We start from the raw sequence: 818,690 nt of genomic DNA, 5'->3' as shown, positions 1-818,690 counted from the left end.
ATGCAGGTCATGTGCAAGTGGGTCTGTGGGGGAGGCTGTAACTGGCCTGAGAGAGAACTGACAGGGGAGCTGCTTTATTTATTTTTTCTTGTGCATGCACAGTTGAGGGCTCCGATTGGAGCTACAGGCTTTTGGGCGCCCACTGCCCACTGCCTTCTGTAGCAAGAAACGGGCTTGCCCAAAATTTTGCAAACCGAGTTCAAATGATTGAAAACGCATCCCAAAAACAAAGCCAGAACTCTCCCAGTTTGCCCGCTCGACACTTAGGGCAGAATTCTATGAGATTTTTTCTAAGTGTTGAATTCGCAGGAAAACTGGAGTAATTCATGCTGCTTTTTTCAGTGGGAGTTCAGACTAGAATCTCCCACACTCTGTGCACTACAGAGGACACCAGCGTGACTATTAGTAGATTTCACTTATGCAAGGATATTTTGGCCTTGGAGGGAGTGCAGAGGAGGTTTACTAGGCTGATTCCAGAGTTGAGGGGGTTGAACTATGAGGAGAGGCTGAATAAACTAGGCTTGTACTCGTTAGAGTTTAGAAGAATGAGGGGAGATCTCATTGAGACGTACAAGATGTTGAATGGGATGGATAGGATAGAGGTGGACATGCTCTTCCCACTCAGAAAGGACAGTAGGACTAGAGGGCTCAGCCTCAAGATAAAGGGGGGGCGCGGTTTAGAACGGAGTTGAGGAGGAACTTCTTCACTCAAAGGGTGGTGAATCTCTGGAATTCTCTGCCCGTTGAAGTGGCGGAGGCTGCCTCGCTCAATATTTTTAAGGTGCAGGTTGATAGGTTTTTGATAGGCAAGGGGATTAAGGGTTATGGGGAGAGGGCGGGAATGTGGAACTGAGCCACGACAGATCAGCCATGATCTTATTGAATGGCGGGGCAGGCTTGAGGGGCTAGATGGCCTACTCCTGCTCCTATTATGTTCTTATGTTCAGGGGGAGGGGCCTATTTCCACCCGGAAGGCTGAAACTAGCGAGCCTCTGCGCATAAGCAGTGGCCCCGAACTGACAGCCTCCCATCTGCTGGCCAGCTCGATCACTGGCCAATCCAGAAACCCTGCTTTGCTGCCCATCCCAAAACCCCCTTGGCCCAATTGTGCCCCCCCACCGCAACCATTCCTGGGCCAGCCTTGATCCCCTCTGTCCCGGACCACCCCAATCTCCAACACCGCCTGCCACCCCCTCCGCTCCCCCGAACAGTGACGATCACCTACGTAGGTAGCCCCGTCCTGGCAGAAACCTCCCTCCCCTTGAGGGACCACTGACCACTCCCCACCCCCTCCCCCCCACGACCGCCCTGATTACTGCCCTCCCTTCAGCCCCCATTGATTCTTATGCAGAGTGGCAGTGGGACCTCCCCCCCTCACTGATTGCCCCCTAGGCACTGCCACCCCATCAGGCCCTGCCCTCATTGACCCTGCCTCCTTGGCACTGCCCAATGCTTGGTGGGCAGTGCCAAGGTTCTCCGCGCATGGACACTATGCCCCTTCGGCAATGCCATGGGGCACAGGCTGGCACTGCCAGGGTGCCATTGCCCAGGCGGCGGCACCCCTCCTCACCACCCAAGCCCCTGGGGGCCCCAATTGTCCCCCTTCACTCCAGCAGGGTCAGGCTGCTAGATCCCCTAAAGTGGGGAGCTAGTGTAATCCCTGCTGGAGTGAAATAGTGGGGTGGAAGAGGCTAGCGGGCCTGGAGAATTCAGCTCCGGGTGCACTACTCACATTGAAATAACATTGAAATAAGGTGTAGTTACCTGGTGTTCCTGCCGGTTTTCAGTGCGAATCAAATGGCGCTAGAAATAAGGTGCTGGAGATGCACATGTGGTGGGAATGCATGTATGAATCCCATGCATGCCCTGATGTGAGACTCTGTCACAATGCTGAACTAAGAAAACATAGAGCAGAGAAAGCCATTTTTGAGATCAGGTGGACGATTCTCCTAAAAGTGCTGAATTGGCAGGAAACCTGTTCTAAATCCTGACTGTTCTGTCAGCTCAACCTCTCACCTGAATCTCCGCACTATGTGACCTGCAGAGGTCCCATTATATCATTAAAAATCCAGGGGGTGGGGCCTCTCCATGCCGCAGTCTGACCGTTTTGGAAGTCTGCGTATGCGCAGTGGCCCCAATCTGTCAGACTCCTCGTCTGCTGGCCAACTCAATTGCTGGTCAGCCCAGGACCCCCGCGATGCTGCCGCTCCAGCATCCCCCACCCAGGCCCAAGTGTGACCCCCACAACAATTCTCGGGCCAGCCCAGGATCCCCCAATCCCAGAGCACCTCAATCCACAGCTCAGCCCCCCCACCCCCCACCCTCAGCAATGGCAATCCCCCCACCCACCTCACCCCAGCAGACCCCCCACCCCACTGATCTCCCTGGGGTCAGACCATCCCCCTTCCTGGGAGACAGGCCCCCCCCAGTAGACCACCCCCCAGCCCACCCCAATCACTGCCGTTCCTCCATCCCAGCCTAATCCTGTCTCTAGAGTGGCACCAGGATGCCCCAACCCCACCAATCGCCCCTAGGCCCTGACTGCAATAGGTCCTAGCCCCCCCTTGGCACTGCCTGATGTCCAGTGGCCAGTGCCAAGGTGCTCCTTGGTCATGGGCACTTTGCTGCCACAGGCTGGCACTGCCAGGGGCACCCCTCTCTGCCGCCTAACCCCCTGGGTCCCGATTGCCCCTCTTCATTCCAGCAGGGCCTCTTGCTAGTTTCCCAAATGTGGAGAGCCAGTCTGAACCCCGCCGGATTCACGTACTCCTGGCGGGGTGGGAAATTCGATCAGGACCTGAAAGTTCTTGATAATGAATTGCTAAGCATATTTAAAACATATTAAAAAAAGATTTAAATTACTTACCTGCATTCCCGCCAGTTTCCAACGTGGTCTGATTGGCGACTGTTCGCTGGCTCTAGGAGATGCGCATGCATTCCCGGTGCATGTGCAAATCCCTGTTCAAGGCTGGTGACGCATATCTTCCACCTTGACCTGACAGAAAAGTTGCGGTCGCAATGGGAGAATCGTGGCCCAGATTACAGGCTTCCCTATAAGTCAATGATCATCACAGACAGTCTGCAGCTCTGAGTGATCAGCAGAGAGAAGAGGCTGCTTGACTTTGGAAACTACCACAGCCAGATTTGGGAGAGATACAGTCATTAATCAAAGAGACACATTCTGCAGCCATCGAAGGATTCTAATATATTTGTCATGGCATGGCTGGGGGATGTGGAAAAACCACCAGAATAGGCTTTACTGCTGGTGGTGAATTTAAGGAACTCTCTGAAAACTGTGGAATGCACTTGGAGACAGTCACTCAAAGTTACTGTGTGCCAAAATGGGGATATGAGAAGTTGGGAGTAACTTGGGACCAATTGCCAAAAGAACTGTAATTCCATGAAGAGTACAATGGGTGATAACTGTAAAAGGGGAATGTATTAGTTGCCTACAAAAGGAAATGTTTACCCAAGTGCTTTTTTAAGTCATTTGTTACAGTAAAATCTTTAAAAGCTGAAATCTTACCATGTCATTCTTTCAGCTAGTAAGTTTTTTAAAGTTATTGGTCTCCACAGAGATTGTAATGCACTTCCAGCCATTCATGTGTGGTTCCAATGCCTTTTGTGTCCTCAAACATTTTGTTATGTTTTCAAGAACGGATGTTTTAGTTTGCTTCTCAGGCACCCATTTCTCTCCAAAGATGCTGCAAGACCAACTGAGTATTTCCAGCAATTTCTGTTTTTATCTTGTCCTTAATAATAATCTTGTCCTTAGTGCTGGCTTTCCTTTGCTTAACAATTTGATTTGATTTGATTTCATTTCATTTATTATTGTCACCTGTATTGGTGTAAGTGGTAAGTATTGTTTCTTGTATGCTGTGCAGACAAAACATACTGTTCATGGATAAGCAAAGGAGAGAGTGGAGGATGTAGTGCTACAGTCATAGCTAGAGTGTAGAGAAAGATCAACTTAACTTAAATCCATTTAAAAGTCTGATGGCAGCAAGGAAGAAGCTGTTCTTGAGTCAGTTGGTAAGTGACCTCAGACATTTGTTCTTTTTCCTGACAGAAGAAGATGGAAGCGAATATGTCTGGGGTTGTGGTCCGCTCCCCACCCCCCTTCCTCCTCTCTCCACCCCCCTTCCTCATTCCCCCCTTCCTCACTTGCACCCCATTGACAATGGCACCCTCTCTCCCCCTGATGAGCCTCAGTGTCTGTAGCTCAGAGGCCAGCTCGTCTACCTTGAGCTGAAGCTCCTCCAGCAACCTGCACTTACTGCAGACGTGGTCACCGGGGAGGACCCTGGGGTCCACCAGTTCCCACATCATACAGAAACCACACATCACATGCCCCTCCATTAATCACTGCAGTAGTATTGAAAATTTCCACACGAACTTACCTGGCCCTTTTTCTCCTAAACCCCTTTTGATCTTAAGCCCTAATAGCTCACTCTGCTTCCCTCTCACTCCACTGCCCGCTCAGACGCTGCCCGCTGTCTACACCAGGCCTCCTTTTAAACCTGGTGCTGTTTTAAAGCTTGCTCCCCCTCAACTCCCTTCCAACCCCTCCCTCAGAATTCTTAAAGCGGTAAATACAAAAAGCCCATAAAAATGCTTTTAAATGATTTAAACAGTTCTACAAGGTTCTTACTACAAAGTGCTTTAAACTTATTTAAACAGGTTTTTAACAGGTAGTTTCTTATCTGTCTCCCTGCTCCTTCACTCGTCGGGGAAGTGCCGGAAGATTGGAAAGCAGCTAATGTTACGCCGTTGTTTAAGAAGGGTGCCAGGCAAAAGGCAGGGAATTATAGGCCGGTTAGTTTAACGTCTGTTGTAGGTAAAATGTTAGAATCCGTCATCACAGAGGAAATAGCGAGGCATCTTGAGGGGAATTGCTTGATAGAGCAGACGCAGCACGGTTTCGTTAAGGGGAAGTCGTGTCTGACAAATTTACTGGAGTTCTATGAGGATGTGTCTAGGGCGGTGGATAGAGGAGAGCCGGTGGATGTGGTCTTTCTTGATTTTCAGAAGGCGTTTGACAAGGTACCTCACAAGAGGTTATTGCAGAAGGTCAGGGGACAGGGAGTTGGGGGTAGGGTGTTAGCGTGGATAGAGGACTGGTTGTCAAATAGGAGGCAGAGAGTGGGGGTCAATGGGTGCTATTTGGATTGGCGGTTGGTGACGAGTGGAGTGCCTCAGGGGTCGGTGCTGGGGCCTCAGCTATTTACCATTTATATAGATGATCTGGAGGAGGGAACCGAGTGTATGGTGTCGAAATTTGCTGATGACACCAAGATTGGTGGAACGGCAAATTGCGCGGAGGGTGTGGAGAGTCTGCAGAAGGATCTAGATAGGCTGGGCGAATGGGCCAGGAACTGGCAAATGGAATTTAATGTTGGCAAGTGTGAGGTTGTCCACTTTGGTAGGAATAATGGTAGGAAGGATTATTACTTACGTGGAGAAAAACTGCAGCAGGCGACGGTGCAGGGGGACCTCGGGGTCCTTGTGCATGAGTCGCAAAAACCCAGCTTGCAGGTGCAGCAGGTGGTCAGGAAGGCGAATGGGATGCTGGCCTTCATCGCGAGGGGGATTGAATATAAAAGTAGGGAGGTCTTGCTGCGGCTGTGTAGGGCATTAGTGAGGCCGCAGCTGGAGTACTGTGTGCAGTTTTGGGCACCGTACTTACGCAAGGATATTTTGGCCTTGGAGGGAGTGCATAAGAACATAAGAAATAGAAGCAGGAGTAGGCCAACTAGCCCTTCGAGCCTGCCCCGCCATTCAATAAGATCATGGCTGATCTGTCGTGGCTCAGTTCCACATTCCCGCCCTCTCCCCATAACCCTTAATCCCCTCTCTCATCAAAAACCCATCAACCCGCGTCTTAAAAATATTTAGCGAGGCAGCCTCCACCACTTCAACGGGCAGAGAATTCCAGAGATTCACCACCCTTTGAGTGAAGAAGTTCCTCCTCAACTCTGTTCTAAACCGCCCCCCCTTTATCTTGAGGCTATGCCCCCTTGTCCTACTGTCCTTTCTGAGCGGGAAGAGTCTCTCCACCTCTATCCTATCCATCCCATTCATCATCTTATACGTCTCAATGAGATCTCCCCTCATTCTTCTAAACTCTAACGAGTACAAGCCTAATCTATTCAGCCTCTCCTCATAGCTCAACCCCCTCAACTCCAGCATCAGCCTAGTAAACCTCCTCTGCACTCCCTCCAAGGCTAAAATATCCTTGCGTAAGTACGGCGCCCAAAACTGCACACAGTACTCCAGCTGCGGCCTCACCAATGCCCTATACAGCTGCAGCAAGACCTCCCTACTTTTATATTCAATCCCCCTCGCGATGAAGGCCAGCATCCCATTCGCCTTCCTGACCACCTGCTGCACCTGCAAGCTGGGTTTTTGCGACTCATGCACAAGGACCCCGAGGTCCCTCTGCACCGTCGCCTGCTGCAGTTTTTCTCCACATAAGTAATAATCCTTCCTACCATTATTCCTACCAAAGTGGACCACCTCGCACTTGCCAACATTAAATTCCATTTGCCATTTCCTGGCCCACTCGCCCAGCCTATCTACTGCAGAGGAGGTTTACTAGGCTGATGCCGGAGTTGAGGGGGTTGAGCTATGAGGAGAGGCTGAATAAACTAGGCTTGGACTCATTAGAGTTTAGAAGAATGAGGGGAGATCTCATTGGGACGTATAAGATGATGAATGGGATGGATAGGATAGAGGTGGAGAGACTCTTCCTGCTCAGAAAGGACAGTAGGACTAGGGGGCACAGCCTCAAGATAAAGGGGGGGCGGTTTAGAATGGAGTTGAGGAAGAACTTCTTCACTCAAAGGGTGGAGAATCTCTGGAATTCTCTGCCCGTTGAAGTGGTGGAGGCTACCTCGCTAAATATTTTTAAGATGTGGGTTGATGGGTTTTTGATAAGAGAGGGGATTAAGGGTTATGGGGAGAGGGCGGGAATGTGGAACTGAGCCACTTCAGATCAGCCATGATCTTATTGAATGGCGGGGCAGGCTCGAAGGGCCAGATGGCCTACTCCTGCTCCTGTTTCTTATGTTCTTATGTTCTTATGTGTGTGGGGTCCTTAATTATGCTGGCTGTTTTTCCAAGGCAGCAGGAAGTGTAGACAGAGGCAATGGATGGGAGGCTGGTTTGCATGATGGACTGGGTTTCATTCATGACCGTTTGTAGTTTCTTGCAGTCTTGGACAGAGCACAAACCATACCAAGCCGTGATACAACCAAGAAAAATACTTTCAATGGTGCATCTGTAAAAGTTGGTGAGAGTCATATCTGACATGCCAAATTTCCTTAACCTTCTGAGAAAGTAGAAACATTGGTGGGCTTTCTTAACTATTGTGTCAGCATGGCGGGGGTTGGGGGGGCGGTGGTGGCATGCGGGTGGGGAGAGAGAGAGAGACCAGGACAGTTTGTTGGTGATCTGGACACCTAACAACTTGAAGTTCTCGACCATCTCTACTTTGTTCCCATTGATGTAGACATGTAACAAGTCCATATTTGTCTATTTATGTTGTCCCAGATTATCATTTCTGAAAGGTTAACCACCACTGGCGTTAAACTGATTGGCCTGAATTTGGTGGGCTTATCCTTTACACACTTTCTAATAAGGATGTAACATTTACAGTTCTCCAATCCTCTGGCATCAACCGTCCACCTAAGAAGAGTATGACCAGTGCCTCTGCAATTTCCACCCTACTTCCCTCAGTGATCCGTAAGGTGTTTGATCCAGTCCGAGTGACTTATCACGTAAGTACAGCCAGTCTTTCTAAAAGCTCTTTATCAATTTTTAGTGCATCCATTGCCTTAACTACCTCTGTTTTCATTATGACTTTGGCAACATTCTGTGACTTACCAGGCTCTGCCTTCATAAAATGTCTTCCTTTTGGTCCTTAATCAGTCTCAATTCTCGTTTCACCAGTGTTTACTATTTATATGCCAATGGAAGACTTTTGAAATTGTTTTACGTTAGCTGCCAGTCTCTTCTCATACGCTTTCTTTGATGGTCTCCTTTTCTTATTTCCCATCTGAACTTTTTGTATTCTGCCTGGCTCTTTCTCTCTTATATTTCAACCGGTCACACACATCCTTTATCAGCTTTATGTTTACTCTCTTGTTACATTATCGAGGAAGCTCTGGCTTTATTGTCCTATCTTTCCCCGCAAGGGAATGCCCCTCAATTCTGAGGTCCTGCTTGCTAGTTTCCTAGCTTCCTAAAATTTGCCTGCAGGACCTGGTCCCTCTTTCCACCAATATTGCTGGTACTGACATGGACTATTCATCACCCTGCCCCGCACCAACCCACCCCACCACCTCCACCCACCGCCCCCCCACACAGAGACACACATACACACATGCATCACCCCCTGCACACACTCATCTGCCTCACAAGCACATACTCAAAAACACCACAGACCCTCACCCCCACACTCACTCACTGCTCCCACACATCCTCACCACCTCCACACACACATCCTCCCACACACATTCATACCTCCACACATTCACTCACCACCAAACATTCATACACCCTTCTCCTCTACACACTCACCCAGCTCCACACACTCACTCTCCCTCCACACATTCATCCCCCTCCGCACACTCACCCTCCCTCCACACACTCACCCTCCCTCCACACACTCACCCTCCCTCCACACACTCACCCTCCCTCCACACACTCACCCTCCCTCCACACACTCACCCTCCCTCCACACACTCACCCTCCCTCCACACACTCACCCTCCCTCCACACATTCCCCTCCCTCCACACAGTCACCCTCCCTCCATACACTCATCCCCCTCCACACGTTCACCTGCCCTCCACACGTTCACCTGCCCTCCACACGTTCACCTGCCCTCCACACGTTCACCCTCCCTCCACGCACTCACACTCCTCCACACACTCACCTCCTTCCACACTCAGACGGTACTGCTGTCTCACAGCACAAGGAACATGGGTTCGATTTCAGCCTTGGGTGGGGAAGGAGGCTGTGTGTATGGAGTTGGGAGGGAGGGGTGATGGTGGGGTAGTGTGCACATGTGAAGGGGGGATTGAGTGTGTGTGTAGGGGCGGCTGAGTCTGCGTGTGTATGTGTGTGTGTGGAGGGGGGTGAGTCTGTGGAGAAAAGTTAGTGTGTGAAGGGGGTGACAGAATAAAGGGGGTGAATAAATGGAGGGGGCTGAATGAGTGAAGATGGGGTGAGTGAATGGAGAGCAATGAGTGAGTTGTGGAGAGGAAGTGACTGTGGAGGGAGGTGAGCATATGAATGTTTGGTGGTCAGTGAATGTGTGGGGGGTGTGAGTGTGTGAAGGGGTGAGGATGTGTGCTAGGGGTGAATGGGAAGATGAGTGTATGTGGGGTGAAGAGGATGCGTGTGTGGGGGATGTATCTATGTTTGGCGATGAGTAAGTTGGGAGGTGAGTATGTAGGGGGTGCGTGTATGTCTGAGAGGTGAGTCTGTGTATTGAGGTGATGTGTGTGTGGTTGTGTGTGTGTGGGGGTGGTTTGAGTGTGTGAATGAGGGGGGGTTGAGTGTGTGTATGGGAGGGTGAATGAGCGTGTGTATGGGAGATGAATGTGTGTGTGAAGGATGAATGTGTGTGTGCGTCTGTGTGTGTGTGTGTGTGTGTGTGTGTGTGTGGTGGGAATGAGCGTGTCAGTGTTTGGGGGTGGGTGTATGGGGGCTGAGAATGTATGTGTGTCAAAGGGCACAATGGCACTGTGGTTAGCACTGCTGCCACACAGTGCCAGAGAGCAAGGTTCAATTCCAGCCTCAGGTCTGTGTGGAGTTTGCACATTTTCTCCATGTCTGCGTGGGTTTCCTCTGGGTGCTCCAGTTTCCTTCCACAGTCCAAAGGTGTGTGGGTTAGGTTGATTTGCCATTGCTAAATTGACTCTTGTGTCACGGGATTAGCGGGGTAAACATGTAGAGCTGCGGGAATAGGATCTAGGTGAGACTGTGGTCAGTGCAGACTCTGTGGCTGAATGGCCTCCTTCTGCACTGTAGGATTCTGTATGTGTCAGAGTTGATGATTGTGCATATGTGTGATGGAGTTGTGCATATGTATCACAGTCGTGTGTGTGTGTGTGTGTGTGTGTGTGTGTGTGTGTGTGTGTCAGGGCTGAGTGAGAGCGTGACTGTCAGGGTTGACTAAGTGTGTACATGTTGGGTTGCGTGTTTTAAATTTAAGTTTATTTATTACTGTCGTAAGTAGGCTTACATTAACACTGCAATTAAGTTACTGTGACAATCCCCTAATCGCCACACTCCAGCGCCTGTTCAGGTACACTGAGAGAGAATTTAGCATGGTCAATGCACTTTACCAGCATGTCTTTCGGACTGTGGGAGGAAGACGGAGGAAGAGAAACCCATGCAGACACAGGAAGAACATTCAGACTCCCCATGAATGTGAGTATACGCGTCATATTGAGTGAATATGCACAAGTGGGCTTGAGTGTGTGCATGAAGGGGTTGAATGAGTGTGTGCGTGTCAGGTTGAGTGGGTGTATGACGGGGTTGAGTGAGTGCATGTGTGTTGGGGTTGAGTGACCGTGCGAGTTTCGGAGTTGGGTGAGTGTGCGTGCGTGTGTCGGGGTTGGGTGGCTGTGCGTGTGGTGGGGTTGGGTGAGTGTGCGTGTGTTGGGGTTAGGTGAGTGTGCGTGTTGGGTTTGGGTGAGTGCAAGTGTTGAGGTTAGGTGAGTGTGCGCATGTCGGGTTTGGGTGAGTGTGCATGTGTCGGGGTTGGGTGAGTGTATGTGGAGGATGAGTATGTGTGTGGGGTTGAATGTGTCAGTGTTTGGTGATGAGTATGTGGGTATATCAGAGGTGTGTGTGTATGTGTTTGCGTGCATGTGTATCAGGGTGAGGTGAGTGCATGCACGTCAGGATTGAGTGAGCGTGTTTCTTTGTGTGACAAGGTGAGTCTGTGCTGAAGTTGGAGCATGTGTCAAGGTTGTGTTGCATGTGTCAAAGTTGTGTGTGCATGTGTCAAGGTTGTGTGTGTATGTGTTGAGGTTATGCCTGTGAGTGTTGAGGTTGTGTGGATGTGTTGAGGTTGCGTGTGTTGAGACTGTTGTGGATGTGTTACAGTTGCATATGTGTGGATGTGTCAAGGATGAGTATGTGTGGGTGTCGAGGTTGAGTTTGTGTAGGGGTGTCGAGGTTGAGTTTGTGTAGGGGTGTCGAGGTTGAATGTTGTGGATGTGTGTGGATGCCGAGGTTGTGTGTATGTATGTGTATCAGAATTGAGTGTGTGTGTTGAAACTGGACGTAGCCAATCTCATATGTCATGGCCCACGCCACCTAAGCATCATTAGAATACTTTGTACAGCCTGTAGTTGAGGAGAATGGTAAACTTTAAAGGATTGCCAAAGAAAAGCATTTTCAATATGAATATAACAAAATAAATATATTTTGATCTCTCCTCCATATGCACAATGTTTGTTGGATAGGGCTGTAGATAGGTCGTAGTAGTAGTGGCAGAGAGCTGAAAGATAGAAGTTCTAACTTTGTAAAATAAAGTAGCATTTTCTTAGAAAAATAAAGATTTTCATTTTTATAGCACTTTTTACAACCACCGGACATCTTGAATCACTTTGCCACAAATGAAGTATTTTTGGAAGTAGTCACTGTTGTAATGCAGGAAATCCAATAACCAATATGCAAAATTCCATTAACAACAATGTAATCTGTTTTTGAAATGTTAACTTGTGGAGAAATATTGGCTATGACATTTCCTGCCTGCTCTTCATTGAGGAGAAATATTGGCTATGATATCTCCTGCCTGCTCTTCATTGACAAGGAGGTAGATGGAGCCTCAATTTATTGTCTCATCCGAAAAGTAGCGCCTTGGACAGTATAGTATTCCCTCAAGATTGTTCTGAAGTGTCAGTCTGAAATTTTGTGCTCAAATCATGAAGTGAGACTTGAACCCAGAACCTTGTGACTCAGGCGATATTCTTGGAGTGACAATGCAACAATGTTTGAAAGTACTTTGGAAAAACAAGCTGATCAGTACCAAATGATGTGCATTACTGAAAGTACTTCTCGATTTGTACTTAATGGCAGAATTGTGCAGCTTTGACTGGATTGTAGAATCATAGAATGATTAAGGCATGGAAGGAGATCATCTGGCCCATTAAGTCCATGCCAGCTCTCAGCAAGGATATCACAGCGAGTCCCACTTTACCCCCTTTTCCTTAATTCTGTAAAAATATCATCTTCTGATGTTTGCCCAATTATCTTATTGAAAGCCGTGACTGAATTTGTCTCCACTACACTGTCAGGCAGTGCACATCAGATCCTAACCACTCAATGTGAAAAAAGGTTTCCCGTATTGCCTTTGTTCCTCCATCAGTCAACATCTGGTTTTCCATACCTCCTCCAATGGAAACTGTGGGAGCAATTCTCTCAAAGTAACTAAGTGCCCAACGGGTGGGAGTATGGGAGTTTTCCCACCCGTTTTTAGTTGAGCTGAGTGAAATTAAGCTCTGGACTCTGTGCATCACAGAGACCCTAACCAGTAAGAAGGGGTGAAGGGGTGGCAGGTCACTGTGCATATGCCAATCTGTCAGTGGGGAGATGGGGAGATCGGTGCATGCGCACTGCCCCCCATTGCCAGCCTCCTGATGTCATCCCTGACCCCTCTACCTCTCAATCGCCAACTTTGTGACTCCTCATTTATGGGGACCAACTTTAATCTCTGCTGGTGGGAACCATTCCCAGCAGGGGGGTGGGAGGAGACATTAGCGAGCCTGGACAGTACTATCCCAGGCTTGCTAATGATATCGACATAAAGATTTTTATATGGTAATCAGCCTCACGCTGATCTCTGGCATAAGGCTGATTATGCTTGAAAAAAAGGGCCTGGTAGAATCACAATCAGCTGGTCCTGGTCATGAATCCTGCTTGGCGCAGTGGACCAGGAGAATCACACCCAGTGTCTCTTCAACCAGTCCACCTAGGCTCCATATAACCCTGAACGTCTCCACTGCATCCTCCCTCAACCCTCTCCTCTACAAGGACAGCAGCCTAGCTTTTTCAACAAATACAACAGCAAGATAAACATACTGCAGATGTTTGAATTCTGAAATAAGAATAGAAATGCTGCACTCAACAGGTCTGGCATCATCCATATAGCGAGAAAGAGACGATATTCCAACTCTGTGACTCCCTCATCAGATGTTCTGATGAAAAATGGTTTCCCGATAGATCAGGGACCCAAAATAGCAATTCTGCCACTCTTCACACAGACTTGCCAAACGTCCATTAACATTCCCCACTTTTATCCCAGCTTCTATAATCTATTCTAGTAACTGAAGACGCTTATCTGTCCAATTTTTGTTAAGATTTTTTTAGCTAACGAAAATCAGAAACAATACATTTTTAAAGAAATTAAGCCTGAGAATGTTGAGTTCAACATGTAATGCACTGAAGTATTAGCTGATGAGCAGTGTATTGGTCAGTAGCAACACTGCTTCCTGAATGGTCTGTACAGTAAATCTTTATCTCAGTACTCCGATAAAATATTCCAAAGGTCTCTGGTGATAGCATGAGCCTCGTGATATCTGCACAATGCTGCAGTGTGGTTGTTTCCAAGTGGGATTGTCAAACTAATAGGAATAATGAAAAGGGAACACTGGCATCATAACTGAGAGTTTTTTTGAAAACTATAAAATAACTCATGCACCAGGTACTTATGGATATTAAGGATATGATGGCTGTTCCTTGGATAATGGGCAGTAATTTGCAATATCCCATTTCTGTGTTATGAAACCACCTATTCAGATAATGCTGTACCTTTTTAAATTTGTGTGCGGGTTTGGAGTTGATGTGAAATCCTAATGACCTAAAGTACCGTGAATTTTTTATAAGATTGCTAGGCCTGTGTCTCTGTCCTCCCCTGTTAGTCATCCATTGGACAAGCGATCAAAGATGTTTCACCTGGCAAACAATGGGCCGAAACTTCCTTGGACTGGTATCCAGTATCAGATTGCCACTCCGTGTCCAATTCCCTACATCAAATTTAATCTGTGCTTGCCTTGTCAGATATCCCAACTTAGAGTGTGCAGCATCCAGGCAGCGCAGCAGGCTCCAAGCCTCAGCATCATAGTCCAGTAGAGTCAGACTGAAGGAAGACACACCCTCTTTTTATGGGACTAGCTGCCCTAAAATGGGTAAATTTAAAGGTTTGATTAAACTTGACAGGCCAGGGAGAATAGAAGTATGTAAGGCAAGTAGATTGGATTTTGCGGGTGGAGGGATTGGAGGTCTGAGGGAGAGTGAGAGGATTCAAATATCAGGGAGAAGGTTTAGAGTTCTGATATTGAGGAACATCAACGCACTGGGGGCCCCAGACATTCAGGGTGGGATTCTGTTCAGGGCTTTGTATTGGTCCAGAAAGTGAGAGGAGGATGAGGAGTCCAGTCAAGGGATGCAGGAATTAGGTGGGTGCAGATCCGGTCACAGGTCAGAAATGAGAGTTGGGCCCACGATGAGGCAGGTGGAAGAGTCCTATTTGGATGTATTAAGTCCCATGGAGGGTTGAGGGAGGAGTCAGGGATGGTGAATACCATGGAGGTTGTGGCTGGTCGGGGGTGACGGTCTGATTCTTTGCAATAGTTACTCAGACATTAGAAGAGGTTTTAATCTTCTAACTTTTTTGGGTGACTATTTGTGTGACAAAGTGGAACCATCTGAAGTTTGCAATTTAAATCACATTTTCGGATGGATTGCAGCACAATTTGATGTGTAAATACTTACCCATGAATTCCAAGAGGGATTCCCTAGGCCCTCACTTAAACATTGGGGAGCTTGGAAGTTACAGCTGATAGTCATTTGCCGAATATTGGAATGAATTGCAAATTGGCAATTCTGACAACTACACCCAGAAGGTTGCCTGGGAGGATATTTTGTGTAAAGCTTAATGTTCAATAGCTTCCACAGCTACAGCATGAGCCATCCAAATCCTTGAAGTTTTGTGTAAGTAAGCCTATAGCAGGTTATAAAGCTGAGGCAATGCCTCTGCAATGAAGCAGAGCATTAAAAAAGTTCTCCTGTGACATATTCAGGTAGGATGTGGTGTGTAAACACAAGCCATTTGATATTGATTGCAGCAAACAAAACCTTTGAGGTATTGCAGCAATAGTTTCCAACATTCTAGCAAAATGTAACTTAGTAAACTAATGGCTTCAAAAAAGGCAAAAAATATAAAGGGACATAAAAATATGTCAGATGTTCAATGCACATTTAATAAATGCTGTTTTAAAAATAGATTTCAATATTTCACGAGTAACAGCTACTATGCATAAGTGACACTTCGATGTGGACCAGGCTCATTTCTGTATCATATACCCTCTTTATATGGGTGAATTGCATACTCGGGGTGTTTCACTGCACTTATGAAATTCAGTCCAGGACCTGTTTTAAATAATCTCTAGAAATGTAAATGTGGGTCTTGCTTGCTGGTGGCACTGACACTTTGCTCTGCCCAAAGTTGCATATCAGAAAATTGAATGCACTGTGAATTGATTGCGCAAGATCTGTTGTTCAACATCACAATTCATGCAACATTTGTGAGAACACAAAATTTGATTTTTTAAATTTCTAAAATGGAGAGAGAGAAGATCCAGCCAATCAAGCTTTTTCCTATTTTTATGTAGCCAAATAAATGTGGTTATGAATAAATCAACAAGGGAAAGTGTTGAGATAGAATATGACTTTAGTGATTAAATAAGTGAGGTGGTTGAAAAGTTCTGCCAGAATGAATACGTTTATTTTCCATAAGAATAAATTGTGTAACAATCATCTTTCTGACATAAAATGTTGTGGACAAATTTGGTGTGCTTAAATTCTTAAATGGTTTAATCTCCAAACAAAATAAAACTATTCCCAGATTAGAGCATTGGAAGCAATTGCAAATGACAGTATGAGATACTGAAAGGAACAATAAATACTTCAAATGTCTTCAATTAGTTACTGCAGTTGTACCTCCATGGTATGTTATTGTATAGCACTACCTATTGAGAATTAATGTTTTGAGGCTTTATTTCGAAAATTCTCAAAATTCATAAACCATACCATTCTAAGAAATTGCATTGAGTGGCATTATAAACATTTTTTCTCAGCTTTTGGGTCAGTGGCACAGTAGCATTCATTGGCTAGTTAGTTTCCCCAAAAAGGTACTTCATCAACATCTAATCCTGTTGTTGGTATACTCACAATGGTGTCAAGAGGAAAATTCAAGGATATTGACTCAGCAACAACAAAGAATACATCACCACTGAAAGAGTGAACAAAGAGGAAATGACATCAGTGGAAGTCAAGAGGGATATTACAACGACCAAAGTAAAATGCGTAACAGAATTACAGGTGTCATTTTAGATGGCCAATGGCCAGAGAAAAGATGCAAACTAAACCTAAGCAAGGCTCAGATCCTGATGGATTTCGTCCATAGATAATCAAGAGAAATTTGGGAAGAAATAGCAAAGGCAATAGTATCCATAAATAAAAAAAAATAGAAAAATATTAATGGTAAAGGACTAGCAGAAAACGAGTCATTTTTATCTTCAAAATCCTGGGACAAATAGGCTAGTTAACCTAATATTGGTGGTAGGAAAGATACCAGAGTCTTTGCTAAGATCAGTGCGTTTCTCAGGCTGGATACACTGTTGTTTACAAATCAATAAAAATATAGATTCAGTAATTCAGTTTTTTGCAAGCGTTCTCAAATTGCTGGGTATACCTAATAATGTGGAAGATGTGCAAAAAAATCTGAAAGACATAAATAGGTATGAATGCAAATTCAATATGACCTGATTAATTTTAGTAGGAGAATTATGGGCAGCACGGTAGCATGGTGGTTAGCACTGCTGCTTCACAGCTCCAGAGATCTGGGTTCGATTCCCGGCTTGGGTCACTGTATGTGTGGAGTTTGCACATTCTCCCCATGCCTGCGTGGGTTTCCTCTGCATGCTCTGGTTTCCTCCCACAGTCCAAAGATGTGTGGGTTAGGTTAACTGGCTATGCTAAAAATTGTCCCTCAGAGTCATGAGATGCGTAGGTTAGAGGGATTAGCAGGTAAATATGTAGGGATGTGGGGGTAGGACCTGTGTGGGTTTATGGTTGGTGCAGACTTGATGGGCCAAATGGCGTCCTTCTGCACTGTAGGGTTTCTATTTCTATAAATTAAGGAGGGAACTTATTTCTTGGAAGTTAAGGAACTAACTGTGTGAAAGGAGCAAAGAGTTCTGAGGATATAGATATTAAATAGGTAAGCAGTGGGTGCAAACAAAGCACTGGGGTTTATTTCTAGAAGAATACAATACAAATGTAGGAAGATAAGGCTAAATTTACAGAGAACACTAATTAGACCATCATTGAGGAGATGAGGGGGTTGACTTATGGGAGGGGATTGAGTAGATTGGGTCTGTACTCATTGGAGTTTAGAAGGCTAAGGGGGGATCTTATAGAGACATGTAAGATAATGAAGGGGCTAGACAGGGTAGAGGCAGAGAGATTATTTCCACTTAGAAAGGAAACAAGAACTAGAGGGCACAGCCTCAAAATAAGGGGGAGTCAATTTAGAACAGAGTTGAGGAGGAACTTCTTCTCTCAGAGGGTAGTGAATCTTTGAATTCTCTGCCCATTGAAGCAGTGGAGGCTACCTTGTTAAATATGTTTAAGTTGCAGGTAGATAGATTTCTGATCAATAAGGGAATTAAGGGTTAGTGGAACTGAACCAATATCAGCTCAGCCATGATCTTATTGAATGGCGGGACAGGCTCGAGGGGCTAGATGGCCTACTCCTGCTCCTATTTCTTATGTTCCTGTGTGCTGGGCTCTGGGGCTCCATTTTCAGTCTCAGAGATAGTGTATGATTTTGATCAACTCTTTAAAAAAATGGTTTTGAATGTATAAAAAAGCCTCTGTACCTGTTCCTCTCCATTGATCCTGCGGCATACTATTTTGAAATGGATATGGGACACTCTGTAAGTTTCAGGTAATTAGCTAGAAGCTTTTCTGATGACAGCTGTAGCCATTATAAATGCTTGGCTGGGTTTCAAAAGCTGTAATAGCTTCAACTCAGCTGGTGGTCTGTTAATCCAAGAATTATTCACACTTTTGAGAAACTGTATGCACAAAATATCAATTTGATTTGCTTTATTTTTTACAAACCTTCTAGGCCTTTAAAAGATTGCAAATTTATACTAGAATTGTTTTCTCACTATCAATGATATTGAATTTAAATGCAAGGTCTTATTACATAGTTAATCATTTAATTTTTTAAAATTTCCATTGATAATGCACGGCTTGAGGATTGACATAGTGGATATAAGTAAATATGAAGGGGACATGGGGAACTTGTAAGTGGCAAGCAAGTAGCATAGAATATCAAGGGTGATCTGAGGGCATGTATAAGGGATGGGGTGTGAGGAAGGTGAGGGATAGGTAAGGCAGCCTTAAAACAATGTTGACAGCTGAACTATTCTGTTGAAGAACTGAGATGAGCCTCTAACCGCCCTACCTTGACATTCACACTTCTCATGCACCCCCTCGTGGCTCCCAAAAAGCAATGTGAACCTGACCTCTGTGTAAAAAGATAACATCCTATGAAAAGGTGCACAGATTGCATTTTGCAAGGCAGAGAAGTATGCAGCTCAGGCTTCTCTGGGCCCATAGGAAAATCCTATGGGCCCAGGTCTCCTAATACAAAAAGGATATTGAAATATTGGAGAAAAAATTGTGATCAGCATTGAAGAATTGCAACTATCAGGGGAGAAAATAAACATCCTGGGGCTCCTTACACTGGAAAGGGGAAGACTAAGTGGAGACCTGCAAGTAACTTGATTATCTATATATCACAACATCTTGTGTGATGACATTATTCAAGCAACATATGCACACATCACAGAATAGATTCTAAAATAACAAGTGATGTCTTCTGGTGAGTTCTGCATTTAGGCCAAAATCAATAAATTAGACTGGGAGAAATCAACTTACAGTCAGTTTACTTTCTATTTTTATTCAGACCTTTTAGGAAAATCCTGATAAATTCATTGCATTTAAAGCTACATTGATAATTTTGAGTGTACATCCAAACTTAGCAACTTAGGTAAATGGAATAAAATAAGTTCAAAATTACACACTGAAGAAAAGAAATCATGAAAAATTGGAAAATTTAGAGTAAATTTACTGAATTTCACCGAATGTAATTAAATTAATCGCAGGTCATAATATTTGATGGGGTCCAATGAGTCAAGTATTTGCCTTGAATAAACGGTAATAATTTAATTGTAAGAACTGACAATATAGCTGTACATGGTGGGCAATCTCTGGAGCAAAATGTTTCTGTAAGATGATCATAATCTCACTATTTATATTTCCCAGCATAAATTAGGTGTAAGCCTCTGATCAAACAATATTTAGATCTAAATAAGGTTTAATAAAATAAATTGCAGGAGAGCCTGAATTGTAACACCCATTCATGGAATACAATGTGGTTTTGCCCTAAAATCTTCAGTCTGGAGAATCATTTGTTTGTTGAGAGGATGTTTCCCCTTGTGGAGAGGTCTAGAACTGGGAGCCAAAGGGCCCGATTTTGCCATCAGGTTGTGCCTGTTTTCGGGCACAAAAAATTGGTAAAGTCAGGCGGAGACCAGTAGCGTGATCCGCACCCGTCCCCATGCTGGTTCCCCCTTTACCCAAGGTCCAGAAATGGACACAATCGAGATCATGCCTGAAATGGGCACAACAGCCATTTAAATGCATTTCAATCAACTTAATGAGCTGCATGCCCAACTTTACCAGCACTTCCCCCTTTACCACTGTGTTCACCAGTCTGGAATCGGCGCGAAATAAACATGCTCCATAAATGTCCGATTCGGGCATTCCGTTAGTGAACAGGTAAGTGCGTAGTGTCCGACGGCTCTCTGCTGCTTATGGATGTCTTTCATTGTGGCCATTTTCTTTCTTGGGTCGGTGTGGCTCTGTGAGTGTGGAGGAGTTGTGTGGGGTGGGGGCGGGGTGCAGTTGCTCAGCAGGGTGTCCAATATCTGATTTGCAGCATGGGCCCAGGTCTCTGCACCTCAGGTCTTGTGGGTGCTGCTGAATCCTAGTGCACTCAGCACTCTTCCCACCTGAAGGATGTGCACAAAGCCCTTGCAAACTGCACTGCTGCAGCCTCTCAACGTTTCAAGGAGCTGTGATTGTGAGGAGCATGTGCCTGCGGGAAGTGGGGGAGGCTGTGATTTTAGGGAATGTGTGGCTGGGGGAAATTGGGGGGAGCTGTGACTGTGGGGAGCATGTGCTTGGGGGGGATGGGGACCATAATTTTAGGGAGCATGTGGTTGCGAGAATGGCAATATGGACAGTGACCCTTGATGGGCTAGGGGCAAGCAGCGTTCCTTAACCTCTACATGTGTTCCTCTCCATCTCCAACACCCCACCACACCTCCTTTAGAGTGATGAGCTGACTTTTGATATGCAACCGATTGATCTTGCTGTGCTTTTGGTTGCTGCTGGAGCTGAGGAGAAGGAGCAGGTGGAAGAATTGCGGGTACAGGAGGCCCAGGCTTTATCACTTGCAGGAACAGAGGCTCCTCTAGAGGCAGGAGGTGGCTGTCATTCGCCCAAAAGAAGAAGGAGAGAGCAGAGATCCCAGCAGTTCCATGCACAAGTGTCATTTGAACAGATGTCGGACACCATGTGCCGCTGACGTCTCTGTCTCTGAAAGGAAACAGTGCAACACTGTTGCAGGATCTGGCACTCGGGCATGTTGGAGGGGGGTATCACTCTCGACAGCTGTCAAATTGATGGCTGCTCTGAACTTTTATGCGACTGGCTCCTTCCAGACCCCTAGTGGAGATGTATGTGGCATTTCCCAATGCAAGCCTGTGTCAAGCAAGTCACAGAAGCCCTGTATGCCCAGGCTGGGCAGTGCTTCAAATTTAATCTGGTGCAGGCCTATTAGGAAGCCATGGCAGCAGGGTTCACAGCCTTTGCAGGGATGTCTAATGTGCAGGGAGCCATCAACTGCAATTATGTCACCCTGAAGACCCCACTACAGAATCCACGAGATTCATCAACAGAAAAGGCTTCCACTCCCTGAATGTACAACTGATATGTGACCGTAATATGTGTATTGTGCATATCTGTGCAAGACACCCAGGCAGGATGCTCTGACATCCTGGAGGCATTTGAGGAGGAGCCAAGGCTGGGGGGATGGCTCATGGGTGATATGGGTTACCCACTTCAGTCATGGCTGATGACGCCTGTGCAGAGGCCTGTGACTGACGCGGAGATCCGCTATAATGAGGCCCATGTAACCACCCGTGTGATAACAGAGAGGTGCATTGGGTCGCTTAAAATGAACTTCCAATGTCTGAACCATTCTGGTAGGGGCCTGTAATACAGCCATCTGATTTCTTCCTGCATTGTGGTCGTGTGCTGTGCCTTGCACAACCTGGATTTGCAGAGAGATGACCTGTTGGAGGAGGAGGACCTGGAGGCTGACCAATCGGGCATTGCCGGGGAGGAGGCTGACCAGCAGGAGGAGGAAGAAGAGGAAAAGCACACTGAGGAACACCACCCAGGCGCTGGAGGGCTGGCAGCTCAGATTAGACATGCAAGGGCAGCTAAGGATCGTAGAAATCATAGAACCCTACAGAGCAGAAAGAGGCCCTTTGGCCCATCGAGTCTGCACGAACACAATCCCACCCAGGCCCTACCCCCATATCCCTACATGTTATACTCACTAATCCCTCTAACCTATACATCCCTGGATTCTAAGGAGCGGTTTCTTAGCATGACCAATCAACCTAACCCGCACATCTTTGGACTGTGGGAGGAAACCGGAGCACCCAGAGGAAACCCACGCAGACACAAGGAGAATGTGCAAACTCCACACAGACAGTGACCCGAGCCGGGAATCAAACCCAGGACCCTGGAGCTGTGAAGCAGCAGTGTTAACCACTGTGCTGTGCTGCCCCAAATATATTTTTCATCCACACGAATATTGGGGTTTTTTTTGAACTAACGTTAAAGCAACCAGGAGTCGAACCTGGAATCTTCTAATCTGAAGTCAGACGCATTATTCATTGTGCCACTGGCCCACAGGAGGCCCTGATTACCAGGCGGTTCAGTCACTAGGGGATAGTGTCCGTGGGCTCCATTTCCCTCCACATCTCCTGCAACATTATCACACCAGAGTGGTGGGCCTGGGTACGCTGGATTAGCAAGTTTTCTGGCAGACGACTCCTAAGCACCATTATGATGATGCCCTGGTGCAAATTAATCTGACTCTTACCTGAGGTCTGCAATCATGCTGGCATCTGGACTCACGTCTCTGTAGTGGGTAAGGGATCTGAAATCCCCATACAAGGTCCTGGGGCGGGTGGGGTAGGGGAGGGGAGGGAATCACTCATGGGTTCTGGAGAACTAGTGGTGTCCTTTTCTCAGTGACACAGCATTGAGGGGCCTCCCCGACTGACGTCAAAATGAAGCATCCCTATTGCGGTCATAAATGGAAGAGAATTTCTGTTCGAGACAAATTAGTCACGTGGGTGGTGAAAAAAACATTTAATGATTGCAATAAAGATGGAAGTGTTTAAATAATAAGTTCTAACACAAAAACTTGTGAATGGAAAATGTTAAGGTGCTAATGATCTATCCAACTAGTGTAGCCCTTCACCTGTGCCATCTTTGTGCAAGTATAAGTTCCTAACCCTGCCACTATGAATCAGTGACTCTGCAGAATGTACATCAGAGGTGGAGGATGCCACCTGCCTACTTTGCCCTACTCCCTGTGATGCACATGGCGGGCATACTGTGGAGGCTCTGGGCCTTAAGGGCCCTGGCCGGCTTCCAAGTATCTGGGATGTTTCCATGACACCCTCTTCATTTCACTGCCCCTGAGATGCTCCAGTGTCAGGAAATGGTGGGGAGTCAGAAAGTGTCTCCTGGCTAGAAGCTCCAGCATAGGATCGAGCCCTTCCTTCTCCCTTGGGATGGTGGTGCTTCTGCAGTGAGCTCCAAAAGCTCCAGCATCACCTGGCCCTGCCAGTCCTGGAGGACTACCTGTATCCTACCCATCGTACTCGAGCCCACTGAGTTGGCAGCCACCTCATAATGGCCCCAGCAAGTGCTGTCTGAGTCTGGGCCACACTCTGCAACCCCTCAGCCATGACTCTCTGCGACTGGGTCATGTTCTCAAGGGCTGCTGCTATAGCCTGCTGTGTCTCAGCACTGTCCTGCTTGGTCTCCTGAAGCTCTCGAGCCTCTCAGCCATGGCTGCAGAATCTTGAGGAGCCTGTTGAGTCCCTGAGCTGTAGCCCGCTGTGATTCAGCTGTGGCTCTCTGGGACTCCGATGTGGCCAGCTGTGACTCAACCACACCTCTCTGGGACTCTGCTGCGGCCTGCTGTGACTAGGCCATCATTTCGAGCCTGCCGGTTATACTGCTCCAGGATTCCTTGCAGTGTTGGCCTGGGAAGCACATAGGACTTGCAATAGCTGGTTCACCTGAAAGCTTTGGGTCTCCTCCCAACAGTCTCACAGTGGGTCCAGTGTTTCCATCAGCCGCTCCTACAATCCCTGGATCTGTTGCTCTGTCTCCAGCAGCTGAGGGAGAAGTGATCTCAGAGGCCCAGCATGTAACCTGGGGCAGTTGAACCCTTGCCTCTGGCAGGCCCTCATGTGCCAGGGGCCTCGGACATTCCCTCTTTCACCTGATGTACATCAGCAGACGTGTCATGCTCAACAGAAAATGACCCAAAAGCCTCACCACTCACTGGACTCACCGACGCGTCAGTATCTAGGATGGTGAGTTGTGAGGTGGAAGCTGATGCCAAAATGGTACTGCCGTCGGGGGTTCCTTCAACCATATCCTCCAAGGACTCATCTGAGCTGTCCTGAACAAGATGGGCAGGAGCTGCAGCAGGGGCCTGTAGTCCGGAAGGCCCCAATGTGCCTGATTCTGTACCTGCAATGGAGGACACAAGGTTAAGTGCAAGTGAAGGAGAGGAATCTGGGATGGAAAACACATGATTCACATTTCTCCACTGAACATAGAATGAACCACCAAGAAAATTACATTCCAGGAACAAGCCCTTTGGCCCTCTTAAGCTTGTAGCGACCGGGCTGCCCATTGATTTGTAACCTCCTATCCTTCCGGGGACCACATGCCTATACTCCTATCCCATTCATGTAGCTGTAAAGATGTCCCCTGGCAGCAAGTTCCAGGCACCCACTACCCTCTCTGTGCAAATAAAACATACCTCATGAATCTCCTTTAGACCTTGCCCATTGCACCCGAAACTCATGCCCACGAAAAGTTGCCTCAGAGTGAGTGGAGGAGTGACAGGTCACGTTTTGACAGCAACCTGACCATGCTGTCGCTGACAGCCCGCATCTCCCCTTCCCTTAACAGCTCCAGCACCTGCTCATCAAAGGGGGTGAGGACTGGGAGGTCTGGCTCACAAGCCCTTGTCTTCGCCTGCTTTCTGGTGTTATGGTCAGTCTTCTCCTGTGGCCATAAGACATAGGAGCAGAATTAAGTCACTGGGCCCATTGAGTCTGTTCCACCATTCTCTGAAGACAAAAGGAGCCATGAAAGAAATGATGGCGTAACTCCTGCAGAGTATTAGATAGTGGCCCTGAGAGGCTAAGCACAGTGAGGCTCTTGGGGGGGAATAGGAAGAAGGTGCTTCGGGGTCAGGGGCTGGAAACATGCAGGGTTCTGGGGATGGGAGGATCTGGGGGAGATGTGGGGGAAGATGCTGCCTGGATGAGATCATTTATCTTTTTGTGGTACTGACCGACGCAGTGACTGCCTTCTAGGCTGCATTGCCTTCATCCCCTCTGGGTCTGCGTCCTCCTGGGGAAGAGGGTATCCCACCTTGCCTCTGTTGCACCAAGTAGCCTCCCCAGGTCGCCCTCAGAAAATCGGGGGTGGGTGGGGGGGGGGGAGGTGCTGGTCATGCGCACATTTTGTCCAGAGATGCCTGTCCACCCTTGGGGTTTTTATGGAGCTTCCCCTCATTTGGCCAGATCAGCTGCAGACAGTTTGGTAGAGCATTCCAGCAATGTTATATGCAGTTTACTTGTTAGCTTTGAGGGGAAGGCAAGTGAGCACTTGCAGGTATGCTGATGGGAGATGGTTGGTGGGGTGGGGGGCTGCGGTGAGTGGTGGAGCCGTGCCTCAATAAATGGAGACGGGGAGAGAGAGGGAAGTGTCATGCAGCCATCGGAGTCCAGAGGAGATGGGGCCTGGTGCGGGAGGGTCCAGGGTGGGGGGAATCATTCTGCCTGATATCTGTAGGGTGGAGACGGGAGGGTGGATCTCTCTGCCTGAGATCAGTGGGAGGGAAGAGAATCTGCTGCCACTTTGCTTGAGGTCAGTGGGGGGGAGGAAGTGGGGTGGGGGGGGGCATCATCAGTTTGGATGGCAGGGGGGTTGGGGGATAACGGGGTCAGTAATGTTGTGGGGGTCTGCAATGTCTGTGGGGACTTGGGGGAGGCATTATCCTGCCCAGTAGGGATGTGACAGGGGAGCAGCATTCTATTAATTTTTTTCTGTGCATGTGCAATTAGAGGCACTGATTGGAACTGCTCAATTTTTGGCGTGGCGTGCTCGGGTCCAGGATGTCACATCTGGGCTGCAGAGGAACCTGGAGTGGGAGGGTGAGAATCCGGTCGTTGTAGTACACGTGGGTGCCAACGACGTAGGCAAAATGCGAACTGAGGATCTGGGGAGGGAGTATGAAAAGCTGGGAATGGAATTAAAAAGTAGAACCGACAAGGTGGTTATCTCCGGACTACTGCCTGAACCGTGTGCAGACGGGCGTAGGGTTGATAAGATTAAGGAAGTAAATGGGTGGCTCAGGGATTGGTGTGGGAGGAATGGGTTTGAATTTATGGGGCATTGGCACCAGTATTGGGGTAGGTGGGACCTGTTCAGGTGGGATGGGGTTGGTCTGAACCGTGCTGGGACCAGAGTCCTGGCGAATCATGTAGATAGGACTGTAGATGGGGCTTTAAACTAATTGGGGGGGGGAGGGTGCGAAGGTAGGTGAAATTACGGGGTTGAAAGTAAAGGAGAGGGTACAGGTAAGGGAAGAGGCCAAGGATGTCCCAATAATAAAGGGAGTAGGGGGTGTGAGTAAGGTTGGTAGCGTTCCAGCAAATAGGGTACAGGTGAAGGCAGGGATGAAGGCACTTTATCTGAATGCACGAAGCATTCGGAATAAAGTGAATGAGCTGGTGGCACAGATCAGCACAAATGGATATGATCTGGTGGCCATTACAGAGACGTGGCTGCAAGGTGACGGGGACTGGGAGCTGAATGTACAGGGGTATCAAGTGTTTAGGAAGGATAGGCGGGAGGGAAAAGGGGGAGGCGTAAAGGATAGCATCAGGGTGGTAGTAAGGGAAGATATAGGAGCCAAAGAGCAGAAAGTGGAATCGTTGTGGGTGGAGATTAGGAACAGCAAAGGGAGGAAGATGCTGGTGGGTGTCGTCTGTAGGCCCCAAATAATGATCTGGAGGTGGGGCGGGCTGTTAATGCGCAAATAAATGCGGCGTGCAGGAATGGAATGGCGATAGTTATGGGGGATTTCAATCTACATATTGATTGGTCGACCCATGTTGGACGCGGTGGGCTTGAGGAAGAGTTCTTGGAATGCTGCCGGGATAGTTTCCTTGAACAGTGTGTGTTGGAGCCGACGAGGGAGCGAGCTATCTTGGATCCGGTGTTATGTAATGAGGCGGGTAGAATTAGGGACCTTGTGGTGAAGGATCCTCTTGGGAAGAGTGATCATTGTATGGTGGAGTTTCTGATGCAGATGGAGGAGGAGAAAGTGGGTTCCCAGACCTGTGTCCTTTGTTTGAACAGAGGGGAGTACGATAGGATGAGAGAGGAATTGGCGAATGTTGATTGGGGGAGCGCATTGGAAGGTAGGTCTGCTGAGGAACAGTGGAGGATCTTTAAGGAGATCTTTCTTGGTGCTCAGCAGAAATTTATTCCGATGGTTAAAAAGGATCGTAGGAGGAGAGATAATCAGCCGTGGATAACGAAGGAGGTAAAGGAAAGTGTTAAATTAAAAGCGGATGCGTTTAGAGTAGCTAAGAGTAGTGGGCAAGAAGAGGATTGGGAGAGGTTTAAATATCAACAAAGAATGACAAAGAAGTTGATAAAAAAGGGTAGGATAAACTATGAAGCTGGGCTAGCGCTTAATATAAAAAAGGATAGTAAGAGTTTTTATAAATATATAAAAAGGAAGAGGCTGGCTAGGGTGAATGTTGGTCCTTTAGAGGATGAGAGGGGCGACTTACTGGTAGGGGATGGGGAAATGGCTGAGGCCTTGAATAACTTTTTTGTTTCGGTCTTCACAAAGGAGGACGTGAATAATTTGCCGGGTGTTAGCGATGGAAAGATGGTAGGAGTGGAGGGCCTGAATGACATTATTGTTACTAGAGAGGCAGTGCTCGACAGACTGGAGGGACTGATTGTGGACAAGTCCCCAGGACTGGATGGAATGCATCCAAGGGTTCTGAAAGAAATGGCGAAGGTGATAGTGGATGCCTTGGTGATTATTTTCCAAACGTCACTGGATTCCGGGGAAGTGCCGGAAGATTGGAAAACGGCTAATGTTACACCGTTGTTTAAGAAGGGTGGCCGGCAAAAGGCAGGGAATTATAGGCTGGTTAGTTTAATGTCTGTTGTTGGTAAAATGTTAGAATCCGTGATCAAGGAGAAAATAGCGAGGCATCTTGAGGAGAGTTGTTTGATAGAGCAGACGCAGCACGGTTTCGTTAAGGGGAAGTCAAAGAACAAAGAACAAATAACAACCCAGCACGGGAAACAGGCCCTTCGGCCCAACAAGCCCACGCTGCCGCATCACCCTACACCTATTCTACCCTGCGTGTCTACGAATAGAACCCCTGACTTAGCCAGATTCAGGGGAGAATAGTATCAATTTGGTAAAACCAATCAGCCTAAGAGCACATCTTTGGGGTGTGGGAGGAAACCGGAGCGCCCGGAGGAAACCCACGCATCCACAGGGAGAATGCACAAACTCCCACAGACACAGGCCCAAATCCATGTATCTGCACAGCTAGCAGTGCTAGTCACCGAGCTGTTGCGGCGCCCATCTACCGGTCCAGGATCAAGCACACACACCGACACGAAGTACTAGGCCACTCCCGGAACCTCCAAGAGTAGCCCACACACGACCCACCGTGTGCATGCCCCTCGTTTGACAACGAGGTGGACCTCCACCTGCGGAATAAAAGACAAAAATGTTAATCACAAGCCTGCCTTTCCGGTGCCTCCCGAGGTTCTAACCCTTATTTAATAACCCCTACCATAACCCTCCATCCTCGTTTCACTCATGTGTCTATCTAACTGAACCTTAAATGAGTCCAACGTTCCCGCCTCCACCACTCTACTCGGTAGCGCGTTCCATACCCCCACAACTCTCTGCGTAAAGAATCTTCCTCTCATATCCAAATTATACCTCTACCCCCTCACCCTTAAATCATGTCTTCTTGTATTTGTAACCAATCTAGGGAGCAGTCTCTCACTATTGACTCTGTCTATTCCCTTCAGTATCTTATATACCTCTATCATGTCCCCCCTCAATCTCCGTCTTTCCAAGGAGAACAGTCCCAGTTTCTCCAACCTTTCCTCGTAACCCAGCCCCTCCATGCCAGGCAACATCCTGGTAAACCTCCTCTGCACCCTTTCCAGAGCCTCCACGTCCTTCCGGTAGTAAGGTGACCAGAACTGGACGCAGTACTCCAAGTGCGGTCTAACCAACGTTCTATACAACTGAAGCATTAGACGGCAGCTTTTAAACTCTATACCCCTTCCTATAAAGGCTAGCATTCCATAAGCCTTCCTGACAACATTCTCCACTTGTGCCGCAACCTTCATGGATTTGTGAACCTGCACTCCCAGGTCCCTCTGTGTTTCTATACTCCTAATTTGTCTACCTTTAATCACATAGCTCCTCTCTACATTATTCCTTCCAAAATGCATCACCTCGCATTTGTCAGGATTAAATTCCGTCTGCCACCTATCTGCCCAATGCACCAACCTATCTATATCTTGTTGTATCACCTCACAATCCACTTTGGTACCTACCAACCCTGCCATCTTGGTGTCATCAGCAAACTTGCTGATCACACCACCTACGCTCTCTTCCAAGTCATTTATGTAGACTACAAAGAGGAGAGGTCCCAGTACTGAGCCCTGCGGCACACCACTGGTCACTGGCCTCCAGCCGGACAAAGTCCCCTCCACAACTACCCTCTGTCTCCTATTACCCAGCCAGTTCTCAATCCACCTAGCTACCTGACCTCGTATCCCATGCGCCTTAACCTTTTCTACCAGCCTACCATGAGGGACTTTGTCAAACGCCTTACTGAAATCCATATAGATGACATCAATGGCTCTCCCATCGTCAACCGTTTTTGTCACCTCCTCAAAGAATTCCACCAGATTCGTAAGGCAAGACCTCCCTCTAACAAAGCCATGTTGCGTATCCCCAATCAGAGCGCAACGCTCCAAATGCTCATACATCCTACCCCTAAGTACTTTTCCCATTAATTTCCCTACCACCGATGTCAAACTCACCGGCCTATAATTTCCAGGGTTATCCCTGCTACCTTTTTTGAACAGCGGTACCACATTTAAAGTCGTGTCTGACGAATTTATTGGAGTTCTATGAGGATGTGTCTAGGGCGGTGGATAGAGGAGAGCCGGTGGGTGTGGTGTTTCTTGATTTTCAGAAGGCGTTTGATAAGGTGCCGCACAAGAGGTTATTACCGAAGGTCAGGGGGCATGGAGTTGGGGGTAGGGTGTTCGCGTGGATAGGGGATTGGCTGTCAAATAGGAGGCAGAGAGTGGGGGTCAATGGGTGCTATTCGGATTGGCGGTTGGTGACGAGTGCCCCAGGGATCGGTGCTGGGGCCTCAGCTATTTACCATTTATATAGATGATCTGGAGGAGGGAACTGAGTGTAAGGTATCAAAATTTGCTGATGACACCAAGATTGGTGGAACAGCAAATTGTGCGGAGGGTGTGGAAAGTCTGCAGAAGGATCTAGATAGGCTGGGCGAATGGGCCAGGAACTGGCAAATGGAATTTAATGTTGGCAAGTGTGAGGTTGTCCACTTTGGTAGGAATAATGGTAGGAAGGACTACTACTTACATGGCGAAAAGCTGCAGCATGCTACAGTGCAGAGGGACCTCGGAGTCCTTGTGCATGAGTCGCAAAAACCCAGCCTGCAGGTGCAGCAGGTGGTCAGGAAGGCAAATGGGGTGCTGGCCTTCATAGCAAGGGGGATTGAATATAAAAGTAGGGAGGTCTTGCTGCAACTGTACAGGGCACTAGTGAGGCCGCAGCTGGAGTACTGTGTGCAATTTTGGTTGCCACACTTACGTAAGGATATTTTGGCCTTGGAGGGAGTGCAGAGGAGGTTCACTAGGCTGATACTGGAGTTGAGGGGGTTGAGCTATGAGGAGAGGCTGAATAAACTAGGCTTGTACTCGTTAGAGTTTAGAAGGATGAGGGGAGATCTCATTGAGATGTACAAGATGATGAATAGGATGGATAGGGTAGAGGTGGAGAGGCTCTTCCCGCTCAGAAAGGACAGTAGGACTAGAGGGCACAGCCTCAAGATAAAGGGGGGGTGGTTTAGAACGGACTTGAGGAGGAACTTCTTCACTCAAAGGGTGGTGAATCTCTGGAATTCTCTGCCCGTTGAAGTGGTGGAGGCTGCCTTGCTAAATATTTTTTAAGACGCGGGCTGATAGGTTTTTGATAGGCAGGGGGATTAAGGGTTATGGGGAGAGGGCGGGAATGTGGAACTGAGACACGACAGATCAGCCATGATCTTATTGAATCATGGGGCAGGCTCGAAGGGCTAGATTGCCTACTCCTGCTCCTATTTCTTATGTTCTTATGTGTTAAATCCAGCCCATAGGCCTGTGCAGCATGATTTGGAATTGCTGCTATTTTTTCAGGCAGAGTACACATGGGGGTGCCTGAGAATGATTCTAAAAGTTGGATCTGAAACACTCCCAGTTTCAAATCCGCCCAGCACTTCGAATCAAAATGGTAAAATAGGACCCAAAATTTAAAAATTAGGTGTCCCGTTTAATACTGAGAGGGTTGTTAGTCTTTGGGACTCTCCTCCCAAAAGAGGGCAGTGGAGGCTTAGTAATGGAAACTATTTGACGCTGAGTTAAATACATTTTTGGATTGACAAGGGAATTGAGAGTTATGGAGTACCAGCATGTATGTGGGAAGTGTTCCCAGCTGTAGCTCCTGGGAACCAGGGTTTTGGAGCTGGGGACACTGTTCAGCATCCACAAAACTGAGAGTAGTGTGGATAGCACTTATAGAGAGGTGTTCACAATGCAGGCTAAGACTCCACAAGCAGAAAAGAAATGGATGGCCACCAGACAGAGTAAAAGGACGAGGATTGAAAGTGGCAGAGGCATGTGAAGGGGTGGAGCTTAGCTTACAGAGAAAAGACAGGTCTCTCTTTTCTCTCTCTCTGTACTGAGATGTTCAAAGGCTCGAGGACTATTAACACAAGACCGTTTTGCTAACCAGTTTTGAAGAAAAGTTTAAGTCAGTAAGAGGAATACTCCTTAAATTGGACCTAAATGAGATGGCTTAACAGTTAAGAATTGTATCATGTCATGCTTAAGTATTTCAATTGGTGAAAGTTAAGCTAATTTATTTCTTATAGTTGAACTGTATTGTTAAATAAAGTTTGTTGTGATAAAAGCTTTTCAGTGTGTCAATAGAATCATGCCTGGACTTAGAAGAATGAAAGGTGATCTCGTTGAAGCATATAAGATTCTTAAGGAGCTAACCGCCAGGGTAAAACCTCAGAATAAAGGGGCACTAATTTAAGATTGAAATGAAGAGGAATTTCATCTAGGAACATAGGAATTAGAAGCAGAAGTAGATAAATTCAGCCCTTTGAGCATTCTTTGCCATTCAATCAGTTCATGACTGATTCTCTAAAAGGGTTGTGAGTCTTTGGAACTCCTTGCCACAGAGAGCTGTGAAGGCAGAGTCCTTGTGTATATTTAAGGCTGAGATAGATTTTTGATCAGTAAGGGAATCAAAGGTTATGGGGAAAGGGTAGGAAGGTGGCCATGAAGAATGTTGGATCAGCCATGATCCTATTGTCTGATGGAGTAGGTTTGAAGGGCCAAATGACCTACCTGTTCAAGTTTCTTATGCTCTCAATCTTTTGTCATGCCAGAGGGGAATCACATCAGCCTTAAACCTGTTCAAAAAAGAGTGACATGCACAAGACAGACCTCAATTGACTTGAGACTTCAAGGTGAGTGCAACATAACCTACCTGCCACAGTGCTGCTCCTATTGTATTGAGTGCCACTCTGTTGGGCAAACTGATCCATACCCTCTAATTTGATACTGAGCTTGTTTTTTATGGATAGCAATGTGTTGCAAAAAACATGGACCCCCCTCTCTAATAGATGGAAGTCTGACTGGTGATCAGGTGTGAGGTGAGGGAGAATGGAGAAGCAAGACAAGGGGGAACTGAGGACTATGCAAGGGCATTGGGGGGGAAGGGGAGGGAGTGGGGGAGCAAGGGGCACTATAAGAGACAAAGCCTCAAGTAGGTTGATGGGAATGAAAAACATTGGAAGCAGAGGGAAAACCAAGTGGAGGAGAACTGAACCTGACAAGACTTTGTAAAATGCTCACAAACAAGGGGATCAAAAGGGGGACCACATTGTTTACTGGAAGGAGAATGCACATTAAGTCCAATTGGGATGAATAGAGATCCACTTGGAGCACAGGTGCAGGTGATGGGCTCAGGGCAGAATAAGAATGTCTATCACAACAATGATTGGATCCAGAACATCTTCAGGAATGGTTACTTTGGCTGATAACTCCAGTGTATCTTATGCCAAGCAAAGGTACAATACTACTCAAACCTTCACGCTCTCCCTCATAAAGCAGGCCACAGGACTTCTGAAGAAGAAATTCAGATGTCTGGAATGCTCATGTAGCTCTCTGCAATATGCACCAGACAGGGTTTCCTGCATGATCACAATTTGCTATGCCCTCCACAATCTGCTATGCTAAAACATGAGACCCCCCCCAGAAGACTAGAGGATAGAATATGAGCAACTTGACAGATGGGATAGTGGTGATATGAAAGTGCCAGTGAGAGAATATGTATGTGTCCACTGCTAATGAATGCTTGAGATCCATGAGTCCTCCTTTGAGAACATGATGCCACAATAAGAGTTTAAACAGGTTTATTTGTAGCAAAAACCTCAAGCTTTTGGGGCAGCCTGTCCCTTCATCCTCAAACAGACCATTGTTCACAGCAAACTACGCAGCCTTCAGGAGAACAATGACCACGACACCACACAACCCTGCCGCAGCATCCTTTTGTAAAACGTGCCGGATCATCGGTAGGAATGCCATCATCTCACGTGAGAACACCATCCACCAGGTACACGGTACATACTCTTGCAACTCGGCCAACGTTGTCTACCTGATACGCGGCAGGAAAGGATGTTCCGAGGCTTGGTACAATGGGGAGACCATGCAGACATTAAGACAACGGATGAATGAACGCTGTTCGACAATCAGCAGGCAAGACTGTTATCTTCCTGTTGGGGAACACTTCAGCAGTCATGGCCATTCGGCCTCTGATCTTCGGGTGGGCGTTCTCCAAGGTGGCCTTCAGGACACACAACAGCACAGAGTTGCTGAACAGAAACTGATAGCCAAGTTCCACACACATGAGAATGGCCTCAACTGGGATCTTGGGTTCATGTCACACTATCTGTAACCCCCACAACTTGCCTGGACTTGCAAAATCTCACTAACTTTCCTGTCTGGAAACAATACACATCTCTTTAACCTGTGCTTAAAGCTCTTTCCACTCACATTGTCTGTACCTTTAAGAATTGATTAGCTGTAAAGACTCATATTCCAATCATTATGCATGTAAATTGAATTTGTGCCTTTGTGTCCTTTTTACGATCAGAACTCCCAGCCACCCGACGAAGGGACAGGCTGTCCCGAAAGCTTGCGGCTTTTGCTACAAATAAACCTGTTTGGACTTTAAATTGGTGTTGTGGGATTTCTTTCTGTTTTACCCCAGTCCAACGGCTGCATCTCCATACAATGAGAGTTTGACAGTGGAGGGAGCTGAGAGAGGACTTAACTGAGTAGAGTAGATTACAAAGAACAAAGAACAGTACAGCACACAAACAGGCCCTTTGGCCCTCCAACCTACATTGTCCTGTCTAGACCAACTGCTTGTATCCCTATATTCCCCACCGTTCATTAATAAGTCTTAAATGTCACTAATGTGTCTGCCTCAACCATTCATTTATCTTCTTGCACTGTGTGGTGCTTCTGGCACTGTTGCCAACCACGCTGACCTCTTGGGCAACAACCTCCCTGGCTGGAGAGGTGAGGTTGGAGTGCTTCTTGGAACCTTTCCTTGGGTGGAGAACATGCCACTGCACCTAGGCTCTTCGAAACAAGGCCACCAGAGCACGGTGATTGAATTTGGTGTTGACTTCTTCAAGCTGCTTCTTTATGCCTCTGGGTTCTGGCTATCCCGTAAGATCTCATGAAGACAGCTGGGCGGGAGAGAGTGAAAATAAGAACATAAGAAATAGGAGCAGGAGTAGGCCATCTAGCCCTTCGAGCCTGCCCCGCCATTCAACAAGATCATGGCTGATCTGAAGTGGCTCAGTTCCACTTTCCCGCCTTCTCCCCATAACCCTTAATCCCCTTGCCTATCAAAAACCTATCTACCCACGTCTTAAATATATTTAGCGAGGCAGCCTCCATCACTTCAACGGGCAGAGAATTCCAGAGATTCACCACCCTTTGAGTGAAGAAGTTCCCCCTCAACTCCGTTCTAAACTGCCTCCCCTTTATCTTGAGGCTGTGCCCCCTAGTCCTACTGTCCTTTCTGAGCGGGAAGAGCCTCTCCACCTCTACCCTATCCATCCTATTCATCATCTTGTACATCTCAATGAGATCTCCCCTCATCCTTCTAAACTCTAACGAGTACAAGCCTAGTTTATTCAGCCTCTCCTCATAGCTCAACCCCCTCAACTCCGGTATCAGCCTAGTGAACCTCCTCTGCACTCCCTCCAAGGCCAAAATATCCTTACGTAAGTGTGGCAACCAAAATTGCACACAGTACTCCAGCCGCGGCCTCACTAGTGCCCTGTACAGTTGCAGCAAGACCTCCCTACTTTTATATTCAATCCCCCTTGCTATGAAGGCCAGCACCCCATTTGCCTTCCTGACCACCTGCTGCACCTGCAGGCTGGGTTTTTGCGACTCATGCACAAGGACCCCGAGGTCCCTCTGCACTGTAGCATGCTGCAGCTTTTCGCCATGTAAGTAGTAGTCCTTCCTACCATTATTCCTACCAAAGTGGACAACCTCACACTTGCCAACATTAAATTCCATTTGCCAGTTCCTGGCCCATTCGCCCAGCCTATCTAGATCCTTCTGCAGACTTTCCACACCCTCCGCACAATTTGCTGTTCCACCAATCTTGGTGTCATCAGCAAATTTTGATACCTTACACTCAGTTCCCTCCTCCAGATCATCTATATAAATGGTAAATAGCTGAGGCCCCAGCACCGATCCCTGGGGCACTCGTCACCAACCGCCAATCCGAATAGCACCCATTGACCCCCACTCTCTGCCTCCTATTTGACAGCCAATCCCCTATCCACGCGAACACCCTACCCCCAACTCCATGCCCCCTAACCTTCTGTAACAACCTCTTGTGTGGCACCTTATCAAACGCCTTCTGAAAATCAAGAAACATCACATCCACCGGTTCTCCTCTATCCACCGCCCTAGACACATCCTCATAGAACTCCAATAAATTGGTCAGACACAACTTCCCCTTTACGAAACCGTGCTGCGTCTGCTCTATCAAACAATTCTCCTCAAGATGCCTCGCTATTTTCCCCTTGATGACGGATTCAAGCATTTTACCTACAACAGACGTTAAACTAACCGGCCTATAATTCCCTGCCTTTTGCCTGCTACCCTTCTTAAACAACAGCGTAACATTAGCCGTTTCCCAATCTTCCGGCACTTCCCCGGAATTCAGCATGGTTTGGAAAATAATCACCAAGGCATCCACTATCACCTCTGCCATTTCTTTCAGAACCCTTGGATGCATTCCATCCGGTCCTGGGGACTTGTCCACCGTCAGTCCCTCTAGTCTGTCGAGCACTGCCTCTCTATAACAATAATGTAATTCAGGCCCTCCACTCCTACCATCTTTCCATCGTTAACACCCGGCAAACTATTCACATCCTCCTCCGTGAAGACTGAAGCAAAAAAGTTATTCAAGGCCTCAGCCATTTCCTCATCCCCCACCACTAAGTCCCCCCCTCATCCTCTAAGGGTCCAACGTTCACCCTAGCCAGCCTCTTCCTTTTTATATATTTATAAAAACTCTTACTATCCTTTTTTATATTAAGCGCTAGCCCAGCTTCATAGTTTATCCTTCCTTTCTTTATCAACTTCTTTGTCATTCTTTGTTGATATTTAACCCTCTCCCAATCCTCTTCTCGCCCACTACTCTTAGCTACTCTAAACGCATCAGCTTTTAATTTAATACTCTCCTTTACCTCCTTTGTTATCCACGGCTGATTATCTCTCCTCCTACGATCCTTTTTAACCATCGGAATAAATTTCTGCTGAGCACCAAGAAAGATCTCCTTAAAGATCCTCCACTGTTCCTCAGCAGACCTACCTTCCAATCTGCTCCCCCAATCAACATTCGCCAATTCCTCTCTCATCCTATTGTACTCCCCTCTGTTCAAACAAAGGACACAGGTCTGGGAACCCACTTTCTCCTCCTCCATCTGCATCAGAAACTCCACTATACAATGATCACTCTTCCCAAGAAGATCCTTCACCACAAGGTCCCTAATTCTACCCGCCTCATTACATAACACCGGATCCAAGATAGCTCGCTCCCTCGTCGGCTCCAACACACACTGTTCAAGGAAACTATCCTGGCAGCATTCCAAGAACTCCTCCTCGAGCCCACCGCGTCCAACATGGGTCGACCAATCAATATGTAGATTGAAATCCCCCATAATTATCACCGTTCCATTCCTGCACACCGCATTTATTTGCGCATTAATAGCCTGTCCCACCTGTAGATCATTATTTGGGGGCCTATAGATGACACCCACCAGCGTCTTCCTCCCTTTGCTGTTCCTAATCTCCACCCACAACGATTCCACATTCTGCTGTTTGGCTCCTATATCATCCCTTACTACCACCCTGATGCTATCCTTAATCAGCAGAGCCATGCCCCCGCTTTTTCCTCCCGTCTGTCCTTCCTAAACACTTGATACCCCGGACATTCAGCTCCCCGTCCCTGTCACCTTGGAGCCACGTCTCTGTAATGTCCACCAGATCATATCTATTTGTGCTGATCTGTGCCACCAGCTCATTCACTTTATTCCGAATGCTTCGTGCATTCAGATTGTGTCTTCATCCCAGCCTTCACCTATTTGCAGGAACGCCACCAACCTTACTCACGCCCCCTCCTCCCTTTATTATTGGGACATCCTTGGCCTCTTCCCGTACCTGTACCCTCTCCTTTACTTTAGACCCTGTAATTTCACCTACCCTCGCACCCTCCCCCCCCCAATTAGTTGAAAGCCCTATCTACAGTCCTATCTACACGATTCGCCAGGACTCTGGTCCCAGCACAGTTCAGACCAACCCCATCCCACCTGAACAGGTCCCACCTACCCCAATACTGGTGCCAATGCCCCATAAATTCAAACCCATTCCTCCCACACCAATCCCCAAGCCACCCATTCACCTCTTTAATCCTATCTACCCTTTGCCCGTCTGCACATGGTTCAGGCAGTAGTCCGGAGATAACCACCTTGTCGGTTCTACTTTTTAATTCCAATCCCAGCTTTTCATACTCCCTCCCCAGATCCTCAGTTCGCATTTTGCCTACATCGTCAGCACCGACATGCACCACAATGACCAGATTCTCACCCTCCCACTCCAGGTTCCTCTGCAGCCCAGATGCGACATCCTGGACCCAAGCACCAGGCAGACAACACACCCTTCTGTGCTCTTTGTCATTGTGACAAAGGACAGTGTCAATACCCTTAACCCCACTATCCCCAATTACCACTACATTCCTTTTCACCTTCTCTTTGTCAATGTTCTGTGTCTGCATCACTGTACTGTGTGCAGTTTGCTCACCTACCTCACAGCCCTCGTTCTTGTCCACACTGGAAGCAAGAACCTCAAACCTGTTATGCAGATTGAGAGGCTGAGGCATTTGGTCCCCACCCTCCTTCCCCCTCTCCCCACCACCCTTCCTCCTCTCAGCAGCCTCCTCCTGTTCCTGACCCTTAGAGAGAGCCAGTCCGGGGGGGGGATATCTCTCGCACCCCTTTATCAACGGCACCCTCCCTCTCCCTGATAGCCTCAGTGTCTGTAGCTCAGAGGCCAGCTCAGCTACCTTGAGCTGGAGCTCCTCCAGCAACCTGCACTTACTGCAGACATGGTCACTGGGAGGGACCCTGGGGTCCACCAGCTCCCACATCATACAGAAACAGCACATCACATGCCCCTCCATTATTCCCTGTAGTAATAATGAACACCGTTTTTGAGTCAAACTTACCTGGCTCTTTTCTCCCCAGCCCTTTGATCCTAAGCCCTAACAGCTCACTCTGCTTCCCTCTCACTCCGCTGCCCGCTCTGACACTGCCCGCTGTCTACAGCAGGCCTCCTTTTAAACATAGCGCCGTTTGAAAAACTCCTTACCCACAAATCCCCACGAGCCACTCCCTTTGTACTTTTAAAGCAGTAAATGCGAAAAAGCCCGCGAAAATGATTATAAAGGTTTTAAAAGGTAATCTCTTACCTTACTCAGTGCTCCTTCACTCCGCCCGCTCCAGTGAATGAAACATGAGTGATATGACTGTGCTGGATTAGCGTTTATGTATGGTGCCCAGACCTTCAAACCCACTAGCTGACAGTGGGCGGACGAATCAGATCCCAACCAGCCAGGTTATTCTGAGAGATGCTCACTTGTGCTTAATTAATGAAGCTCCAAACATGGAATTGAATGCAAGTTCATGTCATTATGGTCAGCAAGAATTGTGCTGCTGGAACTGCCTATCATCCACTTAGGAAAAAAAATGGAAATTTCCATCCAATGTTTCCAATTCTGACCTGATGATCTGAGCTGTGGAACTGCTAGAATCTATCTGCTTAATGGAGAAAATAATAAGATTGTAAATCTAAATATTAGCCTATATTTCTATAAACTGTTCTCCACACAACTCTTCCCCTTTCTTGCCTTGTTACAAGCTGCGGTAGCTTCATTTGTTTGATCTAAGTGTTCGATCAGCTGACACTCTGAGGACTGTTCTCCATTTCTTCCTTTTGTGTCTCCTGATCTACTGCTAAAGCTCATTAAAAATTAATAGCTGCCAACCTCATTCAAAAAACAACAAGCTACCAGTTCATAACTGGATCAATCATGGTCTATATATTTGAAAATCATGTTAGATAACTTCTCAGGTTTTTGACAGGGAAATTATGAACAAAATTGGCAACACATACAGAAATAGGTTCAGGTTGTGGATAGCTTTATAAAATCTAATGTATTGCACTAGAATTCAAAATGCAGTTGTCAGACCAAAGCAAGACAGAACTCCTTCACATTTTCCACAATAATGTAAACATTTATGGCAAATTTAACTTCATAGAATCATAGAACCCTATAATGCAGAAAAAGGCCCTTCGGCCCATCGAGTCTGCACTGAACACAATCCTACCCAGCCCTACTCACATATCTTACTCACTAATCCCGCTAACCTACAAATCTCAGGACACTAAAGGGCAATTTTTTAGCGTAGCCAATCAACCTCGACTGCACATCTTTCTACTGTGGGAGGAAACTGGAGTATCTGGAGGAAATCCATGCAGACACGAGGAGAATGTGCAAACTCCACGCAGACTGTGACCTGTACCAGGAATTGAACCTAGGTCCCTGGAGCTGCAAAGCAGCAGTGCTAACCACTGTGCTACTGTGCCACCCAACTTAAAATGTATCAACATATTGCCAAGTCATCTACAGCCTGAGATTGCTTATATGTTCAGTGCTTTCAGTGATTATGCAAGGATCTGCTACTTATTCTGCATTTCCTGGGATATTTTATGTTATGATCCTGAACACATTATTGACAATTTTAACCCTACCTATCTTAGCAGAACCAGACAATTGGGCAGTTAAAATGGCCCATGCCTTCCCACAGGTTGCAATATCATCCCACTCTTCCAACGGTAAAAAACATTTGTCGGTTGTAAATCAGGCTATAGTGACACAGGGGAAAGCAACTGTGACCTCACTGCAAACCATCTTGGCATGAAGAGGAGATAGGGCCAAAGATCCAGCAAGGAAAGTTGTTTTCTTTTCACTTGGAGCACAATGACAGGACTGCTCCCAAGACTCCACAAGGAAACATTGGCCCTTCTTGGACCTGGGCTTTCCTTCCTTGAATTCCAGGGCTTTCCAATCTCTGCCAGTAGGTGGAGTGAGTGGGGCCTAAATTGCTCAAAAGCTGGCTGATAGCAGTAGAGAGCACCATTGCTCATGTGCAGATTTCTGTGCTCTAAGAGTGCAGAGACCTGTAACTACCTCTGTTGCTATAGCAAGCCTTCATGGCCCATCCATCTCCATTACTGCAGCTGATTGTGACCCCCAGGCTCTGCCCAGAATGATCCAGCCGATATCAGGTGCAAACCTGATTTCTTGGTTCTCTCGCGATCTTACCGGCTCACCCCACCCATCAGCCAGTGCAAAGGTAAGATTGCGCTTACAGAGCTATAAGATGCTCCACCTAGTGTCCAGATGCTGACACTAACGTGACAGTTGACACAACAAAACTGAATGGGAAATATTGGCAAAAGAAACACAGTGCTGGATAGATTGTTAATGAGGAAGTGAGGGAGAAATTGATTGAGGGTCGGAAACAGGGCAAAATTTAATATGTCACATGGTTACTATTGGCTCATGAATGGCCTTCTTAATGTTGCCCCTCATCTGAGGGTGGTGATGTTCAGGTTAAATCACCACCAGTCACCTCTCCGCTCCTCAAAGGACAGAGCAGCCTATAGTCATCTGGGCATTAGGGCAACTTTACCTCATTTTTACCCTTACTATTGACGAATGAAACTTCCCAAAGATAGCAGTAACAATTGAAAGGATTGTGATGAGCTAATGAGATTTTCACAAAGGACATTAACACATTCCACTATCTTATTTTCATGCCACTATTAGCACATTCATTAGTCTTTAACATTACCTGCACTCTCCCCTTACTTTAGATTTTAAGACAAAGGAGCAAAATTAGGCCACTCGGCCCATCGTGTCCGCTCCGCCATTCAATCATGGCTGATATTTTTCTTATCCCCATTCTCCTGCCTTTTCCCCATAACCCCTGATCCCCTTATTAATCAAGAACCTATCTATTTCTGTCTTAAAGACACTCAATGAACTGGCCTCCACATCCCTCTGCAGCAAAGAGTTCCACAGATTCACTACTCTCTGGCTGAAGAAATTCCTCTTTATCTCAGTTTTAAAGTCCCTTTAGCCTGAGGTTATGCCCTCAGGTTCTAGTTTTTCCTACTAGTGGAAACATCCTCTCCACATCTATCCAGGCCTCACAGTATCCTGTAAGTTTCAAATAAGATCCCCCCTCATCCATTTAAACTCCAACAAGTACAGACCCAGAGTCCTCAACCGTTCCTTATATGACAAGCTCTCCATTGCAGGAATAATTCTTGTGAACACCCTCTGGATCCTTTCCAAGGCTAGCACATCCTTCCTTAGATATGGGGCCCAAAACTGTTCACAAAATTCCAAATGGGGTTTGACCAGGGCTTTATACAGCCTCAGAAATACATCCCTGTACATTGCATGCATGCATCCTGCGAATCAGCACATGCACAAATCTCCTGGCTTGAACTGCCAAAAAATTAGTGAGTCAGAATGAGAGAATCGTTCCCAGTGTTTTGGCTCCAACTGCTTTCTGTGATACTGAATTCTGAATGCCACAGGCTCATCACTTTCTGAGTGAAAACATTTCTGCTCATCTCAGTCCTAAATGGTTTATCCTGCATTCTTATACTTTGACCCCTAGTTCTGGACTCCCCTGACATTGGAAACATTCTTGCTGCATGTACGCTCTCTAGTCCTGTTAGAATTTTATAGATTTCTATGAGATCCCCCTTCTTTCTTCTAAATTTTAACGGATATAATCCTAACCAACTCAATCTATCCTCATAAATTAATCCTGCTATCCCAGGAATCATTCTGGTAAATGATTCATTTCTCATCACTGGTCATTCTGCAACCATTTCTCCACAATCCCAACTGTATCATGCCCATTTACTGTGCATTTCTTTGCATGAATAGTTCATCCACTTTGTTGCAAATTCTCTACAAATTCTGTACAGATTAAGGCACAATGCCTTAAATCTTGTCATTTTTAACATCACCTGTCCTGTTCCCATTATTTTTCACTGTCGCCTTGTTTGATTCTGGTCATTGATTTCTCTGCCTATCCCTTATTCTCTTTTATGTTTTTTTCTATCTTTGTTTCCCCCTCCTCTGACTCCTTGGCTTAGGTTCCAATCCCTCAGCCATTTTAGTTTAAATCCTCCCTAACCACTCTAACATATAGTACCGCTAGAACACAAGTCCTAGTCCTGCCCAGGTGCAACACATCCAGTTTATCCTGGTCCCACCTCCCTCAGAACCGGTCCAGATGTCCCAGCAATCTGAAACTTTCCACTTTGCACCATGCCTTCGGTCATGTATTCATTTGATGTATCCTGCTATTTCTGCTCTGTCTAACACGTGGCACTGATAGAAAACCAAGGCCTATTTTTCAACTTACTACCTAACTCCTTATATTCTGCTTTTAAGACTTTATCCATTTTTTTGTCCAATGTTGTTTGTACCAATGCGTACCATGATCACTGGCTATGCACCTTCCCCCCATAGGTGATTTGAGACATCTATAAGCCAGGGAGGCAACATACCATCCTGGAGTTTCATTTGCAGCCTCAGAAACATCTATCCCATATAAATAAATCCCCTATAACTATTGCGTTCCCACACTTTTTACTCTCTACCTGCTACAGAACCAATTGTGGTGCAATGAATTTGGGTGTTACTGCTTTCCCCTAAGAGGTCCGCAACAATATCCAAAACAATATATCTATTTTGCAGGGGAGATTCCTGCCTAGACTTCTTGCTCTGCCTGGTAGTCATCCATTCCCTTTCTGCCTATGGAGTCTTAGTCTATGATGTGAACACTATCCTATACATGCTGTCCACAATACTCTCCATATCACAGATGCCCTACAGTGTCCCCCCAGCTGCTGCTCCAACCCTGAAACCTGGGCTTCCAGGAGCTGTAGCTGGAAACACTTCCCACATACATGCTGGCTCTGGGCACTGCAAATGTTCTTGGTTTCCCACATAAAGCAGCAGAGGCTTTGAGCTCTCCTGTCAGGAATTACACCTGTAAATTAAACATTTTCATAGAATCATTGAATGCAGAAGGAGGTCTTTTGGTCCATTAAGCCTGTACCAACAATAATCCTACCTCAACCCTATCCCTGTCACCCCAGGTATTTACTCTACTAATTCCCCTAACTTACACATCTGGAGATAATAAGGGGCAGTTCAGCATTGTTATGAGGCAGAGGTGAATCCCCCTTCTGAGAACAAACACCTAATCACGCAAAGAAGAATACTTCACTTCATAATCTGTAAAAGTGTGAAGTACTACGATCTGCCCTTCAACAACTTTTTGTGTTTAAATCAAAATAACTACCTGACAGTCTCTTTAAAGTCAACACGTAACAATTTATTTATCTAACTAACAGTGAACAGGTTAACTAACCTATTAACAAACTGAATAAAACACAATTCTCATGGAATGCAGTTTAGATAAATATAATTTCCACTTGCTAACAAGAAAAATTTTAGTCACTCTTTAATTACAACCAGGTTTGGCATCTGCCGGAAAGTTCTGGGCTTTCTCTGTTGATTCTTCTGCCTGGAACTTTGTCTTGTTTGGTATCTTCGTTTTCGAGATGAGACTTTGTCTTACGACATGGATGAGGCTGTTACTCTGGTAAATACAGTAAAAAGTCTGACAACACCAGGTTTAAGTCCAACCGATTTATTTGATAATAAACTCACTAGCTTTCGGGTTTGTCCCTTCATCAGGTGAATGAACAGCCATTCACCTGACGAAGGGACAAACCCGAAAGCTAGTGAGTTTACTATCAAATAAATCGGTGGGACTTAAACCTGGTGTTGTCAGACTTTTTACTGTGTTTACCCCAGTCCAACGCCGGCATATCCACATCATGACTCTGGTAAATGGCAGTTGCTTTCTCTGTTTGTGTCTCACTGCCTCTTCTTTTCAAATTCAAATGTCTGAAAGCCTGTTACCTTGGTAACAATATGAACAAAGAACAAAGAACAACCCAGCACGGGAAACAGGCCCTTCGGCCCAACGAGCCCGCGCCGCCGCATCCTCCTACACCTACCCTGCCCTGCGTGTATGCGAGTGGAACCCCTAACTTAGCCAGATTCAGGGGAGAATAGTGTCAATTTGGTAAACCAATCAGCCTAAGAGCACATCTTTGGGGTGTGGGTGGAAACCGGAGCGCCTGGAGGAAACCCACGCAACCACAGGGAGAATGCACAAACTCCCACAGACACAGGCCCAAATCCATGTATCTGCACAGCTAGCAGTGCTAGTCACCGAGCTGTTGTGGCGCCCGTCTACCGGTCCAGAATCAAGCACACACGCCGACACGAAGTACTAGGCCACTCCCGGAACCTCCAAGAGCAGCCCACGCACGACCCACCGTGTGCATGCCCCTCGTTTGACAACAAGGTGGACCGCCACCTGCGGAATAAAAAGACAAAAACGTTAACATGTAAGTCTGCATTTCCGGTGTCTCCTGAGGCTCTGACCCTATTTAATACCCCCTACTATAACTCTCCATCCTTGTTTCGCTCATGTGTCTATCTAAGTAAACCTTAAACATGTCCAACATGCCTGCCTCCACCACCCTACTCGGTAGCGCGTTCCATACCCCCACGACCCTCTGCGTGATGAGCCTTCCTCTCATATCCAAATTATACTTCTCCCTCCTCACCCTTAGATCATGACCTCTTGTAATTGTACCCAATCTAGGGAGCAGCCTATCACTATTGACTCTATCTATTCCCTTCAGTATCTTGTATACCTTTGTCATGTCTCCCCTTAATCTCCGTCTTTCCAAGGAGAAAAGTCCCAGTTTCTCCAACCTTTCCTCATAACTCAGTCCTTCCATGCCAGGCAACATCCTGGTAAACCTCCTCTGCACCCTCTCCAGAGTCTCCACGTCCTTCCGGTAGTAAGGTGACCAGAACTGGACGCAGTACTCCAAATGCAGTCTAACCAACGTTCTGTACAACTGAAGCATTAGACGACAGCTCCTATACTCTATACCCCTTCCTATAAAGGCTAGCATTCCATAAGCTTTCCTCACAACCTTCTCTACTTGCGTCGCAACCTTCATAGGCTTGTGAACCTGCACTCCCAGGTCCCTCTGTATTTCTATACTCCTAATCGGTCTACCTTTTTTCACATAGCTCCTCTCTGCATTATTCCTTCCAAAATGCATCACCTTGCATTTGTCAGGATTAAATTCCATCTGCCACCTATCTGCCCAATGTACCAACCTATCTATATCCTGCTGTATCACCTGACATTCCACCTCAGTATCCGCCAATCCTGCCATCTTGGTGTCATCCGCAAACTTGCTGATCACACCACGTACGCTCTCTTCCAAGTCGTTTATGTATACTACAAAAAGGAGAGGTCCCAGTACTGAGCCCTGCGGCTCACCACTGGTCACTGGCCTCCAGCCTGAAAAGGTCCCCTCAACAACTACCCTCTGTCTCCTTTTACCCAGCCAGTTCTCAATCCACCTAGCTACCTGACCTCGTATCCCATGCGCCTTAACCTTTTCTACCAGCCTACCATGAGGGACTTTGTCAAACGCCTTACTGAAATCCATATAGATGACATCAACGGCTCTCCCATCGTCAACTGTTTTTGTCACCTCCTCAAAGAATTCTACCAGATTCGTAAGGCCTCCCCCTAACAAAGCCATGTTGCGTATCCCTAAGCAGATCGCAATGCTCCAAATGCTCATACTTCCTACCCTTAAGTATTTTTTCCATTAACTTTCCTACCAGCGATGTCAAACTCACCGGGCTATAATTTCCAGGGTTATCCCTACTACCTTTTTTAAACAGCGGTACAACATTAGCTACCCTCCAGTCTTCTGGGACCTCACCTGCGTCCAAAGAAGAGACAAAGATTTGCGCCAGAGGCCCAGCAATTTCATCTTTCACCTCCCTAAGCAGCCTGGGATAAATACCATCAGGCCCCGGAGCTTTATCCGTCTTTACGCTACCTAAAAGCCCTAGCACTTCCTCCCTCGTAATGGATATTTCCTGCCACTGATCTACAGCTCCCTCCAAGACACTGCACGACACCGAACCCCTCTCCTTCGTGAATACCGATGCAAAGTATTCATTCAGGATCTCCCCCATTCCCTCCGACTCAATACATAACTCCCCACTTTTGTCCCTAAGAGGACCAATTTTCCCTCTAACCACTCTCTTGTTCCTAATATAGGAATAAAATGCCTTTGGATTTTCCTTAATCCTATCAGCCAAAGCCATTTCGTGCCCTCTCTTCGTCCTTCTAACTCCCCTTTTTAGCTCCCTCCTACTCTGTCTATATTCCTCCAGCGCACTCTCCGTACCCAGTTGTTTCGACCTAACACACGCCTCCCTCTTCTTCTTAACCAAGTCTCCGATACCCCCTGTAATCCATGGCTCTCTAATCCTACCTTTCCCATCCTTCCGCTTAACCGGAACATGCCTTTCCTGCAACATTTTCAATTTGCCCTTAAAAGCCTCCCACTTGCCAACCGTGGACTTGCCAGCTAACAGTCTCTCCCAATCAGTGTCCTTCAGCTCCCTCCTAATCTGACTATAGCTCGCCTTCCCCCAGTTCAGCACCCTCCCGTTCGGCCGGCACTCATCCCTTTCCATTTTTATCCTAAAGTAGACGGACTTGTGGTCACTGTTAGCCACATGTTCGCCTACCTCAACGTCAACCACATGCCCCGGCTCATTACCCAACACTAAATCCAGTATAGCCCCTTCCCTAGTCGGGCTAGTTACATACTGCTCTAGAGACCCTTCCAAAACACATTTTACAAACTCCTCTCCCTCTGTACCCCCAGCTCTAGGCCCCTTCCAATCCACTCCAGGAAGATTAAAGTCACCCACTACAACCACCTTATTCTTTCTGCACCTATACAAAATGCCCCTGCAAATGCCTTCCTCCACTGACCTCGGGCTGTTGGGTGGCCTATAGTATACCCCTAGCATCGTAATCTCTCCCTTCTTATTCCTCAACTCCACCCACAGCGACTCAATCCCTAACTCCTCCATATTGTCCTCCCTCTGTACTACTGTGATGTTCTCCTTTACTAACAGTGCCACCCCTCCACCTCTCTTTAACCCTCCTCTGTCACACCTAAAACACTTATACCCAGGAACATTCAGCTGCCAGTCCTACCCTTCACATAACCACGTCTCCGTTACTGCCACCACATCTAACTTCCTCACAAACATCAAGGCCCTAAGCTCATCCGTTTTTCCTGTCACACTCCTCGCATTGAAACAGACACAGTTCAACCCACCAGTGTCCCTCGGAACCTCCTTCTCCCTGATAATTTTCCTTTCACCCAACTCTCTCCTGGCCCCGGTGTCTAATGAGCTATCAGCCACATCCCCACCACCCCCCTCCCTATTAGTTTAAACCATTCATAAACACACCAGCTAACCTCCCTGCTAAGACACTAGTTCCCCTCCCATTCAAATTCTCCCCACCCCTCCTATACAGTTGCCCTTTGTGCTTGGCCTTTAGATGCAAATGTTTCATTTTGGGCACTATATGCACTTGCTTTTTTAAACTTTCTAAGCACAGAAAAAAACCATCACATTTTAACAGACAATTTTACAAACACCAGCTTCGCAATACCTCCCCCCTTGAGAAAAAAAATGAACCATCATTATGAAAAGACGGCTTCATTTTTTTTCTCTTTTAAACTCGTGATAAAGTATCCACGATAACATTTTCACGACCTGCAACGTGTACAACCTGTAAATTAAATTATTGCAACATGAGACTCCAACAAAATAATCTGGTGTTTTTGTCCTTAAATCTTTCCAAAATGTTAAAGGATTATGATTGGTGTACACAATCATTCCTGATGCATTGTTTGCAGTGTAAACATAATAATGTTGTAAGGCCATTACCAAACTCAATAACTCTTTTTCAACTGTTGAATTTTTTTTGCAGATATTGAGTTTTTAAAAAAGAAATAACTGATTGGTCTTTTGATTCCACAATCAATCATCCTCCTGTAACAACACAGCTCCAACACCCACATTGCTGGTGTCGATGGCGACTTTGAAGGGTTTCAAAAACTTTTGCATGGCAGAGGGTGTGGTGTTTACCCTGCTTCTAAATCTTTAAGTTTTCAACACCTGACATTGTCCTTTCCATCAAAATTTCAAGTTCTTTTTTAACAAATCTGTCGACGGTGCCACTAGGCTATTAAAGTTTGGTACAAATTTCCTGTAGAATTCACCCAATCCTAAAAATCTTAGCACTTCCTTTTTCAGGATGGTCTTGGAAATTCCTCGATGATCTTCGTCTACATGTTTTTTGGTATTTGTTCTTATCCAATGTTGTGTCCCAAGAATGTCAATTCTGCCTTCACAAATGCTGTTTTTGCCAAGTTTATAACCATCTTTACGCTCCGTAATCTCTTGAAGAGCTCTACCAAATGCTCCATGTGATCTTTCTATGAATGACTGAAGATAACGAAGTCACCTATGTGTTCAGCACAATTAGTCAATCTTGCAACAACTCTGTTTATAAGCCTTTGAAAAGTAGCACATTTTTCATCCCAAAGTGTGTAATTTAAATTGACATAGCCCATTTGAAGTTACATACGCAGAAACATATTTTGGTCTCTCTGACAAAGATACTTGCCAGTAACCGCGAAGGAAGTCCAACTTTATGATGTAAGTGGCTTGTCCTACTTTTTCCACACAATCCTTCAGCCTTGGAATTGGGTATGAGACAGATTTAGTCACAGTGTTGACCTTCCAATAATCTATGCAGAATTGTTGAGTACCATCAGGTTTGGGAACCAACATGATCGGTGAACTCCACTTGCTATGACTTGGCTCTATGATGTCTTCTTGTGAATTTGCTTCCACTTCTTTCTGAACTTATGCTGCTTTGAGAGGATTACTCCAATAAGGGTGTTGTTATATAGGAACAGCATTCCTTATGTCAACCTCATGTCCTTTGTCATTAGCCCTAACCATTCTATTTCTACATAGGTCCTCATAGCACTGTAACAAATTTTTCAATTCAATTCTCTGTTCCTGGGACAGTTAGCTCACTACCCTATTCCATTCCTTCAGGACTTTTTCATTATTCAATTTATTCTGAGGCACATCAAAATCCGAATCATCTGGATTTGATTCCTCACTCTTAATGGTAGTGAGGAATCACTGATGTCTGTTTCTCTGGTTCCCTTTCCCTGTCATAATACTGTTTTAGCATGTTCACTTGACATTCTCTATACTTTTTTTTTCTATCTGGCATCTTTACCAGATAATTCACCTGACTTCTCAATCTGATAGGGACCACCAAACCTTGCTTTGAAGGGTTCTCCTACCACTGGTAATAATACCAATACTTTATCCCCATGGGCAAACGTACGAATTTTAGATTTCTTATCTGCTTTTTACTTCATTAGGCCACCTTCAAATGTTATCTAACCAATTCACCTATTCTGTTTAATCTTTTTCTCACCTCAGATACATTATCCAACTATGAGATCTTTGACTTCAGACCTACCAACTTTTCTTAAATTAATTTTAAAGGCCCTCTTACTTCGTGTCCGAATATCAAAACAAACGGAGTAAACTAAGTCAATTCATTTGGAGTATCTCTAATAGCAAATAATATAAATGGGATATCTTTATCCCAATCATTTGTATAATCCAGTCAATAAGCCCTCAGCATGGTCTTTAGGTTCTGATGCCACCTTTCCAATGTTCCCTGGGATTCAGGATGATATACACTTGATGTAAAGTGTCTGATGCCTAAACTATCCATGACCTCCTTTATTAATTTGGCAAATAAAATTGGACCCTTGATCTGATTGAATCTCCCTGGGTAATCCATAATGGGTAAAGAAAGCAAGCAACTCCTCCACAACCTTTTTTGTCTTGACATTCCACAAAGGAATTGCCTCTGGAAACCTGGTAGACACATCCATTACAGTTAGCAAATACTGGTTCCCACTTTTGGTTTTAGGGAGCAGACCTACACAATCAATTATAATCATGTGAAAGGTTCTTCAGATGAGGGAATTGACATCAATGGTGTTGGTTTTATCACTACCTCTGGCTTTTCTACCATCTGACACGTGTGACAGGTATGGCAAAATTTAACTATATCTTTATGTAATCCAAGCCAATAAAAATGCTTCTGTATCTTAGCTTGAGTCTTCCTTACTCCTAGATGACTTCCTACAGGTAATTTGTGTGCTACCTGCAATACTTCCTGTTTGTATTCTACTGGCAACACAATCTGGTGAACTTCCGTCCATTTCTCATCTGCACTAATGTGACAAGGTCTCCATTTCTGCCTTAAGATTTTATCCTTACAAGTAGGCTTTATGATATAAATCCTTCATGGTCTCATCCTTCTGTTGTAACTCCATTAATCTTTCAGAACTAAACACCTCTGCCTGATCCTCTTCCTGCTAATGTTTTTCCTTTACCGTCTCATCATTCAGAATGTCAGACCTCAACTCCTTCATCTTTCTCTTTTGCTCTCTATTCCTATTTTAACTGATGGCTGTGGGATCTTGTCACCACACAGTCTGGAAAAATTTCAGGGTATTTTTCTTTTAACTCCTCAGTCCCTGGGTTTCTTTTGGCATTTCCACTACAATTGGCATCACTCCAAGTTTTCCATCATTCCCACTATCTCATCCCCAGTCTTGATTGGACTTTCTAGCCTTATCTTACACAGGGGAGCAGTACTCCTCTATCCATTTATTCCACAGACATTGTTTGAGAACTTGAATGTTCAGTTGCAGAGTAAAGGTCACAAGCTTAACAAGTACCAGGCAAAGTATAATATCCAGTTGATGAATGAGGATGAGAAGGCAGTTCAGGAGAAAGGTCTTGCATCTGACAGTGTTTATGGGAGCCCTGGTGTCCTAGGCTGCTGCGTCAGGGAGGAAGTGGAGTATAGTGCCTCTGGAATGCAACCAATATTCATCCCATCACCCCCGCTCACGTCCACATCTTCTGAAAGGAGTATACGAGGGAGTCAAGTTGGGAATCCAGGATCAAGGAGTTGGAGAACGAGTCATGTCGTGGTCAGTCTAATGAGGACCTAGTTCTGCAGTCAGCATCTGAAGAGAAGAGGGTGCTGCAGGACCTACAAGTCATCAGGTCCCATGGCGTGTACGTGAAGTCTGGGGTCCAATACCTCAAAGATCTGGACTGTGGCTCACCTTACTCACAGGAAAAAAGGCACAGGGTCCTTGCCCTGCTGGCCGACAATTGATCTCTTGATTCAGATCCAGGGAGCATCAGGGCTCGCGCCCAAGCTAACTATTCTGCCCTGTTTTCTCTAAATCCTGATGTCGTGTTGTGAGACTTCTCTAGATCCATCCAAAGGATGTTCACAGAGTTTTGTGGTAGGACTTGCCACAGGTCAGCTCGAATGGCGTCAAAAAGATTGACTCCCCTATAAATTTGGGGGAGCTGCCCGATGCCCTTGACAGCGCCCCAAGGGGGCAAGGCCCTAAAGATGTACAGGCTGATTGCAGAGTTCTTCAGGGAGTTCTAGATATCCTGGGGAGTGACTACATGAGGATTCTGGGGACAGTATTGCGATGAGGGAGATGACCCTTGCATGGCGTGGGGCTATTATACCACTGTTGCCTAAGGTCAGGGGTGGGGGTGGAAGAGCGGTCTCGCCTTCTTAAAAATTAGTGTCCTGTCTCCCTCCTCAGCATGGATTACAAGGCAGGGCAATGACCTCTCATCTTGGCACTGAGCTGGACCACATCATTCAGTCCTACACTGTCCAAGGCCAGACCATCTTTCATAATACTCACCTGGTCTGGGACCTGATCCATGTTACAAGGGGACTGGTGTGTTGAGTGTGTTCTTGAATAGAGGGCTGTGACAAGTGGCGTTCCTCAGGGATCAGTGCTGGGACTTTGCTGTTTGTAATATATATAAATGATTTGGAGGAAAATGTTACTGGTTTGATTTGTAAGTTTGCGGATGACACAAAGGTGGGTAGGTTTGCAGATAGTGATGAGGACCATCAGAGAATAGAACAGGGTATAAATCAGTTGGAGGCTTGGGCAGAGAGATGGCAGATGGAGTTTAATCTGGACAAATATAAGGTAATGCATTTTGAAAGATCTAACACAGATAGGAAATATACAGTAAATGGCAGAACCCTTAAAAGTATTGCTAGGCAGAGGGATCTGGGTGTACAGATACACAGATCACTGAAAGTGGAGAAGGTAGTCAAGAAGGTGTATGGCATATTTGCCTTTATCGGCCGGGGCATTGAGTTTAAAAATTGGCAAGTCATGTTGCAGCTTTATAGAGCCTTAGTTAGGCCGCACTTGGAATATAGTGTTCAATTCTGGTTGCCACATTACCAGAAGGATGGGGAGGCTTTGGAGGAGGTACAGAAAAGATTTATCTGGATGTTGCCTGGTATAGAGGGCATTAGCCATGAGGAGAGGTTGGAGAAACTTGTTTGTTCTCATTGGAACAACAAGGTTGAGGGGCATGGACTGAGTGGATAGTGAGAAGCTTTTTCCTAGGGTGGAAGAGTCAATTACCAGGGGGCATAGGTTTAAGGTGCGAGGGGCAAGATTTAAAGGAGGTATACGAGACAACTTTTTTACACAGAGGGTGGTGGGTGCCTGGAACTGGGGGAGGTAGTGAAAGTGGATGCAATAGTGACTTTTAAGGGGCATTTTGACAAATATATGAATAGGATGGGAATAGAGGGATATGGTCCCCGGAAGCATAGAGGGTTTTAGTTAAGTCGGGCAGCATGGTTGCTGCAGACTTGGAGGGCTGAAAGGGCCTGTTCATGTGCTATAATTTTCTTTGTTCTTTGTTCCTTGACATTATTACAGTCCTCCTGTGCTCAGATGAGAGCAACAATGTGACATTGAGTCTGATGAGTTCCACGCAGCTTGGGAAACCCACATGCTGGCTTTTAAAATCTGAATCTTGAGTTAAAGCCAAAAATAATTGCTTTCTTGCAAATGTGACTGACTGATCTGACAAGTCCAGGGAATTTCCCAATTGTCTGCGGATGCATTCTGAGTAAATCTGAAAGTGGGCTGGGTTATGTCCAGTTTCCAAGTCACTGGCATTTTTCAGGGATCAATACCCCTCGCACACCTGAGTGCACCTGCCCAACTCACCCTTGATATTTGGAATTCTGCTCAATAATATATAATCAATTTATATGATAGGAAGACAGGTAAGAATGCAGAGGAAATCAAATTCATGCAATTACAATGTAAGTGGGTCTGGGAAGCACTTTCAGATTTCCCAGAGTGGGAGCTTCACTAACCTAGAAAGGCTGTTATGACCCATTGTTCATAGGCAGAGGATCTTTTGTTACAATTTTCATTGTAGAGGAATTTTACAGGATAGCAGTGAATCACTTGCAAAACATTACTTATCAGACAGTTTCATATTATGCATTGAGCAAGCCTGGCAGATGTTCAGCACACTGGCTTTATGTGGGACGAGGTGAAGGCAGATGGAGCTTTAACTTTATAGCATTGTCCAATCTGTCATGGTTGTTGGCATTGAATCAGAGAGAACACATGATTAATGATTCAATACTACATCTTATCCAAGACATTGTAGCCTTATGCAACTTGTCTAACTGAGAGAAGAATAGACAGTCATGTAATTAACACATTAGCTGAAATTAGAAGACCACATTTGTTTGAGGGGACAGTAGCTTAGATAAGCAATAGTTAAGTCCATGCAAAACTTTAGTAATACTAGACACAGTTGGCTAAGTGAGGTAATTTGTCTATGGCAGCTGGGCAACAATCAGAAACCTTACAACATAGTGCACCAAACTGACAATTAGGGGAAAGATAAGATTGTTACAAAGGAGAAAACAAATTAAGGAATTAGGACAGTTTTCCGAGATATTGGAAATGAGTAGCACTGTCAAATAAATCATTTGCATCCCCACTCTTATAATGACTTGATGTAGGACTGAAGGGTATGGGGTTGAAAGTTGCAGCTGACGCATAATAGGAGGTACAATTAATTTTCTAGAGGACCAGAAGAAGCCACAAAGAAATATTGTTAAGAAGGACCTATGACAGATTAACTGGCATATACTTTGAGTTTCTCAGCAAATGAACAACAGGGGTCAGCACAAATATACCTATTACTCTGTTAAAAATCCAGCATCAAATAACTTTATTTTTTCTAAAATCAAGACCATGATTCTCCCATCATGACCTGCAACTTTTCTGGCGGGTCGAGATGAGAGATGCACACTGCCAGCCTTGTACCGGGATTTGCGCATGAGCAGGGAATCACATGCATCTCCTAGAGCCGGCGAAAATGTCACCAGTCAGACCACACTGGAAACTGGCAGGAAGGTGGGAAGTCATTTGAATCTTTTAAAAACGTATTTTAATTATATTTAGCAGGTCATTATCGGGAACTTTCAGATCCTGATCAAATCTCCCACCCTGCCAGGAGAACTTCATTCTGGCTGGGTTCAGACCAGCTCCCCACATTCGAGAACTAGCGGGAGACCCCACTTGAATGAAGGGCGGGGCAATCGGGGTCTCCCAAGGGGTCAGATGGCAGAGGGGTGGTGTCCCCTGGGCATGGGCACCCTGGCAGTGCCAGCCTGTGCCTCTGGCAATGCCCAAGGGGCAAAGTGCCCATGTCCAGGAGATACCTTGGCACTGCCCATTGGGCATCAGGCAGTGCCAGTCGGATGGGGCCTAATGTAGGTGGGGCCTAGGGGAAATCGACGGGAGTGGGTTGTCCTGCTTCCACTCTGCAGACAGGATCAGTCTAGGATGGGCAGCGATTGGAGCAGTCTTGGGGGTGGGGGGTGGGGGGGGGGGGGGTGGTGGGGGGGAGGCGGTGGATTGCCACTGCTGGGAGAGTGGGCTGTGCATTGAGGCGCTCTGGGACAGGGAAGCAGGGGTGGTCAGGGTTGGCGCAAGAATTGCTGTGGGGGCCACGATCGGGCTGGCCAGCAAACGGGGTGTCTGACAGATTGGGACCACTGCCCATGCACAGAGTTCCAGAACTGTCAACACCAACGTGAATAGGCCTCGCCTCCCTGGGTTTTTAAATGATATTCACAACTGTGACCTCTGCAGTGCGGAGATTCAGATGAGAAGCTGAACTGACAAAACAGACAGGATTTAGAACAGCTTTTCCGCCCATTCAGCATTTTTGGGAGCATCGTGGCCCAAGACTGCATACATGTTTTACTATTTTTTTTAAAATACTGAAACTTTTGAGAAATTAATGAATAAATCTGAACCTAACTGCAGTGTGAATGAGAAAATAAAATTAAGATGTGACTTTCTGAACTCTGAGAGCACCTTTCAAAAATTGCTGGCACATAGTTGGAAAAAGCATGGCCTCTTCAAAGAAGTAAAGCCAGCCTTGCTGTGAGATTGGCTATGTATTTTGGATAAAACTATGTTCTCATCATGATATTTTTATTGAATCAAAATTCAGACCCACCAACTGCTGCAACAAATTTTAATTTATTAAGAATGCAGACCTCCTGTTGACAACTTTTTTACTTTCACAAATTGCGACTTTCTTTATTGCCAATAAGTCAAAGACGTTAAACAGTTTGGAAATTACACAAAAGCACTTTGAACTCCCTTCGCAAGATACTTTATTACCAATAATCAGGTATTCTGCAGATTTCCACCTTGAATCAGAATACTTTGCTTATCTACTTCATTGATACACTTTAAATTTCCCATCTCTTTCCACTTGTCAAGCACTCCACCACACAGTGTGCATTGAGGCACTTTGCCAATCTAGACCCAGGCATTTCTTCCTACTCTAGAGACACCTTTATTTAAACACTTTGCTACCATTAGTGAACTGCATTGTGAACACCCATCATTAATGTAGTTAGACACCACACCACAGAGGTAGTTTATCCTTCTCCTTATTAAACCCCCAGCCTAATCAGCCCCATCAGTTCCTTTGAAAATTTGCCAGCCTCCCCACTGTATCAACTCTACCAGTAGCTCAGAGACTTCATCAACTTTTCCATTGAGACTGTATTCTAATCTCGCTAAAACGCCAGCTAGCCTCTCCTCCCTATCACTGAAGAACATTAAACTCCCTCTGCAGAGATGCTTTCATTTTCCCCTCATCACACATCCATCCCCATCGTTTTTAAGGAAACAAGTGAAGAAAAGAAGCCTAAATTATCTTTACTGTCGGAATCACACTGATGAATCTGGAAAAGTGGGTGGATTTTGTAGCAGAGTGAGATCCAATAAAGCTTTGTGGTTTAGATAAATAAATGATTAAGCCAGTTGTGTACAATATAACCATGCATCTGCTTGAATGAGTGAAGATATGGGCCCATGAGGGTTAACTATTAGATTGGGAGAAGGCTTCAAGTTTTGAGAAAATAGATGAAAATGTCAGAGCCGCAGAAGCACTTTAGTGAATGGAGGGCTGAAGGAAATTTGGGAATTTGAAAATATATTGTAAATGACATAGGGAAGAGTTTTAATGGTGGATTTAAATCCAGGTAGGAGTTGAAGGTGGTAGAGGGATGACTGGTGAAAGATACAATGAAATTAATCAATGGGAGGTTCAGTCCTGTAGAACTACAAATAGAACTACAAGTTAATGCCCCCTGGGTTCCACTATACCTGGTTGGACACTGACATTCCTTTGAAAGGCTAATCACAAAAATTGTTTCATTAGGGCAAAACTCAGTCACCAATCTGATAAGAAAAAAATCTTACTCATCGAAACCCTTTCATATGTTAATGGGCTTTTCACATTCCTAGGATTTGGGACTATTACAAGGCGTGAGATGCCGCCATCAAAAGTGGGAGACCTTGTGGCAATCATTGCCTTGGCTGTGATTTTTGTACTATTAGAAATGTTTGCTGAGAGACGGGATCAACAGCTTGCAAGGTAACAATGGGAGTACTTGATCATTCGCACACATGGCAACATACTCCTCTGAGTAGGGTGAGTTCAGTTCAGAGGTTACGGGAACAACATTTATAACTATTGTGTTAACCTGAAGGAAGCAGGATGCTGATGTTTGTAAGTTAGCAATAGGACAACAAACTACTTAAAGAATACCAATGTGCACCAAATTTTGACCTTGACCATTTTCTCCACTAGGATGGGTTTGGGTTGGGTCTTTAAAGTTAAGAGCATAAGAGAGGAGGTAGGGGATAGAAGTAACTTGAGAGCTTGATTATTCCATAGACCTTATCTGCCTTTTATTAGCATTTGTGCCTACTCTAAAAATTTGCAATTCTCACACTGCAAGTTAAGGCCTTTGCTCCAGTGAAAATGGAGTCTGTTAAACTCAGCATTAATATCAAATGTCCCTGATGACAATAATCTCTCCTTCAATGTCAGTAAAATGAAGGAGATGGTCATCAACTTCTGAAACATTGTGGAGAACAAGCCCCTGTCAATGGTGATGAAGTGGAGATGGCCAAGGTTTCTGGGTGTCCAGATCACCAACAATTTGTGTTAGCCCCTCCAAGCTGATGTTATAGTTAAGAAAGCCCACCAATACTTCTACTTTCTCAGAAGGCTAAGGAAATTCAGCATGTCCACTACAACTCTCACCAATTTTTACAGATGCACCATAGAAAGTATCCTTTCCGATATATCACAGCTTGGCAAGACTTCTGCTCTGACCAAGACCACAAGAAACTACAAAGAATTGTGAATGTAGCCCAGTTAATCACACAAACTAGCCTCCCATCCATTGACTCCATTTACACTTCCCACTGCCTCAAGAAAGCAATCAGCATAATAAAGGATCCATGCACCCAGGACATACTGTCTTCCACCTTCTACCATCAGAAAAAAATACAGAAGTCTGAAACAACGTATGAGCCGATTTAGGAACAGTTTCTTCCTTGCTGCCATCAGATTTTTGAATGGTCCTATCATATATTATGCTAATCTTTCTCTTCATCCTATTGCTAACCACAACACTATGGGGCACGGGCCAGGAGACTCAACTGGAGGCCATGTAGCGGACTTCCCGCTGGGCACCAAGGCCTCCACGAGTCTCTGGCCACTGGATTTCTAGCGCCATCAGCTCCATGCCAAAAATGTACGTCTCATTAACGGGCCCAGGACTGAAGTCTTCGGGCCTATTAGCACCTCCTCCCTTGTAGGGAGCTGGTGGCCTGACCCCGCTGGAGTGAAGGGAAACAATAAACACCACGAAAAGGTTGGGGATAAGAGGGGGTGTGCCCTCTGGGCATTGCCAGCTTGGCAATGCTGGCCTGGCCACCGGCACTGCCCAAGGAGCAAAGTGGAAATGCCCAAGGGGGCATCTTGGCACTGCCCATCGGGAATCTGGCAGTGTCAAGAGGCAGTGCTTAATAGGGTGGGGCCTCTTGAGGGTGAGATAGGGTCCATCGGAAATGGGGGTGGAACTGGCAGATCTGAGTTCCCAGTGCTATTTTCAATATGCTGTCCCATTGCCACTCTGCACTCAGCGGTGACAGAGGGAGGAAGACCAACAACTGGGGCTGGCTATTGTGGTGGGGTGGGAGCGGCCTGCCCGGGGTGTTGGGGCTGCTGGTGGGGAGGGGGGGGGATCATGGGGGGGTCCACTCTTCTGGTGGGAGGAGGGGAGTGGAGAGAGATTGGGACTGCCGGGGAATGGGGAAAGATCAAAGTAGGCTGGAGAGGGTTGGGGTGAGATCGAGGCACCCGTGAGGTGGCAGTGTTGAGGCTAGCCCGACACGTCTGGGAGGCCAGCAATTGTGGGAGCCCGGGTGGGGGGTGGAGGGGGATCACATGGCCAGCGATGCAGGGTTGTGGGGCTGGCCAGTGATCGAGCTGGCCAGCGATCGGGAAGCTGGCAGTGTGGGGCTACTGCGCATGCACCAATCTTGGTGCTGACAGATTGGTGCTGTGCAGTGGCCCATTCAGTGCTATGCTGCTGGTCTCTTCAGCGGAAATAGACCCTGTCCCGGAGTTTTAATGATATTCATGCTAGTGCATTCTGCACGCTCAGTGTGTGGGAGATTCAGCGGAATTTACTCCAGTTTTTATGTGAATTCGACACTTAGAATATTTTTGGGAGAATCCCACCCTATATTCTACACCCTCTTCCTTCCTTCTTCCCTATGTATTCTATGAACACTACACTCTGTCTGTATAACTTGCAAGAAACAATACTTTGCACTATATCCCACTGCAATGTGACAATAATAAATCAATTCAATCAATTCAATTCAACGATAAGTTCAGATCCCCTCATGTGTAAGCCACATCCCACACCTATTTCCCTATCAATGAAAATAGGGTCCGTCGGAAATGGGGGTGGAACTGGCAGATCCGAGTTCCTGGTGCTATTTTCAATATGCTGTGAATTCTCCAAAACTCTGTGAAAATCTAAGCATTAATTTGCTTTTCATGGAATCCAAAAAAACCAAGCAGCATGACTTAATGACTATCATCTGGTGGCTCTGACGTCCATCATTATGAAGTGCTTTGAAATGTTTGTCATGGCATGAATCAATTCCAGCCTCCAGGATTGCCTGGATTCTCTACAGTTCACCCATCACTGCAACAGGTCCACATCAGATGCCATCTCCCTGGCCCTGCATTCAATCTTAGAATACACAGACACCCATGTCAACTCAGCCTTCAGCACATTATTCCTACGAGATTCATCTTCACATGCCGTGGCTGAGGCTTCGTTCCTGACTGTGCAACTAGATCCTGAACTTCCTAACCCACAGACCACAATCAATAAGGATAGACAACAATACCTCCAAAAACATCATCTTCAACACCTGTGCCCCACAAGGCTGTTTCCTCAGCCCCTTACTATACTCCTTATACACCTCTGACTGTGTGGCCAAATTACCCTCCAACTCAGTTTTCAAGTTTGTTGATGATACCATCATAGTAGGTCAGACCTCAAACAATGACGAGACCAAGTAAAGGAATGAGATAGAGAATCTGGTGAACTGGTGCAGTGATAATATTCTCTCCCTCTGTGTCAACAAAATGAAGGAGATAATCATCAACTTCAGGAAACGTAGTGGAGGGCATGCCCCTGTCTACATCAATGGAGACGAAGTAGAAATGGTCAAGAGCTTCAAGTTTTTAGGTGTCTAGATCACCAACAACCTATCCCGGTCCCCCATGCTGACACTGTAGTTAAGAAAGCCCACCATTGCCTCTATTTTCTCAGAAGACTAAGGAAATTTGGCATGCCAGCTACAACTCACACCAACTTTTACAGATGCATCATAGAAAGCTTTCTTTCTGGTTGTATCACAGCTTGGTATGGCTCCTGCTCTGTCCAAGACCTCAAGAAACTACAAAGGGTCATGGATGAAGCCCAGTCTATCACTCAAACCAGCCTCCCATCCATTGACACTGTCTACACTTCCTGCTGCCTTGGAAAAGCAGCCAGCATAATTAAGGACCCCATGCACCCCGGACATGCTCTCTTTCACCTTCTTCAATCGGGAAAAAGATACAAAAGTCTGAGGTCACATACCAACCGACTCAAGAACAGCTTCTTCCCAGTTGCCATCAAACTTTTGAATGGACCTACTTTGCACAAAGTTGGTCTTTCTCTACACCCTCGCTATGACTGTCACACTACTTTCTGCATTCTCTTCTTCCCTTCTCTATGAACAGTATGATTTGTATAGCACGCAAGAAACAATGCTTTTCACTGTATACTTATACATGTGACAATAATAAATCAAATCAAAAACATATGGAAATAGTAAATTTGACACTTTGAGTTTATAACTCATTAAAGGAATTCATGTTTCTAAGATGCACACAAATATAAAAGGGTGAATTTGATCGCTGAATGCATCCATGTCAGTTAACGAATGCACACCCAAAATTTGGGATTTAAAGAAAAACTTTTGAGCAAAATTTACTTGTGAATCTGTGAGTGGTAGTCTCAGACAAATCAAGGGATGAGGGTTGGGACTCTTTCATGAACCCTTGGAGTTCATTGTGATCTCTTCTTTACTGTGCATGTTCTGGAGGATCACAGAGCCTGTTGAGTTGGTTATCCTACTCATTGCCGTAGAGCAGCAGCAGAAACACAAACAAGCCACAGTACCTGGTCAGGACCAATCCCTGCAGAAGAGGAAAAGGCTGAGCCTGTCGTTGTTCTGGGAGTAGCATTGCAGCTGCATAGGTACTGGCCGAGGGGATGTTGACATAGAAGGCTGTGTCTGTCCCAGTGGATAGTGGACCACCTCTGCCAGATCCCACAAGAGCTGGAACTACATGAATGACCTGTGATCCTTAAACGAAACAGCCAACCTGAATTTCTATAGGAGTGGCTTATTCCAGGGCAGCACAGGCAACCTGTGTGGCATTTCCCCGTTGGTCACACACAAATACAATCAGGAAGTTACAATGCCCATTATGCAAGCGCACACATGTTTCAACTTGGATTGGAACTAGGTGAGCCAAGATGCCAGGATCATGAGCTTCACCCTCTTGGCAGACTTGCCCAGTTGCAAGATCTGAATAACTGCACCCACGTGATCCTGCATGCTCCTGGGCACCATGAGGCACCATTGCAATTCATTAAATTCCACTTCCTCAACATACAGCTCATTTGCCACCACACGATGCGCTTCATGCAAGGTGTGTGTCCATCTCCCATGGGAGCATCCATGACAGCTACATCAGAGGGAAGATCACTTGGACCTGGAATAGATGGAGGAGCACCATATCCTCGAATGAGGTGGATGCTGGGGAGGGTGGTGATGGTGACCACGCAGAGGAGGGGATAGAAGAACTCGAGGCAATGGACAGGACCAGACTGGGCTTGAGTGCTGGGGTTGGCCCCATTGCGTCTTGCTTCAGGGATGAGTAAGATTAGGAGTGACTAGCTCGCTCACCATGGGAACTAACATTTAACCAGTTATGTGGTGTCAGCAGTATGCTCCATGCTGCTACCTGGTTTCATGGGCAGGGCGCTGAAACAATAGGTCAGACTCTGAGGGAGAATGATGATGACTTACATTGAGGACAAAGCAATGCTTCTCTCATCCTCAGCAATATGCTCACTCCTGCCTGACAGAGAACTAAATGCACCCTGCTATTGAATGGGCTTACATAGAACTCAGAAACATGGGATGCACAGCATCAGCTACTACAGGCCTCCTCATGTCAGGGGTCCTTGTGTTCACATCCATCTTACAGCTGAGGTGGGCAGCCTGGCAACACTTCAACAGCCCTTGGCTTCATGATCCCGAGAGAACAGTGTTATACATGAGAGGGGTCAGCTTTGATTGAGTGGGTTGAGGGGCTTGCCCTTACATTGGTGGGGGTTAGTAGGATGGACTCTGGAGTTGTGGGACAGCCAGTAGTAATGCCTCCTTACTGCATCATCAGTGTGGGAGGGACATAGCACTGCCATTCTCACATTCCATTGGGATGAGGTGCGGGTGAGTGTGCTGGTTCCCCCAAGCTTGGTGGCATGAACAGACAGGGTGGAGGCTCTGTGGGTGAGTGAAGTGAAATTTAATGCCAAACATTCAATACAAAATGATGACCTATAATCACCCATGTCCACTAAGTGCCTACAGTTTCTTAATCTTCCTCACCCTCCCACCACATCTAAATTTATCCCGAGGAACCACAGGCTGCTGACTTCCATGCTCTTTTGTCTGAGATGACCTAAGCGGGCTTCATCTGTGAGGGCTGGGACCTAGAAGGTCCAGGCCCGCTTTTTGGCAGTATAGATGTTTGACTGCTTCCTGTTTAGTGTCAAGGGTTAGACATGTGTCACTCACAGGGAGGGGGTGGGGGAGGGGGATGCCAGATGGGCGGGATACATCCAGGATCCTCTTGCTGGAGGGCCAGGGCTGTACTCCTGCTAATCCTCTTCCATTTGGATTTCTGGGGGCCCCTGTGTTCTTCCGTGGGATGAAGGGGCAGCTGGAGTGAGATACAGAAGCCCCATCATCCTTTGGCATTGACACTCATGGATTCCCAACAGTGACTGCACTATGCAGTCAAAGTCCTGCACCATGGTACGGACATCTCCTACCATGAAGTGCACATCCAGCACCAGAGTCTCCACTGAGGATGCCATCCTCACAGTGCTGGCCTCATTGTGCTGCTGTCATAGCACCATCTTCTTGGATAGAAGGCAATGGGACTCCTCTAGTTGGTCTTGAAATCTGAGGAGGACGCTGTCATCCCTTCCTGACGCTCATGTCTCCACCTTTGCAGCTCCAGCAGCTGTGGGACAACCAAGTCTAGAGATATATCATTGGCAAGGGGCTTAGCAGAGTCTTGGGCTCCAGTATCCCTCTGAGTGCCTGCTCTCTGGGATCTCCCTGTCTCCACCTGTTGTGGATCTTCAGCTGTGAGGTTCTCACCAGCGAGTGACCCAGAAGCCTGTCTACTGATTAAACCCACAAGGTGTGAGATTCTGTGGTGATGTAGGTACAGGCAGCACCTGTGATGCTTCTTCAACAGTGAGGTTGGGAAGCTGCTGGAATCCAGTAGGTGCAGGGGGCACTAGGTGGTTCAGTCTGTTCCACTGGCTTGCAAGAGAAGGGAGATGGGATCAGTGCATACCAAGGGAACATTTGTAACTTGATGAATGACAGTATATGTATTGAGGATTTTCATGTTTCTGTGCTGCCCCCACTTCCTAGCAGCACAAGCATGCTCTTCCTCCCCAGCCAGTTTGAGGGCTCACTCCTCAAAATGTGTGAGGGCTCTCAGCTCAGGCATGACTCTAGCTGACTGCACCCAGTCATGCTTGTTGTTGTCGAGTTTTCCTGCAATGACACAGGAAAGGAGAGTTTAGGCGGGAGGTGGGAGTGTGGACATTTAAGATGGTGATGAGGTGTGGCAGGCATGGGGCTTGGGTGGGAGCTGGAGTGTGAGGAACATAGCAACTACTGGGGGAACATGGTGATTGTGAGAGGGAAGGAGGAAACCGTGCCTGGTGTTAGCAAAGGTCAGTGTGGCTGAGTGAACATAGAACATAGAACATTACAGCGCAGAACAGGCCCTTCGGCCCACGATGTTGCGCCGACCAGTTACAAAAACAATGACCCACTAGCCTATGCCAATCCCTTTTCGTCCATAAACCTATCCAGAGATCTCTTAAACGCCCCCAAACTAGACGCATTTACAACTGCAGCAGGCAGGGCATTCCAATCCCTCACCACCCGCTGGGTAAAGAACCTACCCCTGACATCCGTCCTGTAGCTACCCCCCCTTAATTTAAAGCCATGCCCCCTCGTGCTAGCTTTCTCCATCCGAGGAAAAAGGCTATCACTATCCACCCTATCTAAACCTCTAATCATCTTATATGTTTCAATAAGATCCCCTCTTAGCCGCCTTCTTTCCAACGAAAACAACCCTAAATCCCTCAGTCTCTCCTCATAGGACCTCCCCACCATACCAGGCAACATCCTAGTAAACCTCCTCTGCACCCTCTCCAACGCCTCCACATCCTTCTTGTAATGCGGGGACCAGAACTGCACACAGTACTCCAAGTGCGGCCGCACTAGAGTAGTGTACAGTTGCAACATGACGCTGCGACTCCTAAATTCAATCCCCCTACCAATAAACGCCAAGACACCGTACGCCTTCTTAACAACCTTATCTACTTGATTCCCAACTTTCAGGGATCTATGTACACATACACCTAGATCCCTCTGTTCATCCACACTATTCAAAGTCCTCCCGTTAGCCCTATACTCGACACATCTGTTGCTCCTACCAAAGTGAATTACCTCACACTTCTCCGCATTAAATTCCATCCGCCACCTCTCAGCCCAGCTCTGCAACCTATCTAAGTCTCCCTGCAGACTATGACACCCTTCCTCACAATCTACCACACCTCCAACTTTGGTGTCATCAGCAAATTTACTAATCCACCCAACTATACCCTCATCCAGATCATTAATAAAAATTACAAACAACAGTGGCCCCAAAACAGATCCCTGAGGCACACCACTCGTAACTGAACTCCATGATGAATATTTACCATCAACCACCACCCTCTGTCTCCTATCTGATAGCCAATTCCTGATCCAACTTCCTAGATTACCCACAATCCCATACATCTGCATTTTCTGCAGAAGCCTACCATGGTGAACCTTATCGAACGCCTTACTAAAATCCATATATACCACGTCAACTGCCTTGCCCCCATCCACCTCTTTGGTCACCTTCTCAAAAAACTCAATAAGGTTAGTAAGGCACGACCTACCCGCTACAAAACCATGCTGACTATTTCTAATCAATTCATTACACTCCAAATAACTATAAATCCTATCCCTAATAATTTTTTCTAAAACCTTGCCCACAACAGAAGTAAGACTCACCGGTCTATAATTCCCGGCAAAGTCTCTGTTCCCCTTCTTAAACAATGGGACAACATTCGCTATCCTCCAATCCTCCGGGACTACACCAGAGACCAATGACGACCTGAAGATCAGAGCCAGAGGCTCTGCAATCACCTCTCTAGCCTCCCAGAGAATCCTAGGGTAGATCCCATCCGGACCAGGGGACTTATCTATTTTCAGCCCCTCAAGAATTTCCAGCACATCCCCCTTATCAACCGTAATACTGTCTATTTTACACCCCTGCAACCCAATGTCCTCCTCAGCTATATTCATGTCCCCCTGTGTGAACACCGAAGAGAAATATTGGTTCAATACTTCTCCAATCTCCTCCGGTTCCACACACAACTTCCCCCTGCTGTCTGTAACTGGCCCTAATCTTGCCCTGACCAACCTTCTGTTCTTGACATACCTATAGAACGCCTTAGGATTCTCCTTAATCCTATCAGCCAAAGTCTTCTCATGTCCTCTTTTAGCCCTTCTCAACTCACTCTTCAACTCCCTCCTAGCCAATCTAAAGCTTTCTAGTGCACTATCTGAGCCCTCCAATCTCATCCGAACAGAAAGGATTGGGGTATGAGGGATGTGCAAAGAGGCCTAGAGGGAATCTGGGGTGGTTCATACCCTGCTTAAGTGAAGAAGATCATTCATCTTCCATTACTGCTTCTTCATCCTCTTCTTGCACTGACCAGGGTTGCCACTGCATCCCAGACGGGAGTGATGACTCTGCTGGAAGGCCATCTCCTGGAATGGGGAGGTGGAGGGTGTCCCACCTCTGCTCCACACCATCCAGCATCCTGGTGAGTGCCCCCTCTGTAATGCGCAACACTGTCTTATTGGCTGTCATCCCCTGAAGTTGTGGAACAAGTGCTGGGAAATGCTGGGGAGCCATTTACATAAAGCTCTCCAGTGCTTGTAGCAGATAAGTTGTTGCAGAGTGGATGAATCAGATGGAACATACCACAATTGTGGCATAGAAATGATTGCTAATGAGGCATAAGATTTGGCCCAAAAACACCCTAGTGCTGTCAGCAGAAAACACTCCGTTTTTCACGCCAGAATAAAAACCCTGCCATTTTTGGTAAGATTTTGCCCATTGTGCATGTGGACTGAATGCTTCAAGGGAAGTCAATTGACCAAGGCAAAAAAATCTGAAATCCAGAGAGCTATATGTAACAGAATATATTATGAAAATAGCATGATGTTTTTAAAACTAGGATGTTTTAAAAATAATCTATAGGCTATTAGATTATTACCCAAGTTCAAACTTTGAAAGGTGACTTGCATGTGGATTTTTAAAAATTAATTTTTGCTCCAGTAAGAAATATGTATAAAATTCACATCATAACTATACTGTTAGAGCCTCAGTTCAAAAATGGCAACTTATCAGAATGAAATCCATTTCTGCCAAAATATTGCTTTATAACCTCAGCGTTATTTTTTTAAAAAAACAAAACATTCAATTCAGACAATGAAAGGTTGAATACTTGAGGTTTTTATAAGTGCCATTTCATTTAGTTTAATGGTGACCAAATCAGAACATTAGTTTGTAATCTCCAAAATCTATTCAAACCTGGTAGCTTTTCAGAATCATAAATGGACTATCATTAAACTGATGAAAATTGCATGTTTTGTTTTTGCACTGGCCCTAACAGTAATTATGTTGAGATGCCGGCGTTGGACTGGGGTAAGTACAGTAAGAAGTCTCACAACACCAAGTTAAAGTCCATCAGGTTTATTTGGCAGCACTAGCTTTCGGAGCCTCAAGCTCCTTCTTTAGGTGAGTGAGGACTTGTGTTAACAAATAAGGCATATTAAGAAACAAACTCAATTTACAAGATAATGATTGGAATGTGAGTCTTTACAGATAATCAAGTCTTCAAGGTACAGACAATGTGAGTGGAAAGAGCTTTAAGCACAGGTTAAAGAGATGTGTATTGTTTCCAAACAGGAAAGTTAGTGAGATTTTGCAAGTCCAGGCAAGTTGTGGGGGTTACAGATAGTGTGACATGAACCCAAGATCCTGGTTGAGGCCTCATGCATGCGGAACTTGGCTTTCAGTTTCTGCTCATGGCTTCCCGTGTGTCTGGATGAAGATCTGGTAGTTGAAGGTGAAGACGTTGTGGTCCAGGATGAAACGGATGAGTTGTAGAGTTGCATCTGGAGACTGGCAGTTGTCAGCATTGAGTATTGAGGCAGTTGTAGCAATGCCGTCCTCGTGGGGGATGGTGGTGTAGAGTGCCAAGACATCCATTGTGACGAGATGTGCTCCTGGTTCAACTGCTCCAGTTGAATTTCTGTAGAAAGTCCATAGTGTCATGACAGAAACTGGGGGTTCTTTGTACAATGGGTTTCAGGATGCCTGTCCAGCACTTCCCCGGAGTGGAGAAGCTACGACATCTTCTCCGGAGCTTTCAACATGTCATTGATGAAGACGAATGTCTCACTACGGCCATTCCCACACCTCCACTTCTTGCCTCCAACCTCAAACAGACCATTGTCCGCAGCAAACTACCCAGCCTTCAGGAGAACAGTGACCACAACACCACACAACGCTGCCATAGCAACCTCTGCAAGACGTGCTGGATCATTGACATGAATGCCATCATCTAACGTGAGAATACCACCCACCAGGTACACAGTACATACTCTAGTGACTCGGCCAATGTTGTCTACCTGATATACTGCAGGAAAGGATTCCTGAGGCATGGTACATTGGGGAGACCATGCAGACGCCATGACAATGAATGAATGAACACTGCTGAACAATCACTAGGCAGGAATATTCCCTTCCAGTTGGGGAACACTTCAGCAGTCATAGGCATTCTGCCTCTGATCTTCGGGTTCGCATTCTCCAAGGCAGCCATCACGACACACAACAATGCAGAGTCGCTGAGCAGAAACTGATAGCCAAGTTCTGCACAAAGAAGAACAAAAGAACAAAAACAGCCCGGGAAACAGGCCCTTCAGCCCAACGAGCCCGCGCCGTCATCTCAACACCACCAGTCCCCCTCTCCACCCACGACCCTTGTCTAATGTTTTACGGCCATCCAGATTGAGGGAAACTGATTTAGGGACAATTTATTCCTGCCAATCAGCCTAACAGCACATCTTTGGGGTGTGGGAGGAAACTGGAGCACTCGGAGAAAACCCACGCAAGCACGGGGAGAATGCGCAAACTCCCACAGACACCAGCCCAAATCCATGTATCTGCACATCAATCAGTGATAGTCACTGAGCTGTCGTCTTGCCCAGTATCTGGTCCAGTTTAGGCACACACTAATGACATGAAGCACTAGGCCAATCTCGAACAATCAAGAGCAGCCCCAGTACGACCCATCGCATGTATGCCCCTCGTTGGACACAAGGCGGACCGACTTAAAACCTGTGAATGAAAAGGAAAAAAAAACACATGAAGATGGCCGCAACCGGGATCTTGAGTTAATGTCACACTATCTGTAACTCCCACGACTTGCCTGAACTTGCAAAATCTCACTAACTGTCCTGGCTGGAGACAATACACATCTCTTTTACATGTGCTGAACCCTCTCTCCGCTCACATTGTTTGTACCTTGAAGACTTGATTACCTGTAAAGACTCGCATTCCAACCATTATCTTATAAATTGAGTTTATATCTTTATCTGCCCTGTTTGTGAACACAAGTCCTCACTCATCTGAAGAAGGAGCTTGGGGCTGTGAAAGCTAGTGCTGCTAAATAATCCTATCAGTAATTATCAGGGTGTCACAATTTTAATGATACAGCAGCTTGTTCTTCATTACAGAGAATAGGCATCAGGATCATGTTGAACACTGGAGCTGAAAGTATCCTCAGAACTGGTCTTTGTAACTCCTATAACTTCACTAAATTGGGGCAGTAACATAATGATGATGTTATGAGATGAGTTCTCCAGAGGCCGGCACTGATGCTTCAGACAAATGCTGAGGTTAAATCACACTTTGACAGCTGGGCAATTTAACTTCAATTAATTTAATAATTCTGGAATAAAAAGTTAGCCTTAATAATGATGACCACAGCATTGTCATTAAAATCCATCTGGTTGACTAATATCCTTTAGGGAAAGAAATGTACTCTTTTGACCTGGTCTGGTCTGCAAAGACTCCAAATAACAATATGGTTGATTGTTATCTGACCTCTAATGAACCTAGAAAATCACTCAGTATAATCAAATTTTCTACAAACAAATTTACTCAGCATCAACCTATGCTCTGGAAATGACAATGTCCACCAAGCTGAGTTGATCCTGGAAACCCTTTCCACTAACATTTGGGTGCTTATGCTAAGCACTGAAGAGTGAAGCTCTTGACATAGCCACTCACTGAATCATACCTTGCAGTAAACATCTCAGATTCCTCCAACACCATCCCCATGTCTGTTCTGTGATGGTGGCACAGTAGTTTACTGCTGGAAGGGAATGGCTGCAAATCCTGAATATTGGCTTTGGACTCATGAAATCTCTGGTTAAACATGGGCAAGGAAACCTCCTGCTGGTTACCATCTAATGCAGTGATGGACAACCTAGGATATTGAGTGGATCACATCAGTGACTCTTCTTCATCTCAGTGAGCCACAAGACTGGAGTGCAGCATGCTCACTGTGACCCCACAAATAAAATGAGTAATGGAAGGTGCATAAATCATTCATATCTTAGAGCTGTCATCAATTTCAAATGTTAAAAGCAAAATAAATATGTAGGCTTTGAATGGACACAGAGGGAATGCACGGTTCTCACTGTCAATGTTGTGTGCAATCAGCATGAATCTCACTTATCATTTCAGTTAAACTGGTAGGAAAAAAACTACACAGATGGAAACAAGTGAAATCTGATAACACTGCGTGTGGGCAATGGCAACAAAATACCTTGTGGGCGGCGCTCAGAACCCAGGTGGACTGCCTGTGGCTCTTAGGTGCAGATTGCCCACTACTGACCTCCCTCAGCTAATGAGTCATTGCGCTTCAATGTTGAAGCACCAAGAACTGAGGTTCACAAGAGTGCAAAATATAATGTGTTTGAGGAATATCAATATCTGTCACTAGAGTTGTTAAATAGCATCACGACTGACCGACTGACTTGAAAGACATATCCGGCAGAGTGGGTCTGCAACAGAGAGAACTAACAAAAAGGAGCAATCTGCTTTTCAATAACGGTTCTACTGTGTATGGTTCTGTTCAGGATCATCCAAATAATGAACCATTCCAAACCATAACAAGCCTGAATTGCGTCCAGGATTGGGCTCAGAAAGGGCAGGTGACATTCATGTCACACAAATGTCATTCCAAAGATGTGTGAGTTAGATTGATTGGCCATGCTAAATTGACCCTTAGTGTTAGGAGGACTAACAGGATAAGTAGATGGGGTTGAGGGGATAGGGTGGGATTGTGGTCAGTGCAGACTCAATAGGTCAAATGGCCTCTTTCTGCACTGTAGGGCTTCTTTAACTTCTACAAAATTATATAACTGAGAGAGCAGTGTCAGGCAACAATTTTCTACAACAATTACATTCAATGGCATTACTATAATTGTAATAATGATTTAGTCCAGTGGGGGACTTCCATGTCCAGCCACAGGCCGAACCCGACAGGTTCCAGTGGACATAACTGCTAGACTGGGTCTGCCACAGATGGTTAGGGGGACAACAAGAGGGAAAACATATTTGACCTCATCCTCACTAACCTACCTGCGTCAAATGCATCTGCCCATGACATATTAGTAGGTAACTAGTGCACAATCCTTTGGAGACAAAATCCTGTCTTCCCATTGCAGATACCCTCCATCAGGTGTGTGGCACTACCACAGTGTTAAATGTAAAAGACTTCTAACAGAACAGGCAACTCAAGACTGGCCAACCACAAGGCATCGTGAGCCATCAGCAGCAGCAGAATTGCACTCAACAACAATCTGTAATCTCATGGCTCGGTATACTCCCACTCTACCATTACCAGCAAACCAGCGGAACAACCCTGATTTTAATGAGGAGTGCAGTAGCAACATCAGGCATACCCAAAAATGAGATGTTAATCTGGTGAAGCTACATCACAGTGTGTGCCAAACAGCATAAGCAGCAAGTGAAATACAGAGCTAAGCATTTCCACAACTGATAAATCAGATTCTGCAATCACAGAATCCTTACAATTCAGAAGGACTATTGAGCCTGCACTGACAACAATCCCACGCAGGTTCTATCTATGTAGCCCCATGTATTTAATCTGTTTTTCTCCTCCACTAAGGGGCAAATTAGCACGGCCAATCAACCTAATCTGCACATCTTTGGACTGAGGGAGGAAACCAGAGCTCCTGAAGGAAACCCATGCAGACACAGACATGGGAGAACATGCAAACCCCACATAGTCACCTGAGGCTGAAATTGACTTTGGCGCTGTGAGGCAGCAGTGTTAACCACTGCCACCATGCTGCCAGTCCTGCCACATCCAGCCATGAACGGTGATGGACAATTGAACAACTTACTAGAGAAGGCTGCTCCACAAATATCCCTATCCTCCATGAAGGAGGAGTCCAGCACATCAGTGCAAAAGATAATGTTGAAGTATTTGCAACAATGTTCAGTCAGACATGCAGAGTGAATGATGCATCTCAGCCTCCTTCGGAGGTCCCAGCATCACCAATGTCAATCTTTAGCCAATTCAGTTCACTCCATGTGATATCAAGAAACTGCGAAGGCAATGGAAACTATGAAGGCTGTGGACTCTTACAATATTTTAGCAATAGCACTGAAGACTTGTGCTCCAGAACTCAATGCACCTCTAGCCAACTGTTCCCAGTAGGATTAGAAAACTGGCATCTACTCGGCAATGTGGAAAATTGATTAGGTATGGCCTGTACACAAAAAAAAGACAAACCCAACCCAACCAATTACCATCCAATTAATCTATTCTTGATTATCAGTAAAGTGATGGAAGGGCTCATCAATAGTGCCATCAAGCAGCACTTGCTCAGCAACAACCTGCTGAGTGACACTCAGTCTGGGTTCTGCTAGGATCACATAGCTCCTGACTTCATTACAGCCTTGGGTCAAACATGGACAAAAGCGCTGAAGTCCAGAGGTGAGACGAGAATAACTGCCTTTGATATTAGAGGCAGCATTTGATTGAGTATGGCATTAATGAGCCCTAGCAAAATTGAAGTCAATGGTAATCACGGAGACCACTCTCCTCTTGTTGAAGACATACCTGGCACAAAAGAAGATGGTTGTGGCAGTTGGAGGTCTATTATTTAAGTTCCAGAGCATCACTGCAGGAGTTCCTCAGGGGACTGTCCTAGGCTTAACCATCTTCAATGTTTCATCATTGATCTTCTTTCCATCAGAAGGCCAGAGGTTTGCTGTTGATTGCACAATGTTCAGTACCATATGCTACTCCAGATACTGAAGCAGTCTATATTCAATTGCAACAAGACCAGGACAACATTCAGACTTGGTCTGATAAGTAGCAAGTAACATTCATGCCATACAAGTGCCACACAATGGCCATCTCCAACAAGAGAGAGTCTAACTATCACCCTTTGACATTGAATGGCATTACCAATGCTGAATCCCCCACCATCAACATTCTAGGTTTACCATTGACCACAAACTGGGCTAGCCATATAAATACGGTGGCTATAATAGCAAGTCAGAGGCTAGGAATCCTGTGGGTGGTTAACTCACCTCCTGACTCCCCAAAGCCTTTCCATCATTGACAAGGTACAAGAAAGGAGTGTAATGGAATACTCACCCTTGGTGGATGGATGCAGCTCCAACAATACTGAAGAACAATGACACCATCTGGGACAAAACAGTCCACTTGATTGGTATCTCCTCTACAAATATTCACTCCTTCCACCACCAACAAACAGTGGCAGCAGTGTGTACCATCTACAAAGATGCATTGTAGGAAATCAACAAGGCTCCTTAGATAGTACCTTCCAAACCTGGGAACACTATCACCTGGAAGTTCCCCTCCAAGTCACTTACCATCCTGTCTGGGAAATATATCACTCTTCCTTCACTGTCACTGGGTCAAAATCCTGCAACTCCCTCCCTAATGCACTCTGGGTATAACTGCACCTCAGGGACTGCAGCAATTCAAGAAGGCAGCCAACCATTACCTTCTCAATCCAAGCCCAGATACAGAATCAGAGAATCCCAACAGTGCAGAAAGAGACTATTCAGCCCACCAATCCCACACAGGTCCTATCCACGTAACCCCACCTCCCTCTGACACTAAGGAATAAGTTAGCATGGCCAATCTGCACATCTTTGGACTGTGAGAGGAAACGCATGCAGATACGGGGAGAACAGGCAAACTCCACACAGTCACCCAAAACTGGAATTGAACCTGGGTCTCTGGTGCTCTGAGGCAGCAGTGCTAATCACTGCGTCAATGTTTTACCCTAAAGGGCAACTAAGGATGGGTAATTAATCCTGACCTAGCCAGAGCTGCCATGTCCTGTAAATGAGTAATAGAAAAAAATGAATACCCCACTATCAACATTCTGAGATCACAATTACCAAAAGCTTAACACCCATATAATACTATGGTTATAAAAGCAAGTCAAAATTCTGCAGTTAGTAACTTAATCTTCCAGCTCCCCAAAGTCTGTCCACCCTCAAAGTACAAGTCAGGAATGTGGTGGAAAACTTGCCACTTACCCAGCTGAGTGCGGCTCCAATAATACTCAAGATCCAAATACAAAACAATCTCCTCATTGGGCAGCTAACTCATCATCTTAAAAATCATGCCCTCCACCATTGTTGCACTGTGCACCGTCTACATGATGCACTGCAGCAAACTGTCAAGCACAGCATCTTTCAATCCCACAGCATCTTCGATCACCTGAAAGAACAAGGAAAGCAGGTACATAGGAACAACATTCCCTCCCCTCACACAACATTCTGATTTGGGACGATACTGTCATTCTTTCATCTTTCGCTGGCTCAAAGTCCTGGAACTCCCTCATTAATAACATCACAAGGGCTGCCTGCTGTTCAAGAGCACGGTTCACCACCACCTTCTCAAGGGCAATTAGAAATGGGCAAAAAAATGCCAGTCTTGTCAACTACACCTATATCTGCGATAAAAACAAAATACTTCAAATGCTGAAATCTGAAAAAAACAGAAATTTTTGGAAAATCTCAGCAGATCTGACAGCAACTGCGGAAAGAGAAAAGAACCTGTGTTTTGAGTCTGGATGACATTTTGTCAGAGCTGTATCCTGGGAATTGTCTGTTTCCACCACAGTTCTGAGGAAATTCACAGCCAATATTTCTCCAATAACTAGATTGAATAATAGAACGTAGAACACTACAGCACAAACAGGCCTTTCAGCCCACAAGTTGTGCTGATCATATCCCTACCTACCGGGCCTATCTATAACCCTCAATCCTATAAATCCCATGTCCTCATCCAGAAGTATCTTAAAAGACCCCAGCGAGTTCACCTCCGCCATCACCGACGGCAGCCGATGCCACTCACTCACCACCCTCTGAGTGAAAAACTTACCCCTGACATCTCGTCTGTACCTACTCCCCAGCACCTTAAACCTATGTCCTCTCGTAGTGACCATTTCAGCCCTGGGAAATAGCCTCTGAGTATCCACCTGATCTATACCTCTCAACATCTTATAAACCTTTATCAGGTTGCCTCTCATCCTTCGTCTCTCCAGGGAGAAAAGACCTAGCTCCCTCAACCTATCCTCATAAGGCATGCCACCCAATCTAGGCAACATCCTTGTAAATCTCCTCTGCACCCTTTCGATAGCTTCCATATCCTTCTTGTAGTGAGGCAACCAGAACTGCGCACAGTATTCCAAGTGGGGTCTTATAAAGTTGCAGCATTACCTCCCGACTCCTAAACTCAATCCCTCGATTAATGAAGGCTAGTATCACCATACGCCTTCTTGACCACATCCACCACCTGCGAGGCCGATTTAAGAGTCCTATGGACCCCGACCCCATGGTCCTTCTGATCCTCTACACTGCTAAGAGTCCTACCCTTGATATTATACTCCTTAGTATACCACTTAGTCACTTGGATTTATTCCCATCTAATTATATATTTTAACAATCTTCCCAGAAATTAGAAACCTTGCTGATCTTCCCCCTCCCTAATTCTAAATTATCTTTTATCAAAACTAGAAACTCACTGAACTCAAATATTTATCTGTTGTACTATGGGGAAAGTTGAGTTATTTTTCAATTTTAAAGTTGAGTAAAAGGCCTTTCTCTATTGTTTCAGTGATAATGCATGTTCACTATGATATTGACATTCACATACTAGGATTCTATACTGGCCTGTGCTGAATTAAATTATTTCAGTTTGGGCAGCTCCAGGGGCCCTAGAACCTCCTATTATTTATTGTTATTGTAACTTCCTTGCCAGAAAATGCACATGTGGACACCAAGGAACAGCAGGATCAGGCTTGGCTATGATGTCCTTTATGGTTGAACAATTTCCTGCGGCTCAGCATGTCGACTCACACCTGCAGCACAGTCACTTAATTAACGTACAGGAGAACAGCAGCCGTTCTGAAACTGGAGTTGGTCATGTATCAGTGCCTTCAGCTGAGGAGAGAAAAAAATTGTGAATTTTTTTGTCACATTAGACAGAATTTCCTAAAGATTCTGTGTAGAGTAGTTAATTATTATGCTGGATTCATTCAATTGCCTGAGCAATACTGACTCTTCATACAAGGAATCAATTGCAACGACAGCCCTGGTTGCAGATCCTGTAGAGGTCCGATATTGTGCACAGGTCTTTCTGGAACTCTTGCAGATGCTCCTCTTGGCAGGTTCATAGGATGCTCTTTGTAATGGATTTAACCATAATCATTTTGGCTTGTTTCCTCAGGTTTCCACTAGTGCGTCAAAATATCTGACAGAGATATGTCCACTTTGATAAATTAAATATCTCTCTTTTCCTCAAACTACAAAGAGTTGTTTAAACTCAACTACTGCTACATACCAACAGATAGAATGTGTTTCAAGACATTTTACTGATTCACATAAACAAGGTTTTACTAAACTGAAGCTAAGTTCTACTGTTCCTTTCTATAGCACTAGAATTGAAAAGCAGGGAAGTTATGTTAAATTTGTGTAGAACACAGTTGGAATGTAAAATCCTTTTAACTGTTCTGGTTGTTGTATTATGAAAAGGATATGGAAAAATTGCAAAGAAAGACTCATGAAGGATAATATCAGACCTGAGAGGGTACAACCATCAGGAAAGACTGAAGAGTTAGGGGTCCTTTCTCTAAGAAAGAAATGACTGAGTGGTGACCTAATTGATCTTTAAAATTTTAATGGTATTCATGGGGTTAGTATGGAGAATATGTTTCCACTTATTAACAAATATGATGAATAGCTGAGGTTCTGACATAGATCTTTGTGAGATACTGCAAGTTGCATCCTGCCAATTAGAGTACCTTCTATTATCACGACTCCCTGCCTCCTGTCGCTTGACTAATTTCCCAATAATTGCTCTTACCCCAATGAGATGTAACATGAGTAAACAACCCATTATAGGAGACTTCCCCAAATGCCAAATGTCCATTAAATAATATTCATAATTTGGCTGGGGGTAAGAAATGGTAAAAAAAAAATCACCGGTGGGAATAGTTTATAGGTCTTACATAAGTAACTGTACTCTAGGGCATAGTGTACATCAAGAAACAATGGGTACTTGGATGCATTAATTATAGGCAATTTTAATCTTTATGCAGATTGGACGAATCAAATTGGCAAAGGTAGCCTTGGGGATGAGTTCATAGAGTGTATCAGGGCAGTTCCTTAGAATAATACACTCTGGAACCAACCAGGGAACAGTTATTTCAAACCTGGTATTGTGTAATGAGACAAGATTAATAATGATCTCATTGTTAATGATACTCTAAGCAAAAGTGATCATAATATGTTAGAATTTCACATTCAGTTTCAGGGTGAGGAACTTGGATTTAAAACTCATGTCTTAAACTAAAATAAGGATAATTGCAAAAGATATTGTTATAGTAGAATGAAAAATAGGTAAAAAGGTAAGACAGTGGATAAGCAGTAGTACAGATTTAAAAAGAGACATCATAATTCTCAGCAAAGATATATTTTACTCAGAAAGAAGGACTCTGTAAGAAGGATGGTTCTTACAGAGTCCTTCCAGATATGCATGGCTGACAGGAATTTAGTGAAGGTATGAAATTGAAAGATAAGGGGCGTGATTTTCCTGAAAAAAATACTAAGTGTCCAGTAGGCAGGAATACGGGAATTTTTTTCCACCCATTTTTTTGGACGAGCTGAGTGGAATGAATTTATGGCATTCTGTGAAACAGAGTCTGTCTGGGATTTATGCTGGTGCTGGGGGGTGGGGGGGAGGGGGGAGCAGGGCTTAATCCCACCCAATAGGCCAGCTTCAGACTGCAGAGGGGGTTAGTGTGCACGTGTCGATCTACCCGTATACTGGGAGATCCCCGCCGCTCCCCCCCGTCCCCCCTGTTACCGGCTTCCTGATCCCCAGCCTCCTGATCACTGGCCCTGATCCCACCCCCATCGCTGAAGACTAGACTTCCGATGACTGGACCTGGCCTCCCAATTGCCAGTTCCAACTCTGATTGCCGGCCCAGCCTCCCGATAGCCAGCCCTGAATTCTCATGGCAGGATCTGGCCTCCCTGCGCAATTCCCGTTGGCCAACCTCTGATCGCGACTCCCCTGATCCCTGATGGCAGGCATCCAATCCATGACCCCCCTAGCAGCCCCCACCCCTTATGCTCCACCCCCATCTGTCCTCCCTCAGACCCCACCCCTTGGCACTGCCCAGTGCCTGCTGGGCATTGCCAGTGTGCCAGGTTGGCAGTACCAGAGTGCCCAGTGTGCAGTGCCAAGGTTGGCACTGTCAGGCTAGCACTGCTCAAGGGACACTCCCCCTGCCCTGATCTCATGGGGGGCCTTTATGTTTTCTGGTCCCACCAGTGAGGCCATCACTCCTGGTGCCCATTGATGGGGACCACATGTGATCCCTGTTGGTGTGGACCTCCATTAGCAGGGGCAGAAACTTAAGTGAGCCCATGCAATTGAGTCTTGGGCTCACTAAATAGATGCTGACATGTATGAGGATAATGTAATCAGCCCTGCGCTGGGAACAGCACAAGGTTTGTTATGTCCAAAAAAAAAATCGATGGGGATGATTGTGACAGGTCGGATGCCAATTGTGAATCCCATTTTTTCCACCCATTTAAATTTCACAGCACACTGTATTACTCAAGCAGCACAGTGGCTAGGAAAATTGCACCCGAAGTGTACAGTAATGCAAAAATTAGTGGTAAGCCAAACGGTTAGGATCATTTTACTTATCAGTGATGAGTAAAAAACAATAAAAAGGAAGAAATTTGAATATGAGGTAATCTAACAAGAAATATAAAAAATAGACAATAATATTAGACAATAATATAAAAACTTGGACAGGTACACGGATGAAAGGGGTGTGGAGGGATACTTTCCAGGTGCAGGTCAGGTGGACTAGGCAGAAAAATGGTTCTGCATAGCCAAGAAGGGCCAAAAGGCTTGTTTCTGTGCCGTAATGTTCTATGGTTCTATCTTCTACAGTTATGTAAAAAAGGAGTAGCTAAAGTAAATATACCTCCTTACAGGTTGAGGTTGGGAAATTAATAATGGAAAACAAAGAAATGTCAGGGATTTCAAACAAGTATTGTGTATAAATCTACGTGATAAAAGACACAAAAAGTATCCTAAGTATACTAAAGAATCAAAGGGCAAAAGGGATGAAGAAACTTAAAACAATTACTATCATTTGAGAGAAAGTGCTCGAAGCGTAATGGGCTAAGGGCTGACAATTCTCCTGGAGCTGATGGCCTGAATCTGAGGATATTACATCAGGCTGATGGCCTGAATCTGAGGACAGTAGGACTAGAGGGCACAGCCTCAAGATAAGGTGGGGGGAGCAGTGTAGAACGGAGTTGAGGAGGAACTTCTTCACTCAAAGGGTGGTGAATCTCTGGAATTCTCTGCCCGTTGAAGTGGTGGAGGCTGACTTGCTAAATATATTTAAGACGCGGGTAGATAGGCTTTTGATAGGCAAGGGGATTAAGGGTTATGGGGAGAGGGCGGGAAAGTGGAACTGAGCCACGACAGATCAGCCATGATCTTATTGAATGGCGGGGCAGGCTCGAAGGGCTAGATGGCCTACTCCTGCTCCTATTTCTTATGTTCTTATGTTCTTATATTGAAAGAAGTGGGTGCACAGATAACGGACACATTGATTATAATTTTTCAAAACTCCTCAGATTCTGGAAATATACCAATGGATTGGGAAACCTGGAACGTAACACTTCCATTCAAGAAAGGAGTGATAGGAAGTAGGAAATATTAAACAAAATTTTCCAGAACTTACTGGCTGGTTTGCAGGTGGGTTTGTGTGTAAAATTCTCCTGGATGCCTTTCTGCTACCCTTCCACTTACCCCAACCTGTCCAGAACTTTATCGAATGCAAGCCAGGCTCAGGACAGACCACACATCCTCTCCCCAATTGAATCTATTAAGTGGCCAATAATTGACCACTTAAGGGCCATTTCCCACCCTGGCTGCAGATTTGAGGCCAATGGAAGGATGGATCAATTACACAGAGGAAGCCCCGTAGTTTATCCTATTCAGTCTTAGGCTCAAGCACTTCTATTATTGACTCCCTTGAATGCATGTGACAACTAAGGCATCATCATTAAATAGAATGAACCATCATTCTCCCCGTGTCTGTATGGGTTTCTTATTGCCCTGGAAAAGGTGGTCTTCACTCTCAGGATGGTAACTTCAGACACCATCCTGGCAAAGATATTCATTATTGTCTCTGTCCTTTAAAGACTTTAAACTGTCCTGGTCACTTTGATATCCATATCCAATGGATGCCTTCATAATCACCACAGCACTCCATTCCACGGTAAGGATTGGCCCTGCTTAATGTCACACTCTGGGTGTTAAATGACCTCTTTACTGTGCACTTATAGAAAGGACCACTCAGTTTTATCAGGGAAATCCTGTTGCTTTCTCTCATAAGGCTCAGTTGCTTTGAAATCTCTTTGAAATGCTTTGGTGGACAGCAGGCTGTCCATCCCTGGGGAGGAATCCCCATTTAATATTGTAAGAGCTGCATTGCTGCTTGGCCCCTTTGAAGTGCTGCGCTGGACAGCAGGGATTGAGTTTCACTGGGGAGTTCCCTTTCTAATATTGAAAAATGTAATATCTGGGGTCTGGCCTCTTTTCAGTGCTTTGATTGACAGATTGGACCACTTTACCCACTAGCCAGGAGCTATGGATGAGTGATCCAAGTAATGTTTTTCTTTCCTTCCACGGTTGAATGCATCTCAAGCACTGCCATTCTTCCAAATCACAATGTTTATAAACATTCTACATTTGATTGACAGGTTGGATCAGTTATGATGTTTCACTTCCTATTTTCTAACCACAATCTTATCAAAGCACTTGAGATGTGTAGGTATTTTTAAAATCTCTTGCAAACTATTTTAAGTTCCTGGTTTGCTTTCATATATTATTTTTCCACTGTAATAAGATTTTTGGTGACCTTGGCTACTTTCTAAATCTTTTCCAATGTTTGAGCACATTATTATTCTTTGAAATGTTATCAACCTCTTCTTTTAATCTAATAGCAGCTATTAACCTTCTAGTGAGCCAGTCACAGATTGATCTTTCTCATGAAATTATGCTTTTTCTTAATGGAGTACATTTTTGTTGAACACTTTAAATAATTTCTTTAAATGTTTCCCACTGATCATTTACCACCATACATTTCAATTCATTTACCCTATCACCCTTAACTATCTCTCTCCTCAGATCTGTGCAATAGATTTTATTTAAATCCAAGATGCTTGTTTTACATAAGAGTATGTTACTCTCAAATTTAATATGGAATTAATTCTATTTTGATCACATTTTGCAAGTGGATCTTTTATTATGAGATTATGAATAAAACCTGCCTCATTACACAACATTGGATCCCAAATTTCTTTATTCCTATTCCAATTCACAACCTATTGTTGTTGGAAACTGTCACAAGAGCATTCTATTAACTGATCTTCCAGACTGCATTTGCCAATTTGATTTGTCCATTTATATGAAGATTAAAGTTCCTCAGGCTTGTTATACTGTCTTTGTTGCAAACTTCAATAGTTCCTAGCTTGGTACACTGTTGAGCTCTATAATTTATGTTAAGGGACTATAATGTACTCCCACTAGCATTTTCTGACCTTCTTATTTCTAATCTCCACCCATATTGATTCTACTTTCTAATCTTCTAAGCAAAGATGTTTCTTATTACTGTCTTATTTATCCTTTACAAACAGGACTACCCAGCCTCATTCTCCATTCTGGCTCTCCTTTCATAATGTTGTATGTCCTAGAATATTTATTTCTCAGTTTTGGTTACCTTGTAACCATGAGTAAAATTTTCACCATTATGTGGAGGCAAGAACAGAGGTGGACAGCTCAGCAATTTTGCAGGAATGCCAGTTGCCAGCACCATCCTGCTTTGAATCATTTTCCACAAGGCAGAGTGGGGCAGCAGACGGGGTACCCGCTCAAAAACAACAGGAAACCAATTAAGGCAAGTTAAAAGCCAGTTAAAGTTGTGCTAGAATTTCCCAATCAGTTTACAGGCATGCCATGATGTACAGGATTGGCAGCAGTCTAGAGGCAGCAATCTAGGGATAAGTGACCTAGAGAGACTCTGAGGCCGTCCCTCCTGCCCACTGTTTATCTGGCTATAACTGTTATTTGGCTTTGCCTCAATAATGGTGGCCTTGCCTCTGTGGCTATTTTTAATTTCAGATTAATTAAAATTGCAGAGAGGGCACGTCAGAATACAGGCACTCGTTCTTTCCCTTATTTCCAATCCATGCTTCCAATTGGCTCTCCAGTTTCTAGAAGCTGCCTGCCATCTTTGATTGGATGGTGAGCATGCCCTGTGCCGACCATTTGGCCAATCAGGGGAAAATCACTGTCGGATGACTTCAGTGTGGGGCCAGGACAGCCATTTGATCTTGATACTGGGGTCCTGAACCAAAATACAAATAACCTGCCCTATATCTCTGTAATGGCTATTAGAACAAAACCATTCACCTCTATTTATGCCTTTAGTTCATATATCTTATTACAAACCCTTCATTTATTTGGTTAAATAACCTTTAATTTATTTTCTTTAACCAATATTCTTTGTATGTACCTTATTCACAGATGCACTACAATAACCTCTCTGTCCCTCCCTGTGCCACTTTGCTTGACTTGACCCAAATTGTTACATTGATCTATTGCTTTGACTCTTCTGTTTACACTTCAAAATCCCAATGGAGGCTGCCATAGTCTCACACACCAGAGACACATAGGGTTGCTAACTCTGGTTGGACAGATTCGAGGAGGTGTCACATGACCGCCTATCTTCATCTACTTCTACCCCAGACTTGTGCCGTTGGCATTTCAGCCAGGCTGAGTGCAGGGTGGCCTGGGGCTGCTCCAATCCCCCAGGCGCAGGTGCTGTGATTCTCCCAAAAGTGCTGAATTTTGGGATTCTGACTGTTTTGTTAGTTCAGCCTCTCACCCAAATCTCCCCACTCTGTGCACTGCAGGGATCTCAATTGTGAATATCATTAAAACCCAGGGGTATTTGCACAGAACAAAGAACAACACAGCGCGGGAAACAGGTCTTTTGGCCCAACGAGCCCGCGCCACCATCTTAACAATGCATTTTTCCTACACCTCCCTTGACCCGTGTCTATGCTTATGGTACCCCCATTGGAAACCAGATTCAGGGGAGAATAATTTAGGGGACAATTTGTTACACCAATCAGCCTAAGAGCACATCTTTGGGGTGTGGGAGGAAACCGGAGCGCCCAGAGGAAACCCACGCAACCACAGGGAGAATGCGCAAACTCCTACAGACACTGGCCCAAATCCATGTAAATGCACAGCTAGCAGTGATAGTCACTGAGCTGTTGTGGTGCCCAACTGCTGGTCCAGTTTTAAGCATACGCAAATGACGCGAAGTACTAGGCCACTCTCGAAACATCCAAGAGCAGCCCACGCACGACCCACCGTGTGCATGCCCCTCATTAGACAACAAGGTGGACCGTCACACCTGTGGAGAAAAAGAGACAAAACATCAACACATGTAGCATTAGATTTCCAGTAACGTCCCGAGGCTCTGACCCTTATTTAAAACCGTCTCCTATAACCCTCCATCCCTGTTTCGGTCATGTGCCTATCTAAGTAAACCTTAAACAAGCCCAGCGTGCCTGCCTCCACCACCTTACTTGGTAGTGCATTCCATACCCCCACGAACCTCTGTGTGAAAAACCTCCCTCTAGCATCCAAATTATACTTCTCCCCCCTCACCCTTAGCTCGCGACCCCTCGTGATATTTGTCTCCAACCTAGGAAAAAACCTGCCACTGTTTACTCTATCTATACCCTTCATTATTTTATACACCTCTATCAGATCCCCCCTTAATCTCCGTCTTTCTAAGAAAAAGAGCCCCAGTTTACCCAATCTTTCCTCATAACCCAGTCCTTCCATACCAGGCAGCATCCTGGTAAACCTCCTCTGCACTCTCTCCAGGGTCTCCACGTCCTTCCGGTAGTAAGGTGACCAGAACTGGACGCAGTACTCCAAATGCAGTCTAACCAACGTTCTGTACAACTGTAGCATTAGACGCCAGCTCTTATACTCTATAGCCCTTCCTATAAAGGCTAGCGTACCGTAAGCTTTCTTCGCAACCTTCTCCACCTGAGTTGCCACCTTCAGAGACTTGTGCACTTGCATTCCCAGGTCCCTCTGCATTTCTATACTCTTAATTGGTCTACCCTTTCTCATGTAACTCCTCCCTGCATTATTCCTTCCAAAATGCATCACCTTGTCTGACAGCTCCAGAACTCTGCGCATGCAGCCAGGGACCACCGCAGCGTGCCCCTCCAGCTCCCTCCACGGCCCCACAACATGTCCCGGGCCAGCCTTGACCTTCCCCCTGCCCTGGAGCGCCTCAATGTCCAGCCACCCCTCCAGCAGTGGTGATCCCCCATCCCCTTAGCCTGGTAGAAGCTCCCAACCCTACTGCTAACCACCACGCCCCCCCACACCCCCGCTGGGGCCAGATCCCCTGGGAGGCAGGCACTCCATCCCCCGGCAGACCACCCCCTCCCCAGTCTGCCCCAATCGCTGCCATTCCTCCATCCCAGACTGATCCCAATGCAGAGTGGCAGCGGGAACCCCCCCCCAACCCCACTGACTACTCCTTGGCCTCACCCACAATAGGCCCCACTCTCTTGGTAGTACCAAGATGCCCCCTGGGCATGGGCACTTTGCCCCTTCGGCAGTGCCAAGGGGCATAGGCTGGCACTGCCAAGGTGGCCATGCCCAGGGGCACCACCCCCACCACCTGACACCCTGAAGGGCCCCAGTTGCCCCCCCCTTCATTCTGGCACGGTCTCACGGTCCTTCCCCGAACATGGGGAGCTCGTCTCAACCCCGGCAGAATGAAATACTCCTAGTGGGGCGGGAGATTCCATTGGGACTGGTAAGCTCTGATAATTACATTCAAAAGACAGTTAAAACATATTAAAAAACATATTCAAATTACTTACCTGCCTTCCCACTGGTTTCCAGTGCGCTCTGGCCTGCGACTGTTCGCCGGGTCTGGGAGGTGCCCATGTGTTCCTGGCACATGTGCAAATCCCGGAACAAAGCCAGCGATGCGCATCTCCCACCCCGATCTGCCAGAAAAGTTGTGGGTTGTCTTGGCAAAATTGAAGCCTATATTTCAGACTGAGCCCTGCTTCTGTCTTGCATCATACTCAGGAACAGGTAGCCTATCTGTGAGAACTAAGCCCATGGTGCAGCAGTCGCCATCTGCACCTCCTTCTTCTCAGAAGTGCTGCAGTCAGTGAGGACACCCATCCACAGACTCTGCAGAGAGCGCAGCAGCTTCAACCTGGCTCTGGGAACCACCATTTTTACTAGAAGGAAAAGTAGATGTCTGCAAACATCCAGTGACAATCAACCTACCCGTCCCCCCTGCCCCCACCCCAGACAAATGTTCCAGCTGCCTGCCAACCCCATCCACTCATTCACTTCATCAATATCCATGGGCATCTTGCATATCCTAAATCTCCCATATTGCTTTCAATAGTCACCAGGAGATACATGCCAATTCTGGTAGACACCTAGATAGTCAGGGAGGCTTGGCAACCCTATACAGACACAGCAGCACTCATGGCATTTAAAGACTTCACCATCAGACAAGCATGGGGGCAAACAAACTTTGGGAATTTTGACAGATGGCTACACAATTCACTCTGTGCTCTGGTGTGTCTGCAACTTGTGATTGTCACAGCATACCCATAAAAATAATTGGGCAGTGGACTCTCTTTTAAAAATAGGAAAGCAACATGGAACAATGGATGCTGTACCTTCATCAAATGGATTCCAGAAGATCAGGTGACTTCTGTTTGTGGTTTCTGGACAGACAGAAACAATGGGCAGCATAATTATGGGCAGTCAGGTTCCCCCCTCCCCCTACCAACCCTGGAAGCAAAGTCGGCATGGAGCTGACCCAATCCAAGCAGCCTGCCCCGTGCCATAACATGCTGTAGATTGACCAAACTGGGGCCTCCACCCCTCACTGGGGAGGAAGATCTCAGCTCAGGAACTGCTGAACAATCTAATTGACCAGCAGGTCATCAGTGCTAGTAGCGCCCACTAGTGTCATCTTGGTGCTGCTGAGACTGATGGAACTTACCAAGCTCAAAAACTTTAGACCATAATCTCTGCCTCCATCTCCTTCTATGTGTTTCTTGAGAGTTGTTTTTGTTGGTTTTTTTCTTTGTCCCTTCACATTCCATTCAGGTGGGCAGTCATATGGACATTTGCTCCTCATCTTTGCTTTTTTATTATACTCATTTTGACTGTCTTTGATTTTTGCATCATTCAGCCTGTTGTTATTAAATCTCTCCTACCCTCCACCCTATCACAGACCTTCCCTTTTGTTCTTCCTGATCGCCTCCCCTCTTCTCCTTGCTTAATAACTTGCATCCTGATCTTCCTCCTGTCCAAAGATGTGCGAGTTAGGTGGATTGGCCATGCTAAGTTGCCGTTGGGGAGACTAGCTAGGGTAAATGCATGGGGTTGTGCGGATAGGGCCTGGTGGGATTATGGTTGGAGCAGGCTCAATGGGCCATATGGCCTCCTTCTGCACTATAGGATTCTATGCTTCTGTTGTGGTGAACAGAAATTGACCGGAAATGTTGGGCCTGATTTTACCAACAGGTTGCACCTGTTTTCAGGTACAAAAATTTGGTAAATTCGTAAATTCGGGCATGAAGTGAGTAGGGTGACCTGCACCCTCCGCCCCCCGTGCTGGTTCCCCCTTTACCAAGGGCTGAAAATGTCTGCCATCGGGACAATGCCCGAAACGAGCACGATGTCAATTTAAATGTACTTGCATGCATTTAAATTGACTTAATGAGTTGCACACCCAAACTTACTGGCACTTCCCCATTTACCAGCGCATTCACCCATCCAGATTTGGTGGAAAACAGACATAGTCCACAAAGGTCCTATTTGGGCACTCCAGCTTCTGAGGAGGTAAGTTCCAAGCTTCCAGCGGCTTTCTGCTTCAGATCGGTGGGGGGCGTGGGGGGGCGTGGGGGGTGGGGGGGGGGCGTGGGGGGGCGTGGGGGGGGTAGGTAGAGGTGGGTCAGATGACTCTCTGACTCAGATCGGTGGGGTGGGGAAGGGAGGTGGGTCAGATGGCTCCATTCATATCAGTGGGGGGCAGGAGGGTCCACTGCCACTCAGGATGTGATCAGTGGGGGGAAAGGACCGTCCACTGCTACCCTGAGAGTGAGCAGTGGGGGGAACTGGGGTCCACTGCCACTCTGTGTGTGATCGGTGAGGGGGAAGGGGGGTCTGCTGCTATTCTGCTTGTGATCGGTGAGGGGGCCGTGATTGATCTGGGTAGCGGGGGGGGGCATGGGGGATAAGGGGGTCATTAATGTTTTGGAGATGGATCTATGTATCTATGTCTGTGAGGCCTGGGAGAGGCATTATCCGATCCAGGAGTGATGAGGCAGGGGAGCATTTTTTACCATTTTTTTAACTGTGCATGCTCCGTTGGAGGCACCGATTGGAGCTGCAGCATTTTAGGTACGTTAAGCCCCACCCACTGGCTTGTGCAGCATGATTTAGAATCGCTGCTATTTTTTCAGGAGAGTGCGCATGAGGGCACCTGAGAACGGGTCTAAAAGTTGGATCTAAAACACTCCCAGTTTCAAGTCCACTCTTCACTTAGAATCAAAATGGTAAAATTGGACCCATTAATTCTGTTTCTCTCCACATACCTGCTGAGTATTTCCAGCATATTTATGTATTTGTTTTAGGAACTTACTATCTTATAGCGGAAAACTATTGTCTTTCTGCTCTATGAAGCCAAGTGAACTTCTCATCTTTTTCCAATTTCAGATGTCCTTGGTCTTGGTAATATCAGAGTTAAAAATAACAAGTGTTTAGTTTGCTAAGTGCTGCTTGCAAACTGGGTAATTCTCCTTGGATTCTTGCTACAACAAAGATTTTGATTATGCAGTGCAATTAAAGCATAATTTTAAGTAGACAAATGACTGTAATTAGGGCTTTTATCCTGAAAAATTAAGTTCTGGCAACATATATCATTACAGTACTTTTTGTATGCTTTTTATTTGTTGTAAATGATAGTCTAGGGGAGTGAATGATGTAGTGGGTTAGCTTACTGTGTTCTCACTCTGGGAGCCTGATTTGAATGCAGCCCATACTCATGGGATGAAAATCTTTTCTCTCCTTAGATTGTTAAAGTGCTGTATGAAATGAGATTGAACAGTCTCAACCCAGATCCCTAGAGCAGTGGTCTCAGAGCACTAACTCCCCGATTTGGGATGATTGAGCAGAAAACAAATCACCGACATCTTTTCATAATGGAAAATTACTACTAAGAAAAAATTAGAATATTAAACTAAACACAGTAATAATTAAATAAAGTAATCCTTCAGTTATAACTTAACATTACTAGTTGGACAAAATTACCCGCAAGAAAGAAAAGCAATGCTGCATGATTTGTTTCTGTAAAATTTTTGTTTGTTTGTAATTTTTCTTCAAAAATATAACTTCATTTAAATTTATTACATGTAAATTTTGATTTACCAAGTTACCTTTTGTAATTATCAGTGAGCAAATATTTGGATTTATATATTGTTGTGTCATTCCAGAATCTGTCCTCTTTTGTTTTTGCAAATCTGTTTTGTGAATATTTTGGGTTATAGAAGTAGATTGCAATACAGAATCACAGAATTGATACAGCTCAGAAGGAGGTCATTCGGCTCTGTTGGATCCTAGCTTCAAACTGTTAGATTTTAGCTTCAAATCCTGGTTCTTTGGAGAGTCAGTGAAGAGGCACAAAGCTTTTGGTTACAAATTTTTATTTTGAAAGCACATGGTGTTCAGTCCAGCAGTAGAGTGTTGTAACAAAAATGGTTTGTCCGTGTCCCTGTTTTTATAGTCCCTCTCTGTTGCTGGGCAGGTCTTACAACTTAAGCAATCCCTCAGTAAATACCTTTCCATTGTTCTCTAGGCTGTGGCTTGAACCAGATCTAACCAGTTCCACAGCTACAAGCCTGTTTGCAAACAACCTTTTGTCTTATCCAGCACACTGAGTCCATCACAGGTTGCAACAGTTTGATATATGATAGAGATACAGCCCCTCAGTTCATTATGTCTGCTATGCCTCCCCGAATGAGCAATTTGCCTATTGTTATTCTTCCACCTTCTCCCTATAGACCTGTACGTTCCTCCTTTTTGGATAGTAGTTCAATTCCCTCTTGAATGCTTATAGTGAACTTGCCTCCACAACATCCTCAGACAGTGCATTCGAGATCCTAAACACTCGCTGTGTGAAAATGTTTCTCCTCACATCTCCATTGTTTCTTTTGCCAATTACCTTAAATCTGTGTTCTTGGTTTTCCTTCTCCATCCTTCCACCAATGGGAACAGTTTCTTCCTATATACTCTGTCCCAGAACCCTCATGATTTTGTATAGCTTTATCAAATCTCTAAGCTCCAAGGAAAACAGTTCCAATCTCTCCAATTTATCTATTTAACTCAAGTTCCTAATTGATGGAAACATTCTCTTGAGTATTTTCTGCACTCTCTTTAGTGCCTTCACAGCTTTCTGAGAAGCTGGAAACAATGGCAGTGATTTTGACCCACACTTTCCATCTGTCGCAATGGTGGTGCATACTCAAAATCCAGAAAACGTGATTCATGCTGGTGAGTTTCCGAGTTCCCATCTTCTGGATCTCTTGTTGAAGGAGTGTCATGAAACACGCCGCGGTACTCCAGAACCTCATTTTAATAAATTACCGTCTCATTAGCAAGCACACTCTCTGGAACGTCCCCCCTCACTGGAGATTCTGTGAGCATAGGCATGATGTTACTCCGGTACCATTTACAACAGCTCTACGTAAACGTGAATCTGGTGCCTTCACCTCCGAGGGGTCCTTGAACGTAATGGTAGATCTAAAGGGTTATGGAAGGCTGAACAACTCTGCATCTCTTGTGATCTGGGAGAAACTGGGTGCCCTCTGGGAATGCACTGGACATGCTAACTGCTGACTTCACGATTCAGCTGTGCCTCATCTGTTACAAGAGGCAAACACTTGTCTGAAGAGCTACCCTGGCCTCCCCTCACTGGTGATTATGTCATTAAATGATGTGCAAGCCAAAAAGCACTGCCATTTAGTGGAGACCAAGATTTAGCCCTTTGCAAGCCAATATCCCAGGCATTGTGCTGACATTCCTAGGAAGGCTGCAACATAACACAGATAACACTGACGTGCCCCTCCAATGCAAGGCGTGATAGTGATGTCTATCCACTATACAACCCACTGGAGGTCATAACAGGGTGCATCAGTAAGGTCACCCTTCAGGATGCAAACACAAGTCACGTGTAGCCGCGCGACTGCCTGCTAACGTGACATCAGGTTTCTTTGGGGAGGTTGGGGGTGGAGGAGTGAGAGCTTTTGGTGCCACTGAGATCCCAGATGCTCCAGCAGCTGTGGGATACTGAGCCCAGGGGCACATCGCTGGCCGGAATCAGCAGTTTTCTGTCCTCTGGCATCCCTCTGCATGCCAGCTCCCTGGGACATATCTGCCTTCGCCTGCTGTGGATCATCAGATGTGAGGTACTCACCAGCAACTGACCCAGAAGCCTGTCTACCTGGTGAACCCACCAAGATGTGAGTATCTGCACTGCACTGTAGGATTCTATGATTCTATAATCTGTGTTGTGTTTGGATGACAAATGAGATGCCTCTTCCATAGTGGGGTTGGAGAAATCTCCCTTGCAGCTGTTTGTGCCAAGTGGGTTCAGATCCGACCTGTTTGGTTGCTCGAGAAGGGAGATGGCACAGTGCATTTCAGGGGACACAGAGGGAACAGTGTTTACTCACTTGAGACTTGAGGAATGACAATGTGTCTTGAGGATTCTTGCATTTCTCTGTTGTCCTCGCTTCACCAGCAGCGCAGGCACGCTCTTCCTTCTCCCCAGCCAGCCAAGGGCTCACTCACAAAACATGTGAGGTTCTCAGCTTGGTCATGACTCCAGCTGGCTGCCCCCACTCACACCTGTTGTGGTTGTGCTTGTCCTACAATGACACAGTGAGAGAAATTTTAGGTGGGAGTTGTAAGATTGACGATGCTGATGAGGTGTGGCAGGCATGGGGCTTGAATAGGTGCTGCAATGTGAGGATCATAGCAGCTACTGGGGGAACATGGTGATTGTGGGAGGGGGATGGTCTGTGGTGGCTGGTGTTGGTAACCCCTGAGGTGACTGGGTGGGAAATGGAGTTGGTGGTATGAGGGGAGTGCAAGGGGGTCCAGAGGGAGACTGGAAGTGGTTCACTTACCGTGGCTGAGCGAAGAAGATCATTCATCATCTTCCGACATTGCTGCCCCCATTCTCTTCTGGAGTGTGCTTGTGCTAACAAGGCTGCCACTGTATCCCAGGCGGGGGTGGTGATCCTGCTGGAAGGCTATCTCCTGGAGCAGGGGTAGAGTTTGTCCTGCATCTGCTCCACACCATCCCAATGAGGGCCACTTCTGAAAAATGTCTTCTTGGCTGCCATCTCCTACCAAATGGGAGCCATTCATATGGAGCTCTCAAGAGCTTGCAGGAGTCAAGTTATTGAAGGGCGGGTGGATCAGAGGGAATGTATCGCAGGTGTGGCATGACACTCATGGCCATAAAATTTATTATTAACGAGGCATAAGATTTGGTCCAAAATCACACCTGTGCCGTAGGTGGGAATCCCTCCATTTTTCATGCTGGAAGCACCACTCAGCAATTTTTTGATAAGATTTTGATAATATTCCAGCAGAGGCCGAACTATTAAAGAACAGAGAACAAAGAAAATTGCAGCATAGGAACAGATCCTTCAGCCCTCCAAGCCTACAACCCCCTACCCTTCCGGGGACCATATCCCTCTATTCCCATCCTATTCAAGTACTTGTCAAAATGCCCCTTAAAATTCACTAGCGTATCTGCTTCCACCACCTTCCCAGCAATGAGTTCCAGGCACCCACTACTCTCTGTGTAAAAAACCTGCCTCATACATCTCCTTTAAACCTTGCCTCTCGCACCTTAAACCTGTGCCCCTAATAATTGACTCTTCCACTCTGGGAAAAAGCTTCTGATTATCCACTCTGTCCATGCCTGTCATAATCTTGTAGACTTCTATCAGGTCTCCCCTCAACTTCCTTTGCTCCATTGAGAACAAACCAAGTTTCTCCAACCTCTCCTGATAGCTAATGCCCTTCATACCAGGCAACATCCAGTAAATCTTTTCTGTACCTTCTCCAAAGCCTCCACCTCCTTCTGGTAGTGCGGCGACCAGAATTGAACACTATATTCCAAGTGCAGCCTAACTAAGGTTCTATGAAGTTGCAACATGATTGGCCAATTTTTAAACTCAATGCCCAGCCAATGAAGGCAAGGATGCCGTCTGCCTTCTTGACTAGCTTCTTCACCTGTATTGGCACTTTCATCGTTTTTACAAGCTTGATTTGATTTGATTTATTATTGTCACGTGTATTAACATACAGTGAAAAGTATTGTTTCTTGCGTGCTATACAGACAAAGCATACCATTCGTAGAGAAGAAAGCCAGAGAATGCATATTGTTACAGTCATAGCTGGGGTGTATAGAAAGATCAACTTAATGCAAGATAAGTCCATTCAAAAGTCTGACAGGAGCAGGGAAGAAGCGGTTCTTGAGTTGGTTGGTACGTGGCTCACACTTTTATATCTTTTTCCCAAAGGAAGAAAGTGGAAGAGAGAATGTCCAGGGTGTGTGGAGTCCTTAATTATGCTGGCTGCTTTGCCGAGGCAGCGGGAAATGTAGACAGAGTCAACGGATGGGAGGCTGGTTTGCCTGATGTGTTGGGCTACATTTACGATTTTTTTGTAGTTCCTTGTGATCTTGGGCAGAGCAGGAGACATACTAAGCTGTAATACAACCGGAAAGAATGCTTTCCTTGGTGCATCTGTAAAAGTTGGTGAGAGTCGTAGTGCCAAATGCCAAATTTCCTTAGTCTTCTGAGAAAGTAGAGACATTGGTGGGCTTTCTTAACAATAGTGTCGGCATGAGGGGACCAGGACAGGTTGTTGGTGATCTGGACACCTAAAAACTTGAAGCTCTCGAATCTTACTATTTCGTCCCCATTGATGTAGGCAGGGTCATGTTCTCCTTTACGCTTCCAGAAGTCAATGACAAGCTCCTTCGTTTTGTTGAAATTGCGGGAGAGATTATTATTGCCGCACCAGTTCACAATTTTCTATCTCATCCCTGTACTCTGTCTCGTCATTGTTTGAGATCAGACCCACTACAATGGTGTCGTCAGTAAACTTGAAAATTGAATTTGAGGGGAATTTGGCCACACAGTCACAGGTGTATAAGGAGTATAGTAAGAGGCTGAGAACACACCCTTGTGGGACACCAGTATTGAGCATGATCATGGAAGAGCTGTTGTTGCCTATCCTTACTGATTGTGGTCTGTGAGTTAGAATGTTCAGAGGGAGGTGCCGAGGCCCAGGCCACGGAGTTTGGAGATGAGTTTTGTGGGCGTAATAGTGTTGAAGGCTGAGCTGTAGTCAATAAATAGAAGTCCGACGTAAGTGCCCTTGTGATCTAAGTGCTCCAGGGTTGAGTGCAAGGCCAGAGATATGGCGTCTACTGTGGACATGTTGCGGCGGTAGGCAAACTGTAGTGGATTCAGGTGGTCCAGGAGGCTGGAATTGATTCGTGCCATGACTAACCTTTCAAAACACTTTATAAGATGGATATCAGAGCCACAGGTAGTCATTAAGGCACGCTTCTTGGTTTTTCTTAGGTATTGGGATGATGGTAGTCTTCTTGAAGCAGATAGGAATTGTTGTAAAGAGAGGTTGAAGATGTCTGCGAATACCCCCGCCAGCTGATCTGCATCGGATCTGCACGTCCAGGTACCCAATCTGGGCCAGTTGCTTCTGTGGGTTGACCTTCAAGAAAACTACTCTAACATCTGCAGTGGTAACCCCAGCTACAGGTTATCATAAGTTTTATCATAGACCCACAACTCACATCTAGAGCCGGAAAGCTAAGAGTTGCCAAAAATAGTTGATTTCCTTCCCCACTTCGCTTTGTTCAAAAATCACGATCTAAAGGAAAGTGTTAAATTAAAAGCGGAGGCGTTTAGAGTAGCTAAGAGTAGTGGGCGAGAAGAGGATTGGGAGAGGTTTAAATGTCAACAAAGATTGACAAAGAAGTTGTTAAAGAAGGGTAGCGCTTAATATAAAAAAGGATAGCAAGAGTTTTTATAAATATATAAAAAGGAAGAGGCTGGCTAGGGTGAACGTTGGTCCCTTAGAGGATGAGAAGGGGGACTTAGTGGTAGGGGATGGGGATATGGCGGAGGTCTTGAATAACTTTTTTGTTTCCGTCTTCATGGAGGAGGACGTGAATAATTTGCTGGATGTTAGAGATGGAAAGGTGGTAGGACTGGAGGGTCTTGATGACATTATTGTTACTAGAGAGGTGGTGCTCGACAGACTGGAGGGGCTGATTGTGGACAAGTCCCCAGGACCGGATGGAATGCATCCGAGGGTCCTGAAAGAAATGGCGGAGGTGATAGTGGATGCCTTGGTGGTTATTTTCCAGACGTCGCTGGATTCCGGGGAAGTGCCGGAAGATTGGAAAACGGCTAATGTTACGCCGTTGTTTAAGAAGGGTGCCAGGCAAAAGGCGGGGAATTATAGGCCTGTTAGTTTAACGTCTGTTGTAGGTAAAATGTTAGAATCCGTCATCAAGGAGGAAATAGCGAGGCATCTTGAGGGGAACTGCTTGATAGAGCAGACGCAGCACGATTTCCTTAAAGGGAAGTCGTGTCTGACAAATTTACTGGAGTTCTGTGAGGATGTGTCTAGGGCAGTGGATAGAGGAGAGCCGGTGGATGTGGTCTTCCTCGATTTTCAGAAGGCGTTTGACAAGGTACCTCACAAGAGGTTATTACAGAAGGTCAGGGGGCATGGAGTTGGGGGTAGGGTGTTAGCGTGGATAGAAGATTGGTTGTCAAATAGGAGGCAGAGAGTGGGGGTCAATGGGTGCTATTCGGATTGGCGGATGGTGACTAGTGGAGTGCCCCAGGGGTCGGTGCTGGGGCCTCAGCTATTTACCATTTATATAGATGATCTGGAGGAGGGAACTGAGTGTAGGGTGTCGAAATTTGCTGATGACACCAAAATTGGTGGAAAGGCAAATTGTGCGGAGGGTGGGGAGAGTCTACAGAAGGATCTAGATAGGCTGGGCGAATGGGCCAGGAAATGGCAAATGGAATTTAATGTTGGTAAGTGCGAGGTGGTCCACTTTGGTAGGAATAATGGTAGGAAGGATTATTACTTACGTGGAGAAAAACTGCAGCAGGCGACGGTGCAGAGGGACCTCGGGTCCTTGTGCATGAGTCGCAAAAACCCAGCTTGCAGGTGCAGCAGGTGGTCAGGAAGGCGAATGGGATGCTGGCTTTCATCGCGAGGGGGATTGAATATAAAAGTAGGGAGGTCTTGCTGCGGCTGTATAGGGCATTGGTGAGGCCGCAGCTGGAGTACTGTGTGCAGTTTTGGGCGCTGTACTTACGCAAGGATATTTTAGCCTTGGAGGGAGTGCAGAGGAGGTTTACTAGGCTGATTCCGGAGTTGAGGAGGTTGAGCTATGAGGAGAGGCTGAATAGATTAGGCTTGTACTCGTTAGAGTTTAGAAGAATGAGGGGAGATCTCATTGAGACGTATAAGATGATGAATGGGATGGATAGGATAGAGGTGGAGAGACTCTTCCTGCTCAGAAAGGATAGTAGGACTAGGGGGCACAGCCTCAAGATAAAGGGGGGGGCGGTTTAGAACAGAATTGAGGAGGAACTTCTTCACTCAAAGGGTGGTGAATCTCTGGAATTCTCTGCCCGTTGAAGTGGTCGCGGGTTGATGGGTTTTTGATGAGAGAGGGGATTAAGGGTTATGGGGAGAGGGCGGGAATGTGGAACTGAGCCACGACAGATCAGCCATGATCTTATTGAATGGCGGGGCAGGCTCGAAGGGCTAGTTGGCCTACTCCTGCTCCTATTTCTTATGTTCTTATGTAACTTCCTTTGGCAGCAGCAGTCTTTGGCCTTCAATGGGACAATTTCCGTAGGCCCCAGTGTGACACAGGAGGACTCTAACTTCCCCGCCCTCTTATGAGACTGTGAAAACCCATTGAGGTCTAACTTGGAAATAGCTGTTTTGTACTGAAAACGGAGGACGCAGGTGAATTTCCTGCTACTATAAAGTTATGTTGAAGCTTTTTTTCATTTTTTTGCTGTTTCTTTTAAGTAGTTAATCCTATTGTTATTGGTTCTTTTAAAGTTTTAGTAATTTTTACTGTGTGTTTATGATTGAAGATGAATATTTAATATGTATAAATGAATGTAGGTTTTGTTATTTATTTTAAATCTCTGAAACGACTGTTTTAATTAGCATTGTATTATTATATAAGTTTATGTATGGCATGCTTAAAAGTATTCAGAAGTTTTAATTTAGAATATGGCCACTGAAAATCTAGCTGGGAAGAAGAGAAGTCAGAATCTCTCTGACCATGATTTGGATATCCCGTTATATGAGGTAGAGCAGAGTCCAAAATTTGGGCCATGGAAAATCCAAGCTACTAAGAAAACTACAATCTACGGCTTGGAAATGAGTTGCACGCGTTGTTTCCATTAATAGTGAAGTGTCCAGGATTGCATATAAGTGTCAAAAAAAAGTCAATGATTTAATGCGTTCAGCTAGGGTATGTAGCATTTTTGATGAAAAAATGTTAAAACATAAAACCTTCATCCTCAAAGGTAAGGGCTTCAGTCTGCATTGGGTATGGTATGAACCAACATAGCACTCATAAAAGTCATTAACAATGGACTTTCATGGGCCATGAGTTGAAAGAACATCAGCTCCTCTCAGATTTGCAGAAGGGGTTGTAGAATTTAGTAACAATGGGAATTTTTGAAGCTGGGCTTCCATGTAAACAGCAAACCTGGAGAGGGTCATAAAATGCAGTTACTATGGAGATGGTTGTAACTTGGTCATAAGATTGGAAAAGTGAACCGCAGGGTTATTTGCTTTTAGCTGTCACTGTCCTACAAGTTGATAATTATAAGATTTTTAAAAGGCATTTCAATTCCTTTCTGCAGGCAAAAAAGTTCACTGACTGGAGGGGGACTGGTATACATGAAGGGTCTCACTCCACCAGGAACATGTTTGGGATCTGCTGAGTCTCTCAACCCTGGCGTAGGTGGTGGTGTGGACTTTGGGCTTAGTTAAGGTAAGACAAAAAGCCAATTGATCATATCATAAAGAGGGCAATTAATATGATGGAAAAATAATTGTGCTTTCTTCAGCTTTCACAGATGCCATGGTGACAGCACAGGTGAGTGTGGCTGAGTGTTATGCAGCATCAGCGATACATGCAGGTGATGTAATGGGAGCCAATACATCACAGCAGTGCAGCACTAAGGCTACAGCAGAGGAGGAGGAAGCCTTGCAGCAGGGTGATATTTCTGATTTTAATACTGATGTTCAGAGAGACCAAGTGATTGGAGTGGATGAGGCCTACGATAACATGGCTACTGTATTTGAAGAAGAGTACTCAGTGCCTTCAGGCAGAGGTAGACTCTGCATCTCCTGAAGATAACACCTTATTGACAATCAAAGTGATGAAGTAGTTATTCATGAACAGTTTGTGATTGTAACGGGAATGGCAAAACATTTTGACACCAGTGCAAGGAGCCAAGATGTCTGCCAGCAGTTTCAAAGAGTAACTGAAGGCATTGCTCATAATGTGCAGATTTTGCATAAGCTGCTGAGACAGCAAAATGTGTTCCTTCAGCAGACCATCAATAAAGTGGTGACAGTTTCTGCCGTACCCTCTGCATGGGAGCCACCCCATTCAAAGACAGTGCTGCTGGACAAGATGCAGCACTATCAGGGATGCAGGAGGATATGTCACATGGATGGGAAGATGTCCAGGGGAGATGCAGGAGAAAATTAGGGTCCCTCTCTACTCCCTCCAACATTGTAAGAAATTATAATGGATAGAGTGGATTATGTAATAAACTAATAAGTAGAGACAGTACTAATGCCATGTTGGAAGGACCCAAAAACAAAAAAATCCAGCGCTGCTGTGACTCTCTCTCCAACACTGCTACCTCTACCTCAACCCAGCCCCTCCTTCTGTATGCTCCATTTTGAACTGTTCTGTGTAACATCTGATTTTATTCTGATTTGTGTTTATCGCTATTATATTTCTTGTTTACTTAATTGTGTTATTCATTTATAACGATTTCATATGTTTTGATGTTTTAATAAAGCATTTGTAGAATTTTGTAAGGTTTAATGCAAAACATTTCTTAACCAAAGTACCAAAATAATTTTATAAATAGAAAACTTTCAATAGCATGTTCACATTTAACTTAATGTTTGCTTTAGCATCTGATGCTTAATAACTATCTCAACTTTTCAAAATTTCTTGCAATAAAATATACTTTTTCACTTTAACACAACAGAAAATAACAGTTCTGTTGTCTTTTTGTAAACTGCGTTCCATATTATTCTTGTCCAGCTTCTCCATTTCTGTTGGAAAGTCATATTCCTAGTGAACGCTCAGTCCATACAGAAGGGCAAAGTTGTCAATGCCCTGGTTCATATTGTAACTTTCCCCCTGACCTCTCCGGACATGGAAAATGTGATTTCAAAACATCAGTTATCCTCTTCACTCCCTGACATGTTGCTACATGAGCATGGTTGTAGTGTTCCAATGCAGCATAGTATCATAAGCTATGTTTTCAATGGATATCCCTTATATCCCACTTACTAACCCAGTAACCATCCGTAATTCCTGATAGTGTTGTCATAACCGGATGTAACACTGAGTTTTCATGAATGAATGAGTGAAGGAGACTTGCATACATCAACTAAGGCATTAAACATTCCTAAAGCACTTGAAGTTATTACTTAGGCTTGTAAGAATCAACATTATATTTAAACAAAAGAGCTTAAAATACATTGCAAAATCTTTAGCTGAAATTTATTACATAACCCACTCTTATCTGTTTTAGTTTCTTACAGCCACATGACAAACCAAAATTTAATAAAAACTTTCACTTTATGTGCTTTTTAAACAATATAAACAATGCTACAAAAGATTAGCCCACCTAAAATTTCCTCTGAGATATGCTCCTGCTTCTGCTCGCTGATTCTAGAGGAGAAAAAAGCACAAATAATTAAGTGTTAAAAACTTAATCAGTATCGGGACAAGCAGGCCCAGTACCACTGTTACATTTATTTGCACTCAACTAATTCAGCGCAGTGCTTACAGAGAAAGCTCAGATTGGGGTTTGAATGCGGCGCACTTCCAGCACACGTGTGCACTAGGGCTTCTGTATTGTCTTGACACGCATGTGCAGCTCTCAATCGTTGTAGGTCAGGATTCAGGACAGAAGTTATGGGCCATAATCACCTTACTGATTATGTAAGGCCCCTATTAATAAAGCTTATGAATTTGTATACTTTGTTGATCATACTCTCAACCTATCCTGCCATCTCAATGAACATGTGCCCCCTGATCCCTGTCTGCCTAAAGAATTGTGCCCCTTATTTTATATTCTTTCTCCATGTTCTTATCAAAATGAATCACTTCATATGTCTCTGCATTGAAGTTCATCTGCCACCTGTCCACCCATTTCACCAACTTCTCTACGTTCTTTTGAACTTTTGTTCTACCCATCTCTCAGTTCACAATACTTCCATCTTTCATGTCATCTGCAAGATCTAGACCGCTAATATATATCAGGAAAAAAAACAAGTTCCCAACACTGACTCCTCAGGAACTCCAATACAAACCTTCCTACTGCCTAAAAAATATCCATTAACCAATATTGTTTCCTGTTACTCAGCTAATTTCATATTCAGTTACTACTGCCCCTTTTCTTCTACGAGCTTTAACTTTGTTCATTAAGATGTTATACAGTTCAGTGTCAAGTGCGCTTTGGAAGCCTATATACCTCATATAAGAATATTGAATAGATTTGAATAATTTCAACCTTATCCAATATCAGCAACAAGGTGCTGAATCTTACCAAACAAGTCAACTTTCCAATGCATGAATCATTTCTGAATTATGTGGCTCTACAGGCAGGGAGTAAGACTTCCTCAGTAATATTCTAATGGACACCAGTGAACAACGTGCCAACAAGAGGGCTGACTATTGGAGGATGGGAGTTAGTGCCAACAGGTAGTTTGACAATGACGTGTTGAAAGGCTCGAGGATAGAATGCAGCAGCAGTGAGTCTGAGGAGCAATGGTTATAATGAGAGAATGAATTGACGTTTCAGTGACACCTCCCTGGAAATATTCCTGCATTAGCAGGGAACTGGAGAGCAGTTCTACTCTAAGTGGATGGGAGGAGGAGGAGGCCAAAAATCCTGACAAAGAAGGCACAGTTGGAGGTGACCAAGGAAGTCAGAAACCAAGAGGTGCTCACAACAAACCTAGGTGCATTGCTGGAAGCAATGCAATGTCCTTGTGAGTCTGATGACATGTCTCCTGTTCCACCATAGCCCAAACATCCTAGACCACTGTTACACAAATATCAAACATGCCTACCGCTCTGTCACCTGCCCACACTTTGGCAAATCAGACTACAAGGCTGTGCTCCTGCTCCTGGCTTACAAGCAAAACTAAAATGTGAGAATCCATCAAAGAAAGTCGTGCAGTGTTGGTCTGAGGAATTGAATGATTTCTTACAGGACTGCTTAGAGTCAGTAGACAAGACAGTATTTAAAAACTCTACCACCAGCCTAAATGAGGATGTTACTACAGTAACTGACTTCAGTAGTAAGTGTGTAGAAGATTGTGTGTCAAAGGACCAAATCCACATGTTTCCCAACTGGAACCAATGGATGAACAGGGATATCCACTGCTTGTTGGTCCAGGTCTGAAGCGTTCAAGTCAGTGACACTGGCTTATACAAGAAAGCCAGATATAATTGAAGGAGATCCAGCAAAGATACCAAAAGACTATACCAGACCAAACAAGAGTCCCAGGCTAGCCACATGATCCCCACTGACTATGGCAAAATCTGCAAGACATAACAGGCTACAAGATGAAGGCATGTAAAATCCCCGGCTCCCATCCATCCCTCCCTGATGAGCTCAATGCATTCTATGCCTAGTTTTCAACAAGAGGTCAGTAAGAGCATGCCCAACATCCCAGAAGCCTCTGCTGAACCTGTATCTGAGGTCACCATTGCAGACATCAGAGCAACCTTCTCAAAGGTTCACACGGAAAGTGACTGGCCCAAATGAGCATGAGTACCCGGATGAGCACTCAGTCCTGCGTGGACCAGCTGGCGGGGGTGTTCGCAGGCATCTTCAACTTCTCTTTACAACAATTTGAGGTCCTTATCTGCTTCAAGAAGATGACCATCATCCTGGTACCGATGAAAAGCCTGGTAGCGTGCCTTAATGACTGTTGTCCAGTGGCTCTGACATCCATCATTATGACCCAGATTGCCTGGATCCACTACCGCAACAACAGGTCCACAACAGATGCCATCTCCCTGGACCTGCACTCAACTCTGGAACACCTAGATAACAAAGACACTAATGCCAAACTCCTATTTATCTACTACAGCATAGCCTTCAACACCATTATTCCTACAAAAGTCATCTTCAAACTTTGTGGCCTGGTGCTTGGCTCCTCTTTCTGCAACTGGATCCTGAACTTTCTAACCCACAGATCGCAATAAGTAAGGATAGGCAACAAACCTCCTCCACGATCATCCTCAACACTGGTGCCCCACAAGGGTGTGTCCTCAGTCCCTTACTTACTCCTTATACATCCATGACTTTGTGGCCAAATTCCCCTCCAACTCGATTTTCCTAATGACATCACTATAGTTGGCCACATTTCCAACAATGATGAGACAGAGTACAGGAATGAGTTAGAGAACCTAGTGAACTGGTGCGGCAACAATAATCTCTCCATCAATATCAATAAAATGAAGGAGATAGTCATCGACTTCACGAAGCATAGAGGAGAACATAGTCCTGTTTACATCAATGAGGACGAAGTAGAAATAGTCGCTATCTTCAAGTTTGTAGGCGTCCAGTTCATCAACGACATGTCCTGGTCCCTCCATGCTGACAGTATAGTTAAGAAAGCCCACCAACATCTCTACTTTCTCAGAAGACTACGACTCTCGACAATTTTTACAGATGCATCATAGAAAGCATTCTTCCGGTTACATCATAGCTTGGTATGCCTCCTGTTCTGTCCAAGACTGCAAAAAACTACAAAGCATCGTGAACGAAGCCCAGTCCATCATTCAAACCAGCCTCCCATCCACTGACACTGTCTACATTCCCTGCTGTTTCGGAAAAGCAGCTTGCATCATCAAGGACCCCATGCACTCTGGACATACTCTTGGGAAAAACATAGAAAAGTCTGAGGACAGATACCAACCGACTCAAGACAGCTTCTTCCCTGCTGCCATTAGACTTTCGAATGTACCTACCTTGTATTAAGTTGATCTTTCTCTACACCCCAGCTATGACTGTAACACTATATTCTGCACTCTCTCATTTCCTTCTCTATGAACAGTATGCTTTGTCCGTATAGTGCGCAAGAAACAATATTTTTCACAGTGAACCACATTAGAGTTTAGAAGGATGAGGGGAGATCTCATTGAGACGCACAAGATGATGAAAGGGATGGATAGAGTAGAGGTGGAGAGACTCTTCCCACACAGAAAGGACAGTAGGACTAGGGGGCACAGCCTCAAGATAAAGGGGGGGCGGTTTAGAACGGAGTTGAGGAGGAACTTCTTCACTCAAAGGGTGGTGAATCTCTGGAATTCTCTGCCCGTTGAAGTGGTTGAGGCTTCCTCACTAAATATATTTAAGACGCAGGTAGATAGGTTTTTGGTAGGCAAGGGGATTAAGGGTTATGAGGAGAAGGCGGGAAAGTGGAACTGAGCCACTTCAGATCAGCCATGATCTTATTGAATGGCGGGGCAGGCTCGAAGGGCTAGATGGCCTACTCCTGCTCCTATTTCTTATGTTCTTATGTAACTCCTTTCCATTTCACAAGAGGAATCTCTGCACACTATGATGCCAGCCTGCAAGCCTCTGAACTAAAAGTGAAACTTTGCCGCATTTCCCCATTCCAGAGAAGACTAAGGACAACAGTAACACTCCCAAACCACAGTATCCCCAACTTCTGAACGTTGGTGCAAACCATCCCTAATGTGTGACACTAATGACAACACCTCATTCCGGAGTCTATATGCGTTCCCTTCCAGTGAATAATGTGGTATCCCGTTGACCCCTTTGCTGACAATGTTTCATGTGCCCTTGTCAGGGTCCAGCTTCTCTCCCCTCAGTCTTCACTTTGCCAGCCATTGGTGCACCATTTCCCTCTACCTCCCTACCCCTGTGCCCGATGCCCACCCCCCCCCCCCCCCCACCTTCATTGCCCTTGTACTGATCCTTCCACATTGCCCTCCCATTGTGCTTGTCACCTCCATTCTCAGCTCACACCCCACCTCCGGCCAGGCTTTGGTCTGTCGAAGTGGAGGATGCATGACCCCCTCAGTGCAACGCTGTCTATACAGAAATTCCCCAGTATAGCGGAGTCACCCAGTACAGCGCTGTCTATACAGACAGTGGAGTCTCCCAGTACAGTGCTGTCTATGCAGACAGTGGAGTCTCCCAGTACAGTGCTGTCTATACAGACAGTGGAGTCTCCCAGTACAGCGCTGTCTATACAGACAGTGGAGTCTCCCAGTACAATGCTGTCTATACAGACAGTGGAGTCTCCCAGTACAGTGCTGTCTATCCAGATATTGGAGTCACCCAGTACAGCCCTATCTATACAGATGCTGGAGTCCCCAATACAGCGCTGTCTATACAGACACTGGAGTCCCCCAGTACAGCACAGTCTACACAGGTACTGGAGTTGCCCAGTGCAGCACTGTCTAGACAGACAGTGAAGTACCCCAGTGCAGCATTGTCTTTATGGACAGTGGACTTCCCCAGTACAGCGCCGTCTATACAGACAGGAGAGATCCCATTATAGTGCTGTCCACACGAACAATGGAGTCCCCCAGTACAGCGCTATCTATACAAACACTGATGTTCCCCAGTATAGTGCAATCTACACAGACAATGGAGTCCCCCAGGCCAATGCTCTCTATACAAAATTATAGTGCTGTCTATGTAGACACTGGAGTTCCCAAGTACAGTGCTATCTATACAGACACTGGAGTCTCCCAGTACAACACTGTCTACACAGACATGAGAGTCCCCCAGCACAGTGCTATCTATACAGACGCTGGAGCCTGTAGTACAGCTTTGTCTATACAGGTAGTGGAGACCACCAGTACAGCGCTGTCTATACAGACATGGAATCCTCCAATACAGCGCAGTCTGTATAGACACTGAAGTCCCGGTGCAATGCTGTCCACATAGAGAATGGAGCTCCCCAGTACAGCACTGCCTATACAGACACTGGAGTCCCCTGGTGCAATGCTGTCTATACAGACACTGGAGTCTCCCAGTGCAACAATGTCTGTACAGACAGTGCAGTCCCCAGCATAGTGCTGCCTATACACACACTGGAGGCCCCCAGTACAATGTTATCTGGACAGACACTGGAGTTCCCCAGTGCAACGTTGTATATACTTAGTACACACAGCTGCTGCTGAGTGTCACTGGTGGAGGGATTGAACATTTGTGGATGTGATACTAATCAAGCGTGTTGCTTTGTCCTGGAATGTGTCAAGCTTCTTGAGTGTTGTTAGAGCTGCACCCATCCAGGCAAATGGGGAGTATTCCATCACACTCCTGACTTGTGCCTTGTACATGAGGCACATGCTTTGGGGAACCAAGAAGTGAATTACTCACCACAGTAATCCTAACCTTTGACCTGCTTTTGTAGCCACTGTATTTATATGGCAAGTCCAGTTCAGTTTCTGGTCAATGGTAACCCCTAGGATGTTGTTACTGGTGGATTTAGAGATGGTAATGCCAGTGAATGTTAGATCCTCTATTGTTAGAGATGGCCATTGCCTGACATTTATGTAGTACAAGTGTCAACCCAAGCCTGGGTATTGTCAAGTCTTGTCATATTTGGAAAAGGACTGCTTCAGTATCTGAGGAGTTGTGGATGGTGCTGAACATTGTGCAATCATCAGTGAACATTAAAAAAATAGTTTTTCTGGTGCAAGCAGGAGTGATTCTCCTATCCCTGCAAAAATTATATGGGTTGCTGCTGGCCTGTTCTTAAGCTGCTTCACTATCACATCTCCATTTGCACCTTCCTGTAGGCCTCTGCCAGAGTTACAGTTGGCCAAGGTTCCTGAGGCAGAAGTGCCCTGAGCTGGATCAAGATTACTCATTGACATCCATAGCTTTCTTACCAAACACAAAGGAGACTGGTGCCTCCAAGGGCACCCAAAAGCTGGAAGCTACCCAAAAGTCAAAATCAATCCCATTTATCCTAACCTTTGTTGTTTGTCACTCCAAAGTACTGCTAAATGTTGATCTTCCCTCGGGAAAAAGGAAACAGAAGTTGGGATTCATTCTGGGCCCCTTTACCACACCCTCCACCTCCATGCCCCCCAACCCCCTTAGCTACCACTAAGTTGGATTTCCAAACCAGAGACCATCTTAACTGACTTAGAGACAGGTTCTAGTTAAGGATGGTGGGCAGGATATCCAAGCTGGAAAGGAGCAGCCAACTGTAAAATACCTTAAGAGGGTGCTTCAAAAATGCCACATCTCCAGTTTTTAAAAAATCATTAATTAAAAAATAGATTCAACAGCCAGGCCACTACAACAAGCCCCTCTACGGGGTGGCCTGTGGCAGCTTCTGCACCCAGACTGGCAGGAAGGACCTCCAGACCTACCTGTGAGGTTGGCACTCTGACTTGCCACTGGCTGCCCAGTCCCAGTCGATAGTTTCAGTTGTTCTCCTTTAACTGGACTGAATAAGATGGTTAATGACCCTAATAATGTTCAGTTACCAACAGTGTGTGGGAGAGTCGCCCTGCTGACATCCTACACTGCCTCCACAAAATTAGCTGAGAAACAGCATACCAGCCAAAGGGGCTAATTTTCACTCTGACCCACCTCCAATCTGTAATCCAAAAATCCAACCCCAAGACTTCATCTTCAAACTGCCAGAACCCAAACCCTTTTCCCCGGGCTCCCAGATTATGAGACCAACTTTTGCTGATAAATTATTACTGATAACGCAACATAATCCTTGCCTAATTTTTATTGATGGCACAAGACATTGGCAGGAAGGTTATAATATAGCAGAGGTACTCACATGGAAATCAAATGTGTTCATAAGGACTAAGCTGAAGATAGAAATTAATAGATTCCGTTAAAATTTTCATTAACTGTTGTGCGAAATTGTTGAATTATGAAATGTGTTCAGAGCATAAATGGACTCTCTTAAATTTTGTGATTAAATATATTATTAAATACTGATAGGTTAACTAATTATTGAAGGAGCAGATAAATTAATTATTTATAGTAAGTAATTATGACTTTCAGTGGGTAAGTTAATTCAATTTAGTGTGTAATTTAATCATTAAATATGGTGAACTGTGTTGTGGATTATAACGTTTAGTTAATAATTTAATTACAAAAATGAGAGTGTAACTTAATTATAAATTTGAGTTTTATATTCAGTGATGATAAGTTGGGCTTCCAATTTAAGATGACTAGTAGCAATAGTTTAAAATAAATGTATTTGAGAAGTAATTTTTAAAAAATGGAGTCAAATAACTCAATTATAAATTGCAATAATAATAACATAATTATAAAATGGATTGAGTAAATTCCTGAATAGTAAGATTCCAATTGAACTATTGCTGAATTAAACTGCGGGGTCTCAGTGACAATTATCTTACTGGGTTTACATTTAGGGTCAGCATCTGGTCTGCTGCTGCCTTCTGCTTGTTGTACTCGTGAAAAATGCTACTTGGTTTATTATGCCAGTCAAGGAGTGGGGCCACTGAAACACAGCGGCACAGTGGTTAGCACTGATGCCTCACAGCGCCAGGGACCCGCGTTCAATTCTGGCATTGGCTAACTGTCTGTGTGGAGTTTGCACATTCTCTCTATGTCTGTGTGCTCCTGTTTCCTCCCATGGTCCAAAGATGGTTTGGTTAGGTGGATTGGCCATGCTAAAAGGCCCCTTAGTGTCTCAAAATCTGCAGGTTAGGAAGATTAGTGGGGTAAATATGTGGTTATGGGAATAGGTCAATGGGTGGACCTAGGCAAGATGCTCTGTCAGAGAGTCAGAGCCAAGTGGCCTCCTTCTGCACCACAGTGATTCTATTGTAGTTGGGAGATAAGTTTTTGACAGATTTCAATAGGTGTCGGTTTGGCATCATCTTTTTGACTTGTCTCTCAGTCAAAAGATTGTGGGTTCAACACCAATGACTGTAAGTAAGCAATGTCTGAAAGAAAGTGAGCTGCAAAAATATCCAGAAACTGTGATGGCAGAAAAAAACTGAATGGGTGGATATGCTGGGAAAGCATTATTTCTTATTCGTGACCTAAACTAACAAATATTATCCTAACCTCTCCCCTCCCACTCACGATTCCTTTCTGCTTGCTTTCTTGCGGCTACTTATCTCTCTTGCACAGTGCATCAAATGCTCAGAACAACCAACTGCCAAATCCTTCTGTTCTCACCATCTGCATGCTACACAAACCCATCTTTCCAATTCCTGAAGGCATTTTCACACATTGGGGTTGAGCAATTCCTTGTCCCTTCTTTTCTAGGAGAAATCTGTGCACAGCAGAAGACAACTCTGTGCACCTAAGTTGCAAATCATGATCTCATCTGACTGCATTTGAGGAGAAAATTCAAAGCAGAGACGTGGAAGAGGAGAGAGGCAATGGTAAAATGGATGGGGCTCGGGGTCCTTGCTTCATACTCCAATGTACTCCTAGGGCACATTTTCATCTCTTATATTTTATTGCTTTGTAAATGCTGTTACACAGTTAATACTCTAGAATGTTCCCTCCCATTGCTTTCCTCCGCAGTATGGTGCAAGAGGTTGGCCTACAGCCTTCATATCATGTCCCAAAACTGGAACAGTATAGGCTAGTGTGGAACTTTTGACAACCCATGTCATGCACACATTGAAATCAAGCAGCCTTAAAACAAGGATAGCTCCACGGATGTCTGCAACCTCAATCTGCAATCTATGTTCTCATGGTAGAGGCTGGAGTTCATGATGTGGAGATGCCGGCATTGGACAGGGGTAAACACAATAAGAAGTCTCACAACACCAGGTTAAAGTCCAATAGGTTTACTTGGTAGCAAAAGCCACTAGCTTTCGGAGCGCTGCTCCTTCATCAGGTGAGTGGGAGTTCTATTCACAAACAGGACATATAAAGACACAAACTCAATTTACAGAATAATGATTGGAATGTGAGTCTTTATAGGTAATCAAGTCTTAAAGGTATAGACAATGTGAGTGGAGACAGATTAAAGAGAGTGTATGGACTCCAGACAGGACAGTTCGTGAGATTTTGCAAGTCCAGGCAAGTCTTGGGAGTTACAGATAGTGTGACATGAACTCAAGATCCTGGTTGAGGCCATCCTCGTGTGTGCGGAACTTGGCTATCAGTCTCTGCTCAGTGACTCTGCGCTGTCGTGTGTCATGAAGGCCGCCTTGGAGAACATTTACCTGAAGATCAGAGGCCAAATGCTGGTGACTGCTGAAGTGTTCCCCAACAGGAAGAGAACAGTCTTGCCTTGTGATTGTCGTTGTCGTAGTGTCTACATGGTCTCCACAATGTACCATGCCTCAGGACATTCTTTCTTGCAGCATATCAGGAAGATAGTGTTGGCCGAGTTGCAAGACCATGTACCGTGTACCTGGGGGATTGGTGTTCTCACGTGAGGTGTTTGCATCTGCGTCGATGATCCGGCAAAAGAGGAAAGAGTCGAATTGGACTCTTCCGGAAGGCTGCTGCCCTCGACTTGATATGTATGCCCAAACTGTCAGGGGGTGCGTCAACACCAAATTCATCAGCAGCCCCGAACATCACCCAAGCACAATGCAACGCCATCCGTACTCTCAAGACCAACGCAACATTGTCATCAAACCAGCAGACAAAAGAGGGGCCATCGTCATACTGAACAGAATGCATTGCTCACAAGAACAGGATATGGTGCACGACTCATTGATCGATAGTTCTGACACGCCACAGCGAAAAACCACATCGACTTCCTCAGAAGACAAACATGGGACATGGTGGATAGAGTACCTTTCGTTGTCCAGTACTTCCCTGGAGTGGGGAAGCTACGACATCTTCTCCGGAGCCTTCAATATATCATTGATGACGATGAACATCTCGCCAAGGCCATCCCCACACCCCCACACCTTGCCTTCAAACAACCGCACAACCTCAAACAGACCATTGTCCGCAGCTAACTACCCAGCCTTCAGGGGAACAGTGACCACAACACCACACAACCCTGCCACAGCAACCTCTGCAAGACGTGCTGGATCATCGACATGGATGCCATCATCTCATGTGAGAACACCATCCACCAGGTACACGGCACATACTCTTGCAACTCAGCCAACATTGTCTACCTGATAGGCTGCAGGAAAGGATGTCCCGAGGCATGGTACATTGGGGAGACCAAGCAGACGCTACGACAAAGGATGAACGAACACCACTCAACAATCACAAGGCAAGACTGTTCTCTTCCTGTTGGGGAACACTTCCGTGGTTACTGATCTTTGGGTAAACATTCTCCAAGGCGGCCTTCACGGCACACGACGGCACAGAGTCGCTGAGCAGGAACTAATAGCCAAGTTCCGCACACATGAGGACGGCCTCAACCGGGATCTTGGGTTCATGCCACACCATCTATAACCCCCATGACTTGCCTGGGCTTGCAAAATCTCACTAACTGTCCTGTCTGGAGACAATACACATCTCTTTAACCTGTGCTTAACACTCTCTCCACTCACATCATCTTAACCTTTAATACTTGATTACCTGTAAAGACTCGCATTCCAATCATTATTTTGTAAATTGAGTTTGTGTACTTATATGCCCTGTTTGTGATTAAAACTCCCACTCACCTGATAAAGGGGCAACCAGCACTCCAAAAGCTAGTGGATTTTGCTACCAAATAAACCTGTTGGGCGTTAACCTGATATTGTGAGACTTCTTACAGAGGCTGGAATGCCAGTGTTAACATGAAGATTTACTGTTGTCCAATAGGGCAGGATTTTTTCCCTTCTTGTGCATGTTTGGAGTTGAGGAGGAATTTAATTGCCACCTTCCACCTTCTAGTTTGATTAACTCTGGGCTAGAAGGTCCTTTTCAGCCTTGTGACCCAGTTGCCAATTGAGGCCCTGAAGTGCACAGTTATTAATAACTACTTAAAGGCTCATCCTGCAGTTGCTGGTATTAACAGTCACACATGGTATACATAGCAAGTAAACCTGTGTAGACTGTGTAGACTGGGCCAGATGTTTTGTGTCTCCCTGCCACCCAGGAAGCAAAGTTGCCATGGATCCAACCTGCTCCATGCCAAGCCACCCCACAGTCATAACATGTTGTAGGCATGCTAAATAGAGAAAGAGTGGGACTTTCAGTCCTCACTGAGGAGGAAAGGCCACCCTCAGGAACTGCCAGCCAATCAGATTGGCCAGCAACTTCATGAATCCCAGCAGTGCTGAGAATGCAATAGTGGGCACTGCTTACACTGCAGACCCAAGGACAAGGTCCATGGATCCTGTAGCAAGGTATGTCCAGGGTCTTGGGTGGGGAGGATTCAGGCAGTTTGGGTGGCAACCCCTGTTGCCCCCTCAAGATTACACCCAAAGTCCCAAATCTTTGACAAAAAGAACATTTCAGAAGTGGGCCTTTTCAGGGAGCAGGTGACTGCTTTAAATGTATGAAGGTGCATCAAGTGCAAAAACGTGATAATAATAGGTAATTTTTAGGGCAGTATTCATGTAATTGCAGTTAAAGGGGGAAATTCTCTCTGCCCGCTACACTGCTCGAACAGCACACTGTGTTGGGAGACATCAGTGGAGGCTGTTTCACTTCCACGTGTCTTGCAGCCCAAGGTTTTCAGAGTAATCAGGTCCAAGCCAGAAATTGGCACCAAGCTGATTTTAATATGCCAATCAGGGCTTCCATTTGATTAGTGGGCCCAGGATTGAATTCTCCAGGCCTGCCAGCATCTGGGGTTGCAGAGCTGGCCAGCGATTGGGAGGCTGGCAATGTGGGGCCACTGTGCATGCACCAATTTTCGCACTGACAGATCAGCACATGCACATGGCCTGTTCATCACTGTGCTGCTGGCCTCCTGGGCAAGAATAGGCCCCACCCCCTGATTTTCAGACTGAATCTTGCCAGGGCACTCTTCAGGGCTCAGAGTGTGAGAGATTCAATCTGAAAATTGGTAGGTGTTATTCCTGTTTTCACACAAATTGTGAACTTCAAATTTTTTTGGGAGAATCCCAGCCAAAATTAATGATTGGTACATGATTTCTCTGTGCCAGATTAAGAGATATTTTGATTTGATTTTTTATTGTCACATGCATTAGTATGCAGTGAAAAGTATTGTTTCTTGTATATTGTACAAAGAAAGCATACTTTATATAGAGACTTTACATAGAGAAGGAAACAAGGAGGGTGCAGAATTTAGTATTATAGTCATAGCTAGGGTATAGAGAATTAATGTGAGATAGGTCCATTCAAAAGCAGCAGGGAAGTATGTGACCTCAGACTTTTGTATCTTTTTCCCGATGGTAGAAGGTGGAAGACAGTATGTCCAGGTTGCGAGGGGTCCTTGAATATAGTGGCTGCTTTTCCGAGGCAACGAGAAGTATAGACAGTGCCAATGGATTTGAGGCTGATTCGAGTGATGGACTGGGCTTTATTCACGACACCTGGTAGCTTTTTGCAGTCTTGGTCAGTGCAGGAGCCATACCAAGCTGTGATACAACTGGAAATAATGCTTTCTATGGTGCATCTGCAGCAGTTGCTGGGAGTTGTAGTGGACATGCTAAATTTCCTGAGTCTCCTGAGAAAGTAGAGTTGTGTGTTGGCTTTCTAACTATAGCGCATGGAAGGACCAGAACAGGTTGTTGGTGATCTGGGCATCTAAAAATGTGAAGCTCTCAACCATTTCTACTTCATCTCCATTGCTGTAGACAGGGACATTCCCTCCACTATGCTTCCAGGAGTCAATGACTATCTCCTTTTTTTGTTGACATTGAAGAAAAGATTATTGTTGTTGCACCAATTCACCAGATTCTCTATCTCTTTCCTAAGCTCTGTCTCACATTGTTTGAGATCCGACCCACTATAGTGGTGTCATCAGCAAACTTGAAAATCAAGTTGGAGGGAATCTGGCCATACAGTCAAAGGACACAACCTTGCAGATCTGCAAATACCCCCACCAGCTGGCCCATGCAGGACCTGAGTGCTTATCCCGGTACCCCATTTGGGCCAGTTGCTTTTTGTGGGTTGACTTTTGAGAAGGCTGCTTTGAAGTTGGCAATGGTGACCTCGGTTACAGGTTCATCCGAAACTTCAGGGTTGGAGGGCATGTTCTTGCTGACCTCTTGCTCAAAAGGGGCATAGAATGCATTGAGCTCATCGGGGAGGGGTGCATCCATAGTTTATAATCAAGTGCATACAGGAGATTTTGGTGAAAGAATGGACTGATACCTGAATGTGACCTGAAGACCACAACTGAGGCAAAAATCTATGGATCGTCAAAACGCGTGCTGTTTCAAAAGTGACCAAGACCAATAGCATACTATACCTGCACATATGCCCATTAGCAGGAACAGGGTCAAAGCAATTAAATCACGTCTCAACAACAGAGGTTGGCCCCATTATGGTGGATGTGTTAGTAAATAGCCATTATTAAAAATTGAAGTGAATATGAGGTCTACAGTCTCTGGTATCAGGGAGCAGACTTATGATCAACTCTGGGTTTATATTCAGCTCCTGAGCTTAGAAAATACAAAGGCCAGGCTGGCCACCTACACACGAGAAGCATTGCAGATAAGGGGCATCTTGGCAACCCATATGACTTATAGGCACCCGTTGGCTCACCTTCCACTCATCATTGTTTGGGAACAAGGACCTAGCTTGATGGGGAGAGATTGGCTCCAGCACATCAGACCGAACTGGCTGGGCATGGGGGAACTGTATAGGGCTAATGGAAGGACTCTTAGTAGTGTTGACGAGCAGAGAGATCTCGGGGTACATGTGCACAGCTCGCTGAAAGTTGGCACCCAGGTTGATAAGGTTGTTAAGAAGGCGTATGGTGTGTTAGCTTTTACTGGTAGAGGGATTGAATTTTGGAGCCATGAGGTCATGTTACAACTGTACAAAACTCTGGTGCGGCCGCACTTGGAGTATTGCGTACAGTTCTGGTCGCCGCATCATAAGAAAGATGTGGAGGCATTGGAAAGGGTGCAGAGGAGGTTTACTAGGATGTTGCCTGGTATGGTGGGAAGGTCTTATGAGGAAAGGCTGAGGGACTTGAGGTTATTTTCATTGGAGAGAAGGTTACGAGGTGACCTGATTGAGGCATACAAGATGATCAAAGGATTGGATAGGGTGGACAGTGAGAGCCTTTTACCTCGGATGGTGATGGCTAACACAAGGGGACATAGCTTTAAATTAAGGGGTGGTAATTATAGGATGGATGTCAGAGGTAGGTTCTTTACTCAGAGGGTAGTAACGTCGTGGAATGCCCTGCCTGCAGCAGTTTTGGACTCGCCAACTTTAAGGGCGTTCAAATGGTCAGTGGATAGGCATATGGATAACATTGGAATACTTTAGGTTAGAGGGTCATTAGATTGGTTCCACTGGTTGGCGCAACATCGAGGGCCGAAGGGCCTGTACGGCACTGTAATGTTCTATGTTCTATGTATAAAGTCATCAATAAGTACTCAAAGTTTTCCAGAAAGGGCTTGGAAAAATAAAGGGAGCCAAAGTTAAGGTCTACGTTGACCCTGATGCTACACCTGAATATTTTAGCGCGAGGCTATTTCCATACTCCGTGTTGGAAAAAGTAGAGTCAGAGCTAGAACACCTGGAAAAGCTGGCCATCATAAGACCTGTACAATTTGCAGAATGGGCTGTACTTACTGTTCCTGTTCTCAAGCTGGATAAGTCAGCCTGACTTGGTGGAGACTATAAGCTTAAAGTTAATCGAGTTTCTAAACTTGACGAATTGTCTACGCCCTGGATTGGAGACCTGTATGCCAGGTTAACTGGTGGCCAAGCATTTCCTAAGTTGGACATGAGCCATCCATATCTTCAACTTGAATTGGACAAGCCTTCCCCAAAAGTACATAACAATTAATATACACAAATGCCTATACGAGTACACTCGCCTGTGCTTTGGGGTCTTATTAGCATACACAATTTTTCAAATGGTCATGGAGAACATTTTCCAAGGGTTACCTGGATGATGTCTTGGTCACAGGAATTTCAGAATGCAAACACCTTCTAAACCTGGAAGAGGCAATACTCTCCAGTGCCTCTGCTTAGATACAGCATTAGGTCTTGTTACTGTTGGCTTATAAATACCTCTTAAAGCACCGGCCAGGGGTCCAGGTAGCTAATGCCGATGCGCTGAGTCATCTGTGTTGCCCACAGTCGCAGCTTCAAAACTAGCTGTGGGAAAGGTTGCGATGACACTCACAGATGACACTTAACGCAAGGATATTTTGGCCTTGGAGGGAGCGCTACGCAAGGATATTTTGGCCTTGGAGGGAGTGCAGAGGAGGTTTACTAGGCTGATACCGGAGTTGAGGGGGTTGAGCTATGAGGAGAGGCTGAATAAACTAGGCTTGTACTCGTTAGAGTTTAGAAGAATGAGGGGAGATCTCATTGAGACATATAAGATGATGAATGGGATGGATAGGATAGAGGTGGAGAGACTCTTCCCGCTCAGAAAGGACAGTAGGACTAGGGGGCATAGCCTCAAGATAAAGGGGGGGTGGTTTAGAACGGAGTTGAGGAGGAACTTCTTCACTCAAAGGGTGGTGAATCTCTGGAATTCTCTGCCCGTTGAGGTGGTGGAGGCTGCCTCGCTAAATATATTTAAGACGCGGGTTGATAGGTTTTTGATAGGCAAGGGGATTAAGGGTTATGGGGAGAGGGCGGGAATGTGGAACTGAGCCACTTCAGATCAGCCATGATCTTATTGAATGGCGGGGCAGGTTCGAAGGGCTAGATGGCCTACTCCTGCTCCTATTTCTTATGTTCTTATGTTCTTATGACACTCAACTTTTTGGGCATCATACCAGTGTCTGCAAGGCAAATCAAGGCCCGGGTGCAAAAGGATCCAATCTTATCTAAATTAAAGCATATAATATTACATGGGGATTCAGAGGACAGCCCTGAGATGAAATGAAACATTACTTGACAAAGAAAGATGAGCTCAGTGTTGAGGACAGCAGCATCCTCTGGGTTTCCCGCGTAGCCGTCCCTTGCTCAGGATGATGTCTGATACTTGTGGAATTACACAATGGCCACTCTGGGATTTCAAAGATGAACTTGCTAACAAGTAGCTACGTATGGTGTCCTGGTCTTGATGCAAACATTATTGACTTGGTCAGACAGTGTGAGTTGTGCCAAGAGAATCAAAAGCTCTCCCCCTCAGCCTTCCTACATCCATGGGATTGACTTGGCAGGCCCTGGGTTCATGTAGACTTTACCAAGGCTTATGCGCACTACAAATAGTTGGAAATATATCACATGAGCTCCTACACTTCCCACGCTACCATTGAGAAACTACAACTACAATGAAGTATTTGTATATCTGAAGTCTGGTCTCTGACAATGGCACTGCCCTTGCAAGTACCGAGTTTCAGGCCTCCATGTTTCCCAATGAAATCAAACAAATTGGGACAGCACCCTATCTAGTGGATTGGCTGAACAGGTGGTGCAGATCTCTAAGCTTGGCATAAAAAAGCAATCTGCAGCATCTATAGAGACCAACCTGGCATAATTTTTATTCAATTAAAGCACTACGCCGACACAATGACAGGAATCGCTCCAGTGGAATTGTTAATGGGACGGAGGTGTGGGACAAGGTTAAGGTTACTGTTCCCAAATTTAGTGGGAAGGATGGAATTCCAACAAAAGAGCCAGAAGAAAGAACTACGATTCTGTAAGAACAGAAAGAGAATTAAAAACTAGTCACCATTCCGCGTGAGGAATTTTGGATACAGTCTCAGTTGGGTTGCTGGAATCATAACGAAAGGATCAGGGCCCAATTATTATTAGGGCAAAATCGTCAGGAAGCACCTGGATCGTCTTAGGAATAGGAATCTGTGCCAGTGCAAGCCTCATTACCAGCCAGGGGGATGACTACTGCCAGCGTCAAGCCTTGGCCAGACAACAACCTACACCAATGCTTCCCTGTGATAGGAAACATGGATTCTGAAATAAGAATATAAGAGCATAAGAAGATAAGAAATAGGAGCAGGAGTAGGCCATCTAGCCCTTCAAGCCTGCCCCGCCATTCAATAAGATCATGGCTGATCTGAAGTGGATGAGTTCCACATTCCCGCCCTCTCCCCATAACCCTTAATCCCCTTGCCTATCAAAAACCTATCAACCCGCGTCTTAAAAATATTTAGCGAGGCAGCCTCCACCACTTCAACGGGCAGAGAATTCCAGAGATTCACCACCCTTTGAGTGAGGAAGTTCCTCCTCAACTCTGATCTAAACTGCACCCCCCCCTTATCTTGAGGCTGTGCCCTCTAGTCCTGCTATCCTTTCTAAGCGGGAAGAATCTCTCTACCTCTACCCTATCCATCCCCTTCATTATCTTATACGTCTCTATAAGATCCCCCCTCATCTTTCTAAACTCCAACGAGTACAGACCCAGTCTACTTAGCCTCTCTTCATAGTCCAACCCCCTCATCTCCGGTATCAGCCTAATGAACCTCCTCTCCACTCCCTCCAAGGCCAAAATATCCTTGCACAAGTGCGGCGACCAAAACTGCACACAGTACTCCAGCTGCGGCCTCACCAGTGCCCTGTACAGTTGCAGCAAGACCTCCCTGCTTTTATATTCTATCGCCCTCGCTATAAAGGCCAACATTCCATTCGCCGCCTTGATCACCTGCTGCACCTGCAGACTGAGTTTTTGCGACTCGTGCACAAGGACCCCCAGGTCCCTCTGCACTGTAGCATGCTGCAGCTTTTCACCCTTTAAATGGAAGCAGAAGAGTGAGCACCCCAACTGAATTGAGGCCTCAGGAAAAACCCGTGTCTGTGGCGTTCCCTTTGGAACTGAAAGTCTCCAATCTGCCTTCATACTCCAGATCTGGTCCTGCCTTCAATTGAGCCCAGGCCGATATCCAAGCAGCTGAAAAGGCCCCTGCGGCAAGGTTGCTGGGAAAGAAGGGTATTTCAATGGGGAAGGATTTTCTGATGACCATGGGGGATCGTCAATTTCAGTATCTTTCTGACATCATCTCCCATATTCTTCAGAAATCTTATGACCTTAAGATGAAATCCCTCTCTCCTCTCTTCCATTTCCAACAGCAAGAGCTCTGGCTGGCATTGTCAGAGCATTCCAGTCCCGATTCTTCCTCTTCCTACGATGAAAGACGATCTTCACAGTTCCAATGTGCAGAAAATACAGGCAGTTACAAAACAATGACTTCTTAGATCAGCCTGACACAATTATCAGTGTCACTGCACCTTCAATTCTGTACAGCCCTTCCTTTGTGCTGGAAGATGGAGGTAAATGGTAGGCTGAGTGTTCTGCCCTATTGGTATGGGCATATACTATGGCATGCCTATAGCTCTGCCTCATGAACAGCCTTTGGTAACACACCCAATTTACTATTCTTAACTGTGATGGTGAATATCTGTAGGATATTCTACAATGGACGGCATCAAAGCCAATCCTGATTCAGTTCTAACAAAGAATCACGCAGACTCAAAATGTTGGCTCGATTCTCTCTCTACGGATGCTGTCAGACCCGCTGAGATTTTCCAGCATGCCCTGCTTTTGTTTCAGATTCCAGCATCTGCAGTAATTTGCATTTATCTAATTTGGTTCTGATCAGATATAAGAACATAAGAACATAAGAAATAGGAGCAGGAGTAGGCCATCTGGCCCTTCGAGCCTGCCCCGCCATTCAATAAGATCATGGCTGATCTGTCGTGGCTGATCTGTCGTGGCTCAGTTCCACTTTCCCGCCCTCTCCCCATAACCCTTAATCCCCTCTCTTATCAAAAACCCATCAACCCGCTTCTTAAAAATATTTAGCGAGGCAGCCTCCACCACTTCAACGGGCAGAGAATTCCAGAGATTCACCACCCTTTGAGTGAAGAAGTTCCTCCTCAACTCCGTTCTGAACCGCCCCCCCTTTATCTTGAGGCTGTGCCCCCTAGTCCTACTGTCTTTTTTGAGCGGGAAGAGTCTTTCCACCTCTATCCTATCCATCCCATTCATCATCTTATACGTCTCAATGAGATCTCCCCTCATTCTTCTAAACTCTAACGAGTACAAGCCTAGTTTATTCAGCCTCTCCTCATAGCTCAACCCCCTCAACTCCGGTATCAGCCTAGTAAACCTCCTCTGCACTCCCTCCAAGGCCAAAATATCCTTGCGCAGGTGCGGCGCCCAAAACTGCACACAGTACTCCAGCTGCGGCCTCACCAATGCCCTATACAGCTGCAGCAAGACCTCCCTACTTTTATATTCAATCCCCCTCGCTATGAAGGCCAGCATCCCATTCGCCTTCCTGACCACCTGCTGCACCTGCAGGCTGGGTTTTTGCGACTCATGCACAAGGACCCCGAGGTCCCTCTGCACCGTCGCCTGCTGCAGTTTTTCGCCACGTAAGTAATAGTCCTTCCTACCATTCTTCCTACCAAAGTGGACCACCTCACACTTGCCAACATTAAATTCCATTTGCCATTTCCTGGCCCATTCGCCCAGCCTATCTAGATCCTTCTGCAGACTCTCCACACCCTCCGCACAATTTGCCTTTCCCCCAATCTTGGTGTCATCAGCAAATTTCGACACCCTACACTCGGTTCCCTCCTCCAGATCATCTATATAGATCATCTATATGCGCAGAACAGTATTTCCAGTAGACTACAATCAGGAGCATGAAGGCTCATTTCCTAACCCTGCACAATTCAGTATATCCCAGCTCTGAGCATCAACAAATTATTTGCTCAAGATGCTGTATTCAGATTTCTGGGACATTGGGATCTTTTCTGGGACAGAAACAGTCACTCCTGAAAGGAAGGGTTCAACTGAAGAGGACTTGCTTCTCCTTGTGAGACTAATCTGTGCTGTACAACAGAGACTATTCAAACATGGTAGTGAAATAGGACAAAAATGGGTAGTTTTTCAGAGTTCTTGCATAGTAGGATGGTAAGCGAATGTATCTGGCTTGAAACTTGATTTGGATTTTCTACATCAGTTCTACCAGATGACAAAAAAATGTGGGCAGATGAAGGGAACCACTGTAGAAGATTGTGGAATTTTAAGTATTAACGGGTTGTACCTTTAATCACTTTATACTTGAGTACCTGTGAACTTTTATGCTGATTTAACGATCCCTTCAGCCGAAGCAACCTTGCCTACATAAATGGTCACACTCCCAGCTCAGAAAAAAACAGGTGCATTGGTTATGAGCTACTTTCTTGAACCCCTTCTGTCTATTTGATATCAGTATTCCCTCCCACTATACTGTTAGGTAGGGAATTCCAGGATTTTGACCCAACGACAATGAAGGAATGTTTCAATGAGCGGAATCTTGCCCAAAAATTGACAATGTGTCAGGGTCTGACTGAAAGCTGGTGTGTTTACAACAGGTTCACCTGGGCTAGTTTTCTTGCCAGATCTTTTGGCACTTTGTCAAAAAAATGAGCATGTTTCATGCCGTCAATTTGTGCGGTGAAGCCTAAACATGATGGTAAAGAGCACTGCATCGAAAGGGCAGGCAGACTCAATCAGACTGAGAAGTAACCTCCCTCGTCATCCTGCAATCAATGGTTGCATGTCTCTCCCCCTGGATCAATGTCTGCATCACCCACCATTGAAATCAACACTAGTGTCGCAGCCACCCTCCCCCCCCGCATGTCCCCAATCCCCACCCCACCAACAGCTATCATCTGCATCTCCCTCTCTATCCCCCACCACACACGCACACATGCAGCACCCCCCATCCCCCCAACTCTCTCAACCTCATTAGGCTCCCATTAGAGTCTGTCCCTGGCACATGTTGGCACAACTAACTGGCACTACAACAGCCTAGCAGGGCCAACCTATGCCAGCAGGCAGTGCCCAGACATCTGTCTCTTCCCTGGGGGCTATACTATCCATTGCACCCTGGAGGATCCCCATGACAGGTTCATGTCTGTGAACCTGTTGTAAACCTCGCTGATGTGGCAAGGTGTCAATATATGGCGGAGAGTTGGGGTTAATGATACTCAAATATATTAAACCACAGAAATAATCTGTTCACCCATGCTCAGTTTGGGTTCTGCCAGGACCACTTGGCCTCAGATCTCCTTTGCAACTTGGTCCAAACATGGACAAATATCACTGATTTCCAGAGCTAAGATGAGAGTGATTGCCTTTGTATAAAGACAGAATTTCCAGTGTAACATCAAAAAGCCTCAGTAAAAAAATGGAAGTCATTGGGAATCAGGGAAAAGTGAAGTGTGAGATCATTTGTTTTCTCCAAAAGCTTTACTCTAACTCTTGTACAATCCTAAAATAGATCTCATCTTGACAATCTGTACTCAGCTCAGCTCATTAAAAACATCTTATGACATTTGAGTCTAAACATTCTTCCTATTCAAATTTGAAACATGATGTTATTTGCAACTAGTTTAAGCCTAAGCTTTCAAATGAAATACAAACAGATTGTACCACCAAGAATAAAGAATTGTTATTTAATTCCATTTGTGAAAAAGTATAAAAACACGTGACTTTGTCACCTTCAGGTTATGGAGCCTTCATCACTTCTAAAATAAATGATACCTATTAAGCATTGTCATTATTCTAAACCTGTGTCTGTAGCAGGATTGCTATTGACTACTAAACTCACTATTAGATATCTTGTCAAAAACCCTCACAGGGGACGTTAGCAACACAGGCAGTCTTTGAAATGGAAGGAACTTCTCCTTCACAAGCAACAGCTGGAATAATTGAAGAGACAAGAATCTCAGACATAAGTCAAAGAACTGTCTTCAATAATGAGGTGGGTGTTGTTTTCAGTTTTTAATCTGTATTTTTCACAAAATATACATCAGACATTTGAAAGAACATCAAATTGCTATCTTACCAAGATATTCAATCAAAGAACTGATGCTGCTCAACACCAGCTGAACTTTACAGAGTCCCATTATTGTACTGGGTAACACTAGGGACAGACTTGGGTCATCAAAGGAAGCACAAGGCGTTAGTGCCTCAGTTCACATTTCAGGTGACAAAAAATATCAGGTGGGATCTTAAGCTTGCGCTCTCCATCCACGGGGATGGTGGTGTGGGCACAAGATCTGGCAGAAGCCAAAGTTGTGAATCTCACTGGCAAGATCAGGATATCCTGAAAGTTCTTTTTCAAATTGGAGGCCTGTGACCAGCGGTGTGCCTCAGGGATTGGTGCTGGGCCCACTGTTATTTGTCATTTATATTAATGATTTGGATGAGAATATAGGAGGCATGGTTAGTAAGTTTGCAGGTGACACTAAGATTGGTGGCATAGTGGACAGTGAAAAAAATTATCTCCAATTGCAATGGGATCTTGATCGATTAGGTCAATGGGCTGATGAATGGCAGATGGAGTTGAATTTAGACAAATGCAAGATGATGCATTTTGCTAGATGGAACCAGGGCAGGACTTATTTAGTTAATGATAGGGCGTTGAGGAGAGTACAGAACAAAGAGATCTAGGGATATATGTTCATAGCTCCTTGAAAATGGAGTCATAGGTGGATAGAGTGGTGAAGAAGGCATTCGGCATGCTTGGTTTCATCGATCAGAACATTGAATACAGGAGTTGGAATGTCTTGTTGAAGTTGTGCAAGACATTGGTAAGGCCACACTGGGAATACTGTGTGCAATTCCAGTCACCTTATTATAGAAAGGATATTATTAAACAAGAAAGAATACAGAAAAGATTTACTAGGATGCTACCGGGACTTGATGGATTGAGTTATAAGGAGAGGCTGGATAGACTGGGACTTCTTTCTCTGGAACGTAGAAGGCTGAGGGGTGATCTTAGAGGTCTATAAAATAAGGAGGGGCACAGATCAGCTAGATAGTCAATATCTTTTCCCAAAGGTAGGGCAGTCTAAAACTAGAGGGCATAGGTTTAAGGTGAGAGGGGAGAGATACAAAAATGTCTCGAGGAGCAATGTTTTCATACAGAGGATGGTGAGTGTCTGGAACAAGCTGCCAGAAGCAGTAGTAGAGGTGGGTACAATTTTGTCTTTTAAAAAGCATCTAGATAATTACATGGGTAAGAAGGTTATAGAGGGATATGGGCCAAATGCAGGCAACTGGGATTAGCTTACAGGTTTTAAAAAAAAGGGCAGCATGGACTAGTTGGACCAAAGGGCCTGTTTTCATGCTGTAAACCTCTATGACTCTATCCGATTTTTGCCACCCCCTTTCTGGTGATGTAAAGGTGAGTATAGCCCCTGGGGGAGAAAGACATGACAAGGCAGTGCCCTGGCACTGCACACTGATACAGGCTGGCACTGCCATGTTATCATGCCATGTTAACTTGCAGTGCCAACCTGCAGTGCCTGCAGGGGGACAGGTCCAGGGCAGAACCCTAATGGGAGCCGAATGGGGAGGATGAATGAAAGCTCTGATCTGTGAATGACAAATGAGGTGGGGAAGGGGAATGCTGGCCTGATGGGCAGGGGTTGGGGGGGTGGTGGGGGGAGAATGCTGGCTTGTGGAGGAACCCTTGAGACCTCCGTGGTGGGGTGGGGGAAGGTTATTTCACCCGCTGATTGGGGCACCCCAATCTCAGTGCAGCTGCACTTTACTGTTGTATTTAGATCCTGTCCTTTATCATGATGGTGTGAAACACACCCCACTCCATGTTTCTTTGTCGCAAAGTGTCATAAGATCTGGGGAGAAAACCTGCCTGTTTCTCTGGAGAGAAACACACTGATTTTCAGTCAGACCCTGTCATTTGTCATTTTTTGGTAAGATTCTGCTGCTCATAGGCTTTTTAGTAATTATGTGGCATGGTGGCACAGTAGTTATCACTGCTGCCACTACAGCGTCAGGGGCCTGGGTTTAATTCCATCCTTGGGTGACTGTGAGGTGCTTGTATGTTTTCCTTGCTATGTGCGGATTTCTCCCAGTTTCCTTGCACAGTTCAAAGATGTGCAGGTTATATGGATTGGCTATGCTAAATTGCCCCTTAGTGTTCAAGATATATAGGTTAGGGGGATTAGTCATGGTAAATATGTGAGGTTACGGGGATAGGGTGGAGTTGGGCTGAGGTGTGATGCTGTTTTGCAGGGTTGGTGCAGACTCGATGGGTCAGATGGCCTCCTCCTCCTGCACGTAGGGAATACCTGACTAAAATTTCAAAAGAATTTTGAATCTGGTCCCACACTGGCTTTTATGTTGCTTTATCATCACTAATGGTGTTCAATCATTAATATATAGGGATGTGTATATTGCATGGCATACAAATGTGAGTGTATTTCAATTATTGATTCAGAAGTTACATTAATTTTTGCTTATAATATTGCTTTCTCTGTTTTCTAATTGGTGTTATCTTTAGGCTTTGCAAGACTACCCAACTCAATTCCCTGTTATAATCTGGCTTCTAAACACTGAGGTGTACAGGATAAGAACTTTTTTTGGAGATTCCAATGGTACTTTTGCATTTGGAAGGAAAACTGTTCTAGAGGTTCAAGAAAAATAGGCATGAGTATATATTTCACACACTCCAGAAAAGCTATGGTCCCAACACTGACCCCTGTGGAACACCACTCATCACCGATTGCCAACCTGAAAAGGATCTCCTCAGCCAGAAGGCAGAGAGTGAGGATATCAGCCAATCTTCTATCCATGCTGGTATCTTGCCTCTAACACCATTGACTTTTAGCTTATTTAACAGCCTCCTGTAAGGCACCTTGTCAAAGGCTTTTTGGAAATCCATACCAATCACATCCATTGACTCTCCTCTCAGTTTTTCACTCCACAGCTCCTGCCTGACCCATTGAGTGTATCCAGCATTTTCTGTTTGTATTTGTTCCTGGATATCACAGAGAAGTTGTTACTTTTTTTTATGTGAAAGTCATGGCTACAGTGAAATTTCAAGCACTATACTGTTGTGATGTAGGGAAGAATGATAGTCAATTTATGAAATGTCCCATAAACAGCAATTAAATAATGACCGCATAATCAACAATAAATATTGGTTAGGACAACCAGGGGAAAAATGTCCTCCTCATGTACAAATATTGCCAACCTGCACAGGGGCGGTGCTGGGGTAGACCCTAGGGTGAGCCTCATGGTGGGGTGGCGTTCATGTATGTGTAGCGGTGAGGGGAGAGGGAGACAGGGAGATGCCAGCGATTATTGTTGGTGGGGGTGGGGGGGGGAGGAGATGAGGGGCCAGTGATGCCTGTTGAGTGGAGGTGGAGAGAGGGAGATACCGATGATCTGACCAAGAAATAACCTCCCACTTTGGAAGTTTCAGGGACCACGCCCTCCCAATCAATCCTGACATCCCCCCTGCAATCCCCCATCCGTCCCACGTTCAATGCCGGCATCTCTCTCACTCTCTCCCACCCTCTACCATCATTTACCAGCATCCTGTGCCAGGTCCTGCTCCTGGTGGCAGTGAAGATCATGGCAACCTTCAATTTCTACTCCACCAGGTCCTTCCAGGCCACCAACGCAGATCAATACGGTATCGCACAGTCCTCCATATACAAGTGCATCCACGAGGTGACAGAAGTCCTGTACACCCGGGAAGACAACACATCTACTTTGACATGAACTAGGCCCAATAGGAAGCCCAGGCTGCAGGCTTCACTACCAATGCCAGAATGCCACATGTGTAGGGACTCTAGATGACATCCATGCCATCCATTGGGCCCAGAGAATCAAGAGGTGCCCTTCATTAACATTCAGATTGTGTGCAACCACCTGATGAACATCATGCAGGTGTACGCACAACATCTGGGGAGCGTGCATGATAGCTACATCTTGTGTAGCTCAGACATCCTCAGGGTCTTGGAGGACCAGACCAGTCTGCCAAAATGGCTCATGGGGAACATGGGCTACTCACTGAGGTGGCAAATGGTTAGCACTGCTGCCTCAGGGACATGGATTTAATTCCAGCCTCGGGTCGCAGCCTGTGTGGAGTTTGCAAGTTCTCCCAGTGTCTGAGTGGGTTTTCTCCAGGTGCTCTGGTTTCCTCACACAATAAAAAGTCTGACAACACCAGGTTTTACCCAAAGGTGCACAAGTTTGGTTGCTTGGCCATGCCAAATTGCCTCTTAGTATCAGTGGGATTAGCAGGGCAAGTACGTGGGGTTATGGGGATGGGACCTAGGTGGAATTGTTGTTGCTGCAGGCTCCATGGGTTGAATGGCCTCTTTCTGCAATGTAGGGATTCTATGATTCTCTGTGTGTCCTGCCACTATGTCTAGGTGCCGCCCAGGATGCACATCACAGGAAGAAGCCGTCAATGTGTTACACGCCCTGTGGTCTGTGATGCCCTTGGCAGGCGGCCCTGGAGGGCTGGGACCTGGAGGATTCCAACCAACTTTCAGGTGCCATGATGTAGCCTTGCCACCCTGTTCATCCCGCTGCCTGTGAGATGTGCCGGTGTCAGGAAGGGGATGGTTCAGAAGGGCTGGAGTTAGCTGGAATCTCCTGGGTGGTAGGCCCCAGTGCTTCCTCCTCCCTCAAGGTGCCCACTGGCCCCTCAGACACCCCATGGGATGGTGGGGCAGCTGGAGTGAGCTCCAAAGGCCTTGGTGCCATCTGGCTCTGTCAGTCCTGGAGGTCCAACTGCATCTGCGCCATGATGTGTGAGCCCTGAGAGATGGCCCTCTGAGTGTGGACCAAGCTCTGGATTCCCTCAGCAATAGCCCTTTGTGACTGGGCCATGCTTTCAAGGTCCACAGCCATGATCTGCTGTGTCTCAACTTACTTCTTAGGCTCTCAGCCATGGTTCTCAGCAACTCGGCCATGCCTTGGACTCTGCCACTCATGGCTACCATTCCTTGCTCCAGGCTTTCCGTTGCAGTCGCACTCTTGACCTGGATGCCACACAATGCTGGCACCATTTCCTACATCAGAAGGCTGTGGGACTTCTCCAAACAGCAATGCTGCTGATGGCCCCTCCTGCAATTCCAGGCTCTGCTTCTGCATCTCCAACAACTGCTGGAGAACTGATCGCAGTGGCATGGTGCCTGGCTTCGGGCCAGATGATTCCTAGGCTCAAAGATCTCTGCCTGTTCGAGCCCTCAGGCGTTCCCACCTCCACCTAATGTGCATCAACAGCTGTATGGTTCTCACCATAAAGTGTCCCAGAAGCTTCACCACTAACATGTCCCATCTGTACGACCATCTCTGTGCTGATGGATGGTGCACATGATGCCTGTGTTGGCTTTTGGGTGCTTTCCTCTGAGGTTTTGACGGGGGTCTCAGCGAGTGCCAAGGCGGGGTGATGTGTGCTGATTCCTGAAGGCCTGAGTTGTCTCCTGTAAAACAAGACCCATAGTTCAGTGCAAGGGAAGAGCAAGTAACTGGGCAGATTACATCCTACTTGAGGTAGGTCATATTAATGAAGGTTTTGTGGTTTCTCACTTCTGTGATGAACTCTGACCTGTCTATTGGATACAACCCTGCCCTCAGATTCCCTGACAGCTCCATGGTACGCTCCTCAAATGCAGTGAGGACACGCAACTTGGGAACCCCACCTCCGGACATCGCCTGCTCCCTGTGACTATGGGTCATCTTCTTTTGTGGGGACAGAAGGGGGGATTGGAAGCCTGATGGTTGGAAAGCCAGGGGGTGTTGGGGGGAGTCAGGAGTGGGGGCAATCAGGCAGCGTATGTCAGGGTCATGCCTCAGTTGGGAAGGGTTGTGATTGGGGGTGTCAAAGGAGTTGGAGGAAGCTGCTGGGGGCTTGGGTCTTGGAAGGCTGTGGGTGTCAGGATGGATTGAGGTGGTCATTCAATACGGGACTGATGGCTTGATGAGATGGACACTCCCTTGCTGCCCAAACAAAGTCATTCATTTTCTTTCTGCACTGGCCCCTGGTCTTTCATGCCAGTGCATTGGCATTGATAGCCACTGCCACTCCTTCCCAGGCCACATCACCGGCCCAACCCTTGGGCCACCAACTGTCTTTGGGAAGAAGGTGGCCCTCCCGTCCTCCAAAGTGTCCAACAGTCATCCAACTACCCCCTCTGTAAACCATGGAGCAGCTCTAAGAGGTGCCATCTTCCTGGCGTGATTGACTGTGAGTAACGGGGAGTGTTTAAGTGGAGCTCCCGCTGTTTAATGGCACACAGCTGCAGCTACTTTGGGTGAATGACACACCTGGAACCTCCTTGATGGTGTGATTCACATGGAGGTTGCCATAAAACCATAGAAAATTACTGCTCAGAAACAGGCCTTTTGGCCCTTCTTGGCTGTGCCGAACCATTTTTTGCCTAGTCCCACTGACCTGCACTTGAACCATCCATGAACCTGTCCAAGTTTTTCTTAAGTGTTAAAAGTGACCCCGCACTTACCACTTTATCCGGCAGCTCATTCCACACTCCCACCACTCTCTGTGTGAAGAAGCCCCCCGCCCCCCCCGCTAATATTCCCTTTAAACTTTTCTCCTTCTACCCTTTCTTTCAGTGCACTGAGTGTTGAAGGATTGTGAGGTGGTGTGCACCCAAAAGACCTGCACTCAAACTTCTGTTTTTTCCCCTGTTACAACACTTAAAGATTTTTTGGGAAAATCCCCCAAAATTGGGAGGAGGATTGCAGAGGCAGGATGCGCTCAGAGCAAATTCATTGCATTCAAAAACAATTCAAAGTGTGATGCCACAGGAAAACCAGTAATTGTATTTCTCTTTTTTTCACTAATCTAAGGCATTTGTTTAAATTAGGTGCTGGGAAATTAAAAACATCAATTGGGCTAAGTATAACAGTAAGTGAATTCATAAGAGTATTAGCACAGAGCAGGCCTAGAGGCATTAATTAAAATTAATAGTTTATGCAAGATACTAACTAGATTGTAAAAGAGGGAATAAAGGTTTTTGTAGATTGCGGATGGGAGGTCTTGTGGCTCATTAGGTAGCATCGCTACTTCTGAGCCGGAAGCACTGGGTTTAAGTCCAACTCCAGGATCTGTTGACCAGAGAAGAAGCTTCCATGACATGGTTCCATAGTTTGATAATCAGCCTAACGTCCTTCTAACACTTTCCCAACATTCTCCAAAAGAAAAGAAGTGTGCATGTGTGAAATTACAAACGTGGATGGACATTAGAGCAATTGCTTGCAATTCCTGTACCACGTAGGAACAATAGGAAGCCTCATGTGCCTTGGGGGACCATGTGTGTAGGAAGTCTCTGCAGCCTGAATTCTGGATTTCCAAGCTTGAGGGGCAGCTAGAGTCACTGCAGAAAGTAAAGGATGATGAGTATCCTGGCTCGTACATTTCAGGAGGTGGTCACTCCAGTAAGAGCTCCGGGTAACAGACTGTTGGCAGCCATTGGAGTAAGAAAAGGCAGGAAGTACAGGAGGCATTATGTATGCTTCACTCAACATTGGAGATTCTTGTGAATGACAACATATTGAAGACCTACTGTTCAGAACACAGGTTTAATGACCAAGGTACTACAAATGCGGCAACAGCAATGAGTAGAAATGCAGGGGCCGATTCTTCCAGTCCACTGCACTGCTGTAGCAGCACCATGGGCCAGGAAACATCAGTGGAGGCCCTTTAGATGGCTCCCCTTTGGGCACCACATTTGAATGTGTCTCTGGCTCCAGGTTTTTTAGAGCTATCAGCTCCGCAGTGGAGTGTGTGAGGGATGGGGTTGGGGCGGTGGGGGGGGGGGGGGTGATCGGGGCGGGGGTCAGAGTGGCAGTGATTTGGGTTCGTGGGGCTGACTGACTATTGAGCTGGCGAGTGACTGGGAGGCCAGCAGTGTGGGGGCCACTGTGCATGGGCCAATCTTGGGCTGACAGATCGGTGCATCCTCAGTGGCCCGTTCAGTGCTATGCTGCTGGCCTCTCCAGTGGGAATATGCCCTGCCTTCTGATTTTCTGAGGGAATCTCACTAGGACGCTCTACAGTGCTCGAAGATTCATTTTGAAAATCACGCTAAAAAAGTAGACGGGAGTTACTCCAATTTTCATGCAAATTCGGCATTTAGAATCTTTTTGGGCCATAAGTCCTGCACACTTTGTTGCCTACCTGCTGTCAGAGCAAAGCATGTCATGAAGAAGGAGAAGGAGCACAATACTCTGTAGAGCAAGGGATTAAGCATGAAATTGTATTTCATATTGGTACCAACAATGCAGAGAGGTCACGTCACATTTTGAGGCCCTGCAGTTCAATGTTCAGAAGCCAGGGAAGTAGTTAAAAAATAAGACCTTGAGGATAGTAATGTCTGGATTGCTCCCTGTACCACGGTGCAGAGGGACCTGGGGGTCCTTGTGCATGAGTCGCAAAAACCCACTCTGCAGGTGCAGCAGGTGGTCAAGAAGGCGAATGGAATGTTGGCTTTTATAGCGAGGGGGATAGAATATAAAAGTAGGGAGGTCTTGCTGCAACTGTACAGGGTACTGGTGAGGCCGCAACTGGAGTACTGTGTACAGTTTTGTTCGTCACACTTGTGGAAGGATACATTGGCCTTGGAGGGAGTGCAGAGGAGGTTCACTAAGCTGATACCGGAGATGAGGGGGTTGGCCTATGAAGAGAGACTAAATAGACTGGGTCTGTACTCATTGGAGTTTAGAAGGATGAGGGGGGATCTTATAGAGACGTATAAGATAATGAAGGGGATGGATAGGGTAGAGGTAGAGGTTGAGAGATTCTTCCCGCTTAGAAAGGATAGCAGGACTAGAAGACACAGCCTCAAGATAAGGGGGGGGTGCAGTTTAGATCAGAGTTGAGGAGGAACTTCTTCACTCAAAGGGTGGTGAATCTCTGGAATTCTCTGCCCATTGAAGTGGTGGAGGCTACCTCGCAGAATATATTTGAGTCATGGGTAGATAGGTATCTGATAGACAGGGGAATTGAGGGTTATGGGGAGAAAGCGGAAAAGTGGAACTGATCCACTTCAGATCAGCCATGATCTTATTGAATGGCGGGGCAGGCTCGAAGGGCTAGATGGCCTACTCCTGCTCCTATTTCTTATGTTCTTATGTTTATGTTCTGTGTCACATGCTGGTTAGAGTAGAATTAGGAAAATAAAGGGGATCAATGCATGGCTCAAGGCATGATGCAGGAGGGAGGGCTACAGATTCTTGGAGATCGGGACCAGTTCTGGATCAAGAGGCGCCTATTCAAAAGGAACAGGTTGCACCTCAACAGGGCCGAAATGTTGGACAGTATTAGAGCAGGTAATAGTATCATGTTAGGTAGGAGAGGGATATGAATAATACAAAGACATGTTTATAATTGTAGAAGTTATGGTGAATAAGCATGGCTCAAATGCAAATAACCATGTGGAAATTTACTAGAATAGGAAATATAGCTTAAAATGTTGAGGATTGGATGCTTAATATTCAAGGATATAGTGTTCAGAAGAGATAGAAAAGGAAGAAAGCAGGGTACAGTGTAATATTGGAAAGGGAGGATATCCTTGAGGGGCAAAAACAGATTTATTTGGTTAGAGTTGAGAAACAAAAGGAATATGATCACCCTTTTAACTTCCAAATAATGAAAAAGACAGAGTGAGCTGGAGGACCAAATTTGCAGGGAATTCACAGAAATGTACGAGAACTAGAGCTTGGTGATACTGGGGGACTTTTGCCCAAATACTGATTAGAATTGTGTTAAAAAAAGTGTAAGAATGCAGAGGAATTTATGAAATGAGTCCAGGGGAACAATCTTGACCAGTATGTTCTGGGTCTAACTCGAAAGATGTTGCTAGTACTGGTGAAGGAGATGAGCTAAATGGAGCAAATGTCAATGGATGAACACCTGGAAGAAGTGATCATCATATCATAAGGTTTAGACAAGCAGTGCAGAAGAGAATGTCTAAATTGGGAGAGGGCTAATTTCATTGAGGTGGAAAGGGATCTAGCCAGAGTAAAATGGAACAACAGACTGACAAGAAAAACTATAGTGGAACAAAGGATAATTTTTATCCAGGACACGCTTTCATGAAACAGATGAGAAGATAAAGGGAGAGGAAACATAGGTAAGGCTTCTTGGATGGCAGAGATAGAAAATGTGATGAAACAAATAAGCAGAGTACATGATATATTAAGTTTAAACTTATGCTTATTGAGTTTAAGGCTGGAATTTTATCGACATGCCAGCCCCGATTCCGGGGGCGGGCTCAGCTTGAAGAACAGCATTCTCTGTTGGCCTCGGGGGGGGATCGTGCGAAACTTGGGCGGATGTACCGGTAAAATTCCGCCCTATGTTTATTTATTAGTGTCACAAGCAGGCTGATATCAATACTGCAATTAAGTTACTGTGAATTCCCCTAGTCGCCACACTCCGCCACATGTTTGGGTACACTGAGGGAGAATTTAGCATGGCCAATGCACCTAATTTCAAGAATGGTTGGAAGCCCAGGATACTGCAAAGGTAATGGGCCCTGAGAACATCCGACAATAGCACTGAGGACTTGTGCTTCAGAACTTGCCGCTCTCCTGGTCAAGCTCTTTCAGTACAGTTATAACACTGGCATCCACCCGACAATGTGGAAAATTGCCCAGGTATATCCTGTACACAAAAAGCAGGGCAAATCCAACATGGCCAATTATCGCCCAGTCAGTCTACTCTCGATCATCAGTAAAGTGATGGACGAAGGCATCGACAATGCTATCAAGCAGCATCTGCTCAGCAATAATCTGCTCAGTGACGCTCAGCTCCTGAACTCATTACAGCCTTGGTTCAAATAGGGACAGAAAAGCTGAATTTGAGAGGGGAGGTGTCACATGCTGATCAGAGTAGAATTAGGAAAATAAGGGGGAAAGCAATGCATGGCTGAAGGCATGGTGCAGGAGGGAGGGCTGAATGACAGCTCTTGACATCAAGGCTGCATCAAGTGTTGCATCAAGGAGCCCTCACAAAACAAATCAATGGGTATCGAGGGCAATCCCTCTGCTGACTGGAGTCATACCTGGCATATAGGAAAATGGTTGTGGAAGGTCAGTCATCTCAGCTCCAGGACATGTCTGCAGGAGTCCATCACGGATGTGTCCTAGGCTCAACCATCATCAGCTGCTTCATCAATGACCTTCCCTCTGTCATAAGGTCAGAAGTGGGGATGTTCGTTTGTGATTGCACAATGTTCAGCACCATTTGTGACTCCTCAAATACTGATGCAATTCATGTTCAAATGCAACAAGATCTGGACAATATCCAGGCTTGGGTATTCACCAATAAGAGACACTCTAACCACAGCCCCTTGGCATTCAATGGTGTTACTATCACTGAATCCCCTACTCAACATTCTTAGGGTTACCACTGACCAGAAATTCAACTGGGTTTGCCACATAAATGCAGTGGCTACAAGAGCAGGTCAGAGGCTAGAATACTGTGGCAAGTAACTCACCAAAGCCTGTCCACCATCTGCAAAGCACAAGTCAGAGTGTGATGGAACGGCACGGTAGCACAGTGGTTAGCACTGCTGCTTCACAGCTCCAGGGTCCTGGGTTTGATTCCCGGCTCGGGTCACTGTCTGTGTGGGGTTTGCACATTCTCCTTGTGTCTGTGTGGGTTTCCTCCGGGTGCTCCGGTTAGCTCCCACAGTCCAAAGATGTGTGGGTTAGGTTGATTGGCTATGCTAAGAAATTGCCTCTTAGTATCCAGGGATGAGTAGGTTAGAGGGATTAGTGGGTATAATATGTAGGGATATGGGGGTAGGGCCTGGGTGGGATTGTGTTCGGTGCAGACTCGATGGGCCGAAGGGTCTCTTTCTGCACTGTAGGGTTCTATGATTCTATGAATACTTCCCACTTCCCTGGATGGGTGCAGTTCCAACAACACTCAAGGAGCTTGACTCCATCCAGGTCAAAGCAGCCCACTTGATTAGCATCACATCTAGAAACATGCACTCCCTCCACAACTGACAGTAGCAGCAGTGTGCACTATCTACAAGATGCACAGCAGCAATTCACCAAAGATTTTTATACAGCATCTTCCAAACCCACAATCACTTCCATCTAGAAGGACAAGGACAGCAGATAAATAGAAGACCACCACCTGCAAGTTCCCCTCCAAGCCATTCACCATCCTGACTAGGAAATTTATTACCGTTCCTTTACAATCGCTGGATCAAAATCCTGAAATTCCCTCCCTAATGGCATTGTGGGTCAACCCACTGCATATGGACTGCAGTGATGCAAGGTGGCAGCTCACCATCATCTTCTCAAGGGCATGGGCAATAAATGCTGACCGGCCAGCAATGTCCATTTCCCACAAACGAATAAAAAAACAACAGCAGGCCTTTTGGACTGTGGGTGGAAACCAGAGCAAACCCATGCAGACACAAGGAGAATGTACTGACTCCGCACAGATAGTGACCCAAGTGAGGAATCAAACCAGGTCTCTGGAGCTATGTGGCAGCAGTGCTAACCACTGTGCCACCGTGCCACCCTGTCAAGTGAATTCCTCAAATGAGAAACCAAATCAAATACAATCAGTTTTGAGAAGATGTGAAGAGGAAAAAGCACTGGTAAAGGGAGAATATAAGAATAAAACGTTAACATAAAAGGGAACCCAAAGTCTTACACTAGCATGTAAATAGTAAGCAGGGTGCACCATCTACAGTAAGAAGTGGGTGGGTTCTATTAGGGACAAAGAAAGTGCTACACGTTTAGAGATGCAGGGTATGGTTATGTATTTAATGGGTACTTTGTATCAGTATTTGTAAAGGGGAGGAAACCAACAAAATATTGGTAGAAGCAGAGATCACAAAGGCAGTAAAGGTAAAAAGTTATGGTGAAAATTGAGAGCAAATGCTGACTATGCTGGCAATAGATAAACTACCTGGTCCAGATGGCTTGTATCTTAGGTTGCCAAAGGAAGTGGGAAGTGGATGGAGACAGCAGATGGGTTTTCCATAATCTTCCCTAGAAATAAGAACATAAGAACATAAGAAATAGGAGCAGGAGTAGGCCATCTAGCCCTTCGAGCCTGCCCCGCCATTCAATAAGATCATGGCTGATCTGTCGTGGCTCAGTTCCACTTTCCCGCCCTCTCCCCATAACCCTTAATCCCTTCTCTTATCAAAAACCCATCAACCCGCTTCTTAAAAATATTTAGCGAGGCAGCCTCCACCACTTCAACGGGCAGAGAATTCCAGAGATTCACCACCCTTTGAGTGAAGAAGTTCCTCCTCAACTCCGTTCTAAACCGCCTCCCCTTTATCTTGAGGCTGTGCCCCCTAGTCCTACTGTCTTTTTTGAGCGGGAAGAGTCTCTCCACCTCTATCCTATCCATCCCATTCATCATCTTATACGTCTCAATGAGATCTCCCCTCATTCTTCTAAACTCTAACGAGTACAAGCCTAGTTTATTCAGCCTCTCCTCATAGCTCAATCCCCTCAACTCCGGTATCAGCCTAGTAAACCTCCTCTGCACTCCCTCCAGGGCCAAAATATCCTTGCGCAGGTGCGGCGCCCAAAACTGCACACAGTACTCCAGCTGCGGCCTCACCAATGCCCTATACAGCTGCAGCAAGACCTCCCTACTTTTATATTCAATCCCCCTCGCTATGAAGGCCAGCATCCCATTCGCCTTCCTGACCACCTGCTGCACCTGCAAGCTGGGTTTTTGCGATTCATGCACAAGGACCCCGAGGTCCCTCTGCACCGTCGCCTGCTGCAGTTTTTCGCCACGTAAGTAATAGTCCTTCCTACCATTCTTCCTTGGAGAGTGGCAAATAAGGCATCAAGAAAGGGAAAAAGGACACTCCCAGTAACCACAGCCCAATCACTTTAATATCGGTGATGGGTATGGCTTTAGAATCAATAATCGGGGGGAAATAATCAGCAGGTACCTGAAGAAGTTAGACTTAATTATAGATAATTAGCATGGATTTATAAAAGGAGATCATGCTCGAGTAATCTAGTTGAATTATTTGATGAAGTAACAGAGGAGAGAATGCAATAGCTGTTGCCTAAGTGGATTTCAAGAGAGTTTGACAAAGTACTACGCAGGGCTGATTAACAAAATTATAATTCTTGGAGCAGGAGGATCTAAGTCAGGTTGGATAAGAACAAGCTTAAGGATAGAAAATGAGTGGTAGTAAACGGTTGTTTTTCAGACTGGAGGATGGTAGACCGTGGAACAACTGATTTATTTAATACATGTAAACAACTTGGGAATTGGAAAAGAGAGTAAAATTTCAACATTTGCTTATGATACCAAAATTGGAGTGGCAAAGAATAAGAATGATGCAACTCTATCAGGCATAAATAGGCTAGCAGGTCAGGCAAGTGGCAGTTGGAATTTAATAGAGAGGAATGTGAGGTTATGCATTTTGTCAGAAGGGATATGGAACTGCAAGATGAACTTAATGCTACAGCTCTAAAGTACATAGGGACATTGGGACCTTAAGGTGTAAGTGCCTCAATCTATGAAAGTAGCATGATGTATATTAAGTGGGGAGCTAGCAAAGCATACGGGATCTTTGGCTTCATAAAGAGAGGTTCAGCTGGGGTTGTTCCCCTTGGAGCAAAGGGAATAGAGGGGAAATTTGTTCGAGGTGTTGAAGATTATGACAGGTTTGGATAAAGTAGACAAGAAAATAATGTTCTCATACACTAATGATACAAGGATGAGGGGGACACTGATTTAAGGCTTTGAGATGTAGATCTGAGATGTAGGGGGGATATGAGGAAGGAAATTTTTATCCAGTCAGTAGTATTGGCCTAGGGCTTGCTGGTGACCAGGGTGTTGGAAACAGAGATAATCAATAATTTTGAAAGCAAATTGGTGAACACTTGAAGGAAATAAAGTTGCAAGCTTCAGAGAATGGGACAGACTGATTTGCTCAACTGGGAACTGCATGGACTCAGTGGGCTGAATGGTCTCCTCCTGTGCTGACTCATGACTTTAAATCTAATCTATGAGACAGTCCAGGTTACTGTTGACTGCCTACCTCATTGGTTGAGCAAAATGTCAAACAGTTTTTTATTGGTGTAGATTTAACAGTATGCCCCACTGACCCAGATTCCACTTGGAAATCTAAACCAGCAAGTGTAAACCTGTAGGACATTGCGCCATGTTATATCACTTACTGTATCTTAACTAACTCTTATATAATCTATAACAGGGAACACTTGCTAGTAAACCAAAGTTTGGATTTGCACATATGGAATGATAAATGACTGGCAGGGGGGTGCTAAATATTCAAGATTCCTACTAAAACTTACATCAAATCAGACTTCATGCATTAATACAAAATTGATACTCAGGGGCAAATTTTACCATTTTACCATTTTACCATTCCATCCCCCATAGGAATTGGAGCAGATGAGAGACGGGCCATGCCCATTGACCTCGGATTGGATTTTACTGTTTCAGGACAAGCGTGGTCATAAAATCCCAATCTAGTCAGTCCTTAGACAGAAATTTGTGGACTTAATTTTATCATTAGCTATCAAAAATTTTCATTCAAGTCTCACTGTAAATGTTTAATAGTGCCTGCCTCAGCTAAATAGAACAGAGTTATGGGGTTGATTTTACAGTGAAACTGAGTTGAAGGCAAGAAATTAGGGAGACTCACATCAGGAGGACTTTCAGATGCATTGCTGTCTTTTGGGAAAGTTTTCCAGTTGTGGACTGGGAACTGGGCTGGCAAGGAGGCTAGTTAGGTCACATAAGGCCCCATTTTGTGATGATGCTGTTCTTGTACCAAAGTTGGCTATTTGGCGACAGGTGATTAGCCTTTGAAGCAGAGACCCCAAGTAACAAAGATCAAATCACAGGTTCAAACTGCTGAAACTGCAGCTGTCTCTACTCTCATGGAAGGTTTACCCTCCAACCCAATGGCCTTACAACCTTTAGACCTCTTTACCTGTTGACTTCAATGCAGTCAACCAAAGGTGCCTCTATGCTGAGGCATTCTCACGCTCACCTGCCTGCCCCAGCGCTGCTCACCTCTCCCAGTTAAACAGCCAATGCTGCAGGCCCTCTGAATAAGCCTCAAATCTCTGGAAACTGTCCACTGGTATCACAAAGCTCACTGGAAAATCCAACTGATGAAGTTTTGCAGCTTTGCAAATGTGGATATTCATTGTTGCAGCAATGGTCAATAAAATGCCTGGTTGGGATTTAGATAGGCTAATAGCCCATTTGAAACACTACCATAGTTAATCCCATCCTGCTTTGCATCAAGGCCAAGTACAGCATTGAGGTCAAACAGTATAAGGTGAGAAGGGTGGAATCACTGAATGGAAAGAGGATGAAAGCTTCCATCCTTTTATTGGTGTTCTTTTCCTTCAAACAAACTCCTGAGAAATGGAACCTTCCATTGGGAAACTAGTTTGCTGACAGTGTAAAAGTTATGGTGGATAATTAGGAATAGGGCAGATAATTGGAACATGAATAATGGAGGTTCCACAGTAACACCAAAGTGAAATACTGTATTTAATTTTTTTTTGATTTTTATCTTGCTAGAGGCAAAAAATAAAATGTTAGCCTTTGTATATTTTATTAAAAAGGCCCTGACAGTCCGCAAATGTTTTCCTATCTTCCACTGTATGTTCAGTAAAGCTATTACCTCAAGTGACCTGGTCAATATTTGTAAATGCAAAATGCTGGTGTGACTCAGTGAAGTTGCCATAGGTGAGATTTTAACTCATTCAAAACCCAGTCACTTACACAGAATAGAAATCAGAGCACTGTGTCAGTTCAGACTGTGACTACCAGAACAAATTAATATATGCTGGTTAGGCTCTTTTTGGTGCTTGGAAAGATCAGTTTGTGTAACTCTTCTGTTTCTGATTGAGATCCTGAATCATTCCTTATCCATGCCAGGTTCTTCACCTTGAATTGAATTATTTTATATAATTGGTGTTTACAAAAGCACTAAAGTTGGAAAGTTATTTTTAAATTACAGGAGCTTTGGCTTTGTATAAAGGTGTTTGGCAACTACTTCTTGAGAAAAAGAGCCATAAGAATGGCGCCTAAATTTCACCACAATACACAAACAATGGGATGCTGCACTTTGATAAATTCACTTTACTGCATTCCGTCAGAGTAAACAAATTATAAGATATACTGAACATTATTTGGTCAGCATTTGCCATCTTAAAAAAAAAGTTTATTTACTTATTAGTCACAAATAGGCTTACATTAAAACTGCAATGACGTAAATGTGAAAATCCCCCAGTCACCATACTCCAGTGTCTGTTCGGGTACACTGAGGGAGAATTTAGAGTGGCCAATGCACCTAACCAGCACGTCTTTCAGAATGTGGGAGGAAACCCACGCAGACATAGGGAGAATGTGCAAACTCCACACAGACAGTGACCCAAGCCGGGAATCGAACCTAGGTCCTGGGCACTGTGAGGCAGCAGTGATAACCACTGTGCCACCACGATTGTTCATAAATTAAATTGCTATTCTTCATAAAACAGTGAAACAATCACATACTTTACACTGTAAGATAGAGGCAGTTGTAGCAAAATTACAACCTCAGTGTACTTTCCACTGTAAGAGGAATACAAGATCTATAGAAACAAATTAGAGATCAGATTAATGTCACTTATTCTAAACATCACACTTAATGTAACCCGTTTTTAAAATGCAGTCTGTATTTCAGGTTACAGAAATGTGTACCTAGGCTCTTTATAATCAATGCAGAATTGGAGGTTGCTGTATATCATTTTTAAGGGCCACAACAGGCTGAAGGACAAAAGTGAAACAGTATTAATTCTTGGACTTTTGATAAGCTCTACCCAATAAATGAACATAATACAAGCTAAATTTGTACTAATGATATTACTGTATTCTAATGAGGGACTTGCACTTTGTATAGTTGACATAGCTACATTATGTACCATTAGTAGGATGTTGAATTTTGAGGGAGTGAAAGCATCAGAGACTTATGCCATTATATATACCATTATTGGCTGGGACATTCTGTGCTACTCAATAGAAAACCTAGCCAAATATGTTGAACAGCTAATTATCATAGCTCAACGTCCTTCATTAAAATCAATGGGGAGATCAAATTTGTTGAATTAGTACCAACGATTGCCACAGGCAATTACAGCATTACAGATTGGAGCTGGAGGGCTTAGAATCAGTGAAGTATTTAATCGCTCAGCAGATTTTGAAATAGTTTGAATGAAGTTCTTCCTTCATATTGGTCCATCTTATTAGCAGGAAAAGAAATATAAACAACTTAACTAAATATGTTTAATCTTTTTTGAAGTGAGTTTTATGAAGAGTTGAACATGTTGTCCCTCTCCAGCATTTGGCCAATAAAAGGTCTGGCACACCATAACCCTTGTGTGGGGTATGATGAGAGTGAAATAATCTGTCCAATCATTTTGCCCACTGCTTTATTTGTCACCCCCAATTTTCAGTCTTTTCCCGTGTTTGATTAAATTAGATGTTTGACTCCTTACATATATCCTTGTTGAAGTGAGATTAAAATGAGAAGAGTTAGCATTCATAATTATAGAGTCATAGCACGGGATTTTCTAGCCATGCTCACTGTAGGATTGAAAATCCCGCCCACGGTCAACAGACCTATGCGTGATCCTGTCCCGCCTGCTAATCTTCCTGTGGCAGGAGGGATGGGAAAATTCTACCCATAGAGCCATACAATGCAGTAAAGGCCCTTTGGCTCACTAAAGGCACACTTTTTTCTGCCCTTGACCCATATCCTTGAATGTTATGACATTTCAAGTGCTCATCCAAATATTCATTAAAGATTCTAAGGTTTTCAGCCTACACTGTCTTCCCAGGCAGCGCATTTGAGATGCCTACCACCTTCTGAGTGAAAAGTATTTTCTCATATCCACTCTGAATCTAATACCCCTTACCCTAAAACTATGCTTCCTCATGACTGACCCCTCAACCAAGTGGAACAGCAGCTCCCTACTCACCCTGTCCATACTCCTTATAACCTTACACATGTCAATCATGTCACCTCTTAGCCTACTCTGCTCTAAAGAAACTAATCCAAGCCTATCCAGTCTCTCCTTACAGCTCAAATACTCCTGGTGGATCTCCTCTGTATGCCCTCTGGTGCCATCACATCCTTCTTATACTGAGGTGCCCAGAATTACACACAGTGGCCTATCAAACACTCTGTGCAACTCCAACATTATCTCCTTGCTCTTATACTTGATGCATTGACTGATAAAAGCAAGTATCCTACAGGCTTTCTTAAATATCCTATTCACCTGCTCTGCCAACAGACCCAGTATGACCAACTGTCCTATATTTTAAGGGACTGTTTCTTATTTTTACTGTTTATACTATGTCTCTTAAGGGACACCTTTTTGACCCTTATTTCTAGGTTAGCCTGTGATAGACAAATCTTGGGAGTTTCCAGGTGAGTTTGAGTGATTTGAATGGGACTACAAATAAGTGTTTCAGCCAAAGAGGTGATAATGTTATGGCTCAACAAGTTAAATTGTAAGCTTTAATTGATTCTAAATCCCACCCCCAACAGTGATGCCTACCCAACTCTCTGCTCCCCATAACTCTCAGAGCCTCTACTCTCATGTTCACCATCATCCACCTAACTCCTTACCCTACAGCTCCCTCTCTCCACAGTCAAAGTGTCCCTTACTTTATTTCAGAAGATTTGGTCATCCTGAGCATCTTTTGCAAGCACCAGCATATGGCAATATCATTTGCAATTTTGAAATACTTTACAGTAAAATCAGAAGAACAGGTGTGATCCTGCAGCTCCACAATCATTCCTCCCACCACCACCCACTCCCACCATACCTATGTATTTCAGTCCAAACCTAGACACCCCTCATATCCATTAACAGATACATTTTTCTCCTCGGGGAAGGTCCTGTTATGGTGCAGTGGACTTCTCTGTTTGGATGCTGCTACCTCCAATCCTGAGCTGAAAACAGGCCCAACCAAAACCTTACTACATCTATGCCTCTGTAAGATTTTTGTTTCTTCTTCATCTTCTTAGATTGTGAAGCTGAAGCTTTTTCAATCGTTCCTCATTATTCAGTAATGACACAAGTTATATACCAGAAATTGAGGTAACCCAGAGTATAATAAGAGTGAGAAAATTAAAATCATCAATATCAGCAGAGACACATTCTGAAGAAACTCAAGGGACCAAAATTGGAAAAATCCCCAAGACCAGATGGTCAACATCCTAGAGTTCTAAAAAAAACTACAGAGTTGGTTATGATTTTCCAAAATTCCCTAGATTCTGGAATAGTCCAGCAGATTGGAAGTTAGCAAATATAACACCATTTTCAAGAAAAGAGGAAGAGAGAAAACAGGGAACTAAAAGTCAGTTAGTTTGACATCAGTTGACAGGAATGTACTATAAGTAATTATTAAGTAAGTCTTAACAATGCACCTAAAAATCATAGTTTGACCAGATAGAGTCAACAGGGATTTACAAAAAGGAATTGTCTTTGACAAATTTATTAGAGTTTATTGTGGATGTAACAATTGTGTGGATTAAAGCAGGACTGGTAGATGTAGTACAGTTGGATTTCCAAAAGGCATTCGATAGGTTGCCACACAAAAGATTAACACACAAATATGAGCTCATGGAGTTGGGATAATACATTAGCAGGGATAGAAAACTTGATAGTGGACCGAAAGCAAAGAGTAGGGGTAAATGGAGAATTTTGAAGTTGACAGGTTGCAATAATGAAGTTCTGCACATATCAGTGCTGGAGCCTCAGTTATTTGCAATCAAAGTTAATGACTTAGACGAAGATACATTGAATAATGTATCTGGGTTTACTGATGATAGTGGGAATGCAAGCTGTTGGGAGGACACACGGGATGCCAAAGGAAAGAGCAACCAGGTGGCCGATGATCTATGATATCGGGAAGTGTGAGATTATTCACTTTGTTCATCAGAATATTTTTCAAAAGGCATTAAACTTATAAATATTGTTGTTCTGAAAGACTTGGATGCAAGCAATTACAAAGGAAAATAGTATTTTGGCATGTAGTGAAAAAATTTGAGCATAAGAATAATTGAACAATTGAACAGAAGCTTGGTCAAGACCACATCTGGAATATTGTGCATAGTTTTGGTCTACATATTTAATGAAAGATTGGAGGAGGTACAGCAAAAGTTTACTAAATTACTGGATTGATACGGTTGTCCTATGATGAGAGGCTGATTAAATTGGGTCTAAGTTTTCTGGAGTTTAAAAGAATGAGAGTTGATCTCATTGAAACATGCAAGATTCTGAAGGGGTTTAATAGGGAAGCCACTGAGAGGTTGTTTCCCTGGCTGGGAAATCTAGAACATGGGAGCACAGTCTCAGAATAAAGAGTCCATCATTTAGGACTGAGACAAGGGGATATTTCATCACTCAATGTGTTGTGAATCTTTGGAATTCTCTATTCCAGAGGGTTGACGATGCTCCGTCATTGATTATATTTAATGCTGAGATAGATCTCAGGGAATCAGGAGGTATGGGAAGCATCAGGAAAGTGAAGCCAAAGCTGAAGATCACCTATGATCGTACTGGGTGGTGGGCAGGCTCACCAGGCCATGTGGTGAATTCCTGCTCCTATTTTATATGTTCTTATCTTATGATTCATCCACATTGCACTTGGAATCATTCTGAATGCTTACTTTGCACCCTGTTCAAAGTATGCCAGCATAAATCGTATTCAGAATATGCTCTGTAACACCTTAAAAACTGAATTATGAGGAGCAAAACAAATAAGTTGCATTTACCTTCCAGCAAAATTCTACTGCTTACTCTTTTTCAATCGGTCACGTTTGCTCAACTCATTCAACTGACACCAATAACAGAATTGATGACAACGTTCTGATGAGACAAGAGGGTTTTGGTAGGTCGCGGGAACCATGGTGCACGAAGGCTGTGGTGAACCTAGTCAGGAGGAAAAGGAAGGTGTACAAAAGGTTCAGGGAACTAGGAGATGTTAAGGATCTTGAGGAGTATAAGGACTGTAGAAAGGAGCTTAAAAGGGAAATTAGGAGAGCCAGAAGGGGTCATGAGAAGACCTTGGCGGGTAAGATTAAGGAGAATCCCAAGGCCTTCTATAAATATGTGAAAGGTAAAAGGATGAGAAGAGGAGGGATAGGACCTATAAAAGGTGAAGGGGGAAAGGTCTGTGTGGAACCAGAAGAAATGGCAGAGGTGCTTAATGAGTACTTTGCCTCAGTATTCACAGTGGAAACTGATCTGGGAGATTTTGCTATGGATTTGCAGCAGATGGAAAAGATTGAGTACGTGGATATTAAGGAGGAGGATGTATTAGAACTTCTGAATTCTATCAAGATAGATAAGTCACCGGGACCAGATGGGATGTACCCCAGGATACTGTGGGAGGCGAGGAAAGTGATTGCAGAGCCCCTGGCGATGATCTTTGCGTCGTCAATGGAGACGGGAGAGGTTCCGGAAGATTGGAGGATTGCAGATGTAGTTCCTATTTTCAAGAAAGGGGACAGAGATAGCCCGGGAAATTACCGACCGGTGAGTCTGACCTCAGTGGTTGGTAAGCTGATGGAGAGGCTTCTGAGGGACGAGATTTACGAGCATTTGGAGAGGTTTGACATGATCAGAAATAGTCAGCATGGATTTGTCAAGGGCAGGTTGTGCCTTACGAGCCTAGTTGAGTTCTTCGATAATGTGACTGAACACATTGACGAAGGAAGTGCAGTGGACGTGGTGTACATGGACTTCAGCAAGGCGTTTGATAAGGTCCCCCATGCAAGACTTCTTGAGATGGTGAGAGGGCATGGGATCCAAGGGCCTTTGGCCTTGTGGATCCAGAACTGGCTTGCCTGCAGAAGGCAGAGAGTGGTTGTGGATGGGTCTTTTTCGGCATGGAGGTCAGTCACCAGTGGAGTGCCCCAGGGATCTGTTCTAGGACCCTTGCTGTTTGTCATTTTCATAAATGACCTGGATGAGGAAATGGAGGGATGGGTAAGTAAGTTCGCTGATGACACGAAGGTCGGTGGTGTTGTGGATGGTCTGGAAGGATGTCTGGAGTACTGTGTGCAGTTTTGGGCGCCGCACCTGCGCAAGGATATTTTGGCCCTGGAGGGAGTGCAGAGGAGGTTTACTAGGCTGATACCGGAGTTGAGGGGATTGAGCTATGAGGAGAGGCTGAATAAACTAGGCTTGTACTCGTTAGAGTTTAGAAGAATGAGGGGAGATCTCATTGAGACGTATAAGATGATGAATGGGATGGATAGGATAGAGGTGGAGAGACTCTTCCCGCTCAAAAAAGACAGTAGGACTAGGGGGCACAGCCTCAAGATAAAGGGGAGGCGGTTTAGAACGGAGTTGAGGAGGAACTTCTTCACTCAAAGGGTGGTGAATCTCTGGAATTCTCTGCCCGTTGAAGTGGTGGAGGCTGCCTCGCTAAATATTTTTAAGAAGCGGGTTGATGGGTTCTTGATAAGAGAGGGGATTAAGGGTTATGGGGAGAGGGCGGGAAAGTGGAACTGAGCCACAACAGATCAGCCATAATCTTATTGAATGGCGGGGCAGGCTCGAAGGGCTAGATGGCCTACTCCTGCTCCTATTTCTTATGTTCTTATGTTATGTTCTTATGTTCTTAAAAGTTGCAGCAGGACATAAATAGGATGCAGGACTGGGCGGAGAAGTGGCAGATGGACTTCAATGCGGATAAATGTGTAGTCGTCCATTTTGGCAGAACCAACGGGATGAACGAGTACACTATCAAGGGCAGGAGTCTTAGTAGTGTTGAAGAGCAGAAGGATCTTGGGGTCCGGGTCCACAGGACTCTTAAATCGGCCTCGAAGGTGGAGGATGTGGTCAAGAAGGCGTATGGTGTACTGGCCTTCATTAATCGAGGGATTGAGTTTAGGAATCGGGAGGTAATGCTGCAACTTTATAAGTCCTTGTCAGGCCTTATTTGGAATACTGTGCGCAGTTCTGGTCGCCTCACTATAGGAAAGACGTAGAAGCTATTGAAAGGGTACAGAGGAGATTTACAAGGATGTTGCCTGGACTGGGAGGCATGCCTTATGAAGTTAGGTTGAGGGAGCTGGGACTCTTTTCCCTGGAGAGACGAAGGTTGAGAGGCGACCTGATAGAAGTTTATAAAATGTTGAGAGGAATAGATAGGGTGGATTCTCAGAGGCTATTTCCCCGGGTTGAAATGGTCGCTACGAGAGGACACAGATTTAAGGTGCGGGGAGGCAAGTACAGAAGTGATGTTAGGGGTAAGTTTTTCACTCAGAGGGTGGTGAGTGAATGGAACCGGCTGCCGTCAGTGGTGGTGGAGGCGAACTGGGGTCTTTTAAAAGACTTCTGGATGAGTATATGGGGTTTAATGGGATTGGGGGTTATTGATAGGTCTATAGATTGGTAGGTGTTGATGTGATCGGCGCAACTCATGGGCCGAAGGGCCTGTTTGTGCTGTAGTGTTCTATGTTCTATGTTCTATGATGTCTACTTCCACCACAGTGCAGTCCAATCCAAGACACCTCATCCAAATAACTGACAATTTTCGATTAAAAGCCATTACACTCTGCTAACTATCTTCACTCCAACACTATCAAAGTAACACTAATTCTAACATTTCTCACATTCCCATTTTAAACCCATATTCCAAAGCAAACAGCAGAAATTCATTTAGATTATGTTGCATATTATTTTATCTCCTCGTTCCGTTCTGATGGATTATGTCAATAGGTGTAGACAAAGGTCATAGGTAGAGGAGGGCACTCATAATGTTAAAATGGCGGCGTGGGCTCGTTGGGCCGAAGGGCCTGTTTCCCGTGCTGTGTTGTTCTTTGTTCTTTGTTCTATGTCATTATCTTTGCTAACGTTCCTCTCCTTATCTTCCGTATCTCTTAAATGATATTGGATGGAGCTGCCACTACTATATTATGAGCACAAAATGCCAAAACAATGGAGGCAATTGAGCCTGCATTTGCTGTCTGTGCGAATGCCGGCAGTGATCCAGATCTAGAAGTCGCAGATCTTGCCGGCTATTCTGATTGGTGCAGCCAGCTTTTGCCAGCGCGTTGAGGCCCTGCTCCCCTGAAACCGTGAAACACTCCCCCTTGTTTTTTAGGCAGACTGTGGTAAGATTTGGAGAGAAACACACTGATTTACTCACCAGAAACAACACTTCACCATTTTTTGGTAAGATTTCACCCAGGGTCTCCACATCATTCATGTGTTAGTCTTAAGAATAATATTCCAACCTCATCTCAATATATGGAGTTGCTAAAATGTAGCTTTAGCATCCCCAAAGCCCTTTATAATATCACCTTTATCTGATCACATGCAAGATTTTACCAGGTACACATGGCTTGTTAAGAGTGGTAAAGATATCCTTAGCTGTTTCTGCAGATCTTTGCTATTGCTCTCCTGTGAATAAATACTGGCTCTATTAAACATAGTTTGTCTGCTGCTTCAAAAATAATCATGTGAAATACTTTTGAGATAGTTCAACAGTGCTAAATAAATGCACATTATATATATATAGCATTGTTTACTTTCAGTTATTAACTTTCAACCTTCCAGGCAGATAGAATGTGGACATTTTGTACACTGTCAATCATACAGATTTTGTGTGGCACACTGGATATCGGAGAGGTATTGATCTTTTTGGTTTGCATGTTTGGAGGTGAGTACAAGTGATGCAGAACCGTAGAAAATCGAATAGACTTTGTTTTGCAGGTTAATGATCTGCTTAGCTTTGGAAAATGAGTCTCTTTACATCCTGGTGTGGATTGCTAACACACTTGGATACATCTGGATACATTTGCCAAAGGCACAATAAAAGTTGCCAATTCTCACTGAAATACCAGATATAAAACACCCCAGGGCTATGAAAGGCCTGATGTCCAGTAAAAACAAGCAAGTATGCCTCCAAAGAAAAAGTAAAAATTTCTGGCTAAACAGATTAACTCCTCCAGGACTACCCCCAGGCAAAGCAGATTGGTGTTAGAGGCTCCTCAAGACTTTTTTTGTTCAAGTTCACACACACAAAGAAAGAAATGTAGGGGTCGAGTGCTGGGCCTTATTTTGTTTAGGGAAAATAACAAAATCCAACAAGACAAATGAGAAGGAGCACAGATAAATTTATCACAAAGAGAATCGAAAGGACAGCCGGATAACGACCAAATATTACTCAGGAAATTTACAAATAACAATAAACAATTAGCTCTGGAGATGCAGTTTGAGAAAAAATCAGCAATAATGGCACAAATTGCATTTAAAATTGTGCTGGTTTTCCGAAGTAAAATTAAAGTTCAAATCTCCCCTCAAATACATTAACATAATCATAAAGTTAAAATATTCATTGAATCATTGCAGTTTAAAAGAATGTAATTGATTATTTTTAACGTCATAATTTAAAAATCCTTTATCTATTTAAGAGAGTGCACTTTTATCAATACAGCAGAAAATGGACAGGCTAACCACAAAAAATAAGCATTATTAATAAGAGTGTCTTACATAACACTTATAAGTACCTGATTTTAAATAACAGAAAATGACTTTAAAAAACAATGCACATTATTTACTAGTTTCGTTGATCTCCACTACTCAGCGAGCAAGATTTCACTCCCTCACTGCAGCATGTTTCTCAGTGGCAGGATGTGGTGCACTGCTCACTAGCAGCAGGACCTTATGGTCCCACTGCTATCACCGGGGTTTTGTATCTCTTGCTGCTAGGAAACTGGTGGCATGGGCGTGCTATCAACAGGACTGTAACATCCTGCTGGCGTAAACAGCAGTTAAGAATTTGGTGAGTATTTTATGGAATTTTTTTTAGAAGGTGTTCATTAATATATTTGTGTCTAAATAAAGAAACTTCATTTGAAGATCCTCCATGAGCTTGAAAGATTGCAAAGGGCTGAAATTTGAGATGCTGCTTAAGTCAACCTGGAAACATGTCTGGTTTTAGGGGTGAGGGTAGCTTCTAACTCAAAACATCATGGACGGAATGTTCCAAAGAAATGACAAAGTGTCAATTTTGGTGAGAAAGTTGGCACGATTCCCATCAACTCTGCAAGGCTAAGGAGGCCCTTGCCCTCCTGCCCATGTGCAGCCTCGCTCCTTCCTGTCCTCCATCCTCTGGACCCTCAGCGGACTCTTTCCTAACTCACTCCTGAACATCCTCCTTATCCAAGAACACACACCAAGTGTTCCTCAGTAAGGTCATTGCTCCACTGCAGAGCCAGGTTATGTACAGCACAACAAACCACCGTGATGCAAGAGACCCCTGGAGGCTGTACTGGAGGGTCCCACCAGAACTGTCAAGGCAGCAGAAGCAAATCTTCAAGAGGCCGATGCACTGCTCTACCACAGATCAGGTGGCACTCCGAGCCTCATTGTACTGGATCTCTTTTGTGGTTTCTGCTCTGACATCACCAACCAGGACCTCAGGGGATATCCCTTGGCCCCTACAATCCTTCCTACAGACCGGACTGACCCTTGAAAATGCCAGGAATCTGTACTTGCCCATGAATGCAACTATCATGCACACTGCCTAGAAAACATGCATACACATGCATTAATTGCATTTGGTGGTCACACACCAGCTGCACATTGAGGAAGTGGAACTCCTTTCCCATTTATTAAGGGGTCTCCTTAATGCCACGGGATGTGTAGAGCAACATTCAGGCCAGCTATGTTGCTGAAACCTGTAGCTTTCTCATCTTGCTGAACTGACCCAGGTTGAAATGAATAAAATCCAAAGTCCTTGCTTAGAGTGCACCTGACAGATGCACTAATGAGTGGATCTCTGTGATATGCCACACAGGTCACCTGTGAAGCCCTGGAATGACATCTTTGCATAAAAATTGAGGGTCATGGCCTTCATGGCCATAGGAAACAGGTGTTCTCCACTGCCATGCGGTGCCAAGCCTACAAAGATGTGGCACAGGAACCACACATTGTCCCTGGTGAGGCAGAGTCTTCTATGGCACATGTTGTCCGAGAACACCATAAGGGACACTCGAATCCTATAAACCCTTAGTCTCCTTCTGCACCTTTATATCTCCTGCATGGCTGGTGCAGCCTCAGAAGCCTGAGCCTGCCCTGCGACCCCCTGATCTCCTGCTGTTGGATCTTCCCTGGCTGGATTGTTGCTGGAATGTACGCTCTCCGGCACTATAATAAGTAGAATAGCCGGATAACAGCTGGATAACATCAGTACTGCCGCTGACCCATTGGCTTCCTGAACCTGAAAACAGCCATTCCCAGGCCTCATGCAGCAGCTCAGTGCACTCCTATCTCCATTGCAGAACTGGGCCTGGTCTATACCTTTGGTCTTCTTTTTGCTATTTCCCTCCCTTATTCTCTTTATCTGAGGATTCTGATGGGAGGTTTATATTATTGCATATCCCTAATGGGCAGGGTCAACTAGGCAACGATATCCACTATGGGGGCTGATAGATCCTCACTGGCACATGTTGGGGTCCAGCACAGAAATAAGTCCAGTGCCTCACAAATACTGTGCACCCAAGTGTTTTACCCTGAACCCTGAGTATTCATGCCAATCCTTAACATTGAGGCTGTGGTTGCTCACAATGTTAAGGATTATCTCTTGATGGGCAATTAGTTTGATGAGCATGAGTCTCAGGAGTGTTGGAGGGAACAATTTCTCTATGCTTTAGGGAGAGGCAAAGCTAATAGGCACCCTTCTTCCTCAGGTTGCGTCATTCCGATATCTCATTGCTGTCGTGCTTCTACACTTTTCGAAGTCTCATCCATTCAACCCATTAGGCTGAGCCTCTTGACTCTCATCACAAACCACCCACGTGACCTGCAGCCACAGCTGCCCCATACCAAATGCCACAGACATCAGACTAACACAGCTCTCTATGAACTTTTAAGCAACACAAGCAGCAGACTTCAGGACTACTCACAGCGGCAGGAAACCCCTGATGCTGCCCACTTAGAATCATAGATTCCTAATAGTACAGAAGGAGGTTATTTGGTCCATCAAGTCAGTACTGATCACAATCAAATCTAGGCCCTATTTCCATAACTCCATGCATTTACCCTGCAAATCCCCTGGACATTAGGATCAATTTAGCATGGCTAATTAGTTTAACCTGCACATCTTTAGACTGTGGGAGAAAACCAGAACACCTGAAGGAAACCCATGTAGACATGGGGAGAAAGTGCAAACTCCACACAGACAGTGACCCAAGAATAAAATTGAGCCTGGGACCTTGGCGCTGTGAGGCAGCAGTGCTAATCACTGTGCCACTGTGTCACCCTCATCCCTCACCCTCCAGAGCTGACCAGTACTGGGTGGAGACAGTGATGCTGACCTCCTTCCTTCCTCTCAGAGATCATTGCACCTGGTTCTCATTTTTAAAAAGCAGTATAATTCGTGCCAGCATGATGTAATGCTTGGTGGACAAGGACTGAAGATGTGGCAATATCATGCTAAATGTATTACAATGGATTCAAATATATGCAAATGAGGTTCATACCCTTCCTGGGCTTGAACCTAATCATGTCAATGGGGACGACCTGGGAACATCGCATTTCAAAATCTTGCCGGAGCAAATTTCATTTTTGGCCTTTTGTGAGATTTAGTAGCCATTACAGGATTTGTGCCTGCAGCTAATGGGCCTTCTAACCCCACCCCATGTCATTCAGTTTCTGTCAGTTGTAACATCCATTTGAATTCTCTTGATCTTTTACGCTGGTTTAGTCAAATCTAGTTGAATTGCATTGCCTAACAGAAAATCTAAGCTGGACTCTCCATTGTTTACTAAAGGCCTTCAGGTAATTGGCAACAGAGCCTGGAAGATGAGATTTTTTTTAATGCAGCAAGTTGTTATGCTCTGGAATCCACTGCTCAGAATAATAATGGAAGCAGACTTAATACCAGGTTTCAAATGGGAATTAGATACATACATAAAAAGGAAGATTTGCAGCACTATGATTAAACAGCAGGGTAATGGGTCTAATTGGATCACTTTTTTTAATAGCTGACATGGGCATGATGGGCCAAAGTGACTCCTTCAGTGCTATATGATTCACACTGCCAGAAGCTGCATTATAATAATTCTTCCATAATCTGGTGTAAGAATTATACCCAAAATACTTTAAATATGTGAATTACTGGTTTTATTTTAATAACTAAATAGGTTTTATTTTATCACATCCTCTGAGTGATTAACTTAAAATGGTGAAATACACTAATTCCAACCATTTAAATGATATATTAAATTTTGGCTTGATCACAATATTAGTTCTAGGTAAATTTGTAGTTCTTCTACTGCTTTTTTTTACAGCATTAGTCAAAGGTAGGGGTAACTAATCTCCTGGGTTGTAATGAGGTTAAATTAGAGTATTGTAGCAGAGAAAATCCACATCTACATCATGAAAACATAAAGCACTGCAGATTCTGAAATAAAAACCAAAAACAATTGACGTATTCATCAAGTCAGGTAGCATCTGTAGAGAGAGAAAATGAGTTAACGTTGCAGGGCAATGACATTCTGATTAGAGGTTTTTGCCTGGAACTTTCCAGCCATTCACACCAGCAGGATCTTCCAGTCCCACCGACAGTGCTAACCCACCATACGTTTTTGGGTGGTGAGGAGAGCATTCACCAGGAATCCTGTTGACAATGGCAGGACCAGAAGATCCTGCCACCGGCCAATATCTAGCCCCCTGCTGCCACTGTGAAACGTGTGGCAGGATGCTTAGTAAATTCTGCCCATTAACTCATACTCTCCACTGATGTTGCCATCTTGCTGAGTAGTTCCAGCATTTTTTGTTTTTACATCAACACTGTGTACTTGTTCAGTATTTAAAAAGATATTGAGCTAAAATCAACTCCTGACAATGGTGCAATTAGGGTCTGTGGCAAAGCAAAGGGAAGATTTGCTTCTCTTTTCTTTTTGGGTGAAAGTAAGAGGTTAACTACTCTGAATGACATCCAACATGAGATAAATATACATCTCTAATTGAGTATTAGAGATATCATAGTCATTGTATTTGATGCCCATCATAACCTTGGTTGCTTTGCTTTCAACTCTATCCCTCTTCCTGACGAGTGTCTAAAGCTGAACAAGACGTTCACATCCCATTTGACAGAGTTGAGCTTCCAAACTCATCTTCTCCATTGTCAATCCCACCTATGTAACATTTTGTCTACTCTGTCCCTCCCTCTTATCAGCTTAATGGTTGTTGAAAACCTCACAATGCATTTGTTACTGCTGGATTCTACAATTCCAATGTTCTCCTTCACCCTGTAAATATAAGCTCTGCCAAAGCTCTATTACTATTATCCTAAATTGCACCAATTCCTATTCATCTAATAACCCTGTGTTTCTGAATTACACTGGCTACCAGTCTAGCAACACTTTAATTTTAAAATTGTCATCCTTGTTTCAAACCTCTCCATGGCTGCACCCCTCCCTATCTCTGTCACCTCTACCAGCCTTGCAACCCTCTGATGTCTCCATGTTCCTCAAATTCTGGATACTTGCAAATCCTAATATCATCATTCCACTGTTACCATCTAAATCTTCAGCTGCATAGACAGTAAACTCTGATTATCTCCTTAAATGCCTCCACTTTTCTCTAGTATTTAAATATGTTCCTCAAACTATCTCTCTGACCAAGCTTTTGATCACTTGATTTAATGTCTGCTTATGTAACTGCTGTTATATTTTGTTTGGTAGTACTCCTGTGAATCACCTTATGTCTGTTTACGACATTTAAAATACTATATGAATATCATTTATTGTTGTTTAACAACTTGAAACAGTGCATAATGCAACTGCACACCCTTGTATGCTAACAAAGGATATTTAATAAAGTGGATTCAATAGGCAGAAACATCAATAAGCAGATAATTGAGGTGGTCAACATTGTCATAAATGTCTAGTTTGCTCTACAAAATGTCCTGGAGAGTATTAGCATTAAAGTGATGATATATTGTGTTCTAAAGGGTGAGAAAGAACTGTGCTGTGTCTAAGTTTGATTGCAACTTTATGTGCCTCATCAGACCCTCCCCCAACACACAAAAGATAATTTGTGTAACTGGTATAGAAAGAACCAGAAAAACCCACTTGTTATCAGGCACCTAATGCAAGCCTGACAACATATAGGTATCTTGTGTTAACTTTATGCATGCTTTGTGTTTAATGCATATCCCATTTCATGGGCCAAATGCATTGATAAAGCAGTAATACCAAATACAGTTCTTAAATAGAAGCATGTCACTGTGTGTGAAAAATGTTGAAATAATGCCAGGGGGTTGTCAATTTGTGCTTTGTAATGTTTCATCAAAATTAGAATGAGATTGTAAGGGAACATAGTAAAGGAATTTCAATAATGTGCACATGCATTTGCAACAGCAATCTTTTGGAGACCAATATATTTATTACTCTAAGGATCTGTTATGTTGTGGCATTATACTATAGTCTGAAATCCATTGACATTGTTAGAAACCAAAGGTATTTATTGAATAGCAAAAAACTTGGGTACTGAAGATTTGCAGCTCTGAGCTGTCCCGGAGCAGAGCTCCAGACTTTACATGTTTAGTCTTAGGAGATTCTACCTGAGAGAGGACTCCACCCTCTGAGTTTCCATTGGTACCTCAAGTCAAGTGACTCACTTCTGCTTTACTGTCTTAAGGAGGCACAGACCAGATAGACAACATCCCTCCCCATTTAACTTACTTTTACAATCTTCAAAATTGATTTACTCAATCCACATTCTAAATAAACATTATACACACAAGTTAGACATTTGTAAATTGATGAAGTGATTGTTTAATGGAGAGATCTTGAGCCTTGCACTTAACATAATGCTTCTTCTAGAAAGCTTCAATTTTGCACAGTTCCAAACTTAGTGTTGCATGGGATTCTTCCATACTAGTTTCCTGCATTATGAGCTCTGTCCTAGACTTTGCGCTGACCAAGGATTATATTTTTTACTCAGCAGATAGTATCATGCTCTAATCTTCCGTTGATCCTTACTCTGTCAAGCACCTTGCTCTACAATGCACGCAGGCACTATCATCACAACATAACACAATTCTTGCACAATCCTAGTTTGTCACGTGTGAAGGAAATGGTCGCAGTACTCTATTTCTGTTACTTGGGCCTTGTGATAAAGTTTCTTTGCTTTCTGGTATTTCTATTCAGCATCTTTTCCATCAAAAGGACTATTACCTTCTCTGAGCTCCGGCACTGCCTCTTCAGATCTTAATTTCCTCCTTTGAGGTCTTATGTTGCCGATGGGCCTCTTTTTTTTAACGAATTGCCCTCTGTCTGGGGTCTTCTCTGATTTTTTTCTGTCCCTTGCCCTCTGTTCCTTCATATGGTTGTCGCATGAAATGTTGTACAATTTGATATGCATTACTGCTTTAAGAAGCAGTAATGCATATCTTAACTGCCACAATTGCTGTTTTACTCTGCTTTTCCTGTGATTTGGCAGTTTTGGTGGGAAACTACGGCTCCTCCCTCTTGGCATCTTAGTAAACTGTGTAATTTCTCTTTGTAGCTAGTGGAAGATTTCTTCAGCGATTTCTGCGGCTTTTTTATATTTCCTTCTGCTGGGGATTCCTTATTTTTCTCTAAATGTGCCGTTCCTTTTGCTAATTTCACTTAGAGATGGGCGCTGTCCTTTCAGGACCATTATCTTCTTTTAATTTATTTTCTTCTTCCTTTAGCAGAAGAATTCTCCGCATCTGGAAACTTCCAGACTTCACTGCTTGTGGTCTTTGGTGCAGGGAATGTTCCTGCAGGCTTTGTTCAGATCGGAATATCTGCAAATCTCAGCTTTTCACTTTACCGCGTTTTTACGACAAGCTTTGCACTCCTGTCTTTGTTTTAACTTAAGTCTCACTTTCCACACTCCTGAAAGCTAAGTTCTCTTCATTCTATATTTTCTTATATCTTTCCAAATCTCTTGAATCGCTGGCCACACCGGGTTCATTACTTTGTCCCTTGTGGTCTGGCACTACCTGGACAACTCTGAGTCTATTCACCCAGAACAGGCACTCAGGCGGCAACCCTCCTTTTCCAAACTTAAATTAAAATTAGGTAGTCGCAGGTAGGGTATGCCATCCAATTGATCCACTTCATTACCGATGTTATGTTGTGGCATTCTAGCACCGTCAATGGATTTCAGACGTTGTTCAGTACAAGAGGCATTTATTGAATCGCAAAACCTAGGTACGGGAGGTTTGCAGGTTTGGGCTTGCTTATTACATGGCTGCTAGAAGATTCTCCCTGATAGAAGACTCCACCATCTGGGATCATCACTCACTCTCAGTTTCCATTGGTCTCTCAAGTCAGGTGACTCATTGCTGATATTCTGTCTTACAGAGACAGACACCACATACTTAACAGGATCTAGTTATAAACAACTTGAAACATGGTGCAAAATGCTACTGCATAACCCCTGTATACTAGGAAAGGATGTTCAATAAAGTGCACTCAAGAGGCAAGGACAACAATAAGCAGATATTTGAGATGACCAACTTTGCTGCCAATATTTAGTCACCTCTGGGATTCCCTACAAAATATCCTGGAGAGAATTAACATCAAAGGTGAAATACTGCGTTTAAAATACCATGGCCTCGGTGTGTTGGTGGACCAATTTTTAGAAGAAGTGCCAACAAAAAAATATTCTTCCCTTCACTATCTTCTGCAGCAGCATCTCCACGGATGGAAGGATGATTTTACCATTTGGCTGTGGAAATTCCACAAATTTTTGTATTGTGATTGGTTCTAAGCAAAACTAGACAAAAATGCTTACTTTTTGTTCCAAGCTTTTGCTCTTGGCATTTGTTTCTTTGCTTCATTCACTGGGTAGTTTTTAGTTGGATGATTGTTTAAACTGTGTGGTATCAACTCAGCTACTCTTTTAAGTACTGCTTCTAATTTTTGTTCCTTTGGATTTAAATCAAAACAACATTTAGAAGAGGGGTGTTTTTTCTTCTTTCACTGTTCCGCAAAGCAAGGAGGAAACTTTCCATGGAATGAAACTCATGGCAGGAGCTTGTATGTGGACACTGTTGTGTTGCTTGCAGCCAGCACACAGTTCTGGCTGACCAGGAAATTCTTACTGCCTGCCACAGGCATATTGACAGGTTGATAATCAATCTGTTTGGCCACATTATGAACACAGCCTCCCTGGCCATCAAGTCCCAAAATGGCCCTTGAATGTGGAGCTTCTGGCTCAGAGTTGGGACCACACCATTGTACCACAAGATCTCCCAGGAGAGGTGCTTAACAGAATACTGAGCCACCATTGTTTGTTGTAAACCAAAGACAAAATATTCTCAGCTTGTGCTGGACCTCTAAAAGTTATCGGTTGGGTTTTTTAAACTTTGTTGTTATTAATACAGAATAATGCTTGCAATATACGGATGTTTTGCAAGCAGGATAGTGAATGACGTTTTAATAAAGCCTGGTTGTAACCCCCTAAATAGCTTAAGCTCACTTGACACCTTAGCCACAAATATGTCATGTAATTGTATCCATATACCTGTGCAGGGATCCACAATTAAGGTGGGGCCATTATTGGGATGAAAAATATATGTTTTCAAATTTAACAAACAAGTAAGTATTTGAAGAATGTTACAAATATATATGTATTTGTTTTTATTTATTCATTGCCTAAGTCATTTCTGCAATCACTATGGAAGCTTAGTGCAGGCTTTACAGGTAAATGATGATGAAACTACTGCATTTTCCTGCAGACAGATGAGGAAAACTTGATTTACTCAGGACATTTGGTGCCATGGTGATTTAGTGACTTACTGAAAAATATGGAGGAAGAGAGTCCTTGGAGTACATGCCATACTGTGTGCAGTCCTGGTCACCACATCACAAGGAGGATGTTTTTCAGTAGTGAGATTACAATGGTTATTTACAAAGAAATTGCTAAAATTTGAGAATTTTGGATATGAGAATAGATTGATAGGCTGAACTGTTTTCTCTGAAACACAAGAGGTTGAGGACAGATTTAACTGGGGTGCATAAAATCTCAAAATCAAAGATGAATAAGAATAATCTATTTCCCTCATCAGACAATCACCCAGGAGGCGTGGATTTAAAATATTTAAAAATGAGATTAAAGTGGTTTGAGGAGAGTTGAGAGGTGTGCGGAGGTTGGGCTAGGGTGTGATGTTTCTCAAACTCGTTGCCTGAAAAGATAATTCTTAAAGTTTATTTTATTAGTATCACAAGAAGGCTTACATTAACACAGCAGTGAGGTTTCCCTAGTCACCACACTTCAACATCTGTTTGGATACACTGAGTGAGAATTTAGCATGGGCAATTCACTTAACGAACATGTCTTTTGGACTGTGGGAGGAAACTAGAGCACCCGGAGGAAACCCATGCAGACACAGTAAGAACGTGCAGACTCACAGACAATGACCCAAGCCAGGAATCGACCCGGGTGTCTAGCCTTGTGAGGCAGCAGTGCTGACCACTGTGCCACGATGCCACCCACAATAAAGTATTTGGATATGCACTGAAGTGCAGTAATCTACGAGAAAACTGGAATTAGGCAAAATAATTATTTTCAGCTACTACAGATACAATGTGATTCAATTCACCTTCTTCTCTGTTGTATATTTCTATGATATATTGGATGGTTTTTTTTACTTTTACCACCACTGCAGCAGCACCAGAGGTTTAGGGTTAGGATGTAGAATTAGCAATAGGTCCATCTTAACATTAGAGTTTGAGTCCATGATAGAGTTGGAGTTATGGTCTTACATAACTCCAACTCTATCATGTGTTATGATTGGGTTCCGAATAAGGATAGATTTATAGCTAGTGAGAGAATCTGGGTCAGTATTAAGTTTAAGCTTACAGCAAGGATATTATACTTTGACTTTATTGTTTGGGTTAGAATGAAGATGAATAAATTAGGATTGGAAGTTGGAGCATCTGACTTTGAAGCTGGTTTGGACATTGAAACAGTGAGGATGATTATCTACTGTATTCATGTAATAGCATCATAGAATCCTACAACATGGAAACTGACCATCCAGCCAATTATGCTTGTGTTGGCTCACTGACATAACGATTCATTAGTGCACTTTCCCTGCTTTGGTATTTGTTTCTAGTACCTTTTCTGGCAATGCATTCCTGATCTCACTATTGTTGGAAGCTCTAGTGTGCTGGGTTGCTATTTCTGATCCCATCTTGACCATGTTTTCTTGCCTTCTTAAGGCTTTTTTGTACCTTTTGTACTCAGTCCGACAGAAGTTAGCACCTAATTTTGTAATAAGTCAAAGGCAAGAAGTTATCATTTTTATAAGGGGAACAAAAGAATCAATGGCTAATTTTGGTTTCTTTTTGCCACCATAAGGGACAAGTTTCCCTAGTTTGATTTAACAATAAGGTAAATATGTGTACAAAAGGAGAAGAACACCCTAACATGATAACCCTCTGTTTCTTCAATTGCTCTGAAAATTGTTCCTCCGTGAAAATTAATTTGAAAATTTTAACATATTAACATCTTGTGAAGGATCAGTCATGAACAATTGTTGCAGAATTACACATGATCATTGAATAATTAGTATTCAACAGCGGATCACACCAAGCATCTTAGAAATATTTAAAATGTTAAAGAATCACCACAGCAGTGAAATAAGTGACAATTCTGAAAGCAAAGACTTTCAGTGTCTACTCCCAGTTATTCAATTGTTACAGAGCCGTACTTGCCTTCTAGATTGTATATGTATTTATTACATTAAAGTGACATTGGCAACATTAAAATTGTGTGAGGGGTATAAGATGAATCCACTTGTTTTAATAAATTAATACCTATTAATAAATTATTAACTGAATAGTTTTTTCCAAAGAAAGCAAGGAAAACAGAACCATTCCAAAGTCTTGGGTATATTCCAGCTCCTGTTTGAGGGCAGCATTCTTAAGTGAAAGTTCGTCTATCTGCTAATGCCCGAAATCAGGGTGATTCATAGCACAAAGAGATCAAAAAAGATCAAAGATAGAAATCTTCCAAATTCTTCCAAAATAAATGTCCCCTAAAGGATATGCAGAATCTAATAATCATCAGAACTACAGCTGTCCATAGTTTTTAACTTTATTTGCTATGGCAAGTTTGAATGTGGAAATCCTGACTTGATGAATGAGTAAAAGACCCTCCTGATAAAATCAATCAAATCCACAAGCGCTTACAAATAATAAAACTTCAGTACAGGTTAAATGTCCATGGCGTACACTGTAGATTATTACATCAATGCTCTGTTGGCATATTGTGTTGGAAGTTTCCTCCCCCACCCGCGCCCCCACCGCCACCCGCGATTTGACCCAGTGCCTAGTTGAGATTAATGGAGTTACCAAGAAAATCATAATTGTGTGTAAGTTACGTTTTATACTTTACTTTCCGATCAGAAATCATTATTGCGTCTTTGGGAATGCAGAATTGTAAAAGGAAGGATAGTAGAAGGATCAGTGCTGGTTTTGGAATGCACTTTTTGATCGTAGCTTGTTTTAGAAATCCACTTAGCAGCTAGAAAATTCAAAGGCAAAGGCATTTTCCCAAAAACCTCCTACCCATATCGGTAAATTCCTCCAGCATTCATCTTGCGACCATTTAGATGGGAAAAAGATTTGGTTCTGCCGCGATACAAATTTAGATAAGTTGAAATACTCTTGCGTGGACGGACATGCTGGAAGTCCCTCCTTCCTCCATGCGTGTGACACATAACACACCTCGTGATTAACTCCACATCGAAAACTCGCTCTATGACAGGTACTTTTCAAAAGACGTCCAACGTTTAGCTGAAAAGAGAAAGATACCATCCTACAAACAACACTCTTTAAATACCTGCGTGTTGGGAAGAATCGGCTACGAGTAAATTATATAAAATCAATATTAGAGCCAAGGCGGAAAGGTGTCCTGCTTTTTCATTTACAGCTTTGGCATGGTGTACATTATGTCTTCGTATTGCATAACAGAATTATCTTCGATCCAACTTTATCAATGTACAAAATGTATTAGTCCAATATGCAACAGAAATAGCAGCCTTGCAGAATGTTACTTTGAAACATGACCTATGCTGGACAAAAGGTTACAGCTCTGAAATCAAATAAAGGTTTTCTTTTCAAGCTGGATTCTCCGGAACTTTGGGTTTAATAAGTATTACCAGACCAAATGCTGTTTTAATATTTGCTTTGTAATCCCGTGTTACAATATAAATTTGTGTTTTCGTCGTAATTTTAGTTTTAGCTGTTATCTTTAATATTATTTTGTATTTTGCGAACAATTTAAATATTGATGTTGAAGCACTTGGTCAAGATAACTCACCGGAAACAACTGAATGAAAAGTGATTCTGAATCAAAACATCGTAAGCTTTTGACATTGAACCCAAAGCTTATGTTGACACAATCTAAGAGCCTAAAATATATCAACAAACTGGATTTTAAAATAACCTGAATGTGGATATAAACCTATTGGTAAGTATTGTCTGTGACTTTTTGTTGTTGCTATAATTTCTAATCCACGATGTACCATCAAATGACAATAGTAAATTGCGAATTGTATAAACCAGTGGCTGTTCTCAGGACAACACTGGGAGTTATGTATCTCAGATCTCATTGCTACAACTGTTATTCACACTTCACGGCACTGTGGAATTGATAATAATTCTAAACGTTAGTTTTGTTTTTAGTTCGTTCACGGGATGAGGGTGTCGCTGGATTTGGCGATATTTATAGTCCATCTCTAATTGCTTTGAGAACGGAGAGGTAAGCAACGTTCTTGAACCACTGCAATCAGCGAGGTGCAAGCACACTCAAAGGGCTGTTCATAAGGGAGTTCCAGGTTTTTGGCATTGGGACAGTAAAAGAACAGCAGTATGGTTTCAAGTCAGGGTGGTGTGTGGCTTGGAGGGACACGACAGATGAGGGTGTTCCCATGCATCAGTTGTCCTTGTCCTTCTACATGGTAGAGGTTACAAGTTTGGAAGGTAATGTTGAAGTAAGTTGCCGCAGTGCAGGCTGTATATGGTACACACTGCTGCTATTACGCGGCTTTGGTGGATGGCTGGAATATTGATGGTGGGACGCTTATCAAGTGGGCGTTGTTTGGATAGTGTCAAGTCTCTTGAGTGCAGTTGAAGTTGCACTCATCAATCAAGTAGTGTATTCTACCACACCCCTGATATGTGCCTTGTAGATGGTGGACAGGCTCTTGGGCATCAAGAGGTGCGTTATTCACTGCAGGATTCTTAGCGCCTAATCTGCCCTTGTAACTACAGTATTTATATGGCTGGTCCAGTTCAGTTTCTGATCAATGGTAACCCCCAGGATGTTAATAAGGGGGGATTAAGCGATGGTAATGACATTGAATTTCAAGGAAGGGTGTTAGATTCTCTCTTGTTGAAAATGGTTATTACCTGGAAATTGTGTGGTGTGAGTGCTGTTTACCAACCAAAGACTGAATGTTATCCAGGTCTTGCTGCATTTGGACATGGACTACTTCAATATCTAAGAAGTTCCAAATGGTGCTGAACATTGTGCAATCTTTAGCAAACATCCACACTTCTGACACTAAAATGGAGGAAAGCTAATTGATGAAGTAGCTGAGGATGGTTGGCTTCAGATACTAGTATGAAGAACTCCTGCGGCAATATTCCAGGACTGAGATGATTGACTTCCAACAACTACAACCATTGCCTTTGGTGCCAAGTGTGTCTCCAACAGTTTTCCCACTGATTCCCGTTGGCTCCAGTTTTTCTGGGGCTCCTTGAGGCAACACACAGACAAATATTGCCTTGCTGTCAAGGGCAATCATTTCCATGTCACCTCTTGAGCTCAGCTCTTTTCTCCATGGTTGAACAAAGGCTGTAATGAGGTCAGGAGTTGACTGGCCCTGATGGATCCCAAACTGACCAGATTATTGCTGAGTAAGTGTTGCTTGATCAAGAGTAGACTGATGGGCAGTAATTGCCAGTAGTAACTTGAGGGTGTTGCTCACTACCCAGAAAGCACAAGCCAGGTCAAAACTAATGAAGATGATAGTGAAACTGCCGCTTTGTTTTCAGACAAAGAGAATTAGGATCCATATGAACCTAAAATGGCTGCCCAAGGTCAAATCCTGACCTAACTTCCAAGCACGCTGAAGGCAGTATGATCCTCCCTGCAGATAACTATTTGCCACTGGCTTGAGTTTATACCATTTATTTTTATGTATTATATGTAGAACATGAGCAGGTTATTTGACGCAACCAATGCATGTCAGCATTTGTGATCCACTGTTATCATCATAATCTTCTATTCCTTCCCCACCATATGCCTAACTAGCTTTTCCTTAATTGTATGTGTGGTATTCTCTTCACCCACACCATATGGTAATCAGTTTCATATGCTCACCACTCTTTGGGTAAAGAGGTTTGGTCTAAAACTTAGACAGCACAGTGACAGTGGTTAGCACTGCTGCTTCACCCAGCACTTATGACCCAGGTTCAATTTTGGGCTTAGGTGACTATCTGTTTGGAGTTTGCACATTCAGTCCACCTGTGTGGGATCCTCCAGTGCTCTGGTTTCCTCCCACAGTCCAAAGATGTGCAGGCTAGGTGATTTGGCAATGAAAAATTGCACTTTAGTGGTCTAAGATATGTAGGTTAGGGGGATTAACCATGGGAAGTGTGTGGGATTAGATGGATAGGGCAGAGGGAGGGCCTGGGTATGATACACTGGCAAAGAGTTGGTGCAAAGAGTCATCTAGACTCAAAACATCAGCTATTTTCTCTCCTTACAGATGCTGCCAGACCTACTGAGATTTACCAGCATTTTCTCTTTTAGTGCAAATTTGATGGGCTGAATGGCCCTTTCTGCCCTGTAGGGATTCTATGAATTCCCTATTGGATGTTTTGATGACTATCTTATATTGATGCCTTTAGTTTTGCTCTTGCCCACAAGCAGAAACTTTCTGTTTGTATCCATTCTAAAAAACGACCTTTGATCATTTTAATCATCTCCACTTGATCTGCCCTCAGTCTTGCTTTATTGCAAGGGAAAGGAGAGTCAGTCTCTTCATTCTTTCAAATTGTTGTAGAATCCAGTCCATGATGAATTTAGAAAAACAAAAAGGGTCAGTAACATTTTCAGGGCAGTTAATTGATTTATTTTTCAATGTGTCTAATATTATGAGGGAGCGAATTTTGATGTCTAATCATAGGAACTTCCAATATTTATGAATTTTCATAAGAAGGGCCCATCGTGTCTTTGCTGGTGGAAAAGAAATATTCAAACCTCATCAGACTTTTCAGCACTTGGCTCATAGCCCTCTAGGTTATAACACTTCAAGTGCATTGACAAAGCATAAATATGATGAAGCTTTTTTTCTCTTATATCCTTTCAGGCAGTGAGTTCCAGAACCCCATCCTCTGAATGAAAAAATTCTCAATTGTCCTCTAACCCTTCCACCAATTAAACTTATGCAGAGCGAACAGAGCTCTGACAGAGTCATCAAGGCTCGAAACCTTAGCTCTATTCTCTCTCCACGGATACCATCAGACCTGCTGAGATTTTCCAGCGTCCGCAGTAATTTGTTTTTACATAAACCTAGTCCCTTTGGTGATTCGATCTCTGCTAAGGAAAATTAAGTCCTCCCCACCCAATCTATTAAGGCCCTCGTAATATTTATCCCTCAATTAAATCTCTCTTCGGTCTCATGCTTATCCAATCTTGCCCCATAGTTAAAATTCCCCAGTCGCGACCGATGGCATCCGAGTAAATCTTTTCTGTAACCTCCCGAGTACAATCACATCCTTCCCGTATTGTGGTAACCAGATGCGTGCACAGTATTCCAGATGTGGCATGAGTACTGGTATTAAAAATAAGCCTTAAGAGTGAGAACTCTGCGCATCCCTCTGAGCAGAGCTCTTTAATCGTTGGATTTTAATGTGAGTCACAATGAACAGTATATCTCCGGTTTCTTGCAATGACCACCGTCCACAGATACCAATCTGCATCCGGTACTTGTAGTGACATGTGAAAAGTCAGACTGCTGACTGGCATTAATGTGAGAAAAATAAAAATGCTTCCGCGCACTCGTATGAAGATCTGCATTCTCCTCCCGCGAGAATAGACAGATATATTTTTAAAGAATTAACAGTTAGGCGTAAATTGATAAAGTACCCAGAAGGCCAAACAAGGCAGCCAGACATAGGATAATAACATGGGTATCAGGTACAGGCGGAGTTTTAATCAGTTGGATGCATTTCTATTGAAGAACAGCGAATTCGAACAGTGCTGTTGTTGTCAAGTTCATTAAAAGCGCAATGAAAAAGTTTGAAGGTTAAAATTGAGGGTGCTGTAGATTTTATAACTGGTAATTGCACTTGAGTTGAGAGCTATTCCCGACGTTTGAAATCTGCTTCCATGCTGCAGTTTTATTTGCTCTTGTATAAAATGTAGAGTCTTATCACGGAATCAAAACTTAAAACCCAGGAGCAATCAATGGAGGCTGTTTTCAAATTTATTGCAGCAAACGCTTCTCGGCAGAAGAATAAACGCTGCAAATCGAAACTTAATTACTGGAAAGGAATCAAGAAATCATTTCCCATAATTTGCCAGTAATTCGTGACTCCACTTGACCAAACCATATTTCAGCTCACGCAAACTAAGAATCTCTCACACATTGCAGGTGGTATTTGCATTTTATTCAACTGATAAACACAAAGATTAATATAAGGAAAGTATACAATATCAAATCTTCATTTTATATAATGCCAGTAAAGTAACAATACTATTTTCCCGTAATGGATCACAGCATTTCTGAATTGCCAGCTCCATTCAAAACGTCGACTTTTATTTTGGGAAAAAAATACTTTTAATCGTTTGGTGTATAGAACTTGAGTATTGTTGAAAAATACGCATGTGGTCTAAAGTTTTGGTCTTGTACTCATCAGGACAATTAGCAAGAATACCAAATATAAAGGAAGCAACATTTTATCTTTGGCAATATCTTTACCAATCAGAGTGTACTTGTTAACCAATCAGCACACTCTTCTCATGAAGTACAAATTGTTGTTCACTTTACATTTGATATTCTTGCGAATTATCCTGATGAGCACAAGACCAAAAACTTTGACATCATATCTTTTTTCAGCAATACTCAAAATAAATTTTGTTTTTGCATTTAGCAGTAAACTTAAAAAAAAACAAGTTTACATATATACAACATTTTGCATGTATTATTGAAAGTTTTATGTATTTTATGTCTTTTGTTTTATATTTTGTGCAAATGTCTATGTATTCTTAAGCAAATGTTTTTTGGAGTGTTACCTTAATAGAACTTTAATCAAATAGATTTCAAAGCCCTCGGCGATGTTATTGTATAATTTGATGATGGAAAAGGTATATTTTCCTGTAACATATATGTCATCGTGGATAAAATATTTATGTAGCGATTTAGACTCTCTGAAATATAAATGATTTCGTTAAACTTTTATCATAAATCAGAACACGCGTCTATGCGAGGAGACAGTGATTTCCCTCCTGGTGTCTATGGACCTGATTCTGAAGGCTGCTCAAATGCTAAGCAGTCCATTTGTCTGCTAAAGCTGGGTGAAAGCTGAAGGCATGTTGCATGATAGTGAATGCACTGCACTTTTACCAGCAGTTTGCCATTGCTTTGGGACATCTAAAAACCTCTCGGTGCGTCCAGATATGGGGATGGTGACAGAAGCTATTTGAAATAAAGAAGTTGACTTGCCATCCTGAGTTGCACTCCGGATCCCTTTCTCTCTTAGCTCCCTCCCCTCGCTCTCTCTTTCAACCTGGTTTCTTTGTAAATACTTAGCTTTAAAAAAAATCACCATATAATTCTATCCCGTTGATTATAATAAAACGTGAATCTTTATTTTCCTTATTCTGTGGTCACAGTTCACTGCTTATATCTTGGTCTGTCACCTCCTCCACCATAGTTGTTTTTCAATACTCATTCACATGGGTGTTTTCCATTTCACTCTTAGTTTGGCCTGTCGAATATACACCCTTGCTCTCTCTACCATCCACCTCCACCCCCGCCGTTGTTCTCTCTCTCTCGTGTTCTTTCCCGTTTCAATCTTTTGTACTCATTCCATCTGATAGAAGACCATTTCCTCCACAATTCATTTGATCTTATTTCTTATCATTCACTTTTTTTTTCTGTTCGCGGTTAGTCCCCCTTCCCCACCTCCCCCCCCCCCGCCAATCTTTACTGTGACTGCGTTCATTTTCCCGTTACTGATTCTGTCTCAATCACATAATCCAAAAAAAATCCACTTTTGTTTGTGTTTACTTTTCTCTTTCATTTCTCTTCCCCAATGGTCCTCTCTCCGGTATGTAAACTGTTGCTGTAGCGAGTGGGCGATCTCACGCTTAACCAAACTACAGTGGGCTGAGTGGAACTCCTAAACATGCACAGAATTCATTTGATTTGATCCTATTCAACCAAACTAGTTCAATGAGACGTAGTCAAATACATCTGGATTTTTTACACATTGCATATGTTATTGAATCAACGTTCTCAAGATCCTGTTAAACATTGAACTAATATTCATTATTACATTATAACATCACATCAACCAACGATGCCATCATCCATTTCCCTTTGAAGAATTGATTATAGATATAGATGCAAGAATCTGGTTATCCCGAGATACACCGGTTGCATGTCATTGATACGTATGGCAACAGTGGGAGAAATTAACTCAACAACTGACAACTCGACTTAATTTGCTTATTCCTATATAAAAAAGATTTTATTCGCATGCATTTTTTCAGGGTTAAAATGCAATACATTACCTAGTCCGCAAACGATTCAAGTCACCTGGACAGTTCAGCCTGGTGTCTTATAACTGGAGAAAGTAGCGACTTTTTGCCATTATTATTAAGCAGACATAACCTTAAAGTGTACTTTGGGCGGCACGATGGCAGTGGTTAGCATTGCTGTCTCACAGTGCCAGGGACTCTGCTGGATTCCTGGCTTCGGTCACTGTCTGCGTGTTGAATGCATGTTCTCAATGTGTCTGGGTGGGTTTCCTCCGGGTGCTCTGGTTTCCTCCCACACTCCAAGACGTGCTGGTTAGGTGCATCGTCCACACTAAATTTCCCCCAATGTACCCGAACAGACGCAGGGATATGGCAACTAGGGGATCGCCACAGTAACTTCATTGCAGTGTTAATGTAAGCCTATCTGTGACACTAATAAATACATTTTAAAACTTTAAACTTACTTACTACCCCCATTGATTTGCAGTTTCACAAGTATATTACGAGTTCTATTACCTGTATGTTACGAGTTGTAAATGACCAGGTTTTAGAGAGGAATTTGAAATTCTGCTGCTATATTGACTGAACTCATATAACATGAAAGTTCCACGTCATATAACAGTTTCCCACAGTCCCAGTCTTTACGTGAATCAAAATATTGAAATAAATATGCAACTTGATCTTGTACAGGAGGAAATGTCTGCGCGGGTGGGGAAATATAGATCAAATGCTAAACAGTAAGTGCTGACATGAAAGGAAAGCCGGAATGACTATTCTGCAAACTTGTCTATATAAAAAGATTTGTCGTTTATCATCTATTAAAATGAAAAGCAAAGTAGATAACGTAAGTAAATAACAAAAGTAGAAACTAATTAAAATCCAACTTTCAGAGACAGAGTAACTCGTTTGAGTGCTATTGCTTATATCTTAGAAAATAGGTAAGGGAATCAATACACAACAGCCGTACAGAAAGTCGTTTTCTTCCATCTGCTGCACTATTAGTCTGCAATAATTTAAGTTCTTGCAGAAAGGTTGTCAGCACATTATTTCGGACACATAGAAACCAATTTATAATTGTAACAACTCAAGGCACTTCAATATTCTGCTATGCTGTACTGTAAAGATATCAGCATTTAGTTCTGAACTTTGATTCCAAAATCGTCCTAGTTAACCAATATAATTAGCGCAACTTTTAAAATCTAATGTAACATCTGTTCCTAGGAACTGATGCATTGCATACTGAAATGCGCTCTGAACAATTCCAAAGAAGAATAAATCAACCCTATTGAAATTTTATAATAGATTAAACAAATTGGACAATCCTCGTTAATTAGTACATAATTCCAGGGTTTAATTACCTCTCTGATGAGGTATCAAAAGAAGTATTAAGTTCGTGTTAATAACCTTCTGCTAGAGCTACATTCTACATTTTACCGTTTTTATCAGGCACTAAAGGGGAGGGAATATTCACTTCAAATTGCCATAAATATTAGACTTCATGTAGACTAGCTTTCATGAATGACACATGTACAATTTATAGATACAAGATATTAGCCCGCTGCTTCTCAATTTTTTCACTATTATGAAAACTAATAAATTTGTCAACGGGAATTACGCATACAAATCAGATGAGGCACAGCAGATTACATATTGAAGGCCTGTGTCTCTCGAGCCTAAATGAAATTTCAATCTAATAATTCCTCTCTGCCCCGGTCATAATTTGCTTAGAGATGTTGCTCGACTTCTTTTTGGGTGCAATGAAAGTGCTATTCGCGCGATAATTAAATGATAGTCAGGCTTTTAAGTTTGATTTATTTTGTTTCATCGTGCGTTGAGAAGAATGGTGCAGCAAGTGGCGCAATATATTTTCTTGATTTTCACTGAAATTGCATGAAGGAATGTTATAAAAAGTCAAAACGTTCAACAGCTTAATAGGCAAAACAGCAAATAGATGCAATATTTGGTAAATATTTTGCCACTGTAGGCGTGCTGAACATCTAAATATTAAACAAGATATATGTTATTTCCCTTATTTGAAAATGATTTAGAATCTATTTTGTTGCCATAAATTGCAATTGAGCAATATTGAAACAGAAGTCCTTGCACTACAGGTGCATAAAACCAAAGTACCATCATGTAGTGTGCTTGCCAAAATCAAAACATGAATGCTGCGGCTGATGTTCCTTGAGATAAAAATCTATGAGCTGATAATCCAGTGATGGTATCTATAGGTCGGTAATTCTGCAGGGAAAACAGAATTGGTGTGGGGTAATCATCAAGCTTTATTTAGGGCTGCTAACTATCGCGCGCGTGTGGATAATTTGAAGGGGGAGGGAGAGCATCCCGCATGCGTATCATTGCAGGGGCATGCTAATGGAGAGAGATTCTCCCGAGTGCAGGCTCTGAGGGGCTTGTTTCTTCTCTGCTGCTTCCCACCAGGTGGGGAGCGCGACAGGCTGCAGCGCCAGCGCCTTCCCGCCTCTTGAGCCCCGTGCAGCCGAGCCGGCGTTGCGACCAATCGGCGCTCAGCATCGGCCCACAGCAACACGCACACACTGACACACACAGACAGATCCACACACACACACACACACACCCTGCAACCACAAAAACTCCCTTCATGTCTGTCCACGAGCTACCTGCTCCAGCAAGGTGTGCAGCAGCAGCAGCAGCAGCAGCAGGGCTCGCGGCGCGAGATTCGCTCACCTCCCATTCCAAACCTGCGCCGCGCGCCAGCCCGCCAGCACCAGCGGCGGCGGGAACCCCGCTCCCCGTCCCCCCGCCAGCAGCGGCGGGAACCCCGCTCCCCGTCCCCCCGCCAGCAGCGGCGGTGCGAACCCCACTCCCCGTCCCCCCGCCAGCAGCGGCGGCGAGAACCCCGCTGCCCGTCCCCCCGCCAGCAGTAGCGGCGGCGGCGCGAACCCCGCTCCCCGTCCCCCCGCCAGCAGCAGCAGCAGCGGCGGCGGGAAGCCCGCTCTCCGTCCCCCCGCCAGCAGCAGCAGCGGCGGCGGGAAGCCCGCTCCCCGTCCCCCCGCCAGCGCCCCGCGGCAGGCCAGCCGCCGCAAGATGATGATGATGATGCCACTGAACGGGAAGCAGGCGTTCGGCATGCCGCCGCCCCCGCCGCCCTCCTCCAACCTGGCCGAGCCCAAGTACTCGAGCCTGCACTCCTCGCCTGCCGCCAACTCGACCTCCACTCCGTCCAGCAACAGCGGCAGCAGCAGCAGCAGCTCCGAGACGATGTGCCGAGTGTGTCTGCCAACAGCACCGGTATGTATCTGCATAATCACCGCTTAAAGGCACAGTTTGACAGCCCCCCTCACCCTCTCTGCTTGATGTTTTTTTCATGTCTGTACAGCAAATCACCCAACACCACGGATACTTTCAACTTATGTATTCAAACTGCCTTGCCTTTCATATTAATTTTTATGACTTGGGTGGTGTGTGTGTGTGTGTGTGTTTTTAACATTCTGGAAATGTTTTAATCCTGGAGTGGAGAGAATTCCCTGCTGACAGGAATGTCTGCATTCTATTTGCAATTGCAGAGCAATATATTCGGCGGGCTGGATGAAAGTTTGGTGGGCCGAGCAGAGGCTCTGGCGGCTGTGGAGATTGGAGCTCAGAGCAGCAAGAACCAGCCGTTCAAGCCGGACGCCACCTACCACAACATGAACAGCATCCCGTGCAGCTCCAGCTCGTCCTCGGGGCCCATCAGCCACCCTCCCCCTCACCACCACCACCATCACCACCACCACCACCATCACCAGCACCACCAGCACCCACACCAGCCTCACCAGAACCTGGAGGGAGAGCTGCTGGAGCACATCTCCCCCGGCCTGGGCTTGCCCACCATCACGGCTCCGGACGGCAGCGTGGTGTCTCCGCCGCCCCCCGGCCCCCCTCACATGGCTGCCATCAACCACATGCACCAGGCCATGAGCATGGCGGCTCACGGTCACGGCCTGGCCGCCTCGCACCCGGGCCTGGGCTGCATGAGCGAGGTGGACGCCGACCCCCGCGACCTGGAGGCTTTTGCCGAGCGCTTCAAGCAGAGGAGGATCAAGCTGGGGGTGACCCAGGCGGACGTGGGCTCGGCCCTGGCCAACCTGAAGATCCCCGGGGTGGGCTCACTCAGCCAGAGCACCATCTGCAGGTTCGAGTCTCTCACCCTGTCCCACAACAACATGATCGCCCTCAAGCCCATCCTGCAAGCGTGGCTGGAAGAAGCCGAGAAGTCCCACCGGGAGAAGCTCAGCAAACCCGAGCTCTTCAACGGTGCCGACAAGAAGAGGAAGCGCACATCCATCGCCGCCCCCGAGAAGAGGTCTCTGGAAGCTTACTTCGCCATCCAGCCCCGGCCATCATCCGAGAAAATCGCAGCCATCGCCGAGAAACTAGATCTCAAAAAGAATGTGGTCAGAGTCTGGTTTTGTAACCAGAGGCAGAAACAGAAACGAATGAAATACTCTGCAGGTCACTAGTCTGAAAGAGACACAGACTGGAACTTTTCCCCCATCTGATGTATAGTTCAATTGGACTTCCTGAATCTACAAGGACCTTGCTCTGGGCCGTGAACAAGTAAGAGTATTTTCTTTCTTATTGCCACCCACTGCCAGCGAAACAAGACACATCAAAACCAGACTGTGAATGGGTGTAAACGGAGAATTGCAGTTTACAGATGCAAACAATTGAAACAATTTCTTTTTTTAATCGTAACTCACAACGTTTACAAAAAAAAATGAATAAGGACCCATCGAGCTGAAATGACAGTGTTTGTAAAATTGCTCTAACATTGATTTGGGCTTCGTGTTTTGGGTTGTATTCGTTCCTTTATTCTTCCAAGTATCACCTTTTCTACACCTATGTTCCCTCTGCGCCTTGAAATGAACTAATGCAGACAAATCTGAGCGGTTAGTCTGCAGGAAAGAGCAGTACTCTTACCCTAACATTTGATGGAAGATCTCATGCAATCGATTGTTCAGGGATTGCACAAATGTTGTTCCCACAGAGCTCTTCCATCATCATAAGAAACCTACAATTTTGTTGGGGACTGTGCTCAGCACTCCTCAGGCTCCTGCTGCTGCTACTGTTTCATTAAAAAACTGGGTGATCGACCCAAATTTCCCTTTAAATTTCACTTTGATACCCCCCCCCCCCCCACAATAAAAAAAACTATCCGCCATGCAGGGAGATGGCTGTTATGAGCAGCCAGGAAATCTCTCCCCGTGTCTGAAGGCTATTATTAGATTAGTGCCAAACAACCTAAGCTTGAATTATTCATTCAAACCGTCTACAAAGTTAATTTCGTGTTCACTCGAATTAATTCCGCCTGTTTAATTCAAGTTGTGATAACAGCAGGGTAAATAAAGGGATTATTGAATTATTTAATGTTTAATACAGTATGTTGGTTGATAGAGTGCAAGAAAAAAGATAGGGAAATAAGAAATGTCCGCCTATTTTAAGAAAATATCCGTAATAAAGGTTGAGAATTCAAGCAGAAATGCCATTCCTTGATTTTTGGTTGAAAACGTGTCACATTTTCCCAAAATGACAAATAAAAAGTATTCACCCTGTATATATTTGTATAAAATTTAAAGCATAATTTATTTCGTCATTTTTTTCTGGGGATTCCCTCTTGCATTCTTGTGACAACTCACAAAAGGTTCAAGTCTTGGCTGTAAAGATTTGATCAAAGAAACTAATCTTTGTCGATCGATCATTAAAAATGCAACATAGGTGTAACCGTCGTGGGGTCTGTTTTGATTCTGAATGGAGTTTATTTTTAATTCATGCTTTTTATTTTGTTTACTAGAGGGAAGAGGTTGTAGAGGTGCGTTTATAAAAGTTAAAATAAAACTGCACATTTTAATGATCATGGGCGATTGATGCACTGCTGAAATACCTTGTTGTTTGGTACTGGCCTATCTTTTTAAAAAATATTAAATAAAGTTACATGTATATTGTAAATATCATTCAATGGACTTGATGCACATATAGATATATTCTTACAGATTTTGATGTGTTGCTGTTATAGCAGAAACATTTTTACGTGACGAGCGCACGATTTCTGTATGGTATATGATGTTTTAAACATTTTGTTCCTTTGTTTGCTCCAGAGAGGTTTTCCAATTTATTTATTGGTGTAATTTAATGTTAAGTTATTGACATTCTGGTTATTAAAATGACTTATTTAATTAGCAAATCCTTTGACTATTCTTTGAAAGTTGAGTCATTTTATTAAAATATGACTCTTATGTTGTATGTTTTCATTGCAGACGTGCTCCCGGGTATTTGTTTAACTATCTTTTTGGATGTAGGTAGTTTTAGCAGTACAATAAAATAAATTGATTTTTGATTTCTTAGCATGAAATAAACATCGTGTTTTTGAAATAAAACCCATAGCTCTTAACTGTATTTTTAAAAGAACATGCAGTTTTCATAGATTAAAACAATCACTGTACATTTTACTTTAATGTAAGATTCTGCACAGTCTTTAAAATAAAAAAGTGATCTATTGACTTTATTGTTGATTTTATTGCTGCATAAGTGTCACAATAGAAAAGGTTAAAAGCTTTACAGCAAATCCTGAATGTGATTTCATTCGATATTGCCCGTTCCCCATGAACACTATATTTTATGATGTATAAATGGCGGTTAAAGGCACCAGCTAAAGTTTTGCTTTGACTAACGGACACGTATTTCTATTGTGAAAATAACAAATAAAACGTGCTCAACTAACACACGTGCATTATGTGATGCAAGTTATTTTAACCCACAAACTAACGCGTCTTTGCTTAGTGGTTATAGAAACATGATTCTGTTGTTAATGCTTTGGCAGTTAATGCCTGGATTGCCAGTGAGGGGTAAAAGGTACCTCGGAGAGATTGCAAATATTCTATTAGACTCCAATCAGGGAGTCTGTAGAGAGTAGGATCTGTCCCAGGAGCTCCAGGCTGCCAGATGTCAAAGCTCGGCGCTCTCAGACTGCCGGCAAGCGGGCCTCTTTCACAAGATACAAATAACCTTTTTTTTGCAGTAGACCAATTGTCCAAGAGAGGAATCCTCTTTATGATAAAACAACACCTAAAAAAAAGCCAAAGCGTGTGGGTGAGTGTACGATTTGAATTTAGAAAATGGTTAGTAGTTAACAGCAAAATACTGAGGACTGGGGAATTAATGCCACCTAGAGTCAGCTATGAAAAGCTTTTGTAGGATTTAGCTCAAAATGCAACATATTTCTAATAAACACACAATCCAATAGGACATAACTGCTCTTCCCAGTTTTGAGAGTTATACTTAGATTTATCCAATGGATAACTGGAATCTTGTTGAAACTAGATGTTCAGTATCATTGGCAATCATTGGAATATCCACAATGGTTATTTATAGAAATACAACATTTACCAATATAAGTATTCATGTCGAAGTGATAGCAAATAATAACAGGATTAGTGCGTTCAGTTCAGAATTGCTTTATTTATCCTCCCTCCTCCCCATAGACTAATTAAACAGTGAACCACATCAGAGTACATAATTCCTTATAGTTGCATCACAAGACTCTATTAGCACCTGTAAATATATTATTGTTTACATAGAATTAATAGAAATATTGAATCCGCTAATCAAACAAATCTAAATAAATTATGTCAAGCTATGTTTTTATTTGAAGGCAAAGAAAAAGTTGCGAACTGAGCGACAGCAGAATTGTTCTGAAGGATTATAGACAACAAGCGAGTTCACGGGAACGGGTCCCTAAAGTCAATGTTATTTCAAATGGAATGTGCCTCCAAAGCCTGTCAAAAATAGATCTTTATTTCAACAGACCATTTCAGAGCAGATTCCTTCTACTCTTATTAAACAAATCTGTTTATAACGAAAAGCAAGGTTGTTTCCATTAGAGCCAGTAGCAGTGCGTATGCTCATATTTATTGGTTGGGCTGTTTCATCGGCCATTTAAACTGCATTGCTCAAATATGCTAATATTCGCACTTCCCTTCGAATCCCACTTGATCATACAGCTACATATAAACACAAACGGGTATAAGTCATTTCACAGTTACTAAACAAACCATTGTTCATTTATTTTGCGTTAACACTTACCATTCCTCTTTACCAGTTTTGGACTTGTGTATTCGGCTCACGTTTCCCTTGTTATGCTTTCTACACATTGCTGCATTTGTTGATTGATGTGAGGCCAGTCATAAATACAAACACATACTGATCACCTTTGATGAGGTCAATGTTTTGTCCTGTTTGTGGAAAGCTCGCGGCTGGGTTAGTAAACAGTCATCCAACTTTAACAGATCTTTATCAATTTCAATTTTACGAACTTAATGTTCTCATGCTATTGCATGCTTTAATATGTTTTGGAAGTATTGGCGCGTGGGTGACGAACAAACATTTTTATTCCTCCACCTCCGTGTAATGCGTACTGTTCTTCTCGTGTCGGATATTGTTATCCCTCCTCAGGTCTCATAAATGTTGATAAGGACGAGGCAAAACACAAACATGTATATTAGTCAATCTTTAAAAGGTTATTTGACGTTTACACCTAGAGTTGGAAAGGTGGTGAAATTCATACTCAATGTAAAAGGACATTATTTGCTGCTTTTATTAAGAGTCCTAGAAATGATTATCAGCGGAATGTAATGATTCAAGCCCGCAATCCATGCAGATTTAACAAGTGACAGCTGTTAGTATGAAGCAGACCACGCAACTGGACACTTGCACCCGGGGACAAACACATTTACTCAAAGCTATAAAGTTGCCTATTTGAGGAGTATGAACCGTAACTGAAGTTATCCTTCCACGATTAATTACAGAAGGGTTAGATTTCGTCAATTACCATAGGGGATCATAAATATCGCACATTGCACATATCGGGAAACACTAAACAACAGTACTCATTATAACAATTTCTGAGTAGAACTCTCTTTAGAGGATGCCTGGATATTTTGAACTGTTAATAGCAACAATAACAGATACACATTTTGAACATTTTGCAATGGGGTAAACATTATTCATTTGAACCTTACGGTTTTAAGAAGACACCTTTCAAAACGCCTCCTATAGGTGATCCACTTTTATTATTATTTGACTTCCTAATACTCCACATAACCACATATACGTACTCGGCTTGATGAGGCTTTACAGGTTTATAGGTTTCCTGCGAGACAAAACCCAAGACTAAATGGACGGAGGACTTCTGAAGTTCTGATAATTAAGATTCGAAGTTAAATATTGCAACTTCTTTATGCCACCAACTATTTTCACACGATACATGTTATTTACTTTCTCTTGTTACTGTTTTCTTATTTGAGGCGGGATTGTAATTCTAATTTCGTGCCTCATATTTTTGTTTGGCGAGGGAAGTAGAAGGAACCTGCGCTTTCACAATACTTAAAACTGCAAGTAATGCTGAGTAATTACTGTTTTAAAGACGTCTGAAAGGACAAGTCTGAATGTATCAATGGTGCCAGTAAAATATTACAGATTAATCAGATAATTATAAGCATCACCAAGAGAGAGCAGTTTGTAACAAATTAACCGCTATAACAAGGAGCTGCAGAAAAATCTAAACTTTATCTCGCCCTCTAAATGAGTCATTCATTCACTAAAAGGCTATTACGGGAATTAATAAATTACACAGCGAATTGCGAAATCCAGATAATTACAACGAATAAGTAAGTAATCATTAGTTATCTCAGCTAATTACTCTGGGTCACAGAGAGTTGGAATGTGAAATCCTCACCGGGAATTAAAATTAACTTTGCATAGTGCTCGTCTTTGCTTGACATCCCCAATCTAGTCACATGTCAGCTCCCGAGTGAGGAAATTCTCCGTTAATTTAAGAGGGGAGGATGGAATCTGAATGCGAGAACAGCGAACTGAGATTTAATGCTTTATTTTATATTTCAATTTGTAACATTTAAATACGTTTCCTTAATGTTAAACATTTATATTCCCATTTTAACAATGTACCAAGTTTTCAATGTAATTATTTGTAAACTGTTCATTTTTATTGTAAAGTCGTTTGAATCAAATATCTCTATACTTAAAACGTTAAATTATCCCTCATTTGAGTAATTTTATTGTCCTATAGGAGGAATACCTTAAATTTCCAATCTTTTCATAAAATATTCTTGAATGCTTTCACACAATGATACCGAATCCATATACTTACTTTTGTGAGCTTGTTTACCCTTAATTAGGCAAGGTACTTTTTATGAACGAAGGATTTTTAAAAAATAAATAAATTTCATGATATTCTTTGGTGCTGATAAAATTTTAATGAAGTCTGGGACTAGTGGAGCACTGCCTTGGGACTCACAGAGAATATTTTAACTGTACATTTACAACAACTGTCTGCCTTCAAAGACGTGACTGCTTTTAATCTCGAATTAACAAAACTATAGAATAAAAGTTGAATTTTAGAGACTCCTCCCACCCAAAAAACGTTATATTTTGCAAATGAAACCAGATCCTATTTTCGCAGTGTTTGTCCCTTAACAGCTCTAAACCACGCACATAGTTCTCCAATTACCTTTTCGTTAATAATAGATGGATTTGGTATAGAGGTGGTATTATATTGTGCTTTTGGAATTTTTTTTTTAAAATACGGTTAATGCAATATTAATCGGTTGTAGTGGTATAAGAATGCCTGGTGTTTTTTTTCAACCAGAAATCAACGGAGACTGACCGTGAGTGAAGGCAAAACATACCGCGTGTGTAATTGTATTTCTTAACAATGCTTTAGGTGAGTAAATGAAAATATTCTGTACATTTTAAGCCTGAGTTTGTGTGTTATCCGCACAGCGGTATTTAATGTTAATATATGTTACGTCTTCCATATGCTCATTAAGATAGAGAGTTTAACGTTCTGGGGATAAATACGGATCGTCCTTCAAAATAAACTCATTTTTATTTAGTGAATACAATTAATGGAAAATCAACTAATATTGCAACCTAACCAATGGATATTTAAACTGACAGGCTGCACGCACTGAATGACATATGCAAACACATAAGATAACATGGTGGAGCATCATCTCAGCCATGCAATGTAAACACGAAATAATCGAAGAGGAAGAACTATTAAGTTGAAATTATAATAGCGAACATTTTGAGATGCAAAATATAAAATATATTCCTAAATCATAATTGGTAGGAATATTACTCCTATGCAAACTTAAAAGAGACACATTCCCCAGCATCCTTCCATTTATTGTAATTGATAATTAATTGAATAAGTGATCGGAAAGAAATGATTTTGATATTTGTAGTGCAATTATAAGGAAATAATTAAAGCTGTAAAGCTAGTTCTTATGTATCGTTATAGTGTTATACCTTTCAAAAGAAAGCAATAGTATTTTGTTGTTGTGGTTGATATGGAAAGAATACACAGAAAGTACACAATCCATGTTAATGTCAAATGTATATTTACATTCATTGACAAAGAAATCGAAAGAAGGTATATTTCAATACTGAAAACCTATATTTTAGCAACCCAAGAATTTGATAAAGATTTTCTCAGTCTGTAACAAAAATAGGTTATATTAATGAAATAATCCAATGATTTCAGACTCTCGGGCTATTCAGCTAGTCGGCATTTAGAAGTACCTGGATGGCATTTAGTTATTGGGTTTTCCAGAATGCCTAATGGACCAGCATGTTCACATCTATTTATATAATGTCCATCCATCCATCCCCTCATTCTCCTTCCCTCTCCCCCCTTCACTCTTGTTTCATCCATCCCCTCACTTTCCATCTCTCCCTCCCGCTGTCCCTCCCCCTCACTCTCCATTCATCTATCCATCCATGCATCCATCCATGCACCCATCCATCCACCCATCTATCCACCCACCCATCCATCCATCCATCCAACCATCCATCCATCCATCCACCCATCCATCCATCCATCCATCTACCCAACCATCCATCTATAATTTTACCTCTGTCTAGCTCTCTCTCTCTCCTGTCTTCAGTACACATTTATATCTTACTCACCTTGTCCCCTGTGTATTTTCCATACTGTGTTCACGTGCCCTTTATCTGGTACCCTCCATGTTGTCCTCTGGTGTTCTGCTTATGAGAGAATAACATACTTCCTCTTTCACATCACTGTGCTTCATGTTACACTGCTTCCAGAAATTATAAGGAAGTAAACACACAGAGCAGAACATTTAAAAACCACGTGCATTTCCAATATTTAATTTGACGTTTGGTATTCTATGGGACATACCTCACAATTTGTTTATTTTAAAGTTTCCGTGTACCGGTTGTTATATTAAATGACCTGAATTTGTTATATCAATGTAAATGTAACGTTTGCAACCGGGCAGAAAGAACATAAGAGCAGCTGAATAAATAATACAACAAATATTTTCTCCAATAAATAGAATTTAAACAAAGGGAACCCATTCCTGAGGTAATATGGTTTATTACAAATGGGTGATGCTCGCTAAATCTGCACCTCCAGTTTTACGACATGAAGAACAAATATCAGAGCTTTTACAATTAAACAGTAACTGATATTTATATATAACATTCACTATATCTTAAGGCCCATAATAACGCTTTATGTCTTAACAAGATATTTACAACTATGTTTAAAGGTAACAAACCAATAATGCAGTCAGGTCAATTTTAAGAACGAAAATTAATCGGAATCAGCCACTAACCAGCAGTAAAGAAGCGACATTAATTGTTGTAAACATCTTTCATGATCTCATCAAATGTCACATTCAATATTTAGGGATAAAAGCACTATATCTAATCAACAAGTCCATTATAATTTTGGTAGCGAGAATCGCCATTTTTGATGTTGGATTAAATGCAGCAAGACCGTGATCTCAGTAGCCAGATACAATGTCATTCAAATTCTCCATTGCAAAAAGGCATCGTCAGACTGGAACACATGACTAATCTGAATTGGAATGTTAGGAGAGACAATGTACTAGGGCTACCTTTTAAAATGATGTTTTGCAAAACGTACTGAAAATGCATGTCAGACCCAGCACGAACATCGCCAAATAACAGCGCATTCACACATTTATACGTCAGAATTTCTGAACAGGGCACATTCCCTGAAATGCTCCAATACATCATTGCAAATGTGTTACAATAATTTGACAAAAATAATAAAAAAAACAACCAACCAGCGGAAAGCCCGATATCCCGCACATTCATTTTGAAGTGATGATACCCCCATGTTTTATTTCTTATGACATGACCTTTCCACTAATATGAATCTATGTTTAATAGACTGTCACTTGAAAGAGGAAAGGAATTATTTTGTAGATCATGGGTCCCCCTTTTGCATACCTGATTCACCAGTGGGTAAACCTACTAACCCTTTCTCTTCTACCTTAGACTATCCTACATAAAGATTAACCACGAACCATACCCTTACACATTAACACCTTTTCACACAAAAAATCTAAACTGATAGATAAAACTCTAATAACCGACATCCAGTGTAACATCTGCACCCATAAAGAATGCATGGAGCGATATACGGACTTCACTTTTACAATAATAAGCAGACAGCTCCGGGATTACCACAATGCTCCAGCAACATCCATGTTCAAAGCGTAAGGCTGAGCTACTTAGGACTGTATTTGAAAATAACATGGATGGGATCATCATAATATGAATTAGGGGTTGATCTGAGAATAGATGCATACTCTATATTGAATATATATTGTGCAGCCCCTTGTCAGCTACATTCTGCCGCAGATCTATTAATCATTTCCACAAGGAGTGCCAGTATGTCAGGGCTTTACTCGCTCCTCAGTTTATACAGAACGGAATCATTTACATAAAGTCCTTTAGGCAAATAACTGTTGGGGCTCTAATTTATATCTGATCGAAAATTAGCCGTCATTATGCGCTCCATTAGCACTGTCTTTAATGTGGTTCTAAGCACCATTTGTCAAGGCGCTTGTTAATATCCTTCAAGTCTTTAAACTTGAGAGCTCATTAAAGTGTGGGCCCCATTATTGATGTCATTTAGATGAGAGTTTGGAAGAAATACTCGAACACTGCCTCTTCTTGAACCTCCATTACACATACAGTTCATATCCAAGAAAACAGAGTGTTGAAAATCGCTGCGAGTTCAAAAAGTAATTTTAAAACACATTAGTGCGCAGTTGGCTTTTTAATTTCCTTGGACGACAAGAATAATTGTAAACAATGTCTCAGCCTGCTGCAACAGGTATTAAAACCCGAGCAGAATAAATCTCATATTCGCAAATAATTTGTTGTCCTTATTACATGACCGCCATAATCCCTGATAAATTAAAGCAGAAGTTTAAGGTTGAGTGAAGAAATTTCAGGGAAGGCTGAAAATGAATAGAACTTCTCTTGGTGGTACACTTCATAGTACCCTAAGAGTACATTATCTGTATAAACGTACGGATTATTTCAATAAAATACACTCATAGAAACTTCACAGATGATGCTGAATATCATTGACCGTTTATCTGTTCACTACAAAACTACTGTTAATTTCTCAAAAAATCCTTAAATTCATTTGATATGAATTTAATCTTCCTAGGTTGATCTGAATTTGCAGCCTATTTTCCAGTTGGCTCTCTCCATGTTCTTCATGAGTAAGTATTAATATTGGTGAAGACACAGCTCCTGCTTTCCCAGCCTCCCTTTGTTATTTCCAGGTGTCCCACCCATTTCTTTTGTAATATGCCGCAGCGGGGCTGTTGCTGGCTGTAAGTGGGAAATTGTCCCTGGATGTTTGCTGGTTGCACAGCGATCACTCAACACGGATCAACACCGAGAGCTATGGGACGGATAGCAAAACTGCTCTCATTTCATGATTAAGTTGTGCTCGCTTAATTACGTGGATATTATTGCATTATCTATCAGTTTGCTCATATGGCAACACAAAGGATAATAAATTATCACTAAAATCTGGAACAAATCCATACATTAATTTGCGTCCTGGTGTTAATATACAGCATGCTGAATACACTGACATACACGTTATCCCACAATCGACATCCTTTCATCTGCAGCCAAAAGGGATGCGTGGTCACAGACTTCCATACAATCACTCAGAACAGTGAAGCATAGACACGATAAACACCGACATCTCGTTAAAATAATACAATTAAAACTCGTAAAGTAGAAAGATATTTTACAATGTAAAAACGAAGCCTGCTGATCAAACATGACTAATTCATAAAACACCTTGCGGAAATATATATTCTGAACAGAGATGCCTCAATTCCTGGGGGCTGCTTAACTTAGATTTTTACACAGAGACACATGTTTTCTCATGCGTAGTTAGCGCAAAACGGTTGTGTGGCGGCTTAGAGTTACCAAACAGAATTAGAGAAATGATTGGGATTCTAATAGATTCTTGGGTTAATCTACCATGCAAATTAACTGCTTTATATTTATTTGCATTACTATTAAGACACTCAGGAAGAGGAAAAAAAGCACGAAAGCGTTGGGTGCAATTTTCTTTCGTGAGCTGCCGGTAGCGAAATCGTAACTGTATTCTTTATAGAGTTTTTGCCACATCTAGGACACAGGGGTAGCACCCTACTGGGGCAGAGTTATGCCTCATTAAATGAAAAAAAAATCGTATCTAATATCAGATTAAGCGAGCCATATTTAGTAGAGAATGGTCTCAATATATGGCGCACAGACCAACAAGAACCTTGATATTTTAACCTAATTCCACTAAAATCAATGCAATTTTACACAGAAAGAACACGAAAGCCATAAAAGATAAATATTCCGAATTCAGATGAAATTGCGGGGGCACATCGAGCACCTGATTTTTTGTTATTACTTAGTTCTTTTCGAATGCGACAATTCTTTTTAAATCACATTACGTGATTATATTCCTTATATAATTCTATGCGCAGTCAATAACCTGATGGCACAATGTGACTTTTGATGGCTAATTTCTTGAAAGGACACCCATAGGTCATTACAGCAGCAAACACTTGGAAAGCAGCAAATATGAGACTCTTTATTGTTATGGAAATCTCCATTCCTCTTGTTTTTTACGGGCTCCTTTAGGCTATAGTAATAAACAGAGTAATTAGAATGCTAAAGACAGATGTAAATAAAAGAAACGACACTGTGCTGATAGATGAGTCGCTGGGTCAGGCCCTCATCAAACAGCCCAGTTGGTAGCAAATGATCCTTTCCATGCCAGTGGCCTTGGGCAAAAACAGAGGACAGAGAGAGGAATACTGGGCAGAGCTTTTAGGCAATAATTACATCAAAATGTCACCGCATCTGAGCAGCAGGCAGAAGCGCAACCAGACGCGGTCACAAACGGATTCTGTAGCGTTATTTATTATTTTGACAGGATATTCACCTCTTGTAACTCACATTCTCTTCTTACACGTCCCCGTTCAGAATTGGTCCAGAAAATATGTCTGTAAACGCCATAATACTTTAGAAAGGTTTCCCCTTATTGTTTAGAAATCTGTCGCCACTATTTATTGCTATCTTTACAGTTCTCTTCACTGGATATCCCCCCTTTGCTTTTGCATATAATAAACAGACTTTGTATGATCCATTACTTTTCTTCAATGTGTTTATGGCCAATCATGCTTTATTGTCATGTACTTGTCGCACTCATCTTAATGCAAGTATTGATTTTCTCCCTCAGTGGACGAGGTGATCAAAATACTCAAATCACTGCAGTTATTTTACCAGAGAAATGATCAAACTTGTTTAATAATGATTTTTTTCCTCAAAGTATCTTCAGCGATTCTCTGCGGATAACTATCCCACTGGAACATAACCCCGATACTGGGGTACACGGTATGGTATAATTAGATTGATTTACAAGATTCAAGCAATTTTCTAATCATCACTTGGGCTGGTTTAATAATTTTCAGCACGTAAGAAGTCGACAAGAGAATCAACATCAGTCAAACTTGATCATACTGCATAAGTGCAGGCACATAAAGCTTCCTTTTAAAAGTTGAAAAGTGTTCTGTTCTACGAGCTAACACTTAACGGGGTCCATGCAGTTGGCTAGACACCGTAAACCAAATGCTAACTGAATATCCTAACATCCAGCACTCATATCTTGTCAGCAGCTGGATTATTATAGGAAATCAGGCTCTGAGCCTGTCAATTAAAACTTCAAGGCCTTCTCCATGCCATTTGATTAATAACCGATGATAATGTTTCTTTTAATAAAATCTATGCTTCTGTGCCAGCAACCTTATAATTCTTCATGTTTGAAATGTTATATTTTAAAGGATTCGTCATAAAGCATACTATGAAGAATTTAACCTGAATTGCAACTTTCAGTTTGAAAAAAAGTTTCCACGAAATATGAGCAAATTGATTTATTAATAACAATTTATTTTTGCTGTTAGTCTTTAAGGTAACTCATTTTAAATGTAAATCTCAGCGGTATTTCTTCTACTTCACGTTCAAATTTTAATTTAACCATTTCTGACCTCCTGTCTGTACTTCCAGGCGGCACTAGAACCATAAGCAATAAAGCAGCCCTAACTTCTCAGTAAAACAGATACAAATAAATATACATAGATACGAACAGATTTTAAAGTACTGCGGATCTTCTTCATTACTTTTTAAATGCATCTATAACTCTTCAATTCTAAGTTTTCATTTTACACCACAGTGGAAAGGAATATAAAATGTATAGCTAAAGTTTGTGTACCACAAAGCTTTGGAATGACAAAAAAGGAGTCGTATTTTGCTGCAATTGTTACCGGACAGCCGACTGCGAAACAATTCGGTGAATCTTAGATAAAATTTAGAAACTGATAACGTAACGACACTGGACTAACTGGGTAGCAAGTTATGATAAACCATGGAGTCAAAACTTCACCAAATCATGAGCACCTCGACAACTGACAGTCCACGACTTTGTCAGTAGACTGTGAATTAATTTCTCGAATTACATACATAATTAAAACACGGAGATTTCAATACCTGCGTTCTCGATATTTCAATATCGTATTTGCTAAAACTTAAAAAAACCGCCAGGACACATTTACTTTTTTTTATCTCTGGTTCTATTTTTGCCATCTCTAACTTTAGAGTCAACAGAAATAGTTGACAAAACAAAATCCGCAATTTTTGAAGCAGCAAGGACTAGGGATAAAGTTTTCTGCTTGGATATTCCAGAATAGGTCTACTGAAAGAATTGTCTGCCCTTTGGTTTGTAAAGGTGTTCTAACATTAGAATTGGTCATCTGTATACAGACGCTCATTTAACTTATTTACAACCTGTCTACGACCCTCAGTTATCTATAAATCTCATTATTTTTATTAAGCTAAAGAAGACACATTTTCAGTATTCTCCAAGATGATTGAAAATTTTGCTTTTAATTGACTCAATTTTGCAATATGTTAATATTCATTTGCCGAAAAGGCTGTATTCATGTTGTTTTACACTTTATTTACACTGCAATATTTTGTTCCGTCTATTAAGTTGAATCGATTTTTATCACAGTTATTCTAAAATCATAGCTGTAAAATCATACTTATTACAAATAATTTGATATCACGTCTCCGAATATTCTTGCGTTTTTCTTTAAGAATCGTGATTTCCTTTGGTGCCCTGTGCATTTGACAGGGTCAAAAGATCATGGCCAAAAGGTCCTGGCTGGTCAATACTTTTTAAGTGAGCCGACTGCAATGATGGGACTACGTGACCTTGTAGAAATCAAACACCTTGGAATTCATGAAGAAACTCATCAGTAAATGTTTGAAATATGTAGATGGTTTTATCTTGCACTGAATCTACGCGATCATTTATCCTCTATATTGCAGAACTTAAAATACAACAGTCCTCATGAACAGGAAAGGCAATCAGTGGCAACAAACTTTGCTTAGATTTGATGTAAACGGAGAAGGAAGCAACGCTGCCAATGTGTAAAAACGTAAGTTGAAAAGACAACTTCATGGTCAAAGGAAGAAGTGGGACGGAACCTCATTAATGGAACTTAAAATTCTCTTTGGTGAACCTTATATTCTAATGAGCACATCATGATACTTGATCATCCAGTAACACTGCATCCGGTCTAAATCCTGGCCAATACTGAATAAAAGAAACTAACAACTGAAGCGAATTAAAATAACTGAAAAATAAATGTAAAAATGCTAAAACAATTAGAAGGATGAATATGTAAGGAAATAGGACATGAAGTGAGGGGACATGAAGTACCCAGAATGAAGGAAAGGAAAAAGCAGAGAAATTGAGGTTGAAAGTTGAGTGCAAGTGAAAAAAGGAAAAGTAGGAGCAGTGTGACAGTTCCTGTGAAATTCATATGAAACACTGCTTTCGTTTTCCAAATGAAAGCAGCAAGGGCTCCTATTCTCATTTTGTTTCATCACACCTGACTCTGATTCTGCAAAAAAACAAAGGACTTGCCAGCATTACAGAGACATAACTTCAAATTCAAAAAGATCTGAAGCCTTAGGTATTTGCCTAGGAATTTAAATCTTTGACTTCCCATTGTTTTGAATTTTGACTACAGTCTGATGACTTGTGTTGCAGGCTGCGATTTTAGTGACTCAGATAACGAGGCATCTGGAAATAAAACCGGCCTTGGACTGGTCGCATTGATTGTGATGTTACCTTTGGAAGCTCCGAACTTGCACAATTTTGGCCGTTTTATCAGTATAGTTCCCTTGGTATTTACAGAAATACACAAAGATATTCTGGCCATGGGGGACTGGGGTAGATTTAGTGGTGCTGTTTTCATGTCACTAACGACTAGAAGATATACATCTCTGAAGTCCAACAGGTCCACGGAGTCATTCGGCCTGCCTTCTGAAAAATTTAAGAAGTATCATGGCTGTTGCTTGCACCATTCTATGTCATCAGAGTACAAACACCCAGCCGTACTCACCCAGCTTCGGGTCCACTGACTGCTGTTTATAGGGCGGCAAAAATACAGGTAAATACAATGGTAAAACTGAGCAGGAGTCACTGTTTGTAGGTTAACACATCAGTTTAAAATTATCCCAGGACCTTTATGGCTTCATGATCATAGAATACCTACAAAGCAGAAGAGGCCTTTCAGCCCATCGAGTCCGTACCAGCTCTCTGACAGAGTATCTTACCCAGGTCCTCTTCCTCACCCTATCCACGTAATCCCAAACATTTACCTGACTAATCCATCTAACCTACATATCTTGGGACACTAAGCGCATCACTAATCAACTGACACTGCGCAATTTTGGATTGCGGGAGGAAACTGGGGCACCCAGAGGAAACTCACACAGGCACAAGAAGAACATGCAAACTCCACATAGACAGTCAGCCAAAGCCCCAATTAAATCCAGGGCCCTGGCGCTGTGAGGCAGCAGTGCTAATGACTGTGCTACCACGTCAGCCTCCATCTTCAACCACAAACATCATGAACATGGGCAAGCACGGATTCATTTCTTTAAAACATCATGGGTAGGAATTTTCTGCCCACAATTCACTGGTTGAGTAGTGTAGTGGGGCAGGAAATATGAATGAGAGGCAAAAAAAAAATTGGGCGCATGCCTGATTTCTCACCTCTCCTGATATTGGTGGCTGCATTTTGCCAGCATAATCTTCCTCATGCCCTTCTCATTTAAAGTTTATTTATTAGTCACAAGTAATGCTTACATTCACACTGCAATGAAGTTACCGTGAAATTCCCCACTCGCCATCTATTTGGGTCAATTCACTTAATCAGCAAGTCTTTCAGAATGTGGGAGGAAACCGGAGCACCTGAAAGAAACCCATTCAGACCCGGGGAGAATGTACAAACTCCACACAGACAGTGACTCAAGCCAGGAATAGAACTGCGGTCCCTGGTACTGTGAAGCAGCAGTACTAACCACTGTGCTTCCGTGCTGCCCTGCTTTAACTGTGCTGTTTTAAATATATGTATTAGCTCATTTTAATGTAATTAGTGAACCCAGGACACAATCATCCGGGCTCACTTACTTTTCTGACCTCATTGATTGATATCCTCACCAGCAAGGATCATAGATAGTCCTCACTACCAGGGGGCAGAAGTGATGGTCTTCCCAGTAGGACTGGAGGCCATTGAAGTCCTGCAGGTGGTCAGGGGCAGGGATGAGCAGTGCCAGCCTGGAGGTACCAGCCTGGCATCCTGCCATAGCCCATTGGGCACTGGGTAGTACCAAGGGGTGGTGTCTAATGAGGCGGGGCCTGATGGGGGTGGAGTCTGATGGTGCAGAGTCTGATAGTGGGAGGCCTTGGGGAGGTTGGGGATATGGGGAATTCAGCAGGACAGAAGGGAAGAGGGGTACTCTGCATCAGGGGATGGGGGTGGCAAGCATGGGTTGGGGGCAGCAATCAGGAGTGGTGCATGGGGGGGGAGGTGTCGATAGATGATATCCAGGGGTGATGTTCATAGAGGGGAGGGCAGTGGCAGATCTCCAAGTATACTGTGTACACCATATGCTGGGGTATTGGGTGTCATGCCTAGCAGTACGCAGCCAGCATCCTGGCATGAATAGGCTCCGCCCTCCCCCACTACTGGTGGGAATCACATTGCAGCCTCTTGTATTACACAGAGTGCTGGTCACTTACCTCATGGGAAAAACAAGTGATAAAATCTTCCATTTTCTTGCCATTCGACACTTGCATTTTTTCTGAGAAAATTTTGTCCCATCTATAATGGACATTGTTGTTTCAGGGATAAAGGCTATTATGGGCAAACAAAGCATTGAGGTCTTTTGAGGTCTCAATCTCACATTCTGAAATCTCAACTGCATTGTTTCTTCCTTGTGTTCTCACAATGTTCATCTCTACCATTAAGTGTATGATGTACTAGCCTAGGCTTAGCGGGCAGAACTCCCACGCTGTGTCAGAACATGTAGGAGTGAGAACATGCTGCACTATCAGAGATGCTGGTTGATGAGACACTAAATTGAAGCCCTCTCTATGGACGAAAGAGATCCCATTTCACTATTTCGAAGTAGAGTTTTTGAAGTTCTGCCAGAGCCGGGCCAAAATTCATCTGTCAACCATCGTTGCTAAAACAGTTATGATCATATTGCTGTTTATAAGAACTCTTGTGCAGACATTGGATGCTACATTTCTTGCATTACAGCAGTGAATCAGCTTCAGAAATACTTAATTGGCTGTGAAGCACTTTGGTAAATCTTGAAATTTGCTTTATAAATATACCTTATCTTCACTTGCATGAGCACTTTCTGCACGTGCCATTTGACTTCCTGTCCACTTTCTCCCCCATTTCTTGCTCTTAACATTTTCATGATAAATTCTGATGTCCACATTTTTAATGAAAAATGCTTTTGTATTTTCACAATTCTCAGACAGGTTTTACAGACCAGCTCATCAATTTCCTACGTTCTTTTGTTCATTCTGGTTGCCTAACCTGCTCATGAGGTAGAGGTGATGTATTACAGGTCCAGGCTCGGTACTGCACATCCAGCACACATCTGAAATAGGTTGCTCCTGTCTACTCTCTCCCTATCCTTCATAATTTTGTACAGCTCAATCAAGTCACTCCTCAGCCTTCTCTGTTCCAAGGAAAACAACCCCAACCTCTTCAATCTTTCCTCGTAGCTATAATTCTCCAGCCCTGGCAACATTCTAGTAAGTCTTCTCTGCATTTTCTCCAGAGCAATTACATCTTTCTTGTAATGTGGTGACCAGAACTGCATACAATACTCACAGTTGTGGCCTCACCTGTGTCTTATACAGTTTCATCATGGTGTCCCTACTTTTTGTATTCTACATGTCTGTCATCGAAGGAGAATATTCCATATGCCTTTTTTACAACCCTTTCTACCTGTAGTGCTACTTTTAGGGGCCTGTGCACTTGCACATCAAGATCTCTCACTGCATTTATTCCTTCCATTTATCATGTATGCCCTTTTATTATTTGACCTCCCTAAATGCATTACCTCACATTTATCAGAGTTGAACTCCATCTGCCAGTTTTCTGCCCACTCCACCAATCTATCTATATCATCTTGGAGCTTACAGCTATCCTCTACACAATCCAAATTTTGTGTCTTCACCAAATTTCCCAATCATGCTCCCATGTTCAAGTTGAAATAGTTAATTTATAAAACAAGTAGCAGAGCACTGCAGAGCACCACTTGCAAGGGCAGCCATTGACCTTAACCATTTGACTCCTGTTACTGAGCCAACTTTGGATCCAATTTGTCACATTACCCTGTATCCCATGGGCTTTTATTTATTGACCAGTCTGCCGTGCAGGACCTTGTCAAATGTCTTACTAAAATCCAAGTGGACAACATCCACTGCACTACCTTCATTGATCTTCCTTGTCACTTCTTCAAAGAATTCAATCAAATTTGTAAGGCATGACCTTCCTTTAACAAAGCCATGCTGACTATCCCTGACTAATCTATGCATTTCTAAGTGACAGTTTATCCTATCTCTCAGGATCGATTCTAACAATTTTACCGCCATCAAAGTAAGATTAACTGGCCTATAATTGTTTGGCAATTCCTTTGTATCTTTTCTTAACTACGGAATGACAATCGCATTCCTCCAGTCTTCTGGCACCTCACTTGTGTCTAGTAAAGATTGGAAAATAATCCTCAGGGTATCTGCTATTTCCTCCTTGATCTTCAACATCTAAGGGAAAAATCCATCTGGCCCTGGCGACTTTTAAGAGCATAAGAACATAAGAAATAGGAGCAGGAGTAGGCTACCTAGCCCTTCAAGCCTGCCCCGCCATTCAATATGATCATGGCTGATCTGAAGTGGATCAGTTCCACTTTCCTGTTTTCTCTCCTTAACCCTTAATTCCCTTGTCTATCAGAAACCTATCTACCCATGACTTAAATATATTCAGTGAGGTAGCCTCCACCACTTCAACTGGCAGAGAATTCCTGAGATTCACTCCCCTTTGAGTGAAGAAGTTCCTCCTCAACTCTGATTTAAACTGCGCCCCCCCCCCCCCCCCCCCCTTTTCTTGAGGCTGTGTCCTCTAGTCCTGCTATCCTTTCTAAGCGGGAAGAATCTTTCTACCTTTACCCTATCTATCCCCTTCATTATGTTATATGTCTCTATAAGATCCCCCCTCAGCCTTCTAAACTCTAATGAGTACAGACCGAGTCTATTCAGTCTCTCTTCATAGTCCAACCCCCTCATAGAACAAAGAACAAAATCAGCCCAGGAAACAGGCCCTTCGGCCCAACGAGCCCGTGCTGCCATCTCAACACCACCAGTCCACCTCTCTACCCATGACCCCTATCTAATGTTTTATGGCCATCCAGATTGAGGGAATCATCTCCGGTATCAGCCTACTGAACCTTCTCTGCACTCCCTCCAAGGCCAATATATCCTTTCGCAAGTGCGGCGACCAAAACTGCACACAGTACTCCAGCTGCAGCCTCGCCAGTACCTTGTACAGTTGCAGCAAGACTCCCTGCTTTTATATTCTATCCCCCTCGCTATAAAGACCAACATTCCATTTGCCTTCTTGATCACCTGCTGCACCTGCAGACTGAGTTTTTGCGATTCGTGCACAAGTATATCACCCTTTAGTATATCAGTAAGTATTAACCCTTTAGTATATCAATGTAGAGGAGACTGCATTGACAGCAGTGAATACAGAAGGCCAAATTGAAGGAGGCGCAAGAGAAATGTTACTTCACCTGAAAGGAGAGCTTGGTCCTTGGACAGTAAAGAGGAGAGAGGCAAAGGGGCAGGTGATGCATCTCCTGCGCTTGCAGGACAAGGTGCTGTGGAAGGAAGGTTTAGATGCCGTGTCTGCTATTCTGCCCCACCTCCTCTGCCTTTTTTCCAATTATATAGTTCTGCATATTTCTACCTTGTGTTCGGTAGGAAGGTCACTTGGATCACAGATGCTGCCAGACCTGCTGAGTTTATCCAGCATTTTCTGTTTTTATTTCAGATTTCCATTATCTGCAGTATTTTGATGTAGTAAAATAGGAAAGTCTTGCTACAACTGTACAGGACATTGGTGAGCCCACCCTGAGAATAGTGTGTACAGTTTTGGTTTCTTTAGGTTTATTTATTAGTGTTACAAGTAGGCTTACATTAACATTGCAATGAAGTTACTGTGAAACTATCCTAGTCGCCACACTCTTGGCGCCTGCTGGGGTACACTGAGGGAGAATTTAGCATGGTCAGTACACCTAACGAGCATGTCTGTCAGACTGTGGGAGGAAACTAGAGCACCCGGAAGAAACCCACACAGACATGGGGAGAATATGCAAACTCTGCACCTACGCAGGGAATCGAATCTGGGTCCCTGGCGCTGTGAGGCAGCAATAATATCCACTGTGCCACTGTGCTGCAAGAAGGCTTATACTTGCATTGGAAGAATTTCAGGAAAATATTCATTAGAATATTTGCTGGGATGAAGGGAATGTCTCATGAGGGAAGCATTTGAGTTGGTTAGGCCTATAGTCTTTGGAATTTAGAAGAATGTGGGGTGATGTTATTTAAGTAAATATAATTCTGAAAGGGCTTGATTGAGACAATGGGTGTGATGGTCCCAGAAATCGGCAAAGGCCAATGCTGAGCGGGACAAGTGGCACTGAGGTCACCGAATGCAATAGCAATTTTTCTTGCCATATCATAGAACCACTGCAGTGCAGAAAGAGGCCAATCAAGTCTGCACTGACAACAATCCCACCCAGGCCCTTTCCCCATAACCCCACAAATTTATGCTTGTTCCCCTTGACACTAAGGGGAAATTTAGCCAATCAACCTAACCCGCACATCTTTGGAATATCATAATATATTGCATCACTTAGTTCCAAAAACATTCAGCTACAGGCTCCATGCTGCATCGCTGACCTGTGATTCGTCCACCCCACCATTATCACAGCATTGCAATCAATTTGGCATCATATTTAAAGGCTGTCCCAGCACATAGCAGCCACACTTCGTAGGTCACTAGGAAGTGATGGCTGCCAGGAAATCTGCCCCAAAATTCTCTGATGCCATCCTGGAGAAACTCCTTAATGCAGTAGAGACTGCTAGGACATAATCTACCCATTCTCAGGGTCAAAACCTAGCAGCAAAGTCACCAGAATGGGAGCCTATGGGACCAGTTCTGCCCTGCAGAAGAGGACAGCCATCCAGTGCTGCAAGAAGGTGAATGGTTTTCTTTGTTCTGCCAGAATAAGTCAGTCATTTTGTCACTCTCAACTCACACACCTTTTACACATCCACAGGAATCTCACTCACTACAGCTCAAGGGACACCGCCTTTCACTATCCACACATTTATCTTCATGTCCCCTATGGGTCATGTCCTCTTCACCTTGCTGGTCCCAGTTACCATCCACTCGTGCCAGGCACCCTTATCTGCCCTGGTATGCATCTTGCTTATACCTTCTCCATCTGCCTTCATGCAGGTAAAGCTGACACACAACAAGAGGGGGAGATTCCAGATGGATGGATGGATGCCAGGACTCAAGGTCCTCACAGACTTGAGGACTGAGCTATCCAGCTGGCCGGGGAGGACGTTGATTGTTTCTGTGCCGATGGTGAGATAGATGGTGATAAATCAAGTGAGGCTCCAGCACTGCAAAATCCATCAGACAACAATGCTGTGAGTCATGCCTCCTGTTTCTGAAGGCCCCTGCCATGTAATAATAACAGGCACATCTAGGAAACAGTCCAGGTAGTCCATCAACCAGATCCAACATAGAGAAAGGATTCACAGACACAGAAATAGAAGAACCGTCACAGTGCTCTCATGCCCTGCAGATATACACACTTCAGTGCAACCTAATTCTAGAGTAGGCTTGGGGTCACAATCTGGTGAGGAAATCACACTTTCAGGCAAGGGTGCCCCAGGGTGGCTGCACTTGGAGGACTGCTAGAGGCCAAAAATCTGCTGAGTTCCAATCAGATAATGAGCCTTTGTTGCTGGAGCTCCAAGGACAAACATGGGGATATCAAGAAGAAATGTCTGGTACACTGGTTTGAAGGATTGCATGTAGGAGTCTGTCCACCTTACGTTGGAGATGATATTGCTGACACTGAAATGCAACAAGGCCAATGCAGCATTGCTGCAGGACATGAACAGAGCAGGGACAGGAAGGGTTGTTGCAGGTTCCAGGGTTTAGATATTTCAGTAAGATCAGGGAAGGTGGTAAAAGAGGGGGACGTGTGGCATTGTTAGTCAAGGACAGTATTATGGTGGCAGAAAGGACGTTTGATGAGGATTCGTCTACTGAGGTAGTATAGACTGAGGTTAGAAACAGGAGAGAAGAGATCACCCCAATGGGAATTTTCTATGGACCTCCAAAAAGTTCCAGAGATATAGAGGAAAGGAATGCAAAGATGATTCTGATAGGAGTGAAAGTAACAGGGTAGTTGTTATGGGGACTTTAACTTTACAAATATTAACTGGAAATGCTAAAGTCTGATGGGTCAATTTTTGTCCAATGTGTGCAGAAGGGTTTCCTGACACAATATGTAGCTAGGCCGACAAGAGGCAAGGCCACATTGGATTTGGTACCGGGTAATGAACCAGGAGGTAGGTGAGCACTTTGGTGATAGTGACCATAACTAGGTTACATTTACTTTAGCAATGGAAAAGGAAAGGTGTATACCGCAGGGCAAGAGTTATAGCTGGGGGAAAGGAAATTATGATGTGATTAGGTGAGCTTTAGGGCGCATATGATGTGGAAGGAAACTGCAGGGGATGGGCACATTTGAAATGTGGAGCTTGTTCAAGGAACAGCTACTGTGTGCCCTTGATAAGTATGTACCTGTCAGGTAGGGAGGAAATGGTCTAGCAAGGGATCCGTGGTTTACTAAAGAAGTTGAATCTCTTGTGAAGTCAGCAGAAATTTATTCCGATGGTTAAAAAGGACCGTAGGAGGAGAGGTAATAAGCCGTGGATAACGAAGGAGGTGAAGGAAAGTGTTAAATTAAAAGCGGAAGCGTTTAGAGTACCTAAGAGTAGTGGGCGAGAAGAGGATTGGAAGAGGTTTAAATGTCAACAAAGATTGACAAAGAAGTTGATAAAGAAGGGTAGGAGAAACTATGAAGTTGGGCTAGCGCTTAATATAAAAAAGGATAGCAAGAGTTTTTATAAATATATAAAAAGGAAGAGGCTGGCTAGGGTGAACGTTGGACCCTTAGAGGATGAGAGGGGGGACTTAGTAGTAGGGGATGGGGAAATGGCTGAGGTCTTGAATAACTTTTTTGTTTCGGTCTTCACGGAGGAGGACGTGAATAATTTGCTGGGTGTTAGCGATGGAAAGATGGTAGGAGTGGAGGGCCTGAATGACATTATTGTTACTAGAGAGGCGGTGCTCAACAGACTGGAGGGACTGATTGTGGACAGGTCCCCAGGACCGGATGGAATGCATCCAAGAGTTCTGAAAGAAATGGCGGAGGTGATAGTGGATGCCTTGGTGGTTATTTTCCAAACGTCAGTGGGTTCCGGGGAAGTGCTGGAAGATTGGAAAGTGGCTAATGTTATGCCGTTGTTTAAGAAGGGTGCCAGGCAAAAGGCAGGGAATTATAGGCCGGTTAGTTTAACGTCTGTTGTAGGTAAAATGTTAGAATCCGTCATCAAGGAGGAAATAGCGAAGCATCTTGAGGGGAATTGCTTGACAGAGCAGACGCAGCACGGTTTCGTTAAGGGGAAGTTGTGTCAGACAAATTTATTGGAGTTCTATGAGGATGTGTCTAAGGCAGTGGATAGAGGAGAGCCGGTGGATGTGGTCTTTCTTGATTTTCAGAAGGCGTTTGACAAGGTACCTCACAAGAGGTTATTGCAGAAGGTAAGGGGGCATGGAGTTGGGGGTAGGGTGTTAGCGTGGATAGGGGATTGGTTGTCAAATAGGAGGCAGAGAGTAGAGGTTAATGGGTGCTATTCGGTTTGGCGGTTGGTGACTAATGGAGTGCCCCAGGGGTCGGTGCTGGGGCCTCAGCTATTTACCATTTATATAGATGATCTGGAGGAGGGAACCGAGTGTATGGTGTCGAAATTTGCTGATGACACCAAGATTGGTGGAACGGCAAATTGCGCGGAGGGTGTGGAGAGTCTGCAGAAGGATCTAGATAGGCTGGGCGAACGGGCCAGGAAATGGCAAATGGAATTTAATGTTGGCAAATGTGAGGTTGTCCACTTTGGCAGGAATAATGGTAGGAAGGACTATTACTTACGTGGCAAAAAACTGCAGCAGGCGACGGTGCAGAGGGACCTCGGGGCCCTTGTGCATGAGTCGCAAAAACCCAGCCTGCAGGTGCAGCAGGTGGTCAGGAAGGCAAATGGGATGCTGGCCTTCATAGCGAGGGGGATTGAATATAAAAGTAGGGAGGTCTTGCTGCAGCTGTATAGAGCATTGGTGAGGCCGCAACTGGAGTACTGTGTGCAGTTTTGGTCGCCGCACTTACGCAAGGATATTTTGGCCTTGGAGGGAGTGCTGAGGAGGTTTACTAGGCTGATACCAGAGTTGAGGGGGTTGAGCTATGAGGAGAGGCTGAATAAACTAGGCTTGTACTCGTTAGAGTTTAGAAGAATGAGGGGAGATCTCATTGAGACGTATAAGATGATGAATGGGATGGATAGGATAGAGGTGGAGAGACTCTTCCCGCTCAGAAAGGACAGTAGGACTAGGGGGCACAGCCTCAAGATAAAGGGGGGGGCGGTTTAGAACGGAGTTGAGGAAGAACTTCTTCACTCAAAGGGTGGTGAATCTCTGGAATTCTCTGCCTGTTGAAGTGGTGGAGGCTGCCTCGCTAAATATTTTTAAGACGCGGGTTGATGGGTTTTTGATAAGCGAGGGGATTAAGAGTTATGGGGAGAGAGCGGGAAAGTGGGACTGAGCCACGACAGATCAGCCATGATCTTATTGAATGGCGGGGCAGGCTCGAAGGGCTAGATGGCATACTCCTGCTCCTATTTCTTATGTTCTTATGTTCTTATGTAAGAGGAAGAAGGAGACTTATGTAAAGATGAGACGTGAAGGGTCAGTTTGGGCACTTGAGAGTTACAAGTTAGCCAGGAAGGACCTAAAGAGAGAGTTAAGAAGAGCCAGGAGGGGACATACCAGGAGGGGACATGCAAAGTCTTTGGCAGGTAGGATCAAGGAAAACCCTAAAGCTTTCTATAGATATGTCAGGAATAAAAGAATGACTAGGGTATGATTAGGGCCAGTCAAGAACAGTAGTGGGAAGTTGTGCATGGTGTCCAAAGAGATAGGAGAGACGCTAAATGAATATTTTTCGTCAGTATTCACACAGGAAAAAGACAATGTTGTCGAGGAGAATACTGAGATACAGGCTCTTAGACTAGATGGGATTGAGGTTCATAAGAAGGAGGTGTTAGCAATTCTGGAAAGTATGAAAATAGATAGGGCTAGATGGGCTACATGGGATTTACCCTAGGGTTCGCTGGGAAGCTAGGGAGGAGATTGCCGAGCCTTTGGCTTTGATCGTTATGTCGACATTGTCTACAGGAATAGTGCCAGAAGGCTGGAGGATAGCAAATGTTGTCCCCTTGTTCAGGGGAGTAGAGACGAACCTGGTAATTGTAGACCAGTGAGCCTTACTTCTGTTGTGGGCAAAGTTTTGGAAAGGATTATAAGAGATAGGATTTATAATAATCTAGAAAGGAATAATTTGATTAGGGATAGTCAACATGGTTTTGTGAAGGGTAGGTTGTGCCTCACAAACCTTATTGAGTTCTTTGAGAAGGTGACCAAAGAGGTGGATGAGGGAAAACTGTTGATGTAGTGTATATGGATTTCAGTAAAGTGTTTGATAAGGTTCCCCAAAGTAGGCTATTGCAGAAAATACAGAGGCATGGGATTGAGAGTGATTTAGTGGTTTGGATCAGGCATTGGCTAGCTGATAGAGGGCAGAGGGTGGTGGTTGATGGGAAATGTTCATCCTGGAGTTCAGTTACTGGTGGTGTACTGCAAGGATCTGTTTTGGGGCCACTGCTGTTTGTCATTTTTATAAATGACCTGGATGAGGGCGTAGAAGGATAGGTTAGTAAATTTGCGGATGACACTAAAGTCAGTGGAGTTGTGGACAGTGCCGAAGGATGTTGCAAGTTACAGAGGGACATAGATAAGCTGCAGAGCTGGGCTGAGAGGTGGCAAATGGAGTTTAATGCAGATAAGTGTGAGGTGATTCACTTTGGAAGGAGTAACAAGAATACAGAGTATTGGGCTAATGGTAAGATACTTGGTAGTGTGGATGAGCAGAGAGATCTAGGCGTGCATGTGCATAGTTCCCTGAAAGTTGGTACCCAGGTTAATAGGGTTGTTAAGAAGGCATATGGTGTGTTAACTTTTATTGGTAGAGAAATTGAGTTTCAGAACCATGAGGTCATGTTGCAGCTGTACAAAACTCGGGCACGGCCGCACTTGGAGTATTGTGTACAGTTCTGGTCGCCTCATTGTGGAAAGATGTGGAAGCATTGGAAAGGGTCAGAGGAGATTTACGAGGATGTTGCCTGGTATGGTGGGAAGGTCTTATGAAGAAAGGCTGAGAGACTTGTGGCTGATTTCGTTAGAGAGAAGAAGGTTAAGAGGTGACTTAATAGAGGCATACAAGATGATTAAAGGATTAGATAGGGTGGACAATGAGAGCCTTTTTCCTCGGATGGTGATGGCTAGCACAAGGGGAAATAGCTTCAAATTGAGTGGTGATAGATATAGGACATGTCAGAGATAGGTTCTTTACTCAGAGAGTAGTAAGGGCATGGAAATAGTAGAGGACTTGCCAACGTTAAGGGCATTTACACAGTCATTGGATAAACATATGGATGACATTGGAATAGTGTAGGTTAGATGGGCTTTAGATTGGTTTCACCAGTCGGCGCCACATTGAGGGCCAAAGGACCTGTACTGTGCTGTAATGTTCTATGTTCATGATACAGGCACTTGGTGTGATCTATCAGTGCCAATGTCAAAGGATGCACAGTGTAGGCATAGGTGTTCAGAATTTGTACATAGAGTTCACCTCAGTAAATAAACTTTTAGTAATTGTACCCATTCTATGGCTTCTTGTTCTGATGAGCTGTGTTCCTGTAGACCTGAAAACTTGTTTCTTGCACAAGATAAAGGCAGAGTTCTCAGTCCAGGACTTTCTCCATGTGATTTGTACAAGGTTCCCAGCACCTTGGTAGCATCTCTTCCTAATTTCTGAACACATCAGACATGCCAGTATGTTGTAGGGAATGACAATGTCTTGTCTCCCATAACGTACAGGGCTGGCGTCACTCCAGTCATTGTCCATGTGTGCTCTCTGTACCTTTATGTTGTGGCTGCCCTCCCACATCCCATCTTCTTTAGCCTCCAGTGACAGTGAACCTCAAGAGTATAGCTCACAAAGGATGACATCAGATCAGGAGAGATGAAACTTTTCCTGATGCATCACTATGATATGACCCTAGTCAGTGAGAGCAAGCAAGCTGCCATCAGCCAGACAGGAATCAAACATTTACACAAGATCTGTGAGGATCTAAGGACTGTCTCCATTCCAAATAATCATCATCCTGTTGGAATGGACAGACAATGGGCATCACTGCATCTCTTTGACAGGAGCCTTATCACAGAGAATGTGCACTGCCATCAGTCAGAGTAGACAGCAATGCTCACAGATGCCATTTGAAAGCAATGGGGTGTCCTCACTGGATGTCCTCATCGCTCTACATGAATCTAATGGCAGTGAGCACATCCCAAGCTCTTCTGCCTTGTTTGGACATTGACATTGCCTCACGACCAGCATCTTTGCCGTCAAGAACCTCCTCAGCTTCATCACATTTGATATCCTCCTCCTCAGAAGAAACATGGTCGTCCTCCATCTCCTCTTCTGGTTGTGCAGGGCACAGCAGATGATGACAATGCGTGACATCCTCTGTGGATTGTATTGCAGCAGATCAGACTGGTCCAGACACCAGAACCTCACCCTCAGCATCCAATGGTTTGCTCCACCAAAGTGCAAGTTGCAGCTTAAGCCTCACATTTCCTTGTCTCTGCTGCACTCTGTGACCTCCACAGATCTGCCACCTCCTCAGTGGGTAGCACTTATCCCCAAGGAGCCAACCCTTCAGCCACTGTAGACCCTGAAAAATGTCTGGGATCTGAGAGCCGCTCAGAATGTAGGAATTGTGCATACTCCCTAGGAATTGAGCACACATGTTTCAGGTGGCCACAGACCAGCTGAACATTCAGCAAATGGAAATCCTTGCAGTTCACTGCTAGGTGCTCCAGAGATCTGATTGTCATGTGAGTGCAGTTGATGGCACCCTACACCTGTGGAAATCCAGAGATTTATGCAAAGCCCACTGCCCTTGCAATGATCTCAGCTGAAATGGACAAAGTTGTGTACCCTTGCAAAGATTGCATTTGTTACCTTCTAGATGCACTTGTGTATGGAGGCTTGTGAAATCCCACAGAGGTCACCTGTGCAGCCTGGTGGGGTGGTGGAGGCGGGAACGTTGGACTCGTTTAAGGTTCAGTTAGATAGGCACATGAGTGAAACCTCGGGAGAGACCGGAAAGGCAGGCTTGGGATTAACGTTTTTGTCTTTTCACTCCGCAGGTGGAGGTCCACCTCGTTGTCAAACGAGGGGCATGCACACGGTGGGTCGTGCGTGGGCTGCTCCTGGAGGTTCCGGGAGTGGCCTAGTACTTCGTGTCGGTGTGTGTGCTTGATCCTGGACCGGTAGACGGGCGCCGCAACAGCTCGGTGACTAGCACTGCTAGCTGTGCAGATACATGGATTTGGGCCTGTGTCAGTGGGAGTTTGTGCATTCTCCCTGCGGATGCGTGGGTTTCCTCCGGGCGCTCCAGTTTCCTCCCACACCCCAAAGATGTGCTCTTAGGCTGATTGGTTTTACCAAATTGACACTATTCTCCCCTGAATCTGGCTAAGTCAGGGATTCTATTTGTAGATACGCAGGGTAGAATAGGTGTAGGGTGATGCGGCGGCGCGGGCTTGTTGGGCCGAAGGGCCTGTTTCCCGTGCTGGGTTGTTCTTTGTTAATTAAGTATGAAAATCCAAACGTTTCTGCCAATTATTTTATGCTTCTTCTTATCATCAGTAAAGACAATGTTATATTCAGAACTTTAACTATGGAATTGTGTTCACTTCAAAGTTTCTGTAAATGTTCTTCTAATTTAAAATGGAAACCAATGAACTGTTGAGATAGCCAACAAGGGCCAGGAGACCTCCAACTTCAACATGTATCACCTGAAGCTTCTGAGAAGTTCTTAATTGCTTCATCCCAGGTAGGGCCTCCCCCTGAAATGGACATATCAAGAGAAATACTACCTGTGGAATTTATACACGCTGCTGTATGGGGATTCATCTAAAACACAAGTCTATATTCAATGTCTCCAAGTAAGAATGCTGGTCAGCCTCGGAGAACCTTAGGGCAGGTATCTTTGCAGCTACCTTCCTGGTGTGACTGTCTGTGTGTCCATTATTGCAGCTTATATACAGTTCTGGCTTGTTAGGAGAGTGCAGGTGCAGTCAACTTGAGCCAGACATGGGCCCATTAGTAAAAAAATCTTTTGAGGAATGTAACCTGGTTTCAGTAGAAGGTTAACTATCTTCCAAGGTGCTGATTGGCTTCCATTCAACAAGGTACTGTGTTCAAAGAATGCAATCGCCAAGGCTCTCATTCAACAAGGAAGAATGCTCGCAGGCAGGGACCGTGCATGGCAGCATTGAGGTCAGTATCTGTGTCCAAGGCAGCATTGAGGCTATTATGTGTGATGGGGTGCCAGAGACATCCGGGTCACGGGGGGGATGGGATGTCAGAGATATCCAGATCACTAGGGGGATGGGTGACCAACAATGTCCATGGAGTTGGGGGTTGGGAGGAGGGAGGGGAGGCTAGTGATGTCCGTGGATTTCAGATAATTTTGGTTTTTGGCTGTAGGTCTAGGCCTACTTACATTACAATAGCCTAAACATAGGCTATATATAGTCAAAAGCAAGGTTTCCCAAACCTTTCTCTCCATAGAACCTTTCTGACCTCCTAAGAGTATTGACAAAACTTCTAAAAAAAATTTTCCGTTGAAGAGTTAAACCTCAAAAAATTAATTATTTTTGCGCAATAGGTAGAAACATACAAAATCAAGTCTATCAAAGTGTTTTCTATTCCTTGTGTGTATACATAGAACATAGAACATTATAGCACAGTATAGGCCCTTCAGCCCTCAATGTTGTGCTGAGCTGTTTCCAATCTCAAGATCAAGCTATCCCACTCTCTATAATTCACATTTATTAAAATTTAAAAATTCCCTTATCCAACAAATATTTAAATCTTACCTTTTTGTCAATTTTAATGAGAAGTCTAGCTGTTTCTTTTGCTCACAATCATTTAAGATGAGGAGTGCTGATTCTCAATCAGATATGCACACTCATTCCCTCTCCCCTCTTTTCTCTCTCTCACACTCACACTATCTTACTCACACACTCACTCTCTCTCACAATACACACACTCCACTCTCACACACGATCACACTCTCTCTCATACACTGACTGACCTCTCTCATGCATGCACACACACCTCTCTCTGTCACACACCCTCTCACCTTTCTCTCGCACACATACTCACCTCTTGCTATCTCTCTCACATACACTTAACCCCCTCTATCTCACATGCACATTCACTCCCCTCTCTCTCTCACACCTTTCTGTCATGTACACTTGCTGTGCTCTCTCATACATACTCACTTCCACCTCTCTCTCAAACACTCCCACACTTTCACTTTTCTCCCTCTCATACAGACTCTTAACTCTTTCTCTCATACACATTCAAACTGTTACCACTCTCTCTCACACCTCTCCCTCACACATACTCACATTCACACATTTCTCTCCATTTCTCAGAGTATTATTCACCTCCTGCCGGGCCCCCTCTCCCATCCAGCCTCCGAAGCCTTTCTTCATATCCCCTCTGCTGCTTGCTCACCTTTGCTCCACTGCCTGTTGCTCACTCCATCATCGACTCCAATGTCTGCTCCACTCTTCACCACCCATTCCGCTCTCCGCTTTTCACACCGTGCTCTGTCATCTGCTGGACCTTTGCTCTGCAGCTCACATTTACTCCAAAAGGACATGCTGTGTGGCTTCTTTTTTCAACTTTTCAATGATTGCTGCTGGGGAACTCCTGGAAACCTCCTCTGCAGTTTGGGGAGCCCTGGTCTAGTGTAATTAAAATGGCTAGAAAAGTAAGTTATATTACTGAATGATAAACACGGTGTAACTATAATAAATTTCCACCCATGATGCCATCTATAATTCTGCTTATAGGAGAGGGTTCAGAGTGTAGATGTGCAGACAAACAACCAGACTTCCTGCGCGCAAGGTCAGGTGAGGCCAGAACGTTTTGTGTTGGCTCGGGTCATGTTGGTTCATATTGTGTTATCTCAGGAGAGGGAACTCCTGTACTGAAGGTCATGATATGGTTTTTGGTTGTGTTTGGTTTTCACGTTTACAGATGAAGGATATTACAGATGAAGGAGTATAAGAGTACAAGAACAAGAAGGTTAGGTTAAACTCACATAAAACAGTGTTTCAGCCTCAAATGGATTGTTGCACATCTGTGATTTATGTATGACATGATCCTTATGTTAGTTCTGGGTGCTACATTTTAGGAAAGATGTGATGGCATTGAGGGTACAGAAAGGACAGGGTACTGAATTAAGGTCATTGTCAAAAGAAGCAATGGAAGCACAAGGAGAAATGTTATTATGTAGTAGGTGGTTCAGATCTGCAGCGTGTTGCCTGTAAGTGTGGTGGGGGAAGATTCAATCAAGACATTCAGGAAGGAATTGGATTATTTTCTGCAGAGGAAGATTGTGTAGCTTTATGGGAGAAGGCACTCGGGCATTGCTCATTTGGAGAGTTTCTGCAAGCACTATGGACCAAATAGCCTCCTTCTGTGCTGTAATAATTTGTGATTCTGTGAAAGTTACTCTTGAACAAGCTATCTGGCCCTGAAAAACTAAATTCATTTTTGTGGAATTACAATATTCTGCATGTTTTACAGTAATCATTTTTTAAATGTTAGTTTATAACATTTAAGATTCAGATGTGACCCCATGTGGATGTTCATTCTCTAAACTTTGTTTGATTACTGTCACTGAGAATCCATCAACGGGATTGGCTGCTTACTTTGCTTGATGTTATTAGCATTGTGGGAGCCCTGGAGAACTCTTTGACTTGGTGCCAAATTCAAATGAACATTCTGAATGAATAAATCCATACCACAGAGATAGATATTTCTGGGCAGCTTTCTTTGAGATCAATGGCAAATTCCATCGCTTTGTTGTTGATGGCAAAATCCAGGCCATTAAAAACTTTATACTGGCACATACTTTCAATCACAATTTTTCCACAATAGATTCTGTATCCAGGTTTATAATGGAAATTGCTGATTTGAACTTTTCATGCTGTAATTACAACCTCACGACAATGATGGCCTTGTGTTATATTTGAGACATATGAATTTATATTGGAAATGTAAGAATTACTATTAAAATGGGAACTAAAGTTTGTCTGATGACCCTGGTCAATTAATCTCAGCCTGCTAACCCTACTTCAGTTGAAAACTACATTTGACATTAAATCTCCATTTATATTATCATGGGAGATTGACTCATAACAAATTAAAATATTATCTCAATGTATACTTCTTTTTCAACTTTCTATTTAATCAATTCTCACATATAAGAAACAGAATGTGCAAACTTGAAATTAGACCTTCTTACCAAAGATGGCAAAGATTATTTTTTGTCATTATCAATTTAGTAAGTATTAAAGACACCTTACACCTCATTCAATAAGATAACGTTTTCGAGGATTTTTACATCCAGTTGGTAGCATAAAAGTAGAAGTTCTTGTCAGTTCAGTGAATCAAGTAGCACCATAACTTGACAATTTACATAGGCAATTTCCATTAAAAGTGTGAGGATAAGCATTTTTAATGGAAATGTAAGAAAATAGGACAGAGGATATGATTTTTAACAGGGCAACATGACATCTCCTCCTGGTCCAGTTGTTTCCAGTCCTCTAATCACATTGCTACTTTGTTGTCCTTCTTGTTTTCTCTCTTTTCTTGATTTTGCTTTTTTCATTTTTTTTGTTGCCTATGTACGAGGTGTTTACTTAGAATTTCACTTTCTTTCATCTTCACTTGCTTTTTGCTATATTTCTTTCATTTCCATTTTGTTTCGTCTTCTATTCAGCAACATGGAGTTCTTTGATCAAACTCTTAGAAAATGACATTGGTCTTACTGAATTGGGTATACTGAATTTACTGTTACAAAACACCAACTTCATCCCATTATGTATATTTTAGGGGACTTATTAGGCAAAGATAAATATTAAAGACCCCATGAAAATGTATACTTTCAGGAAATCATTAAGTGCATCTACTTTCAACATAAGGATCATGACATCCACAAATCACAGACATGCAACTTGGAGCTATCTAAAAAAAACAATGATGTGGAGTTACCGTCGTTGGACTGGGGTAGACACAGTAAGTAGTCTCACAACACCAGGTTAAAGTCCAACAGGTTCATTTGGTAGCATGAGCTTTTGGAGCACCTCTCCTTCATCGGGTGAGTGCAGGATTTGTTTCACAAACAGGGCATATATAGGCACAAACTCAAATACAAGATAATGGTTTGAATGCGAGTCTCAACAAGTAATCAAGTGTTTATATGTGCGAACAATGTAAGTGGAGAGAGGATTAGCACAGGTTAAAGATATTCTATTGTCTCCAGACAGGACAGTTAGTGAGATTTTGCAAGCCCAGGCAAGTTGTTGGGGTTACAGATAGTGTGACATGAATCCAAGATCCCAGTTAAGGCCATCAGCATGTGTGTGGAACTTGGTTATCAGTTTCTGCTCAGCTATTCTGTTTTGTGTGTTGTGAAGGCCACCTTGTAGAACATTTACCCGAAGATCAGAGGCTGAATGCCCTTGACTGCTGAAGTGTTCCCCAACAGGAAGGGAACACTCCTGCCTGGTGATTGTCGAGCGCTGTCCATTCATCTGTTGTCATAGCATCTGCAAGGTCTCACAATGTACCATGCCTCGGGACATCCTTTCCTGAAGCGTATCAGCTAGACAATGTTGGCCAAGTCGTAAGAGTATGTACTGCGTACCTGGTGGATGGTGTTCTCACGTGAGATGATGGCATCCGAGTCAATGATCTGGCACATCTTGCAGAGATTGCTGTGGCAGGGTTGTGTGATGTTGTGGCCACTGTTCTCCTGAAGGCTGGGTACAATGGTCTGTTTGAGGCTGGCAGTTATTTAAAGGCAAGAAGTGAGGCTGTGGGGATGGCCTTGGCGAGATGTTCGTTTTCATCAATGACATGTTCAAGGCTCTGGAGAAGATGTTGTAACTTCTCTGCTCTGGGGAAGTACTGGACGAAGAAGGATACTCTGTCCGCTGTATCCCATGTTTGGCTTCTGAGGAGGTCGGTGCGGTTTTTCACTGTGGCATGTCAGAACTTTCGATCGATGAGTTGAGCATCATATCCTGTTCTTATGAGGATGTCTTTCAGCTTCTGTAGGTGTCTGTTGCAATCCTCCTCATCTGAGCAGATCCTATATATTCATATGGAGGGCTTGTCCGTAGGGGATGGCTTCTTTAACATGTTTAATGTGGAAGCTGGAGAAGTGGAACATCATGAGGTATTGCTGCAAATGCCTCAGTATTCAACACCAACAACTGCCAATCCCCAGATGCAATTCTACAACTCATTCGCTTCATCCTGGATCACAATGTCTTCACCTTCAACAATCAGTTCTTCATCCAGACACATGGAACAGCCATGGGAACCAAATTCGCGCCTCAGTATGCCAACATCTTCGTGCACAGGTTTGAACAAGACTTCTTCACCACACAGGGCCTTCAACAGACACTATACATTAGATACATTGATGACATTTTCACTCATGGTGAACAATCACTGAAACAACTACATGATGACATCAACAAGTTCCATCCCAACATTAGACTCACCATGGATTACTATCCAGAATCAGTTGCATTCTTGGATACACGCATCTCCAACAAAGACAGCCACCTCAGCACTTCACTGTACCACAAGCCCATGGATAATCTCATGATGCTCCATTTCTCCAGCTTCCACCTTAAGAATGATAAAGAAGCCATCCCCTATGGACAAGCCCTCCGTATACACAGGATCTGTTCAGATGAGGAGGTTCGCAACAAACACCTACAGATGCTGAAAGACACCTTCATAAGAACAGAATATGATGCTCAACTCATTGATCAACAGTTCCAACATGCCACAGAGAAAAACCGCACTGACCTCCTCAGAAGACAAACACGGGACACCGCGGACAGAGTAGTCTTCGTCGTCCAGTACTTCCCCAGAGCAGAGAAGTTATGACATCTTCTCCAGAGCCTTCAACATGTCATCGATGAAAATGAACATCTCGCCAAGTCCATCGCCACACCCCCATTACTTGCCTTCAAACAACTGTGCAATCTCAAACAGACCATCATACGCAGCAAACTACCCAGCCTTCAGCAGAACAGTGACCATAACACCACACAATCCTGCCACAGTAACCTCTGCAGGATGTACTGGATCATCGACCTTGCTGGCATCATCTCATATGAGAACACTATCCACCAGGTACACGGTACACACTCTTGAGACTCAGCTAACATTGTTTGCCTGATACGCTGCAGGAAAGGATGTCCCGAAGCGTGGTACATTGGGGAGACCATGCAGACACTACGACAATGGATGAATGGACATCGCTCGACAATCACCAGATCGGAGTGTTCCCTTCCCGTTGGGGAACACTTCAGCAGTCAAGGGCATTCAGCCTCTGATCTTCGGGTAAGTGTATGCTTGAAGGCAGCTTTCACGACACACAGCAACACAGAATCGCTGAGCAGAAGCTGATAGATTAGTTCTGCACACATGAGGATGATCTCAACCAGGATCTTGGATTCATGTCACATTATCTGTAATCCCAACGATTTGCCTGGACTTGCAAAATCTCAGTAACTGTCCTGGCTGGAGACAATTCTCACCTTTTTAACCTTTGCTTAAGCCTCTCTCCACTCACATTGCTTGCGAATGTAAAGACTTGATTACCTGTTAAGACTCACATTCAAACCATTATCTTGTAATTGAGTTTGTGTCTATATATGCCCTGTTTGTGAAACACATCCTGCACTCACCTGATAAAAGAGCGGTGCTCTGAAAACTCGTGCTAACAAATGAACCTGTTGTACTTTAACCTGGTGTTGGGAGACTACTTACTAAAAAAACAAGGGATAGGATGGGGAGAAAGTGAATAAGCAAGAGAATAAGGGATGGACTATCTGTAAAAATCTGAAACAAATAATCTGTAGATAAGAACATAAGAACATAAGAATTAGGAGCAGGAGTCGGCCATCTAGCCCTTTGAGCCTGCCCCACCATTCAGTAAGATCGTGGTTGATCTGAAGTGGATCAGTTCCACTTTCCCGCTCTCTCCCCATAACCCTTAATTCCCTTGTCTATCAAAAACCTATCTACCTGTGACTTAAATATATTTAGCGAAGCAGCCTCCACCACTTCAATGGGCAGAGAATTCCAGAGATTCACCACCCTTTGAGTGAAGAAGTTCCTCCTCAACTCCGATCTAAACTGCACCCCCCCTTATCTTGAGGCTGTGCCCTCTAGTCCTGCTATCCTTTCTAAGTGGGAAGAATCTCTCTACCTCTACCCTATCCATCCCCTTCATTATCTTATACGTCTCTATAAGATCCCCCCTCATCCTTCTAAACTCCAACGAGTACAGACCCAGTCAATTTAGTCTCTCTTCATAGTCCAACCCCCTCATCTCCGATATCAGCCGAGTGAACCTCCTCTGCACTCCCTCCAAGGCCAAGTGCGGCAACCAAAACTGCACATAGTACTCCAGCTGCGGCCTCACCAGTACCCTGTATAGTTGCAGCAAGACCTCCCTACTTTTATATTCTATCCCCCTCACTATAAAGGCCAGAATTTCATTCGCCTTCTTGATTACCTGCTGCACCGCAGACTGGGTTTTTGCGACTCATGCACAAGACCCCCAGGTCCCTCTGCACCGTAGCATGCTGCAGCTTTTTACCTTCTAAATAGTAATCCCTTCTACTATTATTTCTGCCAAAGTGGATAACCTCACACTTGCCAACATTATACTCCATCTGCCAGATCCTCGCCCACTCACTGAGCCTATCCAGATCTCGCTGCAGACTTTCCACACCCTCCACGCAATTTGCTTTTCCACTCATCTTCGTGCCATCAGCAAATTTCGTCACCCTACACTCAGCCCCCTCCTCCAGATCGTCTATATAAATGGTAAATAGCTGAGGCCCCAGCACCAATCCCTGCAGCACTCCACTAGTCACCAACCGCCAATCAGAATAGCACCCATTGATACCAACTCTCTGCTTCCTATTAGACAGCCAATCCTCTATCCACGCTAACACCTTACCCCCAACTCCATGCACCCTAACCTTCTGTAGCAACCTTTTATGAGGCACCTTATCAAACGCCTTTTGGAAATCTAAAAACACCACATCCACCGATTCCCTTCTGTCTACCGCTTGGTCTACTCTTCCTTAGAACAAAAAAAGGAGACATGCAACGAACATAAAAGAAAGTTCTCAGATTGGAGCTTATTAATATACATTCACAGAGGTGATGATTTCTAGATTTAATACTTTAGACAAAAATAGTGAGCAAAACAGTGTGCTTTATGAAAGATAATCGCTAGGGTATTATAGCATTGTAGATCACATACAAATACTAATATTTCTTTACCAGCTCCATGTTCTTCTATTTAGGAAACTTAATTTCTTTTCTGGCAAATTGCATCCCTTTCCATGGATGATGAAATAATCTGCCAGAAAGAACATAAAATTAATAGATTTTTCTGTGGACATATACTATGTTATCAAATGTATGTTCACATTTTCTTCAAGGATGATTTAAATGTGTTTAGTAAATTTGTGCAATGTAATTCCTGGGATATTTGTTCAAATACAATGGCTCGCATTTTGATGATTAGATATGAGTAGTCAGACTCAAGATAATTTTATAGTAATTTAAAAGTTATATGGCAGGCCAAACCTTAGGATACCAAATACTAATCATAGAATCCTACAATGCAGAAGGAGGCCATTGGGCCCATCAAGTCTATACCAACCACAATCCCACCAAGGCCCTATCCCCAAAATGCCATTCATTTACCCTAGAACATAAGAACATAAGAAATAGGAGCAGGAGTAGGCCATCTAGCCCCTCGAGCCTGCCCCGCCATTCAATAAGATCATGGCTGATCTGTCGTGGCTCAGTTCCACATTCCTGCCCTCTCCCCATAACCATTAATCCCCTTGCCTATCAAAAACCTATCAACCCGCGTCTTAAAAATATTGAGCGAGGCAGCCTCCACCACTTCAACGGGCAGAGAATTCCAGAGATTCACCACCCTTTGAGTGAAGAAGTTCCTCCTCAAATCCGTTCTAAACTGCCCCCCCTTTATCCTGAGGCTGTGCCCTCTAGTCCTACTGTCCTTTCTGAGCGGGAAGAGCCTCTCCACCTCTATCCTATCCATCCCATTCAACATCTTATACATCTCAATGAGATCTCCCCTCATTCTTCTGAACTCTAACGAGTACAAGCCTCGTTTATTGAGCCTCTCCTCATAGTTCACCCCCTCAACTCCGGAATCAGCCTAGTAAACCTCCTCTGCACTCCCTCCAAGGCCAAAATATCCCTGCGTAAGTGCAGCGACCAAAACTGCACACAGTACTCCAGCTGCGGCCTCACCAATGCTCTATACAGCTGCAGCAAGACCTCCCTACTTTTATATTCAATCCCCCTCGCAATGAAGGCCAGCATCCCATTTGCCTTCCTGACCACCTGCTGCACCTGCAGGCTGGGTTTTTGCGACTTGTGGACAAGGACCCCGAGGTCCCTCTGCACCGTCGCATGCTGCAGTTTTTCGCCACGTAAGTAATAGTCCTTCCTACCATTATTCCTGCCAAAGTGGACAACTTCACATTTGCCAACATTAAATTCCATTTGCCATTTCCTGGCCCATTCGCCCAGCCTATCTAGATCCTTCTGCAGACTCTCCACACCCTCCGCACAATTTGTCGTTCCACCAATCTTGGTGTCATCAGCAAATTTCGACACCATACACTCGGTTCCCTCCTCCAGGTCATCTATATAAATGGTGAATAGCTGAGGCCCCAGCACCGATCCCTGGGGCACTCCACTAGTCACCAACCGCCAATCCGTATAGCACCCATTGACCTCCACTCTCTGCCTCCTATTTGACAGCCAATCTTCTATCCACGCTAACACCCTACCCCCAACTCCATGCCCCCTTACCTTCTGCAATAACCTCTTGTGAGGCACCTTGTCAAACGCCTTCTGAAAATCAAGAAAGACCACATCCCCCGGCTCTCCTCTATCCACCGCCCTAGACACATCCTCATAGAACTCCAATAAATTCGTCAGACACGACTTCCCCTTAACGAAACCGTGCTGCGTCTGCTCTACCAAACAATTCTCCTCAAGATGCCTCGCTATTTTCTCCTTGATCACGGATTCTAACACTTTTGCTACAACAGACGTTAAACTAACCGGCCTATAATTCCCCGCCTTTTGCCTGCCACCCTTCTTAAACAACGACGTAATATTAGCCGTTTTCCAATCTTCCGGCACTTCCCCGGAATCCAGCGACGTTTGGAAAATAATCACCAAAGCATCCACTATCACCTCCGCCATTTCCTTCAGAACCCTTGGATGCATTCCATCCGGTCCTGGGGACTTGTCCACAATCAGTCCCTCCAGTCTGTTGAGCACCGCCTCTCTAGTAACAATAATGTCGTTCAGGCCCTCCACTCCTACCATCTTTCCATCGCTAACACCCAGCAAATTATTCACGTCCTCCTCCGTGAAGACCGAAACAAAAAAGTTATTTAAGGCCTCAGCCAGTTCCTCATCCCCTACCACTAAGTCCCCCCCTCATCCTCTAAGGGACCAACGTTCACCCTAGCCAGCCTCTTCCTTTTTATGTATTTATAAAAACTCTTGCTATCCTTTTTTATATTAAGCGCTAGCCCAGCTTCATAGTTTATCCTACCCTTCTTTATCAACTTCTTTGTCATTCTTTGTTGACATTTAAACCTCTTCCAATCCTCTTCTCACCCACTACTCTTAGCTACTCTAAACGCATCCGCTTTTAATTTAACACTTTCCTTCACCTCCTTCGTTATCCACGGCTGATTACCTCTCCTCCTACGATCCTTTTTAACCATCGGAATAAATTTCTGCTGAGCACTAAGAAAGATCTCCTTAAAGATCCTCCACTGTTCCTCAGCAGACCTACCATCCAACACACTCCCCCAATCGACATTCGCCAATTCCTCTCTCATCCTACCATACTCCCCTCTGTTCAAACAAAGGACATATGTCCGGGAACCCACTTTCTCCTCCTCCATCTGCATCAGAAACTCCACTATACAATGATCACTCTTCCCAAGAGGATCCTTCACCACAAGGTCCCTAATTCTACCCGCCTCATTACATAACACCAGATCCAAGATAGCTCACTCCCTCGTCGGCTCCAACACACACTGTTTGGGGAAACTATCCCGGCAGCATTCCAAGAACTCCTCCTCAAGCCCACCGCGTCCAACATGGGTCGACCAATCAATATGTAGATTGAAATCCCCCATAATTATCGCCGTTCCATTCCTGCACGCCGCACTTATTACCCTAGATAATCCCCTGACACTAAGGGGCAATTTAGTAAGGTCAATCCATCTAACCCACATATCTTTGGAGTGCAGGAAGAAATTAGAGCACATGGAGAAAACACACACAGACACAGGACAATATGCAAACTCCACACAGACAGTGACCCAACCTGGGATTCGAGTCACAGTTCCTGGATCTGTGAGGCAGGAGTGCTAACCACTGTGCCACCATGCCTGGACTAATCCTCCAGAAACATGAATTCAAATCCTATCACTAGCAACCGGAGGAATTTAAATCCAATTAATGAATAAAGTAGGGAACAAAAATGCTAGTTTCTTTCATAATGATCATGAAGCTACTGTACTGCCATAATGGCTCATTAATATTCTTCAGGGAAAGAAGTTTGCTGTACTGATCCAGTCTAGCCTACATATGACCCACAGCTCTGTGCTTGACTCTTAACTGTCCTCTAAAATTTTCTAGCAAGCTACTTAATTGTATTAAACCATGACAGAAAGGTTAAAAAAGAATAAAATTGGACATACCACCAGGCAGTGACATAGGCATCAAAAATAACAAAGGCACACCCCGCCCAGCTGACTCTGCAAAGTTCTCTTCACTAACATCTGGGAATTTGTGCCATAATTGGGGAAGCCGTCCCACAGACTCATCAAGCAACAGCCTGATATTTTATGTCCAACCCATGGTGGCAGGGGGGGCATTTAATCAGGTGGGAGGATGGTGGTTGGGGATTCTGTTCATTTCCACATCCACCCCATTTAAGTCCAGGACAGGGAAAACCTGCTAATAATCTTTCCATCCTGCTGTCAATTAATGCCATAGTATTCATCATTCTTGATGAGAGATGCAGGCTTTGGTGAATCTGTTAGAAAGCACAGAATCCCTACAGTGCAGAAGGAGCCATTCATCCCATGAAACCTGCACTAACGACAATCCCACCCAGGCCCTATCCCCATAACCCCAAGTACTTACACTGCTAGTCCCCCTGACACTAAGGAGCAATTTAGAATGGAAAATCCACCTAACCCGCACATCTTTGAACTGTGACAGGAAACCAGAGCAGTTGGAGAAAAAACATGCAGATGCAGGAAGAAAGTGCAAACTCCATACAGGCAGTCTCCCCAGGCTGGAATCAAACCCAGGTCCCTGGCGCTGTGAGGTGCCACTGTGCTGCCCCAGACGAGGAATCCTCAAAACTAACCACATTCATGTCTCCAATATACAGTAAGGAATCTCCACTACCAGTAAGGTTTTCCAACAGTCCATGGAGTTTTCAAGGTCAACCTTGCAAGTTCATTGTTGATGACATCCTTGTTTGGGGTGATACCATGCAAGAACATGATTCTCATCTTCGTCTCATCCTTTACAGAATCAGGACCACCCAATTAAAGCTTAACTCTGCAAAATGCAGATTCAGGGTCAACCGGGTTCCTTATGTTAGCTTTTAAATCACAGCCAATGGCGTAAAGCCCAAACAAGACAAGACAAGGGCTATACAACAGATTGCCATTCCCATGGACAAGCACAGTTTACAGAGCTTTCTTGGTACCACAAATTATCTTTCTAAGTTTACTGAAGTTATAGTGAGGTCACTGGACCTCTTCACAAACTTCTCCACCAGGAGAATGAATGGTGTCAGCAAGAGCATAGTGGTGCTATAAGCCTTTGACGTTTGAGCGCTCATACTCACATTCAAAGAACAAAGAACAAAGAACAACCCAGCACGGGAAACAGGCCCTTCGGCCCAACGAGCCCGCGCCGCCGCATCACCCTACACTTATTCTACCCTGCATGTCTACGAATTCATCCTCAGCAGATATCTCCCAGCATAGACTTGGTTCAGTCTGTATCCAGAATGGCAGGCCAGTAGTCTTTTCTTCAAGGCCCCTCACTAACACAGATTCAGTCTGCTCAGATAGAGTAGGAATTCTTTGTTTTAGTTTTCACCTGTCAGAAATTTCATGATTTTATATATGATCATCCTACAACTTTGAAACAGGTCACCAGACACTCATGTAATTGGCTGATGTCCTCTCCAAAGCTTTCTTACCCACCACGGACCAGACATTTCATGAAGAAGACTTAGAGATTATGGGAACAGAGGTGCTGTTCTCATTGAATTCAGGAACTCAAAAGTGCCATACAGGCGACATCACATGCAGAAAATTGCATGATGTCATCATGAGAGGTTGGTCTGAGTCCTCAGGGAGGTTTCCCTACAAGCTCTGCACATTCTTCACCATCACAAATGAACTAACTACACAGGATGGACTGATACTGTGTGGCCAGCGTTTTCCCATCACTACTCTCTTCAGGGGTACTACACCCAGCATGGGTACCCAGGGTTGGAAGCAACCTGATAGGAAATCACTGTACTGGCTTGGCATGTATGCAGCCATGGAAAGGGAAATCTTCAGATGTGCGCCATACAATTCAAGCCAACTCAAGTAAAGGAACATCTACAGGAGGCCCCTGGCCTCCCATGGCTATTCATAGCAGCTGACAACTTCGAATGGAATAGCGAACGTTTAGTCTTTGTTGATTTGTGTTCCAGGTGGTTTGAAACTGACCACCTGCTAAACATGACGAGTAAAACAGTATTCATCAAACTTAAGTGTTACTTTACCATACATGGCATCCCACAGAGACCTACGATAGACAATGCACACCAATTTGGCTCCACTGAATTTTATAACTTTGCACAAATATGGGACTTTGAGCAATTCATGAGCAGCCCCATAACCACAGTCAAATAGTTTGGTGGAAAGGGTGGTTTGCTCAGCTATGGCATCTCCTTGAAACATGTAACTGAGATCACAAATATTACTATGCTGTAATCAACCTACAAAATCTACTGTGACAGGACCTGCCCTCATCAACACAATAGCTCCTTTCCAAGCGTACCAGGAGGATGATTGGCAATTCCTATTGCCAAAGTACTGCTACAGTCTAAACTTGAAACCAACATAAATGATGCCCTCCTGCAACACAGATTGAAAAGCAGAATGCACTATGATTGAGATGCTCACAGATTCAGCCCTCTTACACCAGGTCAAATGGTCAAGGTTCAAACCGCATGTTGCCATGACCAGCTGGCAGTAGTACAGAGCCATGCTCCGTGTCATCTTGCCTATGGCGCCAGTCGCCTGTACCAATGGACATGCAAACTCCTACAGAGGTGCAGGATTTGCCTACAGCAAATCCTGCCCCTGATCAGCACACAGATTTTCTGTGTTATTAACAATGAAAACACTCATCACAGAAAGACTACAGCACCAACAATTGGAGAAATCACATGCTCAGGGAGTCTGAGCAGGCCGAACACAAGATTCTAGTATTTAACTACCACTTAACCTCAAACTTACTTTTGAATTTCAGTTTTCTAAGTGGGGAGGTGGGGAGGCAATGGTGGGGTGGGCTATGCACCAGTTGCTACAGCCTAATCCGTGTCTCAACATATATATGTAAAGAATTAAGCATTGTCAGTTTGTTGAATTGTATGTCACACAATGTTCTCTACATAGTTTACTATTGTCACACTGCACAGTTATATCTCATGTCACTTGGTGTCCTGCCTGAACAGAAAGATGTAGACTATGGTCATGTGAAAATGTAATGACACAGTCACAAAAGAGGTCATGTGACAAGACTCCAGGAGTTCTCTCCACGAGCATGGGCAGAGCACAAATGTTGTATGCAGTTGTTGAGCTCAGGAATAAACTACCCTTGTTGAAAGTTCTTGATGTTGTTACTTTAAGGAACCCACAACATCCTACATACAACAAGTAAACCCTTGCGTATTTGCTTATGGGCTCCTGGGAGTGGGGTCAATTGTATTCAGTGCCTGATCAAGGGACCTGGCAATGAGAAGAAGTGGCCTGCTGACCACCACACCCTGTCCTTGCTGTTGACACCATCCCCTATGATATCCACCCCGCAACCCCATTCCTGCCATCACACAAGTGCCTGAATCAGCAGGATGTAGTACCAATAGCAGCCACTATTTCTCTGGTGGTGCTGCTGAGTACAGATTGGCTGCCAGCCTTTGATTGGTTGGTAGTTCTTGATGGGTGGGACATCTGCCTCAGGTTCTTGGTCCTTGGGGAGCTCCAAAACTGGCCTGTTAAATACCTAAGTGACACAAGCTGTGACGGCTTTCTGAAAAGGGAGGCTTTGCCAGCTCTCCGCAAACCATATCTGACAGCCAATGTCCCAGACACTGCATCACCATTCTTGAGTATGCTCTAACCCACTGGCACGACTGACCTACCAGATGTAGTGGCACAATGGTATACAGTTAGGGGGGAGTGGACATAGGAATCTTCCTTTACTCCATGAAGGCTCATGACATCAGATCGAACACAGAGATGGAAACATGCTGATTGCCATACAGCCTATTCTCTCAGCAGATGACTCAGTGCACATCCATATTGCACAGTGCTTGGAAGAGTGGAGTACCAGTATCAGTCAGAGAATAACTACTAAAATAAAAGAGCAGTTAGACATTCCATATCTCCAAAATATAGATTAAAACATGAACTAGGAAAGACCTCTATAACAACCTTTCCATCTTGTGCACAATTACAAAAAAAAGGGAAATATAAACCATCAAGAAAATATTTAAGTCCTTAAAATTAGTGGGGTACTTTCCATACTTTAAGTGCAAGTTTGCATGTTTTGTGGGCTTATTGTTTATGTATAAGGGAAACTCTGCTCTAAAAACTCAGTGCTCTGGAGGTTTGATTGGTCAATGCCTGTTTCCAAACACTGTTTGGACTCCTAATCATCCAATATGGCAGGGAGTAGATGTGCTGCCTCCTATTGTGCAGTGCCAACACCTCATACAAACATTCCACATACTGCATATTTCAATAATGTTTGAAGCCTCACACAATATTGGTTTGCAGTAAGTATCACCAATATCAGACAGGGTCCTCCTGAACATAAGAACATAAGAAATAGGAGCAGGAGTAGGCCATCTAGCCTTTCGAGCCTGCCCCGCCATTCAATGAGATCATGGCTGATCTGAAGTGGCTCAGTTCCACTTTCCCGCTTTCTCCCCATAATCCTTAATCCCCTTGCCTACCAAAAACCCATCTACCCGCGTCTTAAATATATTTAGCGAGGTAGCCTCCACCACTTCAACGGGCAGAGAATTCCAGAGATTCACCACCCTTTGAGTGAAGAAGTTCCTCCTCAACTCCGTTCTAAACTGCCTCCCCCCTTTATCTTGAGGCTGTGCCCTCTAGTCCTACTGTCCTTCCTGAGCGGGAAGAGCCTCTCCACCTCTATCCTATCCATCCCTTTCATCATCTTATATGTCTCAATGAGATCTCCCCTCATCCTTCTAAACTCCAATGAGTACAAGCCCAGTCTATTCAGCCTCTCCTCATAGCTCAACCCCCTCAACTCCAGTATCAGCCTAGTGAACCTCCTCTGCACTCCCTCCAAGGCCAAAATATCCTTGCACAGGTGCAGCGACCAAAACTGCGCACTTAACTGAACTTAAATTCAAGCCATAATTTGACCACAATTTGGTATCCTTCATTATTGCAATGGAGAGGTATAGGGTCACAAGACAGGGCAAGGTTTGTAATTGGGGCAGGGATAATTGTGATGTGATTAGGCAAGAATTAGGGAGCATAAGATGGGAGCAGAAACTGTCAGGTATGGGCACAAACGAAAAGTAGAGCTTTTTCAAGGAACAAATACTGTGTGTCCTTGATAGATAAGTCTCTGGCAGGCAGGGAGGAAATGGGCGAGTAAGGGAACCATGGTTCACAAAGGAGGTTGACTGTCTTGTCAAGAGGAAAAAGGAAGCATATGTAAGGATAAAAAAACAAGGTTCAGTTGAGTCGCTTGAGTGTAACAAGGTAGCTAGGAATGAGTTAAAGAAAGGGCTTAGGAGAGCTAGGAGGGGGCATAAGAAGTCCTTGGCGGGTCGGATAAAAGAAAACCCCAAGGCTTTTTACTCTTATGTGAGAAATAAAAGAATGACCAGGATGAGGTTAGGGCCAGTCAAGGATAGTAGTGGGAACTTGTGCATGGAGTCAGAAGAGATAGATGAGGCATTGAGTGAATACTTTTCTTCAGTGTTCACTAAGGAGAGGGGCCATGTTTTTGAGGATGAGTGCTTCATACAGGCTGATAGGATGGAGGAGGTAGATGTTCTGAGGGAAGATGTGTTAGCAATTCTGAAAAACCTGAGGGTGGATAAGTCCCCTGGGCCAGATGGGATACATCCTAGGATATTTTGGGAAGCAAGGGATGAGATTGAGGAGTCTTTAGCTTTGATCTTTGAGTCCTCACTGTCCACGGGGATAGTGCCAGAGGACTGGGGAGTGGAAATGTTGTTCCTGTCTTCAAGAAAGGAAATAGGAATGAATCTGGTAATTATAGGCCAGTTAGTCTTACTTCAGTGGTCGGTAAGTTAATGGAAAGGGTCCTGACAGATAGGATTTATGACCATTTGGAAAGATTCAGTTTAATCCAGGATAGTCAGCACGGTTTCATGAGGGGTAAGTCCTGCCTCACAAATTTGACTGAATTCTTTGAGGAGGTAACTAAGTGTGTAGACAAAGGTAGAGCAGTTGATGTTGTATACATGGATTTTAGTAAGGTGTTTGATAAGGTTCCTGATGGTAGGCTCATGAAGAAGATAAGGATGTGTGGGATAGAAGGAAATTTGGCTGATGGGATAAGTAACTGACTGTATTATAGAAGACAGAGGATGGTGGTTGAAGGAAAATTTTCAGACTGGAGACCAGTTACAGCAGTGTACCACAGGGATCAGTGCTGGGACCTCTGCTGTTTGTGATTTTTATCAATGACTTGGAAGAGGGGGCTGAAGGGTGGGTTAGTAAATTTGCTGGTGACACCAAGATTGGTGGAGTAGTGGATGAGGTGGAGGGCTCTTGCAGGGTGCAAAGAGATATTGATAGGATGTAGAGCTGGGCCAAAAAGTGGCAGATGGAGTTTAACCCTGATAAGTGTGAAGTGATTCATTTTGGTAGGACAAACTTGAATGCAGATTACAGGGTCAACGGCAGGATTCTAAGGAATGTGGAGGAACAGAGAGATCTTGGGGTTCATATCCACAGATCTCTGAAGGTTGCCACTCAAGTGGATAGAGTCGTGAAGAAAGCTTATGTGTGTTAGTGTTTAGTGTTAGTGTTTATTAACAGGGGGTTTGAGTTTAAGAGCCGTGGGGTTATGCTACAACTATACTGGATGTTGGTGGGACCACATTTGGAATATTGTGTTCAGTTCTGGTCACCTCATTATAAGAAGGATGTGGAAGCATTGGAGGGAGTGCAGAGGAGATTTACCAGGATGCTGCCTGGTTTGGAGGGTAGTTCCTATGAGGAAAGGTTGATGGAGCTGGGGCTTTTCTCTTTGGAGCAGAGGAGGATGAGAGGCACTTAATAGAAGTTTGTAAGATGATGAGTGGACGTGCAGAAACTATTTCCTCGGGTGGGTGTAGCTGTTACTAGGGGGCATAACTGTAAGGTTCATGGTGGGAGATATAGGAGGGATGTCCGAGGTAGATTCTTCACTCAGAGAGTGGTTGGGGTGTGGAATAGACTGCCTGCTGTGATAAAGGAGTTGGACACTTTAGGAACTTTCAAGCAGTTATTGGATAGGCACATGGAGCACTCCAGAATTATAGGGAGGGTATAGCTTGATCTTGGGATTGGACATAGCTCGGCACAACATTGAAGGCTGAAGGGCCTGTACTGTGCTGTAATGTTCTATGTTCTATGTACTTCACCCTTACTTCACCCTCAGCAACCTAAGCTATCTGGAAATTTACTGCTTGCAATCTTCTGACTACTAAAGTGAACGTTAATAACACTGATTATCAGATGCTTTGAATGACAGCAAACCATTTAAGCAAGTTTGTTTTTATCAATACTTCAGTCATATTTAAGCCCCCAAGTTCTGTGCTTTCTTCAAAATTCCAATGGATGTTATTTATCTGGACTTCCAGAAGGTATTTGATAAAGTTCTTCATAAAAAACCGTTAGCTAAAAATTAATCTGGTATGGAAATTTGCCTGTTGGCAGGTGATAAACAGTAGGAATAATGGAAAATAGTCTAAATGGCAAAATGTGGGGAATGGTGTCTGTCAGGATTTGTCTTGGAGTCTCAACTATTAACTGTATTTGTTACCAATTTAGATAATGGAGTAGAAATCCACATATCTGAATTTGCAGATGACGCAAAGACAGGTGGCATGGTATGCAGTGTAGATGGAAGCATAGTTTTACAAAGAGATATTGATAGATTAAATGCATGAAAAAAACAATAAAAATGTAGGCAGATGTGAAGTCACCCACTTTGGACCTTAAAAGGTTAGAACTAGAATCTTTCTAACGGTGACAAGCTAGAAACTGTGAAAGTGCAAAGAATCCAGTTACATACATTTGGGCACCATATCTTGGGAAGAATATATTGCTGTTGGAGGAGTGCACCATAGATTTACTAGAATGATATCTGGACTCCAATGGTTAAATTTTGAAAACAGTTTACATAAGTGAGAGCTTTATTCTCTTGAATTTAGAAGATCAAAATATGAGTTGATCAAAATTTTCAATACATTAAAGAAAACTGATAGGGTAGATAGACAGCTTTCCACTGGTTGGTATGTCTAGGAAACTGGGATATAGTCTAAAATTTAGATTTGGGCCTTTCAGGAGTAAAATTAGCAATTATTTCTATGTACAAAATCTGATATGAGATTAGAACTCTCACAAACTGCAAAGATCTGTTGAAAATCAATTGTTTATTTTAAAATTGAGATAGATAGTTTTTGTTAACCAAAGGTATTAAAGGATATGGGTTAAAGGTGACTTAATGGATTTAAGGTCTTAGATCTGCCATAATCTCTAAAGATGTGGAGATGCCAGTGTTGGACTGGGGTAAACGCAGTAAGAAGTCTCACAACACCAGGCTAAAGTCCAACCAGTTTATTTGATAGTAATCTCACAAGCTTTCAGAAATGGTGTTCCTTCGTGACACCTTCCACACACCTGACATGTGGAACACACCTGTGGAACCTTCCACACACCGAACAAAGGAACACCGTTTCCGAAAGCTTGTGAGATTACTATCAAATAAACTGGTTGGACTCTAACCTGGTGTTCTGAGACTTCTTACTGTGATAATCTCTAATGGCAGCAAAACAGATTTAAAAGAGTAAATGGCTCATATCTGTTCCTATGTTTTTGCATTGTTCTTCAGAAGTTGATTCTAAGCAGGAAAGGAAGTGTTGGACCAGATGTTTGCCAATATGATTGTAAAATAAAGAGGGGCACGGTAGCAGAGTGGTTAGCTCTGCTGCTTCACAGCTCCAGGGACTGTGGTTCGATTCCATTCTGTGTGGAGTATGCACATTCTCCTTGTATCTGCATGGGTTTCCTCCAGGTGTTTGGTTTGCTCCCACAGTCCAAAGATGTGCGGATTAGGTTGATTGGCCATGCTGAAATTGCCCCTCGGTGTCCTGAGATGTGTAGGTTAGAGGGATTAGCGGGTAAAATATGTAGGGATATGGGGGTAGGGCCTGGGTAGATTGTGGTTGGTGCAGGCTCGATGGGCTGAATGGTCTCTCTCTGTACTGTAGGGTTTCTATGATTTCAAGAAGAAAAATGAAATTGGTGGCGTGTTTGCATGAAAGGTTAATGTAACTTACATATGGGATGGAGACAGAGACGAAGAAGGATAAAGTTATCATGCTGCAATGTTGGTTTGGGAGATTTTATTGCATATGAACTTATATTTTTGTTTTGGTTATGCAAAGCAATTATTGGAAGAAGAGAATATATAATTTAGTGAAGATAACAATTGGTTTGTTGTTGTGGTGTTGCATGGATATCAAATGTCTTTTAGGACATCATCATTGATTAAGTTAATAAAAATGATCTGGTGAAGTATAATTTTCATACTGTGTGAGAGTAAATGAAAAGTTACTGAGAATATTTTTTAGATTCACAATGATTGGAGGCGGATGGTAGTTGACAGGGCGTGGATGATTTACAACTTTCATGTGACTGTGGACATTATTTTGGAATGTGCCAGTGACAGCGAGGGCAGGCTGCCTTTTAAATCCTCTTTAAAATTAGCAATGTTTTGGAGGCAGTGCAAATGTTCAGTTCAATAAAATTGGATGTTTCAAAAATAAGCATTCCTGTAATGCTGCTCGTAAATCAAAGACAGTCAATTGCTTTCATGGCAAAGGAAGAAATTATGAACTTAGTGACAAAATGCAGCGCTGCTATGCAACAGTCCAGTGGCAGAATAATTTACTCTTTCTGTAAAATTATGATATTTTGATTTTCCTTATCAACTATCCTTATAATTTCTTGGAGTGACACTTCGCAATTACTTCCACATTATCAGCAAGATTTGCTTGTGAATCAAATGTTGCTGGTACTTTTGACACAAATAAAACATTTTGTGTTAGAGTTTATATCTACTACACAACTACAATCTTTGTTAAACTGACATGGGTTAGGTTAAACTGACAGATTATATCACAGTAACACTTCAGGAATTTGTAGGGGGGAGTTATATGATAAAGGGTAAGCCCATAAGGAGTATAGAAATGCAGCAGGACCTGGGGGTGCAAGTGCACAAGTCTTTGAAGGTGGCAGTACAAGTGGAGAAGGTTGTGAAGAAAGCTTATGGTATGTTAGCCTTTATAGGAAGGGGTATAGAGTATAAGAGCTGGAGTCTAATGTTGCAGTTGTATAGAATGTTGGTTAGACTGCATTTGGAGTGCTGTGTCCAGTTCTGGTTGCCTTACTACCGGAAGGATGTGGAGACTCTGGAGAGAGTGCAGAGGAGGTTTACCAGGATGTTGCCTGGTATGGAAGGACTGGGTTATGAGGAAAGATTGAACAAATTGGGGCTGTTTTCCCTTGAAAGACGGCGACTGAGAGGGCATCTAATAGAGGTACATAAGATTATGATGGGTATAGATAAACAGTGGTAAGCTATTTCCTATGTTAGAGACACACAGTACGAGGGGCCACGGGCTTAGGGTGAGGGGGGAGAGGTATAACAGGATATTAGAGGGAGATTTTTCACACAGAGGGTAGTGGGGGTATGGAATGCTCTGCCAAGCAAGGTGGTGGAGGCAGGCACGCTGGAGTTGTTTAAGAGTAACTTAGACAGGCACATGAGTGGGTTGGAGATGGGAGGATATAGGAGATTGTTTTAAATAAGGTTCATCAGCATTGGGATGTCCCTGGTAATGTATAAGGATGTGGCATGATACTAATGTTTTTCTCTTTTAATTCACAGGTTTTAAGCTGGTCCGCCTTGTTGTCCAACGAGGGGCATACACGCGATGGGTCGTACTAGGGCTGCTCTAGGATGTTCGAGATTAGCCTAGTGCTTCATATCGTTAGTGTACGCTTAAACTGGACCAGATGCTGGGCAACACGACAGCTCAGTGACTATCACGGTTTGCTGTGCAGACACATGGATTTGGGCCAGTGTCTGTGGGAGTTTGCGCATTCTCCCCGTGCTTGCGTGGGTTTTCTCTGGGTGCTCCGATTTCCTCCCACACCCTAAAGATGTGCTATTGGGCTGATTGGAGGTAATAAATTGTCCCTAAATTAGTTCCCCTCAGTGTGGAATGCCATAAACAATAGAAAAGGGTCATGGGTGGAGGGGGGACTGGTAATGTTAAAATGGTGGCGCGGGCTCGTTGGGCCATAGGGCCTGTTTCCCGGGCTGTTTTTGTTCTTTGTTCTTTGTAATTTTGAACATGAGGTGTGTGTTGAACTGATTAAGAACTAACACATTTACATATTTTGAAGGAATTACATATATTTTTTGCAATGCATATTCAAAAGATGCAATAATAATAGCAGGTTTGCAATATGTAGAGTTACAAATCATGGGTTTAGTAATAAAATATTTTGCTCACACGAATTACAGGGCAGAATTTTCCATCTAAGAGACTAAGTATGTTGGCGGGTGATTTTGATGGTGCAATCCCACTGCTTATAATGGCAGGAACTTATGCCAGGTTCTGCACTTGGAGGTTCATTAATTATACACAGGTCGTATTAAGCCCAATCACCTGGCAAGTTGGGAGCTAATTTGTCCACCCATTGTCAGCTTGTGGGGTTGAATGTCTGGGTGCCATTTTGAAAAGCTAGTCAAACCTCATACACCTCATTTTCTCCAGACTATTATAGATGTCTTACATGCACAAAAAGAAGACCAAAAGCCTCAAGAGAAAGGCAGCACACCACTTCATTTATTAGGCCTTTGAGGCCTTGATCAGTGGAGTGCAGGTATTTCAGAGATGGCTCCAAGAAGCACACCAGTTTCACCTCTCTGACCTGAGAGGCTATCACACAGGAAGTCAGTGCAGCTGGCAAGCACTTCTGAAATGCAGGAACAGAATGAATGATCTCATCCACTCAGCTAGGGTAAATCATTCTTCAACTCCCTCCAATATCAAACTCTCATCATGGCATCGTGGAGTCGTGTGGCTACCCTCTTCACAGATCTCACATGACCATTAGCAGGGGACCTATGTTATTCTCTCATTGAAACTTCCACATCATCATCTCATCCTCCCACTCAGTGATAGTGTCCCATGATGAGATTAACATTGTTGTGATGTCAACCTCAATTGAACTTGTCTCTGTACTCTTGTGTAATATCAGGGAGATGCGTTTAAATTTATATGTGAAGTGTGTGATGTGTTTCAAACCTTTTTTCCTTAAGGAATACCATTGCATGAGGGTAGCTTATCAGTATTGATATTCTAGCAGCATTTGTGTCTCCTCAATGGTAATGGTAGAAGACAAGACAGATCGCTAAGAATGCCCTCATCTCAGTCACAACAGTCTTTGCAATATTAGCTGGTGGTGAAAGCTTCATGTCTTCTCTCACTTTGCTCTTGTTCCTCAGGACTCTCAGTTCCCAGAATGAGTCCATTTTCAGGGTACCTATGGATCAAAGCAGAGATCATGGCCTGGAAATATAGGCCAGAACTTGCTGTGAATGCTGGACTCATTCACGCTGTGAGTGGTTGGACATCCCCTAAGGTGAATGGGAATGACACTGAGGGCTTGGAATGATATGGCCGTATGACCTCACATAACTTTCCTTTTACCGGAACGTGTCAGCAGTGAAAGTATCACAAGCATATCATCCACATCTTCCTTCCTCCAAAGTATCCTTATGCTCATACTTACCTTCTGCAGCCTCCTGGAGCTTCTTAGGACTGCGGATCATCATCTTTCAATGAGCTCTCATTCATGTCATGTGTGAAACCCTACTGGGAGTTTATTGCAGTGGATTACCTGAGTGATCCAAGGATCTGAAACACATCTTCAGAAGCACTATGGTCTGCTCTAAGGGAGCATGTGAAGCAATGAGCAGCATTTTACCTCTCCTCAGAACAACACCTAAGGTGAGCCACCAGTGTCGTTAGCCAGGGTTTCAGTGGGTGCTCCTTATCTCCAAACAGCCACAGGGGATACACTGGCCCCTCAAAAACCTCAGGCATAAGAACATAAGAACATAAGAAATAGGAGCAGGAGTAGGCCATCTAGCCCTTCGAGCCTGCCCCGCCATTAAGTGCGGTGACCAGAACTGCACACAGTACTCCAGCTGCGGCCTCACCAATGCCCTATACAGCTGCAGCAAGACCTCCCTACTTTTATATTCAATCCCCCTCGCTATGAAGGCCAGCATCCCATTCGCCTTCCTGACCACCTGCTGCACCTGCAAGCTGGGTTTTTGCGACTCATGCACAAGGACCCCGAGGTCCCTCTGCACCGTCGCATGCTGCAGTTTTTCGCCCTGTAAGTAATAGTCCTTCTCGAGGTAACTCAGGATTTAGGAATCATGGCAACACTCAGGTACCGTGCATAGACATGCAGTATGTGCTTCTGATGATCACACACTAATTGTCCATTGATGGAATGGTGCCCTGCCCCTTGCTGTTTATAAACAATAGGGGCTGCTGCCATGGATCACATAAAGCCACATGGGTACAATCTATTGGTAAGCCTGAGGTAGTGGCAAAGCCACTGAATCTTTCAGCCTGGCTATCTTTGTCCAGATCAAATCTGACATAATGATGTGCCTTCCTGTGACCTCTTTTATGCATCAATGTGCCATGGACCGAGAGACACCACACAGGTCCTGTGTTAATCCCTGGAAAGGTCCACAGGCAAAGAAATTGAGCATGATAGTCACCTTCAAAGCTCAGATAGGAGATAATCTGCAATCCTACATGGAGTCAGGTCCCCTCACCACCAACCTCTGCCTCCCGCCACCGCCCCCCCTCCCCGCCCCACCACATGACACATGCATAAAGTTTATTTATCAGTCTCATAAGTAGGCTTGCATTATCACTGCAATGAAATTCCTGTGAAAACCCCCTAGTCGATACACTCCAGTGCCTGTTCGGGTATACTGAGGGAGAATTTAGCATGGCCAATGCACCTAACCAGCACATCTTTCGGACTGTGGAAGGAACCAGAGCACTCGGAGAAAATCCACGTAGACACAGGATGAATGTGCAGACTTCACACAGACAGCAACCCAAGCCAGGAATGGAACCCGAGTCCCTCGTGCTGTGAGGCAGCAGTGCTAATCACTGTGCCTCATTTTGCCTGTCACCCATGCCACCCATAAGGGTGACCCAATCTGAACCCTTCCCCTCAGATGGCCTTGAAAATCTTTCAGGAGTATAGGGAGAGCATGGAGTTGAGTGAAGAGAGCCATGATCATTTTGAATGATGGAGCAGACTCCAAGGGCTGAATGGCTTACTTCTGCTTCTTTACACTATTTCTATACCTCTATCTAATTGAGTTGAATGTTCCAAACTAGCTCTGTGCTATAATTTCCAATGCGGCTTAGTAATGAGTAATTGGTTGCTCATGGTCAATTAATAGATGCCCTTTGGCCCAATAGAACTGTGAATTTGAGTAGACAATGTGACTGATCTTCAATGAATGAATGCCATATATGATGCAGCCTGTAATCACAAATTCCAAATCCCTATGTGTTACTCTTGAGATGCAGCAAATGTGATATGAAGCCACTAATTCCTAGTATCTCTTTAACAGTGCTAATGAAGGCCTTCGCCTTCTTCCTAAGGCGGTCCTCCTCCTTTCTCACTAAGCAGGCTCCTGTTCACTCTTGCAGCATCAATAAGTTAGAGGGTGATTCCGTAAAGGGTCATTTAGCTGAGCAGTGTTCTCCTCCCATACTGCCTCAGACCACCTCATCCTCCCTGCCCTCCCACCCCACCCCACACCCTGATGAGATTTGCTTCTACATTTGTTTTGAACCAATGCCACTATTGTAGTTTCACAAGATGGCTGTTCTTCCCTATTTGTGTACCTGATATATACCTGGAACCTCTGGATGTGAAGTTAACGTCTATTCCTGTTGTTCACCAGCCTCCCTCAATAATACTGGATTCCATCGTTGTTGTGATGAGCATGCACTCTGAGTCCATCATTTAAGGCATACCCCCCAATGCCCTATGTGGACTGTCTGCCCTCCTCATTGCCTTCACTTCTGTTCAGCCTTCCCTCTTCACAGCCTTTCCACAGCCTTCCCACCTTTTTGTTCCCCTTGTGTTTGTCATCTCCATTCTTCCCTCAAACCCCACTCCCAGTCTAAATGCTCATTTCTGAAAGTGGAGACCTGCATGAGTACTGCAACACATTGATGTTCTTCTGGTGAGTGTCAGCTCAGAACAGGGACAAACCAAACCTTGAACTCCATTGCAACATGGCATAGTGGTGCTGTTTGTTATACTCACCTTGAAGTTTTGAGGAAACTGAGGTCTGATTTGTGGCGTGATGCAAGATTGGAAGACCTAAAAAGATTCCAGTAAGTCACTGTTTTAATGAGCATTCATGATATGTTAATGAATGCAAATAACATTCATGCCACTGATCAGCGGGATAATCAGCCCACCATTAACTCTTCATCTGGAGATTCCCAAACTGTCTTCATACTGGTGGGTTTCTGACATTTTGCCCGCCAATAGGTTTTCTGCTCCTGCCTGCCACTAAACATACAGGGGAGGGATGGGAGAATTCTGTCCAACGAGGGGCATACATGCAATGGGTCGTACTTGGGCTGCTCTTGAATGTTCGAGATTGGCCTAGTGCTTCATGTCGTTAGTGTACGCTTAAACTGGACCAGATGCTGAGCAACACGACAGCTCAGTGACTATCACTGTTTGCTGTGCCGACACATGGATTTGAGCCAGTATCTGTGGGAGTTTGCGCATTCTCCCTGTGCTTGCGTGGGTTTTCTCCGGGTGCTCTGGTTTCCTCCCACACCCCAGAGATGTGCTATTAGGCTGATTGGACGTAATAAATTGTCCCTAAATTAGTTTCCCTCAATGTGGATTGCCATAAAACAATAGATAAGGGTCATGGGTGGAGGGGGGGACTGGTAATGTTAAAATGGCGGCGCGGGCTCATTGGGCCGAAGGGCCTGTTTCCCGGGCTGTTTTTGTTCTTTGTTCTTTGTACTTTAGAATTTCTGTTGTGACACGTTAGTATGTTGGTATGCTTCATGGCAGACAGGGATAGGTGGCACAGCTTGGCACCTTGGCACTCACCCTTTGCAGCCCGAATAAGGTCATTCATGTTCTTCTGGCATTGGTCTCCAGTCCTGTGGGCACTGACTGCCATAGCCTCTGCATCTCAGGTCACACTGGAGATGCTTTGGCAGAGAATGGGACTGTATCGCTGGTAAGTGTAATTATTATGCCACATAAATTTACATTATGTATTTTAATGGTGTATCTCAAAAAACACAGTTAATAATACAAAATATTTTGAGAATTATAGATAAATATGGGTGTTGACAGTTCAATGCATATATCTCCTGAAAAATGTTAAAGGCAATTTTAATTCAATCCACTTGGCTGGTAGTTAAAATCACCCATGGGACATGCCTACTCTGAACCTGACTTTCTGAACAGGTAAAAGAGACATCTATCAGAAGCAGGCAGAAACCTATTTTAAATATGCAGAATGGGGTTCTGGTGATATTAGTGGGCCTGACCGCTACTTTATTCAGAGATCTGCACGAGGAAGCTGAAGGAAATCTGTTGCTTGCTTTGTCCCTTGGAAAACACCCCACTTCACTGCTGTCCTCGTTAAAACTAGGGGTGTTATTAATGATGATAACATTGAACAAAAGTGTTATAAATATATCAGTTAGGAGGTGTGGGTGGAGATAAAGACATTCTTTCAATTCAATATAAATCCCATTATTTCAAAGGAAGCACTTATTCAGCTTAGTCGCACCACAAATTGGGCATATTGCCAATTGGTACATTAGAAATAATTTGCATTAATACTGTTACTGAAGCTGTTGATTGTCTTGTCCCTGCACTCAGTCTGGGCATGGGCACAGATTCTAATAACACATAGATTAACAACAGTTTAGTAAACAATACATTGAAGTCAAAAGGTGATTGAAAATACCTTACCTTGACAGTAGAAAACCATATTTCTGAAGCAACTCCCTTTTCTTTTCTGTCCTTGGCAAGCAATAAATATTGTGACACCATCCAAACCACCAATATTGGAAGGAGATACAGCTCATCCCAAAAGCACTGCAGAGCAGTATGGCTGTACTGTGCTAGCACTGACTATAAACAGAAACAAGAGGAGAATGAAATTCAAATGTGTAGCAATCCAGAAGGAAAGTTAAATTCCAATTAAATTTTTATCAGGTGGCAGGCAGCACCATGGCCACTAAGGGCAGCATGGTGGCACAGTGGTAAGCACTGAACAAAGAATAAAGAAAATTACAGCAAGGGAACCCTTTGGCCCTCCAAGCTTGCACCAACCACACTGCCTGACTGAACTAAAATCCCCTACCCTTCCAAGGACTATATCCCTTTATTCCCATCCTATTCATATATTTGTCCAGACACCCCTTAAAACTTACTATCATTTTTGCTTCCACTACCTCCCACGGCAGCAAGCTCCAGGCACCTATCACCCTCTGTGTAAAAATACTTGCCTCGTACATCTTTAAACCTTGCCCCTCGCACCTTAAACTAATGCCCCCTAGCAATTGACTCTTCCACCCTGGGAAAAAGCTTCTGACTATCCACTCTGTCTATTCTCCTCATAATCTTGTACACTTCTATCAGGTCGCCCCTCAACTCCATCGTTCCAGTGAGAATAAGCCAAGTTTCTCCAACCTCTCCTCATAGCTAATGTCCTCTATACTAGGCAAAATCCTGGTAAATCTTTTTGTACCCTCTCCAAAGCCTCCACATTCTTCTGGTAGTGTGGCGACCAGAACTGAACTTTATATTCCAAGTGCAGCTTAACTAAGGTTCTATAAAGCTGCAACATGACTTGCCAATTTTTAAACTCAATGCTCCAGCCAATGAAGGCAAACATGCCATATGCCTTCTTGACTACCTTCTCCACTTGCATTGCCACGTTCAGTGACCTGTGTACCTATATACCCAGATCACTTTGTCTATCAATACTTTTAGAGGTTCTGCTATTTACTGTATATTCCCTATCTTCATTAGACCTTTCAAAATGCATTACCTCACATTTGTCCGGATTAAACTCCATTTGCCATCTCTCCATCCAAGTCTCCAACTGATCTGTATCTTGCTGTATCCTTTGATGGTCCTCAACACTATCCACAGATTCATGGTAGCGTGGCCAAGTGGTCTAAGGTGCTGGATTTAGGCTCCAGTCTCTGAGGTGGCATGGGTTCAAATCCCACCACTGCCAAAAATTAAAGGGCAGCTTGTTTGTCTCACAATGCCAAAGACCTGGGTTCGATTCCCAGCTTGGATCACTGTCTGTGTGGAGTTTGTACGTTCTTCCTATGTCTGCAGGGTTTCCTCTGGGTGCTCCAGTTTCCTTCCACACTCTGAAAGACATGCTGGTTAGGTGCATTGACCTGAACAGGTGCTGGAGTGTGGCGACTAAGGGAATTCTATAATAACATCATTGGTGTAATTGTAAGCCTTAATTGTGACTAATAAATAAACTTTAAATCCACCAATCTTTGTGTCATCTGCAAACGCAAGAATCAAACCAATTACATTTTCCTTCAGATCATGTATATATATTACAAAGAGCAAAGATGTAGCACTGATCCTTGAGGAACACACTTGTCACAGCCCTCCATTCAGGTATGCACCTTTTCACTGCTACTCTCTGTCTTCTATGACCGAGCCAATTCTATATCCATCTTGCCAGCTCACCTCTGACCCCTGCGACTCCACCTTCTGTACCAGAATGCCATGAGGGACCTTGGTCAAAGGCCTTATTGAAGTCCATGTAGACAACATCCACTGCCCTACCCTCATCAATTATCTTTGTCACTTCCTTGAAAAACTCAATCAAGCTAGTGAGACACAACCTCCCCTTCACAAAACCATGTTGCCTCTTGCTATTACATCCACTTATTTCCAAGTGGGAGTAAATCTCAAAGAATCCGCTCCAATAATCTCCCTACCACTGATGAAAGGCTCACTGGCCTGTAATTACCTGGATTGTCCCTGCTACCCTTCTTAAACAAAGGAACAACATTGGCTATTCTCCAATCCTCTGGGACCTCCCCTGTAACCAGTGAGGATACAAAGATTTCTCTCAAGGCCCCAGCAATTTCCTCCCTTGCCTCTGTCAGTATTCTGGGGTATATCCACCAGGCCCTGGGGACTTGTCTACTTTATTGTTTCTCAAGAACTCCAATACCTCCTCCTTTTTGATCTCAACATGACTCAAACTATCTACACACCCTTCCCCAGACTTATCATCTTGTCTTTGATGAACTGCGCCAGGGACCTGGGTTCAATTCCCAACTTGGGTCATTGTCTGTGTGGAATCTGCATATTCTCCCCGTGTCTGCATGGGTTTCCTCGGGGTGCCCCAGTTTCCTCCCACAGTCTGAAAGATGTGCTGGTTAGGTGCATCGATCATGCTAACTTCTCCATCAGTGTACCCGAACAGGCATTGGAGTGTGGCGACTAGGGGATTTCACAGTAACTTCATTGCAGTGTTAATGTATAGCTATTTGTGACACTAAGAAATAAACTTTAACCTTAATTGTGTGTTTTGCATGGCATCTATCATTCAATGCAGCTGTGTGGGCCCAAATATGTCTTTACAACAATATTTTCATGGTCATTATCAGACTTTTAATTCTAGATTTTCATTGAACTCAAATGTCATCATCTGCCATGGTGGAATTTGAACATCGTTCTCCAGGACATTACCCTGTGTCTCTGGCTTACTATTCCAATGACAGTACATTACACCACTGTTTTCCCTGTGACTGCTGGAGACTATTACAAAATCTTCAAAGGGACAGCAGAGGGGTAGGTGAGCTTTCCTCATAAAGGCTGTTAAAGATATGGAGTTTCATATATATTTATATATATTCCCTGTATACATGCACTTGGCAATTGCATTTTCTCAACACTTTGAATCACAGATTTGGACAAGACTTCTTCACCACACAGGACCTTCAACCAATACAATATACTAGATACATCGATGACATTTTCTTCCTTTTGACTCATAGTGAATAGCCACTGAGACAACTATATGATAACATCAACAAGTTCCATCCCACGATCAAACTCACCATGGATTACTCTCTGGAATCGGTTGCATTCTTGAACACATGCATCTCCATTAAGGATGGTCACCTCAGCACTTCACTGTACCACAAGCCCACGGATAACCTCATGATGCTCCATTTCTCCATCTTCCACCCCAAACAGGTTAAAGAAGCCATCCCCTACAGACAAGCCCTCTGTATACACAGGATCTGCTCAGATGAGGAGGATCATAATAGACACCTCCTGACGCTGAAAGATGCCCTCATAAGAACAGGATATGGCAATTGACTCATTGATTGACAGTTCCGACGCGCCACAGCGAAAAACCATATCGACCTCCTCAGAAGCCAAACACGGGACACAGTGGACAGAGTACCCTTCGTCGTCCAGTACTTCCCCGGAGCGGAGAAGCTACGACATCTTCTCCGGAGTCTTCAACATATCATTGATGAAGACGAACATCTCGCCAGGGCCATCCCCACACCCCCACTTCTTGCTTTCAGACAACCACACAACCTCAAACAGACCATTGTTCGCAGCAAACTACCCAGCCTTCAGGAGAACAGTGACCACAACACCACACAACCTTGCCACAGCAACCTCTGCAAGACATGCCGGATCATCGACACGGATACCATCATCACACGTGAGAATACCATCCACCAGGTACACGGTAAATACTCTTGCAACTCGGCCAACATTGTCTACCTGATACGTTGCAAGAAAGGATGTCCCGAAACATGGTACATTGGGGAGACCATGCAGATGCTACGACAACGGATGAATGAATATCGCTCGACAATCACCAGGTAAGACTGTTCCCTTCCTGTTGGCGAACACTTCTGTGGTCACGGGCATTCAGCCTCTGACCTTTGCGTAAGCGTTCTCCAAGGCAGCCTTCACGACACACGACAGCGCAGAGTCGCTGAGCAGAGACTGATAGCCAAGTTCCACACACATGAGGACGGTCTCAACAGGGATCTTGGGTTCATGTTGCACTATCTGTAACCCCCGTGACTTGCCTGGGTTTGCAAAACCTCACTCACTGTACTGTCTGGAGACAATACACATCTCTTTAACCTGTGATCAGTGCTCCTTCCACACACATTGTCGGCCACTTTAGGACTTGAACAGCAGGTTAGGTATAAAGATTTGCATTCTAATCAGTAATCTCTAAACTGTCTGTGCTTTATATGCTCTGTCCGAGGCCAGAACTCTCCATTCACCTGACGAAGAGGGAGTCCCCTCGAAAGCTTGTGAATTTACTATCAAATAAATCGGTTGGACTAAAACCTGGTGTTGTCAGACTTTTTACCGCAGCAGACCACCCAGCCTTCAGGAGAACAGTGACCACGACACTACACAACCCTGCCACAGCAACCTCTGCAAGATGTGCCGGATCATCGACATGGATGCCATCATCTCACGTGAGAACACTATCCACCAGGTACACCATCCACCAGGTACATGCTCTTGCAACTCGGCCAACGTTGTCTGCCTGATATGCTGCAGGAAAGGACGTCCCGACGCATGGTACATTGGGGAGACCATGCAGACACTACAACAACAGACGAATGAACACTGCTCAGCAATTACCAGGCAAGACTGTTCCCTTCCTATTGGGGAACGCTTCAGCGGTCACGGGCATTTGGCCTCTGATCTACGGGTAAGCGTTCTCCAAGATGGCCTTCATGACATATGACAGCGCAGAGTCACTGAGTAAAGACTGATAGCCAAGTTCCACACACATGAGGAAGGCCTCAACCGGGATCTTGGGTTCATGTCACACTATTTGTAACCCCCATGACTTGCCTGGATTTGCATAATCTCACTAACTGTCCTGTCTGGAGATAATACACATCTCATTAACCTGTGCTTAATGCTCTCTCCACTCACATTGTCTGTGCCTTTAAGACTTGATTAGCTGTAAAGACTTGCATTCCAATCATTATTTTGTAAATTGATTTTGTGTCTTTATATGCCCTGTTTGTGAACAGATCTCCCACTCACCTGATGAAGGAACAGTGCTTCGAAAGCTAGTGGCATTTGCTACCAAATAAGCCTGTTGGACTTTAACCTAGTGTTGTGAAACTTCTTACTTGGTCATAGAAGACAGAGGCTAGCGGTGGAAAGGTGTTTTTCAATATGGAGATCTGTAGCTGGTAGTGTTCTGCAGGGTCAGTGCTGGGACCTTTGTTGTTTGTAGTATATATAAATGATCTGGAGGAAAATGTGGGTTGAACTGATTAGTAAATTTACGGATGACACTGAGATTTTGGAGTTGCTGTTCGTGATAGAGATAGTCAGAGGACACAACAGGAAATAGATAGATTGGAAACTTGGGCACAGAAATAGTAGATGGAGTTTAATCTGGACAAAAGCAAGGTGATGCATTTTGAAGGATCTAATTTAAGTGTGAATTATACTGTAAATGGAAGAACACTAAGGAAGAACATTAATGTGCAGAGGGATTTGGGTATGTAGTTTCCTAAAAGTGGCAACAAGATGATTAAGAAGACATATAGCATGCTTGCCTTCATCAGCCAGGGCATTGAGTACAAGAGTTGGAAACACATGTTGCAGCTATATAACTGGTTAAGCCACATTTGGAGTATTGCATGCAGTTCTGGTTGCTATGCTACCAGAAGGATGTGGAAGCTTTAGAGAGAGTGCAAAGAAGGTTCACCAGGATGTTACCTGATTTTGAGAGCATTGACTATGAGGAGAGGTCAAATAAACTAGAATTGTTTTTACTGGAAGATGGAGGCTGAGGGGAGACCTGATAGAGGTCTACAAAATTGAGAAGTATAGTCAGGGTGGATAGTCAGAAGCCTTTTCCAAGGGTGGAAGTGTCAATTACAAGGGGGCACAGGTTCAAGGTGAGAGAGGGAATGTTTAAGGGACCTATGTGGGGGAAGTTCTTCATGCAGAGGGATGTGGATGCCTGGAACATGCTGCCAGAGGAGGTATTGGAAGCAGGCCATTACCATCTGAATGGTACATGAATAGGAACAGAATAGGTGGATACAGTCTGGGTAAAGGCAGAAGATGTTTTTATTAGTTTAGTTGGGGCATTATCTTCAGCACATGCTTGGAGGGCTGGAGAACCACCTGTTCTTGTGCAGGATTTTTTTTCCCTAATACTTTGGTTTTTGTTCTCTTAACTTTAATCATCTTAGGACATTCTTTCCATCTGAATTCCCTGGGTACCTGGACTGTAGCCCGTTCCTTGGGAAGCTGGCTCTTTGCTGCTTCCATCCTGTCCAGAGTTGAGAGATGTTCACTCCTGATGTCCTTCAACTTCAATATATCCAGCTAAAACTAAAACTTAAAAGCTTTTCTACCTTACAAGGCCCAAGTTGCCAAGCAAGTTTATGTACTCTCCATGTTATAGTTATCACTAAGCACGATAGAACTAATCCCCACACATACAAACACCTTTGTCCAGCATGAATCTAACTATAGGCTTTACCATTTTTTCCACAGAAACATTAAATTAATCCCGCTTAAATCTATATCTTATTTCTAATGTTTACCTTTACAAATATAAATCCCTTAAAACTACCTTTGTTTTCCAAACAATACCGATTTAGTTAGTTCAGTTGGTTTCCTGCTGCTTCCATGCAAGCACAAACCCAACATATCCCACACAACCAATGCCACCCCCAACATCCTGTGCCCTTCCAGCCATCAGGCTTTCGATCTCCACTTCTGACCTGGCCCATAAATGCCAAGAGTGGGAGATAATAGAAGGTGGAGTCCCTGACCTGCGAATCCAAACTCACTTTGAGGAAAGCACCCTGCATCTCATGGGGAGGACAAGGATAGGACCATGAGCGACAGCTAGGTTGGCATGTGACCAGAAAGTGAGTATCTGCAAAACCATCAAACATATGACATATCACAAGTAAGTGGCATGCTGACCAGATACTATGTCCCTCCATTGCACTGAACCTTGTGCCTTTTGTTGCAGGAGATGACCCTGATGCACCCAACCCATTTGCAGTCGCTGTCCCGAGCACACAGAAGTCTGCCGGAACCGAGAAATCAGCTGATCCCAAGCCAGGTGCCAGGCAGCTGGGATCAGTTCTCTCTAAGCTGCTGGAGATGCAGCAGCAGAGCCAGGGAAAGCAGGAGAGGTGTCAGCAACACTGCAAGGCTGTTGGGAGGAGTCTCACAGACTGCAAATACAGCATATAATGCTGGCATTGTGTGGTACCCAGACCAAGTTTGCAAGGGTGGCGTATGTAATGGAAAGCCAACTTCAAGAAATGGTTGCTATCAGTGACAGAGTCCAAGGCATGGCTGAGTCACAGTGGGCCAAGGCTGAGTCATAACTGTGGGCTTTGAGAGCATGGCCCAGTCACAGCAGGCCATCGCTGATTGGCTTCAGAGCTTGGCCTAGTCTTATGTGCCATTTTCTGTAGGCATTGTGAGCTTGGCCCAGACTCAGAGGGCCATTTCTGAGGGCTCGCACACTGTGAACGCAGTTGATCTTTTAGGACTGGCAGGGCCAGGTGATGCAGAGCTTCCTGGAACTCAGTCCAGTTGCTCTGCCATCTCATGGAGTAACCCAGGGGCCCACTGGCACCTTGAGGGAGGAGGAAGAGCTGGAACCCATGCTGGGGCCTTTTATTCAAAGACTCTGGCCACTGCCAGGTCTTCCAATACCTCCTTCCTGAAACTGGTGCGTTTCATGGGCAGCAGGATGAATTCGGTAGCATGGATACATTGGTGATGCCAGAAAGATCAGGTTCCAGCCTTCCAGGGAATGCTGGCCAAGGGCATCACAGGCCATGGGTTGTGGAACAAAGCTGACTGGCTCCACATCTGATGTCTATCCTTGGGGGACACGTAGACATAATGCTTGGCCATGAAAGATTAAGAAGTAGGGTCACCAAGATGGCACAGGTGAAGGACTGCACTTTAGTTAGAGAGAGGGTAATATCCACTGTTAAATCTGACTAATAAATGTTATTGCACCCCACAGCTATGACTAATCTATTTGTATTCATCTGCAGCATGTTACCATCATCCTACCGCCTGGACCACCAGTAACTTGCTAACATGACCAACCCAGGCCCATCAGCCTGATATGATGTCAATGGGACCTATGGTGGTGGATGTGGATAAGGATTGAGAGGTGGGGTAGGGATTGGAATTGGTGGATGACACACCCCCTAGTCAGAGTAACTTGTGGCTATGAGGGCCTTCCACACTGTTCTACCTTACTAAACCCTTGCTGCCGCCTATCCTCTGTCCGTTGGCTTCTCCTCAAGGATGTCTGCCTGGTGACCCTCCACCTCTTCCCCCTCCTCCAGGAAGTCTCCCTGCTGCTACACTATGTTGTGGAGTGCACAGCAGACTGCGATGATGCAGGAAACACACAGCCAGCTGTATTGGAAGACACAGTCAGAGCGGTCCAGACAACAGAGCCTCATCTTCAAGAGCCGAATGCACCGCTCAACAATGGAATGGGTGGCAGCAGGGGCCTCCTTATAATGGGTCTCTGCCTCGGTCTTTGGCCTCCATCTCGGTCTCTGCCCTCCACACTCACGTCATCGGCCAACTCCTTAATGGGTAACCCTTGACCCTCATGAACCATCTTGGCAGCCTGGGCTGGTCTTCTAAGAGTCGGGGCTTTCTGATCTCAGGAGGGTGAGGCTACCATGCTTGGAAATGGGTTCTGTGCACACACGTGCATTATGTTCATTTTGTGGTTGCAAACCAACCAAACATCAGGGAGTGAACCTCTTTCTGTTCATGAGCCACGGTACCTGATGGTTTGGGGACTGCGGGGGGACATGCATATAATTGAAAGTCCCCTGCGTGTTTAGCACTCTGGTGATAGCCTCAAAGTCTGCAGCCTGGGCTTTCTGCTGGGCCAAGGTGATGTCAAAACTGATGTACTGGTTTGCTTGGGTGAACAGGGCATCCATCACCTCATAGACACACTTGTGGAACAAGGACTGAAAAAACCCACAGAGGTTCCTGCTGGCAGCCTGAATGGATCCAGTTAGGTAAAGTTTAGGTATCCTTCACCGCCTTTGGGAGTGCGTGACTCTTGAGGTGCCGCACCATCTCCCTCCTTACTGAGCTGAAGCCTGCAGTGGCACATGGCATCCTTCAGCTCACTGAAAGACATGCATGTTTTGAAGAGCCAGGCGCTCCATCTCCTCTCTGCCCTGACCCTCTCCTTTGAGCTGTTGGATGCTCAGCTCCTGTCTCCAACCAGTGGCTCCCTGTCCTCCTGCTGCAGCCTGTGGACAGGTTTGGCCTTGAGTGAGAGAGAGAGAGATACAGTGCATGACGTTATCAATCCTGGCATCCACATTCCTTCCCAGTGACCCATGTCCCATTTTAGGTGCAAAGCTGTTCATGCCTGGAAGAAGTGGTTGGTAAGAACAGAACCATTGTGAAACCGGCTGCGTTTCTGATTTTTCACTGCACATGCAATCTTACCACCTCACCACACCGATCAAAGGGCGGGATGAGGTCATAAGATCATGCCTTAGAATCCATGAGTCTGGATAGTGGCAATCCAACACCATCTGCGGTGCCATGCACCACCTCAAAGGGTTGGCGACCATCTCTGCATCCTCACTATGAGGGACACAGAGATCATATGGGTAGCTTGGCAGCGGTTCCCCTTGAAGCATAGACATGGGTGCAGCTACCTGGATGTCTGATGCACTGGCTTCCAGGAATAGTTGGCAGATTAGACAGATGGTGGAGAAGCACTCTCATGACTATCATGAAATGGGTTCCCATTAAGGACAGCACCGCAGAGTCCATGCAGTGTGAGAAGTCATGTTAATTGATTGGGAGCAGCAGCTGACAGAGCTGTTGTTTGTTACTGTTACTGAGGCCTGGGATTGGATGTCAGCAGTCAGCCACAGAGCCTGTCCATGATGACATCACTGGTCAGGGGGAATGCACTCAACACAAGCTCCAAGCCAGCGGTGACCCCCTAACCTCAGGACTCCCAGGCCAGTATAAGCCTCCCCAAAATCCTACGCCCATGCAAGCACCCCAGCCCACCCCGCACCATGGCCACAGCTGAGTAACTGCCTCCCTCACACCCCAGAGGTTGGTGCTTAGTGTACTCACCTCCTTGGTTGCATTCGTCACTGCTGTGCCTGAACCACACTTATATAGAGAAGCTGTAATTCTCGCTGGCATGGCACCTCACCAACAAGGTGGTAAACGTATATGAGGAGGAACGATTGCAAATGATATTGAAATCCATTCAAATGTATGCTAATGTGCATCTCACCCATTTTGGGTGCAAAGCTGTTCACGCCTGGAAGAAGTGGTTGCTAAGAACAGAACCATTGTGAAACCGGCTGCGTTTCTACATAAGAACATAAGAAATAGGAGCAGGAGTAGGCCATCTAGCCCTTCGAGCCTGCCCTGCCATTCAATAAGATCATGGCTGATCTGTCGTGGCTCAGTTCCACATTCCCGCCCTCTCCCCATAACCCTTAATCCCCTTGCCTATCAAAAACCTATCAACCCGCGTTTTAAATATATTTAGCGAGGCAGCCTCCACCACTTCAACGGGCAGAGAATTCCAGAGGTTCACCACCCTTTGAGTGAAGAAGTTCCTCCTCAACTCCGTTCTAAACTGCCCCCCCTTTATCTTGAGGCTGTGCCCTCTAGTCCTACTATCCTTTCTGAGCGGGAAGAGCCTCTCCACCTCTATCCTATCCATCCCATTCATCATCTTATATGTCTCAATGAGATCTCCCCTCATTCTTCTAAACTCTAACGAGAACAAGCCTAGTTTATTCAGCCTCTCCTCATAGTTCAACCCCCTCAACTCCGGTATCAGCCTAGTAAACCTCCTCTGCAATCCCTCCAAGGCCAAAATATCCTTGCGTAAGTGCGGCGACCAAAACTGCACACAGTACTCCAGCTGCGGCCTCACCAGTGCCCTGTACAGCTGCAGCAAGACCTCCCTACTTTTATATTCCATCCCCCTCGCTATGAAGGCCAGCATCCCATTCGCCTTCCTGACCACCTGCTGCACCGCAGACTGGGTTTTTGCGACTCATGCACAAGGACCCCGAGGTCCCTCTGCACCGTCGCCTGCTGCAGTTTTTCGCCATGTAAGTAATAGTCCTTCCTACCATTATTCCTACAAAAGTGGACAACTTCACACTTGCCAACATTAAATTCCATTTGCCAGTTCCTGGCCCATTCGCCCAGCCTATCTAGATCCTTCTGCAGACTCTCCACACCCTCCGCACAATTTGTCGTTCCACCAATCTTGGTGTCATCAGCAAATTTCGACACCATACACTCGGTTCCCTCCTCCAGATCATCCATATAAATGGTGAATAGCTGAGGCCCCAGCACCGATCCCTGGGGCACTCCACTAGTCACCAACCGCCAATCCGAATAGCACCCATTGCCCCCCACTCTCTGCCTCCTATTTGACAACCAATCCCCTATCCACGCTAACACCGTACCCCCAACTCCATGACCCCTGACCTTCTGTAATAACCTCTTGTGCGGCACCTTATCAAACGCCTTCTGAAAATCAAGAAACACCACATCCACCGACTCTCCTCTATCCACCGCCCTAGACACATCCTCATAGAACTCCAATAAATTCGTCAGACACGACTTCCCCTTAACAAAACTGTGCTGCGTCTGCTCTATCAAACAATTCTCCTCAAGATGCCTAGCTATTTTCTCCTTGATCACGGATTCTAACATTTTACCTACAACAGACATTAAACTAACCGGCCTATAATTCCCTGCCTTTTGCCTGCCACCCTTCTTAAACAACGGCATAACATTAGCCGTTTTCCAATCTTCCGGCACTTCCCTGGAATCCAGCAAGGTTTGGAAAATAATCACCAAAGCATCCACTATCACCCCCACCATTTCTTTCAGAACCCTTGAATGCATTCCATCCGATCCTGGGGACTTGTCCACAATCAGTCCCTCCAGTCTTTCGAGCACTGCCTCTCTAGTAACAATAATGTCATTCAGACCCTCCAATCCTACCATTTTTCCATCGCTAACACCCGGCAAATTATTCACGTCCTCCTCTGTGAAGACCGAAACAAAAAAGTTATTCAAGGCCTCAGCCATTTCCCCATCCCCTCCCACTAAGTCCCCCCTCTCATCCTCTAAGGGTCCAACGTTCACCCTGGTCAGCCTCTTCCTTTTTACATATTTATAAAAACTCTTACTATCCTTTTTTATATTAAGCGCTAGCCCAGCTTCATAGTTTATCCTACCCTTCTTTATCAACTTCTTTGTCATTCTTTGTTGATATTTAAACCTCTCCCAATCCTCTTCTCGCCCACTACTCTTAGCTACTCTAAACGCATCCGCTTTTAATTTAACACTTTCCTTTACCTCCTTCGTTATAGAACATAGAACATAGAACATAGAACATTACAGCGCAGAACAGGCCCTTCGGCCCACGATGTTGCGCCGACCAGTTACAAAAACAATGACCCACTAGCCTATACCAATCCCTTTTCGTCCATAAACCTATCCAGAGATCTCTTAAACGCCCCCAAACTAGACGCATTTACAACTGCTGATTATCCACGGCTGATTATCTCTCCTCCTACGATCCTTTTTAACCATCGGAATAAATTTCTGCTGAGCACCAAGAAAGATCTCCTTAAAGATCCTCCACTGTTCCTCAGCAGACCTACCTTCCAATGCGCTCCCCCAATCAACGTTCGCCAATTCCTCTCTCATCCTATTGTACTCCCCTCTGTTCAAACAAAGGACACATGTCTGGGAACCCACTTTCTTCTCCTCCATCTGCATCAGAAACTCCACCATACAATGATCACTCTTCCCAAGAGGATCCTTCACCACAAGGTCCCTAATTCTACCCGCCTCATTACATAACACCAGATCCAAGATAGCTCGCTCCCTCGTCGGCTCCAACACACACTGTTCAAGGAAACTATCCCGGCAGCATTCCAAGGACTCTTCCTCAAGCCCACCGCGTCCAACATGGGTCGACCAATCAATATGTAGATTGAAATCCCGCATAATTATCGCCGTTCCATTCCTGCACGCCGTATTTATTTGCGCGTTAATAGTCCGCCCCACCTCCAGATCATTATTTGGGGGTCTTTAGACGACACCCACCAGCGTCTTCCTCCCTTTGCTGTTCCTAATCTCCACCCACAACGATTCTACTTTCTACTCTTTGGCTCCTATATCATCCCTTACTACCACCCTGCTGCTATCCTTAATCAGCAGAGCTACGCCCCCCCCTTTTTCCTCCTGCCTATCCTTCCTAAACACTTGATACCCCTGTACATTCAGCTCCCAGTCCCTGTCACCTTGCAGCCACATCTCTGTAATGGCCACCAGATCATATCCATTTGTGCTGATCTGCGCCACCAGCTCATTCACTTTATTCCGAATGCTTCGTGCATTCAGATAAAGTGCCTTCATCCCAGCCTTCACCTGTACTCTATTAGCCGGAACGCCACCAACCTTACTCACGCCCCCTACTCCCTTTATTATTGGGACATCCTTGGCCTCTTCCCTTACCGTACCCTCTCCTTTCCTTTAGACCCCGTAATTTCACCTACCCTCACAGCCTCCCCCCTCCTCCCTAATTAGTTTAAAGCCCTATCTACAGTCCTATCTACACGATTCGCCAGGACTCTGGTCCCAGCACGGTTCAGACCAACCCCATCCCACCTGGACAGGTCCCACCTACCCCAATACTGGTGCCAATGCCCCATAAATTCAAACCCATTCCTCCCACACCAATCCCTGAGCCACCCATTCACTTCCTTAATCTTATCAACCCTACGCCCGGAGATAACCACCTTGTCGGTTCTACTTTTTAATTCCAATCCCAGCTTTTCATACTCCCTCCCCAGATCCTCAGTTCGCATTTTGCCTACGTCGTTGGCACCCACATGTACCACAACGACCGGATTCTCACCCTCCCACTCCAGGTTCCTCTGCAGCCTAGATGTGACATCCTGGACCCAAGCACCAGGCAGACAACACACCCTTCTGTGCACTTTGTCATTGTGACAAAGGACAGTGTCAATACCCTTAACCACACTATCCCCAATTACGACTACGTTCCTTTTCACCTTCTCTTTGCCTATGTCCTGTGTCTGCATCACTGTACCGTGTGCAGTTTGCTCACCAACCTCACAGCCCTCGTTCTTGTCCACACTGGAAGCAAGAACCTCAAACCTGTTATGCAGATTGAGAGGCTGAGGCATTTGGTCCCCACCCTCCTTCCTCCGGTCCCCACCCTCCTTCCTCCGGTCCCCACCCTCCTTCCTCCTCTCAGCAGCCCCCTCCTGTTCCTGACCCTTAGTGTTAGCCAGTCTAGGGGGGGTGGATGTCTCTTGCACCCCATTATCAATGGCACCCTCCCTCCCCCTGATGAGCCTCAGAGTCTGTAGCTCAGAGGCCAGCTCATCTACTTTGAGCTGGAGCTCCTCCAGCAACCTGCACTTACTGCAGACATGGTCACTGGGAAGGACCCTGGGGTCCACCAGCTCCCACATCATACAGAAACAGCACATCACATGCCCCTCCATTATTCCCTGCAGTAATATTGAGCCACGATTTCAACGCAAACTTACCTGGCCCTTTTCTCCCCAGCCCTTTGTTCCTAAGCCCTAGTAGCTCACTCAGCTTCCCTCTCACTCCGCTGCCCGCTCCGATGCTGCCCGCTGTCTACACCAGGCCTCCTTTTAAACCTGGCGCTGTTTAAAAGCCTGCTTACCCACAAATCCCTGCTATCCACTCCCTTTGAATTCTTAAAGCGGTAAACACAAAAAGCCCGTGAAAATGCTTTTAAATGAATCTAACAGTTCTACAAGGTAAGTTCTTACTAAACACTAAAAAGTCCACGAAAATGCTATTCAATGATTTAAACAGTTTTTAAACAGGTAATTTCTTACTTGACTCACTGCTCCTTCACTCCGCCTGCTCCAGCAAACAATGATGTTTCTGATTTTTCACTTCACATGCAATCTTACCACCTCACCGCACCGATCAAAGGGCGGGATGAGGTCATAAGATCATGCCTTAGAATTTTTTTGATAAGATTGCATCCAAGAACATGCAAACTCTACAGCACCCACTTCAAAGCGTAGTTGTTTTCATGAAGTTCTGAATTTCTTTTTATCACAAGCATCAAAACTCTTTTTCAGATTTACATTTATTGATTGAGGCATCAGCTGATTAACAAGACATTATTTTCACTAATAGCACACCAGTATTTCAAATTCTAAACTGATTGAAAATAGATATTTTAACAGCGCATATGGATCATCAAATACAGAGAGAGAAAGCCACATGCAACAAATATGCAAATGATTAGAAATACATACAAATTTGGTTGAACAATAGCTAAGGAAGTATAGGTTCCAAAAACTGGTTAGTGCAACTCATTATTTTGGTTGTATAATCAAGAATATTATCTATTAAAGCAAATTAGAAGGCTACGCCTGTATAACAGATCTCAAAGTAATTCTAGAGTAATTTGTTAACAATGATGCATGATGTTTCATTCATGATTCATTCATGGAAAACTTTTATGACTGCTGTTTCGATGAAAGAATATTTTCAACAATAATCTGTGTAAGTTAGAACATTTTTAAGACATTAATTGAAAACATGTACATAAACAAGATTAAAACAGAAACCTTTGGATCTATCCATCATTATATCATTTGGTAAAGCTTTAGAATATAAGGTAAAATTTGGCCACTTGCACTATTATGAATACAGGGTTAGTACAATTAAAGAGTCCTTAATATTGTTTTGTTTTCCTACTGGTATTTTAACTGATACCATATGAATTCCATCTAAAAAAAATTTTGGTACTGAGAAGAATATGCATCTGTTTTGTAGTTTTTTCAGCTTTTCCTTTATTTAGGGCTGATCTTCATCATTACTTAACTTCTCTTCCACAAATGATTCAGTAGAAACTTGCTTTACTGTTGCAACATCTGTTGAGAAAATCAATAGAGTTTAGAAGAGCTTCACAGCACTTTAATACAAATATTCTTACATTATACACAAAAGGGAGGGGGGTACTTCAACCCTCAAAAGCAGATTGGCTTGGGTTGGGGAATGCAAGAATAGTAAAAACATCTGAAAGCAAATCACAACCGGACTCAATGCTGTCCACTTCCAATTTGAACAGAGTGTGGGCAGTCAATGATATTCAGGAGGCAAGGAGTGATTTAAATATAATGATGAAGTTTCATGGTTCAGATGTCTTCAAGGCATAATCCTGGGTAGCTGGGGTTCCCAGGCCTCAGGAAATCTTGCACCTAAAGAAAAGCGAGGAATACCTCATGGAAGAGATAAGTGCTTTTTTAGCACTGCTAATGAAGACCAGGGAAAGTAAGAATACTTCCTTATGGTCCCCAACTTCACAAAGCTAACCTACTTCCCCTCATCCAGATTGTCTTTCTCACCCCTGAGATTCACTGATGTACCACTCCTCCAGGATCCTCCCCCTTCAGGATCACCAATATCCCCACTCAAGGATCACTGGCCTGTTCACATTCCAGGGTCACCAATCTCCTTGATTTTGGATCACCAATTTCCTCATTCTAGGATCACTGGCCTGCTCCCCCTCCTGGATTATCCATGATCTCACTCAAGGATCCTTGATCTTCTCTCAGTGGTGGAAGGAGAAGGCCTTTGCATGGCCAATAATTGGCAAGCTGATTGCTGCACATCTTCCCTGCTGTGTATAAATGTGGGGACATGTAGGTGACATGTACAATACTGCTGGCATTGTGCCCAATTTTACACCATTACCTGCCAACCTACCTCTTGATGAAGTGTAAAATTCCAGTCATTCAGCAGTGAAAAAAACTGTGTTTCAGCTATTTAGTTTAATCAGTAAAAGTGAATTCCGTTGAATTGTGTAATGTTAGCCATGCCAACTAGATATTACTGTCTCACATAACTGGGAACTTTGGCTTCCTCTAGTGTTGAAGCATCACTATGCATTTGCTTGTACACACAGTGGCAGTTTGTGTTTCAGTGGAAACTTCAGTGGGTATTTCTGTGGCTACTACTACTTTGTTCATAACTATTACTGTTATTTTATGGATCCACTTGAGGAATTGAAATCATGCTCTGCAGATAGGTATAAATGTGGTTCAAATACATCATTGAATACATTAGATTATCAGTTCCAATCCAACCAACATAGTCTTTATATGGCTCACAAGCAATTTGATTTTTGTGTAAAGAGCAATAATAACAACAGAATCAAAGTCTTTAGCATGTAGTGTTGTATGTTAACTTATCAACAACTTACATTTATATACATATAAATATATATATATAGATATTATATTGTATATAATGAAGTGTCTCAAGGTGTTTCACAGGAGCATGATGAAACAAAGTATGGCACAGAGCTACATGAGGAGATAGATCAGATGATTAAAAGCTTGGTCAAAGAAATAGGTTTTAAGGAATGTTTCAAAAGATGAAAGTAAGGCAGAGAGGCATAGGAAGGGTATTTCAGAGTTTGGGAGTTAGGCAACTAAAGGCATGGCTAACAGTGATTATGCAATTATGATTGGGAAGGCACAAAAGACCAGAATTAGAGGATTGCAGATAATCTGGGGACACAGGAGATTTCAGAGATAGGGAGGGCACAGCCATGGAGTGATTTGAAAACAAGGATGAGAATTTTAAAATTAATATTTTGCTTGACAAGGAGTCAGTGTAGATCAGCGAGCACAGGGGCAATAGGAGAATGGGACTTAAGTGAGTTAAGACATGGTTAACAGAGTTTTGGATGACCTCAAATTTATGATTGGTAGAAACACACTGCTATACAAATTTGAATGGATCTTGGGGCATTTTAGTAATGTTTTATTTAATATTTTTGGTTGCTTAAAACACTGGTATAATTTTATTTGCAGTCATCTCACAGAAACCAAGTGGCGGTGAGGGGAATGTACTTAATGTGAAATGAGCCACTTACCTCTTCTAATCCTGCTGTCTTACCATTGTGTCCTGATGTTAACATGCTCTTTTGAACAAGTGAGCAGGACGGTTGGAGGAAAGAAATGGGATCCTATTTTAGATATGCAGATGAGTCAAATGATTTCATCAGGACTGATATGCAATTTCATTCTGAAGCCTGAGCGAGGGAGAAGTGGCAGGAAAGGTTCTGAAAGTAAGCCTTAAAGTTTTATTTTCTGTCACCAAGGGCTAAAAATGCTTGCAGTTTCCTGGGCGGAATCAATAGAGGCCAAGGCTGGCATTCTTCCAAAAAAAACCAAGTGCCCAACAGGTGGAAAAACAGGAGAATTTCCCACCTGTTTTGTGGGCATACTTAGTTTCATGAATCCCACGGAGTGCCTCAGAGAGATTCATGCTAGTAACTGGGGGACGGGGCCTTATCCAACTGGACAGGCCAGCAGCATAGTGCTGAGCGGGCTACTGTGCATGCACCGATCTGTCCGTGGGGAGATCAGTGCATATGCACTGGCCCCCGACCCATTGCCAACTTCCCCAATGTTACCCGAACGCCCTCCACCCCAATCGCCAGCCTATCCAATCACCCACCAACCCTCCACCAGTCAGCCTCAATCGCCAGCCCTTCCATGGCCAGACCAGTCCTCCCAACCCTCCAAGGCCAGCTCTGGGCCCCCCCAGAGCCCCATGGCACTACAATCTCACCGCACCCCATGGCCAGCCAGGATCACTCCCTCCCCATCGAAGCCATTGCAGAGTGACAGCAGGTGCCCCTCCTCCCGTACACAACCACCGATCAGCCCCGCACTAGGCTCTGCCCTCTCTACTTCCACCCCCTTTGCACTGCCCTCTGCTAGTGGGCAGTGCCAGAGTGCCCAGTGGGCAGCGTTGGAGTGTCAGAATGGCACTTGTCAGCCTAACACTGTCCAAGGAGCAACTCCCTGCCCCGACCTCCCGGGGGGGCCTCAATGGCTTCTGTCCCCAACAGCAAGGTGAGCATGCTTGTACCCTATTGGTGGGGAGCAGTTGTAAACCCTTCTGGTGGGAACAACCATCCCGGGTCTGCTAACCATATGGAAATAGCAAATTCCATATGGTAATCAGCCTCATGCTAATTTCTGGCATGGGGCTGATTACATGGGAAAAAAAGGGCCTGGGAGATTCACGATTGCCTGGGTGTGGTTGCAAGTCTCGCTAAAGGCTGATGTCTCTTGACCCATTGCGCTACTTAAGCATTTCAGCAGGCAGGGAGAATCCCTGCCATGGAGAATGAATGCAAGGAAGTTATATTAAGCGTGTACAAAATACTTGTTTGGCCTCAACTGAAGCATTGCATCCAGTTCAGTACACCACACTTTAGGAAGGATATGAAGGCATTAGAAGACTGCAAAAAAAAATCACGAGAATGGTTCCATTGATTAGGAAAATTAGTTATGTAGAAAGTTTGGAGAATTTGAGACTGCATTTCTTGGACAAGGTTAAGAGGGGATTTACAAGAAATATTCAAAATCATGAGGAGTCTGGACAGAATAGATACCCATAGGGAAAAAAAATCATATTTCTCAGTTTTTACTGGTGTTCCATTTGAAGGTATACACAACCAGTTCAGATCAGTTTTCTTATTTCTCTGTTTTTTTCCCTTCTGAGCAAGGAAAACACAGTAGCCTTTGGTGGAAAGCACCGGAGGCACAGTTTTAAGGTAATTTGCAAAAGGAACAATGGTGACAAGGGGAAAATGTATTTTATGCAGAGAGTATTGAAATCTGTATTGCATTGCTTGAGAATATGCTGGGGCAGGGCAAATTGAGGCTTTCAGAAGGTAGAAAATCACAGGGCTACAGAGAAAAGGCGGAGATGTGGTACCAGATGAATTGATCCTCTAGGAGGGCAAACGGCCAGGATGTTCTGCCAACATTTGCAAAATGTGGAGCATCAAGGGGTACAAAGGTAAATAAAGCCCTTGGGGGAAGAAGAGTCTGCCTGGTCAGTGTCCTGACATCTAGTGTCAAATGGGTAGTGCCAATCTGGGGGGAGGGATAGGGGAATTTTTTTTCAGACTCTATCAGGCTCTGCCCAGCCCGCATTATGACAAAAACCATGTCACAGATTTTCTGTGCACAGAGTGCCAGAATATCTGAAGAGAAAACTCAGCTGTGCACCTGGAGAGCTGCATGCCAGTTTCCTTGCCTCAGCCAGCACTCTGTGTGCAAAGTTCTGCTCAACACATCGAATGGTCTCCTTCTGTGCTGCGGACATATCATGATTCTATAAGAGAACGTATGTGGCCCTCACAAAGATGACATATCCTCCCTTGCAGCAGGCTACCTGAACCTGCCAATCTTGGATAAATCCCCACCATAATCCCTCCTGCTGGTGGCTAGCTGCAGAATCCCTCTTCCATCCCATTACCAATCCTTGCCAGTATCATCCATCCTTCACTGACTTTCTAGGAATGTTCATACAGATGCTCGAGCATCTTCTGCTGTCCGATGCTCACACTCACCCACTGTCCAGGCAGTCAGTTGGATTCATTATTAGGTAGACTCTGTGTGGACTAATTTACAATATACCATTTTTTAAAGATTGGCAGAGTATCTACATCCCTGGTATTGCCAGGTTTGTCGCCCGCTACCGTGCATTCTTCCAGCTCCTAGCTGTAAAATCAAGATTACTGATTCTTTTTGTACACAAACACAACTGAGATATTATAAAAAATGTCTTTTGGGGAGAGGCACAAGGACAAAAAAGCAATGCATTGAAAGGAATGTGTTAAACAATTTGTCTATTAGTGATTGAGAAATGTCAATATTATCTATACACACATATATGCAAATAATATTTTGTCTAAAACATTAGAGTTAAATATAACAAATTAGATACATAAAGAAAAAAAATTCCACATTTATTCAACTTCTCCCTTTAGGGCCTAAGGCTGTATTTATTTGGTTTCTACGATACCCTGCCTGAGGCACTGCATTGAGAAATCCAATCTCACATTTCCCCCTGGGAGAAAATGGCTAATAAGTGAGATAAGCAATACCCTCATTCATCAATGTACTTAGGACCTGCAGAAACTTCTAGTGCTGAAAAAACCGAAAATAAGACAGAACACATTAACACGCTTATCCATTTTTTAAAGAACTGTATGCAAATTATTCTTAATGTCACAGCAGTACACTGAATATTAATACAAAAATGTTAAATGAGAAAGTTTTCTTTAAAGATGCTGTCACAAATATGGGGCTGAATTGTCCAAAAAGTGATAATTATCATCAGATTGCGACTCCACTCCCATTCTCTTATCTTGCACTGAGCTCCATATTTCTTCCCTAAACTTCCAAACCGGGTCTTTTCAGAAATCTTGGAGCCCTTCCTTCTTATTGCAGGATTACCAGGGATAGCTAAGCCATATCCTCTTCCTCTCGCCTTATTTTGCTAAGTAGAGTTTAAAGGTCCCACAGTCACTTTTGGAAGCAATGTTAACCCAGTTTTCTAAATCAGACTGGAAAAATTCCAGGGTGCTGTGTTAAGTTAAATATCCTATACAGCCTCAATATTACACTATTTTATGTGGACTAAAAGTCCATAGTGCTCCTGAAATCAAGTCTTCCAAATACTTTTTGAGGACAGACATATTGCATGAAGTTTCTCAGTATAATTTTCAGTTTGATAATTGATAACATCAATGAATCCATCATTCAGAATTGATGGCCATTTGGTCTTAAAAGATGTGAGGAGTTGTCATACAGCTATTGTCTACAAGTGCTTGACCAGCAACATACATCAAATATAATTAGCAGTGCAATATACAAAACACTTCAGGTTATTAAACTTCAGCTAGATGCTGAATAGACTAATTTACATCATGCCATTTTTTAAAAATTGGCAGAGTATCTACATCCCTGGTATTGCCAGGTTTGTCAACCACTATCATGCATCCTTCCAGTCCCTGGCTGTAAAATCAAGATCACTGATTCTTTTTATACACAACCACAACTGAGATGTTATAAAAACCTCAGGCTATTAAAAAAATCCTCAAGGAATTTAAAATCATCATTTGGAATTAATACTTTTCTTAGGGAAATCCTCTTCAAATCAGCCCAATAACCCGGAAAATCTTTTACGATCCATTTGAAAGTTTTAATATATTTTATGAAATCACAATTTCTCCAATTATTCTTGTCTTTTCTCCGAGTCATGGCAGCAATCTTCAACTTTGCTGTCTGTGTGGTAATCTAGTGCAGCAGAATGCCCACACATTGTAAAGTCTGCCCGATTTTCATGTCGCTGAAATCAATAGTTTGAAAACTGGATATGTCCTATGAAGGGCAGATTATCTACTCCACCAGGTTATCAACAGATAACAAAGTTGAAAATTCTTCTTCATTGTTGGTACAGTTTCACCAACAATGGCTAAAATACATTGGCATGGCTTCAAGTGTTTATTCTTCAAGTGTAAACCTAAGCAGTGAGTGATGGTGGGCTATCTGACAATGAAAGTATTCAATGCAGAGCACAACCCTATCTTAACTTGATGACCAGATATATTTCAGTTGATGACCTTCCTAGCTTAGTGCAATGACTGCCACTATTTTCCTCCTTTGCCCAGCAGTGCTGAAGAACTTTTAATGATCCCGTTGTTGTCTTTGTCTAGAATGTAAGGAATATGAGCTGAAATAGACCATTTGGCCTCCTGAACCAGCTCTACTATTCAATAAGATCATGACAGACCTAGTGTGGTCCTAATTCGATTTTCCTGCCTGTCCCTTGTAACCCTTGACTCAAAGAACAAAAAGAACAAAGAACAAAAACAGCCCGGGAAACAGGCCCTTCGGCCCAACGAGCCCTCACCGCCATCTCAACACCACCAGTCCCCCTCTCCACCCACGACCCTTGTCTAATGTTTTATGGCCATCCAGATTGAGGGAAACTGATTTAGGGACAATTTATTACTTCCAATCAGCCTAACAGCACATCTTTGGGGTGTGGGAGGAAACCGGAGCACCCGGAGAAAACCCACGCAAGCACGGGGAGAATGCGCAAACTCCCACAGACACCGGCCCAAATCCATGTGTCTGCACAGCAATCAGTGATAGTCACTGAGCTGTCGTCTTGCCCAGTATCTGGTCCAGTTTAGGCACACACTAACGACATGAAGCACTAGGCCAATCTCGAACAACCAAGAACAGCCCAAGTACGACCCATCGCGTGTATGCCCCTTGTTGGACACAAGGCGGACCGACTTAAAACCTGTGAATGAAAAGGAAAAAAAGACATTATTATTGTACCATATTCATTTACCTTACCAGGGACGCCCCAATGCTAATGACCCTTATTTAAAACAATCTCCTATATCCACCCATCTCCAACCCACTCATGTCCCTGTCTAAGTTACTCTTAAATGACTCTAGCGTGTTTGCCTCCACCACCTTACTTGGCACAGCATTCCATACCCCCACTACCCTCTGTGTGAAAAACCTCCCTCTAATATCTATGTTGTACCTCTCCCCCCTCACCTTAAGTCCATAGCTCCTTGTCCTATGTGTCTCTATCAAAGGAAATAGCTTACCTCTATTTACTCTATCTATACCCTTCATAATCTTATATACCTCTATTAGGTCCCCCCTCAGTCGCCGTCTTTCAAGGGAAAACAGCCCCAATTTCTTCAATTTTTCCTCATACCCTAGTCCTTCCATACCAGACAACATCCTGGTAAACCTCCTCTGCGCTCTCTTCAGAGTCTCCACGTCCTTCCGGTAGTAAGGTGACCAGAATTGGACGCAGTACTCTAAATGCGGCCTAACCAACGTTCTGTACAACTGCAACATTAGACTCCAGCTCTTATATTCTATACCCCTTCCTATAAAGGCTAACATACCATAGGCTTTCTTCACCACACTCTCCACTTGCACTGCCACCTTCAAAGACTTGTGCACTTGCACCCCCAGGTCTCGCTGTGATTCTATACTCCTTACGGGCTTACCCTTTATCATATAACTTCCCCCTACATTATTCCGGCCAAAATGCATCACCTCACATTTATCCGGATTAAACTCCATTTGCCATGTATCTGCCCAATCAACCAGCCTATCAATATCCCGTTGTATTGCCAGACACTGCTCCTCACTGCCCGCCAATCCAGCCATCTTGGTGTCATCAGCAAATTTGCTGATCACACCACTTACTCCCTCTTCCAAATCATTTATATACACTACAAAGAGAAGAGGTCCCAGTCCCGAGCCCTGCGGCACACCACTCGTGACAGACCTCCAGCTAGAAAAGGACCCCTCCACTACTACTCTCTGACTCCTCTTTGCAAGCCAGTTCGCTACCTATCTAGATACCTGACCACATATCCCATGAGCTTTAATCTTCTGTACCAACCTACCATGAGGGACTTTGTCAAACGCCTTACTGAAATCCATATAGACATCAACGGCTCGTCCTTCATCGACCATTTTTGTCACCTCCTCAAAGAATTCTACCAGATTTGTAAGGCAAGACTTCCCCTTTACAAAGCCATGCTGCGTATCCTTAATCAGATCGCAACGCTCTAAGTGCGCATACATCCTATCCCTAAGAATCCTCTCCATCAACTTGCCTACCACTGACGTTAAACTCACCGGCCCATAGTTACCCGGGCTATCCCTCCTACCCTTTTTAAACAACGGTACCACGTTCGCTATCCTCCAGTCCTCTGGGACCTCACCTGTGTTCAAAGAAGAGACAAAGATTTGCATCAGAGGCCCAGCAATCTCATCCCTCGCCTCCTTAAGCAGCCTAGGATAAATGCAATCGGGCCCCGGAGATTTATCAGTTTTAATGCCAGCTAAAAGCCCTAACACTTCTTCCCTCGTAATCGATAGATCTTTCAATTGGTCTATCGCTCCCTCGATGACTGTACCAGACATCAAGCCCCTCTCCTTCATGAATACCAACGCAAAGTATTCATTCAGGATCTCCCCCATTCCCTCTGCCTCTAAGCACAATTCCCCACGTCTGTCCCTGAGAGGACCGATTTTACCCCTAGCCACCCTTTTGTTCTTAAGATAGGAGTAAAACACCTTTGGATTCTCCTTAACCCTACCTGCCAAAGCCAAGTCATGTCCCCTCTTTGCTCTCCTAACTCCCCATTTGAGATCCCTCCTACTCTGTCTGTATTCCTCCAACGCTCTCTCCATTCCCAGCTGCTTAGACCTGACATACGCCTCTCGTTTCTTCCTAACCAAGTCTTCTATATCTCTAGTAATCCACGGCTCTCTAATCCTACCTTCCATCCTTTCTCCTAACCGGCACATGCCTTTTCTGCACCCATTGCAGTTTTCCCTTGAAAGACTCCCACATGCCTGACGTGGTCTTGCCTTCCAACAGCCTATCCCAGCCTGTATCCCTAAGCTCCTGCCTAATCCGGCTGTATCTAGCCTTCCCCCAATTTAGCACCCTCCCCTTAGGACAGCTTTCATCTTTTTCCATTCGTATCCTAAAGTAGACGGAGTTGTGGTCACTATTAGCCACATGTTCGCCTACCGCAACCTCAACCATCTGACCCGGCTCATTGCCCAGAACTAAATCCAGTATAGCTCCCTCTCTAGTCAGGCTATCTACATACTGTTGCAAGGATCCTTCCAATACACATTTTACGAATTCCTCCCCGTCCGACCCCCCAGCTCTAGGCACCTTCCAATCCACCCCAGGGAGATTAAAATCTCCCACTACAACAACCCTGTTCTTCCTACACTTATCCAAAATGTCCCTACATACACCCTCTTACACTGCCTGCGGGCTGTTGGGCGGCCTATAGTACACTCCTAGCATAGTAATGGCCCCCTTCCTATTCCTCAACTCCACCCACAGAGACTCAATTCCCAACCCCCCCATGTTATCCTCCCTCTGCACCGCTGTGATCTGCTCCCTAACTAAGAGCGCCACTCTTTTCAACCCTCCCCTATCACGCCTAAAACACTTATACCCTGGAATATTTAGCTGCCAGTCCTGCTCCTTTAACCACATCTCTGTCACTGCCACCACATCTAAATTCCTCGCGAACATCAAGGCCCTGATTCCCTTGTAAATCAAACATCTCTAACTCAGCCTTGAATAACTTAGCAAAATTCTGAGATCAAATTTGAGATTTTCTGGTCCCTTGTTTAATACAAAAATCTATGATTCTATGTTGCATTTTTACTCAATAGGCTAATGAGGGAACTATTTGCATTAATTTTAGTGGTGCAGGTAATATGCAGTATTGCAACTCATGGAAGAAGGTTTGTCTATGACTTACTTTGAGCTATGGCTGTAATGAACGAAAATAATAAAAGTAAGAGGCCAAATTTTCTGCAACTGGCGTTCAATAAATCAAGAGACAGTCAGAACATCAGTATCAAATTAGCCAACATTACAGTTCAGTATCTGTCATATAGCATAATACACTGTACAAAGACTGATGCCGTAAAAGTTAGGAAACACATTTTTGTTGAATACCAGAACACTGGAGTAATAAAAGTTAACAATAAGCTATCAGTATCAATTCATAGTAATAGATTTATTAAGTACAAATACTTATTTTATTCAATATACAAAGTTTAACTTTGGTAAACGAAAGATGTGCAGATTCGGTTGACTGGCCATGCCAAGAAATTGCCCCTTAGTATCCAGGGATATGCAGGTCAGAGGGATTAGTGGGTGTAATGTGTAGGGATATGGGGCTAGGGCCTGGATGGGATTGTGTTCGGTGCAGACTCGATGGGCTGAAGGGCCTCTTTCTGCACTGTAAGGTTCTATGGTTCTATTAATTATACATGCCCACATTTTCTGTCACAATCAGCTCAGTAAGCAAAGGCCATGGGACAGTAATTGTTGAAATGATTACTTCCTCTATGGACATTCATGAGAAAAAGGATATCTTGCAATACACAACTGAAATGTTGTTACCTCTATATTTAATACATGTATCAGTTTTTTTTGCCTTTGTAACAACAGCTTTTCACATTTTCTCTTTTTCTGTATGATGTATGTACCATGTTTGTCTCTTACTTTGCACCAGCTGTTTCCTGCGGCTTTTACAGCAAATGTTGGTGTCAAAAGCTATGCTTTCTTCCTGTCTTTACTGGTTTCTTCCTGTCTTGTGTAATACCTTTCCATTTGTTCTTACAATTGCCAAGAGCAAAACTTCCATTGTTAACACTGATAATAGATGCTAACCTTGAAACAGTCTGTCCCTGCTAGCACTACTTGATCAGCTAGCTATATCGCTGCTTTTGAATTGAAGTCCAATGTTAAGCTTAAACTGTTCTGAGTAATGATAGATTAAATCTTTCACTCTGCATGCCCTTTTAACTTAGGATCCTTTGCATGCATGCTATATAAATTGTTAGAACAGTGCACTGTTAACCTGATATTGAAGAATTAAGCAGCTTTACCTATTTGGCACATGATTTATTTTGAGTGGATCTGGAGCAATCTCTCAAATCTCCTCCAAACTTTCATTAATAAAAACTTTCTAGAAGCATTAGAACTTCCAGTTTTAATGCTTTTAAGATCTTGATTGACACTTCTAACATGTGTGAATCAAGTTCAGATATTATTAATAATTATATCTTTATCTCTTTCTATCGACCATAATACAAATGATTTGGTTGCATAAGGTAAAATAATATGCCTCATTCTTCACCACTCAGCAGCTATTGACTAGATGGACAATTATTGCTTTTTGTTAGAATGGTGCATGATTTTGTTAGAGTTACAGCATAATTAAATTTAATCAGATAGTTAGGAAGTATTATAAAATATCCTACGGGGATAAAATTTTGTTGGTTGGTGTAAACAGTTTAGTTAAAATTCTGTTAGCAAAATCAGATCTTGCTAGTTCAAGTACTAGTGTTGCTCAATTACATTATGCATGAGATGAGAGCTTATTCTTTTTGTTATTCAAAAGGTGTGTGTGCAATGACTACCACTATTTTCCTTTGCAGAAAAAGATTGCTAAACAAATGGGAGAGTCAAATGTGTTGACTGTGGCAAGCAGCAACTCAGAGTATTCACCGATTAATCTCTAGGAAAGGGAAACGTGGAGAGCAGATGTTAGAGAGCTTGAAGGTCTCTTTCTCTATACAGTAGCTATGACTGGAACACTACATTCTGCACTCTCCTTTCCTTCTCTATGTATGGTATGCTTCGTATACTAATACACATGACAATAATAAATCAAATCAAAGATACTTCTAGTTTGTACAGCTGTGCTATCATAGTGCAAATGAGGCTAAATCAGCATGTTAAGCAGTTTGGAAAGTGTTTGAATAGCATCAAAATTTAACATACAAACACAATGGTGAAGAATTTGGACCACATTGTCTCCAGTTTCCGGGGAAAAAAAGGGGAGTTGGGGTGGAATAGATAGATTCAGTGACACCTGTAAGGCATATGACTCCGTACTGGGTTAGGTAATTTTTCATGGGCCCTTGGTGACTGCCGAAAACAGAGAGAAAAAAGACTGAGCACTTTTCACAACCAATGGACACTTCAAAGCACTTTACAGTCAATGGAGTACTTTTGAAGTGTGGTCACTGTTGTAATATAGGAATATATCAGACAATTTCCATAGCAAGCTTCCACAAACAAAAATGTAATAATGTTATGACCAGATAATCTGTTATTGTGATATTGATTAAGGGATAAACATTGACCAGGACACCAGGGATAACTCCCCTATTAATATCTGAAATAGTACCATTGGATCTTCCACATCCATCTGAGACAGCAGATCGGGCCTTAGGTTAATATCTTATCCAAAAGATGACAGCTTTAACTGTGCAACAAGAAGGAGTAAGAGCAATTTTGTCTCGCTTCTTTGCTGCCTTTTTGTGCAGATAGCGGGATCAAAGAAATCTATCTCCCAACATTCCATGGATACTCCAAACAGCAACTAAGTGTCATTTTTTTCACGGCAAGTCACACAATTTACATGTAGGATGTGCTAGCTCAGGGATACCCATCTCAGAGAGATTGGTGGGTTAAAAGACTAGGGAAGCAGAGAAGCTTTAACGAACTAGGTGGTGATGGGGGAACTGGTGGGGAATGGCTCTGGAGAGGGGATATGTAGGCTTACAGACCAAAAGGATATGGCAGCATTATAAGACAGCTATTTAGGTAATCATACTCAGTGTGTGACAGGAAAGGACAGAGTTCACAAACAAAAGAAAGTAGAAAATAGGATCAAAAGGACAAGAATTTTAACAAGGCAAAATTAATAGCTCTTTACTTAAATGCACATAGTGTTTGGCACAAAATAAACAAATTAACAGCACAAATTGTGTTTAATGGGTATGATATAGCCATTGGGTATGATATAGCCGCTGCAGAGATGTGGTTACAAGGAAATCAAAGCTGGGAACTAAATATTCGGGGATACATGGTCTTACATAAGGACAGGCAAGAAGGAAAGGGTGGTAGGGTAGCTTTGTTAGTACGAGATGGAATAGATATGACAGTAAGTAATGATCTTGGATTGGAAGATTAGAATCCAGATGGGTGGAGGTAAGAAATAACAAGGGAAGAAGACACTGATGATGCCCTAACAGTAGTTGCACTGTAGGATGGAGAACAAATCAGGAGATAATGAGAGCTTGTAGAAAATGCAGTACATTTATCATAGGTGAATTCAATCTTCATGTAGATTGGGAAAATCAAAATGGCATAGACAGTCATAAGAAAGAATTCATAGAGTATATTTGAGACATTTTCCTAGGACAATATGTTGTGATCCAACCAGGGATCAGGTAATGTGTAATGGGACATGTTTCATAAGCAATCTCAGAGTAAGTGATCCCCAAGGAAACAGTGACTATAACATGTTTGATTTAGCATTCAGTTTGAGGGTGAGAAACTTGGGTCAGAAACAGCTGTGCTAAACTTAAATAAGAGTCATTGTAAAGGGACGAGGATAGGTTGGTGGGAGTGGACTGGGAAAGGAGATTAGCAGGAAAGATAGTTGATCAGCAATGGCAGATGTTTGTAAAAATAGTTCATGACTCACAACAAATATACATTCTAGTGAGGAAGAAGAACTCCAGGAAGGGGATAAATCAACAATGATTAACCAAGCGAGTTAATTAAGCTGAAAGAACAAACATAAAATGTGACAAAGATTATTAAAATCAAGAATTGAGAAAGTTTTAAAAATCAACAAAAGATGACAAAAAAGAGGGAGAAGATTAACTTTAAGGCCAAATTAGCAAGTAATATAAAATAGGATCACTAGGCTGTTGCTGGGACTTGAGAAGCTGAGTTACAGAGAGAGATTGAATAGGTTAGGACTTTATTCCCTGGAGCGTAGAAGAATGAGGGGAGACTTGATAGAGGTGTATAAGATTTTGATGGGTATAGATAGAGTGAATGCAAGCAGGCTTTTTCCACTGAGGCTAGGGGAGAATAAAACCAGAGGGCATGGGTTATATATATATATATAAAAACATATAATATAAAATATAATATAAATATATGATACAAAATAATGTAAAATTTGTTGAAGTATATAAAGAGGAAGAGAGAAGCCAAAGAGAACATATATCCCTTAGAGAATGAGACTGGGAAATAATAACGAGGAACTAGAAAATGACAGAGGAGTTAAACAAATACTTTGCACCAGTCTTCATGGTGGAAGACATTAATAATATTCCAAAAATAATAAATAATCAAGGAGCAAAAGGCGGGAGCAGGGAGGAAATAAATATAATAACTATTACTCGAGAAAAATACTAGAGAAACGAATGGACCTGAATCTGATGGGTTGCATCATAGGATATTAAAGGAAGTAGATGCAGCAACAGTGGATGTACTGCTAGTAATCTCCCTTAAATCCTGGAAAAGCACCAAAGGATTAGAAAACTGTCCATATAAACCCTTATTAAAAGGAAAGGGAGATATAAAAAAAACCATAGAACCATAGAAAACTTACAGCTCAGAAACAGGCCTTTTGGCCCTTCTTGTCTGTGCTGAACCATTTTTTGCTTAGTCCCACTGACCTGCACTTGGACCATATCCCTCCACATCCCTCTCATCGATGTACCTGTCCAAGTTTTTGTTAAATGTTAAAAATGTTAGATTTTATTTACCACTTTATCTGGCAGCTCATTCCACTCTCTGCATGAAGAAGCCCCCCCTAATATTCCCTTTAAACTTTTCTCCTTTCACCCTTAACCCATGCTCTTTGGTTTTTTTTCCCCTAGCCTCAGTGGAAAAAGCCTGCTTGCATTCACTCTATCTATACCCATCAAAATCTTATACACCACTATCAAATCTCCCCTCATTCTTCTACGCTCCAGGGAATAAAGTCCTAACTTATTCAATCTCTCTCTGTAACTCAGCTTCTCAAGTCCCAGCAACATCCTCGTGAATGGTAGGAAGAATGGTAGGAAGGGCTATTACTTACGTGGCGAAAAACTGCAGCAGGCGACGGTGCAGAGGGACCTCGGGGTCCTTGTGCATGAGTCGCAAAAACCCAGCTTGCAGGTGCAGCAGGTGGTCAGGAAGGCGAATGGGATGCTGGCCTTCATAGCAAGGGGGATTGAATATAAAAGTAGGGAGGTCTTGCTGCAGCTGTATAGGGCATTGGTGAGGCCGCAGCTGGAGTACTGTGTGCAGTTTTGGGCGCCGCACCTGCGCAAGGATATTTTGGCCTTGGAGGGAGTGCAGAGGAGGTTTACTAGGCTGATACCGGAGTTGAGGGGGTTGAGCTATGAGGAGAGGCTGAATAAACTAGGCTTGTACTCGTTAGAGTTTAGAAGAATGAGGGGAGATCTCATTGAGACGTATAAGATGATGAATGGGATGGATAGGATAGAGGTGGAGAGACTCTTCCCGCTCAAAAAAGACAGTAGGACTAGGGGGCACAGCCTCAAGATAAAGGGGAGGCGGTTTAGAACGGAGTTGAGGAGGAACTTCTTCACTCAAAGGGTGGTGAATCTCTGGAATTCTCTGCCCGTTGAAGTGGTGGAGGCTGCCTCGCTAAATATTTTTAAGAAGCGGGTTGATGGGTTCTTGATAAGAGAGGGGATTAAGGGTTATGGGGAGAGGGCGGGAAAGTGGAACTGAGCCACGACAGATCAGCCATGATCTTATTGAATGGCGGGGCAGGCTCGAAGGGCTAGATGGCCTACGCCTGCTCCTATTTCTTATGTTCTTATGTTCTTATGAACCTTCTCTGCACTCTTTCAACCTTATTTACATCTTTCCTGTAACTAGGTGACCAAAACTGAACACAATACTCTAAATTCGGCCTCACCAATGCCTTATATAACCTTACCATAACACTCCAACTTTTATACTCGATATTCCAATTTATAAAGGCCAATGTACTAAAAGCACTCTTTACGAACCTATCCACCTGTGATGTCACTTTTAGGGAATTCTGTACCTGTATTCCCAGATCCCTCTGTTCATCTGCACTCTTCAAAGTCCTACCATTTACCCTGTACGTTCTACTTTCGTTTGTCCTTCCAAAGTGCAATACCTCACACTTGTCTGCGTTAAATTCCATTTGCCATTTTTCAGCCCATTTTTCTAGTTGGTCCAAATCCCTCTGCAAGCTTTGAAAACCTTCCTCACTGTCCACTACACCTCCAATCTTTGTATCATCAGCAAATTTGCTGATCCAATTTACCACATTATCATCCAGATCATTGATATAGATGACAAACAACAATGGACCCAACACCGATCCCTGCGGCACACCACTAGTCACAGGCTCCACTCAGAGAAGCAATCCTCCAAAACCACTCTCTGACTTCTTCCATTGAGCCAGTGTCTAATCCAATTTACTATCTCCCCATGTATATCTAGCGACTGAACCTTCCTAACTAACCTCCCATGAGGGACCTTATCAAAGGCCTTGCTAAAATCCAGGTAGACAATATCCACTGCCTTTCCTTCATCCACTTTCCTGGTAACCTCCTCAAAAAACTCTAATAGATTGGTCAAACATGACCTACCACGCACAAAGCCATGTTGATGCTCCCTAATAAGTCCCTGTCTATCCAATATTTGTAGATCCTATCCCTTATCACACCTTCCAATAACTTGCCCACCACCGATGTCAAACTTACTGGCCTATAATTTCCCGGATTTTTTTTTTAAACAACAGAACAACATGAGCCACCCTCCAATCATCCGGCACCTCCTCCGTGCATACTGACATTTTAAATATGTCTGCCAGTGCCCATGCAAGTTCAACACTAGCCTCCCTCAAGGTCCATGGGAATACCCTGTCCGGTCCTGGGGATTTATCCACTCTGATTTGCCTCAAGACAGCTAGCACCTCCTCCTCTTTAATCTGTATAAGTTCCATGGCCTCCCTACCTGTTTGCCCTATTTCTGTAGGCACCATGCCCGTTTCCTCAGTAAATACGGATGCAAAAAAACTATTTAGTATCTCCCCCATGTCTTTTGGTTCCATATACAGTCTCCCACTCTGGTCTTCAAGAGGACCAATTTTATCCCTCACTATCCTTTTGCTCCGAACATACCTACGGAAGCTCTTTGAATTTTCCTTCACTCTGTCTGCCAAAGCAACCTCATGTCTTCTTTTAGCTCTCCTGATTTCCCTCTTAAGTAGCTTCTTGCATTTTTTATACTCCTCGGGCATCTGATCTGTTCCTTGCTGCTTGTATGTTTCATAGAACTCTCTCTTCCTCTTACTCAGTGTTACAATCTCCCTCAAGAACCAAGGTTCCTTATTCCTTTTTACTTTGCCTTTGATCCTGACAGGAACATACAAATCTGCACTCTCAAAACTTCTCCTTTGAAGGCCTCCCACTTTCCATTTACATCCTTACCAGAGAACAGCCTGTGCCAATCCACACTTCCCAGATCCCTTCTCATTTCATCAAATTTGGCCTTTTTCCAGTTCAGAACTTCAACCCGAGGACTAGATCTATCCTTTTCCATGATCAGGTTGAAACTAATGGCATTATGATCACTGGATGCAAAGTGTTCCCTCACACTCACATCCATCACCTGCCCTAACTCATTTCCCAATAGGAGATCCAATATCACATTCTCTCTAATTGGCACCTCTATATACTGATGTAGAAAATTCTCCTGAACCCACTTTACAAACTCTACCCCGTCTAAACCCTTAACAGTATGCGAGTCCCAATCTATATGTAGAAAATTAAAATCCCCTACTATCACAACTTTGTGTTTCCTGCAGTTGTCAGTTATCTCTCTGCTGATTTGCTCCTCCAATTCTCGCCGACTATTTGGTGGTCTATACTACAACCCCATTAATGTGGTCATACCTTTCCTGTTTCTCAGCTCCACCCACAGGGCCTCTGTAGACAAGCTCCCTATTCTATTCTGCCTGAGTACTGCTGTAACATTTTCCCTGACCAACAATGTCACCGCCCCCCCCCCCCCCCCCCACCACCTTTTATTCCTCTGCCTTTATCACACCTGAAATATTGGAACCCTGGAATATTGAGCTGCCAGTCCTGTCCCTCCTGTAGCCATGTTTCACTAATGGCTATAATGTCATATTTCCACGTGTCAATCCACGCCTTCAGCTCATCTGCCTTCCCCACAATACTCCTGGCATTGAAATAGACACACCTCAAAAGATTATTTCCACCACTCTAAACCCTTCTATTTGTGGTTTTGCATGAACTAACCTGTCTTTTTACCTCCACTCCACTATCTGCTCTGGCACTCTGGCTCCCATCCCCCTGCAAATCTAGTTTAAACACTCCCCAATAACATTAGCAAACCTCTCTGCAAGTATATTAGTCCCCTTGTAGTTTAGGTGTAACCCGTCTCTCTTGTATAGGTCCCACCTACCCCAGAAGAGGTCCCAATGATCCAAGAATCGGAAACCCTGTCCCCTACACCAGTTCCTCAGCCACGTGTTCATCTGCCCAAGCATCCTATTCTTACCCTCACTGGCACGTAGTACAGGTAGCAATCCTGAGATTACTACCCTCGGGGTCCTGCTTTTTAACTTCCTTCCAAGCTCTCTATACTCTCTCTATAAGACCTCCTCACTCTTCCTACCTATGTCATTGGTACGGATGTGTACCACGACATCTGGCTGATCACCTTTCCACTTTAGGGCACTGTGCATGCGATCAGAGACATCCCTGACCTTGGCACCCAGGAGGCAACAAACCATGCGGGAGTCTCTGTCCCGAATGCAGAACCTCCTGTCCATACCTCTGACCATCAAGTCCCCTATCACTACCGCTCTCCTCTTCTTCCTCCCACCCTTTTGCGCTGCAGAACCAGGCTCAGTATCAGAGTTCTGGCTGTCACAGCTTGTCCCAGGTAAAGCATCCTCCACAACAGTATCCAATTCAGTATACCTGTTTTGGAGTGGAATGGCCACATTGGAATCCTGCTCTGCCTGTCCTTTCACATTTCCATTCCCTCTTCTTACAGTAACCCAATTTCCTGTGCTCTGCTGCTTAGGTGTAACTACCTCCCTAAAGCTACTGTCTATATACTTCTTATTTTCCCGAATTAGATGGAGGTCATCAAGCTCCTTCTCCAGTTTCCTAACACGCTTTGCTAGCAGCTGCAGCTGGATGCATCTCTTGCAGGTGTTGTCGTCAGGGATACCAGAGGTCTCCCTGATCTCCCACATCCTGCAAGAGGAGCATTCCAACATCTTGCCTCGTGTTTTTTTTTCTTACTCTGGGGTGAAAAAAACAAGGATAAACTTTCCGAAAAGAAAAAAAACGACTCTCGTCTCTGCTTGTTTGTGCCGAAGCCTGTTGAGCCAAAGCCCTTCAGCCTTCACTCTGCTCCCTCTCACTCCGCTGCCCACTCGCAACGTTGCCTGCTGTATACAGTGGCCTGCTGTTTATAGTTCCCTTTCACCACTATTTGGCATCAGGCGACTGCGAAGTTTTCCCAGATAAAAAAAAACTTTTGAAAGGAAAAAAGCCAGCCAAAAAACTTTAACTTAATGAATAAATAAATAAATAAGCAGACACTAGCTGCATTACCCTCAGCACAAATCTCTCCCTCTCCAACTTGCTCTGGTCGCAACAAAAACAAAAACAAAAAATAGTCAAATCAGCTGAACATTTGTTACATGAGTCTACTATAAAGGATGCAATAGCAGGGTATTTAGAAATCCATAACATAATCAAATAGAGTCAGCATGGCTTCATGAAACCATGCCTCACAGATTCATTAGAATTCTTTGAGCTGGTAGTGAAAGCAGGACAGATAAAGGGGAACTAGTAGATGTAAAATACTTGGATTGCCAATTAGCTTTCAATAAGGTACCTTCATAAAAGGCTGCTTAATAAGATAAGAGCCCATGGTTTTGGCTGTAGTACATTAGCAAGGAGGGATAACCCGGGTAACAATAGGCCAGTGAGTTTGACGTCAGTGGTAGGCAAGTTGATGGAGAGGATTCTTAGGGATAGGATGTATGAGCACTTCGAGCGTTGCGATCTGATTGAGGATATGCAGCATGGCTTTGTAAAGGGGAAGTCTTGCCTTGCGAATCTGGTAGAATTTTTTGAGGAGGTGACAAAAACGGTTGACGAACGATGAGCCGTTGATGTCGTCTATATGGATTTCAGTAAGGCGTTTGACAAAGTCCCTCATGGTCGGTTGGTAGAAAAGATTAAGGCTCATGGGATACGTGGCCAGGTATCTAGATGGGTTGAGAACTGGCTTGCAAAGAGGAGACAGAGAGTAGTAGTGGAGGGGTCCTTTTCTAGCTGGAGGTCTGTCACTAGTGGTGTGCCGCAGGGCTCAGTACTGGGACCTCTTCTCTTTGTAGTGTATATAAATGACTTGGAAGAGGGAGTAAGTGGCGTGATCAGCAAATTTGCTGATGACACCAAGATGGCTGGATTGGCAGGCAGTGAGGAGCAGTGTCTGGCAATACAACGGGATATTGATAAGCTGGTTGATTGGGCAGATATACAGCCAGTGGAGTTTAAGCCGGATAAATGTGAGCTGATGCATTTTGGCCGGAATAATGTAGGGGGGAGTTATATGATAAAGGGTAAGTCCATAAGGAATATAGAATCGTAGCGAGACCTGGGGGTGCAAGTGCACAAGTCTTTGAAGGTGGCAGTACAAGTGGAGAAGGTTGTGAAGAAAGCCTATGGTATGTTAGCCTTTATAGGAAGGGGTATAGAGTATAAGGGCTGGAGTCTAATGTTGCAGTTGTATAGAACGTTGGTTAGGCCGCATTTAGAGTACTGCATCCAATTCTGGTCGCCTTACTACCGGAAGGACGTGGAGACTCTGGAGAGAGTGCAGAGGAGGTTTACCAGGATGTTGTCTGGTATGGAAGGACTGGGTTATGAGGAAAGATTGAACAAATTGGGGGCTGTTTTCCCTTGAAAGACGGTGACTGAGGGGGGATCTAATAGAGGTATATGAAATTATGAAGGGTATAGATAGAGTAAACAGAAGTAAGCTATTTCCTATGTTAGAGACACACAGTACAAGGGGCCATAGGCTTAAGGTGAGGGGGGAGAGGTATAACAGATATTAGAGGGAGGTTTTTCACATAGAGGGTAGTGGGGGTATGGAATGCTGTGCCAAATAAGGTGGTGGAGGCAAGCACGCTGGAGAAGAGTAACTTAGACAGGGACATGAGTGGGTTGGAGATGGGTGGATATAGGAGATTGTTTTAAATAAGGTTCATTAGCATTGGGGCGTCCCTGGTAAGGTAAATGGATATGGTATGATAATAATGTTTTTTCTCTTTTCATTCACAGGTTTTAAGTCGGTCCGCCTTGTTGTCCAATGAGAGGCATACATGCGATGGGTCGTACTTGGGCTGCTCTTGATTGTTCGAGATTGGCCTAGTGCTTCATGTCATTAGTGTGTGCTTAAACTGGACCAGATGCTGGGCAACACGACAGCTCAGTGACTATCACTGTTTGCTGTGCAGACACATGGATTTGGGCCAGTGTCTGTGGGAGTTTGCACATTCTCCCCGTGCTTGCGTGGGTTTTCTCCGGGTGCTCCGGTTTCCTCCCACACCCCAAAGATGTGCTATTAGGCTGATTGGAAGTAATAAATTGTCCCTAAATTAGTTTCCCTCAATGTGGATGGCCATAAAACAATAGATAAGGGTCATGGGTGGAGGGGGGGGGCAGGGGGGGGGACGACTGGTAGTGTTAAAATGGTGGCGCGGGCTCGTTGGGCCGAAGGGCCTGTTTCCCGGGCTGTTTTTGTTCTTTGTTCTTTGCTTTTCTGAATGGAGGGCTGTGACAAGTGATGTTCCTCAGGGATCAGTGCTGTAACCTTTGCTGTTTGTAATATATATAAATGATTTGGAGGAAAATGTAACAGGTTTGATTAGTAAGTTTGTGGACAACACAAAGATTCGTGGATTTGTGGATAGTGATGAGGACCATCAGAGGACACAGCAGAGTATAGATCGGTTGGAGGCTTGGGTGAAAAGATGGCAGATGAAGTTTAATCTGGACAATTGTGATTTTGGAAGGCCTAATACAAATAGGAAATATACAGGAAATGGCAGAACCCTTAAGAGTATTGATAGGCAAAGGGATCTGGGTGTACAGGTACACAGGTCACTAAAACACATATGGATAAGGTAGTCAACAAGGCATACGGCATGCTTCCCTTCATCGGCCGGGCACTGAGTTTAAAAATTGACAAGTCATGTTGCAGCTTTATAGAACCTTAGTTAGGCCGCACTTGGAATACAGTATTCAATTCTGGTCATCACAGTACCAGAAAGAAGTGGAGGCTTTGGGGAGGGTATAGAAAAAATTTACCAGGACCTTGCTTGATATGGAGGGCACTAGCTATGAGGAGAGGTTGGAGAAACTTGGTTTGTTCTCACTGGAATGATGGAGGTTGAGGGGCGACCTGATAGAAGTTTACAAGATTGTGAGAGGCATGGAAGAGTTGATAGTCGGAAGCTTTTTTCCAGGGTGGAAGAGTCAATTACTAGGGGGCATAGGTTTAAGATGCAAGGGGCAAAGTTTAAAGGAGATGTACGAGGCAAGTTTTTTAGAGGGTGGTAGATACCTGGAACTCATTGCTGGGGAAGGTAATGGAAGCAAATACGATAGTGACTTTTAAGGGACATCATGACAAATACATGAATAGAATGGGAATGGAGGAATATGGTCCCCAGAAGGATAGGGGATTTTAGTTCAGTTGGGCAGCATGGTTGATGCAGGCTTGGAGGGCCGAAAGACCAGTTCCTGTCTGTAATTCTCTTTGTTCTTTGTTATTACGCTGTTTGGAATCAGAGATGGCATACAAAATCTGGTCCAGGCGCAGCAGTAATGAAGGGAAGTGGGAAGGTGAGTACCACTGAGCACCAACCCCCCCAAAGTGGGGGGAGGGGGCATGGGTGCTGGGGTGCCGGGGGGGACTCATGCTGGTCTGGGGGTCCTCAGGTTGGGGATTCCCACCAGTTCGGGCAGCGTCCCCATGTTAAAGCCATACAGAAGCGGCCACTTAGGCTGAGTTGCATGCCTGGAGGGTCCATGTCGGCAAGGATCGTCAGGTGACTCTTTCATTGCACTAAGTGTCAAAAAATTGTGGTCCATATGTCTTGTCAAAAAAACTGATGCAAATAAATCCTTTTTTCTCACTCATTGGACATATCGGCTGGAATGTTACAGCTGTTCATCGCAGCAGCATTTTCCATCCTGCGGCAGTGAATGGAGATTTGGCTGGGTGCCAAATTGTCAGATTTCGCTGCTGTGTGACTGTGGCATGAATGGCTGGCAAAATGGCACCCTTAGAATTTGTTTGGAAAGATTGCGCCCAGAAAATTGGGATGAGAGGTGCATTTTCTGAATGGCAACCTGCAATTAGCAGATTTCCACTGGGATCAGCGCTGGGGCCACAACTGTTCACAATGTTTATTAATGACTTGGACAAAAGAAGTGAATGTACTATTGCCAAGTTTGCAGGTGATACAAAAATAGATGGGAGAGCAAATGGTAAGGGTGACACAAAGAGGGACATAGACAGGTAAATGACTGGGCAAAAACTTGGAAGATGCAATATGATATAGGAAAACGTGAAGATATGTATTTGATAGGAATTATAAAGGAGCTAAATATTATTTAAATGGAGAAAAACTAGAAAGTTGCAGCATCAAGGGATTGGAGGTCTTTGTGGTTATAATACAATAAGCTAATGTATAAGTTCAGTAGCAATAGGGAAAGCAGATGGAATGTTGTCCTTGATTTCAAAAGGGAATGGATATAAAAATAGACTAGTCTTGCTAAAACTATTGAATCTCTACAGTTATAAGCCTGTTCGGCACTTAGGCAAAAAAAGGAAAAATACCACCCTGTGTCTCTGTGTTCTGTGTTCTCGAGCAGAGGAAAAACATTGTTTGAGTCCTTTTATCACTTTAAACACTCCCATTGGATTGCCTACAACCTTCTAAGTCAATGGAATAAAAGCCACATTTATGCAAACCCATCTCATAATTTTATCTTTTTCAGCCCTGATATCATTCTGGTGAATCTGGACTCCACTCCACTCCAACATCAATATCTCCTTCCTGAGATACAGTGCCCAAAACTGAACTCAGTACTGCAAATGGAGTCTGGTCAATGTCTGAAGCATTACTTCCTCCCCATTGTATTTTACCTTCCATGATATCATGGTCAATATTCGATTTAATTTTTGTTTACTTTTTGTACCTTTGCACTAGTTTTAAATAATTTGTATAAGTGGACAATACAGAGCCCTGGGAACAAAACTTGTCGCATTTAACTAATAAAAGTACACCTTTTAACTCTACTCTCTCTTCTACTATTCAACTAATCACTAATCTATGTCAGAAAGCTTTCTCCAATTCTACATTCTTTTGTTTCTATGAATAATCACTTGTGCAGAACCTCATTAAATGTCTTCTGAAAGTGCACATGGATGATATCCATCAACAATATCTAGCCATCATGAAAATTCAACTAGTCAGACATTGTCTATCCTTCATAATTCCAATAATTGTGAATAATTAAAAAGCAAAATACTGAGAATGCTGGAAATCTGAAATAAAAACAGTAAGTGATAGAAATACTCAGCACGACTGGCAGCATCTGTAGATGGGGGTGCAGAATTAATGTTTGGAGTCAAATATGATTTCTTCAAAGATGTAATGTTCCAACTATATTATGTATGTGGGTTTTTGCACGTAAAGAAAATATGTCGTTTGCACAAGTGGATTCAAAGTAACACCAACCGATGTATTGTTTTCTGCCCTGCAGAGTACAAAACTGAAAGTAAAACAGCAACTTGCAACATCCTAATGACTGCCATTAAATCATGTGATCAGCTCTTAAAGTAATCCTGCCCCTTTACTTTTGTGTCAACAAATTGCTACAATGTCACAGTCTTGAAGGAAGTCGATTAGGACAATGTCTATTCCTCTTTGTAGTATACAATGTCTGGAATTTGGCTGGAATTTGGCTCTAGAAGTATGATTTGGAACATCAGTAGAAAATTCTTCTCTTGGAACAATTTTTTACATTCTCATTCAGGATTGCAGCAGAGATGCAATCATTAGACAATTCAGATTCAACTAAGTCTTCTATAGTAGTATTCACAACACTAGGGACTAAGGATGTTGTGCTTCTGGAGATGTTTCTAAGAAATCATTTTGAGATGACAACAATTGGTTAGCATGGCGTCACCAAACTAGTTCATCTTTGGTTTGAACCATGTAAGAAATTGTTCCTGTTATTGCTAAAACTATGGCTGGTGCCCATTTCTCACTCATGGCATAATTGCATGCTAACACTCAATCTTCTTGTTGAAATGAGTGTTGTTTTGCCCTCACTTCTAGTCTAGCAACTTGGGATTGTTGTTGACGCTTTACTATCTCTGAAGTTCCTGGAGGTAATAACAACTCAAATGTAATTCTCAATTTTCTCTTTAAGAGTAGAAATGTAGGTGAATTTTAGGTAGCCACATAAGACGTCAAAAAGCTATTCACATGACATGATAATGAACCTTGCTCTTTTGAAGCTTTTAAAGAATGTTTCAAGGATTGTATGAATCTTTCAGCTAATCCATTGGTTGATGGATGATAAGGAGCAGATTTTATATGCTGAATACCATTTACTTTGAGATAATCCTCAAACTGGTCTGAAGTAAACTGTGAACCATTATTACTAACAATCTGTTCCAGTTTACCAAATCTTGTAAAAATTTCATCAAGTTTTTCAATGGTATGTTCAGATGTAGTAAATCTCATGATAACAACTTCTGGCCACTTTGAGTGTGTATCAATTATGACTAAGAACATGTAACCCTCAAATGGACCACCAAAATCTAGATGTAATTATTGCCATGGCATTTTACGGTATAAAGGCGACAACGGTGGTATATTTCTTATTTATACACAGTATTGACACCGCCCCACTTTTCTTCAATCTTCAATCCAAACCCAGCCACCAAAAATAACTATGTGCTAATTCCTTCATCTGGTCAAGGATGTCCTTCATGTAATTGTTTAAGAAATCTTCCACCCAGACCAGGAGGAATTATCATTCTGATTCCCCACAATAGATACCCACCTTAGATGGTCAACTCAAGCTTTCTTGACATATATGGTGGTGGAGGGGGTGGATCTTCTCATGCTTGCTGTTCATAGGACTGACAGCAGGGGCTCAAGGTTCATTGAAACCCCAGAGATGCGGTTCTTGCCAGTGAGTACACAAGGTCTGATTTTCACCATCCCTCACCAGTGATATAATCAGGTTCATGTCCATTATTTAATTTAAATAATTAAAGATCCCTGACAGATAGTGACCGCACACATTTATTCAAACCAACGTTATGTCATTTCAACACAGTTTATAACAAAGTTCACACAGATGTGAACCTGCCATGGCAATCTTCCTGGGGCTGTAAAGGTAAGAATAGCCCCAGGAGAGAGGGACATGGCCAGGCAATGGCCTGGAAATGCCCCTTGCACTACCTCTTCGTATAGGTTGGCACTACCAGGTTGTTACCATGCCCATGCCACTTGGTAGTGACAACTTATACTGGGGGCTGCATCAATGGCAGATCCCAGTGGGAGCCTTATGGGGGAGGGGAGAATTCACTTATTTGTGGTAGCGGGGGGCAGGCATGGGAGGTAGGGATGCCAGCGATAGGCATTTTGGGGGTGGAGGTGAATGCTAACACTGACTGTGTGGGTGGGGGTTTAAGGGTATAGGAGTCCGACGTTCAGGGGCAGGGAGTTGTCAGTACTGATTCTGTGGCTGGGGGAAGGCTGCAGCTAAGGGTCCGATGTTGTGGGGGAGGGGGTGGGGGAGTGTTGGCACTGATTGCTTCGGGAGATTAGGGGTCCGTTATTGGACGGAAGAAAGGTGGCGGCACTGATTGCGGGGGTGGAGGGGTTAGAGGTCCAATATTGTGGGGAGAGGGTGTAGTGGCACTGACTGTTTGGGAAGGGGGCTTATGGGGTCTGATACTGGGGGGAAGGTAGGATGATGACACTGATTGCTGGGGTAGGTTAGGGGTCCGATACTGGGGAGAAGAGGGGGTGGTGGCACTGATATTTGGGGGGGGGCATGGTATTGTGGGGTAGAGAAATGTCAACTCCAATTAGGAGGACTGGTAAATGCCAGCTCCATTCAGAGGGTGAGGGATGAATGCACCGATCTCAGTGCAGCTGGGTGTTGCCTGTGTGTTCTGGCCCCGCCTGCCCCTACATGACGGCGTGAAACACGTCTACCTGTTTTTTTGCAAAGAGATGGTAAGATTTGGAGAGAAAACTGGCCTGTTCATGCTATTTTTATCACCAGAACCAAAGCTCTGTCATGTTTGGTAAAGCTGTCCTCATGGTTTCAAATCAGGTTGTGGATGATGTGTTCCTGTTATTGTTCCTTTCAGTCCATCACCTTCCCCATCATGGGATTATGAAAAGCTGTCACAAGAAATGATTTACTTGCAAAAATTACAGACTATTAGCAAAACCAATTGGTGGTATCTACTCAATAGATAAAGGTAAGCATGATAATACATCATATTAGCACAGCACTCTGACTGAAAATATTTTATATCACAGAACTGCGTGAATAGGATCAGTGACCATCTTTGCAATTGGCTAGCAACTAGTGATGGCATGCCTTTATATAACCCAAAACTATTAGTTAAGAGTCAATGATTGGTCAATAATGTGAAATGACAACCACATAAATAATGATGAAACGTGTGTATGCCAAAATTTATATTCAGTGCTTCTTTTTCTAGCTGAGCATAGTTAGATTCAGAATCTAAAAGACAATTTTTCTCAAAGACAATTAGGGATAGCAAGCAATAATGGTAACTTCAGATTAAAATGAAGCAATACTTCAGACTTCTGCAAAGCATCTTTGACATCCTTGTTTGCTTTCTCACATTCTGTTGCCCAGTCCCATGACTGTTTCGCACAGAATAAGTTTTGTAATGGCTTTAATAATGAGTTGGGAACATATTTGCCATAATAATTTATGAAGCCTAGAAAGGACCTCAATTGTGTCATACTTGTCAGATGTGGTGCTTCTAAAATAGCTTCCATCTTTTTATGTAGGTCTTTACTATCAATGATGTAACCCAAATACTGGACTGATTAATGGAAAAAAGTCACACTTCTTTTTGTTGATATGCAGACGATGTGCTTGAAGACATTTCAAAAATTATTCTAAATTATTCAAATATTCATGTTCACTGGACCCTGTAATTAGATTATCATCCAGGTAACATTATACATCAGACAGACTACTTAAAAATGAAAATGACCTTTATAAGTAATAATGCAATGCAATGGTTGCAATTCAGTGGCTGCATTCATCTGTAAGTATGCTTGTGAAAGATCAGTCACACTGAATTTCAGTCCAAATGATAGCCAAGTAAACAAATCTTCAATTAAAGGAAGTGGATGCTGATCAGCATACAACATTGGACTTATTGTTGTTTTAAAACCACCACAAATATTAACTGAACCATGTGGTTTTATGGCAGGTAAGATTGGGGTAGCCAAGTCACTCATTGTAACCCTCTATATATAACACACTAGTGTTAAAAAGTCATACTAATTGTTCTTTGACCTTGGGACGAATTGCAAAAGGCACCGCTCATGCTTTGAGGCTTTATCTTGAGTTTCACCTGAAATACCTTCATTGAGCCAAATGTCGCTTTGAATACAGTTTTGTATTAAACTGATGTTATACACCAAATACATTGACAACATTTTCTTCCTTTGGACTCACGGTGAAGAATCACTGAAAAGATTACACGATGACATCAACAATTTCCATCCCACAATCAGACTCACCATAGACTTCTCTCCAGAATCAGCTGCATTCTTGGACATACGCGGTTGGCAGGGTGGCACAGTGGTTAGCACTGTTACTTCAGAGCACCAGGGACCCAGGATCAATTCCAATGTCAGGCCACTGTCTGTGTGGAATTTGCACATCCTACCCTTGTCTGCGTGGATTTCCTCTGGGCGCTTCGGTTTCCTCCCGTAGTCTGAAACTGTGTGGGTTATGTTGATTGGCCATGCCAAATTGACCTTAGTGTCAGGGGGATTAGGGTAAATATGTAGAGATTATGGGAATAGAGCCTAAGTGGCATTATGGTCGGTGTGACTTGATGGGCCAAATGGTCTCCTCTGCACCATAGGGATTCTATGATTTCCATCGAGGACAGACACTTCAGTACTTCACAAGACCTCACGGTGCTCCACTTCTCCAGCTTCTACCCTAAACATGTTAAAGAGGCCAACCCAAATGGAGAAGCCTTCCATATACACAGGATCTGCTCAAAGAGGAACACAACAGACACCTACTCTGAAGGACACCCTTGCAAGAATGGGATGTAGTGCTTGACACATCAATTGACAGTTCAGACATGTCACACTGAAAAACTGCACTGACCTCCTCAAAAGACAAACACTGGACATACTTCGTCGTCCAGTACTTCTCTGGAGCAGAGAAACGACAACATCTTCTTCGGAGTCTTCAACGATGACGATGAACATTTCACCAAGGCCATCCCCATTACTTGCCTTCAGACAACCGCCCAACCTCAAACACACCATTGTTCACAGAAAACTACCCAGCCTTCAGGAGAATAGTGGACACTACATAACCCTGCCATGGCAACTTCTGTAAGACTTACCAGATCATCGACATGGACACCACCATCACACATGAGAACATCACCCACCAGGTACATGGTACATATTCATACAACTTGGCCAACATTGTCTACCTCATACAGTGCAGGAAAGAATGTCCTGAGGCATGGTCCTGAAACCATGCAGATACGACGACAATGGATGAATGGACGACACAACAATCTGTTGTGATTGTGATTGTGATTGTGAGGCAGAACTATTCCCTTCCAATTGGGGAGTGCTTCAGCAATCAAGGGTATTCAGCTCCTGATTTCAAGTAAGCATTCTCCAAGGTGGTCTTCAAGACACACAACAATGCAAAATCGCCAAGGAGAAACTGATAGCCGAGTTCTGCATGCAATGAGGATGGCCTCAACTGGGATAAGAACAAAGAACAAAGATCAAAGAACAACACAGCACGGGAAACAGGCCCTTCAGCCCAACAAGCCCGCGCCGCCATCTTAACAAAGCATTTTTCCTACACCTCCCTTAACCTGTGTCTATGCTTATGGTACCCCCACTGGAAACCAGATTCAGGGGAGAATAATTTAGGGGACAATTTGTTACACCAATCAGCCTAAGAGGAAACCGGAGCACCCGGAGGAAACCCACGCAACCACAGGGAGAATGCGCAAACTCCCACAGACACTGGCTCAAATCCATGTATCTGCACAGCTAGCAGTGACAGTCACTGAGCTGTTGTGGTGCCCATCTATGGACATCTATGGATCTTGGGTTCATATTATTTGTAACCCCCCACCATACAGCCTGGATTTGCAAAATCCTACTAACTGTCCTAGTTGGAGACAATTCACACATCTTTAATCTGTGATTATCCCTCTCTCCACGCACACTGGTTGTACCTATAAAGACTTGATTACCTGTAAAGCCTCGCATTCCAACCATTCTTCACATTCCAATCTGTAATTGTGTCTTTGCCTATATATGCCGTCTTTGTGAACCAACCTTCACTCACCTGACGAAGGAGCAGTGTTCCAAAAGCTCTTGATTCCAAATAAACCTAAATAAACCTGTTGGACTTTAACTTGGTGTTGTGAGACATGTTACTATGTCCATCCCAGTCCAACATTGGAACATCCACCTCTTGTATTTATTCAGAAGGTGTTTTAGGCCTCAATTGATCAGTTTATTGACTGCATTCCAGTTAAGCTTTATCAATGCCAACCATGATCTCCCAAATAGAGCTGGAAAATTACCACAGACCACATGGAGAAGCAACTCCGTTGTTTTCCACTGAACTGTACTTTGATCATGATGTAATATTTTAATGGCACAATCTCTTCTGTGTATGTCTGTAAAATCACATCAGCTGATTTTAAAGGAAGAGTCTTTAGCTTTTATTAAGTAGTTTCAGCAACTAAAGATACAGCAGCATCAGTATCAACCTCCATCCAAATACGTTGTCTACTTAACTTCAGAATCACCCAGAATCGATGTGATTCACCCCGTATGAATAAGCCATTCAATTACAGGATCAGAATCCCTATAGTGCAGAAGGAGGCCATTTGGCCCCTCGAGCCTGCACCAACAACAATCCTATCCAGGCTCCATCCCTGTAACCTCATACATTTACCATCCTAATCCCCTTGATGCTAAGGGGCAATTTAGCATAGCCAATCGACCTAACCTGCACATTTCTGGAGTGCGGGAGGAAACCGGAGAAAATGGAGGAAACCTATGTAGACACAGGGAGAATGTGCAAACTCCACACAGACAGTGACCTGAGGCTGGAATTGAACCAAGGTTTCTGGTACTATGAAGAAGTAGCGCTAACCACTGTGCCACTATGCCACCCAGTTGGAGCTCCTCATTATATTTCTGAACATTCTATTCTTCCCAGTTGTAGTTATTTTCTTCCATGTTGTAAATTCTTTATGTAGAATGCAATTTGTTTTTTCTCATGAAGGTACTCAGATTCTTCGTCTGACTATCCTTCTCAAGGGAAACTGGTCTTGCCCAACAAGGTTTTGAAATATGATCCATTTTGCCTCAATTCTTTCATTGACTATCCTTGCTCCAGCAATCACTTGCTGAATGGCCCATTTTGGCACATCTACAACATGCTTGTTGCTGTTTTAAATTCTTATGAGCAGTTCCCAAATTGTGGATCTTCATTCCTGCAACAAATTGTGAAACACCTTTAGCTGCCAGTTCCATTGACACTATGACTTCTACCGCTGTATTTAATGTCAAAGCCATGTTCAGTAAGCAATCTTCTTTTGATAGTCTCTTTTTGGAGACCACAAACTAGATTATCTTGAAGGAGAATCTTCCAATGACTCACCCAACACACAATGTCGTGCCAGCCTTCTTAAGGTCACCACAAACTGAGCAATGCTTTCACCTTCCACATGATTCCTTTAGTGGAACCTGAACCGTTCCATGATGATCATTGGCTTTGGAGAATAACGCCCTTCCAGAATCTTTGTCAAGTAATCGTAAGTTTTGTTTCCTGGCTTTATTGGATGAACCAAGCTCCAGAGCAAGTTGAAAGTTATAGATCCTATTGCACTGAGAAAAACTGGTACGAGCAACTCTTTTTCCATTTTATTCAGTTGTACGAAGTACTGAAAAGGCTCAGCATAGGAATTCCATGATTTATTTTCTTCATCAAGAAGCCCCATGAATCCTAACTGACCCGCTATTTCTCTTGCAGGCACTCGAGACTGTTCAGTATATATGTTTTTACTGTCTTCCCAGGACTCCCATTTTTACCCTAGAAATCAATGACTTTATGCACTTTTTCTTCTAAACAGCTCCAGCAAAGCATCCACTCTTGTCACCGATACCAGTTACTTCCTGGAATCTCACCCTTCTCTGAACAGAAAAAACCCTCTTTTAAAAACCACACAGGGAGCTTTTTCTTACTTGGCTTTCTTGCACTGGCACTTGATCTTTAATCCTGTTGTTGCTTCTCCCCCATCTTCTAACATTTGAAGTGTGAAGACCTACCATTTTTTGTCTTCTATTTAGGATCTTTTCTTGATGTTCCCAATGAAACAAAATCCCACTTGTCACCAATGTAATTCTTCTCGTAATGTCCTAACTATGCTAGGGGTGTGGATTTTGCACAACAAGAAAAGATATGGTTTGCACAAGTGCTTTCAAAGTAACAACAGATGTATTGAAGAGATATTCTCTGTTCTGCGCAGAGTACGAAACTGAATGTAAAATAGCACCCTGCAACATCCTAACCACATCATCATCAAATCTTGATCAGCTCTTAAAGCAACCTGCAACACTTTTAAAAATATAACAAGTCAGCATATCTAAGTCATATTGGCTTTATAAACCTATGTTGATTGTCTTTGATCAGCTTATTGTCATTCGACTGTGCAGTTACTCTGTCCCTAATGATAGATTTCAATACTTTTCTAGCTAATTATGCTAAACTGACAGGTCTGTAATTTCCTGGTTCATCCTTATCTCCTTTCCTTAAATAATAGTGGCATTTGCACTTCCAATTCAAATACACAATTGCTGAATCTAGAAAGCTTTGAAAAATTATGACTAATACAGAACCTTTCATGGTAGTCACATTCATTACATGCACTTATACTTGTACCAAATGTCTGCAATAAACACATCTGAAATACTTTCAATAACTCAAAACATTATTCACATTATGCTTGAATGGAACCAACAATGCACAAAGTGTTATTTGTTTAGTAGCAAATTCCATAATTACATTAGAAATTAATGTTAATATTAATGGACAAATGTTTAATGAGTTTGTATGCAAGCATTAAGGAATCTATTCTCAGTGGATTAAAATATACCTCTTTGTGTGCCAAAGTAAACAATTTTGTCCACTGATGTTCTGGTTCTCAGGACACCTGCTTATTCCTATAGATTTTACTGAGGAGAAAAATGTAGGATTTTACCAATCCTGAAAATAATTTAGAGGGATCAATGCCTCTGTCATTGATTGAATGAGTGAAATATTTTATTTATTTGTTCAAGGGATGTGTGTGTTTCTTGCAAGGTCAACATTTATTGCCCATCCCTAGTTGTCTTTGAGAAGGTCTTTGTGATATAGATACACCAAAATTTCTGTTTAGGGTGTTCCAGAGTGTTGACCCAGTGATTACGATGGTATGTTTCCATATCAAGATGGTATGTGACTTGGAGGAGAGCTTGCGGGTGGTGGAATTCCTATACACTTGTTGCTCTTGTTCTTCGAGTGCTAGAGGTCAAAGCTTTAAAAAAATGTTATCGAAGGAAACTTGTTGATGCTGTGCATCTTCTAGATGGTACAGACTATTGACACTTTGCTGGTGGTGGATGAAGTAAATATTTGAAATGGTGGATGGGACACCAATTAAATGGGCTGCTTTGTCCTCTATGGTATTGAGCTTCTTGACTGTTGCTTGAGCTGTATTCATTAAGGCAACTGAGGAGAACTCCAACACACCTCTGACTTTTGTCTTACAGCTGATGGGAGAGACTTTGGGGTATCAAGAGTTGGGTTACTTATCATAGAATTCCTTACTTCTCATTTGCTCATGTAGCTACAGCACTAATTCAGCTGGTTAAGTTTCTGACTGATAATGACACCCAGGATATTGATGCTGGGGTATTGTCATTGAATGCCGAGGGAAGATAGTTAGATTCTCTTCTGCTGGAAATGGTCATTGCCTGGCATTTGTGTGATACAAATGTTATTTGTCACTTATTAGCCCAAACCTGAATGGGCTTGCTGCACGCAGGCATCCACAGAGGAAATTATGAATGGTATTGAACACTATACAAGCATTCGAAAACATCTCCACTTCTGCCTTTATGATGGAGGGAAGTATATTGATGAAGCAGCTAAAGACAGTGGAGAGTTCTCCCTCTGAGAAGATAAGGCAAATTAGGGTGATTAGCTGGAACCAGTGGGAAGAAGTATTGGGTTGCAATAACATGTTGACCTGGGACTTACAAAAATAGAAGTTTATTGATCATATTAAGCAGCTCTTACATGCTGTGTGTCTTCCCACAACCGAGGGGAGAACTCTTGCACTATTGACACTTGACCCCTTTTGTACTCGTGTCATCCCAGTATTCATGTAACCATGGCCACCTGGTCTACATCTTACATAAGAACATAAGAACATAAGAAATAGGAGCAGGAGTAGGCCATCTAGCCCTTCGAGCCTGCCCCGCCATTCAATAAGATCATGGCTGATCTGTCGTGGCTCAGTTCCATTTTCCCGCCCTCTCCCCATAACCCATAATCCCCTCTCTTATCAAAAACCCATCAACCCGCGTCTTAAAAATATTTAGCGAGGCAGCCTCCACCACTTCAACGGGCAGAGAATTCCAGAGATTCACCACCCTTTGAGTGAAGAAGTTCCTCCTCAACTCCGTTCTAAACCGCCCCCCCTTTATCTTGAGGCTGTGCCCCCTAGTCCTACTGTCTTTTTTGAGCGGGAAGAGTCTCTCCACCTCTATCCTATCCATCCCATTCATCATCTTATACGTCTCAATGAGATCTCCCCTCATTCTTCTAAACTCTAACGAGTACAAGCCTAGTTTATTCAGCCTCTCCTCATAGCTCAACCCCCTTAACTCCGGTATCAGCCTAGTAAACCTCCTCTGCACTCCCTCCAAGGCCAAAATATCTCTGCGCAGGTGCGGCACCCAAAACTGCACACAGTACTCCAGCTGCGGCCTCACCAATGCCCTACACAGCTGCAGCAAGACCTCCCTACTTTTATATTCAATCCCCCTCGCTATGAAGGCCAGCATCCCATTCGCCTTCTTGACCACATGCTGCACCTGCAAGCTGGGTTTTTGCGACTCATGCACAAGGACCCCGAGGTCCCTCTGCACCATCGCCTGCTGCAGTTTTTCGCCACGTAAGTAATAGTTCTTCCTACCATTATTCCTACCAAAGTGGACCACCTCACACTTACCAACATTAAATTCCATTTGCCATTTCCTGGCCCATTCGCCCAGCCTATCTAGATCCTTCTGCAGACTCTCCACACCCTCCGCACAATTTGCCGTTCCCCCTATCTTGGTGCCATCAGCAAATTTCGACACCCTACACTCGGTTCCCTCCTCCAGATCATCTATATAAATGGTAAAAAGCTGAGGCCCCAGCACCGACCCCTGGGGCACTCCACTAGTCACCATCCGCCAATCCGAATAGCACCCGTTGACCCCCACTCTCTGCCTCCTATTTGACAACCAATCCTCTATCCACGCTAACACCCTACCCCCAACTCCATGTCCCTCGACCTTCTGCAATAACCTCTTGTGAGGTACTTTGTCAAACGCCTTCTGAAAATCCAGAAAGACCACATTCACCGGCTCTCCTCTATCCACCGCCCTAGACACATCCTCATAGAACTCCAGTAAATTTGTCAGACACGACTTCCCTTTAATGAAACCGTGCTGCGTCTGCTCTATCAAGCAATTCCCTTCAAGATGCCTCGCAATTTCCTCCTTAATGACGGATTCTAACATTTTACCTACCACAGACGTTAAACTAACCGGCCTATAATTCCCCGCCTTTTGCCTGGCACCCTTCTTAAACAACGGCGTAACATTAGCCGTTTTCCAATCCTCCGGCACTTCCCCGGAATCCAGCGACGTCTGGAAAATAATCACCAAGGCATCCACTATCACCTCCGCCATTTCTTTCAGAACCCTTGGATGCATTCCATCCGGTCCTGGGGACTTGTCCACAATCAGCCCCTCCAGTCTGTCGAGCACCGCCTCTCTAGTAACAGTAATGTCATTAAGACCCTCCAGTCCTACCACCTTTCCATCACTAACACCCGGCAAATTATTCACGTCCTCCTCCGTGAAGACAGAAACAAAAAAGTTATTCAATACCTTAGCCATATCCCCATCCCCTACCACTAGGTCCCCTTTCTCATCCTCTAAAGGACCAACGTTCACCCTAGCCAGCCTCTTCCTTTTTATATATTTATAAAAACTCTTGCTATCCTTTTTTATATCAAGCGCTAGCCCAGCTTCATAGTTTCTCCTACCCTTCTTTATCAACTTCTTAGTCAATCTTTGTTGACATTTAAACCTCTCCCAATCCTCTTCTCGCCCACTACTCTTAGCTACTCTAAATTCCTCCGCTTTTAATTTAACACTTTCCTTCACCTCCTTCGTTATCCATACCGGTTTTACTGAGGCATAATAGTGCTAATTAACAGGCACAAGGTGTAAACTATTCACAATACACAAAGTTGAACAGGGCTAACAACACATAACAACTTATATTGTGCAAATATTGGTCCAGCTGCAGCAGCTGATGCATAACCTATCATGTCTCCTTCGTCCCTTTTGAAAAACAAAGTCCATTTATAGGCTAATTCATCATAGGCCTTGAACATTGTACTTGATTTACTCACACACTGTACTGGGGTACTGTAGTGGTTGATGGTGTTGGTTCAGATATCTGCAGTAGGTGACTGTCTAAGGTAGCCATATAGTTGTTTAGCTGCAGATTATGGCTGTGTACCATCATGAGCTTGCTACGGTCACGTGTGCTCTGGATTCTATTTGGCCAAGTTCTAAAGGGCAGCGTATGTGAGTTCTTTCCCCTTTGTCACTGCTTCACGCAAGCACTACTAATGCTGTTTCAACTTTGGTTGCAAAAAGGCCTTGGCAATGGGGATCTTTGTTCAGGTGCACCTGGAGAACGTTCACTGTGCTGGCAAGAGCAGATCCTGTCTCAACACATTTTGAAGGCTGAAGAGTACAGCATACAAATCTGTGTGATCTTGGGCATATTTCTCAAGTAGGTATTTGACTGAGTGTATCGCTGATTCTGCCAAGCCATTGGACTGTGGGCATAATATGGTCTAAGTCCCATGTGTGTGCAAAGTCTCTGAATTCCTTCGAGATGAACCGGCAAACGTTGTCCATCATTATCCTTTGAGGGATGCCGTGTGTGGTGAAGTGTGTCTTGAGATTGCCTATGATTGTATTGCTCTTTATGCCTGGTAGGTGGTCAATTCCAAACCAATCACAGTTTGGGTAGACTAAGACAAAGTACTGTTTACCATTCCATTTGAAGATATCAGCCACTGTGAGCAACCATGTGAGGTCCAGGATCTCATGTAGATGTAGTGGTTCTTTGGCTTGATGCAGCTTGAGCATATTGAATGATGCACATCTGGATACTTACCTGTCAATGTCTCCATTTATCAAGGAATTCCTTTGCTTTGTGACTCGTTTCTTCTAGCCCTGAGTGCCCCAGGTGGAGTTGGTGGGTGCAGTACCTCTGCAGAGAGGTGGGGATGGCAAATCACCAGTCGGCAGATACTATTTCCTCCATAAGTCCTATGGGATCTCCATTGGCAATAAGGTCTTCCAACGGTGCATGGAGCAACTCTTTGCAGGATAACCCTGAAAAATCATCACTAGTGGCCTGGCCTGGCCTGGGGTCATACAACGCAAGAACATAATGCATATCTTTATTTAGTCCTTGACAAAATCAGAACCAGGCAGTAAAGCTCAACCCTGCTAAATGCAGATTCAGAGTCAACCAATTTCCCTATGTTAGTCATTTGCTTGCAGCCAATGATGTGAAGCTATCTTGTACAGTTAGCTCCTCTCTTTTAGAGAAGAATGTGCCAAGTTCATGGGGAAGCTCCTTTGAGCAGTTGGGCCAGCCTTTGATAATGACATTGTGGAGCTACCTGCATGTGACCTCTGCCTGTAGGGCAACATTAAGTTCCTTGATTCTACGAGACATAAGTACCTATATGGTCATGATGTCAATATCCCACTCACAGCCTGCTTCACAGTGGTGGGGATGAAAGATCTGAAGACGACATCAGTAAGGCACAGCTCCTCACTGCATTTGTAGTTCACACTAGGGTTGTAGAGTTGCAGCTTGAGTATAATGTTCTGCAGTCAAGCAATTGCAGTATGAAGAAGCTTTTTAAGAACAGTTATAAATGGCTGATGATTAGTTTTGGTGCATATGGGAGAAACATTTTTGAAGCCATGATATTTTTGACAAGCGATGACTAGGGATGAGGGGTTCCTTCTTGATTTGGGCACAATGAATCTCAATGTCAGTGAGGGCCCCTGATGTGAAGGCTATTGATCTGAAATTCTGGATTGCAGATCAGTAGCCAAGTCCATGCTAGGAGGCATCTACTGATAGTGTTGTAGTACAGGTGGGGCTGAGAGTGCCCGTTTGACCTTGTTGAACCCAACAGTACGGTGCTTATGCCAACATCATTCAACATTTTGGTGGAGGAGCTGACAAAGGTAACTCATTGTAGCAAGGAATGAACTTGGAAATATAATTTGTCATACCAAGGAAGGGCTGCAAGGTGTGCTTGTCCATAAAAACGCGTATCTGTCGCATAGCCATTGTCTTGTCTGGATCTGGCTTCGCATCATTGGCTGTAAGCAAATGACTAACATAGGGAACTTGGTTGACTCTGAATTTGCATTTAGCAGGATTGAGCTTTACTGTCTGGTTCTGATTTTGTCAAGGACTAAATAAAGATGTGCATTATGTTCTTGCATTGTATGACCTCCAGGCCAGGCCAGGCCACTGGTGATGATTTTGCAGGGTTATCCTGCAAAGAGTTGCTCCATTCACCATTGGAAGATCTTATTGCAAATGGAAATCCCATAGGACTTGGAGGAAATAGTATCTGCCTACAGGAGACATGAATATAGTGAGTTTCAAGGGTTCTTCATCCAATGAGATTTGCTAGAATCTGCACTTCACATCCAAGATGCTGAAAAGCTTGGGTATGGAATATGTAGCTATAACCTGTTCAACTGTCTTCATAGAGTGATGAGGTCTGGGCAGTGCCTTGTTTAAGTTTTTCTTTTCATTTGTGGGGCATGGGATTAGCCCCAGTGTGAAACTATCCTGTAGACCCAACAGTGGGTTTACATTTTGGTTAATGACATGAAACTGGAAGCTGTGCTGCATGCAAGGGAGAATGGCTACATCATCTAAGCAGGTAGTTTATCTGCCATGCTCCATGAGGTCCACCTAAGTATTTGGATCTGGTGCAACACGTGATGAAAATCTCACTCTTCTCCATAATGATAGTGACATTTTCAGAGTAGCGTGTTATTGATGGTTCAATGTCTTGGTTACTCTAATTAAGCTCCAATTTGTTTACCCTATTTATGCTCCGATCTCTGGAAAAGTGACCGCTGCAACGTGGCTGGTGGCATAGGCTGCCAGGCTTCTGCGACTTAGATCTGCAGCATTTTGTAAAATAGTTCAATTTACTGTATTTGTAACAATATTTCCCAAACATCAAGCATGCAGTTCAGTTCTGTGAGTGATGATAATTGGGGCAAGATATGTTCTGTACTGTGAAAACTTCTGTTTCTTGCCTTAACTCTTTGCTGTTTCTTTTTGACTGCTTATTCAGAATAAAGATGCTGATGGCAAATTCCAGCATTAAGTCTTTCTCATGAAGAAGTTCCTTGTGGACAACATCACTATGGACCCCACAATGCGATCTTTCACAAGTTTGTCAGTGAGGGTGCAGAACACACACTTCTTTGCAATGATTTTTAGGGTTGTAGTGTTTAATTAACAGATTTATTAAATTTTTGTTGGTAGTTAAAAACATGTCATCCAATATAATGTTCTTTCTTTCATCCATGCTTGTGTGCTTGAACTTTTTTAGCAATATCTTGGGATCATCCTTCTCTTCCTCAGTTTGAAAAACAAAAGACTAAAATTACTGGATCACCTCTGAGCCTGCTAAATTTAAGAGAGTGTGCGCCTGAACCATCTTTGATTTGTCTGATTGGCTGGCACCACTGTAGGTTGGCCAAACTTTTTTGAATTTTGTCCAGATGTCTGAAATGTTTTTGTCAAATGCAAGCAGGTCAGTGTAGCAAACCTCCTATTCCATCGTGCCAGCTCCTGACAACATGTGTGAGTATTAAGTTGCCATAGCTGGTGACATGGGACTAACAGTAGTAGAAGTTTATTGATAACACTGAGCAACTCTGTCTACTCATGCCACCCCAACATCAACATGACTCACTCAGTCGACTTAAAAGAAGAAACTGAGTGACATATATACTTAGAACCATGATGACCATAATTGTCTAGCTAAGTTTAGCAGCTGTTCCCACAGGGCACATTTCTACACACAACAGTCCAATGAATGTTCCACTAATTTGTTTTGGCCAGTAAACATTTAAAGCAGTCATGACTTTAAACAATTGATGGTTTCTGGGCCACAGCTCTGCTGTACGAGATGGCACCGTTCAAGGATAATGTTCTTGAATACTATCTCCTCATAAATTCTCCAGTGTACATTAAAGAAAAGTGACTGTAAATCACCCCAAGGAGTCACAGGATTGTTACCAAACAAACATTTGATACTGAGTGCATAAGGAGGTATTAGGACAAGTGATGGAAAGCTAGGTAAAAAAATAAATTTTATGGAATGTCTTAAAGGAAGGAAGGAGAGATTAGATAGGCAGAAAGGTTTGGGGGAATTCTAGAATTTATGCCTGGGCAGCTGAAAAGCACAGCCAATAAATCATGAAGCAAAGAAAATCAGGGATGTACAAGAGGGCAGAATTGGAGAAGTGCTGAGATATTTGAAGGTCATTGAACTGCAGGAAGTCATAGAGATAGGGAGGGGTGAGATGTGAGGGCATAAAGGCTTGAAACCAAAATGTTGCATGAGATAGGTGGACAAGACTTGGTGCACGTTAAGGTACAGGCAGTGGAGTTTGGATGAGCTCAAGTTTACAGAGGTTGCAAGGTGGGCAAGGAGAGAATTGGAATAGTTGAGTCAAAATGTAACAAAGGCATAGATGAGGGTTTCAGTAGCAGACAGACTGAGGCAGGAGAGAAGCTGGCTATAGAACAAGCTGTTGGGACTATTGGTGATGGAGAGGAAATGGCGTCAAAAGTTCATTTCAGCGTCAAATAAAATGTCAAGATTGTGAACAGTCTGGTTCAGCTTTGGGCAATGGACAGGGAGAGAGATGTTTAGGGCAATGGTTCCCAACCTTTTTTGTGTCATGGCACACCTCTATACAATTATCAAAATTGAGGCACGTCTATTTTCTCTGCTTTTTTCTTTTACTGGGAACTTTGTTTTAACTTCTCCCTGCCTCTTGCCTGTGTTTTTTAAACTCTCTCACTTCTCCCATGGTTCTTGTGCCCTTTTTGTGTTTTTGCTTCTTGTGCAGGTGCATGGGACCTTTGTCTTCAGCTCCAAGTCCTACTGGACATGCGCATGGGCCTGACCAACATAAAAAATCTAAACCACGCAGGTGCATGCTCAGAAAGCCTAAGGTCTGTCAAGTCTTAGACATGCAGTAAGAAGTCTCACAACACCAGATAAAAGTCCAACAGGCTTATTTGGTAGCAAAAGCCACTAGCTGTCGGAGCGCTGCTCCTTCTGTTCACAAACAGGGCACATAAAGACCCAAACTCAATTTACAAAATAATGGTTGGAATAGGTCTAGGGAATGGCATTTTGTGATGGAGACTGAAGACAATGGCTTCCCAATATTTAGTTGGAGAAAATTTCTCCTCAGCCAGTACTGGATATTAGACAATGATTGTAACAAACCAGAAGCAATGGTGAAGTCAGGAGTGGCAAGATAGAGCAGCTTACATGTGGAGTCAAACCTATGTGCTTGGATGAAATCACTGGAGGCAGCATATAGATAGAAAAGGGGGAACCATGAAGACTCCAGAGGTTGCAGAAGCGAGAAGAGAATTCACTATAATAGATTCACTGGCTAAGATATACACAAAAGCACAAGAAATAGTAGTAGACTAGGCTAATCCTGTTGAGCCTGAAGCAGCATTCAATACAATTGTGGTTGATCTTGGGCTTCAACTCCACTCAGCCGCATATCCCTTGATTCCCTGAGGGATCACTTAAATGTAAGCTTGCTATGCAAAGAAAATTTTTTCTGTCTACTCTCTAAACCACTAGCATTTGTTATTGCACATTGATGGTATAAGTGATTCCACTGGTTTGCAATAATGTTACAGAACTAATTACACTTGAATATATGGGGTGATTCTCCTGGCCTGCTACTCGCTTGAGTAGCGCAGCAGTCGGCAATGCCAGCGGGGAGCCTATAGCAAGAGTCATGACTGGCGTCCAGCCGATCGTGACTTTGCCAGGCCATTTTTTAAAATATGGAAATGTCAAATTCCAAATCATTAGCGATCCTAGGATTGTATAATCTGGGCTCGCTAATGTCTTCCACTCCATTAGGAGAGGTTCCCACCAGTGGAGATTAAAGCTGGTCCCCATCAACGGGGACCAGACATTGTTGGCCACTTGTGGGGACAGAGGCCACTAAGACCCTCCCAGGGAGGTTGGGAACAGTGGGGTTGTCCCTTGGCAGTGCTAGCCTGGCACAGGGCACCAGGCAGTGCCAAGGGCGTGGGACCTGACGGGAGAGGGTCAATCGATAATGGTGAGGGACCTGCTATGCACTCTGCATTAGGAATTGCAGGGGTTAGGAGGGAGGGAGGGAGGGAGGGGGCCACTGAGGCTGGACACAGGAAGGGGAGTGTCAGGCTGACCATGGGGGGGGTTCGGGCTCGCCACGGGTGTGAGGGGTTACAGAGGCTGGCAATCAGGGGATTGGGCAAGCAATTGGGAAGCCGGCAATTGGTAGGCCAGTGATGGGGACGGCGGGGGGAGGGGGAGAGGTGGGGGGGGGTGGAGCAGGCGGCCGTGGGGTCAGTGCACACGCACCAATCTCCCCACGGACAGATCAATGCATGCACACAGTGGCCCGCTCAGCGTGTTGATGCTGGCCCCTCCGGATTAGGGGCTCCTCTAAAAATGGTGCCAACTGTCTAGCAACAATGACATCAGCAAGCAGGTAAGCAGCTAATTACCTTGAATTATTCATACGCAGCAAACCAAGAAGTTTAAAACACATAACATCCTTCACTTTTCATTTAAATTCTCAGATAGTGAAATAAATGATTGTGATTGGATTAAAACTTAGAAGCTTTAGTAAGCATTTGAAAAAGAAAAAAAAGTAAATTTTTCATAAAAGTGAGCATTTTGTAATCATTATAGAGAAATTTGACATTCCATAAACATAAAATTAGCTTTACTGGACCATTGAAGATATTTAACTATAGTTAGAAACCCAGGCCATGATTCTTCCAAAAGTGCTAATTTGGTGGGAAAAATGTTCTACATCCCGACCATTTTGTCAGTTCAGCTTCTCACCTGAATCTCCGCACTCTGCACTGCAGAGATCCCAGCGAATATCATTAAAAACCCAGGGGGATGGGGCCAATTTGCGCCGGAGTTTGACAGTCCTGCGCAGTGGTCCTGATCTGTCAGATTCCGGGTTTGCTGCCAGGAACCCTGCAGTGCCGCCCCTCCAGCCCTCCCCATGGCCTGATCGCGACCCCCATAACAATTCCCAGCCCAGTCCTGACCACCTCCGTCCCGGAACGTCCCGATGCACAACCCACCTGCCCCTAGCAGTGGCAATCCCCCCACCCGCCCCGACCCCTCCCCGGGTCAGACACCCCCCTCCCCCCGGAGGCAGCCCTTCCCACAGCAGACCACTGTTCCCACCCCATCCTAATCGCTGCCCTCCCTTTATCCCAGACAGATCCTGTCTACAGAGTGGTAGCGGGACCTCCCAACCCATCAATCATCCCTAGATGCCAAGCACAATAGGTCCCACCCCTTCAGCACTGCCCAATAGGCAGTGCCAAGGTGCCCCCTGGGCATGAGTACTTTGCTCCTTGGGTAGTGCCAGGGGCACAGGCTGGCACTGCCAGTGTGCCCATGATGTGGAGATGCTGGCGTTGGACTGAGGTAAACACAGTAAGAAGTCTGACAACGCCAGGTTTAAGTCCAACCGATTTATTTGGTAGTAAACTCACAAGCTTTCGAAGTTCCCCTCTTCGTCAGGTGAATGAAGAGTTCTGGCCTCAGACAGAGCATATAAAGCACAGACAGTTTACAGATTACTGATTAGAATGCAAATCTTTACACCTAACCTGCTATTCAAGTCTTAAAGTGGCCAAAAATGTGAGTGGAAGGAGCACTGAGCACAGGTTAAAGAGATGTGTATTGTCTGCAGACAGTACACTGAGGTTTTGCAGACCCAGGCAAGTCATGGGGGTTACAGATAGTGCGACATGAACCCAAGATCCCTGTTGAGACAGTCCTCATGTGTGCGGAACTTGGCTATCAGTCTCTGCTCAGCGACTCTGCGCTGTCGTGTGTTGTGAAGGCCACTTGGAGAATGCTTACCGGAAGGTCAGAGCCGAATGCTCATGACCATGTCGCACTATCTGTAAGTCCGATTAGGGAGAGTTCTGAGTGGTGAGCCTCGGACACAGTAACACTGAGGGTCCCCATTCTCTGGGAGAAAATTCAGTAGTGCAGCCCAGACTGAGTACCCTGGAGACCCTCCCCCACTGCCCTGGTTGAAAATCTGGAAGGGAGGGTCTGGACAGAATATGTTCGGGGTGGCTTCCTCTCTTCCCTCTTCTGGCCGAACATCTGTAAGGTGTAACCCTTGGACATAAGTACCTCTGTAGAGTTGCAACCCCCCAGCAGGGGAAAAACCCAGAAGGCAGTGCCCTGGAGGGCAGCGGATATGCTTCAATGTTTATTTTTGTTGTGTACCGTTTGCTGTGTTGTACTAACATTTGTAGATTTGTGATTTGTAAATTGAGATGTCTGGAAAACTATACCCGACAATGTACCCTTCCTAAATAGAAGGTAGTAATTGTAGGTTATTGATAAATGGATGGCATTGGCCATTCATAATGTATCTTTCATACTCAGTATCTTTTAATAACGTATTTGTAATAAACAAAAGAAATTCCCTAATGAGGCAAACTGATGAGTGAGACCACTCTGTGCACTGCAATTTGATTGTGAAAAAACAAAATGCGATGTTTTAGGCCTTCCTGGAAGTTTCCAGGGAGGAAAAACCATCACCCCTGAATGTTCAGCTACCGGGAATGCGCTCTCCTTCAGAGAGGAGAGGGGGAGAGAGAGAGAGAGAGAGAGAGAGGGGCCCAGAAGACTGAAGACCTTGAGCCTGGAGGCTCAGGGCCTACCTCCCAGCTGTGGGCGGGAGGACAGAAACGATCACAGGAGAAAAAAATCAAAGGACTGAGCTATTGGGCTGGTGCCCCAAGCCATCAAAGGTCTGTGCTTAAAAGGGAAAGAAAAGACAGAAATTGTTATATCTACAGTGGGATGGGGTGGGGTGGAGGAGGGGGGGGCACTAGCCCACCTCAGTGCTCTGTCCTTCATCCTCCCCCCTGCTCTTCCGTCTCCGTCTCTGAAACCAGGGAGAGAGCACCCCTCAACATCTGGGCAGAGAACGCCACACCCCCCATACCCACCCTCCCTTCCCTCTTTACCCCCTTTCTGTGCCTCCTATAAAGGCCAGAAAGACCCCTACCCAATCCTCCCTGCATCCTCATGGAAAGAATAATATATAGCACAAAACATTCGGACAGTCTCAGGGTGGGTGTAGCACTCTTAAAAACATGGCGACTATGTCATCGTCACCGGTGGCAGGCCCTTCCAGGCCCATGTATGGGGGAGTGATGGCATCCAGAGTCCCCGGCGCCCGCCAGGCCCTGCCACCATTCCATCTTTTGACCAAACACCTCGGTCAAGTGCTACCCCGACATGACCACTGAGGCTTGCGTGAGGGCAATGACTGGAGTTGTCAACACCTCAGCCATTGTAGCGGCCTCAAAGATCTACAGCAAAGCTGTGTTCTTCCTGAAGGCCGAGTGGGTTGTTCACCTCGCCCTGGAAAAAGGGCTCACAGTAGGTGGGACTTACCTGGCGGTGGACCCTCTGGAGGCCACCGCTCAGAGGGTCATTTTGTCCAACATCCCGCCCTTTATCCCCATAGGGTTCTTCCTCTTCCATCCATCTACTGGAGGATGTCAGGTCCGGGGTGAGCCCGATCTCGCTCGGCCTTCGAAGTCCACCCTCAGGCACAGGTACTCCTGACAGGTTTTTATCTGCCTGGCCTGGGCGGAGTGCCGGGAGGGGATATTTAATGTCCCCTTCAATGGGACGATGTACCAGTCTTCTGGTCCATGGATGGTGTGCTGTGCATGCTTGTAAAGAGGTGGGACATGTCTGAAAGAACTGCCTTGCCTCTAAGGCCACCGACCCCCACCCCAAGGTGGCTGCAACTGGCATCACAGCCCCCTCTCCCCCCAACAATGTACCACCTGCCCCCCAGCAAGGGAAGGCCATGCCGGCAGCTGCTTCCACCTTGGCTGCCGGCAGGGAGGGAGGGGAGCATCCACATGGCCAGAAGGCCACAATAAAGGAAAAAAGGGGGAAAATGGAATCCCAAACCCCAATACCCCAGTCACACTGGCAGCTGGCTCCGGGGGGAGAAAAAACACCTCCGGGTCCCCTCCCAATCCATCAACTGGGCCCATTGATGCCTCAGCGTCCTATGCTGATTCTGGCGATGCAGGTAGGCGGGGTTCCTGGGTCTGAGCGTGGGGGGGTGCGAGGGGAAAACATCTCCTGGGAAGGGGAAGGGAAAGCCCAAGGAGCGAGGCAGGAAGGGGAGGGGCAGCAGGATGCCCCTCAAGAAAAGAATCTACACCTTGGGAGGAGGGGTCCTCAACACCAGTGGGACTCATAGAACATAGAACATAGAACATTACAGCGCAGAACAGGCCCTTCGGCCCACGATGTTGCGCCGACCAGTTACAAAAACAATGACCCACTAGCCTATACCAATCCCATTTCGTCCATAAACCTATCCAGAGATCTCTTAAACGCCCCCAAACTAGACGCATTTACAACTGCAGCAGGCAGGGCATTCCAATCCCTCACCACCCGCTGGGTAAAGAACCTACCCCTGACATCCGTCCTGTAGCTACCCCCCCTTAATTTAAAGCCATGCCCCCTCGTGCTAGCTTTCTCCATCCGAGGAAAAAGGCTATCACTATCCACCCTATCTAAACCTCTAATCATCTTATATGTTTCAATAAGATCCCCTCTTAGCCGCCTTCTTTCCAACGAAAACAACCCTAGATCCCTCAGTCTCTCCTCATAGGACCTCCCCACCATACCAGGCAACATCCTAGTAAACCTCCTCTGCACCCTCTCCAACGCCTCCACATCCTTCTTGTAATGCGGGGACCAGAACTGCACACAGTACTCCAAGTGCGGCCGCACTAGAGTAGTGTACAGTTGCAACATTACACTGCGACTCCTAAATTCAATCCCCCTACCAATAAACGCCAAGACACCGTACGCCTTCTTGACAACCTTATCTACTTGATTCCCAACTTTCAGGGATCTATGTACACACACACCTAGATCCCTCTGTTCATCCACACTATTCAAGGTCCTCCCGTTAGCCCTATACTCGACACATCTGTTGCTCCTACCAAAGTGAATTACCTCACACTTCTCCGCATTAAATTCCATCCGCCACCTCTCGGCCCAGCTCTGCAACCTATCTAAGTCTCCCTGCAGACTATGACACCCTTCCTCACAATCTACCACACCTCCAACTTTGGTGTCATCAGCAAATTTACTAATCCACCCAACTATACCCTCATCCAGATCATTAATAAAAATTACAAACAACAGTGGCCCCAAAACAGATCCCTGAGGCACACCACTCGTAACTGCACTCCATGATGAATATTTACCATCCACCACCACCCTCTGTCTCCTATCTGATAGCCAATTCCTGATCCAACTTCCTAGATTACCCACAATCCCATACATCTGCATTTTCTGCAGAAGCCTACCATGGTGAACCTTATCGAACGCCTTACTAAAATCCATGTATACCACGTCAACTGCCTTACCCCCATCCACCTCTTTGGTCACCTTCTCAAAAAACTCAATAAGGTTAGTAAGGCACGACCTACCCGCTACAAAACCATGCTGACTATTTCTAATCAATTCATTACACTCCAAATAACTATAAATCCTATCCCTAATAATTTTTTCTAAAACCTTGCCCACAACAGAAGTAAGACTCACCGGTCTATAATTCCCGGCAAAGTCTCTGTTCCCCTTCTTAAACAATGGGACAACATTCGCTATCCTCCAATCCTCCGGGACTACACCAGAGACCAATGACGACCTGAAGATCTGAGCCAGAGGCTCTGCAATCACCTCTCTAGCCTCCCAGAGAATCCTAGGGTAGATCCCATCCGGACCAGGGGACTTATCTATTTTCAGCCCCTCAAGAATTTCCAGCACATCCTCTTTATCAACCGTAATACTGTCTATTTTACACCCCTGCAACCCAATGTCCTCCTCAGCTATATTCATGTCCCCCTGCGTGAACACCGAAGAGAAATATTGGTTCAATACTTCTCCAATCTCCTCCGGTTCCACACACAACTTCCCCCTGCTGTCCGTAACTGGCCCTAATCTTGCCCTGACCAACCTTCTGTTCTTGACATACCTATAGAACGCCTTAGGATTCTCCTTAATCCTATCAGCCAAAGTCTTCTCATGTCCTCTTTTAGCCCTTCTCAACTCACTCTTCAACTCCCTCCTAGCCAATCTAAAGCTTTCTAGTGCACTATCTGAGCCCTCCAATCTCATCCGAACATAAGCCTCCTTTTTCTTTTTAACCATCGACTCAACTCTTTTAGTGCACCACGGTTCCCTAGATCTACCAAATCCACCATGCCTGACAGGGACATACCTATCAAGGACTCGCAGTAGCTGCTCCTTGAAAAAACTCCACATTTCAGACGTTCCCAGTCCCTGTAATCCCCTAATCCAATCCATGCTTCCTAATTCACTCCTGATAGCCTCATAATCGCCCTTACCCCAGCTAAAATTGCTGACCCGAGGTTCATGCCTATCTCTTCCCATCACTAAGGTGAACGTAACCGAATTGTGGTCACTCCTCACATCCCCTCCCCTAGCGGACAGGTGGTGGCGCCCACACTCCTCTCCTCATTCACACCATCCTCTGCCCCACCCCCACTTATTTCTGTGACTTGCCCCCAAAGCGGGGCCAAGAAAAAGAAAAAAAATTAAACACATGCTGCCGTAGTCCCCCAAGCGGGACTCCCTGGGGCCGGGTGCAAGTGGGACCGCTGTGGTTCCATTCCACCCGGCGTAATTTAGCACCCCGGAGTTCATTTTTGGGAGCTGCAAGACTGCAGCAGCACCCCATTGTTTGGGTCCTTGGGTGGCAGTGGTGAGGAAGGCTCCCTTCTCTGTCCTGACCTTTGATGCTGGGCACCCCAACTTTCCAACCGGAGTTCTCTCCGGACTTGTGGGTGTCCCAGTGTCTGGGGCAGAGCAGGGTACTGAACCTCTGCCACCCTCGGGCCCGGAAGCAAGGGAGGGGGAACCTGCAGAGCTTTGTGGGAGAACCTGCCGCAAGTCAGCCCTGCTTCCAGTAGTAGGGAATCTCTGCCTACTAAAAAACTGGTGCCTGGTCTCCCCCCTCAGCACGGGCTATAAAATCTTTGCCAGGGTAATGTCAACACGACTTGGCTCTGTGCTGGACCACATAATCCACCCTGACCAGTCCTACACGCTCCCGGGCCATTCGATCCACAATAATCTCTATCTGGTCTAGGACCTAATCCACCCTTCCCAGAGAGCTGGTCTGTCGCCTTCCTGCCCCTTGACCAGAAGAAGACGTTCGACAGGGGGGATCATGAGTATCTGCTTGGCACTCTGCAAGCATTCAGGTTCAGGATGCGTTTTATCGCCTGGATCCGATTACTGTACTCTGCTGCATAGTGTCTCATTAAAGTTAACGGATTCCTGACGGCGCCCCTTCACTTTGGGAGAGGAGTGTGGCAGGGCTGCCCCTTGTCCAGCTTACTATATTTGATTTGCATGGAACCATTCCTGCACCTCTTGTGGGGGAGGTTATCGGGTTTGATTCTGCTTCAGGGTGGTCCTGTCAGCTTACGCCAATGACGTGCTCCTCATGTTCACAGACCCGGCTGACCTGTGTCCTCTGCTAGAATCAACTGTACTAAGTGCTCCGGACTCCTGGTCAGTCTGTGGCAGATGGACCCCATCCCAGAGGAGCTCAGGCCTTTCACCTGCAAAAGGACCAATCTCCTTTACTTGGGAGTCCATCTTTGCCTGGGTAAGGAATCCTGGCTGGTGAACTGGCAGGGGCTGGAGACCAAAGTCACTACTTGTCTGAGTTGCTGAACAGGACTGCTCCAAGTGCTGTCTTACAGGGCGCGAGTTCTCGTCATAAACCAGCTGATCACCTCCATGCTGTGGTACTGGCTGGTCACTTTGACCCCTCTCTGACTTTGTCACAAATATCCAGAGAACCCTCGTCCAGTTCTTGTAGACTGCACTGGGTCCTTGCTGAGGTTCTGTATCTCCCACATAGGGAGGGCGGATAGGAGCTGGTGTGCTTTTGTGCCCAGATGGCAACCTTCCACCTCCAGACCCTGCAGAGATCACTTTATGTCATGCCTCCTCCATGATGGTGTGCCCATCATTTCTTCTGCCAGGTGCATGGCCTGAATTATGCAGTTCCTGTACATAAATCTGGGGAGTCTTTGGGCCTCCTTGCAGGGGCTGCCGTCTTTTACCACGACCTTCTCATAGTCTGGAACACGGTCACCTCGCAATGCAGCTCTCCCCCATCAGGAGTAGCAGCTATCGTGCAAAAGCCACTGCTCCTCCAACCATATAACTTCAGGTGGCTGGCGGCGAGGAGAGCGGCAGGGTGACGAGGTTAGGGGATGTGCTCGGTGGCAGAGGAATAGGTAGATTTGCATGTGCTGTCTGCCAAACATAAGCTCTATCAGTGATGATATAGTCACTCTCAGATGTAACAATACAATGTGTATATGTTGCTTGATCTGTCTACATTTGAGAATTAGGGATTTCACTGTGGAGAGGGAAGTCTCCAGATGTGGAACATACAATGCACTCAAGCTGCATCAAGCAACCGCTATGCCTATATGAGGTCCAGAATCCCATGGTTATCCACAACAGCTGACATGAACAGCATTTGGTCTTCATTGACTCATTTTCCAGGTGGTTTAAATTTGACTACACATGATGAGTAACATAGTCATAATCAAGCTCAAATGACATTTTGCCCCCCGTGGCATCCCTCAGCTTCACGACAATATTTTGCTGTTAAATTTAGAAACTTTGCACACAGTTGGTACTTTGAGCATATCGTAAGCAGCCCCTTATACCCACAGTCCAATGGCTTTGTGGAATTGGTGGTACATTGAGCTTAGTATCTTGAGAAGAAATGTGCCTGGGATCACAGGTTATTATGCTGCACTCGAAAAACAATCTGAAACATGCCAAAGAGGGACTGCCCTTGTCAGCACAATGTCTATTCTCCAGGCACCAAAACCACAATTCCTTCTGCCAAGTTTTTTTTGCAGCCTAAACTCAAAACCAATGTGAATGGTGGCCTCATAGAATGCCAATTACAAGGGAAAATGCACCTTGATTACAATGCCCATAGACCAGGCCCTCTAACACTTGGTGAAATGGTCAGATCCAGAGCAACATAGCTACAGCAAGTTGGCAGTGGCACACAGCCATGCACTGCAGCCAAAGAGTTATGTGATAGCCTCAGATAGTGCCCACTATGTACAAAATCAGCATCACCAACTACAGGCATCAGAACTGCCACAGTAGCCCAATCATCCAGTCTACAATACAGGCCCCTTACATCAGTAGAAATTTAGGCTTCTCCAAAAGCCTACATCACAGGAATACCCCAGGTTGTCACCAACCCAAGAACATCTATAGCCACAGCCATCTCGCATAATCACATGCTTAGGACTTACGACCAAACCAAACACAAAGGTCCAGGACTACGTCACAGACTTGGCTGCAATCTGCCTTCATCTTTCTTTTTTTATACAACTAAAGTAGTGGGGAGGTGGGTAAGGAGATGGTTAATGGACTATGTAGGAGCTGCAGAAGCTTAATCCTGGTAGATAGTTAAATTTAGTTAGTCTGTTCGATCTGTATGTTATAAAATGGTTTGCAGGCAATGTTCATACACACAATTACATCTCATTTCCACCAGTAGTACAAACTTAAATGGGGAAGATGAAGACAGAGTGGCCACATGATGATGTGGTTACTTGAAGGGTCAGCTGACGGAAGTTTGGGAGCTCTCGGCAGAGTGTGGGTACAGTAGAAGCAGGTAAGAGCTGCTTAGAGTACTGAATAAACTATTGTGATAAGTCCTTGATCACCAGTCATTGGAAGCCAGCACTTCTACACAATCCACATCTGGGAACATCCAACATGACATGGTCTGACCCCAACAACCCCCAACATTCCCCAGGCCCAACTCCACCACTCTAAATCTTATCTTATACACTTACCTTCCAAATGGCTTGTCGAAGCAGTAAAATAGTGCGGATGCTGGGTATCTAAAATAAAGCAGAAAATGCTAATTAAACTCTGCAGGGATTAGGGGATGGAAGTCAATACTGAGGTTACCCAGAAGTTTGAAGTGGGTTTAATTCTTCTAACCTTTTCTGGGTAACTACAGCTGCAGGACAGTCAGGACCATCAAAAGTTTACGATTTAAGTGCTGTTTTTAGCTGGTTACCAGTGCAGTGAAATTGTACAAAGGAAGCTCGAACATCTGAGGCAATTGCCATGAAATCTGTAGACCCACAGGTCACGTGATGAGGTGCTTATTTAAAACAGGTCATATAACAGAAGCACTGGAGTTCTCCCCAGAGTGCGGGCAGAGATACAGCATACAAGAGCTGCGCAGGGTGCTGAATAAACTATTGTTGCTAGAAGCCCTTGGTCGCCAGACGTTGGAACCCAGCACTTTTACATGGTGTCAAGAGCTAATAGTATGGAACAAGGATTTTGCTGCATTGAGCTGCTCATGTTTGTTGAAAACATTATGGATGAGGGCAATGGACCAAGATTGAAAAGACATGGTGCACCTCTTGCAGTGCCTGATTATTGAATAAATCAATAAAGGTACAAGCATACACCTTATTAAATCTTGTGGGCCCCGAGGTGATCAGAACGTTTGAATCATTTGTCTTTCAAATAAAGGAGGAGAAAGAAGATCCCAAAACAATCTTTAAAAACTTTGAAAACATTGTCTATGAAGATTGTCATATTCAACAGGTTCCCATCTAATGCAACAAACCAAAGGTCTGACAAATTGTTACAATCATGTATGGTAACTTCAAGATCTTACCAAAAATGTATGTTTGACACCCTTACCGATAAGTTAGTCAGGTATTGAATAGTCTGGGTTGCACAATGATCTTGTCTGCAATCAGCTGCTGCGAGAGAATTACTTAACACTGCAAACAGACATTGGCATCTGCATGCTAAATGAACTGTCAGAAAGAAGCAGCAAAGAGATGTTTTTGCGGTACAGGCCCCATCATACTCAGGACAGAATAACATGTTTGGCATTTGCTAAATGCTACAATAAATGTGGCAAGTGAAAATATTTTGCAAAATTCTGCAGATCGAAGAAAGAGTAGCCTTCTTTTGCCACCGCCCACACCACAGTCAGTCCCCCAAGGTTAGGAGCATCAGCAAGGTGAACAGACTGGGGCTCAGTCAGAGCAACCAAACCACCTCCAACAACATTCCACTGTGCAAGTGTTGACAAGGTCACAGAAAAGAGTGAGATGTTCATCACCCTGAACATGATTTGTAGCAATGCAAAACTGAAGGTAAAGATCAAAGTCTAATGTATTTCCCAGGCAAATGCTACAGAAACTAGACCAATATACAGCTCTGGACCCCAATACCCAGGTGGACTTCGTGGCCCATGGTAGACAGAAATTGTGGCCATTCTCATTGCATACAGGGCAATTTCAGGTTTCATGTAGTCAACCAGAATGTAACATCACTGCATTGTCTTTGGGACAACATCACACTGGGCCTCATTCAACTTTGTTCATGCTCTGCTACATCTGGCCCCAGAAATGATAGAATAAAAAGACCACTTTAATTGCAATGTCATTGTAATCTACCAGTAAAATACCACATGAGACTAGAACACTCAATAATTTCTCCTCTGAAAGGAATACCAGTAGCCATGAAGCAGAAAGTAATCAATGAGTTACATTGAACGACGACACTGGTTGTCACAACTCCCATAGCTGAGGCCAAAGAAACGGTTTCAACAATGGTGGTTGCAGTAAAGAGAGATGACATGGTCAGGATTTGATTTGCCACAGTGCACTTAAACGAGGCGTTGCTCAGACCCCATCACCCTATGAAGATGATTGAACTGGTGATAACAGACCTGTCCAATGCTAAGATTTTCGGCATCCTAGATGCAAAATGCAGGCTCTGGCAAATCCTGTTCGATGATGAATCCTCAAAACTTACTACATTCATGTCTCCTGTAGGTCAATGTCATTTTCTTTGTAGGTCCTTTGGGATCACCACTGGCTGCAAAGCCTCCAGCGGTGAATGGGGCAACACTTTGCAGGCAAAGCCTGTGAAATCACTATCGATAGCATCCTGGTTTAGAGTCGTACTTTGCAAAAACATAATGCACATCTTCGTCTTGTCCTCAATAGAATCAGGACCATACAGTTAAAGCTAAACTCTGCTAAATGCAGATACAGGGTCAGTTAAGTTCCCTACATTGGTCACTTGCTCACAGCCGATAGTGTGAAGCCAGATCCAAACAAGACAATGGCCATATGGCAGATGGCATCCCTGTGGAGAAGCACATGTTACAGCAGTTATTTGGCATAACAAATTATATTTTGACGTTTATTCCTTGTTACAGTGTGGTCAGTTAACTTTTCATCAGCTCCTCCACCAGGATGTTGAATGGTGTTGGAAGGAGCACCACACAGTAGGCTTTAACAGACTCAAACAGACAGTCTCACCCCACTACTAATACAATATTTGGACGTTCGAGCACTCATACTCATGTCAGCAGATGCCTCCCCGCATGGATTTGGTGCAGTCTGCATTCAGAATGACAGACTAAGAGTCTTTGCTTCAAGGGCCCTCACTGAGACTCATTCTGCTCAGATCGAAAAAGAACTTGTAGCTCTAGTCTTCGTCTGTCAAAAATTCCATGCTTTATATATGTCATCCTGTAACTGCTAAAACTGACTATCAACCAATTAAAACTATCCTAAAATGTCTCTTCACACTGCTTCTGCAGGCCTGCAGCATATGATGTGAAAGCTATAATACAGCATTTTAAATGTTGTCTACAAACATGGTAAAGAGCTTTGCTTGGCTGATGCCCTTTCCTAACCTTCCTACCCACTACAGATTAGACAGATTGTGAGGAAGACATAAATATCATGACCATTGAGATGATCTCCAGTCATAGAATGCAGGAACTCAAAGATGCCCTACAGATAGATGTCCACGCAACTGCACAACATCATTATAAAGGGCTAGCCTGAGTCCTGAAGGGAGCATCCCCACGACTGCCACACATTTTCATAAGTAGAAATGAACTAACTGTACAGATTGGATTGATACTGCATGGCCAACCATTAGTTGTCCCTACTTTTCTTCAGAGGTACAGCACCCAACTGCTTCATCAGGGGCATGCAGCTTTGGAAGGTACAGAGCCATGGTAGGGGGGGTGGGGATCAAAACAATAGGTCAATAAGCATAGAGGCTGGGGACGAGCTTGGGACCAGGACAAGGCTAGCTAAGAGGAAGAGCATTCTGGGGGAGGATGACCTCAGTGGGCCTGGAGGTCTGGAGTGCATCTGCTTCAGTGCAAGGAGCTTAACGGGCAAGACAGACGAACTTAGGGCCTTCACGCTTGAGCGGAATTTGAATGTGGTTGCAGTGACGGAAACTTGGTTAAAAGAAGGACAGGACTGGCAGCTGAATATTCTGGGGTATAAGTGTTTTAGGCGAGACAGAGGAGGGGCTAGAAGAGGTGGGGGAGTAGCAATACTGGTTAGGGAGCATATTACAGCAGTGCAGAGGGTGGACAATTTAGAGGGCTCATGTAACGAGTCACTGTGGGTGGAGCTCAGAAACAGGAAGGGCGCAGTCACTATGTTGGGGTATACTACAGGCCCCCCAACAGCCCACGAGAAGTGGAGGAGCAGATATGTAAGGAGATTCTGGATAGGTGCAGAAAAAATAGGGTTGTTGTTGTGGGAGACTTTAATTTCTCTTGTATAGACTGGAAAGTGCTTAGGGCTGGGGGTCTCGATGAGGAGGAATTTATAAAATGCATACAGGAAGATTCTTTGGACCAATATGTTGATAGTCCAACTAGAGAGGGGGCTATACTGGACCTAGTACTGGGGAATAAGCACAGTCAGGTCATCAAAGTTTCAGTAGGGAAACATGTGGCAAATCGTGATCACAATTCTGTACACTTTAGGATAGTAATGGAAAAAGATGAGTGTTGCCCTACGGGTAAGATGCTGAATTGGGAGAAGACTAATTATAGCCGGATTAGGGAGGAATTGGTGGCTGTTGATTGGGAGAGGCTGTTCGAGGGTAAATCCACATCTGGCATGTGGGAGTCTTTTAAGGAGCAGTTGATAGGGCTGCAGGACAGGCATGTGCCTGTAAAAAGGAAAGATAGGAAAGGTAGGATTCGAGAGCCGTGGATAACCAGGGAAATTGAGGGTCTGATCAAAAAGAAAAGAGAGGCATACGTCAGGTCCAGGCAGCTAAAAACAGATGGAGGACTGGAGGAACACAGAGAAAGTAGGAAAGAACTCAAACGGGGAGTTAGAAGGGCAACAAGGGGTCATGAAATGTCCTTGGCAGACAGGATTAAGGAGAATCCTAAGGCATTTTATTCATATGTTAGGAACAAGAGAGTTGTCAGGGAAAAAATTAGACCTCTCAGGGACAAAGGAAGGGAATTATGCTTAGAACCCAAGGAAGTAGATGAGATCCTAAATGAACACTTTGCATCAGTATTCACAAAGGAGAGGGACGGGTTGACTGGGAGTCTCTCAGAGGGAGGTGTTGACCCGTTAATCTCCATTACAAGGGAGGAAGTGTTAGGTTTTTTAGGGATCATTAAGACAGACAAATCCCCAGGGTCTGATGGCATCCATCCTAGACTGCTCAGGGTGACAAGACATGAAATTGATGGGCCTCTAACAGAAATCTTTGTCTCTTCACTGGACACAGGTGAGGTCCCAGAGGATTGGAGGATAGCAAATGTGGTCCTGTTATTTAAGAAGGGTAGCAAGGATAACCTGGGTAATTATAGGCCGGTGAGCTTGACGTTCGTGGTAGGGAAATTGTTGGAGAGCATTCTTAGAGATAGGATGTATGCACATTTAGAACGGAATGATCTCATTAGCAATAGACAGCATGGTTTTGTAAGAGGGGGGTCATGCCTCACAAATTTGGTTGAGTTTTCTGAGGAGGTGACAAAAATGATTGATGAGGGAAGGGCCGTGGATGTCATCTATATGGATTTTAGTAAAGTGTTTGACAAAGTCTGTTGTGGCAGGTTGGTGCAAAAGGTTAAATTTCATGGGATAAAAGGAGAGCTAGCTAGATGGGTGGAGAACTGGCTTGGCCATAGAAGACAGAGGGTAGCAGTGAAAAGGTCTTTTTTCGGCTGGAGTTCTGTGACTAGTGGTGTTCCGCAGGGCTCTGCACTGGGACCTCTGCTGTTTGTGATATATATATAAATGATTTGGAAGAAGGTGTAACTGGTGTGATCAGTAAGTTTGCAGATGACACAAAGATGGCTGGACTTGCAGATAGTGATGAACATTGTCAGAGAATACAGCAGGATATAGACAGGCTGGAAAATTGGGCAGAGAAATGGCAGATGGAATTTAATCCAGATAAATGCGAAGTGATGCATTTTGGTAGAACTAATGCAGGGGGGAACTGTACAATAAATGGCAGAAACATCAGGGGTATAGATGCACAGAGGGACCTGGGTGTGCAGGTCCACAGATCCTTAAAGGTGGCAATGCAGGTGGAGAAGGTGGTGAAGAAGGCATATGGCATGCTTGCCTTTATAGGACAGGGCATAGAGTATAAAAGTTGGTGTATGATGTTGCAGCTATATAGAATGTTGGTTAGACCACATTTGAAATACTGTGTCCAGTTCTGGTCGCCACACTACCAGAAGGACGTGGAGGCTTTAGAGAGAGTACAGAAAAGGTTTACCAGGATGTTACCTGGTATGGAGGGTCTTAGCTATGAGCAGAGATTGGGTAAACTGGGGTTGTTCTCCCTGGAAAGATGGAGGATGAGGAGCGACCTAATAGAGGTGTATAAAATTATGAAGGACATAGATAGGGTGAACAGTGGGAAACTTTTTCCCAGGTCAGAGGTGACGAACACAAGGGGTCACAGGTTCAAGGTGAGGGGGGGCAAGGTTTAACACAGATGTCAGAGGGATGTATTTTACACAGAGGGTGGTGGTATGCCCTGCCAAGCAAGGTGGTAGAGGCAGACATGCTGGGATCGTTTAAGGCTTATCCGGATAGCCACATGAACAGACTGGGAATGGAGGGATACAAACGAATTGTCTAGTTGGAAGCATGAGTGGCACAGGCTTGGAGGGCCGAAGGACCTGTTTCCTGTGCTGTATTATTCTTTGTTCTTTGGAATCACTATATTGGCTCGACACATCCGCCAACATGAAAGAAATGTCTCCAGATCTGCACCATGCAATGCGTTCTACCTGCAACAAGCAAAAGAATTGCTACACCTGCAGGAGGTCCCAGATTCCCATGGTAATGCACGACAGCTGACATCTTAGAGTAAATGGTAAAGAACATTTTGCCTTAGTCATCTAATTTTCCAGCTGGTTTAAACTCGATTATACATCGGTCCACACTGTGTCTTTAAGAAATGTATTTTAGTCATGTTTCATGTGCACTGTTTTACTTATTATCGGTGCCAGTTTGTCTGTGACAAACATCCTGTATGGTTATTATAGCAACATAATTGATCTTAATTGGTAGAATGTTTTAATGTAGATGAATGTTGCTCTATAGTTTTTAGTGATTTCCCCTGGGGCTTTGCAGAGTCGAACTTGATTAGTTTGATTGATAGGTAAGGTCATATGCCTGGGTGGAGCTAGACTTATACAGAGAAAATTCAAGATCAGTTGCTGTTTTAATGCTGTTTGACGTTGAGAGAGAGCAGTCCCTCTCTTTTCCCCTCTCTGAAATTGGACACTGGAATCTGCCAGGATGGTAAGCCTCTTTCTTTGAGATTCTTTCTCTCAGAGTTGCAGTTTTGGCATATATCCTTCTCTGAAAACTGCCATCTGGATCTCTGTCTAGAAATGTTAAAAAGCTGAAAATCTAATACCACGTGAGCACACTGTTTTCATCTGTGCTAATTCTGAAGAAAGATGCATATCTATGGGGATATTGTTTTAAATTGGAACACTAGAGATGGCTAACTGTTATGTCATCCTTAAGTATTTTGATTGGTAAAAGTTATGCTAATTCTTTTTGCTATATTTTAGTTGTGTTCTTAAATAAAGTTTATATTGATAAAAGATTCCTATTGGGACAATTGAATCATACCTGGAGCAAAACAACTTTTGCTTCCCCTAATGCCAAAAAGTAAAAGTTGTGGTCTAGGCTAACTGCATTCAATATCTTGGAGTTTCTGGTTTATTCCCTCAACATAATGAGTTGCACAGTCAAAATCAAGGTCAAGGGACACTTTGCCAGAGATGGCATCCCTTACAGATCCCTGATGGACAATGCTTGCCAATTTGTCCCTATTAAATTTCAAAGCTTCGCACACAGTTGGTACTTTGAGGATATCATGAGTAGCTCCTTATATCTACAGTCTAATGGCCTGGTGAAATGATGGTACACTGAGCTTAGCATCTTCAGGAGAAATGTGCCTACAATCACACAGATTACAATGCTGCATTCCTCAGCCTGTGAAACATGTCAAAACAGGGTCTGGCCTCATCAGCACAACAACTATTCCCCACACACTAAAACCACAATTCCTGCTGCAAAGGCTGTTTTGCAGCCTGAACTTGAAACCAACGTGAGTGGTACCCGCAAGGAACACCGATTAAGACAGAAAATGCATCTTGATTACAATGTCCACAGACCAAGCCCTCTAACACCTGGTGAAACGATCAGATCCAGACCACACATGGCAACATCAAGTTGGCAGTGGTTTAGAGCCATGCTCTGCAGCCGAACAGTTACATGACAGCATCAGACAGTGCCCACTATGTACAAAATCTTGATCACCAACTACAGACATCAGAACCAGCATCAGCAAATGCCACGGTACCCCAGCCAGCTGGTCTTAATTACAGGGCCCCGATACCAGTGGAAATGGAGATGCCTCCAGAGAGCTATTCAGCAAGCCCTTCACCCATTGGGTGCATCAAAGGTATACTCCGGGCCATCCACATTGATGTCACCAGCTCGAGAACATCTGCAGCCCCAGCCAGCTCGCATAATCACATGCTCAGGGCATACGAACAACTAAACATAAGGTTCCAGGTCTACATCACAAACTTGGCTAGAACTGGCCTTCGCCTTCCTCTTCTAAACAATAAGGTGAGGGCGGGGATGGGTGGTGAGGAGATGTGACGGGCTCTGCATCAGCTGCGACAGCTCAATCCACATAGGTAGTTAAGTTTTATTAGACAGTCCAATCTGAATGTCATAAAATGATTTGCGCACAATTAATGTTTGCTCACGCTATTACATCTCAGTTCCACTGGTTGTTCAAACTTAAATGGGGAAGATGGAGACAGAGTGGTCATGTGATGATTGTGTACCCAATAGATGCAGAGCTTGCTGCATAGGCCTCTGGAGGCACTTCCATTTACGCTGGTGTAGGGGGCATGTATTGTAGGTCAGATGGCTGGGCTCCTGTGGCATTTTTTGGCATTGGTTTTGATACGTGTTGTAGATAATGCTGATTTTAAAGGGTCACGTGATGGACGTGCGGGAGTTCTCTCCAGAGTGCAGGCAGAGTAGAAGCAGGTAAGAGCTGCTCAAAGTATTGAATAAACTATTGCTGTTATAAGTCCTTGGTCACCAGTCATTGGAAGCCTACACAATCCTCACGTGGGAACATCTGACATGACATGCTACCCCCATCATCCACCAGGCCCAATCCCACCTTTCTAAGTCTTATCTTGTACACTTACCTTCTCCATGGCTTATTGAAACGGTAAAATAATGCAGATGCCGGAATAAAATGGAACATGCTAAATAAACTCTGTAGTGGTCAGGGTTTGGAAGTCAATACAATGGGTACCCAGAAGTTTGAAGTGAGTTTAATACTTCTAAACTTTTCAGGGTAACTACTGCTGTAGGACGGTTGGAACAGTCAGACATTTGTGATTTAAATGGCACTTTCAGCTGGTTCCCACTGCAGGGAAATTGTCCAAAAAAAGTTTGAACATCTGGGGCAATTGCTCTGTAATCTGTAGACCAAGTGGTCATGTGATGAAGGTTGTATTTAAAGGGGGACACATGACAGAAGCACTAGTGTTCTTTCTGGAGAGGGGGCAGAGATAAAGCATGTAAGAGCTGCTCAGAGTACTGAATAAACTATTGTTGCTATAAGTTTTTGGTTGCCAGACATTGAACCTATGGTAGGGAAATTGTTGGAGAAGATTCTTAGAGATAGGATATATGCGCATTTAAAATGGAATAATTTCATTAGCGATAGACAGCATGGTTTTGTAAGAGGGAGGTCATGCCTCACAAACTTGGTTGAGTTTTTTGAGGAGGTGACAAAAACGATTGACAAGGGAAGGGCCGTGGATGTCGCCTATATGGATTTTAGTAAAGCGTTTGACAAGGTCCCTCATGGCAGATGGGTGCAAAAGGTTAAATCTCATGGGATAAAAGGGGAGCTAGCTAGATGGGTGGAGAACTGGCTTGGCCATAGAAGACAGAGGGTAGCAGTGGAGGGTCTTTTTCCAGTTGGAGGTCTGTGACTAGTGGTGTTCCACAGGGCTTTGTGCTGGGATCTCTGCTGTTTGTGATCTCTATAAATGATTTGGAAAAAGATGTAGCTGATGTGATCAGACTTGCGGATAGTGCTGAACATTGTCAGAGAATACAGCAGGATATAGATAGGCTGGAAAATTGGGCGGAGAAATGGCAGATGGAATTTAATCCAGATAAATGCGAAGTGATGTATTTTGGTAGATCTAATATAGAGAGGAGCTATACAATAAATGGCAGAACCATCAGGAGTATAGACACACAGAGGGACCTGGGTGTGCAAGATCCCTAAAGGTGGCAGCACAGGTGGAGATGGTGGTGAAGAAGGCATATGGCATGCTTGCCTTTATTGGACAGGGCATAGCGTATAAAAGTTGGCATATGATGTTGCAGCTAGATAGAACATTGGTTAGGCTACATTTGGAATACTATGTCCAGTTCTGGTCGCCACACTACCAGAAGGACATGGAGGCTTTGGAGAGAGTACAGAAAAGGTTTACCAGGATGTTGCCTGGTATGGAGGCTCTTAGCTATGAGGAGAGATTGGGCAAACTGGGATTGGTCTACCTGGGAAGATGGAGGATGAGGGCTGAGCTAATAGATGTGTATAAAATTGTGAAGGGCATAGATAGGGTGAACAGTGGGAAGCTTTTTCCAGGTCAGAGGTGATGAACACAAGGGGTCACAAGTTTAATGTTAAGAGGGCAAGGTTCAACACAGATATCAGGAGGACGTATTTTACACAGAGGGTGGTGGGGGCCTGGAATGCACTGCCAAGCAAGGTGGTTGAGGCGGACATGCTGGGATTGATTAAGACTTATCTAGGTAGCCACATGAACAGACTGGGAATAGAGGGATACAAACGAATGGTCTATTTGGCCGCTTAAGCGGCACAGGCTTGGAGGGCCGAAGGGCCTGTTCCTGTGCTGTACTGTTCTTTGTTCTTTGTTCTATTACTTTTAGATGGTGTTAGGAGTTGAACTATGCCGCATCGACCTGCTCGTGCTTGAGAAAACATTGCAGACAATGGGCCAAAGTTGAAAAGGGGGTAGTGCTCCTAGTGTGGTGCCAGATTATCAGACAAATCAATAAAGGTATAAGCATATAACCTTCTAAATTTCATGTGCCCCAAGATGGTCAAGAGGTTTGAATCATTTGTCTTTCAAATGAAGGAGGAGAATAAAGACAACAAACAATCTTTAAAAAGTTTGAAAATATTTGTCTGGCAGTGAAGATCATAATATTCAACAAGCATCCATCTAACACTGCAAACCAAAGATCTGACAAATCGATACAATCACATATCGTAACCTTGAAAGTCTTATCAAAAAAATGTGCACTTGACACACTTACTGATAAGTTAGTCAAGGATTGAGTAGTCTGTAAGTTGCACAGTGATCTTGTCTGCAAACAGCTGCTGTGAGAGAAATATTTAACACTGCAAACAGACATTAGCATCTGCATACTAAATGAACTGTCTGAAAGAAGCAGTAAGGAGTTTAGGCTGAAAGAGATATTTTTGCGGACCAGGCCCCAGTTGCGGTAGCCATTGCCCTCAGAACAGAACAGCATATTTGGCATTTGCTAAATGCCACAATAAATATGGCAAGTAGAACCATTTTGCAAATTCTGCCTTCCTTTGCAACCAGCCTCACTGAAGCCATTCAGCCCTTCAAGGTTAATAGCATCAGCAAGGTGAACAAACTGGAGCTCAGCCAGAGCAACCAAACCATTGATCTTCCAATAACATTCCACTGTGCAAGTGTTGACAAGGTTACAGAAAAGGGTGAGATCTTCACCACTTGAACATGATTTGTAACAATGCAAAACTGAAGGTAAAGATTGTTGTGAAGTTGAGTAGAGTCATCGTAGATTGGTATTTGTAAAATTGTAAAATGCTTGGGAAAAAGCATTGCACGGTCCCTTTAAAAAGATGGTGCTTTTTCTGTGCTTAGAAAGTTAAAAAAATATAAGTATAGATACAGTGCCCAAAATGAAACTTGTGTTGGAAGGCTAAGCAGCAGGGTTACCAAGGCAACAGGCTTTCTGGCATTTGAATTATTTGAATTCAACCTATCAATGTGAATTAGGCACTCAGAAACTAAGGACCTATCAAATTTAAATCTGATAGTTTTGGCAACCTGGGACCAATCATATTGTGAGGGATATTGATATGTCATCACGGTATAAAAGGAAGGGGACAGTGCAACAGTGGAGGAGAGCAACTGCTACCCACCACAGTTCATAGCTTTTAGTTCAAAACATCATCTATATAGCAAAGGCGAAAGAAGAATCAACAGAGAAGGCCTGGAATATTCCAGAAGACACAAAACCTGGTTAAAATTTAGAGAGTGACCAAAAATCTATGTTTTTGTTACTAAGTGAGATTTGTATTTATCTGAAAGACATTCCATTAGAATCATGTTTTATTCAGTTTGTTAATAGTTAACTTGTTCTCTATTAGATAAATAAATTGTTACTTGTTGACTCTAGAGAGAGTATCAGGGAGTTATTTTGATTTAACCACTAAAAGTTGCCGAAAGGCAGATCGTATCACTTCACACTCACTGATACAGATTATGAGGCGAGGTTAGGTGTTTGAGTGGTTAGGTGTTAGTTCTCAGAGGGGGTATCCACCTTTGCTTCATAACAAGATCAAAGTGTTATGTATTTCCTAGCAAATGCTATGGGAACTAGACCCATAAGCAGCACTGGACCCCAATACCTAAGTGGATCTCATGGCCAATGGTGGACAAACCACCCACACTGAAGTTGTTGCCACTGCCCGTTGCATGCAGGGCGGTTTCTAGTTTCATTCAGCCAATTAAAATGTAACGTCACTGCTAGGTCTTTGGAACAGCATCACACTGGGTCTCATTCAACTTGTTCAGAAGTTCATGCTCTGCTATACCAGGCCCCAGAAATAGAAGAATAAAAGTGAGCTTTTCACATCTGAATTAGGAGGCAGCCAGAGTGGGATAGAAATTTGGTAATTTGGAGCAGTGTGGTAATTCATGCAGAGTGGGAGGAGGTGCTTTTTCTCTGTTTGTTTTCTTTCTTCTTGCTTTGTAACTGTTAATCTGCAGGAAGAGATCAGAGAGCATCCTGGGGAGGTAAATGATATAAAGATCTACCTCAGGTACCTGCAGCAATAAGTGAAGGTAAGAGCTTAATAAATTTTCTTAAATAATTTAATTGGTGATAGGGATATCGGTCAGTGGGGTTAAGTACTGCACTTGTAGGATGTGGGAGATCCGTGACACTTCCACTATCTCGGGTGATGACATCTGCAGAAAGTGCATCCAATTGCAGCTCCTTACAGACCGCTTGGATAGATTGGAGCAGCAGCTGGATGCACTTAGTAGCATGAAGGTGGCAGAAAGAACCACAGACAGGAGTCTTAGACATGTGATGACACCCAAGGTGCAGGCAGATAGATGGGTGACCGCTAGAAGGAAGTCAGTGCAGGAATCCCCTGTCTTCGACACCTGTCTATCAAATATACCATTTTGGATGCTATTGGTGGGATGGCTGATCTGAGGATAACAGCCGCAGCAGCCAGATCAGCGGCACCACGGCTGGCTCTGCTGTTAAGCAAGGAGGGACAAAGTGCACTACAGCAATCGTTATAGGGGACTCTATAGTTAGGGGTACAGAAAGGCGCTTCAGAAAGAGACTCCAGGATGATACGTTGCCTCCCTAGTGCCAGGGTCCAGGATATCTTTGAATGGACAGAAAGCATTCTGAAGGGAGAGGGCGATCAGCCAGAGATCGTGGTAAATACTAGCACTAACGACATAGGTAGTAAGACTGACGAGGTCCTGCAGCAGCAGTTTAGGGAGTTAGGTAGAAAATTAAAAAGGGTTGTAATCTCAGGATTGCTCCCTGTGCCACGTGCCAGTGGGGTAGAAATAGGAAGATAGTATAGCTCAACACGTAGCTAAGCAGTTGGTGTACCAGGGAGGTTTCAGATATCTGAACTATTGGGATCTCTTCCGTGGTAGGTGGGACCTGTACAAGAAGGATAGGTTGCATCTAAATTGGAGGGGCATAAATATTCTGGCTGGGAGATTTGCTAGTGTCACATGGGAGGACTTAAACTAGTTTTGCAGGGGGATGGAAACCTAAGCAAATGTGAATTAACTGAAGGGGAACTAGAGAATAGGACCAGTAAGACTCAGAGGAACAGCAGGCAGGGTGAGGTTGCTGATCAAAGAGAATCTGGTAGACTGAAGTGCATTTGTTTCAATGCGAGAAGTGTAACAGGTAAGGCAGATGAACTTAGAGCTTGGATTAGTACTTGGAGCTATGATGTTGTTGCCATTACAGAGACTTGGTTAAGAGAAGGCAGGATTGGGAGCTTAATGTTCCAGGATATAGATGTTTCAAGTGGGATAGAAGGGAATGTAAAAGGGATGAGGGAGTTGCACTATTGTTTAAGGAGAATATCACAGATGTACTGCAGGATAGGATGTATGCGCACTTGGAGCGTTGCGATCTGATTAAGGATACGCAGCATGGCTTTGTCAAGGGGAAGTCTTGCCTTACAAATCTGGTAGAATTCTTTGAGGAGGTGACAAAAACGGTTGACGAAGGACGAGCCGTTGATGTCGTCTATATGGATTTCAGTAAGGCGTTTGACAAAGTCCCTCATGGTAGGTTGGTACAGAAGATTAAAGCTCATGGGATATGTGGTCACGTATCTAGATGGGTAGAGAACTGGCTTGCAAAGAGGAGTCAGAGAGTAGTTGTGGAGGGGTCTTTTTCTAGCTGGAGGTCTGTCACTAGTGGTGTGCCACAGGGCTCGGTACTGGGACCTCTTCTCTTTGTAGTGTATATAAATGATTTGGAAGAGGGAGTAGGCGGTGTGAACAGCAAATTTGCTGATGACACCAAGATGGCTGGATTGGCGGGCAGTGAGGAGCAGTGTCTGGCAATACAGCGGGCTATTGATAGGCTGGTTGATTGGACAGTTACGTGGCAAATGGAGTTTAATCCAGATAAATGTGAGGTGATGCATTTTGGCCGGAATAATGTAGGGGGAAGTTATATGATAAAGGGTAAGCCTGTAAGGAGTATAGAGTCGCAGCGAGACCTGGGGGTGCAAGTGCACAAGTCTTTGAAGGTGGCAGTGCAAGTGGAGAGTGTGGTGAAGAAAGCCTATGGTATGTTAGCCTTTATAGGAAGGGGTATAGAATATAAGAGCTGGAGTCTAATGTTGCAGTTGTACATAACGTTGGTTAGGCCGCATTTGGAGTACTGCGTACAGTTCTGGTCGCCTTACTACCGGAAGGACGTGGAGACTCTGGAGACAGTGCAGAGGAGGTTCACCAGGATGTTGCCTGGTATGGAAGGACTGGGGTATGAGGAAAGATTGAAGAAATTGGGGCTCTTTTCCCTTGAAAGATGCCGACTGAGGGGGGATCTAATAGAGGTATATAAGATTATGAAGGGTATAGATAGAGTAAACAGAGGTAAGCTATTTCCTATAATAGAGTCATGTAGGACAAGGGGCCATGGACTTAAGGTGAGGGGGGAGAGGTACAACACAGATATTAGAGGGAGGTTTTTCACACAGAGGGTAGTGGGGGTATGGAATGCTCTGCCAAGTAAGGTGGTGGAAGCAAACACGCTAGAGTCCTTTAAGAGTAACTTAGACAGGCACATGACTGAGTTGGAAATGGGTGGATATAGAAGAACCTTTAATTAAGGGTCATTAGCATTGGGGTGTCCCTAGAAATGTAAATGGGTATAGAATGATAATAATGTTTTTCTCTTTTCATTCACAGGTTTTAAGTCGGTCCACCTCGTGTCCAATGAGGGGCATACACGCGATGGGTTGTACTGGGGCTGCTCTTGGTTGTTCGAGATTGGCCTAGTGCTTCATGTCATTAGTGTGTGCCTAAACTGGACCAGATACTGGGCAAGACGACAGCTCAGTGACTATCGCTGATTGCTGTGCAGACACATGGATTTGGGCCGGTGTCTGTGGGAGTTTGCGCATTCTCCCCGTGCTTGCGTGGGTTTTCTCCGGGTGCTCCGGTTTCCTCCCACACCCCAAAGATGTGCTGTTAGGCTGACTGGCAGGAATAAATTGTCCCTAAATCAGTTTTCCCTCAATCTGGATGGCCATAAAACATTAGATAGGGGTCATGGGTAGAGAGGTGGTGTTGAGATGGCAGCGTGGGCTCGTTGGGCCGAAGGGCCTGTTTCCCAGGCTGATTTTGTTCTTATATGCTTTCTTATAGGAGGACACCTCGGAGGGCTCATACAGTGAGGAAATATGGGTAGAGTTCAGGAATAGAAAGGATGTAGTTACAATGTTGGGCATTACTATAGGCCACCCAACAGCCAACAGGAAATAGAGGAACAGATAATGTAAACTGACTTTGGCAAGATGTAAAAGTACAGAGTTTTTGTGGTGGGTGATTTTAATTTCCTCTATATTGACTGGGATTCACTTAGTGCTAGGGCATGGATGGGGCAGAGTTTGTGAGGAGTACCCAGGAGGGCTTCATGAAAGAGTATGTAGATTATCCAAATGGGAAGGAGCCATACTGGACCTGGAATTGGGGAAATGAGACCAGCCAGGTCGTCGACGTTTCAGTAGGGGAGCAGTTTAGGAACAGTAACCACAATTCAGTAAGCTTTAAGGTACTGATGGATTAAGATAAATGTTGTCCTCAGGTGAGGATGCTAAATTGGGGGAAGGCTAATTACAACAATATTAGGCAGGTATTGAAGAGTATAGATTGGGGGCAGATGTTTGAAGGCAAATCAACATCTGGCATGTGGGAGGCTTTCAAGTGTAAGTTGATAGGAATTCAGGAACGGCACAACCCTGTAAGAATGAAGAATAAGTCTGGCAAGTTTCAGGGACCTTGGATAATGAGAGATATTGTGAACCTTGTTAAAAAGAAAAGGAAGCGTTTGTCAAGGCTAGGAGGCTGGGAACACATGAAGCAAGTGTGGAATACAAAGGAAGTAGAAAGAAACTTAAGCAAGGAGTAAGGAGGGCTAAAAGGGGTCACAAAAAGCCAGTAGCCAGTAGGATTAAGGAAAATTCCAAGGCTTTTTATACGTATATAAAGGGCAAGACAGTAGCCAGGGACAGGGTTGGCCCACTCAAGGGTAGGGGAGGGAATATACACATGGAGCCAGAGGAAATGGGCTAGGTATTAAATGAATACTTTGCATCAGTATTCACCAAAGAAAAGTGCTTGATGGATGATGCATCTGGGGAAGGGTGCGTAGATAGTTTGGGTCATGTTGAGATCAAAAAGGAGGATTGAAATACATTAAAGTAGACAAGTCCCAAGGGCCTGATGGGATATACCCCAGAATACTCAGAGAGGCAAGGAAGGAAACTGCTGGGGCCTTGAGAGAAATCTTTAGAACATAGAACATAGAACATTACAGTCCAGTACAGGGCTTTCGGCCCTCGATGTTGCGCCGACCAGTTGAACCAATCTAATGACCCTGTAACCTAAACTATTCCAATGTTATCCATATGCCTACCCACTGACCATTTGAACATCCTTAAAGTTGGCGAGCCCACAACTGCTGCAGGCAGGGCATTCCACGCCCTTACTACCCTCTGAGTAAAGAACCTACCTCTGACATCCATCCTATAATTACCACCCCTTAATTTAAAGCTATGTCCCCTCGTGTTAGCCATCACCATCTGAGGAAAAAGGCTCTCACTGTCCACCCTATCTAACCCTCTGATCATCCTGTATGCCTCAATTAGGTCACCTCATAACCTTCTCTCTAATGAAAATAACCTCAAGTCCCTCAGCCTTTCCTCATAAGATCTTCCCACCATACCAGGCAACATCCTGGTAAACCTCTTCTGCACCCTTTCCAATGCCTCCACATCTTTCTTATAATGCGGCGACCAGAACTGTACACAATACTCCAAGTGCGGCCGCACCAGAGTTTTGTACAGTTGCAACATGACCTCATGGCTCCGAAATTCAATCCCTCTACCAGTAAAAGCTAGCACACCGTACACCTTCTTAACAACCTTATCAACCTGGGTGCCAACTTTCAGGGAGCTATGCACATGTACACCGAGATCTCTCTGCTCATCAACACTACTAAGAGTCCTTCCATTAGCTTTATATTTTGTGTTCCTGTTACTCTTACCAAAGTGAATCACCTCACACTTTTCCATATTAAACTCCATTTGCCACCTCTCGGCCCAGCTCTGCAGCTTATCTATGTCCCTCTGCAAACTGTAACAGCCATCCTCACTGTCTACAACTCCTCCGACTTTGGTGTCGTCAGCAAATTTACTAACCCATCCTTCTACACCCTCATCTAGGTCATTTATAAAAATGACAAATAGCAGTGGCCCCAAAACAGATCCTTGAGGTACACCACTTGTAACTGAACTCCAGGTTGAATATTTCCCATCAGCTACCACCCTCTGTCTTCTATCAGCTGGCCAATGCCTGATCCAAACTGCTAAATCACCCTAAATTCCATGCATCTGCATTTTCTGCAGTACCCTACCATGGGGAACCTTATCAAACGCTTTACTAAAATCCATGTACACCACGTCAACTGCCTTACCCTTATCCACCTCTTTGGTCCCCTTTTCAAAAAACACGATAAGGTTTGTGAGGCATGACCTACCCTTCACAAAATCGTGTTGACTATTCCTAATCAATTTATTTCTCTCTAGATGATTATAAATCCTATCCCTTATAATTCTTTCCAAAACTTTGCCCACAACAGAAGTAAGGCTCACCGGTCTATAATTCCCAGGATGGTCTCTACTCCCCTTCTTGAACAAGGGGACCTCACTGACTACAGGGGCGGTCCCAGAGGATTGGAGAATAGCCAATGTTGTTCCTTTATTTAAGAAGGATAGCAAGGATAATCCAGATAATTACAGGCCAGTGAGCCTTACATCAAGTAGTCGAGAAATTATTGGAAAAGATTCTTTGAGACAGGATTTACTCCCACTTGGAAATAAGCGGATATACTGCGAGTGGCAACATGGTTTTGTGAAGGGGAGGTTGTGTCTCACTAACTTGATCGAATTTTTTGAGGAAGTGACGAAAATGATCGATGAGGACAGGGCAATGAATGTTGTCTACATAAACTTCAGTAAGGCCTTTGACAAGGTCCCTCATGACAGACTGGAACAGAAGATGAAGTTGCACAGGATCAGAAGTGAGCCGGCAAGATGAATAAAGAACTGGCTTGGTCATAGAAGATAGAGAGTAGCAGTGGAAGGGTGCTTTTCTGAACGGAGAGCTGAGACAAGTGGCAATCCTCAGGGATCAGTGCTTTGCTGTTTGTAATATATGTATAAATGATTTGGAGGAAATGTAACTGGTTTGATTAGTAAGTTTGCGGATGACACAAAGGTTAGTAGAATTGCAGATAGCGATGATGACCATCAGAGGACACAGCAGGATATAGATCCATTGGAGACTTGGGCGGACAGATGGCAGATGGAGTTTAATCTGGACAAATGTGAGGTAATGAATTTTGGAAGGTCTAATACGGATGGGAAATATACAGTGAATAGCAGAACCTTTAAATGTATTGACAGACAGAGGGATCTGGGTTAGGTCACTGAAAGTGGCAACACAGGTGAAGATAGTCAAGAAGGTATATGGCATGCTTGTTTTCATTGTTTGGCGCACTGAGTTTTAAAATTGGCTAGTCATGTTGCAGCTTTATAGAACTTTAGGCTGCACTTGGAATATAGTGTTCAATTCTGGTCACCACATGACCAGAAGGATGTGGAGGCTTTGGGGGGGGGGGTGCAGAAAAGATTTACAGGATGTTGCCTGCTATGGAGGGCATTAGTTATGAGGAGAGGTTGGAGAAACTTTATTTATTCTCACTGGAATGATGGAGGTCGAGGGGCGCCTGAAAGAATTTCTCAAGATTATGAGGGGCATGGACAAAGTGGATAATCAGAGTGAAAGAGTCAATTACTAGGGGACAGAGGTGTAAGGTGCAAGGGATATGTTTTAAAGGAGATATGAGGCAAGTTTTTTATACAGAGGATGGTGAGTGCCTGGAACTCGCTGCTGGGGGAGATAGTGGAAGCAGATACGATGGTGACTTTCAAGGGGCAACTTGACAAATACATGAATAAGATGGGAATAGAGGGATCCGGATGGATCTGGAACTCAGAGGTTTTAGTTCAGATGGGTAGCATGGTCAGTGTAGGTTTGGAGGGCTGAAGAGCTTGTTCCTGCGCTGTAATTTTCTTTGTTCTTCATTCTAAAAAGAATTGCAATTGATTCGATCTTTTTAGAATGAAGAACAAAGAAAATTACAGCGCAGGAACAGGCTCTTCGGCCCTCCAAACCTAAACTGACCATGCTATCCATCTGAACTAAAACCTCTGAGTTCCGGATCCATTCGGATCCCTTTATTCCCATCTTATTCATGTATTTGTCAAGTTGCCCCTTGAAAGTCACTATCGTATCTGCTTGGTAAGCTACCTGTAAAATAGCACGAGACTAGAAGATTTCATGCCACCAATAATTTCTGCTCTGAGAGGAATACCAGTTGCCATGAAGCAGAAAATAGTCAATGAGTTACATAGGATGACAACACTGAGTGTCATAACTCCCATAGCTGAGGCCACATAATGCATTTCAGCAATGGTGGTTGCAGTAAAGAGAGATAGCGTGGTCAGGATTTGCATTGGTGCAGTGCACTTAAAACAGGCATTGTTCAGACCTCATGACCCTATGAAAATGGTTGAACTGGTGATAACAGAAATGTCCATATTAAGATTTTCAGCATCCTGGATGCGGAATGTGGGATCTGGCATATCCCATTAGATGCAGAATCCTTAAAGCCTGCCACATTCATTCATTCACAGAGTCCCTACAGTGCATAAAGAGGCCATTTGACCCATTGAGTCTGCACCCATTGAACAAGAGTATCTTATACAGGCCCTCTCTGCCACCCTATCCCCATAATCCCACACATTTACCATGGCTAATCCATCCAACTTACACATCTTGGGACAATTTACCATGGCAAATCCATCTAACTTGCACATCTTCAGATTGTGAGAGGAAACTAGAGCACTGTGAGGAAACTCATGCAGACACGGGTAAAATGTGTAAACATCACATATGCATTCACCCAAGGCTGGATTTGAACCCGAGTCCTGGCACTGAGGCACTGTGCTACCATGCAGCGTTAGGAAGATGTCTCCTTATAGGCAGATACAATTTTCTTCATATGCCCAATGGCATCAACACTGGTAGAAAAGTTTCATGGAGCAACACTTTGCAGGCAAAGCCAGTGAAATCATTGTTGATGATATCCTGGTTTGGAGTTGTACTTTGCAAGAACATGATGCACATCTTCATCTTGTCCTCAATAGAATCAGGACCCTGCAGCTAAAGCTAAACTCTGCTAAATTCAGGATCAACCAGGTTTCTTATATGGGTCACTTACTCACAGCCAATGACATGAAGCCAGATCTAGAGAAGACAATGGTCTTACAACAGATGGCTGTCCCAGTGGATAATCATGCTTTACAGTGTTTCTTTGGCTTTCTATATTTATTCGTTGCTACAACGTGTTCCCTTACCCTCTTCATCAGCTCCTCCTCCTGGGTGTCAAATGGTGTTAGCAGGAGCAGCGCACAGCAGTCTTCAATAGATACAAACAGGCGCTCTCAGTCCCACTGGTGCAAAAGTACTTTGACGTTCAAGCACTCATACTCACATCAGCAAATGCCTCCCAGCATGGACTTGTTGCAGTCTGCATTCAGAATGGCACACCAATAGTCTTTGCTTCAAGTGCCCTCACTCACACTGAGACTCATTCTGCTTAGATCAAAAAAGAACTCGTAGCTCTAGTCTTCATCTGTCAGAAATATTATGGCTCCATATATTGTCACCCTGCAACTGTTAAAGTCAAATAAAACTATCCTAAATAGTCTAATGGCCTGTTGGAATGGGTGGTACACTCAGCTTTGCACCTTCAACTGAAATGTGCCCAGGATTTCACAGATTACAATGCTGCACTCTTCAGCCTGTGAAGCATAGCTAGTACAGCAACTATTCTCCAGGCACCAAAAGTTTCTCTTGCAGCTTAAACTCAAAACTAATGTGAGTGGTAACCTCATGGAATGCCGATTAAAAGGGAAAATGCACCTTGACTACTATGGCTACAAATCAGTTTCCTAATACCTGGTCAAACGGTCAAATCTACACCACACATGGCCACACCAAACTGGCAGTGAAACACAGCCATGCCCTACAGCCAAACAATTACGTGGTAGCCTCAGCCAGTGCTCACTATGTACAGAAACAGCTTCACCAACTACAGGTATTGGAACCAGCACAAAGAAATGCCATAGAACCCTAGAATAGAACCCTACAGCCCAGAACAGACCCTTTGGCCCATCGAGTCTGCACCGACCACAATCCCACCCAGGCCCTATCCCCATATCCCAACACATTTACCTGCTAATCCCTCTAACCTACACACCCCAGGGCACTAAGGGGCAATTTTTAGTATGGCCAATCAACCTAACCCACACATCTTTGGACTGTGGGAGGAAACTGGAGCACCCGGAAGAAACCCATGCAGACATGAGGAGAATGTGCAAACTCCACACAGACAGTGACCCGAGCCAGGAATCAAACCCAGGACCCTGGAGCTGTGAAGCAGCAGTGCTAACCACTGTGCTACCGTGCAGCCCAGTACTCCAGCTATCCAGTCTACAATACAGCCTGCTACACCAGTGGACATATAAGCTTCTCCAGAGGCCTACCAAGCTTGCATCCACGGGCTACACCACAGGAATACTCCAGGTCGTCCACACTTATGTCACCAGCATAAGAACATCAATCTGGCATAATCACATGCTCAGGACTTACGACCAAACCAAACACAAGTTTCCAGGTCTACATCACAAACCCAGCTATAACTGACTTTCACCTTCCTTCTTTTAAATAACAAAAGTGTGAAGGAGGGTGGTGCAGTAGTGGGAAGATTTGGTGGACCATGTACCAGCCACAACAGCTTAATCTATGTAAATAGTTAAGTATTGTTAGTCAGTTCAATCTTCATGTTATATAATGATATGCAGACAATTAATGTTCACGCACACTGTTACATCTCAGTTCTGTTGGTTGTCAAAACTTAAATGGGGAAGATGAAGACATAGAAACATAGAACATTACAGCACAGTACAGGCCCTTCAGCCCTCTATGTTGAGCTGAGCTATGTCCAATCCCAAGATCAAGCTATTCCACTCCCTATAATTCTGGAGTGCTCCATGTGCCTATCCAATAACCGCTTGAAAGTTCCTAAAGTGTCCGACTCCACTATCACAGCAGGCAGTGCATTCCACACCCCAACCATTCTCTGAGTAAAGAATCTACCTCGGACATCCCTCCTATATCTCCCACCATGAACCTTATAGTTATGCCCCCTAGTAACAGCTACACCCACCCAAGGAAATAGTTTCTGTACGTCCACTCTAGCAATCCCTCTCAACATCTTATTAACCTCTATTAAGTCACCTCTCATCCTCCTCCGCTCCAAAGAGAAAAGCCCCAGCTCCCTCAACCTTTCCTCATAAGACCTACCCTCCAAACCAGGCAGCATCCTGGTAAATCTCCTCTGCACTCTCTCAATGCTTCCATATCCTTCTTATAATGAGGTGACCAGAACTGAACACAATATACCAAATGTGGTCTCACCAACATCCGGTATAGTTGCAGCATAACCCCATGGCTCTTAAACTCAAACCCCTGTTAATAAACACTAACACACTATAAGCCTTCTTCATGGCTCTATCCACTTGAGTGGCAACCTTCAGAGATCTGTGGATATGAACCCCAAGATCTCTCTGTTCCTCCACATTCCTTAGAACCCTGCCGTTGACCCTGTAATCTGCATTCAAGTTTGTCCTAGCAAGATGAATCACCTCACACTTATCAGGGTTAAACTCCATCTGCCACATTTTGGCCCAGCTCTACATCCTATCAATGTCTCTTTGTCGCTTGCAAGAGCCTTCCACTTCATCCACTATTCCACTGCCTTTCAGCAGCCGTTAAACTATCCTTGATTAGCAATGCTACTCCTCTACTTCTTTTACCGCCTTTCCTACTCTTTCTGAAACATCTATACCCTGGAACTGCCAACAACCATTCTTGTCCCTGTTCTAACCATGTTTCCGTAATGGCCACAACATCATAGTCCCAAGTACAAATCCATGCTCCAAGTTCACCTACCTTATTCTTGATGCTCCTTGCATTGAAGTAGATTCACTTCAATTCACCATCCTGTCTGCCTGTACACTCCTGTGATCTTGATACCTTCCTCAGTACCTCGCAATCCTCAACACTGGCTTTTGGACTACATCTCATTTTCCCAACTCCCTGACAAATTAGTTTAAACCCCCCCAAAGAGCAGATGCAAATTTCCCTCCCAGGATATTAGTGCCCCTCTGGTTCAAACCATCCTGTTTGTATAGGTCCCACCTTCCCCAGAATGTGCTCCAATTATCCAAGTAAATGAAACCATCTCTCCATCCCTGCAGCCACATGTTAACCTGCACTCTCTCCCTGTTCCTCAACTCACTAGCATGTGGCATCAGCAACAAACCAGAGATGACAACATGCTTTGTCCTAGCTTTCAGCTTCCAGCCTAACTCCCTAAATTCCTGTTTTAAATCCCCATCCCTCTTTCTACTTACATTATTGGTACCAATGTGCACCACGACCTGTAACTGATCCTCCTCCCCCTTAAGGATCTTGAAAACACGGTCCGAGACATCACGGACTCTTGCACCTGGGAGGCAGCACACCATCTGTGAGTCTTTTTTGCTGCCGCAGAACCTCCTATCTGTCCCTCTAACCATCGTGTCCCCAATTACTATTGCTCTCTTGCTCTCTTCCCTTCCCTTCTGAGGCACAGGGACGGACTCAGTGCTCGAAGTCTAGTCACTCTGGCTTACCACTGGTAGGTCATCCCCCTCAACAGAATCCAACACAGAATACTTGTTGCTGAGGGGAACAACCACAGGGGATCCCCGCACTGGCTGCTTTCTCCCAGCCCCTCTCACTGTCATCCATCTATTTTCATTTTTTGGAGTCTCCAAAGACAGAGTGAACACATGATGATGTGGTTACTTAAAGGGTCATGTGACAGAAATTCTCCCCAGAGTAGAAGCAGATAAAAGCTGCTCAGAATACTGAATAAACTTTAGTTGTGTTAAGTCCTTGGTGACCAGCCATTAGAGACAGCACTTCAGCACAATCCATACCTGGGAACATCTGACATGACATGGTCTGATCCCAACACCTGAACGCCAGAGCACCACCCATCCCTTCCCCCCACCCACCAAGGTCTGACCACACCTTCCTAAATCCTATCTTATACACTTACTTTCTCCATGGCTTTTAAAAGTGGTAAAATTGCGTGGAAGCGGAAAATCTGTAATAAAACAGAAAATGTTGAAAAGGTTTTTTATTCAGTTCGTTAATGGGATATAACCTCCATTGGCTCTACCCACATTTATTGTATATCTCTCATTGCCCTTGAATCGAGTGGCTTGCCAGGCCATTTCAGAGGAAATTTGCAATGGATCTGGAGTCATATGTGGGCCATACCAGGTAAGAATGGCAGATTTTACTGGTCCTCTCAGCAGCACAACCCATACTGTGGATTTCACAGCAGTGTGTGATGGCTTCAATGTGAATTTCCATTGACAGCAGCGGGACCAAAAAATCCTGCTGGCTGCAAATGGTGTGCTGTCTCCCACTGCCAAGAAAATTGCTGAGGGGAGGGCAGAGAAGCTTGCACACTGCGTTTAAATCAACCTGGTTTCTTTATAAATTATTACCTTTTAAAAAATAGACAAATGGCTGGACTGACAAAATGGCCCCTGCTAAAATAAAAACAAATTACTGCCAATGCTGGAATCTGAAACCAAAAGAGAAAAGAGCTGACATTTTGTCAAAGCCACCACTTCAACACAATCCACTGTGTCCTTTAACAAAGGGTCATCTGGACTCAAAACATCAGCCCTTTTTTCTCCTTACAGATGCTGCCAGATCTGCTGAGGCTTCCCAGCATTTTCTCTTATGGCCCCTGCTGACCACATGAAGGTAGTTTTGGAAGTTTCTGAGCAGTTTAAACATAGACAAAACTCTGAAATGTAACACTCCTTGAGCCAACATTTCTTAAAAATAGGCAAAGTAGGGAAAATGGTGAGGAAGCTACCAGTTCCAGAAGAGTTACTTATCTGTATGCCTGTGGTAGGTTTTGCTCTTCGGGTGCACATTTTGGGGGACCTGTTGTGATTCATGTCTGCATGGGAGGCAGGGTGGGGGAATATCAGGCATAAAGATAATTATTTTTAAATATGTTTAAATGGAGATCTTGACTGTGAACATTGGGATTTCCATTATGTCATTGGTGGAGCGTGGGGCAATTGGAATGGGAAATCCCACCGGGCGTAATCCACATTTTGGAACTCCTACAGGACTTCCCGTTCCTGCTGCCAATCCTGCCCTCCGAAAACAGAAGTGCAAAATCCCCTCCCTTGTATTCTATAAATATCCCAGCCCAGTCAATACAATGAATTAACAGAAAAAGCATTTGCACCAGCCAGTTATGGACAAAGGCAGAGTTACTTCTGACACTTCTTCTCCAACATTATAAGTCCTTGGTCACCAGTCATTGGAACCCAGCACTTCTACGTAAGCCATACCTGGGAACACCTGACATGGCATAATCTGACCTCAAAACTCCAAAATCCCAGGCCCAACTCCACCTCTCTAACTATTATTTTATACACTTACCTTCTGTACGGCTTGCCAAAGAGGTAAAATAGTGCGAAAGCGGAAAATCTGAAATAAAACAAAAAATGTTGAAAAAGCTTTGCAAGATTTTTATTCATTTAATTTAAGGGATGTGATATTCATTGGCTGCACCCACATTTATTGCCCATCCCTCACTGCCATTGAATTGAGTGCCTTATCAGGCCATTTCAGAGAACATTTGCAATGGAACAAGAGTCATATGTCAGCCAGACCAAGTAAGGATGGCAGATTTCCTTCCCCAAAGGACATGAATGAACGAGATGAATATTTACAACAATTGACAATGATCATCATAAAACTTTTAATTCCAGATTTTTATTGAACTCTAATTATTCCGCAGGTGGAGGTCCACCTCGTTGTCAAACGAGGGGCATGCACACGGTGGGTCGTGCGTGGGCTACTCTTGGAGGTTCCAGGAGTGGCCTAGTACTTCGTGTCGGTGTGTGTGCTTGATCCTGGACCGGTAGAAGGGCGCCGCAACAGCTCGGTGACTAGCACTGCTAGCTGTGCAGATACATGGATTTGGGCCTGTGTCTGTGGGAGTTTGTGCATTCTCCCTGCGGATGCGTGGGTTTCCTCCGGGCGCTCCGGTTTCCTCCCACACCCCAAAGATGTGCTCTTAGGCTGATTGGTTTTACCAAATTGACACTATTCTCCCCTGAATCTGGCTAAGTCAGGGGTTCTATTCGTAGACACGCAGGGTAGAATAGGTGTAGGGTGATGCAGCGGCGCGGGCTTGTTGGGCCGAAGGGCCTGTTTCCCGTGCTGGGTTGTTCTTTGTTCTTTGTTCACCATCTGCTATGGTGGGATTTGAAGCCAAGTCCCCAGAGCACTACTCTGGGTCTTTGGATTACTATTCCAGTGACCATACCACCTCAATCCATCTAGCAGCATCTGTGAATAAAGAAACAGAGTTACCATTTCGATTCCATATGGCTCTTCTTCTGAGCCTCCAGGATCTTTAAACTTAGCTAGTTTATGGCAGCTACTGCCATGAAAAAAAGGATTTGTCCTCCTTTCATCCGAAGCTGCAGCCCTAGAAGGAAGACCATGGGAATGCAGTGTGCTATACAGATCTCACCCAGCCTGAGTCAGAAGATTGGGCAAGATAGACATGGCTGGATTTCAAAGTAGGGAAATATGAATAGAGTGGCAATCCAAGTCAATTGTCACTTCACCGGAAGATATAGATCTTTAAGATTCTTAGCTAGCAGGCACAGGATGAGTGATTGATTAGTGGATATTTAAAATTCATCCTTTAGGAAGCACAGAGAATCAGACCTGCAGGAGACACCTCAAAGAGAGGGCGGTGTGGGGCCATTGCTTACCTTTACCACACCTGATCTACTTGGGAACTAGCTGAGTTTCAAAAAAAATCAGCTAGTACTGGAAATCAGTGCAAAGCTGATTACAATGTGGAAATCTCAATTTCCATCTCATTGGTGAGACCGGGACAGTATCATCTGGGCTCACTAATGTCTTCCCTTGCTGGGAGAGGCTCCCACCAGCAGAGATCAAAGCTGATTCCCATCAATGGGGACCAGGTGCGATCACCTCGCTGGTGGGGACAGAGGCCATTGAGGTTTCCCCAAGAGGTTGTGGGCAGGGGGGTGCCCCTAGGGCAGTGCCAGCCTGGCAGTGCTAGCCTGGCATCCTGGCACTGCCCACTGGATATTCTGCATTGCCCACCAGGCATCGAGCAATGCCAAGGTTGCAGGATCTGAGGGTCTAAGGGTGGCGGGGCCTATTGGAGGGGACAGGGCTGATTGGTAATGGAACGGGACCACTGTCAGTCTGTATTATCGAGTGGTGGGGAGGGAGGAAGGGAGAAATCAGAGCTGACCTTGGGAAGGGGGTACTGGGGCTATCCATGCTGGGGAGTGGGGGGTGAGGGGGGAGTTGGGCTGGCCATGGTGTTTGAGGCTGGCCATGGGGTGATGAGGACTGACCCATGGAAGGGGGGGGTGGGGTCAGAGAATCTGGCGATTATGGGGGGTGGTTCACAGTGGTCAGTGATCAGGGTGGGAGTGGCAGAGGAAGGAATTGTGGGGTTGGAGATGGAGGGCCCAGTGATTTTAAATATCTCTATTAAGTCTCTTCCTTTCCAGATTGAAGATGCCTCAAACCAAGTCAATTTCTCCTTGCAGTTACTGTCTCTTGATTCTGGCAACATCCTTGTATAGGACCTATCAAATGTGACGGTGGGAAAGTTTGTAAAGAACCGGTACAAATAGCAGAGGTGCTCGATGAATACTTTGCTTCAGTATTCACAATGGAAGAGGATGTTGGTGGTTGTAGTGCAGGCTTGCGGTGGACTGAAAAGCTTGAATACATTGACATTAAGAAAGAGGATGTGCTGAAACTTTTGAAAAGCATCAAGTTAGCTAGGACCGGATGGAATGTACCCGAGGTTACTAGGTGAGGGAAGAGAACGCAGAGCCTCCGGTGATGATCTTTGTGTCATCGATGGAGACGGGAGAGGTTCCAGAGGATTGGAGGATTGGGGACGTGGTTCCTCAGTTCAAGAAAGGGAGTAGAGATAGCCCAGGAAATTATCAACCGATGAGTCTAACCTCAATGGTTGGTAAGTTGATGGAGAAGATCCTGAGAGACAGGATTTATGAACATTTGGAGAAGTATAGTGTGATCAAAAATAGTCAGCACGGCTTTGTCAAAGGCAGATCATGCCTTATGAGCCCGGTTGGATTTTTGGAAGATGTGACTAAACACATTGACGAAGGAAGAGTGGTAGATGTGGTTTATATGGACTTCAGCAAGGCATTCGATAAGGTCCCCCATGTAAGGGTTATTGAGAAAGTGAGGGGGCATGGGATCCAAGGGGACATTGCTTTGTGGATCCAGAACTGGCTTGCCCACAGAAGGCAAAGAGTGGTTGTAGATGAGTCTTTTTCTGCATGGAGGTCAGTCACCAGTGGAATGCCCCAGGGATCTGTTCTGGGACCCTTGCTGTTTGTGATTTTTATAAATGACCTGGATGATGAAGTGAAGGGATGGTTTGTTAAGTTTGCTGATGACATGAAGGCTGGAGGTGTTGTGGATAGTTTGGAGGGATGTCAGAAGTCGCAACGAGACTGGGCGGAGAAGTGGCAGATGGACTTCAACCCGGATAAGGGTGTGGTGGTTCATTTTGGCAGGTCAAATGGGATGAAGGAATATAATATTAAGGGTAAGACTCTTAGTAGTGTGGAAGATCAGAAGGATCTTGGGGTCCGGGTTCATAGGACTCTGAAATCAGCTTCGAAAGTGGAAGATGTGGTTAGGAAGGCGTATGGTGTACTGGCCTTCATCGATCGAGGAATTGAGTTGAGGAGTCGGGAGATAATGCTGCAGCTGTATAAGACCTTGGTCAAACCCCACTTGGAGTACTGTGCTCAGTTCTGGTTGCCTCATTACAGGAAGGATGTGGAAGCCATTGAAAGGGCTCAGCGGAGATTTACAAGAATGTTGCCTGGATTCGGTGGCATGCCTTATGAGGATAGGTTGAGGGAGCTCAGTCTTTTCTCCTTAGAGAGACAAAAGATGAGAGGTGACCTGATAGAGATGTATAAGATGTTGAGATGTATTGATCGAGTGGATTCTCAGAGGCTTTTTCCCAGGGCTGAAATGGCTGCCACAAGATGACACAGGTTTAGGGTGCTGGGGAGTAGGTACAGAGGAGATGTCAGGGTAATTTTTTCACTCAGAGCGTGGTGGGTGCATGGAATCGGCTGCCAGTGGTGGTGGTGGAGGTGGATTTCATAGGGTCTTTTAAGAGACTTCTGGATGAATACATGGGACTTAGTAAGAAAGAGGGTTATAGGTAAGCCTAGTAGGTAGAGATGTTTGGCGCAACTTGTGGGCCGAAGGGCCTGCTCGTGCTGTAGTTTTTCTATGTTCTACATTCTATATTGTTTCTGCACGTATTTCCATCCACTACGTGTTAAAAGCATACCTAATTATTTTTTCCATGTATTGTTCAGCTCAAATGTCAGGATGTGCTGATCTCCCTACTGTCAGTGGTCCGCTCAACATGTTGCTTCCGGGAATAGGACCCACCACCCCTTGCCAGCACAATTCCCTGGGCGGACTGAGGGCCTGAAATTCATCCCACTAAGTACATACAAAGAAAAGGCAAGAAAATCTCCCATTTTCCCACCCATTGGGCACTCAGTTTTTTTATGGGAAAATTACCCCCATGATGTGTTGTGGGCAGCAGATGATTGAGGTAGCACTGGTTGCTGGAGACAGGCTAGAATTGTCAGCCCCCAGGATCATGAGGACAAGGAGTGTTGAGAGTGATTCAGGGTCCTGGCATGATGACCTTACTGAAAGTCTCTCTCTTCTCCTATTCCTCCCAACTTACCAAGTTGAATGGGTATGGAGCCCTTGGAGCTGACAATTATTTTGATCACTGCTCTGGAGCTGGACAGACAATGCCAACTTCAACAAGTTCAACCTGCACCAATATACAGGAGGCCACTAGTTGGGCTCAAAAACCGGTTGTCCATCGGGCTGAGGGAGGGGTGGGAGTGTCGAAGGCACCAGAGAAGAAGACCTCAGGTTTACAGGACATGCATTTCCACCAACTGCTGCTGAAGACTTTGTTCGAACAAAGAGACAATGCAGCATTTCTGCCACGTCTTCATGTAACTGGCACTATATGGAGGAAGGGAGCACACACTCCCAGTGGCCATGAAGCTCACGACAGCCCTAAACCTCTACATAACTGGGTCATTCCAGAGCTTCACTGACGATTTGTGTGGCATCTCTGAATCATCAGCACACACATTCGAGAGGTGACAGATGCTCTGTATGTCCAGGCTTCCGTGTATATCCATTTTGACTTTGACCGGGCCCGTCAAGATGTCCAGGCTGCAGGATTTGCTGCCATTGTCAGGATGCCTCAGGGCCACGGGTCATTAATGGAATATATGTCACCTTGAGAGCATTGTGGTATCAGTGAATATCCTTCATCGACGGTAATTTGTTGCATTTCCTGAATGGCCAACTCACTAATTACTACTGGCTTACCATCATGTATGTCTTGCAAGTTTTCCAGGGAGTGTGCATGACAGCTTCATACTGGGGCAATTACAGATCCCCACGGTCTTTGTGGATCACCCCAGGTTGCCGGATAGCTCGTGTGGGACAAGGGCTACCTGCTGAGGTCATGGCTGATGAGGCCAATGTGGAGAACGAGATGGAATCCTGTTATAATGAGGCTCACAGTGCCACTCAGACAGTAATTGAATAGTGCATAGCACTGCTGAAGATGCTTTACCACTGCTGCGGCCATCTCAGTGATGCTCTACAGTATAACTCCTAGAGGGTGACCTGCATTGCTGTTGACTGCTGTGCCATCCACAACCTGGCACAGCAGTGGGGTGACATGCTGGAGGAGGAGGAAGAGACTGCTGCTCCTCTGATGAGGAAGAAGACTAGGAGGGATTGGAGGAAGAACTCAAGAAGGATCCTGAGGAAGAATAGGTGCTGGCCAGGGTATGTCACACTAGGTGGACATGGGAGGCCCTCAAGGTCTCCAGATTCATGGATTAGGAGGCAGCTCTGGAAAAGATTTTGAGTCAGTGGCTGAAGATCGTGATCTGAGACGCACCATCAATTCTGGTACGAATTGCACCATTGGTGCAGAACTAACCTCACTGATGTTTGTGCCCAAAATGACAATTTGTCATTTTTTGGGAAAATTCTGCCTAATAGGTATGGGTCAACCAATACCTCAATTTTAAAATTTCCATCCTTGTCTTCAAACCTCTCCATGGACTCATCCCTTCCTATCTCTATAATCTCAGTCAGCCTCAGAATTTTCCAAGTTATCTGTACTTATCTAATTCCAGCCTCTTGGGGTTTCTTGATTTTAATAGCTTCACCATGGTGGTCCTACATTCAGTTGCTCCCCTTAGCAATAAAATCCCCTCAATAAATTGTTTTCTTCCTTTGAGATGCTCCTTTAAACCTACCTCTTTGATGGAAATTATTGGTCATCTGACCTAATATTGCCATATGTGGTTTAGAGTCAACTTTTGCATTAAAACGTTGATGTGAATTTCCTTGAGATCTTTCATTACATGACAAATGCTTTATAAATAGTATTACTTGTTATGTTCACTTTGTTTCATCAGAAAACTGCAGATTGCTTAATATTGGTAAGTTTCAGGCTGTAGCTGTAATTTTAAATGCTAAAATTAGAAAATGAAGATATTCTGATTTCCACATAGTTTCCTTTGGAATATACATGGCAAATTATTAGCATCATTTGAATAAATTGCCTGTACATAAGTTGGGGACACCAGAGATTAAGTTTCCACAACTTCAGCAGGAAACAGAACAGTCTGGAAACATGCCATAAACAGTGGGAGATGAGGAGTATTCCTACTGAAGTTTAGAGTTACTATCAATAAACACAATAGGTAGACAGATAGATGTTCATTTTGATGGTCCTTTGTTTGGGAACTTCATTCAAAAAAGTGTTGCTGAACCAATTCTTACATTCAGCAAAGTGAAATATATGTTTCTTAGGACCACGAATCAAAACATTGTAATGGTATTTTTATGGACCTGTTGGGAAAGTGAAACTTATGCTAATAAGCTAATGTTATATTTGCTTTTGTAGCTTAAGTTTTAATGGGACAGTGTTGTAATCAAGCAATAAGATTGCACCACTTCACGATGCTAAACCTGCAAGTTGTTGTTGAACTTTTAAAATTTATTGAAAATAGATTAGAAACATTATGTTACAGTCTCTATCCTTTCAAGTTAATTTGCACCTGGTTTAAACACTATTCAAATCTTCCAGCTCAATCTGTATCAGAATTTATTCACAAGCCTTTACCCCAAACTGCAGGGAACTAGCTGCCAGGAGATATTTTAGCAGTCTAATAGCCTCCAATTTTCTCTCCCTCAGGGAAAATACCTCCCTAACATATCTCCAGATGAGATCGGGGACTTAACTATGAAAGAAATAGTGAAATCCAACCAATGTTTTACAGCTCTGCAGCCCCACACATCAACTCAGTACATATTGTGTTATCAGGGCTAATAATATTGCAATTAACCTATCAAATTAGTATATTTTACAGCATTAGTTAAGGGATTAAGCTGCAGGTCTCTTCATTTTTGAAGTTGAGAAAATGTTTTACATGAGTTAAACTTGTTTACCCCGCACTGTCCTGACATCTTTCATTATCACATGTTCAACATGAGCTTTATGGAGCTGCATTTGAGGCAGTTTTGCAGTGGAACGAATATGCTGTTAAGCATGTTATAGGCAGTTTGAACTGTTTCAATTTCAGCAATCTGTGCTACTTTTATTTAAATATTTCTTGCAACTCGGGAAATGTTTTCCATCCTAGCAGTGAGAATAGTATCCAGAGGCACTCAAGGCCTCCCAATGGACCCTTAACTTGACACAGAGGCCATAATAGCTGAGCTCAGGCTGGTCTGAAAACTAATCCAGGGTTTCCATCATGTCAGTTATTGCCTTCATTTCATTACACACAGAGTTGGCCCCTAATGGATTCAGCTACACACTGTCTGCTATATAAAAAAGAAAAAGAAAAAAAGCAATTTATTCACATTTTCACTGGAGCTGACTCTGGTCATGAAATTTCTCTGAAAATGCAAATCACTTAGTGCCATACTATTGAGTCCAGTGGTTAATGCTCTCAGTGGCAGGTTTTTTCCCAGGGCTAATGTTTTTATACCCAATGATTGAATGAATCGATCACTATATCATATTATCTCCATCACTCCATTTCTTTTTCTGAAGAAGTACAACCCATGGTACTAAAACAACCAGCTTTAGTCTCTAGACAATTGATTATCTACAATAATTTGCTCCTTCCATTGAATATAACAGAAAATGAATTATTTTTTCAATTATTCAGAATGAAAACATATGTAGAGGAAATCAATGGAACCATTGCTGATATCACATCACAATTAGAGAAAGATTTGGGAAGTCCTGTAGAAAGGAAGTAAAATTATGGAGGTTAACACTTGTGTTCTGTGAAAGCTTGTAGGATTTTTACATCTATACTTAAGAATAAAACTCTAAACAGTAAAAACTACAGCTAGGAAATGAAACTGGATGTTTTAGTGCTTTCGATTATAGTTATTTATAATAAGTAATGCAAAAGCCTATCTGTACTAGTGTAGAACTGATTGCATCTGATGAGATTACAGGCACTTGAAAATTTTGTGCAATATCAAACATTCAGATATTGATACAATTTTCAGAGATCGTTGATTCAATTACACCTGCATCATTGTTTAATTTGCATTTTAAATCTCAGCAGAGACAATAAAATCTACTGTAACATTTACTTAATAGCGGCAATTATTTTTCAGATGAATTATTTTATGATTTCCCTGTTGTGATTTTGTATATAGCAGAAATAGTTCCAATACAGTCAGCATTCAATAGTAACACTTCATGCACTGGTGCTTTGTAAAATTCACAATAGAAATATATCTTGCCCCTATAATTACATGAAAAATATCTGATTATTTGTAGACTGCATTTCAGACAACTTTGTCTCTGAGACAATGGTTCTACTAAGCATCTAATAAGTTGCCTTGTGTGATTTCAATTTAAACAATTTGAACTGCTTTTATCTAAATACTCCTTACAATTTGACTTCCATGCTGACAGTGAGAATAGTAATCCAGACATTACACACACATACATGTATACATATAGAAACACCTCATCCTGAATGACTGCTTTTAAGAAGTGAATGCAGGTAAATCTTGTCACTGTCAGTAGGGTCACCTAGATGAGGCAAAGAAAACTGACTAGGAGCAGCAATGAGTAGCAGTAGTTCTACAATAGCACTGGGAACATTACCAGCAAAAGAAAAACAAGTACATCTGTGCAGTTGTTTAAAGTTGCAATTTGCAATTTTCATTTTTGGCCCAATGGCTGGGGATGTTCTATATAGACCAAAAAGCAAAACAATATGTGTAGAACCCCCCACAATGGTCAGAAAAAATGTTGACAGTACCGAAAGCATTGATTATTTTCACTGTTTCGCATTGCTGCCATGGGGCACTTAGGGAAAACCTAGCATGCTCTATACAGTAACAGTTTGGTATGCTTCTGTGCAACACCTTGGGTTGTTTTTCTGTGCTAACAGTAATAAATGGAATTAGGCTTGTAAGATATTTCACCATGTTAAGTTCAATAACATCAGAAAATGACCATGATAACCAGTGGCTTTTCATGCAAACTCAATTTGTCCTTTAATCCCCTGTAAGGAAGGAAACCTGCGTAACCTTGACATCAGTGAGGTGATGCATTTTGGCTGGAATAATGTAGGGGGGAGTTATATGGTAAAGGGTAAGCCCATAAGGAGTACAGAATCGCAGCAAGACCTGGGGGTGCAAGTGCACAAGTCTTTGAAGATGGCAATGCAAGTGGAGAGTGTGGTGAAGAAAGCCTATGGTATGTTAGCCTTTATAGGAAGGGGTATAGAATATAAGAGCTGGAGTCTAATGTTGCAGTTGTACAGAACGTTGGTTAGGCCGCATTTAGAGTACTGCGTCCAGCTCTGGTCGCCTTACTACCGGAAGGACGTGGAGACTCTGGAGAGAGTGCAGAGGAGGTTTACCAGGATGTCGTCTGGTATGGAAGGACTGGGGTATGAGGAAAGATTGAAGAAATTGGGGCTCTTTTCCCTTGAAAGACGCCGACTGAGGGGGGATCTAATAGAGGTATATAAGATTATGAAGGGTATAGATAGAGTAAACAGAGGTAAGCTATTTCTTATGTAGAGACACATAGGGGCCATGGACTTAAGGTGAGGGGGGAGAGGTACAACACAGATATTAGAGGGAGGTTTTTCACACAGAGGGTAGTGGGGGTATGGAATGCTCTGCCAAGTAAGGTGGTGGAAGCAAACACGCTAGAGTCATTTAAGAGTAACTTAGACAGGCACATGACTGGGTTGGAGATGGGTGGATATGGGAGATTGTTTTAAATAAGGGTCATTAGCATTGGGGCGTCCCTGGTAATGTAAATGGATATGATGTGATAATAATGTTTTTTCTTTTTTCATTCACAGGTTTTAAGTTGGTCCACCTCGTGTCCAACGAGGGGCATACACGCGATGGGTCGTACTGGGGCTGCCCTTGGTTGTTCGAGATTGGCCTAGTGCTTCATGTTGTTAGTGTGCCTAAACTGGACCAGATACTGGGCAAGACGACAACTCAGTGACTATCGCTGATTGCTGTGCAGACACATGGATTTGGGCCGGTGTCTGTGGGAGTTCGCGCATTCTCCCCGTGCTTGGGTTTTCTCCGGGTGCTCCGGTTTCCTCCCACACCCCAAAGATGTGCTGTTAGGCTGATTGGCAGGAATAAATTGTCCCTAAATCAGATTCCCTCAATCTGGATGGCCATAAAACATTAGTCCAACGCCGGCATACCCACATCATAAAACATTAGACAGGGGTCGTGGGTGGAGAAGGGGGACTGGTGGTGTTGAGATGGCGGCGCGGGCTCGTTGGGCCAAAGGGCCTGTTTCCCGGGCTGATTTTGTTCTTTTGTTCAGTTCCAAAATATACAATTGACTCTTAATACATCAAATGTAATGGATGATAGACAGTAAATATCAGCTTGGTGGTGTTGTCACCAACTAAGAATAAAACATGTGAAGTTTTCCACACATCAGCAATGCAATAAGAGTCAAGATTATAATCACTGGCAGCACTCTAAGGTGAAAAATGAGGCATTAGAAGGCAGAATGCCATAGGGAGGGGGAGGATCATAGAATAAACAAGAATTACCACAGCATTTCTCCTAAGGTTAACAATAATTCCTAGAGACTTAAGTGCACCAACAATTCCCAGTTTGGGTCACAGTCTGCGCAGTCTGCACGTTCTCCCCGTGTCTGTGTGTGTTTCCTCTGGGTGATCTGATTTCTTCCCTCAGTCTGAATGACATGCTGGTTAGGTGTATTGGCCAGGATAAATTCTCCCTCAGTGTACCCGAGCAGGCGCTGGAGTGCGCCAACTAGGGTATTTTCACAGTAACTTTATTGCAATGTTAATGTAAGCCTACTTGTGACACTAATAAATAAACTAAAAAAATGTTATATTTATATGGTACCATGGTATAAAACAACCCAAGGTGTTTTACAAGGACATTATAAAATAAAATATTACATTGAACCATATAGAGTTCAATGTTACCCATATAAGGTGGATAAAGCAAAAGTTTGAACAAAGAAATATAAAAAAGGGCTACACAGTTGCACAGTGGTTAGCACTGCTGTCTCACAGCGCTAGGGACCTAGGTTCAATTCCGTTGGGTGACTATGTGGAGTTTGCACATTCTCTTCGTGTCTGCATGGGTTTCCTCCAGGTGTTTCAATTTCCTCCCACAGTTCAAAGATGTGCAGGCTAGATGAATCAGTCATGCTAAATTGCCCTTAGTTTCCTGAGATATGTAGGTTAGATGGGTTAGCCATGATGAATGAGCGGGTTACAGGGAAAGGGTGAGGGACAAGGCCTAGGTAAGACACTCTGCCAGAGAATTGGTCCAGACCTGATGGGTCAAATAGCCTCCTTCTTCACTGTAGAGATTCTATGTTAAGTATGTTTTAAAGAATGTTTTAAAGGAAGAAGCAAGTTACAGAGGCAAAGAGATTTGAGGAGGGACATGGAGGGCATTATACTTAGGCAATTGAAGATATGACCACCAATGCTGGAATGATTAAAATTGGAGATGCTCAAGAGACCAGAGATAGATGAACATGGATATCCTAAAAGATTCTAGGGCTGGAGGGATTACAAGGAGGGGTGAGGCCATAGAGAGATCTGAAAACAAGGATGTAAGAAGTTTAAAATTGAGACTTTGCTTGACCAGGCCCCATTGTATGTTAGTGAGTATAGGAGTGAGGAATGAATGGGAGTTGGTTTTGCCTAAGTTAAAGATACAGTATAAATGCAATTTGTTATTCTACAGATATCTGGTTAAGGTGTTCAAAGGGAGCCCTCTTTGGACACAAACCTTTGTTGCAACTTTTCTTATTTGTTATGAAAGCAATAGTTCAGCTATCAGTGGGCAACAATAAAAATGAAACAAATGAAAAAGCATTTCTCAACAGGAATAAAGAAAGCTTTACAGGAAGCACAACTCCTTCCTGTATGTGTCTTGGTTGAAGATGTATATTTGCTAATCAGATTCCTATATCTACAACTCTATATAAAAGTATATTATTAATATATTGGTTTGTAAATGATGCACACAAACATAGCGTGTGATTCTCCCGTCCCGCTGAGCTAATTTTTTAGCACAGCAAGCTGGGAGATTCTAGTGTTGGCCAATTCGCGGAGTTCATACATGCATTTGTGCCCCACTAGTGTCTCCCAGCATCAGAATTCTGGCAGGGTGGCACAAAGACCATTTAAATGGTCATTTTAACACAATTTTGATATCATTAGCAGGCCTGGGACTGAGGTCTCTGATCAAGCTGGCCAGCAATCAGGAAGCCAACAGTGCAGAGTCACTGTGCATGTGCCAATCTTGGTGCTGACAGATCGGCAAATGCTTAGTTGCCCACTCAGCGCTATGCTGCCGGCTTCTCTGAGCTCCCGCTGAAAAAACCAGCGCAAATTTTTGTAAACCAGTTTTCACATTAATTCAACGCTTAGAATTTTTTTGGGAAAATTCCAGTCATACAGAGAGAATGACAAACAAATGCTTTTATTACCTAAGCAAATTGTCAGTAGCATTATAATTTTAGACAAGACCATAAAGGTTGATCCTTTATACAGATATCTGACATAACCTTCAAGTTTAAATCATAGTAGCAACAGACATAACCAAATGTACACGAAACAGCAACAAACCCATCAATTACATAAATCATGTCCTTGTGTATCATGTTAACATGAATAAACCATGAAGATGTAAACAAACATTATTTACTGTACATCAGGTTATTCTCAGTAATCAAAGCATACTCTTTGTCAGACCCTGTGATCTGAAAACAGAACTTGATCAAATCTTTTTCCTGCTAGCCATTATTAGTAATTTTTCTAAAACAAACACAAGAGCAGTCCTCTGAGGAAAGCTGCTCTCACACTTGTGCACTGCATGCATAATCAGTGTTTAACTCTGAGCTGCACAGGGCTATCTGTTAATTCATGGATTATATTATTTAAACAGGGGTCAAAGCTACCTTGTATTCCTTTGGGTAACAGCTATGAGTTGGGGGGGATTTCACTGAAGCATTATCCTGCATTGGTTTTCATAGACTTATATCTGTTGTTTCCCTTTCATTTACTTTACCCTTGCTGTACTTTAATATACATAATTTAAATAACAAGGGAATGTCTCTGGGCTAAAAACCACCTGCTGATTTTTATTGGCTAATTAATGATAATTTATCTGAGTTACTCAATTGAGTAGAGCTATTCGCCTTCAGGAATCTCTGTACATTTTAAAAATTTTGATTATAATTGTGCTGATTTCATAAAGAGATTCCTTAAAGAAAGTTCCTTGTCATAGATGCCTACAAGGAAAAGCTGATACTAGCTTTTGGGACTGACCTGATGTTATTTTCTTGTTAAAAGCATCTGTCCAAGCATTCCCCTAGCTTAAATGTTAAGCCCATTTGCTCTGTCAGTTTTTAAAGCACAATAAAAGTTGAATTTTACATTATGCTGTATCCAAAAACATCACTACAAGGTAGACATGGGAGAGCAAAATTGAATCGCCCCAGAAAGTGGGTGTGGGAATCTCCAATGATAGTGCTGGCTAGTCATTACAAAAATTGTGGTGTTCAGTTAGTGCTTAACATGTTGAGTGGCTGTATACTTCAGCAGGGTGTTCTAGTATGTGCAAGCCAAGTACCAATTAAATTTAATCTGTATTCTTAAAAGGAATTGCATTCTAGCTAGAACAAAGATGGATGTGGTTGGAGAGGAGTTTCTGAGTTGAACAAATCTGAATAACGATGCAACATGGCAGAGATAATGCTTCAAGGTTCTCCAATTTAGCATGAGGGCTGTATTTCAAGAAAGAGATCCTCTATTCACAGAGGACCAGGAGGCCTTCAATATGAACACATAGGAGATGGCAGTGGGAGCAGACAGTTGTCACAGTCAATATCAGTGTGTAGCCCCAGGAACTGGCTAAAATGCCACAAAAAGTTCAATAATCTTATAGAAGGGATAAAGGTTGGTGAATGCATCTTCAAATGCTGTATCCATGTAACTATTGTTTCACCCACTGCTCAGTTCATCATTCCCCTTCACCTACCTACCAACAATCTTATCAACTACACTGCATACATCACGTTCATAACTTCAACTCAGCCTTACTCCTTCAGGTCTCCCACTTACATATATTGTCAATTCTCTCTTCTTCTTTTGTTTGGATTTAAAAGCAGGAACTATTATCACAATTTTAATGTCAAGTTCCCAAATCAGTCCAATACCCTGCTGGAGAGCAAGTATAACTCCAGAATGTTGCCCTCAAACTTGAGTTGGGGCAAGATATTATGTGCTCCATGATTTTGTCAGTGTTTCAACAGTTGCAGCCAAGTGTGGTATTGAAGTGTTAATTGTATATAAAATGGCACATCATTCATATGTAGTCAGTATTCCTTTGAGGGTTGTACACATTCTCTGGGGAGAATTGAAGTCTGGTTGTTGAGATGTTGGGTTGGAGACAGTGTGTGGGATTTTCTGACCCTGACACCAGTGAGCATTGCAATGGCTCTTAAAAATCAACAGCTCTCCAGTTTTCCTGTCCCAACCTGTAAGGATGCCCACTGGTGGAACCAGAAAATTCAGACAAGTGTGTTTATTTGGGTGGGTGTTTTCTGCCCAAGCTTTCTTCCAACTTTCATTAGTATTATGAAATTGGAGATGTTTGATTCGTTTACAAAGGGGGTTTTGTAGAACCATGTGGCTATTTTGGGGGCCTTGAGGGTCTCTGTGAACAGGAAGATCCAGGATGCTGTTGATACAAGTTATTTCTCTGCATGCTGCTGCATCCTGTTGAATGGATGGAGGGATATTTGAAAAGATGGGTAACCATTGAATTAGAGTTGGTCTTAGAGTTCCACAGATTATGCTCATTACTGAGTGCAACTAAGTGAATGATGTTTGGTGTGATCCATACAGGTGCACTGTATTCAGACAAAGAAACATTGCCAGCTATTCAACCATTACAAGCACAGCTCAAACACAGATTGCACCACACTCTGACACATTTTCCTTTCTTTTGCAGGACACATTGGTGCGAACAGCAGCACCAAAAATGCGGAGGATAGGCATAAATGCATCCCTTGCCTCAATGGAGAAGTCATATCTTTTTCACATCCCACTTTCCCATTATCCCACAACGCCTTCTGATTCACAAGCTATATATGCCTGCATCATTTGCTTCTCTTCCTTTCTGACTTCTTTTCAGTTACCCAAAAAATGCAACCTGTCCAGACAGTGGTGCAGGACCTAGTAGTAGAAGAGGAAGAAGAGAATAATTGCATAGAAACACTGTCATTTACTCTCACACTTGTAGCCATCAGCTTGGATACTGACACTGCTAATATTTTAGAGAAGAGCTTAAACGCATATGAGAAACGTGGCACAGGTGGCCTGCAAGCAGAGTTGGAGAAAAGAGTAGCACAGATGCCAGACTGCCAGAAGCAACAATTACATATGTCTTTTAGTGCAGAAGTCTCAGATATGGAGCACTGTCGGATGATTTTGCATACTGCACAATGCAAGGTTAAGAGAGGAGGTTGACTGGAATGTTTGGGTCAAAAATTACAACACTAAAGTCAAATCAACATTGCAATCTGACTGAAGTGACATTCCACCTAATTCCAAATTCATGCGTTAATAACATTCCCAGATTGGGGTCTGGTATGGCCTGCACCAGATGTGGGAAGCAACGTGGACACCACTTTTGACACCTGCAAAGCCAAAAATATGGGTACTATGAAACTGCATGATATGGCTCAACACTTCTAAGAAAAATAGATATGAATAAAAGAATAATATCAATAGAAAGTGTGAACAGGCTATTCATATTTGGCACCACTATAATTGTGTCTGCCTCTTCACAAATGAATTAATCAAATTTGTGCTCATAAAGGTTTGTCAAGTTCATTAATGATGAATTCATGCAGCATTATGCAGCTGAACCGTTAAATCAAAAAATGAGTATTTTACTCCAGGTCAAACTTAACATTCATTAGTTTAAGAAATGAGAATATTTTGAAATATCTCTTCAACAAAGTGAGAGGGCACTGTTTCAAATTAACTTCTTAAATCAAATGTAACTCATGTGGGAAAGAGGTGGAAGCCAACAGAGAAAGATAGAAAGCACTAACTCATGCAAATATGTGAAATTGTAAACTAGGCAACTATGCTGCATCACAACCACAAAACCATTAAACTCGGCAAATCTTCTAGGATTGAAGGACGTTCCCTAATTTCCTTGCCATTGCTGGATGCTCTTGCTATTATGATCATCCCTAACATGCCTGTCATTAGGTAAATGCCAGAAAGATGGCAGGGATGTGTGGGAAAGTGTCAAGAACTTCCCAGATACTTCTTTGGTTACAAGTGGGTCCCTTTATGAAGAAGCTGCTTTTAAAATTAATTCCAGTTGGACATTCAGGTGAATTCTGCAGAATGCTTGTGGCAAGAAAAGGCCCAAACAACAACAATAGTTCCCAGGTGCCCATAAGGATAGCTTAGAACTCTCCTCCTATCTGAAAGTGAACTCAGTTGGAAGTAGCCCTGTAAGTCGACAATTAACTACCTTCTGTTGGTGAACAGCTTCTATTTTTTCTCTGCTGCTTACCTATTCCAAGTAAGATGTAAGACTGACAGGATTTAAAGACAGTAAGACTGAAAATAGCTCAGACTTCATTTCCAACTCGCCTCCCGACGGAACAGCTCAAAATCTTGCTGAAGTTATATCTAGATCATAGAGTTAAAAACCTGGTTAGGATTTTCCTCTCTCATTCGTGTTGGGTGGCTTTGGTGGCTAGAGCAGAAAATAGCAAGAAAACCAAAGTCGCGTTTCATGTCAACATAAGAACAGGAAACAATTGTCCTTCCCACCCCCCCCACCCCCCCATCGGTGGGGTGTCACTTTTCCCACTATTCAATGTCGGGAACCTTACTGTAATATATTAGCATATGATTATTGGGCCTATATGCCAAAATCATAACCCCACATCAAAAATGCATCCATGGCGATGTGATGTCAGAACAGTGTGAAGCACAACAAATTTCAAAAGGTGTGCAACTGTTCAGCAGAACTGCGAGGAGAGCTCGGAAGTGAGCACAGTATTTGCAGAGTGGATCTGCGTTTTCGGATGGGAATGGCAATTGAGTTGGAGATTCTGTGGGTTGGGTCGGGGGGATAGTCATTGAGTCAGCAGGTATGGGGGTTGAGTTGTGGATATTTATGGGGGTGAATCAGGGGCTGCGAGTGTTGAGTCAGGGGGATGGGAGATTCACAGGAAAGTCTGAATGGCAGCATTTTATAGGTTGGCTTTGGCCATTGGGGCAAGGGCTTCTTGGAAGGGCCACGCTGAGGGAAGGGAAGCCAGGGATACAGACTTCAGCAGGGGTGTGGGGGGAGTTAGCTCTGACTGACAGTTCTATGCAATGGTTGGGGGGACTTCCGGAGGAAGGACCAGGGCAAGGCTAATGGAAAAACATGTCAATGATCATTACCCTGTTGCAGCAGAAACCATTCAGTTTGAACTCAGTTGATATGTTTGGATTCAAACTAGTCACATAATTATGGCCATTAAAGTAGCACTTGCATGTATGAGGGTGCCACTGATTGCTGCTCAGCATTTAACCCTAGGTTAATGGACTTCCAAAACTGATGACTGGCACAGTGTGCGTGTACCTACCATGCTTGCCTAAACAAACAACAGTATCCCCGTAAAAATATGGCAACGGCATATCGCCCAAGGACAGTGTTTGTCAAACATTAAACTGGCTCTCCAGAGAACTTTGGGCAGATTTGCTGGCTGCCATCACTTCTTGGCAACCTGTGAACTGTGGCTGTGGTGCATTAGGGCGATCTTTAAGTATGGTACCCTGATCATTAAAGTGCTGAGCTGATGTCAGAGAGGGTGAATCAGAGGCTGCCCACCTGCCATATGGTATGGAACCTGTGCATGCAAATGCTTGGCATTATATGTTGTGAAAAACATTCAATGCCACTTTTCCCACCTGATGTTGGCCTTTTCCGATATTGGAGAAAATCTTGCCCCATGACTGCAAAAGAATACTGTACAAGACTTTTTAATAACACCTTCAATTCTCATGGTAAAATGTGCATCTGTAAAAAGGTACACAACTCATTGAAAATAAGTAAGGGATACAAATCAGTGAACTTTCTTAACAAAACTTTGCCTGAACAAATTGGTTTTTGCTTTTACAAAAGCCTTTGATCCAATGATCTGAGTGGCAAATGTTGTTCCTTTGTTTAAAACGGGCTGCAGGGAAAAGCCAGGAACTACAGGCCAGCGAGCCTCACATCTGTGGTGGGTAAATTGTTAGAAGGTATTTTGAGACAGAGGATCGGCAGGCATTTAGAGACACAAGGACTGATTAGGCACAGTCAGCATGGCTTTGTGAATGGAAAACCATGTCTCACAAATTTAATTAAGTTTTTTGAAGGAGTAACCAAGAAGATAGATGCAGGCAGTGCAGTTGATGTTGTCTACATGGTCTTAGCAAGGTCTTTGACAAAATCCGCATGGCAGATTGTTGCATAAAGTTAAATCTCACGGGATCCAGGGTGAGGTATCTAAATGGGTACAAAATTGGCTTCTTGACAGAAGCCAGAGGGTGGTTGTAGAGTTGTTTTTCAAACTGGAGGCCTGTGACCAACAGTGTGCCTCAGGGATCAGTGCTGGGCCCATTGTTATGTGTCATTTATATTAATGATTTGGATGAGAATGAGTAAGTTTGCAGATGACATCAAGATTGGTGGCATAGTGGACAGTGAAGAAAGTTATCTCTGATTGCAATGGGTTCTTGATCAATTGGGCCACGAATGGCAGATGGAGTTTAATTCAGACAAATGCAAGGTGATGCATTTTGGTACATTGAACTAGGGCAGGACTCAGTCAGTTAATGGTAGGGTGTTGGGGAGAGTTACATAGCTCCTTGAAAGTGGAGTCACAAGTGGTCACAGTGATGAAGGAGGCATTCGGCATGCTTGATTTCATTGGTCAGAACATTGAATACAGGAGTTGAGACATCTTATTGAAGTTGTACAAGACATTGGTAAGGCCACACTTGGAATACTGTGAGCAATTCTGGTCACCCTATTATAGAAAGGATATTAATAAACTAGAAATAATGCAGAAAAGATTTACTAGGATGCTACCGGGACCTGATGGATTGAGTTATAAGGAGAGGCTAAATAGACTGGGGCTTTCTTCTCTGGAACATAGCAGGCTGAGGGGTGACCTTATAGAGGTCTATAAAATAATGAGGGGCATAGAAAAGGTAGATAGTCATTATCTTTTCCCAAAGGTAGGGGAGTCTAAAACTAGAGGGCATAGGTTTAAGGTGAGATGGGAGAGATACAGAAGTGTCCAGATGGGCAATTTTTTCGCACAGACGGTGGTGAGTGTCTGGAACAAACTGCCAGAGGTAGTAGTTGAGGCAGATACAATATTATCTTTTAAAAAGCATTTAAATAGTTACACGGGTATGATGGGTATGGAGGGATATGGGCCAAATGCGGGCAATTGGGATTAGCTTAGGAGCTTTTTGAAAAAAAAAGGTCAGCATAGACAAGTTGGGCCAAAGGGCCTGTTTCCGTGCTTTAAACTTCTGTGAGTCTATGACTAAATGTTGTGTTTTAGGAACAGACACCAGTTTTTGAAAATAAAAAATAGCTTCAGAACAAAAAATCAAGTCAGATCTCCAGCCACACAAAAATACTAGCCAAGGCCTCATTTATATTTTTGGACATTTACTCCATGACTGTGACTTTTAGGATGCTAGGGTTTCCCTCCACTTCTCCCAAGAAGTTGGCAGAGATCACATCTCTGCTGATAGTTCCTTCCTTGCAGCCGTTTAATGCTTCAACAAGCTGTTTACTTGGGAAAAGTTCCACCTCAGAAAGCTGCTAGCTGATCTGATTGACCTGCAATTGTCTCACCTACTAGTGCCAGAAGCTGCAGTGAAAAGGGATTGGGATTGTAAGCAGAGTCTCCATCCTGGCATTCCAGGACCAGGTAAATTTTAGGAGTCTCAGGATGGGAGAGAAGGTGAGACATAGTGGGTGGGTACAGGGGGCTGGGAGTGTTGATGGAGAGGCCAGGAGTGAAGGAGGATCTGTAGGTGCTGGGCCTTTTTGGCAAGGGAAACAGTCACCCAATGGTTAAAAAGTGGCTGCTTTCTGCTTTCTTTCCCACCACCCCCTTCCTGCTTTAGGTCTGAACACAATTCCTTTTTGGTCTCTTCCTGTCCCTGAGCTCCTACTGCCAGCCTGAAAATGGAGGCTGGGCAGGAAATGGTGCTTAAGTGGCCAATAATTGGCTACTTAAGGGCCCCAAATGGAGAAAAGATGGAGCAGTCAGTCAAGGACTCAACCATCCAAACATAAAATTGCAGTGAGGTTGGGATGGGGTGGTTGGCCTCATCCCTACTCCAAAAAGGCCAGAGAAAACTTTGTTTTTCAAACAATCCTGTAGTTTAAACACTTTGCTCTCACAAATATTTCCTCCTTTCACTCACAATCTCCCTATCCAGTTCTCTCAAATCTCTCTCCCCACAGCTTTACCCCATACCTGACTTTCACTTGGGGCCATGGCAACTTTCAGCCTTAAAATGGAGGCACAATGGTAAAAAGTTTGGGAAGCACTGGAGTAGAATAAACATATTAGTAGATTATGACATTGATGGGGGTTTGGGCTAGTTAGTGGATTTGAGAGGACTGATTTACATAAGATGCCACATTGGTGCAGGTGTTAGCATGCATAGAGTGAAAAATTGAACTGGATGGATTGCTGGCATCGAAATGTCAAAGACATACCCTGTCTTGTCAACCCTGCAAAGTTCTCCTCACAAATATAAATGGACTTGCGCAAAAATGGGAATCGCTGTCCCTGGTTAGGTGCATTGACCCAAACAGGCGCCAGAGTACGGCGACAAGGGGAATTCCACAGTAACTTCATTGCAGTGTTTATGTGAGCCTTACTTGTGACTAATAAATAAAATTTACTTTTACTTTAGTCAAGCAATAGACTGACATAGTATTATTTACCAAACCAATATCTGTCAGTCAATGTTCCAGATTCGTCCACCACCATCCCTAGATATATCTTCTCCCACTAGCACCATAGACACACCAGAGATGGCAGCACAGTGATATACAGCTGGGAGGGAGTGACACTGGAAATTTTTAGCATTAACTCCTCTTCTTGAGTTCCCCTCATTATACCATGACGTCTCATGATATCAAGTCAAACATGGACAAGGAAACCTTCTGCTGATTATCACTACTGCCCTCCTTCAGCTGATCAATCAGTGCTCTGACATTTTGAGTACTAGCTGGGAGACACATTGACAATTACCAAGGGCCAAGAATGTATTCTGGATGGGGGTCCTCAATGCCCATCATCAAGAGTGGCTTGCTAGCACCACCAACTTGCCAATCTTGTGAACCTGAATGATTAAGCTGCTAGGCTAGGCCAGCAGTGGGTAGTGAGAGAATTAACAAGAGGGACAAACCTACTTAGAACATAGAACACTACAGCACAAACAGGCCCTTCGGCCCATGAGTTGCGCCGATCACATCAACATCTACCAATCTATAGACCTATCTATAACCCCCAATCCCATTAAATCCCATATACTCATCCAGAAGTCTTTTAAAAGACCCCAGCGAGTTCGCCTCCACCACCACTGACGGCAGCTGATTCCATTCACTCACCACCCTCTGAGTGAAAAACTTACCCCTAACATCACTTCTGTACTTGCCTCCCCGCACCTTAAATCTGTGTCCTCTCGTAGCGACCATTTCAACCCGGGGAAATAGCCTCTGAGAATCCACCCTATCTATTCCTTTCAACATTTTATAAACTTCTATCAGGTCGCCTCTCAACCTTCTTCTCTCCAGGGAAAAGAGTCCCAGCTCCCTCAACCTAACTTCATAAGGCATGCCTCCCAGTCCAGGCAACATCCTTGTAAATCTCCTCTGTACCCTTTCAATAGCTTCTACGTCCTTCCTATAGTGAGGCGACCAGAACTGCGCACAGTACTCCAAATGAGGCCTGACAAGGTCTTATAAAGTTCCAGCATTACCTCCCGATTCCTAAACTCAATCCCTCGATTAATGAAGGCCAGTACACCATACGCCTTCTTGACCACATCCTCCACCTGCAAGGCCGATTTAAGAGTCCTGTGGACCCGGACCCCAAGATCCTTCTGCTCTTCAACACTACTAAGACTCCTGCCCTTGATAGTGTACTCGTTCATCCCATTGGTTCTGCCAAAATGGATGACTACACATTTATCCGCGTTGAAGTCCATCTGCCACTTCTCCGCCCAGTCCTGCATCCTATTTATGTCCTGCTGCAACTTTTGACATCCTTCCAGACCATCCACAACACCACCGACCTTCGTGTCACCAGCGAACTTACTTACCCATCCCACCACTTCCTCATCTAGGTCATTTATGAAAATGACAAACAGCAAGGGTCCTAGAACAGATCCCTGGGGCACTCCACTGGTGACTGACTTCCATGCCGAAAAAGACCCATCCACAACCACTCTCTGCCTTCTGCAGGCAAGCCAGTTCTGGATCCACAAGGCCAAAGGCCCTTGGATCCCATGCCCTCTCACCTTCTCAAGAAGTCTTGCATGGGGACCTTATCAAACGCCTTGCTGAACTCCATGTACACCACGTCCACTGCACTTCCTTCGTCAATGTGTTCAGTCACATTTTCGAAGAACTCAACTAGGCTCGTAAGGCACGACCTGCCCTTGACAAAACCATGCTGACTATTTCTGATCATGTCAAACCTCTCCAAATGCTCGTAAATCTTGTCCCTCAGAAGCCTCTCCATCAGCTTACCAACCACTGAGGTCAGACTCAGCGGTCGGTAATTTCCCGGGCTATCTCTGTTCCCTTTCTTGAAAATAGGAACTACATCCGCAATCCTCCAATCTTCCGGAACCTCTCCCGTCTCCATTGACGATGCAAAGATCATCGCCAGGGGCTCTGCAATCACTTCCCTCGCTTCCCACAGTATCCTGGGGTACATCTCATCTGGTCCCGGCGACTTATCTATCTTGATAGAATTCAAAAGTTCTAACACATCCTCCTCCTTAATATCCACATACTCAATCTTTTCCATCTGCTGCAAATCCGTAGCAAAATCTCCCAGATCAGTTTCCACTGTGAATACTGGGACAAAGTACTCATTAAGCACCTCTGCCAATTCTTCTGGTTCCACACAGACCTTTCCCCCTTCACCTTTTATAGGTCCTATCCCTTCTCTTCTCATCCTTTTATTTGAACTTCTTCTCATCAATCTATCTGTTGCAGATGCATCTATGCAGTATTGTTAGGAGTGACTGCTTCAAAGTCCTTGTGAAACAAAGTCCCTATCTTCAAACTGAAGAAACTCTCCATCCTGTTGTGCAGCGCTACTCTTAGGAACTAGATCAGAAACCTTAAGGTATATTACAAAGTTAGATTAGATCTCAACTATTTTTGATTTTGGCATTAAAGTAAGGGTAAGGTGTTTCATTCCAGGTGTGATTCTACTGACTCACTAGGAAGCTTTTATTAGAACAAACTTTATTTAACAATACAGTTTAACTATAACTATAAGAATTAGTGGAGCGTCTAGCAATTGAAGTACTTAAACATGTCAAGATACATTTCATAACTGCTAGTCTATCTCTATTAGTTCCAATTTAAGCAATATTCCTCATAAGATGTAAACTCCTCTTCAAAATCAGTTAGCAAACAGCAGGACTGTGTGCTGGTATGAGGGCTGCTTGTCTTCAAGCCTCCAGAACACCTCTGGATAGAGATACCTATTTTCTAGCTGGTCCCAAACTAAGTCTCCAGAAAGAGCGAGAAAATACCTCCTGCTCCTTGCAGACTCAAGCAAAAAACCACCTACTTGTCTCTGTAAGCTTAACTCCTCCCATTAGCACATTAGCTCTATCTTGTCAATCAACCAAATCAAAACCCTACTTTGAAACATCAGGGGACAACCCAAAAAATAAACAAAAATGCGTTAGCTAGATTAAAACAAAAAACCCAATGTCTAGGATCAATTATGCTTCTGCGTTCTTAGCATGTGGGTTGACAGGAGCAGACAGATTTGCACTGTTAAAACAGAGCAAGCTCTTAAACATACCCTTCACAAGAATCATTATATAAATATATTTTTTAAAGGCACAGAATCATCACACCACCATGATGCTAAATGGGATAGATTCACAATTGACCGTGCAGCACAAAACTGGGCATTCATTAGATGCTGTGGGCTTTGGTGATTTCCTGCATTTTGTAGATGGTACCCACTGCTGCGAATGTGTTTCAGTAGTGGAGAAAGTGAACATTTGCGGAAGGGTTGCCAATCAAGAGGGGCTGCTTTGTCAAGCTTGAGCATTGTTGGAGTTGCACTCACCCAGGCAAGGGGTGAGTATCCCATCACACTCCTGACTTGTACCTTATAGATTGTGGACAGACCTTGGGAGTCAAGAGGTGAATTATCCACCACAGGATTCCTAGCCTCTGACCTGCTCTTATAGCCACAGTATTTATATGGCTAGCACACAGTTCAGTTTCCGGTTAATGGTAACCACAGGATGTTGATAGATGGGGATTCAATGATGGTAATGCCATTAATAGCCATAGAGTGATGGTCAGATTCTCTCTTGTTGGAGATGGTCATTGCCTGGCACTTGGGTAGCACAAATGTTACTTGCCACTTGTTAACTATTGCATTTGGATATGGACTGCTTCAGTATATGACAAGTCATGAGTGGCACTGATCATTATGCAAACTTCAGCGAACTTTCCCACTCTGGCCTTCTGATGGAAGGAAGGTCATTGATGAAGCAGCTGAAGATGGTTGGGCCTAGGACACTCCCCTGAGGAACTCCTGCAGTGGTATCCTGGAGCTGAGATGATTGACCTCCAACAGCTACAATCATCCATATTTGTGCCAGCTATGACTCCAACCAACAACGAGCTTCCCCCCTGATTCTATTGATTTCACTTTTGCTGGAGCTCCTTGATCAAATGCAGCCTGATATCAGTGTCAGTCTCTCTAACCTCACCTTTGGCTGAACTGTGACTGAGATATCTCTGGGTATGAATGACAGACACACCTCTCAATGGACTGAGAGAAATTAGACTTCCAGTGATACGCATGATCCTGAAATCATTAAGTGTGGTAACAAGCAAATTTTTAAAGCCATGTATGTTATCCAGAACCATTTTTTTCTTTAACGAGTAGAGATGCTGTGTTGCCCTTCATCTTCCTAAAACAGCAGAAGATGTCAATATAACCTCTGTCATCAACCAAATGGAACTGCAAGAGATCAACCAGTCAAAACACTCTTGACTGGAACTGCAACTTTGAATTGTCTCTATCTTTGCAAAGTACTCTTTGCAGGTAGGGAAGCTTCTTTTTGGTCAGAATAGCCAAACCTTCAGATAACACCGTATCTTGAGTAGAAAATGGCCAGCAACGGAAGAATAAGCCCCAACAACTTGCTCCAACAGTTGTCACAGCACTACCTATAAAGACCATAGCACAGACATTGCAACCTCCAGCCAGTGTGCAAAGTTGCAAAACAATGCTGGAACAAAGACCTAGTGACAATCAACTCTTCAGAGCACACCTCAGTGAGGCATGAAAACACACAGAAGAACGCAATGTTGACATAAAAGCCAAAGTTTAAGGTAAGCCCACTACTGAGGAACAATCAACCAACAGGGAGAGATACCTTCAAGTAGCACAAAGGTCATGGCAGATCACATGGGAAAAAAACTGGGTTCATACCATGAATGAATGGAGTGAACATTCAGGAAATAACAGGACAAGCCAGTGATCCCTGAGCAGCGTAAATGGGGAGTTGACAAAGAGAAGTTCAACTCCAAGGAGTGAAAAAAGCAGTTAAGAAAAAAGAACCCAACTGTCAGAGAAACAGATTATTATGAATGCCTGTACAGACTGAGGGTGCATGAAGAATCACGAGGTAGGCTTGAACAATGGGAGCTCTTTATTTAAAGTGTGCATTCATTCACAAGCAGGTCTAAGGCTTCCACACTGGGAGGAGGAAGTTGCCTAGGGGTCACCTGACCTACACTCTTAAAAAGGACCATCCGCACCCCAACATACAATGTATACATATATCACATAGACAACAACTCAAATTCTGAATTAACAAAGTTGCTATATCAATAGAAGATACCACTCCTCTAAATTTGGCCAAAACAAGATCTGGAAGAATAATCAAATCTCCAGACTGTCTGAATTCATAAAGTCAGAGATTTATGGGGGAAGAGAAGGAGGAGCATAAGTGCGTAAAGATTCAGAAGATGTATACTGTAAGGGTATCTGACATATCAAGATTAATGTGGGGCTGGGAAACAGTACTGCGCAAAGTCTCATGTAAAGAGACATGTGACCTGATGCAAGAGAGAGTTGTGGACTGAATAGGGACCTGTGTAAAAGCAAGTATGTCATTAGCTTATAGCTTTGGTTATATCCTGTAGACATGTACATAGTTATTTGTTATCAATGTTCAAGGACTCAGGACCTCTTTGTGAGACTGACTGAATGTACAACATACAATAGACGACAACTGCAATGTAGGAAATACAGCAGCTAGTTTGCAAGCCACACTCACACAAGTGGCAGGAGAATAATAACCACATAGTAATTTGTTCGTGATATTGATCGAGAGCCAAATATTGACCAGGACATCAGGATTAATTCCACTTCGAAAATAGCGATGAGAATCCTTCCCCACCTCCAAATCCTCTCTCCTCCTGCAGCTTATCTTGCCTCTGTTCATTTTCCAAGCCATAGTATTCAATGAGTGTATCTATTTCTGAGCCCCTGGTTTAAGCAGAAGCCTTGAAATTATCAAAATGTCCTTTCGCATCTGCTCTACCAGTTGCTGTAAACTTTTGGAAATTGAAGTAATTAAATAAACATAAAACACTTTTTGTAGAGTTCTAGCAAAAGCCAGAAAAGATCAACCAGCAATAAGCCTGCAAATGGTTGATGACCCCTTGAGTATCACCAATGAATATCACTCATTCATGTAACAAAGCATAAATTCAGTTGTGTGAGGCTATGTTGACTGGAGTATTGAACTCCAAAATGGCACCAGACATCAAAATCAGCATTGAATTCTGATTGGAATCATAACAAGGAGACCTCCTGGCACCCATCCTACCCTATGGACACTGGCTCTCACCCCATCACAGTGGCAGCGTAAACCTCCCCCACCCCTCCCCCACATGGGTCGTCGACATTGGGACATTGGGATTCTCCTGGTAAGTCCCTTCTCATGACCACCTTCACTGTCCACCTTCTCCACAGGTCCTCCTGCAGCCTCCATCATTGCCGATCACACCTCCTGCACACACCCCCCTTTGCCGATCACCCTCCTGTATAACTAGCCCCCCCCATTTCTGATCAACCGCCCATGCACACCCCCTTTTTGCTGATCACCTCCCCCTCCCAAGATCCCCCAGCAGAGCCCGTCCCCTTGCTTTCCCCATCACAGCACATCTGCACCCCCACTCAAGTACCATCCCCTTGGTATTACCCCTGCAACAGTGTCCAGTAAGCATTGCCAAGGTGCAAGTGGGCAATGCCAGGGTGCCCAGTGGGCAGTGACAAGTGGCACTGCTAGGCTGAGACTGCCCGATGGGCACTACCCAGCCAAGCCCCGGCCACCCGGAGGCTTCAATGACGTCTGATACCCCCGGCATCCCATCATATGTGGTTCCCGTTGGTGGGGACCATGAGTGATTCTCGCCAGTGGGAAGTTCAACCGGCAAAATGATAAGTATGGGTGAGGTCTAAATGGCCATGTCGAATGTGTTACTGTCATGACATGAATATGCAAATCAGCTTTGTGCCCTTTTTGGATGTGAAGTCAATTCTGCTGGTAAAACAATGCTGGTTACATTGCGTATAGCACAAAAATGGGCACAAACTCAATTTTTCACTTCACATGCAATCTTACCACCTAACCATACCAATCAATGGATGGGGCGAGGTGATTAAATCGCACCCTTAGATAATTTTGAGGAAGATTGCACCCCATGAGTTTACAGATTGTGGTTGAATTCAATTCTGCTACTGTTGGGTGGCACCATGCCAACCTGTGCCAAGGGGCAGGCCCCAGTGGAAGCCTGATGAGGGATGGGGAAATTCATTTAGATTTAATGGTGTCTGGGAATGGCCAGAGTTGCTGGCGATGTTAGCGATGGCCACTGGCAGGGGGCAAGCTCAGACTGTGGAGGAGGGTGAAAGGGGCTGATGCTTGGTTGGGGGAAGAATGGGCTGTTGGTTGGTGGAGTGGGGGGGAGGGTAGAAGGGGCCAATGATTGGGGGTTGGAGGGAGAAGCAGCCAACTCCAACTGGGAGTGGGGAGGGGGCTCCCTGGATGGGAGGTTTCTACATTCTATGATCAGGGCACCCTTTAAAGATGGTGCCTTACTCTCTGTGCAGCTTAGTTTTGCTGGTGTGCTTAGGCCCTGCCCCTGTATGGTGGTGTAAAACACTTCCCTTTAGTTTTTTTGCAGTGTCAAAAGTTCTGGAGAGGAAACCAACCTGTTTCTCCGGAGAGAAACATGCTGGTTTTCTCACCAGAAACAGCATTCTACCATCTTTCGGTAGGATTTAGTCCAAATGGTCATTGATGACACATAACTATTTACATACATGCAAGGCATAGTCCAAACTAGGAGATAACTCCCTACTTGCTTCTACACAGGTCTCTGTTCAGTCTTGTATCAGGTTATGTGCCCCTCTAGTCCCAAATTAACCCTTGCTATGCCGGATATCCTTACACAAGTGGTTCTTTTCTTCATTTTATCCTAGCAGCAATCATGATTATTTCATTCTGTGGCAGTCCGCTATGCCAGTTGCAACTGAGCCAACAAAGCAAACCAAAGCGTAACTTCTAAGCAACAAGGGCTGTCTGCTAAACACATGGCTGATGACTCCAATGCACACATGCATGCAATGAAAGCTATGTTTTCATATAAAATGTGACAGAGCAGACTTCAAACCTAAATGATGGCTATGTTGCCTGATCAGAGATGTAAGTCCAAAGAGTAGGCAAGAGATTGTAAACCTTGAAAGTATTGCAGAGGTAGGGTAGGTTTTGGCCATGGAAGGATTTGAAGATGGAGATGAATATTTTAAATTTAATGTTTTAGAGAACAGAGAACCAACATGGGTCAGTGAGGATGGGAATGATGGGTGATCTAAGATTTAGTATGCAAGTGGGTACAAGCACTTGGGTTTCAAACAAGTTAGTGTTTATGAACAAGGTAGAGATTGGATGTTGGCAAGAGAGAAACTGGGGAAAACAAGTCTAAAGGTGATAAACGCTTGGTTAAGGGTTTCATTGACAGAAAGTTTGGGCAGGTGTGCAGATGGGTAATATTACCCAGAAAAAAATAACTAGTATTGGTGATGGATAGAATAAGGGCTTAAAGATCATCAAGGTTTTTCAGATCCTGGTTCAGTCTCAGAAAATACACATGGAGAGAATGGAGTCACTAGAAAAGAGATGTAAGTAATGTTGCATTTATAATGTGGATTAAGATTTGGCTGTGAGGAAATTAATCTTTCTGGAGTTTATAAATAATGGGTCAAGATTCCCTACCCATGTAGCAAAAGATGTAGCAAAATTATAAATATCCTTAGAAACGTCTGCATGATTTTGCTACGGTTGGTATACTGTGGAAGCTTTTCTGCAATATATTTATAACATATTTTAAAAAATACCCTTATTTTCTTGAAGTGAATTTCAATTTTTACAGTTTGAGCTCATTATCACTGGATATTGATTCTAATTTCACAATGAAAGACATAAACATAGCTTTGATTATTCTGGTAAAAATGCTCCAAAACATACGACAAAACATTCTCTAATCAATTGGCTGGACAGTTATGCTACAAGGAATTAAGATATTACTTAATATTACAAAAGAATACATAAGTAATCAAGTGAATGCCCAGGTAGTGAGATAAATATTTTGGTGCTTAATTAATATTATTGAAATTAATTACAGAACAGTTAGTTGCCTCTTATATCAGATTCTGCCTTAGGTGACATAGTTCACATAAGAAAGAATACTACAAATGAACCTGAATACTTGTGTAACATTTCAAATCAGTCTTTGATATAAAACAGAACTGACCACTATACTCCATCTTCTGCTGATTACAGGGAGCTATTAAAAATGATGTTGGAAACAACGAATAAGTAGGAAAATTCACATTCATCTTGTTTATGGTGAAATTACTGGGAAGAGCTCAACTGTGAAGTTGTTTATGGCTTAAAAATATTCAAGCCATCATGCTTTAAATATTGCCATTATAATTTTCAGTCTTCCTGTCTTCTTATGCTCCAGGGATTTAAGAGATGAATAGGAGCAATAAGTTCACTTTGCAGAATTAATGCAGTAATTCTTTATCATAAGAACAGAGCATTACCTTAGACTCAGTTTTATGTGAAATGGTTTGAAGCCTCTTTTTTTAATGATGGGTCTAATTTGTTAACTCCTTCTAAATTATTAATTCCTTTTATATTCAAGTAGTTATTACATGTCATAACAGTATATCTATGAGGTGAAATTTAATAGCATCTACTGAACCTCAGGAATGGGTTTGGGAAGTGAAAAGCTATTAAAAAATTGATAATGAGCTAAATGTTTGCCTCAACAGATTCACAGAAATGACAATTTTAATCAGCCGGTGTCTTGTCTTAGCCACTTTTATGGACACAACGTTTAAATTAACTATTTATTCTGTCAGATTTTTATCAAGATTACTCAAAAATGTTTTGCATCATGATTTGTAAAGTCCACAATTATGTCGTAAAAGCAAAATTTCAATATAGATAACTTTGTTTTTACTTCAGTTAAACAGCATTTATTTTTCATATCAATTTGCAATTTTAAAAAGCCAGGTTTGACTGATTTTGCCATCCGTGCTTAATGGAAATAACATCATACCTGCTATTTTCATTGGCATATATTTGCAGCTTGACTTTTTGAAAACTGCCTTACAGATTGGCAATAAAAGCAGAATGTTGCATTTACATGTGCCTTTAAATTACATTCATCGCTGAATTCTTGCTCCCATCCACACCCATGGGATCTTACAGTCCCAATAACAACGCACCCCCACTTCAGGTTTCCCAGCGGCAAAGGGCCTGTTGGATGGGTAACCTCATTGACAATGGCAGGACCATAAGATCCCACTGCCAGACAGCACGTGTTGCCTCCCACCACCACAAAATACACGTGGAGAGGGAGAAAAATCCCACACTTAGTCCTGCAAGAAACCTAATTTTATTCTGTATCAACATTGAAACACAATGCGCTGGGTTCTCCGACTTTGCCAGCTGCTGGGATTCTCTGGTCTTGCTGCAGTGAATGGAGATTTGGTTGAGTGCCAAATTCTTCATTCTCGCTGACAGCGATGGCGGGCGTGAAATGGCTGGGGAATTCTGGCCGATGTATTGGGAGAGATATTTTTGGACATGCAAGAAAAGCTGTTAATATTTTAGAATCTTTAGTTCAATTGAGGAAGGTTTCAAAAGACGAACAGGCCCAGATCACAATTATTAATCTTCCTCTTTAACATGGTTAATCACACATGTGATCTTACTACCTTGGCCTGCTTGTCATTCAGTGTGGTAAGGTGATAAGACTGTGTGCGGAGCAAAAAATTGGAAATGCACCCAGCTCACGCCAATTCTGACCATACCAGTTACTTCTTCCAGGCTTGAACAACTTTGCACCCAAAATGGGTGAGATGTGCATTAGCATGCAATTGAAGGGGTTTCAATATCATTAGCTAGTTAGACACAGAATCGTCCCCCCTCACTTATGTTAAACATTTCGTTCGTCAGATGTCATGCTGGTGAGAATTACAGCAGCTTTAGATAAATGTGGTTCAGGCACAGCAGTGATGAAGGCAAGTGAGGAGATGAATACCACTGAATACCAACTTGCAGGATGTGGGGGAGGAGGGGTCTCAGCTGTGGGAATGGTGCAGGATGGGGTGGGGGCTTGCATGGGTGCAGGAGATTGAAGGGTTCGTGCCGATCTGGTGGTCCAATGGCCAGGAATTGCCGTTGGCCTGGGCTTGTATTGAGTGAATTTTTCCCTTCCTGCTGAATGACCGCCAAGGGTTTGCATATGAAGTGCACTTCTGACCCCACTGATGTTGCCATGGTTATCTTGCCATTTGTCTGCTGGACAGACTCTGTGGCTGAATGCTGACATCCCACCCCAGCCTCAGTAACAGTAACAAGCAGCAGGTCTGTCAGCTGCTGCTCCAATTAAGGGAGCTCAGCAAGTGTTAGCATGGCTCCTCACACTGCATGGACTCTGTAGTGCTGCCCTCGATGGAAACTTGTCTCATGCTAATCATGAGGGAGCTTCTCCACCATCTGTCAGAACTGCAAACCATTTCTGGAAACCATTGCACCAGACTTTGAGGTGGGTGCACCCATGCATATGCTTCAACAGTTCCCAAAGGAAACTACCTCACAGCCATCCATTTGCTCTACACGTCTCCCATTGTGAGTGTGCAGTGACGGTTGCCAACCTGTTGAGGCATGGCACAGGGAATGGTGTTGGGTTGCCACAGTCCATTCACGGGTTTGCTGGGATGGAGTGCTCCTGGGATGGATAACCTCATGGAATGTCTCTCTCTTCCAATCCCCCCACTCCAGAGCAAAGATGGATTTCAGCACGGAGCCAATGGACCTGATGGTCATTCTTGTGACTGCTGAGGAGGAGAAGGAGGAGGAGGGAGACGTCCAGGCACTGCAAGACCGGCCCAGGCCAGAGGCTGCAGCAGGAAGACAGGAGTCCACTAGTAGGGGCAGGAGGCAGGCACTCATAAGACTATAAGACATAGGAACAGAATTAGGCCCCTCGGCCTATCAAGTCTGCTCCCCCATTTAATCATTTTTCTCAACCCCACTCTCCTACTTTCTTCCCATAACCCTTGATCCCCTTATTAATCAAGAACCTATCTATCTTGGTCTTAAAGACAATCAATAACCTGGCTTCCACAGCCTTCTGTGGCAAAGAGTTCCACAAATTCACACTGTCTAGCTGAAAAAATTCCTCCTCATCTCTGTTTTAAAGGTTCGTCTCTTTCGTCTGAGGTTGTGCCCTTTGGTTCTAGTTTTTCCTACCAATAGAAATACTCTGTCCAAGTCCACTCTATCCAGGCCTTGCAGTATCCTGTAAGTTTCAATAAGATTCCCCCTCATCTTTCTAAACTTTAACAAGTACAGACCCGAAGTCCTCAATTGTTCCTCATATGAGAAGACTTTCATTTCAGGGATCAATCTTGTGAACCTCCTCTGGACCCTTTCCAAGGCCAAGACATCCTTTCTTAGATATGGGGCACAAAACTGCTCACAATACTCCAAATGGGGTCTGATCAGAGCCTTATACAACCTCAGAAGTACATCCCTGCTCTTGTATTCTCGCCCTCTTGACATAAATGCTAACATTGCGTTTACTTTCTGAACTGCCAACTGAACCTGCACGTCAACTTTAAGGGAATCTTGAACAATGACTCCCAAGTCCCTTTGTGCTTCTGATTTCCTAAGCATTTTCCCATTTAGAAAATAGTCTATGCCTCCATTCCTCTTTTCAAAGTGCATAACCTCACACTTTTTCACATTGTATTCCATCTGCCATTTCTTTGCCCACTCTTCCAACCTGTCCAAGTCCTTCTGCAGCCCCCCGCTTCCTCAATACTACCTGTCCCTCTACATATCTTTGTATTGCAAACTTAGCAATAGTGCCTTCAGTTCCTTCTTCCAAATCGTTAATGTATATTGTGAAAAGTTGTGGTCTCAGCACTGACCCCTGAGGCACACCACTTGTCACCAGCTGCCATCCTGAAAAAGATTCCTTTATCCCCACTTTCTGCCTTCTGTCAGTCAGCCAATCCTCTATCCATGCCAGGAGCTTACCCTTAACACCTTAGGCTCTTAACTTATTTAACAGTCTCCTATGCAGCACCTTGTCAAAGGCCTTTTGGAAATCTAAATAAATCATGTCCACTCATTCTCCTTTATCCTACTTCCTTATTATCTCCTCAAAGAACCTTAACGGATTTGTCCGTCATGACCTCCCCTTAATAAAGCCGTGCTGACTCTGTCCTATCTTAACATGCACTTTCAAGTATTCCGCGATGTCATCTTTAATAATGGACTCTAAGCAATCACAGGCTCTGACTCAGTAAGGAGATGATGTGGCATCTGTGCCATGTCCTCACTGACTTGATACCTCGAAGGACAGGGGTACACCTGCTCTCAGTGGCAGTGAACGTTATTGCAGGCCTGAACTTTTACACAACTGGGTCCTTCCAGGCTGCCAGGGACCTCCATGGTATTTCCTGGTCCTTGGTTCACAAGTCTGTCCATGAGGTGATGGATGCCCTGTTCACCTGGGCAGGCTAGGACATCAATTTCAAGATGTACCAGGCCCAGGAGGAAGCCTGTGCTCTAGGCCTAGCTGCCATCACCAGCTTGCCACATGTGCAAGGAGCTATTGATTGATTGCATGCACGTCACCCTGTGGCCCCCAAAACATTAGGAATTGCGGTCCAGCTGAACTGTGTCCAGCTGCAGCACCTCGAAGCTCGAGTTTTGGAGCTGGAACAGTGGCTGAGGACACTGTGGAGAATCCTTGCGTCTGAGAGCATTGTGCTAGCACCGTTAGAGAGGTAGGTGGTCACGCAGCAGCTGAAGGGACTTGAGGAAGGAAGGGAGTGGCTGATTACCAGACAGTCCAAGAGATATAGGCAGGTAGATCAGGAATTCCCTGGGGTCTCACTCACAAATCAGTATTTCATTTTGGAGTCTGATAAGGCCACTGGTTCCTTCAGGGAGTGCAGACAGAGCCAAGCTTCTGGCACCACAAGCGGCCTGTCTGCACAGGAGGGGGCAAAGGGAGACAGGACCATAGTAATAGGGGATTCTATTGTCAGGGGTACAGATAGGCGTTACCGTGGTCATTAGCATAACTCCAGGAGGTATGTTGCCTCCCTAGTGCTTGGGTCTGGGATGGAACTGAATGGCTGCAGGGCATCTTGAAGGGCGAGGCTGATTAGGCAGAGGTCATGGGACATGTTAGTACCAGTGACATAAATGGAAAAAGGGATGAAGTTTTGCATCAAGAATTCAAGGAATTAAGCAATTGATTAAAAAGCCGGTCCTCTCAGATCGTAATCTCTGGATTATTCCCGGTGTCACATGCTAGCGAACACTGAAATAGGAGAATAGTACAGATGAATGTGTGGTAGAGGACGGAGGGTTTTAGATTCTTGGATCACTGGAACCATTTCCGGGGATGGTGGGACCTGTTTATTTATTTATTAGTCACAAGTAAGGCTTACATTAACACTGCAATGAAGATTCTGTGAAATTCCCCTAGTCGCCTAGCTGCATTTCAGCTCCTGTTTGGGTCAATGCACCTAACCAGTGCATCTTTCAGATTATGGGAGGAAACCTGAGCACCCGACAGATATCCACGCAGACACAGAGAGAATGTGCAAACTCCACACAGTCAGTGACCCAAATCAGGTATCGAACCCGGGTCCCTGGCACTGTGAGGCAGCAGTGCTAACCGCTGGGCCAAAGTGAGCCAATCTACAGCTGAACCAGAGTAGGATCAACACCCTTGCGGGATGTTTTGCTCGTGCTTTTGGGAGAAGTTTAAACTAATTTGGCAGGGGGAGGGGACACAGACTGTTAGCAGAATAAGGACACAGAATCATACAATAAAACAATTGAGTCAGAGGGAGTGCAGCTGTAAAATTCAAAGAGTAAGGCCAGGTTGGTTGGCCTCTACTTTAGTGCCAGGAGTATTACAGGTAAAATGGATGAGTTGAGGGCAATGATTGATACATGGAACTGCGATGTAGTAGCCACCACAGAGACATGGTTGAAGGAAGAGAACAATTGGCAACTCAACATTCCAGAATATAGGATCTTCAGGAGGGTGATATCTTCAGGATATGATGAGAAGGAAAAGAGGAGGAGGCATTACATTATTAGTTAAGGAGTCAGTTACTGCAGTAAGAAGACATGATATCTTGGAGCAGCATCAAATGAAGCTTTGTGGGTAGAGCTTAGGAATAAAAGGGGGCAGCCACATTGTTAGGTGTTTATTATAGACCCCTGCCCAGATGGTCAGTGGGATATTGAGGAACAAATAACTGCACAATTCTGTGGAGATGTGTAAATAAATATATAATAATAGGGTGATTTCAATTTTTTCAATATTAACTGGGATGACTATTGTATTAGGGGCTTGTATAGAGTAGATTTCTTGAACTGTGTACAGGACATTTTTGATAAATGTGTGGTGGGTCCTACAAGGGAAGGAACTGTGGTTGACATAATTCTGAGGAATAAAGCTGGACAGTTGAGGTGGTGGTGGGGGAGAATTTTATTGATAGCCATCACAGCATGATACAAATTAAGCTTAGACAAGGAAATAGACAAGTTACAAAAATAGTTTTAGATTGGGGAAGAGTGGATTTTAGTAAAATAAGGCAGGATCTGGCCAAGGGAGACTGGTGGGGAAACCTACAGAAGAACAGTTGGGGGCATTCAAAAAAGAAATGGGGAAGGTGCAAGCCCAGCATGTTCCCTCTAGGGTGATAGGAAGGAGTAACAAGCTCAGAGAGCCATGGATGACCAGAGATATTCAGGATATGATGAGAAGGAAAAGAAAGGCTTTTAACAAGTACAAGGGGAGCAAATCAGCAGAGGCATGAGTGAAGAATAGAAAGTGAAGGGTGCAGCTTAAGAAAACAATTAGGAAAGCAAAGATGTGAATGAGAAAGCTCTGGGCGATAAAAGTAGGGAAAATCCCAATAAATTCTAATGCCCATTAGGGACCAAGGGGGCAATCTGTGAGTAGAGCCAGAGGACACTGGTAGAGTGTTGAATGAATACTTCACATCTGTCTTCACTCAAGAGAAAGAGGATGAAGGTATGGAATTCAGGGAGAGAGACTGTGAGGTTCTTGTGCAAATTGACATAGGGAAGGACATATAGATAGGGAAGGACTATAGATTTCTGATAGATAAGGGAATTAAGGGTTATGGGTGGCAGGTGGGAAAGTGGAACTGATCCACTTCAGATCAGCCATGATCTTATTGAATGGTGGGGCAGGCTTGAAGGGCTAGATGTCCTACTCCTGCTCCTATTTCTTATGTTCTTACAAGGTATTGGAGGTATTGGCAGCCTTAAAACTGGATAAATCTCCAAGACTGAATGAATTGTGCCCTAGGCTGCTGTGGGAGACATAGGAGGAAATTCCATGGGCTCTAACCCAAAGCTTTAGTTCCTCTCTGGCCATGGGGGAGGTGTCAGATGGCTGGCAAACAGCTAATGTGATTCTGTTATTTAAGAAGTGTTGTAGAGGTAAGCCAGGGAACTATAGACCAGTGAGTCTTATATCAGCGACAGGGAAACTATTGGAGAAACTTCTGAAGGAGAGCATCAATCCCCACTTGGAGAGGCAAGGCTTGATCAGGATCGTCAGCATTGCTTTGTCAGAGGGAGGTCATGTCTAACAAATCTGATTGAAGTGATCAGGTGAATGGATGAGGGCAGCGCAGTTGATGCAGTTAATATGGGCTTCAGCAAGGTCCTACATGGACCTTGTAAAATAGATAATGCACGTGGGATGTAGGGTAATTTGATAAAGTGGATTCAAAATTGGATCCGTTGTAGAAGACAGAAGGTTGCTTTAGTGACTTTAGAAAGCCAGTGTCCAGTGGTGTACCACAGGGATGTATATTGGGTCCCCTATTTTTCGTCATTTATATAAATGACAGAGATGACTATGTGGGAAGTAGGATTAGTAAGTTTGCGGATGACACAAAGATTAGCTGGATGGTTAACAGTGAGGCTGAGAGTCTTGAGCTACAAGAAGATGGAATGGTCATATGGTCAGATAAGTGACAGATGAAATTTAACCCTGAAAAATGTGAAGTGATACACTTTGGAAGAAATAATTTGACAAGGAAGCAGGAAGTGCTCAATGAATGGCAGGACACTAGGAAGTTCTGTAGAACAAAGAGACCTTGGTGTGTTTGCCCATAGGTCTCTGAAAGCAGAGGGCATATCAGTAGGGTGGTGAAAAAGGCATATGGGACATGCCTTTATCAATCTAGGCATTAACTACAAAAGCAGGGAGGTCATGTTGGAGTTGTATAGAACTTTGCTGAGGCCACATCCAGAGTACTGTGTACAGTCCTGGTCGCCACATTGTAGGAAGGATGTGATTGCACTTGAGGGGATACAGAGGAGATTCACAAGGAAGCTGCCTGGGATGGAACATTTAAGTTACGGAGAGAGGTTGGGTGGGCTTGGGTTGTTTTTGATGAAGCAGAGAAAACTGAGGGCAATCTGATCGAGGTGTTCAAGGTTACGAGGACATGGACAAGTGGATAAGGAGCAGCTGTTCCCCTTAATTGAAGGGTCAATCTTGAGGGGACACAAGTTCAAGGTGATAGCAGGACGTTTGGGAGGATGGTGATGGTCTGGAATGCACTGCCTGGGAGGGGTGGTAGAGGCACGTTGCCTCATAAAAAGTATCTGGATGAGCACTTGGCATGTTATAATATTCAAGGCTATGGGCCAAGTACTGGTAGATGGGATTAGGTGGGAGGTGAGGTGTTTCTCATGTGTCAATGCAGACCCGATGGGCTGAAGACCCTCTTCTGCATAGTATGATTCTTTGATTCTGAGTACTGATATTTAACAGTGCAATAAAACAAGTCTGTGAGAATCTTAGCAATGTCTATTTTCCTAAACCTAACTTGAGCAGTCCTTCATCTGTAGTCTCTTGGTGATTCTACAAAATCTAAATCTTGCAAGACCTATTGCTGTGTCTAGGTGCCCCCCCGGATGTACATCAGAGGTGGAGGCAGTCATCTGTGTTCTGTGTCCAGTGGTCTGTAGTGCCCTTGACGGGCATCCCCTGGAGGGCCCAGGCTGACTTTAGGGTGTCACGGACTGTCTGTGCCATCATGTTCGTCCTGCTGCCCATGAGATCCACAGGTGTCAGGAAGGGTGCATTTGGAAGACCTAATGATGGACAGAATCTCCTGGGGGAAAGCGTTTGGCATGGGCTCCAAAATTTCTTCTTCCTCGGGGTCCCAAAGGGTCCTTGGGTCATTCCATAGGATGGTGGAGCAGCTGGACTGAGCTCCAGAAGCCCCTGCGTCACGTGGCCCTGCCAGTCCTGGAGGTCCAACTCTGTTCGCCCCCATGGTGTGTGTGAGCCCTTGGCGAAGGCCCTGAGTCTGGGCCAAGATCTTGAAGCCAACAGCAAGTGCCCTCTGAGACTGGGCCGAGTTCTGTAGCCTCTCAGCAATGGCCCTCTATGTGTGGGCCATGCCCTCAAAGCCCGCAGCATGACCTGCTGTGTCTCGGCCATAGCCCTCTGTGACCACGCTATAGCCTTGGACCCTGCCATCCATTGTGACCATTTCCTGACCAGACCTTCCATTGTGGATGCCACCCATGCTGCTTTGGCCTGGGTGTCACACAATTCTGGCAATATCTGGGACTCCTCCCAAAAAGCTCACAGATACTGCAGTGTTGTTGACAGCCCCTCCTGCATTTCTTGGCTCTGCTACTGCATCTCCAGCAGTTTAGGGAGAACTAATCCCAGTGGCCCAGCACCTGGCTTGGGGCCTGCTGATTCCCTGGCTTTGGCAGACCTCCACATGCCTGAAGCCTTGGATATTCACACCTCCACCTGATGTACATCAACAGCCATATTATGTGCACCAGACAGTGACCCTGAGACCTCACCACTAATTTGTCCCACTGTGGTGATAGTATTTGCGCTGGTGGATTGCGTGGTGGAAGCCTGTGTCGACTGACTTGCACTGATCTCCATGGATTACTCGGTGCCTTCCTCTGAGGTTTCCTACAAGCTATCATGTGATATCTCAGCAGGAGCAGCACTGGAGGTGGCAATGCCAGGCAGGCCAAGTGCATCGGGATGGTCTCCTGCAATAAAGGAGATTCAATGAAAAGAAGGGACAGGTATCCGGGCAGCGTGCCACTTACTTTAGATATGTCATATGAATAAAGGTTTTGCAGATGTTCACTTCCTGGTCGCATACCAACTTGGCTGTCAGTCATGGTCCTATCCTCCTCCTCCCCTGCCAAATCAATGGCCCTCTTCTTGCTAACCACTGTGCTACCGTGCTGCAACTACCGTTGGACTGTAAGAGAAGGAATAAATACAGAAACTGCTGGAAAAACTCTTATCAGTATCTGTGGAGAGAGAAAACAGTATTGTTGTTTTGAGTCCAACATGGAGAGAGAAGAATGAGGCCTAGAAATATCAAAAGTCAGGGAGGACATCTATTGAGAGGGAAAATGGACAAATTATGGAAAAGTTAGGAGAAGATTGTGGAGAGATGATGGTGGAATAATATGGCGGGTACATAGAAGTGGCAAATAAATATACAAGTATCATAACAGAAATATGAATTTCTACCTATCTTGAAAGGGTGGAACTCTGGGTCTCTTTTGTTTGAAAAGAAAAGCTTGAGGGCTGACCTAATAGAGGCTTTTGAAATTACTAAAGGTTTTGATAGAGTAGACGCAGAGGGCACGATTTTCCAGTCCCACTCAATGTGGGACCAGAAATTTCTGCTGGTAGTCAGAGGATCTTTCTCCGGCCTATCAAATCCCCTGCTCTCATGCAACAATTCTCATGATGGATGGGGTTGGAAAAACCCCAAGCAGTGTTTCCACTTTTGGGAAAGAGCAAAACCAGAGCCTATCAATATAAGAAAATCACCAAGAAACCAAGGGCAACTTCTGAATTCCTGGAGTGATGGGAATGTGCAACACATGGAGTAATTCAGGTGAATAGTATAGATTATTTTAAGGGAAAGCCAGATAAGTAAAGAGGGAGAAGGGAATAGAAGGTTATGTTGATAGAGTTACAACAGTAGGAGGAGCACAGCATAGCATAAATGCTGCTATGAACTGGTTAGATGAAATGGACTGATTCTATGTTGTACATTCTATGCAATTCAATAAATTCCTGTAACTAGTTGTTAAACACCAACTTTATGCAATGTTGATAATTAATTGACATCCTCAGGCCTTTGAGACCATAAATCAAGGTTTTTTGGAAATCTTTTTGCATTTATACAAGTGATGAATTGGACTCTGGCATACCTGGTTTACAGATGTAAATGGGTGCATCAAATGCTGATTTTGGGGACAAACATCCCGCACCCAAACTAAGACATTTGACCCAACACTCTCTAGGTCATTTTTCAAGTATTCCTGGCAGCCATCTAAAGGGCATTATGCCCTTTATATATGTAAATGAGAAGCCCAACTTCTGTTTTAGTCATCCCTTGATCAAACTAGATATTGTACAATGGAGAACAGAAGCCAAACCACCTCCACTTAGAACTCTACAGCAGCTGTTGGAGTGTAGTAGTGACCACCACCAAAACAATGGCACTAAAAGAAGTTTGTGTAGAGCCAGGAGGAGCAAAACTGGTATATCTAATCATCCCCACCCACTTCAACGTGAGCCATTGGGAGTCTACAACAACCATCATCCCCATCCACCTTCCACCGTGTTCCACATTTCTACAACTCAATCCTGGGACATACTGTTGGTGTGAGCTGCCAAATGCAGCACAGGTAATGTTCACAAGGACTAAAAATGGGTCAAGAGCAACGTCCATTCTTGTTAAATTTTTTGAATGTTAAGATTTGTCATCATTATGAAATTATATATTGCATTTGATAACATTTGCAGTAACTGGATTGCTTTGCAGAAAAACTGCAGAGATTAAATGTGTTTTTTGAAGAGTACCTTTTCATTCTTTGTAAATCTCATGATTGTACCTCAATTATTTCATGTTCAAAGATTTAAGACTGTGATAACTTTGTTTAGTTAATATCACTTTGATAGGGTACCTCATGGCAGACTGGTGCAGAAGGTGAAGTCACATGGGATCAGAGTGAGCTGACAAGGTGGATGCAAAGACAGAGGGTAGCAGTGAAAGGGTGTATTTCTGAATGGGGGGCTGTGACAAGTGGTGTTCCTCAGGGATCAGTGCTGGGACCTTTGCTGTTTGTAATATATATAAATGATTTGGAGGAAAATGTAACTGGATTGATTAGTAAGTCTGAGGACAACACAAACGTTGGTGGATTTGCAGATAGCAATGACGACCATCAGAGGATACAGCAGGATATAGATCAGTTGGAGATTTGGGCAGAGAGATGGCAGATGGAGTTTAATCTGGACAAATGTGAAGTAATGCATTTTGGAAGGTCTAATACAGATAGGAAATATACAGTAAATGGCAGAACTCTTAGGAGTATTGATAGGCAAAGGGATCTGGGTGTACAGATACACAGATCACTGAAAGTGGCAATGCAGGTGGACTTATACAGTGAGTGGTGGTGCCTGGAACTTGTTTCCAGGGGAGGGGGTGGTTGGTTGGTAGTAGTAGTAGTGGTAGTAGTAGTGGAAGTGGATACGGTAGTGACTTTTAAGGGGTGTCTTGACAAGTATAGGAATAGAGATAGAGATAGGAATAGAGGGATATGGTCCCCGGAAGCATAGGGGGTTTTAATTAAGTCAGGCAGTAGTCAAGAAGGCATAAGGCATGCTTATCTTCATCAGCTGCTTTGGAGTTTAAAAATTGGCACGTCATATTGACGCTTTATAGAACCTTAGTGAGGCTGCACTTGGAATATAGTGTTCAATTCTGGTCACCACATTACCAGAAGGATGTGAAGGCTTTGGAGAGGGTACAGAAAAGATCTACCAAGATGTTGCCTGGTATGGAGAGCATTAGCTATGTGGAGGGGTTGGAGAAACTTGATTTGTTCTCACTGGAGTGACGGAGGTTGAGGGGAGACCTGATAGAATTCTACAAGATTAGGAGAAGCATGGACAGAGTGGATGGTCAGAAGCTTTTTCCCAGGGTGGAAGAGTCAAATACTAGGGTGCATAGGTTTAAGGTGCGAGGGGCAAGTTTTAAAAGAGATGTATGAGGCGGATTTTTTACACAGAGTGTAGTGGGTGCCTGGAACTCGTTGCCGGGGGAGATAGTGGAAGCGGATACGGTAGTGATTATTAAGGGGCGTTTTGACAAGTACATGAATTACATGGGAATAGAGGGATATGGTCCCCAGAAGCATAGAGGGTTTTAGTTAAGTCAGGCAGCATGGTCGGTGCAGGCTTGGAGGCCGAAAGGCCTGTTCCTGTGCTGTAATTTTCCCTGTTCTTTGTTCTTATCATGAGTAAATTATATAACAAAGAACTCATTGATCCTGAATTTATGTTGAGAAATAAGATGCATAAGTTGTCTGCTATTTCAGTAAATTTAGTTACTTGAAGTACATTAATATTTTGACGAAAAGGTGGGAACTTTAAGATAAATCTATGAGTAGGATAAATCTTTACAAAAGTATCCTACGGGGTAATTTCAAGGTTATAGTTTCTTACAGAGCCTAGGTTACTTAAATAAGATAAGATAATCTATGCTATCAGTTTTTCATAAGTTTTGGCAAGGAAAATATATCTTGGCAATTCACATGATCTAAGGAAACAAGAAAACTGAGAACTTCACCAAATGGCAAGTTACCTTTTGTTATGATTCCCACTGGAAAACCATTAACCAAAGTAACTAAATTAACTGAATGACTTGCAAATGAAGAAATCACCAACAAGATCCTGTCCAGGATTTTCTCCGAAATACTGGAAAAGTATCAAATCAGGAAGAGAAACTGGGGTGTTGCCCATTGGCAGTACCACCTATTTTTCCTATCATCATCATCATAGAAACATCATAGAATCACTACAGTGCAGAAGGAGGCCATTCAGCTCATGGAGTCTACAACCACAACAATCTCTCCCTATCCCCATAACCCCATTATTTATCCTGCTAAGCTCCCTAACACTAAGGGGCAATTTATCATCGCCAATCAATCTAACCTGCACATCTTCGGAGAAAATCGGAGTACCGAAGGAAATACACGCCAACATGGCGAGAATATGCAAACGCCACACGTACACCCAAGGCTGCAATTGAACCTGAATCCCTGGTGCTGTGAGCTGGCGTTGTGTTAACTACTGTGTCACTGTGCTGTACCGTATCTTTAACCACTTAGAATGGAAAAAAAATCTTCCCAGCTTTCACGCTGCCTCAGTGGCAGATAGAATCTGAATCCCCTGGCCTGCCTTCAGACTGATTGCTGCAATCACTTGGGAGCTCCATTTAAATTCATCCCCAGTACCTGGTCCAAGTTCAAAGCAGAGGATGGCTGTCACGAAGGCGGTGCCAAAGTTTTCAGACTGGGACTTGGCCAGAATGCTGGATGGGGTTGAGATGCGAGTCCGGATCCCTTACCCTCATACAGGGGAGAGATCCACCAGCAAGATTGCTGAGGTGGTGGTCGTGCTGATAAACACCAACTCGCCAGTAAGTGCCAAATCCATGCACAGGAAGTCAAGAGTCTAATGCAGGAAGTGATGAGTGACTCTTCTGCTCAGCCAGGTAAGTCACTGTTCTCATCAATGTCTGTTCACCCACTTGGAAATGCACACCTACCACATAGCCTGCTTCCATTCTTCCTATTCCTGTACAGTAAGGATGGGTGGCACTTAAATCCCAGGGGGACTAATATCTTGGCGGGAAGACTGGCTAAGGCTACCGGGGGGACTTTAAACTAGAAAGGATGGGGGGAGGGAATTGTGATGGGGAAACTGGGACGGAGGAGGTTAGCTCCCAGGTAGGGGAGGACCGCAGGCAGTATGGGGGGGAGGTTAGACAGGGGGTGGAGAAGGGAAATGCCCAGACTGAGGGGGTGAAGTGTATATATTTTAATGCAAGGAGTGTAGTGAATAAGGTAGATGAGCTTAGGGCGTGGATTGCTGCTTGGGATTGTGATGTGGTGGCCATTACGGAGACTTGGATGTCTCAGGGACAGGACTGGGTACTTCAGGTGCCAGGCTTCAGGTGCTTCAGGAAGGACAGGGAGGATGGCAGAAGAGGGGTGGAGTGGCACTGTTGATCAGGGACAGTGTCATGGCTGCAGAGAAAGAGGATGCCGTGGAGGCACTATCTACAGAGTCTCTGTGGGTGGAAGTTACGAACAGCAAAGGGTCAAAAACTTTGCTGGGTGTATTCTATAGGCCACCCAATAGTGACAGGGAAGTTGAAGTGCAGATAGGGAAACAGATTCTGGAGAAATGTATTAATAACAGAGTTGTCGTGATGGGAGACTTCAATTTCCCAAACATCGACTGGAATATCCCTAGGGTAAGGGGTTTGGATGGGGAGGAGTTTGTTAGGTGTGTTCAGGAAGGTTTCCTGACACAGTATGTGGATGGCCTACGAGGGGAGAGGCTGTACTTGACCTGGTACTGGCGAATGAACCAGGGCAGGTGATGGATCTCTCGGTAGGGGAGCATCTTGGGAATGGTGACCATAATTTTATCTCCTTCACAATTGCATTGGAACGAGATAGGATCAGGCAGGCTAGGAAGGTGTTTGTCTGGAGTAAGGGGAGATATGAAGAAGTCAGGAAGTTACTTGGACAAATAAACTGGAAGGAGGCGTTCTTAGGGAAAAGTACTGAAGGAAGGTGGCGGATATTCAAGGAATGTTTGTCTGGAGCTATGCGTGACAACGTTCCGATGAGACAAGGGGGTTTTGGTAGGTCGAGGGAACTGTGGTGCACGAAGGCTGTGTTGAACCTAGTCAGGAGGAAAGGGAAGGTGTACAAAAGGTTCAGGGAACTCGGAGAGGTTAAGGATCTTGAGGAGTATAAGGACTGTAGAAAGGAGCTTAAAAGGGAAATTAGGAGAGCCAGAAGGGGTCATGAGAAGACCTTGGCGGGTAAGATTAAGGAGAATCCCAAGGCCTTTTATAAATATGTGAAAGGTAAAAGGATGAGAAGAGAAGGGATAGGACCTATAAAAGGTGAAGGGGGTAAGGTCTGTGTGGAACCAGAAGAAATGGCAGAGGTGCTTAATGAGTACTTTGCCTCAGTATTCACGGTGGAAGCTGATCTGGGAGATTTTGCTACAGATTTGCAGCAGATGGAAAAGATTGAGTTTGTGGATATTAAGGTGGAGGATGTATTAGAACTTTTGAATTCTATCAAGATTGATAAGTCGCCGGGACCAGATGGGATATACCCCAGGATACTGTGGGAGGCGAGGGAAGTGATTGCAGAGCCCCTGGCGATGATCTTTGCATCGTCAATGGAGACGGGAGAGGTTCCGGAAGATTGGAGGATTGCGGATGTAGTCCCTATTTTCAAGAACGGGAACAGAGATAGCCCGGGAAATTACCGACCGCTGAGTCTGACCTCAGTGGTTGGTAAGCTGATGGAAAGGCTTCTGAGGGACAAGATTTACGACCATTTGGAGAGGTTTGACATGATCAGGAATAGTCAGCATGGATTTGTCAAGGGCAGGTCGTGCCTTACGAGCCTAGTTGAGTTCTTCGATAATGTGACTGAACACATTGACGAAGGAAGTGCCATGGACGTGGTGTACATGGACTTCAGCAAGGCATTTGATAAGGTCCCCCATGCAAGACTTCTTGAGAAGGTGAGAGGGCATGGGATCCGAGGGCCTTTGGCCTTGTGGATCAAGAACTGGCTTGCCTGCAGAAGGCAGAGAGTGGTTGTGGATGGGTCTTTTTCTGAATGGAGGTCAGTCACCAGTGGAGTGCCCCAGGGATCTGTTCTAGGACCCTTGCTGTTTGTCATTTTCATAAATGACCTGGATGAGGAAGTGGAAGGATGGGTAAGTAAGTTCGCGGATGACACGAAGGTCGGTGGTGTTGTGGATGGTCTGGAAGGATGGCAGAAGTTGCAGCAGGACATAAATAGGATGCAGGACTGGGCGGAGAAGTGGCAGATGGACTTCAACGCGGATAAATGCGTAGTCGTCCATTTTGGCAGAACCAACGGGATGAATGAGTACACTATCAAGGGCAGGAGTCTTGGTAGTGTTGAGGAGCAAAAGGATCTTGGGGTCCGGGTCCACAGGACTCTTAAATCGGCCTCGCAGGTGGAAGAGGTGGTCAAGAAGGCGTATGGTGTACTGGCCTTCATAAATCGAGGGATTGAGTTTAGGAGTCGGGAGGTAATGCTGCAACTTTATAAGACCCTTGTCAGGCCTCATTTGGAGTACTGTGCGCAGTTCTGGTCGCCTCACTATAGGAAAGACGTAGAAGCTATTGAAAGGGCACAGAGGAGATTTACAAGGATGTTGCCTGGACTGGGAGGCATGCCTTATGCAGTTAGGTTGAGGGAACTGGGTCTCTTTTCCCTGGAGAGACGTAGGTTGAGAGGCGACCTGATAGAGGTTTATAAAATGTTGAGAGGAATAGATAGGGTGGATTCTCAGAGGCTATTTCCCCGGGTTGAAATGGTCGCTACGAGAGGACACAGGCTTAAGGTGCGGGGAGGAAAGTACAGAAGTGATGTTAGGGGTAAGTTTTTCACTCAGAGGGTGGTGAGTGAATGGAATCGGCTGCCGTCAGTGGTGGTGGAGGCGAACTTGCTGGGGTCTTTTAAAAGACTTCTGGATGAGTATATGGGGTTTTATGGGATTGGGGGTTATAGATAGGTGTTGATGTGATCGGCGCAACTCGTGGGCCGAAGGGCCTGTTTGTGCTGTAGTGTTCTATGTTCTATTTGTTCTCTTGTAGGTGAAGCACTTCCAGAACCATTGGGAGAGTGCACAGGTATGTGGTGGAATGGCTGATTTAAAACACTAAAGGCATCTGAGGAGAAAGTCATGCTGCTTGGCAAAGGTTACAGATTACTCCAGTGCTGAAGGGGAACTGGGCTTGAGGAATATAGGTGAGGACCCAGAACCCAGTCATCTACCTCATGAAATTCATGTGAATTCTATCTATTCCACTGGCAAGGCCAACAGGAGTGATCCCTGTTCGTGGGGAGCAGGTGTTTTCCTTGCCAGTGAGAATCTCTCCTGGCAAGGGGATAAAGGCAAGTGAGCCTGGACGATTGAGCGCCAGGCTCATTAAACACATGCAAATCGCTATAATAATGTATTTAAATAAATTATTCAGCCTCTCACCCATTTCTGGCAAGAGGCTGAGCTCATCGGAAATCCAGCTTTAATAAAACTGCAAGAACCAAGAAATTGGAAGTGATCCTGACTTCTCGGCTCTCATGCTCCGCCCATCAATGGATAAAGTTCTGTCCACTCTCTTCCACCTTCTTCCATCGAGAAAAAGATACATAAGTCTGAAGTCACATATCAACTGCCTCAAATACAGCTTCTTCCCTGCTACAATCAGATTTTTGAATGGATTTACCTCGTATTAAGTTGATCTTTCTCTACACCGTGGCTATGTCTGTAGCATTACATTCTGTAACCTCTCCTTTTCTTCTCGGTAAATGATATGCTTGTCTGTATAGCATGCAAGAAGCAGCACTTTTCACTGTATATTGATGCAAGTGACAATAATAAATCAAATCAAATCATATATTTAAAAGGAGAAATTATGATTGACAAATATATTGGGATACTTTGAAGGTGTAATTAGTTGACCAAGGAAAGCTGGCAGATGTGGTTTATTTAGACTTTCAGAAGGCTTTTGACGAGGGCTCACATAGCAAGCAGATTGGTGTGTAAAGTTTAAGAGCATGGGATTGCGGTCTTGTTTCCAGATAGATTCCTGATGTGTCCCTTTTCATCCCATCGACCAATAATACTCCGGTTCATGGTTTGACCATTTTGGGTAAACATCCAACTTCTAACCGTCTTTGAACTATTCACACCGTTATCCAGATTTCACATGTTTTGAGCCAGCTAACATAGTACTTGCTTGAGCTCCCATCCCATTTTCTGTTAAACAGAAAAACTGACCTCTTCCTGAAAGCAAATTGTTTCTTCTCTTCACTATAATTTGATCTCTCTAAATTTCTTCTTTGTGCCTGCATCTGTGTGCAAATCACTCTCCCCATCCAACTCCTTTGCTTGTAGCTCTCTCTGTGCCTGCTGACTGTCGCCTTCTTTCTTAACTTTCTATCTGTTGATATTACTTTTAGGTCAAGGGTCACAATATCATATGAACTAGTTTTTCTTATTATCCCAGAAAATTACGGTTGATTCCTTTACAATTGACACAAACTCATAAAAGCCCCTTTCAAACATTCTCAAACACAATTACAGATTCCACAGATATTTTTAAAGAATTAAAAATTTTCCTTAGTGTCCTGCTTTCAGATAAATGGTCATCACATCTTCATGAGAACACAATTCATTATGTCCTGAAGGCCCCTTTGTCAGGCAATCCTCCACATAATGTGATACATACAGTTCAAGTTCATGCTGGAACAGACTTGGTTGAGACAGTAAGGAAGTTTACAAACACACTAGTCCTCCAAGCACATAGGTCAGAAAGTAAAAGAAGAATGCTGGAACACAGGGAGTTTTGTAGCTGGTGAGTGAAATGCAATGAATAAGATTAGAAGATAGCAAATTAAATTTATGCAATCTAAGCACAGAAATGGACAACATGGTGACAAAACTGGAAGTGGAAACTGCTACAACTATTCTTGAGTCTGGGTTGAAAATTTGTTGCAAACTTGATCATTACCTCGAACTGTCCAAACAAGTCAATAAGCTTGACAAAAGCATATATTATTTCAATTAACCAAATTAACTACCTTGTCAGTAATGTACAGTGATCCCATCCCTATATTCCTAGTATTTTAATTTTCTTTTTTGGAAACAGCAATGGATCACAGCCATCACATCTCAGAGGCAAGTTGTGCTCAGCAGTATGAAGAAGGGGTGGCATGGTGGCATAATGGTTAGCACTGCTACCTCACAGCGCTAGGGACCTAGGTTCAATTCCATCCTCGGATCATTGTCTGTGTGGCGTTTGCACATTCTCCCTGTGTCTGCGTGGGTTTCCTTCAGGTGCTCTGGTTTCTTCCCACGGTCCAAAGATCTGTGGGTTAGATTGATTGGCCATGCTAAATTGACCCTAGTGTGAGGGGATTAGCAGGGTAAATATGTGGGCTTATGGGAATAGGGCCTGGATGGTATTGCGGTTGGTGCAGACTCGATGGGCTAAATGGCCTCCTTCTGCACTTTAGAGATACTATGATTAAGATGATTGTCAACTGTCTCATCAGTCTACTCTCAATCATCAGCAAAGTGGTCATTTAGAATGCTATCCAGTGACATTTACTTAGTAACAAGCTGTTCACCAATGATAAGTTTGTGTTCTACCAGGGCAAACTGGTTTCAAAAATTGGTCCAAGGCTTGGCCCAAATATCAATAAAAGGGCTGAATTTAACAGGTGAGGTGAAAATGACTGTCCTTGACATCAAAGGCATTTGACCAAGCGTGGTATTAAGCAGACTTAGCAAAATTGAAGTCAATGGGAATTGGAGGAAAGCTCTCTAAGGGTTAGAACCATTCCCAGCACAAAGGAAGATAGTTGTGGTCATTGAAGGCCAATCATCACAGCTGCAGGATATTACTGCAGGAATTCCTCAGGGTAGTGGTCGAGGTAGTATTTCAGTATCGGCTGCTTCATCAATATTCTTCCTTCCATTAAGGTCAGATGTGGGCAAGTTCACTGATGATTGCACAGTGTTCATTGCCATTCAAATTCTTCACATACTGAAACAGTCCTCGCCTATATGTAGCATGACCTAGACTATATTCAGGCTTGGACTGGTAACTAGCAAATAATATTCAATCATGCACTGACCATCTCTAACAAAAAGTCATCTAATAATCTCCCCTTGACATTCAATGACAGTATTATCATTGAATCTTTCACCTTCAATATACTGAAGTTTATCATTAAACAGAAACATATTTGGACCAGCCACACAAATACAAGAGTAGGTCAGAGGCTGGGAATTCTGTGGTGAGCAGGTTAATTGTTGACTCGCTAAAGCCTGTCCGCTACCTACAAGGCACGTCTCGCCATTTGTTTGACTGAGTGCGACACAGGACTATAGAAGCTAGGCCAACATCAGAACTGTCACAATGCCCTTCAACACCAGGGCATTGTGACAGCAATGTGCACCATCTACAAGATGCATTGCAACAACTTGCCAAAGTTCCTTCAACAACATTTTCCACACTCGTGACCTCTACCACTTAGAAGAACAAGAGCTGCAGATGCATAGGAACACCATTGTAATAATTTTGCCTCAGCCAGTCTCCCATCACCAACATTCTTTATGTACACAGTGAATAAAGCGCTATATCTTTGGTTGCAGTACAGTAATCAAAGCCCAGACACCCAAGGTGCTCAGTCTGATAGGTGGTTTTAAACTCCCATTGCCCCTTCGTTATTGGGTGAGTCGCCATTCACCCAATAGCAGAATTCATACTCCATGAGGCCCATGGAAAGATCTATTGATAATCCCTCCTAACCTCCGTGGCCATCATAACATCCCATCCCCCTTAAGTCTGTTTCTCCCCAGCATCCCTGCCGCCAGAAGTTCCTTTCTGATGAGGGAAGGTCCTTTCTGCCACTTGTAGATTGGCCTGGGTCAGTTGAAGGCGGGACTGGATCTGGTAGCATGAACCGAATGGGGGATCATCACTTTTGGAGGGCATTGCAAAGCCAGTGATGTAGATCCTTCTTGGGACTCTACTTCAGTTGGAGCACCAACTCTTTCCATTTCAATTTTGGAATCCATCTCCTCATCACACGGAGGAGCAGGCTTAGGGATGGTTCCAAGTCATGGCCCGACACTGGTAGCAGCCGTCTCCATGGCTAGTATTGTAGCTGGCACTGAAGCATGCTCTCTAGTCCTGAGGTGACTCCAGTGTTTCTTCACAACTTTACTCTGCAACTTTTACTTTACAAAACAGGGGCCCCATTTTCTCCATCAGGGAACTAGCTGAGACCATCTTTGCAGTTCCTCACATAAACTGGATCATCAGTTGTTTTTGTTCTTGTAGTATCATGATTTTTTTTCTGGTTCTCTCGTTGTGACTTTGCCAGGTTTGGGAAAAATAGGCTTAGTCTCGTCCGAAACCACCATCATTTTAACAATTCCACTGGGACAACTCCTGTTGTTGTGTGAGGGGTAATCCTATAGTTGAACAGAAACCATGCCAGTCTAGCCTCAATGGGTGGAGTAGGACATTTCTTCATGCCAAGCTTAAAAGCCTGCACTGCCTACTCAGCAAACCCATTGGGTGATAAGGTGCTATCCAATGTGTTTGATGCTGTTGGAAAGCATGATGTTTTGCGACTTGGTGGTAGTAAAAGCAGTGCTGTTGTCAGAGTCCAGGACTTCTGGTATCCCATGTAAACAGAAACTGTGTCATTTCTGAATCATAGCATAGGAGGTGGTGAGGCTCACGTGATGTATCTTCAACCATTTGAAGTATGCAACCACCATAATCAAAAACGTGGAACCCATGCCTGGCAAAATCCACATGCACTCATACCCAAGGCGTGCCAGGCCATTCCCATGGATGTAGGGATTCTGAGGAGAGGTGTTGTTGGGGCGGTGGGGGGGGTGGGGGGGGGCGGGAGGGGATGGGAGTGTTTTTGATTCTCCTAACCAAGTCACATTGCCTGACTAAGTCTATAATGTTGTATCAAAGCTGGGCCACCACATGTAGTTCCTGGCTAGGAATTTAAGTTTTGAAATGGTGCCATTTCATGATTGATACTGACCTGGGTGAGGAACAATCAGAAATGACCCACAGAGAATAGCAACACTGAGTTTGACTTTTTCATCAGATAGGATTTCATTTTGTCTGAGAATTGTCCACTGAATTCATCATTCAGTATCATATATTTTAACTTCAATAGGATTGGGTCCTACTGTGTCCAGGCCTCAATTCGCATTGCAGATGATGGCAGAGTCTGCAAAAACTTTAGGGTCATCATGACTTCTTCTACAGCCGGTAAAGAATCTGGGCTGGACTCATTGCCTCAGAACACACAGATAGCAAAACGCTGATGCAGTGTTCTAGGAACTATTCATAGACTGCCACTAATAAGGTCCAATGCTGTATCATAGAATCATAGAGTAAGAAGAGGCATTTCAGCCCGTTGAGTCTGCATTGGCACATGAGAAACAGCTGACCTCCCACCTAATTCCATTTACCAACACTTGGCCCATAGCCTTAAATGTTAGGATGTGCCAAGTGCTCATTTGTCTCCACTTTTCCAACAGAGAGTATGGAACTGGTTTCGCTCCAAAATACCTAGGCATAGCAACATCAGGGTCGACACAGATTTTGGCTTTAGCTGCCTTTATTCTTTCAAGTACTTCCTGGAAAACATATGTACTTGTTGATAACTTTATACAGTCCACCCACTCCCAGGCTGAACATCTCCAGTCAGTTCAGTCTGATGCTCTGGAGCCAAACTCTTCCCACAAAGTTAGCTTGTTAAATTTGTTAATTATTACACAAGTAGCCTTATATTAACACTGCAATAAAGTTACTGTGGAAAATCCTCAAGTCCACATGCACTTCCAGAAGAGAATTCAGACTGCCATCATGGTACTGGACGAGTCGGAAGAAGGGCTTCATGAGACAGAAGAACCTGAAAAGCTGCATCGGATATGCAGGGCCTCCAGCAGGTAAGGGATCGGATGGAATAGAGGAAGAAAGGTCATGTCAGTAGGTCCACTACCTAACAAAAGACTTTGAGACCTCCTCATCTCTACCCAAGGACTTCTATCCGGCAGTCCGAAGGAGCATAGCAAAAAGGACAAACATGAGGGGACATTGGTAATTTGGGTGCATGGGATGAGGGAAGGCGCAGAAGGTTGTAATCACTACATGAGCTGGTTGAAGGAAATTATGATGAGGAGCTAGGATCACTATCTCCAATATATAGGAAAAGGCAAATCAGAGAAAATACAGGCTAATATATGCACAACAGAAGCATTAATCATTTGTTAATACATATTCACTTTCTCTTCAAATATTTTTCTTCTCATTCTCTTCCTTTTCCTATAATTTATGCACATAGTCTAATTTTTTGGTCTCCCCCACTAGACGAAACATCTTCCCTATGTCAACTCTATCCGGCCTTTTCACAATCTTAAAAATCTCCATTTGGTCACCTCTCAGCCTTTTCTTTTCAAGAGAAAGAAACTCCAGCTTATTCAATCTTTTCTGATACATTTGACCTCTCAGTTCTGTTACCCATTCTTCTAAAAACAAAGGCTAGCTCACTGGACAAATAAGGAGAGATCTGGGCTAATAATCTTGAGACATGAGTTCTAATGAGTTCATTGAATGCAGGACTGGCAGCCCTTTAAATATGCTGCCAACAATGTGCCACAGCATCACTTGGTGCTGTCTTCCCAACTCCACTGTTCAAATCGATGGCCTCTGCAACTCCTCTGAAATAATTTTTCTTACTGCAAAATCAAACCTGCAGCCTTCCTTACATGTACACCTTACATGCATTTCCTTCCTTTGTAGGAACACTTTTTCTTCATGGTACAACTTACAAAAGATTACGTAGGATATAAGGCACAGAAATAAGTTATTCGGCTCAACCAGATAATGTCTTGGGATAATAGAAAGCTGATTAGCAGATAAGAAGCAAAGAGTTGGCAGAAATGGGTCTTCTACTGATTGGCAGTCAATGTCTTGTGGGGTTCCACAGGGTCTGTGCTAGGCTCCCAATTGTTCCACTGTATATTAATGATCTGGAAGAGGGAACTGAATGTGTTATCTCTAAATTTGCAGATGATACAAAGTTGGATGGGAGGATGAGCTATGAGGAGGATGCAGAATTGCTTCAACGTGATTTGGGTAGGCTAAGTATGTGGACACATGCATGGCAGATGCAGTATGATGTGGATAAATATGAGGTTATCCATTTTAGCAGCAATAATAGGAAGATAGATTGTTACTTAAGTGGATGTAAATTGAGAGAGCTGGATACTCAGCGAGACCTTGATGTCCTCATGATCAGTTGCTGAAAGTAAGCACACAGGTACAGCAGGCAGTAAAGAAGATGTGTAGTATGTTGGTCTTCATAGCAAGAGGGTTTGAGAATAGGGATAGGGATGTTTTGCTGAAATTGTATACGGCATTGGTGAGGCCACACCTGGAGTTTTGGGCGCAGTTTGGTATCCTTATCTGAGGAAAGATGTTTTATGGAGGGAGTATAGTGAAGGTTTACCAGGCCGATTCCTAGGATAGCAGGTCTGTCATAACAGGAAAGATTAAATAGGTTTGGATTAATTTAACTGGAGCTTAGAAGAATGAGAGAGGATCTCATAGAAACTTATAAAATTCCAACCTGGGTTAGACATGGTAAATTAGAAAGAATAGTGGAAGAGCCCAGAACTAAGATCATAGTTTGAGGATAAGGGGTAAACATTTTAGAAGTGAGATGAGGAGAAAATTTTTCACCCAGAGGATGGTAAATGTATGGAATTCGTTATCACAGAATGTAGTTGAGACCAAAATGTTGCATGATTTCAAGAATAAATTAAATAAATCTCTAGGGGCTGAAGGGATATCAAAGGGTATGGGGGGAAGGGGGATCAGGATATTGAATTTGATGATCAGCAATGATCAAAATGCTCAAAGGGCCGAATGGCCTATTCCTGCCTCTAGTATCTACGTTTCTGTGTAATCAGTCCATGCTGGCATTTACTGAGATAAAAAAAACTCATTGGGTGGAATTTTACCAGCACAACCGGTTGAAATTCGTACGATCCTGCCTGAGATGGAGAATGCCCTTTTCCAAACCGAGGCTTGCCCAATCCTGCCATATGTAAACAATTACGGGTGCATTCCAACATCCAGATTCTCCGTAGCACAGTGCATTGGTACACTTTTTTTGAGTACAATCAACAAAAGGTCAAGTTAAAAAATTAAAATCAAATTGAGGTGATAGTCACTTAAAGGGGGTCTATAACAAAATACAATAATCTCAAAGGAACTTTATCAAAATCAAAGTAAAGTGTTATTTTTGGGTTCACAGAAGGCCTCAAGCACATGAACACCACATGCTCCCTCTTCAAAGACACCTAGCTGCAAACATAGCAGCAGAAGAGGGGCAGGCACTTCGTCTGGACAACCCCCTCAACGTCCACTGCCTGAACCAGTTAATGGACAATTTGGACAGGTCCAACACATTTGAGTTAAAAAATAAACTAAATTAAGTAAACTGAGGGACAAAATAAACAGTGCAGCCTCTTAAAAGGGAATCATCCAAAACAAAAACAAATCACAAATGAAACTTAAAACCTGAAACCAAAAGGTGATTAAAAGGGTCAAAACGGCACCCCAGTCAATACAGGATCCAATTGGCACAGAAGTGGTGCCTGTGGACACTGCATGTTCCCTCTCCAAGGGCACCCAACTGCAGAAGAGGGACATACAGTTGGGCTGGACAACCTCCTCAATCGCTCTCTGCCTGGACAAGTTAATGGAGAGCTTGGATAAGCCCAGGAGCAGGCTAATAGTGCATTAATATATCAGCGCACTAATTAGCCAGGCCAGTAACAATTATCCAATTTGCATATTAGTTCCCTCTAAATTCCCTCATCCAGGCCATGAAGGCTTGCAACACAGCAACACAAATTGGATTATGCTTTTTGACTGACTAAGTTAAAAAAAGATATGCTATGCCAAAGTAGGGAGCAATACTGAAGATAAAATCTTTGCAGTGCAGAAGGAAGCCAATCAATCCATCAAGCTTGCACCAACAACAATCCCAGGCCCTATCCGCAAACCCCATGTAATTACCCTGCTAATCCCCCTGATACTGTGCTATGGCCAATCCACTGAACCTGCACATCTTTGAAGTGTGGGAGTAAACCAGAGCACCTGGAGGAAACTCACGTAGACACAGGAAGAATGTGCAAACTCCACACAGACAGTCATCCTGGGCTGTAACTGAACCTGGATCCCTGGTGCTATGAGGCAGCAGTGTTAACCATTGTGCCACTGTGCCCCGTGGTCACAAGAAAATAGATGTTGCTGTAATTTGAAAGTATCTAATTACATATGAAACACATATCTAAATGCTGTGATCGATGATAACTCAGGCAGATGCTCATGAAGTGCACCATCTGAGTCAACTGTCTAATTTTCCTGGATGCTACAGAATTCTAGAAAGAACAAAGAACTGCAAAAGAGATATATGCAAGATCTGTGAATATGTGGAATCATCTGGTAACATCATATATTGCCTCAGGGAGCAGTTGCATATTTGTTCCTAGTTTAGGGCTTAATTAGGTGATAGGATTTCTAGCTTATCGTGTAAGGAGAAAATTATTAAATTCCAGGATTAGACAATATTTTGAGATTATGTAGCCATCTGCATCTAAGAAATAGGCAAAAATGCTGTCAATAAACTGGTGATACAAACAATAGGACAGCTAGTCAGCAACTCACATTAGTTAACTATGTACACAATATGAGATTTTGGTAGAGGCAGACTTTCATTTGTGATGCAAACATCTAATATTAAATACAGTAATTCTTCATTTAATATTGATTTGGTTAGTATTGCTTTATTATAATGTTGCAGATACAATAGGGATTATATATCCTTTTAATATGAGCAAACAATCTTCATATCCACCACGAGTGAAATATCTTATTTACATTTATAGTTCTTTAATTTTTAGAAATTTATTTTATAGTAAATATTCACTTAACATAGTTCCATTCCTGACTAGTACAGCTTTAAATGAAGCAATTTAATTGAATCAGATTTTCCCATTATAACCAATGTAAAAACTGTAGTTCAGAGAAAAACCCCATAAGTTGAAATATTTTACATTGCTAAATTCCTACATATATATATGTAAATAGAATAACATTAGAAATAACGTGTATTAAAAAATATATGAAATAATGCTCCCTTTGGCTCACTGCCTCTCCAACTCCCAAACCCTCTGGCAGCCATTTCTCCCATTCCTGAACCCTCTGGCTCGCCATCTCTCCCAATCCCTATGCCTCTCGTTCGCTTTCTCTCCTATTCCCCATGCCTTTGGCTCACTTTCTCTCTCTCTCTCCCCATCTATCTGGCTCTCTCCTACTCCAACATGCCTCTGGCTCACCAACATTCCACATCCCTCTGATTCACCATCTCTCCCACTCCTGAAACCTCAGACTCATGATCCCTCCCACTCCCCAAGCCTCTGTGTTAAAGTAATCTAATAGAATTCAGAAAACTGAAGACAGAATGATTACAAAAATCCTTGCAGCTTTTGGAAAGACTTAAAAGGTATTTTGGACTATTGATAAAAAAGAAGGGGGTGAGGGGGAGGAAGTAATTTGCAAAAATGAAGCATAATGAAAACAATTTGCAGGTCTGCAGTTATGCAATGGGACAGTCCTACATCCAATCCCAAGTTTGAGGACTGCTGAAGTAGAGATAGTGCAGCGTGAAATGCTACAAGAAGATTGGTTATATGTGGCACTTCAAGCCAACATCCCAGAGATCAGCATCACAGTGTGCATAAAAAGAGGTGGAGGCTGGCTAGAGGCAATTGGCGGGTACAGATACTACACTAGTATTCTGCAAATGAAACACAGATGTTGTGTTGAGAGAACTTGCAGATGGGCACAGCAAATGCTGTTATTGATGTATTTTGTTAGGTAAATGGTAGTCATGGTCGCGCGCTCGTTGATAAGGCTGGAAACGATACTGTTAAACAGACATGGGAGCAATCTTAGCAGAATTTTGCACTGTGTTGGTTCTGGTGAGAAAAATGGAGTGAATGCCGCCAATGTCTCCAGAAAAATTTCAGACCAAATCTTGAGGCTCATGTACAAAAGTTTTTATGGTGGCAAGAATCATGTTGGGCCTGCAGAGGCCCTCCTCTGATTCACCTTCCCCAGCTTAACTTAATTATGGCAACGACTGGGGAGCTCCATATAAATTGCTCCCCCCAACACATGTTCCAAATTCATTGCAGGGTGTGGAGGCCAGGAAGATGGCACCTTGGTTTTCAGAGGGAGCCCTCAGCAGAATGCAGATGGAGTACAACAGAAGTGGAATACATTCTACCTCCCACTTCAGGAGAGGGTCTTCCACCAAGGTCACCACCCCTGCTTGGGATATAGTGACAACTGGTGAGTGCCAACTCACTGCAAAAAAGGTTGGGGTAGCAGTGCCACAAGAAGATGAACGATCTTCTTCACTCAGCCAGGGTAAGTGAGCCTCATGCAGTCTTTTTCTGGGCCCCCTTTCTACCCCTTGCAGCTGCAACTTCACCTCTCATCCAGCCACTTCAGACTTTGTCATCACCTGTAAGGAGATCCTCCAGCCCCTCCCCATTCATCATGTTCCTCCTCTACTCACTGTCATGCTCCACACACTCTAGCTCTCAATCAACAACCACACCTCATCACATCTTAAATGTCAAAACTCCTACCTATACTCTCCCAATCTGTGTCATTGCAGGACAAAATTAGCCACAAGCCTGAGTAAGCACACCTAGCCAAAATAATGTTTGAGCTCAGAACCGTCACACCATTTGAGAAGAGAGCACTTGAGCTGGCTGGGGAGGCGGAAGAGCTCATCTGAGCTGATGGTGAAGTGAGGCAGCAAACAAACATGACATTCCTCAAAACATGCTGTCCTTCTCCAAGTCTCAAGTGAGTAATCAATGTCCCTTCATTTATCCCCATTCAATGTATAATGCCATCTCCATTCTCTTTCAGGCAAAACAATGAGCAGGCCGGACCATCGTTGCCTGTCCCCCTTGCCCTCCCCCGGACCAAATGAACATGAGCAGGGTCAGGCATCCAAAGAAGTGAGGACTGCCTGATTCACAGATCAGAGCCTTTTACCCAGGAGATCCTGGGGTGTCCAGCTTGAGGTCTCACTTCCTGTGAGCGACAGCACAGCAATATCTATACTGCTTGAAAGCAGGCCAGGCCCACAAGATCCAATCTCCCTCCCCTACCCCCAGGTCATCCCAGGCAAAAGGGTGTTGAAGTCAGCAGGTCTTCTCAATCTTGTGTGGATCCTGACGAAGCACCTAGACATAGTGGGAGGGTGAGGAAGAGTGATAAATTGTACAGGTGAAAGTAGACATGTGTAGAAATTATAAATCATTCTGTTCACTCACAGAGCCTCCACTTTGTCATTTTATGCTGCCAAGCTCGGCGAACACACATATAAACACAAACACACGCGCACACCCAATGATTCATTCGTGTGAAGTGTGAGAATAGCTGTGCTATGTCACACCCAAGCTTAGGATAGGGTAAAGAAGCCCTGCTGCTCCTTCCAACCCCTGGCCACTTTACCTGAGACCTACTCATGGAAAGGGCAAACCCAGTCTTCCCCATTCATCAGGACTAGAACATTTCAATTTTGCATCTCTTCACCTGAGCAGAAGAGGCTAAGGGGCTGTAAAGGTGCTGATTGCTTGCCTTCCTTGGGTGTAAGATGAATGTGAAAATCTGGCCAAATACTTAAAGGGGCCTGTGACTTTCATTCTAGCTTTTATGAACCCCATGATGTGCCCGTTCATTGCAGCTCTCTGTTAGGCAGGAGTCAGACATAAAGAACAAAGAACAAAGAACAACACAGCATGGGAAACAGGCCCTTCGGCCCAACGAGCCCGCGCCACCATCTTAACAAAGCATTTTCCTACACCTACCTTGACCCATGTGTATGCGTATGGTACCCCCATTGGAAACCAGATTCAGGGGAGAATAATTTAGGGACAATTTGTTACACCAATCAGCCTAAGAGCACATCTTTGGGGTGTGGGAGGAAACCGGAGCACCTGGAGGAAACCCACGCAACCCCAGGGAGAATGCACAAACTCCCACAGACACTGGCCCAAATCCATGTATCTGCACAGCTAGCAGTGATAGTCACTGAGCTGTTGTGGTGCCCATCTGCTGGCCCAGTTTTAAGCACACACAACGACGCGAAGTACTAGGCCACTCTTGAAACATCCAAGAGCAGCCCACGCACGACCCACTGTGTGCATGCCCCTCGTTAGACAACAAGGTGGACCGACACACCTGCGGAGTAAAAGAGACAAAACATCAACACATGTAGCATTAGATTTCCAGTAACGTCCAGAGGCTCTGACCCTTATTTAAAACCATCTCCTATAACCCTCCATCCCTGTTTCACTCATGTGCCTATCTAAGTAAACCTTAAACAAGTCCAGTGTGCCTGCCTCCACCACCTTACTTGGTAATGCATTCCATACCCCCATGACCCTCTGTGTGAAAAACCTCCCTCTAGTATCCAAATTATACTTCTCCCCCCTCACCCTTAGCTCGTGACCCCTCATGATATTTGTCTCCAATCTAGGAAAAAGCCTGCCACTGTTTATCTATACCCTTCATTATTTTATACACCTCTATCAGATCCCCCCTTAATCTCCATCTTTCTAAGGAAAAGAGCCCCAGTTTACCCAACCTTTCCTCATAACCCAGTCCTTCCATACCAGCCAGCATCCTGGTAAATCTCCTCTGCACTCTCTCCAGGGTCTCCACGTCCTTCTGGTAGTAAGGTGACCAGAGCTGGACGCAGTACTTCAAATGCGGTCTAACCAACGTTCTGTACAACTGTAGCATTAGACGCCAGCTCTTATACTCTATACCCCTTCCTATAAAGGCTAGCATACAGTAAGCTTTCTTTGCAACCTTCTCCACCTGGGTTTCCACCTTCAGAGACTTGTGCACTTGCATTCCCAGGTCCCTCTGCATTTCTATACTCTTAATTGGTCTACCCTTTCTCATGTAACTCCTCCCTGCATTATTCCTTCCAAAATGCATCACCTCGCATTTATCAGGATTAAATTCCATCTGCTATCTATCTGCCCAATATACCAGCCTATCTATATCCTGTTGTGTCACCTGACAATGCTCCTCGCTATCCGCCAATCCTGCCATCTTGGTGTCATCTGCAAACTTGCTGATCACACCACGTACGCCCTCTTCCAAGTCATTTATATATATTACGAATAGAAGAGGTCCCAGTACTGAGCCCTATGGCACACCACTGGTGACAGACCTCCAGCTAGAAAAGGACCCTTCCACTACTACTCTCTGTCTCCTGTTGCCTAGCCAGTTTTCAATCCATCTAGATACCTGTCCCTGTATCCCATATCGCTGAGGATGAAAGGAGCATCACTCTGTCCTCACTGCAAGTCATCATAACTCTCCTGCAAAGTCAAGCTAATGTCTTCCACCCCCTGCCATTGCAAAAGTGCAACCAAATGGTTAGATAATACTGGCACAAAACATCATTGGTTTGATCTTAGACCCATTGTAGGAGACCGCATCACCTGCAACTTCCATTCATCCCTGAAACGTGAGGCAATAAGGTCATCCCTTGCTGGTTGGAAAGTTTTGGCCCTGTCCACTGCCAAATGTTCTTTCTCCTCCTGAGCATTGTCCTCCTCAACATCCTCCTCATCTGAGTAAACCTGATGCTCGCCCATCTCCTCTTGGTCTAAGTTATCTCTCTTCTGCAGTGCTAGGTTGTGAAGAGCACAGCAGACCACAATAATGCAGGAGGCTCTCTGGGTACTGTAAGGTAGGACGCACCCCCATTAACTTGTACAGGACTGGAACTGCATCTTCAATACTCAGGTTGCCTGCTCCACCATTGAAGCGTGAGATTCATTGTATCGAGTTTCTGCAAGTGTTTGTGGCCTTCACACTGGCGTCATCAGCTACCTTCTGAGTGAATACCTTTTGTCCCCAAAGGGCCATCCCTTCAGCCACCACTCTCCCTTAAAGAAGCTGCGATTTGTGAGTGGTCCAAGATGTAACTGTCATGGGCACTTGCCAGGAAATGGACACACAACTACATGAGGTATATTGTGTGGTTACTGTTGAGTTGGATGTTGAGGGATTGGAATCCCTTGCGGTTCCTGAATGGCACTGCATGCCACCATGGGTGCAATTTATCGAACTTGCACCTGGGGTATCCTTGCTAGCTCAGTGTCCTAACTCACCTGGTCCCTGTCAAAGTCGATAAATATATCCCTGGCATTAAGGGCATCTATCACCTCCCTAATACATTTGAGTGGCAGACTGGAAGATGAAGATGTTCCTGTGCTGCCCTGCAACGAACCAGTGGCATAAAAGTTCACAGCATGTGTAATTTTGAGGGCATTGGGTGTCTTCCAACATTGTTTCTCCATGTGTGGCCCTGCTCCCCAAGCAGCTGAAGGCCTCTGGACCTGGCCATGTGCAGCAGCAGGACATTGTCACTGCTGCTGATCAATCCCGAGCAGTAGAAATACCAACTTGACTGGCTCCGTGATTGTCATGAATCATGCACTGAAAAAGTGACATTATGTTGAGTGCTGAGGAGTCCTAACAGAGCCCTGACCCTCATTCACTTCATGCATTTATGACTTCTACCAAATGATTCCCATTATTTGTATACATTTCTGCTCTTCCTAACATCAACTCCTCTTACTCAACAGCCACATCACCAGTTCCTCTGTATTCCAACAGGGTTTTGGGTACTGAGCCTCTATTGTCTCGTGGCATCTGACCCTCACATTCCACCCCGCCTCCCCTTGTCTCCACAACCTCCGCAAAAGTCCTGACCTTGCAAAGTGCATCAGAGAATGCATGACAACAAGTTCTGCACCCTGATGGGCACCTCAAAAATGGTGCAATCATGATATTGAACAGGGTGAGTGGTGTCTGCTGTCATCATCCTGTCTTGCCTGCGAGTTCTCTACAGTGCAAATTGTGCATTGCTCAGGCTTGAACTGAAAGATGCTTCTACATTCTTGGGACTTGGTATTCCAAAAGTTTAACCTTCATCTCCGAATTGTGCAACAAGATCCAGTTCTGGCTATTAAACTAACATGCTGGAGTCTCAAAGAATTGTTAGTTAATCGCTCTGGCAACAACATTTATCTTGACGAGACACAGCTGAATCTTGAAGTCTGCAATTAGCTTTTAAACCAATTCCCTAAGGGGCAGCCTCATTCTTTTGGGACTTCAATGTTGTTCAGTTAAACAACCTCATATGTGAACATTGAACTGCTGTGTCTGACAGTCCAAGTTTGCAGAGTGGATTTAACCTTCATTTCCAGTAATCCCCTCTGGCCTCACAACATTGACAGACAGAGTGAAGGTTTTAGATTGCACTGCATTCACCGTCTCCCAAATCAAAGACCCCTAATGCTACTTGAGGTAGGGTAGCTCCCCATCACTGAGATCCCCCACAGTGCCCTTGCAGTATGGCCTCTCCCAAAGCAGAACCTCAGGTATCTCAGAGTTCCAGCCACTACTGCCTCCCTGTTGTGTCCTCTTCCCATCCTGTTTGCAACTCCAACAAGGAAGTGTACACACTCACCTACTGTTTGAACACTAACCTAGTATGGAGGAATTGGGAAGCGATGCCTGCTTGGCAGCCAGCACATCTCCTGGAAGCAAGAGTGACTCGATATGAACTAAAGTAAAACATCTGTGCTAAGCAAACTACTTACAAGTAATATTTACATGATGCTCTACATGCAACTACCTCTTTCCAAGCTCTGTTATCGTGTAATGATGTAGATTATATATTGACATATTTAACAATAGTTCATCAAACTAAATCTCCCCCCAAAGTCTCTGGTCTCTGACTCATTAAATGCAAGTTAGATTATCTTCAAATCTCCACAAACCCCCTTCCCCTACCCCTCAAAGTCTCTCAACTCTGCTTTATAGAGATCAGCTTTGTGGTCAGTTCACCAACCTTCCTGATCTTATTTGGAACACTGTCTGAAGTTGTCTAGGATTTAAATACTCCATGTTCACTTTGAATTCTGTTAAGTAACTTCTCAATCTTCAGAGACTATTGGTTTTCTTTTCAGGTTGTCCTGCTGATCATATAGATAATTATTTCATTGGATTGGTGGTATTCTTCTTGTTGATATTCTTTCTCTGTTTCAACCAGATATGATCTCAGACTTGTGCCTTATTCTGTACCTCACCTCTATTCTGGTTCTATTCCAGACAAGTTCACCTGTCGGGAGTTCTAGTAATTCATGCATTCTACAGCATTTTTGTAATTCTATGTCTAATTTGCAAGATATTCATTCTCATTCTCTTTTATTCTCTAGATATCAGAGGTATTTAGACATGAGTGCCATAACTCTCCAGCCATTCATGGCCTGACGCTGCTGCCAGGGAGAATGGAGAATTTGACGCTCAGCCAAATCTCCATTCATTGCAGCGAGACCAGAGAATCCCAGCTGTGGCAAGATCGGAGAATCCAACCCAACGTCAGCATATTTGGAAGAACAGGAAACTATATAGATTATTTTCTTCTCATCAGTAGTTCTGAAAGAGCTAACTCATTCTGTAGTGGTGTGAAACAATGGCTCAACAGTGCTAAATTGAGATTTTTCTTTCAACAAAGCTTTAACTGAGCTTATTCATTGTTCGGCCTCACAGTTTGCTTGTGAATAGCTGGCTGAACTAATTGCATGAACGAGTTCATAATCTTCTGTGAATTTCTTGAATCCTTCATTTACAAACTGTGGATCATTGTTTGAAATGACAAGATATGGATTGCCATGTATGACAAAATTCATTTTAGCAAATTGATGACTGCTTCTGCCATTGTTACATGAAGACATTTGACCTAAACCCATCCAGAGTAACCATCAACAACTGTGAACAACATCTTCCCTTTGAGTTCAAATGGACCCATTTCAAGATGATTCCAGGGCCTGGATACCATCAAAGATTCCTTTTGCTTTTTGCAATGGATTGCACAGGTGATGCAGCTCGAAGTCATGTCCTGCTCGAAGTCAGTGATTTTGAAATTCCTCACCAACGCACCTAGTTTTGTGCCCTGGCACAACATTATAAAAACTTGATGTCCTTACTGAATTTGTTTTAGCATTTTGAGTATGAGGTGGCATGGTGGCACAGTGGTTAGCACTGCTGCCTCACAGTGCCAGGGACCCGGGTTTGATTCCTGGCTTGGGTCACTGTCTGTGTGGAGTTTGCATGTTCTTCCCATGACTGCATGGGTTTCCTCTGGGTGCTCTGGTTTCCTCCCACAGTTTGAAACTTGTGCTGGTTAGGTGCATTGACCCAAACAGGTGCCAGAGTGTGGCGACTAGGGGAATTTCACAGTAACTTCATTGCAGAATAAATGTAAGCCTTACTTGTGACTATTAAATAAACTTTAACTTTGAGTATGAGGACTCTCGGTGTGACTAACCTCTCATCATAGATTAATAAGTCATCCACAACACTGAGATGCCTGCATTGCTCAAAGTACTGTTTTGAAATTATATTGAGAATATATTCTGGCCATTCATTTTCTTCTCTGTTTGACACATTTCATTCAGCTTTTGTGACCTATTTCATTCGGCTGGTAAGTATTTTGTTATGAATGAAGTGAATGATTCTCCCACCTCAATAAGATTTTTGTCCTCCTTTCTGGTGTCCCCACAGGAACATCTGACAATGCATCTGCTGTTATTTGATGCTTGCCTTGTACATATATGCCTTATTCCTTCACCTGCTTTCCAAGAAAAATCTTCCATCTTGTTTCCTCTAGGGTTTCCAATTAATTTCCTTTAAAAAGTTTTAAATCTGTGCAAGTTTTCCAGTTAAACTGTGAGAATTATTGATTGCGAAGAACATACAAGGTTTCTGTGATTTTGTTTTCTTTCGTTTGTAACGGGCAGCATGGTGGCAGAGTGGTTAGCATTTCTGCCTCACAGCACCAGGGACCCAGGTTCAATTCCCAGCTTGGGTCACTGTCTGTGTGGAGTTTGCACATTCTCCTTGTGTCTATGTGGGTTTCCTCCGGGTGCTCTTGTTTCGTCCCACGTCCAAAGATGTGCGGGTCAAGTTGATTGGCCATGCTAAATTGCCACTTAGTGTCAGGGGGATTAGTAAGGTAAATACATGGGGCTACAGGGATACAGGCTGGATGGGATTGTGGTTGGTGCAGACTCAATGGACTGAATGGCCTTCTTCTGCGCTGTAGGGAGTCTATGATTCTATGAAGTTTGCAGTCAACTATCCTTGACTTTAAACTGAATTCCTCATGCGCCATGGAGTCTTCTGATTGATGCCTGGAGTATCTGGTTTTAACCACTTCTCTATCTGACAGAATTGAAACTCCCGTCTCCTTGTAGTCAAGTGTAGTTTGTTTTACGTCCATTGACCATAATATTGGCACTCCGATAGTTTCCATTTGATCCTGTGATACCTTTTTTTTCTTCAATTTCTCATATGTGTTCAATTTCTTGGATGGTATGTAATCTTTGTTATTTCTTTAATTGTTTGGTTAAAAGCTGTTTGCGGTTAGAACACTGAAAAATTGTGTCTATTGTGCTCTCATCTCTTTTTTTCTGCTTAGATATAGGTGCACTGCAACTTCTTTGTCCTATAAACTTGACTGTTTTCTCCAGAAGATTTCTTTTTTGCTTTGTTTTGGTTTCTCTTTTCTGCTTGCCTCACTATTTGTACTGCTTTCAAAAGGATCAAGTCTTTCCATGACTGCAAAAAATCAGTGTGTCTCTTTGCTGTTCCCATGACAATAAGTTCTCTAATTAATTCATCATTCAAGGCTTCATACTCACAATTTTCTGCTAGCCAATAAAGAATCCTTTATCCTACTCCCAGTCATTGGGTTCGCCTATGAAACTTTGCTTGCTCTATAATGGTCTTTTTCTAAAGATTAAAATGAATATCAAAGGCTTTAATATGAAGCCTCAACTTCTTTTATGCTCTGCCTGACTATAACATCATCAGCAATACCACCAATGGCATTTGGTAAAGTACTGACATATGCATTGCTAGAAACAGAAAAAAGGAACAGAAATAGGTCAATTTACACCCTGAACCTGCTCCTTTCAACATGATCATACCTGATCCTCTATCTCAAAGCCATACCCCCTCTTTCTCCCCATACCCCTTGATGCCTTTAGCATGTAGAACTCTATTTATTTCCTTCTTAAATATATTCAGTGACTTGGCCTGCACAGCCTCCTGTGACAGAGAATTCCATAGGTTCAGCACCATCTAAATGAAGAAGTTTCTCTACAACTCAGTACCAAGTAGCTACCATGTATCCTGGGACTATTCTAGAGTCCTCTTATTCTAGAGTCCCCAGCCAAGGGAAACATCATCCCTGCATCCATCTTCCAGCCCTGACAGAATTTGATATGTTTCAATGAAATCCACTCTCATTCTTCTAAACTCCAGTGAATTCAGGCCTAGTTGACCCACTTTCTCCTCATATCACATTCCTATCATCCCAGGAATCAGACTGGTGAACCTTTGCTGCACTCCCTCTATGGTTAGTATTTTCTGTAAGTCCCAATGCTATTCTAGTAAACCTGTAACGCCAGTTTTGCCACTTCTTGGCTTGATCTGGACCTCCCTCATGATCAAAACATTCTTGGAAAAGTAGGAGTTTTTTCATTTCTTCTTTTTTACTGTTTTTCTACTAACATATAGTTAAAGATTTTCCTGCACTCTTCCTGTACTGTAGTCCGTTCTCTTGCTGCTTCTTCCAGTTAGTCTTCACTTGTTGCTCCTTGCATCATGTTTAACCATTGGCCCCATGTTATTGTTGTCTTTGGTCTGATACATTATAGTCATGGGCCTAGTTTAATTGATAAGGCTGGGGGCAATATAGTTACAAACTCTGAGGATGGTCTTTCCAAAAAAATTCTAAGTGCTGAACGAACAAGAAAATGGGAGAGTTTTAGACGTGTTTCTTCAGCGAGTTGAAAAATGCAATCTTATGACACTTAGTCAAAAAAAAACACAATGTGATTCTCATCAGTAGGGGGGATGGGGCGGAGCCTAATCCTTCAGGAAGGCGGCTGCTGAGCTTGAGGAATGCCATTGCGCAACTGCCCCGATTTCTCAGCATAATGGCCAATCTCCTGCCACCAACCACTCTCCCCTCTCCCCATTGGACATTGCCCATCCCCCACAAACATCACCATCCCCCACAGACATCAGGGCCTCCACAGCTTAGGTCAATTGTTCCTGTCTGGAGAGTTCCCCCTTCTCACTCTCTACTCTCGATCACCATGCCTGCAGAATTCTCCCCTCTCATCCACTCCCCAATCACCACCTCTGCAGTATTCCCCTTCTCACTCCCTACTCTCAATCACCATGCCTGCAGAGTTCCCCCTTCCCAATCACTACCTTGCTGAGTTAATCCCATCAGCACCCTTGAAGAGTTATTCTTCCATCAGCATCTCCACAGAGTAAATCACCTCCACCAGCACCTCTGCAGAGTTCCCCTAGCCTCCTACATTACTGCAACAAAGCAGCCGTTAGTGATACTTACTGGAATGGAGCCTCCAAGCACGTGACTCGTCCAAACTACCTGCAGCTGAACATCCCTGGCAAGGGAAAAATCCATAGAAACTAATGATAGACACACAAGCAGTCATGCCAGGAAGATGGCACTGCAAAGAACTGCTCCAAGGTTTACTGAAGGTGAGCTGGGTCATCTGATAGCCACAGTGGAGGAGAGGAGGGACACATTCGGTGTTTGTGAGTGCCCATGTACTGGCATGTAGGACTGGCCACCAATGCCAGAAGAAGATTAATGACCTTGTTCGGGCAGCAAGGGTGAGTGTCCATCCTGTACTGGATCAGCCCCATATGTAGCGCTGGCAATTCCATTCCCCCCCTCCTCAAAACCCTGCAGCCTTCCAGCAGCTGACCTCCGAGCACAAACCTCCAACCCATCTGGCACTGCACCCCCCCGACCTCCAGCCCCCGTCCCCCATCACAACCCCTGCCTGCTGAGGCACAGCCCGAACAGTCACCATCCAACCATCCCCACCCCTGAAACTCCTGACACCCAATGCTATTCCAGGCATTAGGCTATCAATTCCCCTTTCTGTCCCCATAGGAGAAGATAGCCCATTACCGCCAAGAGTGGGAGAAGACACAGGGTGGGATAACTGACCTGAGAATCCTCACTCCTTTTGAGTAGAGAGCCTTGGATCTGGCAGAGGAGAGGCACAGGACTATGACAGACAGCCAGGTCAGCTTGCGACAGATTTGCCAAGTCTCCAATTGTTCAAATAAGAGGAATGCTGTCCAGAAACCTGTCCCTCCCTTGCACTCAATCTCGTATTCTTTGTTTCAGGAAATGACCCCAATGCACCCAGCCTGTCTCTACGCTGCTACTGCTTGGAGGAAACTGCTTGGAGGAAACCTTGGAGGAAGGGCCTGAAGGAACCTCCGAATCCAGCACTTGTCAATCCAAAAAGCCTTCCACCACACAATCCACCATTGCAGATACTAGTATGACAGTCGGACAAGTGAGTGGTGAGGCTTCTGGGCCACAGTCCGCTGCATGATACAGCTGTTGATGTACATCAGGTGGAGGCAGGAAAGTCCGAGGCCTCTCTGGCATGTGGGGGTCTGCCGGATGCATAGGTTCAGTTCGCCCCAAACCAGATGCCGGTCTGCTGCAATTAATTCTCCCTTAACTGGAGCAGAACCAGGGAATGCAGGAAGAGCTGACAGCAATACTGTAGCAAATGTGAGGCTGTTGGGAGGAGTCCCCCGTCGCTCAAGGTGCCAGGTCCATGAGGACTTGACACAGGTGCTGCACAGTTGCGGAGCTGGAGCCTGCGGTGGCAAGCACTGTCGGGCAGCTCTTCGAAGGATATGTGAGTCCTGAACTGCTGGGGTTTTCTTTGTGCCTTGGTACCACCCTTCAGACTGATAGATGCCTGCTTCCTATCCTCAACTGGTGCCTTGCTCTCCTCCTGCTGGACTTGGCTGGCCGTGCAGGTGCACACACCTCCTCCTCCTTTGCAGCCACAAGAATCACCGCCAGGTCTGTAGGCTCCATGGCGAAGTCCATCATTGCTTGCAAGGCAGGATGGGGGAAGAGAAAAAGTGATGAAATCTGTCAAGATCTCCATTCCAGGACCTGCATTCTTTCCCAGCAACCTATGTCCCAACTGAGTGTGGATGGTGGCAAGCTGACCTGACACTGTGCACGGTGCCATGTTCCACCTCAACAGGGAAATGAGCATCACTGCATCCTAGCCATGGGGGCATGGAAAGCATATGGGTGGCTGAGCAGGGGATCCCATTGGGAAGCCTTGAAGCATAGACATGAGTGAACCCACCTGGATGTATGGTGCAGTGGCTTCCAGGAATGGCGAGCAGTTCATACAGACAGGGATGGGGCATCTTCGTTATTATCATGGGGTCGATTCTCATTAAGGACAGTGCTGGCAAGTCCATGTTGTGTGAGAAGCTATGTTAACACTTTCACAGTTCCCTTGCTTGGAGCGGCAGCTCTGAGATCTGCTTTTTGTTCATGTTAGTGGGGTTACTGGGATAGCATATCAGTTGTCAGCCAGAGATCTTGTGTAGCTGACAGATGGAAGGATGCCATGGCAACAGCACTGGGGTTGGTATCTGCACTCAAAAGCAAGCCTTTGGAAGTTCACTCAACTTGCTGAAGTTCACTCAACAAAGGGGATGTGCTCAACACCAGCCAGCGCCGAGCCCCAAGGTCTGTACCCCCACATCGGCAGAAGCTTCCCTACCCACTGCTGGCCCCAACCAGCTCTGAGGTCAGCACCCCTCAACTAACAGCAGCTTACCCCACACCGCAAGCCCTAGCCACTGTCAAGCGCCGAGCATAGCAAAGCAATGACCAGCATCAGTCCCCCCCCCCACCAACCCTCATGCAAGCACCCCCCCCCCACCTCACCAAATACCATGGCCACATCGGGGAATGCCCCCTGCACCACAGAGGCTGGAGCTCAGGGCAACTTACCTCCTCGCCACGCTCCTTCATTCCTACTGCAACTGCAGCAGGCTTCTATTCAGCAGGTGTTTTCCTTGCTGGCTGATGTTTTGCCAACATTAAGGTAAGTGAGGGGGGATGATTGTATGAGTACCATGTCAATTATATTAAGATGCAAGCCAATATATGCAAACTGATGTTTTGTCCATTTTGCGGATGCTCCAAATCAAGCCTGGACAAACAGTTAGGTATGTTGGAAATCGACAGGAAAACGGGTGCAATTCCTGTTTTTCACATTCTCATGTAATCTTACAAACTCACCATGCTGAAATACAGGTGGAATGAGGTCATACAACTTGGCCCTCTATTTTTTATTAAACATTATGCTAGCTATTTACAAGGTAGTCTCTACATGATGTTCTCCATGAAATTACTTGAAGCTAAATGAATCCCACACTGTTTTGCTACATACTGAAGTGATGTGCTGCATGGGGAAAATGCTTATCTATTATTTTTCCTCCTTTAGCACACACTGCATGCCTTTCTCTGCCTATGATGGCAGATCAAAGGACCTATTCCTAAGATTTCCCAATGTACTTTAGGAAATGCATATTTGGACAGTGCTGGCTTCCCTTCCAATTTTCCTTCCGATCACGAGTGAGGTCCTCAACTGGGAGGGCAAAGTTGTAAAATCACTCTCATGACCATGAACTAAATCAAATATTCACAGTTGGATAATCACAAATGAAAATTCACACCCCATGACCAAATAGAGCATCAATTCATTGAAAAATAAGTTAGAACAACTTCTAAGATTACCTCACTTGTACAGTAACAGTAGGAGGCTGTATAGCATGCACGCTTCGCTTTCAATTATTTTTGCAAATAAATGTTTTTAAATAAGGATACTGTTTGCCCTACCTTCACGTATTTAATACAAATTAGAAAACAGATTATTAAAAAGTGGTTCCAGTATAGAGGTATTGAATGATATGGTTAATATTTCCAACACTTCATGAGAAAAATATATAATGTTCCTGTGTTTTAATATTTGGCATATTTTTGAATTATCTCAAAAGTCAATATTCTGGAACAAAGCGGAGTCTGTACCACACATTGCATTTGACATCAGAGACTGAAAGTCATAACTCAAGTCAATTAGCAGTTTTCATGGTAGTTTCTGAAGGCTCTGCCTTTAACCCATTATTATGTCCACCACTTGCCTACATGTAAGATGCTCTTCTGGTTTGAAAATTCAAGGTTTACTTAAATGAAAGATGAGTTAAAATAACAGAAACATTAAATCTTCACCTGCAATCTTCTTCTTACTATTGATAAAATGCAACAGTTATTGACCTCTCATTTCAGCAGTGCACCATGGTTTTGACGGCTGTCAATACTCAGGATCTGATTCCTTCATTTCAGGTCTACCATTCAAAGTGCTGTAATATTAGCTCTGTTCAAAATATCTTTTTTGCTGTGAGATCTGCAGTTTTTCTGCACCAATTCAATTATTGCATTCTTGAACTGCAGTGTATTTATTTGCAGATGCTGAAGCAATCAGTGGAAGGCTATTGATTAGAGCATAATATCGTGTACAGTGGTGCTAGCAAGATGAAAAGTGTATTTTGTTTAATAGCTTGGTTTTAAGTAGGTGAGGATAGCTTCTAATTAGCTAACAATTCCTAAATAACCCAGTTTCCCTCCCTTAACCCTCCTCCCACCCATCCTCCAACACCCCCCCCTCTTCCCCCCACAAACCACCAGCTGCCAATCTGGCCTGTTCTAGAGTTTGAGCTTATAGCAGTGAAAGCCTTTGTAAAATAAGACTCCTGGGGTCTCAGCTGCCTGGGTGCAGTCTGCTGCCAGCACTGACTAGCAACTGTCAGTTTATTTTATCTCAACCTTTTCATCATACCGAAGAAACTGGTTGGCTGGAGCCACCTGAGAGGTCTTAAGATTCAGTACCTACATGTCATTAGCCAAGGATGCTTAGTGTCTCCCTAGTAGCAACCAATCTGAATGTTTCCTAAAATGCAGCCTACTTTTTAACCCTCTATATGCTCTGCATAATGACAACTGTTCACTTAACTGACTTCATTAAAATGCTTAGATGACTCTTTTTTTAATTTTTGAATAAGTAACAGTTGATGAAGAGCCAGTATTAATACATTACAGATATCAACGCTGGCTGTTAAATATAATCCTGTCCTTTTTTTGTGTATGGAGAAAAGAAATCTGTCAATTAAATCAATTCTTTCACAAATAGCATTCATGCAAATTGAAATAGGTTAACTCACAGGTAAATACAAGCTTACTCATAGTTCTGTATATTTATTTCTTCCACTAAATGGTTATGTGGTGATTATGTGATCCATTGGTTCATATTGCTGATAAATTCCAAAGGACAAGTGGATTGCTTACAGAGTTACACATGCACATTTCTTAAAAAGGCAGTTACGGCTCAAAATCACAGTCCTTCAATGTGAGGGACAGATCTGAACAAATCAGCTATACAAATAATACTTTGCTGGCTTGCACATGGAGTAAAAATTCAGCATCTACAGAAGGGTCATATGAACTTGAAACATTAACTCTGTTTCTCTCTCCACAGATGCTGCCAGATCTGCTGAGTTTATCCAGAATTTTCTGTTTTTATTCTTGAATCTTAAGACTAGGCAGAAGAAAAAAATGAACCAAACAAACTGCTTAATTTCCTTTTTGAAATAATTTTAATCCATCATTTTATCTCAATAATTGAAATTTCAATATTTTAAATAAAATAAAAATTCATGGAATCATTTATTTCAGATAAAATAGCACTATTGTAAGAAATAGAATGGCATTAGGTGGGATCAGAATAAAAACTGATGAGATCCAACCTATTGAGCATGTACGTATACATTGGCATCTAAGAGCACAACAAAGATAACTGCAATGTGAGGTCACAGCACAAGGAATCAAATAGGGTGAATATACTGGCAAACAGTTAATTTAATTTAATCATTTAATTTAATCATTATAAAGTAAGATATGATCAATTAATCATTTAAAATACCCAGTCAATTTGATAATTTAATCACATAAGTTTGAGGGCAAATCAACATCTGGCATGTGGGAGGCTTTCAAGTGTAAATTCATAGAGATTCAGGACCGGCACATTCCTGTAAAGATGAAGGAAAGTATGGCAAGTTTTGGGAACCTTGGATAACAAGAGATATTGTGAGCCTAGTCAAAGAGAGAAAGGAAGCATTTATCAAAGCTAGGAGGCTGGGGACATACGAAGCAAGTGTGGAATACAAGGAAAGTAGAAAGAAACTTAAGCAAGGAATAAGGAGGGCTAAAAGGAGTCATGAAAAAGCATTGGCCAACACGACTGAAAAAAATCCCAAGGCTTTTTATACATATATAAAGAGCAAGAGAGTAACCAGGGAGAGGATTGGCCTACTCAAGGACAGCGGAGGGAATCTATGCATGGAGCCAGAGGAAATGGGTGAGGTATTAAATGAGTATTTGCGTCAGTATTCATCAAAGAGAAGTTGGTGGATAATGAGTCTGGGAAAGGGTATGTAGATAGTTTGAGTCATGTTGAGATCAAAAAAGAGGTATTGGGGTTCTTGAGAAACATTAAGGTAGACAAATTCCCAGGGCCTGATGGGATATACCCCAGAATACTGAGAGAGGCAAGGGAGGAAATTGCTGGGGGGTTTAGAGAGCAATCTTTGTATCCTCACTGGCTACAGGGGAGGTCCCAGAGGACTGGAGAACAGCCAGTGTTGTTCCTTTGTTTAAGAAGGGTAGCAAGAACAATCCAGGTAATTACAGGTTGGTAAGCCTTACATCAGTGGGAGGGATATTATTGGAGAGGATTCTTTGAGACAGGTTTTATTCCCACTTGGAAATAAGTGGACATATTAGTGAGAGGTAAATGGTTTTGTGAAGGGGAGATTATGTCTCACGAACTTGATCAAGTTTTTCGAGGAAGTAACAAAGATGATTGATGGGGATTGGGCAGTGAACGTTGTCTACATGGACTTCAGTAAAACTTTTGACAAAGTCCCTCATGGCAGGCTGGTGCAGAAGGTGAAGTCACATGGGATCAGAGGTGAGCTGGCAAAGTGGTTACAAAACTGGGTCAGTCAAAGAAGACAGAGGGTAGCAGTGGAAGGGTGTATTTCTGATGGAGGGCTGTAACAAGTGGCATTCTTCAGGGATCAGTGCTGTTTGATAAATGATTTGGAGAAAAATGTAACTGGTTTGATTAGTAAGTTTGCAGACACAAAGGCCAATGGATTTGCGGATAGCGATGAGGACCATCAGAGGATACAGCAGGATATAGATCAGTTGGAAACTTTACTGGGTGGAGAGATGGCAAATGGAGTTTAATCCGGACACATGTGAGGTAATGCATCTTGGAAGGTCTAATACACATAGGAAATATATAGTAAATGGCAGAACCCTTAGGAGTATCGATTGGCAAAGGGATCTGGGTGTACAGGTACACAAGTCAATGAAAGTGGCGATGCAGGTGGAGAAGGTAGTCAAGAAGGCACATGGCATGCTTGCCTCGATCGGCCAGTTTAAAAATGGGCAAGTCATGTTGCAGCTTTATAGAAGCTTAGTTAGGCCACACTTGGAGTATAGTATTCAATTCTGGTTGTCACACTACCAGAAGGATGTGGAAGCTTTGGAGAGGATACAGAAAAGATTTACCAAGATGTTGCCTGTATGGAGGGCATTAGCTATGAGAATAAGTTGGAGAAACTTGGTTTGTTCTCACTGGAACGATGGAGGTTGATAGAAGTCCACAAGATTATGAGAGGCATGGACAAAGTGGACAGTCAGGAGCTTTCTCCTAGGTGGAAGAATCAATTTTAGGGGGCACAGGCTTAAGGTGCAAGATGTAAGGATTAAAGGAGATGTACGAGGCAGATGTTTTATACAGAGGGTGGTGGGTGCCTGGAACTTGTTGCTGGAGGTGGCAATGAAAGTGGATACTGTAGTGACTTTTAAGGGGCATCTTGACAAATACATGAATAGGATGGAAATAGAGGCCCTTGGAAGGGCAGGGGGTTTTAGTTAAGTTGGGCAGCATGGTGGGTGTAGGCTTGGAGAGCTGAAGGGCCTGTTCCTGTGCTGTAATTTTCTTTGTTCTTTGTATAATTACAATGAGTGACCAATTAATTAATAAGATCTAAGGGCATAAATTTTAAAAGAAATAACAAGCAATAATAATTTAGTTTTATTGTTTAGAATTCTGAATTTTTCAGTAAATTAAAATATAAGACGACTCAAGTAAAAACATTTAATTTAATCTTTCTACAAAATAAAGTGACTTCAGTGCAACAGAAAATGCTGATTGGTGAGTATTGGAACAGGAACAAAGAACAGATGAATGCGTGGCTAAAAAGATGACGCAGGAAGGAGGGCTATAGATTCTTGGGACATTGGAACTAGTTACCTGGGGAATGGAACCTGTATAAATCCGATGGGTTGAACCTTTTTTTTGATTGTTTTTTTTTAAGTTTGACCCCGGTTTGACCCCGGAAGTAATTGCGAGGGCACTCGGGTCGCGTTTTTTTTTTCACCTTTAAAAGTTTACTCACCTCGGGGGTCCAGCCTCATTGTTCCGTGGGAGCATTGAAGAGAGGCTGCGATTTGAGAGTGGAGAGCTGTGGGTGAGTAAAAGTGACTTTTTCTTTTAGAAACTAACTTTATTTTTTAGTGGGTTTTTTTTTTGATTGTTTTTTTTTAAGTTTGACCCCGGTTTGACCCCGGAAGTAATTGCGAGGGCACTCGGGTCGCGTTTTTTTTTCCCGACTATAAATTAGACCGGAGGGGTTTCCCGATACTCTACACGGGTAGAGTATCCCAGCCCTCCCCCCTCCCCTAACCTAAAAAAAAAGAGAGAGAGAGAGAGGGGCTCTGTCTGAGAGCTGGTAAGACTGCTTTTGTATTTGTGTGTGCTGTAAGTGCTTTGGCTCACAGGGCCAAAGAGATAAGGTAAGTTGTAAGTTTTTTTTTCCTTTTTTCCTTTGGGTTGCTATAAGGGGTAAATATGAGTGTGAGACCTGTATGTTGTTGCCAATGCAACATGTGGGAGGTCTTGGAGGCTCCTGGCCTGCCAGACATCCACACCTGTGCTCGGTGTGTGGAGTTGCAGGCCCTACGAAACCAGGTTAAGGAGCTGCAAATGCAGCTCGAGGACCTTCGGCTAGTTAGGGAGAGTGAGGACGTTATAGAAAGGAGCTACCAGCAGGTAGTCACACCAGGGCAACGGGATGAGGGCACTTGGGTTACCATTAGGAAGGGGAAAACACGGGAGATGGGGAGCACTCCGGTGGATGTCCCCCTTCAAAATAAGTACTCCGGCCTGAGTACTACTGGGGGGGACAGCTCATCTGAGGGAGGAAGCGATGGCCAGCTCTCTGGAGCTGAGCCAGTGAGCCAAAAAATCAAAAAGGGAAGCAGAAAGGTAGTATTAATAGGGGACTCCACAGTGAGGGGCGCAGACAGGCGTTTTTGTGGACGTAGAAGGGAGTCGCGGATGGTGGTTTGTCTCCCTGGGGCTGGGATCCAGGATGTCTCTGGGCGGGTCCCAGACATCCTGAAAGGGGAGGGTGAGGAACCGGAGGTAGTAGTACATATAGGTACTACTGATGTAGGTAAGAAGAGGGAGGCACTTGTGAAAAAGGACTATAGGGAACTGGGTAGGCAGCTGAGGAAGAGAAAAGCGAAGGTAGTAATCTCAGGATTGCTGCCTGTGCCAAGGGAGAATGAGGGAAGAAATGAAATGAGGTGGAGGGTGAATGCGTGGCTGAGGGACTGGTGTAGAGGGCAGGGATTTCGGTTCCTAGATCACTGGGACCTCTTTAGGGGTAGGTGGGACCTCTATAGTAGGGACGGGTGGCACTTAAATACCAGGGGGACTAGTATCTTGGCGGGAAGACTGGCTAAGGCTACCGGGGGGACTTTAAACTAGAAAGGATGGGGGGAGGGAACTGTGTTGGGGAAACTGGGACGGAGGAGGTTCGCTCCCAGGTAGGGGAGGACCGCAGGCAGTATGCGTGGGAGGTTAGACAGGTGGTGGAGATGGGAAATGCCCAGACTGAGGGGCTGAAGTGTATATATTTTAATGCAAGGAGTATAGTGAATAAGGTAGATGAGCTTAGGGCGTGGATAGCTGTTTGGGATTGTGATGTGGTGGCCATTACGGAGACTTGGATGTCTCAGGGACAGGACTGGGTACTTCAGGTGCCAGGCTTCAGGTGCTTCAGGAAGGACAGGGAGGGTGGCAGAAGGGGTGGTGGCGTGGCACTGTTGATCAGGGATAGTGTCATGGCTACAGAGAAAGAGGATGTCGTGGAGGGATTGTCTACAGAATCTCTGTGGGTGGAAGTTAGGAACAGCAAAGGGTCAAAAACTTTGCTGGGTGTAATCTATAGGCCGCCCAATAGTGACAGGGAAGTTGAAGTGCAAATAGGGAAACAGATTCTGGAGAGATGTTTTAATAACAGAGTTGTCGTGATGGGAGACTTCAATTTCCCAAACATCGACTGGAATATCCCTAGGGTAAGGGGTATAGATGGGGAGGAGTTTGTTAGGTGTGTTCAGGAGGGTTTCCTGACGCAGTATGTGGACAAGCCTACGAGGGGAGAGGCTGTACTTGACCTGGTACTGGCGAATGAACCAGGGCAGGTGACGGATCTTTCGGTAGGAGAGCATCTTGGATATGGTGACCATAATTCTATCTCCTTCACAATTGTGTTGGAACGAGATAGGATCAGGCAGGCTAGGAAGGTGTTTGTCTGGGGTAAGGGGAGATACGAAGAAGTCAGGAAGTTACTTGGACAAATAAACTGGAAGGAGGCGTTCTTAGGGAAAAGTACCGAAGGAAGGTGGCAGATATTCAAGGAATGTGTGTCTGGAGCTCTGAATGACAACGTTCCGATGAGACGAGGGGGTTTTGGTGGGTCGAGGGAACCGTGGTGCACAAAGGATGTGTTGAACCTAGTCAGGAAGAAAAGGAAGGTGTACAAGAGGTTCAGGGAATTAGGAGATGTTAAAGATCTTGAGGAGTATAAGGACTGTAGGAGGGAACTTAAAAGGGAAATTAGGAGAGCCAGAAGGGGTCATGAGAAGACCTTGGCGGGTAAGATTAAGGAGAATCCCAAGGCCTTCTATAAATATGTGAAAGGTAAAAGGATGAGAAGAGAAGGGATAGGACCGATAAAAGGTGAGGGGGGAAAGGTTTGTGTGGAACCAGAAGAAATGGCGGAGGTGCTTAACGAGTACTTCGCCTCAGTATTCACGGTGGAAGCCGATCTGGGAGATTTTGTTATGGATTTGCAGCAGATGGAAAGGATTGAGTACGTGAATATTAAGGAGGAGGATGTGTTGGAACTTTTGAATTCTATCAAGGTAGATAAGTCGCCGGGACCAGATGGGATGTACCCCAGGATACTGTGGGAGGCGAGGGAAGAGATTGCAGAACCCCTGGCGATGATCTTTGCGTCGTCAATGGAGACGGGAGAGGTTCCAGAGGATTGGAGGATTGCGGATGTAGTTCCTATTTTTAAGAAAGGGAACAGAGATAGCCCGGGAAATTACCGACCGGTGAGTCTGACCTCAGTGGTTGGTAAGCTGATGGAGAGGCTTCTGAGGGACAAGATTTACGAACATTTGGAGAGGTTTGACATGATCAGGAATAGTCAGCATGGATTTGTCAAGGGCAGGTCGTGCCTTACAAGCCTAGTTGAGTTCTTCGATAATGTGACTGAACACATTGACGAAGGAAGTGCCGTGGACGTAGTGTACATGGACTTCAGCAAGGCGTTTGATAAGGTCCCCCATGCAAGACTTCTTGAGAAGGTGAGAGGGCATGGGATCCAAGGGCCTTTGGCCTTGTGGATCCAGAACTGGCTTGCCTGCAGAAGGCAGAGAGTGGTTGTGGATGGGGCTTTTTCTGAATGGAGGTCAGTCACCAGCGGAGTGCCTCAGGGATCTGTTCTGGGACCCTTGTTGTTTGTCATTTTCATAAATGACCTGGATGAGGAAGTGGAGGGATGGGTGAGTAAGTTCGCTGATGACACGAAGGTCGGTGGTGTTGTGGATGATCTGGAAGGATGGCAAAAGTTGCAGCAGGACATAGATAGGATGCAGGACTGGGCGGAGAAGTGGCAGATGGACTTCAACGCGGATAAATGTGTTGTCGTCCATTTTGGCAGAACCAACGGGATGAACGAGTACACTATTAAGGGCAGAAGTCTGAGTAGTGTTGAGGAGCAGAAGGATCTTGGGGTCCGGGTCCACAGGACTCTTAAATCGGCCTCGCAGGTGGAGGAGGTGGTCAAGAAGGCGTATGGTGTACTGGCCTTCATTAATCGAGGGATTGAGTTTAGGAGTCGGGAGGTAATGCTGGAACTTTATAAGACCCTTGTCAGGCCTCATTTGGAGTATTGTGCGCAGTTCTGGTCGCCTCACTATAGGAGGGATGTAGAAGCTATTGAAAGGGTGCAGAGGAGATTTACAAGGATGTTGCCTGGACTGGGAGGCATGCCTTATGAAGTTAGGTTGAGGGAGCTGGGACTCTTTTCCCTGGAGAGACGAAGGTTGAGAGGCGACCTGATAGAAGTTTACAAAATGTTGAGAGGGATAGATAGGGTGGACTCTCAGAGGCTATTTCCCCGGTTTGAAATGGTCGCTACGAGAGGACACAGATTTAAGGTGCGGGGAGGGAGGTTCAGAAGTGATGTTAGGGGTAAGTTTTTCACTCAGAGGGTGGTGAGTGAATGGAATCGGCTGCCGTCAGTGGTGGTGGAGGCGAACTCGCTGGGGTCTTTTAAAAGACTTCTGGATGAGTATATGGGGTTTAATGAGATTGAGGGTTATAGATAGGTCTGTAGGTTGGTAGGTGATGTGGTCGGCGCAACTTGTGGGCCGAAGGGCCTGTTTGTGCTGTAGTGTTCTATGTTCTATGTAACCTCAACAGGATCATGGTCAATGTTAAAACCTGGGGCAGTTTGCTACGGCTATTGAGGAGGTTCAGTCTAATTTCACAGGCAGGAGAGAACCAGAGTGTTTTGATTGAAAGGAAAAACAAATTTCACAAAGGACTGAAAGAAACAAATAGCACTATTATAAGAAATAGAATGGCATTAAGTGGGGTCAGGATAAGACCAATATGGTCCAATGTACTGTGCATTTATGTGAACAGACAGCACTTAGTAAATAAGATTGGCAAATTGCAGGCATAGATAGACATGGGAGAATATGATACAGCTTAAACAAGGGCAGGACTGGGTACTACATCTCCCTAGATTCATGGTGTTCAGGAAAGACAGGGAAGGAAAGAAAGAAGAGGTGGCAGTGTTAAGTAAGCAGAATATTACAATACTAGATATATCTGTAGAGAGAAAGAGACAATGCCAAGCGGAATTAAGAACAAAGCTTACTTGGCTTGAGATAAGAAACAATAGAGGTGCCATTACACTACTGGATATATTCTGGAGGCCATCTACTAGAAGAAAAGGTAGAACACATTTTCAAGGAAATTACAAGAGATATAAAAAGTAAAGAGCAATTACAATGACTATAATTATCCTAATATAGATTGGGTAGTCATACTGTAGAGGACAGAGAGGAAGAGGAGTTTCTGAAGTCTTTGCCAGAAAATTTTCCAAATCAGTATGTTTGTAGCGCAACAAAGAAAGAGGTATTGCTTAATCTGGTACTAGGAAATGAAGTGGAATATGTGGACCAAGTGGCAATGTTCTCTTCTTCAGTCCTGTGCCTGAAGGTAAGTCAGACCTACCATGCTACAATTGCCAACACAGAAGGACAAGGAGGCAGATCCCAAATCTATTCCAGCCAGAATGGGGATTGAACCCATAAGCTGTTGGCACTGATTTGATCTGCTGGCTTCAGCCATAATTCCTGATTGCCCATTGAATTGGGCATGAGGACCAAATCAGGATTCTTGCTGGGTGTCAAACTTTTTGTGAATCTCCTGGCCTGCTGTGCCTGGCCAGATCAAGTTCTTGTCCAGAGCAGGTGAGAAGCTGATTATAACTGATTTAATAAATTGTAATACAATTATCAGGCAAGAAGCCTGATATAATGGCCTCTTGGGATGCTCCCACCACCCAGTGGGAAGTCCTATGGGTTCCACAATTAGTCCTGGCCCTGAGGCCAGGTGCCGTGAACTCCGAATGGGGGAAAGGAGCTATGTACTGCTTTCAACTGTGCCCGTGGGTACCTCTACCATTCCTTGGCTGCAGAGGAGAGGTGGGCGGTGGGGGGAACACTCCAAAGACCTGGCTCAGGCTAGGGGGAATGGGTTGACCTCGGGGCTCTCCCTCAGGATGGTGTTCTGGAGGCTGAACTTCTTACTGCACTGAAAAACATGGAAATCACTCTTAGGATGGTGATTTCAGGCACCTTTCTGTTAAAAATCTTTGAAGTGGCCTGGTTATATTAATATCCATGCCCCTGTATACCTGGAAGCCTTCAAAATCAGAGCAGCACTCTATTCTACGTAGGAATTGCACTTGGTTGATTTCAGAAGTCTCTGGTGTTACCAGACCTATTGGAAGTGTTTCGAGTGACAAGTGTGTTCGTTTCACTAGGGAGATACCCTTGCTTTCTCCCATAAGCTCTGAAACCTCTTGGAATTGCTTTGATTGACAGAAGCATTCAATTTTACAAGGGAGATTTCCCTTTCTAGCTTGAATGAGCTCAGCTGCTCTGAAACCTCTCAGAACTACTTTGATTGACAGCTTCCAGAGTCGATCAAAGAGGGGAATAGCTGTGGTTTGATTACACAACCAACTGATATTCCGTTAGCTGCTAAAAACTTTTCTGACTGGCAGTTCCAGACAGATCCAACTGTTCATTGTTAATAAAGCAGTTCACGCTTCATTAAGCCTGAAGTGCTTCCTCTTTTCACCACACCTTTTCTGTCTGGCCCCATTTTATTAAAACTGCGTTTTTTTTTCAGGTCTCTGACCCTTCCTACAAAGCAGATATGCTTTCCATTGCCATTTCTTTTCCATCGACTTTTTTTCTTGTCTGCAAAGCTTCTCATTGAACGCATAAGTTTCATCTTTAACTCTGTTTCTTCTATAACTCTGCCAAGCTTCAGGTCACATAGGATGGGGGTTTTATCTTTAGATAGAAGAAGCTGAGGGAAGATTTAATTGAAGTGCATAAAATAATGAGGGGTCTTCACAGAGTGGGAATAGAAGGGCCTATTTCTAAAAGCTGAAGAGTCACCGGGGGCATAGATTAAAAGTGGTAGGCTGAAGGATTAAAGAGGGGAATTTATTTCAATCAGAGAGTGGGGGGACACAGAGGCAGAAAGTTTTTAAAACATGCAGTACATGGCTATCCATTCGAAGTACTATGATCTACAAGACTACAGCCAAGGTCTAAAAATAAGCGTCTTTCAGTTGGCAGACATCTGATCAGCTGAATGGCTGCCTCCTCTGCTATTTTTTCCAAACATTTGTAGCCAATCTCATAAAATCGAAACATAGAATCCTGACAGTGAGGAAGGAGGTCATTTGGCCCATCAATTTTGCACCGACAACAATCCCACCCTGGCCTTATCCTCATGTATTTAACCTGCAAATCCCCCTGACACTAAGGGCGATTTATCATGCCATTAAACTTAACCCACACATCTTTGGACTGCAGTGGGAAACTGGAGCACCTGGAGGAAAACCATGCAGACACAAGGAGAACGTGAAAACTCCATGCAGATAGTCACAAGAGGTCTGAATTGAGCCCAGATTCCTGGTGCTGTGAAGCAGCATTGCTAATCACTGTGCCACCCCACTTTATCTCCTCACTTCACCTAATGAAATCCTCAGAAGGAAAATTCATATTAGTTAAATAAGAAATTCAAATAATTCTGCCATTGACATATGATATGAAAATGCAGAATCTTGTTTGTCCATTTGAACATTGGCTCATTTAATGTTTCATAGAATCATAGAAGTTTACAGTCCAATTTGTTCATGCCGCCCAGCTTTTATCATTAAGCTATTGCCAATTGCCTGTATTTGGTCCATAACTCTCTATACCAATCTTACCCATGAAATTATCTAAATGCTTTACAAAAGACAAAATTATACCCGCCTCTACAACTACCTCTGGCAACTTGTTCCAGACTCTCATCACCCCCTGTGTGAAAACATTGCCTCTCTCTGTACTCTTTCGTATCTCTCCCCTCTAACCTTAAACTTATGACCTCTAGTTTTAGACTCATTAAACTCGCTAAACCAAGTCTGGCTTTTGTTGTGGCTCCCTTGGATTTCAAATTGACCTAAGAGTTATGACAATACCACACTTAACAACACGGCAGGTCCAACATGTGAAGGTTGTTAATTAAAGCAGCAGAGTGTATTTGTATGATTTTGCTTTCTCCTTATCAATGTTCGCCTACTTAAGAACTGTTTATAATATTAAAATATAATTTTTTGGTACACTGAGGGATCATGAGGGCTTGATAAGGTGCCATGCAAGAATACAAGTCTTTTTATGATGGTTTCCTCATCATTTCAGTATCTATGAGTGAGGTAGTAGGCAACTGGCTACTAGGTCATTGGATAAGCATATGGATGATATTGGAATAGTACAGGTTAGATGGCCTTTAGATTGGTTTCACAGGTTGCGACAACATCGAGGGCCGAAGGGCCTGTACTGCGCTATAATGTTCTATGTTGTACGTTCTATGTTCTTGTGGTCAACTAAATTTTTAGGGAACAATTCATTTCCAGGCTTTAATGATTTTTTATGGGTTCTAGCTGCAGTAGGGACTGTCAAAGTAAATTCACAGTTAAAACACAAAATATTGGGTTCACCTGAAACATTTCCTGCCTTATGTGAAACTGGGTTATTCTTCCTTCAGTTGTTCTGAGAAAAAAGCAGGAAATGTTCCTGAATGTCAGCTGAACAGCTGATCAGTGACTTGGGAATTTCACATGCCTGGTGCTTTTGGCCCGGCAAGCAAATTTTTTTGGTTATAAAGTTGTTGAATCCCACCTCAATAGTGCTTCCAGCACCAGTGGAAAATGCAACAATTTTCCCACCAGCAGCAGCAGTTAGATTTCATTCAGGAGAATTGCAGCCAGGATGAAGTCATAGGGACAGTTTATTTTCACATGCTCAAAATGTGAAAGGAGGATTGCACATTGTCTCCACAATCAGGCAGAAAAGAGTGAGAGAAAAGAAAGGTTTACAGTGAAAGTAAATATTGGGCTAAATTTTACAAGATTTTTTTTGAAGTGCCCAGCTTGTCTGAAAATGGGAACTTTCCAGATCTGTTTTTTGGAAGAGTTTCCGCACCTTTTTGGACTCGTCTGTTTCAGGCTTGAGAGGCCATGGGCAGGGCTTAACTCACTAGCCAGCCTGTAGAGGGAGGTGCTGCACATGAGCATTAACAGTAGCAGAGGTCTGAGACAGAGGGACTGATTTTACCACTGCATCGCGCCCGAAGGGTAAAGTCAGGCATGAGGCCATTAACACAATCTGCACCATGTAATGCCCACTTTACCAAGGCCTGAAAATAGCCGTGACCAGAATTGCACCTGAAATAGGCGCAACGGCGATTTAAATGCATTTGCATGCATTTAAATTGAATTAATGGGCTGCCCACCTAACTTTACCAGCATTTCTCCCTTTACCATCGCGTTCGCGCATCCAGATTTGGTGTGAAACAGATGTGCTCGGCAAAAGTCTGTTTTGGGCGCTCCAACTTCTAAAGAGGTAAATTCAGAGCTTCCAACAGCTCTCTGATTCAGATTGGTAATGTGGTGGGTGGGGTTGGCGGGGGGGGGGAAGAGGGAGGGAAGCGGGTCAGATCATTAGCTGGTGGCGGGGGGGAGGAGGAGGAGGAGGCATGTCAGGTATCTCTGGTGCAGGGGGGAACGGAGGGAAGAGGGAGGCCTGATCGTTCTCTGTTGGGGGGGGTAAAGGAGGCCAGATCATTCTTGGGGTGGGAGGGGAGGCCTGATCATTTTCTGGGTGGGGGGAGAGGAGAGGGGGAGGGGGAGGGGGAGTTCCAATCATCCTCTGGTGGGGGTTGGGCCAAATGGATCTCTGGTGGGGTGAGGAGAGATAGCAGGGGGGTCCAGTACCACTCTGCGGGCGATCGGTAGAGGCGAAGAGGGGGGTCCGCTGCCACTCTGCGGGTGATCGGTGGGAGGGGGAAGGGGGCAGAGAGTCGTGATCGGTCTGGGTAGCGGGGGGGTGGGTGGGTGGATAAGGGGGACAGTTATGTTGTAGGGATGGGGTGATGTCTGTGGGGGCCAGCGCTCCCACTTTTTGCTTCCTGGCTGCTTTTTCTACTTTTTGCAGCCCAGGAGCGATGTAACAGGGGCGTGTTTTTAAATTTTTTTTTTCACTGTGCAGTTCAGAACTCCAACTGTTTTGGGCGCGACAAGCCCCACCTACAGCACGATTCAGAATCGCGATTTTTTTTCGGGCTAAGTGTAGATGGGGGTGCCAGAGAACAGGTTTCCAAGTTGGATCTGAATTGAGCACTTGGAATGAAAATGATAAAATTGGGCCCAGAGAGAGCTGTCATGCCTCTGCCACTGCAGGCAGCCTCAACTAGCTCGCTGCCCCGCAATCATGGGGGCCTGCAGCCCAAGATGCAGCCCTATTGACCCCTCGCTGCCAGACCGATTGCAGACCCACTTCCTCCCTTCCTCCCCCACCGATCGCATGCAAAGTGGCAGCTGGCCTCCTCATTGGCCCTACTCACACACGGGCCCTTCACCCCCACAGGCCCTGTCTCTGGCGCTGCCCCCATATGATCCGCCCCAATTGGCCCCTGGCACTTCTAGTCTAGCACTGCCCAAGGGGCACCCGCACCTTGCACTTGGCCTCCCCAGCTGGGCCTCAATGGCTCTGGTTCCACTGACAAGGCCAACATGACTGTTCATGGGGAGCAGTTGTTTTCCTCACTGGAGAGAACCTCTCCCGGCGAGGCCATAAAGGCAAAATAAGGCCAGATGATGAAGCGCCGGGCTTGCTAAACACATGGAAAGGAACATATGCATAAATTTAAATAAATTAATCAGCCTCTCACCCATTCTTGGTGAGGCTGACCGTGCCGGAAATCTGGATGTTGTAAAATGGGGCTTGTCTGAAAACCGACGCCATTCGCACTACCTGCTTTACGCCCGATTTTATTGCATTTTCCCGCTGTAAAATAGGCGCAAAGCAGTTGTAAAATTCTGCCCTTGTTTCACATGGTCTCCAGAGTCCAGAATCAAAGTCCAATGAGGTATTCCTTCAAGGAGGTTGGTGGGCTGAAAACTGATGCTCTATAATTCATTTTTCTGGTGGTGCTGACTTCAGTCAATGAAATAGCCATGCAAAGATGTCAGAAGGGGGAGAATTCATAACGAGGAACAAAGGAGTGGCTGAGGAACTAAATTAGTACTTTGCTTCTGTCTTCACAAAGAAAGATATGCATACTGTAGTGGAAGTTCTGAGAAGCACAAGTTTTAATGAGGAGCTGAAGGAAATCAGCATTAGTAGCAAAATGGTTTGGGGGAAATTAATGGGATTGAAGGTGGATAAATCTCCAGGACTTGATAACCTTCAACCCACAGTACTTAAGGAAGTAGCTTTAGAATTAGTAGACCCATTAGTGGTCATTTTTCAAAATTCTTTGAACTCTGGAATGGTTCCTACAGATTGGAAGGTAGCTAATGTAAGCCTACTATTCAAAAAGGGAGGTAGAGAGAAAACAGAGAACTATAGACCATTGAGCCTAATGTCGGTAGTAGGTAAGTTGCTAGAGTGTATTATCAAGGATTTCATAGCACAGCATTTTGAAAGCAGTGGTATGATCAAAGTCAGCAGGGATTTACAAAAGGGAAATCATCCTTGACAAATCTACTGGAATTCATTTAGGATGTGACTAGTAGGGTTGACCGGGAAAACTGGTGGATGTGGTTTATTTAGACTTAAGGTTTTTGACGAGATCACACAGCAGATTATTACATAAAGTTACAGTGCATGGGGTTGTGAGTAGTGTCTTGAGATAGAAAGCTGGTTAGCAGACAGGAAGAAAAGAGTTGGAATAACAGGTCTTTTTTTAATTGGAAGACTGTGACTAGTTGGGTACCGCTGAAGGTCTACATTAGAATCCCAACTGTTCGCATTATATATTAGTGATTTGGATGAGGGAACTAAATGTATGATCTCCAAATCTGCAGATGATACAAAGTTGGGTGGGAAGTTGAGCTTTGTGAAGGATGCAGAGATGCTTCAGTTTGATTTGAACAGGCTGAGTGAGTTAGTGGGCATATGCATGGCAGATGCAATATATTGTGGATAAATGTGAGGTCATCCACTTCGGTCACAAAATAGGAAGGTAGATTATTTTTTGAATGGGTGAAAATTGAGAGCAGTGGATACTCAATGAGACCTTGTTGTCCTTGTGCATCTGTCGCTGAAAGTAAGCACCCCGGTATAGCAGGTAGTAAATGCAGCAAATGATATACTGGCCTTCATAATGAGACGAATTGAGTATAGGAATGTTTTGCTGAAGTTGTATAGGGCATTGGTGAGGCCACATCTTATGTATTGTGTGCTGTTTTGATCCTTATCTGAGGAAGAATGTCCTTGCCACACAGGGAATACAGCCAAGGTTTATCAGGCTGATTCCTGGAATAGCTGATCTGTCATATGAGGAAAGACTTAATTGGTTCGGATTATATTCATTTACTGCAGTTTAGAAGAGTGAGAAGGGATCTAATAGAACCTTATAAAATTCTAACAGGATTAGACAGGGTATATTCAGAAAGGATGTTCCTGATGGTGGGGAAGTCTAGAACTAGGGGTCATAGTTTAAAGGTAAGGGATAAACCTTTTAGGACTGAGGTGAGGAGAAATTTCTTCACCCAGATACTGAAATTCACTACTCCAGTAAGTAGTTGAGGCCAAAACATTGTGTAATTTCTGGGGGTCCTCTGGTCCCTGAGTAATTCTGGGATATTTTATGAGGGCTATCTTTTTGTCTTGTAACACCAGTCAGTTGGTGTGGCGAGCCTTTAAGTTGGGTAAGAGGTAAAAAGCTGGCTTCATGCCTGGTTTTTCACCTGTCGCAACGTTACTGGCCATATTCTGCCAGTGTGATCAGGTGTGAGGCTGATTTACATATTTATTACTTAATTTTAATATTACTAGTGAGCCTGGGATGCAATTGTCTGCGCTTACTTGCCCTAACAACCTCACTGGTGGAAGTAGGGGGATAGGGCCTGGGTGGAATTGTTGATTGTGCAGGCTTGATGCGCTGAATGGTCTCATCCAAAAAAAAATTTAAGAAGAGATACTCTGTAAGCTTTTAACTGATCAAACTACAAACAACTGCCATGGTATGGGCAAGCAATTTGCTTCAAATGGATGGGGGCTTTGGACCTTACCCAGTGGGTATTTGGAACGAATCCTTAAACATCTTATGTGCTGTGCAATAATTTCCCAGCAAATGAAGGGAGTACAATTAGTTCTACTTTTTTGGCACACTTGAATGTGTTACATATAAGGAGACATTTTAGAGATAATTTGGAGAATTTAACAGCATTGCATAAAAAGTCCATGATACATTTTAATCATGGGGAATGAGTGTGTTACAAGGAGAGTGTCAGAAAGAGTGGAACGGTCCAAGTACGGTGATAGGGCATAATGGGAAGACACTGGTTCTCAATATGGCTGACAAAATATTAAAATTTATTCATCTTGATTAATTGGGATTAATTACAAACTTTCAGAACCTGAGCAACAAATAGAATGCAAAGCCTCACTCTGTACATCACAGGTTCATATGTTTGACAGTTATGAAGAATATGCACAATAACGGACCAGCTGATGATTGATAGAATGATACTGAAAGAACAGGGCTATTGGATTTGTTATATCAACGTAACAAGAAAATAAATCCAAAACTATACGTATCAAAACTTTATACTTTTTGTTATTTTTAAAATGGATCTTCTAGTTCTTCCTGCAGATCCTGCAGATCCATCTCACACTTATTGTCCAGGTCAATTTCAAAAGTAGGCCATTGAGGGGGATGATGGATGTAATTTGTACCTTGAGAAGGTTGATCGAGCAGACTGAAAGGTTCTGCTTAGATAATTGCTTCCTGACATAAAAACCTCAAGATGGTTTGCAACTCTTTTAAAAGCTAATGGCTACGACATTTACAGCCCTGAAAGTAAAGCCAGTTCCAGAAAAGAGATAAACATCCCTTTGGAAATCATCACGGAGAAAAAATATCACATGATTTGAATGACAATTTTGAAATCCGAGTATTCTTTTGAGACTGAGAAACCTCCAGTCTGCAGTTCAACATTCAACCAGTGAATACCAAGAAGCAGGATTTCAGGCTGAGGAACACCCTGCTCCTTGACACTTGTCTCTGCTAGAAGATTTCCTACTATTGCCTACAGTTCTGACCAGAACAGTCTAGTGAATGGTCAGGATGCAACTTTTGTAGGGTGAACAGGGCAAGCTCTTGCAAGTTCAATCATGATTTGTATTTGACCATAATTATGGTCAAATTACTTATCTATTACTTTATCCATAGCATATCCCCCATTCTATTATCACCATCCAGCTGGGAAGATTGGGGTGGGGGGTAGGGGGAGTCAATCTTTGTTCAATAAAAAGTTCAAGAGGGCACGCCAGGAACAGTACCAGGCATACCCAAAAATGAGGTGTCAACCTGCTGTAGCTAAACACTCAGGAATATTTGCATGCCAAATAGTGGTAGCAGCGTATAATAGATGGAGCTAAGCAAACCCACAGCCAACAGATCAGATGTAAGCTCTGCCACATCAGTGCAAAAAACAAGGGTGAAGCATTTGCAATCATGTTCAGGCAGAAGTCTAGATGGACAATCCATTTCAGCCTCCTTCTGAAATGCCCAGCATCATAGCTGCCAGTCTCCAACAAATATTATTCATTCCAAGTAATATCAAGAAACAGCTAAAGGATATTGCAAAGACTAAGGACTCTGACAACATTCCAACAAGAATGCTGAAGACTTGTTGCTCCAGAACTAGCCATGCCCCTGGTCAAACTGTTCCAGTATGCCTACAAGATTGGCATCTACCTAGTAATATGGAAAATTGCCAAGGTATGTCCTGTACACAAAAAGCAGGACAAATTCCAACCCAGCCAATTACCACTTCATCGCTCTAATTGCAATCATCAGCAAAGTGATAGAAGGTTTTGTCAACAGTACTAGTGTTATAATCCAGATTAGAAACTCCAAGGTATTTTTTGAAGTCAGTTTGGACCATATGTTTTGTATTTTGAATTTGGCTAGGTAAAGCATGAGATGTTTCACTTCATGTATGATTCAAATGACCCACTTGGGAGCTTTTATCAAACAAAGTTTAATTAAAAATACAGTTAACACATAAACAGAAAATTAGCAATAGCTTTTACCAATTACAAACAAGAAAAGAAAACAACTATGATATTGTATAAACTCCAACAACTAAGTGCACTGTTCCAATAGAACAAACCTCCTTATAAACACACACCTGCTACAGGTTTAGCGCAGAAAATAAGAATGTTCACGTGGTTTTGCAGCTCAGCAACACCTGCTGTGAATTAGTACTTTGGATAGAAAATTGAAACTCTGGTTTCTCCATTCTAGAAATCCTAGCATCTTGAGGTTTAGGTAATGCTATTGCTAGCTTCTAGCTTTTAGCTGACAAACCACTTAAAGCAAAGTTTTCACTCCAGAAAGGCAAGAAAAACTGCTTCCAATAAAGCAGAATTTCTAATAACAGGGAGAGAGACAAACATACTGCCGTCAGCCAGGAGTCCACACACCTTCTAACTAGCCAGAAAACAAAACTGAAAGTAAAAGAATTCTTGTCAGCTGACCTGTCAATCATTTTTCCTCCTATGAATTCAAAAAGGTCGTAAACTCATAAAACTCCAGGACATCGCATTAGGCTCAGATTAAAAATAAGCAAAATTCCATTTACATGATTTAAGCAGCAATAAAAGGACATCTAAGCATGCAACCAGTGCCACAATGGAAAACAACTACCTATAACTACAGAGAACATGATTAAAAATACACTTCTTAAAGGCTCAGTGACACACAACAATAACACGCTCACTGATGCTCAATTTGGATACTACCAGGGCTACTTAACTCCTGACTTGATTACAGCCTCGGTCCAAAATGTACAAAAGAGCTAAACTTAAGAGATGAAATGATAGTGACTGCTAGCAAGGTAGCAAGTGTAGGATCAAGGAACCCTGGAAAAATTAGAATCAGTGGGAATCAGCGGCCAAACTGTCCACTGCTTGAAGTCATAACTAACAGAAAGGAAGATGGTTATGGTTGTTGAAGGTCAATCATCACACCCTGGGACATTGCTGCATGAGTTCCTCAGGGTAGTGTCTGAGGCCAAACCACTTCAACTACTTCATCAGTGACCTTACCTCATCATAAGGTCAGAATAGGGATTTTGTGGATGATTGCACAATGTTCAGCACCACTCCCGACTTTTCAGATACTGAAGCAGTCTGTGTCCAAATGCAGTAATGCTTGGGAAATATTCAGGCTGCACTGATACATAGAAAGTAACAGTTCCATCATACAAGTGCCAGGCAATGACCATCTCTAATAATGATGTGGAGATGCCAATGTTGGACTTGGGTGGCACTGTAAGAAGTCTCATAACACCAGGTTAAAGTCCAACAGGGTTATTTGGATTCACAAGCTTTCAGAATGCTGAGTGATCCACCTGATGAAGGAGCAGTGCTCTCAAAATTCATGACTCTAAATAAACCTGTTGGACTTCAATCCGGTGTTATGTAACTTCTTATTGTGCCCATCTATAATAAGGGAGGGTCTAAGTATTTTCCCTTTCAATGGCATTACCTTCTCTGAATTTCCCACTGTTAACAGACTAGGAGTTACCTTTGACTAGAAACTGAATTGGATTAACCATATAAATACTGTGGCTACAAGAGCAGGTCAGAGGCTGGGAATTCTACACCAAGTCACTCACCTCCTGAATCCCCAAAGCCTGTCCACCATCAAGAATGTGTTGGAATACTCTCCGCATGCCTGGGTGAGTGCCGTTCCAACAACACTGAAGAAGCTCAACACCATCCAGGACAGAGTAGCCCACTCAATTGGCACCCCTTCCACCATTTTTGACATCAGTTCCCTGTACCACTGATGCACAGCGGCAGCATTGTGTACCATCTACAAGATGCACTTCATCAACTCACTAAGGCACCTTTGGCATTGCCTTCCAAACTTGCGACTTCTACTAGCTAAAAGGATAAGGGCAGCTGATGGATGGGAACACCACCACCTGCAAATTCCCCTCCAAACCACATACTATCCTGGCTTGGAACTATAACACTGCTCCTTTACTGTTGCTTAGTGAAAATCCTGGAGCTTCCTTCCTAAAAACACTGTGGGTATTCCTACACATGGATAGCAGCAATTCAAGAAGGTGTCTCACTATCACGTCCCCAAAGTCAATTTGGGATGGGCAATAAGTTCTGGTCTAACCTGTGAATGAATAAAGAACAAAAAATGTCCAAAACAAAGGGTGGGGAGGGGGGAATGGGGGTGGAGGGGCACATCTTCCTAAGCAAATTCTAAGTGTCACAAAACTCTGAAAACCAGAATGTTTCACTCTATTTCATTCAGCAAGCTACCCCACACAATTTTCCCACACTCTGCCCATTTTTTGACAGTTAGGAGTTTCATGTTGATAGGGGGATGCAAAGCCTAAGCTCGCTGGCAAAGCCAGCTGCAGACTGCTAGTATGGGCCCTAATCTCCCATATGCCAATTGCAAGTGTACACAGTACATGGGAGATCTGTCAACTGCTCCCCCCACCAACCTTCCCCCCCACTGCCCCCGACTCCCACTGCCACGGACATGAATCAATTCTGCACATGCTGCATGGCTGACACCTCTGTGGCCCTTAAAGTTACAGTCGCTTTGAACTTTTGCAAGCGGTTTGTTCCAGGGCAGCATGGGGGTATCTTTGGAATCTCTTAGTCTGCCACTGAAATGTTGGGCGTGGATATATTAGTCAACTTTGACTGGAATAATGCAAACCAGGACATCCATGGAGGGAGCAGGGTTGTCTGCAGCAAGTTTTCTTTAAGTGTGGGCAAGCCATGGCACGGCCACTCTCACACTCCACAGGAATGAAATGTTGGATGTTGTGTGCATTTGCCAAGGTTGGCGGCATAAAATGATAGGGTGGCAGCTGTTAGTGAACAGAGTGATTTATTATTTGCAACTATATACAGTGATGACCTCTCTACACTTGTGCCTACTTTCTGTCATGCCAACTAGATGCCTATCACTTCTTATTCTTCCTCACCTTTAAACGCCATCTAGGTGTGTCCCCAGGATCTGCAGGTAAGGTTGAGGTGGCTTGCTGACTTTCATGCCCTGTTGCCTGAGGTGGGCCTGGTGAGCGTCCCTTGGGGCCCTGGACCTTGGGACCCCTGACTTTCTGAATGGATACTGCAGTGCTATCCGTGTGGGGCTAGAAGTATGTCACTCACAGGAAGGGGGAATCAGTTAAGTTGAACATCTCCAGTGTCTCCTCAGTGGAAGGCTCCAGGCAGTGAATCGGATGACTTTTACCCTTTCGGGAGTCTGATTGGTCTGGTGGTTCTCCATCAGATAGAGGGGCAGCTGGAGTGGGGTCTAGAAACCCCACTGTCCTCTAGAGCTGACACTCATGGATTCCCACCAGTGCCTGCACCATGCAGGAGTTTATGCACTCAGACAAGGGGGTTATGAGGTGAACACAGTAAAAAGTCTGACAACACCAGGTTTTAGTCCAACCGATTTATTTGATAATAGACTCACAAGCTTTCGAGGCTTCCCTCTTCATCAGGTGAATGGAGAGTTCTGGCCTCAGTCAGAGCATATAGAGCACAGACAGTTTAGAGATTACTGATTAGAATGCGAATCCTTACACCTAACCTGCTGTTCAAGACCTGAAGTGGCTGACAATGTGAGTGGAAGGAGCACTGATCACAGTTTACAGAGATGTGTATTGTCTCCGGACAGTACAGTAAATGAGGCTTTGCAAACCCAGGCAAGTCACGGGGGTTACAGATAGAGCGACATGAACCCAAGATCCCTGTTGAGACCGTCCTCATGTCGCACTATCTGTAACCCCCGTGACTTGCCTGGGTTTGCAAAACCTCACTTACTGTACTGTCTGGAGACAATACACATCTCTGTAAACTGTGATCAGTGCTCCTTCCACTCACATTGTCAGCCACTTCAGGTCTTGAACAGCAGGTTAGATGTAAGGATTCGCATTCTAATCAGTAATCTCTAAACTGTCTGTGCTTTATATGCTCTGCCTGAGGCCAGAACTCTCCATTCACCTGACGAAGAGGGAAGCCTCGAAAGCTTGTGAGTCTATTATCAAATAAATCGGTTGGACTAAAACCTGGTGTTGTCAGACTTTTTACTGTGTTTACGCCAGTCCAACGCCGGCATACCCACATTATGAGGTGAACCATGTTGTGGACATTTCCTGCCATTGAGTGCACATTTCTGCGCTAAGGTCTTCACTGCAGATGCCACGCTGGCAGTGTTGGCCTCATTGCCATGGAGCGATGGCATCAAATTCTCGGATAAAAGGCAATAGGACTCCTCCAGTCGGCCTAGCAGTCTGAGGAGAAATGCTGTCATCCCTTTCTGATGCTCAAAACTCTGCTTGCAGCCATATCAACTCTGGAATGAACAGATCCAGGGGCACATCATCGGTCAGAGGCCCAGCAGATTCTTGTCCTCCGACATCCCACTGAGTGCCGGTTCTCTGGGACATCCCTGCCTCTGCCTCTGCCTGCTGTGAGGCGCTCACCAGTGAGTGACCCAGAAGCCAGTCAATTTAGTGGATCCACCGAAGTGTGCGTATCTGTGTTTGTGAGAGGTGTGGGTGACAGCTGTGACATCTCTTCCATGGTGGGGTCCAAGAAGTTTTCCTCAGAGCCACTCATTTTCACTGGGTCCTGGGTGGCTTGCCTGCTGGGATGTTTTGCCTGCATTAGTGCATTACAGGGGATAAAGGAGGAATACTGATGACTCACTTGAGACTTGGAGAATGACAGCACATCTTGAGTATCCTAATGTTTGTCTGCTGCCCTCATTTCACCATTAATGCAGGCACACTCTTCCTCCTCCCCTGGCCAGTTCAAGTCTCACTCCTCAATTGACATGAGGGCTCTGAGCTCCAGCATTATTCTGGCTGGGTGCGCTGGTTCACATTTGATGTGGTTGATTTTGTCCTGCAATGACACACATAGGGAGAATGTAGGCTGGAGTGCTGACATTTAAGATGGTGATGAGGTGTGGTGACCATGGGTCTTGAATAGGAACTGGCATGTGAGCAGCATGGCAGCGAGTAGGGGTAGAGCATGGTGATTGGCAGAGGGGGAGAAGGACCACTTTATAGGTGTTGGCAAAGCCTGAAACGGCTGGGCACAATAGGAGTCTCACAACACCAAGTTAAAGTCTAACAGGTTTATTTGAGATCAGTCACCTGATGAAGGAGTGCTCTGAAAGCTCGTGATTCCAAATAAACCTGTCATCAGAGCTGAAACTGCATTTCAGGCAGGGCTGCTGACTTTGGAGGATAGCCTTCACTGGGTTAAGCTGGGATGGGCGAATCAGAGAGTGGCTGCCGTGGGTGCAATGTGATCCTCATGACCATTCTCTTGTTCATGAGCTTCAAGCTAGAGCTGTCAGCGGGATTCACTCCAAATTTTGGTAATATCACTCCCAGAAACTCCATGTGTGCTAAATTGATGTAAATAGATTCCATTGACATTCCATTGATGGTCCCTCATCCAAACTGGACTAGATGAATTTCAAAATGTCAACAAAGGACGTGTAATCACTACATCACCCCTTTTTGGAAAAAAAAACTTTGAACTTGTACATTATATAGTTATCATCCCACAGCACCAGTTCTGCTTACCAAACGTGGCCCACTAGGCATTTGCATGTTGCCTGTCTTTAAAATAACAGCAAGAAGCTGGAAATTTGACAGCAAGAAGCTTCACAGCAGATAATCCTCTGCTTACAAGTCTTTCACTTCAACTCAAATGTCAACTCACATAATAAACTGCAGGCCTGCCACAAAAGAGAATGAGACAATCATGAATTGTAATTGGGTTGTCTTATCTTCATCTGTGTCTAATTTTTGTATGTGATGTTGTGTCTGAATCAAGTGAGTGAGTCATCACATTTTAAATATCCAGGACAAGTGTGGGATAATAAATAGCCTTCTTTATTTTAAAATCCACAAAAAATTGCATTGGAAATTATTTAAATTCAAACAATCACTCTGAGCTAAGAAAACACATACCTTTTACATATTGATAGCAAGCAATAAAAAGGAACACACAAATTCTGTCCGTGACAATGGCAGGCTGTAGTTAGATGAGGTTATAAAACAAAATAAAATGTACGTAAATTATTTAAGACCACTACTAGAAATAAAAGACCTTAAGACTGCCAACAAATTGGATGAACTATTATAAGTAACATAAAACAAAGAGAATTGGTAGCTGGAAGGAATTTGCAACACAAACCTCTGACTTTGTCTGCGGCTGGAATTCTCCAGTGGCCCTGAAATGAGTGGAGTTTTAGCTGAGCACCAAATTTCTCCATTCTTATTGGCAATAGGGCAGGTACGATCAAGATTAGGAAATCCCACCCTGGTGTCTATTCTGAAATACCAGATGGGGAATAGCCAGCCTTACCACACAGATGGTTATGTACAGAAAAAGTCCACACAGCTGGAACATACAAGGCTAAGATAAAACTAGTGGCTCCAGTGTTCCAAAAGAGACATGGAGATCAAGATGTTAGATTGGACTTGCCCATGGTGGGAAAAGTAATACTGAAAATTTCCTTAGCTTCACGGCTGTATATTTGTGGAAATGTAGACCAATCAACACAAAAGCTGCATTTTTGCAGGGTGAAAAAATTTCAGAGAAAAGTATTTTAGAAACTACTTAAAGAGGCAAGTGATGTAGCAGGGAAGCTAAATAAATGCGTTTATTGATTCAGTGATGCATCGAGGGCATGATATTTCTCAGTTAAGGCTGTTTTGCTGAAAGTTATTGAACTCAACTGAAAACAAATCCAACAATGTTTTACTGGTACCATATAGGGAAACTCTCAGGCATGACATCCGAATGCCAATTTTAATGCAATGAAATGAAGGCCAAATAAAACATTAAGGAAATTAAATACAGAGCATCATGCTCTCAAGATTCCAGCCTTGCGTGACCCAAAGGATATTAAGGTTGTCTTTTTTAGTGATGCTTCCCATTCCAGTCTTCTGGATGGGTACTTAAGTACAGCTAGTTTCATAAAATCCTTGGTGGATGAAAAGGGTAAATATTGTCCTTTGGCCCAGAAAGCTAAGAAAATAAGAAAGGTGATTAAAAGCACTTTAGTCGCAAATGTTTGAAAGGAAATCCTTTACAAAGGAAGTTCTGACAATGTTTTGTCCGTTGAATGTCACATAGATCACCATTCCATGGGATACTGTATATTCATGATGTGGGAATGCCGGCGTTGGACTGGCGTAAACACAGTAAAAAGTCTGACAACACCAGGTTTTAATCCAACCGATTTATTTGATAATACTCACAAGCTTTCGAGGGGGCTGCCTCTTCGTCAGGTGAATGGAGAGTTCTGCTCCATTCACCTGACGAAGAGGCAGTCCCCTCGAAAGCTTGTGAGTATTATCAAATAAATAGGTTGGACTAAAACCTGGTGTTGTCAGACTTTTATACTGTATATTCAACAGAGTGAGTGAAAAGAAAGGTCAAGGACTAGTCTTGATAATGTAAAAGAGATGCTGGAAAGAGAAGTAATCTCCAAAATAAAATGTGTCATGCAAGTCATCAATTGTTGGAATGCTTTCTACAAAGAAATGCAAGCACAAAGAGACCATTGGAAATCCTAGAAAAGGAATATCTTGTATTATAGTCTGATATCCATAACATGGTAAATCATTTTTCTCTTTTCCATTTTTTCAATTTGTTTTAAAATATTGTTTGTATGCTCTAATTTTTTTGATTTAAAGAAAAGTGGGCAATCTATTAATGATGTGTTAATTGTATTATTAAGATTTATTAAGAATATACAGGAAGAGCACTGATTGATTAAGTGTTTGAATCACCTATAAGAGAGACTTCAGAGACACCAGTGTTACTTAGGAAAGAGGCCAACATTTGTAATGTTGCATTCTGCAAATAAATCTGGTATTAAGTAAAAGATTGGTGTGTGATTTCTTATTATATAGACTGATTTAACAATTGCCCATAAATTATTTCATCATATAGCATCCAGCTAGAAAGAGGCTATCCATATTATATCTTTGCTTCCTCTTCCTTTACTTTTGGTCACACTTGCTTGACTCTTCTTCCTCCTTCAGATGCTCATGCTCCTCAGCTTCTTGTCTATTCCCTCATAAGGATAACATTGTTTTGCATGCGACATGCTGTTACTAAGCGTGATACTTGCTCAGCTGGTAAAGCAGGGCTCCTTCAGAAGAGTACAGACTGTGGAACCATTGCTTAAGAACAGTGGTGTGCTTTATAATGTTCCTTATGACAGCATGGCTCTCACTGTAGGTGTGCTGTGCACTCTTACATGTACTGAGACTGGAATTACGAGCTGTATTGTGATTCAATAATGTTTATCACCCAGCATCCAGTCTTTGATTTGTTGTGGTGGGTCAAATACAGGTGGCACAGAGGACTGGCACAGAATGAAGGGGTTGTGACTATTTCCAAAATAACAAGCATTCATCCGCATGATGTGTTGCTGTGATCACACACCAGCTGCATATTGAGCGAGCAGAATCCCTTCCAGCTCAGGAAAATGGCAAAGATCATCACAGGTACACATAAAATAATGTTTATGCAATTAGTGGCACTCTGTACAACGGGGAAGGCAGGAACCTGAGAAAATCCCTGTCCTCACTCTGCTTGCTTGTCTCTGTCTAGGGGAATGAAACAAAGCTATTCCTTGTTGCATAGAAAACCTCCCCATGTAACAGTGTACTGTAAATTTTGGTCATGATCTTTTTAATGAAATGAAGATGTCTCAAGACTTGGCCCTCACCGAAGTTGAGGTAAAAGAATTACTCTGTAAAGAACATCTGCAGGTATGGCTTTGTGGTAATGTGGTCCCTTTAAAGGGGCAATCCTTGAGGGCCATGTGCTCAGGCCAGACCCTATGGAGAGGACTGTGAGGGAAACTGAGCAATGTTAGAATCCTCAGTGGGCTGTAAGTTTGTGGGCCACAGATTATGAGTGGAATCACCTTTCATTGTTTCTCCTTTGTGATCTCATTAACTGCAATGAAATAATGGAGACTTTCAAGATATTGCCTCCAGTTTTCAACATATTGCCTCCAGTTTTCAGATCAAACAGCACAATCTTTCTAAGGAATGCCATGGACCTGCAAGTGGCGCGCCACCTCCCACAAACGTGGTACACACAGCAGAGACGGAATAATGTTTTGCTCGAAGTCTTTTGGCCTGATAATCAAAATGGTCAAAGATCATTTTGACCCTTGACCTTCAATCATCATGTTGAGGTATAAATTTCATTCTACAATCTGGGAGCCAATGGAAACCATCTTCAGTTTTGTTGCCAGATTGAGAGGGTGAGTAGAGCATTGAGAATTCGGCCCCAGCTTTAGGGGAAATGTTAGGAGATCATTTGATCTGTGGGGTAAACAGCATCACAATACAAAAAATGTTGCTAATTAAGACTAAGATCTCTTTGGGAAAAGCTGTGGAGATGGCCCAGGTGATTGAATGTGCAGAGCAAGGTGTAAGTGAATTACAAGGTGTACCCAACGGGGTGAACTATTTGTGGCAGGAAATGGTTGCTGCGAGGAACAGTCTGTGGGAGATCACAGCAGAGCTCAAGAAGAGTAATATAGCACTGGGGGTGGAAGTTTGATTTTGATGTGGGGGAGAGCACTTCAAAGGTACTTGCCAGTGCAAAAGTTACATACGTTTCCCTGTAAAAAGAAGAGTCATTTACAAGTATGGTGCAGAATGAAGCAGTCAGGGCACAACATGCAAAGGAAAACAAGTTAGTTTTACTCTGTCAATAAAAAACTGGATGGGGTGCCCAACAGGGGATCTGAATTGGGTACCATAAACCAGGTCCAACTCAGTAAAGTGCTTCCTATAGTAATAACCTTGATGGTCAATAGTAGATGTCTTAAAATGGAGGTTGACACAGGGGCCAGTCTCCTACATTGTAGAAGTACAAGGCCGTTGTGTAAAAAAGCAATCATCTGAGGAAAAGAGTTGGACCTGATACAGGGGACCAACAGGTGTGTCCTGTGGCAGACATATGTTCAGCAGTGGCTGATCCTGGGGCATCTGTTGCAAACGTGGAGCCGAAACAACCAATGATTCCTGAAGTGGAGGAGGCAGTAACTACTGAGGACATTGTTGAACCCAGATGGACAAGTTTGCTTTTTGCATCTGCTCACCCAGATTCTTTACTCAGCGAAAAACTCAGTACCAAATAGAGATGTTCCTTCAGGGTCCAGAAGTCTCCTATCAACTGAATTTGTGATGAGTTTTTCCTAGATAGCCATGACATGTTGTTGTGCATGCATGTCTATGTTTAATGATGTTCCCTTTTGTTTCATTCATAGGTAAACTCAAGAGTTGCGGGGGAGGAGTGGTAACATGGCCCCTTTATGGGGGCAATCCACAAGAGCCATGTAGTCAGGCCTGAGCCTATGGAGAGGCCGCATGGGAAGTTGAGCCAATCAGGCGCAAGGGTGTGTATTCTGGTTCAGGGAGAAACCTCACTTGGAGCCAGGGAAGAAAAGAGAGTAGATATATGTTACAGTTCTGTCAGACCCAATATATAAATATTGATGTTAATTAATTATTGTTAATTAATTGCTTGAAGCCACAACGAGTCGCCTTCGAAGTTACTGTAAGTTTTCTTCTGGGATTCCTTCGCCCCCTCCTTCTCCTCCCTCTTCTACCATATTGTCCCACTCTGCATTGTCTGTCTTCATTCTCCCTGTTATGGTCAATTTGAAGAGGAAGGTTTACCAGGCCACACATATTGGACCACTTCTTTCAACACAAACCTTTAAATCACATTATTAAAGGATGTTCTTTACATTAGAATTGTTCTGTAACTAAATTAATACTAGGATTACTCAGGTATTCACAAATTAGAGATGGTATTTTTAATGTTAGTGTTTCGTTAACAACTCCCATGGCATTAACAATTATAAAACAAATGATAGACTTGCTGTGGAATATTATACTTAACCTTATTCTATAAAATAGGAGCACAATAGTTCAATATCAAAGAATATCCACTTATAACCTTATCCATTTAAAATATTACATTAAAGGGTCAAATCACCAGTTCCACACTGTCAGTAGGAAGCCATGCCATAATGCAAGAGAGAATTGACTCATACTAGTGTCTCCCCTATCTTCAAATCAAGCTTCCTTCACATGTGGCTATATACCAGAAGCACAGGGTTGGAGATTAAAGCTTTGAATTGAATAAACTGTTTTAGACAATAAGTTTGTAAGTAGCTGCAGTCAGCACATTCCCTGTCAACCAATGGAACGTTAATCAAGTATAGAAAAGCTTCAACAATGTGTAGAATTGCACTAGCAGTCCCAAGAAATAATATAGCAACTAACCTATAAGCAATCCATGATTCCTTTAAATAGGTCTGGTGGGGTTCTTCAAGATGTAGAGATGCCAGCGTTGGACTGGGGTAAACACAATAAGAAGTTTCACAACACCAAGTCCAACAGGTTTATTTGGTAGTAAAAGCCACTAGCTTTCGGAGCACTGCTCCTTCGTCAGGAGAGTGGGAGCTCTGTTCACAAACAGAGCATATAAAGGCACAAACTCAATTTACAGAATAATGATTGGAATGTGAGTCTTTACAGCTAATCAAGTCTTAAAGGTACAGACAATGTGAGTGGAGAGAGTGTTAAGCACAGGTTAAAGAGATGGGTATTGTCTCCAGACAGGACAGTTAGTGAAATTTTGCAAGTCCAGGCCAGTTGTGGGGGTTACAGGTAGTGTGCCATGAACCCGAGATCCAGGTTGAGGCCATCCTCATGAGTGCGGAACGTGGCTATCAATCTCTGCTCAGCGACTCTGTGCTGTCGTGTGTCGTGAAGGCCGCCTTGGAGAACACTTACCCAAAATTGAGCCTCCCCCAGTACCACAGTAGAAAACAGTACCACTGCAGGGGAGTCCATTGTCAACTTATCAGACTACACACTTCAACCAGATGAAATCAAAGTTCTCAGCCGAGGGCTCAATTTTTGCCCCACCACCAAAATAGATCCCATCAGTCTCGCAGCAGACACAGAGGAATTCATTAGGCGAATGAGGCTGTGGGAGTTCTTCCACAAACCCCAAGAGGCCAACAGTGAACACAATGAGACAGCCAATGAACCGGAACAGCTGACAGAGAGATCCGCAGTGCAGCAACTGAAGAAGAAAGAGTCGAATTGGACTCCTCCAGAAGTCCGCTGCCCTCAGCTTGACATGTATTCCCAAGCTATCAGGACGTGCATCAACACCAAATTCATCAGCCGCACTCACAAGACATCCCCAAACGTCACCCAAGCACAACGTAACGCCGTCCGAGCTCTCAAGACCAATCGCAACATTGTCATCAAATCAGCAAAGGAGGAAATTATAGGCCGGTAAGTTTGTTGTCAATAGTAGGTAAATCATTGGAAGGAGTACTAAGAAATAGGATCAGCAAATACTTGGATGGACAGGGATGTATTTTGGAGTGTCAACATGGCTTTGTGTTTAACCAATCTATTAGAACTTTTCGAGTAGGTTACCAGGAAAGTGGATGAAGGGAAGGCAGTGGATGTTGTCTACGTGGACTTCAGCAGGACCTTTGAAAAGATCCTGCATGGGAGGTTAGTTAGGAAGGTTCAGTCACTAGGTATACATGGGAGGTGGTAAATTGGATTAGACATTGGCTCTATGGAAGAAGCCAGCAAGTGGTAGTGGAGGATTGCTTCTCTGAGTGGAGGCCTGTGACTCATGGTGAGCCACAGGGATCAGTGCTGTGTCCATTGTTGTTTGTCATGTATATCAATGATCTGGATGATAATATGGTAAATTGGATCAGCAAATTTGCTGATGATACAAAGATTGGAGGAGTAGTGGACAGTGAGGAAGGTTTTCAAAGCTTGCAGAGGGATTTGGACCAGCTAGAAAAATGGGCTGAAAAATGGCAGATGGAATTTAATGCAGACAAGTGTGAGGTATTGCACTTTGGAAGGACAATCCAAGGTAGAACATACAAGGTAACTGGTCAGACACTGAAGATTGTAGTAGAACAAAGGGATCTGGGAGTACAGATACATAATTCCCTAATAGTGGCATCACAGGTAGATAGGGTCATAAAGAGTGCTTTTGGAACTTTGGCCTTTATAAATCAGAATTTTGAGTATAAGAGTTGGAATGTTATGGTGAGGTTGTGTAAGATATTGGTGAAGCCGAATTTAGAGTATTGTGTGCAGTTTTGGTCACCTAATTACAGGAAGGATATTAATAATGTTGAAAGGGTGCAGAGAAGGTTTATAAGGATGTTGGCGAGACTTGAGAGACTGAGTTACAGAGAAAGGTTGAATAGGTTAGGACTTTATTCCCTGAAGCGTAGAAGAATGAGGGGAGATTTAATAAAGGTGTATAAAATATTGATGGGTATAGATAGAGAGAATGCAAGCAGGCTTTTTCCACTGAGGCTAGGGGGGAAAAAAACTAGAGGACATGGGTTAAGGGTGAAATGGGAAAAGTTTAAAGGGAATATTAGGGTGGGCTTCTTCACACAGAGAGTGGTGGGCATGTGGAATGAGCTGCCAAATGAAGTGGTAAATGCAGGCTCATTTAACATTTAAGAAAAACTTGGACAGGTACATGGATGAGAGGGGTGTGGACGGATATGGTCCAGGTGCAGGTCAGTGGGACTAGGCAGAAAAATGGTTCGGCATAGCCCGGAAGGGCCAAAAGGCCTGTTTCTGTGCTGCAGTGTTCTATGGTCCTATGGTTCTAAGACAAACACGGAACACAGTAGACAGAGTACCCTTCATTGTCCAGTACTTCACCAGAGCAGAGAAGCTACAACATCTTCTCCGGAGCTTTCAACAGGGAATTGATGAAGACGAACATCTTGCCAAGGCCATCCCCACACCCCCACTTCTTGCCTTCAAACAACTTCACAACCTCAAACAGACCATTGTCTGCAGCAAACTACCCAGCCTTCAGGAGAACAGTGACCACAACATCACACAACCCTGCCAACTGCAACCTCTTCAAGACATGCCAGATCATCGACACAAGATGCCACCATCTCACGTGAGAACACCATCCACGAAGTACACAGTGCACACCCCTGCAAATTGACCAACATTGTCTACCTGATACGCTGCAGGAAAGGATACCCCGAGGCATGGTACATTGGGGAGACAATGCAGGCACTATGACAACAGATGAATAAACACCGCTCGACAATCATCAGGCAAGATTGTTCTCTTCCTGTTGGGGAATGCTTCAGCGGTCACGGGCATTTGGCCTCTGATCTTCAGGTAAGCATTCTCCAAGGCGGCCTTCATGACACATGACAGTGCAGAGTCGCTGAGCAGAGACTGATAGCCAAGTTCCGCACACATGAGGACGGCCTCAACCAGGATCTTGGGTTCATGTCACACTATCTGTAACCCCCACAACTAGCCTGGGCTTGCAAAATCTTACTAACTATCCTGTCTGGAGACAATACACATCTCTTTAACCTGTGCTTAACGCTCTCTCCACCCACATTGTCTGTACCTTTAAGACTTGATGAGGTGTAAAGACTCGCATTCTAATCATTATTCTGTAAATTGAGTTTGTGCCTTTATATGCCCTGTTTGTGATTAAAACTCCCAGTCACCTGATGAAGGAGCAGCGCTCCGAAAGCTAGTGGCTTTTGCTAACAAATAAGCCTGTTGGACTTTAACCTGGTGTTATGAGACTTTTTACAGTGTTCTTCAAGCCATCTAATGTCATGGTCAGATGTTTGAGGTTAAGACATGTTAAGGCTGAAATGTGAATTTGAAAATGGCATTGATGCCATCAAATCAGTATTGCATGTTAACTGATGTTATGACCTATCTGTTTGCCATGCTTGAGAGTTAGGAGCCCAATTAGCAATTAAATAAAAGGGGATACAAAGTTCAATTTCTCCTCCCTCCGCAAACAAACTGCTCCAATACCAGATGTAAACAGTGGTAAATATTACCACAAAGTCACTTAACAACAGTCTCTAAGATTTTCACATCCTGTTGTATTAATCACTCCTGGACTACATCAGACAATAAAGCGCGCTGTTCCTCACTCTCTTTAAATTTATTTTAAATCTAAGCATGCTTAAATGCTAAATCAAAATTTAAAGTGTTTATTTTAAATAATTATAATGACTTAAACACATCTCCACCTTTTGTTTGCATTGAGTGTTTTTGAATATTTTTGTCAAAATGACAAGGGATAAATGACATAATTGAAGGAAATTGGCTTGGATGATTTGCTGAGCCAGGTAGATGGTATACAGTACATCAATGACTGCTTGATGGTGTTGATTAGTTCAGTTAAGTCATACTGGATACATATCTCTCCCACGCCAGCTGTTGTCACTAACAATTTTTTAACCAAATATCCACTAATTAGTTAACCAAACTAATTTGACCATTAAATTTGGTATAGCTGGAATTACTGAGGTTTTAACAAGTTAGAGAAGGTCTTTTTAATTGTAGTTGTAGTAATTCAGTCACACGCTAGTTTCCATCACCAACACTCTTTATTGTGAACTGAAGGAAAAGGCTACTCCCATGGTTTACAGTCAGGTAGTCTTCACCTTGGGATCTATAACTCTGGTCAGGGCGAAGTTACAGGCTTAAGAACCCCTGATAACACCTTCCTGTTGGATGAGCCCCCGCTCACTCATTAAAGCAGTTTGAACTTCAGGAGCCCACAAATTGATCCAACAATGATCCCCTGCTGACTTTGTGGCTGTCATAACATCCCCGTTAGGTTCATTTCTCTTCCAGCCTCTCCGCGAAGATGTCCTTTTTGGGGCTTGGCACTTAGACGAGGTCCGTTGAATGTAGGGTTGTGTCAGGCAGTGTAAACTGTAGAGAGGACTTTCTTTTTCAGAAGGAGCATCCTCAGGTTCCACTTCAGCCCACAGGCCCATTTCTTCAGCCTCCATCTCAGAGAGTTCGTAACTTCACTATCTGGAGGGGCCAATGTGGAGTCAGTTTCAAGCTGAGAGCTGGCACTGGCAGTGGCTCCTTGACCCTGAGGTGGTATAAGTGCTTTTTTGGGATTTAACTCTGAACCTTGACCTTCTAAGATTCTGATCCTGTTTTCTCCATAATGATCTCATAGACCCATATGGGACAATCCCCAAAGTTCCTCACATGAACCAGATCACCATTGCAAAAGTTTTTCTGTTCTTATAGAATCTAAGTTTCTTTTTTGGTTGTCCTGTTGGGACTCCATTTTTTCCACTGAGATTGGGAATAATTGGCTCAATCTGTTGCAAAGCCATTAATAGCTCTGCTGAAGCAACATCTATTGTTGTGTGCATGTGGTCCCATAATTGAACAAAAATTGTGCCAGTTTAGTCTTTATGGTTACTGCTGGTTGTTTCTTCAAATCATTTTTGAATGTTTGAACCATCATCCTGTCAGTCCATTTGACAATGGGTGATAACGTGCAGTCCAGATATGTCAGGTACTTGGAGAACATAAATTTCCACAATCACCACCAATGTAAGCTGTGCCATTCTCAGAAACCAGGATTTCAAGTACTCCTTGTCTGCCAAAGCTTTGCTGCAATTTCTCGGCCGTAATCTGAGTAGCTGTGGAGCTCATGCAATGCACTTGGAGTGTATGTTCGCTAACAGTAAAAAGATAGAACCCATAAAGGGGCCTGTAAAGTTTACATGTACACACACCACACCCAAGGCCTGCCAGGCCACTCCCATGGATGCATGGGAGGCTGAGGGTGGGAGTTTTTGATTTTCCTGGTACAGTTTGCATCACTTTACCAAATCTGTAAGGTTGGAATCAAGACTAGCCACCCAACATAAGTTCTGACCAGCATCTTCATTTTTGATAATCCTAGGTGGCCATTATGTCATTCTGTTAATATTGGAGGTTGTCCTGCAGGCAGAACAATTTCTTCGGACCCCCAAAGGATGATCGTATTGTCCACATTGTTCGGAGGGTCATTTCCTCAGAGGGTCATGCTTGGAATCCTCCATTTAGGATCATGCGCTGAATTTTGGAAATGATTGGGTCTTTTTGGATCCAGGCTTTGATTTGCCTTCATGACACTGGCAAGGTCTATAAAAGGTTAATCACAATTTCTTCTACTGCTGGTAAAGATGCCAGGCCTGGCAATGGGAGGTGACTCAATGCATCTGCATTAACCATCCAGTTAGAAGATATTCCTACGATGCCAATAGCAAAGCCCAGTGCTGTATCCGAGCGCAGGCAATAGCTTTGTTGTCTTTGAAGAGGCTTATTTTGTGATCAGTAACTATAAAAAAAATCAACTGTAGATGTATTGATGGAATTTCTTCACACCAAATATGAACACCGACTCTTTCAATTTGAGAATATCATCACTCTGCATCTGAAGGGTCTTGGAGGCATATGCGATTGCCTTCTCCATCCTGTCTTTCCAGCGATGTGACAGCACTGCACCAACCCCATCTGGGAAGTGTCATAGGTCATAATAACTTCTTTCTTAGGGTTGAAATGGGCCAGTAAATTGGATGACAGTTACTGACATTTGAGCTGAGAAAAAGTTTTTGTCTGTGAGGCACCTCTGTGATATTTTATAGTAAGGCGTGCTGGAGAGCATCATGAAAGTCAGATTTGGGATAAAGTTTCTGCAATAATTGACTAACTCTAAGAAGGATTTTAGCTTTTAGGTGTTCCTTGGGCTCTGTGCCTCCCTGATGGCCTTTACTTTATCCTCTACTGGATATTTATTTGCAATTTATTTGGTAGCCTAAGTAGGTTACTACGATTGCCTGGAAAATGCATTTCTCCCTCTCCAAGCAGACTTCTGCTCTGGGAAATCATTGCACAGTTTCTTCTAGGTTGGCCAGTGTTCCTATTCTGAAGTCCCCATGACCAAGACATCATCTAAGTATATTGCTACCCTGGATATTTCTTGAAGCTTGTTCTCCATACTCCTCTGGAAGATGGCACATATAGACAAGACCCCAAAAAGCAAATGGGTAAACTTGTAAAGCGCCTTATGTGTGTTGATTATTTTTCCTTGAGAACTAATCCAGTTCAAGCTGGAGATTGGCATGGCTCATATCCAAATTGGAGAATGTCTTGCCACCTTTTAACTTGGTGTGCAGATCTTCGATCTGGGGCATATGGTATCTATCAGGTTTGGAGACCCGATTGAGCCAATCTCACCCCATGAGGCTTGATTCATGCCCTCGTACAACAATGAATGGGAGATAGGCTGATTGCTGCCTAGAAGTCACCGGGGCCACTTTAATACCTTTTATTTGTAAAGGTTCCCCCATTAGGTGGCTAGCCTGGCCTTTGTATCTCCCAACTTCAGGAGTTGTATACCCAATTGTAGATATATATAGGTCTGTTCTCCAATAAGAGACTGGGGTTCCCATGTCCACATCCATTTTCCAAGGAATGGCCATTTACTAGTAACTCCGCCTTTATCAGGGTAACTTCTGTTGTTACAGTACGATTCAGTTGTAGGATCCCTGTCTCTGGAAGAAGGGATACCTGCATGGTATGCTCAGGAACAAGCCTCAGCTCCCTTCTTAGGCAGTACGTGTTTGCCTGTTCTTGAAACTTCACCATGGATGTGTCCTTTGACAGTGCTTGCAGTAATCCGTCAACTGACAACTATATCATTTTAGAGTAACAAAAACAGAAAATGCTGGAAAATCTCAGCAAGTCTGACAGCATCCATGGGGAGAGAATAGAGCCAACGTTTTGAATCTAGATGACCCTTCACCTGAGCTGTTCTTTAATACTCTCAGTGTTAGCACTGCCGTTCCTTGATTGTCTAGGTGGTGAAATTAGGATTCCTATACCAAATGGTGCCCTTTAATATCTGATTGACACATGCACTCTCCATTGAAGCCCCTTCTCCTAGTTGGAATACATTGCTGCCTGATGCCCCTTGTACCTCCCGAGCTTTTTCCTCCATTCTCCAGTGGCAAGGCTATCTCAAAGGCTCTTTTGAGTATAAATTGGGTTTTATCAACAGTTTCTTTTGAATGGTTAGGTCATTTATGCCACATACCTATCTTCCCTGTAACACTTCATTAATAATTGGTCCAAATTCGCAGTTTTTAACTAAAATTGCAACCTCACCAAGAACGCAGTGACAGCCCAGGGTCTCTCCCCGCCATGTTGAAGCAATACTGGGTCTTTTCACCAGGTCCAGCAGTTCATTAAAGCTTTTTGAGTCAGGTGCATCTGGATAGGTAAGACTTCTTATTACACTGAAAGTCAGTGACTTACACGCTGTTAGCAATTATCATTTCATGCTTTTTGTCTCCTTCAATGTTGTTAGCATGGAAAAAGTAACATTCCTGAAAGAGGCATAATAGCTTTCTCTTACAGGAATAATTCTTGACATTCAGAGATGGCTTGGAGAGAAAGAGGAAGGAAGAATATAATTTTTCTCCTCATTGCTAATGTATTAATTCAGGCTGATTCCTGATACCAAAACACTTTATTGTGAACCAACAACTTGTCCTGATCCCTCCATGCTGATGCTATAGGTAAGAAAGCCCACCAATGCCTCTACTTTCTCATGAGGCAAAGAAAATTTGGCATGTCTGCTATGACTCTCATCAACTTTTACAGGTATACCATAGAAAATATTTTTTCTGGTTGTATCACAGCTTGGAATGGCTCTTGCTCTGTCTGAGGCCACAAGAAACTACAAAGGTCATGAATGAAGTCCAGTCCATCACTCAAACCAGTTTCCCATCCATTGACTCTGCTATACTTCCCGTTGCCTTGAAAAAGCAGCCAGCATAATTAAGGACTCCACACACCCCGGACATACTTCTTCCACCTTCTTCCATCGAGAAAAAGATACAGAAATCTGAGATCACATACCAATCGACTCAAAAACAGTTTCTTCCCGACTACTGTCATACTTTTGAATGGACCTATCTCATTTAAGTTGATCTTTCTTTACACCCTAGCTATGACTGTAACACTACATTCTGCATTCTCTCCTTTCTCTATGAACAGTACGCTTTGTCTGTATAGTGAACAAGAAAAAATACTTTTCACTGATACATGTGATAATAATAAATCAAATCAAAATCAAATAAATCAAATCTAATCAAAATCAAATAAATCAAATCAAAGTAAAAGGCCACTTCCGTGGCTTACAGTCAGGTAGTTTTCACCTTGGGACTTACAACTCTAATGGGTAAAGTTACAGGCTTAAAACCCCTGCTGGCTGTTTCCCATTGGACTTGCCTTCATGGCTATCATAGCAGTAGTATTTCATTAACAAATTTTCATAGTTTTAACAATTTAAAATAAATGTTGGATTTGCATTGATCATATTCTGTAAAATTGAATTCTTGAATCTATCATTAAGGAAGAAATAGTGAGACACATAGATGTTAATTCTACCATTCGGAAGATGCAGCATGGGTTCGTGAGAGGCAGGTCATGTTTAACTAATTTACTGGAATTCTTTGAGCACATTACTAACACAGTGGACAATGGGGAGCCAGTGGATGTGGTGTATCTAGATTTCCAGAAGGCAATCGACAAGATGCCGCACCAAAAACTGCTGTATAAGATAAAGGTGCACAGTGTTACAGGTAATGTATTAGCATAGGTAGAGTACTGGTTAACTAACAAAAAGCAATAAGTGGGGATAAACGGGTATTTTTCTGGTTGGCGGTCATTTACTAGTGGTGAGCCTCAGGGATCAGTGTCGGAACCACAGTTGCTTAAAATTTACATAGATGATTTGGAGTTGGGGACCGAGTGTAGTATGTCCAAGTTCACAGATGACACTAAGATGAGTGGTAGAGCAAAGCGTATAGAGGACACTGAAAGTCTGCAAATGGATATAAATAGTGTAAGTGAGTGGGCAAGAGTCTGGCAGATGGTGTACAATGTTGTTAAATGTAAGGTTATCCATTTTGGTAGGAATAACAGCAAAATGGACTATTACTTAAATTGTAAAAAATTGCAGCTTGCTGCTGTGCAGAGGGTGTCCTTGTGCATGAATCACAAAAAGTTGGTTTACAGGTGCAGCAGAGGTAATTAAGAAGGCAAAAGGAATTTTGCCGTTCATTGCTAGAGGGATGGAGTTTGAAAACAGGATGTAGCTGTATAAGGTGCTGGTGAAGCCACACTAGGAGTACTGTGTATAGTTTTGGTCTCCTTACTTGAGAAAGGATATACTGGCACTGGAGGGGTGCAGAGGAGATTCACTAGTTGATACTGGAGTTGAGAGGGTTGGCTAATGAGGAGAGACAGAGGAGACTGGAATTCATTGGAATTCAGAAGAATGGGGGGGCGGGGATCTTTTAGAAACATAAAATATTATGAAGGGAAATGATAAGATAGAAGTAGGGAGGTCGTTTCCACTGGTGGGTGAAACTAGGACTACGGGGCATAGCCTCAAAATAAGGGGGATCAGATTTAGAACTGAGTTGAGAAGAACTACTTCAACCAAAGGGTTATGAATCTGTGGAATTCCCTGCCCAGTGAAGCAGTTGAGGCTACTTCTGTGAAGGCAATAAAAGATAGATTTTTGAACAGTAAATAAATTAAGGGTTATGGTGAGCGAGCAGGTAAGTGGAACAGAGTCCACGAACAGATCAGCCATGATCTTATTGAACGGTGGAGCAGATGGCCAGATGGCCTAGTCCTGCTTCTAGTTCTTAAATTTTTATGTTCAATGCTTCAATATTAAAGAAAATCTATTCATAATTTTGCCTCAAATCAAGCTTTCGTCACACATGGCTCCACACTGGAAGCACAGGATCAGTGAATTTGCCCGAAATTTTGAATTTAAAAAACTATTTTGAACAATACATTTTTCAAGAAGAAATTTTACTTTTAATCTGGTAAACATATTTATCCCATTGCATACATAACAATTATGGAATGTTATGATATAAAATACATTCATGTGAATGTTATTGTTTTCTTTGTTTCATTCATTACTTCATGACAGCCTGTATTCCAAACCAGCATTAACATACCGACCAATATAAATCACATCATTCTCTTTTAATTTCCTACCCAGATGACATAAAAATATTTTCAAGTATACTCATTCCAACTGCCTATATCAATTAACAGAAGTTAACTTTGCAAACAGTCATTTTGGGCAATGAATTAACAGTTTTGCACTTAGAAACAGCTAACCATATTTGGTAATACAAAGAAAATAAACAACTTCAGTGAGGAAATAAAGCAATAATTGATAACAAAAAATAAGCTAAATGCAACATGACTCAGTAGAAGCACTAACATTCTCTGATCATTAACTTACCTTCCACTTTGGGGAAATTGAATGTATCTTTTCTACTATCCTTCCATGCAACCAGACGCTCAAGATTACCAGGCCCTGCGGCTTCTACGTGGTGACAATATACGGTCATCATTGCGTGAGCTTTGAAGATACCAAAGTTAACCTGCATGATTTCTAGTAGACGTAGATCACCCAAAGTCATGGCAATTTCATATCCTCGCCAAATATACTTGCAAGCTACATCGTATTGACTCTGTTAGGAGATGTTATGGAGAAAGAAGTTCAGAAAGGCAACTAAGTTTTTGGATTGGAAAAAAAGCATTTCGTTTAATAGCATTTACATTGTGGATCAGAACAGTCACTCTAAGTGGTTGCTTCTTAATGCACAATTACTGAGGTGACACTGAAATTTTGGCAAAAATCTTTACTGCTTGAGTAACAAAAACATAACATTGACCTTTATGTGTTGGGAATCAATCTCAAGCTAAAAATATAAAAACAAAGACGTATTAGTAGAATTTGGAATTCTAGGCTTGGACATGAAATGTGTACATTAAGTCAACAGTGAAACGTGAGGATGTGTAAGGTTTTTCCATTGAACTTAATGTGTGAAGTAGCTGATGTTTTCACATTTTTCTTTATTTTTGCAAGTAACACAGGCAATTTTTGCTGCTATCAGTCATACGTTTGCTTTCAGTAGTGAATAAATCCAAACTTAATTTCCAAATAGAAAATGTTGTCTAAAAACATTTTTAATTAACAAAACTTAGTTTTAATACATATTGCAGTCAGAATCAGAAATCTTGCTCCCTGACTACAAGAAATACTTAAATGTAATTCTGCAGTCATCACATGATGACAATTGCCACAATTTATAGCTTGTGCTAGTAATACACCATTTAACCCTGCTGTTAACATTGTTTTCATGCTATTAAAATTATCTATTTTTGTAAAGATTTATAACTAATTATTTTAGAGAAGGAAATTCAGTGATTTATTGCTGAACACAAAAACAGACACTAAGTAGCAATGCAATGCATTTTGAACCCATTTCTTTTTAGCATCATACAAATAGCACCTCAACAAATGTTTAAAGGAAAGATAAGATAAAATGTTTTTGAAAAGAGCATTGTCAATGTCATTATTATTGCCAGAAAAATGTAGCTCAGATGTCTGTTACGTTTGTCAATAAAGTCCCATTGTAAAGATGACTTTTTAAGCGAAAAGCTGTTCTACGGCCCCGAGCGTGAAATGTTCAACTGACGTCTGTATTGGCAGTGAAACTATCCATAAAACAAAATAGAGACCAGTACAGTTTTAGTTTCTGCATACTACTGGAAGCTGAAGTTGTTTTCCTGGAACAGTCTCATTCATGTTTCGCAGATACTTAAGATGATTTCAAATCACCTTACAAAGTTCCTCAATTTTTCTTCATTGTTCATTCTCTTCAAGCTTCCAGATAGTACTGGAAAGCACTAAGATTATCACCAAAATATAAACTTCACTTTGCTAACATACTATAGCTTCACTGTGGTAATTTTGCTGTTAGGACATCCCAGTAGAGAACAGGACCTCAAGGGAACCCACCTTAAAAACATAGGAACATAGCAGCAGAAGTAGGCCATTTGGCCCCTCAAGCTTGCTCTGCTATTCAATTTGATCATGAATGACCTTCTACCTCAATGCCATTTTCCCACATTATCCCCATATAGCTTGATGTCTTTAATGTCCGGAAATATATAGACTCAATGACTAGGCTTCCACTGCATTCCAGGGTAGAGAATTCAAAAAACACACCATGCTCAGAATGAAGTAATTCCTGCTCAAATCAGGCCTAAATAACTTAGCACTTATTTTCAGACTGTGTCGTCACAAGTCCTGTAAGAATTTTGTAAGTTTCAATGAGATCACCTCTCATTCTTTTAAACTCTACAGAATAGAGGCCTAGTCTCCTCAGTCTTTGTTTGTAGATCAATCCCAGGGATCAGCCTGGTGAAACTTCATTGCACTCTCTCTGTGACAGGTGTAATGACTTCACTGAGGCCAGTCTTCTATCACCAATCACCCTTTTATTTACAGTGATACCAGAACACCAGAACACGAGAACACACAAGGATAGAGTGCATATCAGACCCAAGTCTATCAACTGAGTGGAGCCAACTGGTTTTAAATCCCCCACTGCTTCTTTCTTATTGGGTGAGCCTCCACCTTCCTAATAGGGGAGCTCTTATTCAATGAGGCTTTTGGCGAGATCTCCCCTAATGTCCATTTCCTGCTCCATATTCCCCCCGCACAGGATAGTCTTTTCTGTGGCTGGGGTTGATGAGATGCAGGACCAGATCAGGGGGTGTGAAGTGGATCAACGACCTTGGGGTGAATTTTCCCATTCTGCCCACCACAGAATCATAACAGGTGAGGGACAGACCATGGATAGGCCCATTGACGTTGGGTGGGATTTTCTGGTTTCAGGGCGAACGCAGCCAGAAAATTCCATCCCTTTGATTCTGAAAGGAGCGATTAAAAGTCACTGATTCTGGCTTTTCTTGAGGTCTCACATTGGTGGGGGCACCAGATTCTGCCGCTTCCATTTCAGAATCTGTGTCCTCGTCACTCGGAGGGGAATAAGACTGACGATTTCAACATCATTATATGGCGCGGCATGTGATTGTACCCCTCCAGGAGAATTCCTACCTCTCCATCACTGACATGCCAGTGCAATCCATAGAGGTCTTTAACAGAACTAGGAGATGAATATTGCTGAGCACCACCAACCTCCAGGATCTGGGGGTCAGCTGTTGCGATGGTGCAGGATGGGGTCGGGTGTGCATGGGTGCGGCGGATTGTGGCGACTTGGGTGTGTCTGGGGATTCACGGATTGGAAGTCACCGCTTGCTTGGGGCTCGTGTTGCATGCATTCCACTGGCTGATAAATAACCCCAGAGGGGTTTCATAGAATCCATATAGTACAGAAGGAGGCCATTCGGTCCATCGAGCCTGCACCGACAACAATCTCACCCTAGCTTTCTAAACACACGTATTTACACTCCACTAGGGGGCATGGTCAATTAACCTAGCCAGTACATTTTTGGACCATGGGAAGAAACTGGGGCACTTAGAGGAAACCCATGCAGACATAGGAGAATGTGCAAACTCCACACAGTCACCGAGACCAGAATTGAACCTGGGTCCCTGGTGCTGTGAGGCAGCAGTTCTAACCACTGTGCCACCCTATGCGACATTACGCTGCTCCCTTAGTTTTTTTTATGTCTCACGCTGGCCGGTGAGATCTGACCTTTTATAATTAGGCCAGAAACAGTTTACTGCAACTGTTAATCTATTGTATTATTTGTTAAATATTCTCTAAAATATTTAAAGGATGTACACATATGTACAATGTAAAGTACATTTTGATCTGTGTATCTGCCATATTTATGCTTAATTTTATCATAAATGTCAGCATATGTTGCTGCTGCTTATAATCATAGAACCCGACAGTGTAGGAAGAGGCCCTTCAGCCCATTGAGTCTGCACCGAACACAATCCCACCCAGGCCCTACCCCATATCCCTACATATTATACCTCTAACCTACGCATCCCTTGGCACTAAGGAGCAATTTCTTAGCATGGCCAATCAACCTAACCCACACATCTTTGGACTGTGGGAGGAAACCATAATACCTGGAGGAGACCCACGCAGACATGAGGAGAATGTGCAAACTCCACACAGACAGTGACCTGAGCCGGGAATTGAACCCAGATCCCTGGAGCTGTGAAGCAGCAGTGCTAGCCACTGTGCTACTGTGCCGCCCCACAATAATATTGTATGATTTACTTGTATAATTATTCTATGCAAATATCATGTGATAGGATTTTTTTGTAAAGATTCACATTTTAAAAATATTTTAATTTTTCATTTCACAAACATGTGGTAGTCTAAAACATTACTGTTAACTTTCAAGCACACTATGCTTGGTTCTTTAATGAATAGAAATGAAGAAAAGCTTGTTAATTTTTATGACTATATTTTAGTTTTGGTTGTTTGACTCTTTTGCTGTGTATTATACAGGTCTGTGTTATTCTAATTTAACCCTTAGTGTGTGTATATTGATCCTTTCCAGATTCTTTGAATGATAAACTGTATCTGTGATTTCAAACTGTCAGACTAACACAAAGACAATCCCTTTATATTTTTATTTATTTATTGTCAATCCATATGGAATGCATTTTTTGTTTTGAAAATGACTCACCGTTAAGCTCAGACACTGTTCTCTTTAGCAGATTTTAATATTTGTAGAGATATACATTCAGCAACAGGACTTGTGATAGGGAGGTTTAAATCTAACCCCAACTTTATTTGTAAATATTTAGAGGGAGAAAACTGTCTCTTCTTAACACTGATTTATGTTAATGTTAAACTTATCTACTACTACACATTTGGCACCACTGTTACCAAATCAGGTGAACATGCGAGGTATGAATCTTGCAGGGGGAGTCTTAAATTTATGCTTTTTAACTTATATAAAATGCACTTTAAGAAAAAAGAATTCCTACATCACAACAGAAAAAGCACTCCATTAGCTATAAAGTAGTTTGAGGCATCCTGAGGCCATAAAAAGTACAGTGCAAGTTCTTTGTTTTCACTCAATGTTCCAAAACTCAAATGATATCAATGATTGAACCTTAATATTCTGTTAATGACTATCCTGGTGGCTTACTGGGCATTTATGTTTTTGTCCTGATAATGAATTGGTTTGTCGTTGTGGAATGAATTGCTTTTAGTGATAATTGTAACAAACACAAATTCATTTGTGCATTATTTTAGTGCATTCGTTAACTCATCTAAAATAATTTGTATAATCAAATACAATGAAGTAACACAAGGAACTCCATACAAATGTGATAACACAATAATTACAAATATTTCAGACAGTCGTTCTTTTCATTTTAGTTCAATATTGAAAGTCTGGGGGCAATTTTTACTTTTGTCATTTGCCTAAAATGAGATCTGTTGCTCATTTTATACCTCTCTCAGTTCAGAAAATCAGGAAAGAGGTGTAACAGGTGGTGAACTGTGATCGCTCATTTTATATTACCGCCATAAATTAATTCATGGCCGTTGAATCATGTGATTTATTTTGGTACTTTGCCACAGTCTTGTTGCTATTGAAATTACAGGTGATGACAAATTGTGTCACGTAGCAAGTAGGCTGAGTTACATTTTCTGTTTTAAATATTAAAATAAGCTACTGCCATTAACTCCTAAGGGTTAACCCTAATTTCCAACTTCCTTTTACTTTCTCGCATAGAAAAGTGTGTGACATTAAGAGACAGATTTCTATGTGGCACTTCTGGTGGATTGATCTGAGATCATCCAGAATCCACAAAAAAAAACTGTGTGGTGTTAAATGGAACTAATTTCAGCTGTGACTTCAGGCAGTTATGGAAACTCCATGACTGCCTTAGCTCATCTGGGCCCCGGTCAGACACGGACAATTGATTGCTAATCTTCTTACAGCTATTCAGCTCCTATCTTGTATTGCAGTTACCAGTGAGCTGCTCACTCCAATGGTAATGACTTTATTTCTCAAGGTAATGATTGGGCAGATTCTGCTGCACAGGATCTGCGGGCGATCCAAAAAGGCAAGTGGTTCCCCTTTGTTGTCAGGCTGCCACCCCTATCCAGTTATCTGATTTGTCAGATGTTATTTGTTTAAATCTGAAGCTCCCCACTCAGAACGAGATGCATGTCTGCAGGCCCAATGCCCCCAGCTATCTGATGGTCTTTGGTGTTCCCCAGATGGGCATGCTGCAGCCTCTGCTTCACTCTTGCCCTGGCTTGCCTGCATATTACATGAATTTACCCTTGCGGGCAAAGCGGGGATGATCAGGATGGTGCACCAATCATGGTTTGCACCAGGATTTTCCACCATGGCAGGAATAGTTGCCTTTCAATGTCTGCTTTGTCAACACCATAACCCTGGAGAAACACTTCTAGTGAAGCCAGCAATAGGACCCCTCACCATGGAGCCCTTTTGCACATTTACAAATGGACTTTATACAGATGCCTAAATTTATGGGTTATAGCTATTCAATTCAATTCAACTTTATTGTCATTGTACAGTGCATAAATACAAATACAACAAAAAGTGAGCTTGCAAACTCCCAAGATACAAAGAAAAAAGCAAATGCAAGTAGTCATTATAAAATAGTGCCAATAGTCATTACGTGTATACATACATATTGCACAATATCCATCGTCTGGGAATATGTTAAAGGACAAGTTCAGCTTGGTAACAGCTCTGGTGAAGAAACTGTTCCTGAGCCTAGTGGTATGGACTCGAATGCATCTGTAGTGCCTCCCAGATGGCAGGGATCAGTCTATGGCTGGGATCACGAGTAATGCTGAGAGATTGCAGCCAACTTTGGTGATAAATGTCCTGGTAGCTGGGTGCCAATGATTGCTATTGGGCAGTTTTGACTACCCGCTGCAAAGTTTTCTGGTCAGAAATAGAGCAACTGCTGAACCACACCATAATGCAGTTTGACAAGATGCTCTTATTATGAACCGGTCGAAGTTTGACAGAAGCTGGGGAACAGGTTGGCTCTTTTTAGCCTCCTCAGGAAATATAGGTGCTGCTGAGTCTTCTTCACTTGGGTGGAGGGGTTGGAGTACCATAGGAGGCCCTCTGTGATGTGGATGCCCAGACATTTGAAGCTGCAGACTCTTTCTACCTCTACTCCATTGATCTAAATGGAGGTGTGTGTGCTGCCTCTGGACTTCCTGAAGTCCACAATGAGTTCTTTGGTCTTCTTAATGTTGAGGGCCATGTTGTTTCCAGCACTCCACATCACCAAATGTTGGACCTCTTCCCTGTAGGCTGGCTCGTTATTAGTGATCAGACTTACCACCATAGTGTCATCCATGAACTTGATGATGGTATTGTATTGAGTTGGAGGGAATGGGGGAGCTCCTGAGTGAATACTTTGCGTCGGTATTCACGAAGGAGAGGGGTTCGGAATCGTGCGGTCTCTTGAAGGGAGCTGAGGATCAGTTGCAGGAGATATCTATTACAAGGGAGGAAGTGCTAGGGCTTTTAGGTAGCGTAAGGACGGATAAAGCTCCGGGGCCTGATGGTATTTATCCCAGGCTGCTTAGGGAGGTGAAAGATGAAATTGCTGGGCCTCTGGCGCAAATCTTTGTCTCTTCTTTGGACACAGGTGAGGTCCCAGAGGACTGGAGGGTAGCAAATGTGGTACTGCTGTTCAAAAAGGTAGTAGGGATAACCCTGGAAATTATAGACCGGTGAGTTTGACATCGGTGGTAGGGAAATTAATGGAAAAAATACTTAGGGGTAGGATGTATGAGCATTTGGAGCGTTGCGATCTGATTAGGGATACGCAACATGGCTTTGTTAGAGGGAGGTCTTGCCTTACGAATCTGGTGGAATTCTTTAAGGAGGTGACAAAAACGGTTGACAATGGGAGAGCCGTTGATGTCATCTATATGGATTTCAGTAAGGCGTTTGACAAAGTCCCTCATGGTAGGCTGGTAGAAAAGGTTAAGGCGCATGGGATACGAGGCCAGGTAGCTAGGTGGATTGAGAACTGGCTGGGTAATAGGAGACAGAGGGTAGTTGTGGAGGGGACCTTGTCGGGCTGGAGGCCAGTGACCAGTGGTGTGCCGCAGGGCTCAGTACTGGGACCTCTCCTCTTTGTAGTATACATAAATGACTTGGAAGAGAGCGTAGGTGGTGTGATCAGCAAGTTTGCTGATGACAGCAAGATTGGCAGGGTTGGTGGGTACTGAACTGGATTGTCAGGTGATACAACAGGATATAGATAGGTTGGTGCATTGGGCAGATAGGTAGCAGATGGAATTTAATCCTGACAAATGCGAGGTGATGCATTTTGGAAGGAATAATGCAGAGAGGAGCTATGTGATAAAAGGTAGACAGATTAGGAGTATAGACATACAGAGGGACCTGGGAGTGCAGGTTCACAAATCCATGAAGGTTGCGTCACAAGTGGAGAAGGTTGTTAGGAAGGCTTATGGAATGTTAGCCTTTATAGGAAGGGGTATAGAGTATAAAAGCTGCCGTCTAATGCTTCAGTTGTACAGAACGTTGGTTAGACCGCATTTGGAGTACTGCGTCCAGTTCTGGTCACCTTACTACCGGAAGGATGTGGAGTCTCTGGAAAGGGTGCAGAGGAGGTTTACCAGGATGTTGCCTGGCATGGAGGGGCTGGGTTATGAGGAAAGGTTGGAGAAACTGGGACTATTCTCCTTGGAAAGACGGAGATTGAGGGGGGACATGATAGAGGTATATAAGATACTGAAGGGAATAGATAGAGTTAATAGTGAGAGACTGCTCCCTAGACTGGGTACAAACACGAGAGGTCATGATTTAAGGGTGAGGGGGGAGAGGTATAATTTGGAAGTGAGAGGAAGATTCTTTACGCAGAGAGTTGTGGGGGTATGGAACGCACTACCGAGTAGGGTGGTGGAGGCAGGAACGTTGGACTCGTTTAAGGTTCAGTTAGATAGACACATGAGTGAAACGAGGATGGAGGGTTATGGTAGGGGCTATTAAATAAGGTTAGAACCTCGGGAGACACCGGAAAAGCAGGCTTGTAAGATTAACGTTTTTGTCTTTTTATTCCGCAGGTGGAGGTCCACCTCGTGTCAAACGAGGGGCATGCACACGGTGGGTCGTGCGTGGGCTGCTCTTGGAAGTTCCAGGAGTGGCCTAGTACTTCGTGTCGGCGTGTGTGCTTGATCCTGGACCGGCAGACGGGCGCCGCAACAGCTCGGTGACTAGCACTGCTAGCTGTGCAGATACATGGATTTGGGCCTATGTCTGTGGGAGTTTGCGCATTCTCCCTGTGGTTGCGTGGGTTTCCTCCGGGCGCTCCGGTTTCCTCCCACACCCCAAAGATGTGCTCTTAGGCTGATTGGTTTTACCAAATTGACACTATTCTCCCCTGAATCTGGCTAAGTTAGGGGTTCCACTTGTAGACATGCAGGGTAGAATAGGTGTAGGGTGATGTGGCGGCGCGGGCTCGTTGGGCTGAAGGGCCTGTTTCCCGTGCTGGGTTGTTCTTTGTATTGGTGTCACGGACAGGCACACAATCACAGGTGAAGAGGGAGAAGAAGAGAACAGGGCTCAGCATCCTTGTAGAGCTCTGGTACTCAAGATTAGGGTGGGGGAGGTGAGGTTACCTAACCTAACAGGCTGGGACCTGTTGGTTAGGAAGTCCAGAGTCTATCTAGTTAGAGAGGGAGATATTGACTCCTAGGGTATGGAGCTTTGCACAAGCTTGGTGGGGATGATGGTATTAAATGCTGAGCTGTAGTCAATGAACAGCATTCTAACTTAGGTGTTCTAAGAGGGTCAGAGTGGAGTGAATAGTGGTAGAAATAGCATCTTCCGATGATCTGTTTGTGCAATAGGCAAACTGGTGCTGGTCGATGTCAAGCTATGTGCTTGTTGTAGTGTGTTTGTTCTCGCGAAAGGTGGAGGCCTACCCAATTTGGACAAATGATGCTGTGACTGTGCTAAACCATTGCTGAGGGAATACATACCTAGATTTGGCATTCTGGATGTCCTCTCCATTGACAACGGCCCACATTTTATGGGAAAAGCATTCTCCCTCATTGGCTAACAAGTGCTATAAATTACATTGTTTGTGGAAATCTGTTAGAACATCACAGAGAGATTCACTGTGTTTGTTCTCCTTGCATGCAAGTAATAAAGCTTGAAAGATTGAGTACTCGCCATGCATTGTCTGGTTAATACACGACAGACACACTTACGGACCAAGGACTGAGAAGTCCCACAGAGGTGCCAGCTGGTGACCTCGAAGGATCCTGTTGTGTAAAAGTTGAAGGCTTCTGAAGCTTTCACCACCAGTGGGACCAGGTGTTCCCCTATACTACAAGGTGTCACGTCTCCTTGCTATGCCAGAGTCTACAGCTCACATGCCACCGGAAACTCTTTTGAAGGATGTGCATGTCCTGAACTCTAGCGGGCTTTGTCTCCTCTGTGTCCTAACTGCCCTCACTATATTGCCAATTAGTGCTCAGCTCCTATCTCTGACAAGTGGCCTCCTACTCTCCAGCTGCCACCTCCGGCCTGGGCTGGCCTGGCAGCGTGCAGAAGTCTTCTTCCTCTTCCTCCTCTGCAGCTGCCACAAGGATGACTGCCAGGTTTATTGGTTCCATGTTGATATCTATCTTTGCTTTGGCAGAGGGAAAGAGAGAAATTCCAGGAAATCTAAGGTTACCCATCCCAGGACCGTACTCCCTCCCTGCAACCCGTATCCTGGTATCTTAACAGGTTGGTGACCGTCACTGCACCCTTGCCATGGGGTATGGAGAGCATATGGGTGCCTATGCAGAACCTTTGAAAAATAGACATGGGTATACCCATCTGGATGTCTGATACTGTATCTTCCAGGAATGGCTTGCAGTTCAAAGGACGTAAGGTCAGGCCCTCAGAATATCTTTTGTAAGGTCACACACTATGTTTCTCATTAATTTACTTTATTATGTTTACCTTTCTTTGCCAGTTTCTTGATTCTCCTTCAATGAATTCTAAAATGCTCACAATCCTCAGGCTTACTACTTTCTACTACTTACTAATCACATAATTCCACCTATTTATTTTAATGGACAAGATATTATAAGAGAAATAGCCATGATTTCCTCAAAGGTTTAAATCATTCAATTACACAATTGCTCACAGATCTAATGATTCTTTTAGATAGCTATCAGAGACCCCTGAAAAATGATGTGATCCAATTTCGGGTCATATGTTCCTCTGGTATCCTTGGGGCATAGGACACTGATCACAAAGATAGTATTTGTGCTTTGTTCATCTGTGAAATGGGATGAGGCCTAATTTCTACCCCCAAGTATGGACACTGGTACCTACCAGGTTATTATACATAATTCCAATAAATCGGCAGGCATCCACCAGACTCTGTTTATCACCACTCTTCTCCGCCAAGGCCAGAAACTGTTTCAGGTATTCAAGAGCTTCAGCAGAATGTCCTGTACTAAGGGGGAACAAAATGTTTCATGGTATTGATTCAATGCAAATTTGATCCACAATTCAGTAGGATAAATCAAAAAATTCTGAAAATCAAATTTAAAAAATTTAAAATAAGGAAAATTCACACAAGCATATATATTAACAATTTATAAACTTCACAATATTGGGGGGGAGGTGGGAGGACGGGGGTGGTTACGTTGCCACTGATGATGGGGGTGGGGGCGCTGGTATAGGCAGATGATATCTATGGGGGGATGGTCCTCCAGTTCACTTGGAGATCGGGGCACGTGTGCAAAGGTATCCCAATCAGTCTGTAGCTAGCTTCACCGATGAGCTTAGGCTCTGTCCCCCCACAACTGGTGAGAAGCACACTGTCCAAGAAAGTGACAGAGCAAAACATAATATTGTATTTTCAAACTCACCCAAAAACAGGTCTGAACTCTCCCATTTTCTCGCTCGTATGGCAATCTTACAAAAAAATTTCTAAGACCGGAATGTTACGGCCGTTCACACTGGCAGGATCTTCCTATCCTGCTGCAATGAACATAGAATTGGCTATTTGCCAAATTCTCTGACCTCACTGCAACTGGAGCATGGCTTGAGGTAAGATTAAGGTGGCAATCTTACCAAAAAAATTCTGTGCTGTACGAGTGAGAAAATCGGAGTGAGTGAATTTGAAAATGCAGATTCGGAGAGGGATGGAACCTGAGCTCACTGAGGAAGCAGCAGCTGAACTCTAGGAAAATGGATGTGCCTAGAGCAGATGTGCTGCTGACTGAAAGCAAAAACAAAGAAAGGGAACAAAAATTGGGGAAGAGATTATGGATGGAATTCCTCCAAAAGATTTTTAAGTGTCATAACAGCGATAACAATTGAGTGACCTGTGCCGGGCCGGTCTCTTCTGCGCAGTCCGCACCGTAATTTACTGATACTTGGTGCATTGAAAGAGCCATCACATGAATAATGCCATTATGGAGTCTCCAGGCCTGTGACTCACCCGAAGTGGCTGCAGCTGTGCATCATTAACACAGGGTAGCTGCATGTAAATGCTCCCACTCACAGCCAGTCATGCCAGGAAGATGGCAGTGTGTAGACTAGCCCCAAGGTTTATGGAGGAAGAGCCTGGTAGCCTGCTGGATGCCGTAGAGGAGAGGCAGGCCATTCAATACTCCTGGGAAGGAAGATAACCCAGGAGCATGGCCTCCCATGTGGTCTGGGATGCAGTGGCCATGACAGTCAGTGCCCGCAGCCTGACATACAGGGCTGACTGCCAATGCAGGAAGGAAATGAACAACGTCATTTGGGCCAGAAGGGCGAGTGTGCTCTCATCCTCTCATCAGTCCCATCTGTCATACCTGGAATATCCATAGAACATATAACATAGAACAGTACAGCACAGTACAGGCCCTTCTGCCCTCAATGTTGTGCCAAGCTATGTCCAAACCCAAGATCAAGTTAACCCACCCCCTATAATTCTGGTGTGCTCCATGTGCCTATCCAATAACCAACTGAAAATTCCTAAAGTGTCCGATTCCACTATCACAGCAGGCAGTCCATTCCACACCCTAACCACTCTCTGAGTGAAGAATCTACCTCAGACAACTCTCCTATATCTTCTACTGTGAACCTTGTAGTTATGTCGCCTAATAACAGCTACATTCACCGAGGAAATAGTCTCTGCACATCCATTCTATCTAACCCCCTCGTCATCTTATAAACCTCTATTAAGTTGCCTCTCATCCTCCTCCACTCTAAAGAGAAAAACCCCAGCTCCCTCAACCTTTCCTTATTAGACCTATCCTCCAAACAAGGCAGCATCCAGGTAAATCTTCTCTGCACTCTCTCCAATGCTTCCACATCCTTCTTATAGTGAGGTGACCAGAACTGAACACAATATTCCAAATGTGGTCTCACCAAGTTCCGGTATAGTTGCAGCATAACCCCACGGCTCTTAAACTCAAACCCCCTGTTAACAAACGCTAACACACTATAAGCTGTCTTCATGGCTCTATCCACTTGAGTGGCAACCTTCAGAGGTCTGTGGATATGAACCCCAAGATCTCTTTGTTCCTCCACATTCCTCATCTTGACCCATTCCTGGACGCTCAACAGCCATCCAACACCCAACCTCCCCAGCATCCTCCTAAAATCCCTCTGGCACCAACAGTTACAAACCCTGCCTGACGAAACACAGTGCTGATCTACATCACCCATTCTCCGTATCCCCCTCTGCCCCACCCATGCCTGCCAGCTATCAAATTTCAATCATCCCCACATATCTCCACAGGAGAAGATGGTGCATAACAGCAGCAAGTGGGAGAAGACCAGTGGTGGAAATCTCCCCAAGTTGTGTCTCCTGGCCCCCTTCAAGAAGAGTATGATGGATCTCACAGCAGATCCTGACAAGGCTGTGAGCAACTGTAATATCTGTGTGCCACAGAAGTGAGGATGTACAACACCTTCATCAGATCTTTCTCAATAAGTGTCAATTTGCCCAGATACTTATTCCTCCCAAACATGAGTGCATACTGCCTCACAATGTTAGGGACCCGGATTCAATTCCAGCCTCGGGTGACTGTCTATGCGAAGTTCCCATGTTCTCTTTGTGTCTGCGTGGGTTTCCTCTGGGTGCTGTGGTTTCCTCCCACAGTCCAAAAGACATGTTGGGTTTAGGGTGATTGGCCATGTCAAATTGTCCCTTAGTGTCAGGCGGTTTAAAAGGTTAAATACGTGGGGTATGGAGATAGGGTCTGGGTGGAATTATTGCCATTTCAGGTTCAATATGTGTAATGGCCTCTTTCTGCACTGTAGGGATTTTATGATTCTATTTACCTATGTGTGTTCTCTTGCAGCAGCAAGATGGATGAGGCTGGGCCCTCTGGAGTCGGCGCTCCCATAGGTCCCTCCCTCACCAGCACTTCGGAGGAAAGCCTGAGTAAACCACCGATCAGGCATTAGAGGCATCTCCCGCGCCATTCACCAGCGCAGAGACTCACCTCAGTGGGGAAAATTAGCAGACAGGCTTCAGGGTCACTTTTTGGTGAGCACCATAGCTGTTGATACAGATCAGGTGTAGGCAGGAACATCTGAGGAATCAGGCAGGCAGATATTCAAGGACACAGCTGGCCCCAGCCAGATGCCAAGCCACTGTAAAAAGTAATCATGGAGCTGCCAGGGACTGCTTGAGGGTGTATCGGAGACATTCCTGCAGCTGCAAGACTGCTTTGAGGAGTCAAATAGCTTTTAGGGACGGAAATGTTGCCGGCATTGTATGGTACTCAGGTTAACACTGCAAGGATAGCAACCCCGGTGGAAAGCCTGGGGCGGGAAATGGTAGCATTCAAGACATGGCCAGGTCATTGAGGGCCATGGCTGCGAACACTGAGAGCATGTCTCAGTCATAGAGTTTGGTGCAGACTCAAAGGGTCACCGCTAAGGGCTCCAAATAGTGAAGACACATTGGGTCTCCAGAACAGGCAGCACCAGGTGACACAGAGGCTTCTGGAGCTCAGTCAGCTGTCCTGCTGTCCCATGGAGTATTCTAGAAGTCCACTAGCATCCTGACGGAGAAGAAAGCGCTGGTGTAAATGTCGGGGCCTTGCACACAGGAGACCCTGGTGATCCCCAGCCCTTCCGAATTCCCCCTTCTTGACAGGTAGCAGGCTGAAATAGATCACGTAGCTGAATCTGTGAACCTGGATGTTTGGTGCAAAGTGGTTCCCAGACATCACGTCAAGGTCAACTGATGGTACAGAGGCAACCATGGAGACATCCTATCCCAGGCCCCACTAACATCGCAACTCATGGGAGGGCCCCCATGCCCAACCCCATACCATGGTAGTGGATGAACCATCCTCTTGCACCCCGGAGGTTGGTGCACAGCGGTACTCAGCTATTCACATTCCCTTGAACTGGTGCTCCGGAACCACGCTTAATAGGTGATTCACTCAAGCATGATATCAAATCTGAGAAGTCGGTGCATTCCAGGAGGGGCTGTGTCATGGGCCGATTTTATTAATGAAATTGAAATGCAGTCAATCTCATATTAATCACCCTCGCACACTTTTGGGTGAGAATGCGCACGAAATGGTTCGCGCCATTAGAAAGAGGCTGGGAGAATTGCAAACTGTTTTGCATAGGGTGAGAAATGGATTTTTAGACTCACACACTATTCTCCGGCATCGGCACAATGAGGTCGGAGTATCCACCCCCTTCTGCCTCCACTCCCCCCTCCCCACCACCACCCCCCCGACCACCCCCCCCCCCCCCCCCGCCACCCCGTTAGAAAATTGGTGAACTCAATGTTGAGACAGGAAGGCTGCAAAGTGCCTAATTGCCAGAGATTTTTAACAACCTACTAAGTATTATCAGCATTTTCTGTTATATTTCAGATTTTCAGAATCCATAGTACTCTCCTTTCCAATTCATGTGATAAAGCTCGAAGGTGTTTCTTCTTTTGAATAATCTTTTGGGAAGTTACTTGTTATTATTTTTGCTTTGCATAGTCTTTCAGGCTTCAGTACTGACATCATGATATTTCATTTGTTGTATAACTACAGAATAATTGACAATCTATATGTGTAATACACAAATGAAAAATAATTAATCATTTATAACTCATATGAAGAATCATGAAAATTCATATCAGTTTAATTTCCCTTCTACAATCCACACAGTAGCTTTCAACCAGAAAATGTGAAATAATTAGATTTTATTATTCATTGTTGTTTTATCTCTTTTGATCTCTGTTTGCATAAGCTGTATGCCTGTACATGCATATGTTCTTTCACTTTGCTGTCTGAGATAATAACCTGACAACAGTTTCCATAAATGGATCTTGCCCTGAAGATTGTGGATTTTTCTCATTTTCTGCCCAACAGTGTATCTGGATCCATTAATTAACAATTAACCTAATTGAAGCAATCAGGCAAATAAAGAAATGCAGCGAACTAAGCTATTAGGTCTAAATTCCTTGATGTTTCCCTGCCTCTTTGTGGTCACCAGACCCACTACTTTCTAAGTCTTATAGTAGTGGGTTAAAAAACATAGTTATTAGGAAAGGGACCAGACAATCCAGCCCATGAAACCTACTCCACCACTTGACTTGATCATGGCTGATCTTATCCTGGTTTCAACTCTACTTTCCTGCCTGATCCCCATAGCCGTTTATCCTGCTTTCTTTCAGAAACATATCTATCTCATTCTTGAATCTGTTGATTGATTCTGTCTCCACTGCTCTCTAGGGCAGAGTCCCACAGATTCACAACCCACTGAGAGAAGTAGTTTCTTGTCAGCTCAGTTTTGAACCTACCTCCTCTCACTCCATATCTATGACCTCTCGTTCTAGACTGTCCCACAGGGGCAACATCTGTTCAACATCCACCTTATCAATCCCGTTAGCATTTTATATACCTCAATCGGATCCCCCTTCATTCTTATAAACTCCAGCGAGCACAAGTCCAAGCTATTCAACCACTTCTCTTACAACAGTCCTTTCATCCCTAGAATAAACCTGATGAACTTCCTCTGAGCTGCCTCCGGTGTCATCACGTCCTTCCTCAAGTAAGGAGACCAAAACAGGACACAAGACTTCAGGCATGTTCTCACCAATGCCTTATACAATTGTAACAACACTTCTTTACTTTTAAATTCAGTCCTTTTGTGATAAATATTAACATTCTATTTGTCTTTCTTATTATATACTGCACCTGCATACCCACTTTTAGCGATTCACCCAGATCCCTCTACACTGATGCACTTTGAATCTGCTTCCCATTTAAAAATAACTTGCCCTTTTATTTTTCCGGTCAAATTGGAAAACCTTACATTTACTCACATTAAACTCCACCTGTCAGATTCTGGCTCTTTCTCCTCGCCTATCAATGTTAATCTGTAAACTTTCCATCTCCTCATCTAGCTTTCCCACCTGTTTAAGTATCATCAGTGAAATGTGCAATTTGTATAGATCATAAATAGTTGAAGTCCGCGAACTAAACCCTGTGGCAGTCCACTGGTTACAGTTTGCCATCCAGAGAAGGACCCATTTATCCTGACTCTCTGCTTTCTGTCAGACAGTCAATCCTCTATCTAAGCCAATACTCTACCCCCAACCCTGTGGGATCTAACCTTCTGAATTAGTCTTTTACATGACACCTTGTCAAATACCTTCTGAAAGTCTAGATATGCCACACATGATCCTCTGTACCCACGGGGCTGGCTACATCCTCAAAGAACTCCAGCAAGTTTGTCAAGAACGACTTGCCCTTCGTAAAACTCGTAAGCTGAGCTTTGCTTTTCCAAGTGTCCAGTTACCTCCTTCTTAATGATTGACTCCAGCAATTTCCCCACCACAGAGGTCAAACTAACTAGTTTATAGTTTCCATCTCTCCTTTTTTGAATAAGGGCATCACATTAGCGTGTTTCCAATCAACTGGTACCTTTCCGTAATCCAGAGGATTTTGGAATACCATAATTAATGCATCCATTACCTCTGCTGCAACATCTTTTAATACCTGACAGTGCAGGCCATTAAACCCTGGGGACTTAACTCCCTTTAATCTCATCAGTTTACTTAATATCCTCTCCCAGTCGTAATTTCACCAAGTTCCTCTGTAGTAACTGAAATTTTTAGGAAAAACATATTTTCTTCTACTGTAAAAACAGACAAAATATTGTTGAGTGCCTCTGCCATTTCTGAGTTAATTAATCAATTAAATGAAAATCAAACAAATATTTTTGAACGTTTGTTTTGTCGCAAGGCAAGGATCCTCAAATTATTCTTGGCAGTTATGGCCAGAGCAGAGAAAAAAAGGTGGAAAGCAGGTCCTGTGACATTATTAAGTACACGACTAACAGTGTAGTTGGGTTACTCCTCTGAAACACCCAAATTACAATTTCAGTACTTTCAGAGGTATTGTGTAAAAGAATGTACGCTAGGAAAATCGAGTTATTGATGGCATCTGCTAAAATGCCACCAACTATTTCTGCAGGCCCTTAGCTTGGGAAAATGATGGGGGCAATTCTCCTAGCCTGCTGCACTGCCCTAGCAGCGCAAGGGGACGGAGGACTCAAGTGGAGGCCATTTAGCATGCTTCCTGCTGGGCACTATGGGCTTTGGGTTTCCGGCTGCTGGATTTCCAGGACCATCAGCTGTATATATTGGGCTAATGGGCATTAGCATAGCATTAGCGAGCCCGGGACTGAAGACACCCGATCTCCGCCAGGAGTGTTTCACTTCAGCAGGGTTTGGTGTGGGTGGGGGGGGGGGTGCGTGTGTGGAGTCGGGAATGTCGGTGGGGGTGGTGGTCAAGGCTGGCCAGGACAAGGGAGCACACAGTACAAAGTCTGACAACACCAGGTTTTAGTCCAACTGATTTATTTGATAGTAAACTCACCAGCTTTCGAGGGGTTTCCCTCTTCTTCAGGTGAATGGAGAGTTCTGGCCTCAGACAGAGCATATAAAGCACAGACAGTTTACAGATTACTGATCAGAATGTGAATCTTTACACCTAACCTGCTGTTCAAGTCCTAAAGTGGCTGACAATGTGTGTGGAAGGAGCACTGATCACAGGTTAAAAAGATGTGTATTGTCTCCAGACAGTACAGTAAGTGAGGTTGTGCAAACCCAGGCAAGTCACGGGGGTTACAGATAGTGCGACATGAACCCAAGATCCCTGTTGAAACCGTCCTCATGTGTGTGGAACTCGGCTATCAGTCTCTGCTCAGTGACTCTGCACTGTCGTGTGTCATGAAGGCCACCTTGGAGAATGCTTACCCGAAAGTCAGAGGCTGAATGCCCATGACCACTGAAGTGTTCGCCAACAGGAAGGGAACAGTTTTGCCTGGTGATTGTCAAGCGATGTTCGTTCATCCGTTGTCGTAGCGTCTGCATGGTCTCCCCAATGTACCATGCTTCGGGACATCCTTTCTTGCAACGTATCAGGTAGACAATGTTGGCCAAGTTGCAAGAGTATTTACCATGTACCTGGTGGATGGTATTCTCACGTGTGATGATGGTATCCATGTCGATGATCCGGCATGTCTTGCAGAGGTTGCTGTGGCAAGGTTGTGTGGTATTGTGGTCACTGTTCTCCTGAAGGCTGGGTAGTTTGCTGCGAACAATGGTCTGTTTGAGGTTGCGTGGTTGTCTGAAGGCAAGAAGTGGGGGTGTGGGGATGGCCCTGGCGAGATGTTCGTCTTCATCAATGATATGTTGAAGACTTCGGAGAAGATGTCTTAGCTTCTCTGCTCCGGGGAAGTACTGGATGACGAAGGGTACTCAGTCCACTGTATCCCGTCTTTGTCTTCTGAGGAGATTGGTGCGGATTTTCACTGTGGCGCATCGGAACTGTCGATCTATGAGTCAAGCGCCAAATCCTGTTCTTATGAGGGCATCTTTCAGCGTCTGGAGGTGTCTGTCACGATCCTCCTCATCTGAGCAAATCCTGTGTATACGGCGGGCTTGTCCATAGGGGATGGCTTCTTTAACATGTTTAGGGTGGAAGCTGGAGAAGTGGAGCATTGTGAGATTGTCTGTGGGCTTGCGGTACAGTGAGGTGCTGAGGTGACCGTCCTTGATGGAGATGCGTGCGTCCAAGAATGCAACTGATTCTGGGGAATAGTCCATGGTGAGTCTGATGGTGGGATGGAATTTGTTGATATCATCATATAATTGTTTCAGTGATTGTTCACCATGAGGCCAAAGGAAGAAAATGTCATTGATGTATCTAGTGTATAGCATTGGTTGAAGATTCTGTGCGGTGAAGAAGTCTTGTTCGAACCTGTGCATGAAGATGTTGGCATATTGAGGTGCAAATTTGGTCCCCATGGCTGTTCTGTGTGTCTGGATGAAAAACTGGTTGTTGAAGGTGAAGACATTGTGGTCCAGGATAAAGCGGATGAGTTGTAAAATTGCATCTGGAAACTGGCAGTTGTCAGCATTGAGTACTGAGGCAGTCGCAGCAATGCCATCGTTGTGGGGGATGTTGGTGTAGAGCGCCGAGACATCCATTGTGACGAGGAGTGTCCCTGGTTCAACTGCTCCATGTGTGCTGAGTTTCTGTAGGAAGTCCGTAGTGTCGCGACAAAAGCTGGGGGTTCTTTGTACAATGGGTTTCAGGATGCCCTCGACGTAGCCGGAGAGGTTCTCACACAGATCCCATTGCCCGATACGATGGACGGCCAGGTGTGTTTGCCTTGTGTATCTTTGGGAGGCAGTAGAGATCGCCAATGTGGGGAGTACGTGGAATGAGAGCACGGAGGGTGCTCTGAAGCTCCGGACCAAAGGTCTCGATCAGATTGTTGAGTTGACGAGTGTGTTCTTTGGTCGGATCTGTGGGTAACTGTCTGTAGTGTTCCTCATTGTTTAGTTGTCGGTACACTTCTTTACAGTAATCCGTTCTGTTCAGTATGATGATGGTCCCTCCTTTGTCTGCTGGTTTGATGACAATGTTGCGGTTTGTCTTGAGAGCGTGGATGGTGTTGCGTTGTGCTTGGGTGATGTTCAGGGCTGTCTTGTGAGTGCAGCTGATGAATCTGGTGTTAACGCACCTCCTGATGGTTTGGGCATACAAGTCCAGTCGAGGGCAGCGGCCTTCCGGAGGAGTCCAATTGGACTCCTTCCTCTTAGGTTGTTGCACTGCGGATCTCTCTGTCGGCTGTTCTGGTTCATCGGCTGTCTCATTGTGTTCGCTGTAGGCCTCTTGGGGTTTGTGGAAAAACTCCCGCAGCCTCATTCTCCTGATGAATTCCTCTGTGTCCGCTGCGAGACTGATGGGGTCCATTTTGGTGGTGCGGCAGCAAGGGAGGCCAAAGATTGGGGTTTGGGGGCTTGGAGAGGCAGCAATGCGAGGTTGTGGCCGCAGCAATCTAGTTGGCCAGCAATTGGGAGATTGGCAATGCGAGGCTACTGCACATGGGCTCTCAGCACTGACAGATCAGTGCATGTGCAGTGGCCTGCTCAGTGCTATGCTGCCAGCCTCTTCAGCGGGAATAGGCCCTTCCCTGGGATTTTTAATGAGATTCATGCTCGTGCACTCTGGTCAGCAGAGAACAATATCTGCCACAATGGAGCCTAGGGCTAGTCGAGTCAGTTGTGTTCAATTGTAGGCTTAAAATTGGCATCATCTCTTTGCAGACATGTGGGCCAGAATTCTCTGTCCATGCACGACCTGCTGCCATTGTCAGGGAGGCCAGAGAATTTGGCGCTCAGCCAAATTTCCATTCACTGCAGCGGGATGGGAGAATCCCAGCTCCGAAGAATCCAATCCGTGACATTTTTGAGCTATGCGGATGGTGGCCTGGAATGGCACAGAGTGCAACTCTACATAACTGTCCCTTGCAGCCCCATTTCTTTCAGCAGCTATTAAACGAAGGGTCTCTCCTTCCCTGAACACTCATAGCTTATCTTTGTGATACATTTCCCTTTAATTTTCATTGTTTCTTCTTGGTCACATGGTGAGCAGCCTCCTGACACTCTTCAAGAATTTTCAGCACTTTAAACTCCTTGTTTGGACACTCTCCTTTAATGGTCTGTATTCCTTTAGGTTTATTGAGGTACAATCTTCATCTTTCACCACGACAATGCTGTTTAAAACCATCTACATTTATTCCTGCACTTGGAATTTCTGTTGGGATTCAACATCGGGAAGCTGGAAAATGATATAACTGCCTAAAAAGGCTATGTTTCTCCAAGGAGACGTAACGCATCCTTTGGGATTTTTAAAAGTATGCATGGGTGTGGACTTCTTACAGACAAATTCATTGGAATTGTAAAACTGTCAAAAAACTGTTAAAGAGCTGTACAATTGTCAAGGAACTGTTAAAGAGCCCTCCAGCTACCAAGGAAATGTCTACCTGACGAGGATCTGTTGAAGAGTCATCTGGCTATCAAGGAGCTGACGAGCTGCCAAGGAACTGTCCAGCTATCAAGGAACTGTAAAAGAGCTGTCAAGTTATCAAAAAAACCGTTAAAGAGCTGTGTAGCTGTCAAAGTTCAGGAAGTGTCATACAAACGTACAAATTAGGGTTATGAGTTGGCTACTTGGCCCCTTGGGCCTGTTATGTTATTCAGTAAGATGATGGTTGATCTAATTTTAAACTCAACTTCACATTTTTGTTTAACCCCAAATAGCCTTTCACCTCCTCGCATATCAAGAATCTATTGCTAGAGAGTTAGAATGAAAAGTAAAGAATTGGATAAAAATGAAACTGGTGGGGATTTAGCCGATTGCCTCCTCCTCCCAACCCACCCTTCCAACTCTTCCCCCTTTGGTCTGGTCGATTGCCACCCTCCCAAACATTCTGGTCAATTGCCTCCCCCTCACACTACCGTAAGGACCAGCCAATGGCCCTACTATCCTGGCCCAGTTGATCGCCATACTCCCCCCAGCCGATTGGTTGCGGAGTGCACAGAATTCCCCGCCCCCTCCCAGTCAGGCCTTACCTCTCAGGCCCTGCCCCTTGGCACTGCCTAATGCCAGGTTGATGCTGCCAGTCTGCCAGGCTAGTAGTATTAGGATGCTTGGTGGGCAGTGCCAGTGTGCAAAGGCTGGCACTGCTCATGAGCACCCCACTACCCCCAACCTCCCAGTGAGCCTTAATGGCCTCTGATCCTGTAGGTGAAGCCGTCACAACAAGTCCCTTCAGCAAGGCGTTCGATTAGGTCCCCCATGCAAGACTTCTTGAGAAAGTGAGAGGGCATGGGATCCATGGGGCTGTTGCCTTGTGGATCCAGAACTGGCTTGCCTGCAGAAAGCAGAGAGTGGTTGTGGGTGGGTCTTTTTCTGCATGGAGGTCGGTCACCAGCGGAGTACCCCAGGGATCTGTTCTGGGACCCTTGCTGTTTGTAATTTTCATAAATGACCTGGATGAGGAAGTGGAGGGATGGGTTGGTAAGTTTGCCGACGACATGAAGGTTGGTGGTGTTGTAGATAGTCTGGAGAGATGTCAGAAGTTGCAGCGTGACATAAATAGGATGCAAGACTAGGCGGAGAAGTGGCAGATGGACTTCAACCCGGATAAATGTGTAATGGTCCATTTTGGAAGGTCAAATAGGATGAAGGAGTATAATATCAAGGGTAAGACTCTTAGTAGTGTAGAGGATCAGAAGGACCTTGGGGTCCGGGTCCATAGGACTCTTAAATTGGCCTCGCAGGAAGAGGATGTGGTCAAGAAGACGTATGGTGTACTGGCCTTCATCACTCGAGGGATTGAGTTTAGGAGTTGGGAGATAATGCTGCAGCTTTATAAGACCCTCGTCAGACCCCACTTGGAGTACTGTGCGTAGTTCTGGTCGCCTCATTACAAGAAGGATGTGGAAGCTATTGAAAGGGTGCAGAGAAGATTTACCAGGATGTTGCCTGGATTGGGTGGCATGCCTTATGAGGATAGATTGAGAGAACTTGGTCTTTTCTCCCTGGAGAGACGAAAGATGAGAGGCGACCTGATAGAAGTTAATAAGATGTTGAGAGGTATAGACTGGGTGGATTCTCAGAGGCTATTTCCCATGGCTGAAATAGTCGCTATGAGAGGACACAGGTTTAAGGTGCTGGGGAGTAGGTACAGAGGAGATGTCAGGGGTAAATTTTTCACTCAGAGGGTGGTGGGTGAGTGGAATCGGCTGCCGTCGGTGGTGGTGGAGGCGAATTCGTTAGGGTCTTTTAAGACACTTCTGGATGAGTACATGGGACTTAATAGGATTGAGGGTTATCGGTAGGGATTTGATCAGCGCAACTTGTGAGCCGAAGGGCCTGTTTGTGCTGTAGTTGTTCCATGTTCTAAGTCCCATCAATATGTGATCCTTACCGTTGTGGACCGTCACTCGCGAGGTTGCTAAAACAAGTCCAGACGATTCAGTCCTAAGCTCATTAATAACCTTTAATAATTTCCTTTAAAATAGAATTTAAATACTGAGATCATCTTCACGCCCAAAAATCTTACCGGACGTCTGGTGCCCGATTTTTTGCCTATCTCATGATCCAACTGGCACGCCCCGCTCATCAACCAATGGGATGAAAAGTTAAGAACGTCCCCTTGGAGTTTAGGAAAATGGATTTTCCCACCTGCTAGTTGCTAATATATTCATAGCTGACAACCTGTCAGTTAGCCTCATTATTCCAAGACTGACCGACATTTTTAAATGGAAGATCCAGTCTCCGTGCTATGAAACAGGCATTCCCCGCCCTCACAAAAAGTTACCTGACCACTTCAGAATTTACACAATTGACAGGCAGATATTGAGACAGGGATGCCTGAAATCACCATGCCAGGAGTGATCTTCAAGTCGGCCAGGGCTAGAAGGACAGTCCAGCCACAACACCCGCATCCCAGCAGAGAGCAGTGAGGTTAACCCCTTGCCCCCAGCCTGAGCCTACCCAATCCTGAGGATGCTTGAAGAACACATCCTTTGGGTGTTGCTGGCAACAGCAGAGGGGCAAATGGCCACTGGACCTTCTTCCCTGAGCACTCAGGTGCCAGAGCAGGGTGTCAGTAGCAGGGTATCATGGGGCAGTGCACTGTTGGCACTGTCAAGGTGCAAGGTCTGAAGCTAGGTTGGGTTGGGGGTCTGGGAGGGAAGGGGGGTCTATGTGGGAGGTCTGAAGGGGTGTCTGAGGGTGGAGGGGGCCTGAGTGGGGGTTTAGGTGAATCTCATGCCTGTTTGGTGTGGCGGGGGAGGATGCCTCTCATTGCTGAAGGGTTGGTGGTACTTTCTTGAACCTCGAGGTTCAACATATCAGGTCCTTTCTTGTGTGGAAGTTAAAATGCTCAAATTTTTTAAAAAATCATGCCTTCTCTGAAACAGCTGTGGGAATGTACTTTGTTGAAGCTTCAAGGGACCCTGTTTGCTTCAGACTAGGCTATATCACATTCTGTTTTCTCACCTTCACCGGAGGGTGAGCAAGACTGGATTTTTCCAATAACAAATACCAAAGGTGAGATATGGGGATGTGCTATGCAAATGAAGGATTACCAGAACTCAACTTTTCATCGAATGAGAAAGGGCGAAAAGCCAGGACTTAATTGACAAATATGAATGTCAACGAAGTATGAGAACAAAATGCTTGTTCTTGATTTGCTGTAATTGAGTATAATTGGCTAAACCAGGTAAGGGTAGCCGACGGGTCTCAACCCTTAATGAGATAGGGAAATGTCTACTCCAGCATGTGAAGACAGGCTCCGGTGGATTGAGCAGACAAGACCAATGGAAGGTCCAACGGTCAAGAAGGCAGTCTCTGCAAGCGTCGTGGAATGCAAAGAGCAGGACAAGGTACAGAAGACGTCCTGGTCATCCACTGCTCCTAGTCCCATCTCTAGCCGTCTTGACTCTTGTCTTGCCACTGGATCCAGATGGAAATTGGGAAGAGAGAGTGAGGCTGATGCTGCACAACTCTCCCTCACTTTAATCCAAATCTAGCACTAGTCTCGACACTATCATCATCATCATCATCCTGTTCAATCTTTGAAGTTCTGCAGCGATGGGCGGGTGATGAAGCAGCAGATGCGAATACACTGGGAGTTGCAGTCACAGGCCTGCACGCAGGCAGCTCAGGTCTAATGGTCGTTTTCCGCTGACTGAAGCAGCAGTGAAACTCGGCGTCTACCTGGGCGACTGAGCAGCCCTCTTCAGGAACACACTGCTCACCTCCGTAGAATGAAGAAGGGGCCAGAAAAGGCTCCTTAAAGATTACCTGCTTCACTACACCCCAGCTAGTTTACCGTGGTTGGTGGGGATCCCATCTTGCAGTCGAACAAACAAAATAAAACACAAGATGACACTGCTCACCATTGGCACTTGGAATATGCGCACGCTTTTGGACAACCCTACAGCAGACATTGACATTGCAGCCCTGAGTGAAACGTGGGTCAGTTGACTGAAACTGGAGGTGGATACACTTTTCTCTGGAACGGTTGCGGCAGCGATGAGCATTGTGATGCTGGAGTTGGATTCACCATCAGGAGTCACCTTGTTCAGAAACTTGATAGTCTACCCAAGGGTGTGAATGACCGGCTCATGACATTACAGCTTCTGCTACAGAACAGAAGTCAAACCACCCTAATCAGTGACTATGTCCCCACAATGAACAACCCGGATGAGATGAAAGACAAGTTCTACAAAGAACTAGACACCCTACTATCAGCAGTGAGCAGTACTGACAAGCTGATCTTGCTTGGCGATTTCAATGCAAGAGTATGGTGTGACTCTGCAATCTGGCAGGAAGTCATTGGGAGGCATGGAGTGGGCAAGTATAACAGTAACAGCCTACTCCTAATGAAGAACTGTACAGCACACGATCTCCTCATCACTAACACAGTCTTCCGTCTGCCTACCCGTAACAAGGCCTCCTGGAGGCACCCTCGCTCTAAGCGTTGCCATCTTATTGACTATGTCATTGTGAGGAGAAAAGACAGTAGGATGTCAGAATGACCAAGGCCATGTGTGGTGCTGACTGCTGGACAGAACACAGGCTCATTGTTTCCAAAATGAGGCTCCGCATCAGACCCAAGAGGCAACCACAAGGAAGCAAGGTTATGAAAAGAATCAAAGTGGCCAAGCTAAAGAACCCCAGCATAGTTTCAGCACTAGCTGAAGACTTCGAAATCAAGCTTGCTGACCTAAACCTCGCAGGCAGCGCTGAGGACGACTGGGAATGCTTGAGGGATGCTGTCCATTCATTTGCACTGAAGATGCTCAGGCCCCCTACCCACAAACAGCATGACTGGTTCGATGAGAATGATGAGGAGTTACAGGCTCTACTTGTTGAAAAGCACTGTCTTCATCGGGCCTGTCAAAATGACCCATCATCAGCTGCCAAGAATAATGCTTTTACTAGTGCTCGCAAGACAATCCAGAATAAACTGCATAAAATGCCGGATGCCTGGCTGAGTGCCAAGGCAGATGAAATACAGGGATACTCTAACAGAGACGACTTGAAACGGTTTTATGAAGCCCTTAACACTCTCTACGGACCTCAATCTCTCGGGAGCTCCCCCCTCCTGAGAACAGATGGTACAACTCTCATTACAGAGAGGGCTCAGATCCTGCAGAGATGGGCTGAACACTTTGAAGCCGTCCTCAATCGAACATCATCGATTAACGATGAGGCAATAGACAGGATTCCCCAGGTCGATATCAATAGCGCCATGGATGACTCACCGGTAGTAGCTGAAGCCACAAATGCTATCAGCCAACTATCCAGTGGCAGAACCTCAGGGGCAGATGTCATACCCGCAGAGATCTACAAAGCTGCTGGTCCCGTACTTAACGAGAAGCTCACCGAGTTGTTCCAGTCCTTCTGGAAGCAAGGATCCATTCCTCAGGAATTTAAAGATTCTTCCATCGTACACCCCTACAAGAGGAAGGGCAATTGGCAAGCATGCGACAACCACCGAGGAATCTCGCTGCTCTCCATCACAGGAAAAATCCTCGCAAGAGTCCTCCTCAATTGTCTGGTCACTCATCTAGAGCTGGGCCTGCTTCCAAAGTCACAGTGTGGCTTCTGCAAAGGTCACGGGACCATTGGCATGATTTTTGCTGCGCACCAACTTCAGGAGTAGTGTCAGGAGCAGAATTGGGAGCTCTACACAACTTTTGTTGACCTCGCAAAAGCCTTTGACACTGTCAGCCGACAAGACCTGCGGAGGATCATATCAAAGTTTGGCTGCCCCCCGCCCCCCCAAATTCATTCACATGGTACACCAGTTCCATGATGGGATGATGGCCAGAGTACTGGATGGCGGAGAATCCTGTGAGGCATTCCCAGTCACCAATGGCGTCAAACAGGGCTGTGTGCTCACATCCACACTGTTCAGCATGATGTTTACTGCCATGCTAAATGATGCTTTCCAGAACAGTGTTGCTGGAATCAGCCTCAAGTACAGAGTGGATGGGAAGCTCTTCAACCTGAGGAAACTTCAAGTATTACCAAAGTGCAGGAGACTGTTCTAAGAGACTTTCTCTTTGCCGATGACTGCACCCTGTATACTGGCTCAGAACACAGTAAAAAGTCTGACAACACCAGGTTTTAGTCCAACCGATTTATTTGATAAATCATACTGGCTCAGAGCCAGAGATGCAAGTCAGTATGGACAAATTTTCCATGGCTTGTGACAACTTTGGACTCACCACCAACATTAAAAAGAACAAAGTCATGCACCAGCCTGCTCCTCATACACCATACACAGAACCCATTATCACAATCAAAGGGCAGAAACTACAGGCAGTGGACCAGTTCACTTATCTTGGCAGCACCCTTTCCCAAGCAGTGACTATTGATTCAGAAGTTAACTGCAGAATAGCAAAGGTAAGTTCTGTTTTCAGTAGACTGCGCTCCACTGCATGGGAACACTGAGGAATCAGCCTAACAACAAAAAGGTCTACAGTGCCGTGGTACTCACTACCCTCCGATATGCCTGTGAAACATGGACTGTGAATCGAAGGCATGCAAGACAGCTCAATCATTTCCACATGACTTGTCTTCATAGAATATTACGGATCAGATGGCAAGACAAAGTACTAGACACTGAAGTTCTCTCTAGAGCAAGTCTACCATCAGTCCACACACTGCTGATGAGAGTGCAGACCCGGTGGGCAGGTCATGTCATCAGTATGCCGGACGAGCGCATACTTTGCTCCTTTTTGGGGAACTCTCTGCTGGAAGACACTCATATGGAAGGCAGAAGAAACGGGGGTATGGCATCACCACCAACGGCAGCCGATTCCACTCACTCACCACCCTCTGAGTGAAAAACTTACCCCTGACATCTCCTCTGTACATACTCCCCAGCACCTTAAACCTGTGTCCTCTGGTAGTGACCATTTCAGCCCTGGGAAATAGCCTCCGAGGGTCCCTCCAGGTCCGTCTGCACAGTAGCATGTTGTAATTTTTCACCATTTAAATAATATTCCATTTTACTATTATTTCTTCCAAAGTGGATAACCTCACATTTGCCAATGTTATACTCCTACTGCCAGATCCTCGCCCACTCACTCAGCCTATCCAAATCTCTCTGCAGACTTTCCGCGTCCTCCATGCAATTCGCTTTCCCACTCATCTTCGTGTCATCAGCAAACTTTGTTACCCTACACTCAGTCCCCTTCTCCAGATTGTCTATGTATATGGTAAACAGTTGAGGCCCCAGCACTGATCCCTGCGGCACGCCACTAGTTACCCACTGCCAACAAGAAAAGCACCCATTTATTACAACTCTCTGCTTCCTGATAGATAGCCAATCCTCAATCCACGCTAACACTTTACTTCCAACTCTGTGTACCCTAATCTTCTGCAGCAACCTTTTGTGAGGCACCATATCGAACGCCTTCTGGAAATCTAAAAACACCACATCCACCGGTTCCCCTCTGTCAACAGCACTAGTCACATCTTCATAAAAATTCAGTGAATTTGTCAAACACGACTTCCCCTTCATGAATCCATACTGCGTCTACTTGATCGAACCATTCCTTTCCAGGTGTCCTGCTATTTCTTCTTTAATGATGGATTCCAACATTTTCCCAACTACAGACATTCAGCTAACCGGCCTGTAGTTACCCGCCTTTTGTCTACCTCCTTTTTTAAACAGCGGCGTAACAGTAGCTGTTTTCCAATCAGCCGGCACTTCCCCAGAGTCCAGCGAATTTTGATAAATAACTACTAACACACCTGCTATTACTTCTATCTGCTATTTGCTAGGGTGGCACGGTAGCACAGTGGTTAGCACTGCTGCTTCACAGCTCCAGGGACCTGGGTTTGATTCCTGGCTCGGGTCACTGTCTGTGTGGAGTTTTGCACATTCTCCTCGTGTCTGCATGGGTTTCCTCCGGGTGCCCCGGTTTCCTCCCATAGTCCAAAGGTGTGTGGGTTAGGTTGATTGGCCATGCTAAAATTGCTCCTTAGTGTCCTGGGATGTGTAGGTTAGAGGGATTAGCAGGTAAATGTGTAGGGATATGGGAATAGGGCCTGGGTGGGATTGTGGTTGGTGCAGACTCGATGGGCCGAAGGGCCTGTTTCTGCAGTATAGGGTTCTAATTACTTCTGCCATTTCTTTCAATACCCTGGGATGCATTCCGTCCGGGCCCAGGACTTGTCTACCTTCAGTCCCATTAGTCTGCCAAGCGCTACCTCTTTAGTAAAAGTAATTGTATTAAGGACCTCACCTCCTACCAACCCTCGTTTGTTAATATTCGGTAAGCTATTTGTGTCCTCCACTGTGAAGACTGACATAAAAAACTTATTTAAAGTCTCAGCCATTTCCTCATTCCTCCCTATTAAATCCCCCCTCTCGCCCTCCAAGGGTCCAACATTCACTCTAGCCACTCTCTTCCTTTTTATATATTTGTAAAAACTTTAACTTTCATTTCTAATATTTTGAGCTAGTTCAGTTTCATACTCTATCTTTCCTTTCTTTATAGCTTTCTTAGTCGTTCTTTGTTGTTTTTTAAAGCTTTCCCTTCTAATTCTCCACTATTTTTGGCCACTCTGTATGCATCGGTTTTTAATTAATACTCTCCTTTATTTCCTTTGTTATCCACAGCTGGTTATCCCTTTTCTTACAGTCCTTCTTTATCACCGGAATATATTTTTGCTGAGTACTGAAAAAAATCTCCTTAAAAATCCTCCACTGTTCCTCAGCTGTCCTATCTTCCAGTCTGTGCTCCCAGTGTACATTAGCCAATTCCACCCTCATCCTATTGTACTCCCCTCTGTTCAAGCACAGGACAATGGTTGGGACCCTACTTTCTCACCCTCCATCTGTATCAGAAATTCAACCATATTGTGATCACTCATCCCAAGAGGATCCCTCACAAGAAGATCCTTAATTCTACCCATCTCGTTACACAGTACCAGATCTAAGGTAACTTGCTCCCTCGTAGGTTCTGTGACATACTGTTCAAGGAAACTATCCCGACAGCATTCTCAGAACTCTTCCTCAAGTCCACTGTGTCCGATTTGAGTCAACCAATCAATATGCAGGTTAAAATCCCCCATGATTATTGCCGTTCTGTTTTTGCACGCATCCATTATTTGCTTGTTAACAGCCCTCCCCACCTCAAAGTTATTATTTGGGGGCCTATAGACCATGTTCACCAGTGACTTTCTCCCCTTACTATTCCTTATCTCCACCCACAATGATTCCACGTTTTGCTCCTTAGAGCCTATATCGTCTCTCACTATTGCCCTGATATTATTCTTTATTAACAGAGCTACTCCACCTCCTCTTTCTTCCTGTCTATCCCTCCTAAATGTCTGATACCCCTGGATATTCAGTTCCTAGTCCCGGTCACCCTGCAACCACATTTCTGTAACGGCCACTAGATCATACCCATTTGTGCTGATTTGTGTCATCAACTCATTCACTTTGTTTTGATTGCTTTGTGCATTCAGGTAAAGTGTCTTTCTGCCAGCCTTTATCTGGACCCGATTTGTTGAAACGCTACTAACCTCTCCCGAGCCCTCTACTCCTTTAACTAGTTGAATGTCCTCAACATTAACCTGCACTCATACCCTCTTCCTTTACCTTTGATTTTGTAATTCCCTATACCCCTGCACCCTCCCCCCCACTAATTAGTTTAAAGCCCTATCTACATCCCTAGTTATACGAATCGCCAGGACTCTGGTCCCAGCATGATTCAGACGAAGACCATCCCATCTGAACAGGTCCCATCTGCCCCAATACTGGTGCCAATGTCCCATGAATTCAAACCCATTCCTCCCACACCAATCCTTGAGCCACGCATTCACCTCCTTAATCCTATTGACCCTGCACCAACTCGTGCGCGGCTCAGGTAGTAATCCAGAGATTACCACCTTGTTGGTTTTCCTTTTTAATTTGATTCCTAGCTTTTCATTCTCCCTCTGCAGATCCTTTGTTCCTGTTTTGCCTGTGTCATTGGCACCAACATGGACCACGACAACTGGACTCTTACCCTCCCACTCCAAGTTCCTCTGCAGCCCAGATGAGACATCCTGGACCTGAGCACCAGGCAGGCAACACAACCTTCGGGATTTTCTATCCTGGTCACAAAGAACAGTGTCTATGCCCCTAACTACACTATCCCCAAAAGGTTACTACACTGAAAGGTTTACCTCTTATTCTCAATCTATGACCCGTAGTTATGGACTCCCACAACATTCGGAACATTTTTTCTGAATCTACCCTGTCTAATCCTGTTAGAATTTTGTAAATTCTGTGAGATCCCCTCACACTCTTCTAAACTCCAATGAATATGATCCTAAACAATTTAGTCTCTCCTCATATGACAAACCTGCCATCCCAGGAATCAGCCTGGTAAATGTTCACTGTACTCTCTCTCTATAGCAAGGACATCCTTCCTCAGATAAGGACAACAAAACTGCACACAATACTCCAAATGTGGCCTCACCAATGACCTATATAATTGCAGCAAAACATCCGTATCCCCATACTCAAATCTTCTCACTATGAAGACTAACATACTATTTGCTGTAATTACTGCCTGCTGTACTTGTACACTTGCTTTCAGTGACTGATGTACGAGGACTTCAAGGTCTCGTTGAGCATCCACCTCTCTCAATTTACAACCATTCAAGTAATAATCTGTCTTCCTGTTATTGCTACCAAAGTATCAAATCTCACATTCATCCACATTATACTGCATCTTCCATGCAACTCAACCTTCCAAATCATACTAAAGCATATCTACATCCTCCTCATTTCTCACCTTCCCACCCAGTTTTATATCATTTGCAAATTTGGAGATAATACATTCAGTTCCCTCTTCCAAATCATTAATATGTATTACGAACAGATGGAATCCTAGCACAGATCCCTATGGATCTCCATTAGTCACTGAATGCCAGTCAGAAAAAGATCCATTTATGCCAACTCGTTGTTTCCTACCTGCTAACTAGCTTTCTATCCATCTCAAGACATTCCTCCAATCCCATGTGCTTTAACTTTACGTAGTGGTCTATTATGTGCGGCCTTGTCAAAAGTCTTCTGAAAGTCTAAATGAACCACATCCACTGGTTTTCCTCAGTCAACTCTAATAGTTAAATCCTCAAAAAATTCTATTAGATTCATCAAGCAAGATTTCCCTTTTGTAAATCCAGGTTGACTTTGTCTGATTATACCGCTGCTTTATAAATGCTGAGTTATGAAATCCTTGATAATAGATTTTAGCAACTTCCCAAGTACTGATGTTAGGCTCACTGGTCTATAGTTCCCTGTTTTCTCTCTACCTCCCTTTCTGAATAGCGAGCTTATGTTAGCTACCTTCCAATCTGGAGGAGCTATTCCAGAGTCTGAAGGATTTTGGAAAATAATTACCAATGGATCTACTATTTCCAGGGCCACTTCCTCAAGTACTCTGGGATGAAGATTATCAGGACCTGGAGATTTATCCACCTTCAATCCCATCAATTTCCCCAAAACCATTTCTCTACTAATGCTGATTTCCTTCAGCTCCTCACTAAAACATGTTTCTCTCAGCATTTCTGCACATCATTCATGTCTTCCTTTGTGAAGACAGAAGCAAATTACAAACTTAATTCCTCAGCCATTTCTTTATTCCCCGTTGTGAATTTTCCCATTTCAGACTGTAAGGGCTTACAAACGCTTTTGTCAATCTTTTTCTCTTGACATATCTATAGAAACTTTTACAATTCGTTTTTATGTTCCCCACTAGCTTACTATCATATTCTACTTTTCCCTTCTTAATCAATCGGTTGGTCCTCCTTTGTTGAAATTTAAACTGCTCCCAACCCTTTGCCAATGCCAACTAATCCTTTCTCATTGCACAACACCCAGTCCAAGATGGCCTGCTCCCTTGTTGATTACTCAAGATATTGCTTCTAAAAACCATCCCATATGCATTCCAAAGCTTCCTCCTCTATTATGGTATGACTAATTTGACACTCCCAATCTATATGCAGGTTAAAGTCTTGCCAATGTTACAGCCCCGAATTTTCCCTAGGACTGTTGCCAGTGCTTCACAAAGTAGAACCAACTTCTCCCATACCTATCTTTGAGCCACGTATTCGTCTCTTTAATTTTATGTACATTATGCCACCTTGTATGTGGCTCAGGTAATACCGGAGATTATATCTGAGGTTCTGTTTTTCAATTTAGTGCCCACTTCCTCATATTCTCTATGATGTTCCTCTCTTCAAGTTTCACCTATGTCATTGATACCTACGTGGACCACAACATCTGAATCCTTACCCACCCACTGCAAGTTCCTCTCCAGCTGTGAGCAAATGTCCTGAACTCTGGCACCGGGCATACAAAACAGAAAGCTGAGCTCTTTCTCTTTGCTGCATGGAAGTGTTGTTCCTTTCACTATACTGTCTCCTGCTACCACTACTGTAGTAGCAAGCCCCATTCAGGGCTGAGGTTTTGGGGGCTTATGTGACCCATTTGGCCAATCAGGCAAAGCGCACAAATCCTGGGGCTGAGTTCGCGTTTCCTAGGCAGTCTGAGACTGGAGTTGAAGCAGTTGATAGCACGTCCCTTGCACTCTGTACATAGTTTATTCATTAGAATATATATAGTTAATTTAGTTACTACATTTGTTGGTCACCAATTTTTGAGATATCACATTGGCAACGAGGATCAACAGGAGTGCCTTCAAAGACAGACACTCCAGGAAGCGTGGAAAATGTGCAGGCCTGCAGGTTAGAATGAAACAATATGGTCCCAAGGCCCCCTCCCCAGCTTACTCCTTGCAAATGTTCAGTCTCTGGAAAACAAGCTAGATGGACTTAAAGCCAGACTCACTTTCCAAAGAGAACTGAAGGACTGCTGTGTAGTCTGTTTCACGGAGACGTGGCTCACTCCTGCTTCACTGAACAATGCCCTATAACCTAGCTTCAGGCAAGGCTAGGAGAGGTGGGGTTTCTTCCTAATCAACCTGCTATGTCTAGGCACCATGGTGCCTAGACGTAGCAACACTGGCAACTTTCTGCTCCGCAAACCTAGAATACCTGATGCTAAAATGCTGTCCCCTACTTACTTCCGTGGAAGATCATTTCCGTTACCCTGATGGCAGTTTACATTCCATCCCATGCGGACATGAAGATCATGTTGGACAAAATATACACCACTACAAATAGCCTTGAGACGAAACACCCCGAGGCCTTATTCATCATGGCCGGGGACTTCAATCAGGCCAAGCTCAAGAGCATACTACCAAGTTACCACCAACATGTCTCCTGCTCTACCAAAGGCCGAAACATCCTGGACCACTGCTACACAAATATCAAACTTGTCTACTGTTTTATTGCACACCCATACTTTGGCTAATCAAACCACAAGGCTGTGCTTCTGCTCCCAGCTTACAAGCAAAAACTGAGGTGGGAGAATCCACCATGGAGTCGTGCAATGTTGGTCTGAGGAATTGGATGGTCTCCAATGGGGCTGCTTGGAGTTAGTGGACTGGTCAGTATTTAAAAACTGTGTGACCAGCCTGAATGAGTATGCCACTACAATAACTGACTTCATTAGTAAGTGTGTAGAAGACTGCGTGCCAAAGTAGCAAATACCTGTGTTCCCCAACTGGAAACCATGGATGAACAGGGATATCTACTGCTTGCTGAGGTCCAGGTTTGAGGCGTTCAAGTCAGGCGACACTGACCTATACAATAAAGCCAGATACTATCTAAACAGATCTATCAAAGATGCCAAAAGACAATACCGGCCCAGCTAGAGGCCCAGGTTGGCCACACAGACCCCTGCCGACTATGGCAAGTTTTGCAAGACGTAACAGGCTACAAGATGAAGGCATGTAAAATCGCCAGCTCCAATGTGCCCCTCCCTGATTAGTTCAATGCATTCTATGCCCATTTTGAGCAAGAGGTCAGTGAGACCATGCCCTCAACTCTGGAAGCCTTGAATGAAACTGTATCTGGGGTCACCATCGCAGATGTCAGAGCAACTTTCTTGAAGGTCAACCCATGGAAAGCAACTGGCCCAGATCGGGTACCCGGACATGCACTCAGATCCTGTATGGATCAGCTGGCAAAGGTATTCATAGACATCTTCACCCTCTGTTTACGACAATCTGAGGTCCCCATCTGCTTCAGGAAGACGATCATGATCCCAGTACCTAAGAAAAACCAAGCAGCACGTCTTAATGACTATTGGCTGGTAGCTCTGACATCTAGCATTATGAAGTGCTTCAAAAGGTTAGTCATGGCATGAATCAATTCCAGCCTTCTGGACTACCTGGATCCACTACAGTTTGCCTACTGCCGCAACAAGTCCACAGCAAACGCCATTTCCCTGGTCCTGCACTCAACCCTGGAATACCTAGGTAACAAGGACACCTATATCAGACTCCTATTTATTGACTACACCTCAGTCTTCAACACTATTATTCCCATGAAACTCATCTCCAAACTCCATGGCCTGGGCCTCAGCACCTCCCTCTGCGACTGGATCCTGAACTTCCAAAATCACAGACCACAATCAGTAAGGTAGGCAACAACACCTCCTCCACGATCATCCTCAACACCGGTGCCCCACAAGGCTGTGTTCTCAGTCCCCTATTATACTCCTTATACACCTATGACTATGCAGCCAAATTCCCCTCCAACTTGATTTTGAAGTTTGCTGACCACACCACTGTAGTGGGTCAAATCTCAAACAATTACGAGACAGAGTACAGGAATGTGATAGAGATTCTGGTGAACTGGTGCAGTGACAATAATCTCTCCCTCAACGCCAACAAAATGAAGGAGATTGTCATTGACTTCAGGAAGCCAATGACAATCTCATTGTCATTGAGATGCCCCTGTCTATATCAATGGAGACAAAGTAGAAAGGGTCAAGAGCTTCAAGTTTTTAGGTGTCCAGATCACCAACAGCCTGTCCTAGTCCCCCCATGCCGACACTATAGTTAAGAAAGCCCACCAGTACCTCGACTTTCTCAGAAGACTAAAGAAATTTGGCACGATAGCTACGACTCACCAGCTTTTACAGATGCACCATAGAAAGCATTCTTTCTGGTTATATCACAGCTTGGTATGGATCCTGCTGAGCCCAAGACCGCAAGGCATTACAAAAGGTTGTGAATGTAGCCCAATCCATCAGACAAACCAGTCTCCCATCCATTGACTCTGTCTACATTCCCGCTGCCTCAGCAAAGCAGCCAGCATAATTAAGGACCCTACACACCCTGGACATTCTCTCTTCTACCTTCTTCCTTCAGGAAAAGGGTACAAGCGTCTGAGGTCACGTACCAACCAACCTTAAAAAGGGCAGTAGGGATAACCCTGGTAATTATAGACCAGTGAGTTTGACATCGGTGGTAGGAAAATTATTGGAAAAAATTCTTAGGGATAGGATGTATAAGCATTTGGAGCGTTGCGATCTGATTAGGGATACGCAACATGGCTTTGTTCAGGGGAGGTCTTGCCTTACGAATCTGGTAGAATTTTTTGAGGAGGTGACAAAAACGGTTGACGATGGACGAGCCGTTGATATCATCTATATGGATTTCAGTAAGGCGTTTGACAAAGTCCCTCACGGTAGGCTGGTAGAAAAGGTTAAGGCACATGGGATACAAGGACAGGTAGCTAGATGGATTGAAAACTGGCTGGGCAACAGGAGACAGAGAGTAGTAGTGGAAGGGTCCTTTTCTGGCTGGAGGTCAGTCACCAGTGGTGTGCCGCAGGGGTCAGTACTGGGACCTCTCCTCTTTGTAATATATATAAACGACTTGGAAGAGGGCGTACGTGGTGTGATCAGCAAGTTTGCGGATGACACTAAGATGGCAGGATTGGCAGATACTGAGGAAGATTGTCAGGTGACACAGCAAGATATAGATAGGTTGGTATATTGGACAGATAGATGGCAGATGGAATTTAATCCTGACAAATGCGAGGTGATGCATTTTGGAAGGAATAATGCAGGGAGGAGTTACATGATAAATGGTAGACCGATTAAGAGTATAGAAATACAGAGGGACCTGGGAGTGCAGGTGCACAAGTCTCTGAAGGTGTCAACATAGAACATAGAACATTACAGCGCAGAACAGGCCCTTCGGCCCACGATGTTGCGTCGACCAGTTACAAAAACAATGACCCACTAGCCTATACCAATCCCTTTTCGTCCATAAACCTATCCATAGATCTCTTAAACGCCCCCAAACTAGGCGCATTTACAACTGCAGCAGGCAGGGCATTCCAATCCCTCACCACCCGCTGGGTAAAGAACCTACCCCTGACATCTGTCCTGTAGCTACCCCCCCTTAATTTAAAGCCATGCCCCCTCGTGCTAGCTTTCTCCATCCGAGGAAAAAGGCTATCACTATCCACCCTATCTAAACCTCTAATCATCTTATATGTTTCAATAAGATCCCCTCTTAGCCGCCTTCTTTCCAACGAAAACAACCCTAAATCCCTCAGTCTCTCCTCATAGGGCCTCCCCACCATACCAGGCAACATCCTAGTAAACCTCCTCTGCACCCTCTCCAAAGCCTCCACATCCTTCTTGTAATGTGGGGACCAGAACTGCACACAGTACTCCAAGTGCGGCCGCACCAGAGTAGTGTACAGTTGCAACATGACGCTGCGACTCCTAAATTCAATCCCCCTACCAATAAACGCCAAGACACCGTACGCCTTCTTAACAACCTTATCTACTTGATTCCCAACTTTCAGGGATCTATGTACACACACACCTAGATCCCTCTGTTCATCCACACTATTCAAAGTCCTCCTGTTAGCCCTATACTCGACACATCTGTTGCTCCTACCAAAGTGAATTACCTCACACTTCTCCGCATTAAATTCCATCCGCCACCTCTCGGCCCAGCTCTGCAACCTATCTAAGTCTCCCTGCAGACTATGACACCCTTCCTCACAATCTACCACACCTCCGACTTTGGTGTCATCAGCAAATTTACTAATCCACCCAACTATACCCTCATCCAGATCATTAATAAAGATTACAAACAACAGTGGCCCCAAAACAGATCCCTGAGGCACACCACTCGTAACCGAACTCCATGAGGAATATTTACCATCAACCACCACCCTCTGTCTCCTATCTGATAGCCAATTCCTGATCCAACTTCCTAGATTACCCACAATCCCATACATCTGCATTTTCTGCAGAAGCCTACCATGGTGAACCTTATCGAACGCCTTACTAAAATCCATATATACCACGTCAACTGCCTTGCCCCCATCCACCTCTTTGGTCATCTTCTCAAAAAACTCAATAAGGTTAGTAAGGCACGACCTACCCGCTACAAAACCATGCTGACTATTTCTAATCAATTCATTACACTCCAAATAACTATAAATCCTATCCCTAATAATTTTTTCTAAAACCTTGCCCACAACAGAAGTAAGACTCACCGGTCTATAATTCCCGGCAAAGTCTCTGTTCCCCTTCTTAAACAATGGGACAACATTCGCTATCCTCCAATCCTCCGGGACTACACCAGAGACCAATGACGACCTGAAGATCAGAGCCAGAGGCTCTGCAATCACCTCTCTAGCCTCCCAGAGAATCCTAGGGTAGATCCCATCCGGACCAGGGGACTTATCTATTTTCAGCCCCTCAAGAATATCCAGCACATCCCCCTTATCAACCGTAATACTGTCTATTTTACACCCCTGCAACCCAGTGTCCTCCTCAGCTATATTCATGTCCCCCTGCGTGAACACCGAAGAGAAATATTGGTTCAATGCTTCTCCAATCTCCTCCGGTTCCACACACAACTTCCCTCTGCTGTCTGTAACTGGCCCTAATCTTGCCCTGACCAACCTTCTGTTCCTAACATACCTATAGAACGCCTTAGGATTCTCCTTAATCCTATCAGCCAAAGTCTTCTCATGTCCTCTTTTAGCCCTTCTTAACTCACTCTTCAACTTCCTCCTAGCCAATCTAAAGCTTTCTAGTGCACTACCCGAGCCCTCAAATCTCATCCGAACATAAGCCTCCTTTTTCTTTTTAACCATCGACTCAACTCTTTTAGTGCACCACAGTTCCCTAGATCTACCATAGTATTATATATATTATTATATATTATTATATTATATATTATTATATATATACCCACATTACAAGAAGGATGTGGAGGCTTTGGAGAGGGTGCAGAGGAGGTTTACTAGGATGTTGCCTGGTATGGTGGGGAGGTCCTATGAGGAGAGACTGAGGGATTTAGGGTTGTTTTCGTTGGAAAGAAGGCGGCTAAGAGGGGATCTTATTGAAACATATAAGATGATTAGAGGTTTAGATAGGGTGGATAGTGATAGCCTTTTTCCTCGGATGGAGAAAGCTAGCACGAGGGGGCATGGCTTTAAATTAAGGGGGGGTAGCTACAGGACGGATGTCAGGGGTAGGTTCTTTACCCAGCGGGTGGTGAGGGATTGGAATATCTACATAGGTAGAGAAGGTTGTGAAGAAAGCTTATGGAATGCTAGCCTTCATAGGAAGGGGTACAGAGTATAAGAGCTGTCGTCTAATGTTTCAGTTGTACAGAACGTTGGTTAGACCGCATTTGGAGTACTGCGTCCAGTTCTGGTCACCTTACTACCGGAAGGACGTGGAGACCCTGGACAGAGTGCAGAGGAGGTTTACCGGGATTTGCCTGGTATGGAAGGACTGAGTTACGAGGAAAGATTGGAAAAACTGGGGCTCTTCTCCTTAGAAAGACGGAGATTAAGGGGGGATCTGATAGAGGTGTATAAAATAATGAAGGGAATAAATAGAGTCAACAGTGGCAGGCTTTTCCCTAGATTGGGGACAATTATTACGAGAGGTCACGATCTAAGGGTGAGGGGGGAGAAGTATAATTTGGATACTAGAGGAAGGTTTTTCATGCAGAGGGTCATGGGGGTATGGAATGCGCTACCAAGCAAGGTGGTGGATGCAGGCACGTTGGACTTGTTTAAGGTTTACTTAGATAGACACTTGAGTGAAACAGGGGTGGAGGGTTATAGAAGACGGTATTAAAAAGGGTCAGAGCCTCGGGACGTTACTGGAAATGTAATACTACATGTTAGTGTTTTGTCTCTTTTAATCCACAGGAGTCGGTCCACCTTGTTGTCAAACGAGGGGCATGCACACAGTGGGTCGTGAGTGGGCTGCTCTTGGAGGTTTCGAGAGTGGCCTAGTACTTCGTGTCGTTGTGTGTGCTTATTCCTGGACCAGCAGACAGGCACCACAACAGCTCAGTGACTTTCACTGCTAGCTGTGCAGATACATGGATTTGGGCCTGTGTGTGTGGGAGTTTGCGCATTCTCCCTGTGGTTGCGTGGGTTTCCTCCGGGTGCTCCGGTTTCCTCCCACACCCCAAAGATGTGCTCTTAGGCTGATTGGTGTACCAAATTGACCCTACACTATTCTCCCCTGAATCTGGCGACATTAGGTGACCATTCACATACACACGGGGCAGGGTAGGTGTAGGAAAATGCTTTGTTGAAATGGCGGCGCAGGCTCGTTGGGCCGAAGGGCCTGTTTCCCGTGCTGGGTTGTTCTTTGTTTTTGACTCAAGAACAGCTTCTTCTCTGCTGCTGTCAGACTTTTGAATGGACTTACCTTGCATTAAGCTGATCTTTCTTTACACCCTAGCTATGACTGTAACATTACATTCTGCACCCTCTCATTTCCTTCTTTATGAACAGTATGTTTTGTCTGTATGGCACACAAGAAACAATAATTTTCACTGTATGTTAATACATGTGACAATAATAATTCAAATCAAATCAAATCAAAATTGCCACAAAGCAAAATAGAGCAGACTTTCTGTGCAAGTCATTCCAGCCAGGTCCATTCAAGAGTCAGTAAGTTAGAACTATTCAGAAAATTATAGCACTTTGCCCCTAATTCAGAAGACTTGTTTCAATATATCAAGCCTTAGTAGGCTAAACATAAATGGTGTTTCCATGAAGGTTGCGTCACAAGTGGAGAAGGTTGTTAGGAAGGCTTATGGGATGTTAGCCTTTATAGGAAGGGGCATAGAGTATAAAAGCTGCCGTCTAATGCTTCAGTTGTACAGAACGTTGGTTAGACCGCATTTGGAGTACTGCGTCCAGTTCTGGTCACCTTACTACCGGAAGGACGTGGAGTCTCTGGAAAGGGTGCAGAGGAGGTTTACCAGGATGTTGCCTGGCATGGGGGGACTGGGTTACGAGGAGAGATTGAAGAAACTGGGACTATTCTCCTTGGAAAGACGGAGATTGAGAGGGGACATGATAGAAGTATATAAGATACTGAAGGGAATAGATAGAGTTAATAGTGAGAGACTGCTCCCTAGACTGGGTACGAACACGAGAGGTCATCATTTAAGGGTGAGGGGGGAGAGGTATAATTTGGAGGTGAGAAGAAGATTCTTTACGCAGAGAGTTGTGGGGGTCTGGAACGCGCTACCGAGTAGGGTGGTGGAGGCAGGAACGTTGGACTCGTTTAAGATGCAGTTAGATAGGCACATGAGTGAAACGAGAATGGAGGGATATGGTAGGGGCTATTAAATAGGGTTAAACCTCGGGAGACACCGGAAAGGCAGGCTGTAAGATTAATATTTTTGTCTTTATTCCACAGGTGGAGGTCCACCTCGTGTCAAGCGAGGGGCATGCACACGGCGGGTCGTGCGTGGGCTGTTCTTGGAAGTCCAGGAGTGGCCTAGTACTTCATGTCGGTGTGTGTGCGCTTGATCCTGGACCGATAGACGGGCGCCGCAACAGCTCAGTGACTAGCACTGCTGGCTGTGCAGACACATGGATTTGGGCCTGTGTCTGTGGGAGTTTGCGCATTCTCCCTGTGGTTGCGTGGGTTTCCTCCGGGCGCTCCGGTTTCCTCCCACACCCCAAAGATGTGCTCTTAGGCTAATCGGTTTTTACCAAATTGACACTATTTCCTCCCTGAATCTGACTGAGTAGGGTTCCATTCGTAGACATGCAGGGTAGAATAGGTGTAGGGTGATGCGGCGGCGCGGGCTCGTTGGGCCGAAGGGCCTGTTTCCCGTGCTGGGTTGTTCTTTGTTCTTTGGTGGGTAAAATTCTCAAATCCATTATCAAGGACTTTATAGCAGGCTGTTTAGAAAGCAGTGGAAGGATCAAACAGAGTCAGCATGGATTTATGAAGGGGAAATCATGATTGACAAATCTGTTGGAATTCTTTGAAGATGTAACTAGTAGAATCAACAAGGGGGAGCCAGTCGATGTGGTACATTTGGACTTTCAGAAAGCGTTTGATAAGGCGCAAGATTAAATTGAGATGGATCAATCAGAAAACTGATTGGCAGAAAGGAAACATAGAGTAGGAATTAATGGAATGAATTTGCTTTTCAAACTGGCAGGCAGTAACCAGTGGGGGGCCCAGAGATCGGTGTTAGGACCTCAGCTATTCACTACATATGTATATAAATGATTTGGATGAGGGAACGAAATGTAACATCTCAAAGCTTGCAGATAGTACCAAGTTGGGTGGGAGAGTGAACTGTGACAAGGATGTGGAGATCCTTCAGAATGATCTGGACAGGATGGGTGAGTGGGCAAATCGGACAGGATGGGTGAGTGGGCAAATCAATGGCAGATGAGTATAATTCGGATAAATGTGAGGTTATTCACTTTGGAAGCAAAAACAAGAAAACAGATTACTACATGAATGGCTGTAACTTGGGAGAGGGGAGTGTGCAATAGGATCTAAGTGTCCTTGTGCACCAGTCACTGCATGCAGATGCAGCAGGCGGTAAAGAAGGCAAATGGAATGCAGGCCTCCATTGCGAGAGGTTTTGAATGCAGGAGCAGGGATGTGTTGTTGCAATTATACAGGGCCTTGGTGAGGCCATACATTGCATATTGTGTGCAGTTTTGGTCTCCTTTTCTGAGGAAGGATGTTCTTTCTCTCGAGGCAGTGCAGGGAAGGTTTACCAGGCTGATTCTAGGGATGGGAGGACTGATGTATGAGGAGAGATTGACCAGGTTAGCATTGTTTTTGCTACAGTTCAGACAAATGAGGGGGAATCTCATATAGACTTACAAAATTCTAACAGGACTAGACAGGGTAGGTGTAGGGAGGATCGTCCCAATGATGGGGGAATCCAAAACTAGAGGTCACAGTCTGAGGATTCAGGGTAGACCATTTAGGACAGAGATGAGGCGACATTTCTTCACCCAAAGAGTGGTGAGTCTGTGGAATTCATTACCACAGGAAGTGGTTGATGCTAAAATATTGAACATATTCAAGAAGTGGCTGGATATAGCATTTGGGGCAAATGGGATCAAAAGTTATTGGGAAAAAGCAGGATTAGGTTGTTTAGTTGGATGGTCAGCCATGATCGTGATGAATGATGAAGCAGGCTTGAAGAGCCAGATGGCCTCCTCCTGCTCCTACCTTCTATCTTTCTATGTTTCTACACATGCTATATTTTTTCAAAGCAAATGTAATGGGGCAGGGAGGGGCGGGGGGGGGGTGGGTAGGGGGTGAAGGAGAAGAAGACGGTAAGAGGGTATAACTTTTGACAGCTTGCGATACCCAAACCTACAATTTAATAAGGAGCTTCACTTCTCCAAACTTTAAAACCTTTGAAGACCTTGTAGAAGTAGTAAAAACATTGTTACCTGAAGCCCTCAGTAATTAGGCAGTGAAAGAAGTTCAACTCAACAGCAAAAACCCTTGGGGAAGCCAGAATAGCTTTTGTGGTAAACTGTTACAAACAGCTGAATTGAATCTGTCCTTAATGATATGTTGAGAAACCATCTAGTGCGTGGCGTAAATAAAACTGCCATACTGAAAAAGCTTTTGACAGTGGCAGATATAGCCCCAATGAAGGTGCTAGAAATTGCCTGCCATGGAAAGTGGAGAAAAGGATGCAATGGAGCTTCAAGGTGAGGTCCATCAAGTCTGGAGGGAAGCTGCCTGTGGCAGAAGTGCCAAAGATGAGGGTGCAATATTTGACAAGCAAAGAGTTGCAGAGACTGACAGAGTGCATAAGTGTAAGAGATTTGTGAAGAGTATGATTGTTTTGGGGAAAACCACCCCAGGAGATGTGTAGGTTGAAGGAAGCTATGTGTTGTGCCTGTGGCAAAAAGGGTCACGTAAGAAACAAATGTAAGATCAAGCAAAGCTAGCTCAGTGCTAGCAGGATCTAGCTCCAGTGCATGGAGAATAATTAAGAAGGAGGTCCAATATATATGAATAATATTAAGTTAGGCAAGTGAGCCCCCGTATCAATAATACAGATATCAACGGTTGTCTACTCTAAATGGAGGTAGACATAGGAACCTCAGCCACAATAGTAGAAGAGCAAACTTAACGATACCTACAGGGAAGGGTCCATCCAACTGCTGAGATTAAAAATGTTGCAGTCTGATGAAGCTATATAGATCTTGGGAACAACAACAACCCCTGTAGGTTACTATCCAACTGCCTTAATTGTAGTTGTGGGCCAAGGGCCAAACTTAATGGGTTGAGATTGACGTCAGGAAATTGAACTGAATTGGCTAAAAATTTTTAAAAATAATGAAAGGGCCTACATGAAATCCTCAGAAGGTACCAGGTGGTATTTCAGGATGAGTTGGGCAAAGTCGGAGGCTTGAAAGCCAAAATTCATGTGGATCTGGAAGCTGCATCTTGTTCATTGCATGAGAATGTGGAGACTGAACTTAAACGACTAGAAGATTCGGTTGTCATAAATCTTGCGCAATTTGAGGAGTGGGCAGCTCCCATTATGCCAGTAATTAAACCTGATAAGACTGTACAACTATGCAGTGACTATGAAGTAACAGTGAACTGGAAATGTGAAATTAGTTAGGCACCGTATACCTAAAATAGAGGACTTCTATGCAAAGTTGGCAAGGGAGTCTAACATAAACCAAATTATACATGATTCATGCGTACCAGCAGCTGGAATTGGATGACACTTCAAGGAAATTCATCATTATTAGCACACATAACGGCGTGTACTAGGGTATCAGGTTGCCATTTCGAGTCTGTTCTGCTTGTCCAATTTTTCAGAGAACAATGGAAAGCCTATTGCAAGACTTGCCTTAAGTAGTCATTTATTTTGATGATGTGCTAATCATGGGAGCCACAGAAGAGGAGTACCTAACTAAGTTGGAGAGTTTTAAGAAGTTTCCAGACAGTGGGAGTAAGACTAAAGAGAGAGAAGAGTACTTTTCAGGAAAATTAGGTGATTTATTGGGGCTTAAGGATGGAGGATTGTTTCCTATGGAAGATAGGACCATTAAAGAAGCACCAATCCTGAAGAATACATATGAGCTGAAGACCTTCCTTAGAATGGTAAATTATTAAAGGAGATTCATTCCAAATGTGTCAATGGCATCGGCATCTCTAAATGTATTACTAAAAAAACACTGAAGATGGTACTGGAAGATGCAGCAAGAAGAAACCTTCAAACAAATGAAGCAAATTCAGTAATCAATCTAACTTTTAATCCACTTAATTCCTTCTAAAGAAAGCATACTCACTTGTGATGCATCTCCTTTGGAATTGTAGCTGTTTTGTCACATAAAATGAATGACCGGTCCAAAGGACCATTGGCTATGCTTCAAGAACATTAACTGATGCAGAGGAGACATACTCACAGATTGAGAAAGAAGGTTTGGTCATCAAATTCGAGATAAAAAAATTCTACCAATATGTTTATAGGCAGCATTTTACTATAATCACTGATCATAACCTTTTACTAGGACTGTTTAGAGAAGATAATGCAATCCCTCTAACAGTGTCTTCAAGGATACAGTTTTGGACTTTATTGTTGGCTGCCTATGAATATGCTTTCCAACACTGATCATAGACACATATATCAAATGTAGATGCCTTGAGTCTTCTCCTGTTGCTGGGAAATATGATGTCCCCAGCAGTGCCACAAGAAATGATCTTAGCCTTGAATTTTCTCAATACATTACCCATATCCATGCAGCAAGTGAAATACTGGACTCAAAGAGATCCAATATAATCCAAGGTAAAACACATGGTTTGTGTTACGATAGAATGTCTGAACAGATAAAATCTTTTCAAACAAGGAAGGATAAACTAAGCCATGTGCTGGAATCCTTCGGTGGGGAACAAGGGTGGCATTGTCATGCCTGGCAGCAAGTTGTTACCTGAGGAATTTTACAGTGCCTACCCAGTGTGTCCAAGATGAAGCTTGCAGCTTCATTTGGCGGCATGGGGGATAGATGCAGACATACAGAGCATGGTTAAGCAGGACTAATGCCAGGTGAAGAAAAAAGTACTGTCCATGGGCGTTTGATGACCAGGTTGGACCTGGAATTTTCAAATTGGCAGGGAAAGTGGAAACAATGCAAATTGTTCGAAAGAAAAATCATGCTAACTAGGATTGCAAGGGATTCAAAATGGAAGATCTAATATATGTAAACAATTTTGGGACTGGTCCAAGTTGTTGTCATGGTCAGAACAGACCCAGTATTATATGAGGTGGAAGTTCAAGATAAAATCCTGAAAAAGCATTTGATCACTTGAGAAGAAGGGAGTTACATAGAGAACCAGTGGAATAGTCTGCTCTGATTATGCCTGCAGTAATGTTGCTTGAGTGAAAAAGAATAGAAGCAAGTTAACCTGAGGAAGGGCCAAGTAATGTTCCTGTGGCAGCTGAAGAAATAATAAACATAGATACACCTTTACAAGTTGAGAGTCCAACTTCTGAAAGTCAAACCAAAGCTGAACAAGGTAACTCTCTTCCTTCCTCACGTGTCAGTGTTTACAACTCAGTCTCCAGCTCAATGACTGAGCAGAAACTCCTCCAGCCACAAACATTTACTGCAGACATGTCTGTCCTGGATCACACTGGCATCCCGGAGCTCTCCCTGTCCTGTCATCCTCAAAAATGCCTCAATTAATTAGTTATATTATTTAGTTTTTATGTTGCTTTATTATATATATTGTTAACTTTACCACCAGCTTGTATACTATTTCAAACCTCAGAACTGGAATAGTCGTTAATCACTTACCAGATAATTACTAAAAAGCTAGCTCCTTTCACTGGAGTAGAATGAGAACCAATTTCTACAGGGTGAAATATGTAGAAAATGCAGAAGAAAGGATCAGCTCCTCATTGAATGCCGCAACAGCTCAGTGACTAGCACTGCTAGCTGTGCAGATACATGGATTTGGGCCTGTGTCTGTGGGAGTTTGCGCATTCTCCCTGCGGTTGCGTGGGTTTCCTCCGGGCGCTCCGGTTTCCTCCCACACCCCAAAGATGTGCTCTTAGGCTGACTGGTTTACCAAATTGACACTATTCTCCCCTGAATCTGGCTAAGTTAGGGGTTCCACTTGCAGACACGCAGGGCAGGGTAGGTGTAGGAGGATGTGGCGGCGCGGGCTCGTTGGGCCGAAGGGCCTGTTTCCCGTGCTGGGTTGTTCTTTGTTCTTTGAACTCCTTCACTCACCAAACTCTTAAGTAAAGTGAACTGGGGCTAGAGAAACTAGATTCAATCAGTTAGCTAATTCTCAACTTTCTTAGCAGAGTGTATTTGTGTGTCATGAATAAAGAAGTAAACTAGTCAACTTCATCTAATTACACAGTACTTTCCAGTTACCGCCAATTACAGACCATATTAGGTTTTACAAGCACAACACTTCAAACACCCCGCTCACCAAACTCTCAGATATGCACTCAGTTCCTCAGCTTCATTTGTTTGCCTGTGCCAAAGCTGTCCAGGATGTGACAAAGTTGAAAAAGCTGTCTAGGAAGTGTCAAAGCTGTCAAGGAACTGCTGCGCGTGAGTTGGCTTGGAGGTGAGCACAGGATAGGATTCTGTGGGATGGGGGGATGTTTTATATTCTATTATTTATTTATTTAAACATAGTCCATGAACAGAGAGATAGTCCTTGCATCCAACTCTTTTGTACCCGACAGCCTCCACAATTGTACTGGGTCACACATCTGACTCCTATTTCAGTCCACACCCCAGCTGAAAATTTGACCTTGTGGGCAGCCCTTTTTCAAGGCTGGTTTACTGAGAAGGGAAATCTCCCAACTCAATGAACCTGACACAAGGATGAGAAACTGGACTAATATTTTGCTTTTCTATTCTTCTTATTAAAGTAGATAAGAACACATTTTCCAACGTTATACTCAATATGTCATAGTTCTACCCTCCTAACCTATCAATTTCACCGTGGGCTAACACTTGCTGGATTCTTTGGGTTGAATTTTCACTCCTGAGTTGGGGAAACACAGCCTGCGATTCTCCCATAAGTACTGAATTCATGGGAAAACTAAATCCCGACTGTTCTGTCGGTTCAGCTTCTCAGCTGAATCTTCACACTCTGTGCACCAAAGAAGTCCCAGTCAGGAATCTCATTAAAAACCTGGGGTGTGAGGCCTATTCGCACCAGAGTTTGACAGTTCTGGAGCTCTGCGCATGTGCAGTGGCCCCAAACTGCCAACCTCCTGTTTGCTAGCCAGCCCGATCGTTGGCCAGCCTGGACTCCCACAATGCTATCCCTCCAGCCCTGCCACCGCCACCCCCCCCCTCCCGGTCCGATCACGACCTCCACAGCAACTCCTGGGCTGCCCCCAACCCCCTCTGCCCCAGAGCACCTCGATGTCTAGGCCCCAACGCCCCAGCATTGGCGATTCCCCCACCTCCCTCACCCTGGCAGACCCTCTCGCTGACTCTTCCGGGGTTAGACTCCCCTGGAGGCAGACCCCCCCAGCAGACCATCCCCCCCCCAGCCCACCCCAATCACTGCCCTCCCCCCATCCCAGACCAATTCCAATGTAGAGTGGCAGCAGGACCTCCCAACTCCACCAATCACACCTAGGCTCCACCCACCATGAGGCCTGCCCCCTTGGCACTGCCTGATGCCTAGTGGGCAGGGCCAAGATGCCCCCTGGGCATGGGCACTTTACCCTAGGCAGTGTCAGGGTGCACAGACTGGCACTGAGAGAGTGCCCATGCCCAGGAGGCACCCCCTTTGCCACCCTACCCCATTGCCCATTCTGGTAGGGTCTCCTGCTTATTCCCCAAATATGGGAAGCTGGTCTGAACCCTGCCGGAATGAAGTACCCCTGGCAGGGTAGGAGATTCAATCAGGACCTGAAAGATTCCGATAATAAACAAATATACATATTTAAAATACACGCAGAAAAGATTTAAATAATTCACCTGCCTTCCTGCCAGTTTCCAGCGTGGTCTGGCCGGCAACTGTTCGCCAGCTCCAGGAGATGCGCATGCATTTCCAGTGCACGCGCAAATTCCTGTTCAAGGCCACCTGACAGAAAAGTTGCGGGTCACAATGGGAGAGTCACAGCCACAGAGTCAGGAAAATTCCTGACGCCACAAACTTGACTCTGGAGAAAATGTCTTGAATCTTCAGATTTTCCAGGGGTGTAGGGGGCATGGGTGCTAACAGGAATCCAACTTGCTGACCCAAGAAAGAGTTTGGAGTCAGCCGTAAGAATTGTTGGATGTGAAGTGGATGCTGTTTTAAAGGCTGGCCTGGTGCTCTGAGACTTTGGGTGGAATTTTCCTGTCTTAGGGCAAGAGCGGCCAGAAAATTCTACCCTTTGTCCCAGTGGGCAACACAGTGGTTAGCACTGCTGTCTTACAGCACCTGGGACTTGGGGTCGATTCCTGGTTCAGATGACTGTGCAGAGTCTGCACGTTCTTCTGTGTCTGCGTGGGTTTCCTCCGGGTGCTCCAGTTTCCTCCCACAATCCAAAAGATGTGCTGGTTAGTGCATTTGCCATGCTAAATTCTCCCTCAGTGTAGGGGATTTTCACAATAACTTCCTTGCAGTGTTGGTGTAAGCCTACTTGCGACAGTAATAAATTGACATTAAAAACAATAAAAATAAAGAATAATCATTACAAGCCCTCAATTCCCACACACTCCCCATGCCCCAGCCATACCAACTCATGCTATGCCTTTTCCCTGCTCCCTCCCTAGGCCAACTTATTGAAATTCAACCCATGGTCACCCCACTCATCTACATGGCTCTTCATAGCCGCAATACTAAGTTTGCAAACTCATAGCAACTCATGACCACCCCAGCACCACCCCCCTCATTCATCCCTATAGCCCTTTATAGCCATAAGACAACTTTGTATCAACTCATGCCCCCCTACCATTTCCCACCACAATCACCAGGCAGGCAGATAGGTAAAGGGAAGGCCACTTTTATTTGCGTATCTGCCTTCAAACCTGCCAAAAAGGGAACCCAACTTTCTGTTTCTTGTTTGTTAGCCAATTCTCTATCCACACTATCACCCCCAAAACTATGAACTTTTAGCTTGTGTAGTAACTTTTCATGTGACATGTCATCAAATGCCTTTTGGCAATCTAAATACATTACATATATTAGCTCCCCTTTTCACCCTGTTTGCTACATCTCAAAGAACTCTAATAAATTTGTCAAATATAGTTTTCCTCTCATTATACCATGTTGAATTTGTTTGACGGCATTATGGTTTTCTAAATATTCTGCTGCTACATCCTTAGTAATTGATTCCAGCATTTTCCCAATGACAGATGGTAGGATAACTGGCTTATAGTTTCCTGCTTTCTGCCTCCCTCCTTTCTTGAATTAAGGGCATTATATTTGCAGTTTTCCAATTCATTTGAACCAAAATCTAAAGAAGATTAAAAACAATCTTTACTATCTCCACAGTCACTTCTTCTAAGATCGAAGGAGGCAGGAAAGACTTGTCCAGAAAACTTGTCAGCCTTTAGTCTCATTAGATTTCCAAATACTTCTTTAGTGATAGTAATTCCTCCCTTCCTTTCGTCTCTTGATTTTTCTAATGAGAAATATAGCCCCAGAATTTGGATTATGCTACACCCATATTTTGTCTATAAAATTCCAATACGATGGATAGGGTGTGTGTGCATGTGTGTTCACTTCATGTCAAGAAGTGCCATCTTGGTTAGGTTTCCTCCAATGAAGTCTAAGGCAAGTGCTGGAAAAGGCATTTGACCCACTGCATATGCAATTGTGTGTTCTAACACTTGTTTCAGTCCCCCTTAACAAATTTAATTGCAAATGTTCCTTTGCCTTTGTTGCTCATTTTCTTCAGGCAATTATCAGTCAAATCAGCAGTCCTTAATGGGACAGTTAGATTCTGGCATTCTAAAGTTAAATTATACTTTTTTACCTACTTTATTGAGTAGCCGGGTGAAACAGCTATGCTCTACATGAAATTAACAGACCACTGCTGACCCACACTTCCCAATTGCTAGCCTTCTCTACACCCTACATCAGATTCTCTACAGGGCTGATACTGGTGAGCTGCCTCTGGGGCTTGATTGTAAACTGCTGCTCACCAGTAATAAACAGCTGTTAGGTGGCTACCCAATTTCTGTGGTCCTGCCATTGACTTCATTAAAAGGTGTGCAACAGGAACTTCCTTGGAATCATGCCTAATTTCTTTGTCATATTGTGTCTCTGTTGCCAGGATCAACTGAGTATGGAGTAAGAAATAAGGTTTTAAGCATGAAGAGTTTGAAGTTTCAATAATGACCATTGAAGTTGTGAACAATTTTAAAGTACATTTTCTTTTCACTGTCTGTGGAAGTGTGAGATTTTCAATCCCCAGATGTAGGGTAAAAGCTTCTTAGAAGCATGTATTGTATTGCCTATGGACTTACCATTGAATAGAAGAGCAGCAGAAGAGGTTAGAGGGAAAGAAAGTGAGTTAGCATTTAAAGTGCTTGTATTTCTCTATCACACATTTCCCTCAGAAATATTTATGCAATTCATGTCTGTGGAGTAATTGATGGGAAGATGTTTATTAAAAAATTGCGATTCACTGAATAAGTGAATTCCTCCAAGAAAGAAAATCATGTTGATTAATGGCTTGTGGACGACAAGGCCTATCCCCTACTCCCATGAACAATGAGCTCATTAGTAGTGAACAGAGCAACAATATATCGAGGAATATGTCTCTACCAGTAATCATGGAATCTTAAAAGATGGCTTCTGTATCCTATTTTGTGATAGCCAACTGTGCCCTGCACATAGTAACCTTATTAAAAGACCTGAACATGGATATTCCTGGGAACATGACCATCTGCTTTGGAGGCAGAATTACTTTGCTACAGGCATTACGATGGTTGTCACCTAGTTAATTCTCAGTGATTGCTGGAAGAAGCATTAGAACATGAATGATTGCTGAAGTATTTCATTCTGTGTAACAAAGTCTACACATGTCACCAATGCCTATCCCCTTCTCCCTGTCTTGGAGTAAGAATGCAGTACCATTTCTCGGACATTACATCAGACCTCTTTGTCTCTATATGGTCATGACAGTAATGGCTGAATAAGTCATGGTGAAGTAAGTGCAGCCTTCCTTATTCTGACCTTAACTTCCATGAATAAGAGCATGCTAAACAACACATTTTCTTTTAAAATGAACACAAACTAAATTAATATTTCGGTATATTGTTGTTCACTATATTGCTCCTATTTTACTGCTTCTCTTAGGTGCAACCCCAGAAAGGAAAAAACAGTAAAAACTGGCAAATAATGTTACTGGTTGAACTGGTCTTGTATTCTTTAAAATGGAGTGCTAATTCAGGTGAGGACTCATATTTCCCAGTTTTAATTATTTCTTTCCACCACTAGGATCTGAGGTTTGTGGTCTGAGGTGGTCCTCCTCCCATGTCAGCTTGCGCCTGATGGGAGCACCATCCAAACCATGGTTCACTGGACTTTGCAGCACAGCAGCTTACTGCCATTTTCTACATGGTAACAACATGTTTTATTAAAAATTCATTCATGGGATGTGGGCATCACTGTCTGGATCAGCATTTGTTGATCATCCCTAATTAGCCTTGAGTTGAATGGCGTTCTAGGCCATTTCCAAAGACATTTAATAGTCAAAGCATGTAGGGAAAACCAGGTAAGGATGACAGATTTCCTTCCCTAAAGGACATTGCTGTTGTAGCTATTGTGTGGATAGTCTGGAGGGATGTCAGAAGTTGCAGCGAGACATAGACAGGATGCAAGACTGGGCGGAGAAGTGGCAGATGGACTTCAACATGGATAAACGTGTAGTCGTCCATTTTGGCAGGTCCAATGGGATGAAAGAGTATAATATCAAGGGTGGGACTCTTAGCAGTGTAGAGGATCAGAAGGACCTTGGGGTTCAGGTCCATAGGACTCTTAAATCGGCCTCGCAGGTACAGGATGTGGTCAAGAAGGCGTATGGTGTACTAGCCTTCATTAATCGAGGGATTGAGTTTAGGAGTCGGGAGATAATGCTGCAACTTTATAAGACCCTTGTCAGACCCCACTTGGAGTATTGTGCGCAGTTCTGGTCGCCTCACTACAAGAAGGATGTGGAAGCTATTGAAAGGGTGCAGAGGAGATTTACAAGGATGTTGCCTGGATTGGGTGGCATGCCTTATGAGGATAAATTGAGGGAGCTAGGCCTTTTCTCCCTGGAGAGACGAAGGATGAGAGGCGACCTGATAGAGGTTTATAAGATGTTGAGAGGTATAGATAGGGTGGATTCTCAGTGGCTATTTCCCAGGGCTGAAATGGTCACTACGAGAGGACACAGGTTTAAGGTGCTGGGGAGTAGGTACAGAGGAGATGTCAGGGGTAAGTTTTTCACTCAGAGGGTGGTGAGTGGAATCAGCTGTCGGTGGTGGTGGAGGCAAACTCGTTGGGGTCTTTTAAGAGGCTTCTGGATGAGTACATGGGATTTAATGGGATTGAGGGTTATAGATAGGCCTGATAGGTAGGGATATGATTGGTGCAACTTGTGGGCCGAACGGCCTGTTTGTGCTGTAGTGTTCTGTGTTCTAAGTTGAAGTCCCTAAAAGACATTAGTGAACCAGATGGGCTTTTATGGCAATTGTTTCATGGTCATTAATAGATCTTTAATTCTAGATTTTTACAGAATTCAAGTTTCACCAGCTCCCATGATGGGATTTGAATCCAGGTTCCCAGCCTAGGTGTCTAGATAAGAGTCCAGTGACAATACCACTATAGCACCACCTCCTCCTAAAATGTTCTAAGAGTAAAGATCAGAGATGTGCCATGTGACAGCAGCATTTGTTGCTCATCCCAAATGAGCCTTGAATGGCTTGCTAGGCCATTTCCGAGGACATTTAAGAGTCAAAACATTGTTGTGGACATCCACATGTATGGCAAACCAATTTGCATATCTTTACATCTATGCTGATTTTTTTATCCTTTGGGGAATAATGGAGGAAGTGGCAGAAGGACTTCTGAACTGATTATCAGCCCATTGAACCTCATTGAACTCTCCTTCAGTGGCCAAGTCTTAGCACTAGACTCAAACCCGAAGCTTCTGATCCAGTGAAAGAGGCGCTATCACGCGTCACAAGATCTCCTCCACAGTAGTGCTGTTCCAACTGTTGCCATGGATTTATTCCCATTCATCACCAGGTTGATTCTGAAACTGGTACTCATAAGATTCTTAAAGCCTTGATAGACAGTAGCTTTACATGCCAATCACCAAGAGATGAAGGGGTATTGTTCATTATATTCCCAGTTGCCACCAGGAACTGTGGTCTGTGTTCCCATGCAGAATATTCACTGAATGTTCTTTGATTTCTTCCTAGGTTGGGATCTATGACAGATTTTAGTGAAACTGACACATATTCCATTGATAGTTGCAACAAAGAAAAATATTGTCTAAGGTTGTCACAAATAAAGTCACAGAGGTTGTGCGTGGCATAGTTCATGCAGGTAGACATAGGTAGGCGTGTAGGTGAATGTCACAATATCCTTCTCATGTAGTAAAGTAAGCAGTCATAACTTCTAGGGTCCATATCTCTGCTGTCATGGACAGCCTTCTCTGCAGTCTCCTTTGGAAAGGACACAGATCCTCATTCACTACCTCGTTGAATTCACTTGGTGGTTTCCAGCCTGCTACTCCAAACTTTATGTCTTTTTACACAATTTAATTTCCAAGTACTGCTTTTATATAGGACTTCCTCTTTTTGACTTAAATTAAAAGTTGGTTGGGAGGTAGACAGAGTACAGAAAAAGGATATAGTGTCTGGTGGGATGTGACATGTGGTGCTCCCCAGGGATTTGTTCTACGGCTTCAACTTTTCATTTCATTATGACCCAAAACTTAAATTCCTGGTTGCAAACCCTATTTCCTTCCTTTACAGCACAGAAAGAAGCACTTCAATCTATTGTATATATCGGCCATAAAACACCTTTCTGTTCTAATTCCACTTTCCAGCACTTGGTCTAAAACCTTGTATTCTCTGGTGTTTCAAGTGCACAATTACATGCCTCTTAAATAATGAGAGAGTTCCCACCTCTAATATCCTTTTAGGCAGTGAGTTCCATATTTCCACCACCCTCTGGGTGAAAATATTTTCCTCAAATCCCCTGCTCCTTACCTTAAATCTAGCTCCTTGGCTATTAACCCCTCTCCTAAGAGGAAAGTTTCTTCCTTTCTACCATATCTATGCACCTCATCATTTTATACACCTCAATGAGGGCCACCCCCCACAGCCTTCTCTGCTCTAAAGAAACCAATACCAGCCTAACCAGTCTCTTTTCATAACTGAAATGTTCCAGCCCAAAACATCTTGGTGAATCTCGTCTGTACCTTTCTAGTGCAATCACATCTTAAAAGAATACACTTCACTTCCTCTGATTTTAGTGGGAAATCGTCTGATGGAGGACCCTTCCAAACTGACTAAGCACAGGAAATCTTGGAGACATCAGCGAAGGGAATCTGGGCAGAAGCCATGTCCCTTTTCTATGGCTTCAGTGCCATATTCTGGTAAATAAAGAATTTAATTGTCCTAAGACTTCTTTGAAAAGCTATGGAGAGAGTGTAAGTGAGTAAGTTGGAGGTGGGGTGAGTCAGGGTCAAGATGAATCAGAGGGGTGAGGGGTGTTGGGGGTCATGGGAAAATCAGATGTGCTAATCTAGTCAGATTGGATGAGTAAGAAAGTTGGGAGCTAGTAGGATGGTGAGGACCTGTCAGGTCAAGAGTGAGGGCTAGTCAGGAGTGGTGGAAGTCAGAGGGGTGGGTGGTTGTTAGGGCATTTGCTGGTGGATTCGGGAGTTAGGTGGTGGTGACAAGTCAGGTCAGGTCAGACGGAACTGGGGCGGGGAGGGGCACTAGTGGTGGTAGATGGAGGGTTGGTGGATTCCACTCACCTAATGAAGAAGTAGCGCTCCGAAAGCTTGTGATTCTAAATAAATCTGTTGGACTTTAACCTGGTGTTGTGAGACTTCTTACAATGCAGGAAAGTGTGAATTCATCCATGTTTGGACTAACAAAGATAAATTGGATTATTTCCAGAATGCTGAAAAAACCGTAATGTGGAAAAGCAAAGAGATTTGAAAACCCAAGTGCACGATCTTTCAAAGCTAGTGGACAGGTATAAGAGAGAACTTAAAGGAATGTTGGCCTTTATTTCAAGGGAGCCCAATTCCAAAGTTGAACAAGTTACTCTTCAATTGGCCTGACCCTATCTGGAACATTGTATTTTGTTTTCAGTATTGCACCTGAGAAAGGACACATTGGCCATTGTGGGGTTATAGTGCAGAGATTCACCAGACTGATACTGAGGCTGATTGGATTAAATTATGGGTACAGGTATCAGAAACTTGGTTTATATAATCTTCAGTATAAGAGATATACTAGTAGTCTGATTGAGATGTTTAAATAATAGAATTTTTTGATAGTTCAGATTCAAATAAATTTTTCCAAGTAGGAGAGTGAAAAAAGGGACATAATCCTAAAAGTAGAGCTGAGCCATACAGTGTTAAAGGCAGAAAGCACTTTTCCCCACAGAAGTTGGAAGAAAGCAAAGGCTATGGTTGCTAGGATAATTGGAATTTTAAGACAAAGTAAGGTTTCTGTTGGATATTAGTACCATGAACTTTGGAACTAGAACAGTTAAATGGAACTGAGGTGCAGATCAGTCATGATATAATTAAATGGTGATGCAGACTTGAGGAGATATTCTAATGTCTAGTATTGCTTTTGCTGCAGAGGGGGCATATAAAATTTGTTTATTTTATTCCTTTTCATACTGCTGAGGCTTCTGTACATATCATTGCTAATTTCTTCCCCCTTAGCTTGCCAGTGAGTCCACCCAAATATTGGCCAAAGCTATGAGTATATGCTTATGACAAACTGATATTTTTCCCCCAATGAAGATGCAGTTTCCACCAAAGCAGAACATTCCAGCTTTCATATAATATTTAAGGTATATTTTGGGTGGAATTCTCTGACCTTGCCTGTGGCTAGAATTCTCCAGTCCTGCTGCAACAAATGGAGTTCTGGCTGAGCGCCAAATTATCCATTCTCGCTGGCAGTGGTGACAGGATGAATGAGATTGGAAGATCCCAGCCTTTGTTACACCTGATAATAATACCATGGAAAGTACAATGTATATTCTAATTGTATGATTGCTTAGCATAAATCAATTTTTCTCTTTCTGTTATTTTAACTGATTCTTTAACCATTTAAGTTTAAACTTACTAGGAGTGCATAAGCTTTCACACATTAACATTGTTCACAGTAATCACCAAGATAATGCAGGCGGCACTATGATGTCTTTGCAATGAGAACACAAATCAATACTGCAATATAACTGTTGAAGCGTGCAAATATTTGCTTAAGAAATATTTTTTATTGCGCTTTGGGAGACTCAATAGTTTTAAGGCAAAACAATTCCTTTAAGCATGTTTTTGGCTGTTTTATATTTCATGAGTGAGGAAATTACCTATCATCCTCACCCACAGAATGAACTAGGGATCCTAATTTCTTTTCACATTACATCTATATAGGATACAAATATATACATGTATATCACATATTGTCCATACTCCACAGGGCCAATTCTTCATCCAGTTTCTTCTGCAATTTACAAAAACCTTAATGCTATAATAATAAACGTGGCTCAGCATGTTGGGGGCATGGAGAACTTCTCCAATGACTTTAAAATTTCATTTGAGAAAAATATCATGTACTTTAGGAAACTTCTATTGGAGGCTTTAAAGAGTTAATTTATTTTCTCAGAAAACAGGCTTCCTTAGTCTCAAGGTTGAGAGAAGCTAGCACACACTATTTGTATATCAAGGTGATTCCAATTTCCAGCTGGGGAACCAGGACTCTTAACACCCTCATCCCCTGACAACTGTCCAATTATGTACATCACACACAGCTTACTGTTTGCAGTGGAAGTAATCAATAAAGGATGTGGTTGACTGAACACAGATTTTGGCTGAACCAATGCATGAAAACTTAATCATTTGTTCAGTGTGGAGAAATCAAATATAGCACAGATGAAAACAGTCACTCAGGGGGGTTACCAATTGTGCCACCAAGTTTAAGGAAAGGAGCTTTTAGCAAGAAGAAAATGGGGCTGGTGACAGGTGGAAATTTAAACGACTTTCTTCATTTCATGAATTAATGTAAACACTTTCAATTAATTTTTTTTCTCTATGGTCATTTCCAAAATTTCATCTCAGAAAGAACCAGTTTAATTTAATAAATTGTGATGCTTACTGGACTGTTGAATTACATTTAATATAAATGCAGTATGTATAATGTTTGAGTTATAATACTGTAGAAACATTTGTAACTAAAAAAACCACTTTTTTCCCAGTGGGAAAACACTTAATCATCTCAGACTGACCAAAATAAAAATGAACAGACAGAATGTTATGCCCCTGGAAAATAATTTTAAAGGAATAATATAAGTAGTTCTAAAACTGAAAGCAAAACCTAAAATATTCTAAGGCTTTGAAACATTTGGTTATAACCTTATCATAAAATGTAATGGCAGGACTAAATTATCAACTAGATGTTTGCTACTATAAAATATCGAACATTTGCCAACCTCATGCTGTCTTTGAAATGTGCCGAGGAAATAACTGGATAACTTTCCTGCAAGGGTCATTCAAGAAGGGCAATGCTTCACATTTAAGTATGCTGTAATGCTTGGCAACAGACCTCAAACAATTTAGTTTTTCACAGTTGAATGAATTCACAGTGACAAAATACAGCTTACCTTATCAAGGCCTTAGCCAGTGCTTCATAGGTTTTGCCTAAGCCAATATCATCATCCATGGAATTGGACAGTTCCAAATACATTTGCAAGTACTAAACAAGAGAGGAAGAGATAGAAATTGTGCATAAGACAGCAAAAAAACAAACAGCAAAAATAACTAATTAGTTTTGAGTATATTATATTTTTCACTTTTTTTGGGTCCATAAATATTACATATATATCAAAAAATTATATTGAACAAGAATAACATATGTTTAAAGTAAATCTCTGATACTGATTAATAAAATTATAACAAATTGCCAATTCAATTAACTAACATATATTTCAGATCCACAATGATTCAACGAATCATTCTTTATTCAAAGCTTTCAATGCTTCCTTCATTGTGTCATAAAGATTATTGCTAGTTAAGGATGATGTAATTTAAGATATAGCAAGAAAACTTTACAGGACTCTGTTTAATAAAATTTCTTTTTACAGCCAACAGGTTCAGTTAAATGATTTTCTCCTTGAGATAGTTTAGTTATTTTGCAGTTCATATACATGACATTGAAAGAAACAACAAGATTACAGTAATAAAATGACAAACATGTTAGCGTTGATTGTATTACTGAATATTAATGAATCCTACACATAGACTTATAACCAGAGGATGAGCAATATGACACCTGACCAAAGAATATCTGTGCTTTTCACTAATTATAATAATTTATACTTGATACCAGTGCCACCCATATTACCCATTGGTTTCATACCTATTTGGGAGGAGGGTGGAAATGTGATATTGAGAGTTCATGGCACTATTTAAAGGTAAACAGCACTTCTTAAAGGAGTGGTGTATTCTGGCTGCAAACATTGTAGAGTAGATGGAGAAAGAAACAACAGATGTAGGGAGTGAATAGGTACCAAAGGCCTCTCAGACTGTTCTGGAAGCTTTGGTGCAGATAATGGAGAGAGTGTTCCTTTCCCCGATCCCTTCAGCCATCTATTCAAGAGATAATGGGAAGAGATTGAAGAATAGGTCAATGCAAGAAGTCTTACCCTATGAATGTGAAAAGTATCAATGATCTGACAGAATTGTTAAAATATGATTGATACAATACTGTTTTTTAATCAAAGCTGCACCACACACAGTCTTTGTATTTATCATACTCACACTATCTACCTTGCAATCACAGCATCACACTTCATTTAACCTCCTTTTCTTTATATTCACATATTCACTCACAACCTACCTCACTTAGCTACAACACAACACAAATGTTGTAGAATCATACAGGGAAGAAGGAGGCTACTCGGCCAATCAAATCTGCACTGATCACAATCCCACCCAGGCCCCAACCCCACAATCCCATCCATTTACCCTAGCTAGTCCCCTGACAGAAGGAGGACATTTATCATGGTCAATCCACCTAACCCGCACATCTTTGGACAGTGGGAGGAAACCAGAGCAGTAGGAGGAAACACACAGGCACAGGGAGAATGTGAAACTCCAAATAGCAACTACTGTCATGTAGTGACAACTATTCCGCCATGACAGCCACATTGTCCAAACAACTTACATGATTATCACAAACACAAACTCCTCTTTCTCACTGGAGAAGAGTGCACACAATATGTGGCATCAGGTTACCATTGGTGGAGGAAGAACTGCCATGCACACCATCTTCCTGCTCAAAGAGAGAATCTGGGCTAAAACGGGAAGGACCACATAGTGGTCATAGCCACTACTGATGTTGAAGGTGTTCCCTCATGTTTCCTTCCTTTCTATATTATCAGGTCCAGCTCTCCATTCCAAGATTATTCCAGAATATCATTATAACCACAAGTTTCTTTTCTGTTGCAAACCATCTTCTTAAACCATACTCCCATCTCTCCCACCTTCGCCAGTTGTGAAGAGCTGATGGATTTGTCCCAGAGGTTGAGACCATCTGCTCAGCTGTCTCTGTTGCTTCCCTCTCTTCCTAGTCCATCAGATCAAACTTTAACAAAAGCTTTCCCAGCCCTAGCCCTGAACTGGCATCTTTCTCTAGTTTCCCCACCTCTGCATGTCATCTCCAAGCTCATCTTGTCAAGAAGGCCCACCTCTCATTCTCTCTTGACCTTATTACCACTCAATTGCTGATCAGTTTGCTTTTCTTCTTGACATGTTCCCCCCGCCACCCCGCTTCCATGTTAGCTACAGTCCTCCTTTCAAATCATCCTCCTCCATCACTCCCTCCTAAAAAAAATCTTTTGACGCCCTCAAGCCTATGTAACTATTATCCGCATCTCCAACACACCTTTAATATTGAGAATCCTTTAATATGCTCCCAAATTCATGCCCTTCTTTCCTGGGATTCCATGCTTTAATCCTACTAGTTAGGGTTCTGCCTCTTCTTAGTACTAAAATGGTTCTCAAAGTCACAAATTATATCATGTGACTGTGACCATGGTAAACTCTCATCTTTTCCTGTCTGCAGCCTCTGATACAACTGATCTCACCATCTTTCTTCATGTCTCTACTGACTTCCAGCTGGATGGTATTTCATTCACCTTATTCCATTATTAGTTATTCAGTTGTACTCAGCTAATCAGCTGCAATGGCTTCTCTTCCTGTCATACGCTAAGCCAGACTGTTCATCATATTAGTGTTACATTAGATGAAGATCTAACCCCATTTTATACCATCAAGACCTCCATTTCCACCTCTGTAAAATCACTTGATCCCACTCTTCCCTCAACTTAACTGCTGCTGGAACTCTCCTCTACATCTCATAACCTCTAGGCTTGGCCAGCAGCAGATTGAAATAGTCAAGTACTCATCTTCTTTATATTAATTCTCTGTGCCTCTTCTGGCTTCTTGCTCACGCCACTCTGCTTGACATGTTGTATTTCTCTCTCTGCTCCTTTTTAAAATGTATTTGTTCATAAGATACGGGCATCACTGGCTAGGGCAGAATTTATTGCCCATCTCTAATTACCTTCTTCATACCGCAAGCTGTACCACAAGAAGATTATGGACCATCAAATATTGTCATCAAGGGAACCAAGTTGAATGTTGTCAAACAATTTGCATATTTGGGGAGCCTCATCTCTTTTGATGCCGCCATAGATAAGGATGTGGCTTTCAAAACCTAAGCCTTTGGCATACTTTACAAGTGAATATGGAGCAACCACAATATCAGGACACAGACCAAGCTCAACATGTATAAAACCATAGTCTTCACCGTATTCCTGTAAGACACTGAGTCATGGATCCTGGCAACAGCTAACATCATTAACATCAAGGCCATCATTCTGTGAAGTCAACTCTATTGGATGGGCCATGTTGCATGGATAGACAAAAGCATAAGAACATAAGAAATAGGAGCAGGAGTAGGCCATCTAGCCCTTCGAGCCTGCCCCGCCATTCAATAAGATCATGGCTGATCTGTTGTGACTCAGTTCCACATTCCCGCTCTCTCCCCATAACCCTTAATCCCCTCTCTTATCAAAAACCCATCAACCTGCGTCTTAAAAATATTTAGTGAGGTAGCCTCCACCACTTCAACGGGCAGAGAATTCCAGAGATTCACCACCCTTTGAGTGAAGAAGTTCCTCCTCAACTCTGTTCTAAACCGCCCCCCCCCTTTATCTTGAGGCTGTGCCCCCTAGTTCTACTATCCTTTCTGAGCGGGAAGAGTCTCTCCACCTCTATCCTATCCATCCCATTCATCATCTTATACGTCTCAATGAGATCTCCCCTCATTCTTCTAAACTCTAACGAGTACAAGCCTAATTTATTCAGCCTCTCCTCATAGCCCAACCCCCTCAACTCCGGCATCAGCCTAGTAAACCTCCCTCCAAGGCCAAAATATCCTTGCGTAAGTACGGCGCCCAAAACTGCACACAGTACTCCAGCTGCGGCCTCACCAATGCCCTATACAGCCGCAGCAAGACCTCCCTACTTTTATATTCAATCGCCCTCGCTATGAAGGCCAGCATCCCATTCGCCTTCCTGACCACCTGCTGCACCTGCAAGCTGGGTTTTTGCGACTCATGCACAAGGACCCCGAGGTCCCTCTGCACCGTCGCCTGCTGCAGTTTTTCGCCACGTAAGTAATAATCCTTCCTACCATTATTCCTACCAAAGTGGACCACCTCACACTTGCCAACATTAAATTCCATTTGCCATTTCCTGGCCCATTCGCCCAGCCTATCTAGATCCTTCTGTAGACTCTCCACACCCTCTGCACAACTTGCCGTTCCACCAATCTTGGTGTCATCAGCAAATTTCGACACCCTACACTCGGTTCCCTCCTCCAGATCATCTATATAAATGGTAAATAGCTGAGGCCCCAGCACCGACCCCTGGGGCACTCCACTAGTCACCATCCGCCAATCCGAATAGCACCCACTGACCCCCACTCTCTGCTTCCTATTTGACAACCAATCCTCTATCCACGCTAATACCCTACCCCCAACTCCATGTCCCCTGACCTTCTGCAATAACCTCTTGTGAGGTACCTTGTCAAACGCCTTCTGAAAATCAAGAAAGACCACATCCACCAGCTCTCCTCTATCCACCGCCCTAGACACATCCTCATAGAACTCCAGTAAATTTGTCAGACACGACTTCCCTTTAACGAAACCGTGCTGCGTCTGCTCTATCAAGCAGTTTCCCTCAAGATGCCTCGCTATGTTGCTCAAAATCTTGTTGTACGAAGAGCAAACAGAACAGCGGGGCCCCACACAAACACTTTAGGACTATCTGAAGAAGCCCCTATCTGTGTGCCACATTGCCAATCATGAGTGGGAAGCGCAGGCCCAAGTTCATGGTGTCTGGAGACTTACATTGGGAGTGTTAGAGACAAATTTTAGACTGCACAAAAAACCAGCATGGAAGAGGAGGAGAAAGAAAGATCAAATTACCTCCAGCAGCAACTGCAACTTCATTTGCACCTACCATGGGAGAATCTGCAAGTCATAGATAGGTCTGACTAGTCACAGTGGGCACAAACTTCCTTAAAGTCTTCATTTGTGAGAGGGACTTTAAGCTAGTCCGTGTTGCTTTCTTTAATTTCAAATGCTGAGAAAGCTGACCCTTCTCAGCCAATAGAGAAAGAATTGGGGAATTTTATGCTCAGTAGGGTGGTGACCTCAGTGGAAGCATATGGTCCTGCCCCATTCCATGGTTCTATAGCGATTATGCTCTCAGTGGTCAACTGGAAAATTGGGATTGCTGGCAAATCAGAGGCCCAAGGTGGATGTAAGGCAGTGAGTGATGTACATGCTAAAAAGGGAGCACCAGTGATTGGGTAGGTTGGAGGGCTGACAGCAGTGTGCAACAGACCAATGGAGGATTTGTGTCAATAGGGTAGGGCATTACGATATATTGTGACAATCTGCTTCAGAAATGAGCAACCATAATTATTGAGAGCCCAAGTCCTCCTAAAAAGTAAAAGTTATTATTAGTCATAAGTAGGCTTACATTAACACTGCAATGAAGTTACTGTGAAAATCCCCTAGTTGCCACACTCCGGCGCCTGTTCAGGTACATGAAGGGAGAATTTAGCAAGGCCAATGCACCTAATCAGCACATCTTTCAGACTATGAGAGGAAACCGGAGCACTCAGAGGAAACCCATGCAGACACAGGGAGAACATGCAAACTCCCCCAAACAGTGACCCAAGCCAGGAATCAAACCGGGGTCCCTGGTGCTGTGAGGCAGCAGTGCTAACCATTGTGCCACTGTGCCGTTCCTCAAGTATTCACCATGACTATTAACTGTGCCCACTTCTTCAACAACCAGTGCAGACTGGGACAATACAATACCTAAACAAATGGCAGAGCCACTTGAATGGGCATTGCTGTCTTATATGTGCCCTGTGTGTTCTCCTCCAAGCTTTGACTAAGCAATAGGAATGTCTCCTTACATGGGATGGGAAGAGGAGACATTCCCATTTGACCAAGCAAGGCTGGATGGAGATGGCAAAGGAGGTCAGTAGCTGTCAGTAGGGATCATCTGTAGGACTTGGCTGTAGTGGCACAAAAGGTTGATTGAGCTTTTTCCAAAAGGTAGGAGAGCATCCCAATGCTGAAAGTGGGTGCTACCTATGGGGGATACTATTTGTGTGTTTTGTGTGGGAGGTGTTAGTCAGAAGAGTGTCTGATTGATCATGGTACTCCCAAAATAACAATTCAAAGAGCACTGGGTTTTGGCAACTTTTGGAGAAAGTTATATGGAACAGAACATGTGGCACCATGTGGAAGAAAGGAGCACCTGATCTTGCAACAAACCAGCCTGATGCATTGATTCCTTAAGCTATGAAACTCAGCACTGTTTCTTTGTCTTCATGTGAGAGGAATCGGTTCTTACTCTGTTACAGGGCAGAATGGTGACACAGTGCAGTACTGCCTCACAACACCAGGGACCTAGCATGACTGTCTGTGTGGAATTTGCATGTTCTCCCCGTGTCTGTGTGGATTTCCTCTGGGTGTTCTGGTTTCGTCTCACAGTCTAAAGATGTGAAGGTTAGGTTAATTTAGCATTGGCCAAACTAAATTGTGCCTTAGTGTCCCAAGATGTGTAGTTAGGGGAATTAGCAGGATAAGTACATGGGGTTACGGGAAACAGCCTAGGTGGATCTTCTACTAGACAGTCAATGCAAACACGATGGGCCGTATGGCTTCCTTCTGCACTGTAGGGTTTCTACGATTCGACAGGCAGGAGTTAGCTATTTGATGAGCATCCAGTAAATGGGGAAGTTCCATTCAATCTGTAAGATTTAAAATAATACACAAATTGGTGGTAATGTACAAAATATATAAAAAAGCAACATTAAAAAGTGATTATAAAACACAATAAAGATAGCAGGACAGATGATTTGTCAAGGCTGCAGCATTCAGGAGTTTCTGATAACATTGTGAGCCCAGGTCACTTTAAGGCCGGAATTTTACCGGCATACCCACTTGAGACCTGTAAGATCGTGGCCGAGGCCAACAGGGAATGCTACTCTGCGAGCCTCGCCTGCCCCATTTTGGGAAGGCGTGCCAGTGAAATCAGGGCCTATGAGTCCAATCATGTGACATATTGGTCCCGATTTTACTAAAAATTCGTGCCTGTTTTCGGGTGCGAAATCGCAGTAAATTCGGTCATCGGGCCTGTAACGTGATCTGCACCCGAAACCGACCAGATCACGCCTTTACCGACAACCGATCGGGCGGCCCGACAATTTAAATGCATTAGCATGCATTTAAATCGACTTAATGAACCATGCGCCCAACTCTACCGCCAAATCCCATTTTATCGTCTTCGGATCCATTCCGGGTCCGCGCTGTTACCAACCTGCAGAATAAAAATCTGAAGCGGATTCCTATTCTGCAGGAGAACCTCCGAAGTCCATCCTCCGCGAACGCTCTTCGCAGACCCCCCCCGCTAACCACCCCAGCAGACCCACCCCCTCCGCGATCCGAACCCGCTGGGAGGCAGGACCCCCTCGGCAGAGCACATCCTCCCCCGTGATCCACCCCCCCAGGAGGCAGCTTCCCCTCCCCGCGATCAACCCCCCCTGGGAGGCAAGCCCCTCCTCGGCAGAGCACACCCCCAACCTAACGTGACTGCTGCTCTCCCTCCACCATCCTTCTGACCTGCACTCATTGATGTGATGCTGGCATTGGACTGGGGTGAACACAGTAAGAAGTCTCACAACACCAGGTTAAAGTCCTGTTGGACTGGTGTTGTGAGACTTCTTGCTGCACTCGTTGGACAGCCTGCAGCACCCTCCTGGCCTTCCGCTGGCGGGTGCCGGAGGAGGGGGGGCAGGTTCAGGTGGATCTCTGATTGGGGGGAGAGGGGTGGTGGAGGATGGGGGGAGAATGGACTTGGAAGAATCTACACCCCCCCCACCACTAACCAGGAATCTCCTGAATCTCAGTCAGATGATGAGTCTCTGGTCTTGTAAATGCCTCTGTTGCTGGAGCTCTAAAGGCAAGGTATGGAAAATACCTTTTTCCCAGATCGACTGGCAGGGGTATTCAAGGACACAGAAATAATAGAATCCTAGAGTGCAGAAGGAGGCCATTCAGCCCATTGAATCTGCACTGACTCTCCAACAGAAGATACCACCAGGCCCTTTTCAGAAACCATGGATGAACAGGGACATCCACTGCTTGCTGAAGTCCAGATCTGAGGCGTTCAAGTCAGGTGACCCTGACCTATACAAGAAAGCCAGATATGGTCTACGGAGATCTATTAAAGATGTCAAAAGACAGTGCCAGACCAAACTAGAGTTCCAGGCTAGCCACATGGATTCCCACTAACCATGACAAGGTCTGCAAGACATAACAGGCTATAAGATGAAGGCGTGTAGTATCACCGGCACTAATGCACTCCTCCCTGATGAGTTCAATGCATTACATGCCCATTTTGAGTAAGAGGTCAGCAAGAGCGTGCCCTTCACCCTGGAAGCCTCAGATAGACCTATGTCCAAGGTCATCATTGCTGAAGTCAGAGCAATCTTCTTGAAAGCTAACCCACAGAAAGTGACTGGTCCAGGCAGGGTACCCGGACGAGCACTCAGATCCTGCGTGGATCAGCTGGTGGGGATATTCACAGACATCTTCAACCTCTCTTTACAACAATCTGAGGTCCCTATCTGCTTCAAGAAGATGACTATGGTCCTGATACTAAAGAAAAACCAGGCAGCGTGTCTTAATGACTATCGTCTGGTGGCTTTAACATCCATCATTATGAAGAGCTTCATAATCACGGCACGAATCAATTCCGGCCGCCCAGATTACCTGGATCCAATACAGTTCATCTACCACTGCAACAGGTCTACAGCAGATGCCATCTCTCTGGCCCTGTGTTCAACCTTGGAACACCTAGATAACAAGGACACCTATGTATTATTGACTACAACTCAAACTTTAATACTGTTATCCCTATGAAACACATCTCAAAACTCTATGGCCTGGGGTTCACCTCCTCTCTTTGCAGCTGGATCCTGAACTTCCTAACACACAGACCGCAATCAGTAAGGATAGGCAACAGCACCTCCTCCATGATTATCCTCAACTCCAGTGCCCCACAAGACTGTGTCCTCAGCCCCTTACCCTTATACACCAAATTCCCCTCCAACTCGATGTTGAAGTTTGCTGATGACACCACCGTAGTGAGTCGGATCTCAAACAATGACAAGATGGAGTACAGGAAAGAGATAGAGGGCGGAATCTTACTGCTGCATTGCGCCTGTTTTCGGGTGCAAAAAAATTCTAAAGTGGGGCATGAAGTGATGAGTGCGATTTGCACCCATTTTCTCGCCAGTTCCCACTTTATGTAGGGAAAAAAATCGATACGATTGAGACCCCGCCCAAAACTTGCAAGACATCAATTTAAATATTTTGCATTCACCTGAATGCAATTAGTGAGCTACATGCCCCATTTTACAAACCCGTGTGCCTTTACCACCTCAAATGCCCCAGGCGGATCGGTCTGGAAAATACCTCCTCTGTAAAAGTTGGATTCTGGCACTCCATCAGTGAGAGTGAGTGACTAAGTAATGCCTGCTGTTAGGTGCCTTCTTGATGCTCACAGGGGGTCGTTTCTTGGCAGCCATGTTGCCTTTTGGGTCAGGAGGAGTCTGCAAGTGTGTGGGATGGATGAGAGGGTGCTTCTGCTGATCACGATGTCCACTGTCCAATTTTCAGCCCTGACCCAGGTTTCAGCACTGACCTCAGATCCTAGGGATGCTGCTGGGTCCAAGTGCACACAGCACTTTTGCAGGTCAGGGATATGCTGGAAATCATTTGAAGTGGCAGTGCTGCAGCGTCAGGACTTTTCAAGTAGCACTGTCGGTGGTCATTACTGCATGGGTCCTGGGTGTGTGTTACTGTGGGGAGGATGGGGAGGGGCTGTGTTGCTGAAGGGCTGTGGGGGATGGGTAGTATGGGCAGTGTGTGTTGCTGGACTAGGGGCAAGCAGAGTTCCTTAACCTCTCCATCTGTCTCTCCCCTTCTCCAAATCCACCCCCCCCCCCATTCAAATTGATGAGGTGGCTTTTGCGATGCAACTGATTGATCTTGTTGTTCTTTTGATTGCTGGAGCTGAGGAGAAGGGGGAGCAGGAGGATGAATTGTGCGCAGATAACGGCCAAGGCCTTACCACTCAGAACAGTAGAGGGAGACGGCCACCAGAGGCAGGACATAGCCACCATTCGCCCAGAGGGACAGGTGCAGAAGAAGGAGGAAGCAGAGACTCCGGCAGTTCCACATGCAAGTGTACTGCAAACAAATGTTGGACACCGTGTGCCACCGACAGCTCTGGCTCTGAAAGGAGACAGTGCAACACTTGTGGCACTTGTTGCAGGACCTGGCACCTTGGGGCATGGGGGATGCCCACTGTTGGTGGCTGTGAAATTGACAGCACTTTACAGTTTTATGCTACTGGTCCTTCCAGACCTGATGTGGAGATGCTGGCGTTGTTCTGGGATAAACACAGTAAAAAGCCTCACAACACCAAGTTAAAGTCCATCCAATTTATCTGATAGTAAACCCACAAGCTTTCGGAAACACTGTTCCTTCGTCAGGTGTGTGGAAGGTTCTGATCAGAGAAGGGCATATAGAGGTACACACAGTTTACAGAATACTGATTAGAATGCGAGTCTTTACAGATAATGTGACATGAACCCAAGATCCCGGTTGAGGCCGTCCTCATGTGTGCGGAACTTGGCTATCAGTCTCTGTTCAGCGACTCTGTGCTGTCATGTGTCGTGAAGGCTGCCTTGGAGAACGCTTACTCGAAGATCAGAGGCCGAATGCCCATGACTGCTGAAGTGTTCGCCAGCAGGAAGGGAACAGTCTTGCCTGGTGATTGTTTGCCTTGTGTATCTTTGGGAGGCATAATCTGTAACCGACATGACTTGCCTGAAATTGCAACATCTCACTTACTGTCCTGTCTGGGGACAATACACATCTCTTTAACCTATGCCAAATGCTCTCTGCACTCACATTGTCTGCATCTTTAAGACTTGAATAGCAGGTTAGCTGTAAAGACTCGCATTCTAATCAGTTTTCTGTAAACTGTGTGTACCTCTATATGCCCTTCTCTGAACAGAACCTTCCACACACCTGGCGAAGGAACAGTGTTTCCGAAAGCTTGTGGGTTTACTAGCAAATAAACTGGTTGGACTTTAACCTGGTGTTGTGAGACTTTTTACTGTTCTTCCAGACCCCCAGTGGAGATCTATGTGGCATTTCACAGTGAACTGTACACAACTGTGTGAAGGAGGTCATGGGTGCCCTGCATGCATGGGCTGATCAGTATCTTAAATTTGACCTGGACCAGGACCAGTTGGAAGCCTGGGTTGCAGAATTTGCAGCCTTTGCGGGGATGCCAAATGCGTAGGTGGCTATGACACATTGTCCTCAAGGTCACGGTCCAAGATCCACGATGATTCAAGAATAGAAAGGGCTTCCATTCCCTGAAAGTGCAGTTGATGTGTGACCATACGATGAATATCATGCATGTCTGTGCCAGGCACCCCGATGGCGTGCATGGCAGCTTCATGGTGAGGAGCTCAGATATCCTGGAGGATATGTGGAGGAGCCCAGGCTGCAGGGATGGCTTGTCGGAGACATGGGGTACCCACTTCGGACTTGGCTGTGCGGAGGCCTGAGACTGATGCCAAATGCTGTAAGTTACTGCCAATGCATGCCACCCACTGCAGCCAGTGATTTGTTTGAGCACCTTCATTACCTCAATGACACAGCATTGAGGGGCCTCCCCACTGGTATTAACATGAAGGATCCCTCCAGTGACCGTCAGAGTAATAAGGTTTCTGTCAGAGGCAAATCTGGGACAAATTAGGTACAGGTGAATGGTGAAAAAACATTTATTGGTGACAATAGAATTGTCTTATTGATATATGCTAACATAAAAACATGTGAACAGGAAACAGTGCATAAGTATTCTACCTACCTAGTGCTGCCATTCACCTGTGCCATCTTAGTGCTGCTACAACTTCTACCACTATGTCTCAGTGTCTCCCAGGATGTACATCGGAGATGGATGGGCCAGCTGCCTATCATACCCTGTGACAGGCATCCTCTAGAGGGCCTGGACCTTCAGGGCCCTGGCCGGTTCCAGGTGTCTGGGATGTATCATGACACCTTCTTCATCCCACTGCCCCTGAGATGCTCCATTGTCAAGAAGGGGGGGAATCAGAAGGTGCAGCTAGAGCCACAGTCTCCTGGTAGGAAGGCCCCAGCATGGGCTGGAGCCCTTCCACCTCCCTCAGGGTTCCTGTGGGCCCCTGGGTCATTCCATGGGATGGCAGTGCTTCAGCAGTGAGCTCCAGAAGCTCTGGTGTCACCTGTCCCTGCCAATCCCGGAGGACCACCTGCGTTCTAGCCATGGTGGTCGTGCCATCTGAGATAGGCACCAGAGTCAAGGGCCACCTGTCAATGGCAGCAGCAAGTGCCTTCTGTGACTGAGCCATGCTCTGCAGCCTCTCAGCCATGATCATCAGTAATTGGGCCACATTCTCAAGGACACTATGCACCCTGGACAGACCCTCTTCCACCTTCCTCCATCAGGAAAAAGATACAAAAGTCTGAGGACATGTACAACTGACTCAAGAACAGCTTCTTCCCAGCTGCCATCAGATTTTTGAATGGACTTACCACACATTAAGTTGATTTTTCTCTACATCCTAGCTATGACTGTAACACTACATTCTGCGCTCTCTCCTTTCCTCCTCTATGAGCGGTTTGCTTTGGTTGTATAGCACGCAAGAAACAATATTTTTCACTGCATGCTAATAAATGTGACAATAATAAATCAAATCAAAGAAAATCATTAAGGATACCCGCTGCACTCTTCAGATTGCAAGACTCCTTGGAGGGGTGTGTCTGTCTTCAAACTGAGGTGATGGTACCAACAGACCTATGTACTGAGACCAATACTGTTTGATGGCAGTATAGACCTTTGTGAAAGACTTCAGTTCTGCATGGCCACAGATCATGGATTCCATGGAAGAGACACATTGTGATCCTTAGCACCAATGCAGGAGGACAGTGGAGCTTCTCAAGCTCACTTCAGCTGCCCCTCTGTTCCAAAGAGGCAGCCGGGGGTCCTTGAACACACACATGAAGGAGGTTCAGCTGGTTCAAACCCTGGGGCTATCCACCCAGGTGACTCCAAGAGTCTCCCATTCATCCAAGTCCCCTTTTCCTGTGACCACATCAGCTCCAGCACCACAGGATGGCACTGCAACACAGCAGGACACTAAAAGCAGGGTGGGAACGCCCAGATATCCACACTTGAGAGGTCACCCACCAAGGTCATCACAGAAAACAGGGTGTGGCAGATTGCAGGTTAGCTCCACCTCCACTGTGGATATTGAGGATGCATCAAGAAGTAACGGTGTGATAAGGAAGGTTAAGAAGTTGTAGTTGCACAGTGTGGGCACAGATTAATTTCCTGTACATAACGTTCACTTCTGTAAATAAACTCCTATTAATTTCATCCTTTTGATATCTCCTTATTATGATGAGCTGTGTTCCTGTTATTCTGAAGTGAACCTGATTCCTGCACAAGATAAAGGCAGGGTTCTCAGAACAGGACTTCCTCCCTGTGCTTTGTGAAGCCTTCCCAGCACACTGATGGAGTTCCTTCACAGTGACTGAACGCATTATTCGTGCTTATATATCTACAGGTATTAGAATGGCTGCCACAATGTACAAGGCTGGCATCACAGATTCTAGTCATTCGCCCTGTGTTTTCTGCACCTTTGAGGTGTGGCTGGCCCTCCATTCATCAGCTTCTACCACCAGTGAAACTGTTCCTCAAATATTCAGTCCAGGAAGGATGCTGTTAGACCAGGAGAGGTTAAATTTTCCCTGCTGCATCACCATGATATGACCCTGGTCATTGAGAGCAAGTGACGTGCCATCAGCCAGACAGGAGTCAGGACTGTCCTCACTGCCTGAAAGCTGTCATCATCCTCCAGAAATGTAGGGACTATGGGTATCTGCTGCATCACCTTGACAGGAACCTTATCACAGAAGGTATTTATGCTGCCATCAGTCAGATCCGAATGCTCACAAATGCAATGTGAAAATAACAGGGTGTCCTCACTGGATGTCCTCATCGCCTTCTATGAATCTAGGAGAAATGAGTCTGTCTCGTCTGTATATCGACATCGCCTCATTGTCAACACCCTCACCCTAGGGTACCTCTTCAGCCTCATCTCCTTTGACAGCGTCCTCATCAGAGGAGTCATTCCACTACCCCATCTCTTCCTCTTGCAGTTTCTCCCCCCATTGCAGGGCCAGGTTTTGCAGGGCACAACAGGTGACCATGATGAGTGACACCCTGTGTGGATTATATTGTAGGGTTCCATCAGACTGGTCCAGGCATCAGAGCCTCATCTTCAGCAACCTGATAGTCTGCTCCATCAATATACAAGTTGCAGCATGAACCTCATTGTACCTTGTCTCAGCTGCAGTCTGGCCTCCATACATGTGTCATCAGCTACGTCCTCAGTTGGGAGCCCTAGTCTCAGAGGAGCCAAACCTGGAGCATCTGAGGATCCTGAAAGATGTCAGGAATCTGAAGGCAGAGAATGTAGGAATCATGAACACTCGCGAGAAATCAAACACCCACCTACAGAATGTGTAAGGTGAGGTCATATATCAGCTGAACATTCAGTGAGTGGAATCCCTTGCAGTTCACAGTGACAGCTTGATGCCATGGTGCTCTGAGTGCTGTATGAGTACTGACAATGACATGCTGCACCTGTGGAAAATCAGAGACATGCACAAATCCCTGGCTTGTCTGATCGTGGTCGAAATGGAAAAAGTTGTGTGCCCTTGCAAAGAATGCATCCATGATGTCCTGGATACACTCATATGTGGGTGCTTGCAAAATCCCACAGAGGTCAAATGTAGAGCCCTAGATGGAGTCACTTGTATAAAAATTGAATGCCGCTGTTACCTTTAGTGACATTGGCATGGATGCTCTCCACGCGCAGAGGATGAACCCCATCACTTAGGCACCTTACTAGATCCAGGATATACAGATGAGGTCTAATATACTTGCAGATGTCTGAGAACCAGGGTCACCAAAGATTAAGCATGTTCAAGGAACTGACTGGTCACATCTGCCACCTGCTGCAGGATTTCACTAATCCGCACCCCCCGCCAATTGCCACTCTTGCCAAACCTCCCAATCACAGAGTTTCCTCCTCCTCTCCCCCCCACAGAGCTCCAACCATCATGACCCTTCCTCTTTCAGACCCCACCCCTCTGGTGTGCAGTGCTAGATGCCCAGTGGGCAGTGCCAGGATGACAGGTTTGCAGTGCCAGGCTGGCACTGCCCAAGGGGCATGGCCTAATCCTGTCCCCAACCACCTGGGAGGCTTTAAGGGCCTCTGGTCTCATTGGTGAGGCAATCACATCTGGTCCACATTGGTGAGGACCATACATGGCCCTCACTGGTGAGGGCCTCAATCAGCGAGCAGGTATGGGCTACAGCATCCAGGATTCACTAAACTAATGCATATCGAATTCAGGCACAAAGCCAATTTTGGCACCAAATCAGTGTTGGTAACATTGTGAGAGTTGAAAAACTGGGCACGAACCCTCGATTTTCTGCCTCTCGCTCAATCTTACTGGCTCATCATGCCAATCGCCAGTGGGACGAGCCAGTAAGATTGCTCCTGAAGTCTTTTGGGCCAGATTGTGGAGATGGTCAAAAATTATTTTAACCCACATCCATCAGTCGTTATGCTGAGATATAAATTTCATATGGCAATCCATGAACCAAGGCAGACAGTCTAAAACTTTCTGACAGAGCTTGCAGAACACTGCAAATTGGCCCAGCATGAGCAGAAATGTTAAGGGGCATATTTGTCTGTGGTTTAAACAGGGTAATAATGTTGTTTGTCCATCGTCGTCGATGAGGACCAGGACACCTTTAGTTATTTTGAGGCTGGACGCTATGGGCCTGATTTTACCAAAAATTTGTGGGTGCGAAATCGCAGTAAATTCGGGCATCGGGCCTGCAATGAGATCCGCACCTGAAACCAGGTGGTGCGACAATTTAAATACATAAGCATGCATTTAAATCAACTTAATGAACAGTGCGCCCGACTCCACCGCCAAATCCCACTTTACTGTCTTCAGATCCGTTTGGGATCTGTGCTGTTACCAACATGCAGAATAAAAATCCAAAGCGGATTCCTGTTCTGCAGGGCAACCTCTGAAGCCATTCCTCCTCTCGAACATCCTCCCAGGGGGATCTGATTGCAGGGGTGGGGGTGGGTGGGGCTCACTCCCAGAGAGGTGGGCTGCCTCCCGGAGGGGGGTGGGATTAGATCGGAGGGGGGCTGCCTCCCAGAAGGGGTCTGATCGGGGGGCATCTGCTGGGGGGCCTGCCTCCCAAGGGAGTCTGATTGCAGCTCATTCCCCCCCCTCTCCCCCACCATGGCTCTCTCTCTGTTTTGTCTTTCGCACCCGGACGCGCTGTTTCAGGTTTTTTTCGAACTGCACATGCACAGTTCAGAGCTCTGATCGTTCCGGCAGTGCTAAGGCCCGCCCCACAGCGCAAATCGGACTGGAACTGGCAAAAAACATATCGGCACGCTGGAACAGGGATTTTGGGCTTGGATCCGTTTTACGTCCGGATCTGGCATTTAGCCTCTGAATGGTAAAATCTGGCCCTATGCATGCGAAGATGACTGATTAGGCCAATTCGGACACGGAATGCCCTGGCTCATATTGGACAGACTTGTGTAGGCACTGTAGTTGTTACGCTGGTGGCTCTGGACTTGCGCAACTCGCGCTTAAGTTATGCTTCAGCAATGCAATTTGCTTCATAAGCTTGATAGCCCTTGTGGATGAGGCAGTGCCAGGTAGGGTGGATTTGTGCCAACGTTTCCCAGGTAGTCATGTCTATGTCAAGCGACTTCAGGGAGGCCTTGAGTGTGTCTCTGTAACGTTTCTTCTGCCCTCCATGCGAGCATCTTCCAGCAGAGAGTTCTCCAAAAAGGAGCTGCTTGGGTATGTGCTCATCCGGCAAATGTATGACATTACTTGTCCACTGGGCCTGTGCACTAATCAGCAGTGTGTGGACTGATGTGGACTTGCTCTGGAGAGAACATCAGTGTCTGGTACTTTGTTGTCTGATGCGTAATATTCTGCGAAGACAAGTCATGTGGAAATAATTGAATTGTCTTGCATGCCTTCGATACACAGTCCACATTTCACAGGCATACAGGAGGGTAGTGTAGATGTTCAGTTTTGTTGCTGGGCTGATCCCTCAACGTTCCCATACAGTGCAGCGCAGTCTACCGAAAATAGAACTTGCCTTTGCTATTCCGCAGTTAACTTCTGAATCAATAGTCACTGCTTGGGAGAGGGTGCTGCCAAGATAAGTGAACTGGTCCACTGCCTGTAGTTTCTGCCCTTTGATTGTGATTATGGGTTCTGTGTACGGTGCATGAGGAGCAGGCTGGTGCATGACTTTGGTCTTTTTAATGTTGATGGTGAGTCCAAAGTTGTCACAAGCCATGGAAAATTTGTTCATACTGACTTGCATCTCTGGCGCAGTCATCGGCAAAGAGGAAGTCTCTTAGAACAGTCTCCTTCACTTTGGTAATACTTGAAGTCTCCTCAGGCTGAAGAGCTTCCCATTCACTCTGTGCATGAATGCACTCTGATTCCAGCAACACAGTTCTGGAAGGTGTCATTCGGCATGGCAGTAAACATCATGCTGAACACTGTGGGTGCGAGCACACAGCCCTGATTGACGCCATTGATGCCTCAGAGGATTCTCCGCCATCCAGTACTCTGGCCATCATGCCATCATGGAACTGGCATACCATCTGAATGAATTTAGGTGGGGTGGACGGGGGGGGGGCGGGGGGGGGGGGGGCAGCAGAACTTTGACATGATCTTCCACAGGCCTTGTCGGCTGACAGTGTCGAAGGTTTTCGTGAGGTCAACAAAGATTGAGTAGAGCTTGCGATTCTGCTCCTGACACTACTCCTGAAGTCGGTGCAGCAAAAATCATCTCAATAGTCCCGTGACCTTTGTGGAAGCCACACTGTGACTCTGGAAGCAGGCCCAGCTCCAGATGAGTGACCAGATGGTGTAGCAGGACTCTTGTGAGGATTTTTCCTGTGATGGAGAGCAGCGAGATTCCTCGGCGGTTGTCACATACTCACCGATTGCCCTTCCTCTTGTAGAGGTGAATGATGGAAGCATCTTTAAGTTCCTGAGGAATGGATCGTTGCTTCCAAAAGGACTGGAACAACTTGATGAGCTTCTCAATAAGTACAGAATCAGCAGCTTTGTAGATCTTTGTGGGTATGGCATCTGCCCCCAGGGCTTTGCTACTGGATAGCTGGCTGACAGCTTCGACTACTACCAGTGGGTCATTCATGGCACTGTTGACGTTGACCTGGGGAATCCTGTCTACTGCCTCATTGTTAATAGATGACGGCTGATTGAGGATGGCTTCAAAGTGTTCAGCCCAACCCTGCAGGGTCTGAGCCCTCTCTGTAATGAGAGTTGTACATCTGTACTCAGGAGGGGGGAGCTCCCAAGAGATTGAGGTCCGTAGAAAATGTTGAGGGCTTCAGAGAACTGTTTCAAGTCATTTTTGTCAGTGTATCCCTGTATTTCATCTGTCTTGGCACTCAGCCAGGCATCCTGCATTTTACGCAGTTTATTCTGGACTGTCCTGTGAGCACTGGTAAAAGCATTTTTTTTGGCAGCTGATGATGGGTCAATCTGACAGACACAATGAAGATGGTGCTTTTCAACAAGTAGAGCCTGTATCTCCTCATCATTCTCATTGAACCAGTCATGTTGCTTGCGGGTAGAGGGCCCAAGTATCTTTAGTGCAGATGAATGGATAGCATCCCTGAAGCGTCCCAGTTGTCCTCAGTGCTACCTGCGAAGTGTAGGTCAGCAAGCCTGATTTCGAAGTCTTCAGCCAGTGTTGAAGCTATGCTGGGGTTCTTTAGCTTGGCCACATTTATTCTTTTCATAACCTTGCTTCCTGTGGTCGCCTCCTTGGTCTGATGCAGAGCCTCATTTTGGAGACAATGTGATCTGTCCAGCAGTCAGCACCACACATGGCCTTGGTCATTCTGACATCCTGCCTGTCCTTTTTCCTGACAGTGACATAGTCGATAAGATGCCAATGCTTAGGGCAGGGGTGCATCCAGGAGGTCTTGTTATGGGTAGGCAGATGGAAGGTTGTGTTAGTGATGAGGAGGTTGTGTCTTCATTAAGAGTAGGCCATTACTGTTACACTTGCCCACTCCATGCCTCCCACTGACTTCCTGCCAGATCGCAGAGTCACACCCTACTCTTGCATTGAAGTCGGCAAGCAAGATCAGTTTGTCAGGTACTGCTCACTGCTGATAGTAGGGTGTCCAGTTCTTTGTAGAACTTGTCTTTCATCTCGTCTGGGTTGTTCATTGTAGGGGCAAAGGTGCTGATCAGGGTGGCTTGACTTCTGTTCTTTAGTGGAAGCTGTAATGTCATAAGCCAGTCGTTCACACCCTTGGGTAGACTAGCAAGTTTCCGAACAAGGCGACTCCTGACGGCGAATCCAACTCCAGCATCACGACACTCATCACTGCTGTGACCACTCCAGAGAAAAGTGTATCCACCTCCAGTTTCAGTTAACTGACCTACGTTGGCAAGATGAGTTTCACTCAGGGCTGCAATGTCAATGTTGTATCTTGCAAGCTCTCTGGAAACTAAGGCTGTTCTTCTCTCTAGTCTGTCTGCTGTAGGGTTGTCCAAAAGCATGCGCACATTCCAAGTGCCAATGGTGAGCAGTGTCACTTGTGTTTTATTTTGTTTTATCGACTGCAAGATGGGATCCCCGCCAGCCACGGTAAACTGGCCAGGGTGTAGTAAAGCAGGCAATGTTTAGGGCACCTTTTCAAGCCCCTTCCTCATTCTATGGAGGTGAGCAGTGCGTTCCTGAAGAAACCTGCTCAGTCGCCCAGGTAGACGCCGAGTTTCACTGCTGCTTTGGTCAGCAGAATACGACCATTAGACCTGAGCCGCCTGTGTGCAGATCCATGACTACAGCTCCCAGTGTATCCGCACCTGCTGCTTTGTCGCTCGCTCATTGCCACAGGACTTCAAAGGTTGAACAGGATGATGATGATGCTGTCGAGACTAGCGCTTGATTTGGATTAAAGTGAGGGAGAGTTGCGCAGTGTCAGCCTCACTCTCTCTTCCCAATTCCCAACTGGATCCAGTGGCAAGAGAAGAGTCAGGACAGCTGGAGATGGGACTAGGTGCAGTAGATGACCAGGACGTCTTCTGTATCTTGTCCTGCTCTTCGCGTTCCATGACACTTGCAGAGACCGCCTTCTCAACCGTTGGACCTTCCATTGATCTCATCTGCTCAATCTGCCAGAGTCTGTCTTCACATGCTGGGATAGACATCTCCCTATGTCACCAAAGGTTGAGACGCGTCGGCTACCCTCACCTGGTTTAGCCGGCTTGTCAAAGCCATTGCCTGGGGTGTGGCTGCTGTCGCATGCAAACAACTACGGGGAGCCACAGGTGAGAACCGAGTCCCAGGTGGGTGCAAAGGGTGGACAAATCGCCCTGAAAAGGATGCGACATGTTCTCCCACCAGAGGTACTACCCCTTCCTGACACCCCATACACCTCAAGGTACTACATACAGGGTAATAATGCAAATAAAGTCATTGGCAGACACCAAAATTACCTTAGCAAAAGCTGTGGAGCTAGCCCAGCTGACTGAATGCTTGGAGCATTACAGAGTTGTAAGGTTTGTAAGGGATACCAAACGAGATAAATCATTTATGGCGGGAAATAGCTGTGGTGAAACGGCCGAGATGCAGATGCAACAGTGTCTGATAGATATGCAGGGCTGAATTATGTTTTCAAGGCAGGGGAGAACACTCCCAAGAAGCAAGAAATGTGTGTGCTTCAAGTGTTACAAGAAAGGCCATTTAAAATGTGGTGCAGAATAAAGTAATCTGTACAGTCAGTGCAAACAAAAAGGCAGCAATTATTAGCTTAACTCTCAAACAATTAGGAACCCAGCAAAGGATCTGAATCGTTAAACCTAAACCAGATTTAGTTAAGCAAAGTGCCCCCAGTAGAGATAACATACTCAGGATGGAGATTGATACAGGATGGCAGCAACAGTCATAACAAAATAAGCATTTTGTTATCTTCAAAAAGGACTCCAACAATTAACATTAAATCACGTGCCATTTTATTCGCAGATACTGGAGACACACTGCAGATTTTAGGCATAGCAACAGTAAGCGTGGCATATCAGAACCAGACTGCAAAGCATACCAGAACCAGACTGCAAAGCTACTGATATTGGTAATCAAGGGTCACAGCCTTGTTCACTAGGCCATGATTGATCAAAGCAAATATGGCTAAATATGAGGGAAATATTAAATCTGAGGGATGGAGATTTTCAGCAGCTACTGTATAAATATTCCGAGGCCTTCAGAGACAAATTAGGATGCATAAGCGGAGTTAAGACTAAAATTTATCTGATTCAGGAAGCCACACCTCCATTATTTCAAATCCTCCCTTCATCAAAGGTAGAAATCGAGCTCAAGAGGCTGGAAGATTTGGGTATTATAAAGCCCTTTCTATTTCCTTGTCGATGCCTGGCTACCACACATAACTCCTGACTAAGCCTTCACTGTATTTTGACCTGGATGAGAGGTCAGCATCGCCCTGGAATGGAGCATCACATGCTGTTGCATTTAGCCAGTTGCCTTTGCCACAATAGCAGCAATACCATTGGTTCCTCACAATGTGTGGTCTTGGAAAGGGTCCAGAGGAGGGTCACAAGAATGATCCCTGGAATGAAGAGCTTGTTGTATGAGGAAAAGTTGCGGACTCTGGGCCTGTACGCGTTTGAGTTTAGAAGGATGAGGGGCTTTCTTATTGAAACTTACAGAATACTGCAAGGCCTGGATAGAGTGGACATGGTGAGGATGTTTCCACACATAGGAAAAACTAGAACCAAAGGCACAACCTCAGACTGAAAGGATGATCCTTTAAAACAGAAATGAGGAGGAATGTCTTCAGCCAGAGAATGGTGAATCTGTGGTACTGTTTGCTGCAGGAGGTCTTAAAGAGTGTCTTTAAGACAGAGATAGATAGGTTGTTGATTAATAAGGGGATTAGGAGTTATGGGGAAAAGGCAGGAGAATAGGGATGAAAAAAAAAGTTGGCCATGATTGATGGCAGAGCAGGATCGATGGGCTGAGTGATCTAATTCTGCTCCTATGTCTTATGGTCTTATGGGGATTATACTGGTTCTGCATGGTAGACACCTTGCCAGTCTTGGCAAAGCACACAAAGTTGTGGATAGAAAGAGACCTTATATTGGCAAAAGTAAAAAAGGTGTTCATGCAGGGGCATTAGTATGAAAAATGAAAATTGTTAAAAAGTAGGTCAGAAATAACTGTGAAGACATGGTGTTATTGCATGGGGATGAGAGGAACAGTCCCACCTCAGGGAGATGATTTCTGTTACAAAAATTGCATGTCTCTCATCCAGGGCAAAATACAATGAAGGCCTTAGCTGGAGTTATGTGGATGGCCAAGCATCGACAAGGAAGTAGAAAGGATGGTTAGTCAATGCCCTAGTTGTGAAGCTCAACAGGCTTTACCACCACCGGTGAATTTGTATCCATGGGAGTGGCCAGGATGACCCTGGGTGAACTACATGTAGATTTTGCTGGGCTATATATAGGTCACATTTTTCTTATACCAGTAGATGCACACTCCAAGTGGTTAAATGTGCAGTTGATGAAGTCCAACTGGATGCATTTTGGTGCAGAAAGGCACATTGCCTCCGCTTCAAAAACATTGTCTATCATGGAGAGGAAATACTCCCAAATAGACAAGGAAAGCTTGGCTGTCATCTATGCAGCCAAAAAGATCCATCAGTATATTTAATGGCCAACATTTTACAATTGCTTCAGACCACAAGCCTTTGTTAGGTCTAATCAAAGGAAATAAACCAATTTCACCAATTGCCTCTGCAAAGCTGCAACGATGGCCCCTCCTGTTAGTAGCTTACCATTATGTGTTTCAGCATTGCCATGTTCATGTTCATGCCCAAAATGGACACAAAACTGCTTTGCATGCATTTCAATATTAACCACGCTGCCATATCTTGACCCCACGCCATATCTTGACAAATGTGAAATTCTCATGGGTATCTCCCCAGGGGTGCAAAGGTAAGTATAGCCCAAAGGGAATGAGGGACATGATAAGGCAGTGCTCTGGCAGTGCCCCTTGGCACCATACCAACCTGGCAGTGCCAGCCTGTGACAAGAGATGTGCCCCACTGGGAGCCTCATGGGAAAGGGTTAATGCAGCTGTGGTTTTCAGCCGGGAGCAGCTTCTGCATAACTGCTCTGGAAAAAGTGCAGAGGGGATTTACAGAAGTGTTGCCAGGACTTGAAAATTGCATCTATGAAGAGAGATTGGATCAGCTAGGATTGCTTTCCTTAGAACAGAAAAAGCTAAGGGGTGGCCTAATTGAGGTATACAAAATTATGAGGGGCCTGGACAGGGTAGAAGGAAAGAAATTCAATTAAAATGAGTGGCTTATATCTTCTTTCTCTTTTATAACCAGCACAGACGCGATGGTTTAAATGTCCTATTTCTGCATCGTAACCTTCCATAATCTTGATGGCTAGATGTAGGCAATCTATGACTTCCTGGATCTGTTGGAATCTAGGAACAGTAACTTATGAGGTTCCTTTCATTCTGATTGGTCTCATCATTAGTAAAGTGGACAGAAGTGCCAGTGCTGGCAAACATGGCATCTATTACCTAGGAAATGAACTTGTGGTCTGTAGATGGTGAGATAATCTCAGATATCACCTGCAGATCCTTGAAATGCATTGTAAATAAAGACATTCAGGGTTGAAGTTATCTTGAGAGTTACTGGCAATGCATATCCACTTGGTCTACTTTGAAGGCGATCTGCTTCCAGGAGGCCACAAATGTTAGGAGCCAGCTGGCACAAAATTCTCTTAAGTATTGGTGCTCATTCATGTCCAAAAAGCTAATCCTCTGTCTGTGTTCAGACTCACTTCTTGTGAGCTGTAGCTCCATACTCATCCCACCTGTCTGATAGTGTGACAGGTGGTTGAGGAGAAAGGTGTTGCTGCCCCAAAGGTGTTGACTACAGCTCCACACCTTTATCCCTACAAAACTCATCTCCAAACTCTGTGGCTTAGGGCTCGGCTTCTCCTTTTGCAACTGGATCGTAGACTTCCTAGCCCAAAGACCGCAATCAGTAAGGATAAGAAACGACATCTCCTCCACGATTATCCTCAACACTGGTGCCCTACAAGCTGTGTCCTAAGCCCCTTACTATACTCCTTAGACACTTATGACTGTGCGGCCAAATTCCCCTCCAACTCCATTTTCAAGTTTGCTGATGACACCACCTTGTGGGCCAGATCTCAAACAACGATGTACAGGAAAGAGGCAGAGAATCTGGTGATATGGCGCAACGACTATAATCTCAGACCAGGATCACAATAATGATTACGTAACAACTGACTCAAGAGCAGCTTCTTCCCTGCTGCCATCAGACTTTTGAATGAACCTACCTTATTTATATTAAATTGATCTTTCTTTACACTTTAGCTTATGACTGTAACACTATCTACAACACCTTTTCTTTCCCCCTATATACATTATGAACAGTATGCTTTGTCTGTATAGTGCGCAAGAAACAAAATTTTCCACTGTATAGCAATACATGTGATATTAATAAATAAAATCAAACATTTGAGTCAAATCCAGAAGTTAGAGGGTTCCATCAGCAACTTACTTACTACTATCCGAATAGAAACCCACCACTGCAGCAGGTTAAAACTCCTTCCATTATTTCTTTCTCTACCTGGTTTGACTCTAATTCACCGTATTTCCTTTTTCTCAATCTTTAGCTCGGAGGTGCTCTGCTGTCTATTGTTCATTGTGGTCCCATTGCTCTCTCAATGTTATCAACTTGTACTTCATGCAATTTGCAGTGCAAAATATTTTGAGCTGAAGCATGGATTAAGCAGTCTAACTAATATAACAAATGACTAGATGTCCCACTCCAGGAAATTCTGGGACATTAGTTTGTATCCTGAAATTTATATCAAAATTATGATTACTTTGTTGATCAGGTAAACGTATGCTTCTGTAAATTACATAAATATGGAATTCTAATCATGGGAAAGGTGTTATGAGGTTTAATAATCTATACAATTCAAATGATATTATAAAGCAAAAGCTTAGGGAGTTTAAAAATTTCACATAAATGCTAAGATAGAAATCATCTGTCTATTACCTATTATTTTAAATAATTAGCACTATAACAAGATGTAAAATTTGGGCAGCAGGTAGCAAGAGTTGGGAAATTTCCCGGTTCGGCATGCCCACCTTCGAAGAAAGAGCCTGCAAACATGTGATTTTTGTTCCGAGAGACGTAACTGGAGTTGGACCCACTACTCACCCTCCCACAGCTCCTCATACTCTCCACGCCAAACTGTGGTCTTCCATGCCAATTCACCAGTATCTACACTACACAGAAACACTGAGCCTTATAGTAACAATAGTATGTATGAAAATAAATTTTAAAAAGTCCTTTGTTTTTAACTTTCTATTTTTCTTTTTAAAAACTTCTCTTACTCCAGTCATATAAAAGTATCAATCATTCAGACACACATTATACATTATTGCCTGAGAACCCATACATAAAGTTTATTTACTAATCACTAGTCGGCTTACATTAACACTACAATGAAGTTACTATAAAATTCCTTTAGTCACCACACTCTGGTGTCTGCTTGGATACATTGAGGGAGAATTTAGCATGGCCAATCAACCTAACTGGGACATCTTTCAGACTGTGAGAGGAAACCAGAGCACCCAGAGGACAGGGGGAGAATGTGCAAACTACACAGTCACCCAAGGCAGGAATTGAACCCAGGTCCCTGGCACTGTGAGGTAGCAGTGCTAACCACTGTGCCACAATGCCACCCCTTCTCCAGATACTCTGGAAACATCAGACAGCCTGGGAACAGAGTCAGGAATCTTGGAATTGAGACCCATCTGCCATTTATTAAAGAGGCATTCTGACCCAATGTAAATCCTTTCAGTGAAGTTCATGTTATTTAAATACATATAATAAAAGTTGTAAAGCTAGCAAGATTATTACCTTCAGTTTGTATACCTATGTATTATAAATTCATTTTGTTTTTGACATGCTCATACTGATAATCTTTTAAGTCTGTGAGCAGAGTAATACTCATGATTACTTAACATCGCTTGGATGTAATTTAGCCTATCAGTCATCAGGAAAATCAAACAGATCACTGCCTAACAATTTGTGACAAGTTGGACAATAACAAAGACTGGAACCAATCTGGGCACCATCATGTCATGATACTGTGGAGTCAGTTCACTGGGGTTTGAAGCGCAGGTGGTGACACAGTGAATTAGTAACTGGACACCTTTAGATGCAGCACTTAATGTCACAAAACATTTCTCCTATGATCCTAGTGCTTTAAAAAAGCATTTGAAGTGCAATTATTATCAGTAAATTATACATGTGTTGGTTAACCCTTCCAACGAGCGAGGCAACTTCTTGCAAAGCTGTGCCCAGCATATCTTCTAATTCTACTTTAACTCTCGCTCTATGCTTCTAAAACTTCATTCTCATTAAGTTAATCTTTCTCTGCACCCTAGCTATGACTGTAACGCTACATTCTCTTGCTTCCTTCTCTATAAATGGTATGCTTTGTCTATATAGCGTGCAAGAAACAATACTATTCACTGTATACTAATACGTGACAATAAATCAAATCAAATCAAAACAAAACAACTATCTAACTCACCAGAGAAATAACAAGTGTATATTCAACAGCTGTGAATTTCCCATGGTATTTCTCATAGCAAGTCCAAGGTACATTATATTGTCCTACTGTTTTATAACATTGAACACAATACTGGGGCAGTTGATTGATGCTGACTGAATCAGTCAAATTGAATGTTTATTACATGATATGTTATTTGTGTTATTTTCAGATTTGAATCTCATGTAGTGAACATGAAAGATTAAAGGTATATAAGCAGGTAATTTGGCCTGTCATATTCATACTGTTTAAAGAAGACCAAGACAATATAACCCCAACTTCCACCTCTTGGTCCATAGACCTATAGTTACAGAACTTTGGGGGCATATTCTAGTGATTTTTTTAATACCTTCAGCACTCTTTCTGGCACTGAGTTCCAGACCCCCATCATCCTCTAAGTGAAAGACTTGCTCTTATAGTCCCCTATAGTCCTTCTAGAAATTATTTTAAATCTATGCCCTGGATTATTGATCTCTCTATCAATGTGTGCATTGCAAGTAATTTTCTAAGATTATTGCTGATGAAAGCCTTGCCCACTAGCTGGAAATTATGGATTAAAATTTCCAATAAAGTCAATGCACAAATAATCATGGGTACAGGTGATTTCCTAAGTAACACTGGTTGCTAATGGGCAACATATATTTCAGGAAATCAGTTTAGTAAGAAGAGGATTAAAGAGTTTAATGAGGAATATTTAGTTCTGCTGGTACCTTTTAGGCATTGCTGGAAATGAAGGAATTTTGTTTAAAAATAAATACTTTTTGACAATGAAATAAAAGGTATAGAAAGGACCTGAGCAAGACTTCTACCTACTGGCCAGTATTATTCTGACCCTGCTAAATACCTAGGCTGGCAATTTAGTTTGAAATATGCATTCTCTTGCTTCAAGTGCCTGCTACATGGGATGGAGAATGATCACTTCAGAAGTACCATGCTGTCGTGTTTGACAGCTCACAACGTTGAACATAGATCCTCAAAATGTCCTGTTTCCCTGACTTTTATGTTTTAAAAGTGCTCAAAGGACTTGAGATACTTAAAAATAAGATTTTCATTTACAAAGGAAGCCTGTACTTTGCAAAACTGAGGACAAGGTTTAGGTCCACAAAGGGCATTGAAATATCCACTGACAGGTCAGAGTTTTACAGAGTAATACAAATTGTACAAATCTTTTCTCATAGGAATGGTAGTGTGCGAGTAATAAGAACATGAGAACATAAGAAATAGGAGCAGGAGTAGGCCATCCAGCCCTTCGAGCCTGCCCCGCCATTCAATAAGATCATGGCTGATCTGTCGTGGCTCAGTTCCACATTCCCGCCCTCTCCCCATAACCCTTAATCCCCTCTCTTATCAAAAACCCATCAACCCGCGTCTTAAAAATATTTAGCGAGGCAGCCTCCACCACTTCAACGGGCAGAGAATTCCAGAGATTCACCACCCTTTGAGTGAAGAAGTTCCTCCTCAACTCCGTTCTAAACCGCACCCCCCTTTATCTTGAGGCTGTGCCCCCTAGTTCTACTATCCTTTCTGAGCGGGAAGAGTCTCTCCACCTCTATCCTATCCATCCCATTCATCATCTTATACGTCTCAATGAGATCTCCCCTCATTCTTCTAAACTCTAACGAGTACAAGCCTAATTTATTCAGCCTCTCCTCATAGCTCAACCCCCTCAACTCCGGCATCAGCCTAGTAAACCTCCTCTGCACTCCCTCCAAGGCCAAAATATCCTTGCGTAAGTACTGCGCCCAAAACTGCACACAGTACTCCAGCTGCGGCCTCACCAATGCCCTATAAAGCCGCAGCAAGACCTCCCTACTTTTATATTCAATCCCCCTTGCTATGAAGGCCAGCATCCCATTCGCCTTCCTGACCACCTGCTGCACCTGCAAGCTGGGTTTTTGCGACTCATGCACAAGGACCCCGAGGTCCCTTTACACCATCGCCTGCTGCAGTTTTTCGCCACTTAAGTAATAGTCCTTCCTACCATTATTCCTACCAAAGTGGACCACCTCGCACTTGCCAACATTAAATTCCATTTGCCATTTCCTGGCCCATTCGCCCAGCCTATCTAGATCCTTCTGCAGACTCTCCACACCCTCCGCACAATTTGCCGTTCCACCAATCTTGGTGTCATCAGCAAATTTCGACACCCTACACTCGGTTCCCTCCTCCAGATCATCTATATAAATGGTAAATAGCTGAGGCCCCAGCACCGACCCCTGGGGCACTCCACTAGTCACCATCCGCCAATCCGAATAGCACCCATTGACCCCCACTCTCTGCCTCCTATTTGACAACCAATCCTCTATCCACGCTAACACCCTACCCCCAACTCCATGTCCCCTGACCTTCTGCAATAACCTCTTGTGAGGTACCTTGTCAAACGCCTTCTGAAAATCAAGAAAGACCACATCCACCGGCTCTCCTCAATCCACCGCCCTAGACACATCCTCATAGAACTCCAGTAAATTTGTCAGACACGACTTCCCTTTAACGAAACCGTGCTGCGTCTGCTCTATCAAGCACTTTCTCTCAAGATGCCTCGCTATTTCCTCCTTGATGACGGATTCTAACATTTTACCTACAACCGACGTTAAACTAACCGGCCTATAATTCCCTGCCTTTTGCCTGGCACCCTTCTTAAACAACAGCGTAACATTAGCCGTTTTCCAATCTTCCGGCACTTCCCCGGAATCCAGCGACGTCTGGAAAATAACCACCAAGGCATCCACTATCACCTCCGCCATTTCTTTCAGAACCCTCGGATGCATTCCATCCGGTCCTGGCGTCTTGTCCACAATCAGCCCCTCCAGTCTGTCGAGCACCGCCTCTCTAGTAACAGTAATGTCATTAAGACCCTCCAGTCCTACCATCTTTCCATCTCTAACACCCGGCAAATTATTCACGTCCTCCTCCGTGAAGACAGAAACAAAAAAGTTATTTAAGACCTCAGCCATATCCCCATCCCCTACCACTAAGTCCCCCTTCTCATCCTCTAAGGGACCAACATTCACCCTAGCCAGCCTCTTCCTTTTTATATATTTATAAAAACTCTTGCTATCCTTTTTTATATTAAGCGCTAGCCCAGCTTCATAGTTTCTCCTACCCTTCTTTATCAACTTCTTTGTCAATCTTTGTTGATATTTAAACCTCTCCCAATCCTCTTTTCGCCCACTACTCTTAGCTACTCTAAACGCCTCCGCTTTTAATTTAACACTTTCCTTCACCTCCTTCGTTATCCACGGCTTATTACCTCTCCTCCTACGGTCCTTTTTGACCATCGGAATAAATTTCTGTAATCTAGAGACCTGGATTAGTTCTTTAGAGACATGGGCGGGGAGGCAATCTTGAGCCCGTACTCTCCATCGGTGGGATCGACAGCAGGAGCTCAAGATTGGACGAAACCCAGAAATCATGAATCTCACCAGCAAGATGTCTCTACAACACCACACAGTTTCTGGTCAACTCGTTGCAGCTGCTTGTAGCATCTGGTTCCCATGTTCTCCGCACACAATTTTAACTGCCATGCACAGGACAGCCGATAGGGAAATCTCCGCTATAATAGATTTTAATCACTTTGAATATTATTAACTGCCCCCCATCCCCAATACATCATGATTCCCCTTGCCATATTTTCAAACCTTGTTGATGTTACATAACGTTGGCAAGGTTTACAACTGATTCACCCAGATGTGAACTAGTTGTGGGAATTCCCGGGAACACAAGGTGAGTATAGCCCACAGGGGAGAGAGACAGGGCCAGGCTATGCTCTGGCAATACCCCTTTGGCACTGCCTCCTGGCATGGGTTGGCACTGCCAGGGGCAGACCCTGTTAGGAACCTCATGGAAAGTGGCATGTATGTGCAGTGGGGAGGCAGAGTGTGTTCAATGAAGAAGAGAGGAAATGCTGGAACTGACTGTTGTGGGGAGAAAGCGGGGAGATGCTGGTGATTAATGTTGGGGGTACGATAGGAGATGCCATTGATTAGTACTGTGGGGACAGGGAGATGCTGGTGATTACTGTTGAAGGGTGGGTGGGGGGGTGGGGGGGACGCGGTGGAGAGCAAGATGCCAGTAATTACTGTTGGGGGGGGAAGTGGTGGATGGTGAGAGAAATGCCGGCACTAACAGGGGGTGGAAGAGCAGAAGAGAAATGCCGGCTTTGTTGATGTCCATAAAGGAGCTTGCACCAGGCACATTTAGAGATAAAGGACAAGCCCGGACAAACAGAAACAAAGCCCCAAATTGGTTTCTGATTGGCCAGCCTGGGTTATGTCATCATTTTAGCCGATCAAACCTTAAAGGGGCCAGACATCACAGTAGTCTTTTCCTGGTGACTGTAATTATTTTAAGTTCCTTCCTTTCAAATACCTGATTTACAGGTATTAGTGAAAACAGATACAAAATATTTGTTCAACGCTTCCACCATTCCTTTAATCCCCATTATTAATTCTTGAGGCTGGCGCTTGTCAAGAAATCATTTCTTTTGTCCCTGTGAGCTTAGCTAGCTGGCCTCTGTGGAGTTTGTAACATTCAGGGCACAGGATGTTTCAATGCTTGTTACATTTGATCCTGCCTATTAATAAAGGGGGGGCCCACTTGGATGATTTTGTTAGGTCACTTGCATTAGTTCAAGGGTCAGTGAAGAGCAGTTCATGGGTCAGTCAGTTTCAGTCAACGAGAGAGTCAGGTCAGTAGTAGAAGCTCCATGCAGCAAAAGTTCTGCTGTTAACTCTGAGGAGCTGGTTTCGCAGCCTCCAGGCTGTCAGGGCTCAGGACAAGTCCAGAGGCGCTGGGAAGGAAGTGGAAGATTATTAATATTGTGCTCAAGAGCATCAAAGATCCCTGGAAGTCATTTTGTAGGTCTGTCCAGTTGGGACTCAGAAGAAACTTTGACAGCCATTTGCTGGTTCTGTGCTGCTAAGAGAGTTCAGGCTTATAAGCCTTGAGAGCCACTAATTGCTCAATGCAGCTCAAGAAAGTGTGGCAAAAGTGCATTAGTATATGTGGTACATTAAGGGTTAACCTGACACTGAGTACACCGATTGATGATTTATGAAGGCATCTGGCCTAAAGTTTAGTTTAGCAGTGTAGAGTGTACTAGGTAGCAACATGTAAAGACGTACCATGGAGTCCTCTCCATATCTGTTTCCTTTTCTGTAAATATGTACATAGTTCAGTAATATTAATAAGAATTTCTTGGTAATTTTGTCAAGACTGCTTCATGACGTCGTAACAACACACACCTCCAGGAGCAACACCAAACAACGCCAACATGACCGGGTGCATTCAGCAGAAGGAAACGCTTCAGGAAGAAGTACTGCTGTTAGCAGACTTCAGGCAGTTTGGGCTTAGAGAAGTCTGGGAGAACCAAGAAAGTGGCAGATTACTGGCTCCCTTTTTAAACAGTTAGGGTCAGGAGAGGCCCAGGGAGCCATATATAACTGAATACAACTAGGAGACTGGATTGGAGTTCAGAAAAATCCAGAGGCAGCAGCAACTCAGTGAAGGTGGATGTCTGGTAAAGAGTTGAAATTTCAGCACTAAGTAGAGGTTTGAGTGCAGTCTTAGGAGTCCAGGAGCTAATTGTCATGGGAGATAAAATTGAAATTCTGGGAAGTGAGCAATTATTGAGACAGTTCGAGTTGGAGAGACATTTGGAGTGAATTCCAAGACATGATCTTTGAAAGGAAGAGTTAAAACTTGAAATCCCTCACAAGGGAGACAACGGAAGAGGGTGCCAAATCTGAGACAACTTAATTACAGGTGGGTGGTGAAAGAATGTTTAATGATGACAATAAAGGTGTTTAAATAATAATTTCTAACATAAAAACATGTGAACAGAAAATGTTAAGGTGCTTAAAGATCTATCTAACTAGTGCAACCCTTCACCCATGCTATCTTAGTGCAACTACAACTTCCTAACTTTATGTGGTCTACCACCATGTCTCAGTGATTCCCCAGAATGTACGCTGGAGGTGGAGGGGGGCCAGCTGCCTTCCTTGCCCCGTTGCCTGTGATGCACTTGGTGTGTATCCCCTGAAGGCCCTGGACCTTGAGGGCCCTGGCCGGCTTCCAGGTGTCTGACACATTTCCATGACACCTTCTTCATTCTGCTGCCACGGTGTCAGGATAGGGGAAGACCGCGGCATGGGCCTGGGCTCTTCCTCCCCCCTTGGGGTTCATGTGGGCCCCTGGGGGTCACTCCATGGGACAGCTGTGCCTCTGTAGTGAGCTCCAGAAGCTCCGACATCACCTGGCCCTAACAGTCCTAGAGGATCACTTGTGCCCTACACGTGACTGTTGAGCCCTCAGCGATGGCCACATGAGTTGGGGGCCACTTGTCAATGACTGCAGCAAGTGCCCTCTGAGACTGGACCACGCTCTTCAGACCCTCAGCCATGACGTTCTGTGACTGGGTCACATTCTCAACGGCTGCTGCCTTAGCCCGCAGTGTCTCAGTGCTGTCATGCTGTGTTTTCTGCAAGCTCTTGAACCTCTCAGCCATGGGCCGCAGAACCTTCAGAATCCTGTTCAGTTCCTCACCTGTGGCCCGCTGTGACTTGGCCATTGCCTGGAGTCTGCCGCTCATGATTAAGATTCCTTGCCCCACGCTTCCCAACTTGGACACCACCCTTGCAGTGTTGGTTTGGGACCCAGGAAAGACAGGCAATACCTGTACTATCTGAAAGCTTTGGGACTCCTCCCAACAGCCTCGCAGTCAGTCGTGTGGCCATCAGTCCCTCCTGCATTGCCTAGCTCTGTTGCTGCATCTCCAGCAGCTGAAGGAGGAGTGATCTCAGAGGCCCAGCATGTAGCCTGGGACCAGCTGATCCTCACCTCCGGCAGGCCCCCGCGTGCCACAGGTCTCTGACGTTCCCTCCTTCACCTGATGTACATCAGCAGATGTGTTGTGCTCACCAGAGGGACCCAGAAGCTTCAACACTAACTGGACCCACCAACATGTCACTGTCTGGGATGGTGAACTTCAAGGCGGAAGCTGACGCCAAAATGGTGCCACCATCCCTGGACAGCTCCAGCAGCCGCTTTTCAAAGGGGGTGAGGACACGAAGGGCTGGCTCACCACTTCCTGTCTTTGCCCTCTCTTGGGTGTTATGGTCAGTCTTCTCCTGTGGGGACAGAAGGAGCCACAAAAGAAATGATGGCATGCCTCCTGCGGAGTATCAGGCACTGGCACTTAAAGAGCAAGGGCAGTGCTACTCTTGGGGTGGAAGGGGTTGGTAGGAAGGAGATACTTGGGAGTCAGGTGCTGGAAGCATGCAGGGTGCTACGGATGAGAGGATCTGGGTGCGATTTGTGGGGAGATGCTAGATGGGATTAAGCACTTACCCTTGCTGCCCAGATGAGGTCATTGACTTTCTTGCAGCATTGCTTCCCATTGTTCTGGGGGCAGAGGAGGGATGGAGGGGGGTGTGGGTGGGAATGTGGGCGAGGTGGGTGGCAGGGGAGCAGCGGTGGGGAGCGGTGGGGGTGGCGGGGTGGCGGAGTGGAGTGGGGTGGGGAGACAGAGGGGTGGGCGGGGTGCAGGGGGAGCGGGGGGTGGCGGAGGGGCTGGGGGGAATCTCTCTGCCTTAGATCAGTGGTGGAGAAAGGGGAGGGGGGGGCTTCTGCCACTCTGCCTAAGATCTGTTGGTGGGGGAAAGGGGGGTTCTGCTTCCAATGTGCCTGAGATCAGTGGGTGGAGGGTGGGGAGGGGATGGGGCAAAGTCTGTGGGGGCCAGGGGGAGGCATTATCTGGCCCGGGATAAATTGGCAGGGGAGCAGCAGTCTATTTTTTTTTGTACATGCACAGTTTGAGGTTCCAGAGCTGCAATGTTTCAAGCTGCGCTCAGAGGCCTCTGCAGCACGATTTGGAATTGCTAATATTTCTGTGGAATGAGTGCATATGGGGCGCCTCAGAACAGGCTTATAAGTCGGATCTGAAACACTCCCAGTTTCAAGTCTGTCTGGCATTTAAAACAATAATGGTAAAATAGACTCCAGTAGTCCAGATGTGGTCTTACCAATGTCCTGTATAATTGAAGCATAACTTCCCTACTTTTCACAGAAACATACAAAGGAGGCCATTCAGCCCATCGAGTCTGCACCAACAACAATCTCACCCAGGCCCTATCCCCATAACCCCATGTATTTACACTGTTAGTCCCCCTGACACTAAGGGGCAATTTGTCAAGGCCAATCAACCTAACCCACACATCTTTGGAGTCACTTCCCCTCAGAATAAATGATAATATTAGCTTTCTCAATTACTTGCTGTACCTACATTCTTACCTTTTGTGATTCATGCACTCACACACTGAAATCCCTCTATGTCCCAGAGTTCAGTAATCTCTTATCATTTAGATAACTTTCTTACTTTTCCTGCCAAAATGGACAATTACAATACTGAAATCTCAATATTGGGACGGTCATCCCCGGGCTCGCTAGTGTGTCCCCCACCTCCCCCTGCCACCGCCCCCCCCGCCCCGGGTGGGGAAGGTTCCTGCCAGTGGGCATTAAAGCTGGACCCATCAAGGGGGACTAGGTGTGAACACCCTGCTGGATGGGTACAGATGTTATTGAGGCCCCATCCCATTGAAGTCGGGGATGGAAGGTGCCTCTTGGTCAGTGCCAAACTGGCACTGCCAGCCTGGCACCCTGGCAGTGTCCGCCAAACATGCACCTGGCAGTGCCAAAGGACCGGGGATGATCAGTGGTGGTGGGGCAGAGGACCCCTGCGCATTCTGCAATGGGATCAGTGGGGGGGAGGAGGAAGTGGTGATTGGGGCTGCATATGGGGTGGTGTGATCGTGGCTGCACATGAGAGGGTCAGGGATGGCATTTGGGGCTTGCCCAGGCGGTGGCCAGGTGGGCTAGGAATTGGGGTGGGGGGGAAAGGGTTTGGGAAGCCAGTGATCGAGAGGAGCAGGCCTGGGAAGAAATCAGAAGGCCAGCAATCAGGAGGCTAGAGGGAGAGGAGGTGCCAGTGTGTGTGTGCCAATCTCCCCACTGACCGATCAGCGCATGTACAGTCGACCGCTCAGCGCTTGTACAGTGGACCACTCAGCGCTCTGATTCTGGCCTCTCCAGCAGGATGAGGCAGTGCCCTCCCATGTACTGGCGTGAATCCCCCTGAGACAGTCTGTGGAGCAGAGAGTGCCGGAGATTCGTGAAACTAAGTAGGCCCCAAATCGGGTGGCAAAATCTTCCATTTTCCTGCCTGTTGGCATTTAGTTTTTGCTTGAGAGAATTAACACCTATTTCTTCCATCATTTCATCAAAGTTATTTGTATAAATTGTAAAATGTTGCCGCTCCAACACTGATGCTTGTGGCACAGCAGTCATTATATCTTGCCAACAATAAAGTGATCCATTTATGCCAATTTTCTGCCTTCTTTTAACAAGCCAGTTTTCTTTCCATGCCATTAAATGTTTACCAGGCTGATTCCTGGGCTGGCAGGTCTGTCTTATGAAGAGAGACTAAGTCGGCTAGGATTATATTCACTGGAGTTTAGAAGAGTGAGAGGTGATCTCATAGAAACTAACAAAATTCTAACAGTTAGGGTAGATTTAGAAAGAATGCTCCCGAAGTTGGGGGAATCCAGAACTAGGGGTCATAGTTTGAGATGGAGGTGCAAAACTTTCAGAACTGAGGTGAGGAAAAATTACTTCATCCAGAGACTGGTGAATGTGTGGAATTCACTACCACGGAAAGCAGTTGAGGCCAAACCTGATTTTAAGAAGAAATTAGATATAGCTGTTGAGGCTAAAGGGATCAAGGGATATGGAGGGAAGCGGGGAATCAAGATATTGAATTTGATGATCAGCCATGAGCATAATGAGTGGCATAGAGGTTCACAGGGCCAAAAGGCCTAGCCCTGCCTCTAGTTTCTATATTATCCCATATACCATGAGCTTTAATTTTCAACAATAATCCTTGATGTGACAATTTATCAAAGCCCTTCTGGAAATCTAACTATATTGTATCCACCAATTCCCTTTATCTTAAGCACATGTTACTTCAAAACATGGGGTGGAATTTTCCCAAAAATGACAGGCATGAACTTATGACCTTGCCCTGCCTGTTGTTTGGTGAAGAGTGAAAATCAGGTTCACAGATGTCTTCTCACCTCACACAATCTTACCAGCCATGTTTTGCTGACAAAATCAGGTTTGCACCCACTTAAGTATTAATTACATGTTTTACAAGCACTCCATAGTTGGCTTCACCAGCAAGCTTAGGCTCTGCATGTCCCCTAACCAGCGAGAATTGCATTAGGCCTTTATTTTTGCATTGAGTGCCATAAGTTGTGACTTGTGGCTCACCAAAATAATCAGTGCAATTCTCTCCCGTTTTCTTGATTGATCGGCACTTAGAATTTTTTCATAAGATCAGTGTAATAACAGCGAGAAAATTGAAGTAACCTACTCCAATCTGTCTTCTGTGCATATGACTGCAGTAGTCCCATGCTTAGAAATTATGATCTCGTGTCACTGACCTTTGGTGAAGCAAGGTGATAAGATTGGGTAAGAGGTGACAAATGAGCAAAGTGTCCAGTTTCTCACCCACCCCAGTCATACCAGCTCTGTGTTGCCAGCAAAATTGGCTTTCCACCAAGAAAGGGCTCACTTACCTTCACCACCTTGCTGGCTCAGGTTCTCCCTGGCGAGAATCATATCTAGTCTTCACCAGCAGAGACCAGATGTGATGGCCTTTCCAGGGGGTTCAGAGGCTATTGAAGCCCCTGAATGATCGGGGACAGGGACAGGCTATGCCAATGAGACAGTGCCAATCTGGCACCCTGGCACAGCCAGCCCACCAGGCATCCTGGCAGTGCTCACCAGGCACCATAGCAAAGTGTGCTACCATGTACTAACCACTGTGTTACCGTGCCCACCATTGGTGGCATGGTAGCACAGTGGTTAGCACTGCTGCTTCACAGCTCCAGGGACCTGGGTTCAATTCCCGACTTGGGTCACTGTCTGTGTGGAATTTGCACATTCTCCTTGTGTCTGCGTGGGTTTCCTCCGGTTGCTCTGGTTTCCTCCCACAGTCCACAGTCCAAAGATGTGCGGGTTAGGTTGATTGGTTATATTAAAATTGCCCTTAGTGTCCTGAGATGCGTAGGTTAGAGGGATTAGTGGGTAAGTATGTAGGGATATGGGAGTAGGGTCTAGGTGGGATTGTGGTCGGTGTAGACTTGATGGGCTGAATGGCCTGTTTCTGTACTGTAGGGTTTCTATGATTTCTATAATAACTGCCAGAGGCAGTGCCAAGGGGGCAGGAGGGGAGGTCTGTGTGGAGGAGCCTGTTATGGTGGAGCTATTACAGGGAGGAGAGAAAGGGAGGCTTCTCAGGGCTGGGAGGCTGCACTCTGCCAGGATGGCGATCAGGAAGGGAGGGAGGAAAGGGAACTCTGCCGAGGTGGCAATTGGAGTGGAGGGAAGTGGTACTCTGCCAGGGTGGTGATCGGGATGGGAGGGAGGGAAGGTAATTCTGCCAGGGTGGCAATCAGCAAGGAGGGTCAGGGGATTTCTACAGATGGGGATAATTGACAAAGGGAGGAGGGGGTGTGGGGAGGTTGGAAATGTCTGTTCTGTGGGTGGGAATGTTGTAGACTGGCACAGAAGGTGATCAGCAGTGGTGGGGAGAGGGCGATAGGTGACAAGTCCTGATATCCTTGGGAGGGGGGCTTGTCCGGCAAACTCTTTGTTTCCCACCCCCAACTTGCTGGCGAGAATCACATTCTGGCACTTTTACTGAAGTAAATGCCATAAGATTGCGGTTCGCAGCTCATCCAAAAGAATAGCGCGACTCCCGTTTTCTTGCTCGCTTGGCACTTCGAATTTTTTTCGTAAGATCATACCGTAACACATTTTTTGGGAGAGTGGTGAATTGCGTGCAATTTCTGGGAGTGGTGGGGCTAAAACACGCCAGCTGCAAAGTGATCAGGCACTGTTTTGAAAGGGCACTTCAATGTCAGAATGCACTGGAAAACCCCTTTCCTCCAAGGGTATTGGAATACTCCCTTATCTGCGGCATCTTTCTCCAACCTCTATCTGACATGGATTGCTGGCATCAGGGCAATGGGGCCCTCCCAATGTTTCCACCTTTAGGCCCCCCCAACATGCCTCCCTTCATGCTCCACTCCTTCACAATCCACCCACCCCCATAGACCCCCTTCCTTGCCCCACTCAGGCCCCACCTCCATTCAGGCCCCAACCCTTTGGCCCTGCCCCTGGCATACTGATGTGACATCTAGCAGTGCCAAACTGCCAATGTCAGCGTGCCAGATGAAAACTACCAGATGGGCAATGTCCAGCCATGTCCCCAACCACCCCGGGGCTTCAATGGCTTCCCATCCTCTCAGCCTGGCCATCATGCCTGGTTCTGGTCTTTGTTAGTGGAGACCAGTAGTGATTCTTGCCGGGTTTGCACTGTGCCCAAGAAAATGCCAGGAACTGAGAAAATTCAGCCTCGAACAGGCTGAACACATTTAAAGCTACTTCAAATATGCTAATTGGCTTTGTGCCTTTTGTGGGTGAGATTCAGTTTGCATCAGTATCAAGGGACTGGGAGGATTGCAAACTGTTTGATGTTGGCGCAAAACCCACTTTTAGGCCCTCATGCAACTTTCCCAGATTATTGCAATCTGCACCAGGCACAGCAAGGCTGGAAAATCGCCCCTATGATTTTCATTTCACAAAACCATATTGCTATATTGCCTCTGCCTAATTATCTTAAAATTTTCCAACTGCATTGCTATAACATGTTTAATAATAGCTTCTAACATATTCCCAAAGCCAGATGTTAAGCTAACTGGCCTGTGGTTTTCTGCTTACTGTCTCCTTCCCTCTTTGAATAAAAGCATTGTATTCACAATTATCCAATCAAATGGAATTTTCCACGAATTCAGGGAAATTTCCTCATTGTCAGTGAAGAAAGAAAGAATTGTGTTGCTGTAACTTAGCCTTCCAACTTTGCAGAAATAGTTTTAAATATTAATACACTGGTGTAAAACATCATGTAATGTCAATGAATAAGTTAGAGAGGCAGAACAAAAGTAAAAAGATTCATTCTGAAAATGACTGTCATGGTTGTTTGCTTAATCTTCCACTGGACTATAGGTACAAATCCATCTGGCTATATTTATCCACACCAATGACTTCAGAGTTTATTGATCAAACAATCTGTTCCTCCCTGGAGAAGGGCCGCTGTTACACTGATGTTTCTCAACCTGTAGCTCTGGCACTCCTGACAACCAGCCTAGCTTATCTTTGGCTTGTCTCTTCAGGTCATTGCACTTCTTTTAAATACCCTCTACTGCCCTTGAGTGTTGAGAATAAAACTGAGGTTTGAACAATTGTTGGATTATTTTCATGAGCTGAACAATAATTGTATTCTAACAGTCCTTCATTTATCAATTGATCTTAGGATAAATGTTTTTATATCGTTATTAGTATTTTACAATTTTAACTGCTAAACATTTTACAATGTCACTTTTAATTTGTATTTTTATAATGAGTTTATAATTTCAGCACAAAGTTTTCATTGTGGTTTTACACATCATAGGAGTAGTCATGAACAAGAGTGTACTACACATCACCAGCAATGGTTAAAGAGGCCTCATGTGGCCCAAAATGAATGCTATTTCAGTTTAAGGGACAGAGATTTGCATTAATAAATGATTTCAATAACTCCCGCTTTGGGCTCTGGGCCAGCTGGGGCCTATACTGCAACGTAGGTACCTACTCATACTACATATGTAGAGGGAATTCTGCATCCGTCTGGGGTTCATTTTTATATACCAGTGTTAGAAGATATTCTCCAAAAAAGGAATTATTTATAACATTTCTCCAAATATGCTACGCTGCATAAATGGTGAATGCAGTGGTATAAATTTTCAATATCTATTCTAATGTTAATTCATTTTTAACAAATCTCCATTTTAAATAGTACAATTTATGTACCAGATGAAAGAACTTCATATCCAATTAATCAAACATACTGAGACACACATTAATGGTCAACAGTCATATATATGGCCACAATTCCTATGGCATTCCACCTCAATGGCATTTACCAATGTGTAGCATCAAAGATGATCTAATTTGTGAATGAAAATTATCCTTGCAAATTTAATTAATCTTTCAAGATACAGCAGAAAATACTTTCATTTATGTTGTTAAATTTGGAATAAGCTATCCTGTTACATAGTGAAAGTCATTGGTCCAAACCCACATACGGTTAGTAAACTAGTATTTTAAAATGCAGTTTTGATCCTGCATTCATTAAAGGAGGAAATCTAAAATCCTGGAGGCAGCACTAACTACAATTGAATTGGTAAATGATTTCTTCAATTGTGGCAAACAAAGCAAATTGTTTTGCAATCATATCATCTAATAAGACAAGCCTAATTGGACACACATAATGGATTCTTGAAACGGTAAGGCGAAAACAAAAATGTAAAAATCTGCTGGTGCTCAAACTCAAGTAACTGCACAGAAAGTGGACAGTCCTGGAGTTCTCCAATTTTACAACATACATTCTATGTTGCAAGTTCACTTTTGAAGTGTCTCCATCTGCATCCCCTATTTCAGAGCAAGGGGTTATTTTAAAACTCAGTGGCACCCCATTCATCACCTTGAATGTTCACTCCAATCCATTACTAGCACAATAGCAGCAGTGTGTATTATCTATAAGATGCACTGCAGCAACTCACCAAAGCTCATCAGAGCACCTTCCAAATGCACAAGCTCTGCCACCAAGAAGGACAAAGGCAGCGGAGGCATGGAAATATCACCATCTGCTCAGGTGATGGTTGTTTAGAGAGGTTGAGGCATGGCTGTCCGGGAAGGGTCAAGAGGTGGTTGTATAGAAAAGTCAGGGCATGGCTGTCCGCAGGACAGAGTTCATGTTGTGGCAGTCCTAGGTAGGGCCTGGGAATGCAGATGGAGGGAGCTGGACGTCAGAGGGAAGATCAATTTTTACTGAAGGCAGCTCAAGCATGGTAGAAAGGGAATCAAAGGTGATTGAGGTTGGCCAACTGTCAGGTTTGGAGAATTGAGGGCAAGGGCTATAGAAGGAGGGTCAACTAGTTAGCTGGCAAGTATACAGTCATGAGACAGGTCCAGGATGCCAAGGGGGGAGCAGCATGATGGTGACAGGAGAAGCTCTTGATCAAGGATGATGATGGGTGGCTAGAAGGTCACAGAAGGTGGGGCTGGGCTGATGAAGGGAAAGTCAAAGGTGACTGAGGGTGATGGCTTGCCCCTCCATTGTCAGAGTGGAACTGTCCAGGGACAGAGCTGGAACTACAGGATGAGGTGGCCAGGGAACAATTTGAGGAGGGATTTAACCAGGGAGCAGTTGGTGGAGGCCAGGATGTGGTTAATGCATTGAGGTGGGCTTCCCATTGGTCCACAGTCATCTAGTCAGGAAGGAGAGCCAAGTAAATGTGCTGGCCAGATCTTTGCCAGCCTTCAGTCTGCCATTCACTTCAGGCAAAAAGAATGAAACTTGTGCACCGTATGCTTTATGATGCTGCGGCAGAGGAGGGCAGTTCACTTCAGTTAGAGAAGGGCTCAGTACCAGGCACAGCAATGATTAGAAAGACAACAGAGACAACAGCAGATGGTTAGGCAGTTCAGAATGCTGGCAGCCAGCAGCAGTGCAATGTTAAGGAATGGCACATAATCAAATATACCACATGTGGGGTAACTACTGCAAATGTCAGACAGGCAATGTCAAAGACGGCTGAGGATGACATGACGGTTATCAACTGACCTATGTTAAATCCCACAGGAAGACCAGCTGCAAATACTGCTGTGACAACAGCCTCTGAATGGTGATATGATGAACAACAAATTGTTCAGCACTACATCACCATAACAACAGTCCAAAGATGTGTGGGTTAAGAACATAAGAACATAAGAAATAGGAGCAGGAGTAGGCCATCCAGCCCCTCGAGCCTGCCCCGCCATTCAATAAGATCATGGCTGATCTGTCATGGCTCAGTTCCACTTTCCCGCCCTCTCCCCATAACCCTTAATCCCCTCTCTTATCAAAAACCCATCAACCCGCGTCTTAAAAATATTTAGCGAGGCAGCCTCCACCACTTCAACGGGCAGAGAATTCCAGAGATTCACCACCCTTTGAGTGAAGAAGTTCCTCCTCAACTCCGTTCTAAACCGCCCCCCCTTTATCTTGAGGCTGTGCCCCCTAGTCCTACTGTCTTTTTTGAGCGGGAAGAGTCTCTCCAGCTCTATCCTATCCATCCCATTCATCATCTTATATGTCTCAATGAGATCTCCCCTCATTCTTCTAAACTCTAACGAGTACAAGCCTAGTTTATTCAGCCTCTCCTCATAGCTCAACCCCCTCAACTCCGGTATGAGCCTAGTAAACCTCCTCTGCACTCCCTCCAAGGCCAAAATATCTTTGCGCAGGTGCGGCGCCCAAAACTGCACACAGTACTCCAGCTGCGGCCTCACCAATGCCCTATACAGCTGCAGCAAGACCTCCCTACTTTTATATTCAATCCCCCTCGCTATGAAGGCCAGCATCCCATTCGCCTTCCTGACCACCTGCTACACCTGCAAGCTGGGTTTTTGCGACTCATGCACAAGGACCCCGAGGTCCCTCTGCACCGTCGCCTGCTGCAGTTTTTCGCCACGTAAGTAATAATCCTTCCTACCATTATTCCTACCAAAGTGGATCACCTCACACTTGCCAACATTAAATTCCATTTGCCATTTCCTGGCCCATTCGCCCAGCCTATCTAGATCCTTCTGCAGACTCTCCACACCCTCCGCACAATTTGCCGTTCCCCCAATCTTGGTGTCATCAGCAAATTTCGACACCCTACACTCGGTTCCCTCCTCCAGATCATCTATATAAATGGTAAAAAGCTGAGGCCCCAGCACCGACCCCTGGGGCACTCCACTAGTCACCATCCGCCAATCCGAATAGCACCCATTGACCCACACTCTCTGCCTCCTATTTGACAACCAATCCTCTATCCACGCTAACACCCTACCCCCGACTCCATGTCCCCCGACCTTCTGCAATAACCTCTTGTGAGGTACTTTGTCAAATGCCTTCTGAAAATCCAGAAAGACCACATCCACCGGCTCTCCTCTATCCACCGCCCTAGACACATCCTCATAGAACTCCAGTAAATTTGTCAGACACGACTTCCCTTTAATGAAACCGTGCTGCGTCTGCTCTATCAAGCAATTCCCTTCTAGATGCCTCGCAATTTCCTCCTTAATGACAGATTCTAACATTTTACCTACCACAGACGTTAAACTAACCGGCCTATAATTCCCCGCCTTTTGCCTGGCACCCTTCTTAAACAACGGCGTAACATTAGCCTTTTTCCAATCTTCCGGCACTTCCCCGGAATCCAGTGATGTCTGGAAAATAACCACCAAGGCATCCACTATCACCTCCGCCATTTCTTTCAGAACCCTTGGATGCATTCCATCCGGTCCTGGGGACTTGTCCACAATCAGCCCCTCCAGTCTGTGGAGCACCGCCTCTCTAGTAACAGTAATGTCATTGAGACCCTCCAGTCCTACCACATTTCCATCGCTAACACCCGGCAAATTATTCACGTCCTCCTCCGTGAAGACAGAAACAAAAAAGTTATTCAAGACCTTAGCCATATCCCCATCCCCTACCACTAGGTCCCCTTTCTCATCCTCTAAAGGACCAACGTTCACCCTAGCCAGCCTCTTCCTTTTTATATATTTATAAAAACTCTTGCTATCCTTTTTTATATTAAGCGCTAGCCCAGCTTCATAGTTTCTCCTACCCTTCTTTATCAACTTCTTTGTCAGTCTTTGTTGACATTTAAACCTCTCCCAATCCTCTTTTCGCCCACTACTCTTAGCTACTCTAAACGCCTCCGCTTTTAATTTAACACTTTCCTTCACCTCCTTCGTTATCCACGGCTTATTACCTCTCCTCCTACGGTCCTTTTTGACCATCGGAATAAATTTCTGCTGAGCACCAAGAAAGATCTCCTTAAAGATCCTCCACTGCTCCTCAGCAGACCTTCCCTCCAACTCCCTCCCCCAGTCCACATTCGCCAATTCTTCTCTCATCCTACCGTACTCCCCTCTATTCAAACAAAGTTGATTGGCCATGCTAAAAAATTGCCCCTTCGTGTCCTGAGACGCTTAGGTTAGAGGGATTAGTGGGTAAAATATGTAGGGACATGGGGTAGGGCCCGGGTGGGATTGTGGTCAGTGCAGACTTGATGGCCCGAGTGGCCTCTTTCTGTACTGTACAGTTTCTATGATTACTATGAAATGTCCACTTGCCAGCCAGATACCATTTCCCTGACATAAAAATAGTTACAGTCCAACAGGTTTATTTGGTATCAAAAGCCACTAGCATTTGGAGCACTGCTCCTTCATCAGATAAGTGGAGGTTCTGTTCACAAACAGGGCACATAAAGACACAAACTCAATTTACAAAATAATGGTTGGAATGTGAGTCTTTACAGCTAATCAAGTCTTAAAGGTGCAAACAATGTGAGTGGAGAGAGCATTAAGCGCCATTTAAAAAGATGTGTATTGTCTCCAGACAGGACAGTTAGTGAGATTTTGCAAGCCCAGGCAAGTTGTGGGGGTTACAGATAGTGTGACATGAATCCAAGATTCCGGTTGAGGCCGTCCTCATGTGTGCGGAACTTTGCTATCAGTTTCTGCTCAGCAACTCTGCGTTGTCATGTGCCGTGAAGGCCGCCCTGGAGAACGCTTACCCGAAGATCATTCGGCCTCTGACTGCCCTATCTGAAGACAACTCACATCTCTTTAACCTGTGCTTAACACACTCTCCACTCACACTGTCTGTACCTTTAAGACTTGATTACCTGTAAAGACTTGCATTCCAACCATTATTTTGTAAATTGAGTTTGTGACTTTATGTGCCCTGTTTGTGAACAGAACTCCCACTTACCTGACGAAGGAGCAGCGCTCCAAAAGCTAGTGGCTTTTGCTACCAAATAAACACGTTGGAGTTTCACCTGATGTTGTGAGACTTCTTACTGTGTTTACCCCAGCCCAATGCCGGAATCTCCACATCATAAAAAGGGTTGAAAGCATTGAGTAGACTCTTCTGCTCCTGCCAACAGCAGGAATTGTGACATGCTGGGACATTAATTTGGCATGAATTAAAAAATCGGTTTCCCACCAGCAGAATGTCAGCTTCGAATTTTGTTCTCCTGACTTTCAAGGTGAGTCAAAGAAGATTCAGTTTTCCAATGTTTGGAACCATATTTGTATTAATTAGCATCTCTTGAGTCCTTATTAAAAGGTTGACTTGGTAAAATCATACATCCCCTCCAATGGCTAATTAGAACTTTCTATTTTACAACTGTATATAAATTGTGATGCACTTTTGAGCACATGCTGCAACAAGGCTTGGCACTAGAGGTATGACCAGTGTGTGTGGGGGTGGGGGAGGGGCTGGGGATGGGGGCATAGGGGAAAGGACCAGAACAGAGATGCAAAATGGAGGCATGACAAGGGCCAGAGTGGAAGGCTAAAAGACTGTACAGGAGGAAACTTTATCAGACTGGGAAGGGTGAAAGACTCTGTGGAGGATGTTGGGAGGAATGGGTGGGTGATGGATAGGCTGGAAAATATCAGTCGCAGTCACAAAATGTTAGAAGAATGATTGTCCCTTTACTGAATAATGATGCAGTTGAAAAAACAATATGGTGGAGGGAGTCTCAAGATATGCACACTACAGACAGAGGAACTAGAAGCAGGAGTAGGCCATTTAGCCCTTCGAGCCTGGTTCAGCATTCATTTTGATTATGGCTGATCATCGAATTCAATATCCTGATCCCCCTTCCTCCCATACTCCTTGATCTCTTCAGCCTCTAGAATTATATCTAATTTTTTCTTGAAATCAGACAATGATTTGGCCTAAACTACGTTCTGTGGTAGTGACTTCCACACACCCTCTGGGTGAAGAAATTGCTCCTTACATCAGTTCTAAAAGGTTTACCCCTTATCCTCAAACTATGGCCCCTATTTCTGGACTCTCCCACCATTGGGAAAATTCTATCTGAATCTACCCTATCTAACCCTGTTAGAATTTTCTATGAGATACCCTCTCCCTCTTCTAAACTCCAGTAAATATAATCCTAACTGACTTAGTTTCTACTCATATGACAGATTGGCCATCCCAGGAATCAGCCTGGTAAACTTTTGCTGTACGCCTTTCATAGCAAGAACATCCTTCCTCAGATAAGAACACCGTCTTATACAATTGCAGCAAAACATCCCAATCCTATATGCAAATCCTCTCGCCATAAAGACCAACATACCATTTGCCTTCTTTACTCCCATCTGCACTTGCATGCTTACTTTCAGCAACTGATACACAAGGACACCAAGGTTTCACTGAGCATCCACCTCTCTCAATTTATGCCCGTTCAAGTAATAATCTGTCTTCCTATTATTGCTACCAAAGTGTACAAGCCTCAATATTCACAGTTTAAGGGTCAGTGCTTACAAGGTGCAATGCTTAAAGTCATGACTTTAATACAAGGTTAGAGTATTGATAATAAGTGTCTAGGTTAATGGAGGCAAGCTGGGAATGGCCGGATAGCGTATTTCAGTACATGGCTGTATTCACCTTGATCAAGATCTTTGTGAATGTGCAGTTATGTCTGAGAGGGAGCCTCAGCTACCCGTGGACCTCTAGGATGCAAGGGATTATTATGCATGCCCCTACTGACATTAAGTGTGTATAAAGAATTACGAGGTAAGCTTGATAACTTGAACATGGAAAGCTTTATTTAAGATCTGCATCCATTCACAGACAGGTCTAATACTGCCCAACAGGCTCTCACACAAGGTGGAGCTCATTTCCCATGTCATCTGACCCACACTTCTAAAGGGGCAGTCCGCACCGCAAACCCCAATATACAATATATACACATATATCACAGGGATGGCCTGGTGATGCCATGTCTAGACTGAGGGCAGGCCAAGAGCTTAACACCTTTCCTGACCTGCAGATGATGGGTGATAGTTCAAGGGGAAATTGCAATGATGTCGCAAATCTACTTATTCACAAATGCAAGCTAGCCTTGTTGCTAGCTGTGATTTGAGTAAGGAGAATAAGGGCCTGTCACTGATTAGCAAAGATCTCGGCACAACATCAGCTTAGTCGCCAACCTCTCTATGGAGGAAGCCATATACTCATATGCTGGAGCCATGACAGAACTCATGTTTGGGATGGACTCCTCCATTATTCCTCCAAGGCTATGTAAAGCCTCGGCCATCTCTGATTGATATTTCTTTCCTCCTCTCTGCACCTCTAGCAGGTTTCTTGTGGCTATTCATAAAGGAACATCATCAGAATAGAGCTCAGCATGAACCTGGTCTCCAGCAATCCTCTGGCTGTCAGAAACCTTAGCTGTGATGCATCAATAGTGTGTTCACCATATTATCATTACAAACCTAATTTTGAATGTATTGCCATTCAGGTGACTGCCTCTGCACTGGTGGAAGGAGTCGGGGAGTGATCTCATGTTGAATCCTCTGAGTATTCTGTGTTATCATCCTCAGAGGTGGGGTTTTGGCTTGTCACAGACTGGTCTAAATCATCTGGTTCTGACCATCACAGGAATTGTCTCAGATGGGACAGAGAATTCAACAGACAAACAAAAGGTCCATTGACCTCAGGCAGGAATTTCCAGTTCTGGGACAGGTGGGACTGGAAAATTCCATCCTGTGTCTCCTGACCGCGAGAACACAAAGAATTAGCTTAAGGTAATGCAGAATCCTATTTCCCAGTGCAGTGCTGCATGTGTTTCCTGCATGCCCAGTTCTCCCCACCAGTTTGGAAACATCCTCACTCCATTGTCTTGATAGTTGATACTCTAGTCTCGCAATCAGCAGTTGCATAATTGTTCTATTCTTTGGCCAGGTTGACCACCAACTCCTGCCAGGGCTAAATATGTGGCAGTCACGGACACTTTGAGTCTTTGAGCATTCCCTGAGGTTACATTTTTTTCTTCATAGGCACACAGAAGGGATGTATATCATCTTCACGGACTGCAAATTCAATTAAGAGCTTATGCCTATGGCAGCTAATGTTATCTCCCTTCCACATATACACTGTCCTGCAACTATCACAGTTGAAGCACCCACACATTCAGTCCACATTTTCTATCTGGCGCTGAGGCTGGAAACCAAACCCCTGTCTGGCATTGCTCTCGACTCGCACATTTACATTGTATCATTGTATAATGACATAATGGTTGCCATTTTTCAGTGACTACACTATACCATTTGCACATGTGGAGCTTGGAGATCGTTGATCTTTTGCAGTTTTGGGTCCAGTCTTGCTTGTGGACTCCACAGCTGTCCACCTGTATTTCAATCTCCATCCAGACCACCTTGGTCTGACAGGAGGGTTTCTCTTTGCCATCACTGGGAAACAGGATCTCCTGGCCTTCCTGGAGAACTTGGAGGAGAATCTGCAGGGAGACATTGATAAACCATGGGGCCACTGGTTCTCTACACTGATAATCAAGAGTCAATAGTCAAGAATATAAGAGGTTATACCAACAATTGAAGAGTTCCAGTGAGAGGCTAAAATGGTAGTTTGCAGTAGTAGTTGAACCTTCAAAATGTCCAGTTGTACAGGCAGACTGATGCTGCTGGGTTGCAGGGAGTGCATTCCTGTTCAGGTGTTTTAAATATGGTACCAAGACCTCTGTCCCCTGCCCACTACTGCTGAATAATTTGCTAGAGTCCTTGGCCACGATCTTACTGATTTGACCCACCAATCGATTGGTGAGGTGAGCCAGTGAGATGACGCAAGAAGCAAAAAATCATGATCACATCTGGTTTCTTGCCTCTCACAATCTTACCAGCTTTGATTTGCATGAAATTGACTTTGCACCCTCTGCATATCATTAGTGAATCCCGGACATAATCGTCCAAGCTCACTTGAACTTACCACTCACAAGCCGAGGTCCTCACTGGCGAGAATCACATATGATCCCCACCCATGGTCGAACTGGAGGCTATTGAAGCCCTGGGTGCTTGGTGTCAGAGCCACACAGGGCACCTTGGGCAGTACAAGACTGGCAGTTCCCACATAGCACCTTGGCATTGCCTACTGGCATTCTAGCAATGCTGGGGCTGTGACAAGGGGTAGAGCTGGGCAGTGACAAGGGGCAGGGCCTGAGGAGGATGAGGTCTGAGAAGGGGTGGAGCCATGATGGGGAGAGGTGGAGAGGGGTTGATTGGTTGGGGAGACTCTGCAGGGGTGGCGATCGGGGAAGGATTGGGGGTTCTGATCAGTAGGGCAGCAATCGACTTGTGTGGGGGGGGGAGGTGGGGGGGAAAGAGAGCACAGTGAGCGATTGGCGGTAGGTCCCTGATGTTGGTTGGATTGGAGAGGAGGGGGGTGATGACAGGGGTTCTCCTGGTATACTGGGAAACCAGGGCACTTGCCCCCCCAACAGCTCAACCAGCTTCACCAGTGAGATTAGAGTCTGCCTCGTTCTCTACTGGCAAGAATCGCATCCTGGATTTTTTTTTGACTAAGTGCCATATGATTGCAATTGGGAGCTCGCCAAAAAAGTCAGTGCAAACCTCTCCCATTTTTCACGCTTGTTCAGCACTTTGAAATTCTTTCATTAAATTTCACTCGTTGACTCTGAACGTCTCGTTGGCTTGCCAACCGATTGGAGGACTGAGAGATACTGCAGATGTCTCCACTGGAGGGCTGCCCTGAAGTGCACTCAGATCCTGCGTGGTTCAACTGGCAGAGGTATTCACAGACATCTTCAACCTCTCTTTACAACAGTCTGAGATCCCTATCTGCTTCAAGAAGACAATCATCATCTCAGTACCTAAGAAAAACGAAGCAGCATGCCTTAATGACTATCGGCTGGTGGCTCTGACAGCCATCATTATGAAGTGCTTTGAAAGGTTAGTCATGGCACGAATCAATTCCAGCCTCCCGGACTACCTGGATCCACTACAGTTTGTCTACCGCTGCAACAAGTCCACAGCAGATGCCATTTCCCTAGCCCTGCACTCAACCCTGGAACACCTAGATAACAACGACACCTATGTCAGGCTCCTGTTTATTGACTACAGCTCAGCCTTCAACACTATTATGTCCATGAAACTCATCTCCAAACTCTGTGGCCTGGGCCTCGGCACCACCCCCTGCAACTGGATCCTGAACTTCCTAACTCACAGTCCACAATCAGTAAGGGTAGGCAACAACACCTCCTCCGTGATCATCCTCAACACCAGTGCCCCACAAGGCTCCTCCTATATTCCTAACACACCTATGACTGTGCGGCCAAATTCCCCTCCAATTTGATTTTCAAGTTTGCTGATGACACCACCGTAGAGGGTTGGATCTCAAACAATGATGAAACAAAGCTCAAACAGTGACATGAAATAGAGAATCTGATGAACTGGTGCAGCAACAATAATCTCTCCCTCAATGTCAACAAAAAGGAGATTGTCATTGACTTCATGAAGCGTATAGGAGAACATGCCTCTGTCTACATCAATGGGGGCAAAGTAAAAAGGGTCGAGAGCTTTAAGTTTTTAGATGTCCAGATCACCAAAAACTGTCCTGGTCCCCTCATGCCGACACTATAGTTGAGAAAGCCCACAAACACCCCTACTTTCTCAGAAGACTAAGGAAATTTAGCATGTCAGCTGCATCTCTCACCAACTTTTACAGATGCACCATAGAAAGCATTTCTTCTCATTGTATCACAGTTTGGTATGGCTGCTGCTCTGCCGAAGACTGCAATAAACTATAAAAGGTCATGAATGTAGCCCAATCCATCACTCAAACCAGCCTCTCATCCATCAACTCCGTCTACACTTCCTGCTGCCTCAGCAAAGCAGCCAACATAATTAAGGACCCAACGCGTCCCAGACATTCTCTCTTCCACCTTCTTCCTTTGGGAAAAAGATACAGAAGTCTGAGATCACGTACCAACCGACTCAAGACCAGCTTCTTCCCTGCTGCTGTCAGACTTTTGAATGACTTACCTTGCATTAAGTTGATTTTTCTCTGCACCCTAGCTATGACTATAACACTACATTCTGCACTCTCTCGTTTCCTTCTCTATGAACAATACGTTTTGTCTGAATAGCATACAAGAAACAATACTTTTCACTGTATACATATATACATGTGACAATAATAAATCAAATCAAATCAAAAAATCGATGTGGTGCACGAGGTTGGCCTCTTGAAGTATGATCTCCCTGATTAAGTTTGCTAGCACTCTGTATGCAGTTCCATTAGAGTCATGGTCATCACTTAAGGAAAAAGGATTACTGTCTCTCTCTCTCTCTCTCCAACAAGTGAGCAGAGTGTTGGTGCCTGGGTGTTGTGGCCTGGAGCTTGAAGCCTGCAGCCTATGTTTCCAGCCCTGTCACCATTGCTTTCCCTGCCTGCAGTGCTCTATGAAGCAGAGCCCCAGCCATCCCTAGGCCTCAGTCAATTCCCTCTCCTGAGCCTTCCTTTGATTCCTGTTTGAGGGACAGAGACTGTTTTCCATTTGCCTTTTTTTTGGGGACTTGTGTAAGAACTTTTGTCCAAGCTGGGACTTGTTAAAGTGATGTTCCAGCTGAGGCTCATGTGCGTTGAAAGGTGTGGCCCAGGAAGGTGCAACCCTGGAAGACCCAAGCCAGGAAGGAGTGCTTCGGAAACTGTAGTTCAGCAAGGTTCAGCCCTGGAAGGTGTAACCCCAGAAGGTGCAGCCCCAGCAGGTACAACTTCAGAAGATCTGGCCCAGAGGGGTGAACCTTGAAAGAATGTAGTTGAGCTTTGTGAACTTCAGATGATGTAACATTGACAGGCAAAACTCTGGAAGATGAAGTTCTGGAAGGCGAAGCCTCTAGAATGTCCAAAAATTTTATAGTTGTTAATGAACTGTTTGTTACCGTATCATGTGGTTTTTCATAATGTATTGGTTGGTTATTCCACCCCCCACCTCCTTTTCCCTTCCATTATTTGTGGCCTGGGGCAGTATCCCTTGCTGGATAAAGTAACCCCCAGGAGGTGTAACATCCGGTTAGGAAGAGCTAACCCAGATATAGTAATGCCGGAGGGTCCCCATTCTCTGGGAAAAAATCCGGAAGTGCAGCCTGGACTGAGTACCCTGGAGAGCCTCCCCTCACACCCCGGCCAAAAATCTGGAAGGGAGTGTCTGGACAGAGTAGGTCGAGGGTGGCCTCCTCTCCTCCCCCCCACCGACCAAACATCAGTAAGGTGTGACCTCCCGACATAAGTACCTCTGGATGGTTGCACACCCCCGGCAGGGGAAAAACCTAGGAGGCAATGCCCTGCAGGGCACCAGATATGCTTCAATGTTTATTTCTGTTGTGTACAGTTTGCTGTGTTGTACTCATGTAGATTTGTAAATTATGATTTGTAAATTGAGGTGAACCCTTCCTAAATAGAAGGTAGCAATTGTAGATTATTGAATATTTGTAATTTTTTGTCATAACATATTTGTAATAAACAAAAGAAATCCCTGATTAAGGTAATGATTATTTACCCAATCACAGAATTTCACCTGAAAAGTAAAGGCAAGCTTTGACCAGACAGTCAACAGTACTTCAGAATCCCACCCATCAGGACATTATAATTGTTACTGGTATGCAAAGTTTGAACAGCAAAGTAAGCCTTAAGACTTAAGAAAATGACATGTACTCCGGTGTCAGAGTGCACACCCTGAAAGATCTGCTTACATCCTATGTGGAATAATTAAACTGCATAGCAATGTCCAAATTGGTAATCGTAAGATTAAATGGAAATCCAGTATTAATCAAGATCGAAACAGGCACAGCCATATCGATGGTTGGAGAATCAGTGTTCAGTAAATTTCACATAGGATTCCAACCCTTACCTTTAATCAAGACTTCAGCAAGACAGAGAACTTATACATGAGAACCTCTGAAAATTGTGGGTATACCTTTGTTTCTGACTTTTACGAAAGGCAACTGGTTAGGTTACCTTTAATAGTAGTGGAGGGCTTGGGCCCGAGCCTAATGGGACAGAACTGGTTGAGAGAAATCCACCTGGATGAGAGAAATCCACCTGGATTGTCTAAACATTTTCCACGTTTCCATAGAAAATGGCTGCTTGAGTGAAGTCCTGCTCAAATACCTGGAAGTTTTTCAAAAAGGGCTAGGAACCATAAAAGGAGCCAAGGCAGTCTTACGTGTCAATCAGGACGCAGTCCCATGATTTTGCAAGGCCCTCATAGTATCATTTGCTTTAAAGGTAAAAGTGGAAAAAGAAATTAGAAGACTGGAATGAGAAGGTATCATAAAACCTATACAGTTCACAGAATGGGCACCACTGGTCGTGCCTATTTTCAAGCCAGATGGTTCAGTCCATCGCAGAGTCTTTAAACAAAAACAAACTTTATTCACAATTGGACAAATAGCCAATTCCACTGATTGAAAATTTAGTTGGTAGGGGGACTCTTATTCTCAAAATTTGATACAAGTCAGGCTTATTTGCTGTTGCAGCTGGATGAGGATTTGCAGAAATCTTCCATGATCGATACTCTAAAGGATCTCTATCAATACACAAGGTTATCTTTTGGGGTATCGTCGACCTGCCTCATCTTCCAAAGAACAATAGACAGCGTGTTACAAGGTTTCCCCAGGTGGCCATTTACCTGATGATGTTCTCATTACAGGTAAAACAAAGACAGAACACCTACAGAGCCTGGAGGTAACGCTTAGTCGTTTTTCAAGGACAGGCATACGCCTAAGAAGGGAGAAATACATCTTCCTGGTACCTCAAGTGACGTATCTGGGCTACAAAGTGGACAAGTCGAGTCTACATCCTTTAGAGGACTGGGTGCAGGCAATTAAAGCCACCCAGGCTCCCATGTCCATCCTGAAGTTACAGTCGTTTCTAGGGCTGGTGTCGTACTATGAAAAATTTATACCAAACTGGGCCTCCATCTTGGTCCACTACATCGACTGCTAAGCTTGGGAATGGTTTGCCCATCAAGCCTGAGAGAATAAAGCAACAGCTGTCATTATCAAATATCTTAGCATGTTACGATCCTAGAAAAGAGTTAGTGCTAACCTGCGATGCATTTCCGTACGGCATTGAGGTGGCATTAACACATAGATAGCCAAATGGAGAGGGCTGCCCAATAGCAGATACCTCCAGGACCTTGGCCATAGCGAAAAGAAAATACGTTCACATTGAAAAAGAAGGGTTGACAGTAATATTTGGAAAAAAAATCCATCAATACCTTTATGGGTGGAAGTTTGTGATTGTCACTGATCACAAACTGCTACTGGGGCTACTAAGAGAGGGCAAAGTGTCATGTCAACTATAGTTTCAGCACATATCAGATGTGGGTGTTGTTCCTGGCCATCTACAACTATCAGTTGGAACACTAGTCGGGAGGCCACATGGCAAATGCAGATGCCTTGAGTTGGATGTTTTTAGCAGATACTTGCCCGATGGTACTACAAGTAGAAGAGACAGTAATCACCATGAACGTTCTGGATTCCCTTCCAGAGGCTGCACATCATATACATCATGGATGCAAAAGAAACTGGCCCTCACAGAAGTCAAACAATCACTGCTAACAGGAGAATTGGAAAGACCAGTAATACCCCAATTCCACCTGGGGGAAGAGGAGGAGAGCAGTTCACTGTAGAAGATGGCATTCTCCTGTGGGGAGCATAAGTGGTTGTTCCGAGTCAGGGCCACCATTCCTTACTGGCTGAACTGCATCACGGACCCCCCAGAGTGTCCAAAATGAAGTACTTGGCAAGAAGCTATGTTTGGTGGCCAGAATGGAGCACAGGCATAGTGGTGGTTGTGGGTCGATGCCAGCAAGGGCAAAAGTTGCCACCAGTAGCTTCTGTCCAATCATGGGAATGGCTGGTAGACCCTGGACAAGGTTGTACATGAATTATGCAGGCCCATTAACAGGCTCAATGTTTCTAGTCATAGTGGACACCTACTCCAGGTGAATGGACATCCATAGGGTGCATTTGGCGACCACAGCAATAACGGTAGAGAAACTTTGCATGTTCTTTTCGACTCATTGGATTCCGGAGATGTTGGTCTCTGAAAATGGGACACCTTTTGCCAGCCAGGAGTTCACCAGGTTCATGAAGTCGAATGGAATTCAACATATCAGAACAGCATCATATTATCCATCTTTGAAGGGACTTGCAAAGAGCATGGCCCAGACTTTAAAAGTTGGTTTAAAGGTCAGCTGGCAGTCTCAATGGACACCAAGCTCTCCCATTGATTATTTAACTATAGAACAACCCCCCATGCCACTATGCATATAGTACCCACAGAACTGCTCATGGGCAGATGATTCCACGCTAGACTGAGTTTGATCTTCCTAAAACTGGGGACGAAGATGGAAAGGCAGCATATGCCCAATGCAGAGAGCACAACAACAGCAGCTGGGTGAGACAATTGGAGGCCAGTTAAAAAATACTGCTAAAGAACTACGTCACATAGCTACCAGCAACAATTGACTCTTGGACTGGGCCAGTATCCTACAAAATACGCTTGGGTAAAGCAATCCAGAAAACAAAAACAGACCAGGGCGGGCCTTGAAATCATAGTTCATTCAGAAGACAGCTATGCCTGAAGGCCATTCCTGGGCACTCCAGTTTCTGACTTTGTACCTGAAGAACTCTTAGGACTAGAACTGTGTAAACAAAAGGAATCTGGTGAAAGGACTCTGGCCTCTGAGGACTTATTTCAGTAAGGTTATCCATCCTGGGCATCTCACTGCCCCCCCCAGCAACCAGTATCCCCATGAGTCAGGACATTGGCAATACAACAACATCCCTGGTGCCATGCACTGCAGAAAGAAGTCTCACAATACCAGCTTAAAGTCCAACAGGTTTATTTGTAGCAAACGCCACAAGCTTTCGGAACATGCTGTTCCTTCGTCAGGTGGATGGGAGTTCAGACCACAAACAAGGCACAAAGACACAAACTCAATTTACAGCATAATGATTGGAATGTGAGTCTTTACAGCTAATCAATTCTTAAAGGTACAGACAATGTGAGTGGAGAGAGCTTTAATCACAGGTAAAAAGGATGTGTATTATTTCACGCACGCCATGCACTACCTGAATGGGTTTCCTACAGTTGTCATATCCTCACTGCGGTGGTCACGGAGAACATACAGGTGCCTGTCCGGGGGTCCCTACTGGGAACCCTTAGAGCATAGACATGGATGCACTCAGTTGGACGTCTGATGCAGTGGCTTCCAGGAATAGCTTGCAGTTTAGACAGATGGAGTACAGGCACCCTCGTGACTACGACAGGATGCAGGGTATATGTAGAGACATTTTGGACAAGTGTAGGAAGAACAGGGTTGTTGTAGTGGGAGATTTTAATCTCTCTGGGGTGGATTGGAAGGTGTCTAGAGCTGGGGGTTCGGACGGGGAGGAATTCGTAAGATGTGTATTGGAAGGGTCCTTGGAGCAGTATGTAGGTAGCCCAACTAGAGAGGGAGCTATACTGGATTTAGTTCTGAGAAATGAGCCGGGTCAGGTGGTTGAGGTTGCGGTAGGTGAACATGTGGCTAATAGTGACCACAACTCTGTCTACTTTAGGATATGAATGGAAAAAGATGAGTACTGTCCTAAGGAGAGGGTGCTAAATTGGGGGAAGGCCAGATACAGCCAGATTAGGCAGGAGCTTAGGGATATAGACTGGGATAGGCTGTTGGAGGGCAAGTCCACGTTAGGCATGTGGGAGTCTTTCAAGGGAAAACTGAAATGGGTGCAGGAAAGGCATGCGCCGGTTAGGAGAAAGGATGGGAAAGGTAGGATTAGAGAGCCGTGGATTACTAGAGATGTAGAAGACCTGGTTAGGAAGAAACGAGAGGCGTATGTCAGGTCTAAGCAACTGGAAACGGAGAGAGCGTTGGAGGAGTACAGAGAGAGCAGGAGGGATCTCAAAAGAGGAGTTAGGAGGGCAAAAAGGGGGCATGAAATGGCTTTGGCAGGTAGGATTAAGGAAAATCCAAAGGCGTTTTACTCCTATGTTAGGAGCAAAAGGGTGGCTAGGGGTAAAATCGGTCCTCTCAGGGACAGAGGAGGGGAATTGTGCTTAGAGTCTGAGGGAATGGGGGGGATCCTGAATGAATACTTTGCGTCGGTACTCACGAAGGAGAGGGGCTTGATGTCTGGTACGGTCATCAAGGGAGCTGTAGACCAATTGAAGGATCTATCGATTACGAGGGAAGAAGCGTTAGGGCTTTTAGGTAGCATTAAAACTGATAAATCTCCGGGGCCCGATTGCATTTATCCTAGGCTGCTTAGGGAGGCGAGAGATGAGATTGCTGGGCCTCTGACGCAAATCTTTGTCTCTTCTTTGGACACAGGTGAGGTCCCAGAGGACTGGAGGATAGCAAACATGGTACCGTTGTTTAAAAAGGGTAGGAGGAATAACCCGGGCAACTATAGGCCGGTGAGTTTGACGTCAGTGGTAGGCAAGTTGATGGAGAGGATTCTTAGGGATAGGATGTATGAGCACTTAGAGCGTTGCGATCTGATTAAGGATACGCAGCATGGCTTTGTAAAGGGGAAGTCTTGCCTTACGAATCTGGTAGAATTTTTTGAGGGGGTGACAAAAACGGTCGACGAAGGATGAGCCGTTGATGTCGTCTATATGGATTTCAGTAAGGCGTTTGACAAAGTCCCTCATGGTAGGTTGGTAGAAAAGATTAAGGCTCATGGGATACGTGGCCAGGTATCTAGATGGGATCAGAACTGGCTTGCAAAGAGGGGACAGAGAGTAGTAGTGGAGGGGTCCTTTTCTAGCTGGAGGTCTGTCACTAGTGGTGTGCCGCAGGGCTCAGTACTGGGACCTCTTCTCTTTGTAGTGCATATAAATGACTTGGAAGAGGGAGTAAGAACATAAGAACATAAGAAATAGGAGCAGGAGTAGGCCATCTAGCCTCTCAAGCCTGCCCCGCCATTCAATAAGATCATGGCTGATCTGCCGTGTCTCAGCTCCACATCCCTGCCCTCTCCCCATAACCCTTAATCCCCTTGCCTATCAAAAACCTATCAACCCGCGTCTTAAAAATATTTAGCGAGGTAGCCTCCATGACTTCAACGGGCAGAGAATTCCAGAGATTCACCACCCTTTGAGTGAAGAAGTTCCTCCTCAACTCCATTCTAAACCGCCCCCCCTTTATCTTGAGGCTGTGCCCCCTAGTCCTACTGTCCTTTCTGAGCGGGAAGAGCCTCTCCACCTCTATCCTATCCATCCCATTCATCATCTTATATGTCTCAATGAGATCTCCCCTCATTCTTCTAAACTCTAACGAGTACAAGCCTAGTTTATTCAGCCTCTCCTCATAGTTCAACCCCCTCTACTCCGGTATGAGCCTAGTAAACCTCCTCTGCACTCCCTCCAAGGCCAAAATATCCTTGCGTAAGTGCGGCGACCAAAACTGCACACCGTACTCCAGCTGCAGCCTCACCAGTGCCCTATACAGCTGCAGCAAGACCTCCCTACTTTTATATTCAATCCCCCTCGCTATGCAGGCCAGTATCCCGTTCGCCTTCCTGACCACCTGCTGCACCTGTAGGCTGGGTTTTTGCGACTCATGCACAAGGACCCCGAGGTCCCTCTGCACCGTTGCATGCTGCAGTTTTTCGCCATGTAAGTAATAGTCCTTCCTACCATTATTCCTACCAAAGTGGACAACCTCACATTTGCCAACATTAAATTCCATTTGCCAGTTCCTGGCCCATTCGCCCAGCCTATCTAGATCCTTCTGCAGACTCTCCACACCCTCCGCACAATTTGCCGTTCCACCAATCTTGGTGTCATCAGCAAATTTCGACACCATACACTCAGTTCCCTCCTCCAGATCATCTATATAAATGGTAAACAGCTGAGGCCCCAGCACCGACCCCTGGGGCACTCCACTAGTCACCAACTGCCAATCTGAATAGCACCCTTTGACCCCCACTCTCTGCCTCCTATTTGACAGCCAATCCTCTATCCACGCTAACACCCTACCCCCAACTCCATGCCCCCTGACCTTCTGTAATAACCTCTTGTGAGGCACCTTATCAAACGCCTTCTGAAAATCAAGAAACACCACATCCACCAGCTCTCCTCTATCCACCGCCCTAGACACATCCTCATAGAACTCCAATAAATTCGTCAGGCACGACTTCCCCTTAACGAAACCGTGCTGCATCTGCTCTATCAAACAATTATCCTCAAGATGTCTCGCTATTTTCTCCTTGATCACGGATTCTAACATTTTACCTACAACAGACGTTAAACTAACCGGCCTATAATTCCCTGCCTTTTGCCTGCCACCCTTCTTAAACAACGGCGTAACATTAGCCGTTTTCCAATCTTCCGGCACTTCTCCGGAATCCAGCGACGTTTGGAAAATAATCACCAAGGCATCCACTATCACCTCCGCCATTTCTTTCAGAACCCTTGGATGCATTCCATCTGGTCCTGGGGACTTGTCCACAATCAGTCCCTCCAGTCTGTGGAGCACCGCCTCTCTAGTAACAATAATGTCATTCAGGCCCTCCACTCCTACCATCTTTTCATCGCTAACACCCGGCAAATTATTAAGTGGTGTGGATTGGCAAGATGGCTGGATTGGCAGGCAGTGAGGAGCAGTGTCTGGCAATACAATGGGATATTGATAGGCTGGTATATTGGGCAGATATATGGCAAATGGAGTTTAATCCGGATAAAGTGAGGCGGTGCATTTTGGCCGGAATATAGGGGGGAGTTATATGATAAAGGGTAAGCCCATTAGGAGTATAGAATCGCAGCGAGACCTGGGAGTGCAAGTGCACAAGTCTTTGAAGGTGGCAGTACAAGTGGAGAAGGTTGTGAAGAAAGCCTATGGTATGTTAGCCTTTATAGGAAGGGGTATAGAGTATAAGAGCTGGAGTCTAATGTTGCAGTTGTATGGAACGTTGGTTAGGCTGCATTTAGAGTACTGCATCCAGTTCTGGTCGTCTTACTACTGGAAGGACGTGGAGACTCTGGAGAGAGTGCAGAAGAGGTTTACCAGGATGTTGCCTGGTATGGAGGGACTGGGTTATGAGGCAAGATTGAACAAATTGGGGCTGTTTTCCCTTGAAAGACGTCGACTGAGGGGGGATCTAATAGAGGTATATAAGATTATGAAGGGTATAGATAAACAGAGGTAAGCTATTTCCTATGTTAGAGACACACAGTACGAGGGGCCATGGGCTTAAGGTGAGGGGGGAGAGGTATAACACAGATATTAGAGGGAGGTTTTTCACACAGAGGGTAGTGGGGGTATGAAATGCTCTGCCAAGTAAGGTAGTGGAGGCAAGCACGCTGGAGTTGTTTAAGAGTAACTTAGACAGGCACATGAGTGGGTTGGAGATGGGTGGATATAGGAGATTGTTTTAAATAAGGTTCATTAGCATTGGGTGTCCCTGGTAAGGTAAATGGATATGATATGATAATAATGTTTTTTCTCTTTTCATTCACAGGTTTTAAGTCGGTCCGCCTTGTTGTCCAACAAGGGGCATACATGTGATGGGTCGTACTTGGGCTGCTCTTGATTGTTCGAGATTGGCCTAGTGCTTCATGTCGTTAGTGTGTGCTTAAACTGGACCAGATGCTGGGCAACACGACAGCTCAGTGACTATCACTGTTTGCTGTGCAGACACATGGATTTGGGCCAGTGTCTGTGGGAGTTTGCGCATTCTCCCCGTGCTTGCGTGGGTTTTCTCCGGGTGCTCCGGTTTCCTCCCACACCCCAAAGATGTGCTATTAGGCTGATTGGAAGTAATAAATTGTCCCTAAATTAGTTTCCCTCAATGTGGACGGCCATAAAACAATAGATAAGGGTCATGGGTGGAGGGGGGGACTGGTAGCGTTAAAATGGCGGCGTGGGCTCATTGGGCCGAAGGGCCTGTTTCCCGGGCTGTTTTTGTTATTTGTTCATTCCTGTTGAAGGCAGCATTGTAGAGCTAATGCAGTACTAGGAGCTCTCTTAATATCTGCAGAGCTCCCTTGATTGAGGCAATGGCTGACAGAGTTGCTGCTTGTTATTGTTAGTGGGGCCCGGAGTGGAATGTCCGCGAAAAACCATGTAGCCTGTCCAGCAGACAGCTGGCAGGGCAACTAGAGCAATATTTGTGTTGGTAGTCGACCTCATGTGAAACCCCTCAGGGGTCAGTCCGCGGCCACAGGAAAGGCGTGCAACATGAGCCCTCAGCCAGCAGCACCCCCTGACCTGAGGATTCCCAGACCTGTACAAGCTCCCCCACAAACCTCAGCACCCATGCAATTCCCCCACTTCACAACATGTCAGTGGCTGAGAACCTCCCTTCCCCTACACTCCGGAGGTGGTGCTTAGTGGTACTCACCTCCTCCTTCCCCACTGTTACTGCTGCGCATGTCCCAAACTTTTTGTAGACCATGATTTACACCAATGTGATGTTCCGTTGGGAAAGGTATGGGAGGTGGAAATGGCCATGCCGAACTCACTAATGATATTGAAATCCATTCAAACGCTAGCTAATAGGTTTCGTGTTCATTTTGGGCTAATTGACCAGTGTAGAGTGGCAGAAAACCCACATCCACTATTTCTTCTGCGCTACATTTATTCATTAACATGCACATGTATTATAAGAGTGAGAGTTGCTAAGTTTGAAAACTAAGTGAAAACTGTTTGTTTTCAGAAGGTATTTTTGTCTGAACCAAAAGGTGAGTTGAGGTGAGTTGAGTGAGGTGACTGTCTTTCTCAAACTTCAACCCCTAAGTTAATATGTAGTTCGTTTTGTGAACAATTAGTTTTTTTGCCAGACAAGCTGCAATGGTCCAATAGTATTACAATTCAGTACCTTATATGTTAGAGTTATGCTAATTTTATTGATGTGCTACACCATGTAGCACATGATAAGGTTAAATAAACAAACTCTTAAGCACTCAGTGCTGCACAGCAGTTACTCTAAACAATTGTAGGTGCCTACTGATGAGATTTCTTTTCCTTGAAATCTTCTACAAGAGTTTGGTCTGACAAAAAAGTACCAGAGTCTATCTAATACCAAGCAGAAGGTGTTTCTAACTGCAAGTTTTTGCAGATGTTCATATCCAATAACCTATCCATAATTGATGAAACAGAGAGGTCAGATGTAATGGCTGCTATTATTCAGCAACAAATAAATGGTTATTGACAAAACAAGCCACTGTGCTGCCAAATGCAGTGCAATGACATCCATGAAATAAATAGGGACACAGTAATGGAAATGGGTGCGCAGTACTTAATTCGGAGATTCTTGGGCGTACTTTTTTTGGCATGGAGGGCCACGATAACATGGAGGAAATGTGAGTCCTAGGGAACATGAATGATACAAGGAGTATTGCAGGCACAAGAGAAAATGAGAGAGCTGCAAAAGCAAGAGGCTGGTGAGTGCAAGTACAGAAAATGTTCAGAGCTGACTTTTGAAAGTAGTGCTCTGGTCCAGATGTCTGCCTTACTTTTATCTTATAGCTATGTCGATGGCAATATACCTGGTTGTCAAGTTCCAGTATCCTCCCAAGACTCCAAAATCATAGTATATGCATGTGCATGCTTCAGCACCATGAAATACCTACATCTAAGGCTCCATTGGTGAACTGAACATTAGCAAATACCTTTATTCTCACATATCAAAAATCTTTTTTAATGCAGATAGAATTTTTCATGAAAAAGAATTGAAAAATCATACTCTTTTGAGCACATTATATACCAGAATTAAATACCTAGGACATCTTCTGAAAATCTATGCTTGAAATGCTTTTCAACATAAAATAATTGGCAAATTGTTTTAAATAAAACTTTATTAGGATATAAATAAGCGTTGCATAATTTACTTTGAAGTGAGTCCATTAATAATTATTGTGTTGAGTGAAATAATTAAAATATTTTCATAATTGAGAAGATATCACACAAAACAATTATCATTAACATAGTAAAGAAATTTCTTAAAGTACCTTTTCCATTTCTGAAAATCTACAGTCAAATATCAAATAGCATAATATGCTATCTTTGCAACTAGCTAAACTATAGATTTATTCTATACAGCGTTAGAAGGAAACAACAATTACATAAATACATGCCATATTAGTATTCAGCCTTACGGTTATGTTATCTATCTTAACATATATTGCGCCAATAGTTCTAAAGGTTTTTCAATGCCTATTCCTTTTGTCCCCCCCATTTAATTTTACTGGTGTATTTTGTTCCCCTTGATATAATTGACATTGTAGGGTTTTGAATATTTGGTTTTCTCAGCTTGTTTCTGGTGAAATAATGTCCATGTCAATTAGTGTTGCAAAAAGTCATATTTACCATTAAAGTTCATTCCTTTGGGTGTTGTTATAAGTTAAATGACTATAGAAAAAACAACTGAATATTAGCTGATGAAACACAGAATTTGTTATAAACATAACAGAGGTTTATAATTGTTTCATTGTGTAAGCACAATTTAATACAGCTAACGCTATGAAATATCAGAATAAAAATAAAATTTATTCAAATATTGACATAAAGTGCTATACACTGAAGTTCAGGATTGAACAAGACTAAATGTAAAAGAATAAATATTTTTCTGTAACTGAAATGGTGAGATGTTTCCTGTCATTTTTTTGTTTGACAGATGCAAATGATAGGGTTAATGACAGACCTTTCTATATGTCAGGTAGGTTGATTCAAATTGAGTTAAATAAAAGATTCAATAGCATATTGCTATCTAATTTAATGGTTTTGGCTACGCATCAAAATAGTGATTCATAACAGAAATATTACAGTAATTAAAAAACTACAAAAAGCAAATTTTTTTTAAGCAAACAATGAACTAAAGTACTCTAAGGATTCTGTTCATAGGTATGTATTTTAAATAAATGTTCCTTCCCAGATGTCCATTGATAGCCATAAGTTTATTTGTACTTGAATGAGCAAACACTAACGAGCTAACAGTGGGAGGAAATTGTTGTCTTTTACAGCAGCTGTTGCTGTTAGATCCCAGTTATAGTCTTCCGTAGAAAGACAGCCTGAGGTGGCACACTACAACAGGATAAAGGAGATGAAAACTCTGATGGAAAAGCTGGGAAACAACCACTGAGACCCCAGAGCACAGACCCCAGGAGTCTTGAGCTGTGTGGCAGGACCTCTTTAGCATGTCTCTGAGGCTTGTCCTGGCAATGAACAGCATATTACCACAAGGCAAAGCAGAAAGCTAGCAAGCTCAGTATAATGATAAGCAGGCGTCCTGAGGGAGGGGGAAACTATGATCTGAGGCCTGTATACATCTGAGCTCCACTCAGATGGAGGGATGATTAATATAATAAAGCATAAATGTAAATTGTATGCAAGGCACTTAAAAAATAAAACAAATATTAGCTTGTATTTATTTTTCCAATATTGGTAGATATCAGTTAACCTTTATCTATACTTTGATGATTTTTAAAATGCACATGAGCAACTCTGGACAGTGCAATTATAGCAAGATTGTAATAAAATAACAAAATGGAGCATACTAATACTGACAGGTCAGTTCCTAGTTTTATTTGGTTAAAAAAAAGAAATGATTAAAAGTGATTGCACATTGGCATTATTTAGGGTGCAGGAAGTTTTCTTGCTCCATAATATGTAAACAGTGCTACTGATCTTTGAGCTTTAAATTATTTCTTTACAAATTAATCACATTTTGCCATTGTTGTGCTATTTCCCAAATAAACTAAATAGTGATTATTTTTTTCTGCAAATTAGAAACTATATGTGATTTAAGAAATTAGGTTGGTGCTAGTATTTTCTACTGACACTTCTTTATTGAATGTGAAATTTTAAAAAATCATGAAAACATATTTTGATGTTGTAATTGATCCATTACTATATTGTTCACAGACAAAGATAATAACATTTGTTTTTGTGTCTTCCTGAAACCTCCTTTGCTTTTCTTCCTTCATAATCTTTTCCATCTCTCTCCCTGTCTTTCTATTCGTTTTCCATCATGTTTATCTTTCTTTTGTTTTGTGGATATGACTTGCCCTGTCTCTAATACTTATCTCTTATGCTTTAATTTTTGCCTTCACTGTCTGTAGAATTCTTGTTTCCTGTCTCTTTTCTCTGCTGTTTATTTCCTATACCCTATGTTAGTAACACATTCACATTCCTTTAATGATTTGCTTGTTTTGTACTTTTATTAGAAAGTCAGGAAACAGCAAGATTGTAACCACCATATATCAAGTTGGGAAGGATACAAGTTGGAATCAGACATGAATGTTTTCAAGGTATCAAAACTATTCAAAGTGGATAATGTGTTGAATCAAAATAACATAGAAAACAAACAATTAAACATGAACATAATACTTACGCCGATAGCTATGTCTGGATCTCCAGAACTCAGGTAACCTAAAGCCACACGATACAGAGCAGCTAGTTCCATCTTCTTATCGCCCCCTGGTGGAAACAAATGTTTTTTATATGTACACACTCAGTTAATAATACAATTCTAAAAAGTCTACATCCACAATATGCTTAGGAACCAAATGCATTTAAACAGCAAATGTTTAACAATTTACTACAAATCCACTAAGAAGAATATGTGTCATTCATTTTTGTCTTATTTCAGCAACAAATGCCTGAAAACGTAAAGCACTGAAATGCCTACTTTATTGTCGTAGCAAGAGAAATCCTTTCATGCAACCAAATATATATTAACGAAGTCAACAGGTGGCAGGGCAGTACAGCATAATGAAGCATGAATGCATGTTGTCACGGCAATAAAAATGTATGTCAAAGTCTCAGAGTAGGTTCATTGCCTCTTTACCTCATCCTTTGTCTGCCAGAGGCATATAGACAAAGACAAAAGGATTCCAAGGCACTGAGAAAACACAAGGCTATTATGCAATCATTAAAAACAAATCAGAATATTCTGGTATTTTAACATGTTTTGGTATGCTACTATACCAGAACTTCTTTGCAGCATCAACATGGAAAAGGCCTTGAATAAACATTAAAATATGGACAACTTATATCTTGGAATGAGCAAGCACCAATGTAATTTTAAAGAACTATGGAAGTCCCTTTTGGCTTGGGACATCTAACATCTTTGTGAAATGTTGTAGAGTCCATATTAGTACAAGCTATGTACTTTGCCAACTTGCAGGGCACTGTAAAATGAATGAATTACATCAAAGAAAGCAGTGCAGAGAGAGATGGATTCAGTTCCTCAACAGAACTATACTGATTGCCAACAATCCCACTTGGGGCAGTGGAACCTTCCAGCAGTGATGGGGTTTCAAAAACATCATACCTTGATAGTACCAGGTACTTCCATGTAATTGTTTATAGTCTGCAACAATGGAGATCTGGGATAATGAAGTTCATTACATTTCAGGCTTCACAAAGTAGAAAATGCTGGAAAATCTCAGCAGATCTGACAGCATTGGTAGAGAGAACAGGGGTTGGAAAACAAGATGTGAAGTGAGATTTTAGAATTTTAAAAATAAGAACATAAAATAAAATGGATGAATGATGAGAAGAAATGAAATAATATAAATGGAAGTGGGGTGAAGTGGAGGAGACAGTTCATGCTCTGAAGTTGTTGAACTCAACGTTCAGTCCAGAAGGCTGCAAAGTGCCCAACTGGAAGAGGAGGTGCTGTTTCTCCAGTTTATATTGGGCTTTACTTAGACATTACAAAAGGCCAAGGATGGACATGTGGATATGAGAGCAGGATTGTGTGTTGAAATGGCAAGCAACAGGAAGGTTTGGGTCCTGGACAGACTGGAGGTGTTCTGCAAAGCTAGTCTGCACTTGATCTCTCCAATTTAGAGTAGATTACATTGGGAGCAGTGAATGCAATAGACCGGATTAATGGAGGTCCACATGAATGCTGTTTCATCTGAAAAGAGTGTTTGGGCCCTGGGACGGTGAGCAGAGAGGAAGTGAAGGAACAGATATTGTACCTTCTACGATTGCATGGGAAGGTGAATTTGGTGGTGGGTGAGGTATTGGGTGCTGTGGAGAAATAGACCAGGGTGTTCTGGAGAGAACAGTCCCTGCGGAATGTTGACGGGGGAATGGGGGGAAGATGTGTTGAATGGTGGAGTTGGTGAAAATGGCGGAGAATGATCCTTTGAATGTGAAGGCTGGTGGGGTGAAAAGTGAGGACAAGGGACACCCTACCTAGGTTCTGGGAGGGAAGAAGGAGATGACAGCATTGACGCAAGAAACGGGTTGGACACGATTGACAGCCCCATCAACCACAGTGGATGGAAAACCACAATTGAGCAAGAAGGAAGACTTATGAGCAGCACCATTTTGGAAAGGGGCATCATCAGAACAGATGCGCAGAAGAGCAGGAGCTGAGAGAATGGGATGAAGTACTTACAGGACATGGGCTGTGAAGAGATGTAGTCAAGTTAGCTGTGGTTATCAGTGTGGGTGTAATGGACAGTCTATCACCAGAAATGGAATCAGAGAGATCAAGGAAAGGTAGAGAATTGTCAGACTTGGATCATGTGAGGTTGATAGAGGGATGGAAATTGGAAGTGAAATTGATAAATTTTTCCAGATCCAGATGAAAGCATGAAGCGGCACCTAAATAATTGCCAATGTACTTATGAAAGAGTTGTGCAAGGGGGCCAGGGTAAAACTAGAACAGGGAATGTTCCACATACCCTATAATGAAACAGGCATAACTGGGACCCATGTACATACCCGTAGCCATATATTTTATTTGGAAGAAGTGAGACGACTTAGAAAAGAAATTGTTGAATGAGAGAACAAATTTAGCCAAATGGAGGAGTGATGGTAGATGGGGATTGTTCCTTTTAAGATTGTCCCTTTTAAGATTGTCCCTGCCATCCTCCCACATTGAGACATAATGTCGCTCATGCTCAGTGAGAGTGTGAACCAGATAAGCATATTTAAACCTTAATTTAAATACGTATTTCCAGGTCTTAGCTGGAATCGCCTAGTTCCCAATATTCACCAACAGCACACTGGGAAGCTGGTAGGAATCACTACTGGTCTCCACAAATGGGGTGGATGGGGCTCAGAGGCCAATGATGCCACAGGGTAGATGCACTACTGCCAGGTACCAGGGGCACTTTCAGCTTGGCACTGCCAAGGGACAGGGCATGAGGGGGACCTATGACTCTAGCAGAGTTTTGCGCACCTGGGGAATGGGCCACTGGCAGTGATAGGCAGAGTTGGCACTCAGCACCAGGGATTTGAATGCCATACACCCTTGGCATCACAGAAATAGCAGAGCAGGGAGCAAGGTTGCCAAGGACAATCTGCAGCCATCTGGTAGGCTCCATCTGGCAATGGGGGCATGACTATAAAATTTTAGCTTCAGTGGAGATGAGCAGTAACACCCTTCACAAAGAAGAGCTGAACCATGGGCATCATGAGGACATGGGATAACAATGAATGCCAAATTCTCAACATAAGATCAAGACAAAGATATCTGGAGATGACTAATAGCCCTGCAACAGACAGTGCCTTTCCAGGCAAATGGTCACAAATAATTGTTCCCTCATTAGCAAAGACTTTATACCTTGCAGCGCTGGTCACTATGCCCTGCCAATGACCATCAGAAGCCATTTGTTTCTAATTCCTTTCAAGGGCCAGCTGCAAACCTCTGGTCTTTGATGCCCTCTTTGCCAGGGTTGGATGCACATTCATTTAATGACAGAGATGGCCTCATAGATGGCATAGGATTTCACCTCTAGCATTGGATTTCCTCAGCTGCTGGGCATCACTGATCGCACCTATGTGGTCATCAAGGTTTCTAGTGACCAACAAGTGTGATTCACCAACTCAATATCCACTGCTGTATGACCACAAAAAGAACTTTCTATATCTGTCTGTTCACTTTTCCGGCAGCTGCGATGAATCTTTATCCTTCATCAGTCCAGGCTGCCTCCAATCTTTCTCCACCACTGGAGTTTGTGGATCCTAGGGAAAAAGGAAAATCCCTTGAAGATATGGCAATTGGCCCTCAATGGGAGTATCAGTCATGGGCATAGCGGCGATACATCTGATGCCTGTGGCTTAGCAGGATAACCACTGAGCAAGCCCATCAGATTTTGATTTTAGTGCCTGTACTAATCAGGTGGTATCCGCCAATACCTTCCTGCAAGTGTCTTCGTCATTATGGTAGCCTGCTGCAACATCTATAAAATGGATCTGCAGAGAGGTGGGGACGTCAAAGATAATGAGACCCTGAAAGAAGAGAGCTCATTGGGGAAGAAGCAGGAAATAAGAGAAGGACAAATTAGAGACAGAGGGAGATGATCCTGAACAGAGAGTGTGAGGTGGCTTTCTTCTTTCAGCCTCCTTTCCGGCATGGCTTCCAGCATCAGATCCTGGCCAGTATTGATGATGCGGGTCTGACCTGCCCTGGATAAACACAGTAAGAAGTCTCACAACACCAGGTTTAAGTCCAACCAGTTTATTTGATAGAACCTTCCACACACCTGACAAAGGAACCTCGCTTCCGAAAGCTTGTGGGATTACTATCAAATAAACTGGTTGAACTTAAACCTGGTGTTGTGAGACTTCTTACTTTGCTTACCCCAGTCCAACGAATGCCCTGGGTGCCAGTCCTCTTTCTTCCCTATAATATCTCACTTCCCTTTGGGCAGTGGAAGACTGGTATAAACTGCTGATCTCTTCCTTAGAACAATGAGCATCCTCAATACTGGCTGCCATTGGATGTCTAAATGAATCCCGAACTTTATCTGACCTACCTCAATTCCTGCATCACTTGCTCTAAGTGGACGGGAAGCCTTTCTCTGAGTCAATTAAGTGCTCACCTCATGAAAATCTGAATTTTAATCAGATTCCTATCAGATTCTGACTCAAAAATAAATCAGATGTCTGTTTCCCAGCTTTGTGGTGAAAATTCAGCCTGATGTTTCTTCCCAACATAAATCAACCACTTGCTTAATTTAAGCAGTGTACTAGTACAGCTCTCTTTATTTTTCCCCATTATTTAATCTTCCAGCATGGGAGATCTCTGCCTGGTAACCCAATTGAAGAACAAATTTTCTATTACATGTAAATCACTCTTGTAGTATTGATCATATTTGTTTTAATTGTGATTACAATAAAAACAAATAAGCAATTTAATCTATTAAATTTCAGGTATTGTTGATATTGGTTTAGGCATGTTGTATTCTGAGAAATTACGCACATATACTGTTTATATTATGGTATATATTATGGTATACATATTTTAAGTGGGAAGAGAATGCAGTATATTGTAGAGCTGCACTCCCTGCTGCAGAGTTGTAAATAAATATAGTTCAATAATGGCTGCCTGCAGTCAAGGATGTCTTATTCAGTGCATTGCATAATAGTGCCTCATGAGAACAAGATATTGGAGGACACAATTTGGCAACAGGCTTCAGCAAATATTGCTGTGCTCCTGAGAGATCCTGGCAATGAAATAATTGATTCAAAATGCTGAAAGTCTGTTTCATGACATTCTATGCGGCAGCATAGCTCTCATTGTTGGTGCAGGGTCTCCTAATGGTCTGGTAGAGGAGGGAAAACATGAGCCAGTTGTAGAGTGGGTAATACTTCGCATCAAGCAACCTACCTCTTGTTCATTGTGGTGACTCAATATGGGGTACATCGTTGTTCCTTCACTGTTGTTGGATCTTGCAACTCCCTTTCTAACAGTACTGTGAGTGTAGCTATATCACATGGACTACAGTGTTTTAAACAGGAGGCTCACCACCACTTCTCTAGGGCAATTTGGAATGAGCAACAAGTCCTGGACTAGCAAGTGGTGCCTACACCCCGCAATGGAATTTAAAAAGAAATTGACTGATTCTTTCAGTCAGGAATCAGGATGAAAGCATTGTGTCAGCTGCTAATCTAGGTGGCATTCTTCAACATGATGTTTTATGCATGGTTATCTGCACATTAATGAAATGGTACCTCTTGCTCTTGTGATACATATCCTCATTAATGTGTGAGGCCTGCCTGCAGCTGATGGTTTCCTGCACAGTTCCTGTTGCTCTCTGATTTGTTTTATTATTGTAACATGTATTAATATACAGTGAAAAGTATTGTTTTTGCGCACTAAACTGACAAAACATACCGTACAGTGGGAAGGAAAGGACAGAGCGCAGAACATAACACAACAGTCATAGTTAGGGTGTGGAGAAAGATCAACTTAATGCAAGGTAGGTCCGTTAAAAAGTCTGACAGCAGCAGGGAAGAAATTGTTGTTGAATCAGTTGGTACGTGTCCTCAGACGTTTGTATCTTTTTCCTGACAGAAGAAGTATGTCTGGGGTGTGTGTGGTCCTTAATTATGCTGGCTGCTTTTCCGAGGCAGTGGGAAGTGTAGACAATGGATGGATGGGAAGTTGGTTTGAATGCTGAACTGGGCTGTATTCATAACCCTTTATAGTTTCTTACGGTCTTGGACAGAGCACGAGCCATACGAAGCTGTGTCACAACCTGAAAGAATGCTTTCTTTGGTACATCTGTAGAAGTTGGTAAAAGTTGTAGCGTACATACCAAATTACCTTGGTCTTCTGAGAAAGTTGGTGTGCTTTCTTAACTATAGCATCGGCATGGAGGGACCTCTCCTGGCACACAGGGAGCCCAATTTTACCAACAAGTTGCTCCTGTTTCCGGGCACGAAAACTGGGTAAATACAGGCGTGAGGCGAGTAGTGCGATTCATGACCACCTTTGCACCCATTCCTTCTTTAACAAGTGCCTAAAATGGCCGCGATTGGCACCGCACCCAAAACAGGCACGACATCAATTTAAATGTGTTGCATGCATTTAAATTGACTTAATAGGCTGGATGCCCAAACTTACCAGCATTTCCCCCTTTACCACTGCACTTGTCCATCCAGATTCGGTGCGAAACCGACATGGTCCGCAAAGGTCTGTTTCGGGTTCTCAGCCTTCTGAAGACATAAGTTCAGAGCTTTCAGAAGCTCTCTAACTCAGATCGGTGGTGGGGTGGGGGAGGGGTGGTGACAGATCATTCCCTAGTGGTAGGGGGGGAAGGGGAGGTGGATTAGATCATTCTCTGGTGGTGAAAGTAGGAGGAAGGTGGGTCAGATTATTCTCAGGTTGGGGAGGAGGGAACACAGTAAGAAGTCTCATAACACCAGGTTAAAGTCCAACAGGTTTATTTGGTAGCAAACGCCACTCAGGAGGAGGGAGGCAGCTCAGATGGATCTCTGGGAGAGGAGGGACATGGGTCAGACCATTTTCTGGTGGTGGGGGGGAGAGTGAGGCAGCTCAGGTGGATCTCTGGTGGGGAGGGAGGAGGGAGGCAGAGCAGATGGCTGTCTGGTGGGCAGGAGAAGGGGACGTCCACTGCCATTCTGCTTGCAATTGGTGGGAAGGAGGAAGGAGGGTAGGGGACATCAGAAGTCATGGGACGCAGAACACAGCTCATTGCCCCCAACTCTGATGTGCACCCTGGGAAGTCATTTAGATGTAGAGGCAGATACCTTAAGACGAAGAAGTTGTAGAGTCACAAGAGGACACAGGTGAAGGTGGTACTGTAGTTATTGATAAAATGCACTATAAATAATAGTAATTATAGATTATTGCACTTCACAGCTGCAACTACTCTGTCTGCAACTCATCTCCTGCAGGGAGCCTCTTCCTGCTATCCGCACCTGTAGAGGCATGGGGCAACGTGCAGTGTGGGAAAGGTACTTCAGCCCTCTTACTCTATACCGACAATGACTACAATTCCAGTCGCATGAATACAATCACCCAGCTGCTGTGCCATATCCTTTGGTGCCATGGCTCTCCCAGTGCTGAGTGAAGTGTGTAGGAATGGTCGTAAGGTTAACGGTGCCCACTGCTGTCCCAGGCAATGCATTCCAGGCCCTCACCACCCACGGGGTACAGAATGTCCCCACAGATCCCACTGAGGTCCAACATCAGCATATTTCAGCATGGTGGTCAATTATAATATATCATTGCATGCATCCAGTCTGGCTTGTGTGCGTAACAAGTTTAATTGCCCAATTAAGCATCTTAATCAATCTGCTTTCTCTTTGATTGTAGAGTCCTCCTTTGTGAAGATTTGGCCCAATTTTCCTATTAACATTCTCTAGGTAAGACTGTTGACTTTAGATAAACCAAGTTAGGAATAACTCTTAAATCCAGATACTCAATGTACCATTTCCTCAGTATACTGAAACATTCCAGCAGCCCAACTTTCATTTTTGAATTCCTATCTAATTTTAACTATCATGAATTTCTCAAATATTGCAGATTCTCCTATACAGGAAATATTCTATGTGAATCAAAAAAATGCCTGATAGTTTTCCTTCATCGTACCAAAACATTATGGATCTGCTTTTACATAAGAACATAAGAACATAAGAAATAGGAGCAGGAGTAGGCCATCTAGCCCTTCGAGCCTGCCCCGCCATTCAATAAGATCATGGCTGATCTGTCGTGGCTCAGTTCCACTTTCCCGCCCTCTCCCCATAACCCTTAATCCCCTCTCTTATCAAGAACCCATCAACCCGCTTCTTAAAAATATTTAGCGAGGCAGCCTCCACCACTTCAACGGGCAGAGAATTCCAGAGATTCACCACCCTTTGAGTGAAGAAGTTCCTCCTCAACTCCGTTCTAAACCGCCTCCCCTTTATCTTGAGGCTGTGCCCCCCAGTCCTACTGTCTTTTTTGAGCGGGAAGAGTCTCTCCACCTCTATCCTATCCATCCCATTCATCATCTTATACGTCTCAATGAGATCTCCCCTCATTCTTCTAAACTCTAACGAGTACAAGCCTAGTTTATTCAGCCTCTCCTCATAGCTCAATCCCCTCAACTCCGGTATCAGCCTAGTAAACCTCCTCTGCACTCCCTCCAGGGCCAAAATATCCTTGCGCAGGTGCGGCGCCCAAAACTGCACACAGTACTCCAGCTGCGGCCTCACCAATGTCCTATACAGCTGCAGCAAGACCTCCCTACTTTTATATTCAATCCCCCTCGCTATGAAGGCCAGCATCCCATTCGCCTTCCTGACCACCTGCTGCACCTGCAAGCTGGGTTTTTGCGACTCATGCACAAGGACCCCAAGGTCCCTCTGCACCGTCGCCTGCTGCAGTTTTTCGCCACTTAAGTAATAGTCCTTCCTACCATTCTTCCTACCAAAGTGGACCACCTCACACTTGCCAACATTAAATTCCATTTGCCATTTCCTGGCCCATTCGCCCAGCCTATCTAGATCCTTCTGCAGACTCTCCACACCCTCCGCACAATTTGCCTTTCCCCCAATCTTGGTGTCATCAAGAAGATAACCAGCTTTTAGTAGAATGGACCTAACTGAAAAATACCATACTCTGGATGCTTCATTTAGTCTGTAAACACACTAATTTAATCTCCATAATTTCCCCTCTATATCTCCAACTTCTTTTGGAGGCTTTAAGAATACTTCTCTTTAAAATTTCTCCCCTTGCAAAATGCAGTTTTGGTATCATTAGATTTACTGTCCCATATCATCAATTTGTTAGATAAAACTTACTTTTTCTGTTGTTGAGGAGTCCACATTAACTTCCTGGTCACTAATTCAATCCTCAAATCCCTGAGCTACAAGTCTGGCTTCAGTTTTATATGTACCATTGGGAAGTACTTTGACCATGCATAATCCATCTATGGGACAACATTGGCTGTTCCTGGTCTGGACACCTCCATGCATATACCAAACTATTTGCAACTGTCAAGTTCTTTTAGTTTTATCTCCTTTACCAATTTACATCTAACTTGTTAGTAGCTACCAGAGCTTCCATATTGTAGGTTTTCCTACTTTTTGTGTCACACACTGCCATTGCTCTTGTTAAACTATATCCGCTATTAGATCTCTACCCTTGGCTAGAATTCTCTGGTCTCGCATGCCCTACTATGCTGCCAGCCAAATCTCTGTTCACAGCAGCAGGACTGGACAATCCCACGTGTGGCAAAGTCAGAGAATTCCAGCCCTTAGGGGGACTATTACTATCGACCTGGGTTCCTCATGCAACTAGACATCCTTCCACCATGTTTTGATCTTTTCATAAGGCTGTAATCACAGTTAGGACCATTATCTGAACTTACACTGTAGCCGGAATTTTATGGTTGTTCATGCCTCACCGTTGATTCAAGTGAGGATGGAGAATTTGATGCTCCCCCAATTCTCCATTCATTGAAGTGGGACCAGAGAATCCTGCTGGGGTGAACGGTCGGAAAATTCCAGCCCATGTTTCTTGGCTTTTTTACTGTTTAATTTCCTTCTGCCAATCCATAGATCTGATATTCTGCTCCTTGTCTTGAACATCCAGCCAATTTTGGTATTTCCTGTGGCCTTTCCTGCCCTTCCCATAATGTGGCTTACTTCCACTCACAAGCCTCTTTAGCATATATGCCACCATGGTTACAACTTTTGGTAGTTGATCACTGTGATAAGTAGATCTATCTTTGCCTTCACTCTTACTTGGTCCTCTCCCAGGTATTAACTGACACAAACTGTTGTTTGTACAGGTCTGGCATAAATGTGTGTGAAGTGCTGGTGCATCTTCTGTTCTGGTTCCATCAACGTATAATTACGTTACCAAGCTGTGCTGAATGTAATCTAACAGTTTTGTTCCCATGTTGCCATCAGAGCCAGTAACTTTTCCTGAACCTCCTCATTCTTTCTGCACTTCGCATGCATTATGTCCCCAGGCTTAAAATGCATTTTGATGGCCTGATTTGATACCCCTCTTGATTTTTCCTGAAACCTCTGCCTTGATAATTGATTTCCTCCCTGCATGCATGGCATTCAAATATGCTGCATAATTGAACCTATGGTAGCTCCTTCCAAAGCTAGGGGATGGTCCCATATTATTGAAGGTATGTTTAGATTCCTGCCATAAACTCTTGAGGCTGTAGCTCTGAGCCATCTGGAGAATGGTTTTTGCATGTAAGACCAGAAGACACAGAAGCAGAATTAGGCCACTCAACCCATCATGGTTGATACTTTTCTCATCCCAATTCTCCTGTCTTTTCCTCATAATACCTGATACCCTTATTAATCAAGAACCTATCTATCTCTGTCTTAAAGATACTCAATGACCTGGCTTCCATAGCCTTCTCTGGCAAAGAGGTTCACAGATTCACCACTCTCTGGCTGAAGAAATTCCTCCTCATCTCTGTTTTAAAGGATCGTCCCTTTAGCCTGAAGTTGTGCTCTCTGGTTCTAATTTTTCCTACTATTAGAAACATCCTCTCCACGTCCATTCTATCTAGGCATCACAATATTCTGTAAGTTTCAATAAGAACCCCCTCATCCTTTTAAACTCAAATGAGTACAGACCCAGAGTCTTTAACTGTTCCTCATAAGAACATAAGAAATAGGAGCAGGAGTAGGCCAACTAGCCCTTCGAGCCTGCCCCGCCATTCAATAAGATCATGGCTGATCTGTCGTGGCTCAGTTCCACATTCCCGCCCTCTCCCCATAACCCTTAATCCCCTCTCTTATCAAAAACCCATCAACCCGCGTCTTAAAAATATTTAGCGAGGTAGCCTCCACCACTTCAACGGGCAGAGGATTCCAGAGATTCACCACCCTTTGAGTGAAGAAGTTCCTCCTCAACTCTGTTCTAAACCGCCCCCCCTTTATCTTGAGGCTGTGCCCCCTAGTCCTGCTATCCTTTCTGAGCGGGAAGAGTCTCTCCACCTCTATCCTATCCATCCCATTCATCATCTTATACGTCTCAATGAGATCTCCCCTCATTCTTCTAAACTCTAACGAGTACAAGCCTAATTTATTCAGCCTCTCCTCATAGCTCAACCCCCTCAACTCCAGCATCAGCCTAGTAAACCTTCTCTGCACTCCCTCCAAGGCCAAAATATCCTTGCGTAAGTACAGCGCCCAAAACTGCACACAGTACTCCAGCTGCGGCCTCACCAATGTCCTATACAGCCGCAGCAAGACCTCCCTACTTTTATATTCAATCCCCCTCGCGATGAAGGCCAGCATCCCATTCGCCTTCCTGACCTGCTGCACCTGCAAGCTGGGTTTTTGCGACTCATGCACAAGGAAGCCGAGGTCCCTCTGCACCGTCGCCTGCTGCAGTTTCTCTCCACGTAAGTAATAATCCTTCCTACCATTATTCCAACCAAAGTGGACCACCTCGCACTTGCCAACATTAAATTCCATTTGCCATTTCCTGGCCCATTCGCCCAGCCTATCTAGATCCTTCTGTAGACTCTCCCCACCCTCTGCACAATTTGCCTTTCCACCAATTTTGGTGCCATCAGCAAATTTCGACACCCCACACTCGGTTCCCTCCTCCAGATCATCTATATAAATGGTAAATAGCTGAGGCCCCAGCACCGACCCCTGGGGCACTCCACTAATCACCATCCGCCAATCCGAATAGCACCCATTGACCCCCACTCTCTGCCTCCTATTTGACAACCAGTCCTCTATCCACGCTAACACCCTACCCCCAACTCCATGCCCCCTGACCTTCTGCAATAACCTCTTGTGAGGTACCTTGTCAAACGCCTTCTGAAAATCAAGAAAGACCACATCCACCAGCTCTCCTCTATCCACCACCCTAGACACATCCTCATAGAACTCCAGTAAATTTGTCAGACACGACTTCCCTTTAACGAAACCGTGCTGCGTCTGCTCTATCAAGCAGTTCCCCTCAAGATGCCTCGCTACTTCCTCCTTGATGACGGATTCTAACATTTTATCTACAACAGACATTAAACTAACAGGCCTATAATTCCCCGCCTTTTGCCTGGCACCCTTCTTAAACAACGGCGTAACATTAGCCATTTTCCAATCTTCCGGCACTTCCCTGGAATCCAGCGACGTCTGGAAACATTCCTCATTCCAGGGATCATTCTTGTGAACCTCCTCTAGACCCTTTCCAAGGCAAGCACGTTCTTCCTTAGATACAAAGCCCAAAGCTGTTCACAAGACTCCAAATGGTGTCTTACCAGATAGATGACAGATGGCCTTATACAGCCTCAAAAGTACATCTCTGCTTTTGTATTCTAGCCCACTCGACATGAATGCGAACATTGCATTTGCCTTCCTAACTGCCGACTGGACCTGCCCATTAACTTTAAGGGAATCTTGGTCAACGACTCCCAAGTCCCTTTGTGCTTCTGATTTCCTAAGCATTTCTCCAATTAGAAAATAGTCTATGCCTCCATTCCTCCTTCCAAAGTGCATAACCTCACATTTTTCCACATTGTGTTCTATCTGCCACTTCTTTGCCCACTCTCCTCGCCTATGCAATTCCTTTTGCAGTCCCCCTGCTTACTCAATACTACCTGTCCCTCTAAATATCTTGTATCATCTGCAAATTTAGCAACAGTACCTTCAGTTCCTTCCAAATCGTTATTGTATATTGCAAAAAGTTGTGGTCCCAGCACCGACCGTTGAGGCACACCACTAATCACCAGCTGCCATCCTGAAAAAAATCCCTTTATCCCCACTTTCTGCCTTCTGCCAGTCAGCCAATCCTCTGTCCATGCCAGGCTCTTACCCTTAACACCATGGGCTCTTAACTTATTTAACAGTCTCCTATGCAGCACATTGTCAAAGGCCTTTTGGAAATTTAAATAAACCACATCCACTGGTTCTCCTTTATCTAACTTCCTTGTTACCTCCTCAAAGAACTCTATCAGATTTGTCAGACATGACCTCACCTTGAAGAAGCTGTGCTGACTCCATCCTATTTTATCATACACTTCCAAGTACTCCATGATCTCATCTTTAATAATGGACTCAAAAATCTAGCCAAAGACTGAAGTCAGGCTAACCGGCTTATAACTTCCCATCTGCTGCCTCTCTCCCTTCTTAAACAGCAGTGTTACATTAGCCACTTTCCAGTCCTCTATGACTCTCCCTGCCTTCAGTGATTCCCGAAAGATCACCACTAATGCCTCCACAACGGCCTCAGCTGTCTCTTTTAGAACACTGGAGTGTAGTCCATCAGATCAGGTGATTTATCCACCTTTAGACCTTTCAGTTTCCCCAGAACCTTCTCTTCAGTGATGGCCACTACACTCACTTGTGCCCCCGGATACTCCTGGAGCTCTGGCATCCCACTGGTATTTTCCACCATAAAGACTGATACAAAATGACTATTCAGTTCCTCTGCCATTTCACTGTTTCCTATTATTACTTTTCCAGCCTCATTTTCCAGTGATCGAATGTTTATTGTTGCCTCTCTCTTACCTAGTATACATTGAAAAACACTCTTCCTATCTTCCTTTATATTACTAGCTAGCTCACACTCATATTTCATCTTCTCCCCCTTTATTGCTTTTTTAGTTGTCCTCTGCTTGCTTTTAAAGGCTTCCCAATCATCTGGCTTCCCACTAATCATCACCACTTTGCATGCTTTTTCTTTTGCTTTTATGCTGTCCTTCACTTCCCTCATCAGCCATGGATGCCTCATCCTTCCCTTGGCATGTTTCCTCCTCCTTGGGATGAATTTCTGTTGTGCCTCCCGAATAACCCCCAAAATACCTGCCATTGCTGTTCTACTGTCTTCCCTGCTAGGGTCCCTTTCCTCCCTCATGTCTTTGTAGTTATCTTTATTTAATTGTAATACCATTTCATCTAATTACATCTTCTCCTTCTCAATCTGTACTGTCCACATTAGAGCAGTTGTCAATTTACAATTCGACTGGTCAGCTAAATTTTTCAGAATATTCAAGCAATCACAACGTGATTCCTTTCACATATTCCATTGTTAAAAAGACTTCCTACTGCTATGTGCATTCCCACAAGGCTGTGTTCTCAGCCCCCTACTATACTTCTTATACATCTATGACTGTGTGGCCATTTTCCCCTCCAATTCGATTTTCAAGTTCGCTGACGATACCACCGTCATGGGTCGGATCTCAAACAATGACAAGACAGAGCACAGGAATGAGATTGAGAATCTGGTGAACTGGTGCAGCAACAATAATCTATCCCTCAATGTCAAAAAAATGAAGGAGATTGTCATCGACGTCAGGAAGTGTAAAGGAGAACATGCCCCTGTCTACATCAACGGGACGAAGTAGGAAGAGTCGAGAGCTTCAAGTTTATAGGTGTCCAGATCACCGACAACCTGTTCTAATCGCCCCATACTGACACGATAGTTAAGAAAGCCCATCAACACCTCTGCTTTCTCATGAGACTAAGGAAATTTGGCATGTCAGCTACGACTCTCGCCAACTTTTACAGATGCACCATAGAAAGCACTCTTTCTGGTTGTATCACAGCTTGGTATGGCTGCTGCTCTGTCCAAGACTGCAAGGAACTACAAAAGGTTGTGAATGTAACCCAATCCATCACGCAAACCAGCCTCCCTTCCATTGACTCTGTCTATACTTCCCGCTGTCTTGGCAATGCAGGCAGCATAATTAAGGACCCCATGCACCCGGACATTCTCTCTTCCACCTTCTTCTTTTGGGAAAAAAATACAAAAGTCTGAGGTCATGTACCAATCAACTCAAGAACGGCTTCTTCCCTGCTGCTGTCAGACTTTTGAATGGACTTACTTTGCATTAAGTTGATCTTTCTCTACACCCTAGCTATGACTGTAACACTACATTCTGCACTTTCTCGTTTCCTTCTCTATGAATGGTGTGCTTTGTCTGTAGAGCGTGCAAGAAACAATACTTTTCACTGTATGTTAAAACATGTGACAATAATAAATCAAATCAAATACAAAATTGAAATTTTCATGCATACTCCTGAATTCATTATTGGCAAATTCTTTTCCATTGTCCATTAAGAATTTAGCTGGGGTTCCCAGCCCTGTTCCTATCCACCTTTCCATTATTTTATCGATAATTACTTTTTCTCTTTACTAGAAATTACCATTGCTACATGTAGAAGATTGTTTCCCCTTATTTCATACTTTGTGGTCCAGCTACAGTTTCATTAAAGTCTCTCACAAATGGAAGACATGTAGTCAAGATAACAGTCGATTTTTCAGCTTAGCAGAGTTGGCTGCATAGGCAGAAAGTCTTAAAATGACGTCCTTGCAAAGACTGAAGCAAACAGGGCTAAGCACACATAGGATCTCTAAAAGACTTACTACTGATCATGATAACCTTTTCCTTTTTTTGTAAAAATTTTTACAAATATTACATTTTTCATAAATATGCTCGACAAGTTTAGTGCATCCTCATTGAATAACTCTGCATCCTTTATCAGAATCTTCAAAAGGGATCATACAAATAGTTCATTATTTTCAATATATAAAAATGCATTTTAGCACAGCATAAACTCTTGAGTTAAGTAAATAAGCTTAATAGGTATCAAGAAGATGTCTCCCACCATCCTCTTCAAATTAGCGGGAGCCTTGTTTTCTCCTCCTTCCATTTCTTCAACTAGTCCATGTAATTTGACAATGATTTGCTTTGTCTCCTTTAATTCCCTATCCCAAGCTGTCATTAACAGCTCTCTAACATTCTATTCAGAGATGATGTGCCTTAAAATAATTCTTAAAATAAACTTACAGATCTACCAAAAACAATCGCTTTATCATGCTTCATGTCCAATTTAAGTACACCTTCAATGAAAAAGGCCCAAATTAACAGTGAAAGTATTTCATTTGCTACCACATCAATACTGATAATGTGATTTACTCTTGCTACTTTACGTGCAATTACTATTCTTTTAAGTGATTTCGAAGTGTTAACTAAAATTAAACCTAAAACAAGTAGAATTGTCATACTCTCTGATTTTACTTTAGTCTTCCTTGCTTAAAAAATTCATGTAACATTTTAACCAGTCTACTGCACATAGCTGGGTGTAGACCATCTAACAAGAACAAACTGAGCGCAATTGAGCTTATCTGTGATTGAAGTATTGGGTGATCAGTGTGATTCCTTCTGATAGGCAGTATCATCCTCCTCATCTTTCATGTTGTGTGTGGTCTAAAAGTCCTGCTTTTCATTTTTGGATAGTTCAATATGTAATTGTACTTAAAGTTGAACAACCCCTTGGTTATCCCTGGAGTTCATCCTCCCTCCATAATTGCCCAACACTCGCTGCCTATTACAGTTCCCAAAAGGGTGTCTGTCTTCACACATTTTGTTTGTAATTCTTGGTTTTTCAAATGCTTGGGCATTATATTCAAATGGTTTCAAAATGATGCTAGCATTATATCCTCCATCTTTGGTTCACTGTTGAAGAGCCCACTTGCACCATTAAAGTGGCTGTGTATGAATGGTTTCCCAAAAATCTTTGTAAGGCTTTGATCCAAAGTGTGCCTCTCTCTTTGAATGTAACTTCAGTTGAAATCAAGAGCCTATCCATATCTGATATCCTAGCAGAGTACAATAACTTAAGGGAAAGTACTGATTTTGGAATTTCCGAGTGGAATCGCTACAATCTCATAGTTGGTTAAACTCCATGAAGTATTTGCTTAAGGAAGAATCATCAATGGTGGGGGGTGGGGGGGAGTTTTTACCGCACGCTCTCTGTGCGTGGGTTTTCTGGAGTAGTGTCAAAATGCCATGAGAGCTGAAAAGTGTGATTCATGCTTATGTAATCCAGTGGAGCCATTTTCAAAGCCCTTTACCAGAAGAATGGTGCATGATCTGCATGCCAAGAAAGCTTCAGAAGCTGATTTTAATACATTTGCACCTCGTTACCAGGCACACTCACTGAACTTTCACCCCTTGTGGAATATTCACAGGGCATAGAGTGATGTCATGTCAGCATCATTTACAACAGCTCTATAATAGTGTGAACCTGATGTTCTTACCTCCAAGGGGGATTTTGGAGGCGAGCACTCTGGAGGACTTCATCCTACAAGATGCTCAGGGCTCTGGGGGAACTGGAGAGGGTGTGGGGGATGCAGATAAATGTAACTCAGCTGGGAGTGGAGAGTTTAGTTATGTGATCTCAGCCCTCCCCTTCCACTAAAGTGGTCTGGTGGTTGAGTTTGCAGCCACTGCCTCCCATGTCTTTCCTGCTTGGCTGTTTTTTACATTCCATGTTCATCAGTGAATGCTTACCTCTTGTGTGTGCTGGGGTTTGGTCACATGAGAGGAATGCAGAAGGTCAGTACTGGTTTCCATTCTGAACTCCCATGTTGTGGTCTGGTGTGAGGGTAGTCTCCTAGGGCACACTGGGGGGGTGGGGGGGTGGTCTTAGCTCTTGCCGCAAGAAGCTGGAAGACCCTCCAAATGGGGGAAGGTGGATGCAGTGTGTTTTGAACCCCACACTCAGGCAACAGTGTGAGCCCAAAAAATTTAGCTGCATGGAAGTTAAAAGCCACTTCTCAGGAAAGTTTGACTGTCTACAAAGAGTCTTGGTGTGCATGGCTGTGGCTAATGGAAGGCAGTTTGACTCTGCAGCTCCTGTGACCTGGGAGATTGAGGGTGCCCTCTAGGAATGTGCTGGAAATGCTAATTGCAGCCCGTTGGCACAGTGGTTAGTGCTGCTGCCTCATAGCACCAGGCGTCCAGGTTCGATTCCCAGTTTGGGTCACTGTCTGTGCGGAGTCTGCATGTTTCCTTGTGTCTGTGTGTTTCCTCCAGGTGCTTCAGTTTCCTTCCACAGTTCGAATATACATTAATGATCTAGAAGATGGAACTGAGGATATGGTTGCTAAATTTGTGGATGATACAAAGATATGCAAAGGGACAGTAGTGTTGAGGAAGTGGGGAGGTTGCAGAATGACTTGGACAGACTAAGAGAGCGGGCAAAGAAGTGGCAGATGGAATACAATGTGGGAAATTGTGAGATTATGCACTTTGATAGAAGGAATAGAGGCATTGACTGTTTTTTAAATGGGGAAAGACAAAGCACAAAGGGACTTGGGATTCCTGGTTCAGCACTCTTTTAAGTTCAGTTGGCAGTTAGGAAGGCAAATTTAATGTTCGTGTTCATTTCTCGAGTGCTAGAATACAAGAGCAGGGGTGTACTACTGAGGTTGTATAAGGGTCTGGTCAGAACCCATTAGGAATATTGTGAGCAGTTTTGGGCCCCACACCTAAGGAAGAATGTGCTGGCCTTGGGGTTCAGAGGAGGTTCACAAGAATGATCCCAGAAATGAAAGGTTTGTCATATGAGGAGCAGTTGAAGAGTCTGGGTCTACACAAGATGAAGTTCGGAAGGACGAGGGGGGGTCCAATTGAAATGTAAAAAATATGAGAGGCCTAGATTGAATGGATGTGGAAAGGATGTTTCCACTAGTGGGACAGACTAGAACACGAGGGTACAACTCCAAGTGAAGGGATGCTCCTTAAACTGAGATGAGGAGGAATTTCTTCAGCCAGAGAGTGGTGAATCTGTGGAACCCAAGTCATTGAGTGTCTTTAAGGCAGAGATTGATAGATTCTTAATCAATAAGGTGATCAAGGGTTATGGGAGAAGGCAGAAGAATAAGGATGAGAATTATCAGCCATGATTGAATGGCAGAGCAGAGAGAGAGAGAGAGAATATGCCTGAGAGAGAGTCCACATGTGAGAGATTGAGAATGTGTGTGTGAAAGAGCGAGAGAGTGCATCAGAGAGAGAGCGAGAGTGCACATGAAAGAGAACGAGAGTGCACATGAGAGAGGAGAGAGCAACAGTGCGTATGAGAAATAGGACGAGAGTGTGTGTGAGAGAGAGACAGGAGCGTGAGTGACAGAGAGAGAGAGTGCATGAGAGACAGAGAGACAGTGCATGAGAGAGACAGAGCACGTGAGCGAGAGCGCACGAGAGAGTGCATGGGAGAGAGAGACCGCATATGAGAGAAAGAGTGTGGATAAGAGAGAGAGCACACATGAGAGAGAGCACGCATGAGAGAGAGCGTGCATGTGAAAGAGACAGAGCGTGTGAGAGAGACAGAGCACGTGAGAGAGACAGAGCGCATGAGAGAGAGCGCATGAGAGAGACAGAGCGCCTGAGAGACAGAGTGCATGAGAGAGAATGAGCGAGCACGTTGGAGAGAGAGAGCGTGTGTGAGAGAGAGAGAGCATGTGTGAGAGAGAGCGCGTGTGAAAGAGAGAGCGTGCGTGAGAGAGAGAGCACATGTGAGAGAGAGCGCACGTGACAGGGAGACAGCGCGCATGTGAGAGTGGGACAGTGCGTGTGAGAGAGAGAGAGCGCGCGTAAGAGAAAGAGAGCGCGTGCTCGCAGAGAGAGAGCACAAGCGTGCTGTGAGAGAGTGTGCACAGAGAGCACGTGTGCAGAGAGAGCGCACGCGCAGAAAGAGAGAGCACGCGCGCACACAGAGAGAGATCACGCGCAGAGAGAGGGAGCACATGTGTGGAAAGAGAGAGCGCATGCGGAAAGAGAGAGCGTGCCTGTGGAAAGAGAGAGCGCGCACAGAAAGAGAGCGCAAGTGTAGAGAGAGAGCACGCATGTGCAGAGAAAGAGAGAATGCACGTGTAAAGAGAGAGAGAGCACACACGCAGAGAGAGAGAGTGTGCATGTGGGGGGGGAGGGGAGGGCGTGCAGGGAGAGAGCGCAGGTGCAGAGAGGGCGTGCGTGCAGAGACAGTGCACGCACAGAGAGGGACTGTGTGCGTGCGGAAAGAGAGAGAAAGCGCACATGCAGAGAGAGAGAGCGCACGCATAGAGAGAGCACATGCACGCGAGAGAGAGCACGAGCGCGCAGTGAGAGACAGCGCACACAGAGCATGCGCAGAGAGAGACAGAGCATGCGTGCGGAAAGAGAGTGCACGTAGAAAGAGAGTGCACGCGCAGACAGAGAGAAAGAGCGTGCGCAGAGAGCAAGACAGAGCGTGTGTGCAGAGAGAGAGCAGAGAGGGTGTGCGCGCATGCTGAGTGAGAGAATGCACGTGCAGAGTGAGAGAGCGCGCGTGAAGAGAGAGTACGTGTGTAGAGAGAGAGAGCGTGCGTGCGGAAATAGAGAGCACATGTGGAAAGAGAGAGCACACACGGAAAGAGAGAGAGCGTACACGCAGAGAGAGAGAGAGCGCGCATGAGGAGACAGAGAGCATGCGCACACAAAAAGAGAGAGCACGAGTGCACAGTGAGAGAGAGCACACAGAGAGAGAACGCGCGCGCAGAGAGAGCACACGCACAGAGAGCGCATGCGCAGTGAGAGAGAGAGCGTGTGCACAGAGAGAGAAATCGCACGTGCAGAGAGAGAGAGCACATGTGCGGAAAGAGAGAGCACGCGCATGGAAAGAGAGAGCACATGTGCACAGAGAGAGAGAGTGCGCAGAGAGAGAGAGAGCATGCAGAGAGAGAGAGAGTATGCGCGCAGAGAGGGCATGCACACAAAGAGAGAGAGAGCGCACGTGCAGACAGAGTGCACGTGCAGAGAGAGAGTGTGCGCGCGGAAAGACAGAGCGCACGCGGAAAGAGAAAGAAAGTGCATGCACAGAGAGAGTGCGCACATGTAGAGAGAGCATGCGCATGCAGAGAGAGAGTACAAGCGCGCAGTGAGAAAGAGCGCACACAGAGAGCGCGCACAGAGACAGAGCGCACACAGAGAGAGACACAGCAGGCGTGGAGAGAGAGCATGCACGGAGAGAGAGAGAACACACGCAGAGAAAGGGAGAGCGCGTGCACAGAAAGAGAGCGCACGCATGGGGAGAGAGAGTGCATGCGCAGAGAGAAAGAGAGCGCCCGCGTGGAGAGAGAGAGAGCATGTGCACAGAGAGAGAGAGAGAGAATGCGTGCACAGAGAGAGAGCGTGCACGCACAGAGAGAGAGCGTGCATGCGGAGAGAGCACATGTGGAAAGAGAGAGAGCGCATGTGCAGAGAGTGAGAGTGCGCGCATGGAGAGAGAGCGCGCATGCAGAGAGAGAGCACAAGCGTGCAGTGAGAGAGAGCGTACACAGGGAGTGCACAGAGAGAGAATGTGCGCACAGAGAGAGAGTGCACGCGCAAAGAGAGAGAGCACGTGCGCACAGAGAGAGAGATTGTGTGTACACAGAGAGAGATCACGCGCAGAGAGAGAGGGAGCGCGCGCGCGGAAAGAGAGAGCGTGCCCATGGAGAGAGCATGTGCGGAAAGAAAGAGAGCGTGCGCGTAGAGAGAGAGTGAGCACACGCAGAGAGAAAGTGTGCGTGGAGACAGAGCGCGCGCAAAGAGAGAGAGAGCGTGCGCGCGGAGAGAGTGCATGTGGAAAGAGAGAGCACACGTGCAGACAGAGAGCGCACGCGTGAAGAAAGAGCACGCACACGCAGAGAGAGCACAAGCGCGCAGTGAGAGAGAGCGCACAGAGAGATCAGGCAGAGAGCGCATGCACAGAGAGAGCGCATGCGCAGAGAGAGCACGAGCGCACACAGAGAGAGATCACGTGCACTCAGAGAGAGATTGTACGCAGAGAGAGAGAGATCACGCACGCAGAGAGATCGCATGCGCAGAGAGAGAGATTGCTTGCACAGAGAGAGAGAGCACGCATGTGCAGGAAGAGACAGCGCGCGCAGAAAGGGAGAGAGAGATCGCGCGGGTAGAGAGAGAGCACGCGCACACGGAGAGCGCACGTGGAGAGAGCGCGCACGAAGAGAGCGAGGGTGCACGTCCGGAGAGAGAGAGTGTGCGCAAGGCGAGAGAGAGCACGCACGCGGAGAGAGTGCTCGCGCGTGGAGAGAGAGCGCTCTCATGGAGACAGAGAGAGTGTGCTCAAGAGAGTGAGTGCACACGAGAGAGAGTGCACGCAAGAGAGAGCGCGCGAGAGAGAGAGCGCGCGAGAGAGTGCGCGAGAGAGCGTGCAAGAGAGAGAGTGCATGAAAAAGAGAGCATGCACGAGAGATAGAGCACACAAGAGATAGAGCACGTGCGAGAGATAGAGCACACGCAACAGAGAGAGCTCGCGAGACAGTGTGCGAGAGAGCACATGACAGAGAGAGCGCACGAGAAACAGAGCGCACAAGAGAGAACGCACAAGGGACAGTGCGCGAGAGGAAGAGCACGCGTGAGAGTGCGCGCGAGAAAGAGAGCACTCGCGAGAGAAAGAGCACACGCGAGAGAGAGAGCACGCTCGAGAGAACGCACATGCTCGTGAGAGAGAGCATGCATGAGAGGGAGACTGTATATGAGAGAGGGAGTCCGTGTGTGAGAGGGAAAGCATGCGTGTGTGAGAGAGAGCATGCCTGTGAGAGAAAGAGAAAGTATGCGTGTGAGGGAGAGCACGTGTGTGAGAGAGAATGTGCATGAGCGAGAAAGTGCATGCATGAGAGAGAGAGCGCACGTGAGAGAGAGCATGTATGAGAGAGTACATGCGAGAGAGGACATGTCGCGAGAGCGCGCATGAGACAACGTGCAAGAGAGAGCGCACAAGAGAGCGCGTGAGAGAGAGCACACGTGAGAGAGAACATGCATGAGAGATAGCGCGCGTGAGACAGAGAGCACATGAGCGAGAGAGGAAGAGTCTTCTGAGAAAGTAGAGGCGTTGGTGGACTTTTTATAGTGAACAACAAACAGAACAGGTTGTTGGTGATCTGGACACCTAAAAACTTGAAGCTCTTGACTTTTTCTACTTTGTCCCCATTGATGTAGACAGGAGCATATTCTCCTTTACGCTTCCTGAAGTCGATGACAATCTCCTTCGTTTTGTTGACATTGAGGGCGAGATTATTGTTGCTGCACCAGTTCACCAGATTCTCTATCTCATTCCTGTATTCTGTCTCGTCATTGTTTGAGATCCGACCCCTTATGGTGGTGTCATCAGCGAATTTGACAATCAAGTTGGAGGGGAATTTCAAGGCAGTGGGCCAAATGCTGGTAAATAGGATTAGGTAGGTGGGTCAGAGGTTTCTCACTTGTCGGTGCAGAATCGATGCCCCAATGGGCCTCATCTGCACTGCATGATTCTGTGATTCCATAAACTCTCACACCCACTTCTAACAACTTGTACAAACTATTTGACACTGTGCAACCATGACAGCCAGATCAACAAACTAAATTTCATGAACCTCATTAACTCTCTCCCCTTCAGGACAAGGTATTATATGTCCAGAAGCATCAGGTTGTAACCAACAGAGAGTAGGGGTTTTTGCATGTCCTTCCTCCCATGGAAGGAACAGTGTTTATCACTGTTGTCCATAGCCATTTGGATGTCTATAGCCAGGCTATTGCCAGTGAAGCAGCTGAAACCATCAAAGATGATGGCAACCTCAAATTTAACACTTTTTAACATCCCACATCTTCATCATCCCCCACACTCTTCTGGTTTGCAAGGTGCAGATGGTGTATGCACACAACTTTAGCTTTCTGCTCTCCTCTCCACATCTAATATTTTATGCTTTTCTCCTTTCAAATATCCAAGAAATACCTGACCAGACTACACAGAAACAACAAGACGATAGTGGCACCATGACTTCATTTCATACTCATTGCAAAACGTTCAGAGGCTCACACAATGTGGGATTTTCCACACAACACACCACATGTTTCATTGTGGCAGGTGGAGGCCCGCCAATGGCCAGCAGTGAGATGGTCTGATCCTGTCATTGTCAATGAGGTTTCCAGTTGAATGCACCCCCCCTCCCCCCTAATGGGAAACCTTTGGCAGCAGTGCACTGTTGGCAGGATCAGAAGATCCAGCTGGTGTGAATGGCCAGAAGATCTAGCCCCAGTAAGTAATTTAGAGGACAGCAAAGTATTGTGATCTACATGTGGTGAGATACCTGAACTAAACAGTTCCAATGAAGTTTGATATAAGCTCAAGGAATAGCAACTCATCTTTTGATCAGGCATTTTACAACCTTCCTGACCTGACGCAGCTATCATGCCCCAAATGCAAACATTCTAGTACCCACTTCAGGCATGGTTAAAGGATGCCTCAACAGTCCTTACACATGGATCTTCCTGCCTATTATTTGGTGCCACAGAAGGCCACATAACTCTGATCAATTTAACACTAATGTCCATAAAGTCATTTTCACAGTTATAGAGAAAAGTTACATGTTCATTCGGAAAACTTAAATCTTGAACAAGACCTTTAAGAGCAAATTAAGTATTTACAAAAACACTACAGCTGTTCTATGCCTTGCACTATAAGAGCAGGTACAAAATTATTTCCATCTGTCTTTAAAATTGGCAGAATGATCCAAATAAATTTCACTTTAATCTGACAGTGTTACCCCATGAAACACAGGAAACAAGAACGTAATTTGCACTTACCTTCCTTAGCTATGTCATAAGCTTTTTTGAGACTTTTATTCGCCTCTTTGTATTGTTCACTTTCAAGATGTTCATCTGCTAGCAATGTATAAATCCTCCAGAGATTTGCACAGGCCTGTGCAAAGTGACAGCAGCCATTCTCATCCTGCCATGCCTTTCCCACAGTGAGTTGATGGAATGTCTCATAATGGTCAGCAGCTTTATCCAGTTGACCTGCAACATCCAAGTCGTTCACAAATATTAAGTCAATCCAGTGACTGATTTTATCTTTCAGTTACCTAAATTCTGTGTAATTTAGATGAGCAAAATACAAATCAGAGTATACAGGCTTTAAAACAACCTTATAGTTTTCTTCAAAAGCTTACATTGTATCTTGAAGAATTTAACTTAACCCGAAATGACATTTTTTTAAAATTGTTTGGTGTTTAGTCCATATATGTTTTCATAAATATTTTACCAAAGCAATGTGTTGCCCCAAAATTTGCTGCAGGATACAAATTCAGTAGCAGTTTTCTCCCCAGTTCGCCTGTAACTTTTGATGTAGTGAAATTGACTAGTAACTTCACTTGGATTTCATTTGGCATTGTATATTTGGTGCACATTTTTAAATTTAAGAAAATTTTAAACAAGGTTCACTTAGTGGCAAATAAACATACAGACAAAATTAATGTGCATGCAATCTCGTCAGTGAGTCATTGTGCCAGTGAGGCAAACACCTGCTCAGTACAAATCTGCTGCAGCGTCAAAGAGTAATGAGGAGGTAAGTCTGTTTGGCCACCAGCTTCTAAGGATGGGGGGTTCTTGCATGGGGGTTTTTCTTGGTGGGCTAGTGCTGGTCATGAGGGTGCAGAGCTTGGAGTTCAGTGCTGGCTAGGATCTGCTGTCAGGGAGAGGGGGAGCTGGAGTCAGTCTGGGGGTGCAGATCTGGGCTTCAGTGCTGGCTAGGACCTGGTGTTGAATGCATCCCTCTGACTGCTAAGCGAACTCCTGAGGGATCGCTTATGAGTGTGGACATCAATCCCAGTACTATATCCATGGCACCCTTCCACCTGTCAGCAACATAAGATCTCTGGCTGAATGCGATATGCCATCCCAGCAATCCCACTAACACACATAAGCAGCAAGTCTCATAGCTGCAGCTCCAAGCAAGGGAGCTGTGCAGGCATTAACAATGCTCCTCACATAGCATGAGCTTGTTAGTGATGCCTTCGATGGGAACCGACCCCATGAAAATAATGAGGATGTCCCTCCCCCGTCTGTATGAACTAACAGCCATTCTTGGAAACCATTGCACCAGACATCCAACTGGATGCACTTATGTTATGCTTCAAGGCTTCCAAATGGGGACCCCCTGACAGCCACCTGTCAGCCCTTTTTCACCTGTCTCCCCTTTTTCACTTTAAGTACTTAAAACTTATTTCATAAAATTCCATTCTAGGTGTTGAATGAGCAACAAAATGGGAGTTATATGCAATGGTTTTTCTGGTGAGCCATGAACCTCAATTTTTTATCATTTAATGCAATGAAAGACCAGCCAGGCAATTCCCGCTGGAATGGACCTCTGGGCATGTGCACGCAGCTGTATAGCGTTAACAAGGAAGAGCTGCTTATAAGTGCTAATGGTGAACTTACATCCATCAGGAAGACGGCACCACAACAAGCAGCGCTACGCTTTACAAGAGGGAGCTGGGTTATCTGCTGGATGCTCTGGAGGAAAGGCGGACCATATTCTTCTGCCTAGATGGGCAATGACTCAGGGGTCCAGCTGGCAATGTGGCCTGAAGACCATGGCAACTGCTGCCTGTGCCCGTGCACTGGCATGGAGGACTGGCGACCAATGTAGGAAGACGACAAACAACTTCCTGCAGGCAGGAAGGTTGAGTGTTGATCCCATCCTGACATTAGATCTGTCTGCCATGCCTGGAATGTTCATGTCAATCTATCCCATGGCCTTCTGACACCCAAGCACCACAGAGCTTAACTCAAAACCTTCTGGCACACCCCATGCCTGATGAGGCACAGTCCCAACATACAATACCTGACCGCCCCCACCCCAACAACCCTGACACCCCTGGCCCTTCCAGCCTCAGGCTTTCATTCCACCCTTCTGTCCCCACAGGATAAGATAGCCCATAAGTGTTAGGAGCAGCAGAGAACCAGAGATGGATTCTCCAAGCTGCATTTTCTCACTTCCTCTGATGAGCGCGCACAGGAGCTGGCAGGGGAGGGCAAGGAAAGAGCTGTGAACAGCAGGTCGGCATGTGACATGGAAGTGGGCATCTGCAAAATCTTCATTGATATGACATATCCAAGCACCTTTCCCTCCCTTGCATTGAACCATGTATCCTTTGTTGCAGGAATGAATCCCGATGCCCCCGGCCCATTGGAAGTCACCGACCCATAAATAATATATACAATACATATATAAATGATTTGGAGGAAAATGTAATTGGATTGATTAGTACGTTTGCTGACGACACAAAGGTTGGTGGATTTGCGGATAGTGATGAGGACATCAGAGGATACAGTAGGATATAGATCAGTTAAAGACTTGGGTGGAGAGATGGCAGATGGAGTTTAATCCAGGCAAGTGTGAATTAATGCATTTTGGAAGGTCTAATACAGATAGGAAATATAAATGGCAGAATCCTTAAGAGTATTGATAGGCAAAGGGATCTGGGTGTACGGGTGCACAGTTCACTGAAAGTGGCAATGCAGATGGAGAAGATAGTCAAGAAGGCATACGGCATGCTTGCCTTCATCGACCAGGTATTGAGTTTAAAAATTGTTACATCTTCATAGAACCTTAGTTAGGCTGCACTTGGAATATAGTGTTCAATTCTGGTCGCCACACTACCAGAAGCATGTGGAGGCTTTAGAGAGGGTACAGAAAAGATTTACCAGGATGTTGCCTGATATGGAGGGCATTAGTTATGAGGAGAAGTTGGAGAAACTTGGTTTGTTTTCACTGAAGCGACAGAGGTTGAGGGGAGACCTAATAGAAGTCTACAAGATTATGAGAGGCATGGACAGAGTGGATAGTCAGAAAAATTTCCCAGGGTGGAAGAGTCAATTACTAAGGGGCACAGGTTTAAGATGCGATGGGCAAGGTTTAAAGGAGATGCACGAGGCAGATTTTTTAATAGTGGGTGCCTGGAACTTGTTGCCAGGGCAGTGGAAGCAGAAACGGTAATGACTTTTAAGGGGCATCTTGACAAATACATGAATACGATGGGAATACAGGGATATGGTCCCCAGAAGAGTAGGGGGTTTTAGTGAAGTCGGGCAGCATAGTTGGTGCAGGCCTAGAGGGCCAAAGGGCCTGTTTCTGTGCTGTAATTTTCTTTGTTCTTTGACTCCCCTACTGCTTTCACTGTGTCATCAGCCAACAGCAGCAACAACACCATGTAAGAAAAAAAAAGAGAGTCATCAACTTCAGGAAGCGTAGTGGAGGTCATGTCCCTGTCTACATCAAGTGGTGTAGACACTACTGTCTAGTGAGTTTACTATCAAATAAATCGGTTGGACTTAAACCTGGTGTTGTCAGACTTTTTACTGTGTTTACCCCAGTCCAACGCCGGCATATCCACATCATGATTACATCAATGGGGACAAAGCAGAAATGGCCGAGATCACCAACATCCTGTCCTGGTCCTTCCATGCCAATGCTGTAGTTAAGAGAGCCCACTACATGTCCACTACAACTCTCACCAATGTTTATAATTGAACCACAGAAAGTATTCTTTCTGGTTGATCACAGCTTGGTATGGCTCCTGCTCTGTCCAAGACTGCAAAAAAGTACAAAGGGTTGTGAATGAAACCCAGTCCATCACGCAAACATGCCTCCCATCCATCGACTTTGTCTGCACTTCCCACTGCTATGGAAAGGCAGCTTGCATAATCAAGGACCTAATTCACCCCGGCCATTCTCTCTTCCACCTTCTTCCATCTGAGCTCACGTATCAACTGACTCAAGAACAGCTTCTTTCCTGCTGCCATCAGACTTTTGAATGGGCTTACCTCACGTTAAATTGATTTTTCTATACACCCTAGCTGTATAGACTGTAGCACTACATTCTGCACCCTCTCTTTTCCTTCTCTATTCTTTATCCGTATAGCGCACAAAAAACAATACTTTTCACTGTATACTAATACATGTGACAATAATAAATCAAATCAAATCAAAAACACCTTGGTGGGAGACCCCCAGGAATGCTCTGAGGTCAACACAATTCACTCGATATAGGCATGCACCACACAATCCACCAGCACAGATATTATCACCATGGTGAAACATGTTAGTGGTGGGGCCTCAGGGTCACTTACTGGTGCGCACGACACAGCCAGAGGTACCCAACAGGTGGAACTGGGAATGTCCAAGGCCTTGGGCTTGCTGAGGTCTGCCAGAGGCAAGGAGTCAGCTGGCCCCATGCCAGGTGCCAAGCCGTTGAGATCTACCATCCTGAAGCTGTTAGAGATGCAGAGTCAGGGAATGCAGGAAGGCTGTCAGCAACACTGCAACAACTGTGGGGCTGTTTGGAGGAATCCACAGACTTCCGTTACAGTCTGTAACAGCATTGCATGGTACTAAATCCAACACTACAAGGGTGGGATCCATAGTCCCTATGGGTGACAGGGTGCAAGGCACCCTGGAGGCATTGCAGGCCATGGCCAAGGGTCTTGCAAGTGCTCTGGAGACACAGCTAGCCATGGCAGGGGCTTTGCAGGCATTCTGGAAAGATAGCTAACCGTGGCAAGGGCTGTCACAGGCATTCTGGAGCCATAGCAGGCTATAGCTACAGGCCTTGGGAACTTGGCCCAGTCTCAGATGACTAACACTGAGGGGCTCCAGAGCTTAGCCTGGTTGCACAGCACTGTTGCTGAAGGGCTCCAGAGCTTGGTCCAGTCTCAGAGGGCATCATGGAGAACCTATCTGCTCTCTTGTCAACAGATCTTTTATGCTCATCGGAAGGGCCTTAATTTAGTGTTTCATTACAAAGTTGGCACCTCTGACTATACAGCATACCATCAACAGTGCAGTGAAATGTCAGCACACATCAGCAAGAGACTCACAAGAAGTGAAGGAAGCCACATCCTAAGTGAGACACAGTCCAATTGAGTGTATTTGGGAACTTACATCAAAGTTGGAATTTGGTGCAAAGTGGTGTTATTTTGCTTTTTGCCTTCTTTTACTCTTTCTCACTCTTCAGAAAATGGCCTTGCCCTGCTGCAGGATTAGCTAGCTGTTTGGTGTGTATCTGATAAGTAACTCGTAAGTGTTTAAGATTTAATCCATTCCTGAGGTTTAGAATACTCCAAGGTTACAATATCTGATTATTACCTGAGCCTCGTGCAAATCAGTATAGGATACATAAAATTAGACAGATGAATACATGGTTCAAAGAGTAGTATTGGAGAAGCACGTTTCGGTTTGTGGGGATCTGGCATCAGTACTGAGGAAAGTGGGGACTGCACCATTGGTTCGGCCTACATCTGAACTGTGTTGAGGATTATCACATCAGATTAGTCATGGTCTCATTGAATGGTGGAGAATGCTCAATGGGTCAAATGGTCTACTTCTTCTATGTCTTATGGCCTGAATTTCCTCAGCCACAATCAGCATGGATTGCCACTCCATGTCCATTTACTTAGTTTTTTTTTAAATACTACCTCATCTGAACTCACAGCTCAAGTCAGGTGAGATCCAAACTGCGCAGCACAGCCCTGCTGCCCATCGTTGAAGTGCAGAAATGTTGAATTAATGGAGGCCATGTCCCTTTCTTTACAGCACTAGATGTCATAAATCAAGTAAATTTAATAGTTCATTGAAATTTAAAGATCCTTTACAAATCAGGGAGAAGGTATGTCTCTAAGGCGTGGGTAGGATTTGGGGATGGCGGGAAAACCAATTATTGGCTTTGGGTTGGTTTGTGTTGAGTCAAGTCAGGTCTGGGGGTGGAGGCATGGTTGCTGCTTCGCATCTGGGAGGAGGAATCATGCTTCGGTTCGGGGGGGACCTGGGTGGATAGGGGGTAGTCAGGCCTTGGAGGGGATAAGGATAAGGGTCAGGCCTGCTGGGAATGTGGGAAAGGAATCCAATGAAGGTGAGGGTAATCTCATTGGGGTGCAGGTGGATGGTGTGGGGAGATCCATGGTGAGGTGTTCAGTGTGAATCTGTAAAATAGTTACCCAAAAGTTAGAAGTGGTTTTACATCTTCTAACATTTTCTGGGTAACTATTAGAGGAACTCAGTTAGAACCATCCAAAGTCTGTGATTTAAATTACATATTTAAATTGTTCCCAATGCAGGAAGTTTGTACTTCTGAGCAATTGCAATTCAAACTTTACAGTGAAAAACTGGGTGCGAACTCAATTTTACATCTCTCACCCAGTCTTACTGGCTAGCCATGCTGATTGACTGACAGGGTGTAAGCAGGTAAGATTTCCCCCCGCCACCCCATTATGTTTCTGTAGGGTTGGGCAAGTGGAGGGCGGCTGGATGAGGAGGTCTTCAAGCAGACTATCAGAAGAGTGTAGAAACAGGTGGCACGGGAGATCAATGTTCGAAGTTTGGTTTTGACAACTTTGTAGCATTACCAAAATAAGTTTAATGGCCGCATACACTAGTCCAGGCCAATGAATGTATTTTTATATCACAGCTCACCCCAACAAACCTTAAGCCTCTCATGCTGCTTGCTCAATGCACCACACCAGGGTCACCAAGACCATTGATGGTAATGATAAGTTACTGCTTATGCTTGTTCTAAACTCTTTCCTCACCTTTATTTTGATGTCTGGTTTGAAGTAAAAATTGCAGAGGTATAACAGTGGGCTTCCTGGTTCCATGCTTACCTTAATCCTGTCTTCTGCTTTTATGGTATCAGATATCAAAGCCCTCCCATCTGGCCAAGTACAACACACCCAATTAGGGGAGGGAAAGCAAAAACCACATCAGCGAACAGGAAGCGTCATCACTTGAATTGACACTAGTAGACCAGCTCAAATACTGGAAAAAACATGTTGTTTAAAAGCTAGAATAGAAAAGGGATCTGCTGTGCATCTGCACATAGTAAGTTACTGTGCACAAGCAGACTTCAGGCAGGTCAAGGGGAAAAGAGACTGTGATCCAGTTTGCTGGAGGCCGATGTCACAATGATTTTTGATTCAAGGGCATCAGATGAGGACTTCAATGAATTGGCATACAGAGAATATTGAACAATACACACCAATATGTTTATGTGTGTTGACAGACTGGTCAGTCTCCTAACACTGAGCCCAGCTCCAATGTGGGACAAGACATTGTGCAAAACTTGAAATCTGTTCCTTCCATCATGAACTAACTTCAAAACAACATGAGCAGAGCAAACCATAATGGACCATCTGCGGATCACTATCTCAGCTTCTACTGCAACACAGGTGGAAGTCAACTAACTAAGGGGGGGTAAAAAACATCCATGGTTTAGCAAGGAGATCAAGGACAGTATAAAGACGAAAACTAACGTATACCATATTGCACAGGCCAATGGCAGGCTGTAAGATTTGGAAACTTTCAAACATAAACAAATGGACACTAAAAGAATAATAAAAACAGCAAAGATAAATTATGAAAGAAAACTAGCGCAAAATAACAAGAAGGATAGCAAAAGCTTCTATAGGAATATAATAGGGAAGAGACTCACTAGGGTAAATGTTAGTCCCTTGGAAGATGAAACCAGAGAGTTAATAGTGAGGAGAACTGAAATGGCAGAGATACTAAATCAATACTTTGCCTCAATTTTCACGGTGGAGAACACCAGTATCATTCCTACAGTAACAGGCAAATCTGAGGTAATAGAAAGAGTAGAATTTATAACAATCAACATCGATAGGAAAAAGGTACTCAGCAAACTATTGGGATTGAGGGCAGATAAATCCCCCAGGCCTAATGGCCTACCTCCTAATGTATTAAAGGAAGTGGTGACAGAGATAGTGGATCTATTGGTTATAATATTCTAAAATTCCCTGGATATGGGAAAGGTTCCAGTGGATTGGAAAAATGCTAATTATTTAAAAAGAGAGGGAGGCAAAATGTGGGAAATTACAGACCAGTTAATTTAACATTTGTTGTTGAGTAAGTGTTAGAATCAATTATCAAGGAAGCAATATCAGGACATTTGGAAAGTCAAAACACCATCCATAAGAGTCAGCATGGTTTTATGAAGGGCAAATCATGTTTGACTAATTCGCTAAAGTTCTTCAAGGATGTAACAAGCAAAGTGGATAATGGGGATCCTTAGATGTAAGATACTGCCAGGTGAGATCACATGGGATTAGGAATGATTTATTAGCTTGGATGGATGACTGGCTGTTGGACAGATGGCAGAGAGCCGGGATAAATGCTTTTTTTTCTGGATGGCAAGAAGTAACTAGTGAGGTACCACAGGGTTCGGTCTTTGGGCCCCAGCTATTTACAATCTATATTGATGAGTTGGATACAGGGATAGAAGGTTCTATAGCCAAATTTGCAGATGACCCAAAAATAGGCAGGACAGTAAGTTGCAATGAGCAAATAAGAACCTTACAAATGGATATAGATGGATTCGGAGAATGGGCCAAAATGTGGCAGATGGAGTTTAAAGTGGATAAGTGTGAGATCATGCATTTCGGTCGGAAAAACGGGAAGGCAACATTATCTGAATGGGAGAGTCTTGGGAGCGCTCTGGTGCAGAGGGATGTGGGTGTCCTCATTCATGAGTCACAGAAAACTAGCACACAGGTACAGCAGATAATAGAGAAAGCAAATGGAATGTTGGCATTTATAACCAAAAGAATAGAATATAAAAGGTAAGGAAGTATTGCTGTAACTATACAAGGCAAGGAGGTATTGCTGTAACTATACAAGGCATTGGTGAGGCCGCACCTGGAATATTGTGCACAGTTTTGGTCCTCTAATTTGAGGAAACATGTAGTGGCATTGGAGGCAGTTCAGAGGAGGTTCATGAGATTAATTCCAGAGATGAAGGGTTTATCAAATGAAGAGAGATTGAACAGTTTAGGCCTATACTCTTTGGAATTTAGAAGAATGAGGGGAGAACAAACGGAGGTATAGATGATGATAAAAGGTATGGATAAAGTAGATGTAGAGCAGATGCTTCCTCTGTGAGATCCGCTCTACTACCATAACCATAAGAAATAGGAACAGGAATTGGCTGTTCACCTCCTCAATCCTGCTCTGCCATTCAATAAAATCATGACTACTCCAGATTATTATTTAAATGGGGAAAAATTGCAGAAAGCTGCAACACAAAAGGAGTTTGTGGCAAGGAGTTCCGAAGACTCTCAACCCTTGAGAGAAGAAATTCCTCAACTCGGTTTTAAATTGGCATCTCCTTATTCTGAGTCTTAGATTTTCCCATAAGAAGAAACATCCTCTCAGCATTTACCCTGTCAAGCCCTTTAAGAATCCTATATCATTCAATAAAATCATCCCTCGTTCTTTGAAATTCCAATGAGTAAAGTCCCTTTAACCTTTTCTCATAAGATAATCCCTGTATAGTGGGGATCATCTTAGTGAAACTTCTCTGGACTGTCTCCAATGAAATAATAGTTTTCCTTATATAGGGGGTCCAAATCTTCTCACAGTACTCCAGATGTGGTCTCACCAGTTCCTCGTACAGCTGCAGCAAGATTTCCCCATTCTTATATGCCAACCCTTATGGAATAAGGGCCAACATTCTATTAGCCTTCCTGATTACCTGTTGTACTGTGTGCTTGCTTTGTGTTATGTGCAGAAGTAACCCCAAGTCCCTCTGTTTTGCAGTTTTCTGCAGTTTTTCTCCATTTAAATAATGATCTGTTATTTGGTTCTCCCTTCCAAAATGAACAACTTCACATGATCCATTGTACTCCATTTGTTAATTTTTGGCCCACTTATTTAATTTATCAGTGTCTCTTTGTAAGCTGTTGTATCCCTCTCGCAACTTGCCTTTCCACCTATTTTTGTGTCATCCACATATTTGGTTACAGAACATTTGCTTCCTTTCTTGAAGTCATTAATATATATTGTAAACCGTTGTAGTCTGAGCACTGACCCCTGTGAAAACCTACTGGTTACAGGTCACCAACATGAAAAAGAACCTCTTATCTCCACTCACTTTTTCTTGTCCATTAGTCAATTCTTCACACGTGCCAATATATGACTTCCAACACTATGGACTCTTACTTTATGACTTAACCTTTTGAGTGGTAATTATTGAATATCCTCTGGAAGTCCAAATACAACACATCTATTGGTTCTCCTCCATGCACTCTGGTTGAGACTTCCTCAAGAAACACTAATAAATTAGTCAGACACGTTTTTCCTTGCATGAAGCCATGCTGACTCTGTTTGATTACATTCATGATTTTCCAAATTTGCTGCTATTATTTATTTAGAAATTGATTCCAACATTTTTCCAACAATGGATGTTAGTTTAATTGGCTTATAGTTAGCCAGTATTTGCCTCACTCTCTTTCTGAATAAGAGTGACATGTTGGTAGTATTCCAATCCTCCAATTACTTCTCTAGAATCCAAGGATTTTTGGAAAATTACAACCAATGAATCTACTATCTCTGTAGCTACTTCTTTTAGGATCCTACAATGCAAGCCTTCAGAGCTAGAGGACTTACCTGCCTTTAGCCCCATTAGTTTGTCTAATACTACTTTTCTAGTGATGATGACTATACTCCTTCTCCATATATTTTAGTATTGATGGGATGTCTGAAATATCTTCTGCCATAAAGATTCTAGCTAAGTTTTTTTTGTCAGTTTAACTCTTCTGCCATTTCCTTGATCCTCATAACTATCTCCATGATTCATTTTCTAAACTGCTGATGCTCACTTTGATCTCTCTCTTCCATTTTATATTTTTAAAGAAGCTCTTATAGTCAGGTTATATTCCTTCCCAGTTTGCTCTTGTAATTTATTTTCTTTCTGTTTTTTTTTAGTTCTCCTTTGCTGGATTTTGAAGTTATCCCAGTCTTCGGTGAAATCACTGACTTTTGCCTCCTTATATGCTTTTCCTTCCAACTTAAAATCCTCCTTAACTTCATTAGTTAGAACACAGGACATTACAGTGCAGTACAGGCCCTTCGGCCCTCAATGTTGTGCTGACCTGTGAAACCAATCTAACCTACTTCCAATATCATCCATATGTTTATCCAATGACCATTTAACTGCCCTTAATATTGGCGAGTCCGCCACTGTTGCAGGCAGTGCATTTCACACACTTACTGAGAAAAGAACTGACCTCTGACATCTGTCCTATATCTACCACCTCTCAATTTAAAGCTATGTCCCCTTGTGCTAGCCATCACCATCCGAGGAAAAAGGTTCTCATTGTCCACCCTATCTAATCCTCCGATCATCTCGTATGCCTCTATTAAGTCATCTCTTAACTTTCTTCTCTCTAATGAAAACAGCCTCAAGTCTTCAGCCTTTCCTCATAAAACCTTCCTACCATACCAGGCAACATCCTGGTAAATCTCTTCTGCACCCTTTCCAATGCTGCCACATCCTTCCTAAAATGCGGCGACCTGAACTATACGCAATACTCCAAGTGCAGCCGCACCAGAGTTTTGTACAGCTGCAACATGACTTCATGGCTCTGAAGCTCAATCCCTCTACCAATAAAAGCTAACACACCGTATGCCTTCTTAACAACCCAATCAACCTGGGTGTCAACTTTCAGGGATCTATGCACATGGACACCGAGAGCTCTCTGCTCATCCACACTCTTTCACACAGAGGGTCATGGGGGTATGGAATGCACTACCAAGTAAGGTGGTGCAGGCAGGCACACTGGACTTGTTTAAGGTTTACTTAGATAGGCACATGAGTGAAACAGGGATGGAGGATTATAGGAGACGGTTTTAAATAAGGGTCAGAGCCTCGGGACGTTACTGGAAATCTAATGCTACATGTGTTGATGTTTTGTCTCTTTTACTCCGCAGGTGTGTCGGTCCACCTTGTTGTCTAACGAGGGGCATGCACACGGTGGGTCGTGCGTGGGCTGCTCTTGGATGTTTCGAGAGTGGCCTAGTACTTCGCGTCGTTGTGTGTGCTTAAAACTGGACCAGCAGATGGGCACCACAACAGCTCAGTGACTATCACTGCTAGCTGTGCAGATACATGGATTTGGGCCTGTGTGTGTGGGAGTTTGTGCATTCTCCCTGTGGTTGCGTGGGTTTCCTCCGGGTGCTCCGGTTTCCTCCCACACCCCAAAGATGTGCTCTTAGGCTGATTGGTGTAACAAATTGTCCCTAAATTATTCTCCCCTGAATCTGGTTTCCATTGGGGGTACCATACGCATACACACGGGTCAAGGTAGGTGTAGGAAAATGCTTTGTTAAGATGGCGGCGCGGGCTCGTTGGGCCAAAGGGCCTGTTTCCCGTGCTGTGTTGTTCTTTGTTCTTTGTACCAAGTATCTTACCATTAGCCCAGTACTCTGTATTCCTGTTACTCCTTCCAAAGTGAATCACTTCACACTTTTCCGCATTAAACTCCATTTGCCACCTCTCATCCCAGCTCTGCAGTTTATCTATGTCCCTCTGTAATCTGCAACGTCCTTCCACACTGTCCATAACTCCACCGACTTGAGTGTCATCCTCAAATTTACTAACCCATCCTTCTACGCCCTCATCCAGGTCATTTATAAAAATGACAAACAGCAGTGGCCTCAAAACAGATCCTTGCAGTACACCACCAGTAACTGAACTCCAGGGTGAAAATTTCCCATCAACCACCACCCTCTGTCTTCTTACAGCTAGCCAATTTCTGGTCCAAACTGCTAAATCACCCTCAATCCCATGCCTCCGTATTTTCTGCAATAGCCTACCATGGGGAACCTTACTAAACACTTTACTGAAATCCATATACACCACATCAACTGCCTTACCCTCATCCACCTCTTTGGTCACCTTCTCAAAGAACTCAATGAAGTTTGTGAGGCACTACCTACCCTTCACAAAACCTTTTTGACTATCCCTAATCAAATTATTCCTTTCTAGATTATTATAAATCCTATCTCTTATAATCCTTTTCAAAACTTTGCCCACAACAGAAGTAAGGCTCACTGGTCTATAATTACCAGGATTGCCTCTGCTCCCCTTATTGAACAAGGGGAGAACATTTGCTTTCCTCCAGTCTTCTGGCACTATTCCTGTAGACAATGACGACATAAAGATCAAAGCCAAAGACTCTGCAATCTCCTCTCTAGCTTTCTGGAGAATCCTAGGATAAATCCCATCCGGCCCAGGGGACTTTTCTATTTTCACACTTTCCATAATTACTAACACCTCCTCCTTATGAACCTCAATCCCAACTAGTCTAAGAGCCTGCATCTCAGTATTCTCCTCGACAATATTGCCTTTTTCCTGTGTGAATGCTGATGAAAAATATTCATTTAGCGCTTCTCCTATCTCTTCAGACTCCACACACAACTTCCCACTACTGTCCTTGACTGGCCCTAATTTTACCCTAGTCATTCTTTTATTCCTGACATAGCTATGGAAAGCTTTAGGGTTTTACTTGATCCCACCTGCCAAAGACTTCTCATGTCCCCTCCTGGCTCTTCTTAGCTCTCTCTTTAGGTCCTTCCCAGCTAACTTGTAACTCTCAAGCACCCTAACTGAGCCTTCATGTCTCATCTTTACATAAGTCTCTTTCTTCCTCTTCACAAGAGATTCAACTTCCTTAGTAAACCACGGTTCCCTCGACTACTTCCTCCCTGCCTGACAGGTAAACACTTATCAAGGACATGCAGTAGCTATCCCTTGAACAAGCTCCATATTTCAATTGTGACCATTCCCTGCAGTTTCCTTCCACATCCGATACATCCTAAATCTCGCCTAATCGCATGATAATTTTCTTTCCTCTAGCTGTAAGTCTTGCCCTGCAGTATATATCTATCCCTTCCCACCGCAAAAGTAAACGTAACCGAATTGTGGTCACTATCACCAAAGCACTCACCTACCTCCAAATTTAACAAATTTGGCCTGGTTCATTACCTAGCACCAAATCCAATGTGGCTTCGCCTCTTGTCGGCCTATCTACATACAGTGTCAGGAAGCCCTCCATGCACACATTGGACAAAAACTGACCCATCTAAAGTACTCGAACTATAGCATTTCCAGTCAATATTTGTAGTTAAAGCCCCGCATAACAACTACCCTGTTACTTTCACTCCTATCCAGAATCATCTCTGTAATCCTTTCCACAATATCTCTAGAACTTTTCAGAGGCCTATAGAAAACTCCCAACAAGGTGACCTCTCCTTTCCTGTTTCTAACCTCAGCCATACTACCTCAGTAGACAAGTCCTCATCAAATGTCCTTTCTGCCACCGTAATTGTCCCTGATTAACAATACCAAACCTCCCCCTCTTTTATCACTTTCCCTGATCTTACTGAAACATCTAAACCCTGGAACCTGCAACAACCATTCCTGTGCCTGTTCTATCCATGTCTCTGAAATGGCCACAACATCGAAGTCCCAGGTACCAGCCCATGCTGCAAGTTCACCCACCTTATTCTGGACGCTCTTAGCGTTGAAGTAGACACACTTCAAACCACCTTCCTGTCTGCCGGGACACCGGTACACTCCTGCGACCTTAAAACCTTATTCATGACCTCAGTACTCTCAATCTCCTGTACACTGGAGCTACACAATTCAGGCTCCCATCCCCTTGCTGAATTAGTTTAAATACTCCCGAAGAGCATTAGCAAATTCTGCCACCCTCCCCCCTCCCCGCCCCCACCTCACTCCTGGATATTGGTACCCTTCTGGTTCAGGTGTAGACCATCCCGTTTGTAGAGCTCCCACTTACCCGAGAATGAGCTCCAATTATCCAGGTATCTGAATCCCTCCATCCTGTACCATCCCTGTAGCCACGTGTTCAACTGCTCTCTCTTCCTATTCCTCGCCTTGCTAGCACGTGGCACGGGTAACAAACTAGAGATAACAACTCTGTTTGTTCTAGCTCTAAGCTTCCATCCTGACTCTCTGAATTTCTGCCTTACATCCCCATCCCTTTTCCTACCTATGTCTTTGGTGCCTTTGTGGACCACGACTTTGGGCTGGTCCCCCTCCCCCTTAAGGATCCCGAAAACACGATCCGAGACACCTGGGAGGCAACACACCAACCGCGAGTCTTTCTCGTTCCCACAGAATCTCCTATCTGTCCCCCTAACTACGGAGTCCCCACTGACTAATGATCTACTCCTGTCCCCCCTTCCTTTCTGAGCAACAGGGACAGACTCTATGCTAGAGTCCTGTACCCCATGGCTTACCCCTGGTAAGTCATCCCCTCCAACAGTATCCAAAACAATATACTTGTTATACAGAGGAACGGCCACAGGGGATTGCTGCAGACTGCTTCTTATCCCTTCTAACAGTCACCCAAGTATCTTCATTTCTAGGAGTAACTACCTCCCTGTAGCTTTTATCTATAACTGTTTCTGCCTCCCAAATGATCCTGAGTTCATCCAGTTCCAACTCCAAATCCCTAACACGGTCATCAAGGAGCTGGAATTGGGTGTACTTCCTGCAGATGTACTCAGCTGGGACACTAATGGTGTCCCTCACCTCAAACATCCCCACAGCACTGCCATCCCTGCTAACTTCCCTTACTAAGAAACGAAAGAGAAAAGAAGAAAAGAAAAAAGCTTACCTGCTCTCATACTGAGTTTGATTTTTTAGGTTAGAGGAGGAGAGAGGGTGGGAGACACTATATGTGTGGTGTCTCGGGTTTTCTCACCATTCAAATTTATTGGGCAAAACAAAAACCTTCCCAGCTCTCTCCATGGCCTACTTCTGGTTTCCTGTTGCTCTGGAAAAAACTCCGAAAAATGTAAGTTAAAAAGCAAACACTCTTACCTTCCAGTTCTCCTCACAAGAATCACTCCCCTCTCTGCCTGCTCCACTGGAAGAATGAAGTCAAAACCTCAAAGGAAAGTACCTTTTAAAGAAAAAGTTCAAAAACCTTCCCAGGTCTCTCCATGACCTACCTCTGGTTTCCTGCAGCTCTGGAAAAAACTCTGAAAAAAGTAAGTTAAAAATCAAACACTCTTACCTTCCAGCTCTCCTCACAAGAACCACTCTCCTCTCTGTCTGCTCCACTGGAAGAATGAGCCATGGTTGGTTTATCCCTCTCAGAATATTTTTCAATTATCTCTTTAAATGTCTGCCAATGCTTGCTTACTATTTTTCCAATTGACCTATCAGCCCAGCCAACTTTATCCTCATTACATTTTAATTTCCTTTAAGTAATAAATTGTGCTTGGCAGCCTTGGTGATGATGGACCTCCTTGAAGAGCCTTGTCAGATTGAAAGCATGTAGCCAATATCCCCCCCATGACCATGCCAGTGCTAATGTATCTTGTAGGTTGCTGTTTTGACAGGAATGCTAGATATCCATGCGAGGAGGCAGCACTTTCTGATGTCTGATGCTGGGAAACCCTCATCTAGGTTAACTCTCATCTCAGGGAAAACATATACCAAGTTATTCCCCCTTTTCAGTGCATGGTTGTGCAATGTACAGCAAGCCACAATGATGTATGACATCACCTGGGAAGTGTATTGGAATGTTTCCCCAGAGCTGTCCAAGCTTCGGACTCACATTTCCAGCATCCCTATGGTATGTTCCACCAATGTCCAGATTGCGAAATGAGCCTTTTGTATCTTCTGTCAACAGGTGTCTGAGGACACCAGATAGACTTCATCAGTCACATCTTTTGTGGGTAATCCTTGCCTCCGAGGAGGCAATCTTGCATCATTTGTCGTCTTTCAAACATATCATGAATCTGAGAACTACTTAAGATGTACAACTCATTGATGCTTTCTGGGTATCTGGACAAACCTGCATGATACATTTAATATGGACACACACCAGCTGTACATTGAATGAGTAGTAGTGTTTGCAGTTGACAATACTGGACTGCTTGTTTCCAGGGAGCTTTTATAGCTACGTGAATGTCACAGATACCACCCTGGAGTCTCAGAAAAGCCCAGTGCCCTTGCATCCTGTTTGCCTGAACTCATGTCATTTACAAAATTGTTGGGTCTACGCAAAAATGGCACCCTGACTCCTCGATACATTGGTGGGAGGACACTTGGGAGATCCTGCAAAGGACCCAGTATAGCTTTGAAAAGAATCACTGCCGTAGAGGTTGAGTACAGTGGTTACCTTGACTGCCATTGGCAATGAATGTCCTCCTAATCCCCATGGAATCAAATCCTACAGAACATTGCGGATCCCATGAACGGCACAGGGGTTGGCAACACTTGTTCTCACTCATCCGCAAATGACACATGCGACTTTTACACATCCTGGGTCCTGTGAGGCACCTATGAATGATGGTCCTCTGGGGATCATTCTCTATGTCCGGAAAAGGACTTGCTGCCCCTTGGTCTTGAGGGTTCTATTTCTTCCTTTAGTGAGCTCGGTGCCTCCATAGGCACAAAACACATTCTTCTCCTTCTTCTCTCCTGTCTTTAAGCAATAGTGCAGACAGCAGCAAAATCAGGCTGCACCTTCCTGATGGTCTTCTCACTGCAGTATCAATGAGAGAGACACAAGAGTCAGCATTTGTTTCTAAAGGTCCACTTTTGGTCAAGGGAATCATTTGCGAGTGTGGCCTCAAGGCTTCTCTACATATGCTTGGGGATCTGGGCTCCTGAAAATGGTGCCCAGTAGGGAGGGGGGTGGTGAGCATGAATGTTCACCACAACCAACAATCCCACATGACCAACTATGTACAGCTTCAGCCAGAAGTCTGGATGCTTTGCTTTCAGCCCAGGTACTTGGATCATCATCACCTACATTCCGAGACTGCAGTCTTGACTGACCATGAGGGTGAATTTTAAGTGCCCACTTTACGATAATTTAGAGTGTCCTATCCTTTAAGTGTTTTATATTTATAAATGCAACAGAAACTCTGATTACAGGATTTCTAATGCACATAGAGTAAACAGCAGCCTGAAACACCCTAATGACATCATTAAATCATGTGATCAACTCTTAAAGCAACCTGCAACCCTTTGAAATATATAACACTGACGGCTCATGGAGTTGCAGACTATCTCTGCCAGTAGCTTTATGAGTAACTGCTGTGCTCAATATCTTCGCCTGTGAGTTGTCCCAGTGATCCACCGGAAACCTGTGTGGCACTTCGCAATGTGCAACACATCGATGCATAAAGGTCACAGTACCTTTATACTAAGACACATCACAACAAGAGGTTCACTGTGGAGGAAGATAGCCAGGCTGTTAGTTTCACTGGTTTTGTAGCCATCTCAGGCTTCCGAATAGTGCAGGGTTCCAGAGCAGCAGCTCCTGATACTTGTCAATTGTAAAAGCCATCATTCCATCAACGTTCACCTGGTTTGTGATCATCGGAAGCATATTATGAATGGTTGTGCCAGGTACCCTGGGACTTGCCATGACACATACATCCTGAGTCACTTCCAGGTGCCTGAGATTTTCAAAGGGCTTGAACATCTGCATGGTTGGCTTCTTGAGGATGAGGGGTACTCACTGGAGTATTGGATTTGGCATGGTGCATCACCCTCAGAATTGTTTCATGGAGAAGTACAAAGCCAATCACAGCTCTACATGTTCCCTAATCAGGCAAAGCATTGGGGTTCTGAAGATGTACTTCAGAAAGCAGACAACAATTTAGTCCTGATAGGGTTCTGTGAAGCATTGCTGCGTGTTGCGGCCTTCACAGCATAGCACTGCAAAGGGGTGACTACTTGCCAGAGGGTGAAATGGAGGAGGATGAGAGCTCTTCACAAGATTAAGATTAGGAGGCCCAGGAACTACAAGAGGGTGATACAGGTTATGTTACTTTGTAGAAGACTTAATGCATTTTTGTTTACTTAAGTCCTCCTGAGATTTCAGACTAAGTTGACAGAGTCATTTAGTATTAGATTAATGGGAGGAGCTAGGTCTGAAGCAAGGATTCTACAAAGAACAAAGAACAACCCAGCACGGGAAACAGGCCCTTCGGCCCAACGAGCCCACGCCACCGCATCCTCCTACACCTACTCTACCCTGCGTGTCTGCAAGTAGAACCCCTATCTTAGCCAGATTCAGGGGAGAATAGTGTCAATTTGGTAAACCAATCAGCCTAAGAGCACGTCTTTGGGGTGTGGGAGGAAACCGGAGCGCCCGGAGGAAACCCACGCAACCACAGGGAGAATGTGCAAACTCCCACAGACACAGGCCCAAATCCATGTATCTGCACAGCTAGCAGTGCTAGTCACTGAGCTGTTGCGGCGCCCATCTACCGGTCCAGGATCAAGCACACACATCGACACGAAGTACTAGGCCACTCCCGGAACCTCCAACAGCAGCCCACGCACAACCCACCGTGTGCATGCCCCTTGTTTGACAACAAGGTGGACCTCCACCTGCGGAATAAAAAGACAAAAACGTTAACATACAAGTCTGCATTTCCGGTGTCTCCCGAGGCACTGACCCTATTTAATACCCCCTACTATAACCCTCCATCCTCGTTTCGCTCATGTGTCTATCTAAGTAAACCTTAAACGAGTCCAATGTTCCTGCCTCCACCACTCTACTCGGTAGCGCGTTCCATACCCCCACGACCCTCAGCGTGAAGAACCTTCCTCTCACATCCAAATTATACTTCTCCCCCCTCACACTTAGATCATGACCTCTCATAATTGTACCCAGTGTAGGGAGCAGTCTCTCACTATTGACTCTATCTATTCCCTTCAGTATCTTATATACCTCTATCATGTCTCCCCTCAATCTCCGACTTTCCAAGGAGAAAAGTCCCAGTTTCTCCAACCTTTCCTCGTAACTCAGTCCCTCCATGCCAGGCAACATCCTGGTAAACCTCCTCGGCACCCTTTCCAGAGTCTCCACGTCCTTCCGGTAGTAAGGTGACCAGAACTGGACGCAGTACTCCAAATGCGGTCTAACCAACGTTCTGTACAACTTAAGCATTAGACGGCAGCTCCTATACTCTATACCCCTTCCTATAAAGGCTAGCATTCCATAAGCTTTCCTCACAACCTTCTCCACTTGTGTCACAACCTTCATAGACTTGTGAACCTGCACTCCCAGGTCCCTCTGTATTTCTATACTCCTAATCGGTCTACCTTTTATCACGTAGCTCCTCTCTGCATTATTCCTTCCAAAATGCATCACCTCGCATTTGTCAGGATTAAATTCCATCTGCCACCTATCTGCCCAATGTACCAACCTATCTATATCCTGTTGTATCACCTGACATTCCACCTCAGTATCCGCCAACCCTGCCATCTTGGTGTCATCCGCAAACTTGCTGATCACACCACTTACGCTCTCTTCCAAGTCGTTTATGTATACTACAAAGAGGAGAGGTCCCAGTACTGAGCCCTGCAGCACACCACTGGTCACTGGCCTCCAGCCCGAAAAGGTCCCCTCAACAACTACCCTCTGTCTCCTATTGCCCAGCCAGTTCTCAATCCACCTAGCTACCTGTCCTTGTATCCCATGCGCCTTAATCTTTTCCACCAGCCTACCATGAGGGACTTTGTCAAACGCCTTACTGAAATCCATATAGATGACATCAACAGCTCTCCCATCGTCAACCGTTTTTGTCACCTCCTCAAAGAATTCTACCAGATTCGTAAGGCAAGACCTCCCCCGAACAAAGCCATGTTGCGTATCCCTAATCAGATCGCAACGCTCCAAATGCTCATACATCCTACCCCTAAGTATTTTTTCCATTAATTTCCCTACCACCAATGTCAAACTCACCGGTCTATAATTTCCAGGGTTATCCCTACTACCTTTTTTAAACAGCGGTACCACATTTGCTACCCTCCAGTCTTCTGGGACCTCACCTGTGTCCAAAGAAGAGACAAAGATTTGCGCCAGAGGCCCAGCAATTTCATCTTTCACCCCCCTAAGCAGCCTGGGATAAATACCATCAGGCCCCGGAGCTTTATCCGTCCTTACGCTACCTAAAAGCCCTAGCACTTCCTCCCTCGTAATAGATATTTCCTGCCACTGATCCACAGCTCCCTCCAAGACACCGCACGACACCGAACCCCTCTCCTTCGTGAATACCGACGCAAAGTATTCATTCAGGAGCTCCCCCATTCCCTCCGGCTCAATACATAACTCCCCACTATTGTCCCTAAGAGGACCAATTTTCCCTCTAACTACTCTCTTGCTCCTAATATAGGAATAAAATGCCTTTGGATTTTCCTTAATCCTATCAGCCAAAGCCATTTCATGCCCTCTCTTCGCCCTTCTAATTCCCCTTTTTAGCTCCCTCCTACTCTCTCTATATTCCTCCAGCGCACTCTCCGTACCCAGTTGTTTCGACCTAACATACACCTCCCTCTTCTTCCTCACCAAGTCTTCGATACCCCCTGTAATCCACGGCTCTCTAATCCTACCTTTCCCATCCTTCCGCTTAACCGGAACATGTCTCTCCTGCAACATTTTCAGTTTGCCCTTAAAAGCCTCCCACTTGCCAACCGTGGACTTGCCAGCTAACAGTCCCTCCCAATCAGTGTCCTTCAGCTCCCTCCTAATCCGGCTATAGCTCGCCTTCCCCCAGTTCAGCACCCTCCCGTTCGGCCGGCACTCATCCTTTTCCATTTTTATCCTAAAGTAGATGGACTTGTGGTCACTGTTAGCCACATGTTCGCCTACCTCAACCTCAACCACCTGCCCCGGCTCATTACCCAACACTAAATCTAGTATAGCCCCTTCCCTAGTCGGGCTAGTTACATACTGCTCTAGGGATCCTTCCAAAACACATTTTACAAACTCCTCTCCCTCCGTACCCCCAGCTCTAGGCCCCTTCCAATCCACTCCAGGAAGATTAAAGTCACCCACTACAACCACCCTATTCTTCCTGCACCTATCCAAAATGCCCCTGCAAATGCCTTCCTCCACTGACCTCGGGCTGTTGGGTGGCCTATATTATACCCCTAGCATCGTAATCTCTCCCTTTTTATTCCTCAACTCCACCCACAGCGACTCAATCCCTAACTCCTCCATATTGTCCTCCCTCTGCACTACTGTGATGTTCTCCTTTACTAACAGTGCCACCCCTCCACCTCTCTTTAACCCTCCTCTGTCACACCTATAACACTTATACCCAGGAACATTCAGCTGCCAGTCCTGCCCTTCCCGTAACCACGTCTCCGTTACAGCCACCACATCTAACTTCCTCACAAACATCAAGGCCCTAAGCTCATCCGTTTTTCCTGTCATACTCCTTGCATTGAAACATACACAGTCCAACCCACCAGTGTCCCTCGGAACCTCCTTCTCCCTGATAATTTTCCTTTCACCCAACTCTCTCCCAGCCACATCCCCACCCCCCCTCCCTATTAGTTTAAACCATTCCTAAACACACCAGCTAACCTCCCTGCTAAGACACTAGTTCCCCTCCCATTCAAATTCTCTCCACCCCTCCTGTACAGTTGCCCTTCTCTCATAAATACCTCCCAGTGGTCTATAAAAGTAAAGCCCTCTACCCTACACCAATCCCCCAACCATGCACTCAGCTGCATGATCTCGTCATTCCTAGCCCTGCTGATACTAGGCAGCAACCCAGAGTATGCCACCCTGGAGGTCCTGGTCTTCAGTGTGGACCCCAACTCCCTAAATTGCCTACGGACATCTACCCTACTCCTCCTTCTTATGTCCCCCTCCCCTATGTGTACTATTACCTCTGTGCTGGTTTTAGTTTCAGTTTTAAAGTTAAGCAAGTATGCCTAAATTTGCTAACTATTTTAAAAAGGGCTTGAAGTCTATATGAGAAATATTGCTTAATTGGAACTGAATAGTAATAAGTTAGAAGTTAAGAGTTGTTTCTTTTCATGTTTAAAGATTGTTCAATGGTTAAGAGTTTAACTGTTTTCATTTTGTTAAAGTGTAACTTTAACAAAATGAAAACAGTTCTACTGTGCTCTTAGTAAAACTTGTTTTGATAAAAAGATCCCTAATGGGGCATGGTGCCACAATAGTTAGCACTACTGCCTCACAATGCCAGGGATCTGGGTTCAATTCTTGGCTTGGGTCACTGTCTGTGTGGAGTTTGAACATTCTCCGATTCTACATGGGTTTTCTCCGAGTATTCCGGTTTCCTCCCACAGTCCGAAAGATGCTTAAGTGGATTTGCCGTACTTAATTATCCCTCAGTGTACCCAAACAGGTGCCAGACTATGGCAACTAGGGGATTTTCACAATAACTTCATTGCAGTGTTAATGTAAGCCTACTTGTGAAGCTAATAAATAAACTTTAAACTTTTAAAACTTGCCAGTGGAATCGTTCCTGGGGTGAAGCACCATTTGCTCATACTTACGCCAAAATAGAAAAATTGTTGGGGTCTAGTCTAACTTCATAACCTGTCTTGGGGTTTCTGATCTGGCATCCTAAATCACACAAATAAGAATCGACAGTGGCCAGTGAGATGAGGATATGGTTTGGAATCTCCTTCTCCTGTCCACATCTTCTCCTTTGGCACTATCACTGAGACATAACTGCCATAAGATTTAAGTTTATTTATGAGTGTCACAAGTAGGCTTACATTAACAATGCAATTAAGTTATTGTGAAAATCTCCTAGTCGCCACATTTTGGTACACAGAGAATTTAGCATGGCCAATGCACCTAGCCAGCACGTCTTTTGGACTGTAGGAGGAAACTAGAGCACCTGGAGGAAACACACGCAGATACGGAGAGAACATGCAAACTCCATACAGACAGCCATCCAAGCTGGGAATTGAACCCGGGTCCCTGGTGCTGTGAGGCAGCAGTGCTAACCACTGTTCCACCATACAGCCCTTCCACGGTCCCAAGAGTACAAGTGTGTAAATCAAACGTTTCTAATAAAGATTTTAACACATCTTCTGACATCACTATCTTCAGTGAGGTTGACATCACATGAATGTCATTCTCACAGAGGGACACTATTACTCAGTAAGAAACTGGCTAAATCTCAAAATAAGAGGATGTACATCATCACAACACCTTCAGCTGACCAAGTCTTTCACATAAACATCAAATGTGTCTACAAAAGTGCAACATTTTCACAGTGTGGCATACCAATGGCTTAAAAGTGAATTCAATATTTCTTAATTTTCATAACCCACCACCATGCCTGCCAGCAGCCCCAAATTCACAGCATAGGTGGTGGCAACCTGCTGATTGCTATGTCTCAATGTCAGTAATGATCTGGCTAATATCTGCTGGTGGCTCGTGACCTAGCCGTGGAGGGTCCTGACCTGATAAAGATCAGGATGAGATGCACCCTCCTCAGCCTTAGCAGCTGAAATGGTTGAGGTCACATGCAAAGTGGATTCTGAGCAGGTTTGTCCTTAGAAGAGACCCTTGGAATGTACACCTGACATCCATCCTCCCTATGGGTACCCAAGGGCTGCACTCTGACTCCTGAAGCAGATAGTGCATCTGGAGGGAAGACAAGGGGCCTCGTCCCCATGTTGCCGCCATCTTGATAGTGCCCATCAGAGTTTGAAGTATAGAAACAGAAAATAGAAGCAGGAGTAGGCCCTTCAGCCCTTTGAGCCTGCTCCATCATTCATTATCCTAGCTGATCATCAAATTCAAAATCCTGGTCCCCACTTCCCATCATATCCCTTGATTCCTTTAACCCCAAGGGCTATATCTAATTTCTTTTTGAAATCACATGATGTTTTGGCCTCAACTACTTTCTGTCGCAGTGAATTTCACATATCTACTACTCTCTGGCTGAAGATATTTCTCTTCACCTCGGTTCTAAAAGGTTTATATCCCCTTATCCTCAGACTATGACCCCTAATTCTGGACTCCTCCATTGGGAACACTCTTCTGAATCTACCCCGTCTAACGTGGTTAGAAATTTATAATTTTTTTTTCGAGATTCCATCTTACTCTTCTAAACTCCAATAAATACAATCCTAACCGACTTCGTCTCTCCTCATATGACAGATCTGCCATTCCAGGAATTAGCCTGGTAAACCTTTGCTTTATGGCCTATATAGCAAGGGCATCTGAGCATTTGGAATGTGATGACAGGATCAGTCCAAGTCAGCATGGTTTCCCTAAAGGGAAATCATGCTTGATAAACCTTCTGGAATTTTTTGAGGATGTGACCAATTGAGTGGAGAAGGGTGAACCAGTGAATGTTGTGTATCTGGACTTTCAAAAGGCTTTTGACAAGGTTCCATACAAGATATGAGAGCAAAATTAAAGCTCATGGTATTGGGGGTAATATATTAACATGAATAGAGAATTGGTTGGCAAATGGGAAGCAGAATGGGAACAAATCGGTCCTTTTCAGAGTGACAGGCAGTGACTGGTGGGGTACCATAGGGTTCAGTGCTGCGAGCTCAGCGATTCACAATATACTTTAACGACTAGGACAAAGGAAATGCAATATCTCTAAACTTGCAGATGACACTCAGCTGGGTGGCAGTGTGTGCTGACAGGAGGATACTGAGAGGCTGTAGGCTGACTTGGACAGGCTATTGAGTGGGCAAATACAATATAATGTGGATAAGTGTGAGGTTATCTACTTTGGTGGCAAAAAAAAGGAAGGAATATTATTATCTGAACGGTGAAATTTTAGGAAAAGGGAAGTGCAATGTGATGTCATCGTGGAACAATCACTGAAGGTTGGCATATAGGTACAGAAGGCAGTGAGGAAAGCTAATGGCATGCTGGCCTTCATAGCAAGAGGACTTGAGTATAAGAATTAGGATGTCTTGCTGCAGTTATACAGGGCCTTGGTGAGGCCACATCTTGAGTATTGTGTGCAGTTTTGGCCTCCTAGTCTGAGGAAGGACATTCTTGCTATTGAGGCAATCCAGCGAAAGTTCACCAGACTCATTCCTGGAATGGCAAGACTGACATGAAGAGAGACTGGATCAACTGGGCTTGTACTCACTGGAATCCAGAAAAATGAGGGGGATCTAATGGAAACACATAAAATCTTGATGGGGCTGAATAGCTAGATGCGGGAAGAGTGTTCCAGATGTTGGGGAAGTCTAACAATAAGGGGTAAGCCATTCAGGACTGAGATGAAGAAGAACTTCTTCATTCAGAGTTGTGAACCTGAGGAACTGTCTTCCACAGAAAGCTGTTAAGGCCAGTTTGTTAGATATATTCAAGAGGGAGCTGGACATGGCCTTTGTGGCTAAAGGGATCAAGGGGTATGGAAAGAAAGCACGAGCTGGATATTGAAAGTGCATGATCAACCATGATCATATTGAATGGTGCAGGCTCCAAGGGCCAAATTGCCTACTCTTGCACTTATTTTCTATGTTTTTATCCGTCCTCAAATAAGGACGCTAAAACTGCATACAATACTCCAGGTATAGCCTCACCAATGCCCTACACAATTGCAATAGAATTTCCCAATCCCATACACAAATCCTATTGCTAGGAAGGCCTACATACCATTTGCCTTCTTTACTGCCTGCTGTACCTGTGCGCTTACTTTCAACGATTGATGCATGAGATCTCACTGAGTATTCTCTAATTTACAGACATTCAAGTAATAATGTCTTCCTATTATTGCACCAAGATGGATAACCTCACATTCATCCACATTATACTGCGTTTGCCATGCATATGCCTACACACTCAGCTTGTCCAAATCGTGCTGAAGCATCTCTGCATCCTCCTCACAATTCACTCTCCCACCCAACTTTGTATCATCTCCAAATTTGGAGACAATATATTTCATTCCCTCTTCCAAATCATTAATATATAATGTGAGCAGATGGGATTGTTGTGGGAAATTCACCACTTTGGAGTCAGACTTGGAAGTGCAATAAACAGTTTTATTTGGACAAAGCTTTGGGAAAAAGTGCTGGCACTCCGCAGTATAGGCAGTCGCCTTCTCAACTACACACTGGTAGTTGAGCATCTTCTATACTTTTTAGATAATACAGTACAGACCTTTAGCCATTAGCACATAGTTACAAGTTGAGTGGACAGGTATGGATATTGACAGTTAACACATCATTATACACAGACAAGTACGGACATTGGCAGTTGTCACATCATTGTACATAGAGTAAACACATTCATGCAGTTATGTCCTCTATCAATGGCTGATCTTGTTACATACATTTATGCGCCCATCAGTGGCTGATCTCATTACCAAATTCATTGTTCTGGGTCTGCTTTCATCTCAAGTTTAAGGTGCCTCAAGATCTGGCCTGTTTCCTGCAGTAATTTAAACACTACAGGTTTTCACTCTTTGTATAATGTCTGTGCCCAAAGTCACTGCCTCTTAATGTCCCTTCACAGAGTCCATTTTGTATGCTAGGTAACCATTTTGTGTCCTTTACTTTGATTTTACTCCAACAGAATCCTAGCACAGATCCGTGCAATACCCCACTAGTCACTGCCTGCCAAACAGAAAATGACCCATTTATGCTAACTCATTGCTTCTTCTCTGCTAACCGGCTTCCTAGGTATCATAGAATAGAATCTCTATAGTGCAGAGGGAGGCTATTTGACCCATCGAGCTTGCACTGACAACAATCCCACCCAGGCCCTATCCCCTGAACCCCATGTATTTACCCTGTAAATCCCCTTGACATTAAGGAGCAATTTCCCAATCTCAGGACATTAAATGCAATGCCATGCAATTTAAATTTAAGTTGTAGTCTGCCATGCGATAACCTTCTGAAAGTCTAAATCCAAATTCAGATCTAAAGCCACATCCATTAGTTCTCCTCAATCAATTCAGCTTCAAAGAATTCCAATAGATTTGTCAAGCTTAGTCCCCCTTTGTAATCCAAGCTGGCTTTATGTGATTATACCACTGAAGAAATGAATGCAGACATGGGGAGAACGTACAATCTCCACACAGACAGTCACCCAAGGCTGGAATTGAACCCAGGTCCCTGGTATTGTGAGGCAACAGTGCTAACCACTGTGCCACCCACGTATACTATCTCAACAGTCATAATTTCATTGAATGATGGAGAAAATTTAATCAGCCAAATGACCTACTTCTGCTCCTGTCGCATGGTCTTATGTTAAAGGGGGAAATTTAAGAAGTATGTTCAGGAAAATTTTCTTGATTAGTTTGTTTCCTGCCTTTTGATGGAGATATTTCTGGATCTAGTCTTGGTAAGTGGAGAATGTCATTGTGGGGGAGCACAATGTTTGTAATATCATAAGGATTAGGTCAATTGTGGAGAAGGACAAGGGGAAATTTAGAATAAAAATACTTAACTGGAGGACAACTAATATCAGTAAATTAAGAACATAATAAGAATATAAGAAGTAGCAGGAGTAGGCCATCTGGCCCCTCGAGCCTGCTCCGCCATTCAATAAGATCACGGCTGATCTTTTTGTGACTCTGTTCCATTTACCTGCCCGCTCGCCATAACCCTTAATTCCTTTACGGTTCAAAAATTTATCTATCCTTGCCTTAAAAACATTCAATGGGGTAGCCTCAACTGCTTCACTGGGCAGGGAATACCACAGATTCACAACCCTTTGTGTGAAGAAGTTCCTCCTCAACTCAGTCCTAAATCTGCTTCCCCTTTTTGAAGCTATGCCCTCTAGTTCTAGTTTCACCCGCCAGCGGAAACAACTTCCCTGTTTCTATCTTATCTATTCCCTCCATAATCTTATGTTTCTATAAGATCTCCCCTCATTCTTCTGAATTCCAATGAGTATAGCTCCAGCCTACTCAGTCTCTCCTCATAAGCCAACCTCTCAACTCCATCATCAACCTAATGAATCTCCTCTGCATCCATTCCAGTGCCAGTATATTCTTTCTCAAGTAAGGAGACCAAAACTGTACACAGTACTCCAGGTGTGGCCTCACCAGCACCTTATACAGCTGCAACATAACACCTCTGTTTTTTTAACCTCCATCCCTCTAGCAATGAAGGACAAAATTCCATTTGCCTTCTTAATTACCTGCTGCACTTGCAAACCAACTCCTTGAGATTTCTGCATAAGGACACCCAGGTCCCTCTGCACACAGCATGCTGCAATTTTTTACCATTTAAATAGTAGTCCATTTTGCTGTTATTCCTATCAAATGGATGACCTCACATTTACCAACATTGTAGTCCAGACTCTCGCCCACTCACTTAGATTATCGATATCTGTCTGCAGACTTTCAGCATCCTCTGCACACTTTGCTCTTCCACCCCTCTTAGTGTAAGCTGTGAATTTTGACACACTGGTCCCCAACTCCAAATCATCTCATGTAAATCGTAAACAATTGTGGTCCCAACACTGATCCCTGCATCACACCACTAGTCACTGACTGCCAACCAGGTAAATACCTATTTACCCCCAATCTTTGATTTCTGTTAGTTAACCAATCCTCTATTCATGCTAATACATTACCTGTAACACTGTGAACCTTTATCTTGTGTAGCTTTCTTTGGTGTGGCACCTTGTCAACTGCTTCTGGAAATCCAGATATACCACATCCACAGGTTCCCCATTGTCCACTGCACATGTAATGTTCTCAAAGAATTCCACCAAATTAGTCAAACATGACCTGCTCTTCATGAACCCAAGCTGCATCTTACCAATGGGACAATTTATATCCAGATGTCTCGCTATTTCTTCCTTGATGATAGATTCAAGCATTTTCCCTACTGCAGAAGTTAAGCTAACTGATGTATAGTTACCTGCCTTTTGCCTACCTCCTTTTTTAAACAGTGGCATCACATTTGCTGTTTTCCAATCTGCAGGAACCACCCCAGAATCCAACGAATTTTGGTAAATTACCACTTGTGCATTTGCTATTTCTTCCACTATCTCTCTTAGTATCCTGGGATGCATTCCATCAGGACCAGGAGACTTGTCTACCTTTAGTCCCATTAACTTGCCCAACACTGCCTCTTTCGTGATGATAGTTTCTAGGTTCTAACCTGCCATAGCCTTCCTGTCATCAATTTTTGGCATGTTATTTGTCTTCCACTATGATGACCGACACAAAATACCTGTTCAATGCCTCAGCCATTTTCTCATTTCCAGTTATTACATCCCTCTTCTCATCCACTAAAGGACCAATGTATATTTTCTCCACTCTTTTTCGTTTCATATATTTGTAGAAATTTTTGCTATCTGTTTTTATGTTCTGAGCTAGTTTACTCTCATAATCCATCATACCTTTCTTTACAACTTTTTATGTGGCTTTCTGCTGACCTTTAAAGATTTCCCAATCCTCTAGGTTCCCATTAATCTTTGCCACTTTGTATGCATTTTCTTTCAAATTTGATACCCACCTTTATTTCCTTAGATAATCCATGGCTGATTATCTCTAAGGTGGGATCGGGCCTAGGTAAATTTGAGTAAAAGACTGTCAAGCAGAAATGTAATGGAGCAAGTGCCAGCCTTTAAAGAGATGGTTCAAGTTCAATTCACTGACATTTCCACAGAGGGAAAGGGAGCACTACATGAAATTATAAAATTCTAACAGGACTAAACAGGGTAGCTGCAGGGAGGTATTGCCAATGGTGGGGGAGTCCAGAACCAAGGGTCACAGTCTGAAGATTCATGGTAGATCATTTTGGATAGAAGTGAGGAGACATATTTCACCCAAAGACTGGTGAGCCTGTGGAATTAATTACCACAGGAAGTAGTTGATGCCAAAACATTGAATATATTCAAGAGGCTGCTGGATATAGCACTTAGGATGAATGGGATCAAAAGGTATGGGGAAAAAAACAGGATTAAGGCACTGAGTTGGATGATCAGCCATGATCGTCATGCATGGCGGAGCAGGCTCAAAGGGCCAAATGGCCTCCTCCTGTTCCTGTCTTCTATTTTCCTATCCAGTATAGTGTGAGGGTGAGAGACAGAGCGACAGACAGACAGAGAGAGAGAGGGAGAGACAAAGCAACAGAGAGAGAGAGACGGAGAGACAGAGAGACAGAGCGACAGACAGAGAGAGAGAGACAGAGCAACACAGAGAGAGAGAGACAGAGCGACAGATAGAGAGAGAGCGACAGACAGAAAGAGAGGGAGAGATTGAGAGACAGAGCGACAGATGGACAGGCAGAGACAGACAGAGCAACAGAGAGAGACAGTGAGAGAGAGAGCGAGAGGGACAGAGTGACAGATAGACAGAGAGAGAGAGCAAAAAACAGAGAAAGAGAGAGAGAGGGAGAGAGGGCGCCAGACAGAGAGAGAGAGAGAGAGAGAAACAGCAACAGACAGAGAGAGAGAGAGAGAGATGGAGCGACAGATAGAGAGAGAGCGACAGACAGAGAGGGAGAGATTGAGAGACAGAGCGACAGACAGACAGAGAGAGAGATAGAGTGAGAGAGAGAGAGAGAGAGACAGAGCAACAGAGAGAGAGAGAGACAGACAGAGCAACAGATAGAGAGAGTGACAGACAAAAAGAGAGGGAGAGATTGAGAGACAGAGCGACAGACAGACAGAAAGAGAGATAGAGTGAGAGAGAGACAGAGCAACAGAGAGAGAGACAGAGACAGAGACAGAGCAACAGATAGAGAGAGAGTGACAGACAGAAAGAGAGGGAGAGATTGAGAGACAGAAAGAGCAACAGACAGACAGAGAGAGAGGGAGAGAGAGAGATGCAGAGACAGACAGAGGAAAAGAGAGAAAGAGAGAGACAAAGCAAAAGACAGACAGAGGGCGAAAGAGACAAAGAGAGAGACAGAGTGACGAACAGACAGAGAGAGAGACAGAGTGACGAACAGACAGAGAGAGAGACAGAGTGACAGACAGAAAGAGAGAGAGAGACAGAGCGACAGACAGGCAGAGAGAGAGAGAGACAGAGCGACAGAGAGAGAGAGACAGAATGACAGACAGAGAGAGAGAGCAAAAAACAGAGAAAGAGAGAGAGAGAGAGACAGGGCGCCAGACAGACAGAGAGAGAGAGAGAGACAGCAACAGACAGAGACAGAGAGACAGAAAGACAGACAGACAAAGAGAGACAGACAGACAGACAGATAGAGCGACTGACAGAGAGAGAGAGATGGTGACAGACAGAGGGACAGAGAGAGAGAGAGAGAGAGAGACAGACAGAGCGACAGGAAAAGAGAGAGAGAGACGGACAGACAGAGCAACTGACATAGAGAGAGAGACAGAGGGAGAGAGAGAGAGAGAGAGACGGAGAGACAGACAGAGAGAGAGAGCGACAAAGCGACAGACAGAGAGAGAGACAGAGTGACAGACAGAGAGAGGGACAGACAGAGACAGAGAGAGAGAGACAGAGAAACAGAGCAACAGAGAGAGAGCGACACACAGAAAGAGAGGGAGAGATTGAGAGACAGACAGAGCGACAGACAGACAGAAAGAGAGAGAGACAGAGCAACAGACGGAGAAAGAGAGAGACGGAGAGGCAGACAGAGAAAGAGAGAGAGAGAGAGAGCGAGAGAGAGACAGAGAGACAGAGCAAAAGAGACAAAGAGAGAGCCAGAGCGACAGACAGACAGATAGAAACAGAGTGACAGACAGAGAGAGAGAGAGAGACAGGGCGACAGACAGACAGAGAGAGAGACGGAGAGGCAGACAGAAAAAGAGAGAGAGAGACAGAGCGACAGACAGAGAGCAAAAGAGACAAAGAGACAGACAGAGCGACAGACAGAGAGAGAGAGAGAGACAGGGCGAAAAACAGACAGAGAAAGAGAGAGACAGAGTGCCAGACAGACAGAGAGAGAGAGAGACACAGCGACAGACAGACAAAGAGAGAGAAAGAGAGACAGGGCAAAAAACAGACAGAGAAAGAGAGAAAGTGAGAGACAGAGTGCCAGACAGAGAGAGAGGGAGACACAGCGACAGACAGACAGAGAGAGAGAGACAGAAAGATAGATAGACAAAGACAGAGCAAGACGGACAGACAGACAGAGAGAGAGACAGAGTGAAGGACAGAGAGAAGACAGAGAGAGGGAAGAGCAACAGAGCAACAGAGAGAGATGGAGAGAGAGAGAGACAGAGTGACAGAGAGAGAGAGAGAGAGAGAGACAAAGCGGCAGAAGCATTCGGAATAAAGTGGATGAGCTGGTGGCGCAGATCAGCACAAATGGATATGATCTGGTGGCTATTACAGAGACGTGGCTGCAAGGTGACAGGGACTGGGAGCTGAATGTCCAGGGGTATCAAGTGTTTAGGAAGGATAGGCGGGAGGGAAAAGGGGGTGGCGTAGCTCTGCTGATTAAGGATAGCATCAAGGTGGTAGCAAAGGATGATATTGGAGCCAAAGAGCAGAAAGTGGAATCGTCGTGGGTGGAGATTAGGAACAGCAAAGGGAGGAAGACGCTGGTGGGTGTCGTCTATAGGCCCCCGAATAATGATCTGGAGGTGGGGCGGGCTGTTAACGCGCAAATAAGTGCGGCGTGCAGGAATGGGACGACCGTAGTTATGGGGGATTTCAATCTGCATATTGATTGGTCTACCCATGTTGGACGCGGTGGGCTCGAGGAGGAGTTCTTGGAATGCTGCCGGGATAATTTCCTTGAACAGTGTGTGTTGGAGCCGACGAGGGAGCGAGCTATCTTGGATCTGGTGTTATGTAATGAGGCGGGTAGAATTAAGGACCTTGCGGTGAAGGATCCTCTTGGAGAGAGTGATCATTGTATGGTGGAGTTTCTGGTGCAGATGGAGGAGGAGAAAGTGGGTTCCCGGACACGCGTACTTTGTTTGAATAGAGGGGAGTACGGTAGGATGAGAGAAGAATTGGCGAATGTGGACTGGGGGAGCGAGTTGGAGGGAAGGTCTGCTGAGGAGCAGTGGAGGATCTTTAAGGAGATCTTTCTTGGTGCTCAGCAGAAATTTATTCCGATGGTCAAAAAGGACCGTAGGAGGAGAGGTAATAAGCCGTGGATAACGAAGGAGGTGAAGGAAAGTGTTAAATTAAAAGCGGAGGCGTTTAGAGTAGCTAAGAGTAGTGGGCGAAAAGAGGATTGGGAGAGGTTTAAATGTCAACAAAGACTGACAAAGAAGTTGATAAAGAAGGGTAGGAGAAACTATGAAGCTGGGCTAGCGCTTAATATAAAAAAGGATAGCAAGAGTTTTTATAAATATATAAAAAGGAAGAGGCTGGCTAGGGTGAACGTTGGTCCTTTAGAGGATGAGAAAGGGGACCTAGTGGTAGGGGATGGGGATATGGCTAAGGTCTTGAATAACTTTTTTGTTTCTGTCTTCACGGAGGAGGACGTGAATAATTTGCCGGGTGTTAGCGATGGAAATGTGGTAGGACTGGAGGGTCTCAATGACATTACTGTTACTAGAGAGGCGGTGCTCCACAGACTGGAGGGGCTGATTGTGGACAAGTCCCCAGGACCGGATGGAATGCATCCAAGGGTTCTGAAAGAAATGGCGGAGGTGATAGTGGATGCCTTGATGGTTATTTTCCAGACATCGCTGGATTCCGGGGAAGTGCCGGAAGATTGGAAAAAGGCTAATGTTACGCCGTTGTTTGAGAAGGGTGCCAGGCAAAAGGCGGGGAATTATAGGCCGGTTAGTTTAACGTCTGTGGTAGGTAAAATGTTAGAATCTGTCATTAAGGAGGAAATTGCGAGGCATCTAGAAGGGAATTGCTTGATAGAGCAGACGCAGCACGGTTTCATTAAAGGGAAGTCGTGTCTGACAAATTTACTGGAGTTCTATGAGGATGTGTCTAGGGCGGTGGATAGAGGAGAGCCGGTGGATGTGGTCTTTCTGGATTTTCAGAAGGCGTTTGACAAAGTACCTCACAAGAGGTTACTGCAGAAGGTCGGGGGACATGGAGTCGGAGGTAGGGTGTTAGCGTGGATAGAGGATTGGTTGTCAAATAGGAGGCAGAGAGTGGGGGTCAATGGGTGCTATTCGGATTGGCGGATGGTGACTAGTGGAGTGCCCCAGGGGTCGGTGCTGGGGCCTCAGCTTTTTACCATTTATATAGATGATCTGGAGGAGGGAACCGAGTGTAGGGTGTCGAAATTTGCTGATGACACCAAGATTGGGGGAACGGCAAATTGTGCGGAAGGTGTGGAGAGTCTGCAGAAGGATCTAGATAGGCTGGGCGAATGGGCCAGGAAATGGCAAACGGAATTTAATGTTGGCAAGTGTGAGGTGGTCCACTTTGGTAGGAATAATGGTAGGAAGGACTATTACTTACGTGGCGAAAAACTGCAGCAGGCGACGGTGCAGAGGGACCTCGGGGTCCTTGTGCATGAGTCGCAAAAACCCAGCTTGCAGGTGCAGCAGGTGGTCAGGAAGGCGAATGGGATGCTGGCCTTCATAGCGAGGGGGATTGAATATAAAAGTAGGGAGGTCTTGCTGCAGCTGTATAGAGCATTGGTGAGGCCGCAGCTGGAGTACTGTGTGCAGTTTTGGGCACCGCACCTGCGCAAAGATATTTTGGCCTTGGAGGGAGTGCAGAGGAGGTTTACTAGGCTCATACCGGAGTTGAGGGGGTTGAGCTATGAGGAGAGGCTGAATAAACTAGGCTTGTACTCGTTAGAGTTTAGAAGAATGAGGGGAGATCTCATTGAGACGTATAAGATGATGAATGGGATGGATAGGATAGAGGTGGAGAGACTCTTCCCGCTCAAAAAAGACAGCAGGACTAGGGGGCACAGCCTCAAGATAAAGGGGAGGCGGTTTAGAACGGAGTTGAGGAGGAACTTCTTCACTCAAAGGGTGGTGAATCTCTGGAATTCTCTGCCTGTTGAAGTGGTGGAGGCTGCCTCGCTAAATATTTTTAAGACGCGGGTTGATGGGTTTTTGATAAGAGAGGGGATTAAGGGTTATGGGGAGAGGGCAGGAAAGTGGAACTGAGCCACGACAGATCAGCCATGATCTTATTGAATGGCGGGGCAGGCTTGAGGGGCTGGATGGCCTACTCCTACTCTTATGTTCTTATGTTCAGAGAGAGAGAGACAGAGCGACAGACAGAGATAGAGACAGAGTGACAGATGGACAGAGAGAGAGAGACATAAGAACATAAGAACATAAGAAATAGGAGCAGGAGTAGGCCATCTGGCCCTTTGAGCCTGCCCCGCCATTCAATAAGATCATGGCTGATCTGTCGTGACTCAGTTCCACATTCCCGCCCTCTCCCCATAACCCTTAATCCCCTCTCTTATCAAAAACCCATCAACCCGCTTCTTAAAAATATTTAGCGAGGTAGCCTCCACCACTTCAACGGGCAGAGAATTCCAGAGATTCACCACCCTTTGAGTGAGACAGAGAGACAAGCGACAGACAGACAGACACAGAGAGAGAGAGAGCGAGACAAGTAACAGACAGACAGAGCGAGACAGAGAGAGACAGAGAGAGAGCGAGAGAGACAGAGCGACAGACAGAGAGGCAGACAGACAGACAGACAGACAGAGAGAGATAGAGTGAAAGACAGACAGAAGAGAGAGAGAGGGAAGAGCAACAGAGCGACAGAGAGAGAGAGATGGAGAGAGAGAGAGGCAGAGCGACAGAGAGAGATGTAGAGACAGAGCAAGAGAGAGTGAGAGAAAGACAGAGTGACAGACAGACAGACAGAGACAAAGCGACAGAGAGAGAGAGAGAGAGTGAGAGAGAGACAGAGCAAAAAACAGATAGAGAGAGAAAGAGAGTGGCAGAGCACCAGACAGACAGGGAGAGATAGCGACAGACAGACAGGGAAAGAGAGAGACAGACAGACAGAGCGACAGAGAGACAGAGGCAGAGCCACAGAGAGAGAGGCAGACAGACAGAGAGAGAAAGAGAGAGAGAGTGAAAGACATAGAAAAGAGAACGGGAAGAGCAACAGCAGACAGAGAGAGAGAGACAGAGTGACAGACAGAGAGAAGAAAGACAGAGAGAAGAGAGAGCGGGAAAAGCAACAGGCAGACAGACAGAGAGAGACAGAGAGACAGAGCGACAGAGAGAGACAGAGCGGCAGACAGACAGAGAGAGAGAGAGAGACACAGCAACAAAGAGAGAGAGACAAAGAGACAGAGCAACAGACAGAGAGAGAGCGACAGACTGAAAGACAGGGAGAGATTGAGAGACAGACAGAGCGACAGAGGGAGAGAGAGAGAGAGAGCGAAAAACAGACAGAGAGAGAAAGAGAGAGACAGAGCGTCAGACAGAGAGAGAGAGAGATAGCGACAGAGAGAGAAAGAGACAGACAGAGAGAGAGAGGGACATAAGAACATAAGAACATAAGAAATAGGAGCAGGAGTAGGCCATCTAGCCCTTCGAGCCTGCCCCGCCATTCAATAAGATCATGGCTGATCTGTCGTGGCTCAGTTCCACTTTCCCGCCCTCTCCCCATAACCCTTAATCCCCTCTCTTATCAAGAACCCATCAACCCGCTTCTTAAAAATATTTAGCGAGGCAGCCTCCACCACTTCAACGGGCAGAGAATTCCAGAGATTCACCACCCTTTGAGTGAAGAAGTTCCTCCTCAACTCCGTTCTAAACCGCCCTCCCTTTATCTTGAGGCTGTGCCCCCTAGTCCTACTGTCTTTTTTGAGCGGGAAGAGTCTCTCCACCTCTATCCTATCCATCCCATTCATCATCTTATACGTCTCAATGAGATCTCCCCTCATTCTTCTAAACTCTAACGAGTACAAGCCTAGTTTATTCAGCCTCTCCTCATAGCTCAATCCCCTCAACTCCGGTATCAGCCTAGTAAACCTCCTCTGCACTCCCTCCAGGGCCAAAATATTAGGAGTGAAAGACATAGAGAAGAGAGAGAGAGGGAAGAGCGACAGCAGACAGAGAGAGAGACAAAGTGACAGAGAGAGAGAGAGAGTGAGAGAGAGACAGAGCAAAAAACAGATAGAGAGAGAAAGAGTGTGACAGAACACCAGACAGACAGGGAGAGAGATAGCGACAGACAGACAGACAGAGAGAGAGACAGAGCGACAGAGGGAGAGAGTGACAGAGCCACTGAGAAAGAGAGAGAGACAGACAGACAGACAGTGAGAGAGAGAGTGAAAGACATAGAAAAGAGAGAGAGGGAAGAGCGACAGCAGACAGGGAGAGAGAGAGACAGAGTGACAGACAGAGAGATGTAGAGACAGAGTGACAGAGAGAGAGATGCAGAAACAGAGCAACAGAGAGAGAGAGAGAGAGAGATAGAGCGACAGACAGACAGCAAGACAAACAGAGAGAGAAAGAGACAGAGTGACAGATGGACAGAGAGAGAAAACGACAGACAGAGAGAGAGAGAGAGACAAAGTGACAGAGAGAGAGAGAGAGAGAGAGTGAGAGAGAGACAGAGCAAAAAACAGATAGAGAGAGAAAGAGTGTGACAGAACACCAGACAGACAGGGAGAGAGATAGCAACAGACAGACAAAGAGAGAGAGAGAGAGAGACAGAGCAACAGAGGGAGAGAGTGACAGAGCCACTGAGAAAGAGAGGGAGAGACAGACAGACAGACAGAGAGAGAGAGAGTGAAAGACATAGAAAAGAGAGAGAGGGAAGAGCGACAGCAGACAGGGAGAGAGAGAGACAGAGTGACAGACAGAGAGATGTAGAGACAGAGTGACAGAGAGAGAGATGCAGAAACAGAGCAACAGAGAGAGAGAGAGAGAGAGAGATAGAGCGACAGACAGACAGCAAGACAAACAGAGAGAGAAAGAGACAGTGACAGAGTGAGATGTAGAGACAGAGCAACAGAGAGACAGACAGAGTGACAGACAGAAGGAGAGAGAGAGAGACAAAGCGACAGAGGGAGAGAGTGAGAGTGAGAGAGAGACAGAGCAAAAAACAGACAGAGAGAGAAAGAGAGTGACAGAGCACCAGACAAACAGAGAGAGAAATAGCGACAGAGAGACAGAGACAGAGAGAGAGGCAGAGCGACAGAGAGAAAGAGACAGAGAGACAGAGCAACAGTGAGAGAGACAGACAGACAGAGAGTGAGAGACATAGAGAAGAGAGAGAGAGGGAGAGCGACAGCAGACAGGGAGAGAGAGACAGACAGATCGACAGACAGAGAGATATAGAGACAGCATGACAGAGAGAGACAGAGTGACAGAGAGAGAGATGTAGAGACAGTGACAGACAGAGAGACACACAGTGATAAACAGACAGAGAGAGAGAGAGACAGAGCGACAGACGGACAGAGAGAGAGAGAGACAAGTAACAGACAGGCAGACAGGGAGACAGACAGACAGAGCGACAGACAGATAGAGAGAGACAGAGCGACAGAGAGAGAGACACACACACAAAGTGACAACCAGTCAGAGAGAGGGAGACAGAGCGACAGATGGACAGGGAGAGAGACAGAACGACAGGCAGTGAGAGAGAGAGAGAGACAGCGCAGCATACAGAGAGAGGGAGAGAGAGACAGAGTGACAAACAGACAGAGAGAGAGAGAGACAGAGCGACAGATGGACAGAGAGACGGAGAGACAGAGAGACAAGCGACAGACAGAGAGAGAGAGACAAGTAACAGACAAACAGACAGAGTGACAGGCAGATAGAGAGAGACAGAGCAACTGACAGGCAGAGAGAGAGAGACAGACAGTATGAGAAACAGAGAGAAGGAGAGAGAGAGATGGACAGAGAGAGAGAGAGAGAGAGAGACAAAGCAACAGACAGAGAAAGAGTGAGAGAGAGAGGGATGGACAGACACAGAGAGAGAGAGTGACAGACAGAACAAGAGTGAGAGAGAGAGAGACGGAGAGAGAGACAGACAGACAGAGGGAGAGAGAGAGAGAAAGACAGAGCGACTGACAGAGAGAGAGAGAGAGCGATAGGCAGACAGAGAGAGACGGAGAGAGAGAAAGACAGAGACAGAGCGACAGACAGACAGAGAGAGAGACGGACAGAGGGAGAGAGAGAGAAAGACAGTGACAGACAGAGAGAGACAGAACGACAGATGGACAGACGGACAGAGAGAGAGAGGGAGAGAGAGACAGAGCGACATAGAAAGAGAGAGACGGACAGACAGAGAGACAGAGTGACAGATGGACAGAGAGAGACAGAGACGGACAGAGAGAGAGAGAGAGAGCAACAGACAGAGAGAGAGAGGGAGAGAGAGCGACAGAAAGACAGAGAGACACAGAGCGACAAACAGGCAAAGAGTGAGAGAGTCGGAGTGAGAGAGAGAGAGAGAGACGGGCAGACATACAGAAAGAGAGAGAAACAGAGTGACAGACAGACATACAGAGAGAAACATTGTGACAGACGGACAGAGAGAGAGAGAGAGAGAGAGAGACAGAACGACAGACAGGCAGAGAGAGGGAGAGAGAGCGACAGGCAGACAGAGAGGGAGAGAGGTAGAGCGACATACAGACAGAGAGAGAGAGAGACACACACAGCGACAGACAGAGAGAGACAGATAGACAGAGCGACAGACAGACAGAGAGAGAGAGACAGAAAGATAGATAGACAAAGACAGAGAGAGACAGACAGAGGTAGTGAGAGAGAGAGAGTGACTAGTCTCGTAGTGGAATGAAAGCATTCTTAACAAAAAATATTGATTCCTTCTTTCAGTCTGAAGGATTGTAAGCTTCAGTAACTCCTGGGCATCAATGTCCCACCAGATCTTACTTCTTCCTAAATTCCTTTGATCATAGCCCTTCTTCTAATCTTGTCTGATGCCATGTATCCAGAATGTTCTCCCATCTTCCACTCTTTGACACTGAATGATGGATTCTTAGCACAAGATTCAGCTTCATCTCCTTCCTCTCCCAATGAGTTTTTCAAGATGCTAAGCTTTTTTTCAATTGTCTCCACACCCATCTCTTTGGCTAGGAGTCTTCTCACTACACAGCACGCCATTTTACCCATCTCTAGTATTCTCCCGCCACCTCTATCCTACCCTTGCTAGATCTTTTTCATTGATGACTGTGGGCTTGACTTTGACAATACCAATTTCTCTGTGGCCCTCACCCACTATAACCTGTCTCTCCTGAACTTGTCGGAGGCCCAACTCTATCACTGACGTCAAATCTACTGACATGGGTAATGCTGTTGTCTGGGGAATTAATCTCTACCTAGCCAAAGCCGAATGACAACTTTCCTACACCCCCTACCTCCCCCATGGACCACGACCACATTGTCACAAATCAAGCCATTATGTCCAGCACTGTGATTGACTTCATCTCACTTCGATATCTTCCGGCCATGGCCTGTAACTGTACTTTGCTTCTACCTTCTCAAGATTCAGAAACTGCTCAGGTGAATCTAATGGCTGGAATTTTCTACTCCAGTTCACGTTAGACATGTATGACAATAGGAGCAGGTTAAAAATCACAAGAAGGCTAAAGTCACGTTTCATACCAATGTGAAACAGGAAACAGTTGCCCTTGCCATCAGTGGCAGGCCACAATATTTCATGCTGTTCAATGCCAAGGACCTCATTGTAATAAATTAACATATCATTATGAGGCCTATTTGTTGGAATCATACCCCCACATCATAAAAGGTGTCCATTGCAGCATGAGGTTGGAACCACATGAAGCATGACTGGTCTCAGAAGGTGTGCTTCTGATGAGTAGCACTCCTAAGGGAGAAGAGGATCAGGCCAGGGGATGCAAGCTGATGCTAAGTTAGTGCTAGGGGCTGCAACTGAATGAAGATTGTTTCTGGATTTGTTAGTTGCCTTTAAAAATGATACCCAGTCTCCAAGTTGCTGATTTAAGGGCAGCACAGGCGAATCATAAGCTGCTCGCCAGCAATATATTCTAGAACCCACACCATTTTCTTCTAAGTTCCAACCATATGGCAAAAAAGGCCATCACTGCCATTGGTGGTCTCAATGCCACTTTTCTTGTCTAAATTCGGTCTTTGCCAATATTGGAGAAACTTCACCCATTGTTTCAGCTTGTTTCTGCCCCACTGAACTAATGTCTTCCAATTTTGACTCTTTTTTCCTCCCTGTCCTGTCTCTTCCCATTGATTCTTCCAATGCCATTCATCACATTAATAAATCAATGGTCTGAAGACACCAAACTTATACCTTGAATAGATGCTCAACCAATCTCCACCTCACCACTCTCTTCTGACTGACTGAACTTGTTCTCAGATTGAAAACACTTCTCTGTTAATTCCACTAACTACCTCCAAATAAAAGGGCCACCAATGTAAGACTACTTGTGATACTAATAAATAAACTTTAAAAAATATATTCCACAAAAAGGCAGGCATAACTAGGATCCATGTGGTGGCCCTTTTATTTGGAGGTAGTTAGTGGAATTAACAGAGAAGTGTTTTCAATCTGAGAACAAGTTCAGTTAATGTGAAAATTCCCTAGTCACCACACTCCGGCACTTGTTTGGGTACACTGAGAAAGAATTTAGCATGGTCAATGCACCTAATCAGCATGTCTTTGGACTGTGGGAGGAAACCAAAACACCTGGAGAAAACCTACACGGACACAGAGAGAACATGTGGACTCCATACAGACAGTGACCCAAGGCAGGATCGAACCCAGATCCCTGGTGCTGTGAGGCAGCAGTGCTAACCATTATGCCACCACATATAAAACATTCATTGTTCAAGTTTTACTTTGGCTTCCTCCCTCCCTCACTTCGACAATAATCTCTCCCTCAATGTCAACAAAACGAAGCGACTTCAGGAAGCGTAGAACAGAACATGCCCGTCTAATCAACAGAGACAAAGTCAAAAGGGTCGAGAACTTCAAGTTTTTAGGTGTCCAGGTCTCTGTAACCTGTCCCGGTCCCCCCATTCCAACACTATAGTTAAGAAAGCTCATCAATGCCTCTACTTTCTCAGGAGACTAAGGAAATTTGGCATGTCAGCTATGACTCTCACCAACCCTTACAGATGCGCCATAGAAAGCATATCACAGTTTGGTATGGCTCCTGCTTTGCCCAAGACTGCAAGAAATGACAAAAGGTCGTGAATGTAGCTCAATCCACCGTGCAAACCAACCTCCCACCCGTTGACTCGGTCTACACTTCTCTCTCCCTTGGAAAGCAGCCAGCACAATTAAGGTCCCCACGCATCCCAAACATTCTCTTTTCCCTAAAATTATTCCCTAAAAGTGGCGTCACAGGTAGGTAGGGTTGTAAGGAGTGCTTTTGGTACATTGGCCTTTATAAAACAAAGTACTGAGTATAAGAATTGGAATGTTATGGTGAGGTTGTATAAGACATTTAGAGTATTGTGTGCAGTTTTAATTACAGGAAGGATATTAATAAGGTTGAAAGTGTGCAGAGAAGGTTTACAAGGATGTTGCCGGGGCTTGAGAAACTGAGTTACACAGAAAGGTTGAATAGGTTAGGACTTTATTCCCTGGAGCGTAGGAGAATGAGGGGAGATTTGATAGAGGTGCATAAAATTATGATGGGTATAGACAGAGTGAATACAAGCAGGCTTTTTCCACTGAGACTAGGGGAGAAAAAGACTAGAGGACGTGGGTTAAGGGTGAAGGGGGAGAAGTTTAAAGCAAATATTTGGGGGGGGGGGGGTGGTTCTTCACACAGAGTGGTGGGAGTGTGGAATGACCTGCCAGATGAAGTGGTAAATGCGGGCTCACTTTTATCATTTAAGAAAAACTTGGACAGGTACATGGATGAAAGGGGTGTGGAGGGATATGATCCAGGTGCAGGTCAGTGGGACTAGGCAGAAAAATGGTTCGGCACAGCCAAGAAGGGCCAGAAGGCCTGTTTCTGTGCTGTAATGTTCTATGGTCCTATGGTTCTAAGGCATTCATTCCTATACTTCAAACCCCTTGCAATAAAGGCCAACATGACATTTGCCTTCCTAAACGCTTGCCACACTTGTACGCTAACGTTTTGCATTCCTTGTATGAGTAGACCCAAATCTCTTTAAACATCAAAGCTCATGTTTTTCAGCCTTAAAAAAATTCAGCTCTTCTATTCTTTCAATTAAAATGAATAACTTCACATCTCCGTACATGATAATCTATCTGCCATTTTGTTGCCCACATACTTCACTTGTTTATATTTCTTTACATCCTCTTTTCACTACAGCTTACCTTTCTACCTAGCTTTGTATCATCTGCAAAACTAGATATGTTACTCCTTGTCTTTTCATCTAAGCAGTATAGATTGTAAATAGCTGAGGGCCCATTTCAGAAATTTGTAATGCTCCACTATTCACTACCTGTCAAACTGAAAAAAATCCAATTTATACCCTTTCTCTGCTTCCTTTCTATTAACCAACCCTTTATCCATGCTAAAATATTATCTTAAACTCCATATGCATTTCTTGTCTTGTCTATTTACCTTTTGTGAGGCCATTTATCAAAAGTGTTTGGAAATCCAGGTACCTACTGGCTCCCCTTTATTTACCTTAAGAGATACATTGCCAAAACACGCAAATAAATTTGTCAGACAGGATTTCCCTTCAGTGAAACCATGTTGACCTGTTTTAATCATAGTATGCTTTTCTAAGTGTTTAACACTTCCTTAATTATATGTTCTAGCATTTTCCCAACAACTGATGTTAGGCTAACTGGCTTTTAGTAAAATATTTCCTCCTTCCCTTCTTTCTTGAAAAGTGAAGTAACATTGGCCAATTTTTAATCTGATTGGACTGTTCCCAATCCAATGAATTCAGGAAAATCTCAGCCAGTATGTCCATCAGCTCTGCAGATAGCTGCTTCAGGGGGCAGGCCATCATGTGCTGAAAATTTGTTGCATTGTAGTCCCTTAAGTTTCTCCAAAACATTTTCTCTGCTAACATTAATGCTCCTAATTTCCTCACTATTTTGATCTTCTCGTTTACTGCATATTTCTGTAATGAAACTTAGTGTCTTCTAATGTGAATATGTAAAATATTTGTGCAATGCCTCTGCCATTTCCTCATTTCATATGATAATTTATCTTGTCTCTGATCCTAATGGACCAACACTAACATTAGCTACTGGATCATTAAAAAGCAAAAGCTCTTACAATCTATTTTCATTCGTCTCATAGTCTATTTTTACCTTTTCATCAACCTTTTGGCTGCCCTTTGCCGTCTTTTAATACGCGACAATACTCAGAATTGTTACTCTTTTCTTGCAATATTGTAAGCTTCTTTTTTAATCAGATACTGTCCTTAACTTTGTGAGTGAGCCACAGATGGGTCTTTATTGATGAGCTTTTGTTTTTTCTATCAAATGTATTTTTGTTGCACATTTTGAATTGTTCCTTTAAATGTTTCCCACTGTTAATTTACAACGATATATATTTAGTCTATTTACCTAATGTACTTAGTCAGTTCTCTCTTCACACCTACAAGCTTTCTGTTTATGATTAGTAAGCCACTTTCAAACTTAACCTGGAATTCAATGATACTGAGATCACTATTTCCCAGTGGATTCTTTCCTATGAGCGCTTCAAATCTAGTTGGTTCCAAAACGTATTGGTGCAAGAAAATGTCAGAAAAACGTTCCACAAACTCATCTTCTAGACTACGCTTACAAATTTGATTGTCCTAGTCAAAAAGATTAAAGTCCCCCACAGTGCACTTGCTCCAAGCTCCAACAATTTCTTGTTCAATGCTATGTTTAGTGACAAATCTACTGTTTGGGGGCACATGAATTGCACCTATCAGTGTTTTCTGACTCGCAATTTCTAATTTATATGCATACTGGTTCTCATAGTCTTCTGAAGCTAGATCCCTTCTCTCCAAAGTCCAAGGCCAGCCCTCTGCCTTTGCCATTTCATCCATCCTTCTGAAATATTGTGTATCCTGGCATATATATTTCCAAACCTTGATCACCTTGTAATCATGTCTTTGTAATGGCGATTAGATCTAAATCATAGAAACCACAGAAAATTACAGCTCAGGAACAGGCCTTTTGGCCCTTCTTGTCTATGCTGAACCATTTTTTGCCTAGTCCCACTGACCTGCACTTGAACCATATCCCTCCACACCCCTCTCATCCATGAACCCATCCAAGTTTTTCTTAAATGTTAAAAGTGACCCCACATTTAGCACTTTATCCGGCAGCTCATTCCACACTCCCACCACTCTCTGCGTGAAGAAGCCCCCCCTAATATTCCCTTTAAACTTTTCTCCTTTCACCCTTAACCCATGCCCTCTGGTTTTGTTCTCCCCTAGCCTCAGTGGAAAAAGCCTGCTTGCATTCACTCTATCTAGAGTAGAAACATATTGGTGCCACTAGTTCATCTATGTTATTGCAGATGCTTTGTACAGTTAGATAAATAACTCTCAGTTTCATGTTTATTACTTGTATTCTCTGCAATTATCTTATTATATACTGATGTACAACATTTGTTAAACTCTGTCTTTTCCTGTCCTCTCTGATGTTTTACCCACATTACTTTACACCTCGGACGCCTCAATATTTTTCTTTGGATTTCTAGGTCTCATTCTCCCAAGCCCTCCCCCATCCCCTCAGTTAGTTTACAGTCTCATCCAACACCTAAGTTAGATGGTTTGCTAGGACAGTGGTCCTAGCCCAGTTCAAGTTTAGCCCATCCTATCAGAATAGCTCACTGTTCCTTGATCATTTTGCCAGCGCTCCATGAATCAGAATCCCTTCTTCCCACACCACACTCTGAGTCATGTGTTTATTTCTCTGATCTGTTTGGTCCTATGTCATTTTGGGTATGGCTCAGGAAACAATCCAGAGATGATTACCTTTGATGTTCTACATTTTGGTTTAGATTCTAAATCCTTGAATTGTCTTAGCAGAACTTCATTCCTGTTTCTATCAATGTTGTTGGTTCTCACATGAACCAAGACAACTGGATCCTCTCCTTCCCACTTCAAATTTCTCTTCAGCCATGAGGAAATGTTCTTAACTCTGGCACCAAGCGGGTAATATGACCTTTGAAGCTCCTTGTCATGGCTGCAGAGAATAATATCAAGCACCCTGACTATACCTTCTCCTATCATTATGATATTCCTCTTTGCTCCCTCCACTTGAATAGTATCCTTCATCATGGTGCCATGGTTAGTCTGCTAATCTATCTTGCAGTCTTTCTCATCCATACAGGTAGCAAGCACCTCATACTGTTGGACAAGGTTGGGGCTCAGACTCCTCCATCATTACCTCTTGGGTCCCCTTACCTGCCTGACTTGCTATCACGGCCTCCTGTGCCTGGCCAACTCTAAAGATCTGCCTAGTCTAAGGGGTGTAACAGCTTCCTGATACGAAGTGTCCATGTAACTCCCCTCACCACCAGAACCACTATCACCATCACGATACAATGAAGTGTCAGCAGCTCAGCCCCTAGCTTAATAACACTGAGTTAAATCTCCTCAAGCTACAGACTTACTGTCAATGTGTTTGCTCTGGATTGTACTCAAAATCAGGATTTCCCACATTCTGCAGTTGCAACACATCATCTGCCCTGCCATCTTTATTACGTATCAAATAATTTATTACTTTTTAAATACATTAATTTTAGTTACTAAACTGTCCTTACTACTCCAAATAGTTTTACTGTTGCAACTACAAAACCTTACAACTAATAAAATCTTATAGATATCAATAACTAGCACTAATTCGTAAAAGATAAATAAGCAAAGTGAGCAAAAATGGTCACCAACTAATCACTTGCCTGGTTCCCTGTGACATGATTTTCTCTGAATGCAATCAGTCCACACACTGAATCACACCACCACTTAACTCTTTTAGACCTCCTGGCCCACTGGAAGTTTCATGCCCCCTTGCACTCTTTTAAGCCTCCAGTATGAGGGAAGTCTATCCTGCCTCCTCACCCTCCTCCTCCTCATCATTCTTACCAGAAAGAGTAGTGAATCGCCTCCATGTTGTATGGATGCAAGGCCTGAATTCCCTGCTGCACTAGATTGCATGTAGCACAGCAGAGACCAATGTTTTTGCTAACCTTCACTGCATCAAATTATTGTTTGTTCAATCATGGTTCAGCTCAATCCATGGCAGACATTATACTGGTCCTTGGCTTCAATGCAAGAACCCTTCAATGGTTTCAGTAGTCATGTCCTGAGAAAATACTATGCTATCAAGCTTGGAGGCATATAAGGGTTCAAACAACTGTGGAAGCGGGGAGAGCCAGTGCATATACACATCATAAATTCACCCCCGAGAGATGAGCACACTGGTAATTGCATACCAGTCCTTCCTGTTGATCACAACTGCAGGTTGTCCCAGTGGAGCTTTGATGGGGCAATTCTGAGAAATTGTGGAGTAGGAACAGGACACTGCATTCTAATGCAGTGAAGAGAACAGCATCCAAAGATGGGGCTCATCCACCTTGTCTTCCTAGACCTTTAAGTGGTGGAGGATGGGTGCAGAGGAAGAGTGCACCAAGTCACATAGCTACCATTATCATTGCAGCAGTGGGGGTAAAAGGTGCAGCCCACAGCTGGAAAGGCTGCATAAGGACACATGTTAATATCTGTTAATCGCTGCACACATGAGACGTTTGTAATAACCACAGCCTCAACCTGTTTAGCATAGTCAGGTCAGAACCAAATAAATTTTCCAACCATCTTAAACAGCACATTAACCAATTCCCCAATGTAGTAGTGGATGAATGCCTGGATAATCCTTACATGTCCCCAGTGGATTCATGGAAACAGTCAAAAACTCAGCACTGTGGCAATTTGCAACACCATTCACATTAAATGCCTGCCAAGTCATATTGGTTGCAGACTGACCTGCAGCATTGCAGGTCACCAGTGGAGTGTCCCAGGGGTCTGTTTTGGGACCCCTGCTGTATGTAATTTTCATAAATGACCTGGATGAGGAAGTGGAGGGATGGGTTGGTAAGTTTGCTGACGACACGAAGGTTGGTGGTGTTGTGGATAGTTTGGAGGGATGTCAGAGGTTGCAGCGTGACATAGATAGGATGCAAGGCTGGACGGAGAAATGGCAGATGGACTTCAACCCGGATAAATGTGTAGTGGTCCATTTTAGCAGGTCAAATGGGATGAAGGAGTATAATATCAAGGGTAAGACTCTCAGCAGTGTAGAGGATCAGAAGAACCTAGGGGTCTGGGTCCATAGGACTCTTAAATCGGCCCTGCAGGTAGAGGATGTGGTTAAGAAGGCGTATGGTGTACTGGCCTTCATCAATCGAGGGATTGAGTTTAGGAGTCGGGAAATAATGTTGCAGCTTTATAAGAAACCTAGTCAGACCTCTCTAGGAATACTGTGCTCAGTTCTGGTCGCCTCATTACAGGAAGGATGTGGAAGCTATTGAAAGGGTGCAGAGCAGATTTACAAGAATGTTGCCTAGATTGGGTGGCATGCCTTATGAAGATAGATTGAGGGAGCTTGGTCTTTTCTCCTTAGAGAGACGAAGGATGAGAGGTGACCTGATAGAAGTTTATAAGATGTTGAGAGGTATAGATCGGGTGGATTTTCAAAGGCTTTTTCCATGGTCTGGAATGGTTGCTACGAGAGGACACAGGGTTAAGGCGCTGAGGAGTAGGTACAGAGGAGATATCAGGGTAAGTTTTTCACTCAGAGGGTGGTGGGTGAGTGGAATCGGCTGCCGTAGTTGGTGGTGGAGGCAAATTCGATAGGGTCTTTCAAGAGACTTCTGGATGAGTATATGGAACTTAATAGAATTGAGGGTTATAGGTAAGCCTAGTAGGTATGGATATCATCGGCGTAACTTGTGGGCCGAAGGGCCTGTTTGTGCTGTAGTTTTTCTATGTTCTATGTTCTATGAGAGATCGGTGACAGATTCCCTCAACATGCAACTCTTTCTGGCACTAGTATTCCAATATTGGTAGATAATATATCAGACTTCTAAACACTCTAGTGTGCAGCAAGTTATCTTTGGCCTCCCCTGCTGCGATTCCTCATGTGTCCTTATGCAGCTTTTCCAGCTGTGGACTACACCTCTTAATCCCACTGCTGCAATGATAATGGTAGTTATGTGACTTGGCGCACCCTTCCATTGCACCCATCCTCCACCACTTAAAGGTCTAGGAAGACAAGGTGGATGACCCCCATCTCTGGATGTCACTCTCTTCACTGGCTTCAGTTTAGGATGCAGTGTCCAGTTGCTATTCCACAATTTCTCAGAATTGCCCTTCATCTTCTCAGAGCTGCCCTTGCCTTCACATGTGTGCTAGCCTCCTTGCCCCATTTGGTGAAAGTTTGCGCTCCAATGGAAGGTAGTTCCACGATGGCTGGGCTTTTGACCTGAGACGTCACTTAGAAACTATGGTTGGGAATCTAGTTTTGAGATTCATTGCTCATTAGATTTGGAGAACAGTATTAAATTCCAGTCGGAAGTATGTTAATTCAACTAAATGACCTTTTTAACAATCTCAATTCCCCTCTCACTGCTATGTACATGATTGTTGATTCCCTGTTGCTGGCATGATTTGGTCCTCAGTTCCTGAAACTAGGTATCTGACATGCAGTCTCCCACACAATTATACGCCTCTCTCAGCTACAGTTCCTATCCATTAACCCAATTTCTCCCTCCACAAACTCTACTAGATGTGCTGAGTATTTCCAGCAATTTCTGCTTATATTTCAGAAAAGATCTGTGTTCCTCTGTGCATGCATGCCATGCCTTGCTGTCTTGTTTTGCTGCTTGATCTAGAGGGTTGTGTTGTTGACATTCTTCAAAAAATATGCTAAAAAGATTAAAGGGAAGTTATGAGAGTCAAATAAGCGAACCACAACTCCTTCCTTAATTGATTGTTCTTCAATTTGACGCAGAAGTGTGTAATCCAAACTAAAAGGTGCACCAAAGTTTTCTGTGCCATACAGTGTGCCTGGGATTTCAACCAATAACCACTTCAATGGATGTGAGAACAAGGTGAGCTAGGAAACCATCATGTAAATTCCTCTCTTGACTACTGGCAGATGGAAAATCTTAAGGGCATAGAGTTTTTTTTGTAACTTTTTTCTTTTTTTTCTAATTGAGGTGAGACTGGTGTAGTTACCTGTCATTGTCTCTGAATACATAACTTCATTTAGCTGCTTTCAATCTGTTGAAATTTCACTGTTGATTCCCTCAAAAATAACTATCAGTATTTCACAAATCTCAACCCTTGTATCTCTAAGTACCTAAGGGAATAGTTCATTCATCCCTTGGAATTTATTGGTTTTCAACTCCTGAAGACCATGCTTCGCTAACATCAAAGCCCTGAAGTACACACAACATTTATGTTTGATTTTGGTTAGTATGTTATTAGTATTAAATCCATCAAGAAATACATGCAGAATTTTCATTTCTTTTTCATATTCATACTCAATTCCCGTGTTAGGGATTCATTTATTGGGACTTCATAGCTTTTGTGAAAACTTAAAATGGCTTTCAATCTACAACTTTCACAAATTTTGAGAGAGGAGCAAATTTTTGTTTGTGTAAATACCTTACATCTTGTCGCTACCTCTTAGGTAATCAATTGAATACAAATCTTATGCTGAATTAAGTTCTCCACCCCCTAGTGTAACATCTGTGGACCAAGCCCATTCTGTTTTCTTAGACAGCTAATCATTTGTAACAAGTATGGCAATGAAAGCTTGAAGTTACATCATGCCATGTGATATCAATTGTTTCTTTATATTTAAATGTCAGGCATTTCAGCTATATTTTCTGAGCTCTGAATTGTCTTTGCATTGTTTTGTCATTGTTTCTTGAACAGAATGCAGTCCTTATAAATTATTACTTTAGAACTATCATAATGAATGCGCCATTCAAGTTGTAATCAGATTGTTGAGCCAATTACAAAATGCGATCTAAAATACTGTATTATATTCAGAATCATAACACTTGATGCTTGATTTTGCATATTTTCCAAAAAGATCACATAATTTGTGCAGACATTCTGTGGATAATGTATTTGACTTAAAAATTAAAATGTGCTGTGTCACCGTTATGTATAGCTGATAAATTTCAATGCAAGTTTTAGTTAATGTCAAAATAATATTTCCATGTCCCTTATTATGAACAGAAACAATCATTTTGTTATAATTAATCTTCTCTATTTCTTAGTATTTTTCTAGATACAAGGAATTTGTAAATATTTTAAATATATGCTCCTGCTACAGGCCCCATTAAGTTTATATTTAGGTAAGGATACTTTGTAAGCAATGTAATCTTCCATTGTTTCCATTTAAACTAAAACTTAATTATATGCATAATTTTAAAATTCTAGCCTGATACAAGTGTTAAGTTTTTATTCACACTACATCACAGGAGATTCAAGACTGTCTTATTCAAAATCTCTTATTTTCCAACAAAGGAAAATATCAGCATCAAAATATTTGATGCTGGTTTTAGTCTGGTTGGTGGTAGTTGTTATTCTAAACTTTGTTATATACGCTGTTTATACTTCCTCATTTAATATACAATGTGAGCAGGACTTTAAACATGCAGTTACACTGCCAATTCACATGGATGTGAAGCTTTTATGGTGCATATTAATGCAAAAGTGGCAGTATAACTCAGAAAACTTCCAACTGTACTAAAATCCTTAGGTGCCAGGAGGCCATCTCACATTAGCTTGTGCTGAATATATTACAATTTGAGCCTTAGATGTTCGATACGTTAAATTATTTTACATAGTAGAAAAAATATAATTTTAATTTCATTAATAAGTTAAAAATAATGTAGTATACAAGAATATTATTTAACAAAAGCAGCATTTAATTTTTTTTAGCCAACATAGTTGGATACGTCATTAGGATTAAATATAATTTCCTACATTACAACAGTGATGATACATCTAAAGTATATTCATTAGCTTTAAATCACTTTGAAATGTTGCTGGTCATGAAAGGTGCTACATTATTGTAAGTTTTTCTTTTTATCAGAGTGTTTGATTTACTTTTACTATTCAGTGTCTAGCACATTATTCCTGCCACACTAAGAGTTCCTAAGCTTGAATATTTAAATGTCTTGCTTTTAACTCAGTGACAATAATAATTTATATTTATATTGACTTCTCACAAAAAATTAAGAGCAGACAAATTTCATAAGCAAGGCTAAATATAGTCTGGAAAAGGTTTTCTGCTTCTACAAATCCTGCTCATTCATTGTAATAGGCAGAAAATTACAGCAGAAAGCTCAACCAGCATATTTAAGCTTGCACACTGTGGACTTGGAGGCAATCATCTGATTCTGATACACAGCAGGTACACTTCCTGAAAAAAGTATACTGCACAGTAAATGTAAAACATTGACTGTGGAAAAACACTAATATGAAGCACATAAACAATGACCATGGAAAGACTAAATTCAGATGTGAAGTAGATAAACAATATATCAAAAACATAAGAAAGAACATTAATATGATTCAAAGGCAGACAGAACCTTCATTTAAAAGGTCTATTTAATTGGAATTGAAAGAATGCAGCCATCATATGCCTTCTTATCTTCCTTTTGATACTAAAACAACTCTTTAATACAGGAATATTATATACTTTACCAACATGTAAAATAAAGATTATGTGCAGTTTAATTTTGAATTGTTAAAAAAATCTTCAAATTATTGACACTGACATGGGCAATGTTCTACTGCCACAATATCAACCACATAAATGTAATTCACCCAGCCGCTATTTTGATGCACATTTTTGATTCCATGAATATTTTATGAAATGGCCCAAACTGAAGCCATATAACATTCCTGCATTACTGATGCCTACACCCGTAAGCTATGAACATTAGAGGCATGATTGAGTGCATTAAAATGAACTCATTCAGCAACGCATTGATTACTTGATGGAAAAAAAACTTACTCTGCTCTGAAGAAAATATCAGAAGACATTACAATTTTGCATAAGAAGCCAGGCAACAATGCTAGCTGGTCTGGGGGAAAAAAACAATCTAAGCTCTTTCCAGCTCCTTTAGACAGACTGTACATTTAGACCCAGCCAATAATTGCATGGGATGTTAATTAGGTTTGGAGATTGCTGCAGGTATTATTCAGGTAATTTAAAATGTCAGAAACTAGGGGATGCACTGACTGACCTGCCTTGCTTGGCTGCGGACTTCAGAAACACTGGGAGTAGCTATATTTTTTTCTTTAGCTGGAATATTTCATCAATAAAAAAGTAAGAGAAGAAATTACTGAACAATTTCAGTTGGTAATTTTTCTAAAATCAACAATCATTTCCAAAAGAAAGCTATACATCCATTATATTCATAGAATTAAGAATCAAGAGTACAATAATAAGACATTCAAAATACAAGTGATGTCACATATACACAAAAGTAAAGATGTTTCAGCAAATATTGATTCATTATACAAATTCTGTATCTGATTTGAAATTAAAATATCATGTTTATAATGTTAAAGAGAATCTTTAGCCACAGGGTTGTGTTATACTTACATTTTTTTTTAGTTTTGCACAAAGAACTCTGCTTTGGTACTGTCCAAAAGCTCAAACAGAATTATTCTGAATATATGAATACTTTAACACAAGACACTTCATTACATTCCTAACTTTCAGTCTCATTATGACCATATACATCGTCAAAGGAGTTTTTACATTACCTACAAAATAAGAATCGATTTGCATTGATTCTCAGAACATCACTTTATGCAATATACTGAAGTTTATGAAGTATCTTTCAGAACTTCCAAAATCATATATCATGTTGAGTATTTCTATAAAATATAATTAAATCCTATGAAGCATATCTTTAATGACAGCCTTTGGGACTGCCTCGAGGTGATTTCTACAGAGACTTGATATTCAAAAACAGGTTTAAAAGGATCTTGGTCATCAGAAATTGTGTACTATGAAGGAACAGGAACTATATTTGGAATTAGATCTCTTCAATGGATCATTTACAAAGGTGTGAAAGTATCTTTCACATGAATACTGAATGTTTAATTCTTTTCAAAATCATTATCAACAAACTGCTTGCAAGGTACAATACTAATGACGTGATTCTTAGCTAGACTTCCACGTTGTTGGTGAGACCTGGTTAGGGACCAATAACTTTTTGTTTTAAGTAGACAAAGTGAATAAACCCACAAAATTCCACAGATTTTGAATGGACAAAAATAAACTTTACTATACGAAGTCGGAAGGATAAGACAATTTACAATGTCAATCATATACTCCTCTAATATTCATGATTAATATAAGGTACACGTGCATTAACAAGCTAACTGTGGTCAAACACACCATGCTACACAATAATGCCAAATGCGGCTCAAGCAAATTCCATGGATTTCTCAACAACCCATCCAGACATCAATAATGCTGTGTATCACTGAAACTCCATCTCTCATATGAGGGTTTCCAATCTTCATCTTTGAAGATCTAACCTAGAACTTCTCTCCAAATGTCATTCCAACTTGGATGGCCTCAATGACAGACCCCCTCACAGGATTTCAATCTCATCTCCTGAGATTCCATTCCCCTCGCAGGATTTCAATCTCATCTCCTGAGATTTCATTCCCAAGTACCAATTCAGAAGCACAACCTCAGCTACAATGAACAGAATACTCTGGCTCCAAACGGGTACTTTGCCCCAACAGCCTGCAACACAGTCATCAAACCTCAGCTATCTTCTTGGATTCAGGATTCTCCCGAATCCACTTCAATTGTTAAGGCCTTCCTTGAGCCTTCTACACTGAAAAGTCTGTTACTGCAGCCTTTTTCTTATTTAGAGCTTGTTTCTCAGATCCTCTCTTTTTAACTGAACTGGGATCCTTTCCTGTTCTTTGCTGGGACTCTTCATTGGAACCTCTCTATCTCCTGCTGGGACACCACTTCTTGATCTGGGTTTTTATGCCAGTTTCCTTCTCTGTGCGCTGGCCCGTCCTTAGCCGAAAGGACTTAAGACTGCTGAACTATGCATGTACAGCCTGCTCCTGGTCATTCCCTTGCTCAATGCAGACTTTACATTCTGCCAATCATTCATTTTTCTTGTATTACATCGGTTATTTGTTTCAGTGCGAGAGTCCTTTAAATTGTGCAGTGGGATGAAAATGGCTGCAGTCTGCACAGGAATCTTTGGGTTGCTGTGTGGCCATTCAACTTAGAAGGAAAAATGAACAAAGTGCATAACAGGCTTCTGATTCACTACTGCCTCAATTGAGCTACTACAGGAGACAACTTTCACCCATGGCAGGTATTTTTAGAAAAATAACATCTACCATAATCATTAAAAAATGCATCTATGTTCTACTACTCATATAATCCTACAATATATTAGCTATTGCCAAATTTACAAATGGTAGCCAGAATTTTAATCCATCCTCCTACCAGCAGGTGTGCTGGGAAGCAGGGTGCCCATAAGAATGTGGGGTGGACATTCCATTGTTTTCCTGATTCTATGATTAAGTCTGAGAAGTTTGAGGGTGACCTTCCTACTTGGTGGCCAATTAAGACTCTTCGGTGACCACATAAAAGCCAAATTAAGGATCCTTCAGGATGCAACCTGCTGTCTCTCAGGAGGCTTGGGATGGGGGTCTTCCTGAACAGGCACCCAGTGATTCATGGAATGTTTTGAACATGTGTCAATGAACTAAACTGAATGTGAGGCTGACGCTTATAGAAACTAAAACTGGCTAGCACAAGGTGCTGGTGGTGTTCAACAAACCCCATTCGATCATCCACTTGCTTAGCTCTATGCAAAGGATTTTTGTTGGGGTTTATTGCAAATGTTACTGATAACTCAATTATTGACACCTAACAGTCTTGTGAGCTAGAATGTGTTTACATTAAAATCTTGGGACAAATGTAAATTGTTATTGTTATACATTTAACCAGAACCATGGATTAAAAAGCTAACTCATCATTGTTTTTTCAACTTGGTGAAACCTAGCACATGCTGCCAAGTGATATCTTTTAAGGTGAATGAATAAACCATTTAGTGGATCACAGATCAAAATATAACCAACAAACAAACTTACTGAGCAATAACCAGATAAAGAATTAATACTCAGTAAAAACAGTTTACTTACAGTATTACAAGCTATTATGCTCATTGAAATGCCAAGATAATGACATATGCTTCTTCTGCATCAACATAAAATTGATCCTAGAAATAAGCTATTTGTCACATTTTAGATGGAACTATACTATTAAGAAGCCTATGATTAGCCTTGTTATGTTTCTTTGTCAATATAATCTTAATTTCTTTGAAGGCAAACTAGAACAAAACTGTTTGCCATTTCTCATAACTGCATAAATATAGTCAGATTTTCACAGAACTCAAAAGGTGCTAACCCATCTGAATAATGCTGTCCAAAACCCAAAACTGTAAAAGGATTTACAAGATGTTCTTTGAATTCAATACGTTCCTTGCCCTGACCTGTGAACGAAGTATCTTGACCCATGTAAATGGTGCAGGAAGATCCAATTAACATATATTAACAGATACACTGAACACAATTACAAATATATATCTGATATAGATGTCAGGCAGACAAGAATCTGACCATCAAGAAGCACCTGACATTTTTAAAGTGAAAATTAAAGATTGATTTTAATCCTCTCCACCTGGTGTGAATGGGATAGGCTTGCCCCTTCATTCCTGATGTGACAGCATTACAGCCCCTCACCATAGCTAGGTGGAGGTTCATCAATGTTTAAGAGTTGGGGTCTTATGAGGCAATTCAAGGCACAGACACAATTTCAGTTGCTCATCATTGTAGCAACTAATGATGCTTAACCGACTGGAGCAGATTAGAAGAGGACATAAAAAATAGTAAAATGAACTTCTCTTAATTTTATCATAGACCAGAAGGTGCAGGATTGCTATTCTGAGCCTCACAAGGTAGGGCAACTATGACCTCCTTAGTCCTAGGCATTCCTACAGCTCAATCCATGATAGGCTGAGAATCCCCGCTCATTGCTTAGCGTCTGCCAGGGTCTGTTTCCTCAGGTTACAGATTGCAGTCTCCTGCTTACCCCACCAGGTTCAGCAGGTGGCCACCTTCTCTTTTGGAAATAAGGCCTGGGAGTTAAACTCTTGCAGGCAGCAGAGTGTGGTGACTAGGGGATTTTCACAGTTATTTCACTGCAGTGTGAATGTAAGCCTACTTGTGGCTAATAAATAAACTTTAACACTGCAGGGATTTGCTGCCTTAGCCCTTCCTGTGCAATTTACATCTGAAGTTAAAATCCAGATTAAGTTTTTATCCTCATATACCTTGACCAGCAAGGCATTACTGCACCACAGACAAATCTACATTAAATTTGTCACATTTGATCTGATTGCATGTTACCTTCCTGCCTGCAGTAGTCGAGGCAGTCACATGATGGCACTTGATATATCCAATATGCCAAAAACAATAATAATGGTTCTTTGCTTCACCCCATAATACATCAAATTAATGATGATGCATACAGTCAAAATAGGAAATTCTCCTTAGAATGCACCCAGGACCAGGGAGACCAACTCTTATGAAATAGAACAAAAACAAAAAACGCTGGAAAGTCTCAGTAGGTCTGACAGCATCTGTGGGAAAGAATAAAGCCAATGTTTCGAGTCTAGGTGACCCTTTGTCAGAACTATTGACCCTATTCATTAGAAAATGTGGCAGTTCTGACAAAGGATCATCTAGACTCGAAACATTGGCTCTTCTCTCTCTCGACAGATGCTGTCAGACTGCTAAAATTTTCCAGCATTTTCTGTTTTTGTTTCAGATTCTGGTATCCGCAGTATTTTGCTTTTATCTTATGAAATAAAAAATAAGGGACAGTTCAACTGTCAAAGTGAGGGACGGGGGAGGGCTAAAATCATCTTGTTCTGCTGAGACATAATATCATCATCTATCTGCTGGCTGATTCACTCACAGTACAGCTTGAATCACTCAAAACTCAGCCTAAAGACTCCTAGAATTCGTCTCCCACAGGCCACCCTCGTAAAAAGGAACAACGGACTTAAGGGATACAGGATAAATAGGGACAATCCCGCAAAATATAGGACAGTTGGTCAGCCTGCCAGAACTGCTTTAAATGCAAGAAGAATTTGAAAAAGTGATTGTATAGGTAAATGCAATAGTATATATGAATCTTCAGAAGGTATTTGCTAATGTCTCACGAGAGTCAGGTGAACAGAAGTTCCAAGACAAAAAGTTGGCTGATGGATTAGAAACAAAGAACATAAATGGATATGACTGGTTCAGACACAAATGGTTATAAGTAGTGAAAATGCAGCGAGTTGGTACTGGATCCACTTTTGTTCCTGATGTACATATGATTTAGACTCAAGCAGTGTATAAACAGAAAATTATCTGATTGCAAAGTATAGAGGACTAAATATAATACCTGAAAAGCAGGAACAAAATGTGTTGCCCTGATGTATTTACCAGGTGCAATGACATTGAATCGTGCTCCTGGTGTCATTACTCATGTCTGGGATAATAGTTAGTGGGCATTTCTGAAAATTGGGAACCTACCTGCATGAAGCAATATAAAAGGCAATCAATTGCCATACTATGTTTAAAATGGAAGAAATCACTTTCAGAATGGGATTTATGCTAGAGCATCTCCTATTTTTTTTAAATGAGGCAGGTTGTTATCATAGAGTCACTGCAGTGCAGGAGGAGGCCATTCAGCCCGTCGAGCCTGCACTGACAGCAGTTCCACCATGGCCCAATCCCCAAAACCCTATATATATACTGTGATAATCAGGAATAATTTAGCATGGCAAATCAACCTAACCTGCATATCTTTGGACCGTGGGATGAAACTGGTGCGCCCAGACAAAACCCACACAGACACATGGAGAACGTGTAAATTCCATGTGTAATGATGCAGGAGTGGCACAGTGGCACTGCTACCTCACAGCATCAGGGACTAGGGTTCGGTTCCCAGCTTGGGTCACTGTCTGTGTGGAGTTTGCACATTCTCCCCGTGTCTGTGTTGGTTTCCTCCGAGTTCTTCAGTTTCCTCCCACTGTGCAGGTAAAGTGGATTGGCCATGCAAAATTGCCCCCTAATGTTAGGGGGATTAGCTAAGGTAAATGTATGGGGTTATGTGAATAAGGCCTGGGTATGACTGTGATTGGTGCAGACTCAGTCAGCTGAATGGCCTCCTTCTGCACTGTAGGATTCTATGATTGTGTGTGTTTAAAGGCTCAGGCAAAGGAGCGGAGTTAAATCTTCACTGTTTCTGTGTTCTGTGACTACTGAAAGTGCTTTGCAAAAGAAGTAAATAGATAATCTATAACATTTTGGGTCCTGAGAACTCCATGAGGCAAATACATTTCTGCATCGACCATGACCTTGTACCATTAAAGAGACCAAGCTTGGGGATAGTTGTTCCTGTGGGGGAGACACCCTACAATGAGAACAGTAGGAATACCATGGTGAGGACAAAGTGTTGGAGGACTTTAATATAGATGTTTGAATGCACTGGACTTGATCACGGCAGATAGCCTAGAGCAGTATAGAAAGTATAGGGATCAAGTAAAAAAAGAAACAAGGAAGTCAGAAGACATGAAAGAATATTGGCAAGCAAGATTAAGGAAAACTCAAAGATGTATTACCTAAAGATAAAGAGCAAAAGGACAGTTAAGGAAAAAGTGGGACCTACCAGAGATGAAGCATGAAACTTGTGAGAAGATGCAGAGGATATGAGAATTTAATTTCTTTTGTTTTCATATTTACAAAGAAAAAGGAAGATGTGGATATAGCAATCCAAGAGGAGGATTGTGAAATATTGGATAAAACAACCACAAGAGAGGAAGAGTTAGAGGAGTTGGAATCTTTGAAAGTGGAAAAGCCACCAGGATCGACTGGATTGTTCCTTGGATGTTGAAAGAGGTCAGGGAGGAAATAGCAGATACTGAGGATTACTTTCCAAGCTTTACGAGACACAGATGAGGTGCTGCGGGATTGGAGGAATGCAAATATGACCCTGTTGCTTAAAAAGGGTACGAAGGAAATGTCAAACAAGTATAGGCTGATTAGTCTTACTTAGGTGGTGGGAAAATTGTTAGAATCAATTATGAGAGATCAGATAAACTGTCATTTAGAAAGGCATGGACTATTCAGGGATAGTCAACATGACTTTAAGGGGTCATGCCTTACAAATTTGATTAAATTCTTTGAGGAAGTGACAAGAGGGTTCAATGAGGATGGTGAGTAGATGGTGTCTATACAGATTTTACTAAGGCATTTGATAAGGTCCCACATGGAAGACTGGTTCAAAAAAAAACACACGAGATGCAATGTAATGTAGAAAATTGGATCCAAAGTCAGCTTAGTAACAGGAAACAAATGGTCAATAGTTTTATTTTTGTTTATTTATTCATGTCACAAGTAGGCTTACATTAACATTGCAATGGAGTTACTGTGAAAATCCCCTAGTCATCACATTCTTGCGCCTGTTTGGGTACACTGAGGGAGAATTTAGCATGGCCGATGCACCTAATCTTTCAGACTGTGGGAGGAAACTGGAGCACCCAGAAGAAACCCACGTAGACATGGGAAGAATATGCAGACTCCGCACAGTGACCCAAGCCAGGAATTGAACCTGGGTCCCTGGCACTGTGAGGCAGCAGTGTTAACCACTGAGCCACCATGGTTTCCCTTATGAAAGGAAAGATGTTTCAAATGGTGTTCCACAGGGCTTGGTGTTGGGACCCCTGCATTTTGTTTCATATATTAATGAGTGGGACTTGAACATGGGGGCATGATTGGGAAATTTGCAGACAACACAGAAATTGGCCATGTAGTGGATCGTGTTGAGGATAGCTGCAAGCTCCAAAATGATACAGATTGGTGGAGTGGGTAAGAAAGTGGCAGCTAGAGTTCAATGCTGATAAGTATGAGGTAATGCATAATAGTAAAAGGAATACACAATAAATGGGAATATACTAACTGAGAGGGATAGATGAAGTGAAAGAACCTGACGTGCAAGTGCACAGGTCCCTAAAGGTAGCAGTACAGATAAATAAGGTTGCACAAAAGGCATATGGAATGCTGTCCTTCATTGGAATATAGAATACAAAAGTTGGGATATAATGTTGGAACTGTATAAGACACTGGTGAAGCCACAACTGGGATATCGTGCGCCGTTCTGGTCACCACGTCACAGGAAGGATTACTCTGGATAGAATGCAGAGAAGATTTACTAGAATGATGTCAAGGCTGGAGAATTGTAGCTATGAGGAGAAATTGGAGAAGTTGGGGCTGTTTTCCTTAGAACAGAGAAGGCTGAGGGGATGACATGATTAACATACACAAAATAGTGAGTAGAGATAGAGTAGATTGAGGGAATCTGTTTCACTTGGCAGAGCATCCAAAAACAAGGGGTCATAGATTCAAGCTAAGTATCAGAAGGATTAGAGGGGACATGAGGAAAAACTTTTTACGCAGAGGGTACTCAGTGTCTGGAATTCACTGCCTGAGTTGGTGGTGGAGGCAGGCACCCTGAACTCTTTTTAAAAAGTACTTGGATCTGCATTCAGGGCTGTAAGCTGCAGGGCTGTGGGCCATGTGCAGGAAGATGGGATTAGAAAGGGCATCTGGGTATCTTTAGAACAGCATGGGCAAAATGGGGTGAATGGCTCCCTTCTGTGCTGCATCATTTGCTTTCTTTTGTATATGCTTATTTAGCTTACCCTTGCATAGATAAATGCTGCAGCCAAATTGTGCACATAACTGCCGTATGATGACTAGTTGACCTTTTTTAAAAATTCATTGATGGGACATGGGCGTCACTGGCTGGGCCAGCATTTATTTCCCATCCCTGGATGCCCAAGGGCAGTTGAGAGTCAACTACGTTGCTGTGGGTCTGGAGTCACGTGTAGGCCAGAGCAGATAAGGATAGCAGATTTCCTTCCCTTAAGGACATTAGAGAATCAGAGGTTTTTACAACAATCAACAATGGTTTCACAGTGATCGGTAGATTCTTAATTCTAGATATTTTTTATTAAATTCAAATTCCACCAGTTGCTGTGGCAGGATTTGAACTCAGGTCACCAGAACATTACAGAGTTTCTGGATTAATAGTCTAGCGATAATACTACAAGGCCATCGCCTCCCTATATGACTGGTATTATTGGTGCAGTCTGAGAAATTAAAATATTGGCCAAGGCATCAGGACCACTACTCTTCAAGTAGTAGCATCTAGTCTTTTACATTCCACCTGAATGGATGAATAGGGTCTTGGTTTAATTTTTTATCTTAAGGACTGCAATTTTGTTCCTTTAGCGGGAATTGCTGATGGGATAGAAATGTCACTGGACTAGTGACCCAGCAGCCCAGGCTAATGCTCTGGGGACGTAAGTTCATGAGGTGAAATTTCAAATCAATTAATAGATCTGGAATTATAAAGCTACGATGTGGAGATGCCGGCATTGGACTGGGGTAAACACAGTAAGAAGCCTCACACACCAGGTTAAAGTCCAAAAGGTTTATTTTGTAGCACAAGCTACTACCTTTCAGCGCACTGCCCCTTCATCAGGTGAGTGGGAATTCTGTTCACAAATCGGGTTAGAATGCGAGTCTTTACAAGTAATGGATTCTGTGACATGTAAAGACTTGCATTCCAACCATTATTTTGTAGATTGAGTTTGTATGTTTATATGCCCTGTTTGTGGACAGAATTCCCACTCACCTAATGAAGGGGCAGTGCTCCGAAAGCTCGTGGCTTGTGCTACCATATAAACCTGTTGGACTTTAACCTGGCGTTGTGAGGCTTCTTATTATAAAGCTAGTTATAGTGATGGTACCATGACAACTATTATTAATAGTAAAATGCATCAGATTCACTAGTACCCTTTAGGGAAGGTAATCTGCCATCCTCAGCTTGTGACCTCAGACTCAAAATAATGTGGTTGATTTTTGAAATAGTTTTGCAAGCGACTCAGTTCAGAACAATGAGTGATTCGCGGAAAATGCTAGTCTTGCTAGCAACACCCATATCCCATGAAATGAATAAAGAAATAATGTAGTACTACCCTGAAATAAATATCATTCTATTTTACATGCTCAAATCCTGGAACATAACATAAGAACATAAGAAGTAGGAGCAGGAGTAGGCCATCTAGCCCTTCGAGCCTGCCCCGCCATTCAATAAGATCATGGCTGATCTGAAGTGGATCAGTTTCACTTTCCCGCTTTCTCCCCATAACCCTTAATTCCCTTGCCTACCAAAAACCTATCAACCCGTGGCTTAAATATATTCAGCGAAGTAGCCTCCACCACTTCAATGGGCAGAGAATTCCAGAGATTCACCACCCTTTGAGTGAGGAAGTTCCTCCTTAACTGCGTTCTAAACTGCTCCCCCCTTATCTTGAGGCTGTGCCCTCTAGTCCTGTTGTCCTTTCTGAGCGGGAAGAATCTCTCCACCTCTACCCTATCCATCCCCTTCATTATCTTATATGTCTCTATAAGATCCTCCCTCATCCTTCTAAACTCCAACGCGTACAGACCCAGTCTATTTAGTCTCTCTTCATAGTCCGACCCCCTCATCTCTGATATCAGCCTAGTGAACCTCCTCTGCACTCCCTCCAAGGCCAAAATATCCTTGCGCAAGTGTGGCGACCAAAATTGCACACAGTACTCCAGCTGCGGCCTCACCAGTGCCCTGTACATAAGAACATAAGAACAAAAGAAATAGGAGCAGGAGTAGGCCATCTAGCCCTTCAAGCCTGCCCCGCCATTCAATAAGATCATGGCTGATCTGTCGCTGCTCAGTTCCACTTTCCCGCCCTCTCCCCATAACCCTTAATCCCCTCTCTTATCAAAAACCCATCAACCCGCGTCTTAAAATGTACAGTTGCAGCAAGACCTCCCTGCTTTTATATTGTATCCCCCTCGCTATAAAGGCCAGCATCCCATTTGCCTTCTTGATCACCTGCTGCACCTGCAGACTGGGTTTTTGCGACTCATGCACAAGGACCCCCAGGTCCTTCTGCACCGTAGCATGCTGCAGCTTTTTGCCCTTTAAACAGTAATCCCTCCTACTATTATTCCTGCCAAAGTGGATAACCTCACACTTGCTAACATTGTACTCCATCTGCCAGGTCCTCGCCCACTCGCTCAGCCTATCTAGATCCCCCTGCAGACTTTCCACACCCGCCGCACAATTTGCTTTTCCACTCACCTTTGTGTCATCAGCAAATTTTGACACCCTACACTCAGCCCCTCCTCCAGATCATCTATATAAATGGTAAATAGCTGAGGCCCCAGCACTGATCCCTGCGGCACTCCACTAGTTACCAACCACCAATCAGAATAGCACCCATTGATACCAACTCTCTGCCTCCTATTAGACAACCAATCCTCTATCCACGCTAACATCTTACCCCCAACTCCATGCCCCCTAACCTTCTGAAGCAACCTTTTGTGCGGCACCTTATCAAATGAGAAACATCACATCCACCGGTTCCCCTCTGTCTATCGCACTAGTCACATCCTCATAGAATTCCAATAAATTTGTCAAACATGACTTCCCCTTAATGAATCCGTGTTGCGTCTGCTCTATCAAATAATTCTTCTCTAGGCGCCTCGCTGTTTCTTCTTTGATGACGGATTCAAGCATTTTTCCAACAACAGACGTTGAACTAACCGGCCTATAATTCCCTGTCTTTTGCCTGCTACCTTTTTTAAACAGCGGCGTAACATTAGCCGTTTTCCAATCTTCCGGCACTTCCCCGGAATCCAGCGAAGTTTGGTAAATAATCACTAAGGCGTCCACTATCACCTCTGCTATTTCCTTCAGAACCCTGGGATGCATTCCATCCGGTCCTGGGTACTTGTCCACCATCAGTCCCGCTAGTCGATCAAGCACTACCTCTCTAGCGACAGTAATCACATTCAGGCCCTCAACTCCTACCATCCTTCTATCTTTAATATCTGGCAAACTATTTGCGTCCTCCTCCGTGAAGGCCGAGGCAAAAAACTTATTTAAGGTCTCAGCCATTTCCTCATCTCCTCATCTGGAGTCGAAGTTGAACCCATAACTTTTATATTTAAAGGCTAAATGGCTCAAGAATTGTATGCAATTTTGACCACCATAGCAAAGATGATAAACCTGTTTTAAGTGTATAGCACTGAAGACTAGCAATGGAAAAATATTGGAATCAGGGCGTGGGAAAAATGTTGAAATACTGTGGCTATTTCCACAGGAGCAGTGAAGGCGAAAAGCAAAATACAAATAAAATTTAGCTTAATTCTGCAGGGGATTTTAATGAGCAAAAAGGAAAAATCTATTTCCACTCATTCAGAAGTCAATCTAAAATTAGGAGAGAGGAGACAGGTTAGAAGAATTTTCTTTATGCAGTGAGTTCTTAGGAGAATGGGACTCGTTCTATAGAATCTGGTCGCAGCCAGAGATCCCCGAAAAGGAAAAATTGGATAGATATTTAAATAAATGGAAGGTACAGACCTTTGTGGATTAAGGAGGGCAATGAATTTTGTCTTAAATTACTACTAAAGAGCTAGCACTGCATGATGACTTGAAAACAGTAAGAAGTCTCACAACACCAGGTTAAAGTCCAACCAATTTATTTGATAGTAAACTCACAAGCTTTCAGGGTTTGCCCCTTCGTCAGGTGAATGGGGAGTTCTGGGCTCAGACAGAGCATATAACAGCATATACAGTTTACAGATTACTGAGTAGAATGCGAGTCTTTACAACTAACCTGCTATTCAAGTCTTAAAGATGCAGACAATGTGAGTCGAAAGAGCATTCGGCATAGGTTAAAGGGATGTGTACGTGTACAGTACAGTAAGTGAGGTTTTGCAAACCCAGGGAAGTCATAGAGGTTACAGAAAGTGCGACATGAACCCAAGATCCCGGTTGAGGCCGTCCTCATGTGTGCGGAACTTGGCTATCAGTCTCTGCTCAGCGACTCTGTGCTGTCGTGTGTTGTGAAGGCCGCCATGGAGAATGCTTATCCGAAGGTCAGAGGCCAAATGCCCGCGACCGCTGAAGTGTTCGCCAACAGGAAGGGAACAGTTTTGCCTGGTGATTGTCGAGCAATGTTCATTCATCCGTTGTCGTAGCATCTGCATGGTCTCCCCAATGTACCATGCTTCGGGACACATTCGGGGCTTATTAGGTAGACAACGTTGGCTGAGTTGCAAGAGTATGTCCCATTACCTGGTGGATGGTGTTCTCACGTGAGATGATGTCATCCATGTCAATGATCCAGCATGTCTTGCAGAGGTTGCTGTGGTAGGGTTGTGTGGTGTTGTGGTCACTGTTCTCCTGAAGGCTGGGTAGTTTGCTGTGAACAACGGTCTGTTTGAGGTTGTGCAGTTGTTTGAAGGCAAGAAATGGGGATGTGGGGATGGCCCTGGCGAGATGTTCATCTTCATCAATGATATGTTGAAGACTCCGGAGAAGATGTCGTAGCTTCTCTGCTCTGGGGAAGTACTGGACGACGAAGGATACTCTGTCCACCGTGTCCCGTGTTTGTCTTCTGAGGAGGTCGGTGTGGTTTTTCGCTGTGGCGCGTCGGAGCTGTCGATCGATGAGTTGAGCGCCATATCCTGTTCTTGTGAGGGCATCTTTCAGCATCTGGAGGTGTCTGTCACGATCCTCCTCATCTGAACAGATCCTGTGTATACGGAGGGCTTGTCCGTAAGGGATGGCTTCTTTAACATGTTTAAGGTGGAAGCTGGAGAAGTGGAGCATCGTGAGGATGTCTGTGGGCTTGCGGTACAGTGAGGTGCTGAGACGACCGTCCTTGATGGAGATGCATGTGTCCAAGAATGCAACCAATTCCAGAGAATAGTCCATGGTGAGTCTGATGGTGGGGCGGAACTTGTTGATGTCATCATATAGTTGTTTCAGTGATTGTTCACCATGAGTCCAAAGGAAGAAAATGTCACCAATGTATCTAGTGTATAGCATCGGTTGAAGGTCCACATGATGGTCCACATCTTCACATGATGACTTGAATAGGCAGTTACTCTGCTATGATCTTGTGTGGTTCATTGTCATAATTGCCAATTTGATGCTCTTGATAGCACTTCAGCTAGGAGGTGGATTCAAGCTCTAATTTAGGTTCACACTTCACTGCAGTCAAAAATGCCTTCTATCAGATATAATAGAATTCAAGGTTCCTCTTAGTTGCTCAGATATAAAAGGACTACACAACAAATTTCCTGATTATTGGGTTATTCATTTACTTAATGCTTGTGAAGCCTTGCTGTGCACAAATTGACTGCCATGTTTCACTATACTTAAGAAATGACTGTACTTCAGAAGTAACCTATTGTTTAGAGAATGGTTTGGAATGCACTGAGAATGTGAAAAGCATTACAATGAGTTCTTCTTGCTCTATAACTGGAACTAAAATTACATCATCATTTTCTGCTACAGGTTTTATGTCACTGCCAGATTTAAAAACAATTTGGATGTTCTTAGACTTGAAGCCATTCATGTCAATTTACACTTGGAAATTCTGAACAGGTGCATAGCAAATTTGTGAAAAACATTCAACAGGTTTCAGGAAATAAAGTTGTCAACGTTGTCAAATAGTTTCTTTTTGGTTCTCTGTCGATGCTGCGTAGATATTGGGAAGGTAACAGAACCAATAGTTGATAGCCAATAACAAAAACAGAAAAATCCTCAGCAGGTCTGACAGCAACTGTGGAGAGAAAATAGAACCAATGTTTCGAGTCTGAAGGCGGAATTTTACGGGCTTGCTTGAGCGATACCGGAAATTCCCACCGAAGTCAACGGACATTTCATTTGTCTGCTCTTTGCCCACTCTGATTCCGTGGTGGGAGGGGCGGTAGAATTCCAGAGTGAATGTTCCAGACTCAAAACAATGGTTCTATTCTCTCTTCATGGATGCTGACAGACCTGCTGAAATTTCCCAACATTTTCTGTTTTGTTTCAGATTCCAGCATCTGGAATATTTTGCTTTTATCTTATTTAATGGGCACTGCAGTCTGCACTTCAAAAATAACTCCAGACAATTTTGATTGACTAAACCTCACAGATGTTCCATCTGAAGTCATAAAGATGCTAGTGGCATAGAAGACAAATGCAATTGTCATCCGTATTATAATTGGAAATCATAGATCATATACTTCATACAATTCTTTATAATTGGTTACAGATTGCACAATATATACCGATATAAAATCTAAATCTTTACAAATATTGGTTGCTTGGTTAATCAATAAATATAACGTAGACAATAATGGACTAAGTTCCACCCCAAATCAGGCTCACCATGGACTATTCTCTGGAATCAGTTGAATTCTTGGACACATGCATCTCCATCAAGGAAGGTCAACTCAGAACCTCACTGTACCGCAAGCCCACAGACAACCTCACGATGCTCCACTTCTCCATCTTCCACCCTAAACACGTTAAAGAAGCCATCCCATTGTCACATAAAATCCTTATCCTTGTTTTCTGGAATCTCTTTCAAACTCCCAGCCCTTTGGGCTGTCTGAACTACTCTTATTCTGGCTTCCCTGTGGATCCCTGATTTTAATTTTGTTCGATAATGGTGGCTGTACATTCCGTTGTCTGGTTCCCAAAGCTCTGGAATTCTTTTCAAAAACTTCCCCACCTCTCTTGTCTCCTTTTAAGATGCTGCTTGAAACTTACCTAATGGACCAAGCATTTGAATCTGCCCTACTATCAGCTTACGTGGCTTGTCAAACTTTACATTAGTGTTCTGGTGAAGTTGCTTAGTGCAGTTATTATGGGTAAAGGTGCTTTATAAAACACATTTTTTTTGTAATTACTATTATAATGGTGCCACATATTGCCTGTGGACCTTTTCTCTTACTGTCAAAATTTAAAGCACTAACTTGGGGGATGATGGTGGGAAGCTAATACGTTACCAAGTTGTTACAGACGGTCTATGGGTTGCATTTTCGGGGACCCTGGGGTCAGCCAGAAGCTGACTTGCTATTTGCCGGTCTGACCCGCAACGATAATGCAAGATTGATGGGCTGACACATATCCTCAACCATCATAACGATGGAGTCCCTACAATGCAGAAGGAGGCCATTCAGCCCACCAAGTTTGTACCAAATCTCCAAAAGAGCATCTTACCTAGGACCATATGCAAGCAGGGCACCACTCATAAAGGCCTTTAAAAATGGCCTGCTTCCACCCACCTGACTGTCCATGCTTACTGTGTTAAATATTTTTTATTCATTCATCAGATGTGGGCTTTATGGATGGGGCAGCAATTATTATGCATCACTAAACTCCTTGAGAAAGTGGTAGCGAGCTGTTTTCTTGAACTGCTGCAGTCCATGTGATGTAGGTACACCTTGCTGTTATGAAGGGAGTTCCAGGATCGTGACCCAGTGACAGTGAAGAAACAGCGATATATTTCCAATATGGAATGGTGAATGGCATTGAGGAGTATTTGACAGTGCTGCAACTGTGCACTGGTGGTACATGGTATGAATGTCTGTGGACAATGCACCAATTAAGTCTGGATGATGTCAATCTTCTCGAGTTTTGTTGGAGCTGCACTCATCCAGGCACGGGCCAAGTATTCTGTTGCACTCCTGATGGTGCCTTGTAGATTGTGGACAGGTTTTTGGGAGTAAGGAAGTGAGTTAGTTACTGCAGGATTCAGCCAGGTGCAGCAGGCATGAAAGAAAGCAAACGATATGTTGGTCTTCATAGTGACAGCATGTGAGTATAGGGATAGGGATGGTTCACTGCAGTTGTATAAGGAATTGGTGATGCCACATCTGGAATATTGCGGATGATTTTACCATCACATTGCACTCGTTTTTTGGGCATGACGCGGTCATAAAGTGGGGAGTAAAGTGATTGGTGCTGGTTTTCGCAATCAGCGCCATTTTACGAGCGCTGGATTTCCAGCGTGGTCAGCCTCTCACTGGAAATAGGCGACAGGCAGGTTAATATATTTAAATTTATTTAAACGAGCAGTTGCATGTCATTCACAAGCCCAGCGCTCAATTGTTCGGGCTAGCCTGCCTTTATGACCTCACTAGAAAGGTTCTTGCTGGCAAGGAACAGACATGCTCTCCATGAATGGGGAACAGTTGAGTTGGCCTCGCTGGTGGAACTGGAGACCATTGAGGCCCACCAGGGAAGCGAGAGCAAGGGTGGGCACCCCTTGGGCAGTACTAGACTGGCAGTGCCATCTTGGCACCTGGGCAATGGTGGGATGGATGGGGATGAGGGGAGAGGGAGGGGGGCCCACTGCCACTTTGCAGCAACTGGTCTGAGTGGCAGGGGATACATCTCAGGCCGTGGGCTCCCCTGCGATTGCAGGGAGGGGAGCTGCTTTAGGCTGCCTGCACTAGCAGGCCCCAGACAGCTCTCTCTCTTTGTCTGTCATACTTCTTCTACTGCTAATGCACATATGCAGCATCAGAGGCATGCACATGCGCACTATCTCCCTCTGCAGGCTTTCAGGCACGTTAAGCCCTGCCCAAGTTTCTGCAGCAAGCAACAAGTTCACTCAGAATTTTGCAGGTCGAATGCATAAGGGGAGGCCTAAAAACGCACCCAAAAAGAGAGATTTGAAACTCTCCCAGTTTCAAGTCTGCCCAGCGCTGAGACAAAAAAATTATAAGATACCACCTATTTTGTGCAGTTTTAGTGTCCTTATCTGAGGAAAGATGTCTTTGCTACAGACGGAGTAAGCAAAGGTTTGCTGGGCTGATTCCTGGGATGGCAGGTCTGTCATCTGCAGAGAGACAGTTAGGATTCTATCTACCGGAGTTTACAAGAGTGAGGGGGACCTCATAGAAACTTATAAAATTCTAACAGGGTAGATTCAGAAAGAATGTTCCCAATGGTGAGGGAGTCCAGGGCTAGGGGTCATAGTTTGAGGATAAGGGGTAAACGTTTTACAACTGAGGTGAGGAAACATTTCTTCACCCAGAGGGTGGTGAATGTGTGGTATTCACTATCATAGAACGCAGTTGAGGCCAAAATATTGTCTGATTTCAAGAAGAAATTAGACATAGTTCTTGGGGCTAAAGGGATCAAAGGATATGGAAAGAAATGGGGATCAGGATATTGAATTCAATGATCAGACACAATCAAAATTAACAACAGAGCAAATTCCAACAGCTGAATGGCCTACTCGTGTTTCTATTTCCTATGTTTCTATGATTCCTAGCCTCTGACCTGCTCTTGTAGTCACACTACCTATATAGCTAGACCTATTCAGTTTCGGGTCAATTGTAACACCCAGGATGTTGATAATGGGGGAATCCACAATGGTAATGACAGTGAATGTCAAGCGCTGATGGTTAGATTCTCTCTTGTTGGAGATGGTCATTATCTGGCACTTGTCAGCCCAAGTCTGGATATTGTCTAGGTCTTCCTGCATTGAACATGAACTGCTTCTGTACCTGTGAGTCATGAATTGCACTGAACATTGTGCGATCATCAGCGAACATTCCCACCTCTCAGCTTATATTAGAAGAAAGATTATTGGCGAAGCAGTTTAAAATGGCTGGGCCTAGTTCCCTGAGGAACTCTTGCAGTGATGTCCTAGAGCTGACATGACTGACCTCCAACAACCACATTGGCATGAATCCAACCAGTGGAGAATTTTCCCTGATTGCCATCGACTCCAGTTTTGCTAGGACTCATTGATGCCACACATGGTCAAATGCTGCTTTGAGATCACTCCCACCTCAGCTCTTTTGTCCATGTTTGGACCAAGGACAGCAGCTGAGCAGTCATGATGAAGCCCAAACTGAGCATCAGAGGGCAGGCTTTGCTAAGCAAGTATTGTTTGATAGCATACACCTTCCATCTCTTTACTAATGGTTGAAAGTAAATTGCTGGGGTAGTAATTGGCCTGGTTAGGTTTGTCCTGCTTTTTGTGAAACAGGTTTATTTGGTAGCATAAGCTTTCGGAGCATTGCCCCTTCATCAGGTGAGTGAAGAGTTTGGTTCACAAACGGCATATATAGACACAAAATTAATTAAAAGACGATGGTTGAAATGCGAGTCTTAACAGGTAATCAAGTCTTTACAGGTGCAGATAATGTGAGTGGAGAGAGGGTTAAACAGAGGTTAAAGAGGTGTAAATTGTCTCCAGCCAGAACAGTTAGTGAGATTTTGCAAGCCCAGGCAAGTTGTGGGGATCACAAATAGTGTGACTTGAACCCAAGACCCCAGTTGAGGCCGTCCTCATGTGTGCACAACTTGGTTATCAGATTCTGCTCAGCGATTCTGCATTGTCGTGTGTTGTGAAGGCCGCCTTGGAAAACGCTTACCCGAAGATCAGAGGCCGAATGCCCTTGACTGCCGCATGTTCCCCTGCCTGGTGATTGTCGAGCGGTGTCCATTCATCTGTTGTTGTAACGTCTGCATGGTCTCATCAATGTACCATGCCTCAGGACATCCTTTCCTGCAGCGTATCAGGTAGACAATGTTGGCTGAGCATGTACCATGTATCTGGTGGATGGTGTCCTCACGTGAGATGATGGCATCCGTGTTGATGATCTGGCATGCCTTGCAGAAGTTGCTGTGGCAGGGTTGTGTGGTGTTGTGGTCACTGTTCCCTTGAATGCTGGGTAGTTTGCTGTGTATAATGATCTGCTTGAGGTTGCGCGGTTGTTTGAAAGCAAGTAGTGGAAGTGTGGGGATGGCTTTGGTGAGATGTTCGTCTTCATCAATGACATGCTGAAGGCTCCGGAGAAGATGCCGTAGCTTCTCCACTCCAGGGAAGTACTAGATGACGAAGGGTACTCTGTCCACTGTGTCTCGTGTTCATCTTTTGAGGAGGTCTGTGTGGTTTTTCACTGTGGCATGTTGGAACTGTCGAACAATGAGTTCAGCGCCATATCCCGTTCTTGAGTGTCCTTCAGCGTCTGTAAGTGTCTGTTGTGATCCTCCTCATCTGAGCAGATCTTGTGTATACAGAGGGCTTGTCCGTAGGAGATGGCTTCTTTAACATATCTAGGGTGGAAGCTGGAGGAATGGAGCATGGTGAGGTTATCTGTTGGGTGCGGTACAGAGAAATGCTGAGGTGACCATCCTTGATGAAGATGCATGTGTCGAAGAATGCAACCGATTACTGATTCTGGACAGTAGTCCATGGTTAGTCTGCTCGTGGGATGGAACTTGTTGATGTCATCATGTAATTGTTTCAGCAATTGTTCGCATGAGTTCAAAAGAAGAAAATGTCATCAATGTATCTAACGTATAGCATTGGTTGAAGGTTCTGTGTGGTGAAGAAGTCTTGTTTGAACCCATGCATGAAGATGCTGGCATATTGAAAATGCAAATTTAGTCCCCATGGCTGTTCCATATGCCTGGATAAAGAACTGGTTGTTGAAGGTGAAAACATTGTGGTCCAGGATGAAGCAAATGAGTTGTAGAATCGTATCTGGAGATTGACAGTTGTCAGCGTTGAGTACTGAGGCAGTTGCAGCAATGCTGTTGTTGTGGGGGATGCTAGTGTAGACTGTCCAGACATCCATTGTGACGAGGAGTGTTCCTGGTTCAACTGCTCCATGGGTGCTGAATTTCTGTATGAAGTCCGCAGTATCGTGACAGAAGCTGGGGGTTCTTTGTAGGATTCAGGATGCCCTTGACGTAGCCAGAGAGGTTCTCACACAGGGTCCCATTGCCTGATATGACGGGACGGCTGGGTGTGTTGGCCTGAAGTATCTTCGGGAGGCAGTAGAGATCTCCTGAGGAGTACATGGAATAAAAGTATACAGGATGCTCTGACGGTCCAGATCAAAGGTCTTGATCATTCTGTTGAGTTAATAGGTGTGTTTTTTGGTCAGGTCTGCAGGTAACTGAGTGTAGTATTTGTCGTTATTCAGTTGTTGGTCACTTCTTTGCAGTAATCCATTCTACCCAGTATGATGGTGGCCCCTCCTTTGTCTGCTGGTTTGATGACAATGCTGCGGTTGGTCTTGAGAGCACAGATGGTGTTGTGCTTGGGTGACATTCAGGGCTGTCTTGTGAGTGCGGTTGACGAATCTGGCATTGGCGCACCTCCTTACTGTTTGGGCATTTACGTCGAGTCAAGGACAGCGGCCTTCCGGAGCAGTCCAATTTGATTCCTTCCTCTTTGGTCGCTGCACTGCAGATCTCTCTGTTGGCTGCTCTGATTCATTGGCTGTCTCATCGGATTCACTGTTGGCCTCTTGGGGTTTGTGGAAAAACTCCTGGAGCCTCATTTGCCTGATGAATTCCTCTTGTGTCTGCTGCGAGACTGATGGGGTCCGTTTTGGTGGGGGTGCAAAAATTGAGCCCTCAGCTGAGAACTTTCATTTCATCTGGTTGGAGGGTGTAGTCCGACAAGTTGACAATGGACTTCCCTGTGGTGGTACTGTTTTCTACTGTGGTACCAGGGGAGGTTTGGTTGCTGCTGGTGATGATGCCGAGTTTCTCAAGTTTCATGTTCTTGGTGTGCATGGACATGGCATAGTTCTGTTGTCTTGTCTGCTTCGAAGCAGGTCTGGGTCCTGAGCGTAAGTTGAGAATATGTACTCTATCTTGGTTTCCAGGTTGCGGCATCTGCTGCAGAGCTGGTGTATGTGGTGGCTGAGGAGTGAGAGAGAGGTGCGATGGCAGAGTCTCTCAGAGTTGTCTGTTGTTATAAGTTGACCTGAGTGGGGTAGTGATCTGTAGTCCTTTCGGTATCTTGTTTGCTTTCTTGCATCTTTGTAGAAACTTGATGTCTGTGTCGATATACACGATCTGCTTGGAGATCCTCTCCATTTTGAGCCGGCAGTTTGTGGTGTCGGTGGTAGCCATGATGTGGGTGTTCTCTTCCTGTCGGGGAACACTTCAGCAGTCAAGGGCATTCAGGCTGATCCTCGGGTAAGCGTTCTCCAAGGCGGCCTTCACGACACGCAACGCAGAATTGCTGAGCAGAAACTGATAGCCAAGTTCCGCACACGAGGGCCTTAACCGGGATCTTGGGTTCATGTCACACTATCTGTGACCACCACGACTAGCCTGGCATTGCAAAATCTCACTAACTGTCCTAGCTGGAGACAATTCAAACATCTTTAACCTGTGCTTAACACTCTCTCCACTCACATTGTCTGCACCTGTGAAGACCTGATTACCTGTTAAGACTCACATTCCAACCATTATCTTGTAATTGAGTTTGTGTCTATATATGCCCTGTTCGTGAACTGAACTTTGCACTCACCTGATGAAAGGGCTCCGAAAGCTTGTGCTACCAAATAAACCTGTTTGACATTGATCTGGTGTTGAGAGACTACTTACTGTGCTTACCCCAGTCCAAAACCAGCAACTCCATATCACTGCTTTCTGTGTACAGTACATACCTGGGTAATGTTCCATATTGCCAGTATTGGGAGCTATACTGGAACAGCTTGGCTAGGAACGCAGCAAGGTCCAAACACACACCTTCAGTACTTCTGGCAGAATACTATCAGAACACATAGCCTTTGCAGTATCCAGTGTCTTCAGCCATTTCAATATCACAGTAAAGCAAACTGGCTAAGTTCAGGGATTTATGATGCAGGAAAACCTCTGGAGAAGGCCAAGATGGGTCTTTCACTTAGCACTTCTGGCTGAAGATTGTAGCAAATTCTTCAGCTTTGTCTTTTGCATAGATGTGCTGGGCTCCCCCATCATTGATGATGGGGATATTTATGGAACCTCCTCCTCCAGTGAGTTATTTGATCATCCACCACCATTCACAGCTGGATGTGGCATGACTGCAGACTTGAAATTTGATACAGTGGTTGTCAATTTCTCAGCTCCATCATTCGCTGCTTATGCTGTTTGGCAGCAAGTAGGCCTGTGTTGCAGCTTCACCAGGTTAACACATTTTTAGATACACTTGGTGCTGCTCCTAGCATACCCTCCTGGACTTTTTACTTAGTGGTAATAGTAGAGTGGGGGATACGCTTGTATGCTTAAGGGGCAATCTTCTGAAAGTGGGTCGTGACTCAGGCTGACCAATTGGGAACTGAGTTGGGCCTTCATACCAACTTAGCTGGGCTTGTCCCAGCAATTAGATCCTGAAGGCATGACTGTAAGCATGAAATCTGTATTGCTCTGTATATAATTGTAACTGTGAACAAATGTTCTTTGCTCATTATTAAATGCAGAGCCAAGTTACTACATTTGACAATGAGGTAAAAAGCAGCAAGTGTGTTTACAATATTGTCACTTTAGAACCTGGTCCAGTTGAAGTCAAGCTCGTGAAGTGAAAAAAGGGCTGCAAGGATGCCTGTATTTGGGAGAGTGGATCCCTTCAGCTTCTTTGCTGTCGAGTGGGTACAGCACATTGAGAGTTTAGGGTATTTTTTCAAAGGCAACGGAATTGGGAAGGAGTGATAAAGGAAGGCAAATTACTAAGCAGATGTTGGTCCCAAACCTAAAGTTTGATCCATAGTCTTATATCCCCAAATGTGCCTGATGCAAGCTCCTTGATAGAAATTGTATAGTTGGTAAAAGGGCACTACCAGCCCAAGTCCTCTGTGATTTTACAATAGAGTCATACAGGTTTACAGCATGGAAACAGGCCCTTCAGCCCAACTTGTCCATGCACCCCTTTTTTAAAACCCAAAACTAGAGTTAATTGTCTGTGTTTGCCCACGTCCCTCTATACCCATTTAACTGTCTAAACGCTTTTTGAAAGACAAAACTGTATCCACCTCTACTACTACCTCTGACAGATTGTTCAGATATTCACCACCCTCTGTGCAAAAACTGCCCCTGTGGACCCTTTTGTATCTCTCTCCTGTCATCTTAAACCTATGCTCTCTAGTTTTAGACTCCCTTACCTTGGGTAAATATATTGACTATCTAGCTGATCTATGCCCCTCATTATTTTATAGACCTCCATAAGATCACCCCTAAGCCTCCTATGCCCCAGAGAAAAAAGTTTCAGTCTATCCAGCCTCTCCTTATAAAACAAACCATCAAGTCCCAGTAGCATCCTACTAAATCTCTTCTGCCCTCTTTCTAGTTTAATAAGATCCTTTCTATAATAGAGTGACCAGAAAAGTACACAGTACCTTGTACTTAATTCATAGACAATAGTAGGACATTGCGAACTTTAGGATTACTTTTAGAAAACTTTTCTCTAGTATACTTACCAATCGATTGCTTCTCAGCTTTATATGGTGTCCCTGAACAGAATCCCTTTACTCCGTATCTTCAGGAAACTTTTTTTTATTTTTCTAGCTTCTCAACTAGTTGCTCTTTAGACCTTTGGCACTAGCTGTCTGAATCATTATTACTACATTATAGGGATTTTCTGACAGCAAAACTCAGAGCTAGTTTCTCTTTAGCTTCCCCTAGCAGAGCAGAGCGAGAATTGTTTACTGCTTCATTGCCTATTTCCAAATGCTAACTTTTAGCTAAAATTAAAGAACAAGGAAAGCTTGCAGAGCACCTTTAGTTCCTAAGCAACTATCTTTCTTCACGCTATAACCGTCTATAAACATCGTACAATCTCAGCTGGAACCAAAACTAACTCCCACACAAATATCTTTGTCCAGCATAAATTCTAAACCATTGGTTTCTTTTAGGAATAGAAACATTAAATTAAACCTCCTAAAGCTAGATGTTATTTCTAATGTTTACTCACGCAAATTTCAATCCCTTAAAGCTACATTTGGTTTCCTAATCAATGCTTCTGAAAGGGCCATTTGTGGCACAGATGTAAGAATAAGCAGAGCTTATAAGCATGGAGTAATAGAGAATAAGAGAGCATGGAGAATAAGCATGGAGTAATACAGTGGACAGATCCACACCAGTACATAATGCTGAATGGATTTTTTGCAAATGATCAGAATGTTGTTCAGATGAGTAATGTGAAAACGTGCAACGTAGCCCCTAAAGCAGTAGTTTTATTAGTCAATGGCAAGCCATTAAGACAGCATCTGCTACCACAGTAGGGAAGCTGACCTACAGAGTATCTTTGAGAAGGGGTTCAGCCTCTGAGGACACCTCCGCTAGATTGGTTATCTACAGTGGGAAGGCCATTGAGAAAGTGGAAATGATCGAAATACCCATGAGCTATGGGCTACAATCTACCCAACTTTCATTAATTGTGATACCTGGCCAAGCATCAAGCCTGATGGGTCATGACTGGCTCCAAGAAATTAAACTCAACTGGTTCGAAATTTTCAACATTAAAGAAGGAGGCCCTAATGAAGTAATTTGGAAGTATTAGAAAATTCAAGATGAACTTGGGAAACTAAAAGCTGTAAAAGCAAAAATTCACATTGACTCAGAAGCCACCCCAAAATTTTTCACAGTTAGTCCTGTGCCCATCCTATGCTTTGCTGGAGGAAGTGGAAACTTTGCTTCAAAGGCTAGAAGAATTTGGTACCATCCAACTGGTTCAGTTTGCAGAATGGGCAGCATCCATTGTGCCTATGGTAAAACCAGATAAAACTGTTTACACTTGCAGAGACTATAAATTAATAGTAAACCAGGTAGCTAAACTGGACAAATATCCTATCCCTAAAATAGAGAATTTATATGCAAGACTGGCTGGAGGACAATCATATAACAAATTAGAACTGAATCATGCACATCAATAATTGGATGATGATTCCAGAAGCTATATGACTATTAACACTCCAACGATTATACCTGTATACACACTTGTCCCATCCTTCAAAGAACCATGGAGAGCTTATTGTATATCGTACATTTGAATGACATATATTTGGATGACGTACTGATTATTGGTGCAACCGAAGCTAAACACTTGAGCAATCTAGAAATACGGAGAAGATTTCAGGAGGCTGGAGTTCATCTAAAAAATGGGAAAAATACACATTCAGGCTGAAGAGGTAGTTTACCTCTGCCCAGGGATTGTACCCTGGAGGACAAAGTATGGCCAATAAAGGAGGTGCTGGCTCCTAGAAACATGTGGAGATGCCGGCGCTAGATTGTGGTAAACATAGCAAGAAGTCTCACAACATCAGGTTAAAGTCCAACAGGTTTATTAGTAGCAAAAGCCACTAGTTTTTGGAGCGCACGCTGTACCTTCGTCAGGTGAGTGGGAGTTCTATTCACAAACAGGGCATATAAAGACACAAATGCAATTTACAAAATAATGGTTGGAATGCGAGTCTTTACAGGTAATCAAGTCTTAAAGGTACAGACAATGTGAGTGGAGACAACGTTAAGCACAGGTTAAAGAGATGTGTATTGTCTCCAGACAGGACAGTTAGTGAGATTTTGCAAGCCCAAGCAAGTCGTGGGGGTTACAGATAGTGTGACATGAACCCAAGATCCCGGTTGAGGCCGTCCTCATATGTGCGGAACTTGGCTATCAGTCTCTGCTCAGCGACTCTGCACTGTTGTGTGTCGTGAAGGCCGTCTTGGAGAACGCTTACCTGAAGGTCAGAGGCTGAATGCCCGTGACCACTGAAGTGTTCCTCAACAGGAAGAGAGCACTCTTGCTCGGTGATTGTTGAGCGGTGTTCATGCATCTGTTGTCGTAGCATCTACACGCTCTCCCCAATGTACCATGCCTCGGGACATCCTTTCCTGCAGCGTATCAGGTAGGCAACGTTGGCCGAGTTGCAAGACTATTTGCCGTGTACCTGGTGGATGGTGTTCTCACATGAGATGGCATCCATGTCGATGATCCAGCACATCTTGCTGATGTTGCTGTGGCAGGGTTGTGTGGTGTTGTGGTCACTGTTCCCCCGAAAGCTGGGTAGCTTACTGTGGACAATGGTCTGTTTGAGGTCGTGTGGTTGTTTGAAGGCAAGAAGTGGGTGTGTGGGGAAGGCCATGGCAAGATGATCATCTTCATCAATGACACACTGAAGGCTCCGAAGAAGATGTCGTAGCTTCTCTGCTCCAGGGAAGTACTGGATGACGAAGGGTACTCTGTCCCCAGTGTCCCATGTTTGTCTTCTGAGGAGGTCAGTGCAGTTTTTCGCTGTGGCACGTCGGAACTGTCGACAGCTCTCGCTAAAGCCATCCCCACACCCCCACTTCTTGCCTTCAAACAACTGCACAACTTCAAACAGACCATTGTACACAGCAAACTACCCAGCCTCCAGGAGAACAGTGACCACGACACCACGCAACCCTGCCATAGCAACCTCTGCAAGGTGTGTCAGATCATCAGCACGGATGCCATCATCTCATGTGAGAATACTAGGTACATGGTACATATCTTGCAACTCGGCCAACGTTGCCTACCTGATACACTGCAGAAAAGGATGTCCCGAGGCATGGTACACTGGGGAGGCCATGCAGACACTACAACAACAGATGAATGAACACTGCTCCACAATCACCAGACAGAAGTGTTCTCTTCTGTTGGGAAACACTTCAGCAGTCACAGACATTTGGCCTCTGATCTTTGGGTAAGCATTCTCCAAGGCAGCTTTCATGACACACAATCACGCAGAATCACTGAGCAGAGAGTGATAGCCAAGTTCCGCACACAAGGACGGCCTCAACCAGGATCTTGAGTTCATGTCACACTATCTGTAACCCCCATGATTTGCCTGGGCTTGCAAAATTTCACTAACTGTCCTGTCTGGAGACAATGCACATCTCTTATACCTGTGCTTTACGCTTTCTCCACTCACACTGTGGTATGTTTGAGGCTTGATTACCTGTAAAGACTCACATTCCAACTATTATTTTGTAAATTGAGTTTGTGTCTTTATGTGCCGTGTTTGTGAACAGAACTCCCACCCACCTGACGAAGGAGCAGCAAGCACTCCGTAGCTAGTGGCTTTTGCTACCAAATAAACCTGGTGTTGTGAGACTTCTTACTGTTCTAGGAACATCACAGAGCTTAAATCATTCCTGTGGATGGTTAACTTTTATCCTGCCAAGTCTGTCAACACTATTGGTTCCTTTACACATCTTATTGAAGAAAGATTAGACATGTTTTTGGAAAGGACAGCAACATTTAACAAAATCAGCAACTATTGCATTCATTGTGCCTTTTGGTACATTTTGACTCATCTAAGACATTAGTGCAAACATGTGAAGACTCCCCATTTGGCATTTGGGCATTTTTATCATGCAGAATGGATGACGCATCTGAGACACCTATTGTAAAAGTGTCAAAAACCCTTTCAGAAGCTGAAAAGATTTATTTTCAGATAGAATAAGGGCCTTCTGTAGTATATGGTGTGAGGAAATTCCACCAGTATGTCTACAGTATACATTTTACAACTGTTGTGGATCACAAACCACTGAGTCTTTTCAGGGAGGATAAAGCCATCCATTACCTTCGCAGGGACACAGTGCCGGGCACTGCTTTCACCAGCCTATGAATACACATTTGAACACTAGGCAGGGACACAAATTTCCTAGACACCATGCTAGTTTCAGCACTGCAAATAAAATTTTGGACCAGCAGAGATTCACTATTTTTGCAAGATTTGGTAAACCTGAACAGATCATTAGCGATAATGATTCACAATTTACTTTGAGAGTTTGAGGATTATCACAAAATGATATGCAGCATATAAAATCCTTACCTTATCATCTATCAATCAATAGATTTGCTGAAACATTTGTATAATCCTTGAAATATTCTTTAAAAGTTTCAAAAGAGCAAGGTTCATCATCATGTTGTGTGAATAGGTTTTTGGCATCTTGTAGAAACATTACTCATGCGCCTACCAAAAGTTCACCTGCATCAACACTCTTACAGAAAGTTGAGAACTACATTTATTATTACCTCCAGAAACCTCAGATAGTAGAGCATCAACAACAATCTCAAGTTGCTAGATGAGAAGTGAGGGGAAAGCAATGCTCATTTCACTAAGGAGATTGAGTGTCAGTAGGTAATCATGTCAGGAGTGGAAAATGAGAACCAGCCATAGTTTAGCAACAACAGGTCCAATTTCTTACACAGTTCAAACTGAAGTTAAACTAGTTTGGTGTCACCATGCTGACTGACCAATTACTGTCAAAGCAAAATGATTTCTCAGAGTCATCTCCAGAAGTACCAACTTCTTTAGTCCCTAGTGTTGTGAATCCTATTACAGAATACTTAGTTGAATCTTATGATAGTGTCTTTGCTACTATACCTTGTGAAAATGATGCAGAATTAATTCCAAGAGAACTGTCTACTGAAGTTTCAAATCCTACTTCTCAGGTCAAGGACAACCAAATTCCAGGGCATCATATACAACCAAAGAGGAATTAGAAGTCCTCATGATCAACTTCCTTATTGACTATGTATAATGAATGGTGATGCATACTACTGTCTATGGTATTATTGATCTATGCATGACATCATAGTAATTTGTTGCCATGACCATAGAAGTAAAGGGAGAGGGATATTATTTATGGGTTATAGGTAGCTATAAGAACTGATCACATGATTTGCCAGTGATGTCATTAGGGTAATTGCACAGGTTACTATTTTACTTTCAGTTTGTACTCTGTGCAGTGCAGAGAATAGCTCTTTCAGTAACTTTGAATCCATGTGTGAAAATCTGTTTTATTTTCTTTCTGTTAAAACCCACAAACTCTAACATAGGATGTTTGTGGCACTGTATCAAATACCTTTTGAAAATCCATGCACACAACATGAACAGCATTGCCCTTATCACCTTTTTCTGTCACCATCTAAAAAATCTCAACAAGTTTGTTAAATATGATTTTCCCTTAATTAATCCAAGCTGGCTTTCCATCATCTAAACATCACATGTTGTAATAAAGAATCCGTAGTTGGAAAGTTCATTTTTTTTTCAATGCTGACTAATCTGTTTTTTTCCAGTGTTGCTTGGAAAGCATCTGAAATTTTGTAGATGTCATTGGAATTGTGAGCACACTCTGTTTGTGATTTCAGCCTATTTCTGTATTTGTTAAAACAATAAGATCAAAAGTCAAAAGGCCATAAAATGTAGGAGCAGCATTAGGCCATTTGATGCATTGAGTCTGCTCCACCATTTGATCGTGGTTGATATATTTCTCACCCCATTCTCCTAACTTTTCCCTGTAACCTTTGATCCCCTTAGCAATCAAGAAGCTATCTATTGTTGTCTTAAACACAGTCAATGACGTGGCCTCCACAGCCTTCTGTGGCAATGAATTCCACAGATTCACCACCCTCTGGCTGAAGTAATTCCACCTCATCTTGGTTCCATAGGGTGGTCCCTTTATTCTGAAGCTGTGCCCTTGGATCCTAGTCTCTCCTACTAATGGAAACATCTTCTCCATGTCCATTCTGTCCAACTTTTTATCATTCTGTAAGTTTCAATGAGATCCTCTCTCATCCTTCTAAACTTCATTGACTAAAGATCCAGAGTCCTCAAATGATCCTCACACACCAAGCCTTTCATTCCTAAGATCAGTCTCATGAACCTCCACAGGACCCTCTCCAAAGCCAGCATATCCTTCCTTTGTTATGGGGCCCAAAATTGTTGGCAATATTCCAAAGGTCCATTTTGCAAATGACCAGAGCCTTTTAAAGCCTCAGCAGTGCATCCCTGCTTTTGTATTCTAATCTTTTCAAAATGAATGCGAACATTGTATTTGCCTTCCTAACTGCCAACTCAATCTGCAAGTTAACCTTAAGAGAATCCTAAACTAGGTCTCTCAAGTCCCTTTGTGCTTCCAATTTCTGAATTCCCCCCATCTATGCCTGTTTTTCTTACCAAAATGCATAACCACAAGCTTTCTCACATTGTATTCCATCTGCCACTTTTTTGCTCATTCTCCTAGCTTGCCCAAGTCCTTATGCAACCTCCACACCTCCTTAATACTACCTGTCCCTCCACCTATATTTGTATCATCCCCAAACTTGGCCACAGTGATTAACACTGCTGTCTCACAGCATCAGAGACCTGGGTTTGATTCCTGGCTTGGGTCATCGTCTGTATGGAGTCTGCATGTTCTACCCATGTCTCTGTGGATTTCCTCCAGGTGCTCCAGTTTCCTCCCAGAGTCTAAAAAATGTGCTATTTAGGTGCATTGGCCTTGTTAAAATCTCCCAGCATACCTGAACAGGCAGAGTGTGGCAACTAGGGGATTTTCCACAGTGACTTCATTGCAATGTTGATGTAAACCTACTTGTGACACTAATAAATAAACTTCAAAAACTATTAGCAAAGATCAAAACCACCATGGTGGCATAATGGTGAGCACTGCTCCAGGGACCTGGGTTCAATTCCAGCCTTGGGTGACTGTCTTTGTGGAGTTTGCAAGTTCTCCCGTGTCTGGGCGTGTTTCCTCCAGGTGCTCTAATTTCCTCACACAGTCCAAAGATGTGTAGTTTAGGTTGATTGGCCATGTTAAAATTGTTCCTAAATGTCCAAAGATGTGTAGGTTCGTAGGGCTATAAGGATAAGGTGGAGGTGAGAGCCTGCGTAAGATGCTCTTTCAGAGAGCTGGTGCAGGCTTGGTGGCCTCCTTCGCACTGTAGGGATTTCATGATCAGAAACTGGATATTAGTTGGCAGTATGACATGATTTATGAAGACAGAAAGCCATACCATATTCACAAGAATGAACTAAGTTGCAACAATGGCATAATCCTATTGGTGGGGTGTGGAAAGTAGTCTTCCCGTGCAAGGAAGGGAATTACTCTTTGCAGACCTGCAATGCCCACCTAGACATATTGCAAGCATTTTCATTTTTGATAAGCAATGTTTGGTGACCAGCCATTGATGCCAATATTGAGAAAATGGTAAAGCACTGTGATCAGTGCCAATTACAGCAAAAGTTACTGGTCATGGCACCTATGCACCTCTGGGAATGGCCACGTTGGCCAATGATGAGAGTCCATATAGACAACGTGGAACTATTTCTTGGCACTACATTCTTACTTTTGGCAGATGCCCACTGCAAATGTGTGGATGTATTTAAAATGAGATCTACAAGTACATGACAGTTGAAAAACTTTGCCTGTGCTTCACATCCCATGGACCTCTGGAAATCATTTGGATAACGGCATGGTTTTTACAAATGCTAAATTTCAAAATTTCCATGTTTACAATGGGATAAAGTATATCAGAACTGCACCATATCATCCCTCTTTAAATGGACTGATTGAATGGGCAGTTCAAGCTTTCAAGGCTGGCTTAAAGGAACAACCGCCTGCATCTTTGGAAACTAAAATAGCCCGATTCCTCTGAACAAACAGGACCGTCCAATATTTGACCACAGGTATCTCCAGCAGCACAATTGATGGGTCGAAGACTGAGTATTCCCAAATTTAGTGGTGAGGTTAGAGGCAAGACAGTGCAACAAAAAGCTTAAAAATGATTCAACGAAAGATGCAAGATCATTTGAAATAGATGATCAAGTCTACGTAAGGGACTTCGGGAATAGCCCAAGTTGGATTCCCAGAATTGTGGTGGCCAAGACAGGGCTGTTATCGTACAAAGTGTACAAGACAGGATTTTGAGGGAACATGCATCATTTATGTGGATGTGAATTGTCCTAAGAACCAATGCTACAGCCTGATTAATTGTCGTCAGCTGGAGTGTTGGCTATTCAAGGGGTGAAATTCCAATCAACCTGTGACAGGTGAGAGTACTGTTCCAACTGGAACAGAGGTGGTTGAAACATCAGTACTAGGAGAGAGACAAAGTGCAACAGTCCCTACAGGAAGTTCTCCACAACAGAGTCACCCTAGTCAGTGAATTTGCACTGCTCGATGAGAAAGCGGGAGCTATCTGAGGGATCGAGTTTTTTGATGGCCTAATTAAAAATGTTCATTGTTGTAAATTATGGGGAAATGTATAAGTTAACTATTAGTAGATGTAGAAAGGAACTTCGAGGGAATAGGGGCAAGCTTCTTAAGGTTTATATGACCCAGGTTGACCAATTGGGAATTGAGTGGGGACTTCAGTCCAATTTGTCTGGGCTAGTTCCAGCAATTAGATTAATCATCAAATCTGCATTCTTGTCTCTAGTTATTATTAATGAACATTATTAATTAACTGGTGGAGCCAAGCTGCTACTATTCTGGAACATGTGGTTACAGGTTGTGATTGTGTACAGTTCTACTGCTACTGCTGATGACCCACAGCACCAGTCTTGAGTTGCTAGATTGTTTGATATCTATCCCATTTAGCATAACGGTAGTGCCACACAACACTGCCATTATGGAGGGTATCTTAATGTGAAAATGGGACTTGGTCTCCAGTAGGACTGTGCAGTGGTCACTCCTATTAATGCTGTCATGGACAGATGCATCTGTGGCAGAGAGGTTGGTGAGGATGAAATCAAATATGGTTTCTTCTCTTGTTGTTCCCTCAACACCTATTGCAGTTATGTCTACAGGACCCAACCAGCTCTGTCACCAAACTACTCTTGGTGATGGACATTGAAATCACTTATCCAGGGTATATTGTGCATCATTTCCACTCTCAGTATTGCCACCAAGTAGGACCCAACATGGAAGAGCACTGATTGTATGTAGTAAGCAGCAGCAAGTTTCCTCGCCCATATTTGGCCTGATGCCATCAGACTACATGAGGCCTGAAGTTGACGTTGAGGACTCCCTGGTAAATTCCCACCTGACTGCCAGTTGCACAGAATATACCAAGGTGATGATGATGGTGGTCGTATCTGGACCTTGCCATTTGACTTTTAATTGAATCCAGGTCCCCGGCGGATTACCCAGAATGTCTGGATTACCAATCCAGCAAAAATACCACGACTTTACCATCTCTGCTAGTCAGGCTTTCTAACTGCTTTTTTATTGACATAAGGGAGGTGATTTGTGCTTGCACACCTAGCATTTTAAGAGGTGAGTCATCACCTGACGTATTTTATGTCCCCCTCCATCCCTACAAAAAACATACCTGGCAGGGCATGTACCATCCCTTTGTCCTTATATTTAAAGTCAAGTGAAATGAACATGACCTGTTCTGAAGTCTGTCTTTTCGTAAGCACAAGTTCTGGAGACGTGAGTTGAAATCTCACCATGGCAGATGGTAAAAACAAATTTAATAGAAATCTGGAATTGATGTTGATTGTCATAAAAACTCATGTGGTCCATTGTCATTTCCTGGTCTGACCTACATGCGACTCCAGACCTAAAGCAATGCAGTTGACTCGTAAAAATGTCCTCTGAAATGGCCTAGCAAGCCACTCAGTTCAACGGCAAAATTAGGGATGGGCAATAAATGCTGACCTTGCTAGCGACGCCCACATGCATGTATGAATTAATAGATATCATCAATTCAACAGGCAATATCATGTTTCTTCTGTAACCCAATTCTAATTCAGCATGCCTAATTTTTGCATGATGTCCATAATATTAAGCAATTCCACCCCGTTCCCACGCTTTACTTTAGAAGTTCAGGAACCAGGTCACTGATGAGGTTCCTGCACAAAGCAAGAAGGACCTAATTATTATACCAATGTTGCAGCCTGACATCATTGATTTAAATCTAAATTGACGCCCCAATCTGTGTGGTTTCGGCTCTGCCGGCATCTTTAGGCTCAATCCCTCAAAATGACGGTGGGAAATACAACTCCCTGCGTTTTTTGACAAAGTGTCATAAGACCTGGAGAGAAAACCTGCCTGTTTTTCAGTCAGATCCTGACATCATTTTTTGATATTTGCTCTGTCATACTGTAAACTATAGGCCTATTGGAAGGCCTATAAATTACTCCCATCAGTGATGTATTTCCTTTGCTATCTCTAATCTCCACCCAAACTTATTTTATATCCTGATTTTCCAAACCAAGATCATTTCTCACTATTGTCCTGTTTCCATCCTTTATTATCAGTGCTACCCACCTCTGTTTCCTTTCCTCCTGTCCTTCTGAAATGTTAAATATCCTTAAAATATTCAGGTCAACCAGCCATGGCCGATTGCAATTATGTGTCTGGCTATCATATAATAATTAGCTTACACTTATGTTACCAATTCATCCATATGAATATCAATACTATGAGATTCCAACAAACAGCCTTTAATTCTTTTCTTTCACTATTTTTGCCTTTTCTGATCTCAGTTGCTGGTACATTCTTATTAAGAGCATAAGACATAACAGCAGAATTAGGCCACTCGGCCCACTGAGTCTGCTCTGCCATTCAATCATAGCTGATATTTTTCTCATCCCTATTCTCTTGCCTTTTCCCCATAAGACCTGGTCCCCTTATTAATCAAGAACCCATCTATCTCTGTCTAAATGACACTCAGTGACCTGGCTTCCCCAGCCTTCTGCAGCAAAGAGTTCCATAGATTCACCACTCTCCGGCTGAAGAGAGTGGTGAATCTGTTTTAAAGGATCGTCTCTTTAGCATCAAGTTGTGCTCTCTGGTTCTAGTTTTTCTTACTAATGGAAACAGCCTCTCGACGTCTACTCTAACCAGGCCTCGCAGTATCCTGTAAGTTTCAATAAGATTCCCCCTCATCCTCTAAACTCCAAGGGGTACAGGCCCAGAGTCCTCAGCTGTTCCTCATATGACAAGTTCTTCATTCCAAAGATCATTCTTGTAAACGTCCTCTGGACCCTTTTTCCAAGACCAGCACAACCTTCCTTAGATACGGGGCCCAAAACCGCTCACAATATTCCAAATGAGATCTCACCCAAGCCTTATACAGCCTCAGAAGTACATCCCTGCTCTTGTATTGTAGCCACCTCAACATGAATGCTAACATTGCATTTGCCTTCATAACTGCCGACTGAACCTGTATGTTAACCTTGAGAATCTTGAACAAGGACTCCTAAGTCCCTTTGTGCTTCTGATTTCCTCATTTAGAAAATAGTCTATATCTCCATTTCCCCTTCCAAAGTCCACATTGTATTCCATCTGCCACTTCTTTGCCCATTCTCCTAGCCTGTCCAAGTCCTTCTGCAGCCACTGCCACACACCCCCCCCACCCCCGCCCCCATTTCCTCAATACTACTTGTCCCTCTACATATCTTTGTATCATCTGCAAACTTAGCAACATTGTCTTCTCTTCCTTCTTCCAAATCGTTAATATATATTGTGAAAAGTTCTGGTCCCAGCATCGACCCCCAAGGCACATCACTAGTCACCAGGTGGCATCCTGAAAAAGACCCCTTTGTCCTCACTCTCTGCCGTATGTCAATCCTCTATCCATGCCAGGATCTTACACTTAACACCATGGGCTCTTAACTTATTTAATAGCCTCCTATGCAGCACCTTGTCAAAGGCATTCTGGAAATCTAAATAAGTCACATCCACTGATTTTCCTTTATCTAACTTCCTTGTTACCTCTTCAAAAAACTCTAACAGATTTGTCAGACATGCCGTCCCCTTGACGAAGTCCTATTTTATCATGCACTTCCAAATATTCTATAATCTCGTCTTTAATAATGGACTCTAAAATCTTGCCAATGACCGAAGTCAGGCTAACCAGCCTATAATTTCCAATCTGTTGCCTCCCTCCCTTCTTAAAGAGTGGTGTTACATTGGTCACTTTCCAGTCGTCTGGGATTCTCCCAGCCTCCAGTGATTCCTTAATATCTCTTTTAGAACTCTGGGGTGTAGTCCTCCCAGTCCAGGTGATTTATCGACCTTCAGACCTTTCAGTTTCACCAGAACCTTCTCCTTAGTGATGGCCACTGCACTCACCTGTGCCCCCTGATTTTCCTGGAGCTCTGGCATTCCACTGGTGTCTTCCACCATGTAGAATGATGCAAAGTAACTATTCAGTTCCTCTGTCATTTCTTTGTTTCCTATTATTACTTCTCCAGCTACATTTTTCAGTGATCCAATGTCTATTTTTGCCTTTCTGTTACCTTTTATAAATTGAAAAAAACTCTCCCCATCTTCTTTTGTATTACTAGCTAGTTTACACTCATATTTCATCATCACTTTTGAATGAGCAGAGGACAACTAAAAAAGCAATAACGAGGGAGATTTTGGGTCCCCCCTTATGGGAGATTTTTGGCTTCCCAATAATCCTCGCCACTTTGTATGCTTTTATGCTGTCCTTGACTTCCTTCGTCAGCCATGGATGCCTCATCCTTCCCTTAGCATGTTTCCTCCTCCTCGGGATGAATTTCTGTTGTGCCTCCCGAATAACCCCCAAAAACTCCTGCCATTGCTGTTCCACCGTCTTCCCTGCTAGGCGCCCTTTCCAATCAACTCTGGCCAGCTCCTCCCTCATGTTGTTAGTTACCTTTATTTAATTGTAATACCATTACATCTGATTCCAGCTTCTCCCGCTCAAACTGCAGGGTAAGTAGTATCATACTGTGGTCAGTGCTCCCTAAGGGTTCCTTCACCTTAAGTTCCCTAATCAAGTCTGTCTCATTATATATCACCAAATCCAGAATTGCCTCTTCCCAAGTTGGCTCTGTCACAAGCTGCTCCAAAATGCTCTTAGACATTCCACAAATTCTATTTCTTGGGATCCACTGCATATTGAAATCCCCCATGGTTATTGTTATACTGACTTCTTTGTACGCCTTTTCTATCAGCTGATTTATTTTCTGTCCCACATCCTGACTCCTTCTAGGGAGTCTGTGCATAACTCCCATCAGGGTCTTTTTACCTTTGCAATTCCTCAACTCAACCCACAACATTTTGTGCCTTCTGATCCTATGTCACTTCTTGTTATTGGTTTAACTTCATTCCTTACTAACAATGCAACCCCACCCCCTTTGTCCATCTGCCTGTCCTTTCGATAGGGACATATCCTTGGATATTTAAATCCCAGGCCTGATCCCCTTGCAGCCATGTCGCTGTGATGCCCACAACATCGTATCGGCCAATTTCAATGTACACAACAAACTCATTTATCTTGTTCCGTACAGTGTGCGCATTTAGGTACAACACCCCAGTCCTGCATTGAACTCTTCTATTCTCATACTTATCACCTTTTTTGCTCCTCCTGAGGTTAGATTCCTGCCACCTTCTATTCTCTCTGTTCCATTACGTTGCCTGGAATCTTCACTAGCCTCTTGTGAGCCCTCGGCTCCTTTAACTAGTTGAAAGTCCTCATCATTAATCTGCATTTCTACGCTCTCCTTTAACTTTGATTTTCTAATTCTCAATACAACTGAACCCTCCCCCTGACTATTTAGTTTAAAGCCCTATCTAAGTCCTAGTTATACAATTTACAGGACTCTGGTCCCAGCATGATTCAGATGAAGGCCATCCCATCGGAACAGATCCCCTCTTCCCCCATACTCGCGCCAATGTCCTATGAATTCAAACCCATTCCTTCCACACCACTCTTTGAGCCACACATTTACCTCCTTCACCTTCATCTTGTTCACCCTGTACTAATTAGCTTGTGGTTCAGGTGGTACAGAGATTACCACCTTTTTGGTTCTGCTTTTTAATTTAGCTCCTTCCTGTAGTTCCTTAGCAAAACCTCTGTTCCTGTTTTACCTATGTCGTTGATACCTGCGTGGACCATGACAACTGGATTTTTACCCTCCCACTCCAAGCTCCTCTGCAGCCCAGATGAGTTATCCCGAACCCGAACACCAGGCAGGCAACACAACCTTCGGGATTCTCAATCCTGGTCAAGAATCAGTGTCAATGCCCCTAACTATACTATCCCCAATTACGACTACATTTCTTTTCTCTCCCACCACTTGAATGGCTCTGTGTACCGCGGTGCCGTGATCAGTTTGCTCATCCTCCCTACAGTACCCATTCCCATTCCCTCAGGGAGCAAGAGTTTTGAACCCGTTGGACATGTTCAGGGACTGAGGCTCCTGCAACCTTTTGTTTGTACACTCTATCCTTTCTTGTCACAATCGGGTCATGACCTGCACTAGTGCCTTGTCCTTGCTCTTCAATTTTCCAAATCTCCCCTCACATGTACAACTTCCCCCACCATTTGGTTTAAAGCTATCTTTACAGCCATATACATTCATCAGGACCCTGGTCCCAGCAAGATTCAGGTGAAGGTAGCCCCAACACTACTACTCCCCTTTTCCCCTTTACTGGTGCCCACTGAATTGAAATCCATTTCTCCTATACCAATCTTTGAACTATGCATTCAATTTTCTGATCTTATTTATCCAATGTCAATTTGGTCATGGTTCAGATGGTAATCCAGAGATTATTACCTTTGTGGTTCTGTCTTAAATTTAACCCTAGCTGCTCATTCTTCTTTATAAGAATCTCTATGTTCTTGATACCCAATGGACCAAAACAATTTGATCCTTTACTTGGACTCCAAGATTTTTGAGGAGATACCCTTAATCCTGGTACCAGGTAGGCAACACAGCCTTCAGGATCTACACCCTCAGCTGTAGAGAACTGTATCTAGCCTCCCAACTATACTGTACATTATACAATATTCCTTCAAAATCCCCCCCATTTGAATGTCCCCTTTACCCCATGGTACACGGTCAATTTGGTCAACATCCTTGCATTCCATGCTCTCGTCCACACAAGCTGCAAGAACCTGATGGATGATTGCAAAGGCTGAGGCTCCTTCAATGCTGCTTTCAGAATCCCTATATCTGTTTGATTGTAGTCACACCCCTGTCCCTGACCTCAGGCTAAATTCAAAACACCTAGCCCAAGAGGTGTGACTGCCTCATGAAACAGATAACTTTCCTCCTTCATCGTGTTGTGTGAAGCTCAGACTCCAGTTTATCAACTTCAAGTTGAAGTTCCTTGAGCTGCAGACATTTATTGCAGTAATAATTGCTCTGGGTCACATGGATGTTCACCAACACTGCTACACATTTCTGGCCCTGCCACCTTTATTTAACAATTAGGTTCAACCACACTATCTCTTTCCTCAATATGTCCTATCACCTACAAAGCTCTATGCAAATGACCTTAAGGTGCCTCTCTCCTTGTACACTGCGCCATTAAACATACCTTTCACCAAAATGTATCACCTCAATTTCTCCGTATTAAATTCTATCTTCCACTTACATGACTATACTGGTCACCTATCGATGCTCTGTTGGAATCGATTGGTACCATCCTCATTGATTGCAACACTTCAAAAGTTTGGTATTGTAAACCTAGTGGTCATGTGATAATGGGCATTACTTAGAAGTCATGAAACAGAAGCATATGACCTCTCCCCGAAGCACAGGCAGAGTAAAAGCATGTAACAGCTGCTCAGCTAGCAAATAAACCATTGTTTGCTATTAATCCTTGGTCGCCAGTCTTTTGAAACCCAAGAAAAACCAAACAGCGTGCCTTAATGACTATTGGTCGATGGCTTTGACATCCATCATTATTAAGTGCTTCGAATGTCTAGTTATGGCACAAATCAATTCCTGCCTCCGAGACTGCCTGGATCCAGTACAGTTTGCCTTTCTCGGCAACAGGTCCACCGCAGACCTCATCTCTTTGGCCCTGCACTCAACCCTGGAACACCTACGTTACAAGGACATCTGTGTCAGGCTCCTATTTATTGAATACATCTCAGCTTTCAACACCAATATTCCCAAGAAACTCATCTCCAAACTCCGTGGCCTGGGCCTCGGCACTTCCCTCTGTGACAGGATCCTGAACTTCCTAATTCACAAACCACAATCAGTAAGAATAGGCAACAACATTTCCTCCACAATCATCCTCAACACCAGTGCCCTACAAGGCTGGGTTCAGCCTTCTAATACACTCCTTATACACCTAAGACTGTGTGGTCAAATTCCCCTCCAATTCAATTTTCAAGTATGCTGACGACACCACCGTAATGGGTCAGATCTCAAACAATGATGAGACAGAGTACAGGAATAAGATAGAGAATCTGGTGAACTGGTGCAGCAACAATAATCTCTCCCTCAATGCCAACAAACTGAAGGAAATTGTTGTTGACTTCAGGAAGCATAAAGGAAAACATGCCCCTGTATACATCAATGGGGATGAAGTAGAAAGGATTGAGAGCTTCAGGTTTGTAAGTGTCCAGGTGACCAACAACCTGATCTGGTCCTCCCATGCTGACAGAATAATTAAGAAAGCCCGTCAACACCTCTACCTCCTCAAAAGACTAAGGACTTTGGCATGTCAGATACAACTCTCACCAACTTCTACAGATGCACCATAGAATACATTCTTTCTGATTGTATCACAGCTTGGTATGGCTCCTGCTCTGACCAAGACCACAAGGAATACAAAAGCTCATGAATGTAGCCCAATCCGTCACGCAAACCTGACTTCTATCCATTGACTCTGTCTACTCGTCCCACTATCTTGGCAAAGCAGCCAGCATAATTAAGGACCCCATGCACTCAGACATCTCTCTTCCACCTTCTTCCGTCAGGAAAAGATACAAAAGTCTGAGGTCACATACCAACCGACTCAAGAACAGCTTCCTCCCTGCTGCTGTCAGACTTTTGAATGGGCTTACCTTGCATTAAGTTGATTTTTCTCTACACCCTAGTTATGACTGTAACAATACATTCTGCACTCTCTCGTTTCCTTCTCTATGAATGGCATGTTTTGTCTGCATAGCGCCCAAGAAACAATTCTTTTTCCTGTATGTTAATACATGTGACAATGATAAATCAAATCAAAACAATTCTACATTGTGTCCAGGACTGGCAGTAAGGCACAAGACACTGCCACTTCGATTAGGTTTGTGGTCGTATTCAATGAAAATCTCACGACACCAGGTCAAAGTTTGAAAAGGAGTGGAATATATGTTGCAGTGTTGGATTATCGGATAAATCAACAAATGGTACAAGGTTACATCTAGCTAAATCTAATGGGCCTGGAGGCCACATAGAAGTTTGAATCATTTGTGTTGCAAATGGAGAAGGAGAAAGAGGACCCCAAAGTAATTCTGAAAATGTTTCAGAACATTTATCTGCCACTGAAAGACATAATACCAGATAGGCAGATGTTTAACGCTACAAATCAAAGATTCAACAAATCGATACAACCATACCCAGCAACTTAAAAATTTTGGCACAGAAATGTGCTTTGGTATCCTTCACTCTTACTGATGAATTAGTCAGGGATAGAATAATCTGTGGGATCCACAGCAACCTAGTCTATAAGCAGCTGTTGAGAGAGAAAGATTTAACATTATAAAGAGCCATTAGCATTTTCATGTTAAATTAGCAATCTGGAAAATGCAACACTTTCAGGCAGGAAATTGAAGTTTTAGCAGTGCAGGACACATCTTGCTCCAACCGTGGTGGCTCTCGCCCTCAGAACAGAGCAGCATGTTTGGCATATGGTAAATGTTGCAACACATAAGGAAAATGGAATCACTTTGTAAAATGCTACAGTTCAAAATCACACATCTTTCCTTTGACAGCAGCCACATTGCAGCCAGTGAGTCCTCCAAGGTCGAGTAACAGAAAAATGAATGAACTGGATCACAGCAGGAGCAATAAAACCACTGAATCTCCTACAGATTCTACTATGAGACTGTTGACACAGAAAATGGTGAGATCTTCACTACCCTGAACATCATTTTTAACAACAAAAAACTGAAGGTAAAAATAAACATTGGAGTAAAGTATTGCCCAGTTGAACACTACAGCAACTAGACCTATATGCAGTAGACCTAATAACCAGGTGGACTTCGTAGTCTATGGTGGGCAAACCATCCACAGGGAAGGCGTGGCCATTCTCCATTGCACACAGGCAGTTCAAGTTTCATATATTCAACCAGAATGGAAGGCCACTGTTAGGTCTTTGGGACAGCATCACATTGATTCATCCAACTTGGTTCAAAGGGTACATGCTCTACAACAACAGACCCCAGAAATGAGAGAGTACAAAGACCTCTTTCAACTGCGATCTCATTGGTAAGCTACCAGTAAGGTACCACAGGAGTCTAGATGACTCAGTAGGACCAACATTTGTGCTCTGAGAGGAGTCCCAATAGTCAGAAAGTAGTCAATACACTGCATCAGATGATGACATTGTACGCCATGCCTCCCATAGACAAGGCCGTTGAATGTGTTTCAGCAATGGGGGCTGCAGTAAAGAAAAATAGTACAGTTAGGATATGAATTGACCCAGTTCACTTAAACAAAGCACTGCTCAGACTTCAAACACCCTAAGAAAACAATGGAACTGGTGCTAACATGAAGGCAAGAGAACAGGTGCTAACAGACATGCCCAATGTCTAGGTTTTCAGCATCCTACATGCAAACTTCAGGTTCTGGCAGATCTCACTAGATGAAGAAGCTTCAAAACTTACAACATTCACGTCGCCAGGAGGCAGATATTGTTTTCTTATGCCCTATGAGATCTCAGTTGACAGTGAAGTCTTTCAACAGTGCACGGAGCAGGTTTTTACAAGCCAACCCTGCAAAATCATCGTTGATGACATCCTAGTCTGAGATCTTACTGTGCAAGAACATGATACATGTCTTCGTCTTGTCCTTGATATAATCTGGACCATACAGCTGAATCTTAACCCTGCTAAATGCAAATTCAGGATCAACCAGGATTCCCTACATGGGTCGCTGATCCACAGTTGATGGTGTAAAGTGAGACAACAAATGGCCGTTCCCATGGACAATCACACCTTACAGATAATTTATCATACCAAAGAAGTGCTGTAAGTTCTTTCAATATTACAATGATATGGAGATGCCAGCGTTGGACTGAGATAGGTAAGGTAAGAAGTCTCACAACACCAGGTTAAAGTCCAACAGGTTTATTTAGCAGCACAAGCTTTTGGAGTGCTGCTCCTTCATCAGGTGAGTGAACAGTTGGATTCACAAACAGGATATATATAGACACAAACTCAATTACAAGATAATAGTTGGAATACAAGTTTAACAGGCAATCAAGTCTTTACAGCTACAGATAATGCGAGTGGAGAGAGAGTTAAGCACAAGTTAGAGAGGTGTAAATTGTCACAAGCCAGGACAGTTAGTGAGATTTTGCAAGTTCAAACATGTTGTGGGGATTACAGATAGTGTGACATGAACCCAAGGTCCTGGTTGAGGTCGTCCTCATGTGCACGGAACTTGGCTATCAGTTTTTGCTCGGCAATCCTACGTTGTCGTGAAGACTGCCTTGGAGAACACTTACCCGAAGATCAGAGGTTGATTGCCCTTGACTGCTGAAGTGTTCCCCAACAGGAAGGGAATATTCCAGCCTGAGTCCTCAAGGGAGCTTCCCCGCAAGCTCTGCACATTCTTCTCCATCAGAGATGAACTAACCATACAGAGCAGAGTGATATCATTCCTACTTTTCTTCAGAAGTACTCTACCCAGCAACTTCACTATGGGCACCCTAGTCAGAAGCAACTAGAGGCTACATCAATAAATTGGCTTGCAAGTAGGCTGATGCAATGGGCAACCCAAGTTTCACCCAATGTAATTAGTTACGTATTGTTAGCCTGTTCAATCTGTGTTTTATAAAGTGGTTCTCACAGAATTAATATTCGCACACACTGTTAATCTTGGTACCCCTTGTTACCACTGGTTGTCATAACTTAAATGTGAAAGATGTAGACATTGATCACTAATCTTTGGGAACCCAGCACTTCTACAGGCATCATAAGCAAATTTTATTCTATATTTCAATATCCAAGATATTTATGTGCATCATTGGGATGTGATAAACTTTAAAATCCACACTCCAGTCAAGCAACAGCATTGCATAATTACAGAATCATACCTTTCAACATCCCAGACATAGCCATCACCTATCACAAAACTCAGGAATTTAGAGTCTAATAACAACCATGAATCCCACATCATTGCAATCTGCTGTTCGCTCCACAACCTGGTGCAGCAGCAGGAAGATATTCTGGAGGAGGAGGGGCAGCCAAGCAGATACTCCCGAGGAAGAGGGGGCTTAGGCAAATGTGGAAAAGAAGCCAAGGAGTAGCCAGATCACTATCCCCAGCATCCTGACAGTGCCCATCTGTCAGTGCTGACCTGGTACTGCCACCTTGTACCCTGGTCATATCCACCTGGCAATGCCAGGGTGCCAACTGGAACAGCCAGAGTATCAGGATGATCTAATTCAAACAAAATTCTTCAGGGCTTTATGGGGTAGATGTTGATACAGATTGATTTTCCTCACTGGGAAATCTAGAACATGTGATCAAAGTCTCACAATGAGGTGTCTGTCATAGGATTGAGACAAGGAGAAGTTTTTTTGTTAATTCTCTGCCCATCGAAACATCAATGCTCAATCATTAAGCATATTCAAGACAGATTTCAAATGGAACTAAGGGATATAGGGATACTGCAGGAAGGTGGAGTTGAGATGAAAGATGAAAAGTGCTAGAGGCTCAAAAGTCCACGCCAGCTCTTATTTTTTATGTTTTTATGTATTCTTGATTAATTGTTGCTGATCCATATCATGAAACTCTCATGGATCCTGCATAGAATTAACAAAGAATTATTAGAATGGTTTGCTCAGAAGCTCTCTCTTTACCTCCTTTGAATGTGATGCAAATCGAGGTCAGGCACCAGGCAATGCCAGACTTTGCAGCATACATCTTCATTCACTCTAACTTTCCTAAGCACCAAACTAGAAACATATAAGTCAGGAGAGTTAAAGTGAAGACGACACTGGCATACAATGTACAAATGAGCTGCATCAGCTAGTGGCGGAAGAAGAAAAAGCTGCTATTCGAGCAAGGAAATGTTTCATTTCCTTTCCACTGAAGAGTCTGGGAATCTGTCCTTTACAGGCTCTACATTTAAAAATAAAATATTAGCTAATCATCAAGAACCTGATGTCTGTCGTTCATAGAGCGCAGTTACTGAACAGCAGTGCATTACCATGTGGAATATGAAGCATCTTCAGGTTTTTCTACAGCAGAGGTTCCCATGACAAATGCTCAGTAGGCATTGGATGCTATAACTTTTGCTATAGAAGTATCAGATATCAGTTTGGAGAGAACTGAATTGGAGGGAGAGAAGGCCACAAAGGACATTTACTTCCATCCACAACATTTAGGGTCTTACTACTCCTACTCCAGTGACTACTATCAACCTTTATCTGGGGTTCCTGAGCAACTGAGTGAACAGGAGTGGATGGTAGCAAAGGTCATCCCTCACCTCCCATTTATGCTGTAGTACATGATGTGAATTTGGTTGAGTGCTGCCTACTGTCTTTGGGAGATATTGAAGTCAGGGATCTCTGGTGTTCAGTCACTGATAAGATGTTGATTCTTTATGCTGCATGCATCCCAAAATTCCATTTATCTGGATAGTGCGTTGATACTAACAACATGAATATTAATTGCTACTTACCGAAAAGGCCTGAGAGATTTTAAGCATTTCTTGGTTGGTTTTTCCAAGTCTTTGTGAATGAGAAAGTTGCTCATGGCTTTTTTTTCCCCATTTTACACAACACAGTGATTTGTGGTGACTGGCAAGCAGGGAAATATGGGACAGGATCAGGAGCCACTCAATTGTAGTAGACCTAAACATTCCTGACACCATTCTCATAATGATGTTAGCTGTATATTATCTTTGTATAGCAGCTGCAAAATCATAAGGCAGAACAACAGAATAGACTAGACTCACTTTTGTGTACAAAGTGTTTTCGTTGTCCTTCTCCCATTGTGTTCTGTTAAGTTTTTGGACAAGGTTCAATTGGTTTTTACTTTTTGGTCAGTATGATGTGATAGAGGAGTGTCCTATCCAGGGTCACACCCTGGTATTTTGTGTACGGGATCATAGGTAATTTGACTTCAGCAGAATTTGACTTTCCTGGTAGTATCATTATTTGGATAGAATCCCAACACAACTATCTTGTCAAGGTTTGAGTGGAGGCATCACATTTGAAAGTAGCAATCCAGTAGATCCAGGTCAGTTTTGAATGTTAAACTTGTTTTCTCTCACACAATGCCTGTGCCAGCAGTACTTATAGCATAGATAAACTTCTGGGATTTGATGTTGAAAATGGTGAAAAATGCCCATTCATATATCAAACCATTTGTGTTTGGCTGGTCTTGTCATCAAGATAAACATGGAACTTACAATTGCTCACTGGGTGTTGGTAAGCTGAAGAGTTTTGTGTCACTGATTGTTGAAAATGTTGATGGCTCGATTTTGGAAGGAAGGCGTGTTGAAAGGAGGAACTTTTTCCTTCTCTAAAGTCCATCTGCTTGCTTGACAGAATGTTGTTTGATCCAGTAAAGGACTAGATTTTTTACGGTCTTGTAGACTCTGGACAGAAAGGCAATAAGGCAGTAGCTTGAGATGGTTTCCAAGCTTTAGAAGGCAAGCGGACTTCTAGGATTATCCCAATATTAAGTTTATTGGAGGCAGGTTTGGTAAGCCACATCCATCAATTTGGGCCCTAGTTCTTAAGAAATTCTGTGCACAAAATGGCAGCTGCGTTTGCCACATTACAACTATGACAACAATTTAAAAATACTTCACAATCTGCAAAATGTTTTACAATATCCAGTGATTATGAAACATGCTAAATGATATGCAAGTCTTTCTCTTCTCTTTAGAAGTGATTTGAACTAATTGATATGGATGTGAGTCAATTCAACAAAACTCACTCAACAGGTAACAAAGCTCCATTCGACATCTAAAGCTACCATAGGTATTCAAAATAAGTCTCAGGTTCTAGACATTATAGCAGCCCTCTTTGAGAATTAAGATTCCTGCAAAAATCAAGATGGCTGTTAAAATGAGCTTAATAAAATATTTTGACTGATTCACCAAATTTTGGAAATTTCAACTCAAATCAGGGTTAATGGTGTTTGAGAAAAAAATGGGCAATTTTGTTCCTCAGTTTTTTCGTGTTTTCTTTATCTTCAATTCTTACTTCCTTTGTCAGACGGCAATTTCCTGTTTCTCTACCTCCAATAGCTGTTCTTTAAGCCACCTGTTCACTCCTTCTGCACTTTCTTGCTTTCAAAAAACATTTAACTGCTTTCAGACCCATCTGCTTGATGTCTAGTAATTGTTCAATATTCTTAAAATGCTCTGAGACACATTTTGTCCAAGTTGTTGTTCATAGTTCCTGATAACTGAATCAATGGGTAATCTGATAGTTGATTGGTAACTGTTAAGTTTTTTTTATCCAATTACCTGTAAATATTTGATTATTCAGGTGTAATCCAGAGATAGTTTGTGATACTTTTGAGGCATGTTGTCTTTGTAAATTGTGACATAATAAATGTTGTTCGTCCATTGTCATTGATGAGGGCCTCGACACCATTAGTCATTCTGAGGCTGGTTGCAGTGTGTCTGAAGGTGACTGATCAGGCCAACTGGAGCATGGAATGTCCTGGCATATATTGGACAGACTTGTGTAGACACTGTAGTTATTGTGCTGGTGGCTCTGGACTTGTGCAGCTCGCGCTTAAGTTGTGCTTCAGCAATACACCTTGCTTCATGAGCTTGACAGCCTTTGTGGATGAGGCTCCTTATTGTTCCTGAGGAGCAGCATCGAGACGCAGCGATTTTTGGGCGTGTGAGGAGGTCGCAAGAAAGGTACACTTTCTGTTTATATTTTCTAACTTTTTATTTCTAGTTTAAAGTCGCGAGTAGCGGCGGTTTTTTTTAAATTAGTTAGAAACTGGAAGTCGTCACTAGGACGCTTACTGGTAGTTGTAGTTTTCTTTTCTTAGTTTTATAAGCACCTACCTCTGAGTATCGGCCTCATTGTTCCTGAGGAGCAGCATCGAGAGGCAGCAATTTTTGGGCGTGTGAGGAGGTCGCAAGAAAGGTACATTTTCTGTTTATATTTTTTAACTTTTTATTTCTAGTTTAAAGTCGCGAGTCGCGGTGGTTTTTTTTTTAAATTAGTTAGAAACCGGAAGTCATCACTAGGACGCTTACCGGTAGTTGTAGTTTTTTTTTCTCGGGTCCCTGACCCTATAAATTAGCACAGAGAGGATACCCGATCCTCTACACTGGTAGAGAATCCCACCCTCCCACCTCCTCTAACCTAATTATAAGTGTGTGGGAAGTTTTTTTTATTTATTTTTTTCTCTGCTGGTAATTGTTTCAGGGATGGCAGTTCAGGCAGTAAGCTGCATCTCCTGTGGGATGTATGTGGTGAGGGACACCAGTAGTGTCTCTGGTGATTTTACCTGTAGGAAGTGTGTTCGATTGCAGCTTCTGGAGGAGCGTGTTAAGGAGCTGGAGTTGGAATTGGAGGAACTCCGCATAATTCGGGAGGCGGAGGCGGACATCGATAGGAGTTATAAGGAGATAGTCACTCCTAGAAATGAGTCTTTGGTAAATGCCAGGAAGAGGGGAAAGAAGCAATTGGGGGGACAATCCCCTAGGGCTGTTCCCCTCCAAAATAGGTTTTCGGTCCTGGAGGCTACAGTTGAGGAGGAATCAACTGGAGATAGCCAAAGGGAGCAGGTCTCTGGGGGTGAGCCTATTGTGAAAGCTCAGGTGGTTAGGGAATGTAAAAGATTGGGCCTAGTGATTGGGGACTCCACAATTAGGGGGACGGATAGGAGAGTCGGAAGTAATGGTAGGGACTCAGGGCTGGTGTGTTGCCTCCCAGGGGCTGGGGTCCGGGATGTATCAGAGAGGGTATTCAGGACTCTTAGGGGAGAGGGAGATCAACCCCAAGTCATAGTTCATGTGGGGACGCATGACATAGGGAGGTTAAGGGAAGGGGATATTAAGCAGAAATTTATGGAGTTGGGGTGGAAACTAAAGGCCAAGTCAGACAGAGTGGTTATCTCGGGACTCTTGCCTGTGCCACGGGATAGTTTAGAGCGGAATAGAGAGAGGGAAAGTTTGAACTCGTGGCTGAGGGGATGGTGCAGGAGGGAGGGGTTCAGGTACTTGAGCAATTGGGGCTCATTCTGGGGAAGGTGGGACCTCTATAAGAGTGATGGTCTACACCTGAATCAGAGGGGATCCAATATCCTGGGGGGTAAATTTGCAAAGGCTATGCAGGGAGGTTTAAACTGATTCGGAGGGGGGGTGGGATCCTGAGTAGAGGGGGTGAAAGTGAGGGGGGCATAGATGGGGACTGCAATGCATGGCATCGTGGGGGTGGGGCGGAGCAGGGTTTGAAATGCGTATACTTTAATGCGAGGAGTATTCGCAATAAAGTGGATGAACTTGCAGCGTGGATCAGTACCTGGGACTTTGATGTTGTGGCCATTTCAGAGACCTGGATAGAGCAGGGTCAGGAATGGTTGTTGCAGGTTCCGGGGTTCAAATGCTTCAGTCGGAGCAGAGAAGGAGGTAGAAGGGGGGGAGGGGTAGCATTATTGGTCAAGGATTGTATCACAGTGTCAGAGAGGAAGTTTGATGAGGACTTGTCTGTTGAGGTAGTATGGGCGGAGATTAGAAATAGGAGAGGAGAGGTCACCCTGTTGGGAGTCTTTTATAGACCTCCTAAAAGTTCTAGAGAGGTTGAGGAAAGGATTGCGGAGACGATCCTGGTTAGGAGTGAAAGTAATAGGGTAATTGTTATGGGGGACTTTAACTTTACTAATATTGATTGGAATTGCTATAGCTCTAGCTCGTTAGAGGGGTCAGTTTTTGTACAAAGCGTGCAGGAAGGTTTTTTGACTCAGTATGTAGATAGGCCAACTAGAGGTGAGGCTATATTGGATTTGGTGCTGGGAAATGAGCCAGATCAGGTGCTAGACTTGGAAGTTGGTGTGCATTTTGGTGATATTGACCACAATTCGGTTACGTTCACCTTAGTGATGGAAAGGGATAGGCATGAACCTTGGGTCAGTAGTTTTAGCTGGGGGAAGGGTAATTATGAGGCTATTGGGAGAGAATTAGGAAGCATAGGTTGGACTAGGAGACTACAGGGACTGGGAACATCCGAAATGTGAAGTTTTTTCAAGGAGCAGCTACTGCGAGTCCTTGATAGGTATATTACTTACGTGGCGAAAAACTGCAGCAGGCGACGGTGCAGAGGGACCTCGGGGTCCTTGTGCATGAGTCGCAAAAACCCAGCTTGCAGGTGCAGCAGGTGGTCAGGAAGGCAAATGGGATGCTGGCCTTCATAGCGAGGGGGATTGAATATAAAAGTAGGGAGGTCTTGCTGCAGCTGTATAGGGCATTGGTGAGGCCGCAGCTGGAGTACTGTGTGCAGTTTTGGGCGCCGCACCTGCGCAAGGATATTTTGGCCCTGGAGGGAGTGCAGAGGAGGTTTACTAGGCTGATACCGGAGTTGAGGGGATTGAGCTATGAGGAGAGGCTGAATAAACTAGGCTTGTACTCGTTAGAGTTTAGAAGAATGAGGGGAGATCTCATTGAGACGTATAAGATGATGAATGGGATGGATAGGATAGAGGTGGAGAGACTCTTCCCGCTCAAAAAAGACAGTAGGACTAGGGGGCACAGCCTCAAGATAAAGGGGAGGCGGTTTAGAACGGAGTTGAGGAGGAACTTCTTCACTCAAAGGGTGGTGAATCTCTGGAATTCTCTGCCCGTTGAAGTGGTGGAGGCTGCCTCGCTAAATATTTTTAAGAAGCGGGTTGATGGGTTTTTGATAAGAGAAGGGATTGAGGGTTATGGGGAGAGGGCGGGAAAGTGGAACTGAGCCACGACAGATCAGCCATGATCTTATTGAATGGCGGGGCAGGCTCGAAGGGCTAGATGGCCTACTCCTGCTCCTATTTCTTATGTTCTTATGTTCTTATGTCCCTGTCAGGCAAGGAGGAATTGGTCAAGCTAGGGAACCGTGGTGCACTAAAAAAGTTGATTCGCTGGTTAAAAAGAAAAAGGAGGCTTATGTTCGGATGAGACTTGAGGGCTCAGATAGTGCACTAGAAAGCTTTAGATTGGCTAGGATGGAGTTGAAGAGTGAGTTAAGAAGGGCTAAAAGAGGACATGAGAAGACTTTGGCTGATAGGATTAAGGAGAATCCTAAGGCGTTCTATAGATATGTTAAGAACAGAAGGTTGGTTAGGGCAAGATTAGGGCCAGTTACAGACAGCAGAGGGAAGTTGTGTGTGGAACCGGAAGAGATTGGAGAGGCATTGAACCAATATTTCTCTTCGGTGTTCACGCAGGGGGACATAAATGTAGCTGAGGAGAACACTGGGTTACAGGGGTGTAAACTAGACAGTATTGCAGTTGATAGGGGGGATGTGCTGGATATTCTTGAGGGTTTGAAAATAGATAAGTCCCCTGGGCCGGACGGGATTTATCCTAGGATTCTCTGGGAGGCAAGAGACGCGATTGCAGAGCCTCTGGCTCTGATCTTCAGGTCGTCGTTGGTCTCAGGTATAGTGCCGGAAGATTGGAGGATAGCGAATGTTGTCCCATTGTTTAAGAAGGGGAACAGAGACTTCCCCGGGAATTATAGACCTGTGAGTCTTACTTCTGTTGTGGGCAAGGTTTTAGAAAAAATTATTAGGGATAGGATTTATAGTTATTTGGAGAGTAATGAATTGATTGGAGATAGTCAGCGTGGTTTTGTAGCGGGTAGGTCGTGCCTTACTAACCTTATTGAGTTTTTTGAGAAAGTGACCAAAGAGGTGGATGGGGGTAAGGCAGTTGACATGGTATATATGGATTTTAGTAAGGCGTTTGATAAGGTTCACCATGGAAGGCTTCTGCAGAAAATGCAGATGTATGGGATTGGGGATAATCTAGGTAATTGGATCAGGAATTGGCTAGCAGATAGGAGACAGAGGGTGGTGGTTGATGGTAACTATTCGTCATGGAGTTCAGTTACGAGTGGTGTGCCTCAGGGATCTGTTTTGGGGCCACTGCTGTTTGTAATTTTTATTAATGATCTGGATGAGGGTATAGTTGGGTGGATTAGTAAATTTGCTGATGACACCAAAGTCGGAGGTGTGGTAGATAGTGAGGAAGGGTGTCATAGTTTGCAGGGAGACTTGGACAAGTTGCAGAGCTGGGCCGAGAGGTGGCGGATGGAGTTTAATACGGAGAAGTGTGAGGTAATTCACTTTGGCAGGAATAACAGATGTGTTGAGTATAGGGCTAATGGGAGGACTCTGAATAGTGTGGATGAACAGAGGGATCTAGGTGTATGTGTACATAGATCCCTGAAAGTTGGGAATCAAGTAGATAAGGTTGTTAAGAAGGCATACGGTGTCTTGGCGTTTATTGGTAGGGGGATTGAATTTAGGAGTCGCAGCATCATGTTGCAACTGTACACAAGTCTGGTGCGTCCGCACTTGGAATATTGTGTGCAGTTCTGGTCCCCACATTATAGGAAGGATGTGGAGGCTTTGGAGAGGGTGCAGAGGAGGTTTACCAGGATGTTGCCTGGTATGGAGGGGAGGTCCTATGAGGAGAGACTGAGGGATTTGGGGTTGTTTTCGTTAGAAAGAAGGCGGCTAAGTGGGGATCTTATTGAAACATATAAGATGATTAGAGGTTTAAATAGGGTGGACAGTGATAGCCTTTTTCCTCGGATGGAGAAAGCTAGCACGAGGGGGCATGGCTTTAAATTAAGGGGGGGTAGTTATAGGACGGATGTCAGGGGTAGATTCTTTACCCAGAGGGTGGTGAGGGATTGAAATGCCCTGCCTGCTGCAGTTGTAGATGCACCTAGTTTGGGGGCGTTTAAGAGATCCGTGGATAGGTTTATGGATGGAAAGGGATTGGTTTAGGTTAGAGGGTCATTGTTTTTTAACTGGTCGGCGCAACATCGTGGGCCGAAGGGCCTGTTCTGCACTGTAATGTTCTATGTTCTATGAGGCAGTGCCAGGTAGGGCGATTTTGTGCCAGCGTATCCCACATGGTCGTGTCAATGTCAAGCAACTTCAGGGAGGCTTTGAGTCGTCTTTGAAATGTTTCTTCTGCCCTCCATGCAAGCTTCTTCCAGCAGAGAGTTCCCGAAAAAGGAGCTGCTTGGGTATGTGCTCGTCTGACATACAGATGACATGACCTGCCCACCGGGTCTGCGCTCTCATCAGCAGTGTGAGGACTGATGGTAGACTTGCTCTAGAGAGAACGTCAGTGACTGGTACTTTGTCTTTCCATCGGATGCATTATATTCTGCGAAGACAAGTCATGTGGAAATGATTGAGCTGTCTTGCATGCCTTCGATACACAGTCCACGTTTCACAGTCATACAGGAGGGTAGTGAGTACCACGGCGCTGTAGACCTCCAGTTTTGCTGCTGGGCTGATTCCTCGACGCTCCCATACAGTGGAGTGCACTCTACCAAAAGCAGAACTTGCCTTTGCTATTTTGCAGTTAACTTCTGCATAAAGAGTCACTGCTTGGGAGAGGGTGCTTCCAAGATAAGTGAACTGATCCACTGCCTGTAATTTCTGCCCTTTGTGATTATGGGTTCTGTGTATGGTGCATGAGGAGCAGGCTGGTGCATGACTTTGGTCTTTTTAATGTTGATCGTGTGTCCAAAGTTGTCAAAAGCTGTGGAAAATTTGTCCATACTGACTTGCATCTCTGGCTCTGAGCCAGCATACAGGGTGCAGTCATCGGCAAAGAGGAAATCTCTCAGAACAGTCTCTTTCAATTTGGAAATAGCTTGAAGTCTCCTCAGGTTGAAAAGCTTCCCATCCACACTACTTGAGGCTGATTGCAGCAACACTGTCCTGGAAGGCATCATTCAGCATGGCAGTAAACATCATGCTGAACAGTGTGGGTGCGAGCACACAGCCCTGTTTGATGCCATTGGTGACTGGGAATGTCTCAGAGGATTCTCCGCCATCCAGTACTCTAGCCATCATGCCATCATGGAACTGGCGTACCATCTGAATGAATTTGGGGGGACAGCCGAACTTTGACACGATCCTCCACAGGCCTTGTCGGCTTACAGAATCGAAGGCTTTTGCGAGGTCAACAAAGGTTGTGTAGAGCTCACAATTCTGCTCCTGAAGTTGGCGCTCTACAAAAATCATGTCAGTAGTCCCACGACCTTTGCGGAAGCCACACTGTGACTCTGGAAGCAGGCCCAGCTCCAGATGAGTAACCAGACGGCTTAGCAGGACTCTTGCGAGGGCTTTTCCTGTGATGGAGAGCAGCGAGATTCCTCAGTGGTTGTCACATTCTTGCCGATTGCCCTTCCTCTTGTAGAGCTGTACGATGGAATCATCTTTAAGTTCTTGAGGAATGGATCCTTGCTTCCAAAAGGACTGGAACAATTCGGTGAGCTTCTCGATAAGTGCAGGACCAGCAGCTTTATAGATCTCTGTGGTTATGGCATCTGCCCCTGGGGCTTTGCCACTGGATAGCTGACAGCTTTCGTGACTTTGGCTACTACAGGTGGGTCATCCATGGCACTGTTGATATCAACCTGGGGAATTCTGTCTATTGCCTTATCGTTAATAGATGACGGTCGGCTGAGGATGGCTTTGAAGTGTTCAGCCCATCTCTACAGGATCTGAGCCTTCTCCGTTATGAGAGTCGTACCGTCTGTACTCAGGAGGGGGGGGGGCTTCCGAGAGATTGAGGTCCACAGAGAGTGTTGAGGGCTTCATGGAACCGTTTCAAGTCATTTCTGTCAACATATCCCTATTTCATCTGCCTTGGCGCTCAGCCAGGCATCCTGCATTTTATGCACTTTATTCTGGACGGTCCTGCGAGCACTGGTAAAAGCACTTTTCTTGGCAGCTGAAGATGGGTCATTCTGACAGGCGCGATGAACATGGTGCTTTTCAACAAGTAGAGCCTGTGTCTCCTCATCATTCTCATCAAACCAATTATGCTGCTTGCGGGTGGAGGGCCTGAGCTTCTTCAGCGCAGATGTATGTACAGCATCCCTGAAGCATTCCCAGTCGTCCTCAGCGCTGCCTGCGAGGTGTAGGTCAGCAAGCTTGATTTCTAAGTCTTCAGCCAGTGCTGAAGCTATGCTGGGGTTCTTTAGCTTGGCTGCATTGATTCTTTTCATAACATTGCTTCCTTGTGGTCACCTCTTGGGTCTGATGCGGAGCCTCATTTTGGAGACAATGAGCCTGTGATCTGTCCAGCAGTCAGCACCACACATGGCCTTGGTTACTCTGACATCTTGCCTGTCTTTTCTCCTGACAATGACATAGTCAATAAGATGCCAATGCTTAGAGCGGGGGTGCATCCAGGAGGTCTTGTTATGCTTCGGCAGACAGAAGGTTGTGTTGGTGATGAGGAGGTCATGTGCTGCACAGGTCTTCATTAAGAGTAGGCCACTATTGTTACACTTGCCCACTCCATGCCTCCCAATGACTCCCTGCCAGATTGCAGAGTCACACCATACTCTTGCATTGAAATCACCAAGCAAGATCAGCTTGTCGGTACTGCTCACTGCTAATAGTAGAACTTATCTTTCATCTCATCCGGGTTGTTCATTGTGGGGGCATAGGCGCTGATCAGGGTGGCTTGACTTCTGTTCTGTAGCGGAAGCTGTAATGTCATAAGCCAGTCGTTCACACTCTTGGGTAGACTAGCAAGTTTCCGAACAAGGTGATTCCTGACGGCGAATCCAACTTCAGCATCATGACGCTCATCGCTGCCGCAACCGCGCCAGAGAAAAGCGTATCCACCTCCAGTTTCAGTCAACTGACCTATGTTAGCAAGATGAGTTTCGCTCAGGGCTGCAATGTCAATGTTGTATTTTGCAAGCTCTCTGGCAACTAAGACTGTTCTTCCCTCTGGTTTGTCTGCTGTAGGGTTGTCCAAAAGCATGCACACGTTCCAAGTGCCAATGGTGAGCGGTATCACCTTGTGTTTTATTTTGTGTGTTCGACCGCAAGATGGGATCCCCGCCAGCCACGGTAAACTGGCCAGGGTGTAGTGAAGCAGGCAATGTTTAGGGCACATTTTCTAGCCCCTTCCTCATTCTACAGAGGTGAGCAGTGCGTTCCTGAAGAGGACTGCTCAGTTGCCCAAGTAGACGCCAAGTTCCACTGCTGCTTCAGTCAGCGGAAAATGACCATTAAACCTGAGCCACCTGCGTGCAGGTCCGTGACTACGGCTCCCAGTGTATCCATACCTGCTGCTTCGTCGCTCGCCCATTGCTGCAGGACTTCAAGGGTTGAACAGGACGCTGAAGACGATGACGATGATGGTGTTGAAACTAGCGCTTGATTTGGATTAGAGTGAGGGAGAGTTGTGCAGCGCCGACCTCACTCTCTCTTCCCAATTCCCATCTAGATCCAGCGGCAAGACAAGAGTCAAGACAGCTGGAGGCGGGACTAGGCGCAGTGAATGACCAGGACGTCTTCTGTGTCTTGTCCTGCTCTTCGCATTCCACGACACCGCTTGCAGACACCGCCTTCTTGACATTTGGATCCTCCACTGGTCTCTTCCACTCAATCCGCCGGACTCTGGGATAGACATCTCCCTATCTCACCGAGGGTTAAGACCCGTCGGCTACCCTCACCTGGTTTAGCCGGCTTGTCGAGGCCGTTGCCTGGGGTGTGGCTGCTGTTGCACGCAAACAGCTACAGGGAGCCACAGGTGAGAGCTGAGTGCCAGGTGGGGACAAAGGATGGACAAACTGCCGTGAAAGAACATTCCCCCACCAAGGGTATTACTCCTTCCTGACACCCCATACACGCCCAACATAATAAATAGGTTAGTACAGTTAGATGGGTTATAGGTCAGGAACTGCTGTGAAGGCTGTGTACTCACGATAATTTAGAGGAGAACGTAATTAGCACTTTTTGCTTTTGAACCAATCAGAAATGACTTGCTCCATGATTTTAGGATCTAATTAACTGAAGAAGCATTAGTCTCTGGTTTGCCAGTCTGATTACTTGAAGAGGATATACAAACAAAAAATGTTCCAGAACATAAAGGTTTTTATATGAAAAAAAATCTGCTGGCAATATTCAAATCAGAACTGTAACAACTCACCTATGTTGTAAAATGAAATGACCCACCTCCTTTACACGAACAAAAAAATGTTTCTTAAATATCCAACAGTAAGAGCAAAAGGTCATGTATTTAATCCAAACACTTTGAATGAGAACAGAATTTGGTTCAAGTGCTGTTGTAAATATTTTGCTCTAAAACAAGATATGACAAAGTAGATTTTGCTATATTCAAAGAATAAGAACTGTAAAGAGGGTTTCAGTTTCTGCAAATTTGAAAAATCCTTCTTTAAAATTCTTAGCATGAGGACTCTGGAACATTATCAGATTAAATCACTGTTAGATAATGGACATATTGAAAACCAGGAAGAATAAACCCTGCATGTTGTTAATTTGAGGTGCAACATTGCCTCAAAAGGGAAGTTGCAATACACATTTCTCCAAAGTAATATCAAACCTAAGGAAATATGACTTACCTTTCTCCTCATAGGCCGTGCCCATGTTAGCATTTGCCTCTGCTACTTTCTGTCCTCCAGCTGGCGTGATCATTTCAGCTGTGGTGAGGCACGATTGAAAGAAGTGATCTGAAAGCAGTTTATCCCCTACTGTTTTAAAGTAGCATGCCAGTGACAATTGATTATTATAGACTTCCTCAAACTGTCCTTAAGAAAGGAGAGAAAGTTTTTGTTTAAGAAATGCTGATGGCAAATTTATCAAAAATATACTTATTCATTTAAACTATATCACAACAACAGGACAAAAGCACACAAGAATTGAGTCATCTGTGTTAATAAAGTGCAGCACAGATAACAATTATCACTTCACTAAAATCCAAATTTTCAAACATAAACTGCAATTCTCCCAAAAGCACTGAATTGGCAGGAAAACTATTCTAGATCTGGACTGTTTTGTCAGCTGAACTTCACATTTGAATCTCCTCACTCTGTGCACTGCAGAGGGCCTAATCATGAATCTCATTAAAAACGCAATGGGGGCAGGGCCCATTCATGCCAGAGTCTGACAGTTTTGGAACTCTGCACATGCACAGTGGTCTCGATCTGTCAGGTTCCCTGTTTTCTGGCCAGCTCAATTGCTGGCCAGCCCAGGACCCCCACAATGCTGCCCCTCTGGGCCTACCAATGGACCAATCACAGCCCCCACAACAATTCCTGGGCCAGCCCTGACCCCCAGCCCTGCCCTGGAGTGCCCTATGTCCAGCCCATCCTCCCCAACAGTGGCAATCCACCCAATCCCTGGCAGACACTCACCTGCCCTAATTGCTGCTCTTCCTCCATCCCAGACAGATTGCCATGCAGGGTGGCAGTGGGACCTCCCCACCCCTACTGATCGCCCTTAGGTACTACCCTCCTGCCACCTGCCCCCCCCCCCCCCACTCTACCACCCCCCCCCCAACCCACCGAGGGGTCCCGATTGCCTTCTCTTCATTCCAGCGGGGTCTTCCGCTTGTTCCCTGAATGTGAGGAGCTACTATAAACCCAGCTGGAATGGAGAACTCTTAGGGTGGGAGACTCAAATGGGACCAGTAAGTTTCCGATAATTATAATTAAAATACATTTAAAACATTTCAAAAGAAGATTCAAATTACTTACCTGCTTTCCCGCCGGTTTTTGGCGTGGTCTGGCCTGCGACTGTTCTCCAGCTCTGGGAGATTGTGCAAATTCTGGAACAAGGTCAGTGACACACACCTCCCACCCCGATCCGCCAGAAAAATTGCGGGTCAGGATGGGAGAATCATGGCCATATATTCAATTTGCTCTAACTGATCTAATGGAATACAACTTTCAGTTTCTTGATTTTTCTGTAAGTGTCACCAATTTTAAAACTTTCTTTCCATCAAATACTTCATCTCATGTGTATTGTATTAATTACTGATTTTAAAAACTAATGGGGAAGGTATACTTGCTGCATGCTCATTTCACTACACATCCAAATACAAATGCAAAAAAACTACTTTACAGAGTCTGAGACTGTTTCTAATTATAGCAGTTCAGAGTTATCATAAAATTACATCAACGTAACTATAGCTTTCATTTTTTTTCTTAAGATGTCTATACAAATATTTTGACAACTATTACCACACATCTTATACTATGCATATATAAATTGCAAACTAAAGAACTCAAACATGAAATAAAAACCATCTCCAAGAAACTTTCAGAAGCATGACTTCTTTTGATCTTTGTTCATTTTATATTAATGATACTGAATGAAAGCCATGTTAATGGTTAGATAAAATGTTCATTTTTCAAAAACATATTCAGTTATCCTGCATTATGTCATATTTACAAGCTTTGTGGAAATGAAGCTTCTATGTGCAATTTTCAGAAATGTAGTAAACTATTACCCAGGTCCATTTTCATTCCCTTTCATGTAAATAACACCACTGCCAATCCATGCAACCACTTCATTTACCTGTTCTGCGAGCTGCCTCAGCCCTGATCAGGAAATACTGAAGATGATCCAGCTTATTGTGCTGTTTGTCCAGGGGTTCTTCCATCCAAATGTCTGACCCAGGTCCTGCAGCCTCCCTTACAGCATTCCAATTCAGGATCAGATTGGTGAGTTCTGAAAAGGACTTGTGATAACCTTGCCGCAGCATGTCTAAACAGATGTTGTGTTTGTATGAATTTCTGTAACTAGAATAGAAAAAGGAAAACATGTTCGAAGGTTTCTTCATTTTAAGTGTAATTGCTTTGTTTATATTTTTGAATGCACCAGTAAGTTATACTTTTGCAATGATCACGGAAAATTCTACTTCGCTTTTAGATTGTTATTATATTCCAAAAACTGGTTTGACACTGCTATGTGTAGCTAACAATACATGTTTATAGGTTGGAGCGTCAGGAGATAACTCTATACTTGGAAGATTTTTAATTTTTTGAAAATTATGCCACTCAAAGTAAAAAGCCAGAAAAGTATGTAATTGCCGCAGTACCCACTGTTAAGGAGGAGAAATATTCTGTAAAAGTAAAACAAACTACCAATAATGTGTTGCACTCTCTCAGTCAGACACAAAATGCCAAAATGATCTTTACTATCATCATTATTAGTAAAATACTATAATCCTAGTAGGGGTGGCACAGTAGTTAGCATTGTTGTCTCACAGTGCCAGGAACCCAGGTTCAATTCTGCCTTGGCTGACTGTGTGGAGGTTGCACATCTTACCCTGTTTGCGTGGATTTCCTCCAGGTGCTCTGGTATCCTCCAACAGTCCAAAAATGTGCAGATTAGGTGGGTTAGCCATGATAAATTACCCCTTAGTGTCAGGGGAAAAGCAGGATAAATGTTTGGGTCACGAGGATAGGACCCGGGTGGGATTGTTATCGGTGCAGGCTCAATGGGGCAAACAGCCTCCTTCTGCACTGTACGGAATCGATGATTCTCATACAATGGATTACTTTTACTGAAGCTACTCTATTTTATAGACAAGATTCAGTTTATCAACTATGTTTTATGAATCACACATTTCATTAAAAATTTCTCTAGATATTTCCATGTTAAAATTCTCACACTTAATGATGTTTCCCTGTGTCACCTTTGGTGGTACTCTAAAAGGTACTATGATAATGGTCTGAGTTTTGTGGTTAGTGGACGCGTTGACCTTGAAGAAAGCTGTGTCGAGAAATCTAGTGACCTCTGTGGCAAGAATTTTAATTCTCTCAATATACAACTGATTATTGTGTAGTTTAATAGGGATTCTCGATGTTGAACTGCAGTGATGTCATTAAGGTGGCAAGCAGCTAATCACGTTACAGAATTTGCACAGAAAGCTAACCAAGAAATGAAAGGCATTAGTAATCAAACCAAAATTTTAAAATATTATGGAGTGAAGTAAAGTTTGGGACATATACAGGAGGTTAAAAGCTGAAATATCTTGAATAAGTATCTTAAAATATTTATAAACCTATTTTGAAAACCCCAATATTTAATCATAATGGTATTATTAACAACATTCCACAAATGAAAGATTTTTTAGGTCAAATCAGCAGTAATTGTTACTCCTCACTGAATGAAGGAAGCTCAACTTTTTACAGAGTTTCTCATGGAAATGTAAGAGCATCAAAGGGCAAATTCACACCAAATCAATTTTGTGACTGATCTCAGGCTCTGGTGATGGAGGGGTTGAGGTGATTTGGGAAGATTCCACATCACAGCCAATCAAAATAATTCAATAATAAAGATTACTTACATGTTCAACATGATTAAACTAAACCACTTGAGCTGCCTATGTGTTTTAATATCCTTATTTAGTATTTTGTAAAAAAGCCTGTGGGGGCGATTCTCCCAGCCTGCTACACTACTCAAGCAGCGCAACTGGCCAGGACACATCAGCAGGGGCCATTTTGCAGGCTTCCCGCTGGGCATCATGGCCTCCACGCATCTCCGGCACCAGGTTTCTTCGCATGAACAGCACCATGCCAGAAATCAGCACAGAGCTGATTACAATATGGAAATCTTTATTTCCATATGATTAGCGGGCCTAGGCTTGAACATAAGAATATAAGAAATAGGAGCAGGAGTAGGCCATCTAGCCCTTGGAGCCTGCCCCGCCATTCAATAAGATCATGGCTGATCTGAAGTGGATCAGTTCCACTTTCCCGCTTTCTCCCCATAACCCTCAATTCCCTTGTCTATCAGAAACCTATCTACTCGTGACTTAAATATATTTAGCGAGGTAGCCTCCACCACTTCAACGGGCAGGGAATTCCAAAGATTCACCACCCTTTGAGTGAAGAAGTTCCTCCTCAACTCCGACCTAAACTGCCCCCCGCTTATCTTGAGGCTGCGCCCTCTAGTCCTGCTATCCTTTCTAAGCGGGAAGAATCTCTCCACCTCTACCCTATCCATCCCTTTCATTATCTTATATGTCTCTATAAGATCCCCCCTCATCCTTCTAAACTCCAACGAGTACAGACCCAGTCTATTTAGTCTCTCTTCATAGTCCAACCCCCTCATCTCTGGTATCAGCCTAGTGAACTCTCTGGGCATCTCATTCCATCAGGAGTGGTTCCTCCACTTAACCACTTGAGCTGCAGGCTTACTCCTGTTCCCCACTAATGGAGAACAGGTGGCCAACTCCGCTGGAAGGAAGAGAGGCCTGACACTGCCCAAGTGGCAAATAGGCACTACCCAAGGGACACCTTGGCACTGCCTATCATGCAGTACCAAGGGAATGGGACTTATTGGGCAGGTGACCCATTGCCATTCTGCCAGGGTATCATTGGTGGAGGGAGCGATGGAGTGAGGACAATCGCGACTGCTGGGGGGAAAAGGGGTTGGCGGGGAGGGGGGGGCGCTGTTGCTTGGGGAGGGGGGTGAGGTCTGGGAGGTAAGCGACTGTGCTGGTCAGTGATCAGGAGGCTGGCAAGGGGGGCCGCACACCTCCCAAGCACTTTTGGGGAAACTGGAACAAACCTGTAAAATCCCAATGTACTGCCATAGTTTTTTTTTATAACCCCACACCATTCTGAATAGATATGCCACCTCTCCCTCTTAAGACCCACATCAGGCATCATCATTTCAGGCTCTATTCTGTCACCAACCCATGTGATTTTACACCATCCCTGACCATCTTCAAAGCCACAGAAAAGGGGACTGAAATTACTAAACCGTGAGACAAAACTAGAGGTAGAATCAGGCAAGATGGACTGTTTTCCCCCCCCTTCATTCATTTATTTTTCTGGAAAAAACATGTCAATCTTAAATTTAAAGGCTAACACAACCAACATGAAGTATATGAAGGGAGTAGCATGGGGAGAGATGTTAGAGAGCAGGGCATGTTGAAGAAGGGTCATTTGGCTTCTCATCACTCACCCCAAGATAATGGGAGAGATGGGGATTGGAGTGTTAAGGATGACCCCTATCATGGCCATCCGCTCTACTCCATGCTGTATTGTCACCATTCAATATGAAAGATTAAAAAGCCAGAGAAAAAATAGTTAGATTTTGTTTTTAAATTTCAAAAATCCATGACATATCTTACATAAACAGATTTCAAAGTTGTCCTATTTAAGAGAATGAAAAGTTGTCCTATTTAAGACATGAAAATGAAGACTGACTAATTAGGCTCACCCTGTACAATCGACAATGGGCAAGTAATTGAAGTGATCAGTAAAATACTGTTTTTTCAAAGAAGATTATATCATGCAAGGCATAATTTAAATACAGGCCTTATTCAATGTGGACAGTGAACAGAGAAGCTGTTCAAAATGTTGATTTAAAAGATTGATGTGCTTTTACAGGTCAGACACAGCAAGACGTCTTACAACACCAGGTTAAAGTCCAACAGGCTTCAACATCACTAGCTTGCTGATCCTTCGTGAGTGGGAGATCTTTTAACAAATAGGGCGTATAAAGGCACAAACTCAATTTACAGAATAATGATTGAAATGCAAATCTTAACAGCTAATCAAGTCTTATAGGTGCAGACAATGTAAGTGGACAGAGCATTAAGCACAGGTTAAAGAGATGTGTATTGTCTCCAGACAGGACAGTTACTGAGATTTTGCAAGTCCAGGGAAGTCATGGGGGTTACAGATAGTGTGACATGAACTCAAGATCCCAGTTGAGGCCTCATTGTCTGTACCTTTAAGAATTGATTAGCTGTAAAGACTTGCATTTCAATCATTATTCCGTAAATTGAGTTTATACTTTTATATGCCCTGTTTGTGAAAAGATCTCCCACTCACCTGAAGAAGGAGCAGTAAGCGCTCCAAAAGCTGGTGGCGTTTGCTACCAAATAAACCTGTTGGACTTTAACCTGGTGTTGTAAGACGTTTTAGTGTGTTTACGCCAGTCCAACGTCAGCATCTCCACATCACTTTTACAGGTCACCAGAGCTCAAATGACTTGGTCTGTATATTCAAGGAACTAACCCAGGAAGTGTCTCACTGACCAGCTACATCCTAAAGATAGACAAACATGAATTCCACTTAAAAGTGTTAACTACTAATCTCCTGAAAGCCATCAAACTGTTGATGAAGCAGTATTGTTGGCCAATGAGCTCATGATGACTTAATCACTAAAGGAACAATGAAGATGGAATATAGATTTTGTATTTTGAGAAATATATTTGGCTAAAGAGCTCATCAATTACTTAATCACTGAAGAAACAATGGAAATGGAATGTGGGTTTTGCACTTCCAGAAACCATATTAGATAATGAAGATCATTTGACATGTGACAGCAGCTATCTTGCAGAGTAAACTTTACTGAGGCCTGCACAAAGAGTATTAGTAACATCTGTACCTGAGAAAGAATTGAAGGCTGTAACACTGCAAAATCTTCAGGCATTTGGCATTTCAGGTCCACCAAAATTGATCGCTGGTAACCATAAGAAAGTGACAGTATCCTACAGAAAGTCTACATCTTCAAGAACATCCTGCAAGCAACTTCCGCATTTGACTTTGGCCATTGAGCTTATCTAAATTGCACTTAAGATGTGAAGAAAATCTTCTGTCAGGCTTACAACAAACTTTTTCCAAAACAAGAGAACCAAGTGAAAGATGAACTAAGCCCTTTTTCATTATTAATAAAAGGTGCACTATTCTTTCCAACTTTACTTTTCTTGAGCGTGTTTGTGTATGAGAACACGTTAGTGAACGTTATAATGTTCAGTTTTGGACTGAGTGCTTAAATAAATTATCTTTCTTTGTTTCAACACACAAAAACCTGTTGCTCATTAGTCAAATGGTCCACACACTCAGGTGTTAAAAATGCACACATACATCTCTTCCTCTCCATTATTCATTGAGCATGAAAAGTTGGGAAAGAGGCAGGGATTTCAACAATTCTTGCTCTCTCTGTGCATAACACTAGTGTGAACTACACGCAGCAACCTTGTGCACGATTTTAACAAAGTGCTTTCACCAAACTGTAAGTATTTGTCTGCAGTCTAATATTCTCTTGCAGTAATTTCAGCAGTAGCCAAATAGAAGGACCTGGGTTGTGGCCTGAATACACCGTGATGGGGAGTGGATTGTTAGGGGAAATTTCAACTGAATAGTCCCACATGTAGTAGGGAGGCAGGTTTGCAAGGAAGTAGGCTTTGCCATTGCTCTTTAACTCATCCTCTGTATTAGCATTCCACATCTAGGTTTCCCAACAAATCAGAGCATGCAAAAGGGATGGTGTGCCAAATCTGTCAAAGAAAGGACTTCTAACTGAAGAGACCCCAGTAGGAGTGAGAATGGCTGAACCATATATTGGTTCCTGTTATTAAAGTTAACGAAATTAAAATAAAACCTGGGAAGGCTCCCTCCCATGTCTTAAACTCTTAATGGGAGGCTCTGCTACAGGTTTTGAGAGACTGAAGCGAGATGATACTTGTCAAGGAAAGGAAAAAAGAAGCTAGCCTTCCCAATGGAATGGATGGAAATAAATAGTAGGAGTGCGATCCCTTGAAGCTGGAAACAGTGTCCCAAAGTTTTAAAACTCTTAGAGGGCAGGAAACATGAGCAGCATAACATTTTCAGGTGCAAACACCCAGACTTTGACCTTTTTATCATTATCTTGCACAACACTCCACAAACCAACAAACATTGCAGCTCCATTAATCAGATTCCAATCTAAAGAGACAATTCAAATGTGCCTTCATCTTTATGCCATCTCAAATCAATGCTCACAGTCAGGACTCATAAAAGCCTTTTCTCCTCACCCCACAATCCATTTCTCACACTCAATGCTTTGCATTCTCTCTTTGTGGAAGGATGCACAGAACTCCAGTTGGAGATGGAGAAATACAGCTGGAAAGTGGCTGACACAGGAGGGATGATCCTCTTGTGATAACCATCCTTTTAGTCATTGGAAATGTGGTAAGTTTGGTCCATTGGGAAGGATATGTCCTGCCTTGAAAGCCTGAACCCGATGAGACACTGATGTTCACACAAGTTGCAAAATTCCTGTTTGTATGCCCCGTTATGGAAGCTGTGCCTCTTTTGATCTAAAACTCCATGCCCATTAGTCCAAACAGATTTAATATGTGACTAAATATATTTTTGGATTGAGAGATATGGTGAAAAGGCAGGTAGCTCGGATGAAAATCAATCAAAAGGGAACAGACCAACTGGGCCTATTTGACTTTTCCCTGATGCAAAGCAAACTGCCAACAGGAAATGTGCAACATTGTAATGGCAGCATGTTTGGCAATAACTAGAATTTTGAAATCTTTGGCTAAGGCTGCCAGCACTTCTCCCAGGAGGAGGAGCAAGGTGCCATCCAACACTCCTGGCCCTATAATGTCAACACTGAATGAATGCCATAAATAACATTAGCACCTGCATTACTTAGCCAAATTGGTGTTGAGGTCAACACCACTATATATCTATTAGTTTCTAAAGCACACAATTTTGAGCTGAAAAATGGACACAGCACTAGTTTTTAGGACTAAATGCAACATGAAATATTTTAGATTTTGAGGGCAGGGTCAGGTATCAGGATGTGGGTGCAGGACTGAATGGAACATAAGAACATAAGAAATAGGAGCAAGAATAGGCCATCTAGTCCCTCGAGCCTGCTCCGCCATTCAATAAGATCATGGCTGATCTCTCTGCCTCTACCTATCTAGTCCCTTCATTATCTTATATGTCTCCATAAGATCACCCCTCAGCCTTCTAAACTCCAACAAGTACAGGCCCAATCTACTCAATCTCTCCTCATAAGTTAACCCCCTCATTTCTGGAATCAACCTGGTGAACCTTCTCTGTACTCCCTCTAAGGCCAATATATCCTTTCGCAAATAAGGGGGCCAAAATTGCACACAGTACTCCAGTTGCAGCCTCACCAGTACCTTGTACAATTGCAGCAAGATCTCCCTGCTTTTATATTCCATCCCCCTTCTTGCCTTCTTGATCTCCTGCTGCACCTGCAAACTGAGTTTTTGCGATTCATGCGCAAGGACACCCAGGTCCCTCTGCACAGTAGCATGTTGTAATTTTTCATCATTTAAATAATAGTCCATTTTACTATTGTTCCTTCCAAAGTGGATAACATCACACTTGCCAATGTCATACTCCATCTGCCAGATTCTCGCCCACTCACTCAGCCTATCCAAATCTCTCTGTAGACTTTCCGCGTTCTCCATGTAATTTGCTTTCCCACTCATCTTTGTGTCATCAGCAAACTTTGTTACCCTGTACTCGGTCCCCTCCTCCAGATCGTCTATGTATATGGTAAACAGTTGAGGCCCCAGCACTCCACTAGTCACCAACTGCCAACCAGAAAAGCACCCATTTATTCCAACTCTCTGCCTCCTGTTAGATAGCCAATCCTCAATACACGCTAACACTTTACCCCCAACTCCGTGTACTTTAATCTTCTGCTTTTGTGAGGCACCTTATCGAACGCCTTCTGGAAATCTAAAAACATCACATCCACCGTTTCCCCTCTGTCAACTGCACTCGGTACATCTTCATAAAAATCCAGTAAATTCATCAAACATGACTTTCCCTTCATGAATCCATGCTGCGTCTGCTTGATCGAACCATTCTTTTCCAGGTGTGCTGCTATTTCTTCTTTCATGATGGATTCCAGCATTTTCCCAACTATGGACGTTAAGCTAACCGGCCTGTAGTTACCCGCCTTTTGTCTACTTCCTTTTTTAAACAGTGGCGTCACATTAGCTGTTTTCCAATCAGCTAGCACTTCCCCAGAGTCCAGCAAAATTTGATAAATTACTACTAATGCATCTGCTATTACTTCTGCCATTTCTTTCAGTGCCCTGGGATGCATTCCATCTGGGCCCGTGGACCTGTCCCATTAGTCTACCAAGCACTACCTCTTTAATAATAGTAATCGTTTTAAGGACCTCACCCCCCTGCAGTCCCACAACCGTTAATGTTTGGTAAGCTATTTGTATCCTCTACCGTGAAGACCAACACAAAAAACTTGTTTAAGGCCTCAGCCATTTCCTCGTTTCCCATTATTAAATCCCCCTTCTCGTCTTCTAAAGGTCCAACATTTACTTTAGCCACTCTTTTCCTTTTTATATATTTGTAAAAACTTTTAAGAACATAAGAAATAGGAGCTGGAGTAGGCCATCTAGCCCCTCAAGCCTGCCCCGCCATTCAATAAGATCATGGCCAATCTGAAGTGGATCAGTTCCACTTACCCGCCTGCTCCCCATAACCCTTAATTCCCTTATCGATCAGAAATCTACCCGTGGCTTAAACATATTCAACGAGGTAGCCTCACTACTTCAAACGGGAGAGAACTCCAGAGATTCACTACCCTCTGAAAGAAGAAGTTCCTCCTCAACTCTGTTCTAAACTGACCTCCCCTTATTTTGAGGCTGTGCCCTCTAGTTCTGGTTTCCTTTCTAAGAGGAAAGAATCTCTCTACCTCTACCCTATCTAGCCCCTTCATTATCTTATATGTCTCTATAAGATCACCCCTCAGCCTTCTAAACTCCAATGAGCACAGGCCCAATCTACTCAATCTCTCCTCATAAGCTAACCCCCTCATCTCTAGTGTCAACCTGGTGAACCTTCTCTGTACTCCCCTCCAAGGCCAATATATCCTTTCGCAAATAAGGGATCCAAAATTGCACACAGTACTCTAGTTGCAGCCTCGCCAGTGCCTTGTACAAAGAACAAAGAATAACACAGCACAGGAAACAGGCCCTTCAGCCCAACGAGCCTGCGCTGCCATTTTAACATTGTAAGTTCCCTCTTCCACCCATGACCTTTGTCTATGCCTATGGCACTCCACATTGGAAACCAGATTGAGGGGAGACTAATTTAGGGACAATTTGTTACACCATTCAGCCTAAGAGCACATCTTTGGGGTGTGGGAGGAAACCGGAGCACCCGGAGAAAACCCACGCAAGCACGGGGAGAATGCGCAAACTCCCACAGACACTGGCCCCAAATCCATGTATCTGCACAGCAAACAGTGATAGTCACTGAGCTGTCGTGTTGCCCATCAGCTGGTCCAGTTTAAGTGTACATTAACGACGTGAAGCACTAGGCTACTCTTGAAACATCCAAGAGCAGCCCTCGCACAACCCACCACGTGTATGCCCCTTGATGGACAACAAGGCGGACCAAAGCACCTGTGGATTAAAAGAGAAAAACATCAATAACATGCTCAACTTATGCAAACATTCAAGGGAATCCCCAGAAGCTCAAAAGTAAAACCAGTGAGTCAGAAAATATGTTGGAAGGTCCATAGGAATCAGTTGATTCCCAGGAACGTCCCAAGGCTCTTGATCCTTATTTAAAACAGTCTCCTATATCCCTCTGCTTTTATATTCTATCCCCCTCGCGATAAAGGCCAACATTCCATTTGCTTTCTTCATCATCTGCTGCACCTGCAAACTGAGTTTTTGTGATTCATGCACATGGACCCCCACGTCCCTCTGCCTTCTGCATTGATTTAAATAATAGACCATTTTACTATTATTTCTTCCAAAGTGGATAACCTCACATTTGCCAACATTATACTCCATCTGCCAGATCCTCGCCCACTCACTCCGCCTATCCAAATCTCTCTGTAGACTTTCTGTGTCCTCCACACAATTCGCTTTCCCACTCATTTTCGTGTCATCAGCAAACTTTGTTACCCTACACTCAGTCCCCTCCTACATGTCTATGTATATGGTAAACAGTTGAGGCCCCAGCACTGGTCCCTGCGGCACGCCACTAGTCACCAACTGCCAACCAGAAAAGCACCCATTTATTCCAACTCTCTGCTTCCTGTTAGATAGCCAATCCTCAACCCACGCTAACACTTTACCCGCAACTCCGTGTGCTCTAATCTTCTGCAGCAACCTTTTGTGAGGCACCTTATCCAACACCTTCTGGAAATCTAAAAACACCACATCCACCGGTTCCCCTCTGTCTACCGCACTAGTCACATCTTCATAAAAATCCAGTAAATTTGTCAAACACGACTTCTCCTTCATGAATCCATGATGCATCTGCTTGATAGAACCATTCTTTTCCAGGTGTCCTGCTATTTCTTCTTTAATGATGGATTCCAGCATTTTCCCAACTACGGACGTTAAGCTAACCGGCCAGTAGTTACCCGCCTTTTGTCTACTTCCATTTTTAAACAGCAGTGTAACAGTAGCTGTTTTACTATCAAGTTTTTATATTTTGCACTAGTTTCATTTCATAATCTATCTTTCCTTTCTTTATCACTTTCTTAGTTGTTCTTTGTTTTTTAAAGCTTTCCCAATCTTCTAATTCCCCAATAGTTTTGGCCACTCTGTACGCATCTGTTTTTAATTTAATACTCTCCTTTATTTCCTTAGTTATCCATGGCTGGTTATCCCTTTCCTTACATTCTTTCTTTATCACCGGAATAAATTTTTGCTGAGTACTGAGAAAAATCTCCTTAAAAATCCTCCACTGTTCCTCAGCTGTTCAACTTAGTCTGCGCTCCCAGTCTACATTAGCCAACTCTGCCCTCACCCTATCGTATTCCCCTCTGTTCAAGCCGAGGGCACTGGTTTGGGACCCTATTTTCTCACTCTCCATCTGTATTAGAAATTCAACCATATTGTGATCACTCATCCCTAGAGGATCCCTCACAAGAAGATCTTTAATTCTACCTGTCTCATTACACCAGACCAGACCCAAGATAACTCGCTCCCTCGTAGGTTCTGATGGAATTAAGCATCACTTAAAGTGCTGGATTGCAAAGCAGGTAAATGGCCTGGGCATGAGGGATAAGAGAAAGGATCAAATGAGTATTAGGAAATAGAAAATTAGAAGAAAAGCATATTTCCTCGGCAATGGGAAGATTAAGAAAATAAAATACTGGATGAATTAAATCAGAAAAATAAGCATAGAAAATAGGTGCAAGAGTAGGCCATTTGGCCCTTCAAACATGCACCACCATTCAATATGATCATGGCTGATCATGCACTTTCAGTATCCCACTCACATTCTCTCTTCATACCCCTTGATCCCTATAGCCACAAAGACCAGGCCCAGCTATCTCTTGAACATATCTAACAAACTGGCCCAAACAGCTTTCTGTGGTAGAGAATTCCAAAGGTTCGCAACTCTGACTGAAGTTCTTTCTCATCTCAGTCCGGAATGGCTTACCACTTATTCTTAGATTGTGACCCTAGTTCCGCATAACCCCAACATTGCAAATATTCTTTCTGCATTACGCCTGTCCAGTCCCAATAGGGTTTTATATGTTTCTATGCGATCCCCTCTCATTCTTTTAAATTCCAATGAGTCGATCCAGTCTCTCTTCATATGTCAGTCTTGCCATTCCGGGATTCAATCTGGTGAACCTTCACTGGAACTCCCTCAATAGCAAGAATGTCCTTTCTCAGACTAGGAGATCAAAACTGCACACATTACTCAAGATGTGGCCTTATTAAGGTCATGTATAACTGCAGCAAGACATCCCTCTTTATTCGAATCTTCTTGCTATGAAGACCAGCATGCCATTAGCTTTCCTCACCACCAGCTGTACCTGCATGACAACCTTCAACGACTATTCCACCATGACACTCAGGTCATGTTGCACTTCTCCTTTTGATAAAATGCCACCATTCAGATAATAATCTTCCTTCCTGTATTTGCCACCAAAACGGAGAACCTCAAATTTATCCACATTATACTGCATTTGCCAAGTAATTGCCTTTCCAAGTCACGCTGCAGCCTCTTAGCATCCTACATACAGCACACACTGCCAACCAGCTTAGTGTCATCTGTAAATTTGGAGATTTGCATTCAATTCCTTCATTTAAATCATTAATGTTTATTGTGAACAGCTGGGGTCCCAGCGCTGAAACCTGAGGTAACCCACAAGTCACTGCCTGACACTCTGAAAAGGACACATTTATTCCCACTCTCTGCTTCCTGTCTGCCAACCAGTTCCCTATCCACATCAATACATTACGCCCAATACCATGAGCTTTAATTTTGCTCACTAATCTCTAGGCTATTGAAAGTCCAGATACACAACATACACTGGTTTACTCTAGTCTATTCTACTGGTCACATCCTCAAAAAATTCCAGAAAGCTTGTCAAGCAATATTTCCCTTTAGTGAATCCATGTTGACTGGGACCAATCCTGTCAGTGCTTTCCAAATGTTCAGTTATTACATCCTTAATAATTGACTCCAATATTTTTCTCATCACTGTTGTCAGGCTAACTGGTCTATAAATTCCCTGTTGTCTCTCTTCCTCCATTTTTAAAAAATGGGATTACATTAGCTACCGTCCAATCCATTGGAACTGTTCCAGAATCAATAGAATGCTGGAAAATGATCACTAATCTGTCCACTATTTCTAGGGTCACTTCCTTAAATACTCTGGAATGCAGAGCATCAGGCCATTGGGACTTATTGGGTTTTAATCTCAGCAATCTCCCCAATACAATTTCCTTCAGTTCTAGTATTTCTGGAAGATTATTTATATCCTCGTTAGTGAAAACAGATTCATAGTACTTTGACTAGCTTTAACAAAGGGTCACTGGACTCGAAGCATCAGCTCTTTTCTCTCCTTCCAGCGTTTTCTCTTTTGGTTTCAGATTCCAGCATCCGCAGTAATTTGTTTTTATTCAAAGTACTTGTTCAGTTGGTCTGCCATCTCTTTGTTACCCATTATGAATTCACCTGATTCTATCTGTCAGGGACTTACATTTGTCTTCACCAGTCTTTTCGTACAGTGGTCAACAATGCTGCCTCAAAGCATCAGGAATCTGGGTTTAATTCTTGGCTTAAGGTTACTGACTGTGTGGAGTTCACATATTCTCTTCGTGTCTACGTGGGTTTTCTCTTGGTGCTCTAATTTCTTCCCACAGTCCAAAGATGTGCGGATTAGGTGGATTGGCCATGCTAAATTGTCCCTTAGTGTCAGGGGGACTAGCTAGGGTAAATGCATAGGGTTATGGGGTAAGGGCCTGGTGGGAATGTGGTTGGTGTAGACTCAATGGGTTGAATGGCCTCCTTCTGCATTATAGGATTCTATGATTGACACAACTGTAGTAGATTTTGCAGTCAGTTTTTATGTTTTCTGTAAGTTTACTCTGATATTCTATTTTTCCCTTCCGAATTGAACCTTTGTCCTCCTCTGCTAAATTTTGAATTTCTCCCAGTCCTCAGGTTTGCTGCTTTTTCTGGCCAATTTATATCCTCCTCTTTGGCTTTAACACTATCCTTAATTTCTCTTGTTAGCTAACTCAAATGAATATTACAATATGCCGTACTCTGTGCTAGAAGAAATGTCTTGGCCTCCCAAGGTATTGCTGACATGGACAGCTCAAGGAAATAAGAACGAACATTTCTACATAACCTATTAAAAAGTTGTATCTGTTTATGCTTCCTGTTGTCATAATTACTTCTGAGTTGTGACTTTATCATAACTGCTTATTGGACTGAAATAGGTGTACTTACTATAGAATAAGGGTCTAGCACATACACACTTAATGTGAGATAGTACAGTACACCTGCACAGTGAGAGCACATGACCCTCGCCTCAGAGTCAGCCTAGTTTTAGGCAAAGCTGGGTGTCCAAACAAGCACGAAGACAGCTCCTAGCTTGAACTCTTTACTGTATATATGTGTAAAGTTCTGGCAGTTAATGTGTAGGTAATTGATTTACTTAAAACTACAGACTTCATTAAGTCCTACTGAACATTATTCAACACCTTACAAAAGGCCAGTGTGCATGTTTTCCAACTCTTCTGCAAAAGAAAAATTAAACTAAACAAACTGAGCGATAATAACCCTTGTCGCAATTCTCCCAAACTGAATTGGTGAGAGAAGTGTTCTAAATCCCGACTGTTTTCTCAATTCAGCTTCTCACCTGAATCCCCGCACTCTGTGCACTGTAGAGGTCCAAGTTGTGAATATCATTAAGTGCTATTTGTGCCAAAAGAGCCTGAAATCAGCGGGATGAGCAGGAACCTGCGCATGCACACATCGCTGGGAGATCGCTGAAAAGACTCCCAGCCTCCAGATCACTGCCATCCAAACCCCACAGACATTGCTGGCCTGCACAATCCCCCCACAGACATCGCTGGCCTCCTCAACCCGCTCACACACATCGCTGGCCTCATCACTGACCCCCTCAACCCACCCACACAGATTGCTGACCCCCACAATCCCCCCACACACATTGCTGGCCCCCATTATCCCCCCAGAGATATCGCTGGCCTCATTGCTGGCTCCCACAATCCCCCCACATCTCCCCCACACATAGACATGGTGGCCCGCTCACCTCATGCCCCTATGGATCTGGATAAGGCAGGTACGCAATCCCTCCATCCTCACTGCTGCCCTGCAGAGAATTAGCGTGTTGACATGTACAACCCCAGCTTGTGATCATTCCCTCTCTTGAATGGGAGCCCTGAGTATTGTACCCACCCTGGACACAGCAGCTAATTGATTAGGGGCCCTGAGTATTGCACACACACACTCCCGCACTTCTGATCACAGCAGCTTATTGAGTGACAGTCAATCAGCACCCCAAGGGATGAATGACACTCAACTGAATGCAGCCTTCAAAATCTCTCACAAGTATTTGTTGCCAACGGGCCCTTGACTGGCCATACTCACTGCACCTGCACTCCTGATGCAGCTGGCCTACTGGGCACATTCTGTATGTTCTGGTAAGATCTGGTGGGAATGTACTGGCTCTCTGTGTACAGTTCCATTAGTGTCATCATTTTGGGGAAAAGGACTGCTGTCTCTCTCCAACAACCGGGCAAGGTGTTTGTGCTGGGTGCCGGAGCCTGCAGCATATGTTACTAGCCCTGTCTTTCTAGTCCTGTCTCCATTGCTTTCTCTGCCTGCAGTGCTCCATGAAGCAGAGTCCAAGCTATCCCTAGGCCTCAGTCAATTCCCTCTCCTGAATCTTCCCTTGATTCCTGTTTGAAGGACAAAGACTGTTTTCTATTTGCCTTTTTTTTGGGTCTTGTGTAAGAACTTTTGTCCCAGCTGGGACTTGTTAAAGTGATGTTCCAGCTGAGACTCGTGTGCCCTGAAAGGTATGGCCCAGGAAGGTGCAACCCCGGAAGACCCAAGCCAGAAAGGAGTGCTTCAGAAACTGTATTCTGGAAGGTTCAGTCCCTGAAGGTGTAACCCCAGAAGGTGCAGCCCCAGCAGGTGCAACTTCAGAAGATCTGGCCCAGAGGGGTGAACCTTGGCAGAATGTAGTTGAACTTTGTAAACTTCGGAAGGTGTAACATTGACAGGCAAAACTCTGGAAGGCAAAGCCTCTGGGATGTCCAGATTTTATGGTTGTTAATGGACTGTCTGTTAATGAATCATGTGGTTTTTCATTTTGTATTAGTTAGTTGTTATTCCCCCCACCCTCTTTTTCCCTTGCATTATTTGTGGCCTCGCAGCCCCCCACTCTGGACAGAGTAACCCCCGGGGGGTGTAAAATCCGGTTAGGAAGAGCTCTGGGTGGTGAACCCAGATATAGTAATGCTGGAGGGTTCCCATTCTCTGGGAGAAAATCCGGAAGTGCAGCCCGAACTGAGTACCCCAGGGAGCGTCCCCTACTGCCCTGGCTGAAAAATCTGGGAGGGTCCGGACAAAGTAGATCTGGGGTGGCTTCCCCTCTTCCCCCCTCTGGCCGAACATCCAGAAGGCATAACACCTGGACATAAGTACCTTTGGAGGGTTACACCCCCCCAGCAGGGGAAAAACCCAGGAGTCAGTGCCTGGAGGGCAATGGATATGCTTCAATGTTTATTTTTGTTGTGTACAGTTTGCTGTGTTGTACTAATGTTTGCAGATTTGTAAATTGAGGTGCATTTAGGGGGCAATAGCTCTGGAAAACTATAACCGACAATAAACCCTTCCTAAATCGAAGATAGTAATTGTAGGTTATTGATAAATGCATGGCGTTAGCCATTGGTAATGTATCATTTATATTTGTTCTTTGGATATTTGTAATTGTTTTGTAATAACATATTTCTAATAAATGAAAGAAATCCCCTTAATGAGGCAGGTTGCTGAATGGTTGCAATCTGTATGTGCTGCAGCTGGAGTTGTGGAAAGATAAAGAGGGGTTTTTTTGGTGAAGGGGCTTCTGCCTCCCTGGAAGTTTCCACGGAGGAAAAGACCATCACTCCTGACCGTTCAGTCACTGGGCAGTGCTCTCTCCTTGGGAGGTGAGAGAGAAAGAGAGTGGCCTGGAGGATTGGAGGCCTCTGGGCCTGGAGGATCAGGGCCCAGTTCCCAGCTGTGGGAAGGAGGACAGCATCCAGCAAGGGGGAAAAAAATCTGAGCTGTTGGGCTGATGCCCCCACCCATCATAGGTTTGTGCCTGCAAAGTTGCCGGGGGGGAGGTGGAGAAGAAGTTTTCTTTCCATCTACAGGGGAGGTGGCGGGGGGAGGGAGGTGAAGACACCCGTGGATTTTTTGCTGGGCCATCAGGGCCGAAGACCTAAACTCCCACCCACTGCCTCTGATCCCAACACTGGCACCCCCCTCCTCTCTTCCTGACCTGGGGCACTAGCCCAACTCAATTCCCTATCCCTTGACTTCCCTCCTGCTCCTCCATTTCCCAAGGACAGAGCACCAGAGCCTACACCACCCCACCCTCTCTTATTCTCACTCTGTCCCCCAGACACCTGGGCAGAGAACACCCTCCCCCCCACCATACCTACACTTCCTTCCCTGTAGACCAGAAAGGCCCCCACTCAACCCACCCTTCATCCACACAGCAAAATTATATCCGGACAGTTTCGGAGTGGGCATAGCATTGTGAACATGATGGCAACTATGCCATTGTTGCCAGTGGCAGGGCCTTTCAGGTCTATGTATTCGGGAGCGGTGGCGTCCAGAGCCTCTGCCACTCCCAAGGCCCCGCCATCTTTTCATCTAATCACAAAGAAACTCAGGATCAAGTGCAATGCCCACCCCGACATGACAACAAAGGCATGTGTTAGGGCAATGGCTAGGGTTATCAGCCCCTCAGCCATTGTAGCGGCTTCAAAAATGTACAGCAAGGCCATATTTTTCCTGAAGACCAAATGGGCAGTTCGCCTTGCCCTGGAAGAGGGGCTCACAATGGGCAGGACTTTCCTGGTGGTGGACCTTTTGGAAGCCACCGCCCAAAGGATCATTCTTTCAAATGATCCGTCCTTTATCCCCATAGAGTTCCTCCTTCCCCACCTCCATCTACTGGGGGAGGTCAGGTCCGGGATGAACCTGATCCCACTCGGCCTTCGGGAACCAATGCTCAGGCATATATACTCCTTCCGGCGTCAGGTGTTTATCCGCCTGGCCTGGGAGAAATGCCTGGAATGGGGCTTTAATATCCCCTTTGATGGGGTGACATACCGGGTCTTCTGGTCTGCAGACAGCACGCGGTGCTCTGCTTATAAGGAGGTGGGGCATGTCAGAACGTTCTACCTCCAAGACTGCTGACCCCCACCCCAAGGTGGCTGCAGATGGCACCACAGCCCCTCCCCACCAACAATGTACCAACTGCCTCACCGCAAGACGAGGCCACACCAGCAGTTGCTGCACCTTGGCTGCCGGTGGGGAGGGAGGGGAGCGTCCTCGTGGCCAGAGGACCATGAAAAGAAAGGAGGGGAAACAGATCCCCGACGCCCAATACCCCAGTCACCCCGGCAGCTGGCTTAGGTAAAGAAAACATCTCTGGCCTCATTCCCAAATCATCAACTGGGCCTGTTGATGCTTCAGCATCCTGTACTGGGCCCGGTGAGTGTGCGGGTATCCGCGTCTGAGCGTGGGAAGGATGCACGGCCCCAAGTCGGCAACTACAACATCTCTTGGGGAAGGGAAAGCCCAAGGGGTGAAGCAGGAAGAAGCGGGGCAGGGTGCAAGGGGCATCCCTGCCAGCAGGATGTCCCTCAAGAAAAAGCGCTATACCTCAGAGAGGGGCACCCCAAGATCAGTGGGACTCTCCACACCCCCTCCCTGGCAAAGAGGTGGTAGCACCCATGTCCTCTCCCCCACTTACACTATCCCCTACCCCATCCCCATCCGTTTTTGTGCTTTGCCCCCAGAGCAGGAGCAAGAAAAAGAATAAAACCAAACACGTGCTGCTGCAGTCCCCCAAGTGGAACTCGCTGGGGCCGAGTTCTGTTCCACCTGATGCAATTTAGCACTCTGGAGGAGTTCGTTTTTTGGGTGCTGGAGGACTGGGGCAACACTACGCTTTTTGGGTCCTTGGGTGGTGGTGATGAGGAAGGCTCCCCCTCTCAGTCATGACCTTTGACACTGAGGACACCCGCTCTCCAACTTTAGTTCTTTCCGGTCTTATGGGCTGTCGTGGTGTCTGGAGCAGAGGAGGGACTAAACCTCCGCCTGGGCCCGGAAGCAAGGGAGAAGCTCAGAGGGAATCTCTCCTCCGTCAATGCTGGGGAATCGAGGGGTAACTAAGGCTGGTTGGCAGCTCTGTGCCACCCACCATATGCACTGCGGTAGAAGGCCCAGAGTCGGAGGATGACTGCCCTGAGGAGGAGAGCTGCTCGGTGGTGAGCACAGAGATGGTTTCAGAGTCCGCCTGTAGCGATGCAGAGGATTCCCTCATGCCCCCCACCGAATCGCCCCTCATCCACCCAGGGGAACTTAAGGCCTTTGTAAAGGAACACTCTGACAATGTCCAACTGGCCCTTAACCATTGGTCAGACCTGACGCAATTTACCCAGTCAATGCAAGCCTGCTCATAGGCAGTTCTGGGCCTGGATGAAAAAGAGCAGTGCCAGTTGCAAGTGTTCCTCTCTGGGCTCATGGGGAAGTGGACTGGCGTGTCTTCCACCACACTCCCTCAAACAATTAGTTGAGTGGTGAATGGTGATGGGAGCACTAGGCTGCTGATATGAAGGTGACCATAGCCAGCCTCAACATCAATGGCAGCAGTGAGCCACTCCACAGGTTCCAGAATTTCTCGGTCCTCCAGGACAGGAAGTATGCGGTGTGCTTTCTTCAAGAAACCCACACCACCCCGGTAGACGAAGTCCGATGGCTCCTGGAGTGGCGGGGGAGGGGGTCTACATGAGCCATCTCACACTCACTTCTAGTGGGGTGGCTATCTTGTTGGCCCTGCATTTTCAGCCAGAGATCCTGGGGGTCAAGAAGCCTGTGCCAGGGCGATTGCTACACTTGATGGTCCACGAAGGGGCGTGGTCACTCACTTCCTGAACGTCTACGACCCGACCACTAAACCACAGCAAACAACTTTCTATGAGAAAGTGTCCACTCATCTTGGCATCATCAAAAAGGGCAAATGCATCGTCCTCGGTGGGGGGATTTCGACTGCACCTTCGAGACTCAGGACCGTATTGGCCCCTGGCTGCGCACTCTGGTGGTGATGAGATTGTGGGACCCGCTTGGGACCCATGACTTGGTGGATGTCTGGAGACATCTCCATCCTGTTTCCAGAACCTTCACTTACGTGAAGCCTGGAACTAAAGCGTCCAGATTCAACTGCCTCTACATTTCAAGGGCGTATTCATCTGGCATCCTGTCAGTCTCCATTCAGCAGGTGCCATGCTCGGACCACCACCTGGTGCTGTCTCCTGGGATGGTGTGGGTTTCTTGAAGGAAGCTCACTGCAATTATGTCCGGTGGGGGTGGGGGTGGGGGGTGGCGGGGCATCAGGGTCATCTGTATACTGACACTTTAACAACTTGTTGCTGGAGGACAACAATTTCCTGGCCTCGTTTTGTCATTTCTGGGCTGGCTGGAGAAGAAAGCGGGGAGACTCCCCCTCCTTGAGTCTATGGTGGGATGTGGGCAAGACTCATATCCGTACCTTCTATTGGGAGTACGCGATGTGGTCAACAAAGAGGCAGAAATCCAAGGTTGAGGATTTAGAGCTGGAGGTTTTCAACCTGGAGTTATGCCTTGGTCAGCCTAATGTTTACCTGGCCCTGCGGCTGCAGTACAGGAAGAAGAAGGATGCCCTGTGGAACCTGCAACTCGTTAGGTCTTGTGGCACATACATGAGGTTGCGGCTCCAGTTCCGCGCAGACTCCCCCTTCATCTACTTGCTGGAAAAAGAGTGGGCGACCCGTCAGCAGCTCCTTATGCTGCGGGTCAAGGACGGGTCCCCCGTCTCGGATCCGGAGGGCATCAGGGTCATCGCCCGACACTACTACACTGCCATCTTCTCTCCAGATCCATCCAGTGAGGGCACCCGCAGAGTTTTGTGGGAGGACCTGCTGCAGGTCAGTCCAGAGGGCGCCGTCAGTCTTGACGTTCCTATAAGCCTGGGGAAGTTGACCAGTGCCCTCAACAGCCTCAACAGGAAAACCCTGGGACTGGACAGGCTGACCGTGGAGTTCTTCAGGGCCTTCTGGGGTGTCCTGGGAAATGACTACGCAGGGGTCCTGGGGGAGTTTTGCAACCGGCAAGATGCACCTCCCTTGGTGCAGGGTCATCACTGCCTTGTTGCCCAAGAAGGGAGATCTTCACCTACTAAAAAACTGGCACCCAGTCTCCCTCATCAGCACAACTATAAAATCTTTGTCAGGACAATGTCAACATGCCTTGGCTCCGTGCTGAACCACATGATCCACCCTGACCAGTCCTACACAATCCTGGGCCATTTGATCCACAATAATCTCCATCTGATCCAGGATCTAATCCAACATTCCCAGGGGACTGGTCTATTGAGCGTCTTCCTGTCCCTTGATCAGAAGGTGTTCGACAGAGTGGATCATGAATACCTGCTCGAGCAAGCAGGCATTCGGGTTCAGGATGCGTTTTGTCGCCCGGATCCAACTACTATACTCCACCGCAGAGTGTCTCATTAAAGTTAACTGATCCCTGATGACGCCCCTTCGCTTTGGGAGAGGAGAATGGCAGAGCTGCCTCATGTCCGGCCAACTATATCCGATTTGCATGGAGCCATTCCTGTGCCTCCTGCGGAGGAGGTTGTCGGGTTTGACTCTGCAAGGCCCGGGCGTCAGGGCGATCCTGTTGGCTTATGCCGGTGATGTGCTCATTTCACAGACCTGGCTGACTTGCAGAAGATGCGGGAGTGTCAGGTCCTGTACCCTGCCGCACCCTCTGCCAGGATCAATGGGCCCAAGTGCTCTGGTCTCCTGGTCGGTTCCTGGCAAATGAACCTTCTCCCAGAGAAGCGTAGCCTTTCATCTGGAGCTGGACGAGCCTCCTCTACCTGGGAGCCTATCTTTGCCTGGCTGAGGAACCCTGGCTGGTGAACTGGCAGGAACTAGAGACCAAGGTCACCACTCGCCTGAATCGCTGGACAGGATTGCTTCGAATGCTGTTTTACAGGGCTCGAATTCTTGTCATAAATCAGCTGATCGCCTCCATGCTGTGGTGCCGGCCTTTCACTGTGACCCCTCCCCCTGGCTTTGTCACAAACGTCAGAGAGCCCTAGTCCGATTCTTCTGGGACAACAGGCTGCACTGGGTCCATTCTAAGGTTTTGTATCTCCTGCTTAGGGAGGGCGGTCAGGCACTAGTGTGCCTTCGCACCCGGATGGTGACCTTCCGCCTCCAGACCCTGCGGAGATACCTTTACGTCAAGCCTCCTCCACGATGGTGTGCCCTGGCGACGTATTTCTTCTGCCAGGTGCACGGCCTGAATTATGACACGCAGCCCTGTAAGACAGTTTTCGAAGCAATCCTGTCCAGCAATTCAGGCAAGCGGTGACTTTGGTCTCTATTTCCTGTCAGTTCACCAGCCAGGATGCCTCAACCAGGCAAAGCTCTTGTACATAAATCTGGGGAGTCTTCAGACTTCCTTGCAAGCGTTGTCCATCTTTTACCAGGATCTTCTCAAAGTCTGGAACACAGTTGCCTCACTCCTCCAACCATATAACTTCAGGTGGCTGGCAGAGAGGAGGGCCATGGACACCGGGGTGACCAGGATCGGGGATGTGCGGGGTGGCGGAGGAGTAGGCTGGATGAACCCCCACAAGCTAGCTGAGCGCACGGGGATGGCCGTCCGGCACGCAACCAAAGTGATCCAAGATCTTAGGACGATCGTATTTGGTCCTGAGGGCACACATGGCTGCATAAACCCAGCACCACCCCAATCCCTCACTTGAGCCAGCATCCCCACTTGTGGAAGCTGGCAACACCAACAATCCATGGTGCCAAGCGTGGCCTGATTGGGGTTGTGTGAGATACCCATCATGACAAATGCTGACACAGATTATGCAGGTTGGTGTGCAGATGAGGGTAATGCACACCCTTGAGCCATTGCTATGTGTGTAACTGCAGCATCTATTACAGGCATGTGTTGCTGGTCCCTGTCACGGTGCAGGGACAAACTGCAAATCAGCATCAGGTGTGTGCCCAGTGACAGGAGATTCCATGCAGTCATGTTTGAATTTCTGCACTCCGGCCTGGAGCAGCAGTTGCTTCATCTGGTTAGGCCTCAGTCAGCACATGCTACATTCCTCCCCGATCCCGTAGCACCAACACTTAATAGAGTCCCTCACCAGACCCTGCAGCAAAACAATGCCACTGAAAAGTGCTGCAGAGAGGGACAGTGAGCGGGAGCCCCGAGACTGCTTCCCACAGTACGCAACACTGCTGCCCAGGAGATGGAGGGGGCGCAGGGGTGGTGCTGGGGAGAGCTGGAGTCCCTGACAGAACCTCATCCAGAAAGCTGTGAGGAAATAGCAGTCCCCCCCCCAACAGATATCACTGGTCCATGGGCCAACATCTGAAGGCAGCAGGAGGAAGGCCACCAGGCATCTCCAGGTCCTGCTTGCAACATTCCCCGTGCTCCACTAGCAGCACTTATCTCCTCACGCCAGTTCAAGGCTGCCAAGCCAGGTTGCAACTTTTAAATACCTATTTTGACTCATACCAAAATTATATCACGCCAAAAAGGTGGGAGACACAGATGTGGGCAGAGATTGCCAAGTGTATTCCAATAATTGCATGCAAAGATATGTAAACTCATGCTAATCAGTGGCTCGCTGGTTTTCTGTGGTTTCCTGGTGGCGTCAATGTTCTCCAGCTGGGAGATGTGTGTGGCTGACAAAAGCTATCGCAAAATGGCCAACACACACATCTCCCAGCTCGACTTGACAGAAAAGTTGTGGGTCGCGATGGGAGAGTTGCAGCCTCAATTTCTGTGTTACCAGCTGTTCACATCCTGCTGCTGCTACAGCGAAGTCAGAGAATTTGGCGTCCCACCAAATCTCTATTCACTGCAGCAGGACCAGAAAATCCCGCTGACATGAATTGCGGTAAGATTTCACCCTGATATGGGCTTATTAATCGATATCAGTGGTATTTTTTCAGGTGGCAAGACATAAGCAGATGAAAATAACCAAAAATAAAGCTGTGTGTTTAGCAATTAAATATACAGTCCAATACAGATTCAACCACCAATAGTTAAATAAGTCAATATCCACCAAACCATCTTCACTTTTGACACTGGAACCCTCACGAAGAAGCTTGGCAATGGTTGAACAGTTATTTCATGTCAAACAAAAGTTAACCTGTAAAATCTTTAATCTCTGGGGGCACCTGCTGGAAATTTAGAACAATTGCAGTGACTAATTGCCCATGCAACTTTTGAGTCTAACGTTGTAATTTGTTATCAAGTGAAGAATGGAATATTCCATAAATTAAAATTATTTTGCAAAGAAAACAAGATAAGAAAATTATGTTCCATGATTGTTATATTGGAACCTGAGTGGTATTGACAAGGTGGATGTTGAAAGGATGTTTCCTCTTGTGGATGAGTCCAGACCTAAGAGGCACTATTTTAAAATTAGAATAGAATAGAGATGAGGAGAAGTCATTTCTCTCAGATGGTTGTGCGACTTTGGAACTTTCTCTGCCTCAAAGGTTGATGAAAGCAGGGTCATTGAATATTTTTAAGGCGGAGATTGGTTGATTCTCTTTACTAATGAGAATCTAAGGTTATTGGGGGTAGAAAGGGAATGTGGACCTCAACACAAACTGATCAGCCATGATCTTATTGAATGGTGCAGCAGGCTTGAAGGGCTGAATGGCCTACTTCTGCTCCTGTTTCATATGTTCATAACTCAACAATACTGTTTCAGTCCACTTTGCTGAAAAACAATCATCTGGACAGTTTTTGCCCATTTTCTAGAACAGCACTGGCCCATAATTAAACATAATTCACATTTAACTTGTGCTCAAGGAGCATAGTCAGGGTAAATGCAAATGAATGATGCAGATGTCTTTTACTTACAAATCTAGTTATTTTTATTATTTTTAATAGTTATTCATTCTGAATGAAAAATTATATTAGTTTTTGCTATAAAGTGCTAGTAGTAGTTTAAATGCCCAGATTTTCTCTGGTAATGTTAGACAATTAATACAAAAGTTAGTACTGCACAATGGCTACCAATGCTCTTATCCCTTTGGGCTTGGCTTGGAACTAGTGCCCTTGGCAATGTGATCACATCTCCAAAATTCATTGAAATTTTGCAACGAGGGGGTGGCCTAAGTCTTGACATGTGCTATAGTCCTGGAAGTGAGACAGTTGGTAATTAGCATCAGCGGTATCTCTTTCCAAGATTCCAGGTTGCATGAGTAACAGTGCCACATAAATCCAGAAATATATTCATTCAGCCCTAAAAAAGGATGAATGGCACAGAGGAGAACTCAACCATTGATCAACATGTGCCCTTGGCTGCACAGGTGGTAAGAAGAGTAAGAGCAAGAAGAGTGGACAGTAAGTGATCAAGCAGGCTACAGGATCATCATAACCCTGGCGTCATGGGGTATAATTCAGGGGGCATTGCTGCCAAGCACCAATGGGCAGCCATCTAATTACAAGGGAGTCTATAGATGGTAATGAGGGGATGATCTTTTGGACCCAGCATCGACAACATCCAAGAAGGGCACGACTCTAGGCATCAAAAGGGCAGCGGAAAGGGACAAATGGGAGTAAGGACACAGAGGCACACCCTCAGAATAAGAAAAAGACAAAGACAGATGACCAAGGCGCTGTCTTGATTGCAAAACTCTGGACAAATGGTCACAGACATCTGTGCCCTTGTTTCCAAAGACCTCAGGCAATGTATAAGTGGCTGGCATACCCTGTCAGTATCTGCTAAAGTTGCCATGACTTTGGCCTTCTTTGCAAATATCAACTGTGGAACTTTGTGGCATCTGACAGGTCCCTCATATCCTTTCAAAGACTGGACTGTTCATTCAGTTCATGGTAGATCAGACATCGCAGGTACAAAGGGAATTAGGTTTCTCCACCATCACAGGATTTCCCTCATGTGCAGGGCATTATCAGTTGCACCCATGTGGCCATCAAGGTAGCCAGCAACCACCTATTGAAATTCATCAACAGGATGGGCTTCCACTTCTTTAACATTCAGCTGATGTGCAACAAAAACTGATTCCTCTATGTGAGCTCTCATTATGCGGGCAGCTGCTATGACTCTTCATTATTTGCCAATCAGGCTGCCACAGCTCTTTATTCTACCTGTTGGCCTACCTCCACTCCCATGCTCTTGGCTTCTTATCGGCCTCCAAATCTATTTCTATCTTGTTGTGACCAATTCTGGAGGGGTGAATAAATTCCTCTCTTTTCCATCCTAAGGTAGGTTCTTACAGAGTTAGAATTTTTTTAAAAGGTGTGAATTTTTCCAACTCAGTATATAATTCTCATATCTGGTACGAAGAAATAAGCCAACCTGGTCTCTTGAGCTAATAGGTAAAGAGTTAGTTTTATGATTAAAAACTCATTCAAGGTCAAAACATATCCCAAATCACAGAAACCTACAGTGCAGAAGGAAGTCATTCGGCCCATCAGGTCTGCACCTGATCCCCGTAACACCACATATTAACCCCGCTAATCCCTCTAACCTACACATCCCAGGACACTAAGATGCAACTTAGCACGGCCAATGCTAAAATTCCACACCATATACACACACAAGGATGCAAAACAGATATAGACTAGAGGAGATGGTATTTAGTGGAGTTAAAATCTGTAAGGTAAAAAAAGAAATGTGCACTACAATGTTCTGTTGGTGGTCTTGAATTTCCAAGGATGTTATGGCCAACGTAAACTAGTTGTTTTTCTGGAGACAATCCCTTTTAAATTGTATTTCATCATTTTCCAAAGTGGATATTATGACGTTTGGCATTTCTTTTGATTAAAATGCTCTATCTCTGATGAATTCCAAAATTGTAATAGAGATAGGATCCAAACTTGAGACTAGCAGGGTGAGAGCAGTGATGTAACATTGTGCAATCTCTGGACGTTTCTAGTGCGTTCTGCATTCTCTTCTTGCTGTAAAAAGCAGACATACTTATATAAGTGGGGTTCTGATCAGGTGACAGTTGGCTTTTGGCACTTAATGAAGGGCAATCCATATGAATGAAGAAGCTTCACTCTCGAAATGTCAAAGCTATCAAGATGCAACCAAAACAAATCGGGGGTCCTCATCAGTCTTGTTGCATTATGAATTTCATGCGTACGCTTTGTTCCTGGAAGTTTCTGGAGAGAGGAAATCTGGTGAGTTATTCTTTTTATGTTTTGTAGAGGGTTCAGATAATGACAGATGTGAAGTCTATCAGGGAATTGCCTAAACATATCTCCTGGTAATCCATTTTCACATCCTGCAAGAAATTAGCCAGTTTGTAGGTCCGATGACTTCTACAGCAATTTTAAAACAGTGAGCTTAATTTTACCATTGCGTCGCATTCATTTTTGGGCACAAAAACTTGATAAAGTCAGGTATGAGGCCTTTAATGCAATCCGCACCCGCGCAGATGCCCACTTTACCAAGGCCTGAAAACGGCTGCAATCCGATACGCGCCTGAAATGTTGGGGCGGGGAGGGGAATCATTCTGTGGGGGGGAGCCTGATCATTCTGGGGGAGTTGGGGGTGGAGGGACGATTATTCTGGGGAGGGTGGGGGGAGTTAATTCTATCCCATCACATTTTTAATTCTGATCATTCCTGTTATAAATGCTACTTAGATTATATTTCACTTGCTATGAATGATTATTTTTCCCTACACCAGCAAATTCAGAAGAAGTAGAAATTATCTTATTACCATTTCCAAAATTATCTTTTAAACTTGGAAATGCAGCTCTTAGAATTTACTGCAAGTTGGTATTGCTAAACACAATTCCAAATTGAAACAAGTTGAATCAAGCAACGGTTATTCGTATACGCACTTATATGTTTCATAACTCAACTTCAATAAAGGCCTGGATACGGACTTCAGCGGATTTTGCAAGTACAGGCAGCAGGGAGTAGGGATTCCACAGCTATAATAGTGCACAGGCACTTAATTACTGAAACTGTCAAAGTACTCGGCTGTTAAAATATACTGGGAGGGACGCCAGAGGGATCTCTGGTCAGGGGGAGGTTGCAAGGAAGGATCCGCTGCCACTCGGTGAGGGGGAAAGGGGCAGGGGGTTGCAATCGGTCTGGGTAGTGGGGGGATGGGTGGATAAGGGGAACAGTTATGTTGTGGGGGAGGGAGCGATGTCTGTGGGGGCCATTACTCCTGCATTTTGCTTCCAGGCTGCTTTATCCACTTTTCGCGGCCCAGGAGCGATGTGACAGCAGCGCGTTTTTCAATTTTTTTTTCTCACTGCGCATGCACAGTTCAGAGCTCCAATCAGAGCTCTGTGCTAAGCCCTGCCCACAGCACAATTCAGACCCACAATTTTTTTTAAGCTAAATGCGTATGGGAGTGCCTGAAAGCTGATTTCTAAGTCAGATCTGAATTGCGCCCAGATTCAGCACTTAGAATGAAAATGGTAAAATTGGGCCCAGAGTCTTTGCAGTTATAGTTTTTCTTATTTCTATCTAAAAACAATCTAAAGCATTACGCCAGCTGATGAAACTAGCGATAATATTACACATTCTACATGACACATTGTCATGACAATGACAATCGCCTCCATGAAATTTCAAGTTCATTTCTATATCCCTACAGGGGGAGGTTCAGGACCCAAAACATCATGATTTATATTTGTTGCCCCCAATATGAAAATCTAGACCTAGTAGAGGAGCAAATCTATAGGTAAATTACACAGATGTGCACGAGCTATATAGTAGTCATATTTATGACTTTCATTACCCAAATATTATTGGGATCATGTTAGAGTAAATGGTAAGGAGAGGAAGGAAGTTCCAAAAACTTCCTGACCAGCATGTTCTTAGTCCAACAAGGAAGTATATATTTCTGAGCCTGTTGCTGAAAAATGATGTGGGTCAAGTATTTGTGGTGATGGTTGGGAGGGTGGTGTGGAAGAGAGGGAGAAAGAGAGAGACAGATGGACCCTGGACTAAGAATGATCATCAGAACACAAGATTTAGAATAGTAATGAAGAAGAACAAGGATGAATTTAAAAGTAGGACCTCTAAATTGGAAGAGGGTTAACTTCAGTGGGGTAAGTGGGAATCTAGCCATAGCAAAATGAAACTAATGGCTTACAGGAAAAACTGCAATGGGACAATGAGTGATCTTTAAGATACAAGCTAGGTACTTTCCACCAAGGGTGAAAATAGTGGAGCCAGAGCCTGGGCTCCTTGGATGATAAAGAGTATAATGAAAAAAATTGAATAATGCATGTTAAATGAACTCTTCAATGTGAACCTGGCCAAATAAGATGAGAGGAGAAAGGAAGAAAAAAAATAATCATGACCAAGAGGGAATATGAAAATAGAATGGCAGTAAACAAAAAAGGGAATCCAAAAATCTTCCATCAGCATGCAAGTAGCAAGTGGACGGTACTATACAAATTTTAAGAAAGTATTTGAGAAAGTGCTACATAAAATTTGGGATTCACGGAAAAGGAAAATCAGTGTCAACTTGGATATAAAGAATTAGTTTGAAAACAGATAACAGCAAGCCATAGTAAATGATTGTTTTTTTGAACTGATTAAAGTTATGCGCACACATACATATGACTTGAATAGTGGACTTAAGTATAAAATGTCAAAATTTGTCAATTACACCACAGTTGGGAATGTAGCAAAAAGTGGCTGATGCTAATCAACTACAACAAGACAGAGATAGGTTAGCACAATGGGTAGACGAGAATGTAAAACAGGAGTGAGGTGGTGCATCATGGGTAGACAAGTGACAGATGGAATGTAAAGCAAAAGTGAGAGATGATGCATTCTGGCAGAACAGACTTAACTGCACAGTTCTAAAGAGGATGGGAACAGGGACAGGGACAGAGGAACCTGGGGATTCATCTGCATAGATCTTTGAAGGCTACAGGACATACTGAGAGACCAATCAGCAAAGCATTTGGGAACTTGGGCTTCACTAAAAGAAGCATTGAGAATAAAAGCAGGGAAGTTAAGTGAATGCTGAATTTTCATAAAACTCAGTTTAAGCTACAAATAAAGTTTTGTGTCTTGTTTGGAGGATGAGAGGGTCGGTGAAAGGATGTAGCGAAGAATTTCCTGAATGGTTTCGGGGATGAAGGATTTTAGCTACTAGGTTAGGTTGGACTCCTTGTTAGAACAAAGGAGACTGAAGGGAGATCTGATCATGGCCTATGATATCATCACAGGTTTTAGACAAGGTAGACAAAAAAAATTCCAATTATCTGATATTATAAGGGATATGAGATACAGAATTAAACTTTTGGACAAGATATACAGGGGAAAATGTGAAAAATAACTTTTTATACAGTGAGTGCCGGTTAGGAGAAAGGATGGGAAAGGTAGGATTAGACAGCCGTGGATTACTAGAGATATAGAAGACCTGGTTAGGAAGAAACGAGAGGCGTATGTCAGGTCTAAGCAGCTGGGAATGGAGAGAGCGTTGGAGGAATACAGACAGAGTAGGAGGGATCTCAAAAGGGGGCTTAGGAGAGCAAAGAGGGGGCATGAGATGGCTTTGGCAGGTAGGGTTAAGGAGAATCCAAAGGCGCTTTACTCCTATCTTAAGAACAAAAGGGTGGCTAGGGGTAAAATCAGTCCTCTCAGGGACAGACGTGGGGAATTGTGCTTAGAGGCAGAGGGAATGGGGGCGATCCTGAATTAATACTTTGCGTTGGTATTCATGAAGGAGAGGGGCTTGATGTCTGGTACGGTCATTGAGGGAGCAGTAGACCAATTGAAAGATCTATCGATTATGAGGAAAGAAGTGTTAGGGCTTTCAGCTGGCACTAAAACCGATAAATCTCCGGGGCCCGATTGCATTTATCCTAGGCTGCTTAGCGAGGCGAGGGATGAGATTGCTGGGCCTCTGATGCAAATCTTTGTCTCTTCTTTGGACACAGGTGAGGTCCCAGAGGACTGGAGGATAGCAAACGTGGTACCGTTGTTTAAAAAGGGTAGGAGGTATAGCCCGGGTAACTATAGGCCGGTGAGTTTAACGTCAGTGGTAGGCAAGTTGATGGAGAGGATTCTTAGGGATAGGATGTATGAGCACTTAGAGTGTTGCGATCTGATTAAGGATACGCAGCATGGCTTTGTAAAGGGGAAGTCTTGCCTTACAAATCTGGTAGAATTCTTTGAGGAGGTGACAAAAACGGTCGACGGTTGATGTCGTCTATATGGATTTCAGTAAGGCGTTTGACAAAGTCCCTCTTGGTAGGTTGGTACAGAAGATTAAAGCTCATGGGATATGTCATCAGGTATCTAGATGGGTAGAGAACTGGCTTGCAAAGAGGAGTCAGAGAGTAGTAGTGGAGGGGTCCTTTTCAAGCTGGAGGTCTGTCACTAGTGGTGTGCCGCAGGGCTCAGTACTGGGACCTCTTCTCTTTGTAGTGTATATAAATGATTTAGAAGAGGGAGTAGGTGGTGTGATCAGCAAATTTGCTGATGACACCAAGATGGCTGGATTGGCGGGCAGTGAGGAACAGTGTCTGGCAATACAGCGGGATATTGATAGGTTGGTTGACTGGGCAGATACATGGCAAATGGAATTTAATCCGGATAAATGTGAGGTGATGCATTTTGGCCGGAATAATGTAGGGGGGAGTAATATGATAAAGTCCATAAGGAGTATAGAATCGCAGCGAGACCTGGGGGTGCAAGTGCACAAGTCTTTGAAGGCGGCAGTGCAAGTGGAGAGTGTGGTGAAGAAAGCCTATGGTATGTTAGCCTTTATAGGAAGGGGTATAGAATATAAGACCTGAAGTCTAATGTTGCAGTTGTACAGAACATTGGTTAGGCCGCATCTAGAGTACTGCGTCCAGTTCTGGTTGCCTTACTACCGGAAGGACGTGGAGACTCTGGAGAGAGTGCAGAGGAGGTTTACCAGGATGTTGCCTGGTATGGAAGGACTGGGGTATGAGGAAAGATTGAAGAAATTGGGGCTCTTTTCCCTTGAAAGACGCCGACTGAGGGGGGATCTAATAGAGGTATATAAGATTATGAAGGGTATAGATAGAGTAAACAGAAGTAAGCTATTTCCTATGGTAGAGACACATAGGATAAGGGGCCATGGACTTAAGGTGAGGGGGGAGAGGTGCAACACAGATAGTAGAGGGAGGTTTTTCACACAGAGGGTAGTGGGAGTATGGAATGCTCTGCCAAATAAGGTGGTGGAGGCAAACATGCTAGTGTCATTTAAGAGTAACTTAGACAGGCACATGAGTGCGTTGGAGATGGGTGGATATAGGAGATTGTTTTAAATAAGGGTCATTAGCATTGGGGCATTCCTGGTAAGGTAAATGGATATGGTACAATAATAATGTTTTTTTTTTCCTTTTCATTCACAGGTTTTAAGTCAGTCCGCCTTGTGTCCAATGAGGGGCATACACGCGATGGGTTGTACTTGGGCTGCTCTTGGTTGTTCGAGATTGGCCTAGTGCTTCATGTCGTTAGTGTATGCTTAAACTGAACCAGATACTGGGCAAAACGACAGCTCAGTGACTATCACTGATTGCTGTGCAGACACATGGATTTGGGCCGGTGTCTGTGGGAGTTTGCGCATTCTCCCCGTGCTTGCGTGGGTTTTCTCCAGGTGCTCCGGTTTCCTCCCACACCCCAAAGATGTGCTGTTAGGCTGATTGGCAGTAATAAATTGTCCCTAAATTAGTTTCCCTCAATCTGGATGGCCATAAAACATTAGACAAGGGTCGTGGGTGGAGAGGGGGACTGGTGGTGTTGAGATGGCGGCACGGGCTCGTTGGGCCTGTTTCCCGGGCTGTTTTTGTTCTTTGAGTGGCCTGGAACTATTTGTAGTTTCAAAATCACTAGTTTTAGTGTGACTATCATTTATAGTTTGAATTCATATGTTTTTAAGTATTTTGTACTTAACTGCTAGAAACTATTTACATAAAAACTAAACCAGTACTATTGGAAACCAGCAAGAATGGCCAGCCTCAGAGCGGGCAGGCGGCCAGCCTCCCAGAGAGAGCAATTAGTGTCAGTGACACAGAGAGTCTTAGTTGTGAGACAATTAAAGAAGAAGGTCACAATCTTATGACTGCGACCCATCCAACTTCTGGTAAGTTTTTTTGCTTCCCCCAATTATACTGGCACTCTTTCACCAGCAAAATCAGTATTGTGCTCAACTCTGCTGCGGGGGTGAGGGGGTGAACATGGAATTCTGCCATTGGGGTTGTGGTGGGGGAGGCATTGTCCATGGGGGAGGTTGGGTCCCAATGCCTGTGGAGGACTGGGGACCAATGTCCAGGGTCAAGTTGTGTCATGGCAGCAGGAGGTCCCCCAGTATTGGGATATTGGGGCACCTGCGCAATAGTGCAACAAGAGCTCAACAACGGGCTTCTTCAGCACCCTGCCACTTTTTTTTAGCATGAATTGCCATAAGATTGCATTTTCAAACTCACCCAAAAAATGAGTTGGGAACTCTCTTGTTTCTCGCTCATTTGTCACTTAGAATTTTTTCGTAATATTCTGGCCTAAGTGCTTCATTAATTGATACGTTAGGAAGGCTGGCAATGTTAATTTGTTACACAAGTTTATAACTTTTACATCATTAACACTTGATTATTAAAATGTTGTGGGTATTAAGCCTGTGCCCTTCTCAGATAGACAGGAAAAGAAAGATAACATGATTTGTTAATTATGACTAAAGGGAATTAATAGGCTCCCATTCAACATGTGTCAACTTTACGTAACAAACAGCTATATAACCAATTACTGGTCAATACAGCCTACCTCAATATACGAAATGTACTTTGAGATGAAGCATCATCTTAAAATGAAGACAACATGCATAATTAGTTTTAAAAACTCTTATTTCATTACTGACAAGTTATAGACCAACTGGCTATTTTCCAACAATTGGCTAAGGTTGACGTTCAACATTTTAAGTTGCAAAAGGGGTCTCGAGAAACCACTTTGGGAGAGAGAGATGTTGAGATGGTGGTAGAGAAAGATTTAAAAAGTGGCTGAGAGTTAAAAAGGTATTGAAAGATGTAGGTAGAGAGAGGTGAAGCGAGCAATGCTTACAGAAAGGTGTTGGGGGGGTTAGTTTTATATGTTTTCCACAATTTTAGAGACATCACTTCAAGTTCTGTTCTGAGAAGAGTGGTGAAAAGTCTATTCAATTGTTGAAGGAAACGTGTGTCCTAAAGAGCCAAGATCTCCATCTCCTCTGTGCCAGGGCACCCACCTCGGGCCAATGGGCACCAAACCTTCTGTCCTGACCAGTGGTGCCCTTTCCTCCTGCTGCAGCCCCTGGCCCCAGCTGACCCTGCAGTGCATGGACGTCTCCCTCCTCCTCTTCTGCAGCCACAAGAATGACTGCTAGGTCTATTGGCTCCAAGTCAAAATCCATCTTTGCTCTGAGGGTGGTGAGAGTGAGAGAGACAGTGCATGAGGTTATCCATTCTGGCACCTGTGTCCCCATTAGTCTGACAGTGGCAACCCCACACCATCCACAGTGCCGTACGCCACCTTGACAGGTTGCAAATCGTCGCTGCATTCTCACGATGGGGAGCATGGATAGCATAAGAGTGGTTGTGCGAGAGTCCCTACCGAGCACCCTTGAAGCATAGTTATAAGAGCAGCCACCAGGGTGTCTGGTACAGTGGCTTCCAGAAATGGCTAGCCATTCAGAGAGATGATGGAGAAGCACTCTTGTGATTAGCACGAAATGGGCTCCCATTGAGGGCAGCACCGCAGAGTCCGTGCAGTGTGAGAAGCCATAATAACACCTGCCGAAGTGCTCCCCTGATTGGAGCAGCTGCTGACAGAACTGTTGGTTGTTTCTGCTACTGAGGCCTGGGATGGATTGTCTGCAGTCAGCCACAGAGCTGGTCCAGCAGACTAATGCAACCCTTTGCCGGTCATTCAGTGAACAGGGGGAATATGCACGCAACACATGCTCCGAGTAGCTGTAATTCTTGCCGGCATGATGTCTCACCAAGGAGGTGATAAACGTATGTTGGGGGGGGGTGGGAAATGGCTGTGCTGTACTCACTAATGATATTAGAATCCTTTCAAATGCAAGCTAATATGCATCTCAGCCAGAGGGTGCAGGACATAAACATGCCAGTAAGCCCAGTTTGACAGAGATTCGGTGCATTTTTAAAGGGTAGCCCGATTTAATATTCCCCCCAAGACTCTGCCCCCCACAGTACCAACATGGCAGTGGTGCCAGGGAGCAGTGCCAGGTGAGCACTGCCCAGCTTTTTCTTCGACCACCTGGTGTTTCAATGGCCTCAGAATTTCCCAGTGTGGCCACTACGCTGGTTCTACATTTCTGGCAACCAGCAGTGATTTGAGCTGGGTTCTCATTGCACCCTAGGGTTGGAGAATCACAGGAGGAGGGAGAATCTGGTTTGAAATTAACTGAACATATTTAAATGTGTGTGGTTAATATGAATATTTAAACATGCTAATCTGGTTCCTATCCTCACTGGTTGAGAATCAGATTATGTCCAGGCGCGGGGGTTGGGAGAATCCCAAAAGGATTCCAAAAGTCATCCAACCATTGGTTGCCAACTTAACCACATAGTGAGTGTTGATTTTTAAAAGAGACAGTTCCAGACGCTTCCAAAACAAACACAACCCATGTTAGAAGTTACAAATAGTATCTGCATTCACTATGCATAACGATATCTATTCCACAACTTTGCATCCCAGTTTCAAGACTAGTTTGTTGTTGATTTACACCTCTCTTTGCCAATTTTCTTTGCACTGCCCACCAGCTAATTCATTCTTCCTCATTCTAAAGTCTATCCTATTCCAAACTGAAGCCTTGTCTCCCTTGTTTTGTATTACCTTAACTCCTCTCTGTTTGAAGGTAAAGGGTTGCTTTTCAGCAATGTGCTTGGGCACTAACGATCCTGTGGGATTGCTGACATAGAGTCTTTGAATCGGGTTAATGCAGTTGCCACCTGAATTGAAGCCAATCTAGGAAAAGCCACGTATGGGCTGGTGGAAGGGGATTTCCAACCGGCTAATAAGTTTTATAGGCAAAGTCAGTCTTTCAGAGGAAAAGAAATCAGTAAAGAGTTAAATGATTATTGGGCAAGCTAGCACAAACAGCTTACACATACGTAAATGCAGTAAGTGAATCAAAACAAGTACTTATGACTTTAAAATAGATATGCTGATATTTTAAATGTACTTGCTTTAGCCAAGCAAAGTTACCGAAAGGCATGGCGATAGAAGCCAATAGATTGAAGCCAAAAGTCTGGGAACAGGTTAGTCAGCAAGTCTTATCAGGTGGTATTTCTAAGTATTATGCAACATTAATAAATAAATGTATTCATTGCCCAGACACAGGATAGATATGAAACTGGATGGAGGAACACATGTCTATTCAACTTGGCAGTGAGCCGGTGGGAATGTCCATTTTGATCTTGCAGTAGCATCTGTCATCACCAAGCGACAGAGAGGTAGTTAGTGCCAAAAGGGGAGACTAAGTGCAGAATCAGTTGGACGAATAAGATATCACCATGCTACTAAGTATCTTATAGTTGGCTGAGGTACTTGGTAGAAATTTGTATTGATGTATAGTTGTTAAATGGAATTAATTTTAAGATAGTTGAAAGGAGGAATTATTGATTATGAAAAAGTATAATTGATCTGTATTTGACTCTGTAGTTCAGTTCTTTTGGCAACGCTCTGTCGCTCTGTCCTTAGAGCTATTTAGTCCTTTGTTAGGCTCCAGTCGGCTGTATGTTTGTTGTCTTGTGTTATTATGTTTTAAGTTTTATGTTAAATAAATTTGTTATGCCTTTTGCACAGAGACATTTGCCTTGCGAGTTTTGAACTGTCTTAGTTTAAGACACAATTGGCCACCTCTTGAAACTTCCCCACAACAGTCTCTTTTTGGCGATGTCAGAAGGGATAGAGTCATCGGGCTCCAGTGATGAGACAAGCTTCCAGCAGCGTGAGTATATTTCAGTTACCATCCTATTTAGTTAGAGGGAGAAAGTGTCAAGTGATCGGATCCACAAGTTGAACTATCCGAATGGTCATTTGGGGTCGCAAAGGCAATATCCTTGGTTGAAGAATAATGCTTAATTTGGGGGTTGGAAGATGTACTATCAGTACGTTGAGCAGAGCCTGAGAGCCGCACAATAAGATCAGATGTAAATTTGTGCAGTGCACTTAATCCAGAGGGTCAGGAAACAGAATCTTGATACAGTGTTGGGCAGCAGAGCCAATTGGGCCCCATGCCCATAATGTAAGGCTATCATTTGGAGGAGCAGGAATAGGTGATGAAGATGTTAAGTAATTAGTGAGGTAGGGATGTAAATTTTAGAAAAAAGTTAGAGGGAAAGTTGAACTTTCGGCAGATACCATGAGTTTTGATTTAGGAAAATTTCCAGAAGGGAGGTCTGTAAAATTGGGACAGAGGGAAAGTAACAGCAAGAAAACAGCAGTTAGGATCTGAAAGCTTATAAAAAGAGTGAGAAAGAGAGAAAGAGAGATAGAGCGTGGAATTTTACGAGATTTTTTCTAAATGTTGGGTGAGCATGAAACTGCAAGAGTTCCAGATCCATTTTTGGGTGAGTTTTCAGATCCAATCTTATGTACCATGTCTGCAAAATTTTGGACTAGTCTGTTTTTGGCTAGCGAGGCTGTGGGTGGGGCTTAATGAGCCCGACAGACTCTGGAGAGAGGTAGTGTGCATGTGCAGATCCCTGATGCTGCACGGGCATGTTAACAGTATCAGGGGCCTGACAGATAAAGAGAGAGCTGTCAGGCCCCTGCTACTGTAGGCAGCTTCAAGCAGCTCCCCCCCAGCCCAAGATGCAGCCCCCACCAACTCACCCCCCCCCCCCCGACTGCTGTCCAAAGCAATCGCGGGCCCCTCGCTGCCAAGACCAATTGTGGCTCCACCAATCACGTGCAGAGAGGCAGCAGACCCCTGTTTCTCCCCTATCTATCATGTGAAGAATGGCACCTTCCTTCCTCCACCGATCGCAGATCATCCTCCCTCCCTGACCAATCGTGTGCAGCGTGGCAGCAGGCCCCCCCCTCCCCCCAAAGGCCCTGCCCCCATTGGCCCTTCCCACCCACAGACCCTGCCCCTGGCACTTCTCTCCACAGGCACTTCTCCATTGACTCCATCCCTTGGCCTGGCCCCACTGGCCCCACCCCTAGCACTGCCCTCATTGGCCCTGCCCCCATTTGCCCCATCCCCTGGCATTCACAGTAGGCATTTCGCAGCTGACCATTGGGCATTGCCCAGGAGCCACGCTGGCATGGCTAGTCTAACACTGTCCAAGGGGCAACCCTGCCTTGCCTTCGACCTCCCTGGGGGGCCTCAATGGCCTCCGGTTCCACTGGCGAGCCAACATTCATGAGGAGCAGGTATTTTCCTAGGCGCAGAAAACCTCTCCTGGCAAGGCCGTAAAGACAATTGAACCCAGACGATTGAGCACTGGGCTCACTAAGCACATTAAAATAAATTTAAATAAATTAATCAGCCTCTCACCCATTTCCAGCGAATGGCTGAGCACGCCGGAAATCTGGTTGTTGTAAAATCCCGCTGGTCATGAAAACTGGCACAATTCGCGCTAGCTACTTTGCGCCCGATTTTAGAGCATTTTCCTGCCACAAAACAGGCATAAAGTCATGGTAAAATCCCACCCAGAGAGACTGAAAAGTCTGTACAGGGCCATCATGTAGGCAATTGCAAGTATGGCAGAAAGCATTGATCTAGTTTAGAGTAAAGAAGATTCTCCAATTCAAGCTGTTGTTATGGAAAACAGTATGTTAATTTGGACGAATGATGGAGAGAGGATATAACCCAGATTCTATTGAGTCTGAGCAGAAAGCATGGTGGAATAGCCAAAATAAACATAAATCAGAAATGGTGAGGGTCATCATTGCAGCCATGCTGAGAAACCACCTTCAAAAGAAGGCAGCTAACGTATAGTCAGTCCCCATAAAAATTGCTCAGTAAGACCTAAAAAAAAAGTCCACAGGGAAAGCAGTAACAGGATCATTGTATCCACCACTGCCTGAATCAAGTGAGGAAGACAGAGATAGGGAAAATCAAATGGAAAGATTGGATAACAGGAGGAGGAATGAATGACAATGAAATATCAGAATTTTAAATGGATGCTAGGGCAAGCCCTAGGTAGAGAGACCACAAATTGGATTAAGGTAACTTTAGTGAAATGGGGAAAATGAAACTGTAGAAGAGTACACCAAGCAAAAGTTCAGAGCCCATATAGATAACAGGGGAATTGAAAATATGGTTTTGGGAATGTTTACAGAAGGGTTCAGTCCAGCACTGACTCAAATTGTAAACATGGGGATTCCGATAGGAAATACATTTCAAGACATTATGAATTGGGCTATGAAAACCAAATCATTTCAACAGGAAAAGTCAGAAGTAACTCTGACACAAGTATACGAGGTCTCACAACACCAGGTTAAAGTCCACATGTTTATTTGGTAGCACAAGCCACAAGCTTTCAGAGTGCTGCTCCTTCATCAGGTGAGTGGGAGTTCTGTTCACAAGAAGGGCATATAAAGACACAAACTCAATTTATAAATTAATAGTTGAAATGCGTGTCTTTACAGCTAATCAAGTCTTAAAAGTAAAGACAATATGAGTGGACACAGGATTAAAGTTAAAGAGATGTGTATTGTCTCCAGCCAGGACAGTTAATGAGATTTTGCAAGCCCAGGCAAGTTGTGGGGAATAGATATGAATCCAAGATCCCGGTTGAAGTCGTCCTCAAGTCCTCCATTGTGATCCTTCTCATCTGAGCAGATCCTGTGTATATGGAGGGCTTGTCTGAAGGAGATGGCTTCTTTAACATGTTTAGGGTGGAAGCTGGAGAAGTGGAGCATTGTGGGGTTATCTTTGGGCTTGTGGTACAATGAAGTGCTGAGGTGACCGACCTTGATAGATGTGTCCAAGAATGCAACCGATTCTGGAGAGTAGTTTTTTCCTGAGTAAATAATGAAGAGGTGGCAATGCCATTCGTTGCTGAAGTTTGGGATCCTGGTGTTACCAATCAGTTGGGCTGTGTGATGTCATGATGTGCCATCTCAAAGCCTTCTGCTGCATTCATGTACATCCACAAAGAACAAAGGACGAAGAACAAAGAACAACCCAGCATGGGAAACAGGCCCTTTGGCCCAACGAGCCCGCGCCGCCACCTTAACAAAGCATTTTCCTACACCTACCTTGCCCCGTGTGTATGCGAATGGTACCCCTGTTGTAACCAGATTCAGGGAAGAGTAGTGTAGGGACAATTTGGTACACCAATCAGCCTAAGAGCACATCTTTGGGGTGTGGGAGGAAACCGGAGCACCCGGAGGAAACCCACGCAACCACAGGGAGAATGCACAAACTCCCACAGACACTGGCCCAAATCCATGTAAATGCACAGCTAGCAGTGATAGTCACTGAGCTGTTGTGGTGCCCATCTGCTAGTCCAGGTTTAAGCACACACAACGACGCGAAGTACTAGGCCACTCTCGAAACATCCAAGAGCAGCCCACGCACGACCCACCGTGTGCATGCCCCTCGTTAGACAACAAGGTGGACCGACACACCTGCGGATTAAAAGAGACAAAATATTAACATGCAGTATTACAGTTCCAGTATCGTCCCGAGGCTCTGACCCTTTTTAAAACCGTATCCTATAACCCTCCATCCCTGTTTCACTCATGTGCCTATCTAAGTAAACCTTAAACAAGTCCAGTGTGCCTGCCCCTACCACCTTACTTGGTAGTGCATTCCATACCCCCACGACCCTCTATGTGAAAAACCTCCCTCTAGTATCCAAATTATACTTCTCCCCCCTCACCCTTAGCTCATGACCCCTCGTGATATTTGTCTCCAATCTAGGAAAAAGCCTGCCACTGTTGACTCTATCTATACCCTTCATTATTTTATACACCTCTATCAGGTCCCCCCTTAATCTCCGTCTTTCTAAGAAGAGCCCCAGTTTACCCAATCTTTCCTCACAACCCAGTCCCTCCATACCAGGCAGCATCCTGGTAAACCTCCTCTGCACTCTCTCCAGGGTCTCCACGTCCTTCCGGTAGTAAGGTGATCAGAACTGGACGCAGTACTCCAAATGCGGTCTAACCAACGTTCTGTACAACTGAAGCATTAGACGCCAGCTCTTATACTCTATACCTCTTCCCATAAAGGCTAGCATTCCATAAGCTTTCTTCGCAACCTTCTCCACCAGGGTTGCCACCTTCAGAGACTTGTGCACTTGCACTCCCAGGTCCCTCTGCATTTCTATACTCTTAACTGGTCTACCTTTTATCATGTAACTCCTCCCTGCATTATTCCTTCCAAAATGCATCACCTCGCATTTGTCAGAATTAAATTCCATCTGCCATCTATCTGCCCAGTATACCAGCCTATCTATATCCTGCTGTGTCACCTGACAATCCTCCTCACTATTCACCAATCCTGCCATCTTGGTGTCATCTGCAAACTTGCTGATCACACCACGTATGCCCTCTTCCAAGTCGTTTATATATATTACAAAGGGAAGAGGTCCCAGTACTGAGCCCTATGGCACACCACTGGTGACAGACCTCCAGCTAGAAAAGGACCCTTCCACTACCACTCTCTGTCTCCTGTTGCCTAGCCAGTTTTCAATCCATCTAGATACCTATCCCTGTATCCCATGTGCCTTAACCTTTTCTACCAGCCTACCGTGAGGGACTTTGTCAAACGCCTTACTGAAATCCATACAGATGACATCAACGGCTCGCCCATCGTCAACCGTTTTTGTCACCTCCTCAAAAAATTCTACCAGATACGTAAGGCAAGACCTCCCCTGAACAAAGCCATGTTGCGTATCCCTAATCAGATCGCAACGTTCCAAATGCTTATACATCCTATCCCTAAGAATTTTTTCCAACAATTTTCCTACCACCGAAATCAAACTCACTGGCCTATAATTACCGGGGTTATCCCTACTGCCCTTTTTAAACAGCGGTACCACATTAGCTACCCTCCAGTCCTCTGGGACCTCACCTGTGTCCAAAGCAGAGACAAAGATTTGCGTCAGAGGCCCAGCAATTTCATCTCTCACCTCCCTAAGCAGCCTGGCTTAAATGCCATCAGGCCCCGGAGCTTTATCAGTTTTTATGCTACCTAAAAACCCTAACACTTCCTCCCTCGTAATGGATATTTCCTTCAACTGGTCTACAGCTCCCTTCAAGACATTACAAGACACCAAGCCCCTCTCCTTTGTGAATACCGACGCAAAGTATTCATTCAGGATCTCCCCCGTTCCCTCAGACTCTATGCACAGTTCCCCTCCTTTGTCCCTCAGAGGACCGATTTTCCCTCTAAACACCCTCTTGTTCCTAATATAAGAGTAAAATGCCTTTGGATTTTCCTTAATCCTATCAGCCAAAGCCATTTCATGCCCCCCTTTCGCCCTTCTAACTCCCCTTTTAAGCTCCCTCCTGCTCTTTCTATATTCCTCCAGCACTCTCTCCGTTCCCAGTTGTTTAGACCTAACATATGCCGCTCTCTTCTTCCTGACCAAGTCCTTAATATCCCCTGTAATCCACGGCTCTCTAATCCTGCCTTTCCCATCCTCCTCTTTACCGGCACATGTCTTTCCTGCAACATTTTCAGTTTGCCCTTGAAAGCCTCCCACTTGCCAACCGTGGACTTGCCCGCTAACAACCTCTCCCAATCAGTGTCCTTCAGCTCCTTCCTAATCCGGCTATAGCTCACCTTCCCCCAGTTCAGCACCCTCCCCTTTGGACGGCACTCATCCTTTTCCATTGTTATCCTAAAGTAGACAGACTTGTGGTCACTGTTAGCCACATGTTGGCCTACTGCAACCTCAACCACCTGACCCGGCTCATTACCCAAAATTAAATCCAGTATAGCCCCCTCCCTAGTCGTGCTAATTACGTACTGCTCCAAGGACCCTTCCAGCACACATTTTACAAATTCCTCCCCATCCGTACCCCCAGCTCTAGGCACCTTCCAATCCACTCCAGGAAGATTAAAGTCACCCACTACAACCACCCTATTCTTTCTGCACCTATCTAAAATGTCTTTACAAATGCCTTCCTCCACTGCCCTTGGGCTGTTGGGTGGCCTATAGTACACCCCTAGCATAGTAATCGCTCCCTTCTTATTCCTCAACTCCACCCACAGTGACTCAATCCCTAACTCCTCCATATTGTCCTCCCTCTGCACTGCTGTGATGTGCTCCTTAACAACGCCACCCCACCACCTCTCTTCAACCCTCCTCTGTCACACCTAAAACACTTCCACCCAGGAATATTCAGCTGCCAGTCTTGCCCTTCCTTTAACCATGTCTCCGTCACTGCCACCACATCTAAATTCCTCATGTGTTGGTCAGGTCATTGGGGAGTTGAAGGGTTGAATTAGGTGATGGGGACTAGTTGAGTTGGGGTGTCAGGGGAATCGATGGAGAGGGGCAAGAGGATTTGAAGGGAGCCTGGTGATGGGAAGTAGTCAGGTCTGGTTGGGGAGTCGGAGGGTCAGGTGAATTAGTTCAGGGATATCAAGGGGAGAATTGGGAGAATGTTAGCCGTATACTTTTTTTTACTAGAATTTGATGAGGAATTCCACAAGTGTTGTTTCCCTCTCAGAACACCACCTGGCGTGTATGATACAAGGAATAAATACAAAATATGTGGATATTGGAGAAAGAAATAAAGTAAATGCTTCAAGTCCGTATGGCCCTTCCTTAAACTTTGGGTACCAGAAATGATGGGCCCCCAAAACATTTAAGGATGTCTTAAATTCATGGAGAGTGACAGAGTAGTAGGATTTCAAGATGCAGAATGCTTAGCATCATAACAGCATTTTGATTGTCTTAAAAGCACACACTGTGTTGTGTGGATGAAGAGGGAAACACTGTGATAAGTAATACTAAGGGTTCCTATGTTAGCCCGATCTTCTAGTCTTCAGATCATTGGAGACCTCTCATGACCCCTTGGAAGTCCAAACACACCTACTCTGTGGGAATTGCCTAGAAAGTTTGAATATCCAGTGGTAATTCTCCTCTTCTAGGATGTTCTGAAAAAAGTCTCTAACTCTAAATTAAGAGTAGGAGACTCCAGATGGTTCTGACTTCCTTACCTCAATAGGTATTCAGGGAATGTTCAACAGAAATATCCTCAACAAATTCTAGTAAAGAAAAGTATACGGCTAACATTCTCCCAATTCTCCCCTTGATATCCCTGAACTAATTCACCTGACCCTCCGACTCCCCAACCAGACCTGACTACATCCCATCACCAGGCTCCCTTCAAACCCCTTTGCCCCACTCCATCTATTCCCCTGACACCCCAACTCAACTCGTCCCCATCACCTAATTCATTCAACCCTTCAACTCCCCAATGACCTGACCAACTCCCATCACCTGACTCACCCTCAAACCCTCCAGCTATCCTTAACAAATCAGAATCAGACCCGAACAGCCCTGCCAACCAACTGCTGCAGACCACTGTCCCTGAACTTCCAATCTCCCTCTGACCTGATCAGACCTGATGCTACCATCTAAGCAGCTGCTATGCAGCCACATTACCTTCTTAAGTGCACTGAGTGAGTTAGATCTATCTGATGGCTAAGAGCATCCCCACCAAAGCGATGCCCCCATAGCCGCTCCTCCTAATTCTAGTGCCATCTCTGCCAAGAAGAATGCTGCCTCCCGTCCACAGAAAAGTAGTGGTAACAGGGGCCAAGCATATCCTCAAGGCGGTGGCCTCCACTAACGAGCACCAGGCAGTCAAACGGAGCACTGCCCTGAAGAAAATGATCTTGATCTCTAGCTATGAGCTGGAGGAGGAATGAAGCACCAACTGGCCCAACCTGCTGCAGCTCAGCAGCATCTCAGCCACCGAGGGCTCCACTCCAGGCAAGAGCAGGGCTGGCACCTCCTCAGCCTCCGTCCACCTGGAGCAGCAGGAGGATGGGAGGAATCAGCAGAAAGGAGACAGCAAGGACGTCATCAAAGGAGGAGCCAAGATGAAAGCAGCCCTAAAGAGACTGGAGGCCAAATGGACCAAGAAAGTGGCAGCCCAGAGCTCCTGAAAGGCAATAGCGGCCAAGCGAAGAAAAGCTTCCAAGTGGCTGGTGGGCTGGAAGCGGATGGAGGGTAAAGACACCAGGAGAAAACATCAAAAAAAATACGCACTTACCACATCCACTCTCCCCACTTAACCAATTACCTCAACCACCCTATGCCCTCACCCACTTATCTCATTCACCCTACCACACTGCCATGAAAAGATATTCTGTGTTCTGCATGAATGCCCTTTGCTGACATCTCTTAAGTTTACTGTGCTGGCTGAATTCTGTAGGATTGTCCATTGGAAGATTAACCTGAAAAATTGGACAAAGATTAGTGGATATTTCTTCTCTGTCTGATTAGGAACAGAAATAGGGGTTATGACCCTGATTAGAAGATTTAGACCAATATAATGATGATTGTAATGAAATTGTTCTACATGTAGAGATTACACCTAGAAAAGTAATGAAGTGCTTTCATGTGCTAGTATGAAGAGGAACTTCACAAATTTTGCACAAAGGGTTACAGATTATTGTACCTTTATAGAGGGATGCAGAAAATGTACACATAACCTTGATATATAGCCATAAGAAGGTTTCCTCAGAGTGACAGAAATTTCTCTTGAAGCTGGCATCAAGTTTATTCACATTGCTGTTCCTCTGCTGAACAGAGTATAAGTGTGGGTCCTCCTCCTTTGGGACTTTGATAGTGAAGAGAAAACACATAGTTGTGTGCTACATGCATACAACTGTAATCCTGGATATCCAAGCAGAACTATTTATTAATAAGATGATCTAGACCAATCCAAAGACTTGTCACATGTTCTTAATATGAAGGTTGAGCTCAACAGCTATCCCAATACATGAATGTACCTCACTATATAGCACTGCTGGATTCGTCCTAGAAAACTACATCAGAGTCTTTGGCCATGGTGGGGGATGGTGGCGCTGATCTCTCAAAAGCTTGCCAAAGATTTGTTTCCTGGGTAAAAATGTGATAGAACTGTCAACTGGACTAAAATTAAAGCATTCATAGGAACTCCTAAAAGACTGACATTGGTCTATATTACACAATGTTGTTGGTCACCAACATGCTGACCATTGAGTAGGATAAGGTACAATATTTTCTTTGCTTATATTTGATAGCTCAAACAAAACTTTTGTTCTTCTTGTTTAACAAAATTGGAGGGACATCCTCAGATTTCATCAATGACGATATGTTAATCAGTGTAGCTTTACTATCTTCTTAAAAATGTATTTGTCCTAATAGTATTCAGCTGAATCTCTCAGGCAAGTCACTTATTTGAGAGAACAGAGAACCGCAAATAGAATAATTCATGATATGCTGTAAAAATATGAAATTTTCTGCACTAGAGTTGAAATATTTAAATTCCTCTATAACGTAGCTGGCCATAAGCTTTTCTTAATGAAAAATGAAGATTCCGCAATTAACTGTGTCGAAACATTTGAATTATTTTGGAAAAACCAATCATATTTTCAACATCTGCTTGCATTTATATTGTACCTTTAATGCCAAAGTGCTTCATAAAAAGACAGTCAGACAGAAATGGTGCAAGCCAAAGAAAGAGACATTGGTCACCAAAATTTTGGTCAAAGAGTTGAGGTATAATGAGGATTTAAGAGAAATAGAGGGAAATGGAGCAATTTAATCAGGAGCATCCAGATCATGGGCTGGGTGGATTAAGGAATGACAAATGACAGGGCAAAGAAATTGTGGGTGTATAAAAGGCTGAACGTGGAGAAAGTAAAGTTACTGTTTCAGGTAAATTACCTTTCATCAAAATTATTGTGATAAAAAGTCATTGACCCAAAACATTAACATTGGCCCTAATTCTCTGGTCATTCACACTAAGAATCCTGCCAGCGGCACACCCCTTGCTGTGGATTTCCTGGTAATATGGAGTGACTTAAATAGAAATTTACATTGACAGCAGCTGCATAAGAGGATTCTGCCGCCGAGAAAAACGCTGAGGGGCGGCCAGAGAATCTTGCCCATGGTTTCTTTCTCCACATATGCTGCCTGATTTGTTGAGTGTTTTATTATTTCTATTTCAAACAGGTAAATCAGTATCAATGCAGTGGGAGATATAAGGAGAAGATAGAGTGGGTTTAGAATAAGTATGTTGGATTACAAAATAAAGATGAGACTTCCAAATTTAGAAACTTGCCCACCCCTGAGAGTCAAAAAGCATGCACAAGACAAAAAGAGACAAGCTTATGCCAGATGTCAACTGTTCAACACTGCAGAAAACTCAAAAATCTAGAAGGTTCAAAAATAAAATTAAGAATATAAAAGGGAAATTACAAAAGCAAAGACAGGGCTCAGTAATATTGGCAAGTATCATCTAGAATATTAAATAATTTTATATAAATAGATAAATAGCAAGACGATAGCTAAGGAAAGAGTCGGGCCAAATAAGCTAGAGCTGGAAAAGGGAACCTATGTGTGAAGGTAAAAGACATTGACATGGTTAATGGATAATTTGTTTCTGTCTTCGCAAAAAATGATGAATGATACAGTCATTGTAGTTAAGGAAGAAGAATATGAAAAATTGGATTTATTAAACATAATAAGAAGAGTTTAGCATCTACAAAATGAAATAAATGCATCTCAGTTGCTAAGAGCGGACAGGGAAAAAATAGCAGAGACTCTGCATAGTATTTTGCAATGCACTCTGGCTGCAGGTATGGGTGCTAGAAGACTGCTAATATTGAGTGGAATTCTCCAGCCTCCCCGCTCATGGTGGGAGGCAGCACACCATTGGCTGGAAAGATATGCCAAATAATTAGAAGCCAGACAGCGAGCCTAACATAATAGTGGATAAATTATTGGAAGAAATCCAGAGGAAGAGTATTAATCTTCATTTAAAACTGCACAGGTTAATCAAAAATAATCAGTGTGGAATTGTTAAGGAAGACCACGTCTAACTAACATGATTGAATTTTTTGAGATAATAACAGGGAGGGTAGATGTAGATATAACATTTGAAATAGTCCACTTTGATTTCAGCAAGACTTATGACAAGGTGTCACATGACAGACTTATTAAAAAGTAAATGGCCATTGGATCCAACAAGGGAAAGAGATAGTTGAATGCAAAATTGTCTCAATGACTGGAAGCATAGGTTAATTGCCAATTGATAAAGTTCATTTGTTAGTCACAAGTAGGTTTACATTAACACTGCAATGAAGTTACTATGAAAATACACAAGTTGCCATACTCCGGCATCTGTTTGGTACACTGAGGGCAAATTTAGCATGGCCAATGCACCTAACCAGTACATTTTTCAAACTGAGATAAGAAACCGGAGCACCTGGCCGACATCCACGCAGACATGGGAAGAATGTGCTGACTCTGCACAGATGGTGACCTAAGCTAGAAACCAAACCCGGATCCCTGGTGCTGTGAGGCAGCAGTGTTAACCACTGTGCCGCCCTGTTTTTGCAACTGCTGTTTCCAGTAAGGTTCAGGTTTTCATGGCAGACTTCAAAGCAATTAAGAAGTTATAATTAAGAAGTCTGCACATGATTCAAAAAATACCAATCTGGTTTATAGTGAGGAAGAAAGCTAGAGACCGAAGCAAAATATCAATGGGTTAGCAAAATGGATTAAAAATGACAAATGAAACTTAATCTGGGGAAGTGAGCAGACAATAAATAGTATTGCACTGAGAATTGTAGGGAAACAGAAGCACCTTAGAGTGTACGTCTATAGATCTCTGAAGCTGGTAAGGCAGATAGACAATATGATTAAGAAGGCACATGGAATGGTTTGCTCTATTCATCAAGGCATAGAATATAAGAACAGGAATGTTATGCTAGAACTCCGTAAGACATTAGTAAGGCAATAGCTAGAATATTGTGAACTATTCTGGGCACCAGATTACAAGAAGGATCTGATTGCACCTAAAGGTACAATGCAGATTTGCAAGAATGCTTGCAGGAATGGAGAATTTTAGCTATGATGAAAGATTAGATAGGCTAGTGTTTTTTTTGGAACAAAGAAGGCTAAGGGAAAATTTTATTGAAGTGGAGTCTAGATACTGTGCTGTTTCCCTTAGCAAAGAGGTCAATAATGAGGAGCAGAGATTTAAAGCAGAGTTTACCAAATTTTTCAAGCTGTAGAAACCCTAAGGACCTCCCAGGAAGTCAATTCTCATGTCGATGCCACTTTTTCTTGTGAAATAGCTGAGAACACAGGAATCTAATGTAAATAAGTCTTTTCTAGCTGTATCAATGTCTATATTAATCTGGTAATAATTAAAAAGTTATGATTAAAAAGATGTTAGTCTTACACTTTGCCACTTTTAGTGGGAGCAAATACGCCGGTAATCTAATTCTAATATTGGACACACTCACATCCTTAGCACTGCTGTCCTCTGGATTGGGTGGCTGGGGAGTTTGCACATTTTCCCCATGTCAGCATGGGTTTCCTCTAGTGCTCCAGGCTGGGCAGTTTGCACGTTTTCCCCATGTCAGCGTGGGTTTCCTCTAGTGCTCCAGTTTCCTCTGTCAGTCCAAGGATGTGCGGATTCAGTGGATTGGCCATGATAAATTGCCCCTTAGTATCCCAAGATGTACGGGATAGGGGATTAGCAGGGTAAATGTGTGGGGTTACAGGGATAGGGCCTGTATAGGATGCTCTGTCAGAGGGTCGGTGCAGACTTGACGGGCAGCATAGTCTCCTTCTGCACTTTGGCGATTCTGTGGCTCTAACCTCACACCACAAACACACGCACATCCACACAAACATACACACTCATCTCTCTGCAAGGCCTGAACTGTACTTCCTTTCCTGAGGCCGAACCCCACCCCCTTTTCATAAGCCCGAACCATACGCCCCTGCTCATTTCCTGAGCACCTAACTCTCCCTCCCGCTCCTTTCCTTAAGCTCAAAACCCCTTCTGCACCTTTTTCAAGGCCCAATCCTGCTCCACTCTTTTACCATGGCCTGAAACTATCCACTCCTTTCTTGAGGCCCAAACTGCACTGCTCCTATCCCAAAGCCCAAACCCCATCAGCTCCTTTCCTGAGGCCCCACCACTGTCTGTACGCCATGTGCCTAACCCCAGGGGTCTGTGGCCCCCAGTTTTTGATTTAATTTATTATTGCAATATGTATTAGTACACAATGAAAAGCATTGTTTCTTGTGTGCTCGACAGAAAATGCATACAGTATATAGAGAAGGAAAGGAGAGAGTGCAGAATATAGTGTTACAATCATAGCTCGGGTGTAGAGAAAGATCAACTTAATATGAGGTAGCTCCATTCAAAAATCTGATGGCAGCAGGGAAGAAGCTGTTCTTATGTCAGTTGGTACATGACCTCAGACTTTTGTATCTTTTTCCTAATGGAACAAGGTGGAAGAGAGTATGTCCAGGATGCATGGAGCCTTTGATCATGCTGGTTGCTTTTCTGAGGCAGTGGGAAGTGTAGACAGTCAATGAAAGGGAGGCTGTTTTGCATGATGGACTGGGCTTTGTTCATGAGCCTTTGTAGTTTCTTGCAGTCTTGGACAGAGCAGGAGCCATACTAAGCTGTGATATAACAAGAAAGGATGCTTTCAGTGGTGCATCTGTACAAGTTGGTGACAGTCATAGCGAAATGCCAAATTTCCTTAGCCTCTTGAGAAAGGTTGGGCACCCCCAACTTAAAGTAATTGGTAGAAGCAATAGCCCAATCTTGAGGAGAGCTTTTTTCATCTCAAGGATAATAGGGGTCTGGAACTCTGCCTTGAAAGGATAGGAGAAGCAAAAATCCCAGTTGTATTTAAAATGTACTCAAAAATGGACTTAAAGAACTGTAACCTCCAAGGCTAAGGACCAAGAGCTGGAGAGTGGCATTAAGCCAGATAACTTTTTCACAGCTAATATTAACATAATTGTGGCCTCCTTCTGTGTATACATTTTCTATGTTTCTACATTAGATAGGTTGAGGTTGGGACAGAGGTGGATAATTTTAGAGATGAAAGTAGGCACTTTGTGATGAAACAAACATAGGGTTAGAAATTGAACTTTGGGTTGAATAGGATGTTGAAGTTAAAAACAATTTGGTTTACCTCAACAATAAGATTATGGAGTTGATGGCCAGTGGTTCATTCATGGGTGCACATCTTAGATCCATAGCGCTATTATATACAACATTATAGAAGTTAGCAAGGCCTTAAGAGCAGAGTTGGCAATGCCTCTTTCTATTCCCCTGGGAAATGCGCTTGCACAAGCAACCCCCCCCCATATACCTGAAGTTCTCCAAACTGGTACTCTCATGATATCAAAGAGCACTGCTTGTCTGACACTGTCCTTACAAACATGGATTATGCAAGTATGGTCAGCATATTCTCACCACTCACCAAAGAATATGCATTCAGCCACAAAAAAAAAACAGCAGTTGTCTTAAAAGGACCAGGCACTCAATCTCACAAGTAAGATAATTTAGAATGATGTCTGGTATTTGGAAATGTCTACAAGTAATATGGAGTGCTTTTCAATATAGTGAGTTCCTGGATTTGGTAGGAAATTTTGCTTCATCCTAACAGAGAAGAACAGGAGATTTGGTGACCTGTTTCCCAAAGGCTGTAATAAACATAGAGATATGGGGACTGCAGTGACAATATCTCAAGGTATGCAGCACGATTGCAAGAGGCTGCAGAAAGATAAGGCTCTTCAAAATACTCATTAAGGACCATATCTACACTTTCTACCTCCATATACAAATTAACCACTGTAAGAAATGATTGAGACATTTGAGAGGTGCTCAAAATCTTGAGGGCTGTGGACAGAATCAATAGGGAGAAACAGTTTGCAGAGGGTCAAGAACTAAAGTTTCCAATTTAAATTGAATAGGAAAAGAACCAGAGGCAGTGTAAGGAAAAGTCTTTTTACATAGTGAGTGGTTAGGATCAATATGTATTGCCTGAGACTATGGTGGAGGGAGATTCCTTTCAAAAGGAAATTGGATAACTGGCTGAAGAGAAATGGTTTGCAGAGTTAGGGGGCACAGAGAAGGGAGTTGGACTGAGTCGCTCTTGGAGGGAGCCAGCATGGACAAGATAGGCTGAATGGCCTCCTTCTGTTACCATTTTATGATTCTATAAATCTACGATTTAAAGGCTCAGAAATTAAGTTAGTTTAGGCCTGAAATTTATACCACCAAATGCATTGTACAGTCCTCCACAACCCTCTGGGTTCAAACTGACAGTGAGTTCAGAACTACCATAACGGCAATATGAGGAAGTTTGGCTTGGTAGGTAAAGGGAAATGGAAAACATGAATAGATGGTTTCAACTTTAAGGGAAAACATAGCCTTTTGCATTTGTTGAAGTAAGCATAGAAGTCGTAAAAAGATTTAAAGAATGCTTGGTAATGGAAAGAAAACAAATGGAAGTGATCTGGATGATGCTGGAGGGGTGGGTTTTCCAAGAACAATGGCATCAAAAAGTAAAGATGAAGAAGTGGTTTATCAGATTTACAGTTGCACAAGTACTTCTGGCAAATGAGAGCCAAAGGCGAGACAATTGTAGCTTAGAAAGGGTAGTTTTAAGCGTTATTTCCCAGGAAGTGAGCTGGAAAGAGTTGGGAAAAGTAAGTTTTGTGAAGACGAGAAGGATATAAGAAAGTGGTAGAAGATGACCATTTATGTGATTAAGACTGCGTTAAAAAAAAGTCACATATTAAGGAAAGATTGAGGATGTGACAACAGAAAGCCAGGGACCTGGGTTTGGTTCCTGCACATTCTCCCGGGTTTGCATGAGTTTCCTTTGGGTGCTCCGATTTCTTTCCATGCACCAAAGATGTGCAGGTTAGGTTGATTGGCCATGCTAAATTGCCCCTTAGTGTCAGGAGTTAGTAGGGTAAATAAGTAGCGTTATGATAGGGCTTGGGTGGGATTGTGGTTGGTGCAGACCCAATGGGCCAAATGGCCTCCTTCTGCACTGTAGGGTTTCTATGATTCTATAAAATTATGGGTCGGAGAATTTAGATGGAGGAAAAGGTTTAGGGAAGGCATTAAATTCTGAAGAGTGAGGTTAAAGAATCAAACGAAACTGAAATGAAGATTGAAATCACCAAAGATAGATACTTCAACGCAGAAAACAAAGAAAGACAGGCTATAATTTTGAACATTTTGGAGTATGTTTTGGGTAGGGAAAGTGTAGTAGAAAACGTAGATTTTAAAGAAGAAACAAGGGCCACAGAAAAGTATCATTCAAATGAAAGAGTGCATGCCCAAATAGTAGGGGAGACACAAAACTGTGATTTGATGACAATGGCCAAAACATGATGGAGTCCAGGAAAGTGATGGAAAGTACAGCCAAGTGGGGTAATATTTCTCCATCCAAGCTCTAGTCCAAGCCAGATGTCAAACCAATAAGGTCATGGATTAGTAAGGCCTTGTTTGTGAATGAACAAACATTAGAGAAAGAAATGCAAAGGGTTGGCAATGGTTGACTCATTGGTAGAATTCAAGTGGTGCCATGTGTGCAGTGAATAAGAAAGGAAGACAGATGATGAAGTTTGGATTAGGAGGAGTCCTCATTCTGTGGAGTTCCATAGAAAGGTTGGTGGAAAAAGTGGTTGTAAAAGCTGTTCATAGTGGCACCAATAGGTGCAAGATTCCTTCAGACAAAGTCAAGAGATGTATAGAGGAAGATCTTGTACTTATTTAAGGGAGATGCAAGTCTGAGCATTAGAAGAGGAAGAAACTAGGGCAAGTGATAGGTTGAGGTAGTAATTGGGAGGGTAGGGGGGAAATTAAAGGCGGCACAATTGGGTGAAAGGAGAGGACAGAACAAAAAGGTCCAAGGAATTGAGTGAGTGGAAAAATAATTTTAAAAAGCTGGTGAGAAGGGGCTCCATTGACAGCAGCAGCAAAAGTACACACCCAAGATTTCAGGTTACATTGGGTAAGTTTCATTTAATTAGTTTTTTTATGGGGGCGGTTTGGGGGGGGGGGGGGGGGGGGGGGGGTTGCTTTCCCATATTGCTTCAAGTCATTGTACTTATGCCCTAATAACTTTAATCACAAACATTTCCAGAGGTCTGTCAATTCTGTGATAAAATAAATGAGATATGATATTTTAAGTATGTTGTGACTTGACATTTGCTCTGTAAGCAGAATTCAGTGAATAAATAGAATTGTATAATTTGCTGGCATAGTGCATTGCTGCAGTTTTTCCAAAGATGAACAAAACTCAAAATTCACTCAGCTTGTGAATTACATACCACATTCTAGCATAGTTTTATATCTATTTGCTGCTTTTAATGTGTATAGATTATGTTTCTCCAGTTAAATGTTTTTGGGCCATTTGCATCTAGATTGATGCTGATGCCACTTTAGAGGAACATCCCACCTATTAACTTTTCCAATAGGTGTTGGTTTTATAAATTGTCAACTTTAACAACTAAGGGCAGAAACTTAAGTGTGCACACTCTGCGTGCAGAATCATTGTCAGAGGTGCAAAATCCGGTGAAAATCAGAAATCACAAATCTCACCAGTGAGACTGCAATTTTGATTTTCATCACTCCTCACCAGCAATGTAATCAATTTTGTATCATTATCTACATCCCCCCTTGCCAAATTATCCTTCCTCAGTAAATTTTCGTACCTCACTGATGTGACATGATGTCAGTGAGATTTATAACAGGTTTGGCCAAACTTAAATCTGCTGAGCAGACCCCTCTGGGGGTGCAAAACCCCTGAGGGAGAGGTATATAGTTAGGATTGGCCAACCTATGCCAGAAACAGGCCCTTTGGCAGGAGGGGAGGGGAGAAGTGGGAGTGGACACCAAGGGGGATGAAGATGTGGGTGCTGGGAATCTGTTGTGGGTGGGGAGATGTCAAGACTCGCACATAAAACTCAAATGCTATCTTGATATCATGAACAATCACTTTCAACTCATTTTTGAAATTCAGCTCTTTTGTTCATGTTTGGACTACGATCGTGATGAGATCTAGAGCTCTGTGGTCCTGATGGAACCAAAACTGAGCATCGGTAAGCAGCAGTTGTAAAAGCCACTTTACAGCAGTGTCAATGACACCTTTCATCGATTCACAGAGTAGACTGATGGCACTGTAATTAGCCTGATTGGATATATGCAGCATTTTGTGAACAGGTCATATTGGTAATTTCCCGTATTATCACGTAGAATGTGTGTTGTAGCTTGACTCAAAGCACAACTACTTCTGGAGCACAAGACAATAACATAGCTAGGATTTTGATAGGCCCAACTTCCATGGCTATTTCCAATGATAGAACATGGAGTAGGTTACAGAGAACATAGAACATTACAGTGCAGAAGAGGCCCTTCGGCCCACGATGTTGCGCCGACCAGTTAAAAAAGCAATGACCCTCTAACCTAAACCAATCCCTTTCCATCCATAAACCTATCCACGGATCTCTTAAACGCCTCCAAACTAGGCGCATCTACAACTGCAGCAGGCAGGGCATTCCAATCCCTCACCACCCTCTGGGTAAAGAACCTACCTCTGACATCCGTCCTATATCTACCACCCCTTAATTTAAAGCTATGCCCCCTCGTGCTAGCTTTCTCCATCCGAGGAAAAAGGCTATCACTGTCCACCCTGTCTAAACCTCTAATCACCTTATATGTTTCAATAAGGTCCGTTCTTAGCCGCCTTCTTTCTAACGAAAACAACCCCAAATCCCTCAGTCTCTCCTCATAGGACCTTCCCTCCACACCAGGCAACATCCTGGTAAACCTCCTCTGCACCCTCTCCAATGCCTCCACATCCTTCCTATAATGTGGGGACCAGAACTGCACACAATACTCCAAGTGCGGACGCACCAGAGTTTTGTACAGTTGCAACATGACGTTGTGGCTCCTAAATTCAATCCCCCTACCAATAAACGCCAAGACACCGTATGCCTTCCTAACTACCTTATCTACTTGATTCCCAACTTTCAGGGATCTATGTACACATACACCTAGATCCCTCTGTTCATCAACACTATTCAGAGTCCTACCGTTAGTCCTATACTCTACACATCAGTTATTCCTGCCAAAGTGAATTACCTCACACTTTTCCGCATTAAACTCCATCTCCCACCTCTCGGCCCAGCTCTGCAGCTTGTCCACGTCTCTCTGTAAACTATGACACCCCTCTTCACTATCTACCACTCCTCCGACTTTGGTGTCATCAGCAAATTTACTGATCCACCCAACTATACCCTCATCCAGATCATTTATAAAAATTGAATTGTCTGAGACTGGCAAGGACCTTCAGAGGAGGCTGAGATAGACATCCACTTGGCACTTGCGGCACTGACATGCTACACCCTTCCATCATTGGGGATGTGAATTTTTATGAACTCCCCCTCTTGGTTGTTTAGTCGTTTAATTAACCACCACCATTCATGACTGGATGTGACAGGACTGCAGAGCATAAATCTTATCTGTGGACTGCGAGATTGCTTAGGATATGCCAGCATTGCAAGGCAACTAATTAGGTATTGACACACTGAGTGTGACAGGAAGGGACAGAGAGTACAAACATTAGAAAACAACAGCAAATAGGGTCAAAGGGGAGGAAATGGTAAGAAGGTAAAATTGATGACTCTTTATTTAAATGCACGTAGTATGTGGCACAAAATAAATTAATTAATAACATAAATTGAGTTAACAGGTATGATCTTACAGCCATTAGAGACATGTGCCAGAATTTTACCACCTCACCTTCTCAAGACTCATAAGATCCCACCCAAGGCCAATGGAGAATGCAACTCTGCGAACCTCGCCCACCCTGTTTCTGGGACGAGCATGCCGATTACAAGGAGATCAAAGCTGGGAACTAAATATTCAGGTTACATGGTTTTTCATAAGGAAAGAAGGAAGGAAAGGGTGATGGTGTAGCTTTGTTAGTACAAGATGGAGTAAGTAATATAGCAAGAACTGATCTTAGATCGGAAGATTTAGAATCCATATGGGTGGAGTTAAGAAGTAACAGTCAATAGGCCCCTTAATGGTTGCTATATCATAGAACAGAGAATAAATCAGGAGATAACAAGGGCATCCAAAAAGGCCGTACAATTATCAGGGGTGAGTTTAATCTTCATATAGATTGGGAAAATCAAATTGGCACAAGTAGCCATGAGGAAGAATTCATAGAGGGCATTTGGGACAGTTTCCTCGAACAATATGTTATGGATCCAATCAGGCTATTTTGCACCTGGTAATGTGAAATGAGTAAGAAGTCTCACAACACCAGGTTAAAGTCCAATAGGTTTATTTGGTAGCAAAAGCCACTAGCTTTCGGAGTGCTCGCTGCTCCTTCGTCAGGTGAGTGGGAGTTCTACTCACAAATAGGGCATATGAAGACACAAACTCAATTTCCAAAATAATGATTGGAATGCGAGTCTTTACAGGTAATCAAGTATTAAAGGTAAAGACAATGTGAGTGGAGAGGGCATTAAGCACAGGTTAAAGAGATGTGTATTGTCTCCAGACAGGACAGTTAGTGAGATTTTGTAGGCCCAGGCAAGTCTTGGGAGTTACAGATAGTGTGACATGAATCCAAGATCCCGGTTGAGGCCATCCTCATGTGTGCGGAACTTGGCTATCAGTCTCTGCTCAGCGACTCTGCACTGTCGTGTGTCGTGAAGGCTGCCTTGGAGAATGCTTACCCGAAGATCAGAGGCCAAATACCTGTGACCGCTGAAGTGTTCCCCAACAGGAAGAGAACAGTCTTGCCTGGTGACTGCTGAGCGGCGTTCATTCATCCGTTGTTGTAGCGTCTGCATGGTCTCCCCAATGTACCATGCCTCGGGACATCCTTTCCTGCAGCCTATCAGGTAGACAATGTTGGCCGAGTTGCAAGAGTATGTACCGTGTACCTGGTGGATGGTGTTCTCACTTGAGATGATGGCATCCGTGCCGATGATCCGGCACGTCTTGCAGAGGCTGCTGTGGCAAGTTTGTGTGGTGTCGTGGTCACTATTCACCTGAAGTCTGGGTAGTTTGCTGCGGACAATGGTCTGCTGGAGGTTGTGTGATTGTTTGAAGACAAGAAGTGGGGGTGAGGGGATGGCCTTGATGAGATGTTCGTCTTCATCAATGACCTGTTGAAGGCTCTGGAGAAGATGTTGTAGCTTCTCCGCTCTGGGGAAGTACTGGACAACGAAGGGTACTCTGTCCGCCATCTCCCATGTTTGTCTTCTGAGGAGGTTGGTGCGGTCTTTCACTGTGGCGCGTCTGAACTGTCAATAGATGAGTCGAGCGCCATATCCTGTCCTTTTGAGGGCATCTTTCAGCGTCTGGAGGTGTCTGTTGTGATCCTCCTCATTTGAGCAGATCCTGTGTTTATGGAGGGCTTGACGAATGGGATGGCTTCTTTAACGTGTTCAGGGTGCATGCTGGAGAAGTGGAGCATCGTGAGGTTATTCATGGGCTTGCGGTATGGTGAAGTGCTGAGGTGACCATCCTTAATGGAGATGCGTGTGCCCAAGAATGCAACCAATTCCGGAGAGTAGTCCATGGTGAGTCTGATGATGGGATGGAACTTATCGATGTCATCATAGTTGTTTCAGTGATTGTTCACCATGAGTCCAAAGAAAGAAAATATCATCAATATATCTAGAGTATAGCATCAATTGAAGGTCCTGTGCGGTGAAGAGGTCTTGTTCGAATCTGTGCATAAAGATGTTGGCATATTGAGGTGTGAATTTGGTCCCCATGGCTTGGACTCATCAAGAGCACAGCATTGGCTTTAGTGGACTGGGAAGTGGGTTTAGCAGAAAAGACAGCTGATCAGCAATGGCAGATGTTTATGTAAACAGTTCACGACTCAACAAATATATAGCTCAGAAAGGATGAAAGATTCCAGAAAGAGGATAAATCAACCATGGTTAATCAAGAAAGTTATGAAAAAAACATACAATTTGGCACAGATTTGTGGTAAACCAGAGGATTGGGAAAATTTTAAAAATCAACAAAAGATGACCAGAAAAACGGAGAGGATAAACCATTAGCAAGTAAACTAGCAATTAATATAAAAAAAGGAGGAGCTTTTTTAATTATATAAAAAGGAAGAGAGAAGCCAAAATGAACATTGGCTCTTTAGAAAATGAGACTGGGGAAATAATAATGGGGAACCAGGAAATGGCAAGGAAGTCAAAAATAAATTCTTCCCATCAGTCTTCACAGTTGAAGACATTTTTACCATTCCAAAGACACCAAGGGGCAAAATCAAGGGACAAAAGTGGGGAGGAAATTAATACAATGACTATCACTAGAGAAAATGTAATAGGGAAACTAATAGGGAATAAACGCCAATAAGTCCCCTGGATCAGATGCATTGCACTCTCAGATATTAAAGGAAGTAGCTACAAAGATCATGGATGCACCAGTAATAACGGACCATTCAGAAATAAACAATATAATCAAACAAAATCAGCATGGCTTCATGAAGGGGAAATCATGCCTGATAAATAAATAAATTTATTAGAATTATCTGAGGTGGCAACTAGCAGTGTAGATAAAAGGGAACCAGGTATATTGCACTCGGAGTTCCAAAAGATGTTTGACGAAGTACAACAGCCCGTGGTGTTGGGAGATAATATGTTAGCATGAATAGAGGATTGGCTGACTGTTTGACGTTAGGTAGCAACCCATAGTTAGTGGAGTGCCACAGGGATTAGTGCGGGGACCACAATATTTACAATTATTAATGACCCAGACATGGAAAGTGAATGTATTATTGCCAAGTTTGCAGAGGACACAAAAATAGGTGGGAAGGCGAGGATGACACAAAGACTCTACAGTGGCTTGTAGACCAGTAAAATCAGTGGGCAAAACCTTGGCAGATGGAATTTAGTATCAGAAAGTATGAAGTTACACACTTTGGTAGAAGAATAAAGAAGCTGAATATTACTTAGACAGTCTGGGCAAATCAGAGACATCCCTCCACGAAGCTCTCACTGGCCCCGCCTTAACACTCGCTCATCTTCAACTCAGCCCCTCAACTGCCACCCCAGCCCCTCATCGAGAGCCTAGTCTTACCTGTCATTTTGGGATCCTATGCTTTGGAAACTCATCGGATGCCTGGCAATGGTTACCAGTCTGAACTGGCAGTGCTTGGACTACAGAACAAATCCAATTGGCTGACAGAACTCTAGGCAGGACTTCTTCCTGAGAAAGGGGTGAAAACCTTTATCTCAAAGCAATCAAAACTGCTGCGAGCATTCAATTGCTGCTGGGCAGCCAATTGCATAGTGAGTGCTCCTCGCTGCCCCCAACATTTTAGTTGGTGTCGGAGGGGACTGGAGACTGCAACACTCTGTAAACTCCTGTCCCATGTTTCTGGAGCATTAGTGCAGGTCTCTGGATTACTAGCCCTGTACCATTGTCACTATACCACAGTCCCTTGAGGCAGGCCATTGACCTTGAGTTCATCTAAAACTCCATTGTACCAAGTCCTGGTCATCAACCATCATCTCTACTTTCACTTATATATGCTGTCAACTTAGTAAAGTGCCAGGAGCATTGTCAATCAAGACTTAATAAGAAGCAACAGAAGGAGCATTTGGTGAAATAATTAAAGACTTAGTCAAAATGATGAGTCTTAAGGACCATCTTAAAGGAGGTGATAGGTAAATGACCTATAGGTAAAGGATTCTTGTGTTCATTGAACTTTGACGAAGAGTCATCCAGACTCGAAACTTTGACTCTATTATCTCACCATAGATGCTGTCAGACCTGCTGAGATTTTCCAGTATTTTTTGTTTGTAATTTTAAAATTTTTACCTTCATATTCAAATGCCTCAAAGACCTCTCCAATCCATAGCTCTGTCAATTCATCCAACCTTACAACCATTAAAGAACTCTATGTTTTTCCAATTATGGTCTCTCATGCATCTACCAATTCCTTCGTTCCACTATAAGCAAATTTACCTTTAGCCATCAAAAGTGCTAAGCTCTGGAATTCCCTTCTAAACTCTCTGCTCTTTCATAAAAGATATTCGATAATGGCTGTGAATGAGACCTGGTTCCAGGCTGGGCATGACTAGGAGATGATCATTTCAAGTTCCATAAGACCTTTGAACAGGACACGTAAATTATAATAAGTGGAATGGCAATACCGATTAAAAAGTAGTATGACACCATTAAGAAGCAAGTGTGTCAGTTAGTGTGTGCAGGTCATGAGACGTTTTCTGGGAAAATTGAGGAACCAAAAAAGAAAGAGACTTGAGGAGAAAGGTGACTTCAAGCCTCCTGCTGGCAATGATCAAGCAAAGGGATGCATAAAAATACAGAACAGAGATACATACGTCAAAAGTGATCATAATGGAAGATATAGGGTACAATCTCATCTGCCATTCACAACAAGCTCCTGCTACAGTGAAGTCGGAAAATTTGGCGGCCAACCAAATATCCATTAACTGCGGCGGGTGTGAACTATGGTAAGATTCTGGCCTTAGTTTCAACTAAGCTTTTCTACATATCGCAGTTTGAGTTCCAAAACTAGCAAATCTCTTGACATTATTCAAAACTTTGGAACAAGAGCTTTTGAAACAACGAGAGAGTGGAGCCAGGTGGATAAAACAGCATGAGATAGAGCAAGACTGGGAACAGAGCTGGGAGACTGAAAACAACGCAAGTGGAGAAACAGTCAGGAGATTGAAAAAAGCATGAGAAGAGAGACAGTTGGGGGAAAAGGGGACATGAGAAGACTAAAAGAGGACATGAGAAGACTTTGGCTGATAGGGTTAAGGAGAATCCTAAGGCGTTCTATAGGTATGTCAAGAACAGAAGGTTGGTTAGGGCAAGGTTAGGGCCAGTTATAGACGGCAGAGGGAAGTTATGTGTGGAACCGGAGGAGATTGGTGAAGCATTGAACCAATATTTCTCTTCGGTGTTCACGCAGGGGGACATGGATATAGCTGAGGAGGACACTGGGTTGCAGGGGAGTAGAATTGACAGTGTTACAGTTGATAAGGAGGATGTGCTGGATATTCTGGAGGGTCTGAAAATAGATAAGTCCCCTGGTCCGGATGGGATTTACCCCAGGATTCTCTGGGAGGCAAGAGAAGTGATTGCAGAGCCTCTGGCTCTGATCTTCAGGTCGTCGTTGGCCTCTGGTATAGTACCAGATGATTGGAGGTTAGCGAATGTTGTCCCATTGTTTAAGAAGGGGAACAGAGACTTCCCCGGGAATTATAGACCGGTGAGTCTCACTTCTGTTGTGGGCAAGGTTTTGGAAAAAATTATTAGGGATAGGATTTATAGTTATTTGGAGAGTAATGAGTTGATTGGAGATAGTCAGCATGGTTTTGTGGCGGGTAGGTCGTGCCTTACTAACCTTATTGAGTTTTTTGAGAAAGTGACCAAAGAGGTGGATGGGGGTAAGGCAGTGGACGTGGTGTATATGGATTTTAGTAAGGCGTTTGATAAGGTTCACCATGGTAGGCTTCTGCACAAAATGCAGATGTATGGGATTGGGGGTGATCTAGGGAACTGGATTAGGAATTGGCTAGCAGATAGGAGACAGAGGGTAGTGGTTGACGGTAAATATTCATCATGGAGTTCGGTTACAAGTGGTGTGCCTCAGGGATCTGTGTTGGGGCCACTGCTGTTTGTGATTTTTATTAATGATCTGGATGAGGGTATAGTTGGGTGGATCAGTAAATTTGCTGATGACACCAAAGTCGGAGGTGTGGTAGATAGTGAGGAAGGGTGTCATAGTTTGCAGGAAGACTTAGACAGGTTGCAGAGCTGGGCCGAGAGGTGGCGGATGGAGTTTAATGCAGAGAAATGTGAGGTAATTCACTTTGGTAGGAATAACAGATGTGTTGAGTATAGGGCTAACGGGAAGACTTTGAATAGTGTGGAGGAGCAGAGGGATCTAGGTGTATGTGTACATAGATCCCTGTAAGTTGGGAATCAAGTAGATAAGGTTGTTAAGAAGGCATACAGTGTCTTGGCGTTTATTGGTAGGGGGATTGAATTTAGGAGTCGTAGCGTTATGTTGCAACTGTACACAACTCTGGTGCGGCCGCACTTGGAGTATTGTGTGCAGTTCTGGTCCCCACATTACAGGAAGGATGTGGAGGCTTTGGAGAGGGTGCAGAGGAGGTTTACCAGGATGTTGCCTGGTATGGAGGGGAGATCCTATGAGGAGAGGCTGAGGGATTTGGGGTTGTTTTCGCTGGAAAGAAGGCGGCTAAGAGGGGATCTTATTGAAACATATAAGATGATTAGAGGTTTAGATAGGGTGGATAGTGATAGCCTTTTTCCTCTGATGGAAAAATCTAGCATGAGGGGGCATGGCTTTAAACTAAGGGGGGGTAGTTATAGGACAGATGTCAGGGGTAGGTTCTTTACCCAGAGGGTGGTGAGGGATTGGAATGCCCTGCCTGCTGCAGTTGTAAATGCGCCCAGTTTGGGGGCGTTTAAGAGGTCTGTGGACAGGTTTATGGACGAAAAGGGATTGGTTTATGTTAGTGGGTCATTGTTGTTGTTGTTTTTTTTTAACTGGTCGGCGCAACATCGTGGGCCGAAGGGCCTGTTCTGCACTGTAATGTTCTATGTTCTATGATTGAAAACAGCACAAGTGGGGAGATTGAAAAAAGGGCGAGTGAAGAGGCTGTTGGGAGATTGAAAATGGCATGAAAGTAGAGGTTGTTGGGAGATTGAAAATGGCATGGGTGAAGTAGCAGTCAGGAAATTGAAAATGGTACGAGTGAAGAGGCTGTCAGGAGATCGAAAATGGCCTGAGTAAAGAGGCAGTTGGGAGATTGAAAATGGTGCAAGTGAAGAGGCAGTAGGGAAATTGAAAAAACACAGGTGAAGAGGCAGTTGGGAGATTGAAAATGGCGCGAATGAAGAGACAGTCAGGAGATTGAAAACAGCGAGAGTGAAGAGACAGTCAGGAGATTGAAAATAGCATGAGAGAAGAGACAGTCAGGAGATTGAAAACAGCATGAATGAAGAGGCAATCAGGAGACTGAAAACGGCATGAGTGAAGAAGCAGTTGGGAGATTGAAAACGGCATGAGTTAAGAAACAGTCAGGAGATTGAAAACAGCGCGAATGAAGTGGCAGTCAGGAGATCGCAAATAGCACGAGTGAACAGATAGTCAGGAAATTGAGTCAGAAGTGTGAGAGTACAGTACAAAGTATTTACTGCTTTTACTGCTTATAGTTTGTAAGGTTTTAATTCTGTGGATTATAGTTTATAAGGGCTTTATTCTGTAGTAATGAGGACCAAGGAAGAGGAGCCATAGAGTAATTAATATTATTTGATTTTAAGTATCTTCCAAAAAATTTAATTTAAAGGGGTAAGTCATAACAGGAGAGCTCAAAGTCATGGTGTGTTCCCCCTGCTGTAAATGGGAAGTCAGGAACATTGCCAGAGCCCAGGGCCAGCATGTGTGCATTAAGTATCTCCAGTTGCAACTCCTGAAAGCCTGGGTTTCAAAATTAGAGTGGCGGCCAGGGACAATGTGCCACAGCCATGAGGTGGAGAGTATTGTCAATAGCATGTATAGAAAGATGGTCACACCACAGGCTAAGATGCCACAGGCTAAGACACCACGGGCAGGAAGGAAATAGGTGACCACCAGGCAGAGCAAGAGGACTAGCCAGACAGTGAAGGAATCCGTTGTGGTCATTCACCTGCAAAATAGATATACTGCTTTGAATACTGTTGAGAGGAAATAGCATCCCAGGGAAAAGCAGCAACAGCCAACTTCATTGTACACTGTTGACTCTGCTGCAAAGGAGAGGAATAAAAAGCGTGGGAATGCAATAGATGTAGAGGATTCAATTATAAGGGGAATAGATGGGTTTTTCTGTGGCTACAAACAAGACTGATGTGATATGTTGCCTCCCTGGTGCTAAGGTCAAGAATGTCTCAAAGTGGCTACAGGACATTCTGGAAGGAGAGGCTGAACAGCCAGTGGTCATGGTACACATTGGTGCAAATGACATAGGTTAAAAAAAGGGATGAGATCCTAAAAGCAGAATGTAGGGAGTTAGGAATTAAGTTGAAAAGTAGGACCTCAAAAGCAGTGAGATCAGGAATATTACCAGTGTTTTATGCTAGTCAGAGCAGATACATCAGGATATATCAGATGAATATGTGGCTGAACAGATGATGTGAGGGGGAGAATTTTAGATTCCTGGGACATTGGGAGGCTCTGAAGTAGGTGAAACCAGTGCAAACTAGATGGGTTGCACCTGGGCAGGAATGAGGCTGATGACTTAGGGGGAGTATGTGCCTGAGTGATTGGGGAGGGTTTAAAATGATAGGGGGATGGGAACCTATGCAAGGAGTCAGAAGAAGGGAAAACAAGGACAAACATAAAAGACAGAAAGGGGAATAAGAAAAATGATTGGCAGAGAAATTAAGGGCCAGAATCAAACAGGGCCATAGTTAAATATGATAGGAATGTGACAAGGAATGTTAAAAAGACAAGACTTAGGACTTTATGCCTTAATGTGCAGAGCACTTGCAAAAAAGCGGATGAATTAATCGTGCAAATAGATGCAAATGAATAAGATATAGTTGGTATTATGGAGACATGGCTGGAGGGTGAGCAGGGATGGGAACTCCACATCCAGGGGTATTCAATATTTGGAAGGACAGACAAAAAAGGAAAAGGTGGTGGGTTTATATTGCTGGTTAAAGAGGAAACTAATACAACGTGAGTTAAGATATTAGCTCTGACCATATGAAATTTGTATGGGTAGAGCTAAACACCAAGGGGCAAAACATATTACTGGGGGTTAAACATAGACCCCCAGATTGTAGTTGTGATGTTGGGGATGGTATTAAATGGGAAGTTAGAGATGCATGCAATAAAGGAACATCTTTCATTATGGGTGACTTTAATTTACATATAGATTGGACAAATCAAGATAATAATAATAACAGCGAGGAGGAATTCCTCAAGTGGGGTGATTCCTCAGAGATGGTTTTTCTGGAACCAATACATTGAGGAACCAATAAGAGCTATCCTAGATTGGGTATTGTGTAATGAGAAAGGAATCATTGGTAAGCTAGCCGTCAGAAACCCCTTGGGAATGAGCAACCATGATATCATAGAATTCTTCACAAAGATGGAGAGCGACATAATTGATTCTAAGGCTAGGGTCCTGAACCTAAATAAAGGAAACTATGGTGGTGTGGAGAGTGATTTGGCTATGATGGATTGAGGAATGTTACTTAAACAGATGAAGTAGATAGGTAAAGGCAAGCATTCTAGAGTACACAGGTGAATTGAAACAATTGTTCATTCCTGTCTGGCACAAAAAATAAAATAAGAAAGGTGGCCAAACCATGGCTTGCAAGGGGAAAATTGAAGATAGTATTAGAACCAAGTAAGAGGAATACCAATTGGTCAGAAAAAACCTGAGTATTGGGAGCTGTTTAGAATTCAGCAAAGGAGGACAAAGGGATTGATTAAAAAGGGGAAAATAGAGTATGAGAGTATGCTTGCTGGTAATGTAAAACTTGACTTTAAAAGCTTCAATAGGTATGTGAAAGAGAAAGATGAGTGAAGACAAATGTAGGTCCCTTACAGTCAGAAACAGTGAAATTTATAAGGGGGACAAAGAAATGGCTGACCAATTAAATACATACTTTGGTTCTGTCCTCGCAAAGGAGGATGCAAATAACATCAGAAATGTTGGGAAATGCAGGGTTTGATGGGAGGGAGGAACTGAAGGAAATCAGGATTAGTAGGGAAATGGTGGAATGGGAAATTGATGGAATTGAAGGCCGATAGAATCCCAGTGTCTGATAATCTACTTCTCAGAGTACTTAAAGAAGTGACCCTCGAAATAGTGGATACATTGGTGGTCATCTTCGAAGATTCTGTAGACTCCAGAACAGTTCCTATGTGTTAGTGGATAGCTAAGGTAATCCTATTATTTAAAAAGGAGGTCAAGAGAAAACAGAGAATTAAAGACCAATCAGCCTGACATCTGTAGTGGAGAAAATGTTAGGTTACATTATCAAAGATTTAATAGCAGAGCACTTGGAAAACAGTGGCATGACCAGACAGAGTTAGCATGGATTAACAAAAGGAAAATCATGCTTGACAAATCTACTGTAACTCTTTGAGGATGTAACTAGCAGACCTGATGAAGGGGAGCTAGTGAATATATTTATTTGAACTTTCAGGATGCTTTCAACATGGTCCCACGTAAGGGATTAGAGTGAAAAACTAAAGCGCGTGGGATTGGAAGTAATGTTTTGAGGTGGACAGAAACCAGTTGTCAGACAGGAAACAAGGAGTAGGAATAGAAAGGTTTTTTCCTAAGTAGTGGGCAAGTGACTAATGGGGTATCGCAGGCACCAGTGCTAGGACCCCAGCTATTCATAATATGTATTAATGATTTAAATGAGGAACCTAAATATAACATCTCCAAATTGGCAGATGACACAAAGCTGGGTGGGAGAATAAGCTGTGAGAAGGATGCAGAAATGCTTGCTTCATTGTAATTTGGACAAGCTGAGTGAGTGAGCAAATGCATGGTACATCTGAAGTTATCGACTTTGGTAGCAAAAACAGGAAGACAGATTATCTGAATGGCTATAGATTAGAAGAGGGGAATGTGCAATGAGACCTTGATGTCCTTCTACACCACTCATTGAAAGTAAGCATGCAGGTACTGCAGGCAGTTAAGAAGACAAATGGTATGCTGAATTCCATTGCAAGAAGATTTGAATATAGGAACAGGGGTGTCTTGCCGCCATTATATAGGGCCTTGGTGAGGCCACACCTGGAATATTGCGTACAGTTTTGGTCCCCTTATCTGAGGAAGTATGCTCTTGTTATGGAGAAAGTGCAGCAAAGATTTACCAGACTAATTTCTGGGATGGCAAGACTGATGTATGAGGAAAGTTCAAATTGGTTAGGACTATACTTGCTGGAGTTTAGAAAAGTAAGAGGAGATCTCATTGAAACTTCTAAAATCCTAACAGAACTAGACAGGGTAGATGCAGGATGTTCTCGATGGTAGGGGAATCCAGAACCAGAGGTCACAGACTAAGAATGTGGGGTAAACTATTTAGGACTGAGATGAGGAGAAAATTCTTCACCCAGAGAGTGGTGGAACAGAAAGTAGTTGAGGCCAAAACTTTATGGCATGATATATGACCTCTTCCTCACCTTTGGCAAGATGAGGTGGTAAAATCGGGCGGGAGGCGAAAAATCAGAAATGCGCCCAGTTTTTCACCTCCCCCAATTGTGCCTCTCAATAAATATGTGCAGAACAAAGAGATCAAGGGATACAGGTTCATAGCTCCTGTTTTGTCAGCAAAATCAGCTTTGCACCCAGAAAGGTTTATATGTCATTAACAAGTCCTAGACACTATTGTCCAGACTCACTTACCTTAACCACCTCGCTATTCAAGGTCCTTCCCCAGCGGGTATCACATATGGTCTCCATCAGTGGAGACCAGTCATGAAGGCCTCGCCAGAGAGATTGGAGGCCATTGAAGCTACCCAGGTGGGCGGGGGAAGGGCCAGTCAGTGCCTCTGGGGCAATGCCAGCTTCGAACTCCCACCGGGAACCATAATTGTGCCATGTGAGGGTGAGGCCTGAATGGCTGTGGAGCCTGTAGGGTGGAACTATGAGAGGGGTGGGGTAGGAATTGGAAACTCTGTAGTGGTGGGAGAGTCTGCCAGGGTGGCAGGGAAGGGGTGAGATCTCTGCCAGGATGAGAGGGAAGGTGGGAGGGGCGGGGGGGGCAGGATCTCTGCCAGGGAGGGGGAGAAGGGAACGATCGGCAGGGAATCTGCAGAAGGGGAGATGACTGGCATAGGAGAGAAGGAACTCTGCAGAAGGAGTGGCAATTGTGGGGGTGTGGGAGGGAGGTGATCAGCTGAGAGGGGTCCTGATGTCAGTGTGGGGCGGGGGGCAGTAAGAGATTTCCCAGTTCACTGGGAGATCAGGGCGCATGTGCAATTGCACCCCTGGAGCTCAGCAGCTGGCTTCCCCAGCAAGCTTAGGTGCCAACCACTTTTTTCGCTCTATGCCTTAAGATTGCATTTTCAAACTCACCCAAAAAACAAGTCTGAAACTCTCTATTTTCTCTCTTGTTCAACTTAGAACTTTTTTCTTAAGATCACGCCCTGTATGTTTTCAAGAAGAAGTTAGATATAATTCTTGGGGCCAGAGGGACCAAAGATATTTGGGGACAGGGGACAGGGAGAGGGGGTGGGGTGGTTGAGGGGGGAGGGGTGGGGCAGGGAGAAGGCAGAAGGTGAGGTGAGGGCAGGAACAGCTTACTGAGTTGGATGATCACTCATGACCATAATGAATGGCATGGAGCAGACTTGAAGGACCAAATGGCCTATTCCTGCTCTTATTTCCTGCATTTATAGGACACAGAGATTTAGCATTGAGCAAAGAGCTGGAATTAGTCAATAACGAGAAGGCCTAGTTAACAAGAGCAATGGTTTGATATTAGAGGGGGAAGAGTAGGCCATAATCCAATATTTTAAACAGAGTAAAAGCTGACTTTGAAGGAATGGGAGCAAAATTAATTAGTAAAGATTTTGAGCCACCCTTTTGAACACCTACAGTCCAGCTGGTGTAGGCACATCCACTGTACTGTTGAGGGGGGAGCTCCAGGATTTCGAAAGATTGCATTGTCATGAAGATGGGTAGAGCTTAGCTGAGGGAGTGTGTGTGTTCTGCATCAGGTACCAAAATGCTGCTGCTGTTAGCAGGCTTCAGGCAATTAGGCCTCAGAAGAGAGGAGCCATTGGTGTAGTCTGGAGATGCAGTTCGGAGAAACCTAGGAACAGTGCCGGTTTAGTGAAACTTGGGGTCTGCAAAAAAGCTTGAATTGTCTCGAAAATTATAAGCAGGAACGTAGTTTTGTGAGTCCCATGGAATAAAGTCTCAGGAGAAAGGATTGAACCATCAGGAAGTGTGCAGTCATTGAGTAGCCAGGGGCAGAATGGCTGTTGAGGGAGCTCAGAGGATAAATCTTTAAACGTGAAAAGTTGAAATGGAGGGGCACAGTGGCAAGCACTGTTGCCTCACAGCACCAGGGACCCGAGTTCGCTTCCTGGCTTGGGTCACTATCTGCGCCGAATCTGCACATTCTCACATGTCTGCGTGGGTTTTCTCCGGATGCTCCGGTTTCCTCCCATAGTCCGCAGCATTTAGGAACCTGACCACTTTTCCTGATGCAGAACACACACACTTCCTCAGCTAAGCTCTACCCACCTTCATGACAGTGCAATCTTTCAAAATCCTGGAGCTCCCCCCTCAACAGTCTAGAGGATGTGCCTACACCAGCTAGACTGCAGGTGTTCAAAAGGGTGGCTCAAAATCTTTATAGTTCAGTTTGCTCCCATTCCTTCAAAGTCAGCTTTTACTCTGTTTAAAATATTGGATTATGGCCTACCCTTTTTCCTCTAATGTTAGGTGCATTGGGCATGACCAATTCTCCCTCAGTGTATTCGAATAGGCATCGGAGTGTGGCAGCTGGGGATTTTCACAGTAACTTCATTGCAGTGTTAATGTAAGCCTACTTGATACTCATAAAATAAACTTCAAAAGGGAAGCAAAGTTAAAGGGATTTTGTCACTGAATCTGAATAGGTTGCTGAGGGTCTGTGGGATCTTCTTGGTTGCATCAACCATTTAATATGCTTTATAATCACAACATTAGAGTAAAAGATGAATAGTGGATGATGTAGAGATGCCAGCATCAGATTCGGGTGGGCACAATAAGATGTTTCACAATACCAAGTTAAAGTCCAACAGGTTTTTATCTGGAATCATGAGCTTTTGGAGTGCTGCTCCTTCATCAGATGAATCACCTGATGAAAGCTTGTGATTCCAAATAAACCTGTTGGACTTTAACTTGGTGTTGTGAGGCTTCTTGCTGTGAATATTGTAGATTGCTTTGTTTTTCTGACGTTGCACAGTAAAGTTTATTTATCAAATTAAAACCATGCAATATTCTCTTAATGGATAACTAGGATTTAAAACTTTGCCTACTTCAAACCAAAATTTATTGGTCCCTAACCAGATCGCAACAACAGCGTGAGATGTTCATAGAGGTACTTTATGCAAGATCAGGACCTGGGTCAAAAAATGGAAAGAAAAAGGGCAAGAATTTAATTAAACAATGTTGGTTAATAAAAGGGACAAGAAACAGTACAAAAATGAAAGAGAGAGCTTACAAAGCTTGCAAAGAATAGTGAAAACCAGAAGAATGAGAGTTATAATGAACAGCAAAGTGCTGCAAACAAAACATGAGTAGGATTAAAAAAAAGATAATTTTTTAAACAAAGTATTTCAAGGATATAAAGAGACAGAGTGTGATTAGTCTTCACAGCAGAGGAATACTATAAAGTATCGGAGATATTAGGAAAACTAGGGAGGTGAGGGGTGACCATCTGGTAAAAGTATGTCAACAGAAAAGAAGTTTGTAAAACACTGCTTTTGCGGACCCAAACAACTGCTGTTTCTGATGTGAACAGGATCTTGGAAGACAGCCAGAAATGTGTCAGTTGATGACAACTGAAACAGACCACCTCCAGACTAAATATAGATCGCTCAAAAGTTAATTACTGAAAACAAACATCAGTAAAAATAAGGCTGATGGAATTTGGTTATGTAGAGAGGGTAGAGAAGCAGTGATTATTCTTCTTAGAGCAAAGAAGATTAAGGGCAGATGGTGACCAAGTAGACTCCCGATGGGCTGAATGGCTTCCTTCTGTACTACAGGGGTCCTATGATTCTAAGGGAGGTGCTCAAAGTCACAAGGGGCTTTGATTACATGGAAGAAGCTGAATTCTCCTGAAAACTTTCTGAGTGTCATAATGGTGAGAATAACGGAGTGATCTGCGCAGGTTTCTTCGGCACGCTCTGCTACACTATCCTCCCACAATCAGTCAGTTTATTGGAGAGTCGGGAGTTCCACGCTGGTCCAGGGTTGGGTAGGGCCAAAACACACCAGTGACCCTGGCTTCAGAGCACTGAACACTGTTTCACAATGGTGACCCAATCTCAGAGTGCACTGGTAAACACCCTCTCTCACTCCACAGGCATCAGGACTGCACCCCCCCACCCCCCCAATTGGTGGCATGTTCCCCCACCATCACCCCACCCCACTCCCGGACACAGGTCACCAGCACTGGTGGATTAGGATCCTTCAGTGGATCCTCCTCCTAATATTCCTCCGCCCCCCCCATCAGGGCCATGACAGGCACCCCCATTATTATCACCTTCACGATCCACACTGCACAACTGCACCCCCCCCACCGTGTCAGATAACCCCCCTGCATAGACCCCCACCCAGTCATGGCCCCCCACCCCCTTGGCACTGCCCCTGGCACACTGCTGGTACCCAATTGGCACCACCAGGCTTTCTAGTGGCCACTGTTGGGCACTGCCAGCATTCCAGGTAGACCCTGCCAGGTTGACACTGCCCAATGGGCACCGCCTGGCCATGCTCCCAACTCCCAGGGGCTTCAATGGCCCCTGCTTAGTATCAGACGCTAATTGGATTGATAGGCTTGCCCACTATTCTCCAAGATCGGCGTGATCTACTAACGGAGAATCGCCCCTGCTATTTCCACTGGCAGGAGGATCAGTAAATAGAGGACATAGGTTTAAGCAAAAAGGAAAAGATGAAGAGAAATTTTGCAGCTCTGCGAGTTGTTTAGAATTGGGAATACAGTGCCTCAAAGAGTACAATAACAGATTTGACAGTAACTTTCAAAAGAGAATTGGATATATTTACAAAATTAGTAAGTTGTAAAGCTATGGGGAAAGAGCATTGGAGTGGAACTGGCATCTCTTTTGAGAATTGGCAGGTACAACGGATCTTTTGGCCTTCTTTCATGCAGTGTTTTGTGGGAGACTTCAATCATTCTAACATAAACTGGAAAATTCCAAGTAATAAGTATGGTCTGATACTCATTACAGATGATGTGGAGATGCCGGCGTTGGACTGCGGTAAACACAGTAAGAAGTCTCACAACGCCAGGTTAAAGTCCAACAGGGTTATTTGGTAGCATAAGCCCTTAGCTTTCAAAGCACTGCTTTTTCATCAAGTGGGTAGGATTTCAGTTCACAAAACTGAAATCCCATTCACCTGATGAAGGAGCAGCACTTCGAAAGTTAGTGGCTTTTGCTACCGAATAACCCTGTTGGACTTTAACCTAGTGTTGTGAAACTTTTTACAGCCATTACAGAGGCATGGCTACAGCATGGCATAGATTAGTACCTGAATATTGAAGGAAATGTGACATTTAAGAAAAACAGGAGTTGGGAACAGGTGGATCTGTTAATTCATGAGGATATTAGCACATTAAAGTGGGGTGACCTAAGCTCAGGAAACCAGGACGTAGAAATAGGTTGGGTTGCAATGAGAAATTGTAAAGGCAAGAAGCCACTTGTGGGAGTGGTGTACAGGCTAATTGTAACTACATGGTAGGACAAAGCATAAATGAAGAAATAAAGGGAGCTTGTCAGAAAGGTAGTACAAAAACCATAGGGGATTTTAATCTACATACAGATTGGAAAACTCAGATGGGCAAATGTGACATAGATGAGGTGTTCATAGAGTATTTTCAGAATAGTTTCTTAGAACAGTATATTCTGGAGCCAACCTGAAGGCAAGCCATGGTAGATCTGGTTTGTGCAATAAGGGAGGACTGGTTGATAACCTCATAGTGAAAGCACCCTGGGTAGCAACAATCATGACTGAATTTTACATTTGATTTGAAGGAGAGAATAGTGCATCTAAGACTAATATTCAATACTTATATGAGGGCAATTATGATGTCATGAAAGTGGAGCTAGCTAAAGTGAACAGGCAAATATGCTTAAAGGATAGATCAATAGATAGAACATAGAACATAGAACATTACAGCGCAGAACAGGCCCTTCGGCCCACGATGTTGCGCCGACCAGTTAAAAAAGCAATGACCCTCTAACCTAAACCAATCCCTTTCCATCCATAAACCTATCCACAGATCTCTTAAACGCCTCCAAACTAGGCGCATCTACAACTGCAGCAGGCAGGGCATTCCAATCCCTCACCACCCTCTGGGTAAAGAACCTACCTCTGACATCCGTCCTATATCTATCACCCCTTAATTTAAAGCTATGCCCCCTCGTGCTAGCTTTCTCCATCCGAGGAAAAAGGCTATCACTGTCCACCCTATCTAAACCTCTAATCATCTTATATGTCTCAATAAGATCCACTCTTAGCCGCCTTCTTTCTAACGAAAACAACCCCAAATCCCTCAATCTCTCCTCATAGGACCTTCCCTCCATACCAGGCAACATCCTGGTAAACCTCCTCTGCACCCTCTCCAATGCCTCCACATCCTTCCTATAATGTGGGGACCAGAACTGCACACAATACTCCAAGTGCGGACGCACCAGAGTTTTGTACAGTTGCAACATGACGTTGCGGCTCCTAAATTCAATCCCCCTACCAATAAACGCCAAGACACCGTATGCCTTCCTAACTACCTTATCTACTTGATTCCCAACTTTCACGTATCTATGTACACATACACCTAGATCCCTCTGTTCATCAACACTATTCAGAGTCCTACCGTTAGTCCTATACTCTACACATCAGTTATTCCTGCCAAAGTGAATTACCTCACACTTTTCCGCATTAAACTCCATCTCCCACCTCTCGGTCCAGCTCTGCAACTTGTCCAAGTCTCTCTGTAAACTATGACACCCCTCTTCACTATCTACAACTCCTCCGACTTTGGTGTCATCAGCAAATTTACTGATCCATCCAACTATACCCTCATCCAGATCATTTATAAAAATTACAAACAGCAGTGGCCCCAAAACAGATCCCTGAGGCACACCACTTGTAACCGAACTCCATGACGAATACTTTCCATCAACCACCACCCTCTGTCTCCTATCTGTTAGCCAATTCCTGATCCAATTAACTAAATCACCCCCAATCCCATACATCTGCATTTTCTGCAGAAGCCTTCCATGGTGAACCTTATCAAACGCCTTACTAAAGTCCATACATACCACGTCAACTGCCTTACCCCCATCCACCTCTTTGGTCACTTTCTCAAAAAACTCAATCAGGTTAGTAAGGCACGACCTACCCTTCACAAAACCATGCTGACTATCTCCAATCAATACATTACTCTCTAAATAGCTATAAATCCTATCCCTAATAATTTTTTCTAAAACTTTGCCCACAATAGAAGTAAGACTCACCAGTCTAGAATTCCCGGGGAAGTCTCTGCTCCCCTTCTTAAACAATGGGACAACATTCGCTATCCTCCAATCCTCTGACACTATACCTGTGACCAACAACGACCTGAAGATCACAGCCAGAGGCTCTGCAATCGCCTCTCTTGCCTCCCAGAGAATCCTAGGGTAAATCCCGTCCGGCCCAGGGGACTTATCTATTTTCAAACCCTCAAACCCTCATCTAAGATGTTTAGTGGCAGACATTTAAAGGGATATTTGAGAATAACATTCCAATAAGAAAGAAAAATTCAAAGAGGGGGGCCCATCACCAAAAAAGTTAGACGGTATTAAACTTACAGAAAAAGCATAGACTTGCATAAAAATAGATGGCAAGTCAGAAGATTGGACAGAATATAAAAACACATCAAAGGATGACAAAGAGATTGATAAGGAGGGTAAAACTAGAGTACAAGAGAAAGCTAGCCAGTAATATCAAGGTGATCAGTCAGAGTTTCTATAGCTATTTAAATGTGAAAGGAGCTAACAAAGTGAGCACTGGTCCTATAGAAAGTGTGTCTGAAGAATTGGTAATGGAAAGCAGACTATGGTGGATAAATTAAACTGGTATTTCGCAATTGTAGAGGACACAAGTAACATTCTAGAAATAGCTGTAAATCAGGAAATGGAAGGGAGGGGTCCTCAGGAAAATTACAATCACCAGGGAAGTGGTATTGAAAAAATTGCTAGGTCTCCAGTTGCCCCTAATTGGATGGACTTCACCCTAAAGTCTCGAAACAAGTGGCCAATGAGATAGTTGATGCATTGATTTTAATTTTTCAAATTTCCCTAAATTCAGGAAAGGTTCCATTAGATTGGAAGATAGCAAATCTAACTGCTTTATTCAAAAAAAGGAGGGAGACAGAAAGCAGGTAACTACAGGCCAGGTAGCTTAACATCTGTCAAAGGGAAAATGTTGAAAGCCATTATTAAGGATGGTATCGAAGGGCACTTGGAAAAATTCAAGCAGTCAGGCAGAATCAACATGGTTTTGTGAAAGAAAAATCATGCTTAGCCAATTTACAACAGTTCTTTGAAGGAGTCATATGTGCTGTGGATAAAGGGGAACCTGTGGATACACTGTACTTAGATTTCCAGAAGGCATTTGATAAGGTGCCACATCAAAGGTTATTATGTAAAATAAAAGCTCATGGTGTAGGGGGTAGAAAAATGGCATGGAATGAAGATTGGCTAGCAAACAGGAAACAGAGAGTTGGCATAAATGGATCTTTTTCTGTTGGCAGGATGTGACAAGTAGATCCACAGGGATCAGTTCTAGGGCCTCAATCTTTAACAGCCTTATTTATATAAATTACTTGGATGCGGGGACTGATGCTGCTAAATTTGCTGGTGACACAAAGTTAAAAGGGGACATAGATTGGTTAAGTGAGTGGGCAACAATCTGGCAAATAGAGTGGGCAGATGTGAAATTGTCCATTTTGGCAGGAAGAATAAAAAAGCTTATTATCTAAATGGTGAGAGATTGCAGAGCTCTGAAGTGCTAAGGGATCAGAGAATCCCAGAGCACAAATTACAAAGAGAACAGCAAGTAATTAGGAAAGCTAATAGAAAGTTGTAATTTATTGTGAGGGGAACTGATTACAAATATAGGGAGGTTATGCATCAGTTGTACAGGGCATTGGTGAGACCACACCTGGAGTATTTTGTATAGTATCAGTCTCTTTATTTAAGGAAAGGTGTAAATGGGTTTGAAGCACATCAGAGAAGGTTTACTAAACTTGGTTGACTTACCTTATGGGGAAAGGTTAGAGAGGTTAGGTATATATCCATTAGAGTTTAGAAGAGTAAAGGTCAACTTCATCAAAGCCTTTAAGGTCCTGAAGGGTATTAATGGGATGAATCTGGAAAGATGTTTCCTCTTGTTGGAGAATCTAGAACTAGGGCTTACTTTTAAAAAATGGGGGTCACTTATTTAAGACAGAGATGAGGATGTATTTTCTTTTCTCTCAGAGTGTTATGAGTCTCTTGAATTCATTTCCTCAATAGGCAGTGGAAGAAGAGCGAATATTTTTAAGGGAGATTTGCATAGATTCTTGATTAACAAAGGGGTGAAAGGTAATGGGTGGTAGGCAGGAATGTGGGCATGAGGTTACAATCAGATCAGCCACAATCTTACTGAATGGTGGAACAGGCTCAAGGAGCCTACTCCTGCTCTTAATTTGTATGTTCATGTGTATGCAAGCATATTTAGAAAGCTGCATACCTGAGTGCAGAAGGAAATCAAAGTTTAAAATAGTGGACTGATTACAATCCTCTGGATATTCTTCAGTGATGAACTTACCTCAGTGAGTTGGAGGGTTGCCAATTTAACACCATAATTCAAAAGAGAGAAAGTAAGTCCTATAGCAATAGATCAGCCTTCCTAACAATGGGCATTGCATAGAGGATATCTAGGGTTCACACTTGAAACCATTAATATTTCTAATTTTCACAATGATTTGGATACAGTTTTACAAACAGTGTCAAAGTAAGGGAGATAATGTACACAACACTGAACAGCAGAAATCAGATATAGCCCTGAAAGCTCTGATCAGAATACTGTCTGTATCAAGTCTTTGAAGCAGTGCAGAAAAAAGCCATGAGGATGACCCCCAGGTTTTAGACAGATGCCTCCTTAGAGGTCCTTGTGGTTAAAATCAGAGAAAGAAGGGAAATAGTGTTCCCCAGCACTCACAGGGGCATCTACAAGGTGACTGTGCAGTAGGGTGGAAAGAAGAAACTGAGAAGGTCAATATAATAGCATACCCTCCAGAAACTGAGTTCAGTGTAGGAAGAAGTTAGATTACTTCACAAGGAAAGCATGGTTCAGTACAGACCTTTATCTCTCCATGAACCTCAACACTTCGTCTCACCTCACATCTCAATCTCAGTAAACCATTCACCACATTATTCAGTTCACAACCACAAGGGCACATTACATGCCACATATTCTCATTGCAAACACAAAATTATTCATTTGCTCTCTTCATGCCATCTAGTTTTTCTCAGGTCTTAGTACAAGCAGAACAACTACTCTTTCTATATGTCACTTTTCAAAAAATCATTCAAGGGATGTGGGCTTATCTGGCTAAGCCAGCATTCATTGCCCATCATTCCACACACATGGCCTTGTATTCATCACCTCCCCATTCTTGTTATATCTTGCTTCTTCTCCAGCTCACAGCATATCTACTTTGTTCATGAGTTTTACACATTTCCAATTAGCTTTTCAACAGCTGTTTTTTGAATTTTGCTTTCTATCTGCACGACAAAACAGCACATAATGCCTGACACTGCTCCTCACTATCAGCAAGCCCAGCCATCTTCGTATCATCTGCAAACTTGCTGATCACACCACTTACTCCCTCTTCCAAGTCATTTATGTATATTACAAATAACAAAGGTCCCAGTATTGAGCCCTGCGGCACACCACTAGTAACAGGCCTCCAGCTAGAAAAGGACCCTTCCACTACTACTCTCTGTCTCCTATTACCAAGCCAGTTCTTAATCCATCTAGACACCTGTCCTTGTATCCCATGAGCCTTAACCTTTTCCACCAACCTACCATGAGGGACTTTGTCAAACGCCTTACTGAAATCCATGTAGACGACATCAACGGCTCGTCCTTCGTCGACCGTTTTTGTCACCTCCTCAAAAAATTCTACCAGATTCGTAAGGCACGACCTCCCCTTAACAAATCCATGCTGCCTATCACTAATCAAATTGCCACACTCAAAATGCTTATACATCCTATCCCTAAGAATCCTTTCCAACAACTTCCCTACCGCTGACATCAAACTCACCGGCCTATAATTACCCGGGTTATCCCTACTACCCTTTTTAAACAACGGTACCACATTCGCTATCCTCCAGTCCTCTGGGACCTCACCTGTGTCCAAAGAAGAGACAAAGATTTGCGTCAGAGGCCCAGCAATTTCATCCCTCATCTCGCTAAGCAGCCTAGGATAAATGCCATCAGGCCCCGGACATTTATCTGTTTTAATACTACCTAAAAACCCTAACACTTCCTCCATCGTAATAGATATTTCCTCTAACGGGTCTACAACTCCCTCCAAGACAGTACCTGACAACAGGTTCCTCTCCTTCGTGAATACTGATGCAAAGTCTTCATTCAGGATCTCCCCCATTCCCTCGGATTCTAGGCATAGCTCCCCTCCTGTCCCTAAGAGGACCAATTTTTCCTCTAACCACCCTTTTATTCCTGACATAGGAGTAAAATGCTTTTGGATTTTCCTTAATCCTGTCTGCCAAGGCCATTTCATGCCCCCTTTTCGCCCTTCTAACTCCCTGTTTAAGCTCTCTCCTACTCTCTCTGTATTCCTCCAATGCTCTCTCTGTTCCCAGTTGCTTAGACCTAACATACGCCTCTCTTTTCCTCCAGCCCAAGTCCTCAGTCTCCCTAGTTATCCACGGCTCCCTGATCCTACCTTTCCCATCCCTCCTCTTAATCGATACATGTCTTTCTTGCACCCATTTCAGCTGTCCCTTAAAAGACTCCCACATGCCAAACATGGACTTACCCTCAAACAACCTCTCCCAATCAGTAAGTTCCTGCCTAATCCGGCTGTATCTAGCCTTCCCCCAATTTAGCACCCTCCCCCTCGGACAGTACTCATCTTTTTCCATTAGTATCCTGAAGTAGACTGAATTGTGGTCACTGTTCGCCGCACGTTCCCCGACTGCAACCTCGATCACCTGACCAGGCTCATTTCCAAGAACTAAATCCAGTATAGACCCCTCTCTAGTCGGGCTAGCTACATACTGCTCCAAAGACCCTTCCAGTACACATTTTACAAATTCCTCCCCATCTGGACCCCCAGCCCTAGGCACCTTCCAATCCACCCCAGGGAGATTAAGGCCTCCCACAACAACAACCCTATTTTTTCTACACTTATCCAGAATTTCTTTACATATCCATTCTTCCACCTCCCGTGGGCTATTTGGTGGCCTATAGTATATCCCTTGCAATGTAATTGCTCCCTTCCTATTCCTGAACTCCACCCACAGTGACTCATTTCCCAACTCCTCTAAATTATCCTCCCTCTGTACAGCTGTAATGTGATCCCTAACTAACAACGCCACTCCCCCTCTTCTTTTTGACCCTCCTCTGTCACGCCTGAAGCACTTATACCCAGGAATATTTAGCTGCCAGTCCTGCCCTTCTTTTAACCACGTCTCTGTCACTGCAACCACATCTAAATTCCTTGCAAACATTAAGGCCTTAAGTTCATCTGTCTTACCCATTATTCTCCTTGCGTTAAAACAGACGCACTCCAGACCTCCAGGCCCACTCGGATCCTCCCTCTCCTGGATGATTGCCCTCTCGTCTAATCTTACTCTGTCACCCAACTCGCTCCCAATCCCAGTGCCTACTGAGCTATCGGTTTCATTCCCACCACCCCCCCACATTAGTTTAAACCCTGCCGAAACACTCCAGCTAACCTCCCAGCCAAGATATTCGTGCCCTTCCCATTTAAGTGTTCCCCATCCCTCCTATACAGGTGCCCTTCTCTCATGAACACTTCCCAGTGACTCACAAATGTAAAACCCTCCGTCTTACACCAATTCTTCAGCCATGCATTTAGCTGAAGGATCTCAGTATTCCTAGCCCCACCGTCCCTAGGCACTGGTAACAGCCCAGAGATTGCCACCCTGGAGGCCCTGCTCTTCAGCCTGGCACCCAATTCCCTAAACTGCCTACGTATTTCCCCCCTGCTCTTCCTTCCTATGTCCTTCACACTTACATGCACAATTACATCAGCTTGGTTCTCTTCACCCTTCAATATCCCTTCTACCCTTTCAGAAACATCCTGTACCCCTGCTCCAGGGAGGCAGACTACCATCTTGGAGTCTCACTTTTGTCCACACAACCGCCTATCTATTCCTTTGACCCTCCCATCCCCCAACACTATTTCACTTCTAATCCCTTTCCTTCCCTGTAAGGCGTTCTGGTCCTCCTGTCTTCCCTCTGGAAGATCACCTCCCCCATTTGATACCCTTCCCTTGACGTCTTGGGAGACTGCCACTGGGGTAGCCTTTGGACCATGACTTTTCTTCTTTTTTCCCTTCCTAATGGTCACCCACCTGTCCCCCCTGTTAGGCCCTGGTATCTCCACTTGACTATGGTTCAAATCCATTATTGCCTCGATCTCCCTTACTAGAAGTATGTCCTCAAGCCTCAGCTCTAACTCCCTGACCCGGTATCTCAGAGACTGCAGCTCCCAACACTTAGCACAGATGTGGACTTTCGGGAGACGAGTTGTCCCCAGAAACTCCCACATGTCAGGCAATACAGCAGGATAGAGATAGGCTGGTACATTGGGCATAGAAATGGCAGACGGAATTTATCCAGATAAATGTGAGGTGATGCATTTCAGAACAAAGAATGTAGGGGGGATTTACACGGTAAATAGTAGGCCTATTAAGAGTATAGAAATACTGAGAGACCTGGGGGTGCAAGTACACAAGTCCTTGAAGGTGGCAGTACAGGTGGAGAAGGTGACGAAGAAGGCCTATGGTATGCTTGCCTTTGTAGGGCAGGGTACAGAATATAAAAGTTGGCATCTAATGTTGCAGTTGTACAGGACATTGGTTCGCCCGCATTTGGAGTACTGCGTTCAGTTCTGGTCGCCTTACTACCGGAAGGACGTGGAGACCTTGGAGAAAGCGCAGAGGAGGTTTACCAGGATGTTGCCTGGTATGGAAGGCCTGAGCCACAAGGAAAGATTGGGCAAACTGGGGCTGTTCTCCTTAGAAAGGCAGAGGATGAGGGGAGATCTAATAGAGGTGTATAAGATTATGAAGAGTATAGATAAAGTGAACAGTGGTAAGCTTTTTCCTAGATTGGATACAATAATTACAAGGGGCCACGGGCTTAGGTTGAGGGGGCAAGGTATAACTCAGATGTCAGAGGGAGGTTTTTCACACAGAGAGTGGAGGGGGCCTGGAATGCACTGCCAAGTAGGGTGGTGGAGGCAGGCACGCTGGGGTTGTTTAAGGCTTACTTAGACAGGCACATGAGCGGACTAGAGATGGAGGGATATAGGAGACTTTTCTAAATAAAGATCAAGAGCTTTGGGACGTCCCTGGGAATCAAATGAATCCTATGGGCCTTCCAAAATATTTCATGGCTCACTTGCTTTATTTCTGCGCTTCTGGGGATTCCATAAATGTCTGTCTAAGTTTTGCATGTTTATTGATGTCTTTTCTTTTACTTCACAGGTGATTTGGTCCGCCTTGTTGACCAAGAAGGGGCATACACGCGGTGGGTCATGCGATAGCTGCTCTTGGATGTTGCTTCGAGAGTTGACTAGTGCTTCACGTCGTTAGTGTATACTTAAACTGGCCCATCTGACGGGCAACATGACAGCTCAGTGACTATCACTGTTTGCTGTGCAGATACATGGATTTGGGCCGGTGTCTGCCGGAGTTTGCACATTCTCCCCATGATTGCGTGGGTTTTCTCCAGGTGCTCCACTTTCCTCCCATATCACAAAAAAACATGCTCCTAGGCTGATTGGTGTAACAAATTGTCCCTAAATTAGTCTTCCCACAATCTTCCCCAGTAGGTGTAAACAAAGATCATGGGTAGCGGAGGGCACTCATAATGTTAAAATGGCGGCACGGGCTTGTTGGGCCGAGGGGCCTGTTTCCCATGCTGTGTTGTTCTTTGTTCTTTATAATGCGAGGGACAATGGTGAGACCAGTAAATAAGTAGCTGGTAACATTACTTTTAGCCAAATGAAGCAAGAAGCCCTGGAGATTAGTGACCAGACAAAGCCATGGACCTCAAGTACAAAGAACAAAGAAAATTACAGCACAGGAACAGGCCCTTTGGCCCTCCAAGCTTGCACCAACCATGCTGCCCAACTTAACTAAAATCCCCTACCCTTCCGAGGACCATATCCCTCTATTCCCATCCTATTCATGCATCTGTCAAGACGCCCCTTAAAAGTCACTACTGTATCCACTTCCACTACCACCCCGGCACCGAGTTCCAAGCACCCACCACTCTGTGTAAAAAATCTGCCTCGTACAGCTCCTTTAAACATTACCGCTCGCACCTTAAACCTATGCCCCCTAGTAATTGACTCTTCCATCCTGGGAAAAAGCTTCTTACTATCCACTCTGTCCACACCTCTCGTATTCTTGTAGACTTCTATCAGATCACCCCTCAATCTCTGTCATTCCAATAAGAACAAAGCAAGTTTCTCCAACCTCTCCTCACAGCTAATGCCCTCCACACCAGGCAACATCCTGGTAAATCTTTTCTGTACCCTCTCCAAAGCCTCCATATCCTTCTGGTAGCAAGATGACCAAAATTGAACACTACATTCCAACTGCGCCCAGCTAAGGTTCTATAAAGCTGCAACATGACTTGCCAATTTTTAAACTCAATGCCCTGGCTGATGAAGGCAAGCATGCCATAGCCTTCTTGACTACCTTCTTTATCTGTATTGCCACTTTCAGTGACCTGTCTACCTGTACACCCAGGTCCCTTTGCCTATCAATACTCCTAAGGGTTCTACCATTTACTGTATATTTCCTATCTGTATTAGACCTTCCAAAATGCATTATCTCACATTTGTTCAGATTAAGCTCCATCTGCCATCTCTCTGCCCAAGTCTCCAACTGATCTATATCCTGTTGTATCCTCTGATGGTCCTCATCGCTATCTGTAAATCCACCAACCTTTGTGTCGTCTGCAAACTTACTAATCAAACCAGTTATATTTTCCTCCAAATCATTTATTTTTATTGCAAACAGTAGATAAATGCAAGGGAATGCATTTTTGTAGACTGAAACATTACAAACTGTAACAGTAAGGCGAGATTGGCAGCTTTTTTGAGCAGGATGCCTGCATGTTACTTCCAACCCTTTCAACTCAGCAAATATTCAGTATGTTTCACAATTTAACATGCATTCTAAAGATTGTCCAGCCTCTCAGTGTCAACCTAACATTTGCCCTTCTTTTCTTTCCTCCAGGTCCTACTTAGAAAATTGAGACTAGAAAATTGAGACTGCAGGAGAAGAAACCTCAGAAGAGGACAATCCTAAATCACACGTTCTATATATCAAGCACATTGGTATTCCATGTCGGATAATTCGTGAACCGGGAGAGGGGAGGATGATGGGAGGTGGGAGTGGTGTCAGCAAGGAAAATGATGAAATACAGGTACCAGAGAGTAACAACAAGTCTTGGTGGCAGGAACATCCAAGGAGCACATTCCTCAGTGAAAGGTGAGATCCTCCTCTAGCTATTCTAAACATGATTGGAATTAAAGTTTCAGGAGACAGCCATGCCAAGAAAAGTGCTTGCCTGTCCAAATATCTGTCATAGAGTCATCAACGTTTACAGCATGGAAACAGGCCGTCAGCCCAACTTGTCCATGCTGCCCTTTATTTAAACCCCAAAACTAATCCAAATTGCCTTCATTTGGCCCATATCCCTCTATACCCATCTTACCCATGTAACTGTCTAAATGCTTTTTAAAAGACAAAAATTTACCCGCCTCTACTATTACCTCTGGCAGTTTGTTCCAGACACTCACTACCCTCTCTGTGAAAAAACTGCCCCTCTGCACATTTTTGTATCTCTCCTGTCTCTCCTTAAACCTATGCCCTCTAGTTTTAGACTCCCCTGTCCTTGGGAAGATATATTGACGCTGATCTATGCCCCTCATTATTTTATAGACCTCTATAAGATCACTCTTCAGCCTTCTATGCTCCAGAGAAAAAAGTCCCTGTCTATCCAGACTCTCCTTATAACTCAAACCATCAAATCCCGGTAGCTTCCTACTCTTTCTAGTTTAATAAGATCCTTTCTATAACAGGGTGACCAGAACTGTACACAGTACTCCAAGTGTGGCCTTACCAATGTCTTGTACAACTTCGACAAGACATCCCAACTCCTGTATTCAATGTTCTGACCAATGAAACCAAGAATGCTGAATGCCTTCTTCACCACTCTGTCCACCTGCGACTCCACTTTCAAGGAGCTATGAACATGTACCCCTAGATCTCTGTTTTGTAACTATCCCCAGTGCCTGAAGACCTGCCCTGTTTCAATCTACCAAAATGCATCACTTCACATTTATCTAAATTAAACTCCATCTGCCATTCATCAGTCCACTGTTCTAATTGATCAAGATCCTGTTATAATTGGAGACAACCTTCTTCACTGTTCACCATGCCACCAAACTTGGTGTCATCTGCAAACTTACTAACCATGCCTCCTATATTCTCATCCAAATCATTAACATAAATGACAAATAACAGTGGACCCAGCACTGATCCCTGAGGCACACCGCTGGTCACAGGCCTCCTGGAAAACAACCCTCTACAACCACCCTCGGCTTCTGTAATCAAGTCAATTATGTATCTATTTAGATACCTCACCCTGGATCCCGTGAGATTTAACCTTATGCAACAACCTACCATGCAGTACCTTGTCAAAAGCCTTGCTAAAGTCTATGTAGACAACATCAACTACACTGCCCTCATCTAGCTTCTAGGTTACCCCTTCAAAAAACTCAATAAAATTTGTGAGACATGAGTTTCCACACACAAAGCCATGCTGACTATCCCTTATCAGTCCTTGCATCTCTAAATGCCTGTAGATCCTGTCTCTCAAAATACCTCCCAACAACTTACCCACCACAGATGCGAGGCTCACCGGCCTATAGTTCCCAAGGTTTTCCCTGCAGTCCTTTTTAAACAAAGGCACAGCATTTGCCTCCTCCAATCTTCAGGCACCTCACCTGAGACTATCGATGATTCAACTATCTCTGCCAGGGGACCTGCATTTTCCTCCCTAGCCTCCCACAATGTCCTGGGATACACTTCAACAGGTCCCAGGGATTCATCTACCTTGACGCACTTTAAGACTGCCAACGCCTCCTTCTCTGTAATATGAACACTCCTCAAGACACCACTATTTATTTCCCCCAAGTTCCCTAGCATCCATGCTTTTCTCAACAGTAAATACTGATGAGAAATATTCATTTAGGATCTCACCCAAGTCTTGTGGATCCACACATAAATGAGCCTGTTGATCCTTAAGAGGCCCTACTCTCTCCCTAGTTAGTCTTTTGACCTTTTATTTGCCATAGCTCTTTGGATCTCCTTTGACTTATCGGCCAAAAACAGTCTCGTGTCCCCTTTTTGCTGTCCTGATTTCTCTCTTAACTCTACTCCTACATCCCCTATACTCTTCAAGGGATTCACTTGATCCCAGCTGCCTATGCATGTCATGTGCTGCCTTCTTCTTCTTGACCAGGGCCTCAATATCCCGAGTCATCCAGGGTTCCCTACATCTGCCAGCCTTGTCCTTCACTCCAAGAGCGGCACGGTAGCACAGTGGTTAGCACTATTGCTTCACAGCTCCAGGGTCCTGGGTTTGATTCCCGGCTCAGGTCACTGTCTGTGTGGAGTTTGCATATTCTCCTCGTGTCTGTGTGGGTTTCCTCCAGGTGCTCTGGTTTCCTCCCACAGTCCAAAGATGTGCGGGTTAGGTTGATTGGCCATGCTTAGAAATTGCCCCTTAGTGTCCAGGGATGTGTAGGTCAGAGGGATTAGTGGGTATAACATATGGGGGTAGGGCCTGGCTGGGATTGTGGTCTGTGCAGACTCGATGGGCCAAAGGGCCTCTTTCTGCACTGTAGGGTTCTATGACTCTAAGAGAAATGTGCTTACCCTGAACCCTGGTTAATGCACTTTTGAAAGCCTTCCACTTACCAGATGTCCCTTTGCCTTTCTTCCCACAGACTCCCCCATTAATTTTTGAAAGTTCCTGCCTGATACCATTAAAATTGGCCTTGCTCCAAATTAGAATTTTAATTTTTGGGCCAGACCTATCATTCTCCATAGCTATCTTAAAACTAATAGCATTGTGGTCACTGGTCCCAAAGTGATCCCTCACTAACACTTCTGTCACCTGCCCTTCGTTATTTCCCAAGAGGAGGTCAAGTTTTGCTCCCTCTCTAGTCGGCCCATCCACATAATGAATGAGAAATTCCTCTCGAATTCAGTCAAAAATTTCTCTACATTCAACCAACCTTTTAACCCTATGGCTGTCCCAGTGAGTGTTGGGAAAGTTAAAATCCCCTTCTATTACCATCCTATTTTTCTTGGAGCTATCTGTAATCGCCTTACATTTTTGCTCCTCAATTTGCCACTGACTATTTGGGGGCCAATAGTACAACCCTATCAAAATGGTTTCCCCTTCTTATTTCTCAGTTCTACCCATATAGACTCAATGGCCAAACCCTCGGATATATCCCTCCTCAGTACTGCCATAATGTTTTCCCTAATCAAAAGTGCAACTCCCCCTCTTCTCTTACCTCCTGTTCTATCTTTCCTATAGCATCTGTACCCTGGAAAATTGAACTGCCAGTCCTGTCCCTCCCTTAGCCATGTTTCAGTAATTGCTATAATATCGCAGTCCCATGTACCCATCCATGCTGTGAGTTCATCTGCCTTGCCAGTCAGGCCTCTTGCATTGAAATAAATGCAGTTTAACCTGGACTTCTCTTGCTCTCCGTCTTGCTTTTGCCTGATCTGTCTGGCACTAGATTACTGACATTGTCTTTACTATTAATGTGCTCTCCTTAACTTCTGTGCTGTCTTCAGTCTTCTCTTCGGTCTCCTTACTGCTTTGGATCCTACCCCCCCGCCCCCCGCCAAACTAGTTTAAACCTCCCGAGTGGCTCTAGCAAACCTCCCCACCAGGATGTTAGTCCCCTTCCAGTTCAGATGTAATCTGTCCCTCTTGAACAGGTCACCTCTTCCCCAGAAAAGATCCCAATGATCCAAAAATCTAAATCCCTGCCCCCTGCACCAGCTCTCAAGCCACACATTCATCTGCCTAATCTTCCTATTTCTACTCTCACTAGCACGAGTCACCAGTCCAGAAATTACTATCTTTGAGGTCCTGCACTTTAGCCTTCTGCCTAACTCTCTAAATTCACACTTCAAGACCTCATCCCTTTTCCTACCTATGTCACTGGCACCAATGTGTACACCGACCTCTTCTAGCTGCTCTCCCTCCCCCTTAAGAATGTCCTGCAACTGCTCAGAGATGTCCTTGATCCTGGCAACAGGAAGGCAACACACCATCCTGGAGTCTCGTTTGCAGCCACAGAAACGCCTGTGCCTCTAACTAGTAAGTCCCCAATTAATACTGCTTGCTTGCTCTTTGCCCTTCGCTGCTCTACAACAGAACCAGGTGTGATGCCACAGGCCTGGCTATGCTGTTATCTCCCCCTCACAGGCTATCCCCTCAACAGTATCCAGAATGGTACACCTGTTTGAAAGGGGGATAGTCACAGGAGACTACTGAACCATGCTTCAGCAGCTCTCAGATGTACTGTCAGTACCCTAGCAACTGAGCAATCTTTTTCAGGGCCATACTATGTACTACCATTGTGGCAGGAAGGGCTAGAAATAGTGTACTAAACGTTGTCTGCTTCACTTACTTAACCAGTTGGCGGGGATCCAACAATGCATTCATAAAAGTTAATTTAAAACAAGAAAGTAAAACTGACACTTGTTACCATTGGTGCATGGAATGTGCACATTCTCATGCACAAGGCCAAACATCATCTCTCACTCCCCTTCCTCGATAATGGCATACAAGGGTTTGCACATTTGAAATGCCATAACTGTACTAGAGAATCCCTTGCTACAAATAGGAAAGGTGGGGTTGGAGCATTCTGACTCTGCCAGAAGCAAGTCCAGGACTTGAATGGAAAAAGAACTTACACAAAACATTGCTTTCTAGCTGCAGGAATTGGCACTGAAATAATCCGGACACTTTAAGGTCAAAAGTTCTTCACTGCTGCTTGCCTAAACCAATCTTTGCAATATCTGCATCTTATAATTTTTCATTCCAAATTACTAAATGCATTACAAGTGTAAAAGCAGGAACTTGAGTTACAGTGCCCCTCCTTGCCACTATAATATGTAAATGACAAATCTTAGAAATGAGTCAGCAGATTGTAGGGAGGAAAATGCAAAGGAACTGGTGAGGGCAATGTTATGGTAGGAAGCTGGCAGAAACTTCTGTCAAAATGTGCCTGCCACAAAAATCTAATTAGCACAATTCTGCACTGAAAATTTGCTGAAACAAAGGAAATTCAGCCCCATTGCATTTTAACTTGATTGCTACTGCATATCCAACACAGCATCACTGCTAAACTTTAAAAACATTGAAGAGATTGTAAAAGCCAGTTCTATTAATTAAGATACATATACTTACATATTAATGTCATTTTTGGGAAGTTTCAAATGTTTACTCAATGTTTCTAACCGCTTTGCTTCTGCTATTTTTTCCTTCTTTGTTAGTAACCTAAAAAACAAGTAATTTCTATTAGACATGTAGAAAAAATAATTATTAAATTTTTGTTTTAACTAAGCACTGATAATGACAATGTAAAAATACCATGGTATTTTGCCACACTAATGTTACCAGGAAATTTATTCCATACTTACTGATTAAAAATAATTAATTCATGGCTTTGATTGATAAACATCTTGTAATGTTTTATTACATTAAAGGCACTATACAAATGCAATTGTTGCAATTTTGCATGCAGTTAACACAGATACAAAAACAGTTAAAACAAGGACTAGATGGTATGAAAGCAAATCCAAGTAGAAATATACCTGCGTTCATTAATAATTATTGTTCAAACTGTAAAGTGTCAAAAAGTTTAATTATAAGCACAAGGTTTAGCAAATAATGTTTAAAAAGTGATATTGTTTTAAGGCTGCAATAAAATTAATTTCAATCCTCCTGAACAAAGAATTTTACAGGTCAGTACAAAAATGCAATAGGAGCAATACAGCTGGCCTCAACATACTGGGCTTATCAAGAAGAAAAATAGTCCTGAAATTTGTTTTTAACTTATTTGTTTTTAACGGTGCCCTTGTCGTCCATTCCAGCATCTGATTAGCTTTGTTGATAACAATTTAATGTTACCAGGAAACTTTACATAATCACATTCCAAATCCATCCCCTTTTGCTAAGGAACATCCTTGACCTATGTTTCATCTTAGGTCACCTTCATTGAAATTCATCCACCATTCCTCGTGTACTTGGTTAATTAGTGAATGTCTCTTTAAACACTGTTACCTAGAAACATTGTTTAGTATCATCATAAAAATTATACGACATAACAAGCAATATTGCATCTAACTTTGAGAGTTTCGTTCCTAAGAATGAACGGGAAATAGTAATTTTGCTGAAGATAGTGACAAGTGACAACCAACCTTAATTTGTCTTGAGACCTCCTTGGAGTAAATTCATCCGCCACAAGAACCAATTTGGAAACTCAAAACAGATTGTTTGCCAAACCATTCAAGCTTTGGTCTGCTTTTTTCCTCCTCCATTCTTAAAGCTGCAAAGCCAGTGAGCAGAGCAGACCAGGTGGACCTGAACCCATCTCCTTGCTTGCTCAAAAAAAATTCAAATTGAAACCCATTCATAGTCCTCACAAGAGAGACAAACAAAATCCAAGAGTGCTGCTGTGATTTTGAAGGCTTTTAGGTGTTCAAGGGGCATGGATATTAATGTAACCAGGCCAATTCAAAGGTTTTACAGAACACAGGCAATAATAAATATTTTTAACAGAAATTTACCTGAAATTACCATACCAAAAGTGATCTATGTTTCCATGAGCAAGATGTGGAAGTCCAGCCACAAGATCCCTATTCCGGAGACAAATACCGAGGTCAACCTCTTCACCACAGCCTGAACCCAACCAATACTGAAGTATCTGAGGGGACAATCCCTTTGCAGCCTTGCAGTGGCAGGGATACATAGGCATTGTACTTAGCTCCTTGCCAACTCCTCAGAATCGAAGGCACTTGGTTCTTGTTCATCAGGACCCGTACTGATTGCCACCTTCTGGGGTTCCCGCTTGGGGGAGTGAGGGGTTGCAGTAGGGAAGGGTGTAGTGGTCCATACATAATCCTGGATCCTGAAGAACAGCCATCATCAAAATGTACAGAGAGAACCATATTTCTCCTTCCTCAATAAGGGTGAATCAGCCACATTTGCTGCTTGAAGATTTTGCATTTGGTCACAATAAAGTTAAATAGAAAATCTGCACGTGCGCACAGACATGGAAAAATATGGTTAAAGAAAAAAGTGCACTTTTAAAAGTTATAAATAAAATGATAGTTTGCAATTCACATGATTGGCTGGTCTGAAAAAATAACCACAATGTTGCAGGCTTGGAGAAGAAGGCACTTTCATGCCTGAAGGGTCATTTAGCTGAAACAACGGCTGAAATTATATATTGGGATTACTGTGAGACTCCTTCAAAGAGATAAGATTGTCAACAAGTTACAAAGTCAGTTACTTGTAGTTTTATTACCAGGAGGTCAGATTTCTGTACTGGTAGACATGAAAAGTAACAGGCTTGGATACTTTATAATGTCTTAATCTCTAGCTCTTAAAGGCATAGATTTTTCTGTCAAGGGAATGGCAGCTAGGAGGTTAACCCCCATGTTTTCTGAAGGAGCCCTCATCAAAATGTTGGATGAGGTGGAGCAGAGGCAGTACATTTTCTACCCTCAAATAGATAAAAGACTTGCCAACAAGATGACCAACCACTCATGGGAGGCAGTGGCAGCACTAGTGAGTGTAAGCTCACTGCACAAAAGGGCAGGCATACAATGAAGGAAGAAGATGAATGACCTGCATGTAACTAAGGAAAGTCATTCTTCTCATTTGTCACATCTCACCCACCTATCACACCACCACTCGGACCTCACTCACTGCCATATCATGGGGACCCACCACTCACTCTGCCATTTCCCCTCCTTATCTAACCTTCAACTCCACTCCTCATCACATTCCAGCTCCAATTCACCAACCACACATGCCAGATATCTCTATCATCTGACCTGGCACATATCTTGTTTACACTCTCCCTATCTATCTCATTGCAGGACATGCTTGAATATAATAGGAAGAAGCGCAGAGTGGAGCTTAAAATCCTCATTCCCTTCAAGGAGAGCCTAGAGCTTGCCAGAGGGGAGCAAGACAGCACTTGTATTAAGGGTGAAGCGGGCACAAGAGACAACAACAAGCACCCTCAACACATGCAACCATTGTGCCAACCTCATGATGTCTCCCATTTCCTTAGACCCCTGCCATACATTAATGCCATTTCCCTTTCCTTGCAGGTAAATCAGACCAGCCTATCCTCCAGTAGGGCACAGGAGACATAGAGGAGAGCTGCTCAGAGTACAAATCCCAGACTTTCTCATGGAAAAGAGCTCATGTCACAACTGTCACCTACATCCTCCACCAACAGAGACTCACACCTCATTGGGTATTATTGGTAGACAGGCTTCTGCACACGCTGGTGAGCACCTCACTTCTGATAATCCAAGTAGTTAGAGGCAGGAGCATCCCAAGGATCGGAATTTGGAGGACTGCTGGAGGCCAGAACTCTGCTGAGGCCACAACTTTGCTGAGCCCACAACTCTGCTGAGTCAGATGACCGGCCGTTAGACGCGGTCATCCTTCAGCTGCTGGAGCCACAAAGGCAGAGTTGTGAATATCAGGAATGAATATCAGCATCCCTCCTCAGATTGCAGGGTCTCCTGTCCGAGGAGGTGGTGCTGGCACCCCCAGGCAACCAGGCCAACAGTGCAAGGATGACATCCACAGTGGAGACTTTGGTGCATAACATTCACTCCATGGTGGGGGATGTCCAATCCATGGTTCAAGGCATGCACTTAATGGTGCAGCACATCAGCTGCATGGTGCAGGAACTTGTGACATCCCTGAATGCTAGTGCCAGAGGATGACTTCTGGATTGTCCTCTAACTGCCTTTCCATCTTATGGAGGACTCCAGGGTGCCTCCAGCATCCATCAGAAGGAAGACTAGCTGCTTCATAGCCTGGGGCTTTCCACAAAGGAACCTCTAGGGGTGCCAACAAAACTATCTGACTTCTCCCTTCCTGTAACCGACAGAACTCCATTCCCGCACCCGCATCACCAGTGGCTAGCTCTGATTACCATCCCTCCGAGCTCCACTCCCCTACTCTCACTCACAGTGGCCAAACCCCACACGAGCCTGCCTAACTCAGTGTGACAGATGGGCATCTGCCTCAGACACCCTTAGTGGTTCCCAGGGCTCCCGAAGGGTGAGAACAAAAGGACCAGGTATAAACTGAAAGGACCTTTGCACAGACATTCTGGCTGTGGACTTCAATGAATGAGAAAGGGTTAATTTGTGAAAGCCAATCAGTGGCAGAATCATACATCACACAACTAATGAGCATAATTGACATGTCCAGTAAGGCTCAGGCAAGGGGGTTCTGAATAGATCACTGAACAGGTAATCCACAAACCTAGAGCAACGCTCTGGGGTTCAAGGTTTGACTTCCACCATGGTAGATAGTCAAATTTGAATTCTAAAATAAACCCCCTCTGTGGCGGTCCCTCTATAGAGAAGTCCTCCCACTTACCATCAGGAGCCTGGGCTTTTGGAAAAGTAAAATGCCATTTTCCCTTTAAACAAAAAATCCTGAGGGATATCTAGGTAACACTTAAACACAGATCTACAACTTTCAGAGCCTCGGCCAAGGGGTTGGCCACAGAGTGCCCTATTGGTCTTTCTTTGAAATGTCAAAAGTTAGTGGCAAAGATATGCAGGTTATGTTGATTGGCCATGCTAAAATTGCCTCTTAGTGTCCTGAGATGTGTAGATTAGAAGGATTAGTGGGTGAATGTGTAGGGATATGGAGGTAAGGCCTGGGTGGGATTGTGGTCAGTGCAGACTCAATGGGCCAAATGGCCTCTTTCAGCACTGTAGAGTTTCTATGATTCTATGATTAGCTTCCAGGCACTCAGACTTTCAACACAGAAAATACACTAGACATACCCCTGCTGGTTTACCATTCAGGTTCTTTCTTTACAAAGCTGGGGACTACTTCAGATTTTTCTTTCCTACTCTCCTTTTTTATATAGTATGTCTTAATTATCTGCTTCTCTGGCTTTTGAAACTCTTTGTTCCTCCAAATGCTGTATAGGAAGCAATTTGTCCAACAGGACTATTTCTCTTAAAATTGACCACACCTACAAAGGATTGAGTGCTCTCATCCACTGGTTCAATGTGAGCTGATTGATTCTTTCAAACTTGAGCAAGATTTGAGAAGGCTTTTTGTGAGAGTCCTGAAATTTCTGGTGATATGCTTCAGGCACTAATTCATAAACGTTCAGGACAGCAACTTTTTGTGTGTTCATAGTTTGAAGAGCATGGTGGCACAGTGATTAGCACTGCTGCCTCACAGCACCTGGGCCCAGGTTCAATTCCCAGCTTGGGCCACTGTGTGGTGTCTGCGTGCTCTCCCCATTGTGTGCACGGGCTTCCAAAAAACATGCTGGTTAGGTGCATTGGCCATGCTAAATTCTCTCTCAAAGTACCTGAGCAGGTGCCAGAGTATGGCAACTTGGGGATTGTCACAGTAACTTCATTGTAGTCTTAATGTAAGCCTGCTTGTGAATAATAAATTAACTTTGCAAACTTCACTCTCTGCACTCTGGGCTTTGCCTGTTAACTGGTCCTGCATCAGGAGAGTCAAAATCTCCGCAGGCCACTCCAACCTATCTGTGAGTTTCTCAAATGATATGAAGAATGCTTCAGTGTCATCTTCATTAAGTTTCAGTACTAATGAGGAATACAAAACAAAAACTTGTATCTGAACTAGGGTCAATAGAACTATTAGTGATTTTTCCACTACATAAAGACAATCCTGCATTAGCCAATTAATTCAATCTGTCTCATTTCACTATCCTTTTGTGCTCACAATACCTTCTCAAACATTTTAACCTGAAAAGCTGTCTTTCTTTCTCTCTTGCTTTTCCAGTTCCTCTTTTCTTGCCTGAAATCCTAACTCTAGTCTTCCTTCTTCTAGAATCAATATTCTGGTTTGTTTGGGGCTCTTCTGCTTCTTCTGAGGTGAGGGAAAAGGCTCAGCTAGAATTTTTACCACCTCAGGCTTTCTTGTCCTTTACTTCACATTAAGTTTCACCTGGTCAGCTACAGCTGTAAGTTTTCAGTTGTTAAGTTTGTTAACCTATGTAAAGTTAAAAACCTGTTGTTCTATGAAGATTTCACATTAAATTCAGACATTTTACCTTTCAATGTTAATGTGATGCCTACGACTACAGTCCTTTCGTTTTAAGAGAAACAATTTCTTGGCGGCATGGTAGCACAGTGGTTAGCAACGCTGCTTCGCACGCTCCAGGGTCCTGGGTTCGATTCCCAACTTGGGTCACTGACTGTGTGGAGTTTGCACATTCTCCTTGTGTCTGCATGGTTTTCCTCTGGGTACTCTAGTTTCCTCCCACAGTCCAAAGATATACAGGTTAGGTTGATTGGCCATGCTAAGAAATTGCCACTTAAGTGTCCAGGGATGCGTAGGTTAGAGGGATTAGTGGCTATAATATGTAGGGACTGGGGGTAGGGATTGTGTTTGGTGCAGACTTGATGGGCCGAAGGGTCTCTTTCTGTACTATGATTCTAATTTCAGCTATTGAACTTTTCAATTTTGCTTCCAATTTATTCTATCGAATGTCAGACTCAGTTTGTTTGTTGCAACTGCTTCAGACCCCAGATGGAGCTCCCAATTCTGTTATGGACAGGGATGAGACAGAATGCATTTCCTTCCCATCGTATCTGTAATCAGAGTGTATTTTGAAAAGGAAGAGGTGTATGTTTCTTAACACAAGAATGTGAATAATTTGAATAAGCAGGAGCAAGCTTTATGAGATTTAAGATTATATATTCATGCATTCACCCAAAAGTTTAACACTGCATCACTCACCACAAAAATACAATTAAAGAAAATAGTGCACTTTCACAAGTTATAAACAAAAGAACCACTTGTAATACATGTAATTGGTTTGTTTGAAAAACAATGTTGCCGACCTGCTGAAAAAGGCATTTTCACTCCTGCAAGGTAATCTAGGTAGATACATCAATCAGAATTGAGCACCAGGATTATTGCAGCGTTATTACAAAGAGATGGATTTCAGCAGGTTGTAAAGTTGCTATTTGTAATCTGTTTTCTGGACTGGTTGACTTGAAAGATAACAGGCTTAAAGACTTTATGATGCAAGGTCTTCACTGAGAGCTGGCAAGTTGTAAAGTTTAAAAACAGGCCTTCCTCAGTGCTGTTTGATCTAGACTAAGGGCCCGATTTTACCATTTTGATTCCAAGCGCTGAATCTGGGCGCAATTCAGATCCGACTTGGAAAACTGCTCTCAGGCGCCTCCATACGCACTTCAACTAAAAATACGTCGCAAGTCTGAATTGCACTGTGGGTGGGGCTTATTGCACCCGAAATGCTACAGCTCTAATTGGAACTTCAAATTGCGCATGTGCAATGAGAAAAAAACTTGAAAAAACATACCCATCACATCGCTCCAGGGCCGCAAAAAGCGGATAAAGCGGCTCTGAGTTGAAAAGCGGGATCAATGGCCCCCACAGACATTGCCCCACCCCCACAACATAACTGTCCTCCGTATCCACTCAACGCCCCAGACCCCAGACCGATTGCGACCCTCTGCCCTCTTCCCCCCACCCCCGCCCCCCCACTGATTACCCTCAGAGTGGCAGCGGTGCCTCTACCCCTGCACCGCCCCGCAATCCACCCCCCCCACCAGATATCCATTTGGTCTCCCTCCCCACTCCACCACTGAATGATCAGGCCTCCCTTCCCCCCGCCCCCAAGAGAATGATCAGGCCTCCCTCCCTCCCTCCCCCCACCTCCCCCACCACACCCCCACCCCCATCAGAATGATTAGGCCTCACCCACCAGAGAATGATCTGGCCTCCCTCCTCCCTTCCGTCCCCACCACCAGAGAATATTTGGGCCTCCCTCCTACCCCGACACACTAGAGAATGATCTGGCCTGCCTCCCTGCCCCATCCCATCCCCCCCACTACCGATTTGAGTAAGACAGCCGTTGGAAGCTCTGAACTTACCTCTTCAGAAAGTGGAGCACCTGAAACAGACCCTTGCCGAGTATTCGTACTGAATGTGGATGGGCGAATGCGATGGTAAAAGGGGAAATGCAGGTAAGGTTGGGCAGGCAGCCCATTAACTCAATTTAAATGCATCCAAATGCATTTAAATCGCCGTTGCACACATTTCGGGCACAGTTCAGATCACAGCCATTTTCTGGCCTTGGTAAAGTGGGCATCTGCACGGATGTGGGCGCGGGTTGCATTAATCGCCTCACACCTGACATTAGCAAGTTTTCGCACCCGAAAATGGGCAAGAGGCAAAGGTATAATCAAGCCCTAAGTGCTTCGAATGCACAGAGTGCGAAGTTGAAGTTTAGTGATTGAGAGAATTTGATGAATAGGGAAAGTGATGCTCCTTTTTTTTTCTACCTTTTTTTCCACCCTTGCTTTGGTGCAGGGGAAGAATCTGATTGGTGAGTAACTGTTAAGTAATTCTACTTATTCCAGTTATAATAAACAAGCTTTCAAAGTTACAGCGTGGCAGGTCAGCTCAGCCCAGTGAAATATATACATTCTGCAGTATGTGAGAAGTTATGGACGACACACCATGATTCTCAGACAAACACATTTGCAGAAGGTATAGCCAGCTACAGAATCTTGAATTCTGGGTACTTAATGTGGTACAGCCACAAGTCTGAGGTACCACAGGTGGCTCAGCTGCACATAAGGGGAAGAAGAATAATGAAAGAACAATTGTGACAGGGGATTCAATGGTCAGGGAATCAGACAGTATTTCTGCAGCAGTAAACATAACTCCAGGATGGGATGTTCTCTCCCTGTTGTCAAGGGCAAGAATGTCACAGAATGGCTGAAGAACAACCTTCTGGGGGGCAGGCACAGACAGCCAGAGGTTGTGCCCACATTGATACTAATGACATACATATGAAGAGGAATGAGGTCCTGAAAGCAGGCTTAAGAGAGTTGGGAGGGAAATTAAGAATTAAGACCTCATAAGCAATAATCTCAAAAGTACTCCCAGTGCAACATGCTAGTGAGCAATACAATGGGATGATTGATTGATTTATACATGGTTGAAGATTGGTGTAGGAAGGAAGGCATCAAATTTCTGAGGCATTGTGATTGATTCTGAGACAGATGGGACCTGTACAAGATGGATGGGTCACACCTTAACAGGACCAGGACCAATATCCTCACATGAATATTAGCTAGTACTGTTGGGGAGGCTGTAAACTGACTTGTTAGGGAGATGGGAACCTAAGGGATAGCTCAAGTGGAAGGAAGTAAATGGTAGCTGAGGACAGAAAAATAGCAAGTGACATTAGAAGGCAGAAACAAAGACGAGCTGAGAATGAGGAATAATGTCAAAAAGAAAAAGTGAATATGTGCAACAACCATAACAAGGTAGATCATTTCATAGAATCCTACAGTGCAGAAAGAGGCCCTTTGGCCCATCGTATCTTCACCAAACACAATCCCACCCAGGCCCTACCGCCATATCCCTACATATCATACCCACGAATCCCTCTAACCTCTGCATCCCTGGACACTAAGGGGCAATTTCTTAGCATAGCCAATCAACCTAACTGGCATATCTTTGGACTGTGGGAGGAAACCGGAGTACCCGGAGGAAACCCATGCAGACACGAGGAGAATGTGCAAACTCCACACATACAGTGACCTGAGCCAAGAATCAAATCCAGGACCCTGGAGCTGTGAAGCAGCAGTGCTAACCACTGTGCTACCGTGCCGCCTATCATTGCTGAGGCAGAAACAGGGGTAAATGGGTATAATCTAATTGCCATCAAAGGTCATTGTGCAAATTAAAAGCTCATGGTGTAGGGGTTACATATTAACATGGATAGAGGATTGGTTGGCTGGCAGAAAACGGCATAAATTAGTGTTTTTTTTCTGGTTGACAGCATGTGGGGTCCTGCAGGGATCTGAGCTCTTTTACAATTTATATTTTTTTATTCATTTGTGGGAAATAGGCATCGCTGGCTGGCCAGTATTTGTTGCCGTTAGGGAGGGAATTCCACGATTTTGATGTAGTTACTGCAAAGGAACAGTGATATATCAGGATGGCGAATGGCTTGGAGAAGAACTTGCAGGTGGTGGTGTTCCCATGTTTCTGCTGACCTTGTCCTAGATGGAAGCGGTCATGGGTTTGGAAGGTGCTGTCTAAAGATCTTTGGTGAATTTCTGCAGTGCATCCTGTGGTGAGTACGCACTGCTGCTACTGAGCATCGGTGGTAGACGAAGAGAATGTGGTACCAATCAATCGGGCTGCTTTGCCCTGGATGGTATCAAGCTTCTTGAGTGTTGTTGGAGCTGCACCCATCCACGCAAGTGGGGAGTATTCCATCACACTCCAGCTTGAGCCTTATAGATGATGGACAGGCTTTGGGAAGGCAACAGGTGAGCTATTCACTGCAATATTCCTAACTTCTGACCTGTTCTTATAGCCACTGTGTTTTTGTGGAGAATCCAATTGATTTTCCGTTCAATAGTAACGCCAAGGATATTGATAGCAGAGGATTCAGTGATGGTAACACCACGGAGCGTCAAGAGGTAGTGGTTAGATTGTCTCCTATTGATGATGGTCATTGCCTGGCATTTATGTAGTGCAAATGTTACTTGCCACTTGTCAGCCCAAGCCTAAATATTGTCCAGATCATGTTGCATTTGAACATGGACTGTTCCTGTATCTAAGAAATCATGAATAGTGCTGGACATTCAACAAACATATTCATTTCTGATCTTATGACTGAAGGAAGGTCAAGCTCCCCCCCCCACCCCCCAAAGCCAGGTATGACTCCAACCAGCGAAGAATTTGCCCCCCAATACCCATCGATTCCAGGTTTTTTAGGGCACCTTGATGCGATCTTGATGCCAAAGGCCATCACTCTTACATCACCTCATTTCTGGATTTCAGCTCTTTCGTCCGTGTTTGAACCAAGGCTGTGATGTGGTCAGGAGCTGAGTGACCCTGGCAAAACTTAAACTGGGTGTCACTTAGCAAGTTATTGATGAACAGATGCTGCTTGATAGCACTGTTGATGAACCCTTCCATCGCTTTCTTGATGATCAAGAGTAGACTGATGGGGCGGTGATTCGTTGGTTTGGATTTGTCCTGTTTTGTGTGTACAGGGCATACCTGGGCAAATTTCCACATTGTCAGGTAGATGCCAGTGTTGTAACTGTACCAGAAGAACTGGGCTAGGGAAACAACAAGTTTTGGAGCACAAGTCTTCAGTACTATTCATGGAATGTTGTCAGAGCCATTGCCTTCGCAGCATCCAGTGCCTTCAACTGTTTCTTGATATCATGTGGAGTGTATCAAATTGGCTAGAGACTGGCATCTGTGATGTTGGGGATCACTGGAGGAGGCTGAGGTGGATCATATACTCTACACTTCTGGCTGCAGATTGCTGTGAATGCTTCAGCCTTATCTTTTGCAGTGATGTGCTGGGCTCTTCCATCACTGAGGATGGGAACGTTTGTAAGATGTCTAAATGCCGACCACCATTCACGACTGGAAGTGGCAGGACTGCAGAACTTGAATCTGATCTGCTGGCTGTAGGATCATTTAATTCTGTCCATCACTTGCTGTTTCACATGCAAATAGTCTGTTTGGTAGTTTTATCAAGTTAACACCTCAGTTCACTGTTGCTCTCCTGGCATGCCCTCTTTCACTTTCCATTGAACAAGGATTGATCCCCTGGTTTAATAGTAATGGTTAAATAGGGAATGTGCTGGGCCATGAAGTATCAGGTTGTGCTGAAATACAATTCTGCTGCTGTTGATGGTCCAAAGCACCTCATGGTTGCCCAGTTTTGAACTGCTAGATCTGTTTGAAGTTTGTCCCATCTAGAACGGTGATAGTGCCACACAACACGATGGAGGTTATTCTCAACGTGAAGGCGAGACTTTATCTCCAAAAGGACTGTACAGCAATCACTCATACCAATACTGTTGTGGGTATATACATCTGCAGCTGGCAGAATGGTAAAGATGAGCTCAAGTATGTTTTTCCCTATTGTTGGTCCCCTCATCACCTGCCACATACCCAGTCTAGCAGTTATATCCTTTAGGACCTGACCAGCTCAATCAGTAATGTTGCTGCTGAGCCACTCTTGGTCGTGAATATTGAAATCCCCCACCCAGAGTACAATTTGCACCCTTCTGCTTCCTCCAAATGTTGTTCAACATAGAGGAGTACTGATTCATCAGCCGAAAGAGGACTGTATATGGTAACCAGCAAGAGGTTTCCTTACCCATGTATAACCTGAAGCCATGAGACTTCATTGGGTCACAGACTAATCTGTGAGACAGCTCTCCCATTTTGGCACTAGCCCCCAGATGTTAGTAAGGAGGACCTTGCAAGTTCAACAGGTTTGTTTGTTTTGTCAGTCTTTTCTGGCGCCTAATTCAATGCTAGATGGTCCATCTAGTTTCATTTTTTTTTCTTGAGATTTTGCAGTGATTGATACAAGTGCATGGCTTACTATGCCATTTCAGAGGGCAGTTGAGAGTCAACCATATTTCTGTGGCTCTGGAGTCACATATAGGCCAGACCAGGTAAGAACGGCAGATTTCTTTCCCTAAAGGACATTAGCCAACCAGATGGATTTTTCTGACAATCGACAATGATTTCACAGTCATTAGAAGCCAAAGCTCAGCAAGTGTGGCTCTGATTCGTCAGTTTGATGTTTTGTTCTTCTTTGATTTATGGTCTTTCTTGAACCTTTGCTTCTTCAACTGACTTACATGCACATTTTAGTTTGTGTGCTATTTCTTCAGCTTTTTATAAAAACACTACCTTTTTGTCATGTGGCTGCTTCTGCAGATCATCTGGAGGGCTCTCATAGTACATTGAGGTTCTATAGACCCTGGGTTAGGATCCCCTGTCCTAGGCCATAGGTGAGTATCTTTTCGACAGCAGCACCACCTCCTTTCCCAATGATGCTCCGTTCAAATGAGCTGCCACTGTCTGGTTTGCCTGCACACTTCACGGAGTGTGACTTCCAGCCCCAACATCTTCAAAGGCCCATTGCTGATCAGTTAAATGCCTAAGAAACACAACTTTTGGTGGTCTTCCCTAAATTTTTCCAGTCACTTTCATCCAATCCAGCTATTTGCTTCATTAATCTCACTTAGTATCATTTCCAGCCTCCCTTCACAGTCTGAGAACTACACAGTCAAGCTATGCCCAATTAGAAAATGTCTTTCATTATCACTGAGAAAAGGAAAGTTTATTAGAACTTCACAACATGGCAGATTGCCTTGCAATTTTGGTGATTTTGGAGGAAGTTGCTAGCAGAGTAGATGAGAGAAATCTGGTAGATATCGCTTGTGTGTATTTTTGAGGAAGGTGGTGGTGTAGTGGTATTGTCACCCAAATAGTAATCCATGAAGGCTTGCCTTCTCAACCTTGTCTGAGGTATGGTGGTCCTCAGGTCAAATCACTACCAATCAGCTCTTGCTCTCAAACAGGAGATTAGCTTATGGTCATCCAGGACTTTACCTTTACCTAGTAATCCAAAGGCCCAGGCTAACACTCTGCAGATATGGATTCAAATTCCCTCAACAGCAATTAGCAGAACTTAAATTTGGTTCAAAAGCTAATCTTGGTAATAATAATCATGAAACCATCATCAATTGACGTAAAAATCCAAGCAGTTCATATATGCTCTTAGAAATGTCAATCTGCTGTCCTTACTTGTCTGGCCTACTCATGACTTCAGGCTCCCAGCATTGTTGTTGACTCTGAAGTGGCCTGGCAAACCATTCAGTTGTATCAAACCACTGTGAAGTCTACAAAAAGGAATAGAACTGGATGGATTACCCAGCGTCAACCTAGGCAGCAGAAACTACATTGGCAAACCCAGCCCTGTCAATCCTGCAAACATCTGGGAACTTGTGCCAACTGAGAGAGCTGTCCTGCAGGTTACTCAATCAATAGCTTGATAGTCATAATCATAGAATCATACCTTACAGACAGACAATATCCCTGACACATCATCTTTAAGTTTATTCTTCAAGTATGTGCTTTCCCAGTGACAGAACAGCCATATCAGAGTGGGAAGTACAATGGTATGCAATTGGGAGGGTGTTCTGAGTATCAATTCTGAACTCCATTACTTATCATTGCATGAGCTCAAACATGAGCCAAGGAACTCTCCTGCTAGTTACCACCTACCTTCCACTCACCACTATTGCCTGCTCACCCATACTACAACTCCAAGCCCCATCAGTTGAAGAATTTGGGCACAGGACATACTCTTGATAGGGACTCCAGTGTTCATCAATAGAATTAGTTTGGTGGGAGCACAACTGGTCAAGTCTGAAAGGATACTGCTGCTATATAGGATGTGTCACAGGTCATGAGGAACCAACAACAGGGAAAAACCTACCTGAGCTCATCCTCACCAATCTACCTGTTCACAATAGAGTATGGACAGTACTTGTGGAAACAAAGGCCTGTCTTCAAATTCAGGATGCTCTCCATTGTGTTGTTTGGCACTATCAGTGTGCAAAATGGGATAGTTTTTGAACAGATCTAGCAACTCAAGACTGGGCATCCACAAGGCGTTGTGGGCCATCAGCAATTTCACATATGACAACAATCTGTAGTCTCATGGCCTAGTATATTCCCATTCTAACATTACCATCAAATCAGAAAATCAACCCTCGTTCAATAGCGAGTGCAAGAAGACTGGTGAAGGTACAACACCAGACTACTTGCATGCCAAGCAGCAAATATAGCATGAAATACTGCCACATTAAGTCGCAAATGATGGTCAACAATTAACAACTGGAGGAGGAGGCTTCATAAAAATTCCCATCTTCAATGATGGGGTTGGGGGAGGGATGGAGGGGTGGTGGTTCTGAGCACAGTAAATGATAAGGCTAAAGCGTTTGCAACAGTATTTAGCGTGATGTGCCAAATGGATGATGTCAGCCTCCTTCTGAGCTCCTCAACATCACAGATGCCAGTCTTCAGCTAATTCAATTGATTCCATGGCTTATCAAAAAATGGCTGAAGACACTGCATGCTGCAAAGACTATGGGTCCTGAAAATATTCCAGCAATGGTACTGAAGACTTGTGCTCCAGAAATAGCTGTGCTCTTAATCAAGCTGCTCCAGTACAATACAGAAAACTACCTGGCAATATGGAGAATTGCCCAGATATATCCTATCCACAAAAGACAGGAACAAAAAATCTAACAAGTCTAACAAAGTCAATTACTTCCCATCAGTCTAGCTTTGATTATCAAAGTGACAGAAAGTGATATCAACATTGTTATCGAGAGAGAGAGAGAGAGAGAGACACACATGCTAGTTAGGTCTGAAAGACGTGCTGGTTAGGTGCATTGGCCATGCTAAATCCTCCCTCAGTGTACTCAAACAGGAGCTAGAGTGTGGCAACTAGGAGATTTTCACAATAACTTCATTGCTGTGTTAATGTAAACCTACTTGTAACACAAATAAATAAAGTGAGAGGCCGAGAGAGCGAGCGAGAGGCCGAGAGAGCGAGCGAGAGGCCGAGAGAGCGAGCGAGAGGCCGAGAGAGCGAGCGAGAGGCCGTGAGAGCGAGCGAGAGACCAATAAAGCGAGCGAGAGACCGATAAAGCGAGCGAGAGGCTGAGGGACAGAGAGCACGAGAGGTAGAAAGAGAGGGAGAGAGCGAGAGGCAGAGACAGCGAGGGGGAGGGAGGGAGAGAGGGCACAAATGCTACCAGAACTGCTGGTCTCCCCAGCATTTTCTGTTTTTGTGTACAATAGAACATAGTTCAAAAAAGTTACACCACAAATGCCACCAGACCTGCTGGTCTCCCCAGCACTTTCCGTTTTTGTGTACAATAGAAAACAGTTCTAACAAAGTTACAATTGAATTGTACAGTGCTTGGATTAGCCAATATCCCATCAAAAAAAGAGTAGAGGCAATGTGGAGAAGAATCCTGAAAAGGATATCCAAGGGCTGATTCAAATATGGCATTCCCTTTGAAAGTAGGTTTATCTTGACCTGAAAATATTAGTATGATACTTAACAGTTAACATTCCCACTCAAACAACCGTGTCATTTCCCTTGTGTTTGATGGTCTAAGCGCTAGCTTGAATCAGACACGGACTCCATTAATGCATGAACACTAGGGCCCTATGATCTACAGAGAACCAAGGATGCAATTTCAAGGGAGAACAAGACTGAATATCCAAGTTACACACAGTTGTACTAAACAGAGCTGAATTGCACTGCAGAAAATAACCACAAAAGGTAGTTTGCATGGGGGCAAGAGCATAAAGGCTGCGGGTTCACTTAGTCCAATATTTTTTCTTACCCACTTGTTATTACATTGGCTTGAGTCTGGCAAATTGCAGCCAGTTGCCTATTCAGCATGTAACGAGATCAGGCCCCATGTCAATACGTCAATAGGAAAGGTGGCAGTTTGGCTGGCTGCACAATGCCAGAAGTTAGCATTTTGCCTCACAGCGCCAGGGACCCGCATTTGATTCCAACCTCGTGAGACTGTCTGTGTGGAGTTTGTACATTCTGCCTATGCCTGCGTTGGTTTCCTCCGGGTGCTCTGTTTCCTCCCACAACCCAAAGATGTGCAGGTTAGATGGATTGGCCATGCAAAATTTCCCCTTAATATCCCATTTATAGAGGGATAAATGTGCAAAGTTACGGGGATAAGGTGGAGGGGATGGTCTGAATAAGATGCTCTGTCGGAGGGTGGGTGCAGACTCAATGGGCCACATAACGCCCTTCTGCACTATAGCGATTCTATGATAATTGTCAAAAGTTTTAGCTATGAGGGAAGAAACTTGGGTTTTTCCAGTCCAGAAAGGGACAGATGGGTAGTAGAGAAGGAAATGGAAAAGATAAGCAGGAATGCTTGTTGTGAATTAAATTTGAGAGAAAAACAATAAAACACAATGCGGGTTCTTCTGGTTAGTTTGGTAGCTGAGGTGCATTTAAACAAGTAGAAAGGCTACCTTCCCACCTCCACCCCAATTAAATCCATAGATGGTAGGTCTTTGGCATCCTTCCTGCCCTGCCACCAACTGAGGACTTTAAGTGGGAAATTAATGCCCACTGAAGGACCTTATCCATCTATTGCTGGTATTAATCTACCGGTCATCAGGAAGGGGAGATAGTGGGGTGGGGTGGGGGGTGTGCAGAGCTTGTTGGCAACCACCCTCCACCCTTGTTTCATCATCACAAAGTCCATTCTTCAACGCCTTTCCACTATCAGTCACCTGTGCCTAGGTCCCAACTTAATCAAAGTTTTTGAATGTACTATTGGCAGTAGTCACCATCTCCCCTGTGACATTGCCAAGTGCAGATGAGCTGATGGTTTTTCGTTGGCAAGTAACATTCAGGACTTCTGTCCCCAGTGCCCTTGATCCCAGGGAAGGCCTGCCAAGTGCCTGAACGATACAAGATGCGACAGACTCACCCAAAAAGAGGCGGCACAGGAGTTCACTGGCTCTCTAGCCAGCAGCCGTGAGCCCTGTCACTTGCCAACACCCCTGTCACTTCCACGAGATTCGGTCGTAGGTTCAAAAGACTAAAAAGTCAACTTAGGCCTGTGATTGTGTCCCAACATACAAAGAAAATCAATCTATTTGTAAATACAGTAGTAGGAAACATTTAACAAAAAATCCCACAATGGGTAGAATGGTAGGGTATTTCTATATAGGTGAAATATGGATAAAATGGTCTTCCTTACCTGTAATAGTCTCATGAGATTGGGTATATTATAAGTGCTCTCAATTTTCTTCACAGTATCATTTTCAGAACAAGATTGAAATAGATATTAAATGTATGCAGTTGCTATTATCAGTATCTAACCTGTTTCACATTTATTTTAGCGACAATTTGTTTTGTATAGATTTCAACTGTATTATCAACTAAATTTTAAAATTCATCCAACATTATTACAGTAAACACCTACCTAGATGTGGGCCTCTGAAATTGTCTATTAGGTGGTAAATCGCAATTTTGCAGCTGTCCCTGCAGATGAGGTTGTTGCTCACTTGAACATTGCTTTTCAACTGTTGACATTTTAACTTTGTGACAGGGTAGCCAGAATAGTCTATGAGTATTGAATGCCTGCAAACAGAAAATATTGCATATAGGTGTCAACATGTGGAGAAGTAGCCATTGTCTCTTTATCATTGTCTCAGTTAAGAATGTTTTAATCACTGGTGGAGATATCCTTATTGGTCCTCTGACATGCATTTGCTTGTTATTTAATTGAGATTAGAATTCAAGCTGCAGTCAAATCCAGCTGCAGCTGGATTTTCATCTCAAGAAGTATTGAGAAATGACACCAATCTCGCCAGAAATGAATTGTGATAATAGCACTCGACTTTCTAGGGCATTTTTTCAGATTTGGAATGGTACACAAGTGTTGGAATTTTTATGCAGGTGAAATTTATAGAAATTGGAACAATTAGAGGGAAATGTTGAAGGGAAGGTGAAAAGTATTCAGACATTAGGAAAAATACAAAACAATTTCAATATTAGGGATGGCAAATAAATACTGGCCTAGCCAGCGACTTTCATATCCATGGATGAATAAATTAAAAAAACACAAGAAAATTAAGGTTTGGCTATTTGACCCGAAATCCTGCTCTGTCATTCAATAAGATCATAGCTGGTCTAATTGTGGTTTTAAACTCACTTTCCTGACAGCTTCCATAGAACCATAGAACATTACAGCACAAAAACAGGCCTTTTGGCCCTTTTTGGCTATGCCAAACCATTTTTCTGCCTAGTCCCACTGACCTGCACCTGGACCATATCCCTCCACACCGCTCACATCCATGTACTTGTCCAAGTTTTCCTTAAATGTTAAAAGTGAGCCCGCTTTCACCACTTCATCTGGCAGCTCATTCCACACTCCCAACACTCCCTGTGTGAAGAAGCCCCCCCTAATATTCCCTTTAAACTTTTCCCCCTTCACCCTTAACCCATGTTCGCTAGATTTTTTTCTCCCCTAGCCTCAGTGGAAAAAGCCTGCTTGCATTCACTCTATCTATACCCATCATAATTTTATATACTCCATCAAATCTCCCCTCATTCCTCTACATTCCAGGGAATAAAGTCCTAACCTACTCAACCTTTCTCTGTAACTCAGTTTCTCAAGTTCCGGCAACATCCTTGTAAACCTTCTCTGCACCCTTTCAACCTTATTAACATCTTTCCTGTAATTAGATGGCCAAAACTGCACACAATACTGTAAATTCAGCCTCACCAATGTCTTATACAACCTTACCATAACATTCCAACTCTTATACTCAATACTTTGATTTATAAAGGCCTGTGTACCAAAAGCACTCTTTATGACTATTCCTTGGATGGTTCCTCTTACAATTTTTCCCATATTGTATGGGGTCACCACTTTCAAATCAGCCATCATGCTTGGGTTTGGAGGGAATATTGCATTAAGTTGATCTTTCTCTACACCCTAGCTACGACTGTAACACTACATTCTGCACTCTCTCATTTCCTTCTCTGGGAATGGTATGTTTTGTCTGTATAGTGCGCAAGAAACAATACTTTTCACTGTATGTTAATACATCTGACAATAATAAATCAAATCAGTAATTGACATTAAATTAGCCAATATAGGCAGAAGCATCTAAATCGAGTTATGTTCCAAATTATGTCAAAACTGTTTCCTAAGAATGTTTTGTGATCCATAAGAAATGGAAGTGAGAGCGTGGTCTGCCAGTCAATAAGATCATGTATGTTTCGATTTTGGCCTGAATTCCAATTTCTTACTTGTTCCCCATAACCCTCGACTCCCTTGTTGTTTAAGAAACTCTCAGTTTTGATTTCAGATAGTATGCAAATTTCTATGCTACTTGAAGCAGAAAGTCGGGCAATTCCCGTCTTCAGAGGAAGCACCCTCAACCACAGAATGTAGTTCTATAATTGGTTTATGACTTTTAAAAGTACTGCAGCCTACCTTGTAATTGTATTTGATAATTTCCCGAGTAATTGACATAAGAAAGGTACAATAATATAAATTAGATAGATAAGTATTTGCAGTCATAGTTCGTTAAGCAATGTGACGACTAAGTATTACAATTCAAAGGAATGATAAAAGTTACCGAACACGGAACTCAGAAATGCCGAACTTTGAAGTCGTTTGGGAAGAAAGCGGGTGCTCTGCCCCTACAGGTCGGGTCTGACTCTGAACAAAAACACAACTTTCATCGGTCCGGGCTGGAGAGAAGGGTTAAAGGAGTTAACTGAGTGTAGTGAGATGAGATAAGATGGGAACGGAGATTTTCAAGTTTAGATGAGCAGCCGCCGCCAACCGAAGCCGCTCTGTCCTCCGCCACCTGTCTCTGTGAATCAGGACGCCGACCACCGTCTCCATGACAACGGGTGTGCGGGCGCTCTTGAGACAAAGGCGGGCGCGCGAGCGACTGCAAAGAGAAACGGTTAAAAACGGTAATAACGATAGAAACGGTAAACCGGCACTTAAAAGAGGGCCGGAATCAGTCCAAGAGCGAGTGAAGCCATTTGGGACAATAATTACAATTCTAACTACGACGTCGAATAATTCCTTAATTATTTACTTTAAATTTGCTGAGCCTGTCAAAGCGGTGGCATGTGTTCACACAAGAGTTTCTTTCCTATTTTAAAATGCTGACCTAGCTAGAAAGCATGACAAATAAAAAATAAAGGTAATGTACCCAAGAACTGCACTGCCTTCCGGAAACGTGTAATTCGCTGGAATTTGTGATTAGCCAACAAAAATGCCGTCGATGTTTCGCCTGTTTACGTGGACAGCAAACAGTCGGAGAGCCATTTACCCCGATCAGCGAGGGGGAATGGAAACAGTTATTTACACGAGCAGGAGGTAAAGTTAGAGAAATACAATCCAAATTTTCAACAGCTAGTTAGCTGGAGACATCCAATTTCACTTGCATTGTATGGATTTAAAAAATGCGATGCACGTTGAAAAATCTTTTTTTCGCAACATTTAATTCCGGAAACATGTTGGCTGCCTTCAGCTTGATATACCCTGATGTGTGGCAAATCCACAAGTTGTGGGGGGGGGGGGATGTTGAATGTTGTTGCCACATCGGCGATCTCACCTTCCAGCTTGAAACTTGCACTGCCTTCTTTTGGGCAGGCCAGCCGAACAACATGACAATCATAGTGGCGCGGCGAGCGGCGGACTTCCTCTGAAATCAGGCAAAAGTCTCGCCTACCAAGTGCTTCTGACCAGTCAGAAGCTGGCAGCTCCTGTGCTCTGCAGTAGCACTGGGGAGGTCGTGCTGTTGCTGGAAGTTCAGGCGCTGGAATCCCATGATCATAGAACAACCTAAACCCACTGGTAAATAACGTTGGGGGAGGGGATTATGGGGAGAGTTTTGTAGCATGGGTGGCTACAAACATCAGTGGGGTCCCTTCTCCAATCCCTCAATCAGGCACTTAGAGGGACCATTCTTAAAAGGCAGAGGACCATTAAATTTACCGACATTTTGAAAGTGCTCAGATGCGTAAGAGTACCTTGATGTATGATTTGATCTTTACATTGATTGAGAACACAGCCATTTGTTTAGCCTCTAAAGTAGTGGAACAGATTAGCATATGCTCAAACTACTTCAAATGTTTTAATGTGTTCAGTTCTGCAAATTTTGTTGACACATTTGCGCAGTGGAATCTTATTACGAATGCTTGGCTGAGTGTCAAATTCCACAAATGATTCGTCAGCTCAGCAGTTGATGCAGCTTTCAAGGGAATTATGAATTTTGTTTTGATTGGAAGTTTGATGAGTTCTTAAGAGCATTGTATTTTTGAAGTGGTTTTTGAATAGCTACTTGTTTATTTTGACAGCTTTGTGACCATTTAGTGTGATTAAATGTTTTTAAGTGGAGCTTGCTTTATTGACAATTTCAAGAAGTCTCAAATACCTCCCATTTTTATTACAGGACTCATGAGTTCTGTCCATAATGGTTAGGGGGCGAATCAGCATGGGAAGAATATGAGCATAGGGGAAACAAAGGGACAGGGGTGTGGGTGGAACAATGAGGGTTTGGGTGCATAACATTATTGTAAAGAACTGGGCCAAAGACCCAACAAACACAGGTGGGGATTTTAATTTTCCCATCTCGCCATCTACCTGCACTCATTCCGTCCTCGGGTTTGCTTTGGAGGCAATGCCCCTATCTCAGCCTGTCCCTGCTACCTCACCATAAAAATAGTGCGCAGTGGAACTTAGTGGTCAAGAGGCACAATGTAACATAGAAACCCTACAGTGCAGGGAGAGGCCATCTGGCCCATCGAGTATGCACCAACCACAATCCCACCCAGGCCCTATTCCCATATACTTACCTGCTAATCCCTCTAACCTATGCATCTCAGGACACTAAGGGGTAATTTTAGCATGGCCAATCAACCGAACCTGCACATCTTTGGACTGTGGGAGGAAACCAGAGCACCCGGAGGAAACCCACGCAGACACAAGAAGAACATGTGAACCCCACAGAGACAGTGACCCAAGCTGGGAATCGATCCCAGGTCCCTGGAGCTGTGAAGCAGCAGTGCTAACCACTGTGCTGCCGTGCTGCCCACTCTACATTGGGAAATTACCTGACTAGCAATTTCTGCCTCAAAGGAGAAGATCTGCCCTTGGATGTATCTTTTCTAATTCAGTTTAGACATTTTTGATATTAAGGATGCAAAATTGCATCAAGCTTCAAACAGTAAAATATACTTTTGGAGGGTAGAGCTCTGATTCATTAGTCAATTTTGGAAGCACTAATCTAATGCATGCTGGCAGGCCTGTTTATCACCTAATTGTACGGCACAAATTTTCTAGTGGAAGAAAATAGTAACGTAGAGTGTTCCCACATAAATTGTGAGAATCTCATTAAAGCCCCAAATGCGATGGTAATAATTGTTGGTCATATTTTATATTCTTTTCACTAGAAATGTGTGAATAGCTTTTCACACCCATATAAAAT

At 44.1% G+C, this 818,690-nt stretch overlaps 2 protein-coding genes across 2 annotated transcripts; one reads left to right on the top strand and one right to left on the bottom strand.

The window, feature by feature from the left end:
* The first annotated feature begins 171,374 nt into the window (after positions 1–171,374).
* On the top strand, positions 171,375–172,337 carry pou4f2 (POU class 4 homeobox 2). Its single transcript, XM_080199505.1, has one exon. It carries the CDS (start codon positions 171,375–171,377, stop codon positions 172,335–172,337), a length of 963 nt encoding a protein of 320 aa, XP_080055631.1.
* A 74,112-nt stretch (positions 172,338–246,449) lies between these two features.
* On the bottom strand, positions 246,450–816,487 carry ttc29 (tetratricopeptide repeat domain 29). The gene is made up of 14 exons (XM_080193148.1): positions 816,411–816,487; positions 813,653–813,810; positions 795,936–796,025; positions 706,529–706,752; positions 704,572–704,757; positions 592,914–593,126; positions 568,187–568,272; positions 501,827–501,918; positions 452,759–452,882; positions 441,846–442,077; positions 327,061–327,108; positions 325,643–325,690; positions 300,692–300,739; positions 246,450–247,222 (listed from the first exon to the last, which is right to left on the bottom strand). Exons 2-14 carry the CDS (start codon positions 813,760–813,762, stop codon positions 247,146–247,148), a joined length of 1,578 nt encoding a protein of 525 aa, XP_080049274.1. The 5' UTR covers positions 813,763–813,810; positions 816,411–816,487; the 3' UTR covers positions 246,450–247,145.
* Positions 816,488–818,690: the final 2,203 nt, after the last annotated feature.

This window comes from Carcharhinus amblyrhynchos, chromosome 1 (genome assembly GCF_965287045.1).
Source record: "Carcharhinus amblyrhynchos chromosome 1, sCarAmb.v2.hapA, whole genome shotgun sequence".
In the NCBI taxonomy this organism is placed as follows: Eukaryota; Metazoa; Chordata; class Chondrichthyes; order Carcharhiniformes; family Carcharhinidae; genus Carcharhinus; species Carcharhinus amblyrhynchos.
The sequence above is the reverse complement of the archived record's forward strand: the minus strand, read 5'-3'. Positions and strand labels throughout refer to the sequence as shown.

Coding starts and splice junctions, on each gene's coding strand:
- pou4f2 (XM_080199505.1), top strand. CDS start 171,375: ATGTCTGCATTCTATTTGCAATTGCAGAGCAATATATTCGGCGGGCTG.
- ttc29 (XM_080193148.1), bottom strand. CDS start 813,762: ATGTCAACAGTTGAAAAGCAATGTTCAAGTGAGCAACAACCTCATCTG. Junction 300,740..325,642: donor TTTTAAAAGCCATGGAGAAA/GTAAGTGTATAA, acceptor GCTTTATTTTAG/ATACCCAGCATCCGCACTAT. Junction 247,223..300,691: donor TTCGACAAGCCATTTGGAAG/GTAAGTGTATAA, acceptor TTTTCTCAACAG/ATGTTGCAACAGTAAAGCAA.